This window comes from Maniola hyperantus, chromosome 15, assembly GCF_902806685.2.
Source record: "Maniola hyperantus chromosome 15, iAphHyp1.2, whole genome shotgun sequence".
NCBI lineage: Eukaryota > Metazoa > Arthropoda > Insecta > Lepidoptera > Nymphalidae > Maniola > Maniola hyperantus.
Genome location: NC_048550.1, coordinates 4,745,301 through 5,623,256, shown reverse-complemented (window position 1 = coordinate 5,623,256; position 877,956 = coordinate 4,745,301). Strand labels below are relative to the sequence as shown.

General features: G+C 36.7%; 41 protein-coding genes, 4 long non-coding RNA genes, 4 other non-coding genes and 2 pseudogenes across 84 annotated transcripts; 26 read left to right on the top strand and 25 right to left on the bottom strand.

Annotated features, from left to right (window-relative positions):
• Nucleotides 1–10,419: 10,419 nt before the first annotated feature.
• On the top strand, nt 10,420–83,960 carry mol (dual oxidase maturation factor 1 mol). 2 transcript variants are annotated; one of them, XM_034976202.2, is made up of 11 exons: nt 10,420–10,560; nt 21,682–21,885; nt 73,745–73,921; nt 74,747–74,804; nt 76,552–76,689; nt 78,349–78,574; nt 78,982–79,193; nt 79,617–79,797; nt 81,164–81,316; nt 81,858–81,971; nt 82,521–83,960. In XM_034976202.2, exons 3-11 carry the CDS (start codon nt 73,757–73,759, stop codon nt 82,567–82,569), a joined length of 1,296 nt encoding a protein of 431 aa, XP_034832093.1. In that variant the 5' UTR covers nt 10,420–10,560; nt 21,682–21,885; nt 73,745–73,756; the 3' UTR covers nt 82,570–83,960. The 2 variants fall into 2 exon arrangements, with proteins under 2 accessions (XP_034832093.1, XP_034832092.1); XM_034976201.2 differs by lacking the exons at nt 10,420–10,560; nt 21,682–21,885 and adding an exon at nt 51,654–51,922.
• Nucleotides 83,961–84,447: 487 nt separating this feature from the next.
• Nucleotides 84,448–92,959, bottom strand: LOC117989159 (EF-hand domain-containing family member C2-like). Its single transcript, XM_034976472.2, has 16 exons — nt 92,786–92,959; nt 92,140–92,295; nt 91,644–91,794; nt 91,430–91,542; nt 90,985–91,074; nt 90,821–90,897; nt 90,328–90,493; nt 89,933–90,095; nt 89,100–89,283; nt 88,133–88,283; nt 87,468–87,656; nt 87,056–87,201; nt 86,572–86,688; nt 86,261–86,440; nt 85,446–85,587; nt 84,448–84,600 (listed from the first exon to the last, which is right to left on the bottom strand). The coding sequence occupies exons 1-16, from the start codon at nt 92,840–92,842 to the stop codon at nt 84,490–84,492; spliced, it is 2,193 nt and encodes a 730-aa protein (XP_034832363.1). The 5' UTR covers nt 92,843–92,959; the 3' UTR covers nt 84,448–84,489.
• A 665-nt stretch (nt 92,960–93,624) lies between these two features.
• Nucleotides 93,625–103,822, top strand: Ccz1 (vacuolar fusion protein CCZ1). The gene is made up of 11 exons (XM_034976475.2): nt 93,625–93,854; nt 93,928–94,025; nt 94,862–94,952; nt 96,393–96,455; nt 97,066–97,191; nt 97,639–97,811; nt 98,377–98,651; nt 99,035–99,219; nt 100,173–100,258; nt 103,069–103,196; nt 103,504–103,822. The coding sequence occupies exons 1-11, from the start codon at nt 93,783–93,785 to the stop codon at nt 103,560–103,562; spliced, it is 1,356 nt and encodes a 451-aa protein (XP_034832366.1). The 5' UTR covers nt 93,625–93,782; the 3' UTR covers nt 103,563–103,822.
• LOC117989161 (man(5)GlcNAc(2)-PP-dolichol translocation protein RFT1) lies at nt 103,801–105,642 on the bottom strand. The gene has a single exon (XM_034976474.2). It carries the CDS (start codon nt 105,488–105,490, stop codon nt 103,811–103,813), a length of 1,680 nt encoding a protein of 559 aa, XP_034832365.1. The 5' UTR covers nt 105,491–105,642; the 3' UTR covers nt 103,801–103,810.
• Nucleotides 105,643–108,465: 2,823 nt separating this feature from the next.
• Nucleotides 108,466–122,465, top strand: LOC117989163 (uncharacterized; annotated as a pseudogene).
• Nucleotides 122,466–129,188: 6,723 nt separating this feature from the next.
• Nucleotides 129,189–150,045, top strand: LOC117989027 (extracellular calcium-sensing receptor). The gene is given in 11 exon segments (XM_034976329.2): nt 129,189–129,321; nt 145,425–145,591; nt 145,594–145,834; nt 145,837–146,108; nt 146,110–146,409; nt 146,411–146,450; nt 146,453–146,676; nt 146,678–146,806; nt 146,808–146,826; nt 146,919–147,047; nt 147,841–150,045. Coding segments are annotated over 10 exon segments (1,569 nt in total). The 5' UTR covers nt 129,189–129,321; nt 145,425–145,495; the 3' UTR covers nt 147,960–150,045.
• LOC117989165 (translocon-associated protein subunit gamma) lies at nt 150,041–152,559 on the bottom strand. The gene is made up of 4 exons (XM_034976481.2): nt 152,279–152,559; nt 151,759–151,978; nt 151,320–151,451; nt 150,041–150,609 (listed from the first exon to the last, which is right to left on the bottom strand). The coding sequence occupies exons 1-4, from the start codon at nt 152,409–152,411 to the stop codon at nt 150,543–150,545; spliced, it is 552 nt and encodes a 183-aa protein (XP_034832372.1). The 5' UTR covers nt 152,412–152,559; the 3' UTR covers nt 150,041–150,542.
• Nucleotides 152,560–153,516: 957 nt separating this feature from the next.
• Cap-D2 (CAP-D2 condensin subunit) lies at nt 153,517–169,929 on the top strand. Of its 2 annotated transcripts, none has more exons than XM_034976278.2 (21): nt 153,517–153,722; nt 154,459–154,572; nt 155,477–155,649; nt 156,395–156,570; nt 157,596–157,737; nt 157,820–157,915; nt 158,270–158,443; nt 158,722–158,883; nt 159,724–159,861; nt 160,357–160,722; nt 161,827–162,150; nt 162,674–162,874; nt 163,445–163,990; nt 164,306–164,485; nt 164,975–165,186; nt 165,693–165,863; nt 166,886–167,158; nt 167,905–168,169; nt 168,762–168,947; nt 169,505–169,613; nt 169,793–169,929. In XM_034976278.2, the coding sequence occupies exons 1-21, from the start codon at nt 153,605–153,607 to the stop codon at nt 169,870–169,872; spliced, it is 4,206 nt and encodes a 1,401-aa protein (XP_034832169.1). In that variant the 5' UTR covers nt 153,517–153,604; the 3' UTR covers nt 169,873–169,929. The 2 variants fall into 2 exon arrangements, with proteins under 2 accessions (XP_034832169.1, XP_069359396.1); XM_069503295.1 differs by having other exon boundaries at nt 169,796–169,884.
• A 560-nt stretch (nt 169,930–170,489) lies between these two features.
• LOC117989179 (ADP-ribose pyrophosphatase, mitochondrial) lies at nt 170,490–173,651 on the top strand. 2 transcript variants are annotated; one of them, XM_034976501.2, is made up of 4 exons: nt 170,490–170,870; nt 171,144–171,351; nt 171,905–172,053; nt 173,231–173,650. In XM_034976501.2, exons 1-4 carry the CDS (start codon nt 170,579–170,581, stop codon nt 173,512–173,514), a joined length of 933 nt encoding a protein of 310 aa, XP_034832392.1. In that variant the 5' UTR covers nt 170,490–170,578; the 3' UTR covers nt 173,515–173,650. The 2 variants fall into 2 exon arrangements, with proteins under 2 accessions (XP_034832392.1, XP_069359418.1); XM_069503317.1 differs by lacking the exon at nt 170,490–170,870 and having other exon boundaries at nt 171,131–171,351; nt 173,231–173,651.
• Nucleotides 173,652–177,587: 3,936 nt separating this feature from the next.
• LOC138403344 (uncharacterized) lies at nt 177,588–177,958 on the bottom strand. Its single transcript, XR_011237609.1, has 2 exons — nt 177,781–177,958; nt 177,588–177,697 (listed from the first exon to the last, which is right to left on the bottom strand). It is a non-coding gene; the product is annotated as an uncharacterized lncRNA (long non-coding RNA).
• Nucleotides 177,959–182,324: 4,366 nt separating this feature from the next.
• Nucleotides 182,325–182,695, bottom strand: LOC138403345 (uncharacterized). The gene is made up of 2 exons (XR_011237610.1): nt 182,518–182,695; nt 182,325–182,434 (listed from the first exon to the last, which is right to left on the bottom strand). It is a non-coding gene; the product is annotated as an uncharacterized lncRNA (long non-coding RNA).
• A 505-nt stretch (nt 182,696–183,200) lies between these two features.
• Nucleotides 183,201–197,975, bottom strand: ebo (ellipsoid body open). The gene is given in 22 exon segments (XM_034976328.2): nt 183,201–184,073; nt 184,653–184,883; nt 185,375–185,567; nt 185,877–186,059; nt 186,397–186,575; nt 187,141–187,341; nt 188,388–188,528; nt 189,372–189,498; nt 189,783–189,963; nt 190,148–190,298; nt 190,679–190,771; nt 191,156–191,264; nt 193,046–193,079; nt 193,082–193,127; nt 193,578–193,701; nt 193,961–194,127; nt 195,010–195,148; nt 195,522–195,651; nt 196,126–196,297; nt 196,881–197,078; nt 197,388–197,597; nt 197,742–197,975. Coding segments are annotated over 22 exon segments (3,111 nt in total). The 5' UTR covers nt 197,745–197,975; the 3' UTR covers nt 183,201–183,974.
• Nucleotides 197,976–198,682: 707 nt separating this feature from the next.
• Nucleotides 198,683–202,368, top strand: Hmg-2 (High mobility group protein 2). Of its 3 annotated transcripts, none has more exons than XM_069503278.1 (7): nt 198,683–199,138; nt 199,282–199,372; nt 199,636–199,778; nt 200,186–200,307; nt 201,194–201,316; nt 201,736–201,901; nt 202,199–202,368. In XM_069503278.1, exons 1-7 carry the CDS (start codon nt 198,892–198,894, stop codon nt 202,336–202,338), a joined length of 1,032 nt encoding a protein of 343 aa, XP_069359379.1. In that variant the 5' UTR covers nt 198,683–198,891; the 3' UTR covers nt 202,339–202,368. The 3 variants fall into 3 exon arrangements, with proteins under 3 accessions (XP_069359379.1, XP_069359378.1, XP_034832390.1); XM_069503277.1 differs by having other exon boundaries at nt 199,213–199,372; nt 200,186–200,311; nt 201,201–201,316; XM_034976499.2 differs by having other exon boundaries at nt 198,687–199,138; nt 199,213–199,372.
• Nucleotides 202,369–203,028: 660 nt separating this feature from the next.
• Slbp (Stem-loop binding protein) lies at nt 203,029–205,607 on the bottom strand. The gene is made up of 5 exons (XM_069503280.1): nt 205,473–205,607; nt 205,219–205,384; nt 205,031–205,133; nt 204,238–204,360; nt 203,029–203,899 (listed from the first exon to the last, which is right to left on the bottom strand). Exons 2-5 carry the CDS (start codon nt 205,310–205,312, stop codon nt 203,731–203,733), a joined length of 489 nt encoding a protein of 162 aa, XP_069359381.1. The 5' UTR covers nt 205,313–205,384; nt 205,473–205,607; the 3' UTR covers nt 203,029–203,730.
• A 1,261-nt stretch (nt 205,608–206,868) lies between these two features.
• On the bottom strand, nt 206,869–212,570 carry LOC117989177 (U6 small nuclear RNA (adenine-(43)-N(6))-methyltransferase). The gene is made up of 7 exons (XM_034976498.2): nt 212,356–212,570; nt 211,704–211,917; nt 210,009–210,149; nt 209,018–209,153; nt 208,187–208,303; nt 207,737–207,897; nt 206,869–207,405 (listed from the first exon to the last, which is right to left on the bottom strand). The coding sequence occupies exons 1-7, from the start codon at nt 212,458–212,460 to the stop codon at nt 206,873–206,875; spliced, it is 1,407 nt and encodes a 468-aa protein (XP_034832389.1). The 5' UTR covers nt 212,461–212,570; the 3' UTR covers nt 206,869–206,872.
• A 1,772-nt stretch (nt 212,571–214,342) lies between these two features.
• Nucleotides 214,343–218,081, top strand: Ref1 (RNA and export factor binding protein 1). 2 transcript variants are annotated; one of them, XM_034976503.2, is made up of 4 exons: nt 214,343–214,685; nt 215,404–215,632; nt 216,237–216,422; nt 217,759–218,081. In XM_034976503.2, exons 1-4 carry the CDS (start codon nt 214,488–214,490, stop codon nt 217,920–217,922), a joined length of 777 nt encoding a protein of 258 aa, XP_034832394.1. In that variant the 5' UTR covers nt 214,343–214,487; the 3' UTR covers nt 217,923–218,081. The 2 variants fall into 2 exon arrangements, with proteins under 2 accessions (XP_034832394.1, XP_034832395.1); XM_034976504.2 differs by having other exon boundaries at nt 214,344–214,685; nt 215,419–215,632.
• Nucleotides 218,082–220,469: 2,388 nt separating this feature from the next.
• RfC3 (replication factor C subunit RfC3) lies at nt 220,470–253,431 on the top strand. 2 transcript variants are annotated; one of them, XM_069503316.1, is made up of 22 exons: nt 220,470–220,920; nt 221,601–221,702; nt 222,202–222,501; nt 222,762–223,237; nt 223,622–223,765; nt 224,223–224,496; nt 225,219–225,415; nt 225,931–226,114; nt 227,107–227,332; nt 228,349–228,463; nt 229,094–229,346; nt 230,094–230,194; nt 230,800–230,915; nt 231,536–231,774; nt 233,425–233,659; nt 244,353–244,417; nt 244,748–244,875; nt 245,817–245,979; nt 249,603–249,762; nt 250,786–251,000; nt 251,861–251,938; nt 252,475–253,431. In XM_069503316.1, exons 1-22 carry the CDS (start codon nt 220,908–220,910, stop codon nt 252,636–252,638), a joined length of 3,948 nt encoding a protein of 1,315 aa, XP_069359417.1. In that variant the 5' UTR covers nt 220,470–220,907; the 3' UTR covers nt 252,639–253,431. The 2 variants fall into 2 exon arrangements, with proteins under 2 accessions (XP_069359417.1, XP_034832009.1); XM_034976118.2 differs by lacking the exons at nt 220,470–220,920; nt 221,601–221,702; nt 222,202–222,501; ... (10 more) ...; nt 231,536–231,774; nt 233,425–233,659 and adding an exon at nt 244,043–244,182 and having other exon boundaries at nt 252,475–253,426.
• LOC138403361 (uncharacterized) lies at nt 237,377–242,792 on the top strand. Its single transcript, XR_011237629.1, has 2 exons — nt 237,377–239,715; nt 240,891–242,792. It is a non-coding gene; the product is annotated as an uncharacterized lncRNA (long non-coding RNA).
• LOC117988853 (ras-related protein Rab-28-like) lies at nt 245,990–248,971 on the top strand. The gene is made up of 4 exons (XM_034976121.2): nt 245,990–246,802; nt 247,166–247,345; nt 247,860–248,093; nt 248,735–248,971. The coding sequence occupies exons 1-4, from the start codon at nt 246,725–246,727 to the stop codon at nt 248,951–248,953; spliced, it is 711 nt and encodes a 236-aa protein (XP_034832012.1). The 5' UTR covers nt 245,990–246,724; the 3' UTR covers nt 248,954–248,971.
• Nucleotides 253,432–254,253: 822 nt separating the features above from the next.
• Nucleotides 254,254–276,276, bottom strand: LOC117988847 (carboxypeptidase D). Of its 8 annotated transcripts, none has more exons than XM_069503241.1 (13): nt 276,022–276,271; nt 269,862–269,961; nt 269,121–269,285; nt 268,203–268,336; nt 267,623–267,759; nt 264,982–265,169; nt 264,259–264,288; nt 263,701–263,877; nt 262,989–263,107; nt 260,555–260,731; nt 260,177–260,268; nt 259,831–259,885; nt 254,254–256,040 (listed from the first exon to the last, which is right to left on the bottom strand). In XM_069503241.1, exons 2-13 carry the CDS (start codon nt 269,959–269,961, stop codon nt 255,912–255,914), a joined length of 1,503 nt encoding a protein of 500 aa, XP_069359342.1. In that variant the 5' UTR covers nt 276,022–276,271; the 3' UTR covers nt 254,254–255,911. The 8 variants fall into 8 exon arrangements, with proteins under 8 accessions (XP_069359342.1, XP_069359343.1, XP_069359346.1 ...); XM_069503242.1 differs by having other exon boundaries at nt 269,121–269,282; XM_069503244.1 differs by lacking the exon at nt 254,254–256,040 and adding an exon at nt 259,633–259,738 and having other exon boundaries at nt 276,022–276,273.
• Nucleotides 262,194–262,995, top strand: LOC138403295 (uncharacterized). Its single transcript, XM_069503246.1, has one exon. The coding sequence runs from the start codon at nt 262,338–262,340 to the stop codon at nt 262,959–262,961; it is 624 nt and encodes a 207-aa protein (XP_069359347.1). The 5' UTR covers nt 262,194–262,337; the 3' UTR covers nt 262,962–262,995.
• A 3,945-nt stretch (nt 276,277–280,221) lies between the features above and the next one.
• On the top strand, nt 280,222–297,479 carry Septin4 (septin 4). 8 transcript variants are annotated; one of them, XM_034976114.2, is made up of 9 exons: nt 281,241–281,760; nt 287,696–287,887; nt 288,196–288,454; nt 289,814–289,964; nt 291,749–291,914; nt 292,292–292,448; nt 293,039–293,123; nt 293,301–293,316; nt 294,889–297,479. In XM_034976114.2, the coding sequence occupies exons 1-9, from the start codon at nt 281,643–281,645 to the stop codon at nt 294,945–294,947; spliced, it is 1,203 nt and encodes a 400-aa protein (XP_034832005.1). In that variant the 5' UTR covers nt 281,241–281,642; the 3' UTR covers nt 294,948–297,479. The 8 variants fall into 8 exon arrangements, with proteins under 8 accessions (XP_034832007.1, XP_034832005.1, XP_034832006.1 ...); XM_034976115.2 differs by having other exon boundaries at nt 293,301–293,320; XM_034976116.2 differs by lacking the exons at nt 281,241–281,760; nt 293,301–293,316 and adding an exon at nt 280,222–280,764.
• A 1,045-nt stretch (nt 297,480–298,524) lies between these two features.
• DENR (density-regulated protein) lies at nt 298,525–301,023 on the top strand. The gene is made up of 4 exons (XM_034976122.2): nt 298,525–298,867; nt 298,944–299,114; nt 299,937–300,076; nt 300,806–301,023. The coding sequence occupies exons 1-4, from the start codon at nt 298,690–298,692 to the stop codon at nt 300,848–300,850; spliced, it is 534 nt and encodes a 177-aa protein (XP_034832013.1). The 5' UTR covers nt 298,525–298,689; the 3' UTR covers nt 300,851–301,023.
• A 2,329-nt stretch (nt 301,024–303,352) lies between these two features.
• On the top strand, nt 303,353–353,938 carry Atg1 (serine/threonine-protein kinase unc-51-like protein Atg1). Of its 6 annotated transcripts, none has more exons than XM_069503328.1 (17): nt 303,353–303,762; nt 309,732–309,908; nt 330,668–330,884; nt 332,138–332,211; nt 332,675–332,835; nt 335,927–336,063; nt 342,211–342,303; nt 343,243–343,347; nt 346,652–346,884; nt 348,284–348,385; nt 349,798–349,924; nt 350,177–350,331; nt 350,789–350,906; nt 351,252–351,380; nt 352,187–352,305; nt 352,437–352,575; nt 352,921–353,938. In XM_069503328.1, exons 1-17 carry the CDS (start codon nt 303,634–303,636, stop codon nt 353,004–353,006), a joined length of 2,301 nt encoding a protein of 766 aa, XP_069359429.1. In that variant the 5' UTR covers nt 303,353–303,633; the 3' UTR covers nt 353,007–353,938. The 6 variants fall into 6 exon arrangements, with proteins under 6 accessions (XP_069359429.1, XP_069359430.1, XP_069359428.1 ...); XM_069503329.1 differs by having other exon boundaries at nt 303,354–303,762; nt 346,649–346,884; nt 349,807–349,924; XM_069503327.1 differs by having other exon boundaries at nt 303,354–303,762; nt 346,649–346,884.
• LOC117988845 (mucin-22-like) lies at nt 325,092–330,074 on the bottom strand. The gene is made up of 4 exons (XM_034976104.2): nt 329,917–330,074; nt 328,212–329,361; nt 326,556–326,693; nt 325,092–326,075 (listed from the first exon to the last, which is right to left on the bottom strand). Exons 1-4 carry the CDS (start codon nt 329,964–329,966, stop codon nt 325,323–325,325), a joined length of 2,091 nt encoding a protein of 696 aa, XP_034831995.1. The 5' UTR covers nt 329,967–330,074; the 3' UTR covers nt 325,092–325,322.
• A 43-nt stretch (nt 353,939–353,981) lies between the features above and the next one.
• thoc5 (THO complex 5) lies at nt 353,982–358,386 on the bottom strand. Its single transcript, XM_034976105.2, has 5 exons — nt 358,172–358,386; nt 357,390–357,527; nt 357,021–357,311; nt 356,221–356,560; nt 353,982–355,236 (listed from the first exon to the last, which is right to left on the bottom strand). The coding sequence occupies exons 1-5, from the start codon at nt 358,265–358,267 to the stop codon at nt 354,026–354,028; spliced, it is 2,076 nt and encodes a 691-aa protein (XP_034831996.1). The 5' UTR covers nt 358,268–358,386; the 3' UTR covers nt 353,982–354,025.
• Nucleotides 358,387–360,307: 1,921 nt separating this feature from the next.
• LOC117988852 (phosphonates-binding periplasmic protein-like) lies at nt 360,308–367,540 on the top strand. The gene is made up of 6 exons (XM_034976120.2): nt 360,308–360,738; nt 361,689–361,839; nt 362,961–363,101; nt 363,950–364,137; nt 364,926–365,117; nt 367,294–367,540. Exons 1-5 carry the CDS (start codon nt 360,546–360,548, stop codon nt 365,105–365,107), a joined length of 855 nt encoding a protein of 284 aa, XP_034832011.1. The 5' UTR covers nt 360,308–360,545; the 3' UTR covers nt 365,108–365,117; nt 367,294–367,540.
• Nucleotides 367,541–367,829: 289 nt separating this feature from the next.
• LOC117988856 (uncharacterized) lies at nt 367,830–368,748 on the bottom strand. The gene is made up of 2 exons (XM_069503692.1): nt 368,467–368,748; nt 367,830–368,024 (listed from the first exon to the last, which is right to left on the bottom strand). Exons 1-2 carry the CDS (start codon nt 368,584–368,586, stop codon nt 367,890–367,892), a joined length of 255 nt encoding a protein of 84 aa, XP_069359793.1. The 5' UTR covers nt 368,587–368,748; the 3' UTR covers nt 367,830–367,889.
• A 1,456-nt stretch (nt 368,749–370,204) lies between these two features.
• Eno (alpha-enolase) lies at nt 370,205–380,687 on the bottom strand. The gene is made up of 8 exons (XM_034976112.2): nt 380,544–380,687; nt 380,189–380,285; nt 379,541–379,735; nt 373,074–373,326; nt 372,421–372,617; nt 371,599–371,847; nt 371,197–371,348; nt 370,205–370,708 (listed from the first exon to the last, which is right to left on the bottom strand). Exons 2-8 carry the CDS (start codon nt 380,258–380,260, stop codon nt 370,525–370,527), a joined length of 1,302 nt encoding a protein of 433 aa, XP_034832003.1. The 5' UTR covers nt 380,261–380,285; nt 380,544–380,687; the 3' UTR covers nt 370,205–370,524.
• LOC138403376 (uncharacterized protein PF3D7_1120000-like) lies at nt 375,907–379,271 on the bottom strand. Its single transcript, XM_069503691.1, has one exon. It carries the CDS (start codon nt 378,478–378,480, stop codon nt 377,605–377,607), a length of 876 nt encoding a protein of 291 aa, XP_069359792.1. The 5' UTR covers nt 378,481–379,271; the 3' UTR covers nt 375,907–377,604.
• A 347-nt stretch (nt 380,688–381,034) lies between the features above and the next one.
• On the top strand, nt 381,035–382,932 carry LOC117988773 (PRKR-interacting protein 1 homolog). The gene is made up of 3 exons (XM_034975968.2): nt 381,035–381,276; nt 381,436–381,615; nt 382,617–382,932. The coding sequence occupies exons 1-3, from the start codon at nt 381,178–381,180 to the stop codon at nt 382,872–382,874; spliced, it is 537 nt and encodes a 178-aa protein (XP_034831859.1). The 5' UTR covers nt 381,035–381,177; the 3' UTR covers nt 382,875–382,932.
• Nucleotides 382,933–383,260: 328 nt separating this feature from the next.
• Rpn1 (regulatory particle non-ATPase 1) lies at nt 383,261–402,690 on the bottom strand. The gene is made up of 18 exons (XM_034976541.2): nt 402,486–402,690; nt 402,354–402,410; nt 402,062–402,280; nt 401,220–401,305; nt 400,477–400,683; nt 400,188–400,346; nt 390,800–390,929; nt 389,985–390,210; nt 389,588–389,821; nt 388,975–389,123; nt 388,536–388,638; nt 387,953–388,119; nt 387,055–387,169; nt 386,794–386,951; nt 385,875–386,059; nt 384,711–384,916; nt 383,985–384,103; nt 383,261–383,542 (listed from the first exon to the last, which is right to left on the bottom strand). Exons 1-18 carry the CDS (start codon nt 402,558–402,560, stop codon nt 383,348–383,350), a joined length of 2,790 nt encoding a protein of 929 aa, XP_034832432.1. The 5' UTR covers nt 402,561–402,690; the 3' UTR covers nt 383,261–383,347.
• A 1,890-nt stretch (nt 402,691–404,580) lies between these two features.
• sad (Cytochrome P450 family protein sad) lies at nt 404,581–409,028 on the top strand. 3 transcript variants are annotated; one of them, XM_069503293.1, is made up of 8 exons: nt 404,581–404,672; nt 405,358–405,529; nt 405,615–406,018; nt 406,149–406,352; nt 406,444–406,580; nt 406,662–406,856; nt 408,258–408,473; nt 408,644–409,028. In XM_069503293.1, the coding sequence occupies exons 2-8, from the start codon at nt 405,363–405,365 to the stop codon at nt 408,767–408,769; spliced, it is 1,449 nt and encodes a 482-aa protein (XP_069359394.1). In that variant the 5' UTR covers nt 404,581–404,672; nt 405,358–405,362; the 3' UTR covers nt 408,770–409,028. The 3 variants fall into 3 exon arrangements, with proteins under 3 accessions (XP_069359394.1, XP_034832433.1, XP_069359395.1); XM_034976542.2 differs by having other exon boundaries at nt 404,607–404,756; XM_069503294.1 differs by lacking the exon at nt 404,581–404,672 and adding an exon at nt 405,117–405,196.
• On the top strand, nt 406,896–408,249 carry LOC117989211 (cytochrome c oxidase assembly protein COX18, mitochondrial). Its single transcript, XM_034976543.2, has one exon. The coding sequence runs from the start codon at nt 407,136–407,138 to the stop codon at nt 408,207–408,209; it is 1,074 nt and encodes a 357-aa protein (XP_034832434.1). The 5' UTR covers nt 406,896–407,135; the 3' UTR covers nt 408,210–408,249.
• A 734-nt stretch (nt 409,029–409,762) lies between the features above and the next one.
• Rnb (R and B) lies at nt 409,763–420,734 on the bottom strand. The gene is made up of 12 exons (XM_034976540.2): nt 420,348–420,734; nt 417,812–418,038; nt 417,220–417,445; nt 415,680–415,851; nt 415,114–415,284; nt 414,274–414,677; nt 413,639–413,966; nt 413,090–413,269; nt 412,094–412,337; nt 410,971–411,079; nt 410,739–410,884; nt 409,763–410,531 (listed from the first exon to the last, which is right to left on the bottom strand). Exons 1-12 carry the CDS (start codon nt 420,591–420,593, stop codon nt 409,763–409,765), a joined length of 3,222 nt encoding a protein of 1,073 aa, XP_034832431.1. The 5' UTR covers nt 420,594–420,734.
• Nucleotides 420,735–421,999: 1,265 nt separating this feature from the next.
• RhoGAP1A (Rho GTPase activating protein at 1A) lies at nt 422,000–451,645 on the top strand. Of its 4 annotated transcripts, none has more exons than XM_069503679.1 (21): nt 422,000–422,421; nt 424,424–424,649; nt 425,485–425,605; nt 426,097–426,253; nt 427,734–427,983; nt 429,101–429,245; nt 430,311–430,452; nt 439,304–439,420; nt 439,791–439,976; nt 440,502–440,699; nt 441,201–441,320; nt 442,085–442,207; nt 442,649–442,846; nt 443,205–443,414; nt 444,691–444,886; nt 445,699–445,892; nt 446,486–446,649; nt 447,340–447,479; nt 447,910–448,055; nt 449,077–449,201; nt 449,720–451,645. In XM_069503679.1, exons 1-21 carry the CDS (start codon nt 422,146–422,148, stop codon nt 449,961–449,963), a joined length of 3,678 nt encoding a protein of 1,225 aa, XP_069359780.1. In that variant the 5' UTR covers nt 422,000–422,145; the 3' UTR covers nt 449,964–451,645. The 4 variants fall into 4 exon arrangements, with proteins under 4 accessions (XP_069359780.1, XP_069359778.1, XP_069359777.1 ...); XM_069503677.1 differs by having other exon boundaries at nt 425,428–425,605; XM_069503676.1 differs by having other exon boundaries at nt 425,425–425,605.
• Nucleotides 431,062–438,170, bottom strand: LOC117989182 (uncharacterized; annotated as a pseudogene).
• A 1,187-nt stretch (nt 451,646–452,832) lies between the features above and the next one.
• LOC117989185 (cysteine-rich with EGF-like domain protein 2) lies at nt 452,833–455,779 on the bottom strand. Its single transcript, XM_069503685.1, has one exon. The coding sequence runs from the start codon at nt 455,541–455,543 to the stop codon at nt 454,416–454,418; it is 1,128 nt and encodes a 375-aa protein (XP_069359786.1). The 5' UTR covers nt 455,544–455,779; the 3' UTR covers nt 452,833–454,415.
• A 2,702-nt stretch (nt 455,780–458,481) lies between these two features.
• Nucleotides 458,482–460,961, top strand: Sas10 (UTP3 small subunit processome component Sas10). Of its 2 annotated transcripts, XM_069503453.1 has the most exons (3): nt 458,482–458,612; nt 458,731–458,850; nt 459,499–460,961. In XM_069503453.1, exons 2-3 carry the CDS (start codon nt 458,834–458,836, stop codon nt 460,880–460,882), a joined length of 1,401 nt encoding a protein of 466 aa, XP_069359554.1. In that variant the 5' UTR covers nt 458,482–458,612; nt 458,731–458,833; the 3' UTR covers nt 460,883–460,961. The 2 variants fall into 2 exon arrangements, with proteins under 2 accessions (XP_069359554.1, XP_034832399.1); XM_034976508.2 differs by having other exon boundaries at nt 458,492–458,850.
• On the bottom strand, nt 460,913–467,302 carry Nle (notchless). The gene is made up of 10 exons (XM_034976507.2): nt 467,067–467,302; nt 466,812–466,969; nt 466,117–466,253; nt 465,475–465,649; nt 464,253–464,427; nt 463,503–463,647; nt 462,561–462,750; nt 461,850–462,013; nt 461,204–461,330; nt 460,913–460,992 (listed from the first exon to the last, which is right to left on the bottom strand). The coding sequence occupies exons 1-10, from the start codon at nt 467,208–467,210 to the stop codon at nt 460,980–460,982; spliced, it is 1,428 nt and encodes a 475-aa protein (XP_034832398.1). The 5' UTR covers nt 467,211–467,302; the 3' UTR covers nt 460,913–460,979.
• Nucleotides 467,303–467,607: 305 nt separating this feature from the next.
• TM9SF3 (transmembrane 9 superfamily protein member 3) lies at nt 467,608–470,694 on the top strand. The gene has a single exon (XM_034975855.2). It carries the CDS (start codon nt 467,744–467,746, stop codon nt 469,469–469,471), a length of 1,728 nt encoding a protein of 575 aa, XP_034831746.1. The 5' UTR covers nt 467,608–467,743; the 3' UTR covers nt 469,472–470,694.
• A 983-nt stretch (nt 470,695–471,677) lies between these two features.
• On the bottom strand, nt 471,678–482,823 carry LOC117988685 (probable RNA-binding protein 19). The gene is given in 16 exon segments (XM_034975854.2): nt 471,678–471,915; nt 472,434–472,542; nt 473,855–473,971; nt 474,832–475,034; nt 475,338–475,826; nt 476,203–476,306; nt 477,024–477,185; nt 477,819–478,010; nt 478,625–478,730; nt 479,565–479,656; nt 480,144–480,243; nt 480,245–480,325; nt 480,917–481,030; nt 481,501–481,734; nt 482,100–482,465; nt 482,552–482,823. Coding segments are annotated over 16 exon segments (2,718 nt in total). The 5' UTR covers nt 482,588–482,823; the 3' UTR covers nt 471,678–471,702.
• A 432-nt stretch (nt 482,824–483,255) lies between these two features.
• On the top strand, nt 483,256–483,770 carry LOC117988654 (cytochrome c oxidase assembly protein COX19). The gene has a single exon (XM_034975814.2). The coding sequence runs from the start codon at nt 483,384–483,386 to the stop codon at nt 483,654–483,656; it is 273 nt and encodes a 90-aa protein (XP_034831705.1). The 5' UTR covers nt 483,256–483,383; the 3' UTR covers nt 483,657–483,770.
• A 1,808-nt stretch (nt 483,771–485,578) lies between these two features.
• Nucleotides 485,579–746,480, bottom strand: LOC117988653 (matrix metalloproteinase-2-like). 2 transcript variants are annotated; one of them, XM_034975812.2, is made up of 12 exons: nt 746,113–746,480; nt 734,079–734,803; nt 659,463–659,585; nt 658,292–658,464; nt 499,134–499,283; nt 492,632–492,777; nt 490,503–490,661; nt 489,276–489,832; nt 488,949–489,090; nt 488,702–488,861; nt 488,509–488,612; nt 485,579–488,423 (listed from the first exon to the last, which is right to left on the bottom strand). In XM_034975812.2, exons 2-12 carry the CDS (start codon nt 734,502–734,504, stop codon nt 488,164–488,166), a joined length of 2,400 nt encoding a protein of 799 aa, XP_034831703.1. In that variant the 5' UTR covers nt 734,505–734,803; nt 746,113–746,480; the 3' UTR covers nt 485,579–488,163. The 2 variants fall into 2 exon arrangements, with proteins under 2 accessions (XP_034831703.1, XP_069359783.1); XM_069503682.1 differs by having other exon boundaries at nt 746,293–746,480.
• Nucleotides 648,058–648,130, bottom strand: TRNAK-UUU (transfer RNA lysine (anticodon UUU)). The gene has a single exon. It is a non-coding gene; the product is annotated as a tRNA-Lys (tRNA).
• Nucleotides 679,348–681,647, bottom strand: LOC138403315 (uncharacterized). Its single transcript, XR_011237598.1, has 3 exons — nt 680,813–681,647; nt 680,181–680,331; nt 679,348–680,083 (listed from the first exon to the last, which is right to left on the bottom strand). It is a non-coding gene; the product is annotated as an uncharacterized lncRNA (long non-coding RNA).
• TRNAK-CUU (transfer RNA lysine (anticodon CUU)) lies at nt 723,846–723,918 on the top strand. The gene has a single exon. It is a non-coding gene; the product is annotated as a tRNA-Lys (tRNA).
• A 27,836-nt stretch (nt 746,481–774,316) lies between the features above and the next one.
• TRNAF-GAA (transfer RNA phenylalanine (anticodon GAA)) lies at nt 774,317–774,389 on the top strand. Its single transcript has one exon. It is a non-coding gene; the product is annotated as a tRNA-Phe (tRNA).
• A 377-nt stretch (nt 774,390–774,766) lies between these two features.
• Nucleotides 774,767–774,837, bottom strand: TRNAG-GCC (transfer RNA glycine (anticodon GCC)). Its single transcript has one exon. It is a non-coding gene; the product is annotated as a tRNA-Gly (tRNA).
• Nucleotides 774,838–782,909: 8,072 nt separating this feature from the next.
• On the top strand, nt 782,910–842,200 carry LOC117988829 (beta-glucuronidase). Of its 3 annotated transcripts, XM_034976088.2 has the most exons (14): nt 782,914–783,217; nt 808,550–808,816; nt 812,174–812,356; nt 820,863–821,032; nt 822,406–822,548; nt 825,011–825,198; nt 825,700–825,846; nt 826,134–826,306; nt 826,873–827,016; nt 827,099–827,183; nt 837,891–838,067; nt 838,564–838,702; nt 839,087–839,312; nt 839,709–839,841. In XM_034976088.2, the coding sequence occupies exons 2-13, from the start codon at nt 808,553–808,555 to the stop codon at nt 839,266–839,268; spliced, it is 1,995 nt and encodes a 664-aa protein (XP_034831979.1). In that variant the 5' UTR covers nt 782,914–783,217; nt 808,550–808,552; the 3' UTR covers nt 839,269–839,312; nt 839,709–839,841. The 3 variants fall into 3 exon arrangements, with proteins under 3 accessions (XP_069359784.1, XP_034831979.1, XP_069359785.1); XM_069503683.1 differs by lacking the exon at nt 839,087–839,312 and having other exon boundaries at nt 782,910–783,217; nt 839,709–842,200; XM_069503684.1 differs by lacking the exons at nt 782,914–783,217; nt 839,087–839,312 and adding an exon at nt 806,515–806,607 and having other exon boundaries at nt 839,709–842,200.
• A 3,850-nt stretch (nt 842,201–846,050) lies between these two features.
• On the bottom strand, nt 846,051–856,933 carry LOC117988725 (uncharacterized). The gene is made up of 10 exons (XM_034975899.2): nt 856,575–856,933; nt 856,118–856,327; nt 854,966–855,078; nt 853,055–853,160; nt 852,603–852,755; nt 852,084–852,201; nt 851,511–851,693; nt 851,220–851,307; nt 850,383–850,618; nt 846,051–850,116 (listed from the first exon to the last, which is right to left on the bottom strand). The coding sequence occupies exons 1-10, from the start codon at nt 856,655–856,657 to the stop codon at nt 846,226–846,228; spliced, it is 5,181 nt and encodes a 1,726-aa protein (XP_034831790.1). The 5' UTR covers nt 856,658–856,933; the 3' UTR covers nt 846,051–846,225.
• Nucleotides 856,934–877,956: the final 21,023 nt, after the last annotated feature.

Here is an 877,956-nt window from a genome sequence, read left to right as displayed (position 1 = left end):
TCGCTTTACTCTCATTTAACAATTTTTGTTACAATCTTAATTTATACTGAGGTTGTTATTCTGTAGCAACCCCTAAATAGGTCTAGCAACGCGTGCAATGGCATCGTGGTATGACAACTGCAGGAGTGTCAATGAGCGAGCGCGTACTAGTGTACGGTTTGTAAATACAAGGAACCAGATATAATTTTATCGTAAGCGATGCGATTTTGCCAGCACTTTAGACCATCTAGTAGTTATCATTCACTCGTGTCATGATTTCTTTCTGTTCACGGTAGCAAGTTTGTATGGGCCGCGTATAGTGCGCCTCAGCTAGATCTCTTAAGCAAACTAAGGACTAACTCTAAGCGTAGGCGGCGGGGCGCCTTCCAGCACGATGAACTGACGATATAAAGAGGGGAGCAAGAAGCGGATGGATGAGCAAAGCTGAGAACAGGATGTGGTGGCGCTGACTAAGAAAGGCCTATATTCAATAGAGGATTCCGCATGTTGATATAATATAATTATGATAACATGAAACACGTCTCACAGCACTGCACTTCTTCTATGTCCTGTCAATCTATGATGGCTACGAGCTGTAGAGAGTGATGAGAGAGGGCCGATGATGATGATTATTAGTTCCTATACCCATTAAATGAATGCGAAAATCATTTAAAGTAGGCATTTTTAGCTCGCTAATAATCCATTTCAGCCTCAATATTTTTTTAATAGGTCCACGTTTTAAACGATGTACGTACAAAGAAGCCTGCGTGCTACGATTAGGTATAGATATTATGTTCACTGTTGCGACATTATAAACAGCATACCTAAGCGTTTCTTGTCTCGAATGTTATATAATAATTATTATTATGATGATGCTTTACTTACCATATGACATACCTTCGTAGTGAAAGCCTTACCTACTAAATAACTATCAGTACCCGTAGTATAAGATTTTACGTCTCACCAAACGTTGCTAGAATTCGAGAATCGAAACACAATAACATCAAATAAAATGGACCTAAAGAGCCTTGAATTGAAGTCAAAAATTCAATGCAACTGATTTTAATTTCGCAATGTTTCCGCTTGGAGCGCTGGCTGTAGATGCGTAGACAAACTTGAGCTTTAAAACAAGGCATTTAAGGTCCAGTTTACTATAACGCAGAAATGTTTAGACTCTCGAATTCTAGCAACGTTTGGTGTGACGTAAAATCTTATACTACGGGTACAGAGGCGGAGACTTGAAGTTGATCTTCGATCTATTTATATAAAAGGAAAAGCTAACTAACTGACTGACTGACCGACTGATCTATCAACGCACAGCTCAAACTACTGAAATTTGGCATGCATGTAGCTATTATGACGTAGACATCCGCTAAGAAAGGATTTTTGAAAATACAACCCCTAAGGAGGTAAAATAGGGATTTCAATTTTGTGCAGTCGTAGATATTTAAAGGTGGGCTCGTGTTGCGGTACGATGTACATATTATGTACGATGAAAAGCAAATGATGCGGTTGAAATGTACATAATTCGATATCATCAACCCATCGCCGGCTAACTACAGAGCAGGGTTCTCCTCTCAGAGTGAAAAGGGTTTTGGCCATAGTCTACCACGATGGCCAAGTGCGGATTGGCAGACTTGACACACCTTTAAGAACATTCTGGAGAACTAAGGCATGCAGGTTTCCTCACGATGTTTTCCTTCACCGTTATTATTTTGTTTTGTTTTGTTTATTTGAAAGTAATCAACAGCGTAAATACATAATTATTATTTAAATTTAAATCTAGGTATAACAGAAGGCCAAAAGAGATTACTTAAAATTATAATTAAACTATTTTAACAGAATAGAGTTAGAATAAATGTAGGTATATACAATAATAAAATAAAATTACAACAGTGTGTGTATGATTGTATGTGTGTGTGTATGCGTGTGTGAGTGTGTGCTTATGAGTATGTGTGAGCGTGTGTGCATGTGTGTGTGTGTGTAAATGGGAGTGTATGATTGCATGCATATTTAGATGTTAGCTACTTTTTTTTTGTTTTACGATGATGGTTTCTTAATTCCTTTTTAAATTTATTGTTTGATAGGTAAAATAAGTCAAACTCAGCGAACTGATTGTTATAAGTACGTACCAAGCGTGGAATTATAGAATTTCGCGCATAATTTGAGTTAGATTTGGGAACATTTAGAAGGCGCGTGTGACGCGTTCTTAAAGGTTGAGCATTAAATGAAAAGGCTGAGAGTAAGCTAGGACAATCGATTGAGCCGGTTAAAATTGCTTGCAGTAACAACATATCACATTGTTCCCTTCTATGTTCCAGTGAGCCGATACCGTAGTGAGTACACGCTTCCTCATAACTATTAAATTTTTTAAAGTCTTTAAAAGCTAAGTATTTAAGAAACTGCCTCTGTATGGTTTCAAGCCTATGGGCATATATTATGTATTGAGGCGACCAGATATTACACGCATATTCTAGAATACTCCGGACATACGCGAAGTAAAGTGTTTTTATGCATTCCACATTACTAAAAGAACGGGTTACCCGTTTGATGAAACCCAATTGTTTGTAAGCTCTATTTACTACCTTATCAATATGGACATCCATTGAAAGTTTAGTATCAACTTGGATACCCAGATCTCTAACGGTAGTCACTCTGGGTAAGTTTGTGCCATTGATTATGTAGTCAAATTCAATTATATTTATTTTACGAGTCAAAGTTATATGGTGGCACTTTTTAACATTAACTGAGATCCTGTTCCTTGCGTAGTATTCTGTCAAGGCATTGAGGTCTTTTTGTAATTTATAACAATCTTCAATGGAACGTATTTTGGCGAAAACTTTTTTGTCATCCGCAAACATTAAGTATTGCGCATGGTGGAAGCAGCTTCCAATGTCAAATATATAGGCGTTATATAAAAGGGGGCCTAGAATGGACCCTTGAGGTACTCCTGAGGGTATAGTCACGAAGTCACTTCTAGCACTACCCAAGACAACTGCTTGCATATGGTTTTTAATGTATGAAGTGAACCACCGGAGCAAGCTCCCATTTATGCCAAGTACACTTAGTTTTTGAAGTAGGATAACATGATCTACACGGTCGAATGCTTTTTCGAAGTCCGTGTAGACCACATCCACTTGACATCTGTCGTCCATGCTCTGTAGTACGTAATCCGTGAAAACAGCCAAATTTGTAACGGTAGAACGATTCTTCATGAAACCGTGCTGTTCATATGGAATAGATCTAGTTATAATGGGGCGTATATGTCTGTAGACCACTTTTTCAAATAACTTACTCATCACGTTCAGGATTGATATAGGTCGATAATTTTCTATTTGGGTTTTTGATCCGCTTTTGTGTATGGGTACTATATGTGCTTCTTTCCATTTGTCAGGGAAACTGCTGAAGACATTAATGGACAGGTTAAAATTAATGGAGAGCGGTATAGCTAACTTGATAGCACACTTATTTAGAAAAACAGGTGGAATGCCATCACTACCCGCTCCCTTATTAGTTTTTAAAGTTTTCAGCAGTTTACAAACATCATCTTCACTTACAGTAATTTTACAAATGGTTTCACTGTGGTTCATATTTATAGAACTTGTTACATCGTACGAGCTAGCCGGTTTTACAAAGACACTCTCAAAATATTGACTGAATCCGTTACAAGCTGAAGTTTCATCTGAGTAAGTAGTATTACCCAGAGTAAGCTTAGTGGGATATCCTTGTTCACTATTTCTTAGGGATTTTGTATAAGAAAAGAGAAGTTTAGGATCTTTACGGATATAGCATTGCATACGCCGAGTGTAAGAGGTGTAACACTGGCTCTGTACAAGTTTTTGTCGAGCCCTGAGTATTACAAACTCGTCGTAATCGCGAGGGTTTCTACTTTGTTTCCATTGCTTGTGCTTTTGAAGTTTTTCTTTCACTATATGAGATAAAGACTTAGAGTACCATACAGGGAAATTAGATTTATATTTAACTTTAACTGGGACAAATTTATTTATGGCATCATTTAGAATGGAGTAAAAAATGTTTGTTATTTTATTAATTGAGTCAGCTACTAGTACATCGTGCCAATTAATTTCTGATAGGTATTCATTTATTTTAACATAGTCCCCTTTATAGAAATTGGGCCTTTTAACGGGTTTCTGGCGAGTATTATGAATAAGTAGATTTGAAAGATTAAATTCCAGACATGGATGATATACGTCTTCTGTAACGAGAGGATTAGGGCCGTGGTGAACAACAAAATCAACATTGCTAAACAAGAGGTCTAAAGTATTACCCTTAATGTTCAAAATAGTATTATGTTGTGCCAAGCCAGAAAGGTTACATATGTCTAAAATATTTAAAAAAGCATTTTGTAGTTCCACTGTGCCACGTTTTTGTAGAGTGGGGCCGGAATCGGTCCACGTAACATTCGATAAGTTAAAATCGCCAGCTAAGATTAAGTAGTCATTGGCGTGGGTTGACAGAATTTCAACGAGACTAGAGGAGATTGACTCAAGTCGAATAGGCAACTCTGAGTCTGGTGGCGCGTATATTAAAACAATATGAAGATTGCGGTGCCCTTGAATTTTCAGTGATTCAGCTGGTATTGTTGCCCATAAGGATTCGACACCTGGACAGATCCACTCACGTTGATGTTGGATATGTAACTTCTTTGATGCACACAATAGGACTCCACCACCCATTTTTTTCGTAGACGTTTCCTGGTTTCGATCGCATCGTAGGATATCGTATCTATTGTCACAAATCTCGTTATCATAGATACCGCTAGTAAGCCATGATTCCGTGATTAAAATTAAGTCGTAATCATGGATTAAGATGTTTTGTCTAAACTCGTTTGTTTTGGTGCGTAGACCACGGACATTCTGGTATAATATATCTATTGTATTAGCGCCCGTCAGTATGGAATAAGTACCAAAATATTGAATAAATATATGAATATATAGATAATATTGTAATAATATGAGATAATAATAATGTAAGCAATTTAAGACAGATTAAATTGTTCGGATACAAAAGATAGTATTTGCTTGGAACTCGAAACGAAATAGTTTTAATGCTTATTTTAAAGCCAGACTGGGTGTGATAATAATATTGTGTGTTGTATATGTGTGGTTGCATGCAAATTAAAGAAGAAATATATTTTATGCATTGATTAGTAAATTGTGTGTAGACTAAATTTAGAATGCAAGTGTTAGTGTGATGAGTGTGAATGAGAAACTGTTTGTTATGATGTGGATTTTTACAAAAGGTGCTAGCAATACTCAGCAAAAAAGGAATATAAATAACCAAATTAATTATAGATAAATAACTTAATGTTAGTTTAACATTCAAAGTCACTTTATTTTGGCTAAGTCCTTTTCCAGACGAACGTGCAGTGCCGGTGCTTCCTCGTTTTTCCTTAAAAAAATGTTGCAGTTCCTAACCAAGACAAACTTGTACGCTTTCTCCTTTGCTAAATTTTTTGTTGATTTTAATAACTGTTTGTTTTCAGGGGTTAGGTGCTCATTAACGAAAAATTTTTTCTCGGTGCCACCGATGCCTATGTCTCTGGTGCAGATGCCTTTTTTCCTTTTCAGGCCTGAGAGTATTTTGTCTTTGCATAGACGGTCTACTAACTTAACCACAATAGCCTTAGGCCTACCAGCTATTGGTTTTTGAGGCTGGACGCGATGTGCAAAGTCAATATCCCCTCGGTTGAGCTCGACGCCAGCGTATTCAGCAATTTTCACTACTAAATCTACAGGCGATTCACTGCTGGTTTGTGGCAGCCCTACAATTTCCAGGTTATTCATCCTCGCCTGTTGCTGCTGTCTACCAAACTGTGAACGCAGTTCTAATATTTGATCCTCTGAAACGCTGATACGTTCCCGTAGCGTAGATACGTCGCTCTTAAGATGGTCGTTTTCATCCTGAAGCTTACTATAGGAAGTTTGCAATTGAGATAGTTGTGAAGATAACGAAGCTATTTCGTTTTTTAATTCGGCGAAGATAGTTGTTTTCAATTCTTCGACTATTTCATATTTAATCGATTGCAGCTTAGCATCTAGAATGTTTTCTAATCGACTAATTATTAGGTTTGGATCGTTGTATGTCAAGGCTGCGGGGACATCGCATTCAGACATCGAATTGTCGGAATCGGCGGCTTCAGTTCGCGCAGTTTGGCTTGTTTTTTCTACTCTCACCATTGTGTTACTGTTATCTCCACCTTTTCGCTCAGTTGCCACGCAGTTAGGGCACTTCCACTGCATTCGTGCGGACGTTGAATCGCCAGTAAATCTGACACATTCAGAATGGTATACGTAGTTGCAGATGGTACATTTTATGCGTTTCATCGTCACACTAATGTGTGCTTGGCATGCTTCACAGGTTCCAACCATTGTAAATTTTGTTTAAAAATATTAAGGAAGAAATATAAATTGAAAAAAGTCGCTGTCAAAAATGTCACTTATTAGTCAATGGAGCGAGAAGTTAATACAATATTTTTAGCACTTTTGCGAACAGATATGGTTGAAAAACATTGATCACCACACAGTAGAAATCGTTAACTTTGTGCACTAAACACTTTTATTGTAATTACAGCAGTAAGTTCGTTGTTTTGCAATTATGAATACAGGAGCTATCGATATACGTCTACTCTGTCAAACGTCAAAAGATATGATACGATTATTATAATTCCATATACCTAACTCTTTATTATTAACTCCTTGCATTAAATTTATTTTTTAATCTCTGTTCAGTTTTTCAATTTGAACTTATCTAACTACTTATCTATGAACAATGACGACTGAAAAGTTATAAACTGCATTAAGGTACGCTTACACGGGCAATTGGAACTCCCAATTTTCACGCAATTTAGTCAAAATTTAAGTCACGACCACATGAAGCAATTTACTGCAATACCCAGCAATACCTGAAAATTTCAGCAATGTTATGCGAAATTATTGCTCCAGATTTCTCCACATTGATGCATATGTGTTGCCGAGCAACAGTTGCTTGAAAATTGCCCATGTCAGCGCACCATTACAGCCGCCATGCCACACGTGAGTGACTGCGAAAATAATACTCCGAACATTTTTTTATAGTTTTAAATAAGTACTTAATATAAACTACGTGTATTTGTGTGTGTATGTATATAATATTGTATGTGTGTGTATTGTGTGTTATTAAAGTTTTAGTTTTAAATAAGTACTTAATATAAACTACGTGTATTTGTGTGTGTATGTATATAATATTGTATGTGTGTGTATTGTGTGTTATTAAAGTTTTCTCTTCAAAGTCATTGAAGCCATTCGGATTTGATTCAATATACCGATAGGTACCGATAGGTTATTAGAAAAAATAGTAATGAAATAATACTCAGATGATGACACATTTGGCATACCGACGGACGTGGCACAGTATTGGTAAAATATAATATTTCACAGTAGGTTGCAATATAAACTGCCTATTATATTGCAACATTCTATTAAAGTTCATAGCACATTAAACGATGTAATATAATAGATATAATATACAGATATGGACTATGGTTATATGGTTACAGTGCATAAACGATACTTCTGGGAATTATGAACAGATTGAACTAGCTAGTTAACGAACCATAGTTTGTCTAGAAATTATACGCTTTGTTAGTGTATTATACAACACCGTCGTTTTTCTGTTAGACAAGACGTCATTTAATACAGTTTTAACCCGGAATGTGGCGAAAGACATTTTCATTATGTGGACGATAGTAGCATACAATTTTTGTTCTTCAACTTTATGTGTATGTGTTCATAGATTTCGTTCTAGTGGTGTTTTCTGTCTCTAAGGTTCTATTATTTTCGCAGATGTATAATTACAGAATATGAAATGCACTAATAATCTATAAGTATATTATATAAAAGGAAAAGCTGACTGACTGATTGACTGACTGATATATCAACGCACAGCTCAAACTACTGGATGGATCGCGCTGAAATTTGGCATGCAGATAGTTTTTATGACATAAACATCCGATACGAAAGGATTTTTGAAAATTCGTCTCCTAAATAGGGGTGAAATAGGGGTTTGAAATATGTTTATTCCACCCGAACGAAGTCGCGGGAATAAGCTAGTACAAATTTACACCAATTACAATAAGAAGTAACTCAGTAACATATCATAAGAAATGAGGATATCCGTAGGAGAATCAGAATAACCAACGTACCACGTAGTTCGGAAAACCGATAGACGATGGGTCCCAAAGTGCTGGAATGCTGACCTTGCACCGGAAAGCGCAGTGTTTGAAGACCCCCCACTAGGTGGACGGACGACATCATGCGAGACCCAGGGAACCGCAGAATACAGGCAGTGCATGGCTGTGGTGTATGGAACAACACGTACAAGAGATATATATGCAGCAGTGAACGTCTATCGGTTGATGATGATGATGAGTAACACATCAACAAAACATCTCAAACAGCTGGTTCTAGAATTACTTACAATGAGATTTTGCTTGTAGCATTTCTCCATTACTGTCTCCTATGAAATAATTTTCAGAAATTCCACCTGAATTATGCTCGGCTGGCAACTAATACAGTAAGTAGGTATACGTACTATATTATTATTTATATTAAGAACCTATCACTAACACGAAACTAAACAATTGAACGTAAAAATTACAGATCGAAAATATCATTTAAACCACCGCAACATATCTAATTAGTTATCGAGGTAAAATTACGGAAATTGATACTTATGTCGATGAGCATGCTAAACTACCGACAAAGCGGATCGTGTTCCGCTCAGGTGCATCGTATTGCAAGCATTTCTTTGTTACGTATACCTGTTGATCATTAGCCGTTAATATTATAATTGATGCAAATTATTTGGTATCCAATACATAATACTTCACACGTTCGATTTTTAATACTTTCCGCTAGTGTGTTACGAGGCCGCACTGACCCCCTTTTTTATTGTGTCCTACTGATCTCACATAAAATTGTAAGTAAGTATTAAAGGTACATTTCCCGTGATAGGGAAAAGTTTTAGTAAAATTAATTTGGCTTTTTTTAATATTTTATCCAGGAATTTTCATTTAGAATAGTATTAATTTAGTAAACAGTTACTACTTTTCTTTTAGATGTTATAATTAGAATAAAATCTACTCCTTCGCATCGTAGAGCAAAGCTCTATTTTCGTTAGGACTACCTACTTTTATGTATTTTGGAAGCTACGTACTGCCTAGAGAACGGAGAAGTAATCATTATGGTAGGGTGCGTAGTGCGTAGGTATTACGTGAAATTTTCTTCTGCAAGTTTCCTTATTTCACGCACAGTCGCACACTTATCATATTACAATAATCTATATATAGAATATATATAAATAAACAATTCAATGTTAAGATTTAAGAACTTAAAATAAAAAACACTTCATTAGAATTATCATCATAAATACTTTATTATTCTTAATTTGATCAAGTAATTATAAAGTAATTATTTATTTATAATGGCATCCCATATAATTAATCCCATCAAAAAATATTAGGTAAAAGGTATAATAATCCTGCTCGTATCAAAAGTCAAAAGTCAAATGATTTATTCAAAATAGGTAATTAATAACTCTTTTTGATGGTCAGATGTTGGATTTCTAAGATATAGTGGTGATAATTATTACGCAAACTTAAAACTAAAGCTACGAGGGTTCCAAACGCGCCCAGCAATCTCTACTCCATTTTAAGATCATAATATAGGTAATAGGTATAGAGCCAAGTACATAAGTACATAATATGTAATTTTCTTATCACTGAATCGCTAATTCAACAATTTTGTTAACTAGCTTATGCCCACGGGCCACGACGCCCCGTAGACTACACAAATTTCAAACCCCTATTTAACCCCCGGCAGTCGGTTACGCCCTCATTCGATCCGAGTCCGTGAAAATACGTTCCTTTTTGTTTTGTAGATAATCGCTGGTAATCTCACGGATGGCGGATAGAACTCGGATGACGGAAGTGCAATGCGTAATCGTAGGGGTTGAATCTTCAAAGATCCTTTGCCATCAGCCCGATCTGTATTAATGATCTGTATTTTTTATATAAATATGTGTTAATGCTAAGTATAAAAAATATTTTGTAGGTAGGTGCCAATTATTATTAATCTAATCACCTTAGAAATACCCAATAACTTACTGATACTCGACTATGCCTTCTTATTGAGAAGGCAAGATGTGTTCTAACTTCTATAACACCTATGTACTTAGGTAGGTATACTTACAAAGTTTTCTTGAATTTTCTGCTGTCAAAGAATTGTAGTTTAATCCAGATTCCGGTAAGAAAACGCATCGAGTCTGCGTTAAGAAAGCCGTTTTCGCCACATGAGTGAAAGAAAGAAATGATCGGTCGTCCCTTTCTCGCTCACTTTCGTTCACAGTTCAGAGGTACGCGGCGCAAGAGTGAACAGAGGTTAGTTTTCAGTGATCGTGCGCCGACGGCACTCAACCCGTGACCTCCGGTACAATTTCCTAGTGACTAGTGTTGTGTGAACTTTGTCCCATATGAGTAAAGGGACGGCAAGGATCGCGTTAGCCGATATCGGCAGCTCACAGGTACAGTATTATTCCATTTGCTGTGCTCGAAGTACGCGCACGAGTCTGGACATCCTTGTCCTCAATTAAAACAATTTACTGCACTTCTCATTTGAATTATCGGCTTCATGTTGCGAATTATTATAGTTAACGATTAAAATATTATTATGATTTAACTTAATGAATAACTTCACGTTTAGGGTATAAATACTGAATACAATCAAATATCTGTTAACGAATGCAACGTTCGTTACGTGAATCGAAAGTTTTTTTTATTACATCTCCCATTATATTTTTATCTCCTTCTTCATACTTAATTTTAGCTCATTTCAAGTTTTAAATACATTCTCGTACTTAAGTAGTCATGCGATATTTTTTCTCTATCACAATTACCTCTATCTAGTAGGTACGGAGCAAATATTCGAATCGCAACATAAAAGCAAGAACCAAGAGTTTGAGAGTTTTATGCCAGGAAATCAAAGATTATGTTTAAAAAGTTGTATGTATTATGTTTAAAAGTTTATTTCTCAAATAGAACAAAAGTTCACTTAGGTACATGAGAACAAGCTAAATATAGTAGAAAACATAATCTTCCAAGATAATATAAAACTCCAGACAGGCAAATATCACACAAATTGTATTTTAAGTAGTGAAGACAAATTCGTTTGCTCATGTAAGCGACACATATGCGTAGCGACACAGACTACATAGATTTGTATGGGGTTTACTTACCTTTTGACACCCATGAACGTGCTTCAAAAAGTGCGCCAATTCAGTATTGGGACGTTCAAAAGAAGAGTGAAGGCACCTTTAGGCAGGCGCTACCACCTTAGGCTGCATCATCACCTACTATTTGGTATGATTGCAGTCAAGCACATGTCAATAAAAATGGTGACCCTTTGAAGGAAGAAAATATTAGTTTACTTGATTCAGGCTTAGGTTTTGTTTTTAGAATATTATGGTAGAAGTAGGTATGCAACTAGATTACATCTTATCGGCAGAGTCGTCCTGGTACAGATTAACAGATACCTATCTGTTAATTTACCTAAACTATAATAGTTGGAGGTAGGTACCTATATCACCATGTGGCATCATGAAATCGCAATCGCAATAAAAATTTCTATTTGTTACACCATTTTCAACCTTTGAACTTTTCGTCTATAAGTAGGTACGTGACATCCGCTTGCTTTAACGTAAAAGGCAACTATTACGAAGATACAGATTCTACTGATAGCGCTATTTCAGACCTATTCCAACTTCACGCCTTTGAGCAAACATTGTTTCAAAATACAGCCTTATCTATCACGGTTTAACTTTAAACAAATTGAACTGTGAGACCAATGGATGTCGAAACAGTAAATCGTAAAGTTAGCGTAGCAATCGATCATTACAATAATAAATCACTTGAAGTGCTTTAAATTTGAATTATTCATCTGTCTGAATAGTGGTATTAATTAGGACTAATAAAGCCTATTGAAAACAAGTAGAACGTAAAAAATAGCCATTCTTGAAAACCCATCAATCTAAATAGATTGATGAGTAGGTACACCAATCCCAGAGTGTTCTAATACTGCGGGTAGGTATATTAAATGAATGTATAAATAGGTAGTATACGAGAAAAGGCTTTATATAAACTTTTATTTGTATTTTAACTGTCTACTACAAAAAATAATGTGTTCTACCATTAGTAGGTAATAGAGAAGTAGGGAGACTAGGGAGGGATCAGTATAACATTATACTAAAGATGAAGTATTTTTCTTTTAGCTATTTAACTAGTCTTATACCTACTACTCGTATATAACATTAAAGTAGCTATATACTAGTTGAGTAAATAACTTGCATATACCTAATCGTAATATTGCAATTTTTTTTAATTCAGATACAAGTTAGCCCTCGACTGCAATCTCACCATGGTAATGCTAATGATGAACATTGGAAATTTAAATAAGAATACTTGGCAAATTAATTTCGAGTAGAGTTTGAAATCATTTTGCTCATACGCACGAATATATTACATATACCTACTTACTGAAAAAACTCAATTTACTTAAAAGTTTCTACTAGTTTTTAGGTTGTAGGACCCGTAAATACCTACATAAAAAACTTGCTTAACAGAAATATTTTTGTAACTAGGTATTTGCTCTCACACTTTGCCAATGTCAATTTGGCTAGGTACGTTATTGGGTTAAAAATTAATTGTTTCTGTTAATTGCAGTTAAGTTTATAAAAATCTCGTTTTACTACAATTAAATTCACTTGAAATTTTATAGCCGTGTATGCTGTCCATAGCATCTAAAACCGGTAAGCACAACAAGTCCTTTTATTGCAACACGGTTACGCGACAGCCTACGATCTTGACATTTGGCTGAAACGTGTACTGCCTCTGTCTTATACCTCTAGCGTTGTATATATCCCTCTTCTTCTAAAGCACACACACTCTATAATTTGCTAGAATTAAAATTGATTTATATACCTATAATAAAATTGAATTAAAATCGATAAATTATGATTACACTGGTCGAACAAAGTTAATAATATAATTAACTAAAGAATATTTAATCATAATGTGGAGTTCAGTAGGAAGCGTTTCTATTTTGATTGCATTAATGACTATTAATAAAATAATTATTTGAGTTAAATTTCACTAAAAGTTAATTAATATGCAGAAAGTAGTTAACCGAGCGAAGCGAGGTCTCAAAATCTCGAGACGGGACTGACAAATGAATCAGTTCAAATTCACCCAAGTAGAATGTTGAACTGATTCATTTGTCAGTCCCGTCTATCAAAAAAAAAATCGATTCGAGTCGAAAAATTAAATTGAAATTGGTAGTAATCGAAGCAATAATCACTTTTATTTCTACTTAGGTTTTAATTCTTTGATACAGATCCCTAAAATCAATAATTTCAATTTCAACTTAGGTATGCTGAAATAGTTAATTTTAGGGGACGCTGCTTTCCTTAATTTAATTTTTATCTCAGTGATTTTATTATGATGATTAGTAGTATAGTCAAAGATAATAGTAGTCCCACAGAATGTACCTACCCACAAAATTAATTTGGTTCTATGCACAATACGTTACGGTTTCTCACGAGCCCCATTGTCGGTAGCATCTATAGCTACTTACTGAATTTTACAATATGACGTAAACGCCATTGTTCTTGCTCAACCATGTATCACCGTTGCATCTGTGGTGACGTCCCATTCGACTAGCATTATGTAAAATTATTTTGCCAAAACAATAGAATGCTAAAACAAGGATGTATTTGAAATAGTATGCAAAACAGTATCTTTCGTACATCTACGACCACGTAATAAAATCTTTCAGGTACTAGGAAATTTTAAAAATAAAGTAGGAGCTCAAACTATATTGATCCAGAGTGAAAACGGAGCGACATGACCCAAAAAAAAACTTTTCTATGGTAGGCTTTTCCCGGGCAGTACAGTATGTGCGCGTCAACGCATGTGGTTTTCATTGCGGTATAACATTCCAACATCAATGGGTATAACACTGTATTCGGTATACATACGGTTTCATGTCGGTTTACCACTCTGACATTACGTAATTAATAATGACTAATGAGTAATGGCAGGTAAAGATAAGTTACTTGGACACCTATAAGAGAAGATAATAACTTGTAAGTAGCTTTGTCTCTGCATCAATTTATGTTATTAAACTTTAATTTTTTTTTTTTTTAATACAATAAAACTTAAAGCTAGCCTTATCTAATTACTATATAAATCATGACCGCGTGGAATGGTGCCAAGAATACTGGCTGCATTTCCGCGCTGGACAGCCAGGCTGATCCGCTGCGCAAAAATGAGCCAGCCCTTCTGTCACCAGTTGAGGCTATTAATCGCGGTGAAATGTCTAATTAAACTTTAATTGAGATCAGACCGTGTTACAAGAACTCTCCGGAATTCAATTAGGGTTTCCTTATTTAGTTAAACTTGTTAGTAATTTAATGCGAATTACAAATGAAGACGCCACATAAACTTTGCGAAGAATTTCGGGCAAGGCCGTATGTGATCGATGTTTGACCATCTCTTGCGTAATTTACGCTTAGGGTCGATTCATGTTGGCAGCGGATCCAAGCGAAATTCTTAAATCTTAGCATGCTGACGCGCACATTTGCCAATGCGTTCGTCTTATTTTTCTCCGTAGAAATAAGTGCATTACATGTTCGAGGTAGAAGTCGAACCTATGATGTCAAAATAAGAAATAGACCATTTCACAGATAGAATGTGAAAAATGACGTGAAAAGCCTTTTCATATTGTAACAATTGCTAGAACCTATGAATATTCACGAAGTAAAATTTCATAAAGTTTCAAGATTATTTTATTTAAATTTCAATTAATGTATAAAACAATCGTTTACCACGTTTCACGAAAACCAATCTGCAAAAATATATCAGCGCTATTGATCTTGATCATAATTCCAAGTTAAATTAATGAAGCAAATCGATTCTGAGTGCGAAATTGAAAAATCATTTCTGTGAAAAACTGCCTGTGAAATTGCTGTACCTAAAGAAAAATTATAATTTCACCAAATGAAAATGAATTATAATCGCAATTAGCAATCACGCCATATCGCTAGTTAAAATTTTAGAATTTCTCTTCGACTCACTGTCAATGTGAACCGACCCTTTTACACAATTGATCGAGATGTGGTCGACTTGTTTACTAGTTGTTTTCCTTATATTTACTTTTTAAATGTGTTAATACGCTCGTCCTTCTGACGTGTGTGCAAGATTTAAGCCTGCAGTAATCCATCTCAGAAGGTCACTGTGTTACTGTTTTAAAATACATAATGACTTGTGTCTACATTCAGAGCTCAACTTGACTAGACTAGCGCTTAATTTCAATTAAATTTGATGGTAATTTACTTCGCAGCCAATGTCTATCATAGATATGTTTCTTTACTCTTGATTTAAAGATGCCTACTACTTATAGATGAATAACATTGTAGTTGTTGAAGAAATCAGACTGAAAAGCTGGAAGAGCATTCCAAATCTTAGCAGTGTTTATTAGCTATCACAAATGACACATTGGCGTAGCCTGAAACCTTTAATAAATAAAGCCTATCATAGGATAGAAGAACTAGATTAACCGACATGGCTAGGCGGGTTGCGAAACTGAAGGGCAGGGCACATAGTTGGAAAAACCGATAGGCGTTAGGGTCCCAAGATGCTAGAATCCCACTAGGAATAACAAGATCAAACGAGTCGCAGGGAGCCGCTGGATTTTAGAATTTCAGGCGGCAGCGCGGGAAGACCGTGGCGTGTGGAAATTTCTATAGAACCTATGTCCAACCGTGGAGTCTATCGGTTAACGACGATGATGATGATGAGGCCAATGACAATGATCCTTTGTGTCAGCGCAAAATACAGCTGCGTCCCAGGGTAGAATTTTTTCGTCACGCTACTTAATTTAAAATGTTATCTTTAGGAAATTTGCATTGACTTATTATTTGTATATCTAAAATTCAAAGTCGTGACTGAATAACTGACTGACTTCACAGCCTATACCGCTGGTCTGACATGAAGTTGGGAGGTTGTGTTCTTTTTAAACAGTCTGTATCCACTGTGAACTGACTGACTGAACTGGCTGATGAAGTCGCGAGCATTAGCTAGTTTAAATATATGGATAGGAGATTTATTTGTTCGAACACACTTTGCGGTTGCTAGCCACTGCTTTAGGTAATAAAATTTTGTCCTTTTTTCTCTTGCTTGTAAGAAAATTCTTGCATATTCAATATTTTCAAGGAGGTGGCGATATTTAAATATAATTGCTTGAGCATGCAATCATAGAGTGCCGCTCGAACTACGCTGTCAGTATAATTAACACCCGTATAAAATCTGGATGAACAAATACATAATAACCTATCATATTATCGTTAGCTACCTGACAAATTTCGAAACGCAAATAAATCTACCTCACATCAATTCCAATGAATGAATCAAATATGAAATCAAGCTGTATTTTAAAGTCGTGACAAAGCTTATAATGGAACAGAAATCGAAGATCCATTAAACTAATGAGTAATTATAGGTGCCTGTGCCGGCGATTGCTCGCAAATGGTGCATACTGCCGCGGGTCCTGGCGACTAAAGATGAAGGTCGACTTGCCCAATTCAATAGACACAAAGTCTTTGGCGCCAAAACATATTCTACTTACAATTTAATTGGTCTTAAAACGCACACTTAGTATGATTACGTGAGCAATAAATAACTTGTCAAGTGCGTGTCAGAACTCAGAAGTCAGAACGCGCATACGGTAGGGTTCCGTAGTTGTGCTTATATTATGAAACCGTAAGAGGAATAATCAAAATCAAAGTTATTTTCAACAAAGTGTTTTTTCTCTGGCTATACAGCTTGTTCCAATCCAACTACAAATTATATAATATCTTATTGACTTTAGCTAGTTAGTTAATTGGTCTCAAAATAGTCGTGGTAACTTTATTTAAAACTTCACTAGATGATACTATACCTACTCTAGGTTTTTAAAAGATAGCAAGAGTATCCATGCAGAAAATCACTTCAATCACTTACTCTGTTGCTGGCTGACGCATGATTGAGGACAAACCAACAAACAAAAACACTTTCGCATTTGTAATTACAGTATCGATGTATATTTATATCAATTTAAATAATATTATGTACAGTCAGCCTCAGAATTCGAGTAGCAATTCCGCAAGACTATATCCGCAAAACCAGTCGCACTGATGACCTTTTTTCTATAAACACGCCACACAAACACTCAGATGTACGCACAACCGTGCCGTGCAGTGGAAGTCAATATGATTATTAAGATGCTAAACGAGTTTTGGCCTTTGACTGTACACTACAGATGAAACCAAATAGTGTACATTCTAAATTGTATTAGTATTAAATTTTGAACAAAATCTTTCAGGATCTGTAAGTCTATTTGCCGTCGCCTACCTTTTCACTGCTCACCCAATTAACCGATTTTGACAAAATTTGATATAGAGATAGCTTGTGTCCCGGGGATGGACATAGACTACGTTTTGTCCCGGAAAATCAAGGAATTCCCAAGAGATTTCAAAAAGCTAAATCCACACAGACAAAGTCGCAGCATCATTTAGGTACTTGGTACAGAAATAGCTTGCATTCTGGAGGTTTTTAAGAATCTAAATCTACGTGTATGAAATCGTGGGCATCTAGTACACAAATGTAAATAGTAAACCTATAGTTTCTGAATTGTGACTATAATGGTTGTGAGACTAACGGACAGATGGACTGGATGAAACTCTAAGGGTTACTTGTTTTACTACCGAACCCTAAAAAGGTTCATTATTAAGTGAATCAAAACTTAATGATACGAGACTAACGAAGGTCAATTAATTATTTATTTATTTATATATTGATAGAGGTCCCATAATAGAACACACTTGTTAATTGCTGTAAAATAGAAATACCAACATATTTTTGTATTTACCTACGTAGATCAACTCGAGGACAATCTATTACGTTTACCTACCTATTTTTATAGTTGAAATCCGAAACGTCGGCGGTTGAAACCCCACCCGTTGCACTATTGTCGTACCCACTCCTAGCACAAGCGTTACGATTAGTTGGAGGGGAAAGGAGAATATAATTAAGTAATTATTAACATGGCTGATATTCTTTACACAGTAAAAAAGGAAGATAACTTAATAATATAACAAAGTTCTTAAGAATATTATACTTGTAATATTATGTAAGTATATATCAAATTTAATGCAAGCGAAGCCGGGTGGATTAGTCACTCTACATGATATTATAAAGAGGTAAAGTTTGTAAGTATGGGTGTGGGAAGAAATCTTCGAAACTAGCTACATTGGATCTACCTATAGGCTAAAAATTATCACCAAAATATGTCGTGTACGTCACGCAGACGAAGTCGCGGGCAATAGGTAGTCTCAATATAAAACAAATAGAAGCGGATTTTTTTATTTATCATTTGCCTGAGTGACGAGCGTAATCAATGGAAACTTTCACAGTGTCGAGTGTAACAATGTCTGTATTGGGAAATTCCACGGAATTCGCAGTGAGACTGCATTCATAAGGCATCCATGTCGAATTAAAATGAACTGCGACATGACAGTCCGGTCGAATTGGTAATTTCAACTTGCAAAAATTACTCTAAAGGTCAGTGATAGTCTAAATAGGGTCTTGGACTATAGGTGGACTATAGTAACAAAATGATGTGATGTTTTGTAATAGCGATAATTTATGGGAAAAGAGTTCATTATTATTATAATTCAATTTTAAGCTACCGCTATACAAAACATCACATCATTTTATTACTAAAGTCCCTATTCAAAATGGTGACGGAACGGCAAAACCAAAGAATCCGAAAACCGTGAATTTGTGGTTACATCACGAAAAAAAATATTAAAATGTTTTCGTGAATAAATATTAGTATTTTCAACTTTCAAAGTAAGATTACTATACCAAGTGGGGTGTACCATATGAAAGAACTTTACCTGTACATTCTAAAACAGATTTTTATTTATTTTTAGGCATAATAGTTTTTGATTCATCGTGCAAAATGTCGAAAATATACGACCTTAGTATTAACTCTGTTCGCGAGTCTGACTCGCACTTGGCCGGTTTTTTATTTGTTCAATAAGTCAGTTTTCCAATTCCACAAAATGGTAGGAAGTCAAGTTGTTGGAAATTCGACTATCTGCAAAAATTACCGATATAAATTTTATTACTCTAAACTTTCGAGGACCCAACAGTCTAAATTCAAAAAGTATAATGGTGATCAAACGGCAAAACAAAAATTATACGTTTGCTATGCGAAAAGATTAGAAAAAGAAGTACTTATAATACTTAAGTATTAGGTACCTATGTATATTTTATGAATGAAAGAAAATTTCCGTACTAAATGTTTTTTTTAAATCGTATACAACATGGCATTTATAGAAATAGGTACGATCCAAGCTAAAACTTTATTCACTAAATAATGTGTATTTCCATTTACGGATTTCGTGTCCTGTTGGCAACAAACCAGTATTCTCACGATTTACAGAGCAGCTAACTGCAGAATACACAGCGCGTCGTGATGTCAATACCGGTTCATAGATCCGAAAGATAAATTTTGTCACAGGCAATATTTATGACTCGAATATAAATTGGTGTTATTTTTGTAACCCACCAATTTGCACGTAGCTTCCGAAACTTCAATTGCATCGCCAATTTTCTATTGATCATTGCGCAGTCGTAGTTACAGTGCGACAAGGCTCTATAGGCGCGTGGCGAAAATCGGAACTAACGTTGCCGTCCAGTGTCCCCTTTGTTCTTGTTTGAATATTCTAAGCCTTTGTTCTCCAACAGCGCCCCCCTGTCAATGTCATTCAATTGCCAAAAGAGCCTTGTCGCACTGTAAATGAGGAATGTGTGTCAGATTGTTAAGATTTTTATACCTACATTATTACATACCTACTCGTATTATGGAAGTGACATTTTATTTTTAGACTAAATAATGCTCTCGGCTTTGTCCCAATATAATAAGTGGATAATAAGTGAGCTGACTTGCTACAGGCTACTCTATCCTACGCCGCTTTTTCCGACATCGAGTAACCTTGTAGGCAAATTCTGCAAAAATTGGTTAAACGTTATGGACCGTGAAAAGGTAACAGACCGACAGATGGACAGACAGACAGCTTACTTGAACTGTCTGTCATGCTAGTTATTCACGGCTCATCTGTTTTTGAAAAAAATTGGCACAGAGAAGTGAGAATATGCTTGTACCTATCCCAGGGAAAGACATAGGTCAATTTTTGTCCCGGAAAATCAAAGAATTCCTACGGGATTCTTAAAAAACTAAATCCACGCGGATAAAGTCGCGGGAATCATCTAGTAATACAATTAAATGTCATACTTTCAGGTCAATAACATTTAAAAATTGATACTCAAATTGAAAGGTCTACATTACAAGTAGGCTGTCCGAGTGGCGCGTCATGCTAGATCTAGATCTAGTTGATTGCTTTTGTCCAGACTACATGAATCTGTTGCAATAGTTTTTCGTAACTAAAAGCTGAGTCAAACACGCTAAGTACTCAACTGTGCAGCTGCACTATCGACTCACATGGCAATTATTTATTTGCATTTGAGCGTCTAACTAAAGGATGCAAATATAAATTATGAAATTTATCATAAAATAGCAGATCATTCTTATTTCTTTCAATCAGATTCGACAGGCTTTATTGGTTTCTGCATTCGTAACTATATACCTAGGTAGATAAGGATTAATAAAATAATATGTTTAGGCATGTTTTATGTAAGAAAATTAGTTTTCGTAAATTAACCTTTTGAACTAAGAGCCAGCGCGTACCAGACCTTCGTTATTTTATAAAAACTGAAAGTTTCTCTATTTTATTTTATCCTTATTTTAATTTTGAGATGTTAGTAATACTTAGAAACATAATATAACCCTGGTTTCACGGATACGGAAAAACGTTTTATTTGGTGAAATCGACACGATCCTCATACAAACACGTGCGCTTGAATTCCCTACTTCATGGTTACACGCTAGACCTTGCAAGCATATTCGATATTGTGGACGGAACCTCGAGCAATGCAATCTACGACTTAGGAGTAGGTACAATACAGCTTGCTCATTGATAGTGTATGAATTTCTGCTTGAAGACCCACGTCAAACACAACCAGAATGACAATGTTTTCTCGATGCTTTTCGATACAAGAGATGTGTTGCACTGATTGAGTTTGGACTGCAGTTGATAGTATAGTTTATACATCGTCATTATCAACCTCATCTTAGAATGAGAAGAGTCTGGCCATAGTCCACACCATTGTGGCCAAGTGCGAATTGGCAGACTGTACACACCTTTGAGAACATTATGGAGAAATATCAGATATGCATGTTTCCTCACCATGTTTTCCCTCACATGCATGTAACTCCGAAAACAGCGTGCCCGGGATCAAACCCCCGACCCCCCGAATAGAAGGCCGCGATAACCTAGTGCCTAAGTGTAGTAGGAAGGATCCTCGGCCTTAACAACCTTAAATAAATGGACAATCAGACATCTTATTATAGTTCTAAACATTTTTTCCCGTTTTCTACTGCGTCTGCACATGTACGATTGTTCTATAACAAACACTTTTGTTCGCAGGTTGAACGTCAACACCGCTGTCATGTGACTACCTACTAGCTGCTGTGAATTTAGCCAAGTGATAATAATGCAGTGATTGTACAATGTACCTACCTACATACACAGTGGTATTCGTGTTGTGCAATGGACAGTGAAGCATTGTGACTTTGGTGAGCACGTGGAAATGAAAAGAGAAAAGTACAAGGAGACGCGCTTTGGATTCCGGTAAGACTTTATTTCTTTCAAATTTATAAACTTTAACTTTAAAACGCCGGTCGTTTCTCCCGTCATTGCTTCCTTGAACAGAATCATACGTAGGTTCTTGTCACGGCTAAAGTGCCTGCAGTATTAGAACCAAATGGTTTGGCACGTAGTTGGCAAGAGACCAGACGGTATGAGTTATGACTCTTGTCCCATGGAAGCAAGGAAGCTCGCTTGTGTGGGATGCCATATGTGTGGATACATTGGCGCTGCCACACATACAGGCGACCTGCGTGGCCACCGGAGCGGCAGCTTCTAAGGCGGAAAGGGCCAAGAGGCGCAAATATGAAGATATAAAATAGTTTCATATTTGTGCCTTTTGGGGTGGAAACTATGGGTTCGTGGGGCGAGCATGTTAGATCCTTTTTCAATGACCTGTCATCCCGTCTCGCGGTTTCCACGGGGGACCGGAGGGCTGGCAGTTACCTCGGTCAGCATATTAGTCTGGCCATTCAACGAGGTAACGCAGCCAGCGTTCTGAGTAGAGGTGACCAATTTATTTATTAACCTGTTAATATAACACATATTAAAGTTTGTTGATTAACTGCGATACTAAAACTTAACAATTTTAAATAAAAAAATATTATTAAATCAAAAAATACAAATTATTATAGTTAGGACCTATACCTACGTTCTAAGTAGCTGCAGTAGGTACTTAAGTAGGTAGCGCGAAGATTCCAGGAAATTAAATTTCGAAGGGGGCGCGCGGTGCAAAACGCGCGCGCGACGACATTATACCCACTTATACCTACCGATTGCGACCGATTACGTCATGCGCTAAAAATACCGATGCATTGAATATGGTTAAAAATAGCAAGTCAACTAATGTTAAATAGCACCACATCGATATGATGATAAATTTAGCATATCAAATGATTTTGTTGTTCCCATCGAATACCTACGAAGTGTTAATAAATAAGTTAAATAATTTTGTTATTTTTGTTGATGCTTTGATTTGATACATAAATAATACAATAGTCGAAATTTTTGTTATTTCTGTTTATTACCGATACTGTTCGATTAACGATAGTGCGCGTTCATAGACTTTTTGCTAGTTTATTTTTTCGGGTAATTTGATGGTGTAGTTTATTTTGCTCACTTCGTTGTCTGTCCGTCCGTCTGTCTGTCTGTGCGTCCGTCCGTCCGTCTGTCTGTGCGTCCGTCCGTCCGTCTGTCTGTGCGTCCATCCGTCCGTCTGTCTGTGCGTCCGTCCGTCCGTCTGTCTGTGCGTCCGTCTGTCTGTCTGTCTGTCAAGAAACCTACAGGGTACTTCCCATGGACCTTGAATCATGAATTTATCAGGTAGGTAGGTACCATAGAGCAGAAACAAAGAGGAGATGTTGTATTAAGATTTCCCTATGAAATATCGAGTGACATTTTGCGGGGTGAGGGGTTGTGGAACGCCGCCCACTTCTCAATTTTCCATCTGCGGGTTAGTAGCAAAACTACTCGCTTAGCGACCTAACATCGATGTCACTACATAGTTCAGCTATCTCACACTAGATGTCAATAATCTAGAACTATTTTAATAATTACGTATAAAATTACTTACAAATGAAATGTGATACCATTCATAGCATCAGAACGTCTGTCTGAATAACTTTGACACGATAAAACACAACACTTCATCCTTTTGTTCTTAAAAACGCGAAAACACACCGATAATACGAGTCTCAATATATGTGAACCTGACGAACGCAGACAGCATACTAACTAAGGCCCCGCCCACAGTGATGACGTCAGGACCTAGTTGAAAATCACAGTGCACAGTTGCTTAGGCCAACTCCTCTTTGTTTCTGCTCTATGGTAGGTACCTAGGTTTTATAGCACACGCAAGGGGGAAAATTTGAAAACCGTAATTTCTGGTCACGTCATCATCATCATCATCATCATCATCATCAACCGATAGACGTCCACTGCTGGACATAAGTCTCTTGGAGTGACTTCCACTCCACACGTCACGGTCTTGCGGCGCCTGAATCCAGCGGCTCCCTGCGACTCGTTTGGTTACATCACCAAAAATAAATTGAAATGTGTTCATGAAAGTAGTGTTTTCAATTTTCAAAGTAAGATGAAATCAAGTGGGGTAGGTATCGTGTCTTTTTTTTTTTTTTTAGTCAGTGTTATATTTTTAACGTGTTTATTTATCAATAAATTTTAATAACAATTATTGATATTATATTATGTAAGTTTAACAGTATTTGACATCACTAGTTCTGAGCACCCTGCGAATATTAACGAAATTACAAATATCATCTAATCCAACAAAACGATATTATGGTGGATTAGATAATATTTGTAATGTCGTTAATTGTACTGATTTGTAATTTTCATATTTAATAAATATAGATTCGATAATAGTTTAAAAAATTACATAATAAAATACATTTATTTTTACATAATATTTGTATTTTTCCGTCGTGCGGCACATTGTTCGAGAAACCGATTGACGTTAGAGTCCCGAATGTGCTAGAATGGCGACCTCGCAACGGAAAGCACAAAGTTCGAAGACTCTTTATCTATCTTTTATTACTTATATGAATAGGTGTGTGGCCGTCAATGATATGTGAAACCCAACCACTTTTTCCATTTATTAAATTAACGTTAAAAAGGAAACTTACAAATTGTCTTGTGGTTTGCGGTAATTTATAAATAGAAAAAGTCTTTGTCAAAAATATTACACACGACGAACAAAGATGTATGCTGTGCAAGAATAGGCTTGAAGGTAGGTTAGGTCAAGAGTTTCATAATAAAATAAGTTACACTCGTATTTAAACATAGCATTTAAGTAGTCACTGCACAGGTTATTACCTAACACCTAAATGTACCTTCTGATAAATTATGCTCATGACTTATTGTTGACGCCCTTTCTGCTGAACTATGCGCATCACTTATACGCCCTGTGTCTAGTATAATATGTAGAAACAAGGGGGCAAGAGAAAACTCTCCAAAATTATCATAAACTACTGCTATGATAGATAGATAGAATTCCAGAGAAATGAACTGTACTGAGTTATTAAATAAAACTAAATACTTTAAAAAAATCTGTAGTACACTTTATGGGTTGATTTCAGTCAGAGTAAATTCCTTTACTATAAGGTGTAGGTAGGTACCTGTATGTGTTAGTTAAGTTTTCAAAGTAATTGTTTCACAACTGTTAGTTAGATTTTAATTTGGCACACTTCATTCAATCATCTACATTGCGCTATAACGTTAAACCGCTATTCTCAGACATTCCCACAACATTAGGAAAATAAAAAGGCCACAAAAAGTACTTACAGCCAACGATAATGCTCAGTAAATCCATAAAGAGTTATGAGCAATACAATCAACAGCTGATTTCATGGTGACATAATATGGCGGGTGACGTAAATTCGCAAGTCGACGGTGAAAGCGATAATGACTGACTTTGAACTGAAATTACGTTGAGAAGTCTTTCCTCGTTAGCTAAACAGTAATCAAACCCCGCTACGGAAAAGTACACTTTGTAGGAGAGTAGAGATGGCAACCGGGGTGGGGACGTCCCGCACAGCCCCTGCGCTAAACCAGTGCGGGATAGCGGAGGTGACATGCGGGTGTGCGGGACGTGCCCCGTCAATCCCGATTATCATCTCGACCCGTCGCGTACCGTACGTAGGTACACTAACATAAACTTACAGTACGCGGCCGAAAGTAATGTACATCGTCCTTTAGAAAGAGATAGCAGATTTGTAGAGCGCTGTCCCTGTCGTTGAGAGTTGAGACCGACAAAACGTCACATAGCTGTATGAGTGACAGAGACAACGCTCTACAAAGCCGAAATGCCATTCTAAAGGCCGATTTACATTACTTTCTGCCGCGTACTGTACTTATGTTTAAAAAGACAAACTGCTTTAAAAAAAGTAGTCACATTACAAGCCTACAGCTAAGGCAATAAAAAGTAGTGATTGCGTGGAAACCCAGTGAGCCAGTGCACCATTGACCACGAGTTCTCAGTTACATAGCGTCACGGTAAAGTGATTCCTGGCAATGCTCATTGCTCGCTCAACTCAGTGAAAGTGTCAACAGTTAAACATTTATGGTTGCCACAATGCATCGGAAGTTTCAATTTTAAACATGATTTCTCTCTGTTTACCTTTGTATTTGAAATTACCGCTTATATTATCGAAAATTGTCTGGCAGTAAAAATCATGTCGCGTGATAGAAGGCACTCTGCTGCATTTTATACTATACCTCGCAGTCTGATATAATTTTACTGAATCGGACATCCGCTTTTGATTTTTGCAGAACGATTGCGACAGAAGTTTTGTAGATAATTTCTGATTTAAAAATGCGACTGGCCTTAGGCTCATGTAAAATGTGTTTGATGCCGTTATGGTAAGTATAGTCTTGGCTTCTATCCCCTGAGTGTACTATATAGTCGCCATAAGGAAAGCTCAACTTTTCGGCAGTTAAGAAATGCTAAATTGGACCAAAACAATATCTACCGTTGGAATTGCACCAAGTAATCATTACAAAAACATGCTTACATTCAAAGTCTTGAACTAATGGATCTTTAATCTTAGCCCGAGGCGGCTCTTCATAACGCCAAAAAAATTTCAGCAGCCTCTAATAAAGTATTATCGACAAAATTAGTTAATTAAACCAAGAGTTCCACCGGGCCAAAAAGGGCAAATTGGAAAATAGTGCGTAATGCAGACGCCCCAAATGCGCCTTTTTTAACAAAATCAAGTTTTTCGCTATTTCTTATTTTGGGTAAAAATCGCAACCGAAATCTGTACACCTATCTCTTACATGAGAGCATGGCCGATGGTTGGTTGCTATAACTACCCCTGAGTATCTTGATGAAGAAGTTAAAAATCAGATAGGAAACTCAGCTGTTGGAAGGAAGTGATCGTTCCAACGACAGTAATAATTATTGGTCGTCCAGGCTAAGTGCCCTCAAAATATTGTGCTATCACAAAAATTAACAACAATAAACAAATATACAAGTACGTTTGATAGTTACTTCATACTATGGTAGTCAAATATTACGCATCCTCTGATGATGGTTCCACTAACAATATTAACGGATTGCATCAACGAGTCGCTCTTTGATGGCATGACAGACGACGTTTACCACATCCTTATGAGATGTGCCACGCCAAGAATAAGTACTTATTCAACAAAGATATAACAATAGCTAGACACGCCTTTACTCAATACATAGTTTGATTTTCTCCTGAATATTTAGCATGTAAGACTTAAGAGTATTTGGCTTTAATTGTATCTATACAACAATAGCTAATATTAAAAGAAAGCCAGCTTTCTACTGAGCATTACTCAATTCAGCAAGGTTGTCATCGTTGATACTTTGTTTCATTTTCGCGACCCAACGGTCATGGTCGTCAATGTTAAAGACTTCGACAGACAACGCGCGATGTGTTTATTTAAGTATTATTTTAGTTTGACAGCTACAGTGTGACATTTGCAATCATCACTCATTGACTGACACTATCACTTGATTTTCCCTCGGATTTAAAGATCGTGGATCCCTCGAGATATAACTTCTTTCACTGTGTTGCGCCATTTCTCCCTATTAGAGGTCATGCGAAAGGCATTGCAGAAGAGTGTTGTAACGGCTTATTTAATCAGGTCAGACAAACGGGCTTTGTCAATGTTCCTAGAGGCTCTTTACTCTCTCACTATTAGCACAAAATGTAAAGTTACAGCCATATAAAAGTGTAAAAGTAAAAGTTATACCATAATAATATTCAAACAATCCCAATCTTTAACAATGAGATAATCCCAAAATCCGTTTAAAGGGCACACAATACTTAATAGTACATACAATCCAGGTATAGAAGTATAACTCCCCAAAAACGTTTAAATAGCGACTCTAGTTAGGACGTAATAAAATGCTCCACAGCGCTGTGGTTTTAAATTTTTTAAACGCCTCTTTTTCTATCGCGTGACATCTTATCTCTCTCTCTCATAGAGATAAATTTCGCGAGAGCCATCAAAGAGGTGGCCACTGTTTACCACCATATTTCTTGATCACGTGACCAAGTGAGTATGGCCTGCTAAGTAGCTATTAAACTTGAACGATTTATACCAATCTCTGTAATAAGAAGTACTCTACGTCGATAGAGACCCCGCGAGACGCGTCCTTGGTAAGTTATGCCTTCAGTTCTTTGGGCCGGTTGTTTCAACAAACTTTGACGGACACGTAACCTTTAAATATGGCGCTAACGAACGTAAGTAAAGAAAAAGCGTTGATTCAGCATCTATTAGCGCTAACGTTCGTTAAAAAGTTACGTTTACGTTAACCGGTGCTGGCGCCATTGGTGATCGTCAAATCAGTTCGTAACTTCATACTTCTTACAAACGGAATATTTTATTTACAAATTATAATAGAATCAATTTAATTCAAAGCTTTTAATGATAGTTTTTTTGAAGATTTTGTAACAAAGAAAAAGTGTTTAAAATTCGAAGTAGCAATATTCATAACTATGTATATAATTTAATATACTTAAAATGAAATAAGAAGTTTCGCAACCAAAATAACAATGACGAACAGTTTTTTGTACAATGAAGCAACGCACTTAAATTAACAGATGTTAAAGTTCGTCTACGTCCGTTAAATTTTAACGAACGGATCTTACGAACACCAATGGTTTGAAACAACCGGCCCTTTGTGTTACAATTTCTACTTAGATGCCACAACAACGTCTCGCGTTGTGTTTATCCTAACCTTACATGTTAATGATACTAGACATCAAGGTATTATATTGAAATATGATCAATGCAATATGGTTATTAAATTGTAATGTGTCCTTAATGTCTTCTTAATAACTTAAGTAAACATTGTACAAGAGTTTATGCAAATATTTTTTAACTAGCAGATGTCGGTAACATGGACATCTGAAATATTTTTAACGTTAATTAATATACCTAATTGGTAGTCAAGTAGAAATTAATTACTGAACAGAGGCCAATGTAAAATGTGTCATTTTAAATTTTTTAAGGATCAGACTTGAGGGTTGTACAATTGTAGACTACACTTGAGTTTGGCTCTCGATAGATAAGGGCTGTTTCTGAAATTACGGACACATACCTAAATACCACAATAATTATGCGATTTAAAGTTTTTAAATGAATTCACACACAGGACACTGTTTCTTTACAATCACTGAAGTACAAGTAAGTAGTAGTATAGTTCGCGACAGGTCGAGATAGCAATCGTAGTATGAGGCGGGGGGACGCGGCCCTGCACGCCTGCACAGCGCCCGCGCTGTTCCGCACCGGGTTAGCACGGGGACTGTGCGGATGTGCGGGGCGTTCCCACCCCGATTGTCATCTCGACCTGTCGCGTACTATAGGTATACTTAAACTTAATGTACCTGGATTGTAATAGTTAGGTACTCGCTTTAGGTTAGCGCGACTTAAGTTATCTCTACCTACCATCAAGTGTGATCGCGATAGAGCACAAAGCTGTTCATTGATGCCGGCTATTCATTCAAAACTACTTTGATCTTTATCTAAGGATCAGTAATTATTGTTTGTATCAGTTCTTATATTAGAAAGAGATCTTTGATATCCTTGTTAGATTTATTTCTTACCAAAACATTATTATTAGCAATTATACCTACCTTCTCTTAGTAAATTCTTACTTATGAATTGTTTATTGAGTGTATTTTGGAAAAGTTTTAAATATCGCTATCGAAATGTTGTATGATTGTGTAAAATCGTGTTTAAACTTTAAATCATATTTAGATACTGACTTGATCATGTCCGTTTGAGCAACAGATTGAAAAACTGAACAAAGTATAACATTATAACTGCAAAGTTTTGAAGCTAGACGATATTATCTTCTAATTTTAAAGTCATTGCAACAAATTAATATTTCCATATTATTTTGTACTAGATAGACTTCATCCGTGTGGATTTAGGTTTTAAAAATCCCGGAAAAACTTTGATTTTCTGGATTAAAAGTAGTCTATGCCCGTCTCCAGGTTGATTATCTCTGTACCAAGTAGGTAGATGGTGTTTACAACTTCGTCTATTTGCATTCATGTTGTTTAAAAATCCCGTGGGAACTCTCTGATTTTCAAGGACCAAAAGAATTCTATGTCCTTTCTTCTCCGTCATGCAGGCTATAGGTTTTCATTTCGTCAAAATCATGTGCAGTGAAACGCTAGCAGACAGATAGACACAATTTCGCATTAAAGGTAGAAATATTATTTGATACTAGGTAGGTATTTAAATACCTACTTTAATTTTCTCATTAACTACCTTTTCCAATAAAACCCGAAAATGTTTATGTAATTTGAGTCAGAATCTTCTCATATAACTAAAATAAAATATTGCATCGTTAAAGCCAATAATTAATTGATTAAATATTACATAGGACCTTACCTTAAAGGAGGTCACAGATTCCATCACAAGCGTCGCCTCGAGCCACCTTGAGCAGTCACCTCAGTAATCAGTGTACCGAGATCACTGGTCAGTGTCCGGCAGGAAGTGTCATGCATAATAATATCCTATACAATTTCTGAGCACGCAAACATAAATCATCATTAGATTACGCTCAAAACTCTAAGGTTGCATGTAAATTATCATCAAATAAACGTTTGTAAAGATAACTTTACACACAATAATAAAAACTTAATAGTCAAAACTTAAAATACATTAAACGTAATTATTACAAGTAGGTACATATCGTATGCGACAGGTCGACATCGCAATCGGGGTGGGCACACCGCCCTCCGCACAACTGCACAGCTCTCGCGCTAACTCGTTGCGGGGTATCGCACGGGTCACTTGCGTGTGTGCCGGGCGTCCCCCCGCCTCAAACCCCGATTGCAATGTCGACCTGTCGCGAACTGGAGGTAGTGTATGGGTACTGGTGGTAGGGAGTGGATTCCCGGAAACAAATCAAAGTCAAATGAGCCAAAAGTGTGATCCTATTCCTATGATCTCCTCCCACCACCATCATTATATATTATATTTTTTAATTTATTAGCGCATTTAATTTATGGCTGCAATCAGAACTGCTGCCAAGCGCGTAAGCTGCATCATCACTTGATGGTGCAGCCTCAGAAGAAACGCTCTTCCCTAATCTCTTGCCTACTCACTCTTGACTTAAAGGTACCAATAGGGAAAATTCATTCATAACAACTTGAGACCCCATCGAAATAATTGTACCATAATAATTCTCCTGGCTGAATTTTGACCACGGTAGTGAATCTCAATGTAGCAGTCTAGCCCACTACACAATATGTTATACTGCACATTGCACAAAGAGGTGCACTCTATTATTCCTTCACTGTATGTTGAGTCGGTAATCTGTCCGATTGGAGTTGGATTTTCAATACTAAAAATTCGTTTCTTGCTGCTCGTTACAGTTTTACGAAACTGTGGCTCTGTACCCGTAGTACAAGATTTTACGTCTCACCAAACGAAACCAAATTCGAGAGTCGAAATACTTCCGCGTTACAGTAAAATGGACCTAAACAGCCTTGAATTGAAGTCAAATATTCAATGCCACTGATTTTAATTTCGCAATGTTTCCGCTTGGAGCGCTGGCTGTAGAAGTGTAGACAAACTTGAGCTTTAAAAACAGGCCTTTAAGATCCAGTTTACTGTAACGCGGAAGTATTTCGACTCTCGAATTTGGTTTGGTTTGGTGAGACGTAAAATCTTGTACTACGGGTACTGGCGACTCTTGTGTATGCGAGTCTTGCAAAGTTACAATCATGTGTGATCTTCTACTCGTCCCCAGCCAATAAATGCCATGCGTCATTCGTCGCTACTCCACACTAACGCAAAGGTCATGTCGCATGTCTTTATGCAACTTTTTCATAAAATGAAATTGTTTGAAAGTATAATAAATAATATGTCGTGTAATAAAATATCTTAGGTGTTTATTGTCTGCCCTCGCATTATCTAGATCAAAGTGATCGCGTACCTTGAAACCGCTTACCTACATATTCAGTCTTTGAGACAGAAATCTAGACATAGACGTAGGTTAAAAATATCTATAGGTATAGCTCATAATAAATACAGACTAGTAGGCGTATCAGTGTATCGTACGTCTAACGATAAATCATGAATATTCATAAATCATGACTGGACCACGTTATCTTGTCATTGACATTTTAGTAGGAAAGGTAGGGGACAAGATAGCTTAGATGCACACCTTGGAATGGAGTGGTATTTTGGACTAAAAATTCATACTGTGTGTCTGCTAACTTTTCACGGCCCATCCGTTTAGCCTTTTGACGAAATTTGGTACCGATTTTGACAAATCTCGGTGCTGCCCGTCGCGTCGGTGGCACTTGCTGCGATCCATCTATTTTGCTCTGGCCTTTGAACTATCTATATAGTAAGAAGTAAGACTTTGTCATTACAAACGTGAAGATATTATTTTTGACAATATTTTTGTCATTAGAAAAATACAAAGATTGCTTTTTTGCATTCTTCTCCCTTTATCCCTTTTATGAAGCACTGGCTCTACATACACATTTGTAAATTGTACACAATACACAAATTACAAAATTGGTAGGTACCTCTTATAGCACAAATAAAGGGAAAAATCCGAAAACCGTGAATTTGTGGTTACATCACAACAAAAAATTAAAATGTGTTCATGAACAAATAATTTGTATTTTCAACTTTCAAAGATTATTATACCACGTGGGGTATCATATGAAAGCGCTTTACCTATAGATTCTAAAAGAGATTTTTGTTTATTTTTACACATACTTAATAGTTTTTGATTTATTGTGCAAAATGTCGAAAAAATACGACTGTAGGACGGAACCCTCGTTGCGCAAGTCTGACTCGCACTTGGCCGGTTTTTTTTTTACTTTTTAAACATGTTTTGCTAAAGTAGTCGGACTAAAACTACCCAAGATTTAGCTCTATAGAGATATTAGAATCTTTTTTATATACGCAATTACGCATATCTGATAGAAATAAAATATAATAGTTTATTCTCTCATGCACGCAGTCTTGGCTAATACATCCTTTGTTTTAGTAATAAGCAGATGTAAATCTAACAATAATAGTGCAATTACATGGAAATAATTATTAACTTAATTAAGCTGAAGGTAGGTAGTTCTACTAATTACGAAAATTGCTATTGTATGCCTTTATTGCTTTATGCTTGTATTGCTTTATTGATTTTATTTTCTAATCGGTAATTAGGTAAATAACAAAAAATAATAGTTAAGTGTTTTTTTGTTTATTAGTATTTTTATATAGCTTTTAGAAGTTAAAACGTGACTCATTTATATAATACCCTTTTACTTGAGAATCATTATTCTCTTTTTTTAGGGTTCCGTACCTCAAAAGGAAAAACGGAACACTTATAGGATCGCTTGTTGTCTGTCTGTCTGTCGGTCTGTCGAGAAACCTACAGGGTACTTCCCATTGACCTAGAATCATGAAATTTGGCACATAGGTAGGTCTTATAGCAGACATTAGGGGAAAAATCTGAAAACCGTGAATTTGTGGTTACATCACACGAAAAAAATTAAATTGTGGTCCTGAAGTAATAATTAGTATTTTCAATTATCAAAGTAAGATAACTATATCAAGTGGGGTATCATATGAAAGCGCTTCACCTGTGGATTTTAAAACCGATTTTTATTTATTTTTATGAATCATAGTTTTTGATTTATCGTGCAAAATGTCGAAAAAATACGACTGTACTACGGAACCCTCGGTGCGCGAGTCTGACTCGCACTTGGCTGGTTTTTGTCTAGCAAGTTGGAAAAAATACCGCTTAGAACAGCATTTTTTGCGTGAGATGTACATACATACGAGTAGATAAGTGAAAACAGTGTATGGCAAACGTGTAGGGTTTTATTAGTACTGTACGTACGTACTGTCACGCGGACTAAGTCGCAGGCAAAACATAGTAATTTATAAATAGAGTGATGAATAAAATTACCACTTCAATGCTTGCTGCACACAGTCGGGTGAAAAGAGCATATTTTTGCTCGGTAGGGTAAACTTTATTTTCTCTTTTCTCTGCATTTCATACATGATTTATGAATATGTGTGATGACTTTTACTTCGAGTTTACCTTTGTTCCGTTTGCCGTGGAGACACCGGGGCCATGGAGTCTTAGTGCTTAAAAAAATTATGAGACATTTCACAGGTGACAGAGGGGATGGCTCATTATTTGCGCAATGGTTCAGCCTGGCTGTCCAGCGCGGAAATGCAGTCAGTATTCTTGGCACCATTCCACGCGGGCATGACTTGTACAGTAATTACATAAGGCTAGCTTGTAATATTTTCAAAAAAAGTTTATAATACTCATATTTATTTCTCGATTATACTTAGGAGTACTGCACTTTCCTAGCAAGGAAAAAAGTTATATTTCTCATAAAATGTACCTACGCGACATTTACGAACGCACGCTGACGCAAATGATTGCGCTGCCTCTATTGCCTTTATCTTAGGTTGCATAAATATTACCTTTCAATATAACGAAACATTTTTAACTTACGGATGTTTCAAATCAGAACATTACATTACATTACATTATTAGTAGTGATTTGGTCTAAAACAATGTTCACAAAAACTATTCTCTACAATATAATATCTAAGTAGGTACTCAAAAAATACAAATCAACTGTAGCAGTCATGTTCTGTTAGATGATGGACGCGTCTTCGTCCGCATGAAGTCAAAGTCAAAGTCAAAGTCAAATGATTTATTCAAAATAGGTAATAAATTACTCTTATTGATGGTCTGGTATGGTGTTAGATTTGTAAGATATAGTGGTGATAATTATTACGCAAACTTAAAACTAAAGCTACGAGGGTTCCAAATGTGGTGGATTTAGGTTGTTCAAAATCCGGTGGGAACTCTTTAATTTTACAGAATAAAAAGTAGCCTAAATTCGTCACTTAGAACGCTCTATTTTTCAGGTGCACCACTGTATCCATAATATTATAAATACGAAAATGTGTCTGTCTGTCTATCTGCTAGCCTCTCACGGCCCAACCGTTTTGACGAAATTTAGTACAAAGATAGCTTGCATCCCGGGGAAGGACATAGGCTACTTTTTATGCCGGAAAATAAACAGTTCCACGGGATCTTGGAAAACCTGAATCCACGCGAACGAAGTCGCAGGCATCAGCTAGTTAAAAATAAAGCGGAGGGGGGCACTAAGAACCTCCTGCCCCCCCCCCCCCCCCTGGGGGACAGGAGATTCTTAGTGCGTAAGCCGTCAGGCAACATCCCCAATGGAGTTAGAATAATGCCTTCGGCATGCATTGGACCTTTCGTCTTCCGAAAAGAAATACAACGCAGTGCTGGGTAGACGGTGTTGACCAAGATTCAAAAGTCATTAAATTGAAACAGTTAAACAAATTACCTGAACCATTTACGGGCCTACAAAAGGCTGTAGAGATGATGATGATGGTGATGATTATATAATCATACTTAATGAGTCATTAGTTAGTAAAAACAATGAAAACGCCATGTGCAAACGTTTTCCATAGTCGTCAATTTTGTAGGTGCCATAATGGTCTTACGCAATGGGGATATTTGGCGAAGAAAGCTCCGTTAAATACGTCAGTCATGCGGGTACGTATCTCTACGTGTACGTCATCACTGCTATAGCTTGGAGCTAGGGATGTTGCATAAAGGTCGACACTTTTAAAATATACTTAATAATTGTATAGTTGTTGTATACAACATAATGTGTACAATTACAATAATTGTGTACAATATGTACCTCGGCCACATTATGACAAATAGCAAATTGGATCTCCTAGCTCATTATTCAGGGAAAAATAGGTGGCAAAAGAACATCGTGGCTAAAGAATTTACGCCAATGGTACGGGAAGAATACCCGATCTCTTTTCCGCGCAGCATATAGCAGTGTCCAAGGTGCAGATAGCCCTAATGATTGCCAATCTCCAATAGGAGACGGCATTTCAAGAAGAAGAAGAAAATGTACCCTATCATCGTGATCAACCCATCGCCGGCTCACGACAGCACGGGTCTCTTCTCAGAATGGGAAGGGGTTTGGCCATAGTCTACCACGCTGGCCAAGTACCGCTTGGCAGACTTCACAAACTTTTGAGAACATTATGAAGAACTCTCAGGTGTGCAGTTTTCCATATGATGTTTTCCTTCACCGTTACAGAAAATGATATTAAATTACTTAAAACGCACATAACTCCGAAAAGTTAGAGGTGATCGAATCCCCGACCTCCGATTAGAAGGCGGACGTCCTAACCAATAGGCTATCACAGCTTCAAATGTACCTACGAAAAGATAGCAGGTAATCATGAGCGTTGCAATCCAGTGAAACCACCTTATCCGTATCCGGTAGAAAGAGCCTTTAAAGTCAAATTCAACATTGACATTATCTCGGTAATCACGGAACATAAATATTGACACAGATACCTTTTTAAGTGTAAAGGCAGTAAAGGTCAGAAGCGGAAGTAATATTATAAACGCAACTGTCTTATTAAGACCTCGAGGAAAAATATTTATTTTAAAGCTGTCATTCTACATAATCTGATACTTATTTAGTTGAAAATTATTTCTATTCTTTGAAAGGGGTAGGTACCGCTATATACTTATTGACCGCGATGAACCGTCAAAAGGTCTCATTGGATCCTTGTCTATCTCAGATCAATTATTATTTCACTGGATGGAGCTGTAAGTACAGAATATATAGTACTAACGCTGTAAGGCATTTTATTGTCCATAAACATTGAAAAATAAACGCTGTAGGTACCTACAATTGCCGACCTATTTTTGTAGCAAGTTGATTTTCACAATTTTGGCTCTGACAGCAGCAGTGAGCGTCACGTGACCAAACTCGGAACTAAATGTTAGTTTGACAAAAAGTGTCAATTTTAATTCCCGGTAAGCTCGGTGGCGTGCTTAGAGTCGGTACAAAAAGTAACTGTCATTTTGTTTATCACGCACCTACCTACTTGTAGAAGATCTATTTTAGAGACTACTGAAAACATATTTCTGTTACATTATTCTAAGATTTGTAATAGGGAATTACTTGCAAAACCACAAAGAGGTTTCAAATACATAACGGAGAACGTGGGTAAACGTACCATCATACATGATGTAACTCTACTTCAAGCACATAATATTTTGATGCCTTGACTTGATTTTTAGTTAAATATAATTATAAGTTATTACACTACAAACAATTCTTGATTACCGAACAGACCTTGTAAAATTATTTTATTATTCACACTTCGTTGTAATAAGTAAACTGATTATGTTTATTATTAAAGTGACCTTAGCATACCTACCTACTACCGATTATTAAGTATAACAATAACATGTGAGCCATGTGAGTTATCGTCGAATCAACCTGAATTCGGCGCCTACACAAACAAGATACTTAGTACCATAAAAATAGAGACGGTAGGACGGTAGGTAGGTAGATAGGTATTCACTAAAGTGAAGTTAGTTATTCTATAGAATAACTTACACGCTTCGACTTCATTCGGGTGAAATTTCTGAATTCTGAATAACTAAATCTACGAGAGTTCCAAACGCGCTCAGTTACAAATTCGACAATCAAAAAGTGTACAATAGTACCTATTTTGTTTGAATAAGTTGGCTCTAGAAACTTGTTATATAGGTTTCCTTTATAACTTCTAGATCTCCAGTAAAAAAGGATTTTCAGAAATCAGTAATTTCCCCCAAGGGAAGCTGGAGCGGATGGAGCTACGTCACAGTCACATACAGTCTATGAAATAAGAAACCTCACTTGTATAATATTATGTCAGTTCGCTATTTTCTCTTTTTATGTATAGCACCATAATTTTAAACAAATATTAAATCACAGATTAGCAGATATGCAATAAAATGCCATATTGGATGGCACCTTTAGCTGATGTCACTTCACGTGACTGGTTCTTTCGATCCCCACAATCATAACAGCTCCAATTATGAGCTAATAGCACCGATCATCTATCTAATCGGTCACGAATAAATTGTTGTCACAATACAAATCCGTCTATTCAATCGTAGGTACTTACTATTGTGTAGGAGAAAAAGCTATACCGAATATAGCTTTATATTAATAATCTAAAATAATGTTTTAATCAAGAAAAATAGCTTTTTAAAAATAGAGTCATTGCTGAATGCTGTATTTTAAAAAACAGTTTTACAGGTAGGTACCTGCAAAATTATGGCTCATCTATTATGATTTCCAACGATGGTAGCAAGAAGAGCAGTAATACGTGAAAAATCTATAGGTATATGAAAAGAAAATCCTGAATCGCTCACTGATTGATTCTTCAATGCCCAGCTCAAAGCCTTGGACCTAAAAAGCTAAAATTTTGCACAGAGATTACCTCAGTGACGATGTCATGAAATTCATAAGCTTCGGACGGTCACTAGTAATTATAATAATTATGTGTACACAGGTGAGTATAAAGCCGCCCACAAACTTTAATCTAGATCGGCGCGAACAGCGGCACCAGCACCCGTAGCGAAAAACTGTGGGCAGGCCGTTACGGTGCAAACAGTGTTTTGTATTGTGCAACATTTATTTTGTATGTTTTTCAATGTTTTTACTTTGTGTGTTGTGCAATAAAGTGTTAATTTTTATTTTTATTTATTGGGGTAGACAAACAGCAGCACGCAGTGCTTTTAAAAGTAATAAATAATAAATACCTACTGCAAATTGTGCTAATGCAAAGATAAAATAACAAGTCGTTTGGAAAATCTTGCAAAAACGTAACTTATATAACTACTTAATAATGAATATAACACTATTCAATCAATTATTTTATAGATGATTTCTAAAGACGAAAAAAAAATTGTGCAATTACGAATTTTTATTGTCTGCCTTTATGTGTCCGCATCTATCAATAAGATCTACATACTAATCTTTCGCATAAAATACATGAATAAACACATTGAAAATATGTGGCAATATAACGTTTCTGATTTAGATTTTTGAGAGCAATTATTCTTATTTATTTTTAAAGCAGAGAAAAAAAAGAGGATGTGCACCAGAGTTATCTTCCAAGGATTCCGTTTTTACTTTTTAAGGTACGGAATCCTAAGAAGCGTACAGTTATGTACAAACTGTTTCATTATCAGCTGCCTATTTTTGCATTGCACGTCATACTTATTTCCATATAAGAATTTCAGCAAGTGTTTATTATAATTTTAAACTTAATTGTATATTAATAGCTCGTTTATTACTTACTTTAAATACAGCACTTATTATAAAAGCATTCCATTATTAATGATTGTTTTTCAGATTAACACTAGTAATATGTTCTATGCATAGTTGTAGTTCTATGCATATAGTTGGCAGTAATACATACATAGGTAACTCAGAAGAGCCACTAGGTTAGGTATGAACTTTAGGTTTTTAAATAAATTTTTACATAAGTGATTTAATTTAGTTCATTATAACTTTTTGACAATTTTTCCTAGGCTGAATAGTTTTTATTACCTAAAAAATATTTGTGGTTTTTGAAACCTATTTTTCTTGGTAAATAGGTAGGATTTTACCGGAACTAATAGTCCTTTATCAACCACCTCTTTGAAATTTGATATGGGCTCTCAGGCTAACTTTGACTTTGCTCAGACTTAGTTAAAATGACATAGTAAAATGAGACAGATTTATGTCAGATATATGCTCTATAGTTCTCAGCCTACGGCATCTCGATGTATGATCTCATGTTAATGGTTCGGAATTCGATATCAATTAAGTCGTAGGTAAACCTCAATTACCTACACCGACAATCTGTATTTAACTCGGCACGCATATACAAAGCATGAAACCACTTAAGTCCTACCGTTGCCTTGAATCGACCTCTCCGCGACCTCCTCTCAGACAGGAAAACCGGATGCTTCCGCGCACCTGCGACGCTAATGATATTATACTGCATGCATTATTTATCTAATCTTTACTTATTCCTTTTAATATTATTGAGATTCTTATCTTTTCACTTAGGGCGGCTTCAACTTTTGTAGCAAAGTGGCCGCACGGAGGCAGCGCGGCTGCAGCGCTGCGGCCGCGCTGCTTTGTAAATCCATCACGGTTCATGAGATACAGCCTGGTGATAGTCTGGCAGACGGACTGACAGCGGAGTCTTAGTAATAGGCTCCCGTTTTACCCTTTGAGTACGAAGCCCTAAGAAGTATAATCTTGCCACGGCGCGATAGCGAAACGAGAACGTAGAGACTAGAGGAATGTGTAAACAAATAGCTCGCTTCCCAGCTCGCCACTCGTTGTACCCCTCCTCGTACGAATGTCTAAATCCACCTTTACTGTACCAAAACTTCGATAATTCAATTATAATATATAAACTGTAGGAAGGTATGTATAAAAGGTCTATGAACGAGACATGAAAACAAGGAAAAAATTAGATACCTGACTTGAAATTTATTTTTATGACCACAAAAAATATTGTACGTAATCAAGCAAGCGTTAACATCGTAATCATTTGGTTTTTACCGAGGTCATTCAACCATCTTGTTTCTAAAAATAATGAATAGTAACGTTAATTTAAAAATCATTAGGTAGGTAGGTACCCACTGCTCTTCTATATGTTATGTAATTTAATAAATAACAGTTATTTTTGTTGCGCTGTGTTACGGAGTGAATCTATTATACCTACCTACTATAATATATTCTGGGCAGGCGCGTTCCACCATAGGCCGCAGCATCTCCTGCTTGGTGTGATTGCAGTCAAGCACAAGCCTATAGTTAGAAAAAAAACTATGCCAAACAGTTTAAACTTTAATTAATACCTACTGACTATTCCATACAAAAGCTAATATTGTGTGTGTTACATTCATCTATAAGTATAAAAGTAAAACCCTAGAGCGAAAGAGAAATTGGTAAAGAAAAGCAACTAAGTAAATAAATATTTATAGGGGCACATTAGGGGTAGGTACATTAGTTTGAAGAACCGATAGTTATTGGGGTTCCAAGGTGCTGGTTTTGTTACCATCGGAGAGCTAAAGTTGACAGGCCCCCAACTAGGTGGACAGACGACATCAAACGCAGTTGCAGTCGAGTCGCAGGATGCCGCTGGATTCAGGTAGCACAAGACCGCGACATATGGAAGTCAGACCAATAGACGTCGTCAACCGATAGACGACGACAAAATACTTAGAGGGATGGATGTTGATTGATTGATGATTGAGGTTGTTTAATCTATACTTACTAATACTATAAATGCATAAGTGTTTCTGTCTGTCTGTCAACTAGCTCTTCCGGCTGATTGTAATGAAGTTTGGTACAAAAGTAACTTACATCCGAGGATGGATGTAGGATGCTTTTTATCCCGGAAAACCACGACGGTCTTAAAGACCTATCCTTTTTACCGATTTTTATGTTTAATGCAGAGATAGCTTGCATCCTGTAGACTAACATAGACTACTTTTAATTCTGAAAATCAAAGAGTTCCAACGGGATTTTTAAAAAACCTAAATCAACGTGGAAGTCGCGAGCATCATCTAGTAAATAATAATAATTAGATCAATCTATTATCAGCTTAGATCTCTGGATCAATTCAACGCAATGCTTATCTACTATTAAACATCAATTTTTTTATATTTAATAGTGTTTTAATATTTATTTATGCTAATTAAATTTTAATTAGCGTATTATTTTACGTCTTTTTCCTTACTAGTATAAATTGGAATAAAAATTAAGGCATACCTATTTTATAAAAGGACCTTACTATGCAGAATATACAACCTTTTCAACGTTCTTTTAATAGTTTTTTCGATAAGGTTTCTTGGTAAAACAGTAACATTTTGGTAGTAATAGGTACCCACGTATTTTTAATAAAAATATATGCTAATAAATTAAAATATCATTACTATGGATACGGAAGTTATTAGAATACATATTTATAAATATCTTAAAACGAATGATTAGTATTTATTTTTTGTTCTTGATCACCAAAGGGCCCAAGGTTTTGAACATCTTATATGTTTTGGAACTACTCTACGACGTATATATACTTTTTGAGGGCCAGAACCACAACGGTTCTCTTCTTTTTTCACATTCATAACGTAAGTATAGTATTCTTAATAAAAATAATAATATTGGACTTCTACGCATATAGAGTGCTGTGAAAATAGTTCTATACAAAAAAATTCATGAGAGCCTTTTAAAAATTTCGTATTTTTCAACATGGTGTAATCGAATGTCCACGTTAAAAGGTTCAGGAGAATCTCTTGAACATTAAAAAGAAAACTTTCAGTTTGAGGACCATGCCTCTCTGACTTAAGGTTATTAGAGCTATTGGACTACTCTACTAAAACTATGGTAAATTAACGACAGTTCGTTCATTTCCTGAAAGAAAAATTTGAGATCTATTCATATATATAGTACCTACTTATTATAGTATAAAATATCCTCTACAAAAATATTCTGAAAGGCTCTTGAAAATGAAGGATTTTTTGATTGTTGATGGAAAGTTTGGCAAAAAACTCTCATTGAAAATTTTTCAATAAGACAGATCAGTTCCTTTACTTCAAGTGGTTTTTGTATAAAATTGTACTTATTTCCTATTTTTACAATTATTACGTCAAAGAGTCAAGATAATATTTCTTGAGCTATTTTAGCGTTTAAACTACCGTGAGTGATATTATAGGATAGTATTTATAATTTCTTGAGCTATTAGATATACACTAATGAACTTGATGGATCGGTAGTATCTGTCCGATTCCCATTTGCTTGATTGACCAAATCAGATACATTACAAAAATCTGATAAATGTATTTTGTAATCAACAGCGGAAGGCTTAAGACTCATCAGGGAATACCTTGTAACATGTTTGATCATGTTGATAATTTAATGAATTAAAATCAAAGCCTTTTATAATTTACTTACTTTTAGAACTTACCTAGATATTAGCCAAACAGAACACCTTATAATCAAACACTACTACCAAACACAATGGGTAAAGTTCGGTTAAAGAAATTCTATATCATATTTAAGGAGCTGGCGAACAAAACGAAAAGTGATTAATTACACTTCCGATCAAAATCCTTTTTTTAATCTGGACGTGTTTGGCCCACTGAACATGAACCCGAACTCATTCCCAACCAAACTTGAGTACAAAGTTTGTAATTTCAAATAAAACGGTAAAGTTATAAAAGTGCGGACAGTTACAAAAGTTTCATCATTCAGTTTTTTTTGCTCATCCTGTAAAATTTTATTTCATGCAATTACACTTATTTTTTGCTGGCTCCTCATTTTATGTACATAAATTAATAAAATGTGATAAGCTAAAAATTACAAAAAAAGAACGCTTCGTTAAGTAACTAATCATTAACTTCATGAGCGGCTACAATGACCATAACTTGCCTTGTATTCATTAAATTAATATTATCTTTTTCGTATCATGAATATCCATTCTATAATATATCGTTGACCTCGTAATAGCCAGCCAGTAGCTAGTACAGACTAGAAATTAGTCTCACAGCCCACTCCCAAAGGATTGGGTGTAGCAATAGCACCGTGGAATTGTGCATTGACAGATCGTAACGGGCTCACCTCCATTATCCAATTATAGGATGCCTGCCTAGTGCCTACTTTATAAATTATAAGATAAGCTCTTCAAGATAAAGTGGGTATACTTCACAATCTTTTGAAGTGATCGCACAGAGGCGTGAGAACTGCAAGAGCCACATTTTTCGGAAATAAAATTTTTGTATTCAAATAGCTAACATAGTACTTACTTTTGAATCATCAAATGACTCTATGAGTAAAGTCACACAATGTGTTGCATCAACTTGCGTCAGCGCCTAGTGGTGCCTGAGCGGTGCTGAGCGGTGCTGAGGGGTGCTGAGGGGTGCTAAGTGGAGGCACCGGAAGCGCATCGTATGGCCTCAGTCGTGGTTTGGCATACCTACTTGTTTAGAGTTTGCTACGTGAACAAACTTCACACAAATGTGCCGCCATCTGATGTCGTAACCAGCATTTCTTCGATGTATCCGATGTGGCTGAACCTTGTTGCTGAAGTCATATGCATTCTCAGTATTGAAACTATAAGACGCCGCCGACCACTGCGCTAGGGAGGTTGTCCAAAACTCTCGCAGGTCTACTTGTGGTATTATATGGTAGTTTCAGCTGTTTCCTGAACGCAACCAAATTCCATATTTCTTAATATGTGAGATCTACAAATTACAATACGTAAAGATGACATCTCCCTTTTCGAAATTGGAGAAAATTACTTCGGTACGCGACGCTATTGCGAGCAAATCAGCTTGGGTCGATTGAGTTGGAATTCACTCTCCCTTTGAGCTTCTAATCATCAAAAAATATACAAAATAATCGTCCTTTAGAATCATCAGTGTAAAATTAAAAGGAAATTTTGAAAATCAGCTCGAAATCATTAGCAGTTACAGGCATTTCCCTTCAATGACGCAAGAAGAAAGATTTGTGCGGTGTAGTGATTCATGAAATCATCCCATCAATAGAGAAACAGAGCAGTCACCGAGGAATTTCCGACGAAGAAGCCCAGGTGCACCTTCCATCAAGCGCCAATCGCAAAACAACCAGGTGATCAAAACTTCCAGTCTCCTTAACATCCGTCTGTTTCCAACAGTATACGATCACCTTAAGTATGTTACTTACAAGGCGTGTAATAACCAAAGCGACACCGCCCTCTGATGCAACCGTGACAACAAATCGGATTAGAGACGCTGTACCAACTCAGCCAGCATCTGTGTCACAGATATCAATATTCTCTTGACGTTGCCACGCCTTATTCTGTTTTATTCTGGGCTTAACTACCATTACACCATGTGAAATGTAAGATTCATAATTCACACTGCTAATGCTTTGATTCGTCGAAACGCTCAATTGCTTATCAATTTCAATAGGCCAACGGTTTTACCTAGTGGTGGCTTCTTTACTACATCACTACTAGAACTACATATCCACGCCGAATTCATGTTTGTTCAAGCCAATTTCAGAAACTTACAGTAGTACTGATTTTCATACGGTTTTCACCAATAAACAAAGAAAGTTTTTTTTTTTTTTAAAGAACATTAGATTATCTAAACAGGTTAAAACGCTTATAATTTATGAGCATTTTGTGAAAATAAACTACTGAATTTGGATTTAAGTATGAAAAATCAAAAATCTTTCCTTCTTAGAGCTTCCGTGGCATGTGCTGTTTAAAATAAAGTATGTACACGAAAACAATGTATATTAGAATAGTTCCTCTCAAGCTAGCCGTGCAAAGCCGCCGTGGGTCACTAGTACCGAATAAAAAATCCTGACCTTGTCTATCAATGTACCCTATTGTTCCATTGTGTTCCTTCATAATAAAACTAACGCAGAACAAATTGTGATGCCTAATTCAAATCGGAGCTTTCCAAACTTACTTCTATTGTCACCGCACTGACATGGACATACTACATACTATGGACAAACACGCTGGAAAAGGTGTGCCATACAAAATGGCAGTTATTTTTTGTGCCAATTCGAAGCGCGCTCCACCGAGCATACACTGGGAATTAAAATTGATACCTTGTGTCAAATAGTCTTTGTGTTGATACTATGTTGATAGATGTCTCAGACCTAAAATATATTATTAGGTACTTCCTAATTTCAGTGGTTTGAGTACGCTCGCATGACGCTCAATCTGCGGCACGTGTACATATTTACAATAAATTGTAAGTAAGATGCGCGGACGTATTCTAATCGAGAGCACAGAATATATAATAGTACTAACGTATCGAGAGCGGGTCGGTGAGTATGCCCCCGGTCACCCCGCAGGACGCACGCGCTCTCACCTGGGCCATCTATGCCTAGGCCTTGGACTAACTGCTGCTATCAGTGCCAAAATGGCGAAAATCAAGCTGCTTCAAAAACAGGTCAGCACTCGCAAGCGCAGCGTACACGTATTACTTAATAGATGTCACAGACTACAATGCCTTGGCGATATTATAATTTGCTGCCACGACTAGATGATAGATCACAATATTTTGTGCAACTTTATATTTATTCGATGCACTAGGATTTGGTATTGTTATATATATATATATTATATTTGTTACGTATATCACGGCCCATCCGTTTTACTAATTTTTATTTGATACATAGATAGCGTGCGTCCCAAAAGACGGACATGTACTACTTTTTATCCCAAAAAATTAGAGAGCTAATTTTTTTTTTGCTTGTCATATCCTGTATATTAGATTTATCATGACGAATCAGATTTTTTTATTTTGAAAGATGCCATGACAATTTTAGAATAGAATAGAATAGAATAGAAATCAATTTATTGCTTGATCCAACACACTATAAACACAAACACAAATATTTACAAAAAAAACATTCCTTAAAATCTAATTCAAACAAAATATAGGTACCTAGTGTCTAAAATGTGTCGTGCCAACGAAAAGGCCCAGGAATTTTATCACGTCATCTTTTAATAATATGGTTGGTCTACTGAGCACACCTCCACTCTGCTTCGCTTCAGTGGGCAGGCCCCTAAGGGTGAGATCTACTGGACTTACTTTGACTTTGCTCAGACTTTGCTTGTTAAAACGAGACAGATTTATGTCAGAATCCAGAGACATAAATCTGTTTTGTTTTTAACGTACCTTAAGTCTGAGTAAAGTCAAACGGTATGCTGAAAGTTTGCCAACCTTCCGCGCACTTTCTATGCTAAATGAGTTGATTGCTCAGCTCCAGAGCCTAGACGTGTTTAATGTAAGCATCAAGTCTAATTTAGTAACTTTGGCATTAAGCTGTAAGCATAGCAAGGATCTATAATAAAATTAAAAAAAGCAATTGGTGTCTACCTTACACTCCACTACACTGAACTTGCACTAATTGAAGCAACTTGATTTTCGCGATTTTGCCCTGATCAGCAGAACTAAATCTGCTGTGCTGAAACATCTTTCAACATAATATTGTCAGCACGAAGACCACTTGACACAAAGTGTCAATTTTAATTTCCGATACGCTCGGTGGGACGCTTCAAGTCTCACAAAAAATAACATCACATTTTGTATGGCATATCTCTACCAGCGTACTTGTACATAATATATATCCATTACAGTGCTACACTCTATATATTACAGACTACAGTTCGGCCTCAGGCGAAGCCAACGACACCTCATTAATCAAAATTTAATTCGTACTTTGATAATTATGGGGGAATCGACGAACAGATAAACGTGGACAGACAAAAGATGAAGACTGATATACCTATAACTTGTAACTCTCCCGAAGTAGGGTAAAAAGTGAAGATGGTTAATTCTGATGAACCGACGGGGAATTTTCATGACGCTATTTTACGCTCAACTCCTGAACAACATCCGTCTTTGAGTGGTTTTTAGATAAGATAAATTAATGCCATTTAATCTTCGTTTAATTTAGTTACCTACTTGTTTAATCCAGTAATATACCTACTCATTGTGTAAGGTAGGTACAGATACATTGTTCAAAGTAAATAATTGATCTCTGGGAATACCTATTTTTTCATCTCTTTGCACTGTAATAATATATTCGTTAGGTACGTGTGGTAATAATAATACTACCTATGTTTTTTTTTAATAATTAAGAAGTCCCAACTCCCAATTCATTAACTTTAAAGGCCATTGACTAACAATAACGAAACGTACCTACCACAAAGCATTCTGTACCTAAAATAATCTTGTCCGCGACAAGTTGAGATGGCAATCGGGGTATGAGGCGGGGGGATGCCCCGCACACCCACACATCACCCGCGCTCGCACGCACCAGGTTTGTGCTGGTGTGCGGGGCGTTACCTCCCCGATTGCTATCTCGACCTGTCACGTACTATAAGTATGAGTACGTATTTCGTTCATCCACGATACCTATGTTTTATTTTTGTATTAAGTGGTTTGTATAGATATTATGCAAAATAGCTAACTGGGTCATTTCGTGTCGAGTTGCAGTCTGCATCTAAATGGATTTTGGCCAGTTAAAAGCCATGAACTTTTGTCAAAACATATTTTCATTGAACAAATAAGAGTAACCTTATATCCTGACTAAGTGGTCTCTTATATTTAAACAATCTCTTACTGATTAGTATGTATAGGAGGCTCCGTATATTAAAAACTGACCTTGCGTTCATACAATAAGAGGAAGTGTTTATTTTAATTTATATTTCTTATGCTACCTATAGCAAACGTACCTACCTACTGATAGAAAGGTCATCAGAAAAAACTTGATTTTACTTCCGGCTATGGACTTTTTGTATCGTTAATATTTATCAAATATTAATACTTAATTAGTTTCCCGTTAATCGAATTTAATCTATAAATATATAAACAGAACAAAAAACCAATACTAGGTACAATAGGAGGTATCCGCATCAACATATTAGGGGGTCTCCGATTTCTGACATCACCCGGACGTAGTGTCACTCAGCGGCCTTCGGGATTGACCGGACTTATAAAAGTCTAATCCAATATCTCCGTTTATACAACTTCGTCTAACGTACTCCCGATATCATCGAGCCCTATTACAGCCTACGCAGCATACCTACTCAATCCGAAATAAAAATATGTTATACTTAATATACTTTTTATGTTACTTATTACATTTTTCTCTCGGCTTTGCTCATTTCTACTTGTTGTGGTGAACAAAAAATATAACAGTAATAACTATATTTAAGAAGTCTTTGTTCTGGCTTTACACTTTACAATTTACGATACAACTTTAAATTGAACTGCTATGATTTATTAACACAAAGTATTTTTATTGAAATTATATCTTGAGTACCTACAAATATAGGTACTTTAACGAAATACTTTCGTGAGGAAACCTGAGAGTTATCCATGATGTTCCCAAAGGTCTGCGAAGTCTGCCAATCCGCACTAAGCGAGCGTATATCAAACTATCGCCTACACCCTTCTCATTCTGAGAGGAGACTTGTGCTCAGTAGTGGGCTGACTATTAATTACGATTGGATGACATACATGTAGAACATTTTGCTATATGTATGCCATTTATCGATAAATTCCTTATATTTTTTGTTATGCTGTACAGTCACATTGACCTAAAATAATACCTTTACGACCTACACATGAAGGTTTTATAAAATTCTATATTGAAAAAAATGTAATCGATTTGCTATCTGTGTCAGTGGAACAGTGGAGTGTATAATATAATCTGTGGCCCATATCCTCTGTCTTTGAAAACTGCTGAATCATTGCAATCTCTTCTCTGACTCAGAGCTAAACATGCCATTGTAATTACTCGTGTGATAAGTTTAAAATAACCACCATATAACCACTCATAGTAAAAAAGGCTGTGGTATAGTTACACAGATATCGACTGACATATTGACAGACTGACATAAACAGATAAACGGACATAACGAAAACTATAAGAATTGACCAAAACTTGAAAGTTGAAATACATCGTAAGTTTGTATTTCACATTTAACTTATTGTTTGACTGTTATTCGAAACAGATTCAATGTAATTTACAAGCGATAGTTTGTCACTTTTCAATGTACATTATATTGAGAACGTGTTTTCAAACAGCATCGCGCTGATTGCCGCGTGGCGTGGGGTGGCGTAGCGTGCACGGCTTCACGTACGGTTGAGACGCGTGACGCACGCCGTAACGTGATGAAATTCGCAAATAGTATACTTGTACTTGTATGCTCTTACTTTACGACCGACGACGGCCTGATTAAAGAAGACCTTCCCCCGAAATGTGTTAGTTATGTAAAGACGTAAAGTACGATCATGGGTGATATGTCATATTATGTGCGTAAGTTAACAGATGTATCATAATTACGATTGGAAAACAAAATAAGGAGTTGATACTGGTCCGGGGCATCTCAAGACCGGATTTATAATCAGGCAGTGCAACTTGTGCACAATCCTAAAGCACTTGAGACGAAGGCTCTTTTTGCATGTATCGCCTTTATAATGGAGATTGTAACTAACACTGACTATATTCCCGCCATTTTTAGAACCGTAAAAGCAACTTCACCCATACCACCTGGGTACCAGCCGGCATTTTTTTTCTCACGCAAATGCAAATTCTAGAACCTGAAGCGATGTTCCCAATAAACTTTAAATGCGGTTACTGTTTATTCAAAGGGAGGATCAACAAATCCCTGAAAAGCTGCATCTTTACGATGCGCCATTTCCTAAGTGTGCACTAATGAAGTACCTTAGAAATTATAAGAAAAAAGTACACACAATAGTTTGATTCTCCTTTGATATTATAAAACCTAACAAAATGTAGTCACGTTCCAGAAACAATTTTAAATTTTTACAAAACTTGTAACCCATATAATTTTGAAACTACCTTCATATTTTTACGGAAATCTTACAAACCACAGACCACAGATAGCCGTTAGTTTCAAAAACATTTGTTCAAAATTTAATTGAGTTAGATTGGTTAATATTCAGATCATTGATCTACAATAATTTCTATTGAAATGAGTCAAGCCGACATTGCTATTCGGGAGCGCTTGAGATCCTCCTAAATCTTGACTCCTCTTAAATTCCATCGGAACCTAAGTGTTCTTATTATTTCGCTAAAAATAAATATTGACCAAATGGCTAACTAGCGGCACTTGTAATTTCATTCTGAGTAATTTATCGACAATCTAGTCTTCCTATCTACTAATAAGGTCACAGTGACACCACTAGTGCATTGCTCAGGATGACACTCATCTCACGCTTTATCAGTTTGCTTAGTATGAGATTTTACTTCTCACCAACGTTGATTCTAATTCGATCGCCGAAACACAATTACGTCAGAATTAAATTGATTTACAGGTCCTTGATCAAAGTCAAAATTTCAGTACTCGGTACTTCGGTGATCAAAGAAATCAATAAATTTAAAGACAAACATCAGGAGCGCCTGCAAAGACATCCCAATTCACTGGCATACAGCCTATTGCACAAACACTAAAGCAACTGAAGCTGGTTAATGTGCTCAGTACTGTACAGGCTTGAGGAGAGTGGTCCTCCAGTCTGGCAAAGTTATAGAAAACACAACAAACCTGCTTATAGTCTGTCGACTGATTGCAGTTTCAACAACAGAAAAAAGTGTTTCGGCCTGGAGCGCTGGCTGTAAAATGTACATGTATAGACGAACTTGAGCTTTAAAACAAGGTAATTAAAGTCCATTTTACTTTAATGCTAAAGTGTTTCGATGCGTGAATTATATTGATGTTAGTGAGATGTAAAATCTTATACTAAGCACACAGTACTTAATTGTAAAGTTTATAATGCCTGTGGTGATTGCCCAGAGGTAATATTTATCAAACAACACATTGTTCACATTACAAGAAGATAAAGTCACGGCAATCTCATCTCTGTACTTATAACTTAAATGACATTTACGAAATCCACCTGACCTGATACATCCATCATGTCTTAGCAACGTGTCTTGACAATCTTGTCGATCTGTACGATACACGTAATGAGATGAGAACCTATACTTAGTATGAGATTTTACGTCTCACCAACGTTGATAGAATTTTTGCGTTGAAACACTTCAGCGTTAAAGTAAAATGGATTTTAAATGTCTTCTTTAAAAGCTCGAGTTCGTCCATATGTAGATCTAAGTATAGCCGGTAGCGGAAACCTTGTTGAGTTAAAACCGGTGGGAAGTATTGAATTTTTACTCCAAATCAAGGAGTTGTGTATTGTGTTTTGAGAATCGAGCTATATCAATTCGAAGTTGGTGTTGTAAAATCTCATACTAAGCACAGAAGAAAAAAACTTTGCCGTGAGTGACAAAGGCACTCGCAGATAAGCCTCGCGTACAGCCCGCGGCCGCCAGAACCTTGAATACTCCTTCCCTCGATATAATAATAAACCGCTCAGTCCGGTCCGAACCTCTATCGACACAACACGATTTTTCAACAATATATTAATATAAGCACATATCGAACAATGCACTCCGATCGACCGCCTCCCAAGTGAAGTTCAGTGTAAAACAGTGACGACGACAACAGTGACCAGTGTGATGTTTTGTGCCAGTATTGCTTGTGCCATAATATTAGGAGCTACTTAACTTTTCTTATAACTGCAAAGGTGGGTTTTTATTTATTTATTTAGAACTAGCTTTTGTATGCGACTTCCCGTGGACTATACAAAAAACCCCTATTTTAACCCCTTAGAGATTTAATTTTCAAAAATCCTTTCTTAGCGGATGCCTACGTTATAATACTAGTTGCATGCCTTTCAGCCTTATCCGATCAGTAGTTTGAGATGTGCGTTGATAGATCAGTCAGTCGGTCAGTCAGTCAGTCAGCTTTTTCTTTTATATATAGATTATATTATTGCATTTCATAATTTAAATTAAATAGTTACTTAATTTGGACGCGTTAAAAGTTAAAAACAGTATCATAATATTTCTTTCACTTCCGATCAAAACTGGCAAAACAAATTGCAATGTCACGACCTAATTGTATAATAATAATATTATAACGAATTATATTATGAGTAATGGATATCTATAGTGATGCAAAACGAATTGTAGTTTTAGAGCTTCGTTGGCCTTGTGGTTGAAGCACGTGGATCTTTGTCAAGGACATGCGCTTACTTATCACGATAAGAATGTTAGGTATATTATGAGTTGCATGATCAATTAAATTTATATGAAGAGCATTCTTTAAAAGCAATAATTATTTCCAGCGATACCTACCTATGTCAAAGTTTGTTCAATATTTGTAACACTATAAGATCGAAGATTGACATCGATTTTCTTTCTACAATGTATCTTTATCAGAATCTGTCTAAAAGTGAATTAACTGCAAATAATTTACATTTAATTTTATTTTGTATCTCACTAGTTTATCACCTACGATTGTCGGAATTGACTGAAGCAGAACATCTAAATAAACGCCTTAGAAACTGATGAATTGCAATTTGCAGAATTATTCACGAAATAATTTAACATTGCTACATGAAGCCTAATTTGACGGGCGTCCATGCCTCTTATCCAATACTGACAAAAAAACTAGATAACTGCAAGAATAGGTAGTCTATTTCAGCAATTCCTTTTAAAATGAAATTTCCGTTTAGCGATTTCGTAATTCAATTCGCTATTGACAAAACTACGTAGGTAATTACGTTCCATTGATAATTTGAAACGTATATTTTATTTCCGATTCTATATTGTCCATACGAAATGACTCCTCATGCGCCATTTCAACTCTTTGGATCAACTGTCATGTCAAAAGTACGGTTCCTTTTTGAAATAAGGGCTAAAATCGTTTTTTCGACATGAAATTTGACACAAAAAGTTAAAATGGCGCATGAAAGTTAAATTTTATGCATTATACCTACTTGCCAGTGAAATAAATCCTCTACAAAAAATATTTAAAACAAACACAGACGATTGGTTCCACCTATCGTAAGTAAGCAAAGGTACGCGAAATAAATTGCGAGAACGTTTCACACATTTCACATTTTTTGTGTAACCTTCGTTTCGTGACGCTTCGCGCTTTATGACAAGGCGTTAGTATTGAATAGGTTTCTGTTATTGGGATAAGTTCATTTGTATGCTAATAAGAAATTGAATCTTTACGATGATTTAGTGGATTAAGGATGCTTCATAATTTTATGAACACAACATTTTTTATGACATGATACCTCAACACAGCTAGGTTTTGATATTATTTGTTCGATATTTACGCTGTGATAGCTGTGTGTGATAGCCTAGTGATTAGGACGTCCGGCTTCTAATGAGAGGTCGAGGGTTCGATCCCGGGCACGCACCTCTAACTTTTCAGAGCTATGTGCGTTTTAAGTAATTAAATATCACTTGCTTTAATGGTGAAGGAAAACATCGTGAGGAAACCTGCATGCCTGAGAGTTCCCTATAATGTTCTCAAAGGTGTGTGAGTTCTACGAATCAGCACATGGCCAGCGTGGTAGACTATGGCCAAACCCTTCTCACACGTGCTCTGTAGTGAGCCAGCGATGGGTTGATAATGATGATGATGATTCGATATTTAAGCAATTTAACATCACTTACTAGTTGCTTTAACGGTGAAGGATAATGTCGTGTGGAAACCTGCATGCCTAAGAGTTCTCCATAATGTTTTTAAAAGTGTCTGAAGTCTGTCAATCCGCACTCCACGCATAAAACATACACTCGTTATTCATCATACGCATAAATGACCCAATACGATTCTCAGTAACATACCCGAACGATAGCCATGTTATGATAACAATGCAAATAATTAACACACGCCTGCAACATTCAGAACGACAATAGCTCATAGCTGTAGGCATGCAACAATACCATCTGATTGTCGCTCATGTGTTCCTTTAGAATGGAATTTGAATAGTTTTGTATTTTAGTTTGATTGGTTAATATTCAAATGAGAACCAAACTACGTTTGTATGGGACACGCTACGAATAAACTGCTCTTAAACGCAATGCAGACAAAAACCAGTACGTTTTTGGAATTTCCATCGGTTTGTCAATCTGTTTGTTTATCTGAGCATCACATAAAAACTACTGAGTCGATTTCATTAGGGCTTTCATTGTTTGAATTTTCAAGGTTAGATCATGGAGTTGTGTGGTGGTACTTATAATATTTTAATGACCTCCCTACTTCGTCACTCTGGGCTGGTTTCCGCACTTAAACGTTTCCGTCTGTTGTGCGTCCTGACCTCCCTACATAACAGAGGTCAATTTGGGACTTCAATGAAGTCTGATCTAATAGGTTTCTACCGCAACTAGCCACCATCCTACTAACAAATACACCACTTTCATCTTAGACTGCATCGTCACTTGCCACCAGTAGATATTACAGTCAAGATCTAACTTGTCGATGAAAAAAAAATAAGTCAAGTGCAAATCGGATTCGCACAATAAGGGTTCCGTAGGTACGTACCATCGTACAAGAAATCACTTTTTTTGTGATGTAACCACAAATTCACGGTTTTCGAATTTTGCCTTTACTTGTGCTATATAAGACATTGCTACATGCCAAATTTCATGATTCTAGGTAACGGTGATCTTGACAGACACGACAGACGGACAGAGAGGCAGACAACGAAGGCTTCCTTTTTTCTCTTTAAGGTACGGAAGCCTTAAAAAATAAAGGAAGATTATTCAACATTATGCTAATTTTTGAATGTCACGTACAAGTAGACATTTGTCGCAATCGCTGCCATGGACATAAGTAGATAATACGAAACTTCTTGTATAATATTATCTTTAAGGGTCAAACGAGATCATAAGATCCTAATCGGTTAAATGAATTTTGACTTTGGACTTTGGCTGGTGTTGATGCATATTAAACTGTGGTGACTACTGTCATATCACGTTAATCACACTCCATTACGCAGTTAAAGTTACAAGCGCCTGCTAAATGTATGAACTTTAATTTCACCATTCATTGAAGTCTTATTAAACAGTTGATTGACGGCAATATCCCTGTCAACATCTTTATTATAAGATGTTGAACATCGATGCGCTAGTAATTCAAAGCTTCTAATTCCCACCTATTGTTTAGCGTTGCGTCACTATTTAACAGCATTTCATAGCATTAATCCATTATTCTGTAACTTATATAAAGTTATTATACTTTATTTAAAAGTACCTTGTAGGTACCAAGATAATACCTGCGACTCCGTCCGCATGGGTGTCCGTTTTTTGAAAACTTTTTGATGTTCCGCGATAAAAAGTAGCCTATATTCGTCTTCGGGATACGGGATACAAGCTTTATCTTTACTAAATAGATGATTACGTTACTTCGTTGGTGTGGATTTAGGTTCCTAAAAAGTTCCGTGGGAAATCTTGAATTTTCTGAGGCAAATACTTGGGATGAAAGCTACCTATCACTTTATTATTAAACATCAAAATCGGTAAAACAGATAGGCCGTGAAAAGGCAGCAGACAGCCAGACAGACACTTCCGCATTGATTTTATAAGTATGGATATGGATAGTATGAATTCAGTTATTGGGAACTTAAATTATTTTCTACTACAGCAACTTATTTATTAGGGACTAGCTGATGCCCGCGACTTCTTACGCGTGGATTTAGGTTTTTAAAAATCCCGTGGGAACTCTTTGATTTCCTGGGATAAAATGTAGCCTATGTCATTCTCCAGGTCTTTAAATATACCCATGCAAAAAATCACGTCGATCCGTTGCTCCCTTGTGACGTGATTGAAGGACAAACCAACAAACCAACAAACAAACACACTTTCACATTTATAATATGGGCACTGATTTACGACAAAGTTAAAATAAAATTAATAAAAATTAAATTACTACCTGTCTTGTAATATTATACCTAACGACTCAGAAGCTGTTCAAATCAATATTTAGATTAAAAATCTGTCTATGATTATCGTTTAACTTCCTTCTATGCTAAAGACTTGATTATTGTACAGCGGGTGCCAACTACCAGAAAATATTTATAGAGGAGCCCTTCACTCGTTGATGTCTAAATAACAGATCAATGTACTATGTTTAAAAATCTGTGTCTATTAAACGTGGTTGCAGTCTGTATTCAAAATACATTAAATTAAAAACACAGTTCTCAAAAATAAGGATAAAATAAGAATATTAAAATTTAGAATAATTTATATACTTACAGCCTTGATAAATTTGGCAAAATCAATCCAACGAAAAAATGTGCGAATTATTTAAATAGCTATATTTAGCTGTTGTTCGATACTTTGCGGTTCGCTACTAACAAAAATTCAATTATCATACTTACAAACAATTTTTATGTGTAAAGATGACGTAATAATTGATTACATTATGTTAACATATAAAAAGATAAACTGACTAATAGATAAAAGTACAGAACAAAACGCTGTCTAGAAACTTAAAGAAATATTGCTAAAAGGTTTTTATATAACGCGGATCACCAAAAAAAATTAGAAAAAAAGAAGCCAGGTCATAATAATTAGTTGTATGTAGTCTAAAAATAATTGGATTGGTCAGCCGAACATTACTCCGCTTCGCTTTAGTGGAAGCGCTCTTTTGTCATATAAAACTGGCTCCATGTTGCATGTGCTAGTCAGAAACAATATAACGTCCAATACAGAAAACAACTGCACGGTATCCCTTCAAACAACACAAAACTCTGGAAACAGCAAGTTCTTTCACTCTCCTGTTAAGCTGTCCCGTTTTTGCTAATTTTGACTTACGTTGTGTTAGAACTAAACCGATGCAGTGACCAGTTGCTATGCTACGCCCTACATGTTAGCACAGTGTTTTAGTCTTTAATGCAAATATTTACATTTAGTTAAATATATAAATTATTATTACTTACTTAAACAGATATTAGACAACTTAGGACAAATACTCTTAACACTTACATCATAATATCTCTAATTGGATCTAACAAACTTATGTACTAGATAAGTGTCCGAAGGTCCCTAATGTTTAGGTTTTTGCAAACTAAAATGGATAATAATTTGGTTAGTAATTTGTTCGTATGAAAATAGCGTAGCACCTACTTACATAGTATATACGCTAGCAGTTAGCAATTAGCACTTAGAGCAAAAGTAGTAGTCTAAGTAGACAAATTAAAATACTAATGCAAAGCACCTTTGTCCGTAGTGTGCGTCAGCGCGGCCTTACAGTGGCCTCGATGTAGGTACCATCTAACACACGAACTCGCTTACTTGCGGAAATTCAAAAGGAAGAATATAATAAGAGGGTAATGATGGCATTCTTGTTGTTTAGGAGCACCAGTACTTATAGATGATATCACCGCTGTAGTTGTAATTTAAAAATTGATTTTTATTTAAGTCACGTTTTTTCTTGCACGTCGTTCCCTGAACCGTACCCTCCATGAATTAGTTTACTAATATTAATTTTACATAGTCATGATAGCTTAGTGGTTAAGACGTCCGCCTCCTATTCGTGAGGTCGGAGGTCGTCTTTTCAACGCACGCACCTCTATTTTTTCGGAGTTAGGTATGTGCGGTAGCAATTAAATATCATTTGATTTAACGGTGGAAGATAACATCGTGAAGAAATTTACATGCCTGAGAGTTCTCCAGAATGTATGCACGCAAGTGTGTGTTTTCTGCCATTCAACACTTAGTCAGCATGCCGGACCTAGGTTCTAAACCCTTCTCATTCTGAAAGGAGACCCGTGCTCAGTAGTGGGCTGGCGATGGGTTGATCATGAAGGTCAATTTTGCATAGCAATATTTCACATGACGTTTAAGTATTAGAAAGTACATGAAGAAGTAGTAAATCCACCTAAAAAGACCCTAAATTTTTATGTAGATACCTAATAAAATAATTAACTTTGCAGAGGGATGCGGAGATTTTTGATAAGGAGTTGTTCTTGTTATTGACTTATATTTAGCGGGTTAAAAATTACTTAATTAACTAACCTTACGAATAATCATTTTAATATTTGAATAATGCTGACATTATTCAAATATTAAAATTATTATTAGTAATATAATATTTTAAATGTTAGATAATATTATTATGTCAGTATATCTGTACTTTTCCACTAGTTTCGTTATTTTTTTCCGTCTTCACTTCACGCATACCTGTACCCGTAGTACAAGATTTTACGTCTCACCAAACGAAACCAAATTCGAGAGTCGAAATACTTCCGCGTTACAGTAAAATGGACCTAAACAGCCTTGAATTGAAGTCAAATATTCAATGCCACTGATTTTAATTTCGCAATGTTTCCGCTTGGAGCGCTGGCTGTAGAAGTGTAGACAAACTTGAGCTTTAAAACAAGGCATTTAAGATCCAGTTTACTGTAAAGCGGAAGTATTTCGACTCTCGAATTTGGTTTGGTTTGGTGAGACGTAAAATCTTGTACTACGGGTACTGTTCGGTATATTATACTATTAAAGTAATAGTGCGTTTAGCCATCATTTCGGCAGATAAGTATAATGTAAATTAAATGCGGTGCAGTCTAAGCGATTCGTAGCGTTATGTTCCGGTTGTGTAAGTGCGGTGCAAGGTTGCCCACTTACATAGCAGGTAAGATTTTATGCAGTTATGCATCTGTTTATGAATATTTTGCGTTCATTAGGAACTGGGAGACAGGATTTTGCAATCGAAAATCAAATAACTATGAAACCCACCGCAAATACCAATATAATAGGCAATGGGTAGGACACATAGTTCGAAAAACCAATAGACGTTGGAGTCCCAGGGTGTTAGAATGGTGACCTCGCACCGGGAAACTCAGCGTTGGCAGACCCCCAACTAGGTAGACAAACGATATTAACGAGTTGCAGGGAACTGTTGGATTCAGGCGGCGCAAGACGGAGCGTGTGAATGATGATGATGATGATGATCTGAATGCTAAAGATATAAATCACATTTCAAAATGTATAATACTTCCGCCTCTATTACTTGTAATCATTTTTCTTTGGGGTTTTTATTGTTGCGGTTTGGAAATTTCGCGAGAATAATTACCTGATACATCAAGACCTAAATTTCAATCATCATAGCCTGTCTGATAACGAAGCAACATGTTTATGTCGCGTCCTGTTTCCTATATTTTCTTATCCAACATTTTGTTCATCATGATCAAGCCATGGCCGGCCCACTACTGATCACGGGTCTCCTCTTAGAATGAAAATGGTTAAGGGCATAGTCTGCCACGCTTGCCTAGTGCGGCTGGGCAGACTTCCACACCTTTGGGAACATTATGGCGAACTCTCAGGCATGCCGGTTTCTTCACGATGTTTTCTTTCACCGTTTAAGCAAGGGATATTTAATTGCCTAAAACGCACATAACAAGTTAGAGGTATCAAACCCCGAATCTCATGAATAAAGGCCGAGACGTTTTAAGAACTAAGCTATCACCGCTTTTACCAACGTTATTTTCTTACCTTCCGTCAATCATTATACCTAATACATCACGCATAAGTAGCCACGAGTAAAAGCTAGTTTGACATTAAGCACTATTAGCTCCCTAATACTACATCTTACACAAAGGCGCACCCACGGCTCGCATAATCGTTGCCCATAACAAGCCCATTCACAAAATTAATTACACGACGGGAGACGTTATCTGCCCGTACCGGCTGAAATTCTCTTAATTCTCTTTGTGCAGCTATCTAACTTAAATATCTCATTACAGGGCCTTGGCTCGAATACCGAATGTCCGTTGTTATGCTCGGCTGTCATTTGAGAAGGTTGTACCAAAGCGCTACTCAATGCAAACTTGTTGCTTTGAAATTGTAGTACTCTAATGTCAGCACCACTCACTTGAAAAAAAAATCGGCTGAATGCGAGTAGGACTCGCGCACCGAGGATTCCGTACCTTGGAAGGATACGTGTAATCTAAATATATAAATGGAACAGCTGATTGACTGATCTAGCTCAAACTTCTGCTGGAAGGATCGGGCTGAAAGGCATGCAGATTATAATTATGACGTAGACATCCGCTAAGAAAAGATTTTTGAAAATTAAACCCTAAGGGGCTAAAATATGGGTTTGAAATTTGTGTTGTCCACGTGGACAAAGTCGCGGGCGGGCGGGAATGTATAAGTTTGTAATAGCAAATTTTAATGTGATATAACTACAAATTTATGGTTTTCGGATGTTTTCCTTTACTTGTGCTGGAATATATTGCTTTTTGCCTTTCATGATTCTAGGTCAACGAGAAGTGCAATACCTACTCTATAGGTTTATAAACAGTTGTATCTTTTGATTGCGTTGACTTAAAAATTTGATTTTTTCACTTCCACGCGTTCCTAAGAAAAGGGTCTTAACCGACAGACATACAGACAGGACAGGACATACATACAACGAAGCTATCCTAGAAGGGTTTCGTATTTCCTTTTGAGGTACGGAACCCTAAAAATTACCGGTCTCACTTGAGGAGTGTGATCCATTTATTTGTCTACATGATTTATGACCACCGTGCTCAGTGAGCGATGGAAGGCCCGACAATTAGCAATCGCTCTGAATTCATTTTGCGAAACTGAATCGTGTATTGTATGGAGTCAACGACACGAGTGGCATTTAACTGAACTGAGCAATTGCAGAAAATCGTTTGACTGGAAAACCTTGCTAAAAGACTAATCTTCAGTCTGACATTCTAAATGAAGGCAGCTTGTAATAGCAGTCAATAAAACAGTTGTAATCGTTACAAGCTGATGCCCGCGACTTCGTACGCGTGGATTTAGGTTTTTAAAAATCCCATGGGAACTCTGATTTTCCGGGATAAAAAGTAGCCTATGTCACTCTCCAGGTCTTAAACTATTCCCATGCAAAAAATCACGTCGATCCGTTGCGAAGTGATGAAGGACAAACCAAAAAACCAGCAAACCAATAAACCAACAAACACACTTTCGCTTTGCGCGCTTTCGCAGTAGTGATGTACCTAAACCCTATGCCTATTATGCCTATGCTATGTGATGCCTATAATATTTTAGGCCGACTGCACTTTGAATGCGTTTTCGTACGAATTTAACTCGTGTGAACACGTACAAATACGCACGAACATCCCGTCTTTCAAGTAGGTAGCTATACGTGCGTGTAGTTCTAACGTCTGAAAACAATTCGAGATTGTTGGGATTTTCAAATACACTTTCGTGTGTTGAACACGTTGTTGTACGGTTTATGGGCACAAATGTTTGTGAGATCAAATTGGAATCAAAGTAGAGAATTATCGTGAATATACATCACGTATCAAAAACGACTTCACCAAAGCGATATTACCGGAAACTGCCTATTTGATGGAGAAAAACGTATTCAGTGTTAACTCATACATTTACGTACGATAAAAATTCGCATCCAAAGTTCAGTTAACCTAAAACAGTTTAAACTACATATATTTGAACGAACAATCTTTGTTTCGAAACTCTAGAAGCTTACTTAGAGACATAACCTTGTAACCGTAATAATATATCCAGATAATCCAAAAGTATAACGAATAAGTAGGTATTATGTTTAAGAAACGGATGGTGCTCGCAAACTGATAGCAAGGTCAAGTTCTGATTCGATCGGAACTCACACGTTCGGTTATGTAAGCTTGGCTCGCGCGCTTTAAGGTGTAAAAAACTGAATAAAATTATTTTCACTACGTAGGCAACATGAAGTAAGTAATTAAGTTCCGTTGCATACACGTAAGTATTTTAACTTTTTAATATAATTTAAATGAAATATAATATTAATTAAGTCTGTACATTCTTGTTGGAAAATATTTTATTTTGCTAATGTGAGTAAGATACAAGTACAAGTACTAGTAGGGCTACTGCTCAAAAATCAACCAATTATATATCTACGTAGTAGTTACATATAAAAATACAGACATTTAACTTAAGAAGACTTAATTAATTTGAACAAGAAAACAAAGAGAAATGTCCGATCCTAGCAGTATAATGTCGATAAATAATAATTATCTATTACCTAGGTACTTATCCTTATCTTACACTTAAGTAACTAAGTATTCGTTAATATCATACAATAGTATAACAATGGTGAATTAACAGTGGTTTTTAAGATAAAAAAAACGAGACACCGGAATTATGATGATCTTTCTCTCATCTTTATTTTAATCTTTTAATACAAAATGAAGGATTTCTACCTACGCCTACGCTCCTGTCATGCTATTAAAATAGACCAATCTCTCAGTCTTCAATCAGTGTCTTGTAAATAGACCAATCATCTTCTTTACCCGCTCCATATAACTATAGCTCATCCAACTAGTTTCCGTGTTTGAATGTTATTACGCGGGTGACTTTCACCCATACCATATAAGTGAGACAAGACGACACTGACATGGCAACCCAATACTATTTCTTTTATGGGGATTTAAATAGGCAGCCCCCATTAAATTTATTGCTAAGTCTTAATTAGAACCATTTAGATATATTCTAGAATATTAATTAACTAAGAATTTTAGATCATGCTTCATATTTACTTAATTAAATGAGCCAAGCCTTTGTTTAGACACTGATTTGTTCACAGAAATACTAATTGTTTAGTAAGTAGGTACTGAATAAACTTAAAAATTCAAGCATAATTATAAGCAAACACAATATCCTTCGCACTAAAGGTGGAAAAAAAAAATTTACAGCATAGGTATTAAATTAAAATATTATATATTTTAATATTCAACATAATAAATGTTTAATAATAATAAAAAAAATTGGTTTGCAATTAACTCGTGCTGTCTGTTTTTTACCTTCCCACAACTCAACTTTGTTGAACCGATATTGCGTCTTTATCGGGGACATAGGATGTTTTTTATCGTAAAAAATCAAAGTCCCACGGAATTTCAAACACATAAACCCACGCAGACGAAGTTGTGGGCATCATTAGGTAGGTATATTTTAGTACAGAAATAGCTTGCATCCCGTAAAATGTTGCTTTTTCTCCCAGCAAATCAAAGACTTTCCAAGGGATTTTTTAAAAACCGAAAATTACGCGGGTGTTATCGCGGGCCTCATGTAGTTCTTGATATATTTATCAAAAGATACATTTAGCACTACATACATAACAAAAATATTTGTATTACACACGTAGTAGTTAAACTATGCGTATGTTTAATATTTATGATGTTATTGGCTCGTCGAGGCAGAATCTATGGGAAGCAGAGTTCACGAATTAATGACGGAAAGTTCAAAGGTTCTATGTAAATGTTAAAACATTTTGACCGACAAATGTCAAGGTCAATGCTTTAATTTAAATTTTATGAGTCCTAATTTTTATCTTAATTTACCTTTCTTGTAGTATTTTTGTTCCTATATGTATAATTTTCAACTCAAGCCCTTGAAATATAATTTGAGCATTATAAAAATAAATAACAGCATTCTTATATGTTTAATATAGCTATCCTCAAGACAAGAGTGAATAGACATCTTTTAGGCAAGTGCACTTCATATTCTAGGCTGCATTATCTCTTGTCACCGTCTGATTGTAGCCAACGCAGTACCTTCGTGTGTACTTATACTAACTACCAACTTAGGTACAAGATAATAATGACGCTATTTTTCATATTTTTTTTAAATTGAAATACACATTCTGTGATTTTAACTCTCTACCTACTACGTTCACGAAATACAGCCTGCTGACAGACAGACGGACAGCCGTAACAGGGTCCCGTTGGCACTCTTCGTATACGAAACCCTAAAAAAGAATACCTGCCATTAAATTGATCTGTGATAAGCAGAAGTCTCTGTTTGCCCTCGCAACAGTTAGAGGCCACTTGTAACATAAAATACCATTAACCGCAGTTTGTTGTTGTTGGTTAATAGTTTTTTGCAAGGACAAGAGCACAACGGCGAACTAACTAGTAGTTCATTTCGTGGTTGCCCTTTAGATGACTGTTATTAATGGTAAAGAACTCTTTTCGCTAGACGATTTACCTAAGTCTACGCAATGTTTATTTTTTTTATTCGTACGCCACTAATAGATCCATCCATAGACGTTGTTATAAAAGACTAGCTTATGCTCGCGACTTCGTCCGCGTGGACTACACGCATTTCAAACTCCTATTCTACCCCCTTTAAAAAAGACAAGATAAATAAGAAGATGGTTTTAAAAGACACCAAATATTTACACATCATAATTTAGTCTACAATGATAACTGAAGGAAAATATCGTGGGAAAACCTGGCTTGTGTATCTCGAGAAAACATCTACGACACCGTCCAGATACTAGGTATGCAAAATTTTGAAAAAAAAAAATACCGTTCCCCCCTTTATCTCCAAAGTTTACCAATCGAAAATTTTGAAATAATTATGATCAATAGAAGTTTATGTATATTTTACAGGAAAAATAAAATCAACTCTCTAACTATCATAGTTTTTGTGATATTAACAATAAACCTCTACAAACAAAGTTAAATGTTTGCGGTTCGTTAGCAAAAGTTATTCTTACCGTTTTTCTTCTTCTGAAGTAAAGAACCCTCGTTGCGCGAGGCCGACTCGCACTTGACCGGTTTTTTAAACCTTTGGGTTATTAGAACAGTATTTAAACTTGATGATCTGTTTGTGTTTATGCTATCAGTACCCTTATTATAAATGCGAAAGTGTGTTTGTTTGTTAGTTTGTTGGTTTGTCCTTCAATCACGTCGCAACGGTGCGACAGATTGACGTGATTTTTTGTATGGGTATAGATAAAGACCTGGAGAGTGACATAGGCTACTTTTTATACCGGAAAATCAAAGAGTTCCCCCGGGATTTTTAAAAAACATAATTCCACGCAAAAGAAGTCGCGGGCCTCAGCTAGTATTTTTATATAAGACACGAGTATTTCATAATAATAAGAAATTATTTTATTGTCTTGTCAACGACAACAATAATTGCAAACGACACCACTGAGGTGTCGTTTACTTTATTTTTTGTACTCGACACCACCACCTACTACCTACCTACCTATAAATAATTGATTTATTTAACGCAGAACCTTAATGGTTGGCGGTGGTGTCTTTACCGAAAAATAATTGTAAACGACACCCCAGTAGTGTCGTTCAGTGGTGTCGTTGAATAGTAAGTAGTATTTGTCTAATAAAATATGTGACGACACTTTCTATATGATTTTTTGAATTTTAAATTTCTGTTCAGAAACATTATTTATTTTCGCGTCGTAGAGACGTAATTCTGTTTTTATAACATGTCCTTTTCTAATTGTTTGCTAATAATTGCCGATGTTTAGTGCTAACAAGAGTGTCCTTTTAGAAGTTAGGAACAGCTGGCATGTGTAACTATGACGTCAATTTCCTACATACATAACGCAAGCGTGTGAAATTTAACATAACCAGATTGTTGTCAGCGGCTGAAAGCAATGACTCAGAGGATTGTTGGCCGCGATAGTAAATAACCTAAATGGTGCAAAACGTCTTTATTGAACAACGTATTAGGACAATAAAGAGTCATATTGAAAAACCGAGTATCAAAAGTTAGGAGAGGGATTAATTAAAACTAATTAACAGTTTAGCTCATTCAATCTTTTCCCACCAGAAGTAAGCTAAGTATAATAATTAAAATGAAGCAACTCTATTCGTTTGTTCAATAACATACTTATACACTTCTAATTAAAAGCCTGCCTAAAATCACGTACCTACCTACCTTCTTCTTGAAGTACGGAACCCTAAAAATGACTAAGATAAATAAAAATAAGACGGAAATCCTAAATTAGTTGCAATCAAAAAGTTACAATTTAAGTTAATATAATAAGTTAATAAATAAAAGTTAAGTTACGTAGTGCAGGTAAAGTTCAGTTTACTTTGTCGAATTGACGATGATTCGACTTTTCGCCAATATTTCTTGAACCAAAATGAATCCCATTCGCGGAAACGGGGAAACGCATGTCGAAACGACATGCGTTCATGTAAACAAAAGCCCCGCGAGCCTTTTGTTTATATGAATCGTTTAGTTATTACTTAAAAATACATCAAGTTGCAAATTAAGGTTACCGGGCTAACAGGTTATGAAGGCTGCATAACGTTGTATAACAGATTAATTAATAAGTTGTCGGTGTAATAAATTTTTATCAGACACATTCAAGATGAAATGGATATTAAACGATTAATTCTAAAGAAATAAAAAAGCTTTCTTAGTATTATTGGCTTATTGCATTGAAACCATTGATTAAGAGAAATGTGTAAAGCTGTAGGTACAAAAACCATTTGACTATGCCAGATTAAGGTATATTCACCAGCAAATAAGTTGTGATACTTGATTTCGACAAAACTTGTAAAAAACTATCAAAAGTAAAACTTGATAAGTTTTACTTTTGATACATCAATATCAAATTTTTATAGTCATTATTTCAGACTATTTTGCCCACATTTTGTCTGCCTGATTGTCATATAGTAGCAGATAGTAGAGTTGACATTTTTGACAAGTACTTTCTACAAGTTTTGTATACAACTGTTGTTAAGTACAATTTATTTGTGGTGTACAAAAAAATGGCAACAAAGCATAGCTACCATAACATGTAGATAATATGTCTTAGATATTGGTGTAAACCGTAAATTTACGTTATCAGGTAGGTATATTTTCTCGTTATAAACAGCTGCAATCTGCGATCAAACCACCATCCACCATCTTTGATACTCAATCATACCTACCTTAAAAAGTTTGATTGATACCATAATAAATAGTTATTATATTAAAAAATCGCTAGATATCTGTCTGTCTATACGCCAATCAAAGGTTCCGCTGTCAATAATCATAAATCAATGAAATCTAAATTCAACCCAATTCAACCGAAATGCCGGTTTATGACATCACTCCAAACTGCGAAGACCTTTTAATCTTAAATTCCCAAATCTGACATGACGAATTTTTATTTCGTGATGCAAATTATAGGTTTCCCCATACTTACTTTAGGCATCTCTAATTTTAGCTACTGTACGTTTTGACATGGTAGTTTTTTCCTAGTATACCTCCATAACTATTGGCGTACACAAGGTGTGATGCCTTAGGTAGGCCTATTTACAGGCAGATCATGATAAAAAATAGGCATTGAAAATTTTCAACTAAGTTAAGCAGTGCTTTTATACCACCGGTTTTTATTTTTTTTGTAAAAAAATTTATTTCACAATTTTTAGTGGCCCCATGGAATTATGCTATGACTGGTTAAAAGTCTACTGTTTACTAAGCTATTACACTGATCGCGAGCAATTTACTCTTATCCGTTGAGGAGTTCCAGTATCTATCTTCGAAGATGTTCATCAGATCTTCACCAAATTGAAATGGGACCAACTTTGAAGTATACCCTTTCAAACAAAAAAAAGAATTTTCAAAATCGGTCTAGGCGTTTTCGAGTAATCGGGGAACATACATAAAAAAAAAAAAAAAAAGATTCCGACGAATTGAGAACCTTTTTTGAAGTCGGTTAAAAATAGAACTAAACTTAAAACTACGAGTTACAAAATATAAATTGTATTTTGACAAAGAAAACAAAAACGACTCCGTATATCGGCTGAAAAGGCTACTACCTCAGTATAATGCTGCAGTCTTGGACTGCTTGTTGTAGTCCAAAACTGCAGCACTACTGCACTGATTTTTAGACAAAGCCTTAGCCGTCACAAGTCACAACCGCATCTAAAGAAAATAAAGAAAAAAACTAAAAAATTAACAAGTAGGTACTACTACATATGTGATATGCCGAATTGAAACAAAGTGGTTGTAGGGTTAAATCCTGAAAATACCTAATATACCTTATTTACCTTCTTCATAGTCGTAGCATGTAATTGACATCACAGAGCATATGGAGCTATGCGAAGGTTGACGTACTTTTGGATTAATCACCCAACATCCTTATTGACTTGTCTTGACCTTGAGTATGACCGGCCCTCACTGAGTACGTTCCCATATAATTTCACAGCCAAAAAATCTTTGCACATTTTGAAAACGTAGGTTTTGCCTCATGTACCTATAGTGCGCGATAGGTCGAGATGGCAATCGGGGTATGAGGCGGGGAAACACACCTCGCTCACGGCTCACCCGCAAGTCACCCGCGCTCGCCCACACCGGATTAGCGCGGGGTAGTGCGGGTGCGCAGGGCTTTCCTACCCCTATTATTGCCATCTCAATTGTCGCGTACTATACCTATATCATGTTAACATTGAACGCGAACTAAATCACAATCCACCTGTCGGTCATGTTGACTGGTCATGTTTAGTATGTCATATCCCGAAAATACCTAGTACCTTCCTTCCTTACCTTTTTCATATTTAAAGCACGTATTTAAGTGACATCACATAACTGGAGATATAAATTTGACAATGTGAAGGTTGACGCACCTTTGGATCAACCACCCAACATCCTTATTGACTTGTATTGTCCTTGCATATGACCGGCCCTCACTGAGTATCTTTCCCATATAATTTCTAAAATAAAAGTCATTGCACATTTCAACAAGGTAGACTTTTACCTAATGTACCTGTATCATGTAAACATTTAACTCGAAAGAATCACGTCTGTCATGTTTAGTATGTCATATCCCGAAAATACGTAGTACCTACCTTAAGGTAAGGACCTTTTTCATAGTCGAAGCACGTAATTGGCATCACATAGCATATGGAGGTATAAACATGTGCTATAAACTCGACAGGTTGCAAGGTTGATGCTCCTTTTGACCAACCACCCAATATCCTTATTAACTTGTCTTGTCCTTGCGTTTGACCGGCCGAGTGGGTAGCTACGTTCCCATATAATTTCACAAACAAAAAACTCATACCTGTTATATGTTTCACGATGATTAATTTTTCGTCATTGGATGTCTGATTAATTTTTTGTCTCTGAGATGACGAGCACTGACCATTAAATTGTTTTTGGCTACAGAAACACCTTAGTATCTAAATTGATTGAGGAGTTGGATAACCTCCTTAATCAATTAGGTAGGTTAGGTTTTTTAGGTCTTTACTTTTTATAAGGTTATTAGGTCGGTCACCTCCGTGGCACATGTGTGTTTGTCCTTATAAGTGGAATTCCCCAGGTTCATTTGCCTCTGGTCCAATAAAAGATGTCGACCGTCGTCGTGGCTAATAATTACCACCCTACCGACTAAGACGTGCCGCCAAGTGATTTATCTTCCTACCACGATGCTGCGTAGAAACCGATGAGGGTTACATAGGTACCCCTTCTAATTTCTATTCAAAATTCCTCTTCATTTGAAGTACCTACCTGTCTTCGAATACAAAAAAAAATATTTACCTATTGCATCAAGTTTAGAATTCATCACGATCAATAACCATTCACACGCAATATAGTTATTGAAAAGCGTAATTTCTTCCCTCTAATTATAAATTTGACCATGACTGTGTATTGCCCTTGCTATCACATATGAAGGCCGGTTATCCGTTGCACTCGACCTTATAGGCACGCTCGTACATACGCAACGACCACGGCTTCCGGGTTTAAGACAACGCCTTAGTTCATTCCAGAGTTTTTTGATTTTGATTGCTTGTTCGTTTTAATGTTCTGTTTACTTGTACTAATTAGTACAACAACTGGGTGATCTTTATTATTGCCATTACATTACACCTACATAAGTATGTACTTTTTATGTACAATTATCTAAGTACATATAGGTAGGTAAAAGATCAAGCTCGTGGACCACTTTGTTGGCAAGTTGGCGCTCGTAATAACTTATCTTAAGCTAAATGCGCTTGACTGCAACAGCATTCAGACCTAATGGTAAGTGATGATGCAGCTTTGATTTGAAAAAATTTATATATTATAGATATATGTATTAAAACTGTTAAATAACAAATTCCCCCTTCGGCTTTAAAAAACGCAAAACTAGTCCTAAAAATTGGTAGGTACGACCAGCAGTACAATGGGAACCTGCGATCTTCCAGATTTCAATCCGCTCTCTAATGGAGATATAGATTGTAAAATTTCTACTACTACTTATTATAAACTAGATGATACCCGCGACTTCGTCCGCGTGGATTTAGGTTTTTAAAAATCCCGTGGGAACTCTTTGATTTTCCGGGATAAAAATTAGCCTATGTCCTTCCCCGGGATACAAGCTATATCTGTACCAAATTTTGTCAAAATCGGTTGCACAGATGGGCCGTGAAAGGCTAGTAGACAGACAGACAGACAGACACACTTTCGCATTTATAATGTTAGTATGGATGAGAAAGTGTGTTCGTTTGTTTGTCCTTCCTTCACGCCCTAACTAAGCAACTAATCGACTTGATTTTTGGCATGGAGGTCGGAGAGTAATATAGGCTACTTTTTATCCCAGAAAATCAAAGAGTTCCCACGGCAAATTCACGCGAATGAAGTCGGGGTCAGCTAGCTGCTAGTCTATCAGCTACTGCATTATAGATCTTTACTTATGTGTAATAAATAATTAATTCATATTATTTTTAAGAAAATAACCTTGAATTCAACTTACCAAGCTTCCGAGTTCCGGTAACTCTAAAATAGCCAGCATACAAAATCATTTCCGGCATGCCAACTCACTACTCGGGGTAGGTATTCATAGTTATTTATGTCAAGAACTTACGGACTGAGGTAATAGTTCCAAAATGTGGTAAAGCTACGAGTATGTTTATAGGTGAAATGTTGAAGGATCCATAGAATAGGAAAGCAAATATCCTGGAACCCAGGTTGCATATCTATTCATTTCAGTTAGAAATACTGCAGACTTCAGATAAAAAATTAAGGTATAATTAAAAGTAGGTATGTAACAAATCCCTAATAAACTAAGAAATAAATTAAGCTATAAAAATTCTTGACAAACAAGATCATAACATTCATATGACTATAAAGCTAATAAATAACATTTACCGAAGGTTACCTTTCAATACGTAATACAAACCAAGCTTATATTAAAACATGTTTCAAAGTAAGATAACCTTGGTACATACACAAGTTCTTCCGGTTTGAGAACAAAAAACGTAACTAGATAGGTATCTATTGTATATAAAAGCGTTTCCGGCAAATCAACGTAGAGTTATGACTGAGCAATATCAATTAAAATTATTACGAATTTATTCAACTGTAGCTGATGCCCGCGACTTCGATCGCGTGGATGTAGGTTTTTAAAAGTCCGTGTGAACTCTTTGATTTTCCGGGATAAAATTAGCCTGTTTTACTCTCCAGTCTTTAACTATATCCATGCAAAAAATCACGTGGATCCGTTGCACCCCTCACGCCTCCCTATCCGCCTTCTCCACTCCTGTCTCGCTGGCGAATAAGTTTAGAATACAATAGAGTTTTCGAAGGAGTGCGTAGAATTTTATTAATTTAAATTTTATCGTAGAGTTAATGTAAATGATACAATGTTAATTCACCATCAACAGTTCCTAAAAACCCATAGCATGCTCCTAGTATTGAAGAGTTGGAAATTTTAGTTCGAATGGTGTCTATGTTTCGCATATAAAATATTATTTCACAATCAACAGTGTCTGAATGCCTACGGCTTAAGAGTGCAGTACCTTGTATCATTAGGGTTAAAGAGTTGGGGCATGGAGTTGAATCATAAAGTCGTTGCTTGGTACCTAAGCGTACCTTTAATATAAATTCACCATCGACAGCTCTTAAATCAGCCTGTTCAAATCCAAAAGTGCAGTAGTTACCCATCCATGGTTGAGAAGTTGGGACTTAGAGTTTAATCATGTATAGTATGCGACAGGTCTAGATGACAATCGGGGTGGAGACGCCCGCATACTCGCACAGCCCCCGCGCTGCGGGATAGTACGGGAGACGTGCGTATGTGCGGAGCGTCCCCCCTCCCCATATCCCGATTGCCATCTCGACCTGTTGCATACTATATACCTAGTCATTGCTTGGTAGTGTAGGTACCTGCCTATTAATTCTTATTTTGATGACGCAGCGCAGTGGGAAGCACTGTAGTCTTATCAGTGGGAGGTCCCAGGTTCGATTATCTATAAATGAAACAATTTTCAGAATTGGCATTAGTTCCGGAGATTACCTCCTACATACAGTACCTATATAAACTCTTACCTCTACTTTTACTTATTTTTATTATTAGTATAGAAGTATAGATTATAAGTATTTGGTATTAACAATGCAAGATACAGAACAGAAGGCATTAAAGAGCAAGCATGGTGTAATTATTGAGATAATCACATGTTCCTCATAATTCATTCATGGATTTCGTTGTTTAGTTGCTCCATCGTTTAAAGGTTACGCATTTGCGATCAAATTAGCATTTTCGTACTAGAATAGACCACCAGTGCTAAAGCAACACTAAACGCGCGTAAACATACAAATACACCTATTAAACATTATAAAAAGACTATAAAGTGAATATCAGATATTCATTAAATACATTAACCATATCCAGATTATTATTTCATAGGCAAAGATACCCGTAAGTAGATACATAGTACAAAAAAGCACTGGAACTGTCATTAAAAGATAGCTACCGACGAATAAATAGGTACAAAAGGACTAGATAATATATTTCTTGGACTAGATGCTGCCCTCGATTTCGTCCGCGTGGATTTAGGATTTTAAAAATCCCGTGGGAACCTTCCGATTTACCGGCGTCAGAATTAGCCTATATTTGTGTCCAGGAAGCAGGCTATCTCTGAACCTTTCGTCAAAATCGGTTAAACGGATGCGCCATGAAAAGCTAACAGACAGAGAGACAGATTACGTCTTATTACTTTAACCAGCAGCCGGATAACAACATCCGCTTCCCGAGGGCCAATGCATTTCGCAAGAAGCCTGCGCATTCCTCCCAAGTCACGAAATCTCAGACCTTCAATAGGTATCTACAAACTTTCAATATGCCACCATAAGCTAAATGGCAATTTTAATAATAAAAGCGGTTGACGGAAACATAGCTGACGAAGACACCAATTCAAATTATTTGTTTTTCAAATTTTAATAATAAAAGCGGTTGACGGAAACATAGCTGACGAAGACACCAATTCAAATTATTTGTTTTTCAAAGTATGGAAACAATGTTACTTTGTGAAAGTCACTTTGTGAATTAATACAGTCAGTATTCTTAGCATCAATCCACGTGGCCATGATTTGTACAGTAATTAGATAAATCTAGCTTACAGTTTTATTGTAACACCAGCTGATGCCCGTGACTTCGTTCGCGTGGATTTAGTTTTTCAAAATGCCGTGGGAACTCTTTGATTTTAAGGGATAAAAAGTTATCTATGTTTCTCTCCAGGTCTTTAACTATAACCATGCGAAATTTATGACGATCTGTTGTACCATTGCGACGGAGTTGAAAGACAAACCAATAAACGAACAAATACACTTTCGCTTTTGTAATAATATGAGGTGTGATTTAAAAAACAATTATTATAATAATTTATTAAAAAAATCCTTTAACTTTACTTTAACGATACGATGAGACCACCTTTCCATGCTACGGCTATATTACATTAAGATCCTTGTATGTTTGTCGATTTGTTTACTTTGTGTGTGAGTGGAATAAAGTATAAAAATAAATAAATATTTTTTATTTACTTTTTCAGGCGTGGTGAGCGATGAAGGGGTGGTTCGACGCTTTCCGCGAGGAAGGCGGGCCGACCCTGTACGCTTACCACAACCGCACCGCAGTCGCCGCAGACGTGCCTGCACTGGCGCTGCTCGTCGCTGCGCTCACCCTCTACATCGCGTTCCTTGCCGTGTTCCCCGGGATCAGAAAAGAGGTGACCATCAATAAAGGTGCTTGCAGATTTGCTCGATTTTTGACGATCGACACGTGTGATCAAACAAAGTCGGGTACTGTTTTTACGCAACCATGGAACTAGAAAACAGCTTGCTTTTTACGAAGTTCTGTGTAAGCAACAGACGATTGATATCAATGACATTATACGATAGACATATTGTAGTATTATTATATTATGGCGTATAACTTGCTCCGTGATAAGGACAAAAAGATACAAATTGCACTGTACTTGTGTGTGTTGTGAGTTTCCACTGTACTTTTTTTTACATATGATATCATTGATTGAAATCGTATTTTTGTTGATCGTCACTGTGGATCAATAAATCATCAAGCGATGTGATTTCAACCTAAATATTTATCGATCTTTAACGTGCAACAGTAACGATCAATAAAATCGAGCAAATCTGTAAGAAGCTGGCAGACATTTTATCAAAACCAGCATATCGAGCGACAAAAACGATAGCCAAACTTTCAGCAAATTTGTAGGTACTTTTAGTCATCACTCACCACTTTGGCACAGCAAACAGCATGTTTTTTTATTCGAAGACAAGTTAGCGAGGTTGTGTGGTGCGGTTGTAATAGGTGACGACCTTTAGCCCTAGGGCCTAGATGCAAAATTCAGATTGCATCGAGGGTTTTGTCTTTGATTGTAGATAATAGAAACCGTCTTACTGATCTTCGGATAGCTGCATCGTATACGCTAGGATCGTAGATCTCTAACATGGATCGATCGCTTGACGGCACGGCTTTGCCTGCTAGGAATCTATCTTTGTCTTCGCCTAATATAACACAATTTTTATTGCAGAGGTTCACCACATTCACGATAGTCACCCTTAGTCTCTTCGTGGGCACTGTGATTTTAGGTGAGCTCCTTAAGGTATTATTTTAATGTATAGTCTTTTTAATAAGTTAAGTAATTAGGTATAGAGAAAACCTTCGTTCAAAATTTTAAGTTTCCCAGCAGTTCGAGCTTAGATACATTACGTCAGTCAGCTGATATGTGCATAAAGCGAACTTTGACTTACAGTTTGCTCAGACTTGGGGCGTTTGTGCACTCATCCGTATTCGGTTCGTATCCGTGATTTTTCGAAGTGGCCGTCATAGTCATACAAATACGTACGGATCCTTAAAATCGCGGATGAGCGCACAAACGCCCTTAAGACTGTTTAAAACTTTACAGCTTCATATCGCTGGCATTGTCTCGTTTTAATTGAAACTTAAGTCTAAGCAAAGTCAAAGTAGGTGCGCTCTATAGATCTCAGCCTAAGTGCACTCATCCGTATTCGGTTCGTATCCGTGATTATTCGAAGTGGCCGTCATACAAATACGTACTGATTCGATTTGTATTTTTACGGAATCCGTGATTTTACGGATGAGTGCACAAATTCCCTAAGTCGGCCAGTAATAGCGACCATTGACAACCCAAGAGATTGGAAAAATCGTTGCATTTACCCAAATAGTGGTTGACTCGATCCCGAGCACGCACCTGTAACTTTTCGTAATTATCTACTAAAATCCACACTTTTACTAATTCCAAGCGAACGAACTTGCGGGTAACAGCTAATAAATAGTACTTAATATACTTAATGATATAAATAATAAACGCTCGATCTGATGAGTTACTTTACCCGACGCAATTTACATAGGTAGGTAGGTATACATTCACGACCTTAAACGGATTAACCAGTTGCGTAAGCCCGCATGTACTTGATACAACTATTATGTACAATAGGAATTACCTCGTTGGATTGTCAAAAAAATCTTACAAAGACTTCGATACTTGAATCAAACGAGAATACATGGCGATATGATTTTGACGAGATTATTTTGACTTCCGTCACACAATTACGCAGCAGATTTCCTACAGAACCTAAGTGTATAACTCATGGTTATACCCGCGGATACGATGAAACCAGATAAAACAATACAGCTACGCATTCATTTTTTACCGCCCTGTCGTCCATCCTCGGTTTCATTCAGAACTGTACCATGTTTTTATTATTTTTAATTTATTATCTATATACAAGAAAAACTACTTAACTTCATAAATAGCATGCAATGAAAGAAGTCTGTGCTTTTTCAATGTCAAACCTCTGTAGGTCTGCGCCTTATTTATAAGATACTTAAATGATCTAAATATATAAAAGGAAAAGGTGACTGACTGACTGACTGACTGATCGATCTATCAACGCACAGCTCAAACTACTGGACGGATCGGGCTGAAATTGGCATGCAGATAGCTGTTATGACGTAGGCATCCGCTAAGAAAGGATTTTTGAAAATTCAACCCCTAAGGGGGGGAAATAGGAGTTTGAAATTTGTGTAGTCCACACACACGTTGTCGGACGAAGTCGCGAGCATAACCTAGTATAATACAAAAAGAAATATATAAAGGAATGTGTATTTTGTATCATCGCCCGCTCTTGCCGTCTCGTCCCGCTCATTGATGTTGTCGATACTGAGGCCTAAGGGTTGGTACTTAAGCAACCTACTACCCATTTTGGTACTCCCTTTCCGAGCGAACTTGTATTTCCACACCCTTCAAAGAAAGAAAGATAAGTTTATTTTTGTGTTCACGTTGTAATAAACATAAAAATATGTAACTTTCAGTATGTAAGCACGGATCCTCGTGGCATGTGTCAGGGGCGCGCGTGTCGCGTGCCGCATACCGCGCATTCTCCTCAGAACGCCTCGACTGCTGGCTCGCCATTCACGTCGGCTTGGGCCACGTCAATGTTTCACTCACTGGTATTATACTTATACTAATTTCTTGTGATTGCTAGTATATTGTGCCTTCACTTCAAATCTTGAAACACAAGGGAAAATAAGATAATTTCCATAGTTCTCTACACCAGATAAAGTGTGGTGCAACTTGCAGCACGCGCTATGCACCGCCCGCCCTGCCGCTACTCCACTAAGTATAATACATCATGAAAGAAAAGCAAGCGACGCCACACAGATGCCTCACAACATAGTATGACGCACGTTTCACTCCAAGACCGGCTCTACAGTACCCGGCAGGAAGTATTGTACATCGACCTTTAGAAAGAGACAGTGGTTTCGTAGAGCGTTGTCTCTGTCGTTGAGACCGACAAAACTCTTCGATGCTGAAATCTCTTTCTAAATGCCGATGTACAATATCCGGCTACCTCTGCCGGCTACTGTACAATTTCAAAAACTTAAAATATTCACCAAAGTTGGTGTTTTGGTGACTGAGATATTTCAGTTTCATGTTCCTGTAAGTGCGCCAAACAAGCACTTAGAAATTGCAGCCGACTGCAGAATTGCAGTTCGTGCAATTAGTTCTAATAACGAGTACAATTGGATATTCTTTGAACGGTTCACTAATGAATGACAAAAAACGTATGACAAATTATCAGTTCACCAAAAACTTTTGAAAAACTAATCAAATCACAAACGTCGTATACCGCAAACATATCATTTTACAAAAGATCATTTGACAAATATTCTATTCACAAATGTTTTACTTTGCAAATTTGCTGAATGTTAAAATATCATTTAAAAATTTATTATTTCACCAAATAATTTGTTTTTCAAATTCGCGATTTTACAAAATAATAGATGATAAATTTATTATTTGATAAAATAACTAATTAACAAAAAACACACAAAAAGTCTGTTTTGGATACATATGCAAACCCCTATGCAACGCAGCAATAATATCATGGGGCTCCTTTTTTCTTGGTGCGAAAAAAAGAAATAACCCACGAAGGGGATGGCGGGGTCTCAGACCCCGCCATCCCCTTCTAACCTAACCGTTCCGAGTCGGAGTGCCCCAAGTCCCGAGCTCGCTTCGCTCGCTCTTGATGGTGGGAGCGGGGGAGATGAGAGAGACCCCCCACCATAGTGGTAATCGACCGGGCCCGTCGACTACCACTATACACTATACACACTATACACGGCCCTTTTTTCTGGGTGGAAAGAGACCCCCCATTATAGTAAGCGGTCTCTTCCGTCGGCCCGGTCGACATATAAAAGATTTGGTGAATTCTTAAAGTATTTATCAAACAGTTCATTTTATCAAACAATTCATTTTATCAAAAAAAAAGTGCGATATGTTGTTTTACTAATTAACACGATTAAAGAAATCAATTGTTTGTCAAATGATATTTTATGAAATGACAATTTGTCTGGTAATTTGTTTTATCAAGTGAATTATTTGTAGAAACATAATTTTTATAACGATCATAAAACGATTCATAATTTTGCTAAAATTTGTTTGGGAAATGAAACTTTGTCATTTGTTTTTTGTCAATTGATCGGTCACCTCTTTGAACAACCCACCCAAACTACAATTTAAGAGTACCTAACTTAGGGTTAAGTTCTAAATCACAGTCTGCTATTTGATTAAATACTCAATGACCAAAACATTTTTTCTATTTTCAGCGTTGTCATGGGGAAACTTGTCAAAAGGAGACCCTGGCGTGGACTACAACGAACAGTTCCAGTGGGAGGAGGCCGGTGCTATCCAAGAATGGTATCGCGCCGGCCTTTTACGAGGTCTACCATACCCCGTACTGTCTGTCGCTGAACATTTCGCGGCGGAGCACGAGGGTTTCGAGTGGGGTGCTAAGTACAGGGCGGCCGGGTACACAACAACCACGCTGCTTTGGTATGAAAGTGCAGATATTAGACGTGGCGTTGCCAAGTATCTAAAATGGTCCAAAAGGACAGATTCTTAGCAGACGATTTCTATTTTTGGAAATATGCGGTGGGCTCCCAGATCTTTCCACATACAAATCGATTAAGAGTAACTACGGGACTATTACCAAATGTTAATAATAATCACCGGAACAGACAGCTTAATATGATTTGCGAAGAAAGGGAGAAACTTGGATCAACGCATTGTCGCAACTAGGAAACTTGTCTCTCAAAGTCACTCGTTGGATTAGATAGAGCGTAGGTATCGTAATTTGCTATCTCAGCGCTATTGTGGCTTCGCAACGCCACGAACTAAGTAGTTCTTTAAAGAACACGATTCAGATAATAAGAACTTGATCAGTTATTCACACATTCCAGGACGGCTTTGGCGCTATGGCTGCTCATGAACCTCCTCCTGGTTGTGGTTCCTCGGTACGGTGCATACGCCATGGCATCCTTAGGCGTAACCCTGTGCACAGCTGCAGGCGGTTATTGGGCATCGCTGCCTCATGTTCCTTTGATAGTCAGACTTGATGGAGCTATGCTGTTCTTCTCGCTGGGCTGGTGCTTCTGGCTAGTTCTTATTGCCGGTAGGTTTTGCTCATGACCAGTTCTGTTGCACTCAAATTTTTTATGACTAGGACACACATTGCTAGATGTACCGACAGAAATGCACTATACACCACGCGGCACAATAACTCACAATGTAACATGTCAGATGTTCACATAATTTGAGGCATGGTTACATACTCTTTGATTTGAGGATGAATTTGTGAGTCAACATTGTGACACACTGTGTCGTTTGGTTGGGTGTTGCCAATGTTAATGTCTACCTAAACAAAGTACCTATAAATTCTTTTACAATTTCCTGCTGTCAAATAAAACTGATGGTTTGATTTTGAGTCCTTTAAATGACTTGGTAAAATTTTGAGTAAGTAGGACCTACAACAGATTTGCTACCAATTATATCTAACATAGTAAAAGAACTAATTATTGGTCTATATTTTTTCCAGGTGGTATATGCCTAGTGGTGGGATTGTTAATAGCCGCGTTAGATCTAGTTTGGCCACACAAGTTCTCAACGGTACTAGAGGTAGACTACGATACGCCGTACGATAGACACGTCCTTATAGTTGATAGCAGGCAGCGGGCACGACCGCAAACGCAAAGCTCACTACCTTCTAGAATACTGAGGTCAGTAATGTAAACATACATAATTAACCGCAATGTGACTTAATTGGATTGCACAAGATTCCTTCAGACTTTTGTTACTCGCTTACCCATATCACATACAGCATCATCAAGGTCCAACTACCAACCATCGTAGCAATGTTTTTATTATTTAAGTAGGTATCTACTGCCAAAAACAACGTATTGGCAACCAGTAAGATTTTAACATGGTGTTATTGGGGGCGGATCAACAAATTCCTAAAAGGCCAGCAACGCATTGGCGGTTCCTCCGATGCTGCAATTTTTTATGGGCGGTGGTAATTTCTTAACATTCCGCCTACTACTTTACTAGTTATTTATATATTTAAAAAAATCTGTTAAAAAAAGCAACCTACATCCGTATACTGGTTGTAAGCTATATCTAAATACCTATACATATAAAAGGATAGGTGACCGACTGACTGACTGATCTATCAACGCACAGCTGAAACTACTGGACGGATTGGGCTGAAATTTGGCATGCAGATAGCTCTTATGACTTAGGCATCCGCTAAGGGATTTTTGAAAATTCAACCCTTAAGGAAGTAAAATGGGGGGTTAAAATTTATGCAGTCCACGGGGACAAAGTCGCGAGTATAAGCTAGCCTCTGTATAAAATAGATAATGTCCACGTTGCACGATGATATTGGACGTGGCCACGTGGGTGGTTTCGCCCACGTGCAAATAAATGGTACATGGTATAAATACCATGAGAACTTTTTGATTTTCCGGACAAAAAGTAACATAATATGTTGCCTCCGGGATGCAAGCTATCTCTGCGCCAAATTTCGTCAAAATTGGTCAAACGGATGGGCCCTGAAAAGGCAGCAGACATTTTTTTTAATTTTTTTATTTATTTTTATATTAGTATGAATAATAATTTTATTAAGATCTTGCTTTAGACCTATGTTTACTAGTGAAAGTTTGATTTAAAAAAAAAACCTTGGTGTTATGTCCGTTAAGACGCACAACGCCAAAAACGCAAAATGCCAAATGACGTAGCAGAATGCCAAATTTGCATAATGCCATATTATACGCAAAATGTCGTATCTCGTATACCTAACGCCAAAGCGCATTATACCTACGTGCAATGCCAAATCGCTATGATAATAAAAAAAAACTCTTAAAATTTAAAAGACCCTTAAAATTTAGATTTTAATAAGTCTTAAAATATTTAAGAACGCTTTGCTTGAAATAGAAAAACTTGGATTTTGGCATTTTACGTTTTGGCACTATGCTTGTTTGGTAAATATTATGCGTAATTTTTCATTATTGCAAAACGTCACAATTTTAATTTGGCATTTTGCGTTTTTGGCGTTGTGCGTCTAAACGATCACGTCTTTTTTCATAGGAGGCTGTCATCAAAAACCCGCGAAACGCAGCGGCATGTGTCAATGAACATAGTCAACGAGAGTACTGGGCGGGACAACCCAGCCTTCTCGCCCGAGCAACGTAAACCAAATTCACCGTGGAGGTACCCTCTGTTTAGACGGCAAATTGACCGGTAATAATTTTATTACTTAAAGTGAATGCTTAGCCAGAACTCTCTCGAGCTTGAAGATAACAGTTTTCTATTATCGTACCACAAGGCATCGCAAAAGTCTGCAGCCGTACGTAGTCGAAATTCCACGGACACGTACGAAGCGACTGCCCTCCTCGTTTCTAATTCAAAGCGTAATGGAACGCCCTTCTGACATCAGTTTTCCCCTCTACAGTCTACTTACTTTTAATATGGGTAACGGGACCGTATTACTAAGACTCCGCTGTCCGTCCGTCTGTCTGTCCGTCAGTCACCAGAAATGAACCGTGATAGTCAGACAGTTCAAATTTTCACAGATGATGTATTTCTGTTGCCGCTATAACAACGAATACTAAAAAACAAAATAAAATAAATATTTAAGGGGGCTCCCATACAACAAACGTGATTTTTTGCTCGTTTTTATAGATAATGGTACAGAACCCCTCGTACGCGAGTCCGACTCGCACTTGACCGGTTTTTTTTTTGCGTAGGCACTATATAGCATTTTTATTCATTCATATTTCAGCGCGGACTCGGCATCGAGTTTTGGGTCGAGTATAAACGGTAATAGTTCCGGTATCAAGATGTCACCACTGGCGAGTCCTTCTTCTGGTTCAGTCACTATGACGTCACCACAGAGGTATAAAATTCTATCTACCTATAAGTAGTTTAATTTTCACTTTTTTCTTTTCTTTCTAGGGCTAGTCTGTATAAATAGTGGATTGTACATCAAAGACATAAAACAAGTCATTCTATCCAAGATGTTTAAGTCGTGGATAAAATGGGTTTTATGACCGAGTTATACACTCTGCTTTTCACTTCGATTGCGAGGAAATGAAACAATAATAATATTATAAGTAGGTACATGTCTAAGTGAAATTCGAGCGATATTTTAATGAGATTGTATAGGTCTCCCGACCTCATCTTAAGTGCAAAATATTACTGCTGGTACACAACCGACCTCATCTTAAGTGCAAAATATTACTGCTGGTACTTTAGAAATTACATCCTACTTACATTTTTTTTGTGTCATCCATGTGTCATCAGATAGTTTCTTATTTACCTGTATACACTTTATGCACAAGATCATGAAAAGCAGTTTTAGTCCGCTTACAGCCAGCACAAAGAAGAACTTTACGAGCATGGGAAGTGAAAAAGTGTTTTTATTTACAAAATATCTTTTTTCTAGGTATCGGCCTCAAATACCAGCGGCGGAACGAGTAAAAGACATGTGGTGAAAACAAAAAATAGGACATTTGAAAAGTGTAGACTTATAAAAAATCTTCTAAACACAAATTGCCGATCTCTTAAAATTGTGAAGGCGACTACGGTCAGCAGAAAACCTAAGTAAAAAAAGTATTATTTTATTCAAATGTAAACCTGAGGTGTAGTGATAGAATAAGTGTGTAGGGACCCTTAGATACGAGTATTATAAAGTGAAGTGTAAATATGTACCTATTAACTTTATTATTAGTACCTAAGTAAATTAAATAATAAATTATATCAGTTCCATCCAGTGTCATAAGTAAAATAGTGAATGTAAATTTTTGTACCTCGTAAAATCACGTAATTTTGATATAGATGTAAGTAAGTATACGAACATTTAGACACAAGTGAATACTTTGTGCCATTCCTACATAATATATTACCTAAAGACTACTCTATCACAGGGTGAATATATCCATTGCATCCAATCCAAATCCTTTGATCCGTTTCTACTTGCCTGTGGGACGCGTGCATTCTAAGACTCAAAATATACACCACTACTTTTTAATTACTTAACATAAGAAAGGACGACAACTTAAGTACATTTTTTTGTTACTTTAATTTAACAATGTTATAAAAGTTTGTTTTGTTTCTAAAATAAATGAGTGGACACTAACCGCTATGAATAAGGAAACTTCGTGTCAACGCCGCGTGCATTCTGCACGAATGGCCGCCCCTGTCACAATTTGTAGGTACCTACGCTAACAATGTTTTGATCAATTTTTTATAAATTTTTACAATACTCGATATTCTGAATAAGCAGATTTTTATGTTACCTTTATGTAACCTAATTAAAAAATGGTGGTGTTTAATTAAATATTTCAAATAACTTTAACATGCAATCATGACCAAACTTTTGACTAAAATTCTCTTAATTTGAAAGAATATAACTTTTCAGATTTAATAATATTATTGAAATGAAATGGTAACTTCCAAGTATTTCTTAATATACAAACTTGAAATTGTCATCCATACCTAATTAAAAAAGCGTTTTAATGTTTTAAAGGTTTAAAGTGTGGGTGGAAAGAAGTCATTTAGTAATTACATTTATTTTTAAGTTATTTATTGTAATAGTTGCCAAACACGTAGTAAATAAAATTATTATGTAAAATGCATCATTGTAAGAAGCTGCGTGCCGTGTTTCTCTCCACAATTATATTATTATTATCAATACCAATTCATAATCGACATTTTAGTTAATCATCTGCATCATATAGAATTTTACAAGAATAATTATTTTCAATGTTGTGAAAATGTGTTTCCAATAGTGATTATGTATTAGGCCATCTCTTAATTAGTTGTTAAAAGTGAGGAAAAGAAAAGTAATATTTATTGTGATCAAAATATACCAATTGAGAACGTATATGTACTTTTATTTATAATTAGTTGATGTCGGGCTTCATCCGTTTGAATTTCGATTTTTTTATAAACCCCATTAGAGTTTTTGATTTTCGGGGATATAGGTTTTATAGGGATATAGCTACGTAGCCTTCAGAACACAAACTACTGCTATGTTATAATTTTCGTCAAGATCGGTCCATGGTCGATTGTGGCATGAAAGCTAACACACATACCTACACACTTTCACATTTACATAATGTTGCTGATTTCACTCATAGGTACTTATCCAAGGCATAAAAAATATTTTGTTGTAATAATATGTTTGTTAATTAAAATCCCTGTAGTGCGAAGAAAACTGCAAAAATTTATTTCGATAAACTTCCATAAACTAAAATGTCATCAAAATGATTCATAAATAAATGAGTATCAGTCAATTCTTAAACTACAATACTAAAAAAACATGTAAGCAAGTGATGTTAAATGAATATGATTAATTCTTTTTTCCGTCATAAGTAGGTATGTACCATGAAGTGAAGACGTGATTCGATTTTCTACTGGGTCTGTTCTTTAACGAGGTGGTCGAGGTTCAGCTGGCACAAAAATGCTTCCCAATTCACGTAATCATCATCTATTTCTGTATCCGCGTCTGCCCAGAGTTTACACTGAAAAAATACAGGACGTTATTAAAACGCTGATGAATATTACTATCGCTATTATTATACTTCTACTTCAGAAATCATAATGAATTCATAGCGATCCTCAGATGGGATTCGGGGACACAGCTATTAGCAAAGTAAACACGCTAAATCCCACGAACATAGGCTCCATCAACATGTTAACGTCGAGGGCCGAGGCTATCCAGCTCCTCGAAAACACTGACCTAATACGTAGACTTAAAAGGTAGCCTTTTGAGCTAGTGTAGTCATAGTCAAAGTATAGTACTTTCACTGCAATTCAAAGAACACAAGAACAAAGTGAAAGCATAGTGCTAGTGCAATTTAAACAACAAAGTAGTATCGAAAAGTACTGTTGTCAGCACTTTACGTTCAAAAAATATATACACCTACCTTAAGTCTAAACACAATCCAATACCAATAACCATTTGGCTTACACTTGTAGTTTTAGTCATTTAATATTTTTCAACCTTATATAGCATGCAAAACTAGGGATCAATGTCCCGCTTACGACGCAGTATTGACCCCGCGGCACCTATTTACGCAACGTTCGTTGACCTCTAGCGGCAGACAGATATTTTATTTGCAATACATTTCGAACTTTTAAACATGCAGGATTTTTTGCATGAAACCTAGACATGCCTAACTTTCATAATGTTCTCAAAGGTGTGTGAAGTCTGCCAATCCGCACTTGGCAAGTAGACTATGGGCTATGGCCAAACCCTTCTCACTCTGCGAGGAGGCCCGTTCTCGGTAGTGAGCAGGCGATGGGTTGATAATGATGACGATTGTCATTGACCTATGTACAAAACACGACTGCGTGCTATACATACCTCTGTGTCTTTTAACGGCGGCGCGTGACGCACAACCTTTATGTAGTCATCTTCAGTGAGATTGAAGACGGGTCTAGTTTGAAAGTCTAGGAAAGACATGAGATCTTCGTACTGTATGTTGCAGTTCTCATCCTTTTCAAGCCTATAAAAAGAACCAATAAGTAGATACCTCAATTCTCTAACCATATTTTATTTCGATGGAACACTAAGTAACTATATTGGGATATTTTTTATGTTTTGGAAAATGCACCTACTCCAAAAAAGAGAAATAAAAAGAAGAGAAGCTTGGCAGTAAAGTTCTTGTGCCAAAAAATATCAAAGCTTGCAGGCTATTAATGCTAGGGATTGATATTTTTAATATCAATTCATAATTCATAATCAAGGGTGCATTTCGAATCAGCAGATACAAGCCGAGCTGTGAGAAGACGTTTAAGAATAGCCATATCAATTTGTCGGCAATCAGTTTGAGAGCTCACGTCTCCCTGAACGAGCCTTTGGTTTGGGCGTACCCACCTACAGCTTTAGTAATTGATCTTGGTATAATGCATAAATCCATGTGTCAACCGTCACGTCAAAAATACGGTTCACCTAGATTAACGGCGATTACGCACTGCACTTCCGTCATTCGAGTTCTATCCGTCATCTATGAGAATACCAGCGATTATCTACGACATAATATGTCATAAGCCACCATACAAAACAAAAAGGAACGTATTTTCACGGACTCTGATGCAGTACGTAACCGGTCTTAGGAGACTAAAATCGTACGTTTGGCACGTACATAGAGCAAAAATACACACATTATGCAAACTTACACTTGCAACATACAGTCCATTAAGTCCCGGTTGATTGGCAGCCTGTGCGCGCGTAATATTTGTCGCAGCTGGTCCGCCGGCAATACTCCCGACCGGTTCACATCAGCGTGGATTAGACCTTCCCACAAACGCGCTCGATCGTCCCACAAACCGCGTGTTAGCTCCGAAAAAACTAGCGACCTAAATTAATAGGATCTTGAACTGTAGTAATAAAATAATGTGATGTTTTGTATAGCGGTAGCTTATGGGGCTAAATAGCCATTAATTAGTATTATTTATAACTAAATTAACAAAAATAAAAAATTACCTACCTGGTCATCTCTCGACGAGGACTCTTCTCTTTTCCAGGATCACCTCGAAAGTATCGTATTAAAGTTAAAAATTCATGTTCAGTCATTTTTTCACACATCACTTCTTTTAATGCTTGCCTAAAAAGAATTTAACAGTAATAATTAATAAACGGATAGATAACAGTGTGTAGGTACCATTTATCCAATATAATCTGGTTATATAAAAGGAAAAGGTGACTGACTGACTGACTGACTGAATGACTGACTGACTGACTGACTGACTGATCTATCAACGCACAGCTCAAACTACTGGACGGATCGGGCTGAAATTTGGCATGCAGATAGCTATTATGACGTAGGCATCCGCTAAGAAAGGATTTTTGAAAATTCAACTCCTAAGGGGGTGAAATAGGGTTTTGAAATTTTGTAGTCCACGCGGACGAAGTCGCGAGCATAAGCAAGTAATGTATTAAATATAATAATTTATATGAAATGGAATATTTACTTGAAACATCTAACAGACATTAGCTCTTTCTTGTTAGGCAAGACGGCTTCCATATATTTTGCTACAAAATTCTTATAACCGTTCTCTTTAGAAGCCAGCGTCCTGCGAATCTTGTCCATTATCAAGGGAACATTTGCCATAGGATACTGAAAGAACACTTTGACACACAAAAGCCGTATAGAATCAAAACTAATCTAAATATAAAAAGGAAAACGTGACTGACTGACTGACTGACTGGCTGATCTATCAACGCACAGCTCAAACTACTGGACGGATCGGGCTGAAATTTGTATGTAGCTAGTAATTGATATGCGTTGTCATTGTTGGGCGCTCTCGACCTTTAATCCGCCTCTGCTCTATAGTATTATAGCTAGTTATCAAACTACTGCTTCAACAAAATGAATATAACTACCTCATTAGAATGAAGCTCCATATATCTTAAAGCATATTCATCAGCCGCAATGAGTCGGAAACGGTGCTTGTTGATGACCAACTCATTGCCCACCCACATGTCCTTGTCTGTGTACGCTGGGGGTTCTTTTGGCACGAAAAATTCCACGTCCGGTAAGTACATTTTGTCACGCCGGAAAAATCTTCCGCCCTACCACAAACAATTTCAATATTGTAAATCAGATATTTTTATCATGGGTGATCTGCGATCGGTCTATAAGCCTATAACACTATAAGCAGATTAAAATGTGTCCTATGCGGCGTCCAGCGCAGCGTGTTTAAAATTGTAAGGAAGACGCGCAGCCGTATCCTAATCGAGAGCGGGTGCCGAGCGGCATGGAATGTATGGTATCGCGCCCGCTGGCCGCCCCGCAGGACGCACCCGCTCCCACCTGTGTTGCGGGCTTAGTGTCGTGGCAAACCCCTGCCAGACACCCTAAAATTTAAGGGTAACTTAAACTTTAAACTTCATAGTCGCTGATCGTTCCTCTCTGTGTTACGGGACAGTACGTAAAGAAACTCTCAACTTTTATATAATAATCTGGCACTCGCTGGCTCTTTCTTTATCACTATTTAGACATGATTTAAAACACATTAACATTGTTTGGACGGTTAATTTTTACGAACCTTAAAACCCGAGTTACGCTCGCCAAGTTCAAATATTCCAATGGTGTCATCACACAAAAAATATTTGATTATAAAGTAGCGTTGTGCGTCCACAGGGTTGTCATTAATTAGTCTCGCGGCAAAACGGAGTATGTGGGAGTCGAATCCAACCCTGCAGTTTCAAAAAAATGCTCTTAAAAAGTACAGTTAGTTTCAGGCAGAGCTCTGAATGTTACTGGATTTTTCTCCGCCTTAATACTGTTTCTCTCATACTACACGGTAAACTTGACGCTAAACAAAAGGTTGACTGACGAACCAATCGCGCGCCTACATAGTACATACCTACCCACGCTCTCACTCCTTAATTCGTACCACCAAATAGATCGATTAATCACATAGGTATTATGCTGCGCAAATTCAAAGTCAGAGCTCTTTATCACGGCGCCGACTGAACTGAAATATCATTTGGTAAGATTGGTGCTAATTCTGCTGTACCTAGCCAATCTCTAAACTTTTAAACAACTGGTCTAAACTCTAAGCCTCCCTGTTCCTTTCACAAAGCTCCATGCAGAAAAGAATTTAGTTTAGAGGTAGTGTACAAAAGAATTCGAGCACAATCTATTTGGATCAAAACTCAGAATTTTATTCGAAGGCTCGCTATAATAAAATGGATTCAGTGACGTCATGTGCGCCGTAATCTCGAGTCCAATCCAGTCCATTCTGGCAGAATACCGTTGAAGCCTAGATACTTATAGGTACTTACCTATACTTACTCGTACTAATTATTTATTATTACCTATCTATAGTTCGTAACAGGTCGAGATGGCAATCGGGGCAAGAGGTGGGGAGACGCCCCGCACGTCTCCCGCGCTCGTCCGCACTGGGTTAGTGCGGGGGTTATGCGGGTGTGCGCCCCGTTCCCACCCCGATTGCCATCTCGACCTCTGCTACTACCTACTTCACTACATCGTGTACTATAGTTGGGTACCTGTCTTTATTAAGAAATTTCATAAAATCCCTATGTGGTGCTTTTGGTTCTACAGTTCGACAATTTTCAGCCGAATCGTCATAAGAACCATAGCCGTTCCATGGTGGCAGCTGCCGTTCCGCCATATTTGATGATATACACTCTGTGCCTTCATCTTTTGGCAAGGGTAAAGGAGTAAAGGCATCTGCAACAATTTACGAAACCAATCACTTTGTCGATACGCGGCTGTGCCTCGATTGCGGTAGAATGACAGACAAGACAACTATACGATGTCACGATCGCAATCACCTCTGATGGGTCTGACGCTCGCTCACTATTGGCTACAATGCATTGTTGCAACAAGAATAGCATCAATTCAGCCAATCAAAACAATTGCGATTGTAATAATTATTGATGCAGGTTTTTCGGAATCGACAAGCAGGTTCCTATGGCAGAGTTTTGAGGGATATTTTACAAAATCGAACGATAAAAAATCCAATCCACCCCAGTCTCGGCGTGGCTGCTGTTTGCCTAGTAATACCCATAACATAGTACAATCCCTGGTTCATAATTATATCAGAGCAATAATCCAGTCACTTCATTCCAGGCGGCTGGAGAAAATGAATGGCGTCATCTACACTAATCGTAGCTGTACACATTACACAGTTGCGTATCTAGGTTCAGTAATCTATTGGACTGATCTGCTCACTGCACCTACTAGAATCAAAACTCTAGTATTAATTGCAACGTTAGATTACTGCAATAGAGGAATGTAAGCCCGTTATAGTACAGTCCTTTGAAAAATATTTACAGACTTAACACCTATTTAGAAATAATAAAAATATATTTTTTACCAAATCCATATGTAACACGATAATACTCCTTGGTAAATGGATCGCAGTCGGTTAGAACGACCTTCCTTCCATAAACGTTGATAACAGCTCCTATACTCAAATCTGCAGGGCTATATGACGCAAACTGGGGCCCTCCGGTCATCTCAATATGCGATGGAATTTTCTAGAAGAATTGTAACTCATTAGTTACCTACATTAAACAACAAAACTACTAAGGTTTTAAATACTATTCCACACGGTACCATTTAATTGGCAATTTATTCAAGTTGCCAAGCAAAATTTGAATTGCCATTCAAATTGTTTTGTGTAGAGAGCGCAGTCGGCGATAAATCTACCGACCTATTAGAATCCGTGTGGAAGTCCATAATATAATATATTTCTACTATTATTCTTACTCTTGGTATCTTCATTCTTTTTAGAAACATAGGTCCAGCCTCCATTCCTGAATTTGGCGGTAGCACTTCCTTAATTTCTATAGTATCATCAGCCAAAAAGTAATGTATCTCTAAAAGATGTATGGTACCAAATTCAGAATCCCGATCATCCCAATATCCATGAAATCTGTTAGTTAATGAAAACCTCATAAAAACAAGTTAAAATTCACAATCTAGAATATTCTAGGCAAGCGCACACCAATCTCTAGGCATCTACTTACAAATAAAAAAATATAAAAATCAAAACTGCGCATTTTTTTCTCTTATCGTATCGGTACCGGCGCTGGCGCATGTTCTTTAAAGTTTCCGAAACCTCTTATAAGGGTTGAGGACGGCCACCGAGGGGATTTTAGTGAGTAGCAATCCCACATAACCCGATCTCTCCTTAAAGAGATCGGGTATCACAGGAAGATGTCACCCCTCCAAAGGTTCCTTTATTTGACTTGTTATTTACCTTAAAACTTGTCTATCAAAATCCAGGAACTGTCGAAACGGTCGATGCTTGGGTGGCTTTGATGTATCTGGTGTTCTCTTAAAAATAAATAATACCAATATTTTAACATGAGCTCCAATAAAAATTATCGAATGCGCAATATCACAACCTTATAAAAATCATACCTCTATAGCATCGGGCCAATTTATTGGATCGGGAACATTGATCCCAAGGCGATTCAGAAACACTCTTGTGAAGTTGTCACAATTAACGATCTAGGTACGAAAATAGTTTGGTATAATTATATCATACTAAATAGGTCATATAAAATAAATATTATGGTTTATAAGAAACGTGCACATAATTTGACAAGGTTAAGCCACTAGGTAGGCAATGCGTACAAAGTGGAAAAATGCTTCTCTAATAGGAGCTATAAAGTGTTCAGTAGAGTACTTAGGCAGTGCCTTTGTGCATCTATGAATTGCATCCTTTAGACATTATCGATTATGTCCTAAGTAATTACATCTATGAAAACGGTTTACAAGAAACATTTATATCTACAGGTATTATTGGTGAAAACATACCTAAATAAAATGATAAGTACTACGTAGATATCGATGATTTTCTTACCTTGAATACTTTTCCAAAGAAAGTAACTTCTCGTCCAATATTGAGGTCGAGGACATCATAATATAAATCATAGCTGAACGGAAGCCGAATTCTTTGGCGCCTTATAAGTGTACCTAAAATCATCCTAAAATATTGACTTACGAAAATCACAGCATACTAATTAATGAACTTTACGCCCATTTTCACGATACCGTTATTCTGAGAATTATCTTACCTTGTGACAACCCACTGTTTTCAGTTCGAGGCTCTATCACCTTAATAGTGCCATCTTCAAGAAAAAATAGAATAACAACTTTACGCAAAATGTTATTGGATGCACGACTTTCCAGTAGAGTTTGTTGGAAAAACGCTTGAAATCGCAGAATCTAAAAATATTTAATTAAATACAATATAATTATTATAGGTACCTACCTAAGTACAACTAGGTAGTTATATAGGTCCGCTGAAAAATAAATAATAAATACCCTTTCCCCTCTATCTAAACGTAAAGCTTGTCCTACCTCTAAGAAGATGCCTACGAAAATAAAGCAGTGATTGAATTGCCTATCTTTCCTAACCGCGAACCTTTGAGACTTGTTTTGTTAGGTTTTTTTTATTCCATTACAAGTTAGCCTTTGGCTAAGTAGATGATTTCCACAACCTCGTCCATGTGGAAAGCTTTTTACTTATTTAGAGAAAATCACTCATAGATAGTAGATATAGGTACATACATTTTTATCATACATAACCCAAGTCGGCAAATCTGGCGCCTGTTTCCTACAATACAGCGAAGGCACGCGATTCACGCCCTCCGGCTTGTCCACCAACATGTTTACTTTATCGATAGTCGTGAATATTGGTCGGACACCGAAATTTGTCTTGCCGATCTGAAATTAAACGGCATTTGTTGGATAGAAGCAGGTATTACAGAATGCGGCCAAAAGTAATGTACCTACATCGACCTTTAAAAGGAGATAGCAGATTTGTAGAGCGCTGTCCCTGTCGTTGAGACCGACAAAACGTCATATACCTACTGTATGAGTGACAGAGACAACGCTCTACAAAGCCGAAATGTAAAGGCATTCGCATCGATGTACTTACATTACTTTCGGCCGCGTATAACTGTACTTTGCGGAATCCTTGATACTTAGGACCTAAGTACCTATCAATCTTGTTGTATTGTGTACTGTACCTACCTAAGTGAATTTTGAAGATTTGCATGGTGTTGTGTGGTGGTGGTGCGTATTGATTCCTTTTCTTACTTCTCTAGTAGTGGAAGGGCGGGCAGTATACACATCGCATTCTGCACGTTCTACCATACAGATTTTTCTGTGTTTGCGGATTATAGCGAAAGATACAACTTTCATTTTCACTTACCATAGGATTAGTGCCATATCCGGGCAGTAGTGGTAAACGCGGATTTCGTATAGCCATGATTAGTCGCTACTAGCTACGGTAGTTGTTTTTCACTGCGAAAAACTGGATTTTCAAAACATATATTTTAAAATCATGTACAAAATTCGCCCAACATTTGAATGTGATTGGGGATCGAAATATTTACCTAGTTTCTATGGCAATATTTAAAGCTGCATAAGGCAGTGGTCCGACCGCCAACGATAAACGAGAAACGAGTAGAACTAGAAACTTAAACGAGTTGGCGATCAGCGGGAAGCGAGTGTGTAGTTTGATAGTTTTATCGCCGGACTATAAGCGAGTGTGCAAGTGCGACGAGCGATTACTCGCGCCATTCGCCCGCGGTCGCTCAGTCCTGTGCAAACCTGCGCGCGCATTACACAATACACATGTTCAAGCGAGCGAGCATCGCTAAACGAATATCGCTGAGCGAGTTTATGTTTGAAAGCTTGTCGCTCACCGACAAAACTAGTAAAGCGAGTCGTCGCTGGCAGTGTGAACAGTCAGAGAGCAACTTTTTATATAGGTATTAGGTACATATGCATATCATATAGTTAGTCGTTTTCTCGCCGGCAGTCAGACCACTGCCTAAAGTGTGTCTCTCTCACACATGAAATCATATGAAATGCTACATTTTTAATGTTTACTTTTAATATTCCTACAGAAAGCCTTAGCCCAAGGGCTGAATAATATAGCCTTGGATGAATAATTTGGTATAGCCAAAAACTCAGATAGTGATTGTGAATGGAAACACCAACTGCTAAATGTCAATGTCAAACGAAAATAAAGGGACAGTGACAGCGACTGTCTTTGTAAGAATTCAAAACCAAAACATCAAATCAAAACATCTATAAAATTAGAAACTAATAAAATCTTTAAAAATATATATATTTACTAGCAGGAACCATTTGAACCGTCATGATTTAACTTAATTGCGAAGTGATAATATAAAGATTTCATAATGATTGATGTGAAAAGCAAAGTTAATTCTTTTTTCATTTTTAACTCTACTTTTGGACCAAGGGAGGGCGAAGTAAGTAATGTTTTTGTTAATTTTTCCTCTATTTGCATTATATTACAGCTTTTATAACTTATGTTCGTTTCAGGAACTAAAAAGAATATTGTTTTTTCATCCCAATCAAGTAACACCTCATGCTCAAAAAATACAAGTTGGACTATGTGAAGCAGTTGTTCAATTTATGACGTGAGTTTTAATTAACAGTTATAATATCATCTATATTACCTTGCACCGCACCCTTGTAATTTCATTATTTTAACTAGCAATCCTTAAGCGAGGTTTAGATTAGCAACAAAACTTGCAGAAGGTGGCTAACACAATCACGTCAAGCTCACTTCCACAAGTTTTGTAACTTGCTGGACTTGCCGCAAGACACAAATGTATGTACATGTACAATATTGCTCGCAGTGTAAACAGTTCTGCAAGTACTTGCGGAATAACTTGCAAGAAGTTCTTGCTAGGCTAAACCTCGCTTTAGGTAAGTACTTATGATATGATGGATTCAAAAATGTTATCGATATGTTGCTTTTGCACCTCTAGTCTGTTGCCCAGGTGGGACCGTGTCTTGCGGGGCGGCCAGCAGGCGCAACGCCAGTGGCGTGCACAAGGTTTAAAGCCAGGGTAGGCAAGTAAGAGCCGCCTGTTTACTGGCAGGTCATTATGAAAAATATGCATTGAGCTATTCAACTGGGGTAAGCAGTGCATTTATGCCTCTATGACCTGCACGCCACTGCGCAACGCCCACCCATACCGCTCTGCACCCGCTCTCGATTAGGACAGGTCTGCATATCTTCCTTCATTTCTTATAAATATTAAGAGTTTGTTCTACACAAGGTCCCCCTGCAGGACGCACCCGTTCCCACCTGGGCCGCAGACTTTAAACAGATCTCCAAAAAACTTGACTTAAACCCATTTACAGGCATCCTGAAAGGGCAAGGTGTAATTTGTGCAATTCATGACTAGTATGGTATGGTTACGGTAGATTTCGTTGTGAATAAAAGTTACCACTGTTATTGTTTCAGGACATTTTCAACTGAACCATGTGAGGCACTACAGACCCAAACCAAGAGGTATATCTTTTACCAACCAGAAAAAGACTTTTGGATGGTGCTGGTAATATTAGAAAACTTTTTAATTATTTTATGACTAGTTTTTTAGTTCGTCTGTGTAATATATTTATTTATATTACACAGCCTATAGTGCTCAGGAATCATGTAGCTATCTAGCTATCGAAATTGGATAATAGGCTAGTTGACACTTTTTTTAAGTAGGTCTTAAATGGTTAATATTTGTCCTATTAGATCAAAAAAATTAACACTATATTTTTTTGCGCCCTAAAAACCGTAAAACTTTAATTTAAAAATTTATTTTTCTTAGACAGGTGAAAACACTGTCGGCCATGTTTGGCCGATAGATTATCTGTGCTCTGACGTCATGCATTTGTAAACAACAGCATAACCTCTCAAAGTTTAATAAACATGACTTCTATACTAGTTTACATGAAAAATATAGTAATTATCGTTATTGTATCATCCGAGAATGTAAAAACGCATCGATAAAGACCACAGGAAAGTTGTGGATTAGAGTGCCCAGTGAAATAAATATGCGTAACACGCGAAGACTTGCTTAAAGGGATCCTATATGACTAACGACTGCAACCCAAATTTATTTTTGCAAAGATCACTTTGTTGTAAGTCTTACTTAATAACTTATTCAATTTATAAAGAGAAAACGATAATTTTTTACGTTTACTAGGAGTTTTTAGAAATATATAAAAACTAGCTTATGCTCGTGACTTCGCCCGCGTGGACATCATAAATTTCAAACCCCCATTTAACCCACTCAGGGGTGGAATTTCAAAAAATCCTTTCCTAGTGGATACCTTTTCTTTACCTACAAAGAACACACCCACCAAATTTCATGTATCTAGGACTAGCTGTTTAGATGTTTAGGCTGTGCGTTGATATATAAGTTAGTCAGGACTTTAAATTTTATATATATGGATACTACGTTAGTCCACGCGTGACATAGGGATGACATTTCTTTGTTTACATATTTAATGACGTCACATCATGGCTGACAGCGTTTTCTGCGTTTCAAATAAAAATAAAAACTGTATTTTTTAAAATTGGATTTATATAACCATCCTGCGTTTTTAATAATAATTGTTATTGATATATTTCGTTGTCTTAAACAAAATTATCATTTATTGGACGAAATTAGATATGAGTCAAGTAGCCTATTATTTCCGAAAATTACCCCCTAAACATAAACTCTATTAAATTTTTCTTTCTATAATATTATTAGTATAAAACAGCAACAAAATGTGCAAAAGCATTAATTTATTTTGAGTGATTACTGCCGCCTGCAAAACTCAAAGCTAATTTACTGCCATCTTTTAAGAATTTGCTTATCTACCCTACTCTTTACAACTCCATATCAGTTTTGGTGGAAATTGATGTCACATTTTGTATGGAAGTTGCAACAAATAATATGATTTTTAATTTTGTATTCTAACATTTATTGAATGTAACAGTAGTAATGTTTTCATAGGTGGTAAGAATACCCTATACAACTAAAGCTGCAACAGGAACAGGCAATGAAAAGAAAGACATAGTAAGTAGCTAAAGTTACATTTTTCTTTAAAAAAATATTAGGGGCCGGCAACGCCTTGGCGGTTCCTCTGGTGTTGCAAATGTTCTTTTATTCTTTCTTCACTCTGTTCTGGTTTCTTCACTTAAACGTTTCCGTCTGTTGTGCTTGCATTGCCCCTCCCCGCCAAAGTCCTCACTCCAGCCATTCAAGCTCATTCCAGAAGCCTAATAGACTGCCCAGGTTTCCGAGGGCTTAATGGAGTGAGGTTGGGGAACCCAAATGGCGCTCGCGGTGCTCTGCCACGCCCGTGCACTCTAGGAGCACGTGCATTGATGTTTCATCGACCTCCATGCAGGCCCTGCACAGAGGACTGTCGGTGACACCTATAACGAAGAGGTGTTTGTTTAGTGGGCTATGCCCTGTTATGAGTCCCACCACCTTCCTAAGTTGACATTTGCAAACAGAGGTACTGTTATATCCATTGTCATCAGTCATGTTTTCATACAATTAAGTTAGTGTCTTTTTTCAGTACAGTGTCCTCAAATCATTGGTTTGCGGTTTCCACTCTAGAACATGTGCAATTCTGTTATTGTTTAATGTTTCTTTTTAGAATTATTCTATTTCTTTTCAGATAGAGTCTTCCGTAATGCAAGACTTTCTTGTGTCAGCATATAAAATGTTCAGAATGTTTATAGGACCAATGAAAGACATTCCTACTGAAGATATTTATTCCAAGTGCGAGCAGTTCTTCACACCTGTAAGTTTTTCTACTTCTTCATATAAATTTTAGATGCAGTGCAAGCTGAACTTCATTGCTTTGTAGTAAAAGTAGCTATTCACTGAAATGCCTATGCCGAGTGATCCTGCTGTCCAGGTACAACAGTAAGGAACTATTAATATTCTGTCCCACAAGTCACAACACAACGGCTGCTTGTCTGTACCATCAGTGGCGGTCCGCCAATAGAGGCATAAAGGCTCTGCTTACCCTACCATTTGACATAATATCTACAAAATTATATGAAAACCATTTTTTTTAATGAAAAAATAATTACCTACCTACTTACATAATTAGTATTAAATAATAATATTAATATTGAGTACACCTCTTCTTCAAAAACTCGCCGCCCGTCCGTGCTAAATAGGTACATTAAAATAGTCAAAATAACAAAGAACATTAGGATAATTTAAATTTGTGTTTTTTCAGTACATAATGTCAAGAAATATTGCAAACGATATAACTAATGTGATTCAAGGAATAAACTACTTGCCTCTGGAGAAGAACTCATTTTTCAAAGTAGTGTGCTTCATAGATCTGCTAGAAATTAACTATCCCGACTTCAAATGTGTTTCTTTTGTCTACAATGATAAGCTCATTTGGTAAGACCATTTTTTGATAATTGGCCACCCATCCAGCCATCAACTAGAGCATGTTTAGGGTTCCATACTCAAAAGGAAAAACGGAACCCTTATAGGATCACTTTGTTGTCTGTCTGTCTGTCAAGAAACCTACAGGGTACTTCCCGTTGACCTAGAATCATGTTTGGCATGTAGGTAGGTCTTGTAGCTGACATAAGGGGAAAAATCTAAAAACCGCTAATTTGTGGTTACTTCACACAAAAAATATTAAATTGTGGTCATCACCTAATAATAATTAGTATTTTTAATTTTCGAAGTAAGATAACTATATCAAGTGGGATATCATAGGAAAGGTCTTCACCTGTGCATTCTAAAACAGATTTTTATTTATATTTATGCATTATAGGTTTTGAATTATCGTGCAAAATGTCGAAAAAATACGATTGTAGTACGGAACCCTCGTTGCGCGAGCCTGACTCGCACTTGACCGGTTTTTTTCACGTCATCTGACGATAATTTTATTGGTCTACTACAATGGTCAATTCACAGACATCATCTAGTTGGTCATAATTTGTTGAAATTACAGGAACGGCCTAGCAACAAGTGACATGTTAACCTTGTACCAGTATCTAGTCCAAACATTGCTACCAAAGCAAGTTGAGAAGGAGATCCAAGGTGGCGCAGTGACAGCGGCGCAAAGGCACGGCCGATACATTAGCCCTCCAGAAGGCATTCGGAACGCTGACGACTTACTGAAGCTTCACAAAGTATACGTGATGCGGGAAGACGATTCTGAAACTAAGCTGTACTACCTTGTTATCTATAGAACGCTTAGTGCAACTGTTTGTTTCACTGTTGATGGTAAGTAACAAACTAATAGGTCAGTTTAGTAAAAACCAGTCAAGTGCGAGTCAGACTCGCGTACCGAGGTTTCCGTAGTAGTATTACAGGTAAAGCCCTTTCATATGATACCATTTGGTATAGTGAACTTACCTTAAAAATTGAAAATACTAATTATTTGTTGTTGGACACATATTTTTTTTGTGATGTAACAACAAATTAAAGGTTTTCGGATTTTTTCCCTTAGCGTCTGCTATAAAACCTACCTACCTGCCAAATTCCATGATTCTAGGTCAATGGGAAGTACCCTGTAGGTTTCTTGACAGACAGACAACAAAGAGTATGTTATTTTATAATTTAGACTTAAAACTGGGAATACAATACCGTGTTCTTTTTTGTTACAGTAAACACAATCCTCAGCATAGATATATTCAAGGCCCTTGACTCATTCATCGGGCCACAACTGTCTACTATAGCGTCCTCCATAAGCGAGCAATGCGCGCTCCATGCGATGCAAAGTGCACAGCTCTCGAATATGGACCACAGCTTTATATACTTCAACAGACTCAACTTGGCTTATAAAACTTCCGTAAGTAGCAACGTTAAGGTCGCGATTACATGTGTAAGTTTTTTTGTAACTCACGTAAGTAGCTTACGTAAATAATTTAGGTACAAAAAATTTACTAATGCAAATGTGGGTAGTTATGTTATCAGCTCCTTACGTAGCAGCGCCGTCTCTCGACCTGGAAACTAGTGGCTGTCAACTGCTGAATCTGCGAATCCTCATCGTTTCTAGGAACTGGGCTCAGTCCGGTGGGAGACGCCTAGTTGGCGTCACTTTTTACTGTACGGTGGGTTAGATCATACATAGATTTTTTCCAAATTTTTATACTGTAATTTTAATTCTAAAGCCTATTACTAAAACGGCCGTTTACGCCCCAAATACTTGTCTAGGTACTTATAAAAGTGTTTACGTTCGTAAATTTGTTGTAAGTTAATCATGTAAGCTACTTAAATGAGTAAAACTTAACGGGTGTAATCGCTGCCTTACGACTACAGCGCTTCCTGGTGCCCTATAAAAGTTTGTTTTTAAAAAAGAATATTAGTGATATTTATCATGACTAATAGTCCCCCTTTTCCCTCAAAGCGCAAAACATGATCAAAACCCTGCTGAGATGATAGATGTGTAAACTAAAAAACCAAATCAAAATCGGTCCAGCTGTTTTTGTAGAAAATAGCAAGTCAACAATAGGTGATGTGCAGTCTTGTTAATGTTTTCGTATGTATGTAATTAATAACAAACAAGTAATTCATATCCACACTAATATTATAATTGCTATTTGTGAAAGTCTGTCTGTCTGTTAACTTTTCACGGCCCATCCGTTCAGCTGATTTCAACATTTGCTACAGAGGTAGCTTGTATCCTGGGAATGGATACAAACTACTTTTTATCCCAGAAAAAGGAGTTCCCAATCATGGGATTTTTATAAAACCTTAACCCACGCAGATATATAGAAATATTAACCCATTGTTTTTCTTTAGTCACCAGGCAATTCGTTAACACCATCAACAACAATAAAACCAGAAGTTTTAAGTATAATTGCTGGTATACACTCAGAAAGAAAAAGGTACATTACAATAATATTACTGGCTGTTCCACGCGACTTCGTTCGCGTAAGTGACTATAATGGTCGCCACCTATTGGATCCTAGCATAGCTGTGAATTATCTTGGCAAAACAAATGGACCGCTGCGATCAATTCATTCGGAACTATATATACAACGCATAAGTAACATTTATACTTAGTTACCAACGATTTTATCCATACACTAGCTGAACCGCCCTGGCTTTGGGTGGAGTTTAGAAAATTGAGGGGGAGGTTGAATTAAATTTTTCTCTCCGTAAGAACCATCCTCGTACTTCAAGGAATATTATAAAAAAAGAATTAGCGAAATCGGTTCAGCGGTTCTCGAGATTTGCGATGAGCAACACATTTAGTGATTCATTTTTATATCATAGATTAGTATAGATAAAATCAATGGTCAGTAAATATAAATGTTACCTTTTCACGGCTCAATATTTGAACAGATCTTGACGAAGTTTAGCACAAAGATTGCATCCTCGAGATATACGACATAGTATTATATTATGGATACTTTTATGGCCGAAAATCTACCGCATGTTTACCACGGGAATAAATGAAATTAAAAATCCACGCTTACAAAGTCAGGACTATCAACTAGTTTATTAGACTAGCTTATGCTCGCGACATCGTCCGCGTGGACTACACAAATTTCAAACCCATATATCACCGCCTTAGGGGTTGAATTTCTAAAAATCCTTAGTGGATGCCTACGTCATAATAGCTATCTGCATGCCAAATTTCAGCCCGATCTGTCCAGTAGTTTGAACTGTGTGTTGATAGATGAGTCAGTCAGTCATCTTTTCCTTTTATATATTTAGACTAGCTGATCCCCGCGGCTTCGCCCGCGTAGATTTAGGTTTTTAAAGATCCCGTATAGCCTATGTCACTCAGGAATAATGTAGCTTTCTACTGGTGAAAGAATTTTTAAAATCGGTTCAGTAGTTCTAAAGATTACCCCCTACAAACAAACTTAACGACATTACCTCTTTATATAATATAGCTGATAGCTGATCCCCGCGGCTTCGCCCGCGTAGATTTAGGTTTTTAAAGATCCCGTATAGCCTATGTCACTCAGGAATAATGTAGCTTTCTACTGGTGAAAGAATTTTTAAAATCGGTTCAGTAGTTCTAAAGATTACCCCCTACAAACAAACTTAACGACATTACCTCTTTATATAATATAGCTGATCCCCGCGGCTTCGCCCGCGTAGATTTAGGTTTTTAAAGATCCCGTATAGCCTATGTCACTCAGGAATAATGTAGCTTTCTACTGGTGAAAGAATTTTTAAAATCGGTTCAGTAGTTCTAAAGATTACCCCCTACAAACAAACTTAACGACATTACCTCTTTATATAATATAGCTGATAGCTGATCCCCGCGGCTTCGCCCGCGTAGATTTAGGTTTTTAAAGATCCCGTATAGCCTATGTCACTCAGGAATAATGTAGCTTTCTACTGGTGAAAGAATTTTTAAAATCGGTTCAGTAGTTCTAAAGATTACCCCCTACAAACAAACTTAACGACATTACCTCTTTATATAATACAACGGGCCGTGCAGCAGAAATCGTAATATTTTAATTTCGCCATAACTTCAAAACCAAACGTCCAATTTTAATCATTCAAAGACCAAATATTATCTCCATAAACTGTTCTTAGTGATGAAATCATTTATTTTGATAAGGATTAATAGCATGAGTAAAATAAACGCGTTTAAATGTAGTCCAAAAAAAATGCAAGATTTTTAAATAAAAAAATGGTTGCTGTGCCTCACTCGACATAGATGGGTATAGTGTGTCGCGGACTTTTTTGTAGATATTTATAAGATCTACAATTAATTAGAACATTTTATGGTTCTATCTTTTATAGTTTAGGCAGCGTACGCAAAATAAGTAACTTTTCTGGTTGATTTTTTACACCTTGTGTCCGAAAAACCCAAATATCTTACGGAACCCTATTTTTTTCCAAAATAAAATATAGCCTATGTTACTCGTGGATAATGTAGCTTTCGAATGGTGAAAGAATTTTTAAAATCGGTCCAGTAGTTTTTGAGCCTATTCAGTACAAACAAAAAAACAAACAAACAAACAAACAAACAAAGTTTTCCTCTTTATAATATTAGTGTAGACAACGGGCCGTGCAGCAGAAATCGTAATATTTTAATTTCGCCATAACTTCAAAACCAAACGTCCAATTTTAATCATTCAAAGACCAAATATTATCTCCATAAACTGTTCTTAGTGATGAAATCATTTATTTTGATAAGGATTAATAGCATGAGTAAAATAAACGCGTTTAAATGTAGTCCAAAAAAAATTCAAGATTTTTAAATAAAAAAATGGTTGCTGTGCCTCACTCGACATAGATGGGTATAGTGTGTCGCGGACTTTTTTGTAGATATTTATAAGATCTACAATTAATTAGAACATTTTATGGTTCTATCTTTTATAGTTTAGGCAGCGTACGCAAAATAAGTAACTTTTCTGGTTGATTTTTTACACCTTGTGTCCGAAAAACCCAAATATCTTACGGAACCCTATTTTTTTCCAAAATAAAATATAGCCTATGTTACTCGTGGATAATGTAGCTTTCGAATGGTGAAAGAATTTTTAAAATCGGTCCAGTAGTTTTTGAGCCTATTCAGTACAAACAAACAAACAAACAAACAAACAAACAAACAAACAAACAAACAAACAAACAAACAAAGTTTTCCTCTTTATAATATTAGTGTAGATTTCATTTTATAAGTAATAATTATAAAATATTATACCTTCTTATATGAAAGTGATTTTTTTAGCCTTGGAAATTATGGCGAAATTATTATCAAAACACCAGATGAATATTGGATCACTGGAAAATCTTCTAACGACAGAGAGTTTTACGTTATCATTCAAGAGAAAAATGCTAATTTGAAGGATATAGCAGGTAATATAAAACACCTATCATCATCATCATCATCATCAGCCTGTGGACGTCCACTGTTGGACATAGGCCTTCCCTAAAGAGCGCCACCACACCCGGTCCTCAGCCTTCCTCATCCAGCCTCTTTATATCGTCGGTCCATCGTGCTGGAGGGCGTCCCACACTACGCTTGCTTAAACGCGGTCTCCACTCAAAACACCTATAGTTGATATAAAATAATTAATTAAGAATTATAAAAAATACGCTTTTTGTTATGTTGTATGATCATTGAAATCCTAAAAAGTACTTATATAAAATTTAATTATTTCAGATGAGGTAAGGAGAATATGTGAAGATCAGATGAAAGGCATTTTCTTTTATCCCATGTGAAAATTGCAATTATTCTATTTAATGTGTATAAAATAAAAATGATTTTAATATCTATTGTTAAAGCTGATAATATGTTGTGTATATTTAAAATGAAATGAAACCTTATATTTTATGGTACAGTAAAACTGCTTTTTGTAAAGGCAACAAGTGTTATATTTCTTTATTAATTACAAATAATACAGATATATCTTATTTACATTTATTACTATTATAATAATTAATTATATAAGCCTAATAATAAACGAATGCTAATCTGTTGACACTTTCTCTTCTTTACTTCCTGCAAACTTTCTGTATGTTTTAATCACAAGATCCTTATTCTCATACCCCCATGATAATAAGACGAAAGTCAAGCATACTGCTCCGATAGCTACATGTGTCAAAATGGAATTATGAGAAAATCTATTCTCAGATATTTTACAAATGCAACCAGCAATAAACAAAGTGAATAGAAATATTTTACCTACATAAAGACCATCTAGAGGTCTGTAATCAGTGTCCTTACATTTATTATTTATGAAATGTATGCTATGCAAGGTTCTAGCGAACATATTTATGCAGTTGGAAATAATAAATCCTACAGGTCCTAGGACATAAGTTAATCCATAGGATAACAATAAAAAACTTATCGAAAAGAAAACCATCAGGTAATTGTAACTATTTAACTGAGCACTGGTCATTGTGGCAAAGGTATAGCATTCAGTTATGCCATTGATTGCCATCAGTACTATAGCTAAACAATGACTTCGAAGCAGCTGAACTGGTAAACCACTTGCAACAAATGCCTCGCCACCATACAAAATCAAAAGCGTATGAGAATAACTCAAACCAAATACAAGAACTATTAATCCAATAGAAGTTACAGTCTTGCAGACTTGTGATAAGACTGTGCAAGATTCTTGAATCTTGTTCTGGTCTTGCTTATACAGAGGCAGATCTCTGCTCACCATCTGGGTGAAATAAAAATAGCTGCTATCTTCTATAGGGCGAAATATAAATCTGGCAGCTAAACTTCCTAAATTGTTTACAACATCATAGGTTGCTTGTTCCGCGAAACTCATCACTGGACTTGCAGACATCACATACTTTTCACCCTCCGTCAGCAGTTGTTTGACAACACCCTGCTTCGCAAAACTTAGTGTGAGAGTATTTAATTTTTTGTTAAAAGTAGAATTAACAGACCCTAAATATTTAGGCAAAAAATCTCTAAGAGATGTAAAATTTAAGTCATCCATATTACTGTACATTTTTTCTAAAATACTATTGGGAAGATATGTGCTTTTCAATGCGCCCTTGGCATATAGTGGCTTACATTTGATGTACCAATAGAAGAAACAGTAATATGCCAGTACAATGGCTCCAATGCTCCCCACTTGTGCAACAGAAAATGCTATAAGAGCTAAGGACTTATCATATATAATGATAGACAGAAATAGAGTGGTCCTTACAAAAATATGCAAGGTATCGAGAATAACTTTAAGTTTAACAAAACAGAATAATTGTGCTACAAGAGCCATATTTGCTGAACAAAGTTCTAAAATACATGATAATGCAACACTCCAACAGCCGAACTCATATTGAAAGGCATGCTCTGGATGACCTAATGGTAATATATTTAGCCAGATATAAACAAAGACCAGTGACAAGATACAGCTTATGGGAACCGATAGCCAGATTTGATTTATAATTTGATTCCAACTCAACTCGTCTCTTTGACCTATACAGGCACGATGAAATGGTTCTCTACTCAGGAAAAGTATTGTGCTTTCAAGTAGCAGCAATCTAACATTCATTATTCCAATGACTTCATGTCCCACATTTCTAATAACCCATGCATTTATAATAAAAGTTATACATCGAAACAAAATTTGCAGTAATATATTGAAAGATGCATTTTCAAGGCTGCTCATTAACAAATTTCGGCCCATTTTGAATTAAGTTTTAAGCTCATACATTCACTGCAATACTCTCAGATGAAGATGTGAGTATGCTTCTTTTCACAACATATATTTTCTTATTAGATATGCATATTATAAACCAATGGTCATCATAAGTTATAGTTATTTTTTTGAACTTTTCATCACGACCGAAAGCCACAGGATCAATGCTGTAAAAAAACGATAATTTAGTCTTTACTAGTGAGGTAGGTAGAAACTCAAAACAGTATTATTTGTGACTAATAATAATTATTATGCTGTACACAATCTCCAAACTAATAGATGAAAATGAAGAAATGTAGTGCTATCCTTTTTACGCAGAGAGCATTAGGAATAAAACATTTTAGTTTAAAGTTTGTGTAGGTAGGTAGGATTAGGGAGGTCCCTACAACTAAATTATTATATACAAACGTCAATGACGTGGTTAAATATGTTTGGGTTTGGCAGATAAGAGATCGGTCATTACGGGTATGTACCTATTGGATATGCCGATTAGATCCGTTATGATGCTTGCAACACGTTCGTCGTTCTCCAGCTCACCACCTGACTCCAGGACTGCTCCGTCCTCAGTTAATATTAAGTATCCAAGTTGGTCTGGAATTTTTTCCATTATAGCTGAAATTGTGACATACTGAACAATAAAATAATATAATTAATTATTAGGTTTTGCATAATAGCTATGTATTTTATTCAATATTTATTACCTTGGATACAAAAGCGTCCACAAACGTTATTTTTACTCACAAAATGACAATCACATGACAATTGACAATCATAGACCATAAGCCAGAGACAAAATAATATAGTGGCCACAGGCTAACACAAAAAGGCTCAAAAGAGCCGAACCCAAGGCCGTAAAGTCAGTTGAAAAAAAATCGTGAATCGTAGTGGTATGTATTCTGTGTTTTTTGTCATACGGTCTGTATGGGTCTGGGTCTGTGTTTGAAGCCAGAGAATCAAGGAGACTTGACAGACGCGTAGGAGTAAATGTGTTCTGTGAGGTATAGGGTGAATGAGACAAAACAAATCATGCTTACGTATGAAAGGTAATGTTTCATAATTTGCGTTCGCTACAACTTTTACAGCTGATCACACAGCAATGCACCATGAATGGCTTCTACACACCTTCAATACTAAACTTATAACAGAAAACTAAATAAAAACTCGTAATATTCGCAATAAATTACTATTACAGAGGTCAAAAAAAGGCTAAACTATGACAAAAACTGTGTTTATGTCTTTATCACTCTTTAGAGCTTTTCTATACACCTAGCTTGCTCTAACAAGGTATTATTATTTTGATACCAATGCCCTGTTTATCAAACATTACAAGTCTACAAGCTCACAAGTTACAAGTTACAAGAACTTTTTACAAACTCTTGTAAATTATGTTTATCAAATAATTTCACAAGACTTGTAGGATTTTACAAGACTTGTAGAACTTGTATTTTTAATTTATACACTTTATTTTTGCTAAATTACAAAATAATTTTTCAACCGTAATAAATGTCGATAAAATAGAAATTACGGTACCATAACTAGTCAAGTTATTGTTAAAAATAAAACTTTTTTTCAAATTATTTAATTTTGTGTTAAATAACCTATTTGTAAAACCTATTGCTTCTTATTTTATTTACCTACCTACTTTTATTTATTCTATTTCGGTACCTACACCAACAGGAAGTACCTATACTATACATTATTTTTCATGAATTAAGGTTAGAATTAAAATTTGGAAAAATAGATAGACTTTAAAAAATTTTCGCTATTCGAATTACTTACATCGCAAAAAATGGCAAAATCTGATGCGAAAGTTACAATTATTCTTCAATTAAGTAATTCGTGACAAAAAAGATATTTTATTTGGCGCATTTACTGATAAATTATCTAAAGACCAAAAAATAGCAGAGTGGAAAGAGATACTATTGCTATGTCAGTCGCTTGGACTTGTATCTGCCGAAAAAGATTATGCCAGCATACTCGTATGTACATGAGACACGTTTTGGTCAAATTTAAGAAGAGCAACAGATAAGTTTAATAAAATTACACCTTTGAATTATTTTATAGTTATTTTACCTATTTACTACTAGGTACTAGATAATTTAATTATTCTTTTATACAATATCATACTTGCATACAACTTGTAAAATAAATTAAGAGTCAACAGAGGCTCTCCAACTTTTTCGTTACAAGTTACAAGCTACAAGCTACAAAGGCATTTTTGATGAACAAAACCACAAATACAAGTGTGAAAAACACTTGTATTACAAGTGATATTACTCGTAGCTTGTAGTTTACAAGTGTAGTTTTGATAAACGCATTCTTGTAAAAATGCACAAATTTACAAGAGAAACGATTGTAATACAAGACTTGTAACGTTTGATAAACAGGGCACAAGTCTCCTTGATTCTTAGTCTGAGGTTTGAAGCGTTTAATCTGGTTTAGTATTCTGTTTTAAATTTAGTATTGAAGGTAGAAGCCATTCATTGTGCATTGCTGTGTAAAAGTTGTACCTATCGATCGCAAATTATGAAACATAACCTTTCATACCTACGTGAGTATTATTTCTATTGTTTACAATGAACCAAAGGCTTAATTTGCTATAATCCGCTGAAACAGGTTGAATCTGTATGGTGCAACATGCAGCATGCGAAATGCACCATACAGATTCGACCTGTTTCAGCGGATTATAGCAAATTAAGCTTTTGGTTCATTGTATATCATGGACTTCCGCAAAGTAACGCCTGCTTCTATACAACATTTCTATTGTTGTCTCTCTAGTAATATAGTAGATAATCTATGATTGTTGTTTTGTCCATTTCAATTTTCACTGACCTAGGAATCATACGCGTCTGACAAGTCTCTTAATACTTAGTCTGAGGGTTGGTGTTTGAAGGATCAAAAAAGCTAGAACTCTGAGCTGTAAAACCAGTTAAATAAAAGGTCTGTGTTTGATGTGTTTGACAATCACAGAATACCAAGAACACTCATTGTCAAAAAAAGTCGTGAAATCATTTGGAAATCACTGAAAATCGAATCGAATCCTAAATCTATTTTGCAGTTTTACTTTTAGCTATTTGGCTATTTGGTCTGGCTTAATTAATTTTAGAGCATACATATTATGTACTATCTTTTCCTTTAGAGTGTAGTTACCTACTTTTATTCCCGCATATTCGTGCATATTATAGGTAAGCATTTATTATTTATTTTCTACGAAATATGGGGAACCTCCTGGGGAACTCCGTTCAAAGATAAACGTATGGCGTATTGTTACACCGCAGTCCAAAACTAAGTATCTACTCTTTTTGATTAGAAATTACATTACTACATACGACCGCAATGCATGAGAACACGTCATTAATTGCTATAAAATCCACTATCAAACTTTTTCTAATCATAATATTGATATTATATTTTGTATACACCTAACAATGTAAAACTGCCAACACATGGAAAATATGAGGTATCCCACCACCTCCCTGCTCCAATATCAAACATTACTACTACTACCTAACTACTACTAAGCTACTGTGTCTAATATATACCTAGATGTAGATTTGTTGAGACAAATCCAATGAGTACAAACTTGGTACACCTACATGTAATAGAGATGATTTCCTAAAGCTACCTTATTTGCGATTCAGTTAGGGTTTTTATTTAGAGTGTTATGTAACTGTTAAGTTATATATATAAATATCCTCATGTCATTATAACCGATTTTAAAAGGAAAATAGCCATATTACCAATAAGGATAATGCACTAATATTCTCGAGTTGGGTTTCAAATCATGCTATCTTAGCCTGGATGTGAAAAAAAATCTATATAAAATAATACATCGCAGCCCTAAACAAAATCTGATTTCCTAGACTCCACACTATCTTGTCTGCCCTACCCCTAGAAGGTTTTTCTAAAGTGTGAAGCTAGCTAGGCATCCTGACGGAAGTGAGTCTTTGAGGCAGAGTAAAGCAAAGTGGGCGATGGTAAGCAAAGTGAGCTGCTGACTTATTATGTAGCAAAATGAAGGTTAAGTGGGTAAAGCTGAATGGACAAGCAAGCAAGTCTTGTGGTATGGCCAACAAACTTGGCCTTGGGACCTATAGACTTAGTAAAATAACACATACTATTATATAGAATAGATTCTAAATCCTCTATGCCCACGATCTCGCCCATTTTACATCTCTGAATATATTATACACTGCATCTCTAGTGTTTGGGAAACTTGTAACCTCCTCCCTCTACCCCCTTCAACCAGATAGCATGGTTCAAAACTCTTACCTTATTCTCTTTAAAATTGAACTTAATAATGCTGAATGAAATTTGTGTAGTTCATGCAGATGAAGTTGCGGGTTTAAGCTAGTTATTAAAATGATAGAATATTGATAAGTAATATAATAATTATAAATCAAACAATATAGAAAATAGATAACTAGTTTTACTTTAATGATTTTTTTTTATTAACATCAAGTAAAGTTCAACAGATCTAAATGCATAATTAAACCCTTGAAAACTTAGAATTTCTTTTTGTTGAAATGATTACAGGTGAAAATGTTGAGACTAGGGCCCAAGTTGGGAACTGAATGTAATTCAGAATGGAGTTGCTGCTTTTGTTTCCATGTCCGCACTGGCACTGTCCTGCTTGGCATATGGCATCTAGTAAGTATACAAGTCTAGCCTATCATCATGTAAAACGAACTAATGCCAATAACTTTGCGTGGAATGAGATTTTAAAAATCCTTTTTCATTTTCCAAGATAGTAGTAGCCTATGTCCGTATCTGTGATGCAAGTATATCTGTATTAAAATTTGTCAACTTGGTTAAACTGATGGGCTGTGAATAGACAGACACACTTGCATTTATAATTTTTTGTAAAAAATGAAGTAAATGAAGTTGGTTTTTAATTTCATTTATCTAAATATATAAAAGAAAAAGGTGACTGATTGACTGACTGACTGATCAACGCCCAGCTCAAACTACTGGACGGATTGGGCTGAGGCATGCAGATAGCTATTATAACATAGACAACCGCTAAGAAAGGATTTTTGAAAATTCAACCCCTAAGGGGGTGAAATAGGGGTTTGAAAATTGTGTAGTACACGCGGACGAAGTCGCGAGCATAAGCTAGTTTTTAATAAATGACTAAATATATGAAAAAACAGAAATAATTATCTTGTTCTAGTTACACATAGCTTGTAATGAATTAGTAACATATTTTAAAAATTATCAAATTCCTCATGTTTGGCTTGAGTTGAAACTTTGTACTCTTGTTGCTGGAACTTGTGAAAAGTTTCTAACATAGTACCATAAATGTGGCGCGCAAGTTGTTCACACAATGAGACATTGCAACTAGTGTAATATATTTAAGTATATTTAAGGCAAATAAATAAAAATCTATGTGAATAGGTATTAGAGACATGGACTTGAGACATTTCTCTTTACAGATGCTGCATTTGATAGCGCTAGGGTTTCTGGCTGCGATCGTACGCGACCCCAGTCTCCTTGAAGAGTTGGAGCGTGACTCTGCTCCAATTGGCAGTATGGAGAATCGTCCAACGCCCTTCCCGCAACACGGAACCCATCAACGTGATCACAGCTTGATATATCGTAAGAAGCATATTTAAATACTAGCTGATGCCCGAGACTTCGTACGCGTGGATTTAGGTTTTTAAAAATCCTGTGGGAACAAAAGTAGCCTATGTCCTTCCCCGGGTTGCAAGCTACCTCTGTACCAAATTTCGACATAATCGGTTGAACGGTTAAGCCGTGAAAAGCTAGCAGACAGACAGACACACTTTCGCATTTATAATATTAAGTATGGTTTTAAAAATATCCAATCATCGAATTCCTCATCATAATCTGTAACACAATAATCTGAAACCAACAGTATGGGTTTTATAGAACTGTCAGATCTTTGTGCAGTTAGTCCAGTTATATCTTTGACTGCATCATCATTTACCAGATTTCAGGCACTTGTCATGAAATGAATATAAAACCCATAGTATAATTTAGTTTGGTTGCAGTTTTGAACTGTATAATGTTTGCAGATGATGTGGATGTTGGTGCGTTGGTGACAGTGTGTACCCTGGCTATAACTCTCATGCTGATATACGGAGCGTCGCGCGGCAAGCCCGCACATTTGCTGCCCTTCTTCTGTCTGCAGATATTCGATTTTGCTATTACTGTGTAAGTCTATAGAAAAATAATAATTACTATTTGCATGTACTATACTTGACTGCTACTCTGATCATTTGTATTATTTTAGGCTGACGGCAACAGGCTACCTCTGCTACTTACGCTCTATTCACCGCTTGGTAGCGGAGGCGCGTCGCGTGCCGTGGCGTGAGCAGCTGCTGTCGTTACCGGCCCCCGCACTGGCGCTCGTCGTACTCGGAGCCTTCCTCGTCGCAGTGTTGCTCAAGGTACAGTGCGACAAGGCTCTTTTGGCGCGTGGCGAAAATCATAACTAACGTTCCCGTCAAGTGTCCCCTTTTGTTCTTGTTTGAATAGCCTAAGCCTTTGTTCTCCAAAACATCGCACTGTATAGTGTCTCTGTGGTTATTTGTATAATTGAGGCTGATGTCCACAGGCTATATTATTATTAGATCAGAAAAATAAAACTCAGTTTTTGTGTCACATAAATTCATTTTGGCGATTTTAGGACCTAAAAATTAACTACATTTTATGAGGAAATACCTCGTAAACTTCGGAGATGGTCTTCTCTTCCATAACTTCATGGCCATTACATAGCCATTACAGTTAGTTATTGAGGATATAATATTGCACTTACTTATCAAATTATACAAGTCACATTGTTTCAGTTCGAAGTTTTCCCATTATGTAAATGACCCACTTGTTTTACCTGCTTTTTTTATCAACTATTACTGTCCAACAGGCCTACTTCATCAGCGTAGTATGGCGATGCTACAAGTACCTCACGATGCGCACCCACGCGCTGCACAGCCTCACTCCGTTCGTGATCTCGAGCGAGGGGGTTGTGACCGCCGCCGCGCCCCCTTACTCTGGCCCACCTGCCGCGCCTGACTACTCCAGCCTGCTGCCGGACTACGAGGACGCAGTGAAGCAAACCCCCCCGCCGTCTTACCGCGCCGCTACTCTCATGACAACTGATCCAGACAATGCAGCTGTAAGTTTTTTTACAAGGCGCCCCTACTCGCTTATAACAAAGAAACTAGCGGCTGCTTCGCTCTCTCTATGGCCTACCTACCATAGCCTTACACGCCCTAATTCAATTCAATTACTAATTATTGTCTTTTAGGTGTGCCAACTAGGCAAGACAACAAGATCTTCAAAACTTGAATCCACGCGGATAAAGTCGCGCGAATAAGCTAATCTATAAATGCGTAATACTAACTAACTAATATTATACTGACTAATATTATAAATGCGTAAGGGTGTCTCTCTCTGTCTGTCCGTCTGCCTGTCTGCTAGCTTTTCACTGTTTAACGGTTTTTGACAAAAGATACAGAGATAGCTTGCATCTCAGGGAAGTTCCTATGGGTATAGTCTACTTTTTATTCCGGAAAATGAAAGAGTTCCCTTGGGATTTTTTAAAACTTAATCCAGGCGGATGATGTGGCGAGCGTCATCTAAAGTAACGCCGATGAAACGAGAGAAATTATGTAAACAAACTGCCAACATTATTGCGTACGAGAGATAAGGACAGAGATACTTCTATATCTATACTGGATGAAGGATCTATCAATGCACAGCTCAAACTACTGGATGGATCGGGCTGAAATTTGGCATGCAGATAGCTATTATTACGTAGACATCCGCTAGGAAAGGATAGGATTTTTGAAAACTCATCCCCTAAAGAGGTCCCCGAAGTCGCGGAAATAAGCTAGTAATTACTATTTCTGTCCTTATCTCTACGCAATAGTGTTTGCAGTTTGATTACATTATTTCTCTCGTCTCGTTGGCCTTACTTTAGAAAATAATACAAATGAATAAACAGGTGGCACTAGGGGCAGTGGAGCCGCCGCCGGCCGCCAACACCGTGGTGATGCTGCCGCAGCACGGCGCCCAGGCGCGCGTGTGAATCTCTCGCTTGTTCTGTTGCGTCGCCGAGCCGACCGCCCGCTGGAGGGAAAACTGGCTGAGGCCACACGATGCGTTTCCGGTGCGTTGCAACGCACCACCCCTCCCCGCCTCTCTCTGGTCACAAGTCGCGTGCGGTGCGGTGCCGACGACGTCGTAACTCATTGTGTGGCATGGTACAGCGATTTATATGTAGGATGACGCAGCGGCACCGCTCAGGCGCCGCACTACCACCGCAACGCATCGTGTGTCTTGACTCTTATTGCTCCGATGTGGACCGATTACTTATCACATAGCGCTAATTCGATACTACGCAATCTCTAAACCATTGAACTAAAGGACCATGGGTAAAATATATTGCCAAAGGTCCAATAACCCTATATAGACCCTGATCCAGACTGAAATTTCGCATTTCGCAATCATTAGTGTGTAAATTTACTTTCCGTGAAAAACATCTCGCGAAATATCAGTGCTATTGATCTGAATTATATTTCTAGTTAAATTAATGTAGCAAACGATGGTGAGTGCGAAAATTGAAAAATTGCCTGTGGAATCGCTGTAGAAAAATAATAATTTCACCAAATGAAAATTATTAAAAATTAGCAATCATACCCATCGCTATAGGTAATTATATAATGAGCCATACTTATCTCAAACACACCGATTTTCTTACTTTTGAACCAATGTATCAGACAAATCTATATAACATAGACTGATACCTTCGTTCAGAAGGTAAGTATAGTCCGTAAAAAATGGCTTCTCTAAAAAATAAAAAAGAGTTAAAATGGCGCCATTTTAACTCTATGGGTCAACTGTCATGTTAAAAATGAAACGTATTTTGCCCGATTCGACAGGTCGACATGGCAATAGGGGTTTCGGGCGGGGGGACTCCCGCTCACCCGCACGTCACGGCGCGGCTGTGCGAGTGTGTCGGGCGTCCCCACCCCGATTGCCATGTCGACCTGTCGCGAACTATAGGTGTCTTATCGACTATCGAAAAGATCGTTAGAAGTCAAAATGTCGAATTTCCTTATTGGCGCTCGTTGGGTCGATGCGTAACATTTCAAGCTTTAAGCCCATATCCTGACTGACGGTGGATTGTTTAAGACCTAAAATTAGTAAAATGTATTAAGTACACACCATTTATTGTAACAAGATATCCAATAAAATTACAATACATTCAATGGCTATTTTATTTGAACTATTGTTACGGTTTATGGTTTTTACCTGATCTAATCTTATTCTATATTATAAACACTCATTTCTACAGAAAAGAAAAATATTTGTAGAATTTAGGGCCTATTTCACAACTTCCAGATAAATTTTTGCTAATAAATATAGGATCACTTGGTTGTCTATCTGTCTCTGTCCGTCTGTCCGTCTGTCTATCGTGTTTGTCCAGAAAACCTATAGGGTACTTCCCGTTGACCTAGAATCATGAAATTTGCCAGGTAGGTAGGTCTTATAGTAAAGAAATAAATCCGAAAACCGTGGATTTGTAGGTACATTATAAAAAAAATTAAAATGTGTAATGAACAAATAATTAGTATATTCAATTTTCAAAGTAAGAAAACTATACCAAGTGGGATATCATATGAAAGGGTTTACTTGTGCATTCTAAAACAGATTTTTATTTATTTTTATGCAAAATAGTTTTTGTTTTTTTATTGTGCAAATGTCTCTGTGCACAAATCTGACTCACACTTGGCCGGTTTTTTGGATTGGGAAGCTGTCAAAATGCCTAATTTATGTGTTAAAGTTTATCTGGCAGTTATGAAACAGGCCCTGAGTATAATAACTAATGTCTATTTAGTAAGCTGCGCTAATAAATTATATTTCGTCTTTTTATATTATGCTAAATTAATCTTTTATTTCAGTTGCTAGACATTGGGTGCTAAAACCCGTCTGTCAGTCTGGAAATGGCTTAAGTTATGTCCACACTAGTGATGATTTCATAGTAAGCCAGTAGTGGCAGTAAATAGCTCTACTATTTTCAATTTACAATATATTTTTTCTTTGAATAAAAGATTGCTTGAATCAAAGATTTCATGAAGTGCAACATTAAATCGGTGTCTCTAGTGTGTACGTAACTTTATTATTATTATCATTATTATATTATATATATATATATTATTTCCTATTTTAATAAGTGTGTGTCACTAACATTTTTGGGGATCAACTGATATAAGAGTTCAGTTAATTAAAATAAATCAAAGATTGCTTATTAATATTGTACTAAATAACTTTGTGTTCACGTTTTTCATTAAAATAAATTGCGAAAGTCTACGTTATAATAACTATCTGGAGCCCGATCCGTCGAATAGTTTGTGCTGTGCGTTGATAAGTCAGTCAGTCAGCTTTTCCTTTTATATATTAGATAATAATGCGATTTTTTTTTGCGAATCTTGTATATTTTATATCGATTCATGCGTGAAATAAATAATAGTAATTGATTTCACTGCCTTTGATCTCCTTCCTCATTTTTCATAAACAGCAGAGTGCCATTTCGTTATGTTTAAAAAATTTATATTTTTTTATATTTAATTTATTATTTGAATCTGTTGAAATATTTTCGATAGTTTTTATCCCACATATAATACCAAGGATATAAAAAAATATTTTAAAACAAAACATTCCAAATTTATAGAATGTTATCAGACAATTCATTTTTGTTATATACCTAATAATATTTGTATAAGTAATAGCAGTACCTACTAGGTACCTATAGATTGCGTACGATTGATGATGTGCATAAACTTTACATTGAAAAATTAAATTGCTTTGCGTCTTTGCGTTGTTGCACTTTAAAATAATATTCTAAAACGTATATGAAAGTTATAGTAAATGTTTCGTTAAAGTTAAAGTAATATAGGTACTAAAAGTGTAGTAACTTAAAAATAATATTTTTTGAAAAAATGTCGCTTTTGCCGGTGCAATAGATTCTATATGCCGTCCAAATCACGTTGAACATTTTAAAAATCTTGTTTCAGTATTATGATGATGTTTAATATGAAGAAAAAGAGTTTGTATAGGTTACTTTATTAGAAAAAAAAACGCTTTTAAAGAGCTTATTAGAAATATTTTACGTAATTTTGAAGTGAATTTTAACTAGCAAGCAACATTTTTAAACCTATCTAAAATTGCCTTACAGAAGAGAAAATAACGCCTGAAATGAGATTTACTATGGGAAAATAGCTTCACCCCTGTCAGTGATTTACAATAATAATTGAATTTGTAACGAACAGGTACAGTCCCAAGTTAAAAAATAATATTATTTAAGTGGTAGATTGTTGGACGGCCTACAAGAACTATATTATTTTGATTTATTTGTACTGAGTAAGTAGATAAGTATATCTGATAATCAACCTTTTTTTAAATTTACATGATATAAAATAATATAAATAATTTTTTTATTTACTTAATAATTGATTCGAATTTAAACGTACCTAAATCATGATTAGTAGAAATATAGACTAAATTATACATAGTTATATTTTAAAAAAAAACTTGTTTTCTGTGTGTAATTAAGAATAATAATTATTGACAAACATGTATTTAGATCTTAAATAAAATATAGACGCTAATCAGTTTTTTATTTGTGTAATTTTAAGTCCCTTTTTTATTTTATTGTAGTTTTTATAGTGCATAGTAATTTTAAGACCCTTTTTTATTTTATTGTAGTTTTTATAGTAAGTAGTTGTAGTTAGTAGAGTTGTAACTAGGTGTTTGTGTTTATCATCGCCGTGCAACATTGAAAGGTCAAAGTGATGAACGCAATTTACAAACAATGCATCGGACATGCGCGGCGGCCGGCGGACGAGGGACTAGCAATGCGCGCCGTCGCCGTATCACGCGTTCTCTATTTATATCGACGACTTCAGCTCCCCGCGGTATATCTGCACTCACGCAAGCGCATTGCGCGCCTGAAACGCCGAAAGTGAAAATTGCACATCATGGTTTCGCTCGGTGTAGGGCGCCGTGTTACAGGACTCGCTGCTCGCTAATTAGCAGTGCGAGGACGAGCCCGCCGCCGCAGTGTCCGCTGCGTTACGAGAATGGCCGATGCCTGCCTGGCACCGCTGCCCTCCGACTCTGCGGTACTCGTACGTCACATGCCAGCCGAGTCGCCGGTGAGGGGCTCGCACTCGTGACGTCTCTCGTGGTCAGTGACTCCGGAGCCAACCATGGCGTCCACCATGCAACTCGAGTTTACACAGGCTATGACCGACTTCAAAACAATGTTCCCGGACATGGACGATGACGTTATCGAAGCGGTGCTTCGCGCTAATCAGGGCGCAGTGGACGCGACCATCGACCAGCTGCTAGCGATGAGCACCGACAATCAGAACGAAAGGCTTCGGCTGGAGATGGAGCGCGTGGAGAGCAGTTCACCTTCACGACGCAAGGAGCGACGTATTATCTCCCGAGGCGCTGAAAACGGCGAAGACAATGATACCACGGCGCTTGTGTAAGTTTTTTGATTCGATTTTTAGAGAGTAGGAAGGTAAGTAGTTTATTTTCATAATCAGCCACAGATTTCATTAAAATTAATATCTAGACTTTTATTTTAGCACTAACATAATAATATATATAACATACCTACAAGATTAGCATGAGAAGTATCTGGTATCTAGTATCTACAGCTACCTATAGTAGTATGCGACAGGTCGAGATGGTAATCGAGGTATGAGTATCCCTCCCCCAATTGCCATCTCGACCTATCGCGGACTAACTGTTTTTTATTCAATTCAACTCACCTAGTGGTAAGTAATAATGCATTGATGGAAGCGGGCTAACTTGGAAAGGGCATGTAACTAGGTATGGCAGTTTTATAAAACCCCCTCAGTTTCAGTTTCTGGCATCATACCGGAACGCTAAATCACTTGACGGCACGGCTTTACGAGCAAGCTGGTAGTTAACCACGGCCAAAGCCACCAGACTTTCGTGGTCGATAAGAAACAATTTTTATCACTATAGTTACCTAGACCTCATCATTGCTTTTTATTAAGCATGATTGTCGTCAAGCGCAAGCCTACATATGTCGCAATTAAAATAAAAAACTTAGTTACTTAACTTTTACCCTAAGGTATTGTAGGTCCTATATGTAGTCACTATACTTAGCATGTTAATTGTTATGTTATTTATCAGTACCTACCTATGTTTACAATTAACATAACCATAACACTTTTTTCACATTTCAACGTTAATCATTGTTTAGTAACTAGCTTATGCCTGCGACTGCGTCCTCGTGTACTACACAGATTTCGAACCCCTATTTTAACCCCTTAGCTATCTATACATACCAAATTTCAGCCTGAACCGTCTAGTTGTTCGATCTGTGCGTTGATAGATCAGTCAGTCAGCATTTCCTTTTATATGTATAGATTAGTGAACGTATAGGTAGGTATATACTTACTCATATGCCTACTGTACGCGGCCGAAAGTGATGAACATCGGCCTTTAGAATGACATTTCCGGTTTGTACATAAATATACATAGAGCTGACATTCATTGATGGTTTAAACCAAAGTTCAGTTCAACAAAATAAGCAAGTGTTTTTTTTATAACAAAATAAAGATTTATTATTGTTATTAAGTAGGTACCTATTATGTTTAAATTTTAAAAACATGAATTATCGCTAATAGCTACAATAAAATAAATAAGTAGGTACCTACCTACTTATTAAATGAAATACAGAAGAATTTAGAAGATCGAATAGATATAGTTCACGACAGGTCGATATTGCAATCGGATTGGGGACGACCCGCACACCCGCACAGCCATCACGCTAACCCGATGCGGGATAACGCGGGTGACGTGCGGATGCGCGGGGCGTCCCACCGCCCCATCTTTATCTTCATTCTAGGCTGGTTTCCGCACTTAAACGTTTCCGTCTATTGTGCGTCCCACTGCCTCATATTCCGATTGCCATCTCGACTTGTCGCGTACCTACCTATATCTATCTACGGTCTACCTAACATTATGACGAACTAGATAGTTACCTGATTGTATGTAAGATAACGAAACGGCTTGTAGGTATATCTTGAGATAGGTATTATTTGCAGAAACGCCGATGACGACTCTGTCCCGCTGTCTGTTAGAAGAAAATGGGTTCCAAGAATGTTGGGGCCTCTACCTCCGATGTTCCTTCGTATACCTCCTGGCACAGACGCAAGAATCGACCTAAGTTTAGAAATGGATGACGATCGTATTGCAACTCTTCTGCAGAACGAGGAATTCATGGCAGAGCTGCGGTGGAATCAAGAGTTCATTGCCGCATTGGATAGCGAGCAAGGAAATAAAACCAAATGCCACGATGACGAAGCGGCATTTAAGGAGAGACTAAAAAATATGGGTAAAAGTAAGTTTCGAAGCCTTTCTTTCAGTCATATATTATTTATGACTAAGAGCCAGCGCGTGCCACATCTTCGTAATTTTATAAAAGCTAAAAGTTTTTTTCGTTTTTTTCTCTGGGTATTGTCCCCAACACTGGGAGAAACGTTTGTTTAAATCATGGTGGCTTTGCAAGATAACAGGTAATAAAGGTGTAAAAAATCTTACATCAAAGTAATTTTTTTTATATTTTCTTTTATTAGAAATCATGTCATGCATTGCCAGACACTTAGTGTCGTGGAAACCCTATGCCAGACACCCTTAAACTTTTAAACTTTTTGATTTTATAAAAGTTTATTAGCTCTTAGGTACACTTGCATACTGATGCCCGCGGAGTCATTCGCGTGGTCTTAGGTTTTGAAATTGCGTGAAACTCTTCTATTTTCCGGGTTATAAAGAATTTTAATTATGCATATTAGAATTGAGTTATCTCTGTGTCAATTCAGTTGATCAGCGGACAGACAGAGACACTTTCGCATCTGCAATAGTAGGTAGGTCCACAAATACTATCCATAATCCATACTAAAAGCAAAAGTCCTTTTCCAGGCCCATTTATCAAATGCTGATAGAAAAATATTCTGCATCCCAGAAATAGTCATCGAATAAATCGCGGACATTATCTTGTTTTTTTAACATTTTCGTTACAGTGTCTCGCAAGAAATTCGCTCAGCTGTCCCGGATGTTCTCACGGGGCGGGTCGCGGCGCAGTGGCAACGCTCGCGCGCCCTCCAGAGGACCTCCCGACAGCTTGCTACTACAAGAGGAACACAGCGATGACGACGACCGACCACACACACAGAATATCAAAATATAACCTACGTATCCGTGAATTCTGGATACTTTACCACCCCGACACGACTTTTAGTGGTGCGGCGAGCGGTTTTTGTAGGTACGACTTATGAGTATGAGCGAGTACGGCGCCGTCCACGATAATAGAGTGCCGTTTCCAGTGCTGACATTATTGTTTGTGCCGCGCCATCTACTACCGCTGGGTAGCTAAAACTCGTAGGCAGATCGGGCCGTCATATTTGAAAAACTATTTAGTCGCTGTGCAGAACTAGTGGGGATCTTTAAACTCTCGTAGCTAAAGCCTGTTTGTTATTTTAGCCTGTGCAGTTGTTGGATTGCTGTACAGATGATTGCTAAAGAAGTTTGGACTGCGCAGTACCTACATGATGTGCTTTGATATGACATCCTCTCTATATTATCAAAGGCTATGTAGTCCTGTGACATCGCCACGCTTACGTGAAAAAGACTTTTATAGAAGGCCTTAGGAGTTGCACAAGGTTTCGCATAAGACTGGGATTGTTTGGATAAGGTTGCATTAGTTTGTTGTTGTTGGGCGCTTTTATGGAAAAAAATTTTTTGAGCGCCTTGTTAACATAATTTAAGTACTTAGATATAACTAGGTATTTTATTAAAGTAAAGCCGTCTTCAAAATTAAAATGGCTAAGTTAAATATCCGAAAAAAATACCTACCTCCTGATTTAAGAATATTTTGTAATTATACAAACACAAAAAACAAGTACAATTTTATAACTATGAAATTTCATTTATTTTTCATCTTTTGTTACAATTGTAGCGCATTGAGGACCTACGCTGCGCTGTACTATTCCGCTATAGTAGGATAGCATATATTGCGTCATAAGCTTTAAGATTTTCAAAAACTCTTAGTGCTGACCTACAACATAAAAAGAAACCCCTGTGGAAAATTTCACGCTTCCAGGCTTCGTATTTTCAACTGTCAAAGTACTTAATATTACTATACCAAGTGGGATATCAAAATTTTTACGCATAATGGTTTATGATTTATCGTAAAAAATATCAAAAAATACGACTATACGGAGCCTTCGGTGCGCGAGTCTGACTCGCACTTGGTCGGGTTTTTTAATTACCTAAAAATAAGGGTACGAATAAAAAGGGGTGTTCCGATAAATTCCTGCCTTTCTTTTTGAAGTCGGCTACCATAAAAAATATTAATATAGTGCGTACCTACCTAGTCTGATATTGCAATGATATCTAATATCCAAAATTGTAAATAATAATAATATTGTTGTACCTACCAGCTATTCCATTAGGTAGTTTGCTTTGTTTTGTCGATTTTAGATTCTTACTCTATACTTACATTATTGTCGATCCGGTACTACGGTACTATACCTACCTATCCAATAGGTAGTTGATTATATTATATAGATATGAAATCAGCAATTTCAGAAAATTTTATATTGTGAGTAGATTATAATTGTTAATTTCATAGTCAATCAAAATGTCATAACCCATTACGTAAAAAAAAATTATTAAATTGAATGTAAGTAAAATTGATTTGCGATAGAATTGCTGCTATTACTGTGTAAAGCTGCAGACACATTATTGTGTTCTGACGTATGTCTTAACGAAGTCTGGCACGACAATGGAGCGTCAGCACGTCAGTGCGCCGCGACAGACGCGCACGTTCATCATATAATATCTGCCGGATAACGAAAATAGTAGTGAAATTGGCGCCAACTATCGGGATTCGGCAAATAAACTGGCCTCCGATTCGAGATACGGCGAATGTTTTGTGTTTGGCTAACTTTTAAATACTTAGGTAAGTTTAGCAAATCAGCCGGCCCCCAGATGCGACATTCTGTAACAGCAATTAGTCCTCAGATTAGAGATAGATTAAAAAACTCATAGGTATTCATGCTAAGTGCCAACCATTCGGGCTAGCGCGAATATGCGAAACGATACGATTGCTGCTGACTGCCGGCCACACACATCACGATATCACGAATCATTTGCCGAATTCCGATAGTGGTGCACAGCAGATATTATGTCTTCGTATACTTAATATAAGAATGACTCCGATTGCTTGTCGAGTCAAGACATACTAGGTACAGCACTGTAATTTGTTATAGAAGCCGGAAGGTACATCGACCTTTAGAATGAGATTTCGGTTTGTAGAGCGTTGTCTATATCACTCATACCTATGTGACGTTTTGTCAGTCTCAACGACAGAGACAACGCCCTACAAACCGCTATGTCTTTCTAAAGTTTGGTGTACAATGTTTTCTGATGCGTACTGGTACCGCCTTTTTCATCATCGCCGAACCATTTGTTTACTTCTAAGCACTATTTCATATCCTTGTAAAATTATCCACGCTTTGTTCACAACCATACACTGTACTTTAATCAAATTAAATAGTTGTTAAACGTATGACAGACATAGAATATTTTATTTCAACCCAATTCCATCTTAATGCCTATAAAAGCGGTGCCCCATACCTACTACGCTTACTCGTATCTAAAGTACGTGACAGGTCGAGATGGCAATCGGGGTATGAGGCGGGGGGACGCCGCACACTCGCGCTTCACCTGCTCTATCCCGTGCCTGGTTATCGTGGGGGCAGTGAGGATGTGCGGGGCGTCCCCACCCCGATTGCGATTTCGACCTGTCGCGTATGTCATACGTGGTGAGACTTCAGGGTTTTACCAAATCCAACGCCCATTGTTTCTACGACAAGTATGGCCTTGCTCACAAAAAAGCGTAGGTAATGTGGATCAATTAGGTATTACGACTTAGACAGCCAGCAACTTCACTGTGTGGATTTTGTTTTTTTTAATCCCGTGGAAACGCTTTAATTTTCCTGGATAAAAGAAGCCGGGATGGAAGCTATCTCTGAACAAAATAGATGATACCCGCGATTTTCCGAGACAAAAAATAGCCTATGTCCATTCCCGGGATTCAAGCTACCTCTGTACTAAATTTTGTAAAAATCGGTTAAACAGATGGGCCGTGAAAAGCTAGAAGATAAACAAAAAGACACTTTCGCTTCGATATTATTGACTGTATAAGTAGGTACGGGTTTTTACTGATGAAGCTGCGTTCATCTCTCATTATTGGACTACTTAGCAGGGAAGAATTATAATTCAGAATATTATAAACATATTATTGTTCTCATATTAACTATGATCAGTAAGCGATGCGAGTCGTTGCAACCGGAGAGAAAAACTGCTTTCCGATGCGCTTATTTGCATGCATAACTACGTCCGACCAGTCTACCATTACCAATCTTTGCACACAACCGACAGGAACTATCCGTGACTCTTGTTTTAAAAGTTATTGCGAGTTTTCTTGTGCCCGCGAATTTGACGACATGTTTTTTTTTAAGTCCCGTAGAAACTTTGTTTTGCCATACCTACTACTCCTTACCAGCGGTGATAGACTAGTGGCCAAGCCACGTCAGCCTCTTATTCGTGGGGTCCGGACTGCGATCCTGGACACGCAACTCTAACTTTCAGAGTTTAAATATGGATTTTAAGATAAATGTCTCTTGCTTTAACAATAAAGGATAATATCGTGAAGAAACCTGCATGCCTGAGAGTCTTCCATAATGTTTTCAAAGGTACCAATCTGCACTTGGCCAGCGTGTTGGACTATCCTTAGCCTACATTCTTCTCATACTGAGAAGCGATCCGTAGTCAGGCCTGGCGATGAGTTGCGATGATGACTTGCAATGGCTTGTACTTGCCTGGAAATCCCCATCAAAATCTGTTTAACGGTTTCGAAGATTAGGCCGGACAAATAGCCAAACATAATAAAAACTTCTGTGTAAACCTCGCCTATGAATTCAAAATAAGTCCAACGAATGTCGACTTATGAACGTTTCAGTGGGATTTGCATTACATCTTTTTTTAATAGATATAACGAGCAGGCGGGTCACCTGATGTTAAGTGATTACCGCCGCCCATGAACATTTGCAGCACCAGAGGAACCGCCGATGCGTTGCCGGCCTTTTAGGAATTTGTTGGTCCGCCCCTTGAAGAACTCCATGTTATAATCTAGTGGGAACACCGCCGATGGGAGTTGGTTCCACAGTTTGCACGTGTGTGGAAAGAAGGATCTGGCGCAGCGGACGGCATACATCTCTAGGCAAATCTAAACAAAGTTATTAAGTAGGCCTTCTTTGCACGATAGCTTTTTAAACGTGTCTATATTAAAAGGTATAAAAGAAAGCTCAGAGTCACTCAGCGAGCGATGAAGAGAACTATGCTTGGAGTTTACTATACGTGATCAAATTTTTTTTGTGTGAAGTAACCACAAATTCACGGTTTTCAGATTTTTCCCCTTATGTCTGCTAGAAGACCTACCTGCTAAATTTCATGATTCTAAATCAACTGGAAGTACCCTGTAGGTTTCTTGACAGACCGACAGACAGCCAACAAAGTGATATAAGGGTTCGGTTTTTCCTTTTGAGGTACGGAACCCTAAAAACCTTTTGCTGACTCATTTCTAAAAATAAAATCCCGTGCACATTTAGTTCCTCAACTGCGCGTAAAAGTACAGTACATATCCTATTTTCATAACTCTTGTAAGGACGAGGCCTCATTATATGAAACGAGTGTAAGATACGTCACATGAGATTAATGGTGCGTGGTGTAGCTGAAACTCTTCAATGATAGAGGCGCGACGACGCGGAACGCGAAAGTAGCGAGCTTGTTCGTTGTTCTAAGAAAAGACTTTAACGCGCGTATTGCACCTCTGTAAAATATTTTTCTCGTTATAATTTTTTCAAAATACTCGCGCGCCATCTATAAATTATTATACTTTGATGGTACTACTTTATCGAAAACCTTTACCCAAATGTCAGCAACAACTGTACAGTTTTAACTCTTTTTCGCACAGGTAACGTACAAGCAGACAGACAAACTTTAATTTTTACGTAATTATTATATAATTATGATGATCCTAATTGAGTACAATATAGATTCCGTTTATTTTGTAATAGAGTACCTACATACTAACTTACTAAGTAGATTAATTTAATAAATCTGTAGGCATGGTACCTATTTAATTCGATTTCGTGTAGGTACTATGTGGATACTTTTCGGAGTCCTTAGTTACTAAAAGTGCAGGTAAGTACGTACACTTTTAGTATATTATTAGGTACCAGTCGAGTAAAAAAATAATATTTTAGCATACCGTTTTAAGAGTTATGAATAGAATTGCATTTTAATATTGTAAATAAACTTGTAATTTAAAGAAACGAATTCTAAAAAATACCTTTGATAAATCTGCCTGGTATAAAATCAACATTCCAGGCCATCGAAATACTTTAGGCTCTACACAACAATTAATCAATATAATTATTACTTCAATATAACTAGCGTCTCACGCTTACCTTTTCGGGAGACAGATACAAAAGAATAAATAATATTTGTTTTTATTTATGTAAGGACCTAAGTATATTGTCTATAAAAACGAACCTTACAAGCATAGGATGCGATAACTGGTCAAGTCAACATTAAAACTAGTTATGCAGTTGGTACACTGTTTAATCAAGAAATGAGCAGTAATGAGATAAATGTTTTTTCTTATAGTTTGAAAAAAGCAAATAAGGTCTGACACGACACGCTCATAGGTGTCTTAGGCTATTTCCCACATAACTGTTCAACTTTTTGTTTAACGCAGGAAAATAAAAACAGTTTGTTCTAATATGGATTGGTATCTACGTTATAGTCAAAGCTAAAATAGCAGCGTAACTAAGTTGGTCTACTTAATCTTACCAAACGTGAGTCCCGTCGTGACCACGATCCGACATATAAAAACGCCAATTTGATCGTGGTATGTACCCGTTATCTACATTAAAATATGTCGTTAAACCACGAAATAAGCTTAAAATCATTTGCTTGGGACCAGATAAAGGTCATTTTGGTCTGTACATATTTAATACTGATTTTGATTAAAGTTTTGGTTAGAAGACTCGGAAGCGGAGCAAAGCTTCCACTATCGACATCACCTTTGTCGTCATTTTTATAACTACATAGATAGTTCGCTTCAGTCTAACCTGAAACAACTGCAAGGTAGCCATTTTACAGGCCTGTAAAACGAACTTTAACTACATAGTCGAACTTGAACAATATTATGTTTTTTTTATATTGTACGGGTGATTGAAAGAGTTTCTCTACGTGATTAGGCGAATACGCTTCTCTTAAGATTGCCTTGAACAATGTGTTTTTTTATTAATTTGCTTTTGATTTATTTATTTTTATTTTCGCAAAAACAGTCATTACATAGAAACTACTTAGATATAGTTATAAACTTATTAATAAAATGCACCGAAAGCCTTTCCTAGGATTGCCTTGAACAATAAGTTTTTTTTTTAATTTACTTTTATTGTACGGGTGATGGAATGAGCTATGCTCGGCAAGTTTCTCTACGCGGTGAGTTCAAAAGGTAAGCTTCTTGATTGCCTTGAACTATGTGTTTTTTTACGAATTTACTTTTATTTTAGTTTATTTATTTAGGCAAAAACAGTCATTACATAGAAACTACTTATTACATATAGTTACAAACTTATTAATAGTTCACACCGGAAAGTGCAACGTTGGCAGACAACAACTAGGCGGACAGGGTATATCAAACGAGTCGCAGAATGGTGCTGGATTCAGGCAGCGCTAGATAGTAATGTGTGGAAATCCCTAAAAGAATGTCCAGCATTTTCAGTCGGTTGATATACTTATTATAAAGAAGTCGGTTAAAAACTAAACATTGTCAGCACTGATAAAACTGCCCAGATAAAAAACACACTGAATTGAGAACCTCCTCCTTTTTTAGAAGTCAGTTAAAATGGAACTAGGTAAACCTAGCTGTGCCGGTGTTTCGACATTTGACTATCACAACTATGGTCTATAACTAGGTATTGAAAGCTTATATGAAATAAGTAGACTTAATGGCTTAATATAACCATACCTCTATCTTTATAAATTTTGGAATTTTCAATACTTCACTTTTTCAAAACTTATACCTACCTACGTTGAATTAGCTTTGAATTTTTGTTGTGATAGTTATTTAGTAAGATCGATGAAAGCAGATCGAACCTGTTACAAAGACGTGACGTAACGTAACAGGCTATTATCAAAATGTAAGTAAAGTAAAACGCGAAACTCGCATCAAGAGTCAAGACGCCGCGACCGTGCTCGTTGGCCACGAATCTTTGAAGCTGCAGACCTAACGCACACTGGTGAATTTTATGCGCCCCCGTGACTCGTAATCTTCCAGGTTAGCCCGCTTCCATCTTAGACTGAATCATCACTTACCACCAGATTGCAGTCAAGTGCTAACTTGTATCTGTCTGTTTGTAAAATAAAAAAACCCGACCTAAAGGAACTATTTACCTACCTGTTACCTAAAGGAAACATTTTGTTCATAATAATGAACAAAATGACTACCTGTATATTATATGTAGATTGTAGGTGCATACTAATTAAACCCGGGGGGGTACCCGAGGGGGGTAAGGGGGTGCGCTAACATCTTAGCACCCCAAATGTCAACCTCACCTGCACGTGGTGCCCCCTGCGAATCAGCGGACGAGGATATGACGACCGAAGAATGGCGGGATAACCATTCCATTCTTCTTCTTTCTTCGCTCTGGGCTGGTTTCCGCACTTAAACGTTTCCGTCTGTTGTGCGTATAACCATTCCATATGGCTTGGCTTTAAATAATACAGACCAGAGACGGGCAGTAGCGTCACTGGTGCGAAATGGCCTACAGCCCTGCGCTGACCAACCCGCCTGCCCAGCGTGGTCAGTATGGGCACTACTTCTAATGAGCAGCGCCAATTTGGCGCGCTCTTGGAAAGGCCTATGTCCAGCAGTGGACGCAAACAGGCTGATGGATTGGATTGGATTGGAACGTGATATTTTTTCACGTCATCTATTGAGAATCTGACTGGTCAATCGAATACATCTTCTCTCCGCTGCGCTTGGTGGAAACCAAGCCTAAAAATCTTCGGGCTTCCTAACTTCGGGATGAAAAGTATATTCATAATAAGCTAACAAGTTAAAAAACTTTTATACCTAGGTACTATAGAAATGCTTACATATAGAAATGTTGCGATTATTCTTTTCGAATACAAAATTGTATTTCGAGCACAGTTACGCCACAGGAAATCACAGTGCAGCCATCAACAGCACTAACTTTAGGTATTCAAAGAGTGTTTAGGCAAAGGAAGGCACCATGTGTTCGTTAGTAGGTAAAAATCCTACATATTCCGATGTCCCTGGACGTCGAGTAAGTATCTTAAGAAGAATTTCCCCCTTTTAAAAAAGGTGCCATTTCTTAGGAAAAATTATAGCGACTGGTCGAAACTGAAGCCGGAAAATCATCAATGCGCACCAAACCTACAGAGATGTGCTCGCGCATGGAGCACGTGCATCCGTCACGCATCGCGAGCTCTTGGAAATTCGTTTAGTTTATCCCCGGAGCTGGTGCCACGCGAACGCCGAGGCACGACGCGCTGTGACTATGATAACATGAAAAAACCGTGATGCATCCAATCATTAGATACTAAAGTGTTTGCAAACGAGTGTCTGCTTTCCTGAAAAATATTGTGTAAGTATTTTCATATAATTTTTTAATACTTAAGTTTAATTTAGTAAGTAGATAATTAATTAAATCAATTCCTTTTTTGAGGCACACGTTATACCTGTACCTGTAGGTTAAACTGAAAAACACGTGCCAAAAGTCTGAAACTTTGACAATGCTCAACAGATTACTGAGTAGGTAAGTAAGTTGCAAATGTTTTCTTAGTAAATATTATGTAAAATACATAATTTACAAATACTTATAATGCTCTTAAAATAAAAGTCGAGTTTAAATTAAATAATGATATATGTTCATTTCATTCATTAACTTTACTTGTAGTCTAGTCTCTACCATGGTACCTACTACCTACATACCTAATACTAAATGGCTGTTATATTAATTTCACTTACTTAAATAGCAAAAGACAGTTAAAAAGCGTAAGTATTCAGTAACGTTTTAATGTATATTTGAAGTACCTACTTACTTATTTAAATCATTCTTGATTAATAAGTAATATTATAAAAGTAAGTAATATGGTAGATACATATCTACCATAAGAAGAGTTCACAAATAGTACCATGTTCAAATCTGCACGGAGTCTTAAAACTGATGATTGATATTAATTGTGTAATATGATTTCTACCCTGGCACGAATTAAAATGGGGTAAAAATATCATTTCACGGGTAATCATTACAAATATCACTATAGTTAACTGGAAAATCTTATTACATATAGCTAGGGGAGGCGAGGCACCTATTTACTGACTGTCATGATAAAAACGAGCATCAGAGCTATTTCTACTTGGTTAAGCAGTGTCTTTATGCATCTATAACCAATACGCCACTGTGTATAAATAGATAGCTCAACGGCAAAAGGGCGGGTCTAGATTCGAAACGTCCAGGGTCCTTAGAGGCTACACGCACGATAATTATCAAGATAAGTAGCTACTTGGATCGCTATACTAGATCTCTGTTCCGTGTCATATAGTTCAGTATGGAAATAATTAACTCGTTCAAAAGTTCAGTGGATCATGATTTCACATTCGTAGGTACCTACATTAGGCTCATGGATCATTTTCCAAATACTGACCTAAGTTACCTAGCGTGATTGATATTGGTCGTGTCCCCTTTGTCTAAATACTTACCTAACAAAATTAAATTTTTAAACTTAAGTAGACTTATGTGATTTTACTGTCTAAATTTATCAATAACTGATATTATAAATTTTTAGGTGTCTGTCTGGCTACTAGCTTATGAAGGCCCATCTGTTTAACAGGATACTATTTATCCCGGATAATTATTGATCAAAATCAAAAACCTAAAACCACACCGAAAAATCCGAGAGCATTATCTGCTTAGTATAAAGATAGCTTACATCCCGGAGACAGAAATAAGCTATATATTATTATCCCGAAAAATCAAAGAATTCCCATGGAATTTTTAAAAAAACCGACACTTACGCCGTACGCGGACAAAAATTATCATCAAGTAATCTACTATGCCGGACATGCGAGTCGTAATATAAACGTTCTTTAATTTTCTTCACAAATAAGATCTCGAGGTGGATGGACGCGGCGGCTAACAAAGTCGTTAAACAACCTTACTTTCGTTTACATAATGCCTCTTCATCACATAATCGTATTTCATTGCTAAATTGCTCATCTTTATTTATAGAAAACATGGAATTATTGTTTAGAATTCAAAAACCAGCGATAGCGCCGTATATTTTGCATAAAAGTAAGCGAATTGTCGAAGAGATAGGTATCTCAAACTTTTTCCTAACGAGTTTCTCCTGTCTTTAAAAATAAATATTCATTCCTAGAAATAAATTCATAGGTAATAAACAGATAGACCACAATAAGAAGAAGATATCAAAATGTTCATAGTGAGATTATTATAATTTTAACCGACTATCGAAAAAAGAGGAGATGTTCTCAATTTGACGAGTAGGTATGTTTACCAACTTGTTTTTTCATATTATAATGAATATTATTAAAAATTTAAAAGTCACTTCAATCAATTAAACATGTCCGTCAAAATCGGTTAAACGGATGGACTGTGAAAAGGTAACACACAGTCAAACAGACACACTTTCGCATATTTTATACTTCCTATAGCGCTATGGATATAATCACGCCTAATGTTGCAGCCAAGATGAAACGCGCTTGTCTACAAGAGGACAATTTGTTCTTGATTTGAAGGTTGATTGAGCAATGTTGCCAAATCTATAGTCAAGTAATTACCTTTTTTGTAATTACTTAATTTTTTTAGACAAAAGTACAATATCATTTGAAATCTGCAAGAATAAATTTAGAAAATAAGTATTTCTTAGATGTTTTCTACCAAGGTACGCGTAACTACCTACTTAAAATCGTAACAGACTGATGTCTTTAACGTAGAAAGCGTTATGAATAAATGTTTGTGACAGTAACTGATGACTTGCTGTTAGCTGTAGGCAGAACCGCTAGCAGAGACCGTAATCTAATAGAGTTTGAAAATAGATATATCTACAAACAAATTATCAGGCCTCAATAGCTCAATGGTGTGAGAGTGAAATTAGACGAAATCCGAAAGGTTCTAATGTGTGCAAATGAATTTGATAGTTTTAATCCATATCCATAATAATAATAACACAATTCTATTAAATAAACTTAAATCTAAATTAAAAGTACTTAAAAATATTAAAATAAAACATACAAACTTGAATAAACCTTACCAACTTAAAATTAAACGTCGTCAAAAAGTCCGCCCCTGGTTGCCCCTGGGCCAAAGGTGCCCATTAAGCTGGCACTATTGCTACGCTGAATGGCGATGGACAACCTTTTGACCAGGTAGGCCCCAGAGCGCGGATCGCAACCTCTTTCCCTTAGACGACGGCCGATGTCAAGCACGAAACCCTTCGCTTCCTCACCTCAGCAACCCAACGTCTCCACCGCCAGTGGAACAAAGAGGTATTTCCCCAGAAGAGGGGCATATTTAGCCCGTTTCTTCGCGGCAGCGGACTCTGCAGTGGCGCAGGCCTCCCGCGACGTCCGGTCCAGATGGCTTGGGGCGAGGAAGGTTCTAATGGGTTTTAAATAAATGGTTAAAACGTGTTTTTATTGAGCAAACCGTTTTAAATATGTTTTAATCATGTTTTAATGAAAATGTTTTGGTTTTTTAAACAGGTTTTTTTCTAATTCTGGTCTACATTAAAATCACATGACAATTTATTATAATACTTAGACAATTTCAGGGCCACAAAATCTAACAAGACTTGGCTGTTTGTTCAGATGCTAATCACACATACTCAAAGTCTCAAACTGAGATCTGATAGTTGTCTTTTGAAGTCAGGACCAGTAACGCGTGACGTTGTCGATAGAGACCGTACATCGCCTCTACATGTACAGCTCGCCGTGGAGTTGATGAGAGTACTTATATTATAACAAAAAAAAACTAGACACTTTCCTGAGAGTCGGTGACAAATCCAAGGGTAGGTGAAACGCCGGCGTGGTGAGTGACCTGAGGACCGGGGTGAGAAAGTTGAAGCAGGTCTAACCGGGTTCGGTGGAGAAATATTCTTTACCAGGCCAAGGCTCACAAAAGTCTGTAGCGCTATAAGTACTTAGTTAATATAGCTAGAAGTCTTCAAAGAGACTATCTTACCCAATTTATAGCAACTGAACCATTTCGCAAGTAATTCACATTTAATACCAACACAATCGAACAGCAAACACTTCCTTATTGCAAGTCTATCATCATAAATTGTGAACGACGGTCAAGGCAATGAACCTTTAAATAGGTGTCAAGCCGCAACACATAAATATGCAACGATAGATCAAAGGGTTTACGACGCTCACTTTATTTGCGTTGATCTAGTAGCTATTATACTTATTATTATATTAAACTTAGATAGTCCACATTATATCAAATCCTGTTGTCAGCTAATTGAACTTAGTTTTACCTAAAGTAAAATACAAAAATATCGTGAAAATGACTCGTCAGACTCAGTAGAATCGATTTGGTAGGTAGGTACCCAATAAATCAGTTACGTACACAACGCGAAGCTCTCCCATTCTCTAATTGAAAAGAAGCCTTTTATAAACTAAACTATCTATCAGCAACTCTAGCTCACTAAATCGTTAATTTTTGAAGTACTTTTTTTAAAATAAAGCTTACACAGGCATTTGTATAGTAATTAGATAAGGCTAGCTTTGAGTTTCAAGAAAACTATCAGCTTTTTGTACTAGACACAATATCATGTACATAATAGACGAATTAGACAATAACTTGTAGGTACCTAATAACAAACGTTAAGCACATAATCTACTCCGATTCGATTAAATTCGACCATAGACTGAAATACTGCAAAGCCATGTAATTTAGAACCTTCCTACTTAAGTAATGACGGTCAATAAAAGTTTAACGCGCCTTGTTACTTGCACTGCCTTCGCAACCTTATTTACTCGCAAAGGCGACCATTGAATGATATTTTCTAGACCGGGCGATTTATTTACTTTTAATTTTTTTATTACTTAACCGGAAAAGATTTTCGGAAAATAATGTTTTTGTTTGGATGTAGTGCATTTCGAACTGAATTTTATTTAATATACTTAGTGTAGCTTCAACTTTGACTTAATTAGTTTCAATGCAATCGTTTCTATTTTTTCCTAATTTAAAATTACGAATTTATATCTAACTAGAACCAACAAAGTAGAAAAAATATCATAAATGCACAAAGAACGCGAGCGCAGTTAGTTTTTTTTTAATTTAGAATAGGTGCTACGTTATAAATTATGTCTAGAAAGTAGAAATCTAAGTACTTACTCGCAAATTAATAAAATGCAAGCAAAGCGAACGCGCAGTTTTTGATATTTGGAATGTAGAAAAAATTGTAAGTACTACCTATTATAAAGAAAGCACGACCGAAGTATGCCTAAGCCCAAATTTTTTAACAATATTGCCCAAAGGGGGCGTATTTTTCCATTTTTCTGGTTGTTTTTTTTTTGTTAAGTAGGTAGGATTTTTAAATTTGAAATGAACGACCGCTTGCAAAAAAAATAGGTAAGTAGGCAGAAAGTACATTTAAAAAATATTATAATAATGCTAAACCACCTCTACCATGCTAATATTAAAAATGCGAAAGTGTATCTAACTGCTTGCTGCTTTTCACAGCCGATCCGTTTAACCGATTATGTCGACATTTGGTACAGAGATCCAATCCCATGTTGTATCCCAGGGACGGACGTAATCTATTTTTTATCCAGGAAAATTTAAGAGTAGGTACGCACAAGATTTTTAAAAATCTAAATCCACATGGATGAAGTCGCGGGAATCAGATAGTAATAAAAAAATATTTTCTTTCCCTGCTCCTCATAATGACGTGCAGGGCAAGAGTTCCCAGTCATATAGTTTTCATTAGCAAGTAGGTAAGTGTTAATGATTTATATCTATTTACAATCCCTTTTAGTTTTGTGTTAAAAAGTATCGAAATAAAAGTTGAACAACAAGGATATTTTTTTCTCAATTTTTTTCTATTAAACTGGAAACAAAATAAGGCTAAAAGGCTAGGTTTTGGATGAAAAGCGATTACCAATCTAAGGAACTTTAGGAATAACCTTTTCGAAAATAGCATTTTTAACTTGATTTTACTAATTCAGTCTACCTAATGGTTAAATATTTTAGTAGTTTAACTTATTCATTACTTTGAATTAGTATTCATTTAATTATAATATTCTTTTAGTATTTATAAGCTTAGGCATATTTTTCATGTTTTTAGGTTAGGTTATTTTATTGTAAGTAGGTACGACTGGTTTTCAATGCATGTTGTACACAGCCCGTAAATTGAGTTGCACGAGACCTATAGAACTCAAATACCTAATAGAGTAATTCTGTGGGCGGTTATATTATACAATAAAAAAATATTAAAAACGTGTTTTGCCATAAAAAAATACTGAAGAAGTCAATGCGGCCTGTGTAAACGTGCGCTAGCTTAAATATGCTGCATTTAATCAAAATACTTATTGATTAGCTTATTATGAGCTTATTTCGTCATGAATTAATGCTTGGTATGTGTAAAATATGCATAGCATTATGGTGATATGGATTAAAAAAATTAACGAGGCATATAAAATTACCAAAAACCTTTTCCTTCATGTCGAAACTCGAATTCTATGTTACCTCAATTGCTAACTAGGAAATGAGTCGATTCAATTACAACGTACCTCCGTGAAATTATAAAAAACAGTCGGTTTGAAATGGACCGTACGTCAATAAGTCGAATTCTAAACGAAAATGAGAATGCATAAATTGTATTTTGTGTCTTGTTTCTTGTACCTTTATTTGTATTTAAATTTATTATTAATCATCTAGTTAGTGTAAGTGGCACTGCCGTTCTAATAAAATATAAAAATAAATAATAAATAGATAAAATAAATAAACGCAGCATCCATCTAGGAAAACACATCGTATACCCTGAGGAAGCTACTGTAATTCCAGTCAGAAAAGTGCTGCTGCAGGTAACTGGCAGGCTGGCAACTACAAGTAAAGTGGACGGCGATCACAATCGATCAGGGACGGTCGATGTGAGACAGGATCAAGGACTTGCACAACCCGAAAAGAAGAAGAAGAAAGACGAATTCTACGTCCACGGAAATGATAGTCTTAAAACGTTAAAACTGGCTCATATTTCGTCAGTCTGTATTGATAGATAAGTAGGGAAAGTACCTATTTAGTGGAAGAGATTTCACATTATTAAGTTTTTCGATATGGAACCCACCAATCACGCTATTAACATGTTTTACAGTTTAAACTAGTCGGATAATAATAGTCATAATAAATCATATTATTAACGTTTTACATTACATAATGAAATAATTATGGAAGTTTCTCTTTTTATTAATGACTAGCTGATGCCCGCGACTTCGTCCGCGTGGATGTAGGTTTTCAAAAGCCCATGGGAACTCTATTATTTTCCGGGATAAAAGAAGGCAGGTCATGCCTGTCGTAGAGGTGATGGCCGTTGGAGCCGGAAAGTCCTTGAGTGGAGACCGCGTAGGTAGGCAAGCATAGTGTGGGACGCCCTCCAGCACGATGGACCGACGATATAAAGAGGCTGGCGGGAAGTGGCTGGATGAGGAAGGCTGAGGACCGGGTGTGGTGGCGCTCTTTAGGGAAATCCAGTGGAAACTACGATTTTCTGAAATAAAAAGTAGTCTATGTCCTTCTATAAGCTTTCTCTGTACCAAATATTGACAAACTCGGTTTAATAGATGGGCAGTAAAAACAGACAGACGCACTTTCGCATTTACAATATTAGATTAGTATGAATGTTATAGTATGGATTAACTGATCGGACACCTGCCACTAACAAAGGGCTTGATCTACCAATTTAAATTGCCTCAGCAAGCTATGGAGAAGACTATGTTAAGAGTTTATCTGAAGGATAGGTGTCAAATCAAGTTCCCAATAGCCAAAACCGTCAGCAAATTGAAGTGGCAGTGGGCAGGCCACGTTTCGGTGGGAGCGTGATGGCCCTCAAGCAAGATGGGCTGACGATATAAAGAGAGTGGCGAAAAGTCGCTGGATGACTGAAGACCTGGTGTTGTGGCACTCTTTGGAAAAGGCCCATGTTTAGCAGTGGACGTTCACAGGCTGAAATGATGATATATCCTTAAGTACCCATTAAGATGCCCATGAATAAAAACCATAATAATTTTAAGTAAGATTACAATAAAATATCAATTAAGTGTTATCAGGAACGAAAGAGAGTTAACGAAAAAATCAGTTGGTTCATATACTTTCTCCGCGCGTCAATGAACTCTTAGTATGGAATAGTTGATTATTTTTCGTGATTTCAGGGTAGGCTTCATGGTAAAGTATTCCCTTTCCTGATAGGGTTATCATGCAGTTTCACTAATTTATGTCCATATTTTGTGACGGTGTTACCTATATTTACAAAGCTTCCCTGTATACTACGTTATGTGTAACGCCGTCGCAACAATATACGAACATATTAGCAGCGCTACTCACCCTGGACAGAGCCACATAGAGCTGTCCGTGGCTGAAGCAGCTCGTGGTGAGGTCTACGCCTGCGGTGCGCAACGTTTGGCCTTGCGCCTTGTTGATCGTCATCGCAAAACATAGACTCACAGGAAACTGCACGCGCTTGAAACGGAATGAAAAATTATTGGGGATAAGTGGTATCCGGGGAATAAAAACTTGTTCCCCAGCACCACACCCAGTTAAAATTTCCGCTTCAATAATATTTTGTTGCAATCGGACTACCCTTAGCCGAGTTCCGTTGCATAATTTCGGCGGACTTAAATTACGCAACAGAATGATTGGCACTCCAACTTTTAAATTTATGGTGTGCAAGGGCAGCCCAGGAGCTGACAACGAATTCAAAAATTCTATCGGGTAATTAGTTGCATCATCTTGCTCCACCACCCGATTGATGAAGCAATATTGTGTACTTTGACCTACGAATCTTTTTCAGTTTTTAGGGTTCCGTACCTCACAAGGAACCCTTATAGGAAGAAATAGGAGGAAAAAACGCTTGCATGTACCTTTGCCATATCCATGCCATATCTTAACAAAATCCAAAAAATTGCAATCCAAAAAATCAAGCACTTAATATTTATAGAAGATAGTTTGTAGTATGTACCACAAAAAACGCCTGCATAAACCTATGCTATAACCAAACAAAATCCTAAAAATACAGAAGAAACCAAGTACCTACTTAATAATATATAATATATATTATAGAAGAACAATAATCAAGTAGGTACCGACCTAATTAGTAACTAAATAGTTCTGAAAAGAACTTTTTATACGATTTTAAATTCCAGATATTCAGATCAGATTTCAATTTTTAAGCTCAATTTGGATGCGTGCGTCACGTAGGGACAGTGTTTCCATATGTAAATTGAGAATTACCGTGTTCAAGGGTTAAAATTACGGTGTTTCTAGATTAAATTACGGTGGATTAGCTAAAAGAATACCGTGTAAATTACCGTGTCATTTTTAAAAGAAAAAACGTCACGAATTAGCTTTTTAATCAGCTATTAATATTATTCTGAATCTGACTCTCCTAGCATAGCAATATCTTTTTCATATACGGATTTATTCATATTTCATATTAATATTTTGTTAAATCTCATTAGTTTTACATTTTACTCTTTCCTAATTGCTTGAATAAGGACGAAATACTACTATTACGCAGTATATTATGAATTTTTAACGTGATTTTGTATAACGGTGACACGGTCAAGGTAATGGCCATATTACCTTGACGGTAGATTAGGGCTGAATTACGGTGCATCTACGGTAATTACCGTGTACATGGAAACACTGCGTAGGGAGCCAACCGCGCGTCTGAGCCGCGCGGAAACTTGCCACTTAGCATTAAATTTAAAGGTAATTTGGACACGTCAGTTGCGTAGGGCGCCGACCGTGCGACTGCGCCGCGCGGCTACCTATCCTATAGATGTTTCTTTCCCCTTGCGCCGCCTTCTCCACTCCCGTCCCCGCGAATGGATGCTAGCAGACACCAGTTTACATTGCATATTATGAGCACTGCATAGATACCATGAAAATTAATATTGTATTAATAAGTACCTACTTATTGTATTAATAAGTACCTACTTATAGAACAGTTCTGCTCTAAGCTTTGTTTGCTTTGTGGGGAAAATTAACCCTGCAGTATGCAATATTAACTGTCTCCTTTGGAATGGTCTAATTTTCACAACAGGTCTATCCATTAAGCCTATACGATAAAGTGGGAACGCCAGCTTAAGATGAGCCATACGTTCAAAGGTTTCTGCATATTCCGAGTTTCAAGCTATTTGGACCATAAACTGAGGGTTATTATGTCTATTATTTCTGAACTACAAAACTGATGACTTTAAAATATTTACAGAACAATCTTTAAAATATCCCCTTTCTAACAAAAAAAGAATGAATGAAATCGGACTACGCATTAATGAATTACAGCTCAGTATACATTTTAACTTTCAACCCCTCTCCTAAGGGAACCATGCTGAATTTCGGGATAAAAAGTATCCTATGTTAGACCTCATAGTATGACCTCAAATCGTACCAAGTTTCATTGGAATCCATTCAGTAGTTTCAGCGTGATGCGCGGCCGTGATACAGACAGACAGACAGACAGATAGACAGACAGACAGACAAAAATGAAAAAAATTACAGTTTTGGGTTCAGTATCGATTATAGAGTGCCCTCGAAAAAAAATTTTCAAAATATCTTCAATGTACAGAATTTGACCTGTTACAGTTTTATTATAAGTATTGATCTGTCTTTTCAAAACCGGTATTGCTAATTGCAAAATTATAACATTGAAATAGATAGAATATAGGTAGATACCATACAACATACAGCCTTCGAGGATGTGATTTATTGGTTAAAACTCAAAGCTTATGAAGACTCCTGATTTGTAAGCCCTGGTCCTGGTAAGTCGGGCACTGGACGTAAGTACCTATTCTTTACATGGCAGTCACGACTATCCGCTTTTGAAAATCCGCCTAGTTTGACCGAGAAATTTTCCGAAAACGGGTGTTTGAATTTTTTTTAATTTGTAGAAAATGACAAAAGTTATTAATTACACGTTTTATTTAACATAGTTTCATTAAACTGATTAACTTATACGATAAGTTAGAACGCCATCTTTATTTTTTTAATTGATAACATTATTTACATTGATGGTGTGTTGACTTTTTGGTAGTCTTGTCCTGAGACTTTTTTTAGTTTAGTACTATTATATATTCTGTGGTTTAGTGTTTAGAACTCAGTTAGATCATTGATTTTGATTATGTGGTTGCAATAAGCATTCTAATCAAATGAATATTCCAGTTGGATTTTTAAAGATTAAAATATCTCTTGATAAGCCTACTACGTGTTGTGATCTGTGCCCCTACGCAAGCTTAATCTGAGAGGTCATTTTAATTAATCGTTAAAGAATAGTTAAATAATTAGGTTAAATAGTTAGGTGGACGGACGACATCAGATAAGTCGCAGGGAGCCGTTGGATTCAGGCGGCGCAAGACCGTGGCGGAAGTCCCTACAAGAGACATATGTGCAGTGGACATCTATCGGTTGATGATGATGAAATACCTGCTTCGGGAGTAATGCTTAAAATCTACAATCATACTCAAGTCATAAGCGAAGCTGTATCAGCACCTACAATCTAAAAGTGGCTCACACAAGTCAATTTTCATTCAACTGTAACAGAATTGAAATGAGCGTCATGCCAGGCTAGGTCGAAGACTCTGAACGTAGGTAGGTACCTACTATCTTTCCTGTTCTAGCATTGAAAAAAAAACGGAAAATTATAATGTCTGCTTTTTACCGATGTGTATGTTTGTAAAAACTTATATCTGAGCACCTTGTTAAGTAAAAAGAGTAATAATAACAGTTAAGTATAAAATAAATTTATATAGAATTATTTTAACGCCTTTCTGTATAATTGTGCTATCAGAGGTCATATTATTATATACCTATTTTTTTATTTTCGTTTCCTTTTTACTAACTGATCGCTCGCTATGCGACTCGCGCGCCACCTATTGTAGGTTGAAAGGTAGTCTATCAAAAACCTTCACGCAAGTCCCAATAAAACTGTAACAAAGTTTGAACTCAATCAGATGAATGCTGCGCGAAGGCGTAAGTAACGAACAAACATATTGTATTAGATGATGCCCGTGATTTCTTCGACGTGAATTTAGGGTTTTAAAAATCCCGTGGGAACTCTTTGAATTTCCGGGACTAAAGGTAACCTATGTCCGTCTCCAGGATGTTAGCTATTTCTGTACCTTTCATTTAAGATGTGGTGTAGCTATGTCTGTCATGACTTAATTATAGTAGGTAGGTACGCGACAGGTTAAAATGGTAATCGGAGGATGGCTCATACCCCGATTGCCATATCAACCTGTCGCAGACTATAGTTATATGATATTATGTTATTACAAATAGTTTTTATTAATATATTTCATCTATAATTAGGTACGTTTCGCATCGATAATTGCAATTAATTAAGAAATAGATAAAATGATCGGATTAACGCAACGAATCGCTGGATGCTTACGAAAACATCGATGATCATTAACTTTCGCCGATACATTTTTACACATGTAGTAAATAGTAATACATACCTACTTGTGTTTTATATTAAGTCGATATCTGCACGTGCTATATAAAGTATCTCAATTGTTTTCTGATAAGTAATAAATATTTATTTGCGATACATTTTCTGCTTTAACATTCCTCTGATATATTTAAAAAATAATTATGTAAAGCGGTATGTGCTATATTAGACATAATATATCTACTTAGGAAATAAATAGATATGTTGCATATTTGCACCGAATATAGGTACCTATCTAAAAAGGTTAAGGGATATATTTCTTCCTATCGACCACTCGTGGCTCAGCTCGGCGAAAATATAAATCCTCTTCATTTCCTATCAAGAGGGTATTTTGAAAAATGCAGCCTTATACCCTGTCTACATTTTTAATGCAAGCTCTGTACAAAATTTCAACTTTCCAGGCCCAACAGTTTGGAAGTTGACGAGTCAGGACTTTTTTTTTATAGGTACAATTAGATGAAATATTTAATAACTATCTACTTACTGCAATCGATCAACGCGAAGTATTTAAAAATGGTATGAGTACAATCCACATCCTTACCTACTCTGTGATATTTCGTAGCTGAGCCGAATACTCACTCGAATACTCACTCCTTGATCATTGGGAAGTTAATACCTAGATTGTCTGATTACAAGTTATAGATGATGCTTAACCAAACAAAGATAAGATGATGCAAGTGAAATATCGAGTTAAATAATTGTTCGTAAGTGCGGAATGTGACATAGCAGTTGCAATCAGTTCAGCCGAGTTTCACCCAGAGTATGTGCGCTGTTACTTTTACAACGCGCGGCCGCACATGACAACGCTCTGTTTCCTTGGGACTCATTGTCATGTGATACGCGTTTTGATGGAAAACTTTGACTTTCCACTGTGACTCTTCTCTTCATTCACGTAGATATCCTATCGATACTACGGTACGGAACGGTAGATATAGATAGATATTAGGTACATAATGTCTAGCGACCAATTTTGGTGTCATATCATTGTGACCGAAATACCAATTTTCATACAAATAACTTGAAAAATGACGGACTTAGAAAGAAACTTTTGAAACAATCGTGAAACACGTATTTTTTATTATTTTTAACCGAACGAACTTAAAAAATCACATTACAACATGGGGTTATTCAAGGGGCGGACCATCAAGTTCCTGAAAGGCCGGCAACGCATTGGTGGTTCCTCTGGTACTGCAAATGTTCATGGGCGACAGTAATAACTTAACACCAGGCTAAGCTCGTTTGCTCGTTTGCTCGCCATTTTTATTTAAAACAAAAAAAACTCGGACTTTCTTACAAACTTCCATTCCCATTTAACCCGCTTAGGGATATCGGTCTATCGGTTAATGATGATGATGATAAGTAAGTAGGTAGGTGCTTTAGCAAATATGAGGGAACCGATGAACTGATAAACATACATAGACTGTCAGACAGTTAGATACATACATATACCTAGTAGGGGTAAAAAATTACATTGGAATTGATTGCAATCTAAAAATAAGCATGTCTAATAGATTCTAGATACAATCTATCTACAACAAATAGGTAGATACATTTCCGCCTACAGCTTCCCAACAATAGATGAAAGATCGCCTGTCTATAGATATACCTAGGTACCCGACCAAGTACCCGACTATGTAATACTCTTGGTATTCTAATGCAATGAAACGCATCTTTTGTTTGTGACATTAGGTACTGAATAGAAACGTGCTTGGACATATTTTACACGTTATATTGCTTCCTATGTTTTCTGTAGCTATTTTATTACTGTTGTGTCATAAAGACGGTAAGAAGTTGTAAAATCTTAATAGAATTTTCTTTTACTAAACGAGAGCCAAGCGTGGCTTAATTTAAAAAATAATTAGGTACGGTTGGTCAATATTATATAGACGTCTTAGATTGAATATAACGAGTTGAAGATAACACAAAAGAAAACCGGCTAATTAAGAGTCTGTTTCGCCCGCCGAGGATTCCGTAGTTTGAAAAGAAACGTTTGGTAAAATTAATCCTGGCAAAATTAAAACAAATTCTTTTTATTTGAGGAGACAAAACTAAGCTTGTTTATAAAGATTTATTGCAGATTTTATTAAAACTGTGCTAGTTAGAGACTTCGTTCGAAAATCTGTTGTTATAAAATGTGTAAATAAAGCCCTTTCACCCATCCTCACCTCACTAATTGATCTAGTAACTCCACGCGGACGAAGTCTTGGACATCATCTAGTAATTCATAAATCGTATTATCAAAATCATATTAAATTAATTAGGTATTATTAAGACAGGTTCATGTCGGCTGTTAAACGACAAAATATCTGATTTTGAAGCATACACATATAGGTATGGAGTATAGACCACAATACAAGGCTTGTTAGAAGTTAGAACAATAGCAACTTAACATAAAATTACACAGGCGCCTCATTGTAACCGAAGATTTGGCTATGATTTATTATCTAGATAACACGACTCGATACCGTTGCGGCGATCATTCCCGCAGATCGAGTGCCCCGAGCCGAGACCTCAGAGGTCCAAGCACCAGTCCACACCGTTACTTTAGCGCCAAATCTGTCTACAATACGCCAGTGTACGTAGTTTGATTCGGATAAGAAGTCTAAAGTCACGATCCGGTGCGCGGTGCTGTCTGCGTAATCTCGCGCCTGAAATAGAGACTTCCTTGTAAGGCACCGATGCATATTTTAGGCTTATCACAATTTGCGGTGTACGCTGATCTTTTAACTAATCGGGATACCGCTGAATTGTGAGAACGCTAAGTAGGTACGTTTCCTTTACATTACGTGGAATAAATTAAAAGCCTTTGTTTAAAATTCAGACTAAGTACCTATGTACCTACCTAAGTATTGTTTACAGCAAGAAAGCTTAGTTGGAATAATATGCCGAAACCGACATTAGGTATATTATGTGAATATTGAAATTTCCTTGTAGGTAGGTACTGCATTTAGGTTGATTTTATAACATTAAAATTACTATACCTACCTAATTTATTCATAAGTATTAGAAATAAAAAGTACGTATACCTACCCACTTATAAGAAATAAAATAGGTAAACACTTCATCAACGATAGCTGTTATAAGCATCGCAGGGAAGTTATTTTAGTCCTACAATTAATCCTAATTCCTTTATTATCATTAGTACGTAGGTACACAACGTAATATCTATACCTAACCGTTTCCTCTATGACATTTCATTCTGGTTTCCAGATAGTCGTTACTACTAAGGTATACCAGTTATTTATTTTTATTTCGCGCGTTCTGACGGATAACCGCTCGAGGAGGAAAAATAAGTTTCCAGTAAACTGGAAAGGTTGTTGCCAGGCGTAGGTAAGTCAATGGCACCGGCTGTGTCCCTTGGGGATGAGAATTAATACGTTCGTTGCCCTGTCCGACCAACCAACGTCCTGTGGCTCGGATACGTGCAGGCACTATTTTTTCTTCGTGTCTACCTAGTACTTATACCTACCTACCTATATGAAACTACTCCAATGTAAATAGACTCGTATTCGCATTTCGCAGGTCAATGGTATGTTTATTATTCGCATACTTGGATATTTTTACGACTCGAGACAGATTTAATTTTCTAGTAGTTGGGGTATAATAACTACCTACTGAGATAATACCTGAAGTATTTTTATTAAGATTGTTTCTAATTATTTAAAAAAATCTCTAAAATCGTTAAGGTTTCAAAGTAAACATTAACCCAGGCAGACCGTAGATTTTGGTTAGGTTAGGTTATTCCAATCCCATAAAAGAAAATGAAATGAACATTTTATTCTGGACTTGTAACAAAAACAAAACAAAGATACCAAATCGGCAAAGTTAGGGTGCCTGGAGGTGCAAGGCGATCAGTGAACCGGTTTAGCCGGGAGATTCTTTGTTTGGTTATCGCAGAGTCGGGACGTCGCGACTCGTAGCGGCCACCTTAGGCGCCTGACTGACGGCACGCTTATCATCATAGATAACACACTATATAGCTTATCATTTCCAGAGATACGGCGGGGAGTGCGGATGTGTCTGCGCCGAAGACCCGGCAGCTGAGGCCCGGCCCGGCCCGGCCCGATGGCGGCCGTGGCGGTGCGCGCCCTGCTCGTGACGGCCGCGCTGGCCGCCCTTGGCGACGCCGGCGCGGCGCGTTTCGGCGACCGCCTCGCGCCGCGCGGTGCCCGATCCCGTACTCGCCGCGCCACGCGCCTTCCGCGCGGCATTACATCGAGAGCGAAGATGAGGATCCGTACGAACAAGATTATGACGATCAACTCCACCATAACGATGAGGAACAGAAAGAGATTTTACCACAGCCCCGGCGCCCTACGCGCACTGAAGCTCATCGACTCGAAATGAGCACAGAATTCTTCGTGATACCAGAGAGGCCGTCGTCTGCGCCGACGCCTTCGTCGACATCTCGCGTAGTTTACCGCATCGACATCTCGACCGACGGAATACGACCCGTCCTCAAATAATTACGCCAATGTTAAGGATACTAAGGCCAGAATCTTGGGCAGTGCCGATATTAGCTTTAGCTTGCGTAAGCATGATAGTTATAGGAGGTTTCGAAGGCTTCATTGTTTGGGGAGCGAGTCGCAAGGCGCCGAGTCAACGACATCTTCTTCTCGGACAGTGCTTGTTATTCGGATTGTTCACGTGCGCGGCAACCGCAGCTCTATTTACGGCCTGCGCCAACTTCGTTCACGTGTGGCGCTGTGCGCTTCGGAACGGGAGTTGCCTATGTGATTGTGTTCGCATCACTACTAGTGAAATGTGTTTTTCTGTTAAGTTGGACGGTTGGTGTGTACTTGCCGGCAGCGTATCAAGGACTGCTACTGTTTTTCGCAGTGATGATACAATGGGCCATCGGGGCGCAGTGGTTAGGCGGCTCGCCGCCGCGGGTTGCTGTCGGTGCCTCGCGATGCGACTCCCCTCTCTCGGACTTGCTGCTTTCGTTATGCTACGCAGCGTTTTTAATCGCAGTGGTTCTGCGGTGTGGCGTTGCGGTCGCGCGGGATACGCGACAACTACGAGAAGCCACGCACATTGCGGGAGCAGGCGGCGCGACTGCCGCCGTGTGGATCTGTTGGGTGTCAGCAGCCCTCGGCGCGCCCGAGCAACATCGTGAAGCATGTGTAGCCGCTGGATTGTTGGGCACATGCGCCGTAGTATTTGCACTGATGTTTGCGCCTAAAGGCCGACGCCTGGCCGCGCTAGGTCGCGAGGGTCGCTGGGATGCGGACCGAGAGGAAGGACCTCAGCTCGATAGGCGTGGGAGGTTCCGGCTACTCGCCTTCTTTCTTCCACTTTAAACCAGTCAAGAACGGGATGGTGACGGCCGCAGCGCCCGCGCCGGCGCCGCCGACGGCGCTCGACCGCAAGGAGCCCCCCCGCTCAGCCAGCCGGTTAGTTAAGTATCTAAAACGCGCTATTAAGTGAGAACTAGCGCTTTAAACGCACTGGGATTTAACCGCAGTCCACGATGTTACTTTTGCAGATCTGTATGGAGGCATGTTCGCCGGCTCTCAACTGTACTCACGCTCTCTGTGTCCGCCGCACTACCCCCTGCACCCCTTAACGCAATACCACTACAACTATCCGCCCTATCACTATCTTCTACCGCCAGGTAACACTGCACCTTCCAAAATAGTTATTATGGACCTATAATTGTAAATTGTAATCATGTAGATATTATAAAGGCATACAAGTTAACACCTGTAGTTTGGAAAATTAGATACCTAAGTTTATTTTTAGGTTTGTAAAATTGTGAATCAACCATGAACCAGATGGCAAGTTAAGTTTGTCAAATCTACCATCACTGTATCTACCCAAGTAACGCAGAACAACCAAATAAATAAACACCTCCCTCAAAACCTACGAGCTTTCAGGCTGTTAGCTCTCTAAGCATTAGAAAAAAATACAACTAAATTCGGTTGAAACTAAATCGATCCGCAAGAGCATTATAAAAAGATAGCACGGTTTTACACCTGTCAATTTATTTTAGTTTAGCTATTTCCTATCCATACAATATTATAAATGCGAAAGTATGTCTGCCTGTCTGTCTGCTAGCTTTTCGCGGCCCAACAGTTTAACCGACTTTGATGAATTTTGGTACAGAGTTAGCTTACATCCCGGCGACGGACCACAGGCTACACGGAAAATCAAGAATCCCCACGGAATTCTTAAAGGCCCATACGTTAAATCAATTTATATCTATTAAATTTTATACAGCTTGCGTCCCGGTAACTGACATAGGCAACTTTTATTCCTAAAAAGCAAAGAGTACCCACGGGATTTTTAAAAAACCTAAATCCACGCGGTCAAAGTCGCGGGCATCATCTAGTTAAGTACAATATTTAAACGTAAAAGGTTCTAACTGACCTGAGTTTAGTAAAGACTGACAGGCATTTCGTCCACAGGCGTGATGATGCGTCCAGAGGAGGGCAACGTGTATACGAGCGTGGAGCCCACCTTCAGCAGCAACCCCAACGTCTACTTCCAGCGTACAGAGCCGTTGCACGTCGGCATGATGTACTGAGCCCCTGGCAAACCAGCGTTCCAGCAAGAACAGTGAGATTTGACAGTGCAACCGCTAGTCACCACAAACACTCGTCTATAACATAGGGCCAAAACTCGGAACAGCGATGACAATTCGCAAGACATAGGACCCGCGCGTTGTGCTATTTCAAGTCGCAAGTTTTTGCAGTGTCCAGTCTATGTCAATGAGGCGTCGCGATTTTGAGTTTCGGTCTACGCTCGTAACACACCTCCGCTGCGAAATAGGAGTAGCGAAACCGCTGCGATCAAGTGTAGTTTGAATAGACAGAGAATAGGTCTATTTCTGACTTCTTGAATTAACTTTTTCTGTGGAATCACATCCATTTTATGAAAATTATGTACTAGTTTCACTTTTATTTTTGTCGACTTCCACAAACACGTGCGAAAACACCGCGGCAGATCAACAAAATGGTCGCCGGAGCGCGGAAGTGTGGCTACTGGCTAGCGTCGGAGCAGATTGATGAAACCGCGCGTGGAAAGAGATAGAATTATAGTCAAATCTATGCGTTTGAACAGGCAGTATCGCTAGTGTTCCGCTTCTACTACATATGGCGAAATTACTGCGGTTCCGCTGTTATGGTTTCGCAGCGGAGGTGTGTTACGGGCTACGTAAGGGTTATTTCTTTAGGGTCAAGACTCACGCCTGTAGCACGTCTCCGCCCTGGAACCGCTAAAGTTCCGCCATGGCGTGTGTGGAATGCGAAACAGCAGCTAACTGCCTGTTCTAACAGATATTCTTCCAACTATATTCCAAGTGAATCAGTTTTGGTATGCGGAACGAGTAGCCGTTTCACAAAATTCTTGCGGATCTACTTCGCCGAAATCGTGTGGGAAAGAGATGGCTAGGAGTCTCGATCCCTTTCCCATGTGATTTCTCTCGCTCAATTTTTTTTAGATCAAGCAATTACGCTGCTATTTCGCAATTCATACAATACAAGTCACGGCGGAACTTCAGTAGTTTCGCTAGTCATACTACTGACGTCATGGCGGAACTCGCGCGTCTTCGCTGCTTTGCAGCGGTGGTGGTGTGCTACTGGGCGTTATGACAAATTAAAGCAATGTCGAAAGGATACGTCTTTTTACACGACTAAAAGGAATTTGAATTTTATCTCTATGAAGAATGATGTGTCTATTAGTTTGTGTGCATTAAGTGTTTTACATCAGTTCACAGGTTTTGATAAATGAAATGTCGTTTGCCTTACTATTCCGCATGTCATAGGCTTCGTGACATCATGACAAATCTAATATGGCGAAAATATAACTTATACCTACTTAGAAGTAAAAAGACAAGTCGTTTCGACTCAATATGCTTTGATTTGACCCTTAGAATATTAATTACTATTAGTAAATCCGTACTATCAAATTACCCACAAAACTTTTATAATCTTTAGTCCATTACAAAAGAAACTAGCCTAATCAACTATGCAATTGTTCATAAAATCAATGTCCTTACCAATGCATGGCATGAAAAAGCTTACAATAGGTACAATATGAACGTCTAAACATAATATTGTATGTATCTTTAATTGTCCCTTATTTCCCATATATACCATTCAATCGATCACAATGGAACTTTGTACAGTTGTTGTTGGAACTTGCGAGAATATTTCTGATAGTAAATACCATCAACATACAATACCGGCGCGCGAGCCGCATTGTAACGCCGGGCTATTATTCTTAATTCTATTTATGTTATTCTATACTGTATCATATTATATTAATTAATATTTTAATATTGTCTGCAGATAACAATGAATGTATGCTGTATCATTTAAAATTGTTTCATTAAAATTGCAGCTACAATAAAATTAAACAATCTAAGTATATATTTTTATTTATCTACTACTATTGTAAAATATGGTTTGTTTGAGAAATCAGGAGATATAAAATATTTTATAAATTATTTTACATTTTGATACTAAATTATGTGATTTAATTATATGAGACCCACCCCAAGTAACATGACATTTCTTTTTAAGAAATAACTAGTATCTAAGTAATTTTAGATGTAAATTAGTTAAGTTTATATTTCTGGAAGAATGTAAATAAAAATGAAGACTGTCTAAGCTTATTATTTTATTTCTTACCCTTATTTTATTTTTTCAAACAGAAATTGCAAACAAAATAATTTAAAATCTGAGTACAAAACACACCCTGATATAAAATACCTACTCCCAAAACATGTTAATCTTGAAAAATCCTGTAAGGCTTTTACAAAAATACTTAAAAAATTAAGTTTCTTTTTAGGTATGACTAATGGTAAGAAAAAAGAAACCTATGGATTGAATTAGTTTGATCTCCTCTTAAAGGACAATGAAATTTGGCCTATTGGGACTTAATTTTTTGGTTCATGAGCTGTCATGAAGTCACATAGATTGGTAAACAACAGTGTTTTCTTAGTGAAATAGGTACATTACAACTTCAATCCATGTGACGTCACAGTCGGAATATAGTAAGTATGTTACCTACTTTATTTTATAAATGTAGGGATCTTGTTTCTATTTTACATCAATGAGTCTGGTACAAAAATTTCACATTCACTTCACAACCACACTAAGTCTTTTCACTTGGAGCCTGTAGACAGGAGAGCCAGCAAACCCGACGCAACAGACAGGGATACTATGTAGTTACTGTGAAGCTGTTCAGGATAATATCATTTTATAAAAAACTGGTCAACTGCAAGTCGGACTTGCACACGAAGAGTTCTATACCATTGTACAAGAGATAACATTTTTCAATTTTTTTGATGTTTTTTGTGATGTAACCACAAATTCATGGTTTACGGATTTTTCTTTATATACTTGTGCTATAAGACATTGCTACCTGCCAAATTTCATAATTCATAGTCAACTGGAAGTACCTTGTAGGTTTTGATTTCCTTGACGGATCTTGACAGACACAACAGACAAACAGCAAAGTGATTGTGTAAGGTTTCATTGTATTCTCTGGACATACAGAACCCTAAAAACTAGCTGATCCAGCTGGCTTCACTGGGGTGAAAATTGATATAATATACATAATATGTAACCTATGTTACATCTGGATAAAATAGTAGTTATTCTGAAAAGACAGAATTACTAAAATAAGTTCAATAGTCATATTGTGTAATTTTTGTAACTATACTTACAAGTTACAACCAAAATTTGACAAAATTGTTTATAACATCAATAAAATAGATCTCCAGGTTGCAAATAAATGCTTTTGACTTAGATTTAGGTTTCTAAAAATCCTGTGGGAACTTTGATTTTCCAGGATAAAAGATAAGATTGATTTATTAATTTTACTACTAACCAATACATCCAGGAAGTTATTTGCATAATGCACTATAGTAAAAGGATACACAGTGGGTGTGAAGGAGCGCAGTAAGTAGAAGCTGCTCAGAATCACAATTGTTAGGAACAGAGCATTGTTGTAGAAAATTGAGAATGTAGTGGCTTCATAGTCGGCTACCTCATTTTTCTTCCATAGAATCCTGAAAATATGATAACAGAGTATAGATTTAGGTTCAATTTGTTAATTTGAAATACTGTAGACTGTAGAGGAAAGAAATGTGCTACTTTATATTATGTTAATAATAATCATTATTGTGATGGGATCTCTGTAAAATAATTAATTAATCAATAAAAACTTTTCAAAATGTAGTAATTATAAATAATGTAATCTAGTGACCTCTCCCAGCTTATTACGATTTCCTGTATTTTTTATTTACGACAACTGTAATCTGATCTGCTGTCACCACACAGCACTGTTATAATATGTAATGTGTAAGAGCTAGGTACCTCTCATCCTTCTCTTTTCTGCTCATTTTCTTCTCATCAGCCAATTTTCTAGCCATTTCACGGGCGACAGCATCTTCCCGACGCACAGCAACGCGATGCTTCAGCTGAAACTTTGTATTGCGGTATGCCAAAGCCAGAAGCCATGTACTGGCTGTTGTGATTAATGCAAACCAAGCCAATGATGTGCTTACTTCTAAAGCATGGACCCTCCAAAATAACCCTGAAAAATCATATGATATTAATTAAGTATAAACCTATTAGTATTGATAAACCTTTCATTTATAAATAGGGATAAACTGACAGACTTAAATATCTACATACAGCTAAAACCACAGGTTCTAGAATCTAAAGATTTTGAATGTAGGTTTTCATAATAACGTAGGGCGAAGTGAGACGGATCAGCTAGTTAATAATATACTTTCACGGTGGAATAAGTGAATTTCACTGTTACGTAAATTGTGGTGTATGAAACTTATAATGGAATTGAGTATAGACCTTAGAAATATTAACAGAAACTTACATATGGGAATCGCGGACACGATAAATGCATTTCCATAAAACAAAGCTGAAGATTTTGTTGAAACATTTCTGCTGAAGTCCTGAAGAAGCAACTCCTCTTCTTTGGTGAATGCTTTGTTTCCTTTCCCGGACATTATGTTATTTTGATAATGGCTAGTGTTATTATCAAGTGTGGTTGCACTAAACCACTGGAGAAAGTAAATAATTCAAACTGGCGTGTGAAACGTGTACAACCTACGGCGTAAAGTGGAAGAGAAAATTCAAAAATCTCGGACGTCAATGACATTTGGCTTACATGTCACTTGACGTTTTAACTTACGTGTCAAATACATAGAGTAGGTAATGGTAATTATGACTATCTATGGTCAAATACGCCAGACTAAATCAGTGGACTAAATAGCCCTATCTTATAGTTCTCCAGACGCTTGCCGCAAACAACAACAGCAAGAAATAGCCCTGTTGTGACGCTTACTGTAAGAGCGAGATAGCTAAATGCATTTAAGCTCTGGTTAGAACGTGACGAGTGATCAGGTTTTGTGCATGTCACCGTGGCCACTTTTTTGTATGTCAAGATGTATTTTGTACGTGAGATCTTGACAAACAACGTGAAGTGAGGTTATGTTGACTCAAGTAACATAAGGTGTACTACGTAGTAGTACTTGCAAATTCTTTGAACATAAGTACCTCTCTTTTTAGTTTGAATGAAAAAGCTAAAGTTCCTTTGTCTAGATTTTTTACTCAGTCTACGCATCAGCTCGAAATTTCAGTATAGTGCTGACGTCACTAAAATGGCGGCCACACGCATTAGCAATTTGCGGTTACATATCAGTTACCTACATATCTGTAGACTGTAGGTATACATCTATGACAGACATCGGCAAACACCACAAAGTACTTGCACCACAACACTTTTTATATTTTTATTTTGCTTGACTGGACTGGAAGCCAATCAGGACAAGCGCTCGCAAGTGTTGGCAACATGTCGGAAACTGAGATTGGCAACCATAGTATAACTTGGCAACATACACATATTATGTTGGCAAGCATGGAAACATTGTCCACATGCTTGCCAGTGTTTGTTGTTTATTCTATGTCGCAAACATGTGGATCGGCCATTGGAAATAGACAACACGATATAATATAGAAAAAATAATGTCAGTTAGTTGTCAGTTCATTTGTCAAATTTGTCAAAGAATTTGAATTTTTAAATTTCTAATGTTTCAAAACACCAACTGCCGCCTGCCTGTTGATTGTCGAGTCGAGCTATTTTTGTTAACAAATAAAGTTTTGCAAAGCCAATTATAATAGTAAGAAAATAAGGAATAAAATGAGTCACTTTGAGTTTTGTATTCCTTTACAAAAGGACGAGCTACTTGAAGCTCATGCTGGTAAATATCACGTTGAAGATGTTGTTCAGCCACGATTGTTATTGTCGAAGTTACAAGGTTTGTATTCAACTTTTTCAAGTTATTTTTTAAATAAATAGACTATCTCTGCTTAAATATTTTAGCCCAGGGCTAGTAATAAGAGCACCAATATTTTAGAATAGAAATAGAAATAAACTTACAAGTTACTTTTGAATCGTTAACTGCATCTACCTCTGATTCGGAATGCCTTGTTAAAGTGCCCACTGACGATACGTCCATCAATCCAAATGGAGTGGACGTCTTCCAAAATCGTTTCGTGAATGTGAAAAACGTATGCCAATTGAATGGACGTCGTCCAGCTTTGGATTTCCGAATGGATTGAAGTCCATGCGTCCAATACAAATGGATGTCAGTTTTGGATGTGTGGATGGATGAATGTTATTACCATAAACAATAAACATGTCTTATATAGCTATAGGATATTTTTTATCCCGGGAAAACAAAGATTCCTACTGGATTTAAAAAGAATCGAATTCAAAAGATAGCCGACAATCACTACCTACCCATATATGCGCAAGTATGTTGGTTTGTCCTTCAATCACAACGCAAGCAACAGAGCAATGGGTCAACCCATTGTTATCTTTTGCATGAATGTAGTTAAAGACCTGGAGAGTGACATATGCTACTTTTTATCCTGATCAAAGAGTTCCCACAGGATTTTTAAGAACCTTAAATTCACATAAATGAAGTTGCAGGCATCAGCTCATAAATAATAATTAAATACATAATAAGTAGCTTAATCTTTTTTTTGTAGATGCTGCCCGCGCCTATAACTCTGAGAGTGTTGAATATATACTTGAACATTTTGACACATATTTTTCAATTATTGTGCATGGAACTAAACTTGAATGGAATATGATAAATAAAGGTATCTTTAAAATTTAAATGTCTTGTTTAAAAAATTCTTTGTTTTGAGGGTGGTATGGCATAGTTCAAACTATGCTAATCAATTGATGGAAGCTATGTTGACCCAAACTGCTAACTGGATGTGTAACCATCCCTCCATAACTTGGATAGTATGTTAAGGCAAAATCGTCTTTGTTATTCTCACTAACATTGATAAGAGTTATGTGCTATTCGTTGTTTGGTACTCTTAGTTGTGTCAATGTTAACTAATGCATTATCATCCCTAGAAAATCCTTACCATTATGTGATTAATGATTGAACAACTAATAACTGCTAACAACTGTTTCTTCCAAAATTATTGTAAAATTCTAGGTAGGAAATCTCATACAGTGGTATTTTAAAAAGTAAAGACAAATCCATGTTTGTTTGTGTGTGCCATGCATGCGTGTAGTAGCATACTACATAGCTATTGGTGCAGTGTTTATCTACCTTTGGGTAAAACAACACTTACAAGTATCAAAACATGGGGGCATAATACTAGTCTATAGAAGTTGTAATTGTACAGTATATTAGTAGGTATGATGGACTGACGATATAAAGAGGCTGGCGGGAAGTGGCTGGATGAGGAAGGCTGAGGACCGGGTGTGGTGGCGCTCTTTAGGGAAGGCCTATGTCCAACAGTGGACGTCCACAGGCTGATGATGATTAGTAGAGTACAGTAATTGTATGGTAGTATAAAAGGTGGTCACTGAAAATCAGCGTGGGGGTGTCTAGTACCTCAGATATTTGCCATAGAGTTTTGTGTCTCAGGTCCCCGACATTTCAACACAAGCTGACCTACCAGGACGATATTGCCTGCACTATGTATATGATACCTCCCTTGAATAAACATTATTCTATTCTATTCTATATATAATTGTCTACAGGTTTTGATCATATGGCAAGAACTGTGAAAAGCCTTTGTGTACATCTGGAGCCAATACTTCAGGAACAGACTATAGATGAGGACCTACGCGTTAAGAACTTAAACATAGTGAAGATGATCATGTATCTATTCACAGAAATAATGAAAATTAAAGATGTGAAGCTAACTGCTGATGTAAGTCTGTCTGCTATAGTGTCTTTTTACATTTTAGTCTGTGCTCATCATTATCATCATCACTACCCATATTATAATGCAAAAGTGTATTTGTTTATTGGTTCATTGGTTTATTGGTTTGTCCTTCGATCACGTCGCAACGGATCGATGATTTTTTGGATTTGCATGGATATAGTTAAAGACCTGGAGAGTGACACAGGTTACTTTTTATCCTGGAAAATCAAGCAGTTCCCACAGGATTTTTAACAACCTAAATTCACGCGAACGTAGTCGCGGGCAGCAGCTAGTAGTTAATAACATGGTTTTGTAACCAGTGAAGACTGACTTATATCTGAGCCTTCTTGTTTTTACCTACTCTGTCAAGATCATAGGGGCCCCGTTATTCTAATGTGCCCAGGGCCTCTAATAGGTTAAAAACGGCTCTGTCCAGAGGCTCTGAGAGATAATGTTGCATACATTTGATGCTGCTTGTCCATCTATTGGTGTGGCTATCCAGTGCCAAAACTGTGTTTATGAGACAATGGGATTTTTGGACAAGAATACATCTCAAAGCTGCCCAGTAGAATTGAATTTAGCAGTTGACACTATTTTTCTTCAACTTTTCCTAAGACTCCATTCTTATTAAAAATAGATGTAAAGAACATTAGGTATCTAAACTATTCATTGGGCTATGCAAAACTATTTTGTAAAAGGTAATTTGAGTGAAGAAAGTCTCTTTCATTCTACAAAATTGAAATATTTTCAGAGATTAAAAAAGTTAACATTAGGTAAGAAAGGAAAGAAAGCAACAACAGATGAGGATGAATTGTGCGGCTGGACGGAGGCAGATAAGCAAGCTGCTTTAATATCACTACATCTTCTTCTCCAACTACCACTTTCCCACCTCTGGGATCCACCATTGGCTGAGGATAATTTTGTATCGTAAGTACTCAGCATTAGACCCGTAAGTTTTACTCATGTAAGTAGCTTACATGATTAACTTACGACTTTACTAACATACAGTAAACACTCTTATACTACAGTACGCGGCAGAAAATAATGTACATCGACCTTTAGAAAGAGATAGCAAACGTCGACAAAACGTCACATAGGTATGAGTGACAGACGCAAATGCTCTACATAGCTGAAATCTCATTCTAAAGGTACATTATTTTCTGCCGCGTACTGTAGGTACATTTACCTTAGTAAATTTGTTGTCAATTAATTACCTAAGCTACTTATGTAAGTAAAAATTACAGGTGTAATTGCGGCCTTTCACAAACAAAACTATTGACACTCATTTGCAAAAGAAATTTAGCTGATTGCAACTACATATTGAAATTGAGGAACTAGCAATTAGAACTGCACTGGACCTCTTTTAACTTAAACACATTTTTTCCATCCAGTCTTGGTCCAGTTACGTCAATCCATGTTATTATTAGCAATGAAAACATTATCATCGACCCATCGCCGACCCTCTATTGAGTACGAGTCTCCTCTCAATATGAGAAGGGTTTTGGCCATAACCTACCAAGCTAGCCCAGTGCATATTGGCAGACTTCACACACCTTTGAGAACATTATGGAGAACTCTAGGGCATGCAAGTTACCTCACGATGTTTTCCTTCACCTTTAAAGGAAATGATATTTAATTGTTTCTTTCATAAGCTGTTAGTTCTAAGTTCTTTCGCACGACTTATCTGTCTAAATTTGCATGCTGTAGGCGCCTATAATTTGAATTATATAAGAACTCAGCATCTAGGATTGGAATAATGAAATTTTTTATTTTGTATGATTCTGTTGGTGGTTCAATAAAAAAATTGCTCAATACGCACATAAAGTTAAGGGTCTCTAATCGAACTTCGGAACCCTCGACTACAAGGCCAACGTCGCTCAACTTCCGTGCTAGTCCCCCAAAAATTTAAATAATTTTAATTTTATTGAAGGCATATTTTCCCATTGTTACAGAATGGTAGCTGAACCTTGCTACAAAGCATTAGAAGAACAGATAGCAAAAAATAAAACTGTTAGAGAAATAGTGTTTCAAATACTTGGTGTGCTCATAAAGAAGTATAACCATGGGACATCTTGCCTTATTAAACTAGTTCAGGTAATTGAGCAAAAAAAAGTACTAAATTCTCTTCTAATTCGTATACAATTAAACAACAACAATGATTTTGTTTTTGTTTTAGATTTTACAAATCTCAGAACACTCTGTTTCACCAATATGTGCTGGAGTAGTGCAACTAACAAAAGATTTCGGTCTTGGAACATTTGGACCACAAATGGTATCGAAAAATCCTTTTATTATTAACTTATTAAATGTATTTCATATAATATCACCATTTAGACAATATATTTAATTAATATTGATATTGATAAGGCTAACATTCAGAGACTTATAAGATCCCTAGCGTCCCTAGATTTTTCCCTAGCGTTAAGGTTGTCTGGAAGAGATCGCTATTTAGCGATAAGACCGCCTTTTTGTACCTACTTATTAAGATTTCTTTTTGTAACCTGTCATTTGTGTTTCTGTGGTGCAATAAAGTATATACATACATACCTACATACATTCATACAATTATGAGACTCACTTATTGTCTTATACATACCTACAATATTTAGACAAACATTTGTGTTAGGTTCGTGAAATAGCAGAAGCACTGGCGTCCACTGAAGAGGATAATGGAGGCATCGGCACAGAGCAGGGGGCCGCCAAGAACTGTGGGGCGTTCCTACTGGAGCTCACCAAGGAGTTGCCCAAGGAAATGGCCAATGCTATTGCCACTATACAACCTTATTTAGAAACTGATGAGGTACAAATTAAACTTCACAAAAAATTTCTTCTTCATTTTAATAAATCTGCAACACTTATTGATTATGACTTATGAAATCAATCTGTTATTTATACGTCAAAAAAAAAGTATGATCAAACTGAATCTTTTTTAAACATCTCAATCTAAGAAACAAAAACCCTTGAAGTTATTTCGGCTTTCCGCCTGTTGTTCTTTCTAGTTTTTAGCTTATATGGCGAGGTGTCACGTGTTTGAATTTCTTAGTATAGACTTTTTTAATTCAAAAATGTTTTTTTCAGTCATATACAATCCGGATCAGTGTACTCGGTATGATATGCGAGGTACTGAGTGTAGAGTTGCGTGGCGAGGGACTGAGCGACGAGCAACGCATCCGACGCGACGACTTCCTCGACGATCTGTACGACCACATGCACGACCTTTCCGCGTACGTGCGACACAAGGCAAGTCTGCACCCGTGCCTAATCACATGTATCAATAAACTGGCTGTGACGTGCGAGGTAGTGAGTGTGGAACTCCGTGGCGAGGGACTGAGCGACGAGCAACGTATCCGACGCGACGACTTCCTCGACGATCTGTACAACCATAGGCACGACCTCTCCGCGTACGTGCGACACAAGGCAAGTCTACACCCATGCCTAATCACACGTATCAGTAAACTCGGTGTGACGTGCGAGGTACTAAGCGTAGAGTAGCGTGTTTCTGTGCTGCGTAAAAGAACACCAAATCGCTTTTTAGGGTTCCATATCCAAAGAGTATAAACGGAGCCCTATTAATGTTCTCTGCTCTCTGTCTGACTGTCTGATTAGAATGTTGGCCGAAATCAAATATTGAAATAAAAATTCGATTGGGAATACAACATTAGTAGTAAAGTACCTTCTATGGTTTTATGGAGAAAGCACTGGCTTGCATACTTTTGACGCCAAGTCCGTTTTCTTCTAGAATGGAATGGAATGGAATGGTTTTTTTTATTCATGTAAACTTTTTACAAGTACTTATGAATAGTCAGGTAGTTTTAATTTACCACTGGTTCGGAATGCCGCTCCTACCGAGAAGAACCAGCAAGAAACTCGGCGGTTGCTCTTTTTAATTTTTCAATTTACAATGTTATTATACCGTACTATACAAGCAATTGCAGCCCCGTGCATTGCTGGAGCGAGTCAAATCCAAGTTTTTTTATCGTTTACATAGTCTGCGACTGTATAATATGCTTTTTTAGGAGCATACTTTTAACACGTTTTTTACTTCGATCTTGTAAGTTAAAAAATAATTGGTACGATCAGGTTCTTCAGTTCTGGTGTCGGCTGATGCGTGAGCTGTGCATCCCGGTGACGCGGCAGCGCGGCGTGCTCGAGCGGGCCATAGGTCGGCTGAGGGACAAGGCCGCGCTCGTTAGGAAAGCTGCTATACAACTGCTCAAAGTAAGGACCATTATTTAGCATCCCACTACTATGATATACAATACTAGATCATCCCCGCGACTTCGACCGCTTGGGTTTGTTTTTAGGGTTCTTAGGATTTTTAGGGATCTCAAAAAAAGTTTTATATCTTAAAAGATGGTACGGAACCCCTTGTATGCGAGTCCGACTCTCACTTGACCGGATTTTTAAAATACGAAATAAATGATACCGGCGAGTTTGTCGGTGTGAGTTTAAATTTTTAAGCATCCCATGGAAAGTGTTTGATTTTCCGGGATAAAAAAGCCTATTTATTATTAAACCCAGGATTCAAGCTATCTCTGTTTAAATAGATGAATGCCTGAAGATGGTGGAGATTTAAAATTTGGACTATCTTAGTCCTTAAGTAGATACCCTAGGGGTGAAATAAGAAAGATTTTTGAAAATTTTTCAATGGGATCTTTTAAAACGAAATCCAGGCGATGTTGCGGGGATAAGCTAATTTTAAACATATTTCAGGTGTTTTTAGAATGTAACCCATTCTCTGCCCAATTAAAACTCGACCTGTTGGAGAAACAGTTGGAGGATGAACAAAAAATACTGGATGGTCTTCAAAAAAAAGTTAACCCTAGCCCTGATCCGGAACTTGTCAAAAAATGGGAGAAAATCGAAAAGGATGTCGTCAAGACGATCAAAGAGAAAATGGATATCTTAACCCAAGATGAACCAGAGCTGTCCCAAGCTACTATAGAGAATTTGTATGAAGCGATTCGCAAGAGTATAAGAGAGAAAAATTACTTTAAAGCTTACCTGATTGTGAAGCACACGGAAAGACAGTATCCTGATGCCAAGTTGTTAAGATGTGATATGGAAAAAAGTGATCAGGTATGTTATTTGGTCCTATAAATAAATAAACAATACATTACAATCTCACGTCATAGTGAGCGATGATACCGCTTAAAGTGGGAGTACTGCTCTATCTATAGACAGAAATGCAAATAAATTAAGTACAGTGCGACAAGGCTCTCTTGGCACTTGAATGACATTGACATTGGGGGCGCTGCTGGAGAACAAAGGCTTAGAATATTCAAACAAGAATAAAGGGAACACTTGACGGCAACGTAGATTTTCACCACGCGCGCGCCTTGTCGCGGTGTATTGTAGTTTTTGATCTTTTTTTTTAAATGAATAGACAAGCGCTTGGCTGCAATCAGACCTGCTGGCAAGTATTGATGCAGCCTAAGATGGAGCGCGCATGCTTAGAAGATGCTTATTCCCTCTGGACTTGAAGGTATACCCATATTAAAATTGGAGAGGAAAACATACTTGGTTGAACCCAAATCCGTGCGCGTGCCCAATCTAAACACGAGGCAAATTACTGCGCATTGTTCTATGCGGATCTCAGCAAAAAATATTTTATTATTTTACCCTGTGCCAACCACCATCTTACAACTTAGTACAGTACGCGGTACATTTTCAGCTTTGTAGAAAGTTGTCTCTGTCACTCATACCTATATGACGTTTTGTCGGTCTCAACGACAGAGACGATGCTCTACAAATCCGTTATCTCCTTCTAAAGGTCGATGTACATTTCTTTTTGCCGCGTAATGTACTACTTCTTATGCGCGCAATGTACCTTCCATATAATTATGTATATTCAACACTGTATCTTCGCACTGTATAAAACTATTCAATCTTTTTCATTGTGTAGGTCGATTTCGTAAAACCTGCATCAATCATTATTACAATCTCATGTGTTGTGATTGGCTGAATTTGTGCGATTCTTGTTGCAGCAATGCACAGTGAGCGAGTGTCAACCAATCAGAAGTGATTACGATCATGACATTGTAGCTGTCATTCTACCGCAATCGAGGCCCCATGATATCACTAGTTTTAAAGCCTTTAAAGTTTTAAAAATACCTTCAATACATTTATTTTTATTTTCGTGTTAAAGTATTTTGATTTGACTCATATTTTTGTCTCATCTAGCTGGAGTACTTTGTAGCACTTCTTCGTAACATATTTGTGATACCGGAAAGACGGCAATCCCTAACAGAGCAATGCGAGAATGAACTCGCACTATCCAAGAGATTAGAAGAAAAAGAAAGCATTGTGGCGTTCCTTCAAGAGTCTGTTTACTTCAGCCGAATGATATCCGAAGCGATACCTCTAATCAATTCGTTGTTGATGTCTAAACAAGCGGGTGACGTCAACGAGGCGATAGATTTCTTCACTACAGCACACCAGTTTAACATCGAGTCTGCTAAAGTGGGTGTCGCTAATATGTTACAGCTCGTGTGGTCGCCGGATCAGGTGGGTACTTTTTATCTCGCTTTCGACTTTTATAAATAGTAAATACACAATTATTATTAAAGTTCAGTACACAATCTTTTAAGGCCCATTTGAATGTGGATTTTAAACTAATTAAAGTTTAGTGCGGTTGCCAAAAAGTGATCATTAAAAAATATTAAATCAGATTAAGTGAGCTTTATCCTTGAGCAAGCCAGCCTAAGTGTTAAACATTGAATAGGGCTCTCCATAAAATGGATGATATTGACACTGTGTTTGAAGCCGTTGACGTAGTTTTACCTTTGGGTAAAACGACACCAGCATAAGGTAGCTATCTAACAGTCTAGAATTTTCCCCTTCCAAGTTAACCTGTTTCCACGCATCCGGGTCGACGCATAAAGACGGAGACGAGTGAATGTGTAACGTAAAACTCTGGACTGAATGTTGGCTATGGAATCGACACCTATTATTTTACGAGAGCAACCTTTGACTGAAGCCGGCATATTTGCCGATCTGTTACTAGTCTATAGAAGAGGTTGTTTATTAGGATAAACGCGAGGCAGTTGAACGCGCATATCGCGAAATGTATCTCGAGTGCGACAGTAAAGCTGAGCGCGCACGGGCTTTCACCATAGCGAGTAAACTCGTGTCGCTCGTGGGCCACGTGGACAGTGGCAGCGCACTCGCGTTGGAGCACCTCGTCGACAAGTGGCTGGCTAAGGGTGACATCACACCAGGCATCATTCAGGTAAGTAACACGCGGCATTAAGTGCGTGCATTGTACAAAAACAGATCTCAGCCGACCTTATGTATTTAATCCTTCTCTGTCGTCCTATACCTAAAAAGCAGTTAACTGCTAAAAATCCATGCTAATATTATAAAAATGCGAAAATGTCTGTCTGTCTCTCTGTCTGTCTGCTAGCTTTTTACGGCCCAATAGTTTAACCGATTTTAATGAAATTTGGTGCAGAGTTAGCTTACAAACCGGGGAAGGGTATAAGGCTACTTTTTATTCCGGGAAATCAAAGAGTTCCTACGGAATTTTAAGAAAACCTCAATCCACGCAGACAAGTCGCGGGCATCATCTAGTAGTTTAATAAATATTGCCAAAAAATATGCATTTTAGCAAATCTGATGTTTCTAACAAAGCTACGTAGAACCATACTAAACACTATCTATGCACCTTGGACCTACGTTCTTTTCCTAATAGGATCTGAAATCAGTACATTTTCTCAATCCGTATTTTTAAGAATTTGAATTCCTTAGGATGTGACCTGTTAATTTAAAAAAAACTGATAAAACAAATTGTTTATTTTAGGTCTTCTGGGAAATGTTTCTTAAAAAGATCGACGGTACAACGGACATGGATAGCTACGCGGCACTGTCACTACTCGTTATGATCTCTAAAGCCAAGCCATCTGTAGCGCTCGCCAACATGGAAGTCATACAAGCGCACGGTCTGACCGGCGACTATAACTCTAGAAGCTTGAGCGCTAAATTACTAACATGTCTGGCTAAAAAAAACCAAAGATACCCAGCGGACCATACAATATTTATTTCTCTATACGAAAGTCTTATGGAAACATTTTCAAAGTTCGATAAGTTCGCCTCGTTCGCCTCGTTCGCCGCTAACTCTATAGACTTCATTTACGCGGTTTGTGACACCCCTGAGATTGTATGCATGAAAATGTTAGCAGAAATGTATAAGCGTTTAGAAGAAACAATGGTGAAGCAAGACGAAGAAGACGCCAGTATGCCAAGTGAATTGTTGACTAGATTTATATTTGTACTGGGACATATTGCGCTGCAACATCTAATTTACTTGGATATCAGTGTTTACAGCGAACTCAGGAGAAGAAATCAGGTAGAGTAAATGATTTTAAAAAATCGTCATTTTAAATTATAGAACAACAGCACATGTCTTGAAATTATAAATTCCTGTTTACACATTCAATAGAATAGAACATATATATAATACAACAGTCATCATGATTAACCCATAAGTGAATAAAAGTGTATTAAGTGAATAAAATACTAAGCCCCACCGTGATTGCAGTCTTGCGCATAGTAGGAACCAGCCAAATCTACGCTCTTTTGTCCATGCATGTTCTGCACTCTATCTCTGTTTATTCATTCAAACTGTCTATATTTTTATTGACTTGAGAATGTATGTTTTCAGGTGCGCGAAGAACGCAAAGCGGAGGAGAAACGCAAGAAGAAAGCGGGCGCGTTCGCGACACCAGTCCGCCGTGGTCGCGTGGACGACTTGCGGCGACAGACGCTCATGAACGCGAGCAATGCGAGCGCCTCGTCGCGCGGACAACGATCTGCAAGCGTGGTGTCAAATAAAATGTCATCGGTAAGCTCCCAGCAGTTAAATAGTCGCGTTTAACCTACGATACAAGTGCGAGCTCGCGCAGGTATTATTCCACGCGTTCATGTACTGTGTACGGATGAGTACTTACACTAATGCAAATGGTGTGTTCACAACGCTGCACTGATACGCCGCGGTTGCGTCGACGACTTGCGACGACAGGCGTTGTCATGAATGCCAACTATTCGCCGCACGGACTACCGTCTCCGTAGTGTCGAATAAAGTTCCATGTGCACCAGTAACATTTTTTCAGTGTTTTTGTTGCTATCTAATTTAGCTTTTATATTTGTTTTGCGCGGTGAAGCCCTAAATTGCTATTTATAGGTCAAATAATTTATTCTATCAAGAAATTTTTATATCATATATTTCTTGCATGGTGATATTTTTCGCATTTTACTAATAAGTCGTGGAACACAAACGAACGGCCGTAAAAAAGCTTCGCTTCCAAAGGTCTCAGATAGGTTTGTTTTTCAGACGAACACAACAATGACGGAAGAGGAGGCCGGTCTCGAAGGCGCCGTCGCCGACGACGCGGACGCAGAATACGTCCGCAGCGTGTGCGAGCGGGACATCGTCGGTCCGGGAACTACATTGGGTAGATACCTGCCGCTGCTCAAGTGGTTGCTCTCACATCCCGCGCGCTGCACTTCAGCGCTGCAAGCGGCTGCTGCGCTCACGCTGACACGGTAAATGTTACCTTTCTACCACTAAATTAGGCCTGAATTCGCCTGGCAGATACTATCTTTGTAGAACATCATTTTATAGCAAAGCACCGCAACTGTAGTGGTAGTTGCTAAACCGTACGAGTGTGACATTGTCGCTCCGGGAACTGTATTGCCTAATTTTTTTTTTTTAATTTTTTTATTCAATTACAAATTAGTTCTTGACTGTGATCTCATCAGGTGGTAAGTGATGACGCTAAGATGGAAGCTGACTAACTTGGAAGGGATGTGGAAGTTTCATTAAGCCCATGCCCCTTGTGGTTTCTACGCGGCATCGAACCGGAATGCTAAATTACTTGGCAGCTAGACTTTGCCTGGTAATAAGGGTGTAACTAATAATGTAACTATAAAATAAATAAGAGTGATAATTAACTACAGCTGAAGCCTCCCACCAGAAAAAGACTCACACCAACTAGGACTCACACACGAGGGTCAAGTATATATATACATGATGATGATATTTTCCATAGGTACATGTTGGTGTCGAGCTCGGTATGCGAGGACAGCCTCGTGTTGATGGTGACGGTGCTCAAGAAATCCAAAAACGTTTCGCTGAGAACTAATCTCACCATCGCCTTTGCAGACCTAACGTTGCGATTCCCGAATCTCACTCAACCTTGGACACATCATATTTACCAGATGTAAGTTTATCACGGGCTCGATTGCGGTAAAATGGCAGTTACAGTGTGACGATTGCAATCACCTCAGCAGGGCGATTTCGTAAAACCTGCATCAATCATTATTACAATCTCAATTGTTGTGATTGACTGAATTTGTGCTATTGTGGTTGCAACAATGCATTGTAGCCATTAGTGAGCGAGCGTCAACCAATCAGAGGTGATTGCGATCGGGACGTTGTAGCTGTCATTCTACATCGGGCTCTGATTCGCCAGCACTTTTTGGCTAAAATGCATTGTTGAAGGAAAAATACTATAATTTCTACCAATCACAGCAATTCAGATTGTAGCAATGATTGATGCAGCTTTTTCATAATCGATCTACAGGATACTAGTTTAAAACGACACACACACAAATACCATAATTTCCAAAGTAAACTAGTCAATCGCTTAAAAATGCTTTATTTCATATCAGTAGTGAATTTTTAACAATCCTCAGCCATTTGGATGCAATGATAATTTTAAACTCAAAAGACCTCATTTTCATCCGCCTCTGTAACATGAAACACGTTCAATACCTGATTTGCTATTAAATGTACTAAAAACCCTATATGCTTAAGCTTTTACATTTCACCAACGTTGATAGATACGAGCATCGAAACACTTCAGTGTCAAAGTAAAATGGACCGTAAAAGTCATGGTTTAAAACTCAAATTCGTCCACACACTTACAGCCAGCGCTGCGCGCAGTGGTAATGAATTTTTAACTTTAAATCAAGAATCTTTAGGTGCATTTTACTCCGACGTTATTGTGTTTCGAGTGATTTGATACTCAGATTTTATCTATAGTACGCGACAGGGCAAGATGGTAATCGGGGTATGAGGCGGGGACGCCCCGTATACCCGCGCTATCCCGCACTGGGTTAGCGTGGCGGGTGTGCGGGGCGTTTCCACCCCGATGGCCATCTCGATCTATCGCGTACTATGTATATGTTGGTGGAATGTAAAATCTCATACTAAGCACACTGATAATATTCGTGTCTACAGCCTAAGCGACGAAGAGTTGGAAATCCGTCAGTGTGCAGTCAAGATGCTGTCGTTCCTTGTACTCCACGAGATGGTCCGCGTAAAGGGACAAATCGCCGACATGGCGCTGTGTTGTGCCGACAACGACCCGCGCGTGGCCGCCATGACGAAGGTGTTCTTCAAACAACTCTCGCAGAAAGGCAACGCCCTCTACAACGTCATGCCGGATATCATATCCAGGCTGAGCGACCCAGAGCTAGGTGTGCCCGAGGACCAGTATAGGGTCATCATGAAGTAAGTAGACACCATTTCTTTTTATTTTATTCAGATACAAGCTAACCCTTGACTGTAATCTCACCTTGGTGGTAAGTGACAAAGATGATGCAGTCTAAAATGGAAGCGGGCTAACCTGGAAGGGGTAAACCCGTTTGGTTTCTACATGGCATCATACCGGAACAAAATCGCTTGGCGATACAGCTTTTCCGGTATGGTGGTAACTATCCACGGCCGAAGCCTAGACCAGACTAGACCAGAGAAAATTATGAAATTACTAGATGATGCCTGCGACTTCGTTCGCGTGGATTTAGATTTTTAAAAATCCTGTGGAACTCTTTGATTTTCCGGGATCAAAAGCAGCCTATGTCCTTCCCCGGGATGCAAGCTATCTCTGTACCAAATTTAATCGAAATCGGTTTAACGGATGGGCCGTGAAAAGCTAGCAGACAGACAGACAGACAGACGGACAGACACACTGTCGCATTTATAATATTAGTATGGATAAAATTCCAAAATTCCCTTACCGGGAGTCGTACCCGGGGCCTTTCACTTCCATTAGACCACAGCGCTCACCATTGCGCTCACTACTGATCCAGGGAGGTCGTCGTTCGACCATTCTTCTTCAAACAGCTGTCAACAAGACATTCTTCCATGTATCTCTCTAAGTCACCCCCGATACAATCATCAATCCTCACCTCATAAATTAAAACGTTATTATAACAGTAATACATGATTCTCCTATGGCGCTTTTATCTTTTTTCCAGATACATAACATCCCTCATCCAAAAAGACAGACAAATGGAAGCCCTAGTTGAGAAGCTGTGTCAACGTTTCAAGCTATCGACTGAGGAGCGACAGTGGCGCGACCTGGCGTACTGCCTCACACTGTTCTCATACAACGAGCGCTCCCTGCGCAAACTCATCGAGAACCTCGACTGCTATAAGGACAAGCTTCACAGTCCCGGCGTCATGGAGTCGTTCACTACTATCATGAATAACACATCGAAATCGGCCAAAAATGAAATAAAGGTATGATTAAACCAAGATATTATTTTAACAAGTTAAAAATTGTAGCTTATTTTTAATCAATTGTAGGGTCCCTTAGTTCATAGCACACAAACACTAGTTAAATACTGTGTACCGGATTGTTTACTGCAGTACGACAAGGCTCTTTTGGCACTTGAATGACATTGCCTGACATTGAATGACATTGACAGGGGGGCGTAGTTTTTTTTTCTTTATTTATTTAGGGGCTTTTATATTTATATACATGTCAGCCCCATTATAATCTAGGGGGCGTAGTTGTAGAACAAAGGCTGCCAGCAAATTATGTATATGTATTTATATCAGCCATAGTAATGTACTTACTATATGTATATTATATCGCCTATCCATCTAGTAGGTGTCTACCAACGCTGGATTTTCAGATAAGTAGGTGGCCATCCTAGTAGCATACAGTACGCGGCAGAAAATAATGTACATCGAAGGAGGTAGCGGTTTTGTAGATCATTGTCTCTGTCGTCGAGACCGATAAAACGTCACAAAGTTATGAGTGACAGAGACGATGCTCTATGTACTGTATGTACTGTAGTAACCAGTAGCACCATTTTAACATTTTCAGAGTCTAGTCACAGAGCTAGGGGACAAAATAGAAGAATGCTTCGCAGTGAGAGAGAGGGAAGGGGAGGGTGAGACGAACGGCGCGGCGGAAAGAGAGGCTAATAGATTAGAGCCGCGAGCAACGCCGCAACGTCGCAAGCCCACGCCGCGCAGCAATCGACGCCGGTCCAGCTCCAGTAATGAAGAGGTCAGTATTAAGATAAGAAAAATGTTTATCTGGTGTATAGCGCGTAAAATTTTACTCCTCACGCGCCATTTTAACTTTATGTTTCAAATTTCGTGTCAAAAGTACGATTTTAGTCCTTATTTTAAACCGTACTTTTGACATGACAGTTGACCCATAGAGTTAAAATGGCGCGTGAGGAGTCATTTTGTACGGACTATAAATACCATCAGCTCGAAACTTTAGTCTAGTGCTGACGTCACTAAAATGGCGGCCACGCGCATTTGCAATTTTTGGGACTTATAATTAAAAATTGCCTGTCTGTCTGTTTCTCTTTTCATGGTCCATCCGTTTAACTGTTTTTGATACAAAGATAGCTTGCATCCTAAAGTTGTAAATAGACTTCTTTTATCTCGGAAAATCAAACTTCAAAAACATAAATCCACGCCGACAAAGTCGCGGGCATCATCTAGCTCAGTATAAAATAAAAACGCTGTCGTGGCATAACATACAAAATGTATAACATGCACAAAATGTATTATGGATATTCATTATTCATACATAGTTTTGTCAACTTTCAGAATGAACCACCAGAGAACACACTGGCAACTCCACAGTCAGTTAGAAAATCGGCGAGAAAAGCGACACGGAAAAACAAAGCCACTTATGAATTTGATTCAGATGAATCAGGTTTGTCACGTTTATATCGATAGTTCGATTGAAACATAAACTAAAGGCATGCATAAAAATTTAAAAAACTTAAAAAGAGTTATTTCTTGTACAATGGTATGGAACCCTTCCTGTGCTAGTCTGACTCGCACTTTATCGATTTTTTTTCTATATTTCTAATGTTTTTTTTATTTTTTCAGAAGATGAAGATTTTCAGAAAAAAGACGACAATGTTTTCAAAAAACCCACTACTAGGAAAGTTACTCGTAGGAGAATTTAATTTAGATTTTTTTTTGTTACCTATTAAGTAAATATATTTTTTTGATAAATAAATTGCATTTTTATTTCCTGAATTTAAAAGTTTATATTACTGTTTCAATAAAGCCAGTATTGTTCCCTAAGCAAGAACGTCTATTATTTTATTATATTTCAAACAAAAACCGGGGCAATTTGCAATATGGTAGGTAACTTACCCATATGCAGTAAATGAGAAATACCAAGACACTGAAAAGATCATCTATGGAACTAAAATAGCTGAAGGTGATTCATCACCATCACCTACCAGAAAAAGAATTCATCATCATCAGAGCTATTTTGTTTATGGTTAAGTTGTAGTCCAAAACCTCAACCAGACTGTTGTAGCAAACAAGCCCTCCACAGTTCACATCTGTCTCCAGCGGCAGTTTACAACGAATTTTTATTGTAAACAAGTGCTTACACTGTTATAAACCGTCGGTGGAAACTAGATGTCGAGGATTTGTTTTTTATCACACTGGCTGGGGTTTGTGTTTGGTGGTAAAAGAAAGTTGGTATAGGCTCAAAAGGGCTAGAGCCCAGGGCCGTAAAACCAGTTTAAAAAAAGGAAGTTGACATTGACAAAGATTACGTCATATTGACAAATAAACTTCTACAAAATAACGCCAACTGCAACAAAATACAAACAAAAACAAAGCAAGAATAAAGCCAAAGTTATTTTTGAAATTTTAATGGGCTTACATTTAATTAAATCGTTATTTAATGTTAGGACAGGAGTATTTAAGTGTTCTGTGGCTAAGATATTCTTGTATTTACATATTGTTTCATATATGATCCGGCCTGTTCTATCCGCAATGTCCATTCACCATAAATGTCGTTCCCCATTATATCCTCGGTCAAATATTAAAAGATTTCCTGTACCTGATGAAAAAGTGCTATGGTCTTCTAAATTTAGGGAATATAAACCATCTAATTATACTTCACCCACTATTGAAGGCAAACCTTGGGCAGATAGCGAAATAGGTAAAGGAGATTATTAGTTGCTGATCGTTCCTCCCTGTGTTGGGGACAATACGCAGAGAAACTTTCAGCTTTTATAAAATAACGAAGGCCTGGCAAGCGCTGGCTCTCTCTATATGAAATTATCTGTGTAAAAGAGGTCAAGCTCCACTGTGCAAACCTTCACAATCAAGTATTTATTGTATTTCAACCTGTTGTTTTACATTCCCAAACATAAATTATTTATTACTATTTTAAGTTGAACATTGAATAAAGTTTATTAGAAAAAAATTACAGGTAACCCTGCCTTCACACCAAAATGGAATGATATAGATGGAAATGTCAATAGAAAAAGTTATATGGGTGTATATCAGATTAAGGACAGCTTTCCACTAAATCCAATAGGCAGGACTGGTATATGTGGTAGAGGGGTGCTTGGCCGTTGGGGACCGAACCATGCTGCTGACCCTGTCGTCACTCGGTGGAAAAAATTAGATAACAAAGAGTAAGTAGAAAATTATTATGTATTTTTGATAAAACAAGTATATATGTTCAGTCAAGGCAAACTAATAAGACATTCTCTTTCAGCTGCTGATAATAAATTATTTTAGTGGTTAGTGTAAACATTTTAAAATTTCTATATTAAATTTTAAATTTTAATAAACATGCTGGTAAATGAAAAGTCTCATTTGTAGATATCATAGAGGTAGGTTAATCAGTCATCTTCTTTATTTTTACACCTTCTTTAAATTTAAAATATATTAGCCTTTATGCATAAATTAATTCTTGATTTATTTTGAGTTAAACAAAAAAACAATGTTCCACCTTCACAGCTTCTCAAGTCCTTAGGACAGGGTCGCCATGTGGAGATTGGTGTTGGTGGTAATGATAGAAATAAAACGTCTGATCATGTTGAGCTTAAGCCGCGTAAAAATCGAGAATGCATTAATACAATGCAATGTGCAACTTTAGCAGTTTTGGGGCAAGCAGGTGTTACACCGCGCTTACGGTTGGAGAGACACCAAGCCTACACTACAAATTCTTTATAAATATTTCAGGTCTGTTCTCCAGTTTATAGCAATCAGAAGAAGAGACTCAGGAGAGTGGGCACTTCCAGGAGGAATGGTGGACCCTGGAGAGAAAGTTGCAGCCACTGCCATCAGGGAATTTCAAGAAGAAGCCATGAATTCACTTGACGCAACTGAAGGTTTCTATTCAATTACTTGATGTTTATCTTCTATAAAATCTTTGCATGGTAATAATTTAAAGTTGGGGTATAAAATTGGTCAAGTGCGACGTCAGACTCACACAGGAAGGGTTTTGTGCCATTGTGCAAGAAATAACACTTTAATTTTTTTAACTTTTCATGGCAGCAATTTTGAAATATTTAGTATTTGTTGTTATAGCGGCAACAAAAATACTCATTCTGTGAAAATTTCGGGCCCCTACCTATTAAGGTTAACGCTGACAGACAGACGGACGGACAGCAGAGTAGGGTCCTGTTAGAACCCTTCGGGTACGTTACCCTAAAAATGAAGTGTGTATTCATTATAATAATAAAAATGACAGATACTTGTAACACTCAACCCTAAGCCCAGCAAGGTGATTGATGTATAGGAATCAAACCATATTAATTGTAAGCTCATTAAGGCACTTGTCCCACTGTGTGTCACACGGACGAGAAAATGATTACCTATCGAATATTTTTCTCTCAAAAAGCATACAATTGATTTATGATTAACTAGATGATGCAGCGACTGTGTGGATTTAGGTTTTAAAAATCCTGTAGGAACTCTTTGATTTTCCAGGATAAAAAGTAGCCTATGTCCTGCTTCTGGATGTAAACTATCTCTGTACGAAATTTCGTTAAAATCGGTTGAATAGATGGGCCGTGAAAGGCTAGCAGACAGACAGACACACTTTCGCATTTATAATATTAATATGGATGGTTGTGTCAATAAAAGATAAATATATTAATTATTGATCGCTGACTGTGGTCTCAGCTAATCAAAGAAAAACTCGCGACTCTCTCTTGGCGGTGAACACAACACGTCGTTTGGTTAACTTTAATGTACGACGGCCCGTTACACTCACACACTTGCTTACAGCCCAGAGACAAAACTATCCTACTCAGTTCTCATTGCTCGCACTCTAGTTTTTAGGTCAACTCATTCCTCGCTAATAGCTATTACTTTCTCGTATGTTAGTCGATTATAGTCAGGGTTCGGACAATTGCCTAGCATACAACCAACTCCCAACAATACTTCTTTGTTTGGGTTTTGTAAGTATGTCTTATCCAAAGAAGTGCATTTTTACACCACATAATATTATGTCAAGTAATACCAAACTCTTTGCATATTCTAACAATAGCTCTTTGTCATCAGATGAAAAAGACCAATGGAAAGAGAAATTCCACCATTTCTTCAGCGATGGCATTGAGATTTACAGTGGATATGTAGATGATCCTCGTAACACTGACAATGCTTGGATGGAAACAGTGGCCTATAACTTCCATGATGAATCAGGTTCGATGGTGGGAGCATTCAATCTTAAAGCGGGCGATGACGCTGTGGGTGTACGATGGGTGGACATTACAAATGATTTAAACCTCTATGCAAGCCATAAAGACATAGTTAATGCAGTACTTAAAAAACATACAGAAAAATAAGGGGTACTTAAAATAGCATAATATTCAAATATGTGTGACTTAAGTAGTTCATTGTTACACGCACAACGCGAAATGCATTTTTTTAGGTATGTACTATGTAGCAATTCAGTAGGTATAAGAAAATAAAAATAAAATTAGAATAATTTTGAGTTATTTATTTACATAACCTTTTTGATAAATAATTAATAAGCTTCTAGAATGTGCAAAATAACCACTGTATTTTTTTGCATTAAACCTAATTACTGTCAACCGATGAATTACAGACTTGTGGAAAGATAAGAGGCTCCATTTTACTGAACAGGCAACAGCCTAGAATAATCTAATAATCTAAAGAATAATAGAATAATCTTTAGTGTCAGAACACTTTTTTAATAAATCTTCTAAGTCTTGAAGTTTTTTAGTAATAACCCCTAACTCACTTTCAGAAGAGAAATCTGTCTCTAAAATTGATTCAGAAGGAATTTCCTGAATTAATTGTTTTAACTGTTTCTTTAAACCTAGCACTGTAGGTGCTGGAGTTTCGGAACGAATGGATACCTCATAACACAATTCGTCCTTCAAAAGTGAATGAAACTGGGCAAAAGTCTGTTCCATTGTGTTAAGTCAAAACACATTTAACAAAATATCGAGCTTGTGTAACTGTCTATGTTTAGCCTTATACAAATTGGTTAAACACAAACACAAAAGAAGTTATTTAAACTATTAAATATACACAAGCAAAATACACAACAAAAACAATATTCTTAAGTCTATCCTAACTATTTTATCAATTATGTTCCTATTCCAAAATATTGTTAATAATACAAGCACATATTATTACTATAGTAAACAAAATATAACAAAATAAAACTTCCCAAAATTGAATAAATGATTGTAAGGTGCAGTATCACCTTTATGAGTACACAGTGTGTTACAACCTTTACAATTACAAAAGTAAACAGGCAACAAAGTTGCAATGAACTCTGACTAGCATATTATCTTTCAAAACAACAAAGAGATTGTGCAATGGTTTGATGGCTGTTACTTTACACTTTTAACACATAACCTAAAATACAACAAAATCTGTTTCTAATGTCACTTTAAACTACCAGCATTCAATTAAACTTAACATGTTTTGTGTGTGAAGTAGCTTTTATCATAACCTTAACACAGCTCTAAACAAAATTTCAACAAAATAATGAAGTATCAAGTCACTGAAAAAAAATTGTTCATAACTTCATACTTGAACTTAATGTAATCTCTGAATATAGTTTATATATTTAGTTTCACAAGTTGTAACTCTTAGTATTTATAAATGTATGTGTGTAACTAGTTAACAGGACATAGCGTTTCAAAACTTTAATTATACTAAGTTACCGGAATTTTCAAACATAAGATGTACTTACTATTGAAAGCAATACCCAACAACAACTCAGTTAAGCAATGTTTATTACTAAACTGAAGGCAAACATTCACTTATACACCTCCAAGGTAAGTCAAATAACATAATTGAACGGCATAAACACCATTTATAATGTGTTAATTAAATAAGAAAAAACAAATGTTGGACTATACTCAGAAAATTACTTAAACTATCAAACAAAATTTCTAACTATTAGTTATTATTTAGTTAGTTAACCATAAAAAACAGCTTAGTGCTCTTTGCAATGTGTCACTACTTAGAAAATTGTACAATCAGCGGAGTACATTTCATAAAATTCACAAAATTTCTCAAAATATACTGAAATAACTATATAAAAAAAAACGTTCGGGCGCCATTTGTAAGGGTGATAAATTGGGCGGAATAGAAATATACCCGGATACGGAATAATCTACCACCTTACAAAGATTAGAGGAAAAAAATAATTTACTTTACTTGATCTATCTACCTAGTAAAGAATAGAAGCTAGCCGTCGACTCCCTTGTAATGCATATGAGGTGTTATAAATGAAATTTGCTAGATGTTAGGCAAAATTGTTTTTAATGTAACTTTTACCGGGGTCGCTTAATACAGAATGATGGCTAATAATGCTTAGTTATTCTAGCTTAATGCCAAGACTTAATTTAGATACATTAGAATGACTTAGGTAGATAGTACATAAGATCTATGTTTTAAATTTAAGATGCCATTGGCATGGAATAGACAATGACACAGTAAAATTCATAAAATTGTTTCAAAATAAAAGCTCAGTAGTAAAGACAGGGTTCTTACTGTACACATACACTAAGAAGGTTCACTAAACTGTTGCAGGATACAAACATTTGCTTACTTGTAGGTGCGAAGACTGCAAGGTAGCTGGACGGCATCGGCCAAGATCCAAAACTCAATTTATTTGATTCTTCACAACCGAAATGTTTCATTACAAAGATTTTCACCAAGTCTTATCCATAGCAATTAAGTTGTCAACGTGAATGTGCAAAAGTAATAAATACGAAAACCGAAAACGCAAACGGAAAACTAAAACGGAAAACTGAAGCTAAACGTAAAACGTAAACGTAAACGTAAAATTAAAAACGTAAACCCTGTAACAAAGAAAAACAAGATTATAATTTGTGCTGTGTGAAAATTTCGACACGTGGAATTTTCCCGATCAAACACAACTCACCTATTGAACTCCTGGCCACCAATGGTTTTCAGAAGTCCACCCACAACCCATTATCCTCATTTATTTGGGAAGTTAAAATAACTGGAACTGAAAGAAATCATGAGATTAGGATTTTCTCTAACCAAACCGCCATTTTTGTCGAATCCACATTACTTGATTTTTCACTCACCATAACTGATGAAACATTGAAAATACGTTAGGATGACTAAAATTTATGACTATTGTATTTTTCCAGGCGAAGCCATGGGCGAAAAGAAGTGAGATTTTCCTGGAACGAAAAAAATTCGTCTTCACATGTTGACTCCAGGAAAATTCTAAATCTCAGCAATCGGTGTTGCCAGACGCAACCCGAGTGTGGCCGCACTCATTTAGTTTGATCATGAAGCCAATTCATTTTTGAATATTTGCGGAACCTAAGGATATATTATAAGAACCGTTTTGTTAATGACTTAACAATAAACAAATGATATTATGGTTTTATTTAATTATTTTGTTTTATTTTTACGACAATTGACAACGAAGCAAACGCCATCTATTGTGGCTCGAATGAACTCTGAACATCGACCCACGCGTAGTTCTGCACCTTGATGCTAGGTGGCACCAACATACTTTGAACAAAATAGATTTTAATTAAAAGCGAAACGCTAATTAGTAGTTCAAAATTTACAACGTCACAAGAAAATAAATCTAAAATTTAAATAAATTTAAAATATCTAATAATTATCCTACCTGGACGCGCAACTGACTTGTTTGTGATTAGGACTATCTTTTCACTAAGTCTGTGTAGAGCGATATCAGCAGATTTAGCATAAAACTTGGTCCCATGCTAGTAAATCTTATTTAACAGACTATGTGGTCGCACAATGACCAGCAGTTTGTAAGGGTGGTAAATTGGGCGGAATAGAAATATACCCGGATACGGAATAATCTACCACCTTACAAAGATTAGAGGAAAATAATAATTTACTTTACTTGATCTATCTACCTAGTAAAGAATAGAGCTAGCCGTCGACTCCCTTGTAATGTATATGAGGTGTTATAAATGAAATTTGCTAGATGTTAGGCAAAATTGTTTTTAATGTAACTTTTACCGGGGTCGCTTAATACATTGTGATGGCTAATAATGCTTAGTTATTCTAGCTTAATGCCAAGACTTAATTTAGATACATTAGAATGCCTTAGGTAGATAGTACATAAAATCTATGTTTTAAATTTAAGATGCCATTGGCATGGAATAGACAATGACACAGTAAAATTCATAAAATTGTTTCAAAATAAAAGCTCAGTAGTAAAGACAGGGTTCTTACTGTACACATACACTAAGAAGGTTCACTAAACTGTTGCAGGATACAAACATTTGCTTACTTGTAGGTGCGAAGACTGCAAGGTAGCTGGACGGCATCGGCCAAGATCCAAAACTCAATTTATTTGATTCTTCACAACCGAAATGTTTCATTACAAAGATTTTCACCAAGTCTTATCCATAGCAATTAAGTTGTCAACGTGAATGTGCAAAAGAAATAAATACGAAAACCGAAAACGCAAACGGAAAACTAAAACGGAAAACTGAAGCTAAACGTAAAACGTAAACGTAAACCCTGTAACAAAGAAAAACAAGATTATAATTTGTGCTGTGTGAAAATTTCGACACGTGGAATTTTCCCGATCAAACACAACTCACCTATTGAACTCCTGGCCACCAATGGTTTTCAGAAGTCCACCCACAACCCATTATCCTCATTTATTTGGGAAGATAAAATAACTGGAACTGGAATGAAATCATAAAATTAGGATTTTCTCTAACCAAACCGCCATTTTGTCGAATCCACATTACTTGATTTTTCACTCACCATAATTGATGAAACATTGAAATACGTTAGGATGACTAAAATTTTATAACTATTGTATTTTCCCAGGCGAAGCCATGGGCGAAAAAGAATGAGATTTTCCTGGAACGAAAAAAAATTCGTCTTCACATGTTGACTCCAGGAAAATTCTAAATCTCACCTATCGGTGTTGCCAGACGCAACCCGAGTGTGGCCGCTCTCATTTAGTTTGATCATGAAGCCAATTCATTTTTGAATATTTGCGGAACCTAAGGGTATATTATAAGAACCGTTTTGTTAATGACTTAACAATAAACAAATGATATTATGGTTTTATTTAATTATTTTGTTTTATTTTTACGACAATTGACAACGAAGCAAACGCCATCTATTGTGGCTCGAATGAACTCTGAACATCGACCCACGCGTAGTTCTGCACCTTGATGCTAGGTGGCACCAACATACTTTGAACAACATTGATTTTTATTAAAAGCGAAACGCTAATTAGTAGTTCAAAATTTACAACGTCACAATACTTCCCCTCCTACGAAAAGGTTCAACAGGTTGAACCACGCTGCCCTCAGCGTCATCCAACAACTACTAACAATTTGCCTGAAACAAACAAACAAAAAAAACACAGAAGTTACGCGTGAACGCACATCTACTACTAACAAGGAAAATTGTCTAACAAAATAAATATACTGAAAACAGTGTAAGGTTTTATACATTATACTTAACTACACAACCCTAACTTCTAAAAAGAATATATACAAAAAAACTTCATGGTGTCTAAGACACTTGAGTGGAAACATCTTGGCATCATTCTTCAGCTGACTGATAGAATGCGTCTAGGCCTACGGTGGTTCACTCTTTTAAACTACCATCGTAATATTTGTTACTCAACAAATACGGAAAATCTGGTTGTGAACGGGTCCATCTGATATGGCAACCGTTCTCTATCCCATTCGGAAAAATAAAACCGAATCAAAATCGGAATATGAGAAAAAAAAAACGAAATAACTCTCCTAGAAAATAGATCTCGGAACAGAATCGGAAAAATAACAGAAATGATCCATTATCTAGAAGGAAAACGAGAACAAAACACAAAACCCCCCCTTTTCGTTATCCCCAACGTACGATATTTGCATTTTTACTTTCTCAACCGGTTGGTCTACCACAAGCATTCCAATCATCACATATTCATCCCTACATACATCCACTACATTCATCCTCAACTGAACCATGGTAATGTAACTGTTAATTCAGAACATCACTACACTCATACAAATTCCTAATTGAATATTGATAACTTAAATATTCAAACAGTTTAGACCAAACTAAGTAATGGCAAATATCTACTTCTTAATATCCTTAATATGCCAAGTGCCTATTGGGTGGTTGTCAGCTACTCTAACTAGTTCGTAAACCAAAGGTGACAAAACCTTGACAACCCTGCACTTTTCATACTTAGGTGCCAGCTTAGCTGCGAAAAAATTTGTAGCGTCGCTTTGTGGATAGGTCTTTTTCCACACTATGTCCCCAACAGAATAGCTTGCAGACCTACGCCTTAAGTTGTAATGCGTTGCATACTCTGCATGAGCCTGAAACAAATTTCTCCTAACCTGACCAAATATGTCCTCCAAAGTTCCAAACTTTCCTGCGTATTCCTCCCTTGGAATTCCGGCCTCGTACTCCTTATCCGTGTCCTTATAGAAGGAACCATTTAAAACCGGTTCTCTAGCGTGGACAAGGAAGAACGGGGAGAATCCAGTGGATTCATTAACCGCACTGTTTATGGCGAACTGGACCTTGTACAGGTTTTCGTCCCAGGACCTGTGGTTATCTTTCACAAAAGCGGCTACAGCAGTCATAACAACCTTATTGTACCTCTCAACAAGGTTAACTTGCGGAGTGTACAGTGGTGTGTAGTGTAATTTCGGAATATTATAACGCTTAATGAGATTACGGAATTCAGATCCTGTAAATTGGGACCCATTGTCCACAATCACAGTCTCTGGAACACTATGGTTCAAAAATACAAAATTCTCTAGCGCTTTAACAACAGCGGCACCTGTGGCACGCCGTAACGGAAACAACATTGTATATTTCGAAAAACAACACGTCACCACAAAAAGAAATGTAAATCCTGATTTAGACCTAGGCAAAGGTCCGACTAAATCAGCCGAAATGACCTGAAAAGGTCTCTCGCAGACTTTAGGCTTCCCTAGCAGACCTGGAGTGGCTGATGTCGTGTGTTTATACGCAGAGCAAGTATCACAATTCTTAACGTACTCAACCACGTCCTTATACATACCACGCCAAAAATATCTGAGGGATAATCTGCGATGAGTTTTGAACACACCAAAATGACCTGCAGTTGCATCTGCATGGTTTTGTTGCATAATTCTAAGGATGTCGTTCTTGTGGACTACCTCTTTCCAGTCGAACTCACTGAGAAGCTGGTATTTACATTTACTGTAACGATATAGTTTATCGTTCAAAATACTAAAATTCGGAAAATTTGCTGGATTGATTTTACAGCCATTAAATGTTTTGTCATACCAGTCATCTACCAAAACTTGATGACTAGAGTTATCATTACGATCACCAACTACATCTACGTGTATGAGTCTCGACAAGGTATCCGGAACTACATTATCACAACCCTTCCTATGTTCGATAACAAAATTATACTGTGATAATCTACAACCCCATCTGGCGAGTCGTCCTGAGGGATTTTCTAAATTTAAGAACCACTTTAGGGATGCATGGTCTGTGATAATTGTGACTGGCTTGGAACCAAAATAAGCCTGAAATTTCTCCACTGCAAAAATCACAGCTAGAGCCTCGCGTTCCGTCGCGCTGTAATTCCTTTCGTTTTTATTTAGGCTCCTACTGACATACGCAATGGGATGATCGCAACCATCGGTTTCTTGCGTTAGCATACCGCCAACACCATATGCAGAAGCATCACAATGTATTTTGAATGGTTTTTCAAAATTCGGTACCGCAAGAACAGGTGCGGTTACCAACGCATTCTTCAATGTATTAAATGCTACCTCTGCCTGTTCGCTCCACTCAAATTTAGGTGCGTTCTTTCCTTTACTCGTTAGTCTATTGAGTGGTGCAGCGATGGTTGAAAAATTCCTAATAAAGCGCCTGTACCAAGAACAAGTGCCTAGGAAAATCTTTACCTCCTGTGCAGTTTTTGGGGTCGGAAAGTTCAAAACTGCGGCAACTTTTCCAGGATCTGTGCGTAAACCAAATTCATCCACTATATACCCTAAATATTTCAAAGAGTTTCTAAAAAAATTACATTTTTCAAAATTTATGGATAGTTGAGCCATTTTTAGTTTATCCAGAACTCTGTTTAATAAAATTAAATGGGTTTCAAAATCAGCAGAACAAATAACAATATCATCTATATAACAAAATACTATTCCATTTTCAATATCACTACAAAAATTTTGATTAAATAACTGGTCCATTAACCTCTGCTGTCGTGCTGGTGCACCGCATAGGCCAAACGGCATGACTTTAAATTTGAATAACCCTCTACCAGGAACTGTAAAACTGGTTTTTTCCTGAGAGTCGTTAGCTAACGGAATTTGCCAGAAACTTGAACTTAAATCAATCGAAGATAAAAACCTTGCCTCTTTCAAGCTATCTAGAATTTGTGGAATGTACGGTATTGAGTATGAATCCCCCTTTGTCACTGAATTTAATTTCCTGCAATCTAGGCAAAATCTCCAGTCTCCATTTGCCTTTCCCCACGTTGGGCGCCATTTGTAAGGGTGGTAAATTGGGCGGAATAGAAATATACCCGGATACGGAATAATCTACCACCTTACAAAGATTAGAGGAAAATAATAATTTACTTTACTTGATCTATCTACCTAGTAAAGAATAGAGCTAGCCGTCGACTCCCTTGTAATGTATATGAGGTGTTATAAATGAAATTTGCTAGATGTTAGGCAAAATTGTTTTTAATGTAACTTTTACCGGGGTCGCTTAATACATTGTGATGGCTAATAATGCTTAGTTATTCTAGCTTAATGCCAAGACTTAATTTAGATACATTAGAATGCCTTAGGTAGATAGTACATAAAATCTATGTTTTAAATTTAAGATGCCATTGGCATGGAATAGACAATGACACAGTAAAATTCATAAAATTGTTTCAAAATAAAAGCTCAGTAGTAAAGACAGGGTTCTTACTGTACACATACACTAAGAAGGTTCACTAAACTGTTGCAGGATACAAACATTTGCTTACTTGTAGGTGCGAAGACTGCAAGGTAGCTGGACGGCATCGGCCAAGATCCAAAACTCAATTTATTTGATTCTTCACAACCGAAATGTTTCATTACAAAGATTTTCACCAAGTCTTATCCATAGCAATTAAGTTGTCAACGTGAATGTGCAAAAGAAATAAATACGAAAACCGAAAACGCAAACGGAAAACTAAAACGGAAAACTGAAGCTAAACGTAAAACGTAAACGTAAACCCTGTAACAAAGAAAAACAAGATTATAATTTGTGCTGTGTGAAAATTTCGACACGTGGAATTTTCCCGATCAAACACAACTCACCTATTGAACTCCTGGCCACCAATGGTTTTCAGAAGTCCACCCACAACCCATTATCCTCATTTATTTGGGAAGATAAAATAACTGGAACTGGAATGAAATCATAAAATTAGGATTTTCTCTAACCAAACCGCCATTTTGTCGAATCCACATTACTTGATTTTTCACTCACCATAATTGATGAAACATTGAAATACGTTAGGATGACTAAAATTTTATAACTATTGTATTTTCCCAGGCGAAGCCATGGGCGAAAAAGAATGAGATTTTCCTGGAACGAAAAAAAATTCGTCTTCACATGTTGACTCCAGGAAAATTCTAAATCTCACCTATCGGTGTTGCCAGACGCAACCCGAGTGTGGCCGCTCTCATTTAGTTTGATCATGAAGCCAATTCATTTTTGAATATTTGCGGAACCTAAGGGTATATTATAAGAACCGTTTTGTTAATGACTTAACAATAAACAAATGATATTATGGTTTTATTTAATTATTTTGTTTTATTTTTACGACAATTGACAACGAAGCAAACGCCATCTATTGTGGCTCGAATGAACTCTGAACATCGACCCACGCGTAGTTCTGCACCTTGATGCTAGGTGGCACCAACATACTTTGAACAACATTGATTTTTATTAAAAGCGAAACGCTAATTAGTAGTTCAAAATTTACAACGTCACAAGTTTTATTTACATAAAGTAATTAGTAAATTGCACATTCATTAATATTTTGTATATTCCATACATTTTACATTTTTTTAATATTAGGAATGTTTTTGGACATAACTAATATTTTACCTATTCTTTCAAGACCCTTTCTCTACCACAGTGATGTTCATGAATTTGTTGAACACTTCAAACAGAGCTAAGTTAAGGTACCTATTCAAATCATCATCCTATGAACACACATTCCTGATAGAAAGGCAACCTTATACCACAGATTCAATAGTTCAACTGGTGAGATTCAAACATCTTTCCTTCAGTTATCTTTCAAAACTGTAACCCACACATCATTGAGCTATTCAAGATTAGATTCAATAAATTCAATGTAAGTACTTATTTAGCTAAGATAAAGTTCAGACTATTTTGTGTACCCCTAGTACGACTTTTTTATAGTTTTAATTTTAAAAAGAAATCCGAACTTGAGGTCCATTTAGGTTGCAAACAAACTGTAGTCTATTCTGGCATGGCAATCCACCAATCGAAACACGCCATTCTACTTATTAAAAAGTATAACTGTATACATAGCATATATGTAATTATATGTAACATATAAGTATGACTTCAATCGCTTTCTGTAGCAGCATAACATGTTGCGTCAGCCATTGTGTTTGCACCTTAACTCTGAGGTCACTCACGAAAACCATTGAAAGTTTTCGAGTTGTCCAAACTCGTTCTAGGGGAACTGGTGACTTGAACTCAGCACCGAAGTCCATAGGGCGTGAATCACTGGCCTGATGTACTAGGAACCCATCGTGTTGCACGCAAGGGACTGATATGTCCGATAACAGTTCACGTCGTTCATCAGCCGTTGAATATTTTGCGTAAACGTTGGTAGATCCTGGAAATGAGACGTAAAAGTACAATCTATACAATTACTAATATTATAAATGCAAATATGTTTAGTATGTGGATGCTGCTATATAGAAAGAGTATTCATGATGTGCATTTCACTCCTGAAATTCTAAAGCCGTATTTGACAGCTACTTCTACTCCTGGTTTGGTGAAAATAAAACAAAAAAAAATTTAGTCACGCTCAATTCTCAACCAGCAAAGCTGTATTACTATATTTACAACTTGATATTATTAGTTTAAAATCTGCAGAACTAGAAATTCACACAAATCGCGTTTGTATTAGTGAAAGATAAAAAGTGTAGTATGGATAAGAACTTTGCAAAGCAATAACGCTCGAGCGCCCTTTTTATATAACCTATAAACCTTAAGTACTATAGTATGCGACAGGTTGAAATGGCGATCGGGGAGGGAACGCCCCACACATCCGCACAGTCCCGGCGGCTAACCCAGTGCGGGCGAGCGTGGGTGACGTGCGGGGCGTCCCTCTGCCTCATACCCCGATTGCCATCTCAACCTGTCACGGACTGTACCGTAAGTTATAGTGTGCTGTGCAATGGCAACGTACCGTATCTGGCGGGAAGTCGGCGAGCAAGCGTACATGATGCGGCTCTAAACCATGCAGTGTCTGAAGGAAGTGCGGCAGGAAGTCGCGTCGGAAGGCCACGAAGTCCACGGCAGCCATGGCGTGCACGGCCGCGAGAGCTTCGTCGAGCAATAACGCTCGAGCGCCGCCTTCCACCAACCCCGATAATAGCACCGTTAGCACCGAACCCATGAACTCGCTACGGAATATTGCCTGTAGAAAAAAAGTACTCGATAAGCTACTTATACCCTATCCGCGGAAAGAAGTTAGTATAGAGCTCTCTGTTACCTAATCCCATACAAATGAAAGAGGCAAACCCCGGACCCAAGGGAATGATATTTCAAAAAGCTTGATGTTATAGCTGTCTAAGATTGACAAGGTGAAGCTAGAACGTGTTGAGGTTGATGCGCAACACAGTTCGCCGAGCGCCGCAATGTTACCTTATGATATAGTTTCCACTTGGTGTTGAGTGTGTCGAGCGTGTTGAGGTTGATGCGCAACACAGTTCGCCGTGCGCCGCAATGTTACCTTATGATATGGTTTCCACTTGGTGTTGAGTGTGTCGAGCGTGTTGAGGTTGATGCGCAACACAGTTCGCCGTGCGCCGCAATGTTACCTTATGATATAGTTTCCACTTGGTGTTGAGTGTGTCGAGCGTGTTGAGGTTGATGCGCAACACAGTTCGCCGTGCGCCGCAATGTTACCTTATGATATAGTTTCCACTTGGTGTTGAGTGTGTCGAGCGTGTTGAGGTTGATGCGCAACAGTTCGATGTCCGGTTGCAGCAGCGCTCGACCCAGAGTCGTCAACGCGCCGCGTAGTTCCGTCGTGCGCCGCAACGCTTCCTCTCCTTCACACTTGTGCGGGAAAAAGTATCGCCATCGGTGTACTAAAACGCTGCGAAATTATTAAAATTGTAAAAACAAACAAAAGCAAAAGTAATGTTTTACTTGAACACATTTTACTCAATTTGTTATAGAAATGACATATAGTACGGCTATGGCGACGATAATGCTGTCGTGTGTGTGTGTGTGTGTGTGTAAAACTGTAAACGTTCTTACGCGCTCGGAAAAGCACGGCGCCCGTCGCCTGCTCCCACACTCAAACACTACAAACTACCTTCCCGAACCGCAACACATTTTTACTAACCGACTTTACGGCTCTGCGTTCTTGCCCTTTTAAACCTTTACCTCAACACAATATTACCTTGCCAGCAGTCTGTGCGCCGCGCGTGCCAGTGTGGGCGAGGCGGGATCTGCTCGCGGTAACACGTGCGAGTGTAACAGGTCCAGCACTGCGTGGACGCGTACGCCGCCTCCGCCCGCCTCTACGCCCAAACGCACGCACTCCACTAAGCGCTCCAAACTACCCTCGCCGTCGCCCGAGCCTCTGATGAAAGAAAACGAACGTTTCGAGTCCTGCATTTGGATGCCGATGGAGACATGATACGAGACCTAAAATATAACTAGTCACCCCGAACTAAGACCTCACATCTAATAATAGGCAAACGGGAAACTTTTTCATAATCAGCACTCTGAGAAATTCCCAGAACATGACACTCATATTATGCATTTAAGAAACACGTCGGCCATCTTGGATTTGAAATTAGCATGATTTCTGCAATCAGCACCCAAAAAATACGTCAGACGAATTTTAAAAATGGCAAAAATTTTGGATTACAAAATGGACATCACACTTAAAACCGGACTAGGCTTCCGTTGCGTACCTTTGTGCTACTTCAAGGAACACATCAATAGCGGTATATGCGAAGTTTCCGAGCTGTGGCAGTAGTGCTGTGAAGAGAGCCAGGAAGAAGTCCGTGATCTCGGCGTCCGCGCCGCACGTCGGCTCGCACAGCATGCGCAGAGCGCTCTCCGCTGCGCTGCATATGCCCTCAGCTATTATCTTAAAGGCAACGAAATAAACCTTCAAATATATATTTGCGTATGCGTCACAGATATGGACTTAAATTACACAAGTACGCTAGATAAGAGAAGATGGGTGGAAAGACGGAAGAAGTCATGGGCTACGAAACAAAACACTGGATTGGAATGAAACAGTCCGAGAACTATTCCATCTAACCATGGATTACCTCCTGACTTTCAGTAATGTAGAAGAAGAGGAGGCACATGAAGAAGAAGTTAAGGTGTGCTATAAAAAAAATGGTTAGGGTGGTTGTGCTGCAGGGTTGATCCTGTGCTGCTGGGTTGATCCTGTGCTGCAAGGTTGGTCCTGTGCTGCAGGGGTGCCGCAGCGGGCACTACTGCCCGTTCCTCAATTGACTGAAAACCCGCAAGGTGCGCTGCGCCACGATGTAACACGCGTAGCGCAACGCCACAAGTGTCCCTAAACGAGACCATTGTTGCAGGTTCGTTATGTATACAGGTGAGAATTCGAACACGTAATCTTGTTAGCTAGACCCTTTTGATACTATTGTTATAATTAAGCATACACTACTACAAGACCTTACCTTCTTGGCGGCGGTGGGCGCGTCAGCAAAGGCATGCAGCAGCGCGGTGAGCGGCGGCAGCGCGTGCGCCGGCCCCGCGGCCGCCAGCGCACCTGCCCACGCGCCCAGCAGCGCGCGCGCCGCGTCCTGCGCGCCACCCACACCGCCCACCCCGCGCGCCAGCACCAGCGCCACCAGCGCCTCGCGCACCACGCCAGCAGTCTGCATCGTGACATTTTATTATACACGTAATGCCTGCGACTTCATCCGCGTGGATTAAGGTTTTTTATAAAACCCAAGGGACCTCCTCGATTTTCCGTGATATAAAGTAGATTCCCCGATACGGAAGCATCGCTATATCTCTGTACCGAACAGATGATACTGTAACTTAGTCCACATGGAATTAGGTTTATAAAAATACCAATTTTTTTCGATTTGCCGTTATAAAAGTAGCCTATATTTATGTATACAGGATGCAAGCTTTTTCTTTGTACCAAACAGATGATAGCCGCAACTTCGTCCACGTGGAAAAGGGAATGTAGTGTGAAATCCCTATTAACTATTCCCTGAAAACTATTTGATTTTCCGGGATAAAATGTGTTAATCCAGGGTATAATCTATCTGCATTCCAAATTTCATCCAAATCCGTAGAGCCGTTTTCGCGTGATTGAGTAACAAACATACACACTTTCACATTTACAATATTACTAGCTGATGCCCGCGACTTCGTCCGCGTGGAATTACATTTTTCAAAATCCCGCGGGAACTCTTTGATTTTCCGGGATAAAAAGTAGCCTATGTGTTAATCCAGGGTATAATCTATCTCCATTCCAAATTTCATCCAAATCCGTTCAACCGTTTTGCGTGATTGAGTAACAAACATCCGCACTTTCACATTTATAATATTATAGTAGGATTAGGATATTAGGATTAGGATGATCGAAACTATATGAGAAACTAGCTTATGCTCGCGACTTCGTCCACGTGAACTACACAAATTTCAAACCCCTATTTCACCCCCTTAGGGGTTGAATTTTCAAAAATCCTTTCTTAGCGGATGCCTACGTCATAATAGCTATCTGCATGCCCAGCCCGATCCGTCCAGTAGTTTTAGCTGTGCGTTGATAGATCAGTCAGTCAGTCAATCCTTTTATATATTTAGAAGAAGAAGAAGAAGAAGATTCAAAATGGAAAAATACTAAATTATTACATTTGAGTCTAAATCTACATAATTGAAGTTATTACATGATACCTTAGAGTAAACTTACCTTTGGTTCCAAATAATGTAGAGAGCGTTGAGCGTGATTGTAGAGATCGCCTAGCATGACCATCAGATCGTTGGTGTACTTGACATTCTTCGACAAACTGAGCAGCAAGTGCGCCGCTGCGTGACACAGAAGAGATGGCTCCTGAAACATTTTTATCATATTTTAATGTTAATCCACACTGCTAATTTATCCCAACAGGTGGCGCATTAGCGAACCGGCCATAGAGGTAGTATATCATCTGTGGAACCAGCTATACTGAGCCACAGAGTACATTTTGTACTGAGCTGTAAAACCCCATAATTTTATTGTACAAGCTTCCAGGTATCATACATCTTTAAATACATACATACTTCACGAAACAATCGTGTACAAATGTGTATTGATATCAACAATTGTTAGCAAAGCTAGCAATAAAACAAAAGAAACAATTGTTGATTTTAATTTGACATATTATTGACCTTTTGTGGCAATAAGTTTTGCCTGTGGATTCCCATTATGGCAGCATCTATATATCGCATCTATATAACTTCAGTGACTTGCGCTAACGAACCATATCCAAGTCACTAAGTGAAAAGTCTTGACTCGCTGGCTGACTCATCAACACTCAGCCCAAACCCTTGGACGTAGAGAGCTGAAGCACAGATGTTGCCTTTACTATGTAGACAAGAATAAGGGATTTATATTTTATAATTTTTATAGTGTTTCACCTACACTTGAAGGAAATTTCCAAATAATTTTAAATACACATCAAAAGTTGCGAACCGGCAGGAATTCAGTACCGAGTGAGCATACACATCACAAATTTCGTCACTGGCAGTAAGCGGGCTGTAGCTTAGTGGTTAGAGCGTCGGGCGCGATCCCAGGAGACGCGGGTTCGATTCCTGCCGGTTCGCAATTTTTGATGTGTATTTAAAATTATAAGGGATTTATGTTTTCGCCAACGAAGCCGGGCAGTCTAAAATATTTATACAAAAAGAAAATTACCGGCACATCGTGCGGCACGAGGAAGGGCAGCGCGGAGCTGAAGAGGCTCTCCATAGTGTGAAGCGGCACGCTGCACTCGCTCGCGTAGCAGCACCAAGCACCCATACATGCGAACATTTCCGCGTGCCTGTATGTACATTCACCTCGTTACCCATATTATCAGAAATTCGTTATTTGTCGCGCACTTTCTCAAGTCGCGTCTAAATAAGTTATACTTAAAAAATAAAGGCCTTCTAATACAGAACGCGTACAAAGCGCGCGTCAAGAGTCGCAGCACGCACGCTATGTGACAGGTTTAAACTCAAATAGTACAACACAAAGGAATGCTATAGTGTGGCACTAGTATGCGATGCTATTATCTCTCGACGCGCGCTAAGTGTACGCATTCTGTTTGACAAAGGCTAAGCTCACAGTATAACATGAGCGCGGGCCAGCGCAGGGGACGGGTGCGAACGGTGCGGACGCGTCAGCGCGGCGCCCGCCAGCGCGCTCGCGCAGCGCTCGATCAGCGCCGCGCCGGCCGCACAGCCGCGCCCAGTGCCGCCAGCGCTCGCCGCCGCGCCCGCGTTGTCTGTACTGCCATGCTCCGGCTCTGTTGGGGAACACGCGTTTGAAAATTACACGGGAAAAACAAGAAATGTCAGTTAAAATCATAAACTGAGTTAACAAATTGCCATCATGCATCTAATAGTATTCGTATATCTTTCATCTCTCGCTGTCAGTGGCTATGTCGCGCACGTGCATGTCCGCGTGAACAGAGTCCAAGGAGAGCTTACCCGCAAGTAAAGATGGTGCGAGGCGGCCCAGAACCCGCGTCAACGTGGCCAGGTCCAGCAGCGCGGCGAGCAGACGATCCGCCTCGCCCGCGGCGCCGCCCCGCCCGGACGCGCGCGCGTGCACGCCCGCCAAGCATTGCCACCGTTCCATCTATGACATTTGACTTTTTGGGGTAAAATGTCCTTGCTATATCCTTCCTTGGGATGTGTAGCTATCTCTGTACTAAACGTTAAAATCAGTTACCCGGGTGAGCCGTGAAAAGCTAGCAGACAGACACATTTTCATAATTATAATATTAGTTAGAACGGATTTTAAAAAAGCAAACTAATTGATTAGGAAGGGCGCATTCCGCTCGGATCTCAAGTTAACTTTGCTGATGTGCTGGACCGTGTTTGGTGGCACGCTCTTGAAAAGGACTATATCCAGCAGTGGACGGATACAGGCAGTGGATGGATGGATTGGATTGGCTGGAACTTTTTGACGAATTTACTCCTAATTAATATAAAAATATTATAATTTGTGCAACTTACCACAGCAGTGAACACGTCCAGCGGCGCCAAATCCGCCACTCGCGCAATACATTCTATACAGTGTTTTAGGAACTTTTGCCACTCAGTTTCTCCCTGCAATCAAACATATTTCTTCAACATAAAGAGAGTTTTTGGATCTTAGTTTTACTAAAACGTCCACTAAAAATTTTGGGGAGCGGAGACGCGTAATTGAACAAATCAATCACACTACTCATAAAGTTTCAACAAAATCATATTTCAACAATCCTATTGGGCAAAACACTCCGATCAATGGACAGGCACCCTTAGAATAACTTCCATAATGCATAAATTTTGAGAAAGCACTCGCCATAAATGGTGATTGCTTTGTGGCAACTGTCATGGTAAAAGTACGGTTTACCATTAGATTAAGGACTAAAATCGTACTTTTGATTTATGACAATTAAAGAGCAAATATGGCGAGTCCTTTCTCATTTATATGCTCTATATGCTACTTACATCATCATCGCACACATCGTTGTCAAGATGTTGCAATTGAGCTTTGTTGTGTTGAAACTGTATCTTGTTCAACACGCCACTCACCAGCGCCTGAAGGGCTTCCCAATACCTACCAAATTAAATAACTTTACAAACACTTATAATATTATGCTTATTATATTATTATTAATGGTGAAAAATATGTGTAAAAAGTCCTTAAAATTATAGTAAACAAATATTATATTGAGATATTTCACTAAAAGCGTAGATATTTTTATTTTTAACTAGCTGATGTTCGCGGCTTTGTTTCGTGGATTAAGTCTTTTGAAATCCCGTGGAAACTCTTTGATTTTCCGGGATAAAAAGTAGCCTATGTTACTCTCCTAAGTTTGTAACTATATTCGTAAAAAAAATCATCCATTGCTCTTTTGGCGTTTAAACTACCGTGAGTGATTTCCATTATAAATAATATCTTAGCTTTAAGCACCCACCATCAATTAATGTAAATGTACATGAAAGCAAATAAATAAATCTTATCTTATCTGTCCCGGCTGTACTCACGTTAATCCATTGCTCTATTACGGCGTGATTGAAGGACAAACTAAAAAACCAATAAGCCAACAAACAGTAAAACTTTCGCATCAATACTTATAATAAAACTGTAACAGGTCAAATTCTGTACATTGAAGATATTTTGAAAAATTTTTTTCGAGGGCACTCTATAATCGATACTGAACCCAAAACTGTAATTTTTTTCATTTTTGTCTGTCTGTCTGTCTGTCTGTCTGTATCACGGCCGCGCATCACGCTGAAACTACTGAATGGATTCCAATGAAACTTGGTACGATTTGAGGTCATACTATGAGGAAGAATATAGGATACTTTTTATCCCGTAATTCAGCATGGTTTCATGGGGATGAAAGTTAAAATGTATACTGAGTTGTAATTCATTAACGCGTAGTCCGATTTCATTCATTCTTTTTTTGTTAGAAAGGGGATATTTTAAAGATTGTTCCGTAAATATTTCAAGGTCATCGGTTTTTAACCGACTGTCAAAAAGGAGGTGGTTCTTTTTTTCTACATCGATTTTTTCGAGGTTTCTGGACCGATTTGCAATTTTTTTTTTAAATCAACAAAAAAAGTTTTCGTGGTGGTCACATAAAAAATTCTGGATTCAACTCCTTAATCCTGATGCTGCAGGGTTACTGCCCGCCTGAGTTATCAAGATTCAGGAAGTGTTCATAGTGAATTCATATTGTAGGTACCAAGCAACGACTTTATTCTCAGACTTCAAGTCTCAACTCCTCAACCCTGATGATGTAGGGTACAGCACTCCTAAACTATAATGTTTCAGGGACTGCGGATGATGCAAAATAATTTTAGGTACCAAGCATAGGCTACATCATTGAACTTCGGCTCCTACTCCTCAATCCTGATGCTGCAAAGTACTGAAGTCCTAATCGTGGGATTTTAAAAAAAATTAAAAAATTTGAATCGACTGTTAGGCGGAACGAAGTTCGCAGGGTCAGCTAGTTATAATATTTGTAATAATATTTCATGCTGGCAATCGCAACTTCTACAGACTGGTAACGGATCACCATAATATTTTGAAACATGCTCGTAGGTGTCGTTTTAAATAATATTAGATTAGATTTATTTATTTGCTTTCGTGTACATTTACACAAAGGTTCGTAAATGACACGCGATTATCTATGTAGATAATCTGTGCCGCTACGCGCACGCGCAAGCATGTGAAAATTCGCATGCTAGCGCGTTTTCGTATTTTAAAAGTGAACACAAATGTCTTCACTTTTAAAATACGATTGTACCATGAACATTGCCTATCTGGGAGTTTTACAATATCCTTGCTAGCAATATTTGAAAAGTCGAAAACAAGAAACCTCAACTTACTTAGGAGTGTCTTCAGGTTTTAATACGTCAATAACTGTATCCATATATCTAAGCAACTTACAAATGTAGAACATGTTGGCACCTAAAAAATAATAATAAAACATTTATTTTCAATCATTTTGTTACATAAAGTGTTTTGAGCAAATATACAAATTTGAAAATGTTGCAAGATCAAGAACTGGCAATCCTAGCTAAATATTTAGATCTGTGTAGTTAAGGATAATCCAACCCTTTTCCCTCGGTTATTTTTTAATAGATAATGACCGCGACTTTGTCCGCGTAGATTTAGGTTTTTTTAATCCCGTGGGAACTCTCTAATATTCCGGGATAAAAAGTAGCCCATATCCTTCCCTGGGATGTAAGCTAACTCGGTACCAACTTTCATCAAAATCGGTTAAATTGTTGGGTAGTGAAACTCTAGCAGACAGACAGACACCTTCGCATTTATAATATTATAGTATAGTATAATAGTATATATTATAGTATGGATTGTTTTTGTATTTTTTATATAATTATATTGTTGAATATTTACCTGGAATGTGTACTGGAATAAGTATGACAAGAAATCTATAGCATCAAACTCAGGCTCTGCTTCTAACCTCTTGAAATGCAGGGATACAAACAACTTTAGGAACTCGGCCAGCTTATTTAGATAACTGAAAATAAACATTATTTACTTATATACCCAGCAATACATTGCTATCCATACATATCATGCTCGAACTACAAATTTAGTAAACTTTATATCTTGGAGAAGCAATATGTAAACTTTGCTGTCTCTGTAAATCGAAATTATGTGTGTACATACTCACATTTCTATCGGTAGGAGTATGAAACGAGGTCTACGCACCCCGATTTTTTATATATATTATCAAACAGAAACGAGGGTCGCAATACAATGAGCGAAGCACTCACTCTTGGTGCGCGCGCTGCATATGCTGCGGATGCTGCGTGAGGTGGCGCAACAGGCGCAGCGCGCAGTGCTGCAGGCGTAGCGCCGTGGCGGCTGACGACGGTGGCGCGTACCGCCGGTATAGCAGCTCGCACACGCCGCCCAGCCCGGCCAGCGCTGCCTCCGCGCTCTGTGTGCAGGGTGCCTAACATCACTGCACGAACATGACATAGTGAAGATGGACTGGTTCACAGATAGCATGTGAAAAGTCACGTCAATAGCGAATTGACAAAGTTTGTCAATTATTACATTAAGCCCGCTTTATTTATTTCGTGCACGCATTGTCATTAACCTGAGCTAAGACGCTAAAGGAGAATAATCTACTGATACTATAGTAGAGTTGAAATTTTCAGTGTGCATTTGACGGCAGCGCCGTCTTTAAGTTGTAAACAATTTGCTCATTGAACACACGTCATCGTCCTCCCGGTGTTGTGAGACTGTAAAATCGGACGCGCTGTACGAAACAAGTCATTATTTGTCTGGCTCTTGCCAGAGGCACTTCTCAGTAGATACTGTGTGCCGCACTGTAGGTTTTAGAATTATTGTTATTGTTACCTAACGTGGTTATTGTTGGTTAAGGTTAGGTTAGGTTGTAGTAGCTAAGTTAAATGGTTGGTCCAAGAGTCGCTATAAGGAGTGATGTGGAGGCGACTTAGGTAGGGTTAGCTAGCGTTGTCTAGTCTCATTGAAGACGTTGGTGTCATGACTCATAATTAATGAGGGTTGCTGCTATAGTTGTAGTTGAGGGTAGTTTGTGTTGTCTTTCATAGTGCGAGGATGTTGTTAGTGCGCCCACGAAGGGTCGGCTACTCTATAAAGTTGTAATCCTGACTTATCTGTTTAATTGTCATCATCATATTATCAAGGCTTTGCCTTCATATTTATATTATAAACACAAAATGTGAAAACTTCAACTCTACCTTTACCTATTACAGTGCATAAGGTACAGCTTGCTGACAGATGGACGGACGGACTTACTTGTAGTAATATGTGACATTGTTTAAAGGCTCACCTGTGATTGCGTGGCAACACTGCCCCAATAAAAAACTGTGGTAACAAGTGATGGCGGGACATGAGATGAGAGCGGCAACCAGAGAAACAAGTGCTGCAGTGTAGTAAGGCACTTCACTACTATTTCCATATTTAAGGCTCTAAAAATAAAGTGCATAGTTAAAAATACAGTTGCGAAATAATTATAGCATTTCGTTAATGACCTAACATGAGTAAAGAAGTCCCTACAAGAAACTTATGTCCAGCTGTGGACGTCTATCGGTTGACGGTGATGATGATAAATATAAAACAAGCCCCCCCGATTGATTGTGTAAGAAAAACGTATTCAGCGTAATCGTAATCGACATCAAATTCTGCCCTATGATTGAAGTCGATTGTTCATATTTTTTCACAGCCAATCTAGGAGCAGAATTTGCTACCGATTACGATGAATACGTTTTTCTTACACAATCCAGAGGCTGCTGTGCAAAACATGTCAGCTTTTTCAATTTTCGTGGTGTGAAATGTACTTACTTGTCTGCTGAATGTACATCATGCGCATTGGCCAGTAGATCGGGTAAAGCCGATGTTTGAGGCAATCCTCGGGTAGGGGATGGAGGAGGGTTGGACTGGCCTTCCTTTTGAGCATTCCTCTCCAGTATGGCTGCAATGTTATATCACAAGCTATTCCAATTACACTGACAGATGATTTGTTATATTTAAAGGGTTGTAAAATCCATAAACGAAAACATGGACAGGAAAAAGTCAAGAAAGAAGGTATGTGAAGTTCTACTAAGGCCAGCATGCTGAACTGTGGGCTGAATCTTTCTTATTTTGTAACTAGCTGATGCCCGCGACTTCATCCGCATGGACTACACACATTTCAAACCCCTATTTGACACCCTTAGGGCTTGAATTTTCAAAAATCCTTTCTTAGCGGATGCCTACGTTATAATAGCTATCCGCATGCCAAATTTCAGCCAGATCCGTCCAGTAGTTTGAGTTGTACGTTGATAGATCAGTCAGTCAGTCACCTTTTCCTTTTATATATATAGATAGATGTAAATTTCATGACATAAAAAACTGACAAATTTAAATTCTCTAAAAGCACATCCATCAATTGTTTTTAAAAGCTTACCACTAAGTGCTGCTAGCATCTGAGGCATCCCTTTAAGCATAAGTCGTTCAAGTTGACTCCTCCTTGTTGACAGCAGTAACACACCCGTATCACGAGCTGCACCTAACTCTTCACTGGCTGCTTGAGCTAACACCAACCCAACTATGCACTGGTGACCCTCACATTTCAGTAACTGAGGAAAAACGTGGATTAAGTACACATACCATCAAATAAAAGTAATCAGTACCCTTATTATTAATGTGAAAGTGTGATTGTTGGTTTGTACTTCAATCACGTTGCTACGGTGCAACGGATTGACGTGATTTTTTGATGAGTATAGATAAAGACCTGAAGAATGACACAGGCTACTTTTTATCCCGGAAAATCAAAGAGTTCCTACGGGATTTTTAAAATACCTAATTCCACGCGGACGAAGTCGCGGGCATCAGCTAGTTGAGTATAAATTGATTTCTACTATTTTAGGATGTCCTTAATTTTTTTTCTGAGAATATTGTCTGTATAAATAATAAAAAATATCGCGCTTGCTTCGTTCGCGCTTATTGGTATTGAATATAATAATAGATAGGTCTCAAATTTTTTTTGAAAATAAAATATAGCCTATGTCACCCAGGAATAATATAGCTATCTACTGGTGAAAAAAAATTCAAAATTGGTTCAATAGTTCCAGAGATTACTTCATTAAAACAAACTTACAAACTTTACCTATTCATAATATTAGTATAGATTGTATACTTACAGATATCTTTCATTCTCACCTCTACAATATTGCTGAAAAAGTCAGGATACAAATGTGGCCAATCATAGCGAGCAATGGAAACTAGCAGTGCTGCTAACTTGTTCCTAATGAAATACAACATTGTTTCATGTTTTGTCATCAATTCATTCATCAAATTCAACCGTATTTCTGTTTTTTCACTATCTGATAGACTAACCCATTGCCTATTTATTATTTTCTGAAAAAAAAATAGCTAGCTTTGTGCACTGTTGCTTACAATAGAATGCATTTGAAACAAATAAATTATGTAGTTTTGAAATCAAATATTAATAGAAATAGAATTCACAATATTCACACTATACATAATGTAAAGGAGCCAATACTTAATCTCTCATTTAACAGTTTTACACTTTTTGAGATGTCTTTAAAACTGATCTGTCAGACAGACAGGCACCAAACTTTATTCTGTGCAGTGATGATGATGAAAAGGGATGATGTTTACTTAACCATTAATATCCTTAATTTACTTTAATGCCGTTGAGCTTACCTCTAGTGTAGTGAGTATAAACATTAAAACATATTGATTCTCTGATTTTTGGAGAAATAACAAACAATGCTTCCACGAATCGCGATTGTTTGAAAAATTCTCTAGCATATTTTCAATTTCTCTTTTTCTAAAATTATTTGTAGTGGGTGAAAAGAACTCCGACATTAGCATCTCTAATGAGGCCAACGCCTCATGTATTTCGAAGTCGGACTGTGAACAAGCACGACCGTTACGACTTACGAAACTATACTGCATAAACAATTAAACATAAAATTTGCAATAATTGTTGCACTTTTTTAAAATAAGCTATGCTGTAACTTCTGACGATAACTTTTTACAGAACATTACACTTACCATGATTATAACTATAATGAAAATTTACATAATGACAGAAACCCGTGTTTTATTGCAATAGTATTTGATACTTTTATCAGTTGATTACAAGTATCGTTTATTTCATAATAAAATCGGTTTGGTTCATAAAAGATTTTTAATTTTTTGGTTATATCTCTATTTTTTTTGGATCTCTTTTTTCTTCACAATTATTGTCATCACATAAGAGGTCACTGTCATGTTGACACTTCTATCAAACGTGATTAAAGTCAGTCAACCTCAGAACAAGGACTGCTCATAGGGACTGCTAGAAGTAGCCCTAAATTGTGACTCTTACTGTTAGAGCGAGATAGCTAAATGCATTTAGGCTCTTATTTAGAACGTGACAAAATGATTATATTTTGTCCTTATCACCGTGGCCACTTTGTTTTGTTTGTCAAAATGTATTTGTACGTGAGTATTTGACAAACAACGTGAAGTGTAGAAGGAATGACATTTCACAAGTAAGAAAATCTGCTTGAGCGAGAGGGACTGGGGCCACGCTAGTTGCAAATCTGGGCATATCTGTGCAGTCAACTAACAGAAATAGAGTCAACATTGAATTTTGTGACGGTGTTTTTGTGTTTTCTCGTGTGTTTTCTATATATCTCTATGGTTTTCTACCAAACAACCACGCAAACAACGCATCTTTGGCGAAGTAAATTGTGCTGTGTGGCATTACTAGGCATAGGCATGAGCATAGCATGAGTATGGGCGCCGGGCGGGCATAACAAAAAGCTCAGACAAAAAGCCACAAACAAACAATAATAGCAATGCTGCTAACTTTATTGTTGTTGGCTACTTGTTGGATCCCAATCCTGTCTAACCTACCCCAACAAACATAAAATCATCGTGTGTAGGGTATCTTATAGTTTATATTCTCAATGGAAATCCGAAAGTTACAAACAAATCCGATGTCAAAGCCTGTATATATTATACTCTTTGGTCCAAAGCAAAGAAGCAAATTGATTTTTTTTTTAAATCTACTTGAGTTTTGCTTGAGTTGTTTTCCTTCACAGAGTACTTTTAACATTTTTCCTTTTACCCCTATATTCAATGTACTCTGTGTTTCCTTTCCTCGTGTATTTCAAGCAATTTCTAGTAGGTATAATCCAACTTGAATAAAGATATCATGGAAATAGAAACTGCTCAAACTAATGAAGTGCAAACAGTCCCAAATGAAGAACCTGCAAAGTCTACGAATGCAGACCAAGAAACTAATGCAGCAGCACCAGCCTCTTCTGTAAATGGAAATGAAGCTGATGCCGGCCCTCAGCCTTTAAACTCAAAGGATATTCAAAAACCTTCTCCAAAAAAGCCTAAGAAACGAAAACCCAAAACACCGCGTGATGTAACTGCTCCACGCCAACCACTCACCGGTAAATTATTCTTTAACTTTTTTACTAAATTTGCTTCTCAACATTTTTACAGCCTTGTTATAATTTGTTAATAGGCTACGTACGATTTCTCAATGAACGACGTGATCAGTTACGTGCTGAACAGCCAGAACTTGGGTTTGCAGAGTTGACAAGGCAGTTAGCCAGTGAATGGAGTAAACTTCCAGGCGAAGAGAAACAGCAATACTTAAATGCAGCTGACCAGGATAAGGAAAGGTAAAATATTTTTTTACATGTTTTGGTATGAATTCCATGTGCCTCTCTGACAATATTAAGTTTATACTAGGCATGAGAACTTTGGAAGTAGGTACCTAATAGAGAATAATAATAATTCAACTAGTGGGAATTTTACCTGTCATTTTTGATATTTCAAAACTGTTGAGCATTACGGTTTTAGCTTGTCACTTTCCTACTGCTATTATCTGCATGGAGCTTTTCTTTTTCACCATTAAACATAGTTAAATACTTTTCCTTTATAGGTATATAAAAGAATGGGCTGAATATAAAAAGACTGATGCCTATAAAGAGTTCAGGAAACATCAAATGGAACAAAAGGACATGAGCAACTCTTCCAAAAAAATTAAGCAGAATACAAATATCAACAATGCTGTGGTAGATACAGGTAAATAATGCCTGCTGTAGCTTAGTGCCTTTATTATTAAATAAACCTATATTATTTTATTTATTCTATTTCAGTACACCAACAGCAAGTACACAAGGGCTTAAATAAATAATACTTTTCTGTGTGACATGCCACTTATACTAGGTATACACATCTATTGATCTGCTATCCTATTACCACTTCAACGTAACTCATTGAGCTGTGTTGGTTGGTTAGATCTATAGATCTCCTCATTTCTGATTTGAGCATGTAGCAAAACTTAGCATAGCTCTCTCCATTGCCTGTTCAATGACTGAGCTTCCTTAAGACACTCATTGTTAGCAACCATGTCTCACACAACTATAAGTTGTATTGTGTAAAAAAATAATCTACAAAAAACTGATGATGAATCTATTTTGTTCCTGCAGCAGCTACACAAATAGCAGAACAGAATGTGATCAATGCAAATGTGGCAGCTTCAGCTGCTGTCAATAATGCTGCCAGACAACCAACCCCACCTCGACCAAGACCTTGTATCACACCAGCTTCTGTAAGTATACAAGTTATATATGGGATTACTTGCAATAATTGGTGTTGGGTAAAACAAGCTCTGGATTACAGTGGATGTGTCTGCGTATAACTAGTACTGTACTTTCCTCATGCGGTGAAAGCAAAACTTGACTAATAAAACAATCAAACAGCAGAACAGACACCCCTGTTTAATTTTGCCCTCATAGCTACACTAAAATTATATAGAAGTAAAGTTTAGATGTAGGAGGTACTTAATTTCCGAAACTACTCATCCAATTTTAAAAATTCATTCACTGGTAGATAAGTTTCTCTAAGTGCTGAGAGACGGAAATGTTTAAGTGTGGCAACCAGCCCAGAGCATAGAAAGAATCTCTGAGTGCTATAGACTATAAATTATATGTAATGTGTCGTGGACAAAGTCGCCTATAAAACATAGTCACCAAATAAGTTAATAAATCACCCACACCACTGTACAGTATCAAGGTTAGGAGTTAGTTTTTCTGACACTAACTGTGGTTCTGCACTCATCCGATCCGAGTCCAAGAAAATACGTTCCTTTTTGTTTTGTATGGTAGCTTATGACATATGTCGTAGATAACAATCGCTGGTATTCTCACAGATAGAACTCGGATGACGGAAGTGCAGTGCGTTTTCGCCGATACAGCGTAAAGTAGAAGTAATAATACATGGAGCAAGATTACCATTAAATTACTAGTTTATGACCCAATTTATAAAATAAATAATGCAGTTTTCATTATCATATGAATAGTCTGTATTCACCACAATGTATTCCTTTGTTTTTCATCAACAATATTTAAAATAAATAGGGCAAAAGCTATAATATAGCAGACTTCCTTATACATAGCAATGCATTTCATTCAATGCAAATAATGTAAATTTTTCAGGGTGAAGAAATGGCTGGTGATACAGATATCCCCATATTTACAGACCAGTTCCTTCAACACAATAAGCTCAGAGAATCTGAACTACGGCAGTTACGCAAAGCTAATTCTGATTATGAGCAACAGGTAATTTATTTATATAAATAACTAGCTTATGCTCGCCACTTTGCCAGCGTGGACTACATACATTTCAAACCCCTATTTTCCCCCTTAGGGGTTAAATTTTCAAAAATCCTTTCTTAGAAGATGCCATTATAATAACTCCAAATAACTCTATAAACTTGTGTTTGTATGAGAAGTCTGTCTGTTACCTTTTCACTGCTCATAAATTTAACCGCTTTGACGTGGTAGCGATAGCTTGCGTCTTGGAAAATCCCAGAGTTACCACAGCAATTTTAAAAACCTAAATCCATGCAGATGAAGATGCAGCCATCGTTATATTTTTTTGTTACATATAAATGAAAGTCCCAATCTAATCCTTGTCAGTTTGGGACTTGCATTTACCTACATTACATAGACTAATATTGAAATTACTTTTGAAACAGAATGCCATACTTCAACGCCACGCCGAGGAAGTGAGCGCAGCCACGTCGCGGCTCCGCGCGGAGACGACGGCGGCTGCTGAACGCACGGCGGCACTCGTGGCGCATCGCCGCGCACTCGTCAGCTCGCTAGTGCAAGCGTTACAGTCAGTCGCATTACCGTTGCAAGGTGAAGCATTAATAGTTTACTTCATTTGGATGTCATTTGAATAACGCAGTTTGGTCAGGAAACTGCAAGTTGACCACGCACCGCATCGCGGTTCGTGAGCTTGTCCCGAGGCGAGGCGATTGCGATACTATTCCGATTATTATGTGTTGCAGTAAGGAGTTACATACAAAGAATACTGGACGGCTTGAGTTGATATGGTGACGATCTCTTTCCGAGCTGATATGACGTGATTATACCTTTAGGATTTTGATTAGTTTACATATTTGAGATCATCAAATTTTCAATTATGACTTCCAGGTGGATCTTTTGGAGCATCTGACAGCAATATAGAAGAGTATATGGAAAAACTGCAAAGTTTCGCATTAGAAACTAAGAACAATCCATTGGTCAAACAGGCAAAGGATATTTTAAACAAAGTAGAACTACCGTCGATTTAACATGATTAAATAAAAAGTCAATTATTATTATCAGTGTTTTTTATTTATATTGTTTAAAAATATTATGTCTACATTTTATGACATTTCCATTGGTGAAACACCAAGTGATATGAAAAATGTCAGCACAAGTTGATAATTACCATATACTTAGGGCACTCTCACTAGGACACTGATGGCGGCGCAACCAGACGCGCTACCAACAAAATGTATACTACTCTATGGTCTCTATGGAGGGCTCACTATTGTCAGCTTGGTTTATATAATATAATAATGGTGGCGGCGTGGCGGCCAGCATTATCCGCTGGTGGCGTAACCACTAATATGTATAGAACTATTTGGCGACGTCTCACTCACTCGACCACTAGTTGCGCTACCAGGGATGTAATAATTAGGTTAGGCCAAAAATAGATATAGGGTTAATCCAACCCAGGACCTCATCATCCACAGTTACTAACTACTACACCTACACCAACTAGACAGTTGCAAACATACCTAATATTCTTCCCACTAAATACACATTGTATTGTCGGAAGCAAAAATATTTGAACATAATATTCAAAAACACACAGATACACACATCAAACTTATAACACCCCTCTTTTTGGGTTGGGGATAAAGTACAATTCCGAGACAGAAAGATTAACAAAATGTATTATTAATTTAATTATTATTATCATAATACAGTGGAGCCTCTTTAACTCTAACTTCATGGGAAAAGTTAACTATTTCGAGTTAGCGATTTTTAAAGCGAGGACTTCGAGATAACGGAGTTTTTAATCAAATGTTCCATGGTACTTCAAGTTATAGGTCATGAGAAAATAAAAATTCGACTTATAGTGATTTATTTAAATGAAAAATAATGAACATCAAAATTGCAAATCAATGTTCTATAAAAAAAATTGGCACTTTCAAGGAAGCAAAGAAACTTTCGCTAAGCAGATGGGTGCAAAAATGTAAACAATAGTTGTTATTGAAAACTTCCACAGGACACAAAAAAAATTGGTTATTGATCGTCGATTCTACTTCGAGACAAAGAGTCTCAGTCTTATGGACAAAATTCGATCTACAGAGGCTACAGAATTTACATATTGCTTCTTCCAGATATAGTCTGCTAAATTTGTAGTTTGAGTTTAGAGTGTGATATGAATGAATAGTACATCACAGGGAAATCATATTCAATTTGAGTTAAAGTATCTAAATTATTCGAGTTATAGGGTTTTTGTACTTCAGCGGAAGGGAATTGTTAATGTCTTTGTCTTGGATTTCGAGTCAATGGGGTTCGAGTTAAAGAGGCTCCACTGTATAATATTATGAAGCCCGATAGCAAAAAAAAAACTATTAAATGTGGCTTCAATGGTTTTTAGTCAACTTGGAAGAATAACCATTACTCATCTAGTTTTCAAGTTCTGAGAAATTTCCAGTTTCATGTTCAAAGTCAATGTCCTCACCATCAAATTCATGTAGTTTTTTCCTCCACATTTTGATTAACATATCCCAAGATCTTCTACTGTATTTTGCATACTTATCAGGAGTTTTTGGGTGTTCTTTTGTACGTTTATCCCTGAAAAATCATAAAACACCATTTAAGTGACTAGTGCAGCTATTACTACTGATATTGTTCATAGAATTCGGATTCTGTTCTTGACAAGAACAGGAGACTTTGTAACTTAGTCAATTAGAAACAAAAATTGGTCAAGTGTGTGTCAGGCTATGAGGTACTTGCCCATCACAAAATAGTATTTATTTTACACAACTAACAACCTTATTATAGCAAAAATTTAGCCTGCAGGTTGGGGACGACAACAACTAAGACTTAATATCCCACACTATGAGATAGACAAGAGAAATAATCAACCCCACTTACAATATAAAGTCAGAATTCTTGAGCAAATTACTTACATGGGCACTTGAAGTGTATAATTGTGATAGCCAACTGTGTTTTTACCATAGTCTATCTGCTTTTGACGCCTTTGCAATATTTCTGGGTCTGTTTCCAACTCAATTGGCTTTTTTGAAGGTTTGCTATAAATGAGAAAACTTTTAATAGCCGAGAATAATTGAGAAAATTAACTACCACAAATCAACTAATATGAATAAATTAATTTAATTTGACTGTGCTGATTATGATAAATAGAATATTAAAGACTAGATGATGCTTGTAACTTCGGTGGTGGGGATTTAGGTTTTAAAAAGCCCATCGGAACTCCTTGTTTACCAGGATCAGAAGTAGCCTATGTCCTTCCATGGGATGCAAGCTATCCCCGTACCAAATTTAATCAAAATTGGTAAAACGGATGGGCCGTAAAAAGCTAGCAGACAGCCACACTTTCGCATTTATAATATTACTAGCTGATGCCCGCGACTTCGTCCGCGTGGATATAGGATTTTTAAAAATTCTTGGGAAATATTTGATTTTCTGGGATAAAAAGTAGCCTATGTCACTCCAAGTCTTTATCAATACCCATGCAAAAAATCACGTCAATCCGTTGCACCGTGGCGACGTGATTGAAGGGCAAACCAACAAACAAACACACTTTCGCATTTATAATAAGGGTACTGATTATGGATTTAAAATAAGAGGGTATCCACCTACAACTGACTGGTCTTATATAAATCATTACCCTGTGTAGGAACTCTAACAAAATTATTAGATTAGATTAATTATTGATAAGGTAAATTTAACTGAACTTACCTAGATTTCTCAGAATCATTTTTACCATTAGGCTTTGATTTTTTCCGACTGCTGGAGCTTTCTCTGCTGTCAGATTTCATTTTTTCTTTTGTGGCTCGACGAACTAAATATGAAAGGCGATTTAATATCACACATTTAAATTGTATGTACTTATTTTAATAAATATACCGTTGGTGCACAAGCCTTACTTGGTTTGTTGGGTGGTGGTTGAGTTTCTTGTTCTTGATCATTTTCGCAGAGTTCACTCCAACTTTGTTTAATAATATAATCATTTATACTCATTGCGTACCTTAGATTACTTTAATATTCGAACCTGTTAAATGCTGCTGATCAGCTTTAATGTTTATTAATATTCTGAAAACTCACAGAAAAGTTACAACAATAAACTGGATGAAAATTTAAGCAAAGTTCACTGGCACTAAGAACTTATTAAACCACACACTTTTTCTACATTGTAAGCTGTCATCAAGAATTCATAATAAACTCCAAATGTATTTAAATTCGAAGCTATTTACTAGCTATTTTCTTATTTTTCCATAAAATAAAAGCGGGAAAAAGTACACACCAAAGAGAAAAACACTTACTGGTTACTGGTCTGTGGCAAAGTGGTATTTAATATTTTTTTAAACTGGAATCTTCAAGTTTACGGTTCTGGGCTCTAGCCTTTTTGAGGTTGGGTAACATTGATAAAATAGCGAGGGCATAATATATAGTAGATAAATAATCTAATGAGCGAGGGTTTCTAGCTCTTTTTTGGCTCCCATTCAAAAAGTTTCGATGGCTTTTGTGGACGCCTAAAATTGGGATTTATTAGTAGGTAGGTACTTCGTGAATGGATCATCTTGTCATTTTCATCCAGCGTTGCCAGAAGATGGCCAGAAGGCAGTGGCGTGCACAGGGTTTGAAGCCAGGGTAGGCACCAGTCTGGTAGAACCTGTTTACTGGCGAAAAATAATGAAAAATATGCATTGAGCTATTACAACTGGGGTAAGCAATGCTTTCATGCCTCTATGAGCTGCACGCCACTGCCAGAAGGGTACGAAATTCGTACGTTTTGGGTCATATTCGTATCTCTGGTTGTGACTTTTTTACACTTCGAAAATTCGACAAGACAGTTTAAAACTCAGCAAAGATCTGATTTACATATCTGGTGATTTTTTTAGTATTCAGGCGAAGCAGTAGTGTTGTATCTTTTCAGCATCTTGTTTGTAGGCGTTGACGCACATCACCTGGCAACTCTCTGTTTGTACACTGTAGTCTGTGCTGGCAACACTGTTTTCATCATTATCATCATCATCATATTATCAAACTATACAGTGATTAGTATACTCTGCGATAGATGGCTATTGCTGGACATAGATCTCTTGTAGAAACTTCCGTCTTCCACACCCTGAATGTAGCGGCTCCCAGTTAAGTTACTCAATTAAAATAACTGACCAAGTGCCAGACGGGCTTCGCTCTTTTAGGGTTCCGTACATAATTATTTTGGTCACAGCTTATGAACTAGACATTTTATGCTCGTTGTTTTCAGTACCTATTTGTTGTTTAACTACAATATAATGGTACCTACATAATATACCTAACGAAATTTCACATCCCGAACTAGTTTAGTTTTTGGAATAAATCTGACAACTTTTATTTCTTTATTTTTTACATAAAAAGTAAAAAGTAAAAACACAGAACAACCAATATTTTTCGCCCAACAGTATTTAGAGGTCATTTGATAGCCTAGGACGTCTTTGCAACTCGACGGGATTGTGACGTTTTATCCTGCCCTAATCTTAAGTCCGGAATCTGGTAGGTAATTTTATTTTTAGTAAGTATAGAAAATTAAACAAGTCATCATTTCCAATTATTTTTAATGAACTGAACTATTTGATGTAATCCTTCTTTACCAGCACTACCATTCAAAAATTCCATTTCAATATTTAAAAGCTTATCTTTATTAGCTATTTTCATTAATGCATGGACTGCTTCTGTTTCGTTCTCTAGTGAATTGTAAAGAGATCCATTATTACTTGTACTTTCTTCTGCAGGTTGTATACTTTTATTTATCATGGTATCATTTGATCCATTAGTACTGTTCTGTAATGATACATTGGATGTATTTTGTAAATCTAGTTTTGCTCTTTTGACTTGATCCTCTGACAAACGTTTTTGAATCCTCCTTTTACGGCGTTGATTTGACCATGTATTGGCAAAAGCAACAACATCAAGAATCGTCTCGTTTTTTCGTTTTGTTATTACCTTATAAATGATTTGTAGATCTTGAAGTATTCCTTTTAACTTCTCTGTATAATCACAGCATTCATTTAGTTCTGGTAAAACAAATGAATGTGGAACATTTTTCTTTCGAGACTTGTCTCTTGGTGAAACTAAAAAAAAAGATTAAAAAAATGTAATGACCATAAAAGTAAACTTTGAGATACCAAACACCAAAAACAATACATTAATAAACAATGAGAGTAAAAATTGTCCTGGCTGTTTTAATGTTGTCTGTAACCTAAAATTGAATCGGCATGCAGACCAAAATAGTATAGTATATGACCACCAATCTATTATTACTGCCTAAACAAACCGCTATAAAAAATTCATTTTTGGCCATAAAAACTATTTTTGCGGAAGTCATATTTTACCTACTAGATGGCGGTCAGCTAAACAAAAGGGCCAAAAATAATAATTGAAAAAAAAGAAAATATGCCTTACACATTTTAGAAAAATCGTATTTTTGATATGTCCAAGCTAGTCCCCATCTTGTGACTCGACCTTGGCAGAATTCTGTTGTAGTGTATGTAATACCATCTGCTTTTAAATCAGTAACTAATTCCTTTAAATTAAACTTATGTCCAACCATAGTCGTAAATATGCTGTAAATAGAAAATCAAATATTATGCTTTAATACCAGGCTAGGGTACTAAGGTGTGGTTCATATAGATAATTGTGGTTAAGCTGATATATCTCAATCTAGTGCTATCCTAGAATTAGCCAATCCTATAAATCCATACATTATTATAAATGCTAAAGTGAGTCTGTCTGTCTGTCTGCTAGCTTTTCACGGCTCAACCGTTCAACACATACTTGGTCTAAGGAAGAGACATCCGAGTTATCATATCTTGCCTGTTTTTTACACACATACAATTGAAAAATACAACTTACAGAACTTTGTCTTTTTGCAGCTTGCTTTCTTCTATAATTTGTCTACAAAACTGCAACTCTCCTCCTTCAGTTATGAGCTCATGTGGTGAACCAGTGAAGCCATTTTTAGGTTCAGGTCTGTAATGGAAATTATTATAGTATTACCTAGTATTTGCTTTTTTGGTGTATAGACATCAAGGCTGATTATTTTTTAAATTGTAAGAGTTATTTCTTTGTTATATACACGTCAAAGCTAGTGAGCCATTTTTTAATTATTTAATTAGGGGTTTTTAAAGCTATGTACATTGTATAAGTCAACCTTTGCAGTTTCTGAATTGTGAAAGTCCTGTTTAAATCTAAATATATAAAAGGAAAAGGTGACTGACTGACTGATCTATCAACGCACAGCTCAAACTACTGGACGAATCGGGCTGAAATTTGGCATTCAGATAGCTGTTATGACGTAGGCATCTGCAAAGAAAGAATTTCTGAAAATTCAACACCTAAGGGGGTGAAGTAGGGGTATGAAATTTGTGTAGTCCACGCGTACGAAGTTGCGAGCATAAGCTAGTTATTTATATAGACAGAAAGAGCTAAGGATTCATGAAAATTGGTTTAATACCAAGATACTATCTAAACAACTAGGTACCTATATTATAAATGCGAAAATTTGTTTGGTTCGTTTTGTACTTCGATCAACGGGTTGACGTGATTTTCGCATGGGTATATTTAAAGAGCTGGAGTATGGGTATATTTTATCCCAGGAAATCAAAGAGCTCCCAGGATTTTAAAAACCTAAATCCACGCGTACGAAGTTTCGGGCACCAGCTAGTAATTAATAAATAAATGTACCTGGCTGGGCTACGAGATTCCCACAGGTCCTGAATATTAGTGTAAAATGGTGGGTTGCACATGCAAAAGTCAAATGTTTGACAATTTTTATCCAAAAACATATGTTCGATTACCGACTTCGTAGTATTCTCTCTCACTGCAATCATTATTCTCATGTACATTGTCTGACACTGAAAATAGTACTTGATACAGATAGTAACTCTGCCATCCAAATTATAACAACCATGAGGGCTATATGTATTAATTCCATGCCAAATCATTGTATAACGCGTAAAATTTAACTCCTCACGCGCCACTTTAAATTTTTGTGTAAAATTTCATGTCAAAAGTACGATATTATTCCTTATTTTAAAGGTGAACCATAATTTTGACATGACAGTTAACCCATAGATTTAAAAGGCGCCTGAGGGGTCATTTCGTACGGACTATATATTATTTGGACTGCTATAGCACTCATGGTTGTTATGATTTGGATAGCAGAACTGATAAGTAGTAGTTGTAGTTTGTTTATTTAGTGGCTTTTTATATATTTTTTTTTGTACTTTGTGATAAGTAATAGGGTGCACCTCAAGAATACTGTGTCTAATAAATCTAGTGCTTAGTATAAAGGTGTGACTGCCAATATTGCAATGCTGTGTTGAATGCTTTCCCAGAAGACTATTCTTAGTTTTGATGTAGGAGAGGAAACAAATAGGAGACACGTTGTGTGCTAGCACCCTTAGGCCTAGATCTATAGAACTCACTTTGACTTTGCTCAGACTTAAGATTGAGTTAAAACAAGACAGGTTTATGCTATATAGCTCTTAATGTGGTGTACAGTCAATATAATAAAATATGATTATGAGACCAAGTTGCTCAGTAGTTTATTAGGGATAAATATTTATGGCTATATATCCCTATATCTGTATAATTGTTTTACTTTATTTAACAGTGATAAAAAAATATCTAATTGATTTCATTTAAAACAAATCTAAGATACAATTTTAAATACCTTCGATAAGGTGTTGTAAATCATTGCAGTTCACATTGTTTTGGGCTTGCTGCAAGCTCTGTACATCTGTCTCTGTTCCCACCATACGCCATTTGTTTTTAACTGCAGCCAGTAAGGGATATATTGCACATGCCCCAGTTCCTAGAAATATGTAAAGAAATATGAATATTATGTTCCTAGAAATCTAAATATATAAAAGGAAAAGATGACTTAATGTCTTTGATATATCAACGCACAGTTGAAACTACTGGTCAGGTCAGGCTGAAAGGAGATGTTTCAAATTGTGCCACATACATATATACCCTTCCGTAAAAATTTGAGATAGATCTCTTTGGCATTTGAATAAAGCATTTCATGTAGGTACTACTTTAATAATTAGTGAATATGTGTTTGTGTACTACAAATTTATTTCATTCGGCTGAGTTTGTTGTGGGCTCTTCTCAGACCTGGGCGCGTTTGGAACCCTCGTAGCTTAAGTTTGCGTAATAATTATCACCACTATATCTTACAAATCCAACATCTGACTATCAAAAGGAGTAATTTATTACCTAATATTATTAATTATTTGACTTTGACTCATAACTTTTCTCCACATGAGGCGGGTGTAGTGAGTCATGGGAGAGGCGCTGGCAGAAAGTGCCCGAATATTGGACATGCTGAATAGGCTACTTGACTCATATCTAATTTCGTCCAATAAATGATTATTTACTATAGTATTTTGCTTAAGACAACGAAATATATCAATAACAATTATTAAAAACGCAGGATGGATATATAAATCCAATTTAAAAAAATACAATTTTTATTTTTATTTGAAACGCAGAAAACGCTGTCAGCCATGATGTGACGTCATTAAATATGTAAACAAAGAAATGTCATTCCTATGTCACGCGGGGACTAACGTAGTATCCATATATATAAAATTTAGAGTCCTGACTAACTTATATATCAACGCACAGCCTAAACATCTAAACAGCTGGTCCTAGATACATGAAATTTGGTGAGTGTGTTCTTTGTAGGTAAAGAGAAGGTGTCCACTAGGAAAGGATTTTTTGAAATTCCACCCCTGAGTGGGTTAAATGGAGGTTTGAAATTTATGAAGTCCACGCGGGCGAAGTCACGAGCGTAAGCTAGTTTTTATATATTTCTAAAAACTCATAGTAAACGTAAAAAATTATCGTTTTCTCTTTATAAATTGAATAAGTTATTAAGTAAGACTTACAACAAAGTGATCTTTGCAAAAATAAATTTGGGTTGAAGTCGTTAGTCATATAGGATCCCTTTAAGCAAGTCTTTGCGTGTTACGTATATTTATTTCACTGGGCACTCTAATCCACAACTTTCCTGTGGTCTTTATCGATGCGTTTTTTACATTCTCGGATGATACAATAACGATAATTACTATATTTTTCATGTAAACTAGTATAGAAGTCATGTTTATTAAACTTTGGGAGGTCATGCTGTTGTTTACAAATGCATGACGTCAGAGCACAGATAATCTATCGGCCAAACATGGCCGACAGTGTTTTCACCTGTCTAAGAAAAATATTTTTTTAAATTAGTTTTACGGTTTTGAGGGCGCAAAAAAATATAGTGTTAATTTTTTTGATATAATAGGACAAATATTAACCATTTAAGACCAACTTAAAAAAAGTGTCAAGTAGCCTATTAGTGAGACTCTACTTTATAACTTACCAATATCAATGCCATAAATTGAGTCACTTCTATTGATTGTGTTCATTAAATCTTCGATCCATAGTATGTAATTCAGCCTAAGAGGAAGGGTTGGAACCAGGCGGTCTTCAGGAATAACAACATCCAGATTGAAGTCTGATTTTAACAAACATTTTGTTAAAATTCTTAATGAATGTGGATTCTTAAAATCAATACTCACTTTGCCACTGACATCCTGAAACAAAAAAGTGAACAGTCATAAAAAGCAAGTGCAAACCAATAAACTAAAAATTTACTCATTTTGTAGGTAGTTTTTGAAGTTGACACCAAATCAAATAGGCAATAAGATCTCTACAAGTTGAAATCAATAGTTTTTTGTACAGATAGGTAAGTATATACCTGATATTTCGTTTTTTAAGTAATATTTTTTCTGCCATCTTAGCCCTTTAATCCCTGTCTACCTTTTATCTCAAAATTTCAATGTGAGACGACAAGATAACAGGGTCTATGTACTTATCCCATCACATGCAACAAATACTGTATAAAAGTATCAAGTTTTCAAGTTTCTTTTAGTAGATAATTAAAATATAGGAAATAATTCTTTGTGCATTATGTACCTACTTAGTAGAAAATATTTTTATTAAGAAGTAAGTTGAAGTAAAATATTTTTTACCACTTTGGCTATATCTGAAAATTCTTCGTATGTTTTTGCAAGCTTCGCAAAGTCTGGAGGGGTTTTATAAATATTGCGGGGATGCATAAACTTGTTTAATGCCATTTTATATCCTTAACAATTTAACTATACAATCGGATACCACGACAAATGGTGAATCGTACTAAAACGTAGGTAGTGATTATAATACTCTTTGAATTAATTGTAATACTAGTTATTACCAAATTACACTTAATTTTATTAGCAGGGTCTTTTCACTCAGTACATTTTAGCCACAGTACAAAATCGCACAGGGTACATTGACTCAGACTTAGCTCGACAGATGGCACTAGTAGTAAGTTTTGTTGCCAACCACGCGCAACAGGTGGCACTACTTGTAAATTTTGTGGCCGGTCAGCAGTGTGACCGTTTGTGGCAGATTTCTGCCATTTGGGCAGATTTGGCTCCTAAATTTTAACTCTGGCAGAAAAAGCTGACGATTTAACAAAGTGGTAGATTGTGGCAGATTTCAAGGAAATCCTTATTATTTTTCTAATCTATCGCCACACTCACACACACACAGTTAAAGTATCAATTATTAATCTTGGCAATCTATTTTCGTCCTTATTCAAGCAATTAGCAAGAAGTGAAATGTAAAAATTCTTAAATGTGATGGATGAATGCAATAAGAAAAATATATGAAAAGACATTGCTATGCTAGGAGAGTCAGACTCAGAATAATATTAATAATTAATTAAAAAGCAAATTCGTAACGTTTTTTTTCTTTTTAAAAATTACACGGTAATTTACACGGTATTCTTTTAGCTCATCCACCGTAATTTAATCAAGAAACACCGTATTTTTAACCTTACAACACGGTAATACTTGATTTACATATGGAAACACTGGCACAGTCACAAATTGTCAAGTCTGTGGTCTGTGTCTATTAAAAATTATTTATTTTCAACCACTTTTTTCGAGGTTTTCCATTATATCAAGGTGTTTATGTGATATTTTTCAACGACTTGACTTTGTTAGTTGGATTTTGGTGATTCTGTTATAGTGAAGTGACTTGTGCTTTATTTTGAACTCTGACAACTCTACCGAGCAACTTTCTTTATTTCTTTGTACCTCTTTAGCTATTCGAAACTGCAAAGTATGGATTTACAGTGCATTGTGCTGATCTGGATGTGATGGAAAAAGCCATAAAACAAGAAAAAAGAAGAGCTCTATAAGTACCTAACTAATATAACCCCGACTACGTTTCTCGGACTACGATTTGCTGTAATAACAGAAAAAAAGTGTGTGCCCAGTTATAAAAATAAATAAAAGATTAGGTATTACCTTATTTATGTGTTTTATTGAAATTAACCATAGAAAAATAGAAATAAAAGAAAATTTAAAACCTATATATAGGTACCTATCTAGGTAGCGTATATACTGTACCTATAGGGATTAGTATATATAGCAGATCCTGTAGTTGCAACTCAGCTCAATAGATGGCGTTACCAAAAAATAGGGACTGATGACTCTATACCCGTATATTCAATGTACTCTATGTTTATTATATTATTATTCTAACGGTTCCTTGGCGCCTTGCTTATACATATTAATCTATGGCTTGGCGCAAATCACAGAGTACTTTTTACATGGCGCAAATATACTAGCATGCTCATAAGCAAATCTAATAATTGTAGACCACTTGTAGACTACCTACTATTTTCAGCTCTATGTGCTGCTGTTGTGACTGCTGTGCTGGTGCGCACAGACCAATAACATATGCTGGTGCAATGTAGGTAATGCACGGAATGACGGTAAAATGTAGGTAGGTATGTGTAACAGGTCTACTTGTTTGAATAGTCTATGCACGGGGCCACAACAACAAAACAACACCGGATTGGGTCGTCTGTTGGATTCAGATCAATGTTATTGGTAAATTCCAAAGTTGGACCCTCTATGTTCAAAACAAAGTAGTTGTCTATGTAAACAATTCATGATTCATTATTATCTATGATTTCTTTTCGCCAGTTTTCGTGCACGAGTCGCGTTTGATTTTACATATTTTGTCGATAAATAAAATTTTAAAAATATAAATTTCTTGTTCAATAGTAGTTTCAGTACCTATATAATTTAAATTCATAAACGGTAAAATAATGGTTGACAGAATCGATATGGCTTTAGACGACATAATAAAAGCGAACAGGAAAGGAGGAGCTGGAAGAAAATTTGATGCAAAGAAGCCTGGACGTGGAGGCGGTGGTGGTGGCGGATTTCGTAACGGCCGTACTGGTGGTGTGCTTCTTCGGGGTCGAAATCGTGGCGGGGTATCCAAACCTGCTAATTACACAAGGGTAATTTCGAATAGTTGATTATACAATTTCAAAATGGCGGACCAACGTGCTGAAAATGACGCGTCAAGTGCGTCGCACAGCTCATGTGTAGCGTTAACTACAGGGAAATAGTTTGTTCAAAGTATTTTGTAGGAATTTCGTACTCCTATCCTTAGCTCTGAGCTGCCTGATTTTACGTGTAATGTTTTGCTGGATTCAATCCATTTTATGGCATTTGGATTATAAATTCATTCATTGCTAAGTATGTATACCCACCAACAAAAGTCTCGAGATAATTACATGGAGGTGTATTTTGAAGATGGGGACAAGCTGGTGTCACTCGCCAGCCAGCATGTCGGCCTATTTGTCACAGGCTCTACCACCTGGCGATCGTAGAGTTGACTGGGAAATTTGGAATTCATCTTCAACTTGGGTGCACATACTCACCTGTTGTGCAGATGTGGATTTTCATTATAAGACTATTTTTGTGTAAAAGTTGGAAAAGTGCAGTGTCAGTGGTGTAAACATGGACTGTATTAAAATTTATTGTCTACTAATCATCATACTTGTCCAAAAATTGTAATTTGTTTAATATCCAATGTATGACTAGTTAAAAATTCTATAACTAATGTAAAACAGCTTTGTGTATGATAATAGAACATGTACAACTAGAGTTTGCTTAGTATTTTGAGTTTAAGCTCAAAGAAGCTGGCAGGAGCAGTTGGCATGATCTATGAAGGACAACCTATTTCAGGGTGATGTGAACAGTACATGGAAACATGATATGTTCAGTGAATTCAATGATAGGAAGATACAAAGGAGTGCACCCATCACTACTGGGCCCACTAAGCTCCTCGTCTCCAATTTGGACTTTGGAGTTTCAGACTCTGATATTCAGGAGCTATTTTCAGAGTTTGGCATGTTAAAGAGTGCTGCTCTTCATTATGACAGATCTGGAAGATCATTAGGTTGGTAAACAATCTTTTATATTTATTATTTAATAGCTAACCCACCTTTGCTTCTGAACTGGCAGTAGAGAAGTTCGATATACAATATTTTCTGCCATGTACTGTATGTCAACATGTTTGGGTATACAATTGATTAGTCAACAGTCCTTGTATATTATTTGTGTCAAAGTCATTAGTCTTTTCAACTATTAAGTCAATATAAAGATAGACTTGTTTTTGTTGTTAAAACAATGATAATATGCATCAATAACTGGGTGGTTTATTTACACAATGGTAATTTATTTAAGTAAACTAACAGACTGATTTACAATAATACATACTTTCATACAAAAATGCATTTTAATGCAAAAATAAGTATGTCTGTTTGTTACCTTCTCACTGATCTGTTTAAGTTTTTAAAAAAATTTGGTACTGATACCTTGTATCCCACAGATGGACATAAGTTACTTTTAAAATTCAAAAATCCCCATGCAATTTTTGAAACTTACATTGATTGGGATGAGATTGTGAACAGCATCTGAATAAATTAAAGTACTAAATACACTAATTTGTTAGCTAAATAAATTATATTGTATTGTAATTTATTTTGTTTATTTATGCACAGGTACAGCAGATGTTCTTTTTGAAAGAAGAGCAGATGCTTTGAAAGCAATGAAACAATACAATGGGGTACCACTTGATGGGCGTGCAATGAACATTCAGCTAGCCACGTCAGAAATAAGCACATTTAGGAATGAAGATAAGAGTAGACCTTTTGGAGGGCGTCCAGTCAGAAGGAATTCAAGTAGAGGTAAACAGATTTTTTTTAATAAATACACTTAAGCGCAATACACATTGAGCCCGCCGGGCCGCCGACATATTATGTCGGCAACTTTTTGTCGGCGGTCTAGTTGGCGGCTTCACTCATTACAAGTCGGAAAATTTGGTCGGTTTTTTGGTGATCGCCGCGTGTCGATGCCGGGCAACTAAACGCAGGCGTATCCAAGCCGCCAACATGTCGGCGGGTAAAACGCGCGGGCGCATGTTGCCGACATGATTCTTTTCATACAGGCCGCCGGGTTGTGTCGCCACTCGCTGGGCTTTGTCGGCGGCCCGGCGGGCTCAATGTGTATTGCGCTTTAGAACTCCAGAAACTGTTTTTGCTTAGTGGTTGGTAATTTAGATTTATTATTACCAACTAGTGCCTATTCAAAAGCACTATGTTCAAAACCATTATTTATTCATTTGTTTAGTGTTTTGTACATAAACATCCTAAAGAATTAATATGTTAAAGGGCCTTTGAAGAATGAGCCTCTAGGTTTGGCATGTACTTATATCTACTTTGTTCTGAACATTATCAAGCCATGTGAACTTTTATTTCACTAGCAAATTCATTACTTGTTTAGCACAACCTAGGGGACACTTGCAGGGGGTAAAAGTTAGTTCTGCGTATGTGAATGCAATGGGGCATCCTACAACACCCTATCAAGTAGATAAAAAATAATAGGGTGTGAAGAATAAGTGCTTATGTTTAGTCCGGATTAATACAAATCTTAAAGTCCTAATCAAACTAATTTTGTTTATAGGTACCCAAAGTCAACCTTAACTAAATCCAATTAGTTTTTGGGTGAACAGTCACATTGATGTTATAATACAGTCTCTACCTTGATACCTTGGATATCATACAGTCTCAATCACTATCAATTTTCAAAACGAAATTGAAGCTCTTTTATTTATCCTCCATTTGATGTGTTTATTTATTTATTTTTACTTTTTATTCCACATTTCTGTCGTCTATCCCTCTCTTATTTACTGTTGTATTTATATATATATATATATATATATACGTATATTATGTATATTTAATTAGTACACCCCTTCCGCTTTCTTTAATTTTTATAATATCCTCTACCCTAAGGTTGCCTGGAAGAGATCGCTATTTTAGCGATAAGGCCGCCTATTGTACATGCTATCTTTGTTATATGTCTATTGTTTTGGTTTTGGTGTACAATAAAGCATATTTTACTTGCTTACTTACTTACTTGATGTGCCAGTAATGACACCTATCTCAAACATTCATCTAAATAATTTAATCCTGGTAATTTGGTTCCTGTTGATAACTAAAATGATTTTTAATAAATCTACAGGTGGAGGTGGAAACAGACCGCAAGCGATGACAGGCGGTGGCCGAGGAGGGGGAGGTGCGCGGCGTGGAGGACGGGGTGGTGGAGCTCCCCGCGGTCGCCGACCCGTACCAACGGCTGAACAATTAGATGCAGAACTTGACGCATATGTTAAAGAAATTAAGTGATGGGAAGCTTTACTAAACTAATCTTAGACTAAGATAATCTTGCTGTGAGGATATTATTTTGGTTCATGTAACCTAGTATTGCCAATACATTGACAACATCAGTTAAGAATGGCGGAATTGTTCAAAGAAAATATTTTTAAATAAAATAATGAAGTCTTATGCTTGGTTTTATTTAACTACCTATTCCTAAATACATTATTATGCACATATCTATACTAATAAATAAAATTGAAGTTTTAACTGTTTGAACGGGCTAGTCTTCTGAACGGCTGAATTTATTTCGACGGGACTTTCACAGATGAGTAGAGGAGTAACATAGGCTACTTTTTAAACAGACTCATAAAAGGAGGAGTGGTGTTTTTCTACCTATGTACACATAAATCTCTTGAGATTTCTGAACCGATTTGAGATTTGTTTAATCAATACGGAAACTGCGACATTGCCTCATAAAAAAAATTGTATTCCAACTCCTCAATCCTGATGCTGCAGGGAACCTGACCACCAAAACGAATGGAACTTAGAAACTGTTGATTATAAATTAATACTGGAGGCACCTTCCAAGTAAATCTTTTCGTAAGACTTTGTCGTTAAACTCGAGGACCCAACTCCTCAACCTGATGCTGTAAGGAATTTCCAGTTTCTAAATCGTGGTGATTTAGAAACTGGCTTACTAGTATCTACATACTACTATATCAGCTAGTTCATAATATTTATACCAACTATCAAGCAAGCTATCGTCGTTTTTAAAGTTACAAGATTTATTAATCCATACCAATATTATAAATGCGAAAGTGTGTCTGTCTGTCTGCTAGCTTTTCACGGCCCAACCGTTCAACCGATTTTGATGAAACGGTACAGAGTTAAGCTAACTCTGCACATCCCGGGGACGGACATACATAGGCTACTTTTTATCCCGGAAAATTAAGGAGTGCCCACGGGATTAAAAAACCTATATCCATGCGGACGAAGTCGCGGGCATCATCTAGAATAAAATACAAATATATACCTAAGTCCCACAAATTGCTATTGCGCTGGAAGTGGAACCATGTCTATAACATCGAAATGACGTCAGCCCACCCGAAATAAAAATATACCATCGCCATCGGCTCGACAGTCTAGTGCTGACGTCCCCAAAATTGCGGCCATGCGCATTAGCAATTTGCGGAAAGTATAGGTACTACTACATAATGTAGGTATTTCAAAATAAAATTTACGAATGTTCATGATAATTTTTATCGAGTGTTGTGTCGATACGACTCTCCAGTATAATATTGTAGTCTTTGCGACTCTCCCTATATACACTGTAGTCTGTGATACGACCCTCTAAAACTCATTTAGGCTCCGCCCATACGCCATTTTAATAAACCCGGAAGCTTGAGTACGGGTGTAAGAGTTATGAGCTCAGTTCATGAGGCTTCAAATTTTGATGTTACTTCTGTATTCTGAGGTTACGAGTACGAGTCCTCTATTATTGTATATTAAGTCCCGCAAATTGCTATTGCGCTGGAACCATGCCTCATTGATATCGAAATAACGTCATTTTGACGTCAGCCGAAATAAAAAATACCTATACCATGCTCGGAACTTCAGTCTCCTTTCAGTCTAGTGTGACGTCACTAAAATGGCGGCCACGAACATTACTATATTGGTGACCCTTGGTGACCGGTGACCTATGCTTACGGCAAGCATGTGCAAAGAGAATATAATCACTACGTTTTGCATGTGGATCCGCCAATGCCCACCATACGAATTATTATTTCTTTTAATGTTTACTCCATACTCCATGTCGTAGATTGAGTAAAAAAGCTAGATAAAAGTACTGCGTAACCTTGTGAGATAGCGATAGCACGACGAAACGATGATTAACACGACAATTACCATTGTTTAGTAGTCAATATTAATTGTATTAACCGATCAACAATATTTGTAGGTATTAACTAAATGTTTTTTTATGTGAAAACAAGTAAATAACTAATGAGAAATACAATGCGCCACGAATTCTCAAAGTTTGTTTTGCAACAAGTTGTATTCCTTGAAAAAATCGGTTACACGATAAAGGACAAAAAATAGGTTAGCTGCGTCTCTGTTTATCACATTAGTTACTTTATCTGTGCTCTCTTTTTAGTGTGAATGAGAAAGCAAACGTTCCTTCGTCTAGCTTTTTTACTCAGTCTACGTTCCATGTTTACTCCCATCTATAGACATTTTTGATTTACAATTTATGGTTTAATTTTATAAGTTTTTCGTGAGTTTTTCAGTGCAGTGTTGTCACCATAATAAGAAATTCCCAATTTTGAAGGATTGTCACAAAATTTATAGTGGTAGGTATTAATTTTAAGAAGGTAGCGGGAAGTAGATGGATGAGGAAGGCGGAGGATCGTGTGTAGTGCCGCGCTCTTAGGAAGGGCTATATCCAGTAGTGGACAACAGCTGATTGATAGCTGAAGCATAGATTTTTACATAGATAATTGATGGTTTATTTTAGTATCCCTATTAATCTGTGGTTTATTTAAAAAGCTGTTTGCAACACTGTTTTATTGTCAAAAAACATCGTAAAACACCATAAAAACACATTGAAAAACACCGACTACCGCTGTGGAAAAAAAAGATAAAAAACAAAAAATCTTGGTACAATTTTGTCTGTGTATTTTTAATATTATTAAGATATTAAAAAAAAATTAAGATATTAATTAAAATTGAAATATTAATTGTGCCTCAGCCTAAGTTTAGTTTAGACGTACCTATTATAGTTTGAATAAATAATCCAACGTGTGAACCAAAGAATTTGCAAGTTCTAACGTGAACATTGTGTGACCTACGGCCTACCTAAGTCTGTGAAATACAGTTCGTCGTCCGTGGTACTTTTATATTTTTAATTTCTCAATTATCATAAAATGTTATCAATATTTTGCTCTAAATAGGTACTATCCTGCCATAAAGTTCTGCAAGAATTGTTTTAGGTGTTACAAGGTGGAGCAGGCAGTCATGAATCTTTCAGGTACAACATTATATCTACTTATTGCGTTTATTAATTAAGAGCTCTCCCTGGATCCCGGTAGATTAGCAGGGTCTGTTTACGTTTTTGTAAAACTGATTATAACAAAATATGTTAACCGTTCAGCTCTGCAGCTTGTTAAATAAGGACAAAAAGGGGGGCTTAAATGCTCCTATACTTAGGCAAAGCACAGGCGAAATATGTGAACTTTAATACTTTGGTTAATCTTAAAATCATCATTGCACAAAGCACAATCCACTGATAATAAGCTGTTATTATTAGTTCTTTATTAATTCATTAACTACCTCGTTGGTCTAGTGGTTAACACGTTCGCCTGCAGATGACGACATCCTGGGTTTGAGTCTCGGATTCAATTTGAAGAAATTATCAGTACAACCCTGGCGTTAGAAAGTTTCACCCCCCTTGCCACGGAGAGCATCTAATGTAGTCGGTCCTGCATCTGATGTCTCTCTGATTGTATCAGATTTCTGTCCCATTGGTAATCTAACTACGAGCGTTCTTACTCTAGACAATAGAGAGTGCATCTGAATTTGCACTATAATATCTTCTGGTTGGATGGCTAATATATGAGGAGATTAGTTAGTAGTACTAATCAAAACTCAGTCGTTATTATTATTTTACCAGTTGACCAGTTCTTCATAATAGTGCACTTATGTTTGTAGATCCCTCCGATGATGATTCAAGCAGTGATGAAAGTCCTGTTCCAGCCAAACGTCCACGTGCTGATACCTATGGTGCCTCATCAACAACTTCCCATGGATCTGGTGAGACAGAGTATATAATACTTTAATCCTCAGCACTATTACAATGACACAGGCAGTATACATCATCATTAGTCAATATAATGTTGTGTACAAATATTAGAGGTACATAACTTGGTTTATGACCTGGTTGTGCTAATATTTTGACCACTTTTTAGTTGCAACCTGTTTTGTGTGTCATTTCAATAAAAAAAATATGCATCCACTGTTGGATACAGGCTTCTTTTAGATTGCACCAACATTGCCTGTCCTCAGCTTTTTTGCAACTAATCGATGCCAGCCACACCTTCCGCCTAGCCATGTTGATATCCTATTTCTAAAAAGGGGTTTACTGCAACAAGTAGTTTGAATTCTCACCAAAAGGAAAGAGAATTTTCCCATTTATTTGGTGATGACTCTATCACAAAACAGATAAAAGTTTGTAATTAAATTAGATAGAAATTTCCTTTAAAAACTGTTTGGTTTAAATATTAAACAGTTTAACTTATCTATATTGTTTTAGTACTTCAAGAATCAGATGACGACTCTCCAGGGCCACAGTACTCAGACAAATATCTCACTGAGGCTAAACAGCCAAGTAAAATTAGGCTTAGCTATACAGATCAGAGCCCAGGGAGAGCAAAGAGATTTAGTAGGAGTAGTGAAAATTGTTCCTCACCTAATGAACCGGAGGATTTTCGACAAGGCTTTCATGATAAGAAGGGAGAAGACAGCTCTAGACGTCCAAGCTATCCAGGATCTGGTGAAAACACATTTTATAGTAAAACATCTGACAGCCAAAGGGAATATGAGGCATACTCAAGTGAGTCTGACAAAAAAAGCTATTTGTGTTATTTACTGAAAATATAAATTTGTTGGTTATAATAAGCTGATGCCCCTGACTTCCCGCATGGATTCAAGTTTTAGGTATCTACGTTTTTAAAATTCCCATGAGAATTCTCTGATTTTCTGGGATAAAAAGTACCCTATATCACTCTCCAGGTTTTTAAACAAACACACTTTCACATTTTTAATATGGGTAATGAGGTAGTGATTTTTTCTGTATGCCATTTATACTTTTAGGGCCACAATATACAGAGACAGAAGCTAAACGGCCAAGTAAAATTAGACTTAGCTATACTGAACAAAGTCCAGAGAGATCTAACAGACTAAGTAGAAGTAGCCTTAGCGAGCCCTGTTCATCTCCCAACGAACAGTATGATAGACCAGGCTTCAAAGATGATGCGGAGGAAAGCATGGGAAGAGCAAGCTTCCAAACATCAAATGACAATTCATTTTATAACAAATCTGAAAACGAAAGGGACACAGAAAAATACATAAGTGGTTATTCTGAGATATCTAAAAGAATGATGAGCAATATGGGTCACAAACCAGGCAAAGGTTTGGGTAAGTTTGAAACGGGTAGAGTGGAGCCAGTTCAAGCGTCCAATCAGAAGGGGAGAAGGGGTTTAGGCTTGAAAGCTTCAGTTGTTGGAGAGGTGCCAAAAGACTTTAAATGGACTCCTGACGAAGAAGTCCCGGAGGTCAAAGAGGAAGTGGTAAACACATTTTATCATCCTAATATTGTTCATTTATGAACATAATATTAATTATTATTAGACTTCAACTGTGTGACTTTTAATTCCGTGGAAACTTAGATTTTCTGGGTTAAAAAGTAGCCTATGCTTGTCTCAGGATGTGAGCTATCTCTGAATCGAATAGATGATGCTCGCGACTTTGTCTACATGGATTTAGGTTTTTAAAAGATTGTAGGAACTCTTTGATTTTCCCAGAGTAGCCTATGTCCTTCCCTGGGATGTAAGCCAAATTACCAAATTTCGTCAAAAATGGTTACAGATGGGCTTTGAAAATCTAGCAGACTGACACATTTTTGCATTCAAAGTATTAAGTAAGGTTTACATTTATTTACCAAATATTCACAGTTATGGATGCCAACACCACCAGAAGAGACCTTGTCGGGAGATATTTTGGAGAAATGGCTGAAAAAAGGGCCCAAAAAATTAACTATAGATGATGAGATTGAGTTTGTGGACAGTCAAATACTAAAAGGAATTTTAAATTCAAAGGTAAATAAACAATATTATTACAAGAGCGTTTTTAGATTGGGCATATTTTCAGTGAGTTTCGACTGAACGCACTTATATGTATACCAACCAGCAAGCCGCCGAGTTTCTTGCTGGTTCTTCTCGGTAGGAACGGCATTCCAAACCAGAGGGAAATTAAACTAGTTGACGATTCAAAAGCTTGTAAAAATTTACTTGAATAAAAATATATTCTAATGCATATTCACACAAACCAACATTGAGTTGAGATATAATACGCAGATTGCACTTTACGAGCCTATATGCGTGTCTGTGCTCGGACGGAGTTTGCTTGAGACATTTGCAGTCAAAGAAAAGCTTATTCGCGGCGTCAATACGCTCCATCTTAAGCCTTTAGCACTCTTTACCTAATATAAAGATGCTACTTTAGTTTATCAATGTCATCGAGTAGGTACTCTACTTTATCAATATTATATTACAGACAATCTTTGATGACTTGGATGGTGAAGATATGAGGAGTGCCAGAGGTCGCAGTAATCCATATGAGACCATAGGTTCTGTAATATTCTTAAACCGAGCAGCTGTCAAAATGGCTAATATGGATGCAGTGTTTGACTTCATGTTCACAAAGCCTAAAAAACAAAATGGCGAGAATGTAGTTGAGGAAAAAGATTTATTATACTTTGCAGACGTGTGTGCAGGCCCTGGTGGGTTCTCAGAGTATGTTTTGTATAGGAGAGGATGGAAAGCGAAAGGTACGTACGTCATACATATTTACTTTTTAAATTACATTCAATAATGTTCTGTTTGATTTCATACAAAATTCTGCAGGTATCCGCTTTCATATAATAAAAAAAAAATTGTTTATGCAGGATATGGTATGCCAACGATGGACTGTCTGTGCCAACTTTCATTTCAAACCATTCTGTTATATACTATATATTGCCCGCAACTTCGCGTGGACTTGGGTTTTTTAAAATCTCGTGAAAACTTTCATTTTACGGGACAAAAAGTAGCTTATGTCTATGTACCAAATTTCACCAAAATTGCTAATACGGATGGGCCATGAAACGGTAGCAGGCAGACAGACCCACTTTCGCAATTATAATATTACTTAGTGTAAAAATGGATGATTGAGAAACAAAGTCCAAACATCACAAATTCTCTAACAGGTTTTTTTATTGAAAAAACTTAATGTAATAAGAAACTGAACTTGAATTTATTTGTTGTAGCTTATTCATAAGTGGTAGCTAAGCCATCCAATTTGATTAATACTTTGACCCCAAATTGGAAGTATTTGCTATGCTAAGTCACACTTTATTAAATAGCTGCTGCACTCCAATAAGTTCTGCTATAAATGTTGTAATTTTCGATCATACTGCGATAACAATAATTATACCCGTATTCTCGACCATACAGCCGTACTTTATTAGACCTAATTGGTTTGATATAAATTTATCCTTTATAATTATTCTAGGTTTCGGGTTTACATTGAAAGGGTCAAATGATTTTAAACTATCCGAATTTTATGCGGGTGCTCCAGAAACGTTTAATCCTTACTATGGTGTAAAAGAAGATGGCAATATTTTTGATCCAGCGAATTTATCGTCACTGAAGGATTTTGTCTTAAATCAAACGGACGATGTTGGTGTGCACTTTCTTATGGCTGATGGAGTAAGTTTTAAACTGAACTACATATATATTTTTAGGGTTTCCTATCTCAAGAGAATAAAGGAATAACCTCGTTGCCTGTCAGGCATGTATGTAGTGTCTGTCAAGACCATTTATGGTACATCACAAAATAAAAATAAAAGGGTTATTTATTGTACGATGGTATAAAAGACTCGCACTTGTCCGTATTCTTTAAAAAAAAATAGAAATGTCTAGGCTGCTACAAACGGTCGTGAGCTTTTAAAATTTGTTACTTAACTTAACTCCTACCCCTAGTCTTTTGTTAAGCACGAAGCCAGAAACTCTCGAAACAGGTCCTGAATGAAGCGGGCGAACGAGTCTTCTAGCATAGCCCTTTTAATATACCCTTAGTCCACGACCTGCGCAAACCACCACAACTTAGATTGGACTACTGTTTTGGCCATGGCCGCACTATATTGAGTTCTAACAACTGGTATCAATTTGTATTCGTCTTACGCCCAGGTTTCATACAAAGCCCATTATCCTTTTGTTTTCAGGGATTTTCAGTAGAAGGCCAAGAGAATATCCAAGAGATATTGTCGAAGCAGCTGTACCTGTGTCAGTGCCTGGCGGCACTCATGCTGGTGCGCACGGGCGGCCATTTTGTTGTCAAGCTGTTCGACGTGTTCACCGCGTTTAGTGTCGGCCTTGTCTACATTATGTATCGCTGTTTTGATAAAGGTGAGAAGTGAATATAATAAGGAGAATAAAATAATTAGTTACGGCGTCATTAGAATTAGCAGTGCAAAGTTATAATTAGCAAGTGGCAGTGGGCAGGCCGTCTGTCGCAGAACCGATGACCATTGAAGCTGACGCGTCCTGGAGTGTAGATCGCGTACTGGTAAGCTCAGTGTGGGATGAGCTTCAGACCGCCGCGCTGGGCCGACGACCTTCAAAAGGGTGGCGCAAAGTAGGTGGATTCCTGACCTCCTAAGTTGTTGGCCATTTATAGTACGCGACAGTTTTAGATAGCAATCGGGTGGGGACGTCCCGCACACCCGCGCAGTACCCGCACTAACCTGGTGTAGCTGCTGTGCGGGTGAGCGGGGCGTCCCTCGACCTCCTCGACCTGCGAACTATGCCTACTTGGTTTGTATAGAGTATTTGAGTAGGGAAGGCCGTGACTGTTTGCTGTGCTTTTCTGCTGATCTTGTCAATACAGCTGTCATTTATTATTTCATCATCATCATCATTGTACGGCAGATTGTGACATGTACTTACCTTATAATTTATGTAACATCTTTTATACTGACCATTATGCAATAAATGAATTATTATTATTATTATTATCATGATCAACCCCTTGCCGGCCCACTACTGAGCACGGTTCTCCTCTCGGAATGAGAATGGCTTAGGCCATTGTCTGCCACGTTGGCCCAATGCGGATTGGCAGACTTCACGCACCTTTGAGAACATGGAAAACTCTCAAGACATGCAGTTTTCGTCACGATGTTTTCCTTCACAGTTAAAGCAATCACTTAGTGCTATTTAATTGTTTAAAAACACACGTAACTCTGAAAAGTAAGAGATGCGTGCACGGGATCGAACCGCCGACCTCCCGAAAAGAAGACGGACGTCTTAACCGCTAACCTATCACCACTCTTTTGGGGCAAACTAACAACTGACTAAATAACATTTATTATTTGGAGGGTAAGTATAATGTTTTGTTTTAGTCTGCATACACAAACCGGTGACATCTCGTCCAGCGAATTCGGAGAGGTACTTAATATGCAAGTGGAAGAAATCCGGCACGGACGCGGCCGAGAAGCACCTGTTCTCCGTCAACTCGACACTGTGGAACAATCGCGCGAACGAGGACGACGTGGCCCAGCTAGTGCCGTTGTCGGTCTTACAAGAAGACGAAGCGTTCTATGAATACATTTATAAGAGTAATTGCTTGTAAGTACATATAACGTGTAAAATTTAACTCCTCACGCGCCATTTTAACTTTTAGTGTCAAATTTCATGTCAAAAGTACGATTTTAGTCCTTATTTTACAGATGAACCGTACTTTTGACATGACAGTTAAACGATGAGTTAAAATTTAACATTTTTTACGGACTATATACTAATCTTTACACATTATAAAACAAAGTCGCTTCCCGCTACGCTTAGATCTTTTAAACTACGCGGACGGAAAATCCGTATGCGGTTTTCTACAATAGACAGAGTGATTTTATACAAACTATTTAAATATAGTTTTAATTTGTTGAAATATGACGATATTAGTTCAAGATGTTAGAGAAGAAATGAGTTGATTGAGAGCTTTCATCGAAAATGTCTTGTTAATTTGAAATATAACAAAATAACCACATTAGTATTTACATTGCGAAGCTGGGGCGGGTCGCTAGTATATATAAATATATATAAATAAATAAAAATATTTTTATTCAATTAAATTTTTACAAGTACTTTTGAATCGTCAAATGCGAGGTATTTGCAGTCCCGCGTGTTGCTGGAACGAGCTGCAGGTCAAATCCACACTTTTATCATTTAGATAATCTTCAATACGGTATTTGACAACTAGTCAAATCAGTAACTTTTTATCAAACGTCAAAACGCGCGTTTAGTATGCGATATTCTATGAAATACCGGTGTGTGACGTCACAATCATTTGACATGCTTTTTTTTAGTTTAATCGGTAATTTAAAACAAAGGCCGTGGATTTTACGTATTTTGGAAGACCCTCTATTTAATAGTCACTGAGAAATAATTTATTTTTGATGTAGTCAAATACCCAATTGTGTAATATGCTTTTTTCAGGAGCATACTTTTAATAAATTTTTAAACTTGTGTTAAGGAAAGTCCAAAATAGATAGCGGAATTTAGTAATGTATGTCTATCATTCGTCTTCGTTCTAACATCGCACAGTCCATAGACTCGACGCCGTTTCACATAATATCTATTTTTCACAGAATTGGAGAGAAGCAAATAAAAAATTTGTTAAAAATAGCTGCATTTAGTAAAGACAAAACTTTAAAGGAAGAAAGTCAGGTCGAAATGAAGGAGCAATGCTTAAAATTATGGGAGGTAACAGTTGCAGTCATTTTAATAAATTAGTTTGTATATTCAGTAGTTTGAGCATTATAATATGATCAAATAACTTAATCTCTTGAAATTTTATAACGTTTTTTTTTGTCTAATTAAAGCATTCTACGAAGGTTAACTGTAAACCTAGTCATGTAGTTTATATTGATTTACTTGTTTACTCTAGTCTACTATTATAAGCTACTAGCTGATCCCCGCGGCGTCACCCGCGTGCATTTAGGTTTTTAAAGATCCCGTTTAGCCTATGTCACTCAGGATTAATGTAGCTTTCTACTGGTGAAAGAATTTTCAAAATCGGTTCAGTAGTTCCAAAGATTACCCCCTACAAACAAACTTAACGACATTACCTCTTTATATAATAGTATAGAAGATTAGATGATGCCCGTGATCGCCTCCGCGTGGATTTAGGTTTTTCGCGTCGATTTTTCGAGATAAAAAGTAGGAAGGGGAAGGACATAGCCTTCCCCAGGATGCAAGCTATCTCTGTATCAAAATTGGTTAAGTGGATGGACCGTAAAAAGCTAGCAGACAGACGGACAGACACACTTTAGTATTAATAATATTAGTGTGGATAAAATAAACCTATTAAAACCGTATTTTACGTCGTTGTAGCTACCAGACAATGTTCGCACCAAACCAAAAAGGCGTAATCCTGAGGAAATGTTATCAGATATCTTAAGTATGTCTGAAAATTCGCGATCCTACGCACAGAATACGTTATCTTTCAAAAGCAGCGTGCTGAACAAGCCGCCGCGCTATTTGGAAAAGCCGGCGGATTTGAAGCCGCTCTTCAGCAACGTGTACGACTGGCACTTCACTTTTTTGAGTAGTGAGAAGAACAACCCGGATTTGAAAATATTTATATGTAATAACTTATTTTTTTTTCTAATATTACAATAAAACTTTAAGCCTTATTTATTAATTACTATACAAATCATGCCCGCGTGGAATGGTGCCAAGAATACTGGCTGCATTTCCGCGCTGGACAGCCAGGCTGATCCGTTGCGCAAAAAATGAACCAGCCCTTCTGTCACCAGATGAGGCTATTAATCAGGGTAAAATGTCTCGTAATATTTTTTTTGCACTAAGACTCCACGGCCCCAGGGTCTCCGCGGCAAACGGAACAAAAATGTAACTCTTGATAACTTATATTATTATATTATTAACTAGATGATGCCCACGACATTATCCGCGTGGATTTAGTTTTGCCTATGTAAGTCTCCGGGATGTAAGCTATCTCTGTACCAAACTTTAAAATCAGTTATAAGGGTGAGCTGTGAAAAGACAAACAGACGGACATTCTTTCGCATTTATAATGGCGTTATTACGTGTCCATGTATATGCTACAATAATCCATACTAATATTATAAATGCGAAAGTGTGTCTGTCTGTCTGTCTGCTAGCTTTTCACTGCTCAACCATTCAACAGATTTTGACGAAATTTGATACAGAGATAGTTTGCATCCCGGGGAAGGACATATGCTACTTTTCATCCCGGAAAATTGAAGAGTTCCCACAGGATTTTTAAAAACCTAAATCCACGCGTACAAAGTCGCGGGCATCAGCTAGTACTACAATAAATACTAAAATAAATAGGCATATTCTGTTTTAGCTTGTGGAGGAAAACAAGTTTACCAACTGAAAGATACAATTTGGCGAAATTTAGCTAATTCGCAAATCATTTTGCCGGCGAAGACTTTATTGTATGGAGAGGTATGTCTAAATTTTATTTAACGAAAAATGGCAATAAAATTTTGAAAATCGTCTTCAGAATATTTCTAATATTTTTTTTCAGAAGACGCAGGTTCGAATCCTGGCGGTTCCGCAACTATTGATATGTATATCGGCAGAGAGCTCTAGGATCGTCTTATTTCCTTCTATTGGGCGTTTATCTACAGGGTTATTATGTTGGCTTAATAGGAACGCGGGATTCGATTCTACACAAGTACACAAGTCGTTTCTCTTACCATCTTCAAACCATATTGTTTTTCTTACGTGTCCATGGTAACCCAGATTGTGTCATAATGCGTAGACTCGATCAACGCCACTAGACAACGTTTGCGTCCCGATTACTGCCGAGTATCTCCGACATGTATTTAAAAAATAATTTAGAAATTTCCTGGAAATATAGGTAAAAATATAAAGTATAGGAGCTCAAGTCTTCATATAATTTTGCAACACACCGCCGGCAACTTGGCTCATTTTTGTTTTAAAAATTCCTTACTGCCAAAAACTCTGCCAACTCATTTTTGTCTAACCATTTCGCGGTCGAGCCCAGGCTTAATAATGGTGATGATATAGTTAGTTTATTTTCGTAGATAGTACGCGAGTACGTCGGGCTGGGCAGCAAGCAGATGCACACCAAAGCACTGCACGTCATCGACGCCATGATGCTGGGCGGGGTCGACGTGTCGTCCTGCTCGCTCACCGACCGGTGTGTTACTATTACTGGTTCTATAAAGGTGCATCCACATTCCACACATGCTGCCGGATTTGGCCGACCCGGCGACATCTGTCGGACTGTGGATGCACCACAAAGACCACAACGCACAAGGAGGCCATGCCTCGAGGCCCGCACCTCCGCTTGACCAACCGGAGAAGACCCTGTCTTCGGCTATGTAGCATGGCTGCCAGTTTTGTTTGTGTACAATAGAATTAGCCACACTGTTTAGCAAAATAAAAATAGCTTTTATTATAAAAAAGTCCATATTTCGAAAATATTATTTACAGTTTTAGTGGCTCCCACTTAAATATCAGCCTAGTCGAATGCGTTTTAATGTTATTGCCAAAAAAACAAAATTAATGTTCGACAGGTTTTAGATTTAATTTGATTTATTTTAGTTTTAATTCAATGTTTTTTTTTTACTTTTAATTTAGATTTAAGTTTATTTAATAGAATTGTCTGTTATTACTTATTATTATACCTTCCAAACTGAAATAGTTTAGCAGTCATTTAATCAATTTGTAAAAGAGTAGCCTTAGACTTCACCTTATCATATTAGACAGTCTTTTCAAATACAAAAATAGTACAATACTTGTTTGGAACTATTACAGTGTTAATCAATGTAACTTGTTCTGCAACGCTCTGGAGAAGGCGGGCAACAGTGAAGTGATACCGTTACGATGCAAGAGGTTCTTCACACTCGAGACCTTCCCGTCGGCGGTGGCCAACCTCGAGTACCGCGCCATGAAGAGGATCAAGCAGGCGCTCACCGTCGACATTCCCAAGCGCGGCGACAGGCAGCAAATGTTCACCACTGTCGGCTCACTGCTCTTTATAAAAGAAATCAAAGGTATATGGCCAGGGTTATTTTTATGTTGAACTAGCTCCGTAACCCCTAGGTTACATAGTAGACATGTGTCCGCTATAGCTTAACTTAACTGAAAACCGCTGCCGTGCCTATAGCGTACCATAGCGTTATTGTCGTAGCTAACAACGGTTATCAGCTAACATCTATGACGAACCACCTGACAACGCAACGCTGCCAACTGGCAACTGACAATGCATTGTTTGGTTTTTTGGTAACTAAAAACGCAATAATTATGCCTTCTCTTTCTTTTTTTCACTGAAAGCTGAGAAGGAGCGGTTATTGGCTACTGGCTTAGTAACTAAGAACTTGATAAACCAAAGCCGACCTTATCTCTATTAAGCTAAGGCTTAACTGTACAAGTACTTGTCCATTACACTTTGATCTATCAATTTTAATACAGTTAGCCTTAGAATAATAGAGATAAGGTCCTCTTTGGTTTATCAATCTTCGTGAAATGTTTTTGGTTAACTGGATTGTGGCAAACTATTCGTGCAGGCGTCCACTATAGTTTGACCTATGTCAATGATCATTATAATTAAACTTTGCTGCTATGAACTTAAGGTTGTGATTACTTCACGATATTCATGAAAGTAAAATTGGTTTTATTTTAGTGAATATGCGCGCGCTAGCTATACAGACGGTATTGATACGGCAGCTAGCTTAGTTACTACAACGGAAACCGCTGTGCGTTGCGCATATTAAATTAGTTGAAACACAACTCTGATACCGATATTCGGCAACGGTTATCAATATTGGTATTGAAACTAAATAACTGCAGATGATTAACCGTTACCAGAAATAGCCAATAACGCCCATCTTTATAATACATAGTACCTATCGTCATGAAATTCAATTATGGAACATTTTTTGAATGATTTGTGCATGAGTAAGTGTTTAGTTCGACTATGATGTTTTAGTACATTGCGTCGTCATATAGTATGAAAAAATATGTACTTTTTGACCAACTTCTGCTGTCCCGATTTTACAAGAAACGAGTCGAACGGCATTAAAAAAAATTTAGTTGATTTGATTGACTTTTATGGACACCTCCACACGCTTGACCAAAAAATTGACTATGCCAAAATTGTTTTCACAAAAAAAGACCTAAAGGTTCCTAGGACAGTTTCCATGTATCTCCTATGGTTTTCGATTTCCCCATACTGTCCCAGTTAAAAAAAACCGGCCAAGTACGAGTCAGACTCGCGTACTGAGGTTTCCGTAATACAATCGTATTTTATTGACATTTTGCATGATAAATCAAAAACTATTATACCTAAAAATAAATCTGTTTTAGAATGTACAAGTGAAACCCTTTCATATGATACCCCACTTGATATAGCTATCTTACTTTGAAAATTGAAAATACTAATTATTAGTTTATGACCACAATTTAATTTTTTTTGTGTAATGTGACCACAAATTCACGGTTTTCAGATTTTTCCCCTAAAGCCAGCTATAAGACCCGCCTACTTGCCAAATTTCATGATTCTAGGTCAACGGGAAGTGTCCTGTAGGTTTCTTGACAGACAGACAACAAAGTGATCCTATAAGGGTTGCGTTTTTCCTTTTGAGGTACGGAACCCTAAAACACACTGTATAACATTTTGCTCAATAAATATTTATTTCTATTAGAACCGTGGGTGGCACTAATTTCAAAGAAGACTGGATACAGGTATTACTTCCGTATGGGGCCAGACAAAAAACCAATGAGCGAGTACAAATTCCCCGAAGAAGCGCGTTTAGACATGATCAGTGCTTACAGCAATAGAATCATGTGGAACTGGGAAGCGGCGTCCGCAATCTTCGAGAGTCAGTCGAAGGAGGGCGTGACGAGGGTACATATGGAACAACACGTAAAAAGTCAATTGTGAATCTTCAGGTTGCTATCAACTATTGACTATAAAAAGGCTTTTCTTATTCTTATATTTCTGTTAAGTCAAAGATAATATATTAAACAAGTACAGATCGCTCACTCTCTATTTAAAATTGTAACTAGTTCAAGACTATTACTAGATGGCGTCACTTGGTTCGTATGAAATATATTTTTTATGGATTTGACGAAATATCATATTTTACTTGTCTGGTTCATCAAATTTATTTATATTTAGTAACAAAATACAAAATTTTCACAACATCACCATCGGAAAAAGCTAATTCTTAATTTTAATTATTGACTCATTGAACTTTACGATATCCATAGCAAGTTCTATCTTTTGCTTTGGATAGCTGAAGTAGTATTACAAAATTCCAGTAGATGGCGTAACAAAATGACTTGTTACTTGAAAATAAAATTATTATTTTGCCTTTGGATTGGTGACGGTTGAATTTGACGGTGTGTTACAAATTTCTGAGTGCTTTTATTTCTTTTCGTTTGTGAAAAGCTAGCAGACAGACAGACACATTTTCGCATTTATAATAATAAGTATGGGAGTATGGATATTAAAAAAAATGTGACAAGTATTAAAAAATTGTTCTTATGTTGTTATGTCCCCATTAAGTAGACTCAAATTTTCATCTTAATGAAATTTTAAAAAAAGTCAAAAAATCAAAAAAGGACCGCTGAGCCAAGACGTCATGTGCTTCATAAAAAAATTAAAATTTGAGTTGGCTCTAAATAAAATTGAGTTTCATCAGCTGTTCGATAGATGGCACTAAATAAATTCGATAACTCACATTTTAGCTTGCACAATAATGCCATCACACTATAAGGAGTTGACCTACAAGGTACCGGCGACTTAAAGGAGTTTTACGCAAGCTTTAAATGAATGTATGACGTTAGCGATCTTACTTGTATATATTATCTTTGGTTAAGTAGACATTTTTAATTTTATACAAAGAGATCGGTATATTACTACGCTAGCCATACGCGATAAATGGCTTCAAGTATGCATGATGTCATGCAAACTTGGCCGGTAAACATGATCGTGTGTTGCTAGCGTTACGTATTTACGCTAATACGTGTACTCTTAAAGTATGGACATACTTGTACACATGGAGTGCTTAATCTGTTGATCTAAAAAACTAGCCAAGTACGATTCAGACAGAGAGTTCACTTACTCTAGTTCACTCTGCTATGGTGGACGGTTCTGACTCTGTCCTCTAGATAAAGCCTAAAAAATGAGGTGTTTAGAAATTAACATTTGAAAATACCTCATGTCTCATAAATCTTGTTAGGTAGAGAGATTTTACATTATTTCCGTTGGTTGGCTGTTCGCTAATCAAGTAGTTTCGGGACGTCACACGAATCCCGTCTATTGTAGCACAACGTGCGTTTTGCACTGATGTTCTAGATGATTCTGTATTAAATGTAGGTGTAATTTTAATAGTTATACATGCTACAAGTGCGGCATGATCTCTGCGCTTCGGCTCGGTTATTAAAATTGGCGCCTCGGCTGTAATTCTCAATGCGTATGTGTATCCATTCTTCATACAACGTTTTACAATACATTTGTAATTATTAAAAACTTGTTAGGTTAAATCCATGGTCATCTGATGAACATAGTATCTATGTTTGATCAGATGACCTTGGCATTTTAGATTTAAAATAACTGTCATGACGTATAGTACGCGACACCCACACAACCCCCGCGCTTACCCGGTGCGGGCGACGTGCGGGTGTGCGGGGCGTCCCCCCGCCTCGTACCTCAACCTGTCGCGGACTATAACTACATACTTGGTACTATTTTAACATCTCGATAAAGATTACGACTCCGAAACAGCTGCTCGTGTGAGGGCCATAATGTAAAATAGGGGGTTGAAATTAGTGTAGTCCACGCGGACGAAGTCGCGGGGATAAGTTAGTCAAAAACTATTATGCATAAAAATAAATAAAAATCTATTTTAGAATATACAAGTAGGTAAGCCCTTTCATGTGATACCCCACAAGGTATATTAATCTTACTTTGAAAGTTGAAAATACTAATTATCTGTTTATGAACACATTATTATTTTTTGTAATGTGACCACAAATTCACGGTTTTCATTTGTTTTCCCATTACGTGTGCCATAAGACTGCCAAATTTCATGATTCTAGGTCAATGGGAATTACCCTATAGGTTCCTTGACAGACACGACAGACAGACAGAAATCGAAGTGATCCTATCCTATCGAAGGGTTCCTTTTTTCCTTTTGAGGTACGGAACCCTAAAAATAAGTTTTGACAAATAGTTCTGGGTGCGTCCACTGAAGCGGAGACGAGCGGAGCAGAGTAGGGACTTGTGCGTTTCGAACGACCAATCAGATTATTATTAAATGACGTGATAAAATTGACATGGCATCTAACGACTAACGTTAACCTCATTGGTCTATTGAACACAGTCACATCTACGTTCTTCGTTCTCACGCATTGTATTTTCTCTATCTATGACTATTTATATTTTGAGTTTGACTACTGTTTTCTGGATGGCTTCCACACACGCAGCAGTTTGTTTGTCTTGTGTTTATAGTGTGAAAGTTATGCATATTGTTATGTTACCTTAGGATCAATGAGCTATACTTACTAAAAATGAAATGCTCACTCTATGCAACTTTTGTTCTTATACTGTCAAACTTCAAGATCTTATTTTTAAAACAGGGACAAGATAAGTTTTAAAATTTTAAAGTGAAAATGTGTTTTATGTAAGGACACAATTTAAGTATTTTATGTCCGACTCGACTATAGACTGTTATATAGGTACTAGTTATTATCATGTAATAATTATTCCTGAATCCGGACTAAAGATGTAATGTTTATTAAGTAAAATGTTATTTTCTGAAGAATTAACTATATTGAAACCAATAAAATAAAATATGATATAACTCCTCAGTGGTTTTATTTTATAATAATACTAAATGATTCCCGCAACTTCGTTCGCGTGGAAGGTTTTTAAAAATACCAAGGAATCTTCAAATCACCAAAATCTAGGTATGTCCAGAGATCGTAGATAGAGTAATAAATATAGGAACGTTTGCTTTCTCATTCTCACTAAAAAGAGCACAGATAAAGTTACTAATGTGATAAACAAAGACGTAGCTAACCTATTTTTTTCCCTTATCGTGTAACTGTTTTTTTTTTCAAGAATACAATACAAGGCATGCAACTTTATTTGCGAAATAAACTTTGAGAATTCGTGGCGTAATTGTATTTCTCATGAGTTAGGTATTTACTTGTTTTCACATAAAAAACGTTTAATACAAATATTGTTGATCGGTTAAGTTGATAGTATATAGTCAGCTCAAAAGATCTAGAATCCAGAGCTGGAAAGCCAGTTAAAAAAGTCAACAGTTAACTAACTGCTATTTGTCATCAAATGTCATTGTCAAAGTCAGGCCCTGTCAACTGAGGGCCATAAAAGATGCATCAGTCCATTTCTTTCGCACTTTCTATTCCTCTTTCGAAATCCACAGGACTATCTCGCTCCACTCACACAGTATTTTTTTTTTTTTTTTTTTAATACAATAAAACTTAAAGCTAGCCTTATCTAATTACTATATAAATCATGACCGCGTGGAATGGTGCCAAGAATACTGGCTGCATTTCCGCGCTGGACAGCCAGGCTGATCCGCTGCGCAAAAAATGAGCCAGCCCTTCTGTCACAGTATTAAAGGCACATGTACATACAGCACACTCTCTCAAGATTGCTCGAATATTATTGGTCGGTGATTAGCTCCAATCGGCTTTCATTACATAGAATTTCAAAATAAAAACGTGATGTCGGTTTTGAGAGATTTTATAACCTAACCTAAAAAACTTAATTTTTCTCCTATTGCGAGAGTTGTAAACCTTGTGGTTTAAACCTGGAAGTGTGCTGCAGTTATAACAGGATATTCGTTTTATATTTCTATTTTCAGTTTTTTAAGGGATTGTTTTAATTTAGAGATATAGTGGATGTGCTCTTTAAACTTGCCTACCTAATTTAGGCTTAGTAATAATTGTTAGTGTTTCTAAATACCTACCTAGTATCCTTTTTATCCGATATGAGGCAGTGTAGTGTACCTAAGTGTAAAAGCACCTTACATTTACACGCCGTACCTTTTACCGACACAACTAGATGGAAGGCATGGTTGTTTAACTGTCCATATTTGCGTAAGTACTCCCTTAGGCAATTAGAAAATGTCAGGATTTGCGAATCCCATTTCTTACCTCGGTATATCGTAAATAATAGATTGACAAAAGATTCAATTCCCACGCTGAATTTGCATATTACACAGTCTTCTAAAAACCCTAAAACTAAACTAAAAACCCTAAAAGGTACTAAACCAGTACATTTTAAAATTGACAAATTTCTAGAGATATCCCCTTTACAGCGTGGTAAACCCTTCGATGTTAACATAGTCGATATCCCATCGACTTCACAATCAGACAACCAAAGTAAGAATGAGCAAGCTTCTGTTATTTTAAGTCCTATTGATTTAGTAAACCCCTTGCCAAATATCCCGATTCCTGACAAACAGAAGTCACCAGATTTAATTCAGCAGTCTATTTTAGAGCCAACAACTTCTATTACTCATTACTCACAACCACTGAGTCCTGCTCCTCATGAGTCCATGCATTCTGAAGTGGTATCTGCTTCACAGACAACCTTTCCTTCTGAGGATGTTCAAAGTTTCATTCCGTCTGTTCCCATGTCTTCCGAAAATGTGTCTGCTTTACAGACTAAAAGTTCCATCCTGTCAGATATCATGCCTTCTCAGGATGTGTCTGCTCTGCGTACTCCAAGTCCCATTCCATTTGATCCCATCTCTTCAGAGGATGTGTCCAATTCACAGGCTACAACTTTGATACCGTCTGATCCTATGCCTTCTGAAGTTGGGTCTGCTTTACAGACTACACCAAAACGTAAAAGAACACATTCTAGATCTCATCATAAAAAGCCAGACATAATTCCTAGAGTACGTTTAGATAAAAATCAAGAAACCCCTCGTAAGCAGAAGCTACGTCAGGGTAATAAAACATTAAAAATAAAATTACGGAACATGACTATCAGATATAATAAGTTTAAGGCAAAGGTGCAAACAGTTTCTGATAAAATAAAATTCTTTATCACAAAATATCCTATTTTGAGTAATTTCGGCAAATTATTAGTAGATTCACAGTTACGACTATCTGGTGTGAAATCTAGAGGTTCTAGATACACTAACGAAGAAAAAGTTTTTGCGCTTTCTTTATATAAATTAAGTCCAAGGTGCTACAGATATTTGCAAAAAAGATTAAGATTACCAGCTCAATCCACTATAGGCTCTATATTAAATAATATACCTTTAAGACCAGGTATTAATGATTTTATTTTTCAGCATTTGGCAGATGCTGCTAAAAATAAAAATTGTATGGGGTTACAATGTGTATTGCTGTTTGACGAAATGGCAATTAACAAAAATTTATTTTTTAATTTTCATACCGGTGTTATTGAAGGATTTGAAGATCTAGGAGGTGGTGAACGCACTAACAATGTTGCTGACAAAGTTTTAGTGTTTATGTTACGGGGCATATTTTTACCTTGGAAGCTACCTATAGCATTTTATTTTGTACGAGATGGAATTAAAACCTTCTTTCTAAAAAACATTATTAAAGAACTAACTAAGGAAATATTAAAGACAGGATTTGTTTTGAGATCAACAGTATCAGATCAAGGCTCTGCCAATGTTGCTGCGATAAACTCATTAATAGCTGATGCACGCGAAGATTTACTTCGAAGTGGCAACGATGGGTGTAATATAATACATTATGTCATCGAAGGAAACAAAATATATCATATATATGATGTCCCACATTTACTCAAATGTTTCCGCAATAATTTTCAGAAGAAGGACTTGCTCATCGGGAGTCAGCGTGCTCAGTGGGACTACATTGAGAAGCTGTTTGCTGTTGATGGTGTGGCAGGTGTTGGGTGGTCTACCAAATTAACAGACAAACATGTGAAACCAAATTCATATGACAAGATGAAGGCAAGTAACTTTTGCTTTGTAACAATAGCTTTGTGATAATGTCCTTGCCATGGAAAAATCCAATAAAACTACGGTGCGCAGACCTTAGTTGTTGGTACTAAAACTTCTTGTTTTCGTGGTGTCTATGTGATCACGTTTTTGAAAGCACTATCTCCGAAACTATGGGTTGTAGACCCTGTTGTTGGTCCATTTTAAGTTTCAGCTTACAAAATTCTCATCACATGATCACATAGACACCATGAAAACAAGAAGTACCAATAACCAGGGTCGGCGCCCAATAGTGTCGAAGATAATTATGAGCATACTAGGTGATGCCCGCGACTTCGTCCGCGTGGATTTACATTTTTCAAAATCCCGCGGGAACTCTTTGATTTTCCGGGATAAAAAGCAGCCTATGTGTTAATCCAGGGTATAATCTATCTCCATTCCAAATTTCATCCAAAGCCGTTCAAAGTCAAAGTCAAAGTCAAAGTCAAATGATTTATTCAAAATAGGTAATAAATTACTCTTATTGATTGTCTGGTATAGTGTTAGATTTGTAAGATAATATAGTGGTGATAATTATAACGCAAACTTAAAACTAAAGCTACGAGGGTTCCAAACGCGCCCAGGTCTGAGAAGAGCCCACAACAAACTCAGCCGGGTATTCTTTTTATTATCACCACTTTACAAAATTATTGAAACTTATTAGAACTATCACAAAGTCGTTAAGCAACTCATTCCCAAGCTTGCTTATCATTTAAAGTTCAGCTGTTTTTGCGTGATTGAGTAACAAACATCCAAACATCCACACTTTCACATTTATAATATTATTAGGATTAGGATAATTAGGTTGAGGATAGTATAGTTATGAGCATAGAAGATAATTTTTTAAACAAAAATTTGAATCCTTATGAATTTCCAACCCACTCATTTAAATTCTTTAATTATATTTTAAGCCCAATTGGGCCGATTCTCTAGTACACAATCTCTAAACTAAACTAAATTAACTGGTCTAAATCTAGTGCTTTCCTTTTCCGCAAGCAACATTATGAAAGGGATAGCAATAGATTTAGACGTACCATTTTAGTTTAGCTTAGAGTTTGTGTACAACGGAAATGTTTACTTTAAATCTAAATAGCATTATCAAATTTAGTTTATTAACATATCTAATAAAAAATAACTATGCATTACAGGTGAAACTTGCTGCGCAAGTCTTCAGCAGAGATGTGGCCCACAGCTTAAGAATACAGATGAACACTTATCGTCAACTACAACTGGAACATGGTTATTGTCCTCCATCTGTAAACATTGATAATGGACTTTTCACTGCTGAGATCCTTTTATTGATTCATAATTTATTCAGCAGCCTGAACTCCTCCGGCTATTCCAGTACTGACCTATGTAATTCTTTATCTATAAATTCAACTCATCTTGATTTTTGGAATGAAGCAGTGAAGAAACTAGAATCAATGAAATTCGATGCGTCAGATTCAAGAGAAAGTAAGCCATTGTGTTTAAGAAATTTTATACACGACATTAAAACTATAAAACATCTTTGGTCAGATCTTAGATTAATCTCAGGCATTAAATTTTTGAGTCTGACGCGTTTAAACCAGGATCCCCTGGAAAATTTCTTTTCTCAGATTAGAGGTCAGGGTGGTTCTAGCACACACCCGGACTGTCATAATTTTGTTTCATTGTTCAAAACATTGTTGATCAATAACATTACAACCGGGAAATCTCTGTATGCGAATTGCGCCGCCGATAGTGATAAAATGCTCGGTACTCTAAGTAATTTGGTAAGTAGACCAAAACTTGATACACGATTTGTTGATTACAGTTCTGATATTCATAACGTAAATTTTATTGAAGAATGTGTTCCACCTGAAAACGTTTTTCAAACGAATGCTTTGTCTTATATTGCCGGCGCAGTTTGTCGGTATTTATTTCCAAAGTTAAATTGTGAGCAATGCCCAAATTGCCGAAATACACTATTGTCTAACGAAATTAAATCATTTCATACTTTAATTGAAATGAAAGAATTTGATTCAAGTAACAAAAAATTGTACTACCCATCCAATCAATTGTTGTCCCTGGTATGGGATTGTATATCTATCATTGAAAAAATTTTGCCAGACATATGTAAGGTTTACATATATTCAGATTTAATTAACAAATTCGAACAAATTAATACATCTTGGTTTGATTGTGTTGAGCATAAATCAGATTTTTTAAAAGCTTTTTGGTTGTTCGTAATAAGAATGCAAGTTAGACAATGGTGTATTAACTTCAATAGAAGAATACATAATGTTGATTCGAGAAAAAAGGGAAAGGAAATGGAAAATTTGATTGCGACAAAAGTTACTAAAGGCGCAAGCTATAGAACTGTACGTCGCAAAAGTAATTAAGGTTTTAAGCCACTGTTAAAAGTTTGAATTGATGTTTTAATGTTCACTAGCATATGCTCGCGACTTCGTACGCGTGGACTACACGAATTTCAAACCCCTATTTTACCCCCTTAGGGGTTGAATTTTTAAAAATCCTTAGCGGATGCCTACGTCATAATAGCTATCTGCATGCAAAATTTCAGCCCGATCGGTCAAGTAGTATGAGCTGTGCGTTGATAGATCAGTCAGTCAGTCAGTCAGTCAGTCACCTTTTCCTTTTATATATTAAGATTAACTTTATTATTTTATCTCTCTTGAACAACATTAAAGTCGTATCATTTTGCCATTTCCGTTCGCAGACTAACTGACACGCCATGGCTTCACTCAGGTGGAATTCTATTTCTCTTTATTCTCTATCCCGTGGTAATTTAGAAAATTGCATTTCGCTTCAAAAATTTCAACTTTTTAGGTCCAAGTGTTTGGGCTGGGTGTTGATGAGTCAGTCAGTAAATCGAGACTTTTCTTTTGATGTGATGATGATTGCACTCCAATATAATATGTTATACAGCATACTGACAGGTTCATAATGTATCTATCTAGTATAATATTTTAAATTATAGCCTCATTGAGCGCTTCTAAATTCTTAACCACATAAGTAAAATGTTAAATACCTAGTATATATATAAAACTCGCAATCCGCCTGTGCAATCACTTATAATTCTAAAGTAATATTTTGAATACCTACTTCAAAACTTATTAGTTTTCTAAGTTAATATGTTTTTTGGAAAAAAACTTTTTGTTCTTATTTTATAATAGAAGCATAATCATCTAATTTCGTAAATATTTTAAAACACAGCTGATATCCTCATTGAAGCTCTGGCTGTTGCAGTGATTTTGTATTGTATAAATCTTTATCATTATAATTTAAAAATTCGAGTTTTTGGGATGAAAAAATTACAATCATCCTAAAAATATGCTTGATGGTGCAACCACAGTTTTAGTGGTGCGGAGTTGCAAGTAACACGCGTGGTTTTCAAATGTATGATTTTCACACTCATGTAATGTAACGATCCTTAAAACCTTTTTGACCTAAAAATAATAAGATTGATTAAGCTGTGCAAGGGGTTGAGGCGGTTGCGCGGGTTGCACTATGAGGTTGCACTTATTTTTAGGATGACATTTCTATTGATCGAATAAATTTATTGTATTATTCATTTTATGTATTTTGTATCAACTAAATATGGCAAAGATAATTAATTAATTAAATGTGCACCCTGCATAAGACTTATATAATGTCAATACACTTTCTGCTGACTTAAATATGCACCTACAGCATGCGTTATATCTATCCAAACCCATCATTGTTTAGCTGGTACAAAACTATTTTAGACCTAAAATCTTTAGAATTAAAATAGAATACAAGTCTTAAAATAATGTAATACACTACAAAAAAGAGAGCAACTATTGAGTTTCTTGCCGGCTCTTCTCAATAGAATCTGCTTTCCGAACCGGTGGTAGAGTCGCTTATTATTTATTCTAAATAAAGTTTTTATATTTTGATAAATTTGTTTGATTTTTCTTTTGAAAAACTAAATTCCTAAATAATTATTAGTAGGATTACCGATAAATACTGAAAATCGGTAATTAATAGCAAAACCGTTAAAATCTGTAAAAAGGACATCACTAAAAAGTTACGGTTTTCCTGCTGTCACGCCATCCCTAATTTACGACAATCCGGGCATATAATTGCTATATATTATATAAAGTTAGAAAGAGATGGTCCTGTGGATTCTCATAGTAAAAACCAATAAAATGTGAGACAGACAATCACTACTACAATGACAATTTGTTATATAAATTCCTTGCCTCCCACTTCCCCTTACTACTGAAACAAACATCGTCTATGGAGTTAGCGGTCTGTATCCTATAAGTTATTGGTCTGTGGTCAAAGTAACTTGTCAAAATAAATCAACGAAAGTTTTGGCGCATTTTGTGAATTAGAATTCTTTTCTAATAATTTGTTTAACTTTCTTGTGTAATAAATATTAGTAATTCAAACGAGTATGACTGTTGGAGAAGTTAGTAAAAATTTGCCATGGTAAGTAGGTACTTTTTTCTTTAAAATTTGACTAAGTTCAAATAGGTAGGTACATACCTTATACAAAAAAAAAGATTCCGACGAATTGAGAACCTCCTCCTTTTTTTGAAGTCGGTTAAAAAATAAGAACACCTCTTCAATAAAAGTATTATACCTATTATTTCTTTCAGGGTTGAGAAATATCGCCCGTCTAAATTAGAAGACTTAGTGTCCCACGATGATATCATTCAAACAAGTAAGTTTTTAGAACATTTTCAACTAGGGACATATCTTATTCTATTGTACCTACTTACCTAGTGACTTCGTTTTATAAATATAAAGACGAACAGAATATAATGCTAGACTTTGTTTAGGCAAAGGAGAACTTGGTGAATTTTAAAAGTTAACGGTACCTATTTGATATTAGCTGAGTGGTAACTACCTACCTACGTCCTACTATCTTACAATATATAAACTGGAAAGTTAGACCTGCTGGCTACGCTAGTTTTAGTATTTCATGTTTTCAAAAGAAACGCTCAGCCTTCATAGTAATGTGTGTACAAAATGTTTTTATTCATATTTTTAGTTAGTCAATTTATGAAAGAAAATCAGATGCCTCATTTACTGTTCTATGGACCGCCTGGTACTGGCAAAACATCCACTATCCTTGCATGTGCCAGACAAATGTACAGACCCCAGCAGTTTAATTCTATGGTAAGAAATAATCTGACACAATTATTGGTTCATATTTTTTCACAATTGTCATGTCAATTTACAAACTACCTGTTTAGTAATTTAACACTAATAGTTACAGTAGCAGGAAATATTGCACATCAAACTTTAAATAGAGATTTCTGCTTCACAGTGTCTCTGTCTAGGGCCGTCTTTACCCGGGGGTTCAAGGGGTGCGGTGCACCCAGGCGCAGGGTCCTAGGGAGCGCAAGGTGACTGCCATAAATTTCGATAGGTACCTACTACACTGAGACCACGCCAGCAGAGCCGCGAGCATAGCCAGCCGGGCAAAATGCCACAGGCCCACGGACCAAGGCTAACTTTTGCACCCCTGCGCTGAATATGCTTGGGCCGGCCCTGTCTCTGTCACTCATACCTATGTGATGTTTTGTTGAGCTTAATGACAGACTATGAAACCGTTATCTCTTGTAAGTTCCAAGTGCAATATTTCCTGCAGGGTACTGTACAAATGCTATTGAACTCCCACAGTGAATTAAAGATTAAATTTGAAAATGATATACATAAAAGACGAAATTTACTTCACTTACTTAAGTAAATACAATTTTTTATTTTTTACTTTTATTTAATACTAGATGATGCCCGCGACTGCGTGGATTTAGGTTTTTTTTTAAAATTCCGTGAGAACTCTTAGATTTTCTGGGATGAAAAGTATCCTATGTCCTTCCCCGAGATGCAAGCTATCTTTGTACCAAATTTCGTCAAAATCGGTTGAATGGATAGACGTGAAAGCCTAGCAGACAGACAGACACACTTTCGCATTTATAATATTAGTATGGATTTTGGAGCAGATCCTGAATCTGTATCTCTGGCTTCAATTTTTTTTTACTTATTTAAAGTTTATGGATATTTCAAGTAATAAAAACTATAAACAAAGTAAAGCTTTGACTTTTTGTAATTTGCAGGTATTAGAACTTAATGCATCAGATGACAGAGGCATAGGGATTGTGCGAGGGCAGATCTTGAGTTTTGCTTCCACAAGAACAATTTTTAAAGCGGGACCAAAACTGATTATTCTGGATGAAGCTGACGCCATGACCAACGATGCACAGAATGCATTAAGACGAAGTAAGTAATATTCATTCAAATTATTAAAAATAACTGTAACATTGGTGTTCATTTGTTCAAGGTTCATACTCAAATCTTAACTAAAGTGGCAGGTCTCAAAATGTGCCAGATACAAGTAAGAGAGTTAATAAACAATCATGAAAGCTGTAACATTATTTACCTTCTTGCATTAATAAATTTTTAGTATCAGTTATATATTGTGTACAATTTTAACTCTTTCAAGAAGGCAAAGGCAAATAATTTATTCAAAATAGGTAACATGTTACTCCTTTTGATGATCAGAATTTTGTTAGCAAGATGATATAGGGGTGATAATAAATGTCGTAAACTTAAAACTAAAGCTACGAGGGCTCCAAATGCGCCCACGTCTGAGAAGAGCCCACAATAAACTCAGCCACCACTTTACAAAATGGTGTAAACAATGAGTAGAACACTTTAAAAAATGAGTAGTAAAACTACTGAAATATTTGAAAACTTATTTGAAGGGGAGAATTTTTGTGGAGGTAATAATTCATTTTCACTGTTACCTGTTACTCATTGATATTATGATATAGAATTGTTACTCCTAAAATAACTTGCAGTAACCATGGTAACCAAAGAATACAAACAGAGTTTAGCACACAGTACATTTTGACTGTAATATACAAAACTTCTCAAAACACTGTTGTTTCAAACTTTTGTGTTTAACTGAACATTACAATTTATCGTAAAAACATTTAGAAATTTTCTAATTTGGCAATGAGAAATGTCTGACACTGAAGAAGAAGAAAACTCTGGAAAAGTTATTAAAATTACTCTAGTTGGGGAACCCTTGACTGGAAAGGTAAGTAATATTGCCAATTTATTCATGCGATATTTTTATGATGATTTTTAAAATTTGAAAGTAGCAAAAATAATAATCATTTCTTCTATTAATATATCTTTCCTTCTACCTACTTCTTGCACATGGAAATAGCGCCAAATATTCGTTACTTACTCGTTTTTACTGCCCCATGACTAAATTAAACTTACCACCATCTAGTTCCTATTTTAGTTCTAGTTTATACTAACTACTCAGTCTAAAAATGAACTAAACTAAAAAATAATTGTTCCGTCCAAGTTATGAGTGATCTGCTGCGTGCTTCGTCTTTCCCTTGCATCACTAGTCGTTCTATGGATAAACCTTGGCGATATTTGTGTTCTATAGAGTAGCATTTGCAACCGGTACCTGGGCGGCAGTGGCGTGTCGTGGGGCGGCACGCAGGGCGCGGAGGTGAGCGCGGCGCAGTGGGCGGGCGCGCGGCCCCCCGCCGCGCTGCAGCTTTGCGACGTGGCGGGCGCGGCGCTGGCCACCACCATGCTGCCTAACTACTTGTACGCTTCGGATGTGAGCTATACGGACAACTAACAGGATTATGATTTCATGTCTTTATGTTGGTGCGATAACCTAGTGATTTGGGTTAAACGTTGGTTTCTTAGTCGGAAGGACCAGGCTATGTGCTTTTGAAGTGTTTTTAAGGCGGTGCAGATTCACACACTTTTGAGAATATTATAGAGAACTCTCAGGCATGCGCATGCGAGTTTTCTCACGATGTTTTCCTTCCGATTGAACAGGTGATATTTAATTGCTTAGAACGCACATAACTCCGAAAAATTACAGGTGCGTGCCCGGGATTGAACTCCCGAAAAAATAGTTACCAACGTAGATGGAACTGACCGTCTAGGCTAATCCTCGATCTTTACACACCCACCCTCACTTGTACTAAATATTGTGTGTATGTCGTGCCAAATCCAATATGAAGGACATGACCAACGAGAAAGATTGTAGATTGTTAGAATTACTGTTCCTAAATTTATTTAATTTAATTTATTGCCGATCTAAATGGAATATAATTTTTTAGGTTGTGATATTCGTGTACGATTTAACAAACTTGCAAAGTTTTGAAAAATTGGATATGTGGATAAAATCAATAAAAGATATCTTTGAATCTGAACCGAAGAAGCCGCTCATGGCTTTGTTTGGCAACAAATCAGATTTAGAACATCAAAGAGCCGTCAGACTGTCTTGCGTTCAAAAACTCTCATCAGAACATCTGTTGGAAAACTTTAAAGTTTCGGCAAAGACTGGAGAAATGGTATCTACTTTTATGTTTCAACTATTATTCTGTTTATTAGAGAAAGGGTTATGCTAAACCCTAACCCTCTAACAAATAAACCTGGAATAGCGGTGGAATAGTTATACTCTGTTTTGTCTTTCTCTGTCATCAGTAATTTGACATTTGAAGGAAAAAGACAAAACAGAGTATAACTATTCCACCGCTATTCCAGGTTTATTTGTTAGAGGGCTAAACTTTAGGGTAGATCTTTATTTAGAAGTAATTCAAGTTCGCAAAACTCATCAATTTTATTGTACCTAATTAAGAATTAAACGAGACTAACAGCTAATTAATTAAATTAATTAATTAGCTGCTTCGGTTACAATTTTCGGCTATAACTTTTTGCATTAGTTAGTGATGGCAAGTACTATCTATGTATAATGTATATATCACTTAAATAAAAAGAAGGTATGCCGCAACCTGAGTTTATTGTGTGTTGGGACTTGGGATGTTTAATTTTCAAGTCGACCTTTGATTTCTACTTATAAAATCTGCCCTACCCTCGCTAACTGGGGTGCGTAACGCAGTTAGCCTCCTGCTAGTTAGATGCCTAAGCTATTACCGCCCGTATTAACCAACCGCTGTCACGCAACATATAATTATACTTTATTTGATTGTAGGTTAACACGGCCTTTTCAAAATTAATAGCTCGAGTGTTGGGTGTCAAAATGCCAGTCGAGGTCGCCGCTCACAGGAAATCAACTGACACACAAATATCAGAAACGAATGCACAGCCGCCTTTACCATCAAATGACGCCACAAATACTTTGATTATGAATAGAAAAATGTTAAGGAAAATTCAGAGAAAAGCTTCCTCATCCGTTTGTTGTGTCCAATAAATGTTTAAGAATATCAATTTACCTGCATTTTATTTAATTCCTTTGAAATTCAAATTATCCTTTGAAAATATAATTATATATATATATATAATACCGTTATTACAGTAATACCTATCTACCTTCACGTCATTTATCACGAAAATGTGTGAAATGGAGTGGCAAAATATTAGAGATCATATTTTTTAAATAATTTTTCTTGGGCTTTTACATGGTTTTTCTGCTTGCGAGAAAACCTGCGATTCTTAGGTTAAAAGTAAACCAAAGTTCAAGTATAGGTAGGTAAGTAGCTTGGCGGGTTCAAGGCTCCATGATCTATGATAAATTATAGGCTTTAGCTTCGAAAATTCCCTACTGACTGACTCATCAGTGCCCAGTTCATATCTTTGGACCTAGAGCTGAAGGTACCCTACATAATTTATTTCTCGGATTTTTTGAAATTCCTTAGGGGAGTTAGTTGCCCATTTCTTTAGAACTATTTTAATAAGCTAATTGTGGCTAATTCAGTTGTCTACAATATCTAAACATCAAACCAAATTAAAATGGATAGCTTTCTCTTTTATACCTAATGCTCCCTGCAGTAAAGGGTGGCACTAGATTTAGACATGTCAATTTAGTTAAGAGATTTAAGTACTGTATCTGTTGTTTTTAGTAATAGAAAAGTACACGGAGAACGTGCGTTTCTGCATCATATGTAACTATTTGGGGAAGATAATTCCGGCGCTGCAGTCGCGCTGCACCCGCTTCCGGTTTGCACCGCTGCAGCACACACAGATTGTTCCGCGCTTGAAGGAGATTGTTGAAAAGGAGAAGTGAGTTTTTTTAAATTCATAGACTAGCGCGATTGGCTGCAATCAGACCTGCAAGCAAGTGATGATGCAGCCTAAGATGGAGCGTGCTTGCCTAGAAGATGCCTATTCACTCTTGACTTAGAGATACCCATACTAAAAGTGGAGTGGAACACTGATGCCGGAAGGTCGTTCCATAATTTCCTTCGTAGCGGTTCGGATTATAAACAAGGAATCTAAGCGCTTCGTTCGTGTCCGTGGAATCTCACCTACGTACGGTTTCGAGGACGATCTCGCAAATAAGTACAAGTAACATTTAATTAAGTAGGACTACTTTCAAACGCTATTTTTTATTTCATCACAGTTTAGACCTTTGACTGCATCTCAATGGTGTGGTAAATGATAATGCAGTCTAAGTTGGAAGCAAGGTAACTTGGAAGGGGTATTAAAGGGTAAGTAAGATTCGAAAAGCAGATTCTATCAAAAAATACCCAGGTAGAAAGTGCACTTCTTCTTTTCAAAAAAGTAACATTTCTTTTATTGAATAATAAATAGGAACGAATAAGAACGATAGTTTCTGTAGGTATGCTTTGGCATCTTTATCATTACAAGATTCATGAACTGTGAAGGGTGTTAATTCAGGGTCTTATAAGGAAGTTTGCTGCACTGCCCTTGCATGCACAATATAAAGAGTACATTTTATAATATTATGATCTAAATTTACTGAAGATGTATGTGCTGTAGTTTTACTACTAACGACCCTAAAAATGTTTCGTAACGTACTTACAATTTACTAAGATATAATCACAATCATTCACTCACTTCACTACCCATATTATGCGAAAGTGTATTTGTTTGTTGGGTTGGCCTTTAAGCACGCCGCAACGGAGCAACGGATTGGTATGATTTGTTGTATGTATATATTTAAAGGTCCGGAGAGTGCCATAGGCTACTTTTTACCCCTGAAATTTAAAATCCACGGAATTTAAAAACCTAAATCCACGCGGACGAAGTCGAGACCATCAGCTAGGCATTGCCTGTTTTCAGCGTGAAAATCACCGAGGATGGCATCAAAGCTCTTCTCACGCTGTCCGGTGGCGACATGCGCAAGGTGCTCAACACTCTGCAGAGCACGTGGCTGGCGTACCGTGACGTCACCGAGGACAACGTGTACACTTGCGTGGGACACCCGCTGCGATCTGATATCAACTTTATTTTGAACTGCCTTCTGAACGAGAATGACTTCGCTGCGTGCTTTAAAAGTATCCTTTGAAATACTTTTTATACATAGTCAAAGTGCGAAAAAGAAATCCAGGCTAAAGAAGAAGATACCCATAGACTAAATAAAAACGCAATTCTTCGTGAGCAAATCCACACTTAATATTTATTATAGGTAAATGCGAAATGTGTCTGCTAGCCATTCACGATACATCTACTTAACCAATTTTAACGAAATATGATACAGAGATAGCATGCATCCCGGGTCGGACATTGGCTACTTTAGATCCTGGAAAATGGGAGTTTCTACGGGATTTTTAATAAAAAAAATCCACGGAAAAGCCTGGACACATGACACAAATGGTGGTTCATAAAACAGTGAAGCTGGCACGGAATGAATGTATAGTTCGTATAATTCTCAACACAAAAGTTAAAAGCGCGCAACAGATAGTCGATTTTAATGTACAATATTGTCTAGATTTGCGGGAGGCGGTATACAGCTCCAGCACCTACTTTTCCAACTTTGTATAAAAACAAATTAAATGTACAGATTTCCAATCCAATCCAATCCATCAGCCTGTTTGCGTCCACTGCTGGACATAGGCCTTTCCAAGAGCACGCCACCAAACACGGTCCTCAGCCTTCCTCATCCACCCGCTCCCCACCACCTTACCGTAATCGGGAATAGCAGGGCTGCCGGGAACTGGGGGCCTTTGTCTGTTGGCGCTGCTCATTAGAAGCCCATACTGACCACGCTGGGCAGGCGGATGTTAGTGCACCCCCTTACCCCCCACAGATACAGTACAGATTTAGTGTTGTGTATTATGTACGAACTTACACTTTACGTTACCGATGCATAAAATAATTGTATTTTTAAATGATTTCTTTAATTTCTACGTAACAGAAATTCAGGACCTGAAGATCGCAAAAGGTTTAGCACTCGGCGACATTTTGACTGAGATCCACACTATAATACAAAGAGGTAAGTTTGATGTTATCAATTATGGGCCCGTGTAACAACCGCCAGATAAACTTTATCTAACGGATAAATTTGACATTTTGACAGATTCCCAATATAAAAACTGCCATAACGTCAATTTATTCGTTAGATTAAGTTTACTATAAATTAATTTGATATAGTAAGCGTCCCGGGCGTGCGGATAGAACGCTGAAAAGACGAAATGTAGATATAGTGCTCTATGGCGTGAAACACAAGCGCCCGCGCCGTGCGCCTTCACTTCGTACTTACACTCCTAGACAGTCACGTTCCACCTTAGGCTGCATCATCATCTACTATTTGGTGTGATTGCACTTGGCAAGCCTATGTAGTTAAAAAAATCGTTATCGTTCTTGGGTCCGTTGGCTAGATAAGTGATAAACACACCTCTTCTCTTTCGAAACACTCTGCTCACCTCAGCTTCCAATAGCATTGGATTTCTTGGTGTTCACATTTAAAATTAAGTTCATTTCCGGGATCACCTGCTTTATTAAGTCCCTTATTGTTGAATGTTATTTCAGTGAAATTCCCGCCGGCAGTGCTGATACAGCTGGTAATAAAGATGGCGGAGTCGGAAGTCCGGCTGGCGAGCGGCTGCAGCGAACGCATCGAGCTGGCTGCCCTGCTCGCCGCCTTCCAGCTGTGCAAGGACCAGATAGACGTGGAAGCTCTATCCTCGCAGTAGTAGGTATTAAAGATTTTGATAAATTACGTAATTTTGTAAAGTGATTTTGAAATACAGTTGTAAAAAGCGACCGTCCATCTCAGAAATCTCTCACAGTATGCACATAGTTAGTGCAATACTCTCTCGAGTCTGATAAAAAGGCCAGCATTCAGAATAACTTCGTGTACTCCGAAACTAAACTGACAGGTCTAAAAGTAGTACAGGTAACGGCGCGGAAGTAGTTATTGCACATCGAACTATAGAAAGAGATTTCTGGTTCGTAGAGCGTTGTCTCTGTCATTCATAACTATGTGACGTTTTATAGCTCTCAACTACAGAGACAACGCTCTACAAAACCGTTATTGATATCTAAGTTTCAATGTGCAATATTTCCTGCCGGTTACTGAACTACATACCTATATAACGCGTAACGCGCCATTTTAACTTTTTGTGTCAAATTTCATGTCAAAAGTACGATTTTAGTCCTTATTTTAAAGGTGAACCGTACTTTTGACATGACAGTTGACCCATAGAGTTAAAATGGCGCGTGAGGAGTCATTTTTTACGAAATTTACTATCCTTTTCACAATGTTAAGTGTTGTGGATTAGAATACTTGTAGACCTGCCAATTTAATTAAATTTGGAGATGTGTGGGCAGCTAAATTAGCACAAAAATGTGGTGTTTTAAATATTGAGATGATGGTTCGCGAAATTGTTGAGGTCCCCTGTATCAGGTCACCCTATTGGATGTAAACGTAAAACCATAATTATTATCCATTTAATAAACATTGTTGAATTATACTTCTTTTTTTTTAAATTAGGACAGATGTTTAGTTTAAACTTCAATTTGTAAGTCAAGCTGAATGCAGATTACAGCAAAAGCCGCCAGAAACAATTTGAACGCGACGAAAAAAACCGATCAAGTCAGACTCGCGCACCAAGAGTTTCGTACTACAGTCGTATTTTTTCAACATTTTGCACGATAAATCAAAAACTATAATGCATTAAAAAACTGTTTTAGAATCTACAACAGATAAAGCTCTTTCATATGCCTTTATTATATTTTTTCTTTAGCCTCAATAGCTCAACCGGTAAAGTAGTGGACTGAAAACCGAAAGGTCGACGGTTCAAACCCCACCCGTTGCACTATTGTCGTACCTACTCCTAGCACGAGCTTGACGCTTAGTTGGAGAGGATTGGGGAATATTAGTCATTTAACATGGCTAATATTCTTTAAAAAAAAATGATACCTAACATGGTTTAGTAATCTTACTTTGGAAGTTGAAATACTAATTATTTGTTCATGAACACATTTTTTTTTTTGTGATGTAACCATAATTTCTCGGTTTTCGGATTTTTCCCTTATGTGTGCTATATGACCTACCTACCTGCCAAAGTTCATGATTCTAGGTCAACGGGAAGTAGGTACCCTATAGGTTTCTTGACAGACAGACAGACGACGAATTTTTTTCTTTTGAGGTATGGAACCCATGTAAATGTGGTTTAAAAAACGTTGCCCACATTTTTTCGACGCCTCCGATGCGGCAAATTCGTATTACTTGTCAAAATTCCATTAAATTAAAAATGTCTCTCCGCTAGTATGCGATCAAAGAAAATAAAAGAAATGGTGATCAATTTATATTTTCTTTTAATTAAAAATAAATTAGGTAAGCTATTATTACTATACTTATCTAAAATAGAGATATATTTACAAGTTTCCATCATCTACATAATACTTTTCATTTAATAAATAACATGCCAGAGTTGATCAGGCTACTTAAAATATAATCGTATTACAGCATCAAAGGTTTTCACTTCCAGTCAATCTAAAGTGTAAACTATAAGTAAATGCAAAGGAATTAGGACTTACATCTAGTTGGTAGGTGGTACCTTTATTTTGTAGTTTCCACAACTGTATTGTGGTGAAATCTTAACGGATGGGTAACTATATAATTTGATAGGACGATATAGATTTTCTGCCACTTTATTACTAGATAGAGAAAGAAACAGAAATACGGTGAGGATACCTACTTAAACTTGAATTAGTTTTCGGATATCCCATTTAACATCGGCATTACACTTGTACTACAAATAAAGATACATATGTACTGGTCCCATAAGCGCTAATTCGACGATAGACATTTAAAGTCAGAAATTCGCGTAATTCCTTGGCTTTAGTGATACTTCATATAAGTAATATACCTACATTGAACCTAATGCGTTCAGATAGATGAGTGCAAACAAAGCCTCTTCCTAAGTAATGCGCTGAACCAGTCCACGTTTACGTACCAAAAAGCCAAAGTTGAAAGATATCGATAATACGTATTGCCTTATTTTAGTATCTATCACTATCTTTGAAATAATGTCGGTAACAGACTTATCAGGTAGGTATTGGATATGCGTGAGGTGAGCTGACTTATCAAGTGCGCCCGTTGCAAAAATGTATACATACAATGACCCAGCGCATATACGAAACATACAAACGCAGAAGTCGAATACCATTTAAATATTATAAGTGTACCAGGTTATACTATATTTCGTGCACACAAACTCACTGCGTAATGTTGCTATAAACGCTGTATTTAGCGTACGTTCCGTAGCATGTATGCGTTGCGTTTATACTTATCAAGGATTCTCCACTTTAAGAAAACCCGGTTTAGTGACCCAGCGCGTTAGATATTTGAGGAAGAGCGTTACCATACTTCCCCAACGATTAAAAAGGGGCATATGCAGTTAGGGAGGTCGATTCCACGTCTTGCCACTCTGCACAATTTCTTTGCCCAGACGTCTGTGTTATTAGACTGTATTGGCCCTTTTTACACCGATGACAACGCGCGAAATTTCGCTCGTTTGTTGTATGGAATTGTTAAGCTAGAGCCAGAGCTCATGTATGCTTATGTATGTCAAAATGCCAAAAAGATAATCCGGGTGCGGCATTATGCTCGGGACTTTCCAATACATTATATTTTGTCTTTGGCCATACATACGCCAGGTTTACACCAATAAACAAGTTGTGTTATTAATTAGTTTTCAAAAGAATCTTGTAAAAGAACTTGCCAAATTATAAACTTGTATTGCCATTATTTCAGACATACTATATCTCTCATGTGTTAAGAGATGGTAGAGCTAAGTATATTTTTTTTATAAGTATTTCTGAATAAGTTTCCTAATTATACTTTCAATAAATTACCTACTGTCACAACTTGTTTTTTGGCGAAAACAAAAATCACAACAATGCATACTACATTTTTTTGACCTCGCTCGTTGTGAATGCGGTGTTAGACTGTGGCAAATCTATCCGAATATGTTAGAGACGAAGCTGTTGATAGAGTTTGTTATGGTCGAGAAGATGCCAGCAGGCGCAGGCGGCGGGCGCGGCGGCAGCGACACCGGCCGGTAGTACGGGCCGCCGGCATCGATGCGCTGTTACATTCACATAGTTGAATTTTTTTGAGATGTTACAAATTACAGGCATAGCGCATAACTGAGTATGCTCCTAATTCCTGCAGTAGTGGAACAGTGCGGGAGGAGTGACATGACTCCACTACCGCAGGACTCAAAAGCCTATATTCATTTTTGCGCTATGCCTGTAATGAAAGTGTTAGAGTAGTCGTTTAATAAAAATAAATATTCTGCCACTAGCGGTGAGTTAAGAAAAATAATATTATTCTATTGCAAGCTATTAGCTATTAACATTTATTTAAATGGGCGACACCTTATCCATCGTCGTTTTAGTAAGGAGGTCCTTCACCTTTTTGCTTTATTGAGGACCTTCGCGAGTCGGTAGCTGGCTTTGCGCTTTACAAACACTAGTGGTAGTACAGAAAAGACTGCGTAGATTCGTGTGATCAGATTTCGTTTTTGGCTTCTTAAGAGGTACTCCGGGTGCCCAAAGCCATAAGACTTCCATTAAAAATTGAACTTTAACAATTAGAATTAAGGAATGAAAGCTAACAACTTCATTGGTGGCAGGATATTTTTTTAATTAAACTACCATTTGCGGCCGTCTAAACAATTCCTTAAATATATCCATATAATGTGGCGTCCAATAGACGATATGTTTTGTTGTGACTGACGGATAACCTACCGTCTAATGCTATGACTGATTATGTTTGCTGGACAAGTATCTGCTATATCAATCATTTATCAGTTGTGCAAGACTTATCGCCTAATGGACGCCCTAGTATTAGTGAAACATTGATTTAAAAACTAAAGACTAAAGACTTGTGTCACACACACGCACGTTGAAGAGCCGTACACAACGAATTTTAGTACTGAAATTACAGTAGCCGCCAAGAAATATTATACATCGGTCTTTAGAATGACATTTCGGCTTTGTAGAGCGTTGTCTCTGTCACTCAAACCTATGTAACGTTTAGTCGGTCTCAACGACAGAAACAACGCTCTACGAAACCGCTATCTTTTTCTAAAGGTCGATGTATAATATTTTCGGCCGGCTACTGTACCTACGATTGCAGTACCTACGATAGCAGTATCGCTGCTGACGTTAATAGTAGTTAGAGGTTAATCAGCCAACTGTATAGTATCGCACGCTGACGACGCCATCCACAAGAATTTTATTGTTTGACGTGACTTTTTAGCATTGAAAAATGCGTTCTCTGAGGCAGTTTTATAAATAATGCTTCAATTAAAAATCCTTGCAAAAAAGTTATATCACATATCGCGTGAGTATAAGTTATGACGGCGAGTATCTTTAGTTTTAAATAATAGTGTTTTAAAGCCACGGACATAGAAAAATATACATACCCCTTTTATCGGCCGTGATTGAAGTAACATTTTTTACATTGTACTATGTAGGTACCTATATCTTATTAATAACTAGTCATAGTGTAACACAAGTCAGGGTTAGTATAAAAGCAATCTGTAGGTGCTTGAAAAACTAAGACATTACATTAGTCCATACTCCATTCCATACCAAGAAGAAAGTAATTAAACAATTGTCTACTTACGTCTTACATGTTAGGTTACACCTTACTAGAAAATCACCACACATTTGAAAATCTTCAGGAACTATTTATATTTAAGGAAATAAAACAAAAGCATGCCTTTAGACATCAACAAGGCCTATATCTGTAGTTGACTAGGTACTCGTATGTATAGGCTCTTATCAGTATTATCAATATAAATACTTATTCAGTTGAAGGTAGGAACATATTAATTAATATCGTGGAAAATATTATATACAGGTAATAAAACACATTTTCATCATCTTCAAATATATATAAGATTGAAGTTGTAATTAATTGGAATAAAAACATAAATTAATAAATCCTGTCTCAGATATGTCCAAAAATCTACGATTTAAATATCTTTGAAAATACCTTATTTGTCAAAATATGGTACCTACTTAATCATTTTGTGTTAAAGGCAGGGGGGGCTTACTTGGTGTAGTTCGGATGGAAAACACTAACATTGCGTTTATTGCGTTTATCATGTGCGTTGCGTTCATTTCACCAAGAAACTCCTATTTTTAGGCCCGGTATCCACCAGAGATGGGCCGAGATGTGTTTAGAAGACAGTCAATCAGATTTTTGTTAGATGACGTGATAATTTTTTCGCATCATCTATCAGTAAATATAGTCTATAGTCTGCTAAACACATCACCGCCTATCTCCGCTCTGGTGGATACCAGGTCGTATTTGGACCCTTATGCCTAATGGCAGCGAAGCGTGACTGCAACTGTACCTACACTGCAAAGCTGCTTGTATTAAATACTAGCTGATTGATTGATGACTAGTTTGGTACGAACGCGCTCGTACTAATATTGGGAAACAAGAAAATATTAATATTTCAGAACTATGTATTACCTATGTATAAATTTACGTATCTACAACCGAAATCAAATATAGGTGCATTATAAAATATATCCTAAATTGAGATTAATATTTTTTCTACGTACATTATATTCAATATATTATAATCTAAATTGTTATCATGCATCAAGCAACTAAAGATGACGCTAAATAATAGTTTTGAATTATTGAATTATTTACATTTTGAATACAAATTAGTATTTATCTAGTAGAGTTTTCTACAATGAGTTTTGTACATTATTATTAAGTACGTATTAAAAAAAATTATGCGTACCCAATTATACTTTCAAATATATTTTTTCATCTCCTGATAGTTTAAATTGTTGTTGTTTAAAATAAATACCTACTAATAACTTAAGTAATCTCTATATATAAAAATGAATCGCTGAATGTGTTGCTGATCGCAAAACTCGAGAACAGCTGAACTGATTTCGCTAATTCTTTTTTTATAATATTCCTTAAAGTACGAGGATGGTTCCTTACGGAGAGAAAAATTTAAAGTATAAAAAAAATAAAGAATCGACTGTTAGGCGGTACGAAGTTCCCCGGGTCAGCTAGTATTTAATAAAAAGGGTTTAATTAATTTGGTTTTGTTACAATTCAGATTTGTTATAATTAACATAGGATATAATTGGTTAACTAATGAATGATTAACAAAAAACGTATAACAAACGATCATTTCACCAAAAACGTTTCAAAAACTAATTACAAACGTCGTATTCTGCAAACATATCATTTTACAGAAAAAAACATTTGACAAATATTCTATTAACAAATGTTTTACTTTGCAAATGTGTTGAATGTTAAAATATTATTTATTAATATATTTATAAATCACCAAATAATTCGCGAATTTGAATTTTTTAAGTTTTATAACGATGATAAAATAAATCCAAATTTTGCCAAACGTTGTTTGTGGAATTAAACTTTGTTCTTTGCTTTTTGTGAATTGATTAGTCACCGATATAAGATATAGAAGTAAGACACACCTACATTTATATTTCTTACCTAAATAGCACATACTGTTTAATTTTGATTGTTCAAGAATGCTAGATTTATAATAAAAAGGCGGATAGTACTATCTATAGAGATGTTATAAGTATAGTTTAAAATTTATGTAAAATACCAAGGCAAAATTAATTTAATTCGTGGTTTATGTTGTAGACGAAAAAAGATTCATCTTTAATCTTCAGGAAATGTAACAGACATGTTTAGGTCCTGTGTTGCTGCGGTTGAGGTGGTCACCTTGGTTCGCTTTTGCCCGTCGCCTCGGGTTTGCACGTGCCCCTAAAGTGCAACTAAATATACTAAACTATTTATATAAAAGGTACATTAGATGTTACGAAAACTACGCTCTATCATTAATAAAATATTCTCACATTTAAGTTGATAGCTCGCGACCCCATCCGTATGCAGAGGTGTTTGCGTGATGCCATTACACATACAAATAAAGCTCTATAAATTATTGCTCTGGCATTATTATGTTACATGGCCTAAGTACCTACTAGCGTACCAAAATAAGTGTACAATACCAAACTCGCGTTAATTGCCAAATAACTGCAGTCGTGAATTAAATACACTGTTAAGAAAACTTTTTTACATTATAATATGCATTATACTTTGTACACCTTCACCACAATTATCCAAACGAATCCAAAGAATCAATATTTACAAAATAAAAATATTTGGTACAGCACGTATATCCCAAAATGTAATGAACTCACCTTAGCTGAATGCAGAGTAACATTTAGTAAAGTAGGGTGGCTGTCTATGACGAAGAACTCTACTTCTTGAGGCAAATACCCTTCTCCCGAAACCTGTAAGCAGTTGGAAGTTTAGCAATTTGAATTTCATAACGTATCAAGTCAGAGGATATTTATTATTATTTTGCAAATGCGGATTGTCATTACCTCGCTCGGTTATGTCTTGAGACCCTGCTACAAGTAGATCAACGGAAAGGTGAATCATCCATTATTAATCCTATCACGAACATTCGTTATTCTCATTAAGACTTTAAGTGACCATCTATATTATAATAGTTTATCAAAACCAAGAAATTGACAAAAAGCAGGCAAACCTTATTTTAAATATTGATATCCCTACCTCAAGTCTGTATGTCCCAGGAAGCAAAATGCGCCAAAATTCGCCATATTTTGTAGTATGATACGTGACGTCCCGGCCCTTAACGCGCACGGATGCCCGCTCTACGGGGTTGCCGTTCTCATCCATAACAAATCCATGGGCCCCCCGATGTGCTTCTGCTAAATACTTTATCAGCGACTGCAACAAAATATCAAAAGAGTAAGATTTTATACTTTTACCTGTAGTTTCGGAATCGGGAAATGTGTGCAATCTAAATTTCACTGGCAATGTTTCCGAGAATATGCGCAGGAGCTTTTCAAACTCGTCCCCTGTTCACCATTTTACCACCGATACACAAGACGCCGGGTGAGTTTCTTATGTAATACATAATTAATCTTATTGTAAGTGAACTATTATGTTCTTTTTGAGAATTTTTTTAAACCGATGTCGTTGGCATTCCATCTTCAGTCTACATGCAGAAACGCTTTGCGTTATCATTCCTAATTTGTGCATGGCTGGGGTTTGTTATACCTACTCTTCCACGATCTTTGTTTCTTACCAATGACAATCCGGGTATCTTTAAAACAAGATTAAATATAGGCATCTTCTAATATAGGCACACGCGTTCTATCTTACGCCACGTCATCACTTCTCATCTAGTGAATAAAAAAAACCGGCCAAGTGCGAGTCGGACTCGCGCACGAAGGGTTCCGTACCATTATCTATAAAAACGGCCAAAAAAAAAATCACGTTTATTGTATGAGAGGGGCCTTCAATATTTTGTTTTATTATAATTTTATTTTTTATTTTTACAGTGAATATATAACTAAATAATCTGTGAGTATTTCAAGCGTCTACCTGTTACCGTTATCAATATCGAGCAAAGACGAGCAAAAAAAATCACGTTTGTTGTATGGGAGCCCCCTTAAATATTTATTTTATTCTGTTTTTAGTATTTGTTGTTATAGCGGCAACAGAAATACATCATCTGTGAAAATTTCAACTGTCTAACTATCACGGTTCATGAGATACAGCCTGGTGACAGACGGACAGACAGATGGACGGACAGCGGAGTCATAGGGTCTCGTTTTACTTTTTGGGTACGGAACCCTAAAAAGCTTAGAGCTTTTTAGTTTGCGATGGAATAATACGTTGCCTCCGCCCTCCTTATTTTTTATTTCAGATAGCAACCTGAATTCAAGCAATAGCAGCCGTGAATTCTAGTGAAAACAAGTGATCCCCTGGCTTTTAGTCATGGTCGGAACTTCGGGAAATAGCTTTTTCTAATTTAGATTTTCTATAGCACTAGGCTTGATTGACCCTTCCTAACTGAGTCACTAAAGCGCGAAGCAGAATTGAATAGAATAGAATATATTTTTATTCAAGTAAACTTTTACAAGTGCTTTTGAATCGGCAACTAGTTTAATTTACCAAATAAACCAGAGACCAGACTTTTTTTACCAGAGAAAGTTTACTAAGCACCTTATCTGCGAAGGCCTATCTATGTATAGTATACTAAAATCAAGAACTACCTACCATTTATCAGATCATAATAAAGTTTTCTATGGAGACCTCTTATATCTCGTCATGTCGTGGAAGTGACCGTACCCACCAATTACATTTTTTCTATCTAGGTATACTTGCATGTGACTAAGTATAATTAAATACCTATCAGTGTATCTATCTATTTTTTCTGTTTCCTCCAGATAACAATTTATCTAATCTGGTGGTATAAATATTTTACCTCGGTCTTGCTTTCTCTATTATTTTGGATATTCCAAGTTACTAACACGAAGGCCTCATAATGGTATTTTTTCACTTAGTCGCAATATTGCTCTCCAACGCGGTGTTGATTCAAAGTCAAAGTGCAACAACAACGCCTCGAGCGGCAATAGCGAATCTTAACTCAGAAAGGGTCAACGGAACCATAACTTTCTTAGAGATAGAAAATGGAACTATACACGTTCAGGGACTGTTGATTGGATTTGGGTTACAACCGGGACTGTACGGTTTTCACATCCACGAGTTTGGTAACACGATCACATGTGATGCCACGGGAGCACACTTCGATCCTCATGGGAGATCTCATGGTGATAGAGTTCACAACGTGCGTCATGTTGGTGATTTCGGAAATGTAAGGTTTGAAAACATTGAAGCCGGCATTGCCGTTGCTCATGTTAATTTCCTAGACGAAATCATAACATTCAGCGGCCAGAACAATATACTGGGTCGTGGTTTAGTGCTACACGAACAAGAAGACGACCTCGGACAAGGCGGGCACGAATTATCTTCGACTACGGGTAATGCGGGGCCTAGGATAGCTTGTGGTCCGATTGCAATCCAGTCAGGTAATTGGAACTCTGGGATTTCTAAATATTCATCTTCCTCGCTAATAATATTGGGTATTTTATTTTTGTTTCTTAAATGAGATCTCTACATACAAGCCGATTCTTACCTGTTTATTGTCTTGCCAGTATTTGGGAAGTTCGTGCGCTGGTGGATATTTGCAACAAGATATTTCCAATGTGATTTCCATACATCCATGCCATAGATAGTTGTAGTCTTGCATTCCGCCTGTAAATTGCAGTAAGGTAGTATCTATCAATTCCATGTTTTAATAATTGACGATTAATCATTATTTTAATCCTAAAGTTATTTATTTATTTGTTGTTCCTTGTTGTTTATACGTAAATTGATTTTTTATCTAATCATAATGAATTAGATAAATGTGAACCGTCACAAAATGATGCAGGCAAGTAGGAATTATAGGATAACCAATAATGACGCCATTTCCATACTTCGAGATATCTCTATTTTATTTTTTCAATAAAAATTGTAAGTGAATTTACCCGTTTGTTTAATTATTTTGATCGCTATCGAGACTAAGTTTGTAAAAAATCTAAGGCTAGTGGGGCTAGATGGGCTATCGGTTCTACGACTGACACAACCTGTTAACACCTCACTGCTATTTAATTATTATTATATACTAGGTGATGCCCGGGACTTTCCGCGTTAGTTTCGGTTTTTAAAAATTTACTATTGTATTTTCTCGTTGCGGATTTCATACCTCAGAGGCACACCAATCATTGCCATCCAAAGGCCACCTGAGCTATTTCTGATTTTTTTTGGACCATAACAATCTTGAGGACAAATAAGTAGGTAGGTACCTGTGAGCGGGTACCACGCGGCTCCATTAGTGATGCCATTGTCGAAGCGCTGCGAGCCGGACTTGCAGGACACGCCGCGGGACATCTTGGCGTGGTTGTTGGAGTACACGAGCGCGAGGTGTCGGAACACGTCGTCGTCCGGCGCGATGGACGGCGTGTGCGCGTAGCTTTGGAACACTGCGTTTAGGGGATATGTGGGGAAAAGATCTTATTAATGTAATGTAATTAAAGCAAAAAAGTTCTGTTTATTACATTGCCTCCTGATTCTTTACAAAATCGAAGAAAGATAGGCAGGTACTTGCCTACTTAGGAAATAGACTTGCCGATTTCTATTAAAAGCCGCTGAAATCTAGTTCGAAATCAACATCATGCCGTAATGGCTTATGGCACAAAAACAATAATCTGTCGATATCTACGAGTATACATATTCGAATTCGATTCAGGTCTAAAAGTTTGATATTTTACTGAAGATAGATTTCACCATTCAGATTCCATAGGAAATACTTATGAAATCTTTTTAAAAAATGTAAATTGATTTAGGTAAGATAAATACTTCACCCGAACACAATACCGATGACTGGCATATTCCTGATAGCGTGAAACAATAAAACATCACCGAATCATCGATAAGTCAATGCACCGAATACATATTTATAGGTACATGCATAATATGATAAAGGAAATGCTGTTCATTAAGTAAAATCGTGTCTGATAACCATGGGCACAGATGAGTTAGTCGCACAAGTCATGGAGATAGAAATGCTACGGTGGATGTTCAATGTCACACGTCGCGACCGACAACGCAGTGATCACATCCGCGATAGGCTCATGTCTGTGACATCGGTGATGAGTTTCCAAGAGGCCCATCTTGGATGTAGCACGGAAACCACAAAGTTACCTATAGTGTGCGACAGGTTGAGATGGCAATCGGGGCGGGAACGCCTCGCATACCCGCACAGCCCCCGCACTAACCCGGTGCGGGTGAGCGCGGGTGTTGGGCCGTGGACGTCGCCCGCCTCATACCCCGAATGCCCTTTCGACCTGTCGCGAACCATACGTCGGTAACATAAGTATGTCTCAACATCTCCCTTGGAGCTCCGCGAAAGGTCAAGAAAGCGCCTGGCTGGATATCGTGAGCGCAGACTTGAGAGCCAATCGACTCAAAGAATCGGATGCTCATGAACGGACAAAGTGGGCGGCATAACTAATGTAGGAAAACAAATCACACCTTGGTGGGACAACGCTAGTCGCTAAGTCATAAAAGAAGATAGGTATATTTACTAGCACTAGGAGTGTTGTCGAACGGGTAAGAGGCAACGAGGGCGCCGCCGTGCAGCGACCCCGACAGCACGAACTGTATCTTGCTGATCCACTCCTTGACGGCGTCCGTCTCCGGCTGCGGCTGCTTCGTGTTCGCCTTGAAGAAGTCCGGGAAGTTGCGGTTCAGGTCGAATCGCCGAGCGTTGTGTCTGTGGCAAGTAAAATGTGGCTATCTACTCTTATATGTAATGCAGGTGCCTACATGGTGTATTATGTACTAATAGTTCTCGTTCTAATACGGAGCCGGGTTAGGCTGCCATTTGCCTTTCAGGTAAGCCCGCTTCCATCTTTAGGCTGAGCTCTATAGAGTACACTTTGGCTTTGCCTGCCTCGTTTTAACCGAAACTTAAGTCTGAACAAAGTTAAAGTGCCCTCTAGTGCCTAACGGCTAAGATCTCTATAGATCTTAGCCGTTCTATTGCAAACCATCAGATAAGATCGCGGTCACGTAAGAAAAATTTGTTCCTCGGAGAGCATGTCGTAAGCCGTTACTAACGTACCTAAGTATTATAGATAAGTTTGTACAGTACGAGGCAGAAAGTAATGTACATCGACCTTTAGAAGGAGATAGCAGATTTGTAGAGCGTTGTCTCTGTCGTTGAGACCGACAAAACGTCATATAGGTTGAGCGACAGAGACAACGCTCTACAAATCCGAAATGTCATTCTAATGTCCGATGTACATTACTTTCTGCCGCGTACTGTAAGTATATTTTAGTAACGGAACAAATGTCCCTACCTAATTTCAGTTATTGTAGTCCAACTCGATCTGTGTTGCTATTTGTTCCGGTACCGACCTATTATAACCGGTACTATTATAACATCACAATAAACATTAAACGTATTTTGCAACTTTGTACTATGTACCTATTTCGTAATATACTTATTTATAACGGATCTAATTTAGTTTTACAGTAGGTAGAACGGATTTTATTGTTTTGGGAATAGGTACTATATTAGAACGTGATATACTCGTATGTTAACTCATTACATCTAAAGTGAAGAAAGAATAAAATAGCGTTCTATATTTGTAAGTCTGTCACTTATGAGTTGTCGTTATCATTGGAAAAAGTAATGTCTTTCTGTTAATATAATAAATTATATTTTATGTATTTATCAAGATTGAGTTTATTGGGTGATCCACCTCCTAATCATAAATAGGTTATGGGCCTTCACATCTAAAACTAGAAGTCCTGAAAATTCAATCATGGTAGAAAGATATGAGTCTAATTCAGGTTTGTGCGGTTTGTCGTGGACTCTTCTCGGAACAGAGCGCGTTTGGAACCTAGTAGCTTTAGTTTTGAGTTTATATTATAACTAGCTGATCCCCGCGGCTTCGCCCGCGTAGATTTAGGTTTTTAAAGATCCCGTATAGCCTATGTCACTCAGGAATAATGTAGCTTTCTACTGGTGAAAGAATTTTTAAAATCGGTTCAGTAGTTCTAAAGATTACCCCCTACAAACAAACTTAACGACATTACCTCTTTATATAATACAACGGGCCGTGCAGCAGAAATCGTAATATTTTAATTTCGCCATAACTTCAAAACCAAACGTCCAATTTTAATCATTCAAAGACCAAATATTATCTCCATAAACTGTTCTTAGTGATGAAATCATTTATTTTGATAAGGATTAATAGCATGAGTAAAATAAACGCGTTTAAATGTAGTCCAAAAAAAATTCAAGATTTTTAAATAAAAAAATGGTTGCTGTGCCTCACTCGACATAGATGGGTATAGTGTGTCGCGGACTTTTTTGTAGATATTTATAAGATCTACAATTAATTAGAACATTTTATGGTTCTATCTTTTATAGTTTAGGCAGCGTACGCAAAATAAGTAACTTTTCTGGTTGATTTTTTACACCTTGTGTCCGAAAAACTCAAATATCTTACGGAACCCTATTTTTTTCCAAAATAAAATATAGCCTATGTTACTCGTGGATAATGTAGCTTTCGAATGGTGAAAGAATTTTTAAAATCGGTCCAGTAGTTTTTGAGCCTATTCAGTACAAACAAACAAACAAACAAACAAACAAACAAACAAACAAACAAAGTTTTCCTCTTTATAATATTAGTGTAGATGTAGATTAATCGTCACCATTACTGATTGATGTAATGATGATAAATAATTGTGAAAGTGTAAAATGGTACCTACCTGTTGTGTATAAATGGCTTTGACTTTGAATCTTACTGCATAAGTACCTACCAACTTGATTGGAGGTTTTATTTTGATGATGTGTGATTTCATTAAGGGATTTTGGTGAAACCCCCATTAGGAACTTAAGTAAGTTGTGGTAGAAAGTTTCATATATAAAAGTCCTACAAATTGCTATTGCGCTGGAACCATGTCTTATTAACATCGAAATGACGTCAGCCGAAATAAAAATATACCTACCATCAGCTCGAAACTTCAATCTAGTGCTGACATCACTTAAATGGCGGTCACACGCATTAGCAATTTGCAGGACTTCCTACCTATCCTGAGTATGTCTTATTTTAAAATTTGCTATAATTTATCCAACACGATCTATTGCACCGGCTTATAGATAGCCACATAAAAGAATCATCAATGAACAAATATATGAAAATAGAAACATACCGGCCATGGATTGTGTCACACTGTCCTTCGCGGGAGACGAGGAATCCATCCGGGTTCATGGACGGCATCAAGTGGATCCTCGTGTTGTCTAACAACCATTTTATGTAAGAATCCGTGTCGTATGAAGTCACCAAGTACTGAAATATAACGAGATTACATCTAAGTGTTAGATTAACCGTGACTCTACATATTAAGTATACCTACTAAACAGTTCCCAGGTTATGAGTTTTTCTCTTATTTTCTATCAATTTATTAGGGTTCCGTACCTCAACAGGAAAAAGGGACCCATTATAGGATCACTTTATTGTCTGTCTGTCTGTCTGTCGTATCTGTCAAGAAAACTTATAGGGTAGGTACCTACCTACTTCGCGTTGACCTAGAATCGTGAGGCAGATATAGGTAGGTCTTATAGCACAAGAAAAGAAAAATCCAAAAACCGTGAATTTTTTGGTTACATCACAAAAAATATATATTAAAATGTGTTCATGAGAACTTTTTGATAGGAGACTAACGTATTGGCCACTAGGCTATCACCGCTAGGCGCTATAATATGTAATGTTTCGAGTTACAGTATAGTTACCCGTATCAGATGCAATAACATCTCGCGCCCGACCGCTTCGTTGCCGTGTATGTTGGCCACGTACTTGACGTCTGGCTTGCCGATCATATGCTCGTATGGCGATGCTGACACCACCATCACCCATAAGTCGCGACCTGTCATAGATTTAGACGGAGTTATTTCTTACTATAGTACCTACGCAACAGGTCGAGATGGCAGTCGGGGTATGAGGCGGGGGGACGCCCCGCACACCCGCACGTCTTCCGCGCTCGCCCGCACTAGGTTAGCGCGGGAGCTGTACGGGGCGTTTCCCCCTCGACTGCCTTCTCGACCTGTCGCGTACCTACTATACCTAAGTACCTAATAAGTTCATTTGTATGTAATGTAACTCCGAACTCGTTAGTTCTTACTTCCGAGATCGTGGTACCTAGTTACCTAACGTAATATAGGTAAACTGTTAGTAGGTAATTGCCTACTGGGTTTTCCTTTAATAGTGTGGAAAACACTGTAGGTATAAAATTTGTTATATAAAAGTGATTTAAGTATAAATAATTATTTAGGTACATAGACTTACGCCTTTAAATTTAATACAGGTGTAGGTATTGAGTTTTGGGGTTAGCTTTAGGTTTACCGTGAGCTTTATACAGACAAATACCTACCCGCTGTATGACCAAAGTTGATAACAACACTTCCTCAACAATGTAGACTGGCGAGGAAGTGTACATTGTGTTGTACTGAGCGAAAAATACGATAAAATATTGTGCCTTCCTATTTACCCACAGATGAGTGAATCTCCAATCCGTGCATTTACCTATTACCTATCGAATTCCCCAGACAGGATGATAACAATTACCTGTCTTATAGGTGCCTATCCCTTTTTTCCTAGAATGACTTTTTTTCCCTAACGAATCCTTTTAGTTATGGTAGTTTAGTTTGTACCTTGTACGGATTTGCCAATGGAATACAAAGCGGTAAGAGCCGGGTACCGAGCGGAGACCGCGCGAAGGTATCTCGTCATCTCATCATGGTCATGGTATTTGGACTCTAGCACTGGATCACTTTCCCGCGGCTCCACTTCGCCTGTGACTGTTGATACGTCATCTTCTGGAAAAACAAGATAAAAAGCTTACTTGAAAGCTTGCGAGGTTTCGTACGTAGCTTTAAGCTACGTACCTACGTACGTACGTAGCTTAGCTTAGGTATCTTATAGATGCGTAGGTAGCTGCGTACATAACGTAGTACATAATATTACGTATTATAGAGAGAGAGTCAGCACGTGGCAGACCTTCCTTATCTAAATACATAAAAGGAAAAGGTGACTGACTGACTGACTGATCTATCAACGCACAGCTCAAACTACTGGACGGATCGGCCTGAAAGGCATGCAGATAGCTATTTTTATATATATTTTATATATATATTAAAGGATTTTTGAAAATTCAACCCCTATACCAAAGTAATTGAGATAGGTTCAGTGATTGAACAATGAAAAGGTAACAGACAGACACATTTTCGCATTTGTAATATTACTTAGTGCGAATTTTTACGCAAAAGTGTTTTTCGTTCAGTTTGGATAAACTGCTGAAAATTTTGGGAATATAATTGTGGATTATTTTTTAAAGCGGGAAAGTTTTAGATACCTATGTATTAATGTATTAAAATTTAAAATTGTACACTCACCAGGGAAACTTGCACCAGTTGCAAATTGTCCATACGTTGCTCCAAGAATGACGACAAAAAGAAACGCCTTGCGGATATTAAAACTTTTATACCGGTCCATCTAGAAAATTGAAAAGTTAGGTATTTATGATGAAAAATATTTAGATAGGCTATAATATGATTAAAACCTATGCTTAGATCTTCTAACATTTTACCTTAGAGTCTAGACCTCTAGGCTCGGTTTTTGAAAGTTTCACTAAAATTCAAAGGTATTAAAATCTATCTTCTTCTATATACTTACATAAAAATGAATCGCCGAAATCTAAATATATAAAAGCAAAAGGTGACTGACTGACTGATCTATTAACGCACAGCTCAAACTACTGGACGGATCGGGCTGAAATTTGGCATGCAGATAGCTATTATGACGTTGGCATCCGCTAAGAAAGGATTTTTTTAAATTCAACCCCTAAGAGGATGAAATAGGTGTTTGAAATTTGTGTAGTCCACGGGGTCGTACGAAGTCGCGAGCATAAGCTAGTGTATCATAACTTCCGAACGACAGCACCGAATTGGATAATTCTTTTTTTGTTGGGTTTGTAATGATTGTCAGGACAAGGTTTGTATGAAAGAATTTTTTGGGAAATCCACGGGAAAAGACAGTTCCCGCGGGACGCGGACGAAGTCGCGGGCAACGGCTAATATATTTTACTGAGTAGCTAGTAAATATGTTAGTCGGTTTGCTTAAACCTTTGTTATTTACTTGTTATACTTATAAAGTTAAACCGCAAAAGAAAGTTTGTTTGAACATAATATTTTCTGTTTTACTTTTTATAAATTAAAGATTTTCTTTTTATACGGAACAGCAGTGCAATAGTACCTACCAACCCACTTGGGTTTTTGTTATATTTCCTTCTTCCCATAGCTAATGGAATTATTAGTTCTTGGTTCTTACCTATACCTACCTTCAGTCATCTGTATTGGTAAGAGAAGGTGTTCAATTTCAGTTTGTATATCCTAATGTGTTATGTAACGTGCGTGTTCAAACAAAAGTAAGCCTCAATAGCTCAACGGTTAAAGGAGCGGACTGAAATCTGAAAAGTCGGCGGTTCAAACCCCATCCCACCCGTTGCACAGTTGTCGTACCTACTCCTAGTCGGACTCGCGCACAAAGGGTTCCGTACTTACCATTATGTATAAAAACGAGCAAAAAAAAAATTACGTTTGTTGTATGGGAGCTCCCTTAAATATCTATTTTATTCTGTTTTTAGTATTTGTTGTTATAGCGGCAAAAGAAATACATCATCTGAGAAAATTTCAACTGTCTAACTATCACGGTTCATGAGATACAGCCTGACAGACAGACAGACAGTAAATTTATTGTAGGTATGTCCATAAAAACATAAATAAATTCAAGAAAAAAAGTGACTGTCATAATGTAAATACTAGAAATAAAAATAAACTTGTAATGCCACCTCCTATCCACCTCCACCTTCAGGCTAAATAAAGTTAGCAATTCATTTATTGGAAAATCTATAAGTTTTTATTATAAGCTTCCAGAAGACATATTGGAGATGTCTCTCAACAAGTTCAAAGTTTTCATAAAACGTAAACTAATTGAAAAATCCTATTACAATGTAAAGGATTATTTAAATGATAAGCAAGCTTGGGAATGCGGCTTGTGATAGTTCTAATAAGTTTCAATAATTTTGTTAAGTGGTGATACTAAAAAGAATACCCGGCTGAGTTTGTTGTGGGCTCTTCTCAGACCTGGGTGCGTTTGGAATCCTCGTAGCTATATTTTTAAGTTTGCGTAATAACTATCACCACTATATCTTAGAAATCCAACAACATCTGACCATCAAAAAGAGTAATTTATTATCTCGTAAAAATTTTTTACGAGACATTTCACCGCGATTAATAGCCTCAACTGGTGACAGAAGGGCTGGCTCATTTTTTGCGCAGCGGATCTGTCCAGCGCGGAAATGCAGCCAGTATTCTTGGCACCATTCCACGCGGTCATGATTTATATAGTAATTAGATAAGGCTAGCTTTAAGTTTTATTGTATTACAAAAAAAAAAATGGTGTTAAAAAAAAAAAAAAAAAAAAAAAAAAAAATATTACCTATTTTCAATAAATCATTTGACTTTGACTTTGACGGACAGCGGAGTCTTAGTATCCCGTAGTAATAGGGTCCCGTTTTACCATTTGGGTACGGAACGCTAAAAAGCTGGGGTGCTGGACCGTCTATTTTTGTGTAGAACCGCGATCATTAATTTTTCAACGATATCCTCTGCATTCCTACATTACCTACAACTTACAAGCATCGATGTCCTACACAACTAAAACAAAATAATATCTAACGATATCTACTTCGATTAGAATTTAAAACCCGTCTAGGATCCGGCTGCGCAATCTCTATCACTATACCTACATTATGTACCTTTATTATTTAACTTAGGTAGGTATATTATAAAACTGTAACTACACGAATTCTATATACATTCAATATTATTTTAAAAAATTTGATCAAAGCAAATCTTAATTACCGCGATATAGAGCCCAAAACATTATTTTTAGGGTTCCGTACCAAAATGGTAAAAATGGGACCCTTATGGGTGCGATTTTCTCTGTCCGTCTGTTCGTCGTCTGTGCGTCTATCAGCGGGCTGTATCTCAGGATCTTGTGTAGGTAATAGGTATACCTAGGTAGAGAGTTAAATTTTTCACAGAAAGTATACCTAATTCTTTAGCCGCAATAGGTACTTAACAACAAAATAAAACAAATTCAAAATTACCGCTATCAAAATAAGAAATAAAAATCTTGCTTGCACGATGGTACGGATAACGGAACCCTTCGTGTGCGAGTCCGACTCGCACTTGACCGGTTTTTCCTTTTGTGGTACGGAACCCTAAAAATGTTAATTTCAAGATTTTATTGCCAACGATCATCACAAACTTGGGGCTTTCTTTTTAATGGCATAATGATTCGATCAGTGAAGCCACGGGGATAACCGGTCCCATATTGAAGGTCAGTGGGCTACCGTTCCAGCTCGGCAGTGGACATGGCAGTGCATCGGCCCTACGTCGAAACTTGAAATTACTACGGTTCACTGTCAGTAGGTACCATAGTAATTGTTACTTACGGTTTTAAAGACACGTTTGTTTACAAGTAAAGATATCTTATTTTCTAGAATAATAACAAATTACTTCAACATTTTTTACACAGATTTCCATCAATTTTCCTACGTGGGAGAGATAGGCATATCTATATTTTTTATAAGATTGAAGGAATACAAGCAATAAGTTCTTTGTCTGTTTTTGTGACGACTGACGAGCAAAAATCACAGACAACTTTATATTGTGATTGAACCTAAAGAGAGTTAGTCAGATTTCTATCATTCTCTTACAGTACACCCTCTCTAATCTCAGGCTAACCTACAGAATACCTACATATAGCGCTACGTAGTCACCCAGGTACCTATAGTTGGCGACATGTCGGGATGTCAATCGGGGTATGAGGCGGGGGGACGCTCCGCACACCCACACGTCTCCGCGCTCGCCCGCACTGGGTTAGCGCAGGGGCTGTGCGTTGTTGGGGGCGTCCCCACCCCGAATGCCATCTCAACCTGTCGCGTACTATACATATTGAGTGCATTTTCGCTCTTGAATCCATTATGGCGGGTTGTGGCAGTTTTAACTTTCTTTCCGCTGTTTGGCATTGACACATTAACCTTATTGTGACGAAACTCAATGAACTTTCATTTTCAAAAATTCAAACTAGAGTTCCGTTGAACTGTTGATGACCTCACTGGCGCCGTAGTGAGCGTTGTGACTTGTGGTCTTATAATATGTGGGAGGTCCCGAATTCGATTCCCGGCAGTAGCAATTTAGGAATTCAATTTCAAATGTGCCTTTTGGGGTGGAGATCATGGGTTCGTGGAGCGAGGATGCTAGATCCTTTTTTAAGGTCCTGTCATCCCGTCTCGCGGAGTCCACGGGGGACCGGGGAGCTGGTAGTTACCTGGGTCAGCTTATTAGTCTGGCCACTCAACGAGGTAACGCAGCCAGCGTTCTGTGGGCGCCCTGCCTCGTTACGGTAGTTTAGATGTTACGTGTAATTTTATTTCATTATATTGTATTGATTTTTAATTTTCATATTTAATTATTACTTTCAATTTTCAAATTCTAATTAGTTTCTGTCTGGTGATCTGATGGGGCTTTGGCCGCGGCTATAGTCACGTTATCACGTTACCAAACAATTTAAAGTTCTGACTTTTTGTACATAGCATTAGAATACAAACTGTTATAAGTAGAAATAGTAAAAAAAAACGAGTTAAAGTTAAAAAGGTAAGAGTTAAGTCTTAAGACCGACGCGACGTCTTAACTCTTACCAAACTTATTTTCATAATTGAATTAAAGTTCCTAGGAAATAGCTATTATCCAACGATAGATAAATTAAGGAAGCCCGTGCGTGTTCATAATTAATGTTATGTCTAGAGCTAGACAATTAAGTTCCGATAGGTACCTCTTAGTATTTATATAAATATACTATATGATGCCCGCAATTTCGTCCGCGTGGATTTAATTTTTCAAAGTCTTTGATTTTCCGAAATATGTAAAAATTATCCCATGTCTGTCTCCAGGACGTAACTTATCTTTGTAGGTGCCAAAAAGATGATGCCCGCAACTTCAACCACGTGGATTTTGATGTTTCAAGAATCCCGTGGGAACTCTTTTTCGGGACAAAAAATGCCTATGTCCATCCCAGGGATGCCAGCTGTCCTTGTTGTTGTCGAAATTGCCTAAACCAATGGGCCATGAAAAGCTAGCAGACAGACAGTCACACTTTCGCATTAATAATACCTAGACTACCTACTTATATACACTTAGTAAGTATAACAGCTATACTTAACATCCATACATATTAAGTAGGAGGCATTTATTAAATTAGGTATAGGAATCAGAACAAAATTAGTCACTAAAATTGATATGAAAATAGGAATTCAATCTACCTACTTAAATAAAAATAGGTAGGTACATAGGTACTCAATCTAATGGAACACTTCTGTGGGAACTGGGAACACTACACCTCTAACTTGGATAGCGAACGTAGCCTCCTAAATTTTTCCGACGATTGATAATTAATCAAAAGAGAGTAAGTAAACAATGTCTGCAAAAATGCGTTTCATATTCTATATCGTCACGGCAGTTGGTACAGTTACTTTACGTTCAGTGAAAGTTTTGATTTTTAAATTATGTATCATGATACCTACGTATCCTGTTATGATAACAACAAAGGCAACATTATTGGCTTTTGGGGTTTTCCAGCTTTAGCTACAGCACCTTACTTTAATGAATCATCAATCATAAGTATTTTTAATTTTTTTTTCCTCAAGATGCAGTTATTTTTAGAACAAAATATCTACGTTAGAGAATCTACTTGCTTTAATCTTCTTAGATTAGTATTAGCTAATGTCAATCCGCGATGTCGTCCGCGTGGATTTAGGTTTTTAAACATTTCGTGAGAACTCTAATTTTCCGATATAAAAGTAGTCTGCGTCCGTCTCCGATGCAAACTATCTCTGTAACCTAGACCGCAACTTTGTCCAGGTTGATTTAGGTTTTGAAATTTCCGTGGGAACCATTTAATTTTCCAGGACCAAAAGTACTTAGCCTATCTCCTTCCCAGGAATGCAGCCTAATAACTCTGTCAAAATTTCGTTAAGGCCGTGTGCTAGCAGATAGACAGACAGACACTTATGCATTTATAATAATAATAATAGTAGATTTGTATTTGATTAGTAGCGTACCTGTACCTACAGTGTTGCCAATAAGAAGTGAAGTTTTTTTCGTTGAGACTCTACCATTTAATTACCTACTCTATCACGAGTTCATATTTTGTTTCTCAAAAAATAGTTTTTAAGCTAGAAAAATAGTTTAATAGTTCTTAATAAGGTGAATAAGGATGTACAACTTACTCGTACGTCTTGTTAGTTGTTACATATTTTACACCAAAATCATACTCAAAACCGTTTTACATTTTAACAGAAGTAAGAATACACGTTTAATAGCGCGATTAACAATAGATTTTATTTGAGTAATTCACTTAGTTCAATTATTTAATATCTATTAAAAAGAAAAATTATAGTTGATACCAGAGATAAATAAACTAGCTTACCTTAAACTTAAACGGCTCCGTCCGATGCGAACTAATCAATTACTTTTTGTAGACATTTAAAATTGACTTAAGTATATTTATTACCTAAGTTATTTAGTTACATGTGAAAGGAGTACGATCGCGAAGTTTCGTAAGTTATATCAACAGGAAAATGAAGACCACGAAAGGTCGTTGTTGGCGAACGAACGAGACTCGACTGTCAGCAGAGCCCAGTATTCGTACTGGCTGCTGCTAACCATGAGCATGACAACATCTGCGTCATCAAACCCGCCACACGACCGTAAAGTGCTTTCTCTCAAAACAACACATCTAAAACTGCTTCTAATTCCAAGGAATAAGGTTTATTCGTTAGCAGAGAGACACGACGTATTTTCAAATGCCGCATTTTCTCCTCTACATCTCTCAATATAGATGTGACTTTGCAAAACTTGCCTGTGGACCCTTGAGATGACGTAGCATTCCCGCGTTTCGTCTCATCTGGCACTTTTCCCGCGGATAGAGTTTCTTGCACGACTGTTCGATATTTAATATGAGAAAATTCTAAGTGAAACTTAATAAGTTAAAAGGTTACGCTGTTTGGGTTATTGCCCTCAGTGCTCGTACCTTAATAGTTTTAATGTTGCATATTTTTTTAACAATCCGTACCTACGTACCCAAAGGGTACTAAAGGGAGGCGTAGGTACAACGGCTCCGCTATTTGTCTGTCTGTCCGTATTTTTTAAGTAAACCGTAATTTTTTAAGCGATAGTTGAGTTCATGGTTACTAATTACCATGAAAAGAAATGTCCAAGAACGTTCTACAGAAAGAGAAAAAAAATAAAAACCACTGACGGATGTAAATTATGAAAAACATCATTAAAAAATTCATATCTCTTAAACTACTGAAAATCCCTGAACATACATAGGGGTGATTTGGATACCTCTTAATATAAGGTATTTAAATTTTTCTTTTAGACGTCACATTCCCGGCCAACCTGTATATCCCGGAAAGTCAAAGAGTTCCCACGGGATTTTTATAGAATAGAATAGAATAATGTTTATTCGAGGTATCATATAGGTGGTACATGGTGTAGGCAATATCGTCCTGTTCAGCAGTGCAACACCTCGAACAGGTAGGCCCACTTAGCTTGTGTTAAGACGTCAGGCCCCTCAGACACAAACCTCTATAGCAAATATCTGAGGTACCAGACGCCCCAACGCTGATTTTCAGTGACTGCCTTTTGTTTTTAGGTTGAGATGGCAATTGGAGTAGGTATGAAGCGGGGGGACGCCCTGCACACCTACACTCGCCCGCACCGGGTTAGCGCGGGAGCTATGCGGGGCGTTCCTTCCTCGATTGCGATCTCGACCTGTCGCGTACCTACTATAGGTATATAGGTAAGTACTAACTCTATTGAAAAATCCTAATTTAATATTTCTAAATGTCATTGATTTTGATACTGCCAGTGCTGCAGAGTCATATACTGCCCGTAAAAAGAGCAACCGCCGTCTTTCTTGTTGGTTTCTCTCGGTAGGAAAGGCGTTGCGAATCAGTGGTATATATATATACATTTGACAATTATTCAAAAGTACTTCCTTGCTAAAAGTCTATTTGAATAAAAATATTTCCATTTAAAGTAGGTGTGCAATGTGCATGGACTACACGTAAGTAACCATGTTAATATGTACTCAGCTCCCGAGAAACATTTTTAAACCGTTATAATATGGATATTCTGCTCGTTAGAAATAATAAGGATTTATGGTAGTCTTCCACAAATAGATTCGTAATTTTCTCTCTCAGGGCCTCGTTTACTCTTACACTGGCTTCGAGGCTTCGCAACCCACATATATAGGTCAGGGTGAAAGAGTTCTATTTTCGTCGAATCCTACTGCTGATTAACATGATAAAGAAGAGAGGTGGTATATTGCGAACTAAGTACTTAGGCTTAATTTTTTAAATTGTCTAATCAAAAAGTTCTATTGTAGGTATATATGGGTATTTTTAGGTTACGGTGAATATGTTGTACAGTTCCCGGCAGAAAATATTGTACATCGACGTTTAGAAAGAGATAGTGGTTTCGTAGAGCGTTGTATCTGTCGTTTAGACCGACAAAAGGTATGAGTGACAGAGACAACGCTCTACAAAGCCGAAATCTCACTCAGGTCGTTGTAAAATATTTCTTGCTGGCTAATGTAACTATTTCTTGTGGATCCCACTTCTGATATTATATAATATAAACTTTATTTACTCTATTGGAAAGGTTATAATTTTAGTAAGTAGGTAGTTCATGTTTACCTGTGTTTGTTTTTACATACTGCCTCCGTTCATCTCTACAAGTTTGAGTTACGAAGACGTAACTCCTATACTTGTTCGTTCGCGCATCTTGGGCTAAACCACCGACAGGGTGGTCTGTGGGCTATACAAAAATCTTGTTTGGAAATCTCCACACCGCGCTTTCGTGTTTCGCTTGTCACTAGTTACTAAAGTAGATACATATGTCTTCAAAGCTCTTCAAGTTCTTCAACACTGCCATAGACACGTGCAGGTCAAGGTAAAGAAACTCTATCTCCAAAGAATTCTCTTACCAATTAAATGTGTAGACTCGACAGCTTTACAGCTAGGTTTAGGTTGTCTTTCCACCAGACAATATGTGCGATATGTTGTATAGAAGCAGGGCGCTATTTTGCGGAAATCCATGATATACAATGAACCAGCAGAAGCTTAATTTTCTATGATCCGCTGAAACAGATCAAATCTGTATGGTATGGTATGTGTGGATTGTAAGGTCTACAATGTAGACTCTACATTCTCCCGAGGATGCTCCGATGTCGGAGCGAAACATGGGTCGAGTGTGTTTTGGGATTTGTGTGGTGCTGTGAGGTGGTGGTGCGTATTGTTTGCTTGGTGGCTGGCTTTTGCTGCATGTTTAGCAAAGGGCGGGGGGGTGCATATCGCATGCTGCATGTTGCACCATACAGATTTGGTTTATTTCAGCGGATTATAGCAAATTAAGCTTCTGGTTCATTGTAATATTATGTGCGATATATCATGTCGCTAAGCTAAGCGGTGAGCGAGGTTAAAGTAACGAATGTGTCTATTCCTACCCAAGCTATGTGGCGGGGTGGGTAAGATGTGCTATTAAGATGCGCTTTGCGCGAGGTAAGCTATGCGCGAAATATATAGGTACCTACTACCTACGCCTAGTCATTGGGTGTGGTGGTCCATACTTCCCAAAGTTACCTACACCAATCGCGCATCCGTAGCTCACACCCTTAGCTCGCATTATTCGCTTCGTTGAACCCCTTTCAACCATGAAAATCAAGCGATCCTGCTAGTGGGTGTGACACACATCCCTAGCTAAGCAACGCATCACATCTCTGGAAAGGCAGCCTTATTTCTTCAGCTTAGTCTTAAGAAAATGCAGCTACCCTGAATATAGATACAGTTTCGTTAAATTATGAATAGTAAAATAAAATTTTAAGAGGACTTAATTACGTCTTACTTGTTAAAGCTTAAACCATAAATATTAGATCGTATGTAAAGTAACAGATGCGATAGATGCAAATTATAATAAAAAGTATTAATTCATTTTCCATAATAAAATAGATTAGTTATATATTTTTTACTAGATGATGCCCGCGACTTCGTCCGCGTGGATTTAGGTTTTTAAAAATCCCGTGGGAACTCTTTGATTTTCCGGGATAAAAAGTAGCCTCCTTCCCCGGGATGCAAGCTATCGCTGTACCAAATTTCGTCAAAATCGGTTGAACGGACGGGCCGTGAAAGGCTAGCAGACAGACAGACACACTTTCGCATTTATAATTTTATATTTTTTATTAGCAATGATGGATATATGGAACGAGCAACCTGAATTCTCTACCCTACCAAACAGGCTAAACTTGGTAAATAAAAATTATCATCTCTATGTAGACTTAGAGTACACAGTCTTTCTCTTGAGCTAACGCGGGGGTAGGTAGATAGTAGATACAGATGCATCAAATACGTAGGCAGCGACCTTGAATTTATTGGGACGCGCTTTATGCATCTGGGGCAGCGACGAAGGAAGTTCAGGAAAATCACAGTCGTTACGCGGGGGGCGGTTAGGAATCGCGCAGTCGCCTTTGGGCTTGCAGTATTGATCAGCTTCCACCCCTATGGAAAAGTTCCTCCTGCGCAAGACCGCACATGCGCCCGGCGAGGGCGAGCGTAGGGCGCGAGCTCTCCCGGGCCCTCACATTACGTAACGCACACGCACAGGACGGCGCACAAACAATGTGATTTTATTTTACTCCGATTTTTTACTACTCTTTTAGATTTTACAATTTATTAGGATTAGTGTCGTGATAATTTATCTAGTAATCGCGCGATTTTTTTTCTCTCCTTTTGGTGTTTAGATTAGAAATATCGACATACTATCGTAACTGTACAGTTAACAATTTTGAGCAGACACTAAAGACTTTCAAGTGACTTTCGTCTGGCATTTTAAATGATTACCATAAATACATTAAGAAGATGAGATCTCAGTTAAAAAGAAACTTTCGGCGGCCGAAAACCGAAGGCAGACGTCTTGAAGAAAATTGTGAAAATAGATCGATAGTTTTAGATAGGTAATAAGTAGTTAATAAGAGGCCCAAAAATGTTCACAATGAGAAGAATGAAGAATGATAGCATTGAATTGAAAAAGAAATCATCGTGAAAATTAATGAAAATTTTCACTTTATTTGTTCTAAGCATATAACGATACTTCTGTATAAAAATGAATGGTAAGTTAATCTGATTGTTATATAATTTTTCACAATAACTAATATTATACACATTGTGAGATTGTGTAGATAATAATTTATGAAACTTTAAACTTATTGGTTTGTGCTAAATACACAAAGAAACGCCCTAAAATACTTACTTATTTAAAAATCTAAAATTGGGTTTCTCTAAACTATTGATATGAACGGTGATTTTGTTTCATAAATATTTAAATGATAACGGCTGTTATATTCATAAAATGGTATAATTTCTACGTAGATCGTTGTTTTTGTGTGCGGTCGTAGACTGCTGTGACTTTGTTCTTGTGGGTTTAACTACATTTTGGCATATCTACGTACCCACAATATTAATAAACTATCATTTTATTAGAGCTGTTCATTTTACGTATCTCTGACAAAGGTTCTCGATTACTTAGCTTAGTGAAGGCAAAGATAATATATTAAACAGGTTGTATAGCTGTGTAAGTACGTATGCTTACAACAGCTGTGTGAAGATTTCGTAATCCCCCTAGAAATTAATTCAATTCAAGTGTAGTTAATGAATGACGTAATTTAACGCCTATTCAAATCTTCTAGTGACAATATACGCATAAATTGTTGCTTCACATAATCTACCGACGAGCACAGTTTTACCGCGAGCGCTCTACCGGTAGCGCGCGAGTGCCGGCGCGTGCGCCGATCAAAGATACATTTCCGCGATAGCCAAATACGCATTATTATTTACTATACCTACGCACTAAACAATAAAGTGCATTCATCAAATAATTATTCAGTTCTTCGATCGGCTTTAGTCAACAGAAATCTGTGATATGACAACATAAGTAGCCGGAAAATTGCACTGCTACTGATTCGTCGAAAGTATTCCAACACACCCTACAATGGAGGAGAGCGAATCATACGCAATCTTAGACATTAATATTTGTGATAAGGATTCAGAGAACTCAGATAGTAACGATGTCAAAAAGAAGTCACCTCTTACAACTGTTATAAAAATACGTAAGTAAGTTCGTACTTCGCCAATATAAGTCGATTTCCTTAAGTAAATTACTATAGTATTTACTTTATTTAAAAGGTAATGTGTTATCGTCTGTTATATTTACGCAGGCACTTTACTAACCATAAATACGGAATACTGATTAACGTTGAAAAAAGTGCTAGCTAATAGCTATAATATCAATATATATATATATATATATAATATTATACTTATAATAAAACTGTAACAGGTCAAATTCTGTACATTGAAGATATTTTGAAATTTTTTTTTCGAGGGCACTCTATAATCGATACTGAACCCAAAACTGTAATTTTTTTCATTTTTGTCTGTCTGTCTGTCTATCTGTCTGTCTGTCTGTCTGTCTGTCTGTCTGTATCACGGCCGCGCATCACGCTGAAACTACTGAATGGATTCCAATGAAACTTGGTACGATTTCAGGTCATACTATGAGGAAGAATATAGGATACTTTTTATCCCGAAATTCAGCATGGTTCCCGTAGGAGAGGGGATGAAAGTTAAAATGTATACTGAGTTGTAATTCATTAACGCGTAGTCCGATTTCATTCATTCTTTTTTTATTAGAAAGGGGATATTTTAAAAATTGTTCCGTATATATTTCAAGGTCATCGGCTTTTAACCGACTGTCAAAAAGGAGGTGGTTCTTTTTTCTACATCGATTTTTTCGAGATTTCTGAACCGATTTGCAAATTTTTTTTTTAATCAACAAAAAAAGTTTTCGTGGTGGTCACATAAAAATTCTGGATTCAACTCCTTAATCCAGATGCTGCAGGGTTACTGCCCGCCTGAGTTATCAAGATTCAGGAAGTGTTCATAGTGAATTCATATTGTAGGTACGAAGCAACGACTTTATTCTCAGACTTCAAGTCTCAACTCTTAAACCCTGATGATGTAGGGTACAGCACTCCTAAACTATAATGTTTCAGGAACTGCGGATGCTGCAAAATTATTTTAGGTACCAAGCATAGGCTACATCATTGAACTTCGGATCCTAACTCCTCAATCCTGATGCTGCAAAATACTGAAGTCCTAAATCGTGGGGATTTTAGAATTTCTGATAGTGAATTGATATTTAAAAAAAAAAAATTTGAATCGACTGTTAGGCGGAACGAAGTTCGCTGGGTCAGCTAGTATTACATATATCAAATTCAGCAAGTAGGTAACTACAAGGGCTAAAGCAAGGAACAACTCTAGGACTAGAACTTGTACACTTGTACTTTTATTGGGAACTTGATTTTTATGTACGTACATAGTGGGCACATATCTCCTTATCAAAAGGCAAAGTAAGTAGGTACCAACCTAGCTAGAGAAAATTTTCCGAGGGGCCGTTTTCATGGCTTAAGTATGGCTTTGTAAGTTTTGTCTCGTTCGTCGCAATCTCATCTCTGAAAATCACAAGTAAGGATTATCCATTCTTTATACTGTGGTAATATTAATTAGAGTAGTACTTATTATTTATAGATAGTAAACACTTGAAACAACATAGGTACAACGTGGCAGATAAATATTTATCCACTCTCGCGCAGATTGTTTGCAAAATATATATCTTCCATTGAATCACACCATAAATTTTCTCCAGTCATTATAAACAACAATAGTGTTTACTTTTTGTATTCGTAATCTGTAAGTAATTTTTGCAATAAAACAGCGAAGTTAGATACTTAGTTACTTACTTGATATACTTTTGTATTGTTTACTATACCTACCTACCATGGGAATGAGAACCATATATAATATACAACTAACACTTACTGTGTGCAACTACTTAGGTAGGTATTTCCAAAGTAATAATTTATTGTCTTGTCACTCATTCGTTCTCTAAATTAGGTGTCTCTGTCTACAAAAGTGTGGAATTCCATAGGACGGAAGGAACAACATTCCCCCCGTAGGAAAGGCATTCTCAACTAGACTAAAAAAATCTTTCTATTTCTATTTCACCAGAAAAGCTCATCGTTACATCTTTTTGTTTTAGGTACTTAGGTAGGTACCACACTTCTAAAGAAACTGTTTTTGGGTTAGGTACTTTAATTTTCAACTTAAATACCAGTCGGTAGGATTGGATTTTTTACATCTTATGCATAAATGATAAAAAGCAATGTGAAATTAATTGAACTTTTCCTAAAGACATTTAATGCCAACTGTAACTTTTCCAACCCGTGATTTGAGCATCCCAACACCTTGCCGACTCTACCACAAGGTCATGAACTCCCTGTTCTATGCAGTAGACCTAGATATTTAAATAGCATACCGTAATATTAAAAATACTTCAACCGAAACAACTGCAGTTCGCACCATACAAAACAGTTTTCCTAATTATAGCGACAACATAAAACAGTTGATGAGCACGTTCGACGTTTCCGCTCGGTGTCCTCAATGTTGGGTACACCCATACACCTTCCAGGGACACGGACACTAGATATAGGTAGGTAGCTACTGGGAACTCGAACTGTTCCACTTCGTTACGCTCGTTGCAGTCGGCGCGGCGGACTCCGTGCTCCGTACCCTGTACCTGCATCTGCACAAAGAACCTAATTTGCATGGCCATTTTACCCGCCTCGCTTTCACGTCTTGTACATTCAAGAGAAGCGGTCCAATGCTGGACGATTATGTACAGGATGTCGCCGAGTCGCGCTTCCGCATTAGTTCAAATAGAAATGTATCTACCTCATATTATGTACTAGCATATCTATGTTTACGATGTATAAACAAAGTTTTTTGATGTATTTAAAGTTTAAACACCTCTTAGAAATTATCATATGTATTTAGATGAGAAGTAGAGAACATGACACAGGCTTTGATCAATAAGGGAAATGTCCCAATACTCGTCGGTTTCTCAATTTAGCTGACTTTGCAGCTTTGCCACGTCGCTGTTATTTAATTTAGAACAAAACAAATTACATGACAAGAAAGCAGATATTATAATGTATTTATTAAATATAATTTTGGAATTAATAAGTTTCATTAATGTTATTAAATAATTAGAAAATACAAAAATGAGTGATTTGTACCAGTATCCGTCAGATTTGTCCTAATTATCGTCAATGCGTCCCAGAACTCGTCAATTTTTACCAATAATTTAAACTCTATTGCCTTAGACATAAGGTTTATTTTAATTTCATTTTCAAGTTGTGATTTTTTTTACAACCCTACTCGAGCTGAGAAAATGTTTAAAATATAAATTTAACTAGTCGTTTTAAATGGAAAACTATTGGATTCTGGGCTTTCAAGCCATGGCGGGAAATCCGCGCCTCGTCCTTGGCCGTTTACGTTGTCTATGATATATCATCATCATCAACCGATAGACGTCCACTGCTGGACATAAGTCTTTTGTAGGGACTTCCACACGTCTTGCGCCACTTGAATCCAAATGAATGATATCGTCCGTCCACGTAGTGGGGGGTCCACCTACGAGTATTAGGTAGCATTACCTACTATATTGTTCAAGTTGTTTTTAGATACCTATTGTTCAAATAGGGATGATGACTACTAGTCAAATAGGCATCTTTTTAAAATTGTTTTTCTGTTGCTTGTTATATTTTAATATTTATATTTATGAACCCCAAATTTTCTCGCTCTTTCATTTGAAACTCCACTCAATGCGATAGCAAAAAATACCGAAAAGGCTTCAGGACCTGGATCACATCCACACGCTGCGGCAAGTTATATAGAAGACTGAAGAATATAATCGGCCACTTTGTTTAACGTTTTTGGATTATGAAAAAGCCTTCGATTCCTTGGAAACATAGGCTGTATTGAGATCGCCATAGAGGTGCCAAATCGACAACTGGCATATTCAAGTGCTGAAGTGCTTGTACGAAAACCGCCACGATGTTAGTCCGCATTGAGGACCAGGGAAGGAAGCTCCCCCGAAGCTCTTTACCGCTGGTTTAGAAGACTGTTTTAAGCTTCAGGATTGGAACGGACTTGGCATTAACACTAATAGCGAGTACATCACTCACCTTTTATTTGCCTATGACAATGTATAGTTATTATTGCAGAGACTCTGGAAGACCTTAATGCAATGCTCAATGACAGCAGAGCTTCAGAACAGGTGGGCCTAGAAATGGACATGAGTAAGACAGAAATCATGACTAAGGCTCATTTCCTGCCCCACCCAGTAATCATTAAGAGCTCTGCACTCGACATTGTAGACGAGTAGGTATATATACCTGTTGACATATGGTTCCGAGACATGATTGCTAACTATGAACTTCATAAAAAAGCTCAGAGTCTCTCCATCGCCCAGACCCAATTGCAAAGATCGTGCAATTGGGTCGAGATATCGACAAATAAAATTAACAAAATAATCGTGGAATGTAGCCGTTATCTACATAATAATATGTCGTTAAACCACGAAATAAGCTTAAAATCATTAAATCACTTGCTTTAACGGTGAAGGAAAACATCGTGAGGAAACAGGCACACCTAAGAATTCTTCATAATGTTTTCAAAGGTTTGTGAAGTCTGCCAATCTACACTTGGCCAGTGTGGCAGACTATGGCCAAAACCCTTCTCATTCTGAGAGGAGTCCCGTGCTCTGTAGTGAGCAATGGATTGATCATGAGGATGTTAGGTAGCTAGGTATATATAAACTAGTGGTCGGTGGTCCTCTCCGAACTAAGAACTCGTGGTATCCCATAACTCTATTATCCCATAACAGTGCCATATAATATATTAAGATTATTGTAAAGTTATGTTAAAAATACTGATGCCCATTAAAAATGAAATAATTTCGTTTCTTTATAACATATATCTGATTTTAATTTTTGTTGTTCAAGTACACGATATAACTGAAATTATACACAAGTTTCAGTTTCTAATATGTCGCCGTTTTTGACATATAGCATCGAATTCAATCGCCACTTTAAAACTCCCTATTTCATATGAGAGCCCCGCTGAAATAAAGCTTTTATATTTTTGTATGCAATATTCGTCTGAAGGCCGTCAGTTTCCATTTTACGTTTAAATTTGAAGTAATTACGTTCAGTAATTCAGAAGTTATAAGGCTCTGATGGACAGACGGACAAGTGCCATTTCACTCAAGTAGACTCAGAGACCTCACTTCGCTTGGTCAAATATATATTCCCGTATCTGTGTGGCTGTTGAAGATTGCATTGCAAACATTGCATAATTATAAAACTTTAACTTCGTCGTAGTCAGGTTTAAAAATAAAAACATTGCATCTTCAATTTAAAGGTCAATTCAAGTACAGATTAACTGTCCAAAACTGTCACTGTCTGTGTACCGCAACTGAAACTCTTATCACGTTGCAATAAGGTTTAAAATTGAACAGTGTCGGTATTACGTTCATTTTTCTAGTGTGTCCCAGTAACCGTCAAAATAGTATGAATTTTGACGAGTATTGGGTCAAGTAGGGATTTCAAAGTACCAATAGATGTCACATGCGTTAAATCAAAAATAATAATAAAAGTAACACAGTTTTATAGATTATTTCGTTAGAAAATTAACTTGACTGTTGTATAAAATAATCAGATTTACCACAGTGGCCAACAGATGTTTCAAAACTTTCTTCGAATACTAGCATGTAGGACTACGATTGAGTAACTAAACCTGGCAAAAAACACAAATTTTGAAAATGCTAACTTTGAATACGTTTTTCTCCAACTCTATTATGGTTTGGACTAAATGTTGTTATACTAATTTATGGAAAATACTATCACAAATATGTTGCCATAAAAAGTTTTCATTTAGTTTTTGCGAGAAATTAATAGCTGACCATTTTTTACAATCTGACGGGTATCGGTACACTGACGACTATACCAGCGTTTCCCTTAACTGATTAAAGTTTAGGCGCAAACTTTTTTTGATTATGCATTACCTGTATAAAGTCCATTAGGCTTAAAAACTTAGGTAGGTAGGTACCTACTTTAATAGTTAACCTATTGTTGTTACCAGAAAGAGAACGTGGTGAACGTGATTACATAGGATTCGCGACTCTACCGGAACAAGTACATCGCAAATCAGTCAAAAGAGGGTTTGACTTCACGCTGATGGTTGTTGGCGAATCGGGCCTGGGGAAATCAACACTAATCAACAGCCTATTTCTAGGAGATCTTTACAAAAACAGAAAAATATCCGATGTCCAAGGTGAGGGTTGACCATTTTTTTTTAATAACTATGTTAACGAGAAAATAACATTACACAATAAAACCTTACCGTAAAGTAGAACTTAATGACTGCTGTACATCTGCTATATAACCTTGCAATAAGTTATCAACTCCAATTTTATACTTTAAACGAGCCGAAAATTATCTACATTCTACTTCATTATTATTATTTAGGTCAACTCTAGAGAGCCGTTTAATTATTTTATCATCATAATTATTACGCTTCCTAAACAAGTACAATAATTTCCAAGCATTTGATAATGTTTTCAAATTAACTTCTTCAAACAGATAGAATAGAAAAAACAACAACAATCGAAAAGAAGACCATGGAGATCGAAGAACGTGGTGTAAAGCTGCGACTGACAATAGTAGATACTCCAGGGTTCGGGGATGCTATAAACTGCGAGGATTCGTGGAGAGTCTGCTCAGCGTACGTAGACGAGCAGTTCCGGCAGTACTTCACAGACGAGAGTGGTTTGAACCGACGGCATATGCAGGACAATAGAGTTCATTGCTGCTTGTATTTTGTACCACCTTGGGCTCATAGGTACGTACATACTTCCACAGACCCCATGTCTCTTATAAATGATCAGGTGTTTGGTCCGTTCCTTTTACTAGCAAATATACCAAAGACTTAGCTGTTCATTCTTCGTTTCACGTGACATCTGTATAACAGCTCTGTATTTTTAGGGACTCCAGGTATTAGGTACCTCTAATTTCTACAACTATCTGTACCAGTAAGCCAATAAACACATATTTTGTTTTTGTTAACAATTACCTTTTTGTAGGTCTTTAATTTTTTTTATTCATTTTTTTACGTAATTCATATTTCAGAATAGAGATGGACGAAATGATAACTAAACGTGTTCACATAGATCAGTTTTCAACAATAGGTTAGTAAATCTTGAACATTTGAAGAATCGATGTATGACCTACAACAAATTCCATTAAGTAGGTAGGTACGCTTCAGAAAATTATAGTCGTATTTATTTCCATGTAGTAAAGTGCGATATTCGTCAATAAAACCTCGTTGTGGTAATGTTACTGATAGCGATCTACAGCTCTTCGATTGATTCATAGTTCCAAAGATAATAACGATCATTCAATCAATGCGTTGGTTATTATATGCACGATTGCGATATTGCTCTATTCATTTATGAGTCTATTCGTTTAGTTTAGGCTATTAAAGCATTTAGTAAGTTGCTCCGTCTTTTTATTTCTCCTTCACAGTGACCCAGATAAATAGCTTCAATCAGCCGCCTGTGTGATTGAAAATCTTAGATCAATATAATCTACATTTGACATTGATCGAAGTAATACTCTATCCACTGAGAGAAATTAATGTAGGGCTCTTTCTGTGAGATAAGCCCATATAACTAAATAACAAAAACAAAAATTTAGTAGGCGTTAATCATTCTGAGTGACCAAAACGGAAACTGCTAACCACAGACACAGATTATTTGTTTCTAAAACGTGTCTGCAAAATATCATTGAGTTGCGTGTAAATGTTCAAGATGAGAATTAGTCTCCGACAGGTCGAGATGGCGATCGTGGTATGAGGACGGGAGACGCCCCGCGCACCGACACGTCACCCGCTCTCGCCCGAACCGTGTTAGCGCGGGTGAGCAAGGCGTTCCCTCCTCGATTGCCATTTCGACCTGTCGCGTACTATACGTTTGTATGAAGCGCGCTAGGGTTACGCCGCGATTACACCCGTCACCGTGAGTTTTACTCACGTAAGCTTACGTATTTGGTTGACAACTCTACAAAGCTATAGTATAGTACTTATGTTTACATTCGTAAATTTGTCGTAAGTTAATCATGTAAGCTAGGTATACTTCCGTGAGTAAAACTTCCAGGTGTAATCGCAGCCTTACTTCTCTTAACAGTTAAATATTGTAAACAGCTTGCGTCAAGTCGACTTGGAGATGATGAGACGGCTGCACCGGAAGGTGAACATCGTGGTGGTGATAGCGAAGGCGGACTCGCTCACCACGGCAGAGGTGAAGAGGCTCAAGACGCGAATACTGAACGATCTGGACGAGCATCAAATACAAGTACCGAACAATTTTGATTTTTCTTATACTTATTAGGTACCTACTTTTGTTTTAAGATGATATACTGTTGGTTCTGTTGGTTGGAGAAACGGTACATGCCAAATAATTATATTTTCATTTTTGTCCAAAAAGTTGTTACACCCTACTTCATATTTTGTGCACATTATTAAGATTCGTCTGTACATGTATGAGTATTTAGTCAATGATAAACACGGCGTAATGGCGCTCCACTGTTCATTAAAAATTTCCTGAACATTTGTATAGGTTGTTGTACTATTTCGTAGGCTCGCTAACCATTCAAAATTAATTAAATCATTTTGAAAATGGTAAGGTAAATAGGTATGTCAAAAAAAATAAAAAAACGTTCTAAGAACAAATATTTTTTAAGGCCGGCGGTTGTAAAGCCGGCGGCGGAAACCGCTGCAGTTTAGTAATAGGCTACTTGACTCATATCTAATTTCGTCCAATAAATGATCATTTATTATAGTATTTTGCTTAAGACAACGAAATATATCAATAACAATTATTAAAAACGCAGGATGGATATATAAATCCAATTTAAAAAAATACAGTTTTTATTTTTATTTGAAACGCAGAAAACGCTGTCAGCCATGATGTGACGTCATTAAATATGTAAACAAAGAAATGTCATCCCTATGTCACGCGGGGACTAACGTAGTATCCATATATATAAAATTTAGAGTCCTGACTAACTTATATATCAACGCACAGCCTAAACATCTAAACAGCTGGTCCTAGATACATGAAATTTGGTGGGTGTGTTCTTTGTAGGTAAAGAGAAGGTATCCACTAGGAAAGGATTTTTTGAAATTCCACCCCTGAGTGGGTTAAATGGAGGTTTGAAATTTATGAAGTCCACGCGGGCGAAGTCACGAGCATAAGCTAGTTTTTATATATTTCTAAAAACTTATAGTAAACGTAAAAAAATATCGTTTTCTCTTTATAAATTGAATAAGTTATTAATTAAGACTTACAACAAAGTGATCTTTGCAAAAATAAATTTGGGTTGAAGTCGTTAGTCATATAGGATCCCTTTAAGCAAGTCTTCGCGTGTTACGTATATTTATTTCACTGGGCACTCTAATCCACAACTTTTCTGTGGTCTTTATCGATGCGTTTTTACATTCTCGGATGATACAATAACGATATTTACTATATTTTTCATGTAAACTAGTATAGAAGTCATGTTTATTAAACTTTGGGAGGTTATGCTGTTGTTTACAAATGGATGACGTCAGAGCACAGATAATCTATAGGCCAAACATGGCCGACAGTGTTTTCAGCTGTCTAAGAAAAATATATTTTTAAATTAAAGTTTTACGGTTTTTAGGGCGCAAAAAAATATAGTGTTAATTTTTTTTGATCTAATAGGACAAAATATATTAACCATTTAAGACCAACTTAAAAAAAGTGTCAACTAGCCTATTGAAGGCTTAGCCGCTGGCTTTACTATGAACCTTGTAAAGCTGATGCGACCGTCTAAGGGGTGGTTTCGGACATCAATGGTATAAGCCAAACCTTGAAGGTTCGTTCGGCTGTAGGTATATTAAGTCTATATATAAAAAAAGATTGATTAACTTAGTAGGAGTGGAAGTAATTTCAAAAAGTTCCTTCACGAGGTGGAAAACTTTTATGCCGTCATTTAAATATTTCAGCTTTTTAATACATTTCGTCTAGTAACATTTTCATAATCACCTCCGTGTTGCTAGTCTAAGACTTTAAAGTTCAAACGCCGAAGTTTGACATAGGTATTTTCCCTTAAGGTGTACCAATTCCCGGAATGCGACAGCGATGAGGACGAAGAGTTCAAACAACAAGACCGGGAGTTGAAAGCGGCGGCACCATTCGCTGTGGTGGCTTCGGACACCGTCCTGGAGGTCGGCGGCAAGCGCGTGCGCGGCCGGCAGTACCCCTGGGGGATCGTCGACGGTAATCCAGTGCTTTCACTTCGGCCTACTTCAAAACTAATCTCTAAGTATATAATATACAGGTTGGAAACGATATCTAGTCGATAAGTGTGCGCAGAGGATTTTCTGAATGAATATCAATATAACAGGTTTGACTGACCGACTAAGTATAAGAAAATTATTATTTTTGAAATTGACTAACTTTCTGTGCTTAGATTTTGAAGCATAATATCATTTTGATTGAAAATTTAATGTGAAAAACAATTTTTCAAATGTTTCCTTTTTTTGTCGGACAAAGTTTACACTTAACTAAAGTCTAAAACAAATCCTATACCTATATAACAAGAACAATGCGAAAATTGTTCAATATTTAATTCAGAAAAAAACTTTGATGACCAGTGGAGAACCCGCGGCACTCGGATTTCACAAAGCTGCGCACGATGCTGATCTCGACGCATATGCAAGACCTGAAGGACGTGACGCAGGACGTGCACTACGAGAACTTCCGCGCTCAGTGCATTTCGCAAATATCGCAGCACGCCATGCGGGAGCGAGGGTGAGAAATAAGATGATCGCTCACTATGAGACATCAGACGACGCGCAAGAAGTGCAAGAGCTGAACGCAAAATCTAAATGTGCAAACTGTATTTTAAATATTAAAAATTCGCTTCTTCGTTATGGCTTTAGCAGCTCTTGCGCAAAGTAAAAAGTTTTTTAAGTAATAACTATGCTTTCTGGTCCCATTCTCTGTTTCTTTTAGACTGAGAACTGATAACTTATAATATTTACTTACCTACCTGCCTAACACTGAAAACTTATACTTACCTGCTGCGTAAGTGGATGATAACTATTGTCTATCAATTATATTTTCTGTAGGTATGTTACTTACTATCTGATATTACGTCTGTCTGTCTGTCTGTCTGTCTGTCTGTGTATTTAGTTGTTACCTTTTGACAACCCATTGATAAATAATCGATTTTGGCAAAATTTGGTACAGAGATAGTTTGCAAACCGAAAGCTGATAATATACCTAATATGCTTAGGATTTAAAAAAACTTAAGTCCATGCGAACGAAGATGCGGAGATCAGCTATCTTAGGATACAATGAGTGTTACTTATATATTAGATAGGTATGTTCCTTTCTAGGAAACTGAAAAGAGACTCTATGGGTAACAACGCCGACTTAGTTTTCACGGACACGGATCGCCTATTACTACAAAAGGATGAGGAGGTAATATTTAAATAAGTATAATAATTTAGTTATTAAAATATATACTACATACCTATATACTTAAGATAATATGGTATGGTTAATGATGTATTTTTAAATAAATTAACAGTCTTTAACAGGTTTTAAGAAGATTTTTTATAACACAATGTAACAATACTTAAAGTGTTTTCATGTTAGGGCTACCGTGGACTTCGTACGTAAGATCTAATTCAACACAATACCTATTACGGCTCAAATGCATGGTTTTCAGAATGCGCATATTTTAAAAAGGTTTTGAGCATTTTTCATTAACAGAATAATATAAACATACAACTCATCTAGGTAGATTTCATTTATGTGACCTGACATAATATCTAATATAAAGTAGGACAAATCTTTTGGGATGTTGCCGCATGGTTACAGTTTATTAAGGTCAGATGCCGAGTCATGAAGTCGCAAAGTTTAATAATATTAACGACACACTCATCTTAAATAGGTTAGGTATTTCTTTTGTCTGCAGTCTGATGCATGTACCTATTTAATCTACATTCTACATAGATAGTCCACGTAACGAATTTGTACCTATAACATCTAAATACCTATTCATCTTTGATCTTAGATACTTAGATAGGGACCACTCATATAAATAATCTCGCAGAATGAAACTTTAATATTTTGCTAATAGAAAATACATGATAGTTACTAGATAACTGTACATTTTAGGTGCATGTGTTATGTCTCTTTGAAACTGAGCTCTGTTCTAGCAGTCAGTCAACCAATCAGTTTTTTGAAAAATGACGACATAAAATGATCACATCATTTATCAATAATCTAATAGGCTAGTTGACACTTTTTTTAAGTTGGTCTTAAATGGTTAATATTTGTCCTATTAGATCAAAAAAATTAACACTATATTTTTTTGCGCCCTAAAAACCGTAAAACTTTAATTTAAAAATTTTTTCTTAGACAGGTGAAAACACTGTCGGCCATGTTTGGCCCATAGATTATCTGTGCTCTGCCGTCATGCATTTGTAAACAACAGCATAACCTCCCAAAGTTTAATAAACATGACTTCTATAAATTCCCAAATTTATTTTTGCAAAGATCAGTTTGTTGTAAGTCTTACTTAATAACTTATTCAATTTATAAAGAGAAAACGATATTTTTTTACGTTTACTATGAGTTTTTAGAAATATATAAAAACTAGCTTATGCTCGTGACTTCGCCCGCGTGGACTTCATAAATTTCAAACCCCCATTTAACCCACTCAGGGGTGGAATTTCAAAAAATCCTTTCCTAGTGGATACCTTCTCTTTACCTACAAAGAACACACCCACCAAATTTCATGTATCTAGGACCAGCTGTTTAGATGTTTAGGCTGTGCGTTGATATATAAGTTAGTCAGGACTTTAAATTTTATATATATCGATACTACGTTAGTCCCCGCGTGACATAGGGATGACATTTCTTTGTTTACATATTTAATGACATCACATCATGGCTGACAGCGTTTTCTGCGTTTTTAAAAATTGTTATTGATATATTTCGTTGTCTTAAGCAAAATACTATAATAAATAATCATTTATTGGACGAAATTAGATATGAGTCAAGTAGCCTATTGGTATGCTATCATATCTCCACTCCGTTCCTCTCTGCTCCGCTTTGTGGACAGGCACCCACCCCAGTCCTCGAGGTGTTTACAAACTGCTATTAATAGAGCTGTTGACTGTTAGCCTTAGCTGTAGGTACCCACTTACTTCTTAATGTATTATTAATTTACTTCCAGATTCGACGTATGCAAGACATGTTAACACAAATGCAAGAAAAACTCAAAGCTTCCGATAAGAAACACGACAGTATTATCGATGTATAGAGAACAGACTGCAAGATTAGTGTTTTAAATACGTTTTCAGTGTTTGTCTCCTTTTCAGTCTCGGTTGACAAAATCTAGATTAAGCAGGTGCCTACCTACTACCTAGCCAAGGCTTTGTTAAGTTACTGAGGTAGAGTAGAAACACATTTAAAATTCAATTAGGACGTTTTATTACTTTTAGCCGAGATTGAAATGAAGGCTTAGAAAAATCCAAAAATTATCATTAAGGTAATATAAGTAGTTAGGTATGTATTGTAGTTTGTTATTAAACTAGAAATTAGAACTTATATGAAGGTAGGTATAGCATAGAACCACAAAATGTAAGCGTTATAAATATGTAGGTACAGATTTTTAAGATTTGAAATCTAGTGATGTTTTGAAAATAAACTTAGGCAGCTAAGTTTGAATTACACCAACAAACATGCGTAACTAGGTACCTTCTTAGGCACCTACCTCTACACATAAATAGCACGTAAAAATAATGTTGAAAATTAAACTCAAAAAAAATAAAAATGTGTGAGTGAACCTGAGATGAAAAATTTGAGGAAAAAATTATGATGAGAATTATATTTTATCGAAATTTCCTTTACACATCTAGGAAACGATAAGTGTGCGCAGAGAATAATTTTCGTAATATTTATCAATAGTTTTAAAATGTCTCACATAGTGAGAAAAAGTCTCCTCTGTGTATACTTAAGACCCCGTTCAATCTTCAATGCTTCTTCTACAATACTAGCTTTATTAATTAATAAAGCTACTTAGTAGAATGGTAGAGTGGCAGGAACTCCATTGAAGATTAATGCAAGATAATGCCTGATCAACTAATTTGTTGATCAATTTGGCAGGCAGGCATTATTTTGCGCTGATCAGTAGTAATTTTCAGTAAACCCTTTGATTTACTATAAGATTAAATACGAACAGTGACGTGCACAGAGTTCTAAACTAGGGTAACCATTACTAACTGCTAAGAACAAAAACGAGCATTGAGCTATTTCAACTTGGGTTAGCGGTGAAAGTCTAGTGGTTAAGACGTTGGCCTCCGGGGGCTCCGGGATTCAATCCCGGGCAAGCACCTCTAGCTTCTCGGAGTTATGTGCGTTTTAAGCAATTAAGTATCACTTGCTTTAACCGTCTCGTCTCAGAATGAGAGGGGTTTGACCTTCAAATCCTTGCTCAGTAGTAAGCCGGAAATGGGTTGATAATGATAAGGATGAAGCAGTAAGTGTTTTATGTCTCTATGACTAGCACGCCATGAACACGACTCCTTATTTCTAGCATGTATTTAGGTAGAGGTACTTGATACGTTAGTAAAATTTTCGAATAGAAAAATTATGGATTGTCTCACCTTAGGTAATTTATAAAATTGTTATGTAGGTATACTTGTGTAACGAGTTAAGCCCACAGATAGAACCTACTTTTAAAGGTGGGATATAGTGTTTTAGAGGAAATAAATAATATAGATAGGTACCATCACTATTTTAGAATTTTAAAAACACTTAGAACTTACCTACTGTTATGTTGCCGTATTGTACCGATCAATGGTTTTCGGCATAAACCAATAGGTACCATTTATATTTTTCACTTTTTGAGTCACATTCGTACCTACCTAATATCTATGCATAATATAAAATTCATCAATTTTAAATCATACTTAATTACTTACTTATTTGGTATTCTGTTTACGTAGGTACCTACTAGTTACTACCTGTATAAAAATTTTGATTTTCTAGAACATTTCCATGTAAGCTCATAAAACAAACTGTATTTTCTTGGGGCCTCTAGTGATTATTGTGTAAGAATCCTGATTTATCATCTAGTTCTATTATCTTCTGCAGCGAGTATTATGAAAGAGATAGCAATACACCTGCCATTATAGTTAAGAGATTGTGTACAACAGAATCAGCCACTACCCACGTAATGTGAGGAAATTCTTTTAAAATCCATAACCATAGGTACTAATATTGTATACGCTAAAGTGTGTCTGTCTATCTAAGTAGGTATCATTTTGCCTATTTAACTGCATAGTCTGTCTTTATCTTTGTGTTTACATGACTCATCCACTTTACCGATTTTCACAAAATTTTGTAGTTAAGTACCTACAGAGAGTGCATCATCTCGAGACTGACATAGGCCTTTTTTATCCCGCAAATCAAGGGTACCACCCGCGGGATTTAAAAAAGAAGTTTGACGTGGATGAAATCGCGAGCAGTAAGCATCTAGTTTTTTATAAATTAATAAAATTATCTGTTGCTATAATAATAAATGCCACTAATTTGTACAGAAAATACTTACTTGAAACATTTTATTATTTTATTTTAATCGATCTGATATTTGTAAATATTTTTTTAAGATTTACCTATTACGATTTTAAGTTTTTAATGAATTACGCATTTGTCTACAAATAATTATATATTGGTATATATTTTAATACTTACCAAAGTTTATATAATGTGAATTTTGAATTAATATTAATACAATAAATTGATACGTAAAGTATGCAATCATTTTATGTTTCATTACATAGGCTACTTTCCTACCACCTACATCACAGACCATGAAAATAGTACACATAGAGTTATAATACATTCTAGGTCTGAAATAAAGCGATTATTGGCCGAGTACTATATTGGTAGGCCGAGGCGAAGCCGAGGACTTCTGAAGTGATTTTGAAAGGACGAGGCGCCAGCCGCGTCCTTTTAAACTAAGCGAGGTTGGTAATCGCTAATTTCGGCCGAGAATTGTATAGTACTTTTCTTCCAATTGCGAGGAATCAGTAAAAAATTAATAAAAGAGACAAAGTTTTAATTCATATGAAGATGTATATTGTTTATGTACCAGTAAAAAAATTATATTATTATTGTGTTAATTTTTGCGCAAATGGTACGAAAAGTAGAGTATTTTCCTCGGTGATAAAGCTGGCTTAGTCTTGGGTGAACTTAAATCCCTCGCTACGCTCGGGAGTAAACCTCGAGTCCTTCGTTACGCTCGCGATTTAAATCGTCACCCGCGACAGAAGACACTGCTTTATCCCCTTGGTTAATAATCTACTATATACTTACCTACATATATGTCATTAGGTAAATTCAATATTATTTGCTACAAAATAGGATAATACTATAAATGTTTGTATACCTTCGTAGTAGTTTCTGCTAAAGGCATTTAATGCGTGCTTTGGCCCCGAATTTATTATTATAACAGGCAGGTTCAATTTCTGTAAATAAAAACCCGGCCATGTCAGACTCGCGCACCGAGGGTTCCGTATTCTATTATTTTTTCGTCATTTTGCACGATAAATCAAAAACTATTATGCATAAAAATAAATAAAAATCTATTATAGAACATACAGGTAAACCCCTTTCATATGATACCCCACTTGGTACTTCTTACTTTGAAAATTGAAAATACTAATTATAATAATTGCTACTACTACTACCTGAGGCCAGAGATCCATAGATCTATGTTGGCAATATTGACTGTCGGAATTTGACATTGGACGTTGATTTATGTCAATTGTCAAATCTGTCAAATTGATTGTCATGTCATTGTCATTGGTAAACGTAAAACCGTAAAACGACCGTGGGTCATCTCTATTGCTAAATTTAATCGAAAAATAATTTACTTAATCGTTTTCATAAAAATTGTAGTGTAAAAGCACCTATTTAAGTTGGATATTATGCGATAGGCTGCTCAAAATTTCAAATATTACAACCTATAATGGCGGACAGAGATCTGTCGTTAGGGCCTCGAGAAGGAGTAACGTACCCGGTAAAGGTTCAGTACTGTGGAAATTGTTCTATGCCGATAGAATATTGCGAATATTATCCTGAATACGATAAGTGTAAACAGTGGTTAGAGAAAAATTTGCCAACAGAGTTTGAGAAAGTAAAGATAGGTTAGTCAGTGGTTCCATTCGAAAATGTGAGGTTATCTCAGTAAAACTTCCAGCTAATTGTTGATAACTTCTTCAGATGAAGAAGATAATGCTGGTGGTGAGGAAGAAAAAAAACGCCAAAAGCGAGGCGGAAAGGGTATGCTAAAGTCTAAGAAAAAGGAAGATGTTCCCAAGTTAGTTCAAGTCTCCCGAGCTCCTCGGGGCAAAAAGAAATCAGTCACGGTAGTGTCTGGTTTAAGTACCTTTGGTAAGGCATTTTTATGTAGTTGCTAATTTTAACATACAATTTAATAAAATCTGGATATCTAACACTTTCACAGGCTAGGGATAGTTATATATTACACTAAATAAGATAAGTACTATTGAATGCAATACTAATTAGTAGGATTTCGTATTAATTAAGTAATCTAAATCTGTGTTCTCACATTTAAAACCTTCTTTTAATAGCTAGAAAGAATTTCAACTAATGACTGGCATGCATTGCAATGTGACTCGCACACCTGACATTATAGTATCATTATACATTGATGATACTATAATGTCAGAAACCTTAATGCCCACAACAACTGAACAAAGTTTCATTTCACTGTAAACACTCAATCAGATGAACAATTATCATTATGTGAGTGCAAAGGTAGCAAACAGAGACATTCATTTCTATATAGAATCATTTTTTAATGTTCGATTGTTATTTTAAATAGATTTCTATAATTCTGAAGATGTAATTTGTATCATCATGATCAACTCATTATGGGCTCAACTACAGAGCATGGTTCTCCTCTCAGAGTAAGATGGGTTCTGGCCATAGTCTACCACGCTGAGAACATTATGGAGAACTAAGGCATGCAGGTTTCCTCACAATGTTTTCCTTCACCCTTAAAGCAAGTGATATTTAAATTACACAACGCACGTAACTCCAAAAAGTTAGGGGTGCATGCCCAGGATCAAACCCCCCAATCTAACCTAATGGTTAGGACCAGCAATCACAGCTTCCTTTGTATGTCAACATGCAAAACTAAAGTATTTATAGGTTATAAAAAATATTCATGATATATTTTTAATGTTACAGATATAGACTTGAAAGTAGCAGCTAAGTTCTTTGGCACAAAATTCGCTTGTGGATCATCTGTTACTGGTGACGATGAGATAGTAATCCAAGGGGATGTGAAGGATGATCTATTTGATGTTATACCTGAAAAGTGGCCAGAGGTAAAGCATATTGCCATTATAAATAACAATATTAAACATTTTCATAACCTATTACCAAAGAAGAACAACAAAAACCTATTACCTCTTTCTTTCTCTTCTTCCTGGGTTTCTTTTCCACACTTTGACATCTAAGTGAAGAGAAGAAAGAAAGAAAGAAACATATAAGCGCATTAACAGTATAAACTTATGGCCAGTTACTGAAAAATCAATTAAAGCCATTTTTAAGTGACATTTTTATCTAATTTCCAAAAAGGAAGAGGTTCTCAATTTGGTGTAATTGTTATGATGAATTGCCAAATACAATATGTAGAATTAAACATAAGATCCCCTTAACTTTACAAATGCCTCAGTATTCATGGGTTACTTAATTATTTTTATTTTATATAAAAAACTAGTCTTTGCCCTGACTTCGTCCATGCAATTTATAGCTTATGTTACTTCTGAATAATGTAGCTTTCTAATGGTGAAAGAATTATTAATATTGGTTCAGTAGTTTCAGAGTTTATCGATTACAAACATCTATCCTCTTTATAATATTAAGTATAGTATAGATAACCAAGATTTTTATGATATACAGTTTAAATTTTATAAAAAAATATTAAAGTAAATTCCTATGAAACAAACAGATAAAATGTTAAAAATGTGAGAATCAAGACAATTATCAGAATAAAAATACTCTTATTTTTTCAACTGATATTATGAATATTTTTATGTTTGTTTTATTTTCAGATTGATGAAGATAGTATTGAAGATTTGGGAGACCAAAAGAGATAGTTTCATTACCCAGGGAGCTATTGTTCACTGATTCTGTTTCGGTTCCCAATGTGAATGCTAATCTGTATGTTTTTTATTCATGCGAAATAGAAATGAATTTTCGTCAATCATTTATTTATTTTACCAGCTTTTGTCATAAATAAATAAAACAAAATACTTTTACAGTAAAAGTACTATTGCATTTTTATTTTATTTAAAAGGGCAGTAACCCTAGTACCAAGGAATATACAGTAGCCGGCCAGGAAATATTGTACATCAACCTTTAGAAAGAGATTTCAGCTTTGTATAGCATTGTCTCTGTCACTCATAAGTCATAACTATGCGACGTTTTGTCGGTCTCAACGACAGAGACCACGCTTTACGATACCACTATCTCTTTCTAAAGGTCGACGTACAATACTTCCTGCCGGATACTGTACTATTCATGAATGTGAGAATATTGCAAGGAATATTGTTTCTCAATTAATATAATGAGATGGCGCTTCGTTTTATGTATTTTAAAAAAAATCGGTGTACATACCTACATTTTAAAAAAACGCTGAATTGAGAACGACCTTTTAGGAAGTCTGTTAAACATTAAAAAATACGTACCTTACCTACTGTACGACAAGGCTCTTTTGTCTACGGATTATGCTTTTGGCACTTGAATGACATTGACAGGAGGGCGTAGTTGTAGAACAAAGGCTCCCAACTTTCTAGTATATAGTAGATAATCTATGCTCCCAACATATTGAAAACTCAATTAACTAACTCGAAAGGGACAAAACAACAAAAGAAATAATACTAACCACAGAGTACATTGAATATAGGGTAATACTGACGTATGAAAGGTTGTTTCATAATTAGGTTGTTTTAACTTTTACACAGCAATGCACCATAAATGGCTTCTACACACCTTCAATACTAAATTTAAAACAGAAAACTAAATAAAAACTCGTAATATTCGCAATAAATTACTATCACAGAGGTTTGTCGGGCACGAACTAAGACGTTACCAACAAAAAAAAGTAAACTAAGACAGACAAAAAAACTGTGTTTATATCTCTATCACTCTTCAGAGCTTTTCTATACACCTAGCTTGCTCTAACAAGGTATTATTATTTTAATTTAATTTAATTTAAAATAACTTTATTGTTAATAGATTTACAGAGAGTAAGAATACAGGAATTATACATTATTTTAATGCCTAATCTACCTTGATTCCTAATCTGAGCTTGAAAATGTCAATGTTGAAACTCGAGTAGGTTTTGTCTAATTTTAACTGAATGAGAAATTGGGAAAGCTGTCCCTGTTTCCAAGTCGACAAAGAATAATAAAAACCATTTATTAGGCCATGGACTTCCAACTTATCATGTTGACCTGCTCAAATACTATATTAACCTAGTGCTAAATAAAGCTATAAGATGCAGAGTGCAGACACATTTATGCTGTAGGTATATTTATCAGGATATATCATGATGTTATGTATATGGAACGACTCTTATATTTAACAAAAACCGTGAATTACATATTTTTTCCTTGGCAACACCGCATATTGACAGCTACAATGTCACGATCGCAATCATCTCTGATTGGTTAATGCTCGCTCACTATTGGCCACAATGCATTGTTGCAACAAGAATCGCACGAATTCAGCCAATCAAAACAATTGAGATTGTAATAATGATTGATGCAGGTTTTAAACAATCGCCCTACTGCGCAGCGCAGCGTGACACTTCACAAGATGGCGGCGTGAGTTCCGATTTTGGCCACGGGCCAAAAGAGCATTTCTATTAATAAAAGTAAAAACTATTTAACTAGGTAGGTACTACATTAAAATTATCCACCGTTTAATTCAGACTTTAGAAGAAAAATATTATGCTCACGCAGCAGCAACGACAGCAGGCAGTCACAAACCTTTTCTTCTTTCTTTCTTGTTTTTGTAGTGCCAACTGCCAGACCAGCACAACAATATATAATGTACTCTGTGCAGCACAATGCACTTCGCCAATCTGGTATATATTGTGTTTTCTATCATTCTATCTATTCAACAAGACTTTCATATATTAAAAAGTACTCTGTGAACAAGACTGACGTTGGCACCAACGTATGGATGGATCGCAAACGTTGGCGGGTGGTTGGCGCAGCCGCAGATTCCTTTGAAAGAGCTTTGAAAAAACCGACACAGAATCGCCAATTCCCAACGTTGGCGTGAGTGTTGGGGCCATTGCTAATTTCGCAATTGGCCCCAACGCTGTTTGCCCAACGTGTGGAGCCGGGGTAAGAAAAAACAAAAATGTAACACAGCTATAATGCGTAAAAAATGACTCTTTATGTGCCATTCTAACATTATTCTAACTTTTTGTGTCAAATGACATGTCAAAAGTACGATTTTATTCATTTATTTTTATTTTTCATGTACCAAAAAGGTGAGTTGAGGTGAGTGAACCGTAATCACCGTACTTTTTACAAACTTTTGATTTCCATAGACTATTAGTAGCTATTGCACTGAAGGGCCCTGGCAACACTGCTTCGCAAAATCAAACACAACACCACAACACAAGTCAGAAATAAAATAAAATCACTTCTTTACGTTTTGCGTTCATTGTATGTTGTGTTTAGAACTGGAACAATGAAAGTTTAATGCTGGTGTTAGTGTAAAGTAACCTGGACGTGGCGACGAAAAGGAAGTGATTAGGAGCTCAAAATCAGAATGTAGCACTTAGTCAAGTTCCATATAAACGAGTTTTCTAAATTTGTGATATCGATCTTTGTCTTAGAGTGTAGTTTTATAAAGACTCAAAATGTCAGTGGTTAAAGCAAAAGCCCTAGTGAAAATGGAAGTTATTCAAGTGGGTGAATACGAATTCACCAAGCAAGATATAATAGGACATGGAGCCTTCGCCATGGTATACAAAGGAAGGAAAAGAAAGGTACCTAACTATGCAATTTACTTTCCACTTTATGATCGATTTTATAATCATAACATTCTAAATTAATATGAAATATCATTTTAATAATAATTTAATAATAGTGTGAGATGAATAATTAGTATGTTTAGGGCGATATCGATTAATTGTTTCTGCTGTGTGTGTTGGAAACGTCATTATAAAGACGCGAGAAGCAAGACGTAGGCAACGATCAAAACATCCCAATAATATTTACAAATAATAAATACAACAAAACCTTGCTTTAGATAAGTAGTATGAGATAGCCTTGTGAATGTACTTACTATTTCTGTTGTGTTTTAGTGATGTCGCTACCTATATTATTTAAGTCATTACCTATATCATTATATATATAGTCATTATTTAAATATGCCTATTATTATACAGACAAGTTTAGCAACAACCTTTTGGTAATCTGTATCAATAAAAGTGTTTTTATATAATAATCCTTAAGACTAAATATTTTCCTGTGTATCTTAATAGTTTTGAGAAATACATTATACACAAGTATTTACTATTTTCAGTTGACCACAAAACATGCACTTATAACTTTTTGAGTTTTGCAACCAGAAATCATTTTTTGTGGGTTAAGTTAAATCATTCTTAGTGGGGGTGTACACTGTACAGTGTACATGATAGAGAAAATCTACATGAGGAATCCCATATTTTTAGACTTAGCCATTTGAGATGAATATGTGTATTTTAATGTCAGCTCAGTCAATATGTTTCTAATTTTTTACAAATTACTTAAGAATCTAATTAACACTAAGTGTAGTTTTACGAAGTGATACAAATCATTTAAAATAAAATGAGTAATTGATACCTATCAGTAAAATATAAACTACAATACCTCATAAAATTAAAGCATCTTGCATATTAATTAACCATCCATCAAAGCAATAATAAAATATAATCAGTCACTTACTTTTACTACCTGTATTATTCATAGTGCTAAACTAATTTTTACAAATTACTTTTTCTAGATTTTTAAAAATCTTATCTTGTAATGTTAAAGCAGTAAAAAAATATTTTAATATTATATTTTATGAAATTACTTTATTAAATTACTTAATAGTAACTTATTCAAAATTTTTATTTAACTTATAATGAGACAAGCATACTATTTTAATTCTAAATTTAAACAGAATTAAATAGTAAAGACCTATCTCATCCAAGAGTTATACAGTGTGTTTTTAGGGTTCCATACCTCAAAAGAAAAACGGACCCTTATTTATACACTTTGTTGTCTGTCTGTCTGTCTGTCTGTCAAGAAACCTACAGGGTACATCCCGTTGACCTAGAATCATGAAATTTGGCAGGTAGGTAGGCCTTATAGCTGACACCCGGGGAAAAATCAGAAAACCGTGAATATGTGGTAACATAACACAAAAAAAAATTGTGGTCATGAACTAATAATTAGTATTTTCAATTTTCGAAGTAAGATAACTATATCAAGTGGGGTATCATATGAAAGGTCTTCACCTGCATTCTAAAACAAAATCATAAATTGAATTAAAATTTTAAAAAAAAATCTTTTCAACAATATCCCACAAGAATGTAAAGCTAAAAAAGTTTTTTATATTCCATTTGCTTAAAATAATGTTTTTGATTATTTTTTAAGTATATACTTTTTGGCGTTGAGCCATTATTTGTGAATTTGAAGTAATTATGTTCATTAATTCAGAAGTTAAATAAGGCTGTGCCAGATGGACAGACAGACTGGTGGACAATGTTAATTCAACCAGACTCGCAGACGTCGCTTCGCTCGGTTTATAATACTGGTGTGATTATATTCATGCTCCATTGTTTGCTAGAATTTATACATAAGGTAACTAATACATAAGCAGCTGTCTATTACGGTAATGGCATAGGCTTTGTCACATAAGATAGGACTGAACTGAATTAGTGCTAGTTTCTATGCAGCTGTTGTCAGCCCAGCTGCCATACTTGTTTGTACCTCTATATTTATTATGCCCAAAGTAGGTTTAATACAACTCGATTTATTTGCACGTGTCTTTAATTTACTGGCGTGCATTATAATTTACCGTTCCCTCTAGCAATCCACGCGGTATTTTATAGGTTGTTGCATCGCAAGATATCCTTGCCCCACTCAAATTGTGAAACCCAGGTAGGCTCGATGTTCTCTATCTGAAGCCTTTGAGGGTAACAGTTTACTTTGAATCAAGTTTTACGTAAATAATCCCATTTATGTTAGGTAAAAATCCCATTTCAAAAACTGTGTGATTAGTTGTCAGGATTCAAAGTTGTTAGATGACATCAACACAAATACCTGCCTCCAGTGATATGATATACTCTACTATAAAATAAGTCTATTGCCTGCCTCTTACAAAAATTGTAGGAAGTAGTTGTTACTTTTCGTAAAGGTCGTCGGTCTTAGTGAGAATAGTACAGTGGTCAAATGGCGACTGGTTTGGAGTTCGGTTTCAGCGCTTTGTGTCTAACGTACGAGACAAAGCGTCGCGTCGCTGCACAATACCTATACGACACGCGCAGTGCACTCCAAGGGCGATATTATCATAGACTGACAACTCGTGCGAATGCGATGCGATGTGATGTGTCAACCGAAATATGTACCACCAACTTACAAAATATAAACACAACATAGATTCAAACGTAATGTACCCGCTTAGGTATGGCATCAGTCCATAAACCCTATGGTTTTATTAAATAAAAATGGTGAGCAAACGAGCAGGCGGGTCACCTGATGTTAAGTCATTACCGCCGCCCATGAACATTTGCAGCTCCAGAGGAACCACCTATATTTTTCTTTTTAGTGTTACTGGTACGAATAAATAAATAAATAAAATGCTCGCGTCCGTCCACGTGTTTCATTTGCATATTCTTCATAGATGGGACCCATGCTTATTATTCACATATTATAATTTTTATCGGTCGGTAGTTAGGTAAGGTACATACATAGTTATCAGGTAAGATAAATATCTGCGAGTTACATTTGTATAACTATACGCATACGTTAAAACTTTGCTGATAAGCGAATAGGTATGTCGTCATTTGGGTAGCTTTTAAAATCTAATTGTTGGTTGGTATTTCACTGGTAGTTGGTAGGTATGTTAAGCTGATCATAACCTAACTGATATCGTTGGAATGGCCTATAGTGATGATACGATGTGGCGTAGGTAGGTACTTATCTACCTACCTATGTCGAAATCAGGTCAAGCAGTAATCGGTGCCTGAGCCTGTGCGGAATGTAGGGCGGGCTAATGTTAGCCCAATGCATCGCACCACCGCGCGCCTTCCCTTCTAGATGTAAGCAAATAAAATCGCATCAACGCCGCCTCCACACTAAAATAGCCTTAAAACTAAACAACTGCAGCTGTCTGAGCGTTATATTAGGCTGCAGGTACTTACCAGTATACTTTCACCAGTATTTAAAATGTATTTAAAATTAAATTTACATTAAAAAATCGTATTATTTAATAAGTAGTGAGTTACTTAATTTATACAGGTGTGTTTGCTTCTGCCTAGCAACACCCCATTATTAACTAAGTTGCTAAGTCGCATTTCTATAGAAGCAATGAAACCTGTACCCTAGAATTTGTAAGAATATTCTGGTAAAAATCAGCAGTCCCTATAGAAGCATTTCTCAACTATACGGAATAGCCCATTTAGTCTTCCATATTTCCTGACGGTCATTTTTCTAAATTATTATTTACTTAACTAGACGATACCCGTGACGTCGTCCACGTGGATGTAGGTTTTTATAAATTCCGTTGGAACTCTTCAGTTCCATAGGATAAAAATAGTCTATATTTCCGTCTTCAGGGTGCAAGTTATCTCTGTACCAAGTAAATGAAGCCCGTGTCTTCAACGTTGATGATTTTGCTTTTTTAAAAATCCAATCAGAACCAAAAGTAGCCTAGCTATGTCCTACTCAGGAATGTAAGCTATCTCTGTACCAAACGTCTACGAAAAGCTAGCAGACAGACTATTTTAGCAACATTACATATTTTAGCATTAAATGCGATGTCTATATCCATACTTCCATACTAATATTATAAATGTGAAAGTGTGTCTGTCTGTCTGTCTGCTAGCCTTTCACGGCCGATCCGTACAACCGATTTTGACGAAATTTTGTACGGATATAGCTTGCATCCCGGAGAAGGACATAGGCTACTTTTTATCCCGGAAAATCAAAGAGTTCCCACGGGATTTTTAAAAACCTAAAATCCACGCGTACGAAGTCGCGGGCATCATCTAGTCTAATAATATATCGAATCGAATATTGTAAATTTTATATTAGTTTGGATTTAGGAAGTATTTAAAACAATTTGTTTTCCACTATACTATGCACGTAGTGCGTATAAAAATCTTCATTTAACTTCCGCATTTAAGGTCGCTCCATACAAACGTAGGAGGGTAATTACAACAATATTTGATATTGTACGCTCAAAACTAAGTATTCTATCGATTTATCTTGTAAGTAATCTAGGTTTATTGATATATAAAACATTGAAAAAAATATTGATATTAAAGTTACGAGCCTTGAAATATTCCTATTTGCCCACTAAATTTGTGACAATTTTAGGCGCAAATAAATAAGATTAGGAGTGCGAAAATTCTAAAACAATTTAACATTAGACATAGTTTATTTATTTATTAGTAGAAATGTCTTTATTTTGCAAACATACATTTAGTATTTTTTTCTCAAAAATACTTTTCCTAAACCCATTTCGCGCGCTTGATTTCGGTGAAAATCATCGTGTCTCTCACCTTTCTCATACCAATGTCAAGTGAAAAGCAAACAGATTACCCACGTGCGCTGCCAATTTCGGTCGAGCGTACTGCGTCACCTTAAGACTGGTAACCAATAACCATAAGTACGTCAAAGCTCAACATCTTCAGCTTTTGCGTAGGTGCTTCGCCCTTTGAAATGATAAAACGAAACAGGAAGATTATTTTTGTATGGAATTCTGCTCGCTAGCTCGCGTTCTAGTTACGTAAGTTTATAAGAATTCCTTTCCTCCTCTTTCCGATTTGTTCATTACTGTCGCGCTGCCATATTTTTTACTACATGCAGCTACCTATCACCGTTATACACGCATCTGCTTGTTATATAATTGTGCAATATTCTGCAATGTTGTATAATGATCAAAGACCGAAGACAGCATTTGTTCGTAATCCATTATTCCATACTAGTATTAGAAAAGCGAAAGTGTGTCCTGTCTCTGTGCTAGCTTTTCACGGCTCATCCGTTTAACTGATTTTATTAAAATTTGGTACAGAGTTATCTTTATATCCCGGAGACGGACATATTATACTTTTTATACAAGAAAATCGACTTTTTTTGGACTTCGTAGCACTCCGATGCCAGTTCCTCGCCACATAGTAAAATCAAAGCTTCAGAGAAAGTAGAGAAACCTCAGTTCGCTTGTGTCCATGACAAAATGTCTTACAAATCTCAAACGGGAAATTCGGTGCTCACGAAATAACTTAAGCTAGCCACCGACTGTATGTTGTCAGCTAGAAGCCTTCTCACCGTCTCTTGGCTAACTTGAGCTCACTGTACTTCTTCTGGGGTACTCTACGTCTGATTCACTAAGAGCGGCTGGCCCGTGGCTCTAAGGAACAATTACTCTTTCTCCCAAATCCTTACCTTCTCTGAAGAGAACCTGTTTCTTGATATTGAGTCTAGGTTCGTTCTATCAAGTTATTTCATGCCAGTATCAATCGCATTTTATAAATTGTAAACACTGTAGTATTGAATTATTGGTAATTAAACAAAAAATCAAAACTGCCTACTTTGTTGCAAAGGGGTTGATTTTATTTACATCCCAAATTGTCAACTTTCAATTTTAAATCTTCTGACTATTTTAGGTTAATGCAATCATCCCGTTTTCATCAATCATCATTTTAACTCTTGCTTGTCCTATCTTTAACCCAGATTGTATGACAACTCTTCTTTTTGTCCCCAGAATCCGTCGCAATCGGTGGCAGTGAAAGTGGTCACAAAAAAGGGTATACAAAAGGCATCGGAGATCCTCGTGAAAGAGATAAAAATCCTGCGCGAGCTGACGGCGCTGCATCACACGAACCTTGTCGCCATGCACGACTGCATGGACAGTCCGGCGTATGTCTATGTAGTGATGGAGGTAAGTGTTTCGCTTTCAACTGATCAATCAATTCTTTTATTTTCTGAGTAGACAAGACGCGGACCGCGGTTTATAATACTAGAATCTAGATGATGCCCGCGACTTTATCCTCGTGGATTTAGGTGTTTTAGAAAATTCCGTGGAAAATCTTTAATTTTCCGGGATAAAAAGTGGTCACCAGTATTTTTCACCGAGATGCAAGCTATTTTAGAACCAACATCAAAATCATTAATTAACCAGATGGGCTGTGAAAAGCTAACGGACAGGCACTTTTTGCTATAATTAATAATAATATTAGTATGCATAGTATGGATTACGGGCAACTAATGAACACTTGACTCGTCCGAGTTGATTAAAGTTTTTTTAATCCCGTGGGATCCCTTTTATTTCCGGGGATAAAAAGTGCCTACCCTGTGTCTATAATCTATGATCTATGTCTGTTTCAAACAATATGTCAAACGTCATAGGTTCAGGGCTTGGTTCAGGGTTCAGCGCTTGAGCAGTGTTTGTTTGTTTGTTTGTCCTTCCTTCGCGCCCTAACTAAGCAACCAATCGACTTGATTTTTCGTATAGAGATAGTTGAAAGGACGAAGAGTAACGCTACTATTTATCCCGGAAAATCAAAGAGTTCCCACGGGATTTTTAAGAACCTTAATTCACGCGAATGAAGTTGCGGGCATCAGCTAGTATTAGTATAAGGTTAGAAGTGGCGAACACATACTTACTACATAATGTCTTCTCCAAAGACCGAGCATATTATATTTCGTCGTTTCTCGTTACTGTAGAGCGGGCACGGTAACTTTACAGGTCTAGGAATTGATTTGCCCGCGCCACATCTTCTGTAAACGTTGGTAGTAGTGGTGGTGGTAATAGTGGTGGTGGTGGTAGTAGTAGTAAAGTTGTAAATAACGCCCCTGCACTCGAAATTGTAGACGTCGAGTATGTATACCTAGGACACAATCCAGTTAGGTAGGTAGGTATAATTTCGAGAAAGAGGTCAGCCGTCGAATCCAACTCGCCTGAGCAGCGTTCAGGAAGCTTCGAGATGTCTTCTTGTCCAAAATTCCACAGTGTTTGAAGGCTAAAGTCTTCGAACAGTGCGCGTTGCCATTGATGAGATATGGATCCGATACACGGTCGCTAACTATGGGCCCCATAAGAAAGCTCAGGATCACTAAGCGGGGCATGGAGTTTTTCTACGACGTGATCAAATCAGAAATGAGGAGATCCGTAGGAAAATTAGTGTAACCGACGTACATAACTGAACGGGTTGCGAAGCTAAAGTGGCAATAGGCAGGGCACATCGGAAAACCGATAGACGTTGGGGTTTCAAGGTGCTGGAATGGCGACGGAAGGCGCAGCGTTGAAAGACCCCTCACTAGGTGGACGGATGACACGCAGGGAGCCACTGCATTCAGGCGGCGCAAGACCGTGGCGTGTGGAAGTCCCTTCAAGAGACTTATGCTCTTGAAAAGAGCAACCGCCGAGTTTCTTGCTGGATCTTCTGGGTAGGAACGGCATTCCGAACCAGTAAATTAAACTAGTTGACGATTCAAAAGCACTTGTAAAAGTTTATTTGAATAAAAAATCTATTCTATTCTATTCCATTCTATTCTATTCTATTCTTTTCTTATGTCCAGCAGTGGACGTCTATCGTTTGATGATGATGATGATGAACGTACCTGAGGTAAAAAGTTTATTAGCACCCCGGCTTTGCTCGGATGGTATTTCTGAAAATCCGTTTTAACGTGCTTAATATTAAGTTTTTAGACTGAGCGGTTTGAGTTATATACGTTGATAATATTATGCTACTTAGTCAGTTCCCCTTTGATAAAAATTACAATGCATCACGTCAAGTGTATAGATTATATTATTATGTAAGTACACATATAATTTATTACATTGACAAATATTTAACGTTTTAAGAGCATAATATCTTATCGTAAACAATAAAATAATAATTAATTATTATTTTTAAGTTTACAGTAGCATTTTATGAACATTCAGGATAAATGTTTTTCCTTAAAACACTTTAAATAATTTTAAGGAATGTGTGCCTTTGTGATTAAAATTGAAGACAAACGCACTTAACTAACTTAATTTTGTTAAGATAAGTATTAAATTTTCATTAAAGCAAGTAAAATATAACCGGAACAATAAAATTACCACACAATGCCGAACTGGTCCGATCGCTTTGTTTAATTCGGTACTTCAACAATTACCAGGAAATGGTATAGTTGTTAACGAGCATTAGGTGCTGTCCGTAACCCACTGGCCTTGCCCTTAATCCATCCGGCGATAACGCGACATCGCATGTCGGTTTAGGGATGATTTTTATGCCAACACGTGGCGGGCACGAGCCGTGCCACGTACGAGGCGCGGACGAAGCACGGATTCAAAACATCACGAACATTTTATATGAAGCAGTTTGTGCTTCACCATGCGGTGTCCGTGCACGGACGCCACACGGCCGGCGGTGACACCACACACAAAATGTTCGTGATGTTTTGAATCCGTGCCTCGTAAGTGGCACGGCTCGTGCCTGCCACGTGTTAGCATAAATCATCCTTTAGTTTGACAACTTCGATGTAATGTGCAATTTTATTATTTAAACCTCGGAGAATCTTTGTTCACCATCTACTCGTAGGAACTAGGAGGTCTCGAATCTACCCATTGGTATTTGGATGATGATGATAAAAATGATGCCCGCAACTGCCGTACGTCCTCGAGGATTTGCGTTTTGAAAACTCTTTATTTTTCCGGAATAAAAATTAGCCTATACCCGTCACTGGTATGCAAGCTACCTCTGTACCAAATAGGTGAATGTCCGGAAGTTCGTCCGGGTGCCCGGATGTAGGTTTTATCAAACAATTTTACTTCCTACCTATCTACAGTGTTTTCATGCCTCTGTGCTCGATGAAAATGAAGTGCAGAGCTTTAACTGTTTTTTTTTTAATCGAAATTCTTTTGATTACTGCCATTTTGATTACCACGGCTGTATAACGCGTAAAATTTAACTCGTCACGTGCCATTTTAAATTTTTGTGTCAAATTTCATGTCAAAAGTACGATTTTCGTCGTTATTTTAAAGGTGAACAATACTTTTAACAGGACAGTTGATCCATAGAGTTAAAATGGCGCGTGATGAGTCATTTTGTACGGACTATACACGGTTTACAGGATTATCATAGAAAACTATTTTATTAAATCAACATTTTTTAGTACGATTTTGCATTTTAACTGTTAAGCCTTCTCAATTTGTCATTGAGCTAATCAAACGAATATATGCATGCAGCATGTTTGCATTAAAATGAGATTCGTAATCGATATTATGCAATTTGAACATTTACCAGGTCATGGCTTAAAAGTATGATTAAAGGTATTGTGCGTTGTTAATTGAACTTTACATCACTTTAACTTTCAACAAACTTTCGACTTGTGGAAGTTGGTATACTACAAATTAATATCATACATATTATCATAACACACGTAAGTTTCGATTTTTAAAAATCCTGTTGAAAATCTTTTTTTCCTGTATCAAACGTAGCCTATATCCTTCCCCGGGATGCAAGCTATCTTTGTACCAAATTCCGTCAAAATCTGTTAAACCGATGGGCCCTGAAAAACTAGCAGACAGACAGGCCGACACACAGTATGGAAGTATGTATTGCATAAAACGACGTCTATGTGTAGCAACTATCTATGCAACTCATTTTTGTTTACACCCTGATGTCCATTGTGATAGGTACTAATTTTGATAGCTTCATAGATACACATTTTTTTTAAAATAGCCCTTTTATAGGTACATACTAACTAATTCAGTTTAATGGTTAAGACTTTACTGCTACGGAGCACCAACACTCATGTGCTACACAATGGCTAACGCCCTACATTCGATGATTCTGAAGCAAGGTCATAAGGAGTTTCGTTGGAACACGTTTACTGATTAGAATCGCTGGCAATGTTAGCTCGGATGTCTGTGGAACAGAGAATATTATTATTCAGGGAGCTTTAGATTATCTACATTTCTGAAATAAAATTAGCGGGTAGGGTTTATACTCTATCATCAAGCGTATCAGTTGCTCGATCACAAATTTTGTATAGGGGTTTTACGTCCTACGTCTACAATGGTGACATGACTAATGTATTAGATAGATTTGCTGTTTCACAACATAATATACTAGACTGTATGTATTTGTATAGTCTATATTGTGAGATAAGGAAATCAGTTGTGCGTGTGAACATAACCACGCGGGACGAGCGTGCCGTTTGTCGCGACGCATGTCCTAGTCCGAAGCTTGCTCGACTCGCAAACCAACTCAATTCGTTTATAGCTCAAGATAAATACGAGATAACATGAACAGATACAATTTAGCCATGAATAAATTATGCTATTGCGTTGCGAATTTTAATGATTTGACCGACAATCCAAATACTGTAATAGGTCAATGCTACATAAACAATCAAAAGATTAGTCGGAAAGCTGATACCGTTTCGTAGACAGCGGGAGTTATCTCATTCTTAATTATTACCTACCATTTACCACGTTGATAATATAGGTAGTAGGTACCCTTTCTGAACTATGTCGCCGTTTGGCCTACTAACCTTTATATCATTTCGTGTGTACAGTTTATACTTCGAAACTTCTGTGCACGTTATCTCGGGCTGATAAAACTTTATGTAATGTAAATAAAGCGAAGATACCGGAAATACTTTTAATAAAACGATTAGCAATTAATTTAATTTAATAGAGTTTTTTGTATGCGTTTTATCAAACAATTAATCGAAACAATGTCAGTTAACACTCAGGTACATAGATAAGGTAGCAGACACTCATTACGCAAATTATACGGGAAATATGAATTTTTAGTAGGTATAGGCCATTGCATATTTTGTAGATTGTAACTTACCACGTAACTAATTAATGTCGCTAAATTCTTTGTGATAAGTCCCGCAAATTTCTTATGCACGTGGCCACCATTTTAGTGACGTCAACACTAGACTGAAGTTTCGAGCATATATGAAGTTTCGGGTATATTTTTATTTCGACTGACAGAACATAAAAGCATGTATAGTCCGTAAAAAATGCCTCCTCACGCGCCAATTTAACTCTATGGGTCAACTGTCATGTTAAAAGTACGGTTCACCTTTAAAATAAGGACTTAAATCGTACTTTTGACATGAAATTTGACCCAAAAAGTTAAAATGGCGCGTGAGGAGTTAAATTTTACACGTTATATTGACCGACATACTTAACCGTTAAAAAAGAAAGTTCACTCGTTATGTGTAGCTTTGTGGGAAAAGTGGAACAAAAAAATTATGCTATTCTTAACCCGAAATCCGAATACGAACTGCTTGTTAATATTTAAAGTTTTTCGCTGTATAACTTAAAAACTATATCATATTTTTGATTGAAACCTGTATTTTACATTATGTAGCTACTTATGTAGGATTTTAATAATATTAATGTCCAGAAGAAAAGTATTTTTGTTCGATTTATTAGTAAATATATATATAGTGATTAAGCCGTCGGCCTCCCCAAAAGGAGGCCGACGGCTTAATCACTAGGCTATCACCTCTAGAGTTTGATTGCTTAGTAAGTTAGTATGTATTGAAATAAGAATTCGTTTATATGGGTCGCGCTCGGGCTACCGAAGCGCTAGCTGGAAGGAGACGCGAGACACGTTTTGCTGGTAGGTATAGCACACGTGTTGCGTCAGCCTCGTGTGGGGTTGTGCATGAGCCGCGAGCGCGGATCTACTAGATAATTGTGCGCAAATGACTACCAATTACCGACGCGACGCGCAAATCGTAATATGCGTCACTCATACTTTACAAAGCAAGGCGAAAGCCTGCGAAAGCGGATCCTCCATGCAGCATTGCATGTAAACAAACAGTTAATACAATGTTGTTGCGCAATTTTGCTTATAATTTATGACAACATAGTTATATTTATTATGAGTAGGTACTTTTACACTATTATTTTATGTGTTAAACATGTTTTATACTTATGTAGGTACTAGGTACTTTGCGGTTTCTTCGATCTTGTTAGTCTTTTAACTAAGCTCTTCCAACATTAAATTATACCAAGTTTATTTGCTTAGAGGCCAAAGCTTTAAAGTACAAATTTGGATTTGTAAAGCACCTACGCACACACCAAATAAACTTGCGAAGACATTCCTCGACTGCAAGCTAAATAAATACTTAATTATCATCAATGACACCCTGGCCTCGAACCGCTCATGACATTTTAGACGATTATTTTTAGGACCGGCGCAAACAAGAGATTTTTCGTCGTGGACTTGTTTAAATTCTCACAAAGACGTAGGTACATTGTAGATACACCACAGTATGCCCTATGGCAGCTAAGCCGTCATCAATGATATTCTGTTTCTGGCTTCTACCCGTCGATCTTAGGATTTCAACATCAGGCTTACATAATACATTGGCTTGTTATTATAATTTAGACTTCTATAAAGTCTAGAGATAACTCAGCGGACGGACGTGATGGTTACATAATACTACATTACTCACGCCATTTAGTCTTGGTTTTGTGCCCAATAAGTCGCAAATTCGTTGCTGATATAACGAGCTATAATGTAACATCGCGTGTAAACAAAAAACACGACACGATTCGATATTAAAGTCGTGACTCCATCTCCACGTGTATGCGTGGCCTAATTCTTAATACCTGAATCTAATTAAGATTCAATGGTCTGTTGAATTTATTGAGGTTGTGAATAAATGTTGCGATTTGCAAAAGCATGAATCTAATGAAATCTAGAAACTGAAACTTAATATTAAGTATACCTGACTACACTTTCTGAATCGTCAATGATAATAAATAACGATCAAATTCGGAATGTTTTACCAATTTAAAATGTAAGTTTAGTACAGCGTTATAAGTATATTAATAGAATATCAAGGGCAAGACAACCGAACGTATTCCTACTCGTAGTGTCCTTAGTTGCGTCAAAAACTAAAACAGTTCAGCAAATTGTTATATTTTATTTAAAGAAGCCAAAGAAAAGTTCATTGGCCATTGCCACGGGTTCCGTTTGTTCGCAGTAGGTAAGTAATATCGCTGGCAGGGTTGTCATCATGACTCAGAAATTAGCACATCATTGTATTCACTAATTAGAACATTATTTACCATTCAAATCAACGCCCTATATGTAGTAAGTACTACGCATTCTATTATATGGTCATTCTCTGAACAATTTTTTTGCGGGCTGCAGTCTGCAACGCGTTTCTTATAATTGCGACTAAGTTAAGTTTTCCAATTTCCACCCGTATTTCAAAAAGCTTCTGCTTTATCGCTTTAATTTTTTCAAAGAATTATAATATTATTTAATACATTCTCAATTTACATTTATTTTAGTAGCCATTACTTTTTCTTAAAAGTTTTCGTAGATAACAGAACATAGGGTTTGTTTCAATGACTTTGTTGAGGTTATATTAAGTAACTGATTGTTAAATATTAATGCGAACTAATATCACAAAGTAAGAATAGTATTACAGAGGTTCTACGAAGCCATCTAGACTCAGCAATCGTGCGGTAAGTGCGGGTGAAAGAGCGTACCCGAACTGGCCTACATAATTAGGGTTCACTCTGCCTATGTTGAAAGGTTATCACTACCACGAGATCAAAACCGTCAGACTACTGTGTCTCTTGATACTGAGCTAATATTATATTGATTAGTCGAACCGGAAGAGCAGGACGAGTTTTGCGTCGCGTGCCTAAATTAACAGCGCGTCGCGTTGCTACGTCGTAGGTACTAGGTACCTTCTATTAATTTATTCTCTGGGTGGCGTCAGAGTGAACTAGAGGCGTTGCGAAGTTAAGGTATCCCTGTAGGTATACAGTAATTTCTTATCTTTTTTGTGGAAAAACTGAATCACGGAATTTAAATAAATAGGTTTTAATTAATAAAATAGGTAAGTATAAAATAATACCTACCTATCTTCTATCTATCCTTAAATATTAATACATTGTCGCGACGCCTTATATTCTCGACAAATATAATTCGAAAAATCAGTATTTTAATTATTTATATCTCTAGAACGTAAATTATAGTTTAAGAGTAACGCTAGGCAAAAATATGTAAAATCTGCAGACTAATCCATACTAATATTATAAATGCGAAAGTGTGTCTGTCTGTCTGTCCGTCCGTCTGTCTGTCTGTCTGCTAGCCTTTCACGGCCCATCCGTTCAACCGGTTTTGAAAAAAATTTGGTACAGCGATAGCTTTCATCCCGGGGCATAGGCTACTTTTTATCCCGGAAAATCAAAGAGTTCCCACGGGATTATTAAAACCAAAATCCACGTTTAAATATATAAAAGCCAAATACCACTCACTGACTAATCACGAAATATCAGAAACTATAAATCCTACCAACTCGAAATTTGGAAGGTAGGTTTCTTCTAGGACGTAGGTGTCATAACAACAAATACTAAAAAACAGAATAAAATAAATATTTTCAGGGGGTACCCATACAAAAAAACGTGATTTTTTCTTGTTTTTAAGGATAATGGTACGGACCCCTTCGTCTGCGAGTACAACTCGTACTTGGCTTGGTTTTTGACCTTTTTCTTGTTTCGACATGGTGTGCTCGTGTACACGACAGAACGACTATTACTGCACAATAAAATATCTAATTATATCGACCATATTACATACAATATTAGATACTAAGCAATCATAAATAATAATATAATATAACTTGTAGACCATAATAACTGTGACGTAACGGTAAGTGACCTCATCTTTTATTCAAGTTTCATTTTCTCAGGCGCTGCAAATCGCACGTCGATCAAACTGCTTACCTTCAATGTCCAGCATTAAATCCATACTAATATTAAATGCTAAAGTATATACCTATCTGTCTATCTGTAACTTTTCACGGTCCATCCGTTTAACTTCAGTTATAAATTAGCTGCAGTTTTAAAAACTGGTTTTTCGAAGAATTTCTCGCATTTTCTTAAGCATAAAATTTTTCTTGATTTCTTACAATTTTTGTAATTGGACAGGTGTTTGGTAATTGAATTCGTAATACATTAAAATATAAAGCGATGGCTTTTTTAACATTATGAATTTCAATAATGCAGTTTTATTGTGGATATTCATAACGGGAGGGAGACTAGGTTAACTAAGATACATACATAGAAACTTACATACGAAACATACGGACGTACAAAAAGTTAATATTCTTTCATATAATTCTACAAAACACAATAATTCTATTGCCTATAGTTACTCAGAAATCAATATCATTGTTGGGATATTTAGATTTTATAGGAAAAATATCAGTAAAAAGAAAAACTTGGACGTCCTGTTTGAGATATATATTTGAAGTGAGTGAATATGTCATCGAATGTAAAACAAAAATGTCTTAGAAAAAATAAGAATAAGAACATATTTAAATATAAACAATTTAGTTTACAGCCAGTTCCAACATCCCCCTTTAAACTAAATTGTCTTACAAAAAAAACTTAACATAAAATATAAACACACAGGAACAAGAAAAAAAAAATTACATGAGAAAAAACTAAGACCTAAACTACCTGATGATTCTTCAAGTTCAATTGATTCATGCCTATGCGACATAAGTGTCCTAACCATATTATTATGCCAGAGCTGATACTTGCTCAGACGGTCAGAGTGCACCTCGTACGAGATATCTTCACTATTCATCTTGGGTGGAATATTAACAGTACAATCAACTATGTACACTGTACAGTCCACCACAGGGCGAAAGCATGACGAACAGAATCACCTTCATTGATGCAGCGGTCGTATCTCCTTCTGGATACCCATCAATAGGAAACCACAGGTTCTCATGTAGCAAATAATTTAATCATTTTCAATTTCCAAGTGGGATATCCTTCTCTATTTTTGACATTTGGAAAGGAAAATATCTAAATACGATTTTTCTTGTTCGCAACAAATAAAGCAACTATGGACAATTAATATCACTTTTCCACTTTTATTTTTCCACCTAGAGCCCTTCGTGCTGATAACGTGTTGGGATATTTAGATTTTATAGGAAAAATATCAGTAAAAAGAAAAACTTGGACGTCCTGTTTGAGATATATATTTGAAGTGAGTGAATATGTCATCGAATGTAAAACAAAAATGTCTTAGAAAAAATAAGAATAAGAACATATTTAAATATAAACAATTTAGTTTACAGCCAGTTCCAACAATCATCATCATCGTCATCATGAGCAACCCATAGCCGGCTCACTACAGAGCACGGATCACCTCTCAGTATGAGAGGGGTTTGGCCATAGTCCACCACGCTGGCCACGGATTGGCAGACTTCACAACATTATTGAGAATACTCAGGCATGCAGGTTTCCTCACGATGTTTTCCTTCACCGTTAAAGCGAGTGATATTTCATTTCTTCCTTCTTCTTCTTAATTTGCTTTATGGCTTTCAGTAGTGCCACACCGAGCACAATGCACTTCGCCAATGTCACGTAGAAATTTAATTTCTTAAAGTGCTTAAAATGTACATAAATCTGAAAAGTTAGAGGTGTGTGCCCAGGATCGAACCCCCTGACCTCCTGAATAGGAGACGTCATAGACGGAGAGGCAGACGTCATAATCACTAGGCTATCACGGCTTCATCAAGATCATAGAAGTGTTATTATAGATAATTTTACAGTTATGTTTAAATTGATCACATCACGGAGGAAGAAAAACACACAAGAAGCTTGTATGAATTAATGAGTAACTGTGTTAATAGCAGGCTATGTGAACACTATTCTATAGAGGAGACTAATTACAGTTATAATAATACCTCTCTGCAAAGCTAGAGTTTTACTTCAAGCTTGCGCAGTAGTTCATGTAGCAACAGTGTTGGAAATAATTTGATTTGCGTGATATAGGTAGGTTCTGCGAAATGTTAACTACGGAGTATTAGTATTACGAGCTATGTTTCCTTAAGTAGGTATCATTTATTGTACGCATGTATATCAATTTTCCTTTTTCTTCAACATTTTATTTTATTTTGTGTTCATATATTATATCTGTTTTTGAAGGGCCAAGTTATCTTATCACAATTTTTGTTTTTTCTTTCCTCCTCACCATTTAATTTTTTTTGGATTTGACGTTTGGATTTTCTCTTCTCGTTCAATCCAAACAAGGAATAAATAGGTATTAGTCAAATTATTGAAGATGAATTTTTGATTTTGTTGTCAGTCGTATTTCCGACGTTTTCTTTGCCCTTGATTGAAGTTTCAAAGCGGAGGATAATTATATTGCATTCAGTAAAACATTGCCGGGTCGCCAATATGGCATAAGTCTGTACCTTCTTTCATCATGGTAATCTTATGCAACGTTGATAAATACGTCCACTATTCCATTGGCATGGTGCCGTTACAAAACAGCGTAATATCTCACAACAGTATATTTTACCTAATTAACAAAGGCTTTGTTTCATTTCAAAACTGGGTAAAGACTAGAATAACAATAGACGACACACTGGTTCGTTTTTCTTACAATTTAAGCACTACTATACCTATACTTCATTCAATGGAAAACTACATTCTATATACTATAACTACATACTAATATCTATAACCAGCGCGCATTCCCACTTCCGTGTAGGTATCTGGCAGTACAATAATAAAAAACCGGCCAATTGCGAGTCAGGCTTGCGCAATGAGGGTTCCGTACTGCAGTCTTATTTTTTCGACATTTTGCACGATAATTCAAAAACTATGATGCATAAAAATAAAAATAAATATCTGTTTTAGAATGCACAGGTCGAACAAAATGCACAGGCACAAATCGAAAAGAATTCTAAAATAAAAAGATTGATTTTCGCATTTATGTGTACTTATGTGTTATAAAAGTAATTTTTCTAAGAGTATGGATTATGGTTAGTTGAAGTTAGTAGTTATAGGTTCACTTTGTAGTCTGTCTGTCTATCTGTCCGTCGTGTCTGTCAAGAAACCCACAGGGTACTTCCCGTTGACCTAGAAATGAAATGACCATGACCATGAAATTTGGCTGGTAGGTAGATCTTATAGCGGACATTTGGGGAAAAATCTGAAAACCGTGAATTTGTGGTTACACCACACAAAAAAAATTAAATTGTGGTCATGAACTAATAATTAGCATTTTCAATTTTATAAGTAATAAGATAACTATATTATCAAGTGGGGTATCATATGAAAGGTCTTGTCTAAAACAGATTTTTATTTATTTTTATGTATCATAGTTTTTGAATTATCCTGCAAATGAAAAATTTACTATACCAAATCTTTTGAAAATTCCGGCTTTAGGTATCTCGAACGTTAGCTTGATAACCTGTCTGAACTATTAAACGTGTGCGATTGCGTCAGGCGTCAGGTTGGTTTCTCTGCAGAAACTTATCGAGTAGGAAAGTGACGCGCCGGAAACCACAATCTTATCAGCTTTCTATCCAACTACTATCGCTCTCAATTTTAAAATTGTCTAATCTTGTATTTACCGTTGTTGGCTAATTGGAAATCCGGCTTTGGCAAAGAGCGGCGGCCTTTTGCAATAAGCCTGGTTAATTGGAAAATCTAGGGCATTCAAATGTAATTTTAGTTATTTTCAGATATTTATAATCATTTAAATTATTATTTACTAGGTTTTTCCGCGGCTTCGTCCGCTAGATATAATTTATAGCATGTAGAGGACAATGTAGAGCGGACTATGTGGTGAATGTAGACTATTTGTAAAATATGTTTTAGAATCGGATCCGGAGAGATTCCGGAGATTTCCCCCTACATCCAAAATTACCTCTTTATAATATTAGTGTGGATCAGTTAAATACTAAATTGCCATTATCAATATTAAGTACAACCAATCTGATATCAAATTTCTATAAAATAACTTTTTGTAATTCCGTTCTCCTTTTCTGTACAATGCCTTTGTTCCAAAGAGGCAATCTCTGTTCGGCGGCCGCATAATTAGGTATCAAAAAGCGCCAGAACAATTCTGAAGCGCGCTGGAAGATACTCGGCACATCCACAGCACACATCTACCACTCATTATGTACTAGATCCCGCAGACTGCATGAATCTTGCAGAATTGGATGTATGTTTCTTGTTGCTGTTAGGGACTTCCACACGCCGTGGTTTTGTGTCGCCTGAATCCAGCGGCGGCTACCTGCCACTCGTCTGGTGTCGTCTGTCCTAGCTAGCTAGTGAAAGGATCTGACAATGCTGCGCTTTCTCATGCAAGGTCCCCATTCCAGCACTTTGAAATCTCTATATCTCTTCATATCTAAAATATATCTCGTACAAATACATAATTCGTACCTATATGTATAAAAAGGGTGTATAAACTAGGCGAGTGTAATTGTGAATTATAAACAAAAGCAAAACTAAATCGAGGACAGTAACCTTGAGTCACAAATCGCAAGTCTTGATTATAATCAAAAGGCGGTCGTTGATATGTATGTGGAACAAACCACCTTAATTCCACTGCGCAATGCATCGGTCGTAGACCTGACAATGTTTAGGTCAATAGCCTTCGCAATACGATGTCCCAATGAAGCCCTATCATCTGGGTTGGTAAAGTTCAAGGACCGGTTAACACATGATTAGCACTTTTTGTTTATAAATAAGAAGAAAGCGGACGCGACGCCTACAACATCATTCATCAGGCATGTCATATTAGCTAAATCTACGACCTACCTACCTACCTACGACTACCTACCTACCTACGACTTTGCTGGTTTACGTAATAAATGTATTTTAGCGTTTAAACTATTGTGAGTGATACATGATACATCACTCCATTGATATCATAATTGGGAAAATGTGTTTGTTTGTTGGTTTGTCCTTCCATTACGTCGCAACGGAGGAGATGGATTGACGTGACTTTTTTCATGGGTATGCGTACGGTTAAAGACCTGGAGAGTGGCATAAGCTATACTTTTTATCCCGGAAAATCAAACAGTTTCCACGGGATTCTCAAAAACCTATTATCCACGTGAACGAAGTTCATTAGTGTAGATGAACCAGTGGTAGATGCATCCGACGATTTGAAAGCACTTGTGAAAGTTTACTTGAATAAAAAAGATTTTTATTTCATTTCTTTATTATAAATCCATCATCTTTGAGCTCTTTTTGACCCATAACGTTGCCTAATAAGAAAGCAACATTGACCAAGTCAAACGTTACCGTTCGTTGCGGAGTAACGGAACATTACGGGATGTCGCGGTCAGACAGGCAGGCAGTCAAGCACGCATCCGTCGGTGTATATTTTGTAAGCCTTTTTCTTTACCGCTTTGTTGCGACCGACGCGTATTGCGAATAACATTACATGTCAGATTTATATTACTCAAAATCTACTTCCCCTCTTATCGATGAATAGGTATAACAGGTACCATGGTTTCTGGCTCTTAGTCCATTAGTGATTCTTTTCTCTCTATATTTTATGCTTAAAAGCTTAGTAAACAATTCGCGATATGATATTATCTTAATGTGTAACGCCCTGAATACTTACGCATCTTCTCGTCAGGAACCGTGTCAACAAACGCATCGCGAATTTGTTATGAATAATGTGATGAGCACTTAGCCAGCGTAGTGAACTATGACCTAACTAAACCCTTCTCATTCTGAGAGGAGAGCCGTGTCCAGGCAGTGAGATTAGTTGAAATTATGAGGGTAAACATAATATAATAAAAGGGTAATTTTGTATGCAGCTTCGGCACGCTTAGCCCGCGGCCGCAAGATTTTACTAAATAGCGAGACAAAGGGACATCCCGTTAACCGTTGTTTAAAGGGACTTTAGTTAGAGCTTAGAGGTTGAAAGCATCGGAAAGACTAGGTATAGATAAGTTCCAGACACTTGAGTGGGAACTCACGGAGCGGTTTTCACCCGCGCTCGCCGCGGTTGTGGGCCGCGTACAGTACGAGTATTCGTACGAACACGAAATACATGGAAATGTAGATAGCAATTTTCACGACGCGATTTATTCCCGCGGAGTGAGCGGGTGTTTGCGGGTCAAACAAGCGGTCTCATGAGTATATAGAAATAAAACAGATCTCTCGCAACCGCGGCGGGCACAGGTGCAAACCGCTCCGTGAGTTCCCACTCTATAAAATATTATTATAATTTATGTAATATTTTTATTTACGTATTTTTTGCAACACTTGTAGAAAAAGAAAATTTATGAATTTTAATAATTTATGTAGTACAGTTGAAGATGTATGTACATTACAACTACCTTAATAAAACTTATTCTACTTTTGTCTTAATATTTAACATAATAAAACTGCTGCACGAAAAATAACCTTATTTTTTAAACTTTAGTCCTTACGTCACCATTTTTGATCAAAATATAAATATTTGTCATTCAGATCGAAACAATTCACTTCATAGTTAATCCAAAGAGTGGTAAAAATAAATATTTTACTGATAATATATTAAACAGGTGATTTATCCTGCAGGGGAACTTCTTCAGGCGGAACAGTTGTACCATTCGCATTTCTATCTGATCTGTCATTAGCCCTCGGTGTTGAACTAAACCTTTTTCTTATAGAACCCCAATTTTTCTTTATTGCTATAACAGCTACTATTATTACCATACCAGCTACAACAACGGCAATCACACTCTTGTCTACGCCACTGCTTTTTGTTTCAGTGGTTTTTGCGCCAACCTTCACATCGGTTTCATTGTTAGAGGACTCTTTAGAATTGTCTATTACTATACTTTGCAATGCTACATTTTCTTGTGGGGCATTATTGACTGCAGTTCGAAGAGAAAAGTCATTGACAGGCAAATTGTCTTTGCATTCAGATGGCGTCTCGGGAGCCTTCGGTGATATTTCCGAAGGTTCTTTTCTCCTTGAGTTGGATGATATCTCTGGTGCACTTAGGTCTGGAGGTGTATCGCTGATTTCTTTTTCGGAGTTTGCAAGGCTGTCGTCTATGTTTTTGGTGTCCTCTTTAATAATTTCAGATAAATATGGAATCATACCGGGTAATGTGGCGTCAAGTGAGCTATCTTTACTGTGTAGAGATACATCTTTACACACGAATGAATGTTCTGAACAAGATTCTGTACAAATGGTTACTAATGTTTCCTTTGAAGAACATATCTGTGCCACTAATTCAGACGAAATTTCTGGCAAGGTGATTGTTCTGAGTGCTTTTAAATTCAAGAAAATATCAGGTGTCTGAAAATCAAAACAATTTGGCTTAAATATTAATCTTATTAATAAAATGATTAAATACGATAAAGAATTGGTTTACAAAATAATGCGGTGGGTTACCGGATCCTACGGCTTACAAGTTGACTAAAGAGATTCCAATTGTTAGGTTTTACAGTTATTTTCAGATTTTGGTGATAATATCTGGAACCGACAGCTTCACGTGCTCTCCGAGGCAGGAAACGAAAAGGCCCTACTTTAAGGCCGACTTTGGAGGTCTAAACCTCCAAAGTCGGTCACCCATCCAATTACCGACTTGGGTCAACGTTGCTTAACAATCGCAATCGATTGATATACCTACTTTGTCATGACTAGGCCATACGTCCTTCAATCTTTACAATAACTTGATAGCGTACCTACTAATTGTGGCCTTGCTATCACGATTTTCATAAAAAAGGGGCAAATGCCCTTAACTGTAAAATAATGTTAAGAAAACTGAAAACTTACAGTTTTTAAGTCGTTGCCAGCCAAGTCCAGTTCCTCAAGTGTATCTAAACTTAAAGCGTTTTCTAAATCTTTTGGATATTCTTGAAAACGATTATTTGCCAATTTTAGTGACACTAGTTCTGGTAGCTCGCTGACTGACTGAAAATAATAATAATAAAACTAAAATAAAAATAATAAGACCAAATAGCTTATACATAATCGTAATTTTAAAGAAGCACTACTAATAAGATTAAAAACAGACAGACAACAAAGTGATCCTATACAATGGTTCCTTTTTCCTTTTGAGGTACGGAACCCTTAAAACTTTAATTACTAGTTCAAATTATTATTAACTAGCTGCCCCGACGAACTTCGTACCGCCTAACAGTCGATTCTTTTTCAGGATTTTTTTTTAATTTTTCTCTTCGTAAGAACCATCCCCGTACTTCAAGGAATATTATGAAAAAAGAATTAGCGAAATCGGTTCAGCTATTCTCGAGATTTGCGATCAGCAATACATTCAGCGATTCATTTTTATATACATATAGAGATCACTACCCAGTACCCATATTATAAATGCGAAAGTGTGTTTGTTTGTTGGTTTATTGGTTGTTGATTTGTAATTCAATCACGTCGTAACGGAGCAACGGATTGACCACGACCACGAAGACCTGGGGAGTGACATAGGCTATTTTTTAATCGACTTCCAAAAAGGAGGCGGTTCTCAATTCGGCCCGATTTTTTTAATGTATGTACACCGATTTTTTCGAGGTTTCTGGACCGACTTTTCTAATCAACAGGGGATGTTTCCGTGGTGGTCCCATAAAAGTTCTTGGATCCAACTCAATCCTCATGTTGCAGGGTTACTGCCCGCCTAAGTTATCAAGATTCAGGAAGTGTTTATAGTGAATTAATATTGTAGGTACCAAGCAACGAGTTTATGCTTGAACTCCAAGTCCCAACTCCTCAACTCTGATGATGTAGGGTACAGCACTCCTAAACTATAGTGATTTAGGAACTGCGGATGATGCAATATTATTTTTGGCGCCAAGCATAGACTACATCATTGAACTTCGGATCCCAACTCCTCAATCCTGATGCTGCAAGGTACTGAACTCCTAAGCCGTGGGGATTCGGGAATTTCTGATGGTGAATTGATATTTTAGGTGTCAAGCACCGGCCGTACCTCAAAAAGAAAAACGGAACCCTTATAGGATCACTTTGTCTGTCTGTCTGTCTGTCTGAAAAATCTGAAAAATCTTAAAACCGTGAATTTAGGGTTAGATCATACAAAAAAAAATTGTGGTCATGAACTAATAATTAGTATTTTCAACTTTCGAAGTGAGTGACTCTATCAAGTGGGGTATCATATGAAAGGTCTTCATCTGTACATTCTAAAACAGATTTTTATTTATTTTTATGCATCATAGTTTTTGAATTATCGTGCAAAATGTCGAAAAAATACGACTGTAGTACGGAACCCTCATTGCGCGAGCCTGACTCGCACATGGCCGGTTTTTTTTATTAAAATAATTATCCTGGAAAATGAAAGAGTTCCCACGGGATTTTAAACACTAAATCCACGCGGACGAAGTCGCGGGCAGCAGCTAGTAATCCTATAAAGATATTTTACACGTTGTAAAACGAGAAGCTCTCTAGATATAAGTGAATACTTACTCCAGATTCTAACTCCGAAATCAGGTTATCGTTTGCATTTAGATTTTTCAAGTGCTTTAGTTCTGAAATCCCTTTAGGTATTACTGTTAATTGGTTATTTTGTAATTTTAAACTCGTTGTTTTAGGGTCTATTGGTGCCGGCAAATCGGTAAGACCATGACCCGAACAATCAACTATATAATCGCTTGAATCTCCTTCTGTAATACATATACATGGTTCTGGACATGGAGACTCTACATCTGATAATTTTGAAGCATCCATAACTATATTCGGAGATTCCGGCGTTGATTCAGTGGGTTCTACAACTGTCGTTTCACTGCCTTCATTACTGTTAACTTGATCTGTTCTAACTGTCATAGTAGGAGCAACCTCATCTGATGTTGTAGATCCTGACGTTGTATGTGTGGGTTCTGCTGTCGTAGTTTCACTGTCTTCAGTATTAGTCACAAGCTCATCATCGTTAGCCAACACTAGTTTACCTACATCTGCACTTGAGGATTCTAATGTTAGTTCAGAGGGTTGCGTAGCCGTGGTTTCACTATCTCCATAGGTAGTATCTTGCTCATCTTTGATTGTCAAATCAGGCGGACCAATATCTGCTATTGTAGACCCTGACGTTGTTTCAGTAGATTGTGCGGTCGTAGTTTCACTGCCTTCATTTTTACTAACTTGTTCACTATCACTTGCCACTGCTGGAACAGCTACTTCCACTACTGTAGACTCTGGCGTTGTTTGAGTAGATTCTGTGACCGTAATTTCACTGTCTTCAATTTTAGTATCTTGCTTATCGTCATTTGACATTGATGATGCAGGTACATCTGCAATTGTAGTCCCTGATGTAGTATCAGATGATTCCGCAGCTACAGATTCCGCAGCTACATCTGTTATTGTTGGTTCTAACGTAGTTTCCGTGGGTTCTGCAGCTGTTATTTCACTACCTTCATCAATAACTTGCTCATCTTCTTCGGCTAATGATGACGCAGGTACATCAGTTGTTGTAGATCCTGGAGTTGTTTGAATGGGTTCCGCAGCCGTAGATAAACTGTCTTCGCTGTTACCATCGAATTCAGAATATTCTGGAGGAAACTGGTTGTTAGTCTCAACAGCAATAGGCAATTCTTCTGCGTTTTGGCATAACACGCTTCCAATTCTGAAAATAATTTTAACATGTTAACACGTGACTGCTAACACGAAACAGATATAATATTTTGTTTATCGTAACGAGCTGACGTAGAATTTCTAAGTACAAAGATAAGAAACGTGATAACTGCAAGGGTGTAACAGTTTCAGTGAATGAATGATCTTGAAAATAAAAACTTGATATAAGAGAAAGTCCTGTTAATCATTTTATTGTTATCCACAGATTTCATTATTTTATTCAGAGATGTCTTAGTTATAGCCAGTTTACAAAATCTGCGTATGTCGTGATTTATCACCATTTTATAAATAGCACCCCAACACAGCCTTAGTTTTGATTCCATCTACCTACTCGTATTCATAAGATAGTAAATTTGGTTTACTTTAATAAAGGTTTAAGTGTATTGTGTCTAATTAAGTATACAGATATATGACATGACGAATTATGATACATTTGTATTTTTTTTCTGCTTTATAACCTTTGTATTCGAACGATTTAGTAACACCACATATCTATGACTATTATCACCTCTTAATGATTTATTGCATAAGAAAATTGAATACTCACGCAAAAAGTGCCAGTAATACTGGGTAAAAAGATCTCGTCTTCATTGTCATCTACTGCCACAAGATGTTTTGGTTTGGCGACTAGTTTCAGGAGCTACTACTTGCCAGGTACTAGTATCGTCGGGCCGTGAAACACAAACTCAACTGACACAACCATTATCACTCAGTGATAAGATTACCTGCGGCATGGCGCTGCTTATCGCGAATCAAACTTGATAACATTGTACGAATAAACGGCGAAAATGTATAGGTTATTAGAAATTCGGTAACTCATCGTTATAGAACAGTTGAAAAAAGTTACATAGACCTGAATATAGACTAGTAGGCAATTAAAATACAATTGGCGTGATAATAGATTCCAAATTTTTAATTATCGTTTTAATGTTATTTAGACGTGCACTTACGAAAATATTCTATGAAATGAAATTGGCATACTCAGAAATACATATTTTATCTTCTATGTAATAAGTATTTTTATCATAATATGAATAATACCTATTTTTATTATTCATATTGATAAAAGACTCATATCAATTTTTACAGATCGAAGAAAATACTTAGTCGCAAAAATGACGAATTGTCTATGCTTAAATATGTACTTGAAGTAGTAGCATGATTTATTACTATTTTCGAATGATAAAATAAGCAAATAATAATGCAATAACGTGAAATACTATTAAAGTTAACCACAAAGATACACAAAAAATAAAACTGAAGCAAAGATTAACTCAATTTATTTTTGTTTTATGCAGTATTGCAATGGAGGTGACCTGGCGGATTACCTACAAGCGAACAGACTGCTCAGTGAGGGCACCATCCGGACGTTCCTCCGACAGCTGGCGGAAGCGATGCGCGCGATACACGCCAAGGGTATTGTCCACCGGGACCTCAAGCCGCAGAACATCCTCCTTACACACAGTGTCATGCCACCGCGAACGCCGCACCCTACTGAGATTACCCTTAAAATTGGTAAGGGTCTCGATATCTTCATAGCATCTTTAGCCCATAAGCCATTCATCAGACTTTTCTTAGATACTAGTAGTTATAATGTGTGTGATAGAACTGTTGCGGAGCCAAAAGTGCTCATGGTCTTTAGAAAACCTCTGTAAAGGTTTTTAGGGTTTCGTATCCGAAGGGTGCCAACGCGAGCTCGGACCCTATTACTAAAACTCCGCTGTCCGTCCGTTCGTCTGTCTGTCAGCGGGCTGTATCTCGTGAACCGTAATAGGTAGAGATTTGAATTTTTTACAGAATATGTACATTTCTATTACCGCTATAACAACAAATAATAAAATTACAAAATGGCCGCCATGAAAATTAAAAAAAAAAGTGTTATTTCTTATGCAATGGTAGGAAACTCTCACTTGACCGATTCTTGGAGTTTTAGAGGGATCGTCCCATCGGAAAAGCCATATCACTAAACGATTAGCGTCCCAGTTCAATACAGTTTAAAAGCCAATTAAGGACATGAGTCTGAACAGTTAAGACAATCCCAGTTAGCATATTCCGCCTTAGTGCATTTTCATTTACGTAAAGGAAGATCCTTTAGTTTTTCCGAGTAATGACATTATGATGATTAATGTTCGTAACGTGTCATTATAACTTCACAGAAATAAATTCTACATTATCTTCAAACTAGCTTATGCCCGCGACTTAACCCCCGTTCCCATTTGCCGTTTGTCGTTTATCGCTTGATGTACCAGTGGCAGTACATTTTGACACAAAATCGGTTTCCGACAAATGTGAATAGCTTCATATGAAATGTTCTGCCACTGGAACCTCCGACAAACGAGTAGTGGAAACGTGGGTTATTCCACGTGGACTATATAAATTTCAAACCCCTGTTTTACCCCTTTAGGGATTGAATTTTCAAAAATCCTTTCGTAGTGGATGTCTATTGTCTACGTCATAATAGGTATTTGCATGCCAAATTTAGAGCCAGATCCGTCCAATAGTCTCAGCTGTGCGTTGATAGATCAGTCAGGCAGTCAGCTTTTCCTTTTATAAATTCAGATTATGTGCCTTATTGAAATGATTCACTTATTTCGTCCTTTTATGTTTTTGAACTAATTCTATAAGGTGAGGTTCCGCGACTACTGCGTTGGTTAATGACGGATTTTCATTTTCTTGATAACACCTTTTCTACTGGAGGCGTATGCTTTTTTATTGATTTAACAGTGTGATGGTTGAATTATTTAAGTATCTTATTGTTTTTTTAATAGCGGACTTTGGCTTCGCGAGGTTTCTAGAAGAAGGAAACATGGCTGTTACATTGTGCGGATCACCTATGTATATGGTAATTATATTATTATTATATATCACATTACTTCGTTTTATTTAATAACTACATGACGCCCGTGACTTCGTTCGCATGGATTTTAGTTTTTGAAACCCCGTGGGAACTCTTTGATTTTACGGGATGTGCTACCCCGGAATGTAAGCTAACTCTGTGCCAAATTTCATCGAAATCGGTTAAACTGTTGGGCTGTGAAAAGCTAGCAGGCAGGCAGAGAGACAGACACACTTTCGCCTTTATAATATTAGTATGGATTATAACAGTTGCTTTATGCTTAATGTATTACATTAGTCTGATCTCTAATGATCTATCTGATGAATTGATCTGTTATATAATATCTTTAGAAATTCTCGTTAAGGAACTAAGATTTAGATTTTGATCAGTACTAACTGGTACAACCTTGTTTAACAGGCTTTCTCAAACTTTCACTCGTCAACATTTCTTAATATGAGCAATTTTTCAGGCGCCCGAAGTTATTATGTCACTAAAGTACGACGCTAAAGCAGATCTGTGGAGTCTGGGTACGATAGTGTACCAGTGCCTGACCGGCAAGGCGCCCTTCCAGGCCACGACGCCCCACGAACTCAAAGCATTCTATGAGAACAGCGTCGATCTACAGCCCAAGTAAGTAATCTTCTTACCTTCTTACTTCCTGTGTCATGGTTATTGCTGCTGTGCTAAAATATTATTCAAAGCGTGAATTCGTCTTCAAAAACTTACTTGTTGTATTTTCAGTCTCTCTTGTTTCGCATTATTCTACAAATCTTTTTTATTAAGAATTCTTATTACTAAGGTATTAATCCTCTATATAATAAAATTCATCAATTCGCCTACATTTAGTCCAGAATATAAATAGTAATTAAATTCAAACTACGTTTGCTTTACATTTCAAGTAACAATAGGTACCAGCCTCGCTTTGCTTCTTTTTTATTATTATCTGACAAGATCGAGGTCTCTCGAACTGAATTTAATTAAAACTATTATTTTTTTGACCCGTCCTACCCAAATACTTCAGACGGCAGTGCGGCACTTATAGCTTAAGCAGATAATTCAAATTAATATTTACTAAATTTTTTGTCATTATTTTACGTAGTGTTAACAGGTGTGGAATAATGCTATAAGGTGATGCTTTTTGCTCGTTTTTTTTTCTGAATATTACCTACGCAATCAGTGGCCATGTTCAAGGTCTGTTACAGAGTGGTTCGAATTAGGCGCGGCTTCCTTGTTTAACTGTTGCGTTACAAAATTATGTCATCTGTTAACTCCGTGAGATGTTCGCGAAGTCCTAAATGTGAGAGATAAATTGATAAAACGCTATAATATTCCTTTGTTCATAAAAGTTGTTTAATTATGCACATATTATATTAGATACTCGTCACATAACATAAGTAATTAAAATAAGCTAAAGGTTCGTTGACTTGGGGTTGCGGACTAATAAGCTATACGAGATGTGTACGAGGTATTGTGTGATAAAACTCTACATTTAGGCTGGCCGCATATTATTAGAAATTATCTGTCAAAAAACTTTGTGCCCACTGCAAACATCAGCAGCATACGCCTGATCCGAGAACATTGTGACAGTCTGCAATGTCTAGTAGGTACAATATGTATGAGCAGAGTGCATTCCGGCGCACGTCTGAATTTTTGCTGATAATATTAATTGGCCTTAATACCAATATTTGTTAATATCAATCCTATTATATCTTTTTAATGGTTAGCAACTCCGTCGCGAAGACAATGCGCTGCCAAATCTTGATCTGTGGATAGAGATGACAGGTTGTGAATGAATGGCAACTAAAGAAAATAAATTGTGGACTAGTAGTTTTTTTCTCCACCACATACTCGAAGTATGACACCTATATATAAAAGGAAATGCTGACTGACTGACTTACTGATCTATCAACGCACAGCTCAAACTACTGGACGGATCGGGCTGAAATTTGGTATGCAGATAGCTATTATGACGTAGACACTAGGCATCCGCTAAGAAAGGATTTTTGAAAATTCAACCCTTAAATGGCTAAAATAGAGTGTTGAAATTTGTGTAGTCCACGCGGACGGAGTCGCGGCAGTAAGCTACTTAGTGTGTATATATATATATATATATATATATATATTTGTTTGTATGTTTGCTTGTTCCGGAAAAGGCCCTGCGTACACGAGCATCTGTATTTGGTTTCAACGCCCGTGTTTATTATAAGCCTCACGAACCGAGTATCCGTTCCCAGTTTCAGATGAAATTAATGAAATATTATAGTTTACTAGCAGATGCCCGCGACTTCGTCCGCGTACTGGTTTCACATGAAATCTGACATTTTCCCGCTGCAAAAGGCCTCACTTACCTACTCACTCAATCTCACCTAGAATACCTAAATGCCAATTTTCATATCTCTAACTTCAAAAACATAGGATTTTCATATAACCCTTCCACCCCCATTTTACACCTTTAGGGGGGAATTTAGTTAGATCCTTTCTTATCTGATACCTACCCCCTAGAAATAGCCTATATTTCAAATTTTAAGTAAAAATAACAATTGTTAAAACTTTTCTATAAAAACATTGCCCCCTATTTTACCACCCTTAAGGGGTAATTTCCCAAATTGAATTATACAGATTTTTAATATTTAAAACTAATAACCTAAATGTCGATTTTCACGTCTCTAACTCCAAAAACATAGGACTTTCATACAACCTTCGACCCCCCTTTCGCACCCTTAGGGGGGGAATTTTTCAAAACCGTTTCTTAGCTGACACCTACGTCCTAGAAAGAACCTACCTTCCAAATTTCAAGTTTGTAGTCTTTATAGCTTCTGAGATTTCGTGATTAGTCAGTCCGTCAGTCAGTGAGTGAGTGGTATTTCTCTTTTATATATTTAGAGTAAGATTATAGATGTATAATACGAGTTATAATGGGCAGATTTTTTGTACATAACTACTATCGCGTTTTCGCAGTTGCTAACATATTATATGAATTTCATAGACTTATAGTTCTAGAAATCGTTTTGCCAAGGTCTCATATTAAGGACTAGCAGCCAGACCATTTGTATTACAATTAAATCCATTTAGTAAGTAGAGTACTTCTAATTGCTTAATAACTAAGTTCTGACGGTCCCCTCGTCGCGCGCGTCGGCCTAATGGGTAACTGACGGACATCTCGCTACGAATTTATTAGGTCGATGGATGCATTATTTAAAAAAATATGATAACAGAACAGCATTTCAAGCAAACATCGATATATATTTTTTGTGAGTTCTAATCATGTGTACAAAATGTACACCCTGCGTCGCGTCGCTCTGAATCGGTTGAGGTATGGCGGAGCTTAGCCTTTATGTTGCCAGCGATCTGTAATTTTTGATAAGTTTATAAGTATTTGTAAGTAGCCACGCGGTGATAACCTAGTGGTTAAGACGTTGGCCTCCTAATTGGAAGGCTGAGAATTCGATCCCCAGCACGAACCTCGAACTTTTCCGAGTTATGTGCGTCTAAAACTTGCTTTAACGATGAAGGAACATATCGTGAGAAAGCCTTAGAGTTCCTCTTATTGTTCTGAAAGCTGTGTGAAGTCTGCCAATCCGCACTTGGCCAGCGCAGTGGACTAAAGCCAAACCCCTTTCATTCTAAAAAGATACTCGTGCTCGTAAGCCGGCGGTGGGTTGATGATGATAATTTATAAACACCGGCTTGCGAATACTACATATATTTAATTGTATTGCAGAATGCCAGCAGGCACGAGTCCAGAGCTGTGCAACCTGCTGATCGGGCTGCTGCGGCGAAACGCGCGGGAACGAATGCCCTTCGAGGTGTTCTTCAACCACCCCTTCTTACAACGGCCGCGGACTACCTCCATCACTAGTTAGTGATAATGCAATAAAATTTTACTTCAATGAACGGCCGAAATTAATAATGACCAATCCTATCTGTATCGGTCGATAGGTTTCTTAGCAACGTTGTTATTTGTCCAAAATAGTATGATCTTTTTTGACAATTAACAACACCTTTAAGTAACTTACCGAATGATTACGGATAGATTGATTTTATTTATTTTGGCCGGTAGTTTTTATCTGGATCTATCCGCAGGTTAAAGGGAAATATAGAAAGGGTCGTCATGAACATAATATGGTTTCATTTAATTCCAACGATTTGAGTCTTAAGTTTTTAAGAAAATCGTTTACTGGAGTCAGCGTAATATGATGGATATAGTGCGAAATATGGTGGGATATTTCATCTTTACAGATTAGTGCAGACCAATAATAAACTCAACTCTAAACAGCGCTAGTTTGTTTGAAAACTTATTCGTTAAAGTAAAATAAGAACACTTTGGCTTATATTCGAGTATTGTGTGACGCAAGCGCAAGGGCATAGCCAAGGGTGGTAGATAAAATCTGTGGCCCGTTTGTTGTCTTCATATTTTCCTTTATCCTGTTCTATAAATTTCTGTATCCTCACTATAGTACTAATTATTTCCATTACACAACTAACATCTCCTTTAAAACTATACACAACTTTTAACCCCAACATGTATAGTACGCGACAGGTCTAGATGGCAATCGGGGAGGGAACGCCCCGCACACCCGCACATCCCCCGCGCTAACCAGTAACCTGTGCGGGGCGTCCGCCCCTGTCTCATACCTCGATTGAGATCTCGACCTGTCGCGGACTATACTTACATGTTTAATCACAAAAGTTACAATGGTGGGAGATTTCGTCTGAATGAATAGAATTTGCACTTCAAATCATGAGAAAGGTCGTTGCAATCTGATCTCAAGTTATACATCCATTATTCCATCCTTAATATTATAAATGCGAAAGTGTGTCTGTCTGTCTGCTAGCTTTTCACGGTCCATCCGTTTAACCGATTTTGGCGAAAGGAACAGAGATAGCTAGCATCCCGAAGACGGACATAAGCTATTTTTTATCCCGGATATTAAAGAGTTTTCACAGGATTCTATAAAACCTGAAACCCCGCGGTCGAAGCCGTGTCTAGTTTTTATAACTTATTTTTTAGTATTTATGACAAGAAATAAGAAAAAAACAGCTTGGTTACAATTTTTAGAACTATGAAACGAGAGTCAGTAAGGGGTCAAATTTCTAACAAAAAATATTAATATAAATGGCATTACAAACATTTGAAAATTTAGACAGCAGCTTAGCTTTCACAAAAAACTGATTCCATCTCAGAATTGAAAGGTCTTGTGTTTTTAGGTCTTGAATGATAGCTATGTAGTTAATAGTGCTAATGCCCACTCAATAGCGTTAGAGCTTACCTCCAGGTGCCATATTAATATACGGTTATATGCGTATTAAGAACGCGATGAGTCATTGTAACTATCATTAATTATACATATTAACTCTACCCCTTGACCAATAAGACTAAGATTCTAATGCTAAGTGTTGAATAGAAATAAAAGTTGCAGCAAGTCCGCCCTTGCAAGCCACTTGCACTTCGTAAACACCGCAGCAAGTTAATAAACTAAAATGACAGGTCTAAATCTGTTGCTATACCTTTCTTAATGCTCCCAGAGGAAAAGGATACCATTACATTTAGACATGTCAATTTAGTTAAGAGATTGTTTACAAAATTAGCCACAATTTATAGTAGCTAGCGGACACTTAGTTAAATGTTCGTTCAAGAGATTTACAATATTACATATATTATTATTTACTTGCTTTTGTCACCCACTTGCGCATCGATTTATGTACGTTTTTTTTAAAATTTCGTAGTAATTCTTTATTTTCCGTGATAAAAGTAACGTAGATTATTATCCCTTAAAGCCCATAAGCCATAGTTGTTGATTTGAGTAATGACTTAACATACAAAATATTTTATAGTAAATTATTTGGCTGCTTTCTACATAACGCGGTCCAAATAGCCTAAGAATCGCTGTGAAATGTTATATAAAAAGAACAAAACATTTTGTGATTTAAACGACGTTGCATAACTTGAATAATTTATCAAAATAAAGCACCAATGATAGCCCTGACGTTTCTGATTAAGTAAGCGGGTAATTGTTGTTTATTGGCATTTTAAAAGTTAAGCTTTATTTATTTTATTACTTCAATGTATCTACACCTTTACCAGCAGCGCACGTGCGTTGATGACTCATTATATTCTGTATTCGCATGAACTACGTATATGTGAGGGTACAAAGTGGGTTACTTTGGGCATCATATTCTCAATTTCATTTACGCGTACGAAACGCTTTGCGTCATCATTCCTTATACGTATGGCTAGAGTCTGGAATACTCTTCCGAGATCAGTGTTTCCTGCCAATTATAATCTTGGTATCTTTAAAACAAAAGTGAATAGGCACCTTCTAGGCAAACGCGTATCTAATTGGGCCACATCAACACTTCCCATCAGGTATGATCGTGGTTAAGCGTGCGCCTATAATGAATTAAAAAAACCGGCCAAGTGCGTATCAGACTCGCGCACTGAGGGTTCCGTAGTACCATCGTATTTTATCGACATTTTGCACGATAAATCAAAAACTACTTACTAGATCTCGTTCAACATCATATATATTTTTTAGTTTTATCATTCTGTTATTTTAGAAGTTACAGGGGGGGGGGGGACCATACATTTTACAACTTTGGAAGTGTATCTCGCGCAAACTATTCAGTTTAGAAAAAAATTATACTAGAAACCTCAATATTTTGAGTTTCAGTGCTAAGTATGGGGAACCCCAAAATTTATTGTTTTTTTACTATTTTTGTGTAAAAATCTTAATGCGGTTCACAGAATACATCTACTTACCAAGTTTCAACAGTATAGCTCTTATAGTTTCGGAAAAAAGTGGCTGTGACATACGGACAGACAGACATGACGAATCTATAAGGGTTCCGTTTTTTGCCATTCGGCTACGGAACCCTAAAAAAGATCCAAGTCGAGGCAGCTTAAGCTAAATAAATTATCATGATTTCACATAAAAATTATGTCTACCGTTAGTTGCTGCATACCTACTGCTTCCATCAAAGATATTTAAATATGTTACATTTCTTTTATTTTCGGATTCGAATCTTTCCGATTGAGTCATTTATAATTTTTTATACGTACCTAATGTCTATTTTTAGGGTTCCGTATCTCAAAAGGAAAAACGGAACCCTTATAGGATCACTTTGTTGTCTCTCTGTCTGTTTGTCTGTCTGTCTGTCGGTCTGTCTGTCAAGAAACCTACAGGGTACTTCCCGTTGACTTAGAATCATGAAATTTGGCAGGTAGGTTGGTCTTGTAGCAGACATTCGGGGAAAAATCTGAAAACCGTAAATTTGTGGTAACATTACACAAAAAAAATTAAATTGTGGTCATGAACTAATAATAATTAGTATTTTCAATTTTCGAAGTAAGATAATTATATCAAGTGGGTATCATATGAAAGGTCTTCATTTGTGCATTCTAAAACAGATTTTTATGCATCATAGTTTTTGAATTATCGTGCAAAATGTCGAAGAAATACGACTGTAGTACGGAACGTTCGTTGCGGAGCCTGACTCGCACTTGGCCGGTTTTTTTATTTTTCGAAATCTGTAACAGTCAACTATAAAATTGCAAATGCGATGCAAATTGCAATGCCACTTCGTACGACCGAGTCGCGTGACACCTACGTTACTGTTGTAATACAAAATCTGAAACTTTCCCATAAGTGTCAAACAAATCAATATAAATTCATTTTATAACTCGTACATGGACTTAAAGCTGTTAATAGCCTTGAATCTTGGTATGAAACAAATAACAACAAAAGATAATTTCCTGTAAACCTTGGTCCGTGATGCACCGATGCATGATAGGTACATTTACAAATGAAAACCGGCCAAGTGCGAGTCAGACTCGCGCACCAAGGGTTCCGTACTACATTCGTATTTTTTCGACATTTTGCACAAAAAAACAAAAAATGCATAAAAATAAATAAAAATCTGTATGACAATGTACAGGTAAAGCCCTTTCATATGGTATAGTTATTTTACTTTGAAAAATGAAAACACTAACTATTTGTTCATGAACCCATTTTTTGTGATGTATCCACAAATTCACGGCTTTCCGATTTATTCCTTTACTTGTGCTATAAGGCCTACCTACCCATTAAATTTCATGATTCTAGGTCAACAGGAATAGGAATAGGTTTTCTTGATAGACATGACGGACAGATAGACAACAAAGTGATCCTATAAGGATTCCTTTTTCCCTTTGAGGTACGGAACCCTAAAATCTACTTAAGTAGGTATGTATTAAATAAAAGTTAATAAGTTAAATAGTTCCATTTATTTCGCGCGTATCTCCAGTTTTCACTTGACCGATTTTAATAAAGTAGTCCTTTACTGCTAAAATATTACTCATTGATGACTTTAGTGTTTGTCTGGCTTCATAAAATATGGCTTAACCTGAGTTGTTCGAAACAAATTCAAAAATTTAAGTGGAGATTATATTAGTTTTACCTTTGCGAAAGTGTTTGTCTGTCTGTCTGCCTGTCTGCTAGCTTTTCACGGTCCATCCGTATAAACGATTTCGATTAAATTTGGTACAGAGATAGCTTGCATCCCGGGAAAGCTCTTAGGATACTTTTGATCCCGGAAAACCCAAGAGTTCCCACACGATCCTCGCGGACGAAGTCGCGGGCATCATCTAGTATTTTATAAGTAGATACTTAAGTCTTAATATTTTTTAGTATTAACTTTAGTAAAAAATGAAATGAACAAAAAGTATGACACGTAAAAACGTCGAGAAGTGTGATTAACCTTTCTATAAATACTGAATTGGATGATGTCAGTGCACAAAAAAATTGTATCTAATAAGTTTTCCTCTCTGAGTGCACTGACCTTACAATTTGTCTTAACTTCAATAGTCTATACTGAGCTTAAAGATACTATATCACTTCATCTCTTTAAATCCTGGATACTTTAACAATACTGAGAAAATAGATCATCTACAATCAAATCTGAACCATATTACAAATTCACAAAGTACAATTCAGTCTAGCTCGTTGTTTACATTAGCACACTTCTACTACGCAGCAGCTATTGTTTACATACATTTACATATTATCACGCTTTCTAGTCCATGAATTTTTGAACATACTACATACTAGGGATGTTGCCAAATGCCAACAAATCAAATCAGCTACTCGTTATCAAACGTCTAAACGCGCGTATAGCGCGATTGTAAAAAATATTTGAAGTCCTTTTCTAGTTTAATCGATAATTTAAAATGGTTATTAAACTTAAAACTAACAGAGGACGTAGATTTTTAGTTTTTAGTCTTTTTACCTATTTTTGGAAGATTATTTTTTAATCATGAAAAAATAATTTATTTTTGACACAGGCGACATCCCTGTAACCCCTTTTTTAACCGACTTCAAAAAAAGGAGGAATCTTTTTTTTATTTTTTTTTTATTTTTTATGTATGTTCCCCGATTACTCGAAAACGCCAAGACCGATTTTGAAAATATATACTTCAAGTTGGTCCCATTTCAATTTGGTGAAGATCTGATGAACATCTTCGAAGATAGATACTGGAACTCCTCAACGGATAAGAGTAAATTGCTCGCGATCAGTGTAATAGCTTAGTAAACAGTAGACTTTTAACCAGTCATAGCATAATTCCATGGGGCCACTAAAAATTGTGAAATAAATTTTTTTTACAAATAAAATAAAAACCGACTTCGTTACACAAACACTAAAAATTGAAAAATAATTTAATTTATTACCGAATATATTATGTATACAAGAGTTAATATAGTTCCATAATAATATTTTTTGGGGTCGGTGCCAATGAGGTGCCATGGTGGAGTCCCATAAAAATATGAAGTCTAGACGATTCGCGCAGCTAAAGCTAATTGGCACCGGCACCAAAAAGTATTATTATGGAGCTATATTAACTCTTGTATACATAATATATTCGGTAATAAATTAAATTATTTTTCAATTTTTAGTGTTTGTGTAACGAAGTCGGTTTTTATAGATGTTGTGTTAATAATGATGTGGTTACGGTAAACGAATATTGTTCAGGTTTGGACTCTGATCTGCCTGACATATTGGAGAGCGATATCGAAGGCTGTGTCGAAACTCACTGTATCCTTGAGGAATCTTGGGACAGCCAGGGTATTACTTAAACTATTTACAGTAATTTTGCTTGATCTCTGGGACCATCCATTAATTACGTCACGCAAACTCACGTCTGTTTATCTCCTATCGACCCTATGATAGGTATGGTAGGTTTCATTTAAGTAATCATTTGTTATATCACTTATCATTTTATAACCCGTACAGATGATTGCATGAATAATAATGTTCCATACTATTATGATTGAATATAATACTTAGTTTGACGTAGATATCACAAAGGTGATCCTTCCATCAATGAGTGTGTTTCATTAGTTAGACCCTCCCTCCTGCATCAACGTGTGACATAATTAGGAGATGGTTTCTTGCATGGGGTGGCCTAATGATTTTGTCTATTATTTTTTATTGCAATGTGGCCATCATTTTTTGAATAAATACCACAATGCTTGATTCGCATGGCTTCGGTTTTGTGGGTTATGTATAAAGTTTACCCACAACTCGGTTCAAAAATTTAAAGGACTAGCACTATCACCTGCCGCTTTTGTGTCGTATCATCTAATCTTGTCACGTACGGCTCTTGTTCGCTGATAAATAATATGAATCTCATAAAAATTGTGAGATTTTTTAGATTTTCTTTAGATAGATATGTCTCGAAGTGCTATGTACTGAATGCACATATAAAAGAGGAAGAGCTTTTGTTCAGGAATGATTGAAACTTGAAACTAAAGACCATACCGATTCGATAGTATGTTGTTAAGTAACTTATCGACAGATTAGTAAAGATAGATTGATTTATTTGTTAATTTAGGCCGTTAGCCATTAAATCATCAAACGAAATCCAAACAAGCGGCATCCAAACAGGCTCGCATATCTCGAAAATAAATTAAGCATTTTTTTAAAACAAATAGTACAAAACTGAAAGTAAAATGGCTTGACACTTGATAAAATGTATTCATATTGGGAATGTTTGTTTGGCAGAAACGAGTTCTAACAGTGCTGTCCCGGCGTCTGCACCACGCGCGCCTTTGTCGGTGCCGCAAAAGGTCGCGCAACCGGCCAAGAAGCCACAGCCCTCGTCATCCAGTAAGTTATTTTAACGGATTTCCCTATTTTTACCTATATACAATTCTTTTGAATGATAACGGGCTGCCGATAACCGAAAGGTGCCTAAACACCAGTTCAGTATCTGTCTATGTAGTCTACCGCTACGCACATGCGTGTCCTAAGCATAAGCATTTTTTCTTTTTTCTTTAATATAATTTGTCTTTTTATTTGCAACTAGATGATGAACACGACTTCGTTTGCGTGGATTTAAGTTTTAATGTTAATTTCGCATTTATAATATTAGTATGGATTTGTCGTTATCAAAAGTTATATAATATCTTTTAATACATAAAAGCTCGTAGTGTTCAATGACACGTGACGGATTTTTGTAGACGAATTTGCTTGAAGAGCAAGCACCGTAATTTTCTCTTGAAAAAAATACTCTTGTGCGTCGGCCGCAAGATCCGAAGTCTTGGAGCCGTGTAATGTACCTAAAAGTGTGTGATATACCTACCTACACTTAAATATGGTTAAATTGCAGTGTTATGTTCTATTTAGAGTGGCACGATAACCTTCGCCGATGCTGGCGACGTCGGCGCATATCGATTTTATTACACTAATAATTCAATCAAGCTTCCCTCTGCTTATGCTATTAAGTGATCATTTTCTGTATTTTTTACGCTACATATTAAGTTATCAATATTGGAAGTATTATTCTATATATTTATAGAAGACAAAACATCATTAAAATAGTCTAAATATAAAATTTTACGGCCATCACTCACGACCGATAATAGTAGGTACAACAAAAAGAACAAGAGACATTTTACTTCTATAACGCAGATATGCATATATGGCACATGTCCTCTAAAATCCGCGTATGTATGTAATTATCAACTTTCGCCGTCTCAATTTTTGACGAAGATCGTCTGGAACATACGAGTGAAAACGGTCTAACACACAAGACATTGTGGCTAGTTCTGTTGTACACAATCCTTAAACTAACTAAATTGACAGGTCTAAATCTAGTGCTATCCTTTTCCGCGGGAAGCATTATGAAATCGATAGCAATACAGTGTACCTAGGTGGAGTCAGCCTAAAATCGGGCAACCATTCTCACCGTCTCAAATCAGCCATTGTCGGATAAAGCTCGGTCGTAGTTAAAAAATGGTTGTCTGCGTTAGCTCTTATTATGCTAAACAATTTCAAATCCGTACTCATTCAAAAACATTCCTACATAAACGACCGTCCATAAACACCAACATGACCCGTTACCGTATCGTTAACGTTACGTATCAGCGCTGCTTTACGACATAAATAGGTAAAATCTATAAATAACATAATTAGCTACGAGAGATTTAGCAAGTTGGCGCAAGAACAATGTCGCACAACTGTTCGTCTCACAGCGATCGTAGACATCGTAGTCATACATAGCGCTTTTTGTTTTGCCGCCTTTCTAATACGGCGGAATAGTAATTATGTATTCAGTGCTCAAGAGAACAATAGCTAGGCTGCGTGTTCAATTAGGTGACATGTTTCATATCTTTTAAATACACACTAAAATACTATCAATACTAATAGATATTTTATTTACTAATTCATACATATTGTTGAATTGTTTCAAAATACGTTATGCATACGTATAATCCGTACAAAATGACTCCTCACGCCTCATTTTAAGCTTATGAGTCAACTTTCATGTCAAAAGTGCAGTCCACCTTTAAAATAAGGACTAAAATCGTACTTTTGACATGAAATTTAACACAAAAAGTTAAAATGGCGCGTGAGGAGTGGAGAAGAGTGGCGCGCGTCATACCTTCTATGTACAGTACATTTACTGCATTCTTAAGCTCATTGCAGTCATCGAGCAACTATATAGTATACTAGTTTGGATCAAAAAGATAAGCACACACTATAATGTATACTAGCGAGGCTTTACCTAACTGGCAGGCGCATACAAACACTATTTAGCTGAAGGAAACAAGTTTGTCTTTCACCCTGTAAAGTTGTTAAAATAATAATTGAGATAGTACCGGTTTACCGGTACCGGTACCGGTACCGGTACCGGTTTTGAGATAGTATTTATCTAAAAAAAACTCCTTAGTTCCTAAGTACAATTTGAATGACGTCTTCAGTAGGTACACACTACACGCCGAACGTGCTAGATATTTAATCAGCTTTATTCCACAGCCAAATTAATCGTATTTTAATTTTAACGCATCTCGTGATAATTATTTTTACACTAATCGCTTTGTCAGCTCCGATAAATATGAATGTAATGCCATACATCGCACTTTGTCTACAATGTGTTATTGTATTTGTCACCTGTTTAAATATAAATGTGTGTTAGAGTACGTATATTATACAACACAACTAAACCTTATCTGTCTCCTGCTGAATATCAGAAATCTGTTGCTACACTAATGAAATACAAAATAATATATCTTCTTCTTCTTCTTCTATGAAGACTGACTGACTGACTGATCTATCAACGCACAGCTCAAATTACTGGACGGATCAGGCTGGGCATGCAGATAGATTATGACGTAAGACATCCGCTAAGAAAGGATTTTTGAAAATTCAATTCCCAAGGGGGTAAAATAGGGACTTGAAATTTTTGTAGATGACGCGGACGAAGTCGCGAGAAATCACCAGAAGACGTAGGTTCGAATCCTGCCGGTTCCGCAATTTTTAGGGTTCCGTACCTCAAAAGGAAAAACGGAACCCTTATAGGATCACTTTGTTGTCTGTCTGTCTGTCGGTCTGTCAAGAAACTTACAGGGTACTTCCCGTTGACCTAGAATCATGGAATTTGGCAGGTAGGTAGGTCTTATAGCAGACATTCGGGAAAAAATCTGAAAACCGCGAATTTGTGGTTACATCACACAAAAAAAAATTAAATTGTGGTCATGAACTAAAAATTTGTATTTTCAATTTTCGAAGTAAGATAACTATATCAAGTGGAGTATCATATGAAAGGGCTTTAGTTTGTACATTCTAAAACAGATTTTTATTTATTTTTAGGCATAATGGTTTTTGATTTATCGTGCAAAATGTCAATAAAATACGATTGTAGTACGGAACTCTCAGTGCGCGAGTCTGACTCGCACTAGGCCGGTTTTTTTTGATAATATGTATTTAAAAAAAATTATAAGCTAGTCGTTAAGTAAAGATAAAAATATCATAACGTTAAATCATATTGATATAACATGATGATTCCGCTACTGTTAATATTAGGTAACTACCTTCTGATTAACATAACGAAATGTTTTGACAATTTTTGTTTATTATTTTGGTTTAACGTTAGAAGTTTAGTAACGGCAACCGCCCTTGGTTACAGCAGATTCATCCGACTTGTGGCCGGGCGCGGAGGACTTCGTGGTAGTAGAGGCAGACAGCGCCTCGACGGAGGGCTCGCACACGTCGCACGGCTCGTCCGCGTCCGAGGCGGCGTCGCGGCCGCGGTCGCTCGCGCTGCCGGCCGCGCAGCCCGACCCCGTCCACACGAGCGACCTGCCCGCACAGCCCGTCAACCAGCAACAAAACGAGAATACGTCCAATGCACTACCAACAAGGGTGAGTTGCTTCGCATTCATTTACAGTACTACCACTTTTAAAAGTTAAACCGATGTACCTGCGCAGAAATGTTATTTTTGAATGACGCAAAAATATCTCAGCCAATAATAGCGCGCATCCGTCCGCTATTGGTTGTTGCCTACGCGACGCGCCACGTTTTGTACGCGCGAATTATGAGCGAGATACCAGAAGTCTCTGTTGTTCTTAAAAATCTTAACGTCAAGCAATAAGATCTGTATTTCATTGGTGTACATTTGGTTTTATTCGACGTTAGATTGCGCTTTTCTGCGCTAGCAAATTTTACCCATGCGACTTATAAAAGTGGTAGTAGGTATGTACTTACCTTGATTAAAGTTGAAAGAGGTGGTAGTTTTGTTGGCTTTACTTGTGGGAGGCTGTGGCCGCGGTTAGACGCCGCCTTAGGGTCAACGCACACTGTGCAGCAAAATGCTCGACCAACTTTTAGTGATAAATTATCTATTATCTAAATCACAACTAAAGCGCAGCCCACACTGGAAGTGAAGTGAAACGAACTCTGGACCCTAAAACGTGCGAATACAGCGATCGAACGCAGAAAGCCAAAACGCTATGCAGTATCAATGCAGTCGCAAAATCGCTAATGCTAAAGGTATCGTGTGTGCTAAAGGTATCGTATCGTGGGTCCTTAGTTGTGATTTAGTCATAAATATAAATAGTCATTATGAAAATTGTTCTAGCATTTTGTTGGTCAGTGTGCGACTGACCCTTATAGGGTTCCCAGTGAACCACAATGCTGTAGCCGGTAGGGGTGTGGCAGATTTTATCTGAGAGGGAATGTGTTACATGTTAATGAATCAAGGTTTTACTTAAAAATATGATAAGAATTTTGATTTACTCAAATTCATTCAATATGAAAAGATATCGAACGAAAAACGGGGTCAAACTGAATGGCTTCGTGTATTGTACAGGGATGATTTGTCGCTTCTAAAAGACTATTATATTTATGTAAATATTAAGTAATGTGAAAAAGCTTGTTAATCATTGCTTGTGTGAGTTATCATTCGTGTCCATTGAATTAAAGTATGGAACGGCTATTCTGAACAAAAGTCCAGTTCACACCAAACATGATACTGGCCATAAGTGTCCAACCGAAGGTCGATTTCTGGCAAAGAAATAAAAATTAAGAAATTGGTTTAACCACCTTCTGCCTAAACTCGAAGGTGACTGAAGTCGAAGGTTCGTTCGGACACTACTGGCGATCAAGTGATAAGTAAAGGCATATTCGCATCAAAAAGATCTTGTTTGGAATGGCCAATCTAGTGTGTAGTAGTTAGAGATCGTTGTTCGAATCCATATTTGCATAGACATAGGCTTTGTCACTAACATTCAGATAACGTAGTGTTTGTGGTGGTTTGGACAGAACCCGACTAGCGCGAGCAGCGTGCCGCGCTCGCAGCCCATCGACGTTCTGCGCTCTAACCACAACCGAAACACCAACATCGGCTCGCTCTCGCCGCCCACTGTGAGTAACCCGCATACACCATCGATCGCTCTAACTGACGAAAACTACCCAACTTGCGACCTTATAAAGCTAGGCATCCATTCGGGTCCTTTCAGATAGAGCCAGTCCGCAGCTGGTGCATGGAAGAGCACATCAACCAGACCAGTTGACAGCTCAAGCGCGCGAAAGAGAATCAGCTCTCTTAAATGTTTCACAATTTTCATACTGAGCGCATTGGGAAAGCGTCCTCTGCACTGATCTCTACCTACAAAATATCATAAAATACCTCTGAATAAAAAATACAAGTACGTTGGACTTGGAGCAACTTGAGTTTCGCCGTTTTGGCGTCATGCGAGCGTACTCGAAACTTTTTAGTAATGAGACATCTGTCAACAGATTTGACACCAACTGCGCGATTGCGGGAGAACGACAGCTACACTGTCACGATCGCAATCACCTCTAATTGGTTGACGCTCGCTCACTATTGGCTAAAATGCATTGTTGCAACAAGAATCGCACAAATTCAGCCAATTACAACAATTGAAATTGTAATAATGATTGATGCAGGTTTTAGGCAATCGCCCTACAGGTGTCAATTGTAATTCGCGGTACGCTCGGTGGAGCGCTTCGAATCCGCATAAAAAATAACTGCCATTTTGTATGGCACACCTCTTCCAGCGTACTTGTACTATGTATAATATTATGTCCATTGCAGTGATCATCGGGCATCCTGTTGTCTTTAAATAAAATAAATTTAAAAATGAACCTTAAGTCAATGACCTAGAACTTAATTTTAAATACGATCATTTGCTCTGCTCTCCGCACCGATCTATCTGAACGGACCCTTAATGTTAGCGAACCCTATCCTGCGAACAATATTAGAAGACTACGAAAGACTTCTATGAACACGGTCAGCATTTGTGTTCATACCAAAACCGACATCGATCGGTACATAAGATTTGTTAACATTAATGGATACCCAGGTTTAAACTACGAATAATATTCTAAGTTTACATAACAAAAGCGTTAGTTTCATGTGATTCGCAATTAGTCCATTCTGTTGTACCAATCCAATCCATCAGCCTGTTTGCGTCCACTGCTGGACATAGGCCTTTCCAAGAGCACGCCACCAAACACGGTCCTCAGCCTTCCTCATCCACCCGCTCCCCACCATCTTACCGTAATCGGGAATAGCAGGGCTGCCGGGAACTGGGGGAACTGGAATCTGTTGTACACAATCTTAGTCAAGTCATCAAGTCTTAACGTAGGTATTGCTATCACTTTCATAATGCTCCCCGTAGAAAGGGATGGATTTAGACCCGTCAATTTAGCCAGTGTTTTATAAATTCTTTTCGTGCGTAATTTTTTCCATAATATAGAACCCTATTTTTGATCGAAACTAATATTTTTATATGTATTTTGTTAATAAATAGGATTTACAGGTACCGTTCACAATGGGGACTCCCCCTTCGACTCGCAGACGAAGCGCCTCTGGGAGCTCCCCACCGCCCTCGCTATGGCAGGTCTCTCCAACGAATAGTCCCTCATATAGGAGATCAGGTACGCTATTGATATAATTAGTATGGTTACATCGCTTCATCACGCACTTATCCGATCCGAACCCGTGAAAATACGGATATAAAAAATATCTACAACATGTCATAAGCTACTATATTTTTAAAGACCGCAAAAAACCGGGAGAGTGTCTTGAAGTTCGAAAGCACTCGTTTCTATCTGGCGTCTTATTTTGAGTCGTGAGACAAGTCGGCATAAAACGCTATTGCGTTGGTTCATCATTTGGACGTATCGCAGGGTCGTCGCCGCCGGTGACGCTGGCCGCGCTGAAGGCGAGCGGGGAGTCGTCGCCCAAGCGCGGCGCTTTGCCCGACGCGCTGCTGCGCGGCATCAAGCTGCACCACGACCCGCCCGTCTACATCCCCAACCTGCAGGAGGAGACCATCCTCGCGGTGAGTCCACGCACCGCACGACTCGCATGACGATGGTGCATGAATCACGCCGAACGCGACGCACTTTTCAGTTCAGACTTCATCATTATTCTCATGATCAACCCATCGAGGCTAGTGAGCCTCGATGGGTTGATCACGACTACACACTACACTACAGACTACAGAGCACGGGTCTCCTCTCAGAGTGAGAAGGGCTGGCCAAGTGCGGATTGGCAGACTTCACACACAGCTTTGAGAATATTATGGAGAACTCTCAGGCATGCAGGTTTCCTCGCGATGTTTTGCTTCAGCGTTAAAGCAAGTGATTTTTAATTACTTAAAACAAACATAACTCCGAAAAGTTAGAGGTGCGTGCCCAGGATCGAACCGCTGACCGCAGCTTACAGACTTACTGGGTATTAATTGACGGTTTCCTCGGCCTGTGGAAGTATATGAACAAAATATTTTGTTTATTCAGGAGGAGCACAGCAAAGTGTTCTCGCAGCTCAACTTTGTGCTGATGCTGGCGGAGCTGCTGTCCGACCTCGCAGTGTCGTGCGGCGCGCCGCTCGCCGCGCTCATGGACGCCTCTGATGGTAATATTTGATCCCAAATGATACAAATGAGAACCTAGTCTTAGCGAAGGCCTATTCAAGAGGAAACATTCACAGGCTGAATAGGTGTTTATGTTGAATATCCATGCTTATTATTATAAATGCGAAAGTGTGTCCGTCTGTCTGTCTGCAAGCTTTGCACAGCCCAACAGTTTAACCGATTTTGATGAAATTTGGTACAAAGTTAGCTAGGGAAGGGCATAGGCATTAGGAAAATGAAAAGGTTCCAACGGGATTTTTAAAAACCTACATCCACGCGGACGAAGTTGCGGGCATCATCTAGTTGAAAATAAAACTCAATCATTATTCATTACATATGATTTGCAGAAAGGAGCAACGAGAGCGTGCGGCTGGGGCTGCTGGTGCAGGCCATGCAGGCGCTGGCGGCCGGCCTGCGCCTCGCCGCCGCGCACTACCGCTCGCGCACGCTGCAGCCCACGCCGCAAGTGCGCAACGGTACGTACACTACATGTGACACAACTCGAAAAACGTTCAGTTACTACGCAGGACGAGGTGCACCGGGACTTTAGAGCTTGCTTCGCCTTGTGCACCGCCCTTATATACAGGGTGTTATCAGAACACCACCAAAAACGAAGACAGGTGATATTACTAATGGTTACTGATTAGATACCGCAAAAAAAACTAGTAATTTTTAAAAGTTCGCAATGTATTGCAAATAAAACAGACGCTAGAGGTCAACGAACGTTGCATAGATAGATGCCGCGTCGTAAGCGAGGCCATTGACCCCGAGTTTTGCACGCTATACTTTGCGAGTTTGAAAAATACTAAATCTCTAAAAGTATAACGTAAATGGTTATTGATATTGGATTGTGTTTAGGTAGTATGATAATAGAGCTAAGTTTTTGCTAGCGTGTTAATCCCAACCTGTATAAAAAAGAAACGTTTATGGACGTTAAACTTATCATACGAAAACTCATGACTCATTCGTATGATAAGTTTAACGTTTGAGAACAAAAAAAATCGTTATTGCATGAAAGTTCGTACGCAGTAAACGCACGTAATACGCACAAAAATAACACGCTCACCCGAATGAATCTTCCATTGAGGTGGAGGCGTGCGATTGTAGGAACAGGCCAATCAGTTTATCGAGATGTTGCCAAAGATAGAGATAGACATGATAAATCTTGGAAATTTTAATTAATTTAGCGTTTAAACTATCATGACTGATTTCCATTATACATATCTCACACCCTCCTAATTAATTTTGTAGAAGAATTTTAAGCGATATTTTTCTATTGCAGTTGTCTCACTAATGAACGGAAAGTACAAGTGGATCGTGAACGAGTCACGAAGGCTCCATGAGGCGGGAGTGACGCCAGCAGTTTGTGATAAAATCCTCTACGAACACGCCATCGAATTGGTACGTTTAAGGAATTGAAATTATGTGTTATGTTACTTACTGAAAGCGAATACATATTACTGTTTGATTAGTCCATCCTCTAGTGCATTTTCAACTTTAATCTGTCGACGTTAATCTAATTTTGTCCTTAGTGCCAAATGGCCGCAATCGAGGAGCTATTCGGCGACGTGAAAGAGTGCGAGCGGCGCTACATGTCCGCGCAAGTGCTGCTGCACTCGCTCGTGCAGCGCCACCCGCTGCACCCGCACCACCGCACCACACTCTCCAAGTGTACGTCACCCTTCATTTATACCACGCTCCTTCACACACACATACACACACTGGTGCTTTACTCTATACCACCACACTACTTTCACAAGTATATGTCACTGTTCATTAAAATAATATTTTACTGAGGGCCTACCGCTGTAATTTGAAAGGGTATTATAGTGCACAACAGCTGTGTTCACAGCCTCAGGTACACTCTCGCGTAACATACGTATCTACAGGTACATACACTCTCACCTTTTTGGTCTGACCTGGGACCTCACGATCCACAGCAAAACTGACTTAATTTTGTAATTTAAAAATAAAATTATGTACCTATAATTTAAATTAAATAAATTAATCTTGCAGACAGGGACGCAGTACAAAGGCGGCTCAACTGCCTCAAAGGGCCGCGAAAAATCATGGATGTGAAATTAGAGGCCGGGATCTCATAATGCAATAAGGCATCTTTACCTAGAAATAAGTACACACGAAACGCAAGACGAGAAGTGATTTTATTTTGTTTTACAAAAGACTTGCAGCGAAAAAACGATTGAAAAAAAGTGTATAAAAGGATTATTATTAGTGAACAATATCAATACAAAGAAATCATCATACACACTGTTGTTTAACTATTATAATATGAAGATTACCGAGATCGCAATAGTGAGTTATATTTTTTTAACTGTATGTATCGATGTTTTCTTGCAAGTGGTAGTATATTCTAGAAACACCTAGAAAGTGTTAGTGAAAAGATTTTAGTACAGCTTAAATATAAATTTTAAGTAGATAATTGTGTCATGACACTGTCCCTACAAATTAATTAATGGTTGTAATTATTGAAATAGTCCTAATTTTACTTTTATATTATTGTACACTTTCAGAATTATTCAGCTTCAGCTGACCGCCGAGCACTTTTTACTTTAAATAGACATACAAATATTCCTTCACCCGCCATTGACACTTTAGAGAGTTTAATTATAATATAATAAAAATGTAAAAAAAACTGATAGAAGTGTAGAATGGATTTTCAAAACTATCTCATAACATGTATTACATTTTATTATTACATACTTATTTGTAGTGATATATAAAGTGAAAAATGTGAATTAATATATCTCAAGGTGGACATGATAGAGATCTCATTATTGACCAACAATATGGCATTTTTAGGTTAAGTTGAAAAATGTTTTAAGTATTTTTTGAAAAAATCAGTATAAAATTATTTGTCTATATACTCACAACAAATTTCATTATATTGCCAAATTGTGATCATCATTGTGTATTTTTGGCAGAAAGTCAATGCTTTACCGAAATAAGAATAAAGACTGTTGTAATATAAAGCTAGTTTGTTTTTGTTTTAATAAATACTTATTTTCAACATCTCTATTTCAATATTATTTCTATTTTATAGTAAAAAATCACTTCACATTTGGAATATTTAATTTCATTTCTAGACATGGATTCACAAAGTTTAGTATTGTACAAAAACTCCTGCACCTTGCTTTAAGAATTTGTATGGCTTCATCCTATTACGTCCACGGACAGCTTGTAATATTACCTTATCAGGGGGAAACTCGGGTGACCCCATGGTCTCTAGAAGCACATCCAGACATGTCAGTAATTTCATCATCTGTGATGATAAAGTACACTGGATCTTTTCACTTGTGTCCCAGTTTGTATTTATCACTCTTTCTATGTCTCTAATATCATCATTTGAGAGAGCATTATGAGTTCCATTCCAATGTAATGTCAATGTAAATAAAGGTGCCTTCTTTGGGTAATCACTGCTCACAGCCACTAAAGCGACAAGCTTTGCAGATTGTCTAGTAATAATTGCACGATATAACATATTCACGTCAGACACCAAGCCTTCTGATATCAAAAACGATGTTGATGGCGCTTGGTGATATTCAAGCCAAGTTATTGATTGCCACTGGGTCAATGATCCAGATAACCTCACAGGACATGTCACACCTTTGTTGGGTAAAATTTTACCAGATTCCAAATCTTGAAGTTCTTTCATTAATTCTACTCGAGCTTTTAGCCTCTTTTTCAAAGTAAAAATAAAATTTTCCACACTTGCAACACTGAGGCTTTGACTGGGCAGAATGTTTTTATTCGTTTTTTCTTTATCAGAAATAACAGCCATGAAATCTAAACCACACATTCTTTGAGCCCATATGTATGGCCTTCCAACTTCTGAGATGAAGTGTGTAAAGTGTTCAGATATACCGGCAACATTCAACAAGTAGGCAGTGGCTGGGTGTGGTGAATCACAGCCCGCATCGCCAACATACAACTCATTCAAAATGCAATCACCATTCAAGACATCAGCTGCAGACACTCCTGTTATAGGCTTTGAGACATTCATAATAAATTTAACCACAACAATCTTTAGATGTATCATGTAGGAAAAGATCAAGTCGACTGCAGTTTCATCAGAATTCTTTACAGTTACATGAACATTTAGGGGATGTTTTTTGAGTACCTCCTTCTTCTTGGCCTCCGCTCTCTCCTCCTTGGATATTTTGGCAGTTCTATGATGTCTTTTCTTTTTGCTGTCTCTATGATCTTCATCATTGTTGTCCTGATCTGAATCTGAATCGTTAGAAACAACTACTTCACGCTCTTCATTTGTAAGCTGATCCAGCCTTTTCGCTTCATCTTCATCTCCGGCTATAGCTGAAATTAAAATGAATTTTAAGGAAACTAAACAAAATAGAAAGATACACATTAATATTATAAGAATATCTGTCTACTTGTTATTTTACACTGCCAAACCACTGAATCAAGCTTGATATTATATGATATAATTTGGCACAAAGATGTATTTCATTTTCTTTGTTAATTCGCTTGTTTGTAGATGGCTATTCCCTTGCATTCTGAGGTACATATCAAAGCTTTTTTTTATTTCAGACATTCTCAGAAATCTTTGTTTAATAAAAAATTTTTACAAAAAAAATAAAAACCGACTTCGTTACATAAACACTAAAAATTGAAAAATAATTTAATTTATTACCGAATATATTATGTATACAAGAGTTAATATAGTTCCATAATAATACTTTTTGGTGCCGGTGCCAATTAGCTTTAGCTGCGCGAATCGTCTAAACTTCATATTTTTATGGGACTCCACAATGGCACCTCATTGGCACCGACCCCAAAAAATATTATTATGGAACTATATTAACTCTTGTATACATAATATATTCGGTAATAAATTAAATTATTTTTCAATTTTTAGTGTTTATGTAACGAAGTCGGTTTTTATTTTTTTTGTAAAAATTTTTTATTTCACAATTTTTAGTGGCCCCATGGAATTATGCTATGACTGGTTAAAAATCTACTGTTTACTAAGCTATTACACTGATCGCGAGCAATTTACTCTTATCCGTTGAGGAGTTCCAGTATCTATCTTCGAAGATGTTCATCAGATCTTCACCAAATTGAAATGGGACCAACTTTGAAGTATACCCTTTCAAACAAAAAAAGAATTTTCAAAATCGGTCCAGGCGTTTTTGAGTAATCGGGGAACATACATAAAAAATAAAAAAAAAAAAAAAAAAAAAAAAAAAAAAAAAGATTCCGACGAATTGAGAACCTCCTCCTTTTTTTGAAGTCGGTTAAAAAAGGAAATATTTGATTAAGCTTAATTTATCAACTTACCAACAGTAACATTCTTAGCTCCAAGGGCATCTGAATAAGCACCAGCATTGGCATAGAGCAAGAATAACGGTGGAGGTAAAAGAGCTGCAGCTTGTGTCTCATCACGTTTCTCATCTAGCCTAAGAGCCAAGCACTCTTGTAGAGGCTTGGTGGCCTTGAGCACATCTCGCAAATGTGGAGCAAGAGCATCTAGCCTTGACCGAGCAGCAGCTATGGCGGCCGCCACACGCTCTTTTGAAGCTACCAGTTCACTACATACTCCAGCCAGCTCTCTGCGCTGTTTTAGCTCCCATTCAAGCCTTGCTAACTGCAGCTGATGCTCATCTGTTTTTGTCACTTCCTAAAAGAAACATGAAAAACTCAGTTATTATCAAAACTAGTTGGGCAAACTCTGACAAAAGGCTGAGTTGAGCCACTTGATAATATAATTATATTATTATACAATAAAAATATGTTATAACAAGTAACAACACTAAAGAGACCATGCTTCTTAGTTCACAAAAGCCAAACAAATAGCCAGGACTCATGCTTTGGGTCATTATATCTCATAAAATGTTGTTTATTGTAAATGGGTCAGTCAAATGATTTATTCAAAATAGGTAATAAACTACTCTTTTTGACTGTACTGGGTTTGACTGTATTTATAATAAATTCAGTTATATTTGATACATCTTTTATTTTTAAATCTTTATAGCTTGATGTACATTCAAATTGGACTATAATTCTTTACTTTGCCTTTATGATTAATCGGAATATAGAAATATACATACATATAATTAACACTAATCAATCAAACTTACTGGGCGTGAAATCTCTATTGGTGCATCTTTATAAAAGTCTTTTAATGGAACTAGTTCAATTTCTTCATCTTTTGATTTAAACTGTAGGCATTTTGTTACTTCTTTGTCAAGATGGTCAGCTTCATATAGTAAATTCTGCAATAGTAAGTGTGTAGAGTCCACTCTTTGCTTTTCTTTGTGCAAGGCATCTCTGCCAGCTCTTGTCCGGACTTTTTCAAGTCTATTTAGTTTTTTTAAAGCAACCAACTGTAAGGATGCTTCTATTCTTTTAGCATTTATTTTTTCTTTTGCCTGAAGAAAAGAATTATATGCAAATAATATACAACATTTATCAAATTTCAATAATTTTTAAATCGGTAACCTATTCACCTCATCAGTACCCTTGGCCTTTAATTCAGCAACATCAGAAAATATCTGGCGCACATCTTGACAGATCTTTTTAAACAAAGCAGCATCTTTTTCAGCAGAGCGAATTTGAGCCTCAGTTTCTTCAAACTCAACAACTTTCTGTAAGCGAAAGGTCTTTAGTAGAAAATTTATTTAATCTTCTGCTTGGACTATAGCAGATCTGATATCATTGTAAAGTGTAAACCTATTTAAATATCTAACCAAATACTATTAAATGGAGTAATAATTGCCATTTGACTTCAAACATGGGCTCCTTCCGGTTCAGGTTTCAATAATTTCTACTTTTTAGGTTAACAAATCAGATAGCATAGCTTGTGTCCTAATACAGAAGGGAAGTAAAAAAGAAGCCAAATCTACCACCTTCAAAGTTCGGTCACCCAATAAGTTAGTCTTGGGCTTGGGCAAGGCTTGCTGCTTGGGTCAACATGGCAGCATATATACAAAAATATTATCTGTTTATTCACTTGCAAACATGCAAGCAAGACTGATGAATTACATAAAAATAATTGCAGCTAGGGGACACATCGCATCATCCGATATTGCACATAAAAAGTGTAAAATCTTTTATATACAACTCTGGTATGTGGAGTGTGGACCTAGTTACCTAGGTATATGATACCACTCTGGTATGTGGACACTGGACAGTAGACACCGCGGATCTGGATGAGAACTAAGTAAGCGGCAGCAGGAACCAATAAAGGGCACTATAATAGGATCAAGGATGTATTGCTTTAAATTCTAACCTTATAAACATCAGCCGGGGTCAACTTGGAAGCGTCGTTGGACGTTGATGTATTTAATTTACGGCGTTTCTTAGTGGAAACATCATCTTTACCCATATTTTTCGATATAGCACGATATTTGATAATTTTTAGAATCTCCACCAATCCAGATATATAATGTACTCTGTGCACAACACGATACAAACAAAAAAACTAACAAAAGAATAGGTACCTATATAATCATAATCACCATAGAGTAAAGTAATATCTTGAGTAATATAGACTGAAACATAGATTGTGCCGATCTAAGGTCAAAAGCGCTAGGATCGACAGACAATGTATTCTGTGCGACAGACGCGGAGGCACAGAGACTCACAGAGTACCGCGGAGGGTGTGAAATGTGAATGCCCGCAACCTTGTAGCGCGCATGCTGTCGAGCGAGGACGCCTGGCAACGATATAGCCAAATGCTGCGGGCTATAATGATAAGAAGAGAAGAGCGGGAAAAAGAAGAAGTTAGAAATTTAGGAGGTCAGCACGAAGTAATGCTTACGCAGTTCCTGGGGAGGTTATTTTAGTCCGTGCGACTCGGACACACCCTGCCAGCAGGCAGAAGTCCGTAGGGATTTTTTCCTCCCACGAAGAAAAAAAAAAAAAGACTGAAATAGTATACTGAAATAGAAACTCTACAATTTCGAGTGCAAAGCCACTTTAACATCCATTAGATTTGATTTAAACCTCAATTTTTACCTACTAGCACTACTAGTGACCTACTATCATCGACATAGGAACTACGTTCTCAGAGCAAATATTATTAGCATGTCTCTCAGTCTCTGATATTATGTTCTAAGTAGGTCATTCCTTAGGTCATCGCTGAGATGATACAATCTACCTATGTAATCTTCTAGGTACTATGGAGAGCTACTTAAGAATCAGCTTAGTTCTGGCTGGGGTGGACGTCTCGAGGACATTACAGTTTTGCTCGGTGATCACTTACCATGTTGTGTGGTCGTGATATTATTTAATCATACCAATAGTATTGGTAGCTACAGACCCCTTTATATCAAATCTCAGAACAAATTCCTGTGTATCAAATAAAATACTGGGACTGCTAACGTACCTAAAACACTACTACAATAGTTACTCTGCAATCGGCATCATACCTATTGGTCGGTACTCCGTTCAGTACGCGGCAGAAAATAATGTTCATCGACCTTCATAAGGAGATAGCAGTTTTGTAGAGCTATGTCTCTGTCGTTGAGACCAACAAAACGTCATATAGGTATGAGTGACAGAGACAACGCTCTACAAAGCCGAAATGTCATTCTAAAGGCGTACATATTTTCTGCCACGTATTGTAGCGGTAACTAGATTGATGGTGCGACTTTAGGATTTATTGTAGCAGCGGAGCGGCAGCCGGCGCCTAAATTATACCGTAAGTATCTCGGTTTCAAAATTCGCAAATTGACCCAGTCGGGCTTGAACCCAGAAACCTTTGTCTTTGAAAGTTTAAGAATTGGTGTCCGCGCGCGCTGGTGCATTGCGTGGTGCAGCCTTGAGTAAAATAAAAATATTATTTAAAGCGCACTCCCAGCTCTAGGTAATGTGAAAACAGAAAATACATCAAACCCATTGCAGACTCACTACTAAGTACGGGACTCCTCTCATCTTTCGGAGTTAATTGGGTTCATTCATAAGGTTCATCATCGTCACCATCTCAACTTATGGCCGTCCCACTACTGAACACAGGTTCCCTTTCAGATAGAAGTCTCAGAGAAAGGCCATAGTCCACCACATCGCGTTTGCCAAATGCGGATTGGCAGACTTCACTCTCATTTGAAAACATTATAGAGAACTCAGATTTGCTAACGATGTTTTCTTTCACCGTTAAAGCAAGTGATTAAAACCTATGTATTTAACGCACATAACTGCGTACCCGGGATCGAACCCCCGACCCCCCGAACAGAGACCTGATGACTGTCTTTAACCGCTAGGCTCCGTTTACAAAATACTTACCCATGACTAATCCTTATAATAATTATCTATGTAGGTACCTTCCTTTTGGATACAATTTTACTGCCAATCATAATATGGTTGGACGGTAGATAATAATATTGATGCATCACAAATCATGCTACAGACGCGTGAACATGACCCTCTTGCCTACGTCACAACTCGCAGACCAGCGGCGAATGGCCGGTTTGATAGAAACTGGAGACAATGTGAATAAAGCGTGCAATGTTATCGTTTCTTATTGCTTATTATAAGAATTAAACTTGTAAACACTAGGTACTTAGCGTGTACTTATAAGTAAATTTCATTTTAATCATTAAGTAGTTCATTATATCAACGACCGGGGTGAAGTTTGGTTTATTTAATTACTGTTTTGCTGCAAAATGTCGGTGGGAAAGTTAGAACTACGTGTGGCTACTTATATGTGCCCCACACATCCAGTGGAACTGTACGAGTTGATTCTGGAACTGTTAGAGGACGCTGTAGACTGCCATGCGGTCTTACAATACGAGAGCCGAAGTCCCGGGCCGATACCCGGGCGTCCAGACCCGTTCACCAATAACAAGATTGACCTGGGTATGTGAGATTCTAAATTCCATTACTTTCATAATTCATTGTCCCTTCAGTTCATATAGGTACCAGCTACCTACGTAAATACCGAGCTACTTTCCTACCATTCCTTGGTACTTTATCCGCAGTGCACCTATAGTGGCTATAATGACTATAGTTATGTATTATTTTACATACTTCTTATTCATATGGCTAATTAGTTAAATGCTATGTTGACAAATACATAATATTATGTATTCATAGGTAAGTATATTATATCAATGTTGATAAAGTTAATTTGTTAATAGTTGATAACAGCTTTTAGATTGTAATTAAAATAATGTTTCTTTCAGCCTATAGCTTACCTATATTTTTGAAATAGGTATAGAAGTAAATATCTTGAAAACCATGTTATTAAGTTGATAATAATTAATTATTATCATTTATTTTGCATAATTATAGTAAAATGTATAGCACACACATATAAATCATTACTATTCAATCCCTAGGACACTCACAGTCTAGGTAGGTACCTACCTAGTTTATTCCAGAAAGTAAAATTATCTTGTTCTCGACAAATCGTTCATTCTGCCTTGCTCAACGGTCACCCTCCCGCAACCCGTGCCCTACCTCACGAGCCGTTTCAGTGAAACAGTAGGTATACAGTATAATAGTATAGTACGCAAGAGGTCGTTATTTATAAAACTTTCGAGTAAGGAACTTCTTTCTTTGAGATACCAGAAATTAGATCCATATAAGCGTCGCGCTCGAGTTGTCGTCGAACGTCAAGCGCGCCCTTTGCTCCAACTCTATAATTATGAATAGTTACCTATTCATTAGTTATGTAATACAATACTATTGTAGGTAGATAATTAATTACATAAACCGACGTTCATGGTGGCCATGACCTAAGTATGTTATTAAACAAATTAACATAATATTATGGATCAACATAGTAATTTTTTATTCATTCACAGCGTTCACGACGGCAGCTGCGTACATGAAGTTGCGCGACAAGAAAAATGAATTTGTTGAGTTGTTACCGGTCACTCCGGTTTTTGCCCATCAGATGAATGTGGAGAATAAGCCGGGCTACTTCTCGGACGTTATCATACACTGCGATAAAAAGTGAGTTCTTCAATTCCACCCACGTTACCTTTTTACACTGATTGGTTTCTTCGTAAACCATATATAGGTACAGTATGTGGTAGAAAATAATATACATCGATCTTTAGAAAGAGATAGCGGTTTCGTAGAGCATTGTCTCTGTCGTTGAAACGGACAAAACGTCACATAGGTATGAGTGGCAAAGACAACGCTCTACATGTACCTACTCACATTATTTTCTGCCGCGTTCTGTACTTAATTTTATTAGGCATAGGTATTAGCTAGCTAGGTACCAATTCAATATGCATCAGCTCCCAATAAGGTTTGAACAGCAACAATCAAAGCTGGACGTCTTACAGAACGCGCGCATACTCGTGTATTTTTTTAATTAGTACACGAGCCACGGCCGGCAGTACCTAAACTTCGAAGTGTACTAAAACTGATTCGTACAGCTCATTATATCACATTTCCGTTGCAAGTCATGTGTTCAAACTTCTTTGAATTTTAGTGGATTCCCGTTTCGACGTGTGAACGAAGAGGAGGATTTTTTTTCTATTCTTGTAACAACCTAGTTTTTTCTAGATAGCTCCTCACTATACGGGTAGGTAAGTACATACGTTCGCCAACCTACGCAGTAAATAAATTGTTAATAGCTAATTATTCTGAGGAAAAATCATAGTTTAAGTATTGTTACACCTTCTACAAACCTACTTGATCTTCTACGTTGTATACTCATAGACTCACATCGCTCGACAAGGTGATTGATATTATCTAAGATCTCATGTAAGTTTCACTAAAATCAGTTCAGCATTTTAAACGTTCTAAGTACCTACAGGCAACTAATTAACGAACATTTGACCTCTATTGTTTAATATTACAATAGGTGCATGTATTTTTATAGTTTTACCTAAAAGTAAATATGTAAGTAGTTATATAGATTAATTGTTATCAACCACGTCAAGTCCCTGATAACGACGGATGGTTCTAACTTCTATTTATTACTCAATCAAATTCCAACCTCATAATACTATAGGCCTTTATATTTTATTACTAGGTAATAGGTACACAGTTTAATTTCTCGTTTCGTACAAATGTAATAGACCAGTGCAGAGTGCTAATACCTAAATGACGTTACCTTTCAGAGCACACAATGTTAACACCTTACTGGACCTTAGAGGGTGCAATTTTGCATACAGTGATGAGGAATCACTAAGCGGCAGCAAAATTGTGTTAAAAACGTTAAAAGAAAAGGGAGAGAACGCCTCTTTCTTTGGATCTCTCTTCTAAGTATGTATATAAAAATCATGAGCCTTTATTATATTTTACTATTTTTTTAAATTCTTTTTTACATTGGACATATTTAATACCTAGTATAAACAATGTGTAGGTACCTACCACTCAAATCTAAATATATAAAAGGAAAAGGTAACTGACTGATTGATCTATCAACGCACAGTTAAAATTACTAGACGGATCGAGCTGAAATTTGGCATGCAGATACCTATTATGACGTAGGCATCCGCTAAGAAAGGATTTTTGAAAATTCAACCCCGAGGTAAAATAGGGGCTTGAAATTTGTTTAGTCCACGCGGACGAAGTCGCGAGCATAAGCTAGTTATTTAAATATACCGAACCAAACTTTTATAAATTAACTAAGTAGGTACATAGTTACTTAGTAAATACGTAAGTGCACCTATATAAATATGTAGGTAATACCTACCTATTACGTTTATGAACATTTCAAGCCTCAATTAAAATCCTTTATGGTAGAAGAATCAAATCTCGTTCGTTGAGCTACATTACTATGAACCTGCTCTATTTGTTATTTACGTATGTAAAACTAGCTGATCCGCCCGGCTTAACTCGGGTGAAATTTGATATACCTACCTAATACGTACCTACCTACATACCTAATAATATAATAATCTATATTACTTCTGGATAAAGTAGCTGTCTAATGGTGACAGAATTATTAAAATCGGTTCAGTAGTTTCAGAGTTTATCGATTTCAATCAAATCTTTCCTCTTTATAATATAAGTAACTAAGTATGTACCTAGGTAGATAAATATATAATAAAAATAGATAAAAGAAGAAAAACAGCAAAAAAATATTCCTTCTCGTAATTATTACAGAATCTGGATCTCATTTGGCGTCGGCGCAAATGGTGTTGTCCAAACAAGCCGATTGGGCAGCAGTCGATTCAACAACTCTTCTCTACTCGAAAAAGTATATGCAGGACGGCGGCAAAGAGATCATTACCCTAGAGACACTAGGACGTTTACCGCCTTATCCTATTGTGGTGAATTCCAGATTGCCAGGTAGAAGATACGATAGCGTAGCGCACTTGTTTAATGTCTTTAATTTAAGTTATAGTTTCGGCGCCTAAAAACGAAAACGACTATAACACCATTCATTTAACCTTCGTTACTCGTAATAATTAAAATGTAAAACATTATGTACTTATTGGATACTCACAATTTTTATCAAAATTGGTTTAGTGAAAAAAGCGATACCTATACTTAGTTAACTTAGTAATTACTTCTTAGAATACCAAATTTCGACACTTATATTATAGGTAAGTAGGTACTTTCTGTAGTCCATGGTAGGTACATACTGGACGAGTGAGAAGTCGCGATAACATGTTTCTTCATTTTTGGAAAATATTATATATAATAGATGGCAATCGGGGTATGTGACGGGAGGACGCCCTGCATGCCCACATGTCACCCCGCCCGCACCGGATAAGCACGGGGGCTTAGCGGGTGTGCGGGGCATTCTCTTCCCGATTGCAATTTCAACCTATTTTATTCTCCAATTTGTCTTATTTTCCAAAAGTGTTTACACCATAGAAGAACAATTTTGTGATAGACATTTTAGATGCTATTGTAGACATTTTTGCCCTTCATAAGACCACTAAACAATTACATACAATCCAGTCATCTGGTAAAATATCTTCAAGGCGATATAGCCGGTTATCGTAATGTACCTACATCATTTTTCATAACAGAAATATTTCACTTCACTGTTTCGAATCAATAATATACTGAAAGTGTGGAAGTGTTTCATATGATTTGATTATAATGTGATTTCTCATGTTTCATTTCAGATAGTATAAAAAATGCGATAAGCAAAGCGCTACTCACTTTACCACAATCAACTGAGTGGAAGAGACAGTTTGGAAAGTTTGGGATCATAAAATTCGACACCAACATCGATGGTGCTTATGATGGGCCGGCTGCACATATGTGGTCCATCCAGAACGAAAAGCTCAATGTTAGATATTATTAGACTGTTCCTAAACTAGCGGCACGCTATGATGGCCGGTTTGACGTTTGTCCGCTCATGAAGTTCCGTATTAATTGATAACGACTTTGAAGGAAATAATTGTATTACTTTATTGACGATAGTGATGTGCAGAGATTCATAAATTTTATCGAATGTAGTTTTAGGTTTAGGACTCAAAATTTATTTATTAAATTGATTTCTTAAATGTATACAAGTGTAGAAAAATCAGTTTGCACCATTTAAGGGGTGAATGTACTTGTGAATATGAACAATTTTCACTATGTGGACAAACCTCTGAAATCGCAAAAAAATATCAATAAATTTTTAAAAATGGAATCTAATACGATCGTCACATAGGATCGCTGGCTAGCACAACTACTACCTCCGGCAAACTCGCGTCAATGCTCAATGCAAAACAAAGCAGTTTCGAATTGACGTTGCTTCGAAAAGTATAAACTGTCAGTGCAATGCGATTGTGATATAGTTTTGACCTGGCTTTGGATTTCAAATATTGATACTGCATTACTGTTGACCCTTGCTCGTTAATTTGGACTCTGTTCAAGCCCTTTGTTGTGGATTTCGTCGATATGACCGAACGTACGCAGAGAACTGTTCTAAATAGTCAGACACGTGAGTTCCTAATACGCCTTCGTAACTATTTCGATCGTGAAGCTCAAAATGGAGGGCCAATTTTACCTATAACGTCAGTGGTTGAACGCGTAGCTGATGCGCTTAATATTGGACAACGAACTGTTAGACGGATAACTAAAAAAAAATATGGCGAGACTGGCACAGAAGAAAATAAACTTCACACACCAAAAAAGAGAAAACGAGCAAAACCAGTCGTAGGCATCGATAGCTTTGATGCCGATGCTATCCGAAGACATGTTTACGGCTACTATTTACAGAAGGAGTATCCAACAAGAAAAAAGTTGGTGCATTCACTGAAGGAAGCTGGATTATTCTTCGGTGGGGAAAGTTCTTTAACGAAGATTTTGAAGACCATTGGATTTCGATACAAAAAATGTAACAAACGCAAAATATTGATGGAAAGATTTGATATAGCGATGGCAAGGTATACTTTTTTACGGCAAGTGAAAGAAATCAAAAATTGGCAAAATGTTGTGTTCTTGGATGAAACATGGCTTAATGCTAACCATACTGTAGGCCGTTCTTGGAACGATGACACAGCAGCATCTACTTCCAAAGTTCCTGTAGGAAAAGGATCGCGACTTATAATTTGTCACGCCGGAACCATCAACGGGTTTGTCGAAGGTTCTCTCATGGCTTTTGCGTCAAAAACCACTGGAGACTATCATGAAGACATGAATGGAGAAAAGTTTACTGAATGGTTTACCTCAATGTTGTGTAGCCTCCCTGAACCATCTATTATAATTATGGACAACGCCCCATACCACTCGATGCAAATTGACAAGCCACCTGCCCAATCCCAAAAGAAAGCTGATATCGTCGCATGGCTTCGTAAAAATGGCGTAGATGCAAACATGAATATGTTAAAAGCGGAATTAGTACGTCTTTTAAAAGAAAACAAACCAACCAAGATCCGATACGTCATTGACGAAATAGCATTAGAACATGGGCACAGAGTTATACGGTTACCGCCTTACCATTGTGAGTATAATGCGATTGAGTTGGTGTGGGCTCAAATTAAGGGATATGCTGCAAGACACAATACAGAACCCCCATTTACCACAAAAAAAATGCTAAAATTATTAGAAGAAGCTTGTGAACATGTGACTAAAGGAGACTGGGAAAAGGTTGTGAATAGAACTGTTAAATTAATAAGGGAAGATTATGAAAGAGATGTGAAAATAGATAATATTATAGAAAACGAACATATAATTATTAATGTATGTGATGATAGCAGTGACGACAGTGAAAATAGTAGTATGGACGAATCTGATTAATTATGGCCTTTTGTGGCACCTTTTTCGGTATCTTTTGTATTCATATGTTTCTTGTGTGCATATAAAGTATGTATATTCATTTTCGTTCAAATATTCAGTTCGTTCAAATAAATTAAATAAACATATACATTTTTGTTTTATTAAACCTATTTAATCAGGTACAAAAACAAAACTTAATTGTTTTTTGTTCGAGAATAAATTGACATTCCACATCACTATTGTAATGTGTCAAACCGGCCATCATAGCGTGCCGCTAGTGTAGTCATAAGTTTAGCTTACATTTTATATATTCTCTATGTTGATTATACGCCAAAAAACTAATTAAACTTATGTGTAATGTTTAAATTTATGTGAGAAAAAACTCAATTAAGTAATTTAAGAAAAATTATATTTCAAAATGATATCAATAAAATATTTTTTTCATATAATGCAGTTTCAATTAGGTTTTTCAAGTTTTTGTAGTACAATTTTAAAGGATATTATATCTCTCTTCTTACCATACTGAACATATATACTGCTTGGGATTTTCACATCAAGAACTGGTTGTTTTTGTATAGCAGGTTGTTTTGTTTCCTGAAATATTAACAAAGAAACTGAAAATCGCTTGTGACCACTCTTTGATAATTAAAATTAAAATCAAATAACTTTATTCAACAACAAAAGATGTTTTATTTTGTAACAACAAGCATGATAACAATTTTATATTGATTTCAATTTTAAATCAACTTTTATTAAATGCTTTAAATTAAATTATACATAATATCGATGAAATGTGGGACTTATATAAATAAATGATGTCTATGTATAATAACGATATTTGCTAAGAACTCTATATCTACAAGAATTAACTGGTAACACTAAACGACTCCACCACCATTGATGTGGTCAATCTCTTCCTGTGACAGAGGTTGTCTTCTGTAGCGAGGAGGAAGATCTATGTCGGAAATAGGAGCACTACTCATGGCAGCTGTGGATTGCACTTGCACACGACCCTGCAAAACAATTGAAATAACAAAATATTTATTAAAGTTTACAGACTGGAATCATGTTACACACTGCAAGTTTTGTATGCATGGGTGGATAGAAAAAATCCATAGCCGGTTGTATAGGTCAAAAGCATATTTTACAGGTAAAAGTGTAGTGAAGGTTAGCTGGTCAAACTAGTATACTCATGTATACGCATCATATGAATTAGAAGGAACGGCCCACAATAAAATGTTTAGTTACTTATTATATAGAATAGTTACTACTTAATTACAATTACTTATTTTGATGATCTTACAACAATGTAATTTGAACATAATTCGAATTAATAAAATTTTGGCAACCTTAGTTGGCGTTTGCATAATGAGAAAGATTTGATTAAATTTAATGATAGAGAGAATCTGTGATGGTTAGTATCATAAAATGTGTATTTACTGGTGCTGCTGAGGCCCCAGATGTCGCGGCAGGAGCACCCGCGGAGCTTCCAGGGGCTGCAGACCCATGAGACGGCGCTTGTCCCTTCCGGAATTTGATGACCGGAACACGAGCAAGAACTGCAGTTATTCGCATGATATGATGATGATGTCGAGATAAAATACTAAACAATTTTATTCTTATCACTTTTTCAGCAATTTGATAAAGATAAGAGTTAAGAGCCCCAGAAAATTTTGATTTTTCGATAAGTTGACACTTGACTATTCGTGACTATTCTATGACACTGACACAGACCAATAACATTGACATCTGACACTTGGTTGTTGGTCTTGTTTCTGCTCAGTTGCACGGTGGTCTGAGCTTCCCAGAGTAATTACCTCAGAATAAGAATCAAGGTAACTCAAAGAAGTTGGAAGTACTACTAATGAGCAAAGACTACAATATTATACTGTAATGAGGTAACTACAATTTCTGTACATGGAAGTTCTTTGTAAGTGCTTTGTAACACACACACTATTAGGTCAAGCGGGTCAAGCCATGAGTCTGAATCAAACATTTAGAACGTTTACAAAGTTTGCTTGATGCTTGAGTGAAGCATTTACGTATTGATGCGGGGTTGATGAGATTTCATATTTTTGCTTGACGCGACCATCGATGTATAGGTATGCGCTACACCGACCAGAAATAAAAGACGCGCTATACGCGACTAGTAGTATATAGTGATCTGTGTACGCGACATTCGGACAGTGCACAGAGAAGACCGCAGGGACGCCCGCAGGCGGGACGGAGGGGTGCAGTGCGAGGTAGGCACTTATAAGTCAAGTGCTTTTTTAACTCTGAAAGTGTGATTAGGACAGCAGAATCCGACGTACTGCTGCGACATTGTTCGAGACATTATGAGAAAAGTTCCGTTTGCTTGATCAAACAAAAGAAATCTGCGAGCTTGACCGTGTCGGAATCCCTCTGGGCTCAGACCCACTCCTCAAGCTCAGACCAAACTTGGGGGCTTCCGACATTGAATCCGAGACGGTCAAGGCGGTCAAATAGTTTTGTTTTGCTTGATAATGCTGCTTGACGGTCGTATCAAGCAGTTTGATCAAGCGAAACAACGTCTCGTCAAGCAAAAATATAAAATCGCATCAATCACCGTCAAGCACGCTAAAGAGCTTCCGAGACGGTCAAGCGGCTTGACGTCAAACACGTAGATTTTTGCTTGAGTCAAGGCGTAAATGCCTCAGAACACTGGTAAATAAAATCACCTGTATTTGATAAAAATCACTTTGTTTGACCACCTCTGGAGTCTGGACTACATCTATGTAACTACCACGATCACATTCGAAATGAGAAGCAAACACTAAACGGTCAAAATGCTTGGCTCAAGCAAAAATCTATAGTTAGTTCGCAACAGGTCGACATGGTAATCGGGGTATGAGGCGGGGGGACGCCCCGCACACCCACGCTATCCCACACCGGGTTAGGGCGGGGGCTGTCAGCTGTGCGGGGCGTCCCCATCTCATACCCAGATTGCCATGTCGCGAACTATACCTGCTTGTTCGTCTCGGAAGCCCTTTATACAATGCATTATTGCTGCTGCCAATCACAATTGCGATTATAATGGTTGATGCACGACTGCACGAGCTCAGTCGCCGTTTGATGGCCCCAATGCATTCATCATTTTAAACACTGCAACTTAGCGAATCAGCATGCTGTTCTGTATGAAATAATTTCCCTTAAACAAAATAAAAACACAAACTACGTACTTATATTAACAGTATATTTAAATAATAGTTTATAATTTCACTTTCCCTTAAAATTAACAAGAATCGCACTTTTGACTTGACACATACTCAATCCAGAATCAAAAATAATAAATTTAAAATAAATAAAAAATATTAAGAATACTTTAAAACACAGTTACTACATACTCGTACGACAATATATTTTTCTATAATGTTTACACAGTATTTCAAAATAAGGAGATGTAAAATGTAAATGACTTTCTTTATGTGCTAAGAATTTAGTTTCCTTTTTACTTGATTTTAGTTGGAGTATAATATTAGATGCATAATGCATTTAAACAGGATTGCGGAAGTTCTTTCCCGCGTATTTGGCAGCAGCGCCGAGCTCCTCCTCAATACGCAGGATCTGGTTGTACTTGGCGAGGCGTTCGGAACGGCACGGAGCTCCCGTCTTGATCTGACCAGTGGACAGGCCAACTACCAAATCAGCGATGAACGTGTCTTCAGTTTCACCAGACCTGGAGAGTTAGAAAAGAATTGATGAAGTTCTCAATTTTAATATCATTTTTAGGGTTCCGTATCTCAAAAGGAAAAACAAAACCCTTATAGGATCACTTTGTTGTCTGTCTGTCTGTCAAGAAATCTACAAGGTACTTCCCGTTGACCTAGAATCATGACATTTGGGAGGTAGGTAGGTCTTATAGCAGACATTAGGGGAAAAATCTGAAAACCGTGACTTTGTGGTTACATCAACACAAAAAAATTGTGGTCATGAACTAAAAATTAGTATTTTCAATTTATATCAAGTGGGGTATCAAATGAAAGGGCTTCACCTGTGCATTCAAAAACAGATTTTTAGTTATTTTTGTACATCATTGTTTTTGAATTATCCTGCAAAATGTCGAAAATATACGACTATAGTACGGAACCCTCGTTGCGCAGCCTGACTCGCACTTGGCCAGTTTTTTGTACCTACATGACGTGACATGAAAAATATATTTGTTACCTATGAGAAACCATAGTGCCCCATCCATTCTTCTTGGCCAGCAAGTGTGCATCGATGGACTCTGTGACGCTGCCGATCTGGTTCACCTTCAGCAACAGACAGTTGCAAGCTTTCTTCTCAACTGCTGTGGTGATACGTTTTGGGTTTGTTACCTATCAAATGTAAGGTTTATTAAGCACTTTAGTTGACAAGATTAACAACAACACATTTTCTGACCTCCATTATGTAATATTACATAATATACGTAAATATGTAACACATATTATATTTTATATAATAGCGGTCAGTTATAACAGGTAACTCATATCGTGCGATGGCTTTGAATTCAATGTGAAACATTTACTAACTTAGGTACTAAACATCATGGCAACATCTTTAGCAGTGAATTATTATTTTTCTTACAGTAAGATCATCGCCCACAATCTGAATGGGAGTACGGGAGGTGAGGTTCGCCCAGGCCGCCCAGTCGTCCTGGTCGAAGGGATCCTCAATGGAAACCATGGGGAAGTCCTTGATGAAGTCCAAGTAGACCTCAGCCAACTTCTCAGATGACAAGTAGTCAGCTGGGTTGGATTTGGGGTTCTTGAAGTCCAGATCATAGGTGCCGTTCTTGAAGAACTCGGAAGCTGCCACATCCATACCAATTTCAATCTGCAACATATTATTTAGAAAGAATGGAATATATTTTCATTCAAGTAAACTTTTACAAGTGCTTTTGAATCGTCAGGTAGTTTAACTTACCACTGGTTCGGAATGCCCTTCCTACCGAGAAGAACCAGTAAGAAACTCGGCGGTTGCTCTTTTTAAGTTTTCAATTTACAATGTTATTATACCATACTGTTCAACGAAAGATTACAATAATGATACTGGCATGGAATTTGGATGTTTTTAGAAATCCTGTGGGAACTCATTGATTTTCCAGTATAAAAAGTAGCCTATGTCACTTCTAGGTCTTTAACTACATATATCATGCAGAAAATCATGTTGATCATCATCATCATCATCATCATCACTCTGTTGCATCGTGATTAAAGGATAAACCAACAAACAAAAGTACTTTCGCATTTCTAATATTAGTCAGATTTGTACTGCTTCAACCTTGTCACAACAAACAAACACACTTTCACAATTGTAATATTACTACTTAGTGATTGTTTCAACCTCGCCACACCAAACAAACACTCTCGCATTTGTAATATTAATAGGTATTTGTATTGTTTTTACCTTGCCAGTATAGCCAGCTTGCTGAATAGCGTCCTGAATGAGGAACAGTGCATCCTTGTTGTTCTGGATGTTAGGGGCAAAGCCACCCTCGTCCCCGACCGCGGTGGAGTCCAGACCAAACTTCTCCTTGATGATCTTTTTGAGGTGGTGGTACACTTCCGAACCCATGCGCATCGCCTCACTGAATGATGATGCACCTAAATAAAAACAAAATAGTATAATAATTGTGTTGTTCCAGGCCAGAAACTAACCCTATAAAATAACATATTATTCTTTGAAAAAACCTGCTACTTATAAATTATCCAAATTAAAAGATAGTCAAACTTCCCAGCTATCACCAACCATTCGTATCATGTCTCTTCAATTCCACATGACATTGGCGAAGTAAATTGCGCCCGTTTGGTGCAGCCGCGCGCCATAAAATAAAATTGAATCGAATTGAAAAACAAAATAGGATTTATTTTAATATTTTTATGGAATTAGCTTTAAAGCTTTAGTGGCAAGGCTTCAGCCTGCTATTTGGATTTCAGCGGATTATATGTGTGTTCAGTCATTAAATATCAGTCACTTTAACATTGTAGGAAACCTGCATGCCTGGGAATTCTCCTAATATAAATATATAAATAATAATAAAACTTTAAAAAAATTCTTACCTGTGGGCAAGATCATGAACTCTTGCATGGCCAGTTTGTTACCCGCGTGGGAGCCGCCATTGATAACGTTAAATGCAGGCACTGGCAGCACTATGTTGCTGTTGCCAGACAAATCTGCCAAATGTTTGTACAAGGGAACACCCTTCTTAGCTGCACCAGCTTTGGCAACTGCCAGGGAAACACCCAGAATGGCATTGGCACCAAACTTTGACTTGTTCTCTGTGCCATCCAGGTTAATCATGAATTGATCAATCTGGAATAATTACATTTTATTTTAAGTAAGTTGACTTAAAAATCATCACATAGATCAACTGTTTCTATCAACTACAACCTGTGAGCCATGAACCTGCCCATGATAGCGAGATGAAAATGCCTGTTATTCAGTCGGCCACAGTTTATTATGACTACACTGTTCTTCTTCTTTTCTTCTCTATGGCTCTTTATGACTTTAGGAAAGTCATACAAAACAATAAGGGTCAAATGTTTTTAGATAGATCTTGGCCCTTTGGGCTAAGGGCTAAGGGAGGTATCAGTATGGCCCCTAGGCTAAAACGTTTGGAGGCCCCTGATATAATCCATACTAATATTATAAATGCAAAAGTGTGTCTGTCTGTCTGTCTGCTAGCTTTTCACGGCTCAACGGTTCAACCGATTTAGACGAAATTACAGACGAAATTACGACGAGGTACAGAGAGATAGCTTGCATCCCGGTGAAGGACATAGGCTACTTCTTATCCCGAAAAATTGAAGAGTTGCCACAGGATTTTTAAAAACCTCATTCCACGCGAACAAAGTCGCGGGCATCAGCTAGTACACTATAAATGTAAAAGCAGTTTGGTGTGAAGACTGAATAAATTCATTAACAAAAATTCAAATTCAAGAAAATTTTCAAATATTTCAAATAATTTATTTCAAATAACTTAAGTTTACAGTAGCTGTAGGAGGTTGGAGCCTTCTTTTAGGAGTAGGCGAACTACTCCTGTGTCAGAAGACACCGCTCTTCCTTAACAATATTTTCATCAGCGATATCAAGCAAACGTGTGTGAGTTAGTAAGTGTATGGATAGATAGTGGTGGTGAAGTGTATGTGTGTGTGTGTGTGTGTGTGTGTGTGTGTGTGTGTGTGTGTGTGTGTGTGTGTGTGTGTGCGCGCGTGGTCTATGCTTATATTATGTGAGTATTAAACAAAATAGTCAAATAAACCTAGTAAGTACTACAATAGTTGTTATATGGTACGTATCAAAAGCAATTTCACTTCATCATAGTTTAGTGATAACAGATACTGTTTCAAAATTTCTTTGCAAGCATTGAATTTTAGTGGATATGTTTTAAGCTTCCTGTTAATCACGTTATATAGATAACTTGATTGTATGGAATATTGATTCCGAGCAAAAGCAGTTCTGGTTCGAGATGTTTTTGCTACAATAAATCTATTTCTTTTATTGGAAGGTGAAAAAGGTAAAGATTTGTGCTTCTTTAAGACTATGCTTAAAACGTATAGCTTTCTGACCGTAAGTAAGCCCGAGTCAGAGTAGAGCTGAGTAGTAGAAAACATATAAGGTTTAAAGAGCATAACTTTTAAAAGAGAGCGTTGGGCTCTCTCTAGCTCAAGAAGCTTTGTTTTGGCTGCTCCGCCCCAGACAGTTATGCAGTAAGATATAATGGATTGTACAAGAGTTAGATATACAGTGGTCAAAATATTTTTGGAAGCTATATGTCAAAGGTTTTTAAAAATCCATATTAATTTCCTTATTCTATTTGAGACTAAATCTATATGTGAGTACCACGTCATACGATAATCTAGCATCACACCAAGGTATTTGATAGTGGAAACTTTTTTTAAAACCGGACAGTTACAGTCTACATTATTGTCCAATTGTGCACATGTATGGATCTTTATTTTAAAATTAGAGACTGGTTGGGAACGTTCACATATGGTAAAACACATATAATTTGTTTTTTTCTGTATTTAGGGTTAAGAGATTCAAGTTAAGCCACTTAGCAATTTTCATGAGCCCTTGTTCGGTATGATTACAAACATCTTCCCAAGAATTACCGGTGAATACAATGGCAGTGTCATCTGCGTACGAGATAACATTCCCATTCGGTATCTTCATATTGCATAGTTCATTGATATATATCATAAATAAGGTTGGGCCCAGAACACTACCCTGTGGCACACCGTAGCTAATGTCTATCTCTTGACTTATGTACTTATCTATCTTAACCATCTGGGTACGCCCACTTAGGTAGCTCCAAAATAAAGACAAGGTCTTATCTCTTATACCAATGGATTCTAGTTTGTGCATAAGAATGGGCACAGAGACGGTGTCAAACGCTTTTTTGAGGTCAAGAAAGACCGTGAGACATTTATTTTTACCATCTAACTGGTCTACAATCAGAGTGCTAAGAGCTGTGACAGCATCTTCTGTAGATTTGCCTCGTCTGAATCCAAATTGGGAGTTAGATATAATATTACGTTGATCTAAATAGTTAATTAGTCTAACGTTAATTAACTTTTCCAAAATTTTTGAGATAGCTGGTAAAACCGAGATCGGTCTATAATTGTTGACGTCATCGCTGTTACCACTCTTATGCACAGGCGTTATAATAGATTTTTTTAAGATCGCAGGGAAAATACCTTTATTGAAGCACAGATTAACGAAATGCGCAATTACAGGAGCAATGATGCTGTTAGCCAATTTCAAGAACTCCGTTGAAATATTGTCCCAACCTGGTGCACTACCGGTTTTTAAATTCATAAGTACAGCATTAACCTCTTCAGGATCTGTGTCAAGGAGGCCAAAAGATGAAAAGTGGGAGTAAGACGAGCTAGCAAACCTAGGTGATAACTGTTGAGGATTATTTTGAATAATGTTTTCAGCCAATCTTTTTCCAATACTGGCAAAATATGAATTAACCTGATTAACAGACTCAATTGGAGAGGACTTAACACTTCTGTATCTGTATTATTATTGTTTGTGTTATTCAGATGAGTAAAACTTTTAATATTCTTCCAAAGAGCTTTATAATTTTTTGTCGATTTAGCTAATTGTTCTTTCTCAAAGTTGCGTTTCAGTTTTTTAATCAAATTATTGCAAAAATTGCGATATCTTTTGTACGTGCTTTTCAAGGTTTCATTAGTAGGGTCAGAACGAAGATTTTTCTGTAATTTATGTCTGTGCCTTATGCAGCGCAAGATTCCTGGAGTAATCCAGGGTTTAATTACTCACTTACATTTAGGAATAAGTATAGTTTTAGTATTTTCATCAAGAGAATCTTTGATTTTATTTGTTAAATGGTCGATTAATATTTCTGGGTCATCACAATTAAGTAGTAGAGAGATATTATTACTCGCAAGACTCTTTAGTGCTTCATCTAAATTTGTTATGGTCTTGATTTTTGGGCATCTTGTTTCATTATTGATGTTTGTTAAATGTAGAAGTAGCGTAGAATGATCAGTAATAGTAGTGTCGAGTACAGCTATAAATGCGGCACGTTTAGTTTTTTCTAACTTTAGAAGAAAATGGTCCAGGCAATTATCTTCTCTAGTTGGTAATAAGTGTCCAGGAAGTAATCCGTGATGAGAAATCATATTAAGGTAATTGATTCTATTATTACGTTCATAGGTATGTTCTAGAGGTTTTGAAATAATATTTATATTTATGTCACCAGTTATAGTTATGTTATTATAGGTTTTTATTTTATCTAAATATGAGTTAAGAGATTCAATAAAACAATCAGCATTGTTGTTAGATGGTGAGCGATAGATGCCTAAAATAATATTGTTATTTTTTAAAGTTAGTTGTAAGCATGATGCATGTACTAATCTAATTTCTTTAACAAGAGCATTAATTGTGTTTTTAATATAGGCTATAACTCCATCATTCTGGTTTAAATGTATTGTAGTTTTATAAGAGGTGTAATAAGCAAGTTGTGGTATAGGTTTTTCCTGGCTGAGCCAGCATTCAGTTAATATTAAAACATCAGGTTGAAAATTCAACTGGGACAAGGTCACCTGGAAATCATCAAAGTTCGAGTAGATGCTTCTAATGTTTTGAGTAATGACCGTAAAATCCTTGTTATTTACGCAAATGTGATTAGGTAGGTCTATAATATCACATTGCACTGCTTGTGATATTTCTGAATTGTCTAGATCCGTTTGAGTTTCTAAGGTACTATCCATAATATAATAAAGGAAGACTGAATGCAGCAATCGTTGATAACATTTTTTTGGAAGAAATTATTATATCAGTGTTATTATATTTCGCGTATTGCAGGTATGTTTTTATTGTACTATGTGGGTTAGGTTGTGTAAACAGAGAATTCAGAGAATTCAAGGTGGTCTGTGGTTGTGTATCATGATGTGTAGGTGTATGTGAGATGTATAAGTATAATATTTGTGTAAACTGAGAATAGGTATTAGTAGAACATAGAACAATTAAAGCTAAGGTTAGTATTGTTAGATAAATCATACTGTTTACAAATTGACTTTTAAAATTTAGCTTAATCTTGAAGATACCCCTATATAGTCACGGTCCTTGCAAAAGATACGGAATTTGAGCTTCATTTTTTATTGTGATAATTGGGGAATTTTCATCCTTTCTTATTAGTACTTTGCCGTAGGCTGTCCAGCAAAATCTGTATGCCTTCGTCTTTATGAGCTCGCGTGCCAGAAAAAAGAGATGGGCCCCTTTAGGGGTAAGATGATCCGACACAAAAATAGGAGTGTCTTCTGCAGTACGGTGTCCCAGGTTTTTGGCACATAGTTTTGAATTGTATTTAACGTTGTAGCTTTTACACCTTTTTAAAAGTTCGGCCTTTAGTATAGTAGAGGAGGTTTCAACTACTATTGGTGTGTTCTTAATACCATCTTTCTTCCCGCGTACTCTGTAAATATCATTAATGTCATTAGCTGTTATGCTGCTGTCAACACATTTGGACAAGCAGCTGACCATTTCTATAAGGTCCTCTTTTGTTTCGTTGACTTTTTTGGGTACATTTTTTATTTCAAAATTGGCTTTTCTACTTGTTCTTTGTATGTCCTCTATTTTTTCTTCTAGAGTATTAATATATTTCCTATCTTCTTTAGCCTGTGATTCCAATTTGTCGATTTTTGCTTTAAACTCCTCATTCTGACTGGTCAAAAATGCAATAGTATTCTCAATATTACGATTCGTTACTTGAATATCCTTAAGAGTGGGTGATATTTTCTTTAATTCTTGTTCTTGCACCGAAAACAGAGATTTAATCATATTTTTCATTTCTTCCCGAAAAATGCATAATTCTGAAGTTATGTCCTCATCCCGTTTTCTTTTGTGTCGAATTGACATAAAATTTGGCGGTGTAGTATCCCTTTGACAAATATCATCTATATTGGGATCTGATAACGACTTGTTCATTGTCATATTATATTTTATTCAAGTCCTATCTATGTTTTTATATATCAATGGTCTGTCCACTCTGTCCTATCTATGCTGTTATAATCTTTGTCAATATTTCACTTCGAGTACCAGGATCGCATAATATAGCAAGCAGTTTTGCATCAAGATTATATTCATATAATCTAAGAAAATTAACAAAGTTCACAGAATTTCAATAATACAAGAAACACTAACAAACTACCAAATTAAATTGTCAATTTTGCGTAATTAGTACTAGGGTCGCATAGACGCACAGACTTGTGAACTATGTACGGACTTCTCACATACGTACAGCACGCACACTACTACGCCTGTACTACACTTTCGGTCTCCTTATACCAATGTACACTCTTGCACATGAGGCAGAATTAATGCATGCACATGTTTATAACAATACGGGTACGAATGTGTGAGAGTCTTACGTATCAGTTGTCCATTGTTGGCACACACACACGGAGTCTTGATGTTTAAAACTGTCCACCGTCAACTACTGTTGCACTCCTAGTAATCTGAACCGATTTATTACTATCGAATTTTATTTTCGGTGTGAAATTACAGAGGCTAGGGACACGTCTGCTAACAATCGAGGTCCAGGGGGAAGAGGAATTTTGATAGAGAGTGATCAATATTGACAGGCAGGCACGCTTAATTCTGATCAAGATGTCTCAAGATTCTGGTGAGCCTATTTTGATCAAAGTTAAAAGTAGTAATTTAATCTGAGTAGTACCTAGCTATTTGGAAATACAAAAGGTAAGTGTTTGCAATAAGTGCCCATATTATAAATGCGAAAGTGTGTTTGTTTGTTAGTTTGTCCTTCAATCACGTCGCAACAGTGCAACGGATTGACGTGATTTTTTGCATGGGTATACCCATGCAAAAAATCACGATAAAGACCTGGAGAGTGACATATGCTACTTTTTATCCCGGAAAATCAAAGAGTTCCCACGGAATTTTTAAAGACCGTAATTCCACGCGAACAAAGTCGCAGGCATCAGCTAGTTTACAAATAAATTAACAATTTTATAATAGTAGAGAAAAGATTCACCTCTTTTTGTTGTGTGACTTCTAAGTTTTGTTTCAAAAGTTCCGGGGCAATGACAGAGTTGATATTCTTAATGGCAGTGAGTACACCTTTGCCGTGGTATTCCCCCTTCACATTGTCTCTGAGCTCCAGAGCTTCATGGACACCGGTGGAGGCTCCAGACGGTACTGCTGCACGGAAGAGGCCAAGCTCGGTGACCTATAAAAAAATCCGAAAGTGCGAGTCAGACCCGCGCACCGAGGGTTCTGTACTACAGGTATATTTTTTCGACATTTTACACAATAAATCAAAAACTATTATGCATAAAAATCATTGTTACTGATATTACATATTTTAGTATCATTATCTACTAAGTAATGATTTGGGGGGAAATTATTCAACATATTCTCTAAACTACTGAAATAGAGACATAACATTATAAATCATTAGGGCGATTGTCTAAAACCTGCATCAATCATTATTACAATCTCAATTGTTCTGATTGGCTGAATTTGTGCGATTCTTTATGCAACAATGCATTGTGGCCAATAGTGAGCGAGCATTAACCAATCAGAGATGATTGCGATCGTGACATTGTAGCTGTCAAACAACCGCGGTAGGCAGGCATGAAGATATTTAGAAAAAAATAGGTTAATAGAACTAGAAAATTACCAGATCAACTTCCACTGTAGGGTTGCCACGGGAGTCGAAGATTTGACGAGCCTTGATCGATTTGATCGGCATTTTGGTGTTTATTTGAAATGAATACCTGTGAATGACATTAAACAACGAATTTAAATGGCGAATCATTTACAAATAGGGGGTAGGTAGGTACCTAGTTCTATATGAAATCAATGAAGATTGTTTTTATTTTGTTTTAGGATGATTTATACTAATGAGTATTGACTAACAAAAGATCATCAGAGATTAGATTACCTAATAAAATTAATTTTAACCCAAAACTTAAAACTAAAAATCGGGTATCTAATTATCATCAAGATATTCTTTATAAGTTTTTAAGACTTACTTTTATGAATAACTGAAGATTTCTTCGAGTTGACTTCTTTAACCTTTGCAAATTGGAAATTGCTTTCGCCGGTTGCCGAATGCCGAGTACGGTTTGACCTCCACAAGGTGAAATTAGGGCTGTGTACTTGATAACCAAAGAGTAAAATATATGCTAGAATTGTCATGTTCCATAATCGAAGTCGAGTAAAAACATCGAAGTCTGAAATCGATTAATGGTTGATATAATTATAATTTGATGCTATGGAACCTCTTAAATTTTATTGCAAAATACCCATCTTTTTTTAGTAGATCTAGAAAATGATTTGTTATACCTAAATAATTGTTGAACTAAGTATTTATATACTCTCCCTTTATACACTGTAGTCTGTGAATTCACTCCTTTATAGTTGGAAAGGTTGAAAGGCCTTAAAGGACTGTTATCCAGGGCCGTAAAATAAATTGTAAAAAAATAATGTTTTTTCTGGTCAGGTCGGTGCACAGAGTACATTATATACTTTTATCAATATATACGGTCGGTCATGGTGTTTGTTTACTTGTGTTAAAAACAATTTAAACCTCATCATGACAATTATTTGTAATACCTATACTTTACTTTACTAACTATTTCAAATCATTAGAGAATAAAAATAATCATGAGCACAAAAGAAAAGGACGAAGAAAAGAAACCAATCGTAATTAAAAATGCGACGGATCTTCAGAGGTTAAAACTTGAAAAGCTGATGAAAAATCCAGTAAGAATGACAACAAACACTAATTGTTTTAGTATTTATCCGTTATCCCACAAGGTTTTGTTAATATTAGTAACTTTAGCTACTGTCAGGTTAATGTAATAAAAGATTGAGCATTATTAGAAGTCTCAGTAGTCTAGTAATATAATAATTGTTTCATAGGACAAACCGGTTGTGATACCAGATGGACCTAAGCAAAAATCACTGGGTCCACCGCCAGATTTTGTCCGTAATGTAATGGGATCAAGTGCTGGTGCTGGTTCTGGAGAATTCCATGTTTACAGACATCTAAGAAGAAAAGAATATGCTAGGCAAAAGTTCATACAAGAAAAGAGTGACAAGGTATCTCACGTAATATTTTTCAATATCATAATAGTATTTATAACTATAAGTAACTATATTGTCATCAAAATTGAAGCTTCTATAGGCATTATAAGCCAAGCTGATTCGTAGCTCCATGGCCACTATGGGACATGCAACAGCTGATATCTCACATTTATGAAAGTTTTAATTTACATTGCTTATTGTGTTAAATATCATTTTATTGTTTTTAACCGACTTTTAAAAAAGGAGAAGGTTCTCAATTCGTTGGTTTTTTTTTAAATGTTTTATGTCCCGATTACTCGAAGACGCCTGGACCGATTTTGAAAATTCTTTTTTTGTTTGAAAGGGTTATAGTTCAAAGTTGGTCCCATTTAAATTTGGTAAAGATCTGATGAACATCTTTGAAGATATGTAGATAATGGAACTCCTCAACGGATAAGAGTAAATTGCTCGCGAACAGTGTAATAGCTTAGTAAACAGTAGATTTTTAACCAGGCATAGCATATTTTAATACCATGGGGACACTAAAAATTGTGAAATAATTTTTTTTTTACAAAAAAAATAAAAACTATTATCATGGAACTATATTAACTCTTGTTACATAATAAATTAGGTAATAGATTAAATTATTTTTTAATTTTTAGTGTTTGTGGCTAGGTATTGAAGTCGGTATTTATTTTTCTTGTAAATTTTTTTTATTTACAAAATAATTTGGGATCTATAGATCACATAGGTGATTCCATGTTGAAAACTACTTTAAAAAATTGCAAAAAATATTGTTTAAATCAAGAAAAGACATGAAAAATTTCAATGACTGAATGCCTGTTTTCAGTTTTTGTTAAGCATTATTTCCTTTACACCCTGCATATTCTATTACATTCCAAAAGGATGATTGTCTTGAAGTTCAAGCTATATTCTTTCAATATAAAAGTTAATTTGTAATCCTGACTTCATCTCCTTGCAGCAAGCATTAGCACACCTCTTAAGGTCAGCCACTAAGAATTCATGTTTTATTCCAGGAAAAACTAGATGATGAATATCACAGTAAAATAGAAGAAAATAAAAAGAAAGCAGAAGAAAAAACAGCCAAGAAGAGGGCTAAGAGGTTAAAGAGAAAACAAAAAGCAAAGACCAAAGAGAAAAAGCCTAAAACTACAGACAGTAAAGATTGCAAGGAATCGGCTAGTAGTGATGAGTCAAGTGACGAAGAGAATGAAACCAATCAGAAAGATACTGAATATTCGATATCAAGTCCAAAAAAAAATGATGCATTATAACTTAGAAATACCTGTAAGATTACTTAATATTAGGTATATAAATATATTTTTTCTAGTATTTTGCATTATTTTAACCCTCCTAACTTATTTTTTATTGGTTAGCTAGTTACAGTTCTGAATACAAAATTAGCTTCATTGTTCAGAACTGTGACAACAGCACTGTGGCATCAGTTTATTATACTTGTGTACTATACTATAAGTGAGAAGTCATTTTTGCGCATTACACTAAATTATAATGGTTGATGGTTATTAATGTAGTTATCTCCCCTGCCTACATTAGTATACCAATTAACCAATGTACTCTGTGCCCTACATTTTTGAGGTGATCACAAATTCTATATACTCTCAGTCTGAACGTAGGTGTTGTTGAATAACAATCAAAACTGATTTAATTATGTTTATTTAAGACAAAGGAAATTACATTAAAAGGTTAATACTAATTATTATTAATATATTGTGTGAATGATAGATCTCTACTGAACGGAGGCCATGATGCTGTCCTCGTTCTTCTTGAGAATAACAAACCCTTCCATGACAGGTGACAGTGGGATGTACTCGTCAGTTGCTAGTTCTGCTCGTTCACCAAATGATAGCAACACTGGTGTGGTGTGTGTGTGTGAACCAGCAATAGTTTTGGGGGTTCCAGCTTTGCCTATCACATCAACAGCCTGAAAGCAGAATAGACTCATAAAATCTAAAGATATACCAGTCATCACACACTCTGTGATCACAAAGCAAGTAGTCCAATCTGAAGTCATGGCAGTTTGTGCAGGTCATAGTCAGGCACGTATTTGGCTGCTCTCCTATCAGAATGTGCTCTCCTGAACCACTGTGGCTTTGTTGTGTTGTGATGTGTCGCGTATTATATATGTAACAGTATGTGGCAGAAAATAATGCACATCTGTAAATATGTACCTTTAGAAAGCGACAGCGGTTTTTTGTAGAGCATTGGCTCTGTCGTTGAGACCGACAAAACATTACATAGGTATGAGTAACAGAGACAATGCTCTACAAAGCCGAAATCTCATTCTAAAGGTCGATGTACATTATTTTCTGGCGCGTACTGTATCATTATTTTTAAATTGTAGTAGGTATACAAGTTCTGCTTACCTGTCCGACGCGTACGCTAACATTAATGGGCTGAAGATTTTTGTCAAGAGTGACGAGCCAACGGGGTTGCATCGCTGTTGCAAGTACGTACAAAAGATAATGGGATTTGCCAAGGATTACTGTAAAAAAAATAAAAAAATTACACTTTAATATCAATGTTTACTTTGGATACGAATAATATGAGGATTAAAGTTGTTACGGTAGATATTGACCAAAACCGAGGATAGATGTGTTTGACATACCATTCAGATTATTGATAGATGACGTGAAAAAATTATCATATCATCAACAAATATAAAAACACTTGTCCTGACTGACTGCTTCTCTATCAATGCACCGCCTAAAACCAGCTAAAACGCTGCAGTTAGAAACTCGAAATGTTGACAGCAAAAGGTTCCTTTATAGACACACTTTCAGACAGGTCAGCTAGTATATCAATAATAATCTGACTGGTGTGCTGAATTAGTAAGTTTATTAAGAACTAGATGATGCCCGCGACTTCGTCCGCGTGGATTTAGGTTTTTAAAAATCCCGTGAGAACTCTTTGATTTTTCGGGATAAAAATTATATGCCTACGTCCTTCCCTGGGATGGAATCTATCGCTGTACCAAATTTCGTCAAAATCGGTTTAACGGATGGGCCGTGAAAGGCTAGCAGACAGACAGACACACTTTCGCATTTATAATATTAGTATGGATTATTAGTTTAGTGAGGTGCAAAACTTACTGTTCTTGCAGTCTAGGAAGGCGGTAAGCACAACCAGTAGACCAGCTAGCGCAGGCTGGTTGACGAGGCGCCGGTCGGCGTGAGCGGGACACAGCGTCACCGTGCCCTTACCAGCGTGGCACAGCCCTTGAGCCAGGCGCACCATGAACAGGTGCACGGGCGATTTGCCGTGATACAACGCTAGCGCGCGGAGCATCGTCGCCAACCTGTGATGATTTTGGAATTAATTATACACGATTTAGCACCCATTGAGTTCTTCCATAATGAGTTCAAAAAGTTTCAGAGAAGATAAATGCAGTTTCCAAAATTCTGGAGCTTTAGTGGGGTTACACTCTTAATAATATGTAGTATGCGTCATATCTTATCTGATATAGGATTAGATGCCTGGCTTCATTAGTATCATTCCTGGCAGTGGACCTCAAATACTGGCAGAGTTAGAATGTTTTGTAAGTCACATATTATTATTATGTGATTACTCAGTCTAAGTCAGGCATTTATTCAAGTGGTTACACTTTTTGAATCTCAATTTTATTGCTGAATTTAAAAACGAGTTTTAGAATGTAGTGCCGTAATAATATTGATAATGGGGCCGATTCTCTTGTACACAATCTCTAAACTAAACTAAATTAACAGGTCTAAATCTAGTGCTATCCTTTTCCGCAAGCATAATTATGAAAGGGATAGCAATAGATTTAGACGTGCCATTTTAGTTTAGTTTAGAGATTGTGTACAACGGAATTAGCCACATTAACTTAAAACTAAAGCTATGAGGGTTCCAAATCCGCCGTGATCTGAGAATATGCCTCTAGACTCTAGAGTGTAGACCGACTGAGAGTGCACTCACCCCTTAGGCCTACCCTGTGCAGCTGGCGCTCTCTTCGAACGATTGTCGTAGAGCAGAACGAAGAAGCCCTACCTGGCGCATTATATAAAACAAAAAATACCTGGCATATTGTATTCTATAAAATGGGTACATACCACGATTAATAGGGCGATTTTTAACTGCCGATATTTCGACTCTGTTGCAAGAGTCGTGGGCACGACGGGACTGCAGTGCTGCGAGACGTGAAGTTCGAGCTGTCATGGGTACTACCGATCTACCCTCTTTCTTGTTCTTTTCACTGGAACTTCACGAGCTGGAGTTGGAGCAGGATGGAAAAATACCTGGCGTTGTTGGTGCCGGCGCCGACGAGCCCCATGGCAAAGATGGAGTTGTAGGCGACGTCATTGTCGGAGTCGTGCGAGTACTTGTTGAGCACGTCGATCACTGACAGCTGCGGATTGGACACGGAGCACAGCGCGATCGCGAGCGGCACCGCGCGTCGCACCGCCGGCTCGCCATACCGACCCTTTTTCAAAATAATAAAATATAAACCAAAAACGTCAACACAATACATAAATGTAATGTTTCATAACTAGAGACACAAATGGAGTTCCATTGTCGGTTATTATTCGGGGTGGTAAGCCGTAAAATATTCTCGTCTTAATAGGCTACTTGACAATTTTTTTAAGTTGGTCTTAAATGGTTAATATTTGTCCTATTATATCAAAAAAATTAACACTATATTTTTTTGCGCCCTAAAAACCGTAAAACTTTAATTTAAAAAAATATTTTTCTTAGACAGGTGAAAACACTGTCGGCCATGTTTGGCCGATAGATTATCTGTGCTCTGACGTCATGCATTTGTAAACAACAGTATAACTGTGGGTTATATGGGCCGACAGTGTTTTCACCTGTCTAAGAAAAATATTTTTTTAAATTAAAGTTTTACGGTTTTTAGGGCGCAAAAAAATATAGTGTTAATTTTTTTGATATAATAGGACAAATATTAACCATTTAAGACCAACTTAAAAAAATTGTCAAGTAGCCTATTTTTGGATCTAAACTTCTGAAGTTCATTTTAGCATCCGAAACTTTCCGTTAAATAAAGTCTTATTATAGTAATAATTTATTATAAATGATAACAACGGTAGGATGGATGGATATGTGACAATACTTATTTTATCTTGCTATAACGTAACTTCTTGTTTTAGATTAAATTAATAATTAAAATAAGGGGGGAGAAATTGGCTATATCCGTACCAGCTGACCGAAGATGCGTGTGCACATCTCGGCACCCGTTTCTTCACCCAAAGCAATCACTGCTACACCCAGTGTCGCCACTGCCTGTACTGATGATAATTCCTTATTAGCTTCCTTTTCCTTGTCCTTTTCCTTACTCTTGCTCTCTTTTGATTTGCCTGTAACAATAAATCAAGTGTAGTTTTGTCATTTAACCAACTATAGCAAGAAAAAGACAGGCTAAAGTGCCAAGTAGGTGTTACTTTGCAACAATATACATACTTTTATTTTTATCGTCCTTGGAAGTACTAGAGGAGCTGCTACTGCTGCTGCTTTCTTTAGATTCTTTTTTGTCCTGTTTTTTGAAAGCTGTGTCTTCTGCTGACGATTGTTCATTCTAAATAAGAAAAGGTATAGTTAACCAAAATCTGGCAATAAAACCGATATACGATAGAACAACAAATAATTCGTGTTTCATATGTGCAGCCTCAAATTGTTATACTGAATGTAACCAGAATGCTAGCTAAAACTTAGCGTTATTATTATACTACCTAAACACAATCCAATGCCACAATAACCAATACCTTATCTTGTAGTTTTAGTGATTTTTTAAACCCACAATGGGGCAATTCTCTTGTACACAATCTCTAAACAGGTCTAAATCTAGTGCTATCTTTTTCCGCAAGAAACTTTAGTTTAGAGATTGTGTACAAGAGAGTCGGCCCCATTCTACGTCTAAAACTGTCAACGGTCAATGCACCACGACGCGGCATTGATCCGAGTGGCCTATCTACACAACATTCGTTGACCTCTAGCGTCAACTGTTTTATTTGCAACTAGCTTATGCTCGCGACTTCGACCGCGTTGGCTACACAAATTTCAAACACCTATTTCACCCCCTTAGGGGTTGAATTTTCAAAAATCCTTTCTTAGCGGATGCCTACGTTATAATAGCTATCTGCACGCCAAATTTCAGTCCAATCCGTCCAGTAGTTTGAGCTGTGCGTTGATAGATCAGTCAGTCAGTCATCTTTTCCTTTTATATATATAGATATAATGTGAGCACAAAATATTCTGCTATCATTCATGTTCCAGGTGACAGGTTCCAAGGAGTGCTGGAGACCAGCACTCCTTGCAACCTGTCCAAAACATGCAGCCCTCAAACTACACCGCGCCGTACATCGGTGTCATAGTGTTTGGAGCAGATGTGCAGCATCTGTTGCACGACGAGCACATCGCCGGTGGCCGCGTAGGCGCACATGGACAGAGTGGTCTGGCACAGTGACTGCTGCGGCTCCGGCAGCACTTCCAGCGCGGCCATTGTCGCCTCCGTGCGCTCCTTGCAACCTGACAACAGACAAGGCTTTATTAACGCGCCACAACAAAAACAGGGATATATTTTTCACACCAATTTGGGTACGTAATGTGTGGGATTCTTTATAACTTCGAAGCATAAAAAAGTGTTTAAAAATTTAATAACAGAACATTTATAATTTAAACACGCTAAAAAACAAGTTTAAACTGTTTCTTAAGCATATTTAAAGCACTTATTTTGAACATTTGTTTTATACAATGCCAAACCTGATCACAATAGCCAGATCGATTTTAATCAATGGAGGTGTCTATAGATTCGTCTAAAACGTGTTATGGTAAAGTTTTGTTTGTAGAAAACCAAAATGGTTACCATAAAATTTGAAATGACGGTAGCGTTGACAGCATAAAAAATCGTACCAAATTGAATGATACAAATTACAAAGACTTACCTAAGAAGCACAATCCTAGACCTAAGTGTAGGAACCGAGCATAAGTAGATGAATGCAGATCTTTGTTCTCTTCAATGAGGCGTTGGATTATAGCACAAGTGACCTGTCAAAAATAAGTTTTGAATTATTACAAAAGCACAAGCTACAGGAAGAATAAAATTATAAACAGACAAAACCGTAAAAAACAGATACTCTACCCTAAAAAAATCGACTGACTTGACTCACTTACCGACTGACTCATTAAAGCCCTAGACCTTTCGACCTAGAAACCTGAAATTTTGCATAGTGGTTTCACTTTAGAAAATAGACGAGGAAAAAGGGTCGATATTTCGCTTGTCTTAAATAACTATCAGTATATACTATGAAGTGCTACCAAAAAGTAGACAAAATTTCGAGAAACAGATAGACAGGTTTTGTCTAGAAGAACAAATGAACTCACATCTCCATTACAAGAGCCAACAGCAATCAGACCGCAAGCGATGGCTGCCAGCGCGCAGATTTCAGGGGGGGCGGCCGTGTCTGATAGCACGGGCAGCAGGTGGGACAAGACGTCCTCGCGTTGCGTGCCTGCGTACGCTATGCCGAGACCTGGGAACGATCACACGTATGTTCTAAAATGTTCCAAAACTCACAATCCATGCTAATATTATAAATGCAAAAGTAGGATTATATTATGCGTGTGTGATTTTATCGTACGCTGATGTACGGACACGTCTTTTTGTAAACAACTTCATGTGACGCTAACTAAATAATATATCAGCCACTTTGTAGTTAGAATTACGATAACACAAGAGGGATGGTGCCTATAGTCAAATCAGCAACTTTTTATCAAACGTCAAAATGCGTGGTTGGTATGGGAACTATTTTGAAATACATAGATGTGACGTCATAAACCTTTGACGTCCTTTTTTAGTTAAATCGATAATTTAAAACTTAAAACTAACAATGAACGTGGATTTTACGAACTTTGGAAGACCCTGTATTTAATGATTACTAAGAAATAATTTATTTGTAGCACAGGCACTATCCCAATAATTGGGACAACAACTCACCTAGAACACTTCCAATCCTCAAGTTGGCACTTGCATGCAGAACATAGTCAGACAGAAGAGCAAGTGCAGGATCACACTCATTCCGCACACCACAGTTGACAAGTCCTAGAGCTAGCAATGCTCCAGCCTTTATATGCTCTTCAGCTGTGTAAAGGTACTTGTCTATGGGGGTCAGACCACCGTCCACATCCCAAAGGTGGATCATACCGAGAGATGCGGCTGCTGACAGCATACCTAGACACGATAAATAATTACTTAATATACTTAGTAATTATTACTTAATATATGACATAAAATATACTAGACAATGAAGTTATCTTATAAAGGGTTTTTTCTCTTGAGATATGGAATCTTAAAAATCTTAATAATAAAAATGTTTATAACAAATCTAACATACCATGGTCTTTGTTCTTATACATCCATTTGTTTCCATCCTCAGTTGTAACCAGCTTGTCTTTTCCGAAACCAGCATTTACGAAAGCGTTAACAAAGGTTGCAGATAGGTTTTGTCTAGCAGAATCTACAGGGTGTTCTGCTAATAGGGATGGTCTTAGAGCCGATCCGGCAGACTCTAGCCAAGTTTTGTATACCTCTTCAGGGGTTTTAGGCTCCATGATATCCAGCTAGAATCAAATCTAACATCAAAAATTGTATATAGGACAGAATAGAGATGTTGCCTATGTATAAAATAATTTGAAACACGTAAAAACCACGTTCTCCATTGGTTTTAAGTTTAATAAACATCTTATATCATTGATTAAACTTGAAAAGTACGTGAACTGTTTATAAGGTTTCACTATTACATACAAAACGCGCGTTTGTTAAAGGTAAGGTGTTGTAAGTTTGATAAAAGCTCAAGAACCTTATCTCTCAGTCAAGACACTCTTTGGTGGTACACAGTTTGATCATAAGCACCTTTAACTTTTCGGAATTATTTGCGTTTTTTTAAGCAATTAATTAATATCACTAGCTTGTGAAGCAGTGAAGAAAAATATCAAGAGAAAACCTGCTTTTCTTAATGTTCTTAAAAGTGTGTCAAGTCTGCCAACCCACACTCCACCAGCATGGTGGACTAACAATAACCCCTTTTTATATTGACGGAAGACCTGTCCTCAGTAGTGGCCGACGATGGGTTTAGATGATGATGATGAGTATATTGCTTATAAACATGATTTTTTATTTTTATTATTTCAATTAATTATTAGTTCTCACCTCTCGACCCAAGCTCAGGAAATGATCATTGATATGAGCATTCAACAGTATTGTCCGTAAATCTTCATCGTCCAAGTCTAAAGGCACATATTGTCTGGCCAGCATATAGCACAACTGCTTTTTGATTAGGCTTAAACCAATTAAAAAAAAGATAAACACCACAACCGCTTTTTAAGGCATTTTTTGTAGGTTACCAACATGTCAAGTGTTTACAACTATGACCAGCAGGGTGATTCGCTATCTCAGTTTCTAACACTGATTGATAGCCACCAAGCTCATTTTTTAATCAGGTGAAGGTTTTCTACGAAAAAATATTTTAGTGTCACCCAGTGAAGCAACAATGTAGAACCAACCAACCTCGGTGGCTAACACTTAGTGTTAGACACTGAGTTAAAGAATCACCTAGCTGGTCCAGAAATGTCGAATTCTATGCTATTGATATCTAGTTAAGTTCGCGGGTACACTGGACGCCACCAAGGAGTCTCTAGTATCTCGACTTGGGCGTACTACACGCGATTTACGACACACGACGCACTGTTATAAATTAATAATTTTAACATGACGTGTTAATTCGCTGCTTCAGCATTTCAATTTATATAAAGCGAACAATCCGCGAGGCGGCGAAGCAGTCCACATTTCCATATTGAATAGTTAACACTGAAACTACTGTATTCGCGTGAAGTAAAAGTTCCGTGTGTGTGAATTTCCAAATTAAATTCGTTGGACATTTCTTGTGGTTTTTTTTTTTCAAAAGACTGTCGAAGCGGACCTCCTAACAATTGGTGTCAGAAGTGGGATGCTGAGAAGGTTCACGCACCCTTAGCATCCAAAGAATCCTGAGGTCATCGCAGTCGTGATCGACGATAAGCCTCGCCCCCAGGGTTGAGCCCGCATCACAACCACTAAGCACCGGTTCTACTCAAGATCGACGATAAGTCTCAGCCTGCCAGACTGAGCCCGCATCTCACACGAAGAACGCGAATATCCTGGACTCACTCAAAAACATCAGTGAAATAAATTTTAAGCCTTCAAAATTACGAAATACAATTTCTTCAATATCTTCAGAAACCTACTCGATATCGTCGCCGCGTGAAATACGAGACGCATTCCGTACAGTTCAAAGCCTTCACGTGTCGCAAACGCATCGACCTAATTTAACTTTCAGTGTAGTGACATCAAAGTGAAAACCTTTTTGTGAAAAATAAATCGTGATGTTTGCCGTTATCCTGTAAGTAGTTTATATTATTTTGTATAAAAAGCGTAAATTGTCTTAATTGTATATTTTCGTACTGTATTTTAAATATAAATCCTTTTTTTTTCTCCATATCTCAGTTTCAGTGATCAAAAATGAGTTTAAAGTCAGAAAGTTCGGACGCAAAAGTGACTCTCTCTATACTCACTAAATTCGTAAGGTCTTATGATGGGAATCGGGAAACTCTTGCCGCGTTCCTAACTAACTGCGATAACGCAATTAGTTTAGCTGCTCCCGACCAGCAAAATATCTTATGTAAATATATAATCTCCCAACTTGAGGGCAAAGCACAATTAGCCTGCAGCCTTAAAAATTTCAATAATTGGGATGAATTAAAATCATATTTAAAAAGCACGTTTGGCGAGAAAAAACACTCGTCCCATCTGCTACTTGATCTCCAAAACTGTAAACAGGGCCAGTCCGAAAGTGTGACACAATATTCTATCAGACTCGAAGCATGCCTAACTCGACTTCAAGCTGATATTCAAAATTCATGCACTGATCGTAATCTCCTTCTAGGCAAAATCACAGCTATGGAAGAACTCGCCTTAAGCTTATTCCAATTAGGTCTTAACCCTAATATTTCTAATATTGTCCGCTGCAGAAACCCTTCGACACTTAATGAAGCAATTTCTCTAGCAGTCGAAGAAGAAAAAATTTTCAAACTTGTAAAAATTACTCAACCAAAACATCCAACTAAATTTTGTTCCTTATGTAAGAAGACCAATCATAGTTTCTCAGAGTGCTTTAAGAAAAAGCACGATTTTACACAGAGATCATCTTTCCATATTCCTCCCGCTAACCCTCAATATTATGCAGAAACAAGTCAAAGTTCATCAAAGGACTCAAATTTCGTCAAAACCTGTGCCTATTGTAAACACAAAGGACATCTTATCTCAGAATGTCGTAAGCGCCAATATAATAATAATCAGCGTCGGATGAACTCTCACCCTCCGTCGGGTCCCTCTCATAGTAACAGTGCTAATGTTAACATGTATGAATACTCTGAATCCTTAAATGAAGTGACGAATAGTTACGTCCCTGAATCAAAAAACTTAAACTGATTTCGGATGCGTGCCTGCCGAAATCAACAATCCAAAATGGCACTCGAACTACTAAATCCTTTTATACTAATTCTCCCAAATCGTTTATATCTCGGCAATCGCTACATGACTGTCCGAGTCACACTGAATCTTATACCAAATCTTTTATATCCCGGCAATCACCAAAAGACTGCCAAAATATCGCTGAATCATATCCTAAATCCTCACTGATTCCTACAAAATCGAATACAAAGCATTCCAAAGAAGATTGCTCAAATAATACTATATCTCATTCTAATTCTTATACTAGCTCTTATACTACAAAATCCTTTAAATCTCAGTTTCCTTCAAAGGATCAACTGAGTCTTACAAACTCTAAAGTCATTCAAAATGACCCCCAAAGCGACGCAAGCAAAAGCTCATTGCCTCTTAAAGACGTCCCGATCTTCGAAACAAGCACCCTGAAAAAGTTGGTGTCCTTACCTCATGCATTTTTACAAATAGAATGTAATAAAAAACCTCTCTGTTTCTTAGTTGACACAGGCGCAAGTGTCAGCATTATTAAGCGCTCGTGTTTACCAGCAGAGCCCCAATTGTCTCAAGAAATTATAAAACTCAAAGGCATAAACGATAAGGATTCCTATAGCGAAACTTTAGGAACAGTTGTGCTTAACCTTATTATAAACGACCACACCATTTCTTTTAAATTCCACGTCATAACTGACGCTCTGAATCTGGAATCAGACGGTATCTTAGGTACCGATTTTCTACATTTTTTCCATACTAATATCGATTATAATACTAAATCCCTTACTATCTCAAATTACACTTTACCAATTCATTATTCGAGCCCTAGATATATAATACCGGCTCGCTCCGAAGCTATTGTTGAATGCACTGTGTCAAATGACAAGTTCGAGTTACGTCATTTAAAAGACGCACTCATATTAGATCACTCTATATCCGAAGGTGTATATATAGCAAACTGTATAGTAAGTTTGAAGCCTAATTATAAAGTCAATGTCTCTGTTTTAAATACCACTGAATCTCAAATAGAAATCCAAGACTTCAAGGTTCATTTAACTCCTATAGACTTCTCTGAACTACGCCAAGTGTCTCAATCCCCCGAAATTGTCAACCACGTTTCTAATTCTTCATCAAATCGACTCGATCGTGTTCTAAGTCTTATAAGACACTCACATCTTAACGATGAGGAGAGAAAAGTTCTCTTAGAGTGCTGTTCTGAATACTCTGATATATTTTATCTCGAAGGAGACACTCTAACTCATACTAACGCTATTCAACACTCTATTGACACGGGTAATAGCTCTCCTATTAATGTAAAATCTTACCGTTTTCCCGAATGTCATAAAAACGAAGTCGATTCCCAAATCCAGAAAATGCTACAACAGAAAATTATTAAACCGTCTATCTCTCCATGGAATGCTCCCGTTTGGGTGGTTCCCAAAAAAATGGACGCATCCGGGAAAAAGAAATGGCGAATAGTTATCGACTACCGCCGCCTCAATGACGTCACTGTATCCGAAGTATATCCTATTCCCTTGATCACAGATATCCTAGATCAACTAGGTCATTCCAAATATTTTAGCACACTGGACTTAGTCTCCGGTTTCCATCAAATTCCGCTGAATCCTTCAGATGCACCTAAAACTGGCTTTACTGTAGTCAACACAAATGGTTCAACAGGCCACTACGAATTCACTAGGATGCCGTTCGGACTTAAGAACGCTCCCAGTACTTTTCAACGTCTTATGAACACAGTATTATCAGGTCTTCAAGGTTTACATTGCTATGTCTATTTAGATGACTGTATCATCTATAGTGCAGATCTCAAATCACATTGTGAAAAACTGAAAATGGTATTCAACCGTTTCAGAGATTATAATCTCAAATTACAACCGGATAAATGTGAATTCCTTAGAAAGGAAGTCACCTATCTAGGTCACATTATAACGGATAAAGGTGTCTCTCCAAACCCAGAAAAAATTAAATCAGTCTGTGATTTCCCAATTCCTAAAAATCCTAAAGAAGTAAAATCATTCCTCGGTCTCGTTGGTTATTACCGCCGATTTATTGACAATTTCTCCAAGATCACAAAACCTCTAACATCTTTACTCAAAAAGGATGTCACTTTTCATTGGTCTATAGAACAAGACCAAGCTTTTAACCTCCTGAAGGAAAAGTTAACCTCAGCTCCTCTTCTCCAATACCCTGATTTTTCTCAACCATTTATCGTTACCACAGACGCCAGCAACTACGCCGTTGGCGCAGTGCTATCTCAAGGCCCTGTCGGCAAGGACAAACCAATAGCCTATGCTTCTAGAACCTTAAACAAACAAGAAGGAAATTACTCGACCACAGAAAAGGAGTTAGTTTCTATTTTATTCGCCGTTAAAACTTTCCGACCATATCTCTACGGCACTAAATTCAAAATCGTAACAGATCATCGGCCCTTAGTATGGCTCTTCAACGTCAAAGATCCTGGTTCCAAACTCGTCCGTTGGCGCCTCAAACTTGAGGAATACGATTACGAGATTATTTACAAACCTGGAAAATTAAATTCAAATGCAGACGCTCTGTCTCGCATCCCAATTCATGCTATAAATACAGATAATCTTACTAAGCTTTCCTACGAGGCATATTTTAAGAAACAACTCACAAACTCTTTACCAGATTCTAACACAAAAATTGAAGAACACTCACAAGCTTTACATCTTTCCAAATGCAAAATTATTGCATGCCCCGTTTCTCTAGATTTCGACAACTCAATGCCACATTGTGAGGAATTATTATCTCAGATAACCGACACCGCTTCATTGTTAGAAGCCGAACGTGAACAATGTTCGGTAAGGTCAGTTACAAAAAATAATAAAACATATTATTTTCTTTTTACCAAGGTTCATCATTACGATGAGACAACTTTTCGCTCCATTTACGACACTTTGATGATGCTTCGTGATGAACTTATATCACATCACCCTAGCATTGATGAAATAGCTATCTCCGATTTCTCTGAACCTTTTACTAAATTATCCTATACCAAAATTTATAATATGATTTCCTACGTATTTCATAACACTGATATCAAAATACATATTTATAAAAATCAAATAATATTTCCAACTCCAGCTGAAGTTCCTACAATTCTCAAAGAGAATCACGACACTCCCATAGCAGGACATCCTGGTGTGAATAGGATGTATAGTCGAATTAAAGCCTCATACTACTGGAAAGGAATGAGAACTGACATAGAACGCTATGTGAAGTCTTGCAAACTATGCCAAGTTAACAAACCTTTACGAGCCTGCAATAAAGCTCCTATGGTTATTACATCCACGAGCACAAAGCCTTTTGAACGATTAGCTCTGGACATAGTTGGTGTCTTACCTGAAGCAGGTTTCCAAAAGTTCAAGTTCATTCTGACTCTGCAAGATGATCTTACCAAATTCCTATGTGTCTATCCTATGATTTCTTCAACAAGTGAAGAAGTAGCCCGTAATCTGGTCCACTTTATGTCCTTATTCGCTATTCCTAAAATGATCCTTACTGATCAAGCCATGACTTTTACATCAGAACTGTTTAAACAAGTTACCGATATTTTCAAAATCAAACCCTTACTTTCTAGCCCTTACCATCCCCAAACTAACGGTGCGCTGGAACGCAGCCACGCTACTCTTAAAGAATACCTAAAATCCTTTGTAAACGAAAATCAAAATGATTGGCATTGCTACCTAGCAACAGCTGTTCTCGCGTATAATACAACTCCTCATACTACTACTCAATTTACTCCGTTTGAACTTCTGTTTGGACAGAAACCAACCCTTCCTAATTCTCTCTACGACACAGATAATAATGTTACATACCACGAGTATGTCCGTGCGCTTCAGTATAGAATGAAAGTAAGCCGCGAAAAAGCTTTAGAGTATATTAGATCAAGTAAAGAATCTTCAAAACAAATCTATGATTCAAGTTCTAATCCTAACATAGAATATAAAGTTGGTGACATGGTATATTTAAAATACCATCACAGACTTCGTAAAGCCTTATCTCCAATATGGAAAGGCCCTTACAAAATCGTTAAAATAAATGGAAAACATAATGTTACTTTATTAATAAATAGAAAACATGTTAAGTATCATACTAATTTAATTAAGCTCGCTGTAACTTAAGCTTATCATTCTTTTCAGATTTTTCTCCTACGTCTCGTCTGAGCCAATGATTACACCCATAACGCATAGCCCTGGAATATATTTCGACCCCATTACAAAAATTTATTTCTACAATGATTATTGGAGAGTAATCACGCATCTCAACACCGTCTCATTGGAACCACAGCTTGACAAAGTTGACCGGTTGATTGTTAAAACCTCTCTAGTTTGTGCTAAGTTGCAACCAGAAGAGTACTCTAGCTGCAAAAATGTTTTTAGTCCAATTGAAGTACTTCTAGAATCCAATTATCTCAAGGCTCAATCTCTATCTCATATTATCTCAAGCGAAAATCCTGCTAGATTCAAAAGATCTTTAGAATTTGGTGGTGAAATCCTTAAGTTTTTCTTTGGCACTTTAGATGCTGAAGATGCCCGAAAATATGATGCTGCAATTAGCTCTTGTCAGAGATCTGAATCTGAGATATTTCATTTAATGAAAGATAATATTCATATAGTTAAGTCGTCTATTAATACTTTTAATTCTACTATTTCTAGGTTAAATCAAAATGAGATAAAGTTAAACTCTCAGATTAATAAATTAAACGATATATTGTCTTATGTTACTAGTGATAATGAAAAATTAATGTATTTAACTAGATTTAATAGCTTAGTTAATATAATCGAAAGCTCTTTACTAGCTATCTCAAATTTTCTCGATACTGTAATAAACGCAATTTTGTTTTCAAAAGTTAATGCTCTACATCCTTCTGTTCTAAGTCCTGTAAAACTGTATGATGAACTGTCTAAACACAGAAACTCAATCAATAAAGGTTTAGATTTTCCTGTAGCACTAAGTATAGAAAATATACATACCATTATAGATATATCTAAGTTAGTCTCCTATTTCTATAGCAATAAGATAGTATTTGTAATACAGATCCCTCTTGTCTCTCCCGTTAAGTATAACGTCTATAAAACAATCCCGCTCCCGACTCCTCATTACGAAGGACAATCCAAAAGTTTTGCCTTAATCAAACCTACTAAACCCTATTTAGCTATAACTGACGATAGATTAAATTACGTATTATTAGATACTTTAAGAGATTGTACTATTTTAAATAGTGAAAATTCCATCTGTAAATTAGAGTCAATTTATTCTGTAAATTCGAATCCTTCATGCGAGACAAAACTTTTAACTGAAGTGACTCTATCTTTACCAAGGGAATGTGAACCGAAAATCCTATATGGTCTTATTGACATATGGCATAAATTAAAAAATAATCAATGGATATTTGTACAGTCAAAACAAGCAAACTAACTATCAATTGTAATGATAACTTTAAGGATTATTCTATATCTGGCACTGGAATATTAAAACTGAACAAAGGTTGCATTGGTTACTTTAAAACGATTCAATTTATACCGTCTACCATTTCAAATTTAACTATTGATAATAATAACTTTAATATTAATTTTGATATAACTAATGATAACTGCTGCAACCAAGAGATTGTTAACAAAACGATTCCTCTTCTATCACCTATTAACCTAAGTAATATTAATTTAGATTCCTTAAAAAATTCGATAAACCAATTCAACGATCTTGAGTTGCAAATCAACAGGATCCAAGAGGAATCTCATTTTATAAAATATAGCTCGTATTATTCTGCTTTTACTTATATAATTATTTCGTTAATTTTTCTATTTTTATGTTATAAGATTATCAGATGTTTTAAACAACGTAATTGTAACAAATTCTGCATTCAATTTTTTTTCCAATGTAATCGCAAAAAGATTTCGCATAAAGAAAACAAAGCCCAAAGTTCTATTGAAATGTCACAGATAACAGATGATGAAGATAACGCATCTGTAGACCTTCGAAATCTTAGTGCATCAGTGCAAAGAAATCTTTCAAATAATTAAATTATGTAGAATATTTTACCATTTCTCTCCTTTTCCGTTTCTTTTTTTTACTACGCTTTATTTTAAATTAAAGCTTCGTCTAAAGGGGGGAAATGTTATAAATTAATAATTTTAACATGACGTGTTAATTCGCTGCTTCAGCATTTCAATTTATATAAAGCGAACAATCCGCGAGGCGGCGAAGCAGTCCACATTTCCATATTGAATAGTTAACACTGAAACTACTGTATTCGCGTGAAGTAAAAGTTCCGTGTGTGTGAATTTCCAAATTAAATTCGTTGGACATTTCTTGTGGTTTTTTTTTTTTCAAAAGACTGTCGAAGCGGACCTCCTAACGACGCGACGCGATTTGTTGGCGCCTAGTACCTCGCGAACGCGCATATGAATTCACACGAAACGATTCGCGGAAAATTCACCCCTTCTGGAGTCTGGGCAAGGTCTATATGAAATTTAAGAGAATCACTAACAAACTTGTAAACTTTTGTGGCCAAATGACAGTTGAGTTATGAACAAATTGTTACTGTGCATTCCAAGATGAAAATGCATAGAATGTAAATGTTATCAAAAAATTTATTACATATCCCTATAAAAACTGGAATGTAGAAGAAAATAGATGTATTGGTTCGCTAAATTTTCTATTGTTTGTTCGGGTTAACCACAATACAAAATAGTTTTGTTTAAGTCTAGAAAATAAAGGTAAATAATAGAATTTTGATGGAGTTTACTGGAGCTAGGGCTGATGATGGTAAAAAGCTTTAAAAAATTGTCATAATATGTATTAGAAAACGAAAAGGTGACTGACTGACTGATCTATCAACGCACAACTCAAACTACTGGATAGATTGGGTTGTAATTTGGCATGTAGATAGCTATTATGACATAGACATCCACTAAGGATTTTTGAAACTTCAACCCCTAAGGGGGTAAAATAGGGGTTCCAAATTTGTGTAGACCATGTGGACGAAGTCGCGGGCATAAGCTAGTTCATTATATATACGTACGTATCACTGCAAGCATTGAAGACTTCTTCACATTTAGCTTTGTCATGTAACTGCATAGCAACAAGTAGAGCGCGAGGGTACTCCTTAAAACGCAAATATGTATCCAGTACACCTTGAAGAATTTGTGTTGACTCTGGTTCAACCACATAACTGGCACAGCTGCAATTAAATACATAGTAAATCCCAATGGTCTAATTTGATTGTAAAAAAGTATCAAAATAGTGCAAATTTTAACAAGAACAAAACGCAACAGTGTATAATAATTACTATAAGCACTAATTAATCTTACCCAATCAAGTAAAGGCAAACTCGGGGATAGTTGCTCTGGTCCATATGTTGAGCCAGCAAATCCAAGCGGTCAATCTCCATGAGCAGGTCACACGCTTGAATCTCAGCAGAGTGCTGCATGTCAAAGGTGACCACATCACGCACTAGCGCCATTAGAGTGTTCATGTTCTCTATGTTCCATTCCTCTGCTATCTCACCTTCAAGTTGCCTGTTTGTTTGTTATTTTTTTACTCATTTATTTATTTTATTTCAAATTATTTACTACATGATGCCCACCCCACACCTTTGAACTCATGGAATTAGGTTTTTGAAAAATTTGGTGAAAAAAAACTCTTTCGTTTTTCTGGGATAAAAATCCTAAGCATCCCTGGGATGCAACCTACCTCTACAGCAAATAGGTGATGCCTGCAAATTTGTCCTGGTGAATTTATATTTTTTCAAAATCCTGTGAAAACTTTGATTTTCCAGGACAAAACACAGCCTATGTTCATCCCTGGGATGCCAGCTATGCCATACCAGATATTGTCAAAATCGGTTAAGCAAATGGGCTGTGAAAAGCTAGCAGACAAACACACTCTCACATTTTATAAATTATACTACTAAATTTATTCATAAAATTATAGTAAAAAATGAGTATGGATTATTTGTCATTATAATTTTACTTTTGTTATGAAACTGAGAAAATTGCAGTACTTGTATCTGTTGTCACTAAAGTTTCTGGTACAAAATTATACTCTTGCCTACCTAACATATTCATGGCCCCATTCACCAACATTAGACATTGTCCCCAGCAAACAATATTTAAGACATTCCCTCTTCTCAGCTGCATCCTGAAACATATGTAAAATATTACTGTTATTTATACTATTCTACTGAAACTATGGTATTGCAAATAAGTTATCAGTAGTCAAAAGTTTTGGTCTATTTTATATTGTACAGTCTATTTTTTAATCCCAGAGACTAAAATTACAGCAACAAATGTCAAACTTTTAAGATAATAATACCAGTGGCCCTAACGCGGTTGTTTGACAGCTACAATGTCACGATCGCAATCATTTCTGATTGGATAATTATGCTCGCTCACTATTGACCACAATGCATTGTTGCAACAAGAATCGCCCAAATTCAGCCAATCAGAACAATTGAGATTGTAATAATGATTGATGCAGGTTTTATACAATCGCCCTACAGCTGCTCGATTGCGGTAGAATGACAGCTACAATGTCACGATCGCAATCACCTCTGACCAACCAACACTCACAATTGGCAAAAATGCACTGTTGCAACAAGAATCGCACAAATTCAGCCAATCATAACAATTGCGATTGTAATCATGATTGATGCAGGTTGTACAACATCGACCTACAGCTTAACAAAAATAGAGTTGTCCTCATGGTTCCCGTTCCTTTGGTTTTTTATTTTTAAAATTCTAAAAGTAGCACTAATCAAATATTTATTAGGTCTATTGAAAAATAAAAAACCAAATTGAAATGAAATGAAATCTTAATGAAAACAAACTTTAGAGATCCATTTCACACAAGTGTTTATTTTATGTGAACAAATATTTAAATGTAATAGTTACTTACAGGAGAGCCACTGACGCCCATAGCAAGGACAGAGACTACATCAGCACAAAATTTCTTTGTCTTTTCATCTGTAATCTTTTCATACACTTCTTTTAATGCAGGATAGTGCTCCCTTAGAAACTTTAATGGCTTAGGCACCGATGTCATAGACGTCGTTGAAGTTCTTATAAGGTTGGTCAACATCTGTAGGGCCGGCAAATAAAGCTCCACCTCGTTTCCCTGTTAAACAGTGCAGTGTTTTTTGGTTAAGGCATCAAGTTTATGTATCATACATTTAGATGTGAAAACTCACGGTAAGCTTCTCCACAAGCATGTTGAGCTCCTCCTGAAGCCGTTTATCTTCTTCGGACTGCAAGAAAATTGTTATGTTATATTAATATTTTGCTGCTACGATGACATTCTGTTTCTTACAAAAATATTTTACCAGATCATCGTTAGGTGCAGGTGCTGGCTCCGCACTTTCTTTTTTGGGCTCCTCTGTTTTATTTTTTGGTGTCATTTTAAATGATTTATTTCTAATCTAAATATTTATTTTCACCACAATTTATAGTTTTCAGTAAAAGTAAATCCAAAGCAAATCGGTGAAATCAGTATAATATTGTAGTCTTTGGGTGAAATATGAATGATTTTATAAATTTGACAAGTCACTGCTGCCTGACACAGATTATAATTTCAGATTACAGAGTGGTTCGTAAACAGAGAAGTCCTACTTTACAGCGGGCACGGGTAACTTTAGAAACATGTCAAACATAGCGAATCGACGCGCGACGGTTCGATTTAAATAATAGCACGTATATATTTTAAAGTAAGATGAATAGCATTCTTCGTTTATAAATTCCTCAAGAGAAATAAAACATTAGATGTTTTACTGATGTCAAATACCATTTCAAAGTACTTGGATGGGGTTTTATGCCGAAGACAAGACCACGAAGAAGCTTATCATCATCAATCATCAATACTTATAATAAAACTGTAACAGGTCAAATTCTGTACATTAAAGATATTTTGAATTTTTTTTTCGAGGGCACTCTATAATCGATACTGAACCCAAAACTGTCATTTTTTTCATTTTTGTCTGTCTGTCTATCTGTCTGTCTATCTGTCTGTCTGTCTGTCTGTATCACGGCCGCGCATCACGCTGAAACTACTGAATGGATTCCAATGAAACTTGGTACGATTTGAGGTCATACTATAAGAAAGAATATAGGATACTTTTTATCCCGAAATTCAGCATGGTTTCCGTAGGAGATAAAAGTTAAAATGTATACTGAGTTGTAATTCATTAACGCGTAGTCCGATTTCATTCATTCTTTTTTTGTTAGAAAGGGGATATTTTAAAGATTGTTCCGTAAATATTTCAAGGTCATCGGTTTTTAACCGACTGTCAAAAAGGAGGTGGTTTTCTACATCGATTTTTTCGAGGTTTCTGGACCGATTTGCATTTTTTTTTTAAATCATCAAAAAAAGTTTTCGTAGTGGTCACATAAAAAATTCTGGATTCAACTCCTTAATCCTGATGCTGCAGGGTTACTGCCCGCCTGAGTTATCAAGATTCAGGAAGTGTTCATAGTGAATTCATATTGTAGGTACCAAGCAACGACTTTATTCTCAGACTTCAAGTCCCAACTCCTCAACCCTGATGATGTAGGGTACAGCACTCCTAAACTATAATGTTTCAGTAACTGCGGATGATGCAAAATTAATTTAGGTACCAAGCATAGGCTACATCATTGAACTTCGGATCCTAACTCCTCAATCCTGATGCTGCAAAGTACTGAAGTCCTAAATCGTGGGGATTTTAGAATTTCTGATAGTGAATTGATATTTTAGGTATCAAGCAACGGCTTCACGATGACACTCCCAGTCCGAAATACTCCACCCGAGCGAAGCCGGGGCGGGTCAGCTAGTCTCAAATAAAATTTTGTTATGACTGCACTCGTCTCAATTTTGCTTTTAATTATTTTATTCTGTATTAACTTACTAATTAAAACTAAAAAAATTACTCCCGCTGCGCTCGCGCTACTGACCATTTTCTCATGAGAGGTTTTGGCAAACACCCTTCCCACCCTCCTCTCTCACCCGCCAAAATCACCTGGCTACGGCCTTGGCAAGGCGTTGCTGTGTAAACCATTACCTACGCTTTATAACGTTAGGTAGGTACTCTGAATGTTATAGGTGCTTAAAATTACCTTATTTGACGGTTCATGACAATAAATAAATATAAATAAATAAAAATGTTTTAAAATTAAATTAAACTATTTTTTTTAATTCAACTTAACTTTTATAAGTACTTTTGAATCGTCAAATGCATCTACCACTGGTTCAGAATGCCTTCAAACACAATTTAATCTTCAATTGAACCCATAACCATTCGCTTGTCAGCTAAAAGAATACTTACTTTACTATAACCTAGTTATCTACATAATATACCTACCTATCTAAGCGATAAACGGCACGTGTTCGTTTACCTATACGGTATACCGATGGGTTTACCTGTATGACGCGGGACAGAAAGTTACATTTTCATTACCATATTATTTTATGCATGAGCCAGCAGCATCTGATATTTAATTCAAAATATTTACATGTTTTGCGCCGCTCCCCAGTGACAGTGAGTATGGGTCTCAGTTTACAATAAAGTCTTTCATTGTAATATAAGACGTCGATTTGCGAAGTCCTACTATTTGTACCTAAGGTGAGTCATTAGAATATTTTATGTCAGGTATGTTATAGACACACCTACTAATATTATTATTGTATTTTGATTGTACCTATTACCTATATTATTTACCTACTATTATCGCCTAACCGATGATTAATATATGAAACTAAAAAATAAAACTAATGTTTGTCTGCCTGTGCGTTTACCTTTGGATTTGCACAGTATAAGTATCTGAATGCGTTGAAACTTGATAGTTTTTTTTTTAACTTTTTACAGTACAGTTGTTGTCAGTACTTGCGTGTCGGTTTATGACATAGTACTATCAATGTACCATGCACGCACGCGAGATACATAGTAACGCACGCTGGGCATTAGCTAGTGTGTTATAATAGTTATTTGTTATGCAAGGCTGCAAACTTGTTATTTTGTCGCGAGAGTTTGTATTGAATTCCGAGCCAGCGAAGGATTCTAAGGTTGAACCACGAGCGAAGCGAGTTCAGCTTAACTGAACGTTAAGTTCAGTTAAGCTCATCATCGTTATGTCTATCTAAGATTGAAAAATCGAATAAACTAATATGTATGTACGTATGTATGTATGCACCTATCTACCTACTTAAGTTTATATAATTTTCAGGCGAAATGCATCGATTTCAGAAAACGGCGGCACTAAAAATGAATGCAAAAAGGTTTAAAGCAACACATAATAAAGAAGATCATTTGTTGAGTATCAGTGATATGCCCAATCCAAAATCTTTACCAATTATAGGCACACGATTACATTTGCTTGCATCTGGAGGTGGAACGAAGTTGGTAATTTTGAGTACATTATTTATTTATATAATTTTTTTTATGTAAGACGGCTATCGTAATGAATGAACACTTTATATTCAGATTGCACGAATATATAGATGGTCGACACAAGCAATTAGGCCCCATTTTTGCGGAACGACTAGCTGGAAGCAAAGAGCTTGTTTTTGTAAGCGATCCCTTGATTATGAAATCACTCTTTGTTTATATGGAAGGCAAATGTCCGATGCATATTTTACCTGATCCGTGGGTTTTGTACGAAAAATTGTATGGATCACACAGAGGTCTGTTTTTTATGAACGGTGAAAAATGGTTACATTATCGGCGAATATTGAATAAGCATCTGCTAAGAGAAGGCACGGAAGATTGGATAAGAGCTCCTATAGTAGAAAGTATAAAAACTTTTGTAAATGATTTAAAAGAAAGATCTGAGGGCCGTTACAAAATTAAAGATTACGAAATGGAATTTTATAGACTATCAACGAATGGTATGTTATACTTTAAAATAATGATAATTGAACTAAGTAGTCTACGAGTAGTAACTAATAACTAGTAAGAAGTTAGAAATAGGTAATATTTTATAATAGGTGCTCTAAAAACTTTTTAAATTATTTTCAGTACTTGTAAATGTTTTGCTTGGAGAAAACTCCATACATCGTAGTCAACACTACGATGAAATGTTAAATATGTTTTCGGATTCAGTAAAAAAAATATTTCAAGCTACTACAATGTTGTACGGATGGCCAGTAGAATGGTGTCAATATTTTAATCTGAAAGTATGGAGAGATTTCAAGGAAAGTGTGGATTTATCACTACATTTAGGTAAGAATTATAGTCCCCTTCCTTCATAGGAGGATAAAATAGTCATTAAGTTCCAGTTTGTAATATTTCGTCGTTACGAAAATCTTTTCAGCTAAAAAAATGGCTTTAGAAATGATCAGAAACAAAGACAGAAATAATGGATTGATAAAAAAATTACTCCAAGAAGACTTAGAAGATGAAATGATAACAAGGATAGTTGCAGATTTTATTATAGCTGCTGGTGACACGGTAGGTATGAGTAGGTAATCAGATCAACTAAATATTTATAAAGAATGCAAATTAAAAAAAAACATTTCTATCCTATTTCAGACTGCATATACAACATTATGGATATTTTTGTTGCTTTGTAACAATGCTGGTGTTATAGAAGAAATTCGAAGGAAGGACGATACTTATATAAGATGTGTGGTAAAGGAAGTGATGAGAATGTATCCAGTAGCTCCATTTTTAACTAGAATATTACCAAAAGAAACGGTTTTTGGAAACTATAGACTTATGCAGGGAGTAAGTTCCTAATTATTTTATATTATTTATTATTTTTTCAATAGTTTGAAAATATTCTCCTTTTTTGAAGTCGGATAGTTAATTTTATCGTCTGTTAAATTCGCCTAACTTTGTGCAACTTCTGATTAAAATTAGTCTATGCTTGTCAATGACATAAAAACTGTCATATTGACATTTGTGATTTGAAATCAAAACTAAAACAACTCAAATTTTAATTTTAAAATAATATGCTGTGTGGATTTACGAATTTTTGGAGTTTAATGAAAAAACTAAGTAAATATGAATTACTGTCAAATTATTAAGGGCTTAAGAAGTAAACTGTTAGTTCCCAACTATCGGTCATACAGTATTGCCTGCAATATAGTGGTAGATAGAAGACATGAGTATCCATATCATGCAAAAAATTTTTTGTTCAATCAACCAATATTATCGCCAACTAGCACATATTATAATAGAAGAAGTATATCGATAGACGGGATTGTGAAATGGCAGGAGCAAACGTATAACAGCATAGCAAATAGCAGTCTAGTGAATTTTATGCAAGATGGTTTGCTGTATTTCCACGATACTACTGGCCTAAATTGGTCAGTTACTATCATTACCACTACAATACTTATTCGCGCACTTATGACGCTACCCCTCACAATATATCAGAACTACATTTTAGCTAAAGTTGAAAACATTGGATTAGAGTTAAAAGATATGGTTAATGAAATGAAAAAGGAGATAGCTGTGGCCAGAAAGATGTATAATCTAAACGAAAAGCAAACCATGTTATTATTTAAAAGATCTATGAAAAAGCAGTGGAGAAATCTTATTGAGAGAGATAATTGTCATCCACTGAAAGCAACAATGGTTGTATGGTTTCAAATACCCATTTGGGTGTGTATGTCATTTGCACTTAGAAATCTGGTTAGTATGCAAAGACCTGATCCATCTGCACTGGTAACATTTATGGAATTAGAAGTTGGTGGTTTTGGCTGGATTCCAAACTTGACAGAAGTTGACCATTCTCTTATACTACCAGTAATGTTTGGTTTGACCAATTTGGCAATTATTGAAATACAAAGAATGTCGAAATTGCGAGAGCCATCTAGAATGTACAATATATTTACCAATGGTTTTAGAATTTTCTCCGTAGTTATGATTCCAGTAGCAGCGAGTGTTCCTTCATGTATGTGCCTTTATTGGACAACATCGAGTCTCTTTGGCTTGGTACAAAACCTGTGTTTACTGTCACCTTCCTTGCGAAGAAAGTTGAAAATACCAGAAGCTCCGAGTGAACTTGAAGACCCTTATGGCCACATGAAAGAAGAAATTAGTCTTAGAATAAGAAAAGTTTTACCTAAGTAATAAAATTTATTATTTAATTTAATAAAAGAAACAATTCGTATCTTACAGACTCCAATTATAGCTTCAATTTATACATCTGGCCGTGATGAGCAAAACTTTAGTAAGCCAGAAATGTTTTTGCCCTACCGTTGGGACAGAAATGATCCTCGCAGAGAAAGCATTGTCAATCATACCACTTCAGCATCTTTACCATTTGCTATGGGCGCTAGATCTTGTATAGGAAAGAAGATAGCACAAGTTCAACTGACAGAGCTTGTGAGACAGGTAATAATATAAAGTTATATACTCTTTGAATTTCCACACAATGTTATATTTTATGGAGGGACATTTGATGACAAACATTTTAGATTTTTTGGACACAACAGTGGTTAAGAATTAGTTCTATAAATGTGCAAATTCTGGTTTAGTGGTAAAACTATATCATATTTTTGCAGGTTATCAATAACTTCGATATTAAGTGTGAAAATAGTAAAGATGTCAAGGCAATGACCTCACAAGTGTTAGTACCAGACAGACAACTGGAGTTTGTCATTAGTTTGAGAAAAAGCGATGGTTCCTAATTCTTGGTTTTGATAAAAAGATTCTTTTTGTACTAAAACATGTAAATAATACAGAATGTATTGTTTCACATTTATTTTCTTCTATTGAATACAAGTATTTATTATTTCCTCATTACACATAATATTTGCACATACATAACGAATAATAAATATACACACATTATACTCAGTTATACCAGAGTGAACTGTTACCTTAACATCAAGATTATATTTTGGAATGTCAATTCTGGTCTAACCAATAAAATTTTAGAAACATCTATTTTGGAATTCACAATTCTTCTCCCTTCTTCATAAAAAACAAAAGTTAAACTAAATATTATTTTAATATAACATTTAGATTTGCAAAATACTATCCCAATAGAGTAAACATATACCTATATACAACGTAAAACATGTAATGACTACAACATCGAGACACTTGTAACTTGAGTCCTGCTGTCCTGACTCCCTACACATTTAATAGACTAACTACATGGTTAAAATTATGAAATATCCACACTTCTACTAAAATAACAGGTAACAAAGAATACCATAAGTTTTAGAAAATTATATACAGTAACAAATAAAGCATCATAGACTTAGATGTACATACATGGAAATATACCAATGGTACTGATTCTGAGCACAACCTAATTTTAGAGTATTCGCATCCTCTTCTTACTAATGTAATATGAAAAGGACAGACGCAGTTTAACAGTTTTAAATTTAATTTTTAGATGGTAAAACCCGTGATTTTAGCGCACAGTCGCGAGCCTACTGTTTAAATTTGTAGCGTGCACTAAAATTTACACTCTTCAAATGTAAAGTTCATGTTCTGTTCCTTTTTAGCATTGTTAAAAAGAAAAGGATGCAGATACTTTTAATAAAGTTTAGAGAAAGACAACGGAATCTGTGCCATTGTATCCTTTTTAAATAGTTCTGACAGATTAACAATCATAAAAACACTATCTTGTAATGATCATAACTGTTTTATCATTTAGATAATATAAAACCCTAGTTTGAGCTTACTTTCAATTGCCTCAGTATCATAGATTTGATATCTTCCAGCCATTGGTCTTTGTATTCAAGATTGAGGATATTTTCAAACGACTTATAACGCTCATCTTCAGACATCTGTCCAGTTAATAGATAAGCTACTGATTCAACACACAAAAATCCCATGCCATCACTCAGAGACCATATGTATATTTTATCAGCTGTATCAGGCGATAATTGAAATTGTAGGATAGCACTACTTAATAACTCTTTCAACTTTTCAAATAAAAATCTGTCTGCCAAAAGAAGTACTTCCAAATTAGTTTCCAACTGTTCTGCCAATGGGAATATTTCTATTTCACTTTTCGGGTTATTTAAACCACACTGGAGTAGAGTAAAGAGATATTCGAGTGCAGGTTTCGATACGTTTTTAATACGAACACATTTTTCTACAGATTCCTTGAACTGTCCCATCAACATAGCACTAAATACATCCGAATGCTGGCACAAAAATATTTTATTTGCTTTGACTGTAGATAAATCGTCTAATTGGAAAGTTACAATATCATCAGGAGCCAAATTATCGAGAATAGGATCGTAACTAACGTAAACTTTTGACTTGTACCTTTTCTCTAATAATTTTGGATCTTTTATGTGCACATTATTTGCGAGTTTCACTAAAGCTGTAACACAGTCCTGGACATCTTCTTTGGTTTCAGATATTATGCTGAATAATAAATTTAAACCATTGCAATCTATTAAGTACTTTTTCAAAGCTTTTTCAGTCCTGAAACCAAACCAAATATCAATTTAATTTTTTTAACTTTGCTTAGACTACATGATTGCACTTGACTGCAATCACTCCAAACAGCAGACGATGATGCAGCCCAAGATGGAGCGTGCCTGCCTAGAAGGTGCCTATTCCCTCTTCTTTTAGGTACTGATATTATATTATAACTAGCAGAAAAGATTAAAGTTTATAATTTTTACTTACCTGACAATGTATGGCAAAGTCAAAGAAAGAGTTAGCTTCATTGATGAGCTGCCTTTTAATAAATGATAGCTGATTTTTCCAATACCATAACTTGATTCTGCTAATATCGACAGTTGAGTCAATAGTTTGGAACTTAATTTTAAAATCTGAGGATATAAAACATTTTAATCCATTTATAAATATATTACCTATGTTATCAGAGTATCATCTCAATTAAAATCGTAATACTTACTTGTTTACATTGTGTGCATTGGTTGGGTGGGTGCTTGGAACTCACAGACATTTGATGCAGCCTTAGTGCTAGTCTATGCCTTAGTATACTCATTAAACAAAGGTCATTGCTGCAACAAAATATATAGTTAAAAACCGGCCAAGTGCGTGGCGGGCCACGCGAAGTGTATGGTTCCGTAGTCACAATCCTCGAAAAACAGATATAACTCCTTAACCAGTGAACCCTACTTAGCCATGACAGCTTTCCTTTAAAATTGATTATGTATACTACCATTTGGCTGATAAAGTGGGGGGGGGGGGACACTTGACTCTAACAAAAGATGTTCCAACACCCACAGTATTTTCAAAAGACCTATTCAACGATACGTTGGGGTAGACGAGAAAAATTCATCCCCACTTTACATGTAGGGGAGCTACCCTAAAAAAATATTTATCAAAATTTTATTTCACCACTTTGTCAGCGTGATTAATATTTATACCCATGCCAAATTACAGATTTCTAGCACTAATAGTCTCTGAGATTAACCGAGGACGGACGGACGGACATGGCGAAACTAAGGGCTCCTTGTTTACTACGGAACTCTAAAAATGGATAAGAACTGCAATACGCATTTATTTAGGAGGTTCCAGGATCATTGAATACACAGTGCCTCACTTGTGCAAAAAGCCATTGGGTTAAAGTCAGGGGAAAACGTAACTGAAGTTCTATGTTACATGTCTTCTATGGTCTAGCTAATATTCAAGTAGCTGTACCTATATTTGTAGTGTTTGCTTCTTGTGGCCGATAGTAAGTTAAGGAAGGGTACCTACTGTTTCGCATAAGTTCACAAATAGTGCGAGTGCCAACCTTTACATACCTTCAGTTCTAAAAAAGCTATAACTTATCTTAGTATCCGTGCAGATCGGCCTATTTGGTGATGGCGTCTCTCCACATAGTCAAGAAAGTCACTACTTTCTTGACTATGTGGAGAGACTCCATCGCTAAATAAGTCTAAATAATTTCATGACTAAACTCGACTACTTCTTGAGACACTCGCGTCCAATCAGCAAGTTCATTGTATGGTTCGGAACCGAATCGTCGTGAATACATCGCATGACGTAAGTGCAATTCAAAAATGTCATACCTTAGTACTCTAGCAAGTATCCGCGCAGCCCTGCCCATGGGGCGCTTGCATCGCTCTACGTAGTCTAGAAGTCCATTGAGACACTCGCGTCCAGTCAGCAAGTTCATTGTATGGTTGGGAACGGGATCATCCCGAATGCTGCCGCATGTAGTACAAGTGCCGTGCGATACACGGAATAATAGCACCATAACGCAGGCTATGCCTGACGATTTGGAGTTTATATCGATTTTGCATTTGCACGCGTCTGAAAATTAGGATATTTTATATTACTAGATCTTTTTAATAATTAATTTATTATAATTTTTGTAATATTACATTTCCATTTTTTAAGATAGAATAGATAGATATATTTCTATACAAATAAACAGCTACACTAATGACCAAAATTAGTAGTAAAATAAATCTATCAGTAATATGTCGATAAGTTACTTAGCAATGTTATTTGCCAAAAAAGACTATAATAATTACCAGACAAATAATAAATAGATTGATTGTTAATTTTGGCCGTAAATAGATCAATGTCGTAAGAAAGAAATATAGGCTAACCGATATTATGGTTGTTACGTATCGTATAATTTTTCTCTGTTGGCAAAAACATACATAATATACTAGCTAATATTATAAAGACGAAAGATTTGTTTGTTTGTAACTGATAAACTCGGAAACTACTGAACTGATTTAAAAAATTATTTCACCATTAGAAAGCTACTTTATCCAGAACTAACATAGGCAGTATAATTTATGTGTATACTTTATGTAATTTATGTGTATAGTCCGCGATAGATTGAAATGGTAATCAGGGTATGAGTTGGGCGGTTGCCCCGCACGTCATCCGCGCTCGCCCACACCGCCCACACCGCGGGGGCTTTGCGGGTGTGCGGAGCGCTCCTTCCCCGATTGCCATTCCAACCTGTCGCGTACTATAGGTATATCAAATTTTACCCGAGTGAAGCTAGGCGGGTCCTCTAACAACGTATTTTAAAAGCGATCAAATACCTTCTGATGGAGACTCTTCATCATTGCTCTCATCGTCCATCATAAGTTCATCGAGTTCGTGAGCGACCTGGGTGGCTTTCAACTCTGTAACCGCGTTAGTTGACGCAGACTTCTCCTCGTCGCCGTCACCTTCGCTGCAGACTGGCGAATAACGCCCAGATATCTCAGAATCTAAACTTTCTGAAAGCAAGCCAGGCCCAAATACCAAACGTTATATTAAAGGTACTGTTAAGTGTAAACGAGTATAATAATAATTATGGATGTGGTGGGTTTCCAGGTTCCCACTTCCCAGATCCTTCCGCACATAGCTCGACTAAGAGATTGATATTTGACCATTATGAGATCAGATGTTCATGTTGCATTACGGTTATCAGATGTTCTGGACCAACGTATTAACGTACTCTACGAGGCACGGAAGACACGAAAAGCATAACTCGGATCTCCAAAGTTAGTCACCCATCCAGTTACCGACTTGGGACAACTTAACAATCTCAATCGATTGATATGCATTTGTCACAACAAAAGCTACATAACCCTTAAACTACTAACCATCATTAGTGCTAAACGGCGACGTCGGTCCAGAGCTACTAGGGCTCCACTGGTAATCCGTCCAATAAGGCGACGTAGAGCTCCCCTCGCCCGTACTGTTGCCCGAGTCAGGGCTCCAATCCCACCGACTCTTCTTACTACTCGACCCCCGGTAGTCTGGGCTCATGTCTGAAAAGTTCCCATCTGAGGCCGGCGATAAAGGCCCTTGGTCCCGATTCGAGCTTTTGTCAGGGAATGACTGGTAAAGAGATGGCCACTCATGACTTTTAGGCTCCCAGTAAACTCCTGCCGACCAGTCCTTACTTGCCATCTTAATTAGATGCGATTTCTGGAAAAAAATACCCTCTAGGATTATTAACCACCTAGTAAGACTGCCAAGTTAGGCGATGGTAGTCAAAATACAAACTCCGTTTTCTTTTTTACAATAAATGGTGTCAGGTGTGATAAAAAGCTGATACTTGCGAGCTATTTAATGTTGCTGTGGTAGTGAAGTCATGCCGAGGGAAATGCCCACGAGTGTACCTAAATCTTCTGAAATTCTAAGCAATATTTAAAAATTGATAGCAATAAAAAAAAACAGTTTCCTATAAAACTCAATGGAAGCCATATAAATTTCTAAATAGAGTAAAACCAACCTTTTTTAAGGTTTTAGGACTTTTCGATCTCCCTCGCTTCACACCTCTTTTTCTCTGAGGAGGTTCTTCGTCACTATCGCTATCTTCGGAACCATCGCTGTCGATAGCATCCACAAACCCAACAATCATGTTGTCCCTTTCTATCACCACCTTCAGATCATCACCTGTTTCCGATAACAATATACTTTTTCGTCTCGTAAACAATCCTTTTTCTTTGTTACTATTAGTCATATTTTGTAAGGCCTTATCATACACGCTAGGTTCATTTTTCTGTTTCTCTTTATGTTTCAATGCTCCGCTCTGGCCAATCTCCAAGTTATGGTCGTATTCCATTGTTGAAATATATTCTGTTAGTTTATCAGTCAGCAGTCCCACTAGTCCCTCGTGAATTAGTATTTGAAATGCTGAAAATAAACATGTATTTTAACTATCTTCTATTTATATCTTTACAATCACATTTCACTTTGCAATTAAGTCATTTATTTATTTATGAAATAGTATTATTCTTGGCATTCTAATAATATTTATTATTTACCATGTCCTATCAAGACCGCCACGGAATATTATAACCGGGAGCTAATAATTCGAAATAGAACTATGAAATAAATTTTAATGTCGAGAAAATTTCAATCTGTGAGATAAACTTCTCGCATTAGTCATGCTAGCCCTATAATAGTTCGTTTTTGATCAAATATAAATCAAATCAAATTTTATTCCATCAAATCAAAAGTTCTCACAAGATTTCCAAAAAACCTCATTACAAACGTTACAAACTGTAGTTAGTAACAACGTAGGAATAGACATGACAACTAGTGAACCAGTAATATAACAAGTGCTTACAAGTATCATCAAAAACATATTGTAGGAGTGCATGCATCGCATGTGCATTATCCCGAGCTGCAGTAACGAGAAGTGGCAGTCCACCGCAGCGACGCAATCGAGACCGATTCACTGCCTCTCCGCTCAGCTGAGCTAAAGCCTTCGCGGCTCCGTCGGGCCACCAACACATATCTACAATATTACAATCGAGTAAGTATACAGAGGCTATAATGTATAGTTTGCGACAGGTCGACATGGCAATTGGGGTGGGGACGCCCCGCACACCCGCACAGTACACACGTTAATCCGGTGCGGGATAGCGCGACTGACGTGCGGGTATACGGGGCGTCCCCCCGCCTCATGCCCTGATTGCTATGGCAACCTGTCGCGAATTATCGCTACTTATTATTATTAATGCGAAAGTGTGTTTTTTGGTTTGTCCCTGAATCACGCCGCAGCCGAGCAACGGATCGGCGTAATTTTTTGCATGGTCAAGCCGAAATCTCATTCTAAAGGTCCATTGTACATTATTTTCTGTGGCGTACTATAAATCATCATCAGTGCATGCAGGTAAATGAGCAAATTACCTGTTGAATTTTTTTGAAGTATGGCTACCAAACATTCAACCAATCCCGCAATGCCCAATGATGGCCGGCAAGTAGATAAGTAACACAGATTCATAAGACATCTGAGGGCTACAGCTTCATGGTGCTCAGTGAGCGCCACAAGGCATTGGTATCCTCTGCCGTCACCTTGGATCTGCAAAAGACATATAGTAATGAGTTTCAGAATGTTCTACTTGTGAGCTACAAAAACTACAACATAGAAAATAAAAAGAAACCGGTCAAGTGCAAGTCGGACTCGCATACGAAGGGTTCCGTACCATCATCCAAGAAATAATACACTTTTTTTGTGCAGTATCCGATTTTACTAGTGAAGAACTACAGTCGAAATCTGTTTTAGAATGTACAGGTAAAGCCGTTTCATATGATACCCCACTTGGTATATTAATCTTACTTTGAAAGTTGAAATATTTTTTTTGTGATGTGACCACAAATTCACTGTTTTCAGATATTTCCCTTTACTTGTGCTATAAGACATTACTACTTGCCAAATTTCATGATTCTAGGTCAAAGAGAAGTAGATATTAGGTAGCCTAGTTGCAGCACGACCGACCTGATCCTATAAGGTTTTCTTTTTACTTTTGAGGTACCTACCTCTTACGAGCTATCGGTGAGTGGTGAACACAGAAATACTAATAATAAGGCATAACAACTGTTGTGTACCACTTCAAAGTAAACTATACAGAACGCATGTCGCCGCTACTGAATACACAAACACAACTACGCAGTCACGCAACACATTTACGCTCAATGCTGTGCAGACAGAACTAAGCCGTAGGACTAGCGCGTTAAGGTTGCAAATGCGTCGCATCGTTCACTTACCTCACACGTTGTATCAGTTCGCTTACCTCACACATCATTGTATCAGTTCGCTTACCTCACACATCGTTGCGCTGGCGACGTCCGCGTCCTCAGCACAGCATTTCTACTGCCTTATAATTAGGATTTCTGTGGTGGTGATACTAGCTCATACTTAACTCAGTCTTAATAAGTCAATAGCGCAATGAGTCCGAACGCTAGCTAAATACGATGGTTCAAACTCCAAACATAATACTTATTAGTTCCTTCCAGGCAACTTTTAGGTATAGAAGAATCACTCCGCAGACGTTCAAATAGCGACTCTTGATACGATGCAATAAAGTGCAATTCTATTTGAGACCTATTTAATAACACCTATTTCTATAGCGTAAACTCTTATTTACCGCCTTTTTGTACCTACTTATTAAGATTTCTTTTTGTAACCTGTCATTTGTGTTTCTGTGGTGCAATAAAGTATATACATACATACATACATACATTTATTTCTTATCTCTCTCTCTCTCTCTCTCTCTGTCTCATAAGAGTTACGTCAGTACCATCGAAGGGGCGTATCACCGTAGGTTATTTCTTAGGTCACGAGACCAAAACCTGCGGCTGCCCAATAGGTATTAGATAGTTGTAACTACCCTAAAGAAAAGTAAGGTAGGGTAAGGTAAGAAAATAAATCGTTAGGTAAATTGGGTACCTGTTGTGCACAGCTAGCCACTGGGTATGTGGTAAAATACCCTAAGCACTTGAGTATGCCCCCAATAAGATCCTCTTGACTTTTCTTCGGATCAGCAATTTCTTTGTTTGTAGTAGACTTTATTATTCCCATAGACTCGCATTCGGTAGTTAACAATATTGATACACTACGCACGGCGTTCAAACTTAGCATTTCACTGCGTTTATCTTTTACCATCCATAGTTGCCTAAAACATACAGCAAAATTGTGAAAATCAAAAGTCAATATGAAAACCGTTTTCAAAATAGGTAATAAATTACACTTTTCGGTCTGTTGTTGGATTTGTAAGATGATATAGTGGTGATAATTATTACGCGAACTTAAAACTAAAGCTACGAGGGTTCCAAACGCGCCCAGGTCTGGGAAGACGCCTTGGACTAAGTGGACGGAAGTCATTAGACGAGTCGCAGGGAGCCGCTGGATTCAGGCAGCGCAAGACCGCGGCGTGTGTAAATCCCTACAAGAGATGCCCAGCAGTGGACGTCTATCGGTTGATGATGACACTGATACAATCACTAGAATCTTAACTTGTAGTGAATTTATTATAATTTACCGAATCGCTCTTACGGCCATTGAGAGTGTGGCGTAAGAAGTGTCCTTATTCCTATTTTCGATAATTTCAACCAATGCTTTAACGGCTCCAAAGTTGTGCAAATTTTCTGCATTAGATTGTTTTTGCGCTAGGTTACCAATGACGCGCGATGTTCTGCCCACGATGCTATCTCGGCATACGGTGTTTAATATTGAAACCAAGGGCCCAAATGTATTCAGTTTTCCAATCTGTAACAAATTTACAACCAATAAATACCAGCGTGTTGTAGAATCGATTAGCAGCACAGTTGGTAACTTCGAAGTGCATAGGTGTTATTAGTGTAGGTAACTATAAGATCAAAGCACATCGCGACTTTCAAGATATAATAAAGGAAGCCTTGTTCTTCAATATTTTAACGTTTTTTTTTTTCGTTATTATTCATAATATCTGTAGCACTTCGCACATGAATAATTCCTTAAAAATCGGTAATTTAGTATGACTGCTCTTAACACTGCCAACCGATAAAATAATTCCGAGATTATGCTTCGATCCACAAAAATACACACACCAGCACAATTAGTGGAAACAAAAAAATGGGGAATATAAAACATTTAATTTTATTTTTAAACAAAGTAACATATTTTGACATCAATTTGCAACATCATACTTAAAGTTTAATGAAAAAAAACACCAAAGTAAACAAAATGCATTTTTCTTAGATATTTTAATGACAGGGAAACAATTAAAATTTAAAATTTTGTGACAGTTTACAATGAATTGAATGACTGTTTAATATCTAATTTTTCTCCCCGGTGCACTGATTATGGTTTCCATCCATTTGGGCGTGGCATTACATCTAAATCTGTTCAGGCATTTCGAAGTTATAGTGGAACAAAGAAACTCACATACATACATAAAGCCTAAAAACATTACTCTTTTATTGGAATTTGTGTAAAAAATATCTATTTGAAAAATATGTTAATCCTTAGAAAGGAATACAAAGAAAACAGTGAAAACAGGGAATCTTAGAAGACTAATAAATAATATAATTTAACTACAAGAATACTTTTAAAAATGCCATCAAATATAACACTTTAATTTATTTTGAAATTTGTTGTTATAGCGGCAATAGAAATACACATTCTATAAAAATTTCAACCCTCAACAACCTATTACGGGTTCACCAGATACAGCCCACTGACAGACAGACGGACAGCGGCGGCTTAGTAATAGGGTCCAGGTGGCACCCTTTGAATATGGAACCCTAAAAAGGAATCTGGATATTGAAAGAAATAAGAAGGAAAGAGGGTTTTGATCTAAACTAGAGATTGATCCACGAAATAAGCTTAAAATCATTAAAAAGCTAACATTGTAGGTATTGTCATAATTTATGTCTGTGCTGAAAAGTCATACACTTACTATGTTCAGGGTTATTTTTGTATAGTGTGATGTCCATAGTAATATTATAAATGTAAAAGTGTGTCTGTCTGTCTAGCGTTTCATGTTGCAATTTTTTTAAGAAGAAGCTTGCATTTTGATGAAGCTTGCAGACAGGCTACTTTTGGTCCTGGAAAATCTGTGGGTTCCTAAGAGATTTTAAAAACCTAAATCCACATAGAGGAAGTTCTGGGCATCATCTATATAATTGGGTACAGAGTACAGCTTGCATCCCATATATATGAAGATAAAGTAAAAGTAAAATATTCTTTATTGTAACACACCAAAACCAAAACACTAGATATATGTGAATCATATAGACTTCATATATATTTATGAGACTCCACAATGGCACCTCATTGGCACCAACCCCAAAAAATATTATTATGGAACTATATTAACTCTTGTATACATAATATATTAGGTAATAAATTAAATTATTTTTCAATTTTTAGTGTTTGTGTATTGAAGTTGGTTTTTTTTTTGTAAAAAATTTTTTTTCACAATTTAGTGGCCCCATGGTATTAAAATGTGCTATGCCTGGTTAAAAATCTACTGTTTACTAAGTTATTACACTGATCGCGAGCAATTTACTCTTATCCGTTGAGGAGTTCCATTATCTATTTTCGAAGATGATCATCAGATCTTCACCAAATTTATATGGGACCAACTTTGAAGTATACCCTTTCAAACAAAAAAAGAATTTTCAAAATCGGTCATAATAGGATACATAAAAATTGAAATAAAAAAAAGATTCCGACGAATTGAGAACATCCTCCTTTTTTGAAGTCTGTTAACAAAGCTGTTTGCAAGTACAATAGGCTACCTTATCGCTAAAATAGTGATCTCTTCCAGGCAACCTTAGGGTAGAGGATATTATAAAATTAAAGATAGCGGAGATAGGTTACTTTTATCCCGGAAAATTGAAGAGTTCCCTCAGGATTTATAAAAAACTATGCTAATAAAATGTAGCAAAAACAATCTTACATGTTTTTGCTACATTTTATTAGTATTAAATATTAATAGGTGGTATAGAACTATGTCACCTTCAGACAAAAATAAATAATCAATAAAGGAGAGAGATGAAGTATTATTCTAATTAATAATAGTAGGTACTTACCAATAGGCTGCTCTTTTCATCTAAACACATATTACCAAGTATACTTAAGGATAAATCAAGGATTCTTTCATTTGGTTTACGTAAATGTGGCAGTAAATATTCTAAGCCACCGCAATCTCGAAACAAGTTAATGCCTCTATCATTTATAATTATGGTAGATTTTATTTTTATAAGAGAATCTTGAATACGTTTAGAAGACGAGGACTTCAGTCCGTCTAGGACTGATTTTACATGATTTTTATCCATTATTGAACAAGTACTTCATTTACAAACACAAACTCTAGTAACATAACAAATTAAAAGATTTCTTTAGTTTAAGCTAATTCTTTTTCAATATGCAGGTAATTCTAATTTGAAATTAAAAACAGAAAGCAGACATGAGACAAGTAGACAAGGCTCTATTGGCACTTGAATGACATTAACAGGGGGGCGTAGTTGTAGAACGTGTGTAGAACACAATACTCTAAGGTGTAGAACAAAGGCTGCCAACACCCAGCAAATAAAATCTCCTCAATTTTATGGAATATATTGAAAATGTCAATGTCGAAAATCGAGTGTGTTTATCTAACTTTAAGTGAATGAGAAATTGGGACAGCCGTCCCTGTTTCCAAATCGAGAAAGACTAATACAACAAGTTCAAAGTGTTCATAAAACGTAAACTAATTGAAAAATCCTATTATAATGTAAAGGATTATTTAAATGATAAGCAAGCTTGGGAATGAGTTGCTTAACGACTTTGTGATAGTTCTAATAAGTTTCAATAATTTTGTAAAGTGGTGATAATAAAAAGAATACCCGGCTGAGTTTGTTGTGGGCTCTTCTCAGACCTGGGCGCGTTTGGAACCCTCGTAGCTTTAGTTTAAAGTTTGCGTTACAATTATCACCACTATATCTTACAAATCTAACACCATACCAGACCATCAATAAGCGTAAATTATTACCTATTCTGAATAAATCATTTGACTTTGACTTTGACTTTAATAAAAACCATTTATAGGCCATCGACTTGCAACTTATGATGTTTACCTGCTTAAATACTATATTTACCTAGTGCTAAATATACTATATAGCTATAAGATGCAAATACATTTATGCTGAATCTAATATCATAATATGAAATGGCTCAAATATTTAAAAAAACAGTGAATTTCAGATTTTTTAACTTAGCAACACCGCATAGAAGGGGAAAGCGTGACATTTCACAAGATGGCGGCGTTAGTTCCGATCTCAGACGTTCCGATTTTGGCCATGCGCCTAAAGAGCCTTGTCGCACTGTATGTAATCCCTATCTACTTCTTCTTAATTTGCTTTATGGCTTTCAGTAGTGCCACACCGAGCCTTGGATGAAGAATGCACTTCGCCAATAATGTCACGTAGAAATCCATATCTATTCTACCCAATCTAAGATGATGTAATCCATAGATAGACATAGAGATTACATCTCATTCATCATTTTACATGATGTAAATAGGTACAACTGGTGCCTGACCTCTCGCTCTAATTCCTTAGTAGAAGTGGGATAGCGATAAGCTGTAGGTCTTTGTTATTGGTCTGTGACTTTTCCTTTATCTGTAGTATCTGTACATTCACTGTTTGTAGTCTGTGCTTGGTCTGTGGTCTGTGTTCTTTAATTAAAAAGAATGTTATCCAGGGCCGTAAAATAAATTAAAAATTAAAAAGAAATGGTTTTGCGATGTCAGAATTTTCTGATAAATTTTATAGTATTTTTTAACGCTACGGAATAGTGTGATTTTATATTACTGTAACATAAAATTGTCATGAAATCGTTTTGTGAGAGATGAGTGTCTTCGGGGATTTTCAACGCGTTTGGGTGCAACGTTTTCCAGAGAGTGCTTTACCTGCCGCTTGGGAGGAAGATGTGAGGGCCAATTTGGCTAAACATAAACAGAAAGTAGCTATCCTTAGGGAGGAGTTGGAAAAGGAAGAATTTTACGTTGAATATTTAGAAACTTTACTATCTGACGTCGAGAAGCATAAAGCGATACAGGGAAGTAGAACGGTACCGCCCTCAGGGCCTGACACGAGTGATGATAAGACATCTGATAGCAAGCAGGTAAATCAATGGCTTATCTTACGATTTGTTCAGCAATACAATCCTAGAAAATCTTTATACTTTACTTTTACCCCAAATTTTTAATTATTTGGCGTTTCTCTGTAAACTGGCCAACTCATTGTCTCAGGCCAATATTGTTTAAAAAAGTACAGACTATTACATTTTTCGCAGATAACTTTAAACGATAATAACCTAATCTACCTGTGCTCAGCATACAATATCCATTAAAATAAACTTTCAGTCCCCTGATGTGTCACCAAACCAAAATAGTCACTTCAAATTAATTATAACAGTAACTACGGGAATCAACCAAATTGTTTGATTATCCAAACAAGATCATATCATTGCCAGTGAGACCTGCAAATTTTTTACAAATATTATTTTATAATACTAAGACAGTAAATTAAAGTTTGTCTCCATGTTTTGTGAACACCCCTGTCTATTTTTTTGAATATGTATCACATAGTCTAAAGGTTAACCAGTTGCATTGTTGTGTGTAACAAAACACAAATGATCTAAAGTTTGCACTATTGCCATAAGCGTCAGAATGCGATTTTGCTGCATGAGTTTCCCACCATGGAACTGGTGTCACCTGATAGTTGACAGTAAGGATTATTTTTATTTCTTTTTAAGTACTATATTGATACCTTAGAAAATTGATATTGTCATTGATTTAAAAAAAACCTAAATCCATGTAATAATCTAAGCTTACTGGCATCATCTAGTCCTAATAATATTATAAATGTGAAAGTGTGGATGTTTGGATGTTCGTTACTTAATCGTGCAAAAACGGCTGAACGGATTTGGATGAAATTTGGAATGGAGAGAAATTATACCCTGGATTAACACGTAGGCTAGTTTTTATCCCAGAAAATCAAAGAGTTCCCACAGGATTTTGAAAAATATCAGGTAGTTATTCTATAATTTGAGTTTTAACTTGTATTAGCTGTATAAATAAAAATTTCTTGTGCATAAAAGGTAACTACAAAATAAACCTTAGCTTCATTTTATATATAATAGTATTACATATTTACTAGTTATCTATGCATCTTATGCTGCCTAGAGGAGTGCTTGTACTTGTATTGTTATTATTTATATATCAAGTAACTAGTAATAGTAAGTGTACACATAATATCAAGTTATCTATCTACTCAAGAATACTCAATATGTTATCACAATATGAATGGTTGTATTATTTTGTAATAGGTATAATATATTTCATACACAGACATGTGTATCATCTGGATTTGGTATAGTATGGTCATTTAAAAACCTAAATCCACACAGAGAAGTTGTGTGTGTGGGGGGGAGGGGGGGGGTATCACTAGTTGGTTTTGACATAATTTAGCCTGTATATCATATTTCTAAGTTAGTAATCACACAGTTTAAAGTACAGTAAGGAAACTTGCATATCTGAGAGTTCTTCATAATGTTCTCAAAGTGTGTGAAGTCTGCCAGTGTGGTAGGTTAGGACCAAATCTTTCTAATTCTGAGAGGTAACCCATGCTTAGTAGTGAGCTGGCGATGAGAATATGATGATGATATTTATAAATGGGATATAATAAATCGTGCGGATAACAAATAAGCTTGGTGACTGCTGATGGGATAGGTTAATATTAAAGTGAGCAGTGTTCAAATATGCTTGCAAAAAAATAACATATCTGGCGATAATTTATGGAGTACAATAAATACGTAAAATGAGCTGACAAAAGGGGGAAACAATTATTCAATTCAATTCAAATCATTTTTTCTAAGTAGGTACTATTGTAGGTACTCTTTGAGATTGAAGTTTGAGAAGAGCCCAGAACAAACTCAGCCGGGTATCCTTTTTAGTCTCACCACTTCACAAAATCACTTAAACTTATTAGAACTATCTAAGCTGTTAAGCAACTCAATCCCAAGCTTTCGTATTATTTAAATAATCCTTTACATTGTAGTAAGATTTTTCAATAACATTTTATAAACGATTTTGAGTTTACTGTGTTTATTTTGTTACATAAAGGACTGTGACTCATTATCTAAGAAAAGTGAAACAAGTTTAAAGAGTGATGACTCAATAGAAGCCCTGGAATGTGAAGAGGTCCACTTAAGAAGCAAACCAGTAAACTTTGCTGAAAGGAGCTCTGTGAATCAATGTATAAATGAACTCTCTTCAAACCTTGCGGCCGAGGCTGCTCGGAGACGGTGCAATAGTGAAATTGTACAACGAACTGATATTGATAGTAATGGTAAAATATTTTTGAATATTTCTTTTTGTACTACCTACCTGTATTTGGTAAATTTTTTTAAATGCAAGATAGGCTTGCCCTATGATGATAATCTTGTCAGATAAACGAAGATAAGGTCCAGGTTGAAACTCATTTGCATAGAAAATGTCTATTCACTCTTCTCTTGAAGGTACTTAAGTTATATATGCCAGGAAATGTGGACACATCAGGGTGTTCCACATTTTAACACAATCTTATTAGAAACAAGTAAAAGTTCATTAGATGCAATTTTAAGACTAATGGTTTTCTGCAGTTCTGTGGTTATTCATCATTGTAGTAATTTTTATTTCCACAAAACACACATGACCAACATCCGACAACACGTCACATGCGTTGTGTGGGCTAGGCCAGATAAGTAATTATGTAAGATATTTTAGTCAATTACAGAAATAAATGTAATAAAGTACATCATCCCGACTATCCCGACTAATATTATTATAAAGGCGAAGGTATGTATGTGTGTGTGTGTGTTTGTTATTCCTTCACGCAAAAACTACTGGTCGGATTTGGTTGAAATTTGGAATGAAGATAGATTATACCCTGAATTAACACATAGGCTACTTTTTATCCCGGAAAATCAAAGAGTTCCCGCGGGATTTTGAAAAACGTAAATCCACGCGGACGAAGTCGCGGGCATCTAGTTTTGTAATATTTATAAGCACAATGCTCTTACAATAAAAAAAGGTTTTTATCCATATAATTTAGCTGTTAAATATAGTTTAAATATATCTTTCAGTAGATCTAGGAACAACAAATAAAACCCGTCCAGCATCACAAGCAGGTGATTTTGTAACAGTTATAGAAGTGAATGGTTTGAAAGCTGCAGAGAATGCCGCCAAGAAGTCAGATGATTCACCCCAATCGTCGGAAAGTAGTTCTGCAGAGGCGACAGCTTCTAAAAAGAAAGTGCCACCAAAGTAAGTAATAAAAGTATTACAGCTTTTGTTAAGAAAGATCAAACTATGCAAGCGCATGCTTCCTGGGTATCTCTGAATGGAAACCTCTCGTCTCTCTCGTTATTTCAACTTTCGTGATGCATAACTTGTAAGAATATACGATTTTTTAACAGTCTGAAATACATCTTTTTATTAATTGCTGTTAAATCTCGAATTGTTAGTTTGATTCAGATTGAAATATTCAGACATATATCATTCAGCTTATATCATAAACACCACCACCGCAAAGCTCTAAAATAAAGTGAATCCAAATGTAACAATGATGCATATTCAGGTGTATTAAAATCTCTAAAAACTATTCTTGTCTGCATAGCTTTTGAGTAACATTATTTTTAAGCTTTTCAATTTAGTATGGTGTGGAGATACTATGTGTACAATTTACAACTGGATAAGCGCTTTTAATATTTAAAATATTGTTAATTTACTATAATAAAAATTGAACATTGTTGTAGGCCACCACCAAAAGTGTTCAGCAAAAGAGGCGCATCGTTACCTGAAACAGGTTTACCGGAAGACAGCCCACCTTCGTCCCTAGGACGGAGACTTCGTAATGCTGAGTCAAGGGAATCAATTGGCAGTCGAGCCTCCACACCATCCATTAGTGAGAGAGTTAGTATCCTCGAATACTTTTTACTTGCCTACTTTCCTTTCTAAAGCTATTATTTCATTGCAATTGGTAACTGATTTTTCTGCTACTTCCAATTGTCTGATTGAGATGAAATCTTTAACATGTGTGGTTTAGATGACAATGGATAATCATGGTAAGCTTGTGCCAAGAAAGATGAAACTATGCAAGTGCATGCTTCCTAGGTATCTTTGAGATGAAATCTATTGTCTGTGATGATGGAAATGTGAGTGGAATTCTCTAGTTTCATATGGCATGACGTTCTACCTACTACCCGTGCGCGATAAGTTGAGACTCGCCTGGAATGCAACCCTCCGCCCGCTTGTCCTGTAGCTTCCCCTCAAGCTCCCGTGTTGTACTGTAGACAACGCCATTTTTTTAACATCTTAGTCTCGTACTTGCTTACGTCACGCAACGACGACGCGCTTCAATTTTTGTCTACAGTACAACCACGCGTCTGTGGCGTCACCACCCCCCAGGTCTCAACTTATTGCGCACGAGTAGTAGAATCATTTGCTTGTGATCAATTTTGAGTCATATGGAGAAAGATTTAATCTAGAAAAGGTCATTGATTAGAATTTATTCATCTTGGAAATCAGCTATCGAGTTTGGGACTTCTAATTTACGAGTTAACCCATTGACTACCAACTAGGAGTTTACTAATTGTAGTTGGTAGATAAAGGGTCGTTAGACCCCGTTTTACACAACTACACAAATTGCAAACCCCTATTTTAACTCCTTAAGGGTTGAATTTTCAAAAACCCTTTCATAGCTGATGTCTACGTCGTAATATCTATGTGCATGCCAAATTTCAGCCCAATCCATCCAGTAATTTGAGTCGTGCGTTGATAGATCAGTCAGTCAGTCAGTCCACCTTTTCCATTTATATATTTAGATTATACGGGTTGGCGTTGTGTAAGCGGCAAAGTTTATTAGATTGGCATCTTAGATAAAGCAAGGATACAAAAATTGGAGCAATATTTATTGTTATTACAATATACTTTAAATATTTAGGTATATTGTTATCTTTTTTTAATAACAATGAGTCAATTAAACATGAAAATTTATTATCTCTGCCTAGTTGTCGTGCATAGAATAAATTACACTGTTGTTGAGTTAATTCACAGTTTTCCGTATGCGTATTTCATTCAATGTTCGTATTGTAAACAACGTGAATCAACCAATTATAAAATTAGTCATACAAGTAGGTACATGATAACATGCGTGAATGCGTGTATTATAAATTTTTACGTAAACAAAATAAGAGGAGGTCTCCTGTACTATAACTTCATTGAAACCAACTTTATTTATCAGCCATATCGGTCAAGTGCGAGTCGGAATCGCACACGAAGGGCTCCGTACCATCGTACAAGGAGTCTCAAAAAATGAATCGCTCCAACAGCTGTACAACACTGCAAATTAATTTTTAAATAACAAAAATTAACAATTAATTTTTATCTACAGGTCAAAAGTTACGAATCAATTAACTCACTATCGTCGGAACGTAAACGCTCCGGCGGAGCGGCAACCCCTAGATCCATAGACGAGGAAGTGACGTCCACAACACCCGACCTGCCAGAAGCTTCCGATGATAAATCCGCTCCTATATCATTGGAAAGCATACCAGCCGCCGTGCCTTCGACCGAAGACGAGCCTTATTACGATCAAGTACCGGTCGATATTAATGACGGCGAATATGTTTATATACAAGCAGGTAGGCTAAACCGTGAGACTTCATATAAGTTTAACTGTATATTGCTGTTTTTTTTGCATTGCTATTTATTGATTTTAGGTATCTTGATTTAGCTCAGTGCTCATAGCTCAGCGGGTTTTTTCGAACTATGTGCCCTGCCCTACTTCAGCCTTTGAGATAATATGTCGGTTACTTTGGTTCTTCTACAGATCTCATTTCTGATTTGAAATTTGGTAGATAGGTAGGTCTTATAGCACACTTAAGGGTAAAAATTCGAAATAAGTGAATTTGTGGTTACATTCCAAAAAAAATGTGTTCATGAACAAATAATTAGTATTTTCAACTTTCAAAGTAAGATAACTATGCAAAGTGGGGTATCATATAAAAGGGCTTTACATGTACCTACATTCTAAAATAGATTTTTATTCCTGTAGGAGGAGCGGGCTCGAGTACCGAGGACGGGTCGAGCGGCACGAGCACCTTGCCGCTGAGCACTTGCACCGCGTCCGCGCCGCCCGCGCCTGACTCGCCGCTGTGCGCCACCGCGCCCAACTACGTCAACATACACTACTTCATACAGTAAGTACAATAGGGAACCTATTCTCTGTAGAAGGAGCAGGCTCGAGTACCGAGGACGGGTCGAGCGGCACGAGCACCTTGCCGCTGAGCACTTGCACCGCGTCCGCGCCGCCCGCGCCTGACTCGCCGCTGTGCGCCACCGCGCCCAACTACGTCAACATACACTACTTCATACAGTAAGTACAATAGGGAACCTATTCTCTGTAGAAGGAGCAGGCTCGAGTACCGAGGACGGGTCGAGCGGCACGAGCACCTTGCCGCTGAGCACTTGCACCGCGTCCGCGCCGCCCGCGCCTGACTCGCCGCTGTGCGCCACCGCGCCCAACTACGTCAACATACACTACTTCATACAGTAAGTACAATAGGGAACCTATTCTCTGTAGAAGGAGCAGGCTCGAGTACCGAGGACGGGTCGAGCGGCACGAGCACCTTGCCGCTGAGCACTTGCACCGCGTCCGCGCCGCCCGCGCCTGACTCGCCGCTGTGCGCCACCGCGCCCAACTACGTCAACATACACTACTTCATACAGTAAGTACAATAGGGAACCTATTCTCTGTAGAAGGAGCAGGCTCTAGTACCGAGGACGGGTCGAGCGGCACGAGCACGTTGCCTCTTAGCACTTGCACCGCGTCCGCGCCGCCCGCGCCCGACTCGCCGCTCTGCGCCACCGCGCCCAACTACGTCAACATACACTACTTCATACAGTACTATAGGGAACCTATTCTCTGTAGAGAGCAGGCTCGAGTACCAAGGACGGGTCGAGCGGCACCAGCAAAAAATAAAAATACCATAAATTCAACCAATCACAACAATTGGGATTGTAGCAATGATTGATGCAGCTTTTTCGCAGTTGACGAGCTGAACACTAGAATGGGTGATATAAAATACACTACGCGCATGCACGCACGCTCGTACTCACAAACATGTACGCTCTTATGCGTGCGCGCACACTAATCTTAGGTCACATCGACATAATTTGAAAAAATTACGACAAACTCAGAATCAGCGATCTCAAGTTAAAATAAAAAGCAGCTACAAAGTCACTTGTACCAGACTTCCTGTAACTCTGTGATTTATCTATCTAAATATATAAAAGGAAAAGGTGACTGACTGACTGATCTATCAACGCACAGCTCAAACTACTGGACGGATCGGGCAGAAATTTGGCATGCAGATATCTATTATGACGTAGGCATCCGCTAAGAAAGGATTTTTGAAATGTCAACCCCTGGGGGTGAAATAGGAGTTGGAAATTTGTCTAGTCAACGTGGACGAAGTCGCGAGCATAATGTAGTATTAAATAAATACAATGCAACCCTCGGGCTTAAATACGGCGGCACACATTTGGCCAGTTTGAATTGCGTCGCTAGATGAAGTCATACTTGTACATACATTTTTTACAATAATTAATACATACAAATACGGAAGCATCTCATTTAAAACGGTTTAGTTACCGTGAATTATCACAGTGAAAATAATGTAGTTAGTCAGCCAATTTATTTAACCTGCTTGAATGACAACATTGTTTTACTCGGGAATCAAACTTTTGTTATATGTACATTACATCATCGTACATATTTAAACACCTTCGAATTCTGTATCAGCTGTCCATTATTTTCAAGGATATCCTGGCAAAGTAAAATTTCATCCTCATTAACAACTAGACTTGTCCTACGTCGTTTGTCTTTAATGTAACCATTAGTCAGAAAAGCAGGTATTATTGAAATATTTTTAACGAATAATTGAGATGTCCTCTCAAATTGTCTCAGACAAGCGGGGGAAGGCACGGAACCCAGCGAGACCAGCTCGGAACTAGCTGATTCCAGCGATACCCCGCTGCTGTTGCGGACTATTTCCTCCGACACCGATGCAGGCGCGACGCCACCTGTTTTAAGAAAGCTTCAACACCAGGTCAGTTCATAACTTAGGTCCACTTGCGCCAAATTGCTTACAAACTGGATTTTAGGGTTCCGTACCTTAAAGGGAAAAAAGGAAACCGTCCGATGGTAGAATTGCTGGATATTCTATGTATTTTAGCTCTCTTGAAAACTCTACGGATTATACTAGTAAAGAACTACAGTCGAGTTTTATTGACATTTGCGCGATCGATAAATAAAAATAAATAAAAAACTGATTTAGAATGTACAGGTAAAGCCGTTTCATATGATACCCCACTTGGTATATTAATCTTACTTTGAAAGTTGAAATTACTAATTTTTTGTTCATAAACACTTTTTTTGTGATATTACCACAAAATGACGGTTTTCGAATTTTTCCCTTTACTTGTGCTATAAAATCTACCTACCTACCAAATATCATGATTCTAGGTCAACGGAAAGTAGGTTTCTTGATAGACTCGACAGACAGACAGACAACATAGTGATCCTATAAGGGCCCCTTTTTCCCCTTTTGAGGTACCCTAAAAAGGAGGGAAGGAAAGGAAAAGGCAGTTAATATATTTTTAGAATAAAAACACAAAATAAAATACATTTATTTATTCATTATCATCTCTTTTATTACTAAACTTATGTTCATTTGTTTCAAATAATTTGTCAATTGTATCTTGGAGATGTAATTTAAACCGATCAACGGGTTTGTTGGCCGAACATGTCCTCTCCCCTGTGATAAGGTAATACTTACAAAACTCCACTTCACAGTTATAATTTTGACATCGCGAGTAGTAGCATATTCCATCGGAACAAAATGAGTCGATGTTCAATTTTGTAATTAGTCGATTAGTTAAATTTGTCACATACTGTATAAAAAAGTTTTGAACATAATTTGAGACAATTTCATCTAAATCCAATGATAGAAAGTTGTATGTGGCATCATTTCGGGCTTTAGCATCTGTAAAACAAAACATAAATCATTATGTACATTGAACTAAATTAGAACATTATATGTAGAAGGGCTACGGATATTTGACAACTAGTCAAATGAGCATCTTTTTATCAGACGTCAAAACACGCGCTTAGTATGCGAGCTCCTATGAAATACTGGCATGTGACGTCACAATGATTTGACGTGCTTAATTTAAAATGGTTAAAACACTTTAAACTAACATAGGACGTGGATTTTACGTATTTTGGAAGACCCTCTATGTAATAATCACTGAGAAATAATTTATTTATGATATAGGCAATACCGTATTCAAAAAACAAAAATCGTGTTTTATGAAGTATATAATGTAATTAGATGATGCTGGACCCGTAGTGATTATATTCTCTTTGCGCTGGACATCAAGCTGTATAGTCCGTACAAAATGACTTTTCACGCGCTATTTTAACTCTGGGTCAAAAGTACGGTTCACCTTCAAAATGAGAATTAAAATCGATATGACATTTGATACGTAAAATTAAAATGGCGCGAGAGATGTCATTTTTACGCATTATAAGTAAGTTGCAGCAATTTTTTTTTGGAATGACTCGTCTTGTGCGTATTAGTTACTACGCATTGTTAGTTGTATTAGTATAGTTGCTAAGTTTTATATTAATGACTAGCTGATGCCCGCGACTTCGTACGCGTGGATTTAGGTTTTTGAAAATAATGTGGGAACTCCTAAATTTTCCGAGATAAAAAGTAGCCTATGTCCTTCCCCTGGTTGCAAGCTACCTCCGTACAAAATTTCGTCAAAATCGGTTGAACGGTTGAGCCGTGAAAAGCTAGCAGACAGACAGACACACTTTCGCATTTATAATATTAGTATGGATTGCGGTTTCGGCTACACACAACTTTTTATAATAATATTAATGTTTGAAAAAAATATGTTGAAGACATGAGAATGGAGTTCGATTTTACCTGTGTATTAGTGTGCGTAAAGATCAAACAGCCGCCAATTCTTTGTCTACTTTCTCAGGAACCGTAGATGATAACACTGCTTCTAATTCCAACGGACGGTCTTCAGTACCCTGGACGTTATCGTGTTCAGTAGATGATATTATAACTGTAGGAGCTGTTGATGTTACGATGGGTTTCGATGTCGATTCAATTTCAGGTTCTCGTAGCGGTTTTGAAGTTTGGGAAGATTTAGGCGTTGTCGGTTCTTCCGGTTTAACCTTCGTGTTGAAGCTCCTACATTCGCCAGTGATGTCAGTGTCATACATATTGCATGTGATATTCATGCAACCGAATCTATCACACTTCATTGTGGTACACGTCTGATCGTTACACCATAAAGTCACGTTGTACCTTCCTATCTCTACAGAGTTATACGAGTCAAATCGACTTAATCCAAACCCTTGGCCAGTTTCAAATGGTATTTCGCTGTCATCAGAGCTCCACCATGAAAATGGATACGTTATCCAACCCCATAATGTGGAGCCGACACCGCGACCCTCAGATAAGTCGTCTGTAAGGGATGAAGTACATACAAATATTATGAATGAATGAAATGTGCTGAATCCCTTAACAAATTTAAAATTGACGTCAAAGATCATTACCTATCTCTTTGCTATCATCAGTAACGGCATAGTTTATTATTTAAATCTATATGTGTATATATATCTATGTAGTCTTATGTATGTCTATTATACTTTATTTGTATGTATTAGTGTATTAACAATATGTATTTTATATTCTTATTATATGGTTTAGTTTATTTAGCTATTGGTATTTAGGTTTATTTTACACCACCTCCCATTGTCCATTTGTTCGTTTTTTCCCTAGCGTTAAGGTTGTCTGGAAGAGATCGCTATTTAGCGATAAGACCGCCTTTTTGTACCTACTTATTAAGATTTCTTTTTGTAACCTGTCATTTGTGTTTCTGTGGTGCAATAAAGTATATACATACATACATACATACTTTCATGTCATCCTAAGGCTAATCCCACCGCCGACGATTAGCGCGACTAGTCGAGCTAAAAACTAGAAACGAGCAATGAAAAGCGATTGTGTTGTTGGTTGGTAGTTTAGTCACTGGGCTATGAGCCAGTGTGCTCGTACGACGGGCCCGGCCGCTGGATAGGCGGCTGAGACATACTTTTAATCCCTGCGTAAACTATGCGAGTATTTTGACCCCGTCGCTGAGCGTGTATTTTTTCTTTGATAGCACTTGTCGCTGCGACGAACTAGTGGAGGAAGAATTCTCGCCACAGTCCGCGATCAATTATTATTATTAATGTATTTATATCTTTACAGGATCATATTATATCGATTGTATGTTTCTTGAGCGAGAAAATAGTCGATAGCTATAGTCGCTTCCTCGTCCGCGGTGGGATAAGTGCTTTAGAATAAATTAATATTAAACACGTCCTTAATGTGATAATTTAACATAAAATTGTAGTAAAAACTTACGTGAATATGGTTTACTTAAAGATCCATGCACTACACATAAAACAAGAATAGATACGAGATTCTTAGAACTGAACATGATGCCAGGTAACTCAGCGCAACTTCCAAATAGTAAATGTTTGAATAGTCCCACTTCATCTTTATATAGTTACCTCCGCTATGTCCCTATCTCTTCGGAGATAAGGCAGTTTCGGGAATGTTTACCTAATGAGTTATGAAGAAAGATACCAGGGCACTTTTAATTATCCCTAAATTTAGTTTCTATGATTTAGTTAACTTCATAAATATTTGAAAACTATGCTTTGGTAAATTTACTTTTCAATATCAATTTATGTGTATGTTAAATCTCTTTTTTGAACGCCTTTCAAAGAGTCCGTAATCAATCAAAAATCTAGTATGAAAAGTTTCACATGTAGTTGAATTCTTATCATTACTTTCTGTATGTACTTCGCACAAAATGCAGTTTTCCGTTATGTTTGGGCAAAATAAGAATCTGCAAAAGTGCAGATCATTTTTGCAATACGTCAATGCTTTTAATCTCTTTTGCGGCAGTAAGTTATTCTTTATAAAGTTTTTTATTCCCTCCTCAACATAAGTCGAGTTCCATGACTTATATTCATCTTTACTGACGAAATTATCATTTTTGCTGCTTTTAACATATTCAGCAAATTTTTTGTAACTTAAAAATTTATCCTCGCGTATATTTTTGAATGCTGGCTGACCAGTACCATCAAAGTCAATTATTATTTTAGGTGATGCCCTTTTTATTGAAGACCATGGGCTAAAATATATTTCGTCTTTTTTCTGAAAGAGGATACATTATTTTGATGCGAGCCTCCTTTTCGGGAGGTCCGGGGGTCGATTTCGATAGATGGGACGGACAAGTACAAGAGACAGTTGCTCGCTCGTTGGTGCAACTCTCTTCGCTCGGCCAAGAAATAATTTATTTATTTATTTATTTATTTAATTATTTATGTATTTCTTCAAGAATAATTTGACTCGAAACTTACTTGGGCTGTTTTAGAAAATAAAAACAATAAAAACACAACTAACATTTTCGTTGCAAATAAAATTCCTTAAAAATTGCTTTCACTGATTCCATTGTAGTGGTTACAGATAAACAACAAGCCAAGTTTTATCAGAGCTTTAACAGTAGGCAAAATACTTAATGTTTATAAACACAAACCCTTTGTTTGCTTAATGCTATGGTATGGTATGTTTGATGTAAGTTACGTAACTATTATGTAGTTTTGATGTTTTTCACAATTGGACAGTGCCCTAATGAATTTAGTTCTTTACTTATACATTTTGATCTTTGAAAAAATTTCTTAGATGCCGTAAAAGTGCTACATTTAGACATAATACAGACAGTCGCCTTTCCATACAATTTCCCCAACATTTTGTCTTTTAAAATGTCCACTATTTCAAAACCAATATTCGATGGCAAATCCATAATTGATTCCATAGCAGCAACACTGTCTGTAAAAACGAGAACGTTTATTTATACAATCCATTGGCAACCTAAATTAATCCATTATCTTTTTCTATATATAAAAGCAAAAGCTGACTGACTGACTGATCTATCACAGCTTAAACTACTGGACGGATCGAGCTGAAATTTGGCATGCAGAATGCAGATAGCTATTATGACGTATACATCCGCTTAGAAAGGATTATTGAAAATTCAACCTCTAAGGGGATATATTAGGGGTTCGAAATGTGTGTAGTCCACGCGGACGAAGTCGCGGGAATAAGCTAGTTTACCTATATAATCCATTGGCAATCTAAATTAATTCATTATTTCATTATAAATGTTACCTGTTTCGTTGTTTCCTGAACAGTGACCTTTTTGATTGAATCTGTTATCTGGTGTACAAATTCTATGGTGACATATTTTTTTAGCGCAGTTCATAGAGTGACATAAACTCTGAGAGCAAAAAGTTAAAACACCTCTAATATATTTTCCCACAAAGGACATGAATATAGGGGCAACAGTATCCACGTCATTCCAGTCCACATCTCCAAATATTGCTTGTTCGAGTGCCATAGTTCGGTTACTACGTATTTTATCGTAAGTCATGTTTAGCTTCGTTTTTTTCGTTTCTCGTTCCATTATTAAAGCAGTAATATTTTTCGATTTGACCAGAGTAACATTTTTAGTCTCGATTGGCCAATATAATAATTCCATTTCTCCCGCTATTGTTTTATTAAACTTTTTAAGATCTTTTGTATTATTCTCAAAAGATTGTTTATGTGTTTGAGATGCAACAGTCGTCACAGAAGTATTTTTCTCCAATGCTTCACGCTTTGACCGTGGCGGTTCAACTGTGGTTTTGTTGTCTTTCTCTACAAAATCTGTTTCTATACTATTTTCTATTTTTAACGATTCATTTGCATCGTTGTCGTTCTGTTTTGTTATGTTAACCATTACATAAAAGGTTTTAATCGAATCGTTAATATTTTTTAATGGAAGGTCAGTTACTGTATTACTAGTATTTTTAGTTATTATCTCATCATTTTGTGGTTTGATAGTCTGCAGTTTGGGTTCCTCGATTCCTTTGAAAGATTGTTGAGGGTTTGCAGAACTATTCTTGCTGATTCTGTTATTTTCTTCGGTAATATTGTACTCCAATGGATGGTCTTGTTTAATACTATGCAATGTTATTACCTTCTTGCCCGTGTGTTTTTTGCTATTATTGCCAGCACGCGCTTTCTTTTTTTTATGTATAGTAATTTTATGCACGCCAGAATTGTCATGCTTGTTATAATTTTTTTTATGTAAATCTACTGGAATTGGAAAATTTAGGTATGTAAATGGTAGATTTACGGCTGAAATAATTTCATTTGACGGTACACCTTCTCTTTCTGTAGTTTTCTCTTGATTGCGATACTTTTGTATTGAACGTAAAAGGTCAGATAATATTTTAGGCAATTGAACATCAATTTTAATGCGTATATTAAGTTTGTCTTCGTGACCATTATTTATTTTATTTTGTAGTCCATATTTTGAAGTTTTAGGAAAGCTTTCTATGAGAATATTCTGATGATCATATCTATTTAAGTTTCTAGTGGGCAGCGAATCAGTCATAATAAAACATTGTTTGCAACCACACTTGCAAGGAATTTGGTTAACTGTGCAATAGCATGATGACATAGGTTTATTGAGGTTTGAAATGGTGGGAATCTGATTAAGCAACGCGTGTTCGTCATTCATCTGCGTAAGAATATTAGGTGTTCCTTCTTTGTATCCTTGTGGTCGGTCTGTATATTCAGGTTTGTTATCCACGTTAAGTTTTACATTACGTGACATAAATAAGTTAAGCGGTTCGGGAAATGAGGATTGCGGATACATCATGTTGTTGAAGAAATCATTAGAAACGTCATACTTATTTCGCGCACTTTGTTTCTGCTTTGTATATTTTTCACGATGTATTAGCGGGACTTTGTTTTTTCCTTTAGATTTTTCTATGTAATTTATTCTCTGTTTATGTGCTTTATCTAAGTAGTGGTTATATTCTGATAGCAAATCTACAGTATCTTCATCACTGTCGCTATCACTGAATAGATTTTTATTCAACTGAGGATTCTAAAAGTATCAAGTTAATATAAGTTTGTAATTTTGCAAAATGTATTAATATAAGTTAGTACAATAAAAAAGACAGTGACATTTTTAGCTTACCAAATTGTTTTCAAAATCGTTTATGATATCAGCGATATCATTGAATATAATTGCATCGTGAATCGGAGTAAGATCTATTTGATTTATCTCATAACCTGTAAAAGTTTAGAAAAAACTTGGTTGGTCGGTTTCGTACAATCGTACAAGAAATATGTAACACATTTTTTTTTTAATGACCACAAAACAGTTTTTTGATCATCTCTTTATTTTGTGCTATAAGACACTGCTGGCTGCCAAATTTCATGATTCTAAATCAACGCGAAGTACCCTATATCTTTTGATTCCATTGATACCCATCAAGAGAATCAACAGACAATTGACAGACAGACAGACGGGCAACTAAGAGATCTCCAGAGAAAAAAGACCCCTTATAAGAATAAGGGGTCTTTTTTTCTCTGGAGATACGGAACCCTAAAAATGCATAATTTAGATGGTCTTTTGTTATTCTTATTAAAATCTTTGAAGTCGTTTAGTCCGTTATCGCTTTCCTGGGTAATGTGTTTAAAAGTATTTAATCTATGTACCTATTTATAACTCAAAAATGTTTCTTTTCATTTTTGTTTTCAAATGTTACGTATTATTTAATAGATTACTTACTGTCGTATTGCGCTTTGGTAAAGGTTAAGTGGAAAATGCTAACGCAAATAAACGATAGCCACATGATGTTATGTTCTCACTTATGACTTAGGTAACAACCATAAGAAAAATGGCTTTGAAATGAACACTAGTTTAAATGTAGCTAGGTATGTTTACAAACCATGGCTTAATCGCCTTATTAATGCACAATAACGCGATTGCTCGTTAATTGTTATGAAATCAATGTAAAATGTACCTACTGGCAAAAAGAAAAATTCTATAAAATTGTTTTCAGGTTAACTATAATATGCATGTATCTAAATATTTGAATATCTTTAGAAAACATTTAGTCTTACTTATTTTTTAATTGAAATCTCTAAATAGTATAAAACTCAACAGCAGTCTGTGTTTGTCTGTGTATTCGCATATTCTAAACTTCTGTTGTATAGAAGCAGGCGGTTACTTTATGGAAGTCCATGATATACAAGGAACAAAAAGCTTCATCTCAATGTATAAAAGAAATAGGTGACTGATTGACTGACTGATCTATAAACGCATAGCTCAAGCTACTGGACGGATCAGGCTGACATTTGGCATGCAGATAGCTATGATAGATGAGGTAGACATCCCCTAAGAAAGGATTTTTAAATTCAAACCCTAAGGGCGTAAAATAGGCGTTTGAAATTTGTGTAATCCACGCGGACGAAGTCGCGGGCATAAGTTAGTTTGCTATAATTAGCCAAAACTGACAAATCTGGGTCATGTACATACCTATGTGTCATATATTATGTCTGTACTATGTAAATTTTTTTTGCAATTTTGCGTCGTGGAGTCCACATCTGAGAATGCACAGGATATCGGAGTGAAACGTATTGTGTGTGGTCTAGGAAATTTGTGTGTTGGAGTGTATTGCTCGCTTTTCCTGCTTCGTTAGTAGGGGGAGGGCGAGCGGTACATATCGCATTTTGAACGTTGTACCATGCAGATTTGTCTGTTTTGGCCGAGTACAGCCATTTAAGCTTGTTGTTCGGTGTTCCTTGTGTTTCTAAACTTCTTTTGCTGTTTTCATTATTTAGAAATTTCACACGAAATATTTTACACTCGCATATACCATGTAATATAAGACATATTATTAAGCCTACAGAATAATAGACAAGGCCACCCCTGCGAAGCCAAGGAGAATTCAGCTAGTTTAGCAATAAAGTATGATTTTTTCAGGAATCCAATATTAGCAACAATGCGGAGGCCGAGCGACTTACTATGCATCGATGTATCGTCACAAGCATTATAGAAAGTGAAACTGTCTATGTGGAATGTCTCTATGTTATGGAGAAGGTGAGAATGTCTTTTTTGTTTGTATCATTTTATTAATCTGTTATATTTTTTTGTACACATCGAGCTTCTTCTTAGCTAGACTCTCAAAACTCGTAGTAACTGTTTTGATTATTTGTCAAACCTATCGTTACACACTAAATTAAGCATGATTAAATCTATAACTATAACAGTTTGAAAGAATCACTAACTTTGTAAACTTTCATTGCCGAATTGCTCAAAGGTGTCCTAAAAATACACTTGAAAATAACAATATTCAAAAACTTTCATCCATATACTTTAGTTTGTCTCTCAAATTGTGGTTGCGAATACATCACAATTGGGAGAATCCCTTTTCTTCATTAAATGTTTAAACTTTTCGTTTGTTTAACAGTATATGAATGCTATCAAAGCAACACTATCCACCTCGCAACCTGTGATAACCGAAGAGGAATTCGGTACAATATTCTACAAGATATCGGAATTGCACGAACTGCATAAAAATTTTCTCGAGGGTCTAAAGAATGCCGTCGCAAGTTGGGAAGAGCCTCTATCTGTTGGCATTCATTTTAAAAAGATGGTAAGCCTTATTTTCCTTAATATATTTCATGTAAAAAACAAATTGAAAGTTCCTTTTATGGTGTCTCAGATATCCTGTTCCGTGGTTAAAAATGTGACTTTCCGTGAAAAAAAACAGGTGTCTAATCGACAGACGCATTTTTTGGTGAAAGTGATTCGGTCCGATCGATCCAGTCAGGTTCGGTTCGATCCGTTTCTATCCGGTCCAGTTCGATCCTGTGTTGTTCAATAGGCGTGGTCTGGTCAAGTCGGTCTATTCCAGCCTGCTTTAGTCAGTCAATATGAAGAAGTCAAATGTATTAAGCAGTTGCTATCTCGTGTGTGTCTCGCGGAAGCACACAGTGACGTTGTTTTCTCATTTTATTTCCTGACGGCGGAATGGAGATATATCGACGTGTATGTATATATCGGACTGTGGGATCTATAATCTTGAGATTTTGCCTGTAGGTTTTCTAAAACGCATCGGACTGGCTATTTAATTAAAACATTTTTTCAATTTATAAAGTTTTTATTTAAAATTTCCTAGGCCGAAAACATTAACGTATACGGAGCGTTCCTCCACAACTACGGTAGAGCAACGGATGCGGTGCGGCGCCGGTGTGCGAGCTCGCAGCGCTTCTCGGACCTGACGCGCGAGATCGCGTGTCGCGGGCAGCCCGTGTCGCTCGACGACCTGCTGCACAAGCCCGTCGCGCGCGTACAGAAGAATGCGCTAGTCCTGCACGTGAGTTAGCTGCGTTTCTCGGATATGGTGCGCGACGTCGCGTGTCGTGACCATCCTGTTTCTACCAACGATCTGCTGCACAAGCCCATCGTATGCGTGCAGAAGAACGCGCTCATCCTGCACGTGAATATATACTGTGTGCGAGTTGGCAGCACTTTTCGGATGTTATGCGCGACGTCGCGTGTCGTGCCCAGCCTGATTTGACGAACGACCCGCTGCACAAGTTCGTCGAGCGCGTACTGAAAAAACGCGCTCGCCCTGCTCATTGGTACGAAACAAGGCGCGACGGTGGAGGTGTCAGTAAAAAATAAATCTATTAGCAACTATATTACAAGTTATATAACATCATAATATTCCCATTTCCTAAGTTCTAATTCTCTACCAAACTTCTGGACCCAGTGGTCCAGATATCTTGCCAGAATATCTTGGCAAAGATTTTTGGCAATTTAGAATTTGTAGTTATAACCAAATTAGCTGGAATGTCTAAATGTTTATTTCTAGGATCTCATCAAGTACACACCGGCCAGCCACCCCGATCACGCCATGTTGACGGAGGCGCTCAACATGACCCAGCATTTCCTTGACGAATTCAATATCATACAAACAAAATCGATGTTTCCGGTAAGCGTAATACGTTTTGGGTCCCGCATACATATCTGTGATGTGTAGGTTTGTACACGATGCACATGATATTGTATTCACTCAATTATCTGATAGAATATTTTAAGGGTTCTATATCTCAAATAGTTAGGAAAGCTGTGGTAGCCTAGTGGTTAGGACATCCGCCTTCCAATCGGAGGTCGGGCGTTCGATCCCGGGCACGCACCTCTAACTTTTCGGAGTTTGTGGGTTTTAAGTAATTCAATATCACTTGCTTTAACGGTGAAGGAAAACATCGTGAGGAAACCTGCATCCCTGAGAGTTCTCCATAATGTTCTCAAAGGTGTGTGAAGTCTGCCAATCCGCACTTGGCTAGCGTGGTAGACTATGGCCAAAACCCTTCTCACTCTGAGAGGAGACCCGTTCTCTGTAGTGAGCCGGTGATGGGTTGATCATGATGATGGATGATATCTCAAAAGGAAAAACTCCTACTGTCTGTCCGTCTGTCGTGACTGTCAAGACAAGTGAATCAAAACCTATAGGGTATTTCCCGTTGACCATCATGAGACTGGTAGGTAGGACATAGCACAAGTAAAGGAAAAATCTGAAAACCGTGAAACATCACAAAAAATTATTAAATAAATCACATGTAGATGGCGCTGTCCGTCATTAACTTGCAGTGTTGCACATAAAACTGTTATATATTGTACGATTATGCGGAACCCTTCGTGTGCAAATTCGGGTTTTGATTTTACAGTGTGTTCAAAAACGTTTTGTATTTCCAGAACGCCGACCGTGCACAAAGAAGGCTCGTTAAGAATTCTTTTATTGTAGAACTGTCAGATGGGCATCGAAAACTTAGGCATCTATTTCTTTTCAATGACGTTATAGCTTGCGCCAAATATAAGGTAAATGCGAAATAAACTAATCATTTTTAAAATTACTTATTGACATAATGTAGGTTAAAAATATTTTTTACGGTAAGTAGACATGAGCAGAGAATACCAAACTACTGGACAAATTATGTGTTTATTTGATTAACTATCGTACTTATAATTAATATAAAAATCACGCAAATCCAGTAATCTCCGAACAAACCGATATAAATTAAGTATTACAAATATTGGTGTCGTAAGTGTACATTTATGCGTATTACTTCGTACATAAAAAACGATGAAACTTTCCTGAAAGTATGTAGATTGCGACAGTGAAAAAACATCAAAATCGATCAAAATTGATTTTAGTTAACGAGAAAATCGCAAACATACATATGTACCACAGTCGAATACAAAACCTCCTTTTCAGAAATTGGTTAAAAATATAATTAATCCCCACCTTTTACATTTTAGGCATCCGGTAGAGATAAGTTCACATTCGAATTGAAATGGTTCATACCACTTCCGGACATAGTGGTGGTAGAGGACGAAGGCACCAATATCGCCGCGGAGAGAGAGACTTCGCCCGCAAACATAGTCGCGCTCAAGTCGCAAGCCTGCACCGTACGCGACCTTATACTTGCGGAGGAACGGGCATCGCAGGATGATAAGGTTAGTTTTGATATGCAACATCAAGGTTGCTGTTCGCAGTAGTCCATTGGCAATAAAAGTGTTTATTTTTAAAATGTATCTTAACTTATTTCAACCATAAGTGCATAATAAAAACCAAATAGTAATGTATTATATACAGTTAATGTAACCTGTTGTAAATAGTTGTGAACAAATTTTAAACTAAACTTTCTCGAAAAACTGGGGTTCGATACAATTATTGCAATATGGCGGTGCAAGCAGTGGCCGCCCAAGGACACAAAGTAACAGGGCTAAATCTAGTGATATCCTTTTCCGCAAGGAGCATTATGAAAGGGATATCAATAGAGATTGCATTGTCAACCAAATCTTTTTGATACAGAAAATTAGACTGGGCGGTCGGGGCGCAGCGGAAAAGCAGCGCAAGAAACTGGCAGAACTAGAAGGGCAATTGGTACTGGCGTCACCTAACTTGGTGTTCCGCGTGGGAGCGCGCGCGCCCGGCTCGACGGCCCTGCAGCGCCAGCACGTGTTCTTCCTCAGCTCGGAGTACGAGCGCACGCAGTGGATCGACTCCATACACGCTTTACAGGTAATAGCACAGAATACTATATTTTTGAAGCACGCTCGTATAGGTGCCATTAAGTGCGTAAGCATCTTAAAACGTTGTAAAAGTGCGCATCCAAACATTTTTTCAGCATTGTTACTAGCATACTTATAAGACATAGGCTGAGATCTATAGAGCGCACTTTGACTTTGCTCAGACTTAAGATTGAGTTAAAACGAGACAGATTTATGTTAGAGATATAGCTTTGTCTCGTTTTAACTCTATTTTAGGTCTAAGCTAAGTCAGAGTGCGCTCTATAGATCTCACTCTTAGAGTCCACTTTATACCAGACTTTCATATAAAGACAGTCCAATAACATAGTCTAACGTCAAGTGGCTTTGCGAAGTGAGGGAAACTGGGTAATGGCGTGTCGCAGCTAGAATACTTTCTTTCTAGCAATTCTTTGCTGAAGTTTCCATACTGTGTTTCCATGCGACATATTACACACCATAGGCATAGGTGTAAAGCGTGTAGGCTCGCCGCCATTTAATTGTAAACACTTTGCTCATTGAACATCGCGTCATCGTCCCCACCGTCATTGTGAGATTATAAAATGAGATGCGCAGTGTGTCACGAGACATTATTCGTGTGGCTCTTGCTGAGGGCACTTCTCAGTAGACACTATGTGTGTCGTACTGTAGGTTATTATAATTGTTGTTGTGACCTAATGTGGTTTAAGACGTAAGGTTTAAAGTACTAGGTTGTGAAAGGTGCTGTGAAAGTGTGTGTGACTGTGTAGTGTGTGTTCACTAGCTGTGTATCGGTAAGTCCTTCTTGTGTCGTTCCAATTTGTATTAGACAAACGTGATTGTTGTAGTTGAGGTTAATTGAACTAAGTGTGGTGTGCTAGGTTAGCTGGTTGGTCTGGGGCCGGTATGGGGATGGTTGGAGCCGGTCGCTAGGTAGGGACTTAGCTGGTGTTAGTTAGCATTGCCTAGTCTCATAAGAGACGTTGTTATCATGACTCATTATTGACGGTAGGTTAATAGTTGAGGGTAGTCTGTGATATCTCTCGTAGTGTGCAAGAATAATGTTAGTATGCCCACGAAGGCTCTGTTAATCTAAAGGTTGTAATCCTGACGTATCCGGTTAACCATTACCTAAGGTTACTTTTAGTGGTTTAGTCTTCAATCTCGATCATAATAACATACTTCTGGTGCTGACGAGCCTACAAGCGTCTTACGGCTCGAAAGTTTTGATGACGCGGCATCGCATCAAAGTTTTGTGTTTTGGTAGGTTAACTTTTACAAATTTCCACCAGGCATCTTCAGCGCCGCCCGCGGGGACTAGCACGGTATCAATGCTGGAACTGCAAAGCTGGGTGACGGCGTGTCGCAGCTACTTGCAGACTGACATGGGCTCGTATCTCTTGCGCAGCGGACGGGACGACTCTTTGCTCTTAGGGGACCTTCAGCTGCATATAGGAGGAATGACCGCGCCTTTGGATACTTCTGCAGGTGAGTTTACCTAACTATATAAAAGGAAAAGCTGACTGACTGACTGATCTATCATCGCACCGCTCAAACTACTGGACGGATCGGACTGAAATTTGGCATGCAGATAACTATTATGACGTAGACATCCGCTAAGGGATTTTTTAAAATTCAATCCCTAAGGGGGTAAAATAGGGATTTGAAATATGTGTACATCACGCGGACGAAGTCGTGGGTATAAGCTAGTCGAGAATAAAATAGAATAGAAATATTTTTTACTCAATTAAACTTTTACAAGTACTTTTGAATCGTCAAATGCATCTACTACTAGTTCGGATGCTTTTCCTACCGTGAAGAACCAGCAAGAAACTCGGCAGTTGGTCTTTACAACCATTTGATATGCAATATATACTTGACTGTCTTTTGGGTTTAGTTTTATCTCGGGTTTTACTCTTATCGATTTGATTTACATATTACGCTCTTGGACAGAGAGTCTTCGTATCAGTCGGTTAAAATCACCATGACCGTCACGAGCGGTGACAGTAGTTAATACATCCTTCTTCTATTCGGATGGGTCTAGAGTTCGATCTCAAGCACACATCTCTAATGCTTTACTTGTGAAGGAAAACATCGTGAGGAAACCTGCATACTTGTGAGTTCTTCATAATATTCTCAAATGTTAAGTCTGCTAATCTACATTTGGCCAGCGTGGTTGACACTGGACTATAGCCTTAACCAATTTGAGAGAACGCCCGTTCCAGTAGTGAGCCAGTGATGGGTTGTATAAAATAAAAACAAAAGTATGAGCATATAAATATTTACTCTTCCTATTTCAGATTATTACATCGTGGTTGAAGTGGACTCGTACGGCCACTACTTCCGCAAGGCCAAGTCGAAGCTGGTCTGCCGCAGCGCGCAGCCTCGCTGGAACGAGAGCTTCACGCTCGACCTTGAGGGCTCGCAGAACTTGCGCCTGCTGCTGTACGAAGATGCCGCACGCCCCGTGCTGAGGGGGAAGTGCACGGTTAAGGTGTGTTATCATCATCATCATCATCATCATCATCATCATCAACCGATGGACGTCAACTGCTGGACATAGGTCTCTTGTAGGGACATCCACACGCCACGGTCTTGCGCCGCCTGAATCCAGCGGCTCCCTGCGACTCGTCTGATGTCGTCCGTCCACCTAGTGGGGGGACGGACGAGCCCCCACACCCCTAGTAAAGGCGCGTAGCACCGCAAGGCCAAGTCGAAGCTGGTCTGCATCAACGCACACAAGAGCTTCACGCTCGACCTCGAGGGCTCGCAGAACTTACGCCTGCTGTAGTAGTACGAAGACGCCGCGCGCCGTGCTGAAGGGGAACTGCACCGTTAAGGTGAGTAACAATCAATATAACACTACTTCTGCAAGGCCAAGTCGAAGGTAGTCTGCCGTCCTAGCGTGTGGGTTGCTTAGTATAAGATTTTACATTTCACTAATATTTATAGTATTCCAGCATCAAACACTTCAGTGGTAAGGTAAAATGGACCGTAATAACCTTGTTATAACGCTTTTTGTGAGCACGACTACAGGCAGCCAGTGCTCCGACACGGACTTGATCAGGTTTTACTTTTTTATTACAGTTATCGCGCGAGTGGGTGGGCGACAGCGTGTCGCGGACGGTGTGCGTGGGCGGTGGCTCGCTGCCGCTGCGCGTGCGCGTGCTGCCTCCCGAGCGCTCCGCGCGCCACGTGCCCAGTGCCAAGCCGGGCGCGCTGTTCGGTGCCAAGATCACGCACGTGGCCAAGTGAGCAAACACATTCTTGAACACAGTTGTTGCGCGAGTAGGTGGGCATGGGTGGCGGCTCGCTGGCGCATGACTGAACAAGTCTTCCGTGTACGCATACGCAAACATAGCCGATGCACAACATTGTCGGAGGAACCGTAACATCTTCCTAAGGCCGTTTATAGTATTGCACTCAGAGCGCACTATAGAACTTTTTTTATTCAGATACAAATAAGCCCTTTACTGCAATCTCACCTTGTGGTAATTGATAATGCAATCTAAGATGGATGGGGGTAACCTAGAAGGGGTATGGCAGTTATTATTAAACCCATACCCATAACGCTAAATATCGCTTGGCGGCACGGTGGTAACTAGCCACGGCCGAAGCCTCCCACCAGACCAGACCAGAAATTCAGAAATTATAAAATTCTAAATCCCTGCCAGGAATCGAACCCGGGACCTCCCACTAATTAGACCACATCGCTTACCACTGCGCCAGATAGGTTGTCAAAAACTTCTGTGAATGGTTGAGACACAGACCGCACGTATGACGTGTACATAATGTCTGATATGCTTTAAAAAGTGTTACTATTACGTATACAGTGTACCCGGCAAACCTGCGAGCGAACATATTACATCGGTGTTTTAATATGTAACCTAACCAATTTTTTTTAAATAATAATATTCATGTGAATTTTATGGTGTGTTTAGACGTGAGAAGCGCAACATCCCGTTCATAATAAGCGCTTGCGTGCGCGAGGTGGAGCGGCGCGGCATCAGCGAAGTGGGCATCTACCGCGTGTCCGGCAGCGCGTCCGACCTCAACCGCCTGAGGAAGAGCTTCGAGACGAGTCAGTACCTACTTCATTCACTCATTTTAAAATAAGCTTCGATGTTGAAAAAAACACGATTTAACTAACGTGTACCAATTAGATGCATTAATCGAAACTAGTGAAACTACGCTACACATTCCGTCTCACTCACACACTATACACAGGTACATATTGTGTAAGTGAGAGCGAAAGATTAACGCCGATTTTCAATTCATTCATTTATTAACAGTTTAATAAACAGCGACTAAAGTTTCTTGTGATAAGAGCATTTATAACCTACCACACTTTGCCACACTGCAATGCACTTTGACACACTAGTTATCGTCAACTGCGATGACTAGTGTTATTCATTTAAAAACTCCGATTGGAAAACGTTCATTTAATAACCAAATCGACGTAAAAAACGTTTATTAAAAGGATCGTAATTTTGAACTTTATCTTGTTATAGATGCGTATGAAGCAGAGCAGCTATTAAAAGAGGTCGACGTCCACTCGGTGACCGGCGTCCTGAAGTTGTACTTACGCGAATTGCCCGAAGCGTTATTCACTGACGCGCTGTATCCAGAGTTGTTGCGTGCGTGGGGCTCAACGCATGTACGTACGCGTATGTACCGTTGTACGCGGCAAAAAATAATGTACATCGACCTTTAGAAAGAGATGGTGGTTTTGTAGAGCATTGTCTCATGAGTGACTGAGACAATGCTCTACAAAGCCGAAATCTCATTCTAAAGGTCGATGTACACTATTTTCTGTCGCGTACTGTACTTAATTGTGCACTAAGATATACATCCACAATTTTCCTCCCAACTATAGCAACCCTATACCCTATCCGCGGAGAGAAGTTAGCATAGGACTATAGCACGATAAATCAAAAACTATTATGCGAAAAATAAATAAAAATCTATTTTAGAATATACAGGTAGGCCTTTCATATGATACCCACTAGGTATAGTTTTCTTACTTTGAAAATAGTAATTATTTTTACATTTAACACATTTTTTTTGTGTGATGTGATGTAACCACAAGTCCACGGTTTTCGGATTTATTCCTTTACTTGTGCTATGAGACTTACCTACCTGCCAAATTTCATAATTCTAGGTCAACGGGAAGTACCCTATAGGTTTTCTTGACAGACACAACAGACAGATGAATAGACAGACATATGTGTGTGAGACAGACAATGTGATCCTATTAGGGTTCCTTTTTTCCTTTTGAGGTACAGAACCCTAAAAACAGTTTTTCTTAGTTTTTATAATAGTGTATTTTTTTAAATTAAAAACAGTTTTGATACAGGCGTGCAATATTATAAAACAAAGTACCTTCGCCGTATTTTTTATTTTTTTATTTTTATTCTGATACAAGTTAGCCCTTGACTGCGATCTCACCTGGTGGTAAGTGCTATGGCAGTTTGTTTGGCTGTCGTAGGGCCGGTATCCACCACATCAGATATGGGCAGAGATGTGTTTAGCAGACCAATCAGATTATTGTTAAATGACGTGATATTTTTTCACATCATCTAGCAGTAATGTGATTGGTCTGCTAAACACATCCCCGCGCTGCTGCTGATACCGAGCATTACGCGCTAATTATTTATTATTTAAAATGCTTGTTCCAGGGCGCAGGTGCCTCAGCAGATTCGGCTCCGGCGCAAACGAGGAGACACGCACTTTTGAAGTGTTACGCACAACTGCCAGATCTCAATAAGAATTGTATAGACTTCCTTCTGAACCATTTTGTAAAGTAAGTTTTAATTTTCAGTCAAATATTTTATCATAAGATGATTTTTTATTGTCATCGCAGGTGAAATTGCAGGTAACCCAAACCTGCTATCGGTATATTTATTGTCAGAAATGTCATATTACTTTACGAAAATTCTTAAAAACGATGTCCAAAACCCCGTAACCGTTTGCCAACTGTCCCGCCATAAACAATCGCTACATAGCATGAACTGACTGACACACTGAAGGGGCCGACTTCTTTTCCGTAACGTACCGAGCTGGTCGATTCCATCAAAACTACATCTATCATCAACAATATCATTTGCTGTGATTGGCTGAATTTATGGTATTATTGTTGCAACAATGCATTGTAAGCGAGTATCGACCAATTAAAGGTGATTGCGTTCGTAACACTAGCTGTTAAAATAATGCGGTAGGGCCCCTGGACTTTCATAATACTTTAATTAACCAATTTCCAATAGGAGGTGGTTCTCAATTCGGTCCTTTTTTTTAAATGTTTTCATATACAAACTCAAACAGGGTGAACCAGCACGAAAGCGAGAACAAAATGTCGTTACACAACCTAGCGACCGTGTTCGGCCCCACGTTGCTCAGGCCGAGCGCTCAGGGGGGCAAACTTCGAGCCGACCAACTCGCGGCCGGCACTGTTGACGCCATGGCGCAGGCCGGCATCCTCTACACTCTGCTGCAACAGCGGCACCTCGCGCAACAGTTGTCGGCGCATCGCCCGCACGCCGGCAACACTCCGCAACTATTGGACTGAATCATCCTCAACCCCCATTATATTTACTGTTTTCACTACTATATGCGGCAGATAATATTGTACATCGAACTTTTAGAGATAGCCGTTTCGTAGAATGTTGTCTCTGTTGTTAAGTCTGACAAAACGTCATATAGGTCTGGGTGACAGAGACAACGCTCTACAAAGCCGAAATCTCATTCTAAAGTATAAAAAAAAATCTTCTGTACTATGTTTCTTGCCGGCTACTGTACCTCCCTGACGTAGCTACCCATCTTAAGGTGTACTTTCGAGTCAAGACAGTCGGATTAATGTACTACGGAGCTATATAGGGAACAGCATTCGAGCGCAGCGTCACTGTCGCCTGACTGACAGCGGCGTCAATGACGCTGCGTTTGAACGACATTCCCCCTACATTTGCATAGTAGTGTACATTAATCTGTCGCGGTTTCTCTATGTTCTTTTGTTTTACGTCACGTTTCACCTTGTGTCACGATTCACTACAACCTATCATCGGTGTGCGGTAAAGCGCTCAGTAGGGTTGGTTGGCTTCGAAACATTGGCGTTAAAGTAAAACGGACCCTAACGGCCTTGTTTTGAAGCTCTAGTTCGTCCATACATCTATAGTATCTACCTAGCGCTCCAAGCGAAATTAATATCGCTGGTACTGTATTTCATTTATGACTTTAAATCAAAAAAATGTAAGGTGCATTTTACTCTGACGTTATTGTTTCGATGCTCGAATTCTAGTAGGGTTGGTGGTAAGGGTGGAGATGTAAAATCTCATACACTAACCCTACAGGAGACGACCTCCGCAATGTTATGATGCATGAAGCTATTGGGTTAAACCAAGGGTTACCAGATGTCAGGAGTTGTCTCGACATGTCCGTAATTAAGGTCCTCTGTCTGTCAGTGAATAAGACTTTTTACTCACTATGCACAAAACTATTTTAATCTGAACCGGAACCATGAGGACTATATTTGTCAAGTTTTACATTTCTAGCTGTCATTTTAGTCTCTGGGTTACAAAATAGACACATTATTGTTGCAACAAAAAATTCTTAAAATATATAAATAAATCTTATAAGTTAATGGTTTCACATACTTATAAGAGAGTGTTGTATTTACATTGGGGGACAACTGCTTTCAGCACCTGTTAATCTTATATTATATTTTATTATGTTTATAATAATACGGTATTTTACACCAAGCGAGAAAAATCTAAAAATGTACAAACAAGACACTAATAAAGCAATCGAAAAATGTTAATTTCAGTTTATAAAATTGTGAATTTTATAATCCATTTTAAAGATTTCACTTTTTTTATCTGTTCTACAAAAATCCAAAACGCATGATACCGTAGTCGCCATGTTAATTCCGACTGTGACGTCGCATGGATTGAAATTGTAATGTATTAATGTATTTCACTGAGAAAACACCGTTGCTACCAATCCGTGACGTCATGACAGCTCATGAACCTACAAAGATGGCGGGTAGCGTTTTCGCGGCGAAACTTGACATGCATAATTTAAATGCATTTTTATTGCACTTATCGATCGAATAAAAGTTTTGTAAATCTTTCTTCAAAAAAGGGTAAAGTACCCTATTGTTGGTCTTTTAAAATTCTACTATACTTACGAGACAATAAAAAAAAACATTCACACATACGCCTTGCGAAAGCAAGTCTTAAACATTATCTTATATTACCTATATCAATGAATGATCAAAAAAAAATTTGCTTAGTAATCGGAGATTTTGTCAGAAATATTTATTTTGGATGTGGTTACCCCAAACCCACCCTGGAATTTTCATGCTCGTATACTGTTTATAGGCAAAATTCCACAATTATACAAATCCCCCCGCCGCCGTAATGTCAAGTTCATGTTACATACATTTTATTTATTGATTGTGCATCTATTTAAATCTATTAGGCTAAAAAAAATTAATTTTATTTATTATTTATAAAAGCCTTGTAAAAACTACAAAAATAAGTCACAAATTACAAAAATAAGTAACAAAAGGACAATGGGCAAAGTATTAGAGCGGCCACTTCAGAAAATTAGATTTTTTAAATTCTACTATGATTATGATGAAACATAGTATGCATTTTGCGCCAAAACTTGTTTGTTGGAAAAGTTGCGAGTTTACAAAATGTAGCTTAGCAAAATCATAATCAAAATCACATTACAATATTATTATTATTATTATATACAACTGTATTTGTATTACTATAAATACAATATTTAGCATGCCTTATACATTTGCAATCCACATTAAAAGCATTCCATAAAAAAAGAAAACAGACTGAATATATCCATTAGGAATTATTATAATTTGCACAAACCTTAGAAAGTAGAAGTTATTAATTTTTGGGCAGAAACTTGTTTCTCCTGACTTAATATAGTAAGCAGTTTTAATTAAAAATATAAATGTAACTTTAGTAATGTATATTAAATTTTTTCATTGAAGTAGACCTAAATCTTTCTTGCTCATTTTTAAGTTTTATTTTCAAATATTGATTTTAAATTATTTTATTGAATGAGTATGAAGAGCATTTTTTTAAATTAAATTAAAACGAAATTTAAATGTTAACGAAACTTAAAGCGCTTACATGTTTTTTGAAATGTAATTTTGTTCTATTTCAGTTTGAATTGTAATTTCTTGATATTCAATGATATATTTTACAACATTCCTAAGTAAACAATTACTTCAGAAAATTACATTTAAGATTTTTAATTTACTATTTCAAAACGTAAGACATTTTGTATCACCCCATTTACAAAATATATAATGTGCATTATGTTCTTAGACTGAATATGTAAGCACTTTAATTGCAATTCATTAAGTATTAAAAGGGACCGAAATCGTAAAAAAATATAAGCTTAACACAATGGACTGATAATAATAACTTTGTAGATTATTTTATTTTCAAAAATACATTATTGTAAAATGGAATGCATCAATTAAAAAGTCAATAAACATTTAGATAATGCTGTGAATGGACTGTATTACACGTATTGCAGCATTTAAAATTGCTAGTCGTGCATATTAAATATTTTAGAATTATGTTACATACATACCATAAATCTTTAGTTCTTTTATTTACCAGCAACATTTTTGTCTGCATATAACAGCTGATGCTAGTTTACAGCTATTATTAAGTGTTTTTACAAGTAGTTTATAATGATGTTAATTTAGTACTTAATATACCAAAAACAAAAGTTCTAGAACAAAGTTGTTTCTTTCAAAGTTCTAATGATTTTGTTGAATTCACTATTACTTATTCTTTTCATTTGTTAATAATATATTTGTCACTTAGGATAGAAAAATATCTTTTTAACTATAAATAATTATTATTATAACTAATCAAGTTTTCTTTCTCACCAAAGATCACATTACTGTAGTGACCACATGTGTAAATTTTTGTTGAAAATTTATAGTATTTTGACAAGAAATGGAACTGGCTCTACCACTTACCACCCAACTTTCTAACAATACATATTTTTTGTGAAACGGTCAAACAGACTTTGTGAGTTAAATACTCAAACATACTAATATAATAAACCAACATAGTAATTATTACAAAATAATGGTTAAGGGATATCACAGATTTTTAATTGTTTAGAGTAATTTATACACTGCTATTATAAAAAAAAAACTTAATATACCCATTGCAATGATTGATGATTATAACCATGAAGTATAATTTATTATTTATACAATAGTTGTATACATTTTAAGTGGTAGTTTACATTAGATAGGCATAGTCGATCAAATTCAAATTGTATTAATTCATTATGGTTTAATTATCTATGGTCATAATTTTGTGCATCAACATATTGTGTTTATATTGTATTGTGTATAAGAACACTTTTTGGTATTGTATTTAATTTTTGTATATAAATGATACTAAAATGTAGTTATAAACCTTTCACAATAAAATGTATTTTTAATACACCTTTAAAAGAGTCTTTTATTTACTTTACTTACAAGACTTGTTCAGTTTTCTTTTATTCAGATACAAGTTAGCCCTGTAACAATCTTGTCTGGTGGTCAGTGATGATGCGATCTAGCTGAAAGCCAGCTTACCTGGAAGGGTACAGCAGTTTCTATTAACCTACAATCCCTAATTGCATTTTAGGTGACATCATTCTGGTACAGAAAATTGCTTGGTGGCACAGCTTCAATGGTAGATAACTAGCCACAGCTAAAGACTGAACCAGACAATCTTCACATCTATTAATCCTAGTCCTAATCATATTATAAATGTGGATGTTTGGATATTTGTTAATCATGCAAAAACTACTCGATGGATTTGGCTGAAATTTGGAATTGAGATAGATTATCACAGAGTACATGGGTATACTATATAGATTATACCCTGGATTAACACATAGGCTACTTTCTGGAAAATCAAAAAGTTCCTGCTGGATTTTGAAAAATAGAAATCCATGCAGACAAAGTCGCGGGTATCAGCTAGTAAACCATAGTTTCTAAAAAATCTTGGTAATAGTATTTGTACAAATCAATCAACTTAACATCTGAGGAATTTTCATAAAAGTATATAACTAATGCAATTAATAATGCTACAAAAGATGCTAAAGACCATGATTTTCTAAGTATAACCATTACTATTATAAATAAACATAAATAACAAGCTGCTCTCTTAAATGTATTGTTCAACAAGTTTCTTTGATGATCCTTACTCATACATTTTCCAACCCACAAGACATTGTCAGGTTCACACGATGTACAATCTTTGGAGCCAGGCCCTGCACATTTCCTGCAAGTTCTATCACATGATTTACAGGTATAGGAGCCTACTGTGTTTATACAAAACTCACTGGCTGTACAAAAAGATGGATGCAAACATTCATTAATATCAACGCATACACCTGATTCCATAGTCCACCCTGAAGCACACTGTACACAAGCACTTGGGCCATCATTGTGACACTCACTACATGCCCTGTGACATGGCTTACATGCATTCATAGTTTTATGAAAGTTTGTGGCACACTCTTCACAATTTTTTCCTGAATATCCTTTCCTGCAAATGCATGTACCATTTCCTTTCCGTGTTCCATCACCATCACATTTTCCTTTACCTCCACATATTTCATTGTTTTTATCACGAGGGCAAGGAGTGCAAGCTTCACCAAAATGAGAAACCGGGCAACAATACTGAAGATTTTCAATGCACAACCAAGTATATAAATCTGCATTATCATAATTTTCTTCTAGCCACCACTTTTCTAAAAGTTGTTCGGCTTTTTCTGCAAGTGCATAACAGTGATCTTTATGTATTTTTAGTTCAGAACACAGGCCTTCTTGAATTTCAACAAGTCTCATTTCACTTCGTGAGTATGATTTTAGTTTAGCTTCTTCCCAAGCGGCATCGCCACCTTCATGTTTTCCACGGGAAGTTCTATCAAGCCATGTATTAAAAGAATCTGTCAAGACTTTACAACGCAGACATTCACTTAATTTATTAGATCTCAATTTCTCAGTGTTTACAGACTGTTTTTGGCTTACAATAATTGGCTGCTTAAGTGTACACATCATGTATAGAGTAAGAAGCTTTGGTAAAGTAATGATGGCCATAATAATAATATGTTAACTATAAATCAATGATGTTATTTGTAACTTTTATACCATACTGGAAGCAACTAATGCTTTGTAATACAAATTGTACTTTTCTAATTAAAATTTAGCACTAAGGTATGTACTATAATGTAAAATCATTATTGATATTGATAACAATAATACTCTTTGATGAGTCTTTCCAACTTCTTTGCGCAGTAGGCACCACCGGTAGGCACCACCGACCAGAAAAAAAAGGTAGGCACCGACAGTAGGTACCAGTGTTTCCATATGTAAATTGAGAATTACCGTGTTCAAGGGTTAAAATTACGGTGTTTCTAGATTAAATTACGGTGGATTAGCTAAAAGAATACCGTGTAAATTACCGTGTCATTTTTAAAAGAAAAAACGTCACGAATTAGCTTTTTAATCAGCTATTAATATTATTCTGAATCTGACTCTCCTAGCATAGCAATATCTTTTTCATATACGGATTTATTCATATTAATATTTTGTTAAATCTCATTAGTTTTACATTTTTAACCGACTTCAAAAAAAGGAGGAGGTTCTCAATTCGTCGGAATCTTTTTTTTTATTATTATTTTTATTTTTTTATTTTTTATGTATGTTCCCCGATTACTCAAAAACGCCTGGACCTATTTTGAAAATTCTTTTTTTTTTTGAAAGGGTATACTTCAAAGTTGGTCCCATTTCAATTTGGTGAAGATCTGATGAACATCTTCGAAGATAGATACTGGAACTCCTCAACGGATAAGAGTAAATTGCTCGCGATCAGTGTAATAGCTTAGTAAACAGTAGATTTTTAACCAGTTATAGCATAATTCCATGGGGCCACTAAAAATTGTGAAATAAAAATTTTTTACAAAAAAAATAAAAACCGACTTCGTTACATAAACACTAAAAATTGAAAAATAATTTAATTTATTACCGAATATATTATGTATACAAGAGTTAATATAGTTCCATAATAATATTTTTTGGGGTCGGTGCCAATGAGGTGCCATTGTGGAGTCCCATAAAATTATGAAGTCTAGACGATTCGCGCAGCTAAAGCTAATTGGCACCGGCACCAAAAAGTATTATTATGGAACTATATTAACTCTTGTATACATAATATATTCGGTAATAAATTAAATTATTTTTCAATTTTTAGTGTTTATGTAACGAAGTCGGTTTTTATTTTTTTTGTAAAAATTTTTACTCCTTCCTAATTGCTTGAATAGGGACGAAATACTACTATTACGCAGTATATTATGAATTTTTAACGTGATTTTGTATTACGGTGACACGGTCAAGGTAATGGCCATATTACCTTGACGGTAGATTAGGGCTGAATTACGGTGCATCTACGGTAATTACCGTGTACATGGAAACACTGGTAGGTACCTACAAAAACCACGTAGGTACCTAACCACGTAAAATCAAAACAGAAGATTAGGTACCTACCTACCTACTGGTCTGTGTTAACCACTCCACAACATACATAACCTCTAAGTTTTGACCACAGCCAAAGATAATATATTAAACAAGTACAGATCGCTAACTCTCTATTTAAAATTGTAACTAGTTCAAGACTATTACTAGATGGCGTCACTTGGTTCGTATGAAATATATTTTTTATGGATTTGACGAAATATCATATTTTACTTGTCTGGTTCATCAAATTTATTTATATTTAGTAACAAAATACAAAATTTTCACAACATCACCATCGGAAAAAGTTAATTCTTAATTTTAATTATTGATTCATTGAACTTTACGATATCCATAGCATTTTGCTTTGGATAGCTGAAGTAGTATTACAAAATTCCAGTAGATGGCGTAACAAAATGACTTGTTACTTGAAAATAAAATTATTATTTTGCCTTTGGATTGGTGACGGTTGAATTTGACGGTGTGTTACAATTTTCTGAGTGCTTTTATTTCTTTTCCCTATTTCGTTTGTGAATTGTTTCTGCTATATGGACTCCGAGATTCTGCTAACCCGATTACTTGTGCTTGCTCCTGGATTTTTGATGATGCCAAACTGCTGACCTACGCTTGATAGCGGACCCTTTGATGATTGCCTGTGATTTTGGATTTCGTTTATTATTTGAGTAAAATTTGAGTTGGCTCTAAATAAAATTGAGTTTCATCAGCTGTTCGATAGATGGCACTAAATAAATTCGATAACTCACATTTTAGCTTGCACAATAATGCCATCACACTATAAGGAGTTGACCTACAAGGTACCGGCGACTTAAAGGAGTTTTACGCAAGCTTTAAATGAATGTATGACGTTAGCGATCTTACTTGTATATATTATCTTTGCCACAGCCTAGTAATCTGGACGTAGATAGAATAATAGGTAGATTAAAGTACTGTGTAACCGTGTATGAGATAGCGATAGCACGACGTAACGATGAATAACACGACAATAACCATTGTTTAGCAGTAAATATTTGTATTAACCAATCAACAATATTTGTATTAAACGTTTTTAATGTGAATAAAAGTAAATAACTCATGAGAAATACAATTACGCCACGAATTCTCAAAGTTTGTTTTGCAACTTTTTGTATGTATTCTTGAAAAAAACCAGTTACACGATAAGGGACAAAAAATAAGTTAGCTGCGTCTCTGTTTATCACACTTGTAACTTTATCTGTGTTCTCTTTTTAATGCGAATGAGAAAGCAAACGTTCTTGCATCTACCTTTATTACTCTATCTACGAATCCGGAGATGTTTTTGATTCGCCACGCGCCAAGATAACCTTGTCACATTGTAGTATTATATAGTAACCTAGTTAACTATGGCCTACGCACTATATGTTATTGGTCCGTGCTACGCACTATGCTATGGTCAAATTCACAAATCACAGGACACAGACTAATCCAAAGAGTATTATAATATACAGCACAGAATATACAGGGAACTAATCGACAAATCATGAAATGATCAGTCAAACGTAAAACGTAGTGATTATACCTATTCATTATTCTCTTTGGTCAAACGGTGAAATTCATAGAAATTCCATCAAAAATCATATTATTTTGAATCCTTGAATTAAATCACTTGCCCATAAAAATGTGATTAATTTGTTATATTATAGTTATTGTTTGAAATCTGTATCTATATTCTATAACCTTACTTACCTACTATTTCCAATATTTGCGTAGTACGTACTAATATAATATTATCTCCTAGAGAGCAACGATTACGTCGCGTTGTTGAAGTGACGAAGTAACCTTAAGCTGAACACATGCAAGTTAATTGTTTTGGCCTACTGTTCATCGTTTATTGAGATATAATGGCGGACAAAATAAGGTACCTACTCATAGTTTACTAGTTGATCCGCCTGGCGCCTTGGCTTTGCCGGTGGGTTTACTAATAAAAATCGCGCACCGAGGCGAGGGTTCCGTACTACAAGCGTATTTTTTTGACATTTTGCACGAGAAATCAAAAATTATTATGCATAAAAATCTGTTTTAGAATGTACAAGTATAGCCCTTTTATTTTATAATACCTACCCAACTTATATTAATCTTACTTTGAACTGCAAATTCACGGTTTTCAGACTTTCCTCCTTACGTGTGCTATAATACCTACCTGCTGCCTGACAAATTTCATGATTCTAGGTCAACGGGAAGTACCCTATAGGTTTCTTGACAACCACAAGAGACAGACAGACAATGAAGTGAGCTATGGAACCCTAAAAATATTGTTTTGGGCTATGTATTGATAATAATTCCTCCAATAATTTTTTTTAAAATATATAATGTACAGAAATTGCCCAGTTAATATTATTAAAGTTAAGATGTTGCCTATTAATAGTTTTATTATTTATGCCTATGTTTTAGATTATTGATATATTTTAAGGTTGTGATTTAACTTAGTAGTAGCAATTTTCTCTACAATTGACTAAAGAAAAACTTACAATTACTTACAACTAATCTATAAAATAAATATTTGCAGAATTGATTCAAAGTTTGATCTGCAAGACAATTATGAGCCATCTGATTCGGAAAATGAATATTCTACAGGAGAGAAACAAATATTCGACAAGCTACGTAAAAGAAAACATCAAAACTCAGACAGTGAAGAAGAGGTGTATGCTTTTTCTGGGTCTGATGCCGATTCTGAAGAAAAAAGTGATTTAGGAATAGCCGATAGTGATTTAGATGGAGCAGAAAAGTCAGATGATGACTTACCAGACTCCAAAGCCTGGGGCAAGAAGAAGAAGTCATACTATTCAACTGATTATGTCGATGAAGACTATGGAGGGTTTGGTGATGATGAACAAGATGCTCTTATGGAAGAGGAAGAAGCTAAGAATATACAAAAGAGATTACTTGAACAGCTTGGTGAAGATGATTTCACACTTGAATTCTTCAACAAACAGACTGCAAAACTTGATGATGGAGACACATTGATAAAACATGATGTTAGTCAGATGTCCAAGAGACAGAAGCTGCAATTGTTTGAAAAAGAGAGTCCAGAATTTTCTGGTCTGATTGAGGACTTCAAATCCAAGTTAACTGTTGCAAAGGATGATTTGCAACCAGTTATTGAACTAATAAAAGGTGGGAAGCTTCCAAGTTGTTCAGCTTCTAAGTTTGTCAAAACTAATTATGATCTGATCTTAAATTACTGCACAAACATAAGCTTCTATCTTTTGTTAAAAAGTCAAAAGATTAATATTCAAAATCATCCTGTGATCAAAAGGTTATACCAGTATAGACAAATGCTTAAAAAGATGGAGCCTATTTATATAGAAGTGATAAAGCCACAAATAGATAAAATCTTAAATGCAATGAAAAATAATATCAAAATGCAAAAGATTAAAGAAAAGAGTAAAAAACGTAAATCTGATAAGCAACCTGATAATCCTAGTAAGAAACTCAAATTATTGAATGCAATTGAAAAAGATGACGGCGATGATACTGGAGTTTCTGATGATGATGATGCTGAAGATGAGAATGATTTAGTTCATAACAAAAACAAAGTTAAAATTGGGACACAAAATGATGATCAATCAGAGGAAAGTGGGTTCTCAGATAATGATGAGGTAGAAAATGAACATAATAACCCAACAAGTTCTAACAAAGTGAAAGATGTAATTCCTGAAGATGTTGGAGACAAGAGGGAGATAACTTACCAAATTGCCAAAAACAAAGGATTGACTCCACACAGAAAGAAGGAACAGAGAAATCCCAGGGTGAAACATAAGCTTAAATACAGAAAAGCTAAAATAAGGAGGAAGGGTGCTGTTAGAGAGCCGAGAACAGAAATTACAAGATATGGTGGTGAAGCTTCAGGTATAAAGGTAAATGTGAAAAAGAGCATTAAAATAAAATAGCCTTTACTTATTTAAAACTGTGTTTATTAATAATTTTGTAGTATGTTTTTATTTTGCACAATAAAGCGATTGATAACAATCTGGTTCTTCTTATCTTCTAATGCTGCCACCTGTGTGAAAGAAAAAAAATTGTTATAAGTTTTAATAAATTTTCTTTATCTTTGCTTTTTGTGGATGTAGGATACCTTTTACATTATGGGGTACAGGTTGGTCAATGTTGCTTATCAAATGCAATCAACATCTGACAAGTTTAGTCTTACACATCTCTAGAGAATATAATGAATCTATTCAAAGATGACTTTTCAAAATCTGTCCACTTACAGTTTCAAAACTTTGTCTTTTCCTCCTGAAGCCACATGTGTACCATTGGGTGACCAATCAACTGCATACACCTCATCAGCATGTCCTGGCAAATCCAGCTCAAGCTTCTTTGTTTTCATATTCCACACTGCAATACCAAAATAAACAGTAGTCTATTGTAACATAATAAAATAGTAGAGAAACATTTGTTTTCCGCCAAACTTCTGCAACAGCCAAAATGTATCAAAGTTTTGGCCAAAGCCGAAGGTTTCTAGTAAGTGCCGAAATTGAACTGTTAGTTCTTGCATTTCACGAGGGGGATTAAGTAAGGTACAGTAAATGTGTGTGTTTGCGAACGCTTGCTCGCCACTGATTGGTCCGACATGCACGCACACTTACAAAATGTCCGTGTATACGACGTAAGCACAAGTAAAGTTCACTCGCCTTTGTGAATTGCAATAAGTATACGAATATAGCGCCAGTACTCAATGGAAGAGGTTTAATTATGTTAAAAAAGTTAACAATTAGTATTAAGGTTATTAATCTTATCAATATTGGATAGCCGATTAATCGATAAGGGCTTCAGCCAGAAATCAACCTTCAGTTGTACTGTACAAAGTAGTAAGTAAATTTGACACTGGTCAAGTATATATTTTAAATGGTTTACCTTTTAGTGTTGAATCTGCACTAGAACTGAGCAATAGTCTGGAGTCAGCCGACCAAGCTAACATGTACACCGCCTGCACATGTCCTCTTAAAGTTGTAATAAATTTGCCTGTTGTGGACTCCCATAACTTTACTGACTTGTCGAAAGATGCAGATGCTATAAACCTAAAAAAATTAATTTCCAACTTAGATTACCGCTGCCTATGAACATCTGGTGGATCAATGAAATTATAAAGAAAGGTGATTCCGGCTATACTCACGTATGATTCCGGCTATACTCACGTATTTAGTCGAAAAATGACCCTGGATGGGTTCAAAACCAGTCTGGCTTATGTCGTGAGTATAGCAAGAACCACGTTTATTTATAATGGAAATCACTCATAATCGTTTAAACGCTAATATCAATGAAATTGACAATTTGTTGCTGGTTTTTAAAGATATCCTCAGCCCTTTGAATTTAATATATAAAAATTAATGTTTGTGTTGTTTCCTATGCGCTCGCGCATCATAACCTACATATTTATTTAGAACTTGTTGTTACCTACAGTTGTCGTGTTGTTGGTACTTTTGTGAAGATTTCTTGCATAGTAGCATCAACGGGATAGCCAATGTAGTACAACTTTTTTGTATGGCTAAAGATAGGAATTTATATGACGAGCTGACAGCCAAACTCCAATAATGGAGTGGCACGAGAAGAAGAGTAGTAACAGACCTTGTATCAGGTGAGAATTTAACATCATTGATCAGCTGCTGATGTCCGGTCATACGAGCGAGGGGTCGCTTCTCTTTCTCGGGCAGCCACAGGAATAACGTGAAGTCGTCCGACCCGCTCACCAGTCGCTCTTCGCCCTTTGGACATGTTTGCTCGTACCTTTCTAGAGCCCGCAGCTGTAGCACTTTCTCTAAAAATATTTTTTAAAGATCGACAAGCTAATGGCTAAAGCGACAGTGTGCAGGTTTTGTTGGATTATTTTTCATGTTGCTGAGATGTTTTTGTACATTTCACAGTTGTATGCCTACTATCCAGATTGGACTTATTTTGATTTTTGCCCCAATAGCGCCAACTATAAAAACCTAAGAGTGGGATCTCACGGAGCGGTTTGCACCCGCGGTTGCGATCATGATGATCACGATGATCGCAAGATCGATAAACCGCCAGGTTTATTTACGGCTGCAAAGCTGTTCAAGTAAGTTCCCAGACCGCCATGGACACACCAGAAACGAGTCTGGGTGCATCCACTGATTCAGGAAAGGGATCGTTATGGACTATTTTTTCTTATTACTGAGTTAAAGAAGCACGACGAAAAGTTCTATAATTATTTTCGAATGTCCGTAACTAAGTAGTTATTCAGAACTTTTAAGAAAAAGTTCGGCTTCACTTCGCCCGCCGACCGATTGCAGAGTTCGCAGGCGACAACCGCAGCCCGCGCGATTCTACAAGTTGACCACCGGTGCAGCGGGACTCGCAAACAAACGTGCACTCCGTTGGAGTAAATCGCGTCGTGAAAATTGCTATGTATAATGTTCATAGCAATTTTCACGACGTGTTTGTTCGTACGAGAGTGGCGGGCGCGGGTGAAAACTGCTCGGTGAGTTCCTAGCGCTGTAGCAGGAGTATTTCCTTTCATGTATTTAAAATGCCTTAAAAACTCACTATCATTTGTATAATCAAGCCTGTCTAGGATGGGGTGAAAAGGTCCAGTTCTTAGAATATAATCTGTGCTCAGTGCTAGTGTGTTGACCCAGTGCGCATGACCTTCCAGTGTTCTACATAATATACCATCTTCAGATCTCCACACCTGTTTGCAAACAAATTAAGGTTGAAGTTTACTTCAATTATTTAAAATGCTACCTCACTTTGTAATAACATTATCTGTTGTGAGTGGCTTTGGGTGTAATTCTTGGCTAGGTCAATTTGGTCGGCTCTAGCTTAATGATTTAGGTGCCGCTAGTTACCATCTTATGGACAAAGTGGAAAGTGAGCTAATAATGTATGTTCGAGTATTATATGAACGATATGACGTATAAAAAAGAATAAGCCCTGGTATCCACTAAAGTGGAGGTGAACAGAGATGTACTTAGCACACCAATCAGATTCTTAATAGATGTTGTAAAAAAAGAATCATGTCTTCTCTCAATGACACATCTCCGCTCCACTTAAGTTGATACTGATCTTTGGTGTATTGTTCTATCAAACTGCTATTCCCTAGTGAGGAATGTAACTCGTCTGAAGTCTTAAGTGCTATGTGGCAAAGCAAATGTGTTATCTGGACGCCATTTCACTAACAAGCAGAACCTGCAGTTGACGCCTGTTTTCAAATATGCAGCTGTGCAAGTGCCTATGACGTGGTTTTTAATAATTTACTTGGCGAGGACACATAAATGCTGTTATTTATAGATATACCTTTATGGTTCTGTCTTGTGAAGCAGTATAAATGAGACCAGTGCCACCCCACTTGACACAAGTCACTGCTTTAGTATGTCCAGTCAGGCTTAGTATGGTGTGTCCGGTCACCGTATCCCATATCCTTATATCCCCATCTTTGGAAGAACTCGCTAGCTTGCGGCATTCTGGATTCCTGGAAAGTTATTTTATCAGTAATTTCCTAATGCGGCGGCTCGATTGCGGTAGAATGACAGCTACAATGTCACGATTGCAATCATCTCTGATTGGTTGATGCTCTCTTACTATTGGCTACAATGTCTTGTTGCAACAAGAATACCATAAATTTAGCCAATCAGAACGATTGCGATTGTAATAATGATTGATGCAATTTTCCCGCAATCGAGCAGCTGAGCAAAAATAATAATCAGATAAGTGAAAGCCATCCACTGAAATGGATGAACAAACTGTCTTTATGTTGACACAGCATTAATAATGTCTCACCGCTAACAGTTGCTCTCACTGCTGCTATCGGCACCAAAATGGCATAAATCAAGTTTCTTCAACAACAGGTGCAGTGCAGCATACTCATTAGTAAAGGTCAGTAGAGGTCATTGAGGCCAACTAATGCATTTAGAATTTTAGATAGTATCAAAGGCTAACTGACATTGGCCAATAACAACCAATTTTTTTTTCATTTATTAGCCCAATGTGTATGTTTAGTTGTAAATATTTATCAAATAGTTTTTATAGTAAAAAGTGCAGATTAAAAGCTGTTTAACCAGAACCCAAAGAAGGAAATAAGAAAATAAATGCTTAACTGGCACCGATTCTAAGCACAACCTAATTTTAGAGTATTCGCATTCTCTTCTTACTATTGTAATATGAAAAGGACAGAAGCAGTTTGACATTTCTAAATTTAATTTTTAGATGGTAAAACCCGTGATTTTAGCACGCACACGCGAGCCTACTGTTTAAATTTGTATTGTGCACTAAAATTTAGAGTCTTTTAATGTGAAAGTCATGTTCCGTTCCTTTTTTAGCATTAGTAAAAAGAAAAGGATGCAGATACTCTAAATTTAGTTTAGAGAGAGACTAGAGAATCGGGGCACTGTGATGTTAAATTTTTAAGAGCCAATAAAGTTTTAATTAACTTAAATGTTTATAGTTTCAAGCTGCTCAAAAATTTGCCTTATACCATTACAGAATATTTACAAACTGTTTGAAATAAATAATTACCTACTTGATATAAGGTTCCCAAGCAAGTGCAGTAACCCATTGTTTATGCCCCACCATAGTCTTGCCAATCTGGTTACCAGATATAGGATCCCATAGCATAATTCTTCCTTGTTTGCAAGCTGATGCCAACTTGGAGCCATCTGGAGACCAGGATATGCAAAGCACCCAGTTTGTGTGACCTGTACAAAAGAGATAAATAGTTTCTAGTTCTAGGAGTTTCTAATACTTATTCTATACAATCACTACCCATTATATTATAAATGTGAAAGTGTGTTTGCTTGTCCTTTCATGTAGCAATGATCACCGTAATTTTTTGCATGGGTATACCCATGCAAAAAATTAACTATAGTTAAATACTTGGAGTGACATAGGCTACTTTTTATCCAGGAAAATCAGAGTTCCCACAGAATTTTTAAAAATCTAAATCCATGCAAACAAAGTCATGGGCATCAGCTAGTTCCATAATATTTATCTAAAAATTTTGGTCTATTTCCATGCCTGACAATATTCCATAATGTTCTCAAAGATGTGAAATCTGCTAATCCACACTTGTCCAGAGTGGTGACTTTGACCAAACCTGTCTCATTCTGACAAAAGACTCAATAGTGAGCTGGCGATGCATTAGAAATATTTAATCTGTGGTTACCTTTACAAACATGCAGTGGAGTCTGTGTTTGTAAATCCCAAAATCTAACAGTTGTGTCTCCTGATCCACTGGCTAAATGTTGCCCTGATGGGCTAAAGCTTGTTGATATTACAGCCTCAGCATGACCGGGTATAGAGCTGGAAAATATAATGGATGATCTTATCATCATACTAATATTATAAACTTGTGTGGATTTAGATTATTTAAAATCCTTTGGGAACTTTGATTTTTTGAGATAAAAAGTAGCCTATGTCACTCTCCAGGTCATTAACTATACCCATGCAAAAAATCTTCGATCTGTTGCTCCATTGCGACGTGATTGAAGGATAAACCAACAAACAAACACACTTTAGCATTTATAATATGGGTATAGTGATGTAAAAGTTTGGTTTTCTCCCACAATGACTGAAACAATTTGGCTGAAATTTAGAATAGAGATAGATTATACCCTGAATTAGCACAAGCATTTTATCCTAGAAAATCAAAGAGTTCGATAGGATTTTTAAAAACCAAAATCCAGGGAGAAAAGAAAAAGGAATAGTTTAAATAAATGTAAACATGAAGTGTACATATAAATTATAAGTGATACAGATATGCTGCTTTATAAATTGCAAAGTGAACATGTTTACTGACTACTTTCCAGATGAGGTTCCAATTACTTTATTCTTATTAGGTATTGTAAAACTTGAAAGTACCTTGTGCATCGAGTAACAGGTCTGACTTTAAACACAGCCTGCTGTTGATATATGATTTCTACCACTTCTTCAGAGTTTAACTTGTCAACATCTAGGGCATCTTTGAGGGTTGATGTAATTTCAACGTCTTTGACGAAAAATAAAAATGGTTTGTCTTCCTAAAAGAATAACATTACGCTGTGATAAATTATAGTGCTATAATGAAAGACAACCAATTTTCATAAGTCTATATTTTAAGAGAAATATCAATTTTACCTCTTTTAATAAAGCATTGCAAATAAGTGTTAGTTGTTCCTTAGTAACGTTTAAAGGTAAATCTAATGGACTGCCGGTTTCTTCTCCGGTGTCAGATTTAAACCTAGCTTGCACGCTTATCGGTAAATCATTATCCAATTCCATTTTGTGGCCTATTTTGTCTTTTTTGAAAAACTTTTATAAACAAATTATAACCTATAAATCAAACGTCAAAATCACGTTTACGGCTCTGGGTTCTAGCCCTTAGAGCAACATCACGTGTTGACGTCACTAGTTGACACAGACTAAAAACCTAGTTGACGGCGTGCCGTGGCATGCTGAACGAGTGAAAACTTTTCCGTAAAGGTGCTTATACACGGTGCTGGGTGTAAAGTTGTACATTATCTGTGATGAGTAGAGTATCCTGTGGATCCTGTGTGAAGTGAAAGTAGGTAGGTACCTAGGTATTTTTATTTCTGGTCGGTGGAAAGTATCATGGTCATATCATGGTATCAGCGCAAAACCACAAAACTGTGGTAAGATTTGTCAAAAAATCAAAAATTGAATGGGCAACATTCATCCTTCATCTATTCTAATTTCTAAGGCAACATTGGTCTTTAAATGTCTGACGTCGGCTTTTAACTTACGTGTTATGTTTGTTGCTTTATTTAGAAAAACTTGGATTCTTTTAACTTAAAATGAAAATCTTATATATTTTGTTTCTTTTGTGGCATGTCGCTAAATGTGATGAACATACACATACCTACAAGGATAGTGAACAAGTGGTGCTCTGGATGAACACTGTGGGCCCGTACCACAACCGTCAGGAGACCTATGCATACTTTTCCCTACCATTCTGCGCTGGCACGAAAGTGACCATTGGCCATTACCACGAGACGTTGTCGGAAGCTCTGCAAGGCGTCGAATTAGAAATAAGTGGTTTAGACATCACCTTCAAAGATAATGTACCAGCACAGCAATTCTGTGCTATCGAACTCGACGAGCAGGCGTATAAGGCGCTAGTCTACGCTGTAAAAAACCATTACTGGTATCAAATGTACGTGGATGACCTGCCTATATGGGGAATCGTTGGAGAAATAGATGGTGACAATTATTACATTTGGACACATAAAAAATTTGACATTGGGTATAATGGGAACCGAATTGTGGAAGTGAATCTCACAGCCGAGAATAAAGAGCGACTGAAGCTTAATGCGAAAATCCCTTTCACATATGAAGTGAACTGGAAAAAGAGCAATATCAAATTTGAGGACCGCTTTGACAAGTATCTGGATCCTAATTTCTTCCAACACAGGATTCACTGGTTTAGTATCTTCAACAGCTTCATGATGGTTATTTTCTTGGTAGGTCTTGTGTCCATGATACTTATGAGAACCCTTCGTAAGGACTACGCTAGGTACTCAAAAGATGATGATCTTGATGACCTAGAAAAAGACTTGGGAGACGAATATGGATGGAAGCAAGTCCATGGTGATGTTTTTAGACCCGTGCCACATTTAGCATTATTCTCTGCACTCATTGGAGCTGGTCACCAGCTGACCGTTGTAACATTGGCTGTTATAATTTTCACAATATTTGGTGAGCTCTATACTGAGAGGGGATCCTTATTGTCAACTGCTATTTTCATTTATGCTGCCACTTCTCCTGTAAATGGTTATTTTGGTGGTTCCTTGTATGCTAGGATGGGTGGCAGACTGTGGATCAAGCAGATGCTGCTCTCTGCATTCCTGTTGCCAGTACTGGTGTGCGGGACAGCTTTCTTCATTAACTTCATAGCTATGTACTATCATGCATCTAGAGCCATTCCGTTTGGTAGTATGATTGCTGTGATGTCCATTTGTACTTTTGTGATTTTACCCCTAACTCTGGTTGGAACTGTTCTCGGACGCAACTTGGCGGGGCAACCTGATTACCCATGTCGCATTAATGCCGTCCCTAGGCCTATTCCTGAAAAGAAATGGTTTATGGAACCATTCATAATCATTATCATGGGAGGAGTTCTTCCATTCGGCTCTATATTTATTGAGATGTACTTTATCTTCACATCGTTTTGGGCGTACAAAATCTACTATGTGTATGGTTTCATGTTGCTTGTGTTTGTGATCCTAATGATTGTCACAGTGTGTGTGACTATAGTCTGCACTTACTTCTTGCTCAATGCTGAGGACTATCGTTGGCAATGGACTAGCTTCCTCTCCGCCGGCAGCACTGCAATATATGTATATCTCTACTCGTTCTACTACTTCCTCTTTAAGACAAAAATGTATGGTTTGTTTCAAACCACTTTCTATTTTGGCTACATGGCATTGTTCAGCTTGACCCTGGGAATTATTTGCGGCACTGTTGGATACATTGGCACCAGTATATTTGTGAGGAAGATATATTCAACTGTTAAGATTGATTGAATGTTGTGTTCTGTGTAATTACATTTTTCTTTGATGTGATTTGTATGCTAGGTTTTTATTGCTAGGCTACAAGTGAAAAAAAATCTATTGTGTGATCTAGAATTCTAGACATTTTGCAAGTTTAACACATTCCTCATAAATTTATTGGTTGAAAATTCACATAATCAGAATCAAATTTATTTATTAATAATCCATCAAATTCATACTTTTAGAATATTGATGTTGGTAGCAAGGTAATTAATAATATTTATCTGGCTTTAAATAATGAAGAGGATCTTTGATGCATATGTTTATTTTGTAAACAAAATATAATAGCTCTTTTACTTCTTTGTTAACAGAGAGTGAATGACTCTAAGGCTTAGATAAATTTATTTGTTATCAAAATAGTCATGAAATTAAATATTTTAATAATATATATTGTTTTCAATACTATGTGGTTGTTTTATGCACGCAATGATGTTATTGTTTAAGTTCATGTCTCAATCAAATATGTACTATGTAAATATATAAAGAAATTAAACTTATAAAAAATAGTATTTCAACTGTTGGTTTTGGTACTAATTGATTTAATAAAGAAGTGCCGCTTGACTGAGATGGCTTGTGTGGTAGGGCCATAGTCATATTATCTACTAATGCCCCGCCCCAGCTTCGCACGGGTAGCTTATTACAATTTTCGTAAGGATCTCTAATTTTTTTGAAAATAAAATATAACATATTATTGTCACTCAAGAATAATATCATCACTTTCCATCAGGTGTGATTGTGGTCAAGGGTATACCTATAATGAATAAAATAAAAAAAAATAGCTTTTTACTGGTAACCTGCTACCTGCACCCTACCTCACGAGTCATCTTAGTGAAACAGTAAATCTATACATTTCTCTCTCTAATTATGTTAGTAACAATAAAATTATCATATTAATCATTATATCTCTACCTAGTCCTGCTTAAATTCTAGGTAAAAGCAATGGCTCCTAGGTAGGCGATTTTGTAAGTAATAATCTAGATGTAATTTTACCTATGTAAATATTAACTAGAAATTAGAAATAGTAATTACATTTAACTCCTTTTAAATGAGTGTTTATAATTGCATTACATTGTATTTAATTTGTGTGATAAGATAATAGAATTGTATGTATATGCCATCCAGCATAAATCTGATAAAATGTAATGTACCTATCTGAATATATCATTTTCGGAATTAAAAGGTGACAAACTATTAAATGTTGTATTTTATTTTATTTTTCATCAGCAGCTGTAGATTTGTAGTGCATAGCTTTTACATCAAATTGAATACCTGTCGATTGTTAATTCATAGTATCCATACACAGTAGAATCATCTTACGTTGGCCTTACACAACTGACTTGAAGGGGCATCCAATGAAATTGCCTTTTATGGCCACTGGCCAGTGTTACTGAAATAAAGTGCCCACCACAAATTCTGACCATGCAGTGTATCTTGTGATTTTCTATGTCATCATTATCACGATCAACCCATCGTCGCCCCACTACTAACCACAGGACTCCTCAGAATGAGAAGGGTTTAGGGCTTAGGCTATAGTCCACCATGCTGGCCAATACTTGGCCAGCGTGGTGGACTATAGTCTGCCAGTCTACACTTAGTGCAGATTGGCAGACGTTACACACCTTTAAGGGGGGTAAGGTGTGCTAACATCTTAGCACCCCAAATGTCAACCTCACCTGCACGTGGTGCCCCCTGCGAATCAGCGGACGAGGATATGACGACCGAAGAATGGCGGGATAACCATTCCATGTGGCTTGGCTTTAAATAATACAGACCAGAGACGGGCAGCAGCGTCACTGGTGCGTAATAGCCTACAGCCCTGCGCTGACCAACCCGCCTGCCTAGCGTGGTCAGTATGGGCACTACTAATGAGCAGCGCCAATTTGGCGCGCTCTTGGAAAGGCCTATGTCCAGCAGTGGACGCAAACAGGCTGATGGATTGGATTGGATTGGACCCACCTTTGAGAACATTATGGAGTAAGTAACTCTCAGGCATGCAGGTTTCCTCACGATGTTTTCCTCCACAATTAAATCAAGTGATGTGATTGCATAAAAAGCACGCAATTTTTATTTTGGAAAAAAAATATAAGTCCTACCCTATTTGTGCAGTAAATTAAAATCATTTCTCTCCATATATTTTTCTTTTGTATTAATGAAGAACACGGTAAGAATGAAGCAAAGCTTAAATTATAACAAATAATTTATTTTTAAACAATATTATTATCAGGATCAAGAAATGTTTCGACATCAACTGCCCCTTTTCTGGATTTCTTGCCGCCGGGTACTTTGGCGTTGAAACTCTGCGCCGTCCGTTTCCTCAGCATGCCAATGTCTTCATTCTCATCGCTTTGGTCGGCCCACTCCAGCACCAGACGTCTTCCGTACAGATGGGTTGACTGGCATAAAGCTTCGAATGCAGACTAGGAAAGAAAAGGTTTAAAATTAATATGCATGACTAAAAGTTTAATTATATTATTAATCAATTGTTTTTATAAAGCTGATTGCACATCTGGTCTGCTTATAAGTTATTCTGTTTGCAAAATTGTACAGCACAACAGTCTATTCAGAACCAAATCACAGCGCAGCAGTAAAAATGTCGCTAATCAGTTTCAAGATATAAAATAATCATCGAAATAATCGATAACTACGATATCTCAATTGATTTGTAATGTATTGAATATTACAATGAAAAACATTGTCACTACACCTAGACCAGTGCCCGGTCTCCAAACTACGAGCTAAACTGAATGTATAGTACGCGACAGGTTGAGATGGCAATCGGGGAGGGAACGCCCCGCACTCCGGCACAACCCCCGCGCTAACCCGGTGCAGGCGAGCGCGGGTGTGCAGGGCGTCCCCCCGCCTAATAACCCCGATTGCCATCTCAAATATGCGTAGAATATAATATAATAGGCGTGGAATATGTCATCTTATATACCTTTGCATCAGCTTTTGAATAGAAATCCACAAAGGCGAATCCTCGATGTTGGTCGGTACCAGCAGTCAATTTCTTAGGCAACCGCAACGTTTTGATGTCGCCGAATGCTCTATAAATGGAAAAAGTCGTTTGATAATAGTATCTTTCCCTTGTAGACGCTTCATGACAGAAGAACAGTAGCGGTTACTTTACTACCCAGTACAGGCCTGAGAGAGATAGGCTAGACTTTGCACCCGCTTTTGCTTCCCGCGCCTCTCCACATCTGACACTATGTTCCTTTGTCCTATCACAGTAAACTTGGTGAGACCTTCCCAGGCACTGAAGGATCAGCCCGAAAAAACGAGAAAGAATAAATATACTCTTGTACGACGCAATAAAGTGCAATTCAGCTCGCACAGTGCTGCGGTTAAGCCGCAGTGTTGCGGCTTAAGTTTAATAAACGCCATTCTTTCTATCGCATAACTATTATCTATAGTCTCTCTCTCTCAGAAGACATGAATTACGCGAGTGCCCTCAAAGGGGCGTGTCGCCATAGGTATGTTTCTCGGGTTAGTTGATCACGTGTGCCCGGCCTGGTACCACTTAGTGCCTAATTTCGAGATTTCTTAAGTAAGGTACAAGTACCTTGTCTTTTTATTTGAAATGCATAGTATTACGTTTCATGAACTACATACTGCGTAGGAGTTACAACTTTCGTGACGCGTGCCGAAATTCTTTATTATAGATAGATCAATTGAGCAAAGTGGTGATAAAAAATTTGTTATTGTTATCATAAACGTGATTGTCATATTTGTTAACACATTTCCAGAACTGATAACAATGTTAGATCATTATTCCGATAGTCTAAAACATGATCAATAAAAATATTTTAAAATATTTTAGCGTTTAAAAACTATCGTGAGTTATTTCCATTATACATGTAGGAGACAAGTGACAACGGCTTTACTCAAGTTTTTCGTCGACATTAGCCCGACTAGTTTGGAACCCATCCGGGGTCCTTTTTCACAGGGACTCAGTTCGCGTTCTCAGCCGCGACCCGTTCTCGAACGAGTCCCTGTGAAAAAGACATCAGATGGGTTCGAAACTAATCGGGTTAACGTCAACGTGAGTAAAACCGTTGTCTTCTACATGTTTTAAAATAGTTATGATAATAGTATACTATAGTAGTATGATACGAAAGTATTATCTTATTTAAGCAGAACACGTTAAGTATTAATAATATTATCAATCATTATAAAACAAAGTCCCTCCGCCCAGTTTTCTGCCTGTATGTGCTAACCTCTGAAACTACTGCTCACATCTCTCTATTTCTTCAAGATTAAATTATTATTAACCAAAAATAAAACCGGAAATCAAATCAAATACCTAACTACTTTTTAGAATTTAAATTGTCAACCTGACCTGGCACAACAGTGTCTTACCTAAATATTTCGTGAAGTTCCTTTCTATTAGCTTGAAATGGAACGTTGCGAACAAGTATTTTTGTTCCGTTCTGAACGGTGTCCTTTGTACTCTTTTTAGATGACTTCACCTCCATACTGAAACAAAACCATTAAAACAAAATCTTTAAAATGAACTCGCAAGACCAAAGAAAGCGTGGGCGGCCAAAACAAACGTGACGGCGTACTATTTTAGATGAGGCAAATAAAAAAAGTAATTTAAAAAACCGACTTCTAAAACCACGAAAGTAAAAAATAACTTTTGTTTCTACACGTGTATGTTGAAGTCGGGCTAGCTTTATGCTTTGATTTCTAGTTTCTGTTAATATGCTCGCCCGACTTCATACAAACCTACCGTATGTAACGTACATACACGTGTAGAAACAAGTTATTTTTACTTTGTAGTGGTTTTGGAGGTCGGTTTTTTAAATATTTTTTATTTGCCTCATTTAATGATGTCAATGAAATAGATGAAAAATCTTTTCATTGGGCAGTTTTTATAAGAACTGAAGTAAAATACGCAGAAAAAAGGTACAAGAACTTTTTTTAGGGATCCGAACCCGAAGGGACGCTTTTACTAAGCCTCCCCTGTCCGTCCTTCGATAAGTCTGTCAGCGCGCTGTATCTCGTTAACCGTAATAGGTAGAGGGTTGAAATTTTCACAGAATGTGTTTTCTATTGCCGCTACAACAAATAATAATAATTTCGAAATAGCCACCATGAAAATAAAAGTGTTATATATTTCTTGTTTGATGGTATGGAACCCCTTTTGTGTGCGAGTTCGACTCGCACTCGACTGATTATGATTTAAAGCCAGTAAAAAAATGGTCAAAACCATCAATCACGTAATGAAATCACAGCTATCACTAAGCATTTTGTCTAAGACAAACATTTTTTTTAATTATATTTTTATTTGCCTCTTTTTCTTGTCTTGCTTGATATTTCTTTTAAATACTTACGTATTTCCTCTTTCGGATCGCTTCAGCTCTAATGTCTTGCCATCAAGCGTGGAACTTTGCAACTCCTTCAGAGCCTCATTGGCGTGTTGCTTTTTAACAAACTGGACAAAGCCGTAGCCCATGGATAAAAATTGCCCAGGATTTTTCGGGTCCTTTTTCTTTGCTATCGTTACACTATGTATTCTTCCACAACCAGAGAAATGCTGTAGAAAATTGGCATTTATTATAAAAATAGTAAGTCGTTTTAGATATCAATAATGCACCAAAAAAATATCCGTCAAATTTAGAACTTCCGATCTTTATTTAAGTTAATAAATGTTGGATAAACATTCAAATACCGTTTTTTGATTGAGAAAATAGTAGAACTGATTATAGAGGAATTGTTAAAAATACAATCGATTTTTCTTGAGCGAGAAAATAGTACAATGCTAGTTCGCTGCCTTCTCGGCGGTTGAACAAGTACCTAACATTGGAACTTCTTGTCAGAACACTAAACCCGAACTTACTGCTCTTAAAGATGCTTCCGTAGTTTTAAAATTAATGTTCTTTACAAAAAGTGTAGTATCATTCTCTGGCGGTTCTTCCTCAATATATTCATCGGGTTCTTCTGCTTTTTCTTGTTTCTTCTCTTCCTGTTTGTTGTCTATGATCATTTTTGTTTCCATTGGTTTTTCTATTTCGTTTTCCTTCGCGTCATAACCAGAGTTTTCTCTACTAACTTCTTGTGGTTTTTCTGCAGATTTGACGAACACGTTTTCAGGGGCCCACTCCAAATACAACGGGCCGGATTTAAATTGCGAGTACGCTAGTTTGCCGAACGCTTTTTTAGCTTCGAAAGGCTCAATAAAGTCGACAAGTGCGGTTATACCGTGGTTAGGCATTAAAAACCTAGCTAGTTGACCATGCTTTTCAAATAGGACTTTGATTTCATCTTTGTCTGTTCCAGCGGGCAGATTTTTTACAAGGATACAGGTTTTTGAGCGTTTTTTTGCAGGCTGGAAAGTAACATATTAAGTTAATTTAAATAATTTAAGTCAGCTTATCTATAGCATCAGGTTTAAGTAGGGATTTAAGTTGTTCTAATAAAAAAAAATATAAAACAAAGTATTTAGAGCAATAACAGAGTTGCACAGAATTAATCAGCATTGTAGTTAGTTGCCCACAAGTTAAAATTATATATGATAAATTTATATAGCTATTAGCTACATATTGTAACATTTTGCGTTTTGAAAAGAAGTAACTGTTGAGTTTCTTGTTGTCTTTTCTCAGTAGAATTTGCTTTGCTAACTGGCGCTAGATTTGGACTAGAAGCCACAAGGTAAAAAATAATTTATTGTTATGTGAAGTAAGTAAATTGAGAAGACTTCTTACTCTATTGAATGCATCCAAATAAACACCGTTGGATTCGAGGAAAGACTTAGTTTCAGCAACAAGTTGTGTTTCTCCGAGAGCTAGCCTTACGGCAGCACTAGTGTCTGAAAATAATATTTAATTTATTCACTGTAAAATACTATTTAATTTTCTAGTATACTCAATTTTTTTTAGAACGACGGACGCCGGAAGGGCGGTAGACACCTTAGCGGTGCATATCAGTAACGACTTTGTGTAACCTGATAACCAGATTGTGACGACCTCTGCGCTAGCAGTGGTTTTGTAAGCGGAAGGTCCCGGGTTTGATTCCCGGCACGGGCAATTTGGGAATTTATAATTACTAAATTGTTTCTGGTCTGATTTGGCGGGAGGCTTCTGCCGTGGCTAGTTGCCACCCTAAGGGGAGAGGCGTTCCGCCAAGCGATATAGCGTTCGAAGCGTAGCGTGTAGAAATCGATAAGGGGTACAGTTCTTGCATTTCACGAAGGCCACTGACTCATGCTTGTGTTTAAGTCGTATCGGTATACGTAAGGTATACTAAATGTGTGCGTTTGACAGCGCTTGCTCGCGACTGATTGGTCCGACATGCAGGCACACTTACGCAATGAGCATCTAAACGACGTTACCACAAGTAAAGTTCACTAGCCTTCGTGAATTGCAAGAACTGTATGAGTTTAATAAAACTGCCATACCGCTTGCAAGTTAGCCCGCTTCCATCTTAGGTTGCATCATTACACCACTAGGTGAGATCGCAGTCAAGAGCTAGCTTGTCATGGAATTAAAAAAAGTTAACATAAGACATTGAGTTAATATAAGCTTACTTTTGTTATTATCGCTGAGTAGTTGCTCTTTCGTAGTATTGTAGTTGGCTGCGACCACGTCCGCGACCGCGTTGACTCCGAGGAACAACGCGTTCCAATTGTGGGACGACTTCGCTTGCTGTTTCAGCTTCTTTGCTTTCTTCTCCTTGAATGATAGACCTTCTGCAATGTTACATGAAGTTCAAGTCAAAATAACTTTTTGTAAATAAAAATAAATAAATAACGATTTATTCAGCATCAACAGAGAAAAACAAGAAAAAATATACAAAAAACTAGCTTATTCCCTCGACTTCGTCCGCGTGGACTACACAAATTTCAACCCCCTATGCCTATGTCATAATAGCTAACTGCATGCCAAATTTCAGCCTGATCCGTCCAGTAGTCTGAGCTGTGCGTTGATAGACCAGTCAGTCAGTCACCTTTTCCTTTTATATATTTAGATGTTATATACTAGAAAATTAAACTACACTTACAACTACGAGTTAGAAAATACAAAATGTATTTTGTCAAACGTAGGCCAGCTGCTGCGCGATTGCCGGAGAGTGACAGATACACTGTCACGATCGCAATCATCTCTGATTGGTTAACGTTCGCTCACTATTGGCTACAATGCATTGTTGCAACAAGAATCGCACAAATTCAGCCAATTTGAACAATTGAGATTGTAATAATGATTGATGCAGGTTTTAGACAATCACCCTTCTGGTTGCTGCTTCTGCTGTTGGACTTCGCTAGCAGACCTGGGGGTTTAAAGGGGGTAAACCTACCGCCACTGTTTTCGCCCTAAAAACCTACCGTCATTGTCTTCGTCCTCAAGTTTCTCGGTCTTAGCGGGCAGTAGATGCAGCATCCGGCCGCAGAACGCCGTGCCGTCGAGCTCCGTGTAAGCCTTCACAGCGTGCTCCGGTATCACGAAGGTGACTGTTGCGAACCCTTTGGGCTGGCGCAGGATTGGGTCTATTGGCATGTGGACTTCTGCTAACGGGCCTGAATGTTTTAAATGTTACAAAACTTAGCTTTATATATGACTAGCTTATGCTCGCGACTTCATCCGCGTGGACTACACAAATTTCAAACCCCTATTTCACCCTTTTAGGGCTTGAATTTTGAAAAATTCTTAGCGGATGCCTATGCCGTAATAGCTATCTGTATACCAAATTTCAGCCCGATCCATCGAGTAGTTTGAGCTGTGCGTTGATAGATAGTCAGTCAGCCACCTTTTCCTTTTATATATATTTACATGAGTTTAAGTGGGCATACGAAATAGGATGAAAGTAGGCCCAATTTTTGTCAACACGAAGCATAATTTAAAAAAAAAAAATTGATTTTATAAACCTCAACTTTATGTTTAAACTGTGGATCCATTGAAAAGAAAACTTTGTTATTTTTGAATTAAATGATAACTAGACATACAGTCAAACCTTGTTTTTTGTAAATAATAGAATGTATACTCCATACAAAATGACTCCTCACGCGCCATTTTAACTCTATGGGTCAACTGTCGTGTCAAAAGTACGGTTTACCTTTAAAATAAGGACTAAAATCGTATTTAGGACAAATTTTACGCGTTATACTTATTTTATAAATTCAATAAGACTAACCATATTTCTCAAATAATTGTGTCAGCTCTTCTTCCGACACGACATACGCCAAGTTCCTCACAAATATACTGCCACTTTCTCCAACACTCTCTTCATTATTTTCTCTCTAAAAAAAAGTTGAACATTTAAAAATCTTAAGTTTTAAGAAAAGAAGCCAACTGAGAGCTTTCATCGAAAATGCTCTCTTGTTCTTTTGAAATATAAACATCACTGATATCACTTTAGTATCTGCATTGCAAATCAAGGAAGCAACTAACCGCCTGCAAGATTCCACAATGTGGATCTCCAGGAAAATGCTTAACACCAAACACTAAGGTACTGGAATTGGTCTACAAAGAACACCATCATGTGAAGGAAGCTCGACTTTCTTTGGACATCTACAGAAAAGAGCTCAATTCTCATTCCCAAGATTAGTGTTGGAAGGTAGAATTGCAGGCAAAAGGGCTCCAGGTCGCCTAAGACGCAAACGGTTGGACAGGGTTTCGTTACCCAAAGCTAAAAGAGGCGGTTTTAGTTTTCATTTCGAATGATGATCGCCATGATGACTTGGTTTCTAAGAAGGCACGCGATGATGATGATGATTACACCAGTGCGAAGCAGTTTATTATAAACTGGCTAATGCCCGCGACTTCGTCAGCGTGGAATCAGATTTCTAAAAATCCCGTGGGAACTCTTTGATTTTTCCGGGATAAAAAGTTGCCTATGTCACTCTCCAGGTCTTTATGTATACCCATGCAAAATATCACGTCAATCCGTTGCACCGTTGCGACGTGATTGAAGGACAGACCAACAAACAAACAGACTTTATTTATAATAACTTGTTGTACCTACATACTCAGATGAAAAAGTGAGTGTGACCCGGTTTTTACATATTGTATTTATAAAACTTTCTTAACTATTTTTAATGTACCTTTTTGTTTTTTTTTTAAATAAAACCTACCTCTCGATTTTTCCAACTGTTTTGCTGCTCCTGTTCTTCTGCTTCTTTCTTTGCCCTGTCCTCATACTTATGTACATGTAAACGGTGATTTCCTAAAATCAAATAATCCATACTACATTAATATTATAAATACGAAAATGTATCTGTCTGTCTATCTGCTAACTTTTCGCGGCCCGTCCGTTTAACCGATTTTAATGAAATTTGGTATAGACAGCTTGTATCTCGAGGACGGATATTTTCGGGAACCAGTAACCAAGTTACTTTTTGGTGTAGAAAATCAAAAAGAGATTTTTATAACCCTAAATCCACGTGGACGTATTCACGGGCATCGTCTATTTGATACATAGATGGCTTGCGACCGGCAAATGTAGGCTACGTTTTATGCCGGAAAATCAAACCATCAGGATTTTAAAAAGTCGTAGGCATTATCTAGTTTCTCCCATTTTCTTAACACTGAAATGTAAATGAATGGTTATGCAATGTGAATTTCAATGTATATGTTGACACTTTGTCCATACAGAATATTTCATAAATCAACATTATATTTTAACAAGTAGGTGAGCCATCAGTTTTTATTACCTATGAAGAGTTTGTCCTTTGTGAGCGCTTTATTTAATTCTTTTTCAGTTCTAAATCCTACATAACAGAATCCTGTCAGTTTTTTTTTCTTTTCCAAGGGGCAATCGTATTGAGAAGGGTACAAGTGGTTTAAAAAATGCCTTAACATCTTTCTTTTTACATTTATATGGTAGACCAGTTATCTGTAAAGAAACAAAATCATTCTTAAATATCTATTGAAACTAAAAAGGCTGTGAGGTGTATAGGAAACCAGAAAATAGCAAAGCTGCTGTCATAATGAGCAACAATATCACACAACAAAAGCCGGCCAAGTGCAAGTCAGACTTGCGCATCGAGGGTTCCGTACTACAGTCGTAATTTTTCGACATTTTGCACGACAAATCAAAAACTGTTATGCATAAAAATAAATAAAAATCTGTAAAATAAATACAAGTTGTATGGGGGTGTGTAGGCTCGACCATACTCACTCAGCTACTGATAGGAAGTAATTGTGATAGCAGCCATCAAATAATGATTATCAGGAAAAACAATGTTTCTATACTTAATATTATAAAGAGCTAAAGTTTGTAAGTTTGTTTGTAGGAAGTAATCTCTGGAACTACTGAACCCATTTTGAAAATTCTTTCACTAGTAGAAAGCTACATTATTCCTGAGTGACATAGGCTATATTTTATTTTCAAAAAACTAAAGATCCCTGCGAAAATTGTAAAATTGTTGCTACACATGCAAAGCTGGGGCGGGTTGTTAGTAACTTTATGAAATGATGCACTTACTTTGACATAAAATAAAGGTCTGTTCCTTACTTTCTTGGGTTTAACCTCTTCAACTGTTGCTTTCTTGTCTTTTTCTTTGAAACCATCCACTTTTTTCATTAGCAACTTCATGTACTGGAAAAAAATTAGATATTTGAATAAAATATACACACTCCCAAATTTTTGGAGATATATGCATGACATCATTCATAGAAAGATCATCTAGCAAAAGTGTGTTTGTGTTTTGGTTTAGATATAGTCTAGACTTTTTATCCTGGGAAAACAAACAATTACCAAGGCTTGCAATCACAAAGCAACAGATCAACAGAACCACATGATTTTTCGCATGGATATGGTTAAAGACCTGGAGAGTGACATAGACAACCAGACATTTTATCCCAGTAAACAAAGAGTTCACACACTATTTTTATAAAACCTAAATCCATGCAGACTAAGTATCAATTAGTATAAAGATAATTAAGTACTGCTTTAATTAATTATTGTTATTTGTAGTATAGATATAGTAATATATTGTATCTCCTGAAAAGTATGGGTACAATGGGGACACAACACTGTTTAAAGCCTGCGATATACATAGTTGTTACCTCTAAATCACTGATTCCAGTATTAGCCACTTTTTCTTTACTTTGTTTTTCTTGCCCATCTTCTGGGGGTTTGTCTTCTGGGGGGTTGACTTGCTGACTATCCTCATTAGGCTTTTCATCTTCCACACCGCTGTCATCACTTTTACCAGTTTCCTCTAAAGCCTCTTTAATCCAAACTGTTTTTTCATTCACATGAGCCTCTATGAATTCTGCAAATAATGGGTCATCTTTGTGCTAGAAAACAAAAACACTTCGAGATATACTTTGACAAAATGTGTGTATTCCTTATATATGTGGCTTAAATAGCAGTTATATAACAGTAGACTGTCCATCTGAATCATAATATGTGTACGCAAAACTGGTTACTGAACATTTAATTGACAACAAACTTAACAACTAATCAAATTATCATTAGATTACTGAACAGTTAAAATGGTTGGTTATAAATTTGAATCTGTAGTCACCTTTAGTTTGAGAGTCACCTTTACTTTAGTTTCTTGATAAATAAACTTATTATAAATGGTCATGAAAACTAAATTTGTGTAAGTTCTCTGAAATTACAAGGCTATATAGGTAAACAAAAGCTTTGTGATCATTACCTTTGTTAAGAGTTCTTTTATCTTATTCTTATTTCTTTCTGCTTTGCTTAACTTATCTTTCTTAGGTTTCACATTTTCCTGTGCCTCATTCTTATGAAGTTTTTTATAAGCTGTGCTGTCTGATGCGTATTTGCTCCATGCTTTTGGTTTCTTCTCATCTCCCAAGTTAGCGCAGAGTTCAACATTGATTTTCATGCTATTGATAAAAGTACCATCAAAATGTTCTCTTGCCACTGCAGCCTGTTCCTCTTTTCTGTATCCCACGAAACCGAAATTTCTGAATTTGCCATCTTTTGTATATTTTAGTTGGACATCAGTTACTTCACCTTTTTCACTGAATAAATCTTTTAGTTTTTCTACGGTTACCTAAAATGAATTAGTTGTGTTTAAGGAAAAAGCTTTACTGGCGGTTTAGTTTTCTGGTTCAATTCTAAATAGCACAATAATCCTACCTTATTCGGTAAATTCTTAACAATAAGTCGAGACATCACTGAAGTACTCTGAGTACTCTAGGTTACAATAATGAATAAACAAGAAACGAAGAAGAAAATAGGTAAGAAGTTAAGCATAGCCACATATAACTAACGAATTGTTACATTAGCAAAAACGTATTTATTAACGTAAAGTCTCAATGTTTTTATGGTAAAATACACAATATTTAAACGCACGTGTACGCAAATATTTCAAATCAATATTATTTTGAATTCTTTAATGACATTTGTTTGTTTTGACATTTGGTGGTTACATCCACAGAATACATGGTTACATCACAAATAAAATTAGGCAAAACGGGCAAAACCATAGATTATCTACTATATTACGGCAAAACTTTTTTAATTTAGCATCCTAAGAACTGCGGCTACTATACCAATGTTACCCGTTTCTACTAATGTGCAAGACTAGTTTTATGAGTTTTGTGGAAGGTCGGCGACAATAACTATCTGTATTGTAATAGGTACCTACTCTAAGGTATTACTTTCTTCTTCTTCTTCTCTTAATATATGGCTTTTTCCAGTGCCATGTCAGCACAATGCACTTTGCCAGTCTCAAGTAGCTTGAAGGAGACACAGAGGAGATTGGCCGGTAAAAATGTGCAGTTAAGATCTTAAACTGTTTACTGTAATAGAAGGGTTAAAGGTATTACTTTATTCTATGCCTGCCTGTGTTCTATGCTGTCAACTGTCAACGTCAACGATTGCACAGCAAGATTTGTACAACAAAATAAATATAAATAATATTTTTTGCTGTAGGTATTTTTAAAAAACGTAGTTCTTTCTTATCATAATGTCTACGGCAATGACTTTCGGACAGAAGCAGTTTATTCCTACACCTCCAGATAAAGGAAGTTTTCCACTTGATCACGATGGTGTATGTAAGAAAAGTATGATTAAATATATGAATTGTTTATTCAGTAAAGACAGTAACAATTCCTTGTGTCGCGTTGAAGCGAAGGACTATCTAGCTTGCCGTATGGAACATAACCTCATGGCCAAGGAAGACTGGTCCAAATTAGGTTTTAAAGATGGTGATTTAGAACTAAGTGAGAAAAGTAAATAGGTAAATATGATTTATTATGGTTTTTTGTTTGTGTTCAATATTGAAAGCATTTTTTTTAATATGAGGTGGCTCATGTTTATCAAATAATAATCAATAAATTATTTATTAGATGTTTTATAGTATTTATTTTGTAAACATTTTTCTTACTAATAGGCTACTTGACTCATATCTAATTTCGTCCAATAAATGATTATTTATTATAGTATTTTGCTTAAGACAACGAAATATATCAATAACAATAATTAAAAACGCAGGATGGATATATAAATCCAATTTAAAAAAATACAGTTTTTATTTTTATTTGAAACGCAGAAAACGCTGTCAGCCATGATGTGACATCATTAAAAATATGTAAACAAAGAAATGTCATCCCTATGTCACGCGGGGACTAACGTAGTATCCATATATATAAAATTTAAAGTCCTGACTAACTTATATATCAACGCACAGCCTAAACATCTAAACAGCTGGTCCTAGATACATGAAATTTGGTGGGTGTGTTCTTTGTAGGTAAAGAGAAGGTATCCACTAGGAAAGGATTTTTTGAAATTCCACCCACTGAGTGAGTTAATGGGGGTTTGAAATTTATGAAGTCCACGCGGGCGAAGTCACGAGCATAAGCTTGTTTTTATATATTTCTAAAAAACTCATAGTAAACGTAAAAAATTATCGTTTTGTCTTTATAAATTGAATAAGTTATTAAGTAAGACTTACAACAAAGTGATCTTTGCAAAAATAAATTTGGGTTGAAGTCGTTAGTCATATATAGGATCCCTTTAAGCAAGTCTTCGCGTGTTACATATATTTTTTTCACTGGGCAGTCTAATCCACACAGCTTTCCTGTGGTCTTTTATCGATGCTTTTTTAGATTTCTCAGATGGATACAATAAAGATAATTACTAGATTTTCATGTAAACTAGTATAGAAGTCATGTTATTAAACTTTGGGAGGTTATGCTGTTGTTTACAAATGCATGACGTCAGAGCACAGATAATCTATCGGCAAACATGGCCGACAGTGTTGTCACCTGTCTAAGAAAAATATTTTTAAATTAACGTTTTATGGTTTTTAGGGGCGCAAAAAAATATTAGGTGTTAATTTTTTGATCTAATAGACCAAATATTACCATGTTAAGACCTACTTAAAAAGTGTCAACTAGCCTATTGTTAAATATCCTATCTTTCAAGAATATTTTTTATGTATGATTTTTCTCAGAAAGTAAAGTCTCTATCAAAGGGAATAATGAGCTTTATGTCAGAGACTAAACCGTCTTATTTCCATTACAGAATTTATTAAACTGCAAAGTCTGAGCAAAGTCAAAGTACACTGTATAGATCTCCAGCATAAATCTGTCTCATTAAGACTGAAATCTTAGTTTAGCATTATCAAAGTATACTCTATAGATCTCAGCCTTGATGTCTATGGTTTAGTCTGCTAGGTTGAGCATTATCAAATAACACTCTATAGATCTCAGCCGATCTCTGGTGTAATTGGGTAGTCTCAGTTAAGATTATCTGCAATCTGCCCTTATTATTATAAATGCGAAAGTGTTTGTTTGTCCTTCAATCACGTCGCAACGGAGCAACAGATTGACGTGATTTTTTGCATGGGTATAGTCAAAGACCTGGAGAGTGACATAGGCTGCTAAGTAGATGATTTTCCAGGATAAAAAGTAGACACTACTTTTTATCCTGGAAAATCAATGAGTTCCCACAGGATGTTTAAAAACCTAAATCCACTCAGACGAAATTGTGGGCCTAAGCTAGTGACTTATACATCAGGTCATTCACAGCAAGTTGTGCCAATGATATCTTTATCATTTTTAAAGAAAACTTAATGTTGGTGCAAGTAGGTACTCACTGCTAGTCCAATATAGTAGTGCAGGGTGTTATGCAGTGTTAAACTAAAAATAAAATATAAAACTCTTAGAAAATTCTTTATTTTCATCTTATGTATTAAACATGTTTATTGTTTAACTACACATTATTTCGACTGCATTTAGTTACAATATGTTGAGTAGCATTTTTAAGATTACAAATTTTGAATTATTTTTATTGCCAATGGCATTTTTTATAAAATTAAATATCACAGTTATTATTAAATTATTTGTGACCAAAGTTGTTGTAAAAACTACTGAAGTCTATAATAAAATGACTTGAGAGGTACAAAAAATGATCTAAAATATGTGTCCACCATATTCACTTATATTATTAATAAAGCTTAACATTTAGGTTTAATTTTCTGATTGCACAATATTATATATTATGTATATAGTTACGTAATATATGGTTTTGGATGAATAATATTTTATTTTGTTTGAATAACAATAGCTATGGATATTCAATATTCATACAAATGACTTACAGTTAATAGCATACAAAAATACTTATGTATGAATTTATTCTGTACAATAACTAACTATCAAAAGCACCATTTTCATTCTGGAGAGCTCCTGTTTGATTCACTCGTACTTTAGCAACTCAATCAGATTTAATATAACTTATTAGTACAATTTATGGTAGTATTTAATGAATGCACAACTTGGAGATTATTAAACACAATACATAATATTATGTATATACAGTATGCATCCTTATTTTTTGACTTTTTATTCAGATACAAGTTAGCCCTTGACTGCAATCTCACCTGGTGGTAAGTGATGATGCAATCTAAGTTGGATGCGGGCTAACCTGGAAGGGGGTATGGTTAATATGGTAAGTTATTATTAAACCCATACCCCTTTGGTTTCTACACAGCATTAAATACACATAGAAGGTAATATCGGATATATTTTTTTAAAAGTTCTGTGCCTGAATATGGTCTCTTAGTGCTGAGTTATTCTAAAATATGATTTGTTTTTGACATTATTTTGCTGTATGGACAAAATTCCAAAAACATTTCAAATAAAAAATAAGGACTTATCTTTTATTACAGTATTCAGTATTCAAGGCTTAGCTTATTCAGAATAAAGAATCTGAGTTCATTTTACCATAGAAACAACAACTACTTATTTTTATTTATCTAAAAATACTGTTTGTTTATCTGTCTGTCTGTTCGTTACCTATGTGTTCGGGCATTGTTCATCTGATTGAGTTAAAACTTTGCACAGTTATTGACGGCACTTGCGTGCAGGTTTCTGGAGGGTTTCTGACATAGTGCCGTCAATATATTAGTTGGCGCGTGAGACATTCAAACAAGAGGCATTGCAACACATGCAGGGCATTAGCTAGTATTAAGACCTATTCTCATAACTTCAATTGTTTATTATTAGTTAAATATAATATTTATAGACAGATAGGTATAATTTTAATTAAATAGTTTGTCTTTAGGATTATTTTTATAATTAGACATGAGTAGTTTACTACTATAATTTACAAGTTACATAATATGTGAACCTCTAACCAGCTTAGTAATTATTGTAGTATCTTATATAAATTTTGTAATAAGTGAATAATATTTTAGTTAATTAGCTTTGATATATTTACATAAAACATAATTATATAAATATTTTACACAGATTAAAATTGTATTTCTATTAAGGCATACTTGTGTGGAGATACTGCATTTTTTGCTAAAGACGTTAATCAGTTATTTTAATGTTACATAAATAATGTATTATATCTTCGATTAACATAATGACTTTAGAAAGATATAGATATTTTAGAACTACACACACAGCTATTAATTCATATATAAGAAAATATGTAATTTATATTTATGTTATGAAAATACTGACATCAAGACAATACATTCTGTACAGAAGCTAAACAAATGGTGTTATGTACCTTACAATAAAAAAACAAGAACTCGATCACATTGAGATCAAAATGTACATACAACATTAAAAATTAAAATCAAAATGCCTCATTTATAATATTATGCTAATAGTTAAAGACACTTTATATTACTTAATAAGAAGTTTAATTTAATAATTTAAATACTAAAACGGCAGTGCAAAGTTTGCGCAATTTATTTACTTACTTAAAACACTAAGTCTTACGTCAGACAGAATCGATATGTACTTGTTGATTCAAACATATTTAATGCATACCTTATTACATACATACTATAATTTTGTATTACCTCTGTTTTGAGGTTACTGTAGTTATTTATGTTACAAATTTTACCATCGAGCCGCAGGCGAGGGCTTTATACACCTGCATCATAGATTGTTTTTCAATACATTTGTGAGTAAAAACAATAAAACAACTGCAACTGCACTAATTTTTCAGACAAATTGTTTTCATTTGCAACTTTAACTACTACTTTACTAAGTAAGACTAGTAAGTAAAAAAAGAACTTTAATCTATTGTTAACTACACTTTAAAACACCTCTGTTTGATGGCCAAAAAATAGCTGATCTGTTTGAGCGGTCATTTATAATATTACCGCACCTGGTGCAACCATGAAATAAGAGCTTATCGAGCAAATGTATTGAAAAATAATAATTAATTACATAATTGATAGTGGCACACACTTTAGCGTCTATTTTCATTTCTTTATTTTATTAAAGTATATACCGCATGAATATTAAAAGTACTAGGGACGCAAAGAGCGAAAAGTGATTTTCAATAGCGTTTGCAGAACTCGGAGAGCGAAGTGTTGAGCCGGGGGCGGGTAGCGCGCGGAAAGGAGCGCGGCGACCAGCACGTTCTGCTGGACACGACATCCAGAACTGTGCAGAGGGCATTTGTCTTTCGTGTTCAACGCGCATATGTAGGTCGTTAAATTTCCAAAAGCCTTTTCCTTTGAAGAAATAGGTCTTACCTGTGAATAAACAAACGTTGTTAAATAGATATCTTGCATTTTTAAAACATGTTTTGGAAAACATTTGTTACTAGGAGTTTCTTACCATCTTTCCATTGGAATACACTATCAATATTGTAACCGACTCCTTTCCACATTGCCATATCGCGAGGGTAGTCCAGCTCAACGCGCCCCACTTCTTCATCGAATCTGTAAAAAAATAGAGATATAAAGTGTTAATAAGTGCAATTGAGATATATAATACATCTTTAAAGTTTTACTTAAAAATTAATACATACTTCCAATACATAGTGCCACTGTAGAAGTATGTTTTGCCATTGTGTCCCCAAACCATAGCAGCATCCAATTTTTCCAGATGTTCTGGTAATCCAAGCTGAACCAAGTTTTTGGGATACCCCGGCAGTAAATATTGTGAATCGAACAAGTATAAATGCTTGCCTGAAAATAAAATGTATATAATTAGTTTGGGAACGTTTTATAAAAAGGAAAAGACATAATACACATTATATTTCTTTATCAACTTACCTATGAAGAAAGCAATTTTACGGTCTGGTCTTTCGTAAACCGCGTCAACATGAGTGAGATTTTTTGGTAGCTCTGACCACATCCTTGAAATCTCAATCGGGTATCCGGAGTAACGGCCGTTTGCACCTATCCTCCAGTGATACTGCAAAAAACAGAGAATAATGTTATGTTTGCACTTTGCGCCCACAGTTTCATCTACATAACTTTCCTTTTATCAAAGATTGTATGTAAGAGATTACAGAATACTTTAGCTATAAGACTGCTTTTGCATCATTCTGTTCATAGTTTCTTCTAAATAAATAACTATGAAAAGATTTGAACACTTACTCTATTTTTGAAAACAAATAGTTCTCCACGTATGAGGGTAACAGCATCGTAAGAAGTATCACAAGTGTCGGGTTTGTCCGGAGGCGGGGTAGGTTTCATTGTCGTTGTCTTCACAGGATAATATGGTTTTCTCTTTGGATAGTCTTGACCAGGATCTGTTGGGTCATTTTGTCTAGGATGTGTAGGGTATTCGGGTCGAACGTGAGGGTATCGCGGACGGTATGCTGCATGCGTTGTGGTTTCCGTAGGTCTCGGATAATGGTGGTTGGTCCGTCTTGGATGCTCTTCAGTTGTGGTGTGATGGCGACGATCAGGGTAATATGGACTTCTATCGGGGTAGTTTGGGTAATGAGGCCTGTCTGGATGGCTCGGCTTCTCGGGGTAGATAGTGGGATATCTGCTCGGCGTGTACGGTCGATGTCGTTCTGGGTGGTGTTGATAGATGTAAGGTCGTCTCGTAGTCGTCGTGGTGGTCGTAGTAGTTGTAGTGGTAGGTGGTGGAGTTTCTACAGGCTTGTAGTACGGAATCTTCTCCCATGTTCTTTTGTATTTAGGACCTGAAAATATTGGATTACATTACATCTTTACTAATATTATAAAGAGGAAAGATTTGTTGGTTTGTAATCGATAAAATCGGAATTATTGAACCTAAAATAGCAAAAATAGTCCATAATTTAACTTCTTTAAATTACCATCTTGCTCACTTTTTTATTTAGTCCTATGAGCTAGGTAGGTATACGATCAGTGCAATAGGGTTTAATATGACGATAAATACCTATCTCCTCTTGTAGTTACCATTGCAGTACCTACAAAATATGACCTATTACTAGTTAGCTGAATAGAGGTTTTTAAAAATTTTGATTTTCCGAGATAAAAAGTAGGTTATATGTCACTCTCCAGGTCGTTAACTATACCCATGCAAAAATCACGTCGACCGTTGCTCCGTTGCGACGTGACTGTAGGACAAGCCAGCAATCAAACACACTTTTGCATTATGATATGGGTAGTGATTGCAGTACCGCGCATTGCTGGAGTGAATCAAATCCACGTTTTTATCATTTTCCGAAGAGTCTGCTCTATCCACAGGCTTTATCCATTGGTAAAAATCATATGAAAATCCACACAATAGATTCTGAGATTCGCGAACATACCATAGACAAACTCGGCGGAGGGACTTCGTTTTACGATTACTAATAAGTACGAGTAGTGATTACTAATTATTCTTACCATACATTTGTTGGATGCCATTTCTGTCATCATCTGGTAGAACGAAATTTGGTTGTATTCCCTGGTACCACGGGTACATCAGGGCACCCTTCACTGAACTATGGCTCAGGCCGAGCGAGTGGCCGAATTCATGAGCGGCAACAGCGAACAGCGATGTCCCTGTAAAACATTGCGTTAATATTGCTCAATGTTTGAATATGGCTGCGTAAATACAACACAAAGCGTCGACATATCCGTTGTTCGGGTGAATTATCACGCGTGCGGTGTTATAGGGCGACCTTAGCACGGTAGTTGTGTTTAGTGTGTCGGCGTTGTGGTTGAGCCTCGTATTGGGTTCCGATCGTGTTTGTACTACATGCATCGAACGGGATTACGTTGTCGCTACGCCTGATGTATCTACACGTGCTGTGCCTGTATCTAAGCCTACCCAAGTCGTGCTCTGGTGCTATTTATTGTTAAATACATCACTTTTGATGGTCACATTTTATCCATTCCATATTTCTTTCATTTGTGATGGACATTGGACAATCATAAAAAAATACAACCTTTGAAAAATGACTAAGTATTACCACATCTGCAACTAATAAAGTAGGCACACACCTGCGGCTAACCTTCACCGACAAATTAGGTTATGTTAGTAGTATTATGTATATAATGTTATACCCATGTTATACCTAAAGACCTAGCAGGATCAAATTGACAAATGCGCAATTTCAATTTTGATTTGTCGGTGTGAGATTCGAAAAAAGGCACGGCCGCCTATTAGCAGTTGGAGAGGCAATGGCAAGGGCCATAAAAATTTAAATAATACCTACGTAAAAATTACATATTACATTTCATTGATAAGTTTGTATTGGTACCATGTATGACCACACTCGAAACAATTCATGCACATTTAATAACTACTATAATGCTTTGCATGAGAATGGTACGAAATTCGGCGTTCGCCTAATAATGTGCCACCTGATACACAAATGTATTTAATGTGTGCTAAAGCTACGTAGGCGAGCAGCGCTGTGCAGCCCCGCTTATCCATTTGCATGTCAAAACATAGCTGACCGCGACATGCTCATTTCCGACGAACATTCCGCGGAAAAACTACAGCCAGTAACACTAAGTTAATTAACTAAAGGGCTCATTAACAATGCTTTCAAGCTAAAGTGGACTGTTAATTTTAACCACTGGAAACATTGCCAAAATTATGTCCACTGGGAGACCAGTTTTTGTCCACGGAAATAAGTGTAGGTAGAAGTATCAAACGATCAATTTTCTATTATAACCACTTTTACGTAGCTTGGTCAATAAAGTCAGTTGTGCGGAATACGATGCAGATAGATATTGATATATATATATACGTTATAATTATTCATTTATATAACGACAATGTTTTATTTAGAATACAGTAGGTACCTAGATCCACATGGTATATCTATATAATATAGCGTCGAAGTTTGTACAATATTCGTAGGAGTACCTAACTGGTTAGATAATAATTGCATTACATATTTGGCCAAGGTGATAGATTACCTGCTCTAAGGCTTAGCTGGGAATATACAGTAGGTACCATGTCCAACAAGACATCGTATAAGCTATATTATTATGTCTGGTCAGATTTAGTGTCTGCCGGATAGTCCTTATGTTATAGGTTATTTATGTGTTCACAGCATAAAGTTTCTTTGATAGGATGGTGTCGATGGTATTGAGGGAGATATTTTTAAAACCTTGAAGTGTTCGTATCGGTATAAGTAAGTTACATACACTAAATGTGTGCATTTGCGAGCGCTTGCTCGCGACTGATTGATCCCACATGCACGCACACTTACGCAATGCCCATGTAAACGACGTAACTACAAGTAACTCGTCTTCGTGAATTGCAAGAACTGTACCTACTAGCAATTGTGCATTGTGGAGTCTACGTCTCCTGAGGATGTTCCGGTGTCAGAGTGAACATAAGTTGAGTGTTTTCTAACTTTTAGTACGTTGTGTGTTGTAGTGTGATGGTTGTTATGAGATATCGCATGCAGCACATTGTACCATACAAAATCTGTTATGGCGGATTATAGCGAATTAACCTTGTGGTTCCATAAACTACTTGTAAAAAGGTAATTTATAAATAACGTAAGACTTACCATCCTCATCATCGTTATTTGGATGTAGAAGCCATAGCTCGTCGTCATCGAAGTGTGCATCGCCGCCACGTCCCGTGCCCGGGAAAAACGCGTGCGCAAGAATCGAACCACGTCCGTCGAAAGGATATGGATCATCATGGTAACGTCTGCAAAAAGAAAAAAACTCATAAATTAAGTAAGAAAAAAAAAACTGTGATTTAGGTATTAACTGAGCCGCCTTCGCTCGAGCGTAATTTTTGAAAATCTATAAGAGGGTGGAGTTTTCAAAAATCCTGAAATACGTATTTTTTTTACTCTTACCGAAAGTCCATACACCATGAAGAATGACTGACTTTTATCCAAATTTTCAAATACTTAGCGATAGAATTTGCAAAAATCGTGAAACAGGTAGGCATTCCTTTATTTTTAACCGAAAGCCCAAATGCTATAGATAATAATCCCTTTAGGGGGGTGGAATATCTCTAACAATCCTTTGTGAATACCGACTTGCGATATAAGAGGAATCCAACCCAAGTATAGTCCGCGACAGGTCGAGATGGCAATCGGGGTATAAGGCGGGGGGACGCCCCGCATACCCCCGCGCACGCCCGCACCGGGTTAGTGCGGGGACTGTGCGGGTGTGCGGTGCGTTAACTCCCCTATTGCCATCTCGACCTGTCGCGTATTATAGGTATCTAACCCCCAGCGGTTTAGGCAGTGCGTTGATAGATCAGTAGGTACCTAATATGTAACTAAATAAACCTATGTATAGTACTTAAACATACGTATGTAGCTCCTTACTTTTAAACATTTCCCTATGTTTGAGAATATTTTAGTAAAATGTTAGTGGAATTTTAAAATATTTTTAAATAATTTTCCACTTGGTAAGCTATAACGTGAAGAGCTTTAAGCAAAAGAGTAAAAGAGAAAGCTTGTGCAGCGTAAGTGAAACTGCTTTTCTCGTAAGCTCTCAAAAATACCTACTTTGAAAGAAACTCTAAAACTAAGCTACGTTATCTTTTTAAACGCGGATAAGTGGCAATAATAGCTTCGATGGTGTGCACTAGGTACCTACCTATGTTTTTTAAATGCAGTTTGCAATATTAAGATAAAAATAATAACTAGGTACAGTTCCTATCCTCCGTAATCTTAACTAGCTTATCTGCGATTATGCAGATATTATGTAGGAAATATTTTTTTGTCCTTTGCTCCACGAAAATAGAGTCGCACGTTTTGCCTAGGTAATAATAAAAGGTAATTTGTTAATTTCGAAATTATTATATATACCTAGATTATACTATAGGATATAATATTACAGGAATGTAAGTTTAAAAAGTTAAAAGCAAAACGAAAATCACTACCCATAATAAAAATGCAAAAGTGTATATGTTAGCTGGTTTATTGGTAGGTATGTTGGTTTGTCCTTCAATCACGTCGCAAAGGAGTAACGTTGTTTTTGCATGGGTATAAAGACCTGGAGAGTGACATAGGCTACTTTTTATCCCGAAAAATCAAAGAGATCCCACGGGATTTAAAAAAAACCTAAATCCACGCGGACAAAGTCTCGGGTATCAGCTAGTAAAATATAAATCTAAACACGACTATTTACCTTTAGGGAGCCCATCTAACATCTCCATCATCAGATTCTTGTCATTGTATTTTTTGAAAAGTACTCAATTACGAGTAAATATAGGTAAATTGCCGCAAATTGCCAAGGCGCGTGGCCGCCATTTTAGTGACGTCAGCACTAGACTGAAGTTTCGAGCAGATCGTATATTTTTACTTCTGCTGACGTCAAAATAACGTCATTTCGATGTTAATGAGACATGGTTCCAGCGCAATAGCAATTTGCGGGACTTATAACAATCATATTATGAGTCTAAATTTGCCTCCCACCTCCATTTTCAGACGCTCGATGGCACTATAATCATCTACAATCTACATTGTACTGTCATCTAAACCATAGAGTTATACTTTTTATCAATTTCGGACAATAATAATTGGAAGTATCGAAAAATCATTTACTAATTTCGACGGAATGATACGGACAGACCAAATATAACCGTGGATCAACCTATTAAAAAGCTTTTAAATCCTCTCTGTTATCATAGAAAATACGAATGTACCTAATCAAAATTTACATTTATTCACGTAATCCGTATGATGAGCTTGGCTTATCAAAATAGACTAAAGTACCTAATGTATTCATTTCAACGCAACCATGGCCGACGTAGAGTCTGCACAGCAATCAAACTTGGCTCCCCTGGGGCCTACACGGACACTACCAATCTAATCATTTTTCGCGCAAACAAAATAGCGAAAAGACCTTCGCTATGAATATTTGACGGAATATTAGCTGACCGCTGTGTTATTGAGTTTCTGGGAGAAACTTCCGCCATTAGTCGCTATGGGCTGCAAAAGTGTAAAAGCACTCACAGCTGCGTCGGAATGAGTCCCCATATGTGGTCCGGTCGTGATCGTATTCGCCACTCAATATTGCTTTATTTGAACAATAAAGCCTTCAGTACGATTTGTGGGACAAGTCAAATTGCAATTAAATTATATCCGATTATTTTATTTTATTTTTTATTTTTATTCAGATACAAGCTAAGTTAGCCCTTGACTGCTATCTCACCTGATGGTAAGTGACGATTAAAATTATGTTTTAAATAGGTACCTATGGGCTACAGTTGTGTATCTAAAAATATAATATATCAAACCCTTTCCAGCATTGTGGAATGGGAAAACGTAGCGCTGACATATGCCATCAATATAATGGCTTCAAATGAAAAGTTTCCGAGTTATTGGATGATTTATAGCCTTTTATACAGGTCGACATTAACTAAACAATATTTGTACCTACTACCTAACATCTGCGCACCTATCTATCATGATGAAATGGTATAGGTATTTTTATAATCTTAGTCCAATATTAGATTAATTAAAATAGCTAAAAGGATCCTATTTGTCTAAATGCTAGGTTTATTGCGTCTCTTTATGTGATATATCTACCTATATCTATCATTTTATGTATATTTAACTTGGCGTGAATGTCGTAGGAAACGGAAGCTTTTTATTGAGAGTAATATAAGTTAACGGCTCGCATAAAATTCCCATGGGTTGGCAATATCGCATTGATTCATAGCATCTTTACCTTATTTTTATTGTGAATGGGTATCACAACAGCACTAAGCAGTAATTCTAAAAAAGTATACCTACTTGTATTCTACACTTTAAACTAGTAATTCCTATTTAACTACGAGTATGTATCTAAAGGCGAAAAGACGTCGAGGCTGGCGCGACGAGCTCGCTGCTCATAAATATGAAGGACTGGTCCCAACTAGTAATAGATCGAAAAGGGAGGCTTTTGCCCAACATTCGGGGGGATTTGGGACACTGCAGGCTAAAAAAAAGTTATACGTAATTTGATGTCTCGGCAACGTCTCTAAAGATTTGAATGAAATTAAAAAAAACTCCCGCGGAAATTCAGGCATAACACCAATCACAAGACTCCGAGTAAACTTCGGTCGCCACCACGCACTTAGGTATCTTTACCTTTATTTCTTGATATGCGCCTATTTTAAAATGACTAAAAAAGTGGCAGCATTATACCTACCTATAAGTATGTGCCGTAAAAAGAAAATTATCTGTTTCGTCTTGTCTTTGTTTCGAAAAAGAAGCCCGTAACTCGACTAAAAGTTCGTGGCCGTTATCATAGGATATCAGCTCGCGGCGGGCATTCGGAAGTGTCCCGTCGCAACTAATAAAAGAGTGCGCGTGATCGGAAACTTGCCGCTCGCCTCCCTTTCCAGTAAAAAGAAAATTTTATGTAGACCACACTGAACTTTATGCTGCAAGTTTGCAACGTTCACCGCAATATGGCGGTCGCAATATGTCCTCGGTTGAGGTTTTTTGTCGCCGGTACTTTCTCATATCGTCGTCTACGGTGATCTAATAAGCGAAACTTCACCCTACGCTCATTCGATATGCAACTCTTGTCTTCTACTCCACGTAATACGTATTTTTGACCTCATTTTTGACATTATTTTCCTTTTGAATTTTTGCCAGTTTAATTACTTCTGGAATGGTATCATATTATCGAAATACCTGACACAAATCATAAATGTCTCACACGTGTTTTGTATGGGAATCTAATATTATAATATCTACCCGAATCCATACTTATATAATATTATAAATGTGAAAGTGTGTCTGTCTGCTTCTCTGCTAGCTTTTCACGGCCCATCTGTTTAACCGATTTTAACGAAATTTGGTACAAAGATACATAATATTGCAGCCCGGGGATGAACACTACTTTATGTTTCCGAAAATCAAAGAGTTCCCACGGATCTCATCTTTTTGATACAGAAATGGCTTGCATTCCGTATACAAATAAAGGGTACTTTTTGTTCCGGAAACTCGAAGAATTTCCTTGATTTTTAAAAACCTAAATCTACGAGGTCGAAGTAGCGGGCATCATCTAGTAGATATTTATAGTAACAAGAAGTTTATGTCATTTTATGTTCTTATTAGTAATTAAAAGTAATTTAAATGGCGGATAAACATCTTTGAATGCAGCTGGCATTTTTCACCAACCCTCGTGACACGTAGTACTACAGTGTGGCTAATTCCGTTGTACACAATCTCTAAACTAAACTAAAATGGCACGTCTAAACCTATTGCTATCCCTATCATAATGTTGCTTGCGGAAAAGGATAGCACTAGATTTAGACCTTCTAATTTAGTTTAGTTTAGAGATTGTGTACAACAGAATCGGCCCCATTAGTTACCTACGTAATCGAACTCGCACGGTGAGCACGATACAATTTAGCATTATACGGTTAGAAGGACCTACCTATCACATTAATAGCAAAGTGAATTTAGCAAGTCACGTTCTTTCAGAGAAACTAAATCGAGAAAGAAACGTCCCACCTTGAATCGGCAACGGTAGCGCAGACGATAGGTTACTTTATAAATAAAATGTTTTAGGTAGGTAACTATTGTTAGGTGAGCGGCCTTATTTTTCTTAGGTAACTAGGTAGGTAGGCTAGGTAGCTAATATGATATACATTCTCAGTGTATGTATGACAGAACTTTTGTCTTAAGAATAGCTAAACGTTTTTAGATTCCAATATAACGTCGAAGATTTCAAACACCAAAGCGTATTTTGTTCGTATCTTATTGTGATGCCTCGCACGAGAATGTCGAAAATCCCCTTAAATGGATAGGACGTGTCCCCCAAATCCTCACTTGATTATTATTTATTATCAGGACAAAAAATCTAAAAACGAATTTAGTTTCTTTTGAAAAATCGACGAAACTTTTGTCTTATGATTTAAATGTTTCAATTTAACCCTACATAATATAGGTACTATAAGAACATATTTTATTTCGAAGATATTATCTGGTTTTAGAATAATATCGAAGCAGACGTGTTCTGGAGTAAAGACCGCTAGCGCAGTGTGGGACTACCTCTAACCCGCTGGACTAACGAACGGTGTGGACCGTGTGTTCTGGCGCGCTCTCGGTAAGGTCTATGTCCAGCCGTGGATGAAAACAGGCTGATTGGTTGATTGAACAAAGTATACTCGGTTTAAATAAATCAACTCTCTATAATTAGTAGACTATAATAGGTACGTAGGTATGTACTTATTTCATGGAAACTTAAATGGGAGCGAGCGCCTAGGTAAATATTTCATCTACCAACATCCGAAATAATGCAACTTATTTTGATAAATAGAGGCACACATAAACAGAGCAAAAACAATCAAATCAAAAAAGACAGTTACAGGTAGAGAAGACGCAAGAGGTAATCGCTTAGAGAATCGGATGTCGAGGATTTCAAGTGGATATTGGTGAATACTACAGCTTTCGAAAGAAGTGAAACTGATCACGCTTTATTTCACGCTACAGGAACACTATTTGAATCACGTTTAAGTAAACGAATCTTCTCACTCAGGAACCTTCCAGTGAACCAGGGAAGCTATAAGTACTGTGTGATGTGGGTTCGAAAGTTACAATAGGAAGATCTTCCTCCGAGTGGAGTTCGGCTGCCATCTCGGATGCACTATGTTTGCTCGCGCGGACACATGCATGCCAACACCTCCACGGAGCCACGCTCCAAGCAAGACCCAGATGGACGTTCCGTGCCCCGTGAGCTCCTACGTTCCGCAATCCGCATCAATAGCGCTTACCAACGTAGACATCAGCGGCGACGAAGAGGACAATGCAATGGATATAACACCGCAATGATCGGATATAACAGCCCATCCACCGGATATAACAGTCCTGCACCCACCGGATTTGACACCAGATACCAATGGAGACCCATTACACTCTATAAACGATGCCGATAATAGTCGCGGCCTCAACTCTCTTTGAAAAGACCTGAAACAGACACTCCAGGCAGCTAAAGCTACCTGTTAGGACACGCCGGGGCATACAAGGACGCTCTGCCTCGAGGCTCTTACCCCGAGAGATTTCGGCCTGTTGATAAGTATGATAAATAAATGAACAAACTTACTTGGAAAATGACACGACGATGTCAGCATCATCCGAGTTAACCTCCGTGAAGGTGAGTCTGGATGCTTGTTGCCACACGTCGAGCGCGCGTGCGAGGACGCTCCTCGTGCCGTGCGGGTCGATTTGCGATGGCCGGCGAGACTGAGACAAGCTGCAAACAAACACAATTATACCTATTATTACACATCAGACAAAAATCAAAAACTAACTAATCTAAATATATAAAAGGAAAAGGTGACTGACTGTTGACTGACTGATTGACTGATCTATCAACGCACAGCTCAAACTACTGGACGGATCGGGCTGAAATTTGGCATGCAGATGGCTATTAAAGCGTAAGCATCCGCTAAGAAAGGATTTTTAAAAATTCAACCCCTAAGGGGTAAAATAGGGGGTTGAAATTTGTGTAGTCCACGCGGACGAAGTCGCGAGCATAAGCTAGTAGAAAATAATAACTGTAAACCTAAGAGTCGAAATCTCATTCTCTTAGTTGCATCATTGCTGAAGGATCTGGGAATCCACCGCATTAGTTATCCCAAGAAAACTCTTACCTACTTAGAGTGGCTAATCAAAGGGGACACTGCTCTCAGCAATGAGTAATACGACGCAGAGAGAGACTAGAGACTTTTTGTCGTCAAGGATTCGCTAATTGAACCTAAGCGTTAAGACTGCAAATAAGTATGTGGAAATATTAATAATATTATAATATTCTTTAAGTATTTAGAAGCTTAGGTACCTATATTTTTCATGTTCTTTAGGATTGACTTTATTTTATTGTACGTCTTGCTTTCAATGCACGTTGTAGACTACAGAAATAAACGTAAATTGAGTGAATCTAACTGAAGAATGAAATTGAGTTAAAAAGACATTTAGGAATTGCTTGCAATTCACACTAGTACAAGAAGTAAAATCATGAGACTAAAACAAAGTCTCTGCATATTGTTCCAGGTTGCATAACACCGCAACTTTTGTATAGGTAGGTACAGCAAATCTCTCGGTCATTATAATATTGGCGAATAGTTAAGCGCAAATGTTTACTGACAAGGTATCAGGTGGCATAATTAAAACAACTTCAACTTTCACCTTTTGTATTAAGTATGATATTTTATCACCGATAAGATTATTACTGACACTTGTAGCTTAATACCTGTCTTAAATCTATGTTCCAGCTTTCCAAATGGCAGTTTGATTAATTTCCTCAGTTATGTGTTTCTATTATTACGTATGCTATATTGTAGGCACCCATTTTTGGAGTAGGTATCCATACAATTAGGTAAGTAGGTATAACTTGTATAAACAATAATTGCGCGAACTATTTATAACTTGCCGCACGAACGCCCTTAATGTGAGCTGAATATTTCATAACTAGAGGTAACCTAAAGAGCTACGGCGGTGTTTGGTGAGAACATTTATATGACTACAACTAGTCATAATATCTATCTATATTAATTGTACACCCATTATTATTTAATAGGACCTTTAGCATTAACGAGGTAGGAGGAACTCATGTCGTCAAATTAAAAACTGACCTTGAACCTGCTATGTGGGTGATTTATCGATCTATTTGGTGATAGCAAGTTAGGCGCGGGATGTTTGTTGTATGACAAATTAGCACAACTACAGGCATATACTTAGCATAACTGAGTAGGCTCCAACCTACGGTAGGGGAGCGGAATGACATAATATGCTCTGTGATATTCTGGAACTAATGATATGATTTTCAAAATTCATTCACCGATAGATAGCTACATTATCCCCGAGTGCTATAGCACCTAGGTACTATTAGTAGGTATTACCTACAGAGGTTGGACGAAGCCATCTAGACACAGCAATCGTGCGGTAAATGCGGGACGAAGGAGTAACCCGAACTGGCCTATGTAGTTAGGGCCCTATGTGGAAGGGTCGTCTCGTCGTGATAGTCATTTAACCACGAAATTAAAGGCCTCGGACAACTGTGTCTCTCTTTATGCTGTGGCGGACTAGGGCTATAAATTTTATCACGCGGACAAAGTCTACGCGGGTAAAATCTAGTCTTCTAAATATACAATAAGCTGACTGACTGACTGATTTATCAACGCACAGCTCAAACTACTGGACGGATCGGGTTGAAATATGGCATGCAAATTATGGCGTAGCTAACAAAGCAATTTTGAAAATTCAACCCCTAAGGGAGCAAAAAAGCTAGTGTTTTAATATTAACTCGAAGTAAAGAGGCACGCAGGTCGTAGGTAAAATGCGAGCATCAAAGACTTTTTTTATTACTTGAGCATGTACCTATTTCAGCGTTGTGGTCGCCGCCGCTCGTATGTAATGGAATAATCGCATTGTGGACAATTTGACTGAGTCGGCCCTGTATAACGGATGCCGCGTTTATTACACAGGATTTATGCGTTGTCACAGTCACAAAGTGATCTCATTAGGCTTGCACGTAGTTTTAATTAGAGAGCTAGAGCTCGAAAATGCGGTTTATTGTATAGATTTTATACATTGTTTCATAACTCGTAAGTCTGTCTTATTTAACAGGCTAATACACTACAATAATAAACTTGCTGATCTGCTTTGCAACACTCATAATGAACTGTTCATACTAGCAACACATTTTGCTTTATAAAATATCGTTTCCGTGGATAATTAAAACTAACCAACGCGGGCTCTGGCCGTGGCTGTTGTTAATAATTATTTCAATAACATTATTAGGGGACACTGGGGAAACATAAAGAGACAGTATGAGCTATGTATTTGGGGCTGCAATATTCATTTTGGCCTCAGTTTATAAATATAGACGGTGTTCGTGTAACGTTATCCAGTAATTTTATTATCGTGTTCGACGTTCGTAAATCTTTGATGCACAATGACCTAATGGTTAAGACATCGGGCTCCTGTTTGGAGAGTCCGGGGTTCGATCTCGGCAGAGATTTGTAAATAAATTATCTCTGATCTCGAGCACGCGTAACTTTTCGGGGTTATACTTAGGTAATAATATGTGCGTTCGGTAAAAGCTATCAATTGTCACTATCATCACTTGCTTTTTGCTTGCTAACAGGGAGCCGCTGGATTCATGCGGCGCGACGCAAAACCGTTGCGTGTGGAAGTCCCTATGTCCAGCTGTGGACGTTTATCGGTTGATAATAATGATGATGATGATCAGTAGCATCCCTGCGAGTTCCTTACAATGTTTTGAAAAAGGTGTCAGAAGTCTTCCAATCCGCACTTGGCCAGTGTTGAGATCTACGGAGACCTGTCCTCAGTAATGGGCCGGCGATGAATTTAGATGATGTTTGAAAATCGTAATATTTATGATAGGTATATTATTACCTATCTAGTATCTACTTAGTACTTACCCAATTGGGACATAGCATAGGTTGTAGCCAGCAGGTCGCTTTGTAGATTGGCTTGTGGAATGATGTTTCCATCAGTTCAAATTTATGATTGCAATATTAACGAGGACAGTACAGGCACTATATCAGGGACCTAGTTAATTGCAAGTTTTGAACGAATTTTGCGACCACCATTTCAAAGTTAATGTTGTAATGTCGCGCTGAAATAATGAGTGTGGTTGAATGCAAAAAGAAAAGCGCTTAATTTCACGCAAACGCATTTTAATTAGTACCTATCTAAATAATAATTATATAAAAGGAAAAAGTGACTGATCTATCAACGCACAGCTCAAACTACTGGACGGATCGGGTTGAAATTTAGCTATTATGACGTAGGTAGACATCCGCTAAGATGTGATTACTGAAAATTCAATCGCTTAGGGTTAAAATAGCGGTTTGGAATTTTTACAGTCCATGCGGATGAAGTCGTGGGCATAACCTAGTTATAAATGAAGATAATTGTCAATTGATTTTTCAGAACCAAAGCTATAATAGGGTTCTTGTAATAACTCTACTTCCGTGAGGGTAGAGTTATTTATTTAGGGTTGATTAACCCTAAACGAATTACTACCATTGGAGATCCTTAGTCTACCTTTCAGAATCGGAATCATCATTTATTTTGCCAGAATAATTATGGTACTTGCAACATAAATTAAGTAATATCCACATATCCTTCCCAGCATGCCACGTAAAATTGTTTTTTTACTTAAATCTAAGAGCTTTAACCCATTACAACCTTTTGGAGAAACCGACCCCTTTACGATAAAACAGATCCATTTCCTTTATGAAATGAAAAAAATATATATTTAAAGAATTGTCGTTAAAATGCCAAGTTCTAAACATGAGAAAAAATTGAGCAAGTAAAAGTTAAGGTGATTGTCTTTTGTAAACCACTGAAATAGGTATCGCAAGTCAATTAAAGGTTAGAGCAGTAAAGTTTCTACAATTTCGCAATTTAGTTTTAACCGATGTTTTAATACAATGCCGGACGAAGCCAAGCAAACACCGCAACCTAGTCGCAACGTGAATACCGTTGGTACTTGGTAACAATTTCCATTGGTGCGCGTGAGCTAACGAATAAGTTTGTAGTGCTTTTAAAGGACTTCAGGGCACGTTGTGGGCGATTCGAAGTTGGAACAAACAGAAGCCTGTCCCAGTATGATGGTTAAGAAACGTGAGGACTGACGCGGCCACGTGAACACGTGACCGATTATGTGGACCTCAGCTGACGCACGTTCGCCGATCGGCTACATTTACAAACAACTATTCTAAGTGTAATTAACGCCATGAAAATAGTTACTATGAAGTTCATCGCTTTTAACAGTTTTGTCGGTTTTATAAATAAATTCAGTTTTATTTTAATGGTCTTGCACAGGGCCGTAGTTAGTAGTTGTATTTAAGGTGGGCAACAGCGGTTAAGCTAGGGCGGAAGTAAAACATTTTAGGTCAATCGAATTTCGTCGTAGGTAGTAGGTACTTGACTGTGAGTGTGAGTTTGTGAGGTAGATAGATAATAATAAGTTTATAATATTACTAGCTTCTGCTCGCTTCTTCGTCCGCGTGGACTACACAAATTTCAAACCCCTATTTTATCCCTTAGAGGCTGTATTTTCAAAAATCCTTTCTTAGCGGATGTCTACGTACTGCATGCCAAGTTTCAGCCCGATAGTTTGAACTGTACGTTGATAGATCAGCCAGTCAGTCAATCAGTCGGCTTTTTCTTTTGTATATTTAGACTAGCTCATTCCCGTGACTTTATATTTAGGGGTTGAATTATCAAAAATCCTTTCTTAGCGGAACGTCTACGTCATAATAGCTATTTGCATGCCAAACAGCCCGATCCGTTCAGTAGTTTGAGCTGTGCGTTGATAAATCAGTCATGCAGTCAGTCAGTTAATCTAGTCCGGTTTTCCTTTTGTATATTTGGATTTCCACAAACAGTATTAATTAGTTAATAGTAATTTTAAGGTACATTGCTCCAAAATGTCTCCCTTAGATATGGCCGTGCACTTGGCGCTTGCCAATGAAAGCGCTTTGCCACGTGCTTAATGAACCCTGAGCAAGTTATTACTTATTCTGTAAATTCAGTTATAGTATTTGCGAATAATTGAGCACAGCGGACGAGCGCAACGTTTATAGCGTGAGACAATAAAACATGCGCATCATGACGACATGGCGACGTCTTCACGACGAAACGGACATAATCTCGTTACGACGATGTCATAACAAAGAGATTTGTAAGCATGAACTTTATGGTCTGTGTCCAACGAGCTAAAATTTAATTTTCTGAAATAATCTGTCAGCGAGCCATTAAAATTATTCGTCCGTGCTCCCCCCGCTTCGAGTTACAATTATGCGGGGCTAGGAAAGATTCGCAACTTAAAACGTCGGTCTCGACACCTCATAATACAATTTTATTTTCTAATCTAGGCATTGGATACTCTTTTAGCTAGCAAGAAAATAATTGTTTGTCAAAATATTTGGTCAGGACTTGGAGAAAGGGAAGACTATTCAAATTACGTTTTATTTCACGCCTCGAGTGGGTAAATTAGCATAAAAATAATAAAATGTCAGCGGGATATGGTCCCCGGATCCCCAGTGGCGTGCCAAGCGCCCTCCGACATCGGTCGCCTGTCAAAGCGATTTTCAAATCCATTCACATTATATGGAAGTGTTATCTCACATGTTAACCATAGAAAATGTTCCTTATATTTGTTTTTAGAGTTCCGTACCTCAAAAGGAAGAAAGGCACCCTTATAGGATCACTTTGTTGTCTGTCTGTCTGCCCGTCTGTCGAATCAGTCAAGAAAACCTTTAGCGTACTTATTTCCTTTCCCGTTGACCTAGAATCATGAAATTTGGTAGGTAAGTAAGTCTTATAGCACAAGTAAAGGAAATCCGAAAACTATGAATTTGTGGTTACATGACAAAAAAAAATCCTGTGTGTTCTTGATCAAATAATAAACCAAGTGGTCTATCATTATATGAAAGGGCTTTACCTGTAAATTCTAAAACAGATTTTCATTTATTTGTATGCGTTTTTGATCTATCTTTCAAAATGTCGAATAAAATACCCGAGGACGGTACCCTCGGTGGGCGAGTCTGACTTGCACTTGGCCGGGTTTTTTTAAATGAAATGCAATTTTTTTTAAATTGCGAAAATAGGCTTGCGCTGGACGACAATAATGCTTAACAAACGCAATGATGAGGTCTAGATTGTATCGCGCTTGCCTATAGAAGATGCCTATTCATACCTTGAAGGTATTTTAGGATATAGAGTACGTGGCAGGAAACACGGACGCCGCAAAAGGCCATTCCAAACCTTAGTGTTTCGTACGAAAAACGTTGAGCAGAAATGTTTCGCACGCGTATAGTACTAAGTCATTAGAATTAGGATTTAGAACAAAACATTTTTTGCTTACATATTTATCTTGAGATCTTCGGTATATTTCTTCAATTTGCGCTCGCAACTGGGATCATTTAGTGATCTTTGGTCATCCCTAACACAAATTAATCAATATAAGGTAGGGAGGAAATTAGTTCAAAACGTTAGTTCACAACCAAAGTCAACGCTGATATAAAGAGCTCCTAAATAGCATTTTCATCGTTAGCAATAATTGTTCAGTCTCCTGCATAATATCTCCAGTAAACGACCCATCTCCCACAACGCTTTTCTAACGCCGTATATTGTAGATAAGCGACGCGGCAACAAGCATTGATGTTCACTGGGGACTTCAATAGCAGTCTATCTCCTTGATTCTTTGACGGAGAGGGATTTAAAGCAACTCTTTCAATATAAGGAAATACCAATCCAGAGTGCAGAGATGTTATTTGAAAATCACACCCTCAAGTTCGGCTTTAATTTTAATTTGAAACAAAGATTGGTTAGAATAAGTCGTTTCAATACAGTGTAGAATACGAATTTCAAAATTGTTGCGCTGTTTTTCATTGCACATTTGGCAGGTACAATTCAAAAATCATTTATCAGTGCAATTATTTTTTTGGAAACCGTCGAGCCAGTTTAGTAATTTAGGTAGGTGAGTAGAATTTTTTTCATGCTTTGAATAATAGTTTTTACTATTGATTACGAGAAACAAACAAACGGTTATGAGTAGGTATGCTCTATCGATTGAACACAGATAGCGGTATTACAACGCGTGCAAACTCAATTGATGTCTCTCGGAGTGCTTGCTAATAGCTCCTTTGAATGTGATGTGGCGAACAGCCAGCGGCTAACCTGCCGTTACGGGGTCTTGCCGAAACTATTGATGCTCCTCCGGGATTTCGCCTGATAGGCTTACAACGCTTGTGTATTATGCTAAAAGTTAAATCTAATTTGTCGGTTATCAATAACCTATAGTATGCGACAGGTCGAGATGGCAATCGGGTTATGAGGCAGGGGGACGCCTCGCACCCCCACGTACGACGTAGGTATATAATTGTAATATCAAAACAGTTGACTACCTAGTCCACAGATTTTAACCTAAGTACCTACATGGAATTGCCGTGTGGTTAATTTATATGCTAACAATATTATACCGATTGATCGTCATGCATGAGCAATATAATGTGTCAACTGCCGGTCGAGAGATAGATTCAAATTGGGTATTGATGCTGTCGCCATATAAGAGAAATTAGCGAATCTGGTCGGCGCAGCGCCGAGGGCAGAATTAAGTCGGGAGTAACGTTGTTACGCCGGTAATAGCATATTACCGTACGCTGCCTAGTGCCTACCTCGCGCCGTACGGCGTGCGCCCATTTTACGCCCGACTTCGACTACCAAATTGAAACGATTTTTCAGTGACATGATTGCATCGACGAACAACGTTAGCACTTTTGATATCCATAATACAAGAAGAGATGGCAGCAAAATCTACTGTGTATCAACAGTAGGTATATGAGCACTCAGTGACACCTACTTCTATGCTATACAGCAGCCAGTAGCGTACATACTCGTAGTAGGAATAGGAAAGCTTATGAAAAACGTAGCGCAACGTGACTATCTGAGAGAATTGACGAAGCCGTCTGTCACTAAGCTACACAATATTGGAGTACAATTCTTCGCAGACAAGCTCTTAAGGTACGCGCTGGAATAGAATGGAAATGTAAATAAGAATATTTCGTGACTTTTAAAAGGCTAATCCGTGACTGGGATAACGACTTGAATTAGCAGATGTTTTCTCTCAGTAATAACTAAGAGTTCGATGGTGATGATGTTTAAGTATTTCCGAGAGAATTTCGGAAATACTCAGTGGGCTCTGAGATGTGTACCCAAATGTTTAGCTGACAGTCTAGAGCGTTGATGTTCTCTCAGAGAGTAGGCATTATTTTTTACTGAAAGATACGCTTGTTAACGACAATCATGGTTAATAAAAAGCAATGATGAGGTCTAGATTGGAGCGCGCTTGCCTAGAAGATACATATTCACTCTTTCCTTGAAGGTATTTAGGTAACACGTGGCGGGAGACACGGTTGCCAGAAGGGCATTCCACACCTTAGCAGATCGCATCAGAAAAGTTACGTAAAAACATTTCGTGCTAGTAGATTGGATGCTGACCACATAGGGATGCCAACTATCGCTAATTATAGGAGGAATATTTCAGATATCGGTTCACGTTCACAGTTTCGATTCAAAGGATATGTTACAGTCGTCTCTTGCACTATAACCGTATTTCGAATGTGGTTCGGGCTTGCGTCGGCTGTCATGAAATTCTGTCCGCACGTAATAAAATTACGACCGGAATGGGTACTGAAATAAAGTAAACAGTTGTGATGAAGTGCAATACTGATATGTTGGTGAATTCGGGGAAGTTGCAACTAGCTATTAAAAGAGAAAAATTATTTCATTACCAGTTATCTCATAGAGATATCGTTAGTAGTTAGCAGGTACATAGCTTTTGTAACAAAATCCCGCAAACTATTTTGGACTTGCCTTTACACAAGTTTGAAAATCTGTTAAAAGTATGCTCCTGAAAAAAGCATATTACACAATTGAAAATTATCTAAATGATAAAAGAGCGTGGATTTGACCTGCAGCTCGATTCAGCAACGCGCAGGACTGCAAATATTTTTTTTATACATGGCATAAATATTGTATATCAAATCTTTGAAAAGAGCAACCTCCGAGTTTCTTGCTGGTTCTTCTCGGTAGGAAAGGCATTCCGAACCAGTGGTAGATGCAGCTGATGATTCAAAAATACTTGTAAAAGTTTAATTAATTAATAAAATATTTTTTATTTATTTATTTATAGAGATTGTGGGAGATATATAAAAATCTTATTACTAACGCATTGGTATCTTTATGGGTAGACATGACTGGTATAGAATAAAGAATGTGGTATAAATTCCGTATAGGCACAATGATTTTCACCTATCTGATAACCAGATAAAAGGTGCATGCCACGCATGGGTTGCCTAATGTACCTACTCAATTCAAAGCTACCGTTTTTTTTAAATTTCCTATCTAATAGGTAGAGGATAGGAAGCTAATTTGTTATAAATTCCGCCTACAGTAGATACCTACAAGTGAATGTGCCTCTTATTTATTTAGGTAGGTACATAAAATCGTACCTTTTAACTATTAAAAATTATAACGTGCTTAAAGTTTTCCTTCATAAGTTTATATCCAATTCAGTAAAGTGTCATAACACATTAGTAACGATGGTGTTAATATCCTACAGTACGCTATAAAAATATAAATTAAAACTGAAACTTTAAACTGCACTCGAGTTGTTATACATTAGTTTCAAATGATTATAGCTCCATGTGAGGCATCGTTGGGATCTAGTTAAAGACACGGGTTGAACTTTTATACGAGTTGGGTAAGAAGGAGATATAATAATTGGAAACTTGAGATGCCTGCTGCACGCGCGGCGGGTGTTAGCGGTTATTTCTTATTTTATCGGCGTAATATACCCATTCAGTTATGAATAACATTTCTCTATTCATCTTATTAGATGAATATCCAACGAGAAATATTTTTCTCGTTGGATATTCATTAAATACCTAACTTATGATCTAAAGGTCTTATGGAGATCGCACACAGACGGAAGACGCGGTAACGGCGTATTATTCAGTAGGTAACATGACTACCATGGCACTGAAAATGTGCATACTATGATGTTGCTCAGACTATAATAACTCTAGGTCTAAGCAAATTCAAAGTATGCTCTAAAGATCTCAGCCTATTCGGTCACATTGAAGAAATGCTGGTAACCTCTGCTAATGTCTTCAGCATATTTTCTGCGGTGCGCTCGATGCGGCCGAATTTGTCACACACATTTGCGTAACCTTGTCAAAAATGCGTTATGTGCGGCTCTGCAGATTATCTTTCGGTATGCCATTTTTTAACCTTTAAATTTTTATTGCTACGTATAAATCAAAGGGATATATTGTTTCTGGTTTAATTAAAATCAGTCGCGAATATAATGACAGATAGTACAATTTAAGTAAGTATTTCTCAAAATAAAGTAGGTAAATACTTCCAGGTTTACGATTTTTTTCTCAACTACTAGTAAGTAAACTTCTAAACTGTGAAAAATTAAAAGTATTTTCACTTTAAAATATTTACGAAACAACTTTGTGTGGTTTACTATTCAGTAACCAACAAACAAATGATTTCCATGTACCATGAATAATGAAAACTGGCTCCATTGCTTGGCTCCATTGTTATTCTAGCCACACTCGGCTTCAATTTTTCTTCATTTTAGCGAATAAATTTGTGAAACGGCAATAAAAATATGCACTTGGAACCACACCAAATAGTCATTTGTTACTTAATATCCTTTTTATCATGAGCTGCTTACAAAATTTTTGCGACATCCTACTTTTCGTCGAAAATAATATTTCAACAGAAAGAATGGGCGAAAAATAGTAAAAAAATTGTGCTTTTACCAAAAAGTCCTGAGGCAATTCTCGGTAGATTTGATTAGCTTTAATAATAATATATAGGCTTAATTTTTCTGTGATGGTAGTTGGTACAGTACACACAGAGATAGACCTTTATATTGTTGTAGCTTTATTTTATTTTTAACAGACTACAAAAATTCAATTCAACCTATAAGGTGAGTATCTAATACAGTATAGATATGTAATGGACCTAGGTCTGCGACTTTCTCGGTTCTGGCCTGGCTCGATCAATTGAGTCATGAAGAAATCAACTATTTTTAGATGTAGCTAAATAATCTTTCTCAATAAAAAAATTACTATGGTTACGTATTGTGTACAGAATAGGAAACATGGATAAAAGCTTATCAGAAAGTTATAACTAGTATCTATTTAGCATAGGAAGTTGTAACCAAATCTACCTATAGCTCAAATTTTACTGCACTTACTAACCGATATCAAAGCGTTTTATGGAAAAAGTTCCCTGAAAGGCAGAGCATCCGATCGCTCTTTATTACTATGCAGTACTGAGTTACGAAGAAAAGTTAAAAAGTGTTTGACTTAGAGATTGCAAACTACATCGGTTGCCATTAAGAGGGCAAGGAATCTCTTAAACTTTAATCTCTAATCTAATTTTTAGCAAGTTGTTAGGAAATGGAACGGCTATTTTCCGAGAATTTCTCTTTTATTTTCGACGCGACAGACTAAGGACAAAGTGATGTCTTTTAAAAAGTTCAGACCAAGTAGCAGACTTTTAGTTTATAGTTTATCTATCCAATAACCCCATTGGTTAAGTCAACGGCTCTGTTTGATGTCTCGACGCCGATGCACCTTAAGAGCTATAGAGTGCCTAGTTATTTTTACAGCTCCCTTACGGTGTCTCGCTAAAAGCGTTTGTCTTGCATTTTTAAAGTGTCAATTGAGATATACGAACAAAGGCGCAGCTTTAAGCAAGAAAAAACTACGATAAACCCTTTCATGTGAGCGTGAGATTTGTATGTAAATCTATTCTGTTTTTTTAAAAGTCCGGTTTTCATGATCATTATACAATACAATTGGCTGTAACTGAAACTAAAACTACCCTTGTCATTATTATTAATTTATCATTTTTAGCGTTTTTCGGTTCGGCGACCTTTCGGTTTTCAGTCCGCTTCTTTAACCGTTGAGCTATCGAGGCTCTTAGGTTAGGTTAGGTACCTAGTTAGTTGACCCTGGTTATTAAAAGAAATATGCAATGTCGGAGATGAATAACGGGATATTTAAATGAGTGGGATTGATAAAGCGCACAATACTGGAGTAAACAAAGGACAAATATTAAGTATTCAAAACGGCGTCGCGGCGGTCGATTGCGGAAATGACAAACCGATTAGTCGTAGGTCTGCGCTCGGAGATATATCCGCCGGAACCTGGTGAAATTACTTCCCACGTCGTTCTCGATGCACGCCAACAATGTTCAAGTGAACGCAATAAGATATAACAAAACCGTTCAAGTGTGGTCACAGAGGCGCTGCTTCATTAGAATCGAAATTCCCACGGTTCATTAGGATTCCCCTGAATTCTCGGCGTTCATTAGAAATACTCTGGCGGAGTGGACCCGAGACGTAAATAAGTGATTAACGCAGTTGGGATTGTTTTCAGACGCTCGCCGGTGCCGCGCCGGAGCCGTTGCAACTCCAAGTGAACTCTTGATGCATTTAAAATGAGACGCGCCACCCGCCGCGCCTCCCTCGCCAATGTTTCATGAGGTTACTTATGCTTACGTCAAATGCTCGTTTAATTTGGTTTTAATTGATCCATTCTAGCAAATCTTTTATTTGAAGATCTTTTCTTTTCATCTTTTATTTAAAGGCTTTTACATTGCTGTATGTCAGCCGTATAAAAATCTAATCGACATGAAATATTAAGTATCTGTCTAGCATACATAGATTAGTAATTTCGTTGTTCTCCCGAATAAAGTCGATTGGTAACTCCTCTTTCAAATCTGTGAGAAATCACTAGTCGATAAAATTTAACACGGTCAAAAATCGTGAAAAATATCCCCAAAACGTCGTTACACACGCCCGTAGCAAACTGAAAGCGCCGATCGTAACTATCTGGTACCTACTTTTTAAGCTGAATTTTATTACGGTGCGATGAAAGAAGGTAAACGTAATCCGTGTGCTATGTCTACGTAATAAACAGGTGAGAGTTATTTGGTGGCGTCTCTTTGAGTTCAAACAGAAATTTATCAGTAATCGGCATCTTTTCGTTTATGTCGACATTTTTTGAAAGGCCTTGTCGCTCTTTCTCTAAGTAAGTACTTACCAAAGATATACCTACTCGTAAATATAGCTGATATATAATGTTAAAAATCTTAACCCAAAACAAATAAAGCTATAATAATTTGAAACTTTGTATGTAGACTATATAACAGTAAGTAACATAGCTAGCAAATAACAGTACCATCTCGCAGGTGAAGTCTAAGCCCCAGTCTACAAAATGTTTGAAATTATATTATGTACTAGCTTATGCCCGCGACTTCGTCCGCGTGTACTACACAAATTTCAAATCCCTTATTTTTCTACTTAGTAGGGGCAATTTTTTTCAAAAACCATGATACACGTTTTCTATGTATATAACAATTAGTGTAAATACACAATTTCACGATTCTAACTTCAAATCTGACAGACTTTCATACAAATTTCAAACCCCTATTTTACCCCTTTAGGGGTTGAATTTTGAAAAATCCTTTCTTACCTTATGCCTTTGTCATAATAGCAATCTGCATGCCAAATTTCAGCCCGATCCGTCCAGTAGTTTGAGCTGTGCGTTGATTTGATAGATCAGTCAGTCAGTCAGTCAGTCTGTTAGTCAGTCACCTTATCCTTTTATATATTTTGATGAATGTAGTTAGGTACCTATATCCCCACAGAAAGCTGATTCCTAGTTCCATGGTATATCCTAATTTACCTAAACTGTATAATATGTATAAATAGTTATACTATAAACAGCCCCCGCCTAACCCGGTGCGGGCGAGTGCGTGCGACGTGCGGGTGTGCAGGGCGTCTTCCCGCCTCGTACCCCGATTGCCATCTCAACCTGCAACGGACTATAGGTATCTATAGAGGCATATGCTTATAAAATATAGTATGTAGCAGAGTTATGCAAAATCTTAGTTATCGGCACTTGGTGAGAAGTTAGCGGTTAGGGGCTAAATGGACCCGCACGTCCGGACAAACATCGGAAATTCGCAAGTCAAACAAGTTTACGCAAATTTATAACTTCCGCGAATTGGTAGAAGTTGCGGAATTGCATACCACATAGGCATCTATATATGTATGCTTAAATCAAACGTCGATATACTCAATTTGTATCACACAAAAAACAAGAATCACTATTATAACCCATATTATAAATGCGAAAGTGAGTTCAATATCGATTTTTGAGAGTGACTTAAGCTACTTTTTATCCCAGTAAATCGAAGAGTTCCCACGTGATTTAAAGACCTAAATCTACGCGAATGAAATCGCGAGCATTAGCAAAAGAAGAGCAAAATATTAGGTACTATTTCAAACTTCCTAGTTGCACAATAGTTTCTATACCAACGAGCCACTAAAACAATGTCGCAATCGCATTACGATCCAAAGATGTTAATATGAACGTGAAACGCAGAACTTACAAGTAGTTGAATTCTAGTGCGACGAGAAACTTTCCAAATATTAAAATTCCGTAGAGATCTAATATATTTTCTCAGTAAAAGTTGAATCTTGGTTTAACGTGGGCGATGATCTTTAAGGGCGTCGTCCTACTGGTTATTGGCCGGAATACGGTTTATGCAACTGCAATAAAGGGAAAATACTCGTGGGTACATCGTGAAAAGTGATTTATATTTTCAACGTACTCGTAGGTAAGTACTGGGATTTGTTGACTAACGGTTTGTATAGAAATAAACCCGTGGCACAGAATATATAATACCAGTGGGTTGTCACCTAATGGGTAGATAATAGTACCTATATCACGTTTCCTTCTGCATCCCACCATTCTCAAGCGGAATCAGAGAAAGCGGGTAATGTATGTTGGAAGATATTTTACGTTAATTTCTAAGCTTGTAGTATAACCACTTGGATATTCTGATAATAAGTTGAAAATCTGAACTTTGATATTCTCATTGCAGCTAGGGACTTGGTAATGCTGTCTCTACAATATTCCAGCGTTCTTTAAGCTCGAGCGTTACGTAAAGTATTATCTCAATTCTCAAGTTCACTGCAGGGTGCAGGGTGCAAAGTCCTGGAGGGCGCCGCACTGAAGTAGGTACTAGATACGCTTTGTTCGGCACCTATCGCTGGTTAGTGTCTATTCTATGGAAAATGTAATAACAGGGTACACTGGGTACAGCGTAAAGTCATTGTCATGACTAGATACTGTATGCAATTTTAGTATTTCGAAAACTATAAGTATGTCGGTCTGTCTATATTTTATCTTTCCACGGCTCAACTGTTAAACAAGCTTGAATATCAGACATAGTATGGAAACACTTTATGCTACTGATATACACGGCACGTTTTATAACGGGAAGGGATAACAAAGACTTTTGAAAACCCTAATTCACGATGAAGTCACGTGCAAAAGCTAGTGTTCTATAAACGTACCCATAGTTTGTTGGGTTGATATCGTAACTATAATACCTATTGATAAATCAAAATAATATACTTTACTTATTATTTTTCAACGATCAAATAAGTAATTTACTACAATTGACTTTTTTTATGTTTTAAATTAGATTTTATACATTTTAAGGGTTCCGTACCTTAAAAGGAAAAACGGAACCCTTATAGGACATCACATTGTTGTCTGTCTGTCTGTCGGTCTGTCAAGAAACCTACCGGGTACTTCCCGTTGACTTAGAATCATTAAATTTGGCAGGTAGGTAGATCTTATAGCACACATTCGAGGAAAAATCTGAAAAGCACGAATTTGTGGTTACATCACACAAAAAAAAAATTAAATTGCTGTCATGAATTAATAATAATTAGTATTTTCAATTTTAGAAGTAAGATAACTATATCAAGTGGAGTATCATTTATGAAAGGTCTTCATCTGTGAATTCTAAAACAGATTTTTATTTATTTCTATATATCATAGTTTTTGAATTATCGTGCAAAATGTCTCAAAAATACGACTGAAGTACGGAACCCTCGTTGCGCGAGCCTGACTCGCACTTGGCCGGTTTTTAAGAACTAACAAAGCTTTGAAATAACAATAAAATAAAAATAGGTGTTTTCCCTTCAATTTTTAGGAATTTTATATTTTATTTGAACTCTGAATTCAAATGGTATTTCACGACCATAACTGAAATATTAAACTGTGAACACAGCTACCTATGTCGTGTGAACTTCAAAAGAATGTTACAGTAATTTCTTAGAAAAATGGCGTGAAGCGAGTTCAGTGTACAGGCAAACTACTGTAGGGTCAACATTCAGAGGTTGTTGTACCAAGGTCATAGTCCTCGTCAAGGTATATAATAGGAGTTCTTTGTTATGCAATGTTACGAAATATTGTGTGCACTAGGTACATATAGCCGGATTTGTTTTATTCAGTTTTTAAATGCGACTCGGTTTCAAAGATAAATTTTAAGTAAGTAACTAAGTACTATGTTTTTTTAAACTAGATCAATGACATCTGAGAATTGACTAGGTACCTAAGGGTTGCGACTATCTTATATCATAAATGAAAACTTCGCGTAGCGCGTCTAAATTAGGTACCGTACCGTCAGAAATATAAGCCTTTGTATGAAAGGAGCGAAAGAAAAAGCCCAAAAACATTGTTTTAGGGGCACTCAGCTCGACTATTTTAGCATACATCCGAAAGATTTTCAGTTTTCAGGTGCCTGCTCAGCAACGTTATTTAAATTAAGTCCCACGTTTCAAAGCGAACCTCATTTGCGTTTACAAAAGTGCAGATCATATTTTTTCTTCTGTGTTCGAATTGAATGCGCTGTAATATTCTTTTTTGTCTAGAAAGAGAGCCGCGCGCCTCACAAAGCCTTCGAGTCCGTATTCGTTGCCTCACTCACCTGGAAAGGAAAGAAAAGAAAATGTTAATTAAGAGCCACTGAACAAAATTGATATCATCGGGAATGGACCTTCTGCCTTATTGTAAACGGATGCCGGCAGTTAGTTATGAGAAGCTGTCGGTTGATAGGTTTTCATTTGAAAGCTTTTTTGTTGCGATAGTCGTACCGAAGATTAACTTCTTTTAACGTCCGACCTAGCGTGAACAAATATTTTATTTTCAGTAATTTTATGTCAGTATTTAAAGTAAAAATCACTTATTGTTCTCGAATAAAGCGTTTTGACAACGGAGAAATGACCGATTTTAAGCAATTGAAAGCCAGTCGAAATTATTAGAATTATGATATTGAAAATGGAGATGGGAAATTTGCTGGGTAGTTAATGTACCGCAGGATGTCGGTATGCCAAACGGGGCAACGTACATCTCATTTACACGAGCGCCGGTATATTTAGGGAGTGGACCGCGCGCGGTGAGCCGCGAACTAGCATTTGGCAGCGCACGCGCCCGAGCACAGCCGGCTCTGTAAACTAAACAACTCGTAAAAGTGTAAAAGTCGTAACGATAGCGGCGCAGAGAGCTGCCTAATATGAGCGGCGCGGCTGGAATCGCGCCAGTGCTCATTATCAGATGGGATGTTCCGCAACTCTTTCGTTTTACGATTGGCCTCTAATTACGCTAGTGCTCAAGGCGGCGGCGCGCGTTTTTTCATTCGATACGAGCGAACAACGGCGCCAAATAGACATATTTACGTATCGTTTACGGTTCGACTGCAGCGTTAATAACTTTCAAACTGTAAATGTAACAATCGGGCGACGTTCGCGATATGAAAAAAGTCTCGGAAAATGTCGCAGCCAGCCCGCAATAACAGAGAGCGCTGTTTTACGAGAGTATGCTGATAAAGCCGAGCCGCGCGAGTGCGGTCGCCGGCTCGCCTTACGACGCGTTGCCAATTTATGCTGCACGATAAGCAGAGTCTGTTTAGCCTCCAGCGGAGGTGAGTTACGAGTGCTGAATCATGCACGTGCCGTAATTCTTCATTTGCAGTGTTACTCATCTGCAGTTACCCATTGAACACCTTTAAAGTCAGGTAGGACATAATATTATACAAGTAACGAATAGCAACCTAGCTCTATGTAACTTTGCAGATCACTCAAAAGCCAAAACGCGATTCTTATCATGCTACTCAATGATGTAGAGAACTTGAGACGAATAGTAGGTGCCTAATATTTTCAAAATCATTAATATTTAGAAACATGGATAATTAATTAACTATTCATTATTTACTAGCTGATGTCCGCGACTTCGTTCGCGTGAATTTAGGATTTTAAAAATCCCCTGGGAATTCCCTTTGATTTTCCGGGATAAAAAGTAGATCACTCTAAAGGTCTTTAACGATACCCATGTAAAAAATCGCGTCGATCCATTGTTCTGTGTTAGGACTACTGAATGGAAATTATCAAATTGCTACGATACACAAACTTTATACTGCGAGCATCCATTTATTTATAAAATTTTATCAGTCGAAACATTCACACTACTATCGAAATTGTACTAGCGCGAGCGTGCCGGCTGTAGCGTCTATCGGTAAGGCAATATTGTTTCGATGCGGACACCGATAGGAGCTTGCGAAATTACAGCCAGATGAATTCTGTTACAGCCTGGCATTTCAGGCTCTGGCTCAGTATTATTGTAACATATTCAAGATGCTGGTTGGCGCTCAATCGACGATGGAATAACTGGAATTACATGGAATCGCTCGCAGGGAATATTAGTATGCTGATGTCGAACGCCACTGGAATGATTCGGCGTCACGTAGACCGACGTCTCCGTCGTTGTTACGCCGAATGCAATGGTATAAATATCATAAGTTACTCGCTACTCGTACCTACCTATCTACATCTCGTAACATTATCGAGGTATGAATTCTCTATTTACTGTACCTACATTTTTTTTTCTTTTCTATTGCATTTTATTCTTTTTCATCCGGTTACGAAGGGTTAAGTTGGTATAGAGTTTTTTTATATTAGACATGCCGCATGATTAAATGATTATGTACTATGAATTAGGTTTTTTAAAATTCCGTGGGAACTCTTTGATTTTCCGGGATAAAAAGTAGCATATGTCACTCTCCAGGTCTTTATATCCATACAAAAAATCACGTCAATCCGTTGCACCGTTGCGACGTGATTGATGGACATACTAACAAACTAACAACCCAACAAACAAACAACCCAACAAACAAACACACTTTCGCATAGGTTCCGACTTACAACTTTAGAATTTTACTCAGTTTGAATTAATGGTTTTTAATTATTTTTTAAATATCTTTGTAGGACATTTCTAGCGTATAAATTAAGTTAAAGATAAAGAAGAAGTCTTATTAGGATGATTGAGTGGGCATTATAGCTGAGACGTATTATGAAGTTATTTGGGAAGAAATCGCGCGATGAAAGATGGGGTCTTTTTGTTGGCGACTCAAAACACAGCGCGTGACGCGCATAGAGGATGTGGGAGTGAATTCAGAGGGTAATCCTGCCATATTGGAGCGGAGACATGACGTGTATCCACGCTACAGTGATATATGGCAACGCAAGGCTGTGTGTACTAACTGCGCACATGTATCTTGAGTAAAGGTGAAGCCTGAAGGTGAGATATTATGTCGTTTTCCTTAAGTTTTATTTTACGTTCTACTGACTTTTTATTTATTTATTTGGAACAACCACCAAATGATACTCAATGGTAGGACTTACAGCTAATAGCACTTCCTGTCAGTCTACCTTCAGACGTGTGACATGTGTGCAGGTAGGTATGCCGAAAGGAATTAATAAGAAAAGCATAAAGAAAAGCATGTTTAGAAGTAAATATAAATAAATACCTTCCTTTCCTAGTAGAACATAATATATGGAACTAATTACCTGACCCACCTACGTTCTCTTTCGATATGAGGATACGATACGAGGGAGGTGTTATAGAGGCATTGACTTGCAGGTGTCTACTTCAAATTTCATAGAAATTCGAAATTTCCGACTCATTCCATCTTTATTGGAACATCAAAATATCACATTTATAAGGCTTATCTAAAGATTAAGTTATGAAAATGTAACTAAAATAGCATTTGGATAAGGAAATTTAATTGAAAGCGTAAAATTATGCGTGAAGATGAAATGTCGTGCGTCCTGTGGGCTGTGGCACGAGGGTCCCGGGGGGCCGTCAACTCAATCTTGCCCCATTACGCGCGACAAATTGGAAAAATATTCAATTACACCATGCTAAATATTGGATTATATCAAGGCAAATTACAATTTTGCATTAGGGACCGTAACACTATCTCTAAATGTCGTCGCCTTGGATAAATCTAACTTCTTGGTAGTAATTTTCCTTAACGAAGGCGAGATACACTTCATTCCACATAACATTTGTTTAAAATTAATAAAAATTGTGACGTTTTATTTAGGTACGCCTTGCCCTATACCTATATATTATTTTGATCGACGCTGGTTTTTAATGGGTTATTTTCCTTCAGAGTGTAGGTATACACTATCATTAGTAACTTTTCACAGATCCATTCCACCAATGATTCCACCTATACCCGGGTCAACATTTTGATATTCGATGTCACAACACGACATCACCCTCAAAATTCGGTATAATTTTGTTACGGACAAAAGGGCAGATTCCTTAACTAAAAAGATAGAGCAGAGTGTCAAATATCATACTCGTCTCACTGCGTTCGTTGTGCAATATACATTTATTAGTCTTGTTACTCCCCAAGCGGTCATCGTAGTGGCCAGGGCCTTCAGTAGCATTTCTGTAGATAGGTCTTTACAGCTGCGGTGGTGAAACTATAAACCAAATCTTATCTAAGTTCAATGATTTGTTTCGATTTGATAGAAATTATGATTTTCAATGCTACCTACTGTTAGAATGAAAACCACTTTGATATATATTATACTTAACTATATATATTTTAACTAGTTCACTGTTTCTTATTTAATTAATTTACAAATCAGTACAACTCACTATTCCTCGTCTAAGCGTCACCATAGAGTGTGTAGAGCCTACTCCAAACCATAGACTCTCGGAGAATGTCAGAGGGTGCTAGGCCGTGTGCAGACTGTCAACAATTCATCTAACACATTATCAACAATCCACCTAACACTACAACCTTAATAAAATAATATATATTATAGCTTAAGTATGTATGCATGTATATACTTTATTGCACCACAAAACACAAATTACAGGATACAAAAAACTTATTACAGCTTATGTGACAGGGATGTCGAAAAAATACGACTGAAGTACGGAACCCTCAGTGGGCGAGTCTGACTCGCACTTGGCCGGTTTATAGTTTTTGGGAAAGCGATACTTATACGTACATCTAATCTATCGATTGCTGATTTTATCAATTAGGGCGAATCTGTCCGTAGGGATATCATGTCCATTGTCCATGTATAGTTCGCGATAGGTCGAGATGACAATCGAGGTATGAGTCGGAGGGTAACCCACCCCGATTGTCATCTCGATCTGTCGCGTGCTGCAGGTGTCCGCAAATCATTTTAGGTAAGTTGAATACGTCGTATAGGCACAGGACTTCATTAATGAGAGCTACAAAGCACAGAACGGACATATAATACGTGCATTAAAAAACGCCAATTCAATAAGTAATTGGCAATTAATTACAGCACTTTCTATTTTAGCGTGCGAGGCGCGACACTCCCTATGGCCCTCTCTAACGAGATTTGGGTTATACCGATTGAGTTCTAATAGCTCCAGTACTTTGTTTACATCCGTTAGCGAAAACTAAACGTTTTCTTAGTTAATCTACTCATGAAATATATGCGCATTGCGAAGTCAGATTTTCCTTAATTGAAAATAAGCTAATAGTTAGCTTAATTGAAAATAACCCCTCTGAAATTATTTTTTGAGGTATTGAAAGTTTTATAACCTACATTGATCGATGATATCTAAATTTATAAGGCTCTGAATTGACGGACAGATAGACGGATAAGTGCTAATTCACCCATTTGCCCTTGGAAACCTCTCTTCACGCTTCGCTCGTAAGCTGTGATAGCCTAGTGGTTAGGACGTCCGCCTTCTAATCGGAGGTCGGGCGTTCGATCCCGGGCACGCACCTCTAACTTTTCGGAGTTATGTGGGTTTTAAGTAATTCAATATCACTTGCTTTTACGGTGAAGGAAAACATCGTGAGGAAACCGGCATGCCTGAGAGTTCTCCATAATGTTCTCAAAGGTGTGTGAAGTCTACCAATCCGCACATGGCCAGCGTGGTAGACTATGGCCAAAACCCCTCTCAGAGAGGGAGACCCGTGCTCTGTAGTGAGCCGGTAATGGGTTGATCATGATGATGATGATGATACGTATACGAAAGAACTTTAGATAAGTATCACTATTAGTTTATTAGTAATTTTGTTATAGATACAAAATAACTAAAAGTAACTCAAGCAACCTAAAACATAAAGAAAATAACTCCTAAAACAGTAGTAAGTACATAAGTTCCTGGGAAAGACAAATAAATAACGTTTTTAGGACGTGACGACATGATCACGATCGTCAATCAAATCGGCGCTCAACTTCAGCGATCCCACTTTGTTCAGATTGGTATCTTTATAACGTAATTAAGTAAATTTCGAACTCGTCTCGCTCCATCTCCGAAATAATAAGAATAAGAGCCGAGATAACCCGCGATTTAATGTAATTTCGCCTTATTTTCCCATCTCTCTTAATTGAAAAATTCAACGCGGTTGAAATCATTTGTTACATAATATGATGTAATGAACCACATATTCTTTGTGTGTTTAGATTATATTTTTATTACCTCAGACTTATTTATCATATTATGATATCTCTGTAGACAAATAATTACCATTTTAGTTTACTGGAATGAAAAAAGTGGATTCAACTAGATGTCACACAGGTCACAGCTATGTTTATACATATTACAACGCAAAATAAGAAATCAATTTAAAGCTGCAACCATACTGCAATGTAATAAAATCATGAAAACGTACACATTTTTATGTGTAAACGAAATTACCTACTTAAAATAATAAAGTTATTAATATAGCAATCTTACTTGTAAATATGTACCTAGGTAAATGGAACTCTACAAATATGTGTATTAAGCTAGGTAAATACCTATAGCCTATTTATAAATTCTAAAGGATCGATTCGGAGACCCAACGGCTGTGATTTCAAAACATAATCGTGATTGTTTAAAGACATAACCATCCAGATGGAGTGTCTGAAGTGATTTATACCAAGTTATTTGTATCAGTATTCGATCGGAGTGGATTGCGCGACACCTTTCAAACAAATTGTCTTGAGACCACTGTACGGTAAACAACTCCACTCTATGTAGATGTTCGTACGTACCAAACCAAACATACCGTTTCCTCAAGTGCTCACCGAAATTGCTCCTAGCACTCGATTGCTTATGTGGAAAAGTGAATTCACTATTTTTGCACCCTTTTTGTTTAATCTGCAAAGTAGATTTGAATTACGCTGCGGACTATTCCCGAGAGTTTCGTTTATAGAAAACAATGTAGGTATATCTATACTGTTCTTGGACGAGTCTTAGTAAAGTATAGAAGGCAGGAATAATATTAATTAATTAAGACGAGAGAACTAATCCGATAAAACTTCTAATTATTTTGCGTCTATGAAGTTTCTCAATCACGTGGATACCTAGTATCCATGTTATTTATTTTTATTATTGAAACGTCGATGAAGTTTAACAATTAATCACTTTTCACCTTCCACTGGTGCCGTTCAGTGACTAAACAAGTTGACTAATTACTGACCATTGGCGTCGCGTAACAAAGTTCGATTGTGACTGGAAAACTAACGCAAACAAACGCAAATTGAACGGTACACGGAGCCGTGTCACATGATACTGTCGCGCCAGGCTGTGTAAGTGTGTACACTGTACATATAAAACTATTTGAGTACCTTCGAAATTAGTTTCCAATAAAAAGGTCCATGTTGAAATGCTCCTCTCATTGTATTAATTTTTTAAATATCAAACAGTAAAAATAAAGTCTTTCTTTAATCCCATTTCAAAAACAAGCGGAGGTTCATAATTAAACGTAATATGTTATATTATGAGTAACATCGACTATCAAATATGCATATTATGGAATTTCTGCTTTTTAAAAATTGTGTCACTTTTCTCTATTAACATTTATGCTGTTAATTATACTCGTACATTCTCTGCAGTAAAGAAGAAGCCTATATTAAACTATTTGCCTTTCCTATTTTCAATTGGTATAATTTAAATAAAAGACACGGGTGGGTCGTTTAGGTCAATGAAGCCACTCTTGAGTAATTGTTGTTTGGCGTGGCTCTGGATTAATTATAGTCTCGGAGGCAACTGCAACGTTTCTATAGACGAAATACACGTTCAACATTCGCTGCGGCTTGGTGGAGTAAGTAACAATTTATCATTTGTCTCGCAAATCAAATACAGCTAACATTTTACCTATCGTCATTCCCCATCGCTTGCTCACTGCTGAGCACGGGTCTTCTCTTAGAATGACAAGGGTTTGGCCATACTCCACCACACTGGCCTAGTGCGGATTGACAGACATTTCACACCGTTGAGAATATTATGGAGAACTCTCAGGCATGCAGGTTTCCTCACGATGCTTTCGTTACTGCAAGTGATATTTAATTCGCACATAACTCTGAAAAGTCAGAAGTGCGTGCCCGGGATCGAATCCCCAACCCCCCGGATAGGAGGCTGACGTCTTGAGCATTAGGCTATGACCGCGCTATTTTACTTATCGTAATTTTTACAAAAAATCAACGTTTGTGACGTTGCATAAATCATAATAATAGTAGTATCAATAAAAATCGCGAATTAAGATTATATTCACTAATCATTTATTATGTACTTTTTTACGAAGAAATAATACAATTAAATAGAATAAAATAAACTGACGAACTTTTACTTAGTGTGTAACATATTGCGGTCAGCTCTTACAGTAAACGACCAGCATGCGTAGCATGCGATGGGTTCTATTTACTAAGCTGCGTAGCCGTTGGCAACTGCTACGAATATGCGAGTTGCCAACTCGGATAAGCTACATAACAGCGTAAGATGTGTACAAGTCTTAAGATATCAATCATAATATCGTTGTTATGTTTGGCATAGAATAAACGCGCATTAAACCCATATAACCCATATAAATGGGAAAGTACATATGTTTGTTTGTTGGTTTATCCTTCAATCACGCCACAACGACGGAGCAACGGCTTACAATTTACGTGATTTTTGCATGGATGTATTTTTGTATTTTTTATCCCGGAAAATCAAAGAGTTCCCTCGGGATTTTTAAAAACCTAAATCCATACAGACGAAGTCGCGTGTATCAGCTAGTTTACGTATGTCTGTAACATGAGCTCGAAATGTAAAATTTCTGAAAAATGTACTTATAATAATGTGGTCCACTATAAGTCAGCATTGGGAATGTTGAGGTCAGCTCTTATAGTAATTACAGCCAGCTACAGTACGCGTAGCACGCGATGGGTTCTATTCTGCTAAGCTGCGTAGCTGTTGGCAACTGCTACGAATATGGGAGTTGCCAACTCGGATAAGCTGCAGTTACGGCGTAAAATGTTTATTGTGTACACGTCTTAAGATATATCAGTAACCGGTGATATGGTGGACATAGTCATAATAAAGGTATAGACGCATGAAAGGATTTACGATAATAGTCAAAACGCACTTATGCTACGCGCTGCGTCGCGTCGCGCAGCGCCGCGCGCTGCTTTAGTGCGTTGGCACTTTTATGTCAGTAAACAAAAATACATATTCGGGTTATATTGCAAGGTACGTGCTGCACAAAAATAAATGAAAATCTGCTTTAGAATGTACAGGTAGAGCCCTTTCATAGGATAAGCCACTTGGTATATTAATCTTACTTTGAAAGTAAAAAATACTAATTATTTGAACACATTTTAAGTTTTTTAATGATGTAACCACACATTCACAGTTATTCACAGTTTTGGATTTTTCCCCTTACATATGCTATAAGACCTACCTACTTGCCAAATTTTAGGTACGGAACCCTAAAAATAAAACGCAAAAGTTCATAAACTGCACCTATTGTTTCGATTTACGTTTCTATTGTTCATTAGTGCATAGAGTGATTATGACACCTAGTAAACTTTGTTACGGCTTGATGCAGGCATCTTCCATAACTATGTAAATTTATATTATAACCATCTTAGGGAAGTAGGTATGTTATATGTGAATACGCATAAAATCACTATACACAAATGGAGCCATATCGTTGCATCAAGGGCTCATCTGATAGAGCCGGTTCAATCAGCCAGATGTAAATGGTACGAACACAATCACAGTCTTAACGTGAAACACTGAATGCCTATCAAGTTCACTGCGAATGCAAATCAATGCGCCCAGGTGTAACATGGAGATAATGTCGACTTAACCATTGTGCATTTGATGATTCCGTATATTGAACCACATTTATAAACAGTCGTTAGTGAGTAACAGATCCAACTACATTTAAGTATCAACATATTTTATTATCTGCAACAGTTCTTTAGCCTTCCTTTATGCTTTAGAGTAGTTAATTAAAATGAATAGATTGTAGTCTAAAGTTAAGACTACAATCTACTCGTGTGCTACAACTTATTAAATAGGTAGGTACTAGAATTCTTTCTTAGGGCACATGCAAACAGACTGATAGGCTGATATTGGCGCCGATTCTTTTTGTCTTTCTCTAAACTAAATTTAGAGTATCTGCTTCTTTTTCTTTCTAATATTGCCAAAAAAAGACAAAACATGAATTTTACAATTAAAAACTCTTAATTTTAGTGCACGCTAAACAATAGGCTCGCGACTGGCAGCGAAAGTCACGAGGTTTGACAGCTCTATAGTCCTTTTCATATTACATTAGTAAGAACAGGATGGGAATAATTTAAAATTTAGTTGTGCCCAGAATCAGTACTATTATAATATACCTACTTACATTAAAGGTACTCGTATAACATCAAGGAAAATGTACTTTATCTTTTTATATGAGCTCCGTTCCTAGTTAGTTCGATCAGCTCGATTTTTAAATCAGCCAACTATTCATACCTACCGACACTTCATCATCAGTCATCACACACCCATCACTGACCCACTACTGAGCACGGCCAAAAATATACACATTTGTATAGTACAGGTTGAGATGGCAATCGGGGTGGGGACGCCTCGCACATCCGCACAATATGTCGCGTACTATAACATATATATCCCGATTGAAAGCCGAATTTTAACTTTTTGAAGAAAATAAATAGCTGAAAGATAATAAAAACTTTTGTTAGCAGAATTTCCATAGATTTCCTCTGGATTTTAACTTTTCTCTTTTTGATATTAAAAAGGAGTTTTTACACATTTTAAATTAGAATGTAAGGTGTTTAATTTCCTGCTTTGAAGCGATGGAAACTGGATCGGAACTGGAAGCCTATCTCTTCGACGGAAACAGTATGTTTGCGGATGACGCCGTACTTCGATTCATTTTCAAGCGGATACAGTGTAATGTGTTGTTACAGTACAATACACGGTCTTATGAATAACTTATTGGTTCTTGGTTCGTTAACTCTAAGACTAAGATAGTATAGTGATACAAGTGACGTTGTTCAATTTAGTTTAAGAGCTCAGGGGAAGTAATTGACCAATTTGACCACTTCGAAATCACAATAACCGATATTGAAATTGATTGTTCATTGCATACATTTTTACATGAAATTCGAGACAAATTAGGGCCTGCCTGTAAAACCTAGTACCTAGTAGTAGTAGAAGAAGCCTGTACTTTCACAGTTCACACATCTTTGAGAACGTTATGAAGAACTCTCAGGCATACATACCTACAGGTTTACTCACGATGCTGTCAAGCAAGTGATATTTAATTGCTTAAAACTCACATAAGCATGACTCCGAAAAGTTAGAGATGCATGCCCGGGATCGAAACCCTGAACCCTCGAATAGGAGGCTGACGTCTTAACCACCAGGCTATCACCACTATAATTAATTATTATCTATTAATACGTTACATACATCACCATTAAGTTAAGTAATATTTAAACGTTTAAAACGCACATAAGTCCGAAAAGTTCGAGGTGCGTGTTTGTGATCGAACCCCGGACCGCCTGCCGCCGACGACGTCTTAACCACTAGGCTATCGTCGCTCACATAAGAGTACGTATATGCAGAGGTATAAACGACATGAAATTCACCTTTGTTTCTGCATCTAGATTAGAAATTGGTTGAGTCACATTTAGTTCAACTCTAGCAAAGGTAACATTTTGTTTCATAACATAATATGAGTAATAATAATAACCACATCATAGGTGCGTTACTATGGCCGCTGGATATCGTAAGCCGCCGAATTGGTAGCTAATAACGAATAAATCAGTATAGAATCGCGCCTGTTTTATGTACGTTAGTCGGTCTATTTTTACTGTTTGGCCGCCCAATAGTTTCCTATCAATATTTCTGCGCGTAAACTATAGGTAACTGGGGTTTTTGGTTAATGATTTCCGACGAGACCACTTGTTATTTTTAACGAAACAATAGAATGATGAATCGAGGACATTTGATGTAAATTGAATTTCCAGGTTGTCATACATCATTTTAAACCGCCAGATTCGTTTAAGGTTCTATTGTTATTCGTAGGGTTCTAAACCATTACTTAGAATGAAGAAGAAAGAAGTAGATACGTAACCGCGTATCTAAAGTGTGCATAAAATTAAGACACTTGGGTCACATTTGTAGAGCGCTATCTCTTCTTCTCTTGTGCGTTTTGTATAATATGTCTTCTCTGCGAACACAAATATTGCACGCCAATATAAACGTAACATGTCTATGGTATAGTGTTATTCTTAGTCAGAGACCACACATTTACCTAATTAAATAAAAGGCCTAGAGCTTCTAAGTACGTAACAGTAAGGAATTTCATCTATATCTACGTATATACAATATTTTCTCAACAATAGTGGCTAAGTAAAAAATATTTAAAATAAAATACATTTAAAAAGTCGAATAATGAAAAATCATAAATGTATATTTATAATACCTTAATACCTATCTTTGAATATTGACACAATTATAGTAAATCGACATTTTATATTTGTAATTTGGTCCATTTTCTTCTTGACTTTGTAGGCCTCTCATACACGGTCGCTCACTCAAGGAGGTTGTGATGGGCCGAGCATCGAATGCACACATCACACCCAGGTTGAGTGAGTAACCGGGAATAAGTTCTTCTTTTTTCTACGCTTCAGTGAACGCAGCTTCTTCAACTTTTACTAAAATTTCACATATAAAAATACATTAGGTGTTAATCTTGAGCATGGTGCTTAAATTTTTTACATGACGACGACTGCATAAAAAAGAAGTACTTATAAATAACTTCAAAATCCCTGAACAGATCTGGATACATAGTGGTTTCGTTAGAATCTTTACATCAACCAGAGTGACACTGGCTATAATTTTTTTGAAAAAGAAAAAAAACTCAATATGGCCGAGCAGTCGTGTTTTAAATTTTTCTAATTATTATTTGTAACAATGTCAAAAAAGAGGCAAATATTCTAAATATAGTTTAAGAAAAACATCAGATTCGACGTCAATATAGTAAAAAATATTCTTATCACATAATATTATAAAACCCACGGGGCAAGACTGTCCTCATGGCAGCAGCGATGCGTGATAAGTTCCATATGAGGATAAGACCGTTTTAAAACAAGATCAACAGATAATTCACAATTAATATTATTATTATAGCGTTATTATTACAATATTAATATTTTTCTTTAAATATTCAGCATAATATAACGCAAATAAATCTGTGAATTTATAGCATCAGCGAACGTTAGGACAAGACTAATTACTTTTTTGTTTGTATCTTAAAAGAACGGATCATGTAGGTAAAACTTGTGTTGGAAATTAATTCAAATCGAGCATTGCTTAGCATTCATCTATGTTTTTCTTTTTTAATATTATAGGTAGTGTTTTTCTACGTATACTTTATATTGCTAGTATTTAAATTTAGATTTTAGGTCACCGTCAATTGTTTCGAATTCCGATAAAATGAAATCAGGCGAAAGTATTTTTATGATGTGCCTAAAGTAGGTATAAAGAACAATTACCTAACCTTCGTTTTATTGCAAAAAATACTACTTAACATTTTTTACGGTTTTGCAATTAATTGCACTTCATTGTCTCATCGATCTCTCGTAAAAACGTTCTTATGGCACTAAATTATTTTTTATAGACTTGTAAGGGTGCGGTTGAGAATAGAGCCATCTCGGTTATTGCGGTAACTATAGGCATTCCTAGCCACATTTAGGGCTTTTGCAGACAATATAACGTCGATAAATTAATCGATATGACAATTACATCAATAAAATTAAATTAAAGAACACTTACTATGATGTAAAGTTTTAGCTCTTTAGATGTAGAATTACCTATTTATAGGATAAAACATTGGAAGGAAGTTTCTCAAATTATCTCTCTATTATCTATGCCCGACAACAATAAATACTGTGAAATTGTTGCTTTGACAAACTCAATATACAAGAAAATGAAACATCGCAAAACTATTAAAGTAGATGCATATTTTATTTTATATTAATTTAAAATGACTATTTTTAAATAGGTATATTGATTACTATGGCAAAAATTAATGTTATAATAGATGCTAAATAGCATGGCCAAATCGTCGCAAATCTCGCTGTAGTATAGTACGCGACAGGTGGCAATCGGGGTGGGGACGCTCCGCACACCCGCACACGCCATGCGTTAACCCCGGTGCAGGATGGGGTGTCCCCCGCCTCATACCCCGATTGCTATCTAGACCTGTCGCGTACTATATGTCCTCCCATCGCCGTTCCTCTGTTAGGGTTTTTCTTTCAGAATGAGATGGGTACTAACAACCTTATGATATTCTTATTAAGCATTAAAATATGTTTCAGTTTTCGATCGCTTCAAATGAAGAAATGTGCTTACTGGTATATGTAACGTATAGATATTAATAATTATTGTAGTGATAGCCTACTGGTTAAGACGGTTGGCCTCTTATTCTTAAGGGGTCGAGGGTGAAGTCTGCCAATCCGCACTTGGCCAGCGTAGTAGACTATGGTCAAACAATTCTGAGAAATTGATCATGATGATGATGATTGATGATACATTAGTGTGTAGTTAATCAATATGTGTGATTGTGATCTACTAAAGTAGGTAACTAAAGTCGCCGGCTGTGGGTCTCAAGTCGTAATAAGTGGGTCGTCTGAGTTACGCCTCAACAATTAATTTAATTTGCTTTTTCATAGGCTTCCCCCGTTTCCTTATTGTGATGTGGTGGGTAAAGGGCGCGAATTTTCTCGTGATTTGGTGAAGGCGGCGGCAATTAGAGAAATTGTGAGGTTTCTCCGTTTGTTTTTAAACGGTTATTGCCGCGCGCTCGTTTTAATGTTGCCCGAATTAGTGTATCGCTTGGCATTGTACAAATAATTTGGAACGTAATTAACATATTATGTTATTACCAGATTTCGCAAACATGTGCTTATTGTGTCTGGAAGTTGTTTTGGTTTATCAAGAGCTTCAGGGTAGGTACTTATATTATTTTTCGAGCTTTAAATTATAATTAAAACCGAATGTTTTGAATTTCAAAATATGAATGTCCCTTGTTCTATTTGCACTGAACCTGATTAATATTTTTATTATTAGTGATAAGTAATAACGTGACCTTATGTAGTTAATACAATTAATACGTAGCGAAAATAGACTTGTCTGTCTGTAAAGGTAGGTGTTAATCAAACCACCATTAGGAGACAACTGACTTTATTGGATAGTTCACTGGCCGAGCCTACCTACATAATATTATATTTTTATACTAACTACCTACTACATCTCCCTCCTTATAGAACAAGTATGAAATACATTTGATATCCTAGACATAATATACATTCATAATATTATTAAAGCTGTTAGTTCATTTCAATTGCATTGTAAATTATAAAATTATTATTGATATACCTTATTATCTCCCTTCCAATTTTAGAATACCTATCTATACCTATATAATTGTTTAGGCATGCTTATTATAATGAATACATTATATTATTATAACACTTATTGAGATATTTTTATAATACCTATAAGTGACATTAATTTTATCTAAATTTAGCTTAACAATTAATAAGTAGTAATATAATATCATGAAATAAAATAGAAGCATTGAACAGGTTTCGTAAATAACTAATAATCGAATTCCTCATCAAATCGAGCCGGCGGACGCACAATTCGACCGCTACTTGTTACTTTAGGTGCGTGCGATAGTTGCGGTGGCCGTGCCGTTTGCGGCCCTTTTTCTGTTTCTGTATTGGTACTGCCCGTTGACCCTGAATTTAAATGGTCCCAATCGATACCAGAAGACATGTTTGTATGATTAGCAACATTGCCTTGGCTTGGTACTTTCATTATATGTTGTCGATTACGCCTGTAAACAGCACCATTTTCAGTTTGTACCCAATAAGATCGGTTTCCTTGAGCCGGACGTAAAACACGAGACTTGACCCATTCATTATTTTGTCTCATTCTGACTGGCTCATTTTCAGATAATGGAATTAAATTTTTGGTTCCTCTGTCGTAATACGATTTATACTGGGCTATCCTTTGTGAGCGTTTATCGAGCATTGCTTGCGGGCTCACTGCTTTAGGTTTTAGCTGAGAAGTGCTAGAAGGTAAACGAGTGTTTAATCGACGACTCATTAATAACTGTGCCGGTGACCACTTTTCTCCAGAAAGTGGTGTATTTCGAAAATTAAGTAGTGCGAGTTTCCAGTCTTCTCCACTTTCATATGACTTGCGCATGAGATCTTTTATAGTTCGTACGTTCCGTTCAGCGAGACCGTTAGACCGGGGATATAACGGTGAACTCGTAACATGTGTGAAACCCCAAGTATTGGTAAAAGATTTGAATTGTTCCGAGGAAAATTGGCCGGCGTTATCGGTTTTCAAAATTGACGGAATTCCAAATCTACTAAATATATCTTTCAAAACATTAATAACACTCGAACTCATCATATTAGGTAGCGCCAGAACTTCGACAAATTTAGAATAGTAATCTACTACAACTAAATAGTATTTATCTCTCAATTCAAATATGTCTGCCGCTAGTACTTCCCACGGTAGATCCGGCACGGGATGCGGCTGCAGCGGCTCGCGGGGGTTGGCCGCGCGGTGGCGCTGGCACGTGTCGCAGGCCTGTACCGTGTGCTGGATGTCCGTGCTCATCCCGGGCCACCACATGACGTCACGCGCACGACGCTGACATTTCTCTACCCCCATGTGGCCCTCGTGAATACGCTTGAGCATGTCTTTTCGAAGCGAAGTCGGGATCACAACCCGATTATTCCTGAAAAGAATTCCCTTTACCCGATGAAGCTCACTACGAACCATCCAGTACTGTCGCACCGCAATATCCGTATCCCTCTTATTATCCGGCCAACCATTTTTGTAGTATAATCCGACCGCCGTTAAAGTCCCATCTTTTCCAGTTTCTTCTCTTATCTTGTTTAACATCTCTGGTGTGGCTTCTACATTGTCATACAAAGTATTTAAATGTATCATAACCTCTTTGCAAACATCTTCATCGGTTCCCTGTTCTGTCGCCGCCCGGGATAATGTGTCAGCTATAAATAACATTTTACCAGGTTTATACTGAATTTTGATACAATACTGTTGCAATTTCAATAGCATTCTTTGTAAGCGAGCCGGTGCCTCATTTAATGATTTTTTAAATATGGCCTCGAGTGGCTTATGGTCACTTTCAACAGTAACGTTATCATGGCCATAAATGTACTGGTGGAAGCGCGTGCATCCAAAGACGATTGCAAGTAATTCCTTCTCGATCTGCGCCCAGCGCTGCTCCGTGGCGGTGAGCGTGCGTGCCGCGTACGCCACCGGCCGGCCGCCTTGCAGCAGGCACGCGCCCAGCCCGCGCGCGCTCGCGTCCACCGACACGGTGACGGCTTCCTCGGGGTTATAGTATTTTAGCACTGGCGCACTACTAATTTTTGCCTTTAATAAATTAAATGCCCGGTCGTGGTAGTCCGACCACTCAAAATTATTATTCTGACCTAGCAACTCGCGCAAAGGTGCGGATAATTCCGAGTACCTTGGTATAAATCTGGACAAATAATTGGTGACCCCTAAAAACCGCTCCAAACCTTTTTTGTCAGCCGGTTTTTGCATATTTTCTATAGCACTTATCCTGTTTTTATCGGGTGAAATGCCTTTTGAGCTGAAAATATGACCCAAAAAAGTAACCTGGCTAGCACTAAACACACATTTATTTTTATTGAATTTAATACCGCTATTTACTGCTCTTTTCATAACTTCTTTTAACCTGATATCGTGCTCTTCTTTGGTCCGCCCCCATATTAGAATGTCATCTATGAATACTTCGACACCTTCCATTTTAAATATCTTATCCATTTCGTTATGGAATATCTCTGGAGCACAGTTAATTCCAAATGGCATTCGTAAAAATCTATATCTTCCATATGGCGTTGAAAAAGTACATAATTTAGAACTACTTTCGTCTAGTCTTATCATCCAAAACCCGTTTTTCGCATCGCATTTTGAAAAGTATTTCGCTCCGGACAGATTACTCGCCATTTCGTCTAGAGTGGGTAACTGAAAATGGCTACGTTTAATGGCTTGGTTTAAATTTCGCGGATCTAAACAGAGGCGAAGTTTTTTATCCGGTTTTTCTACAATAACAATATTAGAGACCCAATCCGTGAGCTCATCTTCCTTTTTTATAATATTTAATTTGACCATATTCTCCAATTCCTCTTTTAAACGAGGCCGCATTTTCATTGGTATTTTCCGCGAGGCACTTACAACGGGCAATACTGTTTTGTCGACAACTATTTTACACACCGTAGGTAAACAACCTATTCCTTCAAATATTGACTCATACTTTTTGAGGTCAAGAGACACTTGATTCAATCGTGCAATTAATTTTAGAGTTATACATGCCTTCAAACCTAATAAATTATTACAGTTATTATTTAAAACATAAATTTTTTCATTGCAAACTTGTTCTTTAAATTTTAATAATCCATTAAAATATCCAATTACAGGCAACTTATTTTTGCTAATTTCACGTAAAACAGTATTGCACTTAATTAGTTTTATTTTATCGAATCCGGCTTTTTCATAGGAACTCAAAGACATCACGGATGCTTCCGCGCCACTGTCTAATTTAAATTGTACACAAACCCCGTCCACTTCTATAGTCTCGCACCATGAATCGCACATTTTATTCGAAGCTTCGATAGAAATATTTGACATAAGTAGCTCACCGTTCTCGCTGCACTCATCTTCCCATCGCTCCTCTTCAAAGTCGGGCTCCTCGACGACCTCCCGCGTAAACTTCACGGTACAAAATCGTGCTCTGTGACCTACCATATTACACCTAAAACACTTTCCTGAAAACCCGGGGCACCGTATATTCTTACTATGGCGCAAGTTACACTTCTCACAAACACTATCATTGAAGAAACGATATGAAGATGTTGCCGCGCTCCGCTGCCGGCCTCGCCAACCTGCACTCCCGCCGCCCGCGGGCTCTGGCCGGCCGGCGCCAGCAGCGGGAGGCCTGCGGGGCCGCGGCGCGCCGCGCTGCAGCCGCTCGAGCGCGGCGGGGACCGCGGGACCGCGCGACGCGCACGCCGCCGCCTGCTTGCTTGCTCGCTCCGCCGCTCGACACCATGTACTGGCCTCTTCTAATGTGATCGACGATCTTGCTAGTAATTTTTCTTTCATTTGCGTATCTTTTAACCCACGTATTAATTGCGTTAAAATAAGACTGCTTTTCAAAGATCCAAATTCACAATTTTTACTTAGTTTTTTCAATAATCCCAAGTATTTGTCGAAATTATGTTCGTTCTGGTAAGTTTCGAAAAAAGTATGTCTTTCATAGTTGACGTTTTTCTTTGGATCGCAGTACTCACTATACTTTTTACATAACGTTTCGTAATCTTTTTCTTGCTCCGAGACATCGAGTTCTTCAAGAATTTCTCGGCCATATTGGCCCAAACAATGCATAAATAGCCCATATTTTTCTTTAATACTTGCTGTCTCCTTGCCCGTGGCGATCAAGAAATAATCAAATGCATGTTTCCACTCTCTCCAATTAGTGGCGAGGTTGCCCTCTTGCCGCAATGGTGCGGGTTGTTGTATCGCCGCACAAATGGCTTCCCCACGACTATCGTTAGCCATTATTTATTATTTTTAACTTCTTCCGAGTGTATCACATCACTTTTACTAGCACACACCCCACACCTGACACCATGTAAAGGTAGGTGTTAATCAAACCACCATTAGGAGACAACTGACTTTATTGGATAGTTCACTGGCCGAGCCTACCTACATAATATTATATTTTTATACTAACTACCTACTAACTATTACCGAAGTAGCTTAAAATTACTTGCATCCTAGAACCTGACATGTGTACGATTCTTCTCGGGGAAAACGAAAAAATCCCATGGGATTATTATAATCTTATAGCACCTTACGAGGACTGTCGCAGGCGAAAGCTAGTATGTATGAATAAACACGATATAGGTAGGTACTATAACAAGAATTACTCCATTAAAAGAAAATAATATACCTAGTAAGCAGTAACATGAAATCGACGAACACAAGGCATGTCAACGTATTGATTACTGAAGGCTGTTGCGGCTGACTCCATGTTACAGTAACTCGCGGACATATCTCGTGACATGTAACTCGACGCCCTGCGGCGGGTGTCGGGTGTCGATATGCGCACGCGTCGACGGAAGCCGCCTACGAACTTCCGAAACGATAAGGCTTCCTATGATCAATTTGTCGAAGGGAAAAATAATGGGATTTAGCCTGTGCTAAACATCCGGCACGAGTATGTGGTTATCGTACAACATTATGTTCTTATCATATTAAATTTGCAATATAAAACAGTATGTACCTACTTGTCAACATATCAATATAGTAGTACTGCAGCTCAAGCAGAATTAATATGCCATGTCTCAATCATCGCTCAAAAGCAAGTAATCAAAGCAAAGAACAAAGCTAGAGAGATGAAGCTTTGTTGATGAATAGCTGCGAGAGAGCCTAGTCGTACTAATTGTGCTTGGGCTTTTAGGATATCAATAAAATTATGTTAGTAATTTTGCGTCCTATAAGAAAATCAAGTATCTGAACGAAATTAAATCGATTAGGTATATCTAAGAAAACTGGATTTACACGCTCCGATTTTTGCCGCAGGACTGGAGCGCGAAAATACTAATTCGACTAAACTGGCATAGTCCAGTGCCAGCTATAGATTTTGACGTATACATGTGTTCATTGGTATCAAGATTGGTATAGTTTGTGACAGGTCGAGATGGCAATCGGAGTATGAGGCGGGGGGACGCTCTGCATGACACCCGCGCTCGCCCGCACCGGGTTAGCGCGGGGGCTGTGCAGACGGTAAAGTTTGATTACAACCCCAAGGTTTTTAGTTTTAATATAATGTTGCATATTTTAAGAAGTATTCTCTATGCAGCGTAAAGTTGCTATAAATCTTTGTCCAAGCGAGTGGAGTCAGAGTTTAAGCACGCGCCAAGTCGCCGGCTTCAATCTAAGTTTGGCTGGCCGTCGGCTACACTCCTGAATAATGAAATGGGGAACTGTCCCAGAATTCACAACACAACTTCGTCAATACCCGCGATAATTATATTCGTGGCGATGAATATTTTTTAAATAGCGCATCTTGCCCATCATTTTAAGGACTTCTATAGGTAACCTCTAATTAATATTATAAAACAATGCCATGGTCATCTGTAAATTCACTTATAATTTCTAAGCTTATACTTAACTGGATTTCAATACGGTTTATCGATAATTTTCAAGTCGCGGGCATCAGCTAGTAACTATATTATATGAAAGAAAAACTGGCATATTTTCATAGCTCAAATTTTGGGTCTAAGAACTGGAGATTTTGCATGTATACGTATACCTAATAATATTATGTTCTCTCTACAATTACTGAGGAGTAAGCGGGTATTTTAGAAATCAATTTCATGGGACAGTTTATATATTTATACAGTATATTCAAATTCAACGCAGATGAAGTAGCGAGCACTTGGAATCTGCTAGTTTTATATTTTTACTAGTTCTAGATAATATAAGTAGTTTATTATATTAATTATTTATTGAAGAAAGGTCTCGATAATCCGAGAAAGGAGGATCAACTTAAAAATTATAACATAACTTTCATCCTTATTCCTTTCTATTTGTTTTCCAGCAAATGTCACTCATATACATTCATGTTTAAAAAAATCTAATACCAATTTTACATATTTTTCACCCCTTATCTAAGCCGCAAAAACATTTATCTAGTATCTGTCACTTAAAGCCTTTGCTCTCGTGTAAACGGGTGACCTTATTTTTTGCTAAAAGGCCCGAGCTATCAGTTCGTCCGCGACACAATATTACCCCGTACGACGATATATCGCGTTCGAATCACGTCATCGTTTACCCTCTGCAGGGTGTGGCTTCTAAAGGACGAGTTTACGGCAGGATCACGTAATGCCCGCCTATAGATATGGACTATTGCCGTTTTACACCCCCATTCGATTATTTGTTAAAATTCTTCCGTGTACTTACACGTATTGAATCGCGGGCAGTATTTTTTGGCAGGTGAAATAACCGTCCTTAATTTTTTCTCCTTTGTCTTCTTTTATATTTGGATGGATATTATGGATAGACTAGCTTATTTCCACAACTTCGTCCGCATGGATTACTCCTATGTTACCCCTTTCGGAGTTGAATTTTTAAAAATCCTTTCTTAACGGATAATAAAAAGGTCATACCCGATCCGTCCAGTAGTTTGAGCTGTGCATTGATAGATCAGTCAATCAGTCAGCCAGTCAGTTAGCTTTTCCTTTTATAGATAAAACTTTTGGATCTCCATCAGTAAATCTACAAATTTTATCTCATTCTACTACATATTAACATTATAGGTACTAACCGGTGTTCCGGTAGTTAATTAAATAGGTAATTAAATAAGTTCGCTTCACGCTTGTATGGACTGTCGATGGTGTAACTGAGATAATATTTCACCATTGATTTGGTACGAGATCCCATCGAGATCTTTGGATGATAATATTATGTTTAACTTAATTATGATAGGAGAACTAAGTAGGTATGTTGTTTTGTTGCGATAGTTAATTCAAACGCATTATATCAGCTGATGTCTAATCCGAGAAACGTGCACACTTGTACGGCTGTAACTGATGTAGCACAAGGCATCTGTTATAAACGTCCACGGGACATTTGCAGGGAGGCGACTGTTATGAATCCAGAGTGTGATGGATGGATCTGCAGCGAAACCACTATCATAATATGGATGTATTTCAGATTCTGGCACGGCTGACAAACTATGTATGTAAATAGATGAAGGATTAAAAGCTTAGACGGATGACAAAATATCTTTTCCGAAATCCATTGTACCTACTATTTATACAGATAATTACGTACCAAATAGCGACTTCATAGAATACCTATTGACGCGAGGTTTACGCACCTTTTGACACCTTCAAGCGTGCTTTTAAAAATAGCAGCCCGTTACCAAGGTTGGGTACACTATAAAATTATTATAAAAAATATAATAACGGATATTACGGTTTATTGAGAATTTTTCGTTGAAATTCTAATAGTTACAACTAGTAACATTGATGTCATGTAAGGTCATAAATAATTACAATTTATAGCTACCCTAAACTAATTACTGTACAGGTCGCGTGGAATAGTCAGGCTAATTCTTTGCGCACAAAACAAAGCCAGCACTTTGGTCATCATGTCTGTAAATGTATACTTTTAACTGACTGCCTTTATTTTTGGAGCGACATGCCATACATTTTTAATACTCAGCATATCAGTAATAAATGTAGAGCGAATTTTACAGAAGCACCGAGTAAATAAGACTTGAATGTTTTAAATTCGCAACCCATAATTACTGCGTTGTGAACTGCAAAATATTGAAAATCATAATGAATGAATTTTTCATGCTACCTGTTTTAAAATTACTCGTTTCTCTTTGAAATAATATACGAAATGACACAATGTTACAACCTTCGAAACAATTTTTTATAAAAATCTGTAACATTATTTTCATCAAATAGATAAGTATTTTTTATAGGACGTAGTGGAAATACGAAAGTTGTCAGTATTTTTGATTTATTTATGCATCAAAATATTACTAACAATAAAAAGATAAGAATTGGACAGGGAAGCACTCACCTACTCTATAACGCAAGAGATCTCTACCAGTGACTCTTGGCAGTGGGAGAGGGTGTAAGAATACTTAGGTACAACAAAGATAGAAGAAAGAAGTGTTTAAAGTGTTCCACTGAAAACTTAAAGGCATTTATAAAGTAAATTAAGCGTAGCAGAGAAGCAATTTGTCCGCAGCTTCTCACCCTTTGCGAACGGGTGACCTAAAAAAACCTCGCGGTTGCAAAATTAAGTAAACTTTGAAGACATACTGTCACTTTCAGGAAGAAGCTTTAAGAAACTTGAGTGCTTTGTCTTCCTATTATTTTTAAGGAGCCTCGTATTTTCTTACTACAGACTATATGCATATGTAAGTGTATATTATTAATCATGTGTAAACACAAATGATGATTGAGATTGCTTGTCTTGTTTGTCTTGCGTTAGTAGATGAAAGTTATTTATATAAATACGCCAGCATCTAAATTTGAAATACACAATACCTATTAGGTGTGAATAGATCTGATCGATCTGCCACTAATTCATCAATTATCTTGGCTATTACCGAGTATTCTCGTAATGGAGTTAATAGTAGCTGCTGGAGTAGGATCGTAATCCATAACCACAATTATTCTACCAAAAGTGTGAGAAAAGAAGATCTATTGGAATAATTTCAATCATTTTGCGATAAGGAAATGACTAAAAAATAAGATTAAAATATAGGAATTAGGAATGGTAATCTCTGACAATGTTGAACGTTATTGCTTGCTAATTTGGTATTAATTTGGTATTAACCTTATTTTCCTTTAGAATCTTGGCTACCTACCCGACCTATGCAAATGAAGTTACTAATAAATAATGTACCAAGTTAGCAACTTCGATTATCGCTAAAGTTAACGGTATCACAACAAGAGTTAATCCGTAACTTCGGACCCTTTCGAGAAACCATAGGCTTAAATATTATTGTACATATCAGAGCGTAAGCTTCGAAAACAGTTTATAAATACAACTGGAGTTTACAAATACTCGGGGCAGTTGCGTACACCTATAGGAAAATAAGGAAACTTCGTAACGGATTTCAGGATTGTATTAATTTCTAGTGTGTACCGTGAAAATATTGCAAGTGTAGAGTTTTTAAAACGTAGAACTGTTAATACTGTAACTGTAAACGTACCTATACATAATGAAAATTAATTTAGTATCAAAGCGGTAAAAGAGAGAATTGAAATCTGAAAGTTGGTAACTTGTTACCTGACTTCATTGAACTATACCTATTCCATACCAGACCGACTAATATAGCACAACCTTCGTGCAGTTGAGCGGGAACAAAAGGAAATTCTAGTAATTCAATCCTTACTCCTGAGCGTAGAGATGCTATTAATTTAAGATCATTGAAGCACATACATACAATGGTACACTTCAAGTAACTTACCTACTGCAATTTTATTTATTTATTTATTATGCAAAATGTTGAGCTGTTTGAAATCTTTGCGTTAAAAATTATGTTAACGGAATAGCAGACACTTAGTGATATTTGGGTTCTAAAATATTTTCTGATGAAAGTATGTCACATGAAGTACATTTTATGATATGTATGAATCAAATTATAGGATACGCGAAAGCGACGCCACGTCTGAGCACTTAGCAGCCGCGAAGAAGACCGCATCAGTCACGATGAGATTTCAATCAATTTGTGCTAGGATCATATTGCTTCTGCCAGGTTTACCTTCTTTCTAAATGTCATGAACGATGCTTTTGTTATGGGTTAGCGCAAAAATATTATATTTCTTGATTGATATCAAATAAAGGGTAAAAATTTACATTTAATTTTGTTCAAAAATAAAATTATTTAGTTCGAGCAATTATTATTTAGAGCACTCTATACTTTAAGACATTGTAACATATTACATGTTATTTATTTGATGCCAGGGCATATATTGTAGTTCGCGACAGGTCAAGATGGCAATTGTGGTAAGAGGCGGGGGGACGCCCCCCACAGTCGCACGACACCCGCGCTATCTCGTACCGGGCTAGCGCGTTAGGGCTGTTCGGGTGTGCGAGGCGTCTCCAACCCGATTGCCATGTCGACCTGTCGCGTACAGTACCTGTACCTACTTAGGTACTATTATGGCACCATCAAGCTGAAAAGTTGTACAGATTTTCCAAAATTAGCTTTTTGGGCGAATGCATCTTATTTTTAGCTCTTCAATATACTTACTGAAAGGGCGTAACAGCACTTCACTGTTTTAACGGTTGACCTAAACATGAAAAGGTCTATTAGGTAATTACAATTTTCATTCTTTAATCCTGGATTCCTATAAAATTACATTTATGTAGATCAGATCTTTCAGCTTTATGCCCTCAATATTAAAAAAAAATTAAAAACTGAGCAAACGAATACCGTTCCTTAACGATATCCTGTGTATTTTAAAAAATTTGATTCAGATTTAAATTTTTTTTGCAATAAAAAGTAGTTTGAGCTGTCATAGAAGATACATTAGACCGACTGTGCACTTACGACACGTATGTGTCGATGCCGCGCACAAAGCACTTAGTGAACACGACATGGGTTCGCATCAATCAAAACGCGATTTTATATCAAAAGTAGCTTTCAGTCAATTTGTATTGGGATCGTTTTCATTCCACTTACACACTATGTATGTTGTAATCTAAACTAGCGACTCGCCGCGGCTTCGCACCAGTAACACTTATGCAGCGCAAGCTACCTCTCAGATGGGACGATGTCTTTCGACAATTCACAAATTATCATCATACCGGTAGGCTATTTTCGCAAAATTTTCATCTAGAACGTTCTTAAATAATCCCTCTTTCTATGACTGAAAACCGTATTAAAATCCGTGCTGTAGTTTTTGAGATTAGCCCCAAAAAACACGAACTCAGCGCGGCAGGGGACTCTATAATAAGTATGAAGTAATAGCCTTGCATACATTGACCTAACTTGTTCGGCGAATTCTTAGTAGAATCTGCTTTTCGAAGTTCGCACCCATTGATTGAATCTCAGACGTGCCACTAGCGATACCTACTAGCTGTTGTCCTACGTGAGATAAATACATTTTGATTTCTTTGATTTAAATCTATGCAGGGACATTTGAGTTCGTGTAATCAACGCCTGCAATGGCTGGCTTGCCGAATTATGCTGGTTTTTTCGTTTTAATCAGATAATCTTGCCACAATTCACAAATAACTTTCTAGACATTAGGCGGCGCTTGCCGAAAACATTTGGTCAATGTGTACTGCCTTATGAAGCCTATTCCATTGCTGAATCTTAGAGTTCTTAGTTTATAGAGTTCTGCGTTCCACTACCAACATGGATCAATCGTATACAACACCAAAATAAACCAAATAGTTGCTTTGACATTATAATGATCAAAGCTATCGCATAGATTGGTTATCTAACAGGCAACAGGGAAAACTGAACTATGACCTCGGCTCAAATCTCAAGACCTTTGGGATCGATGTTGTCAAATATTATTATTGTTACTTGTTCTTTTCGTTAATACGGTATTAACTACGCTAGACCGCTTACCTACTTATAATAATATAAAGCAATTAGCTGTAATTAGATTAACTTTGGTAAATAGAAAGCGCTTCTGCACTGTGGGGTAAAGACCTATAAATAGATTTATATGTACACTATGGTAACTCAAACGTGTTAAATCTTATATAACTTGCAAGCGGCTAGTTTTATAAGTTTTATATATATTTAAATTAGTTTAGAAAATAGTTGAATGGCTTAAAGTGCTCAATAACGTTCTCAAAGGTTTGTGAAATCTGCCAATCCATACTTGTCCAGCGTGGTGGACTACGACTTGAACTAAACCCTTTTTGAAAAGAGACCCGTGCTCAGTTAGTGGGCCGGCCGGGCGGTCGGCAGGTAGACTATGATGTCAATTTTACGAGCAAGTATGTCCCGCTGATGTATGTCATAGAGGGGGATTCCAACATCAATGGTTATACCATACCCAACTGTAATAAGTCAATGATAATGAATTTAACTTTGAATAGTTTTCACTTTGAAAACTTCGTGAAGACTAAATTAGTTCATGTATCATAATATCTTTCGAGGATAAAGTAACATAAAGGTTTAACTTTATCATATCATGACATGTATCTATTGAGCAGAGGTAGGTAAACGCGATCGCGGAGCACACTTAGCGAGCGGCGGCGCCTGGTAGGTACGTATCAATCACAACCCGATTTTATATCAAATGTCGCTTTCAATCAATTTGTGCTGGGATGATATACCTCTTTTTGAAATCTGTTACGTGAATTTGAGACTAGGTAAAAGGCTGCTACTTAGTTGTAGAATTAAATTTAACGTTTCGTGTACATTTTCCATACTTGCTCGTAAAATTGACACCATCATCAAGCGCCGCAAACTTTCATAGGTATTGTACGCGACAGGTTGAAATAGCAATCCGGGAGGGAATGCCCCGCACAGGCGCACACCCACACAGTCCCCGCGCTGACCCGGTGCGGGCGACCGTGGATGACGTGCGGGTATGCAGGGCGTCCCCCCGCCTCATACCCCGACAAGCCCATCTCAAGCCTCAATAGCTCAACGGTTAGAGGAGTGGACTGAAAACCGAAAGGTCGAAAGTTCAAATCCCGCCCGTTGCACTATTGTCGTACCTACTCCTAGCACAAGCCTGACGCTTAGTTGGAGAGGAAAGGGGAATATTAGTCAATTAACATGGCTAATATTCTTTAAAAAAAAAACCTGTCGCGGACTATCACAGAAATCGGAAAATCTAAATGGGATTGTAAAAAAGTTAACATGTTTTGTATGTCAGGCAGTAGCTAGGTAATATGAAATTGCAGGGTTCATAGCTTTATAGGTATTTAGTTTGACGTCCGGTTCATGCTGGTTCGTGATGAATGTGACAGCGATTTGTTGAAAAATGGCTCCGTTATAAACTAACACGAGTGTTATCGCATCACGCGAAATGGGTTCACGTTCATAGCTAAATGTTCGTTATTTATGCTCTTGTAATTATTTACAATTAGAAAACTCCAGCACCAGGCTTGCATAAAACTAAAGATCCATATACTTTTCTCTTGAAAACAATTAATAAGCTTTTTTTTAAAAAATAAATGAAGTATGTGCTGCGCCTCAACTAATTTCGTCACAGCCTGTGGTCAATGGTCCTCTACTGCTTAGATAAGTACAATTAAAAGAATTAAAATGTATAAAATGCGCCAGCATTCCACGCGGGGGTGATTTGTACAGTTATTAAATTAGGCTAGCTATTGGGTTTATTGTAACATTTTTAATAAAAAATAATTTAAAATGTTATTATTTCATATACCTACCTAAGTCTATTTTTATATTATAATAGTTCTAGACCCTGTCACCAGCGAAAAGCATGAAATACTGAAAAGAGTCAGCAAGATGACATTGCAATTAAAACCTTTTCAAGCTGTTTTCAAGACACTTGTTTTATTATAGTATGATATCAACGATTGATTTATAAATACCATCAATGACAAGAAAACAATGCGTTACGCGAAACTGAAACAAAAGAGCCATTAAGTATACATACTTGTGTTTTTCTGGGTGATCGAAACATTTGATATCGTGTCTTGATTGTGACTAAGCGACGTTACACAGTTTCTTTGTTGAGATTTCCCAAGATGACTAATATCGAGTGACGATGTTATATGGCGAAAGAGAAGGCGAGGTAACTTCCTAATGGGAACGGAGTTTTGAGGGACCACTATAGATAATTAGGGAGTTTGCTTTTCGCATGACTGTTCTTAATTGATGAAACATTCTTGCTGTTAACTTGTTGTGGCAGTTTCTGGGAAGTTCGTGTTATGATATAAGTATTTTGCTCACTTATTATGTTGGAAGGTTATTATGGTGAAACAAAGGTGGGAGTGGTACCTGTGTGTACTTTTCTCTTTAATTTTAAGTACCTAACGCTTATTTATCAATCAAAAGACGTTCACAAAGGACAACTTATCTCTACGGAAAATATTTTTTCCAGCAGCCCTAAAATGCGGGAAAACTAAATTTTGATAATGCTGAATAGGTAAGGGTTTCAGTATAAATAAGCGCATGACCAGTTCTGTGGTTCTAATAAAATCAAAATTTATTTATTTATTGCAAGACAACAATCTAGTGTCTCTTAATTAGGCTACGTCTGTGACTCTACCATATTACTGATTAAATGAAATAAAATAAAGGTAAAAATATATTAAACCAACTTATATAAACCAAAATGCGAATTCTTTTCAATTCCAGTACCTACTTGGAAAAGTCGGCTCCACAATAAGGTTGGGTAGACTAAAAGAAAAATATAATGAAATACTTTTTGACTTATGATACTTACAACAAGAAAGTTATTTAGTAGTTTGTATCTCGTGAAAAGTAAGGGTACAATGCGGATACGCCTCTATGGCTTGAAGCAAACGGCATAGTTTCAAAACTACATATTTTTAAGGAAATCTAACAAATCCCAGACACAGATATCAAATTATAGAACATGTCTAAAAAATTTCGTTGAGTTTGCTGTTTGATATTCAAAAAGGAATCAAACTCCGTTTGTGACTATAGGTAGAGGGTGTTTGTACTATCAAGGTACCTACCTTCTATCTTTGACATGCTAAGTAAAAGGACTTTATTTATCTAAATAAATTACATAAATTAAGGGAAGTCTATACCTACTTGATATTTTACAGGTAACATAAAAAGTTTATAAGCTGTGGTAGCCTAGTGGTTAGGACGTCCGCCTTCCAATCGGAGGTCGGGGGTTCGATCCCGGACCTCTAACTTTTCGGAGTTATGTGCGTTTTTAAGTAATTAAAATATCACTTGCTTTAACGGTGAAGGAAAACATCGTGAGGAAACCTGCATGCCTGAGAGTTCTCCATAATGTTCTCAAAGGTGTGTGGAGTCTACCAATCCGCACTTGGCCAGCGTGGTAGACTATGGCCAAAACCCTTCTCACTCTGAGAGGAGACCTGTGCTCTGTAGTGAGCCGGTGATGGGTTGATCATGATGATGTTGATGATGATAAAAAGTTTTAACAAGTACCTAGTGAAAAGGTACTTATTAAAGCTTCTGTACTAACGTCTACTAGAGAAATGACTAATCTTATTAGGTACGTGCCAAAGGCCTTACACAAAGGAACTGTTTATAAAACAAATACTTCGTGCGCTTTCGTAATGCCATGAAACTATGAAAGTGACCTAATAAAGTGGGTACGCAGTGCGCATTCCGCTGGTTGACATTCCTGGTCAAGAATAGGTGGAGGTTTTTACGTCTTACATCAGCACCAAATACAGGTACGTAAACATATAAAAATGAATGTATCTTTGTTTGTTTGTCCTTTATGTGTTCCGATTCATCAGATTCCAATAAAACTTTGTACAGTTGTTGTTAGACTAGCGGGTGAGTTTCTAAGATAGTACTTTCGACGTACTTCTAAAAAAAAGCGCGCAAGTCTTTCATACAAAAAGGCATTGCAATTTGCAACGCATGTTAAGCGTTAGCTATAAATAACCCATATAAACAGTACCCTTATTACAAATGCGAAAGTGTGTTTGTTTGTTGGTTTGTCCTTCAATCACGTTGCAAAGGTGCACCGGATTGACGTGATTTTTTGCATGGGTATAGATAAAGACATGGAGTGACATAGGCTACTTTTTAACCCGGAAAATCAAAGAGTTCCCACGAGATTAAAAAAAAACCTAATTCCACGCGGACCAAGTCGCGGGCATCAGCTAGTGTATTATAATTACCTACTGTTTTTAATTTGGTAGATAGAATTTATTGAATTTATAAAATCTAAACTTATGAGTTCAGACTTTGGACACAAAGGTATAAAGTGTCTGTAAAATTATAATTTACACGCTTTTAGATTAAACTAATTAATAATTAATCAACCTTCTCCCCCGCATGAATAACGAGCTGGCAGGAAGATCCGTAGTTCACTTTCTGATTAATAAAGTGTAGAGATTAATATTCAAAAAACCGGCCAAGTGCGAGTCAGTCTCGCCCACTGAGGGTTCCGTACTCACAATCGTATTTTATCGACATTTTGTACGATAAATCAAAAACTATTATGTATAAAAATAAATAAAAATCTGTTTTAGAATGTACAGGTAAAGCTCTTTACCCTACATGATATAGCAATATTACGTTGAATGTCGAAAATAGCAATTTTTGTTCGAAACACATTTTAATTTTTTTCTTGTGATGTAACCACAAATTCACGGTTTACAGATTTTTCCCCTAATGTCTGATATAAGACCTACCTATCTGCCAAATTTCATGATTCTAGGTCAACGGGAAGTACCCTGTAGGTTTCTTGACAGACAGACAACAAAGTGATCGTATAAGGGTTCCGTTTTTCCTTTTGAGGTACGGAACCCTAAAAAAGTGAGGTAAAAAATATGATATCAGCGAGTGTAAGGGACATCTTCATTAAGTGGGCAGCTTGTTAAGTTTTTCTGGTATCGGAGTGACGGCGGCGGCAGGGGGCGGGCCCGGACGAGATAAACTATCTTATCTCCCGTTATCGCGCCAAGGGAAGCTGCTCAATCAATATCCTAAAATGATTTTCGATAAAGAAAAATATGTTTTTACCCTACCGCAAAAACGATGGGGCTAGTTAGGTTGATTCGATGTTTATAAAGTAGTAACTTTGTGTTTTACTAGAATGAAATGAAATGCAGTTGATGAAAGTGGTCTTTTTTTTTCTTCAAACATTTACTATATTTTCTTGTAGGCGAACAGGAACAAGACTTGTTACTACTTAGTTATTGTTGGTGACTAGTTAGTAGTCACTAATCAAACAAAGAATATATAAAATACTTGATGATGCCCGCGACTTCGCCCGTGTGAATTTAATTTTTTTTGAATCCCATGGGAACTGTTTGATTTCCTGGGATAAAAATTATCCTATGTCCGTCTCCAGAACAGTCCGTACCACATAGATGATGCCCGCGACTACATCCACGTAGATTTAGGTTTATTAAGAATCCCTAGACAACTCTTTGATTTTCTGAGACAAAAAATAGCCTGTGTTACTCCCCGGAATGTAAGCTATTTTGTCAAAATTGATAAAAGGAATTGGCCGTGAAAAGCTAGCAGACAGACAGATATACTCATTTTCGCTTTTATAATAATATTATTATAAAGATACTCATGGATTATTGGCTTTATGGGAGATAAAGATACTATGGATTTTACACTCTTTCATGGTTTCTTTGCTTGCACAAATATATCTAATACTATATTGCTATAGTACCTATACTTAGACGACCTGCAATTTTCATAACGTTGCTTTTCTACTTCGAAGAAATTCTAAATAGGTATTGTGGAAATATTATGTTTTATGCGCCCGTGTGCGTAACAGTGCAAATGATCGAGATTAACGGTGTCAATATCTAATCTTTGATAATACACCCCTCTTCAAGGGGTTGAACTGCTAAAATGTGTTTTGTAAATAATCGAGAACATTTATTTGGTTAATACGCTGCCGGCAACAAACGGGGTTAAATGATAATAGAAACCGTTAGTATTTATGGTGATTTTTATTGGATGCCTGTTGTGACTCTATAAATGGACTAATGAATGTTGATTGCTTCACAATGGGTATGAGAGACGAATGACGGCTCTCAAGTGAGGCTATTGACGTTCCGTATCAATTCAGAAACATCTTTTAGATAAAGTTCTACACATGTATAAAAATCATACAAAAAATTGGAATGTAGAGTTTAGTACAAAAACTTTTCGTAATAAAAAAGTGTGTGTGTAGAAACTCACCATTTTATAGTTCCGCTAGGTGTTCACTTACGCACAAATCCAATAAAAAACCAAAAGAAACAACTAAAAGAAAATTATCGTTCGCGTTGCTCGACTGCAATTGTATTAGGGCGCGATATAAAAAAATATTAAAAGGCGTAAAGTAGTAAAAGTGCGCGTTTTATCGCCGCGAGATGTGCAATTAATGGAATGTTTGATTTGAAGTATTGCTGGGGTGCAAGCGACCGTGGTGTATGAAGTGCGGACGTGTTATGAGCGAAGGAACTGAGGCACGTCTGAGCCCATGACGTGGGCTCGAGTGCACAGATCGGCGAGCGGCGGGCGGGCGGTTATAACAGCGTCGAACGGGGCGGCACTGATAAAAACCATGATAATATTACATTACATACCTATTATAAGCTGTACTTTACATATCCGTTAGTAGATAAACCACGCACATCTGTTCAAGTGCCTGCTCTTCCCTTACCTACTTATCTCTGCGGATGTGTTTATATTTATATCAAAAAAACAATTATGTTATCGTCGTAACACTTGCTAGTCACATGAGATTAATTTAATTATTTATTATATTATGTATGGTCAATATTAATAGTTTTGTGATAATATGGTATATAGGTTTATGGAAATTGCCTGTATTGTAATCCTATTAAAGGGGCGATAGCGTGTGACTCAGCATCGACTCGACATTAATAAGGATTTGCACTTGTAGGATGTGTCGAAATGGGGCTTCGTGTCTTTAGTATTTCGAAGAAAGGACCATGGCACCCTCTTTGTTTTCCCCGAAAAGTACTTTATAAGGTATTTAGGTATATCATACTATAGATGCCCGTGACTTCATCCGCGTGGATTTTATATGCTTTTCACATCTCTCTATTTTACCGTAGGATTTGCAATAAAAAGCAACCTGTGTTAATGTCCGTCTGTTATCGGAGGTGTGCGTAAAGTTTTTTTAGCGCTTGAGCTATGAAAAGGTAACATACAACAAATACTATTATTCTAAACAAATACTGTTTAGCATGTATTTTATACCAGATGATGTCCGCGACATCGTCCGCGTGGATTTAGATTTTTTAAAATCCCATGGGAACTTTTTGATTTTCCGGGATTTAAAGTAGCCTATGTCCTTCCTCAGGATGTAAGCTATCTATGTGATAAATTTTATCGAAATCAGTCCAACGGATGGGCCGTGAAAAGCTAGCAGATAGACAGACAGACACACTTTCGTATTTATAATATAAGTACGGGTGGATATGGATACTACGGATTTATGAATTTTGGAATTCTGCAGCAGCAGCACAAGACTAGTTAAAACTTCCATTCAATTAAAATAATTTTGTCGATAATCAAGTAAACGTATTTTATTGCGAATATAAAAATCACATCTCAAAAGACAAACAATGGTGCCTTAATAGATATATGAGGTATCAGGCTCTCCGAGTTCAAACGTGGCAAGACTTTGTAACGACATAATATAAAGGCGTACCTACATAAAGGAGTAAGTATTATGAATTCGTGTTTACATCACATGAAGCAACGTCGTTGAATTTCACGGATCGCCGGCAATTTTCATTGGCGATTAATTTTTGCTTTTATTAAGTTTTTAAAGTTACCTACGTTTGGATGCGGGATTATCTTGTTTTAATACATAGGTACAGTGACAAAACTTATAGATTTTTATATTAAATGCTGTGATGTTAATTATAGCAAATGGGCCGAGAAAAGCTAGAAGACAGACAGACACATCGGCAGACAGACAGACAGAAACACTTTCACATTTACATTTTTCGGATGGAAGATAGCATAGAATATAGAATAGGATTTCTACCAATAGTTAGAAGACCTTACTAAATGTACGAAATGTACTACTAAAATACTAAATCTATTTGCTAGATGGTGATGTAGTGTACACCACACCCTATGACGTCATGTGCGTAATCATGCACCAACCGATTAGTCTATAATGTACCTAAACATCATAGTCTGGTAGAGCACGAGTGAAAATGTAGCTGAGTAGGTACAGGTCAAAATTCATTTCAAATACGGCATCTGTTATGGTTTTTAAATCAATTTGGCAAAAAGTTACCTCATAAATAAGTGATCCTTGTACATGGCTTACCTGAAAAAAAATAAGAACAATTAGATTAACTTAATCGAAAACCTATATATTAAAAAAGTAGCTGACCATCATGGTGGAGGGCTCACCACACTACGCTTAGTACCTACTTATACGCGGTGTCCACTCTAGGACTTTCGGCTCCAACAGCCATGGCCTTTGCTTCGCCGCTACGACAAGCTTGGCCTGCCCACTGTCACTTTGGGACTATGTCGGTGACCTTGGTTCTCCTGCGGATCTTCTCATTTCGGATTTATCTCCCAGGAAAACTCATAACCGTTATATTAGTAGCTCCATAGCTTAATTTATTAGTAGAGACTAGAGATGGTCTGGTAGCTAATTACCATCCTACCGGCAAAGGCGTACCACAAAGCGATGTAGCGCTCTGGTACGATTCCGCGTGGAAACCGATCATGGCCCATGGAATGTGTCATTACTTACCACCAGATAAGATCGCAGTCAAGAGTTAACTTGTTACTTGTATCGGTATGAAAAGAGATTATATGGTTAGATGCCTTGCATTCACAGTCCTGGAAATGTCTCTATAGACTACCAAGTAAAGATTACCACTATAAACAACCGAGAAAGTATTTATGCGACAAGGGACGTCCACTCCATGTGGCGGATCGTGACTGATTGCGGTCAGGAGACAAGCGTAAGATCCAATAGATGGCGTTAATTGCTTAATTAATCAAGTTCGTCGGTTATATTGGATGAGGAAAAAATTTTATGGCCCTTTATTGGAAACAGTTGACATAATACGATGTTGAAGTCTGAATTATAAGGGCTGTTTTGATAAATGAATCATATAAACGGTGATATTAATACTTGTCGACCCTTTTTATATAAATTGGTTTAAAAAAATATGTATTCAAGTTTTTTGTCAAAATCTAAAACTGCCTAATCCTCCGGGAGTGGATCTAACCCCGTGCATGCCAATAGGCCTCGTTTTGTCGTGATGCCGCTGACACATCCATTATGGCGACATTTTCCCGCCCTTTTCCCTGTCACTTTTGACAGGTTTGAAAGCGACTTCTCCTCGTCCTCACCAATGTTTTTCAGCTCGGCATTCGATATTGATATCCGCCTACACAAAATGTCTATTTTAAAACTTGCTTTTGAAAAAATATTAATTTACCATATACATAAATGCTAATAACCTTATTAACTTGAAATAGTACCTACTTAAGTGATGATGCAGTCTAAGGTTGAGCGCACCTACTTAGAATGTGCCTATTCACCCTTCGTTTGAAAGTACCAATATTATGACTAGCGGAAGCCGGAAGGGCATTTCATATTCTAGCAGAGTGTATTAGAAACGAGGAAGCGAATCGCTTCATACCAATTCGTGGAATTTAGACCATGTAGGGGGTAAAAACCTTTATGTTGCCTCGGGTTCTGATAGTAAAATGGTAAATACAGGATGAACCAGAACGCTAGCAAAAACGAAGACAGGTGATAGTACTGATGATGATTATTGATTACTGATAAGATACCTAAAAAAACGCGAAAAGAAAATTGAAAAATCCTGTATTTTTTTAAAAGTTTAAAATAATATATTGGCAATAAAGCATCTGATTGATCCTAGAGTTTAACGATCGTTGTGTAGATAGGCCACTTGAGTCAATGCCACGTCGTAAGTAAGGCATTGACCCCAAGTTTACCTTATACATTAAGGGTTTGAAAAATACTTAATCACTAAAACTACAAGATAAGGCTAAGGTTATTAGTATTGGATTGTGTTTAGGTAGTATAATAATAAAGCTAAGATTTGCTAGCTTTCTGACTACACATTATATACATTTATTTCGATAGCATTAAAAGTGGGAAGTGAGTAATTTAAAAAGCACGCTGCAAGCAAGTGACGGTATAGTAGAGTTGCCATAATCAGAATAACGAATGCGATCGCTCAATGCGATAGTCAATAAACACGGGTTCCGTAAACATGTCGACGCATGATAGATGATGAAAGCTTTGATATGATAAAATATGTACCTTCAACAGATATTATGATATTATAGTTTGCCACGTCTGTACTCTGTACGGGCAGGGGAGCGGCTCAGCTTCTAGAGACTTGTGAAGTTTATTCAAATAAAAAAGTCACTTTTGAAATTATACAAGGTGTGGAAGAGGTATTCGCAAGGAAAGTAAAGTACGTATTTGATACTAGATGATGCTTCCGACTTCATCCGTGTAGATTTAGGTTTTTCCGGAATAAAAAGCAGCCTTTTTTTCTCCCCGGGATGCAAGCTATCGCTGTACCGTCAAAATCCGTCGGTTAAACGGATCAACACCCACATTTCAAAGCTGAAATTTTGCACAAAGGTTTCGTTTGTAATGTAGATAAGGAATAAGACTGGATTTTTGAAATTCCTACGGGAGCGGCGGTCAATAGTCTTATACAGATAAGAGGAAGGCTCTTGTCTCTTACTCTGTATTAAAAATGATCTTTAAAATGTAAAGTGATTTTACCAGCTGGAGTTTCCGTGGTAAATATAATTGGGTTGACATTTACCATCGGCTGTATTGGTCGTTATCTGTTACCGCCCCCTGCGCTCCATTTCACTTGTAACCCGATAGGGGGCGACGTCGGGCGGCGCGACTACTCGCCTTGTAATGGCCACCACGGCCCCTTTTTTATTACTGACCCGCTAGTAAACAGATCATTCGGGTTTGTGGTGTTATAAAAACGAAATTAACTCCGGCCGGTAGATGTCCAGATATCCACTACCAAGCTCTGGTATTAACATTAAAATCCCATTCGTGTCATGCACATTTAGTGTTGGTACACTTCAGTGGTGACGCGGCCGTGTCTACGAGCGTCTGACGCATGTACTTTCAAATATTTTATTTCTGGTATAAAAATCGAAAAATATGAAGTCTAAAATGGTAGAAAATTAATAAATGGTACTAAAAAAAGGAGCACAAATATAGGTAAAAGTAATTTATGGTAGTAAAAGAGCCAGATTTTAAACCTACAAAAAATAATAATTAAGATGGTTCATTACACTTTTACCTCCCAAATCTTCAAAAATTATAAAGACGAGAAGTTTTTCAGTTAATAATAAACAGGTTTTTTCTAGCCATTTTCCAAAATAATGCAACCGATTTTTTTAAAATTCGTTACAAATATGTACCTAATTAGTTTTTTTTTTTTAAAGAATATTAGCCATGTTAAATGACATATATTCCCCTTTCCTCTCCAAATAAGCGTAAAGCTTGTGCTAGGAGTAAAGGCTCTAAAGTCTTAGTCATAGACTTTTTTTTTTAGAAAATAATATTAGCCCTGTTTATCGTGACTAATATTCATCTATCCCCTCCAACTAGGCGTAAAGCTTGTGCTAGGAGTAGGTACGATAATAGCGCAACGGTGCGGTTTGAACTGCCAACCTTTAGGATTGCATTCCTTTAACCGTTGAGCTATTGAGGCAATACATACATGCGTTACTAAACTGAAACAAAAGCTCTTTTATTCGCTTCATCGCGGCCAGATAAAATTCCGCGAAAGTATATGTTTTCCTCTAAGTCATTTGGAATATATCTATCTATAAACTTTGTCGAACGGGTTTCAATGTTTATTTATCATTAAGTTTTATAAAGGATATCCAACAGATTTCTTTCTATCCAAGCTCGTATAGAAACGTTATGATTTAGTAGGTAGCAACACAAAATGTTTACGCATACGTCATAATGATATATTGAATGCATTGAAAGTTATCTCTATTATCGACAGACAGACTGAAATTCAGGCACAACTCTATTACAACGAGTATCCTCGTATATCACACGTGCGGCCGACGTCCGAGGAGAGCTTTGTGCATTGGAATATTGTGTTAATAGATTAATCCAATCAAAATATTAATTCCATAACGCAGCTCGCTCATATTTACATTCGAATTGCCTGATTCGAACGTTGCGTTTGAAATGACATTCATCGATTTAATTGTAATCTCATCAATGATTTTATATTTACGTAAAAAATAAGTAGATACAGTAGCTGGCAAGAAATATTGTACATCCACCCTTAGAATGAGATTTCGGCTTTGTAGAGCGTTGTTTCTGTCGTTCATACCTATGTGACGTTTTCAACAGGGACAACGCTCTAAGAAACTGCTATCTCTTTCTAAATGTCGATGTACAATATTTCCTGCCGCGTACTGTACGTTATATTTATATTATTTCCTATTTTTTGCAGTCGGATCGTGACGCCACCTAAGGCTTCTGAGTTCTGAAAATCAGCGCGAAACAGTCAATTACAGCATTATGCTGAGGCAGAAGGCTTTTCTTTGCTAAAATTCACTTTTCGTAGTTTTAAGTTTAGTTTTAATTTAGTAGTTTCTAACAGTTTTTTTTATATTTTTTCCCTGTGTTTTGCTGTGTTGATGCTGAATAAACCTTTATTTATTTATACACATATATCTGAAGTGAACACTTAAAATTACCGCATTCGTAGATTTCTATCGCTTCTACAGTACCCGACAGTTCGACATGGCAATCGGGGAGGGAACGCCCCGCACACCCGCATAACCCTCGGGTGTGCGGGTGTTCCCTCACGGGCGAGCGTGGTTAACGTGTAGGTATGCGGGGCGCCCCCCCGGACTCATACCCCGATTGCCATTTCAACTTGTGGACTATAATTTCACCATCCGTCGTATCAGCAAGGGCGGATTTTATATGTCATGTAAAATGAACGTGATCTAAAGAAAAATGAACTTGAAAATCTTGTGGACAATGATAAAATAAAAAAATAAAAATAAAATAATCATTTATTTGCAAGAATGTTTGTACAAGAAAGATGAAAATTACTTGATAGTATACCTAGCATGGATATATTAGTCTATGGCGTAATATCATAGTTAACAAGATTTTGTTATAATATACCTAATATACTGAAGCTGAAGCTCGTTATACTGAAGATTTGCGACCGATTTTCATCTTTAATATCTAACAGTGGCAATTTTGATCTTCCTGAATTTGAACTCAAAATTGTAAATTATCCAGAGCAGGCTCAATGGAAGTCTGACGGCGCGTGCTCTTTCAAACCCGCTTGGGATTAGAGATCGCGTTGTGCGTTTGTGCTATTATGTATTTCAGCATTTCTAGATATCCCTCTATTGTTTCTCCTCGTAAACTTTGTGATATTTCACTACATGGCGAGTGGAAAGCAAAAAATGTTCCAATAAAAAATGCTTTGATTAGACCGCACCACCGCCAATTGAGTTTTATATCCGGCCATTTTTAACGTTGTCTGCAACATTAGATAGAGCAAAAGCCGAGAACCAAGTAAGCGTTGGTGGCCTTTTACACAAGACAATTGAGTCCATAAGGAACGGCGATTGCGGTTTAGCACTGATGAAACGAGCCGGGAACGTTGTGTTCTGGACTCAATATTTGCGGTGCAATACAACCTTTATTGTGAAGATCAACACGCTTCGGACAGACATAACAATTTTAGCGATCCATGTAACTACTTTATAAAACGGTTTAATCTTTATTTGGAGTAAAAATTACGTAGGTACTGATATAAAGTACTTGTACGATCCATTCCAATTTTCCATTTTCATTTCTCATTAAGTATATTACGAAGAAGAGCATACACATGAATCCTTTGCAACTGCACTGACGACAGCTGGGGTACATTATTTGATTTTCGTCTATAAAAATGAAGATTCGAGTTTTATGTTCACATAACTAGTTACGACGAACAATTTTACTTTAATTGTATTTCATTTTTCTTAATAGTATTTTTGCTATTAAGTATTGCGTTTTTACTGTTCGGGAATGGGTCGGAAACGGGTGGTGTAGCTTATGAAATGTGATGAACTTTATGATAAGCATAAAATTAAATACTACGGAACACTAAAAAAGAAATATTAGACCTATTTATTGAGTCAAGCCTCAACACATAGACTGAAATCCAAAAGGACCTAACCTTAATTACGAGGTGCTAATCCTAACTGTAGGATTCTTGTAGTAGCCTATTATACAATTAGATTTCATATAAATATATATTTCTGAAACCACACAAAAACTCCCTTTACAACCTCTCGCATTGCCAAGGGTCACTGGTAGAGATCTCTCATAGAGATATAAGTGCTTCCCTGTCCACTTATGCTTTCTTTATCTCTTTACTGTAAATGTTTTTGGTACAAATAAATAAATATAAATATATAAATATAAAAACGATGACTGTAATAGTTTGCAAAAGAGAAGTTAGTTAGATAGGTTAAGGCGACCGTCGCGGTCGACATCCTAATCGGTCGATCCGGTTCGGACCTGCAGGCCGATTCAGAACCCTTCGATAACATACCGTGTCGATACGATTTGGTATCGATCTCGTATCGAAATTTTTTGTCGTGCAATTCAGAACGTTTGATAGAAGGATACAATTCGATGTCGATTACGGTATCGTTATCGATAAAATACAGTGCGATTACATGAGCATTTACAAAGTATGCTATTTTACCAAAATTTTACTTGTTTTTAAATTCATGTTAAGCATTAATAAATTACTTTTAATCATCTTGCAGGCAACTAAAGTCATTATTTAAAATGATAACCTAATAAATTGTTGATTTCAAAAGAAAACATCGAAATATAGTTACTACTACAGTTTTAAGTTTTAATTAAAGCTATCCTCGTAAATACCACACAGATGTCAAACATCTGTCAATCAATTTTAAGTTTGAATTGTAAATTTTTTCGGGTGGTTTTTAGAGTTCCGTACCCGAAGGGTGCCAACGGGATTTTATTACTCCACAGTCCGCCCGTCTTTCAGTGGTCTGTATCTCGTGAATTATAATAGGTAGAGAGTTGAATTTTCCTTGAATGTGTATTTCTATCTGTCAATCCGCACTTGGCCAGCGTGGTAGACTATGGCCAAAACCCTTCTCACTCTGAGAGGACACCCGTGCTCTGTAGTGAGCCGGCGATGGGTTGATCATGATGATGATGATGTATTTCTATTGCCACTATTACAACAAATAATAAAATTTTCAAAATGGTCGCCATGAAAATTATAAATAAATAAAAACTCTTGTACGATGGGACGGAAGTTCCGTACCATTTCACGGAACCCTTCGTGTGTGAGTCTGATTCGCACTTGACCGATTTTTTTATTTTTTGCATAATTATTAAAGTCTCTTATAGTCTTAACACTTGTATAGTCTTCATTTCATCTTCTTAAGACTCCTTAAAATTGTGGCCCAACCATTTTTTTTACGAAATAACAATATCTAACGCGGTACGTAGGATATCCGATGCCCTGTAGCTTTCGATAAGTAATCATCCAAAATTATCGGACGTTCGGATAATCTTATTCGATAAAGTTGTTGTGAATAGCGTTTGATAGTCGTAATCGTACGATATCTACGTAAGTTCGATTCTGTTTCGGTTTCGACAACTTTACTGTCGATACGGTTATTCTGAATTGAAAATACATCTTATCGTACGACAACTTACCGAATCGATCGATAATTATGTTATCGAAGTGTTCTGAATCGGCCTGCTGGGCACCCAACTCTCGCTGTTCAGAGTTATGTGCGTTTTAAATCATTAAAATAAATATCACTTGCTTCGGTGAAATAAAACGCCGTGAGGAAACCTGTATGCCTGAGAGTTCTCCGTATCGTTCTCAAAGGCGTGTGAAGCCTGGCCTTCGCATTTGCCAGCGTGGTAGACTAAGACACTCTTCTCATTCTGAGACGAGACTCGTTCTCAGAAGTGGGCTGGCTATGGGTTGTTGATGATGATGATGAATCGTTTGCTCAGTATTTTAGTTAAGCCTAATGTGCCAAGGCCAACCCATCAAAACGATCACTTACATTGTACCGTTGGGATTTGCTAAAGACAGTAAAACGTAAACGTAATTGAGGAGAGACGTGAGTGAGCAATGTCGTTGAGGGTGGAGGAGGGTTTCTGTTTGCAACTTTGCCTCTACACCTCGAACGGTCAACAGGCGCTGCAAATAAGTACATGCAGTACTACTAGCAGAGGTGGGTATTGTTGCTACTTTTGAATCATTTTCATTTGGTGAAATGGTGATTTTTCATGGAAAGTAACTTTTACTTTTAGGGTTCCGCACCCAAAGGGTAAAACGGGATCCTATTACAAAGACTCCGCTGTCCGTCCAACCCATTTGTCACCAGGCTGTATCTCATGAACCGTGAAAGAAAACAGTTGAAATTTTCACAGATGATGTATTTCTGTTAACAAAATAAATATTGAAGAAGGCTCCCATAATTTTTTTGCTCGTTTTCGCTCGATATTGATAACGGAAACAGGTAGACGCTTGAAATATTAACAGAATTTCAGTTATATATTATTCACTTTAAAAATAAATCATTAAATTAAAATAAAACAAATATTTAAGGTGGGTATCCCATACAACAAACGTGATTTTTCCGCAATATTTATAGATAAAGGTACGGAACGCTTCATGCGCGAGTCCGACTCGCACTTGGCTGTTTTTTTCAATTTTTGCACTTAAATTTTTTGCTACATAATTTAACTAGGAGATTTTATACACCATATTACACGGAGTGTAAATTTTCGTACTAATGATTGTAAGCTTTTACCTACATACGCAAGCATTTCTTGGCATTATTATTTCAATACGTTACTATAATATTATATTAATACTGGTGCCACGTTTCGTAACCAAACAACTTCAAGTGAAGTCGAAGTTCTATTTTCTTTATAGTGTTCGATGACGTAAGTTATGCTTCTGTACAAGCTCGAATGGAAATAGATAACATTCAGTCACACAATGTCGGTGAATTTTCGAAGGATTTTAAGTTACAGTGCTAAATAAATTCCCCATGCATAAGCGGGTTTCGTGATAAGCATCATGCAAGCATCCGCAGTCTGCTTCCACCCGCGCATTTATCATCGGCGGGTTCAAAGATCGAACACAATAACGTTGTTAGTTGTATCAACGACACTTTTTGCCAAACATGCGAGCGAAAAGAACGGAAAATCCAAGGATAAATCACTGCAGCGCTATTGCTTCATGAATTTTCTATATCGTGCACGTCCGTGCGTCCATAATTGTTGGATATTAATTTTCTAATTTAAAATACGTATATTGCGTACAAAATGAGTCCTCACGCGCCATTTTAACTTTATGTGTCATGTCAAAAGTACGATTTTAATCCCTATTTTAAAGGTGGCTCGTACTTTTGACATGACAGTTGACACATGAAGTTAAAATGGCGCGCGGGAACTCATTTTGTGCGTACTATATATGTATTACTAGTATTATAATTATGTATTACTTACATACTACTAATTTTAACTGAATAAATATATGTCTTCAGTTAATTCAAAATAGTTATTATTAGACTATTTTTAATGAGTGAAGGTACTAATTAGGTATACCTATTAATTCAGATAAAATAAAATGTTAATAGTGCCAATAGATGTAAAAACTAAAGCCATGATAGTGATTTTAATTTACAAATAATGAAATTTAAATTTCTGATACTACAATTAATTTGATAATGCAGAAAAAACCCAACTGTTATTATTTTCATAGTTTTCAGTTCTGTCGGCAGTCCCCACTTACTGCCAATTTTTTTTTTCATTTTGAACTACGAGTACATATTTTGATATTTTGTAATCATTTTGATAAAAGTAACTGAAATTCAGTACCAATGTAATTGAAATAAAAGAACATAATAGCTTGGAATCTCAAACATTTCTATTTTCCCAGAGATGAAGATTCATTGCAGCATTTCTTCGTTTATCAAGCTAACCTCATGTTGAATTTGTTTCTTGATTTTTCACGTCATATCATTGAAAATTGGTATTTTAGCTTTCAATAAAAAATGAAGAAATACATAATAATATGTGTTTTACTATTTTTAGAAATTCCACCCGTACCGGGGTTTCAAAAATGACACTCGTGTAAAGCTGGCGTGGGTGAACTAGTAAATAATAATTAATTAATTAATCTAAAAATATAAAAGGAAAAGGTAACTGACTGACTGACTGACTGATCTATCAACGCACGGCTCAAACTACTGGACGGATAGCGCTGAAATTTAACATGCAGATAGCTATTATGACATAGGCATCCGGTAAAAAAGGATTTTTGAAAATTCAACCCCTAAGGGGGTGAAATAGGGATTAGCAATTTGTGTAGTTAAGGCGGACGAAGTCGAGAGCATAAGCTAGTCTGTATCTAAATCAATAAAAATGTGGATAGATATTTTGTCCTAGATTATAGTCTTTGACAAAAACTGACAGTAAGTTAGTGGTCCGACTGCCGACGATGAATGAGAAACGAGAAAAACTAGAAACTTAAACGAGTTGGTGATTAGCGGGAAGCTAATGTGTAGTTTCGATAGTTTTGTCGCCGGGCTATAAGCGAGTGTGCAAGTGCGACGAGCGATTACTCGCGCCATTCGCCCGCGGTCGCTCAGTCCTGTGCAAACTTGCGCGCGCGTTACACGTGTTCAAGCGAGCGAGCATCGCTTAACGAATATGGTTGAGCGAGTTTATTTTTGAAAGCTCGTCGCTCAGCGACAAAACTAGTAAAGCGGGTCGTCGCCGGCAGTGTGAACAGTCAGAGAGCAACTGTTGATATATGCATCCCTTTCGTTTACACGGAATGTACATTTATTGTGCGTTTCTTGAGAGAGAAAATCGCCGACAGTTAGTGTTTTCTCGCCGGCGCGGCGCGGCGGTAGGACCACTGCCTAAACAGAAAAGCGAGGAATTACGGTTATTTCTATATCGCGCAGTGATGGAGACTCATTGCAGTGGCGCATCATTTATCAAGCCAACCTCTTGTTGAGTTTGCGCTGGGAATTCTAGATTACAAATTTTCACTATACCAGTTAAAAACTGCTCAGCGTGATTAAACTTTCCTTTTTAATTTTTGTTCTCAACTGTCTGAAGAGATTTTGTTTTATGAGTACTTTGTTACATTGTTTTCGTAAAGTGTAGTTTTTGGTTTTAAAATGAGTTTCCAGTTGTGATAGTGATTTTGAGATGATGCTCATTAAAACATCAGTTTGGACAATATTATTATGCTTTTCTTACTAATAGTATTTAATTATATTATATAACATTTAAAGTAGACTGAATATATAAAACGAAAAGTCTTGACTCACTGACTGACTCATCAACAACGCCCAAACCAAGCCCTTGGAACTAGAAAGCTGAAATTCAGCAGAGAGGTTTTTGAAATTCTCATGGAATAGGGAATAAAAAGGATTTAAGTATATTTTCATTGGGCGAAGGCGAGGGTGGTCGCTAGTATAGAATAAAAATGGTTCAGATGTTGTAGAATTTTGAAATTATAGTCATTACAGCGAAATGCCAATTTAAGAATAGCGACAGTTTTGTTTTACGATATTCTTTAAAATGCTTTTTTTATAAAAATAACGTGAAAAATGATTTGTACGATCTGATATCACAAAAATCTCAAGTAAGATGTGATAAAAATACAGTCTTCTGGTTCCATATCGTAGATAAGGCAGTAATCTATAGTGTTGCTAAAATCTCATACGCTAATCGGTTTTGAATAAGGGGTAGATTAGATTGACTTTGTCTACTCGTATGTACTAATAAGTCGGCTGTACAGTACGCGGCCGAAAGTAGTGTACATCGCCCTTCAGAAGGAGATAGCAGATTTGTAGAGCGTTGTCACTGTCGTTGAGACCGATAAAACGTCACAAAGGTATGAGTGACAGAGACAACGCTCTACAAAGCCGAAATGTCATTCTAAAGGCCGATGTACATCACTTTCGGCCGCGTACTGTACATGTTTGTACTTACTACTAACCAAAATCAAAACAATAGTGCGAACGTGGAGTTGACGTTGATGACAGTTGTTTTGTTTTATTTCCTTACGCTCGTTTGCAACTGGGCGAACAAAAAACTTTAGGAAATATAGATCCCTTTGGGTAAATTGGCTTTGGAATGTCAGCTGGTAAAGTATCGTTACCGCATATTATGAGATAGTCACGATAAGTACATATAGTAAGTCTGTGACAGGTCAAGATGGCTATCGGGGAGGGAACGCCCCGCACACCCTCATATCCCCCGCGCTAACCCGGTGCAGGCGAGCGCGGGTGACGTGCTGGTGTGCAGGGCGTCCCCTCACCTCATACCCCGATTGCCATCTCAACCTGTCGCGGACTATGGGAACCTTACCACTTTATCTCTCTCCACGTCGAATAGGTGGGGTGGGTACCTATTCGACGTGGAGAGAGATAAAGTGGTAAGGTTCCAATTGCCAACCATTAATCAGATAATGGTAGGAGTTTTCTAATGCGATGGGTTCTCAGATCCTTCCGCATATATAACTCGATAAGAGATCGAGATTTAGACTTACTTATAGGTTTTAACAATTGTTATCAGATGTTAGTGATTAGTGGATTCTACTTATAACCGGGACCGACGGGTTAATGTGTTCTCCAAGGCACGGAGGAATGAAAAGGTCAAAATCTTACATCCAAAGTCGGTCACCCATACAGTACCGATGCTGCTTAACCATCGCTATCGATTGATACCTACACGTTGTCACAATTAAGCTGCAAGCGCCTCCTATTTCATGCCGATTTATACAAACATAAGTAGTTAAACAACCGTGTGATATCAAAATGCACTTTTAAAGTATTGAAAAATTCGAAACAGGCACATCGGTTGTAGGAAACATCTCGGGCAATATAGGGCAAAAGTTGGGCATCGCCGCGGGCCGTCCATGCCAGTGCTACCAACTTTGCACCGTGCTACCAACTGTTACACAAGTTTGATATTCCGTTTTATTTTTCACACGATTTGCCCCCAAACATTATTGAAATCGGATAATGTACGCTGTTTTGCTTTCTTTTTCTTTCGGACTAGGTATATCTCTTTTCAACTTAAAGAAGCTCCTGAATTTTCCTTTACAAGAAGTTAAATAAATAAAACACGGTAATACTTGAAAAAGCTTGGTAAAGATTGGTGTCTAAATAATCGTTACACCATATTTTTTTTTTATTTAAAGAGATTACGTATTGATTTAGTTTTTATTACTTTTATTTAAGTAATGAAAAATCTGGAAAAATACAATTAAGTAAGTAAGTACCTACATAGACAAATAAAAAAGTTTTAAAAAATATATGAAAAAAGTGTTTCATTCCTAAAAAACTGTTTCCTAAATACCTATATTCATAGTTTTTTTTTATTCTTCTTTATCACTATTTTAGAATGCTAAAAAAACTATTTTATAAAGTTCAGATACATTTTGGCTCTAGCTCTAAATCTTTTATAGAGATGCAACATTTGCAATTCGGAGCGCGCGATTGCTTTGAAAGTAGGTACATCTATTTTCTGATACGAGGTGGATACGAGTCATTTAGAGGCCTGTGGCTTCGTTATCGGGACTAGATTCTGTTGGGCTTTGTTAAAGTCTAGGTCTAATTTAATTAAAAAGTATGCATGAACGAAAATGAAGCGAGTGATTTTTGCAAACAGGGCTTGAACGCATAGTGCGTAGTGTGCAACTACAGGTATACCTGCGTTAAATTAGTTACCTAGAGAATAGAGATTCTGCTATCATTTCATATTTTCGTATAAAATTTCTTATTTATATAGCATATAAATAACCCCTTAAGTTATGTTCCCATATAAAAATAATTATTGTAGTAAAAGCATAAAGACCCAATATTGAACTGGGGCGTAAAAGCTTGGTTCATGTCTAAAAAGCCTTAAAAAGTAGTATCAATCCAATTTCCCTATTGCTGTTCAGAGTGTCACCGCATAAAATAAAAATGCCTACATAACAGCTTCCCCCTTGGCACCAAAAGAGGGAGGTTATAAAAATCCGTTAATAGCTATTATATTTACTGCATTAGTCATATTTTAAGGCACTGAAGGCAATGTGTATAAAGTAATAGGTTATTTAGAATTTATGTTGTGTTTTATTTTTAAGTTTATGTCAATTTGTATAAGTTTATATTTCTTTTAAGTCTGTGTCTTTTTGATAATCCCTAAAACTAAGTTTTATTTAATTTTACGCATTTTATATTCACTCTTGACTTGAAGGTAAGTACCTACCTACCTAAGTACTTATATTGAAAGTACATGATCCTTGTAATAAACGATCAACTTGATCATTATAATATTATCAATTGGAAATCTATAGCCTATACGAATATTAATAACAATATGCTTCTTAGGAGTACCTTGCAGACGAATTTAATAAAGTTCGTTTACATCACGATTACGGCAGATAATGCTCCTTTAAAAGGATTACGGTTTCGTGAACAATACAAGCGATTATCTCAGTGAATGCTTGTCAGCAACATCAGGCCGGGAGTTATTGTAATATGTAAACGAGGAGCCCAACGAAATTATCCGAGATTTAAATGTTCTTGTCGATTTAAATGTGTACGGAAATGTTGAGAAAGGTTCGAACGACTCGGCGATCCTTTTGGAGTGAAATCCTAATAGCGTATTTTATGGATACTTATTTTTTTAAATACCCATGCGTGGAATTAAGTATTTAAAAAAAATCAAGTTACATTATTCAAGTTCATTACAAGTAGGGACACTGAAGTTTTAATTCCATACCCTTTATCGGTTTTCTCACCGCACGAACGCTAAATCGTTTAGCAGCTCGATATTGCCGGTATGGTGGTGACCAAGGCAGAAGCCTCCCACCAGACATAACTTTTTCCTTCATTTGAAAAGAGTATTCAAGAGTTCTCTTCATTCGCCCGGCCTTAGCAGAGTTGTCGTGGTTAAGTTATCTTTTACTATGGCTGTTGCGATCTCCTAACGGCACCCTCATATACAGACGAATTTGTTATGTAACAGATTAAGCAGCTCTGTTGTTACGCGTGCTCCGCAGTACAGTTTCAAGCCTACAAACAGTATTTTATCCATACTAATATTATAAATGCGAAAGTGTGTCTGTCTGTCTGTCTGCTAGCTTTTCACGGCCCAAAAGTTCAACCGATTTTGATGAAATTTTGTACAGAGTTAGCTAATATCCCGGGAAGGACATAGGCTACTTTTTATCCCGGAAAATTAAAGAGTTCTCACGGGATTTTTGCAAACCCTAAATCCACGTGCACGAAGTCGCGGGCATCATCTAGTATAATATAATATTGCCTACAAGCTACGAGCCGTGTTGGATACGTTACTGGTCGCCGCTTTATGTGCCCAAGCAATAAAAGTTTTAAATATCATTTTAATGTTGAAATTCTGCCCTTGCAACGTAACCTGCTTACTATCAAAGCGACGCAGGTGTGAGCCGGCACGTGAACAAAGCCTTCATGACACAGCAACGACATTACTGAAACTAGCCGTATTTGTGCTTATAAAAATAGCCATTCTAGGTTGATATTTTTCGAAGTAAAGACCTAACGATTTTGCTTACAAATGTAGAGTATTGAAGTGCTAAGCCTGTTAGTAGATATGTTTGAGTGCTCAGACGTATATACCTACTTATAATATTCTGATTGTCACCGTATATTAGGGGTGATGTTCGACGAACGTTGGTGCAAGACTGGCGCCCTCTAGTGTTAATGTGTTTGGTCTTATTTGCCTGCTACCAGCTAACACAGCGTTATTTTTCGAGCGGTCAGTGATACCTAACCTTACAGAAATTTGGTCTTAAGATTACTTACGAACAAAATTATTTGTGTAGGTATAATTATACATTGTATATTAAATCATTGTTAAAATATTGAAAAACATTAAAACGCTAAACAATTAGGACATACTCATATGTTATGTCATAATTTTCGAAATTCGCTAGCATGAATTGATGAAATGAAATTTACCCCTGTATGCTTAGCTTAGTATGAGATTTTATATCTCATCAGCGTTGACAGAATTTGAAAGTCGAAACACAATAAAGTCCGAGTAAAATGGACCTAAGGTATTTGATTTAAAGTAAAAAGTTCAGTACCACCGATTTTAATTTCGCAACGTTCCTACTTAGAGCGTTGGCTGTATGGACAAACTAGTGCTTTAAACGAAACGTTTAAGGTCCATTTTACTTTAACGCTAAAGTATTTACGCTCAAATACTGTCAACGTTGGTGAGACGTAAAATCTTGTACTAAGCCTACTTTGGGAAGGTATATTCGTTAACAGCCTACGGTTCATTTCCCTCACCCCCCCAAGAATCTCATTCCCAATTTTAACTTCCAATAAACATTGCCGCGTTTCGCAACAGCAATATGCTTGAAATATTTAAGCAATTTATGTCTCGTATGCTTACAAGTTTCTTTACTTCCTTTATTTTAAGGCCGTGTTCTCATCGTTGAATTCTCCATATAATATTATTATCAATGCCATAGTGTCTCTCTGTTTGCTAGCTTTCTGCGACCTATCCGTTAAACCGATTTTGACGAAATTTGGTACAAAGATAACTTGCATCCCGGGAACGAACATAAATTAATACTCCCAAAAAATCAAAGAACTCCACGGGTTTTTTTGGACCCATCCGTGTAACTAATTTTGAGGGAATTCGATACAGAGAACTATCTCTGTATTGAATTCCCTCAAAATTAGTGCATCCTAGAGACGAATATAGGCTTCTTTTTATACGGGAAAACCAAAGAGTTTCCACTGGATTAAAAAAATCTAAAACCACGCGAGCGAAGCCGCGAGCGTCATCTTGTCCATGCTTCCATACTAATATTATAAATGCGAAAGTGTGCCTGTCTGTCTGTCTGACTGTCTGCTAGCTAGATGAAATTTGGTAAAGAGTTAGGTTATATCCCGGGGAAGGACATAGGCTACTTTTATCCCGGAAAATTAAAGAGTTCCCACGGGATTTCAAAAAACGTAAATCCACGCGGACGAAATCGCGGGCATCATCTAGTCTAAAATAAAATTGTCAGGGTGGATAAGTAATTAGAAAACTCTGATATAAAACGTCTGCAAGAGTATAAAAGAAAAGAAAATAATAAAGAACTGACGATTTGTATTTGAGGAGTCGAGTAGAGACTAGAGAGCGGTTGTACGCTCGGCGGCTGGCGACTTTAACGTACCGTGACAATCGCTTCCATGCTAAATGTCATGGTGGCCATTGTTCTGTCTTCCCTCCGCTGCTAGTTTTCTTCACGCCCCCTCGATTTCCCTATACATTGGCATTTATACGCCTTTACCTTACCTGGCAATGAAAAATGAATAAAGCGCGGTATTCATTACAAAATACTTTTCAAGAGTTATATTTGGATTGAAAATCGATGCGGGCAATGTTGGCTAAAAGTCCGGATTACTTTGCCCGCCATCAAAATCGAACAAATTTTGGTTTAAATGCTAAATTATCAAAAAAAACTACAGAGCAAATTCGCTTGTAAATTGCTTTTTGGGCAAAGTATCATTGAGTGGCAAAGTTGGCTAGTTTATTTAGGAGGGCCGGGTGGAATAAGCCCTTAACAAAGATAGCGCTTGTCTAATGTTATTCCGCGGATATATTATTATCTCGAATCATAATGTTTTTCGGTTAATTTTATGCATTTATTCCCACTTGTCGTTTGTTGAGGTCGGATTTTAACAAAATGTTCCAGTGGCAGAACTTTTATATGAAGACATTCACAAAATGTATACTGCTACTGGAACATCAAGCAACAAACCACAAAGGACAAGTGAGAACGGAGGGGTTAGACTGAAAATTGGTATTCCAAAATATAACACGCCAAGTGGCGACTAAAAAGCATTCTGTGTCGAAAGTTAGTTGCAGTATAAATCTCTTGTCAAAGTTAATGATCTTTATTGTCAACAAAAGCAAATTATAAATGGAATAGTGGAGTAAGTTGGCGAAGAACGAGGGGGGTGGATGGGTGGACGTTAACTTAATATGGCGAGGCATCACGGCAATTTGTTCGAGACGAACCTCCAGCTGCCTGAGTGCTGGCACGAACAGGGTTGCTACACCAATTAAGCTTTACAAGTTTTTAAATTACGTGTACTTAAAACTATTAATTAATTAAAATTAATGAATCTTTTGTTTTTTTAGTCTTTAAATTAGCATGAACTTTTTGTTACAGGTCCTATAAGGGTCCCTTTTTCCCTTTGAGGTATAGAATCCTATATATCCATTCGTATAACCAGTGCTCGATTGACAACTGTCATCATCATCATCATTATTAACCGATAGACCTCCACTGCTGGTCATAGGTCACTTTTACTGACTTCCACACGCCACGGTCTTGCGCCTGCTGATTCCAGTGGCTCCCTGCGACACGTCTGATGTCGTCCGACCACCTAGTGGGGGTCATCCAACTCGGTGCGGTGCAAGGTCGCCATTCCAGCACTTTGGGGTCCCAATGTCTATCCGTTTTCCGAACTATGTGCCCTGCCATTGACACTTCAGCTTCGCCACCATTTGAGCTATATTAGTTACTCTAGTTCTCCTACGGATCTCCACATTTCTGTGTTGATCAGATGCAATAAATTAATTAATTTGAATGAAGCAGTTTTATATAATCAAACGAATTACATCATATTTACTTCTCACACCCCTGTGCCTACTTTACACTCCTGTGTTGAGCTATAGGAAATCGCGCGAAAAGTGATTATGGATCGCAAATACCTTTAGCTTAAAACTTGTTCTCTCGAGCGCCATTTTACTTCGTATTTGCGAAAATTTTACAGTTGAATTATTTCGGTTGAGGTTTTTATTTGTGACTCTGGGTAATTTATTAATTCGTTCAACAGTAGTTTAACAGTCAAGACTGTTGTGTAGAGTTCTTTGGTAATTAGATAATAATATTAGGTGTAGCTAATTTAGAGAACTAGAGCAGTTCGGTCTATTATAGAAACGCATCGAATTCAGAACCTCTCCCTTTTTTGTTGTGTTAAGATTGCTTGATGACCAGTTAGATCTTAATATACTTATTATCATCAAAAACGTCTACCAATACAAACAATTAAGTAAAAAAGGCAAAATAATATTTTTTTAATGATTTATTAATACCTACTCTTTAGCATACAAAAAGTTAGAACAGAAATACAAAGAACGAGCGAAGTAGGTAATATGAGACTGAAATCTATAGGGTAGCTTTACTGTGAACGCAAGCGTATTATGACTAACCACATACAAAGTATGTCGACTACATTATCAGTATGCCATAAATCAGCAAGGCATAAAGGATTCACTTGTGCATAAATTAAAATTTAGAAGACCTTCCCTACAACGTAGATAATAGATACCTACCTGTTAAAATGCGACTTGCAAAGTAATTAAAGTACTACAGAACTACACTTGCATTGTGAATGCGTATATAAATGCTGCTCTTTGAAACTGTATGAGTACGTATTTGTAGATACTCAAACTCGATTTAAGACTCAATTTTCCGAGTCTTGACTACTAGTGGCAAACTTAAACCACATTGAAGTTAAATGAATTACAAATAACTTTTTTGTTACTGCCCTTAGTTCTGTCGAGAACATTATGAACTCACTAACTGAAGACCGCGACTTCGTCCGCGTTGATTTTGATCTTTAATAATCCTGTGGAGATTGAAATTCCAATGATGGGAAAAAATTAAATCTATGCAAACAAAATCATAGAAAAATGCTAGTTATAAAGTATCGCTGACGTTTCAGGAACCTATAGGTCTTCGTTTTGTTTATTGGTGGCTCGCCTCTTGCGACACGGGTATGTCATTACTACCCGCACCCCACCCTGCGACAACTTCATTAGGAAGCCATAAGTCGACGGGACGCGGCTCGCACCGACGACGCATGAACATTGTTTGCTCTTTAGCGAGCTGGCGCGTGCTGCGAATTGTTTCGTGTTTCTATACAATGCTTCTTTATTAAACTTGTCGTTTTCTAAAATGACTTTAAGCAGCTCCGGGAAAGCAAAGCATTGTAACTCTTTAGTTCTGTTTAAGAATTTGCGAATTTGCATGATTTATTGTTAAACAAGACTAATAGTTCACTCTGCAATTTTTTTTCCTATCCTCTCCAAGCTTATGCATGGCTAGTTAAGCTTATGCTAAGAGTAGCCGAGAAGCTATCGACTCAAAAGGGTTTTATAAATTGAGGATATTATTATAGTTTAATCTCCCAGAAAAAAATATTACCAATATCTACCTAGCCAAGCACACGAATCTAATAAAGTGGAATAAGTATTTTTCACATCGCATTTAAAACAGAGGGTAGGGCCACCCCTCCTCAAACAAGGAGTGAGCGTTCGCAGACATTGGATTATATTTTATAGAGAATGTCTATAAAAATAATAAAACGTCCCTATTCCGCTATTTGCGTGCGATACAGACGTGAAGACAATGCCTCACAAAGATCAGTAGCCGTCTATAAAAGTATGTTTGCGAAGAAATTTAATAAAGCGGAAACGGACGACCATTATGGCGCCCTGCAACCTTTACTGGCATTTGGATTGTCGTGTACCCGCTCTTATGGTGAGGACCATTCCTATACCATTATATTATTACATATCGTAGTATATTTATATAAAAGGAATTCTAAATAGAAAGCCTTTTTATATTACTGAGGAATTTATAGACTAGGTCTCTTATAAGTGTTTTTTGCTTTGTCTATGTCGTATGTTTGTATGTTTATATTTATTGCTCCACAAAACACAAATACCAGGTTACGAAAAAAGAAAACTTAAATTGTAGGTACAATAAGGCGGTCTTATCGTTAAATAGTACCTATGTATAAAACATGTTTTATATCAAATGTTATAGGTATAGTATGCGACAGGTCGAGATGGCAAACGGGATGGGGGTGCCCAGCACTGAGCACACCCCCATATTGCACAGCCCCCGCGCTAACCCAGTGCGGATGTGCGGGGTGTCCCCCCGCCTTATGCCCCGATTGCCATCTCGACCTGTCGCGTACTATACTATACCTATGTTTAGACGACAAATATGCCATAATGCTAAATTCACGCAAACGAAGTTATGGCCATCAACTACTACGAAATAAAAGGTCAAGCTGACTAATATACAACTGATTGATATATTATCTAACATACCTCAAACCGATAAAGAAATCCCCTCCGACCAAAACTCGGGCGGTTCAGCAAAAATCATAAAAATAAAGTTTTTTATACATACTTACAAACAAAAAATACTTGGTTATAGCCATACCAAAAGTTTTTCAATTGAAATAAATAAATAATCTTGTAATAATTTATTCAATCTTTAACATTCAGAAATCTCTTACCTTAAGGGCACAAAGTTTAGTGAGAATCTACAGTTGTTTCGTAGCACCCTCGTAGCTCCGTAGCACTCCAAGTTAGTTTGTAGTATTTAGTCGTGAGGAATAACAATTACAATGCCACGATATTATTACGAGCTATATTAATGAAAAGATTATCTAAATACATTTATGTTTATGAAAGTTGTCTTTGTTTCAGACAGCGTTATTTATGTTATTATACTGATACTGCTGGAGTTCTGTTTACGTACAATATAATTGTTTTGCGTGTTCGTTGCTCTTTGAGGCAACCTTTCGGATCGCTTTAAAGTTAAACAAATATGCCTTTTAATAAAGTGGTATCTACTTAATTTATTAGGTATAGGTGGTGTGGTTTAATTGAAGACTGTAACAAATGTTTCTTCTGGTTAGGTTACACTTCTTACATATTTCTTCTTACAACAGTATGATAACTCTATTTTTTATTGTTTTAGTTCTAAAACTAAACCAGATATCGGTTTAGCAGTACATTATACTATACCTCTGAAAAATCCCTATTTTAGGGCTGAGAAACTTCGTGCGTAAATGAAATACTTAAGTATATAAGAAACTATAAATTTGCATAATTGCCGGACATATTATTTATTTCAAAAATCTAGCATAAGGACGAAGTCGCGGGCTTATATAAGCTCGCGACCGCGTGAACTACACACAAATCGCTATTTTACCCCCTTACGGGTTGAATTTTTAAAAATCCTTTCCAAATCTGTATGCCAAATTCAGCCTGAACCGTTTAGTAATCTGAGCTTTGCGTCGATAGATCTGTTAGTCAATATATTTACGTTTTGGAAAATAAAAACGTAAAATCAAACGTTGATTACATTGTCAAAACATTGCGCATCTCGCTTTTGAGTAAGTTTCACCCGTAAATACGAATTGAATTTTTTGACTTATCAATAACTTAAAAAAAACATTCAAAATCGGGCAGGCTATGGATTATGCAGCACAACAGATAGAAGTTTGTTCAAAATATGTGTTCGTATTGGAGGCAGTATCTATAACCGACAATGAGAAAGCGACAAAGCCCATATGCAATAATAAATTGAAAAGCGAGTGAACCGGCGCACTTTATGGAAGTTCACAAATCGACTGACCCAATACAGTCTACTGCATAAGTTACAACTGCTTCCATTTAGCTTGTAACACAATACATTACATTTTTTCTTCATTCTTTATTTATGCGTATAATTTTTAGGGTTCCGTACCGCAAAAGGAAAAAGGAACTCTTATAGGATGACTTTGTCTGTCTGTTTGTCTGTCTGTCCGTCTGTCCATCTGTCGTGTCTGTCAAGATAACCTATAGGGTACTTAACGTTGACCTAGAACAGTAAGTCTATGACCTAGAATCATGAAATTTAGCAGGTAGGTACGTCTTATAGCATAAGTAAAGGAATAAAATCCGAGAACCGTAAATTTGTGGTTACATCACAAAAAAATTAAAATGTAAATAGTAAATTAGTATTTTCAATTTTCAAAGTAACATAGTTGTATCAAGTGGGGTATCATATAAAAGGGCTTTATTTGTAGCTTCGAAAACAGATTTTTGTTTACTTTTATGCACAATAATTTTGATTGATCCTACAAAATGTCAAAAAAAAAATACCGTTCCTCCTCCCTTATCTCCAAAGTTTATCAATCGAAAAATCTGGAATAATTATGGCCAATAGATGTTTATGTATATTTTACAGGAAAAATGAAACTAACGCTCTATCATAGTTTTTTGATATTAACAGTAAACCTCTACAAACAAAGTTACTTTTGCGGTTCGTTAACAAAATTTTACTTCTTCTGTAGTACGGAACCCTCGGTGCGCGAGTTTGACTCGCATTTGGCCGGTTTTTTGTCACTTTGAAACGTTACAGTAGGTATATACAGTTAGAATGTTGGCAGTGTCAATTTTATACAGAGTTGTCCTGTATCGACCGGGGACCATCCTTGACCGCTGAAATGAGGTCATACAGGATAAGATCTGAGATCTTCTTACCGCAGGATAGAGAGATCTAGGGCCTCTGGTTACAATGTACATTCATTCTCTGGCGAAACCTCTACGTGTACGTCTTCGCAGTCCGCACACTCGCTTCATAAATCAAGATACGAGTATGTCACAATTCATGTCCACGTACAACAAAAGAGTTAGGTATTTTTCTCAATAATCTATCGCAAAATGATTCTATGCGTAAAAATGGTCTTTTACTTAAGTGTTTTTAATAAAAACATTTATTATCATGCAGTAACTTGTGATGCAGAGTGTCCGGGCGCCGACGCGTCGCCCTACTTGTTGCGCGACGCCAGTTCATTATTTACGCGACAAAATATCGACTCTATGTTTAAAATAGACTACCTACACATGAATGTACTTATATGAATTAATTATGTGAAAAAATTAACCGTGGACGTGCATTTTGTTTTATTGATATAGGTAACTAACTAATTGTGTTTTATAATGATTTCTTTTATTTTCTGCGTTTAGAGCTAAATGATATATAATCTAGAAAATTTAAGGCAATTAAATATAACACGCAGTCAAAATCAATTGCTTAGCAATCACTACCCAAATTATAAATGCGAAAATGTGTTTGTTTGTAGGTATGTCCTTCAATCATGCCACAATGGAGAATCGGATTGACGTACTTTTGCATGGATTAGACAAGCCTGGAGAGTGATATGGGCTACTTTTTGTTCGGGAAAATCAAAACATTCCCACGGGATATTTAAAAATCTAAATCTACGCGGATGAAGCCGCTAGTGTTTAAAACTTGAATATAACAAGAACAAACTAGACTGTTAGCTTAATAACGAGACTATATTCAAAAATGTGCAAACACGAGCCAGACGAAACTATCTATTCATCGGGTATTCATGCCCCGAGTGTCGACCATATCGAAAATACTGAAAGAGGGAAAAGACGTGTAATTTACGCCTTTGCTCATCACGGCCAGATTGAAATTCCGCCCTGCACGGCAGAGCCGGCTGGCTGGCGCCTAACTTGTTGCTCAAAACGTCATAACTACCCCTACGTGATCATATTATTTGATAGTGTTACCTCATTTATCTGTATATTAAACGCTCGGGTGATAATATATCGCTCTATCTTATCGCTGATTACGCACTAAATATATTATTTTGGCTGTTTTTATCTTATGCGTAGGTAAGTACGTTTTATTGATTGGTATGTTTTACTTTACACATATTTTCCCATACTGCGAAATTTATCATTTCTAGAATCGTCTATTTGGTTACGAGAGTTGCAGGGCCGTCTTTACCCGGGGGTTCAAGGGGTGCGGTGCACTCGGGCGCAGAGTCCTAAGGGGCGCAAGGCGACCTAAGCCTACTACACTGTGACCACGCGAGCGGAGCCATGGGCACAGCCAGTGATAGGGTGACAAGCCGGGCGAAGTGCCACGGGCCCACGGACCAAGAGTCCCATAGCCCTCGAGGGAGGCCATTTTTCGCACCCCGGCGCCGAATATGCTTAAGCCGGTCCTGGAGAGTAGAACAATACTGCTATGCAAATATGTAAAAATATATCTGATACCATATTATATTTCTCGTACACATTTTCAGGATTTGAAAGCAATTAAAAAATTACTCAAAATTTAAATCAAAATTGAGTAATATTTGAAACTGAAGGAAATTTTACATGGACAAGTTAGGCTTTACAAATAATTTTAAAGCTTTTTAGACTTTTATATGAGCATCTTGCTGAAATATTCTCAGACATATTCATTTCAGTGTATTCGACATTAATGTCGTTGACTTTCATGAAACGCGTAATCCGGCGCTTGTAAATAAGCGCGCATACAGGCTATAATTTCAGGAGAAACTTGACATGTTCCTTGGTTGGTTGGCAGGGAATCCTTTCAAATAGCTTTTCAAAGGCGCGCCGCGACGCCTTGCATCTGAAGGAAACATGCTTTAATCAAGCTAAGGCTAAATACCGCATGCAGTAAATAAGATATAGATGAATTTCGTTGGGTACATCGCCATGTGATTTGAGGCCGATAATGTACACGTAGGAATCATTATGGTTTCTTTTAACTCTTTCTAGGTAAGAGAATGTGATGAGACAGACTGTTTTTCGAAGATTAAGTACTTATAAAAATGTGAATACCAAAAAAGCCGATGGAAAACAACCATCTCGTTGGTAGGAGGGTAGCCTGCGGGAAATACTTAGAGGAAGGCTTTGCCCAGCACCACGAAGAATGGCATGCGCATGAGGAGGCCTATGCCCAACAAGAGACAAGCAAAATATATAAAGAAGAAGAAAAGTACTACAGTAATTAGATAAGGCTAGCTGTAATTTTAATTTAACACTAGCTTATGCTCGCGACTTCGTCCGCGTGGACTACACAAATTTCAAACTCCTATTTTAGCCCCTTAGGGGTTGAATTCTCAAAAATCCTTTCTAAGCGGATGCCTACGTCATAATCAACCCGATCCGTCTTGTAGTTTAAGCTGTGCGTTAATAAATCAGTCAGTCAGTCAGTCAGTCAATCACCTTTTCCTTTTGTATATTTTGATTATAAAAAAAATAAAAAAATAAGAAGACAAAAGTCATATATAAATATCAAGATTCATTAGCGACAACAGGCAGCCTTTGTACTATTTTCTTAAAACAAACTTAACGCTTAATTGTAGACGACAATATATCGATAGTCAACTAATATAACGAGTTTTTCATTACGTATTTAAAATATTTAATTCATTTGTGTTAGTAGGTAAGTATAAAAATGTTATAAAATATTATCATTCATTACGGATATGACAAGCTCTAATCAGGCGTTTTACTGATTACACTTCCCACGCGTTTCTCTGAATTAAATAAATAAGTACTTACCTATTACATTACACTGTAACTGGTATGTGTTTTGCATACATTGTAGCTTGTCATTTACATTAGTACATTATATCAGTGAAACTACAGCCTATGTCGGGAATTCATAGAACTATCAGAAAGAATGAGGTAGGTATTGTTAGAAAAGACTCAGCCTCGTGAAGGTATTGAGCAGGGTATAGCGTATGACGTCAATAAATTATACATTAGTTTCTTGGAAATGGCGTAAATAAGGTGTTATCCGTTATACCCACGCTTATAGCAATTTTTGTACCTAATTTTTAAACAATAAGTTTAACTTATTCTTAACATGTTAACAAGTATCATTTTTCTCAAGTTCTATACCTAGCTTCAGTACTTATAAAAAGCTTGTTTCATAGGTCATTGTATCGAGATTTATTGCAATATATTATAGCTCTATGAATAATTCAGCTTGTGTTGGTCCGTCGATTCGATAGACGATAAAATTATTAGATTTTTATTGATGCCACGGACAGTTCTATAAAATCATGACAGAGCGAGTTATTTCTTAATCTTATTATAATAATGGTATTGGAAACATAGCAGCAATACTAGCAATTCTAATGATGTACGTAGCTTGGTATAAGTGTCTCTATTTTCATGGATCAGATAGATATCTATAGAAAAATAATCATCAAGCATTGAACCTAACGCCGCGCTCACTTTGTATGACTTTTTGTTCAAAATTCGGGCATGCGAACACGTACGAATAAGCACGAATGATCCTGATCCTTCAAGTGCTATATGAGCACTCGAACTTGATGCAAGTTAGTCGTACGGGATCGTTCGTGCCTTTTCGTACGAGTTTGCACGACCGAATTTCGTACGAAAACGCATGCAAAGTGTACACGGTTTAAAACTGTTTCGATTTGAAACATAAACTTAGCACTTCATTACGCTACTAGCACACGAGTAGAATATCTACTCATGTGCTACTTGGTAACTAAGCATACAATTTTTGTAATATAATTTTTTAAAATTATGGGTTCTTTGAGGATTACATTTTTGATGAAAACATCTTTTGTGTTACTTTCAAAATTACCCACTAGTGATTAATTATCTTAGATCTCTCCGACCACTATTAACTTTACCCAACCACAGAATTGTCCATTAGGTTAATACAATGTAGTTTCTAATAGAGAGAGAGAGTGTATTGTCCCTAACACTGGGAGGAACGTTTGTTTGGATCATGGTGGCTTTGGGAGATAACAGGTATTAAAAAATCTTACGTCAAATTATAAAGTCAATTTTTTATATATTTTATTTAATAAACTTTCAGCTTTAATAAAAATAACGAAGGTCTGGCACGCGCTGGCTCTCTCTCTATTTATGTACTCGTTAGAACTGTATTTACTCAGCCTCAAGTAGGTCTCGTGTTATCGTCTCTCAACATGATCATCATTATTTTGTAAATATACCTATTTACCTAAAAATGCAATTAAATATAGAAGATTACAATGGAAAATTAAATTTAAAATTTGTTTAACGGACTAGCTGATATACTACCCATATTTTCTTAATTATTCCATAATCACGCGAAACCCTACAAAGGTATTAGTAAAAAGTACCACTTATTCATTAACTATTAATTTAATAATGTGATTAATGAACTGCATGGTTATAAATAATAGTGCAACAAATTAATGAGAAGGGAGTGCATGTTGACGCAAGTCGGCTGTGACGTCACAGTCGCGTGCGCTGCGTCCGTTCCAGAATTAATTAAAGAAGCCTTCTAGGTGCCACACATGGTACCAACTACCAATGAAAGGCTTTAGTGTCATTTGATATTATGTTTATCGTTCGGGAACACTTACCCCCGAATGCACAAAACTAAATGCATTTACCACTTGGACCTTAGTTTATGTATGCACTAGCTTTGGGAGGTCTTTGATTTTCCCGGAGAAAAAGTAGTCTATGCCACTCTCCAGGCTTTTAACAATACCCAAGCAAAATATCATGTCGATCTGTGGTACCGTTGCGACGTGATTTAAGGACAAACCAACAGACCAATCAACCAACAGATAAACACATTTTCGTATTTATAATATGGGAATTGACTCCGACATTAAATTCAGCGACGAACGCAGTGGCTTAGATAATAAAGCTGAAAGCAAGAGTACACGACCTTTAATAGAGATGGGATCTCAGAGGTTATAAAGCGAAAAAAGCCAAAACTATATCGTAAAGATGGAAATCTAGCAAACAAGAGAAAAACATACAATATGTGAGGGCAGTGAAGCCCCGAGCGGGCACTTAGCGCGGGCTATTAAGGAGCCGTGACCGACGAAAACTATAAAACCGTTAAAGTAACGTTTCAGCAGCAGTAAAGAGCGCAAGATCTGTTGACAATGTCGCCCCGAACCGCTATAAAACGTATGCACTAGACAGTAAAATTTAACGGCACTATGATTAAACTTATCTGCCAACCCTAAATCACGGGCTAATAACTCCTAAATTCTATTTTGAAAAACTCCTAATAAAACACAACATTTTCTAAATAATATTAAATACATATCAAAAATTGCGGATAATTGCAAAAGTGTCGCTACTAGATGGCATAAACAGTCGCTTCAGTACTGAGTGAACATACATATCACAAAACTGTGGATATTTCCACCCATGTAAATATGGATAATTTAAAATCATCGTATTAATCATGGTCGCGGACATAAGCTAGTCGATCAATAATATTAGTAAAACGTACGAAAAGCTTTTATCGAGCATTACCTATATGAAATATTTATAAAAATGTCAAGCGCATGGTTTTAACTTTTAACGAGTCTACTCCTATTCTCTAATCTTTATGAGACACGAAATCTCGCAGTTATGGCGTGGTCGCATAAAAAGGGGGAGGACTCTCCAAACGATTTACAAGTACTGGAAGGATGGTATAAAGGTTTTTACGGTCGCTTTCCGTCAGTGCTGCAGCAGTCTTAATGGATGACCTAAGTGCATAGGAACATTTATGTCAGCAAGTAATCTTTAATGTCGAACATTAAACACTGATTCGAAGAGAATATTAATTTATCTGCATATACTCCGCTGTTAGAATAGGTACCTAAAGTTAATAAAATGAGAAAATTTCATGAAAAAAAAATCGCTAAGTCAGATTTTTTAAAAGCTACGTTTCATCATCTGTTTCTTTATTTTATGAAATTCTCTTCCTTAAAGTAACTATGGGTATTATATATATCTCGTCTATAAATGAATGATTAGCAAACCATTCAGTGTAGGTACGGCTCTGAAACCAAATGTAAAATAAATATATTAAAAGCATTCGAAAGTTCGTTTGATTTACTTCACGTCGGAACGTTTATCTTGGATGATTCATTACATCGGCAATAATGAAGAAATTCCTTTCACTAAACAAATTTCACATCAATTAGTAATTTGAGATGCCTGGGGGTTCTACGAGTAAGTATTTTCTATTATTTATCTGTTAGCGAAGAGAACTATTTTGTTTACGCCTTTTCGATTTTTATTATCGCTTTATTTTTCTTTCGTAAAAGCAAAATCATGCCTATTGGTAGCGTTCTAAAATCTAGTATCGTCCTGTAATTTTATTTGTGGCAGTGGCAAAAAGCATACCTAGTAGGTACTCGTGCTTTTTGACCGGACCGGACCTTTTTATATACGGATTTTTCCTTTAGGTAAGTGCTTTCACTTGATTTAATTAAATACAACTCAAAATACATACGCATATTGCCTGGAAGAAAAATCTTTCGGCAAATTGAATTTTTTTACATGAAAGGTTTACCAGAAGCTGGATCAAGTTATCGAGAGTAGATTTTATTTGATTTAATTTTCATCGAATGCAAGGAAATGGCGATGGTAGGACGTAATATCATGTCTCATGAATGGATGAAATAAAGGCAAAGCATTTTATGTGCAAAATAGAATTTAAACAAATATTCATGCATTTGAAGAAACATTCAAGAGGAATAGAATTATTTTTTATTCAGAAATTTTTTATAAGTGCTTTTGAATCATCAAAAGAATCTACCAATGCGCTATGGTTTGGAATAGGTAGGTACCTTGCATTCGGAATTCGAAATTTGTGAGACTAAAATATTATTTCTGCTTGAACCAGTTGTAACAACTTCTGAGACAATTATTCATACCCATATTAATATTATTACAGGACGCCCTCTAGCCAGCTGGACCTCAAAAAAAGGTGGCGGGAAGCGGAAGGATAAGGCAGGCAGGAAGGCAGAAGGACCATGTGTGGTGGCTCGTTCTTAAAAAGGCCTGCTATTTCCAGCAGCAGACGCATGCAGATTGCAAGCTGATAAAAGATCGCGTTTAATTGAGACTAATATTATAAATCGATACCAAAGTGTATCTGTCTGTTTGTTACTTTATACAGTTCAATCGCTAAACCAAATCTGACGGGCACTGATGTAGTTTGTATCCTTTTGAGATGAGCAAGGGATAGTTTTTATTTCGAAAAATTAAAGAGTTCCCACGCAATTTTTATCACACCTATAAGCGGATAAAGTCGTGGGTAAAAGCTATAGTTCTTCATAATGTATGAGTAGGCAGATATACCTACATAATATAATAGTAGTATAGACACCTATAGGGACAGTGTACGCTGTACTAACCTAAATCAAATCAAACAATGCAAACCACACGTACCTACGATAAAACACTCCTGTAACCATCAACGATGAAATTTTAAATTGCAATCCAGTTCCATGAATTGCTGTTTCGTGTGGATTTGTCACGTTAAAAATTAACGCTCCGATCTGCACCTAAGCCCTTTTGACACACACACAAAATTGTGTTAGGATTTATAAATTAAAAAAAAAAGTTTATTTCATACATTCCCTGAACGTTTTAGGCAACGCGTGTACGAAATAGTAGCTTGCACCGTTAGGTATGCGTCGTTGTTGTGAAATCTTAGACAATTAATAAATAAGGTGCAATTAAAGAACTTTTATCTTCCCACGTAAAAGTAAATCTGTTCTCTAGAATAGAGGTCTCAGTTATAAGTCCTATCTATAGAACAGATTTTTCAGAAATCAAGATAATGAAATATAGGTATATAGAAAAGATTTTTCTAAAACCAAGATACTGAAAAATTACATAACCATTGGATTGAGCGTGGTGATCTTCTCATTTTAAAATCAAAACAGAACCAAAATACTATAGTAGCTGGCAAGAAATATTGTGCATCGACCTTTAAAATGAGATTTACGATGGATTTACGCTTTGCAGAGCGTTGTCTCTGTCACTTATACATATGTGACGTTTTATCTCTACGAAACCGCTATCTCTTTCTAAAGGTCGATGTACAATATTTTCTACCGCATAATGTACAATAGGACATTGTACCAGTGGCATTCCACGAAGGCTTTGCTCGGCAGTCAGACGGACGTCAGCGTGCTGGTTTTAGCTACTGATCGATACGCCCGGCCTAACATCCTAGTTAACGTAGCCACACCATTCTATTTTCCTCTACCCTCTATTTAAACACAGCTTATAAGTTATAACTTATGCAGCAAGGAATTTCTGATATAATCAAATCAAAAGTAGGAATGGCAGGAAAAGGTTAGGTTTCTTCCCCTTAGTTTATTACCAAAATGGTTTACTAGGTCAATGTAATGAACAGTTCAGGTTACTAGGCTTTATGTTTTATGTAAGCGTGCTTGTTTTAGCTATTGATCGATACGCTTGCCCTTATTATCGTAAATATTTAGTGGTTGCCAGCTACCCCACCATTTTATTTTCACACTAACTTTTGCTCGCGACTTCATACGCGTGGATTACACAAATTTCATACCCCTATTTCACCCCCTTAAGGGTTGAATTTTCAGAAATCCTTTCTTAGCGGATGCCTACGTCATAATAGCTATCTGCATGCCAAATTTCAGCCCGATTCGTCCAGTAGTTTGAGCTGTGCGTTGATAGATCAGTCAGTCAGTCAGTCAGTCTAGACTAGACTAGCCTTTTCCCGCGAATTCTTCCTGGTAATATTAGGTTTATTTTTATAATCCCGTGCGAACTTTTAATTTTCTGGTATAAAAAGTAGCCTTTATTCGTGTCCAGGATGCAAGTTGCGTCAAAATCGGTTAAGCAGATGGGTCGCAAAAAGTTAGAACAGACAAAATTTTGCATTTATAATTAGTATGGATTTTAATAAACAAGATAATAATGTATTCGTGGTTCCATTTTCCAGTGACTTGTGAAGTGTAGCTATGTTAATTTATTGCATTGAAATATAACGTAGGATGTTTTATCGCCATGAATATATTAAACATTCAAATTAATGCATTACAAATGTTTAATTGAGAATGATAAATTATATTTTAATGAAATGAAATGAACAAATGTACTCGTAAATGAAATATAAAAGTGCGTTGTAGGAAATTATTACAATTCACAAAACAATTCTGTTAGCATTTAAAGAAAGTACTTCACACTCTTCACATCGAGTTTTTTGCTATTTTCCAGCAAAATAAACCATAATAGACTATGTAGACACCTAGTGTTAGGGCAATACAGTTCCCTAGTTTTTTCTGTCTGTCTGTCTGCTAGCTTTTCACAGCCGATTTTGATGAAATTTGATACAGAGTTAGCTTACATCCCGGAGCCTTCTCCGGGATGTGTCCTTACACAAGGCTACTTTTTATCCCGGAAAATTAAAGGGTTCCCACGGGATTTTTAAAAACTTATAAAACTTAACCTGGGGTTAAAAGATTTCCTTTGACATACAAGATGTCATCTTCAACTTGTTGCTCAGTCAACTATTGAGCAATTTGACCACATTTTCCAGTCTTGAGCAAAAACACGAGTTAGATTGAGTATTGTTTATCCTTGATAAAGATGTTTGCAAATATTATTTCGTGTCAACCTTGAATGATATGGAAAATATCTGGCTTAGGAAGTATTTCAATAAACAGAAAAAGAAACAGGCGTTTGACAAATGAACTTTGCGCAACTTGACGCAACATTACATAAGGACGATGTGAATATAAAATACTTGTTAGGATATACAAAATTATCATACTTACCTATTTCCATCTCAGGATATTGCTTCCATTTAGACAACAAGCTGTGATAGCCTAGTGGTTAGGACGTCCGCCTTCTAATCGGAGGTCGGGGGCTCGATCCCGGGCACGCACCTCTAACTTTTCGGAGTTATGTGCGTTTTAATTAATTAAATATCACTTGCTTTAACAGTGAAGGAAAACATTGTGAGGAAACCTGCATTCCCGAGAGTTCTCAATAATGTTCTCAAAGGTGTGTGGAGTCTACTAATCCGCACATGGCCAGCGTGGTAGACTATGGCCAAAACCCTTCTCACGCTGAGAGGAGACCCGTGCTCTGTAGTGAGCCGGCAATGGGTTGATGATGATGATGAGACAAAAAATAAATTTCCAACGTGGGTTTCACCACCATTCAGACTCCTACTTTGATTTTAAAGGTACCAAATGAAAATATAATAACACTAGATTCAGGCGGCGCAAGACCACGTGGCGCGTGGAAGTCCCTACAATAGACCAATAGACCTACGCGACATGTTGAGATGGCACTCGGGATGGGGACGCCCCGCACGTGAGGACCCGCGCGGGGACGTGCGGGTGTGTAGGATGTCCACCCGCATCATAATCCCGATTGCTATCTCGACCTGTCGCAAACTACGTAGGTATATAACTATATATCCAGTAGTGAACGTCAATCGATGTTAATGATGATGATGATGAAATGAAAATATCTGAGCATATAAACATTCCTCCGTGCATCCTCAAATTGAATAAAGTTTCTCTAGGTATTCGTTTTTCTAGTTATACTTACGTGCCTATTGTAGTAAGTAGGTACATGATAACCATCTGTCAGTAAACAATGTATGAAAAATTAACCACAATTTTTAATTCTAAATAATATCTGTCCCGGCTGTACTCACGTGTGTAGTCGTTAGCCCGACTAGTTTCGAACCCATACGGGGTCCTTTTTCAAGGGACAGGGTTTTTATTATTTAGAATGGAAATCACTCACGGTAGTTTAAATGCTAAAACACAATTTTTAATTTAATTTCGTTAATTGAAATCGAGCAAGAAACTCAATAAGTTATCTTTTCAGCAGAAAATTAGGATAGATGATACTTGTACTACGGGTACCTAAGGGTGGTAAAAGCCGATGCTTTTGTTAATTATACAGGATATGTGTACCCTACCTTTGCGTGTACCATCATGAAGTAACGTGGCAAGTTGTGTTGCCCTTTTAAAAGTAAACCAGGTCTTTACTCTTTCATAGGGCGCTGCTACATTTGTGGTGAATTATTTTTTATTTACAAACAGGTGTGTGCCGGCAAGTCATGTTGTTTGTGGTCGGCCGTGTTCTGACTCGCAAGGGTATTAAAAGGTTTTTGCTTCAGAGAAAAACTTTTATAATTAAGGGACATCAAAGAACCAGCGCTATGGGGTTACACTTCGGGTCGTTATTCAAAGCAGCTGCCGAGATAAGGGATCTTTAGCGCCTGTTTAACGAAAGTTTATTTGTTAACTGTGACGAGGAAAATTATTTAGGCCGACTTTCAAAAAAAGATGAGGTTTTTAAAGTGCAAACTTCTTTAGTTCAGCACTATAAAGACCTCTTTGGTTTGGGCTATTTTGGGATGGGTGAAAGGAATAATAATAAAAAAAATTAAAAAACATGCATGATCTGTTTTCAAAAAGTTATTAGCTTGTCACTCTGGTTGATAAAGGATCCTAATGATAGGTACCCATTCATCCAAATTTGTTCAGGCATTTACGAGTAAAACATTACAATCCTTTTTTTTGGACAGTTGTATAAACAAGTCGCGTCACCGAAATGTTAATTTTAATGGTGCTCGGACTTTCGATAGATGTAAAACCAAACTAATGTTAATGGTTTTAATTTACAAATCATGTCATTTATAATAATACAATTAATTTGAAAATTAAAAAAAAAACTGTTCTTTCTTAGTTTTAAGTTTCCACTTCTGTCGGCAGTATCCACTGATTGCCATTTTTAATGAATCCATTATACTAATTTTTTAAGTGGTCTCACTTTTAGGGAAAAGAATTATTTAGATCTGCCTACAGTAAAAAGATTTATACTACGAGACTTGAAAAGACTATCTTTTTAATTTAACTAATAATAACGTTAAGTTAGCTACTTTAGTTACCAAGTTCAGTAAGTGGTGTGTGGGATTATTTTAATCTAAAAACAAATAAAGATTTCCTTTTCGCCAACGCAATATACTAAGTGAAGAATTCTTTTTGCTCTCTCTTCACCTGACCGCAGGAAAAATATTAAAAATGAAATCTCGTTGGAATGTAAATATTGAAATGCTACCACTACTGCTTATAACTTTTACTTATTTGGTTTCAACTGTATTAAATACTAGCTGATCCCCGCGGCTTCGCCCGCGTAGATTTAGGTTTTTAAAGATCCCGTATAGCCTATGTCACTCAGGAATAATGTAGCTTTCTACTGGTGAAAGAATTTTTAAAATCGGTTCAGTAGTTCTAAAGATTACCCCCTACAAACAAACTTAACGACATTACCTCTTTATATAATACAACGGGCCGTGCAGCAGAAATCGTAATATTTTAATTTCGCCATAACTTCAAAACCAAACGTCCAATTTTAATCATTCAAAGACCAAATATTATCTCCATAAACTGTTCTTAGTGATGAAATCATTTATTTTGATAAGGATTAATAGCATGAGTAAAATAAACGCGTTTAAATGTAGTCCAAAAAAAATTCAAGATTTTTAAATAAAAAAATGGTTGCTGTGCCTCACTCGACATAGATGGGTATAGTGTGTCGCGGACTTTTTTGTAGATATTTATAAGATCTACAATTAATTAGAACATTTTATGGTTCTATCTTTTATAGTTTAGGCAGCGTACGCAAAATAAGTAACTTTTCTGGTTGATTTTTTACACCTTGTGTCCGAAAAACCCAAATATCTTACGGAACCCTATTTTTTTCCAAAATAAAATATAGCCTATGTTACTCGTGGATAATGTAGCTTTCGAATGGTGAAAGAATTTTTAAAATCGGTCCAGTAGTTTTTGAGCCTATTCAGTACAAACAAACAAACAAACAAAGTTTTCCTCTTTATAATATTAGTGTAGATATTTAATGTACTTATTATGAAATAAAATGTACAATAAAAACCAGAATATTAACAAGAAATTTGATTTCAGAATTGCAATATTCAGCGTAAATAAATGCTTTGTATACAGTTATTTAATGTAAAGCAGAAGTAATAAACCTCCTGCCGATTTGTAACCATTAATTGATCTGTTGTTCAACGAAAATATAATTTACAAAAGGTCTGTAAAGTAACTGCGGTATTTATCACAATTTTCATTCATCGATAAATATGACGGAAATAACGTAACCGAAGGGTTTCTAAATTAATTTAGGAGTAGCGAACCCCTTGGCGATTAGCGAGTAATTAATTAGTTAATTTAGCAAAAATTAAAACGCATGTGATCTGAATGGCGTACCCTATGCAATCAAAAATAAACCACCGTATTAATCAACATTTTAATTTCAAAATTGCGATATATACGGCGTAAATACTCCCGTTGTGAGGTTTTTAAATGTACATCAGGAGTAATCAACCCCCTGGCGACTGGTGACTAATTGATTGGTCTCAGTTGTAGACAACGAAAGATAATTCCGACTCGCTGCTAAATGGATTTGTCAACTGCGCTAGTAATTAAATATACTGCTGGTTTTTGTCTTTTCTTAGAAAATGTACGTTGAGTTTAATTTGTGCGTGGTTTTTGTTCCGGGAGCCTAATCAATCAAAGCTGTTGGGATGTCTGTTTATTATCTTTCTAATCTTTGTAAAATATATATCCTGTATTTGCCGTAGATTTTCTGAGCTACATTATAATCTTTTAGTTGATTGCTTTTAGTAGATAATATCACCGTCTCATTGATAGTGCTCTCAGTTAAAATACCATGTCAAAAAATTCCGGTAGACATTTAATTTTTTTCTATTATCTATCAAATGTCCCTGTGGCTCTTTTTTCTACTTTCTATCTGTAAACCTACATATTATTATCTATCATATGATATTTTTTAAAACAGATCAGATCCTATATATGATCTGGTCTTATCCATGTTCTACTGGAGTATGCCTGATGTGAGCGAAGCTGCAGACAAAATAGTAACACATAAGAGCTCCTTTATGCGCCTGCCTCGGATCCTAAACACTGAAATTTTCTTATTATTTTTTATAATTTTTCAAGTAAAAGCTCTCTTTTCACATTCCGCAAATCACGTTTGCAGCTAAGTAACCGCAGGCAAATAATCCTATTTTTATTTCGTGCGTCATGTTTTTATAGGATTAAGTTACAAAAGCCACTACCTCATCCTTTTATGCGCTTTGCGTTGCTCCAACTTTTTTAAAGACCTCCTCTCTGTCTTCTGACAAACAATTTAACAGCCTTACTTTGTAAAATAGACTTTTTGGTGGAGATTTGTTATTCACTCAAAAGTTTTAAGTGGCTGTGAAACATCATTCTGAAAGTATTAAATAAGGGTTCACTCAGGCAGATTTATACTTTAAGCACTGGGACGTAAGATGTATTTCGGTTTGAGTGGTTACTATGAGCGATTGTTGTATACATAGATACACGTCGATCTTAAAAGTTTCACCACGAGGTGATTGTGAATCAAGTGCTTTTCATTTCATGGAATAGTAACTAAGCATTGGAATGAAACTAAGCGCTTTTCGAAATCATTGCGTGGGATAGTAACATTAACCGTTTATATATTATTTTATTACTATCTCAAATTTTAAATTAAGATTAAATTTTATTCCTATTTCTCACTTTTCTTTTTATCCGGTATTTTTCTTTTTCCATACAAAGGTCTATTTTCTCGTTTTTCTTTTAATCCGATAAATTAAAGTGTACTTATACTTTAATTTTGATTTTGGGTTCAAATAAGGTATAAGTACTTAAGGTACTTTGAATCTAGTATTAATAGTTTTAAAGTTTTAACCAACAATTATACTTCATTATAGCTATAAGTTAGTAAAAGTTCCTTTAAATATGTTTGAACTTTGGGAAATTGCGTGGTATGGTTGGTTAAGCGTTGCTTTATTAGGAAAGTCTTAGTTTCGATAAGAGTGGTGGGTAATAGCCCCCCGTCGTGGCTACCCCTCCATTAGCGGGGTGCGTCAGACGCCCTATTGTGCGCAGCGTGCCTCTATACACCCCGATCGGTTTCCACCAACTTTTCTATAAAAGTCAACCGTGGAAAATTAACAGTTCAGTTAATACTGTTTACTTTACTACTTACGTAGGTAAAAAGCCTTCTTTTCACTTTTCCATAGTTCTTCGTGATTATACCTTTGATCTTGTCTCCTGCAGAGATATTACAGTCAAGTAAACATTTAAGCTAAAAGCTTTGTTTTTATAATGTGGTGTGTATACTCCGTATATACTCGAAATTCTTTTTTGTTTTTGACATTCAGCAGTGTCACATTTCACGACAGTTAATGAAACTAACAAAACCTCGAGGCTTCATCTCAAGCTTCATCTGCACTGGTGTCGAATGTAGGCTACGAAACAACTTGAGATGTATGTAATCGTTGTGGCAGCGGCATGGCAAACAGTTTTAAAACCCATATCGATACTAATATTATAAATGCGAAAGTCTGTCTGTCTGTCTGTCTGCTAGCCTTTCACGGCCCATCTGTTCAACCGATTTTGACGAAATTTAGTACAGAGATAGCTTGCATACCGGGGAAGGACATAAGCTACTTTTTACCCCTGTAAATTGAAGAGTTCCCACGGGATTTTAAAACAAACTAAATCCACGCGGACGAAGTCACTGGCATCATTTAGTACTTACCTAATATTTGGCAGATGTCGATTCAGGATCAAACCGAGATTTCACTCACTCCAGTTCACTGTGGCAGTGTTGCGCAGCGCTGGTTGCCATAGTTGATAAGCTTATAGGTCCATGCTTTTAGGCATAACATACAGATAATGTAGAGAACGATAAGCGCATAGGTACTTGTGCTTCATTAGTTTTTAGATTATTGGATAACTGTGATAATCGCGTTTCGTTCCGACCAACTCTTGTATGTAAAACTTAATTGAGTTATTTTCCACCACCACGAGCGTCCGCCGTGTACAAAGGTAGAATACGGGAATAGCTAACTACCCACTATTATATTATGTACCTACATTGCAATAATACGGTTCGTAGAAGCGCCTATTCGTAACTCCTAGTATAATTATTATAGGTTGGAAAAGTTACACAAATAGTAACCTATAAAATTTTGAATTTAAATCATTCTAAAGTAGGTATCTACTTAGAGCCGTGATAGCGATAGTTAAGACGTCCGCCTCCTATTTAGGAGGTTGGAGATCCGATCCTGGGTACGCACCTGCAACTTTTCGGAGTAACGTTCATTTTAAGCAATTAAATATCACTCGCTTTTACGGCTGAGAGTTCTCCATAATGTTTTCAAAAGATTGTGAAGTCTGCCAATGCACACTGGGATAGCGTGGCGGACTACGGCCTAAACCATTCTCATCCTGAAAGGCGACCCGTACTCAGTAGTGGGCCGGCGGTGAGCTTGTCATGATGATGATGATGATGATGATGAATTAAGTATGGATATTTGCCGCTCTTCGTCGTCCGCCCGCGGACACCCAGCTTAGGCGCGGCTCTATGTGGCGTCTAATTACAAACGTTGAATACAACTTTTTACCCGACTACGGCAAAGCGCAGGGAAGGATTCTGATTTTAGCAGTCTATGTATGTATGTATGGTCATTTGTTTTTATGTGTGTTCTGCCGCAGCGCCTAAACTACTAAGCCGATTTTGATGAATAAAAAAATGTGTCAATCGATTTGTTATTATGGTCCGGTTATTATGGTATTATGTAGATTATCTACATTTTATATGAACAAAATCAATATGGCGGATGCCTACATCCAAAAAAATTGGGGGTCTTTGAATTTTATAGTCTTTTAAAAATATAAATATCGCACAATATTAATATATACCAAGGGAGAAAAACCATTTTACCAAGCATTTATTAAGAGTAGTCGGATTTTAGTTTTGAACTTACTTGTTTAACTAGATTGTCGCCTCACTAATGTTATTCATTTCAAATTGAATATAAAATTTTACTGCTGCCTGTAAATTCGGTAAATAATAATATGTTTACTGTTTGGTTTGCATTTTTATGAGAGTCTCGGAAGCCACAGGCAGAAGATAGGTAACTTCTTTGCAATTTTTTTTGAGTATCACGTGATAGATAGAAATGCTATATTGTATGCAAAATGTGAGATAAACAAGACAAAAACAAAGAAACTAAAAACAATTGCATGCAAAGGCGGCCTTATTGCTCTGAGCAATCTCCACCAGGCAACCTTTGCTGAAAGGAGAAACTAGGTGTGTTGGATATCACCTACTAACAAGCAATACACAGAATCTTATGTAGTAGATATAATTTATATAAATGATAATTAAATTATTTTTACTGAGGATACTTTGATTAAAACATGAAAATCCTTAGTTTAGGTTAAAATTATTTTAACAGAAAGGCGTTTACGGTGCGGCAATATTCATTCGGTACCGCATAATCCGCAGCATCTTATTTTAAAAGCTGCATAGCGTAAAAATGTCATCTATTCGTCGGGCTTCGTCAGCGCTCGGCTCGACAGGCACTCGTGACGAGACTCGAGCTTAGACTCGAGCCACCTCGAGCCTCGACCGCGGCCTGAGTGCTGGCGTGGCGGAAGCGCGCTCTTACGTGCCTGTCGTCACGACATGCCGCCTTTGTCCACCCACTAGGCTTATTTGCTGAACAATGAAAAAGGCGAAAGCTTCCAATGTATTTGTCTCGTGCAAAAAACGTATTTATCGTAGAAATGTCACGAAGCTAATAAAAAGATATCGCTTTTTATAATTCATTGTGTCGATCCTTGAATGAAAATGGTTTATTGAAAGATTAAGGAGATGAGAAATTATGATTTCTTTTCGTTCATATAAACTGAGAATATACAAAAAGTCCTGACTCATTCATCAACATCATCAACGCCCAGTTGGATCTAGAAAGCTAAAATTTTGCACATAATATAATATTATCTTTATAAAATGCGGACAATGAATAAGCCTGCACTTCTCAAATTTCCTATAAGAAGCGGGCAGTGGCTTGTTTTAGCTACAATCCTACTTATATATTTCTATTAATAGGGAAACTGACTGAAAATTAGAAAAAAGATGACGCATGTAGGTTTTTTCTATAAGGTTGAATTCGGGATTTAAACTAAATCCAAGCGAAAGAAGTTGCGGGAATATGCTAGTAGTAGCTATCGCTGTACTAGATTTTTTAATTTTTTCACTTTCCAGTCTACTTTGCTAATAAATCGATTTTGGGCCCAATTTATCAAGTCTGGCAATTTGCACTTAGCCAAATCCTTCTCATTCTGAAAGGAGACCCGTGCTCAGTAGTGAGCCAGCGATAGGTTGATGATGATGATTGTTATTTTACATCTCTTGCTACGCATCCTCGCACATTAGTCTGTATCGTGCGGAAGCGGAAACAAGAAACATTGGTCAGGATCAGTATCTCAACAAGTTTTTGTGATTAGGGTTTCAATTTCTCAATTCAGTCGGTCCGTCACGGCGAGTGAGCGATGCGCGTATCGAATCTGCGTGACAGCCTAACGCCCTAAAAGATGGTGTACACTGCTTCAGCTTCGGTACGGTACGCGTTTGGGGTAAAGGTTAACAATGGGCATGATTGCTACTTAATTTTAAATCATTTTCATTTGGGGCATAATTTATGTATTTATTTTCACAGTGATTTCGCAGGTGATTTTTCACGGAAATTTCACAATTTTCGCACTTAAAATCTTATTCTCCACTAGGAATTTTGATCAAGATCAATAGCGCTGATATTTCGAAGGTTAGTTTTCACGGAAAGTGAATTTTCGCACTTAGTTTAAGTAAGATTATATGTGTGAAAATTCGCTTTTAGTGAAACGTACGAGTAGCAACCGATTGTTTGCTACATTAATTAGAATATAATGTTTTCATTTCGGAAAAAAAGATTTTTAGGGTACCTAACTAACTTCAAATTATTTATTAAAATACCATTTATCAAAATATTTTAAATCAGTACGATTTGACAGTTTTTGAAAAAAAATTGTTTAAGGAAAGCCAAATTTTGTAGTAACTAGCACAGCTACGGAACCCTACCTTATTGTGTTCTAGACTTCCGACTGCACGCATTCGATGAGTTGTTTTTTGGTTTAACATTTTGATCTAAATGTAGTTAGCAGTGTACGCATAAGAGGATCTCTCTCACTCAAACGCCTATCTCTCGATATCCCGAATCAATTAGTTTCCAGAATCCCGAATTTCTGCTACATAATTCATTTCGATGTCTGAATGCCGTTTTCGACCCCGCTGGTTCGAAGAAACCATAAAAAATGTCGAAGTACATTATGTTATCGTATCAAATTGATTGATGAAGAAGCGCAAAAAAGGACAGCTTTGATATTACTATGTGCTCGAGACGTTTAAATCGAATAAAGAACGTTAAAGACAACACGCATTAGGCTCATGAAGGGTTGGAAAGTCATGGTCATAGAAGCTTCTGTTTCTGGAGGTTCTTTTCGAAAAAAGAACACGCGAAGTATCGAATTTTGGACAAAGAAAATCAAATCCATTGCAGGAGCGTTTTTTGAATTTGGAACATTACAACGCTCCTGCATTGTTGTATGAAACGGCGTACTGGGATTATTAAATAGTCTTTGATCGGATCTCTTTTGTCATTCTTGGCATACCATAGTCTCTTTGCTTAGTACAAATTGCGTTTACGTGGCTGTAGGTATAGCCATAAATGCGCTTGCCTGTCGGCACAGATGATAAAAAAAAATAGGCGGCAAAGCTGAAAATTCGTCTTGATTTGTTATTTAGTGGTAGTTAGTAGGTATCTACTTAGTAAATATAAATTTAATAATAATTAAAATAAGTTCCAACGTTCAGAGATTGAAAATGAAGATTGATTGTACTCCACCAGATTTAAGATCAGAAGCCAAATTAGCAATGGAAAACCTGCTTCCAGCGAAGTCAGCGGACTTCCACACGCCACGGTCCTACCTATGAAAGTACCTATATTATGTAAGTTTTATGAGTTGGAAAAACGAGAAAAAGTGAAAATTTTCTCCGAAACAGTATTTTTGGCGTATTTTAATGAGATTGCTTAAATTAAAAAGCCATCTACATTATGGACAATTTATTCCATGCTGAAATGTACAGTTCATGTTAAATTAAACTTAATGTATAATATAAAGTGTGTTTTATTTCCCTGCATTCTTTTGAGAAAAGCACTATATATGCCTCGGCGGGAAATGGCCGCAATGAATAATCTGACATGTAGGCAACACAGAAAACCTGCCATCTGTCACCCGTGAGTGGAGGTGTGACAGTGGTAGCGGCGTCGGACGGACGCAGCGAGAGAAAAAAGATGGACGAGATAAAAGTAATTAAGCGAGATATAAGTACTAGGTGATTAATTAAGCTAGATATAAACTAAGTGGATGTTACAAGTGTACCTGAATATAAGACTGTGGACATCGGAACTGCGTTTGATTCATATTAGGGTCATCCCAAGACTAATAAACCCGGATTGGAGGTTAAGTTGTTTATATCAGAAGATTGGATGTGATTCATGCCCAAAAATGCGGGTCTATCCTGGAAGATGTTAAAAGTGCCTGTACAAGACGCATAGCAACATATTTATTAGGTACTTATATCGGAAATTATATGAAGAAACCTACCTGAACGAATAACAAAGTGAATATGAAATATATACAAACTGCAATGGTGCTACACTATTACTTTGGGAGTACTTGAGTAGACCTGTGTCGAGTTGGAGGACTTGTCTCCAACGCAACTACTCAAGAGATTGGTTTGAGGAAAGCACCTTATACTGTCTGGAACAAGCAGAAGTACGTAGGTCGATGGGTCCAATGCATCCATTGGTTGTATTGAAAGCGGTGAATCTGTGTACTTACCTTCTTACAGTGGATGTTCATTAAAGCATGGGTGAATATTAAGAGTGCCTAATGTTAGATTACTGCATCAAAATACCTAAGTAGGTATTTGATAAGTTACAATATTACCAATTGATACTTTTAGAACAGAGTAAGTGAAGGCTATAATTATTAATAGTAAGTAGATATCAGCATTATGACTTATTTGAGAGTTCAAAGTAAGGGATTATAGTTTTGTTCTGACCGCTTTAATGGATTATTATGTAGGGACATACCTAGCCCAAGATTTGATCTATGAAGTTATAAGTAGTATTAGTATTAATTTCAAGACTGGATGCAACGCACCGTAGTACTAACACCTTGTATTTTAAAATCGAAATAAGGTAATAAGTGATATGAAATACTTTAAACCAAATAGGCACCTACCTATATTAAAGTAGAATCAAGAAAACAATTAGATTATTATGTAGGTAAGTACTTGATACATGAGCTAGTGTAGAAATATAAAAAATAGAGTTTATTTGCTAGAATGTGGTACAATTTGGTCTTAAATCTGTTTTGATCTAACACATTCAACCAATAACTGAGTGTGCAAATTATTACCTATAGTACATTATCATAGCATAATAAAATGTGAAAATTTAGAATGAATATCTACTTAACTTTATCTATCTAGGAAGTAATGTTAACAATATAATTTTATTCAAGTCTTAATTTAAATCATTCAACAATCATTTTAAAAAAAGAAATATGTACATGTGCTTTAGTTAAAAATAGAAATAATAATCTTACAATAACAACGGTCATATCTACATCAATGGGTCAATCAATGGTTTTAGTGCAAAATTTGGGTTATATACAGGGGTCTGATATAATCAAGTAGGTATGTACTTGATACTGGTGTCACTTAAATGAAATATTTCCGAGATTATTCAACTGTTACCATTTTTTTCATGTTTTGACAACTTTTCTGATGATGTCCACGACCCTGTGACCCCGACTTGACGATGAGGTCGACGAATGTGAGATGAACAAGTGGTTTTGGCCTGCATCTGTGGTGGAGAAGTGCACATAACCTTCAAGTTGTGATTGGAAGCAGTCATGTACCTGCATGGATCGGATAAGAACACAGTAACTCTTGGTGTGAGGCCTGTTGTAATGATACAAAAGAAAAAAAGCCATCCCGGCCTGCCTCATTATGATGGAGGCTGTAACCTCAAGGTATTGTTATGTAATACAGTAATAAGAAGGTAAGAAACATCTGAATACTACTATGGTTAATTGAGGCAAATCTAGTTTACCTAGTAACTAAAATAAAGTCTTAAAACTTTGAATTGAATAGTCTCAATATGAGTAGTTATTCTTCTTTAATTAAATAATTACATACTTAACTATACACATAGTAATATTTTAGTACAATTTAAGGATAGAATGCCTGAAATATGTGTCAGGTGCATGTGTTTTCATTACCTACCATTTAATGTAAGATTTTTGGATTTGGGTCTATGGTAGGCATGGTATGGTTGTGAGAATGATAGACAGTGATAGGGACACTAATAGAGTCGATTGCCAGATGCACCCATTGAATACCTATCTACCGACTGAATAGTCTGTATTATGTACTGACAGACATAGATCAACCCGCAGGCCCTGCATAATCAAATATGATTTGAGTTCTCTACTAAGCTACTACTGGACATAAAGAAAAGATTTTGGAAAATTAGACCTGGGGTGGATCAGCTAATAAATAATTAATTGGTCCACTAGATAAAGTAGGTAACATTGAACCTATTTTGAATCTGTAGGTTTACTTATTCGACCAAATTAGAGTTATTAGATTACTTTGAATACCTAGTAAGTATAGGGTATGAAATATCAGGTTTGAATTAATCTAACTATGTACATACCAGAAACAGAAAGACATACAACACTCATGCTCACGAAAGTAGCCATGTGGATGTTGGAATTTTATTTGATTCTTATACCAATAAAATTTATATTAAGTGCTAGTATGTACTTTTGTTCCGTTTGCTCACCCTTGTGGAAATTATAAATTACATTTGCTGCAACCACCATTTAAGGAGAGGTGAGGTTATGAAAGGAAAATGAATTGAATCATTATTATATTAACCTAAAGTGAATTTAACTGATCAGATCAGATGAAAATAAATAAATGGACTTGAATTAAAATATTTATTTATCAGCATAACAGTGGTTCTTTCAAATGTTCTTAGAGTTTTATAATTAAAAAAGGTAAAATTATGTGAGCTATCACATTCATATAAAGTCACTAGTAGCTGACATCCTCTTATACTAATAGATGACATGCATTCGTGATTTTTAGAATTTGGAAAATAAAAATAATAATAAAATAAAAACACGTTTCCACTTCTCATGCTCGTAAGGTTCTATTTTACGCAGGCTATAAGAGGACTAAAGTGCGTTTCATGCTGTTATACACAAGGTATTTAGAGGTAAACAACAGTCTCTCTGAATGACATATGGATGAGAAAGAATTTATGTAATTTCTATGGTGCCAGTGAACTTTTGCACTTGTATTGAGGTTGCGACCTATACCTACCTACAAACTCATTACAGCACCCTCATTTAATCCCTACTCTTTTCGGTCAATCTATAGATATGTACTTATAGTAATATTATATTGTTACATTTCCTCGCAATCGAAGTGAAAATCAGTGTTTATAACTCGGCTCAAGTGGCTTGTTTGGTGCCCTTGTTGTACAATCTGCTTTCATAAATCAAAGCCTTTAGGTACTTACTACCTCGGAAAAACACACACTGAACAACAGGTTAACTACCAAGTACATCATATTTACTGTTGTTATTATTGGATTGGCTTACCAACTTAATAGATGATACTATCTGCTGTAATAATAGAAATTAGAAAGAAATACTAAGTTACGAAGTTCAATTTTTATGTACGAGTAAAGGAAACTTTAAAACATGTGTCTCTAATAACAAAAGAGAGTTACGAAGGTGTTATTAAATGAAGCGGCAATGACTGTGGCAATGTTATGTATAACAGGGTCTGGATTGTTGTATTTCTTTATATAGCCTACTAACACATAATTTTATCATATCGTTGTTTCTCGGGTATAAATAATGCACGAATAATTCGATCTCTGACTTAGGTTTAGATCTGAAATAAGAAATGAAATTGTCAGTATACAGAGAAGTGTAAATCTTAACCTTGCAAGCCCCATCGGATAAATAGTGGAGAAACGGATTCCCTACCTTTACTGCCCAAATTTTGACTAGCTATTTGACTTTGGAAAAAGGAGCTTATGAGATGCATATTTTTACTAAATAAATAAATTATTAATATAATTATTATAAACAAAAGACGGATTTGTCTCTTGTGTGTGTGCCCTTAAATTATATTAAAATTTCAAACGAGTTGCACAATTATTATCACCTGCAGACATTACACGTAGGGCGATTGTCTAAAACCTGCATCAATCATTATTGTTCTGATTGGCTGAATTTGTGCGATTCTTGTTGCAACAATGCATTGTGGCCAATAGTGAGCGAGCATTAACCAATCAGAGATGATTGCGATCGTGACATTGTAGCTGTCAAACAACCGCGGTAGAGCCCACGGTGAACTAAAGATGTTTACTACTGTAGATACTCCACAAATAGTTGAGAATATCGATTTGAGTGTTGAAATCAATAGTCTCGATAACTAGTCTTTCAAATCATTAATCAAATTACTGAAAGCCATAAAGCAAATTAAGAAGAAGATTAATCAAATGAGATATTAAGGGAGCAAACACTTAGCGGGTTTGCCATAAACGTTGACACTATAATATTCATTCTATTGACTGTACACAAATAATCGCTTCTGGTGGCTGTCTTGGGGAAGCTAATAAAAAAAATGGTGTTTAATATTGTTATGATATAACGTGTCATTGTTATGAATGTGATTATTATTTTTAGACTCTAAACGAACTGACAACCTGTGAATAAGAGAAAAGGATACCGACTTATGTATGGACTTAGTCCTGGTGCGATAAGCGGTGATCCCTGAGAATATTAGAAACGAATACCGACTTATGTATGGACTTACTCCTGGTGCGATAAGCGGTGATTCCTGAGAATATCTGAAAAGAATACCGACTTATGTATGGACTTATTCCTAGTGTGATAAGCGGTGATTCTTGAGAGTATTTTATGATAACCTAACGAGCAAATAAGAGAGAAGAATACCGACTTATGTATGGACTTATTCCTGGTGTGATAAGCGGTGATTCTTGAGAGTATTTTATGATAACCTAACAAGCAAATAAGGGAAACGAATACCGACTTATGTATGGACTTATTCCTGGTGCGATAAGCGGTGATTCCTGAGAATAGTTGAAAAGAATACCGACTTATGTATGGATTTATTCCTGGTGTGATAAGCGGTGATTCTTGAGAGTATTTTATGATAACCTAACGAGCAAATAAGAGAGAAGAATACCGACTTATGTATGGACTTATTCCTGGTGTGATAAGCGGCGATTCTTGAGAGTATTTTATGATAACCTAACAAGCAAATAAGGGAAACGAATACCGACTTATGTATGGACTTATTCCTGGTGCGATAAGCGGTGATTCCTGAGAATAGTTGAAAAGAATACCGACTTATGTATGGATTTATTCCTGGTGTGATAAGCGGTGATTCCTGAGAATATTTTATGATGAACCAACCGGCAAATGAGAGAAAAGAATACCGACTTATGTATGGACTTATTCCTGGTGAGATAAGCGGTGATTCTTGAGAATAGTTTATGATAAGCCAACAAGCAAATAGGGGAAACGAATACCGACTTATGTATGGACTTATTCCTCGTGTGATAAGCGGTGATTCCTGAGAATATTTTATGATGAACCAAGTGGCAAATGGGAGAAAAGAATACCGACTTATGTATGGACTTATTCCTGGTGTGATAAGCGGTAATTACTGAGAATAGTTTATGTAATATAACTTGTCCCAATTGTGTCAAAGCAATCGTGCCAAAGGAGGGCAGCATTGACTATAATATAGACCTAAGAATAAGGATCAAGAATGACAAATGGAAGGTGGCAATACTGACGTAAACAATGGATCGTATTCCGGTGACAAAAGCTGGTCCTAGTAAGAACCAACAAACGAATTGGAAAACGGCTGACGAAGCGTCTGAAAAATGACGAACAATAATAGTCTGGTAAAACCTGATTCGATAATCCCGATGCGAGTGGACGGTGATCTTCAGTATGAACTTCAGCAACTGATCGGGTCGCGATGGTGACAAGAGGGAGTCTAGTTAATTTGATGGAAAACAAGCAGACTAATTCGGGGTCGGCAAGTGGAAAGGGTGTATCCTTTTTATTAATAATAATAGATTTATCTACAGAATAGAGGTACAGAAGTAGATATCATGGTTGGAAATCACTTTACCTGTTCTAGCAGATACTCACTAATGTTCAAGGGTTACTTAAATTCAAATTAAAGTTCTTATAATTGACGTATTCCGTAATGATATATTAATTATGTCTTGCTGAATTCGGTACGTAGTAGCTAGAAGTTGTATAGACCCTTTAAAGTAGATCTAAAATGACATGCTGATTGTAAATGCTAAATATCGGTTCATGTTAATGTACATCTTCGCAGTCACTCATTGTATTACGTTGATGTTTGGTGGAAACAGCACAGTAAAGAGCAAATTCTTAAATACTATTTCAAGTAACATCTATTCCAATAGACTATATAAGCAGTTCGCGCACGAAGGCTTGCTTACTTCACTCGCTAGGTATTAATGTATGGATCGCTGATATGTTATTAAAGCGTATAAGTACACCAATGTATCACGAAATAATTTCCTACATCTTTGTCATTCATTTGTTACACACTGACACGAGACAAGCAACGGTGACCGATGCGGCAATTCACGGCTCAGCATGACGCTGGGTTGGTGCAGCGTTTGGTGCTGTTTGTCCTCAATCACCGTGTTCAAGTTAACCATATTATCATAAGAGGACGAGGGTCTCTGGCATCGTTCGTCCTTACGCGCTCAAGAATGTACAAGAATGGAAGTTTCCAGAAATCAGATTTTATTGTATGTTACATCAATTAAGTCTATAGTGCCATGAAGGACTCGTTGCTTGCGAGACAATAAAATGGGGCAACAAAACGCCGTCTGTTGCGCTCTCTATCGCACTTACGGGGCTTATGGTAGACACAGTTATGCATGCATCTGCCCCTAGTGCAAGGATGATATGGGGCATCACAGGTAACGAGTTTATAATAATACAATAATACCTTGGCTAACATCATTGTGACTTATTTTGTTATATTAATAATAGTATTTGTTGTGCTACAATCGAGATACAGTCAGAGGCAGTCGTCTCAGTTATTTGAAAATATAGGATTACATTTTACACATTGTAGATCTCATAGTGATCTGTACTGTGTGTATCATTATCAATTAGTGGATTCATGTTTCTTTAAATTTCTGGAATAATATGATTATTGGGGTCTCCTTAGAATACATTGTGGTTTGTTTCGATCTTAGTACTTATTAATAATAACAACTACATTTAACCATATTATTTATCTTGACTTCGTAGACATAGGTTCAATATTCAATAACTCAATTTGATAGGTAATTATCTTTTATTGTTATTCAAGTAGAGTACAAAATATGGTCACATAATATCTGTGCCGACATCTCTGCCTTTCTGGTCTGCAAAATTATTTTACAATCATTATTCATATACTTACCGATATTGCTTAGTATAATACTACATATATGCAATTAAAGATTGGCATATTGTTTTCTTATTATTTGTTTTACGTTACATACTTATATTGTAATATATATATATATATATATATATTTTTTTTTCAACTGTGTTAATCAGTAGGTACCACTTGAGAATAATTAAATGTCAATTCACGATAGTCAAATTGGTAATGCATGAAACACTACAAAGACATTATAATCAAGGTCAACTCATATCAAATATTCATCAATTGTATGAGAACATTGGATTATAAGATATTCTTTTAATTTATTTTTAAGTTTAAAGAAATTATGAAGTCTACAGAAGTAGTTAGGTTCATTAGTATATTGTAAAACTTTGTGATTAATTTTGTATAAAGTGTTAGTAATGGTCAATGGGATCCAACAACTCTTACCATATCTCTTAAAATGTATATACTAGTGAAAATATTGTAATTTGTGTTGCATTAGAGCATTATGTAGGATTAGAATTCATGTCATTACAGTGGTAAGAAGGAAAGGGCAAACAAACTTACTTTAATTGAAAACTGATAGTGACATTGTTTAAAATCATAGAGTACTTAGCACTCAGAATTCAAGTTGGTGATAATTCACTATCCTTCTTTTCTTTCCTCGTTGTTGTTTTGTTTAAGGTTGATTATATTTTATTCGCTTTAAATGCAAATTACCAAAGATGTTTTATAATTCTCATAATTAGTATTGCCACATTTGCCATGCAAATATTTATTCACGTATTACTAAATACAAATACAAACTTGAAGAATATGTAGTTCATAATAATATTTAAAATAAAATTATTGATTTCACTATAATTTCCTTGTATTAAGTATTAACATAAATTGTGTTGATTTCAATATTTGATTATACTATTGTGAATTGGTTGTATACGTATATCACTAACAATAACTAGATCATACAATTTTCTTAATATCAAGCTTAAATCAGAATGACTTATAGTATTTACTATTTACTTATCTCAGTGTGATTTGTTGTGTATTTATAAGAATTAGACTTAAAGATGTTGATTGCAATGTACATAATGATTATTGATACCAGTATTTTGTAGGTCTCATTGGCACTTGTTTTGTGCACTTGTTAAATCTAACAATGTTAGCTTTGATCTGTTAGAGGAATTATTATACTAATCATATTAATTATAATATAGGACTGTTAAGGTATTCTATGTTGCTCCTATTGAGTTATGGGTATGAGGGCATTACCCTCGGTTGGAAGGCCGAGTGGTCAGATATGAGGACATATCTGGAGCAGGATGGACGACTGTAGGCAACACAGAAAACCTGCCATCTGTCACCCGTGAGTGGAGGTGTGACAGTGGTAGCGGCGTCGGACGGACGCAGCGAGAGAAAAAAGATGGACGAGATAAAAGTAATTAAGCGAGATATAAGTACTAGGTGATTAATTAAGCTAGATATAAACTAAGTGGATGTTACAAGTGTACCTGAATATAAGACTGTGGACATCGGAACTGCGTTTGATTCATATTAGGGTCATCCCAAGACTAATAAACCCGGATTGGAGGTTAAGTTGTTTATAGACATGAATATTATTTGTAAAATGATGAGATTAAATAAATAAAATTAAAATAAACATTTTCATCGCGGAGGCTACTTTGAATAACTTAGTACGTATTTTATTATCGGCATTTTAAAATCATGTCAAATCGAGCGATTTTAGTGAGGAGAACGGGTAAGAGGCTCTCGACGGAGGGACCGGAGTGCACTCCACAGCCCGTCACATTATTCGACCTACTTAGCGGGCTGGAGGGCTGCGAGGTGTCCTTCGAACCACCTACTTGATGCTTTCCTTTGTATCCTTATTGGAAAACTCTATGCAATTCAAAAATGTTTCCAATTTTACTTTTTGGATTCTTTTGACTATACAAATAATGTAAATAGGTATTAGGTATAATCTTAAATTAGTCGTGATGACTTCCGCGTATAAAGAATTAGTTTACTGCCTTTGCTTACAGTAAAAGTTAAAAAAAAATTATAAAACACAAATTGCAAAGGAGCCGGAAAAAATAAAGTAAAACTTACCGGCCGCTTTTTACACGACTGCCCAAAAAAGGAGTGTAATGTTTTCAAGGTTCACGTATGTATGCATGTGAGTGTCATATTGTTATTCGACCTACTTACTTAGCGAGCTGGAGGGCGCTCCGTTACGCGTTTCTCCGAGAAGGTTTCTGCGATTTGTTTATCTATATCTATACTTACTTATTATATAAAGAGGTAATGTCGTTAAGTGTCGTAATCTTCGGAACTACTGAACCGATTTTAAAAATTCTTTCACCAGTAGAAAGCTACATTATTCCTGAGTGACGGGATACGGGATCTTTAAAAACCCAAATCTACGCGGGCGAAGCCGCGGGGATCAGCTAGTCTTTTAAGAAACGAAAGAAAAACGGCCTACTTATAGTTATACAACAAAAACCTTGCAGTTTACATATACATCTATAACAGGTTTATACGTATGACGATATGAGCCTGTCAGTTCGTCCTCGTAATTTGCAGGCGTTCATCGGTCGGTTAATTTAGCCGCCGTTGCAAGTGACACAATCTAGCCTACGGACCGATGACAGCTTTCAGGCTCTCGCAAACAAACTATGCTGTAGCTGTAGTGAAATTATTTACCTCTATAAACAACACTTCTTTTTCCTCACGAATTTATCCAGGGCCTTTTTGACGACCAGGGAGGTCGTCAAAAAGGTGCAGTGGTGATCGATGTGCTCTTATCAGTGGGAGACCCCGGGTTCGATTTCCAGCAGGAGCAACTTGGGTATTTATAGTTTCTAAATTGTCTCTGGTTTGATCTGGAGGGAGGCTTCGGCCGTGGTTAGTTACCACCTTACTGGCAAAACCATATATCGCCAAGCGATTTAGTATTTCAGTATGATACCGTGTAGAAACCGATAAGAGTATATTACAAAAACTGACGTAGTCCTTTTGGATAAGGACTAGTCAGTGCACACAGCTAGTTTTAGTAAAATAAAATCCTATCCTAATCAAAAATATTACCCTACTCGCTAGTTATGGTGCATCATATAAGAATATACTTATTCATGTATGACACAGGGTATGTGAAAAGCGTGCCATGGTAACATTCTCGTGACCATTCTACATTAGTTTATCAAATGCTGCAGTTAAAAATTACATTAAGCTAAAAGAAAATTGTGTAAATTTTTATTTAGGTTGATGTGTTCGCTTTTATGATAGGTACCTAATGATACAGAAATGCTTTTTCTGCTTTTCTGAATGCTATATTAGCGCTTGGTTGCCTGATAGGAATTATGATACTGTCTAAGATAGCAACGCACTAACCTAGAAAAGGAAGTTAGTGTAATCCCGGGCACACAAACACTGGTACGCCATCCACCACGTCGATTTAAAACATGGAGAAAACCTGTGGAAACCGTTGTATTTTCTATGACCAAAATACACAGCTATACGCGATAAAGGGTGGTATCGGTTCTGTTTAGTATGTTAAAGCCAACCTAGTCAAAGAAATACGTCGATATCATTGACAATGCGATGCGTCGAAAGAAATTGTATTGTATCTAAGTGTTGCTGCGCCGCTTGCCCGACCACTTATAAAATGGATCCATAACTCTAATCAGTTTGTACGCGACGCAAATTGATTTTGTTTTACTTACTATAATTATTTATTGTGTTTAATTATTATTTACGAAAATAAGGGCTAAAACAAAATCTGAACGCATGAAGCGGTCAAACATAGACATTAATAATAATAGCGGTTCGATATCGGTGTCGGAATGACAGGCGCCGCCATATTGGTCGCATAAATCAAGTCGGTGGAGTGACACCGGCGTAAGCGATCGAGTGTCAGCTCGTCTAGAAATAAAAGCAGGAGGATTTTTCACTAGTTGAGTGGTTTTGCTCTGAGGCATGTGATGAAATTCATCTCGTCCACCAAACATCAACGGGATTTGTTTTAAACCACGTTTAAAAGGGTGGCAATTTTTTTATGCAATATTTAATTTATGAATTTCATGCATGACTTATAGCAATATTTTTCACAGCTGCAAGATCCGGAAACATCACTATAAATTAAAATACGGTTCGCCACACCCGTGCACGTCGTACCGTGAAAACGGTACTTATCTTTTATAAGAGTTTACGCGATAGAAAGAGATGCGTTTACTAAATTTAAGGCTGCAGTGCTTCGCGAGCTTGTTGCACTTTATTGTGTCATAAGATCGCTGCTTTTTTAAACGTATTTGTGGAGTGAGTTCTCTCTACGTGTAAGGTACTATTTAGGGCATGTATCACTTTTGCCTCGACATCTGCTGACGTTATCTGCATTTATTTACAGCGCCCGCGATGTGATGAACTATTAGGCGTCACACGCATTTTCAGTATTTGAAAACGAGTATTTTGCGCTTCTTGCAGCAGTAGCGGCTTTAGCAAGTCGTTTGATGAAGAACAAAATATTTTGTAGACTAGCAATATTTCACAGAATATACTACTAATTAGTGAACAAGTAATCACTGGTCTTTATTTCTGACCAAGTTAATACTCTTTAGACGTTAAGACATTTGCGCCGATGTCACCAAGCCGCCGCGCCCGACTTGATTTATGCGACTGAAGTGAGGGTGCCATGGCCGCGACTAAACTACTACTCGCTATCGAACATTATCTCGCGACTCGCTGGTATGTGTTGAATACAAATTATTTGGCATTTTATTATACCTCCTTAGCTTAGTTCGAACCGCAATCCAAAAGCACGATAAACGTGAATTAATGTATTGTTTGTTAGACAAGCTCAATAAATTTGGATTGTTTGGTAAAATAGATGAACGTCGCATCGGGTGGCTAGTTTAAACTCAGAAGACGCCTGCAGAGGTTGCGATTACCTATATGCACACGTTTTACGGCTTTTGTGAGCTTACCTTACTTTCTACTACATGATGCCCGCGACTTTGTCCGCGTAGGCTTAGGTTTTTAGAAATCCCGTAGGCACTCTTTGATTTTCTGGGATAAAAAGTAGCCTATGTCCTTGCCCGGGATGTAAAATCAAATTTTATTAAAATCGATTAAACTCCATGAAAGCCGTGAAAGCTAGCAGACAGACAGACAGACTTACGCATTTATAATATTAAGTAGGTATGAATATGGATTACTAAAACCCCTACAGGTATTATAGAAATAGAAACATTTTCATTCCAGCAAACTTTCAAAAGTACTTTTGAATGGTCAATGAATCCTCGTCCCCCAAAGATGAGGGACAATAGTCCCTCATCTGCGCAGGCCCTACGGACCAATAAATTGCTAGGAAATGATTGACCAGTCTTTACTTGAGCTTATACAATCTGAAATAAATTACCCGAATAGAATTAAACTGATAACAGATAACAGATTGTGATACGAAAGTTAGATATTGATATCGAAATGACGAAGGCCGCCATATTGGTCGCATAAATCAAGTCATCGCAGCGACACCGGCGTAAGCGATCGGGTGTCAGCTCGCCTAGAAATAAAACCAAGAGGATATTCCACTAGTTGAGTGGCTTGCCCTGAGGCATGCGATGATAGTCTACGTTTTTTTGTAGACAAAATTTATTATTGCAGGTACAAAGGATAAATTTTTAGTTCGTGCGACGTAGTTTGCAAAATTTTGCGGATAGTATTTTGTCAAAAGTTGCATGCTCAAGAGAGATGTATTCAGAATACATAATTCTATCCAATATTGCCTTTTGCAAGTGACTTAACTCGCGTGGATTTAAATTTTGTATGTCAAGGCTTTTCCGAAATGAAATAGGTAGTGTTCTATGTCCGTGTCCATGATGCAAGTTATATCTGAACAGATAATAATGTAAGTTCATCTTGCTCGGCCATGCCCATCTGAATGTGTACCACGAGACATTCTATGGTATAGTTCCCGGCAGTTAAATAGTCGCGTCTGACTTACGATGGAAGTGCGAGCCCGCGCATGTATTGTTCCACGCACTCGTGTACTGTGTACGGATGCACTCACACTAATGTCAATGGCGAACGCAAGATGCGGCGAGGCGCGCGGGCTGGACTATTCCACACCCTCGCGTGGCACCTAAAACATGCTATTGCGACGCGTTTTGCGGTTAAGTTCAAGAACGACTATTTAATTGGCGCGGACATAGGTACCTCTCTAATCTTTTTCCGAGTTGTGTGACCAATCTTTGGTTCCAGTACTAGAAGATTCGTATTGACGAAAGTCTTTAATATATTTTCACTTACATTTCTGTAAATATATGTGATTAACTTTTCTCCGGACCCGGGAATAATGAAGCTATCTATCAGTGAAAAAATATTCAGAGCTGGATTATTCGTTCCATAGATTATCCCTATACATACCTACAAACACGCAAACTAACTTTGACCTCCTTATAAAATTGCTATAGATGTCTATATTGTGTTCGATCTTTAACTTCAATTAGGTGGCATCATAGAGCAATTACTAATATCAATAAAAACAGCAACGTAATATTAATTTACTAGTAAAATATGTAATTCTAAATATAGAGTAGGTATTAATTTCGATGGGAAAAGACACCGACACCGTCTAGATGCTAGTGTCGAATATCGCGGTCAGATACCGCAGGGCTCCCACTGCGCCGATTCCTGTTTGCAAATCAATTCACTTGGGAAGTAATTTTATTTCTGATAGACTTGGAAATGGGAATAAATGGAAAAAAGCGAGATTTGTTTAAAAAAACCGGCCAAGTGCGAGTCAGGCTCGCGCAATGAGGGTTCCGTACTACAGTCGTATTTTTTCGACATTTTGCACGATAATTCAAAAACTATGATGCATAAAAATAAATAAAAATCTGTTTTAGAATGTACAGGTGAAGACCTTTCATATGATACCCCACTTGATATAGTCACTCACTTCGAAAGTTGAAAATACTAATTATTAGTTCATGACCACAATTTTTTTTTTGTGTGATCTAACCCTAAATTCGCGGTTTTCAGATTTTTCCCCAAATTTCAGCTATAAGATCTACCTACCTGCCAAATTTCATAATTCTAAGTCAACGGGCAGTACCCTGAAGGTTTCTTGACAGAAAGACAGACAGACAACAAAGTGATCCTATAAGGGTTCCGTTTTTCCTTTTGAGGTACGGAACCCTAAAAATACGTCTTTCCGTTATTTATTGGCAGACGATTACAATTAATCAATTCTCGCGACTTCCTCCGCGTAAAATTAGGTGTATTTAAAAATCTCTGTTATTAAGTTTTATATCACTACCCATATTATAAATGCGAAAGTGTATTTGTTTGTAAGTTTGTTATGCAATTACGCTGCAATGGAGCAGTGGATCGACATCTTAAAAAAAATAGAAATAGCGAGCAAACGTGCAGGCGGGTCACCTGATATTAAGTGATTACTGCCGCTTATGAATAACTATTTGCAGCACCAGAGGAACTGTCGATGCGTATTTGTTCATCCACCCCTTGAATAACCCCATGTTGTAATCTAGTGGAAACACCGCCGAAGGGAGTTGATTCCACAGTTTGCATGAGGGTGAAATTGCTTAGCTGCTATGGTAGCCTAGTGGTTAGGCCGTCCGCCTTCCAATCGGAGGTCGGGGGTTCGATCCCGGGCACGCACCTCTAACTTTTCGGAGTTATGTTCGTTTTTAAGTAATTAAAATATCACTTGCTTTAACGGTGAAGGAAAACATCGTGAGGAAACCTGCATGCCTGAGAGTTCTCCATAATGTTCTCAAAGGTGTGTGAAGTCTGCCAATCCGCACTGGGCCAGCGTGGTAGACTATGGCCAAAACCCTGCTCACTCTGAGAGGAGACCCGAGCTCTGTAGTGAGCCGGCGATGGGTTGATCATGATGATGATGAAATTGCTTACGGTGGCGCGCAGTGCGGTTGTAGAAAAAGGAGGGATGTCATTTTTTATACTTAACTTAAGACCTGGAGAGATTTTTAAATCCGAGAGTTTTCACGGAATATTTAAAAATCTAAATCCACGCGGATGAAGTCGCAGGAAGAGATTTTTAAATCTGAGAGTTTTCACGTAGTATTTAAAATCTAAATCCATGCGGATGAAGTCGCAGGAATCAGCTAGCTAGCTAGCTTATGTACTGTATGTAATGGTACGATTACACCTACCGAGTAGTGAAGCGAGACAGTAAAATGTCACTCGGCCGAGACAGGAAATTGTGGCGAAATTGCACTCGTTAAAGTGTTTAATACCAACCGAGTACTCGGCCGAGGACACTGACTCGCCACTGTACTCGTTAGGTGTAATCGTACCATTAGTATAAGCTATAGTAAGTAAGCGAAAATGACTAACTGTCACATCGGTGACAGCAGCCCAAACATCTCAAAAGCATGACATTTAACGCGCTTAGATATTCTATCAAAATAGGATTTTCAGAAATTGCACCCGAATGAAGCCAGGGTGGATCAGCTAGTCAGTTATAGATATACCTTTATGCAATCATGATCATAATAATATAATGTCGGTTAGTTTCTTGGGGAGGGTCAAAACTTTTGAACATCGAAAACAACTCTACCGTACTTGACATCCAATATTTCAATATACCTCAAGTTTTGGGGAAAGAGAATGGAGAGCGGAAAAATTACATTATAAAGGTCCTGGAGAAATGGAGCCTTTCTCATCGAATGTATTACTTTGAGAAGGCTAGTTGAGTTGGTTATTACAGTGTAGATCTTCTGCGGAAAAAATCTTTTCCGAAAACGTTTTTTAATCCATAAAATTAAACGAAATGTTTTAATTAAACAAAATTGCAGACTTCACTTTTAAAGCGTGTGATAATGAAAAACTATTGTACATATAAAATTACGTACGTTATTATAATATAGCTACTGAATTCATAACGCGATAGCAATATAATTGTATTTTAATTATTTGGATGTTAAGCTCTCTAGTTACAACTCACAAGACAACACAATCGCCCTGCAGCTCAAGCACAACCAGTGCGATAACGCTTTCTCACGACTTTTTTATCGACAAAGCGTTGCAAAAGTCGCAAGGGAGATGTGTCTGGGGCTGCACCATCACACCCATCGCTACCCATATTACTAATGCGAAAGTGTGTTTGTTTGTTGGTTTGTCCGTCAATCACCATGCAACGGAACAACGGCTCGATGTAATTTTTGCATAGATTATTATTATTATTTGTTTGCAAAGAATATTTACAATGTTTATCACGATTATGGTGTAAACATAAACTCGGTTGAGTTTTTCTGTGCATCATCGTAGTGCCGTCGATTTAAGGCAAATAATTATAAAGTTAAAGACCTGGAGAGTGACATATATATACTTAGTGCGCGACAGGTCGAGATGGCAATCGGGGCATAAGGCGGGGGGCGACGCCCCGCACACCCATACGTCACCTGCGCTCGCTCGCACCGGGTTAGCGCGGAGGCTGTGCGGGAGTACGGCGCGTTCCCTCCCCGACCTGTCGCGGACTATACCTAGGCATATTTTTACACCTGAAAATCAAAGAGTTCCCTCGGAATTTTTAAAACTTAAAACCATGCGGACGAAGTCACAGTCGTGGACATCAGCCAGACATATAATATATTTAATAATACGTGTGTAATTTCCCAAATACCTCCAAAGTCTCACTCGAAAACAATTTGAACTCAATCTGGCTATTATCCTATTGAATATTGTAAAAGCCCTTGCGTAATTCGTAAAATATTCGTTCCCTAAACGTTTAATATCGGATAAAATACACCCTACCGTTCCGTGTTCCCTCCGTTGTTCATATCGGCATGTTATTCAGATTATACACGAATATTTCAATGCTTTCTACTAAATTACAGCTCACGAAACTCTTTTACTTAACATCGTTGACTGAGGCGTGCTTCGGAGTAACTTCGCTGTTCGCATGTTATAAGCGAACGCGGGATGGCCATTTGCATTGAAGGCTTTCGATATTCTTGAATAAGGTCCTCTGTTCCGTCAAAAGGCAACATTTGCCCAGAACTAAACTAACATTATTCTATTTGTTAATAACTGTAACAAATGAAATAAAGTGAGACCCAGCGCATGCCAGACCTTCGTTATTTTATAAAAGCTGAAAGTTTCTCTGCGTATTGTTCCCAACACTGGGAGGAACGTTTGCTTGGATGTTTGTTTGGATCATGGTGGCTTTGGGAGATAGTAGGTAAAAAAGGTGTAAAAAATCTTACGTCAAAGTATGAAGTCTAACAGCTTTTATAAAATCCCGAAGGTCTGGCACGCGCTGGCAGTGGTAAAGGTAACAATAAATGACCTTGAATTACTACTAATATTATAAAAGCTGAAGTGTGTTTAATTGTTGGTTTATTCATCCATCGCGTAACTACAGAGCAAAGGATCGACGAAAGCAGCATGAATATGAATATTCATATAGGTATATAATTAAAGACCAGAAGTGTGACATAGCTGACTATTTATCCCAGGAAATGAAAAAAATTCCAAAAGATTTTTAAAAACCCACGCCAACAAGACGCAGATTTTACTTAGTAGGATATAAGGTTAATTTTAGTTGGAATAATAAAAAAATATGCTACACCAATATACTACTACTCTACGAACGATTTCTATGCAAAGCCATGTCAAGTTAATATTTATCCATACTTGAATAAAAATGAATGTGTTCTGTACCCGTAGTACAAGATTTTACGTCTCACCAAACGAAACCAAATTCGACAGTCGAAATACTTCCGCGTTACAGTAAAATGGACCTAAACAGCCTTGAATTGAAGTCAAATATTCAATGCGACTGATTTTAATTTCGCAATGTTTCCGCTTGGAGCGCTGGCTGTAGAAGTGTAGACAAACTTAAGCTTTAAAATAAGGCATTTAAGATCCAGTTTACTGTGACGCGGAAGTATTTCGACTCTCGAATTTGGTTTGGTTTGGTGAGACGTAAAATCTTGTACTACGGGAACTGTTGTAGTTCGTTTGATGATACTAAATCCAAGTATATTATAAGACATATCATAAGGAATAATTCCGTCAGTCTCTGATTTGCATACTGTTATTACTGACGAAAAATTGTAACACATTACGAGGCTTAGTCTTAAATTGTTAGAGAATGGATTTTCCCGAGCGTATACTCCCGTTTCATTATTCTAAACAACGAATAAATTTGCCAAGGGAAAACAGGACAATCGTATTAATTTTCAGAGTATGCGGTCGCTGCATTAAGCATTTCATCAAATTTATACCATGGAGTACTGGAGGGTTTACTGAAGTTTTTGGAGACGCATTGCAGCTACATAGCCATACGTCATTTCTTGATACCTATCACTTGTTCGAACAAAAGTTGTTGAACCGGGAAGATTCGGAGAACCAAATGTGTCTTTGTTACATGATTCGGCTCGATTATGCAGAGGCACCCTTACATTTCACCGGTAGTCAAAGTTGAGATATCGAGTTCATTGATTAGTCAGGATTGAGGACTGATTAGTCAGGGTACACTTGAGCTTTGGCCTTTGACTAAAGGTTACGTCATAAACTTCAGTGATTTAAACAAAGCTTTTTCGTACTGCCACACTATGCTACGGGAGTTTCAGTGAAAGCTTTTTGACAAACAAACCAATTAAAGCGGCCTTTGAAATGGTTACATGGAGGAAAAAACGCGGTAAATGGTAACTGTCAGCATTTCGAACGAACACAGTGTCCTTTAATTAGATTCGTACCGGGCATAACCGGCTTAGGCCAGCTAAGCCGGTACCGGCGAATGTGACCGTGCCATTGCAAAAATGACCAACTAATTGGCTTAGAACATTGTAATACGTATTTCAATATCCAATATTCGGTTTAATAGGGCTCCCTAAATGGCTGGTTTTCGTTATGACCGGGGATTATCGCGCGGTCATTATTTTGTTTCTGTTAAAGATTGATAAACCGTTTTGTTTTTACATTTTTTTAAAATTTGATTACAAATGAATAAAAATAGTTCAGACTGCCCTTCATACAGCTGTTTCTTTATCATTCACATTCTTATCAGATTTCATGTTATCACTAGATTATGACTTCTTTCGCGGGAAATTTAGAATTTTCCGGGATAAAATATATCGCTTATGTGATGATATCAGGGTAGGTATAAGCTATCTCCATTGCTTAGCCAAATAGATTCAGTCATTGTGGCGTAAGGGAGTAAAACATTAGTATCATACGTGGACTTGTGGCAATAGTAACAACTTAGGAATTCCCAAAAAAGTGTGTAGAGTTTATAAAGATGGCAAAAGGAGACGTCAGTGTTTAAGTATACATTCCTTGCCCAAACGACTTTATAAACAACATAAAACTAGTGGAAGTCATTGTCAAATATACGGTATATTATAAAGCTACCATTATCAAGAAAGGAGGCCAAGCAAGAAAGAAATGTAAAATATTCCGCACAAGTACTTCTTTTATTCTTTAAAGTGCGAGCATTCATACCGAAGCGAGTAGCAAATTCTTCGCATATCGGTGTAAGAACTGTAGACTGAGAGACGGCGGTATAATTTTCACATATTGCTTTCGTCAAATAATTTTTTGTAACATTCCCCTTTCCCCTCGAACTAAGCGTTAGCTTGTGCTAGGAATAGGTACGACAATAGTGCAACAAGTTTGGAATTGTACCGCTGACATTTCGGATTTCAGTCCGCTCATTTAACCGTTCAGCTATTGAGGCTTTACATTACAACTACATAGAATTTTAGCTTGGTGTGGTGGTGGTAATAAGTGTTTTTTTAGTTTAGGAGTAATTTTGAAACTGGACTAAGGACGCATATTCACACTTGAATTAAATAAAGGCTTCATGCATTGGGAAGCCACGATGCTAGATAAGAATTTTCTGCGGGTCGATGCACATGACTTGTCTTTCAATTTTCAATACTTACTTACTCAATATTTTACAATCGAAACAAAACTTATAAAGGGAGTGAGACTTTTACGAAAGTCCGCCATTTATCAAGTTATACCAATGAAAATTGGTACTTAGGGGTTCGGTCAAATTATAAAAATACATGTTTTAAAATTCTACCCATAGCTAGAAGTTAAACAGGGATAAAAGTTTGTATAAAAGTCTGTTATTTTTTAACTTATATTCATGATTTACATAATTTTCGGCTCAAAATAATTAAGAAATGCGTGTTTCAGTATTTTTAGAAATTCCACCCTTCACCGATTTTCAAAAATTCCAGTGGTGCGAAGCCGAGATGGATCGACTAGCCGTAAATATCCCGATATGCACTATGTAATAACATTATCATTGCAGTATAATAGATCATTAATAATGCTTAGTAATAACTAACAAGCATTCCTACATCCGTGATTCGCATTTGGGACTAAGACTTATTCGATGCCTCCGAGACTATTTACCAACTACGCCTATTTTCGTGTGTTTCGGAATAAATGTCAAAGGTTGGCACAAGATGGCGTACCACTAGCGGTGTGTACATCCGCTCAGAGCCACTGTGAGCACCGGATGTTTTACTCCAGATCCAATACTTCCGGTCTTCTAGTTTTTAATGTTATTAGCTCTGTTCACGGAATGTTAGAATAGTGATCTTCGAATTTAGAGGGTTTTAAGTAAATTGTACCTACTTGATGGTTTGTGACGCTTCTTAGATCATGATAATCATTTCGTTCTCTTGTAACTTGTAATTTTTTTTTGTAACTTGTTAATTAATCTAAGGTAAATTTTAAAGTGACACAGTTTCGTTTTCGGTACAAAAAGTTTTAGCAACTGAAACTCCGAAACCGACTGCAACTCTCCTTTGCTTATGGACCAAGAGCCAGTGCGTGCCGGACCTTCGTTATTTTATAAAAACTGAAAGTTTTTGTCCCCAACACAGGGAGGAACGATCAGCGACTATGAAGTTTGGATTATGGGAGAATACGGCTAATAAAGGTGTAAAAAATCTTGCGTCAAAGTATAAAGTCTAATTATTTATATTTTCTTCGGAGTACTATTAGAAATCACATCATGCATTACCAGACAGTTAGTATGGTGGCAACCCACTAAAGTTGTTAAAGTTTAAGGGTGTCTGTCAGGGGTTCCCACCACGCAACGTCTCGCAAATTTCTAATGCCGTCATTCATTTTAGTGACGTCAGTACAGTTACAGTACAGTGATGGTATATTCTTATTTCGGCTGACGTCAAAATGACGTCATTTAGATGTTAATGAGACATGGTTCCAGCGCAATAGCAATTTGCGGGACTTTTAGTAGGTACTATAAATATTTACAGACTCCAAAAAGACGTGCATTGCGTTCTAAAGAGCAGCTTAACTTTATTTCCATACGTCTCAACCACTAAGAACTTCGGAATGCATGTTTAAGTTGAATCTACACACTATCGCTGGCTTGTTAATTTAACGAGCGCATCATTAAGTAAATAGCGAAGTCTGAAACACAAATGCGAGTGTTCTTACGTCTCGAACGTCCGTGTTAGGCACACTCAACTGGCTTTGCTTACGACTAAAGCCTAAGTTACATGTGTTTTTTTTCTTGTCGTTTTCCTTCGCTGCCATACGTTCTTTGTACACTATAGAACTGCAGTACATACTATAGATTCATTATTACCAAGTCTACTCCGGGTCTTCAGCAGGCGATGGAGAGAGCTATGCTTGGGGTTTCTCTACATGATTGAATCAGAAATGAATCAGAGTGAATAGGCACCTTCTAGGCAAACGCGTCCCATCTTAGGCCATATCATCACTTTCCATCAGGTGTGATCGTGGTCAAGCGTGCGCCTATAACGAATAAAAAAAAAAAAAAAAAAAAAAAAAAAAAGAGGAGATCCGTAGGAGAAATAGAGTAACCGACATAGCTCAACGGGTTGCGAGGCTGAAGTAGCAATGGGCAGGGCACATAGTTCGTAAAACCGATAGACGTTAGGGTCGCAAGGTGTTGGAATGGCGACATCGCACTGGAAGACGCATCGTTGGAAGACCCCCCACTAGGTGGACGCGAACGGCCGACATCAGACGAGTGGCAGGGAGCCGCTGGATTCAGGCGGCCAAGACCGTGGCGTGTGGAAGTCCCTACAAGAGACCTATGTCCAGCAGTAGACGTCTATCGGTTGATGATGACCCTTAATACTTTTTCGGCCATTCTGCTGTTTTTATCAATACATAACATTATCGTGACTGACTGATAGACAACGCATAGTCCAACTAAAACCAGTGAATCTAGAAATAGGAAATTTTGCACCTATAGGTTCTCTCTATTATCCTACATGCGCACTAAGAAAGAATTATTAGGAATTCCAATTTCCAGTGGGATCTGTAAAAAACCGAAATCCACACAGACGAAGTCACGGGGAAATTTAAGTATAGGTAATTTTCTTAACAATTGTCTATTCAACGTTTAAACTATCGTGAGTGATTTCCATTATACGTCATAATAATATATCACACACCGGCTTTACTCACTTGTTTAGTCGATTCTATTTATTGTTATATTTATTTATTTTGATTTCTACTTAATATGTTAAAATTTCAGTCTTGTAGCGTTCAAATGGTTTATGCCTACTGTTAAGTTTCATAATATTAATGCGTAATAACTGAAGTAAAAACGAATTAATATAATGATGTACTATAATAGCCAGGCATAAATATTAATTGTTCATGGAGAATATAAGTAAATACATTTTAATATACATCGTATAATAGAAAAACGTCCTCTAAAGAAACAATTGAAGTTACATTTTCGTAGGAGCTATTTTAAAATTCAAGAATACTGTGCTAATGAGTATGATAATGAAATAAACTGGCAATAAAGCTCTGTCTTAGCACTCTATTAAGTTAGCTGAGCACTTAGTCATAGGACTTACACTATTACCACTATTATGTTAGCTTTGAAGCTATTACTGAGCATTTGTCTAGAATTTAAAGTGTATAAAAGTAAAATTTTATCCTATGATTATAAAGCACTTATAAAAGTTTATTTAAGTATATAAAAAAAACTTTCTATTTTTATTAATGGCCGCCATGAAAATAAAAATAAAATAAAAAGTGTTATTTCTTATAAGGTACGATGGTACGGAATCCTTCATGTGCGAGTCCGACTCGCCCTTGACCGATTTTTGTTCAAGTAGAGATAGATATCTTCAGTGTTTATTAGCAAACAAAATAAGAATGTTAATTTAGTTAAATCTTGGCATTATTATGCTAGTGGAGAACTTGGCTAACGGACAATACTCGTGCTATTATATTCATGTTCTGAAGGCTTTCACGGAGTATTTTGCTGGAATCCAGTGCGGATTCTTAGCGTGCCGCTCCCGGTATACCTTCATACATATTCATCGCTGCTTTAACTTGACCGTACGGAAATACTCACTTAACTTGACTTTACAATGCCCGTCTGTAAGTGTTTGAAGCGTTTTAATTTTATTAATATAGTTATATTATTTAAAAAATCTTGATGTTTTTCCTCCTCCCTTATTTTAAGGGTTCCGTATCTCAAAACGAAAAAAGGAACTCTTATCCTATAACACTTCGTTCTCCGTTCGTCTGTCTTTCTATCAAGACCTTTTATCTCAGGAATGCGTGGAGGTGTCGTGTTGAAATGAATATAAATACGTCTACGATCCCTTGAAGCAGTTAAAAAATCAAGCTACAACGTCATAAAAAATAGAGCTATTCATGCCGCATATATTTACACTCGCAACTAACTCAAAACCTATAAGAGTAGGTACTTAATTTTAACATTAAAAAAATACAAACATTTGCAGTTACAGATATTTTAAGGAACAAAAAATTACTCGTATGCTTTTAAGGTACGGACCCCTCGGTACACGTGTCCGCCTCGCACTTGGATGGTTTTCGTTTTTATTTCATTCTGCGAATTGTTATTAATATTGATTTGTAGTTTTTGTACTTTGTTTTAAGTTAAACCGATAAAGTACTCTTTATCGGTATGGGTTTAAAATAAACTTTAAACTTAACTTAAATAAGTTGCCAATTTCTGTAAACCCATACTATAATATATCCACTCTTTATCGGTTTTCTTGCCGACTCCTAATTGGAACGCTTGGCATAGGGGTAGTTTACCGGTAGAGCTACTTTACAAAAAAAAATCATTTATTAGATCATGATTCATGGATTACCTACCTATTCAGTAAGCTGTGATAGCTATTTTAGGTCAATTGCATTAGCGCTACTAATGACCTGCCTATGACCTAATTATAGTCTCCACAATGCTGGGGAGTTTCACTAATATATCCGTGATTGATTCTATATTGTTCGGATTGATATACGCAACCATAACACTACCTATTGACTAATTAGTTTAACGATGCGCGTGGAAGCTAAAATTAATCAAATGATAATAATAATAATAATATAGTATACAGTATGGGTACCATGACTTTAAAACAAAAAGTATTTTAGAGCCCATACACACTAGCGTTTTTCCAGCGTGGACATTCGTGGAACGTATGCGCAGCTCAGACGCCCCCAAAGGCATATTTATGATTATACCTACTAGCTTATGTTCGCGACTTCATCCGCGTGGACTACATAAATCTCAAACCCCATTTAAATCACTTTGGGGCGAAGTTTTGAAAAATCCTTTCTTAGTGGATAAAGAAAGGATTTTTACAAAGAACACAACTTCCAAATTTCATGTCTCTAGGACCATCGGTTTAGGCTGTGCGTTGAAGTCAGTCAGTACCTACTTTGTATTTTATACAGATTCAAAAATAAAATGATTACGTTATTTTTAAGTGCGGATAAAATTTATTTTATACAGAAGCATGTGAGAATATAACACTATTCTTTACATATTACTAATAATATTAGGTATACAAAACACTATTAACTCCCAATTTCCCCTTTCTAAACTTGATATAACATCAAGTAAAAGCCAATTTAAGTTTGTCTCATAGGCAATTAGTACATTTATTTTATTCAAGCGTGAAAATTAGATTGAACTTCAACTTGTTTTGGGAGTGTGGGACCCTATCGTAAAATAATTGTACCCCGTTGCCGTCGCATGTCCGCTACCTCCGAATAATTCATTTCCTCTTCTAGGCCAAGAGACATCCTTTCGAAAAACTACGAGTAGATATACATGACAAAAACAAGAGTATTTTGTGAGATTTTAGCGTAACCAAACCCAAGATTTTTTCGAGTTAAAAACCGTGAAACCGAAATTACATGAACTTGCCAATACTGAGATTATAGTGAAAATATTCAAGTTAACGTTAACTGTGCGTAGCTACATCCATCTTTTTAGTATGGATGAGAAACTTTCGACGGGGACGTTTGACATGTCCAAATATTTTTAACAGATTTACGTAAGTTTACTACGTGACAGGACGAGATGGCAATCGGGATATGAGGCGGGGCGACACCCTGTAGACATGCACATCACCTGCGCTATCGCGTACCGGGTAGGCGCAGCGGGTGTGCGGGGCGTCCCCATCCCCATTGTCATCTCGACCTGTCGTGTACTATACAGCAGCTTTATCTGGAAAACACCCAGAATTACGACGGTTGCCCGGTCATATTATGATTAAATGACAAGTCAACATACATCTGACGCTAGTGAACGTAAAAAGTAACACCAGCAGGGCCTCAGCTTCATATTTATATTCATTAGTTGTAGTAAATGAAAATGTTGTATTGTAGTAAATGAAATGCTCAGTTGAAAATTGCCGTAACATGTGTGTGTAAAAGCTGCTAATTTTCTGTACTCGTACAAGCATTAATTTACAAAATTTGTAACTAAAAGTAGGTACAATGTGGAAATGTAATTTAGGATTAATAACAAAACGCACGAAACTAAATAAATCCCAGATTACATTACCACATTGTTGAAAGTTTAATCAAGAGGCGAAGTTATTTTGTAAAAAGTACGTACGGAATAAGCTGGTAAAAGTACGAAATACTTCTACCAGCGTTCAGAGCAAAATCTAAGCACTCTGACTCTACGCAGTCTTGTCTACATCCTGCCCCCAGAGTGTTTTTGTAAAGCGCAAAGCCAGAAGCTTCCGAAGGTGGTCCTGACGTGCTTTTACAGAAGCATAAGTGAATCATATCATATTAAATTGAATTATGTTTGTATTCGTCACTCAATTTATTGTTACCTCCTTTCTCCAACTATTAGCTGTAATGACCCTTTAGCTGGCCGGCAACTTCAAATGTAGTTAGGCTGATGTGCTTACAAACTATTGCTGTAAAGTACCTACTAAAACTATCAATTTATACCCGTATTGCTCATGCTTTAACATTTATAACAGTTTTGAGCTTGCCCTTAATTATTATGTGGTTTACGAGTGGCTTCTCACTAATATTAAAGTCTGGGTTGTAAACATAAGCATGTATGTAACATAACATTAAATTATTAAAGTAATGTAAGCGTTATGTACTCTTAATTTTTTTATTTTACGAATTGCTACATGTTTTAAAATATTGTACAAAGAAAGCGATTCTGCTAACTTTGTGTTACGTTTTATTTGTTTGTAGAGTTATAATTCAAACCTAAGAAATTGTAAAATTCCAGATAGGCAAAGCTCATACAAATGTATGAATTTTACTGCTGAATATAAATGATACACTTGTATGAGTGTCAATATCTATGTAGGCTATAATTATCACGGGATTTACGCACCTTTTGACAAAAGCCTGTCTCACACTATGAAATGGTGGTTTTTGATAAGTTGGTAGATCAAAATGTTGATAGCTTTTTAGGTCCAAGAACATTACCTTAGATTATGTTCTCTTCTATATTTATATTTAAAATTGTTCTCATTCAAGTGAACTTTTGTTCTTTTTTGAGAAAATAAAGTCTTTAAACCTAACCTAACCTAAGAACTAGGGCTGGGCGTTGATGAGTCAGTCAGTGAGTGAGTCAAGACTTTCCTTTTTAAATGTGATAAGATACGATTAAAAGTAACTTTTTGTTATTTTCCTTTCCAAAATTAACCCTATAATCAAGTGAGAGAAGGTCTAAATACCCATTCAACTATCACGAACACTGCGAGTGAGTTATTTACAGGAATTTGTATCGCGTCGCGGCGCAGACCAAACTCTGCCTGCATACTACTGCATGATAATTTATTCACATGTAAACTTAGATTGGACTTAAACGAGTATGTTTCGGGCGTGTATTATGCTTAATGAAGTTAAACACGTCCTAAACAGGAAACTTGACAGACTCGCGATAGTACAATGCAGCGCAGTAATTTTATTGCAACTTAGTCGACGACGCAGGCGTTTTGAATAACAGTGTTAGAGAAATTGTTTAGGATATTTTCGAGCTTCTAGTCTAGAATCTAGATCATAAAAACGGCTCCTAATGTGATATTTAGACTGTCAATCTTCTATCTGTAGTTGTAGTTATAAAAGGAGAAATATTAGGACATTGGCAAACGGTATAGTATTTTTTTTTCAATTAGTATGAAAGTATAGATTATTAAATTAATGAAAAATTTAAATAAGCAGATGTCTACGTCATAATAGCTATCTGAATGTAAAATTTCCGCCCGATCCATCCTAGTTTGAGCTGTGCGGTGATAGACCAGTCAGTCAGTCACCTTTTCCTTTTATACATGTATATTAAGACATATTACGTGATGTAAGGAGGCAAGAAACCGCAGTATCAGCGGGCACAGCTAGCAGTTTGCACAACTGAATAATTAACACGCTAATGGCCACAACGCAAATAAACTCCGAATTATTGCACTACAACTTCGCCCGCATGTACGAGTACTTCCGTGGAACATGATCTAGCAAACATTTATACAGCTTTGCGTGAATAAATGATCGAATAAGTAACAAGTTTTTGATGTATGGCGAACTCTTTGTAAATTATATTATCGTGGTTAACGTTGAATATTGATACTTACTCCATACGAATACTGAAACAATATAAATGCGACGGTAAGTAGTTAACTGTTTTTGACAGTGTTGTATGGACAAAATTAAACAAAAAAATCATACAATATCAAAGACGTCCTAAAACAAGTTCAGTTTTAGGCCGTTAATACTCAAGAACTTGATAGCTTCATATTCGTAGAACACGAGTTTTGTTTGAAATATCCCTTCAGTAGATACTAATTTAGTACGATGTTTATAATACGTATACGTATGATTTATAAAAATAAAATATGTCGTACGTAATGGTAATGTCTTATTTAGAAGATAAAATATACAACTTGTTACGATCTGAGATTAATACGTTGAGCGTTGTACTGTGGTCGCTACAAACCTATATTTATATTGTACCTATATTGTACCGCGACAATGGTGCTACGACGTCTCGTAGCGATACAGTTGACACAGAAATTTTAGTCTTAATATGGATTTAGGAACTTATTTTTAAAATATTTAATTTACATATAATATTAAAATATAAATATCTACAGATATTTATGCAATAAAATAATTTTATGTGCCATGTGTGTACAGATACGGTGATCAGATCGGGCAAGTGATACATATCTGGTATGCCTTTAACGAGCGCAAATAAATATCGTTTGGTACGAATACATTTCATATAACTTCGTCCAATGTCAGTGCACAGTATAAAAATACTACATGGACACTGTATGGTCCGCGACTGGTCGAGATGGTAATCGTGGTATGAGGCAGGGGGACGCCCGTCACCCGTGCTATCCCACACCGGGTTAGCGCGGGAGCTGTGTGGGTGTGCGAGGCGTTCCCTCACCGATTGCCATTTCGACCTGTCGCGTATATAGGTATATGGTTGTGGGGAATATGATTAAAATCCTCCTTTTGAAGTTTTTTTCATACGAACATTTTACACCATGTAATAAATAAATGAATTCAAACAACGTAACTATGAGGAGTTACGTTGTTTGATACCTAGATCGATCAGACCTTGATGAGACGCCTTAATTTAGGTTTATATTGGTATTTAACATTGATGTAGGATAGTAGGTACTAGGTACACAAACAGTATAGATAGTATTTAGATAGATACATACGTAGATACTTAAATTGCTGGAATTTAAAGCTTTTATATTGCGTTAGTGGTGCTACGCCGATTCGTAGCAGGTTTCCCCGCAAGTTAAATAGTGAACTTTATTCCTAAGCTTCGTTTTGTTGAAAGTTGGTTTTAAGGCTTTTGTGAAATTGGAAAATATAAGTAAAATGATTGTACCTAATAATACTATGAATTAAAAAACATACAGTCGAATTGAGACATTTTGTAAAATTGAAAAATATAAGATTATAACCATTCTGAGAATGTTGATGCTTTAGTTGTTACATTTTGTACGGCTTTAATGATGCTATGATATCTCGTAGTGGTACCGTTGACATAAAAATGTCAAGTTTAAATTGGATTTTAGTTTCAAAACATATTTAGTCTGTGAGACGTATTTTGTAAGAAATAAAAGTAGTATGTTAAGTAGTTCAAGAAATGCTTACGATAAATGCTGTACAACAAGGGCATAAAACCAGCCATTTTATAACCAAGTTATACACTCTGCTTTTCACTTCGATTGCGAGGAAATGAAACAACAATATTATGATAATAAGTACCGACATGTCTATTTAGTTAACTGAAAAGACGAGTATATCGTGATACATACGTAGGGTGGTGAGAAAAACGTATGCCGGAAGGGTATTTACCTATATTAAGTGCTGTGCTGTATTGACCCTTTAACATGACGTGGTACAGTTAGCACTAAACTTTTCTTTAATTTGCTTTTCGTATTTAAAATCCCGTGAGAACTTATTGATTTTCCGGAATAAGATGGCATATCCAATGTCAGTCTTCGGGATGCAAGCTATTGTTGTACCTTATTAAAATTCGTTACATGGATGAGCCTGTAAGAATCTCGTGGGAAGTCTTTGCTTTTGCAAAATAAAAAGTAGCATAAGTCAATCTCCTGTAAGACCGGAATGTAAGACGTAAGCGGATGGGCCGCTCTTTCGCATTTATGGAATTGGTATGGCTTGTTCTTTAGAAAAATATATAAAATGTTTGTGTCTCAGTATAAAGGAGTAAGTTTGAAGAATGTTGTTCCTGTGGCGGTCACAAACCTACATTTTGTAAGGCGACAATGGTACTACGCCCGTCTCGGAGCGTTACAGTACGGTTGACATAAAATGTCAGCTTTAAATTGGATTCTATTTTAAAAAACCACCAGTGAATCGTGAAGCATTATTTTCTTCCTGAATTGAAAATATGAGCTGCTATTTTCAAATTCATATTAAAACGTTGTTTAATCTGAATGAGTTGATTTGCTACTGTTCGAGAACTAAAATAATTTATTCAATAAACATCCGCTGATTTCTATTCCCCTTCCTATTCCATTATATTTTCTATAATATTCTATTTTCCTTGCTCTACAGTGTTTCTTGTCACTACTAATATTATAAAATAAATGTAAGAGTGTGTTTGTTTGTTGGTTTGGCCTTCATCACGCTGCTGCGGGGTAATAGCTCGACTGATCGAAGAATATAGTTGAAGACCTGGAAAATGACATAAGCAACATTTTATCCCGAAAAACTAAATCCACACGGGTGTATTCACGGGTAACATTTAGTTTAAATATAAAAAATATAATTTATGATTAATTAATTTGATTAGCTGACCCGCCCAGAGTTCGCACGGAAAGGGCTTACTGTAAACTAAAATAAAAATTAATATTGTGTTATACTATCATACATTAGGATAAATGTCTGTTATGATTTTATGACATGTTCTATGGTGGTGTAAAATTGCAACTGAAGATGTTTATGCGTTTAATTTAAAGAATAGATAAACGCGGATTGCGATTTTTTTAACATTATAAGAGAAAGCTACATAAATACGTTTTTAGTTTACCAAAATATCTTACTTAATAAATTAAATTAATTAATTATCTTACTTAAATACTTAAGCAATAACATTTTAAATATGTACAGCGCATCTCTTACATTAATTAAAAATGGAAAATCATTTCAGACCTTCTCAAATTTGTTACGGTCCTTATAAAAATTGAGAGAAACTTATAAATTTTCAGCGCCAAGAATTTTTCTTGCCCCGAACTTTTTGTGGCGCGGAATCTGTAAGAGCTCTCAAAGGATATTCGATTTTAAAAATACAGGAGCAGGAATATTCGAGATCGAATCATTTCATTTTATTCGATGTCTCGTGTAATAAAAAAGTTGTTTCTTCCGGGTGAAGGTTCACGTTACTGTTGGTGCTAAAGTTATCTTTGAGTACCTCGCACCCTAGTAAGTGGTCCGATATTGAATCGGCATTGATGGCGTGAAAATCTTCGCTATTTCTAAGGAAATTCTTCTTAGAATTACGGTGGTAAGAGTTTGATAAAATTCAAATTCATAGAGCTTTTTTGTACATCCATAGTACTTATAAAAATATTATATTTAACAGGTTTCAATTCAATTCAAATTTCTCTATTGCGAATATGGGTAAACAGTAGAGATATTACAAAAACAAAAAGGTACAGCCAAATTCTGCCTATTTGCATGCAATATGTTATGATATACCTAACAACGTGTACATAGTTTTAAAAATGATATTATGGTTATAACATCCTAGTACTAGTAGGAAGTAGTAGGTATTAAGTTTAGGTTTTACCAGAGCAAAGCAGAGACACAATTTTACTATAATATTTCAGCGTTTATTAAGACAATCGTAGTCGGGTTTTAGTTTTCAACTTTATCTTGTTTCAAATTAATTAAGTTCAATAAAGGTTCAATACGATTCGATTCGATTTTTAAATTAAAATATTTTAAAGTCATCGTACAAAAAACATTTAAATGGTCATATCAAAGTTAATTGAAGTGTTTATATATTTTTATTTTATTCTCGATAAATAATAACCGAATTCATCAAATAACAATTCGAGTTACGGGTAAGTAATAGTAGCCTTCAAACGTGCAGGGAATCCACCCTTCGCTTTATTATTACGGACGTGATTCTTATTTATATCAAATATGTATTTATATTATATTCGTTCTCGTATATTGAGAGATTCCAAAGGATTAGATCACCTTTTAGCGGCTTGCGAAACTATTCTGTAAGTATCTTAGTGAAGTCAAGTTCCGATGGACTAATTCTATCAACATAAAATACTAGGTATGTATAGTTACGCGACAGGTCGAAATGGCAATCGGGGAGGGAACGCTCCGTACACCCGCACAGTCCCCGCGCTAACCCAGTGCAGGTGAGCGCGGGTGACGTGCACCGCGGCGCGGCGGCCCGCCTCATACCCCAATTGCTATGTCGACCTGTCGCGGTCTATAGGTACATGACTGTGTTCCATATAGATGATGTTCAAGTTTAAAATCCCGTGGGACCTCTTTAATCTTCCGGGATAAAAAGTAACCTATGTCACTCCTCAGGTCTTTATCTATGTATATCCATGCAAAAAATCATTGCAGCGTCATTGAAGAACAATCCAACTAACAAACACACTTTCGCATTTATAATAATACTAGCTGATGCCCACGACTTCGTCCGCGTGGAATTAGGATTTTAAAAATCCCGTGGGAACTCTATGATTTTCCGGGATATAAAGTAGCCTGTCACTCTCCAGGTCTTTATCTATACCTATGCAAAAAATCACGTCAATCTGTTACACCATTGCTATGTGATTGAAAGACAAACCAACAAACCAATAAACCAACAAACAAACACACTTTCGCGTTTATAATGAGGATACTGATTACTGGTGTTTTTTGTGGTATAGGAATACTTAGTTTAAAGTTTTATGAACAAAGATGAACAAAAATAATATTCCCTTTTCTTACTAAAGTCTCGTTGCATATTCAGAGAGTTAAAGTTACTAAAGTTAGGTTACGATTAAACTTTAATAGTTAATAAAATGAAAATGGATTGTACAAGTTAGTATATTTTGTTAAATTTGCACAAACATTTTAATTTTTACCTTAATCATTGAACAATTAAGTTTAACTTGTATAATCCACTTAACTTGTTATTGGTGGTCAAAGTCACACTAATCATAAGGCTCTACACAGTTGGAATGCATTTGGACTGTAAACCGACTGCAAAATTTTCAATGCATTCAGTGTGAACTGCACGTGGACTGCGCAGTCGGTCGACAGTTACGATGTAGTCAATCGCAATAAAACTGCATCCCAACTGCAATTCGCCTTGCAGTCCAATGCAGTCCATCTGTATATATACTAACGTAACTTTCCTGTCTAGCAATTGGACCTTAGATCTCCATTTAACTCTACCAATATACTGTTAAGGTAGTGAAACTAGAACAAAAAAACTAAAACTGAGTCCCTGTGTAAAAGGACCCTAGATGGGTTCGAAACTAGTCGAGCTAGCGTCGACTAAATACGTGAGTAAAGCCGGTCTCTTATACATTAATAAAACTAAAATTGTAATGTTAAACCGAGTAATAAATAATATATTCATCATCCATATTGCTAAAAGAAAGTAGCGGAGTAAAGTTCATCGATATTCAAAAGCACTTGACCTGCGGTTGTGTAAGGTTAATTCTTTAATGTACTGGGGCTAAGGGACTCAATATGACCTCAATTTATGCACTATAGTTTACGAGGTTGGCTTTGGGAGGTAATCGACTAAAGACTATGCGTGCTTATCGCCTTTACGTGCTCTTGTAGATTCTTTTGATGTAATATTTAGGCTACTTAAGTGAAAATAATTGGGTTATTCTTATGCATTCTTTTCTACTTTAAATACCTCTACCTATTTTATCAAAGACTGCAATCAAATTTTGGACTGATAATAATCTTAATAATATTATAAATGTGAAAGTTTGGAAGTTTGTTACTCTATTTCGCCGCAATAACGGAACCAATTTGGCCGTTTAAAATGGAGATAGCTTATGTTCTGAATTGACACATACATTTTATCCCAGAAAATTATAATTTTCCATGGAATTCTTAAAAACTCCTGTTGCGGGCATTATTCTAGTACCTAATTGATATTGAGTTATATTTCTCAGTTATTTATTACATACTTACCTGTTCTTGTACCTTATAAGTAGACCATCAAAACATAAATCACACGGACATACCTGTAACAAAGACAATAAATATTAATATTAAAAAGCACATAGGTAGACATATTATTACATAAATAGTAGAATACTTAGTAAACATCGGATGATTGTAATTTAAAATATATAAACCTTGGAAATATATCAAAATTATACAAATTGCGCTACCCTATTTATTTTCATTTTCATATATCATAATACACAGTTAATTCCAATTAGAGGCTGAGGCGGAAATTCCTCGACAAAAAACAAACATAAATACAATTTAAAGTGTTAATATCCGACTAAATTTGAGCGCAATTACTCAAAATTAATGGTGAAATTAATACTTTTGCAGCTAAAGTTCATTAAGGGCTTAACCGAATTTAGTAAATTTTTCATTGAGGATTTTCATTAGACTTTGTACGGACTCCGTAATTTGCTACATATACGTGTAGAAGTGAAATATGATGGGGTTTAATTTATGCAGCCTTTTTCATAATATGTAAGCTTGAAGAAATAATAATAGGTAGGTAGGTATGCAGATTAAGTATACGTCCGTGAGTATTGAGTAGTGATAACAATTACCTAATGTAAATCGTATAATCGAGCGTAGCATACACTATCATCAAGAGGAATATTATAAATGCAAATTCGCAGAATTTACAATTTAGGTACAACTTTGCTATAACTTTCTTTTACATAAAAAAATACTTGAATGACTGACCAGATACCAATCTATCATTATTAACTCTAGAGCTTAAACTTGAAATTCTTAACGTTGGCGTTCTTCAAGATAGTATATCCATGATAATTGCTGTTTGAGCTTTCGGTTAAAAATGAAGAAATACGTGTTTCCAGATTTTTGGGCGTTCCATTCCCTCGCTAATTTTTAAAATTGCACGCGAGCAATGCCATGGCGGTTCAGCTATTCATCTCATAGAATACTTATAATAGAAGCTTAGCGCCTTTACCAAAAAGACACCAAAAAGTCTAAAAATCATGTCAGTATATTTTAAAAATATGTTTTCCAAGATCCGGCCGTTAGTATAGACATGGTGTGAATGCCTAAAAAGCATTACAGCAAAATTTTCACATGAACCGAAATATTCCGGGCGTGTATTACAATTTACATAAACTCCAACGTCATTCGAGATGTATTAAGGAAATGTTATTTCATACTTTGATATGCGGCGATGCAGTCAAGCTTTGTATGCGGAATAAGAAGCCATTGCTGTGAATTAAACATCCACTGCATGTAATTTTGGCTACTTTTCTAAAGGATTTTGTATATATAGCCGGATATTCTGACAGGGATATCTATATAAACCGTTTCTATGACCCGTGGTTTCACTCACCCTGTGTTATGCAAATCGAAAAGTTGTATGTGATTAATCCAATTTTTGAGGCATTCTTTACCATAACTTTGAATGGTTCGGGTTGAGTGTATCCTTCAATTAAAACCCTTTCACGGGTTTATTTTACATCTTTTTAGAGTTCCGTACCTCCGAAGGAAAAACGGAACCCTTATAGGATCACTTTGTTGTCTGTCTGTCTGTCAAGAAACCTACAGGGTAGTTCCCATTGAATTAGAATCATGAAATTTGGCAGGTAGGTAGGTCTTATAGCAGATATTAGGGGAAAAATCTGAAACCGTGAATTTGTGGTTACATCACACAAAAAAATTAAATTGTGGTCATGAATAAATAATTAGTAGGTATTTTCAATTTTCAAAGTAGGATAACTATATCAAGTGGGGTATTATTTAAAAGGGCTTTATCTGTGCATTCTAAAACAGATTTTTATTTATTTTTATGCATAATAGTTTTTTGATTTTTCGTGCAAAATGTCGAAAAATACGACTGTAGTACGGAACTCTCGGTGCGTGAGCCTGACTCGCACTTGGCCGGTTTTTATCTCTGTAATCTAAACGGTGTTAAGTGGTAATAAAATGGAACAATTTTCTATAATTTTTACCATTCTTTAAAATATAAAATCAGACGGATCCCTAGTCCATGACTGACATCAAACAGGCCGCAGTCTTTGCATGAGTCCGGTAATATTATGATAGCTTCTTTGACATGATAACGAACCGCCTTCGTGCTTCCATCAACTGAATATATTACATTCTATATTGACGACGTCTGCAGTGTATGTATTGTGAATACAGGAACGAGGAAATATTGAAAATACTTTGCAATAAATCTTGGAAATCCATTCGGCTATGTTTCACAATATACCTACTTATTATTTTAAATATTTAGTAACTTACTGGACTTCGGATTTTCATATAGGTAAAGCCAATATAGGTAAAGACATAATACGAATCCGATATGGTTTATCGTATGGTAACTAATGGGCGTCATAAAAAAGCCCAGTCACTCAGCGGGCGATGCAGGCGAGAACTATGCTTAGAGTTTCTTTCCGTGATCTAATCAGAAATGAGGAGATCCGTTGGAGAACCAGAGTAACCGACATAGCTCAGCAAGCTGAAATGGCAATGGGCAGGGCACATGATTCAAAAAACCAATAGACGTTGGGGTGCAAAGGGTGCTGGAATGGCAACGTTGCACCGAAAAGCGCAACGTTAGAAGACACCCTGCTTTTTCATCGACAAAGCAATGCAAAAGTCGTGAGTGAGATATCTGTCGCACTGGTTGTGCTCAGACTGTTCAGTACCGAGCGATAAACCTGCACTTGAACATTTTGTCGCTGCCTGCGATGACCCTTAAAAATAATCCAGACTCAAATATTTTAATATCATCTCATTTAAAACTGGATAATCCGATTGAATTGTTTTTGATACAGCCAGTGGCTGGTGGATTTAAACTGCAGCAGCAGGATCGGCATTGTCTCGCATAATTGCGAGTGCGACTACAATGGCTCTTTGTCGCGGCGCGGTCGCGCGTGCATTGCGACATTTCATCCCACGAATTCGTTATATCATTATAATATTATTATGTATTAATTATATCAGTATACAGATTTTTGTCTAACAGTTTCTACGGTCAAGTACTTCCACGTTAAACTCTGAATCAACAATAGTAAAAAAAAACTATCGAATATAATGAAAACATCGAAGAAAGGTGCCCGTATGAAGAGGTCGCAGTAAATAGCTCGAGGAATAAATAAAAAATTAATACTTAATGTTTAAAACAATAATTCAAAATTATTATTGAAGGAGACGAAGTCGCGATCCTAAGCTACTTTTATAAAAAAGGCTTCAGTGCTTAGAAAAAGTTAGGTAACAGTGAAATGTTCAATAATTTCAATTGCATAAATCCCATGTTAGTGGGGGGGAAAGTATGAATTTAAAAAAAGACAAGAAAAAAGAATCGTATGAAATTAGAGCCACCGCATCTTTAATCCTTAACCAAATATTGTAGAGGGGGAAACGGGCGCATTAGCCGCGTCAGTCATCAGCAGAATGAATCATTACTTGAAGAGTGCGCCAGTGGCTCGTGTCAAAGAGTCTGAGTCAAAGGTCCTCGTGGCCGCTCCTCCCCCCGCCGCACCGCGTACTTCCTCCCCCGCGCATGCCCGCAAGCAAGGGCTGATTGAAGGGCCACTCTACAACCTCGGCCACCCGCTCGTTCGCTTGTATTCAAGGGTCGAATCTGGATTATAGGGCGCCAAAGCCTGCACCTTCATCAGATATGTATAAAAGTATTTGGAGCTCAGCAATTCAAACGCCGAAAATTGTCCTCCTCTAATTTTATACTATTCAAAAGAATACCAGACTATACTACAGTTTTACAGTAATTTCATTACATAAAAAGGTGTCGGTGTCACGAGCATCCGTTGGAATTGGAATAATTTATTTGGTTGCAAAAATTCAATTATATTTTGTACGTTTATAGCAGTTTATGTGGGTTCGGTATCCCCATCGACCCATGCTACGTACGATATTCGTATCTTAAGGCGATGTTGCCGTGTAACTTGTAAGTTATTATAAGAGAGGTGCGTCGAGGGAAATGAATGTCGAGTAGGTCGACCCGTTGTCATTCATATTAGCGCGGCTGCTTAAATTCGTAATCACACTGGAACACTCCTGATGCGCGTGAGAGAACCGACATGTGCTATTTTGTTTCAAAACAGGAAGATAAACGTGCGATTTTAGCGACTGTACTTTTAAAATAGAAATGACTGTGAGCTTACTCGTTTAACCTAGGGTTCAATACAGAGAGCAAATAAATAAAATGCTTTCGCGATTTTGTCAACCGCGCAATTAATTTATCGCAAACCTCTGGGGTATTTTATTTTTACTACCACTGTATCACATGAAAATCTATCTCAAAACATGTTTTGAGATCGTCAGCGTTTGGATATTATCCATAATCGATTTTTCATGCCCAAACGTTTCAGCGTTTTAGATGCACACATTGTGCCAACCCACACTTAAAAATCACGGCATAAAAGCTCCGGGGGCCGGGGGATGCCTTAATAACACTCACGAGCGACAAAGTCCGTCGTAACACAAAATGATTACACACATAAAGAACCTTATCTCTTTACACTCTGCAATGGCATAAACCGGTAACAGTCGCGAGTAACCGTGCCACAACCGCTCGAATGTTTTACGCGACTTTTACGCGCCAATCTCACCAACGACGCTTGCTAGAAATTGAAAACGGAATTATGTCAAAATAAAAATGGCGTGCGGAATGCCCCAAAAGCGTATTAGGGCTGTGATTAAATTTCACCTCGATATTCGAGCGGTGATAGCCTAGTGGTTAAGACGTCTGGGATCTAGGGTTCGATACGGCACGCACCTCTAACTTTTAGGAGTTATGTGGCTTTAAGCAATTAAGTACCTATCACTTGCTTTAACGGTAAAAGAGAATATCGTGAGGAAACTGGCATGCCTGAGACTGTTCTCCATAATGTTCACAAAGGTGTGTGAACTCGGCCAATCCACACTTAGCTAGCTTGGTAGATTAAGACCAAACCCGTTTCATTCTGAGAGGAAACCCGTGCTCAGTAATGAGTCAGTGATGAGTTAATGATGATGATCATGTATTGAGAGTAAGACAAATAATAAAAACATTTGGAAAAGAAACGATTTCATGGTCATTATTGCGGATTTAGAACTTTGGCACTCAGAAAAATGTTCATCGTCAATGAGGGCGAGAAGGTTTCTCACGAATTATGAAAAAATATTTTCATATCAGAGACAGCAGGCACCGCGCTATAACTCTACCTACTAAGGCCGGCCCGCCCTTGGTTTTCTATAAAATATCCGAAAGCAGGAGGTTCCGGAAGATTTGAAGGGTGGCAACCCTATCTATGATGTCAATGCAATGTCGCCTTTTAGGAGTCAGGAAATGTACGATGCAATACCGGAAATCGGAGCCGGAGGGTGTTCAATATTTAAGTGCTAATGAAAAAGTGGTTTTCTTTCAGTAAAAACTCTAAAATTGTGTTAACATTAAGCTCGTTTTCGGTAATAGGATTTCGTTTGAAAATAATTTTGTTAATTAAAAATTACTTTAATCAAATAAGGCTAGAGGGCGTGGAATAATTGATTGTTAACTTTACTAGTTCCAATGGCGACCTCGCACCGGAAGGCGCAGCGTTAGAAGACCCCTCCCCCACCACCAGGTGGACGGACGACATCAGACGAGTCGCAGGGAGCCGCTGGATTCAGGCGGCGCAATACTTTAACTTTGCAAAGTGCAAAGTGCAGTTTGTTACATAGGTACAGATAAAGCTTAGCAAATCATGCTATATGTTTGCGAGGCGGGCGGAAAAACCTGAAGCCTACCTAGTATATGAGTCGATATACGAAACATGACTATCACGGTATTCAACTGCAGAAAACTTTAGTCTACGCTCCGTTTTGAAGGTGCATTCAAAGTGCTTTTATGAAGGTTTGAAGGTGGTACCGATGTCACGTCACGCGCTGCGGCTGAGCATTCCGTATGAAAGTTGTTAACAAACGTATGAAAGTCTTATTAGCTGATCTGGGTTCACTACAGTTAAGAGTTCCATTGCATTTGTCTTTTTTTATTTCATTACAAGTTAGCCCTTGACTGCGATCTCAAATAATGGTATGATGATAAGATGGAAGCGGGCTAGCTGGAATGGCGACCTTGCACCAGAAGGCGCAGCGTTGGAAGATCCCACATTAGGCAGACGGACGACATCAGACGAGACGAAGTTCCTATAAGTGACCTATGTCCAGCACTACAATTAATTTAGAAATCCAAAAAACACAGTATTAAGTTTTCACTTCTCTCCGCAGTCCCCAGAGACTGCCAATTTTTTTCTTGTAAGTAACCTAAGTTTTTTAAGTTCGAGACAAAAGTTACATTCAGAGGATTATAATCCGTTGTAAGAAAAACATTTTTCTTCCACAATTTAAACTTATTTGAGGTTTCATATGACATCAATATTGACTTTCATGAAACGCGAGCGGGATAATACGAAGTAAAGTGGCACGTAGATCCAATAACCGAACATAAATGCGTTTTTAATCACCGCGAGAGGGGTATACGAGAGAAATTCGAGTCAGGAGTCAAAGGCTTAATGATTCATCCGAGTATTTAAATAGAACAATTAAAAGCGGTCGACCGTTCCGATGGTAAACAGTTTTACAATGGAATAGGTTTGATGCGTAATCCGATAAAGATGTATGTTACGAATGAGTTCTTATGCTTGCTGCTGTAGGAATTTTGAGAAATCTGGCCTTATTCCGTGTTCAAATTGTAAACAATACAATTAAAGAAATAGGCGTGGTTTTTTTTCTTTTCTTTCTTTAACGAACCTCTGCGCAAAATTTCAGCTTTCTAGGTCCAAGGGTTCGGGCTGGGCGTTGTTTTTTGTTTGATTTGAATCACTTAGCCTTTCAATCCTTTTTAAGTTTCTTTATCTACGAAATAGGCATAGAGAAAACTATTTTGATACGGTACAGAGACATTCACGAAAAACTATTTGTCGTGACCATTAACCCCGTGTATTCCCAACCCAAACCTTGGGACTTCAATTGATATCGTATACCTAAGCAATAAAAAATAATTACTACTTATGTAAACGGTTTCTACTACAGTACTTCCAAACAATTGAGAGGCATCTGACTCGTAGTCTACGAGCCAGCTATACCGTTTCATAAGCCGTCCGATATTTTAGTACCTAAAATAACCACTTAGTGATAAGCTAAACATTAAAACTTTAAAGTAACATGATAATAACATTAATACTTTAAAGTTTAATTTAAAAATATTATTCGTATCTCATTACGAAAAAGTTGCTTAGCAATCGATACAATTTTTTTTAATTTTTTTTAATCTTCATTTAGAGAGATTTGCTTACATAGTAAACATGTCAGCCCTGTAGAATCTAAACCGTATAAAAATATCTTACTCTCTAAACCTTTTTCATAGTATATATTAACTTAAAAAGGACTCCAAAATTTCTAACTCCAAACTGGAAAATCCTTGATTCCAAATCTGGCAGGTATAATCCTCTGAAATATATCACGTTTAGCTAACATACGAGTATATAGGCGTATAAATTACCTACAAAAGACTTAGGAATTGACAGTTTACGAAAAAAACGGACATAGAAACAAATTGGTAGTTTCGTTACTACATAAATTCTATTTGTCCAATTTCTTGGTGCCGGCTATAAATTTGCATTTCCTGTTGCAGTTCGGTTGCATCCGATTTTTCACTTCATTGTGTCTGGCAATTAACAAGGAATCAGACTGAGTTTATTGAAATAAACTTAATTAATGGATAAATTGTTCCAATCAACGCCACTTTTCAATGTAAATGGAGATGATCTTCGGAGTTAACTCGTGGGTATATGAGTTTATTTTAACATCGATATAAATTTTACTATTGATATTGATAGTAGGTATAGTCTGTTATTTCAATTTTTTATTCATTATTTTTTAACATTTTAAAATTGTCCCTAACAAATTCTTTGAATTAATTTTAATCAAGTTTTTTTTTTTTTTTTTTAATTCGTTTTTTGTAATCAACAGCGATATCAATCAATATCAATACTTATAATAAAACTGTAACAGGTCAAATTCTGTACATTGAAGATATTTTGAAAATTTTTTTTCGAGGGCACTATATAATCGATACTGAACCCGAAACTGTAATTTTTTTCATTTTTGTCTATCTGTCTGTCTGTCTGTCTGTCTGTATCACGGCCGCGCATCACGCTGAAACTACTGAATGGATTCCAATGAAACTTGGTACGATTTGAGGTCATACTATGAGGAAGAATATAGGATACTTTTTATCCCGAAATTCAGCATGGTTCCCGTAGGAGAGGGGGTGAAAGTTAAAATGTATACTGAGTTGTAATTCATTAACGCGTAGTCCGATTTCATTCATTCTTTTTTTGTTAGAAAGGGGATATTTTAAAGATTGTTCCGTAAATATTTCAAGGTCATCGGTTTTTAACCGACTGTCAAAAAGGAGGTGGTTCTTTTTTCTACATCGATTTTTTCGAGGTTTCTGGACCGATTTGCAAATTTTTTTTTAAAATCAACAAAAAAAGTTTTCGTGGTGGTCACATAAAAAATTCTGGATTCAACTCCTTAATCCTGATGCTGCAGGGTTACTGCCCGCCTGAGTTATCAAGATTCAGGAAGTGTTCATAGTGAATTCATATTGTAGGTACCAAGCAACGACTTTATTCTCAGACTTCAAGTCCCAACTCCTCAACCCTGATGATGTAGGGTATAGCACTCCTAAACTATAATGTTTCAGTAACTGCGGATGATGCAAAATTAATTTAGGTACCAAGCATAGGCTACATCATTGAACTTCGGATCCTAACTCCTCAATCCTGATGCTGCAAAGTACTAAAGTCCTAAATCGTGGGGATTTTAGAATTTCTGATAGTGAATTGATATTTTAGGTATCAAGCAACGGCTTCACGATGACACTCCCAGTCCGAAATACTCCACCCGAGCGAAGCCGGGGCGGGTCAGCTAGTATACAATATAATTTTACATAATAACAGACTTAAAATAAGGCCAAATAGGATTACAATTTTTTACAGATTACTTAAATAGATATTAATTATAAATTTATAACAGTACGTTTGATAATTTAAACAAGCTTTACAATAATATAATAATATAAAAGTCAATTAACTAGTAAAAATACCTAGTAGGTGATTCACAACATATGTATGTGTGTGTGTATGTGTGAGTGTATGTGTGTCTGTGTGTGTGTGGGTGTGTGTTTATGTGTGGGAGAGAGAGTATGCGTGAGTGCGTGCTTGTGGGTTATGATATTATGCGGATTTATGTACTATTATAGATACTAGTATAATTATTATCAGTTACATATTATTATTTTTCCGATGCAGTTTAATTATTTCCTTTTTTAATTGCATTTTGGACAGGTGAAAAAGGTCGAAGTCTGAGTAAATTTTATTATAGGTTCGCGCCAGGCGTAAAATTATGGAATTTTGGGCGTAGGTTGTATTTGATTTCGGTACACACAATAGCTAAGGTTTTCGAGGCCTAAAGGAGGAAGCATTGAAAGAGAAAGCTGACAGCAGGCTAGGACAGTCAATTTGTCCAGTTTAGAAAACAATAATAAGTTGCATTGATTTTGAGAAGAAAGTACAAAGTTGATTTATTGCTACGACATCTGTTTAAATCTAAGCATTATTTTATAATATAATAATTTTTAACTTTGTCAATCAATATCGATTATTCATGAAAAATTATGCAAAAAAAAAAGGAAAATGTTTCTCCTTTGTGAACAACTAGTTATAAGCTGTTTGACTTATAAGAACCATAAGAACTGATTTACCAAGGAAATTGCTACACTAAAAGTATAGAATTAGTTTGAATTTACTTTACTTTACAAAATTGTAGACGTATTTACTTCAAAAATAAATAATCATTCTTATGAAAACAAGTGTTAGGGAAGATAGCTTTATTTCCTCAGAAGTAAAATTTAATAAAGTTATCAATATTCATCGTTACAGAATAATCGTTGATGTTATAAACTTTAACGCCAACAGTATAACTTGACGGTAGTATAGTAGTAGGTTCTTTCTGCTGTAATTAAAAACCTTAATTAAGGCACAAAACAGATCATTTGTATACTCATAAAATAAAACGATTGGCCCCAAAAAAGTTGGATAATATTCTAGTTTGTTTGTACTGTTCCCCTTTTTGAAAGCGGATTATATTATACTGGCAAAATAACCTCTCCGATGTAAATTTTGACCCAACATTTTTGATACTCGTCTGCACTTTATTTTTCATGTAAAATAGAAAATGTGACTCGGCCGGTTTATAAGCCCAACTGTTTGGCACAAACCTAATAAATAAAATGCACTTTTCCTTCAGTCTACTTTTGCATTATTTTTCAAAATCTGATTTGAAAGAAAATCCTTCCTATGTGGCGCTTTTGAAAAATATTATTCCGTTTGATTTGAATTTTATTTGGTACCTACTGTGATTGGATTTTCGATTGATACCGAATTTCTACAACAAAAATTCTTCTTCTAGTCTTTATTATGAGTTTCAGTAAGAGTTAGATATTTTCCGGAATAGAAAATCTACGATGCAAGCTGTCTCTAGCTGTGACAATCATAAAGATCGGTGCTGCAAAAAGGCAATAGACAGATAGACATACAAATGCTGACGAGTATAATAATATCTGTATTGAGTATCTGTGTGTATGGAGTATGGATGTATAAGTCGGTATTTACTATTCCTGAAAAATCCGACCGTTTCCTCTGGTGCTGGATGTCATGCAGCACCAGAGTGAGTCAGAGAGAGCATGTCTGGTGCATTTGTTGATGGACGATGGTAATCACTTAACATCAGGTGACTCGCCTGCTCGTTTGCTAGCTATATTAATTTAAAAAAAACTATACGTATTTTTAACCCGATTTTGTCTTCTATTCTAGTTTGTATTTACGAATGGACAATGTTTTTGAATTTTCTAAACCAAAATCCGTTTAGGTATTTGAAAGTATTGAATTTCTCGACGGCAGCGGACTCCGGTTGAGGAAGGTTAAAATATTGAAATAGGCGAGGCTGGCGGTAAACATTTTTGATTGAGATTGGATCTGTAGTAATGCTGAATATAATGCCTTATTTGTTTTCATTCCGTCCGTGGAGATTATAATAATATAGTAGGTATGTCGCAGGCGTCTTGCTGAAATTGGAAATTCTAGAAGGAAATATTTATCTGTTTAAGAAAAGCCCTTTTAATCATTATCATGTTCAACCTATTACGGAGTACAGACGAGTCGTAGAAAAAAGCTAATAGTCATTGATTAAATTAGTAAATCTGTCGAATAGTCGTTAATTTTTTGCAGTTGCTATAGAGATGATTGGTAGACAATCATATCAATCCGCACATGGCCAGCGTGGTAGACTATGGTCAAAACCCTTCTCACTCTGAGAGGAGACCCGTGCTCTGTAGTGAGCCAGCGATGGGTTGATCTTGATGATGATGATGTAAAGATGATTCGGTAACAAAAGATCAACTGATTAGTTAATTAATTTAACAATACCCATGGGTTATGCTTATATTCATCATGTAGACTCGGAAATTTAAACAAAAATTGGTATTGGCATTTCTACAACGCAATGGATATATAATTTGATGTAAGTATGACGAATTTGGTGTTGACTTTTACAAAAATGTGATACAAATTTTTCGTACACTTTAGGTATTCCTGTTTACCTAATACAGGCTGGCAGCTGTAATTTTCTATGTCCTCCTGTCTTTAGCTTACTGTCTTCACATGATTCGACGACAAACCCGCTCTCTTAAAACCAGCCTCAATTTAATTCCCCCAGGTCGTCTACCAGACCTCCTTCTTCCGGCAGGTTATCATTGAAACGTACAGAGTTTGCTACCTTACTTTCGTAAAATAAGTCCGAACCATTCCCATCGTCTCCGAGATAATATTATGTACAGTAGCCGGCAAGAAATATTGTACATCGGCCTTTAGAAAGAGATAGCGGTTTCGTAGAGCATTTTCTCTGTCGTCGAGATCGACAAGCTCTACGAAGCCGAAATCTCTCGAAAGGTCGATGTATAATATTTCTTGTCGGCTAATGTATCTCTCGTATGAGTACCTACGCTGGAAGTTGGCGGCATATTTCCTACAAGTTTTCATCCTTGATTGTCATAGCCCTGCAGTAATACCTACGGAGAAATGCAAATAAAAATTTTCCTCAAAGTGCCAGTTTCGAGCCGCACAAATAATTTAATAGGCGGAGGCTTGCGTATTGTCATCGTAATAAAATAGCGATAAGAAAGAAAACAGCTTTCATAATTAAAGAGAGGGTTTCTCTAGCTTTATTTAATTGCAATACTGGCACTGATACTTCATGAATACCGTAAATGCTTGAATAAGTTAGGGTTGCCATCATATTATATTTTAATTTCCCGGAAAATGCGCTATTTTTAAACGACGAAATACGGAATGGATAAAACTGATGAATGAGCTTCAATGCGGACGAAATCCTGAAAACTGTAAATAGGTACTCATTGAAATGCCTATTTAAACACATCTTCTTTAACGCTTTATGAGGTACCTACTTAATAAAAATAATACTGAAAGTTTACATTTTATCTGAAAATAATAAAAAATGGCCGTTCATATAAAAAGATACGTAAGTATCAATAACAAAACTCTTAGAATAAAAATAATGTTTAAGTTTCTTCTTATCAAAAAATACAATAAATTAAAGAACAACACGAAAAAAGCCAAACAAATTAAAACAACCAACAATCTTTGCTTCAACTTATCAAAATTCTGAAGAAGTACAAGAGTCGTTCTGTATCATACATAACGTAAGCGGTTCCCAAGTTTTCTACGAAGTTTCGAAATTTTCAGCTCGAATAGAGATTGATTGAACTTCTTGAATTAGTTGTGAATTTTATGAGAAACAAGTAATTCACAGGCAATTCCGTGAGTGTAGCTGAATATATCGCAATTTTTTTACATGTAGGTACAAGGTATTAAGCTGCAAACGTGTTCTTGGTTTTACGAATCTAAAATTCATGCTCTAAATACCCATCTCTGCGGTCGAGTACATACTCGTTGAGCTTTTATTGTGAGCCACGAGAAACTTCTTCAACAACTACCCATTGTGATTGTGTATCTTTCTGAGTGTTTCTGCTGAATCAGAACCAGATATTAAAATTTCTCATTAATCGGGCATAACTGGTTCAGGCATTGTTCTCTGCAGCATTATCGTCATTTGGCGAAATCTTCAAGTAAATAACGAATTGTCGAGCCAGAAGGCGTCTGAAGACAATGCGCACCATTCAAATAACCTATTAAATTGTCGATTAGTTCGTAGGAGTCAGCCCGGGTAAATTAAGTAAATTAAGAGTGAGCTCGGGAGGGTGTAATTACAGGATTTCTACACTTGGCCACGTACCAAGTGAGTTATTCTCGAATATGGTGGATTTATGGGGACTCAGATTTCCGGTCCTCCATTGGTGCCTCAGGGGGTGTGTGTTATGAATGTTATCGCAGAGTGCCGAATCATCGGGCGTAAAAATTTTTTTTTCAGCTGACTGCAGTTTTGAAACAGTTTTTAAAATGTTTCTCTTTCCACTAGTTTTAAATTATCTACCTATGACATAATATAATAGTACAGGTTTTTTATTTGAGGTCTCATCATTAAAATGCTCCTAAGGTAAAATTTTGACTGGTTAAGGTCCAGTGGCATGACAGGCGGATAAAGTTACATTAAAGTTACCGTTAAACTTTGAGGACTAATAAAAAGCAAATCGTGTTGCACAACTAGTAGGTATCTATTCATACATCCACGTCCCATGATTGGTCGTAAGTTAACAATTAATCATACTTATGCTACCTTTTTGCTTTTATTGACGATCAAAATTTGACGGTAACCGTAAAGTAAATTTGACCGTATATCATACAACTGGACATAGATTTTCAATAGTTCCTAGGTAAAATGATAAACTTTATTCTGTTATATCGTTTGAACATTAAAATACAGTATCTATGAGTTACATGTTCAGCTTCATTGTTTTTTTCAATATAGAATATGGCTTTAATGCAACTTAATTGAAAAAGATACTAATTAAATGTAAAATGCAAAACGAACGTTACAATGTAGGAAGCTATGAAAAGGGATAGAAAAAAACGGAAGCGAAAACATTGTTACAATTAAATTGGAGGTGAAATGAAAGTTTGAACAGTAGGATATGTGGAGGCAACGGAATGACACGTTATCAAATAAAACAGCTGTAGTGCAGCGCGTGGGCGGGCGGCTCCGGCCCTATCGACTCGCCAGCACGCCGGCGCGCGTGCACACTCACCTTGCAGTCGCCCACCATCGCCAACCGTCTAACCGAGCCCTAAACACATCCCCTCGAACCCTCTTTACAAAATTACTTAGACATCATGAAAAGTAACCCTCGTCCTTTCGGCACGTTTCGAGGGCGCCGCCGCTCGGGGCGTCCCTGAGAAAACTGACGGACGTCGCCGCTCTTCCATCGGTTTTATAGCTGGAGGAGGGGTGCGGCGGCGGCGCGAGTTGCGCCGTCGATTCGCGACTCGATAAATAAATTAATTAAAAGTGCAAGTGAGTGATCGCTTCGTACAGGCCTGCGAACTCGCCTAGAGCTTCGCCTTAATTGGAATATACTTAGCGAAGGCGTGAATTCTTTTCTACCAGACTAAGGCAAATAAGTAGGTACTAGGTACGTGTAGGTGTATCATAGAGGTAGAAATAGAATATTAATCATTAAGTAATTTAAATCAGTGAAAAGTTCTTAAAGTTATGGTCTATGGAATTAATCCACGGTTAAAAATTAAAATAACCAGTTGATAGCCTACAAAGTTTAAAAATTGATTTGTTTGCCACTTTTGGAAATCTCATATAAGTATATAATCGAAACGACGAATACTGGTGAAAGAGATTTTTCCGTGAAAAATGGACGTAGGTACGCAAAGCAGGCTGAATTACATCATCCTCTCACATCTCAAAAATACTAAGGGCTAACGCATACAGACTGAGTGGAGTCGAGGCTTTTTGATAATTTAAAGATACGACTGAAACTGGTAACTATTACTGAAAAAAATACAAAATAAATTTTTAAAACCTAAATTCACACAGGTGATTTTGCGGGCATCGGCTATCAAGTAGTGAGTATATATAAACAAGTAAATATATTATGTATATCATCCATAATATGCAAATTATGTGAAAGCACACTGGTTGGATATAATTTTAATAAAGTCATTAAGTATTTACACTACGCTACTAGTAAAATAACAATTAGGTACAATGCCGTCATACATATAATTAAGATTATATCTAAAATCACTGGAAAATTATCTAATTTTAGATAAGCTATTAAATATGGTTAAACTAGATTTACGATGTGAAAGTACAGCATTAACTGTGTAACCTACTACGGTTACTGAAATAATTTAGTCCTATCCCCGAGTTAAAAACAAAAGAGCTATGTCTTTCAGATGCAGTTTTCATTTATGGCATCGTAGCTCCTAAATGGATTTTAAAAAGTAGATTTACCGATGGCTGAAGAGGGCAGGACACAGTGTTGGAAAATCCAATAGACGTTAGGGTCAAAAGGTGCTAGAACGGCGACCTCGCACCAGAAAGCGCAGTTTTGGCGGACCCATCACTTGGTGGGCAGACGACATCAAACGAGTCGCAAAAAGCCGCTGGATTCAGGCGGCGCAAGACCGTGGCATGTGGAAATTCCTAAACACAAAAGACCTATGTTCAGCTGTGGACGTCTATTGATTGACGACGATGATGATGCCGATGGTTTATCGCGGCGGTTCTTAGCTATTTCCCAATAAAATTACTTATTCTTGCGATATAATAGGTATTTATTAGACTACTGAAAAATCGGCTCTTAGTAATAAATATATTATATTATATAAAAAATACGTCCCTACGTTTGTCAATTCGTGTCTCAATGAATAAATTTGCACATAGATAGTTGGATCGATCTAGTTTGTATGTAAAACATACGGGTAAGGCGATCTGGCTTCGTCGTATATGTTTGTCGTATACATTTTGATTTATGCAGTAATAAAATATATCTGGTTGATTAATAATAATAATCTATTCTTAAAGCTGAAAAATATTTTTACCAAATTAAAATTTCTGAATCTAAAATCTCTAGTCCGTGAACGTCATCGACGTGAATTTAGGTGTTTAATAATCCCGTGGGAACTCTTTGATTTTCTGGGACAAAAGTAGCCTACGTCCTTCCCCGGGATGCAAGCTATCTCTGTACCTACCAAATTTCGTCAAAATCGGTTGAACTGATGGGCCGTGAAAAGCTAGCTGACAGACAGACACACTTTCGCATTGATAATATTAGTATGGGCGGATTAATTAATCAACCGCATAAAGAATATTTCGATCAAAAGTCATTCAACTTTAGTTTTGATTCGACTGTAAAAAAAATCATGTACCTAAGTAATTTATACAAAAATAAGTAAAGTTAAATCCACATTGACTTTAAGAACAATAAGCCACACGAAGACTAATTAATGTGCTTCTATACTAGTTGATCCATTTAACCTCAATTTAGAGGTTCCTCTAGCGATGGACACACAAACAAACATTTCGCGGGCCCTTGTAGATATAGGGGGCGAGGTGTTTCGAGCTAGGTATTACAAAGCTAATATTGGGAATACGTGGGTCTATACTCTACGCTCATTTATTTGGAGGCTCTAAATTAGTCTTCTAGTGCTACCCTGCTCTAGACTTATGTTGGCGGATATTAATAGTGTGGTATGAAGTTTGTCTTACCAGATCTACCATAGATAAAAGTTACTTCTCTAATCTGTGGGATCTACAGAGCAGACGCCATTCGTCCGCGCCGCGTAGCTTAGATAAGGCTGCTTCCAAATTGAAGCGCTTATGACCTAAACCTAAGCCTAAGCGATATTATTTTTTGTCGGCAACTTTGCACCCAGTCATCATCATCATGAGCAACCGATGGCCAGCTTACTACAGAGCATGGGTCTCCTCTCAGAGTGAGAAGGGATTTGACCAAGTACAGACTGGCACTTCACACACCTTTGAGAACATTATGGAGAACTCTTAATCATGCAGGATTCCTCACGATGTTTTCCTTCACCGTTAAAGCAAGTGATATATTTTAATTTCCTAAAACGCACATAATTCCAAAAAGTTAGAGGTGCGTGCCCGGAATCGAATCCCTGACCTCGCACCGATTAGGAGGCGGATGTCCTAACCACTAGGCTATCACAGCTTAAGATTAAATTAATTTTATTGTAAAACTAGCAACCCGTTCCGGCTTCGCATGATAGCTTATTTCCACGATTTTCAGTTCTGATTCTTAATTGCATTTTTTGAGGATACTTATATTTTTGCTATTATGAGCTAATCTTTGAAAATAGAATAATTTTATAGTATTGCATTTTTTAGATCTATTTGAGACGAATATTGCCACAGCATATAAGTATACTATTTTTTTATAAATCTATGGTTTTAAGGCAGCGTTCGCCAATAGCGCTCAAGTAGAGTACTTACTTAGTGCGTTTTTCGCCGACCCTTACGACAATATCATCGCAGTTCGCCAAATTTACACTAACTTTTATAAATTATATACTTGATCCTTCTTTTAAAATCCGTGTATCTATATTGGTGGAACCGTATGAAAAATACAGTACCTACCACCTACTTAGTTTTGAGAACGAGAGACAAACGATCTCGGCGGAGGGACTCTGTTTTATAATACCTAAGTAGTGATATGATAATGATGATTCCAACGTGTCAAGAACCTTTTGGCTGCTTATTTATATCATAAATCAACAAAAAAAAATATGAAAATGTTCTCAACAGCTGCTTTACCGTTTAGGAAAATGTCTTTGACGAGTAATCAATTTCGTAGAGGAGAGATAAGTGCTTCCCTGTCCACTTTTTATGTTTTTTTTTACTATTACAAATTTTTGGTACTGAACTGTACTGTATAGAGCATTGTTGAAGTGGTCGGCCGCTAGCGTGCACGAACCACATGAATGTGGAATCACAAACCACTTAGAACGTTTGAAGTGACGATGACGCCACATTTTCATCGAGACTGGTTCAATAAGGCTTCACACTAATCACCCAATCAATACGTTAAAGCCATACTACATTTTTGGTATACCTAGTAAATAGTTTCATATTGGGGGTGATTCTTTGTGGTTATGTGACCACCCAAATATTATGATCTAGGTATATTACGATAAAGAAAAAAACCTAGATATCTCCATGGTCACCAAGGCAATTATTATTAGGGTACAAGTGACGCGCGGTGCGAAAAAAATCTAATTGCACCTTTAAAACTGTACTTTTCTTGTAATCGACCTTAAATTAATTTTATGTTAATTAAGTAGCATTAGGTATGTAATTCATTCATAGTATTTAATAAATCATTGCCTTTTTACTATTTAAATACACCTTCAATAAAAGATAGGGTAGCTAAATAATTTGTAAATTATTGAATATACAATTCATGGGAATTGATAAAATGGTTGAGACATTTCTTGTTATTTTTATTTTTATTTTAATTAATAAAATATGAACCCGCCCGAACAGGGACTTGAACCCTGGACCCTTGGATTAAAAGTCCAATGCTCTACCGACTGAGCTATCCGGGCTCGTATACAATGGTTCAAAATATAGGACTGTAATGTTTATACGACTTTGATATTCTATTTACTTCGCCGTTTTGTGTTTTTTTTACGACAAATATCTCTGGAGAATCGACTATAGATATTATGTTTCTTCAATTCTACTTGATATGAATAAATGAATAAGAACAAAATGTAGTGATTGAGGAATAAGGCATGAATTAGGTTAGAATGTATTGATTAAATTAATTTAGTAAAAAATTGTTATATTTAATGAATGACCTAGGTAAAAAATTAGGCTTTTTATATTTAAAATTAAAGAAAACGTTATTTTGCTATTCTTCAAATTTTTTTAGATATACAGTGATTTTTTTAACTGGGACAGTATGGGGAAATCCAAAACCATACAGGGAAACTGTGCTTAAGAAACTTCAGCTCTTTTTCGTGAAATCAATTTTGCCGTAGTCAATTTTTTGGTCAAACGTGAATTATACACAAAAATCAATGAAACTTAGGTATATATATTTTTTTAAAATTAGATCGACTCAGTTTCGTATAAGGATTATTTCATTAGGTATATGGCAAGAACAACTGTATAAACTAAGGGCATAGGCAAATAAATTATACCTACGTTAGGTAGGTAGGCTACCTATAGTTTAAGAATTTGCCTACTCAAATGTAATGAGTTATACTAGACAGTGAATTAGGTCTACTTGAAAATCCTAGGATTTACAGCAGTTCGAACTTTTACAGTAACAATCTTAGACATATAATAATACTCGAGTAAATACTGAGGTAGGTACCTACCTATTACTGTAATATCTTGAAAGTCATTAAAATAAAATAAAAACCTGAAAAGCTTTTATCGCATTCAATTTACGCATAATAAGCTGTTTATCGCATCGTGTAGTCTCTATAAGAGCTCCGGATATAGTGAAATACCTTCGATATTGAAATGTCAACCTAGAGCGTGCGCCTGTTGGCTCTAGTAGGTACAGGGGTGGTAGCGCAAAAATAGCACTGCTCAACCAGCGCGGCGGCGCCCGGTTCGAGCAAACTTAGCGCCCTAGGTGAAATTATTATTGGACTAGCACCCCTTGAGACAAAAATTTCGCACATAATAATTTTTTCACAATAATTATGACCTTTCTAATGATATGCTTTATTTTAATCAGACAAGAAATACTTAGTTTTGTTTCGGCGAAGTTAAATTTTCTAATTATCGGACAGAAGGGCGGTATACTTGCCTTGATTTTAATGTCATTAATAGCTGTACGATTTCCAAGCAAACATTAATTTTTTTCTTAAGTAATTTGAAAAAACAGTCATAATAAAAGTGAACAGGAAATCAGATCCTGATAGTGAACAATATTTTGAGCAAATACACTCGATTTGTCATAAGTTTTGCAAAATAAATGCACGGGCATCTACACTAGATGTGCTAGTCAAGCGAAGCGAGCGTGAACATTTTCTTTGATTTTACAGAAGTGATTCTTAGGTTCTTAGGTTCTTCTGGCAGCGGATACCATTCATAATTATTAGAGCGTTGATATAGGTAAACTATATTTTTATAAATTCTGATTTCTATGCTCTATACACAGAATAGACGTGCGAGCTATCCGTTCTGGCCAGTCAATGTAACTTGAGCTAACACACCTGTTCCATACCCTCGCCGCGCCATGCCGCTCCCCACCCCTAAATTCCAGCGCCCTAGGCTGTCGCGTCGCGTCGCCTAGTTCGCCTTTATGACGGAGCGGCCCTGTGTTCAACGTCTTCTTTTATTTGTGAACTAAGAATTTAGTATGATTAGTTTAGTACTAACTACTAGTATACTTACTTTGAAGTTGAGAGTTTTATTTATTTTATAACTAAGTAGGCTTGCGCTTGACTGCAATTACACCAAGCAGGAGATGATGCAGCGAGGTTATAAAAACTTTGTTCCACAATTATAATAATCGAACGAGTTGAGCGAAAGGGGGAGGTGGCGAGCGAAGCGAGCCGGCGACCTTCGTAAAGAAACGAAGGTCGAGTAGATGAGCTGAATGAAGGGGCGACAGAGCGAGTCTTCTGGCGTGGTCCATTTAAATATTTGATTTAATCATTATCATGTGACAAAAAAGGGGAGTCTTTTTCTAACACTAGTTAACTAGTGTTAGAAAAGTAATTTCTAACATTATTCTGAAGAAAATATAAAATTCCCAAAATCTCCCAAAGCCACCATGATCCAAACAAACGTTCCTCCCAGTGTTGGGGACAATACGCAGAGAAACTAGAGAAACTAGAAACAGAGAAAGCTTTTATAAAATAACGAAGGTCTGGCACGCGCTGGCTCTCTCTCTCTCTCTACTACTACTACCTATACTTTACCAATGATGATGTAAATAAAAGTAGTATAAACCTCAGACCAGCTTTTCAAATATTTTTACGGGACAGAATTACTTAATTTTGATGCAGTTTACTACATTATCAAGTTCACAAGTTTTATGGTTCTTAACCATAAAACTTGTGAACTTGACCAGGGAGAGTACAGATTTTCATGAATTTGCAAATTTTTACTTGTGTTTATACAACTTTATCTTCCTGAAAATTATTCAATGCAGAGCGGAGTATTTTCACGCATATCAACTCTCTGATTATTTTCTAGTGTTGCCAATGCCAGAGTGGTGTTGACAGCGCCGCGCGCGGCGGGTGGTTAAATGTTGCCGTCATCCAGCTGTCACGACCATTGCGAAAACAATATTATTATTTCGATGTAATAGGTAACTATCGCTATTGGGTGTCTCAAACACAGGCTTGTTTGCATTTTATATTGTTCAATCTCGCGTATAATAACCATGGGACGCGACAGTGTAGGTAAAATATGGACAGATTCGGTGAAACGTATCAGAAATTTTTATTATGTACTAGCTGCCCTGGCGAACTTCGTTCCGCCTAACAGTCGATTCAAATTTTTTAAATTTTTCTCTCCGTAAGAACCATCCCCGTACTTTAAGGAATATTATAAAAAAAAGAATTAGCGAATTCAGTTCAGCTGTTCTCGAGATTTGCGATGAGCAACACATTTAGTGATTCATTTTTATATTATATATGATGAATTAATTATTATTGCAGACCGTTTGCCTGATTTGAATTTAAAGTAAATAAATCAAGTAAAAGACTTAATTAACAGATCGTCGTTTTTCTTATATTTTTTCTGAAAGTATGAATAAAATACCAGAGTCAAAAAACTACCACTATACTGATTTTTAAGTACGAACTAACATTTAACGTAACGGTTCGTTTTTAGAGTGTGCTTTGTAAAGACTATTTTGTACACGAAAACATGAAGATTTAAAAGTTAAAACAAAACGAAAAGATTAGGATAAGTAGGTATTTCCTTTTTAATTTCGTTTTGTGATACTACCCCCACCGGCGCCGCAATCTCATAAACCCACCACGAGATGGCATTGCTCTTTTTATTGCCGGTTTGCACAACAAGCAGTAATGGAGGACTACAATATTGACAGACCATTAATTCGACAGGAAATTGTGCTGAAGCCGCAATCGCTGCAGGTGATTGTGAACTTTTCAAATTAGCTGCGTGTTCTGCAGTTGTTTCCACTTCAAATAGAGAGGATACAGAGTCAACATGCCGAGCTTTCACAAGAGAGCTGACGTTGAATAAAGCAAATGATAATAATAAACCTAATAAGTAGGTAGGTAATAACATCAAAGCCTCAATAGCTCAACCGGTAAAGGAGTGGACTGAAAACCGAAAGGTCGACGGTTCAAACCCCGCCCGTTGCTTGTCGTACCTACTCCTAGCACAAGCCTGACGCTTAGTTGGAGAGGAAAGGGGAATATTAGTCATTTAACATGGCTAATATTCTTTATTAAAAAAAAGCTGCATCTAAAACAGGCAGAACCTAATCCTGATCATAAGACTTTATTCGTTCTACTTCTGCGGTGGCAGTTGCAGATAAGGTAACTAAAGCAGTTATTGCAAAGTAAACTGAAACAGTGTTTACAATTATATGGGTATCTACATTCAACAATCTTTGATTAGTATTTTTTTGCAATGCGCAGTAATACGCCTCGTGTTCAGATTGGATTGTTTTGCGCGCACTACTACAACTATTATTTCTCAAATTCGAATCTTTTAAGCATTGTATCTTATGAAGGTGTTATGCTTAGTGCTTATAAGTAGGTAGGTAACTAAAGTTATATTATTGTTATTGTACACAATTTCTTCATCGTAACATAAATGCTGTTTCATTATGTCGTGAAATAAAATGTTCCGGAGAAACCTTTCTTCTTTATTTGTAGCTCTGAATAGGCATTCACACTCAGCGGCGTCGGATGGACATATCCTTTTAATTAAGCCACGCGGAAAGCGTCGTAACTTTTACGATCTCCGTGATTTAACTATTATTTGTCATCAATTTTATGGGCCCTAAAGTATTACTGTGCTGTTGGAAATAATATAAAGCCTACAGTTTAATAGATAAATTCGTTCGTAACATTTCGTAACGACTGATAAAATTAATATTACTTAATGAAAAAATAGATCCTATTTCATTAACATACCTACTTAACCTAGATATTAAAATTACCTATATTATTTAAACAATTGAAATAAATTACAAAAGTACCAGCTATTATAGTCCTTATTTTATGGGTGAATCGGTGAACCGAACTTTTGACATGAAAGTTGACCCATAGAGTTAAATTGGCGCGTTAGAAGTCATTTTGTACATCCCTATGTTTTGTACTGACTACCAACGTGAGTTGTCTATTGTGACGTTGTAAATTTTGAACTACTAATTAGCGTTTCGCTTTTAATTAAAATCTATTTTGTTCAAAGTATGTTGGTGCCACCTAGCATCAAGGTGCAGAACTACGCGTGGGTCGATGTTCAGAGTTCATTCGAGCCACAATAGATGGCGTTTGCTTCGTTGTCAATTGTCGTATAAATAAAACAAAATAATTAAATAAAACCATAATATCATTTGTTTATTGTTAAGTCATTAACAAAACGGTTCTTATAATATATCCTTAGGTTCCGCAAATATTCAAAAATGAATTGGCTTTATGATCAAACTAACTGAGAGCGGCAACACTCGGGTTGCGTCTGGCAACACCGATTGTTGAGATTTAGAATTTTCCTGGAGTCAACATGTGAAGACGAATTTTTTTCGTTCCAGGAAAATCTCACTTCTTTTCGCCCATGGCTTCGCCTGGAAAAATACAATAGTCATAAACTTTAGTCATCCTAACGTATTTTCAATGTTTCATCAGTTATGGTGAGTGAAAAATCAAGTAATGTGGATTCGACAAAATGGCGGTTTGGTTAGAGAAAATCCTAATCTCATGATTTCTTTCAGTTCCAGTTATTTTAACTTCCCAAATAAATGAGGATAATGGGTTGTGGGTGGACTTCTGAAAACCATTGGTGGCCAGGAGTTCAATAGGTGAGTTGTGTTTGATCGGGAAAATTCCACGTGTCGAAATTTTCACACAGCACAAATTATAATCTTGTTTTTCTTTGTTACAGGGTTTTCGTATTTACGTTTTTCCGTTTTTACGTTTTACGTTTTAGTTTTCCGTTTTCGTATTTATTTCTTTTGCACATTCACGTTGGCAACTTAATTTCTATGGATAAGACTTGGTGAAAATCTTTGTAAGGAAACATTTCGGTTGTGAAGAATCAAATAAATTGAGTTTTGGATCTTGGCCGATGCCGTCCAGCTACCTCGCAGTCTTCGCACCTACAAGTAAGCAATATGTTTGTATCCTGGAACCGTTTAGTGAACCTTCTTAGTGTATGTGTACAGTAAGAACCCTGTCTTTACTACTGAGCTTTTTATTTTGAAACAATTTTATGAATTTTACTGTGTCATTGTCTATTCCATGCCAATGGCATCTTAAATTTAAAACATAGATTTTATGTACTATCTACCTAAGGCATTCTAATGTATCTAAATTAAGTCTTGGCATTAAGCTAGAATAACTAAGCATTATTAGCCATCATTCTGTATTAAGCGACCCCGGTAAAAGTTACATTAAAAACAATTTTGCCTAACATCTAGCAAATTTCATTTATAACACCTCATATGTATTACAAGGGAGTCGACGGCTAGCTTCTATTCTTTACTAGGTAGATAGATCAAGTAAAGTAAATTAAAATTATTTTTTTTTTCCTCTAATCTTTGTAAGGTGGTAGATTATTCCGTATCCGGGTATATTTCTATTCCGCCAATTTACCACCCTTACAAATTGGCGCCCGAACAGGGACAGGGAAAATCGTCAACAAAAACCTTTAAATATGGCCTAAAGTCTCGTTTATCCACTGAATACAGAACTGTGTCAGGTAAAAGGGATGTTTTGTTGTTAATGACCAAGTTATTTACTTGTGTCTCTGCACAGTTCTTACTAATTAGTTTTTTTGAATTTTTGTCCGGAGCGGGTTTACTAATCGCCTTTTTACTACAACTTGGACATGTCTTTACTGTAAAGTTCTGACGTCCACACGAAAAACATCTAATAAATTTCGGAACTGTCCTGCAAAATTTAAAGGAATGGTTACCCTTGCCGCACTTGTAACATAGTTGTTTATTTGTTTTCGTAAAATCAGTGCCTTTACTTGTATCAACCTTAGGTGCAGGTGTGACTGAAAGTGTGTTTATCTGTTTTGTCACTTGTTTGTAAGCAAACTCTGAACTTAAAGTTGCCTTACTGTTAGTAGGCTCAGAAAATAAGGCGGAACGCTGCCTCGCAGCCTCTAGTTTGCGACACTTTTCCTTCAACATTGCGACAGACTTAATGTCAACAAGAGCTAATTGTTCTGAGTAAAAAGGGCGAATATTATGTAATAAAATTTGTAACTTTTGTTCTTCGGAAAGTGGTGTTGACAACCTTGAAAACATGCAAAACATTACAGCGAAATAGATAGACACAGGTTCTTCAGAGCCTTGTGTTCTTGCTCGAATTTCACCTAGCAACCTGTAGTCATAATCTACTGCATCAAATTCATCTAAAAATAAAGTTTTCAATTCTGACCAAGACGAAACTTGACATTTGTTGCCTCTGTACCATAACAATGCTCGGCCTGTAAAAAGATGAAATGCAGAAACAAATAATTTTCCATCTGAAACGCCATAAGATCTTTATATTCCTCAACGCGTTCGATGAAACTGCGCGGATCACCCTGTCCGTTGAAATTTAACTTCCACTTGGCAACATTTTTATCACCAGTGCAGTCAACGGCGGTACTCTCGGAATCCAGTGATTCGTCGTGAGACGACTCATTGTCAGCATCTAATCTGGAAATCAAACTCTGCAACTTTGTATGTAATTCACTCTTCCTACTTATTAAGCTGAGTTCGGAACACTGTATTCTCAAAATTCTAAAGTACAAATGTGAAGCTAAAGCTTTAGACCTACAGAGGGCATGTCTATCTTTAGTGTCAGAACACTTTTTTAATAAATCTTCTAAGTCTTGAAGTTTTTTAGTAATAACCCCTAACTCACTTTCAGAAGAGAAATCTGTCTCTAAAATTGATTCAGAAGGAATTTCCTGAATTAATTGTTTTAACTGTTTCTTTAAACCTAGCACTGTAGGTGCTGGAGTTTCGGAACGAATGGATACCTCATAACACAATTCGTCCTTCAAAAGTGAATGAAACTGGGCAAAAGTCTGTTCCATTGTGTTAAGTCAAAACACATTTAACAAAATATCGAGCTTGTGTAACTGTCTATGTTTAGCCTTATACAAATTGGTTAAACACAAACACAAAAGAAGTTATTTAAACTATTAAATATACACAAGCAAAATACACAACAAAACAATATTCTTAAGTCTATCCTAACTATTTTATCAATTATGTTCCTATTCCAAAATATTGTTAATAATACAAGCACATATTATTACTATAGTAAACAAAATATAACAAAATAAAACTTCCCAAAATTGAATAAATGATTGTAAGGTGCAGTATCACCTTTATGAGTACACAGTGTGTTACAACCTTTACAATTACAAAAGTAAACAGGCAACAAAGTTGCAATGAACTCTGACTAGCATATTATCTTTCAAAAAAAACAAAGAGATTGTGCAATGGTTTGATGGCTGTTACTTTACACTTTTAACACATAACCTAAAATACAACAAAATCTGTTTCTAAATGTCACTTTAAACTACCAGCATTCAATTAAACTTAACATGTTTTGTGTGTGAAGTAGCTTTTATCATAACCTTAACACAGCTCTAAACAAAATTTCAACAAAATAATGAAGTATCAAGTCACTGAAAAAAAAAATTGTTCATAACTTCATACTTGAACTTAATGTAATCTCTGAATATAGTTTATATATTTAGTTTCACAAGTTGTAACTCTTAGTATTTATAAATGTATGTGTGTAACTAGTTAACAGGACATAGCGTTTCAAACTTTAATTATACTAGGTTACCGGAATTTTCAAACATAAGATGTACTTACTATTGAAAGCAATACCCAACAACAACTCAGTTAAGCAATGTTTATTACTAAACTGAAGGCAAACATTCACTTATACACCTCCAAGGTAAGTCAAATAACATAATTGAACGGCATAAACACCATTTATAATGTGTTATTTAAATAAGAAACAACCACTGTTGGACTATACTCAGAAAATTACTTAAACTATCAAACAAAATTTCTAACTATTAGTTATTATTTAGTTAGTTAACCATAAAAAACAGCTTAGTGCTCTTTGCAATGTGTCACTACTTAGAAAATTGTACAATCAGCGGAGTACATTTCATAAAATTCACAAAATTTCTCAAAATATACTGAAATAACTATATAAAAAAACGTTCGGGCGCCATTTGTAAGGGTGGTAAATTGGCGGAATAGAAATATACCCGGATACGGAATAATCTACCACCTTACAAAGATTAGAGGAAAAAAAAAATAATTTTAATTTACTTTACTTGATCTATCTACCTAGTAAAGAATAGAAGCTAGCCGTCGACTCCCTTGTAATACATATGAGGTGTTATAAATGAAATTTGCTAGATGTTAGGCAAAATTGTTTTTAATGTAACTTTTACCGGGGTCGCTTAATACAGAATGATGGCTAATAATGCTTAGTTATTCTAGCTTAATGCCAAGACTTAATTTAGATACATTAGAATGCCTTAGGTAGATAGTACATAAAATCTATGTTTTAAATTTAAGATGCCATTGGCATGGAATAGACAATGGGGCCGATTCTCTAGTACACAATCTCTAAACTAAACTAAATTAACAGGTCTAAATCTAGTGCTTTCCTTTTCCGCAAGCAACATTATGAAAGGGATAGCAATAGATTTAGACGTGATATTTTAGTTTAGTTTAGAGATTGTGTACAAAGGAATTAGCCACAATGACACAGTAAAATTCATAAAATTGTTTCAAAATAAAAAGCTCAGTTAGTTTGATCATAAAGCCAATTCATTTTTGAATATTTGCGGAACCTAAGGATATATTATAAGAACCGTTTTGTTAATGACTTAACAATAAACAAATGATATTATGGTTTTATTTAATTATTTTGTTTTATTTATACGACAATTGACAACGAAGCAAACGCCATCTATTGTGGCTCGAATGAACTCTGAACATCGACCCACGCGTAGTTCTGCACCTTGATGCTAGGTGGCACCAACATACTTTGAACAAAATAGATTTTAATTAAAAGCGAAACGCTAATTAGTAGTTCAAAATTTACAACGTCACACTATGGACAGAGATTGCAATTTTTTTATAAGATAATTTGACTGGCTATTATCTATTATAAGAAAGCTTTAAAATAATAATAATTGTTCTAATTCTTTATCACTTTCAAGGATCATTTTGACTTTATTTTATTTAAATATGGTGAGTTGTAATATTAATAATATAAAAATTACCAACTATTAAAAAATTACAAAAATATGAAGTAGATAGTGACATCTAGCGGTGAGTAGAAGTAAATTTAACTTATTCCTATCGCACAATAGATGGCGCTAATAAACAACTAGCGCCATCTAGACGTATACTGTGGAAAGACTCAAAGAACACGCACTTTTACAAACAGATGGCGCTGGCAAAGCATTTGTCGTGAAAAATATAAAGTAAAATAAAAAAAATTAAAATAATCTTAAACTTTTTTAAAAACATACGTGTAAAATTACATTAGACGTACCTCCATGTTAAATTTGTGTGTTTCCATTTTTCGCCTTGGACAGCAAACCGCTTCCGTCTTCTACTGTTTTCATCGTGCCCAGGCTCTCGGTCTGGTCTTCCACATCTTTTCTTCTTCATAAGTTCTTTGGTAGCGTGGTCTATAACACCCGTTACTGGGATACCACCAAATTCCTGAAAATTAAAAAAAACGTTGAAAAGGTAGGCAGGCAGGCAGGACTTTTGGCCTATTTAATTATTTTATGACTAGGTACAATATCCATACTAATATTATAAATGCGAAAGTGTGTCTGTCTGTCTGCTAGCCTTTCACGGCCCATCCGTTTAACCAATTTTGACGAAATTTGGAATAGCGATAGTTTGCATCCCGGGGAAGGACATAGGCTGTTTTTTATCCCGGAAAATCAAAGAGTTCCCACGGGATCGTTAAAAACCTAAGTCCACGCGTACGAAGTCGCGGGCATTAGCTAGTTCTTAATAATTTTATCTGAAGTATTACATTAGGTTATAGGTAGATACATACCACCCTAAAGATTAATAGTAATTAGTAAGTATTTACTATAAATTAAGACAAAAAAGCCTTAATAAAATCTTTTCAGGTTTCAATTAGGTTTTTATTGAAGACCGAACAAAACTTTATTTATTTTTGAGGTATAGGACAGGTAACTTTACAGGAGTTGACAATAGTTCATAGTTGATTGACATAAAAGCTCGAAGGTTTGGGCTTTGACTAAAAGACAAAAGCTTCTTGAGTTTTGCCAGACCTGAGGATTACCTAGGCAAACCTTCGTCTGGTGGTGTTTTGGTTTTTGACTAAGTTTACCAGACAAAATCCTGTGTTATGAGGTAGTCCAAAAATTAAGTAGGTTAGTACTTAGTACCTATACAGTTGGTATATTATATTTATCCACGAAAAGAAGAAGCGCTCTCGCTGTTGCGTAATGCCATATAAATAACAGAGACAAAAATTGAAAACATTTTCGAATTGTATTTCGAATGTTTTTGAAAATATGTTTGTGCCTCAAAATGGTTAACGCCCACTGAGATTTTTGGCTTTGGCTGTCATTTGTATGGGATTACGTAACAGAGAGAGCGCTATACTAACTTCTTTCTGTGGAAAGAGTATTAGGAACATTATTTAGGAAACAATAAATATTGTACTAGGTACATACTTGTAATGTTTTGATGGCAATCCTGAAGTCATCTTCATATGACTGTTCTACATCTTCCATCAGCAAGTTGCCCACTTCAGGTTTTTCTTTCTTTAGATACCCAAACATTTCGAGGTAACTTCTCTGGAATAAAGAAAATAACTGAATTAGATTCGTTGTTATTGTAATTGATAGCTTGTAGAGGCATGCGGCCTCTTCTAAGACTGGCAGCTGTAAAGAAGACATTTCACATCGCAGCTGCCACTTAGAACGGAAATTTGAATACGGAACGATTCGAAAATCCTGCGGCCCTGGGCGAAATCCAGGGGCCACATTCGCTCCTCAGATTCCTCAGATACCAAGACCGACACACCACTGTCGAGCACCAAGCTCCAGCTTTTGTTCCCACCACCACGAATCTCTTGATTTCGTCTGGTCGGAGACAACCAGTTTGTGTTTTAATTATATAGAATCATCGATGTATATAATCAATTTGCATTGTACATAGCTCGCGGAGTTTTCCGTTAGGAGTGAATTACTTTCAGCACTACCATCGACGTAAATTCAGCACATGTAAACTATCCTGAATTATATCCTGTAAATATGTGAGCAGCAGTTTTATTCATACACTGTGCTACCACATATTCTGGTGACCCCGACGTGATTTGAATTTGCAGCCCATGATGCTTTACGTTTAGCCGCTTTCACTATCATCATAGCCTTCATCATTAGACCTATAGAAGATTTTTAGATAGAGATTTTTGTGCCTAATGTTAAAAGTTAACTATTACAACTATATGCGGGAATTACTGGATACCGCGAGGTCTAAGTTCGAGGCGAACTACTAGTATTTATTGTTTCAATACAGTGATAGAACTCAGAAACTCGTCAAAATGCGAACAGCATCAAACAATCGCTAAAACGTGCGATATCAGTACAGCAATCGAACGCAGGGTCGTCAAAAAGCGATGCATTATCGGCGATCGAAATAGCTGATCGCTGGTGCTAAAACCTTCGTGTCTGCTATGGACCTTTAGGTATTTAAGCAACTGTAAAAGTCTCATCTTTAAGTTGAATGACAGTTCTTAGTGACTCATTAAAAACGCGCCTCTTAAGATTAGTTGTTCCTAAAAGGACTCAATTTTCCGTTGAGTGGTAGATACGATATCGCGACTGAAGGATAGCAATAAAATTGGTGTAATTCTGATCCAACCTAAAAAAAAATTACATTTCTTGTGTGGTGTTTGAGGATACAAAGCAGGTACAGAATACAGACCTAATTCACCAAGCTGGGCAAAGCAATATAAAAAAATACTATTGAAATTTTGACCCGTTGTCAAACATCCTCTATTTAACAAATATTTAAGTACAACAAGATTGGGGACTTCTTATAGTAACTTTAAGGCACTGCAAAGCCTTGAAAGTTTTCGTGTAATAAATTTGCCAGAAAGTAATAAATTTGCATCGAATGTGTAAAGACATAGTGTAACCCTACAGTGGTTACCTCTGTATGCGTCACAACAGGCGGGGGATGTGGGTATAATCCAACGACTACCTACTTAATCGCAAAACTTGTCCCGTGTCCAAACAAAGGCTGTTACTAGCCTTGTGCACCCACGCGATTTCTTTTGTAGGCCCTTTTTTAAATGAGAGAAATTCTGTACTTTATTGCCCTCAAGATGGCTGTGGTAGGGTTGTAAGTTCTGCTTAGTTATGGCCACTTTTATGTTATGTAGTACATACTACATAGAAATGCTTCAGATAGTTTTGAAAACACTCTAAATTACCTCTAATAGGTACGTGTGTCAACATAGTCAAGCCTCAGGAAAAAAATCATATTCTAGGACAACTTGAGTTTGCTATGCTGCGTCTGTGATTCTACCACCAATTCGGAAAGCAAATTTGACTGAGAAGAGCCGGCAGAAACTCAGCAGTTCTTTTCAAATCATAAAGTTACAATAGTATCAACGTAACAAGCAACAACTTACTACACTATCTTGCAGGCAACTGAAAGCTCAGCCAGTTGCTCCACGCAAGAAACAGAAACAAAAATGATCATTAAAGTTTCCATACTGTATAATTACTATGTAGGAGGTAACGCAAAACTGAAAAAAAGTGACACTGCGTTGCCCGATGATACAAATTACAAAATCATACTTTTCATTTAATACCAGTTTGGTGAGCAATGTTTGGTACCCAGAACTGGGCAGAAGAATGACCTAATTATTTGACTAAAAGGGGTGATAGCCTAGCATTTTAGACCTCCGCCTCCTATTCGGGAAGTCGGAGGTTAGATCCCAGGCAAGCACCTCAAATTTTTCGGAGTTATGTGTCTTTTAACACTTGCTTTAACGGTGAAGAAAAACATCGTGAGAAAACCTGCATGCCTGAGAATTTTACATAATATTCTCAAAGGTGTGTGAAGTCTGCCAATCCGCACTTGGCCAGACTAAAACCCTTCTCATTCTGAGAGGAGACCCATGGCTCTGTAATGAGCCAGCGATGGGTTGATCATGATGATGATGATTTGATTAAAACGATAACATTGTGAGCATACTTCGCAAATGACGGTCACAAGCCAACCGTTTACCTAAATAGGCCATCCGTGATATCTTTGACCCATCGAACAAGGAATTAAAAGAAGTAGTCCCACTAATCAGATTCGCCAATTAATTTAGGAGCATTAAAGGACAAATAGGAATCATCACGCGACTGTGAGTTCAGGTGCTTAGTGCCCCAGATTTGGTAGGAGCGTTTTGTGGAACAACGACTACTAAATGGGTACTTACAGATATTTGAGGGGAACACGCAACAGGGCTATTAGTTTTTGGAGATAGAGGATGTGTAAATCTTATGAGTATCCTACTTTTTTTTGCTTCAGAGTTGACTACATTTTATAAGTTGTTTCTCAAGGTAGGTATATGTTGTTTTCCAATAAAATAAATAATAAGTCTTGTCCAGAGAGATTTGCTTATCTTGAATTTACGAGTTGGTATAACTAAACTATTCATTCATAAATTGTTCGACCACACTAATATTATAAAGGCGTATGTTTGTGTGTGTGTGTGTGTGTGTGTGTTTGTTACTCTTTCGCGCAAAAACTACTGCACGTATTTGGCTGAAATGAAGAATGAAGATGGATTAGAGCCTCGATAGCTCAACGGTTAAAGGAGCGGACTGTAAACCGAAAGGTCGCCGGTTTAAACTTCGTTGCACTATTTGTCGTACCTACTCCTAGCACAGGCTTTACGCTTAATTGGAGGGGAAAGGGGAATATTTGTCAGCATAATAAACTTGGCTAATATTCTTTAAAAAAAATATATACCTACATAGGTATATCTTGGATTAACACATAGGCTACTTTTCACCCTGTAGAGCGACAAAACAGCAGTTTTTTTATACAAGTGAGCAAGTTTGTATACATAGGTACCTACCTATGGTATGGTGGTGTGGTATAGGAATCAAAACAAGGCTAAAACCCCACTAAGATATCTTGTCCAAAAGCCTGAGAAAACTAGCTTATGCTCTCGAATTCGTCCGCGTGGATTACACTAATTTCAAACCACTATTTTACCCCTTTCCTAGCGGATGTCCATGTCATAATAGCTACCTGCATGTCAAATTTCAACCCGATCCATCCAATAGTTTGAGCTGTGTGTTGATAGATCAGTCAGTCAGTCAGTCTGCTTTTCCTTTTATACATAGGTATATAAGATTTCATTAAATTCACCAATAATCATGAAAATTGAGATAACAAAACATTAAAATTAAATTAAATTAAATTTATTGGATATTATTACATCTTATTACATATTAAATTACATATAAAAAAACAAGTAATAATTAAGTAGACCTAGGTCTAGTAGACGTATGAATGGGCAACCCCTGCACTAGTAAACACTGTATTACAGTGGGTTGCCTTCTCCATTGTAGCATATAAGATAAGTACTGCTACAGGAATCAATTAACAACTGTTGATTATATTGCCGAACCATACAATTATGTCTTTACTTATTTAGGTCTGAAGTAATTTTAATAAATTGAAAGGCGGTATCGGCATTAAATTCGAAATAAATGGAAATCAATTAACAAGGTTCTGAATCCGACAATAAATAACGGTCTTAACCTAATTATTGACATATTGGCATTGTTTTATGAGTTCATTGGGGCAATTTGCATGAGTTATTCTGATTTTCTATGGAATCCATAGGTTTATTGACCTGGCTTACTTTATAGTACTGCGCTACGGAGCTGCGGTCACGTCTGAATGGGTGCGGTGCTAAAAATATATTGTTTTAATTGTTTATACATACATTCTCACCGGCCACATCTATTCTGAAATCTATCCTAAATTCTTTGAATCTGTTACTTCTACACCAATGAGAACTACGTCAACGAGTTTGATTTGTCTTTCTTCTTTAAGATTTAAGTAGGTAAGTATTCTTTTTATGTTTCCGAACCTAAAAGGTAAAAAGGAACCTTTATACAGGATCACTTTGTTATCTGTCTGTCTGTCCGTCTGTCTGTCGTGTCTGTGATGAAAATCTATAGGGCACTTCCCGTTGACTTAGAATCACGAAATTTGGCAGGTATAGGTAGGTCTTATGGCATTAGTAAATAAATAAAATCCAAAAACCGTAAATTTAAAGATGAATGACAAAAAAACTTATATTACAGATGGCGCAGCAATTTTCTACATAAAAGTGTTAAGTATATTTTGTACGATGGTATGGAGCCCTTTGTGTGCGAGTCCGACTCGCCCTTGACCGGTTTTTTGTTGCGAGATGAGCTCACTCTTGATGAAAAACATGCTTAATAAAAAGCAAAGAAGTCTAGCTTGGAGTACGCTTGCCTAGAAGATGCCTGTTCACTCTTGTCTTGAAGGTATTAAGTTTATACGTTGCAACTGCAACTAATTACTAAGGTCATTAATTAGTAAGTCTGTCGACCACTTTTTATAATAATTACCTGTGTTCATGTTACACGATTAGTTTAGCAATTAAAATGTCTTTTGTTCTTCGCCGTACCCCTGTGTCTCTCAACATTGTTCAACATCAACTAATCAACCTACAGAGGGTTGGACCGTACCCGCTGACATCTGTCGGCACTTCAACCGTCATTACCCTACCCGGAGTGGGTAATAATGACCCGAGCTCTTCATGCGTTGAAAGTCTTGAAACATGGGGTTAAATCGATTTGCAATCGATAAGTTCCCTTTTGTTCATTGAAATTGATCCCGAAATCGTCGTTACAAATATTTTGTAATGTAACGAAAAACTAAGTTAAGTTTCTGTTGTAAAGAAAATTATGTTTTAGGGTAATTATACAGAATTTAATAAGAAGATAAAACATATTATTACTTTTATCCTGGAGCCATGGAGTCTTGGAGCTAAAGAATTCTTACTAGACGTTTTACCGTGGTCACCTAATCATCATCCAAACAGAAAGGTTGGCTACATTTTTTGCGCAAAACATCAGCCTGGCTATCCAGCGAGTAAATGCTGACTGCATTTATTCTTCAGTACTCTTTGAGCTTGGCACCATTCCACGTGGACATGATTTGTACAGTAATTAGATAGATTGTAGAGTAATTAGATGCAGCTAGCTTTAATTTTATCAAAGAGTCTTAAATGTTAAAATGGGTCAAATAAATATCAAGAAAAAAACTTAGGTACTTAAACACATTTTCTTGTAAATGCTCACAACCGTGACTATAATACGTTTACGACGTTTTCCTTTGCGTACAAAGATTTTAGTCAGATGAAACATTTTTGCCGAAACAGGAAAGACTCCCACGTCTCTCGACTCATTACTATCATTAACCGTCGAACAGATGTTCGTGCAACAGATGATGTATTGACCTATTAACCGTTCTAAGCTAGTACTACAATAAAATACAAATTGGTCATCGATGAGTTTGGGCTAAATTCTGTTTTGTATTTAACCAATATTTGCCAGAACAATAGATTTTAATCTGCACCCTGAAATATCCATTTGGAGATCTCTGCTGATGTCTCTTCGTGTTGAAGAGCATCTGCTGAGTTTCTTGCTCTCTCTCTTCTAAGTAGAATTTTCTTTATGATAGAGTCATCAAAAGTGGTACATGTTGCCCTACATAAAATAAATTCATTTAAAGCCTGACCAGAGCTTAATATGAGGTATTATTTCGAAATTACAGACAGACATTTCAATTTTATTTATTAGTATAGATATAGATGATGATTAGATAATGATGAATAATAATAATCGGTTTCTTCCTGAGGCACAGAGGTAAAGTCAGTCACTCATCCGGTACCGTTCAACGATGTCACATTTCACAACTTGGTCATGCCATTCTCGTCTAGATACATACATATTGTAATCCCTGACCTAGACTTACGATCAAATAATTTTCAAAATTGCACTAAGTATCTTCTAATAAAAATAGGCACCATTTCCTAAATAGAGGAAGTAACATAAATGTACTTACCTAAGTAGGTATTTAAATACTATCCAATTACATACCTACCTACTTGTGTTTACAAAATATGTATGTGCTACTTGTATTAGATACGTGTATATCCAAATTAGGCATAGCGATAGTGCTTCATGTATCTTGAAGGTCAGCACCAAGACAGAGGAAACCTTATGCGTTGTTACTTGTTATTACAATACACTGGACTGCCTGTTTTATCATAATACCTATTTATTCTTAGTATACCTAAGTTGGAGCGTCTTGTACTAGTCTACTTTTACTTTCAGGGTCCTTCTTATTCGCGAGTCGACGTTCAAGATTACTCTACAGAACGAAATTCGATAAAAAAAATTTATACCATATCGGTATAAATATTTTTTTATAATATACTTAATATTATTTTATTTATATATTTAGGGAGAAAAACACAGCTCCTCCTTTTTTAAAAGTTGGTTATAAAAGTAGGTAGTCTATGTTATTCCCTGATTGATTCTCTACTTGCCTTTGAAAGTCCCGTCAAAATAGATTCAGCCGTTCCAAAGATTAGCCCGTTTAAACAGACAGACAAAAATTTAAAAAACGTGTGATTCAGTTATGGTAAGTACAGTTCAAATAACCATATGAGCTTATTTTGAGGTAGTTATTTCGAATTTGCAGACAGACCCTTCAATTTTATTTATTAGTATAGAGTACTATAGTAATAGAAATATTGAGAAAACCAAAACACACTCTGATAACTTGATTTTTATAATTATTTTGGCATGTTCTTAATTAATTGTTAAGGACGAACAAAAAGCTTCTTCTGAGATTTTGACGAATAAAATGTTATATGGATCTCTATAGAATAAGACGAACACAACAAAACGCAATGTTACAACTTTACAAAGTTCTTTAGGCATCAAAAATAGCCTTCTTTTTGAGCTATTTTCGTTGAACAAAGGCATATCAGTTTCATCGAGTCGTGAGAGGGAGACAATAGTAATCTGTTCGGATTTAGAGGGACAATAAGGGGCCAGGATTTGCATTTCAAATCTGCGAGTGACACACGAAATTAAATGACATCAGTTTGTCTTCGGAACCGGCTTGTTCCGCTATAGTATCAGGCATCGTGGCGAGACAGCAACCGCGTGGCACTACCTAAAACACAGACCTTTGTGCGCCCTGTAGAGCCGTTTCTCTTGTACACGATCTCTAAACTAAACTAATTGACAGGTCTAAATCTAGTGCCATCCTTTTCCGCAAGCAACTTTATGAAAGGGATAGCAATAGATTTAGACGTGTCATTTTAGTTTAGTTTAGAGATTGTGTACAACGGAGTTAGCCACAATGGCCCCGATTTTCTAGTCTCTCTCTAAACTAAATTTAGACTATCTGCATCCTTTTCTTTTTACTAATGCTAAAAAAGGAACGGAACATGACTTTCACATTTAAAGACTCTAAATGCACTCTAGTGCACAATACAAATTTAAACAGTAGGTTCGCGACTGCGCGCTAAAATCACGGGTTTTACCATCTAAAAATTAATTTAGAACTGTCAAACTGTGTCTGTCCTTTTCATATATATATATTATATTTTTTTTTTTTTTTTTTTTAAAATAACATTAGCCATGTTAAATGACTAATATTCCCCTTTCCTCTCCAATTAAGCGTCAAGCTTGTGCTAGGAGTAGGTACGACAATAGTGCAACGGGCGGGGTTTGAACCGTCGACCTTTCGGTTTTCAGTCCACTCCTTTACCGGTTGAGCTATTGAGGCACTACATTTGTAAGAAGAGCATGCGAATACTCTAAAATTAGGTTGTGCTCAGAATCAGTGCCAATGATTGCTTGCGGCTTTTACGATGCTTAGTCGATGCAAAACCTGCGAGAAAGCCCTGTCCCACTGATTGTGCTTAACAGAGCTAAATAGACATAATATTCTACCCACTTACTTACTTACAAGGAGTTATAACATAAAGCACGTCAAAGCGCAACGTCTTTAATATGGACAACTCCAATACGCGATTTGTGAATGCCTTCATACAGTTCCATGTATTACAACTTTTAGAAGTAGCCTTGGATAAGTTGCAATCGCGCATCACCGCTGTGTGCATGTCCAAGCCTTAAATATTGGCGGCTTGGTTTCGGTTCGTCGGAAATCAATGCAGTTCATTAGAAACCGCAAGGGATTTTCCTGTACCTACATCCTTAAATGTAGGTAGTAGGTACCTGATAACTACTGGCGTCAATGTAGTCTGTTTTAAATATTAATAAGTAAGAGGCTATTGTACTAACTCCCACAGCTGGATAAATGGTAACGTATATCCTCAAATCTTCGAATTCTGATGATTCATATGCAGTTGTATTCTTCTAGTTATGTAGATACATACGTATTATATACCTATGTGACTGCCTCGTTGGTCTAGTGGTTAACATGTTCAACTGCGAATGTCCTGGGTTTGATTTCCGGGTCGAATCAAAAACGTATGGGCGACGACGTATTGGGCTTTCCTATTAAGAAGTTCTCAGTACTACTAGAGTTAGGAAGTCAACGGTGTTTAAACCCCGTGCCTTGCAGAACACGGCAAGCCGTCGTCGGTCTTTCACCTGATCTCTCTCCGATTGTGTAGAATTTCCGTCCCACCGAGCTGGAACTCTTTCTATGCAATCTATCCCTATAGTACAGGTTGCCTGGAAGAGATCACCAAGTGATAAGGCTGCATTTACACCCTTATATTTTGTACTCGTAAATATATTCGTAATTTTAAGGTAGTTCTGTGTAATAAAGAATTTTTTTTTACTTACTACCTATGTTATTTTTGTCAAGTATTGTAGAGAAATCCACTAAAAAGAGTTAATAACTTTTTGTAACAAACGATCAGAAGTCTAGACGTAATACCTACTGAATTCACTAGCTTTTAGTTGATATAAAAGTTCACGATCGGCTGGAAATTGATATGTAGTTGTAAACGGATTTTTATTACTTACTTGCGAAGAGTGTATTATTTTTCTATTGAAACCAGTTAGGTAAGTACGGGTACTTACGGTATTCAAGATAATAAAAAACTTTATTTTAATTTATACCTAACTAAGCTTATACTCGCGATTTCGTCCGCGTGGACTACATAAATTTCAAACCCCTATTTCACCCCCTTAGGGGTTGAATTTTCAAAAATCCTTTCTTAGCGGATGCCTACATCGTAATAGCTATCTGCATGCCAAATTTCAGCCCGATCTGTCCCGTAGTTTGAGCTATGCGTTGATAGATCAATCAGTCAGTCAGTCAGTCACCTTTTCCTTTTATATATTAAGATTAAAAAAGTGTTTGTGCTTAGGTCTAAAAGGTTGGTCAAGTTTAGGAAAACTACTATCTACTCGTAGTTATTTTCAGGGTTTCGTAGTGAAACAAAAAAGGAACCTTTATAGTTAGTCCGTCTGTTCGTCTGTCAAACCATTTTAAAAATAAACTAAAATAGGTAAAATAAGATCTTAAGATCTGTAAGTTATATTTCGGAAAAAATAATTCAGGACACCTCAGCTCCTGAACATGAAACGCGTAAATCGAAAAAAGAATTTTGTTTATCCTTTCGAGGGACCCATAGGTATAGTATTTATAATGGAAATAATAATAAATAAATACCTAGGTATTTTAAAATTATTATGAGGTTTTTTTAGACAGTTTATGCTGTTTGGAAAAGTTCAGAAAACCCTAATCTCCATTCAAATAGGGGATTACAGCAGCCGGCAAAGATATTGTACATCGACCTTTAGAATGACATTTCGGCTTTGTAGAGCGTTGTCTCTGTCACTCATACCTATGTGACGTTTTGTCGGTCTCAATGACAGAGACATCGCTCTACGAATCCACTATCTCTTTCTAACGATTATTTCGATGTACAATATTTTCTGCCGTGTACTGTAACAATAATAATTAGTTTAATTACATTATCCTAATAAGTTTGTGGTGAGAACTGGGATGCAGCCAGCCTCGTCACAGATTTTATGAGTGCTTGTTGCTTTGTTTCACCTTTGGCAGCTGGCGATATTGCGCCTTATGATGGCTTTTAATTAAGGTAGAAATAAGGTTTGACGAAGTGAAGTTTGAGAATAAAAAATAGTGTTTTATTATTCTTTGCAAATAACCAACAAGTTAATTAAAATAAATTGATTTTTACACTAAAAGTGGTGATAGCCTATGGTTAAGACTTAATCGGTCTCTTATTCGAGGGGCCCGTGGTTCGATCCCGGGCACGCACTTCTCGCTACCATTTGCTTTAGTGATGATAAACTACTTATCTTGTGAGATATCACTACCCCTATTATAAATGTGAGAGTGTGTTTATTTGTTGGTTTGTTGGTTTGTCCTTCAATCACGTCGCAACGGAGCAACGGATCGACGTGATTTTTTTGCATGGGTATAGTTTAAGACCTGGAAAGGGACAAAGGCTAATTTTTATCCCGGAAAATCAAACAGTTCCCACGGGATTTTTAAAAGTCTAAATCCACGCGTACGAAGTCGCGGCCATCAGCTAGTAGGTAAGTGAATAAAAGCTAAAGAAAAATGTTAAATTCTTCGACTAAATCCATAATATATACTTAGTAAGAATTTTAGAGTGGAGAGCGCCTATATTGCCCTGAAAGGTGCTTAACAATGCCCTAAATGGAGATAATCCGTTTTTATGCACATACTGAAAAGGTAAACGAAAATTTCAGTTCACAAGTTTAAAATCACAGGATTTAACAAACGATTTCGGCAATGTAAATAGGTTTAATCGTTCGTCTCACGGGTTTGTAAAGTTTAATTAGATACGCGTTTCATGGCAGCCAACGCCAATGCCAAGCGATGCCACTGAGATTGTTATCGGCTTCAAGGAACGGCGTCAAAGGCGGTTAAACATACATTTTGACGCCTGGCCTGTGCACTTAATTGCATTTTCACGGATAAAGAGGATAATTCATGTTTATTAAGACATTAATGAGAAAACGCGCTATTCAGTTAAGAGATGACGGACTAGGTCTAAAATTATAAATTTTTCGAACTGCAAAAGTTATGTTTCAACCGCTTCAGTGATTTTGTGGAATCCATTTTTTTTATAATCTAAAAGTACTAGATAAAAGTTTCCAATAGTATACAATCGCAGCTAATACTTATCTATCTACAGTATCTACGTACACAGACGCTTTTAAAATAATCCTTTATCTTGCTTCTTTTGCACTCGATAAGTCATCGAAGTCTGTTAATTAATACCGATAGATACCATTTAAGTCTTACAATGAAAGTGCATTGCATTACAAAGCACGGTAAGGCTCTGGAATACGTCGCAGTGCGCATACGCAATTTATTGAGCGTGAGAATGCTGTTAAAACACATTATCTGATTTCTTATTAAACTATGGCGAAGGATAGTTTTTACCTGACTGGAGGTGGTCTTTGTTATATAGGTGCACGCGCATCGTCTAGCGGTCACTGTGGCTAATAATTATGTCGTACACATTATCTAAACTAAAATGACAGGTTTAAATGTATTGCTATCCCTTTTATAATACTACCTGAGGAAAAGGATAGCACTAGATTTAGATTTGTCATTATACTTAGTTTAGTCTGGTTTAGTATACATTCGTGAGTTTAGTTTATATCAAGAGTAGTATTTTCCTTGGTTTATAGAATATATAATATGAATTATGCTTTATTAATAAATATTTCGTTGGTATACTGCCTAGCTTATTCCCTACGGATCACGAGTCCCGGTTTCAAGTCCCGGTCGGGCCAAAAAACTATTGTATATTCCTATCAGGAAATTTTCAGTAGCAGTCTAGAGTTGGGAAGTTTCTCGTTCTTCGTACACTAAATCGATTGTATTCGTGTTTTAGCAATAGATAGATATAGTCTAATCTACGCACTCGGTAAGGATAACTCTGTCTTCCAAGCAGAGTGTGTGGGCATTATGACCGCAGCTATATCCATGACCAATCGACAGGTAACAAACTTTAAGATTAACATTAACTCTGATAGCCAAGCTGCTCTCAAAGCCTTGGCTAGATTCTCGACGACCTCCCAACTTATACAAGACTGCCACAAGGCTCTGCAAACTCTCGCCATGTCAAATGACATCACCCTAAGGTGGGTCAAAGGACATGATGGAGACCAGGGAAACGAGGCGGCAGACGCACTAGCACGAAAGGCTACGACACTGAAGGTGACAGGACCAGAACCTATCGTTCCCATACCCTTCAGTGAGTATAAAACCTGGTTGCATGAACTAACACTAAAAGAACATTCGAAACTATGGGCTAACACAACAGACTGCAAGCAAGCAAAAGAGGCTTTCCCCAACATAGACAAACGACAAACTAACATACTACTCCGCCTGGACAGAGGTAAACTTAGGAAGGTGGTGGGACTCATAACAGGGCATAGCCCACTAAACAAACACCTTTTCGTTATAGGTGTCACCGACAGTCCTCTGTGCAGGGCCTGCATGGAGGTCGATGAAACACCGACGCACGTACTCCTGGAGTGCACGGGCGTAGCAGATCAACGCGAGCGCCATTTAGGATCCCCGACCTCACTCCATGAAGCTCTCGGCAACCTGGGCGGTCTATTTGGCTTCTGGAGCGAGCTTGGATGGCTGGAGTGAAGACTTCGGCGGGGAGGGGCAATGCACGCACAACAGACGGAAACGTTTAAGTGCGGAAACCAGCCCAGAGCGAAGAAGAAGAAGAAGATAGTCTAATCTATTAATATAATATTTAAAACCAGACTTGTGAAACTAGGGCGTGAAACCTAGTCAGGCATAAAGTAAGTATTATTTAAGAGATTCAAGTGTACGCCAAGTAAATTCTAGACACGATGAATACATAAACTTATTGGCAACGAAATAGGAAAAAATGGAAGTTTATTTTTATTTACAAAAACAGCCAATTTTTAAAATCAAATCTAAATTCTTATTACTATTCGACTCTATCTTAAATATTTTCACCAAACACAAAATAAAATAGAAAATAAACGAAATTAAAATCTTTGCAGATGTGTAGCCTGGGTACACCATACCTATAATTCCAAGACGTTGCTGGAATAAGTATCATAAAGAAATCACAAGCGAAAATTCAGTCTCTACTTATCTCAGACTTAAATTTTCGCTAGTAAAAATGAAATTGCAGAGATCCCGTAAAATTTACAATTTAAGTTGAAAATCTTGGAAGCTCTCATAGAGTTTCAAGCCAAGGTGAAAAGGCTTGCTCGAAGCTCGAACGCTATGACATGGCCTTAAGAACGGAGCCGAGGCACTAAGTTTTGGTTATTGCCTCTGTGTAAACACTAATATTGCCTTTTCATGGCAAAAGTTTGCTTTAACGCTGGGTTATTTTAAATATTGAATCAGGTTTTCTACGGGGATTGTGAGATTTTGACTTCATTCGTGATTTTTTATTAATGTGAATTCAGGCAAGAAAATTCTTGAGTGGGAACTGGGAATTCATAAAAGCTCATAACTGCACTGATGTTTACGTTCGGTATAACTTTTCAAAAAACGTTACAAGAAATCCGTACTAATACTATGAATCAGAAAGTGTGTTTGTCTGTCTGTTTGTTACCTTTTCACGCCCCATAAGTTTAACCGATTTTGATGAAAGTACAAAGATACTTGCATCCCAACTCCCAGAGACAAACATAGGCTAAGTACTTGTTATCCGGGGAAAGTTCTCACGGGACTCTTTACCGGTTTTGGATGACATTTGATAAAAAGACATATGCTACTTTTATCCCGGAAAATAAAAGAGTTCCCTAAAGATTTTTAAGCATGATCCACACGGGTGTATTCGCGGGTATCATCTAGTAGAAAATAAAAAGATTTCCACATATTTTACGGCTATAGTACGTCAAACACACCCTACATTTCTCGTCAGGGTTAAATATTAATTCGTTGTTTCCTGTTTCTCTCGCTGTTAATAAAGTGACAAAGCTCGCCATTTGCTAGCATTTTATAGGTGCCGTTTGGTTACCATTACTTTATTTTAATGCAGTCTTATCGAGCAATGTCGTAAACTTTACAACTCCAGATATAAAATTTAACACTTTATAACTTAATTTATTTAATGTAGTCCAGTTCGGAACGCCGGTCATTGATAAAAGAGTTTGGTAGACACATTGATTTATTACACTCAACGTTTCCTAAAGGTGCCAACCACCGAGGATTAAGGTATTTATTTCTTTGTCGAATAAATCTTGAAAAAAACCGGAAGTGACTGAAGCATTTTATAAAAGACTAGCTTATGCCCGCGTCTTCGTCTGCGTGGACTAAACAAATTTCAAACCCCTGTTTTACTCCTTTAGGGATTGAATTTTCAAAAATCATTTTTAGCGCATGTATTGTCTTCGTCATAAGAGCTATCTGCATGCCTCAGCCCGATCCCTCCAGAAGTTTGTGCGAGGCGTTCCCTCCCCGATTGCCATCTTGACCTGTTGCGGACTAAACCTATCTTGTTTGGAAATAAAGTTAGGTAGCAACATATTTGTTAGAAGTCTTTTTCAAGTTCCAGACTAAAATTCTTTTCTTTTATATGATAATTTTTATGAAGGTAAATTGATTATATCTATCTCATTTCTATTTTGTGACCACGTGTAAAATTACGTTTTGTACGTGCCGCACTTTAATACAAAGAAGATATTGGGGAAAATATAGATATAGGTACCTATCTATGATTGAAAATATTTGAAGTCCGTTTTGAATGCAAACCTAGAATGGCAGTTGTATAGACGAAATCCATACAACTGCCATTTCATATGCCTCTAATTGACTTCTTATACGAGCTTCGAACACGTTTGGCGGTACGGCTTTTGTCGGTAGAGAAGTAACTTGTCGTGGCAGCGACCTTCTTTTCATAATTATATAATAAGGAGATGTTGCCCGCGACTTCGTCCGCCTTTATTATGGGTTTTCAAAATCCCGTGGGAATTCTTTGATTTTCCGGGATAAAAATTGCAAGGGGTAGCTTGCGTCCCCAGCTACCTCAAGCTACCTCTGTACAAAATTGCGTATAAATAAGTAACACAGATACCTATATTCTTCCCCGGGATGTTACCTAACTCTGTACCAAATTTCATCTAAATCGGTTAAGCTGTTGAGCCGTGAAAAGCTAGCAGACAGACAGACACACTTTCGTATTTATAATATTAGTATGGAAGTATAGACTAATAAGTAGATTAAAAAACAAAGTATGTAAGAGAAGGCATGCGGTTGAAGCAATCATGCCTTGTGGAAAGTAATGACGCGGTCTTAGTTGGAGCATGCTTGCCTATTTTTAATACTATCGTTAAATTTGTATTATCTCTAGGTATATCAAACTCAATTTGATATCACAAACTTATTAGCAGGTATGTTACGCTAAAGAAGTGTTCATAACAGCTGTTGTAGACTACCTTTATACGCTGTGACATCCTGGATTTTTATTTTTACTCAGTCCAGGGCTGCACTTGCTGGTATCCGGTTTCTACTCCAAAACACGTCAGCCCCAGCAGCTATCGGTTCTGAGGAGACGGCCTGCCCACTGCCATTTCCTAATTCGTTGAGCTATGTACCTAGATTGTTCCGGAAATTGTTAGCTACTGAATAAATACAATCTGTTTTTCAGTCTGTATTTCACAGTCTGATTGTTGTACAATCTGTTCTAACTTCAATACTCTTTGCTGAAAATCATTGGCCACCTATGTGTAGTTCTTTTTTAAATATTTATTAAAAAGGAAATATGTCACACTTTGGTTTGCAACAATGGACGTCTCGCGGGAAGATTTTCGTGCTACCTCCCGCAAGATACATTTTTTAAGTGTTTTGAAAGCTGGTTCACCCGAATGCATAAGTGCATTGGGGTTGGAAGGATTTTTCTTTGAACAGCCCACAAATTAACTGTTTTCAAAAATCCCACTCGAGCTAAGCCAGGGTGGATCAGCTTGTTATAGAAAAATGCAGTAAACGTGATTTAACCTTTGAAATTACGCTTTACGGCTTCATCGTTATTTTCCTATTTTGTATTATTCTATGCGAATGACGGCAAAAAATGAATCAACGTCGCCAGCTGCGGTTCTTGTTATGACGCTTATGGCAAACGAGACTAGTCAACTCCCGACATGGTGTAATTGTATAGACTACAGACATAGCTGTAGAGGAAAATTCATTTTTTATTGCTTCGTATAATCTGTCATCATGCACATACATCTTTACATACTCGAGTAACTTAATTTTAGGAAATCAATTATATATCCATTTATCATTCTGCTACTAGTCATTGCTAGTAGCAGAATGATACTATTAGTTATAGGTACTTAGACTTTCATTGTCTTCAGGAACCATAATCTTTTATTAGATACGTATCACGTTTAGATGCAATTGTCTTAAATGTTACATCCGTCGAGTGTCTATGCTGATTCTTAAACAAAGAATTGCGTCCAACAGTTAAGTATTTATGTTGCGAAGTATGGAATTACGCTACCATTTAATGAATTAACTCCTGGATCACATCTCAAATGTCTGTGGCACGCAACGTCTTAAATGCTTTGTGCGTCTACTGTTTATTTCTTAAGTGGTCATATCATATGTTGCGCTGAGAGAAAAAGTCCTACACTTTACTCAGGTTACCTAATTTTAAAAGTAGAAAACAATGCCTAACAGGTGATGACGGCAGCCTTTCTAAAACAGCTTAACTATACAAGTTGTACATACTTAATACTCGTAAAAAAACTAAAGGACGGGCGTTACATTGAGAAGCGCTCTTGCCCGTCGTATGAAGTATGCCATGCTTCATAAATCATAGTTCCTTGTACATATAAAGATGCATTTACATAATATTCGCACGAGTGGCAAGACGTGAGCTATCTGTTCCCATATTTGTCTCCAGTCTCACCTTGCAATCTCACAGTGCTTGGTGAAATTATGCGCGACGTGTCGATCAAATTAGGTACGGCAAATGGCGGACGGGTCGCGATGGCGAAAATATAAATGCACGGCAAACAAATTGCGAACGCACATATTTTATGTGAAGTCCTATCGTGCAGTAGTCGCGATAAATGGAAGGAGACTGTGAAGTAGGCGGACCCACCAAAGGGTTGTAGTGACGCAGTATGATATTGTTAATTGGTATGGATAAATTCTTTATCTAAATAGCTGACTGACTGATGGACTGACCGATCTATCAACGCACAGCTCTAAACTTCTCCTTCTTTCCACGCACATGTAAACTGTGGAACCAACTTCAAAAAAAACTACTGGACGAATCGGGCTGAAATTTGCCATGCAGATAGCTATTATGGTGCAGACATCCGCTAAGAAACGATTTTTGAAAATTCAACCACTAAGGGCGTAAAATAGGGGCTTAAAATTTGTGTAGTCCATACGGACGAAGACGCGGGCATAAGCTAGTCCTTTATAAAATGCTTCAGTCACTTCCGGTTTTTTTCAAGATTTATTGCACTATAAAGAACATAGTAAAAATACCAAGCGGCGGCAGCCTTATTTCTGTAACCAATTACTTAGCATGCAAACTTTGTGAGTAGTCAGTTATGTTGTATGCTCAAAATTGGACTGCATAGTTTGAAAGTTACTGCACATAAAACCGCATCTATTTGATGTTGCATTAAAGTATTAAAATATGACTCGCAGATTTTAATGTAATCCACAAAATTTTAATACAATTTTGTAACCAACGTAATTTCCCATGAGACCTCAATTCAAATTAGGCTGTGATAGCGTATACTCCATCACCGATATTATATCTGATCCATTCAAATTGGCGAATAGTGAGCGCTATAGTCTTATAAGTGGGAGGTCTAGGGTTCGATTTCCGACAGGATCAACTTGGGAATTCATTACGCTGGCCATACAAGTTTACCGTCAAGTTTGTGGTGAACTTGAAGCGACGTCTAGTCAACTGGAAGCCATACACCGTAAAGTATGCATGACATCATGCACACTGACACTGAAATCGCAGTGCACAAAAAATACCTTGATACTACGAGGAAAAAAACCTGAGCGTTTTTAGTTTTGCAATAGTAAGTAATAGGGCAATATTTTTAAAGAAAGTTTCAAATATTCCCATTTATTTAGGTACCCGGTAGGCTTAATTTCCCTAGGGTCGGCTTCCAAATCATGCTTCGTTATATCCTCTATGAGTTTTTGCGTTTTATCTTTTACTATTTGCCGTATAAAATAAACGAATAGGATAAACTAAAACGTCTCAGTGGTCTCATGACGAACTTTAAAATATTTTGCAGGTAAAAGTTTAATTTTGAAACATTGGATAGATACATAAAACAAAACCAGTAGGTAAGTACTCCTTATAGTGCAGCACTTGCTATATTGGGTTCCGTGACTTTATTTTCTACGAGTAGAGACTACAAATAGTGATACCTATAACTTCATCGACGTGGATTTATATTTTTAATAATCCCATGAGAACTCTTTGAATTTCAGGCATAAAAAGTAGCCTATGCCTTGCCCGTGATGCAAGCTATCTCTATATAGGCACATCAAAATCAGTTTTGTCAGGCAAAACAAACACACCGTTGCATTGATTAGTATGGATGTGAGTCGATACAATATACTCGAACTAATTAGAGGTAACAGATAGACACACTTTCGCATTCACTGAAAGAAATGTTTTGTATACAGTTACAAAAACTTTGGTTACTGTTTACACAAAAAAAGTGACTTGCAAACTATGTTTTACTAGCTACAAAACTGACTTTTGCTATTTGAGTTGAGGTACTAGTCGCTAAAGTTATTTTGTTGAAGTTAATTGAACGGTTTTACTGTTTTTAAGCAACCAGTTTATGAACGCATAACACTCCATCTTCTTGTTAAGTACTTTTCGATTTTGTATCTTTTAAGCAACCTGCGCCCTACTGGTACCTTTACTGTGCGTTTGTTATTAACAAGTCGATATGTTGTTAATATGTTAAATGTTATGTATCAATTTAACAAAGTGTTTACCTACTGGTAGCCTAATGGTGTGCATTTGGTTATAAAACACTTTGTCAACGGATTACTATTTTTTATTGTTACTGATATGTGAACAGTGTGATTGTTATTAAGATATCTTGGTGTGTTAGTAGTTACCAAACTGTTTAGTAATATGTAACTAAATTAGTTGAGTAATGGTAGGGAACTGTTCAGTTATAAATAAGAAACCTAGTTGAGTAATGGTATTATGGTTAATGAAATCTAGCTTATAGTATTTACATACTTATTTTTTTGCAGTAGATGTAATTTGCAAGCTAAAATGTAAACCTATACCAATATTGTGTCTGTTTGTTCAAAAACCAACAAACCCATCGGTACATTTACATTTCAGCAACAAACTACTTACATCTGTTACAAAAAAATAAGAATAAAGATACTATTACAAGCTAGATTTCATGAACCGTACCATTACTCTACTAGGTTTGTTACTTATTAGTAATAAGTTATAACTACACAGTTTGGTTAATTAATATTGGCTAAAGTTACTGATTTGAAATAAAATTATACATTACTTTCTACTTATTTATTTTTCGTCTCACATACATAGGTAGGTACGAGTATACTTAATCAAAATTGACAATCTCAATATCAAAATTAAAAATACAAACCTATAAAACTTACAGATGAAACATAAACATAGCTTTTACTATGAGACGATTTTCCAGAATTAAAAAGGGCTGTTTCATACGTTTTCCAATGAGCAGTGGCTTCTTGTATGAAATATCTATTTTTTATCCTGGAGGATGGTTAGACCCGCTTCAGTATTATTTATAACATAGCTTCGAAATAGCATTTTACCTTAATTATTAATCAGTTATTTGAGTTACAGTCATAAAAACAAGTATACAAAAATTTAATAATATTATGATGTCATTTGTATACATTCAAAAATAACTCTATCATTAACAAAAATATTTTTAATCATCATAAATGAAATTACACAAGCTTTTTTAAGTAGGAAGGTATCTTCACTTGTAATTTGACAGCAATTATATAATATTATGCATTATTCATTAAATATGTTTTCATTAAATTGGCATTAAACAAATAAAAATTCAACCTTACTAAAGAAACTACCTACCTGCAAAACTTATTTATACATACACATTCTGTATCTGTTCTGTTTCTGGAGCTCCAAATCATCTGAAGTATGGTTTTGTTGTAGTTGCTTTTTCTATATTTTCATCCACAGGACAGGACACTGAAAAAATTAAACAAAGAATTAATTTATTTAGAGAAGGACGACTACACCAGAGAGCTAAATCTACACTCGCACATGCTAAGAAGATTGTACTTACATCACTTTGCTGGTCTGACGGAAAAGCATCTGTTAGCATATTTTTAACTGTGGATAGTTGTTTTATCAGTTTCGCTGTGTCCAATCATAGGTATCAGTTCCTTTGTTGTCCTCGGCCAACATTAACAATGTTTCAAAGTCAATGCCATGTTCTAGAATATAATTGTAAACATAATTCAGAAATAATGATTAAATGCTGATACACACTAAGTACCTACATACCTACATACCACTAAGTACCTACATAAAAAACACGCAACACTGTACATATCAAACCATTTAAAACGGGCGGGACAAATATAATATCACTTGTATTAAAAATGCGAAAGTATGGATATTTATTAGTTCCACATTCCACTATCACGCCTAGGTACACTAAAATTTCGATGAAATTGGGCACACAGACAGTTTATAAACCGTCCTTTATTATACCCTACTATGATTTATGCACCTACTTTGAAGGTCTAGATCTAGATATTCCAACAATCAGGATCAGGGTGTCGATAAAGGGGCAGCCCACGACGACGGGACTATTTTAAGTTAAATTTTTGTATGGGCAGAAAAAAGCATGATGCAACCACCATACAACTACCTATTACCTACTTTGAATATACTTACTACCAGCGTACATACCTTTAAATTTCGGAATGTACATCTCGAGGCCCCACGACTTTAAATAATCTTCTATGATAATATCATAGAAGATTGATATTGTCAGGCTCAGCCAGCTTTGTGCCTTCGTCAGACACTGCCGCCTCCGCGAAGTCGCTCATGTTCTTAAATATTCGGCCAGGCGCTGTACGGTACAACTTTTTTACGAAAACCATTAGGCACCTGTTGTAGAAACCGTACCGCACCGTAGAAACAATAGTGTAAACACTAATTACGAGGCACTCCTTTTGCTGACTCCAAATAAACACACTCACTGATCACTGAATAAAATTGAAACAGGACAACGTACAGGCTAAAATATCAAAGAAAGTTTGATTGTTATTTTTGAAATTGTTAGATTATTTGTAATTAAAGTTTGACTATATTAATACAGCATTTAGTACGTTTGTTATCAGTAAAATAAATAGGGTATCACCTGTAAAACCTTTGTAGATAATAAATAAAGTAACATGTTATTATCAAATTTATTAAGTTTTTTAATGTCTACAAAAGTTTGGTAATTCACTAAATGTACACGTTTTGTAAAATATGATCAAATATTAAATAAATAATAAGCAAATAGTTATGTTATGTATTAGACATCGGTTTTGTTGCTATAGAAAAACTAATTTGTTTACGTTGTTTCAGTTACTAGTAACCAAACGTTTTGTAACTTATTAACCTACTACATTAACCCAACTGCCTTTGAGAACACACACTAAACTAGTTATGTAATAAATAGTCAAAGTTTATTTATTAACGACTAAAGTTTGTTTAAAATTTAAGCAACAAAACTAGTTTGGTTGATTCTTTTTTTCAGTGTTTATAATATTAGTATGGATATGAGGTTGATCAAACGTTTCATTACCTATATTATCCAATTTTCACAGGCTATATTTTTAGTAGCATTCATCAAAAACAAATTATCATATCAATACAAACCATGCCATAAAAGAAACCATGCGAATCTCGGTATCTAAAATCTGAATAGGAAACTGAAATGTTGATGTGCCAAAACGCAATCTGGTTAATATTCTATTCCGGCATACCTGGCTACTTTCCAACCTATGTGAGAGTCAAAAGGATCTTCAAACGTTTAGGCCGTATGTTAAGGAAACAGTTTTCCTTCTAATGATCTAGGTATATTACCAGTGATTTTGGTATCTCATTAGCGTTACTATAACGAATAACACAGGAACGTATATAATATAATAACTAATAAGTAAATCACTACATATAATATTATTACAAATGTAAAAGTTTGTTTGTTAGTTGGTCGACGTGATTTTTGCATGGGTATACTTAAAAACTAGGAGAGCTACATAGACTACTTTTTATAATGGAAAATAAACGGTTCGTGCGGGATTATATGCCATTTTTCACGCCTTTTTTCTCAACCACGCAGCAACAGATCAACGGATCCAAGTAATTTTACGCATAGATAGATGTAGTTTAACTTTAAAGACCTCTAAAGAGACATAGACCACTTTTTACCTCGGAAAAACAAATAGTTTCCAACCCAAGGGATTTTTAAAATCCTAAATCCACGCGGTAGTCGCTGGCATCATCTAGTGCTAAATATAAATAGTAGCGATTTACCCAAATCTGATCAAACATTTCCTTCAAAAGCAAGCCATGCTTTCAACTCTTGGTTCAGTAAATAAGCTGGTCATTAACTAGTATTTAATGACCCGACTTGCTCGCTGAATCTAAAAATACAGTCAGGTTTAAAAGCTATTCTGTGGACTTAACTGGCTACAGACCTTTTTACTTTAGCAGGAACAAACCAAATATGGCCGTAGAACCGAGGGAAATGACATCCCAGAGGCGTGCCTACAGGGTTTTTACGATGCCATAGATTAAATGGATAGGACAGAATCCTTTCAACCTGTCCATTAACTCAGTAGGTAGTAACGCGCATTGATCTTATAACGTTTTGTTTAACCATTAGGTACTTTCAATTACAGGGTGCCGAAATTTCTGTAGCGAACATGAATTGGGTTGGTTGGTTGGTCTTTTATAAACAAGTTAGCACCTGGACATCGCGTTACTTGCATTTGATTGATTGTATATGATGTATTTATGTCTTTTAACGAGATGATGGAAAATATTCATATTCAAGGAGTCGTCTAGATAAAGAGGTGCCTGACACTATGTCCGCGTGGATTTAGTTTTCTTATAAATACCATAGAAAGCCAATGTTATCCCGGAATAAAACTTACATATTATATGTGTAAACCTACGGCATGGTCTATCTTTTTGCTAAATTTCATTCAAATACGTTAATACTTTACATACATTAACTTCACAAACTTAACCGTGTTTGGCTATTGATTTTAAAATCGGCATTACTTTTTTCGGCAATAACATTTGAGAATAAGTAAAGTTCACACCAGTTTATGTTTGGAGAACTTAAAGAGCTTTTTACTGTATCTTTTATTTGTACGTAATATGTACGTACTGAGAAGTTCACGTATGAATCGGCTCACGTAACAGTGTGACGAAATTCTTGGCACTTGAGACCACGTGGCCGGGTGCAAACAACCATCAGTCAGTGAACCTACTCTTCAGTCTCGTCGGATGTTGCACTCCGAATCTCTATAGGTACTAGTAAGTCGTCGCCAGTCTTAGATTTGATTAGTATCGTACACGTATCGTAGAATTCACAAAATCATTGTCTATGAAAAAAGTTGCAAGTATAGAACTCTAGACATACTTTTTTCTTTTTAATCTTTTGATATCTTGCTTCCATATTGGGCATGGAACTAGGAATCTGCTTAGCTTATTAATTAGGTTATCGGTAATATTGCGACGTCTGCTTTTTAATTTTTTTTTTTGCCGATATCAGGTCTGTATGAGATTTGATATTCATGTACATTTCATGTAGACGTGCTTGAGAGATGCATGATTTTTATTATTTAGATTGATATTGAAAGGACAATTGTAGAAACTTAATTTAATAAAGCTTAATCTAATCGTGTGCAATAACATTGACCGTATAGACCTACGAAGAAATAGAATAATAATTGATTTAAACAATATAATACGTAGAGGAAAAATCGTCTTTCTTTACTATGCCTGGACAGATATAAATTTAATTAACGAGATTAAGGGCCGGTTGTTTCAAACCATTGGTCTTCGTAAGATACGTTCGTTAAAATTTAACAGACGTAGACGAACTTTAACATCTGTTAATTTAAGTGCGTTGCTTCATTGTACAAAAAACTGTTCGTCATTGTTATTTTGGTTGCGAAACTGACCCTAAAAATTAACTTACTTCTCCGTATCCTTTTTTTATTTCATTTTAAGTATATTAAATTATATACATAGTTATTAATATTGCTACTTCGCATTTTAAACACTTTTTCTTTCTTACAAATTCTCTTTCATCTTCAAAAAAACTACCATTAAAAGCTTTGAATTAAATTGATTCCATTATAATTTGTAAATAAAATATTCCGTTTGTAAGAAGTATGAAGTTACGAACTGATTTGACGATCACCAATGGCGCCAGCACTGGTTAACGTAAACGTAACATTTTAACGAACGTTAGCGCTAATAGATGCTGAATCAACGCTTTTTCTTTACTTACGTTCGTTAGCGCCATATTTAAAGGTTACGTGTCCGTCAAAGTTTGTTGAAACAACCAGCCCTAATAGTTTGATTAGGTATATTTCAAATCTATTATCTTCACATACGTACAAAAAAAGATTCCCACGAATTGAGAACCTCCTCCTTTTGTAAAAGTCAGTTAAAAAGCTCTTATAACGCTATTTCTTAGAGAACAATAGGGAGAGGATCAGACAGTAGAGATCGCTTACCTTTAAAGGGTGTCGGATAATCCAGTCAATAAAGCTATCGAAATTACCTGAGTAAAGTCACTAAAGAAATAAAAGATTCGTACTCGTAAGCACTCATAAGTGCTGTGTGGGAATCGTCTGAGTATACATAGTAAACATTTCACAGCTTCCAAGATAGTAAAGACCAGACTGTTACCGACGCGCGACGTCGAGAAAAACACATTTAAATTAGCACCGCATCATTTCACTTTAAATTGCTGAACAAAGAATGTTCTCTGAATCTCGTTTAGAACGCTCGAGCTAGGAAAGACCAGATAAGTGCGAGTCGAACTCGCGTAGAGAGGGTTCCGTAGTCCGTACGACGAATGTGTAAAAATATAAATGCACAATATTTAAAGTTTCACCATTTAATTTATTTATTTTAAAGTAGTTAAAGAACTTCTGTTTTTTCAAAAAAAATTGGATTTTAATCTATTTTCTGGAATAACTTTAAAATCATTTATTTTGAGATTTAAAATATATACAAGTTGAGAGTCAAGGCCTTTCATTTAATTGTCCACTTACCAAATTTCAACTTAGTCCAGTAGATTTGGATCGAAATGGCTGTGACAGACAGACAGACAAACTAGTGCTCCTATAAAGTTTTTTCGTTCAGACATACGGAACCCTAAAAATAATTCTGTACCTACCCAGTTTACCGATAAATTAATTGAACCATAAGATAAATGGTTCCACGTTAATTTCGAATAGATAACGACTGGGCGAAATTTCTGTTTTGTATTTTGTGACGAAGAAGCCTTTGAACAGCTATTTACCCCCTTAGGGGTTGAATTATTAAAAATCCTTTCATAGCGTATGTCTACGTCATAATATGCATGTCAAATTTAAGCCCGATCCGTCCAGTAGTTTGAGGTGTGCGTTGATAGATCAGTCAGTCAGTCAGCCACCTTTTCATTTTATGTATTAAGACGAAGGTCTGGCTAGTGGCTCGCGCTGACTCTTGTCCAGTCGGTAGGTAGGTAGCTAGGTAGAGAGATTGCATCTCGGACGCATAACTTTTTGTCTCAGAAAATCGAAAAATTCGCACGGTATTAAAAAAAAGTGGAATTCATCTTACTAAAACCTACCTACCTACTGCTTCTTTTACAGCTTTTTACGTTTTATTCCATTATATCCGTTGTTCCAGTAAAAATAAGTAACTGTAGATCCAGTTACTTATTTTTACTGGAACAACGTCTACCGAGCGGCTGGTTGTCTATTGACTACCCACGTTCCTGTAGCCCGACTCCGATCTCGACGTTTGCGAAAAAAAACCATTTTACGATAAAATAAACCTTGAAACATGATTGGCTTTTCTTATCATTATGTCTCCACACGCATGTAAATTTATGTGTGCTTTGTATTAAAGTTACTGTTTGTTAATGCAATATTTATATGAATGAACGCTAATTAAGGGTACTTATGATTATAATACAAATATTATAAGCTATCTGACAGTGCTCGTTAGTATTGTCCGTTATTCATAGCTTGCAGTGGTGCAAAGTGGGAAACTAAATTCGGATGGCTTAAAATATTCTCTCGGCAGATGCTAAGGCTAGCAAATTCCTCAAAGGATATTTGTCTATGTCTACCGACATGTTTGCTTCTACTAGATTGATAGATTGGAGGAGGCTTTCGGCAAGGAACATACGGATAGCTGAACCGATTAACCAACTGTGTGAATCTAAGATTTAGGTCGTATTTCTAAAATGTATTGCACATTGCCCAAAACTACCCAATTATTTATTTAAAATGCCTTCTAATATAGAGTAGCAGTAGGATGGTGATAGCCTAGTAGTAAAGACGTCTGCCTTATATGCGGGAGGTCGGGGGTTGCATCCCAGGCACGCATTTCTAAAGTTCGGAGCTATGTGCGTTTAAGCACTTAAACATCACTTACTTTTAATTTCTTAAAATGCACAACGATGAAGGAAAATATCGTGAGGAAACCTGCTGGTTGATTTCGGAAAACCTGCATCAATCATTATTACAATCTCCATTGTTGTGATTGGCTGAATTTAGGTATTCTTGTTGCAAAAATGCGTTGTAGCCAATAATGAGCGAGTGTTTGCCAATCAGAGGTGATTACAATCGTGACATCGATGTAGTTGTCACTCTACCGCAATCGATCAGCTGCACGCCTGAGAGATGTACTCAAAGGTGTGTGAAGTTTGACAATCCGAACTGGGTCAGTGTGGCAGACTATGGCCTAAACCCTTCTCATTCTGAGAGGAGGAGACCTTTGTTTTGGAGCGGGCTGGCTATGGGTTGACTATGATAATGAATTAAGAGAGTATTTATTACTCTCCCAAGTCCCACTCTATATTTTACTTGTAGATAAAAACTGTCTGTCTAGTGATCAGTATGATGATTTTGCTGATGAACGAAATAGGTCACGGAACTATTTGCATACATCAAAGCGGTAGGTATAAACAAAATGAGTCAATGACCGCGACGCCTTCGCATATCGTAATTCGACGTCAGCAAGGTCATTTCGAATAGGAAGATCGCGAATCGAACAGAGTATGATTTAGCGTGTTTTTGAACTTAAATAAGAATGATATGAATTATTGGTCCCATACTATATTCAGTTTATACCGATAGGTATTCATAAATCATATCTATAGAAAATTCCATTCGAAATACACATGCATCATCTGTTTATTATTCTTTTGGTACGGCAGAATGGTAGGTATTTTTTTTAGGGGTTAGGTACCGCAAGGGTGCCAACCGGACCCTATTACGAAGCCTCCACTATCCGTCCGTCTGACAGTCTGTCAGTAGGCTGTATGTCATGAACCTAATAGGTAGATAGTTTTAGTTAGGAAAAATGTATATTTACCGCTATATAAACAAAAAAAAAAACAAAATGGCCACCATGCAAATCTATACTAATATTATAAATGCGAAAGTTTGTGTGTCTGTCTGTCTGCTGTCTTTTCACGGCCCAACAGTTTAACCGATTTTGATGGAATGAGGTACAGAGTTAGCTTACATCCCGGAGAAGGACCTAGGACCAAGGATATTTCCTAATAAATCGATTACAACTTTTTATGCCGGAAAATAAAAGAGTTTCCATGGGATTTTAAAAAACCTAAATTTACGCGGACGAAGGCGCGGGAATCATCTACTTATTTAAAAATAAATAAAAAGTACATAGTCAGCTTTTATTTAAATAGTGTTAAACAAAGTCTCAACCCGCCTTTGTCTGTGTATTTGCTTAAAAATTCTGAACTGGTGACTAAATTTCAATGTTTCTTCGAAATACATAGCAAAATATGCTGGATTATCAGATTTCCGTTGACCCTACATAACAAAGATATTGTCTTTATATCATTTACCGCTTGTCTGATGTAGACAGAAGTCTATTATGCTAGAAAGGTATAAAAGATAAATTTTAATCTGGGTTTACCTCTAATATTAATTAACAGTAAAGATTAACCAAGATTAGAGTTTACTGGCTTGCGTCTAGTCCACGAACTGCATTTATCTGAGGCTATTAATTATCTGGACTTTGCGAGGGAATTGTTATAAATTGAAGTAGTCCTTGGACGTTATTAGCGTCCCTTTCTGTTGGCAAGCGTGATTAATCATTGTGGACATATACAGACGGACAAGCCAATTCGGGTTAACGAAAAGTTCAGTGACTTGAAAAGCGGTATAAATGCCCCATACAGCGATGCATATTGCTTGATGAATTAATATAATTAGATAGGAGACATGTTCATTAAAAAGGACGTGTGAGATTTAGGACAGCCGATATGCGCCAGAGATAAGACGACTTTTCATAAATTGCCATTAGCAATTGCATGCAGAGATTTTAATCATTTTTCAGGAGCTGATATTCCTTCTTAGCTAAGTCGCCGTCCGTCCGTTCGACAAGCAGCAAGAATTCTTGACTTCAATTCAATTTTAGGTAATAAAGCTAATTTAGGAGTTTTACAGTTTTCATAATTGATTTAGATCTGATATATTTTCTCTGGACAAAATTTATTTGATTTTGTGTTTAGTTAGCTTTATTGCACACACGTACACAGTAAAGCTACATAAGATACAGAGTAGTGCAAAACAGTCTTATTGCTAAAGCAATCTTACAGATAGATTCAGTTAATTACAGTTAATCCGTTAGTTCAGTTAAACTTTGCTACTATTTTTGGTTTTATAAGAAATGCGAGAAGATTATGCAATGCCATTTATTTTAAAAGAAAGTTTCGCTAAAATAGTTCATTTTCATTTTTTATTCAGGGTTCAAAATTTTTCAAGAGTACGAACAACTTAGACACTTGCCCTTTTCATTAGCCGTCTGGAACAGTCAGTGTTTCCAAGAAAGCTGAAACTTTCGTTGAAACAATTACGGCCAGCTATCGGTGCAAAAAGAATATTTAGTAAATTGGAGAACACCATTTATGAAAGAACTAACGATTATTTTTTCAAGCACGTGTTCAAACTATGAGTTTACATGTGAATTGTTAAACATGTGAATGTTTGACAGGTCGTCGTATGCATTGATGACGGACCCACGTTGTATGTGACGAACCTCATAACTTGTTTTATTGAATTTTTGGTCTTACTGCTAAAAAGTTTTTTTTAAGTTTCAAGATTTGATGAACTGTTAAACACTCTACTCTTACCAAATTATATGACAACGCAAACGCAGTTAAGTATAACATAAGACAGAGTTTTCAACACGTATTTATGTATATGCTTCGTCAGTGTAAACTCACGGTAGCTAATGGAATCAAGTATAGAGAGTTGAGTTCACAAATAGCAAGACAAAAATTTTTAACGAAATTATTTCATAACGTTATACTTTATTCCTTTCAGTCCATAATGTTTCTCAGTTTAAAGCCTAATCAAACACAGAATATCTGAGTTTGCCTTTATTCACACGGGAGATTACATTCCAGATTTAGCCTATTGTTATAGTTTAGTACCATCTGCAGCGTCTATCATAGTTTTGATAGTAAAAATTTAATGATGCCCCGTCTGGCATTTGGATACTTATATAAAGGTACTTAAGGTGTATATTTGTTCAGTGAAGGATGTCCCGAGGAAGTGCTGTAGGCGTCCTTTGATTAAAGAGGTCGTGTGAGTCAGACTTCAGAGCGACGTCCCGGCGCCTATCGTTTTTGCAAGCATTTCTATACTTCTTGCCGACTCACTCCCATTTATTACTCCCATATATCAGATTCAAACAATTTTCACTTTCTGTTAGTGTGGAAAGCTAATTCTTATCAATATTTATGCACACCTGTCTTGTTTCTTTTAGATGTTTAGATTACTTAGTAGTTGAATTTATTCTTTATCCTTTGGTTTTATGTTTGTTTGTTGCATATTGTTACCTGTCGTTGTTTCATTTAACTGAATACAAATTTTTGAATACACACTGGTATTTAAAAAAAACTGAAATATTTAAACACCTACTTATCATAATCTTATGTTTGGCCACTCTATATACCACCCTTTGTGCGCAAAAGATTATGAAATTATTGGGTGGGTAAATTGTTACGACATTTCGATGTTAGTATACTTAAGTCATCTTTGCTCACCAAAGGAGATGGGCGAGGGAAGGCTGCGAAATATCTTTCCGAATAAGATTTAATTAATTTATTCCCTCTGGAGTTATGACGCGTGTTGCCGCATTTATTATGCAGATTAAGCGAAATTTACTTGACTAACGCGCGAGGCCTCGCCTCTGTATAATTTCACAGTTTCAACTTAAATTACTTTGTTATAATTGCTTATTAAACAGACCTAAATATTCTCTTAATCGCTCGTTTTGTGCTCCCACTTTATCAGAGGTATTTATGTAGATAAAGGTCTCTCATTTAGATTTTGTTGATAGTAATCATAAATTGACGGTTCTGAGTGACAAGTGAAATGTACTGGATACGACTCCCGGCAGGGTCAATTTAGGAATGTATCTAAATATATAAAAGGAAAATATATAAAAAAAAAATTGACTGATCGACTGACTGACTGATCTATTAACGCACAGCTCAAACTACTGGACGGATCGGGCTGAATTTTGGCATGAGATAGCTATTACGACGTAGGCATCTATTTCACTCCCTTAGGAGTTGGATTTTGTTTTGGTTTGAAATATGTGTAGTCCACGCGGACGAAGTCACGAGCATAAGCTAGTAATTTATAGCTGGGTTCAGGGTGGGAGGCTTTGGCCGCGGATTCTTACCACCATACCGGCAAAGACGTATCTACATGGTAGGTACCAAGATGTCTGTGGTACCAAGCGATGAAGCGTTATATTACGATACCACGTAGCGGAAGCATTAAATAATAAATTATTTATAAAAAAGTATTAAGTCATTATAGTCGATAGTAATTAATAAAAAATATATAAACAGTTACTAGGTGTCGACTACTTCGTTGGCGTGGATTCTTTTTTTTTTAATTCCGTGGGGACTCTTTGATATTCCGGGATAATTCCGCAATTGAAGGACAAACCATCAAAGAAACACACTTTCACATTTATAAAATGGGTAGTGATGAATGGAACAATTGTGTTTACTAGCTGTTTACAACTAAGCGCTATCAAACATGCAGGAATCCTCCACAAATATAAATGCATTAATATTCCATCGAGCTTCGTTCTCATCATTGCATGTTTTTCCTGAAACTAATTAGTAATAAGTAATTACAAATACTCAGACTGAACATATTAAATTATTCGCAGAATATTATATCATAAATCCAAATATATAAAAGGAAAAAGGTGGCTGACTGATTGACTGACTGATCTATCAAGTATCAACGCACAGCTCACTGGATGGATCGGGCTGAAATTTAGCACACAGATAGCTATTATGACGTAGGCATCCGCTAAGAAATAATTTTCAAAAATTCAACCCCTAAGGGGGTGAAATAGGGGTTTGAAATTTGTGTAGTCCACGCGGACGAAGTCGCGAGCATAAGCTAGTTTAAAATTAGAATAATTATTGATAAGGTAGGTATCTTCGGGTAATTTTATCATTTTGTCCTGGAATTTGTAACAAAACTTTTGCTGGTGAGTGGTAATGAACTGAATTTTAGAGTTGAGACACGCGTTTATATTTATTTTCCTTCTATTTAATTTTGTAGCGTGCTTTTATTAAAATAAATCCATGCTACTAGCCTGCATATTCTTCTTCTTTCATCCATACTAATACTATAAATCGAAAGTGCCTTGTCTGTTTGTCTGACAACTTTTAGCGGATTAACTGCTTGACCGATCTTAACGAAATCTGGTATAGAGACAACTTTCACCTGGAGGCGGACCGGGACATAGAATATTATTTATCCATTTTTTATCCCGAAGTTATAATTACACACGCGGATGAAATTGTGAGTTACTTGCAATTTAAGAAATATCTTTATTAGGTTATGTATTTATTTTTTAGACGATAAAAATGTATCATTATCTCTCATGAGTTTTCTCAGACGCTTAGATGAAATTGTTTTTATTTTATTTTAGAACTTATATTTAGCAACCTATTCGTCTACCAGACGTCTGTCCTGTCATTCATTGTTAAGTAAGGTATACTCTTACTTCAAAATTGTTCACTGAACAGCTGCTACCTTCCACTATACTGAACTAATCAAATATTTACAAGTACATACTTTCGAGCAACTTAAAGTTAAAACTTACCTAGGTAAGTACTCAATACTTTGCACTATACCAATAAGGTTATTGGTATGAATAATCTAGTGCATAATTAAAGAGGTTTTTTTACACGACTACCCATAAAAAGAGTGTAATGTTTTCAGGGTGTTTGTATGTATGTTTCTTTATGCTATCATAACTTCTAAATGCCTGAACCGATTTGGATGTAAGTATAGGGTATCGTTATAACGTTACATCATACCGAGTGACAACTGACAACAGTTATGAATTTTTTGAAAAAAAAAAATACAATATGGCGGCTGATGCAATTTCAAATGAGAAATAATCTTTTAGTTCTTTTTTGGCAGTCAAGTCATGTTTTTAATTACACTTATTACTTTTATACATTTGATGCGACTCTTACGCTTCTTACATGTCATCTTGTGGTAAACGATCTTGGGTCAAGCAGCACTTCTTCTGGGTGAAAAGCAAAGTGTTTACTCGGTCTAACATGTTATTATGTGTCACTTGCAGAAAAATTGTATAAAAATGAGGATATTGTAAATATGTATGTAATACTCGTGAAAATGTATGTCAAATAATAAAGGAAGTAATTACTTTCTTAAAAGCTTGAGCCATGTGTCGATATTACATCCTCAAATAAAAACCAAAATGCATTTCTCGAAGTGGTAAAATTGTTATTACGTAATGAACCTGAATAAATCAATACGTCTTCATTTATTGGAGCATTAGCGTAAAAAACTTCACGAAAGTGCTCATTGTTCATTTACCACGTGTCCTTTATGGTCCATCGTCGAAATGCTGTTACTGTTGCACACGTAGACTGACGCCATCGTTCTATAGAATGAGACCGACCTAAAGCCATACGGCCACACCTGCGCGTTATGAACACAGAATGCGGGATCCGATATGAAGCGTCCATGACGCGAATCTATATTATTTGTACACCTACTCGACTGTTGTAGTCTCATAGGTCACCGCCCAAGATATTAAATGGCGCCCATTTAATATCTTGGGAGGTGACCGACATGCTGCTGACGTTCCCGCTTCGTAGTGCTTTAGATGTTGGTTTGGATAATACTTTACCGCTACAGCAGCTTCTGCCGAGCGAATTGATCAAGTGATCAATTTGAACATGCAAACATATCGATGAATGCGTAAATTGTCACTTAATTAATTATTTTAGTCTTATTTTGTGGTTAAACGACTTGGATTAATTCTAGGAAACTAGTAAATAACGAGACTTTTTCAGTGATGTGTCGCTATTTCGTCTAGTTTTACGGATCCTCCTACCTGCTTACAATCCATATAAAAGAATTATACTTTTTTCTCTGTATTGCGTCATAGGGCTCATTTAATGCCATGTTAATGTGCACGTAGGCTTACGATCTGAGGATCTGAAATTTTAGCAGAAGTTTTGTATGTCACAAACGCACGCTGGCCACCAGGGTTGAGCCACCATATAGGTGCTAAAAGGCATACAATAAATTTTACAGCTACGTCAAAACCATACGCAAATCTTTCACTAAAGCACCACCAAATGGTCACTTTAGTATAATTTACAGTGAGCATAATTCTTTTGAACTTTTCTGTTGTCATTGCAGCGTACCGGGGCGCCGCGCTGCGCCGATGCAAATGGATACGCATGCAAAATTTATCACGCCACGCACTCGGAATGTACAAAGTGCATTAAAATAATTGTATAAGGGAAGTCACACCAGCGTAGTAAGCGGTTTTCATGTCGACGTTCTATCACAGCAGCTTTTCAACGCTATAGGCAGAGAGATGTTACATTACTAAAGGCAGTGATGCTCCGCAAAGTGGCTTATAACTGACTTGTGTACGAGGGTGAGTCGTGCTATTTTTCAATCAGTAAACTAGCCCCGAGCCTGCCTGTCAATAACATCGCTATATTTATCACTTATAGTATGTTATGATATTGTAAACTAAAAAGTTTTTTTTAAAAATCAGAATAGGCTTGTGCTTCATGCTAATTATGAGCAGTTTTAAAATCAATGATATGGTCTAGGCTGAAACGCACTTGCCTATTCACTGAGAAGATATCTGTTCACTCTTGTCTTGAAGTATAAACCCAAGTTATACGTAACAGGAAACACGCTAAAAGGACGTTCCATACTTTGGTTCATATTTAAAACGTCTTGAAGGTGCTTCTTTGATGCAAGTAGTAGGTATGAGGTTAGCACGACCAGTATTATATGACATCTATCTGGTAGTAGATAGCACACTGCGTACAAGGTACAAGCTGTGCCTGTAACATATTTTACTCAATTTTGAGCTCGGATCTTCTCTCAGAAAGAAAAACAAACTCTAACTTTATTAGAGAGCTAGAGCAATTCATTTAATTACTTGCTTTATCGGCAAAGGAAAATATTGTGACAAAACCTGCGTGCCTGAGAGTTTTCCATAATGTTCTCGAAGGCATGACAAGTCAAATCCGCACTTGGCCAGCGTAGTAAGCTATGATGGCCAAATATGCATATCGCACACGAATACAATCGCATAAGTAGTCGAGCGACTTATTGTCATCCATTTAAAAGTAGTATACCTACGCGAACATTTATATGAATAGTGGTACGGAACTTTTCGATGAATTGGGTACATGACAAAGACCAACGCATCCTTGATTTTTATTCATTGACATAGGAAACATCAAGTTTCCACAGGAAAACTTGTGGTAACGGCTTAACGCTCTTATGTCAAAGGCGGTAAGGACTACATATTTGAAGTTAACGAGTATTTACGGGCGATTCCTGTTAAATAATATAATTAATCCATACAGTCATGAACAATGGCTGTCCGGCCACGTCACCTCGCAAATGTGGCGTCTGGACTGCATCCTACTGTAAACATAATTAATCACAACTGCTGGTGAGATATCAAGTTTCACTTACTGATTTGTGGGTGAAAACTAAAGTCGACACCACGTGATTTTTGATATCTTTATGCTGTATCATCTATACGGATATGAGGCGTGGATTATTAAAGATGATCTCAGAAAACGGGTAGAAGTTTTTGAGATCAGGACAAATAGACGTAGGCGGTAGGCCATTAGCTGTTAGACTCATAAAGTCACAAATGTAGAAGTTGAGAGACGCGTCAATCAAAAACGCGAACTTTTGCAACTCAGAAAACATATAGAGAAACTTCCGAGATATAGTCACACCTATAACGGTGTGTTGGCCATTAACTGGACTCACAAATTCACGAATGTGGAAGTCCTGTGAATCAAAAACACGAATTTTTGCAACTTGTTAAAATGAGAAAACTCGCATATCTGAAGCATTTGCTCAGGCACGAGAGGTATGAACTCCTACAACGCATCATGATGCAAATAGTTGCCAAAAGAAGTCCTGCTACGCAACGTTCGACTTCGAGGGTGGACGGGAATCGAGGGTGGGCGGGAATCACGAGTGTTGCTGAATTGTTTCGCCTCGGTAAGAATAGAACCCAATATACGAACTTGACAGCAAATTTTCCAGAGGCACCTACATAAGAAGAAAATGCTGTGTCATGTACCGATCAGCAGTACTGCTCCGACTTCGCTCGGATCGACCTATGCCAAACTCAGGCCAAACTGTATGAAAGTTAATGATAATTATACACTGTAACAACTAGGCCATACCACCACAGAGTATATAATATATACTACCCACAAAGATAAAGGTGCTGGAATGGCGACCTCTCAGCGGAAGGCGCAGCGTTGGAAGACCCCCCACCAGATGGACGGACGACATCAGACGAGTCGCAGGGAGCCGCTGGATTCAAGCGGCGCAAGATCATGACGTGTGGAAGTCTCTACAAGAGACCTATGTCCAGCCGTGGACGTCTATAGGTTGATAATGATGATGATGACGACGATCCACAAAGATGATGAATAAAGAAGAAGATAAATAAATAGCTTTTCTACTAAGAGGTAATATTTTATTATTATCAACAAATCAGTCTGCCAATAGGTGCAGATAGCCATATACACACCTACTATTCACACTTTTCTTTGTATCAGCTTCAAGCAATCCTGTTCAAAATTGCCAATCCTATAAAGGGCAATCGTTCAATACATTTGTTCCGATTGATACTCTATTTGGAGCGTTAAAAGGGCTATTAGTCTAAAGAACGGTAAAGGCCAATCCACCGCTTTTCAATAGACCGGATAAAGTGTAGAAGATTGAGTCGGAACGAACGGATTGACTCACACAAAGGATTGATGTGAGGGAGGAAAATTATTTACTGAAAACGGCTAACGAGAATCTTGTTTCGGAACGAAGGGAACCGCAGGGACTACTCAAAGGAGACCCCGGATTAAATCTAATCCCTTCCACTAATTACTTAGATGTGTATTAGAAAGTCTTGAATAACGTCTCTATCAAAGTGAGGTTAGGTGTTATTATAAAATATGCTGATTGAAAAAAAAAATACACAATTTTGAACTTTAAAGCTAGCCTTATAATATAGCGCCAGGGAGGTCGTCAAAGATTATAAGTTATTAGAACTTATAATCTTTGACGACTTCTCTGGTGCAGTGGTGAGCTCTGTAGTCATAAGTGGGAGGTCCCGGGTTCGATTCCAGCCAGGGTTAATTTGGGAATTTATAATTTTAATACTTTGACGTAAGATTTTGTACACTTTATCACCTGTTTCTCCCAAAGCTACTATGATCCAAAGTCAAACAAACATCCAAACAAACGTTCTTCCCAGAGTTGGGGACAATACGCAGAGGAACTTTCAGCTTTTATAAAATAACTAGCTTATGCTCGCGACTTCGTCCGCGTGGACCACACAAATTTCAAACCCCTATTTCACCCCCTTAGGGGTTGCATTTTCAAAAATTCTTTCTTAGCGCATGCCTACGTCATAATAGCTATCTGCATGCCAAATTTCAGCCCGACTCGTCCAGTAGTTTGAGCTGTGCGTTGATAGATCAGTCAGTCAGTCACCTTTTCCTTTTATATATTTAGACGAACGGTCTGTCACGCGCTGGCTCTCTCTATAAGTTACCTATAGGTATTTATCTTACAGATTACAGACAAGCACCCAGCCCTATGGTCCGATAAGTGTTTACTCGCTAACGTGCATTTCATAGTGCCGTTAAACCGAATTGCATTGATTGACGGCTTGATGGGGGGCCGTAAAAACTTCACCGGACTATTATTAAAACTGGGTGCTCTCGTAAATATCATTTAGCGTTTTATAGCTGAGCCTTTTTATCTCTATGGATTTTATGCTTTCACTTTCAGAATGAACTTTTAAAGAATTATGTTATACCAGCTGATGCACTCGACTTTGTCCGCGTGCTATGCCCATCCCCGGTATGCAAGCTATCTCTGTAGGTACCAAATTTCGTCAAAATCGGTAAAACAAATGGACCGTGAAAGGCTAGGAGACAGACAGACAGACACACTTTCGCATTTAATATATTAAGTATGGATAGTATGGATTAAAAATCCAGTTAAATTAATCAAGCTCTGCAACAAATGAAAAATCAGTATATATTACAAAATAATTTCACTGTGGCAACGATTTTGATAACTTCACTGGTTTCTGTAGCTGTAAACTATCCATACTAATATTATAAATGCAAAAGTATGTCCGTCTGTCTGCCTGCTAACTTTGCACGGCCTGTCGGACACGGAGATCGGTAGTATCCCGAGGACGGACATAGGATACTTTTACACCGGAAAATCAAAAAGTTCCCACGGAATTTTAAAGACCCATCCATTTAACCGATTTTGACGAAATTTCGTACAGAGATAGCTTGCATACTGGAGACGAATAGATATACCTAATATGCTACTTTTCATACCGGAAAAGCGAAGAATTCTTTTGGGATTTTCAAAAACCTAAATCCACGCGGACGAAGTCGTGAGCATAATCACGTTCCTTTATCAATAAAATGTTAAATGTCCCTTTTTAACCGACTTCAAAAAAAGGAGGAGGTTATCAATTCGACTGTGTTTTTCTGAGTCGGTGCCAATGTGGAGTCGCAAAACACTATGAAGAGTAGATAGACGGTTCGTGCGGCTAATTGGCACCGGCTCCAAAAAATATTACTATAGAACTACAATAACTCTTGTATACATAATATACGGGTAATAAATTAAATTATTTTTACTTTTTAGTGTTGGTGGTTATTGAAGTCGGTTTTTATTTTATTTTGAATTTTTTTTAGTAAATATTTGATTTACTAAAAAAATTTCAATGCTCAACTTTCAATTATTAAGTACCTTCCAAGCAATATAAAAGCAAATATTTCATATCTTTCTCGGTTTATGTTTTAAACTTTTGATAGACGACAAAGCGTAAATAACTTTGCTGATCAAACTTATAGGTGCTTGTACGTGTAGCTGCATTCTTTATTACTTTATGTTTATGGACACCCGTACGATGACTGCTAGTATAAAACATCATACTTATATGTTTGAGACAGTTAAATGAGTAGTTACCTATTACCATTCAACTTTATAGCTATACGGGTATACGCCCTAAAAATAGCTTCTACAATTTTACAAGCCAACTCAAACGTAATTAAACTTTAATGGATTGTAATAAGATTGAGAATTAATCAGCATTGTTTGAGAAAAGCCCTCGGTGTCTCAATGGGCATATCCTGTAGTTCAATTACACGTTGCACATTTGATTGATAGCAATACAAATATGGTTGACGATGCGCCTGGCTCGGTTCAAAGATTACAAATTACAATACGATTCGACAAGGCTCTAAATCGTATCTAATGAATATGGATGACATTTTGACAGAGGGCACTGTAGTGATATTTATAGGGTTAGAGGTCCTAGTTTAACTTTCCAAGTTAACTAACGTGACATGGACGTTGAGGTAAACCTTTCAATTAGTGTTGAAAGCCCAACGTTGTGGTGTGATATAGGTATCTTTGTGAACATTTCCATATCATTTTGCTAGATTGATGTAACTGTGATAGATGTAGGTATTACGTTTATTAACTTGATCATTTACACTGAGTCCTTTTTCTACAACCGCATTGCACGCCACCGCAAACAATTCCACCCTCACCACATCTATACATCTACACACATACCTAGGTAACCTATATTTAACAATAAAATTAACATACAATAGCAAGAAAATCTGCTATTGATGATATACAATAATTTCTTTAACGTATAGTTTCAAAAATAAACGTAATCTAAAAATAATGATTGCAAATTGCAATGTTTGTGTTTGAAGAACAGAGCGGGCTTTCAGTGTTTGTGCCCAACTCAATGTTGCAATTCCATTTCAATTCATTACACTCTCAATAAGCAATTTTATCAAAAGCACTTGAGCCGCCAACACGACATATCAAACGGACCGATTTGCAAGGATCCACTCACATTGACTTCTCAAGATGCCAAATATCCCACAGCTAGAGATCTGTATTTAAATCTAACAGATTTCAATTTCAGAGATTTAAGTACTTACATTTAATGTTCACTCATAACATATTAAGTACTAGCTTATGCCCGCTACTTTGATCGCGTGGACTACACAAATTTCGAACCTCTATTTTACCTCCATAGGGATTGAATTTTAAAAAATCCTTTCTTATAGGATGTCAACGTTATATAATATCTATCTGTAGGCCAAATATATCAGCCCAATCCATCCAGTAGTTTGAGCTGTGCGTTGGGCGTTGATAGATCAGTCAGTCAATCAGTCAGTCACCTTTTCGTTTTATATTATAATTAGATTGGTAACAAATGAATTGATTTCTGGATCTCTACATAGGTACTCAAATAAAAGTAAATGACAACGACGGCTTCGAATATCCTTAGTTTTGATAGAACTCTGAACTTAAGCTTTAGACTGTTGGCAGTGGAACAGGTTGTTCGGTGGTAGATGATATATTTCACCTACGACTACAACTTCTGGTACATTAACATTTTGAATACCTAAGTATACCTACCTGCTGTAGGAATTTCAATAAGCTTTGATTAAAAAAAACTCAATTTGGTAAACATGAAAATTGAAAATACTTATTTTTACGTTACTGGGCAGTTTGCAGCAGTTATTGTGGCACGATCCTAAATATAAGATCGTACAATAAAAGGACATGAAATCTCCACTTTTTGCTCGGTCATTTATAAAAGTCATGATTATCGGACACTTGTCCACTTGTATGAACATCGGTTACAATCGACAGTATCCAGATTCCAGATGTACCTAAACGAATAACAGCGGACAATACACACATGCGACCGGCGGTGTCGCGATTGCACAGAGGCTAGGTCTGAGATTTATACTTAGAGCTTACTTTAACTTTGCTCAGACTTAAGATACAGTAAAAGCTAGACAGATTTATATCTCTCACAAGTCTACTATGCTACATCCATGCTCACAAGTCTCACATAAACTTATCTTGTTTTAAGTAAGTGTATGTAAAGTCAAAGTACCTATGCTCTATAGATCTCAAAATCATAGAATAGACTAAACATAGTGTGAAATCTAGACTGATCAGTTGATTCTAAGCACACAACTTTTCGTTTGATCAATATTCGATACATTCATTGTCAGCATTGATACCGAAAATAGGTACTAATAACTAAAGACAGCCCCGCAGTCCTTAGGTATAACTTTGAAAATCTGAAAAGCCATCTATTCGTAAAATACACGATACTACTAAAGAATCATAAACTTCTTATAATGTAAGTGGGTAAGCAACTTCTCATTATTAATTTGTATTTAAAAATAAAAAGAACTATGTCTATGTATGTCTTACATCTTTTTGTGCCTTTTTTGTCGCATTCAGTGCAAAAAGTGGGCTAAGGTGTTTCGAATCACACGACCGCAAGATTTAGGCGTGATAACCTTTTTGGTTTTGTCATTCTTAAATATCGGATATCAAGATTCGTCACATGGGCCACAGAACAGTGAATCCAGCTTCTTACATGGACGACTAATTTTGAAATATCATTTGAGGAAATCTAACCCTTTTCGACCATGCATTTTATTTATCGTCTGTACTTTTTTTGCCCTAGCGTTAAACAAATAAAGTTAGCGTTAAGCGAACAAAGTTGTTTATGAGTTCCAGTGGATCGATGGTATTTAAATATGACTTTGCTTATGCTTTCAAACTACGAAAGCTTGTGTTTCGGTCATGTGTGTGTTTATTCATCTTTTACAATTTTTAATAGTAGAGATAAGGTCGGCAACCAGCAAGTTTTAAAAGAGCCGTTCATTGAGTCAAATTCAAATAAACTGCGCTAGAACCCACCTTTAAAATAACAGTGAAATTAACTTGGCTATAACTTACGTTTGTACTAGACGATAATAAGTTACAACTTAAACTGAAATAAAGTAATTCCCGTCACAATTTAAAGTTACGCAGCGATGTAAGCGAGAAAGTAGTTGCTAGTCCCAAAAGGCAGTTTGGTATCGTAAATTTAACCAGGGTGTAGTTTAAAATTTATTTTCACTGAAGGAGTGCGACACAAAAGTTGTCTCGAGTGGCTACTAAACATGACCACTATTAATGTTACGTTACCGTTACTCGATGCTTAAAACAAGAGATAGACACATTTTAAAATGAACTTTATAATGTGCATACTTTGATAGATATAGGTCCTGAGCGTAAGTACCAAGACCAACTTTAGATACGGATCTAGGATATTGAGTAAGTAGGTACATACTAGCGGCCCCGGCTTCGCTTCGATAGCTGGACTACATTGCTTTCATGGCATGGCAGTTCTCAGATGGGGCAATTTTTTCGGATTTAATTCACAATTATCATCATACATACTATCGGATCGGGTAGTTTTAATTTACGGCATTCTGAACCAGTGGTAAATTAAAACTACCCGACTATTCGAAAGCGCTTGTAAAAAGTCTACTTGAATAAAAACATATTCTATTCTATTCTACACCGGTGTTTTATTTCCACAAAATTATCCTTCTTAAATAAACCCTCTTTCTATTGGTGAAAACCGTATGAAAATTCGTGCAGTAGTCTCTGAGATTAGCCAGAACAAACACGAAGTCGACGAGTTAGCCAGAATAATTCATAATACCGATAGTGAATATGGTGCTTTAGGTATAATTAACTATTTAAAAACATTGTATAGGCTATAGGCTGAGATGGCACCGGCGTATGCGGCGGGAGGACGCCCCACATACCCGCACGTCAGCCGCGCTCGCCCGCACCGGGTTAGGGCGGGGGATGTGCGGGTATTTGGGGCGTTCTTTCCCCGAATGCCATCTCGACCTGTCGCGTACTTATAGGTAGGTGTCTAATACCTGAACAGGTACAAAACTGATAAAGCTATCGAATTTCGGTATATTCAACGAGCTTCTCTTTGGAAATCCTAGAGTGTAAATACAACAATTTAAATGGAAATCCGTATTTGTGGAGCACCTGAATCGATGTACCTAACAAGTAGATTATATACATTACATAATTCTGTATATGCTTAGTACGAGATTTCACACCTCACTTACGTTGATACAATTCGAGAATCGAACCATAATAGCATTAAAGTAAAATGGACCTATAAGTAAAGTAGAAAAAATTAATTACCACTGATTTTCATTTCGCAACGTTTAGAACGCTGGCAGTGAATGTATGGATAAACTTGAGCTTTAAAACGAGGAAATTAACGTCCATTTTTCTTCAACGCAGAAATGTTCGACGCTCGAATACTATCAACGTTAGTGCGATGTAAAATCTAGTGCTAAGCCTACTGATAGCAATCGTGTTTGAAATCTGCTACATGAAAATCAATGTTTGTAAGGCTCGTAACTGATGAAGATCGTATTGGGTTACGTTACGGCTCTCTCACAGAGGTGCTTAGGGGTATGAAGGTATGAAGCGATCCGTTTTCACACGGTTGATAGACACGGCGATTATATGAGACCGTTTTCTGGTTGTAAATTCGACACTTCTGAGAAAGGTGCTTATGCAAATTAAATGAGGCTCGACTCCTTTCGCAAGTTTTAAGATCTTCCCTAGCGGAAAAGCGACGTTGTTTGATCCGTTAGGAGTTCTGTCCTTTTTGGTATCAAACATGTAACGATGATTCTAGCAATAGAGTTTAATTTTTGTAAAAAGTCAACTAGATTTCGAACGCTATTTCGAAAATCGACACTAATTTATAAAAGTTTATGTGAAAAATTTACTATTCTATTCTAATTTTTACTCAGTGAGTTTTTATTTACTAATTCACCATCATTATCATCAACCCATCATGGGCCCACTAATGAGCGCAGGTCTCCTCTTAGAATGAAAAGGGGTTAATGTGGTTAGGCCATAGTCCACCACACTAGCCAAGTACGGATTGGAAACCTCACATAATATCTTTGAAAACATTTTGGAGAATTCTCTCGCTACTTGCTTAGACATCAATGTTCGTAACGTTATCGATAAACACATCGGCGCATCAAATTACAAACTGCTGGCGCCAAGATTACAGATGTTGGCGTCATAATCACCGACTTCGTATGATTACAATCAATATACTTACTTAGGCATTTACTATATACAGTATGAGAATCTATGTAGCTATCTATTACTTTAATTTAATTTAATAGGAAGCCAACGGTATACAAAGAAATGACAACTTATATAAACTTAAGATCAATGCATACTCACAGGCTAACTCAACATGCGTAATCTAAAACTTCTATATAGTAATACTTAAACTACGACATTCTTTGCATAAAATCTATAATTAAATTAATTACTTAATAAGCTAAAAGTACAATTACATTAAAAGTTAAGCTATACCCTACATATCTAATTAAAAATTGTTTTAAGTTACGTGATTTTTACATATTACATAAACAATTAAATAGCTACATTTAACATTAATTATTTAAATTATCGTACATCATGTACGTATCTCCATTTGTAAGTAAAATATCGTAAGTCACATTATTATTGTAATTATTGATTAAAACTGCAGGCCCCGGGCAAAATTATGCAATGGTCAGTACTTAGTATAGATAACTACTTGTGTTGGCATTGCTTGTCACCAATAAACTAGTTATTAGGTGAATGATGAGTGATGACCTCTTTCGGGAGAGATACTGTTAAAGACTGGGCAGATACAAAGTTGCGACGGCCGGCATCATGACCAATACGGTATTTGACAACTAGTCAAATCAGTAACTTTTTATCAAACTTGAGTACTTATGTGAGCTTCTATGAAACACTGGTATGTGAAGTCACAATCATTTAACGTCCTTTTTTAGTTAAATCGATAATTTAAAATGGTTATTACACTTAAAACTAACAAAGGACGTGGATTTAACGTATTTTGGAAGACTCTCTATTTAATAATCACTGAGTAATAATTTCTTTTTACCATACCCAATTCCCTCTTATTTTTCCCGTATCTCTTCTCTACTGGAGGTTGGCCGTCATCTCGTTATGTCTTTGGCTACGTTAGTTTAGTTACGCTAAAGCAATTGTTACAATAACTGTAGGTAGACTATTTTTAGCGGCCTATGCATGAAGACGTTATTAAGCGTGGCGATTTTTTATTAAAATTTTAATTTAATTCGTGGTATTGTACAAGACGTTATTGCCCACACTATGTACCTACCTATAAACTGATTCTTGTAGTATATGTACCTAATGCCTCGAATAAAGATTTCTTTCTTTCTGTTAATAACAATGCTTTATTCAATTAATTGTATTAAATCGTACACGCATTCATTATGATAATATCCAGATAGTGTCGCCCACGGAACAGAAAAAACAGTGGTGTCGCCGCAGCTTTGGGTTTTTCCAAGTCTTTATTTTACATTCTAATCAAGTCATAAAAATGTTTGAATATACTACTTTGATTTTGCTGTGAACTATACTCCAGTCTTCTAGTATAAGCAAATAAGATGAAAGTGAAGTAAACAATACAGTTAATTAGCCGTGATCAGACATGAGGAATGAATCGTTCGCTCATAAGCACACGACGGCCCTAACATTTACATTTCTCTGTTTATTTATCATTACCCCAGACTTTATGAGCTCTTTAACTTTTCAAAATAACCCTGTTACTAGAATACAATTGCAAGTGAAATTGAAAGGAAAAGGTTTTATTGCGAACTAGCTGATGCCCGCGACTTCGTACGCATGGATTTAGGTTTTTAAAAATCCGGAATCCGATTGAATGAACCAGTTTTTCTATTTCGCCCGATAACTTTTAAAATAATGGAAAAACCGGCTCATTAAATCGGCCATAAATCGTAAACGGTAAGTTTTACAAAAAAGCTTGCAGGAAACAAAAGATGCGAAATTTTATTTTCTACAATAATGGTTTATTTAATTTTTGCCCTAAAGTGGATAGTTTTCAAGATATCAGTCAAAAACTTTCCTTCAAGATTGCGATCGCAGCTCCACCTGGATCTGTCAGCATTTTGTCATTTTATGGTCAGTAAGTGACCCTTAACCTAAAAAAAAGAAATTGGATCGGAAAAGTGCGAGGTTAAATACTCTATTTACTGGACTAACAAACTAGTAGGACAGCAGAGAGCTACATGCACCTTTCTAAGTTTAAAATAGACTTATACATCAAGACATATTTATAAAATTTCAAAAGTCGAGGAGTAACATGAGTTACCAATCTTTACTCTTAAATGCCAGTCACGAAAGATTTTAAAATCATGAAACCACTTAGCAGTAGTTGATATGTAGTTTGATGTAAATTGTAATGGAGATCGATTAATTCCCATAATGTCAAGTCAATAAACAAGACGTTCACCCGACGTTGGCCCAATGCCCGATTGATTTGACGAACATTCCACTGCCAATCATATGATTGTTACCTCATTAATAATGAGATCATTACATAATAAATGTTCGTTTTATCTTTTTTATTTAGCACTTGCAAACTAAGAGATATCCCTTTCTTTTACTTTTTTTATCAAAAAATGTTCTTCAATCCATCAACCTTTGTGTCCATTGCTAGATATAGGCCTTCTGGAGAGCGTATCAACACAAACAGTCTTCTGCCTTCCTCATCTATGCTTATTAAGTCATCGGTCCAGCGGGCTGAAGGTCATCCTACTCTTCGCTTACTGGTATGTGATCTCACATGTTACATGGTTAACTTTAACTTTTCTTTTTCTAATATCTTCTAGATGGAGGTATAATCTTTTATCTGGCTATTTTGGCTATATGGCTGGCATTCATTCATTGAATTAAACAGTTACGCACCATCGACATAAAGTACAGAAAGGTTTACATTGATCGTTTCATAACTGGCAAATATGAACTTTCATCGGCCTACATCCATGTAACAGGTTTGCGCTTTTGTAAGATGATTCACCGACCATATTGAATCGGTGCGTGAAGTATAAATAATATTGAGTTTTATACGCATTTTAGGTGAGGAAGAATGATGGATTTAACAATAATTATATCACATGATTTAACGGTGAAGAAAACACCGTAAGGGGTATTCTCCATAATGGTCTCAATGGTGTGTGAAGGCTGCCAATCTGCACTAAGCCGGCTTAGTGGACTATGGAATAAACCCTTCTCATTGTGAGAGACACGTTCTCAGTAGTGAAAACGACGGGTTGAGATGACGATGATGATAATGAAATACTTACACATTTTGGGAGCAAAGAAAGCGATAAAGTGTGTCTCTATTAATCCACGCTTTTTCATTATTTACATAATCTTCAATTGTAGGTATAATATGCTTTACTAGGAACATACTTTTAGATTTTTATAGATCTTTAAACTGTGGTTACTTAAGCCTGTTGAAAACAAGATCTTTTGTGATTTAATGTAAAATGTGAATTTTATTAGGTACCGTACGTTTTCTCCTCTCCAACAGAGACGGAAATTTGTCCCTAGCTAAATTATGTATCTACTGAAAGATAAAGTAGCTTTTGACTGAAACTTGTAAACATCAGAAGTACTTTCAAAGACTTTGCCTTACAACTCAAAATTGTCTCGAAAGTCCGTCTAACTTTTATACAGTGTCTTAGCAGTCGCGACGGAAGCTGCGGGGGAAATGAGGCGAGCCGCTTAGTTGTTCAGCTGGCAACAAAAGGATTCTGTAATAGGTTATTTTACGCACCATTGGCCACCAGCCAAAAGCAATGCATTTCATTCTTTCCCTCCCGAGTCCCTACGGATTGTTCATGCAAAACAGCCCATTTAACAAAATAAGATGCTAAATAAAATTTGCGTTCACATCAAAAACATTCGCGACATGATAAAGCACCTTACAACGCGTCCGACATGATGTGAAGATTATTCCGATTATGTTCAATGTAGGTATTTAAATCTTCAAAATAAAGCTTTGTTAATTCCGTAATGAAGAAATTACAAACAAATTCCTGTGAATTTTGCATGTTGGTATAATATTATACATTCTACGTTTGATCTCGCCACGGCTGATTCTATACGACACAAATTCTGAAAAGAACCGTCGAAGTTTTTGTTTTATTTTGATAATTAATGAATTAATGTTCGATCAGCTGTACGTAAAAAAGGTCAGTTCCTGTGTCGTTGACCTCATGAATCGATTGCGCATCCCGCCATGGCGTATTGTACGCCCTTCGTTGAATAACATTGACGTATAAACACAGACTATCCATCTTCCAGTATGAAAACTACAGCAAGACCAGCGGAGTTGCCCTGGTAAAACTGAAAAAATCTTTCTTTAGTAGGGTTTTTCAATTTTTCAGATGGTCAAGCTTGAATGGTTCAAAATGTATTAATACGTTTTGAACCATTCGAGCTCGATGTGGCAGCCAAGAAAAGATAGTGTAATGTTTTAGTGGGTTCATTGTATGTGATTTTTTTATTCCACCGTAACTTCTAAATACCTGAAGCCCTGAACAGATCTGGATGTAACATATACGGAATATCGCTAGAATCCTTACATAATGCCGAACGAAAATATGACGGTTTTACATTACAATAAAACCGATATTATGTGCCGAGAGGGAAAACATACAGCATTTATTTATGTATGAAGAAGAAGCAATTATGTACTCACCGCATATATGCGCGCTTCATCCATAAACATGTATATTCCTATGCAATAATGTAGTTTACCTTACCGGATATAGGGGCGCTAGTGTCTCACCCAGCAAGGCAGTGAGCCGCTGCCATCTTGGATGTCATAGTCTTCACCAGGAAGAAGTTCCTGCAATGCTGTATGTTTTCCCTCTCGGCACATAATATCGGTTTTATTGTAATGTAAAACCGTCATATTGATGTGCCTCCGGTAAAACATACAGCATTTATGTATGAAGACGTGTTTGTTATCTGCTGGTGAAATGTATTACCCACAACGCTATGATGAATCAAAGGGAGTTAATCTGTCAATTGAATAACAAAAATATTAATCGTTAAGTTAGATCAAATAACCACGTCCCCTTCATTGTCACCTATTAAAGTTATTGTTATTTCTAACCAGGGTTAATAAGTTAAAATATAATGTCTAAAAGACAACCAATTTAAATGATTTATGTCTGTAATTTTGATAAGGATTACTAAAACTCAAACCGGACCATATAATGATTATATTGAAAAATAAGCTTCAGTTACTTTGAGATCTCCTCCGGGCAATAATGATTTCAACAAGAGTGTCTGGTAATCTCCAGTTACCACGAGATACTAGTATATCGTCCATTGATTGGTTATCTGTCCCCAAAGAAACTACTGTTGATCCACTGATGAATCCCTGGGGATACAGGAATGCTGCCACATTGCTTAAGAACTGAACTGTTCCAGTGATCTATTACAGTACGTGATGCGGCTTCAGTTTCATTACAGTTGGTGATAAAAAGATTACAATATATTTAAATTCTTAACTTCATTCTGCTTGACCTATTTTCCTGTGTCAAAGACATACATGTAGTACTACTGTAGTATACTAGTACATTAATAGAGAATTATGTTTTCTGTTATACTATTATGTTTTGAAAGTGTCCATCCGTATTTATGTTAAGAGTGAGTGTCAGTCTTTGGGCCAAATAAAGTATATAATATATTTTTCCCGGTGACACAGACTTTCAGTTGTCAACCCTTCGTTCCAGGGCAACAATTGTCCATATAGGTTCGTCTAGATATCTCGGGAAGTGTGTGCTTAAATGAGAGCTTCTGTAGTTAGTGCTTGAGCTCTACCTTAAGGTCCTGTATGATAAATGGTTTAGTAATTTTGAGTTTAGCCACGTCAATAATTGCCTAGTGTCCACATGTGGATCATAGAAAGTTAACCGCCACCAGGTTTCGCACCAGTTTAACCATTTTTGATGTCTGGTAGGTAGGTAGGACAAAAATTGCTTCCAACAAGCACCTGTTCTTTACTTCTCGTATAGATTACTCCTTTATTTGGGCACCCATCCTCAATTTTTTCAGCTTCCGTGTAAATGTCTGGTGGACACTGTAATGTCGTGACATCTATCAGAGTCCCTGATAGGTTCTATAGTTCATTTGAGCTCTGCTTTCAAATCTTGAAGCCCAAAGGTCTTTCACGTGCCACATTTAAGTACACCCCAGCTGCACTGGTTCAAGTAAGTCAGTACTTTTGCCAATTAGTTTGGAGAAGAAAACACCCATGCTAAATTGATGTCTCAATGACCTGTTGAAAGCATCTATAACTTGCTGATCAATCTTTGCAGTCGATAAAGACATCACACCATCTTTATTCCCTACTACAGTAATCAGTTGTGCTGCAACCAAATCGATTTCGGACGGCGCTTGAGGGAAAAGATGACACTCTGTGGGAGGTTTTCCTCGTGACAGCCTTGAGCCAATAATGTAATCTGTTATGTGCGGGAGTTCGATTGTTAGAATCAGTAAAACCCACGACTTTGTTCATTAAAATGAACGTTAGAACGAACGAGTGAGTGAACGAATGAGTGTTCGATTGAACTAAGACTTGCGATTTTTACAGAGTTCTTGTGCTGTCTTCAATTGCCACTATAACTGCATAAAGTTCCTTCTATTGCTGTGCTATCATTTTTGATGCACTCACCAAGTTTCTGGCATTAATTTCCCGTTTAATTGGGCACTAAAAGCCAATCAGAGGCATTATTCGCCAAGCAGTGGATGGCAGGTTTTAGGTGTACATATTGGCAGCCTGAGACATGTGGTTCCGCGCCGCCATGTCATTCCCTGTTCCACGATTGTGGATTCAGCAGTCTAAAACATATTATCGAAACGTTTGAGGCGTATTTGGATCTGATCAGAATGTAGTCTGCTTCTGGGAGTTACTAAACTGGCGAAGTCTGACTGTCCTAGCAACCGTTGCATTTCGTGAAGAGTGATTTCAGATATTTTCAGTAATAATTCTCTCAAAGGTCTCGTTGATAGTTTTTTACTCTTTATTATGGGCAAGAACATTGAATTTTCTTATAGTCTGCCAACGAATACCCAGGTATTGTAGGTCTTGTGTGAGTGTTAGAATTGACTTTTAGTAATTGATCCCGATGTTGCTTAACTTCGGTGATCGGACGAGAACCGGTGTCTTCAACATGGTATGGACGTTGGCTTTTGGTAATTGATCCCCCTGCCCCGAAGTTCCAAGGACCTCACGCTTCCGCAGCGTGAAGGCATAACCTGGATTGGTCTTAGTTGACCAGAATTGCCAGCCCAGAAGTTCCAAGTGCCTCACGGCTTCCGCAACCTGAAGACATAACTTGGATTGGTCTTGATTGACCAGAAGGAAGTCGTCTAGGTAGACTAGCACTCGACATTCCTTCGCATGCAAGGTTTCCGCAACCGAGCATGTTACAGGTGGGGCGCTGCCGCCAGACCCAAAAATTAGACAGGTTGTCCAACTTTTGTTGTAGAAAGCTACGAACCGGTATGACAAATCAGACGGGATAGTTTTGTTTCACAAATTTGTTTCGTTCTCGAGGGTCGAAAATCAGACGCATCGATCCGACGTTTTCCTTCCGCAGAAAAAGCTCGGAGATAAAACTGGGCATTTCCTTGTGAACCACTTCTACTAGTTTTGGTCCAGTAATTCTTGTGTCATTTAAGTCGTGACAGGTGACCAGGTTGCATGTTGCATTATTTGTTTTGTGGGCATTACCGGGGGTAGTTTCTTGTATTAGGGTATTCGAAATACCGTAATTGACATTTACAAAAACTGTTTGCACCAAAAGCTTGCCAACGATATTAGAATGTCATTACATAACCTGTAACATATTGTGTTGGATAGGTTTTTCGATTGTAGGCATTTATAGCTGTAATATTTATAAATATGGGCCACCAGGGGATTGCATAAACGCAGTGAGTGTTGCTTTATCCAAAAAGAACCTCGTCACTATTGTTAAAAGCCAATCCGGTATTTGACCACTAGTCAAATCAGTATCCTATAAAGCGTTAAAACACACGCTCAGCACGCGAGGCCCCATGAAACACTGGCATGTGACGTCACAATGATTTGACGTACTTTTCCAGCTTAATCAATAATTTAAAATGGTTATCACACCCAAAACTAACAAAGGGTGCGGACCTCACATATCAGATATGTGAGGTCCGAGAGGCTTCCAGTGGAAGACCCTCCATTCAGCCATCACTGAGAAACCATTCACTTTTGACATATGCAAATACCGTATCCAAAATTTCCTTAGAGTATTTAAAATAAACATCTCCATGAAAATTCTGTCTGATATTCATCTCCTGCGCCTTACATATTATATTATGCTATACATTCGCCTGTTACCCAAACAATTTGTAAAGTTTGTTCTGATAATTTTTAAGACAAAGATGATTTGCTGAATGTTATTTATTTATTTAACCATCTTTATTGCTAATCATTATATTCAAAAGAATAAAAATGCAGGAGATACTTAGACCAAAGGGCGACTTTATCATCTGAATGTTTCAGTCATTTATTAAAGGGGGTATCTGGATTCTTAACTGAGTTCTGTTTGGTATAATAAAGCATTGGTGGTAACGGCCATGATGTCCTCAGTGGGGCCAAATAAGTGTTAGCTATTGTTTAGTGAGTACCGTTCTCCGTTATTTTCAGTTTACGAAACCCCTCTAAATGAGCAATTTAACCAATGTCTTGTTATAACCAACATCTCGCCACGTGGGCGAGATAAAATGTTATCATTCGATTCACTGGCGTAAAATTTAAATTGCACTCAATTAACTTTGTACATAAAATAAATAGATTCAATAACCGATTATAGGTAACCATTGGGACTTTTCCTCGCCAAAATTTGTATTAAAGAAACCTAGATCCAGATTTAGATTTCGGTGTCGGTGTCGACACGTTCGTCAACCAAATCGCCATTTGTTTAATTTGGTTTCTCAATTAGCATCTCATTTGCATTAGATACACAATATGGTAAATGCATTATAAGATATGTAAGAAAACTCACCTGGTTGTATAACGCATCGATCCGAGGATCGATCGTTACCTGGTAATTTCTCGCCGTTTCTCTCGGGAGTCACTCTCAATCCTGCTCGTTGCTTGAATCGCTGCTGGATGTCGAGGTATCCCCTTTTTCAAGAGCCCTCTCAGGCACCAATAAGCGCGAAACACCAGATCGATTAGCTTACGTAGCCTATCGACATTGTTCGCGCACGTGGGGTCCAACCAAAATGTCCCCACGGTAATATTACGAAATAATAAGAAAATATATATCATGATCACCGTATTATCACATTTATTGCACTTATTGAAAATAATTTTTTTGCAAAGGAAGACGGATTAACGATATTATTTTAGATTCGACGCGCACGCGGCGAAAGTACACAACGCTATGACATCCAAGATGGCAGCGGCTCACTGCCTTGCTGGGTGAGACACTAGCGCCCCTATATCCGGTAAGGTAAACTACATTATTGCATAGGAATATACATGTTTATGGATGAAGCGCGCATATATGCGGTGAGTACATAATTGCTTCTTCTTCATACATAAATAAATGCTGTATGTTTTACCGGAGGCACATCAATATAACAATAAATTGTTTGAAAAAAATTAATATGGCGACTAAGTATGTACAGTGCCATTTTCAAATGAGAATTTTTTTACTTTTTACATTCGTGTTTTTTTTAAATTACGACTTGTTTTCTGAATCACTTCAATACATTGCATTGATTTTTGCAACTTTTAAGTCTCGATTCTCGGCGGCGCGGCGCCCGCTAGGCTTTAACTAAAGAGTAGATAGTCATACGTGGGTAGTCGTAGTACGTAGATAGTCATAACTGTATATTTGTTAGGCAGTGTACTAACGTGTGACTAACGGTAGATAACGTGTCCAAGGAAAGTGTGAACAAAACAAAAGGGAAAATGAGAACTGTGGTTATGCGTAGGTACGTTTTCGCTTTGTAAAATGTATTTTGATATTGATATGACAAATTAGTAATTTGAAATTCTATTAGTAATGAAAGTAGGGGTACGGAAATGACCAACATGTCACTGTCAGCAACTATTAATGATTCACGAATCATCACAAATGCTAAAATAGTAGATATATACTTAGAGAGAAAAGCGTACCTATTAAGAAAGTAAAGACATCTACAAAACCTCATAACTCATTCAAGTTACGTGGGAAAAACCATGGACTTTGTAAATGAATAATATACTAATCATGAAATGAGTCAGTGCTAACTAAGTAGGTGACACCATAATAAATCATTTTGGCTGTCTTGTTGCTGTTTTCTTGGGTCTCTGATATCGGCTTTAGAAACTTTTCCTGAAAAAAACTCCCTCCTGAACCTAAATCAATGATATTGAAATATAATCAACTCTATATTATTTCGCTATAGATTATTAGAAATAGAAAATATGTTTTATTCAGATATTCTTATCTACTTATACAAGTGCTAGAATCTGCCACTAATTCGGAGTTTCCTTCCTATCGAGAAAAACCAGCAAGAAACTCAGCGGTTTTACTATATAATCAAAACATTGATTGCAATGGTGTTGCAAAATAAAATATAAAATAATGATCTACATTATTTTTATTTGTATTTAAATTAATAAATTTATACATGTATACGTACCTACATATATACCGAATTGCAGAATCTTCCCCTTTCTTAAAAGAAATATACAATTTATGTGTCCTTATTCATTGGTTCGTGGCTCTTGATACCGATTTATATCTCTTACCGAGTAAAATACGAGATGCTACGGATAATTGTCTAAATATATAAAGTAAATGCAGTAGCTGGCAGTACGCTCGGAACCCGATATCTTGATATATTACAAGTGGGGCGAACAGCGACGCTTTTTAAAGCCCCAGGGGCGCTTAGCTATTAATATGTCGAACGACCTTTCCAACAACGCTTTTATAGATATGCTTTACAAAATGCTTCCATAAAAGCGAGACCGAAACAACATCAATGCCAGTTTTACTTAAATTTATGTAACGCTTAAACTTATTGAACATACCAGCATATGGAGCTGGGAGAACCACTCGGCTTTGCTTGTCATTTTTAATTAGTCATGGCAAGCCAAGTGCATTAAGGGTGGACGCCTCCCCCATTTCGATACTTACTGAAAGAGCATAAGTCGTAACTAATGACTGTCTGTCAGACAGTAACTTAATAACTGACAGACATGGCGGTAATTTTATGGCTTTCAGTAAACAGTAAACAGATGTTATAAAACTACGACTCTATTAAATTGCACATCAAAGCTTACTGTCGTAGAAGTTAAGTTGTACAATTTTATCAATTTCTTTATTTTTAGATTTTGCACCACACTAAGTCGGAAGAGTCTAACTGAGTTTCATGATAAGAGAAGTTTCCGTGGTCTCCAGCGCTGGTAGGTGGTTTGATTCCTATTGGAATATTGGACAATCAAACTCAACGAAATTTTTGAGTACGTTCTAAAAACTAATACTCATGCTCATATCTATTAATATTAAGTACAGTTTTATTCCCTTAGGGATAAGACATTGAGATTATATAGGTACCAAAAGGCAAAGTTTTTGAGTTAAAACAGTTTTGATCTAGGAGTGCACAAAGTTGAGTGGAAGCAACCGGCTATGCTTTCAGCTGCCCAAAAAATGGTATAGTGTATTGTTAGTTGTTACATATTGTAACTTGCCGGCTTTTGGAATCTTCAATAATCATTCAATATTCCGAACTGTGGTAGCGTTACAGACGTAGCATAAGAGACACTAGCTGTCCTACATAAAATAAAATATCTACATTTTGATTTTGTAGCTGAATTCCTGTCTACTTAAAAATGTAACTACGCCTCAGCTAAACGAAATCCAGAAGTAAGTAGGATTAAAAAGAATGTTTATCTATGAGTGTTTACTAAGCACAAAGAGAAAACTTCAGTCAACAGTCGTTGCCATTGGCTTTTATAGTTCGAGATATAAACAGATATTGTTGAAATCAATTAAATAAATCAATTGCAGGGATGTAAACTGACTAAGCTGATCGCTGGATTCCAAAATAAGCTTTTGAGTCATATACAGATAATTTGTAAGCACTAAGTTGGGACATATCAATGTTGCTGAAACATCAGATTAATTGGGATTTATTTAATCTCTTTAGTAGAATTAGTACTCTAGTACGTTTTTTTAGTAATCTTCTTGTATTAGGTATTTGGGTATAAAGAATTAGACTATGCGTCCATAAGGGATCTCTAATGGATGTTTGATTAGAGATTTATTTAGGTTACCTACTTGATTATATCAACATTTTTACACGGAGTAGCATACAATAATGGGATGACTGAATACCTATACTTTTCTATTTCGTGTCATCTGCTACTTCTGCCAGATGATAATGTATGACAAACTTCTTCTTCAATACGAATTAGACAAAAAAATAGTTTAGGACTACTACTAGACTTTATGTAAGTAGATTGGGCAACCTTTGTCTGGTAGGAAGCTTCGGCCGTGGCTAGTTGCTACCCTACCAGTAAAGCCGTGCCGGCAAGCGATGTAGCGGTCCAGTACGGCACCGTATAGAAACCAAAGGGGTATGAGTTTTCTCTTACTGCATCATCAGTCATCACTTACCACCAGGTGAGATTGCAATCAGGGGCTAGCTTGTATATATCTGAATAAAAAATCCTACCACTGTCCACTGCAGTAGGTACTAAGTCATACTTCAAAATACACAATAGTATAGATAAATGACCAAAAGAAAAATAAGAATATTTATCTAAAACTAGCCGCATAAACTAATATCATTAAGATTGATTTCAACGATATAGCTCTCCAATAAAATGTATATACCAAAATATCTCGTCGAACCATAAACAACATTAATAAAGCACCATTAACACGTGTTTATGCTATGGATCTCTGATCTTTGCTCCGGTTCGGAACAGCTGATCAGCTCGCCCTCTCGCGGTGAAAGTTGCTACGTGTATTTATAGCCCCTTCGGGAAGTCAGGTAACATGCTAACCAGAGCAGTCGAGACCATTCATCGAAAATTCATTTAGGCCAGCCACTAAAATAAAATAAAATTACAATAATTGCTTGTTGTCTACGCGCGCAAGTTGTAACAACCACTGAATATTTTGTACAATACTTTATAGTTGTAAAAAAAAACATCTCATTAATTAACTTCAATCAAATCAGACAAGTCTTATCTCGGATTCTTGAGGGTCGATTGGGTGCTGTGATTTCATAATTTAATTATAGAATAGCTTTAACGAAATCTTAGCATATTTTCCCTTGTTAATAAAAATAAAAAGAGACTAAATAAGAAGTTCGGGTCATTAGATAGATTAGACGAGTTATAACTCGTAAGTTAAGCTGATTCCTAACTCCGTGAGATGAACAGTTAAAATTTAAATTGCTATCATCAGTAACAAAATTTTCGTGAAGTTTGATAAAATTCTAGAAAAAATAGTAATCAAGTAAGTACTCGTAATGCGAGAATTTTAAGATCATGCTTTACACACAAATGAAATGCCGTTTAATACATAATATCTACTTGTAAAAGACACCTTTGATCAAATGTTTTCGCAACAGCTGATCACCTTACGCCCTCGCGTAGGAAAGTTGCAATATGTATTTATTTATAGCCTGAATAGTACCTGATAGTACCAATAGGAAGTTAGGTTACATATTAAATAGAAATGCTCTGCACCAGTCTAAAACGCGTAGGGTAAAGTGTAAGTATCTGAGATCTGGAGACAGGAAAGACAAAATAAATGTCATATATTTAAATAATAAAAAATAAGGTGGAATAAAGCATACTGTTGTAGGCAAGGACAAATATTGTGCCCAAACAAATAGTAGGACGCACAGAAACCTTAATAAGGCAATCTGAATTCTGAGAGGGGATGGTAAATAAGAAGAAAGTACTTATATTACAAAGAAGAAAGTGGAAGACGATAAATTAAATTGTTTATTAGACGTTAAAATAGTTTAATATAAATTGTGGATGGTTATATTAACGTTCCGGCTATTTTAGGAACACTGTGTAGTGTGTATAGTACACTAGCCCAGGTCTCTCACCCTCTTACTAAAATTAGACACTAGATATAGGCATTCTATGAAATGTAGACAAACCATCTTTTCGCAGTTAAATAATCTATTTAGAAAAGAAGCATGAATCAGAACATGAAGAAAATAAAAATGTTCGAAAAAATCTATTGTACTTTTCTTTCGTGACAGAACTGTGATAATTTATTCTTAACTAATATTATGTAAGAACTTTAACTAATTAATATTAAATAGGGTCTATTACATTGGCCTTAATGAATAATGCAGGAGTATCGTGTATCGTGAGCTTACTGAGCAACTAGCAAGTCGCATGTTTACTAGTTTCAAAGAAACTTACTTGGAAGTCTTTAAGCTCTAATAAATTTTACGTTTTTTACTTGGCATGAAAGTTAGGAATTTTGTGGTGATTATACACCCTATACTTACTATCTGTAGTATAATCATTCTTGCATCGTATAAACCATTGTCCAAACGGATTTCGCTAAAAAAAGATTCTGACGAATTGAGAACCTCCTCCTTTTTTTGAAGTCGGTTAAAAATACGTACATACCTAATATTATGTATTTCACTTCACGATTGAAAGATAAGCAATATACCAACCTCACTATTTTACAAGTTGAAATACGAAAATCAATCAAAGTCAGGATCAATGATAGCAAAACATTACTTAATGCTATTTAAAGATAACGACGTGGAAATGAGCTTGGTAACATAAAAACTGCGGTTTAAGAGAATGCAGTATGCACTTTTAAGGCTGCTGTCGACAGTGACAAGAGTACTGCAAGCTGCAAAGCGTAATGTACTCGTTCAAATAAAAGCAAACAAATCCCAACCTAATGTACAAAAGTATAGTAACCACAATCGTGTGTAGATATTTCAAATAAATCCTTTGTGAAGGATGTTCAAAATTCTAGTTAGACCCGCGACCAGCGACCTGCCTTGAATGTGCGAAGCGTGCGAATTACAAAAAGTTATAATAGGAAATCGTAAATACTACTGTTGTACCGGTAAAGTTGTGTATGAACATTGAATGTTTTAAGGAAAAATATCAACTTAATATTGTTTTAGTTTAGTGGGACTTATTTAACTAAACGCATGTGACTATTATAAAAGTGCACCTTGTGTTGGGAAAATATATATATTTAATGCAATTCGTTAATATATTATATAGACTGTTGTAAAAAGAGATTTAATAATTTTAAAAAAATGTGTTTTTGTATTTGGCTTACTTGGTTAATATGGTTGTCGATATGAAGGTCAATAGTAAATTCACTTGATGGTTCAAAAACTTTTAAAACATTGTTTGAAAAAAAAATCTATTACTATTTAGTTATAATAATAATTAGATACATAATTAGATTCCTCCTTAACACCTTGACACTGTATAACTTAGTGCCATTGTAGACGTGCATATGTATCTAATAAATAATTATGATGATTTTGATTGTAATATAATTTTGTGCTGACAAAGTCTGCATCATCAGTATTGTTATACCTAACTTATAAGAGAAATCATGAAAATAGCACGCTCAATAATTTATTCAGTGTTTTGTTATAACAGACGTGACAGTTATTAAAAATTACTTATTCAACGTAATAACTAATAAGTGAAGCATATTTTATAATGTACGAATAAATCCATCATCGTTTGTTAACGTAACAATGTTTTACAAAATGAAATAAAATGCATCATACATCATGCTTAAAAAATGTATGATTGTTTAAGTAAACCGTTCTTTGATAAAGATGTAGATTGTGGAAAAAGTTTTACCAGAGTGAATTACCTGAGTAGTAGTAGACAGTAATTTAACAGAGTGAGATTTAGTTAACTAAGTAGTATTGAATAGTGTAAAGTACTTATTGAAATCGTTACAGATCTAAGAATAGGACTTGTAGTTGTAGTTACTTACTTACATAGGTTTCACTTTTAAGCCAAATGCAGGTTCAAAGCTCGTGTTGTTGGTGGAAACAAAATAAGTCAAAAATGAGAAGTAACTTTGTTGAGAGATTCTTAAAAGCGATAATGCATTATAGACTAATAGGTTATGTAAGTAAAAAACCTTATATGTGCGTTCCTATTGTGTACATATCCGCTACAAACCGAACGGACACAAATAGTGAGTCACCGGAACAGAATCGAAATTCGTCCGGTCCTCACGTGTGTTGAACGAGATTGGAATACTGATTGTTTTGATTAAGAGCCCTGTTATATTAGCCGGCGTTTGTTAAGCGTTAGCATTTATATAGAAAGGAAGAAAAGTTCATGAATGACTTGATCTCAGATTGATGACTCAATCGAGCGGCACAAAAAAATAAAATTCCGAAATGATTTTAATACACATCAAAAATTGTGTAACCGGCGCGGCGGCGGAATTTATTTCGAAACTAGCTTGTGTTCGCGACTTCATCCACGTAGACTACACGAACTTCAAATCCCTATTTCACCCCCTTATGGGTTGAATTTTCAAAAATCCTTTCTTAGCGGATGTCTTCCGCTTTTTGCCTGTCTTTTGGTCTTTTCTGCCGAGACGTCCACTTATTCATAATTTTTACGACCCGTGTATCCAGCATACGTTCCTGAAGTCCCAATCATATTAGACGTTGTGACAGTATTAATTATATAGCGAATAATTAATTATATAGCGAAGCGCTACGGCAATTAATTAATTGGTAATGAAGACCGAGTAAATTGACATAATGTTGGGATAAGCGTCATTCACATCATAAATAATGAAAGTGATCAGAGGGCTTAATCAATAAGAATTATCCGCACTACGATCTGGCCGTATATTTTCAGATAAAAATTACTGAAAAAAGCTTAAGTTAAACGTGCCAGTTGCTAAATTAGTGTGATACGACTTCATAATACAAAAATGATTTATAAAAAAGTATAGGTACCTACCTACAATTAATGGTATTGTCACATTGTTCAATTATTCGAATCATTGGAAATTCATGTCTCGCAATCTTTTATTGGTTGTGTGGTCTAATTAAGATTTTGTTTGAAGCAACATGGCGCTTGCCTTGTATATCACAACTCACACTATAAGTAGATAAATTATCGTCTCTCTTGCACTCTCAGCTGATTAAGGTCGTAAGTAATTCATATCCAACAAATATGACCCAGCATCTATCTTATTTTATGTTATAATAGCACCTATAACTTACTTCGTTAATATTTGACAATAATTCGGTATAATATTAGAGAGTAATCACGATAGTCTAGTAGGATCTGATCTATTGATCGAAGAATAGTATGAATGTCCGGGCCATGCTCGGCGAAAATATAAATCCTCTTATCGAATGTGAATCAAAACCTATGTGCATTTCAGCTTTCTAGATCCAAGGTTTTGGGCTATGACTCCAATACGGTTTCAATAGAAAATATGTAGGTAGGGAAAATAAATATAGGAAATAGGTCTTCATGAAATAAGTATTTTTCATTGGTTTCAATTAGTATAAGTACACGATGTAGCCTGTAATGTGCATTGCGCCTGTAAATGGCATCTTGACCGGAAACCCCGCATCGCGAGTCGCGGGATAAATATAGAACAGACAGACGCACAAATATTATGTCTAACTGACTTTGTACGCGAGTGCTACCATTGCTTGTGAACAACTATAAATGTGTTGCTAATAATGTAACGAAATGTGTTTATTATGTTCGAAAGTAACGACCTGATATGTACTACGCACTACATTTAGAAAAAGTAAGTATGAAATAAGCCATCACTACCCATCCATATCCTCCATAGGTACTAATATTATAAATCCGAAAGTGTGTATGTCTGTCTGTCTGTATGTTTGTCTGTCTGTCTGACTGCTCCTTTTCGTGGCTCAACATTTTAACTGAAACACTTTCGCATTTAAGTATAGGATATTTCAGCATCCGACCTGTTTAGTAGAGCCTTAATAGATACTTAAATTGAAAAATAAATCATTTATTGTTCCGATAAAGTTACAGCCAAGTTAGGTTGAGCATCTGATGCCTAAGATAAGTTGTATACTCGTGTACTGATGAGTGCCCAAGCTATAGCCTGGCACTCTCCCATCAATACCTATAGACTAAATGCACCTGCATTTAAAACTGTGCCACCAACAATCTATACAATATATTACCAAACATGTCGAGAGTCAACGTCCTTGATAGTATTGAGCACTTGTGCGAAACAAAATTAACCTTTGTATGAAAAATTCAAGGAATTGAATGAAACACCCATTATTATTATCAGTGTCTGCGATCGAAGACTTACTCGCTTTAATTACTAAAATATTTTAGGTCATATCCAAGTACTAACATACCTACGTTTCACATGAAAAATGTACGCGAAGCGATCTTCGTGGAAATTACATCGATTTCATAGCAGTAAATGAATCAAATGTAATTAAAAATACAACGCGTGTAAAAACTTAGCTTCGATAGCTGGTGGAAAAGGGCCACCAGAGCTAAGCTAAACTTTGAAAATCAAACGATCTAATTCGTTCAGCTACGCAGCTTAGCACATTTCTAGTAGAAACGGCAGCCTTCAAGAACGCTTCATAGAATGCGTTCCTATGGCCGCGCACGCTTTGTTTGACAGGGCTGACCGGTCAACATTAATATAGTAATGCATACATAATACATATTGATCTATTAGCACCGACGATCAGCGTGAAATGAAAAGTAAACCCGCTATAAGTAGATAATGCTATCACCCGCCACGAAAGCCGTAGATATGTAAAATAATAGTTAGATATAGTTAGGTGAATTTATTCGTCCGAAAATGCTATGAAAACCGCTTAATTATTATTTGATGGGACTTCGCGTGTAAATTAATGCATACTCACCGCTCTACACTCCACGCACGACAATTTCCGAATGCAAATTCCATTAATTATGAATTGTGCACAGTTAAGCTGGAAAGTGAAAAATAAAATTATACGGCTTTTACGTACGACGGAACGGTGATGGACCTGTCTTTGGAATTTGAAGTTGTGTGCATTTTTATATTTTGTTGGTGTGTTTTTTATTACCATTTTCCTGAAAAACTACTGGGCCGATTTCTTTTTACACGCAAGGGCAAAAATTACGTTATTATGGCAAAAAAATCGGTAAAGTAAACCTTACTTATTCATATTCATTTACAGACCTATCGAAAATACGGTTTTTGTACAATACAAAGAGGCGTGAGCACTGGGCGTTGATAGCGAATCGCGATGTTAATTTAGGTCAATGACTATAGCCCAATACACTCCGGCACTATTGCAAACAGTTTTTGCCACTTCTCAAATGTTTTATTATGCTCTGCTGTCACTTATGGCAAAATGAATTTAGTTTTGTTAATAGCAAATTATAGGTAAAGTGATGACAAAATGGAAACCACAATAAAAAACTAAAAGGGAAAGAAAGTACGCGTCATGAAAGAAAGACGTAAAAGATAGAGACGAATAGAGGAAAACGTAGAAGAAGACGATGATCGTAACGCCGAAAAGTAAATACAGTACGCGGCAGAAAATAATATACATCGACCTTTAGAAAGAGATTGTCTCTGTCGTTGAGACCGACAAAACGTCACATAGGTATGTGTTGGGAGTTAAGTACTGTAAAAATGTAAATCCACGCGGACCAAGTCGCGGGCACCAGCTACTAAGTTTATGATATGGCTGACATGTACAAAGGTATAAAAGCTCTTAAATCAGTAAAGAAAAAAGGACTGTAAAAAGATTTTGTTCGCGTTACACATCCATACACATACTCGTATATAAATTTATTTTGTACTACACGTTACTTGTTTGTTTAAATCTTACCAAAATAAGCAGGTTTTACGTCAGTACTCAGTGGCGAACACTTGTTAATTTGGGTCAATGTCCACTACAGTTCAACTTCATTGTAAATGCTTTTTGCCACTTGTTAAATATCTTATTTTGCTTTTCGAACGAAAGTTTTTAGTTGTAGAAATTATGCAGGGAGAATTAAAATTATGTCGCTTATCAATATATGTAGATATATACATGATATGAGCACAGAATATATTATAATAGCACTACGTATACGAGTCAGTACTTAGGTACTACTTATTAATAATGAGCTGTTTTTATTTTATTGATTGAACAGGAGTAATAAATCTGATTATTATTTATGTATTTATGCAGATGTTGAGCCTATTTTTTTCAGTGTCTGTCTTTAAGCATGGCTAGCTCAGTCGGTAGAGCCTGAGACTCTTAATCTCAGGGACGTGGATTCGAGCCCCACATTGGGCGCAATCTTTTTATAATATTACCATTCTTTCGCTCCTACTAGATGATAACCTGGAATATACTGCATTAGGTCTAGCTTTGCCGTTCGAGTTTTACCAACCAAAAAGACAGGCAATTTTTTTTGTGAGTACACTTGGTATTCAAACTATGTACTGTTGTTTTTAGGTAAGCACAGTGTTGGTAATAAATTCCAAACAAGGCGGACAGATGACATCTAAACATGTTACAGGGCCTGCTCCCTAAACACAAGTAGGCATCAGACCATGGAGTGCGAACCTCCCAACTTTTAAATCCAGCTGTGGACCTATATAATTTGATACGATGCCGTGAAGTGACGAGTAAGGTAAATTTAAATTTGTCAGTCATCCCCTAGAGATTGGGCAAGCTAAGAAAATTTATTCAAATCTTCCTCTGAATTTGAACGTTATACAAAATTCAGAACTTCTGTAACTTTGTTGGAAAATCTAAACTATTCCTAAAGCGTTTGGGGATCTATGTGATTTTATTCATCCCTTCTGAACAAGTTAAGCTCAGAAGATTACGCCTTGAGATAAAATGAAATACCAGAATGTATAGTCTCTCTGCCTTTGTTAGATATAGTTTCTTATCTTTTGAAATACTTTTCTTTTCTAGACATTACATGCCACCGTCGAGATTTCTATGAAGTTGCGTGTACTGTTGTACGAGTTGAAAATATTTTACTTATAAAGCCTTTGTGAAATTAAAGGTGTTTAAAATCGTCGCTATCTATAATATATGCATTTTTAAAATGACTAACCTACAATTAAAAACCATTTGAAACATTATGGAAGATTTTCTTTTTCTAGTTTTAAACCCCTAAGTTATCCTCGTAAATGCAAATAGTTATTATCTAATATCTACATAGAGTGAACCCAAACAAGTAGTCCAATCTGAAATTGCAACAAGTTGATTTTAATAAGCCGGGCTGAGATCTGTTCGATAATGCGCAGTCATACTTACGCCTCGTCTTCAAACTGGGACTACTTGTTTCGCACACTAAGTAAATTATTAACTTAAATTAAAAACTTGTAACTCAGATGTCAAATTTTGCTTTTTAGGAGTTCGCTTAACTATAACCCCAAACCTTTCTCACCACTCTACTATTCACTCTGTAATTCTATTGATAAAAGCACTATTACATACTGTTAGGTTTATCTTGCCAATTAACATTTCATATGGTAAATAATCTCTAATCTCAGCTAACGGCTCAACTAACAAACCTTGCATCGTAGCTTATAGCTCCTATCTAATAGACATAGTCTAGTACCTAGATAGGTACTAATTACTCGCACAGTTCAAACTGGGACTTCTTGTTTGAGGTCACATTTTGCTTTTTAGGAGTTCGCTGCACTGGTAAGCCCGAGCCTTCCTCATCACTCCACTATTTGATCTGTATTCTATTGATAAAATCAATATTACATACTGCATTATGTTTATCTTGCCAATTAACATTTCATATGCTAAATAATCTCTAATCTCGGCTAACGGCTAAACTAACTAACCTTGCATCGTTCCTTATATCTTCTAGCTAGTAGACATAGCGTAAATAAGTACGCAATGTACGGATAGGTACTAATTACACGCGCATTCACACTTGTTGCTCAACTGATAGCGTCTTATTATGCAATTCCCAATAACTGAAGATGTGGAGTGGGTCTAACTTCGTGCAGTTTCAATACTAACTTTATACCAACTAGGCTAATATTATTACATGAAGTTACGAAGCTCGTCATATTTACGTTCTCTTCGATGATTCCCTTGAATCAAATTTTAAACATCTTCATCTAAATGAATTATTTAAATACGTAAGTATTCTTATTATTTTCACTACTACTTCATCTGTGTGGACTTAGGTTTTCGAAAATCCCGTGGATTTGATTTAAGTGTGGATAAAAGTGTGCGTGTTCATCGAGTATTCAATCGTGTTCAACACCTGATCAACGCATATTCAAACGTGGTAAACGCGTATTCAACGTGTGTTCAACTCGTGTTCAACGCACATTCAACGTGTTTGCGACGCAATGTTCAACTTGTGTGTAATAAAGTGGTTTTGTTAATGTGCCCAACAGAATGGTCAATTAATTGGAAGCTACTTTAAATTGGGGATGAAAGTGATTTCAATTAGACCCTTGTTAGAGCTGTACCTACCTTAACTAGAATACCAATGGTTTGTGGTTAAATTAACGTGGAACCGCATAAACTGTTGCGTAGAATGTATATAATAATATATAAAATAATATAATAATAATAATAGTTTAATTTTGTACTGATTACACTAATACCCCTTACAATGTACCTCCCTTACTTTAAATTATACTTATTCATTGTGCACTTTTGCGTTAAGGTTTATTGTCATAATTAATTGGTCTTTATAAAACGCATTTGGGGGATGCGAGATATTTCTGAAATACATAATATATGGTCCGCATTTCGTCTGTGAAATAAAAAAGTTTCTAAAACACATTTTGCCAGCATTGTAAATATTGATCACTGTACCGTATGCGGGGACTCTCGCATGCTGTGCATCGACCGATTTATCATCCAATCAAATTATGCATTTAGATTAGGAAGCTCTCGCCCATAAATACATAAACTACAAATAGATTTTATGATATAGATAAGAGCCTGGTTAAATTGCATAACCGTTGCAGTAACTTGGTATTTATGCATGGGTGGTTCAACTGGACACCATTACCTCACCTTTTAATGGAGTTTATTACGCCTTAAAATGTTTATTCGTTAGTAAAAAATCTTGCGACTTCCAATTAACAAAATAATCAGTTCCAAGCTTCCAACTTTTAATTAAAAGTCTACGTGAACAATTTTTTTTATAATCGACAGCTATGATGCTGAGTTGTCAAGTATTACCATTTTTGGTTGGAATCAAATAAAATGGAATCGGCTTCGTCGTCTCAACCACTTCCTTCCAAGGCCTTCCACTGCTGGAGATAAGTTACTTGCAAGCCAAGTATGAATAGGCACCTTGTAGGTAATCGCACTCCAACCTAGACCTCATCATTGCTTTTACTTATTACATGATTGTCGTTGTGCGTTATGTTATATCTATAGAGTTATCTATAATCAGGCTTAAAGGTATACTTAGTTTGAAATCTAAGTTGAAGTTTGAAGTAGGCATTCATCAGCCGTAAGTTCTTAATTATGCTCAATTTTTTTACACATAATTTCTTCGTTCTATATTTTCTTCTTTCTATATCTTAGACCTTCAAATAATAAAAATGAGCGATTTATATATAATCAACCAAGTTAAATCTATTTACGACATTTCTATGATTTGTAGATTTTCTTCTTCAATCAATCACTGCCATAAACTAGACTGAACTAACAGTTTCGTAATTCCAAACTAGTCTTACAACATGGAATGGCTTTTGAACAGTACATGTACATTTGACTAGAATGCAGTCGACTGTGATAAGCATGAAATATCATTTCGTTACTATAGCACCATATCTTGTACCTATTTGTCGACTTTAAGGTTATCAGCAGAAAGTCCATTAACGTCCTTAAAGATTGGTGTAATAATACTTAAGTTTAGTCTGGTATTCTTTATGACAGCTTGCTTAGAGTAGAGATTGTGTTCATAATAAAAGGATAATCTAAAGAAGTGAGTCGCAATTGGCAGCAGACAATGTTCAGCGTATCACAAGATGACAGCTTGAAATTTCCATTAATATCAGATAATAAACCCTATGATTGAAGGTATAAAGACTATGTATATGTAATGTGTAGTGTTGTAGTTAACAATCCAGACGAGCCATGGGATCCATGGGAAGGGACAGTCTGCTGTAGGCTCTACAATGTTTACTGACACCGTCAAGACATCGCAAGCATATTCTACGTAGATTGTACTCTCCTAGTTAATGAACTTAAATAAACTGAAATTTTTACTTCATGATAAGGGGAAAAAGTTGCATGTAGCAACCTACTAATACAGTGCCTATTATGAAACAATAGGTTCATAGACAAACTCGGAAGGAAAGGCATTCCGAACCAGTGGTAGATGCATCCGACGATTCGAAAGCACTTGTGAAAGTTTACTTGAATAAAAAAGATTTTTATTTATTTATTTATTTAAACGTCTACAATCTGTACATGAAAGGTATATAGGTACCTAGGTATATTCATTATGAGTCATAAGGCAATCACTATTAACCGCCCGCCCTTTTGCAATTAGCTACACATGCAAGAAAAGCAAAGAATACTATCAACACTACAACTTTATTTATGTTCAAGTAGAAGTAAGCAACAATCGTCTAAAATATAACCCAACAATTCATTTTTTGCTTCACTTTAAAATAAAATGTAAGGTAAGGTATTTGCTCGACAAGTCGCATTTATTTTGGTATCAACTGTCCTTTGAGTCTTTTAATGTAGACTAAAGAATATAATTATTATGTAGGTACATAATATGTAATTATATTCTTTAGTCTACATTAAAAGACTGTGTTATTGATAAATTTTGGACCAACTGTGAAAATGGTCCCCGAATTACAATAGGTAGGTACTACAAAAGCGACGTGATAAATAGGTATTGTAAAAGTACACAACGCTACAGACGGCAAGTCTCCATTCAGTTCGAAATAGGTTTCAATAGAGATGAAATCCCGGGCGAAGGCAATATCGCCCACACTGCTAAACGAATATAAATGAAAATACGGGCGTGTAAGGCAGTAGAGAAAGCACTTTTTGTAGGTAAAACAATTTGCATACAACGTTTGTTTTCGTTTTTTGTAATTTTTATATATAAAAGATGTCTACTGACTGACATATGTACATAATCTTATCAACGCACAGCTCAAACCTAGGGTCTAGAAACTTGAAATTTTTCAGGAAAAGATTTTCAAAAATTCCACCCTAGAGCAGTTGCACTGCCGCAAGAGGCGCGTGGCATGCAACGCATTTTTCAGTATACTTTTGAACGTTGTCAACAAAACGAGAAAAAAAGGATAGAGACTAGTTCTTCAAGACGTCCGCGTCGTCCACAATACTGAAAAATGCGTTTAAATAAAAGCTTAAAGCATTGAGAAGCTTATTATTATCTGTGTCATAATATATACTTTATTAAATACTAGCTGATACCCGCGACTTGTCCACGTGGTTTTAAGTTAGACACTCTTTGATTTTTTGGGATGAGAAGTAGCCTGATGTGATGATGTGCTAATTCAGGGTATAATCTATCTCCATTCCAAATTTCAGCGAAATCCGTCCAGTAGTTTTGGCATGAAAGAGTAAACACACACATACACTACACACAGACACAAATACAAATTTTCGCCTTTACAATATTAGTGTGATTCACCTTTCACTTTAAGTTAGGCATTGAGAATGTATTTTCATCGTAAAGTTCGTCCTTCACAGACACAACTTGCTCAGACTTAATTTTGATCGTACATTTCAAAATAACACCTGAACCGATAAATATAAATTCAGCAGTCCCCAGTGTTTCATTCGACCAGATTTCAAAATGGCCGTCGAGTTGAGGTTATTGGTTTCCAAGCCCATTAAGATTTTTCCCATTTCACTGAATTGCCGAGCGACCTTTTATAAATTTTATATCTGTAAAAGCGTAGACCGGCGCGGCGTAATCGTTCTATAGATTGAACCAGCCGGCCGGCCTTACCGAAAAACTCCGAATTTTCTGGGCAAATTGATCATTTCGATCCTCAATACCAAAGTGTAACAAGTCCAAAATTCAGTGGGTTTGAGATGATTGCTTTATTTCAAAATCACTGTCGGGAATGATTATTAAAAAAATCCATAATATTATACCTAATAGCTGGTCATTTGAAACAACTTTTACTAAAATGAAAAAACTTTTACTTAGTTCCAAGCAGAAAAACTAAGAAAACTTATGAATTATGAAACTTAAAATTATTTTACTTAAGAATGTCTTATAAAAAGTAAAAAGCCAGTTCTGATTTATTTTACTTTGGAACCAACTTTATTAATTTAAATATCCGAATTTCTGACGCTTTATGGGTGAACATTGTTAATTTACTTTCGTTATTATACATCCTATGTATTGCGCCGTGGCAACACATTATTTTTATGGTTTGCATGTTGACGGGGATCTTCATATCTTTTCGTGGAATATTTCGTGAAGTAGGTACGTGCAACGGCGCCTCCAGTCAGGTTGAGCCACCATATTGATACACAGTGTAAAAGCTATAAAATTGAATCCCTATACCTATTGGTTTGTTGTTTCGTTGATAATAAATGAAAGCGAATTTATTTCTATAAATATCGTTCTCAAAAGACAATAAATTTCATTCAAAGGAATTTAGTTTTCAATTATTTTTCTGCCTAAAAATAAACAGTAGATACAAAAATACTCTAGTTTGTAAATAACATTGTTGGAAAGTAATATTGAGTGTCACACACAACTTTTACTCAATAACTAATACAGATTGATAATAACACCCAAAATTCCATAATATATCGTTCTTCTTCGACTTCCGCTTCCAATTCCATATATCGTAGCTATCAATAGGACTAAATTTCTTAATGTATCAGCGTAACAAAAATATAGCAAGTACAATAAAACAGTTCCTCAGAAGCTGGGTTCGTGTGATCAAAGCCTACAATCTAACATTCGATGTTAGATTATAGCTTATGCCACACACGACTTTTACTCAATAAAAACGCCTTTATTACTCGAGCTATGAAGTAACATCGGCCCAGCTGTTATCATTTACACTGGTATAGCTACAGCTCGACCTACATGCGCAGGAAGCCGCTAACCATCGCGGTCATGCCGTGTTTGAACTATAATTATTTCGGCTCAACTTTGATTCAACCCGTCCAGACTCTACTTTGCGTTCGCTGATGAATGATTTAACGTTTGATTTAATGGCACACTGTCGAAAAGTCTATAAAAGTTGGGGTCCCAAGGTGCTGGAACGGCAACCTTGCAACGAAAGGCGCATTGTTGTAGACCCCCCTACTACGTGGACAGATGACATCAAACGAGTCGCAGGAAGCCGCTGGATGACCAGATGAGGACGTCTGTCGGTTTACAATGATGTAGTGTGCGGCAGGCATTGAAATTTTTCGTCCTTTGGCACGACAGTACGATTCTCAACATCAATAGAGATTATAATTCCTACTGTTTCTGGTTTAATGAAAGATTTTTTTTTTAGTTACCAGGTAATATCGAAAGTAAACGTATGTTTTATCAAACGTTACGCTACGCTATTATAAACGGTATAAACGGTACGCTATTATATGGATTTTTTTAGTAAACGTATACTTTTGTATCAAACTACAGCTGTCAATCTACAGGGAAGTGGGTGGATGATGAATTCTAAGGACCGGATGCAGTAGCATTTTTAGGGAAAAGCATAACAGAATATTATGTTCAGCAGTGGACGTCCGCAGGCTGAAATAATACCTATTGAAAACAATAATGGTATGCCCAACTACGGTACAATACTCTTACCAAAGATTTCTAAAATTCTAAACAAAAACTAAATTGCAATCTCTAGTTTACTCAAACGGAACTTCCAACCATTAACAATTTACGTGCCAAATAGCCTAGCAGTTTATCACTTCCGTTTTAAATTTGCCGGATTTTTCAGAAGCTGTCCGCGATATAAATGGATGGTGTCTTCCCGACTTACGGAGTTACGCCGAGCGTCCCACTCGTCACTTAGCTCATTTATCTCCCGAACGGTCCATCCGTCTGTCACTGTCACTAATCTAATACGACACGCTAGCTTTTTGTCCCCATAATAGTGGCACTCGGAACGCCTTAAAATGGCCGTTAATCCATCAGAATAAGGGAGACCTTTTAAGGGACATCAACATTCTAGATAAAAGGAAGGACATTCGGAACGGGAAATCAGTGTACCTATTCGTCGTACATGGTTGTATGGATCGTATGTGGTGAGCTAATAATCGTTCTCTACACGATGATGGCATATTATGTGTTCGATATATATAATATGGATAATCGAGTTTTCCTTTATTAGCTCCTTTACGAAGAGGTAGTCGAAATGAAATGCCGCTAATAAACAGGCACTATTGAAGTCTTGAGAGCTGATTAAAATGTAAGATTCTTCATACCGAACATAATATTAAACTGTAGGACTGTAGGAAATAGGAATATGAATTAAATGTAGTCGTTATATTGAAATAAAGAACATTGTGCAGGTATTAGATATACCTAATATTTTACTAATACGCCTATAAATTATTACGAACCCTTTAAGGAATAAATAAATAACAACTCGTGTTGTCCTTATAAAGAATTTCCGTATACGACGTTAATTTTCTTAGTCCCACAATAATAATCTACCAAACAACACAATACGGTTACCAGGTCGTACGGATTTCCCGGATAATCCTAAAATAAATTATTCCTTTCAAAATATGATGCAATTAATATAATTTTCTGCATAATTTTTATTTAAGTAAAATATTTCTAATAAGTTATGTTTGTTATATTAAATAGTTCCCACATATGGGCAGTGATAAAAAAGTTAAACAGCTGTAAATTCCTCTTTCCTGAATATAAATAGTTCTGAAATGGTAACCCATCATACCGCTCATTAGGTAAACCACAATGATAAATTGTAATAAGTATAACAAGAAAACGTCTGTGTATTCATAGAAACTTAAAGGGTGTGTATTGACCAATGGGGTGATTTGCTTACTCAGTGTCGAATACCTACTGAATGTTAGCCACCGAGCTCATTTTGACATTAATAGTTGGTTCTAAATTACTGCTTCATTGAGGGATATTAAAACAATGTTTCGTGGAAAACCTTTAATGGATTAAAAATAAATGTCAAATGAGCTCGGTGGCTATCATTTAGTGTTAGACACTGAGTTATCAAATCAGGCAGGAGCATTCGCTTGTAATGTAAACAGCTCGTATTCGAACGTTACAGTAGCCGGCAGAAAATAATGTACCTTTAGAAAGAGATAGCGGTTTTGTAGAGTGTTGTCTCTGTCTTTGAGACCGACAAAACGTCACATAGGTATGAGTGACAGAGACAATGCTCTACGAAGCCGAAACCTCTTTCTAATAGTCGATGTACAATATTTCCTGCCGGCTACTGTACATCTGTGAGACGTCAAGACGAGCATTACATTACGCATTTTTGTAATTAATGTTATAATGAAATGAAATTTTGTAATGTTAAGACTTCGACCGCAATAGTGAGAGAGTATTACAAAATTATTTTCCTCGGGTCAGCCCCATTATAAAGTAAATTGAAAGGCTTGAAATTGAATTTCAAACTGTTATTGTAAATTCTTCTGATCAGTACGCACCCTTAGACAAACTCGGATTGTTTTTTTGGTGCGACAGATAGGGATGAAGATAAGCAGACAATGACAGTACTTTTATAATGTATGCAGCCGGTTTCCGGCAAGGGCCAGACGAGACAATTCGCTCGAGCGTCAGGGCATATTGTGCTGCTTTGTATGCATGTCATAACTTTGCTTTTGACATGTACCATCTATAAATAAATGGACGAAAATTTTAATAAATTTGACGTAAATTTTGTGAGAAAATTCCAATATTATGATAAATTTTCGAGCTTAAAAGTTGCTATAAATCAGACATCTTCTATACTTATTACGAAACATTAAGGTACTTTTATTCTGCAGATACTTTATTTTCATATTTTTCAGTATCTATTGATATTATAAACTTAGGTACACGATAAGTTAACCAATAGGTTAGTTATTTATAAATTATAGAATATCCTATCGTGTATTGTTACATACTGTAACTTTTTATGATTCGGAAAGAGCAACTGTTGCTGGCTCTTTTTAGTACAATCTGTATCCCGAACCGGTGCAGTGGTAGAGCCCAGAGACGTAGCATAAGAGCACAGTTCCCTTATTTGTGCATAAGAGATACTAGTTGTCCTATGAAATGGAATGTTTGTTGTTTACCATCACAGCACAATTAGCTTCGCCATCGCGTCGATTGGAGAGCAGACGAGACAGGTTGCTCGGTTTCAAATCCACTGGTAGGTAAGGTATACTATTGAATTTTGTCAGGTCACGAAAGAGTTAAAAAACTCATTAATAAAACTCGAACGAGTTTATGTTTCCACCACAACTAATTAAACTTTGTAAACACGTTTTTTTGTAAATTACAAAAAACTTACCGTAGTTTTCTCTGAATGCGTACTCCGTGAGGGTCTAGACCGCGCCGGCGCAGCTGCGCTCGTCGTCAGCAACATGAACACGAGGCCTATCACGGCCACCGCACGCACGTGCAAACCCATTGTCCTCCCGAATGCATCCGTACACTCCTCCGTATCCCGCACACATTTAAATTTCAAATCAGCGGCGCGCCTTACACCACCATAACCGTCCACCCTCCTCCTAATCGATCCTTTCCCATATTCGTCTTCCTTGTGCAACTCGCGCGCGATTAAACAGCACCGAGTTTCGATTTGGCATCCATATTTGCTACTTACTAAATCAGTCGAATTTACATCTACATCACTGGAATGATTACCACAAGTTTCCCTATCGCGTTTTAAATGCATGTTCGTTTTCGAATCGTTTGTTTCTCGTTTGCTCCCCATCGTTACTAATTCTTTATTTTACACTTTTATAGTCTCTAGTCTATAGTCTACACTATGGCACATCACTGTTTTGTTTGTTAGTTTAATGGGTCAGTTCGTCTTAGTATGCTGTTGTGAACGTATCGCGGTTTGCTCATCCAGAGCTACAGCACAGAGCACTTTATCGGGACGCTTCCTGTTACCGTGTTCCAGATTAATTTCTCTGCGGGACGGGATGCTGATATCGGGCGACGTGGGCGGCGCGCTGTTTGCTTTACACTTAAAATATTCTTGTATGCACAAGATATCGAAGCGATTTTCTGCAACAAAAAGATAAGTTATGATGAATGTAAGCTGATAACGGGCGAAAACAAAGAAGGTGGTTATACAAAGTTGGAAGAGTCAGCCGTTGTTTGTAGTGAGTTGGCGTTTGAATCTTGATCTACTTTGTTCTTAACGTTATCAAGTTACTTCGAAGAAAAGAACGGCACTTTAAAACTATTTGCTCTCTGCTCTAGTAATATGACAACTCTCTGACAACAAACAGAGAGTTGTCATATTACCAGAGCAGCAATGTAGAGCAAAATGGAGTCAACTTAAATGGTGAAAGTGGGACAACTTCACCACTTATGCTTTTTGTCTTGTAATAAATTCGCGCTAGAAAATTTTATCGCTAATTTTTTGACACAATTTTAACGTTACTTTATATCTAACAGAGATAGTATCTCCAGAAAACCAGTGCATACGTAAGAGTCCTCCATAATGTCACACGAGTAGACATATAATATCTACTCATGTGATAATGTTCTCAAAATGTGTGTAAATTCTGTCATTCAGAGAGAAGAAGTGTTCAAAAATTGGCCAGTGATGAATTGAGATGACGATGATTTGGATTTACATGATCCAGAGGCAGATTATCCCTAAGGCAAACTAGGCACGTGCCTAGGGGCGCGAGGTTACGAAGGGGCGCACGCGATCATGTAGAGTTCCATTACCTGGCCTACCTAATTATCCCTACTAAGTAATATTATCTTGGAGTGACCGAAACTGCCTGTTCTTTAATCAAAGTAAGCAAAGTATCATGACGTGATGTTCTTCACTCGTTCACATAAATAGTATACCTAATCACCAACTACCAGCTATACAATGAGACGATTCCTCAATCCTCGTTCTTTTGAAATTAGTAAATATGTAAAAAAAAAAAAATGGCTGTTAGAGGGGCGCCTATGACTGGGGGCGCTCTCGACATTTAATCCACCTCTATACCCGTAGTATAAGATTTTACGTCTCACCAAACCAAACCAAATTTGAGAGCCGAAATACTGCCGCGTTACAGTAAACTGGATCTTAAATGCCTTGTTTTAAATCTCAAGTTTGTCTACACTTCTACAGCCAGTGCTCCAAGCGGAAACATTGCGAAATTAAAATCAGTGGCATTGAATATTTGACTTCAATTCAAGGCTCTTTAGGTCCATTTTACTTTGATGTTATTGTGTTTCGACTCTCAAATTCTAGCAACGTTTGGTGAGACGTAAAATCTTATACTACGGGTACTGACATAATCTAAGGTTGAAACGAAGATCGACGGGAAGACGTTGGTGGCAAAAGTTAGTCCATAAATAAATATGACGAAACGTGACCGAGAAAGTTGTCCATTGATATCAAGTCTATACGTACTTGTAACAGTATTGACTATAGAGAGCTAAGTGATAACACTCGAAGGGCATATGCGCATAAATCTTCATTTGCGTTGACCAACGGGCAACAATGATATATTTTCTCAATGCGTTATATTATACATCCTCTCGTAAAGTTGCAATAAATAAGAAATTAATAACTCAGTTATCAATAATTTAAATAGTTTATTTTCTCCGCAAATAGTTTATGAAAGAAAACAACTCCAGCAGAATAAGCACTTCAATTATTTTGAAAACGTTCATTGATTGCGAAACTTATTGATATTAAATTGCAATATTTTTAAAGCAACTTCACTACTTATATTATCAAAAAAATATTTTCAAAAAACCAACTTCAAATGCCAAAGATTTGAAGCTACCTTTAAATTGAAGTGCGTTTATGAGTGTGTGTCGAATTAAAAAAAATCATGACGCCCGTCGCACGTATAAGATAAATGGTTAGAGTTGCTATTTATTTCTTGAAATTGCTACTAAACTCTTTAGATTTTGCTTAAGAATTAATTCTAAACCATTGACATTTTATTTGTAAACAGAGGCACGTCAAAATGATAGGCAAAATACTACAGACGTAACAGATAATATATAGCAGCTAATCCAAAGGTCTTACATGGTGAAATTGATTTTATTATATTTTAGAAGTAAAGTAATTGTAGATTTAAATAGAGTATAATGTGGAATTTTGAAGTGTATAAATTTAAAACTAAAGTTTAATCTCTATTGTCGACTCTATTGAATTTGAGTTTTATATGGTATCATTATACTTATGGAAAGGGTAGCCAAAGGGCTATAAATGGCTCTGCTTTGACGGTAGACATCATTAATTTTCCTATTTTTAATAAGAAGCTGTGACATACCTACAGGTACGAATATTGTTGATTTTATATTTCTATTGTTATACTATGTATGTTGTTTTATGTGTTGGTTAATGTGTAATTTGTTATACATCTGGTATTCCTTTGTAATAGTTTATGCTTATACCCTATGTGGGTTGGATATGTTATGGTAATACCTACCATAGTTGTATCTATTTTTCAATAATTGTGAATAGACACCGCCGAGTTTTTTCTTGCCAGTTCTTTCTCTCGGTAGATATGCTTTTTCGAACTGGCGGTAGATTTTTCTTAAAGGAAATAATAAATTATATAATGATAAAGCAATAATTAATGGTAAAGATAAACTTTGATTTGGAGGGACTTTTCCCTGAATAAAACAGTTTATTTCCTTATACAATCTTTTATTTTGTTTTCTACCTTCAACCACGCCCTAGCTTTTTGATAACGAACTAAGGTTTAGGCTCTCAGTAGGTGATTCCTGACTCTATTGTCTCTATACTTCTGAGGCTAATCTAGCATCAGAAGTGGGATACGATATGGCTGAATTGTGCCTTTTCTAATGCAGTTTGTACAAGTTTCAGAAATACCGGCCAATTCGGATGGCTTTGTGAAAAGCCATCAAAGATGTTACAACAGGCGTTGTGATGACTGACGTCCACGAGAGGTACCACAATGGACATTGGATATCCTTAATCTGGATACCCTAAATCGGTATGGAAGCTTATTTTGTTCAAAGTGTTGTGAAAGTGAAAAAAAAAAAAAAGTGTTTTTGCGAGACCATTTTTTTCAGGCAGGTAGGCCTTAAAAAGTTTTATTGCGTAATCATGGACCTATTAATACTCTGCGTAATGTAGTAACACAAACTAATTGTATTATAGAAAAGATGTGGGTACTAAATAAATAAAATTTTTGCGGGTAATTTTGTATTCAGTATAGGTATTCTGTTTCAATGACTCAGATTAATGTTTGAAGGTGTTAAATCGCATGATGTCTCGGCTAATAACACAAATCGGTATTACGAAAATTAATGTTGAAAATTTGCAGGTAGTTAGTTGGTATGAAATTTTTATTAAATGATCATACGATAAAATGTGGTTAAATGTCAGACTGACCGAGCGGTGAAAAACTAAAGCAAGTTTGTCAGTAAATATTTACTGATGGTTAATTTGTGTTCTATTTTAATTTCCGTCTGACGTCTAGCCGTATATTTGTAATTTATATGATAGTGATGTTGACATTGAATCATTGAATATTGTTTTACGAGTGATGAGTCATCTTACTTTTTTTAGTTATGTTGGTATTCTTGTGGCATTTCCTATGTAAGTACTTCGAGAACGAAGTACTTTTCAGGTTGGCCGAATAGATGTTTATTAATTATTTATGTGTTACATAATGACAGAGAAAAAAAAAGAACAAAAAAAAAAAAGAACAAAAAAAAAAAAAATTTTTTTTTGTAGAAATACACATTCCATCATTCGTTAAATGTTGATGATTCATTGATCAGAAATTGCGATTAGCGTGGCCATTTTGTTATTTTGCTATTGATTTTGCATCGGAGTTCTCACTCGCAAAACGTAGAGACGAAAGATTTGTGATACCTACCTACAATAGTTTAGAAATTTTGTTTGAGTTTATTTTTGTAGTTTTTATATATGGATAGGTTAGGCTGCTGATGTCTTATCCTGTTGCTATGCCGCTAAGTCCCATTCAGCAGGGGAATAGGTACCTTGCAATAAAGGCCGGAGGCAATTGTCAGATTATAGAATAGTAGCTACTGATTGTTTGATGTCATTGTTTTTTTATAAATACCCACCGTTATGTAATGTGATGTAATGGATCTGCCAAACCACACTTGGCCAGCGTGGTGGACTATGGTCAAACCTGAAACCTAAATTTAGAATATTGGAGTTTAGAGATTCTTGACTACCCACTTGTGTTTGATATTTTTTAATTCCGTAGGTTTTTGTTTTGAATAATACTTTTTATTTTCTGACGTTTTTGATGTTTGAAATGTTTTAATTTTTGAACATGGATTTTCTTGTATTTAACTATTTTTGATATTGATTACTTCTTTGACGATCTTTTTAATGTAAATTATTTTCGTGTGATATTTTTTGACATTTTAGTTTTTGATACCTACCTTTATATGTTTTTATTTACTACCTTTTTGGAGTTTTATATTGGAAAAATGTTTTGGTATTTATTTAATAAAAAGGAAGGTTGTTGGCACATCATTGGATGTGGGAAGCAACAAATGTTTTTTGTATAGTCCGAGGACTGATTGCAGATAGACAAAAAGAGATTGAATAGAAAATATTTTTGAAAGTAAATAACGATAATTAGATAAGTTTACTCTTTGATTATTTTTACTTCTTCTAACATAGTAGTTAGTTTTGTTTTGATATATCTTACATATAATTACTTTTTATATACCTACCCTTTGTTTTTGACTTTGGTACTTTAGGAGTAAGAGTCGATGGTATTTTATTATTTTTGCAAAATTATTAACTTGAAATTGAAAAAAAGTTCTTATGATTTAACTTATTTTGAAATATTAATATTTTGTAACTTTTTCATTTTGATGGTTCTTTTTTATGAAACATATTATTTTAAATTCTGATAATTTACAATTTGTTCAGTTGCAATTTTTCTTTGTTTAATATTCATCTCTATATTTTATTGGAATTTATTTAAAACTTTGATCAAATGTTCGATCAATGGAAAAATTGTATAGTGATATATGGATCAAAACCAATGGTGTTAAGGGACAATTTTATGATGGTTTACGATGTTGCCTTAAAACCAATGGTGTTGAAGGATATTTTGTAGATGATACTTTAAAACGTTGGAACCAACGGTGCTGAAAACTATTTTTATAATATCGCTTTAATACCAGTGGTGTTAAAAATATTTTTTGATATTGGTTTAAAACCAATGGGGTTAAAGGATATCTTGTTTGGAAACATTTATGTGCTGTGGCGAGAAAAATATTTCTTGTATTTTTGAGAGTAAACTGTGTGGTAATTTTGTATGTCACACACATGTTTAAAATGTTTTTTTTAAATTTTGTTGGAAGCCACAGACATGTTGTTTGAAAAAAAAAAAAAAAAAATGTTTTGATGTTGTTAAAAATTTACGTTACGTATTGTTTGTTTTTATTTTGTTGCTTCGAGAACGAAGCAATTGTCAGTTTGGCCGTATAAGATAAATGGTTAGAGTTGCTATTTATTTCTTGAAATTGCTACTAAACTCTTTAGATTTTGCTTAAGAATTAATTCTAAACCATTGACATTTTATTTGTAAACAGAGGCACGTCAAAATGATAGGCAAAATACTACAGACGTAACAGATAATATATAGCAGCTAATCCAAAGGTCTTACATGGTGAAATTGATTTTATTATATTTTAGAAGTAAAGTAATTGTAGATTTAAATAGAGTATAATGTGGAATTTTGAAGTGTATAAATTTAAAACTAAAGTTTAATCTCTATTGTCGACTCTATTGAATTTGAGTTTTATATGGTATCATTATACTTATGGAAAGGGTAGCCAAAGGGCTATAAATGGCTCTGCTTTGACGGTAGACATCATTAATTTTCCTATTTTTAATAAGAAGCTGTGACAGGTACGAATATTGTTGATTTTATATTTCTATTGTTATACTATGTATGTTGTTTTATGTGTTGGTTAATGTGTAATTTGTTATACATCTGGTATTCCTTTGTAATAGTTTATGCTTATACCCTATGTGGGTTGGATATGTTATGGTAATACCTACCATAGTTGTATCTATTTTTCAATAATTGTGAATAGACACCGCCGAGTTTTTTCTTGCCAGTTCTTTCTCTCGGTAGATATGCTTTTTCGAACTGGCGGTAGATTTTTCTTAAAGGAAATAATAAATTATATAATGATAAAGCAATAATTAATGGTAAAGATAAACTTTGATTTGGAGGGACTTTTCCCTGAATAAAACAGTTTATTTCCTTATACAATCTTTTATTTTGTTTTCTACCTTCAACCACGCCCTAGCTTTTTGATAACGAACTAAGGTTTAGGCTCTCAGTAGGTGATTCCTGACTCTATTGTCTCTATACTTCTGAGGCTAATCTAGCACACGCGTCGTGCGCCTCATACAATTGTGTTTTTTTAAATTTAATTATAGACTAGCGCTTGGGTGCATTGATCAGATCTGCTAGCAAGTGAGGATGCAGCAGCTTAACTTGCCTAGAAGATGCAGCGTTGTCAACGTGCTTTCGTAAAACGCGCGTTCACTTTGCATGAAAATGTAATGTGTAAAGTTCTTTATAGTAACTAATAGTTATTAGTTAGTTACTAAGTACGAGATAGGTGGAGATGCACACCCGCACGTCATCCGCGCTTACCCGCACCGGGTTAACGCGGGGGCTGTGCGAGTGTGCGGGGCGTTCCCCACCCCGATTGCCATCTCGACCTGTCCCGTACTTATAGTTGCATAGTTAAAACAGATTTTATCTAGGTAACTATTTAGTTACCTAGATGCAGGCACACCGATAAGAACTGTCTACCTATAAATTATGTTGATGTCGGCACTCGGCAATACAAAATTTCTTCATAGTTAAAGCTAATCTAAATGAGAGCGCGATTATTATCAATGCGGGTTGACAAACACTTGATGGGCAGAAATACTGTTAATTCCAGTGATTATTATCAATAGAAAACGCCGTTATCCGTGTTAGCAAACACTTTAAGCCGAGGAGCTGGTGGGAATTTCGATTAAGCTGAAAACGCTTGAAATGTAAAACTCAACTCGAACCGGCAAGCATTAATCTCTAAGATTTGAGAAGATAGCTTTTAAAGCTGAAAGTATCCTCTTATACTGCATCATCACTTACCGCTGGGTGAGATGAGATTGCACTTCGCAGTCAAGACTTAGTTTGATCAAATAAAAAAGTATGTAGTTTAAAAAAAATAATTTGAGTCTCTATAAGGGACAAAATCCGTAACGAGGAAACCCGTAGGGAGAACCAGAGTGATTGACATAGCTTAGCGAATTAGCCAGCTGAAGTAGCTAGGCCACGGGTAGGCCACTGGCCACGTCTGCCCCAGAACCGATGGCCGCTGGTGCAGACGTGTTCCGGAGTGGAGACCGCGTATCAGCAAGCGCAGTATGGGACGACCTCCGACGCGCTGGACTGACTTTAAGAAGGTAGCGGGGAGTGGATGGATGAGGAAGGCGAAGGATCGTGTGTGGTGGCGCGCTCTTGGGAAGGCCTAAATTAAATTAAAAATTAAATTAAATTAAATAAATTAAATTAAATTAAAAAAAATCAATCAGCTACCAACCGTTTATTTCGAATTTCGTGTCAGTAGTCAGCACTCAGTCATGATTTACTACAGTTACATTGAACCCATTGCTTTTTATTTGCTCTGCAAAACGTTAACGTTTGTTTCCTAGTCACATCACATAAATTATAAGTTAAACAGTTCAAATGGCTAAATTAAACGAGTACGAATTGGCGCCAACGTCATTATGACAAACATAAAGTTCATATGAACGACCAACTGGTATATATATACCAAGTCGGTGTAATATCAATGGGGAGTCAATGTAGAATGGTGATTGAAATCTCTACATAGTATAAAATAAAGTCGCTTCCCTCGTCTGTATGTATAAACGCGTAGATCTTTTAAACTACGCAACGGATTTTAATGCGGTTTTCACCAATAGATAGAGTGATTCAAGAGGAAGGTTTATAGCTATAGTTTAATTCTCAAAAAGTTAGAGATCCCTAGAGAAATTAAAGTAATGTGAATTAGGTCGGAAAAAAATCCTCTCATTTGAGAGTTTCCGAGGCAATGACACCTCAATGACACCACATTAGTATCTACGTTGCACCCATGCGAAGCCGGGGCGGGTCGCTAGTTTTGTAATGTAATATTACATGGCTATTAATATACCTACCTAACATGACCATTCTGCGTCTCAAGATAATATTATAATAGAAAGCGGTGAAAAGTATCATGAAAAAGTGTTAGTTGCTATGGTGTAGAATGAAATTCAAAAGCCCTATTAACTCATAGGTTCAAATCTCACCCGTTGGACTGTTTTCATACTTACTCTAGAGTCTAGAAGGACCTATGACAACAGTCCAAGTGAGATTTACACTACCGCTTTAGACTAAACTGAAAATCAAAAAAATCAAGCACCTCATCCTAAAACTCCGGCTGATTTCAATCAATCCAACAAACTTACAAAATATGTTATACGGTTGTCAACTTAAATTTTGTAATGCTGTCACTTTTTGCCAAGAGCATAATGGTTTGCCAAGAAGACACACTTTTTCCAAGTGCAAGTGAGCCTCTTATATCCTCTATAGTCCGCGACAGCTAACCCGGTGCGGGCGAGCGCGGGTGACGTGCGGGTGTGCGGGGCGTCCCACCGCCTCATACCCCGATTGCTATCTCACCCTGTCGCAGACTAAAGTTACTTACGAAATGGAACAATCACACCTAGATAATGTACATTGTACAATACGATTTCAGATTGAGGCAAATAAAATCAGATTTATTATTCTCAGAAAACATTAAATTTAAGTGATTTAATTCTGCGTTGAAAGCTCGTGAGTTCCGCGTGTTGCTTAGATTACATAAAATAATAAAGAGGGAGTTCGTTGTTTATTCAGCGAGGGGGATGTTATGGACTAAGAGTCAGCGCTTGCCAGACCTTCGATATTTTATAAAAGCTAAGTTTATCTGCGTATTGTCCCCAACACTGGGAGGAACATTTGCTTGGATGTTTGTTTGGGTCATGGTGACTTTGGGAAATAATCGGTAATAAAGTTGTAAAAAAATCTTACGTCAAAGTATAAAGTCTCATATTATTTAATTTTCTTCATAATAGTATTAGAAATCACGTTATGCATTGCCAGACACTTAGTATCATGGCAACCCCCCTGCCAGACACCCAACCAAACAAAGTCAAACGATCCTCCCAGTATTAGGGGCAACACGCAGAGAAACTAAAAGATTTTAATCCTATTCTTATTGTATCTTTAATATTTATCATTTTATTGTACCTAAAATTGTATTTGCAATACCCTGACAGGGTCTCATGTACTTATATTTAGCATTAAGCACCCACCATCAATTAATGTAAATGTGCATGAAAGCAAATAAATAAATCTGAATCTGAATCTGAAAACTTCCAGCTTTTATAAAATAACGAAGGTCTGGCACGCGCTGGCTCTCTCTCTCTATTATTGTTGTGGGCTTCATATGTCGGTATGATGAACGACTCATATTGTTGAGGCAATCAAAATAATGCACCGTTAGTTCCAAGACTTCCAAAATCCAAATAAGTACAATTTAGTCTTAAATTGATGGCGTGCCCTACTTGTGTTTTCCACTTACATTTTCCTGTAACTTCGTCCGTGTATTGTATTTATATGTAATTTTTTCTTATTAAGGTCCCGTTAGTAAGCTGTGATAGCCTAGTGGTTAGGACGTCCGCCTTCCAATCGGAGGTCGGGGGTTCGATTCCCGGCACGCACCTCTAACTTTTCGGAGTTATGTGCGTTTTTAATTAATTAAATATGACTTGCTTTAACGGTGAAGGAAAACATCGTGAGGAAACCTGCGTGCCTGAGAGTTCTCCATGATGTTCTCAAAGGTGTGTGGCCAGCGTGGTAGATGATGGCCAAACCCTTCTCACTCTGAGAGGAGACCCGTGCTCTGTAGTGAGCCGGCGACGATGGGTTGATCATGATGAAGGTCCCGTTGGAATTTCTTAAAATAATTCTTTTTATTGGGCATTCTAAAGAATGACAGTAAAATCTCAAATTTCTAGACTAAAAATAAAACAAATCAAAAAAACACTCCAGCAGTTTGAACAATTCGTTGATATGCCAGTCTGTCAGTGTCTCATATTATATATTAGTAGGGTTTGTCCATAATGTTTATCGTGGTCAATGGGTATTGAAGGGGTATTGACTTTGGGGATGTCAATGAAAGAAATGAAATGCAGAATTTCATCTTCATAAAACTGTACCTAGCAAATGCAATAATATTTTACAGATGAAAGTGTTCTATGTAGGTACCTAAAAAAATCAGTAAACCTACCCTATCATCTGTTCTCAGAATGAGATGGATTTTAGGTCATTTTCCTTTAAAGGTAAAGCAAGTTTAATATACCCATACTTAATGGCTTAAAACGCACATCATACCTAGGTATCTCCTAAAAGTTAGATGCATGCCCGGGATCGAATACCGGACTAAAGGACAGAAACCACTACGCTAGCTTACCTAATAGTAACTATTAAATAGCTACATATCTCACTTACCACCAGGTGAGATTGCAGTCAAGGGCTAACTTGTATCTGAATAAAAAATAAAAAAAAATATATGTACGTACCTACTAAAAAGTTTTTATCTTCCTCCTTTCATACCTATCTATGTATATTTGCCTAATTTGTAAAAGTGGCCCTCTGCTACTTGGTCTCAGAAAAAAAATTAATAATGCTTCGGTACTTATAGTAAATTCTGAAGTCAAATAAATTCCAAATTACTACTTACATAATGTAATTTGTAACATACTAAAACGGGAGTAAAGCATACCTACATAAAAACGTTACTTGCATAGTCGCAAGTCGACTTGATAAAATTTAAGCGTAAGTCCTAAGGACTAAACTTAGTGTCACTATTTATAAACGAACGCTGATTCAATTAAAGCTTCACAAGCTTCAGCACTCACAAGTAGAGAATAAAACAAATATTGACTTCACAACGAAAACAACGGCTTACTACGAAATGCACTAAAAAAAGCTCAGAATAAGTAGATGTCTAACCAAATGCTTACGAAAGCTCTACACAGAAATTTTAAAACACAATAGGTATATTAGTACATAGGTGTGTCCTAGGTAAAATATCGTTTCATAAATAGGTAAAAGATTTAAATATTAGGTAGCTACTTATAAATCATAAAAAATAAATTGACAAAGTATAAACTATAAAGTAAATGTGATTCATTTCAATTAGATCACGAATTGTGTCAAAAAAAGTATACAAACAAAATGTGGGCATATAAAGCAAACAAAAAGGCAATAGAGCATTTCACTTACGTTTTCTCAGTTCGCTCAACAAAATTTGTCGCAAAGAAAAGTACGAAAACAAAACAACTCCCCCTAGCGAGCTTCCTTTCGCTTTCATACGACAGAGACAACAAGCATACACACAGCCACTGAAAGCACTGCTCTACAAAACTTTACACTGAATATTATTTCGGTAATAAAATGCTTTACCTAGTTTTCAGTACGAAAAATATGTACTCGTAAGTAAGGTCGTGTGCACACAAAACTACCTGTTCTGAAATATTCATTCATACATTATTAATAAAAAAAATAACACTGTTCATTTATTTTGTCGAGTTCGTGAGCAAAAAAACAGTGTCCATGAGCAGTACGCCCGGCACGCGCTCGCCGCGACCACGCGCGATTGTCTACTAAACTCCGAGCGAGTAGCGACTCATGAACTTCGGGTGAACGTAACTGCTTTAGGGCGCATTAGGGCTGCCGATGGTGAATCAGAAGTGACTGTGCGACGTGCGTGCGTTATTTCAAACGAATGGAAATACAAACACAATAACGCAGCGCTACCTAATAGGTACTTACATTCAGTAATTCCAGGTGCCAGTCACCATTCAACCGGAAAACTCGAGTGTCAACCAATTTCATGGTTAGATAGGCCGTGTAAAAACCTAATTACCGTAAGTAAGGATTGAAACATCTCAATTCAGAAACATGTTCAAAATTTGTGTTTTAGTCAAAGTCTATATTGTTAAAAAATATTTTTTTGTCTATCTAGGCTGTATCACTCTTTTTGTATTTGATTGACACTGTTACACTATTTTCATATTATCACTAGAAAACCTGCACTGGTTTCTCTCGGGTGGAATTTCTGAAAATCCTTTCTTACTAAGGGTATAAGCCATAGAGGAAAACTACGTGCAAATTCTCAAGTTTCTGAACTCAGCTGTTTAAGCAGTACGTTGATAAATTTCAGTCAGTCCACTTCTCCTTTGTATGTAGGTACAGATTTCAATTTCACAGTGAGCTTTTTTTGTTCGTGGGAGCTTTTTCATTGATAAATGTAGCAACCCTATCGGCTAGTGCATGCGCCTCAGCGTGCGTCCGTACACGGGCCACGTGTGTGCGTGGCGCTTCTGGGTTATTATTGGCACACAATGAAGTGTGGGGCAATTTCGGCTGATAATTTTTTTTCGATTTAACGTCACTTTGTTTAGAGCTTCTGCACTGAAATTAACATTAACTTTAGCTATCCACAGATGTACTTCAAAGAAATTTAAATAATAGTAATAAAAAGTAAATTTTCAAAAGAGATATAATATATGTCAAATTGTCAATAAAGAAAGAATTTCAATAGTTTTAGAAGTGAAGTATCTACCTAATAGAGATAATTATTAAAGCTAAATCGTTGAACTGACCGTGACTACTTTTAATGTGTCTACGGTGATTTACGTGCGGACAGATACCTATCTACTTCAAAGTCAATTATTATGTCGAATGCTATGTAGGCACTTCTATAGAATAGCTATAGACATTTAAGATTGGTCGGCAACGATTCAACTGTGTTGAATAATCGCTGTTGGTATAGTACGCGCAAAACACGTGAGATGTACAACTGTGCATTGAACAAAAACAGATTTTAGCCGGGTTTGTGTGTTTTGATACTTAGTCTAAGACCTACGCAAATCGCCATGGTGATACTTCCGATTGGACTACTTTGCGTGCTCTTTAATAATCTAATTGATCAAAATCACCACACATTTTTGTGCTTAGAATAGTCATTGCCAAGTCAACTAAGTTGTTACGTCTACAGCCAGCGTGTATAAACAACAAAATTAGAGGCAAAGATGTAAAACGGAAGTAGTGTTTGAATGCACACAATTAGCGCAGCAACCTCAGCAGTCTGTTGAGGCATTCTTCTAGACATTCATTCATTAATTCGCCAAGTCTTACTGGTGGTACTTACCTAGTATTTATCTAAAGTGTTTGATGAGAGTCGTACACCTTTAAAGTACATATTTTATGGAAATCTGGAAAACCACAGACACAGCTACTAGTTTTTGAAGGTGTCTCCAAAATATCATTGAGATTTAGATATAATATTCAAACTAAGTAAGTTTCAAGTAGGTATGCTCTCGGGAGCACTCAAGGTGATTGATTCAAGTAAGGATAAGAACATTGCAAAGAGTTTGTTTGCTTTTTGTTTACGATCGTGTACTTAAAGATTATGTAAATATCACTCAACGTAGAGTTCAATAGTCAAGGCTGCTAGGCTAAGCACACACTAGATACTTCCAACATCTGTTTTTTCAGCTACGAATATTAACTTTCCAATACACTGTCTGCAAAATATCTTTTTACCCAGCGATTATTATTATTATTAAATAACCAAAAATGCTATAATAATAGATTTTTCCAGGACCATCCTTTTATGATAAATGTTTTTAAAAAATCCGCAAAAAGGCTTATTTTCATTGGTCGATAGGAAACTCATTCGAGGTAGGTACAGGGGATTTGTAAAGATCATACCATAATTCTCTTAAGTAGGGAACCATTTCTATTGATCAATGGGAGATTTTCTAAAACTAGTGGCTAGTGTCTAGAAGAATACTAGACTTATTGGTCGCTACACCGCCTGCCATATGTCCGCATGTTATGTATCGTCCGGATTTTAACCGGCTAATTTGTTGGCACTAATCATTATCTTATACAGCTATCCTTGTGGGAAATACGAGCTATGGCCGAATTTCTTGTTGGTTCTTCATGGGAAGACGGCCATTCCGAACTAGCAGTATTAGATTAGTTTGACAATTTAAAGGCACTTTTAAAAAAAAATATTAAAATAAAATAGCATTTCTATTTGAATTTCATGCTATATATCGACCGAGTGATTGACTATGAAAATGAACTTATATGCAGAAACTTGGCAGACTAGTAAATTGGGCGGTCAGCAAATTCAAAACCTTAGTGTACACTGGACTTAAACTAGTAAACAAGTAATTTATGAAAATTGAAGTAAGTCCATCTAGTTGCCTTGAGCGGCGTCTAGACTCCCGATGCAGAGCTTAGAGCTAATCTTCGCGCACAGTTTAGATTCAGTCAAGATTTATAAAGCCCTTTGAGATTTTAATCTTAACGTGTCCCTACTCCCTACATGGCGTTGACCAAATTATTGAATACTGATACTGTCTTTACTAAATAAACGAAAGGATTTTTAGTCAAGGAGACAAGTATGTGGGTATGTGTATTGTGTAGATGCATGTAGAAAAGGGGTTACTTATAATTCATATCCTAAAGTTTCCAAGTCTGGATATAATAGTAGTATAGGTATAGTTTCTCAAAATATGTTTTTCTTCTCATTCTTAGAAGCCTCGTACTCAGTAGTGGACCAAGAATGCGTTGAGATGTTTTAATGTTTTGAGAAGCTTTAAGTGTCCAGATAGTTTTTTTTGTTCACTTGCTGTGAAGACGCAAGGTCAAAAAATCAAGCTCTTCATATTTTAAATAATAATTTTATTTAATTTCATAAAAATCAAACTCTTTTGGGGGTATTTAGACACGTTTTAGCTATCTAGTCTTCTTCTTGATAATTTCGCACTTGACAAAGCGGTTGTGGTCATCACTTGAATGTTGTGTTATGCTTGAGTTTACGTCTCCACTCTTTCCTAACAGCTAAGCTGCCTTCCCAAAACTCATCCACAGTAGCTCTCCCTTGATCTGTCCATCTCAAGGGCAATCTGTGCCACGTAGTCTTGTGCCCTCTATTTTACCTTGACTACTAGTCGTTCGATCGAAATATCATCAGGTCTTGATACGTGACCAAAGAAAGTGTGTCTGTTCGATGCAGGATAGCCGCTGTTTGATGCTGACCTACTAGTGCCTTGTCTCAAAATCTTTTGGTGGCAACCCTAACATCAATAAACTCCACAGCAGTAACTATGTGGAAATGCCCTTATTTAACGCACTCTGTTCTTGCAAATTACCAGGCAATGAAGCATCGACGTGAATTAACTTCCACTTTTGGTATTTGCCTTTTACGTTTAGTACTATGATTAAGTGTTATTGTTCTAAGGCCTACCGGTTGTCCAAACTCAGTAAATCATGTTACACTACCGCATTTATTTGTTTCTATAAGTTCTAGAAACGATTTAAATATAGATATTGCTCAATGCTAAAATAGTATTACATTCTTTTGTACGTTAGGAGGTCAGTAGGTATCGGTTTTTTTACACTAATGCGATCAAGTGAATGAATGTTACTTTAGAAATGCTACTTTCTCTTGAAAATGTCACTTTTTGAATCAAAACCAAATCTATTCAGAAATCGATGAAATTCAAATTTTTTAATCCAATGAGTAAAAACATAAAATATGGTTTTTATCAAGCCAACAGTGACACATTTTTATCCTGACCCCCTAAAATTTTATTATGTTGTTATGCTTACTATATTCGATATAGCAAATATTATTATCATTACGAATCTTGGTCAGCAACTAAAAGCTATACCATAATCGTAGCTTTAAATCCAACAATTGCGATTATTGTCGAGGCTACTTCCAGGAAAAGTTTTAAAAAGGAATTGTTGGTAATATTCATATGGAGCATCTATCTCGTAAAATGAAAAGAAAAGGCCTGACTCCCTCACTAACTGACTCCTTAACGCCCAGCTCATATCTTGGACCTACAAAGCGGAAATTTTGCAGAGGTTCCCTTTAAAATTTAAACAAGGAATAAGGCTGGATTTTTCTAAATTCCCACAGCAGCGAAGCCATGGGCGGTCGCTAGCATAATATATTTAAGAATAGACTGTTTGATTGACTAAACCACTGCCTGGAGCTGAAAACTGATGCCTCTAAGTAGGTAGGTGAACCTGATGTCTTTTAACGCAGACTCCAACTAAGACATGATTTTCAGAAATTCCAACCGATTGAAACCGGCCTGTGCCTGGTGAAAAATAAATACCCCTTTTATAAATACTGTGATTTTGTATTATAATTCAAAGCAATGAATAAACCGTATGTTGTAGGAACACCGAATTCTACGCATTTATATTGATTATATTCAAAATTTTCCTGGTTAATTATTATATTATAATTCCCAATAAATTGTCCTCGCGTCAAATTAATTAATTATTTGTTTATGTTATTATTCCACTATAACTTCTCGACATTAGACTGACGTCCGTCCTACTTTCATTTAAACATTTTTTTATGAGTCCCAATAGTTAAGCTAAAGCGGTGCCATATTAGAAATATCACAGTAAAAAATATTTTTAGAATAGATATATTTTATTCAAGTAAACTTTTACAAGTGCTTTTGCATCGTCAACTGGTTTAATTTACGACTGGTTCGGAATGACGTTCCTACCGAGAAGAACCAGCAAGAAACTCGGCGGTTGATTGCCTGTATTGGCATTCATGATTTACTATATAGAGCTGTTGCTGTACTTAGGTACCTACATTAGCAGTTGGTAATTATTCTTTCGTAATTAAATCAAGTATGATATAAGTATTTATTACTATTATTATTATTAGAGTCGTGTTTAAAAAACCTAAAACGCTTATTGCTCCGTCCAACTCTACCACTACTAAATGTGTTGGTCAAAATTTTTTACTTAATTTGTAGAACCTGCACCTAAAAGCTAAATCATAAAATGAGACTTTTGTTTTTACCATCATCATAAATAACATTAACTCATTACTGGCTCCCTATTGACCACGGGTCTGAGGAATGAGAAGGGTTTTGCAGGGTAGTGGACTACTCCACCACGCTTTCTAAATGCGGATTGACAGACGTAGTTTAAGTAAAGTCGTGATTTTTTTACTAGGCTTAAAACTAAATCGCGTTTTACTGTATCCTTGTACCACACTTTACTTTTAATTTGTGGTCTCAGATCAAGCAATGACTAACGCGGGAACAGACCTGAACCCAAGTTCAGTTCTTCCGAGTACTTGACCTAGTGTGAGCTACCGTTACGTTGATTTGATGACTAATGACAGGTCAATAGTTTTTGTTTGTGTAAGCGACTCGACGAGACGTGCAAAATAAGACCGTTGTTGCAGTTTTTTGTCCACCATACGCCAGTTTGAATTATTTATTTATTATTATTTTCATGTACCAAAAATTGTAATTGCAAAAAGTAATAATAAATCAAGTAACCTTTTGAAATCATCATCATAATCCTCATGATCAACCCATCACCGGCTCACTACAGAGCACGGGTCTCCTCTCAGAGTGAAAAGGGTTTTGGCCATAGTCTACCACGCTGGCCATGTGTGGATTGGTAGACTTCACACACCTTTGAGAACATTATGGAGAACTCTCAGGCATGCAGGTTTCCTCACGATGTTTTCCTTTACCGTTAAAGCAAGTGATATTTAATTAATTAAAACGCACATAACTCCGAAAAGTTAGAGGTGCGTGCACCGGGATCGAACCCCCGACCTCCGATTAGAAGGCAGACGTCCCAACCACTAGGCTATCACAGATTACCTTTTGAAATACTTATCTCTAAACAGAAATTTCTCCAGAATCCCATTCAAGATTGAAGATAATTGTCGCATTATAAAATACTAGCTGAATGCCCGGGATTTCGTCCGTGTGGATTTAGGTTTTTACAAATCCCGTAGGAACTCATTGTTTTTCCGGGATAAAAAGTAAGGAGAGTGGCCTAATGTCACTCTCTTTTAACTATACCTATAAAAAAAATCACGTCGATCCGTTGATTGAAGGAAAAACCAAGAAACAAATACACTTTCGCATTTATAATAATTATTATCGTTGTGATAAATTATGTATCTACGTAAAAAACCCGAATAGTTGTATAATCGTACATTATCTATGTACGATTATTTACACGATTATTTAAACGATTATCCGTTTGTCTGTTACCTTTTCACGGCCCATCCGTTTCACCAATTTCGACTAAATATGGTACAGAGATAGCTAGATAAATAATTAATTAAAACAAATAAATTATATGAAAAATGTGACTTATTATAACATTACCACTAAAATAAAATAAATTCCATATATATTATTATTTAAAATAAATTCGGTAGAGTAACTAAGTACATGACAAATACATAGTTTGGTATCTGTAAACTTTCGATATTTGGGGTAAGATACTTTTAGATATTTTTAGGATTTTTTTTATAAATTGAGAAAAATATAAATCAAATTCTTGACGAATAATCTAAATGACCTTCAAGGCTCTAAGCTTAATCCTTTTCGTAGAATAAACTGCAGGGCAAAAAATAGTAGACTGCATGGCACTGGATCTCAGGATTGATAAATGATTCGAAACGTGGGAATGAAATGATTCAACCAAGATATGTGTTTAACCCTTTTATAACAAAAAGAGCTAAAATTGAAAAGATTTAAATAGCAATTTATTTATTTTATGCCTGAAGACAGTCTGAAGAGTGACACAGTCTAAGTAAGTGAATTTGCTCAGATTTACCTAGTGTGTGTTTAAATGATACATATTTATGTCCAAAACATAACTCGTTTTAACTAATACTTAAGCCTGAGTTCGCTCTATAGATCTCAGCTTAACTAACCTGGAAGCCGGCTACATCCGTAGCGAAACGAAGGTTGAGTAGGTGAAGCTGAATAAAGGACGATGAAGCGAGTTTTCTGGCGTAGCCCATTTAAAAATTGTTACAAGTTACAACCTTGCGGCCCCATTCATTCAAACAATCAATAACTAATAGCGCAAGCAACTTTACAATTATTATCTTTATAACCTACCTAATTGTTCATTCAAAGGTAGCAACGCCGTTGCGTTGCGATGTGATGCGATACGATGCGATGCATAGCGTTGCGTTACGTTGCGATGCGATGCGTAGCGTTGCGATACAATGCGTTGCGTTGAGTAGCGATCCGTTGCGTTGCGAGGCGATACAACGCAATAACGGTTACAACGACACTTAAGTGTCTGGCAATGCATGACGTGATTTCTAATACTATTCCGAAGAAAATATAAAAAATTTAGACTTTAATCTTTGACATAAGATTTTTTACACCTTTATTACCTGTTATCTCCCAAAGCCACCGTGCGAGTGTTGGGAACAATACGCAGAGATACTCCCAGAATATTTTTTCCTCAAATCAAAAACTCGTTCAGATATTTTGTCAACTTATCTAATACCTACTTCGTATTTTATCAAAATTAGGTTGAACTGTCTAGATTACGCAAAATTCTAAATTAGACAAGCATTACGTAATCAAGCACATGCAATTTATACCTAATGCGTGCATCGTTTCTATCATAAAACCACAATATCATCATCATCATCATCATCATGATCAACGCATCGCCGGTTCACTACAGAGCACGGGTCTCCTCTCAGAGTGAGAAGGGTTTTGGCCATAGATTAGAAGGCGGACGTTCTAACCACAAGGTATCACAGCTTATATAACAACCCACAATATAAATAAACAAAATAATAAATATGTTTTTAGGGTTCCGTACCTCAAAAGGAAAAACGGAACCCTTATAGGATCACTTTGTTGTCTGTCTGTCCATCTGTCTGTCAAGAAACCTACAGGGTACTTCCCGTTGACGTAGAATCATGAAATTTGGCAGGTAGGTAGATCTCATTTGGGGAAAAATCTGAAAACCGTGAATTTAGGGTTAGATCACACAAAAATAAATAAATTGTGGTCATGAACTAATAATTAGTATTTTCAACTTTCGAAGTGAGTGACTATATCAAATGGGGTATCATATGAAAGGTCTTCACCTGTACATTCTAAAACAGATTTTTATTTGTTTTTATGCATCATAGTTTTTGAATTATCGTGCAAAATGTCGAAAAAATACGACTGTAGTACGGAACCCGTGGATTACACAAATTTCAAACCCCTATTTCACCCCCTTAGGGGTTGAATTTTCAAAAATCCTTTTTTAGCGGATGCCTACGTAATAATAGCTAACTACATGCTAATGTTCAGTCCGATCCGTTCAGTAGTTTCAGCTGTGCGTTGATAGATCAGTCAGTCAGTCACCTTTTCCTTTTTTATATTTAGATAAAAGATGCAGTATTTAACATACGAACACACATGAAATGGACAATTCTGGTAATCCTGCTATCTTTAAAACAATCTGATCGAACAACTATCAAGGTACCTAAACGTTTCCCTAAACACTAAATCGCTAGAACAATCATTTTTATATGTTTTTATTACACCTTCATTTCGCATTCAAAATCATGTATGCAGTTTGACCCCTATCACAAACAAACGACTTCAAATACAGAATTCAATTTACACATAACAATTAGTTTGGGCCTGTCAGTGCGACGACCCGCCGACATCCTGCGCGATAATGCGCGCACGCTGGTGGCCTGCGAGCAATGGACCTACAAACATAAATTAATTATTTACCTATTATTATTATCAACCAGCTTTTGCCAGGCTCTTTTAGTAGCAATAATCGCAGGTTCAGTGTAAAGAGTAGAGTTTGACATTCTTCAATCCTGGTAGTAGCTTGCGTATCTTCGGATTAACTAGGAACAAAAACGTAAATTGATAGAATTTCCGTTTATGCTTTCCTATTGTTCACAATACAATAAGTGACAGTATTGTTAATTTAATTTTAATTAATCCAGGGATCCACGACCAAATTTTTTTGCCGCCATTTTTGGCCAATTTTCACTATCAGCTTTCATAACATAGACTCTACATTTACCTATACATATATTACAACTTACATTCAGCCAATCAAAGAAAAACAGGGCAACAAACTTTGAACTAAACTTTATTTATTTAACTGCATCAACGAAACTAAGCTCATTTTCTTTGTAGTTTTTTGCTCACAATAAACATTATACGGTCTACTCTAATCCCCTCCTGACCCCCATACCTACATTCAATTCCTCGTACACCGCAGGTAATACTTCATCCAAAATTCACTGCGCCTCCAAATGACTCACCATTATTTGAGATGCGATGACTTGCCTTTGCTTATTATGTCGGAGGCTCTACTTGATTGCCGAAAATAGGTTTGTTGTATACTAAGTGTCAGCGACTTTGTCTGTGTTTTTCTGTCTTTTCGTTGGACCACCTTCCAACCCCCATTTAGCTATTTATATCCAAGCAAAACTTACATCCTATACCTAGGTCCACCATCATTATCCTAAACCTTACTGGCAAGTTTCAAGTTTGTACTAAGCTTCTGTTTCGTAAATTGTAGCTTTCGTAAAACTATATTAATAGTTTTGGAAAATGCCGATATTTTTTGACGAGAACTTATTAACTAGGTACTCTTTGCAGCTAAGCGGATTTTAGAAATAGGGTGGCAATGTTCTAGGTAGTCGTTCATGCCACTTTACTTTAGTAAAAACACAAAAAGCCCACAGTTTAGGTTTATTTGTACCTACCTAAGAAAGGTTATTAAAAGATGTTTAATCATCCTCTCAATCATTTTTATCACGACATTTCAAAACCTCCGCATCTGCAGTTCCGGATGGACCCATTCAATTCATTCGTTTAATAGCCCCGATATTTACGTTTATGGGTACACTTTAAATGCATTATTATGAGGTTACATTATAGTACGCGTCAGGTCGAGATAACAATCGGGATATAAGGCGGGGGGACGCTCCGTATTGACTTGTCGCGTACTATAGGTACAAAGATATTAAAAAACTCCAGATAGGGAAAGCTTAAGCATTCGTAATCCAGAAAGTGAAGATAAATTCGGACGCTTGTGTGTGTGACACGTATTGTGGGACTTAGCGGTACAGTGATAGTTAATTATTGCTTAAAACGCACATAACTCTGAAAAGTTAGAGGTGCCTACCCGCGATCGATCTCCGGCACCTCCGAATAATGGGCCGAAAATTTGGCTCATAAAAACGATTTGCCTCCACATTTCTGATTCGAACCGCTAAGATTTGGAACACCCTTCCAGCATCAGTTTTTCCCTCCAATTATAATATGGGTACCTTCAAGGTGAATAAGCATCTTCTAGGCAAGCACACTCCATCTTAGGCTGCATCATCACTTGGCACCAGGTCTGATTGCAACCAAGCGCTAGTCTACAAATTAAAAAAAAATGTATATTTTAAAGCCTAAAAGGCTAAATTTAAGTACATATAACTTTCCAAATAGACCTAATAATTCTAATTACTAAATGATACCTACCTACTGTTAAAGTAGACTGAAGTAGACTAACAAAATTCAATACCCAAAAAAGAACTCTGACACAAATCGGAGGATTTCCGATGATTTAATTTAAAAAAAACAAAGTAGACTGAAGTAAAAAGTCGCTTTCCCACCCCTTGCATAATTCAGGACCTCATAGCTATAGGTAGATATATAACAATTCAGCCACGTACCCTATTAAATCCTTAATGAACCAACGCATACTTTCTTCCTTAGTGCAGCCTTGACCCTTGTCTGGTCGAGTTAGCTTTATTAGATAATTAAAAACACGAGCTATCCGTTCATGATTGTCCTAATTATTGATCTCTATTCAGATCATTCATAAATAAGCGTGTAAACGAATCTTCTAATATTCAATCTTCGACAAATAGTTACATATGTATATAACTATGAAAATTGGTACTTAGGTATTGTATTGGTACGTAGACATTCAAGATAAACGAGACAGAGTTCTTTTAAAATCCAATAATCTTAGCTTATTAAAATTAATTTAAGATTATTCCCTACAGAATATTGAGTTTCAACTAGGTTTTCAACAAACGTAAAAGTGCAGATTCTCCTTCTTTGAACAATTTTGTTGAAAAGTGTACCTACTGTGTACGGAAACCCAGACAGACACGTAGACACTTACGACGAAGACACAACTCATTGAGTTGCCTTTGTCTGTGTGTCCTTTTGTATACCTATTAGAAAATCTAATTTGTACCTGCATTCTCTTTCATTTAATAGAAATACTAAATGGACTTTTGCTAGGATATTTTCTAAAAAATTCTTTCGAGAGCCGTAGAAAATAGTCACAAAAGTGCATCTCTAAATTTTTTGCAAAGAACAAGAACCTAATTTTGCTATAATCCGGTAAAACCAACAACCATATAGAATAGTAGTAAAAATGCACCTCAGCTCTGCTCCACGCTGCGAGTGTGCGTTACGCCTTGCTCTACATTTTCTTTTAAGGTTAGAGCAGCGGTGAACAAAATCCAATTACCTTTGCCTTGCCTTGCCTTGATTGCCAACCTCCGGTGGGATGGGAGCTGGCACTAGAAGAAAAAGAAGAAATAAAATACGCCTCAGCTCCACTCCACTCTGCGGGTGTGCGTTGCGCTTTACTCTACATTTTCTTTTCAATTACCTTCACATAAAAAAACACAAGTGAGTCACGTTCGTGCATGGCTGCACCCGCCACGGCACATCCATTGAACACAGCATTTTATTTACTAAAGAAATTAGCTGGGTATGTTCTTTTCACAAAATACGCTGATCATGATCGAAATGTAATGAATCATAATTGCTTTAGCAAATAAGCGAAGGAAAAGAAACAGTTAATATAAACAAAAACAAACTGTATTATTTTACCTTGTTTACAAAGTAAACATTCGTTTATTACCTTATCCTCTCCAATTTCAAAAAAATCATTAGAAATCCTCTGTTCTAAAGAAACCTTCCGAAGAAGATGCCCTTCCGGCACTTTTGATATAGATACCTTTAAAGTCAAGAGTGAATAGTGCATCTTCTAGGCAAGCGCTTTCCAACTTAGGCTGCATCATCACTTGCCAGCAGGTCTAATTGCAGCCAAGCGCTGGTCTAAGATTAGAAGACTATTAGACTTCCTATTGCAATTTTATTTTAAAACGGGACTGTAAACCGATACCTAATCGTATAAAAACAGTTCAAAATGTAAAATTATGCCAAATTTCACTTGAAAAGCAATATCTAAAGTGGTGCATCTTCCAGTGGCGTCGCGGAAGCAGTAAATCAATTCAATAATAAAAATCCAATAAAAACAACGGCGTAGTATGAAAAATTACTTCTTTAGAATAAATAAAATAAATCGTACTTACTCGTGCAGTGCGTAAGTAGTTACTAATTGTGTTAAAAGTATGCTCCTAAAAAAACATATTATACAGTCGCATCGCAGACTATGTAAACGATAAAAAAGCTTGGATTTGACTCGCTCCAGCAATGGACGGGGCTGCAATGGCTTGTATAGTACGGTATAATAACATTGTAAATTGAAAAATTAAAAAGAGCAACCGCCGAGTTTCTTGCTGGTTCTTCTCAGTATAGGAACGGCTTTCCGAACCAGTGGTAAATTAAAACTATCTAAGAATAAGAATAAGAATAAGAATAAGAATAAGAAGAATAATTTATTTTGAATTTAGAATTTAGGCACAAGAAACAAGTTTCCTACCCTCTGCACTAGGAAAACCCTGTATTGCAGAAGGCAGTTACAAGTTTTTTTAAAACTAAGGACTTAATATATTATATCTAATATTATACTAAAATTATAGGTAAGAGAACGAGTTTCCTACCCTCTGCACTAGGAAAAAACCTGTGTTGCAGAAAGGCAGTTACAAGTTTCCTAAAAACTAACCTAATATTATACCTCACCTAATACTATACCTAATGTTATACTAAATTATAGATAAGAGTGAGTGTGTGTACGTGTGTTTTCTGTATGTGTGTGTGTATATATGTGTGTGAGCGTGTGTGTGTGTGTGTGTGTATGTGAGTGGGCGCGCGCGCAAACTATATTCTAATTTTTAAAATATTTTCTGTTTCTTCATAGCCTTTGGATGCCAGCCAGCTTTTAATTGCTTTGGTCAAATTGAATTTATTTATTTGGTATATTTTGATATCTTTGTTAGCCCTGCTAAATATATTATACGCCAATGATGAGCTAAATTCATATTGTGATCCAGCGAAACATGTATTTGCAGAGTGCGTAGGAAGTTTGATTACTCTTTTGCTATTGTCTATAGTGCTGGGATCGATTTCAGAGTGGAAGCGCAAAATTATTGAAAATAGGTATTGTTGCCGGACATTAAGTACATTACATCCTTTGTATAAGTCGTCAGTGGGATATCTAAATGGTTTTTCAAAAATAGTTTTTAGTAGGGTTCTGTGGGCGCGTTCTAAACGCAACATAAAAGTTTTGCCAGCCCCACCCCACGCACATATGCAATAGGTCATAATCGAAAGACATAGTGACTTGTAGACCATCATTGTTGTTTCAATAGGGGCAATATCTCTTAGATTTCTAAACAGTGGGATAAGTTTCTTGATTTTACTAGAGGTGTTATGAATATGAGTTGACCAGTTAAGATGCTCATCTAATGTAATTCCAAGATATTTAACAGTAGCCTCTTTAGTTAGTATGTCACAGCTACAACAAGCGCCTAGGCCACTTTTCCGATTACAAGGAAAAGTGTGGATAGGAAGTTTAAAGTATTTGTCAGGATTATTTCTAATTGATGGAGTGAAACATATATATTTTGTTTTCGCAGTGTTGATAGTAAGTAGGTTGTCCTCTAACCATGTCGTGATTTGTTTAAGTCCTTCTTCAGCAAGAAACTTCACTTCTTCCCAATCATTGCCTTCAAATAAAACCACAGTATCATCGGCAAAACAAAATATGCGTCCCGATCTTATGGACAGGTTACAAAGCGGATTTATATAAGTAAGGAATAAGGTGGGGCCCAGAACACTCCCCTGGGGGACACCGTATGTAATGTTAGAAAATTCACTGGTAACATCACCTATTTTAACACATTGCTGTCTATCCTTAAGGTAGTTTTTGAACCAATCCAGTGTAATACCCCTAACACCCATGTTGGAGAGTCTGTCAAGCAAGATAGGGATTGACACAGTATCGAAGGCCTTTTGTAAGTCAAGAAAAATACCAATACATTTTCTTCTCCTATCAAGGCACTTTGTAATGTAATTGGTCACATCCAGTACCGCATCCAGGGTTGATCTATTAGCTCTAAAACCGAATTGATTGAATGCAAGGAGATTTGTCTGTTCAAGGTACTTTATTAATCTGACGTTTACCACTTTTTCCACAATCTTACTCAACACACTCAATAGTGATATGGGTCTGTAATTAGAGATGGACTGCTTGTCTCCACTCTTGTATACTGGAACTACGACAGCTTTTTTGAAATTATCTGGGAAAACACCAGTAGATAAACTTGTATTTACTAGATGAACTATGGGTTCTAAGAGTAAATTTTTAAACCTCTTAATGAAGTACGTTGCTATTTGATCATGACCTGGAGCACTACTAGGTTTAAGCTTTAAAATAATTTTATGAATTTCACATATATCAGTGGGATAGAACATTAGCGAATTAAGGGGAGCATCGTATGCTACATTGGTGTTATTATTTTTGTACTGCACTCCTAACTTATTAATAATTGTAGTTGCCAGGTTATGCCCTATACTCGTGAAGTACTTATTTACCTGTGCTAATGACTCCTTAGGAGTATTCATAATATTTATTAAGGCTGTAGCAGGGGCATTTGATGTTGGTAAGTTACAAATTTCTTTGACTGTATCCCAAGTGCCTTTAGAATTACCTGCATTTTGTTTTAATTTTCCTTGTAAGTAATTTCGTTTAAGTGTCTTCAGTAAGGAGTTACAGGTATTTCTATACTGCGTATATGTGATTTTATTTAGTTCTGTTGGAGTTTTTTTAAAAATTCTATGCAGGCGATCCCTTTTTCTCATGCATTTAACAATACTATAGTTAATCCATGGTTTAATAGGTTTTAGTTTTTTAGGAATAATTAAAACATGTGTATTACTAACAATTATATTTTTAATATTATCTACTAAGAAATTTGCTGCAAAATTCGTGTCGCTCGAGCTGAAAAAGTTTACCCAGTCTAACTGGATTAAGCATTCCTTCATAGCTTTGTAGTTGTGAGTATGTCTAGTTATATTATGCGTTGAAGAATTCATTATTTTATTGCGTAGCTTTAGACTTAACAAAATAGGGGCATGGTCTGTAATAGAAGGTTCAAAGACAAAGGTTCTCGAGTTATTTATATTTTTGATAGCAAAGTGATCAAGACAACGTAATTCTCTCGTGGGGCAATTAATAGCTGGTATAAGAGCATTCAACGCGAGAATATTTTGATATTCTTGGCTATAAGGACAGTGACTGTCAGGTAAAAGATCAAGGTTTAGATCTCCAGTTAAGATAATTCGCCTATAATCTTTACTTTCCAGAAACGTACTAAGAGATTCTAAAAACGGTTGCGGGTTACGGAAGCCAGCTGGACGGTATATTGCTATAATATGAATGTCCTGGAAAGTAAATATAAGACAGTTGGCCTCTGAAATTGAGACTTCGAAGGTTGAGATATGTATATGGGTTCTTATATATACAATAACTCCATCATTTTGGTTATGATTATTTTTTGTGTGACAGCTCGAGTAACCATCAACTTGTGGCGGGTTAGCTATGTACTGCGTCCAACATTCAGTGAAAACGAGTATATCTGGTTGTATTTGTAATCGAGTTAAGAAGACAAGAAAATCATCTAGGTTCTTGTTTATACTCCTAATATTCATGTGTAATATATTTAAGTAATGTACGGAAGTATCTGTGCTTGACATGTATGTATTATAAAATGCGTCGGGATCAGCCACTTGCGTACAGGATACCGAGGTATGCTGATCGATATCAGACGCTAAACTATCTTGTATGTTATGATTGAATGTAATAATTGAATGTAAAAATATACTAAAAGTTTGTTTTTTAGTTTTAACTGAATAAAAACCTTTTTTACTGTGTATGATTGTAATGACATATTATAATATTTAATGTATTTAAAATAGCACATATTAGTGTACATAAGAAACATATAGAGATGATTAGTATAATTGTGGGGATGCATCCTACTAGTAACTTTATAATAATTATGATTAAAATCTATGTCATTAAGTACAGTTTTAATGCTTATGTGGAGTAAAATTAACATATTCAAAACAACTTGTATGAACTTAAGCAGCCCAACCAAAAACAAGATATGTACCATTCTTACAGCTGATATCGACTGATCTGACTATTCATAAGCACTTGTAAAAAGTTTACATGAATAAAAATTAAAAAAACATTCTATTCTATTCTATTCTATTCTATTCTATTCTACTATACAAATTATGCCCGCGTGGAATGGTGCCATGAATACTGGCTGCATTTCCGCGCTGGACAGCCAGGCTAATCCGTTGCGCAGAAAATGAGCCAGCGCTTCTGTCACCAGATGAGCCTGTTAATTGCAGTGAAATGTCTCGTAACAATTTTTTAGCACTAAGACTCATCTTTTGCTTTAATTTGAAAACAACGTGAGGAAGCCTGCATGTCTGAGAGTTCTCAAAAATGAGTGATGCCTGTCAATCCTTACTTGGTCAGCGTGGTAGATTATAGCGCAACTCCTTCTCATTCTGAAAGGTGCTTAGTGGACCGGCGAGGGGAGATCATTATCATCAGATAATGATCTCCACCTTCAAAATGTACCTAATTAGAAGAAAAATTGTGATTTACTTCCATATAGTCTTTCTCCTAAAGTTTGACAAGACCACAACTGCAAAATGCCCTATAAAAACAGTAATTTGTTATTTAAGTATTCTATTGTGATAGGGAATCCTTTAGGTAGTAGATTAACTTTAAATTCCACCATAGGAAATCTCTTTTTCGAGTGAAAAGCATGAGAGAGCATCAGAGTTCATGCTCGTAAAGTTCTAATAATTTATGCTGGCTGTAAATGGAATAAAACTGATTTCCATGCTCTTGTGCATAAAGTTTAGTGTTTATAGGTAGGTAAATAACAATCTGTCTGAATATGGATGACACAAAAAAATTTGTAAAGTAACATTTTTGCGACATGTATCTATCTACTTGTAATAATATTATTGTTTCATTTCCTTGCAATCGAAGTGAAAGCAGAATGCAACATAACTCGGTCATAAAACCCAATTTATGCCCTTGTTGTACAATCAACTATTTTTCCTCCCAAGATAACTGTACCCCCATATATTTAAATTCAGGATCCTTAAATGTCCCATAAAATATTGTTATCAATCAATCAAACAGCCATAATAGAATATGAGCATTATTTACGCAATTGATCTTACAAGAATTGACACTAACGTAAAGGTTTAATTCACAATCACTGATCATTATAATTGGCAGTAGGTACCTACTAAATTAATTACAATAAGCAAAAGATCCATCCCGCTCATTACATAGGTCATAAAAGCAGTCGCATCGGCCATAAACGACGGGTGAACGATTCAATGTGTTGGCATTGTCAGCGTACCGAGAAATGAACGTATGGACCGAATTAACCTTTACAATCATCGATTTCATAAATTGAAGCAACTATGCCTCATATTATTACCTACAGGGTATAACCAGAACGCTGGCAAAAACGAAGACAGGTACTGTTTTTGCTAGCGTTCTGATTACACCCTATATAATACAGACGGGTACAAGATATCAGACATGCTTTTTAATTAAAAGCCAATTTTAATAAGCACCAATTTTATTTAAGGTTTGTGTTTTATCTGTAGGTACCTATATAATATAAAAGGAAAAGCTGACTGACTGCTGACTGATCTATCAACATTCAACGCACAACTCAAACTACTGGACGGATCGGGCTGAAATTTGGCATGCAAATAGCTATTATAACGTAGACATCCGCTAAGAAAGTATTGTTGAACATTCAACCCCTGAGGAGATAAAAATAGGAGTTTGAAACTTGTGTAGTCCACGCGAACGAAGTCGAGGGAATAAACTAGTTATGAATATTTTTTTACTAACCTAGCCACCTGCCACTAGTTTATTTACTCATTGTACTTATACCTACTTGCAGATTTTCTTCAATAAAATTTTTTTTACAAAAAAAATAAAAACCGACTTCGTTACATAAACACTAAAAATTGAAAAATAATTTAATTTATTACCGAATATATTATGTATACAAGAGTTATTATAGTTCCATAATAATACTTTTTGGTGCCGGTGCCAATTAGCTTTAGCTGCGCGAATCGTCTAGACTTCATATTTTTATGGGACTCCACAATGGCACCTCATTGGCACCGACCCCAAAAAATATTATTATGGAACTATATTAACTCTTGTATACATAATATATTCGGTAATAAATTAAATTATTTTTCAATTTTTAGTGTTTATGTAACGAAGTCGGTTTTTATTTTTTTTGTAAAAAAAATTTATTTCACAATTTTTAGTGGCCCCATGGAATTATGCTATGACTGGTTAAAAATCTACTGTTTACTAAGCTATTACACTGATCGCGAGCAATTTACTCTTATCCGTTGAGGAGTTCCAGTATCTATCTTCGAAGATGTTCATCAGATCTTCACCAAATTGAAATGGGACCAACTTTGAAGTATACCCTTTCAAACAAAAAAAGAATTTTCAAAATCGGTCCAAGCGTTTTTGAGTAATCGGGGAACATACATAAAAAAAAAAAAAAAAAAAAAAAAAAGATTCCGACGAATTGAGAACCTCCTCCTTTTTTTGAAGTCGGTTAAAAACCGAAAATCGAAGCCGGGCTCAAACTCTTCCCATTACCAGACCAAGAGGTTTGAGAACCTCAAGCTCTTACTAGACCGGAGACCATTGCATTGCAAACTGAGAATTATTAGCTATATCCTCAAAACCAACAATTTAACCCCTACACATTCAGTGATTTCATAATAATAAGGGCAGTGGCGTGCACAGGGTTTGAAGCCAGGGTATAGGCATTAGGTGTGAACCTGTTTACTGGCAGGTCATAATGAAAAATATGCATTGAGCTATTACAACTGGGGTAAGCAGTGCATTTATGCCTCTATGACCTGCACGCCACTGAATAAGGGGCGTAGAAAAAGTTAGGAAACATGTCTGAAACATCTGAAAAGTATAAAAGTATAAGTAATCAAAATTATTCGTAACAAACTAATGTTAATGTTGTTGTAAATTTCTACTTCTAATGTATGGAACTACGAAAGAAGACAACATTACTATCAGATAAAAAGGCTACTTTACATTATAGTTATGCGTGAAAATTCATAGCAGGCCATCATTATGCCGGCGCTTGTAGTAAGTAAATATCGTTCATTTCGTCCCGCTGACACGCACTTTCAATTCAAACAACCACTGACCTCTAGTAAAAAAGAGACGCTGGATTTGCCATTGCTGACCTGTTTTTGATGCAACTTCGCTGATAGCAGCAGTGAGCGTCATGTGACCGTACTTGGAACTAAATGTGTAATGAGACACAAAGTGGCTTGAATATTGGACTATTTTTCAGCTCCGGAGTTAGGTTTGATAGAGTATCAAAACCTAACTCCGGAGCTCTAAGCACAGGTACTATGTAACCGCTGCGAAAGTTCTACTTTTTCCTACGTTATTTTCGACGCTCCGAAGTTACACCAAAACCGGAGTTCTGGAGTTCAAGCCCTAAGTCAGGTACGCTCAGTGGAGCAGTTCGGCGCAAAAAATGATCATTTTGTATGGCAAACTTTTCCAATGTAAAAGTCCATTTCAGTGTAAAGAATATTGAGTCCGCTACGAGTTTTATATTTACACTACTATAAACAAAGTGCGTTGCATGTTAAAACATTTTCGTTACTGCAGAGTACGAAACTGCTGTCCAGTCGACTGGTAACTGAATTTTATGACCAGTTTTATGCTGCGAATCGGTGCAATAAAAGCTTGCTGATTTCAGACAACATGATAAAATTCGAAATCATTTTTCACGTTGCCCTCCAATAAGTCAACGGAAAAGGGCGAACTGATTCTTTAAAGAGCTTCTGAGACGGTCAAGTACGTAGATTTTTGCTTGATGCTTGAGCTTGCTTGAAGGCTTGGATTCTTCGAAGCGCGTGAGACAGTCTATGATGCGGGTCCCATGCCATCCATCGCAGGAGCAGCAATATATAGATACAACATGTCTGTGTGTCTGTGTGTCATACACACGGGTCTAGTGCACCTCAAACGGTGTGTAGGGACTTTATTAGTCCCGGAAGAGGATCTATCTCATCCGGCAACGCGTTGGCTGAGTTGCACGAAAGAGTTTGGTCCCATAGCACAGCTACCAGGCGATGCGTGGAACGTCGTGGAGTTACTTAGTCAGTAAGAGCCTGACATAACCTCTGTGCCTCCCCGGTAGTATCGTTGAGAATTTTCCCACGAAAGTTCCCTTTTCTCTGCACCTAAGCTTAAAGCTTGTGTTAGGAGTAGCTAGGATTATGCTAAAGATGGAGTGTGTAGAACGTCAACCGTCGGATTTCAGTTCGTTGAGCTATCGATTAAAATATCCAAAGATCATTGGACCATAGCATGACGATTAAGCCATAACTTATCCCTGCTACTAATTTTGTTAGACGTTAATTATATTATTATACAATTTTGTTACACTCTTTAAAGTGTATTTTAATTTCCATAATATAATCCAATCCATACTATAAAATGTGAAAGTGTCTGTCTGTCCTTTACGTTTCCACGGCTCATCTGTTTAACTGTTTTTAACGTTTGGTACAGAGATAGCTTGCATCCCAATAAAGACGGACATACGCTCATTTTTATCCCGGAACATCAAAGAGTTTCAACGGAATTTTTAAAACCTAAATCCACGCGTATGAAGTCGCCGGCATCATCTAGTGAACAATAAAAATAAAACACATTAGGTAATGCGTCACTATAGTTCGTTCTTCGTAGTCGTGTAGGTAGTCTGTTTCTTAGTTATCTATCTACTATAGATAACATAACGATTTGATTTGGAATAACAGCTTGTTAAAAGTGTGTCTCAACATAACGTTAATGTTCAAGTTTCCCATTCATCATCATCATCATCATAATCAACCCATCGCCGGCTCACTACAGAACACCCTCTCAGAGTGAAAAGGGTTTTGGCCATAGTCTACCACACTGGCCATGTGCGGATATGTATACTTCACACACCGTTGAGAATATTATGGAGAACGCTCAGGCATGCAGGTTTCGTCATGATGTTTTCCTTTACCGTTAAAGCAAGTGATATTTAATTACTTAAAACGCACAAAACTCCGAAAAGTTACAGGTGCGTGCCTGGGATCGAACCCCCGACCTCCGATTTGAAGGCGGACGTCCTAACCGCTAGCCTATCACAACTTTTGTCCGTTTCCCATTACCTGTAACTAACTAAAAGGTTATACCCGAAAATGTTCGTTAGAATCAAATGAATGAATCAACGGGAATCCCGCTTTCAAACTATTAGCTTTACGTGCGAAACAAACCGCAAAGTACACAGAAACCACCTTTTCTAAATCATAATGCTCAAATTAATTATTAGTTGAGATGAGTCACAAATATCCGCAAAGGTAGGTCAGTACCTATACACACACCTATGATTAATGTTTGTTTATTTTGAAGCAGTGAAACTCATTGAAAATACTTGAAAACCGGTAGGAAATTGCTCACTATTATCTGTTACTACAGTTATAACAGTATGGACTGATTTTTTTTTAAATAGGTAATTATACTTCTTAAGGAATTTAATTTGACTGGCGGATATTTTCCCGAAATATAAACAGCTTCTTGAAATGCCGTCTCCTAGCGGAGGTTGGCAATCATAAGCTCCTTGGACACTGCTGCGCGGAAAAGAGATCGGGCACTCTTCTCGTACCATTGTTGGCGTAAATTCTGTAACCACGATGTTCTTCTTCGGCCGGGTGGTCTTCTGCCGGCTATTTTCCCATGAATTGAAGGAGACCGTATTTGCTATTTCTCATAATGTGGCCAAAGTACTCCAACTTCCGCACTTTTATGGGTCGATGATGTTTTGAGATGAAAATCGTGATGACTTTACACTAAAACAATTTTGCTAACTTCCAACAGCCTAGTCGCGTAACGCGTTGAACACGTTTCCGTGGTGCCGCGCTGCCGCCTCACGTCACGTGACACGTCGTGTGTGTCCAAACCTTTACAACTACAACACCGCTGCGCGATGCCCCTAGACAGCAGTACAGGCGCCACGACGCTGCCTGCTGCTCAATATTCCACCGCCGTCCGCCGCAGGAAGTAGCACGCATGACAGACAGTTAGATTAACTTAGCAACACCAATGACCTAGCTTAGCTGTGCGACCACTGTTGCGTTGATTAAACACATTACGATCTATTGCGGGTAAATAAATAGAAAAAAAACGCTTTATGTAATCCATCATCTTAATGTTAGGTAACTGTATGACTTTTGTATGAGACTACTGTGTCAGAAATGTTCCTACAAGTGCCAACTGCAACTGTAGAAAGGTGTGGGCAGTCGGATGAGGATAGGATGCATAAGGAGCAAAGATAATGTTTGCTCATTCATTAGATAATCACATAGATAGGTATTTAGTATTTACCTACCTATAGCTACTGTGCGCAAACACTGCTTCGTTTGGTTTTATTTTATTAATTACACCTTTACCATTTATTCATAGATATAACAAAAAAATTAAAATAAACAAACTCTTCAAATGTTAGTTCTAGCTTTACTTTTTCAGAATATTTCCCTACGATAAAAAGAGTTTAAAGCTTTATACAATTACCTACCTATTTTACCCAAACAATTTTTTGCGCCGAGGTGACAAAGAAACAGTTTTAAATACCTATAGGTACTAGGTAGTAAAATTACTGTCTGTATATTTCGTTCCATCTTCCACCAGCCCGGCTAGCTCAGTCGGTAGAGCATGAGACTCTTAATTAATTTAATAATTTTATTCAGTCGCTGCCGAACGGCTGGATCATGGAGATAATCGGCACAGGGTATACTAAAACGAATCAAAATTTATTATTTTATGTAGGACAACTATAAAATAATTGTTCATACTCTGCTACGTCAGGGACTCTACCACCAGTTCGGAAAGAAAATTCTAGTAGAATTTTCTTTCCGAACTGGTCTGGAACTGGAAGAGCCAATAAGAAACTCAGTAGTTATTCTTTTTAGCAGCATGTTCTGTAGAATAGAGGAGATAATACACGACAAGTCGAGATAGCTATCGAGGAGGGTACGCCCCGCACACCCGCACAGACCCCGTGCTAACCCGGTGCAGGCGAACGTGGGTGACGTGCCAGTGTACAGGGCGTTCTCCCGCCTCATACCCTAATTGCCATCTCGACCTGTCGCGTACTATAGTATACTTTCAGTATCGATCTCTGTCCGTTGAAATGCTGACGATCTATGCATTTACTTAAAAATTGGTTTAGGTGTGAGAGCCTTATAGCTACAGACAAAGCTAAATATATACCTACTTGTTCTTTAAACAAATCAAAACAATTCTATAAAAAACCAAAACGATACAAAATATTTTTTCCACAACAACTAAGGAAACACTTAAACCTCTAAAGTACTTTCGCTCTCCGATAAGAAACAATATGCTTGCTAAGTGATTTATTATTTAACATTAGCCGGGTTATCTCCGCCATGTTTACGGCCTATAATACTTTGAAATAGCTACTGATAAACTTTTATCAACTGCACTCGCCCATCTTCTTTACATTTTAAAATTTTAACCTGAAAGCATTAATTTTAAAACTTGAAACTTTGACCATGAATTGCCGGGTGAATTGTGAAAGAATGAGACTGACATAGAAAAAAATCAATATAAGTACTTACCAACCTACTTACTTAAATTATATAAGAATACTTACATCAAAAATCAAGCGGAATTCCACGAGATTTGTACCTAGCCTTATTTTATTCTTATAAGTTTACTTTATACTTTATGTTTTGCATTAGATGTAGATGTCAGTTGTCACACTTTAGTGTGTATCATGAGATAAAAATGCACGGGATGCTGAATATAATAATACTTATATCGATTTTTATATTGCATTTATAAAATTAAATACGCAATGTGTCATTACCAATGATTCACAACCGACAATATGTCGTCAAGTAGTTCTATTGTGATGATAGCACAAAATGACAATACAGATAATAGTACTATAGTAGTTTCGATTATGTAACAATTCGCAGTACAAGCTGATCATAACCTAGTTGTTTTTGTAAATTAGTCCAAACTTAATAAGCCCTTGACACCATTTTTGCCAGTACCCGTATTAATTTAAATCACATAATATACATATACTTTTTTCCTAGTTGTATTTTGATCAGAATCAAAAGCGGATAGTCGACAATCCCATAAACTAACCAGCTCGTTCGAAAGCCTATATAGCACCACCAAAGACGTAAGCTCTTTTTGCGTATTCGACCGCCTTTATAACGGGGAGTGTTCAGGAGTTCTGAGCCATTTGACTTTATTCCACCCTCCCTTGTCTACCAGCGCACCGCACGCCACCAAGCAATTTCACCCTCACAACTTGGGTTCCATGTGTACCCGTTATGCCAGATAATTTTCCACGTATATGTACATGCAAATTCAGGAACCAACTCCAACAACGAAGTGATCCTATCCATACTATTCCATACTTCCATACTTGGTACAGAGATAGCTTGCATCCCGGGGAAGGACATAGGCTACTTTTTATCCCGGAAAATTAAAGAGTTCCCACGGGATTTTCAAAAACCTAAATCCACGCGAAACTTGAAAATGTTCCTTTATTCCTTTTGAGGTACGGAATCCTATAAATATAAAGAATCTGAGCCAGAATTTAGTCTTGTATAGGTACCGTTGCATTTTTGATGTTTATAGAATTGCATACGAACTTAAGAGTACACAATGGCTGTAATAGCTCTCTTCACCAGAAAAAAATACTTAAAAGCACTCCCGTACAACATAATACCGGGTCAATCAACAAACCGCACGACACCCTTTGAAACAATCGCAGCAAACGAGCTCGGGCCGATTAAGCTTCCCTTTTACGCTTTTTAAGTCACACAACCCTTTGTTCATTCCGTATCCAATTATTTGGTACGTCCACGCCTAAAGCCCCCTTACACAAAAGTTTCAGCATTCATTTCGAGATTCCGGAACGGATTAAACCGTTCAGTACCCGTAGTACAAGATTTTACGTCTCACCAAACCAAACCAAATTCGAGAGTCGAAATACTTCCGCGTTACAGTAAAATGGACCTAAACAGCCTTGAATTGAAACTGATTTTAATTTCGCAATGTTTCCGCTTGGAGCGCTGGCTGTAGAAGTGTAGACAAACTTGAGCTTTAAAACAAGGCACTTAAGATCCAGTTTACTATAACGCGGAAGTATTTCGACTCTAGAATTTGGTTTGGTTTGGTGAGACGTAAAATCTTGTACTACGGGTACTGTAGGTACCTTATGTTACAATTATCAATTATTATGTCAGGTCCAGACTTTTTAACCTCATCAATCCGTTTCCTCTTTCCAGCATAACTAATAATTGCATTCAAGAAAAAAGATGGCATAATATTTTGAGTTTTGAGAGTTCGTCAGGAACTAAGACGTCTGAGCGCCATATGTGAGAGTTGGCAGAACGCACATATCCATGAGCTTTCGTTTGAGATGTTGTGGAAAGTTACTCTTCAATTGTTTTTTCAAAGGTTTTTATGAGCTTCTCCAGGCATTTTCGATGCGTCTTGTGATTTCTTTATATTGGCGAGTCTGAAAAGAAACTGTTTGGCCAAGGTAACTATAATCTTGGACGTATTCAATTCCACCAACTTTCACTTCATGTATTAGTTATTATTTATTACACTCTTTATCCATGTATCATCATTTTACATCTCATTCATCCAGTGATACCTAGAACCTATACCTACATATTGTACAAGTTATGTCTATGCATTCAACGCTATTCAAACCGTTACATTTTAGTGAGCGAGCAGTTTTAATACGTAAGGCGTGCCCCAGCCATGTCTGTACAGATTATCCCTTAACTGCAAGAACATGCGTCACGGATCCGTGCGGATATGGCGATGGGGTGTGGTGATCATAAAATGGTTTGACCTCTTCCAAGCCTACGGGTATTTTAATTTAAAGTAATTTGGAGACGTTGGAGAGTGGAAAGTTTTTTCTTAGCGACCTTAAAAATTTAATCCTTATTTTTACATTGATATGTTTTGGACAGCAATGGCTTTTTTTATCCGAATACGGAAAAGCCAAAAGGAAAGCTTATGATTTAAGCAGTCTATGTAGTGTATTATGTATATTTATGTATGTTCCACCGTAGCGCCTAAACTACAGAACCTATTTTGATGAATGAGGTGTCAATCGATTTATTATATTATGGTCAAGGTATCAGGCTAGGCTACATAATAAGGCGAATGTTGTATTCAATAAAGTAGTGGTCTCTCAATATTTTTTTACTATCGTAATTCGTACCATCGAGCGGGATATGAATTAAAGAGGAGAAAGTTCAGAGTTCATTAATTATTATTAGTAAAGTGGCTACGTATCAGAATATAGCAAGCCCCAAAAAAACCAAATTTACTATTACTTATATATACTCAACTGGTGACAGAAGGGCTGGCTCATTTTTTGCGCAACGGATCAGCCTAGCTGTCCAGCGCGGAAATGCAGCCAGTATTCTTGGCACCATTCCACGCGGTCATGATTTATATAGTAATTAGATAAGGCTAGCTTTAAGTTTTATTGTATTAAAAAGACATATATTGTATTTTCAGCATTTTCAGCGTTTTCTGGTTTTAGGTTTTAGTAATTTAGTTTTGAAGTTTATCTTAAACTTTTTTAAATTTATTTTACGGCCTTGGATACCAGTCTCATCAAAATAACTGAATAGCATCGCCATCTAGTAGCGAGTAGCATAATTTCGTACAACCCCATAAATTTTTCATAATGTTAAATTTTTAACTAGATGGCGTTGTGACATGTGACCTAAAACTTATTAGAATGATAATACACAGCAAAACTTTATTATTTGTTACTAGTTGATGATTTCCAAATTTTTTTTAATTTATTATTCTTTTTGATATAAGAGCAGTGATAGCCTAGTGGTTAGGACGTCCGCCGTCTTTTCGGGAGGTCGGGGGCTCGGTCTTAGGCACACCCCTCTAACTTTTCAGAGTTCTGTGCGTTTTTAAAACAATTAAAATATATCACTTGCTTTAACGGTGAAGGAAAACATCATGAGGAAGCCTGCATTTATGAGAGTTCTCCATAATGGTCTCATATGTGAAGTCTGTCAATCCGCATTGGGCCAGCGTGGCAGACTATGACCCAAGCCCTTCTCAGTCTGAGAAGAGATCCATGATCCAGTAGTGGGCCGGTAATGGGTTGATCATGATTAAAATAAGTACATGTGTAGATCTATTTAGTAAATTGATTGAAAATTTTCACCAGATGCATATCGCCGAAATAGCTCAGTTGGGAGAGCGTTAGACTGAAGATCTAAAGGTCCCCGGTTCAATCCCGGGTTTCGGCAGTAAGATATTGTTTTTATTTTATATTTATTGTTTTTTTGCTATTTCCTTTTTACTGCGCTAAATAATGATATTCTGTACTCTGGTGGAATTTAAGAAAATTTTTTGGTCATCTACGATAGTGAGAAAACGTATCTATTTTAAACCTATCTTTACAAAATCTAAAGCACCTACTAGAATCCGCTAGGTCTAGAAATTGTCTAGACTGAGCAATTTAGGCAGTACAATAATAATTATTTTTTCCTATACATAATTTTATTGTATTTACTCCTAAAACATTGAATTTATTTACCAGACGCCGACCAGACGCTTTGAAATAAAAAGATTCATTTATATAAAATTCATGAGACAAAGTAAAACATCAAATAAAAAAGTTATTTGCATCGACCGGGAATCGAACCCGGGCCGCCCGCGTGGCAGGCGAGCATTCTACCACTGAACCATCGATGCTTACAGACTTCTTTAAAAATTTTTAGAACACCTATTAAATTTTTAACTTGTATTATTAATGTAGTAAATATTGTAGTTACATAAAAGTCGTAGTTCATTATGGTTACTTGAGTACATATAGATCGTTGATTACGTTTTATCCACAATCCAAGTAATAATTTTTTTTTTTAAATCAACTAAGTAGGTAGGTACCTTTTCCGATTAAAACTGAAAATCTACATAATATTTTGGAGCAGTTTTTGGATTTTTATCTATCGAAGGAACTAAGTATAATATTAAAAAATATAATTAATCCAACCGTTTTTAATGACCCAGATCAGCCTCCCAATTGTATAAGAAAAACGTACCTATTCATCGTTATCGTAATCGTCAAAAAATTCTGCCCTTTGATTGGTTGATTCGCTGTTTACATTTATTCACAATACGTTTTTCTTACACAATCGGGGGGCAGATCGAAAATGCACACACACGCGGCGCGGGCCGCACGCAGTTTAAACCGCGACGCGTTCGCGAACTAGTCGGGCTAACGTCGACTAAATGCGTGAGTAAAGCCGGTATCTCCTACATGTATAATGGAAATCACTCACGATAGTTTAAACGCTAAAATGCAAACACATAATTAATAAATTGTGCTATTCTCAAAAAGTCGCAAAATTTTCAGGAGTATCGTGACTGGTGAGTCACGTAAAATACCTGCCAGTATTATTATGGAGAGAAAAATACAAAATGACTCTTACCAATGTTTGAAAACTTATCCTCACAAAAATAATACTAAAAGCTCACTGTAACGTTTTCACGAACTCTTTGCCCGTACCCAGCTCAATGCACCAGTAACGATTGTCATCTTAGCATTCAGCAAAGTTCATTGACACACGAAATAATCGCAATCCGACTTGAGTATGCATTGTTGATCCATATATATATATATATACTACCTATCGAGTACATCTACGTAAATATTCCTATCCTTTATATTGATAGCGCGCGAGAAGAGTAGGTATCCTGAAGAATACCTTATTGCGGGAGAAACCTGTGAGATTTAAAAGTAGATACCTAAGGCAAATTATTAGGTATCTAAATAAAATGTTCTTATAAAATGTTCTGCCACTGGAACATCCGATTTAAATCCGGGCCTGACAAACGACTAGTGAACGGGGGGTTATAGGTAGGATTTCCTCTTGTTATGCACCTATCAAGAAAATGCGATCGAAAAATATTCCGTAGCCTAACTATACATAGTACCTTTAGGTAGAAAATTTAAAATTCAAATTTTATTACCTACAGTTGTTATGAAAGAAATGGCTTTTGAAATATGTATAAACTAGTAGATATTAATATTTACAATATATCCTTTGAATGGCATAACGGTTAAGCACCTTTCAGTACCAATATAGAGGCTCGATCCATGTGGATACCTCCATGCGCATCATGCGCGTAATAGGTAGTATGTCATAAAAAAATCCCCCACCGCCTGACATACACACTGACAGAAAATGTATAATGTGGCTGATTCTGCTGCATACAATATCTAAAGTAAACTAAATTATCAGGTATTTTAGTACATTTTCCATGGGAAAGCATTATTGAAAGAACAGCAATAGGTACATTTAGTAGGTATGTATTTTAATTTATTTTAAAGATTGTATACAACATAATCTGCCACAATGCCCTACGACGTAATACATAGAAAAGAATAACAACACATCAACAATTATTGTCGCCTTCACATGTTGCCAATAAAAAGGACTCGACCGATTCAGTGGATAATTTATTTGGTGGTATGAAATAAGGGGCATGGTGGTGGTGTCTGTTCCGCCGTGCATTAGGTCGTCGGTAAACATTTTGCTTCGAGAGCAGTAGGAGATAGAACAGTACAACCATATCATACAAACTCAAGCATAGATTATGTCTCCGGCACTATCGTCCCAAAGTCTTAATGTGACGTCATCCATAAATCGATGTAATATTGTTGCTTGAATCGAAGATCACCGAATTCATCTTAATCAATAGATTTGGCCAGCCGAATCAGCCGTTGCGGCAAGGCCCTGAGTTGATCATTTGATCAATTTACTCAGCCAAATCGGCTGTGTTGCGGAAAGGCCGACCTGTAGAACGATCGCGTCGGTCTACGGCGAGCCACCCATAAAGCGTGTATTGACAGCGCATCCATTCGTGATTGGAGATATAAATCTTCACGAATCAAATCAAAATCGCGAAATGACGTCTTTTATGATACTTAGAAACGGGTAATGTTAGTTTTTACAACATTCTTCGATGTCAGAATAATAATACCTACCTACCTATACCTAGTAAAATAGGTATAGAAAAAATAGCAGGACTTGACGATTATCATCATTTTATTTATGAAGGCGGGTATGTGGGTGGAATATGTGTATTTACCAAAAGAATAGTGGTAGATAATTAATCTGTTAAGCAATTAGAAAAAAGAAAAAATTAATAATAGGTAGGTAACTAGGTACCTACCTACCACTAAAATATTTCAGTGGCTTGACACCACCTAAGTTAGTTTTCGCAATTTTGAATTATTATACCTGAGTCTCCTATAATAAGCAAGTATTTTATGTTCTCAGGCAATTTTTATAATTTTTCATTTTTGTTAATACTGTAAAATTCGTTTAACTTAATACTCGTGTTTTACTTCATCATCATCATCATCATCAACCAATAGACGTCCACTGCTGGACAGGGACTTCCACACGCCACGGTCTTGCGCCGCCTGGATCCAGCGGCTCCCTGCGACTCGTCTGATGTCGTCCGTCCACCTAGTGGAGGATCTTCCAACGCTGCGTCTTCCGGTGCAAGGTCGCCATTCTAGCACCTTGGGACCCCAACGTCTATCGGTTGTACGCAGTGGCGTGCACAGGAGTTCAAGCCAGGGTATGCATTTAGGTATGAACGTATTTTATGGCAGGTTAAAATGAAAAATAAGCATTGACTTATTACAATGAGGGTAAGCAGTGCGTTTATGCCTCTATGAGCTGCACGCCACTGATTGTACGAACTATGTGCCCTGCCCATTGCCACTTCAGCTTCGCAACCCGTTGAGCTATGTCGGTTACTCTAGTTCTCCTACGGAGCTCCTCATTTCTGATTTGATCACTTACTTAATACAAAAAAAACACAATTGAAAAGTAGTAGGTTTTTTTTTTTAAATTCAGATACAAGTTGACTGCAATCTCACCTGATGGTAAGTGATGATGCAGTCTAAGATGATAGCGGGCTAACCTGGAAGGGGTATGTCAGTTTTTATTAAACCCGTACCCCTTTGGTGGGGTGGTAACTAGCCTCGGCCGAAGCCTCCCACCAGACCAGACCAGAAATTTAGAAATTATAAAATTCCAAACCCCTGCCAGGAATCGAACCCGGGACCTCCCACTAATAAGACCACAGCGCTCAAGACTGCGCCAGGGAGGTCGTCAAACGTCGTATAACACAATGAAAACATAGCTACAGCATGTACACAGGTACAGCATGTACACAGGTACAGCTTAAATAAAGCTTTGAGGCTTTGTACTTAGTTTAGTGCAGTGTATGAACGAACTATAACCGCCTTATACATATACTAAGGACTTCTTGTACCAAGCTACAGATTTTTAGATACAGTCTCATATCGAATGAATTCCAGTATCAACCAATGGAAATGAGCCTTAATGCATACAAGATGATTTGTATACAAATTGTATCCACAATGAGCCGTCCTGATTGAAAGGTCAAATCGAATAGTCGCAACGAGACAAGGTCGCTGGGTTAAAACTGCTGAAGGTCGCGGCCAGCCCAAATCCTGATTGTTATTCTGGAGCAAACCTAGTAGTGGGTACCTATCTTCTAAATATGTAAAAGGAAAAGGTGACTGACTAACTGACTGACTGATCTAATATCTATCAACGCACAGCTGAAACTACTGAACGGATCGGGCTGAAATTTGGCATGCAGATTAGCTATTATGACGTTCCGCTAAGAAAGGATTTTTGAAAATTCAACCCCTAAGGGGGTGAAATAGGGGTTTGAAATTTGTGTAGTCCACGCGGACGAAGTCGCGAGCTAGTGTGATTAAAAATAAAAATCAATTGCTGCATGTATCTATGTATGAAAGGTTATCATCGATATGAATGCTCCGACAAAAATTACAAAGGAATACGGTATATTGACAATTTCAATCCAAACTTCTTCCAAGAGGACGAGCCCGCTGCCAGTGAACGACAAAGCATAGAAACCGCGTTCCTAACAATAATATTGTCACTCGAAAATAGAGGCCACGAACTTCCGTCCGTAAACACGTAATGTTTCACCCAGATTTCAACTAATTAAATTATAGTAAATCGCAACTCATGATTGGTTAGTACTGTATGTCCTGCAACACTGGCCGCTTCTATAATTCGCCGACACAAAGTGACAGTTACGGAGATTGAATTGAAGATGCGTGCGGTAGAGTAATTATATGAACCGCTCACCACGTTAGAGATTTCGTATACTATAATCAAGCGATACTACGCGATGAGCGTCAGCGTACGCAATATTGCTTTACCCGCTACCCGCCACGCTGCTCGCACCCGCTGTCAGTTGAGCTGCACCTTCTGTCTCATGATCCAAAATATAATTTCTAGCACCAAGAAACATCTAGTCCATATTATAAGGATGACCTAGTAAATTTATCTTGTAGATAGAACCAGCCCTTGTAATGATATGAATGGAGAAATTTAAGATGACTGGTTTTATTGTACTCGTAAGATTGAATCACGCCCTACATTACACCTTCTTGTAAAGATCCTTATACATCACAAAATAAATGCTTTATGCACATTACCAATACTACCTATTTAATAATAGAAATGCAAAAATGTATGTAAACTTTCGACTCGTCCGTTTAATTGATTTTGGCGGTGGCGAAACAGAGATGGCTTACATCCAGGAGACCGACATAGGCTAGTTTTTATCTTAGAAAATTAAAGAGAGAGACAGAGCAAAATTACAGAGGATGAAGTCATACGCATCAGCTATTCCCCTATTTTAAAAAATGACAAAATGCTACAATGTTAACATACAACGATATAAATTTCGCTTGAATTGGATATAACATGATAGTTTATTAAGTCTAATTGGTTTCTACGTGTTATCGATCGTATCATAAAGCTAAATCTTTGCTGATACCTACGTCGTTTTCTGTTTTTTATTAGACCAGATGCTAAGCTACTAGGAAATAACAATTTCCTAAATAGTCATACCTAGACTCTAGAATCAAACATGACATCCAACCTATATTAGGAGATCGCAGTCCGAAAATATGCTGGTTATATCAGTGATCAATAAGTCTATGGGTTATATAGTCAACGCCAAGGAATTATTTAAACATTGGGTGTCAAATAAAATAAAGGTGATTTGAAGAATTTGTTTGATTATATCTACCGACCTAATCATTAAACATAGATAGGATGAGAAACTTTACTTTACACTTAGCACGTCGGCAATTAGCTTCAAGTTCATATGTATGAAACATCTAATATTATTATCGTGTTTCTTGCGTATAAAACTTCCTCAACAATCTATTATAATTGTTACTTGAATCATCGATTTACTTTTAATCAGTGCGATTGTTTTGCTGTAAGTAGAGTAACAAACTATTCAGTACTTTCCGAAACATACCAAATTAGGCCAACCTGAAAAGATTACTTGGGAAAACATCGTTGAATTTTTTCCTCAAAATAAAAAATCAGAACACTTTTGTAAATACGTTTATGTATCTTGTTACAGTAGGCACTTTTATTCAGTAGGTAACTATTGAAGCTGTAAAACTGAAATTTTGAAAAGTAGCAATCGTGTAGTAAAAGTAAATATTTTAACGTGGTCTAAAATTAATACCATTGTATTTTCGTGCTGAACAGCCTGGCAGATTTTGTTCATAAATTAAAGCCAAGTGAAACATAATAAGTAGGATGTACGACTACTTTTTCGTTACTTATGCGGTTTAAAATTACATGAACTGACCTCTTAATAATGTAGGCGAGAAACACGTACTAAGTATAATTATCTAAGTCATTTTGCCATGCCCAAGGCAGAGGTTGGGTTGTCGACCTATCTACGCAGCTGCTGCGAATAACTTAGATCTTGATGATAATAATTATTATACGACCAATACACACTGCGAGTGTCATGAATATTCGCAGTATTTATTAACGTCTATCGTCTGTCTATCCATTTTTCCTTCCGTCCGTCTCTCGGTGTCTATCACCCTTTTATACCACAGTTAAAATGACTTACGAGGATCTTACCGACATTACTCGTTACAAAATATCCTCGCATATCTGGTAAACAGCCTTAGATCACCATATAGCTAAATCCTACTCTGTACTTTTTGTTATAGGTATAGGTCCATCCTTTAATGAATGGCACAATCAGTGTAAAGAAGTAATTTCACACACCTGGATTAAGGGTCAGATAATGACTCTATACCGACATGATAACATCTACATTTTATCATTACATGGTAATCGCGATTCGCAATGCAACTTGGAATCACCAATAATACTTAGGTATTAGGTACGGATAGGTCACTTGGAGCTGCATAATAAATAGTATGGTTATGATTATGTGACCGGTTTGGTTACTAGCCAGTGATGATGGATATGATTCATAAAGACGTATTGTAATACCTTAAATACCTTACTAGATTTTACTCGTGACCTCTTCTGCGTAGAGTTTTATTTTTAACAACCTGTAAGGGTACCTAAGTCGTTTTGGAAAAAAACAAAAAGCTATTTAATTTCAATGCTTACCTTATTTGCAATGTTAAACTTAAAATCTAATTCTGAACAATTGGTGTCTAGTCTTTAAAGTTTAAAGACTAGACACAAATTATTCGGGATTAGATTATGCCCGTACCTAACCTTGCACCATTTCTTTTACCCCTTCCGAAACTTATAATATTCTGAAAATTAACCCAAGGAGGGTTTATTTTGGGAAGAGTTACGAGCAGTGGCGTGCAGGTCATAGAGGCATAAATGCACTGCTTACCCCAGTTGTAATAGCTCAATGCATATTTTTCATTATGACCTGCCATTAAACAGGTTCCTACCTAACTAATGCCTACCCTGGCTTCAAACCCTGTGCACGCCACTGGTTACGAGGTATGTACTAATAAAATATTTTGAAAATTTTGATCGGAGGAAACTTTATTCAGTAAGTGTACCTATCGATATAGAATCTAGATACCAATTTTTTTTTTAATTCTATCTGTCTGCCGGTGCACTCTTTATGCTAAAACTACTGGACGGATTTTAATGCAACTTGGCATATCTACTTATATTTATCTACTTAACATTCCGGGTTAATATTTAGAAAAAATATATTCTGAAAACAATTAGGCGTCTAAGTTTTTAAATCTGAACTGATATTCACGATTCTTCTTATTACGTTGTATTTTCAGGTTGGTTTTATGATTTAGTGAAGATCTGGTGAATAGTTTAGAAGATGTAGGAGCGGACGCCTCAACGGGTAAGAGCGATCACGCACTCATTCGTTCCGAATCCGTGAAAATACGGATATAAAATGTCATAAGCTACCATGCAAATAGTTTTATAATAACTACTTCGGAACTTATTTTCACGGACTCGGATCATATGAGTGCGTAACCGCCCTTACAGCAAATGTAATAGCACAGTAAGTAGGTGAGTATAAAGTATCGTAATTTTATTTTTTTATTTTTTTAGAGCCGATTCAAAAATCGGCCATAAATAAAATGTTGTGGTACGGTCTACGTAATAGACACGTAGACACACATACAGAATAGATAGGTAGGTACACGCAGTGAGGAAAAACTATTTTAATAATATAAGTGGTCAGAAGCACATAATATTACAATAAATAATAACCTTTACTCGCAAGTTATCATTGTTTACTTTATAACTTACTTTTATCTTAGAGCAAAGCAATCATGCCTAAGCTAGAAAGTGAATTGAAATAACTTAACCGACCACGTAGAATTGCCTCATAATTACGAGTGCTACAGTAAATACTTGTATTTATTCTGATTTGGTTGGCTTACCGCGCCGGTGCGTTCCTATCTGTGTATCAACACTTTTTTACAACCAGCCAGTCCTACAACTAGCGTGGTGTAGAGAACGCGCTCGCGTTCGAATTTTAAATTTCGCGTGAGGGAAATTCGCGCGAAACTATTATTGTAGTACAACACTGCATCAGATTTTTTTATTTGATGCATAGTTTTATTTTTTTAACTATAGAATACATTGTTCATAATAAATAAATATGTAATAAAGTGAAAATATTGAAAATTAAGTACCTAGTTAAAGTTTTCACGACTTTTGAATAATTTTTCGCAGTTTTCTTGTAGTACAGCACGCGAAACGTAAGTAAAACATTATTTTAAACAGGTAGTAACTAAGTAACTGCTAGCTGTTTATATTTCAGAATTATTTTAGGATTAATTAGGAGTACCTACGTAGATAGCTGTACACCTATTTTATTTTTACTAAAGAAAGACAATTTTTTCACAATAATTATTCTTTTAAAATTATTAATTTTTTCATTAAGTAGGTAATTAATCACGCTTCGAAGACTTATGATTAAATAAGAAATCAGACGAGAGCGAGTCAGATTTTACATAAACCTCTATCAACTCTAATTTTATTGCTTGGGTAGACCTGTACCTACTTAATTATTTTCAGATTCTTTCACATTTTGAGAGTGAATTTTTTGTCAATATGTTACTAAGTACCTACTTACTTCCCTTTTTACTACCAATCTCTAATTAAAAAAAAATACTTTTGCTCAAATTTTTAAATTTTTCAGCTTATTTCCGACACAATGCATATAAGTGTATCTCATTAGATAGCTAAAAATATATGTAGATGTTTGTGAGATATTTTGCAGCCTGCAGGGCAAGGAACTCAGTGATTTTTAGTAGGTAGGTTCAATATGCGGCAGAAAGTAATGTACCTACATCGACTTTTAGACGAAGATAGCAGATTTGTAGAACATTTGTCTCTGTCGTTGGGACCAACAAAACGTCATATTATATAGGTATGATGTGACGTTGTAAATTTTGAACTACTAATTAGCGTTTCGCTTTTAATTAAAATCTATTTTGTTCAAAGTATGTTGGTGCCACCTAGCATCAAGGTGCAGAACTACGCGTGGGTCGATGTTCAGAGTTCATTCGAGCCACAATAGATGGCGTTTGCTTCGTTGTCAATTGTCGTAAAAATAAAACAAAATAATTAAATAAAACCATAATATCATTTGTTTATTGTTAAGTCATTAACAAAACGGTTCTTATAATATATCCTTAGGTTCCGCAAATATTCAAAAATGAATTGGCTTTATGATCAAACTAAATGAGAGCGGCCACACTCGGGTTGCGTCAGGCAACACCGATTGGTGAGATTTAGAATTTTTCTGGAGTCAACATGTGAAGACGAATTTTTTTCGTTCCAGGAAAATCTCACTCTTTTTCGCCCATGGCTTCGCCTGGGAAAATACAATAGTTATAAATTTAATCATCCTAACGTATTTCAATGTTTCATCAATTATGGTGAGTGAAAAATCAAGTAATGTGGATTCGACAAAATGGCGGTTTGGTTAGAGAAAATCCTAATTTCATGATTTTCCCTTTCAGTTCCAGTTATTTTACCTTCCCAAATAAATGAGGATAATGGGTTGTGGGGGACTCCTGAAAACCATTGGTGGCCAGGAGTTCAATAGCGTTTCCGTTTCCGTTTTCCGTTTGCGTTTCCGTTTTTAGTTTTCGTTTCCGTATTTATTTCTTTTGCACATTCACGTTGGCAACTTAATTTCTATGGATAAGACTTGGTGAAAATCTTTGTAATGAAACATTTCGGTTGTGAAGAATCAAATAAATTGAGTTTTGGATCTTGGCCGATGCCGTCCAGCTACCTTGCAGTCTTCGCACCTACAAGTAAGCAAATGTTTGTATCCTGGAACAGTTTAGTGAACCTTTCTTAGTGTATGTGTACAGTAAGAACCCTGTCTTTACTACTGAGCTTTTATTTTGAAACAATTTTATGAATTTTACTGTGTCATTGTCTATTCCATGCCAATGGCATCTTAAATTTAAAACATAGATTTTATGTACTATCTACCTAAGGCATTCTAATGTATCTAAATTAAGTCTTGGCATTAAGCTAGAATAACTAAGCATTATTAGCCATCACTATGTATTAAGCGACCCCGGTAAAAGTTACATTAAAAACAATTTTGCCTAACATCTAGCAAATTTCATTTATAACACCTCATATACATTACAAGGGAGTCGACGGCTAGCTTCTATTCTTTACTAGGTAGATAGATCAAGTAAAGTAAATTATTATTTTTTTCCTCTAATCTTTGTAAGGTGGTAGATTATTCCGTATCCGGGTATATTTCTATTCCGCCCGATTTACCACCCTTACAAATGGCGCCCGAACGTTTTTTTATATAGTTATTTCAGTATATTTTGAGAAATTTTGTGAATTTTATGAAATGTACTCCGCTGATTGTACAATTTTCTAAGTAGTGACACATTGCAAAGAGCACTAAGCTGTTTTTATGGTTAACTAACTAAATAATAACTAATAGTTAGAAATTTTGTTTGATAGTTTAAGTAATTTTCTGAGTATAGTCCAACATTTTTTTTCTTACTTAATCAACACTTTATAAATGGTGCTTATGCCGTTTAATTATGTTATCGACTTACCTTGGAGGTGTATAAGTGAATGTTTGCCTTCAGTTTAGTAATAAACATTGCTTAACTGAGTTGTTGTTGGGTATTGCTTTCAATAGTAAGTACATCTTATGTTTGAAATTTCCGGTAACTTAGTATAATTAAAGTTTTGAAACGCTATGTGCCGTTAACTAGTTACACACATACATTTATAAATACTAAGAGTTACAACTTGTGAAACTAAATATATAAACTATATTCAGAGATTACATTAAGTTCAAGTATGAAGTTATGAACAATTTTTTTTTTCAGTGACTTGATACTTCATTATTTTGTTGAAATTTTGTTTAGAGCTGTGTTAAGGTTATGATAAAAGCTACATCACACACAAAACATGTTAAGTTTAAGTGAATGCTGGTAGTTTAAAGTGACATTTACAAACAGATTTTGTTGTATTTTAGGTTATGTGTTAAAGGTGTAAAGTAACAGTCATCAAACCATTGCACAATCTCTTTGTTTTTTTTTTTAAAGATAATATGCTAGTCAGAGTTCATTGCAACTTTGTTGCCTGTTTACTTTTGTAATTGTAAAGGTTGTAACACACTGTGTACTCATAAAGGTGATACTGCACCTTACAATCATTTATTCAATTTTGGGAAGTTTTATTTTGTTATATTTTGTTTACTATAGTAATAATATGTGCTTGTATTATTAACAATATTTTGGAATAGGAACATAATTGATAAAATAGGTTAGGATAGACTTAAGAATATTGTTTTTGTTGTGTATTTTGCTTGTGTATATTTAATAGTTTAAATAACTTCTTTTGTGTTTGTGTTTAACCAATTGGTATAAGGCTAAACATAGACAGTTACACAAGCTCGATATTTTGTTAAATGTGTTTTGACTTAACACAATGGAACAGACTTTTGCCCAGTTTCATTCACTTTTGAAGGACGAATTGTGTTATGAGGTATCCATTCGTTCCGAAACTCCAGCACCTACAGTGCTAGGTTTAAAGAAACAGTTAAAACAATTAATTCAGGAAATTCCTTCTGAATCAATTTTAGAGACAGATTTCTCTTCTGAAAGTGAGTTAGGGGTTATTACTAAAAAACTTCAAGACTTAGAAGATTTATTAAAAAAGTGTTCTGACACTAAAGATAGACATGCCCTCTGTAGGTCTAAAGCTTTAGCTTCACATTTGTACTTTAGAATTTTGAGAATACAGTGTTCCGAACTCAGCTTAATAAGTAGGAAGAGTGAATTACATACAAAGTTGCAGAGTTTGATTTCCAGATTAGATGCTGACAATGAGTCGTCTCACGACGAATCACTGGATTCCGAGAGTACCGCCGTTGACTGCACTGGTGATAAAAATGTTGCCAAGTGGAAGTTAAATTTCAACGGACAGGGTGATCCGCGCAGTTTCATCGAACGCGTTGAGGAATATAAAAGATCTTATGGCGTTTCAGATGGAAAATTATTTGTTTCTGCATTTCATCTTTTTACAGGCCGAGCATTGTTATGGTACAGAGGCAACAAATGTCAAGTTTCGTCTTGGTCAGAATTGAAAACTTTATTTTTAGAGGAATTTGATGCAGTAGATTACGACTACAGGTTGCTAGGTGAAATTCGAGCAAGAACACAAGGCTCTGAAGAACCTGTGTCTATCTATTTCGCTGTAATGTTTTGCATGTTTTCAAGGTTGTCAAGACCACTTTCCGAAGAACAAAAGTTACAAATTTTATTACATAATATTCGCCCTTTTTACTCAGAACAATTAGCTCTTGTTGACATTAAGTCTGTCGCAATGTTGAAGGAAAAGTGTCGCAAACTAGAGGCTGCGAGGCAGCGTTCCGCCTTATTTTCTGAGCCTACTAACAGTAAGGCAACTTTAAGTTCAGAGTTTGCTTACAAACAAGTGACAAAACAGATAAACACACTTTCAGTCACACCTGCACCTAAGGTTGATACAAGTAAAGGCACTGATTTTTCGAAAACAAATAAACAACTATGTTACAAGTGCGGCAAGGGTAACCATTCCTTTAAATTTTGCAGGACAGTTCCGAAATTTATTAGATGTTTTTCGTGTGGACGTCAGAACTTTACAGTAAAGACATGTCCAAGTTGTAGTAAAAAGGCGACTAGTAAACCCGCTCCGGACAAAAATTCAAAAAACTAATTAGTAAGAACTGTGCAGAGACACAAGTGAAGAACTTGGTCATTAACAACAAAACATCCCTTTTACCTGACACAGTTCTGTATTCAGTGGATAAACGAGACTTTAGGCCATATTTAAAGGTTTTTGTTGACGGTTTTGAGATTACAGGTTTACTAGATTCCGGTGCTTGCGCGTCAATTTTGGGTAACCAGGCGCACAAGGTTTTTTTGAGATTCGGTTATAAACTGCATAGCAGTATTGATACCACATTTTCAGTGGCAAATGGAGACAAACTTGATTGCATGGGTTATATGTTTATTCCGATTACTTATAATTCCGTAACTCACATAATAAAATTTTTTGTAGTACCCTCTATAATAGCGGATGTTATTTTTGGCTGTGACTTTTGGAAAACATTTCAGTTAGCCCCTGGCATTTTTGATAATTTAGAATTAATTAAGGCACCTTCTCAATTTTACAATATTTGTGCGATTGATAATGAACAAATTCATACCATCACTTCTTTTGAAAACTTATCATCTCAACAGAAAGAATTAGCCCAATCTGTAGTAAATAAATTTTTAAATATTTCTTCAGAGAAAATTGGATTGGGTAGAACAAAATTAATTGAACATGTTATTGACACCGGTGATGCCTTGCCAATAAAAATAAAACAATATCCACTTTCTCCCGAAAAGAAGGAAGCTTTAAGTAAAGAGTTAGATAGGATGCTGGAAATGGACGTAGTTACTCCGAGTGAAAGCCCTTGGAATAACCCAGCAATCTTAGTGAAAAAGGCAAATGGAGACTGGAGATTTTGCCTAGATTGCAGGAAATTAAATTCAGTGACAAAGGGGGATTCATACTCAATACCGTACATTCCACAAATTCTAGATAGCTTGAAAGAGGCAAGGTTTTTATCATCGATTGATTTAAGTTCAAGTTTCTGGCAAATTCCGTTAGCTAACGACTCTCAGGAAAAAACCAGTTTTACAGTTCCTGGTAGAGGGTTATTCAAATTTAAAGTCATGCCGTTTGGCCTATGCGGTGCACCAGCACGACAGCAGAGGTTAATGGACCAGTTATTTAATCAAAATTTTTGTAGTGATATTGAAAATGGAATAGTATTTTGTTATATAGATGATATTGTTATTTGTTCTGCTGATTTTGAAACCCATTTAATTTTATTAAACAGAGTTCTGGATAAACTAAAAATGGCTCAACTATCCATAAATTTTGATAAATGTAATTTTTTTAGAAACTCTTTGAAATATTTAGGGTATATAGTGGATGAATTTGGTTTACGCACAGATCCTGGAAAAGTTGCCGCAGTTTTGAACTTTCCGACCCCAAAAACTGCACAGGAGGTAAAGATTTTCCTAGGCACTTGTTCTTGGTACAGGCGCTTTATTAGGAATTTTTCAACCATCGCTGCACCACTCAATAGACTAACGAGTAAAGGAAAGAACGCACCTAAATTTGAGTGGAGCGAACAGGCAGAGGTAGCATTTAATACATTGAAGAATGCGTTGGTAACCGCACCTGTTCTTGCGGTACCGAATTTTGAAAAACCATTCAAAATACATTGTGATGCTTCTGCATATGGTGTTGGCGGTATGCTAACGCAAGAAACCGATGGTTGCGATCATCCCATTGCGTATGTCAGTAGGAGCCTAAATAAAAACGAAAGGAATTACAGCGCGACGGAACGCGAGGCTCTAGCTGTGATTTTTGCAGTGGAGAAATTTCAGGCTTATTTTGGTTCCAAGCCAGTCACAATTATCACAGACCATGCATCCCTAAAGTGGTTCTTAAATTTAGAAAATCCCTCAGGACGACTCGCCAGATGGGGTTGTAGATTATCACAGTATAATTTTGTTATCGAACATAGGAAGGGTTGTGATAATGTAGTTCCGGATACCTTGTCGAGACTCATACACGTAGATGTAGTTGGTGTTCGTGATGATAACTCTAGTCAACAAGTTTTGGTAGATGACTGGTATGACAAAACATTTAATGGCTGTAAAATCAATCCAGCAAATTTTCCGAATTTTTGTATTTTGAACGATAAACTATATCGTTACAGTAAATGTAAATACCAGCTTCTCAGTGAGTTCGACTGGAAAGAGGTAGTCCACAAGAACGACATCCTTAGAATTATGCAACAAAACCATGCAGACGCAACTGCAGGTCATTTTGGTGTGTTCAAAACTCATCGCAGATTATCCCTCAGATATTTTTGGCGTGGTATGTATAAGGACGTGGTTGAGTACGTTAAGAATTGTGATACTTGCTCTGCGTATAAACACACGACATCAGCCACTCCAGGTCTGCTAGGGAAGCCTAAAGTCTGCGAGAGACCTTTTCAGGTCATTTCGGCTGATTTAGTCGGACCTTTGCCTAGGTCTAAATCAGGATTTACATTTCTTTTTGTGGTGACGTGTTGTTTTTCGAAATATACAATGTTGTTTCCGTTACGGCGTGCCACAGGTGCCGCTGTTGTTAAAGCGCTAGAGAACTTTGTATTTTTGAACCATAGTGTTCCAGAGACTGTGATTGTGGACAATGGGTCCCAATTTACAGGATCTGAATTCCGTAATCTCATTAAGCGTTATAATATTCCGAAATTACACTACACACCACTGTACACTCCGCAAGTTAACCTTGTTGAGAGGTACAATAAGGTTGTTATGACTGCTGTAGCCGCTTTTGTGAAAGATAACCACAGGTCCTGGGACGAAAACCTGTACAAGGTCCAGTTCGCCATAAACAGTGCGGTTAATGAATCCACTGGATTCTCCCCGTTCTTCCTTGTCCACGCTAGAGAACCGGTTTTAAATGGTTCCTTCTATAAGGACACGGATAAGGAGTACGAGGCCGGAATTCCAAGGGAGGAATACGCAGGAAAGTTTGGAACTTTGGAGGACATATTTGGTCAGGTTAGGAGAAATTTGTTTCAGGCTCATGCAGAGTATGCAACGCATTACAACTTAAGGCGTAGGTCTGCAAGCTATTCTGTTGGGGATATAGTGTGGAAAAAGACCTATCCACAAAGCGACGCTACAAATTTTTTCGCAGCTAAGCTGGCACCTAAGTATGAAAAGTGCAGGGTTGTCAAGGTTTTGTCACCTTTGGTTTACGAACTAGTTAGAGTAGCTGACAACCACCCAATAGGCACTTGGCATATTAAGGATATTAAGAAGTAGATATTTGCCATTACTTAGTTTGGTCTAAACTGTTTGAATATTTAAGTTATCAATATTCAATTAGGAATTTGTATGAGTGTAGTGATGTTCTGAGTTAACAGTTACATTACCATGGTTCAGTTGAGGATGAATGTAGTGGATGTATGTAGGGATGAATATGTGATGATTGGAATGCTTGTGGTAGACCAACCGGTTGAGAAAGTAAAAATGCAAATATCGTACTTTGGGGATAACGAAAAGGGGGGGGTTTTGTGTTTTGTTTTCGTTTTCCTTCTAGATAACGGATCATTTCTGTTATTTTTCCGATTCTGTTCCGAGATCTATTTTCTAGGAGAGTTATTTCGTTTTTTTTTTTCTCTCATATTCCGATTTTGATTCGGTTTTATTTTTCCGAATGGGATAGAGAACGGTTGCCATATCAGATGGACCCGTTCACAACCAGTTTTTCCGTATTTGTTGAGTAACAAATATTAAGATGGTAGTTTAAAAGAGTGAACCACCGTAGGCCTAGACGCATTCTATCAGTCAGCTGAAGAATGATGCCAAGATGTTTCCACTCAAGTGTCTTAGACACCATGAAGTTTTTTTTGTATATATTCTTTTTAGAAGTTAGGGTTGTGTAGTTAAGTATAATGTATAAAACCTTACACTGTTTTCAGTATATTTATTTTGTTAGACAATTTTCCTTGTTAGTAGTAGATGTGCGTTCACGCGTAACTTCTGTGTTTTTTTTTGTTTGTTTCAGGCAAATTGTTAGTAGTTGTTGGATGACGCTGAGGGCAGCGTGGTTCAACCTGTTGAACCTTTTCGTAGGAGGGGAAGTATTGTGACGTTGTAAATTTTGAACTACTAATTAGCGTTTCGCTTTTAATTAAAATCTATTTTGTTCAAAGTATGTTGGTGCCACCTAGCATCAAGGTGCAGAACTACGCGTGGGTCGATGTTCAGAGTTCATTCGAGCCACAATAGATGGCGTTTGCTTCGTTGTCAATTGTCGTAAAAATAAAACAAAATAATTAAATAAAACCATAATATCATTTGTTTATTGTTAAGTCATTAACAAAACGGTTCTTATAATATATCCTTAGGTTCCGCAAATATTCAAAAATGAATTGGCTTTATGATCAAACTAAATGAGAGCGGCCACACTCGGGTTGCGTCAGGCAACACCGATTGGTGAGATTTAGAATTTTTCTGGAGTCAACATGTGAAGACGAATTTTTTTCGTTCCAGGAAAATCTCACTCTTTTTCGCCCATGGCTTCGCCTGGGAAAATACAATAGTTATAAATTTAATCATCCTAACGTATTTCAATGTTTCATCAATTATGGTGAGTGAAAAATCAAGTAATGTGGATTCGACAAAATGGCGGTTTGGTTAGAGAAAATCCTAATTTCATGATTTTCCCTTTCAGTTCCAGTTATTTTACCTTCCCAAATAAATGAGGATAATGGGTTGTGGGGGACTCCTGAAAACCATTGGTGGCCAGGAGTTCAATAGGTGAGTTGTGTTTGATCGGGAAAATTCCACGTGTCGAAATTTTCACACAGCACAAATTATAATCTTGTTTTTCTTTGTTGCAGGGTTTCCGTTTGCGTTTCCGTTTCCGTTTTCCGTTTGCGTTTCCGTTTTTAGTTTTCGTTTCCGTATTTATTTCTTTTGCACATTCACGTTGGCAACTTAATTTCTATGGATAAGACTTGGTGAAAATCTTTGTAATGAAACATTTCGGTTGTGAAGAATCAAATAAATTGAGTTTTGGATCTTGGCCGATGCCGTCCAGCTACCTTGCAGTCTTCGCACCTACAAGTAAGCAAATGTTTGTATCCTGGAACAGTTTAGTGAACCTTTCTTAGTGTATGTGTACAGTAAGAACCCTGTCTTTACTACTGAGCTTTTATTTTGAAACAATTTTATGAATTTTACTGTGTCATTGTCTATTCCATGCCAATGGCATCTTAAATTTAAAACATAGATTTTATGTACTATCTACCTAAGGCATTCTAATGTATCTAAATTAAGTCTTGGCATTAAGCTAGAATAACTAAGCATTATTAGCCATCACTATGTATTAAGCGACCCCGGTAAAAGTTACATTAAAAACAATTTTGCCTAACATCTAGCAAATTTCATTTATAACACCTCATATACATTACAAGGGAGTCGACGGCTAGCTTCTATTCTTTACTAGGTAGATAGATCAAGTAAAGTAAATTATTATTTTTTTCCTCTAATCTTTGTAAGGTGGTAGATTATTCCGTATCCGGGTATATTTCTATTCCGCCTAATTTACCACCCTTACAATGAGTGACAGAGACAATGCTCCACAAAGCCGAAATGTCATTCTATGTACATTACTTTGTGCCACGTTCCTAAATCCTAATAAAGCCAAAATCTAAACGTGCTTCGACTTTGCTCCGAAAAGAGAGGAATTTATGAATGTATGACTTCGTCCGCGTGGACTACACTAATTTCAAACCCTTTTTAGGTATTAAATTTTCAAAATCCTTTCTTAGCGGACGTCTACGTCATACATAATAACTATCTGCATGTTAAATTTCCAATATATTGCTGGTTCTTGCTGTTCAGAGTTTCTTGCTGGTTCTTCTCGGTAGGAAAGGCATTCCGAACCAGTGGTAGATGCATCCGACTATTCGAAAGTACTTGTAAAAGTTTATTCGAATAAAAAAGATTTTTATTTTATTTATTTATCTATTTAATAGTTTGAGCTTTGCGTTGACAGATCAGTCAGCCAGTCAGCTTTTCCTTTTATATAATTTAGATAGATTTAAATTGTAATTATGTCAATAAACAAATATTTTAAACTGAGATCTTTTGTCTGCGGCAAAAACTGATTTAAGTAATTCATTTATTTTAATATAAGATAACATTAGCATAGATAAAATATGGCATTTTAATAATAACAATAGTAGCTACATTTTGATGATAAAATAAATATAAAATCTTGAAACTTCAACTCTGATTTAAATTAAACAGACAAGAATTTCCATAAAACAACAAAAAAATAGTAGGTATCTATTAAATATTTTAGGCAATGGCATGTTGATTATTAAGTTAATCCGGACTTAAGCTAATGGAATTTATATCTACTAGACAGAGAACTCTACCTCAAGAGTAGGTACGCATATCCAAGGTTTTGCATGAAAACCAAATCGTAAAATGTTGGCGGGGGACAGGGGAGAATGCTTTGTTATGATTAGTGGACTCAAAAGTCACGTAATCAAGACAATGTAATCAAAAAAAAAAAAGTGCGGAATGAGGGTACCGAACAGGCGTGGACCGACTTTTATGCTAAGCAACTGCCAAAGCTTGGCGATCGGGAGTGTCCGGCTATTGTTTGATTTACGCCCGCAATTTCATTCGCGTGGTTTAGGTTTTTTAAATCCCATGGAAACTCTTTGAATTTGCGGGATAAACATAACCTCCTTTTTTGAAGTCCGTTAAAAAGTAGCTAGAATAGAATAGAATAGAACAGAATGTTTTTTTATTCATGTAAACTTTTTACAAGTATTTATGAATAGTCAGGTAGTTTTAATTTACCACTGGTTCGGAATGCCGTTCCTAGGTAAATCCACCGCCGCTATTTTTACTAAATTTCATCAAAATCGGTTCAACGTATTGGCCGTTAAAAGGAAGGTAACAGACAGTCACACTTCCACACATTTAATATTTTAGTAAAGACTAGCTTATGCTCGCGACTTCGTCCGCGTGGACTACACAAATTCAAACCCCTATTTCACCCCCTTAGGGGTTGAATTTTCTAAATTCCTTTCTTAGCGGATGCCTACATCATAATGTCTATCTGCATGCCAAATTTCTTAGATATACACGATAGATATAGATTATACACGATATTGCAAAAGATACCTACTACCTACTAAAATAATTATGTCCAAATTGGATTGTCGCTCGTTGGATCATGCCGTGAAACGTATACCTTTAGAATAGATACAAAAACCATAACCACTAGACCACGAAGAAATTGATCAATCAGTAGGTATTATGACATATACCAGAATGCGTAGTGCATGACAAAATAAAAAAAATCACCTTGATCATTTTCTTTGTGGCAATTGGCTATTATACCATAAGTAATACCTATTTACAATTTGGTCAAGGGATCCTAAAATTAACATAAAATTTGTTTATTGTACTATCAAAAATGTTAATTCATAATAGATGCCTATTAGGTACACCTACATAATGTTATAGGTAAAATAAATGACACGGAAACAAAGTTAAAACTACATATTACTATTATAATAATTATGTACTTTTTAAATGCCTGAATTCTTAGGTACTTATTTTTACCTAGTACACGCAGTTTCTTTGGCGGGTGGTATTACCACATGCCATGCAACATAAAAAGCTGTTAGCCTAGTGGTTAGGACGTCCGCCTTCCAATCGGAGGTCGGGGGTTCCATCCCGGGCACGCAACTCTAACTTTTCGGAGTTATGACTTGCTTTAACGGAGAAGGAAAATATCGTGAGGAAACCTGCATGCCTGAAAGTTCTCCACAATGTTCTCAAAGGTGTGTGAAGTCTACCAATCCGCACTTGGCCAGCGTGGTAGACTATGGCCAAATAACTTCTCACTCTGAGAGGAGACCCGTGCTCTGTAGTAAGCCGGCGATGGGTTGATCATGATGATGATGATGCAACATGCCACAGCAAGATGCCCATAAGAGCCCATGTGATAAATATCATTATTTCACGTTAACTATTTGAATATTAATGTAGGTAAGTAGGTACACAATATAATGCAGGATTCACGACTTTGTCATAATAATTATATAGCAATAAAATATTTATTACATACTAGATGATGCCCGCGACTCCATCCGCGTGAATTTAGGTTTTTTAAAATCCCGTGGGAACTTTTTGATTTTCCCGGATCAAAGCAGCCTATGACCTTCCCGGGGATGCAAGCTATCTCTGTACTAAATTTTATCGAAATCGTTTAAGCGGATGAGCCGTGAAAAGTTAGCAGACAGACGGACAGACAGACACTCTTTCGCATTTATATATTAGTATGGACTAGCTTATAGGACTAGACAAATTTCAAACTTCTATTTTACCTTTAGGGGTGGAAATTTCAAAAATCGTTTCTTAGCGGATGTCCACGTCATAATAGCTATCTGCACAGATTAGACTTCTCTAATCCAGATGTGATAGTTTGAGCTGTGCGTAGAAGATCAGTCAGTCAGTCACCTTTTCCTTTTATATATTTAGAAGATATTTAAAACAATATTTATTATAGCAACGCGAAAATAGCATTTAGCAACCATTAAAAGGATAGAAAAAAGCAGAAGAAGCCAGTACTTTTTTAAAATAAAATACTTAATGCGTTTTCTATTGAGATGAGGAGACAAATTATTATTTTGGTGTCGACATTTTTATCCTGGTTTGCATGTCTTCCACATTAAATTAATACATACAGTCATCGAACCTGTTTCTTAGTAAACATTAATTTTAAAAGTGATTTTATTTTATTAGGCTAGATAAACACTGCTAGAAAATTGCTAAAAATCTTTACCTACTGTGGCAATAATATAACCAAATAATGGGCCTATCCCTTTTTCTTATTTTATTGGTAGGTAACGTTACAACTTACAATAAATAATTTATTTATTCCATCCATCCATATCCATACTTCCATACTAATATTATAAATGCGAAATTGTGTGTGTCTGTCTGTCTGCTAGCTTTTTACGGCCCACTCGTCAACCGATTTTGACAAAATTTAGAACAGAGATAGCTTGCATCCTGGGGAAGGACATAGGCTACTCTCTATCTCGAAAAATCAAATAGTTCCCACGGGATTTTTAAAAATCTAAATCCACCATGTTACCATAACAACAAGTTAAAAAAAATAAGATAAAATAGTAGTTAGGTAAGTAATAAGTAAGCTTTTTAAACTCGGTCAAGTCCTAAGTATAGGCTGTATATAGGTATAGACGAAGGAACAAGGAATTTCTCGATAGGTAGGGCCGCTTTGTTTACATTTGTAATCAACTGCTTAAATCTAACTTTCAGTTAAACATTAGTATGCCCGTCGAATGTGTAAGCAATGTGGAACAGGTGGACATAAAGTGCTTATAGTAGCTAGTGGCTATGACTAACTCGAAAGGAATACTAAGTTTGATGCCGAATCCTAGTTATGAACGTTGTATCATGTTACGATACAACACGTGCATGATCTGACTGCATAAATTCCTACTCTGTGGTATAGGTAGACATGAAATTTGAGATCTAACAGCTGCCGAAAATAAACAAAGCATGTCCTGGGATGTGAACAAAAAAGGCTTCTCCGACGTAATACGTGCTTTAGCCGTTTTATTAGGGTTCCGTACCTCAAAAGGAAAAAGGAACCCTTATAGGATCACTTTGTTGTCTGTCTGTCTGTCTGTCTGACCGTTCGGTCCGTCTGTCCGTCGTGTCTGTCAAGAAAACCTATAGGGTATCTACTTCCCGTTGACCTAGAATCATGAAATTTGGTAGGTAGGTAAACGTATAGCTTCAGTAAAGGAATAAATCCGAAAACCGTGAATTTGTAGTTAGATCACCAAAAAAAATTAAAATGTGTTCTTGAACAAATAATTAGTATTTAAATTTCAAAGTAAGATAACTATACCAAGTGGTGTATCATATGAAAGGGCTAAAAAAATTGCCTCGTTATTAAGATTTCTATGTTATTATAGAAAGCCTGCATGTATCTACGATAGTTTTTAGGTGGATTCAGTATTTAATTATTGAGTACTTGACTATTAAAGACCCATTAGGCATCTTATTGTTATTGATATAACTAGCAACCACCCGCGACTTCGCTTCGAATGTTGGGAACGCCAATATTAAGCGGACTATAATATAATTTATATCCCGTAGTTTGAAATAAGCTTTATATCTGTTGTGCTTTGCTAGTAGCCGATAAAACAATACGTCGATGAGGACCTAACTCATCTTTTAAACAGGAACTGTAGAGAAATTCAATTAATCGCCTTACTTATTTACCCATATCTATGTAACTTATTGACTTTTACGAGGTGCTTGTGTTGATTTACGTTCGATAAGGTAAAGCTTATTATGACCAATGAAACCATAAACTAAAACCATGTTTGCTGGGAAAACGAGGTCAATATTTTATCTTTGTTAAAAGGTGCCATCGGGTCAAGATTAGATAATGAACAACTATTGTCACTTTCAAAAACATGCATGATAATAGGTACATAATTAAGATAAGATAAAAATACAAGAAAAGATACAATAATTAGTTATTGATCATCATAACCAACCCATCGCCGCGCGCCGGTTCACTGCGCAGCACGGGTATCCTTTCAGAATGAGAGGGGTTTGGCTAGTCTACCACGCTGGCTAAGTGCGGATTGACAGACTTCACACACCTTTCAGAACATTATGGAGAACTCTCAGGCATGCAGGTTTCCTCACGATGTTTTCCTTCACCGTTAAAGCAAGTGATATTTAAATACTTAAAACGCACATACCTCCGAAAATTTGGAGGTGCGTGCCCGGGATCGAACCCCCGACCTCCGAGTAGGAGGCGGACTCCTACCCACTCGGCTAACCCAGTTATATTATATAACTACCTTCGGCCCGCGATTTTGTCCGTGTGGAATACACAAATTTTAAACTTAGAGGTTAAATTTAAAAAAATCCTTTCTTAGCGGATGTCTACGTCATAATACTTAGCTGTAATTAAGATATGCATGTCAAATTACAGCCTGACCCGTCCAGTAGTTTAGGCTGTGCGTTGATAGATCAGTCAGTCAGTCATTATATATTTAGATTACATTATAATTACATAGGCAGAATAATATAAGCTCAATAACATTAGATCTAACTCATGCGAAAAGCCGCAAGGTGATAAAAACGTGGGAAATGGATTAATGGGCGTCAGCACGACGACACGTCTACCTACGAGTAACTAACTATAGGTAGTTAGTTACTAACTATCTAATGACTAGGTATTTTATCGAACGAACATTTATTTATTTAAAGACTTTTTTCCAAATTGTGTGTTGTGCCTACTTGCTTGTAATAAATATGAGGACTTTAATAACGAAACATAATATTGTGATCGTGATTTTGACATAGCTTCAAAATATAACGTATTTTTTGTGTATCTACTGAAGCCGCTGTTGTAAGCTTTTTAAGCTCCTTGTGCTCCTTGTGCTTGTAAAAACCCTTAATTTTATACTCATGTGACTTGAATTCTAGTTAATCACAAATTAACAGAATCAAAATTGGAGTTTGCCAAATTGGAGGATATTGAGTTCTTATTGTAAGCTTTTTAAGCTCCTTGAGCTCTTGAGTAAAAACATACTTTTTTACTCATGTGCCTTGAATACTAGTTTTCGCAAATGAACAAACTCAAAATTGGAGAATTTTGTCAAAAATTGATACAACTATACCTACCTATAATTTTAATCAGTTGAAAGGGAAAGAGAGCTAGACAGTACGCTCACAGTTTTCATTAATTTCTAAGACTACTTACTAAGGTATATTAGCAACAGTAGGTAACTGTTTTGAGGTTTGTAGGTAGTGGTAAACATATTTGCTAATTTTGTAATCACTAACGACATCGTTTAGTTATTTTACCGGTGTTCAGAATGTTTATGCCCAATGTCAAATGAGCTTAACCATTAGCACGATGACAACAGTTAAGTACTTACAGTTAAAATAGGTTAAGTAAAAGCTAATGCATGCCAGAGCCTTGTACCCCTGATTCCATAATGAGCCTCTCGTCGCACCGGGTCAACGGCTCTACGCATAACTTGAAACTTTCATTAGGTACAAGCTTACGGATTTGACGAACTAAGTACCTATAGATAGATACATGGTGAGACACTAGAAGACATATCTATTTTAAATATAGAATCCGGCTTTACGCACGTGTTTAGACGTCGTAAGCCCGACTAGTTTCGAACCCTAGGTCCTTTTTCACCTCAGATCGCAAACGCGTCGGAGTTGAGACTGCGTGCCGCACGCGTCGCGGCCCGCACGGCCCGTTGTGAGGGTGGCTGAGGTGGGTGCAGATCATCTCCCATAACAGTGTCTGCTGATCTTCATCGCTTTACCGCGACCCGCGACGCGTTTGCGAGCTGAGTCCCTGTGAAAAAAACCGGCCAAGTGCGAGTCAGACTCGCGCACTGAGGGTACAGTCGTATTTTATCGACATTTTGCGTGATAAATCACTACTATTACAACAATTATGTCTAAAAATAAATAAAAATTTGTTTTAGAATGCATAGGTGAAGCCCTTTCATATGATACCCCACTTGATATAAGTAGTTATCTTTCTAGAAAATTGAAAATACATATTAATTTTTAGTTCATGCCCACAATTTAATTTTTTTTGTGTGATGTAACCACAAATTCACGGTTTTCAGATTTTTGCCCTAATGTCTACTATAAGATCTACCTACCTGACAAATTTCATGATTCTAGGTCAACGGGAAGTACCCTGTAGGTTTCTTGACAGACCGACAGACAGACAGACAACAAAGTGATCCTATAAGGGTTCCGTTTTTCCTCTTGAGGTACGGAACCCTAAAAAGGACCCCGGGTGGGTTCGAAACTAAATGGGGTTTACGTCGACTAAATACTTGAGTAAAGCCGGATTCTCTTCTATATTCATATTGGAAACTAGCTGACCCTGCGAACTTCGTTCCGCCTAACAGTCGATTTAAATTTTTTTATTTTTTTTTAAATCCCCACGATTTAGGACTTCAGTACTTTGCAGCATCAGGATTGAGGAGTTAGGATCCGAAGTTCAATGATGTAGCCTATGCTTGGTACCTAAAATTATTTTGCATCATCCGCAGTTCCTGAAACATTATAGTTTAGGAGTGCTGTACCATACATCATCAGGGTTGAGGAGTTGAGACTTGAAGTCTGAGAATAAAGTCGTTGCTTGGTACCTACAATATGAATTCACTATGAACACTTCCTGAATCCTGATAACTCAGGCGGGCAGTAACCCTGCAGCATCAGGATTAAGGAGTTGAATCCAGAATTTTTTATGTGACCACCACGAAAACTTTTTTTGTTGATTTAAAAAAAAAATTGCAAATCGGTCCGAAAACCTCGAAAAAATCGATGTAGAAAAAAGAACCACCTCCTTTTGACAGTCGGTTAAAAACCGATTACCTTGAAACATTTACGGAACAATTTTTAAAATATCCCCTTTCTAACAAAAAAAGAATGAATGAAATCGGACTACGCGTTAATGAATTACAACTCAGTATACATTTTAACTTTCATCCCCTCTCCTACGGGAACCGTGCTGAATTTCGGGATAAAAAGTATCCTATATTCTTCCTCATAGTATGACCTCAAATCGTACCAAGTTTCATTGGAATCCATTCAGTAGTTTCAGCGTGATGCGCGGCCGTGATACAGACAGACAGACAGATAGACAGACAAAAATGAAAAAAATTACAGTTTTGTGTTCAGTATCGATTATAGAGTGCCCTCGAAAAAAAAATTTCAAAATATCTTCAATGTACAGAATTTGACCTGTTACAGTTTTATTATAAGTATTGAATTCAAATCGTACCAAGTTTCATTGGAATCCATTCAGTAGTTTCAGCGTGATGCGCGGCCGTGATACAGACAGACAGATAGACAGACAAAAATGAAAAAAATTACAGTTTTGTGTTCAGTATCGATTATAGAGTGCCCTCGAAAAAAAATTTCAAAATATCTTCAATGTACAGAATTTAACCTGTTACAGTTTTATTATAAGTATTGATGATTGATGATGATCACTCACGATAGTTTAACAACGCTAAAATATCTTTCTTAATAAAATACCTAATTACTCATTTAACAAGATACAAAAGAGTAAATAAAACAATTTTTTTTCGCTACTTCGTTAGCTCAGGATTCGTAGTTTCAGTAATAAGCGCGGATGAAAAAATCGAGAGTCACTCTCTGAATGAAAGGCTGAAAATGCCTTATTTTTTCGCGGAACCAAAAAGAATTCAAAACTGTCGATCAATTGTATTTTTCATAAAAGCATTTTGAATTAGTACTTTCGTAATAGATATTTCTTGCAGCCTATAGAACCTTAGACCCTTTCATAAGAAGTGGACCGCGGAACGGAATTTCATAATTCCGTGATAATGCTTTACCTAACATTGTTTTGTAGTGTAATCAATTGCAAACATAATAATTATGCGGTCGATAACCTATTGAGTTGAGAAATATTTGTTCTCACTACAATTGTAATTAATCTGTATTTTCCTATAGTTACTACCTACTAGCAACATGCGTTGCAGGTTACAATGCGATTCGTTCGTTGATTAGATACCTACTCGTAGGTATAGGTAGGTACTATAGAGCAAGATCCCGATAGAGCCAGATCTGACTTACTTTCTGAGTAACAAAATGTGTGGGATAGAGTAGTGTTTGTACGTATCTTTAACGTTCGCATACTTATCAGCTTGAGTCAGGGGGCAATTAAAAGATATCAGCTGCAGAAAGGTACGTGAAAACATTATACTCACTTTTCTTAAAGTCTTACTGCCGCACTCAGAGTCGCTTAATCGTTACTTAAGTTTAGTTAAAACGAGACAGTCTCTCACATAAATCTGCCTCGTTTTGACTCAATCTTAAGTAACGATTAGCGACTCTGAGTGCGGCCCTTAGTAAAATTTAAAGGTCCAGAGTATGAGGTGGCTGACACTAAAATTTGTCTTCTAGATTAGTTTTTGCGACCCACCTAGTCATGTTTGTGACCCACCTGTGACTTTGAATTTGACATTCTAGAGTCTAGACTCTAATGTTACTCAATGTTAATGCTTAGCAAAATTTGTTTATTAGGTAGGCATATTTTGTGAGAAAAAGTTATTAAGTATTGTAATTAAATCACCAATAATCATAACAATCTATCCATAGATCTCAACGATAGATCATCAATCAGATATCAACGACCTGATAATGGCTACATGTTTAGGTACCTAGAAGAATGTTTTTTCTGCGCGAGGCTTGTAGATGAGACCATATAAATTCCTGTTTGTGTTTAAAGGTAACTGAACTTTTCAACCTTATTGAATTCTGACCTCTGAATTAGCGACTGGACGATAACAAACTCTTAATGAAGACTCATGAATATACTTAGCTTGTAAACCATTTGTAAACAGTAATGTAAAACTAAGTGTAAAATACTAGAGTTATTTTTAAAGATAAACTCACATTAGACAATGGTTGGATAGTAAACCTTAGGTTGATAAATTTGGAATCCACGGACTCTCTTGCCAAAGGAGCTCTGGTAGGCTATTTAGGCATGGCTTTCTTAACGATACTATCAAAAGGGCTCTTGCCACCATAGACATTCCTGCGCTTGTTGAGCCGGCAGTGATTAGTCGGGATGATGGCAAGAGACCTGCTGAATTGACGCTGGTTCCCTGGGAACGGGGATGGGCGCTAATGTGAAACGCAACGTTTATTGTCACATTGGCCCCGTGAATTATCAGGGAGAAAGCATCAAGACCGAGAGCCACAGCAGAAATGGCTGAAAACGGTAAGCGGCGGAAGTATGCCTCTCTTATCAAGAGTTACATTTTTCTTCCATTTACCGTGGAGAACCTGGGGCCATGGAGTCTTAGTGCTAAAAAAAATTACGAGACATTTCACCGCGATTACCTAATAGCCTCATCTGGTGACAGAAGGGCTGGCTCCTTTTTGCGCAACGGATCAGCCTAGCTGTCCAGCGCGGAAATGCATTAGCCAGTATTCGTGGCACCATTCCACGCTGGCGTGATTTGTCTAGAAACTTGAGACTGTGTATGTAGGCTTTCTCTAAACTGCCACCATGGAATTAGGAGATAGGTACTTACGGATTCCAACATCAATGGTACTTACCTACTTCGTTAGGTACATTTTTATTTCGACTTCGTACATCCATGGCTCCTACAAAGAAATTTTTTCAGAAATTCCTCCTAAGTCCTAAGCGTAACCGAGGCAGGTCAGCTCGAACGCCGGATCCCCGAAAAAGGAGGCCCCCGACCCGATAGGAAAGATTTATTTAATTACTAGAGAATGCCCGCAACTTCGTCCGCGTGGATTTAGTTTTTAAAAATCCCGTGGGAACTCTTTGTTTTTCCGAAAAAGTAGCCAAAATCGGTTGAACGGTTGAGCCGTGAAAAGCTAGCAGACAGACAGACAGACAGACACACTTTCGCATTTATAATATTAGTATGGATATACTCACCTAAAAGATTATTTTTGCTTATACTTATTTACAATTATATAAATACTTGGTTGGGTTTTTGATACGACAATAACATGAAATTCATTGGTCACATTTATGAGGATGTTCAACGAAACCAAAAACAATATAACCACTAATAACTATAGAATATATGGCCCATATCATGGCCAATGATCAAAGAGAAGATTGATAATAATGACAATTGAAGATGTTTTTGACACCTCTTGGGAATTATATTTAAGTAGGTATTATGTCCATCTACTTATAAGATTATTATTTTATTTTATTTACAGACAATTATTTTATTAATTAATTGTACTTTAATTCGAATAAGTGTAGTAATTTGAATGTGTGAAAATTTAAGAGATTGAATACAAATTGAATACAAAAAAAAATAAGAGACAAGTTGCAAGTCACTAGCAAACACATTGTGCAGTGGTAATGGTAAAGCCACAAGGAAATAAGTTTGTAAGGAAATTATATTGCCTTAGTGACCACTATTTTACCAATTCTTTCTTTACAGTCGTATTCCTCATCGCTGAGGGTTGTGAGCACTGCCAAAATCGGTTAAGCGGATGGACCGTGAAAAGCTGGCAGATAGAGACACACTTTTGCAAGCGTAGCGAAACCAATAGTTAATCTATGCTTTTGCAATTATTATAAATGCGAAACCATAATATTATAAATGGGAAAGTGTGTTTGTTTGTTGGTTTGTTAGTTTATTGGTTTGTTAGTTTGTTGGTTTGTTGGTTTGTCCTTCAATCACGTCGCAACACATCGATGGTCGCAACGAGCCAACGGATCGACGTGATTTTTTGCATGGGTACAGTTAAAGACCTGGAGAGTGACATAGGCTACTTTTTATCCCGGGAAATCAATGAGTTCCCACGGGATTTTTAAAAACCTAAATTCACGCGTACGAAGTCGCGTACATCAGCTAGTTTTAGATATAATATTGAAAACCCATAGACAGTAGGGGCCCAAGATGCTAGAGTGGCGACCTCGCACCAGTAAGCGTATAGCATTGGAAGACCCCCACTAGTTGGACATCATATACGAATATCTACCATTACCATTCACCAATTTAAAAATAGTCAATGATGTATCGAACATCCTTTAACAAATTTATATGTAGGTACATTATTAATACGATCACGGGGATTCCTCCAGGCCAAATCTTTGTTGGTAGGTAAATACAATGCATAGGTTTAAGTAGGTACCTACCTACTTATGCATTATATAGAGATGCTTATTAACTAAGTCAAAATATAACAAAATAAATATTAGCTTAGCTATTCAATGAATACACAGATGCGCTGTGTACCTATTCATACAGAATAATAATATGAAATATAGATATTATTGGTTTGTTTAACCTTCCAGTTCATTTGAATTTTAAACACAGATCTATTTGGCGTAGAGTAATTAATTGTTGCTAAGCATACAAATTATTATTCAATTCCTCTATAATAACTTGTATCCCGTTATACTTACAGCAAATATCATTAACCCTCTTCTACTTTTTCCTACATATTTTCATGATCTCTAAAATAATTCAACGGCTGAATTTAAGAAACTCAGTTGTCACCTATATTATTACGTACAACCTACAGATAGGTTCAAAGAATACCACAGCCTAAAGGCACACGAGTAGATATATAGACCAGAGGGGAAGCTTCATACTAGCGGCTGGCTGTAGGTTCAAGTTCACTCTAGCGCAGCTCTCGCACACCACGACGTGTCACGGACTCTCCGTTTGCCGCCGAACTGGGCGTACGCACATCCGCATTAATAATAAAAGTGGCAAATGCATTTGACGATTCAAATGTACTTGTAAAAATGGGATAAAAAGTAGCCCATGTCCTTCTCCGGGATGAAAACTAACTCTGTACCGAACCAAAATTGGTTAAACTGTTGGGCCATGAAAAACTAGCAGCAGACAGACAGACAGACACTTTCGCATTTATAATATGAGTAGGTATGCATTTAGTGAAAATAAGTACCTACAAGGCAGTGGCGTGCACAGGGTTTGAAGCCAGGGTAGGCACTAGTTAAGTAGGGGCCTGTTTTACTGGCAGGTCATTATGAAAAATATGCATTGAGCTATTCAACTGGGGTAAGCAGTGCATTTATGCCTCTATGACCTGCACGCCACTGCTACAAGGTAAGTAGTTAGGTACTTCATTCGTGTCATATTCATGTCTTGTGTAACACCTTATCAGTTATCACCATAAAAGTTATGTGAAACATGTAAAACCTATTTATCATGGTATTCCGCAACGCTGTGGCGGTGTGTGGAATCCGATACAGAATTTTTATGAGTCCCATTGTTTATGCGCATGCACTACAACCAGTTGGTTTCGCAATAACGCATCAATATAACCAATTACATGCAAAGTTCTAAGGCAGTCATTTTCATACCGGCCAATTATTCGCCATTCATTTTCATAGAGTGAGTTGAATATTTCTAATTTTTAAATGTAAAATTATTTAAACTCAGAAGTTTGTATATTTTGGAATTAAATTTAATGGTGGTTAAAATTCTACAAAGGTGTCAATTATAGCTTTTATTTGTTTTTGAGTTTAAAATAGTAGCTTTTGAGTGTTTCTTACCAAAAGTCCCTGCTTCGCCCCTGCCTAAAGAATTTATGCAATTTTTTAATTAAAAAAAATAACCTTTTGAGCTTTCTGAAGAATTTTATCAAATCCTTTCGGGGCTGCAGAATATTATTTATATAATTATGGTCTTCATATCCTTTAATACAATACCCAGTATTGAAGGATATGAAGAGGTCAAGTTGCAGTAACCGCGCAAATTTTTCTCCCACGCTCGGAAAGATATGAAAGAATATTACCTATATGAAGACAATAGTGTCAATAAAATCAGTGCTGGTATAAACCACGGGATTCCGATGTCTGACCTAGCCCTTAAAACCTCCTAACTTGCAATTAGTGCTTTCTTTGATAACACGTGCTACAGACGAAAGGCCAATACGTACCATATATATAACAAATCAGTAGAACATAAATTATGCGATAAAGTTATATGGTTATTTATACTCTACTTTCTTATCGCAACTTGGGAGCATACATTGTCATACATATGCAATATGCATAATATGCACATATAAACGGAGGAACACATACATGCCTTGCATCTTAAGTATTTCACTTTCCATGCATTATGTGTGTCAAAATAATTACGTAAATTGCGTTGTCTGTTTAGCTGATTTTATGTTACGGGCGAATTCCGTAGAGCATCAACTACTTAGATAGGTACCAGTTAAAATATATTATATGCGAACACATTTTCATTTATTTATATATTTTATTTTATTGCTTACCATAATATTAAAATACAAGAGACACTGAAAAAGAAAGGGCAACCTTATATCACTACAGTGATCTCTTCGAGGCCACTCTTACCCAATCATATATATAAATGTATATTTCGTACCTATTTCCATATTTATAACTTTAGTTAACCTACGCAACGTTCGTTCCTACAAGTTGCAGATGCATCTGTGCGAAAATTATCGCGATTTTATACAAATAGTCAACACGCACTAAGTTAAAATAAATGCCTACTCGTGTCAGATATCTATAGCTGTACGAGTAACCAAGCGGTCAAGAAGTAATTAACTTATTAGTATCAAATGATATCAGTAATAACTTAATACATAAACACAACGATTTTATTAATTACTTACTAGCTAATGCCCGACAACAACACAACAACACACAAAACAGCTGTGATAGCCTAGTGATTAAGACGTCCGCCTCGTCGAGGGTTCGATCCCAGGCACACACCTCTAACTTTTCAGAGTTAGCTAGGTACCTACATGTGCGTTTTAAGAAATTAATTAATATCACTACATTTAACAGTCAAGGAAAACATCGTGAGAAAAGCTGCATACATGAGACGTTCTCCATAATGTTCGAAGGCGTGTATAAAGTCTGCCAATGTGCACTTGGCCAGCGTGACGGACTATGGCCTAAACCTTCTCATTCTAATGATGATGAAATGTCCGACATGCGTTGCAACTAGCAATGCCTCTTTTGTTTGAAAGACTGGTGACTATTTGATAGTTTTCTATGTTGATGGTAGGTACCTACCGAGAAACCTTTACGCATATTGTGCCAAGAACAAAGTTTTAATTCATAGGTAAGGAACAGATAGGCGGTCATTAGTTTTTTTGTAAGATTTACCGGAAACATGAACTATCAGTTTCCCACCAGAGTTCTATTTTGACCTTGTTTCCTATAAATAAGGAACAATTATTATTATATGTCTACGACTTTCATGATAAGATGATAACTTACAATAACAGTAGTTAAATAATGTACGTACCTATCTAAGAAAATTATCTACATATCTACTTGTTTGTTGACAGATAATGATGACCAGTAGTTCAAGTCTCCTTCTCTTCTCAACCATCGTCCTCACACTCACCGATGCAACCGTACCAGGAACTGCAAGCGCGAACGAGATCAACCAAAGTGAACAGAAGAAACCACCAAACCCTGGCGGAGCGTTATACCCACAAGAGTCAGAAACCAGATATCTAAGAAATCTAGACGGAATATGGAACTTCAGAATGTCTCCCGTGGACCCGGAACACGGATATCGCAATGGCTGGTACGAGCAAGACCTCGAAAAGGTAAAAACTTTAATTTATTCATTGCTTCTCAAACTTAACAAACACAACGCTGGCATTGTTTATTATTATTACTAGCCGATGCCCGCGACTTCGTACGCGTGGATTTAGGTCTTTAAAAATCCAGTGGGAACTGGGATGTCTTTGATTTCCGGGATAAATTAGTAGCCATGTCAATCTCCAAGCAATCGATCCTTTGGTCCAAACATCCCTTTCGCATAATTAATAATATGGATGTAGTGATTATTATTATAGTGGTATAATTTTAGACTGTAATGAAAACTTATTTAAAATCATATCATTATTATAAAAAACCTTTTGGCTGTTTTAAGGCTAAATTAAAGCAATTAGCTAGCCAATTTCGCATTTTAATTTATGTAGGTACCTAAGCTATCGTTATAGATATCGTTAGATATCGTCTGTCCACATAGTGGGAGGTCTTCCAACGCTGCTTTTTCCAGTGCAAGGTTGCCATTTTAGCACATTGGGAACCCAACGTGTAATAGTTTGTCGAACTACGTGCCCTATCCATTGTCACTTCAGCTAAACAACCCTATGAGCTATATGACGGTTACTCTGGTTCTCCTGTACGGATCTCCTCATGTCTTATTGGATCACGTGGGGAAACTCCAGGCATAGCTTTCTCCATCCCCTGCTGAGTAACTAACTAGATAGATAGACTACAGATTAAATAATTAAACTTTCTATTAATATTAAAATATGATCAAATTTCTCAAGAACAAGCTAAAAGTTCTAAAAGATTTTATCCCGGAAAATCAAAGAGTTCCCACGGGATTTTTTAAAAACCTAAATCTTAACCTAAGGCTTTACCTACTAACGTAGGTCTTAGGACACTGCGAATGTTCTAGTCACTATAGAATCTCGATTCTAGAACATGGCAAGAACACCAATGGCACATTCAGTTTGAGAATGCATGGACTAGCTGTATGCCAAACAAAAAAACCTGTACCTACGGCTATATACAACTAAACTTTTTGTCATGCAAAGCCCGATGTTGACATAACGTGTCGATACAAAAAAAACAATAGAACTTTGGAATTAGCATAGTCCAAGTTCAAGAGTATGTTGTCTCAAAATCTGGTTTGTTTATATAACTGGATGTTGTCCGTGACTTCGTCCCATGGGAACTTTTTCATTTTTCGGAATAAAATGCCTATTTCCTTCGCCAAAATAATGTAAGTACCTTTCATCTAAGTTTGTTCAATAGATGAGCTGTGAAAAAGTAAGACAGTCAGACACAGCTTCGTATGTTATATATATAAAAGGAAAAGCTGATTAACTGAATGACAGATCTATCAACGCACAGCTCAAACTATTGGATGAATCGGGCTGAAAGCCATGCAGATTAGCTATTATGACGTAGACATCCGCTAAGAAACGATTTTTGAAAATTTAACCCCTAAAGAGGTAAAGTAGGGATTTGAAGTGTATGTAGTCCACGCGGATGAAGTCGCGGAAATAAACTGGTTTACAATATAAGTATGGATGTATCACCTATAGTGTTATTTGTTCGTCCATAGTTCACCAGGTTATTTACCCCGGATTCTGATTTCTCAAGGATATTAAATAATGTATTTTTATTCATTCATAACATGACAATTTTAAAAGCTGGGTATGGCGCTGTAAAGCCAATATTTTATTTCAATTTATGTATCACATCAAAATTAATTACTTATGAAGCGACTACTAGGTAAGGGAAACGCTGGTATTGTCGTCAGTGTACCGATACCCGTCAGATTGTAAAAAATGGCCAGCTATTAATTTCTAGCAAAAACTAAATGAAAACTTTTTATGGCAACATATTTGTGATAGTATTTTCCATAAATTAGTATAACAACATTTAGTCCAAACTATAATAGCATTATAGTTCCTACAGTACGCGCCAGAAAATATTGTACATCGACCTTTAGAAAGAGATAGCGGTTTTGTAGAATGTATAGTATTGTCTCTGTCGTTGAGACCGACAAAACGTCACATAGGTATGAGTGACAGAGACAACGCTCTACAAAGCCGAAATCTTATTCTAAAGGTCGATGTACATTATTTTCTGCCGCGTACTGTACAATGTACATATATGTGATGCATCTATCTATAGGTAGTAATCTATACTAATATTATAATGAAGCAAAAAAAAAGTTTGTTTGTAGAATAGGTAATCTCTGGAACTACAGAACCGATTTTGAAAATTATTTCACCAGTAGAAAGCTACATTATTCCTGATAAATAGGCTATATTATTTTTAAATTAGAGATCCCTACGAAAATTGTGATAAGCTACCCATCCGAAGCCGGGGCGGGTCGCTAGTAATGTATATAATAAATAAATAAATAAATAAAATCATTTATTTCCACCAAATACAAAATCATATTTTTGTTAGTATTGACACGTACCTTAAAACTAATTATTATAAAATTCTTACCAAAACAATACTGTGCACCTGTTTTCCGAACTAGTAGAAACTGTGTCTCGGAAAACAGGGCCTCCAGCTCGGTGAATACAAAGCTAACTACATACTAACTAACATACTAACTAAACTAAAGAGCTAAACAAAATAATATGTGCGTGGAAGTCCATATACTAACTATCGTATATCTTTTAATCCTTATGCACAGACAAAACCTATTGTATTATCTAATCTAATAGTATGCTAACTTTAAAAGTGCGCTCTTCGAAGGTTTCTCATGCTGGTTCGCACAGCTTGTCGTACATGCCAACGGAAGTTACAAAATTGTTGCGTATTTTAGCTGACACTCAAATTATTTTAGATTTTTAAGTATAGTACGCCACAGGTCGAGTTGGCAATCGGGGTATGATGAGGCGGGGGGGACAGGTTAGCGCGGGGGCTGTGGGCGTCCCCACCCTGATTGCCATCACGATCTATCACCTACCTACTATAGGTATGTTTACACAAATTTCAAACCCCTATTTCACCCCCTTAGGGGTTGAATTTTCAAAAATCCTTTCTTAGCGGATGCCTACGTCATAATACCTATCTGCATGCCAAATTTCAGCCCGATCCGTCCAGTAGTTTGAGCTGTGCGTTGATAGATCAGTCAGTCAGTCAGTCAGTCAGTCAGTCAGTCACCTTTTCCTTTTATATATTTAGAAGAAGAAGATTAGAGACAGAGCGCTGATAGCCTAGTGGTGATGTCGTCGGCCTCCTATTCGAGGTCGAGATTTCGATCCCGGATGCATATATACTTTCCTAACCTAAATATTACAATTTTGTCAGTCATTTGCTACAGACTTCTTCATGCGCTCCAAGAGATCCAGATTGGCGTATTGCCGATTGATGGTGTGTTCTTGGACTTATAAAATAACATCTAAATCTTTATGTAGACAGGACCAGTTATCCCCATGCCGGTGCCTTCGTCATACAACGACATAGGTGAAGACGCGGCGCTAAGAGACCACGTGGGGCTGGTGTGGTACGACCGGCGGTTCCATGTGCCGATGTGGTGGGCCCGCACTGAACAGCGAGTGTGGCTCAGATTCAGCAGCGTTCATTATGCCGCACAAGTGGTAAGTTCTTCAATGAATGTGAAATAATCCGGATCAGACTCACTAATGGGTGTTCCCCAAGGCTCTATTCTAGGTCCTTTCATGTTCTTGGTATACATAAACGATTTACCATATTTCCAAAATACTTGCGATATTGAACTATTTGCTGACGATACGTCTTTGAGTTTTAAAGTCGATAGAAATAAAGAAAATTTTGACGATATAGGTAAGTAGTGCCATATTTCAAGTAACTTGTAGCAGGTCCGGACATCTCCACTGATGCGTGCGTGCACCGCGCCGCTTGGCGCCTGACTGAGCTACATTTTGATCGCACGTTCCTTATATAGAAGCTGTAGTGACTAGTGAGACGAGTGCTCCGATGTATGGACGGGACCTCCGCGCTGCGCCGCTGACTGCTGCTAACTGAGCTGCAAGACAACGGTTCCTTGCCTTATATAAGCCACACCGTGGTCACACCTGTTGCACGAAACCGCTTGCTGCGCATGCGTCCATCTCGTAGTTTATGATTGGTTATTTGTTAATTATTATGCTCATGTACTCGTCGGTGTAGTTATGTCTTACGCGCCTTAAGATCCTATATAGCAAATACCCTAATAAATGAATTCATGATCACAAAATCGAGTTTTATTCGAATTGCCTAATAACAAAGATATGGACGGCAACAAACTCACTGGTTTACTTTAAATAATTTACTTTTAAATGCAAAAAAAAAATTCGTGTGTTAAATTCGCACTGCCCAATACCAAGAACACAAGTAACATTAATTTAATGATAAATAATGATAATTATATTGAAGATAGTTTCTTGCTAGTTGCTGGTTCTTCTCGGTAGGAAAGGCATTCCGAACCAGTGCACTTGACGATTCAAAAGTACTTGTAAAAGTATAAATGAATAACAAATATTTTAATTTTATTTAGTGTTTTATAACTATAAAAGTAGCTGATACTCATGTCATAATCACCAAAGTGACAGCTGCATCGCCCAATATCTGACGCAACAGTTTAAAGATTTCCAATAAAACGCGAAAGTGAGATGTAACTGAAAAAACCGGCCAAGTGCGAGTCAGGCTCGCGCAATGAGAGTTCCGTACTACAGTCGTATTTTTTCGACATTTTGCACGATAATTCAAACACTATGATGCATAAAAATAAATAAAAATCTGTTTTAGAATGTACAGGTGAAGACCTTTCATATGTCACCCCACTTGATATAGTCACTCACTTCGAAAGTTGAAAATACTAATTATTAATTCATGACCACAATTTAATTTTTTTTGTGTGATCTAACCCTAAATTCACGGTTTTCAGATTTTTCCCCAAATGTCAGCTATAAGATCTACCTACCTGCCAAATTTCATGATTCTAGGTCAACGGGAAGTACCCTGTAGGTTTCTTGACAGACAGACAGACAGACAACAAAGTGATCCTATAAGGGTTCCGTTTTTCCTTTTGAGGTACGGAACCCTAACAAGGTGCACGTAATACTGCTTTAAATGTAGGTATCTAAGCCAATCGTCTGTCGCTAGGCAGATGGTCGGATAATTGATCAATTTATCAGCTCAGGCGACACCGGTGTCGCGAGTTTGCTGCAGAATAATAGGGCTTACTTCGGCCGATACACCCGCGGCTTACAATAAGATGACCTATATATTTTAAACGCGGATGAATTCGCGGGCATCATATTCTGGTCTAGTCCATACTAATATTATAAATGCGAAAGTTTGTCTGCCTGTCTGCTAGCTTTTCACGGCCCAACAGTTTAACGGATTTTGCGAATAAAAATTTCATCAAAATCGGTTGAACGGATGGACCGTGAAAGGCTAGTAGACAGACACACTTTTGCATATTTTATAATACCTATCAGTATGGATATGAATATAGAAGTATGGATTTGTAACTGCAGGTAAGTTGTTGTCAGTCAATCAGTCAGTTTACTTTTACCTACATGCCCAAACATGCAACGCTACTAATCGAAACTCAAATTGTGTTATTTCTGTTAATACTCAAAAACATTTTCCTTAAAGTAAAACCTGGATTAGAAACAATGTAAAAAAACCTTAGTAGTAATTTAATTAAAATAGTAGCCCTGAATCTTACTTGAATTCGTAATTAGATCAAGTTTACGACGGATTTACATTATTCGGTCAACTAAATCGTATTGGTATATCACTAAATCGTAGAGATAGCTATACCAACGTAGATCGTACCCAATACCGTTTGCGGATAGTGTTGCATTCAATACATTTTCTCACATTTTACTTCTTCTGTATTTTATTACAATATAACTAATGTAGCCTTACTATTAATATTATAAAGAGATAAAAATAATATTATGTTAGTTTGTGAGTTCGTACGTAAAAGATGATCTCCGGAATTAATGATCCGACTCTGAAAATTATTTCACTGATAGATTAGCTACAGTATCCCCGACTGGTGTAAGCTATAAATTAAACATCACTCGGATTGTAAATTGAATCTTTGAAAAGAGCAACCGCTGAGTTTCTCGCTGTTTCTTCTCCCAACAATAACCTTAATTTATTTGCCTATGTCAAAAATAAATTATTTCGCAGTGATTATTAAATAGAGGGTCTTCCAAAATACGTAAATCCACTTCCTTGTAATTACAATTTTAAATTATCGATTAAACTAAAAAAAAGCACGTCAAATCATTGTGACGTCACATGAGAGTATTTCATAGACGCTCGTGTTTTGACGTTTGATAAAAAGACACTGACTTGACTAGTTGTCGAAATTGTTAGAATCGAAATGCATCAAGTAAGGAACTCGATATCGGATCTGAAACCTGATCTGAAAATGTAAAGACGCTCTTGCGATCGCTGTCCTACGGCTACGATAATATAGTAGAACATTAACCTCAACATAATCACATTCAATTAGTGTAGCCGTAGTAATAGGTTTAAACGGAGCCATTCACAATTGCTAGACACCGCGTACTGAGACTGACCTCTGGCAACTCGTGTTAATCTTCACCCTACTACTTAACTTCTTTTTATTAAACAACATTTTATCTAGACTGTGACGTGTACTCGTTTTATTACCTACATCTTTCTAATATTATGTATTAGGTACCACGTACTAGCTGACGCCCGACTTCAATTTTTAAAAATCCCGTGAGCAACTTTTTCCCAGGATAGAAGGTATCCTATATCCATCTCCAGGGGGAATAAATTTCGCCAAAATCAGTCCAGTAACTGAACATCGAAAATCTAACAACAGACACATTTTTTTATTAATATTAGTATCCAGGGACCAGAATGAATTACGAGTAGGTATGTGAAATATCTAAACAATTGGTTTTAACAATACACCATTTTCAGTACGGCCTAAGTACATGGATACTAACTACGTCACAAAGGTTGAAAAAGATGTTGGAATCGAGGCAAGTTGGCGAGGTGATACCTAACTCAAATTCAACAAAGCAGTTTCAAATTTCGTAACGTTACTTGTAGACAATAGACATTTATCTACCTGCGCCGACAGCTGCAATTTTTTTACATGAGTTTGAGAGTTGTAGGTATTTTCTTTGCAATGAAAATTTTGTATTTTTGTAGCTAAACCCCTCTGGGAAAGTTAACACATATTACAGGCAAAAATGTTTTGAAAGTCTTAGATTTAACTAGGTGACGTAACCAGATGTTACTGTTATCCTAGGATCAGATTTACTGACATTGTATCATTTAACAAGGCATAGAAATCTTGTAATGTAATATGTTGAACCGTAGTGCGGTTACGATTTGTGACAGATCGTCACATTTAGGAACTTGGCACGATCTATGAGATATGATATTGATGAAAGCATATTGATATACTAGCTGATACTCGCGGCTTCGCCCGCGTGGATTTAGGTTTTCATGAATCCCGTGGGAACTTTTGATTTTCCAGGACAAAAAGTAGCTCGGTAGCGCGTCCCCGAGATGCAAGGTACATCTATCTCTGTACCAAATTTCGTAAAAAAAACATTTAAGCGCATGATTGTGTAAAAATCCCGTGGCATCACCACGATTTAAGAATGCAATTCCTTACAGCATCAGGGCTGAGGAGTTGGGTCCTCGAGTTCAAAAGTCTTTACCTACTTGGTAGGTAACTCCAATATCAATAATTTATAACCGTCATTTCTAAACTCCATCAATTTTTGTGGTCAGGTCTTATGCAGCATCAGAACTGAGGAGTTGGAAACCAAATTATTTATGGGACGATATCGCAAAGTTTCTAATTCGATTAAAAAAATACTCAAATCGGTTCAGAAATCGGGGATTTTGGTGTATTTAACACAGCTCCTTCTTTTTTAAAAGTCGGTTAAAAAAGTAGCCTATGTTAATCCTTAGTTAATCCTCTAACTTCATAGGTCCACCCGTTCCGAAGATTAGCCCGTGTCAAACAGACAGACAGACAAAAATTTTAAAACGTTTGATTCAGTTATGGTACAGTTCCAATAACCATAATATGAGTTTAATATGAGGAAGTTATTTCGAAATTACAGACAGACAATTCAGTTTTATTTATTAAAAATATTATAGAAGTATAGATGAGCACATTGTATTTCGATTTTAGCTTTAAAACACATAAAATTATATCAACGACAGATAGTAGACCTTATAATAAGAACCTATACTTACCTTGAATAATTTTTGTTCACTGTTTGCTAGAAATAGCAAAGTTTTTGCTTGTTTTTTTCAAAACTCCTCCCCGGGATGTAAGCTAATTCTGTACCAAATTTCATAAAAATCGGTGTAACGGTTGGGCCGTGAAAAGCTACTAGACAGACATACACACTTTCGCATTTATAATATTAGTATGGATGGATTATTGCAATATTGCAATGTCCAACCCAAAAACTGTAAAAACACTTGTAATGCCGCGCTTATCTCTTCTATGTCAACAATAGACAAGATTGTTAAATAGTCCTAGAACCGGTAGAAAATTTAGAGCTAGAGCAAGTCTAAATATATGAAAGGAAAAGGTGACTGACTGATCTATCAACGCATAGCTCAAACTACTGGACGAATTGGGCTGAAATTTGGCATGCAGATAGCTATTAGGTTTTACTTAGACATCCGCTAAGAGAGATTTTTGAAAATTCAAACCCTAAGGGGGTAAAATAGGGGTTTAAAATTTGTGTGGTCCACGCGGACAAAGTCGCGGGTATAAGCTACTTAGTATTTGATAAAATCTGAAAGTTTGTCTTTTTCTGCGATATCTGAGTAAATCCAGCAAACGAAAGACGATCTCAGTATGATGTTTTTTATAGACAAAAAAATTAACAATTTTAAGAAATTTTTCATTAATGCCAAGGTGTGTCTGTCAGTTCCCTTTTCGCGGCTCATCTATTTAGCTGATTTTGACGAAATTTGGTGAAAAGATAACTTAGGTCATTCCGGAAACAGACATAAGCTTACAGGCTTTACGGTTTGTCATTTGCGAGCACAGCGATTTGTCAAATTGGTACCTACCAGCGGCGAAGAGTCAATATAACACGATTCCTATCGGCTTCCCTTTAAGAATTGGCATAATATAGCGTAAGTAGGTACTATTCACATAAATTCGGTAATACGTTTGTAAATACAAAGGTCGACGTCACAAATGCAATTTTTTTTTTTGTTAATACTAATTTAAGTTAAAAGCATAACAGCTAATATAAGTAACATACACCTACAGTCCTACACCGTACAAGCCGTAAAATATCGGATTCCCTAGTTAGATTTTTGTTTAGTATTTATCTCTTTCATTTCCCTAGCGAAAGCGAAAGGGGCGAACTAGGTCTGTCTCGCTCTACGGTTGACCAATACCAATTTAATCTGGCCCAGTAGCGAAAACTAATTTGGAACTCTGACAGTCAGACAAATTTAACGTAATTAAGCCGCTAGAATCCGAGTTACCGTATTATACCTCCAAATTCAAAATTATATTAATAGTATTATTTTAACAGGTACATGCTACTATTTTGAGTATTTTGTATTTTGAAGGGTGATTTGATATTGATACATTGAAGCGGCCATGCTTGTTTGTTTTTAAAGTTGTTAGTGGTGTTTTATTTTGATATAATAAATTGGGGATAGTGATTAATAACTAATAAGTGTAAGTTCACGGTAATTTTGATTCAGTTTGGTAAGTCAAAATCAGAAATGGCCTTAATTCACATAGATTGTTGTTTAACAGATTTCTTGTTACGTAACGATAGTAATTTTTCTAAATTAAGTTTTGAAAACAAAAATCGATGGGGAACAGCTGATATTCTTTTAGGTAAGTACGTTTCCGGCTTCCCTTTTTCAGATTTTCACCCTTCGCCACTGGTACCTACCTACCGTCTCAGTTAACCTACGGGCTCTTAGTACATAGCAAATTGGTGTTGACTAAAATTTTAACAGCTAGAAAAGCGGTAACATGTAAAATGAATTCACTTATCGAATATGATTGACAATGGAAACGTAATCTACTTACCTACTTACTTTATAATAATCTAAACAGAAACACAACACAGTCATCAATTTCTTAAACCTTTCTGCTGTTTACAATTTTGTACACTTTATGTTTTGTTAAGTTTGAATGTGTCAAAAAGTTCAATAGTTGATAAAGAAGTGAAACAAAGAGATTGAGAATTTTTCCTATTGTATTTGGAACTTCGTAACCCTTTGACAATAAATAACCTTTTGATAATAAATGATTGATTTGAATTTTGATGCCATTCCAGTGGTAAGCAAACTCATTCATACTAAATCACTACCCATAATTGTTATAAATGCGAAAGTGTGTTTGTTTGTTGGTTTGTCCTTCAATCACGTCGCAATGGAGCAATGGATTGACGTGATTTTTGGCATGGGCATAGGTAGTCGAAGCCCTGGAGAGTGACATAGGTTTTTTATCCCGGAAAATCAAAGAGTTCCCACGGGATTTTCAAAAACCTAATTCCAGGTGAACGAAGTCGCGGGCATCAGCTAGTAATATTGTAATGCGAAAGTGTATGTCTGTCCGTCTATCTGCCATCCGTTTAACCGATTTTGACGAAAGGCTTAGATTACTTAGCTTAGAAATTGAGATAGCTTGCATCCCGGTGAATGGTGATGAACCTAGGCTACCTAAGTACTTATTATTATCCTGGAATATCAAATATTTCCTACGTGTTAAAAAAACAGGCCAAGTTGGAATCAGACTCGCGCACCGATGGTTGCGTTTGGCGGTTGGTGATGGTTCCGTACTCGGGTATTATTTCGGACATTTTGCACGATAAATCAAAAACTGTTATGCATAAAAATAAATAAAAATCTGTTTTAGAATGTACAGATAAAGCCCTTTCAAATGATTACTTACTTACATTTTTCATTTTTTTTTTTTTGTGATGTAACTACAAATTCACGGTTTCAGATTTGTTCCTTTACTTGTGCTAAAAGATCTACCTACCTGTTTGCCGTATTTCATGATTCTAGGTCAACGGGAAGTAGGTACCTACCCTATGGGTTTTCTTGACAGACACGACAGACGGACAGATAGCTAGACAACAAGTGATCCTATAAGGGATCCTTTTTTCCTTGTGAGGTACGGAACCCTCATAAAACGCTTAAGTACGAAGTCTGTGTTAATTATAATCGAGGAATGAAACCCATGCCATGAAAGGTTTAAAGTTGTTAACATGTAATTAAGAACACCACAGACTAAAGCACAATGAGCATCGCGAATATAAACGTTCTCATAAAAGTGATGCTATTTCACGCATTATAGCTTTGCCTCCCATCCTCGTAAAAGTTCTATTTTCGAATCAACATTATTTTGTAATAATTTGTTTCCGGAAAAAATGTAGCGATTCGGAAGCTAAATTGTATTATGTTACCTACTTAATTTATGTTGTGACTGCTTGTGTTAGTTAAGTACTTTTTGTGTGGTGTGAAATTTAGATTCATTCATTCATTCCCACGGATGTGTTTTTATTTCTTGGTTACGCCATAAAATATACAATAGTACGAGGATCACTCACGAAAGTGTTTAAATAAATAGCAGCTCTTGTTACGACGCAATAAGGTGCAATTCAACTCGCACAGAGCTGCGGCCTAATATTTATTATTTATTTATTTATTCGGGACCGAAACTATGACTTAAATCTAGCAAACTAAATTGGCAAATATATAATCAACTACACTATCCACAGCTTAGCAATACCTAGAACTAGGGCGAAACAATATGAACAAACTACTCTAATATAAACATAAGTACAAACTAATTGACTTCTCTCTTTCGATCGTGGAAAATTATATCTCTTATCTCATTCTTTTTCTCTCATAAGAGATAAAGTTCCGCGAGAGTAGGTAGGTATATTTCTAGGGTCACATCACACATGGCCAATAGAGCCAGATCTAATTACGCGTTGAGCGTTCCCTGATAACACAGACATATTATGTACCGTAGGTACAATACTGTCTGTGTCTAATAATAATCTTTCTTTTAGTGTATGTCTATGTTCTTTAATAATACATTATAACAGTAAGTTGTTCTTCCAGTGGGTGAACAGCCAACCGGTGACCTACCATGAAATTGGTCACCTACCGTTCGAGGTGGAGATCACTGGCCTAATTAACCACAATAGCAGCAACCTCCTCACCGTCGTGGTCGACAACACACTGCTCGGCGACACCGTGCCACAGGGCACCATTAGAGATATCATAGTTGGGTAAGTTATTGTTTCATTGGTCGCATCTTTTTTTTAATCACTAGCATCATCATCATCATCATGATCAAACCATCACTGACTCACTACTGCGCACGGGTCTCCTCTCAGAATTCCTTTACATAATTACTTGCCGGCTCTTCTCAGTAGAACTATTTTTAGAATAGAATAGAGTAGAACAGAGTAGAGTAGAGTAGAGTAGAGCGGAACGGAACGGAACAGAACGGAACGGAACAGAACAGAAAAGAACAAAATAGAACAGAATAGAACAGAATAGAGTGGAGTGGAGTGGAGAGGAGAGGAGTGGAGTGGAGTGGAGTGGAGTGGAGTGGAGTGGAGTGGGTTGGGATGGGATGGGATGGGATGGGATGGGGTGGGCTGGGATGGGATGGGATGGGATGGGATGGGATGGGATGGGATGGGATGGGATGGGATGGGATGGGATGGGATGGGATGGGATGGGATGGGATGGGATGGGATGGGATGGGATGGGATGGGATGGGATGGGATGGGATGGGATGGGATGGGATGGGATGGGATGGGATGGGATGGGATGGGATGGGATGGGATGGGATGGGATGGGATGGGATGGGATGGGATGGGATGGGATGGGATGGGATGGGATGGGATGGGATGGGATGGGATGGGATGGATGGGATGGGATGGGATGGGATGGGATGGGATGGGATGGGATGGGATGGGATGGGATGGGATGGGATGGGATGGGATGGGATGGGATGGGATGGGATGGGATGGGATGGGATGGGATGGGATGGGATGGGATGGGATGGGATGGGATGGGATGGGATGGGATGGGATGGGATGGGATGGGATGGGATGGGATGGGATGGGATGGGATGGGATGGGATGGGATGGAATGGAATGGAATGGAATGGAATGGAATGGAATGGAATGGAGTTTTATTCAAGTAAACTTTTAAAAGTGCTTTTGAATCGTCAACTAGTTTGATTTACCACTAGTTCGGAATGCCGTTACGTAGGTACCGAGAAGAACCAGCAAGAAACTCGGCCGTTGCTCTTTTCAAGTGATCTATTTACAATATTAATATAACATACTGTACAAGCAATTGCAGCCCCGTGCATTGCTGGAGCGTGGATTATCCAAACCGGTACTGTCCTACATGAAGTAAATAAATTCATTTCAATGAGAATGGTTTGGCTACCACGCTGGCCAAGTGCAGATTAGCAGACTACATAACCACTGCTTTATAGACTAGCGCTTGGCTGCAATCGGATTGCGATTGCCATCTCATAAGGACTATAGCTAGTACACTTCGTCGCTATCCGTGGGTAGTTCTTTAGGCATCAAAACATCAACTTTGTATGAATTTACAAAAGAAAATGTCAATGTTTCAGTAACACAAAAGTGCGCCAGGAGCAGTCTTATACTTTCGACTTCTTCAACTACGCCGGCATCCACCGGTCAGTCTTCCTGTACACCACGCCGCAAGAGTACATCGACGACGTTATCGTCAATACTGACATCCAGGGACTCACAGGTGACGTAAACTAAAGGCTTGCTACAACATATTCAAAGCTCTACTTTTAGGTGAGCCTTGGCTTGGTCAAGCAAACTTTAAATTAATCTAATGCTGTCAGATGCAATTATTTCTTTCCAACACCGAACTCCATGACCCCTAAAGGAATGATTCCGAACCACGCTGCATTGCTGCCTAGCTCGGAATGTAATGTCATATAAGCTTATAGAGATTGTATTGGGGACCAGTAGTGCCGCGACAGGACTGTGACAGCTGGTGACAGCACTGTTGTGGCAGCGCTGCTGCGTGCAGCGTGGTTCGGAATTATGCCTTAATGTTCCTCTCCACTCTATCAATCTACCGATCTCTAGTCTTTTTCGGACTCGCCAACCTATAAGTTGGCTGTTTATCCAGTTTTTCGAGGCTCTTTTGCCGTGCATGCGTAGTGCTTCAAGGTAAGTACATTACTTTTATCTAAAGTTGAGCTTCTTTGACTTATCTTAGCCAGGCCCAGATAGCCGGATAATTTGTTATACTGAAAGTGGATAATTTCCCTTAAAAAAATCATATAACATTGAAGGATATTTCATAGAACTTGAGTACTTGGGGTTGCTATCAAAAAACTATAGTACTTTTAAGTAGTATTTTATTGCCAGGCCAAGTATGGAAGCAGATACTTGTACCTAATAGACAAAATGCTATCTTTAACTAAGTAGACATTACATTTCCTATGATTATAGAGTACGCGCGGCTTATTCATAATCCTTGAATAAATTACTCGGCACATTTATTGCGGGCTACATGACAATGCAACGATCCTATCTGCATTGCACTGGTTGGGATACAATAAGCTAACGGTTCACGTGAACGAGGTTGCTTTATGTTTCTGTCAAAAGCGATTTTTATGCCGTATTTATCATACTGTGTCATTAAAATTCATTTAAGTAGCATTCTATTATAGGTATGGTTATAATTTGCTACGCTTAAAATGCTAAAATTAGAATAATAGCTGTATTATTACTACATTATTAAGTATCCATTTTTTAATTCATTATAGGTAAACGCTTGACCACAATCACACCTGATGGAAAGTGATGATGTAGCCTAAGATGGGACGCGTTTACCTAGAATATGCCTATTCACTCTTGTTTTAAAGATACCCGGGTTGTAATTGGTAGGAAACACATATCGTGGAAGAGTATTCCAAACCTTAGCCATGCGTATGAGGAAAGATGACGCAAAACGTTTCGTGCGTGTTGATGGAATATCGACGACATAAGAATGGAAAATCGCCCGACGTCTTGCGGTGCGGTAGTAAAATGGTGAAGGGGGGACAAGATCGAAAAGTTCCTGAGCACACTCTCCGAAATATATCCTATAAAACACCAATAAGCCGGCGACCTTGCGGCGGTGATTTTTGCCAGTAAAGGAGAGTCTTCGCCTATGAGTCTCCTAGCTCGACGATCAACAGCATCCAGAGCCGCTAGTTGGTACTTAGCGGAGCCATCGTAGAGGTGACTGTAGTACTCCATGCACGATCTAACTTGTGCTTGATACAAAGTAATCAGTTGTCGCGGCGTGAAGTACGCTTGACCTTGTTAAGAATGCCAAGTTTTTTGGTGCGTTTTTGGCTTTCTATCCTTTCTTGGTTTGGCTTTCTTGGTTTTTAATATCTACATTAAATAGAGATTTGTATAAGTAGCATTTCATAGTTACCTAAACCAAAGCTGTAAGCTAGTTTAACCTTCAACAAGCCTTATTCAATGAAGCCCCTAGGAGGGCATAGGACACTAAATTTAATAAGTCTTAGTTTTTGAGTTATGGGGGGTCTAAAGTAGCTTGAAATGGTACGTGTAAATAAACACAGAGTTAGTGCGTCGCCACTCTTATTAGAATTTTTGTCTTATTAGAACTTGGCGAATACAGTCTGTGATATAGGTAATTTTAAAGTCTAGACAACTGAATAAGTATTATTTCTTTACCCGACATTTTTCGGGTGACCGCACAAAATTTGGTTCCGTCCACGTTGGTAACCAATTTTCCGTAACCAACTAGGTACGAAATAAGATTAATACTTCGGCTTTTCGTAACTGGTTATTAATCAAGAATATATTTTTATCTGTGATCGTAACGGAATAAGAATGAAATTACGTAGTTTCGTAGTAACCAGTTACAAAAAGACAATACTTAACTAATCTTATATTCCGTTATGAACCCGTATTAAATACTTGTTTAGTAAGTACGTAACCAGTTACAAAACAACGTAATTTTAATTCTTATTCCGTTACGAATCCAGATAAAATATTTTTGATTAATAACAAAATATTTTTGAGTAAGTATTTGCCCAAAATAGTCTTCGTTTCATTAGGACAATAGGATAAACGTCTGCACTCTTTACCTCCTACCTGTATAATAATCGTAGATGAAATCATTGGTTCTAGTACTTTTTTTATAAATCATACTTATAACATTTTTGTTTACAGGTTTTGTGGTTTATAATGTTACCTACAAAGGTACCTCCAATGTGAACTGCCTTATCCAATTGTTTGATAAGAACGGTTTGCAAGTGGTTGGGGCGAACGAATGCGCCGGCCTATTGGAGATTGGCAATGCCAACTTCTGGTGGCCTTATCTGATGCACCCTAATCCTGGTTACTTGTATACTTTGAAGGTAATTGATACTATGCCTTTATTTTTGCTGTACTATTTTAAATTAATGATATCTACTACAGTATTTTGTAATTATCTACTTTTATCCCTAACATAATACCCAATTATTAACTGAATCTTTGAAAAGAGCAACTGTTGAGTTTCTTGCAGGTTCTTTTTAGTAGGATTCAAAAACTCGTAAAAAGTTTGATCTTTCTTTTGTATTCCTTTTAAAACTTTAGGAAATACCTGTATTAACATGTCTTCAAATTTTCTGCATGTTTTTATTTAAGATATAGATAGAGTATATAACATTTTTTTTAGGAAAACCAATTATAATCTTAAAATTAAGTGACTACAAGCTAATAATAGGTTTTCACCGTTAGATATACGAACGATAGATTTACGGACTTAATCACCAGAAAATTTTAATGATAGTTTCAAGATTACGATTATAATATTTTATTCGATTTCGATCATCATTTCAAAACATTTCATCCATTTTTAAAGCTATCATTTTCAGGCGTCTCTGGTAGGTCCACTGGGTGAAATTGTGGACACATACAACCTGAAAGTAGGCATCAGAACCGTCACATGGAGCAACACAACGATCTACCTCAACGACAAGCCCATCTACCTCAGAGGCTTTGGCATGCACGAGGATTCTGATGTAAGTTTATAAATAATAAATAATTTTAATGTCATCTTCATCGTATGCTTCTCCTAACTTTAGATTTAACTAACTTCAAACTATTTATTTTATAAACTGTAGAAGAATAATAGATAGGTATGTTAAATTCTATTCAAAAGTGACTCACTCTGAAATTTCTAAGTTTTAGTTTTTAATTTTGCAATTATTATCATTAACTTTTATTTCAATTGACATTGTGAGTTCTCATTGTAAACTAAGTATACTAAAATATTATAACTCTACATTTAGTTCGTTCCCTCCCTCAGCTACGCGGTAAAGGTTGGGATCCAGTGCTGTGGGTGAAGAACTTCAATTTAATTAAATGGGTCGGAGCTAATGCGTTCCGTACTTCACATTACCCGTACGCTGAAGAAATCTATCAGATGGCTGATGAACTCGGCATCATGATTATTGATGAGTGCCCAAGCGTCGATACCGAGTAAGTATTGTGAGAACATACTAAGGCAAAATTAATAATGTTAAAATAGATTAAGGTCCAACGATGAAAAATACATAATATAAAGTACGTAAAGAACATCAAACATAAAACAAAAAGAAAAAAATTACTTAAATTATTTTACACTAGCTTATGCTCGCGACTTTGTCCGCGTGGACTACACAAACTTCAAACCCCTATTTCACCCCCTTAGGGGTTGCATTTTTTTAAAATCCTTTCTTAGCGGATGCCTACGTCATAATAGCAATCTGCATGTCAAGTTTTAGCCCGATCCATCCAGTAGTTTCAGCTAATAGCTATGCGTTGCTAGATCAGTCAGTCAGTCAGTCAGTCACCTTTTCCTTTTTTATATATTTAGATGCAAAACGGCTACCCTAAATTAAAGTAGGTACAAATAATTTGTTTCGATCATTTTTTGCTTGGTGTAATACAGGGTAGTCTATTGGGCGTTAAGATATTTAAATTATATTATGTGTACCTACCTACCTAATTATTATTATTATTATTATTATTAATTTGTATTCTAATTTCTAAATGTATTATTTCAGTATCTTCACAGACACTCTTCTAGTGAAACACAAGCAGTCATTAACCGAATTGATCCGACGAGACAAGAACCATCCCAGTGTGATCATGTGGTCCATTGCCAACGAACCAAGATCCAGCAACTTCAAAGCTGACTTGTATTTTAAGTAAGATTTTTTTTATTAATGAAATATGATAATAATTAATCGATTTGAAAAAATGTTAAAACAAAATTTTCTCTCTTTTTAGAAGCGTTGTGAAACACGTCAAATCTATGGATTTATCAAGACCCGTTACAATCGCCATTTCTCAGAGTTATTTAAATGATAAATCTGTAAGTAGGTTAATTCACTAACTTATTTTATAATAATTGATTTAAAGAAAGTAAGAAAAATTACACTCAAAATGAGGTAACTGTGTTGTCTAGAATCATAATTGTTTTCAAAAGTCCTTTTCCTAAATATATCTATTAAGTACTTAACTGCAGAGATAAAACTGAGATACAAGATAGAGGTGTCACTATTGGGGCATATTTGAATTATCAATTAATTTCATGAAACGATTCAGCTTAAGGCAGCTCAGTTCGGTGCTTTCTTCATACAAACGTAGGAGGGAAAATACAACAATATTCGATATTGTACGCACAAAACTAAGAATTATATCGATTTATCTCGTCATTATCTAGGTTCAATGATATCTAAAACATTGAAAAAAATATTGATTTAAAAGTTACGAGCCTCAAAAGATTCCTATTTTAACACTAAATTTATGTCAACTTTGGGCGTAAATAAATAAGATTAGGAATAGGAAAATTCTAAAAAAAATTATCATTAGACATAGTTTATTTATTCATTAGTTGAAATAACTTTACTTTGCAAACCTAAATTCAGTAGTTTTTTCTCAAAAATACTTTTCCCAAACTACTGTTCAACCCTTTTCAAGCGCTAGATTTCGGCTAAAATCATCATGCTTCTCACCCCAAAACATTAGACACCGCGCGGGTGGCGGAGGGAAGGGCCAGCCCAGCGGCGCGCGGCTGCGCGTGTAATATTGTGGTTTCTATGACGACAACTGTTGTTATTAATATGTTTTCAAAAACAAAAGTCGTAATGATTTTATAAAATTAATTTTTATTCAGTGGCTATGCAAATGTGTAGAAGATTGAGCAGAGCAGAGTCAATAAGTCCTTCAAATACTTATTGCATTTTGTACATTGACCTCTGGAATTTGAAATTTGGACACCAATTTTATTCATTGGTTTATTGACCTGACTTTGTTGTTGAGGTCCTAGTAGGGATATCTACTCGTGTGGTCCTAGTACAATAGGTAAGTAACTTTGTTTAGTTATTTATTTTATCTAATTTTAAAAAACCGGCCAAGTGCGAGTTGCTCGCGCACCAAGGGTTCCGTACTCAGGTATTTTTTTGACATTTTGCTCCATAAATCAAAAACTATTATGCATAAAAATAAATAAAAATGTGTTTTAGAATACACACAATACAGTAAAGCCCTTTCATATAATACCCCACTTGGTATACTTATTATACATTGAAAATTGAAAATACTAATTATTTTTTCATTAACACACTTTAATTTTTTTTTGTAAGTTGTAATCACAAATCTATGGTTTTCGGATTTATTCCTTTACTTGTGCTCTAAGACCTACGTACCTACTAAATTTCATGATTCTGGGTCAACGGGAAGTATCCTATAGGTTTGTGTGACAGATACGACACAGACGGAGAGACGGACAGACAGACAGACAACGAAGTGATCCTAAGGGTCCCTTTTTTCCTTATAAAGTACGGAACCCTAAAAAGGTACCTGTATATGTATAATAATATAGGTAGGTAGGTACCTACCTGGTGGTATTTCTTTGTATTTTTAGGGTTCCGTACCTCAGAAGGAAAAAAACGGAACCCTCTGTCTGTCTGTCTGTCGGTCCGTCTGTCCGTCCGTCCGTCTGTCCGTCCGTCCGTCCGTCCGTCCGTCCGTCCGTACGTCCGTCAGTCCGTCCGTCCGTCCATGCGTCTGTCGGTCCGTCCATCGGTCCGTCTGCCCGTCCGTCTGTCCGTCTGTTCGTCTGTCGGTCTGTCCGTCTGTCTGTCTGTCCGTCTATCTGTCTGTCTGTCTGTCTGTCCGTCTTACAAATAAAGTACGCAACGCTTCGTACAAATAGTACTTTTTTATTTATTTACTACCTGACGCCCGCGACTTCGTCCGCGTGGATGTAGGTTTTCAAAAGCCCGTGGGAACTCTTTTATTTTCTGGGATAAAAGAAGGCAGGTCATGCCTGTCGTAGAGGTGATGGCCGTTGGAGCCGGAAAGTTCTTGAGTGGAGACCGCGTAGGTATAAGTAAGCGTAGTGTGGGACGCCTTCCAGCACGATGGACCGACGATATACAGAGGCTGGCGGGAAGTGGCTAGGTGAGGAAGGCTGAGGACCGGGTGTGGTGGCGCTCTTTAGGGAAAGCCTATGTCCAACAGTGGACGACCGCAGGCTGATGATGATGGAAAAAATCACGTTGATCCGTTGCACCCCTCACACGTCCCTATCCGCCTTCTCCACTCCTGTCACGCTGGCGAATAAGTTTGGAATAGAATAGGATTTCGATGGAGTGCGTGGATTTTTGTGAACGGAGTTCAACCATGTAGTCGTGGTTTGGTACAATAGTAAATGGTACAATATTAATTCACCAACAACAGTTCCTAAAACCCATAGAATAGGAGTGCAGTACCCTGCAGCATCAGTATTGAAGAGTTGGAACTTAAAGTTCAATAATGGTATATATGTTTGGCATCTACAATATTATCTCACAATCAACAGTGGCTTAGGAGTGCAATACCCTGCATCATCAGGGTTGAAGAGTTGGGATATCGAGTTGAATTATGAAGTCGTTGCTTGGTACCTAAACCAGAGATAGTTTATTCTAAGCGTACCTTTAATATCAATTCAACATCAACTATTCCTAAAACAGCTGATTGAAATCCAAAAGTACAAAAGCTACCCGTGATTATTATGATGATGGTTGAGAAGTTGGCACTTGAAGTTTTAACATGTATGGTTTCTAACAAAAAAGAATGAATGAAATCGGACTACGCGTTAATGAATTACAGCTCAGTATACATTTTAACTTTCAACCCCTCTCCTAAGGGAACCATGCTGAATTTCGGGATAAAAAGTATCCTATATCCTATATCCTCATAGTATGACGTCAAATCGTACCAAGTTTCATTGGAATCCATTCAGTAGTTTCAGCGTGATGCGCGGCCGTGATACAGACAGACAGACAGACAGACAGACAGACAAAAATTAAAAAAAATTTCAGTTTTGGGTTCAGTATCGATTATAGAGTGCCCTCGAAAAAAAAATTTCAAAATATCTTCAATGTACAGAATTTCACCTGTTACAGTTTTATTATAAGTAATAAAATAATAATAATAATATTGATTCAGATACAAGTTAGCCCTTGACTGCAATCTCACCTGGTGGTAGGTGACGATACAGTCTTGCTTACGACTATTTCGGATCGGAAATTCTTGGATTCAGGTTAAATGCAGTGCAAAAAGAGAGATCATTAGGATTCCGTACCTCAAAAGGAAAAAGGAACCCTTATAGGATCAGTTTGTTGTCTGTCCGTCTTACAAATAAAGTACGCAACGCTTCGTACAAATAGTACTTTTTTATTTATTTATTCAGATACAAGTTAGCCCTTGACTACAATCTCACCTGGTGGTAAGTGACGATACAGTCTTGCTTACGGCTATTTCGGATCGGGAATTCTTGGATTCAGATTAAATGCAGTGCAAAAAGAGAGATCATTAGGATTCCGTACCTCAAAAGGAAAAGGGAACCCTTATAGGATCAGTTTGTTGTCTGTCTATCTGTCAGTCTGTCAGTGTGTCTGTCAAGAAACCTGTAGGGTACTTCCCACTGACCTAGAATGATAAAATTTGGCAGGTAGGTAATAACAGTTATAACACACGTAAGGGGAAAAATCTGAAACAATGAATTTGTGGTTACATCACGAAAAATAAATAAAAATGTGTTCATTAACGAATAGTTAGTATTTTCAACTTTCAAGTAAGATTAGTAAACCAAGTGTGATATCATATAAAAGGACCTTACTTGTACATCAAAAACCGATTTTATTTATTTTTATCCATACTAATATTATAAATGCGAAAGTGTATCTGTCTATCTGTCCGTCTGTCTGTCTGCTAGCTTTTCACAGCTCATCCATTTAACCAATTTTGATGAAATTTGGTACAAAAATAGCTTGCATCCCGGGGAAGGACATAGGCTACTTTTATGATAAATAAGATTTAGTGGATACCGCTATTTTTCTGGAAATAACGTTAGATGCGAAACTTCAATGGGGCTCTCATATAAATAACTTATCGAACAGACAGTTCTGCTGCATATGCGGTAAAAAAGATTCGCCAGTTGACAGACATAGAAACGGCGAGACTAGTATATTTTAGTTACTTTCACAGCATTATGTCATATTATTAGAAAAGAAAAAGAAAGAAAATAAAAAACGTTTATTTTTTAAAGCTGTACCACACATTACCAGTTACCAACTGGTTAGGTTATCCCAGCGCCTCTTATACTTGAGTAATAAAGTCAAAAAACCTCAAGTAGAAGAAGCGCCGGAATAAAGTATGTCATGTGTGGCACAACCCAAAAAAAAAGGTCCCTACTCAGCATAAATGCATATTGTCTTGCACAAGTACAAAAACATACAGCGCTGGTTTTCAGTAGAAACCCTGATTCAGATGGCACCACGGAATTATTATGGGGTAATGCTGCTGATATAAATTCTATTTTTGTGCTGCAGAAAAGGGCTGTTCGAGCCATATATAGTATGGGACCACGAGAGTCGCTGAGAACTAAATTTAGAGAAGTTAAAATTATGACAGTGCATAATCAATATATTTTTGAAAATTTATTGTACGTATATAAAAACATAAATAAATTAACAAAAAAAAGTGACTGTCATAAGTTCAAAGTGACTGTCATAAGTTCAAACTTTTCATAAAACGTAAACTAATTAAAAAATCCTATTACATTGTAAAGGATTATTTAAATGATAAGCAAGCTTGGGAATGAGTTGCTCGGCTTTGTGATAGTTCTAATAAGTTTAATTTATGATTTTGTAAAGTGGTGATAATAAAAAGAATACCCGGCTGAGTTAGCTGTGGGCTCTTCTCAGTCTTGGGCACGTTTGGAACCCTCGTAGCGTTTGCGAAATAATTATCACCACTATATTTTACAAATCCAACAACTGACAATCGAAAAGAGTAATTTATTACCTATTTTGAACAAATCATTTGACTTTGACTTTTGATCCCGGAAAATCAAAGTTCCCACGGGATTTTTAAAAAACCTAAATCCACGCGGACGAAGTTGCGGGCATCATCTAGTGCATAATAAATAGTTTTTGATTTATCATGCAAAATGTCAAAAAATACTATTTACCTATTTATTTATTTTTATTTTTCACTAGCTGCCCCGGCGAACTTCGTACCGCCTAACAGTCGATTCTTTTTCAGGAATTTTTTAAAAATTATCTCTCCGTAAGAACCATATTCGTACTTCAAGGAATATTATAAAAAAAGAATTAGCGAAATCGGTTCAGCTGTTCTCGAGATTTGCGATCAGCAACACATTTAGCGATTCATTTTTATATGTACCGAAATTCTAGTTACATAGTAGTAATAAATTAAGTTACATTGTAAATGCTTATCTCTAAACGGAGATTTAGAGATAAACATTTTACTATTGTAGTACGGAAACCTCGGGGCGCGAGTCTGACTCGTACTTGGCCGGTCGGTCTGTCGGTCGGTCGGTCGATTTATTTTAGAATGCATCGTATCGACAGCTGGTGGTAGTAGTTTACATATATCCTACTAATATTATAAACTAGGTGAAGCTATGATAGCCTAGTGGTTAGGACGTCCGCCTTCTAAACGGAGGTCGGGGGGTTCGATCCCGGGCACGCACCTCTAACTTTTCGGAGTTATACGCGTTTTAATTAATTAAATATCACTTGCTTTAACGGTAAAGGAAAACATCGTGAGGAAACCTGCATGCCGAGTTCTCCATAATGTTCTCAAAGGTGTGTGAATTCTACCAATCCGCACATGGCCAGCGTGGTAGACTATGGCCAAAACCCTTCTCACTCTGAGAGGAGACCCCTGCTCTGTAGTGAGCCGGCGATGGGTTGATCATGATGATGATGATGAGGTGATGCCCACGACTTCGTACGCGTGGATTTAGATTTTTAAAAATCCTGTGGGAACTCTTTGATTTTCCGGGATAAAAAGTGGCCTATGTCACTCTCCAGGTCAACCATACCCATGCAAAAATCACGTCGATCCGTTGCTCTGTTGCGACGTGATTGAAGGACAAACCAACGAACCAACAAACAAACACACTATCACATTTATAATAGGTGTAGTGATGTGTGTGTGTGGATGTTTGGATGTTTGTTACTCAATCACACAAAAACGGCTGAACAGTTTTGGATGAAATTTGGAATGGAGATAGATAAAAGTGTTAATTTAGGGTATACCCTAAATTAACACATAGGCTACTTTTTATCCCGGAAAATCAAAGAGTTCCCACGGGATTTTTAAAAACCTAATTCCACGCGGACGAAGTTGCGGGCATCAACTAGTAATAAAATATAATTTGGACTTATCCGAATTCCGAAAGTCAGGGTTGTCAAATCACACTTTACATTATAAAGGCGAAATTTTGTATCTGCGTGTGTGTGTGTGTATAGGTTTGTTACCCTTTCACGCAAAAAGTACAAGACGGATTTGGCTGAAATTTGAAATAGTGATCGCTTTTGAAAGAGTTCTCGCGGGATTAAAAAACCACTATATCCTCGCGGACGAAGTCGCGTATATCATCTAGTTACAAATATAAGTATGTAGGTCATATTGTGTGCTTAGACAATTTAATTATAAACTTGAGTTTTCGTGTAACAGAAACAAAAATGGATTGGCGGAAGAGGAAAAAGAAACGGTTTAGACTCGCAAAAGCTTCTCGCAAAAGCAAATCCCTTGCAAAGAGGAGATCTATTAAAATTCATCAGAATCTTTCCAAACCATAATATTATCTTGTGATGATAATGCCATTACTTTTTCGGGGTTATTCCCGTGCGTCACACCCGACGTGAGTAACAATGTGACTCGACGGGAATTTTATTTGACTGAATATGTACTTTTCCGGGATGCTGAATTTGATAATGACATTTATTTTCAAATCCAAAATAGCAGACATGCACTTTTCACAAAAAATAGAAATGGGTGTCGTTTTCAGGGTTTCCAGGATGCTGGTTTTGATAATGACATTTTTTAATCTAAGATGGCGGGCCAGCACTTTTTATAAAAAATAGACGCGAGTGTCGTTTTCAAGGTTCTCCAGGATGGTGAATTTGATGATGACATTTATTTATTTTTAATAAATACTTATATATTATACTTCTATTTTAGTGGATCACGGGATTTTCTTTGGCAAGGAAACGACAAAGCAAAAAGTCGAATTGAATTAGATTATGATGCTATCACACCGTACCATTTAGAGCCAGCTTCTGAAAGTTTGACACTGTGTTTGTAAGTTGATATTATTTAGATACTAGCAAATGCCCACGACTTCGTCCGCGTGGGCTACACAAAATTTCGAACCCCTATTTCACCCCCTCCAGAGTTGAATTTTCAAAAATCTCTTCTTAGTGGATGCCTGCGTCATAATAGCTATCTGCATGCCAAATTTCAGCACGATCCGTCCAGTAGTTTGAGCTGTGCGTTGATAGATCAGTCAGTCAGTCAGTCAGTCAGTCAGTCAGTCAGTCAGTCAGTCACCTTTTTCTTTTATATATTTAGATTAGGAATTAGGATTAGAATAATATAATTATTATGTTACTAGCTGCCCCGACGAACTTCGCACCGCCTACAGTCGATTCTTTTTCAGGACATTTTTTAAATTTTTCTCTCCATAAGAACCATCCCCGTACTTCAAGGAATATTATCAAAAAGAATTAGCGAAATCGGTGCAGCTGTTCTCGAGATTTGCGATCAGCAACACATTCAACGATTCATTTTTATATAATAATATAGAGATTTACTATTTGTTGTCAGATTTGTCAATGCTGAATTATGTTGTATTTTAGTGACTCAAGACATTCCTTTTAGAAGAAAACAAGGAAAATAAAATGAATGTGCCCAATATACGTACCACTGAAATCCAACATGATGCTGCAACATTCAATTCCGTACTAAATATTGAAAGGTCTACCCATACCATACTTGTAAGTTGTTATGCTATGTTTTTTGCATACATTCTATATAGATAATACTCACAATATATTTACGTTGATTGTATGTTTATTAATTCCAGAAATGAAATGGAGAGCTTCAATAGTTCTGCGTCGAATGATACATCTAATGTGACTGTTGAAACAGAAAATGATACATATTGTGTTTATGTGTGTAGTGGGCTTTTAGAGGGAAATTGAATTGTACCTACTTCCTACTTATAAAAATAAAATTTTCATTTTTGAGATCAAAGTGGAATTTATTTAGACTTTTTTATACACAAGTAGATGGTATATATAGTTTTTAGTCGCTACTAATAGATAAGTGTAGGCAACAAAATTTATTTTCACAGACAAACGAATGTGTAATCATGTGTTCCTAATAGGTAATCCGCCAGCACAGAGAATTCAACTCCTAGAGTACGCATATACAAGGATTTACATGAAAACAAAATCGTAAAATGTTGGCGGGGGACAGGGGAGAATGCTTTGTTGTGATTGGTGGACTGACTAATAAAAACAATGTGCGGAATGAGGGTACCGAACGGGCGTGGGCGATGATTCATTTAAAATTCCGTGGGATCACCACGATTTAGCAATGCAATTCCTTAGGTACAGCATCAGGGTCGAGAAGTGGGTCTTCGAGTTCAATGATAAAGTCTTTACTTGGTAGATATAGGTACCTACCTCTCAATATCAATTTATAACCGACAGTTTCAAAATCCCATAAGTTTTGGTGGTCATGTCCCCTGCAGCATCAGGATTGAGGAGTTGAAATCCACATTTTATATAGGACAATGTTGCAAAGTTTCTTTATCAATTAAAAAAAATACGCAAATCGGTTCAGAAATCTCGGAGATTTCTGTGTACATAGGTAGAAAAACACAACTCCTTTTTTAAAAGTCGGTTAAAAAAGTATCCTTTGTTAATTCTCTACTTGTCTGTAAAAGTCCCGTCAAAATAGGTTCTGCCGTTCCGAAGATTAGCCCGTTCAAACTTCAAACAGACAGACAGACAGACAGTTTTTAAAAACATTTGATTCAGCTGTTATGGTACAGTTCAAATAACAATATTATGAGCTTGCGGTAGTTATTTCGAAATTACAGACAGACACTTCATAGAAGTATGGATTTCTATAATATAATATAAGTACGAGTTGTTTATACACGCTGAGGTAGTAGTTACCTAGTAGGTATGTATGTAAGTGAGATTTTATAGTATTCATCAAAAGATAAGTAGGTAATCATTATCATTCAAAAAAAATTTAAAAATATCTATTTCAGTAGGTAAAACAATTTCACATAGTGCGTAGTAATTGGGACCATCCCAGTAAGTGTTTTAGTATTGCTACGAGTACTCGTGGCAGGCGACCCCGCTCTTCCATAAAATCTTATACAATAATAATTGAAATAAGTAGTTCCTTCATAAATCATATATTTACAAAAATTCATCGGTGACATCTGTCCAACTATCTGTGTGCCATCATCAATATATCCGGACGCTAGTGTGAGCGCATGCACTCGCTACACTGCTCATCACTGAGTCTATTTCTTTCTATCACAATGTTAGGTGAAATAGCATACAAGTTACCCACGTGGGCCGAGCAGTTCGGACGTGCATCCAGCGTCACCTTAATATCCCTATTTAATAAAAAATACATCTTGATTATTTCACTGAAAAAGATGTGACTTACAATAGGCTACTTGACTCATATCTAATTTCGTCCAATAAATGATTATTTATTATAGTATTTTGCTTAAGACAACGAAATATATCAATAACAATTATTAAAAACGCAGGATGGATATATAAATCCAATTTTAAAAAATACAGTTTTTATTTTTATTTGAAACTCAGAAAACGCTGTCAGCCATGATGTGACGTCATTAAATATGTAAACAAAGAAATGTCATCCCTATTGACTAACGTAGTATCCATATATATAAAATTTCAAGTCCTGACTAACTTATATATCAACGCACAGCCTAAACATCTAAACAGCTGGTCCTAGATACATGAAATTTAGTGGGTGTGTTATTTGTAGGTAAAGAGAAGGTATCCACTAGGAAAGGATTTTTTGAAATTCCACCCCTGAGTGGGTTAAATGGGGGTTTGAAATTTATGAAGTCCACGCGGGCAAAGTCACGAGCATAAGCTAGTTTTTATATATTTCTAAAAACTCATAGTAAACGTAAAAAATTATCGTTTTCTCTTTATAAATTGAATAAGTTATTAAGTAAGACTTACAACAAAGTGATCTTTGCAAAAATAAATTTGGGTTGAAGTCGTTAGTCATATAGGATCCCTTTAAGCAAGTCTTCGTGTTACGTATATTTATTTCACTGGGCACTCTAATCCACAACTTTCCTGTGGTCTTTATCGATGCGTTTTTTACATTCTCGGATGATACAATAACGATAATTACTATATTTTTCATGTAAACTAGTATAATAGAAGTCATGTTTATTAACTTTGGGAGGTTATGCTGTTGTTTACAAATGCATGACGTCAGAGCACAGATAATCTATCGGCCAAACATGGCCGACAGTGTTTTCACCTGTCTAAGAAAAATATATTTTTAAATTAAAGTTTTATGGTTTTTAGGGCGCAAAAAAATATAGTGTTAATTTTTTTGATATAATAGGACAAATATTAACCATTTAAGACCAACTTTAAAAAAGTGTCAAGTAGCCCATTGCTGGTTGTATTTTCAGGGTCAATACTTAGACGTGATTTGTTTCAACCGCTACAACGGCTGGTACGCAGCAACCGGACAGCTCATGAACATAGCGACTAGCGTGGTAGACGAAGCTACCTCGTGGCATCGCAAACACAACAAACCCGTCATCATGAGTGAATATGGTGCTGACACACTTGCTGGACTGCATTTGGTAAGTATACTTAAGAATATTAATAATACTTTTTATTTTAATGACGAATTAGCGTGCAAAGGAGTAAGAAGGTCATCTGATGAACAACTGCGCCAAAAAACTACCAATATGTTGCTAGGAATTTGAAAAATTTGTACATCTGCCCGTTGCTTACGAGTAACGACACATCCTCATTTAATTTAGAGAAACACCGCACGACATATTGCACGTCAAATGCTTTGGGACAAAGGGATGTGGGAGAATATTAGGCATCAAGATGATTTGGATGTTTGTTTGCTCAACGAACCTAAAGTGCTAGCACATAAAAAGGAATGTTTATGTTAAAATATTGGAAGCAGCTGATTGTTTGTAATCAACAAAATTTATGTGTGCCTTATTTATTTTCCCTTTTCATTTACTTCATCACCAAAAGATGTCTCCAAAGGTACCACCGATATATGCATAGCTCCGATATGTCTTTGACCTGCGATATAGGAATGCACCTATAAAATTTCAGACACCGGAGTATGTGTGGTCGGAAGAATATCAAGTTGCATTGCTATCAGAACACTTCAAGGCGTTCGACAAACTACGAAAAGCCGGCTTCTTTTCCGGAGAGCTCATATGGAACTTTGCCGACTTCAAGACTGCACAAAGTGAGCTCAGTTTTCTTAATTATGTACTTGTTTTCTTTGCATTGTTGTGGTTTACTGTGCGTGTATTTGCAACCTCGTTGTACATTGTTTACTTGATTATATTTATCATCATTTGTTTCATTGTCATTGTTTGTTTGTTAGATTCTTACTTTTCTCGGGCTACCTATTGACCTGCATCAAAAGTTATGTAAATTAAAACTTATGATAATTATCTCTTATCTGTGGAGCTTTTTCTGAGTTCTCCTTTGTAAAAATGTTAACTAATTTCAAATCTGATCACTTGGTTTTTATCTTACTGATCTTGATCACCACCTTCATCACTTGATCTTTGACTTTTTGACTTGCTTGATCAACCAACCCATTAAATTAAATATTTTCATCTAGCAATAACACGAGTAGGCGGCAACAAAAAAGGCATCTTTACACGGGAACGACAGCCCAAGGCCGCAGCGCATCACTTGCGAGCCAGATATCACGCGATCGCAGCAGCAGACAACGGAAGCCCAGCTCCTGACCTTTCATATTACGTCAGCGACAACAAACCTGCCGTACACGAAGAGTTATAACAATTTATAAAAGAGAAACCCACTTTATTTCGTATAGTTAACAGGTAGGTAGTTAAACTTTTTGGCGTTTAAAAGGTATTTAAGTACCTTAGTTTGTAGATAGGTAACTTCCATTGTCATAGCACACTCCTTTTTTCTCTCTCGATGAGTAAAAATACCTACGGATTTCTGCTTATCGACAGGGTAAGCACACTCTAAAAGAACCTCCTCCTCTGCGAGATCAGCACCGAACCGTATTCCGTGTTGATCCGTCCCTATAAAACTTTAACAACTGTCTTCTTATCTGTGAAGCTTTTTCGGAGTTCTTCTTTGTAATGCTAATTTCATATTTGATCACTTTTTAATTGTTATCTTTACTGGTCTTGATACTCATCTTAATCACTTTATCTTTGTCCTTTTAATTGCTTGGACAACCTATTAAAATGAATAATTTCATCTAGGAACAATACGCGTAGGCGGCAACAAAAAAGGCATCTTCACACGGGAACGGCAGCCCAAGGCTGCAGCGCATCACTTGCGAGCCAGATATCACGCGATCGCAGCAGCAGACAACGGAAGCCCAGCTCCTGACCTTTCATATTACGTCAGCGACAGCAAACCTGCCGTACACGAACTTATAACAATTTATTTTTAATAAAAAAAACTTTATTTCTTATAGTTAATAGTTACCTCATCTAGGTAGGTAACTTCCATTGTCATAGTAGGTAGTAATAATCTTGGTTTTCATCCAGGTTATTATTAGATAAGGTTATTGATGGTGATAAAACCCCCCTTCCATTAGAAACTTGTGGCGACAACCATTTGTGCCATATCTTATTTTACCTTATGTTGGTAACTTTGTTTTATGGAACGTAACTACAATCTTTTCAAGCCATGTCCATATGTGCCTGTAAAAAATAGAACTTGGCTTGGCCACTGACGTGCGTCTTAATTTGTGAAAGCACGCCTGAACTACCAAGACACTTCAAGTACAAAATCACAAGTGCAGTTAAAGGTGACGCTAGATTTCTCGAATGGTCTAAAGTTCCCCATAACGAATATTCAGGAGGAGCGCAGGGCGGACGGGTACTTTACTCCCGCCCCCACTTCAGACCAGTCAAGATTTCAAGAAGTTCGGCGTTCCATTTAACCAACGTAAGAAGCTTTTAGGAATTTCGTAGTAGCTAATGTTCAGGTTGCAATTAATTATCTTACAGTACCTACCTACCTGGAAAAAATATTGTACATCGACATTCAGAATGAGATTTCGGGTTTGTAGAGCGTTGTCTCTGTCATTCATAATATGTGACGTTTTGTCGGTCTCAACGACAGAGACAACGCTCTACAAAGGTCGATGTACAATATTCTCTGCCGCGTACTGTTCGATAATTAACTATATTAGAGTCTGGCTAACGAAAGATGACACTGCGCGGCAAATTTAAAAAATATCAGTATGGCAGCTCCTAAATTAGTGTGACAGACCCTGGAACCTGTAATAACCTAATTTGATACTTTAGTCTTTAGAATTACTTATTTTTATTTCTATTCTATCAAATTAGGTTATTCCAGGTCTGTCATACTAATTTCAGAGCTGCCCTACTGATATTTTTTAAATTTGCCGCGCTTTTCCAGTCCCTTCTTTCGTTAGCCAGCCAGACTCAAATAAAATTATTATCTTATAATAATAATATCTAAAAAAATCTTATATAATACTTACCTAATAGACAATTTTTTTATTATGATTGAAGGTGCCCAGGTGAATATTTTATATTGTAACAAATAACAATGCTATGTACCTACCTATTTACAACAACAATTTTGACCGTCCAGTTTGGTAGACGTAGGTAAGTATCAGTAGGAGTAAAAGTTGCTGGTTTTGAGAATATCTACAATTTCTGTATTTCACATTATACACTATCAATACTAAGTATAAAGAACTCTAATAAATGGAGAAGTAGGAAAATGTATAGATATAAGGAAAATAAATGCTGTGTGCCCACCAACAATAACTTAGGTAAATAATTGTAAAGTTAATATGTATTTTAAATGTTTATAATTGAATTGAATGAATTGTTTAAATAATTATATTAATAACTAGCTGCCCTGGCGAACTTCGTTCCGCCTAACAGTCGATTCAAATTTTTAAAATTTTTCTCTCCGTAAGAACCATTCTCGTACTTCAAGGTGTATTATAAAAAAAGAATTAGCGAAATCGGTTCAGCTGTTCGATTTGCGGTGACCAACACATATGTGATTCATTTTATATTATAGATAATTTAAAAAAACGTGTTAAAAATGATTTGATTTTAATTTCATTTCAAAATCTGTAGGTAATGTTACCTTAGTAGTTAATTTTTACGTAGGTAGTTGGCGTTATATTATTAGGTATAACGCCTACTATATTATTTATAGGCTTGTTTATAGGTTATATTATTAGGTATATAAAAGGAAAAGGTGACTGACTGATCTATCAACGCACAGCTCAAACTACTGGACGGATCGGGCTGAAATTTGAGATGCAGATAGCTATTATGACGTAGGCATCCGCTAAGAAAGGATTTTTGAAAATTCAATCCCTAAGGGCGTGAAATAGGGGTTTGAAATTTGTGTAGTCCACGCGGACGAAGTCGCGAGCATAAGCTAGTACCTACCTAATAATATTGAGTGAAATGTGTATAGTACGTGCCACCCCAATTGCCATCTCGACCTGTCGCGGACTATATGTATGCTGTGTTTGTAAATATTTATTGTGTGTAAGTACCTAATTAAATAAATTACAAAAATAAAGAAATTTTGTTTTATTACTTTGAGAACATAATCCGCCATCGACTTCGGCTCGCCAGTCGCCCAAAGGCGTGTTTAATGTTTATTGTCGCTTGGGCTGCAATTCACGGAAGTCTGATCTGTCGATCGCCTGCCTGTGTGTCTGCGACAGGTTGAGATAGCAATCGGGGTATAAGACGGGGGATGCCCCGCACACCCGCACGTCACCCGCGCTCGCCTGCACCGGGTTAGTGCGGGGACTGTGCGGGTGTGCGGGGCGTTCCTTCCCTGATTGCCATACTGAACTTTCGCGTAGGTACTATATACCTATTCTGTAAAATAAACCTAAAACATAATAAAAAATTTGCCTTCTCATGCTCGTAAAGTTCTTTCTTTATGCTTAAGCGGACTAAAACTGGTTTACATGCTCTCGTGCATAAAGTGTTTATAGTAGGTTCACAAGAACCTAATCTTCACCATCATCATCATGATCGACCCATCACCGGCTCACTACAGAACACGCGTCTCCTCTCAGAGTGAGAAGAGTTTTGGCCATAGTTTACCATGTTGGTCATGTGCGGATTGGTAGACTTCACACACCTATAAGAACATTATGGAGAACTCTCGGGCATGCAGGTTTCCTCACGATGTTTTCCTTCGCCGTTAAAGCAAGTGATATTTTAATTACTTAAAAACACACACCTAACTCCGAAAAGTTAGAGGTGCATGCCCGGGACCGAATCCCGGACCTCCGATTAGAAGGCGGACGTCCTAACCAGTAACTACTAGGCTATCACAGCTGTGATAACTGGTGATAACTGGTGATAACACAATGAATGACACGAAAAAATACGTAATTTCTATAGTGCCAGTAACATCTTGCAATAAGGTCGGGAGACCTCATTACGAAATTGCTCGAATTTCCTTTGATCCGAATTTCACTTTATACATATTATACCTACTTACAATAAATTAATAATATTTATTGCTTCATTTCCTCACAATTGAAATGAAAAGCAGAGCGTACAACTCGGTCATAAACCCATTTTATCCTTGATTTAAATATCTGCCCTCGCCTTCGGCTCGGGTAGAAAAACATCTTGGATAAAATGGCTTGTTTCATGCCCTTGTTGTACAATCTTCTATTTAGATGAATATTTACCTACCTAACAAAAAGTAAAACTCACCATTCGTGAAAGAAACGCACGTGGTCATGTACTATCTCTATGCACCAGTGGCGTGCAGGTCATAGAGGCATAAATGCACTGCTTACCCTAGTTGTAATAGATCAATGCATATTTTTCATTATGACCTGTCAGTAAACACATTCCTACCTAACTAATGCTTACCCTGGCTTCAAACACTGTGCACGCCACTGCTATGCACGTGGTAGAAAATGTCGCAAGTATTTGACATCAATAAAAATATCGATATCTTTTGTGGAATGCATATTATATCAAGAACGCTTTCATTTTAATTTCTGAAGGTGATTGATTTTTGAATTCCATTATTTCAAGCATTATTTCTATTAAACGGTAAACCGTTGCGCTCACAATGTTTGACACGTTTCTAAAGTTACCCGTAACCACTTTTGTTTTAGTGCGGTTTCTGAACTGAAGGTTTTTTGGTGAGCAGTAGGCAAACTGAATGGAAGCCTCGGATTTCGGAACGTCTTCGAAAACTTCACAAGAGTCAACTGCCAAGTGCCAACTGTCAAAACTCACAACAAAAACAAAACAATTAAATCAAGCATGCAAAACACGCAAAATATGCAAAAAATTAAATTTATATGAATTAAGATGAAATTAGACATCGTAACAAAGTAATAATAACGATTAATATAGGAAATAATTGTAAAAGAGAGAATTACAATCATGAGTTGTATACAATGTGGTAAAGAATCAAAATATAAATGCCCTACATGTAGAGAACCTTAGTAAGTAAAAAAGTGCCCATTTATAACAAATATCTAATACAATGCGTTAACTACCATTAAATTACTATACAGCCTACATGCTGGCTAATCTGTCAGTTTTTGTTGGTTATACCTACTTATGGAACAGGTACATATTAAAATGTCTATCTATACCAGTAATCAGAATATACCTACCTAACCCTATACAAAATACTAAGACGCATGGTTCGACACTTTCCGATGACTTCTTTCACCCATTTATAATTATAAATGGGTGAAAGAAGCTTCACTAAGCTCAGCTCATGAGGCAAGGCGCAGGTTTCAGGAGTAACAGTGTACGGAATAATCAACGAATTCAACACCACTGTCACCATCCCGCAACCTGCACTCCACATGAGCTCCACAAGCCATTTCAGTCAAGTGGTACTTATACCTATACGAAATGAAATTCATCAAAAAAGGGATTTTATTTTAAAAATCCCATAGGAACACTTTGATTTTCCAAGATAAAAATAGCTTATGTCCATCTGCTGCATGTCTACCTCTGTATTAAATATCATCAAAATCTGATGGGCACAAAAGATAACAGACAGATAAACACAGTTTTGAATTTTTAATATTAGTATTACAATTAAGGAGTTCTTGCAGTAAACCACTGAAATAGTCTAGCATAGCTTAATTAGGTACCTTTAGAACAAAATTGCATTGGCAGATCAAAACAATCAAAATCTGGTGTTAGTTTTGTCATTTGTATTCATGAGAACCCCTTGAGAGTTTCTTAGATAGTCAAGCGGCTTGACATCCAGCACATAGATTTGTTTTGCTTGGTCAAGCTACTTGATGCGCCCATCAAGTGGTTTGATCAAGCAAACAGCACTTTTCTCATACATCTGAAACACTATTCGAACGACGCGTCTAAAATATAAAATCGCATCAATCACTTAAATGATTGACTCAAGCATCAAAGAAACTTTGTAAATGGTAAAAATGCTTGACCATCTCGGAAGCTCTTTATGATAATCTAAATTCTAATACTTAGTTGCTCCGTTACCTGCTACAAACTTCACAAAGAGGAACCCTGCTCACCACCACCGCAACCACCACAAGAAGAGACAAAAGAACCTATTGTCGAGTTTGATTTTCCTACAGAAGACACAGTTTCCAATGAGAAACTAAAACTGCTAGGTAACTATTATAAATATGAATTATTATTAAGATTCGTCGAATAATTAATTGTTAAGATGTTGGCCTCCTATTCGGAGGGTTGGGGGTTTAATTCTGGCCACTCACATCATTTTAAGCAATTCATTATCACTTGCTTTTACAGTGAAGGAAAACAGTGAGAAATTAAATTCAATTTTATTTTATGGCGCGCGGCTGCCCCAAACGGGCGCAGCACAGTGAGAAATGTTTGGCAGCCAAGCTTTCGTTTTACACACAGTATATTATATAGAATAGTACCTATCCATTGTGATAATTTCCTGTATTATCAGATCTAAATCTCATTTTTTACATGCAATATAAAAGAATAATATCTATCCCGGCTGTACTCACGTGTCTAGTCGGGCTAACGTGAACTAGACACGTGAGTACAGCCGGGATAGATATTATTTATAATGGAAATCACTCACGGTAGTTTAAACGCCGATATAAAAGAACTTTTGATTTTATTGTAAAGATAATATTATAAGTAACAATTTAATTGTATTTTCTACTTTTGTTACAGAAGAGTCCAAAGAATTAAGAAAATGTCTAGAAAATCCACATGTAAGAGAAATACTAGAAATATTAGATACAGCGCCTCATCCAGATGTTTTATTAAATGAATACATGCAAGAGCCAATATTTACAGAATTTGTAGATGCCTGTATAAGTATTGTTCAAGATAAAAGTGATAATAGGCAGGCAGGCAAGTGATATTGTATAAAATGTAGCCAATAAGTTTCTTTCTTTCTTAGGCCTTTCCAAGAGCGCATTACATAATGGAGTCAAAATTGTTCGAAACATTCTTTAAAAGAGACTTTGCAATAGATTATTATAGAAATAGGAGCGCATCATAACAATTGAATCAGACAATGGTTATGATGTACTCCTATTTAGTATAGAAAATGTATAGAAGTAAAACAAAAAGAATATTTGTTAAAAATTATTTACTTTTTAAATCAACTATGTGATCATACTAATAAATACTTTCATTAAAATTCACTGACCACAAAATGACTTACTTTATTCATTGTGTTCATTCATATCAATATTATTATAATACACTGACCATAAAATAGTATACTTTCGAAACAACATTATACATTAGAAAGTGCTGCTCTGAGTAAATTCTCAAGCTCATCAGATTTCTTTTTCTCCTCATTTAATTGCTGTTCTAGTTGCGATACAGCATCCTTACAAGAGTCAAATGTAGAGATATTTCTTTCTGCCATTTGTATACTCTCTTTTACCATTGTACAATCTTTTTCTTCAAGCACGAGGTATTCATTAGATTCGTCTAACCTGCGGCGTTTTGCTTCTATGAAATAATCTAAGTCATCTTCATATTCCAAAACTTTATGTTTTGCTTTCGAATAAACATCAATTTCAAACAGCCAATGAATATTACGATATTCGTCTAAAACAGGATTTTCATACATGGCAAACCTGTTTTCAAAATTGCCCAAGCTATTTATTTTTTCATATACTATAACGTTCAACAAATCTATCAGATTGTACTCTTGAAAATATTGGCTAATTTGCTCACTGGGCATATTTGTATCAGCTATATTGTTGGGTAATAGGGCAATAACTTTGCACACCAGCTCTTCAGGGTCTGAAAACCAACCTATCTGTTTGCAGTATTTACGAATCTGCTCTTTCATATTCGATATACTCTTGGGAAGAAAAACACCATCAGGATTTGGAAGTTTAAGCTTTTGCATAATATTGATAATGGCACTTGTATTATCAGATTGTTTGATATTACTGGGTATAAATTCGTACGGCTTTGGGTATGGCGACGTGATATCTAAATATTGATTGAATTCTAATGGAAAAGAGGGGTAATTAAAAAGATCCTCATTTGTTATCACTTGGGTTAACTTATCAACAGCCACATTATAGCAAGCTACTAATTTATGTAAACTTTTGAGAACAGTTCCTATTCTTTGGTCATTTTCAGATTTTAATTTGTGCCATATTTCATTACCAAGATATCGTTGACAAATTGATTTTAGGTAATCTATTTCGAGACTTGGAGGTTTGGGAGAATTTTTCGCAAGCCATTTTATCGCACTTTTCGTACAGGAATTAATCGAATGCCCAATATTTTCAAGTTCAATAGTGTAAATTTTATAGTCTGATATAATATTATTATTTTTAAATAATAGTAACTTCTCATTAAGATTTTTTTGCTGTTCATGAGATTCTGCCATAATCACTGCAATCGGAATGACTTGATATTGGTACTTATGTTTTAAAGTGTGTTCTATTACTTTAATATGATTATTATCATTTTCAGTGCCATAAAATATGATACCGTTTGCACCATTTAACGCTTCATTGGCAGCACTGAAATCTTCACTTTTAATTAAACTAACAGAAACAGCAAAGTCTATCAAATTATTCCAAGATTGTTTTCCTACATGAATAAGAGTATCACTAATTTCATGATGTTTATTGTCGCTCAGAGCATCATGAATCCATTTTTCAATATTAATTTTCCTGTAAAGCCATTTTGTAGTGCCTGGTGTCACTAAAGCCATTTTCCAAAAGAAACATTTGTCATATGGATACTCTATTTGCTTCATGCGTTTCAAAATAGGTGATCTTATCAAATCCACAATGTTGTACGGCTTTGGAGGGGGTATTGGCTTTAATTCTCCAACAAATCTGTACCCCCTATGAATTGCATTCATATTGCGCAAGGCAGCTTCTTCAGTTGCGCGTCTGAGAAATCTAGCTTCTAACTGAGGAGTATTGTCTGGTAACCAAACCGGCGTGTCTTCTAACAGCCTACGCCTCTTCAAGTTTCTAACGAATTGATTTCTCCAAATATTATAGAATTTTATTGTAACTTTTCTAGTTCTAAATATTTCAGCTTTCATTTCAGATTCACTAATTTCATTAATTAACTCGACACAAAGATCCTCACTTATTTCCTTAGCACATGAAATTAGATTCTTTAAACGGACGAGTTCTTCATTTAAAAGAACATTAATTGTTTCATCGCTGACTTCACTAACAAGTTCATTTATAAGTTCTAAGGATTCTTTTTCTACTCTTTCCTTAAACAGTCTTTCCTGCTCCTCCGCCTGTCGTTTTAATTCCATTTTTCTTTCTTCCTCCAACTTTTTCCGTAATTCTTCTTGTCTTTTCTGTTCTTGTTTTTTGTGTCTCTCTTCAATCTTTCTTTGTTCTTCTAATCTAAGTGCCTCTTGTTTGCATTGTTCTTCCTCTTTTCTTTTTAATTCTAGTCTTTCTATTTCTTCTTGATGTTTTCTTTCTTCTTCTTGGCGTTTTCTTTCTTGTTCGTGGCGATTTCTTTCCTCATCCTCTTGGCGTTTTCTTTCTTGCTCAGGAATTTCTTGTTCACCAAGACGCGATATGTTATTTTCATTACCATCATATTCATAGACATCGTGTTTTGATCGGACAGAATTGAAAATACTGTCAGCCACTGATTGTGCTTTATTTTTAGCTTGAAAAATTGTGTAATTTGTCTCAAATGTAGGTTGATTTGCGCTCTTGAATAAGCTGCCTGGTGACATTGTCGCCGTATCACCAGTAGGTTGGTTTGCGCTCTTGAATAGGCTGCTTGGTGACATTGCTGCTGTATCACCATTGGACACATTTCTATTATTGATCTCTGTCTTAAAAATGGTTTGTGGATCTATACATGATTGAGGTTTTTCATGTGCTCCAAAGATACTAGACGGCTGTATCGATTCTTGTGTTTTTGCGAATATGTTAGCACTTTTTTCTAAACTGTGAGAGTTAAATAAATTGTTTGCTGGCTTAGAAAATATGTTTTTACTAACACCTTCAGTTTGTGTAAGTAAATTTGTGTTAGTACTTGCGAAAATATTCTTGTTAATATCGCCTGTCTTTATCTCTTGCAACTTATCATTTTGCTGACCAAATATTGACTTTGCAACCGAAGCCTTTTTAAATACATTACCAGGTTCATTACTTTTCAATTCCTGTTTTATACTGTCGAACACATTAGTATTTTGATTTGCATTAGTAAAAACATTTTTACTATCTGAATTTATTTTTGGGTCATTAAAAGGTTTTACCTTAGTACTAAACAAATTACCCATTATGCTTTTTGCGAATATGTTTGCTTCAGTCTCCTGTGGCTTAGAAAACGTGAATTTATTCTTTGAACTCTCCTCCAGTACTTTTTCGGGAGAATTTGTTATTACTTCTGCTGGTGCAACTGGTGTAGCTGGTTGGAACGAAAATAGTTTCTCAGGTGTTACATTTGTGTTCTTAATAAATATGTTTTCTTTTCTTTGTTTAACTTCCGCCTTTACAATATTTTTAGGCTGTTCTGCTACTCTATTTGTATTTTCAATGCTTCTTCCTTGCAATAGTTTATGCAATTCTAATTTTAATACCCGCACGTCTTTACTGCTATCATTCAGCGTGTTGTAACCTAAATCTTCAGCAATTAAAGCGGTTTCTTTTAATCTTCCATCAATATTGAAACTCGTATAAAGATTACGTTCTGCATAATTATAAAATGGGAGTTGGCCACCTGAAATGACTTCACCGACAGTACATTGTCTCTTAGATTCTATTAGATTGATGGCTCTAGAAAGGGGATATGGATCACTGTCTTCGATAAAGTTGTTTCTATTGAGAATGACAGTAAGCTCTGTATCAGTTTTTGAAAATCGTAGGCCATAATGATTAACAAATGTTTTCATACTTTCAACCGTTTCAAAGGCGAGGATGTTCATTAAATCTTCTGCAGGATATCGGGAACCTCCTCTGGGTGCATATGCTTTCACTATCCTAGCCAGCCCTCGTGCCCTCACGTCATTAAAATATCGCAGAAGTATACATGCCTGAAGATATGTAGCCTTTTCTCGAATCAGACGAAAGAATTTAACGTAATTGTTGCTATCCAATGTGCTGTATATTTGAATAGCGAACATGATAGGCTGAGATTTTTGGATGTACTGTGGCAAATCTTTAATCTGAAAAGAACAATTTTTTTTTAGATTTTTCTTATTAGTTTCATACACTAAGGAGTAAGGGTCCCAACGGGACCCTATTACTAAGCCTTCGCTGTCCGTCCGTCAGCGGGCTGTATCTCATGAACCGTAATAGGTAGTGAGTTGAAATTTACAAAGAATATGTAGGTATTTTTATTGCAGCTGTAACAACAAATAATAATATATTCAAAATGGACATCATGAAAATTTAAAAAGAGTTATTTCTTATACAATGATCTGATACTAACCTCCCACAAGAAGTTTGCGTCTCCAAGGTTCAGTAGCGCGATGTAGCCTCGGAACTCGGCCTCGTTGGGCTTACATTCAGGCCCGACGTCTGCATACATGTGTTTGAGGGTCTGCAGACACTTGGTGAGGTTGTCAGTATTCAGTTTCTGGTCGAACTGTGTGTGCTCGAGGTCTGCAAGGCGCGCGGCGCAGTGCGCGTGGAAGCGAGCGCACATCTCGACCAGGCGTATGGACTCTGATAAACAAACAGCATGAATTATTGTGGATCTACAAATAACAGAGAAAACATGTAGTACCGAAATTTAAAATACGAGGGTGTCGGTGTATTTTCATTTTTGCCATGCAACAAAGATTTTTTAATACAAAAAATTTTATACATATGCAGAATTCTAAATTGTTCTTCTTTAACATTGCTGTTACAATAATTCTCTGTGCTTTAACTGAATTCGAGCTTTAGCAATAAGACCGATTTTGCACGCTAATTAACTGGATCAGAGCGATCACGCACTTATCCGATCCGAATCCGTGAAAATAAGGATATAAAAATATATTTATGTACCATACAAATAGTTGTATGACTACTTCGGAACGTATTTTCACGGATTGGGATCGGATGAGTGCGTAACCGCCCTAAAGGTTCTCTTTTTATATATTTTTTTATATGTTAATGTAGCAAAGCATTCAAGCGAACACTGAATCAAGCCTTCCAAATGATCATAATATTATTTTCAGATACAAAAATAAAAACTACTTTCCATACACTTGATATATTTTTAAAAAACTTTTCTTTAAAAAATCTTAAAACTAGTTTCTTAAAATTAGTATTAGTAACTCACCTGCACAACACAGAGCCTGCTGTGTAATGTCTTTCCGAATTCCTCGAAATCGATCCCACATGAAATGAAACCAGTCTGCCAGCGTCACCTTAAAATTAACAAAAGGCATTTACCATTATGCAAAATACGCGTCACTTCGTAGATCCACAAATTGAAAAGGCATGTGGTAAAAAAATACTATTTACCTTATGACAGTAAGAAAGAATTCAATAGGAAACAGAAGCGTGAGCGTAGCGAGCGCAAAATCTTGTTTTGAAAGCACCTTAATGAGGAAAGGTAGTTGTCACTTACCTGCCGCGTAGTGTCAGCAACCTCGTGCAGCAAGTACGCACAGGTGCGCATGAGCACGCTGGCCGGTCGCAACTCGTAGCACATCGGGATCTCCTGGTCGGCCGAGCTGCGACTGTACTGTTTGACCGCACGCCACGGCTCTAGCAAACCGTCCGAGTCGATGATTGTTTCTAATGTCATGACCTGGAAGAAAAGACTAACTCAACCACACAGTCATACACGTACCGATTATCTGAGACTGCGTTAACTGCGTCGCGCGAGAAGGGTGACTATTGGCCTAACAATTAAGTCGCCGTCATCCAACCAGCATCGGGCAGTTACTTCAGAAACCATCTTAGTTAAATGGGTAGATTAGATCTATTATATGAAACAAACTGCCTTCTAAGGATCGGTCCCGATATGAACACTCGGGCTTAGTTGTGACTCTGGACTCTGGTGCTACTCCATAATATTATTAAACAAAAAAAAACCCCTAAAAATAAAGATTAAAAAAAATATAAACAAATCGCGGTCGCAACCGTGATTTCCATAAAAACGTATTATTATTCAGAGTGAGATTAATTTTATGCATACCTGATGTTCGGCTTGTCTGTGCAGTAGTTCTTTTTCGGGACACATGTCAGGGCAAGTTCCGATGGTGGCGCCACCAACTTTCACTCTGGAGCCTGCTCCTCCCCATGCTCTTAGCAATCTATACATATAAAAGGATAAACTGACTGACAGACGCATCAAAATACTCTCCTATAACATAAAAGAGTTCCCACGGAATTTTTAAAAACCTTAACACACGCGGACGAAGTCGCGAGCATCATTTAATCCTCCTAATATATAAAACATAAAAAACTACCTATGTCTGTTATAGATTTTGAAACCATCGAACCAATGTGCCCAATACCAGTTTAATTAGATAGGCAATAATGCGAAGATGGCTTTAGACCACTAAAACAATGTATTAGGCACATTTTTTTAGCATAGTAGCACACGCAGGGTATCTGCTAGTATAATATAATAAAGTTACTCAAGTATGCAAAAACCGCAATGATAAATTCTGAAAAAACTGGAATTTTTGAAATAATCATGAAAGTCTCTTACTTATCCCTTGCATCCAAAGTCCTCCACTTCTCATCGGGAGTCGAGGAGATCCTGGCTCGGAGTTTATGCAGCTCGACCGCTGCTTCTGTGGTGCTAAGACTTGTAGGAACTGTTGTGACCAGTATGGGCGATTCTCTGCCACTAATAGGTTGCCTAGAGAATAGAGAGAATAATTATTATAGTAATCCCTACCCATATTATAAATGCGAAAGTGTGTTTGTTTGTTGGTTTATTGGTTTGTCCTTCAATCACGTCGCAACGGAGCAACGGATGGACGTGATTTTTGCATGGGTATAGTTTAAGACCGGGAGAGTGACATAGGCTACATTTTATCCCGGAAAATCAGAGTTCCCACGGGATTATTAAAAACTTAAATACACGCGTACGAAGTCGCGGGCATCAGCTAGTGCCTCTAGATAAAATGATGTACGTGCCATGGACGAAGTACTTACGATTTAGGGGGTATAACTTTTTTGGGTGTGGTTATAATTGTCTTTTTTCTGATTGGTGGTTTGAAATCCAAAAGTGGTCTTCTCGGTGACACATCAAGCTCCATTGCTGTAAGAAAAAAAAATGTAGTTCAATAAAAACACATTGGGAACATCCCTTTGTGGGATAGTTGAAAAATAAAAATACCAGACAAATAATATGTCAAAATCAAAATATTTCATAATTTTTATTCAAACAGAATAGAAAAGTTTTCATCCAAATAAATTTTTATAAGTGCGGATATTTTTTATTTTTAGCACTCCATACCTGAAAAGGAAACAAGGAACTCTTTTAATTTATACCCACTTCTTTGTCTGTCTGTCAAGAAACAAACCTATAGGGTACTTCCCGTTGACCTAGAATCATGAAACCACATGAAACATGAAAAACCTAGGATTGACTATGGATGGCAACCTCGCTTGGGCAGCACATATAAATCAGATCAGTAAACGTATGCATTATTCGATCCATTCCTTGAGGAGACTGCAGAATTTCCTTCCGCTGCGTACCAAAATTATGCTATCACATTCTCTGTTGCTTCCGATTCTCGACTATGCGGACGTCTGCTACTTGGATGCTACCGAAGAGCTACTTGACAAACTCGATCGACTTCAAAATTTGTGCATACGGTTTATATACGGCCTGCGCAAATTCGACCATATTTCCGATTACCGTCGTCGGTTAAAGTGGCTCCCAATACGCTTTCGCCGCAATTTGCATATTCTGACTGTTCTCTACAATGTTCTTAATACCTCTTCCCCTGGTTATCTACGAGAGCGATTTCAACTATCCCGCCCTCCTACTAGACCTATGCGGTCGTGTGTCTCAAAAAATCCTCTCGTCACTCCCCGTTGTAACACAGTCTTCTATAACAAATCTTTCACCGTACTAGCTACCCAACTTTGGAACTCACTTCCTGAAAATGTCAGAGAGAACTGCCACTCAGTACACTCATTCAAATACAGAGTGAAGCAGTATTACTTATCATGAATATAGAGTATTTTATATATTATATGTATTTATATTTTTCATATATTATGTATATAATTATGTATGATAAGTATTATTGTATATAAGTTGATTTGGGTATTTATTATAAGATATTTATGTAGTTTATTAGATTCTAGTACCGTAGACCTATTCCACTTCTTGATACGCCTCACTCACAACCTTGAATGGGAAGCTGGAAGAAATCTCTGTTTAGAGATAAGCATTTCCGATGTAACTTAATTTATTATTACTTTGTAACTACAATTTTTGGTACATGAATAATAAAAATAAATAAATAAAATAAATAAAATGAAATTTAGCAGGCAGGTAGGTATTATAGTAGCGCATGTAAGAGAAAAAAATCTGAAAACCATGAATTTGTTGCTTCATACATCACAAAAAAATAATAAAATGTGTTCATAAACAAAATATTAGTATTTTCAACTTTCAAAGTAAGATTTATTTACCAAGTGGGGTATCATAATATGAAAGGGCACATTCTATAACAGATTTTATTTACTTTTATGTATAATAGTTTTTGATTTATTGTGCAAAATGTTGAAGAAATACGACTTTAGCATCGTCAGAGTGAACTAGAGTGGAACTCTCGGTTTGAACCTGAATCGACAATATGTCAAATGGTGACGTGAAATGATAGAAAAATAGGGCTATCTTAGGACTACTTGCGTCAAATGTACAAACATTTGATGCCTGCCAGTGACGTCGAATCATCAACATTTTGTTGAAAGTGTCATGAACTGTCAAATGAATCTACCACTGTCATTGGCGTTCAGCTTAGACAATTTGTGTTGTGCTTACTGTACCTTTGTAGACCTGTCAAGGATAAAGATAAAATAAAAGATACAAAAATAATATGAACATACGTTTTTGCCTAGTAATTCGATATGATGGGGCTCCAACCATAGCAGATAATTCTGCTTTCACCTCAGGATCTGGTAGCCATTCTGGATCATCGTCTCTTTTGCTTTTTCTTCTCCTAAAAATAAATAATCTAAGTAATATAATACTACACCAATTTTTTTACTTTGTCAAATCTGTTTAAGAGCTGTAAAAAGGCAAACAGACTGACACACTTTTTTATGGATTTTGAGGTCTGTACTCTGTAGCCTTGAGACAATGATCTAGGAAACCGCTATCTCTTTCTAAAGGTTAATGCACAATATTTCCTGCCGGGTACTGTAACATTTTTTATGTGATAATGAAGCAAATGTCATACTCGAAAGTCGAAACTAGCGACCCACCATGACTTTGCACGGGTGCTTGAAGATAAAATATATGTCATTCAGGAAGAATGTTGGTGAATGAATTTTCAAAATCGATTTAGTAGTTAAATGGATTACTTCTTACAAACTGCCTTTTTATAATATTAGTGTAGATATAAAATTAAATTAACAATGGCCCCGATTCTCTAGTCTCTCTCTAAACTAAATTTAAAGTATCTGCATCCTTTTCTTTTTACTAATGCTAAAAAAGGAACGGAACATGACTTTCACATTTAAAGACTCTAAATTTTAGTGCACAATACAAATTTAAACAGTAGGTTCGCGAGTGCGTGCTAAAATCATGGGTTTTACCATCTAAAAATTAAACTTAGAAATGTCAAACTGCTTCTGTCCTTTTCATATTACAATAGTAAGAAGAGGGTGCGAATACTCTAAAATTAGGTTGTGCTTAGAATCGGTGCCATTGATTTTCTTTAAAACATCTATCGTTTCCCATATTATAAATGAGAAAGTGTATTTGTTTGTTGGTTTGTCCTTCAATCACATCACAACGGAGCAACGGATCAACGTGGTTTTTTGCATGTGCAGACCTGAAGAGTAACATAGGCTACTTTTTATCTCGGAAAATCAAAGAGTTCCCACAGGAATTTTAAAAACCTAAATCCACGCGAACAAAGTTACGGGCATCAGCTAGTACCTCTATAAAATAAAAGCCAGGTAGGTCAACTAGTATATAAATTAAAAAAACATTATCTAACAACAATCAACATTTGTATCAAAGTTGAAACTCACACCCTAGGCTTTGCACGAGTAACATCAAACATGAACCCATCAAAAGCCCCTGCGTTGAGCACAGCTCGTTCTGCTGAAGACTGTTGCTCATATTCCACTATACACATATGCTTCTTGGGCAACAGACGGATCCTCAAGACTCTGCCAAACTTACTGAAGTGCTTCTCTGCAGCTTTATTTTCAAATAGCCCTTCTGGAACGTCTGTGCAGCTGGGGAGAAGGCAAGTACATCATAATTACTATTGACGGTTTTTATGAGATATAATATATCAAAGCACTCAAAGCTTTATTTTCAATAATAAAAAGCTATTAGTTACATAGGTATAAATACCAATTAATTTATTACTGAAAAAGAGGTTCAGGTAGGACAAAAATAAAATTGTTTTCGTAAAACCTACGATGGCAATGTTTTTAGTTTCAGTTTCATGTAAATTGATGAAGGACGGCAAGTACTTACGTGATAGACGTTTTGTTATTAAAAGACTTATCCAGTAGTGGGCTACGAAGTTTTTTTATAGGGCTTGAAGGTTCTTCGTCCATGTTCAAATTATTTTATAACCTCAACAATAACAGCTATGGACGCAATTTCAAAAATTGTTATATTTTCATCGTGGGATATTATTTGAACAATACTAATTTGAACTTATTCACTATTTTAAATGCAATTTAATGTTTTTCAATTGAATTGAATACCTACAACATTTGTAAATATTTTTAATTTTTTAGCAAGTAACCGTTGGTTAACACATAGTGTGTTATCTATGGTTTACTAAAACGTAGTGATTATATAGGTACTCTTTGTGGTTTACACCACCGACCAGAAATAATACCTACACCTTTTCCAGTACCACAGATAAAAAAAGACAAAATCTCTATGCAAAATCTTCACCCACTTGACATCTATCAATGTGTCAACGGTTAACGTCATAATACATAGGTAATAAATTATTGTTTTTAATGGCTTTCTAGCTCTGGATTCTAATCTTTTGAGCTCAATTAGTATGTTATCTATGCTTAATGTTGTGGATAAAGAAGCTTCCTCCAGAAGACTGTATCGGGTGGAGAGTAACTACATAGTTACTAAATCTCAGATCCGGCGTGACTTGTGCTACCACTGCTAGTGCTACCTTCGGGCAAGCTAATAAGTCTTTGTTAATTTGAGTATCGACCATCGATAGGCTTACTAATCTACTTACACTTAGGTACCTATCGCGTGCGGCGTGCTCGAATCTCGATGCTAATTATTGGGAATCTTTTGTTTATTTTATTTATCTATCGCAGTCGATTAAGGCAAGATGTGACGCCAATCGAAACTCGGTGATGTAACCGTATGCCTACCTCTCAGCTGCTCAGTTCCGGAATAGGTATTACCTATTCCGGATGTACCTATAGTACCTACTAAACTATACCTTACCCCCATAGAAGTTAAAGGGTTCTCAGGTGCTGGAATGGCGACTTCGCAATGGAAAGCGCAGTGTTGGCAGACCCCTTATTAGGACAGACATCAAAAGAGTATCTGAATTCAGGCGGTGCACGAGGCGTGGCTTGTGAAAGACGAAACGAATGTGTTGCGATTCACCTGTGAAACTATGATTCTAGTAGGTATTGAATGAAACTAAAACTCAAAACTCAATTTACCTATTTAATTCATACATAGGCGGCAGGCGCTTATGAAAGTCAGTCTGACTATTTACATACACACTTAACTACCTAAGTATCTAGTTTTCTTCTAAAGGTTCTAGATACCGGATATTAACTACTTTATGTTATGAAATTAATCAGTTGCGTCAAGTTTTCGTCGCAACAAGAAAATTTGAAATCAAGAGGCGTAACCGCATTCGGCAACACCGCAAACATAGCAAGTGACCTTTCAAACGAAGTTGAAATCCACGACACGTGCACCGTGTGTCCGCATCGTTACATCAGCGGGTCCTGTGATACAGAGCAGCCCGGCTAGGCAATGGTGCGGTGAATCACCTTGAGTGACGTCACGGCTATAAATTTGGCTGTCGCATGGTCGCATTCCGTCCACGCCGCATTATATAAAAGAAAGTGGCGCGGCCGTGGGGCGACCTTGCGCGGTGAAAGGCGGGGCGCAAGTGGCACAGCCGGAACTCGCTCTTCCCACGGACCGATCCCGCGCCTCTCGCCAACGATGCCGTTATCCGCAACTTTCGGTAACCGGTTCGCTGGCAGCGCAAAAAATGCACTACTGTTGGGCCACTGCCAGAAAAATGGCATAAAACATGGAATGCTACAAATAAAATAATAATCTGTATGTACACGGTTCCTGTTTGGTATCCAACGAATGTGCTGTATGGGCTTTATTCAAGCTGGAATTCAGTGTTTGATCAGATTTCTTTGCTCAAAAACATCCGATTAAGTATTATCTTTACCAATAGTAAGTAAGTCAGTTTAAAAAAATACTTTATTTAATTTTAAGCTTTTTAGTGTGAGTCTCCATCTGCGGTATCAGGATTGAAGAGTTGGGAGGTAGGCACCTAAAATAGTTACTATCAACAGTTCTAAATCCAAATGTGTTTATAAGTGCAGCATTAGGGTTGAGAGGTTAGATTTAAAATCGGTACCTACTTTGAAGAGTAACTATCTAGTTACCTGCTTACAATATCAATAAGTCTGCTTACGTCATCAATGTTCAATTCCAGAATCCGCAAAACTTAGGCGGACAGTGGTATCATCATGCAGCATCAGGAGTTGGATCCAGATTTTATTATGGCACCAACTTGCAAACTTCCTCTATCAAGTAAGAAAAAAGTATGAATAGATAGATACCTAGATTGTGGCCTTTTCTGGAAGTCGGTTAGAAGTGGAAGCATTCCTGGAGTCAAACGTCGGGAGTGCTTCATTTGTAATGGGAATCATCAACCAAGGCAACGATCTCGCTACACAAATAAATTGAAAAGCTTCTCTACAATATAATATAAGAGATTGAGCTTTTCCTTCATTTAGGCAACTAAGTAATATTATTTATACTTCTCTCTTCTCTAATAATAATATAAACTTTAAAAGCTGACTATCAATAAGCCTTTTTAATTTAGAATTAAATTTTTTGACACATTTTCGATCCGAATTTTAATTAAGTAGGTACTCATGAATGCCATTGATATTACTTAAATAAAAATAGGCAATTGTGAAGAAAGCTGAACTTCCTCAAGTCTCAAAGTCAAATCTGTACAGTATGGCTTGTGAAAGCTGTATCAACCATATTAAACAGGCAAAATGTAACACCGTTACCGACCAGCAAAAACGTTAAAGACCAAACTTCGACTGTATACAGTACATACAGTCGAAGTTTGATCTTACGAACGGTACACAGTATATAGTATACCGTTTTTAGGGTTCCGCACCAAAAGAGTAAATAAAACGGGACCCTATTACTAAGACTCCGCTGTCCATCCGTCGGTCTATCCGTCTGTCACCAGGCTGTATACATAAACCGTGTTAGTTAGACAGTTAAAATTTTCACAAATGATGTATTTCTGTGATTTCTGTTGCCGCTATAACAACAAACACTTACTAAAAACAGAATAAAATAAATACTTAAGGGGGCTCCCATACAACAAACGTGATTTTTTGCCGTTTTTATAGATAATGGTAACCCTTCGTGCGTGAGTCCGGCTCGTACTTGGCCGGTTTTTAATTTTTTTTGTTTCGCATAGTTTTTTAATTACAATATTGTTTGCATTTTGTGCTTGCCTAGAATCAACTTGGTCAAAATAGATTAAACGCTAATTAATTATGAATTTATTACTAACGTTGTTAAGGATAAAAAACAGGCCAAGTGCGAGTCAGACTCGCGAATCGAGGGTTCCGTACTTGGGTATTTTTTTCGACAGTTTGCACGACAAATCAAAAATTATTATGGATAAAAATTAATAAAAATCTGTTTCAGAATGCACAGGTGCCCTTTTATATGATACCCCACCTGTATAGTAATCTTACTTTGAAAATTGAAAATACTAATTCATGTTCATGAACACATTTTAAAAATTTTTGTGATGTAACCGCAAAATTGACGGTTTTTAGATTTATTCTTTTGCTTGTGCTATAAAAGACCTACCTTCCTGCTAAATTTTATGTTTCTAGGTCAACGGGAAGTACCCATAGGTTTTCTTGAGAGACACGACAGACGGACAGACAGTTAGACAACGATGTGATCCTATTTCTGATTCCTTTTGAGGTAGGTACGGAATCCTAAAAAGGCAGTTTTTGTCCAAAAATTGCTTTTAAGATATGACTCTATTTAATTTTATAAGGGTTCCTTTTTTTCTTTTTGATGTACGGAACCCTAGAAATAGCGTTAACTAGCTATCTGCATAATACAGTATTTATTTAATTAGTTAAAAGAATTAGCAGTTTGAATAGTATCTATAATATTAATTAAACGTCCTATACAGCGGATGTAGGTTATATCTTTACATAAACTTAGGTAGGTAGGTACATATACAAAAAAAAAGAGTATTGAACTCGTGGATTTTTACCACGCGTTTGCAAATTCGAATTCCAGAAACAAAAACCATACTGAAATGAAATAAGTACATACTTATGCATTTATTTATCGCTGACTGTTTCTTCTAAATTTTGCCCACGACTTCATTTGCGTGTACTACCTACTTATAATTAATTGCAAACCCATTTTAGCGCGTTAGGGGTTGAATTTTCAAAAATTATTTCTTAGCGGATGTCTACGTCATACCTAATAGCTATCTGCATGGTTTTCAGTCTGATCCGACCTAGTTTAAGCTGTGCGTTGATCGATCAGTCAGTCAATCACATTTTCGTTTTACTTACTTATACATATATTTAGACGTATGAAATCAATCCAGTGAGCCTCAGGCGCGGGCGAAAACAAGAAATTTTATTTATAAAATGACAGAATGAATACAGCCTTTTTATATCTTGCGAGAAGGAGACGGAGAGTGGTTACGGAACGCTGGCCTAGAATTTAGACAATTTCCGACCGCCACGAGCTGCCACGAGCGACCGCGCCGGCATAGCAACAACCTCTACATACAGAGACTTTTTAATAAAAACCTACCTACGTAGGTATCTATATTATTATTTATGAATGTGAAAATGACGTCCGCCCTTGCGATTTAGTAACATGCCGAGTTGCGGAGACTTTGGCTTCCTTTGGCTATTCCACAAAAAGGCAAAAAGCTCTGAATGGCTCTAGCATTTAGTTTAGTAAGTAAGTTTTCAAGTTAATAAACGTTAACGCTGATAAGTTGTGGGAAAACGTCATTTTTGACATCTACCTAAGTCCACGAAGTCGTGGGCATCATATTGTTTATTCCTGTCCGTGCTTGCAAACTTTTAATCGTAAGTAGTTTTTTACATAGGATTTACTTCGTAAAATAAAAGTTGCGAAGAGGCAGTTCAGAGAATAGTGACCTTTTTTATATTTAGAAGAGACCCGGCTCTTACCAGCTAATTCTTACTTATTTCTAGTGTTTTGTGCTGGTAAAAAGCTTTCGATAAATAATTAATTATGAAGTACCTATAATAAAGCTTATAGGGTCCATATTATATGAGTTTTTCATTAACTGATTGGTCCACCTGCCCAACCTGCAGTATGGACAATAGACATCAGCGCGTGCGCCGTCGGCCGCGAACCCGGATGCGGCTGTATGACGTAACACAACCTTCGCCCCCTCACCTCATTCAGAACCCCTCTCTGTCTGCACTGTCCTCCCCCCCCCCCTTTCCTCTCTATCCCCTCCCTTGGCCGTCGCTTGCACTTCCACGCGTCTGGCTGACCGTCTGCTGGTCTGTGCCGACTGCCGACTTTGATCTTGTCTTGTCTCTGTTCGGCTCAGTTAATTTATCCCTTAAGTGGCATATTTAGTACCTACCTACTTATTTACTCCTACATTCGCCAACCTATAACAGGCTTTTTAATTGAAACTAGCTTATTTCCCGCGACTTCGTCCGCGTGGACTACGCTATTTTCAAACTCCTATTTTACCTCTTTAGGGGTTGGATTTTCCCCGTATTTTAAGAGTTATATTTGGATGAAAAATCGATGTGGGCAATGTTGGCCGAATCCGATTATTTTGCCCGCCATCAAAATCGAACAAATTTTGGTTTAAATGTTAATTTATCAAAAAAAAAATTACATAGCGAATTTGCTTATAAATTTTTTTTTGGGTAAAGTATCATTGAGTGGGGATTTAGGACGTCTTATTTAGGAAGGTGGAATTAGCCCTTAGTAGGTATTAAATAACACTTTGGAAAGAATATTGATTGGATTTCGAAAGCTATATCTACCTATTCGAAAACTTTGTGTAGGTCGTACCTAGAACACCCTAAATTAGCTCTATTTTTAAGATAGAAAAAGCTACGGAAGCTTTGAACTTACAACCTGTAGAACTGGAAAGTATAAAGTTTGTACCTACTTGGGTCTAATGGAGGTAGTGGGTACTTAGATTTTCATTAGGTAGGTAGTAGTAATACTTAGGAACTGTTTGAAAATGTAGCTTTTGTGAAAATCCACGTAATTTTTAGTAGACACCTGTAATTTTGAAGAGATAAATAATTAACTAAAGCGGCACAAATTACTGAAATTATTATTTTAAATTGAAAATGTAACGTTACTTACTCGTTACGGTCTGAAGGCGGGGCGTTGACGTTGTTTTGTTCTCTGCCCAGCAAACTGCCCAGTTAACTCGTTAAGTTGAATTTGATTTCGGTTTTATGACGGTGCATTTCTTAGCTTTAACTCCATAAAAGCGATAAGTATAAACGTATAATGCCGCTACTCGGTGGATTTGCCTTTCACCGACAATCTTTCACGTTAAAATGTGCTGGCAAGCAGTTTCAAACAGTTATTTATATTTTTATACAAACCTATTAGTACAAAACCAAATCGGTTATACGTTCCAAGACTTCCAAGTGAATTTTAACCCTGGTTTTCACCTTTATTTACGAGGAAGGGGCTGTACTTACCGTCTGTGAATACTGAATAGTGAATAGTTATATGTAAGTACTTTACTTACAACGTAGTTATGACAGTCATCGATTTAGATTCTAGGACAATAGACTCCACGCGGACAAAGTCAGCGTCAAGTGGCAACTGCTACTTTTTATCCCAGAAAACCAAAGAATCCTCAAGGGATCTATAAAGGCCTAATTGATTTTGGCGAAATTTAGTACAGAGATAGCTTGCATCCTAAAGAGATGTAAGACGTGACTGCGATAGGCTGAGGGAATCTCTTGTTTGTGTGACGTTTTACCAAGAAAGGGGAGAAAGATAGGGACAAGGATGACGAGAGAAACAATTTGTAAGAAACCAAGCAGGCATCCCGGGATAACGTCTAAAGCAAACGGGCGATCTCCCGTGATTCGGTCCAAAATATTGGTGGGGCCATATGAGGTGGTGGGAACTCGAATTTCTTTATAGTATCGGACCGTTGGCACTAGGCACTGGCAGTGGTCTCGACACCTAAGCTCAGAGATCAGTGAAACAACCTTGGTTACGAATCACGGTGAAACGAACGCATCACGCAGCCCTGACTCACTCGCTCTTACAAAATGAGTGAATCAAACTCCGGGAATTGCATCACTATCGAGGATCCATAAGTGCTACATAAATTAACTAGGACAGTCCCATTAAGATAACTTTGCTAACTTAGTTACGTCCATACTAATATTATAAGTGTGTCTGTCTGTCTGTCTATCTGCTAGCTTTTCACGGCCCAGCAGTTTAACCGATTATGATGAAATTTGGTACTTACATAGCTTACATCCCGGGGAAGGACATAGGCTACTTTTTAACCCGGAAAATTAAAGAGTTCCCACGGGATTTTTCAAAAACCTAAATCCACGCGGACGAAGTCGCGGGCATCATCTAGTGTGCATATAAATTATTAAAAACTGTATTATAGGCCTATCATTTATTTCCAACAATCAGAATCTGATGTTGGATGTTAGATAATACCTATGTCTATTGCAGTATGAGTGGGTAATACCTACTTACCAATCAACAACTACAAATACTTAACTCTTTCAATAGCTACCTTTAAATTATTTAGGTAGGTACGAGTTTAAACAAAGAACATACCTAGATGTATTTTATTAAATTATCTCCACCACCTGAATGCCTGGTTTTCTTTCAACTCTCTTATACAGGTCTTTTGCTGCTCTGCCACGTCAAAATTACAATATGCCCTTACTTATTCAAGAAAGAGGTAAAAAAAATCCTCTAAAATTGACAATATTGACCTCTGATGCTGTAAATATTTATGGACGGTGGTAATCACTTAACATCAGGTGTGAAGTGACTCATATTATTATGCTCAGTTGCTCACTATTATAATATTAATAAAAAAATATGAAGTAAGTATTACTAATGTGTAGTAAATAAAGTATGTAGGTAGGCAAAAAAGCATAAGTTAGTTCTACAAGGTTCTACAGCATAGATATTAGATACATACCTTTTTTAGTAGGTACCTACTTGGTAATAATTAACTATCAGTTCCCTAGAACCTGAGACTTAAATTTGTAACTGCACTGTTACTAAAACTAGAGCTTAAACATAAGTCCTAGCACAAAACCATTTTTGGACAACCTAAATAATTTGCCGGTCACGCCCTATCGTTGCACCAAAAAATGTCGATTGGATTGAAATGTTAATACATTCTCGCATCTCACAAAGTTCTCTCACAAAGTTTCAACTTTACAAGTCGGTGAAACGTACGGATATTTCGAAAGTTAGATCCAATTAAAGTGTGTCGTGTTTCTGTGGCTGCAGATGAAACTCGAGATAGGGGCTCGGCGAGCAGCCTCGCTGGCGAATCTGCTTACAGCGCGAGCGGGCCGGCGGCATTCCTCAAGGCCGGTCATTCATACCGGTATATTAAATCCTTATGTTTTAAATAATTTATTTTTTATTCATGACAAGCTAGCGACTGGGATCTCGCTTGTTGGCAAGACTTGCCTATCACTACACATATTATTATACTTAATTATGCGAAAGTGTGTTGATTTATTGGTTTGTGATTGAGTATCACGGCGCTTCGCAACGGAATAATCGATCGACAGGATTTTTCTCATGGATATTTATTAAGTAGTTAAAGACCTACATTGGAAGCTTTTTATCCCGGAAAATTGAAGATTTCCCACGGGATTTTTAAACTTCTAAATCTTCGCGGTCCAAGTCCAATGAACGATGTGTTTACTTTAAAATAATTCTAAATCGTTCGTTTTGCAAGTTTTTATCGAGGAAAACATTCGCAATACTTTTGAAACTACAAAGTAGGCAGGCAGTTACAATAGTTAATTTCATAATTTGAAGAGTTTTTTACTCCAGTTACTCGATGGTTACAGCACTTACAGATCTTTTGAAAGGGAATAAGCTATTTTGAAATATCTACTTACTGTTCAAGTTAGATATTTTAAGATGTTGGACGGCCTAAACTTAGGTATTAGATACATAGTTACATACCTACAATCAAGTGAGATCTTCATCTTCCTTACCTTATCCCTCGCTACGTGGGGTCGGCACAACATGTCGTCTTATTCCATTTACTTCTGTATTTTGGTCTATCCTTTAGTCGTAAAAGGCAACTCAAGGATAAACCAAATAGTGTCGGTTCTAATGTATTCCATCAAAAAAAAAGCGTTCAAAGTCAAAGTAAAATTCAAATGATTTATTCAGAATAGGTAATAAAATACTCTTTTTGATAGTCAGATGTTGGATTTGTAAGATATAGTGGTGATAATTATTACGCAAACTTAAAACTAAACCTACGAGGGTTCCAAACGCGTCCAGGGTCTGAGAATAGCCCACAACAAACTTAGCCGGGTATTCTTTTTATTATTACCTCTTTACAAAATTATTTAAACTTAAGTATTAGAACTATCACATAGCCGTTAAGCAACTCATTCCCAACCTTACTTATCATTTAAATGATCCTTTACATTGTAAAAGGATTTTTCAATTAGTTTACGTTTTATGAAGACTTTGAACTTGTTGAGAGACATCTCCAATATGTCTTCTGGAAGCGTTCCCAAAGAGGGTTGACGCTTGACGGGCGGCCGGCTGTAACATCACATTGTAAATCGAAATGTTGTAAATCACTTACAACGTCATGTCGAAAAATACTGTGAGATCATAGGAAGGTAATCCGGTCATCAACAAAAATCTTAATATTAAGTACATCGTAGTCATGGTCATCATGGAAACTCTTTGGAAACCGTGCAATTATTTATTATTGAACAAATTATATTCTCACTTAGCAATGACATCAAGAATGCTGTGGTGTGGATGCTAAGTACATTTCCGCGGTTAATTGCTTAGTTTTTGCATTCTGAGTAAAAAAGGAGCTGGCCTTCGTGGGCATATAATAAAACAATTTACAGTAGGTCATCATCATCATCATCATCAACCGATAGACGTCGACTGCTGGGATATAGGTCTCTTGTACCTAGAGACTTTCACACGCCATTCTTGCGCCGCCTGGTACATTAGGTAATCTTGTCAAAATAAATACATATAGAAAAGATTTGTCTCGACTGACTTGCTGATCTATATCTGACGTACAGCCTAAATCGCTGGGGTTACTTAGGTTCCTTTTATAGCGTATGAAAGAGTTTTTGGAAAGTCCGTGTCATATAGGGGCTACAAGTTTGTATGAAAGACCGTCTTTTTCAAGGGGGTCAAAAAGGAAATGAAAGTCTGTCATTTTTCAAGCTCTTTGCATGAAAGTATTTATTGGGCTGAAAATAGAAGACATAGCTAGACTAGTCTAGGTATAGAATTTCAGGGGTTATTGAATACTCACACCCTGACCGATTAACAAAAATCCTCTTGAGCATAGTCGAGGCGAGTCAGCTTAGCCAGTTCCGTAATAAATTGTTTGAATAAAAAGCTGTGCAATGTTGAGAGTCGGTCTATACTCGGTAGACAGATCATTGCGGCTATATGAACGCATTAAGAACGTGTTAGATGTATTGTGCGATTAGGGCTGACTGACCAGCTCAGATAGAATTTTCACAATTCTTTGATTAAAAATTGTCTGAAAGAAATTGATAGAACTTCATTATAATATAATATGTGTGGCAACACAACACAAAGTGTTTACAGTACGCGGCAGAAAGTAATGTACATCGACCTTTAAGGAGGAGGACCTAGAAGGAGGTAGCAGATTTGTAGAGCATCTGTCGTTGAGGCCGACAAAACGTCATATAGGATAGGTATGAGTAATAGAGACAACGCTCTACAAAGCCGAAATGTCATTCTAATGGCCGATTACTTTCTGCCGCGTACTGTATATGATTCCGCTTAACCGATTTTGGCGAAACTTAGTACAGAGATATCTACAGTAGCGGGAAATATTGTACATCGACCTTTAGAAAGAGATTTCGGCTTCGTAGGCCGTTGTCTCTGTCAATCATACCGATGTGAAGTTTTGTCGGTCTCAACGACAGAGACAACGCTCTACGAAACCGCTAGCTCTTTCTAAAGGTCGATGTATAATATTTCCTGGCGGGTATTGTACCTAGGTACAATATTCGCCATTATTACATATTTGCAATTTACATCCTAGAGACGGACATGGGCTACTTTTATCTCGGATAATAATTGCCACGAGATTTGAAAAAAAAACCTATATCCACGCGGAGGAAGTCGGTGGCATCATCTAGTTTGTTTTTAGGGTTCCGTACCTCAAAAGGAAAAACGGAACGCTTATAGGATCACTTTGTTGTCTGTCTGTCTTTATTTAATTAACTAAACTCTAGTGGCGTAGTGGTATGCCGCATACCGTATGCGACAACCCTGGTATGAGCAGACCTCGCAAGCAACAACGGTACCCGGCCTCAGCTAAGGGCGGGCACTGAATGTCGCCCGACTAGTTTCTCCTTTCCAGGCGGAATGTCACCTACATGAGATATATTAAGACCATTTGAACGTTTAGGATCGTAATATTTAACACCAGTGCCTTTTATTACTATCCTTTGAAATCTGACTCCATGATCTGAGTCGTGGGTACCTACCATCCTGCCAGTCTAATTTCTTATACTTATAAACCTTTTTCCTGTTGTTCTTCTAGAAATAAATGAACCATCATATGAAAAAGCAGAAACTGGAAGATTTAATCAGTCAATCGTGGATTGAGGGTTCCGCCCCTTGGATGGATACGTAAGTATACTTAATACTTAATTCGCTTTATTTGGTTAAGGTATTCGACCGCCTGAAAAATAAAAAAATCTAGATGGCGATGTGCGCTACAGATAATTAACATTTAAACACACATCTAAAAAAAAACCGGCCAAGTGCGAGTCAGGCTCGCGCAATGAGGGTTCCGTACAAAAGTCCTATTTTTCGACATTTTGCACGATAATTCAAAAACTATGATGCTTAAAAATAAATAAAAACCTGTTTTAGAATCCACAGATTATTAAACCCTTTCATAATATGATACCCCACTTGATATAGTTACCTTAATTCAAATATTGAAAAAACTAATTATTAGTTCATGACCACAATTTAATTTTTTTTGTGTGATCTAACCCTGAATTCACGTTTTTCAGATTTTTCCCCAAATGTAAGCTATAAGATCTACCTACCTGCCAAATTTCATGATTCTAGGTCAACGGGAAGTACCTACCCTGTAGGTTTCTTGACAGACAGACAGACAACAAAGTGATCCTATAAGGGTTCCGTTTTTCCTTTTGAGGTACGGAACCCTAAAAATACATCTAACTTTTCGGAGTTAAATAAGTGCGTTTTTAGACATCCTGAGGTGTGTGAAGTATGCCAATCTGCACTTGGCCAACTTGCCGTGGACTGTGGCCTAACCCTTCTCATTTTGAGAGATTACCCGTGCTGAGTAATGAGCCGGCGAGCATTTGGTGATGATTAACGGGTAGAAAATATGTAAATGCAGTAAAGGTTAAATTAGACATGAGCTGCAGATTTACAAAAACGGACGTGGGTGGCAAAAACGATTCGATGTAATTTATTGTTTAATGTCCCTAACTGCAAAGCTTAACTGAATAAGTGATCTAAAATTCAATCTTAAAACATTACCTGGAGAGATGGTGGAAAATTTTGAGGAGATAGATACCCAATGAAATTATTTCAGTAAATTTTTTCACTAGCGTCATAAGCGACATCATTACTTTTTATATGCTGCGCGATTGCGGGAGGATGACAGCTACAATGTCACGATCGCAATCATCTCTGAACGCTCGCTCAATATTGGCTACAATGCATTGTTGCAACAAGAATCGCACAAATTCAGCCAATCAGAACAATTGAGATTGATACAGGTTTTTAGACAATCAGGTCAGGAATACAGGTGTGATATATAGGCTTGACTATACAAGTCAAGCGTTTGTCTACAATGAATTTAAAAAGACAAGGACTCTACCACCGGTCAAGAAAGTAGTTTCTACTGAGAAAAGCCTGCAAGAAAGCCTCTTTAAAATTAATTCAACATGGGGGTATTTTGCTAAAATTAATTGATTTTCAACATGGGACCAAGGAGCGGATAAAAGCTCTATGTTAGGTATTCCTCGGGACGAGGTGCGAGCTAACTCTGTACCAAACTTCATCAACATCGGTAAAAAGGATGGGTCGTGAAAAGCTAGATAGACTTCCGACTTCATCTGCGTGAAGTACACAAATTTCGAACCCCTATTTTAACCCCTTAGGGGTTGAATTTTCAAAAATTATTTTTATCAGCTGTCTACGTCATAGTAGCTATCTATCTGCATGCCTTTCAGCCCGATCCGTCATGTAGTTTGAGCTGTGCGTTCATAAATCAGTCAGTCAGTCACCTTTTCGTTTTATATATTTAGATCATAACATTTTAAACGCTAGCAGAGAGACAGACAGATACACTTAATACTTACCTACTTACATATTTTCATATTTAGACACACTCTTTCATATTACTTATTTATTTAGTACAAACTTTCAGCTTTCAAGTTCAAAATTCCCACCAGTTCTTGGACGTTTATAAGACGTAATCGCTTTGACATTATACGAAATCGGCTCTTACATATAAACGTGCCTGGCGAGGGAGCAAACGTGATAGAATGTTGCATCTATTAGGTATATCATTAGGAATTATGGGACAAGCACTTTACAAGCAATAAACTTATAGAAAGTGGTAAGTAACGGTGATAATAAAACCCACTAAGCTAGATGCAATTTTATGTTGCACAATTTGCGTCATCTGCATACTTTGTAAATTTCATCATCATCATCATCATCATCATCATGAACCAATAGACGTCCTCTGCTGGACATAGGTCTCTTGTAGAAACTTCCACACGCCACCGTCTTGCGCCGCCTGAATCCAGCAGCGGCAAAATTATTTTGATAAAAATAATAGAGTCAAAATACATCAAAATAATATAAAAGTAATCATGCATTTTTCTAACAAATAGTGACACCTACTGTGCACTCCTTTACTATATCTATAGTGTATCTTTACTTGGTATACTTACGTGTGAATTTAGTGTCAATGTACGATCATCAATTTATGAGACATTGAATAAAGTTTTTGTAGACTGTGTAGGTATAGTTCAAATTAATATTGCCTTTGATTCATCTGCTAAATTCTTAAATGTGATAATCATTTGTAAGAAATAAAATCTTAGCAATAAAATTATCTTTACGTAAGTAGTAGGTACCTACCTACTAATTAGGTATTATTTACATTAAGTATTTAACATTTTTCAATAGGTACTACCAGCTGTGGATTCTAGAGCGGGAAAAATACTTAGATGATGCCCGCAATTTCATCCGTGTGGATTATAATTTTAAAAATCCTGTGGGAACTCTTTGATTTTCCGGGTTAAAAAGCAATCTACGTGCGTGCATGTGCGACTGGATGCAAGTATCTCTGTACCAAATTTTGTCAAAATCGGTTCAACGGATAGGGTCATGAAAAACTAAGAAAAGAAAGACAGACACACTTTCGCATTTATTATATTAATATGGATTAAGTATGGATATGGATTTAGTTTTAATTTGGACTTTAGTTTATTTTACAGTTTCTTTTTTCTATTCTAAATAGGTACTTTATTTATTTCAATACAAAAGATTTTTTTTACAGTTTAGTTATATCCATACCTACTTCCAATACTTACTTAAGTAGGTACCTATTGGCTATTATTATAAATGCGAAAGTGAGTGCCTGTTTGTCATCTTTTTTACGAAATATCATAAAAAATAGAGTTAATAACTAGCTGCTGCTGATTTTTCCGGATAAAAAGTAGCCTATGTCACTCTTCAGGTCTTTAACTATAAACCTATGAAAAAAATCACGTGTATCCGTTGCAACGTTGCGACATGATTGACGGACAAACCGACAGACAAACACACTTTCGTATTTATAATAGGGGTAGTGGTGGTAGTTTATCTCGTGCTATTTTTAAAATTGCCACGCGGTATGGCGACGGCGGACGCAGGGCAGATGGGGGCAGAAGACATAATGCGCGCGCGCCGTGACGAATCCAAGATGGCGCGCTCGCGGTTTGGCGGTCGTTGACCCGCACCCGGTCGAAGCCCGGATCGCATGCGCCGAGAAGCATTTTGATATTTTTTAAATAGTGTACGTAATTTGTGCTGAGATTTTGCAATTTTAGAAAATGTAGGTTTACTTACTTATTTAAGACTTTAAAATCCCGATTTCAATCGCTCATGGTGCCTATAAAATATACCTACCTTGGGTCGGACTGCGAGGGACTCCTCCTGCCTAATGGACCAAAGAACTTGCGAAGTGGGGAAAATTGTTAGATGGATGGAAATGAGAAAGCCGTGGTGGTGCGTCCTCGAAAAGGTCTATGTCCGTTTGTGGGCGCAAATAGCCCTGTAATATAATATTATGGAACACACTATCTCGTAAGATGGCAACACGCTAAGGGGAAGAAGTGTCTGGACCACAGAAGTCTGGACTGGTGTGTTAATTAATTTTCCTCAATGTATTTAGATAGAGTCACATACACATAGGTACGTTTACTCGGTGGTCACATATATAAAGATTATTTGATACAGATTTATCATATTAGGTAGGTGTTGCCAGTACTATTATGTATTCTGTATGTAAATAGCTCATAGCCCATTTATTCGAATCGTCGCTAAGTACCTATTATATTAAAGCGTAGACACTCTAAAAGAAGAAGGTCCTACATATCTATCTATATACATAATCCAATTTTAGTTGTTTTATTGGTTTAAGCTATAAAAATACCTAGGTAAATAGTTAAACGTATAACCGCAATTAATTTTGCTAATCAGTTTATAAATGAGAGTCAATTCCCATATTATTAAAATTTATTAGACTATCAACAAACAGATCGAGAATAATATTATTTCTCAATAAAAGCATGAGCTGTCGATTCTTGGAAGTAAGGGGCAGGCACAAAGCTGGTCGCCCAATGGGCTGAGCGGCTGACGTAACCCGGCAACTAGCTCGTGAGTCACACAGTTTCACCTTCCGAGGGTTTCAAAACAGAGCTCCGATGATACATAATTATAGTCTATTTTTATAAAAGGATAAACTGACTGATATAATATCAAGCTCGTAAACTCAGTGCGAACTGCGAAGGGACTAAAAACTTTTTCATGTGAATTTTATTTATAACGTAGGGGTCCACTTTCAGGAAATTCAGGCGAGTGAAAGTGGTGTAGGTCTAGCTAGTCTATATAAAAAAACATTTAAAAAACCGACTTCATGATTTGTATAGTAATTAGATAAGACTAGCTTTAAGTTTTATTGTATTATATTTTCTTCTAATAATATTTTAATTTGAATTTTTAAAATATATTTTATCCAATAGGTAAATCTCAAAATTTAATCCTACACCATGCTACAAATTTTGCTACGAAGAAGAAATTAAATGATCCAGTAATGACGATGGCTCTACTATTTAATTGAACTTAAACCTACCTAACCTAATGTAGAATATGATTTTGTACTGAATATTATCAACAAAATCATAATCAGTTTAATCATTTTTATGTTCGTATCAATTTGTAAAAAAAAAGCTTTTCAAAATGCTACACTGTGCTACGTGCTACGAGGCTATAGTTTTGCTACGAGGAACTTATGGTAGAGGGCTGTAAACAAAGTATTCAATCCTTACCCAATTAATAAGGTACCTACTAGATTTTTAATGATTTTAAATCCAAATATTTTTAAGATAAGTACTTATTTTCATATGGATCAAACTATACAATGGGTTTTTTTTACTGGGACAGTTTAGGGAAATACAAAAGCATTAAAGATACAGGGAAACTCTATATCTCCTATTTCCCCACACTGTCCTAGTTTAAAAAAAACACACACTGTATAAGTATTAGCAGCTGTTAAATACCTACTCCAGGAAATCGACCTTTGTCTTTTATCAACTGATAAGCTCTTTTCTAGCGTGTTATCTACCTACTTAGATAAAATATGTCCGACTAACTCATATTTTAATAGTCATACAAATGTAATATAGGTACCTATTTAGTTTGATGATTATATATTTTTCCATTTTTAGTACCTTTGTAACTCCTTTGTAACCTATTATACCTAGGTACAATACTGAAGTTTGATTCTGCTGTGCTCTAATTAGTGGTACTTAGTAATTAGTATCTAGTAGTAAATTTAGGTAATAACTACACATCAGTAGAAATGGGCCTCAGCAATGTTTTACCCGACTGTGGCGAAGCCCAAAGGAATGTTGGGCCTGTATGTAGGTTTGTATGTTCGTTCCGATGTCCGCTTGTAGCTACTGAACGGCTCAACCGATTTTGATAAATTATACCTACGTCATTATAGATTTGTCAAGATGGTGCGAGTGTCACTACGAAGCTAAAAATCTTACCCTCTAACAAATAAACCTGGAATTGCGGTGGAATAGTTATTCTCTGTTTTGTCTTTTTCCTTCAAATGTCAAATTACTGATGACAGAGAAAGACAAAACAGAGTATAACTATTCCACCGCTATTCCAGGTTTATTTGTTAGAGGGTTACAAGACAAAATGGCGAATTTTACTACTTTTAGATTAGCAGGGACTTGAAAATTTATGTCGCGTCAGTGAAATGAATAGATCCAGTATTTTTTTTTATTAATAATGCTTAAGTAGTAAAGTTCTTGGCAAAACAAGATGTAAACTTTCATGACTGTCTTAAATCTCAACACATTTTTGATCACGGATGTAAACCTGAAAACAAGATTTGTAGACAAGTTCGTGAGTCATCTAAGTCTGTGCATATTGGCGAGCCAATAATAGAAAAAATATTCGTGTTTTTGTTCGCCACGCTTAAAATTTATAAGATATCTCGTGCCATGTCACGTCAAGGTAAGCGTCTCAACCATCTCAACTCTTAGTTTGATCAAGTTCTTAAAAGTTATTTTTGTTTTGTTCTATCGCATTGTCATGGCAGAGTAGAAATAATTAAAAGGCATGAATGAAACAATAACAAACTAATTAATAACGTCTACTGCAGGTGCTTATGTAGGGTGCACTGTCTTGTCTTGGTTGCGCCGGCGCAGTCGTCGGTGAGTCAGGGGGCGGTGCTAAGGGCGCTACGCCCTGTCCCGCCCCGCTCCGCCCAGCCAGCCATGATTTTGCCGCGCTTTTTTTTCAACCAAGACTTGGTCAAACACAACGCGCGACGTTAGCGAGGCGAAACGTCTACTTATCCAACGCGGCTACTAGAGATTGTAATAAAAATATCTGTGTGCGTAGGACGAGATTTTATATCGTACCAACGTTTTTTGATTTCAAGCGTCAAAAAACTTCAGCGTTATAGTAAAAGAGACCTCGCCTCGTTTTAAAACACAAGTTCATCCATAGATCTAGAGCTAGCGCTACAAGTAAAACTTTGTGACATTAAAATCGATGGTACTGAATTTTTGATTTTAAATCAAGGCCCTTTTGGTCCATTTTACTCTGACCGTATTTTGTATCGATGTTCGAATTTTATCTACAGTGCACAGTATGAAATCGTTTACACTCCGAGGTGAATGTATTACCCGCATCGTTGCTGTCGCGCGCTCCGCAATGTGACGTCCTTCATACAGTTCCTAGTGTTACAAACCGTTCTACGATAGATCGGCCTGCTACGATCGCGCCACTCTACCGTTGCGCCTTGTGTTCGCCCAGACCTTTATTTTGCCGCGCTTTTTTTTTTCAATCAAACCTTACCTCCATACCTGAATCATTCCTGATGTGTTGTCAAACAGTGGTGTGCTCGCGTCAATTACTTAAAAGTTATAATTCATACTGTGGTAATTTAGCTTATAGCGTCGATTGAGCAATCTAGTATTGATATACGAGTTTTTAGGCGTTGTTTTTCTATCAGTGCGATTAAACTACTCGGCTGACTATCACCTCAAGTGTCTTCTGAGACGGTAAGTAGTATTTGGCATGTACACAGATCATATCTAACGAACTAACAATGTTCAACACTTACCTACTTATGTCGTAGCCCGTAGGTAAAACTTTTTAATATTTATAGAGAGGACTGTTGAAATAGGTATCTATTATTTTATTTATTTTAAGTGTGTGACTCTGATAGAACTAGATTAAGTATTAAGTACTTTTCTAGGTATAAGAATCAAAGATCTCAATAATTGGTGAAAAAATAATCATAATAAAGTAGGCCTACCCTTAACTAAAACTTGACAAAGCTTACCTTTACCTTAGTAAGAATTAATTTGGATGGTAGGCCTGAAAGTAAAGCTGATTTACTTGAAACTTGATAGTCCTAAGCAGGTCCAGTTGTATGACGGGCGGAATAAGGTTAGGTAAGTATGTCACGGTTGCGGTTAAACTTTGACTAGGTAACCATAAAAAATCAATGTGGGTTGCTAAACTCAGCATTCATGTCTTCATAATTACTTTGATCCAAAGTTAACTAACCCTAACCAGTGCTAACAGTAGTAACATTTTGCTTTTACTAAGGGTTAAGTTAAAGTTAACCTCCTTAAATACAATAATTGTGAGGATTTTCATACAAACATCCCCTATTTAACCCCCTTGGGGGTCGAATTCCCAAAAATCTAGAAACATTATCTAAATTTTCAACTGAAAGCCTAAATGTCAATTTTCATTGACATAAGTAAGTAGGTATGTACCTAACTTGGAAAAATAACGAACTTACAAATATGCAACCCCTATTTCCTTAGGGATGGGATTTCCAAAAATTCTAAGTATAAACGTCATGAAAGAAATCTTCTGTCACATTTTGAACCCTAAGCTGCGTGTTGATAGATCAGCCAGTCAGTACAAATTATTTTTTATTTAGGTATATAGAAGGCATTCAATAACGCTTGTAAGTCTACTGAAGCAGCTGTCAAGTCAGAGTCAAAGTCAAAACGTTTATTCAAAGTAGGTAAACAAATTACGCTTTTTGATAGTCGGTTTGCATTAATAGAATAGAATAGAATAGAATAGAACATGTTTTTATTCAAGTAGACTTTTTACAAGCGCTTTCGAATCGTCGGGTAGTTTTATAGCTGTATGGCCAGCTCACTGCCGCCAAATTATCTATCTCCATTAACATATCTACCGAAGATGAAAAAAGTAAAAACATACTAATTAGGTATATTATAGGTAGATATAATACCTACCTATAAGAATAATGAACACAATTTATTGTTTCTGTTGCTAGGTCAACATCGTGACCGTCCTTATAAATCATTTGCGATAATAGGTAGTCATTACAATATTGATAAGGATATACTTATATAATAAGTGACCGAGCAAGATAGAATAAAGTGTCGCTGAATCGGCTAATCTATTATGTTCTGTACGTCCCATTGCCTAGTAATTTATTTTACTTATACCTATAGTACCTTAGTCTTAGGATTTTGAGAAACTTCTCCAAGAGTTATAAGAACCTTAATAGGATCTACGCGGATAATGATGCGGGGAAAAGCTAGTGATAAAATCAATTAATACCTAAATAGCTGTATTTACAACTCTAGGACAAATTTCAATGATTTAGTTTTGTTACCTAAGTAGATACTTAATAAGCAATAAAAAGCTATAAAATATTGGTATTTGTAATAATAATATTGATATTGCAACGAGAATCGAGAAGCTATACTTAACGCCGCTCTTGTTTATATTATTACCGTATAATAAACTAGCTACTGCGTCCGCGTGGACTTATGTTCACTAAAAATATCTTCTGAACTCTTGGATTTTGCCGACGTGCCTGTAAAACTTCACTTTCCGTAAAGGTCGAAGACCGTCTAGCAAGTAGCAGCTACGGAGGGATGAACTTTTGTTATCAAAATACGCATTGAGAAAATAAAAAATAATCATAAAATAATAAATTTTAAGTAAGTACTTTTCATTTCATTTGTTTAAAAATGACATAGGTTATGATAATTAGGTATGTCATATTCATAGGATAGATCGTTGCGAAAGCATTTTTAAGTTAATACTATTATTAAAGAACAATTATTCGCGTAGCAGATAAAACTTAAGTATATTTTTACGATGATCGTGTAAAAGTGATCTCGAATGCCAGTGATGAATTAGCTGAGGAATGGTGAGGATGGCATCTAACTACCGCCTACTAGCACTTGCCACCGGTCGTACGGCATTCCAATATTTATTGACTGACCGCGACTTGACTTGCATACTTCCAGAGTTCAGACGAGATTGAAATTAGTTTACTTAATAGCAAAAAATTGGTCAAGTGCGAGTTGGATTCACACGAAGGGTATTCCGTACCGTCGTAAAATAAATTACATTTTTTTAATTTTCTTGGTGGACATTTTGAACTATTTCTTATTTATTGTTAATATATAACGTAATACCGACCCAGTGGTAGATGCATCCGACTATTCGTAAG

Excerpts from the sequence above, each read along its gene's own strand:
- mol (XM_034976202.2), top strand. The coding sequence starts at position 73,757 with ATGAAGGGGTGGTTCGACGCTTTCCGCGAGGAAGGCGGGCCGACCCTG. Across the intron at positions 74,805-76,551 it reads CGTGGGCACTGTGATTTTAG|TATGTAAGCACGGATCCTCG; the intron begins GTGAGCTCCTTA and ends TGTAACTTTCAG. Across the intron at positions 81,317-81,857 it reads TTTAGACGGCAAATTGACCG|CGCGGACTCGGCATCGAGTT; the intron begins GTAATAATTTTA and ends TTCATATTTCAG.
- LOC117989159 (XM_034976472.2), bottom strand. The coding sequence starts at position 92,842 with ATGGCTATACGAAATCCGCGTTTACCACTACTGCCCGGATATGGCACT. Across the intron at positions 91,543-91,643 it reads AAACAGTGGGTTGTCACAAG|GTACACTTATAAGGCGCCAA; the intron begins GTAAGATAATTC and ends GGATGATTTTAG. Across the intron at positions 89,284-89,932 it reads TCGTGTTACATATGGATTTG|ATGCCTTTACTCCTTTACCC; the intron begins GTAAAAAATATA and ends AAATTGTTGCAG.
- Ccz1 (XM_034976475.2), top strand. The coding sequence starts at position 93,783 with ATGATTGATGTGAAAAGCAAAGTTAATTCTTTTTTCATTTTTAACTCT. Across the intron at positions 94,026-94,861 it reads GCAGTTGTTCAATTTATGAC|GACATTTTCAACTGAACCAT; the intron begins GTGAGTTTTAAT and ends TTATTGTTTCAG. Across the intron at positions 96,456-97,065 it reads GCAATGAAAAGAAAGACATA|ATAGAGTCTTCCGTAATGCA; the intron begins GTAAGTAGCTAA and ends ATTTCTTTTCAG.
- LOC117989161 (XM_034976474.2), bottom strand. The coding sequence starts at position 105,490 with ATGGGCCGAAATTTGTTAATGAGCAGCCTTGAAAATGCATCTTTCAAT.
- LOC117989165 (XM_034976481.2), bottom strand. The coding sequence starts at position 152,411 with ATGTCCGGGAAAGGAAACAAAGCATTCACCAAAGAAGAGGAGTTGCTT. Across the intron at positions 151,979-152,278 it reads CGTGTCCGCGATTCCCATAT|GGTTATTTTGGAGGGTCCAT; the intron begins GTAAGTTTCTGT and ends ATGATTTTTCAG. Across the intron at positions 151,452-151,758 it reads AGAAAAGAGAAGGATGAGAG|GATTCTATGGAAGAAAAATG; the intron begins GTACCTAGCTCT and ends TCATATTTTCAG.
- Cap-D2 (XM_034976278.2), top strand. The coding sequence starts at position 153,605 with ATGAGTCACTTTGAGTTTTGTATTCCTTTACAAAAGGACGAGCTACTT. Across the intron at positions 154,573-155,476 it reads ATGGAATATGATAAATAAAG|GTTTTGATCATATGGCAAGA; the intron begins GTATCTTTAAAA and ends AATTGTCTACAG. Across the intron at positions 165,864-166,885 it reads ACACATCATATTTACCAGAT|CCTAAGCGACGAAGAGTTGG; the intron begins GTAAGTTTATCA and ends TCGTGTCTACAG.
- LOC117989179 (XM_034976501.2), top strand. The coding sequence starts at position 170,579 with ATGGGCTTACATTTAATTAAATCGTTATTTAATGTTAGGACAGGAGTA. Across the intron at positions 171,352-171,904 it reads AAAAAATTAGATAACAAAGA|GTCTGTTCTCCAGTTTATAG; the intron begins GTAAGTAGAAAA and ends TAAATATTTCAG. Across the intron at positions 172,054-173,230 it reads TTCACTTGACGCAACTGAAG|ATGAAAAAGACCAATGGAAA; the intron begins GTTTCTATTCAA and ends CTTTGTCATCAG.
- Hmg-2 (XM_034976499.2), top strand. The coding sequence starts at position 198,892 with ATGGAAATAGAAACTGCTCAAACTAATGAAGTGCAAACAGTCCCAAAT. Across the intron at positions 199,139-199,212 it reads TCCACGCCAACCACTCACCG|GCTACGTACGATTTCTCAAT; the intron begins GTAAATTATTCT and ends ATTTGTTAATAG. Across the intron at positions 199,373-199,635 it reads GCTGACCAGGATAAGGAAAG|GTATATAAAAGAATGGGCTG; the intron begins GTAAAATATTTT and ends TTTCCTTTATAG.
- Slbp (XM_069503280.1), bottom strand. The coding sequence starts at position 205,312 with ATGAGTATAAATGATTATATTATTAAACAAAGTTGGAGTGAACTCTGC. Across the intron at positions 205,134-205,218 it reads ACCACCACCCAACAAACCAA|TTCGTCGAGCCACAAAAGAA; the intron begins GTAAGGCTTGTG and ends TTTCATATTTAG. Across the intron at positions 203,900-204,237 it reads TATACACTTCAAGTGCCCAT|GGATAAACGTACAAAAGAAC; the intron begins GTAAGTAATTTG and ends ATGATTTTTCAG.
- LOC117989177 (XM_034976498.2), bottom strand. The coding sequence starts at position 212,460 with ATGGCATTAAACAAGTTTATGCATCCCCGCAATATTTATAAAACCCCT. Across the intron at positions 210,150-211,703 it reads AATTTATGGCATTGATATTG|GAACTGGGGCATGTGCAATA; the intron begins GTAAGTTATAAA and ends ACATATTTCTAG. Across the intron at positions 207,406-207,736 it reads ATACGATTTTTCTAAAATGT|TTTCACCAAGAGACAAGTCT; the intron begins GTAAGGCATATT and ends CTTTTTTTTTAG.
- Ref1 (XM_034976503.2), top strand. The coding sequence starts at position 214,488 with ATGGTTGACAGAATCGATATGGCTTTAGACGACATAATAAAAGCGAAC. Across the intron at positions 214,686-215,403 it reads AACCTGCTAATTACACAAGG|GACAACCTATTTCAGGGTGA; the intron begins GTAATTTCGAAT and ends TGATCTATGAAG. Across the intron at positions 216,423-217,758 it reads CAGAAGGAATTCAAGTAGAG|GTGGAGGTGGAAACAGACCG; the intron begins GTAAACAGATTT and ends ATAAATCTACAG.
- RfC3 (XM_069503316.1), top strand. Across the intron at positions 226,115-227,106 it reads GTATCGCTGTTTTGATAAAG|TCTGCATACACAAACCGGTG; the intron begins GTGAGAAGTGAA and ends GTTTTGTTTTAG. Across the intron at positions 245,980-249,602 it reads ACAGAATGCATTAAGACGAA|TAATAGAAAAGTACACGGAG; the intron begins GTAAGTAATATT and ends TGTTGTTTTTAG.
- LOC117988853 (XM_034976121.2), top strand. The coding sequence starts at position 246,725 with ATGTCTGACACTGAAGAAGAAGAAAACTCTGGAAAAGTTATTAAAATT. Across the intron at positions 246,803-247,165 it reads GGGAACCCTTGACTGGAAAG|AGTAGCATTTGCAACCGGTA; the intron begins GTAAGTAATATT and ends TGTGTTCTATAG. Across the intron at positions 248,094-248,734 it reads CGGCAAAGACTGGAGAAATG|GTTAACACGGCCTTTTCAAA; the intron begins GTATCTACTTTT and ends ATTTGATTGTAG.
- LOC138403295 (XM_069503246.1), top strand. The coding sequence starts at position 262,338 with ATGGTATTTTTTCACTTAGTCGCAATATTGCTCTCCAACGCGGTGTTG.
- LOC117988847 (XM_069503241.1), bottom strand. The coding sequence starts at position 269,961 with ATGGACCGGTATAAAAGTTTTAATATCCGCAAGGCGTTTCTTTTTGTC. Across the intron at positions 260,732-262,988 it reads ACTGGCAAGACAATAAACAG|TCGCTGATAAAGTATTTAGC; the intron begins GTAAGAATCGGC and ends ATTTTGTTGCAG. Across the intron at positions 259,886-260,176 it reads GTTACTCTGCATTCAGCTAA|GGCATCACGCAAACACCTCT; the intron begins GGTGAGTTCATT and ends TGTATGTGTAAT.
- Septin4 (XM_034976113.2), top strand. The coding sequence starts at position 281,643 with ATGGAGGAGAGCGAATCATACGCAATCTTAGACATTAATATTTGTGAT. Across the intron at positions 288,455-289,813 it reads GTACCACCTTGGGCTCATAG|CTTGCGTCAAGTCGACTTGG; the intron begins GTACGTACATAC and ends TATTGTAAACAG. Across the intron at positions 291,915-292,291 it reads CCCCTGGGGGATCGTCGACG|TGGAGAACCCGCGGCACTCG; the intron begins GTAATCCAGTGC and ends TTTGATGACCAG.
- DENR (XM_034976122.2), top strand. The coding sequence starts at position 298,690 with ATGGCGGACAGAGATCTGTCGTTAGGGCCTCGAGAAGGAGTAACGTAC. Across the intron at positions 299,115-299,936 it reads GTCTGGTTTAAGTACCTTTG|ATATAGACTTGAAAGTAGCA; the intron begins GTAAGGCATTTT and ends TTAATGTTACAG. Across the intron at positions 300,077-300,805 it reads TACCTGAAAAGTGGCCAGAG|ATTGATGAAGATAGTATTGA; the intron begins GTAAAGCATATT and ends TTTTATTTTCAG.
- Atg1 (XM_069503327.1), top strand. The coding sequence starts at position 303,634 with ATGTCAGTGGTTAAAGCAAAAGCCCTAGTGAAAATGGAAGTTATTCAA. Across the intron at positions 330,885-332,137 it reads TGAGATTACCCTTAAAATTG|CGGACTTTGGCTTCGCGAGG; the intron begins GTAAGGGTCTCG and ends TTTTTTTAATAG. Across the intron at positions 343,348-346,648 it reads GCCACAGCCCTCGTCATCCA|CAGATTCATCCGACTTGTGG; the intron begins GTAAGTTATTTT and ends CCTTGGTTACAG.
- LOC117988845 (XM_034976104.2), bottom strand. The coding sequence starts at position 329,966 with ATGACAATGAAGACGAGATCTTTTTACCCAGTATTACTGGCACTTTTT. Across the intron at positions 329,362-329,916 it reads GTATTACTGGCACTTTTTGC|AATTGGAAGCGTGTTATGCC; the intron begins GTGAGTATTCAA and ends AATTATTTTCAG. Across the intron at positions 326,076-326,555 it reads CTGGCAACGACTTAAAAACT|ACACCTGATATTTTCTTGAA; the intron begins GTAAGTTTTCAG and ends TTTGATTTTCAG.
- thoc5 (XM_034976105.2), bottom strand. The coding sequence starts at position 358,267 with ATGGGTAAAGATGATGTTTCCACTAAGAAACGCCGTAAATTAAATACA. Across the intron at positions 356,561-357,020 it reads CAATAGAGATTTCACGCCCA|GAAGTGACAAAAACAGATGA; the intron begins GTAAGTTTGATT and ends TGTTTCTTTTAG. Across the intron at positions 355,237-356,220 it reads AGCTAAGAATGTTACTGTTG|CTATAGCCGGAGATGAAGAT; the intron begins GTAAGTTGATAA and ends TTTTAATTTCAG.
- LOC117988852 (XM_034976120.2), top strand. The coding sequence starts at position 360,546 with ATGTCGGTGGGAAAGTTAGAACTACGTGTGGCTACTTATATGTGCCCC. Across the intron at positions 361,840-362,960 it reads ATCATACACTGCGATAAAAA|AGCACACAATGTTAACACCT; the intron begins GTGAGTTCTTCA and ends GTTACCTTTCAG. Across the intron at positions 363,102-363,949 it reads TCTTTCTTTGGATCTCTCTT|AGAATCTGGATCTCATTTGG; the intron begins CTAAGTATGTAT and ends CGTAATTATTAC.
- LOC117988856 (XM_069503692.1), bottom strand. The coding sequence starts at position 368,586 with ATGCGAATAACTGCAGTTCTTGCTCGTGTTCCGGTCATCAAATTCCGG. Across the intron at positions 368,025-368,466 it reads CTCCTGCCGCGACATCTGGG|GGTCGTGTGCAAGTGCAATC; the intron begins GCCTCAGCAGCA and ends ATTGTTTTGCAG.
- LOC138403376 (XM_069503691.1), bottom strand. The coding sequence starts at position 378,480 with ATGACAATGAACAAGTCGTTATCAGATCCCAATATAGATGATATTTGT.
- Eno (XM_034976112.2), bottom strand. The coding sequence starts at position 380,260 with ATGCCGATCAAATCGATCAAGGCTCGTCAAATCTTCGACTCCCGTGGC. Across the intron at positions 373,327-379,540 it reads AAGTCACACAACAAAAAGAG|ATTGATCAATTCATGATTAA; the intron begins GTGAATCTTTTC and ends TAATTATTCCAG. Across the intron at positions 371,848-372,420 it reads AAGCTGGCTATACTGGCAAG|ATTGAAATTGGTATGGATGT; the intron begins GTAAAAACAATA and ends AATATGTTGCAG.
- LOC117988773 (XM_034975968.2), top strand. The coding sequence starts at position 381,178 with ATGAGCACAAAAGAAAAGGACGAAGAAAAGAAACCAATCGTAATTAAA. Across the intron at positions 381,277-381,435 it reads AAAAGCTGATGAAAAATCCA|GACAAACCGGTTGTGATACC; the intron begins GTAAGAATGACA and ends ATTGTTTCATAG. Across the intron at positions 381,616-382,616 it reads TACAAGAAAAGAGTGACAAG|GAAAAACTAGATGATGAATA; the intron begins GTATCTCACGTA and ends GTTTTATTCCAG.
- Rpn1 (XM_034976541.2), bottom strand. The coding sequence starts at position 402,560 with ATGACACCAAAAAATAAAACAGAGGAGCCCAAAAAAGAAAGTGCGGAG. Across the intron at positions 401,306-402,061 it reads TGGGCGTCAGTGGCTCTCCT|GATGCAGCTGAGAAGAGGGA; the intron begins GTAAGTAACTAT and ends CATATGTTTCAG. Across the intron at positions 384,917-385,874 it reads GCCGGCACCAACAACGCCAG|GTTGGCGACGATGCTCCGCG; the intron begins GTATTTTTCCAT and ends AAATCATCACAG.
- sad (XM_069503293.1), top strand. The coding sequence starts at position 405,363 with ATGCATCGATTTCAGAAAACGGCGGCACTAAAAATGAATGCAAAAAGG. Across the intron at positions 406,019-406,148 it reads TTATAGACTATCAACGAATG|TACTTGTAAATGTTTTGCTT; the intron begins GTATGTTATACT and ends AATTATTTTCAG. Across the intron at positions 408,474-408,643 it reads TGACAGAGCTTGTGAGACAG|GTTATCAATAACTTCGATAT; the intron begins GTAATAATATAA and ends ATATTTTTGCAG.
- LOC117989211 (XM_034976543.2), top strand. The coding sequence starts at position 407,136 with ATGAATTACTGTCAAATTATTAAGGGCTTAAGAAGTAAACTGTTAGTT.
- Rnb (XM_034976540.2), bottom strand. The coding sequence starts at position 420,593 with ATGGATAAAAATCATGTAAAATCAGTCCTAGACGGACTGAAGTCCTCG. Across the intron at positions 413,967-414,273 it reads GTCCTAAAACCTTAAAAAAG|AAATCGCATCTAATTAAGAT; the intron begins GTTGGTTTTACT and ends ATTTTTTTCCAG. Across the intron at positions 410,885-410,970 it reads AATGCACACAATGTAAACAA|ATTTTAAAATTAAGTTCCAA; the intron begins GTAAGTATTACG and ends TTATATCCTCAG.
- RhoGAP1A (XM_069503676.1), top strand. The coding sequence starts at position 422,146 with ATGAGTGTCTTCGGGGATTTTCAACGCGTTTGGGTGCAACGTTTTCCA. Across the intron at positions 426,254-427,733 it reads CACCATCCATTAGTGAGAGA|GTCAAAAGTTACGAATCAAT; the intron begins GTTAGTATCCTC and ends TTTTATCTACAG. Across the intron at positions 430,453-439,303 it reads TAAGAAAGCTTCAACACCAG|GAATCCAATATTAGCAACAA; the intron begins GTCAGTTCATAA and ends TGATTTTTTCAG.
- LOC117989185 (XM_069503685.1), bottom strand. The coding sequence starts at position 455,543 with ATGGCCATCATTACTTTACCAAAGCTTCTTACTCTATACATGATGTGT.
- Nle (XM_034976507.2), bottom strand. The coding sequence starts at position 467,210 with ATGGAATTGGATAATGATTTACCGATAAGCGTGCAAGCTAGGTTTAAA. Across the intron at positions 466,254-466,811 it reads CCTGTTACTCGATGCACAAG|CTCTATACCCGGTCATGCTG; the intron begins GTACTTTCAAGT and ends TATATTTTCCAG. Across the intron at positions 461,331-461,849 it reads TGCAGATTCAACACTAAAAG|TGTGGAATATGAAAACAAAG; the intron begins GTAAACCATTTA and ends TTGGTATTGCAG.
- TM9SF3 (XM_034975855.2), top strand. The coding sequence starts at position 467,744 with ATGAAAATCTTATATATTTTGTTTCTTTTGTGGCATGTCGCTAAATGT.
- LOC117988654 (XM_034975814.2), top strand. The coding sequence starts at position 483,384 with ATGTCTACGGCAATGACTTTCGGACAGAAGCAGTTTATTCCTACACCT.
- LOC117988653 (XM_034975812.2), bottom strand. The coding sequence starts at position 734,504 with ATGGGGAGCAAACGAGAAACAAACGATTCGAAAACGAACATGCATTTA. Across the intron at positions 490,662-492,631 it reads AAATAACGATGATGAGGATG|GGACATCGCTGTTCGCTGTT; the intron begins GTAAGTCTTACG and ends AATGTTTTACAG. Across the intron at positions 489,091-489,275 it reads TATTTGTTTTCAAAAATAGA|TATCACTGGAGGATAGGTGC; the intron begins GTAAGTGTTCAA and ends TGTTTTTTGCAG.
- LOC117988829 (XM_069503683.1), top strand. The coding sequence starts at position 808,553 with ATGATGACCAGTAGTTCAAGTCTCCTTCTCTTCTCAACCATCGTCCTC. Across the intron at positions 825,199-825,699 it reads GTTACTTGTATACTTTGAAG|GCGTCTCTGGTAGGTCCACT; the intron begins GTAATTGATACT and ends TATCATTTTCAG. Across the intron at positions 838,068-838,563 it reads CACTTGCTGGACTGCATTTG|ACACCGGAGTATGTGTGGTC; the intron begins GTAAGTATACTT and ends ATAAAATTTCAG.
- LOC117988725 (XM_034975899.2), bottom strand. The coding sequence starts at position 856,657 with ATGGACGAAGAACCTTCAAGCCCTATAAAAAAACTTCGTAGCCCACTA. Across the intron at positions 852,756-853,054 it reads AAAGTTATACCCCCTAAATC|GCAACCTATTAGTGGCAGAG; the intron begins GTAAGTACTTCG and ends TCTATTCTCTAG. Across the intron at positions 850,117-850,382 it reads ACGCAAACTTCTTGTGGGAG|ATTAAAGATTTGCCACAGTA; the intron begins GTTAGTATCAGA and ends TGTTCTTTTCAG.